This window comes from Ovis canadensis, chromosome 11, assembly GCF_042477335.2.
Source record: "Ovis canadensis isolate MfBH-ARS-UI-01 breed Bighorn chromosome 11, ARS-UI_OviCan_v2, whole genome shotgun sequence".
NCBI classification, from domain to species: Eukaryota; Metazoa; Chordata; class Mammalia; order Artiodactyla; family Bovidae; genus Ovis; species Ovis canadensis.
This window is the reverse complement of record NC_091255.1, coordinates 42389838-43499948: the sequence shown is the minus strand read 5'-3', so window position 1 is coordinate 43499948 and position 1110111 is coordinate 42389838. Positions and strand designations below refer to the sequence as shown.

The window sequence follows — 1110111 nt, the reverse complement described above, 5'->3', positions numbered from 1 at the left end:
TTCACCTGCGGCTCTGGGCCAGCTTCACTCGGAACGGCAACACTGCTACGTGGGGTGATTATGAAACCGTAAAACCACAGGAGATCCATTTGTTTTACGAGGCAGGTCTCAGGGGCCATCTACTAGCTTTGCATGCAGGAGGGTTTTGTTTTTGAAAACTGAAATTACAGAATAAGTGCCTAAAGAGGCGAGAGAGAGAACTTCACTATTTGGGTTCAAATTAGCAACCTGAGTATTCTGGGCTCCTGCTAGGAAAGGCGGGTGCTGTCTGGGAGGAGTGCCTGCAGGGCCGTGGGTTTCCTCCAAACCAGGCCCCCGTGCTCCTGGCATGAGAGGAGCAGCTGCGGGGAGACCAGACATCTAAGAGGCCACAGAGAGCAGGGCTCGTGGGCAAGCAGAGTGATGATGTTACTGGGATGGGAAGACCTGCTGCCTGCTGGGGCAGGGTGATGAGCTGACCATCTCAGAGCATCTCAGGCCCTGCTGCTGGGCAGGGCTGTGGAGGGGAGCCACCAGGTGGGGCAGTACACGAAGGCAACCGGCGTCAGCACGGCCCCTAAAGTCTTGTGGGATTTACACTTCAATTACAATTAAGTAAAGTTAAAAATTCAGCATCCCAGTTTCCTGATGTGCTGGACACCAAGTGGCCGGTGACTGTACTCAGACTGATACAGACAGTCCATCTCCGACCACACGAGTCCCTGTGGACGGATGGTGCTCGGGGCTGCCTGTGTCTCCCCCCAGTTCTTCTCACGTCCTTGGCTCCCCCGCTCCCCCCCACAAAGGGTTGGGACTCCCCAGTTGCCTGAGAATGGCTGTCTTCCATCCTCAGGTGGAAGAAGGTGATCTTGTCTCCAATGGCTGGGGCCCGGAGCCAGGTCATCTGGCTTTTAAACTTTTGATTGAGGTACGATCTACCATTTTAGCCATTTTCAAGTGTGCATATCCGTGGCGTTCAGCACACTCACCTGCAGTGCTCCTGTCCCCTGCGTCTGGTTCCAGAATGTTCTGTCACCTCGGGAAGAGACCCAGTCACCACCTGTGCACCCCTACCACTCCCCCCAGCCCCCAGCAATCACAATTCTGCTTTCTGTCTCTGTTACCTTGTCATAAAAACAGAACCATGCAATACATGATTGTCAAGTCTGGCTTCTCTCCTTAGGATGAAGTTTTAAGGTTTATTCATGTTGTAGGAGGAATCAGTACTTCATTCCTTTTTATGACTGAATAATATTCCAGTGTTCAGACTGACCACATTTGTGTACCCATACATCAGTTGATTGGCATTTAGGGGTTTCCACCTTTCGGCCACTCTGGATAATGCTGCTGTGAACACCTCAAATGAGTATTTGTTTTCAGTCCTTTTGGGTGTATACCTAAGAGTGGAAATGTGGGGTCATGTGGTAATTCTGTTTCACTTTTTGGAAAACTGTCAAACTATTTCCACAGTGGCTGTACCATTTTACATTCCTATCAGCAATGGAAGAGTTCTCATTTTTCCACATTCTTGCCAACACTTACTTACTATTTTTCCTTCAAAAGCAAACTATAACTATCTTAGTGGGTGTGATATTTCATTGTGGTTTCAACTTGACTCCTTAATGACATTACACACTTTCATAAGTTCATGTGCCTGTTGCCCATTTGTATATTCTGGGGGAAATCTCCAGTCAGGTCTTATATCCATTTTAAAAATTGGGTTATTTGCCTTTTTGTTATTGACTTGTAGGAGTTCTTTTTGTATTCTGATCTGAGACTTCCCTGATGGCTCAGTGGTAAAAGAATCTGCCTGCAATGTAGGAGGACTCAGGAGACCTGGGTTCAATCCCTGGGTCGGGAAGATCCCCTGGAGAAGGAAATACCAACCCACCCCAGTATTCTTGCCTGGAGAATCCTGTGGACAGAGGAGACTGGTGGACTACAGGCCATGGGGTCACAAAGAGTCAGACACGACTGAGCACGCACATGAGACTTTTGCAGGTATCTTTTTCTACTCTGGATTGTTTTGGCTGTTTAGGGTCCCTTGCAATTCCATATACATTTTAGGATCAGCTTTTCTATTTCTTAAAAAAAAAAAAAAAGAAAGCCATTGGGATTTGAATCTATTTATGTGCTTTGGATAGTATTGCATCTTAACAATATGAAGTCTTCCAATCTGTAAACACAAGATGTCTTTCCATGTATTTATGTCATCTTTCATTTCTTTCAGCAATATTTTGTAGTTTTCCGTGTATAAGTCTTTCACCTCCTTGGTTAAATTTATTCCAAAGTATTATTCTTTTGAATGCCATTGTGAGTAGAGTTATTTTCTTAATTTCCTTCTTGGATTGCTCGTTGCTAGTGTATAGAAATACAGCTGATTTTTGTGTGTTGATCCAGTACCTGGCAACTTTGCTAAATTCATTGATTAGCACTAATAGGAAAAGGAGTACGTCAAGGCTGTATATTGTCACCCTGCTTATTTAACTTCCATGCAGAGTACATCATGAGAAACGCTGGGCTGGAAGAAGCACAAGCTGGAATCAAGATTGCCAGGAGAAATATCAATAACCTCAGATATGCAGATGACACCACCCTTATGGCAGAAAGTGAAGAGGAACTAAAAAGCCTCTTGATGAAAGTGAAAGAGGAGAGTGAAAAAGTTGGCTTAAAGCTTAACATTCAGAAAACGAAGATTATGGCATCTGGTCCCATCACTTCATGGCAAATAGATGGGGAAACAGACTTTATTTTTTGGGCTCCAAAATCACTGCAGATGGTGATTGCAGCCATGAAATTAAAAGACGCTTACTCCTTGGAAGGAAAGTTATGACCAACCTAGATAGCATATTCAAAAGCAGAGACATTGCTTTGCCAACAAATGTCCGTCTAGTCAAGGCTATGGTTTTTCCAGTGGTCCTGTATGGATGTGAGAGTTGGACTGTGAAGAAACCTGAGTGCCAAAGAATTTATGCTTTTGAACTTTGGTGTTGGAGAAGACTCTTGAGAGTCCCTTGGACTGCAAGGAGATCCAACCAGTCCATTCTAAAGATCAGTCCTGGATGTTCTTTGGAAGGAATGATGCTAAAGCTGAAACTCCAGTACTTTGGCCACCTCATTTGAAGAGTTGACTCATTGGAAGACTCTGATGCTGGGAGGGATTGGGGGCAGGAGGAAAGGGGACGACAGAGGATGAGATGGCTGGATGGCATCACCGACTCGATGGACGTGAGTCTGAGTGAACTCCGAGAGTTGGTGATGGACAGGGAGGCCTGGCGTGCTGCAATTCATGGGGTTGCAAAGAGTTGGACCCGACTGAGTGACTGAACTGAACTGACTGAATAGTTACTCAGTGGATTCTTTGAATTTTCTGTATGTGAGGTCACATCTGGGGCTTCCCTAGTAGCTTAGTGGTAAAGAATCTGCCTGCCAATGCCAGAGACATTGAGTTAAACTCCTGGGTTGGGAAGATCCCCTGGAGGAGGAAATGGCAACCCACTCCAGTATTCTTGCCTGGGAAATCCCATGGACAGAGGAGCCTGGCGGGCTACAGTCCAGGGGGTCACAAAGAGTGGAACACGACTGAGTGATTAGACAATAGCAACAACAAAGGTCATGTCATCTGGGAACAGAGATACTTCACTTCTTCCTTTTCAGTTTGGATGATTTTTGTTTCTTTGTTTTTTTTTGTTGTTGTTGTTGATTTGTTTTGTTTTGTTTTGTTTTTGTCTAATTGCTCTGGCAAGGCAGAGAAGGCGGAGAGTACCCACTCCAGTACTCTTGCCTGGAAAGTCCCACGGGCGGAGGAGCCTGGTAGGCTGCAGTCCATGCGACTTCACTTTCACTCTTCACTTTCATGCATTGGAGAAGGACATGGCAACCCACTCTTGGCTGGAGAATCCCAGGGACGGGGAGCCTGGTGGGCTGCCGTCTATGGGGTCAGACAGAGTCGGACATGACTGAAGCGACTTAGCAGCAGCAGCAGCAGCAGTAGCAGCTCTGGCAAGGATTCCACCACTAAGCTAAACAGCTGTGGTGAGGGCAGGCATTCTCATCTTGCTCCTGTCTTAGGGGGAAGCATTCAGTCTTTTCCGCTGAGTATGATATCCTTTATCACACTGAGGATGTTTCCTCTCTCCCCATTTTGGTGAGTGTCTTCTCTTCAGAGGCGTTGGCTTTTGTGAAATGTGTTTTCTGTATCAGTTGAGATGACCATATGGCTTTTCCCCTTTGTTCTATTAATGTGATGTATTACATTGATTGATTGGCTAGCTCTGATTTTCTAAGATAAGCTGGAAATCTGAATTCCAATGGGAAATCTTTATTCTTTAATTCTTTTTTCCTCTTTCTTTAAAACGTTGACATGAATTAAAAAAATTTGCATGGGGCAAATCAGACTCAATGGACATGAGTTTGAGCAAGCTCTGGGAGATGGTGAAGGACAGGGCAGCCTGGCATGCTACAGTCCATGGTGTCGCAAAGAGTCGGACACGACTGAGTGACTGAACAACAGCAACAAATCAGACTCAGCTGGGAGACAAAATGGCTCTGCAGCCACCAGTTTGAAATCTCTCATCAAAAAACTTAAAAATTATTTTTCCCTTTGACTTAGGAATTCCACTTCCAAGGGCCCATACCGAAGAGGTGATCCAAAATATAGGCAAGGTTTTAAGCCTACACTTGAGCGTCATTTTTAAAAAAGTATTAATTTTGGGGGCTGTGCTGGGTCTTCACTGCTGCACACGTGCTTTCCCTAGTTGCGGTGCCTGGGCTTGCTACAGTGGCCTCTCTTGCTACAGTTAGAGAGGGCATGGGCTTTACTAGTTGTGGCCCCGCGGCACGTGGGATCTTCCTGCACCAGGGATCAAACCCATGTGCCCTGCATGGGCAAGTGAATTCCTAACCACTGGACCACCGGGAAGGTCCTTGAATGTCATTTTTAAAGCCTTAAGTTGGAAAGTTCCTGAACACCAGCAGTGGAGGTCTCAGGGTGCCGTGTTCACCAGGGAACCAGGGTTTTGCTGCCATTTTATGGGAGTTTTAATGAGGACAGAGGGCCAGCGACAGACACAGGTGAGTGATATTAATGGTGGTTGTTCTGTGTAACCAGAATTGTCATCTACTTTGAATAAAAGCTTTTTTTTTTTTTTCCTTCTTATGACAAGAAGCAGAGGGCTTGCCCAAGGCCTCCCTGCTGGCCAGGTTCAGTTGCTCAGCAATAGGTCACACCCTGCCCATTTCCCAAATGTGGCACAGTGTGCTGATGTAACCTTTCTTTTTAGCACTTTCTGCATTTGATTCGCTTCTGAAAACATTTTAATCTCAGGGGCATGTTTCCATTTTGTTGCTTGTGTGGTCCACACCCATTTGCTGGCTGGTCATATACAGTAAGTGGTTGGGCAGAAATCTGTTCCCCTGCCCCAGGCCTCCCTAACTTCCAAAGCACTGGGGGCAAAGCCATCTTGAACATGGTTTTTGACATTGCTGGCTGGCAGGGTCAAGAATTAAAAAAAGATCCAGGACAACAGTGTTCCTTCTGTTTTGCTTTCAACCATTTGAACTATAGCTGTTCACTGAGCCATGTGGGTAAAGGGTGAGATTTGCTTTGTGGAACATGCCACACCAGGGAGATCTGATAGTTCTTTCTGTGGGTTCATCCTGTGAATCCTGAATTGCATCTGAAATAGTCCAGGTCTAGGCATCCATGAGGGTGCCTTAGTAAGAGGGGGAAAAATTTTTTGTTGCAGTTTGAATACCCACCTGGGGCTGGTCCCATTCCTGCCACATAAGAATGGTGCAGGACTGGGGAGTTCCCTGGTGGTCCAGGGCTTAGAACTCTGTGCTTCCAGTACCAGAGGGCCCCGGGTTCTATTCCAGCTGGGGGAACTAAGATCCTACAAGCCACGAGGCACAGAGTCAATTTTGAAAAAGATGAGGCTGTGACTCCCCTTCCCAGAGCTGGGCGTGGTGAGGCAAGTCCAGTGCAGACCCCTCTACAGCCCAGGTGCCCAGCGCGGAGGACAGTGGCTGGTCCCGGCGGTCGGGGAAGGTTGCCGGGAGGAGGAAACATCAGAGGCTCTAGTGAGTTCACTAGCGTGCACTCAAATTCACATCCCCAGGCCGGTATGTGACCTCGTCTGGAAATGGGGTCTTGGTAGACGTGATCCGGGTAGGATGAGGCCGTACTGGAGGACGGAGCAGAGATGGGGCCCAGGGGCCCGCCGCCCCAGCGAGCGGGGTTTGGGGGGCTGGGAACGACCCCGGCCGGGCTTTCAGAGGGGTCTCTGGGCTCGGACTTGGAAGATAAAGGAGGGTCGCTGTCATCCCAGGGAGCGGAGACCCGCCGGCAGCCGGAGGAAGCCCCGCCCGGCCCGCGCAGCGCCCTCCCCGCCGGCAGGTGGCGCACGTCCGCTCGGCGGCCGCGCAGCCGGGCGTGGCCTCAGGGGCCGGCGTGGCCTTCAGGGGCTGCTGTGGCGGGAGGGCAGCGTTTGCGGGCAGGGCGTGCGCGGTGCTGGCCCCGCTAGGCCTGCTGATGCTGAGGCTTGAGTCAAGCCTCCTACCTGAGCCGCCTGCGGCGATCTGCTCCGGGGGCCTAACCAGCGCCCTCGTCCTCCTCCCTCGGGGCCGGCCCCCGAAGGACTTGGGCTCGGAAAGGTGCGCGGAGTCCGAATTTGGGCCAAGCCAGGCCCAGCCGCACCCCCAGACCCCCCGACTCAGTTTCTCTCCGAAACGCCTGCGTTGCGCACCTGCCCTGCACAGAGGCGTGCAGACACGCGGAGACGCACTCCGCCCAAGCGCCTTCCCGGATGATCGAGGTGTTTATGTTGGGGTGGGGGTTGTGTTAGTATTTTTGTTCTAGTTAGGTACTCGTAACAGTAGCATTTACCATTTTAATCATTTTAAAGTGTGCAGCTGGGTGGCGTTGTGTTCACGTTGTTGGGCAACCGTCACCACCCTCCACCTCCAGAAACTGTTCATCTTCTCAAACCGAAACTGTCCCCATTAAGCCCTCGCTCCCCACCCCTTCCCCAGCCCCTGGGAACCATCTCCTGTGTCAATGGATTGGGGCTCTGGGTGTCGTATGTAAGTGGGTCATGCAGCCGGGTCCTTTGGATTGGGGCTCTGGGTGTCGTATGTAAGTGGGTCATGCAGCCGGGTCCTTTTGTGTCTGGCGTTTTTCACTCACCATAATGTCTTCAGCTTCATCCACGTTGGAACCAGGGTTGGCATCTCTTTTTCTAAAACTGAGTAATGCTCCATCGCAGGTATGGACCACACTTGGTTCGTCTGTGGATGGACATTTGCCTGCTTCCACCTCTTGGTTACTGTGAATTGTGCTGCTCTGAATACTTGTGCACAAGTATGTGTGGGAGGCACCTGTTCCCCACCCTCCACCCCCGCTCCAGGGCCTGTTTCTTCAGGACCTCCCCATAAGTGTGTATGCCCCCCATGGCAGAACAAGCCCCCTCACTGGCATCAGAAGTGGCCTGTGTTTGCAACGTGACACCCACACCTGGACATAGCCAGGAGTCCATGCCCAGATGTGAGCCTGGTCCAGCCTGCAGGTGTCCAGCTGGGCCAAGGAGCCGGGAGAGGCAAGTTTCTGAAACAGAACCACCTCCACCTCCCACTCTCCTTCCCAAAAAAGCACTGCATTCAAATATCTTCTCCAAAAAAAAGACAAAGAATCTTGTCACCTTGAAACCTCATCACTTATGATCCTTAAAATCAGGCACACGTAATATTTATGTAACTGTGTTCACATGACGCATAAAGGTTTTGAAGCTGCCTGGTGCCTTCAAGGGCAGAGGAGGAGGAAGAAGGGGGAGGAATTGCTGTGCCTGGTCTGTCCACAGCGCAGCAGTCCAAGACCAGCTTGGGGACAGTTGGTGACCGCTGGGTGGTCACACTGCCTGGGCTTCTGCTCTCACGGACCAGCAGGATTTTCACTGCCCCCTGGAAGCAAAGCCAGACCAGTAGAGAGGCAGGTGTTGGCTCAGGACAGAGACAAGCTTTCAGGTGATTAGAGGAGTGACCTTGAGGGGTGGTGAGTTCCCTGTCCCTGGAGGTATGCAAGTAGAGATTAAAAGACCACTGGTGAGGGATACCATAACAAGCAGGTGTGTGTGGTGGCGGGGGCGGGGAGGAGTTCCTGGAGAACCTGGGTGGCCCAGGAGTGCTGATGCTCCTGAGGGAACAGTGTTCGCCAGGCTGCCTGGACTACACAGTCTCAGGGGGCAGTGTCCAGGAGGAGCTTCATGCAGACAGCAGAGCAGACAGCAGCACTAGCTCCTGGGCGTGGGCCTGTATGGAGGGCCGTTCATGGCATGTCCTCCGGGCAGGAGGGCTGTGTTAGGAGCCCAGCTGTCTGGGTCCAGCTCCTCTGTGAGGCAGGAGGGGACCCAGGTGGAGGAAGTTGCCACGGAGGCAACAGTGAGCCTTTCCCATGGCCAAGAAGGAAATTGCAGATGCTCCTCATTGAACCATCACCACCACTGTCATCATCCCTGTGGGGGTCTGCTGTGGGCCAAGTACCAAAGTAACTCATCAAATCCTCCCAAGCCCTCCATTCTAAGGCAGTGGAGGCCCAGAGAGGTTTATTAACTTGTCTAAGGTCATACAGCCAATCAGTGGTAAAATCTAGTGAAGCTGGGATTTGTGGGGGCTCCAACTCTGTGTGCCTGTGCACAAGTCAACTACCTGCAGCCCCTCCCTCCACTGTGATGGGACCCACAAGCCCTCCAAGCCTGCTCCCAGGGGCACCTTCTTGACCACGGGCTGCGTCAGTGGCGAGTCACCTCCTTCCTCCCAAAGAGAAGCTGGTTAACCCTGGATTCAGCCGGCAGACTAGCCCATCTCCTCCTGGAGCCCCTCAGCGGGCCGGGTCACCCGCCTTTCTGCGGGCCCATTCTTCAGGAGGCCCTGAGTTCACACATCCCGGTGCTGTGGTCATGTCTTAGATTGACCGCTTTCTGGTGACGACGTGGGGGCCAGTGACCAGGTGAGTCTGAGACTCATCTTGGGAGGAACACCTGGGCCAGGCACTCCACCCCTGTCTGGAGGGCCAGGCATCCCTATCTGGAGGGCTAGCTCAGGCTTTGCACACAGCTGGCCTAAGCAAGGGAGGAACGCACGTGCTGCCATAACCTGGGTCTTTGGTGACGTTCAGGGCAGGACAGCGTCTCACCTCTGACATCTGAACAGGCCCTGTCCCTTCCTTGGGCCTCTGTTCCCCCCCCAGACTTCTCAGGGGTGCTGTTGACACTTGCCTGCACCTGTTGGGTCCCTTTCATCAGACCTGTGCACCCCATGAACTGCCCGTGTGTGCCCCCGCCTCACAGGGCTCACTCCTGCACCCTGGCCTGGCCTCCCCAGGCAGAGCCTGTGGGTGACCCTCCTCCAGCCCATCCCAAGGGCCCCAACTAGTGACTCGTGAGGGCCAGACCCCGCCTACTTCCCTGAGATGGAATTTGTGCCCTGAGCCTCCTGCAGCATCTGGGTGGGGTGGGGCTTCTCCCCAACAAACCACTCATATCAACAATTGTTGGTGTGGGGGACTGCTTCCAGAACCAGCCAGAGACTCTGGCGTAAATCCCCCCACAGAGCTCAGGCCCACCTGACCTGACCCCGTAACAGAGCAGCTCTTATCACTCATCTTGGAAAGCACCCATGATTATGGATGATAAGCCCTGTTCTCGAGGAGAGGCGAGACTGTGTATATTCCCGAGGGGCTCTGTGTGCCTCCAGTAAAGGAGGAGGAAGAACCACGTCGGCAAGGCCCACTCAGAATGCTTCGCTTCAGGAATCGGACTTCCTTGATTCTAGGACTGGCTGGCACTGGAGAGCCCTTGTTCCTCAATATCCCAAATGAGGCAGAAGGAAACAGGGCTTGGATGCTGAGCATGAGCCTGCTTGTCACCTGCCTAATGTCTCATCTCCCAAGATGACCAGGTGAGCAGCGAAGACCACCTTTCCACCTCCCTAGCAAGCAGGATAGCCAGAGACGGAAGCAGAAGCTATTGGGTAGAACTGCAATAAAGAGCTGTGTGTGCTCCTCTTGGGCTTCCCAGGAGGCGCTAGCAGTGAAGAACCCGCCTGCCAAAGCAGGAGGCAAGACATAGTTTCAGTCCCTGGGTGGGGAAGACCCCCTGGAGCAGGACATGGCAACCCACCCCAGTATTCTTGCCTGGCAAATCCCATGGACAGAGGAGCCTGGCGGGCTGCAGTCCACGGGGTCGCAAAGAGCTGGACACAACCGCACAACTTAGCACGCACGCACATGTGCACCACTTGTTTTCTTCCCTTTTCTCCCTGCTTGGGACATATACATGATGTCTGGCGCTCCAGAGGCCATTTTGTGACCTTGAGAATGGAGCCAAACTCCAAATATGCAGAACAGAAAGGATTGGGGGGTCCTGATGATGCTCTGGAATTATCACACCTGTCCTGGGAATACCTGACTTCTTGGACCTGTGAGAATAGACCTCTGTTTTATGTAAGCCACTATTTCCCCGGTCTCTGCTACTTGTAGTTAAATACAGTTCCTAACTAGTGTAGATGTTACCACAGGTCTACAGTTTTGGTCCAGAGTGAAACAGGATTCTCTCGTCCTGACCTTCCTTCAACAGGGTCACCTGGTCCTGTTCACAGAGGCTTGATGACAAGAAGCAGGTAACCCTTTACATCCTTGAGAAAACTACGCCAGTCCTGGGGCCCAGGCCTGCTAAAGACAATCGGAGAAGTCCATCCTCTGGCCTAGGACCAGAGTGGAGACAGGCAACACCCGGAGGGGGAGGGCAGCTCCTGGCTCTGCACAGGAAAGGGGGAACCAGAAGTGGACCCAGTCCAGTCTCCGTCTGTGGGCCCTCCATCTAATGAGTGACCGTGATAGAGAGTCAAAGTGCCAGAGCTGCATGATTCCTAAAACGGGGAAAACCCTGGAAACAACTGAACATCCATGAGCAGTAAAATGGGCACATTGTGTGTCTTCAGCCAGGGGTGCTATGCCACTGAATGCCTGCTGCTGCTGGGGGAGACACGTGCCTTTCACAGGCATGACATCCAAGAGGAGATGCCGGATATGGTTGGTTCAGCTGCATGATTTTGTTCTGAGTGTGAAGTTCAAAACCAGGCAAAACCCATCTGCTGGTGGGACACCAGGAAGGCCGTGACCCTGGGGAAAGCAGCAGGTGGGGCAAGGAGACTCTGGGTGCCAGTGAGGTTCTGGTTCTTATCTGGGCTTTGGTCCCACAGGCATGTTCACTTTTTAAGGTTTGTTGAGCTGTGTACTTACAATTTGTGGACGTGCCTGTGTGAGTTGAATTTATGGAGAATAGGCGGTGATGGGCCCAGAGGAGGGTGGTGCCCTGGTCTGGCAGATGTAGCACAAAGCAGGCTTAGCACGTAGTGGGGTCTCCATAAGTGGCGTCACGACTCTGTGGAACTTCTGATGCGAAGGGCTGGGTGTTCCCTTGCAGGTAGGTTAGCTTTGAAAAGGGCTTCACTCAAGAGTGACCATCCCTGTGGCATTTGGGGTACTGGGCCAGCGCAGGATGGTGGAGCCACCTTGACCCCCCACCCTAAGCTGCACCGGGGCCCCTTCCCAGCCCCCATTTGAGAGGCCCAGCTTGCTTCTAGGTCATGGGACAGAAGCAGGAAATCCCACTTAGTATGCATTCAGCGCCCCGCACCCCACGTGGGTGCAATGCACACGTTAGGTCTCTTCAAGATAATGCCCTAAGCTAGTTGTTACCATTGCAATCAGTGTTAGTCAGGGTTCTTTTAGTTGCAAGTGAGGAAAATCAACTCAAACTGGCTTAACAAGTGAGCCAGGAAGAGGAGGAGGGAGAGGGGAAGGGGAGAGGGAGGGGAGGGGAGGAGTCTACACAGATCCACTGTATAGTTCATAGCTGCTGTGGGCTTTCTCATCTTGTGAACATACTATTATTCAATGATCCTTTGTAGATAGAAATCTGAATTGTGACCAACGTAACCAGGGGCCGTGTGCGTGGACCTGTGCACACCAGGGCGAATACTCCCCTGGGCTGCTCCTCACGGGGGCAGGGCCTTGGATGAAGGAGTGCATGTGTGCAGATTCCCTAACCTGGTGGGTGTCCTCCCTACCCCACCCCAGCCCCTGCTGTGCAGCTTTGCAGGCACAATGCTCTTGCCCCAGGGCTCTCTCCTCCTGTCCTCACTGTACGTTTGTGCCGACCTGATGGGCCCGTGGCGTCTTGTCCCGTTTCCTGCCTCTCTGCCCCAGGGTCATATGTGGGACACTCATCTGAATCTTGTGGTACCTGGGCATGTCACCTCTTGGTGTCCTTTTCGAGATCGCTATCTGTTTGCCTTTTTCTTGCTGATTTGTGTGAACTTTTTACATGGTGGATGGTAGCGCTCCACCTGTTCTGGGTGATGGGTTACGTTTCCTCAGCTGGTTGTCTCACTTGCAGCCCTGCTGATGGGGGTTTGCGTGTTTGTTTTGTCTTGTGCTCGGCGTTCGGAGGCATTTCCTCCTGCGCTCATGTAATATTTGTCATTCCTCCTCTCTGTCCTTTCTGGTTTCTGTCCTAGAGATCCTCCACTCTCAACCTCCCTCTGCAGACCACCTGCCCACTCCCTAGGCTGACACACCCTTTGTCCCATCTCCAGTCCTTCATGGAGGAAGGCCATCCTCCTCCCTGCCCGGCACAACCCCACCCAGGATCCTACCCGCCCTCCCGTCCACCTCTCTGACCCATCCTGGCCCACCCTCTAACTTTTTGTCTCTCTGGAGCCTCGGAGTGCAGCCTGCTTACCCCTCCCTGATCTGATACAGTGCTCCACACACCTATGCGTCAGCACCCTGCCCAGTCCAGGCCAGGGTCTGCACACAAGGTCAGTCTTTCTCCAGAAAGGAATCGACTGGTCGGTCGTCCAGAGAATTCCGGAATGATCTAGAATCATTGTCTGTGGCTTTGCCCCAGGTCAGCCCTGCTGGTGCCTACTTCTGCCTTCTCAGCCCAACCCCGGCCTCCCCCACCCCTCCATCATGTCTGCCGTGATGGGGCACTTCACCTGCAGACCAGGCTTGTTAGACAGGTGTCCAGCCCTCCTGCAGCAGGCTCCATGTCCTCTCCTCCCCTGCTGGCCAGTGGCAGGAGCATGGGGGCATGAATGGCCTGTCTCCACAGACAGAGCAGCTGTAGGGAAAAATGTCGCTGTCAACAAACCCCATCCTGGGCTTCAGGTGCCCAGGTCGGGGATGCCTTGGCTGGAGCAGCTATTTCCCTCTGTGCCCTCTGTGGGCTCCGGAAGACCCTGCCCTGCAGGTGGCAGGAAGGGGGCCCCCCGCCACCGCAGACAGCTTGGTCCTCACTTTCGCCTCCTGTTTTCATTGGCAAAGGGCCCAGCCAATGTGACTGGAAGCCGCTCTCAGGTGCGCCGGCATGCGGCTGGTTCCCAGTGCTCAGCAATCTGCTGGGGTCGGCGCACATTTCTGCAGCACCCGCTGTGTTTTCTTGGTTCACTTGGGGGGTTTGGACTGGGGCTGCAGCAAAGATGGCACTTTGGGCCCTCCCGGAAGTGGACAACAAGACAAGCTAGATTCACAAGAATCGTTGGGGGACCTCCTGTGGTGAGGGGGGCGGGGCCTGAGCAGGCAGGGGAGGGGCTTGAGCAGGCAAGGGCGAGGCCTGAGCAGGCGGGGGAGGGGCTTGAGCAGGCAGTGGGAGGCTCTGGCCCACAGAGGAGTCCTTGGGCGCTGCAGCTGGAGGCTGTCACCTGACTGCACGTCCTGTGACAGTCTCTGGAAGGGCTACTGGGCAGCGCTCCCCCACGGCTGCTGCCACAGGGAGATGGGAGGCAGCTGACATCTTCCCGGGGTTCAGGGAGCAGCCAGTGCCAGTGTCTGCAAGCAAGGAAGGAAACGCCCCTCCTCTTGTCCTCCCTGGTGGTAAGGACAGGGACGTAGCTGTGAACCATCTCTAGTCTTGTGGATGAGAGAAACGCCCCAGGGTGGCCAGACAGGAGCCGGGGACCCAGCTCTATGAAGCTGAGCCTCACGCCAGCCCCGATCGGTGGACTCCGTCTGTTTAAGCCACTAGTGTGCGGTGCAGCCGAACCTGGTTCCTAAACATAGATGTCCCCGTCTTCTTGTCCACAGCCGGAGTCTGCAGCAGACAGTGGCTGGAGACCTGCACGGGCCCCAGCTCTTAGCGCAGAAGCTTAGCTGCAGGAGGGACGGCAAGGGAGGAACTCTTCTGGGGCACATGACGCCTTTTTCTATGTGTAAAATACATATAACAAATGTACCACTTTAACCACGGTGTTTAGTTCAGTGGCTTTACGTCCATTCACATTGTCCAACCATCACCACCATCATCTCCAGAACTTATTCATCTTCCCAAACTGAATCTCTGAAACCCTTACTCCCCACCCCTCCCCCAGCCCCTGGGACCCACCTTCCACTTCCTGTCTCCATGGACTGGAAACTGTAGGGACCACCTATGAATGAAATCATGCTGTGTTTGTCCTTCTGTGTCTGGCTTATTCCACTAATGTCCTCAAAGTTCATGCATGTCCTCGCAGATGTCAGAGTTTCTTTCCTTTTTAAGGCTGAATAATATTCCGTTGTGTGGACGGACCATATTATGTCGTCTATTCATATGTTGATGCACTTGGGTAGTTTCTTACTTCACTTATGTAATTTTTTGGCTGCTGCACATAGCATGTGGGATCTTGGTTCCCCTACCAGGGATTGAACCCACGCCCTCTGGAGTGGAAGCTGGAGCCTTAACCACTGGACCACAGGCAAGTCCCAAGTTTGTCTTCGGCTGAATGATGCTGCTGTGAACATGGTGTCCAAGTATCTCTTTGAGTCCCTGTGTTCAGTTCATTTGGGTATATTTATACCTGTAAGTTGAAGAAGGCAATGGCAACCCACTCCAGTACTCTTGCCTGGAAAATCCCATGGATGGAGGAGCCTGGTAGGCTGCAGTCCATGGGGTCGCGAAGAGTCGGACACCACTGAGCGACTTCACTTTCACTTTTCACTTTCATGCATTGGAGAAGGAAATGGCAACCCACTCCGGAGTTCTTGCCTGGAGAATCCCAGGGACGGGAAGCCTGGTGGGCTGCCGTCTATGGGGTCACACAGAATTGGACACGACTGAAGTGACTTAGCAGCAACAGCAGCAGCATACCTGTAAGTGGAATTACTATCTAACAGGATAATTCTGCATATGACATTATAAATTGTTTTCAACTTACTTGGAGCCTCAGTCCTAACAGGGCTAGTCCCTCCCAATCCAGCTGGGAGGTGGTCAGTCCGGTTGCCCGGAGCTCTGGGCTCCATGGCCCGGGAGGCCTGAGGTGTGTGGCTTGGGACCAAGGCTGATGGCATTCCTTGGCCCTGTCTTCAGGGCTGGGAGTCTTGGTGTGGCCCCCCTTACAAACACTTCTCCTGTGATGCTGCAGGTGCCAACAGGTATGTCTCCCAGGAAGTCCAGTTACAGCTCTCCAGAGGCCACCACCAACCACCCCACCCTGGACTCCTCCAGGTGGAGGGGGGCTCCTCAGGAATGAGGGGCAGGCTGGGAAGATGGGGTGCCAGGTACCAGGCCTCTCCTCCCAAGTCACAGGGAGGGCGCAGGCTGAGCCCAGAGGGCCTGTCTCCCTTCCAGGGCCTCGCCTGGCTCCCAGTGCACCCTGCCCACCAGATCCTGTCGGGGGCTCTCTCTGAGGGTGAAGCCCCTGCTGTCTCCCCGCCCAGGATGGGGAGAGACACAGGCAGGCAGAAAGGGGCTGGGGTCGTCCTCAGGCAGAACCCCCGACTGGGAGGCTGCTCCCAGAGGAAGTTGCGAAATCTCCCTCGGGACTAATTTGGGCTTTGGTTCGGGGCCAAGCAGGCCTCTCTTTATGACTCTGGGAATGTTCCTGGCGGTAGACATTCCTCCCGTGACGTGGCTTCATGAACACTAGACTCCTGGCCTCCTGCCCTTCCCGGGGGACTGCCTGCTCTGCTTCCCCGAAAAGGGGAGGAACCACCAGCAAAAGGATCAGCCCCTCCGGTACGGGTGATGTCACATCGCAGGGCTCTTGGCAGGGGGTCTGGTCCCAAGCCGTCTTCTTGGTGGGAAGTGCTGGCGGAGGAGAGGCCTCAGGCTGGCAGAGCCAGGCTGGACCCCGGGGCACGGCACCCTGGGCTCCCTGTGTTGTTCCTGCTTTTCCCAGACCTGCCCTCACCTGCATCCACATGACCAACACATGGTGATAAGACGCTGTGACAGACGGAGGAAAGCAGGCCAAGGATACAGACAGCGTAGAGAAGGGAAAGACCGAAAGTGGGTGCACTCCGCTTGAGGGAAACAGCGAGGCCCGCCTGGGGCGTGCCGGACTGGCTCGGGGCTTAATAGTTTACCACGAACCCGCAGTCAGGAAGTGGGGAGGACAGGTGCCCCGAGCGGCCGGTGTGGTGGTGGTTCACCCTTTCTGGAATGCTGGGACGCCACCAGGTGGGACCTGCCAAGTGCCTTTAAAAGCCAGCAGTGTCCCCCGCCTCACCCAGGCCTCCCACCCTAGAATCCCCCCAAAGAGGCTGAGCAGAGGCGCGGCAGAGGTGAACAGACATAGTGTTGTTTAGAAAGGTGACCAAAGGAAAGAGCTGAGGCCGCTACTGGGAGCTACTGAGAGTGGTATTTTGGAAGGAGTTTTTGTTACGCAGGAAAATGCTCATGATATAATGTTACACAAAGAGGCCAGGGTACCCAGTTGTGCATCTTCAGGGAAGGAGGCCAGGTGATGGCTTGCCAGCCAGGCTGTGAGCGGTAAAGGGGGTACCTCCCCAAGGACTGAGGGACCCGGTCCAGGGCCTTTAAAATTTCTGTTCTGGAATAATTCTAAACCTACAGAAAATCTCTGAGAGTAAAGAAAGAACTTCCAGGATACCCTTCGCCTCGCATCTCTAGGGTCAGCGTCTCATCACATTTGTTCTCTCATCATGCTTTGTGATGACATGGGGAGTAACATGATGCTACGCTGTGTCATACGTGAGAGTTACGCAGGGTGGCGTATCATGTACACATGTTTACTGAGGTGTTCTTTGAGCCACTCAGCGGTCAACTGCACACCTCAGGCCCTTCACTGGGAAGACTTCCAGGTGATCCCTTGGGGTCCTGAGATCAAGGGCATTCTCTTCTCAAGGGCAGTGACAGAATTCACAAAGTTAATGCAAATAGACCTGGTACACGGTCCACTTCAAACTTTGTCGCCAGCCCAGTAACAGTCTTTATAACCCTTTCCCCCACCCTACCCCCACAAACCAAGGCCACGTCTATTTCACTTCCTCTAATGCTGAAAACAGCTCTCTGCCTTCCTTCGTTTTCCACGACTGTACAGAGTTACTTTCTACAACATCTGTCACTTCGGGTCTGTGAGGACTTTTCTGGTGATTAGATTCATTCGTGCACTTTGGGAACGTGGTGGCAGAGACCCCTCAGGGGACCGAGCCTGAGCTAGAGGCTGGGTGTCCTTGCTTGCAGGAAAAACCCTTGCACAAGTGTCTGGGGGCCTGGCAGATCGGGGAGCCCAGGTGCCCTCAGCGGGGGCCTGCCCACCAGTAGAGCCCACCTGGGCTCCTTCCCTCCCCTTCCCTGCCTCGTTTCCCCACTCATCTATCCTGATCCCCTCCACCCAAGCCGCCTGCCCTCAAAACCCATCTCAGGCTAGGGTACCCCCAGCCAATGGAGCTCGTGCAAGAGCCCTGACGCTCTCCCACCTGCCGTCGCCAGCCATGAGGTGTGACTGGACATTCTCATCCTGTAAATTCCACACAGTCCCGACCTGCCCTCGTGCTCATTTCTGGTCCCCTGCCCTGGGGGGCTGGCCTGTGGGAGGCACCTGGCGGGTACTGTTGGGGTGTGGTTCCCGAACAGAAGGCAGGAGAGGGGGACCTGAGTGACACAGCGCCTTTCCCCAAGTGACCTGGCCACAGTTTGGAAGGGCTGAGTGCCATCCACAGCAATCCTGCCAAACCGGCTGGAACCTGCCTGGCTGCATGCAGGGCCCCTGAGACTTGAGTCTCCCCACTCGGGGGCAGGTGGCGTCAGATAGGCCCCCAGAGGCATTCCCAGTGCGGGGCCCCTCCCTGGACAGAGCCCACTCCAGAGCTGCCTGGGGCCACACCCTGCGAAGGTCCGGCTCTTTTATATATAAACCCAGACGGACTGCATAACTCTGGTCATCACTGAATACATCCAGTGTGCTGGACACCAGGCTGGGCAGTGGGATCTCATGGGACTTCAGCCTCCTTGGGGAACTGGGCCTGAGCGAGTGTTCTGCTCTCAAAATTCCAGTGCTGGGCAGGGAATGAGTGGGCGGCTCTGAGGGCTGAGGACAGCGGAGCAGATGTGGGGGCAGATGGAGGGTGGCTTGGCTTGCAAAGATGAGTTCAAGCAGAGCAAGCGCAAGTGCAAAGGCCCTGAGGCCAGAGACCCCAGAGGGAAGCCAGAGGGGCAGCAGGTTGGGCGAGGCTAGGATCATGGTTGCTGATCAACAGAGATTCTGGGTAGGCTGAGAGGCACCCTTGGGGGGGTGACAAGAAGACAGCCAGAACTGAATCTGTGTTTCTAATCAACTCCTGTTCAGTTAGGACTCCACCGGAAGGTGCACGGGGAGTCGGGCCATGACCGACCTCAAGACGCAGGCCCTGGGATGAGTGTGGGACCTCTGTCCACTTTACACTCCAGGTAACTGAGGCTCAGAGATGGGAGGGAATTTCCCAGGCTCCTCAGCGGCACCCTGTGGAGCCCCTGATGCCAGGCTGTTCTCCCCCCATGCCCTGATGTCCTCCTGTGGCAGGTGCATCTGTCCCCTAAGAGGGAGGAGACCAAAGAGGGAGGGGTTTCCTGCACGAGCTCTGGCCCGTGGCCCCGCCCCACCTCTTCCGTGTTCTCACAACTCGGTCTGCTCTCACTGCCCAGGAGGCAATCACACGCAAGCACAGGGGACTGAGCGGGTCATGGGGCTAATGGGTAGATGTGAAGGAGTGCACTCAGGCACCCTTCTCTGCTCATCAAGGCCTGACCCTACCCACGGAGGCCAGCCCACATGACCTTGGGTCTGAACTCGCCTCCTGCTGCTGTCTCCTTTGGAGCTGCCTGACCCCTCCAGCCTCCAGGCTCCCAGCTGGAACCAGAGGATACTTAGAGATCCTTCCAGCAGGTCTGGGCAAGCAGGGCCTGAACGCGGGCCAGTGGCTGCTGGCCCCCCACCCATCAGCTCCACGGGGTACCTCCCACTGAGGCCTCTGCCAGGCTACTGGGCTACATCGGGGCTTCTGTCATGACTCCTGGGGCTGGCACGTGAGCTCAAGGCCTCTCTCAGTCCTCTCCAGCCTCAGTTTCCCCTGCAGTGAAGGGCGGGAAGGGTCTGGAGAGGCGGGAACAGATTCCCAGAGTCCCAGGACCGCCCACGCCCTTTGTCCCAGGATCCTGAGAAAGGCCAGGCTGATAAGGCTGTGGGTGGCCAGATGACAACATTCTTGGGACTCCAATGATGTGGGAGGGGCCCAGGGGGCAGCAGCCTGGGCCCCTGCTGGCCAGGGCGCCGCCTTCCTGGCATTTCAGCAATGTGGAGGCGGGGTCCACAGTGGGCGGCCTCAGTCTTAGGAAGGTTGAGGGTTCAAGGGCAGAATGCTCTTATGCGGGAGGGAGGCAAGGCTCCCCCATACTCTCCGGAGCAGCACTACTGTACCTTCTCCCTGGAGGGGAGACCGCTCAGCCTGTCTGGGGGTGGGGTGCAGCACAGCACTGCCCCCCTCCCCACTACCTTCAGCCCAGCCTCACCCCTAGGCCTCCAGCTGTATTTCAGCCCATGCCTAAAATTCCACCCTCAAGGTACAGTTCTTCCCAGGTGAGGCATCACCTTGGGTGAAAAATGTAGATTTCCAGGCCATAAAATGTGAGCAGGATGGATCCAAATGGTTTCGAGGAAACTGGCTACATGCTACATGCATGCGTGCTAAGTCACTTTGGTCATGTCTGACTCTTTGCTACCCGATGGACTGTAGCCCACTAGGCTCCTCTATCCATGGGATTCCCCCAGCAAGAATAGTGGAGTGGGTTGCCATTTCCTCCTCCAGGGGGTCCTCTCGACCCAGGAATCAAACCTGCATCTCTCGTGACTTCTGCATAGGCAGGCAGGTTCTTTACCACTAGCACCACCAAGATGGAATCCAAACGGTTTCGAGGAAACCAGCTACTCTGCCAATGCCCAGAGAAAGCTGCTACAATCAGGCCCAACAGATGGAGTTGGTCCAGGCCCAAAGCTGCCTTGCCCAAGGGGGATCTTGAAGGCCTTTCCCATAGGTTAGGGGAGTAGGGACCCCAGATCAGTTAAGAGGGATCCCAAGGCACCTGCATTGGTACCTTGAGATGTGGGTGTGGGGGAAACGGGAGCCCTGAGTGCCCCTGCTTGCCATGGGACCTGTGCTGTCTTTACCCCACCGAGCACCATCTTTCAAAGGGGTGGGGTCATGTGGTCCCCCTCTTAGAGCTGCTGAGAGGAGAGGTGTGCAGGCGGAGCCAGGGCCGGGCATTCCCTGGGTGCTCAGTAAACACTGGTGACCCAACAGATTGCACATGGTCCCCAAACGCGTTTGACCTCCCAGCCTTTTTCCGCGGGGCATGCCCAGTGGTGCCTGGCAGTGGGAAGACCCCCCTTGTGAGAGGTGAGCTCCCTGTTGGTGCGTGAGGCAGGTCACCAGAGTCTGGCGGGAATGGGCCTCCAGTGGAGGAGGAAGAGGAGGAGGAAGCCGCAATGGCTGGGGACCCAGGCGGGAGGCCCTGGGAGCCTGGCGGGCCCCTTCCCACAGGACCAGGCTCAGGAAACATCCATATTTTCTGTGAGCATGGCCCCAGGCTGGCCTGCTGGGAAGGCTGCTGAGGACTTGGCGGACAGGGCTCCTGGCGGGGCTGTTAAGTAGCATCCCTGAGGCTGACTTCCGGTCTGGAGGGAAGCAGGAAGCCGAGGTTCAGGAATCCTTTTTCTTTTCCTTTAATGTTAGACCATCCTTTCTTTAGTACATTAGCAACCATCATCTCTCATCAATGCTCAGCGACTCATTCTCTGCCTCTTCTGATATATATATATATATAATATATATATTTATATAATATATATATATTTAAGCATATCGGTTGTTGTTTAGTTGTTATGTCTCTCTGTGACCCCGTGGACTATAGCACACCAGGCTTCCCTGTCCACCACCATTTCCTGGAGCTTGCTCAAACTCATGTCCATTGAGTCAGTGATGCCATCCGACCATCTCATCTTCTGTTGCCCCCTTCTCCTCCTGTCCTTTCTCAGAATCAGGGTCTTTTCCAATGAGTCGACTCTTTGTATCTGTATATTGGTTAACACTAAAAATTATGATATCTTTCAGACATCCAGAAAAATGTAAAGAACATAACAAATATCCGCATTTTCACCTCTTGAACTTAACAAATGCGAGCATTTTCCCATGTTTCAGGTCTTCTTTCAAAACAAAATTGGACTATGCATCAGAGATGTGTAGGTAAGTAAAACGTGGTCCATCCATAGAAGGGAAAATTGTTCAGCCTTGAAAAGAAGCACTGACGCACACTGCAATGTGGATGAATCCTGATTTAACTCTCACACTAACTTAGAGAAGCTGGCAAATCCGTAGAGACAGAAAGGAGAGCAGTAGTTTCCAGGGATGAGAAGTAGAGAGAATGAGGGTCCAGGGTTTCTGTTTGGGGTGAAGAAAAATGCTGTAAATTTCTATCAGAGTGAATAGAATAGAATGAAGAGCCCCATGAATAGAATGAAGAGCCCCAAACTGCACATTAAAAAAAATAACTCTATTTATTTATTTAGTTTTGGCTGCACTGGGTTTTTGTTGCTGCTCAGGCTGTCTATAGTTGTGGCGAGCTAGGGCTACTCTTCACTGCGGTGCTCAGGCTTACGGTTGGGGTGGCTTCTCTTGTTGTGGAGCGTGGGTGCACAGCTTCAGTAGTTACGGCTCCCAGATTCTCAGTAGTTGTGACACACAGGCTTAGTTGCCCCGAGGCAAGTGGAATCTTCCTGGATCAAGGATTGAACCTGTGTCTCCTGCATTGGCAGGCGATTTCTTTACCACTGAGCCATGAGGGAAGCCTGGATTGTACGTTAAAAAAAATTCTTCATTTATTTATTTAACTGGGTCTTAGTTGGAGCACATTATCTAGTTTTCTGATCAAGGATGGAACCCAGGCCCCCTGCACTGGGAGTGCAGTCTTAGCCACTGGACCACCAGGGAAGTCCCTAAAGTATGTTTTAAATGAGTGAATTCTGTGATGTGTGAGTTACACCTCTGTAAAGACATGCATTAGTTTGCCAGGGCTCTGGACAAAGCCCCACAGGCTGGGCAGCTTCAATACTGGGACCTCCTGCCTCCCAGAGCCCACACAGGGCTGGTCCTGCTGCAGCTGCAATGGGAGGAGCCGCCCTGTGCTGCAGACGATCGTCTTCATCCCTCGATGCCTGCCTCTGTGTCCAAATATCATCCTTTTAAGGAGACCTGTAATACTGGGTCATGGCCCTGCCCTCATGACCTCATTGTAACCCCGAGCCCCTGTGAAGACCCCATCTCCAGGGAAGGAGACAGTATCATTCTTTCAGGCATGTGGTCACTGATGCAGAGACCCTGAGGGCTCTAGCCAGAAAAACGCACTCCACACACCCAGGGTCACTGGAGTCCAGAGCTGCAGCGTCTCCCTACCCCCTGCGCTCACCCCCAGGGGCTCTGCCTCATGCCCTGAGTTCCCAGCACTAAGCTCGAGAAGAGCCCGAGGACCCTCGACGGCCACAAAGCCTCAGACACAGGAGCAGAGCACAGGTCAGAAGTCTGAGGACAGAGAAGGAAGACCAAAACCCAGCCTCAGAGACCATCAGGGAAGGCCGCTCGGCCTCAGCCTCATTTGCTGGTGGGGAGCAAGGTCCCGAGCCCTGTGGGACCAGAGCTGGGTGTTGGGGGTGCCCAGGGCGGGCGGGGTCAGCAGCAGTGCCTGGGGCTCCTCTTCTCCAAGGGTGTTCTAGAAGTGCCCTGCCCTGGTGGCGGTGCTCAGTTGTATCTGACTCTTTGTGACCCCATGGATTGTAGCCTGCCAGGTTCCTCTATCCATGAAATTTTCCAGGCAAGATACTAGAGCGGGTTTCCATTCTCTTTTCCAGGAGATCTTCCCAACCCAGGGATCAACTCCCCCTCTTTTGCGTCTCTTGCATGGGCAGGTGGATTCTTTATCACTGAACCACCTGGGAAACCCTGGGAGATACCCAACTCCATCCCCTGGGTGGGTGCATTCCATCTCCCCGAGGGCAGGACCAACCACTCATCCTGCTGAGAGCTAGTCACCGTGGCCACCAGCGAACCTGGGGCCAGGAGGGCAGCCGGGTCCTGGCTGAGGCCACAGCAAGGCTCCCTATGCCCTGCAGGACCTTCCTGAAAGTCTGCGTGCGTGTCCGGCTGTCCTGGAGGCCAGTGCCATCCTCGCCCCTCTGGTGCCCGCCCCCCCGGCCAGTGGTGGCTCTTTTCAGTGGGTTAAAAGCAGACTCTGAGAAGAGCATCTGGGGGCAAGATTGGAACGGGGTCGCTGGAGATCCGTCCACGGACTCACACCCTCAGTGGCACCAACTGCCAGCCCTTCTGTCTGCTCCTCTAGTGGTGACAGGCACAGAGGGACATCAGCTGGCACAGCTGGAGGAGCCGGCCCAGGGTCCCGGCCGAGGCCGTCACGAGCTATGCAACTTCGGGAAGTCACGTCCTGGTGGAGGAAGGAGCCAGCCTGTCAGCCCCCAGGGAGAGGCTGAGTCGGCCCCAGCACGTCCGCTCCGCCTGCTTGGCCCAGCCCAGCCCAGCCCCACGTCCACACACAGAGCGCTGAGGGAGCGCGTGTGAAATAAATGTCTCACAGTCCCTGGTGTCAGTCTTCCCTTGATGATGACAACCAGCCACTGGACCTTCCTCCAGACCAGGCCTCCCTGTTCAAGCTTTATGCCTGGCCCACCCTACAGAGGGCTTCCCAGGTGGTAAAAGAATGCCTGCCGAGGATGGGGAAGATCCCCTGGAGGAGGGCATGGCAACCCACTCCAGTATTCTTGCCTGGGAAATTCCATGGACAGAGGAGCCTGGTGGGCTACAGACCATGGGGTCGCAAAGAGCCGGACGCGACTGAATGCTAAAACAGCAGACAGCAGCAGCCGCCCTGTGAGACCCCACCCCTCAGAGGTGGTGGCTCAGCCGGGCAGGGGCAGTGTGTCCCCCAGGCCACCCACTCGAAGGAGCAGCAGGATTTACACCAGACTGCAGAGCTTGTGTTTCTTTTTTCAGGGTTACCCATTTTAAAAAATTGTGTAGATCTGGCATGTAGTTCAGTGAGCATGTGGGCACACCCGTGTGGCTCCAGATAGGGACCTGGCTTCGTCTCTGTGGTCCTTCCTTGCTGTTCATTCCTCAGGTTTTGTCATGATCCCTCTCTTTGCAGGGGAGGAGAAGAGACCTCTCCGGGAGGGAGGGGGAGGTCACACCCAGAGTCGGAGAGACCTAGAACCACACACCACCCCTGCCCCAACACCCGTGTGTTCCAGGCAGGATCTAGGGACCCTGGTAGTGCTGAGAGATATCTGGTGGGGGCTGTGTAGGCTGAGTCCTGACTCCCTGCCCACTAGCTCTGCAAATGGGGTGAGTGCTCCCAGCCTCTGCTTCACCGTCTGCAGAATGGGCGTGATGGGGTCAGGAGGGTTAGACAAGTCAGGGCAGATGTAACACAGGCCTGCACCAGGATAGAACACATACTGTGTTTTACTCCTTTATAAAGTCTCGGCGTGTGGTCGAAAGGTCAGATAGTGCCGGTCCTCATTCCTGGAGCTGCTCGGGCTATCGTGGGTGGGGGTGGGGAAGCCCTCCGCCAGTGCCTCCCCGGCCCCTGGACAGATGGACAGCCTCCGCCTCCGGGTGGGGCCGGGAAGGAATCCTGGCTGATCGCTGACAATGAGCTGCATTCTTCCGAGAGGCTGCCCAGTTCATGGTCCACCCCAATGACTGACGTAAGCCCAGGGCGTGGCCAAGCGCACCCAGGGGCAAGTCTGCAGCCTGGTGCCCTGACCGTGACCCGGGGATCCGCACACTCACCCAGGCCTCAGGCTGCCAGGCAGCCCAGTGACAGCCACCACAGGCAGGACTTCCAGTTGCACCTCCTTTATGAGCTGCAGAGTTCCCACGCTGAACCACAGGCCAGCGGCCTGGAGAGGTCACACCTGAGTCTGACCCATCGTTGGGCAGGGCAAGAGTAGATGCCTGAGGCCGAGCTGTCACCTGGGAAGTGTGCCCACAGCCGCACCAGCCTCTGGCCTGTGACCCACCAGGCCTCTCCAGTTCGGGCCAGACTGAACACTCCACTCCTCTATTGGATCCAGGACCACAGTGGGACGGCCGGCGGTGGTGGGCGCTGCTCTCCTGAGCTGTCTATTCATTCCAGGAGCCTCGGAAGCCTCCCACGGCCAGGCAGTTTCAGAAGGAAACTCGGTGGGGGCGGGATTTGTGCAGAAGGAAACAGGACACACAGCTCTGTTCTCGGCACTGGCCGGCCAGTGCAGGGGACATGGGGTTTCAGAGTGAGGGTGGCCACAGGGAGCACAATCCCAGCTCTGCCCACTGCTCAGCATGCGGTTTCCCATCCCATTCTTAGGGCCTTGGGGGCTCGCTCCTCTGTTAGTGAAGCGTGGCTATGCCATTGCTGTGTTTAAAGAGGACGTTCTTTCTACAGTGGCACCAAAAGCCCCTTCTCTCAACATGAAGCCCCAGATTCTTCTCTAGGCCTCCTGGCCCCAAAGCAAGCTGGCTCCTCTGGCCGCCTCTGCACCAGCTCCAAGATTCCCATCGTGGTGGGGAAGTTAATGAAATGCCAGGTGACCTAGAGCATCTTCCTGTGCACCCAGGGCAACCAGATGGGCCTGTTTTATCAGCCCGGGGATGCAGGGAGAGGAGCCAGACCCTGGAAGAGCAGCCGGACCCCGGGCACTGAGGGAGGCTGGGGAACTGGTCTGAGCACTCCATATAGTAGGGACTGGGGGAGGACTTTCAGGCAGCCTGTGGGGGAGGGGGAGCCAGGTGGACAGTACTAGTGAGGCTGTTCAAGTCAGTGCCCAGTAGCCAAGAGGAGAGAAGGGAGCCTGAGTATCAAGTGAAGCTTAGCTTCAGGTACGGTTTGCTGCAGGACCCTGAGGTTCAGGGTGCGACTAGTGACTCCCCTCCCCCATTGTCCCCCAAAGCATAGTTACCTTCCTCCCTGAGACACAATGGTGTTCTTAATAGTCTCCCTCCTTCCACTCTCCCCTCATCCCCTACCATGTATCCATTCTCCATGCATTTTAAAAACCATACCCCTCCCCTGCTTTAACTCACGGCCTGTGCCTTCCTGATGCCCTTACAATAAAGCAGAAACTCCTGGCCAAGGCCAGTGGCCCCCAGCGACCTCCCCAGCCCCATCTGGGTGTTCCCTCTGTCCCCACCCCACTCCTTCCACCCTCACGGGCTTTGTCCCTGCTGTGCCTTGCTGGCACATGACATGTGGCGGCTCCTTCTCTTAGGTGCAGCTCAGGTGTCCCCAGTCCCGGGCCACCAACATTGCGGCCCCTCTACTCACTGTCCAGACTGTGCCGTCCAGCAGGAACTTCTGTGATGATGGAAAAGCCCTCTCTCTCTGTGCCGCCCAGCTTGGCGTCCACCAGCCACACGTGGCTAAGGCTCAGCTAAGCAGCGGCTGCTGCAGCCAAGGCACCTTTCATTTTACTGCGGGGAGCTGTGGCCGGTGGGTACCCTGGGTGGAGCTGCCTGGTGTCACATGGGTGCGCTTGGCATGAGTCGACATGGTCTTATTTCTGTGTTTCTTGTCTGTGTCTCTGACCGGAGGGTAGGCTCCATGAGGGTAAGGGTTGTGTCTGTCTTGTCCGTGCCTGTATCCGCAGGGCTCAGAACTGAGCCTGGCTTCAGTAGGTGCTCAATACTTGTTTTTAATATTTTTTTTTTTTTTATTTTTTTTATTTTTTTTTTTTATTTTGTTTTTAATATATTTATATTTATTTGGCTGTGCTGGGTCTTAGTGAACTCTTAGTTGTAGCAAGTGAGATCTAGTCCCCTGACCAGGAATTGAACATGGGCCCCCTGCATTGGGAGCACAGTGTCTTAGCCACTGGGCCATCAGGAAAGTCTCCATCAATACATGTGTGTTGAATGAATGAATCACTCCTATGGGCTGTGAACCCTGGGATACCGGGCTCTATGAAGGGAATGCTAGTTCTGCTGGGGACTTGCTGTGTGTCCTCAGGTCAGGATCTTGCCCTCTCTGGGCTCAGTGTCCTCATCTGTAAAACTCTGGGGCTCTGAGGATTCCTGCACCTGTTACTCAGTCCAGCTGCTCCCATTCACCCATCACCTCAATCTCCCACCCCTCCCCCAGCCCACGACCCTGCTCACCTGTAAACAAATTACCTTCAGGTAGTACTTTTGGGGGTGATGAAGCTGTGGGGGATGTGTCTTAGGTAAAATACTCTCTGAAGGGCAAAGTCAAGGGGCCCCCAGGAGCCATGCTGAGCCAGGCTGGTGGCTGCATCGTGTGTACACAAAGGAGTGGACTCCTGAAGCTCCGAGCCTGGACTCTGCAGCTGGCCTGCCCTTGACCTTCTCACCCTGTGGCTGGGACTTGGGTGCTCATGGGGCTGTTAGACCCTACGTAGGGACTTGCAGGAACCAGGGAATTGAGAAGCTGGTACTGACTGAATGACCCAAACTCTGAGCCTGGATCCCAACACTCCCACATACATGCACACATATGTACACTCAGTGGACACAACACACAACTACATACAGTAACATACACAGAGGCATGGACATGCCTGAGATGCCCAGAGATACAAGAGACATGCAAGCAAACACAACCCAACCAAACAGAGCAGACACACAAACACAAACACACACAGGCACACTTGTATGCATACACAGTGCAGACACACAGGCAGTCCCATGGAAGCACAGATATGTAAGCATCAGGGCCAGCCAGACAGGGCAGCTGCCCACAGACACACATGAGCATAGAGCCTTGTCTCACATGTGTACAACAGAGACACAGATGTGTGCATCTGTGCAACACACACACACACAGAGTTGTGGAGCTGTGGGTGACATGCCAATACTTGTGTAGCATACACGAGTAGTGTATACTTGTGGTAACACATCAATACATAACATGGCCATGCCCATGTACACCCTCAAAGATGGCCAGACCCCCCCAGATACACACAGACATGGACGCCCAAGGGGATGCTGAATCCATCACTCATACGCACACACATAGGGTGACCTGCCCAACCAGAGGGTCAGAACCTGGGCATGTGGGCCCTGAGCAAACCTCTGCCCCATCCTGGCTGTGTACGTGGCCGAGGCTGGGATAGTGGCATGCCCTCCCTATAACCCCCCTCAACAGCTGGCTGTCCTCCAGGCCCAGGTGCAGAGAGGGGTGAGGTGGGATGGTGCTGCTTGAACACAGCTTGCAGGCCTTTTGGCTCCTCAGCCCTCTTCTCCTTGGCCATGTGTCCCTGGGGGGGCCTCTCCCCACATCTGAGTGAGCCCTAGAAACTTTGGTAACAGCCTGGATTTCGATTTCTTCTGAAAAATGAAAAGATCCATCAGGACTGGTTCCACGTCCTCCAGGACGACTGGTTGGAACCAAGAAGCTGCTGTCCATTTCAGAAGGACATTGGCACCTCTCCCCAGCCCCGGGCCTGCAGCCATGGGAGTCTGTGCGCTCAGACATAGTCTTCCCGCGTGTTTGTGCATGTATTTTGCATATACCTCCATTTATTTATATACACACACTTAGTTGGTGACTAATTACAAAACTGGGATCATTCAACAAAACTATATGAGCCTAGACACAGATTCCCCCTTTAATGTATCATGTACCCGTCCCTATGCTAAGAAATACCTATCTTCCGTTGCCTTAAAATACTCTACTTTTTGGAATGACTGAGCTTTGTCGCCAGGAGAGCACACTCTGTTCCTGTCCACGCTTCACCCAGCCTCCCTGAATGCGAGCCTCCCCTACTAAACCATGGCACGTTTGCCAAAACTAAGACATTAACATTAGTAAATTATCATTCCCTAAACTAGGAGCTTCATCAGGATTTTGCCGGTTCTTCCGCAGCTGTCCTTTTGCTATTTCCAGACCCCGTCTGGGATCCCACTTGGGGTTCAGGCCAAGCTGCTTCCTCTCCTCCTGTTCCGCAACCTTGACAGTTTTGAAGGGTGTTCTCAGGCATCTTGTAGAATGCGGGTTCATTTGGGTTTGTCTGATGTTTTTCTCGTGATGTGACTAGGGTGGCGGTTTTGGGGGAGATCGGTCTCACTGCATCGAATCTGGGCACCTGAGGTCTGTGTGATTCATCACAGCTGATGTCCGGGGGGAGTGCCTGCTGGGCTTCTCCACCGTGACATATGACGGTCCCCTTTCCCTACCCCGAGCCTTGGATGCCCGCCGGGACGTTGGGCCACACTCGAGGAAATAGGAGCATCTCTGTGTATTATCACAACCAGCTCACTGACAGGGCCACATTTCATTACGGACCCGCCCTTGTATATTGCGCTGGGACCCCAGCATCTGTCAGTTCTGTTGCTTTCGGTGTTTCCTTTTACAAACAAAGCAGCAGAGAACGACACTGAAGCTCAACCTCACATTCAACAAATATTTTCCAAGCAGCCTCTCTGTGACAGGCGCGGCACACCCGGCAAAACGGCGTCTGCCTCCCTCTTTCATCTTGTTTTGGAATAAATTCGTGGGTCGGGATTGCTGGGTCAAAGATAAGCACATTTTTAAGGCTTTGATAAGTGTCACTAAACAAACCTCCAGAAGGATTGTACCAGCCTGCCCTCTGGACTGGCTTTCTTTTCTGTTTCAACCTTTATTATTATTGTTAGGAAAATAATTCATGTTTCTATGAGATAACTAGAAATGACTTACTGGACATTAGATGATGTTAAAGAATTATTATGTTTTTAGGTGCGATCATGGTGCTGTGGCTGCTTTAAAAAAAATAGTCCTTATCTTTTAGAGACACATGTTGAAATTTGTGTGTGTGTGTGTGCACCTTGCTTTATTGCAATATTCATTTTATTGTAATGGTCTGGAACCAAACCTACAATGCCTCCAAGGTGTGCTTGTGTGTGATCTTTGCACACAGTGAAGTGTTTATGGAAGAAATGGTATGAGTTGGGGGTCTGCTCTAATATAATATGGGAGGGGAGGAGGGTGCCTAAAAGGAGACTCATCCTGAGCTGGTGACTGTGGAGCTGGGGGTGGGAATACCAACCTTCATCACAGGATTCTCTATATTAATAAAAACCAAATGTTTATATACTATAAATCTGTAGCTTATCTGAGAGTTTCCATTCTTGTACCTCCCAAGGTTAATTTCAACAGTCTGGTGTCTGTGCCTTTAGACTTTCTCTGTGCAAATGCTGTGTGTGGATATATTATCTCTCTCTCTCTCTCTCTCTATCTATGTATATATATATACACTTAAGGCAGGAATCAGCACAATACACACCATTTTCCCATCAGCTTTTTTTAAAAAGGTTTATTTGAGATGACATTGACTCCTTTATTAAATTTTTCTTTTCTTTTTAAATAATGATTTTATTTTTGGCTGCATTGGGTCTTCGTTGCTATACGATGGCTTTCTCTAGTTGTGATGCGTGGGTTTCTCATAGCGGTGGCTTCTCTTGTTGTGCAGTATGGGCTCTATAGAGTCTGGGCTCAGCAGTTGTGGCCCACATGCTTAGTTACTCCACGGAACGTGGGATCTTCCCAAACCAGGGATGGAACCTGCGTCTCCTGCGCTGGGAATGGGGCATCTGGGCCACCAGGGAAGTCCCTCACACCAGCTCTTTTATTTTCAAGTAAAAACATAATATTTTTAAATAATTGACTTCATGACATACCCCTATGCTTTCTTCCTACATTTACTTTTTTTTTTTAATTGGAGGATAATTGCTTTACAATGCTATGTTGGTTTCTGCTGTACAACAATGGGAATCAGTCATAACTATATATATCCTCTCCCTCTTGAGCCTCCCTCCCACCTCATCCCCAACCAGTTTTTAAACTTCACCTTACATTGCGGAAGGCTGAACACTTTGACCCTCTCACTCCTTATTGGCTTCATGGCACTCCCCTATATCAAAGAACTATCATTTATTTATCAGATCTCCCAGAGGTGGCCAGCTGGAGCGTCTCCATGTTTCTGTCCTCGAGAACAATGATGCCTTGAGCATCCTTGTCTGTGACATACCTTTGTGCACCCACGTGAGAAGTTCCACACCTCTCTTCCCAGAGGACTCACTAGGTCAGAGGGTGTGCATGCTGAAAATTTTAATAGGACAGCTAAATTTCCCTCCTGCTGGACTTTATCTGCCCAGGGCCTGTCGTATCTGAGGACTGTGGTCATTTGGTGCCTGTGGGAATCAGGTTGGAAGGCGCCTACATGCTCCTCTGCCCTCCTCCGAGGGCAGCGCACCTGAGCCCCAGGGAAGGTCAGGGCCCACCTGCCCACAGCACCCTTGGCTGCGTAGTGTAGAGCACTGGCTATAAATGGACTGCACACGTCTGAGTTCAGCCTCACTATTTACTGGTTCTATCACCTTGAATGAGGTCCTTGACCTCCCTGTGCCTCAGTTTCCTCATCTGTAAACTGGGAGTAATACTAACCCCAAGCAGCAGGCAGGGAGGGGCCGACAAGCTGAGCTTGCAACATTTGAAGTATAGGTCATTTGGGGTGGCTTTGAGGGGGACTACTGAAGATGGAGGGTACCAAGAAGTCCCACTAGGCACAACTTGGTGCTGCAGGAACTGATTTGCATTTAGTGAGATTATATGTGAGGGAACACAGAACCCAGCATGGAGCACACTGAGAGCGCTCCATGGCCACAGAAGCATATGATTCGACACGATGGCTGACAGGGGCTAGACCAGGACCGGGGAGATCCACCTTTCTGAGAGACTGGTCAGGACAGGGAGGCCTGACCGACAGGAAAAGAGGGGACTCAAGGGAGAGGGCCAACCTGGCCCTCTACTTGTTAGTGTAAATAAAGTTTTATTGGAACCGCATCTCACTCATGCCCTTATGTATTGCCTATGAAGCCTCCCTGGAACAACAGTTGAGTGGGTGCTTGTGTCAGAGACCAGGTGGTCTGCAAAACCTAAAACATTTACTAGCTGGCTCTCTACAGAAAAAGCTTGCCAACCCTAGCACAGGGGTTCTAGGCACAACAGTAAAAGCAGAAAGCTTCTGAGCAACTACTGTCACAAGTATCAAACTAGACACGTCCTGTGTATTAATATATTTCATCCTCACAGTAACCTATGAAACAGACAGTGTTTGTGGCAGCCACTCTCAGGGGCCCAGGGAAGCACTCCCAGGGATGCAGGCCCTGGGGCGGTGCTGGGGCTGGGCAGTGACACTGACTCGGAAGATGGAGGGATGGTGGACCTGGTGCCAGGCTGGGAGATGCCTGCTGGTTCTGCCTCCTCCCTCCTGGACTTTGGGGATCCCTGAGCTGTGGGGAGAGGCCACGGGACAGAGGCAGAAAGGAAAGACCTCAGCCTGGACACTGTCTCACTGTGCTCTTGTGAGACCTAGCAAAGCCACTTGTTGGGCCCAGTCAGCTCACAGAACTGCAAGAGGCAGTAAAGCAGTTGGTCATGAGCTGGGTCGGATGGGTGTTTTCATGCAGCCACATGACCTCCTGGGCCCTCCCAGGCCGGTGACCTCTCGGCTTGTTACTTCCACTCTGCCTGAACCAGTGGGCCACACCCCCCTGCCCCGATAGCAACCCCTCAAGGAGTTTTTCCAGAGGCTGATTAAATCAGAATATGTGGGTGTAGGGGCCAGAGTAGGTGTTTTTTAAATCCCTTAAGACTGAAGAACCTCAGCTCCACCACTGTTTCCAAAACTTGCCCAAAGATCAGGCAGGCATGGCACAGCATCTACAGCATAGCTTCCTGAGTGCTGCTGGGCCCAGGTCCAGCATCTCCGAGGGGGGCCATGAGCTGGAGGGGCAGTGTGGCCCTTGGTGAATCTCATTGCCAAGTTTAAAGCAAAGGGGAGAGGACAGCCAGCCCCCAGGTTGGAGAACTGTTTGGCAGTTTCCTGTTACGTGAGACACACTCTCACCAAATACCCAGCTAACCCTTCTTGGGTGTATCCTACAAAGCAAGTGCTTTCCTCAGCCAGAGTCAGGCCAAGGATGTTCCTATGAGAGTTACTCATCATGGACCAGACGGAGAGCATTTGCAGGGCAATCCAATCAGTGGACTCTGAGGCAGTGTTGAGAATGCACAAGGCACTGACACGCATGACAACGCGGGATCCGCAGACCCACAGCTGAGCGCGGAAAGCCAGACACAGTGCAGATTCCATTCACATGTGGTTCAGGGCAGAGGAGACTCATCCACGGTGACCGAGATCAAAGGGTGGTTTCCCTCTAGGTGTGTCTCTACCCTGAGGTTCTGTCACTGAATCTGAGAGTGGGTACACGCACGTGTGTGTGTATATGTGTATGTGTGCATCTGCGTGTATGCACGTGTGTGCACATGTGTATATGTATTCGCGTGTGCACATGTATGTGTAGTGCTTGTGTTTGTGTGTATATGTGTGTACACGTATATGCATGTGTGTGTATAGTGTGTATGTATGTGTGTTTGTGCATGTCCATGAGTCCTGCTCCCTTATAGGATGGTGTTGGGGCACAGAGCAGTGAGATGCCCCTGTCTGCATTTGGAGCCCACGTGAAGAGCACTGCTTGCCTCGTCATTGCCCGCTTGAGCTTTACATCATCCATAGAGATGTCTGCAGTGGACAGATTGTGAGTGGACAGCCCAAAGAGCATTCACGTGCAGTATTTGATGTGGTCCCAGGTGCTGTTCTAAGATCCCCGAAACAAGCCAAGGTGATAAGTTGCCCTGTGTGCATGGGTATTATACTCTGGTGTGGGAGACACAACAGTGAGATGGGACAGACAGTTTTTGTCCATTCACTTTGTAAGTGCCTACTCTGTGCCAGGCAGGGAAGCTCCGGGGAAATGGAGCAGGACTCCTGACCCAGTCCTGCTCGCATGGTGCCGTGGTCTGGTCCTGTCTGGAGGACAGCACTTAGAAGGTTAAGTATACCTGATTCCCTCTTGGATATTCCCAAATTCATTCTGATCGTCTCCTTCTGACTCCGTCCTAGTTCAGGCCACTACCTGGGCTGTGGCAGTAGTTTCTGATCAGTTGTGTTTGCAATCTCCTCCTCTGCTTCATTCTCAGGCCAGCAGCCCTTCTTAAGTGTTCAGTCTAACAACATCACTTACTAGTTTCCAGCTGCCCGGGAAGCTTTGGGGTCGTTTGAAGCCTGTGTGCGTTTGAATCCTCTCTTAGAGGGTATGTGTTGTGACCACAGGCAAGTTCTTTAAACGCCCCGAGTCTCATGTGTATTTTCTGTAAAATGGAGATAAAATGATGATAATAAACACCAACAACCCATCTCCGTAAAGAGGCCAGGCTGTAACCCATGGTAACAGGTGTCCGTTCTGCAAGGGCTGAAGCTCTGTGAGCACGGTCTGCTCACTCTTTCTGGATCACTCTTGACTCTGTCCTACTTCTGTCTGGAAATGCTCGCCCTCTGCCTCATCCTGGCTGGTTCCTACTCAGCTCATGTCTCAGCCCTAGCACTGCCTCCTCCAAGCACCCCTCCCAGAAGCTGCACGCACACAGCTGGGTCCCCTTGTCTGGACCCTCACAACAGCCCGGGTTGACTGTCTCTGCCCTCTGCTCTTATCTGTCTCTGCTTGCTCAGTGTGAGCTCCTCTCAGGTGGCTTGAATCACACGTCATCTTCTGCCCAGCTACAGACCCTTTCCATTCAAGGCAGGTGCCACCTGTGTGTGCCGACTAGAGCTGAACATGCCAGGCATTTTCTTTTTCACTTTTATTTTTTGGTCACCCCACGCAGCATGCGGGATCTTAGTTCCCAGTCCAGAGATGGAACCTGTGCCTACTGAAGTGGAAGTGTGGAGTCTTAACCCCTGGACCATCAGCGAAGTCCCCCAAGCATTTTCTTAAGGGCAGGAGCCTATGAGTTGGCCTTCAGGCATGGGTAAGACTTTAAAAATTATTTTAAAACAAGTTGTGAAGCAAAAGTTAGTTGCTCAGTCATGTTCCACTTTGTGACCCCACGGACTATAACCCGCCAGGCTCCTCTGTCCATGGAATTCTCCAGGCAAGAATACTGGGGTGGGTAGCCATTCCCTTCTCCAGGGGATCTTCCCAACCCAGGGATACCACATAATACCAAGTCCAAAGAAACAAAAGGGCTCACAGTGAAAATTAAAAGTAGGTTACCTCTCACCACCCAGCTCTCTCCCCAGAGGCCAGCACTGGTGTCAGTTTCTGAGGATTCTGTGCAACTCTCTCTGTCCCCTGACACACACACATTTTTTTACTCTGCAAAAATGTAAACCAACAGAAACATTACAAGGATAGGACAATAAACACCCTTTGCCTAGATTCACCAATTAACATTTTGACACATTATGCTAAATATTTTATAAGGATTGTGTCATGTAATGCTCACAATAAGAACACAATCATGCAAGTTTTGTAGATGAGGTAACTGAGGCAGCCGGCAGGTGACGGCACTTGCCCAAGGTCAAGAGCTGGCTTTTCGCCTCAGGTGGCCACAGGACGTGGATCCACCTTTCTTCAGCTCCCTTTGGAGGGAAGTATTGTCTTACACTGACTTGAAATCCACCTCCCTGCGATGTTCATCGGATGCTCAGTGGAAAAGTACACAGCCCTGGAAGCATCTGCTGCTTCTAAAACCTTCCATTCCCTAAGCAACAGCTGCTGTCCCTGCCACTAACACATGCTTCGGTGTCACCTCCTCTGTGAGGCGAGTTGGCTCACCCCCCTTGTTTGAAAACTCCGGTGGTGGACTCCTGACTGCCAGCAGAATGACCTTTACCCGTCAGAGCTTGAAACCCGAGGTCCAGGCTGCCAGCCCCATCCCGTCCGGCTCCTTCCTCCCTTACCCCAGCCCCTCCCAACCTCTCGCCTTCTGCTTGGATTCTCCCTCTTCCCTGAAGCCACCCCCGATCTCCCCGAGGAGCCCCCTCTCTGGGCTGCTGAGCCTTCTGCCTGCGCCTCCTTTACGGTCTTCGCCAAGCGGTCTTTTGGTTAGGAGGCTGGCGAGTGGACGACTGGAGTGAGAGTCGGCCCGCCTAGCACAGCGACCCCTCCCTCCCCCAGTGACTTCGGGCGTCGGAGCCTTAATTTCCTCCAGCACGTCATGGGGGCAGGAATGCCTGGCTTAGTAGCTGGCATCGCGTCAGCCCTCACTAATCTCCCGCAATAGAACTGACAGCTCTTCCAGGCTGACGCCTCTTAGTCACCCCTCGAAACCCTACCTCCCTCTCCTTAACTTCTCCGCTTAGTGTCCGCCCACGTAAAATGTGGATGGGGAGGCTGTGAGTCTCGCGCATATCAAGTACTCGGAACTGTATGGAGCCTTACTGACCGCCACGCGGGGCCCGCGCCCAGTGGGTGTCAAACTAATCCTCTCCGCGTGGGCGCGACCGCGAGGTTGCAGGAGCTGTTTGCGGAGCCGGCCGGTAGGCCCCTCTCCTTCCCGCCCCTCCCACAGGCCCCGCCCCGCCTTCAGGCTCCGCCTCCGCAGCTGTCAGGCCCGGCGGCCGCGCGCCCGTCCACCAAGCCTGAACGCCCCACCACTCCCCTCCTTCCTCCGCCTACACAAGTTACCTTGCGCCAGGCCGCCTTCTGTCCCTCCCCCGACTCCCATTGGCTAGAAGGTTTCTTTGTTAGCCGGGAGGTGGAGCTGCCATTGGTCTGACGAGGCGCCGATCGCGCCGGGACGCGGGCCCACCCCGCGCGCTGCCCCGCCCCGCGCGCTGGCCCGTCGCCTCCTCGCGCGCGCCCGCCGCCCTGGAGTGCGCCCGGCGCTCCGCTCCCCTTCGGTACGGCCGCGGGCGCCGAGGGCTGCGCGGGCACCGAGCGCGGGGACCGGCGGGGCGGTGGGAGCGGGAGCGGGCGCGCGAGGCCGCGTCCATGGGCCCGGGGCCGGCGGGTGGCGGCGGCGCGGGCGGGCGGCGAGGGCCGCGCGCTCTCTGAGGCTCTGGCCTGCGTGCGCGGCTGGAGGCGGCGGCCGGGGATGCGGCGGCGCCCGGCCTGAGCCCGCGCCCGGCCATGTCGGCGGCCAAGGAGAACCCGTGCAGGAAATTCCAGGCCAACATCTTCAACAAGAGCAAGTGTCAGAACTGCTTCAAGCCCCGCGAGTCGCATCTGCTCAACGACGAAGACCTGACGCAGGTGAGCGGCCGGCGCGGGCGGGGCGGACAAAGCGGCGCCCGCGGGACGAGCGGCGCCCTCCGCTCGCCGCCCGGTGACTCATGCGTTTCGGCGGTTCGGGGCGCCCGGCCGAGCGCGGGAACAAAGCGCGGGGCCGCTTGCGGCCGTCCAGCTCCGCGCCCCCCCGGCCCCCCCGACTCATCTCTCGCCGGTGGCTCCGGGCGGGGGCGGCCTGGGTCCAGGTCTCGCTCCGGGCGCGACCCCGGGCCGCCGGCAGGAGGGGCTCGCGGCCTCCCCGCCCCCAGAGTCGCCGCTCCCGGCAGTGTCCCTCGTCCCCGGGGGGCTTCGCAGGCTTCGTCGGCGGAAACCCGCCCACAGCGCGGCGCCGGGCCGTCCCGCGTGCCCGGGCGGGGTTGCTGGGGCGGCCGGCCTCCGGAGCTGGGCTCTGCGGCCCGGCGCGAGCACTCCCGCTTCCCGGGCCGTCTGGCCCCCACGCGGCCTCTCCCCGGCCCCCATCTCCTCGAGGTCTCCCTGGTCCCCCTGCGTGTGGCTGGGAGCTGACCTCGTCGCGGCCGCTTCCGTCGGCGCGCCGCTTTCGAGTGGCTGGGGCGGGCCGTTTCTCTCGCTGCAGAGTGGGTGGCCTGGCAGGGATGACGGCACGGGACCCGCCGCCGTCCCCAGCGGCCAGGAAAAGACTCCCGTTACCGAGACTCCACACCCGGGGCCGCAGAGTCAGAGCGTCAGGACCTCAGGACCCGTTTCCCGGTGGTGGTCCCGGTGGTGGGTGGGCTTCTAAGGGACATGCCCTTCTCTCCACCGGGACTTCTCTCCCGGGGAAGCAGTTCCTGTGACGATGAGGGTCCTGGACCAGGACTCAGGAGACCCGAGCTTCTAGGCTTGCTGTCACTGGCAACTGCGTGACCTTGAACAAGTCCGTTTGCTTGGTATAGTTTCATTTCCTTCTCCATAAATTGGGAGCAGGAATCCCTGGCTCTCTTCCCTCACCAGGCTGTTATGAAAAACGGCGTGATATCTTAGTAAACTTTTTCCTTTTACAGCTTAAAAAACAAACAAGAATCAACCTGAAGAATAGTAAACTTGAATTTAAAAAGTTTCTGGCCTTGGCAAGGGTTATTCTGAGAGTTTTCTAGTTATTCCAGGCAGCTGTTTAAATTGGGTGTTTACACCTCAGAGGGCTTGTTTTCTGATTCTTAAGCTTAGTTGAACTGGAATGAAATCTGCATATTTGAAATGTATCTGTTTTTAAAATGCTGATTATTAATTGGATTCGTGGGTGGATGTTGCAAATTTAAAAGTACCTTATTCTTGCAGTGTATTCACAGTTGAACTGTATGTAGGTTTTGAAATAGGCCTGGGCCCTCCCGGGTACAAGTGGAATGGTAGTTTCTGAAATGATTGGGTTATTTGTGCCTGGAGGGATTACGCCAGGCTTCTACCTCCTGGGATCTTTCAGGAAGAAACTGCTCTTGAAAAGAGGAGGGAGACTCAGGGCCGTTGCCAACAGCCTTAGCTTCTGCTCCCTGCATCCGGCCCTCCACCCCCAGCCCCATCCTCATGGCTCCATTAGGAAACCTCAGCCAATCGGTTCCCATCAGTCTTCCCCAAGTCCTTGCTTCCTGTTGGCCCTCCCGCCCCGAGCTTATTTTAGACCGTCAAGGCTGGAAGATAGATCAGGGATCATCCAGGCTACCTCCTCTTTAAGGTGTTTATGCGTTAGTTGTTCTCCTGTGCATTTCTCTGCATACACACAGTCAAGTACAGTGAAAAAAAATCTTTTTTAACCTAAACTGTGTGCATTTTTGCTCTGCCACATAATTTTTTTTCCCTCTCCTTGATGATATCTTGTAGCCATTTTCATGGTCATACATGTATACCAAACTTGTTTTGCATTTTATATGGTCAGGGATGTACCATAGTTTAACCATTACCTTATTGCTGGGCAGCAAGGTTCCTTACTGGTTTTGTTGTTATAGATAGTGAATGCTTCAGTGAACAGCTTTCTAACTGCTTTTGGGTATGTGTGTGTGCATCTGCACACGCAAAAGTGCAAGTATTTTTCTGGGGGCAGATCTGTAAAAATAGAATGAGTGAATAGATATAAAATGCATTAAATATATATATATTTTTTACAGATAATCATCAAATTGTCTTCCGGAAAAGATTGTATATCTTATCATTGCCACGACTGGGTATTATCAAATGATTTAGTTCTATAATTCCCAAGTTACCAGTGAGGTTAAGCCTCTTTTAATAATATTTGTTGGGTATATTTTGCTTCTTTGTGGATTTTCATATTACTTCCCCATTTCTCTATCAGGTTAGTCCCCCCAACCCCTCATCCCATTGAGTTGTAGGAGTGTTCTGTATATATTCTAGGTCAGGAGTCCACAAACTTTCTGTAAAAGGTCAGATAGTAAATATTTCAGCCTTGTGGGCCATAGACCTTTGTGGCTACTATGGAGCTCTACCACTGTACCACAGACGCCGCTGTGTGAAGCTGCTGTAGACAAGATGTAACCTAAGGGGTATGGCTGTTTCCAGTAAAACTTTATTTATAAAATCAGACAGTTGAGAGGATTGGCCTGGAGCCATGGTTTGCTGACTCCCACTCTAGATATTAATTTGGTACCTGGGTCGTTTTGTGGCGTGCAGGCTTCTACAGCACGCAAGCTCAGCAGTTGCAGTACCTGTTATATACTATGTTTAATTGAATGTAAAGTGTTTTCTGTTTTCTCTTTAGTCGCTCAGTCGTGTCCGACCCTGTGACCCCATGGACTGTATGTAGCCTGCCAGGCTCCTCTGTCCATGGAACTCTCCAGGCAAGAATACTATAATGGGTTACCATATCTTTCTCCAGGGAATCTTCCCGAACAGGGATTGAACAGAACTCTCCCACACTGTGGGCAGATTCTTTACCTTCTGAGCCACCTGGGAAGCCTTTATATTGTAGTTTGAAACATGAATGCAGTTAGGTTTCCATGTTTTCCTTTATAGTTTGTAGTTTTACTCTCATGCTTATAAAGGTTTTATTTCCAGCGTTATAAAATAGCCTCTAATATTTTCTCTAATATAAGTAAGCAAATATTATTTTTATGCTTAACTTTGTTTGTGGTTTTTTTTGGCCACACTGTGTGGCTTTTGGGAATCTTAGTTCTCTAACAGGGGATCGAACCTGGGCCCTTGGCAGTGAAAGCAGCATGGTGTCCTAACCACTGGACCTCCAGAGAATTACCTGTGCTTAGCTTTTTAACCCATTGGGTTTGTGTTGTAGGAAGATAATAATTCTGGCTAAAGGCAGAAGCTCTAATAGATGCTCTTGAAGAAGTCCAGGTAAATGTCCGTAAAGGTCTTCTCCAGGTCAGTGCTGATACTGGGAACAAGACATTGGCAGTCGATCAGAGGTGCGAATTGAGGAAACCTGATTGGGTAAAAGTACCTTTAACGGCAGTTGAGAATAGCAGATTTGGAGTAAATTTGGGGGAGTAGGGAATTCCCAAGTTAAAAAAGCGGTAAATTTGACTTCAAGGAGGTGGAGGTCCAATGTGGTCCTTAGGTGGAATCACTACTTAGGTAGTTGGTTAGAGCTGGAGGAGGGGTTGGGGCCCAGTGGGAATTCTGATGTCATAGGAGTGAATGGAGTAGCTCACGAGGCTGTGTAGAGTGAAACGAGATGGGGGAGGCTTGTTGGTCAGTGGGAGCAGCAGATCTGGAACTCAGGGGTCTTGGCTTCCAGGTCCTCGTCCCAGCCTGGGTTCCTGGTGGCCATTGGCTGGATGTCTCCCTCTCCAACTGACTTGTGCACCATTAAGCATGGCTTCTTGTGAAAGAAATCACCAAACTGCAGTTCTAGTCCCTGGTCTAGCACTGTTTTGTTGGTGGGACCTTGGCTGGGTTGTCTCTCTCCAGGAGAAAGAGGAGGTTCGTCTTGGTCTTTCCCAGCTCTTCAGCCCTGCTGTGTCTTCCCTCAGCCCCTCAGTCTAATTCCGCCCTTGCTGCGCTCATCCTCCAGTGCTGGGGCTTCTGGGGCATTGGGGTGGCAATCCCAGACATGGAGGTGGGTGGACCAGGCCTTGCTCCCCTTGTGAATCATTTCACCAGTCAGTTCATCATTTCTCTTTATTCTGTGACGTTCTTAGATGTTCCAGGGTATGGAACTTCTTTATTTGACTTAACATTTATCTCAGAAAGAACGGAAAGATTACATGCCCACCCATTTTAGAAGATTTGTGATTATTCAGCTTGGTAGATAGTTTGGTAAAGGGTGTGTCAGAAATCCCAGACCTTACAAATGACCAAACAAGCACATGAAAAATGGTTAATATCGTTAGTCATTAGGGAAATGCAAACTGAAACCACAGTGAGGTACCACTTCATACCCACCAGGATGGCTGTAGAAGAAAAAGGGAAAGTGTTCAGTGTGGTGAAGATGTGGCGACGTTGGAGCCCTCGTGCATCGTTTCTGGGAGTGTAAAATGGTACAGTTGCTGTGGGAATCAGCTTGGCAGTTCCTCAAAAGAATCAGCACGTGACTCAGCAGTTCCATTCCTAGCGTATACCCAAAAGAATTGGAAACAGGTATTCAGACAAACAGTTTTATGCCTATGTTTCTAACAGCACTATTTACAATAGCTGAAAGTAGCACCAACCCAAATATGCATCAGTGGATGAACAGAGAAATTATTGTCTGTCCACACAGTACAATATCATTCAGTTATAAAAAAGGAATGAAGTAATGAGACGTGCTACAACATGATTGACCCTCAAAAACTGATATTAAGTGAAAGAGTCAGACACAAAAGGTCAAACACTGTATGATTCCATTTATATGAAATGTCCAGAACAGGTAAATCTGTAGAGACAGAAAGCAGATTAGTGGTTGCAAGGGTTTTGGTTAGAGGGGAACAGGGCACACCTGCTGATGATGAACAGAACCTTGAACAGAACCTGATCAAGGTTCTGTTTTGGAGTAATGAAATGTCTTAGGCAGAGATGCTGTTTCCCTAACACTATGAATGTACTAAACGCCACTGAACTATTCTGTTGAAAGTGGTTAATTTTATGTGATGTGAATTTTGTCTCAATAAAAAAAGTTCAAGAATCACACATACAGACACACACACACACACCCTAAACCTGCCTTCTGCTTCTAGTGTCTCTGGAGGGAGTATCTGATTATTTTGTTTCCAGAGTCTAGGGATTGGCAAAGACTTACTTAAAGCGCCAGATAATATTTTCAGCTTTGTAGGCCCACAGGCAAAATTGAGGCATTTAGGTACGTACTTATATAACCATTTGAAAATGTAAAAACCATTCTTGGTCTTGGGACCTTAAGAAAAAGTAACCGGTGGGCTAGATTTGGTCTCTAGAGTGAGCATACAGAGCTCTCCAACCCCCAACTCACTGCCACCCCTCACCCCCTCCCCCCGCCCCATTAGACCAGCCCTGTCTGGTAGAACTGTAATGCAAACCAGGTATGTAATTTAAAATTTTCTGGTTGCCACAAAGTAAAAAGAAACAAGTGAGATTAATTTTAATTATATTTAACCTAATGTATCTAAAACATTAATTACTGTTTCAACATGTAAACATGCTGTTATATGCACTTTTACCTTTACAGCACCTTTGGTCCAGACTAGCCTCATTCCAAGTGCTCAGTGGCCACGTGTGGCTGTTGTCTACAGTGATGAGTGGGGTGGCTCTGGCTGCAGTGGCCTGGCCCACAGCTGGGAAGGCTGTGCCTGTGGATTTTTTCTCCTCAGCTCGCGTTCGGAGTCCTGGAGCTACAAAAAGAGTTATCAGCTGGGTATTGATACTCTTATCTGCATCCCCTCATGGTGTGTTTTTGCCAACTTCAGGGGGTTCTTTCCTTGAAAGTCACTTTTTTGGGGGGTGACTCCTTTCACTGTATTTGAGAGCTCTGGGCTCTGGTTCCTGCTGCCCCAGCAGGGCAGAGGAGAGCAGGGTGCCGGCTGGTCAGGGCTTAGTAGACACATGCTATGGGGAGCGAGTGAGAGCCTAGGGTGGCTTGGTGGGGCACGTGGAGGTGGGGTGCCTGCACCCCGCACCACCCTGTTTGCTCAGTGCTCCGCAGCTGCATCCTAGCTGCTTTTCCCAGCATTCTAGCTGCCACTTGACCTTTCTTTCCGAGTTCTTGTTCCCTGGCCCCGCAGAAGGGCTACAATGGAAGACCTGTGTTCTGTTCTTGGCACAGACATTGCAGGGTGACCCAGAAAGGTCACCTATGTTCTCCTGGCCTCGGTTTCCCAACTCCAAAGCCACTGCCCACATTTTGTTCTCAGGAGTGGTCTAGTTTGCTAACAGAATGGATGGAGAGTACTGACCAGGCCTGTGAAGGCTACCGAATCCCTTTGTGGTAATTAATATTCCAGAAAGGATGCCAAGGGCCTCTGCTGTGGGGAACAGCCTTTGTTTGGGCTCTCTCCAGATCACTGGCACCCTGATGCTGTTTAGCTGAAATAAATTTGACTTGGAATACTTATCTTTAAGTTGTTACCAAGTTGCCATCTAGACTTGAAAAAGGCGCCTTAAGCCAAGGAGGAGAGACTAGAGGGAGCTGCGCTTCTGTTGCCTCCATCCTCATGCTGTGGGCGGCGGCCAGGACACGGGGGAGTGCGAAGCGCTGGGGGCTGGTTTCGAAGCAGTTAATCTGAGAAAACAGGCTTCCTTTATCCCTGAAAATTTACTCTCTGAGCATCACTTTCCCATCTGAGATGACATGGTTGAACCACGTCAGCGGTTTTCAAACTTTAAATTGCGGAGCCTTTTACTCAAAGGAGTCTCGTACAGAAGCGTGTGTGAAGCCGGAAAAGTGGCACGGTTCTGGGCCACACGCGGTTGGTGCCTGGCCTCTCAGCCGTTTGTTTCTGTTCCCCACGCGTGGGACCTCCGCTTGCTTCTGAGTGTACAAGGGGCAGGTTTGAAGACTTTGCCTGAGATCTCCCTTTGATTTTAGCAGAGGGCTCTGTGAGTGATCTGGGCTCTCTCACAGCTGCCCTGGGCTGGGACCCCCGAGTGCCCAGCGCCACTGCTCTGATGCTCTCATTTCCTTTGGGGGCAAGAGCCAGAAGCTTGGCATTTTGTCTCTGGAGACTGGACTAGACTCTTCCAAACCACTTGCTGGTTTCCTCAGGGTCATCCTAGTTCACATGAAACCATAGCCTGATTCTTGCCTGGAGCCTGTAACCCTTCTGGCTCCTTCCTTCCCTTGCTCAGCTTGGTGTGTGTGCTGTGCTGGATGGCAGGGCAGCTTGCAGTGAGGGTGAGTGGACAGGCCTGTGGAGTCCTCCCGAGCCTGCGTCGCCCTGGGTCCGGTGTTGTTAGTACCATGACCTCCTTCCACTGTCTTCAGCTGGGAAGGCGAGCAGGGCTGGGGGCAGCATGGCCGCCTGTGGGGCAGGGACATGGCGAACCAGTCAGGCTTAGGTTAGATCAGCTTGAGGTCACTGAGCTGCCTAGGGATGGGCTGTGTTCCACCTGGTTCCCATGCCAGCTTATAAGCGGCCACTGTGACTTGTTAACCTGTTAAGGTTTCAGTAGGAGGCCGAGGTCTGCAAACTAAGTTGAAGCTGTTTAATGGACTTCTAATTCCTACCCCAAGGAGAAGGGGCCTGAGGGGCTGGGTAATCCCCCCACCCTCAAGCAGGTGAAGGATTGTCCCCGTTAGCAGATGGAGCCACTGAGACCCAGAGAAGTTCAGCCTAGGTCACAGGAAGGCGAGTGTGGAGTTTTCAGAGTTCTGTTTGCCCACTCTGTCTGAAAGCAAATGTTAACCTTTCTGTCAGAGACAGGGCCTTGCCCTGACTTGGATTCCTTAGTTGGTGGGGGGCATGGGAAGGGCAGAGCATTTCGCAGGTCCTAAAGTCTCAGCATTGTGGTATTGCACATCTCCTGGACAGGCTGCTGGCCTGTTGCAGTGACCATACCTTTGGTGAGCTTTGAACGGGAATCACTGTTTTCCCCTGAGGGATTCCCAATCAGGAAGTAGTTGTGTCCTTGACTCCAGATCCTAAAGCCCTGGTTGGAACAGGGAGACTCCATGTTCTCTCCCCTCCCAGTGTCCTGGTGCGCAGCTCAAGGGGCCAGGCAGGGGAGCTGCTGCTGGGAGTCCCAGGTGAACCAGAGAAAGAGTCCAGGTCCCCTGGGTGCTACTCTCAGAGCCTCTCTACCTCAGCTGGCGGGTCTTCTGCTTGGGGACCGCTCTGACCTACAAATCTGACACAGTCCCACTTTTAGTTCACACGTGCTTGGGTAAGGGAATGGGAGGGTTGAGGACGGGGGCTTTCAGCTTGGATTTGGGTCTTATGCTGCTTAAGCAACTTACTCAGAGTCTAAGTGTCTGCATCCCTCCTCTGAAAATGGGAGCTGCAACAGGACCCATGTCTGAGTGCCTGTGAGGATGGGGGTTGCAGGAAAGAGCAAGCCTCAGCTCTGTAAACGCCTGAGTGTGTGGTGGGCACATGGTGACCCAGAGAGGGGACCTGCCTCTGTGATGAGATTCTGCAGCATGGCTGCCATCAAACTCTTTCTGTCTACCTGGTGCCCACACCACAGAAGCCCAGGCTGCCCCTCTCTTGTGAGCTGCTTGGCACCACTTAGCAGCTGCCCCGCATCAGCCCCTAGGGATTGGAAGGACCATAGTCCGTTTGCTTGTGTGGGTTTAATTTTCAGAATGTGTTCAAGTATAAAGAGTGAACCAGTTTTAAGAATTTTTAGAGTATAAGAAGCGAAGAGGCAGGGCTCCCCTGGTGGTCAGTGGCTAAGACTCTGTGCTTCCGTTGCACGAGGCACAGGTTCTGTCCCTTTAGTCAAGGACCTAAGATCCCACATGCTGCTCTGTGTGGCAAAAACAACGACGACAAAACTGGAGAGACCAGGTACTCTGGGCTAAGACCTACCACTGGAGGGTGTGGGCTGCTCCAGAGGCCAGCAGCCGGGGCAGTAGCCACCCCTGAGCACCTGCCGAGCCCAGAGAAATGCACACTGCCAGTCCCAGGAAGGGCAGTTGTTTAGTCGAATGGCAGTGGCACGCCCCAATTTCAGAAGTCACTTTGTGTGGAAGTGTCTCAGTTGCCATCAGCAAGGTGGCAGAGGGTTAAGAGAAGCTGCTTATCTTGCAGGTGCCCCTGGGAGCAGTTATCTGGGAATCCAAGCTCTCGTGCACTGGGCCTGGGTGAAAAGGGCAGAGGAGCATAGAGAGCAGCCTGGGCCTAGTAGTGAGTCGCTGGGCGGTGAGCAGGAGATTGGCCCAGGCCCTTGGGTCACCAGCTTTGATAACTCCCCTCAGCTGGCAGGGGGGTCCTCTGGCTTCCTCCCCCCCTGCCCCGCATCCTAGGGATCACACACTCTTTCAGGGGGTAGAGCCTTCTGCCAAGGGCACCCTTCCGTGGGGTCTAAATGAGCAGACGTGGCTCCTTGTGAGAGTTTGCAGTCTAGCTTGTCAACAGGCAGGTGCCATCTCAGCAGACAGCCCATTGACTCTCATCCCTACATCTCCCTTCCCTGCTGGAAACTTGTGAGCTTGGGTTTTCTTCCTGGGAATGGAGCCAGCGAACTGGCCACATAGCCGTCTCTGGTGTGGTTTTCTATACTTAGTTGGAGGAGTAGTTGATGTGCTCTGGGATTATTTTCTGGGGCAGTGGTGGGATTCAGAGCTGACAGTTATTGCTGTGTGCCCGGCCACTGCTAACCATTTACATTCACGGCAGCCTTATGAATTAGATAAGAAAACTGAGATGGAAAGAGGTCCTGGAACTTGTGCAGACAGTCTGACCTGGACCCTCCTCCCAGGGTTCCCAAACGGACCTGAGTGGGCTCAGGCCAGCCTTCTGGACCTTAGATCTCTGGCCCTGTGTGGCCTCTGGCCCTTCGTGTCTGGGAGCTGCCCTGCCAGAGTGTGTGTGTGCTGGGAAGGGTGGAGTGGAGGCGAGGCTTGGGCTGAACTTGTTACATTTCCTGTCTCTCCCTTACTTCCTTTCATCAGACTCTCCTGTCCTACCTGTCACTTTATAGGAAGCACTGCTTTTTGAGGGACAGGGTGTGACTTTTTCCTGCAAAACCATTGGCTCCAAAATTTGTCCCACGCATTCTCTGGCATTCCTCCCTTTGCCACAAATGGCGTCATGTTCCAAAAATCCCGTGGCCACGGGCTCCTAGTCAAGCCCAAACAGGGAAGGGTTTTTTTTAAAGTGTTCCTTTCCCCTCTTCCTCCAGCTGCTGCAGTCCAGGGAGGAGGCCTGGGCATGGACTGGACTTGCAGGGCATGTGTGTAGGCAGAGGGGTGAGCAGGAAGCTGAGCTGGGGAATGAGGGGTGGTGGCCAGCAGGCTGGCGGCTGCATGCCCTCCCATCTCAGGGCCTGGGATCCAGTGAGCTCTGTGTGTGAGTTTTTGTTTTTTTTTTTGTGGTAAAATTCATGAAATGTAAAATTAATAATTTTAAAGGGTTCAGTTCACTTACATTTAGCACAGTCACAATATGCTAAAGTCACCAGCACTCTAATGTAAACATCTCGTCACGATATGCTAAAGTCACCAGCACTCTGTAAACATCTCATCACACCAAAAGAACATCCATTACTACTAAGCAGCTTTATCCCACTTCCCACCCCCATCCTCAGCAGCCACCCGTCTGCTTTCTGTCCCTACTGATTTACCTAGTCTAGATATTTCATCAAAATGGAATTGTAGAAATTGTGGCCTTTTGTCGGGCTTTTTGCACCGAGCATGTTTTCAGAGTTCGCACGGTAACACGAAATCACTGTGTACTGCTTGTTTCTGGATGAATATTGCATTCTATGGTGTAGAACATTTTGTTTATGTCTGTCTGTAGATGGACACTTGGGCTGTTCTGCGTCTGGCTATTGTGAATCGTGCTGCTGTGAACACACATCTTTCTGACCCCTCAGCTCTTCAGGGTGGAGACTGGCTTGTGGTGGGGGTATTGCTGGGTCCCGTGGAGATCTGCTATGAGCTGTACCGGGAAGCACCTCATCAGGCCAGACCTCAGCACTGTGGACAGTGGGGTGCAGGGGCAGAGATGGTGGCACGGGCGGGCAGAAGAAACCAGGGTAAGGACCTGCAGGGGCTGTGCCTGTGTGCAGGAGCAGCCAAGGCCACCCCCTCCCCGACCTCCATTCCCTCATGAAGATCCTGGTGAGCAGGAGCTAAGCTGGGGCTTCAGTGTCCTGGGGTAGGGGGCCATGGGCGCTGAAGGCCAGGCGATGCAGGGAGATGCTGGTGCACCCCTGAATGGTGAGGTGTGGGGAAGCTGCTGGGAGCCAATGCCAAGGGGCCTGGGGTCAGTTAGACAGCTGTTGTTTACTTCTTTGATCTCTCCTAAAGGATTTTTAAAAACGGTCACCAAAAGGGGGAAACAACCCCAGTATCATCAGTAAACGAATGTGGTCCATCCACACAATGGAATATTATTTGGCCATGAAAAGGAGAGAGACAGGCACCCACTATGGCACAGCTGAGCTTAGAAAACATACACTCAGTGAGAGAAGTCAGGCACGAAAGACCACGTGTTACCTGATTCCGTTCGTGTGAAACATCCCTATTAGGCAACTTTGTGACGACATAAAGCAGCTTGGTGGCCCCTGGGGACCCCAGGGGAGAGTGCGGGAATGGCAGCTGAAGCGCACAGGGCTGCTTTTCCACGGTGACGAAGCTGCTCTAGACGTGATGGTAGCAATGGGTGCAATACAAACCTGGATTTGTATTGAATTTTACACCTGTTGTACAACAGAGGAGTGGTATAGTGTGTGAATTATGCCTCAAAAAAGTAAGTTGTTACAAAAATAACCTAAAGCCATTATTATCCCCATCTCAGTTTTGGTTTCTGCTTGTTGTTGTTTGGTCGATAAGTTGTGTCCAACTCTTTTGCGACCCCATGGACTATATATAGCCTGCCAGGCTCCTCGGTCCGTGGGATTTTTCCAGGCAAGAAGACTGGAGTGGGAAGCCATTCTCTTCTCCAGGGAATCTTCCCAACCCAGGGATGAAGCCCACATCTCCTGCTCGGCAGGCAGGGTTTTTGCCAGGAAAGGAGCCACCAGGGAAGCCCAGCCCACATTTTGCCAAACCATTATTTGACATCTTTGTTTCCTGTATTTCTGTCATTTTTGGCTTGGCATTTGCTGCCTATGTGTAGCTAACACTGCAGATTCCACCTCCATCCTCTGCGCCATCCTAGTTACCCCAGGTCCCCAGGACGTGCTCGACTGCCATGGCATTGGCCTCACCGTGTTGCACCCACATGTGCACATCTGCACACACAGCTTGGGGCTCAGCTGTGGTCAGGTGTGTGGCAGCAGCGTGGATGTGTTCTATGCTGAGAGCAGTTGGCGTTAGGGTGATTGTTTCATCAAGTATTTACTGTCTTTGCCTCCGTCCAGTGCTACTTCTGATTTGGCCGAAGGGTGGGACTGTCAGAGGATTCTCGGACTTAGAGCTCCGGAGGAGGGCCCCTGAGGCTCCAGCCGCATGGCGGTTCGGATGCGCCCCCCCACCCCTGGGAACCCCTCTCTGTAAGGTGCTCCCAGGGAGAGGGCGGCACTGTGTGAGAGGCTCTGCTGCTTCTAGGGGGAGCGTGGGGCTCCTCACATGCCAGCCGGCCTCCCTGACCTCCATCTCTGCCGTTGGCCTGTGCTTGCTCCTCTTGGGGGCCTCGTCCACATCCTTCCTCTGCTCCCTGCTGCCGAGGACCTTACCCTTGGCTCCAGGTTTTGCGTCTTTGTCTCATTGTAGGTATTCTCAGTGGCTGTGTTGTCTTTGCAACCTGATTTTTGGCAGCAGGAATGTGTAGACTGCCTTTCTTGTAAGTTTCTTTCTTTAGGGCCATGTGTCCTGGTGTAATTAGTAGGCTCCCTGCTCGTTGCCCAGAGTGTCCCAGTTTGGATGCTAAATGGATAGAGTTGCTCTACTTGTGAGGCTCTGCTTTTTCTGGGCGGAGGTGGGAGCCTGTGCTCGCACTTCTGTCTTTGTGTGCACAGATAGGAAAGACTCCTCCTTCCGAGGAAGAGCCCCATGGCCTCTGTCTGCTCCCTAAACCCCTTCACGGCCCTTGGTGCCTGGCCATGCCGGGTGGACAGCTCCATGGAGGGTGGCTTGTGGTGGTCCATCCTGTGGTGAGTTCCTTACAGAGACCACGAATCAGGACTCCACGCAGATCCCAGGCCTCAGGTGGAGGGATATCTGGGGAGGCCCTAGTGACGAGGTCAGGACTAGACCCTCAAGGAGAATACCCACTAGGGTTGTGCATCCTGCTGGGGTGGCGCCAGCTTTTACTCCTGGGAGCGGCTCACTGATGTGGCCTCGCCCTCACCTTGTCCCAGCCAGGGCCTTGTCCCGCCCTTGCCTCTGTGCGTCCAGAGGTTAGAGGCATGATGCGGGGCCAGGTAGCCTTGACTCACACTCGCTGAGACACTGCGGTTTCCTTGTATGTGAGATGAGGAAGAGTGGTACGGAGTGCGTGAGTGAAGTGCCTGGAGCAGTGACCTGCCTTGTAAGTCGTGGGTGTTGACTTGTTGGCACTGGGGAGTAGGACGGCTAGGTAGCAGAGCAGATTGGAGGGCATTTCGGAAAGCCTGCCCACGCGCCCACTCGATGCAGCGTGCGTCCTTAGGGCCACTCACCTCGTGGCTCCCCTTTCTCAGAAGCCACGCTTTCTCTCCCCCTGGGTCCTGATGGTGTTGAATCTGGCTCAGGGGCTGCCCCGCTACTGTGCTCGTCTTGGCAGTGGCCGATGGCCCTCTGCTGGCTTTCAGAGGCAGATGGCATGCCCGGGAAGCTCATGCCGGCAGGTGTGCCCATGTGGAGGAGTGTAGTGTGGGTCTAGAACGGAATAGCTGTAAAGCAGCAGGACAGTGTCCTCTGCTGAGGGCTTGAGACCCTTGGACGTGTCTTAGAGACGAATCCCAGCACAGTGGCCCGCGTGGTGTTGGGAGGAGAAGCCTGAGGTGGGATCTGCAGGGATGGCTGACCTGGTTGCCCCAGTAGGTTTGCTCTAAGTGAGAAGCCCACGCTCCTGGGGTCTTGCTCTACTGGCTTGTGGAGGTGTGTGCTGACCGAGGTGTGGGTCAGGCAGGTGGGACAGGCCTCCCTCTGCGGTCTGCCCAGATGGAGTGTTCTTTCTCAGGTGGCTGGGACAAGGCAAGGGCGAGGCTTCAGACTGACCTGGATGTGTGCCTACATTTCGTGTTACTGACTTACCTCCACATGTCCCAGAAAAGACAGGCGACCTCACAATCTCCTGTGATTTACATGCTCATAAAGATAGCCAGACAGCTGCTACCCAGGCATCATTTCTCCTTTTGGAATAGAAATGCAGAAAATATCAAAAAGCCTGTTTGCTATGAGCGCATGGAAGCGTTTCCACAAAAACTCTTGGGGAAAAGAGGAGCAGGGAGCCAGCCTCAGAAGCACTTAGCTTCAGTCTACAAACACCCCATCCTTGGAGCGTTCACTAGATCCTCACCTCCGGCCCCTGTGCAGCTCCTCATCCTCCAGCTCGGCCCAGGAGTGCGCCTGACCTGGGACGCTGGCCCCCACAGTATGGGTCTGTCTTCAAGGCTGTGTGGGACCGCTCTCCTTGAACAACTTGCATGAGGCTGGTGCTTGGAGTTGACATGTCCAGCCTTGTGTGAGGGTGCCTTTGTGGGGTTCGTGTGCTTTGCCCCGCCTGAGTCAGGCATCCTGGGGTCCCCTCCGGGCTGACCTTGGATACTCTCTACGGCCCTCCCTTCCACGCTGTTCTGGGGCTGTCTCGTGCGCCAGGTCCACTCTGGGGCTCGTTCCCCTGAGCACTGCTGGCCCTAAGCCCCGCCCCCGGTTTGGTTTGAGCTCCAAACCAGCACTGGTTTGCTGGTCTGTGTTGTCTCTTTAGGCTCTGTGTCTGGCTGTGGGATTACCAGGGAGGAGCAGGGAGACGAGTTCTCTCCTCATGTGGCCGCCTGGCTGCTCTGAGAATGCCGGCTTTCCCGCGTCGTCTCTGCTTTCTGTCGGGGCCACTGTGGCGCACGCGGTATTGGTGGGGATTGGATTCAGTAAAGGGAGGACAGTTGGAGGCCAGCCTGTCCACGTGCTCCTCAGCGCTCAGCTTGTCCCTCAGTATTGGGGATGGACAGGTTCCTCCCCGTGACTGGGCTCCATGTGTGGAAGGAAGAGGTGTGGCCTGGGCTCACCCTGTCCTGGCTCAGAGGCCTTGCACCAGCACCTGGAGGACAAGTGGGGAGCAGCTGAGTGCTGCCTCAGTGTGTCCACTGACTCACACGTCAGGTGGCCCTACTTTGCAGTGGGCACCTTGCTGAACAAAGGTGGGATGTGAAAGCAGAAGGGCTGGAGATGGCGGGGGGCTTGGAGAAGGGCCTGGGGGTAAGCAGGGTGCTGCTGCAGAGTGGGGTTTCCTCTCTGCAGAGGCCCATGTGTGCAGAGCCCCGAGGCCAGAAGACAGTTTTCTGTTCATAGGAGGTGTGAGTATGGGCACAGCTTGCAGGAGGGGAGCCCCAGTAAGTTCTTGGTAAGCAGCTGGCTCTGGGTTTGTTACTCTACTTGAAGGGACCCACGTAGAGACAAGGGGCTACTCCTGCCCATGAAGGAGAGGTGCTTGGGGGCCTTTAGGATGACGGGTGGGAAGGTGGTACTGCATTTCTGCGTCTGCTTTTCTCAGGGCCCCTTGCGCTCTGGGGCAGGTGAGTCTGAGGGGCCAGAAGAGCGAGCTTCGCAGCCTGTCAGAAGTCTGTCACATACATGTCCTTTCTTTGAGCCTCAGATGGGCCCTGTGGAGCTGAGAGCCCAGCAGGTAATGCCTGGACGCTGTAGGGCTGGTTGTGATTGGGCAGCGGTGTCCAGAGTCCTGGATGTGTCAGGGCAGCATCAGGGGGGCAGCTGGGTGATGTTCTGTAAGGCAGGCTGGGTGCCTGCTCCTTCCCTGCCTGCAGCCCGCCCTGCCCACTTGGCCCGATGGAACCCAGGCCTGCCCCGGGAGGGTGGTGCAGGGGGAAGGGGACGAAGAAGCCCGCGTGGTCCAGTCGACAGCCTTCAGAAACTGCGTGTGCCTGTGGCCTCAGGAGAAGCTGAAGCCATGGCAGGCTGCTTGGCCTGGGGCTGGCCCCTGTGAACTGTAGAAGCAGAAGCCTTCGTGGCTAAGCCTCTTTGCTGTTGGGTTGCAGTGGGTCCTCTTCTGGGGGGCATATGCCTGTGTGAGTGGAGCAAGTATCCTAAAGTAATAGGTTTTTGGTTTTTTATTTTTTAATTAAAACTATTATTTTGAGATCATTGTAGTTTTGCACGCAGTTGTGAGATGCAATCCGGAGAGATCCTGTGTCTTTACCCAGTTTCCCCCAGTGGCTGCATCTTATATTAATAAAATTACAGGGCATCGTCACAGTCCTCCTGCCCTCTTACCTCTGCTGCCTCCTTAACTCCTAGCAGCTGCAAGTCTGTCTCCGTGTCTAGAAATTCCACATTTCAGGCATGTTGTGTCAGTGGAGTCGAACATCATGTAACCTCAGGGTTGACTTTTCCACTCACCCTAATTCTCTGGAGACTCATCCAAGTTGCGTATATCACCGGTTGTTTCCTTTTAATTGCTCAGTAGTATTCCAGAGTGTGCATGGATTAACCACTCATTCGCTGAAGGACATCTGCATTGCTTCCAGGTTTTTCTTGGCCCTTTGCAAATAAAGAGACAGTAATCACTCACAGTTTTTGTGAAGTGTAAGCTTTTATTTCTCTGGAATGTGTCCAGGAATGCAGCACCTGGGTTATGTGGTAGTTGGATGGTTGGTTACTTGCTTATGGCTGCACTGGGTCTTGGGTGCTGCGCCCCGGCTTCCTCTGGTTGCGGCCAGCGGGGGCTGCTCTTCCGTGCAGTGCTTGGGCTTCTCGTTACTGTGCTTCTCTTGCTGTAGAGCAACGGCTCTGGGTGCGCAGCTGCAGCACGTGGACTCAGTAGTTATGGAGCGCGGTCTTAGTTGCCCTGTGGCATGTAGAATCTTCCCAGACCAGGTATCAAACCCACGTTTCCTGCATTGGCAGATGGATTCTTATCTGCTGAACCAGCAGGGAGGTCCAGTATTTCATTTTTTTTAATGATTGTAAGCAGTACTTTTAGGAAGTACTTGTTTTGCTGTGCTGAGTCTTCGTTGCACCACGTGGGGTCCTTGATCTTCGTTGCAGCATGGTAGCTCTTGGTGCGGCGAGTGGGATCTAGTTCCCTGACCAGGGATCGAACCTGGGCCCCCTGCATTGGGAGCTCAGAATCTAGCCACTGGACCACCAGGGAAGTGCTAGTATTTTAACCCTTCTCTCCTTCCAGGATTCTGACGGCACAGATATTAGGTCTTCTGTTCCCACAGGTCCCTAAGACTCTGTTCTCTTATTTTTCAGTCTGTTTTCTCTGTGTTGTCTGTGCGATTTCTCTTCTCTTGTTTTCCAGCTCACTGATTCATTCCATTGTTCCCATCTTTCTGCTTTTTGAGCCCATCCATTGAGCTTTTGATTTAGCTATTGTATTTTTCAGTTTGAGAATTTTCACCTGGCTCTTGCAGCTTCTGTTTCTTTGCTCAGGCTCTCTGTGTTTTCATTTATTCCAAGCATGTTCATAATTTCTTGTTGAACCATGTAGCATGGCTGCTTTAAACCTCCGGCAGATAATTCTGACATGCCTGACACCCTGGTGTTGGCATCGACCTTCCTGGTTCTTGGTATCATGGTGATTTTTCAACCTGGACAGTTTTGTGTCACGCCAGGTGACTTTGGGCTGTGTTTGATCTCTCTCTTTCAGTCGGGTTTTTCTAGCACTGCCCAACAGGGGAAGCAGGGCTCTGCCTCCTGCCTCTCAGTGGAGGTAGGAGTCTGGCTCCTCACCGGACTCCGTGGACACTTGAGGCAGGAGGTGCGTGGTTGCTGCCGTAGGGGGCGGGGTTCAGCCCCTCAGGTGTCCTCCTCGGATAGCAGGGAGAGGGAGGGGACCTTTACTGCTGGGTGGGCAGGGCAGTCCTGGGCCCCTGCCTGTTGTCCCACACCTTGCCTACTGAGTAGGAAGTCTCTGGAAGTCTGGCCTCTGCTAGGGGATGGTGGGAGTGTGGCAGTGTCTCATCTGTCCGACTGGGGTAGGCTGGTTACTCTGGAAGAGTTCTCTGTTTTGCCAAGTTGTCCCTTCCCTGGTTCTTCGACTAGGGAGAGCCTTTCCTGAGGCTTTTTCTGTCTGTGCCTGTTGGCGCTTCCATGTGGCCTCTCCTCCAGACCCCGATCTGGGACAGTGAGGCCAAAAGAAACCCAGGCTGCACACCTCCCAGCGGTGCCTCGGCTCCTCTGCAGTCTTCTCTCCCACTTTTCAAGTCTCCTTAGTTTTGTCTAACATACAGTGTCCAGGCTTTTATTTGTGGTTAGTGGGAGGCATAGGGACGTTACATCCACCCCATCTCGAAGCAGAAATGTCAAGTGAGCAATTTCGAAAGGGCTTTGGGCTGAGGAGGATGGCACAGCCACCAGCAAGCAGCCTCTTCCCAGAGGTCAGCGGAAGTGCAGCCTCTGGTTATTGGTGTGTGAGGCGGGGCTGAGTTTAATGGAAGGGAGAGAGGCCCGACAGGTGGTCCCAAATGGTGACTTTTGCACAGGGACTGGACCAGTGGGCTTACTCCCAGTGGCCTGCTTGAAACAGAACTCCCAAAGTCCCATCCTTTGGGCCCTCAGTATCAAGAAGAGTTACCTGCTTCTCCTGTCCCCCTGCCCCTTAAAGTAAACCCGTCACCCAGGCAGAAAACAGCAACAAAACTACAAGCCACTAGGAGTTTCTAGAGCCCACTTCCTGTGCCAGCTGCCTTTGGGGTCACCAGAGCCTGTATGTCAGGTCACTTGGGGCTTCCAGGGGAGGTGAGGCAGGAACAGGACGGATGCTGCCCTACAAACCTCTGGCTTGTGGCTTGTAAACCTCTCCTGTGGGGACAGGCTGTGCGTGGCGCTTCTGGACTCACCAGCATGGCCAGGTTGGCTGTTGCCATTTCTAGGCCCTCTGAGAAACAGTGAGGGCAGCAGCTGCATGTCTGGGGCACCCTTCTTTGGACCGAGGGCAGGTGGGCATGTCTAGCTTGAGGTTCCCTGAGGAGCAGGAGGCTCAGAGCGTGTGTCCCCGGGTGCGGCTCTCCAGGCTTGTGGAAGGGGTTCCAGGTCTGGAGCCCTCAGTGAGAGGCGCTGACGAGTTGAGGGAGGGCGGCAGCTGAACCAGCCCCACTGGTGGACAGGCTCCTGCCTCCGTCTCCGCATCGGCCGTGCCCATGATCACCAGTGCTCCCCTCCCCAACCACTGCCTCCTCACATGTCATTTGTTCCCAGTTTGCTTGCTGTGGACTGTGAACCCATGGAGGGGGAGCAGTTTCTTATTTATCTCTGCTTCCCCACTGCCTGACATAGGCCTTGGTAAATGATTTTTTTTTTAATAGCTTTATTGAGATGAAACTCACATACCATATATAGTTGACTTATTTAAACTGTGCAGTTCAGTGATTTAATGTATTCCCGGAGATGTGCAGCTATTATCACAGTCAGTTTTAGAACGCTTTCATCCTCCCAAAAGGAACCCTGTGTCCTGTAGCCGTCACACCCCACAGCCCATCCATCCCCTCTGTCCTGGACAGCCCCGTCTGCCGTTTGTCAGTAGGGTTTGCCTTGGTAAACGCTCCTGCAGAACACTGCCCACTTCCCGGGCTGCTGGAGCCCTTGTCTCTTGCCCCGTGCCCTCCTCTGGCCCAGCCTTCCCACCTTTCAGGACGCCCTACTCACCTGGGTGGGGTCTGCTTTGGGGTGATTCGCATAAGGAAGTCACACCAGGTGAGGTGGGTGCTGGTAGGCTTGCCGAGGAGATGTTTGTGGAGCGAATGATGATGCTGCTTGCAGGCCAGGTTCTGAGGGACCTGGCCAAGCCCATGTCTCTCACTGCCGTTTTGAGGAAAGGACAGGTAGGTGTAGCTGACAGTGTGGTCACCCCAAAGCCCTGGAGCCAGAAAAGGGGAGGGTGGTATGTGATGGAAGCCAGACAGAAGCTGAGGAGACATGGCCTTGGGCTCTAACCTCCTGATTTCGCAGGCCAGAGACCTGCACCCGTGGCCATGGTGGGGAGTCACCTGGCTGGGGTACAAGGGGTCAGCCCCCAGCGCCAACTCGGCTGTCCTGTGTGTGCATCTCCCAGTGGGGCAGAGAGAGGCCGAGTGTGCTTGTCTGCCTGGGGGACGGCTGGGTGCCTCTGGTGCTTGCTGAGAAAACAGACCTCGGTTCTCTTTGCTTCTGCTTTCCCAGGCAGTATTTCATCCCACATACTCCACGGTCCTTCTGGGCCATGTCCCTCTAACTCCTGGTTCCCTGCCAGCACCCACTCCCACGTTTCATCAAAGCCAGTCTTGCTTCCTTCCTTCAGCCTACTCCATACCCTTTCCCCGAAACCCCTCTTTCTGTTCATGGGGAGAAGCCAGTGCTTTCCCTGGGTTTCAGGCCCCTGTGGGAGCCTAGATATGCTCACCCCACATGCTCTGTGACCTCTGGCAATTGACCTCCCCTCTGCGAGTCACAGATTCTACAGCTTTTCAAAATGAGGTGATGTGACAGGGCCTCCCAATTTGGAAATGATGAGTAAAGCGCATGCTGAGAGGACCCTAAGGCTCTCCCTGGGGTAGTCTATGTGTAAACAGCAGGTGGAAGGTTTGGGTTTTGATTTGTTTTGCTGTTTGTGCCTCAGCTGCCCTTTCTCAAGTCTGGTGTGGCCAAAAAGGGAGGTGGAGTCTGAGTGTCTTCATCCTTTAACTCCTGTTGAACTCCACTGCCAGGCTCTCGGGGGAGGGGGCACTCTTTGGATGTAAGAAATACAAAACTAGCCATCATTTATTTAGGCTTTTTAGGCCAGACACTGTACTCAGGCTATTTTCCCCCCTCTTAAACAATTTTTGAGATAATTGACATACCATAAAATTCAGTCTTCTAAAGCATTTGTTGTTCAATCGCTAAGTCGTATCCAACTCTTTTGTGACCCCACGGACTGCAGCCTGCCAGGCTCCTCTGTCCTTGGCATTCTCCAGGCAAGAATATGGAGTGGGTTGCCATTTCCTTCTCTAAGGGATCTTCCTGGACCAGGAATCAAACCCGGGTCTCCTGCATTGACAGAAGTCTCCTGTCAAGAATTCTCGATGGGAGAGCTCTCTGTCATTTCATTGGCAGGGCCACCAGGGAAGCCCTTTTAAAGCACACGATTTAGTGATTTTTAGCATAATGACTCCCCTGTCTGATTCCAGAGCATTTTCATCACCCCCAAAGAAACCCCACACCTGTTATCAGCCACTCCCCATTTCTGCTCCCTCGACATCCTGGTAGCCACTCATCTGCCCCCTCTTTCTGCGGATTTCCTGATTCTGAACCTTTCATATAAGCGGAATCGTGTCATTTGCGGTCATTTGTGTTTGTCTTCTTGACTTAGCATAAGGTCCTTAAGGTTCAGCCATGTTGCTGCGAGCGTGTCAGCGCTTCGTGCCTTTATATCGCTGGATGCCGTTCCGTTGAATGGATGGGCCACATTTTCCACCTGCTGATGGCCACTGGGGTTGTCTCTACCTTTTGACCATTGTGAATAGTGCTGCTGTGAACATTCACATCCAGGTTTTTACTTGAGCACTTGCTTTCAGTTTTCTTGGGTATGTGTACATCCAGGAGTGGAATTCTGGGCCATAGGGATTCTAAGTGTAACCTGAGGAACTGCCAGACTGCTTTCCCAGCAGCCTTGCCGTTTTCTTTCCTGTGCTGGGCCGTGTTTCATCAATCCTCACATAAGATTCGTGAGGCCCAGATGCAGCTGTTGCCACACTCACTTTTGCACGTGAAGATGAAACTGGAAAGGTTTTCAGCAAGGTCATGTGGCCGGCAAGTTGGTGATTCTCTGGCCACGCTCGTGGCGATGGCTGAAGCAGTGTCTCTGCTCCCAGGCTTTGTGCCCTCAGGACGAGGGCCTTTGGCCGTGCTGGTCACAGGCTCTCCCTGGTGCCTGCAGCTCCCGTGGTGATGAAGAACGTGACCCTGGTGGCTTGATCAGGAGCTTGCGGGGCGGGGTCTGCTCCTAGGAGTCTTGTGTTCTCCGTTTGTCTGGTCTCCTGCTGGGTTTCATGTTCCTGTCTCCATAGCGGGTGCTCCAGGCCTGCTGGAGCCTCTGGCTCCCCAGTGTGTCTCCTGCTGGGAGTGGGTACATGCATGGAGGGCTTGGAGTAGAGGTGGATTCTCTTCCAGAGGGCACTTGTCAGCTTGGCGTTAGCTTGCCCGTTGAACCTGTCCAAGGCCACTGATGACCAGCCCTCCTTCTCTCCTCTAGGCAAAGCCCATTTACGGCGGCTGGCTGCTCCTGGCTCCAGATGGGACGGACTTCGACAACCCAGTGCACCGGTCTCGGGTAAGGACTTCAGAGTGCATTCTTGGGGGAGGACTCACCAGAGAGGGCGCTCTGGGGCAGATGGACCATGGGAGGAGGGAAGTGAGCTGTGGGTCCTAGGGTGGTAGGATCCAAAGGAAACCCTTACTCAGTGAGCTTGCAGAGCCCACAGGAACAGCCTCAGTTACACATAGTTGCACCTCGCCCTTCATTCAAAAGAATGCTGCCTGTTCTGTGAGTCAGCTCTAGAAACAGGTAAATGGAAAAGGTCAGCGGGCAGTTCAGCACATGTCTGCATTGTGCTCTTGAGGCTCCCTGTCCTTCAGTGCTGGGGTCCTGCTCCTGCAGCCCCCTCTTCCCCTCCTTTCCTCCCCAGCTGGGGGCTCAGCAGATGAGCACGAGTGAAGGGAGGCGGCCTCCAGGGCCCACTTGGCTTCTGTCCCGTCTCTGCTGGGCACCCAGCCCCTGGGGGGCGGGTTCTGCTGAACACAGGATGCTGCTCAGGCAGGTGTGAGAGGAGCAGGGAGATGTCAGACCAGCAGCACCCCAGTCAGTGCTTATTCCTCTGTCAGAGGTCCCCTTGGATTTGGCTCCAGTTAAAGCTCGCTTTCCTCTTCCACGCATGCTCCTCTGGGAACTGCCGCCCATCCCTGCCATCCCCTGATTCCAGAGGGCCTCTTCCCCCACTCTGGGTCTCTGCTGCCCCAGCCTGAGTGTCACACACTGGGATGGTGCCGTGGTACCCATAGAACATGCCTTGTATCTGGGGTCTTCAGGCCTTCTCTGGAATGGGTTTTAATTTTAAAAACAATGCACAGGAGCCTTGGGAATGTTTCTCGGGAAGGGCCCAGGTGGCCCAGCCTTCTGCAGGTCCTCTTGCAAGGCTGCGTGAGTGCCCTGTGCCTGCCACCCGAGCATGAAGACCATGGGGCTACTGTGTTCAGTGGCTGCAGTAACTGGGGGGCAGCCCTTTCTCCTATTTCATATTTAGGTCACTAAATGGCAATAGAATTGTCTTTTCCAGCTTCTGATGGGAAATTCATTATTATAAATGATATAATTCTGGTCCAAACTAAAGAGCCATGATATTTTAGTTCATTCTTGTGGCCTTATTGCCAGTAGAAGTATGAATTTTGTTGGACTTGTGGAAATGTTGAAGATAGATTATGGGTCTTCATGACGAGCCCTGAGATTTGGGGCCCAACAGTCTCATGTTCTAGACATGCCCCCTGCCCCCACACATTCAAAAGGAGGGCCTCTCTACCCCCCATGTCAGTGCCATTGGGCCTCCATCAGCCCCGGTGGCCTGGCCTTTGGGTAGAGGGCAGGGAGGGGCCCCTTTTTCTGGTCAGTCCCTCCCTGGATATCAGAACCATTCCCACTGGTTGCCCCTTCTCAGTTTTGACTTTTGTTACTGCTCTCCTCCTCAGTGAATCTTGGAGCCTGGCTCACTTTCCCCTTTCTCACACTCCCTGTGGCTCACTGGAACAACCCTTTTATATCACTTTTTCAGATTTTCCAGAAGTGGGGAATCAGTGCCTAGCAATTCTCAGGTTATCCCATAATCAGGTCAGGTAATTCAACAAATCATGAATTCACACGTATTGTAATAAGCTCTGTACTCGGTACATGAAGAATAGAGAAAGTTGATCTGGGCATGGCTCCTGCTCAGGAGGAGCTCGCAAATTGAAACAGACCAGGCAGCTTTTTCAGCCTCAGTAACTGGAGACATGCTGGGTAGTTTGGGCCTCTCGCTGGCCCAGTCCTGACTGATGAGGCCTTGCTCTTCCATCCTGAGGCCCCGGAAGTGGAAGCTGTGCTGCCAGCGGGCCTCAGCGGCAGACCTGTCAGGGGCAGGGGCTCCTCGTGAGGAGGCGGGCCAGAACCCTCCCTACTCCTCTGTGTTCTGTTGTAGAAATGGCAGCGCCGGTTCTTCATCCTCTACGAGCACGGCCTCTTGCGCTACGCCCTGGACGAGATGGTGAGTGCGCTCTTCCACCCCACCCTGCCCCAGCCTTTGCCAGGCCTCTTCAGCTGTGTGCTCTCACTGGGGCTTCTGCTCCGAAGCCTGGAATTTTGAAGCACGTGTGGCAGCTAGTTGCAGTGGCCCTTAACAGCCCTGACCTTTGCTTTGAGGTACCTTCTGTGGCCACGGGTGAGAGTCAGTAGTGAGGGAGGAGGTCCTTTCTGTTCAGGGAGAAGGAGCCCCTCAGTAAGAAGTGGAGGGGCTGCAGGGCAGGTGGGGTGGCCCTGGGTGGGCCTGTGCCCACCGGGCCCTGCAGACCCCCCTACTCTGGCCCAGGGCTCCTCTCATGTCTGTGGCTGTAGTTGCTGTTGCTCATCCAATTTATTGTTCAGAGGCCTCCTGGCCATGGGGTTGGTGTTCCTGTCACTAAGTTGGGGTGTACAGACCCTGTCCTGTCCTGCCACCTGCCTAGTTTGCTTCCTGGGCTGGAGGGACATTTACCAACCTGGTGGAATATTCTGCCTTTTCTTTTCCACTCATTTTGTCTCCTGGCCTTTTCTCTAAAGGAGATGGTCTCTCCTAACTAATCTAAAGTATGACTGAATTCCAAAATTGAGTACCTTTTCCTGTTCCATTGGAATGTGTGAGTGTGTGTGCTGAGCGTTTTTAATTGGGACGGTTCAGGAACATCCATTCACACATGTAGCACAGTGGACCCCACCCTTTCAGAGTGCATCTGCTTGCTGCAGGGGTGTGAGCAGAGGATGCTGCAGTCTGGTGGACACGTGGATTTTCGGTGGTTTTCACAGCGGGTACATTACTAGGTCATCAGTGCTATTTCCACGTGGGGGGTCCTCATCATTGTGATGCCACGTGGTCACCATTTTGCGTACGGGACATGTTAACGGGTCTGATATCTAAGGATGCAATTGATAGGTACGGTACTTTGTTCTGTGTCAACTAGTGCCTCGTTTCCTTCTAAAAAAGAATTTTCTTTTTCTTCTTTCTTTCTGATGAGGATGTTTGTCAACAGGGATGGGCGGCAGGGGCTTTGCTGTGGACCCATCTGTGTCCAGAGCAGCAGGAGGTACTGGGGTGGTGGCACTGTGGGGGTTGGGGTAGAGTAGAATTTGCTGGAGGCAGAAGCAGACGAGTGGATTCACCTGGACACACGTCCTTTGGTGATTGCACTGCCCTGTGTGTTTGCCCAACCTGGCCATCACCCCGGCAGGCACCCTGAGGTGGGAGCTGGGCCCGATGCATGGGGGTTTACTTTGTCCTCCTTGTGCCTGGCTAACTGCTCTGAAGTCCTGCAAAGACTGACCGTGGGGAAGGGGCCTTGGAGTTCACTGGATGACTTCCAGGCAGGACTGCGCCATGAACCATCCTGAAAAACAGTTCCTGGACTTGGCTTGGAGACTGATGATTTTGATCAGGAAATCTTTCTTTAGGTTCAGCTGGGGTTTGGTACAGGCCGTGGTCTCTTCAGCTCAGCTGCACAGCATGAGGGCGGCCGCTGGGTAGACACGCAGTGCACACTGGTCTGAAAGCTGGTCCTGCATGGCCCCCCACACCCTCTGCACTCCCTGCCGCCTGCCCATCCTGAGATGCTTGGGCAGAGGTGGGGTGTGCTGCACTCAAGAAGAAGGAAACCCTGGAAAAGCAGGGCTGTGGGGAGGGTGGTGCCAAGTGGAAGAGCTGGCCCTGCTCGTGGGTGAAGGGATTGGCTGGCGCTGCCCTCAGTGCAGGCATATGGCCCCTCCAGGGGTAAGGGAGCTTCGTTTCTCTGTGTGCCAGGGAGCGGTAGCCGTTGTGTTGAAACACCTGTGAAGTGACATGTTTCCTTGTTGCGTTAGGAAAGCCCCCATGGTGGATGTTCTGAGAAAGCCTCCGGAGGTTGGTACTGTAGGGCTTGCAGGGCTGGAGTGGTCTCTCCAACCCTGTGGTCTGTGTCAGGTCCTTCTTGACAGCTCACTCCCGCCTCTACCTGGAGCAGGTGGCCACTGCGCCGAAGTTGCTGTGTGAGGCCTCCAGGGCCGCACGGCAGAGCTGCCGTCCTAAGTCTCAGCGGTGCCAGGGCGCACAGGTGCTGCTGGACCTCGTGGAGGCCATGTGCCGTCAGACAGAGTGCAGTGCCCAGGACGGCCCCACAACCAGTGCCGGCCCAGAGACCCTGTGTGGCCTGGTCAGTGGCTTACTTATGTTTTTCTAAGAGATTTAAGCATGTTTGACTTGCTGTCTTCTCTGTTCTTACAAGGTTCAGAAGGACTTCCCTGTGAGATGTCCTGGGAGCGAGGGAGGTGATGGGGTGGGGACCTGCTGACTGGCACCATGCCAGTGGAGTAGTCCTGGGCTTGTCGCTGCTGTGGGGGGGTTTCTGTGGGGTGTCCTCATCAGGCAGCTGCAGGGCCAGCAGAGCTGTTCGTGCGGCTCACAGCCAGGGAGCAGACGGGCACCGCTTCTCGCGGATGCTCAGGGCAGTCAGACCCCGTCCCCACCCCAGCCCGTGTAACAGCCATCTGGTTGTTGGTCTCCAAGAGCACCAGCTCCACACCCGAGCACCAGCAGGCCTCTCAGATCAGAGGAACAGGCCCCTGGCGAGAGCAGCAGCTCTGAGCCGCCCCAGCCACTGCTAATCTGCCACCGTTTCGGAGTTTAGTTTTGCCCCATCCCTTCCCAGGTTATCTATTGCATGTAATAAATTGTAGCGTTTTATGGCTAGGCCCTTAACACTTAGTCACAGTTTGTTTCAAATTGTTACTTGGGCTTTTACATTTACAGTATTACTATTTGTTTTCATTTGCTTAAGTGTGGTCTAACAAACTGGCTTTTTTCCCTGCGTCCCTAGGACCCCGATAGTTCTTGGTACCCCTCTCTGCACTGTCTGACTTGGGGTCTGGGGAGCACGGGTCCTGTCAAAATTGTTGAGTTGAAATCATCAACTTTGTAAGTGCGTTGCTGCAGGACTTCTGTTAAGCATGGGGAGGAGGTGGGATCTGGGTACTCCTGGGGGAAGGATTAGGTGTGTCCTGCCTTGAAGCTCTTAGTGGTTCCTCAGCAGAGAGAGAACACACTCCAGAGGGCTCAGAGCACAGGTGGGGACTCTGAGTGCAAGGGGGCTTTGGTCCCTGGAGGGCTGCTTGGAGACGCCTTTCTGTGTGGGGTCTCCTGCTGGGTCTGGGGCCTCAGGCTAGTTTGACTTCAGAGGTAACTGTTGCCTTTCTCTTCCAGGCAGCTCTGAGATGGGACTAACCTTCGGGATCACTTTTCCTTTTTTGGGAAATTTCTTTCTCGATACACCCACATACCCTGTAACTGGTGGGTGTGGAGGAGAGGCAAATTGCCCAAAAAAGGAAAAAAAATTTCCCAAACGCAAGCAGAGGTGAGGTGGGCTCAGGGCAGTCTCACAGACAAGTGGGAGCCTGAGCAGTTGGGCTGGGCCTCTGGTTCTTGCGGAGAGGACAGAGTGAAGAGTCTGGAAGCCCAGCCGGCTCCCCTTCTCCTCTGCCTTTGTTTCTGTCCCTATGCTGTGCTGTTCCTGTGTCTCTGCCCTTGAGCTGTGGTGCTGGGGTCACTAGAAGGCTTTCCTGGGGGAGCTCCCCATCCAGAGGGGAAGCAGCCCCCAGTCTCAGGTGAAGTTGCTGGGCAGTGAGACTCGGGGCGAGGGGAACCTGTGGCCAATGAGCTCTGGTAGCCTGTCTCTTGATTTCACTTTCTCTTCCTTTTCCTCCTGGAAGCCAGGCAAAAACATTTGTGGTTGTTGTTTGCTCTTAAACTATGGTAAGATATATGCAGCAAAATGTCCCACTTCAACAACTACAGTTGAGCGGCATTAAGCACACTCACACTGGTGTGTGCCCACCACCACCATCCCTCCACCCCTCTCTGGAGCTCTTCCCATCTTCCTGGGCCAAAGCTCTGTCCCCATTAAACCCTTACCACACACCCTTCTACTTCCTGTGCCTCTGGATTTGGGGACTCCAGGGACCTCCTGTAAGTGGGGTCATGGTACTTGTCCTTGTGTGTCTGGCTTGTTTCACTTAGCATATGTCCTCAAGGCTCATTCATGTCAGAGCACATGATAGAATCTTACCGTGGAAGGTCTGATGTAGTTAACTCTGCCCTGAAGCCAACTGACCGTGGGTCTCTCCTCTGTGATTCCTGTGGAGAGGCTGTGCCCACACTTCCAGGGCAGGTGTGTGGAGCCCTCCCACTGTGTGCCCTGAGATTCCTGGAAAGGCAGCCCAGACCACAGCTCTGCTGAGCCGCCTTCACGGGGTCCCTGCTGCCGGCTCCTCAGTGTGTGTCACACCCCAGTCGTGTAGTGGGGAGTCTGGTAGCCCTCATGTGCCTTGCTGGAGGGCAGCTGTGGGCTCATCAGTCCCCTGGGCAAGGCGCTCCAGCCAGAGGAGTCACCTCAGGGTATGCTCACGGGCGAGGTGGTGGGCTTGGTCTGAGCACTCCTCAGAGGAACTGAGAACTGCTGGGCTGTGGGTCTGGCTCCTTTACAGTTTTCTTCCTTAGGACAGTCCTGGAGGATGCTTGATCCCGGGACCTTTGCCTACTTGGTTTTCCATGTGTTTGGGCCCCAGCGCAGAATGGGGAGGGACTCAGCTTGGCCTGCTGCCCGTGGGGATGCTCCTCTGCAGCCCAGTCTCCATCACACCCCTGCATCAGAGCCTCCAGATTGCAGGGCTCAGGGACTGCAGTTTCAGTAGCCACCCCTGCGACATGAAGAGGCATAGGCACCAGAGCAGCCCTGCTCTAAGTGCTGGCCCTCCCTCCCCCGACCTGCCCCCACCTGGAGCTTTCCCAGGCAGACTGATTATTCTGATTCACTGGCAGCCTTGGTAGCCATCATGTCCACAGCCATGGTGGGAGGCCATGTGGCCACAAGAAGGTCCCTTTCACGATGAAGCACACAACTCGTTGGGATGCATGTGAATGGTAACCACAAAGCTGAACCACAGTGCGCACCTTCTTCAGGGCAGTGGATGGATTGTGGAGTCAGAGCTTTCTGGAAGGAGTGGGGGCCTTGGCCTCCTCCCTGCTGGTCATAGGGGTTGCAGGGGTACCATGTGCTCAGCCCGGTGCTACGTGGCTGCTCTTCAGGCACCTCCTCTAACGTGATGTTCGCTTCAGTTACTGCTTGACAGGTACTGCCCTTCCATTTCACAGAAGAAAACTGAGATCCCAAGAGATGGTGGCATCACTCAACTTGTGAGTGTCAGAACTGGGAGTTTGCAAGCTGGTGAGATGCCTTCTGGGAGAAGGACGGGTCCTTTCCCCAGCGGCCCCACCCCTCTGCCCGCCACTGCTGCTGCTGTGTCTAGTGGTGGGCGGCTTGGCTGCGCCTGGCCACTGCGTGCAGTGTGGGGAGGGGTGCTGGGTGTGGGCTGGCTGGGCTCTTGGCCTCCGGCCCACCCTCAGGTTTGTCTGTGGCCGCAGATGGGAGCTCTGGTGGTTTCCCGTGTGCCTTCCAGCTCCTTGAAGTAGACTGGCTTCAGGCTTGCAGTCGGGTGTGTGGATGTACGTTCAGAGGTGTGTGGAAATTGCAGTGTAGAGTTCACCTGTGCCTCCAAGAGGCAGAGAAGCTTCCTCTGACCCCCATCTGATGCTTTATGAATCAGTCTCATGTCTTTAGATTTATTTGTAAACCTTTCATGCATTTGGCCTGGCTTTGACCTTGGTACTTTTCCACCTGGGTTCAGCTTCCAGGGCACGGAGGCAGACCTGCTGTGTTGGGGCTGGGGGCCCGAGGGGTGCAGGGAGAGGTCACTGGTGTGGAGTCCGTACCTGAAGGGTTTCCTCCAGTCCCCCCTCTCTGAGAAAGTGGCCGGTTTGCCCTCCACATGACCTCAGGGGCTGTTGGACCCACAGTGACTCCTAACTGTTTTCCTTCCCTCGTCTGCTCAGCTGTCCCTCCTCAGTCCTGTGGTTGCTGTGGTAAAAATGGCAGTTTTAAAAAGTAACTTTAAACTTGGAAGTGTTTTCATCCTCATGTCAGCCTGTGAGCAAGATGGGGGCTGTGAAAGAGCAGGGGCCGCCCCAGCCCTGTGGGTGCTCCGCGTCCTGCAGGGCTCTCCCAATGCTCTCACAGGCAGGCTGGTGACCTCCGTCTTCCCCACGGAATCCTGCACAGAAACGTAATGGGAGCTTTAAACTGACGCAGTCTGGTGCTACTTCAGTTGAAGCTGTACATGATCCCACCCTTCCTTCACCACCCCCCACCCCAGCAGCCCTGGCTGGACTGGACAAACCTCCCCAGACAGAATCACCCTGGTGCCTCAAGGCCCAGCCGGCAGTCTGCATGAGCAAGCCTGCACCACCTCTTCCGTGTCCGCCAGTTAATTATTTTTCCAAAATAATGAACTTAAAAAACATTTGCCGAAGTCTGAGTGCTTTACCAGTGTGAACAGCCACCCTCCCTCCCCCTTCCCCCCCCCCCCCATTCTGTGAGCTCTGAGGCCTCCGCAGGGGCTGGGTGAAGGGGAGAGCAGCTGGGGGCCGGGGAGGGGCTGCTACAGGACAGCTCAGCCGGAGTGCTCAGCAGCCAGGCCCCAGCCACACATCAAGAAGGTGACTCCAGGGTTGAGGCGTTGCACCCCTGCCTGCCTTCATTTTTAGACTTGAGGGCTGCAGCTGAATTCCTTGTCCTGTCTTTACTTAATCATGACAGCTACACATCATTTTCACCTCTCTGGGAGGGATGTTGTCACAGTTAATTCCTTAATGACTCTTAAGTATAAGTGCATTGGGGATGAAATATAGTCTGTAAAGGGCTCTGCCTCTGGGCTTCCTGCAGGCTGCTTTGCCCTAGAGCATCCTTGGGTCAGCTTCAGGTTACTTGGAAATGTTACGGTGGGTGACAGGAAAGGGCATGATGAACCCAGCTGGGACTGGGAACTCCTCCCAACCAAGCCCTGTTGTCCAAAGATCAGGGGTCAGCGGTGGCACTCAGAAGTGTCACGCACCTTCCTTCCTCAAGTATGACTCCCTGGGACGCAGAAGGCCGCACCCATTAGAGTGAAGCATCCTTTGGTACAGGTATTCCCTGGAGACTGGTGGCCAGATTGTAGGCCCTTCTCACTGAGTGGCTTAAGATGTCTGAGCGTGGTATCTACTGGAAAGTACAGCATTCTGCATCTGGTAGTTTTTGTTGTCATTTACCACTCTACCTGCTGGCCTGGGTGACATTTCTCAGTGTGGAACAGCTTGGGGGTGGAGGCCACCAGTGGTTACTTATGGGGCTGTTTGGAATGAAGAACAGGGCAGACTCCTGGGAGTTATAGCAGAGGGGGTTCAAGAATGATCGGGTCCAGAAGTCTGTTTGTGGCTGGGGAAATCCACCAGTAGGTATGGGGTTACCTGGTCCTGAAGGGAAGGGCTCGCTGCTTCTGCGGGGCCTGAATCTGGGGCAGGATGGATGCTCTGTGCTGCCAGTGCCTCAGAGAGCAAAGAAGTTAGAGGAGAACATGCAGGAGTGAGTGGGTGCAGAGGCTCAGATAGAAAGGAGCACGTGTGTACTGCCAGGTGGGGTGGGAAGGCTCTGCAGGTAACCGTGAATCATTCAAAGAGCCAACAGAGGACATAGGCACCACTCCCAGGGGGCCTCCTTCCTCTGTCCCTGGTCCCCGGGACGCAGATTTCTGTGTGAGTCTTCCTGCACAGGGCAGTGAGTGCTTCAAGGGAGAGCCTTGCTATTTGCCTGCATAGACAGAACCTTAAACTATGCATGTGGGTGTGGGAGAAGCCTGGCACCTGTCAGCTGACCCAAGGGTGGAGATCAGTCTGCCATCCCCTTTGACTCTGGCACGTCTGTTGTACGCGTTTAAGAAGCCTCTCCCTGCCCCGGAATCCTCCCTCTCTGACTTTGAGACTATTGAGAGGACCTGGGGCCTGGTGGCCCGGCGAGTGCCTTTCCGTGTCACTGGGGCCATCCCGTGTGCCTTCATTCCTTCCCAGTTACCCACGTGCTCAGTCATGGGCAGCAGGGTAGAGATGCACTCCCGACTGTGTCTGGTGCCCGCAAGCCTAATGAGAACCACAGTCCTCTTTCTGACTCCCCCGGTGTGCCCACAGCTGTTGTGGGACACCCGTGGCTTGTGAACAGAGGGGCTGCAGGTGATGTTACGTCCTGCTGCCCACTTGGGGCCCCTGCCAGCCCTTTGCATGTGCACGGCTCTTAGAGAGTTGGAGGGGGTCATGGGATGGTTGGAGCAGCAGTTCTGTGAGCTGGTGGAGGGATTTCTGGGGACCTCACTCTTCAGGGGTAGCAGCTGAGACCGGGCTGTGGTGGGCATCCTTGGTGGAGGTCCTTAGAGCTGCGGGTGGACTTCTGTGGCGCTGCGACTCTGGTCTGGAGGGTGAGCGTCTGCGTTAATGGGCTGGGTGGGCCTGGCCCTCCTGCGGGGACAGGAGTGACTTTGGGTTTTAGGAAAGGGAGCAGCTTGGAATAATTGGTTAGGGAGCAAATTAAGTAGCAGTAGGGAGAGAACTGTCGAAAAAGAGTCATTTTATGAGAGTCAGCAACAGGAAACATTTGGGGTCCAAGAGACAAAGCCAAGTGACTGGTATCGGTCTGTGCACCCATAGTGCCCCCGCACATGCCTGTGCAGGGCCAGGTGGCTCGAGGCCAGGCTGCAGAGTCCTCCAGGGCACAGCCCTGCACCCTGACTTCTTGGGACCCCATTGTGAGCCAGCCCTCCCTGCCTGACCGTGTTTTTTTTTTTAACTTTCCTGGGAAACAGGCAATACAAACAGTCTGATAAGCCAGCCCATGTAAGGTATTAAATGGAGGGCTAGATCAGTCATGTTTATGTTATTCTGACCCTGTGAAAACTGCCACTCAAGCCACGTAATGACCATGGCTGTGCTTCCTTCCACACTTGGTTTCTCTTGACGTTTATGGTTGCCCTCCCCCACTCATTTTGATTTATATTTAACTAACCTTAATTGAACTTTGCACTTCCTGACAGAGCTACAAGTTCTCCTTAGTGTGGGCACGTCCTTCGGTCAGAGAGTCTTCTTTTTTTCCTAGTCACATCCCTCATGGCGACCTCTCTCTGCTTGTCCCATTTGGCCTGGCTCTTCTCCAGGCCTGCTGCTTAGCTCTTGGCCTGGGGCTCCCTTCAGCCTTCTCCTGAGTGTTTTAGGTTGATCTCTTGTTTTTGGTTTGCTTCTCTACTTGGTAAAGCCTCTTGAGAATGGCACAAGGGGGAGAGCTTTGAGACCTTGCGTGTCTAAAAATGCCTTTTTGCTTATACTCTCGATTGGCAGCTGGACTGGTTATACAATGTCAGGCTGGGAACAGTGTCCCCTTGGAGTTTTGAAGGCACCATTGTCTCTTATTTCCACCATTACCGTGGAGTAGTTCACATACTGTTCCTGACCCCATGGTGAACGAAGGGCGTTTTCTCTCTGGAAACTCTGAGGAGCTGCTCATGAGCCCCTGGGCTCTAGAATTGCATGGGCTGTGCTTTGCTGTGGGCCTGTTTTCTCTCACTGAGCCAGAAGCCTGTGTGCCTTTCAATGAGGAAAGTTCAGTTTTTCTGGTCCAGTAGTTTTCTTGTTGTTTTTTTTCTTCGGGTGATTTTTTGTTTCCTCTTCCCTGGTCTTTACTCTCAGAGCCCCTGTTCCTTGGCTCTCGGTTCCTGTGGACAGTCTCTAACTTTATTATCTTTTTGCGTGGCTTTGTTGTTCCTGAGACCTCATTAACCTTGCTGTAAACCCTTCTGTTTCTGATCCCAGTGATCCTGTTTTGTTCTATTCTGGTTCTTATGTCAGCTGTGATACTTACAGTTTCTTGGGGCTCATTTCTTGTTCTTTGTGTATCCGTTTTTATAGCATCTTATTCCAGTTTCATGGACGCAGTACTGTCTCTTATAATTCCAGTTAAATGAAATTCCATTCTGTCTCTGGTCTGACTTGCTTTCTTCTTAGTTCCCTCCCTGCCTGTTTTGGTCTTGGGCTTTCTCAAATGACTGTGACCCATAGCTGTACATTTGTATTGAAGAACGAGGTTATGTGTGCTCAGGGTTTATGTGGTGATTGGCCGGCCTTGTCTTAGAAGGACAGTCAGGCTGGGAACTGGAGAGCCCCCCGATCCAGGTCCTCCCGTCTCCTGTCTGAGGCAGCCTCAGCTTTCAGGATGACGACTTTCATGGAATCTTCCACCTCCTGCCCCTCGCCCCCACCCTGCCATGCACACACACCCCCACGCCCCTACACATACCCCCCCACCCTACCATGGTGCTTCCTGCCCTGATTCCAGAACCTTTTCAGAGAGCAGCTTGTGGGTGCTGCCCATGGGAGCCTGCCCTGTGGGCTGGTGCTCCTTGAATGGGGACTGCCCAGCCCTCCTGCCCATCTTGCCTCTGAGGTTGGCGGAGATGCTGGGCTACTCCTGAGCATGAGGAATTCTGGGACCCCTTGAATCTGCTCCCCCGGGTCCCTCTCCAGGTGTGCACAATTTATTTACTATCCCACGTCTGCTGCTCTCTCCTGTTTTTTGTCTTTAGGAGTTATAGCTTTTAAAAATCTGTGGTCATTTTTTATTAGAGTTTTATCAGCAACTTGAATGCATCTCTGATTTTGGCCGTGCTTGACTGGAGGCCCCTCATGCATTTCAGGAGTTAGTGTCCACCCTGGGCATCCCCCTCGTGAGTCCCGCTCCTCTGTCCTCTCCTAGATGGTCTGTGGGGCAGGTTGTTGCCCTGGGTCTGCACAGCTCGTGTGCCAGGTGTGGTGTCTTTGAGAGAGAGTGTAAATGTGCCTGCTGCGAGTGTGTGTTCACCTCCTGAATTAAGGCTGCAGTGCCTTTTATGAGAAAGAGATACTTTTCATCTCTGAGGGAACAGTTCTTCTGGTCCAGGAGTTTTTGGATCAAGATGAAATTGATTCTCTGGTTGGAAACCCCAGGGTTAATGATGACCACTGTTCCAGAAAAGTTAGAGGGAGACTCCGTCTAATCTCCCTTTGGCGAATGAGGCCCTTGACTGACTGGGCCCAGGCACCTACTTGCACCAACAATAAGACGCTTGTTGGCAGGGGCTGGGCAGGTCCCGTAACTGATACTCTGGCCGCCGTGAGAATGGCCGTGGGGGTGTGCGGCGCGGGCCTGTCCTCGCTCCGGGCCTCGCGCGCTTGTTCCCTCTCTCACACCGTGTGTTTTCCTTACGGTGCTCCCTGTGACCTGAAGGAGCCAGGAGAGGTTGATGCATTCATCCACTTGCTGCGTGCCGTGGGCAGGCTGGGAGTTGGAAAAATGGAGATGAGGAAGAGTCCTGCCCTCCAGAACCTCACAGCCCATATCAGGGAGGAGGGTTAGCTGGCACAGGGGCACGGCGCTGAGAGACACATGCCCTGCCTGGCTGCAGAGGTGTTCCCCTCAAGCTCCAGATCGCCCTCGGGAGAGACAAACTCAGAGCATTCCAGAGGTGGGCGTTCAGGATTGGTCAAAGCACACAGATGGTGGTAGAAGATGGGACTAAAGAAAGAGGGATTTCTGCCCCCCAAAGCCAGAAATAAATATTTCATGGCAAAGAATTTGGGAAACAGTAAAAGGCATGTAGAAAACAACGTTGCCCTGTGCCCCGAGACGAGAGCGTGCAGACGCCACGGTTTGTGTGTCCTTCCAGGGTGTGTAGTTGTACACTTGAGTGAGGCCCCAAAATAAGATTGTTGTATTTAATGAAACGATTCTAATGGTTCCCTGTGTCACCCGTCACAGCACAGTCTGGAACAGCTACCTGTTAGGTCACCAGGTAGCTGTGTTTACTGTGTTCCATACTGCAGGCATTCAAGTCGCTTTGAAGTGTTTTCTTTTTTTTCTTTCTTCCCTACTCTCTTCCTTTCCTTCTCTCTCAGTATAATGGTTCAGCCGACGATCCCAGAAGCAGAGTTGCTGGGTCCAGGCTGTGAACCGTCTTGAGGCAGTTGATAGTTACTGCCAGATTGTGCTCTGGAAACTCCGTGCTCCTCAGCTGGGAGGAGGGTGTCCTCTCCATTTTCCTCCCTCCATGTCCGGATCCCCCAGATTTGTGTGGTTGTCCTGGAGGTTGTAGAGGGGTGCTTTCTGAGTGAGGCACCCCACAGATGGTTAGACCATATTTATAGTCTTAAAGAACTGAGACAGCCTGATGCATTGGAACCCTGATGATAACTGAAAAGCCTTATTTTAGCTTCCATTTCATTCCTCCACAGTCAGACCAGAACCAGCAGCAAAGGAAGTTGGAGTGGTTGGCATCACACCTTGGCCTCTTGCACCTCCCCATGCTTCTGAGAGCTAGGGGACTGGAGCAGGCAACTGAGGGGCGGCGCTGCCAAGAGCCGGGCACCACTGCTCCTTGCCACAAAGCTGCTGAGTAGCCATGACATCTGCCTGGCTTATAAAGCGTGGCAACAGCCTGGAGGGGTGGGGTGGGGTTGGAGGGGGCTGCAGAGCCCTCTGCTCCTGCTTGCTTCCTTTTCCCTGGAGTCCGAGGCACCCTCCCTGCCTGCCGCGCGTCGCCCCAGGCTCTTCTCTCCATCACCCACTGGCCTTTCAGAGTTGGACAGAGACAAAGGTTTCCGGCCCCAGAATGTCCCTGCTTGCTTAATTCCCATGCTCTAAAAATATCCGTACAGAGCTTCTTCCTGCCCAGTCTCCAGTCTCCTCCCTACAGAATCCGCCTCACTCCCCCCAACCCCTCCCCCGGGGAAGAAATAAGATCCCCGTTTCATTGCTCTTTCTAGGCTCAGAGTGGAATAAATAAGAAACGCTGGGTTTCCACAGTTAAAAGGGGAAAACTGCCTTTGTTCGGCCTGGAGGGCTGCCACCCGCCTGGGTCTGGGTCCACACTCTGAGGGTCCTGCCGCCTGCTCTGGGAAGGGCACCAGAGAGGAAGAAAGGCGGGGGAAAAGGAGCCCGCGTGGGGTGGTGGAGGGAGGCCAGCCTTCTGCAGCCGGCGGGCCTCCTGCAGTGAGTTGCTGTGGGAGTGAGGCTGGTCTCCCAGGCCCCTGCCCGCCTGGTCAGTGTGGACCAAAAAGGAGTCTATGGGAAGCCTCCACCCTGGGAGGCTGTGGAGACTCCTGCAGCTTTCTCAGGCATTCCTGGATTGGGCTGGAGCCTCGGCCCCTCCCCCAACCCCCAAACCCTGGATGCGTGCCTAATTGAGGCTTCATTTATTCCCCTGTTTTCTCAGCTCCGTAGAAAGAGACAGGCAAGTGGGTGAGGCCTCCCAATCCTCCTCAGAGCATGGGGGTAGTAAGGGGTAGCTGGGGGAGAGAATTACTCCAGGGTGGGCCTCCTCCATCCCAGAGGGGCTGTGGAGGGGGGAGGGGCAGGGAGGGGAGCCAGGGCAAAGGGGCTGCCAAGCTCGGCTGTGGTGGGAAGAATTTCTTTTTTTCTCCCCACTCAGAAACCCAAAAATAGCCATGTCAAAGGCACAAGCCTTGCAAGCTTGGGGCCAGCTGAAAGCCATTTGCTTCTCAGCCCTCCCTCTCTTCCCTCCTCTTCCTCACAGGCCCTTTCCTTCCAAGCTCCTGCCCAGTCACGGGAGGACAGGGACTGCCCCCGCAGGAAGAATGGACACCCTCTCTTCCATTGCTGCCCCAGACTGCACCTTTACTGGTTCCCACAGAGAAGTCTAAACCTACTGCCCTGTATCCTGGTGTGAAAAGTGCCCCTACATTTGCTTTTCTTATAACTTTGAATTTGCTGATTAAGATTTCTTAAAATGCAGCAAATCTGTGGCTAAAATGTAGACAATTAAAAATATGTAAAGACTGGATTGGATCTTGAAACCAAGGGGAGTGGTCATACGCAGGGGAGCAAATGCCACAAAAACTGTTTGCTGTTACAACTGTTTTTCCCAATCATAAAAGTAACATACTCGTTGTACAGATTTTGGGAGAACAGGACAGCACAAAGATGAGATGATAATACGACAATTCAGAAAATTCTCTGATAGGAACTTCTGGGGTTTATATGATGAGATGCCCTTTCTGGTTTCCTTGATCAGAGTTACTCCCGCTGGGCATCACGTCTCTGCTTCCAGCCTGTTGCTCAGCCCTCAGCAGAGGGCAGAGTGGATGGCCTTCTGCAGGGGCACCCATCTTCAGGGGTGCTGCAGTGGGGGCTGAGCTCCATCTGGGCTGCTGTGGCTTAACAAACAACACGGTTTATTTCTCAAGTCCAAGATCTGTGTGCAGCATGGCCGGGTTCTGGCAAGAGCTGTCTGGTGAGAGCTGTCTTCCAGGTCCCAGACTGCTCCTGTGTCCTCAGGTGGTGGAGAGCAGAGAGGACCTCCCAGAGACCCTGCTTCCCGGCACCGGGTCATTAGGGGTAGGGCTTTAGCGAAGGAGTTTTGAGGAGACAGTAACGTTCAGTTCATAAAGAGGCCCTCCAGTGACGCTGGCCAGGCTCTGCCAGTGCCCTGCAGCGTCCTGGGTGTAGGGTGATGGCCAGTTAGGCTGGAGACCTGTGTCCCTGCATCCTGGAGGGACTCTGCCTGGAGGTCCAGGTTGTCCAAAGCGTCATCAGCCTGGCCAGGAAGAGTACAGCACCAACACAGGCCGCCCAGGCTCACGGCTTGTTTTAGGCTGCACTTTTCTGGTGGCTGAGAGGTTAAAGCGTCTGCCTGGAATGCAGAGAGGGTTCGATCCCTGGGTCGGGAAGATCCCCTGGAGAAGGAAATGGCAACCCACTCCAGTACTCTTGCCTGGAGAATCCCATGGAGGGAGGAGCCTGGTAGACTACAGTCTGTGGAGTCGCAAAGAGTCGGACACGAATGAGCGACTTCACTTTCACTTTCCCCTCTTGGATGGAGAAGGCTATGGCAGCCCACTCCAGTGTTCTTGCCTGGAGAATCCCAGGGATGGAGGAGCCTGGTGGGCTGCCGTCTATGGGGTTGCACAGTCGGACACGACTGAAGCGACTTAGCAGCAGCAGCAGTTCCCCTCTCGGAACTCGTCAAAATGAAATGAAACTGAATTGGCCCGTCCTCAAGCAGCTTGTCAGAAAACACCTGGGTTGTTGTGTGTGGGCTGACTTCCAGCTCCGCCTGTTAGCTGACTGGTCACTTCTGTAGCCTCACTACATCACATGTTCTCAGTGGTGTGGGGAAAGGAGCAGTGCTTTTCAGGATGAGCGTGGATACTGGACGCTCTGGACGAGACTGCAGCTCCATGGCCTGTCTTCCTGCCGCCCTCCTGTCTCGCTGCAGGGGCGAGGTGGGGGAGGGTCTGGCTCTGCTGTCAAACAAAGGCCTGCTTCCCCAAAGGAGCCCCTTCCTCTCAGGTTTAAGGACATCTGTTGCCTAATTAAGAGATGAATGTCTTGAAATAGTACATCTAGATTTTTTTGAAGTGTGTATTTTCTGTGTTTTTTTAAAAAGAAACAAATTTTAGAACCATTTTGACAGTAGCATGGACAACAATAGGGACTCCAGTTGTGTATGTTTCCTTGTTTTTGAAATTATTTTCTGCAGTGGTGACAGCCCCCACCGCAGGGTCCTGATGGGTCCAGGAGACCCAGGAGGGCAGGGGCGGGACAGAACACACATCTCCAGGGTGCACCCCTTTATGGCTGGGCAGCGTCTGCTGGCAGCACCTCTCCCTCCCCGTCCTCTGTGTCCCCAGGCAGCTGATGGGTCCAGAGAACTCGGGTGCTCCCAGGCCTCCGTGAGCGGCTTCTCTGAGGTTTTGCTGGGGGCAGACATCTGCTGTTAGGAACCAGGTGTGGGTGCTGGGAGAGCCAGTGGCAGTGGCGGGGCTCCAGGGATGGGGGTGGGGCAGGAGAGCTGGGCCTGGAGGAGGTGAGGCGGGAACAGATTATAACGGTGGACCTTAACACGCCACCGGGTCAGTGCGGGGCCCAGGAAGTGCACACCTCCAAGCCCTCGGTGGGAGTTTCCAGGAGGAGAGGTAAGTGAGAGCGTCCTTTCTTAGATGAGGCCCCATCAGCCTGCCAGGCCTCAGCTTCTCACAGCCCTTGTTGGGCAGGGAAGTCTTTGCAAGCAGAGAATGAGGCAGAGAACCTTGCTGTCAAGCCCCTTCTCTCTGGAGGTTTGTCTCCTTCTCTCACTGTTGGGAAGTTTAAGCAGGAGGGCATCGGCATTGATGTGCTCCAGGCTTCCTACCCTGAGAGGGAGAGGGTTGGTGCTTGTGGGTTCTCTTGTGGACTGTGGAGAAGCATTTGAGTCTGGGAAGAACAGGGTGCTTGTTCCAGGGCTCTGGACTCACTCTGGGAGGCTCCAGCCCCTCTGCTTATGAGCCCCACAGATCCCTGGGAAGGAGCCTAGGAGCCTGTATGGGACGCAGCTTCAGTCCTGCAGCCAGGTTTTGTGGGTCAGAGATGGGAGGGCGGGATGTGTTGCTCAGCACCATGGCATTTGGGCACAGGCCTGTCCTGATATGGGTTGGGGATGTCAGCCCCAGGCTCACAGCATGTGTGCCCTGGACCTGCACTGTTGCTGCAGGTGGATGCCTGTGGGCACCCAAGTGTCCCTGGAGCCTGGGGTCCCTGGGGGGCATGGGGAGGGTTGAGGGGCCGTGGCCATGCCCGGCCTGTGTCCAGGCTGGGAGTCCCCTGCTGGATACTCTCATTACTGCTCTGCTCCCCTGTGCTCTAAAACTTGGACAGCAGGGGAGACCCAGTGACTTCTGATGTGGTGTGAGCTCAGAGCAGACTTTCTCGATTGTGTGGATTCTTGGAATAAATCAAAGAATTTCTCCATTAAAAGGTTATTTGAAGTCCTTTGGGCACCCACCTTGGGTGGGTCCTGCCTAGCCATATTCTGTAGTAGCACCAGCGCCACTTGGTTTCAAGGCTCAGCAGCGTGGTTGACAGGAGGGGGTGTGTGTTGGTGTGTGTGTGTGTGTGTGCGTGCGTATGTGAGCAGCGTGGTTAACAGGAGGGGTATGTGTGTGTCTGTGTGAGCAGCGTGGTTGACGGGTGTGTGTTTGTGTGTGAACAGTGTGGTTGACAGGAGGGGTGTGTGTGTGTGTGTGTGTCAGCAGCGTGGTTGACAGGAGGGGTGTGTGTGTGTCAGCAGCGTGGTTGACAGGAGGGTGTGTGTGTGTGCACACGCGTGTGTGAGCAGCATGGTTGACAGGAGAGGGGTTGTGTGTCTGTGTGTGTCACTAGCGTGGTTGACAGGAGGAGGGTGTGTGTGTCAGCAGTGTGGTTGACAGGAGGGGGGTGTGTGCGCGTGCGTGTGTCAGCATGGTTGACAGGAGGGGTGTGTGTGTCTGTGTGTCAGCGTGGTTGACAGGAGGGGTGTGTGAGCAGCATGGTTGACAGGAGGGGTGTGTATGTGTGTCTGCGTGTGTCAGCAGCGTGGTTGACAGGAGGGGTGTGTGTGTGTGTGTGTCAGCATGGCTGACAGGAGGGGGTGTGTGCGTGTGCGTGTGTCAGCATGGTTGACAGGAGGGGTGTGTGTGTCTGTGTCAGCAGCGTGGTTGACAGGAGGGTGTGTGTGTGTGCACACGCGTGTGTGAGCAGCATGGTTGACAGGAGGGTGTGTGTGCACGCGTGTGTGAGCAGCATGGTTGACAGGAGGGGGTGTGTGTGTGTCAGCATGGTTGACAGGAGGTGGGGTGTGCGCGTGCATATGTCAGCATGGTTGACAGGAGGGGTGTGTGTGTCTGTGTGTCAGCAGCGTGGTTGACAGGAGGGGGGGTGTGCGTGTGCGTGTGTCAGCATGGTTGACAGGAGGGGTGTGTGTGTGTGTGTGTCAGCATGGTTGACAGGAGGGGGGTGTGCGTGTGCGTGTGTCAGCATGGTTGACAGGAGGGGTGTGTGTGTGTGTGTCAGCAGCGTGGTTGACAGGGTGTGTGTGTGTGCACACGCGTGTGTGAGCAGCATGGTTGACAGGAGAGGGGTTGTGTGTCTGTGTGTGTCACTAGCGTGGTTGACAGGAGGGTGTGTGTGTGTGTGTCAGCATGGTTGACAGGAGGGGGGGTGTGCGCGTGCGTGTGTCAGCATGGTTGACAGGAGGGGTGTGTGTGTCTGTGTGTCAGCAGCGTGGTTGACAGGAGGGGTGTGTGAGCAGCATGGCTGACAGGAGGGGTGTGTGTGTGTGTCTGCGTGTGTCAGCAGCGTGGTTGACAGGAGGGGTGTGTGTGTGTGTGTGTGTCAGCAGCATGGTTGACAGGAGGGGTGTGTGTGTCTGTGTGTGTCAGCAGCGTGGTTGACAGGGGTGTGTATGTGTGTGTGTGTCAGCAGCGTGGTTGACAGGAAGGGTGTATGTGCCCACGTGACCCGCCTGCATGCTCTGTGTGGCAACAAGCTCCCCCCATTCTATGTTCCACCCGGATGCTCACACTGGGTCAGAGCCAGAGGAGGTGGACCTGGCGCTCAGGGCCGGAGGGTCGAGGCGGGGGCCTCTGCCTGTGTGCGGTGTGGGGACGGCACTCTCCTCTCATCACAGGATGTGTGGCAGCCCCACCATGCCCTCACCTTCCCGGTTGGTCGAGGGCCTCACAGGGTCACCAAGGAGAGGACCCGTGTCCCTCCTCCTCCCCTCAGGAGGTTGCCTGAGGTTCCGTTTTCTCTCTCACTGCGGCTGGCAGGGCCTTTGTGGGTGCTGGGGCCTGACGATACGATGTCCCCAGGCGTGCCCCCCCTCTGTGAACCCTGCTGTCCCTCACCCGCAGCAGGCTCGCAGCAGCTGTGTTTTCTCTCTCCTCTCCCCTCTGTTATACTTTCATCAGGTCCTCTTTGGCCCAGCCACGAGCTGCCTAGTGACCTAGTGCAGCCGGCCAGGGCCTGGGCCATCCAGTCCGTGGTGCTGGGCCTGCTGTGGCAGTGAGCAGACTGGTGTCCCCTCCAGGCGGTTGTTCCCAGCCTCGGCGTTAGATGCGTGAAGGGGCTTTTTGGTAATTCTGATGCCCAAGCCGCACCCCCAGAGAGTTTAAATCTGGGCGTGGAACCTCCATTTAGTTACCTTTCCGGGTCATTCCATTATTCAGCAAAAGTTGAAAACCATCACATTAAGCACTCAGGCCTTACAGCTTAGGACCTTTCGCCTTCTCTCCAGCCTCTCTGGTGGTTCCTGGTCCCCAAGAGTCTGTTCTGGCTGCTTCAGACCTCAGCATCGGGGGTCTTTCAGCACCAGAATGAGCAGGGGGCCCTGCAGGAGGGTTTGCTGAGTGCCACGGCCCCAGCAGCTGCGTGGCTTCCAGCCCACCCATAGCAGACGATGGTGTGCTCTCTCCCAGTCTGCCTGGAGCCGCTGGGCAGAGCAGCACTGCCTTCCCCCAGGCATGGCGCCCTGCAGACCAGAGCTGGGCATGCATCTCCACAGCAGGCCACGCTGCCTGCGTGCTAGGGCCCACCCCCCTCTGTGAGCAGCTCTGCTCTCACAGCTCTCTCGGCTGGAAGAATGGCTTCTGCTAGGAGGTTCCTTGAGCCCCTGGCCTTTCCCCTCTGTGCCTGCCCTCCCTCCCTCTTTACCCAACATGCCCTGGAAGAGAGGGCTCCGAAACTCGTGCTAGAGGCAGGAAGTGTAGAACTAGTGTCTGCTCCCCCACAGGGATCTCAGATACAAGGAGCTGTGATGGGTTCTTCCCCAGGACTTCCCTGTAGAGTCCAGGTGCGGGTGTGTAAGGTAGTGGTGCCCTTGGACGTGAGTGGAGTCTGTACAGCTGAAGGAGAAGGGATCGTGCTGGGTGCCTTGTGCACAGTGGTGAAGTTGCCCATGGAGCACTGGTTCACAGTCTGGGCCACTTGGGTGTGCTGGGGCCCAGGCAGGCGAGAGGAGAGGCTGGAATGATCCACGTGGTCCTGGATTCAAGTGGAGGAGACCAGTGTGTTTAGCTTCAGAGACACGGTCAGGAGAGAGAGATCCTGCAGTTGATAGATAGGAATAGGTGGGGGGCGGGGGGTGGTGAATGCAGACGTGACTGCACAGGTTATACGCACCTGTGTTTCCTTGTCTGTCATCTGAGAAGGCCTGGAGGCAGCAACGCCCGAAAGCAACGAGCATACCTGGTTCCTCAGTATTGATTTCTAATTCTGTTCTCCAGTGAAAGGAACCAGGGATCCTTGAGAAATGGCCGATTCTAGGATCAGGGAATGGCAACCCACTCCAGTGTTCTTGCCTGGAGAATTCCAGGGACGGGGGAGCCTGGTGGGCTGCCGTCTATGGGGTCGCACAGAGTCGGACACGACTGAAGCGACTTAGTAGCAGTAGGATCAGGGTAGGTACATACAAGCTGAGCCTGGGGCACCTTGCCCTGCAAACAGTGGGACGTGTGCATGCTGGTAGGCCACATGGTCAAGGCCAGGACAGTCTGAGCCACAGAGCCATCGGGTAGTGCCGGGTTAGTCTGTGCTGTATGGGAGGCACGCTGAAGTCTAGCAGGGAAGGGCCTGTGTGGATGTTCCCGTGCTGCTGCTTCCCCGGCTTGGGGTGGGGGCGCTGTTGAGGCCAGAAGGCCTGGCCCCTGTGAGCCTGGACAGGTTTCCCAGGCTTCCTGTCTCTTGCTCCCCCTTCTCTGTGTGTGACAGGATGAGGTCACACCTGCCTCATGGGAGGTCATATTTAAGGAGGGATGGGAGAGACTATAACTGGGTGATCCTGGCTTAGAGGTGGTAGAGAGAGGCTCGTGCCCTTCAGCCCTCACCTGTCACGTCTCTGCCTTTCGTGGCCCTTCTACAAACTTTCTATCATGGAGAGATTGCCAAAAGTCTCAGGGTACAGTTGGTGCCTGAGTCCTGTTGCCACACGGAGCTGCGGGGCTGGCAGGGAGCTCTCACTGTGCAGAGGGACCAGGGAGCACCTTGGGCCCTGAGCCCTGGAGCAGTGACCTCTGAAGAGGAGCGTGTGTCGCCCGGGGCCCTCTAGGTGCTCCAGTGAGGAGAGAACGCTGGAGCTTCTGATGCTGTACTTTATGGCCCCCGCTGAACTTACCTGTGTGTGTTGCTTGCGTGTAACACAGGTAACTCATCAGGGCCATGCACCTGCACCGGCAGCATGAGGGAAGGGGAGGAGAGCAGAGCGCTGGGCCTGCCCGCTCTTAACGCTTGTGCCTCGCTCCACATGGTGCCCTCCCTGGTCCTTCCTGTGGCCCCTGCCTCAGAGAGGCCGTGTGTTTTGTTGGGGCCAGTGGGGATCAAGTGTCCTGCCTGAGGGAGTCTGCCTTTGGAGAGGGCAGAGATCACCACCCAGGGAGGGTTCTACTGGGCACTGGCACAATGTGGGGGAAGGAAGCCAGGGCCTAGAGCTGAGGCAGGAAGGTGGGAAAGACAGCGCTCATCCAGAGGGAGGTGGGGGACCTGGGCCACCACCCTTGTCAGCTGCTTGGTTGAGGACCACCCACCAGGCTCCCTTCTCCAGCTTAAGGGCTGGCCAGGAGCCTCCAGGAGAGGTGCTACAAGGCTTTACTTCACTTGGGAAGCGCTCAGCTTGGTGTGGGTGTGGCTCCCTCTCTCATGCCCACCTGGGGGCACTTCTGAGACAGGACACACTTAGAACACTCAGTGAGGGTGCATGCTCTTCTGTGGGCACATGGCTGCCCTCCTGCCCTGCTGCCTCTGTCCTGAGCTGGGCCCCAGGAGGACGGGCGGATCCCAGAGGCCCCACGGAAAGGCTTCTTGGAGTGGGGAACTTACCCCCTGCCTTGCAGTGACCCTGCGAGCTGGCGGCTGTGTCAGGGCGAGGACTCCGGAAAGCCACCACCTCTGGGGTCTGGCTCCTGGGTGGCGCCCCAGTGGACAAAAAGGGAACTGGCTTGGTGATGGGTCAGCAGAGCTCGGCATCTCATCTTCAGACCAGATCCCCTTCCTCTGTGTTGCAGCAGGGGACTGGCTGGTGGAAGGGAACCTAGGCACTACTGTGGGCCTTTTCTGCCCCTGCTGCTTCTCCAGGACCAGCCGGGAAGTGCTGGGCCCTTGGGACGGGCTCCTTGTGGAGGTGGAGGTGGGGTGGGAGTGAGAGCTTGGGCTCCCCTCCCTTCACAGAGTCTTCGGCCTGGTGTGGTGGCTGCCACAGCCCCCTGCCTCCTTCCCCAAAGCCTCCTTGTGTTCCAGGAGGGTCCTCACTCATCCGCTCAGCATCTTGTTTTTGGATTTCTCTCCCTAATGTCAGTGTCTCACAGCTTTGACTGAGAAAAGGGGGGAAGTGCTATAATTTGTCCCAGCCCTGGCCAGGCAGCCCTGAAGGAGGCCTACCTCTGACGACCCCAGGTGCGAGGCTCCAGTCTGCCTGCCCCACAGTCCGCCTTCAAGGTGTGCTTCTCTCTGGCCCCTCCTAGCCTTTAAAAATAGCCTTGCAATTTCAAAACCACCTCCTGTAGCTTTTCTCACTGCTTTCTGGATCAGCCACCCTCTGAGACCAGGCTCCCGGCTGCCTCTGTCACCCCCGCTGTCCTCAAGAGGCGTCTGCTGCCTATTCCCCACACACAGCCCCCGCCCTCCCCCAGCACTCATGGGCTGTTCTTTAGTGGGAAGGAACGTGAAGCTGACTGTCCTCTGAGGAGAGCAGGCCTGTCACCGCTCTCCCCCGGGGTGGGTCAGTAGGACGCGGGGCTGTGAGGGCCAGACTGAGGCAGCCCACCCCCATGCTCTGCGTGGCAGGGGGGTCTGCACAGCTGTGAGGTCCCAGTGCTTATGGAGAAGCCAAGAGGGTCCGGAAGGACCTGGGGAGACAGGGATGTTCCCTCTGCCCCTAGAGTGACTCCTGCCCTGCCTTCCTCTTGCAGCCCACAACCCTCCCACAGGGCACCATCAACATGAACCAGTGCACAGATGTGGTGGACGGGGAGGGCCGGACGGGCCAGAAGTTCTCCCTGTGCATTCTGACCCCCGAGAAGGAGCACTTCATCCGGGCCGAGACCAAGGAGATCATCAGTGGGTGAGTTTCTACATGTGTATTGAGCGAGGTGCCTCACCTGCCCGGGTCCTCGGACTGTCTGCGCCTTGTGTCTGCTGAGTTCCTCTCCGTCCATCTCTGCTTCATCCCTGCCCACAGTTGCCCCGCTGCCCCTGCACGCCTCACTCCCCTGCCACCTCCCTCTGCTGGCTCAGCGCATCTTCCAGGCCTCTCTCTGGTCTCCAGTCCATCCTCACCTCACTCTGGCCTCCTCTCACTCAGCCACGAGGGGCTCGATCTCCAGAGATCCAGCCTCACTGGCCTCCTGCCTGAAAGGCCCTGGGGCCCTGCCCAGGCCCCTCCTGCAGCCCATGCACTGCAGCTCTGAGCTGCTGGCCATGCATACCCCCTGCTGCCTCTCGCCTGCCCTCCCTTCACCCTCCAGTGCGGCCCCCAGGAGGCCTTCCCCACGAGGCATGTGGCTCTGTCAGCTGGCGCTTGTGAAGGCTGGGGTTTGCCCAAGTGTGTTGTCCTCCTCAGCCAGCGGTCAGCCCTGGAGCAGAGGCCGTGTCTCCCTGATGACCCCCGTGTCTGCACTCAGGAGTCACCACAGGGTGCCCACACGCACTGCTTTTCTTGTCTGCATGGACACAGCAGAGTTCTGGGCCATCCCACCCCCCACCTCCAGCATGCCCTGGGTGGAGGCTGGGAGAAGCCCTGGAAAGTAGAGGGACCCAGATTTCCAGGCAGCTGCCAGCTCAGGGGGCTGAGCTCCGTGCTTTGAGCCCTGTCACATCTGCCTCCTGGGGGCCCTGCTCTTCTGTGCACGCAGCTGCACAGCTGTGTGACATGGTGCGTGACAGCGAGCAGGTGGCCCTGGCCCAACCAGGAGCTTGGGCACTGGGTCATGGAGAAACTTGTCATTCTCTAAGGTGCAAAGGAGGAAATAAACTCCCTGGGTTGAGGGGCTGGGCTGATTACTGCGCAAGGAGGAGAAGGAATTAGGACATCAGGCACCTTGCGTTCGGGAAACGGTGAGCGATGGGCTGGGCTTTGGGGCCCCATCAGCTGCAGCTGGCCACGGCTGCTGTGGAAGGAAGTGAGATCTCATTTTCACTGAGGTGGGTGTGGAACGGGGGCCAGACCCATGCTGCTGAGGGGTGGGTGGCTTCTTCCTGGGGTGCCAGCTCCCTGCTAGTCATCCTCCTGTGGGGAGAGGCAGGATTTTGTTTCTAACGCCAGGGGCAGACAAGAGGACCAGTTTCACTGTCTCGCTTTAATCCTCCTCTTAGGATGTCATGGATTTTAAGAGTGTAAAGCATTTTCGTTGTTGTTCAGTCTCTCAGTCACGTCCAACTCTTAAGACACCATGGTCTGCAGCACGCCAGACTTCCTTGTCCACCGCAAACTCCTGGAGCCTATTCAAACTCATGTCCATTGCGTCGGTGATGCCACCCAACCATCTCATCCTCTGTTGTCCCTTTCTCCTCCTGCCTTAAGTCTTTCTCAGCATCAGGGTCTTTTCCAATGAGTCAGTTCTTCACATCAGGTGGCCAAAGTATTGGAGTTTATCAGCATCAGTCCTTCCCATGAATATTCAGGACTGATTTCCTTTAGGGTTGACTGATTTGATCTCCTTGCAGTCCAAAGGACTCTCAAGAGTCTTCTCCAGCACCACAATTTCAAAGCATCAATTCTTCAGCACTCAGCCTTCTTTATGGTCCAACTCTCACATCCATACATGACTACTGGAAAAATCTGACTATACAGACCTTTGTCGGCAGAGTAATGTCTCTGATTTTTAATATGCTATCTAGGTTGGTCATAGCTTTTCTTCTAAGGAGCAAGCATCTTTTAATTTCATGGCTGCAGTCGTTGTCTGCAGGGATTTTGGAGCCAAAGAAAATAAAGTCTGTCACTGTTTCCATTGTTCCCCTATTTGCCATGAAGTGATGGGACAGGATGCCCTGATCTTAGTGTTTTGAATGTTATTTTAAGCCAGCTTTTTCACTCTTTCACCTTCGTCAAGAGGCTCTTTAGTTCCTCTTTACTTTCTGCCATAAGCGTGGTATCACCTGCATATCTGAGGTTGTTGATATTTCTCCCAGCAATCTTGATTCCAGCTTATGCTTCATCCAGTATGGCATTTCACACGATGTGCTCTGCATATAAGTTAAATAAGCGGGGTGACAATATACAGCCTTGACGTACTTTTTTCCTGATTTGGAACAGGTCTGTTGTTCCATGTCTAGTTTGAGCTGTTGCTTCTTGTCCTGCATACAGGTTTCTCAGGAGGCAGGTCACGTGGTCTGGTATTCTCATTAAGAATATTCTAGTTTGTTGTGATCCACACAGTCCAAGGCTTTAGTGAAGTCAGTAAAGCAGAAGTAGATGTTTTTCTGGAATTCTCTTACTTTTTTGGTGATCCAACAGATGTTGGCAGTTTGATCTCCGGTTCCTCTGCCTTTTCTAAATCCAGAGCTTGTACATCTGTAGTTTTTCGGGTCACGTACTGTTGAAGCCTAGCTTGAAGGATTTTGAGCATGACCTTGCTAGCATGTGAAATGAGTGCACTTGTGCAGTAGTTTGAGCATTCTTTGGCATTGCCCTTCTTTGGGATTGGAATGAAAACTGACCTTTTCCAGTCCTGTGGCCACTGCTGAGTTTTCCAAATTTGTTGGCATATTGAGTACAGCACTTTTACAGCATCATCTTTTAGGATTTGAAATAGTTCAGCTCTCCACTAGCCTTGTTCGTAGTGATGCTTCCTAAGGTCCACTTGACTTTGCACTCCAAGATGTCTGGCTCTAGGTGAGTGATTACACCACTGTGGCTATCTGGGTCATTAAGATCTTTTTTGTGATAGTTCTGTGTATTCTCGGCTTCCCAGGTGGTGCCAGTGGTAAAGAACATGCTTGCCAATGCAGGAGACATAAGAGACGTGGGTTCAATCCCTGGGTCGGGAAGATCTCCTGGAGGAGGGAACAGCAACCCACTCCAGTATTCTTGCCTGGAGAATTCCATGGACAGTGGAGCCTGGCGGGCTACAGTTCGTGGAGTTGAAAAGAGTTGGACATGACCAAGTGACTGACACTTTCACTTTTCTGTGTATTCTTGCCACCTCTTCTTAATATCTTCTGTTTCTGTTAGGTTTGTTCCATTTTTGTCCTTTATTGTGCTTATCTTTGCATGAAATGTTCCCTTGGTATCTCTGATTTTTTTGAAGAGGTCTTTAGTCTTTCCCATTCTGTTGTTTTCCTCTATTTGTTTGCATTGTTCACTTAGGAAGGCTTTCTTCTCTCTCCTTGTTATTCTTTGGAACTCTGCATTCAGATAGGTATATTTTTCTTTATCTTCTTTGCTTTTCACTTCTCTTCTTTTCTCAGCTATTTTTAAGCCCTCCTCAGAGAACCATTTTGCCTTTTTGCATTTCTTTTTCTTGAAAATGATTTTGATCACTATAGTGTTAGGAACCTCTGTCCATAGTTCTTCAGACACTCTATCAAATCTAATCCCGTGAATCTATTTGTCACTTACACTGTGTAAGCGTAAGGGATTTGATTTATACCTGAATGGTGTAGTGGTTTTCCCTCCTTTGTTCAATTTAAGTCTAAATTTTGCAATAGGGAGTTCATGATCTGAGCCACAGTCAGTTCCCCGGTCTTGTTTTTGCTGATTGTATAGAGCTTCTCCATCTTTGTCTGCGAAGAATATAATCAGTCTGATTTCGGTATCGACCATCTGGTGATGTTCATACATAGAGTCATCTTGTGTGTTATTGGAAGAAGGTGTTTGCTGTGACCAGTGTGTTTTCTTGGCAAAACTCTGTTAGCCTTTGCCCTGCTTCGTTTTGTACTCCAAGGTCAAACTTGCTTTTTATTCCAGGTGTCTCTTGATTTCATACTTTTGCGTTCCAGTCCCCTATGATGAAAAGGATATCTCTTTTTGGTGTTAGTTCTAGAAGATCTTCTGGGTCTTCATATAACCGTTCAACATCAGCTTCTTCAGCATTACTGGTTGGGGCATATGCTTGGATTTAGTATGATATTGAATGGTTTGCCTTGGAAACGAATCGAGATCATTCTGTCATTTTTGAGACTGCACCAGTGTACTGCGTTTCAGACTCTCTTGTTGACTCTGAGTGCTGGTCCTTTTCTTCTAAGGGATCACTGCCTGCAGTAGTAGATTCAGGGGTCCTCTGAACTAAATTTGCCTGTTGCTGTCCATTTTAGTTCACTGATTCCTAAGATGTCAGTGTTCACTCTTGCCATCTCCTGTTTGACCACTTCCAATTTACCTTGATTCATGGACCTAACATTCCAGGTTCCTACACAGTATTGTTCTTTACAGCATCAGAGTTTACTTTCACCATCAGTCACATCCACAACTAGGTGCTGTTTCCACTTTGGCGTAGCCTTTTCATTCCTTCTGGAGCTATTTCTCTCCTCTTCTCCAGTAGCATATTGGGCACCTACCGACCTGGGGAGTTCATCTTTCGTTGTCATATCTTTTTGCCTCTTCATACTGTTCATGCGGTTCTCATGGCAAGAATGCTGACATGGTTTGCCATTCCCTCCTCCAATGTCAGTGGTTCTGCAGCTGGAGATGGGAGGCCAGAGATGAAGGGAACCTGATCTCCCCAGGCACGAGCGGCAGCAGAGCCACTCATGGGTCCTGGTTCACACCTGCTGCCATGGCCTGTCTGGCAGGCACCCTTGGCTGAGGTCCCACTGCCCAACCAGACTCCTCAAGGAGATTTGGCATCACACACACACACACACACACACCCGAGTTGGGAGGGGTCTGGGTGACGTAGCACAGGAGGGGTGTCTAAGGTCCCAGGGCACTAGGAGTATGGGAGCTGGGGCCCAGGTCAGCACCACACGGTCTGGCCTCTGACGGGACCTCCCTCTGGCGCTTGGCAGGGGCTTCAGGAGCTCTCTCCAGTCAGCTGTGTGGCCGTGGTGCAGGTCTTCTCTCCTTCCCCCTCAAGGCCCTGTCGTGTGAGGCACACAGGTTTGCCCAGCTTGGTAGTGTTACTAGTCAAGAGTGACAGGACCAGTGTTCATGGGCGCAGGGCTCCCTGACTGCTTTGCACATGCCTGCTGCAGCCCTGTTCCCAGGCCCTGGAGGATGACGTGACTTCACAAGCAGTCTCTTTTCCCCTCCCAGGTAGAGCTTGGAGACGGGCCCTCTGCAGGCAGGGTCCTTGGTGTGAACTTTGCAAAGGAAATTTGTTCCCTTTGGCAGGCTAGAAAGCAAGTCTGTTAACCCACAAGCACTCGAACTCCTCAGGGTACGTGGGTGAGCCCTTGGAGCCTGCCCGTCTGCTCCTGTGCAGAGTGAGCCGTCGTCACCTCCTGGCTTCGGGGCCCTGGGAGCAGAGCCTTTGCTCAGATCTCCTCGTGCAGTGCACTCGTGCGCTGTCAGGCCGAGAACCCCTGCTCTCAGCTAACTGGGCCTCAGCTCCGCTGCTGGAGGGGTGCACTCCACATGCAGCCCCTCTCCCAGCTGCCAACAGCATAGCCACCCCAGTGTCATCCCACACACAAATACACTAAAGGGCCACCTCTGAGAACTAAATATACACCCTTCTTCCTGCCCTGGGCTTGGGTGCTGGTCTTTACTGCTGCCTCAGCCAGTATGCTGGTGGTGCAGACCCTGCCTTCCTTAGCAGTTCAGCTATTGCCAGCAGGCTCTTGTCACAGGCTGGCTGCAGGCCCACACAGACCCTTGTGTCTGGGCAGAGTTGGCCCAGCATCCCCTGCAGTACTGTCCCCTGTGGAGAGAGCACCGCCCTTCCCCCCCTCCACACCTCCTCCTCCCACCACACCTTCTCTTTCCCCTCGCTGTGACCTTCCCAGCTACTACAGAGCTCCAGAGAGGCAAGCAGTACCCCCCTGGTTCCAGAGATGAGAGGCCAAATCCCTAAGGGCTAGGAGCCGCCTGGGTCTTGGTTTGAGGGGAGGAGACCCAGATCTGAGGCCATGCTCCTCCCTGCCTTCCCTGCTGCTGGTCCAGAGTGGACCTTCCAGTGTGTGGGCCCTGGTGTTGGTCCCTGGGCAGTTCCGCTAGGCCTTTCCCAGCCGCGTTCCCAAGGTGCCCCGACGGGCACCCTCACGGTGCGGTTTGGGCCCAGAGGTGAGCCCCTCCAGAGTGCGGGAGGTCAGCTGCACGGCGCCCAGGGTGGCCACTGTGGGAGAGTTTGGCAACAGCTGCCAGGCTCTTGCCCCAGTGGTCCTCGGGGTTTCCCAGTCACGGTGTGTCTGTGCCGGCCAGCCACGCTCCAGGAGGGCGATTTTAGAGTGGAGTCTCAGCCCCAGAGGAAGGCTGGCAACAAAAACAGTGCCAAGGCCTTACCAGGCCAGTGGTCAGCCTGTGCGTGTCCCAGCTGTGCTGCTGGCACTTCCTGCCCCGGAGTGGCAGCTCTGGTCTGACTGGTGCCATACCCTCCTCTCTCCCAGGTGGCTAGAGATGCTCACAGTCTATCCCAGGACCAACAAGCAGAACCAGAAGAAGAAGCGGAAGGTGGAGCCCCCCACACCACAGGTGAGGCATCCCCTCGGTGGAGCTGGGGCAAAGAAAAAGTGCCCTGGGAGTTTGGGGCATTCAGGACCCAGCCTAGAATTGGGGGCAAGGGAAGGAAGGGGTGATGCCAGGGCTGAGGCAGCCCCCAGCCCCGGGGTCTTCACTTTCCTTCTCCGAGTCTGTGGGCTGCCTTCTGCATGGTCCTCTGCAAGCCCCAGGGCAGGACCCCCACTTGGAGAGGTTGGCCTGCTGTGGGGCTGCCCCCAGAGGCGTCACTGCACAGTGCCCATCCCTCCCCCCGACCGTCCCGCCAATTGCTGGGAGCCAAGAGCATGCTGGGAGGAGAGGCTCAGTTCAGTTCCACCTTCCACACAGACAGTTCTACAGACAGCAGGCTGGGCAGGGGGCCAGGAGGAGTGGTCCTGCAGTGCCTGGCCGCGAGGGGCTCTCAGGGTAACCATAAATGGAGAGCACTGGCACAGCCTTAATTCTATGCTCCTACCAGCTCCCACGAGGCCAGAGTGGGAGGTGGCTGGGGCAGTCCCCTGGGTCCAGGGCTTCCCTCCGCTGGCTGGTCTGCAGGGGCTCAGGGCACCAGAAGGGCTCAGGGCCTCAGTGGACTGATTTGTGAAATGGGCCTGTTGAAATCGAGTTCTCAGATTACTGTGAACAGTGGCCAAAGTGCCAGGCCCCTCCTGGTGCTCAGTACAGTGACCCTGGAGCTACACAGGCTTGCACTCTGGGAGTCCACTTGTGTGGATTGTTTTCAGTAGTAAATCCCGCAGGACTGCACGGTCCTCTAATTGGTTGAATTCATGGATGTGGAACTGTGGGTACAGTGGGCCAGCCTAGGTCGTGCTGGATATCTGACTGCTTGGAGGGTCAGCGCCCCAGCCCCATTCATTGGAACAGTCGATCATCTGTGAACGTGCACCCTCTGCTCCACGTTTCCCTGGGACAGCGCCCTTGCCTTGTGTACCTGAGCCCCCCACACCCTTGCGAGGGAATAGGATGCAGACCCGGGGCCTGTTGGCGTCTCAGAAGCCCCAGAACCTGACAGTACTCCCGTGAAGGACCTGGCGACCCCTGGGCTCAGCAGTCCCTGCTGGCTCCTCTGGGCTTCCCGGAGGGGCAGCATGGGCAGGACAGGGTGGTGTGCCTGGCCAGAGTCCCTCTCCCTGCACGCCCCTCAGACTTCCTTGGCCTGCTCTCAGCCAACGGTCCTTATCTGCTCTCTGCCCACCCACCCTGAGGGGATCCCAGGCTGACACCCTCTTGGAAGGTAGTGTCCCTGGCAGAACGTGGGCAAAATGCAATCGCAGTCATTCCCGGAAACGCAAGGTGCAGCTTCCTGCTAGGAAACAGCAGACAGGAAATCCCCAAAACTTCTAGCTTGAGAGAACCCCAGGTGGGATCACAGTGTTTAGCGTTGCATATGTTTCCACAGTGATGCCTCAGGAGCAGTGTCGGGCAGAGCTCTTGCCTCTAAATTGGGCAGCTGCACAGCAGGAGGTACTCCAGCCAGACTAGGAGGTCTTCTCCGCTGTCCCCAGCCCCATGAACGCCCTCTCCCCTCAGTGTTGCTTCACACTCTGAGTGGGGACATCACCCACTTGCCAGAGGTTATCTTGGCCCCTGGGGCATGGAGGGCCCCAGCCTCCTTTGCTCAGCTTCTGGTTCCCTGAGCATCATGCCAGAGGCTGCGGGTTTCTGGCATCCATGAGTTTTCATCCGGGACTGACCCCATGAGTCAGTCTTGAGGAGGGATGTGGGGCCTCTCCAGAGGAGAGCTGGGGGTCTCTGGGCCAGCCCCCTCAGCAACCTGAGATGGAGCCTGGGAGGAAAGGCTAATGCCTTAGGGGCCTCTATAGAGAGAAGAACCCAAGACCCCAAACCTAGCCTTTTTCTCATTGCCCCAGAGTTTCGGGTCAGACTTAACGGGCCTGGGAGTGTCCCTTTGCTGTACCCTGCCCTCCAGGAATCCAGGCAGGCAGGGGGCCCAGGGTCCTGCTTCAAAGAGGATGTTCAGGCATCTGGGAGGTGGGGCCATGGAGTGTGCAGGCACCCCTCAGACCAGAGGGAGGTCGAGAATGGGGCTGTGGGGGAGAGCGGACAACCCCTCGGCTGGGGGCTGGGTTGCAGCAGAGCCCAGAGCAGTGGGGAGACAGGCTAGCCCAGACCTATAGAGCTGGAGCCTGAGAGGCATCGGTTCCCAGGACCCTTTTCCTTCTCTGGCTGTTTGAGGAAGGGCGTCCTGGTACCCAGATGCCTAAAGAGGAGTGGTCGTCCACTCAGTGTGTGACCAGGGGTTCCCCTCTCCATCTCCCTAGACTCCAGAGCTGGGACTTGGGTAAGGCTCGGGGCTGCGTGTTCACCCAGCCTGGTGTGCAGGCTAGGGGCACACATCCTTGGGCGGAGCTGTAGGAGGCTGGCTCCTCCGTCTGCTCACCCACTTGGGCTCTTGGCCCCTGCTACTTGGTCTTTTTCAGGGATGTGTAAAACAGCAGGCCTCTCTCTGTGATTGAGGCTCCAGTCAGGCCCTGGTCCGACCCACTACAGGCCCAAACATTTGCTATGAGCTGCCACCTCTTCTCAGGCATCTTGTTTACCTGTTGGGACCTGCTGCCCTGCCCGCTCTGGGTCAGAACCCTCCTTCTTACTGGCCCTCTGCTCAGCTGCCATGCCCCAGGGTAGAAAAAGTGGCTTTCTGTGGGAAACTTGGTCACAAGGGGCCTGCTTAGCATGTGGAGGCTGCAGAAGCCCCTTGACTGGGCCTCCCTTCCTGCCCCATTGTCTCTTTGCTCTCAGCTGGCTTCTTTATGGTACTGACAGCCCTGGGCCTTTCCCCTGCCTTGCACGGGTGCCAGGGCTCTGTCGGTATGAGCGCCAGCACCCCCACCAGTGGTGGCAGTGTGGAGGGTGGGCGTGGTGCTGTGTGGCCCTGGCCCCGCCCCTGCCAGGTCTGCTTTCCACCCATGTGCTCTAGAGGAGAGAAGTAGCTACCCAGAAACCAGCCCCTGCCCTGCCCCACTGCCCCTGCTGATGTGGCGAGGCTGGGCACACAGGCAGGAGACAGCATGGCTACCACGGGAGACTCACCATGGATCTTAGCACCTCCAGGGCCCTGTTCCTCTGGGCTGAGTCCTAAGAAGGTCAGGGGCCCAGGAAGCAGGCCTGGAACCACCTGGTGCTAGGAAGCCCTGTCACTGACCCTCACATCTCAGGCCTGGAGTTTCCTCTTGGAGATCCTCACCAGCACCCGGCCCAGTGCTGGGTTCACCCCAGCATCAGGAAGGAGTGCATGTGCCAGGGCCCTACTCTCACGGGCACAGTGCTGCCCTTCCTTTACAGCCCATGTTGGCAGCCTCTATGTCCCTTGGTCCAGTCCCCCTCCACGGAGGGGACGGACTCGTCAAGCATGGTCTCCAGGTAACGCCCACAGAGCCAGGGGCCAGGGCCACATGGCACCACGCCCACCCCCACATTGCCAGCACTGGCGGGGGTGCTGGCCTCAGAGCGTGGGCCCCAGGTTATTGTGGAGGCACAGCAGGCCACCCAGAGAGACCTCTGCTCAGGGCAGCGTGGCTGCTGGGTGTGGAGCCAGGGCGCCGCTGACCACAGGCTCGGGGCCTCGGGGCTGGTGTCCTGGGGTCGTTGGAGCTGGTTCTGTTGGAGCCTTGGGGAACCGTCAGAAGCCACGTTCTTCCAGGACCCTACCTCTTCCATGGTGGCTCAGAGCACTCAGGAGTCTCCAGCCAGGGAAGCAGGGCTACTGATGGCTGTGACAGAAGGGGTGTTAGGCGTTCCCGGGTCTGCGGGAGAGCCATCCCAGCTTCATCTGTCCCAGGAGGCCCGAGACCCTTGTGGAACTGAGGAAGTTCTGGACTAGGCAAAGTGCTGGCTGTCTCACTGTGGACACAGGTGCCCACCCAACAGGCACACCCCATCCTGGGTCCTCCTCTCCCAGAGGCCCCTGGGGGTGCCAAATGCTCAAAGCCCCACTCTGCCTCTTATTGGCCCTGTGAATGTGGGTTGCCACCTCCTCTCAGCCTAGGTGAGCTCCCCTTGTAGGAGCTTTTGGGGTGGCTGGTGAGGACTGGAAGGTGTGGTGCTAGTCAGAGCCCAGCAGGCAGTCTGTTTTGGGGAAGGACCGCCAAGATGTGCCTCACTTTGAGGGGTGCCCAGAGCCATCCTGCTAGTGGCAGGTCAGGAGCAGGCACCCCAGTGCCTGGGTGGGCGGGAGCTCGGGTCCGGGGCGTGAGCAGATGCCATAGGCTTACAGTGTGGAGTTACAGTCCTCTGTATGCTTTGGCTAAGTACCTCGTACACAAATGCTGTCCCTTGGGGCAGCACCAGCTGCAGCTTGGGCTCCCACCTGGGCTCCAGGCTCCCATTCTGCATGCCTAGAGGCTTTGGGTACTGGCCGGGGCTGCAGAAGAAAGAAAGAAAGCTTCCAGCCCAGCCGGGATGTGCAAAACCTTGCTTCCTGGCATCTGGGCCTCTGACACTGCAGTTGACCTTGGTAGCCAGGTACTCGGGCAGCCCAGACCCGTGCGCTGGCTCGGGCAGGGTGCTTCCCGGCTTGCATGGACACCACTCTACCCTGCAGGAGCCAGGGCCGGCCAAGATGGCTGTCACCAGCAGCAGCAGCAGCATCCCCAGTGCTGAGAAAGTCCCCACCACCAAGTCCACACTCTGGCAGGAAGAAATGAGGGCCAAGGACCAGCCAGACGGGAGCAGCCTGAGTCCAGCTCAGAGTCCCAGCCAGGGCCAGCCTCCTGTGGCCAGCACCCTGAGGGAGCCAGGGCTTGAGGGCAGAGATGGTAAGTGGTAGCCAGGGTGGCCACCGTGCCTGCATGTCTTGGTACCCCACCTCCCAGCACTAGTTTGGGCCTCCTGACAGGGCAAGCAGGTGCTGGGGCTCAGGTGCCCCTGTGTGTCTGCTGGCCCACCAGCCTTCAGTTGCTCCCGTGCCCCAGCCTGGTGTCATGAGAATCGGGATGCTCTGCAGTGAGCTCTGTGTCCAAAGGAGCCTCTGCTCCCCGTGGCTGCTCTGTGTTCAAGGCCTGGTTATCTGAAGCCCACTGTGTCCTGTGAGCAGCATCAAAGGCTGTCCAGTCCTTCTCCCACTGATGCACCCTGCCCAGGCACTGGCTGAAGCAGGGGAACAGCTGGCAGGAACAGCTGGCACGACCACATGTCTCCTTCCAGGACTTGCAGTTGTCTGAGCAGAGCAGGGCAGCACTTGGTCTCTGTTGTCCAGGCCTAGAGGGCTCTGCATGACAGGCCAGCTTCCTTGTTTCCATCTGTCCACTAAAGACACATGGACAGCCGAGACTGTGCTCACTCAGGCAAGATGCACCTTGTTCAGGCTCTGGGCAAAAGCCGCTCGGTACTCCCCCACTGTGGGTGCCCACCACATCCAGGATTTGCCTTTCCTCTGCTCCTCCTGGGTGGCCTCCCTGCCCATAACAATGCACTGAGAGGCTGCACGGCCTCTCGTGATGCGCTCTCTGTCATGATGTACTCGGTTTCCAGCTTGGCTGTGTGGTATTGGGGATCTCAGTTCCCCAACCAGGGAATTGAACCGCGCCCCCTGCAGTGCAGTGTGGAGTGTTAACCACGTTCCCTAGGTTCTCCTTGGTGTTCAGTGGGAAGTGGTTGTTGGTGGGATGTCCCTTCTTGGGGATCCTGTTGTCCCAGCTGAGCCCCCAGACTAGAGCTCAGGGACCCCTGGCCATCTGGCAGAGAGGTACCCATTAGGGAGAGGCAGGTAAGGATGCCCTGTTCCTTTCCTGGGAAAGGGCTCTGCCCTAGGGTGGCCTTGGACCTGCGTGCCTTCTCCAAGGGTCGTAGAACCAGAGGTGGCAGCAGGCTGAGCACGTCCCTTGTCCCTCGTCTTCCAGAGGAGAGCACCACAAGTGGTGACCGCGTGGACTGTGGCCGCAAAGTCCGGGTGGAGAGCGGCTACTTCTCCCTGGAGAAAACCAAGCAGGATGTGAAGGCCGAGGAGCAGCAGCTGCCCCCGCCGCTCTCCCCGCCCAGCCCGGGCGCCCCCACCAACAGGTACAGCGACTCCAGCCCACCCTCCTGCAAGCCTGGCCATCCCCTTCCTCCCCCAGGTCCTCAGTTCCCTGCCCGAACCGTCTGCAGCAGCTCCTTCAACTCCTTGGATGTGGCCAGCCATCCCCCTGCCCATGTGGACTCCGGCAGTGCTGGGGGGCGGGGAGCAGAGAGACTGGGGCGTGCCTATGCCTTTAAAGCCAGCAGGCAGTATGCCACCCTGGCCGACGTCCCTAAGGCCATCAGGATCAGCCACCGAGAAGCCTTCCAGGTGGAGAGAAGGCGGCTGGAGCGCAGGACTCGGGCCCGGAGCCCTGGCAGGGAAGAGGTGGCCCGTCTGTTTGGCAACGAGCGGAGGTAAGGGCCGGGGGGACTGGAGGGCCAGGGTCTTGCACACACTCTACCCACTCCTGCAGCCCCTACTGTGCACACTCAACATGCTCTCTCATACAGGTACCCACTCACAAACTCATACATTTTGTGACATTCTGTCATGGATTTGGAGATGGGCCAAGGCCAGGTGGAGCTGTGGTCTGAGGCGGGGAGGGCCCTGCACTTGCGGAGAGTGAGGGAAAGAGCATGGTTCTGTCACTGAAGCCTCCCAAGTCCAGGCCTGGACCAGAGTGCCCCAGTGCCCCTTCCAGTAGAAGCTTCCAGCCCCACGTGTAAACAGAGCCTCTGTGCAGTAGCAGGGCTCGAACCCTCGTGTGCAGTGGGTCATGCAGGCGTTCAAACCTCCCAAAATGATTCCAGAGCCTGTAACATGCTGCTTGCAGAGGAGGTTCAGACCCACTGTTAGTGTAGTGTCCTCGGCCCCACCCCCAGACCCAGCTCAGAGTTGGAGCAAGTGGGGTCATTGGATGACCCTTTGCAGAGCCCCGGTTGCTTTGCTCCCCTGCTCCTTCCCACCCACCTGCCCTCCCAGGCATCTCCTCCAGCACTAGGAAAACACACTTGAAGAGAGAAGCAAACAGAAGGTCCCTCAGTCCTGGAGGGGTAGGGGACACGCCCTCCAAACAGCATCTCCACCTGGTTTACTAGTAACCCTTTGAGGTGTGTGAGCACTCCATATGCAGGGCAGAATCGGGAGCAGGGCTCCTCCTCACGGGAACAGCCTGGGACAGCAGAGCTGGGGCAGGGCCGAAGTTGTCCTTAGTGTGCTTAAGTGTAAGTGAAAGGATTTGCTAGATTTAGGAGGCCAGTGGCCTGGGCAAGGGGGCTTCTCACCGCGTCCTGGAGGCCCCCAAGCAGGCAGCCACACCTTGGTTTGGCGGGGACCAAAGAATTAACATTCAGCACACCTGCTTGGCTTGGAGTTCCCTCCCGGCTATGGCTGGGACAGATGGCACCTCTGGGGCTTTGCTTCGCCTGCTCTGTCACCATGGGGAGGGGCTTTTGCCTGGTGTGGCTCCCCTGGGGCCCTCTCCTCTGTATCCTGACACTGTCACGTTACTTCTCGCTGCCCTCGTGTCCTCTGGCTGGCTGCTGTCCTGTCCAAGGCCTGCCTCTGACCCTGAGCCGCTCCTGGTGCTGGATTGGACCCCTGTCTTGTGGTGCAGAACAGAGCCCCAGATGGGCAGGACACCAGCCACCATGCCCAGGGGGCGGCTGCCGGAAGCCTGGCTGAGAGGCCTCAGGGTGGGTGTCCTGACTAGTCCTGGCCTTGAAGTAGTCTTTGGACTGGCCGCAGAGCCTCCCCAGTGTTTCTCAAATGGTGAGCTGTGCCGAGCAAGTGTGGTGGGGGTGGCTGGTTGAACCACTGGTGGCTGACACCAGGCCCAGCTGCCAAGGTCCCACCTGCTGCTTGGCTGGGAGTCCAGACCAGGCTCACCGGGATGCCTTTGCTGTCCCAGCTGTAGGACTACAGGGACCTGAGCTGAAAAGGCCTCACTTTACAGACGCCTGAGGTGGACTCCCCCAGACCCCTGGCAGGTGGCACTTCCCTCCCTCTTCTGACCTCTCATGGCTGGCCCGGCCCACAGCATGCAACTGGCCTGACTCACTGGCCCCTGCAACTCGAGGCCATCGTGGGGCTTTCTGGTCCTGAGGTCGGTTGGAAGAGCTCTCATTCTACATGTGAGCGGGTCTGTCCTCTAAACCTAGCAGGATACTTGGGACAGGCCACCTTGGGTGTGCAGCCAGCCGGAGCACCGGCAAGAACTCCCCGTGGTTCCCAGGCGCTCCCACGCCGCCTGGCTTCCTGCGCTCGCTCGCTCGCTCCCCCGCTGCAGCTGCTGCTGGCCTGCAGGAGACTCCACGGGAGCAGAGATGGCTCCACAGGGAGCTGGTCCCTGGGACTCTGCCTTCCTGAGGAAGGACCCCCGAGAGCCCCTTCCACTGGTCCCCTCCCAAGGACGAGCTGGCCTCCGGGTTCCCCTCCTCTTCCTCATGAAGTTAGGCTTCAGGCTACTGGGCCCAGTGGCCCTTCACTTGCTGCCCTCGACTCTGCTGCTAGTCCGATGCAGGGACAGCCCTCCCTGTGAGACAGCTCAGGGGGAACAGGGCTCTGGCCTGGGGACACGTGGGCAGCTCATGAGGGTGCATCCACCAGGCGGATGCTCATGTCGCGGGGACAGGATAGTCTCCCTCCTCAGTGATCGCCTTGGGATTTTGCTTTAATTCTTGGGATGATTTTGATTTACCATATTTGATTTTTACCAGCAGTTCTTTCTGTTTATTCATTCTCCAGCCTTGTTTTCTTCCAGGTCTTGCCCCTCTCCACTCCTCCTGCTGTGTCGCTGTGACGTTACTCGCCCCTCCTCCGCCTGCTTCGCTCCCATCTCAGCTCCGTCTCCAGCCGTAGATGGCCTGATGATGCCGCCCGCCCTTTCACACGAAATCAACTTGCTTTGTTTTTAATTTGGGTTTTGATTCCTTTTACTGTTGGCAGAAACAATGTTAATTCATGGGTCTTTTTCTTGCTAAATTTTGGACACCCTGGGGTGGGGGCTGCATCCGATCTGCTGAGGCACGTGGTGAGGCCAGGGCGCCTGAGGTGCTGGCTGCCTTCTACCAGTCTGTGGCTCAGGAGGGGGCGCTGGCGTGTGAGAGCCGAGTGTGTCAGCCCAACAGCCCGTGCGGCATCTGCGGTGCGGGGCTGGGAGGCAGAGGGCAGGGCCATGTCCAAGAGCTGCCCCATGTGGAGGTGGGAGAGGAAGTGGGGGCATCAGGCGAGCTGGCCGAATGAGGGGTGTGTGCGGCCGGCACCCCACACGAGGGTGGCCCAGGAGCTCGGGTGAGCCGGCGTGGGGTGCTGGCTGCAGGAGCCCCTCAGACTCCGGACCATGTCCCCTTAGGCTCCGGGGACCCTGTCTCCCCGCTCAGTGGCCTCGTGCCCTCTCTTGCAGGAGGTCCCAGGTAATAGAGAAATTTGAGGCCCTGGACACAGAGAAGGCAGAGCACATGGAGACCAACTTGTCCACCGGGCCCTCAGCCTCAAGTGACACTCGACAAGGCCGCAGCGAGAAGAGGGCGTTCCCTAGGAAGCGGGTGAGCATCTGGGCTCTGGGCAATACTGGGGCTGTGCAGGCGGTAGGGACGGGTGGCATATGGCCCCCCCATACAGCACATTCACATGTGGGTGCACTTCTGCCCAGCTTCCTGCTCTCGTTTCCTGGTCGTTTCTTGCGTCTCTCACCTTCTTCCCTGAGGGAACTTCTTGAGGGTGAGGCCCGTCTTCTGCATTTTCCTCTCGGAATTCCGTCCGTCTCTGCTCAGAGCTGCTCTCGTGCGCCTTGGGTCCCAGGTCCTAATTAGAGCCATTCTTCCTCTCTGAGGCCGTCTGGCCTTCCTTCTCATCTTTTCTGGCCATGGCCAGAGCCCTCGTTTCTCTGCTGAATCTCCAAGGTGGATTCTGCTTCTGAAACTCCCCTCCAGGGCCCCTGCTTCTTGAGGCTCCGCCAAGTCCACCCTCTGTCTTCCTCCTGTTCTCTCTGGGCTCTCCTGCTCGCTGCACAGAGCCCAGCTTCTTCCCTCTGTGAAGGCCCAGGGAGGATGGGGACCCGGAGAGCCAAGGGGCTTGTACATCTGCAAGAAAAGGCTGCCCTGTCCACCAGAGCGGCTCAAGCCCTGGCAGGTAGCTGGAGGCTCAGGACCAGGAGTCTGGGCGTGGGTCCCATCTGCACGCAGGTCCTGGCCGCAGGGGCAGAGGTGCCGAGGTACCAGACAGCAAAGCCCCATTCCTTGCCCACAACACGGCCCTGAAGCCCGCCCTCCTGCGGCTCCAGCAGATGAGGGACTGGCTGGTGCTGACGGGACTGCTCTCTGCCACAGGACCTCCCCAGCGAAGCTCCTCTCCCAGACGCCTCGGCCTCCCCCCTGTCTCCACACCGAAGAGCCAAGTCACTGGACAGGAGGTCCACGGAGTCCTCCCTGACGGTGAGCCCGGGCGCCTGTGCTCCGAGGCCTGGAGATGTCGCCCCTGCTGCTTGTCACAGGGCTCTGTCTGCTGGTGTCCGTGCTGGCTGCCCCCGTGCACGGGCCGTCATGTCTGTGTGAGAAGCAGATGCTGTGTTTCTGCCCCTTCTTTGGGCCATGTGGGCATCCTGAGCTCTGAGATCTCCGGCAGAGGAGGCCACCAGGACTGCAGAATTTTGGCTCCGGGGGTTGGGGCCATAGCACGAGCCTCTGTTCTTCTCGTTTTGAGTGTTTGTCTCTGTGACGTCTTGGAGGCAGGAGCCCCCTTCCCACCGGGCACGTCACTTGTTCATGGGGTCACCATGGAGGGGGCCTGGCCTTCGCTCCAGGGTGTGGGAGCTATGGCTGTTGGGTGGAGGTAGGGAGTGGTCAGGCAGGTCTGGCGGGACCACCGCCCCCTCAGGGAGCCCCGAAAGGCAGATCAGAGCCCCAGGAGTGAAGACAGTGGCTCACATGGGTCCCTCTTGCCTTCATCCTCGGCCTCCTGAGGAACCAGGGCTGGTCCCACCCTCCAGGCGTGGGGCCCCCAGCGGCTCCTGAGCTGGACCAGGGCACACGCTCTCTCACCTGGAGTCTGGACTTTGCAGCAGAGGCTCCAGGGCACCCATGGCTGCTGGGTGTCCCTCCCCGGGGCACGTGTTCTCTTAACTCTCCTTGGGTCCTTGGACACTGCAGTGCTGCATCTCTGTGCACCTGGCCTTGCCACGCCCACACACGAGACACCAGCCAGGCCCAGGGCTGCGAGAGCCCTCCGGGTGCTCTCAGGTGCTGTCAGCACCTGCTGTCCTGGCTCTGCTGCTTGTAGGGAAGCGGGGGCTCAGGGTCATCCTGGCAGGCCAGTGTCTGGAGGCTCCTGGCAGCTCTCTGCTGCGCCGTGCTCACACCAGGTGCCGTCAGTCTTCCCGTGGCTTTTATGAGACTCTCAGTCTCGGCCGTCACTGCTCATCTTCCCTCCACGCGAGATGCGGATGGCTCTGTCTGGACTGTTCTCTGCTTCCCGGCGGCCCTGCTGTGCTGCTCGTGGGCCGGGGGGCCACACCTGCGCCCTGTGCGCAACCTTGCCCTCCTTGGAGATGCACACCCGAGAGTGGCTTGGGCAGCCCCTGCCAGGGCAAGGAGCCACATGTGCTCATCTGGCACGTGGAAAAGCCCCCTTTCCTAGGGCCCCTCACTGGAAGAGAAATGCCTGCCTCGTCAGCCCGCTTCTGCACAGATCCAGACACGAGGCTGCTTTTCTCTGAGCTGTTCTTTATTCCTCTCTCTTAGCCCGACCTGCTGAATTTCAAAAAAGGCTGGCTGACCAAGCAGTATGAGGATGGCCAGGTGAGTGGCTGGTACTGCCGTGGCCCCAGGCACCAGGGAGCAGGTGCAGGGTCCAGCTGGCCTTGTCCCCATGGGTGTGAGGGCACTGGCCCTTGTCCACCACCTCCAGGACTGTGACCACGACCCCATCTCCTCAGAAGTGGGAGTGTGGTGGGCAGTGGGGGCACCAGCCTGCCTGCTGCCAGCATGTGGACTGCTCTCCCGCTCCTGGTGGGCATCAGCCTCAGGCCTGGGGATGCCCTTCAACCTGAGCTTCCCTCCTGGCCACATTCTGCAGAGGTTTCCTGAGAGCCCAGGTCCCCCAAGAACAGGCTCCCTGGTTGTGAGGTGGTAGGCAGCAGCTGAGATGCTGCCACAGGTCTGGGAGGAGCTGGCGGACTTGAGCAGAAAGACCAAGCCACTAGTGGCTGCTGGGGTGGAGACCAGGCCTCTGGGAGGCAGGAGAAGCCTCGGGTCCCTCTGTGAGACCCCCGGATGCCCCTCCCCACCCTCCTCCTCTCTCTCTCTCTCCCCTCCGTACCCACCCCGTCGGCTCTGCCTGCAGACTCAGCACCCCTGTCGATCCTCACAGTGAAGACTGGGAAGTCTGGCTGGTTGTGATTGGGTCACCCCTGCTGGCAGCAGGTGGGCACCCCTCTGGCTAGACAGCAGGTGGCTGCAACTCACAGGCTGCCTCCTTGGGCTTGGGGGGCCTGGCTCCCCTCTGCAACCACACCCCTGTGGGTGGAGTGCCCACACCACCTTATCACAGGGGAGAAGGCGTGTGCATGTGGCTGCCTGTGGCCTGAGCGGAGTCCTGTGTGTGTGCCCCAGCCAGAGGGGCCACCTACTGTCTGAGTTCCCTTGCTCAGGGAGGTCCCCCAGGACCCTGGCTGTGGAGCACCTCGGAGCAGGAGTGTGGAGTTCAGTCTTGATTTTTTCCCCTTCTTTTTTAGTGGAAGAAGCACTGGTTTGTCCTTGCTGATCAAAGCCTGAGGTTCTACAGGGACTCGGTGGCTGAGGAGGTGAGTGTCTCAGGTCCACCCTGTGTGCTGACGGGTGGCCTAGTCCAGCCCTGGGGCAGACTCTGATGTTCTGGGACTGACTTCTGCTGGAAGTAGGCTCTCCAAGCCCTGCTTCAGCACCTGGGATGGGGGGCTCCAGCAGCTTTTCTTGTCTGTGTTTTTTGAAAAACACTGAAAGATGTCTCATTTTAAAAGTCAGGATGAGCAGTTTTGTTCTTTCTACACGGAAATATTGTGGTGAATTGTCTTGCAAAGAATCAAACTAATGTATCTTGTCCCCTGTTTTCTGGACAAGGATGGGATGTGGCAGGTGAACTTGGCAGCCTGGTTGAGAGCCCTGGTTCCGTGGTTGAACACCAAACAGAAGGGCTTTTTCTTCATCTACAAAAAAACCTTCTCTTCTGAGTTTGGCATTCTGTTCCTACACCTTTCCCTTGCTTCCCACTCCAGGAATCTCCTTTGGGAGATACAGTCCCAAATGTGAATGATACTAGTGGTTCTTGTGCCTCTGGAAGCACAGGCGGCAGAGGCTGGTGGGCAGGCAGATGGGGAGTCGTGTGGGTGCCAGTGGCTGCGGGAGTGCACGCAAGTGCTGGGTGGTTCTCACAGTGTACTTATGGGCCTCCGGAGACCCATCCAGGGTTTTATAACAAAAATAGTGCTGTAAGACTACAGTGCCGTTGCCCTCTTCCCTTGTGCTGGCCTTTGTGCTGATGGTGGGTGCTTTAGCCAGCCAGGCTGCAGGAGCAGATAGCCAGTGTGTCCTTCACTGCCACACGTTTACAGTCTTACAGAAAGGGCCTTCACAGGACAGGAAAAGTGCTGATTACTAGTCTCAGCCTTCAGCACCTGCCGGAAGCTGGCAAAGTCCCTTGTGCTGCTTGTCCAGGCATAATGCCACCTCATGGGGAGCACCCGCTATGACCGCGCTGCCCTCTGCCACCCCCCCTCCTCACGGCCCACCATCTCTGCTTAAACACCAATGCACAGATGCGCACTCGATTAAATAAACCGAGTCTCTTCCTTCAAGGAAAACGACTGACAGAACTGTTACCAATAATTCAATTTGAGATTTTAAGAAAAACTGGAACTTTGGAAAACTTGTGTTCGTTGTCGCTCACCTGACAGTGTCCCTGAGCCTAGACTCCCTGATGAAATGGGCAATGATGACAGTGGACCCAGCGTTCGCTCCGGAACAAGGAGCACACCAGTGTCTGGGGACTCTCCCAGGAGACGGGACGTGGTGTCGCGCGTGGGTCAGAGGTCCATTCACGGAGCAGGGTAGAACCATGGAGGTTAACATAACAGCAAGGGCAGAAAGATTCCACTATGCAGTTCACCTTTAAGAAGCTACCACTTGTCAGAGAAGAACAGCCGCAACTGTCTGAAAAGACTTCCAGCCTGAGTCTGTGTGAGGCCAGGCCCTCCTCATACACTTCAGCCAAAAGCTGCCAGCAGACTGAGTTCAGAGACCCATGTGAGAATCCAGCTGTCCTCGGAAGTTAGGCATTAAAGGCAGGTGCAAAAATCTCTTGCTGTTTTTTTGGTTTTTTTTTTTTTTCAAAATTTTTTTGATGTGGACCATTTTTTAAGTCTTTACTGGATTTGTTACAATATTGCTTCTGTTTCATGTTTTGGTTTTGGCTACAAGGCATGTAGGATCTTAGCTCTGCAACCAAGGATTGAACAAACACCCCCTGCATTGGAAGGCAAAGTTTTAACCACTGGACTGCCAGGGAAGTCCTGCAGGTTTTTTAAAATAATACTTTTTATTTATGAAATGGGTTTGTGCTCTTAAATGACTAAAAATTTTTATTTTTCTTTTTTTTTTCAGTTTCTAATATGGCAAATATCAATAGATAAAAACCCCCATGAACAAAAGCTCTTTGGGGCCCTCAGTTTTTAAGAGTGTAAAGGAGGTCTGAGAACCCCAACCTGGATGTCCCTGGCAGGATGGGGGTGGGGGTGGCATGGATGCTTCTAGGTGATGTGTGGTTGGCAGCACCTGCGAGAATACCTGTCCCGTAGACATAAAGCTCACGGGACACTGACCTTTACCTTCTAAACCTCTCACCTTCTCTGTAGGCAGCTGACTTGGATGGGGAAATTGACTTGTCTACGTGCTGCGATGTCACAGAGTACCCAGTGCAGAGAAACTATGGCTTCCAGATCCATGTGAGCAGGGTGGGGCTGGGCGGCAGGCTGGGTGTGAGGGGCAGGCCTTGGGCCTGACGGGCGGGCACCTCATCCTCTCCTTTTCTCAGTCCTGTAGCTCCCCACCCATCCCCACTCTGTGATCTCAGCAGAAAGCAGACTCCAGCATCTCTCCCTCGAGGCTGTCTAGAGCCTTTGTAGTAATAAGGTCTTTCTTTCAGTAGAACAGGGACAGCTGGAAAGAGGTGGGGTATGGGGAGTAAGAGTGAAGGTGTTGCTTCTTCAGCTCTCAGGGCACTAGCTTCTTATGCACTTATTCTTTGCTCATCGATGTAGCCGCTCACCGGAGTCTTTCTGCCCCACAACCTTGTGAAGGACTCCAATGTGCAAGGTGCTGTCCCATTCTCAAAAAAATTATTTGACTGGACAGATGGAGCACTTCTTACTGACCACTTTATCAAAGATGGGGGTTTAAGGATTATTCAGGGGTAGCCAGATGAGGTGATGGCACAGACCCCCGGCTATGCCAGCTGGCTGATGCCCACTGCAAGTCTGAGGGTGCTCCAGAATCCCCACAAGTCAGATAACTTGCTGGGAGGACTCAGAGCACAGGGAACACTCTACTTAGAACCGCAGACACACTCTAGCAAAGGGTACAGATTGGGATCAGCCCGAGGAAGCACCTCGTGGAGAACTGCGCTGAACAGGAACCTTTCACATCCTTGGGGACAGTCTCCCTATTGGCACTGACGTTTGGCAACACACAGAGCTTCCAGCCTGGGGAGCTTGCTCAGGCTTAGGCCTGGCACCAGGCCCAAGTGTGTCCAGAGTGCTCATAGCAGCTTCATAACCCATCAACTGGATCGTTGTCCATGTGGTCAGGCAAGCTCCAGCCCTTCCCCCAGAGGCCAGCTGACATCACACAGCCAGGCGTCTCCCTCCCACACGCCTAGTCCTTCGGGCTGGCTAGCCCCCACTCTGCTCCACAGTGGTGCAGGGCAGAGTCCAGACCTGTCCCTGTGCTGTGCTGCGTTTAGTCGCTAGGTTTCCCGAATTGCACGTGGATTCTTTACTGACTAAACCACGAGGGAAGCCCAGACCTGTCTTTGGGAAAAGCTAATTCTTCCCTCCTGAGAGCGTGAGGTGTGCGACGGGCACCCAGCAGCCTGCCAGCTGCCACCCTGGGCTCCTGGGCTGGGACTCCCCTCCTGACCTTTGGGCCTAGATCCAGCACGTGGCAGTGACCAAGGTTAACCAAACTCAAGAGAAGACCGAGTTCAGAGCTGAAGGCCAGTGAATTCATAAGAAGGAGAAATCCATCCCCCAGTCCATTGGGCTGCAGGGCATCTGGCAGGGCACTCCACCTGTGACTTGGGGACTCTGATGATTCCCTGTGCCCGTGTCCTGCAGAAGGGAGAGGCATGCTCAGTGAGCTAGACCCCTAGCCACCTCTGCGGACGGTGCTGGGGGTGGTGCCAAGTTCCTGCTCTCTGGGCCTCGTGCTGAGACCCCCTTCCCTCAGCCCCTCCCATCAAGAGCAGCTCCTCTGGGAGGGGCATCCCGGGGGTGAGTCCTTCCTGCGAGCCCTTTGGGGTCAGCAAAGGGCACTCATGGCTAACACCTTGTCTTCCGTGCAGACGAAGGAGGGTGCCTTCACCCTCTCTGCCATGACGTCCGGAATCCGGAGAAACTGGATCCAGACCATCATGAAGCACGTCCACCCGACCTCTGCCCCGGATGTGACGAGGTGAGCCAGTCAGGTGCCCAGGAGGCTCAGTGCAGCCGCCCTGTCCCTCTGTCTGTTACTTGCACTGCCCCCACACCCTGCCAGCCCTGCCCAGTGCATGAACTCCCTGGGGCCTGGGTGTAAGGCATCTCTGGCCGCTGAGCCCTGGTTGGTCAGAGGCAGCACCAGATGCTGTGTCCACAGGCCACCTCAGTGTTGCCTTTTCTTGGTCTTCCTGCCTCACTCCTGCATCTGCAGGATGTCTGTGCAACCAGGACAGATGTCCCTTTGGAGCTTTTGGTGTGGGGGCCGAAGCTGGGGATGTTCCTGTGTTCATAGCCATGCTCTGGGAACCTCATCATTTGCCCCCCACTTTCCTCCTGCCTTGATGGTTAGAAACCTGCTGTTTTCATTTCACAAAAAGCAGATAGATCAGGATCTCTGCATGCAGCTGGTTCTGTGACACCCAGAAATCTGCTGCCTTCACTCCTGGCCTCAGTGCTTTCACTGGTCCTGAGAGTTTCTCCCTTACGCTTTTCCCTCCTGTAGTCCCAGTGTTTCTCAAGTGCCTCTCTTGGGCTGGAGGCCATGCCCGGAGGGTGACCCTCGTGCCCACAGAGCACTCACGTCTCCTCCTGGGGGTGGCTTCACACCTTTGCCAAGTCCTGCCTCCCGGCTGGTGACCTACATTTTTGAACAGAGTCGGGAAAGGATCCTAAAGGGACTCTCCTTTCTACTCTTTCTGTCCTGTCCTGACTCTATTCCTTCTTTCATTAGACGAACAGAATATTTGGTTGTTCCTGAGTCTGTATGACCAGGAGCAGAGGCCAAGGCCCTCCCTGGGCTCTCTGAGGGACCCCATGTGGCTGGTCCAGCTCTAGGTGGGGGGATGTTGGCCTTGGGGTGTCACAGAGCAGGTGTGGGGCTCTGGCCTCAGAAGCAGCGTGGAGAACGTGCTCAGGCCCACGTGGCTCGGGACAGGTGCCTCCCCTCCACATCAGGGCCACAGTGTCCTCCTGACAGGAAGAGACTCCAGTGTCAGTGGTCTGAGCCGAGGTGCTTGCCTCACTGTTTGCTCTGTGTGGGGGCTTTTATACTTTGAGGAAAGGATAGATGTTTTTAGTGCAGCTAAGGCATGCATGTCCCAGGAAGGTGTAGATGCCAGAAGTTGTAGCTCAATCCATGTGCTGCAGCCCCAACCTGGTGGGGTTGCAGGGGCTTCCTCTCCAGAGAGAGTAGCAGAGAGGTGGTGTGCTGGCCTGACCATCACACAGTTGGGGCCCTGGGCCAGCTTGCAGTTGGGTGTTGTTGAGAGGTCCATCCTGGAGAAGTGTGCCCAGGCATGTGGTCCTGGCCTGGAAGCCCCCAGGACAAGAGGGTACCTCTTCCGGAGGCTCCTTGTCTGTGTTCTCTGGAGGCCCCCAGCCCTAGCCCTTGCCACTCAGGGGCTTCCCACCCTGTGCTGAGGGCTTGGGTGGGACCAGAGGCCACTCTGCTCAGGCTGAGGGGGGTGTCTCGGGATCTTGTCCTCAGATGGCCACAACTTATGGTTCTGGGGGAGGGAGTGCACCTGGCTGCTGGGCAGGCAGGGGTGTCCTCCAGTGTCTGGCCCAGGTGGGCCACCAATCTTCTTGAGTCCTGACCAGTGAGCCCCTATGTGGTGCTGGCTCGTGGGAACCACCTGGGTCAGCCAGCTCAATGGCCCACAGGTGGTCCCAGGGCTGTCACACCAGCCACCAGAGTGGTTTTTTAAAACACAGACCTGACTGTGTTCCTTACCTGCTTATTGAAAACCCACAAGCCTTGAGGAAAGTAGCTGCTCCCGTTCACTCTGTCCCCACTGGCCCAGCACACGCTTCCCTCCCATACGGCCTCGTTTGGATGGTGGCTGTGCCCAGCAAACCTGACAGGGCTCTCAGACCCTAGCATCATCCGGCAGGAAACCTCTGGGCCGTTGTCTGCGGCTCCTTCTCTGCCTGCAGGGCTGAGCCCCCTGGGATTCCCCCCCAGGGACTGCAGCTGAGCAGGAAAAGCACATAATGACAGCAGGGGCTGGGCCTGGTGGGGGGGGCCCCACCCGACCACTGTCTCTGGCCCCTGCAGCTCGCTGCCGCAGGTGAAGGCCCGGAGCGGCTCCCCCTCGGAGACGAGGCCGCTGGAAAAGCAGGACGGGGAGCTTGGGGAGCCCGACCCTGAGCAGAGGAGGAGCCGGGCGCGTGAGCGCAGGCGTGAGGGCCGCTCCAAGACCTTCGACTGGGCCGAGTTCCGCCCTATCCAGCAGGCCTTGGCCCAGGAGAGGGCCGGTGGCCCTCGGGCCGAGGCGGAGCCCGGGGAGCTGGAGCGGGAGCGCGCACGCCGGCGAGAGGAGCGGCGCAAGCGCTTTGGGACGCCTGACGTGGAGGGACCCAGTGCAGACGATGCGGCCCTGCGCATGGAGGTCGACCGGGGCCTGGGGCCGCCCACAGCTGCGGAGCTCAGGACCCAGAATGTGCATGTGGAGATCGAGCAGCGCTGGCATCAGGTGGAGACCACCCCCCTCCGGGAGGAGAAGCAGGTGCCCATCGCCCCCCTGCACCTGTCCTCCGAAGACGGCAGCGACCGACTCTCCACGCCCGAGCTGACCTCGCTGCTAGAGAAGGAGGTAGCGGCCAGGACGGGTGGGCGGGCTGGCTGATTCCATGCAACCCCCTTCCTTGGCCCTCTCTGTGCCCAACAGTGTAGGAGCCGTGGGCCTAGGCCCAAGGGCTTGTAGACCCCTCAGCAAACCAGGCACATAGACAGGTCCCAGATAAGTACTAGGAGGGCGGGCTGGGTCAGGGGGAGGTGCACACCAGGGCTTTCCATAGACCAGAGGGGTGGGTACTGCCATTGAGAGCCAGCGGTGCCAGAGGTGGGTGTGGGGTGAGTTGTGTGTATTACCTGCCGTTTCTGGGACACAGTGAACAGGTAGGCTCCTGTCTGGGCACAGCAGCCTGGCACCCTGGGTAAGGCTGGAGGGGTGTACATGGCTGGCCTGCCTGCTGATTCCGATGTGCTCTTTACTTTGGGGTCTGATGAAACCATAGGCTGGGCAGCTGGCCTGCCTTCACCTCTCATCTTATTTTGTTAGATTCATGAGGCTGATATGTACCACTAGCAACATTTTTCTATGACTGTTAATACAATAATAGAGGCAAAACACAGTAAATTAACAGTCCAAAATCAGATTGCTCTAAACAGCTGGACTGCAGGGCAGCAGGCCACACACACTGGACTCTGAGACTGTTTCAGACAGCACAGTTTGATACGAAGGTCTCTGTGCCAGTCAGCACAGCCTGCAGCTGTAAGGGGCAGGAGCCGATGGCTGGACTCACAGCTGCTAGGAACCACAATGAGAGGCTGCTTGCTTCTTGAGGACCCATCCTCACCAACGTGATTTTATACAAAATCCATCATGTCCAGCTCGTCGAAGGGGGTTCTGTAGGAGCCAAGGTAGAGTCTTGGACAAGGTCTGCCCGGAGCAGCACAGGCCTTTTTGGCCATGCTGAGGACACCCACAGGACCCAGTGGGCAGTCTTCCCTCAGGCACAGGCATGGAGTCCTTGTTCCTGTAGGGCCTGGCCTGGTGCAGCCCCAGCATCTGGAAGCTAGTGGTGCCCATGCAGATTCACAGCCTAAGCTGAACCGTTGGTGCAGTGTAGACCTGACAAGCGCACCTGCTGGCGAGCTCCGCCACGCTGGACCAGGAGGACCACGAGGGCCATGCCATGCTGCTCCTGACCACTGCTGCCATCCTGCTTCACACGTGTGTCTTTTTGCCTGCAGTTGGAGCAGAGCCAGAAGGAGGCCTCAGACCTTCTGGAACAGAACCGACTGCTGCAGGACCAGCTGAGGGTGGCTCTGGGCCGGGAGCAGAGCGCCCGGGAGGGCTATGTGCTGCAGGTAGGGCTGAGGGGCTGCCACCCTCTGGGCACCCCCGGGCTTCATGTGCAGGACCCAGGCAGGCTAGGAATGTGCAAAACCAGTGCCAGGCTCTAGGGCCCTCTGTCGCAGGAGCAGGTGCTCTGGGCAGTGTGCTGCTGCTGCTCGTATAACATTGGGAGAATCTGATGAACCCTCTACAGGCAAGGCTCTTTTGTTTTCTTCATAAAATAATTATGGTTATCTTTCTCTTCAGCTCTCAAAGAGCCCAACATATATTTATTAATCAGTGTCACATGTTTGCAAGTCATCTCTAACTTCATAAGAACAGCATTAGTCTCATTTTACGGAAGAAACTGAGGAACAGACAAGTGCCTCCTTAGGATCCGCCCGTGGCAGAGCTAGGACCGTGTCTATGCCCCACCCACAGGGCAGCCTGGGACTGTCCACTCACCTAGCAGCCCCACTTCTTACTTTCTGCTGAGCCTGAGGTTTGAGGGGGAAACGTGGCTGCCCAGTCCCGAGCCAAGTGTCCAGACCCATCGTCTCCTGCAGGTGTCTCTGTGCCAGAGTGCCAGTCGCCAGCTGGTCTCAGGGAGCCGCGGGTCTCACCAGGCAGGAGGGCATCTGGGCAGGGCAGGCTGGTATGAGCTGCCAGTCCTGCAGTGCTCCAGGCCCTACACCAGTTCTGGGGTACAGCACTCCGCTGCCCCCTTAGCAAACGTGTGATGGGAAGAGGTGACAGACAGAGGAGCTCCAGGAAGAGCAAAGCAGGATGGTGGGACTGAGAACATGAGTCTTGGCATCAAAGGCTGAGGGCGCCACAGTCCAGTCAGGTCCTGCACCCTGTCCCCCAGCATCAGGTTCCTTGTCTGTGTAGACCAAGACACGGTCCCAGAGGGTCCCCCCCGCCCCGACTCTCCAGGCCCCTGAGTCGCTGTGATACGTCTCTGCATCTGCAGACCGCAGCACACTGGTTTCCTTGGTCCGGTGGACCTTCAGGGCAGTCTGTCCTCCTGCCCCCCGCTCCAAAACACCCTCTGGTGGATGTTTTTTCTGCTTTCCTTTTCCCCAGCTTTGGCCTCAGTCCTAGGCACCCTATGTGCCCTGGACCCTCCTCCCAGCCCTTCAGCCATAGTTATTGCCATGCCCAGTTCAGACCCTGAGGCCCTGGGACCTGGTGTGGGGACACCCCTCTTTCCTGCACGTGTCACTCTAGGACTTTCTAGGACATCTGTGCAGAGACCCCGCAGGTTTGGGGAGCACCTTTTTAAACCCTGGTTGGGCTGCCAGCTGACATCAGGCCGAGAAGATAACTGGTAGCAGATTTTGCACATTGCTAACCTCAGAACCCACCTGTGTCTGACCCAGATGGTTGCATGAGCCTGCCCCCAGGCCAGACATATTAATACTTCCCTGCCAGGTCAGAGGGCAGTTACTCTTAACCTCCCTCTGCTTTCACACTGCTTATGATCTCAAGTCTGGGTGAGCGAGGAGGGCCTCTGGGGTTAAGGGTGAGGAGGGTCATGGTGGCGGGTGGGCGCCGTGCTGCCAGCCGGGAGGAGGAGCTGGCATGTGTGGCCGTGGACTGTCTCTTAACTTGCGTAACTGAGTGTCACACCTGTGGCTTCCCCGCCAGCGTACCTCGAGGGAGCCATGGGCAGGCCAGTTCCCAGGCTGAGCTGTTCTCACTCCCTTCATGTTGTTTTCTCCTCCGTTAGTTAGTTCTGTGTATTTTGCATGCCTTTCAGTTTGAGGAGTTTTGTTTCAAGTGTTTTATTTTCTGCATGCTTCACTTTGTTATTTTGAACTCCACAAAGGTTTGTTTGTTTTGTTAACTCTCATGTTTTACTCCATGGTTTCCGTTCCCCCTCGTTTTGTCTTCTTGCAGGTAGAGGTTAGTTCTTCTTGTCACTGTGGAGGACGGGCGCCACCTCCCACAGGAGTGTCTCGGATGTCACCTCACTGACGTCCGCCAGCGGTGCCGCCCTTCCTTCTCCTGTGCCAGAAGGAAGGGGCAGCGTGTCGGGTGCTGCGCTCTTGTGGGGTTTGTGGTCTAGAGCCATGTGCCTTTTGTTTCGCAAAACAAATGATGCTCTGCTCTGCTCCTGCCCGCGCCTCCTGCCAGAGTCTCGTCCCGCAGTCTTCGTTTGCTTACCACTGTGCTCCATTATTCAGTTCTGTTTGGTTTATTTCTCCTAGAAGCTGTGCAGTTAGAGCTGTTTTGATGTTACTGTTCATGTTTTCTGTTTATCTGGAAACAGCTGCTTACCAAAAAAAATTGAGATGATTTGTTAGGTTTTTTTTAATGGGAAAAAAAAATTGTGCAAAGGATAAAAGACAGACCCACCAAGGAGCCTTTCTGTGGTTGACCCTGGCCAGAGGTGTGACACTCAGAACTGGGAGGCCGAGTGTTACTAACCCATGTTTCATCGGTTTTTTTAAGACCGAAGTGGCCACCTCCCCGTCCGGCACCTGGCAGAGGCTCCACAGAGTCAACCAGGATCTGCACGGCGAGCTGGAGGCCCAGTGCCAGCGCCAGGAGCTCATCACACGGCAGATTCAGGCCCTGAAGCGCAGCTACGGGGAGGCCAAGGATGCGATCCGGCACCACGAGGCCGAGATCCGGAGCCTCCAGGCGCGGCTGGGCAACGCCGCCGCCGAGCTTGCCATCAAGGAGCAGGCGCTGGCCAAGCTCCAGGGCGAGCTGAAGCTGGAGAAGGACAAGGTGCGCGAGCAGCTGGAGGAGCGGCAGCAGAGCGAGGCCGCGCTCAGCGCCCAGCTGCGCACCAGCGAGCGAAAGCTCCAGAGCGCAGAGGCCCTGCTGCTGGGGAGGACGCAGGAGCTGCGGGACCTGGAGCGGCAGCAAGTGCTGCAGCGGGACCGGCACAAGGAGGTACAGCAGTTGCAGGAGCGCATCGCCGACCTCAGCCAGCAGCTGGGTGCCAGCGAGCGGGCCCAGAGGCTGATGGAGGAGAAACTGCAGAGGAACTATGAGCTGCTGCTGGGGAGCTGCGAGCGGGAGAAGCAGGAGTTACTGCGGAGCCTGGCGGAGGCAGAGGACAGGGCCCGCGCCTTCGAGGGGCGGCTGCAGGAGCATGAGCACCGGGTGGAGGCTCTGCAGGAGGAGAAGCTGAGCGCTGGGTGTGAGGGCAGCGAGGCGGTGCAGCGGCTGGAGGAGCAGCTGGAGATGAAGGAGGCCAGCATCCAGAAGCTGGCCGAGCATGTGCAGAGCCTGCGCGATGAGCGCGACCTGACACAGCAGCGCTTCCAAGAGCTGCTGGGCCGCGTCTCCCTGTCCGATGGGGATGTAGCTGCACTGCAGGAGAAGCTGAGGGGAAGGGAGGCCGACTACCAGAGCCTGGAGCACTCCTTCAGGAGGGTGGCCGGCCAGCTCCAGGGCGCGCGCACGCGGCTCCAAGAGAAGGAGGAGGAGCTGCGGCGCCTGCAGGATGCACACGAGAAGGCGCTGGAGAGGGAGGGGCGGGGCCTGCAGCAGGCTCTGCTGGGGCCGTCCACCCTGGGGAGCAGCCTAGATGAGGAAGACGAGAAGCTCCAGGCAGAGGGGGAGATCGAACGGCGACTGGCCACAGAGTCTCTGGAGGATGCCGAGGACAGCCTTGCTCGTGTGGGCCTGCAGTGCCAGACTGCCGGCATGCCTCTGGGCCTGCCCTACTTGGGGCTGGAGGACGTGGCCCCAGGGGAGGACCTGGGGGACAGCAGCCCCAGCAGAGAAGAGAGCACGGTGCCCCTGAGGTCGGAAGTGTCCTCAAAACCTGACCAGGGAGCACCTGGCATTAAGAGGCAAAGAATCCGATTCTCCACGATCCAGTGTCAGAAGTACACCCACCCTGACGGGTGTGAGAAGACCGGAGCCAGCAGCATGTCCTCGGATACCAGTCAGGAGCGCTCACCCTCGGAGGAAAGTATGTCATCAGAGGCTACCCCCAGCTCACTCCCCATGCCCAGTGACCCAGATGCTTACCTGTCCATTATCCACTCCCTGGAGACCAAGCTCTACGTCACGGAGGAGAAGCTCAAAGGCGTGACAGCGAGGCTGGAGAGCCAGCAGGGCCAGAGCCAGGAGGCCCTGTTTGCGCTGCACCAGCAGTGGGCCAGCACCGAGGCGCGGCTCTGCGAGCAGCTCCGAGCCAGCCTGCTCCAGGTCACTGCGCTGGCCGCCCAGCTGGAGCAGGAGAGACAGGCCAGGGTGGAGGCGGTCGAGAGCCATGTCGGGGAGCTCAGCGACATCCAGGTGAAAAACAGCCAGGCCCTGGCTTGCCTGGAGAGCTGTAGAGAACAGCTGCGGTCCCTACCAGGGGACGCAGGAGCGGGGCCCTTGGCTGGTCTTGAGAGCCTGCTCATGGGTGCTGTCCAGGCCCTGCATCCCCAGCCAGCTTCCACGGGGGAAACAGGCTTCTTTGAGGAGGAGAAGGCGCCATCCCAGCAGCTGCCACACATGCTTACACTGAGCGAGCAGGAGCAGCTGCAGCTCCTCTCTGAGCAGATCGCTCTGGAAGCCGCCCTCATAGACCAGATTGCAGACTCGCTACGGAACACGACATCAGACATGTCACAAGTCTTCCTGGAGATCGCTCAGTCAGGACGGTGGCCGCTGGAGTCTGAAAGTGCTGTGGTCTGTCCAGGGGCCCCAGCAGATGCCTGGGCCAAGAAGGTGCTGGTGGATGGAGAGTTCTGGAGCCAGGTCGAGTCCCTGAGCCGGCACCTGGAGACGCTGGGAGGAGAGGCAGCCAGTGTCTCGGGAAGCAGGCAGCCATGTGCCCGGCCAGCCCCAGCCCCTGCCCTGGCGGATGCCACGTGGGTCAGGGCTGAGCTCAGTCTTGCCGCGTGCTCGATGAGGGAGTCCCTCCACCGCAGGCTCCGGAGCATCCAGGAGACCCTCCAGGGGACACAGGCAGCCCTGCAGCAGCACAGGTGCATGCTGCAGGAGGTCCTGGGGGCCTATCGGACCCCTGCCTTTGAGAGGGTGATGCAGCAGGTCTCGGAAGCCCTGCAGCTTCCACTGGGCACCAGAGACGGCGACCAGGTGTCCTGGGCCAGGCACCCACCGGTAGAAGCACCAAGTCATCAGGACCCAGCCGGCTCTCTGGCTTGTCCCTTGTCCAGCCAGAGTTCTGGAGTCTTAGCTGCTATTCAGGAGGAGCTTGCCCTGCAGCTTAAAGATAAGGCCAGTCTCCTGGGGGAAATTTCTGCCTCCCTAACCTCACTTCCCTCTGTGGAGGTACTCGGGGACTGTCGGAAGCTCCTGCAGGCATCCCAGCATCTCTTGCGCCGTGCTTGTCTGGGAGGCCTTGGCCAGTATTCTTTATTAGTTCAGGATGCGATTCTTCAGGCTCAGGTGTGTTATGCAGCCTGCAGGATCCGGCTTGAATATGAGAATGAGTTCCGGGGCTACAAAGAGTCCTGGCTGGGCCAGAGGGACCCCTACGAGGGGCATGAGCAGGCCTTGGGGGCCCTGCAGGGGGAGTCCGAGGAGCTTCTCTGTAAGCAGAAGGGCGAGTACTTGGACGTGATCGCCTTCACCCAAAGGGAGAACATGGAGCTCCAGACCAAGGTTGCCCAGCTGGACCAGAAGCAGAGGCGTCTGGAGTTGGCGCATGGCGAGCACGGCGAGAGCCTGGCTGCCCCACCAGAGCAGTTCAAGGAGGAGGTGGTCCAAGTGGAGGGCGTGCTGCAGGCCACATGTGGCAGGGTCCGGGGCCAGCCTGACACTGGGGCCAGGGCCGAGCAGGACCTGGGGGGGCGGCCTGTGGAGCAGGTGCAGGCCCTGGAGGCCAGGTTCCAGCTCAAGGTCAAGGAGCTCCAGACCATCCATGAGGAGGAGCTGCGGGCCCTGCAGGAGCACTACTCGCAGACCCTGCGGTGCCTGCAGGAGACTCTGTGCCGCTACCAGGGCCAGCCCCCCTCTGGCTCACTGGCCAGTGGCGAGGCCGAGTCCTTGGCAGGGCTGAGGGAGCGTGTCCGGGAGCTGGAGGCGCAAGTGGACGTTCTGCGGGAGGAGCTGGAGCACCAGGACCCGGCGGGCGGCATGGCCTCCCTGCAGGAGGAGCGCCAGAGGGACTTGGAGAGCCTCAAGGTCTCAGCGCAGAGCGGTCGGGGTGCGGCTGGGACAGGGTTCTCAGCTCCAAAGGCGCTGTTCCCCCTCGACCGCCTGTGGGCACAGGGGGTCCCAGCAGAGCCCGGTGGGGACCCCCCACCTCACCTCCAGGCTGTGCAGACCTGGACTTGGCGAGGTTCCTCTCCTCCTAACTGTCCTGGGAGGGCAAAGTCAGGCTTCTCAAAGGACAGCGGTGTTTGCCACACAGTGTCAAGGGCCACTTCCCACCTCCCCCTCAGGGCCCGTGTCCAGTGGGGAGCCTTGTGCAGGAATGGTTGCTCTCTCAAGGAGATGCAGCCTTCCTTTCCCCACACGTTTGAAGAAGTGACTTTCCCCTAACACATCCATCCTGTTTCACACCCCTGTTGGTGAGCAGGACTCCATGGCCCTGGCCTGTCCAGGTGACGTTCCCGGCCCTGGAGCATTCAGCTGTGTGGAGCTGCCTGGGCTTTGGGCTGCCTGCTCTTGGGCTTCTTGCCACACGAATGCAGTAAATGCCAGGCTCCTCACATGTGCCCCTTCTAGCCAGCACCACGTCCAGTGCTGAGGTGGCTCTTTGCTGCTGTGATAAGCACTTGGGCATTGGCAGGCACTTTGGCACCTGCCAGGCTGTTTCCAGTGCCTTTTCCCAACTCAGTCCAAACCTTTTGAAAGCCATTCTGAATCTCAAGGAGGTTTCAAGGGCTGATGGAAAGTCCTGCACTGTCCCATGAAGTCAGGGCACAACAGCAAGGCGTTTGAAAGTAACATCCCAGCTACTTCCTTTGACACTCAGGGTCTGCACGGGAGGCAACTTAGACGAGGCCCGGACCGGCCTCTTGTGTAGTCAGCCTGAAGTCAGGAGAGAAGAAGCCCCTGTGCTGATGTGGGCGCATGCTGGGCCCCTGCAGGGATGTAGGCCAGGCTGAGGACTTGGGTAGCATTCTGTCCTGAGTCTGTTCTCATTGGGTCCTGTGAGACACACAAATTACAACCAAACTGCTCGCCTGGGTGTCGGGCTGACAGCAGTCACTTGAGGGAGACTGGGGTCTCAGTTCCTCTCCTGACAGCTGCAAGCTGGTGCCTTTTCTGATACCTCTGCACAGTAGTCATGGAGGAACCGACTGACCCCACGGTTTACTGTCTTAAAAGTTAGAATTGTGTTTACAGATTAACATATGCTCTCCAAGGAAGAACCTGAGTGTTTCTGTAAGAAGAGTTCTGACCCTTATCTTGAAATACTCTTAAAACATTCTCATCAAACTATGACTTTGACCCTTCCCCTTGTGTTGACCAAGAAGCCATGCTGAACCAAAGCACGTGGGAGGGCAGCTCTGGGACTCTCCAGGTGTCCAGGGGTGTGAGAGCTGCAAAGAGGAGACAGGGGCTCCATCTGGAAGCCACTGTGAGGAAGAATGCCCCATGAGTGGTGGACAGCAGGTCTGTCCCAGGGAAGTGCAGACCCTGAGTGTGAAAATGCTGACTGGGGAGTCCAGAAAGTTCTGTCTGCTCCTGTGGGAGTCAGACAGAGGTGCCCAGACACAGACTGGGTTCCTGGTATCTTTCCTGGATCCAGACACAAGAAGATCCCCCAGACTTAGATCAGAGGTGACGTGGCTACATTCTCACAGCTCTGAAAGAGAACTGAGAAGCACGGTTCCTGCACCTTAATGAGCGAGGCCCTCTCTCTTAGAGAGGTCCCAATGTGCCTCCATCCAGAAAAGAGCTGCACAGACCAGCCCTGACGGCCACAGGCACACTCACCCACCCCGTGCAGAAGACTAACCTGATATGCCAGGCCTGGGGGATACAGGGTGGGTGTATGGGGTAGTTGGACCACTTCTTAGCTCCCCAAGCCCACATCCAGGTCATAAACCAAGCCAGGCTGGAGCAAGGCACAGACCAGGCCGGGGAGCAGTCCTGCCATGACCTCAATGCAATGAGCAGAGGCACCTGGTAATTAGCACCTCACTTTGTACTCCTTCACAAGGAAAAGGAAATGTCCCACACCCTAATCTAATTCTTCCAGCGCATGCCTGAGAAGTTCAGTGACCATCTCAGAGTGGCCAGCTGGGCAGTGGCAGGGCTGGGCCCCCGGCTCTATGTCCTGGGTCACTGTCATTCATAGGGTCTCTCAGCTCCTGGCAGCTGACCAAGACTCATCTCTGTTTGCAGCTGTGCCCGACGCCCGGGGTATGGCAGTTCTGAGCACATCAGTGGTTAACTCAGACCAGACCTGCCAGCCTCTGCCCGTGCTCTGTGTCGTCCTGTCAGTCCTACCTGGCAGTCACTCCATAAAGGGCCAGGGTGGGCTGTTTTCAATTCCACGGCAGCCTCCTCCTACCCACAGTACCAGCTCTTTGCAGAGAAATGGAACTCAATCACAGGAATCAGGCAGCTCACTGGGTGAACACCCTTTTCTAACTGCTCTGGGATTGAGTTGGTGCCAGGCTCAGCTCCAGAGAGCAGCTTCCCGCCCTGGGGGCCAGGCAGGGTGGGGCTGTGGTCTTCTCAGTCACAGTTTGCTCAGGGAGCCAAAGGGAAGTGGGTAAAGCCCCTTGTGCACCTTTCAGGCCACATGCGAGCGGGGGTTTGCAGCCATGGAAGAGACGCACCAGAAGAAGATCGAGGACCTGCAGAGGCAGCACCAGCGGGAGCTGGAGAAACTGCGGGAGGAGAAAGACCGCCTCCTGGCTGAGGAGACCGCAGCCACCATCTCAGGTGGGAGTCGCTCACCCCGGGATGGGTTATGGGCTCTCCCCGAGCTGGGCACAAGCTCTAACCCTTCTCCAGGGGGACAGCAGGCTTAAGGAGCCCTTCGGGAGCTCATGAGCCCCGAGCCAGTCACATCTGTGCATCGGAGGACCTGTCCTCGTCCGTCTCTTTGCTGGTACTTCTCTGATAGCAGACACCTCTGCGGTGCCTTGGTCTGTCAGAGCCTGGAGTGTCAGCACCAAGCACTGGGCCTCGGCCAATGTTCCCTCCTTTGTGTTCCAGAGCAGCTTTGGGTCTTAGCACCGAGAGAAGACAGGCCAACCTGAAAGCCTGCTTTTTCTATATTATATTGGACGTTTATGGAATCAGGTTTTTTTTTAAATATTAAAACCAAACCCCACCTGATCCCTTTTGTTTGGGAGTTCCTGGGGAATCCTGGCCCAGCTGCCAACAAGCCAAGCCTCAGCGGTGCGGGATGTCCCCTTCCTGTTGGGCTCGCCCCGAGCCTCTTGGTGCTGAAGGCCACATCCTGTCCGCAGCCATTGAAGCCATGAAGAATGCCCACCGCGAGGAGATGGAGCGGGAGCTGGAGAAGAGCCAGCGCTCCCAGATCAGCAGCGTCAATGCGGACGTCGAGGCCCTGCAGCGGCAGTACCTGTGAGTTGGGCTGGTTGGCTGGGAGGGCGGTGCCTTCCGCCTGTCTTTGTACAAGCCTCTGAGACGTGGGGTCCTGGCAGCGCGGGTGGAGGCCCAAGGCACTGAGCCCACTCAGAGCCTCCTGTTCAAGGCGCCCCACACCGCCCTGGCCCAGCACTGCTCTCACAGCCCAAGTGGTCCCATTACTGAGCTGAACAGAAGCCAGTCAGTAAAACAGAGAGAGTAAGATGCAGCAGAAGAGGTCTCAGTCAGATCTTAAGGACCCACCTGGGAGACCGCCGGATCCCTTCTCTCCATCAGCTGCCGCTGCTTCAGAAGCTGGGGGGTGGAGGCGCAGTGTGGACACCCTAATTGTGTGTGCAGATGCGGCCACAACCCCCACGTCTTCAAACAGCACTCACTGCGGTGCTGTCTGCTGAGGCGGCAGGGGGAGGCGCGTCCACCCCACAGCTGCTCTTGAGCTTTGCCCTCAGGAGAACCAGCACCCCTGGGAGCTTTCCCCTCGGCCACCGCAGGCCATGCAGAGCCACCTTCACGGGGCTGCATTGACGGCAGAGGCGGGCAGCAGCAGCAGCTGGAGGGGGTCTGTAGCCCTTTGGCCTTGTTTTCCAAATCCGGGTAGAGCTGGTGTAGGCTGTCAGCCAGCTCCAGAAATGGCCCAGTTCTGATCTCCATCAGAAACAGCACGTTTTGGGTGTGAGGGTGAGGCTCTCCCAACCCCAAGCCCCAGGAGAGGAGTTCAGGCTGCCGGGGGATGGACGGAGCCCCCAGGCTGGGCTGCACACCTGTGCTGTGATGGGGCACGGGGCTCTCATGGCTGCCCTGCCTGGTGCTGTCCCGCTGTCCCTTGAGTTTGTGAAGGGGACGCTGGGCCCAGGGCGTGGCCCGAGAAGTGAGTGGCGCCCTCCCCCCAGGGAGGAGCTGCAGTCCGTGCAGCGTGAGCTGGAGGTCCTCTCGGAGCAGTACTCGCAGAAGTGCCTGGAGAACGCCCACCTGGCCCAGGCCCTGGAAGCGGAGCGGCAGGCCCTACGGCAGTGCCAGCGCGAGAACCAGGAGCTCAATGCCCACAACCAGGTGAGCCTCACGGGGGCCCCGCTCCGCAGGCTCCCCCCAATGTCCAGCTTCACCAGGGTGTGGGCAGACGTCACCGCTGCCGCTAGCTGCTAGCCTCGGGCTCTCTTTCTCGTCACTGTGTGGTTGGGGCCCAGGGCTCCACCCCCAAGGCTGGGACTGTGTTTAAACACCTTCCAGTCAAGACCATACAGTGCTCACATAGGATTTTGTCAGATTATTCTCTTAAAACATGCCTGCTGCTTAGAAAATTGGGGCATACTTAATATTTACTGATGGAACAGCTCAAGGTAGGTCTAGTCTGAAAAGAACTGCTCTGTGTGCACTGGACCGCTCATCCTCCCAAGGCACCGAGCAGACAGGCCTGTCGGCCTGGCCCCGGCTCGAGACCCTGGGGGGCCCGCAGCTGTGTGCCTGGTCACTGCAGTGGCCCAAGTGACCGCCTGTCAGCTGGAGAGAAGGGACACGAAGCGAGGGCTGAGGGCAGCAGAAGGCTCCAACCTGCAGGGATGGGGACACACGGAGCTGCGCAGCACCGGCTGTGGTGACAAGAGGGGCTGGGAGCACAGCTCCTGAGGGGCAGCTCCATGGAAATGGCTTCTGCACAGGTGTCACAGCTCACATGCTAACTCAGACACCCGGCTGCACTATGATCACAGCCCTAGGCAGCTCTGAGAGCACCTTGTGGTTGTGTCGCTGTCTCCAGGAGCTGAACAACCGCCTGGCTGCAGAAATCTCACGGCTGCGGACACTGCTGACTGGGGACGCCGGTGGCGAGGCCGCTGGTTCGCCCCTCACACAGGGCAAGGACGCCTACGAGTTAGAGGTATGGCTCAGAGCCAGGTCCCTTCAGCTTGCAGCGCACAAGTTGCACGTGGGACCAGGGGTGGCCCCAGCTTACGGGAAAACCCAAGTCATGCCAGGACACAAAGAGAACAGTTAGCCGCCAGGCAGCATGGGACCTCTCGAGGCCCCGGGACCTTTACATTTAACCCGTCCTCACTCCCTTGCCCCTGTCCCTGGTTTCCACCACATCACAAGTGCTGACCTCCAAAACCAAACACTGAACAGCTGTGTGACCCTGCAGCTCCCTCATTTCTCTCTCTAGGTCTTGTTGAGGGTCAAGGAATCAGAAATTCAGTACCTGAAACAGGAGATCAGCTCCCTCAAGGACGAGTTACAGACGGCGCTGCGGGTAACGCACGTCCCATGAGGGCCTGGAGGGTGGGGCCACGCGGGTCCAGACCACACGCAGAGGCCCGCGTGCATTCACCGTCACGAGTGTTCTGGACGGTGGCCCTCGGGCGGGGCAGCGGACATGAGGGCGGGCAGTCCTGCCTCTGCCTGGCAGGGCCCAGGGCTCCAGCGCACGGCCGTTTCCTGCGGGTGCTCCTGGAGGCGGACTCACTTGGGGTGGCCAAGACCGGGGCTTCCAGCCTGAAGCACAGAGCTGCCCTCAGGGTCAAGGCAGCGCCAGCCTGCTCAGAGCCGGGGCCCTGCCATGCCTGTTGCACTTTGTGTCTGGTTTCTGCCTCCACAAGGTGGGGTCAGCCTGCTTCCTCTGCTTCTGGAGGCATCCCTAGTCCAGTATGTCTGTAACCACGCTCTGCTGTCCTTTTGTCCCCAAGGACAAGAAATACGCCAGTGACAAGTACAAAGATATCTACACAGAACTCAGCATTGTGAGAGCAAAGGCCGACTGTGACGTCAGCAGGTTGAAGGAGCAGCTGAAAGCCGCCACAGAAGCACTGGGTGAGAAGTCCCCGGAGAACCCGCCTGTGTCCGGATATGGTGAGTCCTGCGGCTCTGGATTCTCTCTCTGGAAACTGGGTGGTGGGGCTGCTGGCCCTTGTTCCAGGAGGAGCCCCTTCTGGGTCAGACTCTCTCCCTGGCTGCATGGGCAGGACGTGGTGGGTGCCAGCTCACACAGGGCAATCACTCTTTGGTACACATGTTCACGACCGCAGGCCGTGTTTCTCGCTTTCCTGACGGACTCCCTTATTCTGGAAGTGGCTCTCGCTGGTTTGTGATCCTGGGGTTTCACCATAAAACCTATAAAAGGCCGCAGGGCAAGGACTGAGGCCATGTCCAACCTCACTGATCCTGGAGCCTCCCCCTCAGCCAGTGAGGACCCTTGCTTGGTGGCCTGCATCACTGCTGGGCAGGCATTAGGAGTTCTCCCAAAGGCAGGCAGGCCACAGGCAGCAGAGTTCAGCTCAGATGTAACACCGGCTGCTTCAGAAGAGTCTGGGGGCCAGAGGACTTTGGGTTAGCCAGAAGCGCACGTATCCTGTGACCTGGCACTTCACACAGGAGCACAAAGCTGGCTCAGCTTCCACAGTCAGGGGGCTGGCCTGCTAGTCACCCACCACGCAGCTCTTCACAAGAGACGGGGAGCGAGCCTTCAGTACAGGAAGCTAGAGCCCGGGGTCTCGGGAGGGCAGGCAGCAGGGGCCCAGCAGCAGCAGGGCCGTGGCCAGCCTGGGGCCGCAATCATCCTCCACGCCTCCTTGTGCCTTGTCCTGAGGATCTTATGACTTACGGTTATGGGCTTGGCATTCTGCTGGTTTGTTGATGAAGATGTCACGTGGGTGACGATGCTAAAAGCTGGGAAGCCCTCAGACTTGTGTGTTTTGGGGGGTTTACAAAACTAGCACCATGCCCTCTTCATCTTCTCAGACATCATGAAGTCCAAGAGCAACCCTGATTTCCTGAAGACAGACAGGTCCTGTGTTGGCCGGCAGCTCAGAGGCCTCAGGTCCAAGGTGAGTCTGGGGGCCTGCACTGGGTGTGCAGAGCCCACCAGGGGTTGCATGGAGGGTCCCCAGGGTGCCTCAAGTCATGCACATCCCACTGGGTCAGTGCCGGGGCTTCAGGCCGAGCGCCCCTTGCACAGCAGCAGGACTGTTTCCTCGGTGACGGCGGGCCTCCCAGGGGCCGTCCTGTCGTCTGGACCGCTCCTCGCACATCTGTAGTTCACACTGACGCCGTCCGCACACTTTCCTCCACATGGGCCCCTGCCCCCTGCGCACCCCTCCACGGGAAGGTGGGCGGAGGGTGGGGTGCCCAGCTTGTTGCACTTAGGATTTACTGTGTGTGTGTCTTGTTTTTGCTCTTCCCCTGACAGTCCGTAATTGAGCAGGTCTCATGGGATAACTGAAACGACCCGCTTCCCGGCCCCCCTGTCGTGTAGGTAAACCTCCTCTCACACCACTCGCCTGCTGCCCGCGAGGAGCGCTGCCTGCATGCACTGCTCGCTCCTCCACGGGAGCTCGTTTTCCCATCACTCTTGTTCTTCCTGCTCAGCAGCACACACAGGATCCATGTGAAGTTTCTTACCTCTTCCGGGGAGTTAACTGTAACCTCTTAACAGAGGGGCGGCTCCCCCCGCCTGGCCGGCTGCCCAGAGCCACATGCTGGGGGGCGCAGGCGTTGTCAGCCCTTCATCCCGCGTGTGGAATGGTGTGTGCTCACGTTCTCTTGGGACACCGCTTCCTCTGTCAGGAGGCAAGCTTGACAAGACTCTCCCATCGCTGAAGTAGTTCCCACTCCCCACCCCCAGGATTAACAGGCCAAGGGGGCTGACGCCTCATGCCTCTAGCTTGACAGATACTCAGCAGAGCAAGGGGACCACAGGCGCTAGGGGCTGAGTGTTTTCCAGCCCCAAGGACCCAGGCATCTCAGAGACGGGAGGCACGGGCTGAGCACTGGCTGCCTGACTCCGACACTTGGCCTGGACACTTCTGGCTCCCACAGGGCCGGGTGTCCAGGGCCCGGGTCACTCTCTCCTGAGCGGGTTTACCAGCTTGGCTGACCTGAGCTTGTTGACGCCCTAGTGAGGAAGCTGAGGGCAGCAGGAAGGGGGGTGGGCAGCGAGGATGCTGACGGGGCCTCGGGGCCGGACAGCAGGCGCCCGGCTTGCCGGGCTACAGGGTCCGCCTCAGGAGGAGCTGAGCCCAGCAGTCTGCCCTCAGTCCATTCAGTTCCCTACAGTTCTGAGTTGCTTCCCACCGGATGGTTCAGCTGGTCAGAAACTTAGTTGGGGCTTTTTTCTTTAATGTGGAAGCAATTCTATTTAGCAAACCCAGACTTGTCCTTTGGTTTCTGGTTTTCTTCTTATTGACGAGTCTTACTTCCTTGCCTGAGGCTGGCCTGTCTTTGCTACAGGTTCACTGTGGGTGCTGTGAGCCTTCTGCCTGTGCCTGTGAACAACAGGCCCCACAGGGAAGCCTTGCTCCAACGAGCCCGCTGCCTCAGGCGGACCATGAGTCCGGGGAAATAAAGTACTTTGCAGGACTTGCCTGCAATCCAGTGGTTAGGACTCGGCACTCTCAGCACCAGGACTCCGGTTCAGTCCCTCGTCGGGAACGAAGATCCTAAAGTAGTACAGCAAGGAGTTTGGGCTCTGGATAAAGGGCCAGATCTTTGTTCACAAGGCCTCTGCAGAGGTGTGCTGGGAAGGCCTTGCACGCTGGTGAAGGCGGGGGCAGGAAGCGAGGGTCGGTCTGTCTGGGGCTCTCAGCGAGGCTGGACCAAATGAGTTGGGGGAAGCTCAGGGACAGGGTTCCCTAGAGTCACGTTTGAGTCAGTTTGGCTTGGCAAGTTTTCGACATAAGAACAGCGTTCTTGCTGGCCCAGGGAGAAGCTGGGCCCTTGCTGTCTTCCTCAGGGACACCACTGGCCACAGCACTGGGCCTATGACGTGCTGTCAACAGCCAGCCGCACGGCTCCGGTGTGGCCCTCTGTCCTGATGTGTCTGTAACACCCCCACCCTCAGTGGGGAGACAGGAATTAAATCACCCAGAAACCGTGTCCCCAGGGCTTTCTGAACCAGGGTCTGCTCTGTGGATGTCTGCCTTTCCTGTGGGTGCTCTCTGTACCTGCCTCCCTCAGGAACAGGAGGGCTTGGCCCCCCCGGGTCAGCAGCTCCTCGTCTCAGGAGCAGCCGGGCTTCTCTGGGACTGAAAGCAGATGGGGTGTGTGCAGGCTCCTCGGGGGGAGCCCTGTCTGGGCAGCTGCGCATGGAGTCACAGAGGTGCTGGGTGGGCAGCCACTGACCCCTCCCGGCCTGTGACAGGGCTCGGAGGCCTCTGTCCTCGGGAGTTGGTGGTCTGCTGCCACTTAGGGAAGGAAGGTCCCAGCTAAAACAGAGTGGGTGGCAGGTTCCAGGGCCAGCCCCTGGGTGAGACTGGCTGCTGTGTAGACGGAGGCACTGCCTGAAGCAGGCGTGCTTGGGAGCAGAGTCCCGAGAGCATGTGAGGCACTCGTGCACATTAAAGCTCGTCACAGTGGGATGTGGGCTTATCCCCTTCCTCTGACTCGGTGGCGTCAGAATTAAAAAACAGGCGAGCAGCACTGTCCTGGGTGAAGCTGGGGCCCCAGGGAAAGCAGGACCCAGACCTGCCCTCATGCTCAGGGAAGCCTGCACGTGCCACGAGGGTCTGGATGTCCTTCACCTTTACTGAGGTCCACACAAACACGGGCAGGCTTCCATCCTGAAAGGCTCAGGAACGGCCTCCGTGTCCCCAAGCCCCAGGAGAGACCAGCAGGGCCTATGAGGCCTAGGAGCAGGGAGGCTATCCACCCTGGAGTGTGCTCGGGGCCTCCCGGGGCCAAACATGGGCACAGAAGGTGCCTCCTTGTTCTCTGCAGGGTCTTCTCTCCAGCACCATTGGTCTCATCCTTGCTTGTTGACAGAGCCCTAAGCTCAGCATCGGTCTTGTTTCTGACTTATTATTTCTCGTCCAGTAACACCACTTCCTCCGGGGCCGTGGCCCTCCTCGCACACCCACTAACCCTCCGGGACCCCGCGCCGTGCCTCACCACCGGCCACCTGTGCCATGCAGGGCTGAGGCCAACAGCCTGTCTGTTTCTCCACCAGAGTCTGAAGGAAGGCCTGACGGTGCAAGATCGCCTGAAGCTCTTTGAGTCCCGGGACCTGGAGCGCGACTAGTTGCTCCCGTGCAGCTTGGACACACCTCCCGGCCACAGCCCCCGTGCCACTCCTGTCCATCCCTTCATTTTTTATTGTCGTCCTTGTTCTTGGTGTTGTCGTCTGCATTGACTGTGGTTGGATGCATGAGAGACTGGCCTGTGGATGGCTCGCTCCACTCCTGTGGTCTTCATTCAAGCTTTCCCTGGTTTCTGCAACCTGCCCTGCCTTGCCCCGGCTCTCTGTCAGTATTACGGCCCAGCAGCCTGGGATAAGCTAGCTCTGTCTCACCCTGCGTGCAGGCGGGGCAGGAGGGGCCACGAGGCTGTGCTGTGGGTCCCGTGCTGACAGCTCACAGCCCAGGGAGGACCTGGAAGCCCAGGGTAGGGCTGAGCCTGCACCTGCCCCGTGGGCTTGGGGCCAGGGGAGCAGCTCTTACACATCCGCTGACACCGCTTAGAGCCGCACCCCAGACCGTTGTGGTGAACCCTTCACAGCCTGGGAAGTGCTGCAAGCAGCCACTCCTATTTTTGTCTGTTTTTTATTAAATCTTGCACAAAACCCGGCCCCTCTCATTCCTTCCTATGGTCATTCTTTCTTGGTCACCAGGAACCCTACTCTTCTCACATGAGGTGGATGCTGCCCTGCAGCCTGCGTTCCAGGCTGGAATCACAGTGACAGCATGTTTCCTCGGTCACTGGAGGAGGAAGCTTGCTCACCCCTCCATCTTTTGGAAAGAAGCCCCCTCTTGCTTTGGGAAAGGTTGACCAGAGACCCTGTTATGTCAAGAAGGCAGAGAGGATGTTGGAGCTAGATGGAAACCGGCCGTTGTGACGTGTGCTCACTCGAGCTGAGGCCCAGGGCACCGGGGCGCCCACGCAGGGCTGCACTCGTGCTTCTGTGTTCTTGGTGGCCTGAGTGACACGCTTCTAACCACCACCAGGCATCCTCAGCACTAATCCTGTGAGGACGGGAGCAGGGACACAGCCCCAGGGGAGCCCACATGGCATCTGGCCAGCACTTGGGCGAGAGCCACAGGCTTGGGGTATGCAGGTACTTTGGGGGTGAAAACGTACACGTCGTTGTGCAGTTTCTAGATACAAGAGGCCGCGTAGGGTGTCCCTGGAGGCAGGGCAGAGCGCGGGTGTAGAGCGTGCGCCCCGCCCACTTCGCTGGGACAGCTCAGAGCACCTGGCTGCAGGGCCTTCCCTATTCCTGACTCTGCTGGCCACTGCACTGCTGCTGTTGGTCCATGTTTGCAAAAGCTCCTTCACCCTGCTCATCAGATACCCCTACACCAGCACATCTCAGAGCCGCCTACGTGGGTGATGGCTCTGAGGGTCTGACGATGGCGGGGGCGGGGCTCTCTGGGCACTGAGACTGTGCCACCGCTGCCTCCTTCCAGGGTGCAGGGTCCACACGGAGCTGCTCCGTCTGCTGGTGGGCCGCACGCTGCCACTCATCAGAGCAAAGGAGCTTCTACCTCTGTCTCCATCAGTGAACCTGGGGTCTGACCTAGCACTCCACAGCGGCCCCTGCACCCACAGGTGGCAGGACTCGCCTCTCTGGAGGCGGCCAGGAGCCACACTGCAGAAGCTCAGGCCACAGGGGCTCCCCAAACCCCCACCCTCTGCCCCGGGCAGTGCTGGCCATCGACTTGAGGTGAGGGCTGTGCATGGCTGGAGGGAACAGGCTGGACACACGGGGGTCCCTGCTCTGCAGTGTCCTTGGCACACCCCCTACAGGCACCCCAGCTCCTCGACGGGGGCCTGCCACGACTGCAGAGGAGGAAAGAGCACAAGTGGAGGCAGCCTTGGAGGGGGTTTCTGTGCTGGCAGGGAAAGGGTGCCCGGGGGGCTGTGGACAGGGAGGCCCGGCCCCCACCCCACAGGGAGCGTACCTCCATGTCCCCAAGGATGGGAGGGGACCACTGCGTCTACTCTTCCTGTAAACGTTCACTCCTTCCCTGGGGACCTGCAGGCACCTGCCTAGGGGACAGCTGGACAGAGTGGCGTCACCTGACCGCTCTGCCTGCGCACCTTCAGCACAAGTGCCAGGCTCGGTCCGCCTCTGGTCATGCATGCCGCCAGCCGCGGGCAGGGCTGAAGGCCAGCGTTCCGGTGGCCGTGCTGGCTGCAGTGCAACACTCAGGCTTGTGCCACTGGGCGTCAGAACCAGTGTGGCCTTGTGGGGGGAGGCGGTGGCCATGCTGGGGGGACCGGCGGAGGCCGAGCTGAAGCTCAGCAGGTGGGAGGAAGAGAACGCGGGAAGGGCCAGCCCCCGGCCAGAGACGTGGCGCCTGTCACTCGCAGCATCCAGACCCACGCAGAGCGGGAGCGGCAGTTTGTACAAATGCGCGCTTGTGACCCTCAGGGTCTGCCTGAGCAAGCCGAGGACGACACCCACAGGGCCCTGTCCTGCGAAGGGCCCGCCGCCACCTCACTGCGCCTGCCCAGCGGCCCTGCGTGCAGGGCGCCTGGGACACTCCCGCAGCGGGGCTGCCCTCCTGCCTTCACACGTCCACACTCGCCAGGCGCTACTCTCCACAGCCCGAGGGCAGGCCTTGAAACCATGCGTTTCGGTACCCTGACAGAAGATGGGACAGAAACCCAGGAGGGATGCGAACGCTCAGTCTCGAGAACAGCAAGTTCCTCTGTAAAGGGAAGGCCTCCCCTTCCCTGAGCACGCGGCAGCCCGGACGCACAGGTGCCGCCCCTCCAGGCCCCTCAGGTGGCTCCCTGTTCCTCTGCACAGAACTGGGACGTCATGCAGAGCAAGCGGAGTCCACAGGGCTCAGGGTCACTGCCATGGATTTCTGTGACACAGTCTGTGTGGGTGGGTTTCTCTTTCTCCTTATACAAGCACCGCTGTTTAAGACGAGAAGAAACAGCTTGGGTACAACACAGTGCCAACCAACGTGACAAGGCAACGTTTTTAATGACTGACCTACCTTTTATAAAGCCTGAGTCATTTAACAGGTGGTTCTGTTTCCTCCTGAAAGATCTCAGTAATACCTGTTCCTCATTCTTGGCAAAGTCACTCAAAGTCTTGAGGGAAAACCAAGAGGGCGCAGGAGCGCCTGTCTGCCCAGGCCACGAGCAGGGTGGGCCGCGCCAGCAGCCGCTGCATCGGTCTGCCAGCACCGCGACCGCGTGGGGGCCACGCACTCTGGGCCTGGTGTGGCGGCTTCACGCTGCCGCTGCTCCACCACACAGACCCGCAGGCCCGGGGCTGGGCCTCCTGCGATGCTGCCTGTCCGCCAGACGTCCCTGCCACCCACCCTCGCCTCCACAGCTAGCCGGGACACACGTCTGCGTTTATTTCATAGGAAGCTGGTAATAGAACACAAAGAACACAAAACTCATTCTTGTTTATGTTTGTATCACAGCCAATTGATTTTAGGATTTAACCTTAGTAATAACAACGTATCTATTGACTCTTAGGATTCAAAACCAGTTAAGTGATAAGAGTTTTCCTAAGTAGTATTTATAAAATGTAAGGTTCTAAGTGTCTCCTTAACAATTAGAATCCTCAGATTTTCATCACAGACACACTTCTATCAAGGTGACTGTCTCAACCCAGACTCAAGACAACACATGCTGTGCCTGACTGCTGGGCCCGGACAGAATGGGGATATGGAGACAGCGGCTGCCTCTGCGACAAGTCTGTGGGTGGTCCCTGGCGGCAACCATGCCTACCCCCACCGGCTGCTCATTCAGGGGGCAAGTGCTCAGAGAACAAGCCTGCATCGCTCTGTGCTGATGCTAAAAGAGAATGTTCATCAGACAGGGCTGCACTCAGCCTTTGGGAGGCCCAACCCTCGTGGAGGCAGAAGGGGCCCCAAGAAGAGAAGAGTCTGGTCAGCTTGCTGCTCTCTGACAATTCAAAACTTTTACCATTTAGTTTAAAGCTCTTTTTTAAAAACAAAATTTCTGATCAAGTGTTCGCTAAAACTGAAGTGTTACTTTGTCAAAATATTTATTCCTTTGTGTGACATGCTAGATTCCCATGGATGTAGCGGATCATTTCTACTGTAAATATTACCTAACTTTACATAAACAATGTCATAATAAACTATTTTTGCATCACCCTTCGTATGCTGTGAAGAGAGGCTTTGTTTAACAGAAGGACACGAGGAAAAACAAGCATTTAGGTCAAAAGTCAGAATCTGGGTCAGGAACCTAGAGGTTTATAATGGAGTTTTGGTTTAACTTTTACAAAACCCATTTTTTAAGTTTTGGACGCGCTGTCAACATTTTAAGATCAGGAGATTTCAGATGTTCACACACAGTGAATAGTTAAAAATATTTTACACCCATAATCTAATTAAGACACGCTGGTTCAGTTATAGGAACTTTCAAGGGGCCAAAAGGATGGAAAGAAATACCAACCAGAAGAAGGAACTAACTGCCCCATACCTGCCCTTTTACTAGCGGATCTGCAACAGCTTTCCTTTCTGTTTAAAAAAACACACATCCTACATTATGACCTAGTAGGCGCGCACACCCAGCCACAACCATGAGTTCACAAAAGAATGTGCCCTTCCTGGGACATACTCTGTGAAGTCTCTATCCTACTGCATTTTTAAAGTTCTGACTGTGACCTGCTATATAAATTTAAAATAAGAAACTGACTCCCAGCAATACTATGGCTGTTGGAATAAAATGTGTGAAAATGTGGGGATCCAAACTTTCACTCAGCTAAACACAAACTAAAGTTTGACTATTAGAAATCAACTATGGTATCTGTAAAAGGTAACGAAAGTAAACTTAAGATGCAAACATTTCCAGTACTGGTCCAACTGTTGACAAGATGTTTCAATGGTCTTTTTACCCATTTAAAAAATTATTCTGGTCAAACAAATGTACACATGGCTTTGGGACACTGATCTAATCCAGTGATGTTCAGCTTTACCACACACTGTATTTTAAAGCAATGTAAGTACAATTTTAAAAATCAGCCGGCAGCTGGGAAAGCGATAAAGACACAGCAAACGAGGCACAGAAGAGCACACCCTCCACATTTCAGGACAGCTATGAAACACCCAGCTGCCATCGCACTCGACGCTAAGACTGAAAGCTCCCCTGTGCCCAGAAGCAAGACAAGGATGTGTATTCTCATCACCTCTGCCCACTGTGCTGGAGACCAGCCAGAGCTCAGGAGGAGGAGAGGTGACCGTCCACCTGTAGATGGCAGGACCCATGTACAGGAAATCGAAGGAATCCACCAAAAAATCATTAAACTAAAAATGAGCTCAGCTAGCATGCAAGATCCAAGGCTCAAATACAAAAACCGACTGCTCTACACTACTAACAATCTGAATGGATACATTTTTTAAAGTGTAAGACTTGTATACTGAAAACTATGAAACATTACTGAAAGAAATTTTAAAAGACTTAAATAAATGGAAAGGTGTCCCTTGTTCATGAGTTGGAAGATGCAATATTGTTAGAAGAGCAGTACTCTCCAGTTTCACTTACAATTCAAGGCAACCCCTACAAATCGCAGCTGCCTTCATCAAGTTGATCAGCTGGCCCAAGGTTCCTGTGGAAACGCACAATGGCCCAGAGCGATGCTGGGGAAGACGAATGAAGCGAGGACTCCTTCTACTGGGTCCCAGGACAACTGCAAGGCTTCCGGGATCAAGACGGTGTGGTACCAGCATGAGGACTGACATACAGATAATGGGACAGAACCAAGGGTCCAGAAATAAGCCCCTACATTTACAGTCAATGGACTTCAACAAAGACGTCAAGACCATTCAGTTGGGGGGGGAAATAGCCTCTTCAGCAAACAGTGCTGGGACATGCAGCTACCCACAGGCAAGAGAATGAAGTCAAACCCCCTAATTCAGGGTTCCCCAGTCCCTGGCTGCACAGCAGGAGGTAAGCGGCAGGAGAGCAAGTGAAGCTCCACCTACTGCACCCCAAGGCTCGAACCACAGCCTGGACCACACCTCACCCCGTCACGGAGAAATCGTCCCACGAAACCAGTCCCAGGTTCCAAAATGGTTGGAGACCACTGCCCTACATCCCAGCACATGCAAAAATTAACCCCAATGCTTCACAGACCTGAATATGAGGCTTTCAGAGAAAAGAGCAAACATTTGTGATTCCTGGCTGTGCAGTGATTTTTAGTCAAGACACCAAAGCAGAAACAGGAAGAGTAAAAACAGATAAACTGAACCATACCAAAATAAATTACACACACTGCAACAATACCACCAAGAATGCGAACAGACTGCCCACAGGTGGGAGGGGACGCCTGCAAATCACACTTCTGATAAGGGACCAACATACAGAGTATACAAAGACTCCCACAATGCCAGCAATAAACAGGCAATGCGACTTTTTTTAATGGGCAAAGGATTTGAATAGACATTTCTCCAAAGACTATATAAAAGGTGAAAAAATAACACAACTCAACGTTACCAGTCCTTCAGGAAACACAAGGTAAAACCACAGGAAGGCAGCACCTCACACCCAACAGGCTGGTGATGTAAAGTCTGACAGTTGCTGGAAAAATGGCAGCCTCACGCAAAAGAAAGAAACCAGGACATTTCCTCACACCATACATAACAATCAACTCAAAATGGAATAAGGGCCGATTGGAGACCGTGTGGAAAAGAAGAGAACCTTCCTACACTGTCAGCGGGAACGTGAACTGGTGCAGCCGCTACTGAGGACAGTATGACAGGTGTCACAGAATCCTGCAGGCACACTCCTGGGCATGCGTCTGGAAAGGCAAAAACGCTAATGCAGAAAGATAACACACCCCAGTGCGCACAGCAGCACTATTTAAACCGCCAAGATATGGAAGCAAGCTAAATGCCCATCAACAAATGAATGGATAAAGAGGTGGCAATACATACAAACAATTAGAATATTATTCAGCCATAAAAAACAATGAAATAATGCCATTTGCAGCAACATGGATGGACCCAGAGTTTATCATGCTGAGTGAAATAAGTCAGAGAAAGACAAATGTATTACTTCTATGTAGACTCTCAAAAAAAAAAAAAATACAAATGAACTCATTTCCAAAACAAAAACAGACTCAGAGACGTAGAAAACAAACATGGTTACCAAAGGGGGTATCAATTAGGAATTTGGGATTAACAAACACTACTGTATGTAAAACAGATTTTTAAAAAATGACTTATAGTACGGGTAACTACATTCAGTATCTTTTAATAATCTCTTACGGAAAAGAATCTGAAAAAGGTTAGCAACATATATGTATGGATGTACACATATATACACACACACTGAATCACTGTGATGTACCCTTGAAACTAACACAACACTGTAAATCAGCTCTGCTTCCATTTTAAAACAATGGATTAAAGACCTACATGTAAGACCAGAAACCATTAAACTAAAAGAAAATATGGATGGAATCTTCTTAACCTAAATTGTAGCAATATTTTTTTAATGTCTCTAAAGCAAAGGAAATAAAAGCAAATACAAACAAATAAGACCTAATTAAATTTAGAAATTGCAAAGCAAAGGATATCATCAACAAAAAGACAAGCTACTGAATAGGAGAAAATATCTGCAAACAATATGACTGATAAGGGGTTAATATGCAAAATATATAAACAGTTTATACAACTTGACATCAAAAAATACAAACCACCCAATCTAAAAATGGGAAGACCTGAATAGAAATTTTTTATATATAAAACATGCACATGGTCAACTGGCAACATCGTTAATTATCAGTGAAACACAGATTAAAATCACAATGAGACACCCCCTCACACCTGTCAGAATGGCCATCACCGTAAAGACTACAAATAACACGCTGGAGAGGATGTGGGCTAAGAAAACGCTCCTGCACCACCGGTGGGAATGTGAACTGGTGCAGCCGCTACGGAGAACGACGGATTTGAGAAATGGAGGTTTCTCAAGTTAAAAATTACCATGTGACCCAGTGATTCTACTTGTGGCCATATATTCAAAGCAAATGAAAACACTGATTAGGAAAGATATACACACCGCCATGTTCATAGCACCACAATTTACAATAGCCAGAAACTGGAAGCAACCTAAATGCCCATCATAGATGAATGGATAAAGAAGTTCTGGTACATACATACAAAGGAATACTACTATTTAAAAAAAAAATGAAATAATGCCATTTGCAGAAACATGCATGGACATGGAGGGTATCATGCCAAGCAAAGTCAGAGAAAGACAAATACTGTATGGTACCACACGTGGAATCTAGAAACTAAAAGAGACTAGTAAAAACAAAAAAGGGAGAGGCTTGATATGCAGAACGAACTAGTGGCCAACAGCGGGGAGATGGGAGGGGGAGGGGAGACGAGAGTAGTGAATTCAGAGGTACAAACTTCGGCATACAAAATGAGTTACAAGCATATTTAATACCACATATAGTCAGCATTTTATAACAACTAAATGGACTATAACCTTCAAATATTATGAAACACTGTTGTATGCCTAAAACTTACATAATATTGTACCTCATTATACCTCCATTTTAAAAACTAATTTTTAAAAAAGTCAAATAATAGCTTTTTGCTGGTGATGATGCAGAGGAAAAGGAATCCTTATACCTGCTGGTGGGAATATAAAATGGTTCAATTGCTTTGGAAAACCATCTGGCAACTTATAAAATGGTTAAATAGAGTTTTATGACCCAACAATTCCATTCCTAGGTATATACTCAGAAGACTCAAGAACAAGTCCACACAGACACTTGTATGTGAGCATTTACAGCATTATATTTACAACAGACAAAAGGTACAGACAACCCCAGTGTCCACCAATTGATAAACAGGTAAACACAGTGTGATCTGTCCATAGAGACTTATGATTCAGCTATAAATAGAAGCAAAAAAATGCTGACACCTGGCTCAACATGGATGGCCCTCCAAAACACTACACTTAGGCAGAGGAGGGGCACACTGAGATCACACTGAGACCGCATGTTGCAGGATTCCATCATACAAAGCATCCACAGCGAGAAACCCACAGAAATGGGTTCCTTTCTGGAGTGAAGAAAATGCTCTGAAAATTGATGGTACTGATGGCTGCACAACCCTGTTACTATAGTAAATAACAACCAAATAACTCTGTTAACATACTGACAACTAATAATCTGTTAATATACATCAATACACTCAGCTGCGCACTTTTAAAATAGTGTCTTTTATAGTATGTGAATCTCAATGAAGTTATTTTTAAAGGAGTCAGTTGCTTTAAAAACCAATTCAGGGGCTTCCCTGGGGGCCCAGTGGTAAAGAGGGGCAACTAAACCTGTGCCCCAAAACTACTGAAGCCCACACACCTGGAGCCCATGCCCCGCGATAAGCCCGCACCCACAGGAAGAGGAACCCCTGCTCCATACAATTAAGGGAAGCCCTCGCAGCAACGAAGTCCTAGCACAGCCAAAAATGAATAGAAAAACTATTTAAAAAGAGCAGTTCAGCGCAAGCAATGTAGCTGCATGGTTTCATTCCAACGTTCTCCTGAATATGACAGGTACAGGGAGACTGGCAGAGTCACATTACGACCAGGACGATTTCTTTTATCACGAAGTTCTCAAAAGTTTAAAATATCTTACGTGTAACGGTGCCAACATTCCACATGTGCTGTTAGGCTGCACCCCTGTCCCATGGTTAAAATGACAAGCTTGAGCCCCAACTACAGGCTGAACGAGAGGCTGTGGGGCAGGGCTGGGAGGGCAGCAAGAGGGGGCCGCCTCTAGTTCTCTTACGGAGTAACTGCCAAGCCTCCTGGGGTTGACTACCTCCTATAAAGGTCCTGTTCATGCCAGAATCCGGTGGACAAAGCATGTAGCTTCGGACACACACTGTACAAGTCCCTTCCCAGCCTCTTCCCCTCCAGTTACTGCCCCGAGGCATGTCAGCTACACTTCCAGCGTCTCCTTAGCGCGCCTGCGCAGCTCTGGACGCTCTCTGGACAACTGCTGCCCAGGACAAAGCCCCAGACTCAGCCTGAACTGTCTTCTGCACCAAATGCACATCCACAGCTCAGCTCACCCGCCCTCACCAGCTGGAAGCCTGGGACCTCCCACGGCCTCAGCAGTGACCCCCACCAGCTCATTGGGAGGACTGGACACGCTGGGCTCGGCCCAAGCCCTGCTGTGACCCAGCCGCCCCTCCTCTCGCCTCTCCCGTCAGCGCGGGGCTCTGGTCACCTCATGCAGTCGCCCACCCTCAGCAGGGACAGCCTCCACTCTGCAGGCTGATTTCAGTGCTCGCCTCCTCGGGCCCTCAGGACAGAATGCCTGTTACCTGAAATTTAGGTTAGGTTCAAACTCCTACCACAAAGACAACTATAATGAAAACAATATAAATCAAATTAAGTGAAATAAAATGTTAATGGGATGAAACCATTTCACAACTTTGTCAACAGCAGCCTTGATGGTGGGGTTGGTCTTGGGTGGTAGGTGCTTCTGGAAGCAAGCCCTGCGGACAGGGGGCTGGGGGCGCTGAGCCCCACGGGCCGGACAGCCACTGAGGAGCATGGCTGGGAGTCAGCTCAGCTGCTCAGAAGACACCAGGCTCCCCCAAGTCTTCACTCCTCTGGGAGACAGTGGGGTCCCCCAGGAACACCCCCAGGTCTTCACTCGTCTCTGGGAGACTATCTTAGCCAATGGGTTCTAAATGGCTGGATGCTGTCCCCACCCCGCAAAGCTACTATTTGCATGAAAAGGCAGCCACACACGCAACTGGACAGGAAAGGGAGCAAGTTTATTCAGGGGGACCCAGCTCAGGCGAGAAGCACTGTCACCATGAAGCCACATGACTTCCAACCAAGAACCATGCTTTACAACTTCAGCTGAGTTCTGTCTGGGTTTACCTGTCCGACATCCTAGGTCAAAGGTAACTTTAAATCAAGAGAAACACTACATTGGCGAGGGGTGCGGGGAACACTTCAAAGATGTCACATCCGTGCCAGAAATCAGGACAGCCCAGTGAGGCCACCCCTAGGACCCACCTTGCCTCAGGGATACTGAGCACGGCCTCAGGTGTCATGGTGAAGGTCAAGTCTACATAGACAATCAAACTCCCCTGAATGTAAGAACATCAAAAATTACAATCCTAACGTGCTCAAACAGGAGCAGCTTCTGGACACTAGTCACCCAGGTTCTGAAGTCTGGATGTGGGGGAGGGCAAGGGAGCATGGGGGGGTGGGGCAAGGGAGTTTTGGGGGACCCGGGAGGCATCAGAATCAGGAAAGGGACTCGGATCTGCTGCCTCTCCAACCCTGATGGAGGCACCCAGTCCGAAGCACCTCCCTTCCACTGCAGGACAGTCTCTGTCCTTGCTAAGCCCACACTCTCTAAGGAAAGTCACTACTCAATGCAAGAAAGCCCCCCTTCCTCGCTGGAGCTCGGCAGGACTCCAGCCTGGGGGCCGCTGGCCTGGAGCCCGCCTCAGCGAGCCCTCTCCTTCTGAGGGAAGAAGGAGAACCTGGTGGGGTCGAACTCCTCCCAGATGCGCTCGAACTCCTCCAGGAAGAGCCGCACGTATTCCTCGTCCTCCACGATGAGCACGTTCTCCCTGTTGTTCTGGATGGCCTGCGTGGTCCAGTTGAGGGAGCCAGTGATCAGCACCCTCCTGTCCACGATGGCGAACTTGTGGTGCATATAGCCCAGGTCTTGGTCGTGCCGGACCTGGATACCTGCAGAGAGCGAGACGCCACTGCTGCCCGGCAGCTCAGGGGCTCCGGCCGCCCCGCACGGGGCCCCCCGCTCCCTCCCCAGCCCCTCCTCTCGCTGTCCACCGCCCAAGCTCTGGCTCCTTCTCCAGCGTGGATGTGCTCACAGGACTGACTGCTGCTTGTGTCCAGTGGCGCGGGCACTGTCAGGTCTGGGTGGTGACAGCGGCTGAGCCAGGCAGGGGCCGGGCCCACCAGCCCCAGAAGGCCTGGCCGGCAGCAGGGACAGGAGAGTTAGTTTCTCTGGAAACGCCTCCAGCCCTGACTGGGGGAGGCTCCCCACCCCCTCCCGTGTATATGACACACATCACCCTCCACTACTGGTTTCAAGACGAGCCAGCAGCGACTGAAGCAAAACCCATTTGATCTCGGGTTCACGTGCCCCTAAGGTCTCCCTCGGGCCCAGAATCAGACCCCTCATGTAATCAGGACCTCGTGAAGTTGGGGGACCAGCCCAGGAGGACCTGCGCAGAAGACACCAGGCCCCAGACCTGAGGCCTAAGCTTTGGCCCCGTGACCACCCAGCTGACGCGGCCTCCCCTCCTGCTGAGGCTCAGGGCCCCTCGCGCACCCGCCTCAACATGTGCACCTCGGCCACAGGGTTGCCTGTCACTCCTCGCACCACAAAACAGGCCCTCACGCAGGTGACTCCTCAGAGCAGCTGTCTGCGCCCCACCCATGACCCTCCCGGGCACCTCCAGGGCTCCTGCTCTGCCAGACCTCCCTGCGGTACAGTCCTGTTCTGCACTTGTGGACCCGGAGCCTGGAACCTGTCCAGTCACAAGGAGACGGCTGAGCAGTGAGAGAAGAACAACCGCAGGGACGCCCTCAGAAGACAGTCAAGCGTTAGCTGGAATCTGGTTGTGGGGCCCCTTCAAGGTTCTTGCCAAATCTGAGGCCCTACGATTCTCTACAAGAAAACGGCTGTGCTGAAACAGCCAAGCTTCGCCAACAACAGAACCAACATAGGATCGCAAAGCTGCCAGGAAGAGCCGAAGTCAACGTCCTCACACTGACATCGTCTCCATCCCGCCCTGCACAGACATGAGGACCAGGGTAGCATGCACCCATGTTCCCACCCCAGGTGAGCTGAGAGCAGCCAGGACAGTTCTCAAGGGCCCCACGTGCCTGGCACAGTGGCCATGAGAACAGGCAGGTCAAACGGTCGCTAATGCAAGAATGACCTTTGCAGGGGCCTCAGTGACCCAGGGAAGGGCAAGAGGTTCGGACTCCTAATCGTTCACGCAGGACACAGCATCACACGGGGGCAGGCGGAGGAGTTTCCAAGTAAGGCAGGTGTCAACTTAGAACATCCTCGCAATTACTCATACTCCCGGGTTCATCGTTCCCACTCCAGTGAGAGGCAGGTCCGCCAGAGACCTGACTTCCCTGCCGTTTGGCAGCTGAAGAAACAAATTACCTGCTCACTAACTAACCATTTCAGCTCCACGTCTTACCTTATTTTAAATATTCATTTCAGATGCCCCCAAAGAAGATTCACTAGTGAATTTAAGAGAAAACACTTTCTCCTCCGTTTGGTCCTTAAGCCAACGCTGCATCTCTGCACACCTGTGCCCTACACAGACTTCTAGGTCCCTGAAAGGCTTTGCTTGAGGACCTGCTTCAGCCTCGGCCCCTCCGGGGTTCATGCCCAGGTTTCGGGCTGAAGACTCTGCACAGAAGCTCCTCTGTACACCCCGGACGGCTGCCAAGGGACGCGAGTGTCTCCCCAGTCCTCCGACGCTGCCCCAAGCGCCCCGCAGTCCTGCCTCCACCTCGCGTGGCCCAGCGCCCGGCCTACCTGCCTTGCGGAGCAGACCAATCTGCGAGCCGTTGAGGGCCATGTAGTCGCAGTCGGTGACCACGCGGACGCGCACCCCGCGCTGGTGCAGCAGCTGCACGGCGCGGCCCAGCTGCGGGCTGGAGAAGGCGAACAGGCAGAGCTCCAGACTGACGCGGGCGGCCAGCAGGGCGCTCAGCAGGCGGCTCAGTGAGCTCTCGCCGTGGGGCAGGCTACACGGGCAGCCCGAGGGTGTGGCACCCGGGGACCGCAGCAGGGCTTCTGTGCAGGTCACTTGTGATGGGAAAAACAGCACCTCGCGCCGTGGTCGCCGCCGACGCCTGACCCACAGCCAGCGCAACATGGTGGGCAGTGTCTCCAAGGCCAGCGCGAGGCCAGCAGCCGCCACCACAGCCACCTGCCAACGTAACGGCCGCATGGCGTCTGCACGTACCTAGGCCCCACGTGCCACGTACGCTGGCCGCATCCTGCGCCTGCGTGCCTGCCACGCACGTACGCCAGCCACCCATTGCGCCTGCACGCCAGCAGGTCACGTGTACCCACCGCCAACTGCGCCTGCGTGAGGGCCAGGCAGCCAGCAGCCCATCGCAACCTTGCACCGACTGCCCACGTGCTCCCGCCTGCTGCGCTATGCGCTCACTGCCAACTGCGCATGCCTACGAGGTCGCCGCCTCCTCCCAGTGCGCCTGCGCCCCCACCGCTCACCACCCGCGTGCGTCTGCGTGCCCACCTCCCGCCTCCCGAATGCGTCTGCATAGTCAGCGCCATCGCCCACTGAGCCTGCGCACCTGGCCCTGAGGGATGCAGGTGGCAGTGGCGAGGAACCCACAAAGGTCCAAACTGGAACAATGCGAGGACCGCGTAAATAATGCAGAACTGGCTTGTACCCGAGGTGTAAATGTGCATCCTCTATGGTGGAGTGAATGAACAAGGAAAGAGAGGAACTGCTCCGCCCGACAGAAGAATCCCTCGTGATCCGTGGATGCTTGTCCTGAGGGTGCTGCCCGGGACTTGGGGTTGTGGGGGGCGCCCTCTGCGGAAAAAGGACAGCAACCCTCACACGCGGAAAATGGGCTGAAGGGTCCCGTCTGAGTGCCTGAGAGGCTTGGCCGTCTTTCCCGAAGTTGTGACCGGGTCTAGTCAGAAGAAAAAACCCACGGGAAGCTCGGGTTAGAGGACTGCTTTCACTTCTCACGGGACGCCTGGCCAGTGTTGTTCAGGTCGGCCAAGGGCACGAAAGAAAGAGCCAGCTTGGACGCTGTCACGGGTCAGCACAGACTGGGGAGACCTCACACCTGTGTGCCCTGCACTGGATCCGGACACAGAAACATGAAAAAGCTGGTGAAATCCAAAAAAAGTCTAGAGTTTAGTTACTAATAATGTACCGATGTCAGTTTCTTCACGTTAAGGAATGAAAGTAAAGGAAGAGGCTAGGAGGAAGGGAAACTGAGTTGAGGGGTAAATGGAACTCTGTGCGATCTTCGAAACTCTTGGGGAAATCTAAAGTTATTCTGAATTAAAAGTTTATTTAAAATTTGAGGCACACACCTTCCATCTGGTGCAGCCCTCCCGCTGCATCCCACACAAACACATTCTACACAAAGACTTGGACACAAATGTTCACAGCAGGCTTGCTTGTAATAACTCAAATCTGGAAACATAAATGTCCCTCAATAGATAAATGTTTCCATATCAATGCGACAGAATGCTATTTAGCAATAAAAAGAAACCATTGATACACACTACTACAAAGAATGCCCACACAATTGCACTCATCACACACGCTAGTAAAGTAATGCTCAGAATTCTCCAAGCCAGGCTTCAGTAATACGTGAACCATGAACTTCCAGATGTTCAAGCTGTTTTTAGAAAATGCAGAGGAACCAGAGATCAAATTGCCAACATCCGCTGGATCATCGAAAAAGCAAGAGAGTTCCAGAAAAAACATCTATTTCTGCTTTATTGACTATGCCAGTGCCTTTGACTATGTGGATCACAATAAACTGTGGAAAATTCTGAAAGAGATGGGCATACCAGACCACCTGACCTGCCTCTTGAGAAACCTGTATGCAGGTCAGGAAGCAATAGTTAGAACTTGACATGGAACAACAGACTGGTTCCAAATAGGAAAAGGAGTACGTCAAGGCTGTATATTGTCACCCTGCTTATTTAACTTCTATGCAGAGTACATCATGAGAAACGCTGGGCTGGAAGAAGCACAAGCTGGAATCAAGATTGCCAGGAGAAATATCAATAACCTCAGATATGCAGATGACACCACCCTTATGGCAGAAAGTGAAGAGGAACTAAAAAGCCTCTTGAAAGTGAAAGAGGAGAGTGGAAAAAGTTGGCTTAAAGCTCAACATTCAGAAGACGAAGATCATGGCATCTGGTCCCATCACTTCATGGCAAATAGATGGGGAAACAGTGGAAACAGTGTCAGACTTTATTTTGAGGGGCTCCAAAACCACTGCAGATGGTGATTGCAGCCATGAAATTAAAAGACGCTTACTCCTTGGAAGAAAAGTTATGACCAACCTAGATAGCATATTCAAAAGCAGAGACATTACTTTGCCAACAAAGGTCTGTCTAGTCAAGGCTATGGTTTTTCCAGTAATCACGTATGGATGTGAGAGTTGGACTATGAAGAAAGCTGAGCGCCGAAGAATTGATGCTTTTGAACTGTGGTGTTGGATAAGACTCTTGAGAGTCCCTTGGACTGCAAGGAGATCCAACCAGTCCATTCTAAAGGAGATCAGTCCTGGGTGTTCTTTGGAAGGACTGAGGCTAAAACTGAAACTCCAATACTTTGGCCACCTCATGCAAAGAGTTGACTCATTGGAAAAGACTCTAATGCTGGGAGAGATTGTGGGCAGGAGGAGAAGGGGATGACAGAGGATGAGATTGCTGGATGGCATCACGGACTCGATGGACATGAGTCTGAGTGAACTCCAGGAGATGGTGATGGGCAGGGAGGCCTGGCGTGCTGCAATTCATGGGGCTGAAAGAGTCGGACACGACTGAGTGACTGAACTGACTGACTGACTACAACATGGATGGACTTCAATTATGCTGGGATTGGCTGCAGAAACCTACAGGTCTGCTGGCAAAATATGGTGGACTCGGTTGTGAATGAACTATGATAACACACAGTCTCACCAGCCCAAGCTTGCAGTCCATGTTGGGGCAAGCAGCAGATGAATTAGAAGTCTAACAGACACCCTGCGAGTGAGAGGACCATGAAAGGGCCAAGTCATGGTCTCCACACAGCCCTGGCTGACTGGGCAGCAGCAGACAAGGGGGAATGACCCATGAAAGCACAGGGAGAAGTCAAAGCAACAGAGGCTTGAGAGTGTCCCACACCCACAGACAGATCAGCAGGGTGTGAGGCCTGCAGCTCCAAGTATTTGGGTTAAACTAAAATCACCAGTGACTCCCACATTTGAAAGACTCACAGGTGCCTGCTACAAACAGATGAAAATTAAAAGCTGAGCAGACACACTAGGGGCTGCTCACGGCAGGGGAAGAGATGCTGGAGTTTAAGTCCAGCTAAGTTTCCAAAGGATAGCAACCTCAGAAAGACAAAATAAAATGCAGAGTTGCTGCACTCTTATTATCTAAAATGCCTGGTATTCAACCAGAGCTTACCAACATGCAAAGAAAAAGGAAAGTATATCCTGTGTGCAGGAAAACAAGCCAATAGGAAGTAATTCGAGTGGACTCCGAAGTTGAATTTAGTAGGAAGGGACTTCAAAATGACTCTTACAAACACCCTCAAAGAATTAAAGAAAAAGGAAAAATACGACAATGAGTAAACCAACTCCATTAATACAGAGTATTTACTAAAGTCTATGCAAACTGTCAGCATAGGTTTTTTAATTGTAACAAATGCATGTCTTGGGTCAGGGGTATATGGGAACTCTGTACCTTCCCCTCAATTTTGCTGTGAACCCAAACTGCTCTAAAGAACTGTATTTTAAAAAGTCTGTGCAAACCACATATCAGATGAGGATAATTTCCATGGTATATAAGGAATTCCTACAACTCAATAGCAAACAAATTAAAAGAATAATTCAATTTAAAACTGTGCTAAAGACTTGAACAGACATTTCTCCAAAGACATGGCTGGCCAACAGGTATTTTAAAAGATGCCCGACATCACTAACCATCAGGGAAATGTAAATCAAAACCACAATGAGGTATCATCTCACACATGCTAGGATGGCTGTTATCACGGAGGTGAAGAAATCAGAACCTGTGTACTCTGTTGGTGGGAGTACCTGCTACTCCCTCCACCAAATGGTGCACCTGCTATGGAAAACAGTATAGAGATTCCTCAAAAAAATTAACATAGGACTACTGTATGATCCAGCAGTCTCACTTCTGGGTATTTATCCAAAAGAACTGAATTTGGGATCTCAAAGAGAAATTAGCACTCCAGTGTTTGGTGTGGCACCATTTACAATAGCCAAGATGTGGAAACAGCTTCAACATCGACCCACACATGAATGGATGGAGAAAGCAGGGTGATATCCCAGTGCTCTGGCTAGATCTCGCTGCCACGTTGGATGAAAGTGGTGACTATGCATCCTTGCCTTGTTCCTGATCTTAGAGGAAAGGCTTTCAGTCTTTCACTGTTGAGTATTAAGTTTCCTGCAGGTTTTTCACATACAGCTTTTATGTGAAAGGGAGTTTCCTATTTCTATTTGGTGGAACTTTAAGTCACAAAAAGGTGCTTAATTTTCCACGTGCTTCTGCATCAATTGAGGTAACTGGGTTTGTTGACAGGGCATATTACATTGATTGGTGGTTATATGTTGAACCATCCTTGCATTCCAGAAATAAATCCCACTTGGTCACGGTGTCTAGTTTTTGTGTTGGTTGTTTTTTTAATATGCTGCTGAATTCTGTATTTTGTTGGGGATTTTTGCATCGATGTTTATAAGGGATATTGGTCTGTAGTTTCCTTGTCTCTTTTTTGGCTTTGATATCAGGGTTATGCTGGCCTCATAGACTGAGCTGTGAAATGTCCCCTCTCCTTCAATTTTGGTTAAAGTTTGAGAAGCACTGGTATTAATTCTTTAACTGTTTGGTAGAATTCACCAGTGATGCAATCAGCTCCAGAGCTTTTCTTTACTGGATTTTTGATTACTGATTCAATCTCCTTACTAGTTATAGGTCTATTCCGATTTTCTGTTTCTTCATGATTTAGTCTTGGCAAGTTTTCTGTTTTTCAGCATGTTTCAGGGTTATCTGATTTTTTAGCATACAATCGCTCATATTACTCCTTTATAATCCTTTTTATTTCCATAGAATAGGTATTAATGTCCCCACTTTCATTAACTTGATTTTTTAAGTATATCTAGCTAAATGTCAATTTTGTTGATTTTTTTTAAGAACCAAATTTTAGTTTTCTTGATTTTTCTGTTTTATTCTCAATTCCATGCATGTATGTATGTACTTAAATCCATGAGCTAGAATAAAGGGGGAAAAGGCATAAGGAAGAAAACAGATCCCTCTTGCTTATCATCTAGGTTTCACCTCTCCCTGCAGAGTGAGTGACCCTCCCTCACTCTCCACTGCAGTATTGCACTGCTCTGACTACTCTTTGTGTTGGCCTAGTCACAGTAAATATTTTCACTTGTTTAAGCTGTTTACTGTTCACTTTCCTCACAAGATGGACATTTCAAAAGAGGAGGGAACTGTATTTTTAGCCCCTAAAATAATGCCTTGCAAATAGTAAGCAGTCAGTAACGAGTGGTTTTCTGTCTTTGTATCAATTTCCATTTGTTCACACATTATTTTCTTGATTTTCTCCACATCTTCCTTAAGTTCTTTGAGCAGCTTTGTTTTGAGCAACTTTAACACAGATGTTTTAAAGTCTTTGCCTAATATGTCTGCCATTAAATCTTTTTCATGGACAGACTGTTGAATTCAGTTTTCCTTTCAATGTGCTGTCCACACCTTCCTGTTTCTTTGTATGTCTTGATTTTGTCGTTGCTGAACACTGGACGTTTAAATCCCCCTTCCCAGGGGTTTACTGTTTTTTTGTTGTTGTTGTCATTTTTACTTTGTAGGCTCTTTACCAAGGAAGTGTAAACTTCAATTTTTCTCAGATTTTTTCCTGAGCCCTTCCCTGGAGTGCACAGTTACTTTTTCTCATTCGTGTAAATTGTTTATGAGTGTCCAACTCTTTAATGTCTTGCTCCTGAGAGGGGGAAAGAGGGCCCCAGCCCACCATCATTCCCTGACAGACACCTCATCCAGGGGTGGTGGGGTACAGCCTCAGTGGCTGCCCCTCTTTATCTGCACTCTGATCAGATGCAGCAATCAGGCACAAAGGACACCCACCCTCATTCCTGCAAGCTATATGCACGTTGATCCTGCCACATGGCTAGGGGTAGGAGAAGGGAACCTGAAATTGTACAAAGAGCTGAAACTGACTGAAAATTAATCACAATTTATTAAGTCTTTCCCTGGAAATTGTAAGCCTCCAGCAGAGAGTTCCATAACAGTTCTATTACTGGTCTTATTCTAACCATTTTATTTTCTGTGACTGATTCCAAGAAAATCTGAGGTATCAAACCAATAAAATCATGTAGTCAACAGTTTATAAAAATATATCTTTATTATTTTGATGTTCTTGCACAATACATATACCTAGTCATATAAACATGGTCTTCCTGTTAAATATAAATTAAACACAAAAAACAATAAATCAGCAAAATTACTGGAAAATCCTTCCAAACCACAAATCCTTATTAAAAATGTACACAGGGACAATGAACCTGTCTTAAGACACCAAAATAAACTGCAGCCAAATGTAGACGTTTAAAGAAGCAATCAAGGGCAGAGTGATATGGAATAAAACTACAACGGGTGTCTCAGCTGTGTACGTAGTGAGCCAGGCCAGTCAAAGGACTCCAGTTGGCATTTTAGCAGAGTGTCATCTCTGTGCAAAAAGATCAGGGCTTGTCCTCAAGCTCAGGATACTCTCAAAGCAACCATAGCAGAGAATGGGCAGAAGAGTGGTGGTTAAAACTTAACTTAGAAACAGATAACTTAAAAACACGAATTCCAGATGCTCCAACGATGAGCGTGGAATATCCACTCCACCCAGAGCCATTCCCAGAGCTCTGACTTGAAGCCAGGTTATTAGCAGTGACTCCAGATTAGCACATACTCTGAAAAACCATAACTACAGGGAAACTCACAACACATACAAAACCTGGAAAACCCTTGTTGAATTCCAGAATAGAAAGGTTCAACCGCTAACCTTGACAGGATCTGACAGTGAGGCTGAGGTACCTCAGGTGAGGCTGAACAGACAGGAGATACATACTTTCCGTCCGTTCTTCTCCCCGAGGGGGCGCGAACGCAGGGGACAAACTGTCACAAGCCTCCAACTGCCTTCTTCAGGGCTGGAGCAGCTCAAAGTTTGTGGGATGGTGCCAAGAACCACACCAGGCGCGAACCCCACACAGAGAGCAGAGTTCAGCTCCAACAGCTTCTACTCCTGAGCAAACAGTGTCAGGTCAGCATTCGGATATAGGACCACCTGTGACCGCCATCAGAGACCTGTGTCTGAGCGTCACGGCAAGGTGGCCATTGCCACTTCGAGCAGGCCACCTAGACGCTTGTTCCCATGGTGGGGTCAGTTGCGAGGCTCCAAGGCCGTGGGGCTGCGGACCGTGGACATGAGGTGTGACTTGTAGGTTTTGCTCAGGCCTGTCATCCAGAACTTGAGCAGCTTGACGTTGTCCTCCTCAGATGCTCCAAGGATACTCAGGAGCTTCTGCGTGTCCTCTTTGGGCCGACTATCCACCTTGGTGAATTTAAAAAGGACCTTCACTTTGCTGTAGGAAATCAAAACCAAACACTCAGCTACCGTAACTCCACCAGCAGAGTTCTGGTCCTGGGGCCTAAGAGGCTTCAAGACCAGCAACAGCTTGATAAACAGAGCGGAACAGTAACAGGGGAGTCAGCACGGCACAGCAGCAGCTCACGCCTGCCCCGCCGTTTCCCACTTGCTCAGTTCTAATGCCGCTGCATCTAGACAGGGATGTTAAAAAAACAAACATTCCTTCCTGTTGTGAAAGGAACTGCCTGCTCTGAAGCTTCACTGCACTATTTAAAGTCGGAACGATGTTTGGCTAATTAATTGACAAAAAATTACTAAGAAGGCAAGAGGGAATAAAGTTATCTGCTGTAACACAATGGGAGCTATCCGATCTTTCAACTTTTTACGTTAATTAACCATCAAAAACAACTGCTTCCTTGGAGAGCACAGAGCAGCTTGAGGCCCAGGTGCCGAGTCACCTGCTCAAGGTCACCCAGCTGGCTGCACAGCGGTGGACTCGTAACCTTTCCCCTGCTGCACCGCCCCCAGCGCCACGGCCTCAGCTCTTTTTCTGGTTTGCCTCAGCAGAACGCCGTGCTGTTGGCACCCCAGCCCTCCCCAGAAAGCAAGACTCCAGGAGCAGCGACAGCGCATACTTACTTCATCCACTCTTCCTTGAGGCACACTAGGCACTGGTCCACCACGTCCACGGACAGGTTTTGGTTGGTCAGAGCAGCCTCCATTTTATTCAGGATGGTGGGGCCGACTGGGGGCAGGGCAGAGGGGGTCAACACCAGGAGAGCCTGAGCACCACCCCCCAACACCCCCCAGCTCATTTTGGGATGAGGTAGCCCGCTCAGCGGCACTTACCTCGGTCTGCGGCTACAGGACTCCCACTGGTCACCACAAACTCATACTTGCTGAGAGGCTGCTCACCCTCACACCCAACCGCAGGGAGGCTGGAGCGAGTGGCCGTGTGGACCTCCACAACCACAGCAAACTCTGGGGCAACACGGACACACTGCTCTGTCAAGTGTGCCCCTTCACCCCATGACAAGCCCACCTGACTCTGCGGCTCCGAATCATCTCAGACCATCCTGGGAGACACTCTAGTCACCCGAGTTTAATACCTGGACCTTTAAAATCTTCTGTCATTTGTGAACACAGTTAAGAGTTCACTTTTGACTCAAACTAACAATACATCAAGTGACGATAACTATTGATTATGTCATATACCACAGTTGGCTGAATACTAAACTACTCTGTGAGAGGGATCCTGTGATAACCCTACTTCATAGGCAGGGAAACAGAGCATCTACGTGACTTGCACGAGGTCACATGGCTATGGCGGTAATAACATCAAGCCTGTCTTTGAGACTAGAGCCTGTGCTCTGCACACTGCCTCCTGGACTCACGGCCCAGCCTGAGAGCTGAAGGACGGCAGCTGTGACCAACCGTCTGACCATCTCACAGAATCACCAGAGGAACCTGGACATGCCAGGAGGTGGGGATGGGTGCCCAGGCTGATTCCCAAATGCCCCCAACTGAAGAGGGATGCCAATGAGCTTCTTGGCCGTTTTTCTAGAGCAGTGAGCTTGTCTGTCCCAAAGGTGGAGCTGAGCAGAGCATAGGCCACTGTGCTGAAGGGCAGGAGGGACGGATTTAAGGCAGATAAAATAGGAGACCAGAAAGAGGAAGACCACAGGGCAGAAGGATCAGTCCAGCAGGACTCCTGAACCATCCCCAGGATGGGACATGCTCCCACGGAGAGCCACACCCCAGCAAGCTACCCTAACCATAAGCTTGTCCAGCCCAACCTGCACCCGTCTTAAAGACAGAAAATAGAGGTTAATGCCATTGGGAAAGTGGGTCCTGCAACATGGGAACCTCCTGCCTCTGAGCCCAGCAGGTGCGGTCCTCAAACACCCAGTCGTGTGGTTTCACTCTGAGTCCCGAGGACCAACGAGGCACGAACCTGAGGCCAGCACGTGGGGAGGGATCTGCACGTTGGGGCTGAGGCCCAGGAAGTTGCAGCGGTAGGCCTCCTCGTACTGGCTGCTGTAGGGGATGACGCGGACACAGCCCACGGGCAGCATGGTCTGCAGGGACACACGGCCCAGAGTTGAGCACTGCCCCGGCTGAGTCCATCCCCACACCCTAGTGCACTCAGCACTTGTGCAGAGCCCCTTCCTCCCAGGGGGTCCCTGGTCTCCTGGCCCCAGGCCGTCTCCCCCACAGCCCCACCCTGGCCTGCTCAGCAGGGTTAGCTCGTCCTCCACTCTGCAGCTGCTCAGCTGTGTGTCTCTTCCCTCATCCCCAAACCTTTGAGAGACTGATCTCATGCCCTCAGGGCCTAGATAGAGGATGATACACACGCACCCTCAGAGCCAGACCCGGGCCGTGGCACCACTACACCTGTGGGGTGCACCACGGCGGGCCCATTGAGAACGCGCTGTGCAGAGGCCCTGGAGGCCGAGCCCACCCCCGGTGGAGGGGGCTTCTCAGAGGGGTAGGGGATGGGGAAGCAGACAGGATGTGATCAGTCTATGAGGACAGCAAATTCCTCATGGGAAACAAAGCCACAAATCACTACCTTTTTTTTTCTAAATATCTTGGAGTTGAGCTGTGTGTGTCTTGTGGAATCAGTTCCAACCAGGGATGGGACCCAGGCCCTCATCAGTGAGAGGGCAGACGACCCCCATATTAATAGTGGAGAAAAACACAGATCTTAGATTCAGGCAATGAGTCTCTGACATGTCCTAACACCCACACCTCAAGTCCAGAGTTCATAAAACCCACCAGGCCAGTACTGTCTCCCTACCACCATGAGAGAAAAAAACACCCTCTCACCCGAAGGACTTCAAAGGCTGAATGGACGAGGTCTGAATCTCTGCTCTTCCAGATCACCTGGTTCCCCATGAGGACGTGCCAGGCCAGTGTGCGGAAAGACGGGGCACCCAGGACCTGAAAAACACAGCATACAGCTTTCCATCCAGACACTTTGCCTGTGGAGCAAAGGAGGCGGGCCAGGAGAGAGGAAGTCATCTACCTCCAGAGGGAGAAGGCAGAGTTGGGTGACATGCCCAAGGACAGGAAGGGGCAGGGGGCCCTCTCTAAATTCACAACTGAAAGCCTGAGCCCAAAGCTCTTGTACACTTCAACATCTTTCCTCCAATTTTATTCTTAAAAACTTAAAGCTGTTCATTCTAAGCTTTCTGCAACATACCTTCTCTCTCTACACACTTAACTATGGCTCAACCACTCAAGAGCGAACCAGGGTTGTGACTCTTTAGTACCAAGGAAGAGCGGGGTCTTCACACCGGCTCACCCAGGGCTGCCCTGTTCAGTGTGGATCCACGTCCAGAGCACACCTCCACTCCTCCTCCTGGGAGTGAGACTCCCTGATCTATCCTATCTCTGTTGTCGTTCAGTTGCTCAGTTGTGTCTAACTCTTTGTGACTCCGTGGACCATAGCCCGCCAGGCTCCTCTGTCCATGGGATCCTCCAGGCAAGAATACTGGAGTGGGTTGCCATTTTCTTCTCCAGGGGATCTTCCTGACCCAGGGATTGAATCCCATCTACTGTGTCTCCTGCTGCTGAGCCACCTGAGAAGCCCGTCTTGTCTTTTTCCTGCTTTAATCTAACGATTAACCCTGAGGCACTGACATTTTGCCGACAAAGGGCTGCCAAAGAATTGATGCTTTTGAACTGTGGTGTTGGAGAAGAGCCTTGAGGGTCCTTTGGACAGCAAGGAGAACAAAACAGTCAATCCTAAAGGAAATCTACCCTGAATATTCACTGGAAGGACTGATGTTTGGGAAGATTGAAGGCAGGAAGAGAAGGGGACGAAAGAGGACAAAATGGTTGGATGGCATCACCAACTCAATGGACATGAGTTTGAGCAAACTCCGGGAGATGGTGAAGGAAAGGGAAGCCTGGCGTGCTGAAGTCCATGGGGTCGCAAAGAGCCGGACACGATGGAGTGACTGAACAACAACTCACAGTTGTGAAGACCTCATCCTGTTACCCAACACCACCCACCTCCGAGGACCTACCTCCAGGACCCACCCTGGCAGAACCCCAGACCCCTCCCAACTGTCATCCACAGAAACAATCAGCACGGCCTGCAGCCTAGTCAAGGACGAGCTGAGTGAACGGTTTTCACCCTGAAGTGCCACAGAGAACCTGTTGTTAATCAGGCTTTACTTAATTTTCCAAAAAACAAATCACTTGTCTTCTGACAGAATTCATGCTCAACCTAAAAAGAGAGAGTCTGAGAAGGAACTGTCGGCCTCTGTGAGCCAGTAGTCCCTCCCCCAGCACCCCCCTTGGTCATGCCCCACTCCCACCCACACTGCCGCGCAGGCTCCCTCTTATACTGAATGACAAGCCCTTGTTTGAATGCAATTACTAGAGTTGGACACTCAGATCTCTTGATTCTTTGTAAGACTGCCCACTGTTTTCAATCTACAAAGCATCCATGCTGCACGCAAACCAACAATGTTGCTCAACTCCTTTAGAAGGTTCCAGAACCACAAGATACGAGACTCATGAAAAGCCGACTGCTGGGCCTCTCTTTAAAGACACCCCCTCTGGAGAAGGCAATGGCACCCCACTCCAGTACTCTTGCCTGGAAAATCCTATGGATGGAGGAGCCTTGTAAGCTGCAGTCCACGGGGTCGCTAAGAGTTGGATACGACTGAGCGACTTCACTTTTACTTTTCGCTTTCATGCATTGGAGAAGGCAACCTACTCCAGTGTTCTTGCCTGGAGAATCCCAGGGACGGGGAAGCCTGGTGGGCTGCTGTCTATGGGGTCACACAGAGTCAGACACGACTGAAGTGACTTAGCAGCAGAATGTCCTGTAAGGCTCTGTAATCTTGTCTGTGTCTTTTCTGTAGTATTCTAGTGACTCCAAAGAATCTACGACTTCTGAAATGGTTTTAGGAATATAGTATATTATTCCTAAAGTTGCCTACTCTCAAATGAACATATATGTCGAGTTTTCTGAATCACCATCATTTAGCATTAAAATCTTTAAATGTGAAAAAATAAAAAAATAAAAAAAAAATAAAGACACCCCCTCTATCCTCACTGAGCCTGGGGGCTCAGACACCCCAGATGCCCACTGTCATCTACAGTCACCCACTGAAAAGGTTCCTGGTCCCTCCCGAGCACAGCAGGCCTGAAGGACACGGTGTGCCACATGGAGATGAGCCAGAAGCAGAGGCGGGGGCTCCTGTCCCAGTGTCTGACCCCTCTATCCCCTCCCCTTCCCCCGCCACCACCTACCTGCCTCATGTGCCGGAGCGATTTGAACACGGAGAGCTTCCGTGGCTGCCAGGCTCCACAGTCTGAGAGCAAGGAAGACTCTGCTGGACACTTGGTCAGCTCCCGCCCCTCTGCCCCCTCTGACAGGGCAGGGCCTTTCTCCTCCTCTTCAGCCTCAGAGTTGTCCCAGCTTTCTGATTCCTCTTCCAACTCTGCAAGATGGACAACAACTCAAATTTCGCAGCATGCAGCCCTGGGTTCCTTTGCTCTCTGGACACCACCACCACTTCAGCCTGGGCACCTTGTGGTTAAACCGACCAGAAGACTACTGACTTCCAGTTCAGGCCAGCTGGCTATACTACTCGCTGCCTCTGGAGCCCTGGGGGGCCGGGAGCGGTCAGTCTGTGTTCTGTCCATGGCCAGTGGAAGAAGTCAAGCCAAGGCTGAGCAGAGCATGCAGGCGCTACCCTGAGGGCTCCACACATCCTGCCCTGAAGTCAGTACCTTGCTCCTCGCCTTACAGAAAGGAGGCGCTTGTCATCTCAGTTCACCTCACAGCAGCCTCACGAATGCAGTATCCTCACTCCCTGTCACGCATGAGGGTCAGTGCCTGGGCAACACAGAATATAGACGCGTCCCAGAGCCGGATCTGAAGGCACATCTGACTCCAGCCTGTGCTCTGAACCCCTACATTCATCTTTTTGACAAAAATACAGCCCAAGACGTGACAGTGAGCCCTGCACATCTGCACCTCTCTCAACACTCTCGACTCTGTGTAAACAGATTTCACCAACAGACTGCCCTTGCCCTCTTTACCAGCGAAGAAACGCGCAATCACTATAATCAATGGTCCACGGTCGACTGCACCGTGAGAGCACCATGGTGAACTGTGGTCCAGTGCCTCGCCCTTGCAGGGAAGCCTGTTCAGATGCAAGTCACCTGACGACAGAAACAACCTTGAAACAGCTCCAGCTTGTTAAGGTCAAGCATTTGCAAGCAGCAGCTTGTCAAGCACAACACGAGTCTTGTTCACCCCACATCGCTACATCACTAAAAATCCAATCATCTCCAAAAGAAACGTGGACTCTCAGACCCCCAGGTGGTTACCCAGATGTGGAGAGCTGACCACAGACCTGAGGAAGGTGGCCCAGACACCAGGGTTAGGAGCCACTGCCCTGATGAAACCCTTGGGTCCTGTGAAGCACAGCACTCTACTGTTACAGAACAGAGTAGGGAGCAGGCCCCGTCCAGAGAGGCAGGAAGGTTGAGCCTTGCTCACCTGACCCCCCAACCCCAACCCTCCCCACCTGAGCAACAGCTTCAGGGGTCAAGGGAGGCTTTTCCAACCTGCCTGGACAGACTCTCACGGAGACCATAAAGGAAGATGAGACAGGAAACCCCAATAAAACCAAGAAGAGCTAAAGGGCCAGTTTCTGCTCCCAGGGTGCCCTCCATCAGCTCTCTGCCAGGACAGAGGGGTGGACTGAGCACAGGACAACCCTACAGCCACCCCCCAGGCTCCCAGCATGAGCACCTCCCTGCTTACCTGCAAGTTGCTCCATCTGGACCAAGGTGTCCTCGGTGGGTGCGCCTTCCAGGAGCTTCTCAGTCAGCCGGCTGCCGCATGCTTTCAGGAGCCTGAGAACAGAGCATCAACTATGAAATGTTCTTGCTAAAAGGAAAACAGGACTCGAAACCAATGGACCCTGCTGATCTGACTACCAGATAACAGAACACTCGGGCATAAGGACGCAGCTGAGCACCGTCCAGTGGTTGCTATCAGCCAGGGGTCCAGCAAAGCCAGGAGCAGGGGTGCAGGAGGAGCTGTCCCTGACAGAGACCCAGCAGCACCTGCACCCGTGGCGATACAGCCCCCATGCCAGGTGAAGCCTGAGGCAGCACAGGACAGCGAGCGTGGATGGGGCTGGAGGAAGCTACAGGAGGAGTCCACTTCATGGCATGTGATGACTTAATGGCTGAGGCATACAACTAAGATTTGCCTTAAAAAACATTCTAGAATAAAAAAGTGAGGGAACATATGAAAAAGCATTAAAACATTGATAACTGCTGAAGCAAGACAGCAAGGGTGTGTAGTACTTCTTACACGTTGGGTCTGTCTGATAATTTTTGTAATTAACGGTTTTAAAAATATAAATTTATTTATTTAATTGGAGGCAAATTACTTTACAATATTGTATCGCTTTTGCCACACATCATAAAATAATTTTTAAAAGACAGAACACTTGGGTGGGGAGACATGTTCCTCCCTTAGTCTGCAGGTTCTCAGGAGCTGCACTATAGGATTTCCATGTGAGCACATGGCTTAGGTGACGCTGCACAGGATGAGAACCTGGGGTGTCTGGAAGGAACGTACCCTGCAGGGGAGGGACAGAAACAGTCTGGCGGGTGGGCAGACTGCAGTGGTTTCCAGGTTGTTCACAAGTCTCTTCCCTCCACACGGTGGAGCCTGAGCCTCCTACCTGCCTCAGGTGGGCCCCTCTAACGACAGCAGGTGAAGGCAGATCTGAGGCCACTGAGGCCTGGGTGTAAGAGCGCCAAGCCCACCTCACTCTCCCAGGTCACTGGCACAACAACGGTGAAGGGCTGAGGCTGCCCGCCCACAGCTGGACCAACCTGCTAGCCCCGAGAGGGAGCCAGCTTCAGAGAACAGAAGCTCCTCCTGAGACCAGAGCAGCCCAGGTCAGCCCCCTCCAAATACTGACCCATAAGAGCTGAGCAGTGTAAGCATTCACTGCTGTCCCAGGAGAGGAGAAACCACCGGCCTTGGCCTGGGACCAGCAGCTAAAAAGCAGCACCTTCTCAGTGACCTCTGCGTGCTCAGGGGCAAGGATGACTGGGCCAAGCTCAGGCTCACGAGCCACACACAGGTGCACCCAGCGATGGTCCCCCTAACCTAGGCACAGTCTGGCCAGCACTCTAGCAGCCACGAGAAGACCAGTCTGGTTACCAGGCAAAGGAGGTGTGCAGGCAGGCCCACAGGCTGTCATCGTTAGTCAAGGACGTCAGTGAGCGGGCGGCGTTGCCGTTCCTCTGGTGCAGGAATGGGGTGAACGCTGTATTCATCCTCTGGGCACGCTGCGGGCACCCGAACTGCTCCGCTTCAAATACCTGAGTCACGGAGGGAGAGGACGGCCCTTCAGGACAATCCCAGCTGGCAGCCCAGGGCCCTCTGCTCTCTGGATCCAGAAGAAAGATGGGGCTGCCATTCCCACCCCAGCAGGACACTCTGTCCCCATGCAGTCAGAAGCCGCCTGAAAAGAGCATCAGTTAAGAATTTCTCCTGCAGCCTCCCCGCTCAAGGTGGCCATGGGGCTGCTCTCCCAGTGCTCTTGGCTCCCCCTCCAGGCACAGGGGCTTCCACTGCTCAGACCCTGTCCGGGGGGATACACAACCACCCCCCACAAGGAGACGAGCCAGGCCTCCAGGCCCAAGTGCCCCCCAAGCAGGCACCTGTGACCAGCAGGCCCCCACAGCTGCCGCCCCAGCCACCAGGCTGACACGGTGAGCAGAGCCCTCTCGCCTGAACTGGACACAGAGCAGCAACAAGCCACTGGGGTTTAGGGACTGTCTGTTACCAGAGCACCACCAGCCTGTCCCCCCCCAGGTGGCCCTGGACGTCCACGTGGAATGTGAGTCTGCCACACCGTTAGGGACAGGCTTCTGAAACGATGGTGAGAGGAAGCAAAGACCAGCAGGGATCATGCCAGAGCGTCTGACTGCAGTTAAGCCAGAGCCGAGTAAGAACCAGGGCAGTGAGACTCGAGAGAGACAGGCTGGCCTCCAGCTTGTGGCCACAACTGACTCTGCAGTGGTCAGGACGCCCAGGCAGGCACGCTGGCCCCCTCCTGTTCCCTCTGCGTGGAGCCCTCCCATCCCGTCCCCGCCGCCCAGCCTCCTGGCCACCTTGAGCGCCTTGCCCTGGAGCTCGTCGATGATCCCGCGGACCTTGCCCAGCAGGAAGGGCCAGGAGTTGATGAGGTAGATGCGGTCCATCATGATGGCGATGATGCTGTACCAGCGCTGGAAGCCCCGGGCCAGGCTGTCCTTGATGAAGAATGTGTGGCTGAACACGAAGCCATGCTGCTCGTCCCCAAAGAAGATGGGGCCCTCGCGGCCAGGGCAGACCTGCGACACAAGGACAGAGCTCCAGGACACCGCCTTCTATACGCAGGTGACTCCTGCTCAGACAGTTCTTCCTGCACTAATGAACCAACACCGATTACAGGGAGAGTGGAAAAGGAGGAGGAGAGAGGAAACACCCGCTTCCATCTCTCCTGTGATCAAACTCCCCAAAGAGAAGGTTCATTACTGTGGAACGCAAGGGCCAGCGGATTCCTTAATTTCTTTCCACCTTGAGTCATATATAACTTCCGTAAAAATATGTGATCTACCCCAGGCTCAGATCTGCCAACATCACTCATTTGGAACATATCGGAGGGAGGACAAGCCTCGAAGGTCTGAAAGTGGGTACAGTGACAGGAAGCATGAGCGAGTAAACCACAAATTCTCCACGACAGAGACATACAAGCTAAGACGTGGAACGCAACAGCAGTAGTCACATGTCTTAGAAACACCCTGACTCACTCCCTGGTTAACTCAGAGAGCACGCAGTGGGCACTGAGGCTGTGACATGGCGGGGACATCTGATGGGAGTGACATGGCCTACACACACTCTACACATTAGCAGTACATCCGGGAAGAACAAAGACTGCAGGCCCAGCGCTTACAAGGGTGAGCTAGCAACCAGCCAGGGTGCTCTGCAGCTCACTCTGGAGGCCTGCCTGCCCGCGTGCTTCATGACAGGACTGCCAGCTGCCTGCCCGCCCATGACCAACACTGATGCTGCCCAGGCTGGAGTGTATGGGAACGACTCCTCAGAGGGCCCAGGTCATGGGCGCTCACCTCACAGCTCAGGCTCCGCACGCAGGCCTGACGGACGATGCTGAAGAGCTGGGGGTGGTTGGGGTGCTGATGACTGACATACTTGATCGAGGTCTCCTTGTCATGGCTGATGTAGCCGGGGTGCCCTGCAGCAAGTGACCGGCAGCCCTGCTCACGAGAGACACAAGAAAACTAGTTAGTCAGGAAGCAAGCAACACACATTCTTCCCCTTGTGCGAATCTCAAGCAAAAGAATCCATTTTTGTAAAATACAACTGGCTCCTAGAGTTACACTGGCTGAGGAGCTCTGTTTCCTGAACAGGAAAACCCAGATGGGAACCTCACAGTGGCCATTGGATCTAGTCTACCACATGCCCACAGCAGGAGTCCTGGGGAGCTTGGTACCTACCACTCATCTAACTTGAGGCACGAACCCAAGACAGTCACCACAAGCACCCCCACCCTCGAGGCAGCAAAACAGGCTCGGAGCCGAGCAGCGGCTCACAACAGCCTGTGCTGGCCTCCACTCTGATCTGGGCACAACACTGAGCAGGGCCTCAGGAGGCAGCCACACTCTGGAAACACAGGCTCAGACCCTCTGCCATGGAAGTGGGCTGGACCAGTGGCCCTGTCTGCTGCCTCTTTGAAGCCACCGCCACATTGGTGCCAAGGCTGTGTGTCCCCAAGGCAACCCCTCCTTGTGCGATGCAGGACCCTTCCAAGGCCATTCTAGCTCAAGGACCCTCCCCCAAGGTCCCATTGCCCAGGCCCCCCTCCTGCCTGCCTCCCTGTCACAGGTGTCACCTGCTCACCTTTGCCCTTCCCCACCTTTGCTTCCTCCCTCTCAACCCCTCACAATCAATCAACCTCAAGCTTGCTGACTGCTTCTCAACAAACCCAAACTAACGTGGCTGGATTTCTGTCCACCCTGCATGGCAGGTCCAACACCACTCAATTTTCAGTCCCAACCCAGGGTCTGCACGTGAAGAATCAGCCTGGTTTGGGGACCTGATCTTCATCGCCCAGAGCTCAGGAAGCAGGCAGAGTGCTTGAGAGGAAGACACCTGACTGAGGGGACAGGAGAGGAGGTCGGCAGCGTGTGAGCACTGTGCAGAGGGGAGGCCGGAAAGGCAGGCTCTGTGATGGTGGCAAGCGCCTGCTGGCCCAGAGGGGCTGGAAAGAGCAAGAGCTGGCATGAGGGGAAAGAGTCAGAGGGAAGAGAGGCAGCAAGTGCATCCCAAGGGCCCAGAGCTGGGAGGTCACATCCATGACCAGGAGGTCAAGCCCAAGCCCCTGCAGAGAAGAAACACACCCCCACCCCGGGGCCCCAAGAGACACTGGCCTCACACATGTCCGACTTCTTGGGCCCCGGGCTGCTGGACTCTGCGCTGGCACCTTCTGCTGGGCTGTGTGCCCGGATACGACTGCTCATCTGAATGCCACCCTCCTCCTCATCCACTGGCTCGCCTCGGCCGGCGCCGTCTCCACTACCAGCCCCCTGCGGCAGCGGGGCGTGCAGGACCTCCGTGCAGAAGAGCGTGCGGGGGCCGTGCAGCTCGCAGAAGTGACAGAGCGCGACGATGGCGTTCATGGTGCCCTAGAGATGGTGCTGGGCTGTGGGAAGAGAGAAATGCCCGAGATAGCCCCAGAACCTGCCCACTCCAGGGCCCAGCGACCTGAGGGCTGTCCCTACCCTGTGGGGGCGGGTCATCTGGTCAGCGGCACTGCTAAGCACCCAGTCTGGATCATCATGGCACCGCATGCAGGGACACAAAACAGACACCGTCCCTGGCACATGGAGTGAGGACCAACAAGACACACGGAACTTGGGGTCACACAGAAACCCTTCAGTCAGGACCGTGATGGCAGGGCTTGTGGGGACAAGAAGGGACAGTGCCCTGGGGCGCCTGTTCCATGATCAGCCGTGGGGCAGCTCCAGTGCCAGGCAGCGCTTCAGGTGCCATGCTGCTGCCTCATAGAGCCCACCTCCCGGGAGGGGAGGGAAGCAGGGCCACTGCTTCCTCTCCTGTGGCGACAGCATCAGGGAGACAAGGCCAGGGGTCAAGGGCAGAGAAGCCCTGGAGGCGGCGGGGTCTTGTTTCGGACAAAAGGGCTCCTGATTGAGAGCTGAAGGAGCAGAGGGCACCACAAAGGCTGAGGAGGGGGCGTGAGGGGGTGTGAATGTTTGCAGAGCTGGGGGTGAGGGCAGAAGTCAAGCGGGGGTGGGTTTTAGGGCCATGATAAGACCCCAAACTATCTTTCAGAGATTAGAGAACCTGTGGGAATTCTGATGAAAAATACAATAAATCTGAATGTTACTTTAAAAGATCATTTTGGTGGCTGTCCCAGGTAGACACAGGGAAGCCAGCTGGCCTGGGCCAGGCCGGGCAGGGGAAGGAGGTGAGGACAGTCCGTGCGTGACTGTACCCCAAGGAGAAAAGCAGACGCTGCTCATGGGCGGGTTGCGGAGGACGAGGAAGGAAGCAGGGCCAAGGGAGCTGGGAGCAGAGAGCAGTGCTGAGGTGAGCCCCCGGCTGAGATGACGACAGGCTGGCATGGGGCGGGGGCAGCGCTGAGTGGGGCAGTCAGGGCTGGGGGTCCCTGGGCCGCTAGAGCATAGATGTGAGAGGAAGGAAGAGCTGATCAAGGGGACAGAGAATGACCGGCAGCGAGACAAAGTGCACTGTCACTCCAGGGACCACGGAGCAAAATCCACGAGGGAAGCAGAGTCCTGGAAGGGCCAGGGGGCAGAGGGGTGTGGGCACCAAGAAGGCGGAGGTGGCGGGGGGGGCGGTGCAGACACAAGTGTCCTCTCTGCTGGGGAAACCTTAGAGGTGGGGGGTATCCACTGGGCTGCAGCAGTACTGGAGGCACAGAGGTGAGATGCTGACAGCCCGGCGGACCTGACACGCGCCACACAGCAGGGCCTGGGAGGCAGGCTAAAATGGGGAAAGTCTGTGTTTACCACAGCAGTAAAGTGTGGCCAAGCACTCAGCTGCCACTGCACTGGAGCATGAGGGTCACAGCGGAAGCGGCAGAGTCAACCCAAAAGAGATGCCTGACGACCAGACAGGAGGAGGGGTGGCTGGAAGGCTCAGCGAGCGAGTATGGGGGGGGGGGGGTGGTCCTAGAGGAAGGTGGGCAGTGGGAGAGAAGATAGTTTAAGACAAGAGGACACTTCGCTGGAAGACCTTGAGTTCCATGGAGATTCTGGAGAGCCGGACGAAGAGGCAGGGCTAGGGAGAAGGGTCCAGAATGCCACCCCCACCCCGCCCCCCGCCTGAAGACCTCTACTGGCTCATTGCCCCTCCTAAGTGCTCATGCCCATCCATCACTCTCTCCCCTCTCCCTGCTTTATTGTACTGGATCATATACTTTGTCTCATCTTCAGCAGTTCCTTGCACATAGCGGGCACCAAGTTAACACGTGTTAAATAAATAAGTGAATTTAGGAGCTGCCTGGAGAGAGGACAGTTGTTGCCACAGAAAGTGGAACACTTGTGGAGGGTGTCCACGTGAACCTCTATACTTATCAGGGCCACATGGCCACCATCCCACCTAGGTGACAGCCAGCGGGGCCATTTGCACGAGTTGGGCAGGGCAACACAGTCACACCTCAGCTTCAAGACCTGCCATTTTCTAGGCAAGGAAAAGTATCAGAGCCAATTCTAAGAGCAGCGGGCATGGGAAAAAAAATAAAGTAAGCTGCTTACAGCCAACCTCGAGACTTCCCTGGTGGTTCAGACGGTAAAGCGTCTGCCTACAGTGCGGGAGACCTGGGTTCGATCCCTGGGTCGGAAAGATGCCCTGGAGAAGGAAATGGCAACCCACTCCAGTATTCTTGCTTGGAAAATCCCATAGACGGAGAAGCCTGGTATCACAATGAGTTGGACACGACTGAGTGACTTCACTTTCATAGCCAACCTCAAGTGACAACATGAAAGAGGACGTGGGGACCCCACAGTTCTCAGTGCTTCAGCAGGGGCTCGCCCTGTAAGCTGCGGCCCACAGAAAGTTGATGATGTGATCACAGAGTCCAATGTCTGATCCCTTGAGACACAAGTATTTATATTTAAATATCCTTGTAAAGTTTAAGATATTTAAGTACATAAAGTCATCATCCTTCCTACTCTTGGTTACACATCAGGCCCATTTAACCCTTCAGACCACAGCCCAGCCTGTGGGCAGAGGTGATGCTGCTAAGCTTCTTCTGAGCACCCAAGATCAAACTGTCAGGCTACTCTTTTTCTGAGTGACACTCACTCCTGTCTGACAGGACTTCTGACTCCTGGGATCACAGCCGATATAAAACTTAGCTCTTCAGCCGCTCACCTACAGACTCAAGAAAATCTCTCTCCAGCCCCGAGTAGCCAGGTGATGTCCAACGGGTCCAAATACCTCTCTCAGCATCAGCCTAAAGCTGAGCGCCACCGGCCTGGGAGGGAGCCACGGCCCGAGGGAACCACGGCCCCAGGCACCCTACCTCGGGCAGCGTGAGGCCGGGTCTCCGACTCCAATCTCTACCGGATGCCCAGCAGTCATTCCTCCCCAACCAGCTTTCCAGAAGACAAGAAGCAGCAGAAACCCTCCCCCGCCGGAGACGCTCCTCAACAGGACACCTTGTCCGGCAGGGTGCTGCCCACGCCCTCTCCCACCGCGACAGGAACGTGAGCAACCCCCCGCCCGGGGCACCCCGCCCCTGCAATCCGGCCGGAGGACCGAGTAGGGTTAAGGACGGTCTGGGCACCAACACTCGACAGACAAGCCCAGTTCACGGCGGCTCTCGCCCCACATCGGACGGACTGCAGCTCCCCGACGGCAGCACGGCCTCCGGTACCAGAGACGGGCGTGTGACGCTCGAGGGCATTTAACCACTAAACACTTGGCGCGTGAGCACGTCCACCCCGGGGGTCCCCGTGCTGGGGACCCAATGCCGCCGGCCGCCGCGACCCACCCTTTCGCGACGAGGCCGCGCCTGACCTCACGCGCCAAGCTGGGGGCCTCCTCAGCTCCAGGCCGCCGCACCCCGCCCCCGGCCCGACCTCCCCGCCAGCGGGATCACCCCCCTCGCCCGGAACAGCGTCCCTACTAACCCGACAGGCTGCGGCCCGCCCTGCTCCGAGCCCTCCACCGCGCCGCCCCTCTCGGATCTCCGCCCCCCCGCACCCCGGCTGCCCTCACCAAGTCCCCTCACAAGGGGCCGCGCCCGCCTCGGGCGCGTGACTCTGTCGGGCCGTACCACCGCCCGGAGCCGCGGAGGGGGAGCCGGCCGGCAGACGCCCCCGTACCAGAGGCGCGCGGAGCTCCGCCAGACCCACATCCCGGGAAGACCGCACGGGTCTGGGAGCTCCGAAGTCCAGTGGAACCTTAGAACGGTTGCCAGACCCGTCCTCTCCGCCGCCCAGCCCGCGCCCCCACCGAGAAGCCCGGAGTGGTTGCGCCCGCGCGGGCCGGTGGGGGGCGGGGAGGGGGTGGAGGAAACCATTCCAGGAGAGGGGAGGATGAGTTAATTTAAAGAGCATTTTTTAAAGAGAATTGAGGAAAAGTAGATCCATTCTAGGACTCCTGGCTCATACCAGGAGGAAGAGAGAAAAAGGACGTCGCGGATATATAGGATGCTATAATTTCTTTTCGTTTTACCGTTTTTATTAAATTTCCGATGGAACCAGTGTTCGGTGGAGCGCGCGGGCCGGGGGCGGGGCAGGAGGCGGCCGCTGGGTGTCTTAAGAACAGCGCGACACGGGGACCGGGGCCTGGGAGCGCGCAAGCGCGATTCACCCCGCCTGCCCTCACCCGCTGTAGCACGTCGTTTTTAAATGTGGAAAATTCTGAAAGAGATGGGAATACCAGACCACCTAACCTGCCTCTTGAGAAATCTGTATGCAGGTCAGGAAGCAACAGTTAGAACTGCACAGGGAACAACAGACTGGTTCCAAATAGGAAAAGGAGTACGTCAAGGCTGTATATTGTCACCCTGCTTATTTAACTTCTATGCAGAGTACATCATGAGAAACGCTGGACTGGAAGAAACACAAGCTGGAATCAAGATTGCCAGGAGAAATATCAATAACCTCAGATATGCAGATGACACCACCCTTATGGCAGAAAGTGAAGAGGAACTAAAAAGCCTCTTGATGAAAGTGAAAGAGGAGAGGGAAAAAGCTGGCTTAAAGCTCAACATTCAGAAAACGAAGATCATGGCATCCGGTCTCATCACTTCATGGGAAGTAGATGGGGAAACAGTAGAAACAGTGTCAGACTTTATTTTGAGGGGCTCCAAAATCACCGCAGATGGTGACTGCAGCCATGAAATTAAAAGACGCTTACTCCTTGGAAGAAAAGTTATGACCAATCTAGATAGTATATTCAAAAGCAGAGACATTACTTTGCCGACTAAGGTCTGTCTAGTCAAGGCTATGGTTTTTCCTGTGGTCATGTATGGATGTGAGAGTTGGACTGTGAAGAAGGCTGAGTGCTGAAGAATTGATGCGTTTGAACAGTGGTGTTGGAGAAGACTCTTGAGAGTCCCTTGGACTGCAAGGAGATCCAACCAGTCCATTCTGAAGATCAACCCTGGGATTTCTTTGGAAGGAGTGACGCTAAAGCTGAAACTCCAGTACTTTTGGCCACCTCATGCGAAGAGTTGACTCATTGGGAAAGACTCTGATGCTGGGAGGGATTGTGGGCAGGAGGAGAAGGGGACGACAGAGGATGAGATGGCTGGATGGCATCACTGACTCAATGGACGTGAGTCTGAGTGAACTCCAGGAGATGGTGATTGACAGGGAGGCCTGGCGTGCTACAATTCATGGGGTCGCAAAGAGTCGGACATGACTGAGCGACTGAACTGAACTGAACTGAACTATGGAGTGATGATCCCTGGTGGCTCAGTGGTAAAGGATTCGCCTGCCAGTGTCATGAGACGCGGGTTCGATCCCTGGGTCGGAAACATCCCCTGGAGGAGGAAATGGCTACCCACGCCAGTATTCTAACCTGAAGAATCCCATGGAGAGGAGCCTCATGGGCTATCAGATAGAGTCCATGTGCCGCAAAGATTCAGGCATGACAGCGACTGATCAACAATCTTCTCTGTACTTAAGAGATCGGTCCAAAAGTTTTCAGCTCATAATGTGTGTGGCCAAGGTGAGTGGGCGCACAGTGGCCAGGAGCTGAGGGCCTGTGACTGACTCGCGGGCCACACCTCTCTGGCTTCTGTCCTGAGCGAGGACGCATTGTTTTCTGTCTCCTTTTACTTTGTGGTAAGATGGGAGTACCAGACCACCTTAACATGTCTCCTGAGGAACCTGTCTGCAAGTCAGGAAGCAACAATTAGAACTGGACTTGGCACTGCTGAAAGAAAGTAAAAGTGTTAGTCGCCCAGTCTTGTCCGACTCTTTGCGATCCCATGGCCTGTAGCCCTCCAGACTCCCCTGTCCATAGATTTCTCCAGGCAAGAATACTGGAGTGGGTAGGCGTTCCCTTCTCCAGGGGATCTTACCGACCCAGGGATTGAACCCAGATCTCATGCATTGAAGGCGAATTTTTTACCCTCTAAGCCACATTAAATGGTACTCTGGTTCAAAATTGGGAAAGGAGTATATTTCCCAAGGGTGACAAGGCTGTATATTGTCATCCTCCTTATTTAACTTATATGCGAAGTACATCATGCAAAATGCCGTACTGGATGAATCACAAGCTGGAATCATGATTGCTGGGAGAAATATCAACAACCTCAGACAAGCAGATGATACCACTTTATGGCAGGAAGTGAAGAGGAACTAGAGAGTCTCTCGATGAGGGTCAAAGAGGAAAGTGAAAATGCTGGCTTAAAACTCTAAGTTCAAAAAACTAAGATCATGGCATCTGGTCCCATTATTTCATGGCAAATAGAAGGGGGAAAAGTGAAAACAGTAACAGATTTTCTTGGGCTCCACTGTGGACAGTGACTGCAGCCATGAAAATAAAAGATGCTTGCTCCTTGGAAAGAAAGCTATGACATACCTGGACAGTGTATTAAAAAGCAGAGACATTACTTTGTCTCTAGTCTCTAGTCTTTGTCCGTCTAGTCAAAGCTATACTTTTTCCGGTAATCATGTATGGATGTGAGAGTTGGACCATAAAGAAGGCTGAGCGCCAAAGAGCTGATGCTTCTGAATTGTGCTAAAGAAGATTCTTGAGAATCCCTTGGACAGCTAGGAGATCAAACCAGGCAGTCATAAAGGAAATCAACCCTGAATATTCATTGGAAGGGCTGATGCTGAAGCTCCAATACTTTGGCCACCTGATGCAAAGAGTCAACTCATTGGAAAAGACCCTGATGCTGGGAGAGATTGAAGGCAAAAGGAGAAGGGGGTGGCAAAGGATGAGATGGTTAGATAGCACCACAGACTCAATGGACATGAATTTGAGCATACTCCAGGAGATGTGGAGGACAAGGGAGCTTGGCATACTGCAGTCTGCAGGGTAAACAGACTCAGACACAACTTAGCTACTGAACAACAAAGTATAGCTGTGCCTTTCCCGCTTCTAAAAGAAAACATTTCCAATATCTGTCAAGGTGAACAGCATTCACCCTAGAAAAGGGCTACAGCAGCAATTCTGAATACAAAGCTGATCAACTGACTTCCATGCTAATAAAGAACAAAACTTTCTAAAGCTTTGTTGCCATGGCTGTTTTTATTTAACAAGGAGATTAATAACTAAAAAAATCCATGAGGCTTCCCTGGTGGCTCAGTGGTAAAGAATTCACCTGATCCAGGAAGATCCCACATGCCCGAGAGCAACAAGAGCCCACTAGCCACAACTACTAAAGCGTGCATACCTAGAGACTGTGCCCCAAAACAAGAGAAGCCACCACAATGAGAAGGTTGTGTACCACAACTAGAGAGCAGCTCTGACTCGCTGCAACTAGGGAAAAGCAATGAAGACCCAGCACAGCCAAAAATAAATAAAAAATTTAAATCCTATTGCATATTCTGTTGCTTTAATCAGGAGGACAGATTTTTTAAAAAATTTAAAATTTTTTTAGTAATCCTTTTTCCCATTTTCTCTTAGTGGTAGGTTGTCAGGAAGCATTTAACAGGAGGCTTCCTGTGTGCTGTTTTGGATCTGTCAGGAATCCTCTGTTCCTTATTAATTCCTGAATATTCAGGAATTAAGAGGAGAGGCAAGCCTCTCCTGGGGCTGAGGAATCCAGGCATTTCCTTCATTAGTTTTCAATACGGTGATAAGTACCCTCTTCCTTCTGTACCATACGGTAAAAGGGATTGTTTACAACTCTCTCTCTAATATGGATCACCTACGTTTTGTTAAGTCTGGAATTTTAATCTTTATCTTTGCTGAGAATAACTAACTTGTAAGGCAACCCAATCCAGTGTTCCTGCCTGGAGAATCCCAGGGACGGGGGAGCCTGGTGGGCTGCCGTCTAAGGGGTCGCACAGAGTCAGACACAACTGAAGCAACTTAGCAGCAACAGCAGCAAGACAGTATATATGCCCACACCATGTTGATTAAAACACCTTTGCTCCATCAGAGATTTGGTCCCTGTGTCTTCTCTCTCTTCCCCGCCCCTCTCTTTTTCAGGCTAATTCTCTGGAGCGCAGAGGCCCTCTGGGTTCACTTTCCTGCCTGGGCTTCTAAGACCCTCTCGAGAAGGCACTCTGTGCCTTCACCCCATTGAGAGGGCACCTGAGGCCTTCGTGAACAGAGCAAGCCCCGTGTCAGGGACTTTATTGGTTTTCTGTGTAAACCAAGGAATATCTCCCTCTTTCTCTCTCCTTTAACTTCTTATCGTCTACTCTGGACCACCAGATTCTGGTCCATTAAAGGACCTCAACTGTAGGTGTTCTTGAAACTAACATTGGTCAGTCAGGTTTTAAACCAAGAAAAAAAAAACTGCTTTCTCATCTTGTAACTAATCCCAGGAATTCCTCATTTTGTGTGGAGGACACCACCTTGCTCAGATTATCTTTATTTCCATGGTGATAGGCTAGGAAAGGTCCCAAGTGAAGGAAGGTTTATTCAACCACTGTCATTGTCAATAAAAATGTGCATTCAACTACAGATGGATTCCATTTATGCCATTAATATCTTTCCCAGCATTGCTTTTGGAGGTGCTTTCTCAAATATATAAATCTGTTTAACTACATGTCAATTCCTTGAATTAGTGAATTATACAAAGGTTTAATTAAACTGGACTCTCAGGATAAACTTCTAAGGACATTCAACAAAAGACATCTTAGAAGTCAGAAAATGTAACCTGTATTATCAGTGGGAAAGGCCATCAAAACCCAGCAGCAACGTTCAGAAAGCATAGCTGGCAACAATGCCCAATTTTGTTCAACCAAACGAAATACCATGCTAAACCTCAGAGCTTCATCGTAGGAGTCTCAAGAAATGTTACCAGAAGTACTGGGTGTACTGTTGCCCAGCATTCACCACCCAGAACATGTTATTCCACCACTGAAATGGGCTTAATCAGAATTAAAGATTGCTTGCTGCTTCTCTGCCTTCCTACTCCTAATCACGAGGATTTTCTTGGGAGTACTGACAGCTGAGCATTGGACTGAGGGGTGTCTCACCGATGCCAGCTGCCACGACCACAGAGCCAAGGGAAAAGTAAACATCTCACTGAGATGTCCTTCGATGTTTCCGAGTGCACTCTCCCTCACGTAGGCCCACGTGTAGCTATAGAATACAGCTGAGCTTTGAATCAGAATCACCATGTCCCTCCCTGAATTAGTTTTCAGTTTCAGAAAAAAGAGGTATGTTTCATTTGTAAGCAAACTGGACGTAACATTGCTAATCACATCATTATTTCAAGGATACTAAAACAGTTTCCCTGTTATAAAAATTAATAATGCAAGCTTTTGTTTCTTGCAGTAAAATGAAGGTTTTCATATATGTGTAACAGTTTGGGAGTCTGACCAGCCACTGAGAGGCAGCAAAGCAAGTGATGGGTAATATTTTAGAAGGGGGACTCAAGCATGGCTTGTATATCACGTTGAGGAGTTATTAGGCACGTTGGAGTTATTAGACAATCAACTCTGCATATAAGGTGTCTGGCTAGTTGCAAAGCAAGAAAACTATTAGTTGTCAAATATTATCTCCTAAAAAAACCCCCTAGTGTTTATTTTTGCATTTTTATCACAGCACTTTCAAGGAATTAATTAACTCTCCTCCCCAATTAGAATTCAACTGATAGCTCATTCATATATTAATCTAACACTAGCTGCTTGCTAAACCCTTAACTTTTTAGTCTAATGATAAATTTAACAGTCCATTATGGATCCAGGCTCATTAAATGCCTTTGACTAGCAAAAGTTCTCTGGTTTCAGCTTTTGATTTTAGGAAAGGATAAGGAATTTTGTCTTTGTGTACCACCATCAAGTTGTTTAACTGCTTAAGAAGAGGAGTCATCATATTTCCCTTTTCACATGTGTCTGATTTACCCAGTCATTCAGTTTCTCTGGGCCCTTTGCAACTGCTCAGATTTACATGCAATCAAGTGGCTCAGAAAAGGTGGCAAGAATACATAGAAGAACTATACAAAAAAGATCTTAATGACACAGATAACCAAAATGGTGTGATCACTCACCTAGAGCCAGACATCCTGGAATCCAAAAATGAAGTGGGCTTTAGGAAGCATTACTATGAACAAAGCTAGTGGAGGTGATGGAATTCCAGCTGAGCCATTTCAAGTCCTAAAAGATGATGCTGTGAAAGTGCTTCACTCAATATGCCAGCAAATTTGGAAAACTCAGCAATGGCCATTGGATTGGAAAAAGTCAGTTTTCATTCCAATCCCAAAGAAAGACAATGCCAAAGAATGTTCAAACTACTGTACAATTGCACTCATTTCATATGCTAGCAAAGTAATGCTCAAAATTCTCCCAGCGAGGTTTCAACACGTGAACTGAGAACTTCGAGATGTTCAGGCTGGATTTAGAAAAGGCAAGGAAACAGAGATCAAATTGCCAGCATCTGTTGGATCATGGAATAAGCAAGAGAGTTTCAGAAAAACATCTACTTCTATTTTATTGCCTATGCCAAAGCCTTTGACTGTGTGGATCACAAAAAACTGGAAAATTCTTAAAGAGATGGGAATACCAGACCACCTTACCTGTTTCCTGAGAAATCTGTATGCAGGTCAAGAAATAGCAGTTAGAATCAGACATGGAATAACAGAATGGTTCCAAATTGGGAAAGGAGTACGTCAAGGCTGTATATTGTCAACCTGCTTATTTAACTTATAGGCAGAGTACACCATGGTGAAATGCCAAGCTGGATGAAGCACAAGCTGCGATGAAGACTGCTGGGAGAAATATCAATAACCTCAGATACCCAGATGATACCACCCTTATGGCAGAAAGTGAAGAACTAAGAGCCTCTTGATGAAAGTGAAAGGGGAGGGTGAAAAAGCTGGTTTAAAACTCAACATTCAAAAAACGAAGATCATGGCATCCAGTACCATCTCTTCTTGGCAAATAAATGCAGAAACAATAGAAACAGTGAGAGACTTTATTTTCTTGGGCTTCAAAATCACTACAGATGGTGGCTGCAGCCATGAAATTAAAAGATGCTTGCTCTCTGATGTAAATCATAGCAGGATCCTCTATGACTCACCTCCCAGAGTAAGGGAAATAAAAGCAAAAATAAACAAATGGGACCTAATTAAACTTAAAAGCTTTTGCACAATGAAGGAAACTATAAGCAAGGTGAAAAGACAGCCTTCAGAATCAGAGAAAATAATAGCAAATGAAGCAACTGACAAAGAATTAATCTCAAAAATATACAAGCAATTCCTACAGCTCAATTCCAGAAAAATAAGCGACCCAATCAAAAAATGGGCCAAAGAACTAAACAGACATTTCTCCAAAGATGACATACAGATGGCTAACAAACACATGAAAAGATGCTCAACATCACTCAGTATCAGAGAAATGCAAATCAAAACCACAATGAGGTATCATCTCATGACAGAATGGCTGTTCTCAAAAAGTCTACAAACAATAAATGCTGGAGAGGGTGCGGATAAAAAGGAACCCTCTTACAATGTTGGTGGGAATGCAAACTAGTACAGCCACTATGGAGAACAACGTGGAGATTCCTTAAAAAACTGGAAATAGAACTGCCATAGGACCCAGCAATCCCACTGCTGGGCATACCCACCCAGGAAACCAGAATTGAAAGAGACACGTGTACCCCAATGTTCATTGCAGTACTGTTTACAATAGCCAGGACATGGAAGCAACCTAGAAGTCCACTGGCAGACGAATGGATAAGAAAGCTGTGGTACATATACACATGGAGTATTACTCAGCTATTAAAAAGAATGCATCTGAATTGGTTCTAATGAAGTGGATGAAACTGGAGCCTATTAAACAGAGCGAAGTAAGTCAGAAAGAAAAACACTAATATAGTATATTAACACATATATATGGAATTTAGAAAGATGGTAAGGATGACCCTATATGTGAGACAGCAAAAGAGACACAGATGTAAAGAACAGACTTTTGGACTCTGTGGGAGAAGGCGAGGGTGGGATGATTTGAGAGAATAGCATTGAAACGTGTATTATCATATGTGAAATAGATCGCCAGTACAGCTTTGGTGCATGAGACAGGGTGCTCAGGGCTGCTGCACTGGAATGACCGAGGGATGGGATGGGGAGGGTCAGGATGGGGCACACATGTATACCCATGGCTGATTCGTGTGAATATAGGGCAAAAACCACCACAATATTGTAATTAGCCTCCAATTAAAATAAACCAAGAAAAAAAAAGAGGGGAAAAAAAAGATGCTTGCTCCTTGAAAGAAAAGCTATGACAAACCTAGATAGCATATTAAAAAGCAAAGACATTACCTTACCAACAAAGGTCTGTCTAGTCAAAGCTATAGTTTTCCCAGTAGTCATGTATGGAGTTTGACCATAAGGAAAGCTGAGCACTGAAGAATTCATGCTTTTGAACTGTGGCATTGGAGAAGACTCTTGAGAGTCACTTGGACTGCACAGACATCAAACCAGTCAATCCTAAAGGAAATCTGTCCTGAATATTCATTGGAAGGACTGATGCTGAAGTTGAAGCTCCAATACTTTGGCCACCTGATGCGAAGAGCTGACTTATTGGAAAAGCCCCTGATGCTGGGAAAGATTGAAAGCAGGAAGAGAAGTGGACAACAGAGGACGAGATGGTTGGATGGTATCACTGACTTGATGGACATGAGTCTGAGCAAGCTCTGAGAGTTGGTGAAGGATAGGAAAGCCTAGTGTGCCACAGTCCATGGGGTCACAAAGAGTCAGACACGAATGTGCAACTAAACTGAGACTGAAGTGGCTCAGACCATAAAGAATCTGCCTGCAATGCAGGAGACCTGGGTTCAATCCCTGGGTCAGGAAGATCCCCTGGAGAAGGGAATGGGTACCCACTCTAGTATTCTTGCCTAGAAAACCCCATGGACAGAGAAGCCTGGTAGGCTATAGCCCACGGGATCTCAAAGAGTCAGACGTTACTGAGCAACTAACTCTTCAAGTTTTCTTCTAACAGTTGGCTAGTGTTTTAAGTTGAAACCCAGAAACTTAGAATTTACAAATCAAAAACTGCATCTTTGAAAAGCAAGTAATAGGAGAGAACTAGAATATAAGCTGACCAGAGAAGGGAATGTGATCAAGGGTAGAGCACCTATGAGCACCACGCTTAAAAAGCTGACAGCTTTTTGAGACCCTCTACCAAATTACATGGGGAATCCCAGGTGGCTCAATGGTAAAGAATCTGCCTGCCAGTGCAGGAGACTCAGGAGACATGGGTTGGATTCCTGGGTCGGGAAGATACCCTGGAGAAGGAAATGGCAACCCACTCCAATATTCTTGCCTGGAGAATTCCATGCACAGAGGACCCTGGCGGGCTACAATCCATGGGGTCGCAAGAGTAGGACATGACTGAGCAACTGAGCATGACAAATTACATGCTGGAAAAGTGAAAGCATTTGTCCCTGGTTAGATTGCACATGTGCATGCTCAGTCATGTCTGACTCTTTGCAACCCCATGGACTATAGCCCACTAGACTCCTCTGTACATGGAATTTTTCAGGCACGTCTTCTGTGTCTCCTGCTTATCAGGCAGATTCTTTACCACTGAGCCTATTGAATTATACCTCAAGTTAACCAAATTAATCTAGAAGTAACTTTAAGAAACACCTTCTTATGTATTTGTGGCTCATGTTGGCATATCACAGGACATGTGAGATTAAAAAAAATCTAAGAGACTTTGTCCAGCTCTTTACCAAAAATGTGTGTCTAAGCAGCCCTTTTTCCTAAAATTGTTTTATCAAAAGTTCAGGGCTCCAGTAGGTTGAGGAACATGCTGTGAGCAATGTCTATTTAAAGTATACATTAAATGCAGAAAAAAAACAAAAAACCTTCCTAACTCAAAAGATTGGCTTAATTTTTGAATGTTTTATGTCTTGCAAAATACAATCAAATCACACCTTTATCACTGCATCAACTCGTTAAGATTCTACGGGCACTATCCTGTTACTAAGGCTAGTTCACAGAAATGTGCTGTTAGCCTTGTTTGGGACTCCAGTGTACTCAACAGTCAAGAAGGTGACTTCCATGTAGGGCAGAAAAATTCTGTAACCTTATTGCTTGCCCATTTAGTGCCATTCTTTGGCTCAGAAAACACCTTCTGCCATTTAAAATACATGCAACTATAAGTTTCTTTAAAGAATACTTTATACTGATACATCCCAAACTGGAGGCCTTGCAGACCAAGCATAAGTACCTAAGAAAGTCTAGACTAAAAGCTGAATACTGTCACTTGGGCAAAGTGAGTGTGAGTGTGTGTGTGTGTGTGTGTGCGCGCGTGCGCGCATGTGGCGGTGGGGGGAGGGGTGGTGCAAGGGAGTGGGCACTCACTGGGCACCAGTACAAATAGAAACACACATTATTCAAGCACTGAACTCTGAGGGCCATTAGTTACTAATTCAGAATACTTCTTAACATTGGAGAGTGCCACAAAGACACACTTGAAAAGTCCTAAAAAAATGAGTAGGTCCACTATGTGAGGTATGTCAGGTTCTTTGTAACCTCATGGACTATGTAGCCTTCCAGGCTCCTCTATCCATAGGATTCTCCAGTCAAGAATACTGGAGTGGATAGCTATGCCCTCTTCTAGAGGATCTTCCTGACCCCGGAATCGAACCCACGTTTCTTAGGTCTCCTGCACTGGCAGGCAGGTTTGTATTTTTTTACCGCTAGCACCACCTGGGAAGCCCAACAGTCATTAACCAGGTGTCAGAAAAGGAAACAAGTCTCACCAAAATTTGTAGTGCTTAGGAGGTTGAAGAGGTCCCCAGTGGACTGGGGTCCCGGATGTGTGTGCAGGGGAGGCCTGCCTCCTGGGCTGGAATCATTGCCTGAGCACGGGTGCTGCAGTGAGGTGGACACCCTTCCAGGGTCCAGAGCCAATGTAGGGGGCCTGCGCCTTCCCTCCCCAAAGCCAGAGAACACACGAGGCGGGTGCAATGCGGAGGGCTGAGAGTACCCAGCCCCTCTTCCCTGACAGATAGCAGGGGCCCCTGCAAACACAGGACCAGGCCCTAAACACCAGGCCCCTCTAGAGATCAAAGTTTCAAAACTGATGTGGTATTTTAGTGAACCACTATCTTGGGGGAAAATCAAGTGTCCACATCAGAACCCATGAGTTACCCTTGCCTTAAATAGCCATGACTGCCACCTACTAGAATTCTCAAACATGTTTTAGGTGATTTTAATTCAGATCTGGGTAAATCAGAAGTTGTCCAGTTGTTTTTAACAAAACAAAACTATGTGTAATTCACCACATTGATAGAAGGGAAATTTCCAGTCAGTATTTCCTAAGTACAAGCCAGAGAAGGCGATGGCACCCCACTCCAGTATTCATGCCTGGAAAATCCCATGGACAAAGAAGCCTGGTGGGCTGCAGTCCATGGGGTCGCAAAGAGTCGGACACGACTGAGCGACTTCCCTTTCACTTTCACTTTTCACTTTCATGTACTGGAGAAGGAAATGGCAACCGACTCCAGTGTTCTTGTCTGGAGAATCCCAGGGATGGCGGAGCCTGGTGGGCTGCCGTCTATGCAGTCACACAGAGTCGGACATGACTGAAGTGACTTAGCAGCAGCAGCAGCAAGTACAAACCTGTGTAAAATAGCATGGAAACGAAGCAGCTCACCTGAGTTGGGGAGCAGCCTGGACAGGGGGCAGGGGGGGAGGTCACAGCCAGCCCAGGGTCACTGGGACCCAGTCTCATCCATGCACTTATGGATCAGATGCTCCGTGGCCACCTTCCTGCAGCACAACAGTGGGTGGCATGATGGACCACACAGCCTCAAAGCCTTTCTACTGGGGCGACTCCTTAGGCATGAGATTTCAAGAGTTCCTTTGGCATGGTATTTCAGTTTCCTTTTGTAAACAATGAAAATGTAGTGATCACACAACTTGACGCATTATAGTGAATGTTACTCACAAGGGAGATGGCTCTTTAGGGACGTAATTCCACTGTATCCGACCGCACTTTTCAGTCTCCGCACCATCCTGGGACCAACTCAGGGGACCCAAGTCAGATGCATCCAGAGTCCTGAAGAGGGGGGACCCTGAGCAGAATCCAAACGCAGCTGTGCGGGTGGACAGGAAATGCTTGTAGAGAAAGATGGGGCAAGTCTGCCCTTCATCTCACAGACAGAAGAGCGCCACACACACGAAGGTTCCCAAGACTAAAAGGGTATCTCTTTAATTCAGAATGCATCCTATGGCTCACATGCATGGTAATTTAATTCTGAAACATTGGATTCTGCCTGAGAGATTCTCCCAGATGTTTTTTCTCATCTTTTTTTTAAGGCAACTGATACCAACTTTAGATTCAAATGTTCCAACAACTCCTAAAATCTACATCTGTTCAGAATGAATATGTTCTATAAAAGCTTTTCAGAGGGAAAAGGTAATACAGAAGATGAATCAATGTTCAAATAATTTAAAACAAAAAGGCAGATTTAATGCAACAATAACATTAATCTGAGGATAAATAAACCCACAACAGGCTTTAAAGTTTGAAAATGTTTTCCTTTCTTCACAGAGAGAATGGTTTACTGAAAGCACATGACTGAAGACATCAAAACAAAACGCACTGTCTCTACGTCCAGGTGAGATGGGCCTGATCCTCTAGCCGCCTCCCGACACCTGTCCGGCCACAGGGATGGGCGATGGCTTCTCTAACTCAGGATGGGTGTCGGCTTCAGGAGTAACTGGACGGCTTGTTTCCTGAGTCATCTTCCTGTGACCCCATGCTCTGGGAGGGAGGCGGGAGTCAGTGCACTTGTCTGCCTGGGCAAGAGCTTCCTGCCAGCAGCCCCAGAGGATATCACCCCCTGTAACAGGGAGGCAGTTCCAGGACCCCCACCCCCACTCCTAAACACACTTCCAGCCTGGAGTGTGGAAATGCTCTCCACGAGCACATCTCCGTGAACTTCACTATTACAGGGACACCACCCAGCTCCCTCCAGCATACTTCTGTTAACGAGGGGGGCCCAATCACCTTCTGCACGAACTGGGGGTTCACTGTGATCTCCTGGTCCATGGCCTTCAGCCGCTCGTCCAGCTCTATACACTTCAGCATCTGTGTGGAGGCAGGTGGACAGGCTGAGCAGGTGGGTTCCGGGCAAGTTTATCCTTTTGAGCCTAGACTATTTGGGTGCTACAAGGTCACAGCCTTGAGCCAGATAGGTTCTGGAGTCAGAATTTGGGATCAGACAGTTAACACAGCACAAACAGTTCACATTGCCTGCCACCCCATAATTAAACTAAACACATGACCGTCTTTGGCAGTGAAACCTAAAACTGTTCACGTAAGTGTCATTTTAGGTGGCGTTTGATACCAAACGAGTTACAAAAAATACTTCCAGCTTTCAGGGTTTTAAAAAATTTGGACTGCCAAAAAGAGATTCTGGTGACTTACTGCTTTTCATATTCTGAAGCTGTTTGATGGAATCCACCTGCCTATCAGAGGTAAGAAGCCAGTTGGCCCCCGTGAGCCCAGCTCACGCCCGGAGGCCCTGAGAGCAGCATGGGCCGCGGTGCAGAGGCAGCGGCTCCCTGGTCCCTGGCTGCTGCCCAGCAGGAACCGCGGCCGGCCTTCCTCCCTGCCGCCCGCTCACCCCTGACCTTCTGACCCGGGACTCCAGATTCAAGTTACTGAAGGCTCCACTGTGTAAGTGGCTACTGGGTACACATGAAACTGTACTCTGTCAGACAAGTGCACTGACTCCCGCCTCCCCCCCAGACTGCTGTACTTTCCCAAGCATTTCAGGAGTTGAGGGAGGCTCTGACAAACCGGACAAGGATGCTAACCTACTGTTTATTTATAACCAGACACTCGGGAAGAGTCCATTTTGAAATTAACTTTCTAGGAAATTAGATGTTCTTAGAAACTAGTTGGGAACTACCCATTTTAAAACTAAAATTATCCTGGAACCGAAGCAGTACTGCAAGTGTAACATCATAGACATCAGCCCAGAGCGCTGGCATTTGTGTTACCTCCTGGTCAATGTTGTGAAGCATGGCAGGGTTGTTGTATTTTTCAGGGTTATCATGGAAACTGACCATCCCATCCTTCTGATTAATACTTGCAAAAATCTCACCATCTTCTATCTATAAAAAGAGAAATCAGGAAAATAGTTTAGCCCCAAACATTATGTGAATAAGTGGTGTTTCAATGCAGTCAGGGGAAATCACAGAGAGCAACAAGTAAATCAATCTGTAAGTGTTTTAGGCTCCACCTGTTTCTTCAACTCGCTTCCCTCTCTTAAATACCTAATATGTGCAGGGCACCATGAGAGACTAAGGAGTAAAATCCACATAAAGTGAGTTAACCTTTTCTTCGACTGTGCCACACGGCCTGCAGGGTCCTAGTTCCACAACCAAGGACTGAAAGGCCACAGACTTAGCCACTGGACCACCAGGGACATCTTCTAGTCAACCATTTTAAAGGGAACAATTCAGTAGATTCAACTACACCTGTGATGCATAGGCACCACCTCCACCCAGCGTTAAAAGATCTCACTGCTACCCGGGGCCCCTGCCCCGTCTGCGTAGTCACTGCCCAGCCGCCTCCTCTCAAGCCCCACCTCCACCTGTGTACTCTCCACACTGTGCACATGCCTGTTCTGGAGGTTTCGTGGAAGTGGAGTCAGACAGTGCGTGGTCCTATGTGTCTGGCTTCTCTGGCACAGATACTCTGAAGCACCCTTGCATCTTTAGACAACTTCTATGAGATATAATTGAAATTGTCCTTGAGTTTTACAAAAGTGAAGCCCTAACAAATTTTTGGTTCACTCCAGTAGCAATTATCTTCTGGTCCTTTAAGAAAATTTTTCTGCTAATCCTGATTCCAAGGCAGCTTCTAAGTGTAGGTTTTTTATTTTCATCAACAGCCGGGGATTAAGTTGACAGCCAAATCCTGTCCATGCAGCTAAAAAGGGAGCAGCTGACAGAAAATCCCAAAAGGGTGCTGTCATTCCTGACACACCAACGCTCCATCTGGGATGGTGGAGCTGAGCTGCCTGGGCTGGTTGCCCAGCCCGGGGGACGTGGTCCTAGTTAATGAAGGGCCCGCAGCCCGACACAACCGAACACAAGGCGTAACTCCCTGATGCTGTGAGCACACGGAGGATCTCACAGCAGACAGAACACACCTAGTGGAAATGCACACCGGGTTCGCCAGCAGTGTGCTCTGTAAAATCCACAACAGGAAACCACCGCCATGTCTACCTGATGGACTCGTGCCGTGAAATGCTACAACCCTGAACATGAGCCGGCTGCAACAGCACACAACACAGCGCATGGGGCTCGTGATGCTGGGCAGAGACAGCCAGACCCCTGAGCACACAGGCTGTACGTTCCCTTTCATAAGAAGCTCAAAAATGGGGCACCGCTAAAAGTGGGACACTACAAGCCAGGATTAAAAAGAACCTTTCTAGGCAGATGCAGGGCTGGAACCTGGTTTGAGAAGGCTGCACACTGTATGACTCCAAACATATGACATTGTGAAAAAAGAAAAACTGGAGAAAATGAAAAGGTCAGTAGTGGGAGGGGTGGTAAGGAACAGGCAGAGCACAGGGCATCTGCAGGGCAGAGTGGATGCTCCATGCGATGCGGTCATGACAGATTCATGTACACGCACATTTACTCAAACCCACAGTGTCCAACACATGAACAAACCTGATGTAAACTATGGACTTTGGATGAAGACCTGTCAGCGGAGGAGCATCAGCTATGACAAGGGCCCAGTCTGGTGGGGACACTGATCAGGGGAGGCTATGATTGTGTGGGGGGACTGGGAACGCTGTACTTTGCCCTCAATTTGGCAGTGAATCTCAAATCACTATAAAAAAGTTAAATCTTATTTAAAACAAAAATCCCTGCCTTCATAAATTTTACATGGTAGGACAGGATTTTTCAGGCTTGGCAGTATTGACATTTTGAGCCAGAGAATTCTTTGTGGTGGGAACGGCCCCTGTGTGCAGGACCCAGCTCCACTCGCTATGAGCAGCACTCCCTGGCTGTGATGACCAAGAACGTCCTCAGGACACGACCGTGCAGGACACACGTGCACACGTCCCAGGAAAACCCCAACTGTGAGGAAGCTGATGGATCACCCACAGTGGCGCCACTAGGTGCCCTGCCTCCTTCTCTACGCCTCCCACGGCAAACACCAGTAATCTTTACAAGGACAAAACGCCAGTAACTTCTGAAAACAGGAACACACTTACCATGTGCAGGACATACTTTTCTGCCTCCTGAGGCCCGGACAGCTGCACACGACTTGCCATATCTTGTAACGACAGTGTTAAAAATGTCTGAAATTCAGAAGTTAATCAATCACAGGTAGAAACAGACTGAAGAGAGAAATTCTACTAAATGTGTAGACTCCTACTGAGTCACTGATCACTTGCTTCTCAAGAGTGTACAAGCTAGCTTTCTGTTGCAAAGATGACTTGAACTGCATGAGCTAAGGTTTCAGCATCACTTTTCTAGAGCAATGACTTCTAGGAAACACCCTCCACATGCTTCCTGGGTCTAGAATGACGTGTGTGCCAGGCTGCTCACTGCAGCTCTACCTGTGATGGCAAAGGTCGGAACTGCCCAGATGTCTGTCAGCAGAGGACTGGCTAAGTGCAGCAAAACCACACAAATGGACTCCTACACAGCTATAAAAAGCCTTACAAAGTGAGGATGCTTTTCATGAGCTGAAATTGAAGACATGCACATCTTAAATGTAAAAAGGGACACAGAACCGGGTCTATATCTGGCTCAGATCTCTGAACAAGGAAACTGCATGAGTGTGACAGCACACATGCGTGTGAATGTACGTGCCTACACACTCTCTGCGGGGATGCCCGGGAAGCAGTGACACAGGGCTGCCTCTGGCAAAGAAAAGGTCCGCTGCAGTATAGGGACTGAGTGGAGATTTTTGGGTCTTTGCATTTTGTATTGTAAATATATTACCTTGTAAATAATATGAAATTTAAAAAAAAAAACAGATTCATTTCAAAATTCAAAGTCAGAATGTGTAAACACATTGAGGGTTAAAAGGAAACCAGTGGGGGGTGGGGAGGGGGAAGGAAACCAGTGTTTATCATGGTCTGCCTGGGACCTGATGAAAACGCCTTTCAGGAACAAATTAAAAGAGCCCCCTTTTTTAGAGCAGCTGGCAATATTTACCACTGCCAGCTGTAAATACAATGCATTTTCAAAGCAGACCTTGTTAAGATTCTGATGTTGAAGATTCTTGGTAAGCCAATGACCAAAAAAACTCTACATATACTTTAGTTCAGAGTAGCACCTTCTTCCCAAATGAAACTCCTGTGAATTCTAAGAATCTCGGTAGTTTAGCACCAGTGAGGACTAGAAAGGGAACATTTCGAAATATACAGAACTGTCATTTTTCCTTTCAAAGTAAGAAACTTCCGCTTGACTGTCCACCAGAAGAGAACTGGCTGAGAAAGTTATGATTGTCTGTACAACAAAGCACAATGTACAGTCACTGTGATACAGGCTTACATTGCCATGGAAACCAGAAAAAGGATGTAGAACAGCACATAGCATATGACTCTGGTTAGTCAGTGGGAGTGTTCACACACATGGAGCAGACGGATCCAGAGAAATGTCCCCAGAACATGATTGTGGAGCAGGTCTGAGCCCCCGTGATAATCCCGTGTCCCCGGCTGCCCGGCAGACAGACATCTCGTCCACTGCGTCCTCACAGGGCTGCATCTCGGGGGAAGAGCTGCCCCGTCCCCGCTCACTGCAGCTGTTCTTTGCCAGTTTCCCATTACCTGCAGTGAACACCTCTATCTCCCTGGCTCACATAGGCTTTGTTTCCATTTTACACTTTCCTGGACAGTCTTAACACTTGATAACAAGCATATTTTCCAACATCAAAAGCCACTGGGTCTATTTTCACTTTAAAAATTAAAAACTACACAGTTGGCTTACCTTCCCCAGCGCAAGTGCACCAGCCAAGCGCCCGCAGGTGAGGCTGTGTGAGGTCCCGGGCTGCACAGCTGTACCCTTAGCATCTGCCCGGGCCACCTCCCTCCCTTCGGCTACCTGTCTGCCTCCTAGAGCAGCCATGTCTCCTCCCCGCTTCTTCTTCACCTGCTCTTCTTCTCAAATACCCCATACTAGCCCTGGAAAGGCCCCCCTCAAAGTCCCCATGGGACCGGCTGGGACCCTATGCTGCTGCCTCAGTGCAGACAAGGACAGGGGAATGGAGTCCGGCTCTGAAGGCCCACAGGGCTGCACCTTGGTGAGTCTTTGGATGTTCTTCTTATACAGCGAGGACAGGCACTGCTTCACCAGCCCCATGTTGTTGTCGCGTGTGAAGATCTCGCTGTGCTTGGTCACCAGGCTGCGGAGCTCCGAGGGGTTGTTGGTGGAGTACACTTGCGCTAACTCGTGGTATGCATTGCTAAGAGGCTAAAGGTGTGCAGGTGGGAAGAAACCAGATTCGACAGTTAGCAGGACAGAGCCTGTGTGAGACGCAAAAGGAAACGTGGCACTAACTGTGGAGCAAGGAGGTCCAGCATCCCTTACTGTTACCCAGCAAACTGTAAGTTACTCTAAGCAAATGCCTGGTTTTCAAGACCAAGGAGAGAAGTTTACCATGGTGCTCCTTGTACAGAGCAGGCCTGGAGCAGGCCTGGAGCCTGCATCAGTGACGGCCACAGGCCTTTTTCTCACAGGCAGCTCCTGACTTGTCCCAGATAAACCACCTTGGGAAGAAAGGAGGCAAACACCCACCCTTCTCAGCCCCCTCTTGCTCCACACATGCCTCACTAGGTGCCATGGGACAACCAACTGCTTCCAGGGGAACAAGAGACCCCTGGGCTGAGGGCCCCTCAGAGCGGAGCTGGGCCCACCACCCGGGTGATACGGCTCCTCATCTTCCCTGCAGACACAGGGCAGGGCTGCAGGAGCGGGCAAGCGGTACCGAGCAGCATAGGCAGACCTGGCTCGAGCAGCAGCCCTACCCTGATGCTTGAGCCCTCGTCACCACTCCGTTAACCCTGCAGACAAACCGAAGCTCTTGTGAAGGTGGTGAGTCATGAGGACCCCACTTACGAAAGTGCTCCTGCTGGAACAGTCACTCCAGGGCCATGGGGGCCACCTGCAGGAGTTCTCCAAACCCGCATCACTCTTGGGTGGGCTCACCCACCCCCAAATGCCCATCTGTGACAGGCAGCCTGGAGCCCAAGAACCACGATGGGTAGCTGAAGGACATGGGCAACACTCAACAAGACAGCACAGAAACCTTCATATCAGGAAGACTTTCAAACTGACCTCCTGAAACTTTGAGTTTTGTTCAAGGAGGGTCAGCACAAAATTGTTATCAAATGATAGTGACTTCAATTTAAAATAAAATAAGCATGAATTACGAGAAAATAAAAAAGGAGGTCATTTCTCCACGTGGTCCTGGGGCCGAGTCCTTAGGAAAACCATAACAGCTCAGTGAGCAAAGCTTGGGGTCTAAGAGGATCTCCCAGCACCTGGTCAGAGTTCAAGTCCAACAGAGCATAAGCACTGCTCTATCAGAACCTTAAACCCCTACGCCATGATCACTCAGAGCAAGAGCGTGGACGCAGATTCCCGGAACACCCCACCCCATCGGGGGTCGGTGGGCATGGATGAGTCAGGGTCCAGCCAGACGCCCAGGGGACGTTGAGAACGTCTGCTAATTGAAGATGCCAGGAGAGTCAAGTCACATAGATTACAGAACTGTGTATTGCTACAGCTTTGTAGGAACAGAACATGTCAGCTGAGAAATCACTGTTTTGAAAGCTTACCTTAATGAATCTACCCACAATCTGAGAGGTGTATTTCGGCAGCTGTTGTACTTTGCCCAGCAGGATCAGAGACACCAGGATATACTTCTTATACGACTCCAGCATGATGTGACTGACGGCCATGGCAGGTGTGGTGATGGCCTGGGTGGAGAGGAACATCAGAGTGAGGACAGAGCGTGAATTCGGAAGATAGTACTGACACCCAGTCACTGCCTTTAATGACAACTGGGCTCTGGCATGATCACCAAGGTGTGCAACTGTTCCCCCTACCTAATTTCAGGACATTTTCACCCTCCTGAAAAGAAACCCTGCCGGGCAGGGGTCACTGCCCATACTCCCCTCCCCAGCCATCCACTCCTCCACTTCAATTCTTGTTGGACTTGCCTGCTCTGGACATTTCATATGAATGGCTCTTTTTCCCCCTACTTGGCTGTGCTGTGTAGCTCATGGACTCTCAGTTCCCTGACCAGGGGTTAAACCCAGGCCCTTGGCAGTGAGAGCATGGAATCCTAACCACTGGAGTGCCAGAAGTTCCCGTAAATGGCTTCACAGGGTCTTATGTGAGCAGCTTCACCGTGACACTTCCAGGGCACACACTGAAATAACCTGTGTCACAACCTATTCTGTTTCAGGCAAACGGTGCTCCACTTAAACAGAGACCACCTCGGTGGGTGGGGATCTGGCCGCACGGCTCCCACTGCCGAGGACATGCACATGTGTGTCTAGGTGGATGTCTGCTGTCACTTCTCTCAGGTGCAACCCTGGGAATGAAAGTGCTGGGTCACATGGAGGTTTTAGGTGTAACCTTTTGAGGAACCCCACACCCCTGTCAGCAGCCAGCACCCCATCACAAGAGCCTGCTGTGTGACGTGGTGCCACACCATGGCTCTGAGTTGCATTTCCCTTTTGATCAAGGCTTCTGGCCATCTGGATATGTTCTCTGAAGAAATGTCTATTCAAATCTGTGGCCTGTTTTAAAACTTCAGGGCTTTTACTGTTGAATTTCTCACAGCTCTGCACATTCCGGATGTGAGTCTCTTTTCAGAAACATCACCTGCAAGTATTTCCTCCTATTCTGCGGCTGCCTTTCTACATTCTTTCACATGGATTCATGAAGGTTAAGAATCCAAATCTATCACCCAAATCAGCCCAAATGTCCCGAACAAAATCCAAGCCCCTGGGCCTTTAAGGCCGTTCTGAGTTATTCCACAGAAACACTCCTGTAAGAGCACGAGGACACAAGCACCGCTTTCACACGAAGCAGCAGAACCTGCTGAAGGGCCTGCCCACCAGGGGCCAGGGAGCACCCAGGGCCACCTGCGCTCGGGGTGAGGTGGACGCAGCTCTCACTCATGTGATGTAATACTGCGTGATCTGAAGTGTTTCTTTTTTCTTTTCTTTTTTTTTAGCAAGTATATCTTTTGGAATGTTTCAGAAAAGCAGTAAGAAAAGATGCCTGTCTGGTATCAGTCACGTCGCCTGCCCAGCAGAACCTCCAGTCGCCCTGTCCCAGGCCCCAGTAACACTGGTCAGTCCCGCTGACCAAGGCCACGCCCACTCACAGGCATGTGCACATGCTTGCACAGCATCTCAGATACACTCTGAGCTCCTCCAAGGTTCAGAGCACCTCTGATTACCAGAACGTGCGCTCCGAATCAAACTGAACTACTGAACATCTGACAAGTTCATCTTAAAACACTATTTATTCCCAGTCCTGTCTTTTTAGGCCCTGAGCGAGCCTCCAGAAATGCACATCTCATCACAGACACAAAACGGTGGAGGGGAGGCACTTTTTTCTCCGAACTCCTTTATACGTCTGAATTATGAACCAGAAGAATGTCCTACTTATTAAAAGAAGAAACACTTGGGAATTCCCCGACAGTTCAGGGTTAGGGTTCAGTGCTTTCACTGCTATGGCCCAGGGTTTAGTCCTTGCTTGGGGAACTAAGATACTGCAAGCCATGCAGCATGGACTGAAAAAAAAAAGGCAAAAAACTTAACCCAACTTCACACCTCATTTCAGAACAAGAAGACGTGACAGAGATCACTGGGCTCCACAAACATCCAGAGACACACAGAACTCAACCCGCACCAGACAGAATTCGAGTCCCTTCCTGCCTTGGGCCCCTGCCACCAGGCAAGGCACGCCTCTGACCACACAGGCTCATACACCCGAGCTGGGGGAGGGACCACCTGCTCGTAGAAGTAGAGTGCCCGCTCGAAGTTCTTCAGTCCGGTGTAGACCATCCCGCCATAGTAGTAGTAGCACAGGAAGTGCTTGGCGTCATAGGCCCCGTTCTCCTTGCAGATGTCCACCATGTCCACATCCAGGTACGGCAGGGCCGGCTTAAAGCACTTTGCCAGCAAACACAGCTGTGGTGAGAGATACATGCCGCCATCACCCCACATGCACTTCGGCACACATCAGCAAAAGGAGAAAACACAGAAGGTTCTAGAAAACGCTTGGCTTTACATCTGACTTGACTAGAATGATTTAAACGTTGACACGTCCATCTTCTTAGGCATTCAGAATAAAACAGCATTTCTTTGGAAAAGGCTAACCGGCTGTGACATTTAGAGCTCACAAGCAAAGCAAAGCCCGGGCATCTACAGATGATGCACGAGTGTGGGCTCTGCTCTCTGCTGCCCTGGTGGCACGGGCACAACTCCTCTCAGACCTCTCCTTGCCTGCTCTGACTCCCTTGGCTATGAGCAGAGAATGTGCAGCCCAAGAAAGCAGGACCGGCAGAGCCCTCGGGCCTGGGTGACAGTGGAACCAGACACACGGGTGTGCAAACACTGCACACCCGAGACTCCTAAACTCTCCCGTGTGCCTGTCACACCTCCACCACAAAGTGTTTCAAGAGAAAAAAAGAGAAAAGAATGCACGCCTCCATGTGAAGTGAGAAGACGTGGTTGAAATAATCCACATCCCATGTTGTTCATCAAGGGAACAATCTGGATACCCCACAGAGACTGGCTAAACCCACAGTATGGAGTTCTCTGTGGCTATAAAGCACTAACACAAAATCATCTCCAGGACACAGTATGTGGGAAAAAGACATTGTATAGATTGCTACTATTTGTGTTTAAACTAGAGAGACAAAAATATACACGTATCTGCTGGTGTGTGCTAAACTGTCTCTGGAGGGCTGCAGGAGAAATGAGCAACTCCAGCTTCCTCCGGAAAGGAGGGATGGGTGGCGGGGGAGCAGGTAGAGGCCAGCTTCATTACACATATCCCTCCTTTGCCATCTGGGTTTCGAGTCACACAAAATAAACAAACAAGTAACATCTTCAGGTGTGAGAACTCACCAGTTGGTTCTCAGGCCCCAGAGCTCCTACTGGGAGTGCTATCAGGGTCACAAGCACCACCCCCAACCCCAAACTGCTCTCACATCCCACTGACTGGCTGGGTGGCAGCCCACAGCTGGTGGTCAGCAGCCCCAACATTCCCTTCCAGCAACAGTGCCGCTTCTGACACTTAAAACATGGCGCCATCCCAACCACGTCCAACCTTGACCCGGGTGGCCGGGCCCCTGGTGCTCACCTGGCAGAGGTCGGCATGCACAGAGGTCAGCTGGTTTGTGTTCATCTGCATCTTGTCAATGGCTTGCCTGAGGACGCCAATTCCTCGCAGAGGCTGTCAGAAAGAGGCCTGTCAGTTAGGGTCTCAGTGGGGCGGCATGCCTGGTCCTAAGCTGTCCCTTACAAGTGAAAGTAACGCTATAGGCAGGCTCCTCTAAATGAGAGTGACCCTACTGATGGGCTCCTCTAAATGACAGGCGGGGGTTCCCACAGCCTCTGGAGAAGCTTCTGTCTCTCTTCAGTCAGAAAGTGTCGTCTTAGGCTGTTTATTGTCATATTTACAGTAATTAGCACAACTTTTTAAAATCAGAAAGCTTTTTCTAATTAATAGAGATCAATAATCAAAAGCAACATTACGTTCTCAACAGTTTGTTATATTTACAGGTAAACAACAATTTTCCAAATCATTAACCACAGAAGTGGCTCGTGTTTAGGAGACTTAACTGAGAACACGGGTGCTGGCCCTTTCCTGCAGGACAGTCTGGGGGTCACCTGTAAATTCTCTTCAGCAACATCTCTTACCTGATGGTAAATTACTGTTGAAAGCGATACCACAAGCTACAAACAGACCATTTTCCTGCCCTGATCTTGAATAACAAGACCGAGAATCACGAGAGGTGCGACCAGCTTCTGGGGAGAAGATGTGACCGTGAAAGAGGGGAGGAACTCACAAGCTTTCCTCAGTGAAGACTGATTGGATATTTTTAACCATCTCCCTCAAACAACAGTTAGGCAGTGCACCTACAAAATTATCAACTGAGTCTTTGTTTTCAGGCTCTTTCACCCTCAGTCTTTTAAAGTTCAATTTCAAATCACAAAGAAACATCCAAATTATAACCTGTGTCAGCATCACAATAAATAAAGACTTCACTAGATTAAAGGAGACTAAAGACTGGAGAAGAAAATGGCACCCCACTCCAGTACTCTTGCCTGGAAAATCCCATGGACAGAGGAGCCTGGGAGGCTGCAGTCCATGGGGGTCACAGAGTCGGACACGACTGAGCGACTTCACTTTCCTTTCTTCTTTGTAGACAGATAACATGACAAAGTTTCAGACACAACACTACACATTAATACTGCTTAACTCTTCGTCTGAAACTACAGAGCTAGGTCAAATGAAAAAAATGAATAAAGGAGACTAAAGAGACACAATCATGTAATTTAACCTGTGATCTGAAATTGTCTTTTGTTACAAAAGACATTAGCAAAACCAACTGGTCCCAGCGTAACAAGGTCAGATGTGTTAAAGGGTTCTATACATGTCTGTCTTCTGATGTCATGCTGACTTTACATTAGGGAATGTTCTAAGTCGTCCTAGTTTTTAAGAAACACTCACTGAGCTCTCGGGGTAAGGGGGACCATAGCTGCGACCTTCCTTCTTGCAGCTCAGAAAGGAAGGAGACAAGACTGGGCAGGTTAGGGATGATACCAACACCTAGGGGCTCCAGGTGGAGGGCATTTACAGCAATTAATTATACCAATCTAACAACTTCTTATAAAGTGAAAATTAGGTCATCAGTTCAGTTTAGTCACTCAGTCGCATCCAACCCTTTGCAACCCCATGAACCGCAGCACACCAGGCCTCCCTGTCCATCACCAACTCCCGGAGTCCACCCAAACCCATGTCCATCAAGTCGGTAATGCCATCCAACCATCTCATCCTCTGTCGTCCCCTTCTCCTCCTGCCCACAATCTTTCCCAGCATCAGGGTCCTTTCAAATGAGTCAGCGCTTCGCATCAGGTGGCCAAAGTATCGGAGTTTCAGCTTCAACATCAGTCCTTCCAATGAACACCCAGGACTGATCTTTAGGATGGACTGGCTGGATCTCCTTGCAGTCCAAGGGCCTCAATTAAAAGATTTAACAAGAAGGCCTTCCCTGGTGCCTTCAATGGTAAAGAATCTACCTGCAGTGCGGGAGATGCAGGTTCCATCCCTGGGTCAGGAAGATCCCCTGGAGAAGGGAATAGCAACCCACTCCAGTGTTCATGCCTGGAGAATTCCATGGACAGAGGAGCCTAGCAAGCTACAGTCCAAGGGGTTGCAAAAGTTGGACATGACTGAGCGACTAACACACACAAAAGGTTTAACAAACAAACAAACAAAACCTGCATTTTATAACATGAAGGGCGCTAGAAGGGCTATTCCGAACTTAAGCAGCAGCTGCACCCTGGAGGCACCTCTCCTGTCGTCAGAGCTCCCCCAGGAGACGTTGTGAGCTCTCCAAACCCATCACATACATCTGAGCATCAAGGTCTCAGCACGAGGCTGGGACCCTAATGCTCGGAGCACTACACAGGTTACACACAAGTGAAACGAAACTGTAAATACTCAAACAACAGTCTTACCTGTTTTCTTTCCACAAGTGCATTTGTTAGCTGATGGCAAAGCCCAGCAACTAGACACAATAACAAAATATTGAAGATGTAAGTGAGTACAGGGCAGAACACATCCACGGAGAAGAAAAGGCGCTGCCCTTACAGGTGTCTGTCGCATAGCGGATGTGCTCCCCGTTGCAGGTGCTGATGAAGAGCTGAACCTGGGAGAACAGCGTCTCAAAGTCGGGAACGCTGGGCATGGAAAACTTCACAAACCTACAACACAGAGAAGAACCAACTGGTCCTGGTTGGGGCCTCGTGGCAGGAAATATGGAAGTCCATCCTGCCTCCAATGCTCTGTGAAGTTAAAGGAGTCATGACACTTTTAAAAATTAAGAACCAGAATCTATGAGATTCTGCTGGCCTGGTTCTTTGCATAATCAAGACATAGAACATAAACACAAATAAAGACTAAGAAAAATAAGCTTAAAGCAGAACTTTTACCCAGAGCAAAAAGGCAAGAAATAAAAGACATCCAAAAGAGAGCAACTTTCAAAAAAGAAAATTCTGTTAAATTAGGTCAAATATCAGGCCACTTAATACTCAAAGTAACTAAACTTAAACTTGTAGCCCCAAAATTTTTAAAATACTTTCTTTTTGCATTTCAATGTGTTCAGTACTGTTTACTCACTTAGAAACCCTGAGCAGAACAGATTGAAGGGGGACAGGGAGGAAGCTACGGGCTGGCTTGAGGCCATAGCAGTGGCTCACAGTCATGGTGCTTCCCCAGACCCAGGGGAGAAGGACTAGCTGTGGGGCAGGACCAGAGAAGTGGACTGGTCGGAAGAGGGACAACTAAGATGACCCATCCCGAGTCACCCGGCAGATGGTGCCACCAGGCGCCACCATAATCACTGAAAGGGAGTCAGAGAAAGATTTCTGGGGAGAAATTATGTAAGCCACCACCACTTACATACTGCTTACAAGAAAACTTCAAACTCTTCTTTTTAAAAAAGAAAAAACGGAATGGTTTAAACTCATTTCAAGAACAATGAAACAGGTGTTTTCACCTAACAACAATTTCTCCATCTTTCAACTCGTACTTCCATCTATACAGTATCACAATGCCACCTGACATCGGCAATTACATTTCCCAACGATCAAAATCTGTCCAAACAATCTCATTTGGGCTTCACAATAGGTCAGTAAGGCACTGTGACTTCCACTTTATAAACAAAAATACACAGCTCAGGGCCCCACACCTCATAATCAGCAGAACACAGATACAAACCCAGGGAACCTGGTAACCAGGTCAGGGTTCTTCCCAGGTTTCCTCTAACTGACATACAACGTTAAACATCTTATAGCTTCAGAAAGCTTTCACATACATCATCTCACTTGACACACACATCAGCATAAACTGAAGTGGGTACAAATTGTGCTCCCTGTTCTTTTAATGGGAAAGCACAGCCAGCAGAAATCTTTATCCGCCAGCCACAGCCAGCAGAAGTGTCCGCAGCGAAGGCCCTGTTCCGAGTGTGCGCCATCTAAAGCAGTGGCTACTGAGTCTTCAAGATGCTGCATGTATGACAGAGGAGCTGAATCCTGAATGTCACTTATTTGTAAAGATTTACACTCAGACACACAACAGCCACTGACCACCATCCTGCGAGTGCAGGCTAGACCTCGGGCTCTGACAGCACCTTCCTCCTGACACACCCCTGTCTCAGGAGCACCAGCTCAAGTGAAGCCAGACCCTCACTTCAGGTCAATTTGTTCTCAGTTCATCTACATTATTTCAACTTCCACAACAACCATAAAATCCCAATCTATGACACTAAAACATCAAGAGAAAAAAAACAACAACCGTCAAGTACATAGTCACAAGAGTTCAAAAGGCCAACTGGAATAACGTCTGTTTAACTTGGTCTTAAACCAGCTTAAACTTGTCTGCAGGGTGCTCTGGATTACTTGGAACTTCACTCAGCTCGGCCTCCTGCCCTGTCCTGCCACTCTTTCCTCTTTTCAATTCAGAAAATGGGGAGAATACCATGGATCACACGAATAAAAGTACTCAGATAAACACAAACTACAGTGCCACAACTGAGATCACCATTTTTTTAAAACATTTCAAAATTTGTATTAAGAATTTTAAAAAACAATAAAGCAGAGCAAAAAATACAAGCAATGATTAGCTGCAATGAGGTAAAGGTAACTGCTACAACGTGACTTTAGTTGTGCCAAAGAGCTCACTGTCGTTTACAGGGCTTGCTTCCTACACCAAACAAAGCCAGAGAATGCAGCGTTGAGGCTGAGCGAGCACAAAGCCGTGAAGGAAGACGCCCTTACAAGACAGCGAGGACGCCCAAGGAGTGCTCCTGGACGTCCAGGGCCCCGAGCACGGTATCCAGATGGGATAAGTTCTTCGCCAGAAGCTCCCCACTCTTGTTGATCAGTTCACAAAGCTGAGTCATTTGCCCTGGAAAACAAGAATGATACTTCCATTCAGAACAGCATTCACCAGACCAAAAGATGTCATACCTCAGACCTGCCAGTGCCTAACGGTGATTTCCTCCAACTCCTTCATTTCAGATGAGGACCCAGAAGAGCCAGAGACACCAAATGATTTTGCCTTTGGCCTCAGTGCTAAGTCTCCCACTTTCCTCTGGCCGCCGAAGGTTTCGCACTCCCACTTCCAGTGCCCCAACCCAGCAGAGTGCACATTACCATCAGCACCAACTCATCTCCCTTCTGTATCCAAAATGTCACCAGCTCTGACTTCATCTCACTCCTCAGCCTCTCAGTCCACACCTTCCTCTCCCCTCCGCCTTCATTCCCACGCCTGTCACTTTCAGTCTGCACGCCATCATCTTCTGAGCAGCCCCCTTCTTCCTTCTCTACCCCAGCCCTCACTCCACACCAGCACCAGTCTGTGCAGGAGGCGTGAGGCACATCAGTCAGAGGCAGGGCAAGTGACCTGCCCGTCTCTGCTGGGCAGCCTGCTCCTACAGCAGCAGCCTGCACAAAACGTGTGTGTGAAGCTTCCAGGCGAAGCGATCCTGTTTGATGCTCACCAGCACGGCCCCGGCTCTGTTTTGTAAGTAAGAAAATTGAACCTGGGAAATGAGTTGTTTGGTTAGTCACCAAGTGACTGAGACAGGTGCATGCGTGTTCAGCAGCTAAAGTAAGTCATGTCCAACTCTCTGCAGCCCACCAGGCTCCTCTGTCCATGGGATTCTCCAGGCAAGAATACTGGAGTGGGTTGCCATTTTCTCCTCCATGGGATCTTCCTGACCCAGGGATCGAAGGGGATCTCCCACATTGGCAGGCAGATTCCTTACCACTCGGCCACCTGGGAAGCCCAACTGAGACAGGACTTTAACCCAAACCTTCTAACCTCACGTTACCTCGGGAAACTACAGTCTGTGGCACAAACAAATGAGTGAGTGTCTTCCTCACTCCCAGAGACTCCCAGCCTCACTCCTGACCCTAACTCCTACCAGTTAAGAGAAACGAGGCAGAACCGTTGCGCCGCGCAGCGCCAGGAACCGAAGCAACCTCGGGGCAGCCTGGCGGGCAGCACCTGGGTCCTTACACCGGGAGACGCGATTCCCGAGAGAAGGGTGTCTGAGCAAGGTCACGCGGCTCCTGCAACCTTAACGGTTTCTCCCGCTCACTCCTGACAAGCCCGCGCAGTCCGGACGTTTCTATTTCACAGATGAACCAACAGGGTGAGGAAAGGGGCCTCACAACAGCGGCCAGTTACTTTAATTCTGGGCCCAGGGCACGTCACTCAGGCGATGAGAGGAACCAACCAAAGGCATGAAAATTAGGGGCAAATTCACAGCGGCCACAACTCCGCCCCCCGAAAAGGGAGCCGGGAGCCAGGGCCCTCGGGGGTCGAGCGCGGCCAGCCGCGAGGGGCCCGGCCGCGCGGCCAAGTCGGGAAGGGCCTCCGGGAAGCGAGACGGACCGAGCTCCGACGGCGGGGGGCGGAGGCCGGGGCCTGGGCGAAGGGGTGGTCCATCTCGCGCGCTCCTCAGCCCCGGCCCAAGCTCCAAGACCCCCGCCGCAGCCCGGACGCAGGTTCGCGGCCCGCGCCCATCGCCTCACCTTGGGCGGAGAGCTGGCGGACGCTGTTGACGAACTGCTCCAGGGCGGACGCCATCTTCCCGGTAGCCGGGCGACGGAGGCGGCGCGCGCGAGACGAGGGCCGGCGACCCACCGGAGGGCCTCAGGGCGGTGACGTCACTTCCGCCGCTCAAGCGCCGCGAGATCTACCTACCTGGACCCGGCTACTGTTTCCATGGAACCGGTTCTGCGGATGCCCGCGCCGGAAAGCAGGTTTTTTTCCCTTCCGTTTTCGTTCTGTGCACACGTGAAGTCGCTCCCTGGATTTAAAGGGGATGGTGGGCAAAGGAAGGAACTGAACGCCTAGCTGTTGTTCAGTCGCTCTGTCGTGTCCGACTCATTACGACCCTATAGACTGTTTAGCCCGCCAGGTTCCTCTGTCCATGGGATTTCCCAGGCAAGAATGTTGGAGTGGGTAGCCATTTCCTTCTCCAGGGGATCTTCCCCACTCAGGGAACCCGCCTGTCTTAATCGCAACCTCTTCCCTGAGGCTTTTCCAGCCAGGTAGTAGTTGTCCAGACAGGAAGGCAACCTGCCTTCAAATCCCTTTTCTAGCACTTAGTAGCTCCACGACTCTCGGCAAGCTCCTTGGCTGTCCGCTGCCTTGTTTCCCCATCTGTAAAATCCTCACGATAAACTACGTAAAATACTTATGGCTGGAGAGGGGTGATGTGAGATGGGGCTGCAAGATAAACAGGGGCCATGTCAAGTAAGCCGTGTTAAAGCTACTGGATTTTTCCTTGAGAAGATTGGGGAGCAATGGAGAGTTTCATGCAAGCGAGTGGCATGATCAGACTTGAATATGGAAAAGACTGGCTTCACATGGATAACCTCAGAGAATCATTTAAGAAGCTATTGCAGTACTGAGTTGACATGAAATATAATAGTAATAATTGTATGTTGGTATAGCGGTAGAAATAAATGGATGTATTTGTATATATGAATGTATAGATGATGACATGTACGGATGAATGACTTTAACGCTTATACTGTAGGACAGAGATATCCCTGTGTGCTGTATGGCCACAATTGATTCTCAAACAGAGAACAGATATTTTGAATTATAGGATACATTTCCATGGATATACATGGATTTTAATAAAAGCCAGAACTTTCCAGAGAAGTTAAGCACTATAAGAGTTCAAAATAGCCACAGCTACTGTGTGCTGCACTCCATGCGGTCGCAAAGGGTCGCACGTGACTGAGCAACTGAACTGAACTGGACTAGTCATACTTCAGTTTGTTTTTTTTTTTTGCCTATTTACTGGGATCTGTTCTCAAAGTGTGATCCCCAGCCAAGAGCAGCAGCAGCACCTGGGAACTTTTTTTTTTTTTTTTTTTAAGATTTATTTGGCTGTGTCAGGTCTTCCTTGTGTCATGTGGGATCTTTCCTTGTGACCCACAGGCTCTCTGGGGCTTCCCAGGTGGTGCTAGTGGTAAAGAACCTGCCTGCCAGTGCAGGAGACCTAAAAGATGCAGGTTCAATCCCTAGGTCGGGAAGATCTGCTGGAGGAGAGCACAGCAACCCACTCCACTATTCTTGCCTGGAGAATCCCATGGACAGAGGAGCCTGGTGGGATACAGTCCATAGGGTCGCACAGGCCCAGACAACTAAAGCGACTGAGCAGGCATGCATGCACAGACTCTGGTTGTGGCACATGGGCTCTGGAGCCCTGGACTCAGTAGTTTTGGTGCTTGGGCTTAGTTGCTCTGTGGCACATGGAATCTTAGTTCCCTGACCGGGGTTCCATCCTTGTCTCCTGCATTGCATGGTGATTCTTAACCACTGGACTGCTAGCTAAGTCCCACCCGGGAACTTTTTGGATTCCACTTTAGATTTACTGCATCAGAAACTCTGAGGGTGGTGCCCTGCCATCTGAGTTTAACAAGTCCTACAGGTAACCTTGATGCACACTGAAGTCTGATGAGTCCTGGATGTGGCAAAGAGGACCCACAAATAAAATCACACTCATTTCAGTACCGCTAAGAGACATCCCACCCTTCTTTCTTCCTCTCAAGAGTGAAAATGACTGAAAGAGACATGGTTACAGGGATAACCTTGAATATATTTTCCCTTTTTCTTTAAAAGCTAGTCATGTATAAAACCCGGCAGTTACATAAGACACACCTTACAACAAACAGCCACAGAAGTGAGTGGAGATGCCACATTCAATCATCTGTTTTCTCGTTTTAAGAAAAAAATTATTATTTACTTTTGGTTGTGCTGGGGCTTTGTTGCTGCAGGAGGGCTTTCTCCACTTGCGGTGAGGTGGGGCTACCCTTTGTCTTGGTGCTCGGGCTTCTCATTGCAGGAGCTTCTCTTGTTGCAGAACATGGGCTCTAGAGCACAGGTGCAGTAGCTGTGGTCCATGCGCTTAACTGTTTGGCGGCCTGTGAGATCTTCCTGGACCAGGGGTGGAACCTGTGTTGCCTGCACTCGCAGGCAGATTCCCATCCACTGTACCACCAGGGAAGCTCTGTTTTTCATTCTTTGAAAACACACTTACTTTGTCTCTAATATGTGTCCAACCCTGTGCCAGATCCAGGGACGGGGCTGCATATATTTGTGATCTAAACAGAAAGTTCTTGCTAACATGAAGTTCTGGTTGAAGAGTAAGACACTAAGCAAGCAAATAAAATACTTTCAGAGAGTTAGCACATGTTATGAAGAAAATAAAACACAGTGATGGGGTAGAGGAAGGTTAGGAAATGCTTCCAAGTTCAGATGGGTGAGAAAGAGCTGGGGGACTTCCCTGGTGGTCTAGCAGGTAAGAATTTGCCTTGCAATGCAGGGGGCACTGGTTTGATCCCTGGTTGGGGAACTAAGGTCCCACATGACCCGGAGCAACTAAAACTGAGCATGGCAACTACTAAGCCAGAAGCTCTGGAGCTGGTATGCCACAACGAAAGATCCCACAAGATGCAACTAAGATTCCAGGGTGCCACAACTAAGACCCAAGGCAGTCACACAAGTACAATAAATAAAAAAGAGATCTTGGGCAGAGTTTCAGAGAGAGGAATAAATGTACGCCAAAGTCTTAAGACCCAGATAAGTTTGGTGTTTCTGGAATAGAGAAAATGCTAGTGTGACTAGAATGTTAATGAGAAGGATCCTGATGTGTCTGTTGAATATAGCTTGTCTATAACAGTAGTCGGAGAAGGCGATGGCACCCCACTCCAGTACTCTTGCCTGGAAAATCCCATGGACAGAGGAGCTTGGTAGGCTGCAGTCCATGGGGTTGTGAAGGGTCGGATACCACTGAGCGACTTCCCTTTCACTTTTCACTTTCATGCATTGGAGAAGGAAATGGCAACCCACTCCAGTGTTCTTGTCTGGAGAACCCCAGGGACAGGGGAGCCTGGTGGGCTGCCGTCTCTGGGGTTGCACAGAGTCGGACACGACTGAAGTGACTTAGCAGCAGCAGCAGGAGCATAACAATAGTAACTGTCTCTTTTTCAACCAGAGTGAGGATAAAAGATTTTAAATCCCTCCTCCCAAAACCCACTTATAACAGGGTACATGACAATATTCATTTATGGATTCATTTGAAAGTCGCCAGTTTTATTAAGGCTTTGTGATAGCTGCAAGGCGAATGTCTGTTCTGGCAGCTCTCTCCAGCTAGTCACTGTAAAGCAGGGGGCGCATCACCCTCTTCTGGTTCCCTCCCTTAAATTCTGCCTGTGTCTTGGCTTATTTGCTTCCTGTCCATCTCCCCTTCTAAGTTCCAAGATGGCAGGACCTCGTCCATATGCTCCACTGAGAGATGCTCTAGGGGCTCAGTAAACGTCTCTGCGACACATGCCTGCTCTATCCTCGCTGTGGCAGTTGGAGGAGAGAGCCCAGGCCCAGAGTCCCAGGAGAAGGTGCCAGTGGAGATTCGAGGACTGCGGACGCCCCGGGGACAACCCAGCGCCCCGGACTATCCTCCAGGCCACGCCCCTCAGGCCCGCCTCGGTCGGCGCGGGTCCCTTTAAGGGCGGCGAAACCGCAGCCTCGCTCTGGGGCCGGAGCTTGCGCGCTCTTGCCCCCCGCGCCCCGCGCCCCCCGCCCGTACCCCGCGCGCCCCCGGCGCCGCGCGCGCTCTGTGAGCTCCCCGCACCCCACGCGCCCGGCGCCCGGCCCCGGGACCGCAGTGTCTTCTCCCGCCGTCATGGCCCCGGTGCCCGCGGCGAGCGCCCGCCTGGGGCCATGATCCGGCTGCGCGGCTGGTGCTCGCGGACGCCCCGCGGCGCGGCGGGGCCGGCAGGGCGGCGCTGGGCGTCGGGTGGGCCTGCCGGCCGCGCCCTGCGAGTGCTGGTGGACATGGACGGCGTGCTGGCCGACTTCGAGGGCGGCTTCCTCAGGAAGTTCCGCGCTCGCTTCCCCGACCAGCCCTTCATCGCGCTGGAGGACCGGCGCGGCTTCTGGGTGTCGGAGCAGTACGGCCGTCTGCAACCCGGGCTGAGCGTGAGCATCCCCGCCCCGGGCGCTCGTGGCCCTGGGGCTCGCCTCCCGTAGCACCGAGTCCTGGGGGGCCACGCTGTTGGCTGTCATCGAGGGCTTCTCAAAATTCAGGAGTACATAAAGCGTAATATACCCAACTCTCTCATCTTCAACTGACCTTAATTTTGGATGTACTTGGCCTCAAGTCACATTACTGTTTTCTCCTCGTGGATTTGATGAGCATCTTTAGCATCCATTCTTTTCGCCCTTTTACAGCAAAGCGTGGCTCCCAGTAGAATTAGGCCCAGAGAGATTGTGAGCCTTTCTGGACATCACAGCACACAGGGAGTCAGTGTCACGGTGGGTTTGGATCTACTCCTTGGCTTATTCACTGGCCCTGCCGGCCCCTCTGAGCACCTGGGCTCTGACAGGCCGCCTCCCGCAGTGCTCTACTCTCTGAGTCCATAGTGTATGGAGAGGGGACACCAGGCTCGCTCCCAGACAGATGGCTTGGCTTGTACGTTTAAACTGCTCCGTGAAAGGAGCCAGATTTTGCCCTGGACCAACCTAGAGGCCCAGTGTTTTCTGCTGTCCCTCAGCTGGCCTTCTGAGGTGGCTGCCAGGGGAGCTGATAGGATTTGAGAGCCTGTTCTGTAACCCAGCTAGCCTGCATCCCCTCCTCTCTGAGGCAGGCTTGATTTTCTCCCTTGTGAAAGGGGCAGCCAGGATCCAACAGTCCGTCTGCGTCCCAAGGTCATCCGGTCCTGTCCTCTGTCCTCACCCAACAAGTGCCAGCTCTGTGACTCACGAACGGCATCTTGACAGAATTTTGGTTTGTGGAGGGGCCAGTGTTCCAAAGGAAATCAAGTGCCCCTTCTGTTCACAAACACCAAGCCTGGGGTGCTGACTCCTCCCAGTCCTGATACCCAGTTAAAAACGCCCTAGTAACTTTGCAGGCTCTGATGTCCTCCTGCGCCCTGTGTGTGTTCATTCACAGAGGGCGCTCAGCAGTGCACTCTCAGTACCTCTTTCCTCCCAGGACTGCGTTACCATGTGGAAGGGAAGCCCACCCCAAGCTCTCAGGCGAGTGGCTCTGCCAGTCCCTTGTGCCCATGTGCAGACTCTGGCTCTGTGGGGATGATTTGCTGGTTTCCAAGGCCTGGGAGCAGAGCTCCAGGGGCACCAAGGAGGGCTATTGCAAGAGCTTGCTGTGCATTTCAGCCCCTGGGAACCTTGCAGGCAATGGGGCTTTGATAGAGGCACATGTGACCTTATCTCCAGCACCGCTCATAGCAGGACCTCCCTGGGTCTCCTGTGGCACAACTGGTCCAGTGTCTGCCTGAGAAGCACCCAGTCAGGCACCCAGCTTACGCACAGAGGCATCCATGGTTTACAAAACATGGGTCTGTCTGTATTTCCTTTGATCTTCACATACCGAGGGGTAGGCAGGGCAGAGGAAGGCATAGCTCATTGTAACTGACTTAGAATCTTACACTATTGGACAGTTGAACTGATCTCAGAGAGAAGAAATGCCTTGACCAGGGTTTCAGGGCAGGTTGGGGGTAGGAAGGGAAGCTGGGCGTTGGTCAGAGGTGAAGTGGTTAGCCCAGGTCACACCGCCAGGGCCAGCACTTCTGACTCCTCCTCCAGCCTGCTTTCCACCAGTCACAGAGAGTGGCTTTGAAAACAGCCTGTGAAGCCCAGCTGCTTCATTTGTATCCTGGGGATGGCAGTTCTTGCCCCTTGAGGGTTGTGAGTCAGACATAGTGTATGTTAGCAGTAAGCACTGGTTTGCTTAAATCCATTGAGTTAACCTCCAACCTGTGTGACCTCCGTGTGCTCATTGTGGGGGAAGCACTTGTTCTGGGACGGGGGGCTTCTGACCTGAGGGGGATCTGTTTCTCGCTTCTCAGAGGCTGGGGTTTCTCACTTTCCCCTTGGCCTGGCCCTGGAAGGACGTGGCATACTGCAGACTTGAATGTGGCCAGCAGCATAAAGTGGGCACTCCTCGCCAGGTGGTTGGAAGCTACCATTTTGCTGTGTGACATTAAGTTGGTCTTGTCCCTATTCTGAGCCTTGGTTTTCTCACATGTGAAATGAGGGTCTGCATTTGGGACTTTTAAACTTTAAAACAGCAGAATATTAAAAAAAAAAAAAACTTTATTGGCATCCCAACACATAGCACAGATAAGGAGCTGCTTTGGTGGTGTTGAGCAGCCATGCCCACCTTCTGCCCATGCTCTTATTCCACGGGGCTCGGAAGGGCCTGAGCTCCTCCAGCTACTGAACGTGAGTGAGGGCTTCAGCATCAAGGCAGGACCTGGCCCGCCCTTGCAGCCTCCAAGGTGCTCTGGCCCTTAGAATCAGGCAAGGGCATGGTTCCTGAAGCCCAGCCTTCCCGCCCTCTGACTCCCACAGGGCCTCCAGCAAAGCCAGCTTCTGAACCCTGTAGCTGACTCCTGTTGGATCCTTGTGGAAGCTGGGCCCCTTCTGGAGAGGGGCTGGAGTACACGTCTACTCCACCAACCCGCCTTCAGGAAGACTACCCTCAGATGTGGGGCTTAGGGTGCTGAGGACCCCGGGTGTCACCTGCTTTTTCCCCCCTCTTCTCAGGAGAAGGCCATCAGCATCTGGGAGTCTGAGAACTTCTTCTTTGACCTCGAACCTCTCCCTGGGGCTGTGGAAGCCGTGAAACAGATGGCCAACCTGGAGAGGTAAGTCTGTCCCGGCCCAGGGTCCACGCCCCGTCCTGCGTGCCCTCTGCCTGTCTTCCTCCTGCTTGCCCTGCACCCTGCATGGGCTGGCTTGGTAAATCCTCCAGGGCCTCTCTGCAGGCTAAGATGCTTCCATCTAGTAACTTGGGAGAATGTGGAATCTAGTTTGACATGCTTTGCTGGGTGTCCTGGGTTCATTTATTCAACAAATCCCTGAGAACCCTCTGTTAGACTCGTTCCCTGCAACCCTGGAGCTTATAGTGCAGTCGGGGAGCAGGCGGTGAACAGGACATCACTCAGGAAGACTCTGATAACACAGGGCCACATGTGTGAAGGGGTGCAATGGGGACCTGGGAGAGATGGGGAGGAGGTGGCAGCAGGAGGAGGGGGAGACATCTGCCTGACTCTGTGAGCTGAAGCCCCCCTGCACCTGGAACCAGTGCCCACCGCAATCCAGTAACACAGTGCTCCTCCTCTGAGAGCTTAAAAAACAGTCGTCTTACTGAGGTGTAATTCATGCAGCCCACACCCAGGTGGTTTTCAGTGGAGTCACAGAGGTGTTCACCCATCACCCTCATCAGCTTCACAGCCTATCCGCTCCCCATCCCCTGCAGAGAAACCCTGGACCATCCACAGTCGCTGCCCTCCCCCCACCGCCCATGGCAACCGCAGTAGGCCTCCTGTCCCTGGATTTGCCTCTTTTGGACGTTTCATACACATTTCTTATGGTATCTGGCCTTCTGTGGCCGCTTCTTTCACTCAGCACGTTTCCGGTTTATCTGTGTCCCAGAGTGAATCAGCATTTCATCTCCTTTCACTGCCAAGTGACTGTCAGTCTTGTGGCCCACCGTGTTCTGTCCATCTGCTCATTAACTGGTAGACCTTGGGGTGTTTCTTCTTTTTAAATATGGAGACTAACACTGCTGTGAACATTCACCTACAGGTCTTTGTGGTCACTTGTTTTTGCTTCTCTTAGGTGTGTACCCAGGAGCGGAACTGCCAGGTCATGGGCTGAATCCAAACTGTTTTCAGCTGCATGTTTTACGTTCCCAGTAGTAACATCGGAGGGATCCAGCTCCTCCTCCCAGCCCTGGCTGTAGTCTTTTATTATTTTTTAAATATTTATTTTATTTGTGATTTATTTGGCTGCACCAGGTGTTAGTTGCAGCATGCGGGGATCTAGTTCCCTGACCAGGGATCGAACCTTAGGCCCTCTGCATTGGGAGGATGGAGTCTTACCCGCTGGACCACCGGGGAAGTCTCTTTTTAAAAATATATATTTATTTTATTTAGCTGTGGTCTTTTTTATTCCAGCCGTCCTGGTGGGTGTGATGTGGTGTCTCATTGTGGTTTTAATCTGCATTTCTCTGAAGACAAATGCTATGCAGCTTCTTTTGGTGTGCATATCAGCTGTCTGTCCTTTTAGGATAAATGTTTATTCAGATCCTTGGCTTTTTTTCCATTGGGTTATTTGTCATTTTTGTTATTGTTAATTCTTAAGAGCTCTTTATTTATTCTGGGTAACAAGTCCCGTGTGAGATATATGACTTGCAAATACAGTTTCTTATTCTATGATTGTTGTTTTACTTTCTTGCTGGTGTCCTTTGGAACCCAAAGTTTTTATTTTGATGTAGTTAAATTTATCTGTTATATTCTTTTGCTGTTTGTGTTTTTGATGCCATCTTTAAGGATCCTTTGCCTAGCCCAAGGTCACAAAGATTTGCTCCTGTGTTTTCTTCTAAGAGTGGTATAGGTTTAGCTCTTTTGTTCAGTTTGTTTGATTCATTTTGAGTTAATTTTTCTCATGTGGTGTGAGGTTCTACTTCCTTCTTTTTCGTGTGAGAAATCCAGTTGTCCCAGAGCCATTTGTTGAAAAGACCGTTCTTTTCCTCCATGGAATGGTCATGGCTTCCTTGTCAAAAGTCAATTGCCCATAAATGTTAGGATTTCTTTCTAGGCTTGCATAACTTTTATTGGTCACAGTTTTGCTTGAATTTAGTAGTCACAATGACAAATCAAATATTTGGTGTGATTTGGCCTTGGTTGTGCCATGTAACCGGAGAAGGCAATGGCACCCCACTCCAGTATTCTTGCCTGGAAAATCCATGGACAGAGGAGCCTGGTAGGCTGCAGTCCTTGGGGTCGTGAAGAGTCAGACACAACTGAGCGACTTCCCTTTCACTTTTCACTTTCATGCATTGGAGAAGGAAATGGCAACCCACTCTGGTGTCCTTGCCTGGAGAATCCCAGGGACTGGGGAGCCTGGTGGGCTGCTGTCTATGGGGTCACACAGAGTTGGACATGACTGAAGCGACTTAGCAGCAGCAGTGCCATGTAACTGGCCTTCCCAGGTGGTGTTGGTGGTAAAGAACACACCTGCCAGTTCAGGAGGCATAAGAGGCGTGGATTCAACCCCTGGGTTGAGAAGATTCCCTGGAGGAGGGGACAGCATCCCACTCCAGTATTATTCCCTGGAGAATCCCAGAGACAGAGGAACCTGGCAGGCTACAGTCCATAGGGTCACACAGAGTCAGACACGACTGAAGTGACTCAGCACGTATGCACATACCATGTAACTGCCTTTGAACTTCATCAGCCTTCAAGGTTCTAATGTGATAAATAGACATCAGGCCCTCTGAGCAGTATATTCTATTCTAGTCTATGATTTGAACTTGATTTACAGTGGAGTGGTGTGATACAACTTCTTCCACCTGTAGCAAAAGCCCAGAGAGGCAGAGAACGTGTAAAAAGCTTTTGCACCAAAGCCTTTTTTTTGTTTTTCCAGCTGTTTTGGGTCTTGGTTGTATCGTGCGGGATCTCTGGTCGCAGTACATGGACTCTAGTTGTGGGGTGCAGACTTGGTTGCTCTGCAGCATGTGGGATCTTTGTTCCCCAGTCAGGGATCAAACATGTGTCCCCTGCATTGCATGGCAGATTCTTAAGCACTGGACCCCCAGAGGAGTCCCATATAAAGCTTTTATTTTATTTTATTTTTTCGATATAAAGCTTTTAAAAAGCTTGTCTAGACCACACTCACCAGCTGTAGTCTGGGGAGCTGGGTTGCATGATGGTTAAGGCTCAGTGTGAACCAGAGTGAGCCCACTTCTCCAGAATCAGACCCATAGCACGTTTCTAAACTCTCTGTGACTCGGTCTCTTCACCTGTAAAATGCACACAGTGTAAGCGTTAGCTGCCACTGTTATTACTCGGCAGGATTTAATAGGTGAGCAGCAAGAAGAGTGTCCTTTGGCCAAAGCAGCATGGGGAGGTCCATGAGAGGTTTCTTTTCGTGGTGGAGTGGGTTCCCAGAACTTGTTAGTTTGCAGACATGTTTGAGGATTCTTTAGGGGGCGGCAGAGGAGGCATGTGGGTTCTGGAGCTTTTTCTCAGCTGCTTTATTTTGCAGACATTCCAGCCTGCGACATACATTGGCCCTTTACTTCCACTCTGGATCTTAGCTGGGTAGACAATTCTGATGATCAGTCTGTCCCCAAAGCTTGCACGGAGAGAGGAGTCGAGTCATAACCAAGTGGATAGCCTTGTGTCTAATGCTTTGTGTTGGAGGTTGCCCAGGAGGGGCTCGTTCAGGTACAGATGCTTCTCCAAGAAGGTGACATCTGACCCCAGACCTGCAGGGTCGAAGTGAATAGTGAAGTGCAGAGTGGGCAGGGGTACAGGCCCCGGGAGAGCAAGGATTATGCTGATTTGGTAACAAAGGAGTCCAAGGTTTCAGCGAGTGTGGAGCAGGAAGGATATGGGGCACGTGGTTGAAGAGAGAAGGGTGTCATCTCACTTAGGTTTTAAAACCACAGGCTCGGGCGCTGAGTTTGGCATTTCTCCAAAGAAGAGCTCCAGATGGCAACTAAGCATGTGAAGTTTGCCTCCGCGTTATTCTCCTTAGGGAAATGAGTCACAATCACAGTGGGAAGCCCACGGAACGACCATGACAAGAAAGACGAGTATAGACAAGGATGGAGGGAGCTTGAAGTCCTTGTCACTGATGGTGGGATTGAAACAGATGCAGCTGCTGCCTCAGCAGCCATGTCCCCTGGGCATGGAGCCTGCTGTAACCCAGCAGTTGCACCGAGAGAAATCGAGGTGCAGATCCACCGGGCCCCTGAGCACTGGTGTCCCTAGCAGCTTGATGCCTGGGGGAAGCAGCTGCGCCCTCCATCCTGGCAGCATGTACATCACTGCGACATCACCGGGTGAGAAAGAGACCTGAAGTTCCAGTGCCCTTGAAAACACGACCCCAAAGGACAAGACAGCGTGCTGTGGGGTTCTGTTAACGTGAAATGTCCGGAACAGGCAACTCCACGGAGACACAGCAGGAGAGATCCAGGGCCGCAGTCTAACTGAGGCCTCTCGGGACCACTTTGCAGAGAGAAGGAGCTGGGACACAGTGTCCCATGGGTGCGACCCCGAGGGGCAGGTGACCCGCTGGCACTGTTGGTGGGTGCTGGGTCTGGGGTTGTGGGAGGCGCTGGTGCAGCACAAACCTCAGGGGTCCCTGAGGGCCCAGGAGGACCAGCCCTTGACCCAGACTCTGGCTTGCAGGTTTCTTGGCTCCGCATCGAGCAGGGCCCTGATGTCCCTGATAACTGGTTCTGTCCTGTAAAGCCTCCCTGGCTGGATGCTGCTCACCTTCCCCAGTAGTTCCTATCACGTCTGGGTGGTGGCTCCTCACCTCTGCGTGGCTGGCTGCCTGTGGGCTGCCGTGTGGTTTGCAGGCTCCGGGCTGGTGTCCCATGTGGTGGCTGGGGCCATGGTAGGGGCTTGGGGGCAGGTGCGGGCCCAGGCAGGGGGGTTGTGGGCACACAGCCTCACCAGCCCGTTCTCTCCCCAGCACTGACGTCTTCATTTGCACGAGCCCCATCAAGATGTACAAGTACTGTCCCTTCGAGAAGGTGAGACACCTGCTGTGGGGCCTCTGCTCACCTTGCTTGCATCCTGGGGAAGGGCTAGGGGTCTGGGCCGGGGCCTCCTCCCAAACGTTAAAAAAAAGAAGGAAGGAAATTCTGTCAACTATAGATGTTTCTCTGACTTTTCTTGATTTTTTAAAATCTCTTTGATTAGCCATTACTTTAGCAATAAAAAAGTAAATACATTTGTCATTCAGGAAACAGTTACCAGGCCCCTGCTACAACACTGGGCATCTGGGGCTTAAAAATGCCTCTCTCTGCTCTTGGGAGCTGAGGACAGCGTGGAAGGAAAAGAGACAGGTGTCCCAGGCTCTGTGGGCCAGCAGGGAGGAAGCCCAGAAGCCCAGGCTGGCTCCCTGGGGAAGGGAGGAACTGGGAGGACCAGTTGTGAGTGGTGGGACAGCTGAGCAAAGGCCAAGAGACCTGGGGGAGGCGCAGGGGCAGAAGCGGGAGGGGGAGGGAGAGGCTGAAAGGCAGGGCCTTTACAGAACCAGTGGTTTGGGCTTCAACACCCCAAGGCCTCTGAAGGGTTTTTAAGCAAAGCCAGGCCTGGAGTGTCCGAGTCCTGGATGGTCCAGATGTCAGCTTGTTCTCGCAGACCCAGCTTGGCAAGGAGACAGCCTTACGAAGCGGTTTTGTGAACCTAACAGCACCCAGTTATTCTGGGATGTTCGTGTTACTTTGTGACCGTGGAGGGGCTTTAAGAGAAGTGGGTCATTTGTGCGGGTTCCCCATCTGCTGGGGAAGGTCAGTCGGAGCAGGGTGTTGGGGGAGCCCCCGGACACGCCTGTATCCCTGGCTCTGGCACCACACACCCACTCCCGCTGTGGGTCCAGTTCCCATGTGGCCTTCAGACCAAAGCTCAGGTAGGCCTGGAAGGCAGGCCGGTCAGGGCTTCTGGAAGGGATGATGCACTTAAGGGTTGCATCCAGTTTCCTTGAGCTGGAGCCTTGCAGGGTGCATGGGGGACCTGAGCTGGGTTGGGGTGTTTATTCAGAGCAGCGGTACTGCCGCTTCGTAGTTGTGGACCGGGATGGCCCTGTGATCCCCTGCACGTGGGCAGTCTCCCTGGCAGTGTGCTGGCCTCATGGCCCCCTCCCCTTGGTAGTCTCCCTGGCAGTGCCCTGGCCTCATGGCCCCCTCCCCTTGGCCCGCTCTTGTTCCAGTATGCCTGGGTGGAGAAGCACTTTGGCCCTGACTTCCTGGAGCAGATGGTGCTGACCAGAGACAAGACCGTGGTCTCCGCCGACCTCCTCATAGACGACCGGGTGGACATCACAGGCAAGTGGCCTGAAGTAGGGGGGGCATGGGGGCCCCAACCCGAGTGCCCGTCCCCCAGCCCCACAGTCACCAGATTTGTGTGAGGCGTCCTGTCCAGCCCTGAACCTTGAGCTGAGCCTCCTCCCTTGCAGGGAGACAAGCTTCTTCCCCACATGCACCTCCAGGGAGTCAGGGAGAGCGGTCCGACCCAGGGGTAATGCACTGGGGCAGCCTTGATTGAGTCACCATGCACCTTGAAGCCTTGCCTTCCTGTCAAATGAGGGCCAGACTCTGGCTGCCAAACATTTCTTTTTAGCAACAGAATCCTTTCTTTTTTCCTGAAAACTAATTTTGGACTGAATCTAATACGTAAACCAGGAAAGCAAAACCTAATTTCTGTAGTTGAAGGTGGTTTGGGAGCTGTATTTTTCCCTTTTGCTTATGGGTGTCCCCCTCCCCTCAAAATAAACAAACCTTGAATTTGCTTAACAAGGCGAGGAGAAATGATTGGTTCACCAAACTGAAAAGCTAGGGAGGGAGGGCTTCAGTTCAGTTCAGTTCAATCCAGTAGCTCAGTAGTGTCCAACTGTTTGCAACCCCATGGCTTCTCTGTCCATCACCAACTCCCAGAGCTTGCTCAAACTCATGTCCATCAAGTCAGTGATGCCATCCAACCACTTCGTCCTCTATTGTCCCTGTCTCCTCCTGCCCTCAATCTTCCCAGCATCAGGGTCTTTTCCAATGAGTCAGTTCTTCACATCAGGTAACCAGTGTATTGGAGTTTCAGCTTCAGCATCAGTTCCAATAAACACTCGGGATGGATTTCCTTTAGGATTGACTGGTTGGATCTCCTTGCAGTCCAAGGGACTCTCAAGAGTCTTCTCCAACACCGCAGTTCAAAAGCATCAATTCTTTGGTGCTCAGCTTTCTTTATGGTTCAATTCTCACGTCCATACATGACTCCTGGAAAAACCATAGCTTTGACTAGGCTGACCTTTGTTGGTAAAGTAATGTCTCTGCTTTTTAATATGTGTCTAGGTTTGTCATAGCTTTTCTTCAAGGAGCAAGCATCTTTTAATTTCATGGCCTTAGCCACCATCTGCAGTGATTTTGGAACCCAAGAAAATAGTCTGTCACTGTTTCCATTGTTTCCCCATCCATTTGCCATTAAGTGATGGGACCAGATGCCATGATCTTTGTTTTCTGAATGTTGAGTTTTAAGCCAGCTTTTTCACTCTCCTCTTTCACTTTTATCAAGAGACTCTTTGGTTCCTCTTCGACTTCTGCCATAATGGTGCTATCATCTGCATATCTGACGTTATTGATATTTCTCCCAGCAATCTTGATTCCAACTTATGCTTCATCCAGCCTGGCATTTCACATGAGGTACTCTGCATATAAGTTAAATAAGCAGGGTGACAATATATAGCCTTGACATACTCCTTTCTCAATTTGGAACCAGTCCGTTGTTCCATGTCCAGTTCTAACTGTTGGTTCTTGACTTGCATACAGATTTCTCAGGAGGCAGGTAAGACAATCTGGTATTCTCATCTCTTTAAGAATTTTCCACAGTTTGTTGTGATCCACACAGTCAAATGCTTTAGCATAGTCAATGAAGCGCAGAAGTAGATGTTTTTCTGGAATTTTCTTGATTTTTCTGTGATCAAAGGAATGTTGAGAATTTGATCTCTGGTTCCTTGCCTTTTCTAAATCCAGCTTAAACATCTGGAAGTTCACAGTTCCACGTACTCTTGAAGCCTGGCTTGGAGAATTTTGAGCATTGTTTTGCTAACGTGTGAGATGAATGCAGTTGTGTGGTAGTTTGAACATTCTTTGGGATTGGAATGAAAATGGGACTTTTTCCAGTCCTGTGACCATTGCTGAGTTTTCCAAATTTGCTGGCATATTGAGTGAAGCACTTTCACAGCATCATCTTTTAGGATTTGAAATGGCTTAGCTGGAATTTCATCACCTCCACTAGCTTTGTCTGTTGTGATAGTTCCTAAGGCCACTTGACTTCGCATTCCAGGATGTCTGGCTCTAGGTGAGTGATCACACCATTGTGGTTATCTGGGTCATTAAGATCTTTTTTATATAGTTCTTCTGTGTATTCTTGCCACCTCTTCTTAGTATCTTCTGCTTCTGTCCTTTATTGTGCCCATCTTTGCATGAAATGTTCCCTTGGTATCTCACATTTTTTTGAAGAGATCTCTAGTCTTTCCCATTCTATTGTTTTCCTCTATTCCTTGGCATTGATCACTTAGGAAGACTTTCTTATCTCTCCCTGCTATTCTTTGAAACTCTGCATTCAGATGGATATACCTTTCCTTTTCTCCTTTACCTTTTGCTTCTTTTCTTTTCTCAGCTATTTGTAAGGCCTCCTCAGACAACCATTTTGCCTTTTTACATTTCTTCTTCTTGGGAGGGCTTCAGGTGTGGCTGAATCTAGGAGCTCAGACAACATCCATCAGATTCGGTTTCTTTATCTCCTGGTTCTGCCTGCATGCTCTGGCAGATGCTCCCCTGCTGGTGGTCGTCAGCAGTTCCGGGGTTAAATCCTATTCTCTCGGACACCTCAGTGGGAAAACTTGAAACATTCCTTCCTTGATTACTTCTGGAACTGGCTGGGGAAACATCCTCATCTCTACCCCCATCAGCATCCAGAAAGTGGAATCCACACGAGGGACTTGAAGCTTGAGGGACTTGTGGGGCCCACGGTCAACAGCTGGTGACAAAGCTGGCCTGGGCATGGGGGCAGGATGGCTGGGCATGGGGGCAGGTCAGGCAGACATCTCGAGGGTCAGCCTCCAATGAGCACCTGTGATGGGGTCCAGAGCTGCAAGGAGGTCCTCATCCAGTGGGCTGGTGTGACCCACCTAGGGCTCCTGCCATGGGCCTGAGGTGCTACTCTCTCCCCCAGGAGCCGAGCCGAATCCCAGCTGGGAGCATGTCCTGTTCACAGCCTGTCACAACCGCCACACGCAGCTGCAGCCCCCCAGCCGCAGGCTGCACTCGTGGGCAGATGACTGGAGGGCAATTCTGGACAGCAAGCGGACCCACTGAGCTGGGCTGAGCCCCGGCCCTGTACGTGCCTGGCCGGGCCCTCCATGGACTTCAGTGCAGGGCGGGCCCAGGGGCCTGGATAGGACACCAGGCGCCCAGGCCGACCTCAGGCCTCTGGTCTGGGAGGAGCTGGGGCATTGTTCGGTGGGGCAGTCCTCCCCTCCCTCAGGGAAGCCCCCTCCCTGCCGGCAGCTACCTGGTCTGAGGACGATGCAGGAGCAGATGGTCGAGCAGCCCCTCTGAACCTCAGCCCCTGCCGCCTGCCTGACACCCAGTGGGGTCTCCCCCAGGGACCTGCCTGGATCCAGCAACACGGTGTGAGTTCCAGGTCATGCTGGCTCCGTGCAGGGGACCTCACAGCCTGGCCTCTGACCGGCTGAAGGGCTCGGCCCCCACTCCAACCTGGGGGTTTGCAGGCTGGGGTGTTCACTGGAGGCGTGAACAATAAATGCTGTTCTTAGTCCCCACCCCGAGGTCCTCTGCGTCTGGTCCCTGGGTGTCCAGCTGGGAGCTAAGAGGTGAGAGGCGGGTGGGAGGCACAGCTTGGCAGGTTTGCCTCGCCATGGGCTGCAGGGGTCAGGGATGACAGGCCCTGACCTGGTGGAGGTCGCCATGCTGGCAGCTGTGATGTCCCCGAGTGGGAAGCAGCCCCCTAAGCAGCCACCCCTGCCTGCGCTTTCTCATCCACTTCTGCTGTCTTCCACACAGCTGCCCTCCAGGAACCCCCTGCTTGCCCCTCGGGCTCCGGGCCTAAGTTGGCCAGGAGGAAGGATAGGAAAACAGCAGGTGGGTCCCAACCAGGAGGGTACTGGGGCTCCATCACGTGATCTCAAAATGCCTCAGCTCCATGGAGAGAGGAGACCGACCCCTTGAAAACATTGTAGATATTCTGGGCTCAAGATGTAGAGCCCCTGGGAGGAGCAGAAGCTCCAGGTTTGGGCAGAAAGACTCAGGGTGTTTCTCCACTTTCCGGGTGAGTTTCCCCAGTTGGGACCCACCCCAGTGTCATCACATCCTGCACACTGACGTGCCCTTTATGTGGCCTCACAACGCCTCCTGCGGCTTGCAACACTTTACGTGGGGTTGGGGGCACGTAGGAGGCATATCAGAGGTCAACAGAGGATGAGATGGTTGGATGGCCTCACTGACTCAATGGACATGAGTTTGGGCAAACTCTGGGAGATAGAGAGGGACAGGGAAGCCTGGTGTGCTACAGTCCATGAGGTCACGAGGAGTTGGACGTGACTGAGTGACCGAACCACAACAGATAGTGAAAAATGAACATGAACCCGCATGGCTGAGTTTTAGTGTGTTTATACCTTTGGTCTTGCCCACAACCAGCCCAGGAGTCCAGGGGTCAGAGAGTTTCCAGGTGAGCCCAGACCACCCAGCAAGCAGGGCTGGGGCGAGCTCAGCCCCCCAGAGGCCGCAGAGGAGAGGCCACGGGAGGGGCCTGGAAGTGGGAGCCAGGAAGGTAGGGCCTGGTTTGCCACCAACTTGCTGGGACCTGGGCCAAACCACATGTCCCTGAGCCTCTTTCAGGGTTGGTCGGCCTGCATGAGAAAGGGTTGCAAAAAATGGACATTTGTTCCACAGTGTTGCTTCTCGGTGGAGGAAATGGACTTGCTTAGTGACACGAGGTTGGGGGAGGTGCGGTGACCAGAGCCCCAGTGGCTGGAGCCCTGGCATCCAGAACAGTGGGCTTGGAAGGCTCTGACAGGAACCCGGGCACTGGTCCTGACTTGGCCACCTGGTGGCAGCACGACCTATTGAAATGGATGCAGGTGTGTGCGCACGTGTGTGTGTGTGTGTGTGTGTGTGTGTGTGTGTGCCTGTGGTGATGGGGTGCCAGTGATTACTGGGGGCACAGGCAACCTTGGGGAAGGACGAGAAGGAAGGACTCCTAAGCCCACTTCTGGGCTCCTGGAGCAGCAGCTCCCACCCATCCCCCTGGCCATTGTGGACAAGCTTGGACCCTGGGTGTCAACTGAGCTGAGGACAGTGTCCAGCCTGCCTGGCCAGCAGGAATCCTATCTTAGCCACAAGCTTCAAATACCCATCATGCTTATGACCTCCAAGTGGCTGAGATATCACTCTGCTTTTGCATCAGGCATGTGCGCAGGTCCCGGGCACCTTGGCCTGTGCCTGAGCCCCCCCAGATGCCCTGCACCCCCAGATGCCCCACACCCCCCAGACTCTCAGCACCCCCAGATGCCCCTCACCCCCCAGTGCCCTGTGCCCCCCAGTTCCTGGGGTGTATCACTCCTGTGTCTCGTGTCCATTTTCCATTTAGAGGGTTTTCTGCACACAGCCACCCCCTGACCTTGTGGGGAATCAGGTCACTGTCTCCCCAGCACTGTGCCTGAGGGAACGAGGGGCCCCAACAGCTACATTTGTAGGCTTTTGTCCAGAGCTGCCCTGTCCCAGGGGCTGAGCCTCAGAGGGGAGGGGGCAGGCCTGCAGGCTCACACAGCTGCTTGCCTCAAAAGACTGGGCCATGCTGGGACAAATGACAGAAATGCTGAAGGATAGAAATTCGTAGAAATGGGAACCAATCACCTCCCCAGCCAACACCTTGGCCTTGTTGGCAATTTTGGTGAAATTAAAAAGAAAAAAATCATTAATTTGATTGTGCAGTGCTGGCTTGGACCCACAGGTTGGGGCCTAAAGAGGCTGGAAGTTATAAAGGTTCTTACCGTGAGAGACGTGGGGCCAAAGGGTCGCTGCTGGTGAGGCTGCCTCCCTACCCGACCCTCCTTCGCAAAGGATAGTTCGCAGGTGGTGTCCGCAGGTGCGGGAGCTGCAGTTCACACATATGGACACCGGATGGCGCCAGAGAACCAGCGCTGGCAGCTCTCACCTCTCAGGCCGGTGGGAGCCAGGCACTCAGATCAGACCTGCCTGGACCCAACGTCCTGGTTCTGAAAACTGTGGGCAAGGCCTAGGCCATGCACAGAGGGGACCCCGGCTGCTGATGGCTGAGTGGACGGTACCTGAAAGCAGAGGGCTTGGAGTGGTTTAGACCCCAGGGACAGACCAGAAGGTAGACTGAGGTCCAGGTGGGTCCAGCTGGGACACCTTAAGTATCCCTCTCTGTTCTCCTGGAGGCCTCTGCGGTAGCAGCCTCACCTCCTGGCTCCCCTCATTTACAGGCTCCATACGAACCAGAGGTGCAAACAGGAGCCCTCAGATGTGTTTACAGGTGGACATATTTTTTCCAGGGTGAGGCTCCCAGGGGTCTGACCCAGGGACCAAGTGAGGGGCATGACTGCTCTGATTGGAGATGAGGGTTCTTCCCTGTCCCCACGACCCAGGAGTCCTGGACCCTGGTGGCATCAGAGCCCCTAACCTCAGACTTAAACAAGGGCTGCCTGGCCTTGGCTCTGTCCTCAGACCTCCTCAGCACTGACTGCCTGAACTCAGGCCCTGGGGGGGTGGGAGTACCTGCTAAGTGAGTGGAAAGAGTTGGGAGCAGGGGGAGGGCTGGGCACAAACCAAGTTGTCCATCCTAACCACGAGGTTGAGTTAGAGAATCATTTTAATTTTGTGAAATCTGAAGGTGAGAATACAGAGCCCAAGCTCTGTCCAAATGCCAAAGGCTGTGCCCTTCCCACCACCCACAACTGCTGCTTGGGCCGGGATGGGAGAAAGGAGCCCCAGGTGCGGATGACTCGCACTGAAGTCATGACTCCACCCCCTGCCGTGGTCCCAGGCCCCAGCCTTGCAGGACAACTTTCTCCTCCAGGAGGTGAACCTGAGCCTGGGGGGAACACCTTAAATGTGGGCAGCAGTGGGGCCTGAGGGAAGGAGGGAGCCTGGGGGGAATCTGGGGCTCGAGGGGCCCAGCTCCTCACAGGACACCTGTTTAGAGCACCTCAGTGGGAGCCACCAGGTGAGCTGAGCCCTCTTCCTCATCCCCCTCAACCCCTACACACACCTGGGCCAATCAGAGAAGACAGGCCTCTGTGTTTGGGGGGTTGAATGTCGGAGCCAGGCTGAAGGGATGGGCAGGGCCCCAGGGGGGTGGGGAGCCCCCAGCCCAGCACATTGGGCATTGTTTAGGGGTGACTCTGTTCTCTTGCACATGTGGGAAGGCTGTGTGGCTGGGGTGAACCTCAGGTACCAACAGTCGTCAGACACCTGAACAAGGGGACAATACCAAAGGAACAGGGTTAGTATGATGAAAACAAGAACTTGGAGCAGGAATACTCAACAGCCTTAGGCAGAGAGCCTTAGCCTTACACTGTGCCCTCAAAAAGGCCAACTAGAGTGTTTGGAAAATTTAATCTGGTCATCAAAGAAACTTGATAAATGGGCTGAATGTGTTAGTGGACGCAGCTGAAGAGCAAGTAGATGCGTTGGATGATTAAGCCGAGGACTCCCAGCATGAAAGGAGAGACGAAGGTGAAGATGCAGAAGACAGAGTTCATTTTTTGGTCCAAAAGGAGACAAAGATGCAGGAGGGAACTTCCCAAAGCTGAGAATGTCCCGGAACTCAGATTGAAAGAGGCCACAAGGGCCAGGCAGGATGAATCTACCACTGGACAGGGGTTGATGTTTTATTAGAGCCTAAATATTTCCAAACAGAAACCAGACAACTTGCAAGAGAATGTTACAAATACTAGAAACAAGAAAAAAAGGTAGTAATTATCTCCACATCCTGAGGGAAAATAATTGCACACTCAGAGTTCTTTACCCAGCTGAATGTAAGACTAAAAACACTTCCTGATGACATTGGAGGTCTCAGATCATATGGCATCAAAAACAATTCCTTTTCGAGAATACGACTAATTTATGTTCTCTGGCAAGAAGAAAAACTAATCCAGAAATGGAATGTAAGAAACAATGATGAGTCAAGAATGATAAAAATTTGCTAAGTCTAAGAATGTGTTGGCTGCTTAAGGATTAGTAACAATTTGGTACTAAAATTATAGATGTTATGAAAAAAGGAGGTAGTTTATGGGACAGGAAAGCATGCCAAAGCTGTTGTCGAGGTGCAGATTCAGCATGAGTACAGTACTGGTACTGGAAGGTTAAGTATGTGAGTGAAAGTGTTAAGGGAAATCTCCATAAAATAGAGTGTGTAACATAAACTATTTATTAGAAGGAAACACTGAAGTGGGAAAAACGAAATAAATCCAACAATACTAGGAATGCGTGAGAAACAAAGCACAGGAAATAGAAAACAAAAGTGACACCAGGAATAAGATCAAATATTTCAGCAATTGCAATAAATGTGTATGTGTGTTGTGTACGCTCAGTTGTGTCTGACTCTTTGCGACCCCATGGACTGGAGCCTGCCAGGCTCCTCTGTCCATGGAATTTTCCAAGAAAGAATACTGGAGTGGAGTGCCATTTGCTTCTCCGGGGGATCTTCCCAACCCAGGGGTCCAACCCACGTTTCATTATGTCTCCTGCACGCAGGTGGATTCTTAACCAATGGGTTAAATATGCCTATTCAGGAAAAAACTCCAGAGATAAGAAACAAAATCCTGTCTTCAAGAAACACGTAGAAATGATAACGACCCAGAACAGTTTCATAGCAGAAGGGAAAATACATTCTTTTGAAAGTCCTAACCAAAGGAAATAGATGAGTGCACATCAGAATCAGACAAAACAGAAACCAAGGGAAGAATACTTTAAAAGGGATGAAGTTGGACTCATTCATTCAAGGCTGCAAGAAGCAATCTGCCAGCAAAATAAAGGTTATGGAATGTCATTCCCCTAACAGCATAGTTTCAACATGTTTAACATAAAAACTCACAGAACTACAAAGAGAAACAGTCGGTTTCAGTTAGGGATAGGTTTTAGTACTTTTCCCTCCGAAACTGACAGGTCAGAAGCATGACTAGGAATATATGTGCACAAGCAGTCCAAAGAGACATTGTATTATTTTCAAATGTACGTGGATGGACTGGTCATAAAAATAAAACATTGGCAAAGGAAGGATGAAGCTGTGGAGCCCTGTTATTATAAGGTCACATGACAAAAACCTCTGGCAAAAACCTCAGTACCAAGCCTCATAGCAACTGTTGCCATGAGCCTCTGGACCTAAACCGGCCAGTTCCCTGACCCCATATTAGGTAAAATACCCACTCTATTACCCACCTTATCAGTTCAGTTCATTCAGTCGTGTCCAGCTCTTTGCGACCCCACGGACTGCAGCACACGAGGCTTCCCTGTCCATCACTAACTCCCAGAGCTTGCTCAAACTCATGTCCATTGAGTCAGTGATGTCATCCAACCGTCTCATCCTCTGCCTTCCCCTTCTCTTCCTGCCTTCAGTCTTTCCCAGCTTCAGGGACTTTTCCAATGAGTCAGTTCTTCGCATCAGGTGGACAAAGTATTGGACATTCAGCTTCAACTTCAGTCCTTCCAATGAATATTCAGGACTGATTTCCCTTAGGATTGACTGGCTGGATCTCCTTGCAGTCCAAGGGACCCACCCTATAACCTCCTAATGATCACCTAATGCCACCCTTCCAGCAGGAATTTACTCTGTCTTGAGGCTATAAAAATTGGCTGCTAGCCTGCAGAAGAGTTTGGCTCTTCCTTAAGCCACCCGGCTGTTCTAACAGCACCTCCCATCTGGTCTTCCAGGTGGCTCAGTGGTAAAGAATCTGCCTGCTGATAGTAGACACAGGTTCGATCCCTGGGTCAGGAAGATCCCCTGGAGAAGGGAATGGCAATCCATTCCAGTATTCTTGCCTTGAGAATGCCTGATGGGCTATAGTGCATGGGGTTGCAGTGAGTCGGACACAACTGAGCATACACACACACCCCCACGCTCTCATTCTGGAAATTCTTTTCTAGCCCAAGTGTGGACCACAGCAGGAGCTAGTTATTCTGGACACAATAAACCATCTCCTTAGTAAAGGGAGAGAAACCTGTGGCTGAGCTCAGCAGACCGGTCAGATCGCATCCTCTCGTGCAGAAACCATAGCCAGGGCAGTGGGGCCAGTAAGAGGGGACAGAGGGAGGAGGGAGGCAGCATCAGGGTGGGGAGGGAGCAGGGCTTGCCTGTGAGTCCAGACTTGCCAACCTCTGCCAAGCAGCCCCCCGAGCTTTCCGTGAGCCACTCCTGACACCCACTTTGCGGATGGGAAGCCCCAGCTGCACATAGGTCTAGGGGATCACAGCAGGGCCAGGGTCACGATCTGGACCCATCAGTGTCCCACACAGCCAGGAATTGCGAACCCCCAGGAGGAGCATAAACCACCGTGAGAGCTGCTCTGACGCTGCTCCGGTCCCTCTGGGGAGAGAGCTGGCCGTCTCAGCTGACCCTCTAAGAAGTTTGTGACCTAGAAAACTTTAAGAACCCCTGACTCACACATTGGGATGCTTCCCAGAACTGGAAACGAGGGACTCCAAGAGCCAAGCATGGGGGTGGATGGGGATGGGCAAAGACCCCCCTGGGGCCAGATTGACTGCCCGGGCCCTTCTGGCACACCCACAGGTCAGGACAGGACATTCAGAGAGAAAAGACGGACTCTCCGGAACCCTGTCTCTAGTCTAACACTGTCGTTTCACAAATAAGTCCTGAGTCACCTGTGGTCCTTCCGCCGGTAGGCGGCTGCCCTCACCTCGGGGGTCCAGCCTCTCCTATGTGACACCAGGCGGAAGATGGAGCTTGGTCCCCACAAGGAGCCTCCAAGGCAACAAAGCGACCAGAAGCCGTCAGCCGGGGGCCAGATGATGTGGCTTGGGTTGTATTTCATTTTTTAGGTTGTGTATGGGTTAATTGCTGAGTTGTGTCTGACTCTGCGACCCTATGGCCTGTAGCCCACTAGGCTCCTCTCTTCATGGAAGAATACTGGAATGGGTTGCCAGGCCCTCCTCCAGGGGATCTACCCCAGCTAGGGATGGAACCTGGGACTCATTATGGCTCCTACACTGGAGTGGGTTCTTTACCACTAGTGCCACCAGGGAAGCCTGGAGACCCAGGGCAGGAGGGCTGAAAAAAGAAGGCCTAAGTGGCTGCGAGTGTAGACAGGGTCAGGAGCGGGTGGGACAGGAGACAGGAGAGCACAGACGGCCTCCACCTGCCCCAACCTCAGCTTGTTGCTGTCCTCGGACCGCTAGCCCAAGGTCCTGCTATGACAGTGACCCCCGCACCCGGCTCCCCTGGGTGACTGTACACGTCTCCTGGGTAACTGGCCGCCTTCCTCAGCCTCATCAGTGCCCGGTGCCGGTCCGGGTTAGTGCCTGGGGAAATCTGCCAGGAGGATAAATGGGTGTTCAGGTCAAGCAACCAAGCTGTCAAGGATTAGGTAAGGCTGAAGGATCTGTGTTCCTGCTTTAACCCTGGACTCCTGGGGGGGGGCGTGTAGAGCAGCCCCCCTAGGGGATGCTTTCCAGATGGCAAGGGGTGTACTTTCAGGAGCCAAACACCGACAATAAGAAAATAGGTCTTCCAGGCTCTCCTGAGAGGTGAAGCAACTTCTTGAAAACTTGGAGGGCTTCCTGGAGGAGGCAAGCTTACTCAGCTTGGAACCCAGAAACCAAGTGTATTTCCTTTCCATCAGGGGCTCCCCTGCCCTGGCTCCCAGGCCACAGGAAGTGGAAACGGGCAGCCAGCCCAGCTTGGGGACACTGCTTAATTCATCAGGTTTCACTGCTTTCCTGAGCACTGTGCCCTCCAGCTGAATATTCAGGCTGACTCCCGGCTTAGCCGCGTCTGCGTCTGTGCAGCTCTATTTTTACAGCCTTGGGGATGGCTGACGAAAACATTTTAAAAGACACACACAAAAATTAAAAATGTAAAAGCCGGGTGCCAGCTGTGTTGTTCAGAAAGCAGGATAACACCTGCATTCTGTCTCATTGAACAGCACCCTATGCTTTGCCCCCAGCCCCACCCAAGGGCCCAGCCCACTTCACCCCTCATCCCCTTGTGTCCCCGCCAAGCCCCTTCCCATCTGTGCCTTGGTTTCTGCCTTGTGAAAAAGAGATGTTTGGGTGAGTGGATTCCCACTCCTCTTGGGTGATTCAAGAACTATTTTCTGCAGGGGTGGAGGGAGGCAGGGTCGAGACCCGGGTTCCAGACCTGCAACCACTGATCCTGCTCCCTCACCGTGGCCCAGACAGCCCATGCCTTCCTCCGAGGGGCCAACACCAGACACTCTGGCTGACTGGCACTTCTGAGCATCCTTCCCAGGTCAGGGGACTTTCCCACGGGGAAGACAGAAGTGTGCTTCCCTGAGGCTCTGGGGGCCAGGCTCCTGCACCTGGTCTGAGTTCGGCCAGACACACAACCCACAGGACGTGCTGCGGGAGCAGTGGGCATGGCCACCAGGGTCCAGAGGGACCAGTGCTTATGTCCACTGTGAGTCTCCGTGTCTTTTTTGTTTTGTTTCATTTCCAAAATGAGGTTAACAGTGTTTGTCCCTCTAGATTCAGCATCCACCCCATCCACTGTTGTAGTCCTGGACTTGGACCCTTCCTGGAACTCTGGCTTCCGTGGGAGGATCCGTCAGAGAGCAAGCGTGGGAGGAAGCAGCTGGGGGTCTCTTCCCGGCCCCCTCCTCTCCCGAGGGGCGGCCCTCCCTGGGGGCTCTGAGAGGCAGTGTAATAGCGACTGTCCTTGGAGCCCAGGAGAGCACTATGCATCCTGGCTGCAGAGGATGAAACCAGAGCCCTGCCCACGATGCCCTTGGTGCGCCCTTGGCCTGCCTTGCTCTCACTCCTGTTGTTTCCCTCTGGCATCACACTGTCATCTTGTTTCTCAAGTGAGGATCTTCTTGTCCGCTTCTGCCAACAGAGTGGGTCTGCAATGCACAGGCTGTTCTCAGCTGTCTCCCCAGCACACAGTCAGCGACAGCACTTGATGAGTTCATGGTCCCTAATGGGCCCCAGCACTGCCAGGCGCCAGGAGGAGAGGCAGAGTGCCTACAGGCCTCCTTGTGCAGTCATTCAGGTTGCACACTGCAAGACTTGCCCGGCCGGTGGAACAGGGGGAGCTGAGATCAGCCTGAATGTTCCTACCAAGCTGCACTTGGGAGAAAGAGGCGTCTTTTCTGAGGCACCCACAGGGGCTGCATGAATGAGTGCGTCTCTACCCCAAAGCCTGGTTTTTATTTATTTACACAGAAGACTCCATCCTCCCGCCTGTGTTCCGCCTCCCAGCCCTGGGCACCTCCCTTTTCATTATGTCCTCTTTGCCTTCCAGGAAGCCAGCAGCTCCCCCACAGAGTGTTGTGGCCTGAGAGAGGCCTGAAGGGATCAGCAGGGATCTGAGCTCAGAGACGCTGACCTTCCAGAAAAAGGCGGGGTCGGGCCACTGGGAGCAAATGGTCAGGCCTGGAGAAACCAGTCATGGACGGCTGCAAGAATAATGACCCTGGCCACAAAGTGGACTCAGAGTGGCCTGAGAGGCAATTAGCACAGACCCCTCCCCCACAGCCCATTAAACTTAGGGCAGCTTAAACCGAACCCATCCTAAAGAGCTCTATTTAGAGTCTACTTAATATAAATTGTTCTATAAAGAGGAAAAACTCCCAACAATCCAGGCAAGAGAGCAGCTCCAGGTGGGAGCTGTTAACGAATGGGCTGGAGAGGCAGCCTGAGGGTCATTGAGCTGCTGGGCAGGTGGAGCCTAGAGGTGTCAGGCCCAGCTCAGCCCACTCTGGCTCACTCTGTCCCAGGGCCCCCGCCACTCCCAGTCTCTTTAATGTCTGGAACCCAGAGGGGCTACATGTAGGGGGAACTGCCTCTCCGCCTCTGCCCAGGGCCATCAGACCTGGGCAGGACTGGACCCTGCAGTATGAGGCCCTGGTTGTGTCCCAGCACTAGGGGCATTGCACTCGGCTCTCCCCCTTCCCAAGGAGGAGAAAGTCCTGCAGACGGGGCTCCCTCTGGGCAGCACCCAAGTGTCTCCCTTCTGGCTGCGTGCAGAAAGCCCAGCTGGGGCTCCAGGCAGCTGGTGGGGAGTAGCGCCCCGTGTGGGAAACGGTGAAGATCCCACCTCCCTGTGTAGCTGGGCTGAGACCACTGGTGCCCAAGGCCTCGGGTGTTCAGCCTCCCCTTCCTGGGGCAGGTGGGGCCCGTCTCAGACCCCAGAGCAGCGGTTGTCACGGGGGGCCCCTGGAGCAGCAGCCACAGCGTCACCTGGGCAGGTGTCAGGAATGCTCAGGCTTCCCTGATGGCTCAGCTGGTAAAGAGTCCACCTGCAGTGTGGGAGAGACCTGGGTTGGGAAGAGCCCCTGGAGAAGGGAAAGGCTACCCACTCCAGTATTCTGGCCTGGAGAATTCCATGGGCTGTATAGTCTATGGGGTCGCAAAGAGTCAGACACGACGGAGTGACTGTCACTTTTCTTTTCAAGCTTAGCCGCAGACCCTGGAACCAGAAACTCTGGCGGTGGACCTAGCCCTCCAGGGGTTTCTGGTGAGCTCTCACATTTGAGGTTCCTGCCCTAGTGGCAGTAGAATTATTGCTGCTCTCCATGCTTTTCAAACTTGAACCTGACCGGGACTCACCTGTGGAGACACTAAAACGTAGCTGCTGATGCAGCCCAGGGAGGCCCAAGACTCTGCATTTCTAGCGAGGCCCTGATGCCACTGGCCACTGACCTGCACTGAGCAGTGAGGGTGCAGGCACATTGATCAGGTGCTTGCTGTTCGCCAGGCTCTGTGCCAAGACCGTGACCAGATCGCCTCACTTCACCTCCTGGAAATGCTGAGAGACATATATTATTATTAGCATTTCCGCTTTGTGACAGCTTTATAAATAGTTCACAAACCATACAATTCACCCATTTAAAGTGTGCAGATCAACAGCTTTTGGTCCATTCATAGAGTTGCACAGTCATCAGCATGATCAATTTTAGAACATGTCCACCACCCTCAAAGGGAACCAGCTCCTCTTCACCACCCCTCTTCTGGCCCCTGTCTGGAAGCACACTTACCTGTTCTGGACACTCCACGTAGATGGGATTGCACACGTGTGGCCTGTGGTGACTGGCTTCTTCGTGAGCATAGTCCAGTCTCATCCACTTTGCAGCATGGTGTGCGCTTCACTCCTTCTGTGGCTGAGTAACGTCCCATTGTCGCGTGGACCATGTTTTGTTTATCCATCACCTGCTGATGGACACGTGTGTAGCTTCCATCTCTTGGATATTCTGACTAGCACTGCACTGGACATCCATGAACAAGTGCTTCCATTTTACAGATGAGGACAACTGAGGCTGAGGGCCAGGCAACCTGGGTGAGGTCACTGCCCCGTCCAGAGTGCCCTTCGCTTCCTGGCCACCTGTCGTCCCAGAGGCCAGCAGAGTTTGTTTCTGGAGGAGGAGCAGGGCCTTGAGGTCCTGGGTCTTAATTTTGACTCAGCTCCTCCCTGGGGAACCTTGGGCTCTCACTTAAGTCTGAGCCTTGGGAGACAGAAGAGAAGTCTGTTAAGAGCTGTGTATCTGGGAAGGAAGCAGGGAAAGTGTTCTCGGTGTGGATGGTAGATGAGGTCTCAGCAAGTGTCCGCCAGACAGAGTGCCCAGATCAGGGGTCAGAGGGGCCAAGGGCACTGCTGGGGCCCTTGTTGTTGGAGGGTGTGGTGTGGGGAGTGGGGAGGGCAGGATGCTTCGGGCAGTGCACAACCCATGCAGCTGTCCATGGCGGCCCTGGGGATGGGCGGCTCTTGGGGACACAGACTAAGATCAGCTCTGGTGTGACTGTGGGGCTGGGGGGATTGTGGAAAGGCCCAGAGACTGGCAGTGGCTCCTCGCCGTGGTCACAGGTGCCCGGCAAAACCACAGTCAACATCCCTGCCTCTGAGGGTGGGGCCCACATGCTCAGCCCGTGGGGCCACCGAGACTAGGGAGCCTCTGGTCTGTGCCCTGGGCTGGGACTGGACACAGTGGAGGAGACTAAAGTCAGGAGCAAGCCCCGTCCTTGATGCACCAACACGGAACATGTGGGCTTTTTTTCTGATTGGAGGATAATTGCTTTACAATGTTGTGTTGCTTTCTGCTGTACTACAGCATGAATCAGCCGTGAGTATACGTGTTTCCCCTCCCTCTTGAACCTCCTTCCCACCTCCCACCCATCCCACCCCTCTAGGTTGTCACAGAGCACCGAGTTGAGCTCCCTGACACACCGGCTTGAGAGCCACTGACGACCGGGTCTAGCTGGTCTGCCCACCTTTGACGATGTATCTGAAGCAGCTGGGGAAGTGGCCCGAGTGGCCAGAATAGGATCAGACCATTAAACCAAGGTTCTAAAAATATGCCTGGAAAAATGGATTTCCTGTGTCCACACACAGCATCAGGTGTACAGGGCAGCCTGGGGGTTGTCTGCAGCCCCCCACCTGCTCCTCCTGCCGCTGAGTGGCTGGTAAGAGCCTTCGTCAGCACACCCACCACCGCCTCCTCCCACTCTCTGTGCCCAGAGGGCAATGTGCCTGCTGCTGCCTCTCAGTTACCATCGCACACTCCAGTGTAGGGGGAGGTGGGTGGGCAGAGGAGAAGGTCAGCCAGCACGCTGACTGTGGGGAGAAGCCACCTGCTCCGTGGGCAGGGAAGTTAAAGGACCCCCAGAGCCAGGAGGGGTGAGGGCAGGTGCCACCCCCACTCACCCCCGCAGTCCAGGCTCTGCCCCTGCCCTGCCCCCTGCCTGCTCAGACGACCACCCTCCACCACCATGCTCCGGCTGCCTGTGGGTCAGACAAGCAGGAGGAAGGAGCATGGGGACCCCGTGTCAGACCAGGGTCTGACAGCTCTTTCCGGGCTCCAGGGTCTGCCCCCCTCCTTGCCCTGCAACCTTGGGGTGGTGACAGCCTCCACTCTGCCAGCCCTGGGCGCTGGTTTCCTCCGACAGGGCTCAGACCACATCATACCCCGTCCCGCCAATTACCTGCTGTGCATGAGCTCCATCTCCTGCCAGACCCCAGCCATGGTCCCAGATGAGTGTGGGGCTTTAAGGCCAGCTACCTGAGGAGAGTAGCCACCTCCAGGTGGCTGGGCTCTGTCAGGCCAGCCCACATGAGGCCCATGGTCTTCCAGAGGGCATGACCCCAGATGAGACCACAACTCAGGCTGGGGCTGCAGAGGGTCTGGCATGGCCTGTGCCTGGGACTGACTCTCTTGATGACCTGGGCAGTGGGCACCATCCTCCTCATTTTATAGACAAAGGGGCTGAGGGTCCAGGAGGTGTGAACTGGCTCAGGCCTGAGCACCCAACAGGCTCAGAGCCCATCTCCCCCTCCTAGCCCTGAACACCCTGGCTGTCGCCCCAGATGTTGCCCCTGGGAGGCCCAGGGTGACAGGGAGCCCCTAGCACACATCCATGAATGGTGTGGGGTTTGGGGGCCTCAGTCTCCTGTCCAGAAAAGGGGCAGAGCCCCTCCTAGGGTTGTGGTGAAGCTGAAATGGACATGACAGACACGGACGCAACAGCCTTCATAGGACTCTTCCCATCCTCCCACCTGCCTCCTGCTCCTGCTTGTGTTAAGGACCCCCAAGGCTGAGGAGAGGAGCCTGGTAACCACTGTGTCCAAGTCACTCAGAGACGCCGGAAGGTACAACACTGGAGGCCAGATGGCTGTGGCTGGCTCACCCCTCCACCTGTGTGACAGCTGAGGCAGCAGGACTGGGGTGTTTGTTATGTTCTGGACATTTCTCCAGCATGGTGGGGGGTATGGATTAGGAACCAGGAGTCCCGGGTTCTGGAAAGACAAAACAAGGCAATGCAGAAGGGCGGGGGCCCCTGAAGACACTAGATGCCCGTCTGGCCCTCCCCCAGCTGAGGTTCTCCCAGGAAGACGCTCCTGTGGCTCCCCGGAATCAGATGGGGGGATGACCAGCCAGGGTGTCCCCTCTTGGGTCTTCAAGGGATGGCCCACTTCCCAGTGACGTTGGACAATGCTGTCCCCTCTCTGGCCAGCTTCCTGCCCCTTCCAGGGGCGTGACTGGGTGGAGACTGGATGGTGTACACCCTCCCCTCTCGGGACTGCCTCTTCACACAGAATTTTCCAGGGAACCTCATAGGAAGGAGGGAAGTGGAGGGGCTGCTAGAGGCGCAGACATGTGGAAGGAGCCGCGACTGAGGCAATGTCCCCAGCCCCTTCAGGACTGGGCTGGTGGGGAGCACCTGCCCGTCACAGTGATGTAACTCTGGCCATGTCAGGGGAGGTTTCGCGTCCAGCTGGCTCAGAGCTCACCTCATCCCACACTTGTCTGCTGATCTTTGGCGTCCATCCGCACAGACATGTTTTGCTGACGTAGGGGGCTGGAGGAAGGATGATGGGGCTCAAGCACTGTTGCCAAACGTATCTTGGGGAAAGCGAGAAGAAGCAAGACATGCAGACCTGAGTCCACTCCCCACGGTGGAGGGCCATTACTGAGACCTGCCGGGCTTGTGTTCTGGTGGAAAATGCCCAAGTGCGGGACACACCCACCTGCCCTCCCCCACCCATCTCTGCAGGCATGAAGGGAAGTAACCATGCCAGGGAAACTAGGATCCTCTGGGGACCGGAGGGCCTGTGTGCAGAGGGCATGGAGTTGAGTAATTCAGACACACTGTCAAGAAAGTGCAGGGACACTGACTCAGCTCCACCCCGACCCCCTGCCAGACTTTGTGCAAATCCACTTGCCAAGACTCAGTCTCCTCATCTGTAAAATGGGCTCATTCACCTGACTCACAGGGTCCAGCAAGGCTGAAGAGTTGTCTGTGCATCTCCAGGGGCATGTCTGCCACGTGAAGAGTGTATGCAGGTCTCCTGGGGGTCATTCCACGACCAGGGCTGAGCAGGCCTTGGGTTCCCCATCCATGCCCTAGGCGGCAGGCTTCCTGACCCCAGCGTGAGCCCGTCAGAGTTTCTGGGACCAAGAATATGTGATTGAACCTGGCAAAGGGGTCTTTGCAGGTGTGACCAAGGTGAGGCTCTTGGGACGGGGTGAGTAGCCTGGCAATCCAGGTGGGCCCAGTGCTGTCACAGAGGCCCTGTAAGAGAGGCAGGAGGGTCAGGGTGTCCGGAGAGGTGAGGACAGAAGCAGAGGTCAGAGGGCTGTGAGGATGAAGGAGGGGCCAAGAGTCAAGGGATGCTGGGAAAAGGCAGGAAACAGATGCCCACCCTGCCCCTCCAGGGCTTCGGTGGGCTCCGGCAAGAGCACAGATCTGCCATCATGTTGGCCTCTGATCTCCAGAACTGAGTGGAAACACTTTTGCTGTCTTAAGCCAGTTAAGCACCAGGTCCACTGAGCCCCCTGTGTATTTGTTCTGCCCCATCTCAGTGGCCTTGGCTGCACATCTCCTCCATCTTTTCTGACCTGGAAAGCCTCCTCAGTCTTTCCTTCTCTCCCATGAACTTTACTTTTCAAAGACCGCTCGCCAGGTGTTTTGTGAAATGTTGCTCAACTTGGGCTTGTCTGATGCTTTCTAAAGATTGGACGGGGGCTGAGTATTATCGGAAAAATGGCAAAAAACGTCAGGAGGCACACGGCACTTCATGCCATTGCTGGGGATCCCAACCTTGTCCACGAGTGACCCTGGCATCCTCCAGGTCTCTCTATTATAGAATTGTTTTTTCCTCTGTAACTAATGAATGTTTGGGGAGAAATAACTTGCGACCGTGCAGATCTTGCTTCTCTTAAACATTCTTCCGCTGATTGTAGCGTCCACGGTGGCCCTCGCCTGCAGCAGCAAAGTCTGCTGTTCCTCTGTGACCTGCTGACTCCCTCATGCCTCCACGTTTCTTTTTGTTTATTTTCTTTATTTGTTTTCTTTATTTTGGGCTGTGCTGGGTCTTTCTTACTGCATGGACTTTTCTCTAGTTGTGGCAAGAGGCAGCTACTCTCTATTTGTGTTGCTTGGGCTTCTCATTTCTGTGGCTGCTCTTGTTGCAGAACACAGGCTCTAGGGCTCACAGGCTTTGGTAGTTGCAGGACGTGGGCTCAGTAGTTGCAGAATGTGAGCTCAGTAGTTGGGACTCCTGGGCTCAGAAGTTGTGGCGCATGGGCTTAGTTGCTCCATAGCCTGTGGGATCTTCCTGGACCAAGGATTGAACCCATGGCTCCTGTGTTGCCAGGTGGATTCTTTACCACTGAGCCCCCAGGGAAGCCCCAAATCCAGTACTACTCTTTATCTTGATTTGTTTCTCAAATCTCAAAGCCAGTGTGGCTGAAGGCTCTGTGTTGATGTCTGTTTGCAAGAAGGTCAACCAATCAAGCCCCGGTCTGTCCGTCCACTCATTGGTCCATTCATTGGCTCTCTCATTCAGCCATCCGTTCATTCGACAAAAATCACTGGGCCCCTGCCCTGCGCTGGCACAGCTGGAGGCCCAGCAGCAAAGGAAACAGGGGAGATTGGGGCCTGTTCTAATGAGGGCTGGGAGAGTGAGGGCTTGCATTTATTCCAGCCAGCTGCTGAGGGTCTAGGGTTGTTTTGTTTTGTTTTTGAAACCAAAGTAGGCTAAGTGAGTCTTCCACACAAAAACTCTCCATGGGGGCCATGGTTCAGGATAATGGAGGGCAATCTTATTTAAAGCAAGATGACTCCTCACCTGTTTACATGACCCCATAACACATTTCTGTCTTCGTCCCTTTCAGCAGAAGCAGTATTTCTAGAACCCTGGCCTTCAGAATCACCTCACTGGGCAACTTTCAGGCTAGGGTCCTTGGATCCCCTGGGTTCTGGGGTGCCGTAGGGGCAGAGGTCCAAGAGCCAGAGGCTCTCAGCCTCACTTCTGCACCAGAGTGACCCCTCTGCTACCCATTTTACGAACTGGGCTTCCAGCCAGAGTTTTATTGGAAGAACTGTTTCTGGTGCTAAAAACCAGAGTCAGATGCCCCTTGTCTTCCTTTCTGAGGAATGGAAGTGGCGTGGCTAAGAATCCAGACCCGGTGGATGCCAGCCCTGCACCTTGTGACTTCAGGGTCCTCTGTACCTCAGTTCCATCATCTGTAAAATGGGTGACAGATGCAACTGCCACTTCACTGGGGCTTTTGTGAGGATCGGATTGCAAATTCCATGACCGGCAGGAGCACACTCCTGATTTAAATTTCTAAGTTAAAAAAGGGACAAGGGACCAATCTTCTTAAAAACACTGAAATACTACAAAAGGACCCAAACATATCTAGAAAATTCCCAGTCTCATTTCCAGGAGGAAATACAGTTAACACAGCTTAGTGTAAGTTCTTCCAGACTGTGTTCTATGCCCTTGCAAACGTACACAGTCAGGCTTAGAAATGCTTTGTACAAGTGTGGAATTTCACTGTACTTCCTGCCTTGCAATTTGCCACCCACAAGGGATGAGTTTCCTCGCCAGGAACTCTGCAAATTTCCCAGAGAAGGTGGCATTTGAGCAAAGGTGACGCGCACAGAGTAGGGGTGCCACCTATCTGGGGGAATGACAGTCCAGGAAAGGGAATAGTAAGTGCGACGGCCCTGAGGCAGCAAGGCAGCGAGCCTGGCTTGTTCTAGAAAAGCTCCAAGGGGCCAATGTGAATTGCCACATAGCCCTTAGAAAGGTGTGTCATCGGATGAGGAAACTGGCCCCAAGAAGGGACCCAGAGTGCCCAGAGGCTTGTGCGGCAGCTCAAATGTGACGGGCAGCTAGTTCCTCCTTCTGCTCTGTCCAGTGAGAATCAGGGCTACATGGCTGCTGGGCTGCAGACATGCTGGAGCTTGAGGACAGAGGCGTGGTCCAGGTCGCAGTTCCTGCCCCAGAGCCTCGGTCTCCTAGAAACTCAGGGCTCCTGCTCTTCCCATCGCTCAGCCTGACGTGGCTGAAGCGTGACAAACATTTCTGAGGGCAAGCATGAAGCAAGCTCCTGCACTCCTGGGGCTGCGGGGAGCATGGGGGTCTCACAGTCCCTTATGCAGAGACCTGCACCCCCTCCCCTCTTGGTGGGGCCAGGAGTGCCCCGCGTGGGATGTGTACAAGCCTGTCAAACTAGTTGGGCTGCACGGGGGTGACCTGGGCAGAAGGGGTAGAGGCCTGAGGATGGGGTTGGGACTCGTCTCAGATCTGTTCTCGCAGAGTTGTACACGGACAGGGGGTGTCCTCATGCCGCCAGCACCCCTATACAGACATTACCCCTCTCCCGGGGGCACCACCCTCTGACCTCTGACTCTGCAGGTCCGGATGTTCTGGTTCTCTCTCCATTCTCTTCCCCAGACCCAAGCAGTAGAGAGGCACAGTCTTCTTCCCACCCCAGTGGCTGCTGTGGGCGGTGTCCCCATGTGGGGCTGCTGGGAACACAGCTGCTGGGCCCCTGGTGCCTGGTTGGGCATGTCCTCCGGAGACTGAGTCCCGCTTTGTTTCTGCAAGCAGTGGCACCAGGCCCATGAAGGGTTCTCTCAGGTGTACAGTCAGAAGCACAGGCCTCCCCATCCACATGGTTCCATGAGCTTGCCTCCCAGAGGCATTGGGGCATTGGGGCATTGGCCTGGGCTGCAGACCCGGGCCCAGAGGTCTGACTTCCGCAGCTCTGCTCAGGAGGTGCGGGGCTCCTGCTCCCTCCCTCATCTCTCTGGAGGTCAGCTTTGGCCAGTTGCCCCCTCACCTGCATCTCCACTTCTCAGATTCCACATGTCCAAAGTGAAACTCGCTGCCTGCCTCCCAGGCCACGTCCTCCTCCGTTTTCCATCTCTGTGACCTTGAGGAGGGGCTGATGTCAATTGCCTCCCTAACATGTCAAAGATGCCCCATGGGCACCCCCACCCCCAGTCCTGAGGATGAGGTCTTATCTGAATCCTCCACCCGCAGCCAGAGGGCACCTTCCAAAGCCCTAGTCTGTGTGCGGATGGTTCTCCTCTGCCTGAGATTCCGTGCTAAAGGCCTGGCTCACCTCAGCCTGTGAAAACAGACAGATGGCCACGTGCAGGTGGGAAACAGGACCAGTGCCCCGTACCATCTTCGAAGTCAGCTAAAGAAAGAAGAGTGAACCTGGATGCAGCCACAGCCTAGGACCCCAGTTTTTGGAGAGCACAAGGGACCCCAACACATGCACGGGCCTGGCAAAACTCTGGCCATGCCACCTGGCAGGCTGTTTGCTCCGTCTCCATCTGTGGGAGCTCCGTTAAGTGATGTACAGTCTAATGTAACTGATGTACAGTCTAATCACCATGGGAATCCCAGTAACTGATGCACAGTCCAATGTAGCTGATGTATAGTCCAGTGTGACTGATGTACAGTCCAGTGTGATGGATGTACAGTCCAGTGTGACTGATGTACAGTCTAATCACCTCAAGCAGTGCTTGGCACACAGTGCTTGTGCCTGTTCTCAGTCGCTCAGTCATGCCCAACTCTTTGGGACCCCATGGACTGTAGCCCACCAGGCTCCTCTGTCCATGGGGATTCTCCAAGCAAGAGTACTGGTGTGGGTTGCCATGCCCTCCTCCAGGGCATATGACACAAAAACACAATTAGAAAAGAAGACTGATCCTGCTGACATGTAACTGGGCTCAAGGAGAAGCCTAGGTCCTCCTGCTGGCACGAGCAAGGCGCCAGGACTTCCTAACACCGAGGCGGCCCTGATGGGACTTTGGTGGGAACGGGCAAGACCTCATGGCAGATGCCTGGCTCAGGGCTGCTGGTGCTTTGACTGGCCTCACCCAGCAGGCCCGAGAGGTGACAAATTCTTAGCTTTCGGCTCAATGCGCTGCAGAAAGGGACTAGCCCGGCTTGCTCTGCCTCTGGAAGGACCAGGACAATCTGCCCCCAGCGCCCACTGGTAGCCATGTATACTCTCTGGCTTCCATCTGTAGAGGCAAAATAAACAAGTTTGGGGAAAACAAACAGGAAAGCACGAGGCAGGGCGAATGATGACCCGTTGATTCACTGCTCGGCAGGAGGCCACTTTGAACCAAAACCCTCTCCCAGCACTTTCCTTGCCCGGCCCTGAAATCACAAACAACCCCTTGGCCAGAGTCCTACCAGGCTTCTGACCAGCACAGCCTGCTCTTCTGACACAGAAAACACGATTAGACATGCACAAGTGCCCGGGAAGTGCCCGGCCAGGTGCTGGACACTTGGCTTCCCAAGAATCCCAACCGGGCTTTCTCAGGACAACGAGGTTTGGGCGGTGAGGGTGATGGTGGCCAAGAGCAGGGAGAGGACACTGTGTTTTGGTGTTGAGCCCTTTGCCAGGGCCAGATCACGAGGCAGCGAGAGAGAAGAATGTGCAAGGATGTTTCAGGACCAAGGAACTGAGTGAAACACGACAGTGGTGGAGCTGAATCACTCCAGAAGCTGGTGACTTTGGGAAAGTGACTAACCCTGGGGCTTGGGTCTGGTCACCTGTAACGCTAGGCTAATAATAGAAACCACCTCCCCTGGCTTGGCGACTGAATGAGATACTGGAGGTTAAAGCATTTGGCCTGATGCCCGGCATGGAGTTCAGGACTCATTCAACTCTCGTTGTCATTAAAAGAACAAGCTTTATGTGTTTTAGACCATCTGAGGAGCCGTTTTTCAATGTTGGTTGGTAACGTCCGTGCAGAAGCTGGCCGTGAAAACAGGAAGCACAGACTCTGAGGGCAGCTGGGACTGGAGACCTATTCTGGGTGGGGCCAGCTAGCTGCAGAGCATTTGGCACAAAATGTAGTCTGTCTGCCCCTTCTCATTTCTGTTAGCTTCTTCCCTTGGGTGGTGGAGGAAGGGCTGTTTTAGAGGCTGCAGAGAGGAATGTGAAAATCCTTGGTCTTTGTCAGGCTGTAATAAAGACATGAAATCTGCTGCATCCGCTCGTTTTTACTGCAAACCCCATTATTTTCTAGTTGTGATGATGGAATATCACCTCACGTGAACTTAAGGAGATCCCCAGGTGGTGACGGTGGTAAAGACCCCGCCTGCCAGTGCAGGAGACGTAAGAGATGCGGGTTTGAGCCCTGTGTTGGGAAGGTCCCCTGGGGGAGGAACCAGTAACCCACTCCATTGTTTCTTGCCTGGGAAATGCCATGGACAGAGGAACCTGGTGGGCTACAGTCCATAGGGTCACAGAGTCGGACACAACTCAAGTGACTTAGCACAAACAAGCAATCCTCTCAAAAAGGGATTTACTGCCCCACCTCATAGGAGAGAACAAGGATGGACCTCAACAGCTTTAGGCACAGCTAGATCCAGGTGCTCAAGTCTCCATGCGCTCTGGCTCTCCAAGCCTCCTGGTTACAGCTCAACTTTCATTTCCCAATGAGTCTCCCTCACCCTCCTATACCCCTGCCATCACCGGGGAGCCCACACCAGCCTCACAAAGAACCCCAAGAGGGCACATCCCCCATCCTGTGGCAGCACCTATGTGTCCTTCTCTTCCTGGATGGTCCAAATGTTCTCACCCACTATGAGCACTATGAGCACCAGGAAATTCTAAAGTGCTCCATCTAGCTTCTCTCTCATCGCTGAGCCACAGTCTTCAAAAGAAATGCCACACAATTTAGTACTTGCTCAGGGTACTAGCCAGGACCCTGCAAGACAGAAGCCTCAGCTCACACTGGTCTCGTGGCCACTGGCTCCAGGCTCCACAGTGTCCACAGGACTCCCTTCATCTCTGGTTCTTTCCTGGAGCTTGGCTGTGAGCAGGGCAGCTCCTGGGCCTCGTGGGTGGTGGGCAGGGAGAGGAAACAGAGCTGTGAGGAGACTCATTTGAAAACAGTAATAGTCCACTTCCATCCCCACACTCACATCCGTCTCTGCTTGCATACCTTCTCTGATGGGGAGCTCATCACTTCCAGGAGTGACTCCCTCTGTAAACTTGGTCTCCTGTCGGTGTCTGTCCCCAACTGGGCCAGTCCAGCCTCATACCAGGATAACTAACCACCAGGACCCATCCTCTCCCCCTTTCCCTCCTTCTGCCTGAAACTCACTGGAGGATGGGCTGGACGCACAGGACCATTATCCAGGGAGCCACAGAGCACTGAGTTGATCTCAAAGGGACAGTTCTGCCATCTCATTTCCCTGCCCCAAATAGCTACTTCCTCGCTGGAGGAGGCAGGGTGCTGGGGAGCAGGAAAGGGCCGAGGTAAGCTATCCACAGATGCCTGGTTTCCAGGCCTTCCTGGAAGGTCGCTGTTGACATCAGCCAAGCAGTAGGCAGGCCCTTCCAGGGCCCAGTGTAAACAGAGAGACGGGGAAGGTCAAGGCTGGGGCAGCGAACCTCGAATAAGCATCCCGTCCACGGAGCGTGACCTTCTCCCAGAGGAATTCGCCTTGTTTATAGATCATATCGATGCCTGGCCCTCCCATCTAACGTCAAATTGAGGGGAGAGACGGCTGCACACAGTGGGGGTCAAGTTAAAATGTGTCCAAGGTTGTTTTAATTGTTTCCCTCTCATGTTTGCGTGAGCGACTTCAAGCTCAAAAGCACACGGGGCACAATTCTGAAGTGTCTCGGCGCCTGGTCAGTCCAGAGGGGACACGTCTACACTGGCTATGGGCTGCCATTGGCTGAATGAGGGGAGGGTGGTGTCATCACAGCCCTGTTCAGCTCGCCCTTCTCCCGGCTCCTTCTCGGCCCAGGGGGTGGACGGAAGCAGGAGTCTCCTTCCTGGGACCCCTGCACCACTGGCCACCATGCCGCCCGCCGGGAAGGACATGTGCACTGGCCGCAGGCGAGGTGCTCACCTCACACAGCGGAGGAAGCACGTGGTTTTCTGGAGCCACGTCCCATCTCCAGCCTCTTCCCGTTCTCCTTGCTGTCCCTGTGTCTGTCACCTTGCTGCACCCAGGCTGGTGGGAGGGAGGGGCACCCTGTGGGCCCCACAGGTGGGTGAGGGGGCAGTGGGCAGGCTGGGTCTGGCTTGAGTAGAGGACTGTGGACTCGTCAGAGGGCAGGAAAGAGGGGACGAGTGGGAAGAGCACAGATTTTCCGGGAAAGTTGTGGGCTCCACTGGAATTCCTGACGGTGGCACCATAGCCTTGCTCCTGGGCCTGGGGTGGGGGCTTCTGGACCGGGTTCTTGGAAGGTGACAAAGGCTGCCAGCATGCACCGTCCTGGATGTGGGCTAGGTGGGTGGTACAGCGGGGGGGACCTGGTGTTTCTCATATTCACCAGAGGCTTGCTTCTCATTGTGGACCTTGGACCGGTAGAGACCTGGGAGCTCCTTAGAAGTGCAGACGGGTCAGGCCCTACCCTAGGCCCACTAGTTGGAATCTGCATTTTACATAACTTTAGATGACCACTCCCCTACCCCCGACTGTTGTATTTTATCCATGGAGAAGGAGAAGCAGGGATTGAGAATCAGGGCCTCGGCTGAGCAGGGGCTCTTTGGAGCTGATGTTTTTACCCAAATCTGGAATCCAGAGCTGGGTCAAAGCATGCTTTTGGTTTCGGAACCCTGAACCAGTGCGGGCTCCACGTAGAAACACACTTTGAACAAACGCGGCAGCGGGTCCCCAAGGTGTGTCTCATCACCGAGCCTGGGATGGCGACTTTACTTGGAAACGAGGTTTCTGCAGACGACAAGGGATCTCAAGGTGTGAGCCCATGGATTCCCCGGCAGGCTCCTAACCGCACTGGTGTGCACAGGTCAGAGACAGCAGAGGCACGGACGCACACACCAGGCCAATGGCAGCGGCCGCAGCTGCCAGGCGCTCTCAGAGGGCACACTGCCCCGGGACCACCTTGATTTCAGACAGGGAACAAATCTGGGTCCTTGGAAGCCCCCAGTTTGTAGTCATTTGTTGTGGCAGCCACAGGAAGCTGTGGCCACGCACGCCTTCCCAGACAGGGAAGGAAAAACAGCCAAGAGTGACCCAAGAAGAAGCAGTAACCTGGCTGGTCCCCAGTTCCAGTGACCTCAGCTCTGTTCCTCCTCATTTCCTTGTTTCCTTTTTAAAATTGTTTTTAATATTTATTATTTATTTATTTATCCAGCTGTACCTGGCCTTAGTTGTGGCATGTGGGATCTAGTTCCCTGACCAGGGATAGAATCCAGGCTCCCTGAATTGAGAGCACAGAGTCCCAGCCCCTGGACCACCAGGGCAGTCCTCTCCTTGTTTCTTTTTAATGCTCCTTGAAGCCAAAATACAGTCCAGACTGCAGGCACTGGTCCTGCGTGGTTGGCTGGTCACCGGACCGTCGGAACCAGCCAGGCATTCGAAAGCACTGTGTGGTTTGTTCCTCTCCATCTTGTCTGGAGATTGTTTACAGCAATCATGATGCAGGGGACTGAGTCAGATTTTAACTGCTTATGTGCCCCTCAAACGCGGGCTTTTTAAACAAGGCATCTGGCCGAGTCTGCTCAGCCTCGAGGACTGTATTTCAGTTGCTCTAAAGCTGGGGTGGCAGCCCTGAATTTGGACAGAAACTCTGCAGGCTCTGGGGCAGTTAGAGCATTTCAATACTTCCCTCTAAAAAGTTTCCAGGATCCAAACACCAAGATTCAGGGCAGTAGTTTTCAACCTCGACTCACCTTGGAGATACTTGGGAAGCTTAAAAAGTAACAGTGGCAGTGTTTGGGCCTCCCACCAGATCAGACTCTCTAGAGGAACCTGGGCAACCACCTGCCTTGTGGAGAAGAGCCACCCCGAGGGGCTCCATGGAAGTCTCCTGTGTCGACATCCTTTCCATGTGCATTTATTTTACGTACTTGTTTGGCTGCACCGGGTCTTAGTTGCGGCAATCAGGATCAAGTGCCCCGACCAGGTGTTGAACCTGGGTGCCTGCATTGGGAGCGTAGAGTCTTAGCCATTTGGATCATGAGAGATTTCCCTCAGTATCCTCTTTGGAAATGCATTTCTGCTTAAATAACAGCTAATCAACTCTCTGTTGCCTATAGTAAGCACCTGGATCGATGCAGGGTATAGACCATGGTAACCCCCATTTCACAGAGTAGGAACCTGAGGCTCAGAGAGGTGCGGCCCCTTGCCCAAGGTCATACCTCTTGGTAAAGCCTTTGGCAGTGAACAATCACTCCCTTGATGATGCTGGAGCGGCTGGGGAGGGGGAGGGGTTCGTGGTGTCAGCTGGTGCCCAGAACCCCATACACAAGAGGTGGGCTCTGCTGACCAGCGGAGAGGGGGCGACCTGACCTCAAAAGGACTCCTGGGCAAGGGAGACTTTCCAAGTACAGGGGTGTGTGTCCAGAGTGCGCCTCTACCCTGCTCACTGTCGAGGAGCCCTGGGTCAGGGCTTGCCCAGCTTTGGCCATTGCAGGCAGTAGGGCGACACATGTGAGCACTATTCACGTGGGTGGTCCCCGCCCCTAGGTTGAGTTCTGGTTTTTAGTTTTGGCTTTGGGGTCTTTTGGGGGGCTTTGGGGGCATGTTACATCTTCATCTGTATTTGTATCAGGCAGAAGGGGGGCCTGGAAGGTGGTGCTCACTGCCAAGCAACCCGAGCCACCCCATGACTCATCAGAGTGGAGGCCACTTCACCACAGGTGAGGAGTGGGCAGAGGTTGCCCTAGGGATGGTCCCCAAGCCTCCCATCGCAGCCCTCTGCACTCGGCGTCTAAATTAGGCTCACTCTTCCAGAAATCAGGGGTTGGGGCCCCAGAGGCCCAGGAGAGGCACAGAGGTGAGAGGTCACAGGGTGCTGCCCCTGGGGGTGCAATCTGGACCTCTCTTGTGTCCCTTCTGGGAGGCTTTGTGACCTTGGTGCTTATGTGGGCTGTAGTTATAGTACAGTCTCTGACCAGCAGCGGTGTCTGAGGATTTGTACAAGTTAACATCTCTGAGTTCCCATTGAATCAGTTCTGCCCGTGGGGCTCAGTGCTCCGTGCTTTAATGACCTCCGGGTAACTGCTGCACCTCAGGCCACTGGCTCAGGTGAAAGCCACTGGCTTGTGCAGCCCTGTGAAGTGGGCACTACAATGTATTCTGCTTTATTGCCGAGGTAAAGAAACCTCAGAAGTCTTGAGCCAGTTGCTCAAAATTACACAGTTATTAAGAGGGAATGAATTAGTAAAGGCAACGAAAGTAGTTCAGATTAAGTTCAGCTGTGAATAACAGAAATAAAACCCCAAAGACTCATAAACAGTTTATCAAACTAGTTTATTTTTCTCTTCATAGTCCAAACCACATGCTGGAGCTCCAGCCACAATCCAGGAAGCCAAAAGGAGGAAAGGGAGGAAGGTCATGTCCTGTGCCTTCGCGTATGACTTCAGCTTACATCCCATTGGCCGCAAATTAGTCGCTTCACTAGCAGAAAGAGAGGCCTTGGGAAATGAAGTCTGTGTTTCAAGTTACCACGCACACAGGGAAGCCTGGGCTGCTACTGGTGTGGAAGAACATAGATGCCGGGGGCAACCCAAGGGTGCAGCTGGAAATCAAAGCTGATAGTTTAGCCATCTGATGCTGTTTTGTTACATGATGCCTCTCTCCTCCCCTTTTGGAAATTATGCAAAGACCAAGACTTCTTGAGCATCTTCCTGCTGCTTGCTGTACCCCTCACACCTAGAACAATGCATGGCTAGAAGCAGACTGGTCACTGAGTGTAGATTTTTTCAGGGGTCGCCATGCTGGGTCTTAGTTGTGGCATGTGAGATCTATATCCCAGACTAGGGATCAAACCTGAGCCCCTTTCAATGGGAGCGTGGAGTCTTAGCCACTAGACTACCAGGGAAGTTCCCTGAATGTAAATTTTTCGAAGATTAAACTAAAGATCATGTATCTAGAAGATCTGTCTGCCTAGAGGCTTAGAATGTGGCTACTTGTTTAGCACCGAGCAGCCTAGTCAAGCCCGGAGGCCCTGCCAAGTGTTATCTCAGACCGGAGTTCTGGGTGTGACCCTTCCCTCCATGCAAGGATTTGCAGCATCAGGGTTCCTGACCCAGATGTCAGTACTGTAGATCAGGCCTGGAGAACCCTCCAGCCATAGCCCGGGGCAGGGGCTGAGAACTAGATAGGTGGAGACCTATTCACGCCTGAAACTCTGGGAACGAAGGATGTGACAGGGGTGTGTCCCTGTGGTGGGGGTGGCGTGTCACCTGTCCCCTTTCCCATTTGGGTTTCCTTTGCAGGTGCAGGTTCCAGGGACCCCGGTGACACTCCTTCAGCCCACGGGGTGCCCCCAGGTTCCCTGTGGGGTTGTTCCTGGTCCTGTGCTGCTAACTGGGTCAGAATGGGGGACCGAGGGCTGTCTGCACAGCTGCCTTCCCCATCCTACTCACGCAGCCTCAGAAACCCAGTTTCCCCTGAATCCCAACCAGGGGCCAGACAGACGGGCCTCATTCAAACGCAAGCGGGGAGCAGAGGGCAGGCAGTGCTGCGCTGTTCTATTGTGACTGCCCCAATTACAGAAAAACACTAATTTCATGGGGTTTTTCAGAGCAAAGCAAATCTTTAGAAGGAACTGTCCTCATTTTTTCTCCACAGACAGGAAGCCGACAAGGGCTCATTTTATTTATTAGTCATGTAGATTCAGGTCAATTCCTGAATCTCCTTTGTCCAGCTGCCTCCTCCCATGGGTGCAGTGGGAGAGACAAAGGCGAGGTATTTGTGGGGTGTCTGGGAGGTCCTCTGTGAGCAGAAAGTGACCCAGCACCAAAGGGTCCCTGTGTGGCCTGCACCCACTCCCCTGAGAGCCACTGCCGCACACCCAGGCCTGGTGGAAGCAGGGAGGGCGGGCTCCAGGAGCCAGAACCCCATCTTTGTTCTGTGTCCTCCCCGCATCTACCGCAGTGTTCAGCACTTAGTGCAGATAGTGATATGTTGGGGAGTTTGGGAGAAAGTGACTGCCTAGCATGTTGACTCATGAGTTCAGCATCACTGAAGTCCCTGGAGCAGGTGTTGTGGAGGAACCCCTGGAGCCCCTGGAGGGCCAGGGACCTGCAGCAGGAGGTGCCAGAGCTCAGGAAGCTCGCAGGCCAGCAGGAGGAGTGGCCAGTTTGCAGCAGCCTCAAGTGTCCCTGACCCGCGGGGTCCAGCTAGAGTCACTGGTGTTAGAAACAGGGGTGTGTCCAAGGGGTGAGCGTGGGTGGGCTGCTTGGAGGCATAGCTCCGCCCAGCTTTCCACCTCTGTCAGGTCCCCTCCTGGGCCTTTAGTGGGGGCCTCTCTCCTAGCAGGGCCTCCTCCTGGGCCTCAGGATGGACTGAGCCTACCTCCCTGGCCAACTCCGAGCTCTCCTGGGTGCAGCTCGGGCGGTGGCTTGACCGCCAGGACTATGCCTTCGTTTCAGGAGCCTTAAAACACTCCTGATGTTCTCCCGGAGATTTTCTCTATCTCATTCTCAATAATGTAATTCTCATCACATCCCTGCATGAAACTGGCTCCCAGGTGTTACCTAGCTCAGGAAGCCTTGGGTATTTTCCTCAGGGAAGCTCTAAAGAGCAAATGGGAAAACCTGCCCAGCCGAAGCCAACAGGTGTCTATTAAATCTATTTACATTGAGACCCTTTTTCTTCCAATCCTCCTTTATTAGAAAAAAAATTTGGATTTAGAGAAGGAAGAAAATGTCTTGCAGGAGGGGTGCCAACTGCACTTTGTCTACAATGCTCTGCTCATTCCTGGCAGGCAGACTCCAGCTCGGTCTGAGGAGGGTCCAAACAGGAATTGGGATGCTTTGGGGAAACTCCCTCCAGAGACGTCCCTCGTGGTCCAGTGAGACTCTGCGCTTCCATGCAGGGGGTGTGGGTTCCATCCCTGGTCAGGGAACTAAGATTTCACATTAAGGCGTGGCAAAAATATATACATAAAACTAATAAAATGAGCAAATGGCTTAAAACTATTAAAAAGACACACACCCAAAAACCTCTCTCCAAAAGCAGAAACCGACTGACTCTCTCTCTCAGGGAACCACCCTGGGCCTGACCCCGTCAGCAGGATGATCCCTGAGGAACAGATGGAGAAGAAAAGGACTTTTTAAATGACAGCAGCAACAACCTCCCTATGAGTGTCCTCGCAAGGCTGGACGTCAGAAGCCAGAGCACATTCCAACGTGGCCGGAAATGGGGAAAGAAGACTGAGGACTGGTAAGGGCCGTCATGGGGTTGTGGCCTGGCCTCTGGCCCTTGGCCCCATTCTCAGGCAAGTTAACAAAACCACCTTAGCTTTGCAGAGACCTCGCGAGAACCAAGGGTAGAGCGCAGATCAGGGCCATCACCCAAGGTTCCAGGAGACACCTTGCTGGTGAGGAAGGAGAATGGAAGTTCTGCCATGTTCTGGGAACCTGTGAAGTGCTTGGCCCTGAAGCAGATGGGGTGGGGCCTCCTGGGAGTCAGCCTGCTAGTTCACCAGGTGTCCGGGGAGTTGGTGCTTTGTCCACAAAGATACAGACAAGGTCTGCTCTCTGGAGGGACACAGGGGCCCGTGGGTCACTGTTCTATATGTCAGTAGCCCAGAGTGTAGGTGGCCAGGCCCAACCAGGACTCACAGCTAAGTTTAACATCTGCAAGGCCACAAGTCATCCCAGAAAGTAGGTCTGGTTGTCACTGTGTAGCCTGAGTGAGCCACGAAAGCTAACCTCGGGCTGGAAGAGGGGAGCCCAGGGCCCTGCTGACATGTGGTCCTGCTGCTGATACCTTGGGTTGATTCTATGGATAATAAAAGATTTCTCAGAAGACCCCCAGGAACAGGCCTTAGAGACCGATTAGAAATAGGTCCCCAGGTGTTAATAGCAGTCACCATCCCTGCTATAAAGAGAGTGCCTGGACAATAAGCTTTTGATTGCCAATTCAGAGACATCCATCTCGAATAAACATACCGCCAGCTGTGTGACACAGTTACCAGCTACACAAGCAGATGAAGAGCCAGGCCGCTTCACCCATCAAGTCTCCAGTCAGAAAGCCCTGGATGACCCAGATAACTGCCTGTTTGAGGGACCCCATTTTTCCTTTCCAACACACCAACTCTTGTTCTTATGTTTTAAATTCATCAACAAAGACTAAACTTACAAAATTTTAGGTACTCCACTCTCCACCCCAGTAAAGGTAGAACCCCAGATCTGTGCCCCTCTCTCTCTCCTATCTTGCTGGGTGGCCCTGGGTGTGCCATGTACCTTCCAAGACTTGTTAGTAATAAACCTTGTTTTTGCAAAGTTCCCTGATGGTTATTGCTGAGGTGTGTCTTGTACTCGTTATAAGAACCACTTGCCAGAGGAGTGGCGAGACTGGGAGCCCCCAGGGCCTTCAGGTAGGGAGGGAATGCACCATCAGGGTCTTTTCCAATAAGTCGGCTCTCACATCAGGTGGCCAAACTATCGGGGCTTCAGCTTCAGCATCAGTCCTTCAATGAATATTTAAGACTGATTTCCTTTACGATTGACTGGTTTGATCTCCTTGCAGTATAAAGGACTCTCAAGAGTCTTCTCCAGCACCACAGTTTCAAAGCATCAATTCTTCAGCGCTCAGCTATCTTTATGGTCCAACTCTCACATCCATACATGAAAGTGAAAGTGAAGTCGCTCAGTTGTGTCCGACTCTTTGCAACCCCATGGACTGTAGCCTACCAGACTCCTCAGTCCATGGGATTTTCCAGGCATGAATACTGGAATAGGTTGCCATTTCTTTCTCCATACATGACTACTGGAAAAACCATAGCTTTGACTATATAGACTTTTGTTGGCTGAGTAATATCAACTGCTTTGGTGGCTCAGAGGTTAAAGCGTCTGCCTGCAATGCAGGAGACCTGGGTTCAATCCCTGGGTCGGGAAGATCCCCTGGAGAAGGAAATGGCAACCCACTCCAGTATTCTTGCCTGGAGAATCCCATGGACGGAGGAGCCTGGAGGGCTACAGTCCATGGGGTTGTGAAGAGTCGGACACGACTGAGCGACTGTCACTTTCACTTTAATACAGCAATGTATACAATGTATCAGAGAAGGCAATGGCACCCCACTCCAGTACTCTTGCCTGGAGAATCCCATGGACAGAGGAGCCTGGTGGGCTGCAGTCCATGGGGTTGTGAAGAGTCGGACACGACTGAGCGACTTCACTTTCACTTTTCACTTTCATGCATTGGAGAAGGAAATGGCAACCCACTCCACTGTTCTTGCCTGGAGAATCCCAGGGACGGGGGAGCCTGGTTGGCCGCTGTCTCTGGGGTTGCACAGAGTCAGACACGACTGAAGTGACTTAGCAGTATACAATGTATTACAATGTCTCTGCTTTTTAATACCAGAGAAGGCACTGGCGACCCTCTCCAGTACTCTTGCCTGGAAAATCCCATGGACGGAGGAGCCTGGTAGGCTGCAGTCCATGGGGTCGCTAAGAGTCAGACACTGAGCAACTTCACTTTCACTTTTCACTTTCACGCACTGGGGAAGGAAAAGGCAACCCACTCCAGTGTTCTTGCCTGGAGAATCCCAGGGACGGGCAAGCCTGGTGGGCTGCCATCTGTGGGGTCACAAACAGTCAGACATGACTGACGTGACTTAGCAGCAGCAGCAGCAGCTTTTTAATATGCTGTCTAGGTTTGTCATAACTTTCCTTCCAAGGAGTTAGCCTCTCTTAATTTCATTGCTGCAGTCACCGTCTGCAGTAATTTTGAAGTCCAAAATAGTCGGTCATGGTTTCCACTTTTTCCCCTTCTATTTGCCATGAAGTGATGGGACCAGATGCCATGACCTTAGTTCTTTTAATGCTGAGTTTCTAGTTTTGTTTTTTTTTCCCCCCTAGGTTTTTTCTTTTTTTTCTAATAGTAGCTATCCTAGTGGGTGTTTTGATTTGATTTCTCTAATAATTATTGATGTTGAGTATCTTTTCATGTGCTTGTTGGTCATTTGTATATCATTGCTGTACATATGTCTATTCAAGCCCTTTGCCCATTTTTTAATCAGGTTATTTTATTTTATTTTTTGTTGAGTTTATTGCTATGTCTCAGCACCTGGACACACGGGAACAGCTTGTCACTTCACACTGAACCATGTGCAAGTCAGCTCGCTGCTCACACGAACTCTGCCTGCCTGCTGGACCACATTCTCATATTGCAAAACTTAGTTTTATCTGGTAACTGACCTCTTGATGGCCTATTCGGGAATCCCAATGTCCTGTTCTCTAATTCCCAAATGAAAACAAAACAAAACAACTCTGTCCTTGAGCATAATTTCTAATCTTTTCTTTCTGATGTGGGTGTGTGTTTAGATGATAAACTCACCTGGTAGAGCTGAGTTACGTTTCTGTTTTGTAAAACAAACGAAGGTGTGACATGATGTCCTTCAAAGCCCTTCTAGGTCTCACTGAGCCCACGGAGGGAGGCTGTGTGTTGCTGCTTAAAAGCTGGGGCTTCACAGAGGTGCCCTTTGGGGTGAACAGAGCAGGTGTAGCTCTAGCCAGGCAGGGGATGAGGGGCCTGTGTCCCTCTCCAGTGATTTTTTTTTTTTTTTTTAAGGCAACACTGTTTTGTCTCCTGGTTGCTGAGACCGTGATGAACCATGCGTGGTGGGAAGAGCATTAAAGCAAGGACATGTCTACTCAGGACTCAGTTGAAACAGCCATCATCAGGCAGAAGCCACAGACCAGACCAGCACAGAGCAGGCTTGCTGGGCACCTGCTCCCAGCCGCGAGAAGCATGGCTCTGCTGGAGAGCCATAGGTGGGTGTACAGACACATGTCACTTTTAAGAGCCAGTGCTTAGGCCCTTTGGCAGAAAGAGATGACAGGAAACTGATAAAAACCAATTTTCCTTTTAAAAATGTTTAAGAGACTGAAATTAGAATCCAAGATAACTTTAAAAAAAACAACAACAAAAAACAGTAATCTCAGAGGAAGTGAAAATTGCTTAATTTCAATAAAAATGGTCCCCAGAGCTTCCCTGCCATCACTATGATTCCCCAAACTCTGCAAGGCTTCTCAGGGAGCCCAGTTCCTCATGGAGTCTTGGCTATTATTGCCCCTTGTAAGGAATTTGTGTTTTTTTCTCCTTGGTTTAGTTTAGGGTTTTGTTTTTTTTTTGCATGTATCCTTTTATTGAAAACCAAGTTGTAGGTAAATATTAGCTTCTATGGTACGCCATTCATGGCAAATTGTTGAGGAAAAAAACAGATTACAAAACAACATGATGTCAAATTTGCTTTTAAAAAAAGTATATATTTAAAATGTAGGTGAAGACAGACAACAAAATGTTAAGCATGGATATCTAGGTGTTGGAAGACAGTATTTTTCTTCTTTTGTGTGCTTTTTTGCACTTCCCCCAAATTCTTTCATCGAATATTTTTTGTTACCAGACTTTAAAATAGGGAATATTATTTTTAGAATTAAAAAAGAAATCCTTAAAAGTCCTCTTTTTCCCACCTAATAAGCCTGGAAGTTTGCATGACCCAAGGAGAGACCCCAACTACTTCCCCGTTCCCTCACCACCACCCAGGAGCAGCGACCACATCTCATTCACCGAGAGCACACCTGGCAGTTTCTGGGGGGTGGCTGCTGCACAGCAGCTGGGTGTGTGAAGGCTGGCCAGCCATGCCACACCTCTCCCATCTTTCCAACAAGGCCACCTGAAGCGAGCTTGTCATTCCCGTCTCCCTGCCCCCTGAGCTGGCGGGGCCCGCATTGTTCAGACCAGACGCAGTGGCATCTGCCCCTGATACGTGGGGATGGAGGGCCAGCAAGTATCACCTCTGGGGAAATCAATTATGGCCCAATGCCAGACTGCCCTGTGCCTTGGGTCATGCTCTGTCCCCCCCACCCCCATACACAAGACAAATCACTTCCTGAGTCACACCCAGTGCTCTCAGCCTCCTCTCCTTGCTCTCGGCCAGGCTCCATCAGTGCTGACTAACCCCTCACCTCCTGCCCCCAGCACCTCATCACACGATGATGAGATTGTGAGCCTGGCTGCACGTGACGCTGAAACCGGGGCTGAAATGCAGAAAGAGCAGGAAAGAAGACGCAGTGACGATTCTATTTGCTCTGATGTCCGCCTTGCTCTTCCTGCACTGCTGGCTAATTGGGTGCCACGTGTGGACAGCTTCCCAGATGTGTAGCCACAGACCAGGAAGAACAAACAGGAAATAGTCTTTTAACCTGTTCCCTGGGCCCGAGCCCCAGGCACTGTGCCTCACCCTGGACGAGGTGGTCTCTCACTGCCCCCATGCCTGGGTGGGCAGGGATGGGTACCACTGAGATGCCTGTGTACTGGTGGTGGAATCACTCGCCTGAGGGCACAGAGCTGGTGGCACCTGGCACATGCGGGGTGGGAGCCTTTTCTCCAGGCCTGTCCCCAGGGCACACTGTCCCGTACAGCCTGAGGTCACATGGTGGAGGGGCTCCTGTCACTTCTTCAGGTTAACTCTGAACGTTGGCTATTTCTCCCCCGATTCTCACTGCACGAAAACCCAGCTGTCACCCAGGAAACCCGCTGGCATCCACCAAGGTCCACCTGGAGGGCAGCGCTGGCCCCCGGGGCCCTCCATCCAAGCCTGGTTTTTCTGTAATTTGGCCGCTCAAGACTTTTCAAAAGTGGGCAGGGAGCTCCTGGAACCCCAAGTTAGGGGAAAAGTCTTCCATGCTGTCTCCTCTCCTTGCATCCACAGTGGCCACTGGTCAGACTGTGACAAAAGCCGGCCCTCTGGTCAGCTTTCACTGAGGCCACCAGAAAAGCCACGACTCAGGTAAGCCAGGGATGCTCCCAGAGGTGTGACACCCACTCCCCATGTGCTCTGAGCCCCTAAGCACTCTCTTCACCACCAGCCCTGAGTTCTTCCAGCAACAGCGAGCACTTCCTGCAGGTTTCTACCCAGTGAAGATGCCTTGGAGGAATTACATGCAGACCGGAAATGCCGTTGTCTCTGAATATCCCTTCCCGATTTTGATTTTGCCCTTGAGTCAGCGTCGCAGGCTCCTCCCAGTTCCCCCACCAACAGGCGACTCCTTCCACCTCCCCAGGCCCTGCTTCCTAGTCTACGAGATGAGGGTGCCACGGGGACAAGCCGGGACCCCCAGGCCTGTTCTCTGCGGCTGGGCCTGGGGTCTCTCTCCTCCCTGTCCGGCAGGTCTTGGTACAGACCAAGGGCCAGGACATGGTGTGTGGACCAGCAGGCAGGTGTTCTGATGACTCTTCAGATCACACCATGTGGCTGAGCCAAACACTGGCAGGACATGTTCAGCACTCACAGGAACACCTTTCCAGAGATGCGGTGAGCAGAGACGGACAGAGGCTGCTGGTCTTTCTCGACGCCACTTCCAGGGTTCCGTTTGGAGCCTGTCGTCCTTACAGCCTGCTGCTGCTGCTAAGTCACTTCAGTCGTGCCCGACTCTGTGCAACCCCATAAATGGCAGCCCGAGGCTCCTCCGTCCATGGGATTTTCCAGGCAAGAGTACTGGAGTGGGTTGCCATTGCCTTCTCCTCTTACAGCCTGGGGACATTCTAAATGTCTGCTATTACAGGCACCTCCTCCCATCCCAAGAGGTCAGAAACCCAGCCACGGGACCAGGGCCACCTGACCAGCTCACAGGCAGCGTGCCTGGTCATCTCCAGCAGCACAGCCAGCTACATAATAATTTTTAACTGTAGTTTTGCAACTGCAGTTAGTAATCAAAAGTCAAAAGTCTTACAGTAAATCCGATAAGAGAAACAAAGTAACTACCAGAAAAGAGAGGAATTCAAGGGAGGAAAAGGGTTAACAGGACCAGCTCAGGCTGAGCCCTTTTGAGACAGAAAAGCTTGGCTCACAGATTCTCTGAGAGAAAATGACTGAGTAAGGAGGTCAGCCAGCGTAAGGCATCAGAACGTAACGAACCATTTTAGACCAAACCGTTTCCTGGAAGGGATTGCCTCTCATTTTTATTACATCCAAAGTGGATGGAGGTCTGGCAAAAAAAAAAAAAAAGAAGAAGGAATAAAGACTTAAGGTTTTATGGAGAAAATTCTGAGTCTGAAAGAGACTTAGTCGAATTTGTGTGCTGAAACGAGTGCTTCAGAGAAACGAAACACCAGGATAAGTGAGTGGAGAAACTGGTCATCACGGAGGAGCTCAGAATAAGAAGAGGGTGCTTGAAAGGAATAAAAAGAAGATGAAATAATATTTGGAGAGGAGAAAGGCCATCCTCAGGGTGGGTGGAGGTAAGGCCTGAGCAGTGAGTCATGACTGTGATTAGCTGATTCCAGGTATCTGTAGCACTGTGCTGGTCTGAACTGTGATCACTGCCTTTTTTTTTTTTTACTTGCAAAAATCAAAGTATCATGTAGTTTTCCAACTTGCCTGAGGCTCCAGGTAATGAAAGAAAAGGATGAATCATTGTAAGATAGAGGTTTGAAGAAAAAGCCCGATCATTCAATGACAAGATCAGTTTAACAATCCCCACGATGTTTGTCTGACAGAGGAATGACTATTTTTGGATTTGACGTAGCAGAGATATATCACGAGCTTATTTACAGCTATTTGTGGTGTAGGTCCACTGAGAGAATCAGAGAGCTCAGGGTTTTGATGTAGCCTGGTTCTCAAGTGTGTTCTTGTAGTAACAGTTTGTTTCAGGAGTAATCATGAGGGGTTTTTGAGACATTTATGAGAACAGTAACTGCTGCTGCTGTTGCTGCTAAATCGATTCAGTCATGCCCGACTCTGTGCAACCCCATAGATGGCAGCCCACCAGGCTCTCCCGTCCCTGGGATTCTCCAGGCAAGAACACTGGAGTGGATTGCCATTTCCGTCTCCAATGCAGGAAAGTGAAAAGTGAAAGTGAAGTCGCTTCAGTCGTGTCCAACTCTGTGTGACCCCATGGACTGTAGCCCACCAGGCTCCTCCATCAGTGGGATTTTCCAGGCAAGAGTACTGGAGCGGGGTGCCATTGCCTTCTCTGAGAACAGTAGCAGTAGTAGCTAAAGCTTCAGTGGTGGTTCCTACGTGTCAGGGACCATTTGGGGTCCTCCCCACAAGGTAACTCCTGTAACCCATTCAGGAGTAACCTCCTGGGTAACCTCCCATTAGGAGCCATTATGATCCCATTTTTCAGATGAGGAATCTGAGGCACAGGAAGACTTGTCCAAGGTTACACAGCCAGAAAGAGCAGAGCCTGGGTTCCTCAGTACCCACTCCCACACTTGGCACTTGTTCACAGTTTCCTTATAATCTATAAAAGAAATTTGACACCACACAGAAAGGTGCAGGGCCTGTTATACAACTTCACCGGCCCTGTGACCATGAGGCGCACCCTTCAGTTCTTTACAAACATTTTGACATGTATGTTTTGTATCTATGGATCATATTCATTGTTATTTTTCACGTTGCAAACATATGTATAAGTAGCAATGTACTCTATTGCTTTGTATAACTTGCTAGTTTTTTCCTCTCATGGTTAGTATTGAGATCTGTCCAGATAGACATGTGTCACCCAGGTTCGTGGACCCTGGCCACACCTGGCTCCTGGGCATTTGAAACGTGGCTATTCCAGCTGAGATGTGCTATGTATGTAAAGTACAGAGTAGATTTCAAAGAGCGCTTAGTCTCTCAGTTATGTCCAACTCTTTGTGACTCTGTGAACTGCAGCCCACCAGGCTCCTCTGTCCATGGAATTTTTCAGGCAAGAATACTGGAGTGGGTGGCTATTTCCTTCTCCAGGGGATCTTTCCAACCCAGGGATAAAATCTATGTCTCCTTCTTTACCCTCTGAGCCGTAGAGGAAGCCCAGATTTCAAATACCTCTTTGATAATTTTTCCTGATCACATGTGGAAATGATAATATTTTGGATACACGAGTTAAGTAAAATACAGTACCAAAATCAATTTCACCTGTTTCTTTTGATTCTTTGTGTGTGGCTACCAGAATACTAAAAATGACAGAAGTATTTTGCCTTCTGTCTCTGTCGAGGGCGCTCATTCAGCTCACTCCTCTTAAATGCCCTAAGTCTGGGAGAAAGTCTCAATAGTCAGAAGTGATTGTTACTGCTCCCGGGGACTTTTCTAAGTGATATATGTGGAATAACCCATTCAGTCTTCCTGGGAGGTTATGCAGAGTCTGAAGCTATGAGCCTCAGATGGGCTGAGCAGGGTCTGGTCTGGCCACCAGCAGCCCACAGGGGCCTTAGAAGCAGGGAGAGCTGCCCAAGGACTCAGCGAGCTTTACTCTGGGCGTCAATGCCACATGGTTGTTTCTGTGGGGTTTCTGCTTTTCTTCTTCTTCTTCTTCTTCTTTTTTTTTTTTTTTACTTTCAACAGAGAAGTTCTGAGCAGACAAACACTTCTGTTAATTTCAGCTTTAATGAAGCCAGCACAGGCAGTGTTTCCCTGACATCTGCCTGAAATGTTATGAGGTCAGCTCCACTCTTCACCACTAATTAACTATTTTTAGGGCAAACTGTCAAGGCACCTACTCCATTCCTGCTTCCTACGTTTTCAATTCATTTTCTTTACCCATATCTATTTATACCTGAAGTGTTTTTTTTTTTTTAAAGAGATACCCTCATCATTCTACCAATGATAAAGTTGGGGCTGGTAATGAAGTTATAGAAATGCCAGGAGGGAAAGATGACATGCGATTTCTACTGGGAGATTATTGATGAATGTGGAATTCTTTCCCAACTCTGAATAAAAACCTCACATTAACATTTTGAACCACAAAGTCACAGGGCTGGTAGGGACCTGAGGTCTCCTCTGTGTTGGTTAAGACCAGAGTCTTGCTGTCTGATAGCTGTGTGGCCTGGGTCAGATTCTTAACCATCTATTAAACAGAGACACTAACATCTACTTTCCAGAGTTTTTTGTGGATTACATGAGATGATTGTGCTCTGTCCCTTGTACATACTTTCAATCCACAGTAGTTGTGGTAATTACTATTATTATCATTACACCGCCCTTCTGTCCCCAGGCAATTCCAAGGGTGTACAGCCTCTTCAAGCCCGTCTGGTCCTGTCCCAGGGGGACCTTCTTCCTCCTTCTCCACCAGAACCCTGAACTTTCCCTCAGGGGGAGAGGCCCACAGTCAGCAGCCCCCCACCTCCCTGTGCTCACCTGTGGGGTGCAGTTTTTATAAGAAAGCTGTGCTAAGGCTGTTACCAAAGTGCCCTCTGACACACCGTCCACCCTCCCCACTTCCTTCCACAGTCTCCTCCCCTGGAACTTGCCTCTACAGACTCCTCCTAGATGCCTCTGAAATACCAGCACTGATGCTTCCTTGGCACCGGCCACCTTGCTCTTCAGTAGGGGGGGACTTCCCAACTAGGATGCCACTCCCCATCACACAGCCCCCTCATTGTGGCTTGGGAGGGCTTGTTTTGAGGAACATACCCACAAACCCACCAGGAGTCCCCTACTTTGACCTAAGAGCCCACTGCTGCTAAGTCGCTTCAGTCGTGTCCGACTCTGTGCAGCCCCATAGACAGCCACCCACCAAGCTCTGCCGCCCGTGGGATTCTCCAGGCAAGAACACAGGAGTGGGTTGCCATTTCCTTCTCCAATGCATGAAAGTGAAACTGAAGTCGCTCAGTCGTGTCCGACTCTTAGCAATCCCATGGACTGCAGCCTACCAGGCTCCTCCATCCATGGGATTTTCTAGGCAAGAGTACTGGAGTGGGGTGCCATTGCCTTCTCCGCCTAAGAGCCCAGGGCTCATGCAAAGGACACCTTCAAAGGTCAGCCATGTGTCTGAAGTTGGAAAGTGGTTTGGGCTCTGCCATGACCCTGAACTAAAGATTTTAGAGGTGAGCACACTCAGACCGGGGGCTTCAGGAGCTGGCCCACAGGTACGGAGAGTAGCTGACATTGACTTCTCCCTCGGATACAGTATTTATTCCTGGTACTAATCCCCTTCGGCCATCTCTGCTCGGAGTAAGTTGAGACAGACCCCACCCTTCCCCCACAATTAGCACAGCGTGTGTCACCCAGAAGATGCATATTAACTGTTCGGTTTATTTCAGGGTCCATAGGGTAGGCGCAAGACCTCGTCCCTGGAGGCTTCTGCGCGGGTGGGAGCCGTGGGTCCTTCCCCTCGGATCTTCCACGGGCCCAGGGCCTGACACCCGCAGGTGCGGAGGTGCTGTCCACTCTTCCTGAGGCCCCATTTATCTTCCTCTACAGGTTGCTTTTGGATTCTCTTTGTAACGTGAATAGGAATGAGATGTTATTCCTGAAGTATACCTTCTATTTCTGACTTTTGAAAAATTTAGCTGTCTCTGCGCACCACCAAATCCAGGCTACCAAGGACCAGCCGCCTGTTGCCTAGTAACGACCGCCAGGCCCGGCCCCGCCTCCGCGGCGCACGATGGTGACGTCATAATCAGCAACACTTCCGGCGCGCGAAGCCACCTGTCCCCCTGATCGGCTGCTGGGGTCCGGGACACGATGGCTTCTGTGGGGGTTGCTGCCGGCCGGCAGGGTGAGGACACGCTGCCGCCGCCCGCAGAGCCTCCGCTGCCGGAGATGAAGCCGCTGCCGCAGCCGCAGCCGCCGCCGTCTGTCTCTGCGCAGCAGCCGCAGCCCGCGCCGAAGCCTCCATCCCCTGCCGGCGTGAAGGCGGAGGAGAACTGCTCCTTCCTTCCCTTGGTTCACAGCATCATCAAATGGTAAGGGCCCGGGGGAATCAGCCCGCACGCCCCCGCTGCCCATCACATGTCCGAAATCCAGGGGCGCCCCGCGGTACCAAGGGGGAGACACACCCGGAGGGGAGCGGCCACGCCGAGGCCACCGCGAGCAGTCCCAAGAGTTCAGCATTCCCTCCTGGGAGTTACCAGGCCCCGTGCTGGCAAGCAGCGTTCTTAAAACGAAGCCGATGTAGACAGCAAGTGCACAGACGCTGCGGGCAGACCACTCGGGTGCAGCCTGGTGAGCCTGTTTTCCCACAGATCCGACAGATACGGGTCATCTTCCATGTGTGGCACACTGCTAAGTGCTGTGGCGTGTACACGTGGAGGGGCCGACTTTTCATCCCCACCTTGCTCACCAGTTAGAAGGGGAAACTAATGAGCGGAATAACCCATAATGCAAAGAGATTATAGGGGTGATGTTGGGAATTTTACAGGAGTAGGACGCTGCCCTCCGGACAGCACTGGGGTGCCCTGTCCCGGCGACACGGGGTGATTGTCTGCTTTTGGCCAGTCTTCAGATCACCTGAGTTTTCAAACTTATCCTTAGAAGGAAAACACACACACACACACAGCCAAAATCTCCCCAATCCCCACATTTGCCCAAATTATTGTTAACTGTTACTTATGTCTACATGATAGCAAAGTTTAAACCCCTGGGCTTGAACTTTTTATTCAGCCATTAAAAAATAAAAGCAAAGTGGATTACAACAAAGTTGTAATCTTTTACAGTAACAAAGTTGTTACTTTTACAGTAACATTCAAGTGAACATCAACATGCTCTTGGATGTTTTGCTGAAATGGAATTGATACTCACAATACAAAAGTATTGGTGATGGCCTAGCCGGTTTAGAGTTGAGGCGGATTAGATTCACTTGCCCTGGGATGACCTGACACTTCCACTGCTTTTCAGACGACTGTGAAGACTTTGTTCTCACAGTAGTCACAGTAGACCTTGACTTCATCTGGCTTCACTTGGTGTGAACATAGTGTTTATCGGGCAAGGCAAACTGTTCTATTCCCAGGAGCCTGTGATCAGGTAGCACTTCTAGGCAGAGTGACCAAGCAAACACACACAGAAGCAGCCCTGGAGTCCCAGGCATTATCCAGGATCAAGCCAAATATGCTTATTCGGGTTTTAGAAAAAAATACGGAAAAATGAAAACACACAGTGTTCTCCGAGTCTATTTTTGACCCTGATAGAGCAGTTGGGTTGGGCTGGCCTTAAAGATGGAACTGTATTGTCTGTGAGAAAGAACATGGGCTTTGAAGTCAGATCTTCTTGAGTTCAGATCTGCATGTTGATGCTTGCTTGTGTTGGAATTTTAGTTAAGTGCATAGCCTTTCTAGACCTTGATTTTCTTATCTCTAATATATGAGTAATAATTGTTCTTTGTTCAGTCGCTCAGTTGTATCTGACTCTTTGGAATCCCATGGACTGCAGCACACCAGATTTCCCCATCCTTCACTATCTCCCAGAGTCTACTCAATCTCATGTCCATTGAATAGGTGTTGCCATCCAAAAATGAACCACAAATGATAGCTCTATAAGGTACCAGCTGAATGACCTTGGTCAGACAGCTTAAAGGCTTGTACTTTCCCAAGATTTGTTTTAGGAGAGAGTCAGCCAGAGTGTCTGGACTGGGGAACACTAGGCACATTGTGGGAGCTGGGGGAGGGGAGCCATACTGAGAATAGGAGCTTGAGAGCAAGTCCACAGACTGGACATTGAGACCCAGCCCCACCCTTCACCCATACCTCCCCTTTCCTGTCCCCAGCTTCTCAACTGACAGCCAAAGAAAATAGACTCTCTTGGGTGTCTGACCCCAGAGACACTGAACCAGGGAGTCGAGGAGTCATCCGAAGTTTTTGAGCTAGTGCTTGGGTTTTGTGAAGGTAGATGGGACAGAGGGCTTTAGGAGGAGGAGAGGACTGGGGTCCACAGGAAGCTGGGGAGTAGGAGGAGGAACAGGGATGAACTGCAGGTGGTGGCAGGCAGAGCTGCAGCACTGACTGAGGGGACTGTGGGTGCCCAGCACACACAGGTGCAGGTGTGGGATGGTCATCCCCATTCAGACCGCAGGTGATCAGTTACAAACATCCACATACTCGTAACAGCCATGTCATCTAGCTGTCCGAGGTGCATTTCAGGTGAGAAAAGAACCAAGAATCAGAACCATGTGTGTAGTGTGGTTACATTTTTGTCAAAACAAATTGAAAAGTGATTCAGTTACACATATATGGACATTCTTTTAAAAAAAATATTCTCTTCCATTATGGTTTATCATAGCTATTAAGTATAGTTCTCTGTGCTATATGGTAGAACCTTATTGTTTAAAAAATTTTTATTTTTTTTGTTTGTTTGTACCTTGTCCTTTCAGACTTATGTGTTGTGAATCAGTTTTCTTAAAACTATAATTTAATTTCAAAATTGCCTTGGGACTTAAATTCATAACAATGTGTTAGCACATATGCCATCCAAATGGAATGATTTCAGAAGTCCAGATGGTGTCTGTCAAGAGTTGTAGATCAGAGCTGAGACATGAAAGAAACAGAATATAAAACGCTTCCTTGAAGCTGGGGTGAGGTGCACCAGAGTTGGTGTGTGTGAATCGAGGACCTCAGAAGACAACAGGAAATGTCTTTATTTGTTCCCCAGAATAAACTATTGATTCTCCAGATCTTGCTTCCAAGTTCGAGTTATTGATAAATAGTGAGCAGGCCCCAGTGTATCTCATCTTTCAGGAATGAGCTCTAACTAGCGGATCACCAGGAAAGATGGCTATTCTGTCTGCGTAAGCAGAGAAATGATTAATAATAAACATGAATTAGCACCATCTGGGTTGAAATTGCCCAATAGGGATGAACGTTTATTGAGAGAAATAAATGATCCTTGACAGCTTTCCCCTCTTGTGCCTCAGTGGGTGACTTTTAAAACAGCCTGTGCATCGGCTTTTAGATTTTAGTCTCAACCGCCTGTTTTCAAAGGCTCATCTACCCATTTCCTAACTTTTAAAAAATATACAGGAGCAACTGATGGGCTGTTTCTGTGTTCTCAGGTGAAGGGTTTTGTTCTTGCTTCCTTTTAACTTTGCCGAGACAGGGAACATGGGTCTCCGGGCAGCCGACAATAGCTACGAGTGAAGATATCCCACCTTTAAAGTGAGTGGGACCAGAAGGCTCAGTTTACCTGAGTTGGTGGGAAAGGTGGGAGAGAGCGAGTATCTGCTGAAAGTTTTCCAGTAACTGTGACTAATGTAAAATTTATGAATAGCTCTGTGGAAATCAGACTGCATGTTAACAGGTTCAGGCATCAGAACATCCGCTAAAAGTAGCTCTTGCTCATTGATCGTCTCCTGAATGGCCTATAGTGTCTCACGTTAGAAGGAATGTGGTACTTCATTAGGTTTTACTTGCCACTTGTTGCCTGATGTTGGTGATGGTTTTTCATTCATTCAGCAGATATGTAGGAACTTACCTGTGTTCACTCTTTCAGCAAATGTAACTTTGGTGCCTGCAGGCTGGGCTGGGGAGGCAGCCCTGGAGGAAGACCCAGCTTCCCATGTGCACCTGCTGTGGGGAGGCGGGCAGGGGTGCCTGCCCATCCCCCAGTGCACTGATCAGTGTGCAAGCGACAGGCATTCTAATGCGGGGTTGGGGCCAGTGAGGAGGGAGCTCCCAGGTTGCTGGTGCTAACGTCTGCCCTCTGCCCCCGCAGCATGGACAAGGACAGTCCTGACGTCCACCAGGACCTGAACACCCTGAAGACCAAGTTCCAGGAGATGCGCAAGGTGGTCAGCACCATGCCTGGCATCCACCTGAGCCCCGAGCAGCAGCAGCAGCAGCTGCAACGCCTCCGAGAGCAGGTCCGGACCAAGAACGAACTGCTGCAGAAGTACAAGAGCCTGTGCATATTTGAGATCCCCAAGGAGTGACGAGCTGACCCCAGGAGGAGTGCTGGGGCACCGGCGTCCTATCTCCCAGCCCTGTGGAATGGCTCTGGTACTGCCTACTTAGCTGAACTTTACCCCTGACTGCAGAGCCAGTGCCCGAGCTGGTTCCCTGGGCATCCTCGTGTGCTGTCCCCCCGTCCAGATGTGCAGTAACTGCCTGCTGAAGGAGGAAGCCTTCCTGGGGCTGGGAGTGGGGCCTTCTCTTGCCTCTGGGGAGGGACACAGTAGGAAGGGAGGCGGCTTCCCTGTGCCCCTCCCCACCCACCCCAGACTGTGGTTGTACCAGGAACCTGGTGTCCAGTGAGCAGTGTGTGTGGACAGTTAGGCCTACACACGTATGGAGAAAGGCCTTGAGAGAAAGGCATGGTTTCAGAGACTATGGGGTAGCCTTTTGCCCTGGAATAGTTGTTTCTTTCTGTTTGAAGCATGGGTGTTCATGGGTATCAACCAGGAGCCCACCAGGCACCCCCTGCCTAGGTTCTCTGCCACCCATGTCCTTGTTACTTGTAGCTCTTGCTTCTTTGTCCTGTTACCTTCAGTCAGCTTGTTTAGCCATCTACTGCCCGAGAATGGCCAGGCCACCTCAGACCACATGGTCTCATCAGCCATGGTCTGATGAGATGAACAGATGCCCTCTTCAGCTTTTCCAAGTCCTGTCCCTGGTTCACCAATGACCTCCCCTCTGGCCTCATTGCGTGCACTGGGGGGGTCACATGAAAAAGGACAGCTCTGGGCCATGATTCTGATGGCCTCTTGGGGTGGGGGAAGCTGGCCCTGGCAATCGTGTGGCCCAGGCCTGGTTCATAGATGTTTATAAACACCCTTGTTTTCTCCAGACAGACATTGCGTTTGTGTGACCAGCCTGAGGTGAAAGCCTCTGAAACATGTGGGGACAAGTGGCGAGTATCACTCAGATCTAGAGTGGGCTCATCCCTGTGCCAGCCGCGTCAGGGCTGACAGGCACCTGCCAGTTGGCAGGAATGTAGGCTAAGGGTGTTCTGAGCAGGAGCTCTGTCTGAGTCTGCTGGCAGCCACCTGTCAGGTGTCCAGGGGAAGGATGAAGTTTCAGCAGCCTCATCCAGAGGAGCAGGCTCTGAATTTAAGTGGGTGTTACCTGAGGCCAGCTCTGCTGCGGGGCTGTTATAAACTGAATCAGTTATTTTTTTGAAGTTTCAAGAGTACAGTACTGTGTGGGCCGATTTTAAGGCTCCAACCAAATAACCATGGAATGTGAAGCTCAGAAACACCAGGCGGCTGGGCCTTGCTGCGAGACTGCAGTGGACACGGGCTCCTCGTGGGTTTCCTCTGTGCTCCAGTGTTGTGACCTGTGACGCTTTGCAAGAGTGTGATTAAAAGAACTTGTGCTCTGCTGTCAGGACATCTTGGGTCTGTACTGAGACATTCTCATTAGGACATCCCCATGATAGCTGAGAGGAAAACCTCCCCTTTACGCAGAGGAGACTGAGCAACTGGGAGCACCTCCACTCCATGCCCCGCCTCCAGCCCCAGGACATGGCCACACCAGCTACACCAGCATGAGCATGGGGTGACCCTTCTGGGAGTGGCATCTGATTCCAGGGTACAGGTGGTCCGGAGGGTCGTCCTGCCTGTGATCAGCCCCTGGGCCATCATCCCTCCTTGTGGATGTAGGTCGGGTCCTGGCAGGGAGCAGTCCACTAAAGCAGAGTTACAGTCCTCCCCTGGGACACCTGGACTCCTCACTTGGATTCCTGGGCAGCAGGCACCATGCGGAGGCATTGCCCACAGCCCTCAGAGCAGCCCCCAGCAGAAGTGTCTGCTCTCTGTGTTTCACAGGTGGAAAGTCGGGCTTGCCAGCTGTCCCTTGCCCCAGGCTTGTGCAGTCTCATGTGGCGGAGGGAGCTGGGTCACCAGGTGGGAGCCGGTGCCCTCAGGGGCAGAAGGGGTGCTGGACCCCCCTGAGGAGGGAGGGAAGCCGGAGGATCCAGGGCCACAAATGGTGACTAGATCCAGGTGGCTCGGTGGTGGAGTCTGCAGCCGACTCAGGACAAGGGTCCTGCACAAAGGAGGGCTTGAGTGACCCCTTGAACCGTTGATAGTTCTAGGTTTGGTGATGTTTTGTTGCCCTGGGCCTGTGCTAAGCATAGGACATGCTGGTCAGTCCCGGTGGCCCTTGGGGGGGCAGGGGGTGGGGGGGCAAGTAGGTGGTGCTTGGCTAAACCCTGAAGCCCTTTTATTTGTGTTCTGGCTTTCTCAAGAATGGCTCCTAAACAGAAGGGCTTCCAGCTGTTGGGAGCTTTTCTGGGGCCTCTCTCCAGGGAGCTGTTTTCAGGCCAGGGTTAATCTCCAGCTCTGGGAAAAGTGAGTCCAGTTCCACAGAAGTAGAGACCTGCCCTCCCTCCTCCCCCATTTCTAAAGCCAGAGGAAGCATGGTTTTCCAGTTTAAATTACTTTATTTTATAGTAAAAAACCAGTAACAATAACTTTAAAGACTCAACACGCAGTACAAACACCTAGGTAAGATCTTGTTCATGTCCAGGGTGACACCAGAACTCTATTATAAAGTGCAAGTTTTATGTTTTGCTTTGTGCAATTGCACACACATGTAAACAAGTCACTCCCTATGATCTGACCCCACCCTCGGTTTCAGGCCAGCTGTCATGGCAACCCCCAATCACATAGATAATGCCCTGCTCCTCCTGCCGGCAGGACAAGCTTAACTTCCACCCCCGCCCCCATTTTTAGGGCTTTGTGAGAAACGGAGTGGTGGGCGCCAATGGGCATCGGAAGTGGGGGGAGTCGGGCCTCAGCCAGTTTTCGTTCCTTCCCCGAGCAGATGACGGTCCCTTCTCTTCGCTGAGTCTCCCCGGTGCAAGGGCTGGGGCGCCGGGAAGGAAGACGCCCGAGGTTTGGGGCACGTGGCCTGGACACTCGAACTACAGGGCCTCCTGAGGCTCTGCGGCCGCGTGGGGCGGGGGCTCCTAGCTGATGACGCAGCGCTCCTTGTCCTTGGCCTGGCCGCCGCCGCTGGCCTTCTCGCGGATGTACATGAGGTCGCTGTGCACGCTCGGCCTGCGCGCCCAGGGCGCCAGGATGCCCAAGGCGTCGTCGCGGTCGCCGCCCGCTCGCCGCAGCCTCTTGCCCTGCAGCGCCTTCTGGTGCAGCGCCTCGCTGTGCTGCGCCGACACGCGGCGGTGCAGGTCCGGGCTCATCTCGCGCGGCAGGTTGGCCATGGCGAAGAGCGCGTGGAACATCTGATCCAGGCTGCTGTTCCTCTTGGCCGAGATCTCGAAGTAGGCGCAGCGCCGGGGGTCGGCGCCCACCAGCTGATGGATCTCCCGCGGCTCGACCTGGCGGTGGAAGTCGCGGTCCCCCTTGTTGCCACAGATGACCAGGGGCACGTCCACGTCCTCCTTGGTCTTGTTCTTTAGGCACGACTTGGTGTCGAGAATCTGCCGCTTGAGCCTCCGGACCTCCTCGAAGGAGTCGCGGTTGTCCAGGCTGAACACCAGGATGAACACGTCTCCTGCGGGGGACAGAGCGGAAGAGGGTGAGGGCGGCTACCAGGGGACAGCTGAGGCGGGCTGACTTCGGGGGCTCCGGCCGCCGCGAGGGGCACTGCGGTGCCCTCTCCAGCGCCCATAGTGGCGGGCGGACCGCGCCTCCAGCCCGCGCAACCCGGGACAAGGGGTTCCCGTCACCGAGGCGGCGCCCTCCCTCCCCATGCCCGCTGCTGGCCGCCCGGGCTCACCGGTAAGGATGGAGAGGCGCCGCATGGCGGGGAACGGGTGGTTGCCGGACGTGTCGAGGATGTCCAGTTGGTAGATCTCGCCGCGGATGCAGTAGAACTTGCGGTGGAAGTCCTCGATGGTGGGCGTGTAGGCGTCCTCGAAGCGGCCCGTCAGGAAGCGCGACACGATGGCCGTCTTGCCCACCTTGGATGAGCCGAGGACCACCATGCGGTAGCAGTTCTTGGCCGGGATCCTCAGCTCCGAGTCGCTCGGGCACATCTTCTTGATCATCGCAGACAGTTTCATTGAGCAGAGGGACCGAGGGGGCCGGGCGCGGGGCCGTGAGAAGAGCGCAGGGCAGAGTTCGGCTCGGCCGGCTCGGGCTTGGGCTCAGCGGGGCTCTGGATTCCCGACAAAAGCTCTGGCTCTGCGCGTCCAGCACCGCCCTTATATGCAGCCCGCGTGGCCGCCCCGCCCCGCCGCGCCTTGCGCGTCACGGTGCGCACTCCCGCGGGCTCCACTGCCGCCTCCGTCCACCTCCGCTGGCCGCTGCCCTCTCCCGCTGGCGGGACTTGGGAAGAGCAGCCCAGCGTCTGCCTCCGGCTTGCGGGCGCGCGGACCCTGTGCTTCTCCGTTGCTTCAGCGGCCGCAAGGGCGTCGGGGACCCAGTTCCGGCTGTGCTTCCGACCCCTTGCAAGGACCCCGGCCCCCGCCCCCGCCCCCGCTTCCCCACCGCAGGACTCACACGCGCACGGTTTCTTTGGAACGCACTTTCCTCGGAGAATAACAACATTGGGCAGCATGACGGCAGGTGTGTGCCAGGTGCCAGGCACCGTGCCCGGGTCCCTGCGCACCTTCGGACCAGCTCTGAGAACGGGGCTGGCCCAGCCCCCTGGCGTCCCGGGCGGCGGTGTCAGCGGGAGGTGGGCGCGGCGCGCTCCTGCCGCCAGAGGGCAGCCGAAGCCCCGCCGGCGGAGCCGGGATCCCGGAGCTCGGCTCTCGGGGCTGGAATCTGCGAAGCCGGAGTTTCCGGACCCCGCGCCCCACGGCAGGCTGAATTTTCAGCTCCTTTCTCCCAACCAGAGAGGCGCTGATTCCTGGCAGGAGTTCCTGTTGGAGCCTGGAAGGACCAGAGGCTTGCCTTTCAGTAGTCAGGCCGATGTCCCCTCCCTCCCTTCCCCATAACGTCTTGTGCCTTTGGAGTCCCATGGGCCAGCATTTCCACTTTCTAGTTGGGGGGAGATAGTCTGGAAGCCAGGATGACCCTGAATGCTGCGCGGGCATCGCAGCAGTCGCTGGCCTTCTCTGGACTTGGTATTCCTCTCCTGAAAAATGGAGCTTTGGCTCTGGTTGGGAACTTGCAAACAGTGTAGGGCTGTGGTAATAACGACAATGGTAAATGACCCACAAGGCTGCAGAACAAACCAGGGGGCAGCAGGCTGATCAGTAACTAGGAGTGGGCTGCTGCTGAAAGGCCTGGGAAGAGGCTGCCGGAGCTGGCCAACTGCAGCCTGGAACTGGTGGAAAGGCCATTGCTCCCCATGGTGACAGGCGAGGCTGGGCTGTGCTGCTTCTGATTTGGGAGAAAGCCAGGGCTATCACCTAGTGCCACCAACCCATCCACACAGGCCGAGCTCTGGGCAGTGACAGGGTACCAGTCCACACACAGGTTTGCACAGGGCCTCTGGACTCTCATGGTCTTCTCAGGCAGCCCTGTGTGACCGGGATTCCAGCAGAATCTCCTGCCCTTTGCAGGAGAGCCAGGAAAATGTTAGCTCCCATTTATCCCATCCCAGGCACAGTCTTTGGGCTTCCCTAAATAGCTCAGTTGGTAAAGAATCCGCCTGCAATGCGGGAGACCCCGGTTTGATTCCTGGGTTGGGAAGATCTGCTAGAGAAGGATTAGGCTACCGACTCCAGTATTCTGGCCAGGAGAATTCCATGGACTGTATAGTCCATGGGTTCGCAAAGAGTCAGACGTGACTGAGTGACTTTCACTTTCAGGCACAGTCCTTAAGTCCTTCTTCGTAGCAGGCTTGAGGGGTGGAAACTATTACTAACTCGATTTTACAGACGGAGAAACTGAGGCAGGGGAATGACTTGCCCAGGGCCCACAGCTTCAGGGTCCAGCTCTCCCTAGGGAGGCCAGTGGGCCAGGACCGAGCCCAGAGTCAGAACCTTCCTCCCCCCAACCCCCAGTCAGATGTCAGGACTGGGATGATCTCATTCCTCTGGCCCCTTCCAGCTGGTGACAGTGGCAGGTACTGAGCCCAGCCTGGGTTCTCAACCTCAATTCCCAGCACCTGGGCGTGACTCCACCCACAGATGCCAGGTTCTGGGACTTGTCCCTCAAGTCAGCTAAGTTCATTAGGCCCTGAGCCCACCTGCCGTTCTTTCCCCAGAGTGTGCCCCCACTCTCCAGCCATTGCATTAATTCTAGGTTGCCCAGGTTTATGATGATACCGATGGTCTTGCTTTCTGGGCCTGGGCACCTGCCTGTATGATTTCTTTGCAATGCAGCAAATTTCTGGCTCAGAGTGGAATGGGAAACTTTTAAACCATTTGGTAAAATATTGGGGGTGGGCTGGAAGCAGACAGCTGGCCCCCAAGGCAGGAAGTGTCCACCATGGCCTGGTCTGCTGGTAAAGAGCAGTTTAGAAGGTTCCTGAAAGTTGTGTTGAGGCATGCAGAGTGCTGGCCTGCCGCCCGAGATCACCCCCAGGAGCTCTTTGCACAGAGGGTCTTGTGTCACCCCAGCTCACAGCCACGGCCTGACGAAGAGAACACAGCTAACTAGAGCTGCTTTCCCCTCTGACCTTGCCTCCGCAGCCGAGGTCACAGCTGTCCAGCAGTTTCCTCCTCAGCTGTGGGCTTTTCCCATCATAGCAGACCCTCCTTGCCCCGGGCCTGACTCCCACAGCTGCGTGATCCAGGAGTCAGGCAGTCCTGCCCTGACAGAGAGACAGCTCAGGCCATGGGGGCCAGGACATCAGAGGTGCCCACAGGGGTGAGCTTCCTATCCTTGCAGGTATGCAAGCAGAGGCACTGGTAAGACCTGCCTCCATGCCTCCTTCAGCTCCTCGAACCCTGAGACCTCTGAATCCCAGACACCAGAGGGCAGCCTTGAGGAGCTCCATGGCAAGGCCAGCTGGCACTGGCCACAGCGCCCAGGGTGAGCATGGCTACAGGGGCCACTTCACAGGTGAGGATGCTGAGGCTAGGGGGCCAGGTGCACAGGTGGAGCCCCCTGTCTCCCATCCCAAAGGGAGTAAAGTATGTTCTGTGCCCTTGGTGAGCCAGGGGCTGTGCAGGTGAGGCTGGGCCTGGACAAGGGCTCCACCCTGTGCCCACAGCTCTGCGGTCAGGCCTGACCACAGGCCCGGGACCCCATGGCTGCTGATCCTTGTGGCCACATGAGGTCCACGGGTCATTAGGAGAGAAATGTCAGAGTAACTAGAGATGCCAGGGAGGGGCTCAGTGCTTCCCTCCCAGGAAGCTGAGGCTGGGCTGTCCCCCGGAAGGGCAGAGTGGGGCGAGGCGGGGAGCACCGGAGGCCCAAAGGCCTGGACAGTCCCCCGACTGTCCAGTGTGGATGGCGGCACCCATCCCAGCTCATGGACCCTCTCCTAGACCCCAGCCTGCCCCTCCCTGACCTGGACAGATGGAGACCAAAGGGGGATGGGTCAGGTGCCTTTTATTAGTCAGGACAAGGCGGACAGCAGGGCAGGGCGCTCTGGGGCCACAAGGCGCCTGTCCAGAGCCCTCAAGCCATGTTTCCAAGGCATTAGACAGTCCTCGCCAAGCACCGCTCTCCCCCTCGAGGGGCCTGTGCTCGGGACAGGCCTGAGGTGGGAACTCTCCCAGAGTGGCCGTGGCCATCAGCTCCTCTTGCAGGCCTGGGAGGCTTTCTGCTGATAGATTTCGGCGGTGAAGGGCCTGCAGGGGTGAGAGGCTCGGTCAGCTGGTGCTGAGCTTGATGCTGCCACCCATGCTCCCCACCCAGGGTGGACAGGGTTGGGGGTCCGTGTGTGACCAGAAAGAGCCAGCGCTGCCAGCCTGGCTCCCAGGCCTGTCCTGTACCCGGTCAGCTGCCCATCTGCTGCTCTGACAGTGACCTGGCCATGGCCAGCTGCCAGGTCACAGGGAGGCCCTGTAGGGAGAGGAAGGCCCAGTGCAGGTCCCACGGGCACACGGCGTCCCCAGCCCGCGACAGCGCCTACTCACTCCTCATACACGATGGCGACCATGTAGATGAGTGCCACCACCGCGGTCAGCAGCAGGCCGGTGGGGCTGGCGTGCCTGCAGGGAAACGCTGGATCAGGGGCAAGCCGGGGGCCAGCCTTCTCTCAGACGGGGGCCCACCTCACCACTGCCCGTCCAGGCCCGGGCCTCAGGCCTCCAGCTGCAGCTGGAGACTCAGGACAGAGTGGAGGGAGAACACAGGGAGAAATGAACGACCGGCCTCCCCGAATCACCCAAGCAGTCGGCGTGTTTTTTTTCCGCACAGGAGGTCATGGGGCCTCTGCCCACAAGAAGCCATGTTCTCAGGCTGTTTTCTAGAAATGGGGCCAGGGCACCCAAAGCCAAGTGGAGTGTCCAGTGAGCCCCTTCACGGGCTCTCTGCTGGTGACCGCTGCTGGGGCTACGCCCCCACATCCAGACAGTTTAGGAGGAGACAAGAGGAGCCCCTGGGGAGCCCAGGAGCTGGAGGGGAGCATGAGGCCCAGGCTGGGGGGCTCAAGGCAGCCATATGGGTACCCCCCCAGGGACCCTCTGCCTGCCCACCTCCACTCCCCAGAACCTCACACTGTCTCTCTGGGGGCTTCAGGGACAGTGAAGGCCAAGTGCCCCCTATGACACCCCCACCTTCCATTCTGTGGACTCCATTCAAATCGACCTTGAGGGTGAGCTGGGCCACCTGGTCCTCGGCACTGCCACGAGGACATGCCAAGGGCACAGATGCTTTGGGACTGAAATGAGATCTGCCCTCCTGAGCCCCTGCTCACAGCCCTGGTGCTGCTTCCTGGAGTGGGCAGTGCCTCCCACCTCCCCCACCCCCAACCCAGCAGGGGACCTCAGGGCCAGGGCTCCGTGGCCACAGTATCCCTAAGGTGGCCAGCCCCAGCCTGGGAAGCCGGTCTCTTGTCAGCCGGGCACAGACCCTGAACGGGAGCCAAATGCCCTTCTCTGTTCTGTCTGTGTGAACTTTCCCACCTTGAAAGCACTGTCACCGAACAACCGTGTGCAAGTGATCATCCCACACTGCAGATGAGGAAACTGAGGCTCACAGGGACCCATGTGCCAGAGCCGAGAGCCTGGAGTGGGGTGGGGTGGGGGAGTCGCAGGGACCCAGCTGTGCACCTTGGGGAGGGGTGTCTCACTCAGGCTGACGAGCTGGTGCCCCAGGAATCCCAGTGCCTTGGATCTTCTGGGGCTTCCACACACCTGGTTGCTTGGGCCAACGGGAAGCTCTGTCTGTGGGGCCCCAGGTCGGGGACAGATGGGCTGGGAAGGCCTGGGAGCAGCCCTGCTGGGTCAGCGTCTGGCAGCCCCGGGTAATGGAGTATGTCTAATGGGCTCTCAGAGGAAGGGCTCCCTCCCCTGTACAACTGAGGCCCCTCATCACCACATGGCTGGTACCCTCCTGAGGGGCCTGTGGGAGCCTGGGCCCCTAGGGTTCCTCATGTGTTCTTGAGAGCCTTGGCCTAACAGCCCTGTAGAGGGGGCAACCTCTCTCACTCCTGGAGACAGAGAAGACCCACTCTGTGATTTTGCCCTGGGAGGCCCCGTCTAAGCACAGAGGAAGAACCTGTGTGTGTGTTCATATTGTGGGAGGTCAGGGAGGACTTCCTGGAGGAGGGGACACCTCAAGTTGGGTTTGGAAAGATTGACTGGGAGTGAAAGTGAGAGGAAAGGTGGGTGTGCTGGCAGGGAAGTTTGCAGAAGAACCTCTGTGGGGTTCGCTCTGCCAGTCTCAAGTAGGAGACACTATGGGGAGTGGGTAAGCCTGTGGGGGCAGCATGCCTCCCTGGATCCCACTGCCCCAGTCCAAGAGAGAGAGGCCAGGCTGAAGGCAGGTGGGTGGGGGGCTTCCTGGTCTGAAGTGGGCACAGGCGGGGGGTCCCAGCAGACCCACAAGTTCCCCTCCAGCTCCTTGTCACTCAAAGCCCAGAGCCTGGATCCCAGGTACCCCCCAACCCCTGAAGGTGGGGCTGGTGGAGGAACATCAACTCCAGACGGTCCACCATCGAAGTTTGTTCCTTTAGGTCCTATCGTCCTTCTGGACTCTGGGGGCACCTGTGACCTTCCTGGAAAGTTGCTTTCTAGCATTCAGTAAAAGCAGAATTCTTTCTACAAAGAAAACCTTTCTATGGAAGAAATCCTAATCCAGAAAATGGACAGACAGGAGATGCCTTGGGGGGCATGTGTGCCAGGCTCCTGGACTGTGGGTTGCTGGCCGGAGGAGCCCCAGTCAGTGGGGCGTGGATCCTGCAGGCTGGCTGCGGGCAGGAGGCCTCCCTGCCACTGGGTTGGCAGCCTATGGTCCCTAGGCCAAGGTCCCCCCCCCCATTATATCTGTAATTGTTTAAGAAAATCAAAAGAATATTTTGTGACTTGTGAAAATGACGTGAAATTCAAATTTCGCAACCACGGCCACTCCGTCACCTGCTGCCCAGGAGCCTCCTGCTCTTTTAAGAGGAAGTCTGCCGACCTTGTTCTAGGATGCTCTCTGCTCCCACCAGTGAGGAACTCCCCAGGAAAGGAGCCCTGACCAGTGCCCTGGGCTCCAGGGGCACGAGGGCTGACTCACACGATGGCCCAGCCCAGGTAGATGGCTGTGCTGCCCCAGTACATGGGGTTGTCCAGGACGCTGAACGGGAACATAGTCACTCTGGCCTCCTTGAGGATCCCGAAGTAGTCGCCTGCAAACAGGGCGGGCAGGAAGGAGGGTCACAGCCTGGCTGCCCCATCCAGCGGGAGGTGTGCAGGCACTGGGGGTCCCCAGGGGCTGCGTCCCCACCTGCTCTTGCCTCTGTGCCTTTGCATGTTCTGTCCCCTCTGCTTGGGGACTTTCCCCGCCCTCTGGACACCTCTCCTTCTTTGCCATCTCCTCGGCTCGTGGCACTTCCTCTCGACCTTCCCCTCACCTGCCCCCACCGTCTAAAGCATGCCTACCCCTACTCATTATCTCTGCTCCACCTCCCCCTCCTCCCTTGGCTGGGCCACCCCCACCTGGGCCACCAGCCTGAAGATCAGTTCTCCCCCTGCAGCCAGCCCAGAGCTTCCCAGGGGAGGGTGTGGCGGTCCGAGAGGCAGCGGACACAGATCCAGTGTCCAGCGCAGTCTAGCCCAGCCCGGGGATGGTCCACAGGGAGCAGCGCTGCTCACTAGGGCCCCCTGGTTTGTCGCTCGCACTCCAGGCACAGGTGGGCCTGGAGGAGTAGCAGCTGCATCACCATCACCACTGTCTGGGGACAGAGGGCTCGCGGCCGGGGAGCCTCCTCCCGGTGGCACAGAAGTCTGCTTCAGGGTGGGGTGGCTCATGGTGGGGGAGCGGGGACTCGGCCACTCTGACCTACATTCCTGAGCCTGAGGGGCCCACATTCCAGGCTGTTTCTCCTGGGGCCCCCCAGGTGGCTTCCAGGCCCCTCCCTCTCCATCCTCCAGACCCTGGCTGCCCTTTCCCCCGCCCCTGCTGTGGGGCTGCTAACCCCTGGTCTCCTGAGGTTGGCTACAGCACCACCCCTCCCTCCCCTGGCTCCCTCCCTCACCCCACCCCTGTGAGGCTCACGCAATGATCTCCACCTGCTCCTTGGCCCCCAGAGGACCTCCCCTGTGGGACCCTCCTCCTGGGAGGACACCCCAGTCCCCTGCATGGCCCTCAGGGACTCAAGGGATGTGATCCCTGGCTGGCCTTCTGCTCTGGCCCGACTGCCCCTCCGCACATCAGCCGCCCTGCTCCTGCCCCCTAGAGTCCCAGACGGGGAGTTGGTGTCTGTAGGACGTTCAGCCCTGCCAGCACTAGGCTCTCAACCCCAAACTCCAGAGCCACGGGCAAGCAGAGGGGCCAGCGCCCCCACCTGTCACCAGCCCAAGACCTGCACCAGCCCCGATCAGACCTGAACACAGTGACAGAAGCCCGTCCCGTCCTGGAGGCCATGCAGCTGGCTGGGGCTTGAGAGTCTGGCCCCCCATGCTGAGCAGGGCAGGCTGAGGCCTGGAGTTGGGGGGAGCAGGGCCCCGGCCCCCTGCACTCAGGGTCTTACCTAGGAAGGTCCCGGTGAAGCCCAGCGCTAGGAAACTGGAAAGGACGAACACGCCGCCCACTCCCAGGAGCGCCAGGCCCACGTGGTAGGCGGCAGGGTTGTCCAAGCTCTGCATCCGGGGCTGGCTCAGCATGGCCTGTGTGAAGCTGCAGGCAGGGCGGGGAGGTCACCGCCACACAGAGGGGCCACCCACCCTGCCCCCAGGCCCCCAGAGTAGCCTGTCCAGGGGTCTCAGGCGAGTCCCAAGGGTGAGTCAAGTGGCCTGCTGAGGGGCCACCACAGAAGAAGTGACCAGAATATGGGACTGGTGCCTGCTTCCAGAGAAGCCAGAAATCCTGACTTGTGACAGTGGTTTTTAGAAACAGATTATGAATGACAACATTTTAGACTCTGCAGGACAGCAGGGTTTTCAGTCTGAGGGTGACTAGCGCTGCAGAGGGAAGGAGACTCTGGACTCATGCCTCCACCCAACTCGCCCTCCGTCATGAGCACGCCCACCCGCCCTGCGTCCTCCCTTCCTCCCTCTCTCTCTTTCCTTCTTTTGGCCACACCCCACAGCTTGTGGGATCTTCGTTCCCTGACCAGGATTGAACTCGCGCCCTTGGCAGTGGACGTAGGAGTGCTAACCACTGGACAACCCTGCCAGGCTCTTTCTAGCAGAGCAAGTTCCATCTCCATTTGTCCACTCCATTAGCCGGATGTCGTCAAACTCCTTCAGTTCAGTTCAGTCGCTCAGTCGTATCTGACTCTTTGTGACCCCATGAATTGCAGCACACCAGGCCTCCCTGTCCATCACCAACTCCCAGAGTTCACTCAGACTCACGTCCATCGAGTCGGTGATGCCATCCAGCCATCTCATCCTCTGTCATCCCCTTCTCCTCCTGCCCCCAATCCCTCCCAGCATCAGAGTCTTTTTCAATGAGTCAACTCTTTGCATGAGGTGGCCAAAGTACTGGAGTTTCAGCTTTAGCATCATTCCTTCCAAAGAAATCCCCAGGCTGATCACCTTCAGAATGGACTGGTTGGATCTCCTTGCAGTCCAAGGGACTCTCAAGAGTCTTCTCCAACACCACAGTTCAAGCGTCAATTCTTTGGCACTCAGCCTTCTTCACAGTCCAACAGTCACATCCATACATGACCACTGGGAAAACCATAGCCTTGACTAGACCGATCTTTGTTGGCAAAGTAATGTCTCTGCTTTTGAATATGCTATCTAGGTTGGTCATAACTTTCCTTCCAAGGAGTAAGCGTCTTTTAATTTCATGGCTGCAGTCACTATCTGCAGTGATTTTGGAGCCCCAAAAAATAAAGTCTGACACTGTTTCCACTGTTTCCCCATCTATTTCCCATGAAGTGATGGGACAAACTCTTTAGGTTGAGCTAAAGCCCGCCTCCCTATAACTCTCTCCTCAGACTACGGTCAGCTCTTGGAGAACAGAGGCTTCTCCCCTGAGCACCTCCCTGGCGCCAGTCCATGGCAGGCAGAAGGGATCATAGTCTGTGTTCATCAACCAGGAAAAGCAATCCCCTTCCCCAAAGTGAAGAAAGGGGAACAGGGAGGCAGGAGAAGCATCTGTTTGAACAGCAAACACGACACCACGGGCAGAGGCCTGCACAGTGACCTGTCAAACAGCGGCACATGTGTCAGGGCACAGCTGGCCCCCGGTCACACTGCCCACGCCCCCTGCTCTCCACCCACCTCTCCTGCCGCTGGGCTCAGGGTCACCCCGCAGCTCCAGGCTGAGCTGCTGGGATTGGCTCAGAGCCGCACACCCCGTGTGGTGCCCGGTGGCCGCGCCCATGCCCCACCCCTGCACCCTCCCTGGCCTCTGATAAACCCGCGGATCTGAGAGCTGGCAGCTTGGGCCACAGCTCAGCCCCCTCCCACCTCTCCACCTCTCCTGTCTGTAGAGCAAGTGGGCTGGACACAGCCCTGTGAGCTGACTGACGGACACCACTCCCAGGGAGAGGTCCTAAATGTCACAAAACTATACCTCAGGGTGGCTGAAATGGTCAATTTTAGTAATGTGTCTTTTACCACATACACCCACACCCACACCCAGGCACAGGAAACCCACCTGCAGGAACCACATAAAGCAACAGGTGAAGGATGCTGGGGGGCGGCAGTGGGGCAGGACTCCCACAAGCCCTGCCCCTGAACCCCAGCCAGACTTGTCAGCAGGGGGCAAACAGGAGGAGGATCATAGAGGGGAGAAGGGAAAACAGGCCTGCTTGCGGTGGAGGGGTCCTTTCTCTGCCCCCAAATTCCCTGGGTGGTTAGTTCGTCTGGGGGGAAAGCCGTAGCCAAAAGGTTGACAGTGACGCAGGGAGAGGGGCTGGGCCTGGGTCTCTCCTCTGCCAGGCCCTCTCAAGGGCCCAGGACACGATACGTCCTGCCAGCGCCAGCCTTGTGGTAGGATGGGAGGGACAGCAGCTTGTCTATAGACCTGCCTCTGCTGGCCTCTGCAGGCCAATGGGGGTTCAAGTCGGGGCCACATGGAGGACCCCATCAGCTCTCCAGACAGACAGGCTATCACCTTGCCCTCTGCCCCTCTACTCCCCTCATGCCCACCTGGCCGCCCACCTTGGTGCAGCCCACCTGCAGGGTAGGATGGACCACCCAGCTCCACCCCATAGGAACAGTGGCGGGGCTGGGCCTGGGGTCTTGGGTATTTTACCCCTACATGGTGGACTCAGGAGGCCAAGAATACACAAGAAGTAGAAACAGCACATTGTTGAAGGGCAACAGGCAGCAGGTCCCGTCTCCTGAGATGCGATGTTTCAGGAGCTTTAAATGCCCCCGTGGTGACAGCCAGCGAGAAAGGGCCATGGGGGATGCTCTGCGCTCACTCATTCATTCATTCACTCGCTCACCCGTTCAAAAGGGCCAGAGTGCCTGCAAAGGCTCCTGCACTGGGCTGCCCACCAGGTGGGGCTGTTTGGGTCTACCCCCCCCCATACCCCTCCATAAGCTGAGTTTTCAGAGTAACTGGGGGAGGAAGGAGGTGTGCAGCAGCCAACCCCATTGTGGAGGAGTCCACCGAGCTGGCCTAGCTGCCCTGCCCCCCACCCAGGTCACTGCTCGCTGTGTGGGGCCACCTCTCCAGGTGGAGCCCAAGTGGGGGTTTCCCTGAGCCAGCAGAGCCAGTGCGGGAGATGGGCTCAGAGCAGCCCCGGCCCATTCCCCCCCTCCCCCCGCCCCACCCGGCCCCGTGCATAGGCTCCAGGCGCCTCCTACCTCTTCCCTGGTGGGGGTGGGGCGCGGCCTGGAGTTGGGTGGGGGGTAGCGGGGGAGGGGAGGGGTCCTTACCAGTGGGAGCGCAGGACGTTCAAGAGCAGGATGGCCCCACCCAGGGTGTAACAGGCCAGGCGGGGGGACCCGAAGGCCTTGCTCAGCTTTCGGGTCTTGTGTTCCCATCTCGCAACCTACGTGCAGAGAGAGCAGTTGAGACCCAAGGGGCCCTTGTTGGGGGGGTGGAGTAGGGGGTCACATGGTGGAGGGGTCATGCAGGGGCGGGGTACGGGGAAGGGTCTCGGCCCACCTCCACGGCGGGGGGATGACCTGTGCAAACAGAACACAAAGTCCTTCTGGAAGTGGCTGAACACTGAAGCAGGAGGAGGCCAGGAGACCCGGGGGCAGCTGAGCCCCTCGGCCCTGAGCAGCTCGGCTCCCCCACCCAGGGTCACATTCGGAATCACACGTGCCATGGACGTGGGGTCTGGGACTGTGGAGGGGAGGGAGTCTGGGGGGAGCCCAGCGCCACCCCCTCCCACTGGACACGCCCACTGTCCCAGACCCTCGACTCTACACTCCCAGAGCTTTCACTTTTTAGCCACAGAAACCTTTTATTTTTCCAAACTCGTCAGGCCCAGACTCTCACCCTTCTGCAGCTAATGGTGGAGCAAAGTGGGAGGGGGCTCCCCAGGGGCCCTCCTGCCTCTACTATCCCCAATCCCCTTGCCTGTCTCTCTGGCATGAAAACCAGCTGGCCGACTCACTCTCAGTCGGGAGGGCATCTGGAAGGTCAGTTTTCAGGACAGGAACCTGCACATGGTTCCTTCTGGGGGCCTGGGGGACCATCCCCCTCCAGAGTAGCTGGACCAAGGTGGGGTCCACTGAGGGGTGACGAGAGGTCCTCGTAGGGTAAAGTGTCCTCGGCCAGAGGAAGCAGCCTGTGTTCACACATGGACCCCAGGCTCAAGCTACAAGGATGGATAGGACTTCCACACTGTTCCAAGAACCCAGGGATGTCAAGATTCCAACAGTAAAAATCACACCAACATCAACTCAGCACCTGACAATTTTAAGTGTTTTTACCTGAGCTCACTTAACACTCAAAACCAGCCTGGGGTGGGTGGGGTGAGATCCATTTATATGTGGGGAAGCCAGGGCTCCTCAGGAGTGACCAGAAGGGCCACCCAGCCGTAAGAGGAGAATCTGAGTGGCTCCTCAGCTCCTAGCCTAGTACCCTTTCTGTCTGAGGGGCTCAGCTGTTCTCCAAAAATGCTATCTTTGGCACAAAACCTTGTTTCTGGTGTGGTATGTCAAGATGCAGATTGAAAGGCCATGAATTTTTTTTCCTGTTGATGAGGTAATGCTTTCAAAATCAGCCATGGAGTCACATCCTCACCCGTCCTGCAGGCCAGTGGGAGGACCACAGACCCAGGCCGCCACTTGTCCCCCACACTCGGGGACCACCAGGTGCGGTGGGACCAAGCGTGTTCCTTGCTCTGCTTCTCAGAGCTGCCGCCCCGCCACTGAATGGGTCCCTTGGACAGAGTGGGGTGCATTATCACAAAGATGTAATCACCCAAAGCCAGACACCCTACTAGACAAGTGACTCACTCCTCCCCGAGTAGATGACACAGAGGGAAGTGAGGGGCTCAGGAGTCACGTCCACCAAGTGCAATACCCACCGAGTACAACGTGCAGACCTCATTTGGATCCTGATGCATACACACCAACTGGAACAAGACAGTTTTGACACAATCGAGAAAAACTGAACATGCACCGAGTATCGAGTGACATTTATTACTGCTGTCCTTTCTACTTCTAGCCAAGAAGGATGGCATTTACCCACTCGCCTGAAACACACACACACACAAAACAGACAAATATATAAGGGCTTTCCAAACACTGGACATGAAGGAGTGAAGGATACTGATTTAAGTCTCACCCCATTAATAAAAACATTAAATGCTTACGGCCAGACATCTCAATTAAAAGGCAGAGATTGTCAGACTGGATAAAAAATGATCCAATTACATGCTGGCTACACGAAATACACTTTACTTATAAAGATTCAAACCAGCTAACCACAACAGGCTGGCACAATAGTCACTCTAACAGGGGTGGAAAGGAGGCTGAGTGGTTTTATAAATTTTAGACAAAGTAGATTTCAGAGCAAACATTATTACCAAGATAGAGAAGATTGTTTCACAATTAACCAAGAAGACATAACACCCTAAACATTCATGCACTTGATGCCAGAGCTTACAGTCCATGAAGTAAAAGATAAATCTGCAAAACAGAAATAGTTACTTCAATACCCCTCTCTCAGTACTGAGAAAACAGGCAAGGATAAAGATTTGGATACTGTCAACCAACTCGGTATACTGACGTTTGTAAAAGACCTCATTCAACAACAAGTGCTCACAGGACGTTTACTAAGATAGACCACATTCCGGGAAGTAAAACAAGTCACGGTTAGAGTTCCACATCACACAACGTGTGTTTTCTGACCGCAATGGAGTTAATCGGAAATTAATAACAGAACAAGCTCTCTGAAAAAAATCCCCAAACATCTGGAAACCAAGTAACACATTTCCCAAAAAACCAACTCCTGGGGGAAAGGAAAAATGGAAAAGGAAACAAGAAGGATTTTGAATTGAGTGAAAATGAAAGCACAACATACCAACGTCTGTGGGATGCTGCGGCTTGGGAGGGTTTATGGCACTGAACACCCACGGGAGAGAGAAGGAAGGTCCCAGTCACTGGTCTCAGCTCCCACAAGAAACTAGAGAAAGGAGAGAAAATGAAACCCATGTAAGTAGGAGAAAGTGTGGAGTGGAAATCGATGATAGAAAATAGAAAAACACTAGAGAAAAATCAATGAAACCAAGCGCTGCTTCTCTAAAACCTCTACTCAGACTGAGCAAGAAAAAAAAGACACAGATTCTCAACATCAAGGCTAGAGTCTACAGACATTAAAAGGGCAAAAAAGGATACATGAAAAACTTTACACTGGTAAATTTGACCAAAGCTTGTGCAGGAAATGAAGCAGAGGGTTCAACCAGCATACACTACGTCCATCCACGTATTTTGACACAGAGTCAGAAATCTTCACAAAAGAAAGTTCCAGGTCCAGAGGGCTTCACTGGTGAATCCTACCAAACATTTAAGGAAGAAATAATCCCAATTATGTACAAACTGTTCCCAAAAATTGAAAAGGAAGGAACACTCCCCAAATCACTCCATGAAGCCAGCATTACCAGATACCAAAACATCACAAAAAAACTAGAGAAAAAGACCCTTCCCGAACAAAACGCAAAAATTCTAGACAAAACATTAACGAATTAGCCAATGGAATCCACAATATACTAAAAGGATAATACATCACACAACCAAGTGAGGCTTATACCAGGAGTGAAAAGTTGGTTTAACATTTGAAAACCAATCAGTGTAATTCACCATATAAACAAACTACATAAGAAGAATACACTATGATCGCTTTAGGAGACGCAAAAGAACATTTGACAAAAATCCAACATACCTTCCTGACAGAAGGTCAGCACTGGAGGTGTGATAGGGAACACCCTTGTCCGAACGCAAGGCACCTGTGAAAACCCAGCCGCTGACATCACCCCAGATGCTCCCATAGACCAGGAAGACCTCATGTCCACTGAAACACGTACGACCCGCAATCACCTACACAAACTGATGAAACTGACAGATAGTGCAGGGTGTGCACCCCGAAAACTGAAGCTTCACTAAGAACTTGAGAAAAGACCTCAATAAACGAAGAGGGACTTCCCTGGCGGCCCAGTGGTTAAGATTTCTCCTTTCAAAGCAAGGGATGTGGGTTTGATCCCCGGTCAGGGAGCTAAGATCACACAAGCCTCGAGACCAAAAAAACAAAACATAAAACAGAAGCGATTCTGTAACAAATTCAATAAAGACTCTATAAATGGTCCACATCAAAAAAAAAATCTTGAAAAAAATAGAGTGTCCGTGGGTCTGGAAGCTTAACATTAGTAAGAAGTCTATTCTCCTTGATTGGTCTATAGATTCAACTTACCCCAATCAAAATCCTAACAGGCTTTTTGCTGCAGATTGACAGACTGGTTCTAAAATTCTCACAGAAATGCAAAGCACTCAGAATAGCCAAAACAAATGAAAAAGAAGAACAGAGGTGGGCCAACTCGGCAGATTTTGAGCCATGTTATAAAGCGACCGGGATCAGGACTGTGGTGTTGGTGCAAAGGCAGACACATGGACCATCGGAACAGACAGGGAGTCCTGAAGTAGGACCACGTGTGTCGGGTTAACTGATGTGTGACCACATGCGAGGGCGATTAGTTCAGAGGACAGAGGGTAACGGTGCTGGATGTCACACGCAGAACCCGTAACTCAGACCACGTACACAAATGAACACAAGCAGGTTAAAAGTCTGAATATGAAACCTGAAACTACAAAACTTCTAGAGGAAAACATACTAGAAAATCTGTAGACCCTGAGTTATGTAGCGACGTCTTAGACACACTTGACTTGCAGAGGAGATGTGATGAACGAACTTGAGGGAGGGGCCGGGGCTGCTATCATGCTACCCCGGGGGCAGTGAGCTGCCCTCCACCTCCCACTGCAGGGTCTAGGGTGGGGTGGTCTGGAGGCTCTCAACTGGCAAATTCCTCAGAGGACAGCTCAGCTGTGAGGCCCCACCGGCAGCCCACCCTGTTTGACCCACCCTCCCTGGACCCACGACGGGGCCAGTGCTGGAGACACCCCACCTATGCCCACCTGGAGGCAGCAGGTAAGACCCCCAGCACCCCCACAAGAAAGCTAGTCACATCCTCAGTAGGCCATGTGGTGGCTGCATGGCCCAAGAGCCCCAGGCCTGGCAGGGCCGCGCATCCCAACGACATGGTCTTTGCTAAAGCAACCCAAAATCCTAACAGGCTTTTGGTGCAAATTGACAGAGTGGTTCTAAAATTCTCTTTGCCCGTTTTTAAGTTTTACATAATCAATACACTAAACAGACAGGGAGACTTCTTACTGAGAGGGGTCCTCGGGGAATCACCTAAATGAGCAGGTTTTCCTTCTGCACTTACAGTGTTTGAATGACACAGCATTTTAGGATCTCTTTAAAATTTTAAATGAAACAAGGCCCACCGGTATGAAGCCACTGGGAACACAGCCAAGGGGCAAGTGGCTCTTCAACTATTAACCAAACAGACCAAAACCTAAGCTTCCTTCTCTGATCAATATTTACATGGACTTCAGCCCCCGGCAAGGAAATTTGGCCGTGTTGGCGACAGCTGGGTGGCTGTGCGGGTATGTGGGTTCAATAAGCAGCTGGCTGGGCCTCCCTCGGCATCGGCGGGCTGGGTGGGACACACCACCAACACCATCACTAACATCAACGTCAGTGTCAGCCCAGCACGAGCACCTCCGGCCAGGAGGCTTCTTTCTTTTTTTTCTGAGATAAGAGTAGTTTATTTTAGAAGAAGAGACTCTTTCAGGGCAGATTTAGAGGTAAAGTAAAATTCACTGAGGCAGAGGACACTTCCATTGCACTGGGAAATTCCCCTCAGCCTACCCCCGCCCCTGCCCACCAGCCTCTGCTCTGGTTTCTGCCCTGTCCAGCCTTCTCCAGCGCCTGTCCACATGGAAGTCCGCCCTCCCTCAGCCACCAGATCATCCAGGGTGCTGTGCGTGGATGGACCTCAGCTGGCTCCACAGCCCCGGCCGGGGCCCTACAGCACACATCGCTGTGGGGCTGGAGGAAAGCCAGGCTTCAGTGGCCTGGGGTCCTGTGCCCACCACCCACCCCTTGCTGTGCAACCCCAGGAGGGTGGGCAGGAGACCCTCGGGGGGCGCTTCCCACAGTCCACAGCCCGAGGCTCAGAGCAGGTGGGGGCAGGACTCCTGCCGACAGACAGCGAGGAGCCGAGGCGTGGGGCACGAAGATCCCCTCCCGAGACTGGAGAGCAACACAGAAAGGAAAGGGGTGAGGGGTCCAGGGCAGAGGCGGCCAGTGGGGCCACAGGCAGGGTGCAGGAGGGTTCCGGGGAGGGTGCAGGGAAGGGGAGAGAAGGCCCCAGAGATCAACAGCTATGTGTCCATGTTCCAGGGGAGACCTCAGTGTTCAGAGATAGGAGTGACAGAGCGGGGCTGTGCCCAGGTCTACAGAGAGGCCTGCTTGTGAGCCCCCTGCCCAGAGAGGATGGGCCTGTGCCCAGTGCTGCCTACGAGAAGGTGCTATGGGGCTAGCGAAGCCCCCCAGGGACTATCAGAACATCAGTGCTGAGCCCGAGGGTGCAGCTAATCCTCTTATCCCCCGGGGCCAGCGCTGCACTGAGCAAAGTGCTTTGCCTAATTGTGTTTCTCACAGTTAATCCAGGAGAGAGGCAGGTCTCCATGGACTGAAGTGACACAGCCTGAGGAGGCCCGGCTCGCAGGGAGGCGGCCAGCTCAGGCCACCAAGGGCACTCACCCCGCCAGGGCCCTCATCCCGGCTCAGTTCCAGGACGCAAATGGCCAGGCGTCGGGCTGGGAGGCGCCTGTCTCTTGGCCACCACTGGCCTCCCTGAGTGAGCTGGCCAAGGCAGGGTCTCATGCTTGGTGGGACTGTCTTTTGAGGAAGAAAGGCAGGAGCATGGCCTGAACCTTTCAGCCAGGACGGCACCCCTTCTGGCACCGGGTGTGAGCAGGACGAGCCGGGCCTGGAACCCTCACTTTCCTGAGGTCATCGGGGGCATAGGTTGAGGCCTCCAGGCTGGCCTGGTGGTGCCATCCGTCGGGGACGCAGCCCCATCTGGGGTTCCTGACGCCAGGAGGGCTTGGGGACAGGGTGCTGCTCCTCCTGACTGCCTCCCCTCTGAGGCTGGCCTCCCGCTGCCTCTAAGTGGGTTCATCAAACCCAGCGTGGTCCCCAGAACAGCAGCATAGCCACCGAGTCAGAGTTTGAACTTCCACCAGACGCCTGGGGTTGTGGAGGAGCGTTGTGCTGTTCCAGGACAGGTGGGGGCCCAGAAGTCATTGACCACTGACTCAGCTCCTCCATAGCCAGCCCTGGGGCCCTTGGGGCACACTCACCGCCCTGCTGACACTTGACTCCTCGGGTCCTAGCTGGTGTGTGAGCTCTCTCCACCCATGGGATGACCCCTGAAGGTTGCTGTCCTAGAAGCAGTCATGGCATCACATACCCCTGGGGCCGGCTGGAGGCAGACAGCAAAACCAAGCTCCTGCTTTCCTTGATGCCTGAGCTTGACCACACACGGCACTCTCCAGGGGACCCTAGCAGTGGTCAGGCACTTGTATTAACAAGCTCACAGATGGAGATCCCCCTTTGAGGGGTCCCAGGAATGCCTTCCCGGGAGAGGTTGGCACCTCTCACAGGACACAGCACCAGCTGTGAGCAGCACCAGCCAGGGACCATCTCAGTCCCTGCCACCGCCCGCCAGGAAAGCGCTTCAGTCTACACACACGGGAGCAGCGGCAGAGAGGTTGAGTGGCCCACCGAAAGCCACACAGCTGGGAAGTGGGAAAACCCACCCTTGAACCCAGAGCCTGTTTCTAACCACTAAGCCCCTGGGCCTCCTGGCTACCTCTTGCCCAGGCATCCCCCACCCCTGATTTGCTGGTTCTGAGCCCCACTTCCCAGGGGGCAGGCTGGTGGCCCATCAGCCCTCTCCCATCAGACCAGGAATTTGCCCATGTGAAGTCAGGGAAGGGGGAGGGGCGGGGACGCACCCCACTGCTCTGCAGAAGCCTTCAGTGTTTCCATCATGGGAGCTTGAAATGCTGGTGGGAGTGAGGACAGGGACACTGGTGGTGGAGGTGACAACCCTGAGCTCCTTCCTGAGCCATCCTGGCCCCAGCCCTCAGCCTCACCAGGCATTTCCCAGTCATGAGGGCCACGGCACCCCAGCTTCCTGAGGGCTGCTGGTCGCCGGGCCCCCGAACAGCCCCACCCTGCAGAGCTGAACTGGTCCTGGGTAATTCAGGCAGGCTGGCCATAACCAAGACAGAGCCCAGCCACGTGGGTCAACCCCAGGCACCTCAACCCATGCAAGAGGCCTCAGGCCCCGTGTCCCTGACATCCATCTGCCCAGACACCATGGCTTCCTGCCCATTTCTGCCACCTGGAGTGGCTACCCCCGCCCTTTGCATGCTGTCGGCCATGACGGAGGCTCTCCTCAGGCAGCCTCTCCACCTCATCCTGCAAACTGGGTCCCAGCCTCACTGTGTGCAGACTCCCCACCGCAGGGTCTGGACAGCCTCTCCTGTCCCCCGTCTCCGGGGTGAGCTGTGACTCAGCTACTCGTTCCAGAACACAGAACAAGCCCTGCTTTTGCTTCCAAACTTTGCTCACGATGTTCCCTCTCCTGATAATGAGGCCGTGCTGAGGCAGGAGACGTCCTCAGCTTTGGGGACGTGGGGACAGCAACTGTGCAAGGTGTCCTGGGACCTGGTTGACGCGGGCTGCTTTCTGTTCCGAGGATGTAAATTTTGCCAATTAAAAGCAATGTTCCTTCTGCTTCCCATCCTCAGGGGTCTCTACCCTGTCCCCTCCGTCCCTGGGCCCACATGCTGTACCTTGCTCCCCCCGGGGACATCTTCTGAACCCGAGTCTTTCCAGAGGCAACACCCCCCCAAGCAGCCTGGGAGCCACAAGGAGCCACTTCAGCCTCCCTGAGCCTCCTGGGCATCCTGTGTGTGGACACGGGCTGAATCCCCAACCCGCTAAGAGCTCACATCCGTGGCCGCCTCTGCGTGTGCAGGAGTTGGAGCCACGAGGGGGACGGAGGGCAGTGACGGTGTCGGCAAGAGTGTGTCACTCAGCCCGGGCTTGGCAGGAGCCCACATGGCTGGTGCCGCCCAGCAGCCTAGAACCCACCAACTCACTGAGCACTCATTCAAATGAGCTGGGGCCCTGGCAGGTACAGTGGGACTTTCTGAGCAGAAGCAGATGAAGCTGTATGCACATGGCCAGGCTGGGGACGGTGGGCGTGACAGACTGTGTCACACACAGTCTTGCTGGCCACCAGCCTCTGGCCGGGGACCAGCACAAAGATGCTGGGAACCAGGGGAGCCCAGGGAGGGGGACCCCACTGTTCACCCCAGGTGGGGTGGGAATCAACACCACCTTGGTCACCCCTGGGGTTCAGCTGTAACAGGGGAAGAGGGGCTGCCATCCCAGGGGAGGGCTGTAGCCTGAGGCTTACGACCCGGGGCCTCCACCAAGTCCCAGAGCTCCTGAAAACTGCCAGGCCCTGGTACTGACAGGTGCGCCCGGGCTCTCACAGCTGCTATAGCACCGAGCTGGGGTCACGCCCTCTGCCACATGCCTAGCCCGGCCCTGGCCACATGTTCTTTCTTCTCCTTTTAAAGGACAGGAACAAGGTGGCCAGCGGCTGGGCCTCTGCACAAGTCTACATGATCTCAGGGCTGAGCCTGGTGACCCCCTGAGGCTGGGGAGCCCGCGGTTCCTCAAGGGCCGGAGCTGAGCACCCCTCCTGCTGCAGCTGCTGACAGAGGGGCCTGGCCTCCTTGGGGCAGAGACTCAGAACAGTTAATCCAGCACCCAGGGGCACCAGAGGGAAGTGTTTACAGAGTAGCCCAGGCCAGGGCAGGCTCCCAGCAGCTGCTGGGCACTGAGGCGACCAGGGGAGTGTGGTCTCTGCCCTCGGGGACTCCAGTGTGGGCAGGCATGCCAAGGATGTGATCACCTTGGATGAGAACAGGTGCTGGGAGGAAGAATAATTTGGCATGGGGGGCAAGGCGAGGCCTCCCTGGCAGGTGACCCTCACTGGAGGCCTAAGGGCTGAAAAGGAGGTCGACACAGTGCAGAGAAAAGGGTCCTGCAGCAGGAGCAGATAGCCTGCCATGCTCCGGGGCGCTGTCCTGACCAGACCAGCAAGCCCCATCCAGCTGGCCAGCCCGTGTGTGGCCTCAGTGCAGGGTAGACAGAGTGGGCCGGGGTTCCGCTCTACACCTCGGACATGGTATTTGGCAGGTAAGGTGTCTTTATCAGGAAGAGCCAGAGGTGCTAGGAGGGCCAGGCAGTCTCAGCAACAAGGGACATCACAGAACCAGAGGAGACAGCAGAGCAGAGGAGCCAGAGACAGAGGGAAATTCCTACCCCAGACGCAGCAGGTCAGAAGGGCAAACACAGGGGCCAAGAGGGGGAACCCATGACGGCCAGGCCCATCGGCACCACCCCACCTCACTGGGACCACAGCTAATCAGGCCCTGCCATCCACAGACCAGACTTGGGAGCTGCCTGTGTCCAGTGGGGAGCAAGTACGAGGCCTGGAGCTTCGACGGGAGGGGGACCCATGGTGGAAGATTCAAGAGGCATTGAGAAGGACAAGGAGTCATCATGCCTGTGGCCCCTAGAGGCCCAGAGGCCCCACGGTCAGTGGCCAAAGGTGTGGACACAGGCCTCGAAGATGGACAGGAGGCCCATCAGGCAGTGGACGTAGAGGTGGCACTGGCTGCACACGTGCCCAATCTATGACGTGTCCAGAGGTCTCCCTGACCTGGCGCTGGGTCCAGCTCTGCAGTGACCGCAGCCTAGCTTTTTACTCTGGACTCAAGTTTCTGTTAAAGTGGCAGAGACAGAATGGGGGTCCCCATGTCCAGCTACTGCCCCCCTCCCCACGAAGCTGTCGCCCCCCAGACCCCCTGCCCACTTGTTACAAGTGGGGAAGATAATCCACCCCTTCCTTGGGCAGAAGCTGTGCTTTCCCACTGGGCCTGAGCGCTGCGAGGCAGCACGTCCTAGTCACGGCCATGGACCGCCTGGGCCTGAGTCCTTCCAGAGGCTGTGGAGACACAGCAGTGGCTTCCCCCGCCCACGCCACCCCCAGTAGAGAAGCACAGAGAGGCTTCATCCTGACAGAAACCCAATCCCCTTCACAGAGCTGTGCGACTGGGGACAGTCTCTCCTCGCTGGGTACAGCCTGGGTCAAAATACTGTGTTCTGGGCTAGCTAATCTTCCCCTTCCAGCAGGGCAGGAACATGCCTGGGACCTGGGCAGGGGATAGTGATCACGGCTCTGTGTCCCCGAGGACACATGAGACAGAATACGGAACAGTGTGATCTCGCCCGCAGCACGCTCTCTCCAGGAAGAGGCTGCATGGCCTCCTGAGGGGCTCAGGGACTCCTGCGGCACCTGAGGGTCAAGGATCATGCGCAAGCCACCTGGCCGGTTGGCCTCCATTCAGCCTCGGGACACAGGGCCTGGGCCTCCCGGCCATCTTCCCCATCAGAGCCTTGCCGCCTGGGACCTGGAGCTGCCAGGTCCCCGAAGTGGATCCTGGACGTAAGCAGCTAAGCAGGACGAGCATATTTGCTCTAGAGCTGTTTATGGGCTGAGTCTGAGACTGGGTGCTCATCCACTGGTGGAGCCCGGTGAGCTGAGGATAGCACGTCCCCACAAGGGACTGAGAGAGCGAAGAGGCCTCTGCCGTGGAAGGTCATGGGAACAGGGCCCAACACTTAGGAAACCCCAACACAGGGCAGTTCCCATGACTGCTCTGAGGTCAGTGTCCCCCGACTTTCTGAAGGAGACAATGAGAGGCCTACTGGGCCTGCCACGGGAGCAGGAGGCATCTCAATGCACCCGAGCCTTGATGCAGAGCACGGCCAGGGCTGGGGGCAGGGGACAGACAGCCATTCTCACCATCCACCATCTGCAGACCATGGGCCGTGGGCCATGCATGTGCGTGGCCAACATTTAAACTTTCAACATACTGAATTCAGAGAGACCAAGAAAAAGAGACCATCCTCCCCTCCCCGGGGGAGAGGCAGACAGCAGGGACCCCAGGGGAGCTGGAGCCGAAAGATCCTACATCTTCGAGGCCAAAGAGACGGGGGTCATGCGCTTTTCCCGGGTGAACCCCCCCTGGGGAACGATGACTACGGCTTCCAGTGGACACGGCTGCACTTCACACACAACTCTAAGGAGCCCCAGACAGCAGGTGAGTGGCAGGCCAGGAGGGAGATGCTGGCAGCAGACATGTCAGCAGGTGAGGGGTCAGAACCACTGGATGAGCCCAGGGCCCACCTCCCAGCCTGCTCACCCTCTGCCCTGTGCCCTGTCCTCTTGAGCCCTTGGGCTCCCAAGGAGAGCAGGGCCGGGAGACCTAAGTGCTTCCCTGACCAGTTTGGGCAAATATCGCCCGAAGCAGGTTCCTCCCAGAAGGTGCTGGCCAAACCTGCCTTGTCTACTCAGTGACTTACCCTCCAGCAACGGAGGCCATGGCCCACCCACTGGCCAGTCCCTCTCTGTGTCTCCATCGAGCTCCGCTCAGGAGGGGCCCCGAGAGAGAAGCTCTGCTCCTGTCCACTCCCCCGCCACGGAGGCCACTGGTGGTACCTCCTCCACCCTGGGGAACGTGCTGGCTTCACAGCTAACAAGGGGTGAGGCCGGGCTGTCCTTGTTCCCTCTCTAATTCTCCTGCTGTTCTGACATGCACACTCAAGGTCTAAAATTAGGCCATTGGATCTCACACCTGACTTTCTGAGCTCCCAGGGAAGGGGGGGGTCAGCGCTGATCCAGAAAGGTGTCAAATCTGCATCAGGAACAACATCTTCTGGACACGCTGCTCCGTCCGCCAGGTAGCTGGCTGCCTGCCTGTATGCCACAGCCCCCGGCGTCCCAGCCCCCCGATCACCATTTGCACAATTTCAAACATGAGGGCACCTGGCAGGCAGGGGGATAAAAAGGCTGTGAGGTCCCCGCCGCGTCCTCGAACCAAGTGCTGAGACACCCTGTAGGCCACGCTCAGACCTGGGCCAGAGAACCAGGGTCAGGGGTCCAACTACGACCCAGATGGGAAGACCTGGCCAGTGCGCTCTGCCCAAAACCTGGCGCCAGTCTGCCGTCAGGGCTCAGCTGCCGGAGGGCTGAGCCCACGATGGAACACTCTCCCACTGCCATCGGGGTTCGTTTTGGAGGGACCCCGAGGTGCTCCCAGCAGGGCCCTGCCCCTGCCTATGGCATCCATGGGGCCGCCTCAGGGAGGTCATGGTCTTGCCAGCCGAGAAACCTTGTGCTTTCGACCACACCTGCCCTCTCCCCACGCCTGCTTCTCAGAAAGCAGCTCATGCAGGTGTTTGGCTGTTGGTACAAGGAGACAGCTTCAGGCAGTCAGGACCCTTCACCTCCGCTACCAGCCGACCTGTGAGACCTGGCCAGCCCCTTGGCAGCAGCCTCACAGTCAGGGCTGACCCTTTCACGCTTCCTGCCCTGCCTCCAAGCCACCTGCTAGGCACTGATGTGGCATCCAAGTGTGGCTGACAAGGGAGTGACCATCCCAGAACCTGCCCCGAGCTGAGCCGCAAGTGGAGCCCTGTCACTGCAGGATAGCACCATTGCCCGGGCAGCCCAGCCATAAGAGTGACCAGGAGAGGCCAACAGAGAGCACCAGGTGGCTGGAGAGGAGGAGGGGTGGCAGCTGCCAGCCAGCTGCAAGCAAACTTCTAGTCCCAACCTCGAGTCCCTGGCAACTGTGCCTGTTTTACAGATGAGAAAAACCAAACTTTGGCTCAGAGAAGCCAAAATTTCCACCCAGGTCCAGGTCAGGCGACCACAGCAGCAGGACAGGCCACTGTGCTCAGAGGCCCGTGCTCTTCCCTGGGCTGGCGAGACAGGCAGGGAGGACTTAGGGGGCAGAGGCACAGCTGCACTTGGCTTCTGGGGCCAAGCAGCCAAGGATGGGCCCAAGGTCACTGGAGCCGTCCTGCCCCTGGCACCCCTCCCAGGTGGCTGCCTCTCAAGGCCACCCCACAGAGAGCCCACACACTGTTAGAGTGGGGTGTACCCCAGCCCAGTAGGCGCACCCTAAGCTGCAGGGGGTGGGGCTGCAAGGCTGGACCCCCGACAGGGACCAGGAGAGCCTCTCCTGCCAGCAGGGCCCCTGGTCCTGCCCCAGCTGGGCCAGCCAGCCTGCCACTCAGGGCTACGTCTGTGTCTGCACCGGGCAGGCCCTCCTGGAGGAGGGCTGGGGAAGAAGGGGGGCCAGGGGAGGAGGGGGGCCTGGGGAGGAGGGGGCCGGGGAGGAGGGGGTAACACACAGGAGCAGCAGCCCTGGCTGTCAGGTTCGGCTCTGCTCTCACAGCTGTGTGACCTGGGCAGGTCAAGCAACCTCTCTGGTCCTTAGCTGCCACTTCTGAAAAAACCTGGGGTGGACCCGCCCAGCCCCCCCAGGAGTCTGCACATCAAATCCCTTTGGGGAGGTGGTGACAACAATGTTTGGTCCCAGGATGGCCATCAGTGAGTACATCTGCCCCCAGCGCCCCCAGTCTCTGTCCCGCCCACCTCACTGCAGAGCAGCCCCCTGACCTCCCACCCAAGGCTGCTGAGGACATTGAGAGCAACTGGCTGACCCCCGCCCACCACCTCGCCCAGGACCCGCAGGACAAAGCTGGACCCTACAGAGCCGAGAGCAGAGGGAATGGGCAGGAGCACTCTGCCTGCACCCTCTCCTCCCGTGCTCCCCAATGCTGAGCAGCACTCGTGCCTGACACCCCGAGAGAGGACAGGGAAAGCTGAGTTCAGGCAGATTCACCTCTGTCCCCACCGGGAACAAGGGTGGTCTGCCCCGAGGAAGGTGGGTCCCAGAGGCAGCGAGGACAGGCCCAGCCCCGGGGTGACCCCCCACCAGCTCATCATCTCCCAAGGCAGCCCCCCTCCCTGCAAAGCTGGTCGTGGGCACAGGGACTGTCCTCCAAGACTGGTTGGAACCTCAGACAACAAGCATGGGATTTGGACAAATTTAGTCTAGGAAGCTTTGCAGCCCCAGTCCCACCCTCCCCTGATTCCCCGGACGCATCAGGTGGCCTGGTTCTCCATCCCGCTCTGCCCAGGACTCTGTGTCCGGCCCCTCCCCTCTCATGACCTCTGTCCCCTGGAGCCCACACTCCAAGGCCAATGCCTCTTTGGAGAAACTACAGGGATCTCAGGTCCAGAAACACTATGTGCCCAGGGGCCTTCCCTGAGGTGCCCTGGGCATCGAGTCCCAGGGTCTTCAGGCTGGGCCTTGACCGCTTCCCACCCTAGCCCCCCTGAGGCTCAGGGAGCCAGGGCAGGGCCAGGAGGTGGGATCAGAGGAAACGTGGCAGGAACAGGCTCCCACGGCTGCTCCTCCTGGCCAAGCGTGGCCCGGGCTTCCAGACCCTTCACACCCATTCCCCTCCCCTGCTGCCTGGCAGCCACCCTGGAGGCGAGCTGGACAAAGGCCACCCCTTGCCCCAACACTCTCCAGACCTCAGATGATACAGCTGAGGCCCAGGCCAGAGCAAGTGGGCAGTAAATAGAGACAAACCCCACGCCTTGGACATTCTTCCTGAATCTCAGATGGCGTCAGAGGAGGACCAGGGAATAGTGCAAAGTCAACAACACAGCCAGGCTGGCACTGTAGGTCAGCGGGAGGACCTACTACTCACCCCAAATGGAGAAACGACCTGGCTGGCCTCTGGCCCCCAGGCCACTCAGGGCTCACCCACAACAACTTACTGGTCCAGGCCCTGCCCTCAGCTCCCAGGAGCCCTCGGTCTAAGGAGGGGTGGGGTGAAACACAAACTCACAAGGATCAGGACCCACAGACGTCTGCTGGGGCCAGGGCTCAGGGAGGGCTGGTGGGAGAGGGGAGGCCCTTGGAGGGAGCAGACCCTGCAAAGGCAGGGGGGTAGGGGGCACGCAAGGACACCCAGGGGGTATGTGTCATCAAACCGCCCCTCTATGCAGCAGGGACCCCAGAGATAACCCACTAGCCCCCCACACCTGTCCTACCAAATCAACACAAGCTTGGATGCAAATACCGCCCCACTGCCCACCACCACCTCCAGCGGTGAAGCACCCCAGAGGAGGCGCTTTGTCCATCCCCACGCCCTGGCAGGACTGAGAGGAAACTCAGGCTGCACCCCTGGACCGTCAGGACCCTGGGGGAGGAGAAGCCCAATCAGGTGGGGTCTCGCTGGGACTCCCTCCTCACTCCCTTGCCTGCCACACGGTCTGGGCACCTGGCGAGCTACCTGGTACCATACGTACCAGTTAGGGTTAGGGTTAGGGTATGCTTTAATGCTGCCCTGCTCAGACCCCTAGACTCTAAAGTTAGCCCAGCTGCTGCCCGCTGCTCCACACAGCTCTCCCTTCAGGGCTCGGGCCATGGGGCAGGCAGGGCTGCTTGCGCGTCCTAAGAAGCACACACGCATACACATGGCACAGCCAGGCCAGAGGAGCGAGTGTGGGGCCTGGTGACACCAGGCTGACCGTCCCCACTGGGAGCCGAGGCCAGACAACCCGCAGCTCTGCAAAAATCCAGCTCGGCGTGGAGCCCAGTGCGTGCACAGCCATGCCCTCAGAGTGAGACTCTGAGCCAGACGGGAGCAAGGGTGTCAGACAGCCTGTCCACACCCAGCCCAGCTCCCCGTGCTCACATGTGCACATGCATGTACAGCCACGTGTGCACCTCTCACACACATCTCAATGCTGCCTGAAACACAACCAGGGTGCAGGCCAGCACTAAGGGTCCTTCCTCAGGACGGCCGGCCTGTCCACCTCCCCACCCACCCCTGCCTGGCTCCTACGGAAGCTCAGTCCAACCAAGGAGCCCCGACCCCACTGGCTGCCTGCCTCCAGGACAACTCCGGACACCAGCTTCTGTGTAACTGCTCACTGGTTTCAAGCTTTTGGCCCCTAGATCTGGGGGAGAGCGTCCCTGCTGTTCTGGACTACCCAGCCTGTGGTCACGTGTCAGGGAAACCAGCAGGGCATGTGGAAAAGGACACAAATGCTTCCCCTCAAGGAGACCAGTCTGTCAGGATGGAGGGACAGCATGTTGATCAGGGCGTGTGTCCCTCCCCTCAAGGAGACCAGTGTGTCTGTCGGGAGGGATGGCATATTGACCAGGGCGTGTCCCTCCCCTCAAGGAGACCAGTGTGTCTGTCGGGAGGGATGGCATATTGACCAGCGCGTGTCCCTCCCCTCAAGGAGACCACTCTGTCCGTCGGGAGGGACGGCACATTGACCAGGGCGTGTCTCTCCCCTCAAGGAAACCAGTCTGTCAGGATGGGAGGGAAGGCATGTTGACCAGGGCGTGTCTCTCCCCTCAAGGAGACCAGTCTGTCAGGACGGAGGGACGGCACATTGATCATGCGTGTCCCTCCCCTTAAGGAGACCACTCTGTTGGGAGGGACAGCACACTGGCTGTGGCCTCTTTGTGATGAGCAGCCCCACCCCCACCCTGCTCCCACCAGATGAAGTGAAGACCTAACTCGTCAACCAAATGCAAATATGTCCTGTTCTGCCCCGGGGACCGAGTAGCTACCTGAGATGAAGAAAGCTTGGAACAGCGTGTGCCAACGCCCTGGAGTTGAGCATAAGGCGTCCACAGCTCTGCCAGCCGGCACCTTGGGGGTGGCCTCTCCCCCACCCCCAAGATGCTGCTGCAGACAGCAGACCAGAGGCCCCCAAAGCTTCCCTTCATCCTGCCGGGGAGAGGCGTCTTCCAGAAGGGCTGGCAGGGGGATGGCCCAGAGCCCACTGTGCAAGGCCCCATGCCCGCAGATGACCTGGCGGGGGTCTGCCACCCAGTTCACTTGCTGTGGGTTCCTTCCTGCTCCCCATTGCCCGCAGCCCAGGGGCTGCAGACCACTCTGAGGGAAGCCGCATTTTGGAAAAGTGACCATGGCTACAGAGCGCATCTGGTGCTGGGGTGGGAGAGTCACAAGACGATGGCTTTGTTGCGCACGTAGCAGGAGGGGAGCCAACCCCAGCCAAGACCTTCCAACTCACCCACCGGAACAGCACGGCCCCCCCAGGCATCCAGGGCAGCCCTGGGCTGTCTGCTAAAGCCAAGATGTGGCAGGACCCCAAGGGGAGGGGCGTCCTCCCCGGGTGCCGACCTTGGCAGGGAAGCAGGAGGATGCTCCCACGCTGACCAGAGACAGATGGGGAGGGAAGAGCTGCCAGTCTGTCTGTCCGTCCACCTGTCTGTCCGTGCAGCCCGCCCTGGGTGCACTTACCACATTCCAGAAGAGCGGATTGAAGACAATGGCAAGGACAGCAGCCACAAAGTGGGGTTCCGAGAGGTCCACGTAGCCAAGCAGCCGGGTCATAATGCAGAGGTCTGCCTGAAGGGACAGAGTGACGTCAGTGGGAGACGGGCCTGCCCCACCTGGCCCCGCCTGGCCAACACCAGAGAGAAGGCAAGCCCAGAGCTCAGAAGCAAAGTTACCCTCCGGGAACAGGCCAGCAGGCTCTGGTGCGTCCAAGTCCGGCAAAAGTTACTACAGTGTAATCTCATAAATCTGAAGATAAAAAGCAAAACCCAGCCAGCCGTGTTGTGCCTGTTGGAGGGCGGTGGGGCCACAGTGGAAGCCAGGGAGAAAATCAGTGACTCTGAAGGTGAGTATCCAGCACCTTGTAGGGCAGCGACCCCACTAGGGTAACCAGGACCCTGCGGAGGTGTTTAGAGCCAACCCGAGGGGCCGACACCCGTGTGAAGATGCTCAGCATCTGAGGACCAGATGAAAAGAGCAGCAGTGGCTTTTCCCACCTGCTGGACTGTGCTCCTGAATGTTGGTGGGGGGTCCCCAACCCCAGGCACCAGCCCCAGGAACATACACATGTGTGCATGGCTGCTCCTATTGGCACGCACGCAACATGTGTGCATCACAGGAGCTTGGGGAAACCAGATGCACCATTCCCAAGGCAACAGACCAGGTCTGTGCCAACCTGCCTTGATTTCAAACACACATCAAATGGACAAGGAAGCTGCAGAGCCTCAGAGCCCTAGTGCATTTTCAGGAACTACCACCACACAGCTGAGCACCCCTCCTGTGCCTGGGCTGGGTCTCTCCCACCTTCTCCCTGTCCACCCTCTCGCCACTCACTCTTTGTGGCCCCCACCCACTCCACGCTGGTAGCCCTCCACAGCTATGACAACCAAAAACGGCTCCAGACACGGCCCAAACATCCCTGGGGACAGAACTGAGATCTGCCCCCCACCCGCCTCTGGGGACAAGGAGGAGACAGCCAGATGCTTCCAGCACTGAGTTCCTTCTTTAAAAAGGATGAGACACCACTGACATTCTGAGTGCTAAGTCACTGCATCACTCTCTGTTTTTCTTTTTAGAGATCTATGGTACCTCTCCACATGTTCATTTCAGTTCAGTCCCTCAGTCACGTCTGACTCTTTGTGACCCCAAGGACTGCAGCACACCAGGCTTCCGTGTCTATCACCAACTCCCGGAGCTTACTCAAACTCACGTCCATCACGTCAGTGATGCCATCCAACCATCACATCCTCTGTTGTCCCCTTCTCTTCCCGTCTTCAATCTTTCCCAGCATCAGGGTCTTTCTCAATGAGTCGGTTCTTCACATCAGGCGGCCAAAGTATTGGAGTTTCAGCTTCAGCATCAGTCCTTGCAGTGAATATTCAGGACTGATTTCCTTTAGGATGGACTGGTTGGATCTCCTTGCAGTCCAAGGGATTCTCAAGAGTCTTCTCCAACACCACAGTTCAAAAGCATCAATTCTCTGGTGTTCAGCTGTCTTTATAGTCGAACTCTCAGTCTGTACATGACCACTGGAAAAACCGTAGCCTTGACTAGATGGACCTTTGTTGGCAAAGTAACGTCTGTGCTTTTTAATATGTTCTCTAGGTTGGTCATAGCTTTTCTTCCAGGGAGCAAGCGTCTTTTAATATCATGGCTGCAGTCTCCATCTGCAGCAATTTTGGAACCCAAGAAAATAAAGTTTCTTACTGTTTCCATTGTTCCACCATCTATTTGCCGTGAAGTGATGAGACCGGACGCCACGATCTTAGTTTTTTGAGTGCTGAGTTTTAAGCCAAGTTTGTCCCTCTCCTCTTTCACTCTTATCAAGAGGCTCTTTAGTCCACATGCAATCCACAATAAAAATAAGCCTCAACTGGGAAGAAAGTCAGGACCATGGGGGTTCTGGTCTTTCCTATAATATCACCTGCAATGGCGTTTGTACTTCATTTCTCTCAGAGACACATTTCATTCTTTCGGAATGTTTGTCTCAGGCCACCCAGCCCTGCAGACACTCCACAGGTGACCACTCCCAGCATGGCTCGGCCCGCCATGCCACTGAGCATGGCTGTGAAAGATTCAGGAACGTCTCAGAGCTCAGATGCTGGCATGTCCTTCCCACGTGGCCTCCTCTGCCTGTCAGTTGGCAGGGACCAGGGAAAAGCCAGACTCAGTTGACCGCCCGAGACAGGAGAAAAGCTGAGCCAAGAACCAGAGGTGCATGGTTGCGGGAATGCTGGGCGCACTGGCCCAGGCCAGGGCCACGGAAGCGCAGGTGCAGGATACAGAGGATGGCCAAGCCCCCTCAGCAACCATGGGGAGCAAGGCTGGACACAGGACCCTGCCTGGATGGGCCACAGCGAGGCACCCTGTACGCTGCCACCCTTTCAGCTAGCCCCCCCACCCCCGCAACCAGGTGGCTGCCAAGGTGTGGAAGCCCCTAGGAAGGACAGGCTACAGCCTGAGGGAGACCCCACCAGCCCCAAAGCCTTGAGGAGTGGCTGAGGAGTGGTTAAGCATGTCTGACTGTGAGGCTCCGCCCACTGAAATGCTGGTGGGGAGGTGGAAGGGCGGGAAGGACCAGAGTCCTGCTTGGGTCCTGCTTGGGTCCTGCTTAGCCGGCACCAGCCCCCTCTGTGAAAACAGACCCTCGCAGCCAGGGGGCCTCACTGGCCCCAGTGCTCCTCCTGCTCACCCTGCCTCACTGCCAGCTCCCTCCTCTCACAGCAAGTCTTCTCTGGTGGTGCCCACATCATCCTCCTGCTCAAAACTCTGCCAAGTGTCCCAGTGCCCCCAGGAAGGGGCTGGCTCCCAAGCCTCACTTCCTACCACACCAGCACCCATGCCTCCCCACCCAGCCCAACATCTCTGATGGATTTCCCTCCACCAGTCTTACCTGCCATTCTTCCTGCCACCCTCACCCACAAACAGCGTGTTCTGAACCTTTTCAAATGCCTTCTGAAATACCCTCTGTCCCTCAAACTCTTTTCATCCCTCAAGACCCAGTGAGAGCATGTCCGGTACCCTCGCCCATGGCCCCCTCCTGTGTCTTCTGTGTGTACCCCATCTGTCCCTGTCCCTGTCATCTGTCCCTGTTTGGTGATGGTTCCTCCAGATGAGGAGCCATTTCTTCCCCATCTCTGTATCATCACCTGGCACAGAGTGTTTGTTGGGTGAATGGTGGCCCCTGTTTCTTCATCAGCAAAACACACGGTGGTAACGGAATATCTCAGCTGCCTGTGCTCCAGGGACTTCAACCCCCTCCCTCTGACTTCAGAGCGAGACAGGAAGCAGCCCAGGTAGCATGAGTGGGCCCTGCAGGGAGCAGCCCTGAGCCTGCAGACCCCTCTGCTTCTGAGGCCAGTGATGCACCAGCTGCCCAGAAGCTGTGCTTCTTAAGTATGTATTTTTCTGGCGACTCTTAAGCTGAGAAACCAAGCAATGTTCTTAAACCTTGACCGGGGGTGCGGGTGTAGTCCTCGGTTCCTTAGAAACCCAGGGGTGGAACCTACTCAGGGTGGGTCAGTCTCCCGCCCCCAGGGGGGCGGAGCTGGGGGGGCAGCCATGTGCAATGAAGAGCCCAGGGACGTACTGGGAGTCTGAGCTCTGACCTGAGCCATATTCGATCACATTCACCAACTCCATGAACCATACTTCCCGCTAATGGCCCCCAGCCCCGGCCTGTCCTCTGAATCACCATGTCTGGCTTAGGGCCAGCACACAAAACGTGCTTCTCCACATGTTTATGACAGCGACAACTCCCATGAGAGCTTCTGTGGCATTTCTGCAGACAAGGGTGTCATTGTCAGCAGATGCCGTTTTAAGGAGTTCCTCTGAACCGGAAGAATCCGGAGCCTCCAGCTTGGCGACTGTGTCCATGGGGAGACCAACGCCCCCAACTGCCAGGGCCCGCAGGTGGCAGCGGACTGTTCCCACTCAGCAGAGGAGAGTCAGAAACCCTTCCCTGCAGCCGTGCCAGCAACCCTGGGACTCAGTGTGTCCACCCTGACACCCATCACATTTTATGGGGAAACTCACAGAGGTTGCCGGCGGGTCAGATCCTCCAGGCCCCACCACTCAAACAGCCTCAGCCCCTGTCACTTTTCACCACCAGCCAGCAGACACCTGTACAAGGATAGGAAACCCCACAGTCCCATAGAAGCCCTGTGTCCTCAGGCTGTGCCTCGTGCCCCACAAGTGACCCTGGGCTGGCAGGGCCAGAAGGAGAGAGGGCAAAGGGTCAAGCGTGAGGCCTGCCCACGTGGGGAGCAGGTGCAGATGGTGGCCAGGGGCTCGAGGTCACCCAGGCTCTGGCTAGTGAGCAGCACTAGGAAGCCAGCACGCAGTCCAGTGGCTGCCTGGAGGGCGCAGAGGGGTCTTTTGGGGTGATGGAGCCTGGGTGGTCAGGGGTACATGAGAACTCTCCATCTGGGCAGACATCACTACGTGAATCACACCTTAGGAAAGAAAGTCAGCAGGGGAACTGGGAACTGGCCCTCTTTCCCCAAAGGGCCCAGGGAGAGACGCGGTCCTCCTGCCAGGTTTCAGGGATTTACATTCAGCAGACACGGAGCACCCCCAGGAGGCACCACTCTGAGGGGACTCTGCCAGCTAAGCCGCTGCAGCAAGACCAACATGCATCTCCTGATGCATCAGTGCTCACGCCTCACCTCAGGCAGTCACTCAGCAGCACCAGCCCTGTTGTCATGCCTGCTTGGAGACAAGCAAGCCAGGGGCTCGCAGAGGCCAGGTCAACCAGCCCTTCCAGATTCCAGATTCCACATTCCAGATTCCAGGTTCAGGCACTGGGGCAAAGGTAAGTTCTGAACATTCCCTAGGGGGCCAGACAAGTGAGCAGAAGAAAGACACTGGCTGAGGCCACCGGAAGCCGACATCCAGCCAGGTCCCCCCCAACCCCCCGTTAGGACCATGGCCCCTACCCAGGTTCCAGGGCCCTCATCACCCGGGAAGCATCTGGTCACCTTGAAGGGGGATTTGCGTTGCCCAGAGAGGGGCGTGCGGAGCAGAGAATGACGAACAGGCTAGGCGGCAGCAGAGGGGCCCCTCCTGGCTTCAGGCTCTGAGGCCGGCAGGTCCCTTTCGGGCTGCTGTCATCTCCGTGACCCAAGGAGGCCCTCCCTCCAAAACCCCGTCAGACAGGAGCAGAGCAGGTGGGTCCCCAGTGCTGCCCCCAGAACCCTGCACCCCGCCCCAGGCCACCTCAGCTATGGGAAGGGTCCCCCCACCTTACTAAAGCCGTGGAAGTCCTGGCCCTCTGCTCTTGGTAACTCTAACGATGCAGCCCCTGCGGTTCCAAGGTCACGGGCTGCAGGGTCCCGGCGCTGGAACGCAAAGGAGATGCTCCGCCTACCGCACCCCAGCAGTGCTCCGTGAGGGGCTCAGAGGCTGGACCATACCTCGCTTGCCATGCGAGGGGTACACAGCCGTGGCGGGTCAACAGCACCCGGGTCACATTGTGACATCCAAACAAACAGCAGGGGCCCAGGAGTCAAAGTCACATCGACCGCAGGTGGGACCCACGTACTGCTCAGCATAGAGGGCGGGGGACAGGCTGGGGACAGTGTGTCGGCCTCCAGCAGGACCCTCCATCTCAGGGCAACTCAGGAGACCAGTGCTGTGAGCCCCACACTAGCACAGACACACAAAGGAGGGCCACAAAGTTCTGTACTAAGGCAGCCATGACCTCGATCGTGGCACCAGGCACAGAAGATCTTCAGGCAGCAGACAATCCAGGCTGGGGGCTCCCTCCCACCCTCCAGAAGGACCAGAGGGGGCCTCTGTGACCTCCTCCCCTGGGGGGGGAATAAGCGGGGGAAACAGGTGCAACCTGTCTTTTCTAATGAGTCAGTTCTTCGCATCAGGTGGCCAAAGTATTGGAGTTTCAGCTTCAGCATCAGTCCTTCTAATGAATATTCAGGACTGATTTCCTTTACGATTGACTGGTTTGATCTCCTTGCTGTCCAAGGGGCTCTCAAGAGTCTTCCTCAACACCACAGTTCAAAGGCATCAATACTTTAGCACTCAGCTTTCTTAATGGTCCAACTCTCACATCCGTACATGACTACTGGAAAAACCATAGCTTTGACTAGACAGACCTTTGTCGGCAAAGTGATGAATCCTACCAAACATTTAAGGAACAAAGAACCACAATTCCGCACAGTCTCTCCCAGAACACTTCCCAGCTCCCACTAAGAGGGCTGCATTCCTTTAATGCTATAACTGGACAAAGACACTACAAGAAAACTACAAACCATACTCCTCATGAACACAGCCCTCCAAAACCCTGAACAAAATGATGGAAACTCAAAGCCTGCAATGAATACAAGGAGAACAGATCAGGACCAAGTTGGGGGGCACCCCAGAAATGTGGGGCTGGTGTGACAACCAACATCTGCACAGACAGAAGAGGAAAAGCCATATGGCCATCTCAACAGAGGCAGGAGAAACCAACGCTCTGTACACTGACATGACTTGCCAAAGGTCTGGACTCTCACCCCAAAACACTGAAGACAAAAATTACATCCCTGAGAACTTCACAGAATAAGTTGTCCAAAGAAATGGCCTGATGTTTGTTCTGACCAACGTGATAATGCCAAGAGAATTTGAAAAATAACTCTTGTATAGTAGGCAAACATCTCACCCGGGAAGGCAGCTCCGACATGCCCGTCACCCCCTGGGATTTGCCTCCCAAATGGTCACAGAGCAGTCACATACAGGGACTGTGCAGCCCAAGGGGCCCGGCCCCCAAGCATGGGCTGGACGCAGCCTGAACCTTGCCTTCTGAAAACCACCCACCCTCAGTGTGGTCACCCGAACTTCACAGCTGACAGAGCTCTTATCTTACAGAGCAGGTAACTGAAGGGCCCCTTTGGACACCTACACCACCCACGCTCACAAGGGACAAGGGCTGGGGAACCATCTGGAAACGGGCATGAGCAGAGTCTCCGATTGTGCCCTGGCAGCCCAAGCTCCCCAAGAAGCTGGCACCATGAGGCACCATCGGAGCCCTTCTGTCCGGCTCCATCTCCCACCAGTCAGTCGGCTTCACGCGGCTGCTGAGCCAAGGAGGAGCTGAGCCAAGTTCAGGGTAGAGAGGGCCTTGGTCAATGAGGGTGCAGCAGGGACACTCCCCAGCCTGGGGGGCGGCAGGGGGTGGGGGGCTACTTTCTAAGCTAAAAACAAAGTCCTGATTCCAAACCCACTGCAGCAGGCCCAGGAGGTCAAGGGCATTGTGCCCACGTCAGCAGGCGTGTGGCTGCTGGGGTCTTGCGGTAGTGCATGACAGAATCACATTTGGGTCAAATATACTATTAAAAGTAACTTCACCGATTTCTTCTTAGTTGTTAAACTGTGGCTACTAGAGGAGTTTGGATTTTCACCATGACCGTGTTACCCCCCCCACCACCCCCGCCCCGGCCACCGGAGGGGGCTAGGTCAGCTTGGTGCCAGCCTGCAGCTCAGATGTGTTGGATGCAAAGAAACCATCCTGGAGACAATATCTCTCCAAACCAGAGATTCTGACAGAGGAGGGAGGAGGGCTGCCAAGAGGCACAAATAGACAACGTGGAATGTTGTTGGCAACAGGAAGCTTAACTGTACCAACAGGGGCAGCAGTGGAAAACGGAATGTTAGCCAGTGAGGGTCACCCTGACCCATCTCCCAAAAGCTCCCAGGTCAGTCCCACTGCACAGCCCCAGAGAGAAGGGGCTACCTGCACACACCCAGGAAGTCTCCCCCTCCCCCGCTGCCAGGCCTTGCTCAGACCTTAACCTTGCAGGGGCTCCACTGTCCAAAGCCCTGAAGGTCTCCCCACCTCTAGTCAACGGTGCCTATCCTTCCACCCGGAGTTTGCATCCGTGAAGCAGCCACCCCAGGCTGGGCAATCCCGAAGGTCCCCTCTGGCATTCCAAGATCTCTGCCCTTCTCATCTGAGATCTGCTAGGATAGAAAGCACGGCACACCATGGATCTCATGGGTTTCGAGTCCTCTAACGCCATCAGGAATCCAGTATTCAAAGGATGCCGTCAGATACATTCGTCCTCCCAGGGCAGCTGGTGATATTCACCTGGATCTGGGCGCCCATTACACCAGAGAGCTCGCTCTGAACCGCCCAAGTCATGCAGAGTGACCCAGCACTTCACGGAAAGTTCTTTGAAATAATAAGTCTTCCTCCCCTCCTCTGCTTTCCTCCCATACCCTTGGGCTGTCTGGCACTTCCTGGGGACAGACTTGAGGCTTCTCTTTGTTCCGGAACAAATCCACCTCCTCACGGCCTTGGCTCTGCCAGCCCTCCACCAGAGCACCTTACCCCCTGGCTTACCTCTCAGGGCTCAGATCAGAGGTCACCTCCTTAGGTAGGGGACGAGCTATCTCGGGATTGCAGTCCCCCTCCCCACCAGCCAGTCTCTAAAACAGTGTCCAATTTTATCTCTGGGAGAGAATTTTAGGTTTCCAGGCTCACTAGAGTGAAAAGTCAGTGAGAACTGACAAAGAATGTCACCGGCCATTCCAGTAAGAACAAAAGTTGCCCCATCAGGCCACTGGCCGCTGCTGCCAACCCAGGTGCGCCCTGAGGTGGTTTAGGATGGAGAAAAACAGGAGATTGGCCCCAGACAGGATGAGATCTAAGGAATAATTTCAAGGAGCCCAGACTCTTGCATCTTCCCAGATCCAGAAATGCGCTAAAATCATGAAAGAGATGTCTGTTTCGTGTGTGTGATTACCAGTAATCTTTTGATGTTCCACGACATGTTTTGGGGTTTTGTGTTTCCAGCAAAAACTTCTATATATCCTGGTTCCTCCCTAACCTCTCTGGAACAGTCTCTCAGAGCTCCTGAGAGGCTCTTTCCCGGGCTCCAGTCCGCAGGAAGACGCTAAACAGAACATAACTCGCAACCCTGAGGTTTTGCGTTTTTCTTCGATAGACACCTGCTCTCGATCAAGACCAGCGGGACAAACGAATGGACCACAAAAGGTGGCCTCGAGCAGAGACCTATTTGGGGCTCCACCAGGAGTGCCAGACTCCGGAAACGTGTCTGTCTTGTCTCAGAGGCGGCTCCGAGGGAGGGGGCCGGGGGCCGGAGGGTCTCCAGCACCGGGTCCGCCCAGTCCATCCCGGCCTGGCCCGTGCAGGGCTCGGCTGGCCGCGAACTCCCCGCTAGTCCACCGGGGAGGAGGCCAGTCCTCTGGCCTCGGCTAAGGGCGCCGGCCTCCCGGAGCCTCGAGATCCCGGGGTGCACAGGTGTACGCGCCCAGGCGCGGGGCCCTAGACACCGCCCGGCGCCCCGCCTCCGTTGCCTGGTAACGGTGGTCCCGCCCCCCGGCGTAGGAAGAGGCCCCGCCCGCGGCGCCCCGCCCGCGGCACCCCTCCCAACCGGCGCCCGGTACCTTCCTGAAGTCGAGGTTGCCGAGACCTCCGCAGCAGTCCGGCGCAGCCACCGAGCTGCGCACGGGCCCCGCCCGGCCCGGACTCGTTGGCCGCGGGTTGCCTTGCAGGGATCGCGCTGGGGCCTCGAGGAAGCCCCCGACACCCAGAACCGGCCCCATCGGGCCCGAGAAGCGCCACCGGCCGGGGTCCTTTCGCCGTGACCCTGCTTCCTCGGCCTTCTGGGAAATGTAGTCCCCGTCCCCGCGCAGCGCCGAGTTCCCGGGCTCGCGCTAGCCTCTCCGGGAGCCGAGAACTACAAGTCCCAGGGCCGTGCGCGGCGGCGCTGGCCGGTCCCGAGGCTGCCACGCAGCCGCGGAGACCTCGATTGCCGGCCCCCGACCCCCAGCCCCCGGCTACCCACTCGGCCAGCCAACTGACCTGGCGTTCCTGTTCTTGGCTGTCGTCTGGCTGGAGGCCGCCAGCGGCGGGTCGTAGGTTTAAGTAGCGTGCTGCCTAGCACCTGAGGACCTGGACTTTGGCCGACTCAGCCCCTAGTCCTTCCCGGGGGCCGACTGTGGCACGAGGGGGAGTGTTGAGGGGTGGGAACGCCCCTCACCTCCGGCTTCCAGTCGACGACCCTCCTCCAGTGGCCCTCGAGCACTCACCGGGGCTTCCCTCACTGTCCCTTGGGGTATGAGAGCCGAGCAGCAATAAATGGTTGCAAGCTGGGATGGCAAAACGGGGAGGTGAGGGGGCACTGCCCTGCAATGCTCAGGGAAGGACCCGAGGGAGGCCTGAGAGCTGGAGAAGGTGCCAGACATGCAGATTTTGGGGGTAGGAAGGGGCTCACCTGTGCAGGTGCTAGGAGACAGGAGGGGTCCTTCAGAAATCCTGAAAAGGCTGGAGTAGTGGGGGGGGCGGACAGTGGGAGGGAACAGGCTTTGGAAAGTAGGTGGGTTACAGGCTGGTTGGGTCCCTAGAGAGCCCTCTTTGTAGCTAGTTGCCACATACCTGGAACCCTGGCAAGCCATCTGATTCCAGCCCACGCCTCTCTCCCTTGCTTCCCCTCCACCCTGCACCTGCCAGCGCAGGGCATTTGTGAGCTGCCACCGTGTGCCCAATCATGTGCAACCTCCACAACACCCCTGGGATGGGGCAGAGGCAAGCCCACCATGATACAGGAAGGACGCTGGCATTGGTGTACACACCAGCTCCGTGGTTGTGGGCAGCTGTCAGTTCCTCAGAAGCACAAATGAGGTACCTGTTGGTAAAACCCATAGCACAGGACCTGACTGCTGGAAAGTGCTTGAGAACCACTAGCCACCACTGGGCTGGGTGCACAGCAGGTGCTGAAGGGCTGGTTTGCCCAACTACCACCTCGTGCAGGCTGTCCAGGCAGGGCCTGCTGGAACCAGAGCCGATTCTGGGGAGCTCACCAAGAGGGAGGGCCCCCAGGGGGCACTCCCTACCCACCACAGTCCATTTCACCCAAGCCCCAGTTTTCTCCCCACCTGGCCATTCTTTCCCCCCGCCCCCACCTTGTTCTTTTATTAAGCCAGGAAAATTAGTTTTTGTGTGCTTGGTTTATGTGGGAACAAAGAAAATGTCAGAGATCACAGCACAGCTGATGCAACCAGCGGAATCCACTCCAACCCTCCTAGAAAGGAGCACACCAAAACTCAGAAACTGGACTCAGCTTCCAGTGTGGTTGGTGGATTGGAACTGTTCAGGTCAAGAACCTCCTGCTGAAGGTATCTGGGGCCAGAAGTACAGCCTGGGCCTTTGAAACGCCCCTGTCTGAGCTTGCAGGGGAAGCCACCCAGGCTGACTTCTTTCAGGGGCTATGCCTCCTCCCGCATCCCTGGCAAACAGAAAAGTCACTTCTGAGGCAGCGTGCTTCTCTTTGGACAAAGTATTTGTTCCAGATTCCGACCCAAAGTCCCTGTTTCTGGAGCTTTAACAAATAGCTCCTTTCTCCCCCAGCCGGCCCCACACCCGACCCTGGGGTTATCTCTCTTTACCCCTAGATGGCTGTCCACATATCCGGAGCTGTTTATCATGAGCAGCTACCGTCACAGGCTCCAGGGCAAACGTCTCCAGATGACCTCTCTGGCCAGGAGTTTGACTTTTGCTGGGAGAGGATCAAAGCTAATGGCTATTTCTTCCAACTGTCCCCTCCCCCAGCGGCCCTGCATCTGAGCACCTGGCTCCTTTTATTACTAAAGCTAACATTTGCTTAACGGGTGGCCTTGGGTAAAGCCTAAACCGTTCCCTACTCTTGAGTCTCCTTTCTGTTCATGGAATCAGTCTGATTGAGAGCAAGAGGAGAAGGGGATGACAGAGGAGGAGATGGTTGAATGGCATCACCAACTTAATGGATGTTGTGCTTAACCGCTCAGTCGTGCCCCATGGACTGCAGCCCGCCAGTCTCCTCTGTCCACGGGGATTCTCCAGGCAAGAATACTGGAGTGGATTGCCATGTCCTCCTCCAGGGGACCGTCCCAACCCAGGGATTGAACTCAGGTCTCCCGCATGGCATGTGGATTCTTTACTGTCTGAGCCACCAGGGAAGCCCAATGGACTTTAGTTTGAGCAAACTCCAAGAGATAGTGGAGAACAGGGAAGCCTAGTGCACTGCAGTCCATGCGGTCGCAAAGACTTGGACTTAGTTTACTTATTTATTCAGTATAGTGTCAGTCCCCCCTCCCCTCACCCAGGAGAAGATGAGCTTCCAGAGGGCAGGGTTTTGTCTGTTCCTACACAACTCTCCCTGGCACCTGGCTCGTTCCTAGTTCCACGCATGAAGCAGGCACTCTGTAAACAGTGAGTGAATGAGTCATTCAGCCACTCCCAAGTCTGGAGCATCCTTGGAAACAATCTCCCTGGGCCTCACAGACCCCATCTGTGGAATGGAGAGGGTGAAGGATCCTGTCTGTGTGGCCTCTGGCAAGTGACTGATCAACCTTCTCTGACTCTCAGAAGAAGAAATCTAACTGTAAAGATCAGAGCTAAGAAGTCTGAGCTCTTCCAAAGCTGCAGGCCCAGAGCCCAGTGCAGTTTTCTTTGAGCCGCAGAATAGGAGGGAGGGAAAGTGGGAGGGAGGGGAAGAGAGAGGGAGGGGAAGTGGACTCACGTGGGAAGTGCCATGATCACACAGCTGAGTGAGTGGCGGGCTTGGAACCTGCCAGCCTAGAGCAGGTGACAGAGGAAGCCCAATTAGGGAACCCCTGCTGGAGCCAGCACTGGTTCGGACACTCAGTGCTCAAACCCATCTTGTTTCTGCCCTCTCCTTGGTTCCTTTTCACGCATGCCGCTGCCCCCATCATGGGCCAGTTAAAGCCGTGTCTTCTCCAAGAAGCCTCACTGCTCCTGTAAGAATGAGGGCAGAGTGTGATCCTCGCTCCGAGGTCCCGTGTGGCTCGGGCACAGCCACTCTGCAGCCCTTCTTGCTCCCGGTGCTCCATGCATACCCGTCCCCTTCTTCTTGGAGAGCAAGGGCATGCCCTGCACCTGCACATGCTCAGCACCAGTCAGCTCTCGTCAAAGACACAAGTGAATGACGAAGGTCAAAGCTGCATTTCAGTCCAGGGAAGTTATCCGTCAAAAATGGAGGCAAAGAAAAAGTGTTTTCAGACAAAAGGAACAGGATCCCAGCTGGGAGCCCGGGGATGCAGGGAGTGAAGAGCACAAGAAAGTAAATCTGATATTAGATGTTTGTAACAATAATATCTTGTGGGGGTTAGAATATTTACCTTGGTAACGGAGCATAAAGGTCAGGGAAAGCCCCATAGGGTTTGGTCTCCACAGAGCCTCCTCCCATCAGCAGAAGAACATGTGATCTTATCAAGGTCACTCAGAGCGTTTCCCCAAATCGACCAAGCGCTGGAACATAAAGCAAATCTCAGCAGAATTGGAAGAACTGTGATCACACGGTTTATTCTCCCAAACAGTGGGATTAAGCCAGAAAACAGGAAGACAACTATCAGTTTCCCTGATAGCTCAGTGGGTAAAGAATCAGTCTTCAGTGCTGGAGACCTGGGTTTGATCCCTGGCTTGGGAAGATCCCCTAGAGAATGGAACAGCTGCCCACTCCAATATTCTGGCCTGGAGAATTCCATGGAGTGTACATATACAGTCCATGGGGTCGCAAAGAGTCGGACACAACTCAGTGACTTTCACATCCCAACCTTTGGAAACTAACCAAAACATTTTACTTAAACCCCAGTGATGCTTTCCAGGTGCTTCTACCTGGGCCGGCTGTCCAGGGACCAACAAGAACTTTACCTGGAGTGATTTGGGCGGGGGAGGGGGCAGCAAGTAGACTCTAGGAAAAGCAGCTTTTCCTGTTTAACTCCAGGTTCTAGGAGCGAGTGAGGAGAGGGGCTGGGGAAGAGCACTGGGTGCTCTGAGGGCTGCGGGACTCCAAGGGGCTGATCAGGTGTGGGAACCCACAGTCCTGGCCCAAAGCTCAGGACAACTGGGACACCAGCAGGTCTTCAGGCTGAAGACCCTGCTGCCCACCCTGAGGGCGCATGCACAGGAAGGAGGCAGAGCAGGGGCTAGAAACCCCTGGTCAGAGCCAAGGCTCGGCAGGGCCGCCTGTGCGCAGGGTTGGCTCGAAGTGTGGGATCTGGCTTAGGGCCGTTTCCTTAGCAAGGGACTCCAGGAGTTAAGAGGACGCAGTCAGTCCAGCTGCGTCCACAGGCCTGTGCCTGGCTCACTCATCAGCATGGTCTCCTAGTATTCCAAACACACTTACGTTAATTTAATAGTTGAATAATTATACCTTATTTAACTTGTCTTTTCCCCCATTGTTTGTGATGCTGGCCATTTTCCCATGGGCTTTTCTTTTTGATCAGAATAGTGTTTAATTTGCAGTATTTACCAGTGCATCTCCTGGGCCTTCTTTCCAAAAAACCCATGAGCTTCAATCTCAGCAAATACATGAACTTTTTAATTAAATGAATTGGGCCTTTGTAATTTTTAAGTGATTAAAAGTTTGTTTTTACCTTGCAAATTTTCCAACCCACAAAAAATTTGCAAAAATTATGAAATAAACACCTCCATATCCTTCACCTGGATTGACCCCTTATCATTCCTCAGCATTTTTTTTTTTTTTGGGCCGTGCTGCTCGGCATGTGAATCTCGAACAGGGATCACACCTGTGCCCCCTGCAGTGGAAGCATGGCGTCTTAACATCTGGACCACCTGGGAAGTCCCTTCATCAAGTTATTTTTATATGAACTATTTGAGCGTATGTAGCAGACTGTACACCCCTGGGCCCTTCCCTGAATATCTCCTAAGAACAAAAACATTCTGCTAGGAAACCTCGATACAGTCGTGTCAGAATCAGGTTTACGGTTGATCCAGAGCACGGCTAACACCAAGGCCCTGTCAACATTCCACCCACTGTCCTGCTATGTAGACCGGCCCTCGAGTGGGTTTGTCTGGTGGTGTTGGGGCCAGAGTGCCTCCTCAGTGCTGTGTCCTCCGAGCCTGCGTCCAGCTGCCCTGCCTGTTGCTCGAGCTTGACCTCTGGGCACAGGTATCTCCTCCAGAGAGATGCGAGGGTTCAGAGCACTGCTGTCCAGAGGCTGGGAGCTGACCCGACAGCAGCACCCGCCTGCCCTGCGGGGACCAGGCACACGAGCTCTGCACTCACCTGCTGACTGATCCCAGGAGAATGGCCCGGCCTCCCCAGGCCCCCAGGTCCTCATGAGCTTGTCATGAGGGTCAAAGGCAGGAGCCCTTTATCTGGCTCCAAGCAGATGACTTCTGCTGACCGTCGGACGCTCAGGAAGAAGACAGGGTGAGCTGGGGCATTGGGGAGGCTCCTCCAGTGCTGATGACCCTGAGTGGACGGGCAGTGTCCCGGCACCCAGAGGCCTGCAGGTGGCACCGTGGGGCACAGAGCCACAGGACTGCACCCTGCTCATGGCCACTTCATGTTCCGTTCTGCTTTTTCAAACAGACTTTATTTTTCAGAGTCCTTTTAGGTTTAGAGAAGATTTGAACAGAAGGTACAGACAGTTCCCATATACTTAAAAAATGGTTTTGTACTGATATAAAAGCAATCATTTCAACCATGTTAAAGTGTGAATGTAACTCTGAACTTCCAAACATGCTTTTGATCCCTGGTCAGGAAATAGGATCTCACAAGCCACATGGCACGGCCAAAAAATTTTAAAAATGAATAAAATAACACTACTTTCAGATGCAAACTATTAACAGTATGTATAGGATGGATAAACAACAAGGTCTTACTATATAGCATAGGAACTATATTTGATATCCTGTGACAAACCATAATGGAATAGAAATACATATAAAAAAACAAAGTTTACAGTTAGGTGGCTCTAGCCCCTTCATCGGAGAAGGCAATGGCACCCCACTCCAGCACTCTTGCCTGGAAAATCCCATGGATGGAGGAGTCTGGTGGGCTGCAGTCCATGGGGTTGCTGAGAGTCGGACACAACTGAGCGACTTCCCTTTCACTTTTCACTTTCATGCATTGGAGAAGGAAATGGCAACCCACTCCAGTGTTCTTGTCTGGAGAATCCCAGGGACGTGGAGCCTAGTGGGCTGCCATCTATGGGGTCGCACAGAGTCGGACACGACTGAAGCGACTTAGCAGCAACAGCAGCACCACCTTCATGGTGTTGTGTGACCGTCATCACCTCTCTTTTCAGAACATCCCTGGCATCCTCAGGGAAGCCAGAAGCCATTGGCAGTCACTCCCCATCCTGCTTCTACCCCTGCAACCTCTGATCTATATTCTGTCTCCAGGGGTTTGCCTGTCCTGGAAGTTTCATACAAATAGCACCAGGCAACAGGTGACCTTTTATGTCTGGCTTCTTCCACTGAGTGTGATGTTTGTGAGCTTCACGCCCATGGTGGCGGGTGTCTATACTTCAGTCCTTTTCACAGCTGAATGACAGACATCCAACCGTGCGGCTGGACACACGTTTCTGATCACTTGCTGATGGACGTCGGGGCTGCTTCTACCTTCTGGTGGCTGTGAGCAGGGCTGCTGTGGACATTCAGGCACAGGTATTTTCTAACGGACACTTATTTCTCCTGGATGTGCTCCAGCAAGGAAATTGCTGAGTCACGCAGCAACTCTGTATGTAGCTCTTTGAGGGACTTCCAGACCATTTTCTGCAGCAGCTGAACCACTTCATGTTCCTAGCCGCAGCACTCAAGGGTTCCAGTTTCTCCACATCTTCCATGCCGGCTCCCTGGTTTTGTAATGACTGCCATTCTCACAGGGGTGAGGTAGTGCCTCAGTGTGGTTTTGGTTTGCCTTTCCCTGATGTCTAAAGAAAGCTCTGAGCTCTGCAGACACGTCTGTTCAGCTCCTTTGCCCATTTTTAACTGAGTTATTGCCTTCCTATTATTGAGTTCCAAGGTAAGGGGTCATCACACATCGGAGTCTTTAAAACAGAAGGCAGGACATCTCAGCTTCCATCGCCGGACACGAGCCCCTGCTGTGCAGGCTGCCCTTCTCCCCTATATCCAGGGAGGATAGAGCACAGCTTCCCCTGGGAGGTTCAATTCAGTTCAGTTCAGTTGCTCAGTTGTGTCCCACTCTTTGTGACCCCATGGACTGAAGCACACCAGGCTTTCCTGTCCGTCACCAACTCTTGGAGCTTGCTCAAACTCATGTCCATCGAGTTGGTGATGCTATCCAAACATCTCATCCTATCATTCCCTTCTCCTCCTGCCTGCAAACTTTTCCAGCATCAGAGTCTTTTCCAATGAGTCAGTTCTTCTCATCAGGTGGCCAAAGTATTGGAGTTTCAGCTCCAGCGTCAGTCCTTCCCCTGGGAGGTTGCTTCCAGGAAAACCCAAGGTCTTCCACCCAATCCGGGGCTCCTGAAAGTGTTTCCCAGCCAGGAGCTGCCCTTCCTCTAAGCATCAGTGCTGCTGCCGCTTCCTATGAACACAGAAATAGCTACAGTGGCTTCTTTTTCTGCCAGTCACTACACATGACTAACTCGTGATTTTCCATTTCTCATTAGATTTCTTTTCCAGACTCCTTCCACCTGCCGAGCTCCTCACCTGGGGTAGAGTGGTATCTTCCAGCACCTCGCCCCCAGCCCTGTCTACTCCCTGGTCCCCCACCCAGCGACCTCTGCTCCTCCCTGCCCCCCAACACCACCACAAGGAATCAGTCCTCACCTCCTGAAACTGTTCCTCTGGGACTCAGGTCTCATCACCTCCCACCTGCACAATGGAGGCAGCTGGCCTCTCCAGCCTCCCTCCGCCATTTCCAAAGCATCCTCCGCAGATAGCAGGTGGCCCTTGTTCAGAGCCCTGCAGTGGCTCTGGACTGCTCAGACAGAAACCCAGGCCTCCCAGGGCGGCACAGGTGATCTGCCATGAGTGGCCTCCTTCATTCACTGGTTCATTCAGTTTTCTGAGCACCTACTGTATGCGAGGGCCTAGGACACAGTGGACAAAGGGCCAGGGAGCTGAGCCCTTGGCCCTGCCTTTGAGACACCTCCAGTCCTTTGGAGACCCCATCACAATGCCGATCTCACTCAGTTACTGTGTCATCTATGACTTTCTGGGAAATAAACTGCCATCCTGACGTTCCTTCTCCTGTCGCAGGCGCAGGGAGAGTGCCCTAGACCTGACCCCCTGCCTTGCACCCCTACCAGGGAGGAGGAGGCAGCTGCCTTCTCTCTCCAAAATTCCACCCTCTGCAAGTCCAGGCTTCTCCATCAGGGGACACTGGGCACCATCTGGAGACATCCGTGGTTGCCACAGCTGGGAGGTGCCATGGACACCGGTGAGGCTGGGATGCTGCTCAGCCTCCTACAACGCGGGGTCCAGGTCCAGAGCCAGGGGGTTGAGGAAATTTCCAACACGGGCAGATGTCCATCCAGGTATGGGTAGGGCAAGGGCAGTCCTGGGTCCTGTGGGCGCTCACTGGGAGATGTAGGTGCATCCAGGGCACAGGGGCACAGGGGCGGGGGCACGTGATCGCCTTCCAGCAGGAGCAGGAGGAGGTGATACCCGCTTGCCTTCTGTCTGGCCTATGCAGGCCTGCCCAGGGCAACCCTGTGTGGCTTCCTGCCCTCTGCTCCCGTCCATGCAGGGAGTCCCTGAGATGCTGGTGTAAACCAGGCCCAGACCTGGACCCAGACATTCCTGGATCTGCACAGGCCTCATGTGTGCAGGGCCAGGTCCCTGGGCTTTTACAGCTGAAGCTTTAGGGCCCTGCTTTGACCCTGAGAACCCCACCCCCATCACACTCTTGTGCAGGTCTTCCAACCCTGGCACATGAGCACGAAGGTAGAGTTAAATCTGATTTCCTAAAGAAAAGGGATTTCCTGCCCCCCTGAGAACTGGGAGCAGTTCAGATCAGTTACACAACTTGTTGCCTCTTTTGGTGGCCCATGACACCCTGAGGGGTAAGTCTAGGTGGGTCTGAATCACCCCCACCTCACCAAAGTCCAGCAGAGGCCTTAGCCCAGGGCCATCCCAGGAGCTGTTTGTGGACCTCTGAGCATGGTTGGGCCTCACAGCTGCCCACCTGGCCTTCATGTCTGTATCAGTTAGGAGGAACACATTTAACTGCAAAGCACCAAATTACAACCAACAGAAGCAAACAAATGGATAGGAAGTTCTTTTATCCCCATTAACACAACCAGAAACAGGCAGTTGCTAGCATAGGCATCTTGACTCCACTATCCCTAATACAATTGACCTCTCAGCCTTATGCTTTGACTTCACAGTCACAAGATGGCTGCCATAACTCTAGTCATCACACCTGGGTTCCAGGCAAGCCAAAGGTAAAGGAAAGGTCAAGGGCTGCAGTAGCTGCACCTCTTTTCATCAGGTAAGCAAATGCTTTCCCAGAAATGTCTCCAGCATACTGTCACTTTAGGACTGATGGGCCAGAACTGGGTCACACAACCAGCATTAAAAACTGGGAAATTTGATGACAAAATGATCATGATTGGCTTAGAGCACTGTATCAAAAACTAGTCAAAAGGAATAGGTGTTAGGAATGAGACCAATGGTGTCCACCTCAATTTCCAGTCCTATAGTTGGGGCTGCTACTGAAAAGTCCGCTTCTCCCTCACGCTTGCTCCTCCCAGGCCCGAGGCTCTATGGGGGTAAGTCAGGGGAGAGCCCATGGCTCCTGTGCCTACCCTCCCCTGTCCTGTAGCTCCGTCCTGTGCATCTTCCCAGGAAGCCTTCAGTGTATCCTCGACACCTGTCCAGGAGGCCTCTCCCAGCAGAGATCATCCAGTCACTTGGTGACGCTGCACTGCGTCCCCAGGAGAAGGAAGGATGGTCCGTGAGTCACTGCCCAGCAAAGGCTGGGTCAGTGGATTCTGCAGAATAAACACAGCATTCCCAGTTACTCCATCTGAGCAGCTGTCACATCTCGCCACAAATAACTGTGGGGCTTACATGTAGAATCTGGAATTCTAAAGAAACCGACCTAAAAATAGCCAGAGGCAGGAGGACATGCTCCCAGGCAGACAACATTTAGACAAATATGAGGAGCAGAGAGAGGAGTTGGGGACGAGTCCAGGGTAACGACAGTGGCTGGGGGCAGGGCACCTACTGTGTGCCGGGTGCTGACCTAGGTTCATCCAGGTATCAGGGCCTCACTGGGCCCTTCAGCCAGCTCAGGAAGCTCTGTCGTCTCCCTGATCCACAGACCGGACACCACGGCTGTCGGGGTGAAGATGTGAGCTCTGTGGTCCCCCAGCTTGTTGTTCCCTGGCTGTACATGAGCCCTGTGCCTCAGTATCCTCATCTATAAAATGGGATGATAGCACTACCTATCTCCTAGGCTCACTGGGAAAACTATGTATTAGTATCAACACAGGTGAAGTGCTCAGAACAGGGCTGGCAGGAAGTGAGCCCTTGAGCTGTGTGACCGGAACAAATCCCCCTAAGCCTCGGTTTCCGCATCGATTCAGTGGTGGTAGGATTTCCCTCCTCGTGTGATTGTTGAGATAGTGGTCCAGGTGACATGTGAGCACAACACCCAGTGGCTGGTTTATGAGCCTGACCAGTTCCTTCCCACCCATCGCTGTGCTGTTATCACCCACTCCACAGCTGACCCCTCCAAACCACCCTGATGACAAGCTCCAGCTCTGGGCTGACCTCACAGAAACAAAAGAAATGTTTAAACACACCTCTATGTCTGGGAGGAGGCGGACACGCACAGTGCTCACCGGGAGGTGGGCTGTCCACTCTCAGGTCCTTTCTGTGGGATGTGTATCGACTAGAAAGTAAGCATATCTGCTCACTCACACCTGGGGGTGGCCCAGGTGAGGATCTGGGGGCCAGGTTTGCAGGAGGCAGAGGGGCAGCCCTGGTTATATCACAGGCAGGAGGACTGGGCTATGCCATGAGGTGCCGAGAGGATCACGCCCTAGGGTCCTTGCACTACCACCATCGGCCCCCTTGGCTGTGACTAGAGACTGCCCGGGCAGGTGAGCCATTGGGCTGTGTCCACCTCTGTCCCCAGATCAACACCAGGTGCTTGTCCTGCAGCTGCTGCAGCCCCCCCACCCCCACCCATTCCCTACCCCTCACCGGGCCACATTGCAATTGCCCTGGCCCACATGGGGCTCAGGCTGGGTGTCCTTGGAGGCAGACTCCAAGATGAGGGTTCCAGAGCAGTGACTTCTGTGGGAGGTGGCTGCCGCCCCCAGAAGTGCTGGGAGCAAGCTGAGGCTGGCGGGGTATGCTGGCCAGGCGCTCAGCATCAGATCCTGAGCCCCAGGCAGCGCCAAAGCTCAGCGTCCAGGCGGGCGGGCCCAGTTCCCGGCTCTGCAGCCTCCTGGCGGCTCACCCTGGGCTGGTTGCCAAGCCTCCTCCACTAGAAGGTGAGCTAAGCCTGGAAGAGCAGACATAAGGGCTGCATGTGGAACCCGGGCGTCAACAGCGCTTTGGAAACTGACGGAGGGAGTCATCGCCAGGGGAGCAGCGCCACCTGGTGGACAGCGGGAGCATGACCGGCACTGGCCGCCGGGTGGCGGTGGCGGTGGCGGTGGCGGTGTCGGTGGCGGGTGGGGGGACGGTTCCCAGTGCCCTCGCCTCGCCCTGGTCACCAACACTGGTTGGTTCCTCTTTGCTTTCTTTCTGACGATGCTTCCTGGGGTTCCGCCCCTCGCGGACACCACCCAAGGTTCCAGTCTGGGTAGGCCCTTCAAGCTCAGGGTGCCTCTGACTAGTGGGCCCCGTGCAGCCCTCTCCCTACCTCAGTGCTGACGACCAGCAGGCGTGTCACTGATGAGATACAGAGGCAGCCACGTGCCTGGCCAGCCCAGTGATGCCCGGGGTCCTTCCCGCTTTCACTTCCAGAGGCCCGGTGTGGAGAATCAGTCACAGGCAGGTCAGCAAACCCGTGAATAGCCAGCAGGTGGATACAGCATCTCTGGGACTGCTGGGCTGTGTCGTGGTCCTTAACCCTCAATCTGGACTTGGTTCTGTTCCCTTTCAGGAATCCCCAGGCCCAGGAAGCCAGGATGCTGGAGGACGTCTTCAGTGTCCTCTCATCCTGTCATGCAGGCAGGTGGCCCCTGCTCCCTGGGGTCGCTGACTGACCGGGAATGATGGTGACCATCACCTTCCACGTGTCTCTGTGTCCCCTCTTCCCCTTCTGAGGACCCCAGTCATTGGATTCACGCCTAAATCCACGGTGATTTCACCTTGAGATCCTTACTTGATTACAGCTGCAAAGACCCCATTTCCACAGGAGGTCACATCTGGGGGACCAGGGGAATATGAATTTGGGGGAGTGGGCACTGCTGAACTTCCACAGCCAGGATCATCTCCCAACCCCCCACGTCTCCCCAGTTTGCCTCCCTCTCCAGAGCCAACCCTCAGCCTGCCCTTCCTCTTGGCTCCCTCTTACTTTTGCCCCCTGCCCACTCAGGCTTTTCTTCCCTCCTGCCAGTCACCCCCAGCCTCATTCTCTGCCTCTTCTGTTGGCAGCGGTACCCTCCTCCCCACCCCCACAGTGGGCCAGAGTCAAGGGACCCTCGGCACCATTCCTGCCTCCTTCTCTGCCTCCCTGGACAGAGGCGGAAGCTGAGACCCTGCTCCTGATCCCATGCAGCTAGGTTCCAGATTAGAAATTGGCCCGACCATACAGTGTGCTGACCCCCAAGACCAGAAAGGAGAGTGAGCAAGGGGCTCCTTCCCGCCTTAGGCGTTTGCTGCTGCCGCTGCTGCCACCCAGCCTCCAGGGTCCAGACTTGTGAGTGTTGGGGGGCTGCTGTAGTGGCAAGAGGGTCCCTGGTTCCCCACTGTCCGGGTCATAGCAGAGCTAGACAGTCCATTCTGTAGCCTGACTCTGTGAGTCAGGTGACAATTTGACAATTCAGTTCTAATTGCTGTGTTAGTTAGGACAGGTGAGGCTGTGCTGCGATAGCAGGCAGCCCCGAGATCTCAGTGACTTTTAAGCCTTAAAAGAACAAAGATTGAGCAACGACTTTTTTTTTTTTTTTTTGCTGCACTGGGAAGCATGTAGGATCTTCGTTTCCCGACCAGAGGTGGAATCCTCACCTCTTGCAGTGAAAGCATGGAATCTTAACCACTGGACTGCTTGGGAAGTCCTGAGCAATGACTTTTTAAATACATCTCCAAGTCATGGTCAATCAGAGAAAGAATTGATGAGTTGGGCTTCGCTGAAATTTAAAACCTCTGCTCTGTGAAAGGCACTGTCAAGAGGATGAGACAGGCAGAAAGGAGGAAAAGGAGATGACTTCTCAGGCTGCACGTCTGACCCGAGGAGCTGGGAGACACCCCTCATCAGAGTCACCCCAGGGCCCAGGCTGATGGGGCTCTGTCCTGGTGAGGGCGGGCAGCTCTGGGCAGAGGGAGAAGGGAACTGCAATCCTGGTCTTGAAGCTGCTTCCTGAAGGCGGTGTCCCCACTGCTGTTCAGGTTTCGTTGAACAGAGCCAATCTCCTGCCACCCTGACATCAAAGCAAGTGGGGCATCCACGCCACCTTGCCTGGTGCAGGGAGTGAGCCAGGGCCCCTGTGACGGCCACATGCCGCAGTCTGCTGGTCCACACGGAACACTGCCTCATGCACACTCGTGCACTCACACACACACAACTCCTCAGCACACCCAACCTGTTTGATCGGTTGATCAGCTGATCCTCAGGTGTTGAGAGCAAGGACCCTCAGTTTGAGGAGGGAATTATTTCCTAAGCAGTTGATCGAACATTTACTGAGAAATGGCTCTGATTGCGGAGCCAGATTGAGGCCCCAGCAGCCAAGCTTGTGCCTCTGGACCTCCTCCTGGCTCTAGCAAATGGTAGGAAGTGGTCAGCATCAGCCTTTGTGACCAGATCCGTACAGTGTAATGACATACAGTTAAATTCACCGGGTGTTAGTGTATGCGTCTATGTTGTGTGCTGCGCTTAGTTGCTCAGCTGTGTCTGACTCTGCAGCCCCATGGACTATAGCCTGCCAAGCTCCTCTGACCTTGGGGATTCTCCAGCCAAGAATACTGGAGTGAGTTGCCTTGCCCTCCTCTGGGGGATCTTCCCAACCCAGGGATGGAACCTGGGTCTCTTGCGTTACAGATTGGCCTTCCCCCACACCCAGGCCCTGTCTCGTTCTCTGTCCCTGGCATCTCCATTCACCCAGAACATCAAGTAAATAGAATCACAGTCTCCAGCCTCGAGACCTGGCTCCTTCCACCCAGCATAGCGCGCTCCCGGCTCAGGGACAGCCCTGTCTGCACCGCAGTTCATCCCTTTTTATTGCTGAATAATATTTCATTGTATGGATGTGTCACGTTTGGCACGTCCATTCACCAGTTGACGAACATTTGGGTTGTTTTCAGTTTGGGGCAATTATGAGTAAAACTGCCACGAGCATATGTGCGGACATATGTTTTCATTTCTCTCGGGTAAACACCTAGGAGTGGAAAGGCTAGATCGTATGGGGAGTGTATATTTAACTGTATAAGGAGCTGCCAGACTGTTCTCCAGAGTGACTGCACATTTCACGTTCCCGCAGCCACGTGTGAGCGCCCCCGCCATCCGAGCCCTGGATCCTCACCGGAACTTGATGTTACCCGTTTTCCCTCGTGGCCGTGTTGGCAGCTGTTGTAGGCATGGTTCCCACTGAACCTCTTCTTTGGGAAGCCATCTACCTGGACCTTTGCTCGTCTCAGCTGGGTTATTCATCTTCTCACCGAGTTGGGAGGGTTCTGACTTCACCTAGGAGAGCAGAGCGTGCAGAGGGGTCTGAGCAGAGTCACTCTGGGCAGGAGGGGAGGAGAACTGTCTGCCACCAACACCTTTTGTCACTCACCTCTTGCCCACTCCGCCTTGCCGTTCATCTTCCACACCAGTCCCCAGGCTCACTGGGCCATTCCAACGTGAAGAGCTGTCCAGGCTTCTTTAGCCTGGACTAAATCCCTTCTCCCTGCCTGGCATCCAAGCCCTGGCCTGCCCAGTCCTGTGGACAGCCCTGGTCTCTCTCCCCACTCCCATCACCACCTGTGGCCTGGCAGCCCCTCAGGCTGGAGCGCATGATGCTCCAGTACAGCAGCCCCGCCTCAGGGCCTTTGCACTTGCTGTTCCCTTTGCTTGCCTGTCCCTCCTTCCTCAGGCCACTGCTGGCAGCCCTGCCCCCACTACCCCCATCACACTGGGCACTCATTAGCTGACTTGGTCTGTCCACCTCTCCTTGGACTGAAGATGCCCAGGAGAGGACCTGAGATCGCTGAGTCCTCAGGGCCTGATGCAGAGTCAGCCCTCAATACACACATGCTGAATGAATATGTGAAGCAGCGGGTGAGACTGCCTTTCACAACGTGCTATGTCTGCAGAGGAAACTGCAGCTCAGAAGGGGAGGGGTGACCACAACGGCCGTGATCAGACACCTGGGCTGCCGCTTGTCCACACCGCCTCCGGCCAGGGACCCAGAAACACACAACGCACGCCTGCTGCCCACATGTCATGACGGGTACACACTCACAGCCTCACGCAGACATCTGTTTACACACTTATACACATGTGCACACAAACCACGCATGCCTGCCTCCCAAGCACAGGCCCGGGTGACTGACAGCCCAGGACTGCATGGGCTTCCGTCACCATGACAACGGATAGCGCCGGCTTGGGTGTGAACAGGTGTGAACAGCAGCCAGGAAGGACTTGAGCAGTGCATGTCAGGGCTGTGGCAATGGTCCCAGGCTCTCCACAGCCTGGCGCCAGCCTTTCCTGGGGACAAGGTGGCCTCTCAGACATGCGGAAACTGCACTTGTTCATCCACTTCCGGGGCAAGACGCCCACTCCCCAAGATCTGTGCCAGGCGCAGCGTGGACCCAGCACTTCACACGTGTGCTCTCCCTGACTCCTCACTATCCTTCAGATGAGCACTGCCAGGGAGCCCATGCCACAGGTGATGAGCTGAGGCCCAGAGATGGAAAGTCTCTTGCTCAGGGTCACACAGCAGTTAGTCAGCAGGGCTGAAAACTGGACCACTGCCCTGGGCCTCATCTCAGCCAGCATGGATTCTCCAGCAGCAAGCAACCTGGCCACCCTTTGCAAGGTAGTGAGCTCCCCATTATGAGTGGCGTTCAAACAGAAGTTGTCAGAGTTGCTATGGAAAAGGATTAGGCACTGGAGGAAAGGGGTTGGATGAGATGGCCTCGCATTAGTCTTTGAGTTGCGAGATGACAAAAAAAATTATTTGGTGAGCATAACTGGAAAGAAACCAACTTCAGGAATAGTTAGATCCAGCTCCATCACCTGGAAGGGAAACTGAGCCAATGAGAAGTGAGGTGCCGAGCCTGAGGCAAGGCTGGAGGCTCAGGGCCACTCAGCCAGCCAGAGTCGGGCCAGCCAGAGTCGGGCCAGCCAGAGCCGGGTGTCCTCCTCCCACAGGGGCAGGATCACTGTCCCAAAGCCTACATCCTTCCAGGGGTGACCAGGGCCATTCTGCCAGGCTGCCCTGGGGATACTTCAGATGGAGCCTTGAGGGGCTGAAGGTCCCAGTGGCTTGGAGCTGTGTCTGGTCTCAACTTTCCCATCTGTAGAATGGGCAGGTCACTTCGTTCATGAGTGTGGTTCTTGTGTTGTGCTGGACAGCAGTAGCGTAAACCTGAGCTGTGGCTGTTGTGACTGGGAACCACAGAAAACATTTTTTATTTCCTTTAATTAGTGGCTGCTGACATCGCTCTGAGCAGCAGCTTCCAGGGCTCCAGACTTCAGTCAGGTTCTCCTCCTAGTTCTGTCTGCACTTTATCCACCCCTCCCCCACTCCCCCAGGCAGGATGCTGGGCATTTCCTTCCCTGGGCCATTTTGCTGGTGTCTCTGCCAGCCAGGAAAAGGTGGTCACCTGTGCTGGCCTGAGGCCCTGCCAGGCAAGGTGGCCGCACTCTGAGTGGCCTTGACACCTTCTCTTACCTGGAGGGGACACCTGCTGAGATCCAGTTTCCTGCCAGGCAGCTAGAGGCGGTCTCAGCACAAGACTGAAGTCGGTCTAAGGACAGGAAGGAAGCAGGCTGTTTCTGGCACACCTGGGTTTCCCTCCAGGTCTGTGCCAGGTGTACACACCTGCTCCGCATGGGAGTGCTGCACACCTGTGCCCCACACCCCAGCATGTGCACGCACATGCACACCCGTGAATGGGCTCGGCTCTGCACTGGGGGCTACCCCTCCTCCAGAGCCCCCAGCAAACGTCGGGGTGTTGAGGTCCTGTGGCCTCTGGTCTGAGCCCAGGGGGTAGCCAGCCGCCTCCTCCAGGATGACCTCGGTGGAGCACAAGAAGCTGCAGACACAGGCGGACAGTCCCGGAGACGGCACAGGTGCACAGCTCCACGGTCCATCACTCGCCAAGGCCCTGGCCTCTCCCCTCCCACCACAGCTGGAGAAGGGAGTCAGGCCACCCGGGTGTGGGGGCTTCGTTGGGCGGGAGGGGAGACCAGGGCCCAGCAGGTGGCTCCCCGCCCAGCCTGCCCTGCTGGCTTGGTCACCTCCCCACCCAAGCGTCCAGGCTGTTCCTCTGCCCTGCATGCTCCCAGCAGCCGGGCCTCCAGTCTCCACCGGAAGAGCTTATCACCAATGACTTTCCAGACAGAAATCGATAGAAAACGTTTTATCTCCTTCCCCAGGGGCAGGCCGGCCTGAGAGCAGAGCCGGCTCCCATTACTATGGCGACCCTCCTGGCCGCCCCATCCCCTCACTTCCCACTCCCTTCCCCCCTCCCTGCCCCCTCTTCCACTTCCTCCCCTGGTGCCCCCAGTCCGCTTTCCCCTTCCCACGGAGCTGGCCCTGCTGCCTGGTGGCTGCACACAGCCTGGTGGCTGCAGCATTGCCATTCTGTGGGCCTGAGAGGGAGTGGCTCTCGTGCCCCCAGGTCCAGCCACCCTGGACCTTGGGGCCCTCTGCTTCCACACCAAAGTGCAGCTCTTGAGGCCAGCTTGGCCCCATCCCAGTGCCAGGCACTAGCCTCCGAGTCTCTGACACTTCTCTGATCACTAAGCTCAGTTTCCCCTCTGCACGACCAGACGGGGGACAGTGTAATGTGGGCACCCTGGAGCCTGGACATGTAAGGCAGGGAGCGCAGGCTTGGTCAAGAAACACCAACCACACCAGACAGGCCTCAATCTGTATGCCCATAGAATGGGTACACGAGAGATCATACTTGTGAGATCTAAGTGGGAGACGGGGGAAACCGTCCGGCCCTCTGCCCGACATGTTCTAAACAGTACATCCTCTGGAAGAATCATCGTCCAGCACCTGCTGACCACCAGGTGTGGGGCGGGAGGAGGTGGGAGGGACAGGTGTGCCCCGCCCTCTGCGAAGGCTACCTGGTCACCACCTCTGTGTGGCTCGCCCTGGAGAGGGATGCCCCACCAGGTCCATGTAACTGGTGCCCCCGCTCCACCCACAGGGCCGCATGGGGTTTCTTCCTACCTGCAGGCCGGGGGCTTTCTTCCTCCTTCCTCCTGGACTGCCCAGCCCTGTGTGGTCAGCCAGGCCGCAAACCTTCAGGACGGGAGGTGATACACACAGACCAGAGACTGGAGCCAGACTGGGGGGTGAGGGGGTGTCTCGGCTCTGTGCGTAGGGGTGCTCCTGTGGCTACTGGCTCCACGCTCCAGCCCCGAACCTGTGCGTGTGACGGCAGAGGGCAGAAGGGGCCCTGCAGGTGTGACCAAGGGAAGGTCTTCAGATGCGGGAGGGTCCTGCCTTAGCTGGGTGGGCCTTGAATGTCATCACAAGTGTCCTTTCAGAAAGAAGCTGGGGAGGACTGACACAGGCAGGAGGAGGGACGATGACGGAGGCAGGGAGGTGGGGTGCGGGCACGAGCCGAGGGAGGCAGGCGGTCCCAGAACCTGATGGGAGACACGGCTGTGCCCTGGAGCTGCAGGAGCTGGCATCCTGACGGCAGCCCGGTGGTGCTGAGCTGGACTGCTAACTTCCAGGACCGCAGGAGCCAATCAATGCAGTCCTAGGGCGGCAGGTCAGTGGTCACGGGTCACGCCAGGCATGGGAGAGGCACAAACCCACCCAGTGCCCCTGAATTTACGTGAACCGACACACTCTTCCACCCTCCCTGTACTCCTGGGAGGCTTACAGGAGCTGGTAGGTGCAAAGAGCTTAAAAAAGCAAGAGGTATTGTTTTTAAAAGGATTGTGCAAAAAATGGTCTGCCCAGCCCTAAGGAGGAGAGCAGTCCTGCTCTCAAGTAACTCACCACCTGGAGCCAGAGAGACTCGCAAAGGGTAATGATCACCGGGAAGGTCACAGGACAACCGAGGGGACTGGCAGGGGTCTGGGAGGCTTCCTGGAGGAGTCCACTCTTGATCTGAGCCTGGAAGGGTGTGGAGGGAGCAGCCAGACAGGACAAAGAGGGAAGGGTGTCTCTGGCAGAGGTAACAGCAGGGGGTATGCTCGGAAAATAGGGAGACAATGCCATGGAGGGACCTGTAAGGCATCCAGGAGGGACGAGCAGGGAAGGATGTGAACGGGTCAGCCCTGGGGTATGGGGGCCCTTGCAAGCCAGGGACGGACACAGTGGAAGGAATAAGGCCATGGTAAGGAGGGTAGACAGGGTGTTGAAACAGGACATAAGTTACAGAGGCTGTGAGCCCGGGGTGAGCAGAGGGTGGAACTGACAGGATTTCATGACCACCTGGATGAGGCGGATGAGCAGGGAGGGGTTGGGGGAACTTGGGGCAACTTGCCCGGATGACCATCATTACCTCTAATGCCAGAGCAGAGCCCACACCACTCACACACCTGGGGACGCGCCAAGGAGTGGGGAGGCTCATCTCAGTCTCAGCCCTGACACTGTGATTGTCCACACCGGGCAGTGGGGTGGGGAGGGGAGACAGAGCCCCGACACGGAGCAGGGGTGCAAGGGGGCCAGGGCCTGGGGGGTGGAATAGTTTTTATGTTAACTAGATAAAAAAAAGGGTTTGAGGACTGCTTTTGTAATAGTTTCTTATTACCAGAAAGAAAGGAGGAAGGGAGGGAGGAAGAAAGAAAGAAGGACTCCCTGGTGGTCCAGTGGTTAAGAGTCTGCCTTCCAGTGCAGAGAAATGGGTTCGATCCCTGGTTGGGGAACGAAGATCCCACATGCCACAGGGCAACTAAGCTTGAGCACTGTAGCTACTGAGCCTGTGCATTCTAGAGCCCAGGCTCTGCAATGAGAGACGCCTACACACCACAACTAGAGAAGCTTGCATGCCTCAATGAAGACCCAGTGCAGCCAAAATTAAATAAATAAATAAAACCATCGTTAAAAAAAGAAGAAAGGGAGGGAGGGAGGGAGGGAAGAGGGAAGAAGGAAGGAAGAAAGGAAAACTACATGTTCTATTAGCAGCTAAGCACGAAAACCCTGATGCTGGGAAAGACTGATGGGAAATGGAGACCAGGGCAGCAGAGGACGAGACGGTCGGATGGCATCACCAGTTCAATGGACACGAATCTGAGCAAACTGGGAGATGATGGAGGACAGGGAAGCCTGGTGTGCTGCAGTCATGGGATCGCAAAGAATTGGATAAGATTTAGCGATGAACAATAACAACAAGCACTTTTATTTTCACCACTGTTAATAAACAAAAAATCTGCAGAGCCTGAAGGTAGGACAGTTCTCGCTCTCTGTTTAGGAAAGACCTGTGGGTTCCATCACCCTTAGGCCAGTGCACATGCAGTGAGAGTTTCCAGCTGGAGGCGGCTCCGTGACCAGGAGCTCAGCTGCATAGGTGAGGTTTTATTTCTTGAGCTGACAGTGGTGGATGCTGTGGTGATCACCGAACACTTCTTGGACCTTCTTGACGATCCTAAACATTTTTACAGTTTAGCACGGGAGTCACTAATGCTCCCCAGCTGTCCACTAAAGCGGGTCTGAGGTCCCAGGCCGTACTCATCCAATGACAGGACCATGGTCCTTGCAGCCAACCTAATTCCCTTTCACCACATGCTCCTTGTCTGCACAGCCCTGAGGAGGGGATCTCCCTCCCTACTGAGCCAGTGCACAGCCCTCTTTGAACACTTCTCACTATGGGAAGGTCCTCCTTCGTGAAGAGTTCTTCCACCCGCTGGAAATCAGTGTGCATGTGCGTACAGATGGCCAGGGAAACCCTCAGGTCTTTGAGGATGTCAGACCCCTGCCTTCCTCACCCCAATTTTTCTTTCTCCAGGCAAAACCTTAGGCTGTTTATGCAGACAGGTAAACTATATTGGCTTCAGGTGTATCACAAGCTTCAGGCATAGCTGGATGCAGGTGCCCAGCTGGTGCTTCTGTGTGTTTCAACGCTGCTCTCCTACATGTTGGCTTTATCCTCAGGCCCACAGCCATCCAGCTTCACATTCCCTGGAGGTTCTAGCGAGGCTCGATGCTCCCTGCAAAACTGCCAGCAGGCTTGGGTCATGTGGCCATCCCTGAACCTGCCACTGTGGCCTGGGAAACAGAGCACTCTGATTGGTTAAACCCGCATCACAGGAGCATCAGTGCATCCCAGAGGCAGTGTCAGCCCCGGCTGAACCACGTGGGCAGAAAGTGGGAAGGAATGCTCCCCCCGAGAAATCAAGGTGTTATTACCACCAAGAGACAAGGTGTGTAAGTTAAGACCAAGGTTCTGTCCCAGAAATCCGCAGCAGCTGAGCCAAGGTGGAACTTATCTTCCCTGACGTTCCTTAGATGCGATCAGTCCTGGGCTGATGCGACTCTTTCTGACAGTGGGCCCCAGCAGCTGAGTATTATCCACATTGGATGTAAAAGCTGTGAAAACACGACCACATTTGCTGCTGCTGTCCTGGCCACTTATAAACTCAGTTCCCACTCAAACATCCGTCCTGCTCAGCAGGTCTCCTCGCCTCTGCCCTCAGGATCTTTTCTGTCCAAGTCACATATACAAGTTGATGACAAAGGAAGTCTTCACATCTTGCTGAAGCTGTAGAATGTTCTGAACTTGCTGGGAGATGATGCTGGAGAACTCAGGGATCCCGCAGACAGTCTCTGACAAGCTGAGGCTCTTTCTGGCTCCACCAGCAATGTCTGAAGAATGAGAACACCCAGCTTGAAGGACAACACTGTACTCCAGAGTGAGTTGAATGTCACAGAACTCAGAGGTATGGGGTGCACAGGGTGCTTTGAGTAGTTAGTGCTCGAAGGGCCAAGGAAAGACCACTGGGCATTTCTGTGGGAAAACCATTCCTCCTCCAATGAACTTTTCTGCATTCTGAGAATTAGTACATTAATCTAAGAATTAGCAAATTAACCTAAATTTTGTTTGCTGGAAGATAAAATGTAGGTATTTTCATAGCTTCATTTTTTTCAAAATAAAATCCCAACTGAACAGTTTTCTTCTGTTACTAAGAAATGCTCATTCCCAGTGGCAGGGGATTTGCGGTCAAAGTGTTTTTTTTCTTGGGCTCATGAGGCCCTCAGCACAGGTCCAGACTCTGGGTATCTTGAGGGTGGGGCCCACACTGGGTCATTCCTGGAGAGAAGTCTGGAATGGGCGTGGCTCCATGCCTGTGCATTAAGTGGGGGAGTGAATGGGCGTGTGATGGGGCCCAGGGAGTCCTGGGCACTGGCAGAGCCTCCCAGCCCTGCATAGCCGAGCAGGGCTATCACCTCCTCTTCACCTCTCTGCTGGAGGTGGGAGGCCCAAGGGTCTCTCCTGCCCTGCTCACCATCAAAGCCCCCAGGCAGAGGGGTGCCTCCCCCTCTCCCGCCTTCCTCGTGGGGGTGGTGTAGCCTCACGGGCCTGACTCACCGGGTGGGGAGGAGCCCCAGAGCGAAGTCTCCCGAGGCCACACCCCTTTAGGGGTGCAGCAAGGCTGTGCTGTGGGTGCGGGGCAACGCTGGGCCAGTCCCGGCTGCCTTCCACCTTGCTCCTCTGTGACTGAGGGTTTCCTGCTCTCTCCAGGCCTCTGTTTTCTCCTCTACAAAACGGAGGTGAGCCTCGACTTCGCAGACCCCAGTGCGCAGGGCCTGGCACGTAGACGCCGGCTCCGTCCTCACCGAGGGCGGCCCACGGCATGCCCCGCACAGGTGGAGACGATACCGGTGTAGGCACGCCGCAGCCCTGGAGCGTGTCCTCCCCGGGGAGGTGGCTGGCTGGGCACTGAGCTCAGGCGGGGCCCTCGGACACACCTGCAGCCACTCCGCTCTGCATGCCCCGTGCCAGGTGCTGCCCCTCCCTGTGCTTGGTCTCCTGAACCACGGATGACCCGACTGGCCGAGGTGGAAGTGGAGGTAGGCCACTGACAGGCCAGTCCCTTGGGGTCTGGGCTTCTGTCTGGAGGTGGATCCCCCTTCCCTGTCTCCCAGCCCTTGGGGACCTCTCTCCCCCGAGACGAGTCACTGTATGCTTCTGACCAAAGAGAAAACCCAGGGGAAACTGGAGGCCAAGGCGGAACTGAAGAACTGAGTCTTAAGACCCCTGGGGAGAGGGGATGGTTTCTCAAATCCAGTGCCTTGGGGGGCAGTTCGTGATTTAAATGTGGGTGTGGTTAGACTCCTTAAAGTTATTTTAATTCCAAATCTTTAGACACTGCTCTACCTTCCAATTAAAACAAGTTGGCAGCCTGGATCCCACCTTGGAGCTGCAAGTTCAACACCTTAGTACTAACACTGTCTTTACTGTGTGTCTGTGTTGGGTCCACACCTGTCTTACCTCCTACCTGCATCCCATGAAGGATGATGAGTAGCTTCTCAGCAGAAATCTCCCTGGGGGCTGGCTCTGCTGACTGACCTCTAATGGTGCCCCCAGCAGTCTGAGCCCTCCCCTGCTCAGAAGCCTCCCCTCTCTAAATTAGGCTGCCCAGCCTTCTGAAGAGACCTAAGGAACACTTTCCAGATCTCAGCTGAGCGGTCACATCCTCCAGGAAGCCTTCCCTGACTTCCTCAATTAAGCCTTCGCTGAATTCCTCAGTTTATGACACTTCGTAACTGGGCTCCAGAGCACATGTTTCACAGGTGTCTTTTATATGGCAACCCAGAACCTAACCTAGTGTCTGACCCACAGTGGGCACTCAATTAACATCCATGGGAGAGGTGAACAAACTCACCTGCTATTGACCTTGGATGAGGGATTTACCTCTCTGAGCAATTCTTTGACCTGTAAAATGAGTTGTCATGAGGAAGCATTGAGAGGATGCATGGAGTGTGAGGCTGACCACCGGCTCACAAAGATATCCGGGTCCCAATACCTGGAACCTGTGTGGCAAAAAGGGTGTGTGGGTGGAGGTTCCTTATGCGTGTATGCTAAGCCGCTTCACTCGTGTCTGACTCTTTGCAACCCCAGCGACTATAGGCTCCCAGGCTCCTCTGTCCATGGGATTCTCCAGGCAAGAATACTGGAGTGGCTTGCCATGCCCTCCTCCAGGGGATCTTCCTGACCCAGGGATTGAACCCGCATCTTCTGTGTCTCCTGCATTGCAGTTAGATTCTTTACCCATTGAGCCACCAGGGAAGCCCTGGAGGGTCCTTGTAGACGTGATTAAGTTAAGGATGCGTTAAATTCAGGATGAGAGAGTCTCCTGGATTTTCCAGACGGCCCACTGGAATCACAGGTTCGAGTAAGAGGAGACAAGAAGGTCAGGAGAGGAAGTAGGAGGCGTGGCAACAGGAGCAATGACTTCCTGTGTATTCTGGCTCCTGGAGGGCAGGCGCCGAGGGGGCAGGACAAGCAGGTGGCCTCCAGAAGCCAGAAGAGGCAAGGGAGAATAGCACTGAAACATGCATATTATCATATGTGAAATATATCGCCAGTCCAGGTTCGATGCATAAGACAGGGTGCTCAGGGCTGGTGCACTGGGATGACCCTGAGGGACGAGATGGGGAGGGAGGTGGGAGAGGGGTTCAGGATGGGGAACACATGTACACCCATGGCTGATTCATTTCAATGTATGGCAAAAAACCACTACAATATTGTAAAGTAATTAGCCTCCAATTAAAATAAATAAATTAATTTTAACAAAAAAGAAGAGGCAAGGGATGTTCCTCCTGGAACCTCCAGGGTGCATCCCTTCTGACACCTTGCTTTCAGCCCGTTGATGCTGATTCTGGACTTCTGCCCTCCAGAGCTGTAAAGAATAAACTAGGGTTGTCTTAAGCCACTACATGTGTGGGTCATTTGTCACAGCAGCCCAAGGAAACAGCCACAGAAGGCACCTGGCGCACGACGGGTGCTCTCAGAATGGCAGCGACTAGTGCCCGGACTGCACCATCCCCTCCTCCCCCGGGACACCCCTCTTCTCACCTTCCTCCGAGCTCCCTACTGCCCTGGGTTCTCCCTGGGCAGGTGAGGGCAGGGAGGGCAGGGGCTAGGAGCCCCTGGGTGTACGGAAGCCCTGTCCCCACACCTCCTCCCCTCCCCAGTTTGTGACAGAAAGCACTTCTCACAGAATTCACGGCCTCCAGGCTCCAGGCTTGATGCTCCACACACCTACCTCCTTTAGTCCTCAGGAACCCCAGGAAGTAGGCGCTACTATTGCCTCCATTTTACAGATGAGGAAACTGACACTTAGCAAGTTAACTTGTTTTTTTTTTCCAAACCCTCCCAGCTGGGCGCAGAACAACCAGACTTAGAAATTGGGTCTGTCTCCCCCAGAACCTGTGCTGAAAACTGCAGTGTCCATCGTCTGATCCTGATTCTGTCCGGCTCCTACCCTTGCCCTGGGCAGTGGGTGGCTGAGCTGGTGGGAAGGGCTCTGGGTGCAGGTCTTGCCTGTAACTTAGCTTGAGACCCTGTGCCTCAGCTTCCTGTAAACAAAAGGAGTGGGTCTGCCCGTCGGGGCTGCCAGGATCAGATGACAGGACATGCAGACAGGGGGACAGTCTACAGCATAAGGGCACCCTCCCCACCATGTGTTCTTACCTACAGGTGAGGAGGCTGAGTCCCCTGGGAGCCTGAGGCTTTGATGGCCCTCCTTCACCCACAGGACCAGCAGACCCCAGAGGCTGGATGGAGGCTGGAAACTTTCTGCCTGACCTGGGTGAGTGGAGGCCTGAGGCAGGGACTGCCAGGGGGTCTGTAGGGTCACAATAGGTTCACTCACCCATTCATTCAACATCCCTCTGCCCTGGCTCTGCCAATGGCACTAGGATTGCATCCGAATTCCCCACTAGGCTCAGGTAGCCCTGAAGACCCTGGTCCTCCCCAAGGCTCTGACTTCTGCTGCCCACCGCCTGTCCGCCTCCCCACCCCCGCCCCGTCCCACCTGCCTCAGGGCCTTTGCACTTGCTCCTGAGGCTCCACGTGGTGGGCTCCTTCCGCTCACAGCCAGCTAAGCAACCCCTGCCTCTCACTTCGCCGAGTAGCCCTCACTGCTCCCGGGAGCGGCCTTTCTCACGCGTGCTCTGTCTCTGCCCACCAGGCCGCCAGCACCAGGACGGCAGGGACCACTTGTCTCTGCTCACTCTGAGCCCTCCGAGGTGCCAGTGAGTGAAGACAGCTCTGCGCGGCGGCGTCCTAGCTTAGAGGTCGGAACGTTTCCCAGACGGGGAAGAGGACGTCACAGGGAGAGCCGTGGTGAGTGAAGGCGGGGTCCTGGCCCCGGGACCCGGCTGCAGCACGGAGCACCCGAGCGCCGGTGCCAGTCCACGTCCTTCGTCCGAGGTTCCGGCCCCGGCCCCCGCGTCCTTGAGGGCCCCTGGGGTCCCCCTGTCCAAACCCCCGCCCCAGGCCCGCAGCGGGCGCGGGCCGCCAGGGGGCGCTGTCGGGGCGCACGGCCCACCTGGCGCCCGGGCGGTGAGCGAGCGCGGCCAGGCGGCCGGGAACTTTTCTCCTCTCGCTCTCGCCGCCTTCTCCCCCCGCGCACCGCCCGCCGCCCGCTCTTCCTGCGCGGAGGGGACCGCATTTCCCCGCGGCCCTGCGACGCCAGAGGTGCGCGGCCAGGGCCTGGTCCCTGCGCCCTGGGCGCCGCCCCCGCCCGCGGCTGCGCTCGGAAGGCGAGGCGCGGAGCGAGGCGCGGCCGGGCGAGAGCGCGCCGAGCAGGCCGCCTAGTCCGCCGCCCGAGCGCCGGCGCGAGAAGGGGGCGCCGCGGCCCACCCTCCTTCCTGCCTGGCCGCGGGCCGGCCGGGCCGCCGCGCCCCGACCCCTATGGCCGCCTGGACCTCCGGGCCGCGAAGTCGCAGCGCCAGACCCCGGGTCCCCGAGTGAGCGCGCGCCGAGGTGAGCACCGAGGGCCGGGGCGGGGGCGCGGGGGCCGCGGGGAAGTCGCTTTGTGTGCGGGGGGCGCGAGGTCACCGGATGGCAGTCTGAGGAGATGCGGCGGGGTGGGGGCGCCCCGCGCCGCGGGACGAGGGCCGGGGCTGGTGCGAGGCGGGGGCGCGAGGACCGAGGGTCGCGCGTGCGAGGGCTGTGCGCGTGCTTGTCCCCGGGGGTACGCCGAGCGCGGGGTAGGGACCGGGGCATTCGCGCCGCGCCGGGACCGGAGGCGAGCTTTGTGAGGGCGTCCGGGTGGGGGGCGGGGAGCCGACTTCTCTGGGGCACTCTGGGCCTATCGGGGCCCTGGCGTGGGAGCCGGGGCAGCGAGGGCCGTGATGGGGAGGGGCGGCGTGTGAGGCCCTCGGGGGAGCCCCCATCCGTGCCCCGACGCGGGCAGGGGCGCCCGGGCCTGTGCGCAGGCCGCGCGACCGGGCAGGAAGCAGCCCGGGAGGCCGGGGAGCTCCGTCTCGGCCAGGCCCGGGGCGCAGGGGCCTTTCGGGGTGACGTCACGGTGGGGGCTCCGGCCACGCGAGTCCCCTGACGGACGGCGGCGCACCACCGGCCAGGTCCTTGGGCCGGAGCCTGGGAGACAGGAGACCCGGAGGAGGACGCGAGGGCTGGGCTCAAGCGGCGTCGCCAAGCGCGGCGGGGGCGAGGGGGTGGCAGGACGCGGGGGTGACTTTGGAGCCTTGGTTGCTGGGGGCCGCCCAGGAGGGGCGGAGGGGAAGCGAAACACCACGCAGGCCCGAGGCCGTGGCGGCCCCAGCTTCCTGGGGCGCCCGTTTTCCCAGCGAGCGATTTCCCCTCCTGGGCTCTGGGTCGTCCTCAAATCCACGCCCGGGGCCGGAGCGCGGCCCGAGTCGTGCCCTGATCTGGGGAGCCCCCGACGGGGGTGGCGCTGGGGCTCTGGCCCTGAATGAAGACTCTATCCGGAGTAACAATGCGCTTCTGGGGGGCTGGGGGAGGGGAGGCAGCACGCCTGAATGGCGACCCGGGCCTGGGCTTCCCAGGGTTTCCGCAGGCTCTGATCCGGGACCCACGCGGGACCCGCACGGTTCCTTCCACCCGCTCTCCCCCCTGCCATTTGTCTTCCAACGCAGTGGCGTGTGGAGGATTCAAGGGCATTACATCTGGTTGCAATCCAGTTTCATGCCGCTGCTGGGCTGTTAAGACCTCGAGTTGACGTCAAAGCAGGGGAATTACTTCTTTTTATTTTATCTTTTTTTAGTTGTCTGCTGCCCTGGGAAGGGAGGCGGGGTGAGTTAGGCGAGCTCTGATGTGGAGGCGCCAGCGCCCTGGGAGCCTCGGGCTGGGGGCTCTGCTTCTCTGCCCGCACCAGATTCTCCATGCAGACCGACTCTGCCTGGGGTCAGGCCCACCCTGGGTGGGAGCGGCCCTCGCTGCAGACTCAGTGGAGGCCCCTCCCGACTGACCACACGCTGCGTTTCCAGAGGCTTCCCTGGGACGTGGCTTCGCATCTGGAAACTGGAAAGGAATCTTTTAGTTTCCCACCCCGCCCCCCAACAGGAGCATCCAGGAGCGAGTCTTTAGGAGCAGTGGCCTTTTGGGTGACCCGGAGGGAGTGGACACAGACATTGTGGTTTGGGGGAGCCCCTCACAGTCAGAAGCCTTGGTTCCAGGATTGTGTGTCTGCGGGTGATCCAGAGTGGGCTGAGTGTGACCTTTCCAACAGCCAGGCGTCCCGACAGCTTCCTAAACACAAGGAGGTCACCCATTCTGCCACTTTGGACCAGGAGGCCTGTGCAGCAGGGCCTGGGCTGATTCCTCAGACTCTTGGGTCTGGACTGCGGGTTCCAAGCCCTCACTTGTGGCCTGCAGTAAGAAACACATTTCAGGTCCCAGCTTCATTCACTCCCACTATGTGTAACTGAAACGAAAGTCGAGTGAAAGAGCTCTTTCCTCTGTTTTGTGTCCTGGTCTGATATTTTCTGTTCTAGTCTAATTTTTTAATAGCATTCTGTGACCCCTGAATTGATGTCACGATCTGCTAATGGGTCATTCCCAGATTTTGAAAAAACAGGCCTAGAAAATGAGTCTGCTTTCTAGTTACTCAACAAACATGAATTGAGGCCCTGACAGTGTCTCTCTTTTTGAATTACTCAGGTGACACATGAATTTGTTCTCATTGTGAAAAATGCAAATAACCCAGAGGTATATAGGGTAGAAGTGCCCCCAGTAACCCCAGTTAACACTTTGAATGTGGTTTGCTGTTCATTTGTGCATACACGTCTCACACACAAACACAGAGCTTCCTCTTACCCCGATCTGGACCATGCCTCGTGCTCTTCTCAGCTCCCCTTTCCCTTCCTGGGGTCATGCGGGGGTCATGGGGGGGGTGCTCCAGGGCAAGGTGTTGGGTGATTCCTGGCTTTACCACGTATTGAATGGGTTATCTCTGTACCTCAGTGTCCCCATCTGTACAATGAAGCTAATAACAGTTCCAGCCTCACTGGATTATGGTGAAGCTTTAATGAGTCCACGCAACCCCATGAATCTGAGAACAGTGTTTGTCCCAATAAATGCCAGCTGGCCCTGACACCATTATTGTCACCACTGCCTTTCCATGGCCATCTGTGTTTGTACCTCATGCTTTAATAGTCACATGTGGCTGTGCATGGATGTCTCTCCCCCAGCCCCCAACATGTGGTTCAGCAGGCAGGACCAGGTAGAGCCCTGCAGGTTGGCAGTGTTCCCATGGGAGAGGCACCTGGGCTTGCGGGCCCACCAGGTATTTCCTAGGGCCCACTATTTCGAAGTCCTGTGCTTAATATTGGAGAAGGCAATGGCACCCCACTCCAGTACTCTTGTGTGGAAAATCCCATGGACGGAGGAGCCTGGTAGGCTGCAGTCCATGGGGTCACTAAGAGTAGGACATGACTGAGCAACTTCCCTTTCACTTTTCACTTTCATGCATTGGAGAAGGAAATGGCAACCCACTCCAGTGTCCTTGCCTGGAGAATCCCAGGGACGGGGGAGCCTGGTGGGCTGCCATCTATGAGGTCGCACAGAGTCGGACACGACTGAAGCGACTTAGCAGCAGCAGCAGTGGTTAATACACCTGCCTGCAAGGTCACAGCCCAGGGTTGGGACCCATGAGGTACCCAAAGGGACAAGTGGGAGCTCCTGCCAGGTCTTGGCCAGAAGCAGGGCCTCCCATGGAAGAGCTGGCAGGTGTGCTGGGGACAATGAGGGAAGGAGCATCTTTGGCGGGACTTGTTCCTGTGAGGAGGGGCAGATGGGGACCACATGAATCAGTTTCAGGATGTGGGACAGGTAGCCTGAGCATGAAGTCCAGAGGTGAGAGTGTCTTCACTTGGCCAGAGGTGGAGGGCTTTGTGGAGGTGAAGCTTCATGGCCGAGGGGACTTGGAGCCCAGGTAGGTGGGGAAGGGGGCGATCCTGGCGGCGGGAGCGCACCAGTGGTTCTTTGGTGGCTGCAGCAGATGGAGCCTGTGGCCAAGAGGGAGGACTTGGTTCATAAAGGCCGTGACGGGAGAGTCTAGCTTTTGCCCAGCCCCTTCATGGGCCTCCCTGCCTCCATCCTACCCCCTCCTGTGTGGGCCCCACTACAGGGTGACCTTTCTCCACCATGGCAGTGTCGCCCTGGGGTTCCTGTTGCCTCTGAATAAAGGTCTGCTCAGGAGCCCTTCCCAGGTGGGGGCCTCTCCTGTCCTTCGCCAGCTCTGCCCCGACTCAAGCCCCTTCCCCTTCTGCCACAGCAGACCGCCACCCCCACCTCCCCGGAGACAGCCCTGACATTGCTGCCTCTGTGCTGTGTTGGTCCCAGCTGTTCCTTCCACCTGGGCTTCCCTGCACCTTTCTCCCTGCCTCCCGGGACCAAAACAGACGTCCTGTCTCCTGCTCTGACCTCCTCGGCAGAACTGAGTCATCCCCCTTTGTCTACAGCTGAAGCATAGCGTTCATCACGGAATTAGCGGTAATTCTGTCGGTATCTGTCCTCCCCAGGAGGCCGGGGCATCGAGGCCCAGGGCTTGGCCGCCTCCTCTCTGCAGCCCCATCAGCTCCATGGGCGAGGCGGGGGAGCACAGAGCACTCAGAAGCCTTCCGAGCAGGAAGGGGTGGGCGAGAAGGTGAGCTGGGGGGGGCGCAGTGTTGTTTTGGGGGTCCTATTGGGATCTTGGGGACTCTCAGGGTGCTGGTCAGAGGATTCTGTTTGTCAGACCATAGAGGAGACAAGTGAGGGGCCCCTGCTACTCCCCGGGAGGGGGGATGGGGCGGGCGGGAAGAACTGGCTCATCCTGTTTCCCTGGGGACTGAGGCAGAGCGTGCCCTGTGCCTGGGTGGGTCACCGGGATCCGAGACTGGAATGTGACACCAGGGTGGGTGCCAGCGGCCGGAGGCGCAGACTGTCTCGGCTGCCAGCGAGAGCTTTTGCTCTGCTGGTTCTCGAATCTGTGTGAAGAGTGTGTGTGGGGGTGGGTGGGGGGGAGGAAAGAGCAACGTGGGAAAGGGCACTTGGTCAGGAGGGACAGGAGGATGGGCCAGAAGCACCAGGGCTCCCATGGGACCAGCCGACCATCACTCACCCAGCAGACACCCCCTCCCTGCCAAGTCCCCACCTCTTGGCCCTGGGCTTGCAGGGCTCAGAGCTGAGAGGCTCCAGGCTGGTGGACAGCAGTCATCCAGTTTCCGCGTGGTGACTGGGCTCAGGAAGGGGGCCCAGGGACCCGGGAGGGGAGCAGATCCAGTGGGGCAGAGGGAGGTGGGGGTCAGTGGGGGACTGGGGCCGCTCAGGGCCGGGATGGGCCCCAGACAGGGGTCCCACGTGAGGTGTACAGACTCTGTCATACTTGGTCCCCTCCCTGGAGACCATGCCTCGGTCTGGTCTGGTCCGGTCGGGGCAGCACAGCTGAGCAGTGGCACAGCCCTGGGTTTGGAGTCAGGACAGGGTTTGAGTTCCAGCTGCTGCTGCAGGAAAGTCACCCCCGTCCCCCAGCACATTTCCCCTCCTGTCCAAGCTCTGCATGCAGCATGTTCTGTCCTCTGGAAAGCCCAGGGTCCAGTCCAGGCGTGACCATCCTGCTGGGGGCTCCATCTCCCCACCTTCGCATGGGCGCAGTCCCCGGCCCCAGGAGCCTGCTGTGCGGAGACTCAAGTTGTTATTCCTCCCGCTGAAGGACTTTGTGGGAAGAGGTCGCTGTGACCGCTCCAGTCCTGCTGTGACGTGGGCTGAAACTGAGAGTTTGCTGCCTGTTTCTTCCCCAGCCAGGTAGAGGTGGATGGATCGTGTGGGTCTTGGTCACCTGTTGGGGCAGGTGAGAATTAGTTTTCCGGCCAGAGTTTCTGCTTGCAAAGGGGCTTGGCCCTGGTGCTGTGGGGTGGACTCGGGTGGCAGCGTAACCACAGACTCATTCATTTCTTCGTGCATTTGTTCCTAAATCACATAGTGAGTACCTCGCTCAGACCGGAGTGCGGGGAACACAGCTGTCAACTCAAGACACTTCTAATATGGTGCAGATAAGCACCCGCCTTTCGGAGTTCAGTGTCTTGGGTTCGCATCGTGGCCCTGCTGCTTACTATTTCTTTGCTCACTGGTGAAATGGGGCGGGGGGTTGGGGGTATTTCAGCACTCACCTCATGGGTTTGTTGGGAGAATTAGTGAGTTGATGCAGGTAAAATTCTTCAGACAGAGCCTGTTTAATGCATAGAAATACATAGAAGGTGCTAGAAGATGGTTCATTTTTATTCTTGCCCTGAAGAATCTCGGCACCCGCTCCCTGCTGAGGGAGGGCAGTGCAGCCAGGGCTTTCCTGAGAGGCCTGACACCCAGGAAGCAGGTGGTGGCCCTCCGAACTCCCGCCCCCAAGCCCCCACCCCGGCAAGCCACAGCCTCCGGGGTCGAACCTTCCAAGGAGCCCTGGGGACAGGTGTCTACTTCAGGAGCCCAGAGGGTGAGGCCTGTCCACCTGGGAAGCTGTAACCCTGCCTGGCACCAGGTGGGCTTCAGACTTCAGAAAGTAACTTCAGTATCAAGAATTGAAGCTGAGGGACTTCCCTGGTAGCCCAGTGGTGAAGAGCTACCTTGTCATGCAGGGAACTCGGGTTGGACCCCTGGTTGGGGAACTGAACTCCCACATGCTTTGGAGTAACTAAGCCGCCTGCCACAATGAAAGATCCCACGTGACACAAGGGAGACCCCATGAGCTGCAGACCCAATGCAGGCAAGTAAATTAAAAAGAGAACTGAAGCTGAATGAATTTTCCGATTGACACCCTCAATTGACGGAGGCCACCAGACCACCTCTGGGTGTTCTTAGGCAGGTTCCTCCAGCTCTCTGAGCCTCTCTTTCCTCATATATCAGGTAACAGAAATGATAGTACCAATTTCGTAGTTTCTTTTCTAAGAGGACTGAATGAGAGGATGCCTACAAAGCACTTGGCTGCAGTTGGCTCATAGCAAAATGCTTAATAAATGTTTCCTATTAGTGATAATAGTTCTCAGAATATGTCAGTTAAAAACCACCTGAGGGCCTTGCCTGGTGGTCCAGTGGCTGGAGCTCTGAGCTTCCAGTGTAGGGGGCCTGGGTTCGATCCCTGGTCGGGGAGCTAGCTCCCACATGCCACAAATGAAGATCCTGTATGCTGACATGAAGAGAGGAGATCCCAAATGCCACAGCCAAGACCCAGTGCAGCCAAATAAATAAATAAATATTTTTTAAAAACACCAAACACTTGAAAGATTTCTTCTTGGGGGCCACAGCTCCTTGGAGATGTGAAGTTGTAAGCCTCTCACTAGCATGGGACAAAGAATTGTTACAATGAGGCAGAGACTCTGAGGCCCAGACATTTAGCTGCTGAAGCACAGTAACACAGGAGCCTAGGGCAGGGTGCCGAAGTGGGAACAGAGTTGGCTTTTATTCAGGTGCTCTGTGATGCTTTGAGAGTTATTCCTGCAGCAAATGGTAACCGCGGATCAGCACTGATACACAGCTGAGCTCAAGTGGGCCTGTCTTGTGGAAGCTTCTGATATGATGGGAAATGAAATTTGCATGTGATGATGCTAAGAGGTTGGAGAAGGACATGGGAACTCACTCCAGTATTCCTGCCTGGAGAATCCCATAGACAGGAGCTGGTGGGCTACAGTCCGTGGAATCGCAGAGTCAGACATGACTGAAGTCACTTTGCATGCATGCATGCATGATAAGAGGTAAAATAAAAATCACCTGTTGTGTTGGTGGGTGGTGGGGTAGGGAGAAATGTATATTTGCTCATTTGGCGGGGGGCAGAGGTTGGGGTGCAGGCCTTGGAGCAGTGGTTCTCAAGTGGGAGTGATTTCGTCCCTCGGGGGGCCTGGGGCCCTGTCTGTAGATGTTTTTGGTTGCCTCCACTAGGGGAGGGGGTGCTGACATCTAGTGGGTTGAAGCCCGGGACACTGCTTAACATCCTGGGATGCACAGGACACACCCCCACAAGTTACCAGGCCCCAAACGTCAGCAGTGCTGAGGGGTTTGGGCAGCTTTGTCCTGGAGCCACATGACGACACGGCTGTGCCCCTGCCCTTGTGAAGCCCTCAGTCTGGTAGGTGAGCAGACCTCAAAGACATGACTGTGTGGATGTAGGTTCGTTCACCTGTGACCCTGCTGCAGCTGAGAAGGTGCCCCTTGCAGGGGAGGCCTTGGGGGAGGGCATCCAGGTAGAGGTGGGGGTGGAGGGGTGCAGCCCCAGAAAAGGCTCAGAAGCAGAAAGGCAGAGGTGTGTGGTAGAAGGGGCAGATGCCTGGTGTGTGTCTGGGGCAACAGCAGACAGTGAGTGACGCAGCCTCAAGGCCAAGGACCTCTCTGCTTTGCCTGGTTTGAGGCAACTGCATCTCCCAGCATGCTGTGCTCCAGGGCACTGGGGTAGAGGGGGTGCCCTGCGGAGGCCTGGTGGGTTGGTGGGAGGGAACTGCTGCCCTCCGGAGAGGTCCCAGCTCTGCCCCTTCCCTCATTTGCATCTGTCTGATAGATGGGAAAGAGAACTAGGAAAAAAAGAAGAGGAAGAACAATATTTTCATTTCAAACACAGGGATGAGGGAGGTGGGAAGGAATCTGGTTTAGGACACCTTTGAGAGGAGCACAGAAAATCCCCACCATGGCCCGAAATAGCACGGAAAACAGACGTTTGGCCTGATCACACTTAATTGATTGGCTCTTTTTTCGAGTCCAGCAGGATGTGGACGGTGCTGGCTTTGTTCCCTTGGGATGACAGTGACCCCCCCCCCCCCGGGGCCCCCAGGCTGGCTACTTAAACAGAGTCCCTGCTCTCCCAGGCAGGACAGGAGCCCGGGGAGCTCAGCCTGAGCATTGCAGAGGGCCAGAGAAGGTGACTGGGGGGATGCCCGGCAGCAGGGCCAGGTGGGTGAAAGTGGAGGTAGGAGAGACCTGGTTCCTCTAATAAGTGGATGCCTGGCTTTTTGGCTGCTGAGAGGGATCATGGAGAAAAGCCGTCATTTAATGAGTGCCTGCTATTGTGCTCAGCACTAGGTGGTCCTCTCTAAGCCTTATTAACCAACTCCTATGGATCAAGGAAACTGAAGCTCAGAGAGGTTAAGTGACCTGCGTGAGGTCACACAGCGACCAAGTGCAGACTTAAGATTGGAAACCACAATCTGTTGGGCTCCAAAGCCAGGCCCTGCCTGCTCCTCATTCATTTCCTGGTGGTCACTCATCCATTCAGCAGATAATCTCTGTGAAATAATACTGTGACCTGGCGGGATTTTTTTTTTTTAGGCCTCGGAGTCAGAAGTGGGCTTGAATTCTGACTAGAGCAGTTTCAGTCTCTGTAGCTTTCTCAATCAGAGCCTGCTTTCATCTGTCAAGTGGGCACAACCACACCTTTGTCCTGGAGTTGCTTTTAAGGGTTAAACTGCATGGAAGAGAACAGGAAGGGGAAGACAGAGGCCCAGGGAGGTTAGGACCTGCCCTGGGCCACCCAGCGTGACAGAGTGCAGTGAAAGAACCCTGGGTAGAAGGAACCAGGCGAGATTGTGGTATCTCTGTGCAGTATCAGTGTTGGGTTTCATTATTTGAATGGGGAGAGAGGGCAGCCCCCACTCTGCAGGTAGAGAAGGTGGTGTGGAATGCGGGTGTTTATTTTTCTGTGTCTGTGAAAGCCCTGTTTCAGCTCAGGCTGATAGGGTGTCTCAAGACACTGCAGAGAGTGTCTGCCATGGAGACAGATCTGCCCAGGTGCTTGCCTAGTGTGGGCACTGACAGGGTACCTCCCAAGCCAGGCTCCCAGTGCAGCCTGTAACCCTTCATCCTAGAGCCTGGTGAGCCTGGGTACCCTCAGAAGAGCAAGGGTGGGTGACGGCCTTGAACCTGGGGTGTCCCTTCGCCTCCTTGAATTTGGCCGTCCTGGCCCCATTCATCTCCTTATCTTCTGGCAGCCCCCTTGAGTTGCTGGGAGGGAAGTCAGGGGCAGCCTTCCCGACTGACAAAACAAGTGTTGCTCACAAAAGAAGGGAGGTTGGCAGGACTGCTCTGGCTCCCCTCCCCCGTCCCAGCCTCTGGCTGCAGGCATCTCCCCTGCTTTGCCCAGGAGGCACCCCAAAATTCTGAGAGGTAGTGAGGGGGCTGCAAAGCCATCAGACCGCTCTGGCGGGGTACCCCCAGCACCAAGAAGGTGGATTCTAGGGAGGATGACTGGCCCCTCCTTCCTTTCAGGAGTCTGGGAAGGCTTTCTGGAGAGGAAGCCAGGCCGGCAGGTAGCAGAGAGAGACATCGGATCCAGGGGGAGCAGCAGAGAAAGCAAACAAACAGGGCTTTGTGTGGTTGCAGATTGGCGGCTCAGAAGGGAAGCCGGCTGGTGGGAGGGGAAGGAGGAGGGGGGAGGAGGGGACTGCAGGCCAGGCCAGTGCTCTGGGCAGAGATAGGCGGCTGGACCAGCCCAGGCTGGGCGGCCAGGGAGCAGGGAGTGCCACTGTGTGTGGACAGGCTTCTGGAGTCAGCCTGGCTGTGTCCCAGCCCTGCCACTTCACTCCTTAACAAATCTGGGCTTGTTTGCCCACCTACTGGGGCAGAGTCACTCACACAGGACTGGGGAGATAGTCATCCGGCCCGACTGGCCTGGCCCGTCATGTGAACCCCGACCCTACAGGGATACAGGCCAAGAAGGGATCAGGGTCTGCCTGGCGGGCTGCCAGCTTGGTTGGGTCTCCTGAGGGGGCCTGGAGGGCAGCGGAGCAAAGGGGTTCGCACTGCTCAGTAGCAGATGCCTGGCATGTGGGTGGACAGAGGCTGGCATCTCGGGTCCTAGGCCCTGGAGCCCAGCATCCCCTGCGCTGGTGGAGGGGCCATCTCGGGGGGCAAATCCTAGATCCTAACAGGGCAGCCCGGGCTGGCCCGCCTGTCCAGGCGCGCGCAGCCCCGCCTCGGGGCGGGGGGGGGCTTGGTAGGAGCCGGCAGGCCAGACACAGAGGCAGCTGCATTACCGCCTCGGGGGCCATTTCCTCTCTTCCCCGACCTCGGGAGGGCAAACGCCCGCGCTTCCTGGCTTCCCCTCGCTCCCAGCGGCGCCCTCAAAGCGGCCACGCTGGGGCCTCGGCGCATCGGGCCGGACGAGCCCAGCCAGGGCCGCGACCGCGACTCCGGAGGCCAGGGCGCGGGGAGGGGCGGGGTGGCCGCTGTGTCGCCATGGCAGCGCCCATCCCGGCGTGCCCCGCGCAGTCGCGGGGTGGGGATTCCAGGCCCCACCCCTCCCTTCGCCAGACGGCGACTTCCGGGAACCGGGGCTGTGGGCGTGGCCCAGGCCCCGCCCCTCACGGCCCCTGGCTTCCGGGAACCGGGGCATGGGGCGGGGCTTCCGGAGGGGCTGGCGGCCCCCGGGTTCTCGTCCCGGCCCGGGTCTGTTGTTTTGCGTCGCGTACTGCCCTATGGGTCTGGCCCTGGCTCTGCGCTTCCCTCGCCAGCCGCCTCCCTTGCCTGATGCCCTTTCGGGCCTCGGGCCTTCTGTGTCCCGCCGGTCACTCCCGGGCCTTCCCCCCCCCCGTCTCCCCTCGGGCACTCGGCTGACCTCTGCTCGCCCGCACATGGCCTGGGCAGGCCGCTGAAGGGTGCAGCCTTGGGCCTTGGAAGAGGTGTCCCGGGCGGGGTCAGCTGTCCTTGGCCTTTCGAGAACTGGGAGGGTGAGAATGGACTTAAGCGGCCGCGGGAGAAGACTTGGTGTGGAAAAGAACTTATCAGGCCTGAGCATTTTTTTTTTTTAAATAAATCAGGTTATAAAGGGCTTCCCTGGTGGCTCAGACTGTAAAGAATTTGCCTGCAATGTGGGAGACCCGGATTCGATCCCTGGGTTGGGAAGATCCCCTGGGGAAGGAAATGGCAACCCATTCCAATATTTTTGCCTGGAGAAATTCATGGACAGAGAAGCCTGGGGGGCTGCAGTCCATGGGGGTCACAAAGAGTAGGAGAGGAAGGAGCAACTAACACTTTCACCAGGTTATGACCATGTTGATTTTAGAAAAAGCTAAAAATGCCAGATGACAAGCAAAAACCTCTTATAATTCCACCCCTAGAACATAATCGTCAGCATTTTTGCTCTAGACATATGGTAAACAACACGATAGATGTAATAAATATAAAATATGGAGTCATGCTGTATATTTGGTTTTGTAAGGCCCTTGTGTTTTAATAGTTTTCTCTCCCACTACAGAAAGAGGATGGGCTGATTATAGACTTCTGGAAAGTAAGGCAAATGTAAAGGAAAGCAGTCCACCCAAACTCCCAGGCCCTGAAGCCAGCCTCATTTGATTCTTCTCTGCCCTGTCCTGGGGTCTTTTGTTAAAGGGTGCTGCCTTCTTCCTCCGTGAGCCATCTGATGTCTTGCTTCTCTCCCTTCCTATGTGAAGCCTGCTCCTTTTCCCTGAGTCTGTGAGTCTGGAGAGAACTGGAACCGGATCTTGGGAGCTTCAGAGAGAAGTCGGACTGGATGGCTGCTTCCTGACTTGGTTGGACCTCTCCCCATCTGCCAACCCCAGGAACCCTTGCCCTGGCTCCTTAATTGGCAGTCTGGGCAGGGGCCACCGAGCCCAGCCAGTGCCACCCAGCCTGTGCAGAGCTGTTGAAGACTTGTTGCCCCTAAGGAGACCAGGCTCCAGCAGCAAGGCCATACCAAGGTCCCAGACCTCAGTCACATCCGGGTCCCCCTTGCCCAGCCACATGCAGACTTAGCCCGTGGTTGGCCCTGTGGCCCCCTTCTGCTCCCAATGTATGTTCTAGGAGCAGGTTTCTGCTGCCCTGGGCTGCTTGGCCTCCCCTTTGGGGCCTGTGGGCCTGGCACCAGGCGCAGCCTCCCTCAGCTCAGCTGCCTCTTGAACTCCAAGCTGCCCTGGCCCTGCCCATCCCCTCTACCAGCCTTCTTTCTCCATTCCTAAGCAGTTCAGTTCTGACACCTCCCATCCCTGCGTGAAACAGACCTTGGAAAATCAGAGCTGCCAAGGATGGACTGGCATTTAAAAGGCATCCAAGACTTGAGAGGAAGGCAGAAGAGGGGAGAGAGTGCAGGGCCCTGTCCCTGGACAGCAGCTGGATTTAGTGGATGGAAAATCACAGAATGCACCCTTCCCTGGGAAGCACCCCGGGAAGAGGGGGGCAGGTGGGGTACCAGGCAGCATGCCCCACTGGCCACCACCCGCAGTCACCACCACATGCTCCCAAAGTGAAAAGATGTGTGAGGGCCGTCAGGAGTCTGCAGCTGGCAGCCTTGTAAATTGTGTTCTCTTAGCAGGTTTATTCGTTTATGAAATATTGAAGCCCCATTTCACTTTACCTGTAGCAGGGAGGCAGCCAGGTTGGGGCTGAGATTAATGCTCTGAACATGACTTATTTATCTGGAGCCGCTCTTCTGGGCTGGGTGCTGCCTGCCATATGGAATGTAACCAAGCGCCAAGATGAGTGTGTGTCTGGGCTTGCGGGGCTGTGTGTCTGTCCATCTTTGAGGGGGTTCCGTACTGGAGAGTGATGGTTCTCACATGCTTGCTGTGTCCAGGCGTGTATATGAGTCTGTGTATAAGATTGCTAAGAGTGTGCCTGTGTGTACAGTGTGGTGTCTGTGGGTGTGGAGGGGAGGGGTTGAGGAATGAGTTGAGGGAGTGGGTTTTGCGAGCAGGTTTGTGTGCTCATGTCTGTGGTTGTGTCCGCAACATGGGATTAGGGTTGGGGGACAGATGTTCTTCTGTGTGTGTGTCTGCATTTGTGGTGGGGCCACAGGTGTGCCGAGTGTGTGTCTGTTGTGTGTGAGCCCGTTTCTGTGTGCACGTGGTGTGGTGCAGGACTTACATGTCAAAGGCAGAGTCCGTGGCACTGGCTGGTTGTGGGCTAGTCTGCTGCCCCAGCCGTGGCCCGGGAGGAATTGATGCCTGATGCGCTTGTGTACTGTGACCTGTGTGGCGGGGCCTCAGGCTCTGGGAAGGACTGACGTTGGGGGCTGAAGAGACACTGAGAACTTCCAGCAGAACTGAGCCTTCCTTGCCCTGTGACTCAGAGACCAGAAGGAACTCTGGTCAGGGTGGTCCGGGCCCACATCTTGTGGATGGGGACAGCCAAGGTCCAAGATCACACAGCCTGTGATGGCCACGGCAGCCCTGATGCTGGGCGGGGCTCTGGCTGCAGTGCTCTGCTCAGGGCTCCCCCGACACCCCTGTTGCCTCATCTTCCTCTTCTGTGCCCTGGGGGTGGATTCCCAGCCATCCTCCTGTGGCACAGGGCAGGCAGGACTTGGTTGGCGGACACCAGCTTGGTTGGCAAGTTGAGTCCTGCCCAGAGGCAGGCAGCAAGGACAGCCAGGGATGTTGGGGGCACTCAGCTTGGGGCCTGAGTCCCAGGAGGGAGTCCCAGCTCTGGGGGCAGCACGGCGCCAGGGCGTCACCTCTGTCCTTTCCTGGCAGCAGCCCTTCACCCAGATGCGGCCCAGACGTGGCCCATGGCATTTGGTTTTCCTCAGCCTGTGACAGCCCTAAGCTCCCCCCACCTCAGCAGCTAATGCGTCTGTCACTACTTTCCTAATGAGGATGCCCAGGGCCCCCCTGGGAGCCATACCTTTGCAGGCCAGCCGGCAGCTGCGGGGGTGGGCTGGCCTCGGGGTCAGGCTGGGGAAGGGGGTGAGCCCCTCTTGCTTGCAGCCCTCAGCCACAGGGGCCTTGAGGTGCATCCAGGCCCTGAGCCTGCTGTGTGGAGGTTGGAGGTCCTGGAGCTCACCCCAGCACACATTTTTTTTCCTTTGGCCCTGCAACTGTTTATAATCACAGCTTCATTTGGCCTATAGACGTGTTTGCAGGCCTACTGTGTGTGCAACCAGAATTCTCTTGAGATCTGGGTGTTTCTGTGCCCCACCCTCATGGAGCTGCCAAAAGCAGGAAAGACAGTAATCATATCAACTGTTTGCGTCATTATGTGGCCTGTACAGGAATGGGAACACACGTTCATCAGGAGCTGAGGCAGACCCGGAGCAGTCTTGCAGAGTTCCTCAAACTAACGGAGGGCAGGGGGGCTGCTCACCTCACCTGAAAGGCTCAGCCAGGACTTGAGGGAGTCAGGAAACCCACACTCGTGCTGTGGGCCCCAGGCCACTGCCCGCCTCCTCTGGGCTCCATCACCTCTGGAACTCAGAAGGCAGGTCTCTCCTCTCCCAGTGCTCTTTGCCCTCCCCACCAGGGCCCTCAGGATATCTCAGCAGCAGCCTTGACTTTGGAATGCCAGAGGCACTGCCCCAGGGGGCCCGGGAGGCCCACCATTCCTTTCTTTGCTCTCACATAGGCCACTGGGAGAGGTGGGGGGCAGGGTGGGGGGTACTGTGGGAGACTGGAAGAGGTGAAGCCAGAGCATCAGGCCCCTCCCTGGCAGAGGGAGGCATCAGTTCACTTGTTCCCCTGCCTGCGACTGTGTCCTGGACACCTCTAATTGGCAGGCTCCCTGCTGTGCATTAGACCAGGTGCCACGATGCGTGTCATCCTGCCACATCTGGCCCCCACGCCCAGTATGAAGGCTCACCAGTGTTTAGTGGGGGGGGGAAAGCAAATGAGTTGCCAGGGAGCAATCCTGGGAGATTTCATCCCAATTCCGGTTTACAGCTCACCTGGACCATTGCCATCTGCCTCCCTCAAGGCCACACCTGGTGGTGCGGCCCCCGGCCCAAGGCCCAGGCCTCCTCCTGGCCACAGTCTGCACACCTCCCCGGCGGCCCAGCCGTCTCACCTGTGGTGGTGTGGCTTCCTGCTTGTGAGCCCAGCCTCAGGAGCCAGAGCACCTGGTGAATCAAGTCCCTGTCCAGGCCTCAGTGTTCTCCTCTGTTAAACGGGGGTCACAGGGGACTTCCCTGGTATCCAGTGGCTATAACTCCGTGCTGTCAGTACAGGGGGCCCAGGTTCAATCCCCAGTCAGGGAATTAGATCCCACATGTTGTAACTGAAGATCCTGTGTGCCTCACCTAAGACCTGGCACAGCCAAGTAAATAAATATATATTTTAAATGGGGACCACAACAGGAAGTACCCATGAGCTCCTAGAGTCACAGGAGGAATTGAGTGAGAGAATTTTTAGGTGCTTAGAACTGGCTTCAGTGTCAGCTGCTGCTCTGGTGTTGAATCAATAGGTGCCTGCCGGCGGAAGCCTGGGTTTGTCTCCACTGCCCGGGACCCTGTGTGTAGCATGCAACTCCAGGCCTATTTACCCAGCTGTTTCTTTGGGAGAGAGACACCTGTTGGACCTTGTGCCTCGCCGTCCAAAGACCTAGTCTCAGGACCTGGACTGGAGCCCCTGTGAATGGAGCGCCTTTGGGCTCCTTTGGGTGGGGTCCCCCACTCCATGCTGACTTGACTTGGGTCCCGACAGCCCCAGGGGCCCATGGCCCTCAGAGCATCCTCTTGTTCGTCTGCTAATGAGCCGCGTGGATGCTTCATGGCCTTGAGCACGGATTTAATTGCCCTTACCAACTGCCAACCCTTCGGCCTTCATTACCCGGAAAGGGCATTGGGTGGGGGGAAGCTGGATGGACTGAGGTAGGGCTGGCCTGGAGGTTAGAATAATTGATTTGCCTCCCGGCCTTCTCCGGCTTGGCGTTCAAGGCCCTGCTGCCCATGATCCGGCCTTACCCTCTCGCACCCACAGTAACAATGTGCCAGGCCTTCAGGGTCAGACTCCAAGTCCCCTCTCCAAGGCCCATCACCTCCCTCTCTGCCTCACCTTCCTTGTCTTTCAGAGGCCAGTCTGCTGCCTGAACAAAGGCTTTCTCCATCGTCCCTGAGGTCCAGCCCTGCCCCTCTGAGGCGAGCCTCTGTGTCCGGGGCAGTGCAGTCTGGTCCCCATGCTGGGGGTGGGGCAGCCCAGGCTGCCTGTTCTAACTGCCCTGCCCCCACATGCCCCCCAGCGGGCACAAGGGTGGGGGGCTGTGGGGCTGCCTTGTGCCCTCTACCCGGGCTGTGGGCCCTGAGGCTGTAGGGAGTGATGGGGACCTTTGGGAGCATTGAGGCTCAAAATGCTCCCTGTGGGACCAGCCCTGCTCCTCCCCAGCCTGCTGTGAGCTGCTGGGGGGACCCCAGGTCAGGGCAGCCCATGGCCCCTTCTCTTGCTGGGTCTCTCCCTCCCACCCTGTCCTCTCTCTTGTGGAAGGGGAGAAGGGAAGGGGGCACAGGAGGACCGGTCAGTAGTTTCCTCAAGATGCCCTTCTTCACCCTGCCCTCCCCCTTCCCCTGGCACCCCAGCCCCCTCCCCTCTGGTCTGCACCCCCTTGTCTCCCGAGTGGCTCTTACTCTGTGCTGCCTCGGAAGCGGACTACAACTTGGGCCCTGTCAGATTCCTTGGAGCTCTGCCTGCCGAAGACCCCTGCTGGATCCCTGTGCCCCAGTGAGAGAAGGAACAATTCGGAGGAAGCAGGGAGCATCTCTAAGCCCAGCCTGGGAAGGTCAGGAGAGGGTGTGAGCTCCTCAGGGTGGTTGGTACTGCCTTCCAGGCAGCGGGAAGTTGGAGTAAAGGCCTGGGAGGCGGAGGGGAGGGGCGACAACTGCATGAACTCACAGATAGAAGTGGGGGCCGAGGCCTGTTGGCCAGCCCACCCTCTGCAGTGGCTCCTTGCCTCCTGGAGGCCGGATTCGTCCCTCTGAACTCTGACCTGAGAGTGAAAAAGCTGGTTTAAAACTCAGCATTCAAAAAACTAAGATCACGGCATCCGGTCCCATCACTTAATGGCAAATAGATGGGGAAACAATGGAAACAGTGACAGACTTTATTTTCTTGGGCTTCAAAATCACTGCAGATGGTGACTACAGCCATGAAATTAAAAGGACGCTTGCTCCTTGGAAGAAAAGCTATGACCAACCTAGACAGCTTATTAAAAAGAGACATTACTTTGCCGACAAAGATCTGTCTAGTCAAAACTGTGGTTTTTCAGTAGTTATGTATGGATGTGAGAGTTGGACCATAAAGAAAGCTAAGCACCGAAGAATTGATGCTTTTGAACTGTGGTGTTGGAGATGACTCTTGAGAGTCCCTTGCACTGCAAGGAGATCCAACCAGTCCATCCTAAAGGAAATCAGTCCTGAATATTCATTGGAAGGACTCATGCTGAAGCTGAAACTCCAATACTTTGGCCACATGATGTGAAAAATGGACTCATTGGAAAAGACCCTGATGCTGAGAAAGATTGAAGGCGGGAGGAGAAAGGGACAGCAGAGGATGAGATGGTTGAATAGCATCACTGACTTGATGGACGTGAGTTTGAGGAGACTCAGGGAGTCCTGGTGTGCTGCAGTCCATGGGGTCGCGAAGAGTTGAACACGACAGAGCGACTGAACTGAAGTGAACCGAATCCTGACCGTCTCATCTCAGGACACAGTCTGGCCTCAGCCTTCTTCCCCTCCAGCAGCACAGCCCTCGCTTCCCCTCCAGCAGCACAGCCCTCGGTGTGTACTGTGGGCGGCCGTGTGCAGGCAGGTAGGGGTGGGGGGTCAGCAGGGACCTGGTGGGGCCTGCTGGGCGGGCCTCTGCTGGTTGCCTGGGGTCCCGGCAGCCCGCCCTGTCCAGCCCAGACATCCTTGCAGACAGGACGGAGGTGAGCGGGCAGACTGCCAGGGGTGTCAAAAGGTAGCCCAGCTGGAAGGACAGTCCCCTCCGGTTAGTGAGGTGGTGGAAAGCTGGGGGGCAGTCTCCAGGCTCTGCTCTGGCCTGTCTGGGGAAGTGAGGCTCACGTGGTTGAGCACCTGCTGTGTGCTAGGCTCTGTGGGAAGCCCTTGGCGCCACCCACAATGGGGACCCTGCCCCGTCTCACGGTGCAGATGGAGGCGCCAAGGCTTGCGGGATGATGCAGCGGCTGGAGTCACTCATGTGGGGGTGGGTTGTGCCCCTTCAAGCCTGTGCATGTTCCCACGGGCCTGGGGAGGGGGCCATGCTGTTTGCAGTTCTCTCTCAAGGTGGATGCATGTAGCAGATGCTGCATGGATGCTGAGGCCCGGGACGGGGTGAGTGTGAGCTTCCCCAGGCAGTGAAAGGTTCTGCCTCCCACCTCTCTCCCGCCCCTACCCCAGTAACTGAGGGGTGGGGGCTTTTAGTGGGGCAGGGTACTCGGAAACTCGAGACTTGAGGAGGACAGCCACCCTCGGAGGCTGGGCTGAGGGGCACTGCTTGCGGGGCCGTGAAGCAGGGGGGCTCTTTCTGCTCCTGGGCACAGAAACTTTGGGAGGGAGCGGGTGAGAGGAGCACCTTCTCCTGGCAGCCACAGTGGGAATCTGCACCTGTAAGCTTCCTGGCGTGGTGCCGCAAGGCCCAGGAAGAGGATGAATTGTGATCTGGGGCTCAGGTTGGTGGGGGGAGGGGGCAAAACCAGTATGTCAGGTATCACTCACACCCCATTTACAGATGAGGAGACGGAGGCTCAGGTGAGGGTGGGGCTCAGGTCAGAGTGAGGTGGGGCCTGGCTCCAGGTGGATCTGCTCTTGACCCCACCGCCCTCTTTTCTTCTCTTCTTCACTGCTCTGTACAGACCCCCCCTGCAGTGTGGCTTCTCCGAAGGCCCCTCAGCCTTGTTTTCAGACATCCTGGAAGGTGGCACCACTCTCCATCCCTTTCTGGCCTCCCCAATGGGACTGTCTCTGGGAGCAGGTGCTGGCCACTCAGCCCAGCTCCTCAGAGCGTGGCCCAGACAGTCAGGGCCGTAGGCTCACTGGCCCGGAACTGGGGACACTCCCTCAGTGGACCTGTCGGCAGAAAGGTGGAATGTATATCACCACCATCACTGCTGGGGTCCCTGGCTGAGGCTGTGGGTGCTGAGGGATTGGGACAGTCAGGCTGTGGTGGACAGGGACTTGTGGCCTCGTCTTGGCCACGTGGAGCCCCACAGGGTGACCTTGGCCCATCCGCCTCTCTCATAGTCTCCGTTCCTTGTGAGATTTGGAGCCCGTGTCAGGGGTATCTGGGACTGGGATGCGGCAGGGTGAGGAGGCTCTTTGTGCTGGGGACAGTCATCAAAGTAAGGCAGTCCTTGCCCCTGACCGGTCTCGGCAGAGGAAGCTGAGGCCTGTGCCCGGCAGAGGGGCCTCAGTGGGGTCGTGAGGGCCCAGCATCACCGAAGCGAGTTCTGACCTCATGGTCTGCATGTGATCCATGCAGGGACCTCAGGGTCCAAGCCATGTGATTTCAGAGGTTCACTTCACTCCCAGAGGTTGTTCACCACGCCCACTTCAGAATAGCACTGTGAGCATTAGGGGAACTTGCACTTCAGGCCTCAGCCCAGCATCCAGGGCACAGGAAGCCCTGCGTTGAGTGGTCTTTGTTGTTCATGTTGACGGTGGTGTCATCAGAGGTGTCATTCCAGCTTTTGGCCCAAAATCCTGGCTTCCTATCCTCCTGAGTCCACAGTACAATGAGCTTGCGGCTGGACGTCTTGTGGTTGGGTTGGGGGTTATGTGACCAGTTTTGACTTGTGCGTCCTTCTGTGCCCAGGTGTGTCGCTGCCAGGGCCACCTACCAGGCCTCTTGCTTGGTCGAGAGGTGATGCCTTGGGGGGCAGGAGCCTCCCTGCCATCCCGCCAGACTTGCAGTGTGAATAAGAAATAAGCCTTTGTAGTTTTGGGCCCTTGAGGTCTGGGGGCTTTGTTACAGCAGCATAGCCTAGCCCACCTGGACTGCTGCCTGGTGGGCATTGTCAGCATCGTCTTCAGGACTGATCCCCACCAGGTCCGTGCGGGAGACCGTGAGCCGTGGAGGAGATCTGGCAGAGAGAACATTGTCACTGGCCTGTTCCTGGAGTCTGTCCACTCACAGTCTGATCTGTTCATCTTCTCACTAGTCATTTCAGTCATTCATTCATTCAGCAGTGTCCTTTGAGCACCTGTCCACTGGTTCAAGGGAGCCCACAGGACACTGGGGAGCTGGAGATCGTTGTGTGGAGCGACAGTGAGGGATGGGTGGAGTGGGGAACCTGAAAGGGTGGTAGGCACCAGACTCTCAGAGTCAGGCAGCGGGTTCTGTCCCAGAAAAGGCTGAGAGGTGGCAAAAGAACTGGGCAAGTTGGGTGTGGCCAGCAGGGCTGGAGCCAGGTCACGGCCAGGCTGGAGGAGACTTTGGCCTTTGGCTGAAGGACGAGACTGAATCTTGGGTGAAACAGAAGACCAGCTCTTGGAGAGGGAGACCAGGTAGGAGGCTGAATGGAGGACCCAGGTGGGCAGGGGCCAGACGGGGTCTGAAGAAGAAAGGCAGGCAGAGCCAGGGGGGTGGCCAGTGGGTCCTGGGGACACCCTGCACAGGGACAGGGAAGGTTGGGGGGCCAGTGTGGTCAGTGCCTGAGCAACGTCCAGGGGTGACGTCCAGGATGCAGGTTCGTCAGTGGACTGAAGGGAAAGGGTGACCACCCTTCCAGGCCCAGATCTGACCACTGGTTTGGGGACAGGCCTGGGCTGGGAGGGGCAGCACATGTCTTCCCTGGGCCGTCTCGGGAGAAAACCGATTGGTCCTCCGGCAGGGGGAGCGTTATAAAGGTTTGGAGTGGAGGCTTTCCTCTCCCAGAGAGCAGGTGTTCTACCTGTTCCCATGTATTTCTTGGGGCTTCCCTTGTGGGTCAGCTGGTAAAGAATCCGCCTGCAATGCGGGAGATCTGGGTTCAATCCCTGGGTTGGGAAGATCCCCTGGAGGAGGGAAAGGCAAGCCACTTCAGTATTCTTGGCTAGAGAATCCCCATGGACAGAGGAGTCTGGCAGGCCACAGTCCATGGGGTGGCAAAGAGTCAGACACGACTGAGTGACTGAGCACAGCAGAGCACGTGTGTTTCCTGAGCCCTGCCCTGGGCCAGGTGCCACTCAGGGTGCACGCTGGGAAACAGAATGGGGGTCCTGCTCTGCTGGAATGTCTGTTTTAGGGGGAGGATGTCAGAAGGTGATAGATGCAGTGAGAAAAAAGCAGTGCAGGGAAGGGGCTCAGGACTGGGGAGACGTTTGCAGCGTTAAATTCAGGCGTCAGGAAAGGTCTCACTGAGCAGATTGCTTGAGGGAGGCCAGTGGGCCTGGGGAGATGTCTGGGGGGAACGGCCAAGCAAAGGCCCTGAGGCAGGAACGTGTTTCCTGTGTTGCACAAACGAAGGAGCCAGTGTGATGGGGTGGAGTGTGGGGGCGGGGGGTCTGGACTTGGGAGCGGCCTCCAGGCCCTGGCTGGACTCCGGCTTTCACCCCAAGAGCTGCCCTGGGCTCACAGGCTCCCTGGGGACTAGAGGGGTCAGCAGAGCCCAGAGAGCAAGAGAAGGTTCCTGAAGCCCTCAGGCCCTGTGGCCACCCCGTTCCCCAGCAGGGACCCTGCCCTCCCAGGCCTCACCCCACCACCTCGCCCCCCTCCAGCTTCCCTACACCCTCCTCTCTGCTCCCTTTGACCCCAGGGCCATTCAGCCTGTGGGTCTGCATCCTCTCCAAGTGTGCCTGACCTGGGGGAGGCAGCAGGGGTGGGACTGGCCTCTCCAGGAGGAGACCCCTTGATGAATGTGAGTACTCACAGCCCAGATCGCAAGGCTGGGCTCCTGCATCTTCCTGCCTGCTCCTCCGGCTGCTCTCCCTCCCCATTGAGGCTGCAGATCAGGCGGAACTGAGATCTCAGTGCTCCTGGGAGGGTCTGTGGAAGAGGGGGCGGTCATGGTCTCCCACGTCCTGCACACCTGCTGTGACGTCCCCAGCAGATCATTGTTTGTCACGCTTGAGACTCAGAGAGGTTCTGTGTCCCTGTGTCCCTGTCTTTCAGGGGTGGCTGTCTCTACCACACTCCCTTTTAGGGACCAGGGATTCCAGACATGGTGAGGGACACAGGGCGATGGCCCAGAGCCTGGAAACCGGGCCCCTGCCCTGGGCCGGGTGCCAGCCCACTCACCCGAGCCTGTGCTGTCTCAAATCCTTCGGCCCTGACAGAAGCGCCCACAGTGTCCTGACCTTGCAACAGTGGGAGGTGGGGTAAGCCCTGGGCCCCTGCCCCCAGCTCCAGGCGCGGGGTAGCACTCGAGATGGGCTGGGCTGGGCTGCCCCTTCTATGAGAGGGGAGACAGGTCCAGGGAGAAGGGGCTTGCGGCAGGAGTGGGGCTGCAACCTGGGGTTTCCCCTGTGCTCCGGCCTCCACCTGAGGACGGTCCTGTCCCAGCCTTTGTGGAGCAGAGCTGGGAGTACCCCTGCCCCTCGCAGTTCCTCTGGTTCAGCCATTCCCGCTCCCTCAGAAATGCCCCTTCTCCACCCCAGCCGCCTCGGCCCCCACTTCCTCCTCCTGTGGGCCTCTTGGCCTCCAGCTCCTGTTACCCCTGTTTCACCGCACCTGTAAGCTGACCCTCCACCACATGGGTGCCCCCCATCCCAGCCTGGAGCAGTGGCTGAGCACCCCGACTGCCCCCCAGTCTCTATCCTGTGCAGCCCTGGGTGTGTACCCGCTCTGTGTGCCCTTGCAGACCCTGACTTCCCCACTCTGGACCAGGCTGTGGCCTCCAGGCCTGACCGAGGACCAGCTGGACTTTGGGAAGGCAAGTCGCTTCTCTGGCTCCTTGAACCCTGGTATCGGGTCCAGAGTGGCGTGTCTGTGGGGTGCCCGAGCACAAAGCCTGCAGCTTTGCTCTGAGTCTCAGGGGCCCCTGGGTACCAGCCCTGGGCCTGGGGCATACGTGTGGCTGCAGCTCCTGGGGAGGGGATCTGCTTATCCTGGAGCCAGAGGGTGGGAGCCTGAAGAGGCAGTTCCAAGACTCGTTGTTTCAGGAGAAAGCCCTCCAGCCCGCACTCCCCTGGTCGCCAGCTGTCCCCTGCCACTGGTCAAGCTCAGGGACACTCACACCCCTCCCACACCCTGCAGGACTTTGTGTACAGACATGCAGCTGGCCTTGGCCACACAATCACACGCACACTTGCTGGGCTCTGTGGCCCCTAGAGCCCAGGGAGGCCTGGTGGCCGCGGTGAAAATAACTCAAGCAAGCTGGTCACTGAGGAGCAGGCCTTGGCTCGTGCGGGTGCTGCTCTGCCCACAAACACGTATGCACACCTACATACAGCCAGAGGCTTGCTCCCTGCTGCTGCTGTGGGGATTCTTCCTCTTGGCTTTGACCGTGTCTCATCACCCCCTCCCCAGAGCTGGGCTCTGCCGGGAGACCGCCTCATGCCTGGCCCATGGGGAAGACCTGCCCAGCGTTCTTGATGTAGGAGATGGGCCTTTTGCTGGAGGCCCCGCTGGCCCCATGTTGGGCCCGACAGGCCTAGGCCCTGTGACTGGCACGGGCTGCTCCGCCCTCACCTTGGCACCTGCCCAGCAGCACCTGTGCCTACCGAGGACTTGCCCCCCCTTACCTCGGAGGTGGAGAGACAGACAAGGAAGTGGGGAGAGGCTGCTTCAGGGAGCTGGGCACACCCCCCCCCCCAACCCTGCCTCCTTTGAGACTGCCCCCTGGGAAGCCTGTGCATTCTTAGATAGGACCTTCAGGGCCATTTTCTCCAACTGCCAAGAGAAGGCAAGTGTCTTGCCGAAGGTCACACAGCAAGTCCATGGCACAGCTGACCAGACTTACACCAGAACTCTGGGGGCCCCATGTGTGCATGGTAGGGGTGTGGAGGGGCAGCAGGCGGGAGGGAGGAGGTGGGGCTGGGTTCCCAATGAGCCTCCCCTCCCCTCCCCTCCTCTCCCCTCCCCTCCCCTCCCCTCCCCTCCTCTCCTCTCTGCTGCTCTCCCTTCTCTCCCTCGCACGGTTTGTTTGGAGAATGACTCACAGGAATGCAGCAAAATCCTGATGGATGAGGAGGCAGGGCTGCAGTACCGGAAACCTCTCCAGGATAGGGAGGCGGACTGAGCTGGGGGGCCAGGGAGGCTGGCAGTCAGGGGGCCCTGCGTGCAGGTGGGGAGACCAAGGCCCTGGGAGAGCTCCAGGCGCTGGCCACCGTGGAGCCTGCTGTCATGCGTGTAAACACGTGCATGTGTGTACATGGACACACTGGCAGATGCATGCACAGGCACATGCATACGCTGGCACACATACACACTGGCACACAGGCGCACACATGCACACACACAGGCACTCCCACACACATATGTGTGGGCCCAACTGCAGCAGCACCTCTGGGCTCCAGCCCTCCCACCCCTTCTCTAGATCTGACCCCCCCTACCCGCCGGGCACCAACCCCGAGTTTTCCAACACTGTGCCTCCCACTGGCGCACAGTAGGTAGTTGACAAGTGTGGGTGCTGAGCTTGACCCCAGCTGGACCCTTCTCACCCACACGTCATAGCAGAACCCTCGGGGCAGGAAGCCTGCCTCCTAAGGAGCCCTACTGTGCTGGGCGTAGCTGAGGCCAGGGGAGGCCAGGTGGACAGGGTGCCCCCAGCTCTGTCAGAGAGGGTGTGCGGGGGGACCCGAGCAGGCAGGTCAGGTGGACCCTTTAGCAGGGCTGCAAGAGCAGGCACAGGGCACAGCAGCCACCAGCGTGGCGGGGGCTCTGGGGGCCTGGGAACGGACCGGGCTGCATGTCCGGAGGCCCTGCGGCCCAGGCGACCGGATCCGAGGTGTCAGGAGAACCCCTGGCAGGGTTAGGAGGGGCACTGCGTGGTCTATACTGGGCGTGCCCACCAGCAGAGACACTGCCAGTTCATCCAAGTGCCCTGTGGGTGTGTGGGCTTAGCATGTGCCTGTTTTACTGGAAAAGTGAAAGTGAAGTCACTCAGTCATGTCCGACTCTTTGCGACCCCATGGACTGTAGCCTACCAGGCTCTTCTGTCCATGGGATTTTCCAGGCAATAGTACTGGAGTGGATTGCCATTTCCTTCTCCAGGGGATCTTCTCAACCCAGGGATCGAACCCGTGTCTCCCACATTGTAGACAGACACTTAACCGTCTGAGCCACCAGGGGAGTTTTACTGAAAACAGCCCAAATATTCACTGACCTCTGACTCCGTGCTAGGTGCAAGCTGCCATTTTAGTGGAAAAGGTGGGACAGAAGGAATGTCAGACGATATGTCCTGGTCAAGGAGGGGAGGCAGGCGGAGCTACTGGGAGAGGTGGGGAAAGCAGAGACCAGGAGACACAGGTTCTAGGTGGGACTTGGTTGACAGAGGCCAGTGTGGCTGAGGCAGAGGAAGCCGGATCACACAGGACTGGGAGCCACTGATGGTTCTCGGGATCTGACTTGAGTCTCAGTGGATCCCTTGGCTGATGGAGGGCTGGAGGGGGCGCGGTGGGCACTGGGAGGCTGGAGGAGGGGGCGCCCTGGCCCCTAGAGATAGAGAGCAGATGAGTGGCTGTGGGGGGCTGTGGCACTGGGGAGGAGGAGGTGACTGCTGCGGGGTGGGGTGCTTTCCTTATGATGAAAATGTTCTGGAAATGGTGGTGATGGTTGCAGGACTGTGTGCAGACACCAAAAACTGCTTTGACGGTGAATTTTACAGTATGTGGATTCTACTCAAGTTTTAAAACTTTGGAACCCATCAGGACTCTAAGCAAAACTGACTTAGTGATAATTGTCCCAGGGCGAGGGGAACCCTGGATTTTTTTCCTTTCTACTTTCACATACCTTACAACTTCTAAACTAAAACTAGGAATTTCCCTCTGAAAACTAAGTGCTCTGTGATGAGGTTAGGGACTCAATGGAGGGCTGCTGGGTGCCTTTCTCTGGCCCACTGGGCGCCATCTATAGTTCTGCGGGCTTTCATATGGCTGCTCTGGGCTTCTGGAATTCCATGCCTGCTCATGTGGCCTTGGTCGAGTCACAGGACTGGAGATGCCCACGGCCCTCCCCTGGCCTGCGTGGTGTCCCCACCCGGAGACCCCCTTCTGCTTGCACGCTGTCAGCCGCAGGCGGCTCCCCACCTCCAGAGGCAGCCCGTTCCGTTCCTGGGCAGCTCTGCTTGTGAACAGACTCTTCCTTATATGGAGGGGACGCTGTCCTCCTGTTGCTTCTCCTCCCCCTCAGCTCCCTCTCTGAGCCCCCGTTTCTGGGTCTGTGGCACAGGGGCCCCCCAGTCCCTCCCGGCCCTCACTGGGCTGCCAGAGGCCATGAGGTTCTGGGGTGAAGCGGGGCTGAGGGGCCTCTGCCCCAGCAGGTAGCTGAGTAGGGTGTGCAAATTGCAGCCTTTGAATGTCACTGTGAAAGTGGACTTTGATCCTCATCCCAGAGACTGAAAACTCAGCTCTCTCCATTGACCAGAAGGGGTAACTATCCCCAGAGATCAAGCAGGCAGATCCCCCGGCGACTTCCACACGCTCATTTCCGTTAGCTGGCACAGCCGGGCCCTGCTGCTCTCCCTTTTGAGAGGTGAAAAAACTGAGGCTGAGAAAAGCGAGGGGAAGCAGCCAGTGGTCTCTTGCCACGTGTCCTGGGGGTGCATGGGACCATGTTGGAGGCTGAGCAGCACTCAGCCTCCGTTGTGGCTGCTTCAACTCTCTGGGCTCCGTCAGCCTGTGGGAGGGGCTAGTCCTCGAGTCTGCTGCAGCTGCTGCGGAGTCGGGGTGATTGTCCGGGTCACAGACCATGAGCTTTGTGCTCAGTTTAGGGAGAGAGGCATCAGCAGCCTGCTGTTCAGCCCGTGTCCCCCCACCCCATCCACCTCTGCCACCTGCGAGCAGGAGCATCACCCCTCTTTCTCAGCTGTGGAAACCAGGCTCAGAGAGGGTGTGGGGCTACCCAGGGACACACAGCCAGCATGTGGCAGAGCCAGACTTGCTCCCGGGGGCCGGCAGGGGTGGTGCTGTTCCTGGTTCAGGGTATGTGGGAGGGTGCAACCTCAGCCCCTAGTAAGGACATGCCACCGCCGGCCTGGTCTAGGTAGGCACGGACAGGAGGGCTCGAGAGGGAGAGCAGAGGCCCCAGGAGCCCTGAGCTGAGCTGGGAAGGGGCTGGAGGGGTCACGTGAACCACCAGAGGTAGAGACACCTGTGCGCGAGGGGTAGGAGACGGGTGAGTCAGGCGGGTGTGGGCGTGTGTGCGCGTGTTGCCTGCACAGAGAGGAGGCTCTGTGTATCCTTGCTCTGTGCCCCTTGCATGTGTGTACATGCTTCGTGTGCGTCTCCTTGCCTGCATACAATGCATGTGTGTGTCTGATAGGGGTGTGTGTGTGTGGAGGTCTCGATGGCCAGGATCTACTGTGTGATGTGGGCAGCTTCTCTCCTGGAAGTGGGGGCTCTGAGGGAGGTTGCAACGCTCAGCCTCTTGCTGGGCTCCCACCTCAGCAGGCAGAGGAAGCCACTGGGGCCCAGGGAGGGCCCGTGAGAAAGTAGGGGCTGTCTGGGGAACCCCTGGGCCTAGGCAGGAGGGCTGTGTGGCCCAGGGAGCGGGACGAGGGGCAGAGACAGTCTGTGTACACACGTCTGTGTGTCTTTGCATGTCTGTTGGGGCTGTGCCCCGGGCCTGGTTATGTGTGTGTCCAGCCTGCACTCACTGGCCTGGGCAGGTCTGGGGCCTTATTGGGGGGGCCACTCTAGTTGATGGTGCTTCTTACCTGGGGGGTAAGGTAAAGGCCCTGAAGTGGGCCTTTGCCCTTCATCCCACATAGTCCCTGGAGGAACGTGTCCACGGGACGGTCACTATGGTTTGCCTCTGCCAGCATCTGGGTTCAGGCTGGAGTGGGGTCAGAGGTCAGTCTGTGGCTGAGGTTGGGTGGGGGTGCTGGCACTGTGATGGGGGTCAGGGGTCAGTCTGCACTGGAGCAGAGGACTGGTGAGTCCTTGGCCACACCGCTGCCCCTGCCTCTTGCTGAGCCCCGCCGGGCACCAGGCAGGCATGAGGCTGCAAGGTGCTGCTCCCAGGACCAAGTCGGGACCCCAGCCAGGCCAGAAGCACTGGGGGCAGGTGACCACGGTCATAGTCAGAAGCCAAGAGTGCCGTCTCCAGAGAATGCAGAGTGGGATAGGGGCCTGGAGACCCCTGCCCGCCCTCTCCTCCAGCCTCCCTTCTCCCTGTCCCCACTGCCCTCCACTCTGCTCCCGTCTCTCACCCTCACTCCTTTCCCCACCCTCTGGCCTTCATCCATGCTTCCCAAATGTCTGTCTGTCTTCCCTCTTTCCTTTTCATTCTTCTACTGATTCCTGTCCTCAACCACCAGCCTCTGCTCTCAGAAGGCAGGGCCGTGCAGTCTCCAAGCTCAGCGAGATGGTCCAGCATCTCAGGTGCTCTGCACGCTGAGAGAGGATGGTGGGGGAGGGGTGCTTCAGGTGTGCTGGCCGAGACCCCCCAGCAGAGGGAGGCTGGGGGTCTACCAGTAGGGGTGTGTGTGTGAGAGAGAGGTCAGGGGCCTCCCGGCTGGGTCCCATGCCCAGGGGACAGTGTCCGCAGCAGGTGATTCTGCCCTGTCTGAGTCAGAAGCTATACTACCTCATCTGGTAGGCTCTAGTCTAGGAAGGAAGGATGGACAAACAGAGCGATAGCAGAGAAAACCCCAGCCAGCAGAGATCAAAGGTTGTTCAGAACCAAGTGAAAGTGAAAGTCACTCAGTCGTGTCTGACTCTTTGCGACCCCATGGGCTATACAGTCCTGGAATTCTCCAGGCCAGAATACTGGAGTGGGTAGCCTTTCCCTTATCCAGGGGATCTTCCCAACCCCGGATCGAACCCAGGTCTCCCGAATTGCAGGTGGATTTTTTATTAGCTGAGCCACAAGGGAAGCCCAAGAATACTGAAGTGGGTAGCTTATCCCTTCTCCAGTGGATCTTCCCGACCCAGGAATCGAACCAGGGTCATCCTGCATTGCAGGCGGATTCTTTATCAGCTGAGCTATGAGGGAAGCCCTTATAGATCAAAGGCAGGGGAGAAAAAACTGGCCTTTGGCCTGACATTCAGCAAACAAGGTGAGCAGACCCCAGCCCAGCCAGCCCCCAGGGCTGTGGGCCTGCCCACAGATGCATGAAAGGGGGAAAATGAGGCTCAGCATGGACACCGTGGTAGATCAGGCAGGCTTCTAGCACACCCACTAGAAGTGAGGCTGGCTAAGCTGACAGATGGCCAGGAGGGTCACTGACAGTCACAGGGGTAGGAGAATGGTCCGCCCATGGGAGAGCCCACTCCACATGCCCACCTGGCTGCCCACTACAGCTAATGCTGTCAGCCCTTCCTCCAAAATAAACCCAGAACTGGATGCCCTGTTGGCTCTCTGAGCCCTCACCCTGGCCAGGCCCCACCCTGTGAGGCGCCACCCCTGTGAGGCCTGTTCCAGAGATACTTCATCTGTCGCCTCAGGAGACCCGGGGGCCTCACAGATATGCACAAGGGCCTGTGGGTGGCTCCTGTCACTTGTGTCCCCGTCTCCTCCCACGTGCCCCTTGGCTCCTGCACTCCAGCCTTGGCGGCTCCATGAGGGCTCTCGCCCTGCCCCAGCTTCGGGCTCCACCTGTGCTGTCCTCTCTGTCTGGGCAGCTCTGCCCCCAGGTAGCTGCTTGCCTCCTGCCTTCGTCTTTCAGGTCTGCTGTCACCTGTTTCAAGTGCCAGTTCCTGGGCACCGACTGGAAACCAGCTCCCCCACCCCGTACTCCCAGCCCCACGCTCATGCTCAGTCACTTAGTCGTGTCTGACTCTCTGTGACCCCATGGACTGTAGCCCACCAGACTCCTCTGTCCATGGGATTCTCCAGGCAGGAATCCTGGAGTGGGTTGCCATGCCCTCCTCCAGGGGATCTTCCCGACCCAGGGATCACACCTGAATCTCTTATGTCTCCTGCACTGGCAGGCAGGTTCTTTACCACTGTGTGACCTGGGAAGCCCTCCTTTATTTATTTGTCGCAGCACACCTCACCTAAGTGACTGTGTCCTAACAAGGAAGAAGGGGAGCTCCATTTTGCTCCTTGCTCTGACTCCTCACATGTAGAACGGTCCCTGGAACATAGGAGGTACCCCATAAATACTGCCCAAGTGGTTGGGTGCCAGGGGCCAGTCAGCCATCTGGCCCTCAGAGACCTGGCTCTGAGATGGGAAGGGTGGCCGAGCTGAGGACAAGATGGAAACTTGAAATTGCTGGCGCACCTCTGACCCGAGGCCCACGCACCTGCAGACCAGGCGTCCAGTGCCGCGTCCTTTCCTCCGCGAGCCACAGCCCTCCAAGCCCAGTAGGCCTGGGAGTCACCACACCAGGGCTGAGCTTGAACGAGACATCTGGGTCTTGGTAGCACCTGCCGGGCCTGATGGCTGGAGTCTGTGTCCCTCTTCTCTGCCTCTCGTGCCCACCGGGAGGGTGGGCCCTGGCTAACCCCTTCTCTGGTGGCCTGTCAGTGAGCCCAGCATCTGGCAGCCCCCCGACTGCATGATCTGCCTGGGCGGCCCCCCTCCTCGGCCCCTATTTATTATTTCACCCTGAACAGCACCTGGACACTGGGTCTGCAGGAAAGTGGCTCTGCAGACAGTGCTGAGCAAGCGAATGGGCACCATCCTGGCCCAGGCTCTCAGGCTCTGACCACATCTCTCCCCAAGAAACAGCTTCCCCTCACCAAGACCGTGAATGTTCACCCTGGCCCATGGGACTCTCCCGCTAGCCAAGTGCAGGGTTCCCTTTCCCTGCCAAGCCTGGAGCAGGACTCACATGGCAGGGCATGGACTCAGACCCCTGGCTGGAGCAGGGAGCCAAGCAGCCAGGCAGCCTCCCCTCAGCATGGACGAACAGACCTGCTGTGTGGTGGGCCCAGCCTACCATCCTGCAGATCCCGCTGGTAGGGGCTGAGGGAACAAGCAAGGGGTCCAGGGCTGGGCACACCTCAGTCTGAATCTTGGTGCTGTTGCTTCATTCATTGCTTTGCTAAGAGCATCCTGAATGCCTGCTCTGGGCCTGGCACTGAGCCAGAGTCTGGAAATTTACAGTCAGGTGGGGATCAGTTGTCCTGCTGTGTGTTCTTGACAAGCCCTCTGATGGCTCTGATCCTGGCTTCAATCAGAGATGGGCAGAGCCCTGCCTTGACAGCACTGGTGGAAGGGCCTTGGCCAGGTGGGGGCGTCTGTCCTCTGCCTGGGAAAGGGCTCCGTTCTCCTTTGGGATGAGCAGCAGCTCCGCCATCTCCTTTCTCCCAACCCCTTGGACACGTGATCGGAATCCAGAATCTATGAAGGGCCCTCGAGTGACCTTGGATGAGTCATACCACCTGTCCTTGCCCCACTGTTCTTCATTCTCTCCCATTGTTCTCCAGAGGGGCCCTGGGTTCAGAGAAGAGGAAGCGTCTGGATCAGGCTCAGTCGTTCAGTCACCAGATACTTATTGAATCTGTGCCAGGCACCATCCCAGGGACGGAGGAGGCGCCAATGAGCAGACAAACAAAAGCGCCTACAAAATACATTACATACGGTACATTAGAAGGTGGGGAAGAGCATTCCAGGCACAGGGATCAGCAAGTGCAAAGGCCCCGAGGTGAGAATGAGACAGTGGTGAAGGGCGCAGGGGAGTGAGTGTGCTTGTCCTTAGGGAAAGTGGGCATCTACCACCACCCTTTCCCCCACCTACCACCTGGCCTGTTGGGGGGCTGCCTGGAGGAGATGGCTGAGTCAGGATGTGACAGAGACAGGCTGAGGGTCAGGCAGCGCTAAGGTTGAGTCGGGGGTCCCAGAAGGAACTGGGACTTTTTGTTTTAATGGTGCATGCAGTGGCCTCAGGACTGAGTAACCCTGGTTCCCCGGCCAGATAATTGAAGACTAAGCATCAGCATATTAGAAGTGGGTGGGGCTAGAGCCCAGAGAGGAGGGGGTGCTTGGGGTGCTCAGGGTTGGCTGGGGGATCTGGCACCTGCAGGTTTTGCTGCATCCTCACCAGGTGAGCCCGGAGTCAGCAGAGGGTCTGTCTCTGGGAGTAGTCTGCTCTTGGCACCAGGCAGCCACCCTCAGGACTGGGCAGACTGGAAGCTGTTCCTGGCCAGTGCTTCCCACGCCTGACTGCTAGATGCTGATTCCCAGGCAGAAGGAACAGCGTGGAGGGGCTCTGGCCACTTGGATGGATGAGGTCTGGGCTAGAGACCAGGAACTTGTTTTCTTTGTCCTCAGTTGACAACCTACAAATGGCAGGTTTGGGGTGACTGTTCTGGCCCCCGGGGTCCTAATGACCCCTGGACCACTAGGACCTGCACAGCCTTCTGCCCAGGACCTGGAGGCAGGGCAGTCCTTCATAAAACCCCTTCTCGATGTTCTCTCATCACCCCCACCCCGACTTCGCTGCTCCCCACCACCGCCTGCCGAGCCCAGAGGGGCTGGGCTGAGGAGGTTGTGGGCTGAGGAGGCGCTCCAGCAGTGGTGTGATGTGGTATTGGCCCCTGCCCTCCAGGGAGTCCGGCAGGGCGGGGAGAAGCCCTTATGTACAAAGCCCTTAGTGGAGGGGCGGTTAGTAGGTGGGGACAGGGGTCTGGCCATCACTGAAGAGCAAAGACCAAGTGACAGAGGTCATGGGGTGCGCTCCTCCCTCCCGCCAGACAGACAGGGGCCTGGGGGGACGCGAGGTGGGGGCCAAGGAGAGTGGGACGGCCAGGCTGGCGGGCAAGGAAAGTGGAGAGAGCCAGCGCTGACGCGTCAGTGTGATCCCTGGCGCGATAATCGGGTGGACGGACGACAGGCCGGACACGTGTTTGGGTAGAAGGTGGGTGGATGGAGAGAGAACGGATGAATGAATGAATGGCTGCGTGGGCGGTGAGCAGCCTGGCGAGGGGCGGGCCGCCAGGCGCTCAATCACAGCCCCGGGGCGCGGCGCCCGCCGGCTACGCGCAACCCTCCCCCCGCAACCGCTCGCCCCACACCTTGGCCCCGCCCGGGACGCGTAATTCCGCGTCCCTAGGGCTCTGGGGCCGCTACGGCGGCGGCCCGGGACTGGGGCCAGGAGGGCCCGCCCCTCGGCCGCGGGGGAACCGGAGGTACGGTCCCGCCTCGAGGCCCCGGCCCTGCGCTTCTTTGTCTCGGCCTGGTCCTCCTCCGTCTCCGGACCGCCACCCGCCTTGGCGGGCAGTCCTCGCCGCGCGCTTCTGGGCTGCTCACGGATCTCCAAGCCTCGGTCCCCGCTGCCCCCAGCCCGTAGGCGTCTCCCCGGCCCGGTCGAGTCCTCCAAACCCGGTGCCTCTAGGACCGCGGGGCCGGCCAGTGCCAGGAGCTCTAAACTGCGTCTGTGGAGCGGGGGCGGGATGCGGGTCCCCGGGTCTCCGCCTTCTCTCCTCCGCCACCACTCGCCGCGCTGTGCTGGGACCCCTGAGCGGCCTGTTCGTGCCTCTGCGGCGGTGCGATCCCTGACGCCACGCGGCCCCCTTCCTCCAGCCAGGCCTCGGCCCCGCACGCAGAACACTGCCCCGTTGGCCCCACACAAGACCGCGTGCGGGCGCTCCCCAACCCCTCGCTGGTCCCCCGCCCCTACAACCGCAGCTTCACGCAAACAAGCCCTCACGGAGACACGACACCCCTAAGACACACTCGGGCCCACGCAGACACAATCCCATACGCGCACACCCTCACGCAGACACGGCCCACACAGGCGCAGTCCCGCAGCCCTTGATAAACAATCGCACACAAACAACCCCACGCAGGCAGCGCATCACTCAGTCCCCCCGAGATCCAGAAGCACATTCACAAGCTCGCAGCAGGCCCCCCCGCCCTGTGACATTCACACGGGGGGCAGACCAGAAATACACAGCCACACTAATAAACACACGGACCCGAGCGCGCAGCCAGGAGCTCACCCACGGGCTCGTAAGTCACTGGGAAAATATTAAAGCGTCCCCTCCCTCCCCTTCCTTCTCTGACACGCGCGCGCGCGCGCGCGCACACGAAGACACTTACCACCCCACCAACCCCCGCCCGCCCCGGGTCCCTAAGCGCCTCGGAGCTTCCTAACCAGTGACCCCGAGCCCCGCGGTGAGAGCCGCCGGAGCGTCTCCCCGGCGCCCCCTCCTCCCGCTCCCTTCAGTTCCTAGTCCTCCCCCGCCCCCTCCCTCCTGCCCTCTCAGCCTCCTCCCCTCCCCCGCGTCTGGGGCGCGGGCTGCGCGCAGCCAAGCCCCTCATCGCGCGCCCCTCCCCGCGCGCGCCCCGCGCCCGCATCGCGCTCGGCGAGTGGATGCGGCCATGGGGCGGTCTCTACCTCCTGTCCCCCGGTGGCCCGTGAATAATGGCTACTGAGGGCGCTCGCAGGGGCTGCTGAGAAGGAAACACGGGGCGCGAGAGGCGCGGCGCGCGCGGGAGCGCGAGGGAGAAAAAAGCGAGCCCCCGGCCGCCGCGAGCGGCGGGCGGAGAGAAAGGAATCGTGCGAACGCTCACATTTTTTTCTCCCAAAGATCTCATCCGGCCGCCGCGTTCTGGAAGAGACGAGGGGACAGCGCACGCGAGCAGAGGAGGAGAGGCGGCGCGGGGAAGGGAGGCGGCGAGACGCGCAGCGCCCGCGCCCGGGAGACCCAGGAGGAGCCCGCAGGTATTGTTGGCGGCGAAGCTTTGTATCTTGGTGGGTGGGGGGACGATCCAGGTGCGAGGGCTCCTGAGGCTGCCGGCCGGGGTCTCCGCCCGCCCCCGGCACCCCTCCTACCGCGCCGCGGTCTTGGCTGGAGTTGCAGACCTGCCTGTTTGGGGTTTTCCACACCCGTTGTGGGAATCGGTCTCAGAAGGAATTTCTTTCTTTTTTTTTTTGGCCGCAGTTTGGTTGTACCGGGGATTTCCCCCTCCCCTTCTCTCCACCACACACTGGTGAGAGGTCTTGGCGACCGTGGCACTGGCCGAAGGCTGAGGGCTGAGATGGCGGGGCTGGTGGCCGCGGACCGGAGGGAGGGACGCGGGGAGGAAGGAGTTTTGCTCAAGTTCTCAGTGTGCGCCGCGGAGCTGGTCAGGCGGGGAGGGTCGGCTGCGCGCCCCGTCCTGCTCCGGGCCACCGGTGGGAAACTTCCCTAGAGCGCAGCCTCCCGGGGGACTCGGCGCCCCCGACGCCTCGGGCGCTCACTCCGGCCGCCTGGGCCCCGCCACGCTGCTCGCGAGCACCGAGGTCGCGCTCTCCCCGCCCCCGCCTTCCTCCTCCCCCGGCGGCTTCCGGATCTGGACTGGGCAGGAGAAGCGGCTCCGAACACTTCCCCCGGAGACCCCTCCCCACTGGCCGCTATAGTCCCCTGCCCTGGCACCCCCGCCTCGCGCGCGCGCCCCAGTGGACAGGCTGACAATGAAACCTCGCGCCTGTGCGGTTGTGGGGAGAGGTCGGAGCTTGGTCTCTCGGGGGGCTACTAACCCCAGGAAGCCGGAGGGGGGACTCCTTGGGGGTGGGGCTTGCTTAGGTTAGAGACGTTGACATCGGGTGGGTCGGCTGGGTGGGGTGCGCGGTGGCGGCCCGAGGCTCGGGTTCGGGGGCCGGGGTCGCGGGTTCCAGCCTCTCTTGGGGTTGGTGATTGGCTGGTGAGTGCAGGCATGTCGAGCCTCCCTCCCCCCATCAGCCACTCCCCCCCTCCTTCCCGTACAATGCGGGCTTCAGAGGTGATCCTGAGGGTGGTGTGAGTGTGTGTGTGTGACGGGGTGTTTGTCTCCTGCGGTCCACAGCAGGCGCTGCTCCTTGACCCGGAGATCCGACCCTCGCCCCTCCCCTAGGGGCTGGGGGCGGGGAGAAGGGGGTGGGAACTTCTCCTTTCCCGCCTGGGCACTGCCAAGCGAGTGCTACCCCTGAGAATTTCTGGGGACCGCAGGCCTGGGGGCACTCAACGCAGAGTGGGGGCCGCGGGGTCAGCGGGGTCTCTGCACACAGAGCGCTCCATCCCTCTGTGCCTTGCGGGGAGGGGCGGGGTGGAAAGGGCCAAGGCTAGTTTGAGTGTGAGTGGGGGCAGAGAGCCGGTGGAAATCTGTATTCATTACGTTCCAGGGAGCGGCCCCCCTTTTCTTCCTGGGGTAGGGAGCAGGCCCAGGGATGGGACTGCCAGCCCCGGCAGGTGAAGGAAATCCTTCTATTCAAAGAGGGGATCCTTGCAGGGGTGGGGGGTAGCACAGGAAGGCTGTTCTGTGGCTCCATCCAGGCGTGGAGAGAGTTAATCCTCCCCGACCCTGTCAGCCCCCACCCAGGAGGCTGCAGTGGGGACCCTCTGAGCTCACAGCATGTTCCCACCCTGTATTCCCACCAGGTGGAGGGGTGCCTTCTCAGGACCCCCCTCTGAGCCCAGAGAAGGTGCTGCAGTGGGAGAGCCTGGGAAAGCTGGTGCAGCCGGAGCCTATGGCCTCGTGGGGGGACTCTCCCCACTCCACAGCCCCACCGTGAAGGTCGGTTTCTGACCGAAAGGCTAGACCTCTGAGGGCCAACCTGGGAGGTCACAGGGAGGCAGGATTGATTTCTGCTCACTAGAACCCCTGTAGGGTCCATGTGGGTGCATTCCTCGGGCGGGGGGGGGGGGGGGTCTTCCTCCTCCCCTGGTTCCCTTTCCTGCAGGTGAGAGCCGGACCTGGCCACAATGGACACTGGGCTTTGGCTGGACAGACACAGGGATGAATGAACCAGTATTGAATGAATGAATAAATGAATGGAAAGGGAAAGTTTCTCAATTGGAGGTGTTCATTTTTAAGAAATAATTTTCAATATATATGTTTTAAAATATGATTAATGGGAAAATCTGAAAAATCGAGAAAAATAAAAAAGGTTGTGGACAGTCTCAGTGGGCTGTGACAGTGTTAGTATTTTGATGTCGTTTTCCGCAGTCTTTTCAGCTTGGTGGCTGGGTTGTTTTTTAGAGACTTGTCGGCACTCTCTCTGTTCAGACGTATATCCTGCTCTCTTCGTTGGCGCTCATGGGAGCCTTTTCCTGTTTTGTAACCAACTCTTCATAAACACCGCGGTTAATGTCTTCAGGCTTTTCCAATCGGGTGGATGCACCACCATTTACTTAATATTACCCTTTTGTTCCATGTTCTGGTTGCCCCTGATGAACGAGGTAGTGGATTTCTTCATGAGGACAGCTTTTTTTTCCCTTTGATGTTTAAGACGATTTCCTCAAAATGACGCTGCTCACGCCTGCAGTGGGAGAAACAGGCTCCTCATTTTTCCCCTGATAAGTGGGACACTGTTACACTTCCTCCCCACGATCCAGAACCTTCTTTCAGAACTGAAAGAGCCTCGGCAGTGAATCACCTGTCTGAACCCCCTCCGTTGACAAGAAGGAACGGGAGCCCAGAGAGGGAAGTGAATTCCAAGGTCACATAGCAGCCAAGAACAGGCTGCTGATTCGCCTTTTGGTTTCCAAATTCAGGAAGAGTGGGTCCTGTAGGCTGGCCTTGCCCATTTCACAGACGGGGGCACTGAGACCCCAGGAGAGGAGGAGCACCCACTCGCCTCTGATGTTGATGTCTGGAGCGCCAGACAGGCTCCTTAGCCCTTGTGTCTCACACACTGGCTATGGCCATGATGTCCGCGGTGCCTGGGGCCACCCAAGGTGCCAGCCTGTGTTTGACCAGCAGTGGATTCCCTGCTGCCCCTGCCCCATGGCTCCCCCTTCCTCTCTGCCATCCCATTTTCCAGAAGAAAAAGCTGAGGAGCCAAAGCAGATGCAGAGAGAGAGTGGGAATGCAGATGTCAGAGGACGCCCTTGGTCATGCCCCTGCCCTGGCCTTCAGTCCTAGTAGTTCTGTGTCTTTTCTGGGGCTGGGGCGGGTGTTGGCACAGACCCTGCAGTGGGGAAGAGGGGAAAGACCAGCGATGTCTCAGCTGCTCCCTCTGGCTCGGCTTGACCCCAGGAGGTCCCTGGGGAGGAAGGGAAAGGGAGGGGAGAAAGAGGAGAGGGAGCAGAGATGCTTGGAGAGAAAGGAAAGAATTAGAATGGTGGGGGAGAAAATGGGGAAGGAAGGGATCTGGTTAAAGAAAAAGGAGAGAGGAGGTCCCTGCCCCCCCCAGGCCCATTGGGCACCCTTGGGAGCGACTGGGGGCAGGGTTCCCAATGGGGGAGCTAGGGCTGCTCAGAGCTGTGTGGCCTGGGTCAAGGTGGAATGGAATAGCTCTCTAGAGGGGCCCAGGAGGATCCAGACCAGGTGGGTGGAAGGGAGGTGGCAGCTCCTCTGGTCACGGATTCCAGTGGGGCAGGTGGTGAGGCACCCCAGGTCAGAGGCCAGGGCCAGGGGTGTGCGTCAGGTGAGGCGATTATGGCTCTGACTTCCCATCGCCAGGACAAGGGCCTTGTGTCCCCCCTGGAAGCAGCCCTTCCGTGAATGTGGGTATTTGGGCCTTTCTTTGGTGTCTCGACTTGGACGCCTTCCCATGTGCCTGCGTGTGCATATGTCTGTGTGTCTGATCCTGTTTGTGTATTCTTGGGGGTCGGTATGCCTGCCAGCCTGGGTGTGTACGCCCGTGTATTCTGTGTGCCTCGGGCCCTGTTTTTATATTCTTGGGCATGTATGCTTGCATGCATACCTGTGTGTGTGTGAATCTGTCTGTGTCCCTGTGTGTACATGTCTGTGGGTCTCTGATCCCATGTGCGTTTCCGGGGGACAGTGTGCCCTCGAGCTCGGGCACGTGTGTGTCTGTGTGTGGGCACACACTGCTCCTCCTAATGGCCCCCAGAGGGATGCAGGCACCAGGCTTCTATGCCGTTTTCAAGGTTGCAGCTGGGTGGGTGAAGTGGGGGGCGGCCTTCGACTGGGAGGGGGGTGGGGGGAGGCAAAGAAATTCTTAAAAGACCATCTTCCCTCCGGTCTCCAAGGAGATCAGCCTGTGAAATGATCCGCACGTTAATTAAAAACGATTATATCCTGATTGAGCCATTCCTGCTCACGTCCCCCAGCCGGGGAGAGGCCGGGGCTGTGGCCAGATAGGCAGGACGTGGCAGGGTCCCAGGGTCCCACTGCGACAGGGCCGGCTCCGGCCCATGGCCCCTGGAGGGGAGCGGCCCTGGGGGGCAGGTGGCAAGGCATTGAGGGTACGTGCCCACAGCCAATTTGAGCTTCTGGTTTGAATTTTGAAGACACCCACTCCCCGGGTGTGTCCTCTGAGGTCCGTGGAGCTCCTGCCAAGAGGTTGAGGTTAAGAGCTGTCCTCCTGTGAGTGTGGACATTTGGGCATTTTTGTGCTGTGTCTTCGTGCTGTGTGTGTGCACACCTATTTGTGTCTCTCTGTGAGTCGGGATGGCACCACCAGCCCTGTGGATCCGTATTCCTCTGTGCCGGGCACTGAGCCTGTTTGCCCAGATCCTGCGAGTCAGCGTTTGTGGTTCCGGCTTTTTAGAGAAGTGGCATGCTTGAGGTCACAGAGCCAGAGGTTGGGGACCAAGTCCTCTGATCCCAAGACCCAGACCCCCTTCTAGCTCCCAGCTGCCCCCAGACTTCCATGATGAGCGGTGTTCCCTCTGCATGACCCCTGGGAAGCTGAGGTGCCCAAGGGTAGGCCTTGTCATTCTCACAGTGCTCCTGATGTTGTTCATTCGGAGGTCCGAGCTGCATGGGGTGCAGGGCTGTGGTGTCCAGACATGTGGCAAGCAGATGACTGGCCAGCTGGAGTGGGCTGTGCGCCTCTCCTTCCCACGGCCATCCACTCTGGCTGATGACCAGGGCAGACCAGCTACAGGTGCCCTGTGGGACTGCTGGCCACCAGGTACCCACACTTCTGGGTCCATGCTGCCGAGCCCTTTCTGGAAAGGTCTGGATCAGGTCCCACTACCTGGCCTGGTTGTCTGGCTCCCATTAAGCCCTGCAGTCATGGAACAAGTAGTCATAGGAAGAAGAAGGCATGAGACCCTCAGTCCGCACCCCAGAATCAGGTGGTGGTGTGGTTCACGAGAGGGAGGCACTCAGGTGAACCAGGACACCTGGTGTTTGTGTCCAGAAGGTGGCCTGCCATCCTGCCCCTTCCACTCCACGCAGTGGGCACCAGCCTATGTGCCCAGGAGCCATGAGCACACAAGCCAAGGCCTCTCATGCTTCCTTGAGCCTCAGTTTCCCCTTTGTACAGTGGGAGCATAACTCTTTCCTGACCAGACTGTCAGGAAGGTAAGAAAAACCAGGGCAAGTCTGTTCAAGACTCATCCCGCAGAGGGGAGTGGACCGGAGGGTACTTGGCTGCAGCCAGATGCACAGGGAGGCGCGTCTGCCCCTTCAAGGCACCGGTGTGTCACCTCGGCTGGGGCCCTGGGCCTGGTGGCCTCTGGGAGGGAGATGCACTGCTCCTCCCTCAGGGTTTCTGGGAGGCCGACTGGGGTTGAGGTGGCTGTCGTCTCAGTAGTGCCTCCAGGGGACTCAGACGTCGCTGGACTCACCCGAAGCTCCATTACCAAAGGGAGAGAGTCTGCAAAGGGGGGCGGTTCCTGCTGGATCAGGTCCCACAGTCTGAGGGAAGCCTGGCCAAGGGAGGGTTGTGGGGCCAGAAACGGCGTCATGAGGAGTTAGAGGCACGGATGGGACCAGAAAGGTTCTCTGTTGTTTCTCAAGGGCAGCACTCAGGGAGACAGAGAGAGGCAGATGTCGGCTCCTCCCAGGAAAAGCCTTTCGTCCCAAAGCTGGAGGAGACCCTGCCTGCCTGTGTGCCCCTGCGGGGTTCCGTCCCCTGAGCACCTCACCCCACGTGGTATCAGCCTTCTCGCCTCTCCCAGGGCCAGAGGTGCGTCCTGTCCCCTCCGTCACTCGCGTGGAGGCCCTGCTCATCTGCAGGCGTGTCACCCCGGGGGAGTGACCAAGGATGAGCTCGAGTCTGCACAGCTCCGGGGTCTCCACCCTCCAGGCCCCACGGGGACAGTGGGTAGAGCTACTGAGGGCGGGGGCCACAGCTCAGCTCTCCCAGGTGGCCTTTGGGGATGCAGCCCAGGAGCTGTCCCCCACCTTCTTAGGAACTGGAACTCAGATATTCACGTGATGTCTGGCTTGGGTGTGCTGTCACCTAGTCTGGAAACTCACCTGTGGCCAGATTCAGAGCGCAGGCCCCGTTTGCAGCCTCCAGGTTCATCGCTGTCACCCAGGGGTCACTGTCACTGCCCCCTGTCCAGCCTTGAGAATGGTGCCAGCCTCATGCACACGCACCCCGCTCCCACGTAGAGTGAGGGTTTGTGAGTGGAGGGCACACTGGGACCGGACCAAGCGCCCACCTGCCCTGTTGTCCTGCACACACAGCTGGGGTCCCAGCTGCTCCCCCAGCCAGGCTGGGCGGGCATCTGATGGGCGCCGGGGTCACAGGTCAGGCTCATTTGCTTCCTCGGGCCCTGCCCCCAAGGAGTCAGGATGGTCTCCAGGAGTCGGGAGCACACCTTTCAGCCGGCCTGGAGGTAGGACAGGGCCTGGAGCAGAGGGCTCTGGCAGCAGGAGAGCTGGAGGCCGGGGTGGAGGCTGAAAGGAGCCTGGGCCCAGTGGGGTCCCGCTGGAGCAGAGCGAGGACCAGAGTGACCTGCCAGGGCCTGAGTGTGCTCCCTCAGAACGCCGCCTCCTGAGTCCTTGCTGGTGGCACGCGGACCGGAGGGAACTTCCTCCTCCTGCGGCCTCCTGCCCCCGGAGCTGGGAGCTGCTGTGCAGACCTGGGGCGCCGTTCCCCAGGGAGGCGGAGGCCTGCAGCTGAGCCTGTGCCCTAGCCAGAGGGATTACAGAGTCTCGGCTGGCGAGGAAGGTGGTGGGCCTCCGGGACCAGTAATTAAAGCCCAGCAGATGATAATTCCCTAAAAGAAAGCTCAGCAGGAAGAGGGAGGAGGGGCCCAGAGAGGGCAGGCGGAGGCAGGGTGGTAGGCTGGGGGAGTGGTCAGAGGACTGGAACCTGGAGTCCTCCCGTTCAGAGCATCCTCTCTGTGAGACCTCCCTCTGCTGGGCCCCAGCACTTAGCTGTTTCCTGTCTTCAAACTCCCTGTGAAGGAAGATTTCCTGTTGTCTGCATCTTACAGAGGAAGAAACCGAGGCCCAGAGGAGGCCCCTATGGGACAAGGTCCTTGGGGCCAGTAAGAGTCTTGGCACGGATAACCAGGATGACGTCCAGGCCAGGCAGATCTTCCCACCCCTCCCTGTGTCTGGGGAGGGGCAGGGGTCCTGGCATCACGGCTCACAGTGTGGTGGCTGGAGGGGGTTGGCTACCCAGCATCGCCTGCCGTGCAACAAGGCAGGATCGCCCCTCCGTGGGGGGTCTACACACCTGTCCGGGGCTCCGATTGTCCTGGGGTTTCCTGTAGCCTAGACAGTAGGGGTGGCCAACAGGGCAGACCCTGCGGTGAGGGGGGCTGTGACCTCTGGGACTTCCTCCCCCACCCCCACTCATCCTGCAGGTCCCTCTGAACCTCTCGCGCTGCGTGGGGGGGCTTGACTGTCACCCCATCTGACAGAAGAGAATCCGAGCCATCTCCTAGAGGTGAAAAGCTTTCTGCTGTCCTGCCCTGCCCACCCCCCACTTCATACCCACCCCCACACTCGTCTGAGCAGACTGCCTACTCCGGAGGGGCCAGAGACTCAGGCTGAAGACCACAGACCAGACCAGAGCTTGTCCCCGGTGACACCTTCAGGTGGGCACTATGTGGCCTGCCACAAGGCTTAAAAAATAATACTGGGCTTCACATAAAAATCCCACTTTCCGCTCCTCTTACAATTGGAAATCATAGAGCTGCAGACAGAGTTGAGACAGGGCTGCCCACCCCTTGGGCCTCTGCAGACCCTTCCCAATCTAGTTAACCTCCACCCACCCCCACCCCACCAGGTTTGCCCCTCACCCCATTTACATCTGGGGCTTCTCTGGTGGCTCAGTTGGTAAAGAGTCTGCCATGCAGGAGACCTGGGTTCCATTCCTGGGCTGGGAAGATCCCTGGAGAAGGAAATGGCAACCCACTCCAGTATTCTTGTCTGGAGAATCCCATGGACCTAGGAGCCTGGTGGGCTACAGTCCACAGGGGGTCACAAAAGAGTCGGACACAACTGAGTGACTAACACACACACACCACTTAACACCTGGGCTCCCATCCCGGCACCCCAGCTTTCGCTTATCTTGGGTAGATTATATCTTGGAACTCCTCTGTAAAATGTCCAGTGAAAGTGTCTCCAGAAATTCTCCAGGTGAAAATAAGTACAATAAAAGGAAGGGGGTGCCAGGAGGAGGCTGCCAGAGAGGGCCGGAGGTGGCAGGGGCCCTGGGGAGCGTCAGCGAGCTCTTCCTGCCTTCACGTGCCTGCTGGGCAGCACCTGGGCACCACCCTGCCAGCCTCTGCTGGCTCTACACGTGACCGTGACCCTTGGTCTAGCCTCAAATCTGCAGCACCCCCGTCCCGCCCCAGGGCCTCTCTGATGGAGGGAGGAGGGCTGCAGAGAGGTGGGGGGCTCCGACAGCACCCTATTCTTGACTCCCATTCCAGCACCCGTTCTCATCTCAGATACTGTAATGTTGGCTGCTTGTTCATGTGCATTTAAAAAGAACACTCTTGTAGTTAATATGCGGGAAGGATTTTGATGTTCTCGCACATAACCTTTTGCTGAAGTGACATCGTGCGGTGAAAGGGTCCCGGGAGAGTCGGTGTAATTTGGGCTGTGAGGGGCGGAGAATACCAATGCAGAGACCTCTCCAGAAAGCCCGGAACCAGGAGCCCCGGGGACCCCCACCTGTCGTCCCACCCGAGGCCTTGTCCCCTACTCTCCATCCTGGCCCCAGGGACTACAGTTCTTTCAGATTCATTCATATTTGGGCTTGGCTGTTGGGCTTTTCCCTCTCATGTCTCTGGTCTCTGAGTGGAATGAATTCCGGGGGAGGGGTCCTCCGTGGAGAGAGAGGGATGGAGTTCAGGGGGGACAGATGGGGAAGCCCCGTTCTGAGCAGGAGCTGGCCAGTAGGGGCGGCAGACAACCGGGCCCTCGCTTCGGGAAATCGAAGGGCACGCTGAAGATCTGTCGTGTCTGCCCTTGGCCCCAAAGGATCAGTAAGGGGGTTGGAGAGGTTCCAGTTAATTGAGGCTGAGTCTAAATCGGAAGGCTTAGTAAATGGTAATTATCCTCCCGTGGGAGTGGCCCAGAGCTCACTGATGCCACAGCAGTGGGGACCGGGGTCGGACCCCTTCCCCTCCTGCCCACCTAGAGGCTCTGAGAACGGCTGTCCGAGGTCTCAGGGACAGACCTGGTATGGATGGGCCATCTCCTCCCTCCCCCAGGCGGGCTCAGGGCCTGGAGGTGTTTGGCATGCCGGCCTTCCACCCATCTGTCTCCAGTAACCTCCCATTGGCTGGGGATGGGTGTCTCCACATGGAGCCTCAGCGGGACACAGACTCTGGGATTCCAGAGAGCAGCACCCGGCCGTGTGGACAGAGGTGACTGCGAGGACTTTCAGTCGTACCCCGAGGGGAACTTTCTGTCATTTAAAGTGGCCCAGAAGCAGCCAGGCTGCTCCAGAGGGTCTGCGAGCAGATCCAAAGTGTGCCTTCCTCTCCTGTGCGGTCCTTCCTGATCTCAGAGGCCTGGGCTATGGGCTTCTCTGGGTGACCACACACAGCAGTTAACTGAGGCCACCGTGGCCTCCTGCCTCTCCGGGTCCCCAGACCTGCCCAGAGAGGCAGGGAATGTGGGTGAGGGTGGGAGGGTGTGTCTGTGTGCCCAGCAGGGTGGGGTTGAGATGACACGATGCTGTGTGCGTGTGTGGCTCCCAGGGCTGGGAGGGGGGTGGCTGTGAGTGTGGGCACCTGGGCCAGTGGACACATTTGTGCCGAGGGGAGGGGTATGCCAAGGCCCTGCCCACCCTTCCTGGTTCAGACCTTCCCACCCAGGCCCCTCACTGCCCCTGCCTCCAGATCAGACCCGGGAGGCTCCCAGTCTCTCCAAACACTGACCAGCCATTCTCCCCTCTCTCAGGGACCTCTACACCTGCCAGCCCGGCTCTTACTTTATCCTTTTTCCCAGGATGAGAGCAGGTCCTGTGGGTGGCCGGGAGGTCCCAGGGCACCATGGGGACAAGGAGGGGGAAGGAAGAGGCCACCTGGTCACTGCTCAACTCGCTCCCCGCCCAACCAGGAGAGCCTGAAGAAAGTGGTTCCTGGGTTTTCACAGCATCTGGGCCAGATGGGGAGGCCTCTGTGGATGTACTGTGAGCGTTTGCAGACGCAGATGGAGCGTGTCCAGAGGTGGGGTGTTTTTAGAATTGAGACATGGCGTGTCTGGGCCAGGCTGAGGGTGTTTCTAGAGACGACGTGAAGGTTTTCTGGAGGAGAGGCATGCAGCTGGAAGGTGAGACAGGGGCACTTGGGGAATAGAAGGCATTTTCTGGGGTGAGGATGAGGCCTTTCTGGATTCCAGACATTGTCAGGGCTGAAACATTTCTGGAAAGGGACTGTTTCTAGAGACAGACTGTAGTACTTCTGGAAGCGGGGTGTTTGGGGGGTGATGCTGGAGTATTTCTGGACGTAAAATAGGGCATTTCTGGATCTGAGGTATTTTGGGAGCTGAAGTGGAACGTCTCTGGAGAAGGGATGTGATATTTCTGGAAACGGAGCATGTCTGGAGCTGAGAGGAGCCTTGATGGAGAGCACTGTCATTTCTGGAGACGGAACATTCTGGATCAGACAGAGGGTTTCTGGAGAGGACATGGGCCACCCTCAAAGTGGGGGCTGGAGTGCTTCTGGAGATGGAGTTCTTGGAGGTGACGGTGGCTCAGTTAGGGCAGCCATGGATACCTCTTGAGAAGCGGGTGAGGTGGCCTCGGAGCCCAGAGGGCCCGGCCTGTGACCCTGGTGTTGTGGGATGGGCTCCTGCCTAGGCCTACCCTTCCTCAAGCCTCCAGCCCTGCTTGTGGGGCCCCAGCCCCACCCTGTGGGCCCTGGCAGTGTCCAGGTTCACTGCAGGCACAGGCTGTGGCTGAATGGTTAATCTCACTTCACTCAGCTTCCTGGGAGCCACCTGGGCTCGCTTCCCAGGCCTCCACTGGGGACCCCCCACCCCCTACTTTTGAGCAGCCCTGAGGTTGGCCTTGTTTCAGCAGAGGGGTCACAGGGTATGAGGCCTGAAGTGGGGGCAGGCCAAGTCCCTGCTGGGCCCAGGGTGACCTCAGGGTCCTGGCCACCTCCCCCCACCCCCCAACTCCAGGGGCCTGGATTTTGAGGACTGTCACCACTTGAGCTGGCCCGGAGCTCTGAAGTAATTATTTCTCTTCCTTAATTGAAATTTCAGCCTCAGTGATCCCGTCTCTGGATCCCAGGGTGGGAAAAGGCAGGGAGGCCCTGCCCAGAAAGAGGGAGCCAGTGCCTGCCCCCAGGCTCTGGGGGCCACCCCACACCTCGGATGCCAGCCATGGGCATGGGTGGAGAAGCTGCAGTTTAGGGAGACAGGGGTCTCAGGTGGTTGTGGGAAACTGCAGTTAAGAGGCTGAGCCTTCACCCCTGACAGTCTAGGGGAGAGCTGCAGGGGGCCTGACCCAGGCAGGTGTGGGTCTGGGGTGGCCTGTGTTGGGGCCCTGATCCAGGGTAGCAGGAGGGGCCAGACTACTGGGAGAACCATCTCCTGGGGTCGGGGGGTGGGCCAGGGGTCTGGCTCATGCTGAGGCAAGGAAAGCAGGGGACCAGGTAGTGCCTGCTTCAGGGCTTGGTGAGGTGCTGGCCACGAGGGGTGGGCTGTGGCTGGGGGAGGGGCGCCAGGGAGCCTGTTTTCCCAGCTGCGGTCAGCTGGGCGGACACACACACACACACTCACTCTCTTGCTCTCTCCACCTGGGTGGTCCCTGCCTCCTCATGGGCCCTGTGGGCCTGTCTGCCAGAGGGGACAGCCGGCCCCAGGGCCAGGAGGGGGCCTTCTGAGGGTCCAGGAAGCAGGCAGGCCTGGCCCGGTTCTTGCGGGCCCTGGGGATCTCAGTCTTCCCCATCTGGGAAGTGGGGTTTGTGGGCATTCTTGGGTGCGGTTGCCCTCCTCGCTCCTGGTGTTAACGTGCGGGGTCAGTGCTGGGGGTGTTTTCCTGGCACCCATTAATGCTTGGGCAAGGACTCCCCCACCCCCAAACCCTCAGACAGGCTATGACAAGGGACAGTGGGGCCACTTGGAGTGAGGATGGAGAAAACATTATTAGGATGAGAACCACGCTCAGCAAGGTTGCCTGAGCCCTGGCTCTAGAAGCACACAGCCGCCTTTGGTGGGAGACACCTGGGCTGGGCTGCCCTCCAAGGGTAGGGGCCAGAGATGGGTGGGAAGGGGCATGCAGCCCTGGGAGCTGGGGAAGTGAAGACGGGGTGCTTTCTGAGAGTGAAGAGTGTCCAGGCAGGGGCAGCAGGGGCTGTGGCCCCTCCGCCTGCTGCCCTGTCTCAGCCCTAGACCATCCTGCTACAGCACCTCCCCGCCTGACCCCCAGCTGCCCCCACTGGCCTCCCCTTGCTTAGGAATTTTGAGGCCTTACACCACCACCCACCCTGAGCGGAGTCCTGTCCTCCCTAGGGTGGGGGGCCTGGAGCCCCAGAGGCTGCCTGGGGTGGGTTCCTGGTGCCTACGCCACTGGCCAGTCAGCTTCTGAGCTGACCTCCTTACCTCGGGCCAGATGGGGCAGCCCCTCCCCCAGGCACAGAGAGCTCAGTCACCTCACCACCAAGGGAACAGGGGGCCTTCCTGATGCTGCAGCTCCCCAGGGATTCAGATGCCAGGTGAACCCCTTCCAGGTGGATGGCCAGGGGCCCAGGCGTCAGTGCTCCAGAGGGCATGGGGACTGCTCACCGCAGGGGCTTGGAATTGATGTCCACCAGAACCTTGGGAGACCCTCCAGGGCCTCCACCTGGTGGGGGGGCACATGGACTTATGGGACGCCGACTTTTGGCACCTGGGCCAGGGCCCCTGCCCACCCCTCGCCATTCCACGGCCTCCGTTTGGGAGGACCCTGGCCAGGGGGGTCCCAGCTCCTCCTCCACCTAGAGAAGCTCTGGGTCCCCAGCTCAGGGACCTGCCGTCTTCTTCAGAAACCTCCCAGAGGCTATGGACACTGCGCATTCGCCCCTGGGGAGCTGGTGTCATTGCGCCGCATGGAAAAGTGGCCCCTCCACTGTCAGCCCCGGAGCTGGCTGGGGGCTGGGGGCGGAGAGACCTGACGCAGTGCCAGGGCTTCCTACAGGTGAGGCCAGCAAGTTGGGCAGAAGAGCGAAAGAATTTGCCTTAGGCCACAGCCCGCCCCCCATGGTGCCCAGGCAGGGATGCGACTGGACTGCAGACAGGTGCCCTTGTGGCGGTACTTCCTGGGCCCAGACGTCCCAGGAGAGAGGTCTAGGCAGCGCAGGCCTGTGGGCCACATTCTGCGTGTGTCTCTGACCCCTAGGCTGTGGCCCGTCCGCAGGCTGGGAACGGGCCCCCATCTTGGCTTCCCCAGAACAAAGCGAGATGAGCCACAGTGGAGGCTGCATCTGAGCAGGTGGAAGGGGCTCCATCTGCCTTTTGTTACCGGAGGAAGGAGGGCCTGTTGGATGTGCCCTTGAACAGGGAGCGGAGGAGTGGGGAGGGCTGGGGCCGTGGGGAGGGGGCCGGGGCAGACACACCTGAGACAGACACCACCCCTGCCCCCACGCCCGTTAGCACATCGAGAGCGTGGTCACCATCTTAGCATTCAGCACACACACACACACGCTCACACACATGCCCCTGTGCGCACACACACACATGCTCACACATGCCCCCCACCGTGTGTGCGCGCGCACACACAACACACCCCTTCACGCACATCACTCCCAGCTTCCTACACCCTCCCCTGAGGTTCCCTGTAAACCAGGAAGGTAGCCTCTGACCAGCAGAGAAAAAGAAAGAAAAGAGGAAGGGGGCTTTGGAGGAGAATTTGGTCCTGGAGTTCCCTTAGTTCCAGCTCCAGTGACTCGTGGGGCGGGCTTGGCCACCTTCCTGCTCAAGAGGACCCTCCCCCCGGCCCCTCCATCACCCCATTAAGAAGACGGGGCCCTTGTTCCTGAGTTCTGCGGCAGAAAGGGAAGAATCAAGGACTCTTCAATAAGAGAGAGCTCCCTGGGTGGCTCTGAATAGTTGCTTTTTGTGTGGCGGCGAGGGACGGTCCTCTGCTCGGCGCGCTCTGCCCTGGCTGCCTCGTTCTGTCGGCAGCCGCCACTCCTGGGTCTCCAGGTGACTGAGCTGGTTCCTCGGGAGCCTGGTCCTTCATTGTTCCTCCCTTTCCCTCCCGACACCCTCTAGCCTAGCCAAGGCCACGGGTGCCTGTGCATCTCAGGAAGGCAAGAGGAACACCGAGGTGATTGTCAGAAGGCTGAGACCTGGGGAGGCTCCTGCCTTGTTCCAGAGGCTCCCCGCATCCGGGTGCTGGGCCGGCCACCTCTGCCAAGCCCAGGGCCAGGCTCGGTGCCCATGGAAGGGGCTGGACTGGAGGGAGGGCTGGCCCCGGCGGGGGTGACGGTGGGAAAGGAGGCAGACAAGCAAATCCGTTCCATCAGACGCTGCATATCTTAGGAAAGCACATTTCAGCTCTTTTGGCTTTTGGCAAGCTGGTCCCAGCCTTTAATTTTCTAATAAAAAGGAATTATGTTTGCTGAAAAGACAGTAACCAGTTCATGCCAGTGTCTCTCCCAGAGACGGTAGTTCTGTTTTGGGTGCCTGCCGGGCCTGTTGGATTGGGGGTGGATGGTGGGCTTTTGTGGCCACAGGGATCTCAGGGGAACATTGTAGGGGCAGGTAGGACCCGTGCATCCCAGGCTGCAGTGCCAACCCTACCCAGAGGCCCAGAGACCCACGGCAGTTGTTCAGTCGACCAGTCATGTGCAACTCTTCGCCACCCCGTGGACTGCAGCACTCCAGTCCTCTCTGTCCCTCACCAAGTCCCAAAGTTTGCCCAAGCTCATGTCCATTGCATCAGTGATGCCATCCATCCATCTCGTCCTCTGATGCCCTCTTCTTCTGCCCTCAGTCTTTCCCACGGCAGACAGGAATAAATACTTGTGAATGAACCCTCACTACTGAGGCCTGGGCTGCTGGGTCAGACCTTTGCCCTGTGAGTCACTGCACGTGTACACACGCACTCCCCAGAGTCTGCGGTCACCTATCTGAAAGGACTTGCCAGCTCCGCACCCCCCAAGCCCCTGGCACCGATTCATTGGAAGCTTTGCCAAAAATCATATCCTTTAAAAAAAAAAAAACAAAAAAAAACAGCATGCATTCATTGTTTGGGGAAAAAAAAAAAACAGAAGTGTGTGAACTTGGAAGTTTATGTTCCCACAGCTCCAGGCCCGAGCTCCCCAGGGGGATGGGGTCCACCCTCCCATCACTGGAAATTCTGTTTCTCAGTCCCCACTGGGGTTTCACTCCATGTGACCCTGAGGGCCCCTCCACTGTCCACTGCCTGCCATGTGGATGGCTTTTCTGCTGTTAAAAATACCTTCATTCCTGTCCCAGTTTTATTATTTAAAAAACCTTTTTTGGATTTATTTATTGGCTATGCTGGGTAGTTTGTGGGATCTTAGTTCCCCAACCAGGGACTGAACCCAGGCCGCTGCATTGAAAGAGCCGAGTACTAACCACTGGACCACCTAGGAGGTCCTCAAGTCCCAGTTTTAAAGGAGCCCAGGTAGGTGGAACACATGATAAATGCAGCCTTTGTGACTCGGAAGGACTCTGTACTCAGTTCCCTGCCCCAGGCATTTCCTGTGCCCTTCTGGGTGCCAGGCCCCTGGCCCAGGACCCCATGGTTCCAGAGGGGTGAGGAGGACCCTGAGCAGCGTCCAGGGGCCCAGTGTTTCCGCCCCTAGTGTGGAGGTGGCCCCCCTGCCCGCGTCCGCTCCGGGCACCAGGCCACTGCTCTTCAGCCGGCCGACTTGGGAGCCGCCTCGGGCTCATCTGGTCGGGCCCTTGGGCCAAGAGGCACAGGAACGCCAGCACAGCGTCCCTGTCCTTGGCCTGCCTGCACCACAGTCCCCAGGGTAGCCCTTAGGTGCTGCTGCCAGCCAGGGCCCCATCCGCTTGGCAGCACCCTGGCAGGGCACTGAGGCATCCCGTGGGCATAGGGGGTGGAAGGGAGATGCAAGTGAGAATGGCAGTGGGACCAGTCACCTGTGCCCCCTGCACAGTCCTATACACAGTGCCTGAGAGGCGGCTCACTCATGTCGTGATGGCGCGGGTGGTCCTACGTGCTGCCAGGACCCACCCCTGCCCCTCACTGCCACCAACTTGCCCGAGGGAGACCCGGGCCGGTCAGGGTCGCAGGGGATTGGGACCCACCTCCCTACACCTGGCCTCTGAGCCAAGCTGCCCCATTCACCTAAGATGGCCTGAGGGCAGGGTGCAGTGTGGTTTTCATTCATGAATTTTTAATTTTCGAAGGAATGGTAGCTCTAACTAGAGAAGGAAAAAGCAATAGAGGTGTATCAGACAATAGGTAAGGTCCGCCCCAGGTTTCCCCAGAAGTCATTCCTTTCAGTTTAACGTGGCCCTTTGGATTCTTTTTTTTTTTTTGGTGGATTTGCACACGCACACACAAGCCCCTTCACTGAGCACCTACTGTGTATGGAACCCTGAGATCTAGAGTTGATGTGGGCCTGGGCCCTACCTTTAGGGGTGCCCTTGTCCCGCTGGGGGTGATGGGGGATAAGGGCCTCAGGGAAGGGGCTGCAGGGGGGCATCAGGAAGGGCCTCCCGGTCTTCAGGAGGGGAGGTGGAACACCCGGCTGGGAGCTGGTTTGGGACACTAAACCTAGGGGTCAGCCCTTTTGCGCACAGCATGGGGGACTTAGCAGCAGGACATGGGAAGGCCAGGGGGGTGGCATGGCCTTCGTCATGGGTGGGAGGCCCTCTGCCGACATCCTGGTTGGCAGATCAGTGGGTGGTGATGGAGCACCAGGTGCCTCGCTGGTGCCACAGCCCCCACCTGCCACCCTTTGCTGCTCTCCAGACAGACAAACCTTGGCACAAAGTTGTGGGGGGGACGCGCCTCCACAACGCGGCCCATCTGGGAGCCAGCGTTATTTTCTGATTCAAGGAAACATCTGTTCCTGCCTCTCCTTTCAGAGCGGGCAGGCAGCAGACCCAGGGCCCAGAGCCCCGCCTGCCCGCACTGGGCTGGGAGTGGGGATTGGGGCCAAGCCCGGAGCCCTGTTCTCTGTCAGACTCCCACCCGCCACTGCCACCTCCAGGGACTCTGGGCCAGGTGCAACCGAGTCCTCCCCTCCGCCCCCCACCAAGATGCCTGAGGCTGTCACTGCCTCCCACCAGGTACAGGGGCTCCTGGGGCAAACACACAGCTGCCCCCGGAGTGCCACGTGTGTTTATTGAGGGACCCCCTCTGCTATTTCTCACACACAGGAGCCATGGTTTTGAAAGATATGGCTGCCAAACAAGCTGCATTTATTACATAATGATTAATTCATTGCCCCCATTTCTTATTAATCAAAGACATCCATAACTGCCTCCTGAGCTTTGGGTGGGGCGAGATGGCCAGTGGGGCCTCAAGCTGACAGTCTTCTGGCCCAGAGCAGGGCCCTGCTGGATTTGTGTCAGCCTGGCTGTGTTTGGGGTAAATGCACAGCACCCTTGAGGTTTCTAGAAGAAATGGAGACAGCTCGCAGACCCCCACCCGTTGCCTCCCTCGGCTCCTGGGGCCACCTGGGATATTTTATCGCCGCCTCTCCAGCCAGCCCTGAGCTTGGGTTGGCCGCTTGGCACTTGGCCACCGCTGATCGGCAGCGGTCAGGGTGAGGGGGTAGAGTGGACTGGCCCCCCCTCCACGGAAGCCGCCATCAGTGCAGCTTAGTGGGGTGAGTCAGGGCCTGGGCCGAGGTCAGCACTACTCTGTGCAGGGGACTGCCTGGCAGACTGGTCTGAGCGTGGAGGCTGAGAATCCTGGGGTTCTGGGGCACTTGAGAGGCCTGTCCTCTCACCTTCCAGGGCAAGACAGAGGAGGCTGCTGTTGGGCCTGTGCCATTCAACGCTTCTTTCAACTTCTTTGTCTGACACTGACTGAGGGGCCTGGCACCCGCCGGGGAAGACACAGCCTACTGGGGCTGGGGCAGAAGCCAGACAAATCATTGCCATTCTGTGGGGTGTCAGGCCAGGGGATGCGCAAGGAGTGAGGGACCAGCAAAAAGGCTTAAGCCAATACAGGAGGTATGGTCAGGGAAGGCTTCCTGGAAGAGGTGCTGCTGCAAGAAGTTGGTTGTGTTTTGTTTTGTTTTGTTTTTTTGCAGGGGGTGGGGAACTTTTAAAATAACAATTGTGCTGGCCAAAAAGTTTACTGAGTGACTGAACTGAACTGAGGGGAAACGAATGAACTTTCTGGCCACCCCAGTGCTTGATGCCGTTTGCTGTCAGGTGCTTTTCACATACGTTGTCGTGTTTAATTTGCACCAACAACAACAACCCTGTGAGGTAAGAAATAGCGTCCACATGTTTTCAGTGAGTAAGCCACGGCTTAGAGGGGAAGTTGCTCGGCCAGCTCACTCAGCCAGGTTTAGAACTCCGAGTGGCTCTTAGAAAGATGATAGGAAAGGTGGAAAGGGATGGGAGGTAGCCTGGCACGCTGGCAGAAGAAACAGTGAGTGCAGAAGCATGGCAGAGGAGCAGCTGTGGTGCAGAGGCAGGCTGGGGTCCTGGGAGCCTAGGTGCTGGCAGCAGAGAGCTGGGGAGCCCAGGCGGGTATGTGAGGGTGGGAGGCTCTGGTCGCACCTCCCTGCCTGCCTGGCAGCAAGCACACCTCCCAGACCTGCCGTGTCCTTCCTGCCCCCAATCTCAGGAGACAGCAGCCAGGCTGGCATGGGGCAGTGAGGACGTGCCCGAGACACGAGCCCCCCGGGACCTCCTAGACCTTCCCCTAGACTCTGCTTCCCATCCCCTGTCCAGAAGGAGGCTGAATGGCTGCCAGCATCTGCCCGTCAGCAGAGTTCCCGCTCTCAGCACCAGCTCCCTGAGCTGCCTCCAGGGACGATCTCACCCGCCTCCCTAGAGAGCCAGCACTTCCGCTGCTGCCTGATAGCTCTAGTGGCTGGAGACGCTCCTTGACGTTTAGCCTGTGTGGCAGGAGCCTTAATAGCAGCAGCCCTGGCCCCTTGACCAGCCCTGCCTACCTCCTGAGCCCATGTCCCTGCACTGTGCAGCTGCAGGCAGAGACCTTCCTCCCGCTCTGGGTGATGTTGGGATGAAAGGGCATCCGGGGACATTTCAAGTGGCCTTCTCTCCCCTGAGATCCAGAGATTCCCTGTAAGACCATGTTATTAGCACCATGTCCATTTTAGAGATGAGAAAACTGAGGCTCAGAACTGGGAGATGTTGGGAGTCAAACAACTTTGGCCGCTTCTTTCCCCACCTGGGTTCCTGGAAGTGGATTGTGTTCCTCAGGCAGAAGGGCTCCCACCCCTGCAGCCTCTCCCTTTCGCTCCCCTCTCCTTGAGACCCCATCTCAGGGAAGTCTTTCTGCCCCCAGCTCCCTGCCCTAAGCACTTGCTGAAAACAGCCTTTGTTAACTAGGGAGCTCCACAACAGTGTCCCCAAAGACCCTCATGATATTTACTGAAGAGGAAATGGGTGAGTGGGTTCCCAAGCTAGTCAGCGTGAGACTGGTTGTAGTAACACACAAGCCCAGACATTTCCAGAGCCCAAGAGTTTCTGGTCAGCAGGTGGTGACATGGCCCCGCCTTTCCCTGTGGCCTGGGCTTGGTCCCCCATCTGGATGGGGCACCTCTCCAGCGCTCATATGCCATTGGCTGGAACTCAGTCCTGTGCCCATCGCTCATTGCAAGAGATGCAGTCCAGCTAGGGCTCCAGGAAGAAGACACAGGATTTGTTGACTTCATCAGTGTGGTTTTCACAGTGTTACTATTGACCCTGTTTACACGCTAGGAGGCTGAGGCTCACGTGACCTGTTAGGGCCAGAGCTGGCTCAAGGACCCGCGTTGTCAAGTGCTGCCCTGCCCTGCTTCATCCTAAAGGCCACCTGTCCAAAGGATCTGGCTGACGCTCTCACCCCGAGTCTTGACACACCAGACACGTGGCCATTTAAGGAGGCAGCTGTGTGCAGCCTGGGCTGTAGGTACTGGCTTCCCCTTTTCCTCGTCTTGTGAGGCTTTGTCCTCGCCTGGGGTGGGGGGGGGGGAGCGGGGGACATTTTAGCTGTGCGTGTTTGGACAGCTTCTGCTTGTTCCTGAGTCACCAGCTCTGGGCCCGTGGGGGGCTCCTGTGCGTGGAGGCTGGAACAGAACCCACCCTTCCACACCGGGGAAGGTGCACACGTGCTACTAACCACTGGCCATCAACTTCAAGGCCTGTCTTCCCCGCCTGTTATGACTTCAAGGGCTTTGCTGGCCTTTCTGCCACTTGGCAGCCACCCCCTGCCTGCCACCCATGCAGAGAAAGGACAGAGGACCCACGAGAATGCTGAGGGAGGGTGTCGGTCAGGGTCCGAGAGGGTCTGTATGGGGGATAGTTCCTGGGCTTCCTGGAGGAGGTGACATTTGTTCAGGCCTTGAGGGCTAAGGCGGGAGTCTGTCAGGTAGAGCTGGGAAGAGCGTTCCTGGCAGAGGGAACAGCTTATGCAAAGGCTAGCAGAACCCCAGAGCTTGGTCTGATGCCCAGACCAGTGACCCAGGTCTTTCTAACCTGAGCTGAGGGAGTGTCTTCTGGTCCTGGAAGGAGGAGAAACAGAAGGACAGCAGGAAAGGAAGGAGGGGAAGGAGTGGGCAGCGGCTGAGGGAGCACCTGTCCCGGCCTGTGCTGGCACCTCTCGGCTGGTCCCTCTCCTCCCGGTTCTCAGCTACGCACGCGGGGCCTCCTTGCTCTCTGGCCAGCTGGTGACGCTCAGGGCCTTCGGGCCGGCTGCCCCTCTCTTCACCGCCACAGGGCCGATTCCTCCCCCGAGCCTTCCCTCAAGTGTCACCCGTGTAGGACGGCGGGCCCTGACAGTCCCGCTTGCTCCAATCTGTTTTACCCAAAGAGGCGCTTAGTCACCTGGTCTTGTAATTTACTTATGTCTTTGCTCATTGGCTGCCTCCCTTGTGCACTCTCTCCCGATTTTGAGTCTGGCCTATTCAGTGGCGATCTTTAGCCTCTGAACATAGTAGGCGCTCAATAAATGTTGACTTAATGAGCAAATTCAGCCCTGGGCAAAACGTGAAGCTGTGCTGAGCAGGCCGCGGGGGGGGACCCCTACGGGCCCCGGGCTCGCGGGCGCGTCCCCGGCTGCGCGCGGGGCGGCGCGAGGGCGCCGGTAGTCATGGTTACAGCGCCCGGGCCAGTGTGGGTTTCTGGCCTTTTGTGTTCGCACAGGCCTCGCCCCCATGTGGTCGCCACCCCTGATTGGCCGGCATGATGCGGAGGGGCGGGAGTATCCCGGGCCCGGAAGTGGGCGGGGCGGTCTGCCCCTCTGGCGCGCGCGCGCGGCTGGGATGGGCGTGGCTTCCGGAAAGGCTGCGGAGGTTGGGCGGGTCGGGGGCGTATTGATGGAGGTAGTGAGCGTGGGCCGCGATCCGAACAAAGGCAGCCTCGGCCCGGCTCCGACTATGGTCGTTTTTTGTCGTCCTAAGGGTCTGGCATTGAGAGGGCCGACTCCTTATCCTGGTCTGTGCACTTGATGGTCCGCTCCGCCGACCCGGCCCCCTTCCTGCCACAGGGCCTTTGCACGTGCGCTGTCTGTTCCAGGACTCTAAGTCATTTTTCCTGGCCAACCCTCACCCCTCCTGGGCAAGCTTTCCACACAGACCACGTGTCTGGTCTGCTTTAGGCCATGTCTCCCGGACGGTTGTACCTTTAATTGTGCGTCTCCCTCCCATACCCAGCTGCCATCCAGGCAGGGCCTACATGTGATCTGGCACACAGTAGGTGCTCAGTTTATACTTTTGAATGAATCCATTCATCTGGCTGCCCCCAAGGCCTCCTTGGTAGGCCAAGTGCTGGACACTAGGACTCAAGAGGAGAAACAGACGCCCCTTGACTCCCAGACACAGAAGGGTTTATGTCCAAGGCCAGACTGCCGGGTGAGTGTCTGGCTGGACCCTGGGCTGGAGAAGCCTGGTTTGGTGTGTGTCCGCTGTCAATGGTCCCCTGTTCTGGCCACATGAAGAGCCGTAGGGCTTCCCTGCCTCAAGAGGCAGCGTGGTACAGAAATGGGCTGGTGAGGGTTACTCAGGGGACACCTTGGGGACAGAGACCCTGGGAGGCCTAGGGTCCACTCACTCTGCCCGGAGTGGGGGTGACAGAACTCTGTAGCCTCTGCCCGGGCACTCCCACTGCTCTACACACTGCCGTGAACACTGCTCTGCACACACTGCTATGCTCACATTGCTGTACACAGATCCACCTTTTGGGGTTTGGATGAGGTGTGGACATTGTTCCCCACCAATACCAAAAGAAAAAGTACCATGCCCTGCAAAGCCAGTAGTAGCGGAGTATTAAACCAGAGCTTCTGGAGCATTGGTTTGATCCAAACCTTGGAGTTTGTACCTCAATGGATTCCTGGACTCAGGCCACCCCTAAACCACAGATCTTAAGGGAAGCAGCCCAGAATCTGCCCCCTTTTCAAGCCTGTGTGGTTTTAGTGTTTGAGAAACAGAATGTCAAATATTTGTGTCCCTAGGCTGTACTGAGACCCCTGTCTCACACTTCATCCCAGACCCTGGGCCCAGTCCAGATCTTAACTACAGGGCTTCTGCACACTATATGAATTGGAAAAAACTCTTGTTCTTAGAAAAATGTGCTTGTACATGCACAGATACACACAATTTGCATTTGATTTCAGGTAGTTCTCACACCTGGGCTGAGTGGTCTGAAAGGCTGGGGAAACCTGTTTGGGAAAGGTCTCCATGCTGGCACTCACTTGAACCTAGGGCCAAAATGTACAGTTGTATAGGTTGTATACTGCACAAGAGTGCCCGGCAGAAATCCAGCCTCCATTCCACTGAACAAGATGTGCAGCCTGGCACCTAGAGTGTCTTCTCTTATCTTGTGCATACGTAACATATGGCCTGCCCCCAACTCCTATCCTCGCCCTCCTGCCTCTCATGATAACTCAGGTTAGGAGCAACAACCAAGTGACAGAAATTATGCTCATTATCACTGATTAGCTGGCTTTCGTAAATTCCATCACTAAAGGCATGACGAATGACCTGGCAGCCCTCACATGCTGATGCTTGGTTCCTGGTGCTCCCAGAGTCTTGGGCTTGTGTTGTGTAGTGGTTGGGGCTGCCCACAGGTCTCGCTTGGGGTAGGAAGATGGTCCATGAAGTTGACCTCTCAAGAGAGTGGGGGAGAAGATGAGTAAATATTTCTTCAGTTGACATGAGTGATACATTGGGTCCATTTTATGGGTCAGGAAAACTGAAGCTCAGGGAGCTAATCATTTGAAGTGGAGAAGGCCCACCTCTCTGGGGAGACTTGATGAACAGAAGCTTTGCAGTAGGACAGGGAGGAGGTCGAGGACGGGGAGAGGAAGTAGACAAAGCCACACCCCACAGCACCTCACATCATGCAGCTGACCAGTCTAAGTGACGCCACCTCCTGGAAGCCTCCCCGATCTTTGGGCTGGCTAGAGGCCTCTGGGCTCACACAGCCTGGGCTTTTCCATCACAGTGCTGTCACCTTGGTTTGGCGGCCTGTTTATGCAGCATGTCCCCACAGCCTGGCAGCACCCAGTTCTAGGCTGTCAGCCCTAAACACAGGGCAGGGCACACCGTGTGAATGATTATGAAAGATCAGTGGCCAGTTAAGTGGGCTCTTGGCTCCTCACAGCTTTGCTCCTAGCCCACCACAGGCCCTAACCTGAAATGGGGTTGGGGAGGCTGGGAGGCCTGGGTATTGGCAGCTGATGCAGAGAGGAGGGTTGCAGGCTTGGAGTGGACCAGGGGAGTCAGCACTCGAGCCCACTCAAGAGTGAGCTGGAATTTCCTGTTTGCCAAGGCCCAGCCTGCAGGCCACCTTTGCTGCCCTGCCCTCCAGCTCAGCCTGGCTGGCAGGCGGCTGGCAGAGCCCAGCAGTGAAGCTCCGGAGAACAGAGGCTGCTGGACGCTGAAGCAGAGGTCCCCATGCAGGGATCTTTCTCCACTGAAGATCCTCAGGCCCTCAGAGGAGCGATGCCCTTCCTGCCCACAGGCTGGACAGAGTCCTCTCAAGGGACACCTGCCTCTGGGGAGCAAGCATCCTGGAAACACTGGGAATCCATGACCCTTTAAAGCCCCCTCCCCAGGAAGCACTCTGAGTCCCTGTCATCCAGGGTTCCCCCACACCAGGGGTGTTTCTCTGAGCCAGAAGAGGGGGTATTTCCCAGGCCCCTGGACCTGCCTCTCGGTGTCCAGTCCCTGTACCCTCAGGTGTGACTGAGACTGTGGCCCCTGGCGCCCTGCAGACCTGCTCCCCACACTCTCGTGTAGACAACAACTTAGTGTGTCTCCTGGGGCTCCCACGTGGGGACCAGGCCAGACTCCCACATGTCCCCAGTGTGTCCCCAACAGGGCCTGCTCACAGAGGGGCCTTGGTGGGTATCTGGTGACTGGAGAGCTGAGTGAAGAAGGGGCTGCTGCTCCTGGGTCCTGCGGGGCTGACCTAGAAGAACACCTCCCCACCTCACCGTGGCAGGACTTCCTCCCACTGGGCAGAGCCCCCCTAGAGACCTCCTTATTGCTATAGGTGCCCTTCTTGATGCAAGTGCCCAGCAGGACAGGCAGGGGCTCTATGCAGGATCCAGGGGAGCAGCCCTCCATCTGGGGTACTGGGGGTATTCAAGTCCTGCAGCTGGGTCTGTGTGTCCTGGCTCTGGGGCTGCCTGGCTCCAGCCTGGCGGAGAGCCGGTTGGTAGTGAACCAGGTGGGCGGCGGGCTGGGTGGGGGTCCTCCCAAGGCCATGGTCTTCTTGCCTGCCCACGGGGTGATGTGCCCACCCAGTGAAGATGGTCTTCTGGTGGTGACTTTTGTGTCATCGCTCTTAGCAGGGTGCTCATAGCCCCAAGGGGTGTTGGTGGCAGGGTGGTACTGGGGGTCCTCCACATTTCACCTGATTCCCGAACCAGGAAATGGGGGCCAGAGCGGGTGGGGCTCTCTCATGTTCTTGGAGCAAGGGTCTGCCAGGACTTTGGGCCTGAGGAGGGAGGCGGGAGGACCCCCTGTTTGAAAGTGGGAGATGATGTGACTTTGGGGGACAGCTGTTGAAGTGAGGGGTCACAGTCTGGGTGTGAGGGTGCCTGGCCCAGGGCCCCATTTCTTTGGCCCAAAGACTGGGGTCTTGGAAATCCAGGGAGGACAGGGCCTGTCTGAAGACCTTCTGGCTTGGACAGAGAGGCCGTGGAGGGATGGAAGAGGCCGGGCAGGGAGGTCGGGGAAGCACCCTTCTGAAGACCAGCACCAAGTCGCCCCAGTGGGGGGCAGCCTGGCCCAGGGGAGGCCTCTCCTGCTCCTCCTCCAGCTTTTCGGGTGGGGTGGTGGGCCCGGCCAGCAGCCCTGCTTCCTGCCTGCAAGGCCCACTCCCCTCGGAAGACTGTCCGCCACTGGCAGGGGAAGGGAAGTTGGGGCTTGGATTTGCCTCTGTGGAGCCAGTAACCGACAGCCCCTGCCACGGGCACCATCAGCACAGCTTCCGGAGCCTACTCGAGACACACCTGCTCGCGCTAAAAGGAGAAGCAGAAATCCATCAAAACAACCCAGGGCGCGGGAGGGGCCCAGACCTCGGCTCCCCTCTTGAAGTCAGGGCTGCAGGCATCTGCAGGCCCCTGGCGTCCCCACCTCTGGGCCTTGGTTTCCCTGTCTGGCCAGGTGACAGGGATACGCTCCCAGCTTGCGCCTCTAGGCCTCCTCCCTTGCCCCCACCCTCATCCTTCCCTTTTCAGAGACATTATAAATCAAACAGCTTAGAACGTAAGGCATCAAAAATTCTGAAACCTTCATCTATTATTAACGCTGACAGTAAATCCCCCCTCCGAGCGTTTTACATAGCAACTGTTACCAAGACTCGCTGGTGGGGCTGCGGCTCCAGCCCGCCGCATCCCACGGCTCTGGGCGGGATAGCGGCCGAGCCTGGACCCGCCAGGCCGCCACCTGGGCACCCACCTGCCCTCCCCAGGAGTCGGGGGGTGCCATTCTGGCAGGGGAAACAGTTTCCTTCCTGCTGAAAACAGGAGGAGGGGTCCAGGCTGCTCCTGGTGAGATTGCTGGAGGCTCCCAGCAAAGCGAAGCTCCTGCTCGGGTGGAGGGGAGGGGCCTGGGTCCGCTAGGAGGCAGTGCCCATGTTCAGGGCTGGGGTCTGGGGCCTTTGCTCCCTGCTGCCCTGGTGGAGGAGCCCAGGAGACACAGGACGGGAAAAGCCTTCGTAAACTGTTAAGGGCTGTGCAGATGTTGTTTACCGACCCATCCACCTGTCAGCTAGACATTCCCGAGTGCCTGTTTGTCTGCAGGCAGTATCTGGGCATCAGGGACTTAAAACAAAGACAAAAGGCCTGGGCCCTGTCGCGTCCAGTTTGGAAGGAGACAGACGTGCCAGCCTCTAATTGCATTGAGTGCAATGATCAATCTGTGTACAAGATGGACTCGGTGGGGCGGGAATAGGAGGCCTCTTCCCATGGTTTTGATCAGAAGGATGAGCAGGGGCCAGTCTGCCTGCTCTGGACAGAGGGACTGGCATGTGCAAAGGCCCAGGGGCATGAGGCAGCCCGGGTGGCAGGTGTGCTCTAGGTCAAGCCGTTTTGGTAGAGGAGGGGACCTGCAGGAGGGAGCAGGTGTCAGAATGTGCAAGACTGTGGATACAGAGCTGAGGGAGGTGATTCGGGGACACTGAGGGGCTGTGGAAGGTTTTAAACTGGGGAGGAAGAGAGTTGCATTTGGTTTATGAGAAGCCACGGATATCGTCTCTTGTTGCGGTGTTTCAGGGCCCCAGGCTGGGGGATGGCATCGCCTGTAAGTGCCGGAGAGGAGAGACCGCCTGCACGGGTGGGAGGCAGGGGAGGCAGCCACTGTCTGCGAGCTGTCACTATGCACTTGCTGTGTGCCCAGCCCCATGTCACGCTTGTGGTCCCTGCCCAGGGGACTTTGCCATAAGTGGGGGCCTGACCAGCACAGACCCCACAGGGAACAACATGGACCGGGAGGGGGTCTGGAGAAGCGAGCGGGTCACAGGGCCCACATGAGAGGAGTGGTGTCCCTGGTTGTCTGCCACTGGAAAGCAGGACACAAACCAGGACAGACCTGGGCCCGGCCGAATGGGGGCGTCGGTGGGAGACTGTCCCCCGCCAGTGACTAATAATATATGTTCATTGTGGGAAACTCAGCAAATAAGCAACGACCCTGAGAAGACGAGGCCCCCCTCACCAGGATCTCACCACCCATGGATGCCCTGGCTGCATCATGGGTCCAGTTACTCTGGAACCAGACACAGTCACATGTTTTTTAAAAGCAAGCGGCATCCTTCCCTCCTGCACCCCTGGGTGACCGGCTGTTCCCGCTGAGTGTGCTGGGAACAGCTCCTGTCTCCCCATGTGTCTGGGGGTTTGTCAAGGGCGCAGCTCCCCAGAGGGGCCCGATTGGACTAGGATGTCCAGTGCTTCTTTGGAGGCCAGAGGCCAGGGCTGTCCTTCTGCCGCATCAAGTGGCCAGAACAGAGGCTGACACCTGGTAGGTGCTCACTCTTCTAGCTGTGGGGAGTGAGCCCTCTGTCCCCAAAAGTGAGTGAGCAGAGGTTGGGTGGAGGCCACAGGGATGCCATGAACTGGATCTGGCATTAACTGGAGGTTTGGAGTGAGATCTGTGCTTTAAGGGTGTGCAGTGGCCAAGGTAGAGGGAACAGGGTGTTCAGAGAGGGCTTCCTGGAGGAGGTGAGCCGTGGGATATTACAGAAGGGCACACTTGCATAAGGGCCTCTCCTGTGTGGACAGGGCTGGGGACCCAGTTAGGGTTCTAGCCACACGGGGCTGCCAGGCTTGGGAGAGACAGATAAATGCCTGGAATGAGTGGTATGGGTTCAGTGCTATGATGGTGGAGAGATGGACCGCAAAGGCCCAGTGATTCAGGGCAGGCTCACCATCTGAGCCAAAGGCACCCAAACTGTAACCAGAAGTTTGACTCAGTCCCTTGTCCCTTGGTCCAGGGGCTCCCGGATGCTGATAGCTGATGGCAGCTCAGTTGGTGCCTTGGCCTCAGGTTCGCTGTTGCAAAGTAGCCCCCAAACACAGGGCCCACACCCAGAGTCCTACCCCAGAGTGATCCCACAGCCCTCAGCCGGCAGCTACCCATGGACCTTCTTGGAGCAGAGGTGGGAACTGCCTGGGAATGTCCCCCAGCCTGGCTGAGCCTGGGTCGCCTCAGCTGTCTATGGTGACACAGCCCACTGGGCCCACCCTGCATGGCCCAGGCCGCCTGAGCCAGGCTGGGAAAGGCTCCTGAGGGGTTCCTACCTCCCGGTCAAAGGATTTGGGGATGGACTGAGGGAGGAGCCATCTGGCAACAAGGCGGGGCCGTAGAGAGCAGCATGGGGCAGTTTGGGAGGGATGCCTGACAGACAGCCCCTCTCTGCAGCCTTCCAGAGCCTCCTGGAATGGCCAGCTTCAGGGCTCACAGCTCCTCATGACTGAAGAGCATGTGTTTGAAAGTCAAACAGACCTGGGTTCACGTCCCAGCTCCTCTGCTTCCTGGCTGTGTGACCTTGGGCTAATTCTTTGTTCTCTCTGTGCTCAGCATCCTCACCTCTACTTTGAGGATAATAACAGCACTGGTGTTGACTCGGGGCTGGAAGAGGTGATCCACGTGTGAATGACTGGCGTACAGCGAGCGGATGAAAGTGGCTACTGTCACCCTGGTGCCCAGGGAACCCACAACAGAGTCCTTGCTGGTCTCCTTAGAGGCTCGTGTTCATCCTCCAGCTCCGGCCTCTGAAATCACAAGGCCCTGGTCCACTCACCAGCTCACATCACTCTTTTTCTGAGCACCTACTATGTGCCGGGTGCTGGGTCACTCTGGGAGGCAAACGGTTGTCAGTCCTGGTAGGCAGACTGCTGGCACAGTGGACAGCAGGGTCCAGGGAGGGAAGTCACACGGGAGTGGAGAGGAGGTGACCCTGAGCATTTGTTAAGATGACTGAGTCCAGTGAGTGCAAAGTGGGGGTTGGGGATGAGAGAGCTGGTGGGTGCATGTAGTGCCCTGTGGTTTAGTGCTGCTGGTGAGGCTTGGGAATTGGAAAGGTGGGCAGGGGGCACCCCTGGAATCAGGCTGGAGAGGTGAGCCAGGAGGGGTCTGAGCATGGGGAGGGCTGGGAGTGAGGGAGTGGGCTTGAGAGGAGGGCAAGCAGGTGCAAGGGGAGGGAGGGAGTGCTGTCGGCAGCTGGGAGCCTGTGGGCTGTGAGGGTGGCCTGGAAGCTGGAAGCAGCTGCAACCTGGCCTTTCAGCATGACAGGCGGGACCCTATGCTCATGGCTCACCGTCCATGGGGACTCACCATCCATGAGACTCATCATCCATGGGGGGCTCACATCCACAGGGTACTCACCATCCATGGGGGGCTCACATCCACAGGGGACTCACCATCCACAGGGGACTCACCATCCACAGGGGACTCACCGTCCACAGGGCTCACCATCCATGAGACTCATCATCCATGGGGGGCTCACATCCACAGGATTCACTATCCACAGGGGACTCACCATCCATGAGACTCATCATCCATGGGGGGCTCACATCCACAGGGTACTCACCATCCATGAGGGGCTCACATCCACAGGACTCACCATCCACAGGGGACTCACCATCCACAGGGGACTCACCATCCACGGGGCTCACTATCCACAGGGGACTCACCATCCATGGGGGCTCACCACCCACAGGACTCATCATCCATGGTGGTCTCACATCCACAGGACTCACCATCCACGGGGACTCACCATCCATGGGGCTCACCATCCACGAGACTCACCATCCATGGGGGGCTCACATCCACAGGACTCACCATCCATGGGGAACTCACCATCCATGGGGACTCACCACCCGCAGGACTCATCATCCATGGGGGGCTCACATCCATGGGACTCACCATCCACAGGGGACTCACCATCCATGGAGACTCATCATCCATGGGGGGCTCACATCCACAGGACTCACCATCCGTGGGAAACTCACCGTCCATGGGGACTCACCACCCGCAGGACTCATCATCCATGGGGGGCTCACATCCATGGGACTCACCATCCACAGGGGACTCGCCATCCACAGGACTCAACATCCACGGGGGAGTCACCATCCGTGAAACTCACCATCCACGGGGCCGACAGACAGAAGGGAGTCCACAAATACAGGAGGGAGGTGATTGCAGAGAGCGGTGAGGGCCATGGGGGCAGGGGCTCCTATAGCTATTGAGTAATCACAGAGGGCCTCCAGGAGGAGGTGGCTTTGGGCAATGAGAAGGTTCAGGGGACTAGTTATCCAGGCAGAGGGAACAGTGTGTGCAAAGGCCGGGAGATGCCTGCTGTCCCCTCACCGCCCCCACCCACCCCCGCTCCCCGCCAGCCTGTGCCGGGAGGGCAGGGTGGGAGATCACACAGGAGAGGAGCGCCCCCACGTGGGCAGTGCAGGCCCAGCTCAGGGACTCAGTCTGAACAGAGGGGGTGGGTCTGCCTGCTGGCAGTGAGGGGACCCGCCCACCAGGCAGGAGAGCAAGCCCCCAGCTTTGCTTCCCTGTGTGACCTTGACCATGTCACCCACCCTCTCTGAGCTCCTGAGTTCTGTGTGGTGCTCAGAGGCAAGGAGAGCGCCCCCTGCTGTGGCTGCTGCCATCACCTTTGTGCCCCTGGAGAGGAGCTCCACAGGGCCTGTTCTTTTGGCAGTGGGTTCGCTCCTTGATGCACTCAGAGTCCTGCCCACGCTGCCCCGCCTTGTTTCTCCTGTCACCACGACTGGAGACTCAGCTGAGGCCCAGGGTGGATCCCAGTGGTGGCCATTCTGAAACCCTGCTGCTCCAGGCGGGTCCCCAGCCACTACTGGGTTTGCAGTACTACTCAGTTTGCAGCTGAGCTGAAGTCATTTCTCTCATGGCCTCAAACAGAGTCTTCTCTGGAAAAGATGTTCTCTCCCTAGAACTGTAACCCGCATTACCCAAAATAGGCTACTTGGTGGTGCCATCTCCCCTGAGTGCCCCCAGATTCTTCCTGCACCCTGACTTTCCCAATGAGAGGCCCTTGAGATTATGGCCATCCTTAGACACCAGAGGACGGAGGGTGGGTTTAAGAGCACGCTCACTGGCTCTGCAGGTCTGGGAGGGGTCCCAGAGCTCAGCTGGGGTGTCCGCAGCCTCCTGAGCCACCCCTGGCTTTGTGGTCAAGACCAAGCCTGTGTGCCTTTACCCCCTGCTGCTCCCGGGGGAGACGATGGATGCCTGACCGCATGCCTCCCCACGACGGAGCCCCTGAGAAGATCAGGAGAGGATGATAATGAGCTGGGGCCATGGTGTCCAGAGGGAGCAGCTGGTGCTGCCCAAGTGCTGGGGCCGCAGGTGGCAGTCCTCTCAGGCAGAGCAGGCCAGGGAGATGGGTGCCGGGTGGAGGCACGAAGGCCTAGGACAGGAAGGACCTGGCTGCGTCTGAACTGCTGAGATCACAGTGTGCCTGAAAGAGAGGCCCCGTGGGGTTCACGGCCAGCGCGTTTCTGATTCTCGGAGCTAAAGAACTTGTCAGGGACCAGACCACAGAGGGCCTGGGAAGCCTGGAGTGTTAGTGAGGACCAGAGGGCTCCCGCATAGTGAGCATCCCCAAAAGGTCAGCCCCTGGAGACAGGGCTCCACTCCCTGGAGCTGTGTGTTGCAATTGGATGGCAGAGGGATGGCTCTTGGTGGTCACTAAGGGGCCCACCAACCACAGAAGCCTCGTGAGGGCTGCACGGCCCAGAGGGAAGAAGACACTTGGGCTCACAGAGCTTCTTATAGTGACATGTCACTTTCAGTCCAATTCCACTGACTAAGGCGGGCCTGTGGCCACCCTGCCTCCTTGGTGGGGTGGGGGATGGGGCATGCAGGCTACCATTGACCGAGGAGAGCAGGGAGTATTTGGAGGTGAGCTGACCTTGACCCCCAGGCTGAGGAGGGTCCTATACTTCATTCCGAGTAAAGCAAGGCACCTCTGGAGGCCTTGAGTAGAGGCTGAAGTCTCATTGGTTTTGTTTTTTAACTGTTTATTGATCCCATGCAGAGAAGGGCACGTATCCTGAGTGGCCGGCTAATGAATTACTACTGACTGGACACACCATTGTCTGACCAGCATGCACATCAGGAGGGGGCATCACCAGCCTCGTGTCCCCCCAGGCCTGGCCTACCTGGGATCCAAGTGTCAGCTTGGGAACTTCGTCTGTGTGGTCTCGCGGGTCCAGTTGTCTGACACGCCTGGGCTGCATGGAGCCAGCGTGGTTATTTCCTCCTGCGTAGTGTTCAGGCGCGCTGTGTGGCACCCCAGGAAGTCCAGGCAGTTTACAGCCTACGACTAAGCCTGCCGGGAACGTCCAGGAGCATTGGGAATGCAGGGTCTGGGGGCGGTGTGTGGCACTCGTGTTGCTGTGTTTCTGGAGGTGGGATTGCCATGATCTCGGGGTTAAGAAGGTGTCCCCTGGGCTCAGGAAGAGAGGAGATCAAGGGAAGACCCAGAACAGGAGAAGAAGGGCTGGAGGGTGGGTTGGACCCTCAGCCCGCTTGGCCTCAGAATGGAGAGATGTCCCCAGTGCAGTCTCATCTCCCGTGGGATTGGAAGGTGAAGGTCACATGTGGTCAGTGAGGTCACATATGGTCAGTGCCCCCAAAGTCCCAAGAAGCAAGGCCTGGACATGGGCTGCACGTTCAGCCCCACAACCACCCATGTGACGCACAGGCCTTCCAGTGACAGTACGCACTCGAGGGTGGCAGGGAGGTCGTGTGTCTTAGTGCCTGGAACTCTCTTGCGCCAGTGCACATGTGGGGAGCACCCGAGCCCGTCTGACGCTTGGGGAGACTGCGGCTGGCCAGGAGGTTGGGGTCCCATGCACTCCCCGACCCTGGGTGCATGGGACAAAGGTCTGGGGTCATGGTTTACAGGGTCACCTCTCCAGATGGTATTTCTTAAAGGGGCCAAGAGAGGGTGATTCTTTGCCCAGATTGAAGCTGGGAGCACAGATGGTTAGGCCCCGGCTTGTCTGGGACCCTCACCTAGAGCCACCCCAGCCGTGAGAGCAGACACTGCAGCAGGGGCCGAGTAGTGAGCCTGGGTGGTGGTAGGGAGCAGAGTCTGGCTCCCAGGCCGAGTCTGCAGCGCGGGTAGGTGACTCGCTCTGTGGGGCCACTGTGTCCTGCCAGCCCCCAACCAGCCCCCTGTCCAACCGTCTGCCAGAGCAAGGCTTCGCTGAGATCCTCGGGCCTCTGGGCCCGAGCCCTTCAGGGTCGGCTGGTGTCAGGTTTTGTTTTAACAGACACAGTGTGCCTGTTCCTGTGACTGGCCGCCCCTGGCCCCATGTCCGGGTGACCTCAGCACAGGGTGCTCCCTGAAACCCACACTCTCAGGGAAGCATGCCAGGCGCCGGCGGGGCATCTGGGGAGGCTGGGGCCATGGCCAGTCGTGAGAAGAAGCGTCTTTGTCGCAGATGCACGTGGGGCTCTCTATGAAACCGTCTCAGTGCCGCACAGGAAGAAGAAAAATGGGGCTTTGATGTGGGCTGCCTCTCGTCGGCCGCCGCGATGTCACTCAGGCGCGTCTGTGGCAGCTTTTATTAAGGAGCTGTCAGCTCTTCTCAGCCTGAGACCCAGGGGCTCTCAGGGCAGGAGGCGGCCCAGAGCTGTCTGCAGGAGGCCTGGCATCCACATGGGTGGGAGGGACCCTGGTCCAGTCCCGCCTCCCGGGGGCAGGCAGGGCCCAGGTGGATCCCTGGGCACCACTCTGGGCCAGGTAGGGTGGCGGGGGTGACCTGCTTTGGTGTGGTCCTGATCCCGCTGTGCAGCTACCACGTGGCAGGGAACTGGGTGCAACCCCTGCTCCGGGCTGAGGAGAGGGCTTCAGAGGCCTGGAGGCAGCGTCCAGCACCAGATGATGAGGCCAGAAAGGGTGGCTAGGGGCTGGAGGGGAGCCTGGTCTTGTGGGTATTGGGGTGGCTAGGATCCACTGGGCTGTGAGCAGGAGTGCAGGGTAGGGAATGTTTGGGGGGGGCCTCAGGAATGTGGGGACCCCTCAGGGAAAGGTTGGGACCAGCAAGATCTAGAGTAGGGGTCCAGCAGGACAGTAGTCCAGTGGATACCAGCCCTGCTTCCTGACCGGCCAAGGGGATGCCAAGACTTGCCGTGAGCACCCTCCTCAGGGCCTATGGCTTCCTGAGCACTCAGGTGTCCCCAGAGAACCAGGCGGGGTCATCCCAGGGACAGCCCAGGACCCCCCAGCTTCCATGAGCCCTCTAAACCCTCAGTGACGAAGGGAAGGAGACCCAGACACCAGGGGCCCGAAAGCTTTGGGCCTTAGGAAGCAAGTAAACCCCGCTCTGTATCCACAGTATCTCCATTAACAGGACTCGGTTCCACAAATCTCTGTTCCTCGTTCATTCCCAAAACTGTGAGCTGTTGATCATTTCAAAAATCTCAGCTTGCTGGAGAAAATACAGAAAATAACCAAGAGTGCAGAGAGAAGAACAGACGTCACTGCCCGGCCCTCCAGTGCGGCATCTGTATGTGCCCCCCTAGCTTTCACATCCTGCCCAGTTCCTTGTGCACCAGTTCATGAGTGTCTGCCTGGGTCTTTGGAAACAGGGCTGCTGAGGCTGGGATCTGGGGTCGTGCCATGCTGTGTGACCTTGCAGGAGTTGGACACCCTCTTGGAGCCTTCGCTTCCGCATCTCTGCACGTAGGGAGAGGTTACGGTGGTTTCTTGGGCTCCACTCAGAGCTGACATGGGGGGTCTTAGTGGTTCATCAGCACGGGTTCAGTTGGGAGCCTCCTCCTCAGAGCAGAGTTCATCGTGCCTTTGGAGAGGGGTCCTGGGCAGATCACACCTCCCTGAACCCCCGTGAGCCGTGGAGTCTGGCGGTCTGCTGACTTAACATGTTCATTGCTCTCAACACAAAGCAAGTGCGCAGTTGATAGGAGCCATCCTTACAGGCGTGACCAGCGGGTCAGACCCTGGTCTTCATGCTGCGGGAGAGGCGGCTGGCCAGGTCACCTCCTCGGGCTGGCTTTGTGGGCTTGTGTTCAGAATACCCTGCACTTGCTCTTGTATGGCTCTGTTGCTTTTTGAGCTGGAACTGGATTTTTCATCTTGCACTGGGTCCCTCAAATTACGAAGCTTGCCCTACTCTTAACAACAGGATTGTAGGGAGCAGAGCATACGATGGCCTGGGCCAGCACCCCACGCCGTGCTCCAGGGCTGTGTGTGAGGGAGAGGCGGACCAGGGGCTGCCCGCATGGCTGTGGAACCTGCCAAGGGCAGGAAGTCTTGGTGGGAGGTGGGAGGTGGGAGGTGGGTGGGTTGGGGGGACCTACCAAGCTGTGGCCAGACACCCCGGGGGATGCAGAACAAGGTCAGAATCAACTGAAACCGAGCCGAGCGCCTGTGAAGAGGAGGATGGGCTGCAACATCGGCACCCACGCCCCGGGGATGCGACTCCCCCGCCTCGGGATGCAGGCTCAAACGTCCCAAAGCACCCACCTGGGGAGGGGTGGCGCCTCGGTGCCCGCAGGTGCAAGGAAGGGGCAGGTTGGGCAGGAGGCCTTTGGTTGCAAAGGCAATTCAGCTGAGAGGAAAGTGGAAGTTAGAGGGCCAAGGAGGAGTGGCTCTACCTCAGGAGGTGGACAGGGCATCAGGCAGGTGGGGGGCCACCCCTTCCTCTCTGTCACTCCTGGAGGGCAGGAGAAGGGGGTCTGGAAGGCTCTGCTTTCTGGCATCCCGAGTTGGCCTCTTTGAGGAGAACTGGCCTTGCGTGGGCCCTGGGGCACTGCCCTCACAGCGGTGGGGGAAGCCGGCTCTTGAGTGGCAGCTGCCTGCCCCAGGCACTCAGGGAGCCAGGCGTCCAAACTGGGGCAACCAGGGGCTCCATGATCCACAGGGGCCACGGGAGGGCATTGCGGGCACCCAGAGGCAAGGGAAGGGCTGCTTCTTGCTGACGAAGTCCTCCCGCCCTGGGTTTGGCCTGTGCAAGTGGGGGTGGACGCCCCGGGAGGGCTGAGCGGGCCTGGCGAGGGGCAGCCCCCGCTGGTCTCATGCAGGAGGCCAGGGCAGTGGGAGCGGCGCACTGAGCACGGGGACTAAGCAATGGGGAGCCAGTGAAGGCTGTAGGGCCAGGGAGTGCCTGGGGCTGGGCTTGTGAGAGGCCATGTGGTGGGGAGGCTGGGAACCCGTGGCCAGACCTGGGCTGTGGTCGTGGAGACAGGAGGGGGGCCCTGAGGACTCTGAGGGGCCTCCTCACAGATGGACCATGAGGAGACGGGGCAGAGGATGAGGTGTGTACGGAGGGGGTCCTCGGGGTGACATGGGCGCGCTGAATCTGGGGATCTGGAGCTGCAGAGGGGGGTTGAGGCAGGGGGCTTTGCCCTCAGGAGTGGCCGAGGCTCGGGGAAGAGCAGAGCCCACTCAGGAAAGGAAGCCAGAGTCTGAGGGAGACTGGGCCTCACCAGGCTCCCTTGCACCCTGGTGTCCTGTGTCCCTGGGGACGGGCAGGACGAGCCCTGTGATGAGAAGCCACAGGACTGGGACGGGGATGTCCAGAGTGAGCACTCAGCCCCCCGTCCACCTGCTGGGGGAGGGCAGCCCTTCTCCCACAGGGCGGTGGGGCGGCCAGGCCTCAAGGACAAAGGCAGGCGGGGGCAGGGGAAGGAGCTTGTGGCTGGGAGCTTAATGGCCCCGAAAAAAAAACATAAAACTGGAGAATTATGGGGAGACATAAACAGAGCTGTCAGGCATTAGCTGCAGGGCGACGGCTCAGCCCGGGAAGAGATGCCGGCGGCTGAGCTAGGTTCTTGCGTATGCACGGAAGGACAGAAGTTATCGAAGGAGGGAGATTAGGGAGATGCTGCCTGCACGCTCAGCTCCCTAGCCCAGCTCTTCTCACGCTCTGGCTAAGGCCCGGCCACACGCTGACCCTGGGGGCTGGGCCGGGGCGGGGGTTGGGGGGGCCTCCAGGGGCTGGGGGTGGGGGGTGGGACTCAGGCCCAAGGACAGAGGTGGGCGCTGGCCCCACAATTTATGGTGCTCGCACACCCTGCCATCTTCATTCTCACTATCGCTGCTGATGTCATTAGCCAGGCACTAATGGGCTTAAATTTCACCTTAAACCGTCCCTGTGTCCCCGTGGATGACAAGCATCCTGCTCTCCCCAGCTCTGCAGAGCTGCTGGGCGGGCTCAGCAGGCATGCAGCCCTCCTCCTCACCTGCCTTCCGGGTCCCCAGCAAGAGGTCCCCAGGGACCCTGGGCACACTTGTGGGTCAGGGGATGCTGGGAGCCCCAAGCGCAGGGACAGGGCCCAGGAAAGGGGGCTTCTTGATGAGCTCTGGAGGCCCTGGGATGACCCACACAGCAAGGTGCAGCTGGGGTCCAGCACCTCTCCCCGTGCCCCTCCATTTCTGGGCGCAGGTGTCATGACAGGGGTGGTTGCAGGGGGTCCCTAGGACCCTGGAAATTGCCCGCCATGTTATTTTTCTTCTTTGACTGCACCCGGTCTTAGTTGTGGCATGTGGGATCTTCCTGGATGAGGGATAGAATATGTGTCCCCTGCACTGGCAGGTGAATTCTTAACCACTGGACCACCAAGGAAGTCCCTGCCTGCCATGTTCTTTAAAGCCTTGAGGAAGTCTTATTTCGCTCAGGCTAAAAAAAGGTAGCAATGGCATTGCTTGGGGTTGGAATTCCACCCGCTGCCTGTCTGCCCACCCACCCATCCATCCATTCATTCACTCACTCAGTCATTCGACAAACACAAGGCCCATGACCCCTGGCTTGCTCATGTCCATCAAAGGCCTAATTAGCTTTCCTTTTGCACCTGTGAGAGGGAACACATGGTGATCTTTAAATACAGGGTGTTTGGAGGACAAAACCTTCCTCACGCTGGCTCTGCAGATGGAGGGAACTGCTGGGAGCTCTGGGGCTGTGGGGGTGTCGCGTGGACCTGCGGGCCTGTCCAGTTCACTAGGATCAAGTTTGCCTGAGGAGCCAGCTGGGGCTTATCCACCATCAAAGCCGGCTTGCAGGGGCCTCTGCTGGAGCCAGTCCTTTCCCATGGGAATCTCAGGCCCTTGTATGTCTCCAGGGGCCTGTCCTTGCTGTGCTGGAAGCTTCGTCCATCCATACCGAGATAGCAGTGCCAAGGAGGTCTTGACTGGAGGGAGACCACCACCCCCTCGGTGTCAGACAGTCCCTGCAGTGGGACAGGGATGGGGACGAGGCTGGTGCAGGCCTGTAGGCATGAGAAAGGAGGCCAGAGATGGGGGCCGGGGGAAGCGGTTCCAAGCCCCTGTGCTGTGTCAACCCCTGCCCTTGCTGGGCCTCAGATGTGCAATCTGTCACACAAGGGTGTTGACCCTGCAGCCACTGGGGACGAGCTGGTAGATGTACTGGAGGTGGTGTTGCCTGGTGGGTTGGAAGCGTGGGCTCTGGGGAACCCCGAAGCTGTCCCTGCTTCTCCCCGTCAGTGTTTGGAACCTGCTGCTGAGTCGGTGCTCCTGCCTGACACTTCCAGACCCTCACCGCGGCCCCCAAGGCCTCCTGCCACGCTCCTGCCAGGGAGGCCTCTGGGAAGCCTCCTCTGAGCCTGAGTTCCTGCTCAGGTGTGATTAGGGCCCTATCTGCCCCGCCTGCCCTCCCGGACTAGCCAAAGCTGCCTCGGGAAGTGTGCAGCCTGGCCATCCTTGACCCAACCCACAGCCTTGAACTATAATAAAATCAGGCCTCACAGCACTTTGCTATCATGGTGCTTCTGGTCCTCACAAGCTGTGCAGCTCTGGACAAGTGCCCTAATCACTCTGAGCCTCTGTCGCATCATCGGTAAGAGGAGTTAAAATACGTAGACTGCTTCTTTGAACAGGGCTCTGCACACGTAAGCATCGTGTGAGAAGCAGCTACGAGGGTGACGATGACAAAGCACTTTTCTGTCCATGTTCTCATTGGCTCTTGCTCAACCCCGTGAGGTGGGCCCAGTCTCCTGGGTGAGGATATAGAGGCCCAGAGAAGTGGGGTGGGGGGGGGTGGGGGGGGTGGGGGGGGGTGGGCGGCGCTCACCCGAGGTCACACGGCGAGTCAGTAGCAGCCTTTGGGTATTTGATGCTCTTTCCAAAGACACAGGAGGCTCTGGTCTGGAAAAGAGCAGCCCAGAGCCAGGCAGATAGAGGGGCCTTTCTGAGTCCTCTTTCCACAGGCCCGGGCCTGCAGAGGCCTCCAGCCAGCCAACCAAGTCTCTTTTACCCAAAGTGCCAGCTTGAGAACTCAGACAGCCAGGCCTCACTCTGGCCACTGCCTGCCGAGACAGCATGGCCGCCCACCCAGGCAGGCACCAGCTGCTCCTGAGGCCAGAGCCCGGTTCCTGCCACCCTAGACAGCTCCCAGCTTCCTGACCCCACTCCTCAGCCAGCACTAGGACTGGTCAAGGATTTTCCCGAACTTGCCCTCTATTATAAAAAATCATACAAATGTTTTCCTCTTAGAAATAACAACTTGCTTATTGGGCCCTGCTCTGCCAGGCACTGTCCCGAGACACGCTGCCCTCCAGGGACTGACCCCCACGCCTGCTCACGACTGAGGTACCGAGGCCCAGCCCCAGGGCTCGCAGGCGGCCCAGCTGGGACTCAGCCCAGCATTCCCAGACGGTCAGCCGCGTCCTCACAGCCCCTGGGAGCCAGAGACGCCTCTGCCCTTATCACGAGTGTTGCCTTTGTTTTGGTGATTGGAGGGGAGCAGAGTGCTGGTAGAAATGGAGTGAGAAGTTCGGTGTCCCACAGACCAGGAGCCATCCCTGTGAGCCCCAGGCCCCGTTCATCAGGGGCCCTGGCCGTGGCAGCTGCCCCCGAGGCGGTGCACCCAGAAGCAAGGTCATGGCCTCTGTGGGGGTTCAGGCCTGTTTTCTCATCGGTAAGATGATGCATGATCGCCGTGCTGCCTGTTGCAGGACTCAGTGAGGCTGCCTCCTCTTGGCAGCTGGGCTTGTCCCTCCTGCTGATGGCCACTGCCTGCTGTAGCCTGGCAACTGGAAAAGCGCCGGGCCAGACGGGAGCCCGGCATGGGGCGCACTCTCCAGCCATCTTCAGAGCCAGCCTGGAGGGTAGGTATTTATCCACCGTGTAAGCTTAAAATCTTAAGTGCGTATCACAGGCTCATGGTGAAAAAAGAAAAATCAAGTACCCCTCCTCTCTTATACAGGTGGGGCCTCTCTGCGCACTGTCCACACTGTGGTTTGCTCACCAACCTACAGGCTGCACCCCATCCACACACGAAGCCCGCATCCACGGTACAGACCTCCGCACATGTGTGTCCCTCAGCCCCTCACGGGGACACACATAGGATCTCCTGGCTTTGGCTTCTGCACACAACACTGCAGCTCATGTTCTGCAGACCGCTCTGGGCCTGGCTGGGCCGGGGCAAAGGCATGGCTGGTTCCTATTTACCAAAGAGCTCTCTCAGTGGCTGCACCGGCTTACCCCACCTCCATAACTCGACCAGGGCCTGCTGCCGGCCAGGGAGAGACAGGCATCATATCCACACCAGCACTGGAGGGGCCAAAACAAGTGGTTTCCCCAGAGGAATCCTCCGTGGTCTGGCACGCCTCCGGGCCAAGCCGGCCTGAGAGAACCCAGGTCCGCCCCTGGCCCCTCCTCCAGAGTGTGGCCCCGGGCGTCAGGTCTCTGGGCTCAGCGCTGTCATCTGTGAAGCAAGGGTGGTCATGGGACCCACTCGTGGGACTGGCATGAAGATGAAGTTTGTTGTGAAAGTGCTTACTAGGGCAGCGCCGGGCACGTGAGGTGGTGAGGATGGTCTGGGTGAGCCCTGTACCCACCCCAGGTCTACAGCTCCTGGGGTCGGTGCTGGGGTCTGAATCTGTTGCCCCAGGGAAAGGGATAGGGTTTGGAACCATCAATGGAAAGAGGGGATGAGTTTAGCCCAGTTTCCCACTGCCCTGACAGGGACACTGAGGCCCAGGAGGCCTGGACCTGAAGTGACCGTGGGTTCAGCAGCATGAGCTGCCCTTCAGTGCCGCCAGGAAGCAGGGCTGGGTGCAGAGTCTGGGGGGGCGGGGGGCAGAGCTGCAGGACCCCGGCTCTGAGACAGACGGCTCAGGAACATGGAGCCACAGGCTAGCGCCAGGTCCTGGACAGCCCTCGTTGGACAAGACAAGACTCAGAGGCCCTCGCCGAGCCCAGCCTCCTCCAGGGGCTGAGAGCTTGCTGCCCTCTGCAGCCCCCAGGCCAGCAGGCAGCCTCACCTGGGAGCTCGTTAAGAGTCACAGAAACCCAGACTCTGCCCTCCACCCAGCTCACGCACAACAGCGGCACTCCAGCCGAGAGGACGGCTCATCTGCTGTGGGTGTCGGGACACGTCTCAGCACAGACCTTAACCCTGGGTCCCAGCCCCTGGCCCTGACCCCTTCCTGAGGACCTGCTCTGTCCCACCCTTAGCTCCCTGGGAGGCAGAGGCAGTGCAGGGTCTGGCTCTCGCCCCGTGGGCAGCGCTGGAAACCGCTGCCACTTGTGCTGCCTCCACCAGGCACCAAGCACGGTATCTCCGCCAGTCTCACAGACCCATGTTGGCGTGTCAGGGAACGTGCAGGCGTCAGCTGGGGAGCATGAGGCTCAGAGAGGTGAAGTGAGCGGCCCAAGGTCACCCAGCATGGTGTGCAGAGCTGTGTGGCATCAGAGCCCAGGTCTTTACGAGATGGGGACCGAGTTGGGCCAGGTGACAACTCCCAGTGCTCCAGAGCCACCAGCGAGCCCCCACAACTGGAGGATGTGACTCTGACATCTCTGGAGCCCCTGTCTTGGGAGAAGACTGCCCTCTCCCTGTGGTCAGCACAGAGCTGGCCAGCAAAGATTCTCCCGCAACTTTCCAGAACAGGCTCCCTGGGGTCGGGCTGAGTTCACTGCGAACAACTGAGAGAGGCGCTTCCCCCAGACACCTAGTGACCGGAATCTGGGACGGGCTGGGAGATCTGGTTTAGTTGGAGGGGAGGCCTGAGAGGGCCAGGCCTGGGGAGAAAGAAACACGCTTTCAGCTACAAGCACAGAGAATGGGCAGAAAGTATCCTGTCCGTCCTGGGAGAGAAACAGAGTGCTGTTCAGAACAGCTGGACGCTGGACTCAGACAGCTGCCCTCCCCCGGTTGCGCCCCCTCCCCCCCCAGCAACTCCACGTCTCACGGCTGCATGGAGGAGAGGAAAGTCAGCCAGGACAAAGCAGCAGCTGAAAACCAAAGGCAAATATTTTCCATCCTGAGGAGAGTGGTCCCGGGCTGCCTCCGGATTTGAGCTGGCAGTGCATTCCCCAAAAGCCAGTGCTTCTGGTCACCAGGCGATGTGTTTAGGGGAGCTGCCCAGGATCCACTTGGTTTTGGGGAGAGCCAGGAGTGGGGGGCAGAGGGGGCAGCAGCTCATCCATCTAAGCCTTGCCCAGAAATGGAAGCTCCCTTCCCAGCAGAGGGGCAGCAGGGGAGCCCGGAGCACAGGGTGGCCCCAGCTGTTCATCTGGCAGAGTCCCCCCAATCCAGAATCCAGCCTTGAGATGGAGACTCCCTCTCATATCAAAATAGGAGCTGCCTGTTGTTTGGGTGATGCAAAACTGCCAGGCCCTATGTGAAGTTGTGGTTTGTCCTAACACAGCCAGACACGTGTGAAGAGCTTGTGACATTCACATCTGGGCTGCACATGAGGTTCCTCCTGGGACCCTCAGTAAGACCCCCATCCCCAGAGTGGTTGGGTCTGAAGGGGTTGGGAGGGGCTTGAGGGGAGGAGATGGATGGGGTAGTTGGTGGACGGTGTGATTTCTCTCCAGCTCTTCACCACACCAGGCCCCTGCCCTTTTTTTCTCCCAAGAAAAACAGTTTTCTGACATTTTCAAAGGAGCAAACCAGGGCCTCCCTTCTCATCCTTGGCCCTAGAATGGGAGGACTCCTCCCACAAGCTGGGGTGGGAGGAGCTAGGAGCCCTCTCCCCATCCCCCACTCCAGGGCTCAGTTTCCCCATCCGTGAAATGAGAGGTCACATCACCCTCCAGATGGCAGCTTGAGGGTCAGCGGTATGATCTGCCAAGGCCCTAGCAGGGGGCCAACACGCTGTCCTGCTGTTATACCTGCTTCCGGGGTCTGAGGGTTACTGAGAATTTTCAAGACCTGGGGGAAGCCCCAGGCTCTGTATCCAGGCTGGTTGAGGAGAGAAGCCCCGTGACAACCCCCCTTTGCCCTGCTAGGCTGTGTGTGTGCCCAGGGGATCCCTGCTCTGTCCTCAAACCTCCTCCTGTCCAGGCCAGGCTGGGCCTCCCAGATGGCCCAAGGGTGTCAGCAGACCAGCTGTTCTCACATCTGTATTCCACCCCAGCTCCAACCGGCCAGGCTTCTTACCTCTGCAGTAATTTTGGTCAGAGGCTGCTACCCTAGGGTGGGAGCCTCGCCTGCTTGCTCCCCCCACCCCGCCCCCCATCTCCGTGCCCCACCCCCACCCCGCCCCATTCAGCTAGTCCTGGGAGAGAAATCTGGCCCCAGTTCCCAAATATGCCCTGTAGTTTGCTGCTACTGGGCCAGCACTCCCGGCGGGAAGGCCCTTTTCCCCCTTCCCAGCAGGCCAGACCTCCAGTCTACCCCCCACCCCTGGAGGCTCTGCAGCCGTTTTCTCTCGCCCCCCGCCCCCCCCCCCTTAAGGAGGGAGGTGGTCAGGGGGTCGATGCCTGAGCAGTCTGGAAAATGTCAAGTGACTGATCCAGCCGAAGCCCCCAGGGGTTTCTGGGTCCAGCCCTATCCTTAGCCGCCCCCCTCTCTGGGGCGAAGGACAGGCTGGGGTTTGGGTGGGTGGCCTTTTGGCGAGCAGGGTAATGGGAGTGGACGTGGACTTCCTGTGCCTCAGGCCTCTGAGGAAGGGGGCGGGGGTCTGGTCTGCTGGGCCTGCCGGGGAAGGGGCCGGGAGGAGGGGGGAGGCTCGGGGAGGAGCGCGGCCCCCCCCCCCCCCCGCCCCGCGCCCCAGGCCCGGCCTGGCGGTCCGCCTTGAAGTCGCCGGTGTGCAAGGCCGCTGCTGTGTAAATGGTGTGTGTGTTTGGAGCGGCTTAGGGAGGAGGCTGGAGATGGGGGAGGCAGCGCCCCACTTGGCGCCGCCGCTGCCGGAGGGTCCGCGTGTTAGAAGCTCCAGCTTCGTCGATGATTGAAGAAGGGTGGGCGTTGAGGAGAGAAGGACGAAATCCAGAGGGGGTCTAGGCGCCCTGACTTGGCCGCCGTGCGTCTGCAGAGGGAGAGCTGAGCGAGCGCGGAGGGAGGCGAGGGGACGAGCGCGCTGGGCTCCCCGCCCCCAGCCCAGCCGGTTCCAATATTTCGCAGAAAGGCACGCGGCTCCTAATCGGTCCTTTCCAGGCTGAGATTTAGCCGCGCGATGCCCGTGCAGGGGCGGGGGCCGCGGGCCGGGGGAGGCGCTCAGAGTCCGGAGGCGCTGAGCGAGGTGAGGAGCCTGCGTCCTCGGCTGCTTGGGCGTGGGGGGGGGGGGGGCGGGTAGGCGGACGGGCGCGCAAACCCGAGAGGCTGGGAAGGAAAGGGGGGCAGGTTAAAAATAACCCTCTCCGGCTGGGAAGCTCGCGCGCGCTCTCGCCTCGTTCGGTGCCAGAGGACTCCAGGGGAGGTGGCGTTGGGGAGGGCAGAGCGGGATTCCCCCTCCTCGGCGGGCGGGGTGCCCGCCTGCGCGCCGCGGCTGCACGTGTGCGGGGCCGTGCGCCCGGGCCCCCGCGCCCGGCCGGGGCGCCCCCTCCCCGGGACCGGGCGCAGCTGGCGGCGGAGGGAAGCTTCGCTCCATTATTCATTATTTACGAGCGTTAATAGGTTTGAGGCGCGGCCGAGGGCACGGTGGGGACCAAGGCACTCGGGCCCGGGATGCGGAGGGAGGGCCGTGCCGCCGCGAGGAGGGGGTCTTCACATAGGCCTCGGTGTTGGGGGCGCTCCTCTGCCTGGCTCCTCTCCGCCCGCATCGAGGCGGCGCGGAGCGCCGAGAGGGGAGTGTGGGCCTTTGATTGCGGCCGTCGGCTTCTGTCCTTAGCGTCCTCGCCCTTCCCGGGGCGCTGGGAGGGGGTTCGGGTTGTACGCCCCGCCCTGCGCGCCCCTCGCGGCCGCCGCCGCCGCGTTCCCGACGCAGCCCGGGCCTCATTTATCATCATCTTTGGTCAAGTGGAGTGTGCAAGGAACAGCTGCTTCACTCGGCTGACTTCCGAGGGCGGCTACAGCGGGAATCAGGGAGATGAATGATGGGGGCCGGGGGGGGGGGCGCAGCCCCCGGGGTCCCAGCGCGGGCCGGAGGGAGGCGCGCGGTGTCTCCGCCGCCTCCGCCTCGTGGCGAGAAAAGCGCCCCTTCCTTGCTCCCGGCGCCTGCGATCGCGGGACTGCGGCCGGGGCGCCCCAGGAGGGGCCGGCGCGCGGCTGGCGGAGCCCGAGGTCGCCGCGACCTTGCTGGGGTCAGCGGGTTGGGCGGCGGAGACGGCGGCGCGGCGTCTTTGGTGGCGCTTTCCGGATTGGCGCAGAGGCCGGGAAATCGGGCGGGGGCGGGCGGGGGAACACAAATAGAAGGTGAAATTTTACCTGCCCCTGAGGGAGTCCTGCGGATTTTCTCCGGCAGCGGCAGGAGCTCTGCCTTTGTCTTACACGCCTGAAACATCTGTTGCGGGGGGAGGGGGGGGCGACGAGGCCGCAAGCGCCCCCGCACGCCCCCCATCCTCGCCCCATCCTCCGCTCGGCGGGTGCCCGCGCCGCGTTAACCCTGCCGACGCTGGGGCGCTCACCCGCCGCCCCCAGGGCTGCGTGGGAGCCGGGGGCGGGGGCGGAAGGGTTAACGGCCTAGTCGCAGACCCTAATTGTCAGACCTGGGCCCCGCTTCGTTTCAATTACCCTAAGTAGAGACTGAATGCGCAATTAACGAAGTCAGCTTGCCAACTGGAAAGCCGGGCCGCGTTCACGTTGAGAATACTCCACCAGCTGACTCGGACTAAGCAATTTCCTTCTCTCACTCCCTTTCTCTCTCTCTCTCTCCACCCCCTCCCTCTTTTTCTCTCTCCTTAATAATAAAATTATACCAAGCAGTTTGCGGTGTGGCAGGCGGCCAGAAAAGCGTTTCTTTAAACGCCGCCGTCTCACAATTAGGCAGCAAGAGGATTTGACACGCCGCGGCGGCCTGACAGGCGGCTTCCTCCCCTGGGGCTGGGGGAGGGAGGGGCGCCACTTCCCGGCTTCCCCAGGTGGAACCGCGCCGGGAGGGGCTGTCAGGATGCAGCGGAGAGGGGCTGTCAGGCAAGGAAGGGATGGGAGGTTCCTGCCCAGGCCGGGAAAGGAGGGGGTGTTCTAGGACCCCTGGGATGCTGGATGTCCAAAAGAAGGGTCTGGACCCCCACTTCTGGCCTCCAGCTCCAAGTTGGTTTTCTGGTGGCTGGGCATTCTGGAGCCAACGATCTGTAGAGGTCTCTCAGCCCAGAGGGACCTCCTGGACAAGTCATGGCCCCTGTCTAGCCCTAGACGGCTTCCACTAACCCTCTGCAAAACGAGGAGGTGGCTTGACCTGGAAGGCTTCTGGTGGCTCACTGCTCACAGCAGCTGGCCTTGCTGGCGGTGCGGTAGAGAGGGATGCTGGCGCCCTGGTCAGAAACAAGCCGGGAGACCCCACTCCAGCTTTGTAGACCAATGGGCCCCACAGAGTGGGGAGAGTGGCCCTTCCCTGGGAGCAGTGAGCAGGCAGCAGCTATAAATGGCAGGTGACTGAAGGACTGCTGGAGGGCAGGGGAGGTGGTACCAGGTGAACAGTGGGCATCTGACTCCCCATCTGGGAGGGGTGGTAACTGGGACCACCCACCTGGTCAGCCCTGCCTCCCATCAGTGGGCCCCCTCCTTCTAGCTGGCCCTGACCACCTCATTTCCCCACCCCCAGAGCCCCTTGTGGTTGTCACACCCCCACAGTCATCTGCCTGTCTGATTGCCTCAGGAGGGCAGAAGTCACTGCTTTTTCCTCTGGATCCTCAGCACCCAGCTCTGCCCCTGCGCAGCCTGTAAGAGACAGGCTTGGTGAGCGAGTGAGTATGGGCACTCAGGGCTGTGACCCAGAGGCTGTGGAGGGCAGAGCAGAAGCTCTGTCGTCCCTTCCTGGTTGGCTGCTGCACGTGTCCTGGCCTCCAGGCCTGCCATCCACTGTTAGGGCTGTGGTGAGGGTTAGGTAATGTACTTTTGCCCCTCTGTCCAGGCAGCATTTAGTAGGCATCTACTGGGACTTCCTGGTGGTCCAGTGGCTAAGACTCTGCACTCTCAATGAAGAGGGCCCTGGTTCAATCCCTGGTCAGGGAGCTAGATCCTGCGTGCCGCAACTAAAGATGCCGCCTGTTGGAACGAAGACCCAGCACAGTCAAATAAAATATTTTTTTAGAAAGGCACCTACTTGGAGCAGTTTCTAGGTTTAGAGCCTAGGACGCAGCAGATGAAGCCCTTGCCCTCCTCAGGCTACTTTCCAGCAAGGCAGACACAGGTGAAGTGGCTCATTAGACCATTAATTATGTAATTACCACTGTGATGATGCCATCAGGGAGCCGGCAGGGACCCAGCAATGTTGCGGGGCGGGGGGAGACGGCAGGGCCTCCCTAATCGGTGCTGGGGTGGGGCTCCAAGGAGTGTTATAAGCACCTCTGTGGCCTTGGGCCTCCTACCACCAGCCTTTGCAGCCCCCAGAGCTCTGGTCCCATGGGGCCTCCCGCTGCTCACAGTGCTGCCCTCCACCCGGCCCCCAGTGCTCCACTCCACAGCTTAAGTGAATAGTGCTGGTCTCAGGGCTTCTCCCAGAGTCCAGGGAGTGTTCTGGGGGCTTCTGTTCCCACCTTTTCACATCAGGCACCCCTCAGGTGCCCAGCATTGCCCAGGCCAAGTGCTACCTTGGTCTGACACCGGGGAGCTTGTGAGCAAATACAGCCTGAAGCCCGGTTCTCTTGGATCTCTGGGGTGTTAAACTTTTTTGCTTGGTTGATAACATTTTATTAAATTTTATAGAAGTCTAGTTGATTTATAATGTGTTGATTTCTGTTTTACAGCAAAGTGATTCAGTTATACATATATCTATTTTTCAGATTCTTTTTCATTCTGGTTTATCACAAGATACTGAATACAATTCCCTGTGTTCTACAGCAGGACCTTTGTTTATCCAGCCTGTATGTGATAGTTTGCATCAGCTGATCCCAAACTGCCGATCCATTCCACCCTTACCTTTTGGCAACTACAAGTCTGTTCTCTGTGAGTCTGTTTCTGTTCCATAGATACGTTCGTTTTTGTCATATTTTAGATTCCACATGTAAGTAATATCATGCTGTATTTTTCTCTTTCTGACTGACTTCACTTAGAATGATGATCTCGAGGTCCATCCGTGTTGCTGCAGATGGCATGATCTCATTCTTTTTTATGACTGACTAGTATTCCATTGTGTATATTTGCCACACCGTCTTTATCCATTCCTCTGCCAGTGGACATCTAGGTTGCTTCCATGTCTTGACTGTTGTGAATATGCTGCTATGATCATAGATAGGGGTGCATGTATCTTTTTAAATTAGAGTTTCCGTCTTTTCCAGATACATGCCCAGGAGTGGGATTGCTGGATCGTATGGTAATTCTGTTTTTAGTTTCTTGAGCAGCCTCCATACTATTCTCCACAGTGGCTGCACCAATTTACATTCCCACCGACAGTGTAGGAGGGTTTTCTCCATACCCTCTACAGCATTTGTTATTTGTAGACTTCTTAAATGATGGCCATTCTGACAAGTGTGAGGTGGTATTATACCTCATTGTCATTTAGATTTGCATTTTTATAATAATTAGCAATGATGAGCCTCTTTCCATGTGCCTGTCAGCCATCTGTAGGTCTTCTTTGGAGAAATGTCTATTTAGCTCTTCTGCCCAGATCACATTTTTTAAAATGAGAGATTCTTCTATGAAACACTCAGAGGCTCTGGCACCTTGGATCCTGCATCCCACAGGCAGCAGTCAGCTGGAGCAGCTTCCCTCCCTCCTCACCTGCGCCCTTCACAGGTTCACTTTCTGCCACCCCCCAGGGAGATCTTTGTCAAATGAGTGAGGAGGTGCAGCCACAAGCCCCTCATCCCCACCCAAGTGTGCTCTGTACCTGTACCCAGCCTTGTTCTGGATATTTTCATACTGTGACACTTTATGTATGTATTTATTTTTAAGCAATTAGACATTGGATTTTGTTTTATTAACTGGCAGCATCTGAGATCTTAGTTCCCCTACCAGGTATCGACCCTGTGCTCCCTGCAGTAGAATGGTGGTCTTAACTACTGGACCAGCAGGAAAGTCCCATGTGACATTTTAAACAATATACATTCAACAATTATTGTTCAGTCATGTCCAACTCTTTGTAGCCCACCAGGCTCCTCTGCCCATGGGATTCTCCAGGCAAGGATACTGGAGTGGGTTATCATTTCCTTCTCCAGGGGATCTTCCTGACCCAGGGATGGAACCCACATCTCTTGTGTTTCCTGCATTAGCAGGTGGGTTTTTCAGCACTAATGTCATCCACGAAGCCCTAGCTTGGGATATGGGTGCAAACAAAACAGGCAAAATCCCTGCTTTCATGGAACTTCCTTTCTAAAGAGGAAGCCAGCCAGCCCTGTGGCTAGTTACCTTAGAGAAGTAGGGGTGGTGTAGGGGAGATGGAATGTGAGTTTCAAACACAGTGGTGAGGGTCAGCCACCTGAGAAGGTCACATGAGCAAAGGCTTGCAGCCCAGGAGCCAGAGGAGCCATGGAGATCCCTGAGCATGGTCTTCCCAGCAGAGGAAAGGCTGTGCAAAGGCCCCGAGGCCTGGGGAGATGCTGGACTGACTGCCAGTTCAGTCCTTTGGTACTTGCTCTTCCTTAGGAGGTCACAGTGGGTGGGGCACACAGGGTGAGAGGACAAGACTGAGTTGAGAGGTGAGGCTCTCTCCTTGCCGCCTTTGGTTCCCCTGAAAGCCAGCAGACAGACAGACTCTCTGGCATCCGTAGCGTGCAGCCACCTGCAAGACCAGCAGGGCACCGGGCAGCTGGGGAGCCCCCGACGCCAGCCTCTGCACCAGCCCCTTGTACTTGAGTGCGTGGTTGACTGACCCCGGCCCTCTTAGCTGTCTGCATCCCAGCACCACCCCGTTTTCTTTTCCTCATTTTGACAGAGTTGGGGAAAGGGGGTTGCTTTTTGTTGAGTGGTGGATAAAATGATGCAAAAGCAGCCACTATCTACAGGAGACCGATGGACGTGGAGCCCCCTCGCCAACTGCCTCCTCCCCCCAGAGGGCTCCAGGAGGCCAGCAGCACAGCGGCTCTGACCCCTTCCTGCTGCACTACACCTCACAGCGGGGAGGGGGCTGGCTGGCCATCTGCCTCTCACCCCCTGGACCATGGGCCCCTCCAGCCCAGCTGACCCAGATCTCTGGACCCACTGGCCCTCACATCCCAGAAGCTGCACCAGGGGCTTCAGCAGGCATAGCTTTAGAAGTCAGGGAACGGAGCTGAGAGCTTAGCTTTGCTGCCTGTGGGCTGTGCTGTGGGAATTCAGCAGGTTACTCCTGAAAGTGGGGTCATGGCTCCCTTCCTGGGCAGGGTACCTTAGGGAACTAACAGAGCAGCAGGCCCACAGGCAGTGCCCTGAAGTGCCCAGGATAGTAGAGTGCTCCGATGGGGCACTACATCCTCCTGGTGGGTGAACCCCAAGCAGGGGCTCTGGTCTGGTGGCTTAGTAGGTCATGGCTGCTCCACCGGGGGGTCCTTGGAGGAAGCAGCTTGGTGGGCTTCAGGAAGTGCTTTCCAAACATCTGCAGAGTCCAGAAGCCCCACCCCCCCATTCCAACATTCTTCAAACAGCCCCCTCCCCTGGGACCCCAGCCTCAGCAAAGGGGCCTGGCTGTCTGCCTGCCTCTCTCTTGGGCCCATAGAGTGGCATGTCAGACCTGAGGGGCTCTCCCTTGGGTGCCAGTGAGCGAGGGCTGCACAGCGTTTATGGGGGTGTTGCCCACACGGGGCGGGGGGCTGCCTTGTTCTCTGTAATTCCTTTTGCCCCTGGATGGCCCCCTCTTCCCCAAGCAGACCTCCCCCAGTGACTGACCCAAGGGTCTTCCCTGTCCAGAGGCCTGGGGGCACTGGGCTGTCTTGTCTTGGGGCCTCCTTGGAAGCTCATTCCCCCCCATTCAAGCCAAGCCCTTGGGACTCAAAATAGACCCCATAGAATAGCCGTAAGTTTGAGTAGCGACTAATGGTTTTAATCAAGGTATCCTGTTCACAGTCTTCATCACCTACAACTCAGAGGGAGGCCCAAGGTGGTCCCACCGGCTCTTCGGACACCCCCACCCCAAGCCTCCTGGTTCCCAGGTCTTGAGGGGGTTGGGTTTTAAAGCTTTTCCCCTGCAGCTACAAGTCAGAAAACCAGGTCACAAAACCACCCTGGGTAGGCAGGTGGGATGCTGCAGCCCCAGAGCCAGCTGGGGTACAGAAGCTCCCTTCTCGCCGCCTCCCTCCCTCCCCAGCCCCAGCGGAGCTGCAGTAAGCTCCTGCCTACGCTGTCAGGCCCATCTCCCTGACCTGAAGCCTGACCCTGGGGGCTGAAGAGGCCGTGGACCCAGTGAGTTCTCTCTGAGGCTGCTCAGCGTACAACAGGCAGCCAGGAGTGGACTCCCTTGGGTGGGCCCAAGCCGGCTTCTGGGGCCTCAGAGGTTGCAGAGGGGACATTGGAACCCCCTTACCTCGTCGTGCTCCAGCGGCCTTCCTCTAAAGTGCAAATTCTCAGTCCACACTGCTGCAGCGTCCATCTGGAAAAGCTTCCTGTGGGTGGCTCACAGGCAGGTCCTGGCTTTTCTGAGCCTCCCATTCTCTGTAACAGGGCAGGAGGGTCAAAGCAGTGAGTATACAGAAGGGGGGAACAGGCCTCATGGCTAAGGCTGCCCCTGGGCTCCACAGTGCCTGCAGGGGGACCACAGAGACTTCTGCTCTTTGCCAGAAAGAAGGGCTGAGCCCTGGCTCACCTGCTACCAAACCCCTTGGGGGGCTGCTGGTCTTGTGCCTGGGGTGGGCTCTGGGGCTCATCGCATCCCCTTGCAGGGCAGGGATACCTGTCACTGAGGTAGAGAAGCCCTGGGGCACAGGGTGGGCAGGCCAGCTTGCAGGAGTCACCGTGGGAGGTGATCTGGAGCTCAGGACTGACCTTCTCCCTCCCTCCTTTTCCCTCTTCCTTTGCTTCCCATTTGGCTAGAATTTCAGAGATGTGCCTTGACCTAGTGTCTGGGAGAAGGGGGAGGGGAAGCAGGGATGGGGAGGCCAGGCTGGACTGGGGAGTGAAGGAGTGTTGGCGGGCGCTCTCCTGACCCCCAGCTGGTGCCCTCCTGCCCGCTCCTTCCCTCCCAGGTTCGGAGGTCACCATCTACCTCCCGATGCTGCCCACCCCAGCTCTCTGCCTGCCTCTTTCCCTCCTGTTCTTTGATGGTGCTCTTGAAAAGTAATCATAATCACAATAATTAATAACAACAGAGCCTGTGGCAGGCCAAGGCAGCTCTTAAAGAGGCCGAGCCCCACTTTGTCCTGGTGGCGCTGGTGGGACAGGGCCTAGTGACAGCCTTTGTTCCTACACAGGTGGCAGGAGCCCACCCCCACCAGGCTGGGGGGCGGTGCTGGGGTGAGCGTTCTGCTGCCTTCTTCATCAGGCGCGGGGCTTCTCGTATTTTAATTGAACTGTCTTTTCTTCGAGATAGATGCTCTCACCACGTCCAGCTGCTCCTGTGTGTCGGAAAACCCGCTGTAACATGGCTTGGCGACATTAAAAGATGCGGCAGCTGGACTGATTAAACAGGGAGGGGGCGCTGGTCAGAGCATGCTCTCTTTTTAAATAATGTTTCTGGTAATGCATTTTGGGGGAATGTGAAAAAAGTATATTAAAAAAAGCTGTAGAAATGTTAATGATATCCACAAGACACTCAGCGGGAAATGAGCGCGATCTGGGACTAATAAAAGCCGGGATGTAATTTGTGCAGAGAGACGAGGCAAAGCCTCCCAAGCCAGCCTGGGTGTACAAGTTCCGGGCTTGTAACATGGCCGGGGAGGGCGGGGCAGGGCCCAGGGGCCCAGCCAACCTTGCCTGCCCACAGGGGACACCCTGAGCAGAGGCGCCTCCACCTACCTCTGACAGCCTGGGCAGTGGGGGCCGCCCGCAAGTGCTGCCTGAGGGCAGCAGGGGACGCCCACCTGGGAGCCCGGTGTGGGGGCCCCAGGGCTGCCCACCTGCAGGAGCCACCCGTTAGAACCAGCACTGCCTCCAGCTCTGGGTCACAGCAGGCACTCCTGTCATGTTTGATCCAAGCCGCGGGATGGACTGAAGTGGGTCAGAGGGGGGCCTCCACATCAGGGCGCCTGTGATGAGCCAGGGAGAGGCCATGGCCATGGGGCTGGCCCTGGAATGGGCTGTGGGGCCCTGTGGTGGGCTTGGGGCCCTGGGGCTGAACCAGCCAACTGCCAAGGGCAAGGAGGGCCCTGGGCTGGGCTAATGGGGCTCCTTGGGGCTGTCCAGCTGCCCTAGGCTGGACTTGCTCAACTCAGGCCCCTCCCAGGTCAGCTGCCCTCTGACCCCCACAACTGCATGAGGAGGTGGGAGCTGGGTGAAGACAGGGTGACCGAGACCCCCGGGGGAATGCTTCTTCCCTTTCACATCTGCATGTCGGCCCCCCTTCTCTGTGCCCCCTCATTTTCCGTGCCTCACAAGCCCTGGAGGCTCAGAGCACACGCCAGGCCACCCCTTCCTCTTGGGTTTGGAATGGGCCCTGAAAAGTTTCCTGTGCCCTCCTGGGGGCCTGGGCCCTGCAGGTGAGCAAGGTGTGGGTAAACCCAGAGGCCAGGATGAAGGCTGCCACCAGCCCTTGCTGTGCCTCCCTGTGAGCCAGGGGTGTCCTTGCTCCTTCCTCCCTCCTCGAAGGGTCTTAGGGGAAGGGAGGGGGGCCACTAGCCTGGATGCTACAGCCGGCCTGTTATGTGACCCTATGGTTCTGCCCTGAAGGGCCCCCCCAGCCCCACCCCCACCCTGGGGTCATTTCCTGACCCAGGATCTTGCTTTGGTGCAGGCTGGACCCCTTGTGTGCCCAGCCCCGAAAATCATAAACAGATGGGCTCTCGGCCCGGCCCTGACCCGGTGCAGCCAGGCGAGGCTGACCTGGAGGCCCAGGCGCCTCAGGCAGAGGGACTGCAGCTCTGCCCCATCTCTGCCTCATCAGGGCCGCACAGCCTGTTTACGTGCCTGTAACACCAACACAGAAGGCAGGGCCACTGCTCGCACCCCTGGGAGGGACAGCTTATGCCCACAGTGGCTCGGTGGCCCCTCCTCAGCGTCTGCCAGAAGCAACAGACAGCTTCCAGAGGGCATAGCAGTGACAGAGAGGGGGAGTATGTGTGTGTGTAATAGATGGGGAGTGTGTGTGTGCACTGATGAAGGGGTGTGTGTGTGTAATGATAGACAAGGGGAGTGTGTATGTGCAGTGATGAAGGGGTGTATGTGTGTGTGTATAACAGACAAGGGGAGTGTGTATACAGTGATGAAGGGGTGTGTGTGATGGAGAAGGGAAGTGTGTGTGTGTAATAGACAAGGGGAGTGTGTGTGTGCACTGATGAAGGGGTGTGTGTGTGCAGTGAAGAAAGGGGATGTGTGTGTGTGTGTAATAGACAAGGGGAGTGTGTGTGTGCAGTGATGAAGAAGGGGTGTGTGTGTGTGTGCAGTGATGAAGGGGGATGTGTGGGTAATAGATAAGGGGAGTGTGTGTGTGCAGTGATGAAGAGTGTGTGTGTGTGTAATAGACAAGGGGAGTGTGTGCACTGATGAAGGGATGTGTGTGTGTAATAGACAAGGGGAGTGTGTGTGTGTGCAGTGATGAAGCTGTTTGTGTGTGTGCACTGATGAAGGGATGTGTGTGTGTGTGTAATAGACAAGGGGAGTGTATGTGTGCAGTGATGAAGAAGGTGTGTGTGTGTGTATATGCGCGCACGCATGCTCACGTGCGCAGACTCCAGGCCTCAGTGAGTGGTTTCTGGGGCAGGGCAGGCCACCCCCCGTGCCATGCACACACACGCACACACTCACGAGCTGGGTCACGCCTGAACACTGCTGCGCTGGGGCTAGATTACCGGATCCAGCAGCCCCAGGGGACAGGGGAGCGGGAATGGCTAAACGATTCTGAGCCGGCGGGGAGGGGGAGGGGAACTGGTGGCAGGAGGGGGCAGCTCCCCAGTGGCTGGCGCTGGGCAGCCGGGCTGCACCTCCCTGTCCCCGTCAGAGCAGGAATTACAGAGCACACGGCCCTGACACACAAGTTGTCAATATGTGCACAGCTGGTGGGGCGGCTGCAGGAGGGGGCGGGGCGGGAGGGGGCCGGCTTTCCAAGGGAAGGAAATGGCCTGTCTGAACCCCGCCCGCTCTGCCCTCCTCTCCCCGCCCTCCCTCTCGCCCTTTCTCTTTTCACAGATAACCAGCCCAAGTCATGCAGTCTTTTCGAGAAAGGTGTGGTTTCCATGGCAAACAGCAGACCTACCAGCAGACCTCACAGGAGACGTCGCGCCTGGAGAACTACAGGCAGCCAAGCCAGGCTGGGCTGAGCTGCGACCGGCAGCGTCTGCTGACCAAGGACTACTATGGCCCGCAGCCCTTCCCCGGTTACGAGGGCGGCGCGGGCACGCCCGCCACCGCGCGTGCCGGCAAAGGCCTGTCCTCGCCGCAGGCCCCGCCGGGGAGGCCGGCCTTCGCGGGCTACACCGTCCAGGACGGCAGCCCATACCCAGGCCGCTACTCGGGCGAGGAGGGCCTGCAGGCCTGGGGGGGCCCCCAGCCACCCCCGCCTCAGCCGCAGCCCCTGCCAGGCGGGGTGGGCAAATATGACGAGAATCTGATGAAAAAGACGGTGGTGCCCCCCAGCCGGCAGTATCCAGAGCAGGGTGCCCAGCTGCCCTTCCGGACTCACGCCCTCCATGTCCAGCAGCAGCTGCCGCAGCCCCCACCATCCCTGGCATACCCCAAGCTCCAGAGGCAGAAACCCCAGAGTGACCTTGCCTCCCCCCTGCCCTTCTCCCAGGGCGGCCACTTCCCCCAGCAGTCCCAGTCCTTCCCTGCCTCCTCTACCTACTCCAGTGGCCAGGCCAGCGGGCAGGGGGCCCACTCCTACAAGAGCTGCACGGCCCCCTCTGCCCAGCCCCACGACAGGCCGCTGACCGCCAATGCCAGCCTGGCCCCTGGCCAGCGGGTCCCGAACCTTCACGCCTACCAGTCCAGCCGCCTCAGCTATGACCCACAGAAGCAGCAGCAGCAGACCCTCCAGAGCCGTCACCATGCCCAGGAAAGCCTGCACTACCAAAACCTTGCAAAGTACCAACACTATGGGCAGCAAGGCCCAGGCTACTGTCAGCCGGACGCAACTGTCAGGACCCCAGAGCAGTACTACCAGACCTTCAGCCCTGGCTCCGGCCATTCACCCGCGCGCTCTGTGGGCCGCTCACCCTCCTACAGCTCCACCCCGTCACCACTGATGCCCAACCTGGAGAACTTTCCCTACAACCAGCAGCCACTCGGCCCTGGGGCTTTCCCCGCCGGCCTCACCGACCACAGCCACTTCATGCCCCTGCTCAACCCCTCCCCGACGGATGCTGCCAGCTCTGTGGACACCCAGGCCGCCAACTGCAAGGCCCTGCAGAAGGACAAGCTTCCCGAGAGCCTGCTGTCGGACCTCAGCCTGCATAGCCTCACGGCCCTGACCTCCCAGGTGGAGAACATCTCCAACACCGTGCAGCAGCTGCTGCTGTCCAAAGCGGCCGGGCCTCAGAAGAAGGGCCTCAAGAGCCTGGTGGCCCGGACACCGGAGCAGCACAAAAGCCAGCACTGCAGCCCCGAGGGCAGCGGCTACTCGGCCGAGCCAGCAGGCACACCATTATCGGAGCCGCTGAGCAGCACACCGCAGTCCACGCATGCTGAGCCGCCCGAGGCCGACTACCTGAGCGGCTCTGAGGACCCACTGGAGCGCAGCTTCCTCTACTGCAGCCAGGCCCGCGGCAGCCCCGCCAGGGTCCACGGCGGCTCCAAGGCCAAGCCCGAGTCCGTATCCACCTGCTCCGTGACCTCACCGGACGACATGTCCACCAAGTCTGACGACTCCTTCCAGAGCCTGCACAGCAGCCTGCCCCTCGACAGCTTCTCCAAGCTTGTGGCTGGCGAGCGAGACTGCCCGCGGCTGCTGCTCAGCGCCCTAGCACAGGAAGACTTGGCCTCCGAGATCCTGGGGCTGCAGGAGGCCATAAGCGAGAAGGCCGACAAGGCCTGGGCCGAGGCGCCGGGCCTGGCCAAAGACACCGGCAAGCCGCCCTTCTCTCTGGAGAACCACAGCGCCTGCCTGGACCCTGTGGCCAAGGGTGCATGGCCACGGCCAGGGGAGCAGGAGTCCCTGCCCGAGGCACTGCAGCTGGACAAGGGCAGCAGCGCCAAGGACTTCAGTCCGGGGCTATTTGAAGACCCCTCTGTGGGCTTCACCACCCCTGACCCCAAGAAAACAGCCGGTCCCCTCTCCTTCAGCTCCAAGGCCACCCTGGGGGCTGCGGCCTCAGACCCCACCGTGGCTTTTGACTGCTTCCCAGACACGACCTCTGCCGGCTCGGGGGATGGTGCCCACCCCTTTGCCTGGCCCGAGGAGAACCTGGGGGATGCCTGTCCTCGGTGGGGGCTGCACCCCGGCGAGCTCACCAAGGGTCTGGAGCAGGGCGGAAAGGCCACAGACAGTGCCAGCCAGGACGGCACCCGGGAGGCTTCGGCCTGCCTGGGCTTCCAGGAGGAGGCACCCCCTGGGGAGAAGGCTGCAGTGCCCCGGGACTCCCAGCAGGAGGCGGCGGGCGGGGTGAAGGAGGAGGCAGGCGGGCTGCTGCAGTGCCCCGAGGTGAGCAAGGCCGACCGCTGGCTGGACGACAGTCGGCACTGCTGCTCGGCCGCCGACTTTGGGGACCTCCCACTGCTGCCAGCGCCAGGCCGGAAGGAGGACCTGGAGGCCGAGGAGTACTCGTCCCTGTGCGAGCTCCTGGGGAGCCCTGAGCAGAGGCCGGGCCTGCAGGATGCACTGTCACCCAAGGCCCCGCTGCTGTGCGGCAAGGAGGAGGTGGAGGAGGTGCTGGACCCCAAGGCCGGCTGGGGCTCCCCGTGTCCCCTCTCTGGGGACTCAGTCATCTTGCTGGGCCCCACCGTGGGTGCCGAGTCCAAGGTCCAGAGCTGGTTCGAGTCCTCCCTGTCCCATATGAAACCAGAGGAAGAGGGGCCCGAGGGGGTGCTGGCTCCAGGGGATTCTGCTGCTGTGACCCCAGAGGCCTCTTTGGCGCCAAAGCCAAACAAGCCTGCTGTGCCCGAGGCCCCCATTGCCAAGAAAGAGCCCGTGCCTCGCGGTAAAAGCTTGAGGAGCCGGCGGGTGCACCGGGGGCTGCCTGAGGCCGAGGACTCCCCGTGCAGGGCACCGGCACTGCCCAAAGACCTGCTGCTCCCCGAATCATGCACGGGGCCCCCCCAGGGACAGATGGAGGGGGCGGGGACCCCAGGCCGGGGGATCTCAGAAGGACTTCCCAGGATGTGTACCCGCTCCTTCACAGCCTTGAGTGAGCCCCGCACACCCGGACCCCCAGGCCTGCCCACCACCCCTGCCCCCCCAGACAAGCTGGGGGGCAAGCAGCGAGCCGCCTTCAAGTCAGGCAAGCGGGTGGGGAAGCCCTCCCCAAAGGCAGCGTCCAGCCCCAGCAACCCGGCCGCCTTGCCCGTGGCCTCCGACAGCAGCCCCATGGGCTCCAAGACCAAGGAAACGGACTCGCTGGATGCACCAGGCAAAGACCAGCGGTCCATGATCCTCCGGTCCCGCAGCAGGGCCCAGGAAGCCTTCCACTCCAAGCGCAGGCGGCCCTCGGAGAGCCGACTGCCAAACTGCCGTGCTGCCAAGAAGCTCCTCGCCAACAACCACCTGCCCGCCACGTTCAAAGTTGCTGGCAGCCCCCAGAAAGAGGGGAGGGCAGGCCAGCGGGCGAGGGTCCCCAAGCCTGGTGCCAGTGGCAAGCTCTCAGATCGACCCCTCCATGCCCTCAAAAGGAAGTCAGCCTTCATGGCTCCTGTCCCCACTAAGAAGCGCAACCTGGTCTTACGCAGTGGCGGCCTCGGGGGAGATGTGAAGGAGGAGGGGGCCGAGGGCTCCCCAACCCTTTTCAAGAGGATAACGTCTCCCAAGAAGGCGAAACCCACCAAGGGCAATGGTGAGCCCACGGCGAAGCCACCGCCCCTGGAGACCCCAGACACTGGCCTCAAGCTGGCCTCACGGGCGTCCTTCCAGGGGGCCATGAAGACCAAGGTGCTGCCACCCCGAAAAGGCCGAGGCTTGAAGCTAGAGGCCATTGTGCAGAAGATCACCTCGCCCAGCCTGAAGAAGTTCGCGTGCAGAGCACCAGGGGCCCCTCCTGGGAATCCTGTGAGCCCATCCCTCCCCGAGAAGGAACGTGGGCTCAAGAGTTCTGGGGGCAGCCTTCTGGGGTCAGAGGAAGGTCTCTTAAATGTGAGCCCCGGGCAGAAGTTCCCAGCAGCTCTGGGGGCTGAGCCATTGTGCAGAAATCCGACCAATAGATCCTTAAAAGGCAAACTCGTGAACAGTAAGAAACTGTCCTTGACCGATAGTTTCAAAACGGAGGCCTTCACATCCCCAGAGGCCCTGCTGCCCGGGGGCACTGCCCTGGCACCTAAGAAGAGAAGCCGGAAAGGCAGAGCTGGGGCCCTTGGACTCCCCAAAGGCTCCTTGGAGAAAAGGCCCCACCTCGGCCCAGCTCTGCTGCTAACTCCCCGAGACAGGGCCAGTGGCACGCAGGGGGCCAGTGAGGACAGCTCTGGCATAGGAGGCAAGAAGCCAAAGACGGAGGAGCTGGGCCTGGCTGCCCAGCCCCCAGAGGGCCGGCCCTGCCAGCCCCAGACGAGGGCACAGAAGCAGCCGGGCCATGCCAACTACAGCAGCTATTCCAAGCGGAAGCGCCTCACGCGGGGCCGGGCCAAGAGCACCACCTCCTCACCCTGTAAGGGGCGTGCTAAGCGGCGGCGGCAGCAGCAGGTGCTGCCCCTGGATCCCGCCGAGCCTGAAATCCGCCTCAAGTACATTTCCTCCTGCAAGCGGCTGCGGGCAGACAGCCGCAGCCCCGCCTTCTCGCCCTTCGTGCGGGTGGAGAAGCGGGGTGCGTTCACCACCGTGTGCACTGTTGTCAACTCCCCGGGAGAGGAGCCCCAGCCCCAGAGGAAGCCTTCCTCCTCCTCGTCCTGCTCCTTCTTGGACGCGGCTGGGGCCTCCCTAGCCACGCTCCCTGGAGGCATTGTCCCACAGCCTCGGCCCTCCCTGCCCCTCTCCTCCACCATGCACCTGGGGCCCGTGGTTTCCAAGGCCCTGAGTACCTCTTGCCTTGTTTGCTGCCTCTGCCAAAACCCGGCTAACTTCAAGGACCTCGGGGACCTCTGTGGGCCCTACTACCCTGAACACTGCCTCCCCAAAAAGAAGCCAAAACTCAAAGAGAAGGTGCGGCTGGAGGGTACCTGTGAGGAGGCCTTGCTGCCTCTCGAGAGGACACTCAAAGGCCTTGAGTGCCCAGCTGCCGCGTCTTCTGCTGCCACCACCACCATTGGGAAGCCCCCCAGGCCTGATGGCCCAGCTGATCCGGCCAAGCAGGGCTCTCTGCGCACCAGTGCCCGGGGCCTGTCCCGGCGGCTGCAGAGTTGCTACTGCTGTGACGGTCGGGGGGATGGCAGTGAGGAGGCAGCCCCAGCCGACAAGAGCCGCAAGCATGAGTGCAGCAAGGAGCCGCCGGCTGAGCCTGGTGGGGACACCCAGGAGCACTGGGTGCATGAGGCCTGTGCCGTGTGGACAGGCGGGGTCTACCTGGTGGCCGGGAAGCTCTTTGGGCTGCAGGAGGCCATGAAGGTGGCCCTGGACATGGTAAGAGGCCAGTCCCGCTGGGTGGGGTCCTCGGGTTCTGTAGGCAGTCAGGCAGGCCTTCTTTCCAGTGCTGTGGCGTGGGCCAAACAGACCAAGTCACAAAGGAGTCCAGGGGCTTAGCCAGAGAGCAGAGGCACCCCCAGGCCAAGGCAGGACACAGTTGCCCACCCTATCCTAGACCTCCCTGCTGCCCGCTCAGCCCGTACCCACCACACACTCAACCGACCCCTTCCAGCTGCAGCCCCTGCACCCTCCTGACACCCGTCTCCAGTAATCAGCTGAGACGCTGAGTCCCCAGATGACAAAGGGCCTCAGAACTGCCTGCCTCTTATGATCTGAGGTGGATCGGGGCCTCGGAGAAAGAGCCCCTCCAACAACAGGTGGCTGGATGGTCAGCCCTTGTCGGTAGGGTGGTTCAGGAGTCTTTCCTGCAAGGCCCTGAAACATCCCAGAGGAACTGCAGCTGCTGTGTGCCTCTAGGCACGTAGCCTAACCTCTCTGTGCCTCCGTTTCTTCATCTCTAAAGTGGGCATAACAGTCCCATCAAGCTGTCACAGCTGTGCCTGGCCTACCCACGAGCCCATGACTTATCTGCTGGGGCCGTGACAGCGGCAGCTCTCCGACGATACTAGCATGTCGCGTCCCAGCAGTGCCTGTCACTCTGGTTACTACAGCTCTCTTGCTCCACGAGCTCCCTGCTGTGGACCACGCTCCTGTCCCCTCGCCACACTGCTGTCCAGTGTCTCCTGGGCAGGCACCCACCATGCCACCTTCCAGCTCACTGCCCTGCACCTTCCCTGCCTGCCCACCTGCTCCCTCTGGTTCCCCACTCCCCCGGTCCCCACGAGCAGTCCTGTGCTGGCTGTCACCAGGGAGATGACTTTGCTGTCCACCTCTCCCTGCTTCCTGAGCCTCTGCTACCAGGATGTGGTCCAGGACCTCTCCATGCCAGGGCAACCCTCCACCAGCCTCCACCCAGATGGAGGAAGGCCCTCCTGGCCTGACAGTCCGGGGTCCCTGTGCTTCCCTGCCCAGTTCTCCTTTCCTCCCATCCTGTGTTTTTGCTTCTCTCTCATCACTGCCTCATTCCCAGCTTCCTTGAAATAGGTTCAGGTGTTCCCCTCCATTGAACGATAACGCCCACACTCACATCCCCTCCAGAAAAGTGCCGAGTGGCGTACCCCCGAGGTGCACATCCTCAAAGCCCCGACCTGGCTGTGCTGCTTCTGCACCTCGTCTGAGCCTCGGTGGGGGCCAACCCTGGTCCTTCCTCAGTTGCCTATTCCGGGCGCTTTGGTCTGACGTCCTGCTGGACTGAGGCAGACGCAGGGGGTCTGAGTGGCCTTGTGCTTTCCTGGTGTCACATGGCTATTAAGTACTGGAGCACTTGGCCTGGTGGTCCCATCTCTGCCAACTGTGCCATCCTCCATAACGAGTCCCGAGGCCTCCCACCCTGGGAGCGGCCCTGGAAGGTTGGAACTGGGTGGGGAGGGATGTTCACTGGTCACTGCAGCAGTGTCCGCTCCAGTTACTCAAGGATCAAAAAAGCCTCCCTGCTAGAGAGGTGGTCCTGGGCTGAGCTGGCCGGGACTAGCAGCCAGCCAAGCCTCCGAGGGGCTCACGGGAGCAGCACCCCGCCCGGAGGACACCCTGGGAAGACAGGCAGTGTCCGGCGCTGCCCAGGTCGTGGTTCATCCCCTCCCCTCTGACAGCCCAGGCCTCCAAGGGCCACCTGCCCCCCTGAAACCCCTTCTGCCTCGGAGCTTGGTGGCCTAAGGTGGTCTTGGAGTCCCAGCTCAACAGGAAGCCAGTTCCATGACCCCCGCAAGCCACTGTCCACTGTGAGTCTCAGGGCACCAAGCCCATCAGCAGGGTATGACCACGTGGATGGCCAGATAACCCCTGCACCCACACAGCAGGGGCCCTTGCTCTCACCTTCGTACCCATAGTGCTCTGCTGGATCAGAACTCCCGGGCAGGCCTCCAGGGGCACGTCCTTCTGTGTCCCCTGCTGCAGCCCCCACATCACCTGTCAGCCCTGAGCCACACCGTGGCCCACCACCCAGGAGTCTGCCTCTCCCTTGAACTGCTGGGGCCCTTGGCTGCCCCTAGGGGGACAGATCAGAATGTGCATGCTGGGTTTAGGAGGGCCTGAGGCCTTGCTCTGCTTCCACCTCTAGAGGCCTGTCTCCAGGGTTTGAGGGGCCTCAGTGCAGATGGGGTGCGAGACGCCGTCAGCCAGAGGAGCCCAGTGTCCCTCTTCAGCCATCAGAACATCCAAGGGCCGCTGTGGGTGGGACACTTGGGTCAGGTCTGGGGGCCTGTTCCTGCCTCAACACCTCTTTGTGAGCCAAGAAATGGGGGGCCTGGAGACTCGGCCCTGATTAGAAAGACACCGCCGTGCAGAAGCATATGATCACTGGTGTTCCCCCAGCTTCCCACCCTGCACTCCCCACCCCAGCTGGGCACCAGAGGGAACATTCGCAGGCATGAATTAGGCCCAGGAAGACCATCCCTGGCCTCCCCCCTCCTGCTGGGAGTGGGTTCCCCCCAGTCCTGGGAAGGAGCCCACCCGCCCCCGCCCCAGCAGCACGGCACCATGATGGCCAGCCTGTGCCCCAGCTCCATTGCTGGGCTCAAAGTCCTGTCCAGCTCTTCCTGAGCTATATGCCCTCAGGCAACTCACTGGGCTTCTCTGAGCTCTCATCACTCACCTGGGTAAATGAATGATGATGCCAGCGCCATCAGGTCGTTACAAGGAGGCGGCCTCCACACGGACCTGGTGCGTCAAACCTCAGTTACTGGTTTCTGTGACTCGGCCTCCTGGCGTGGGCCTGCTCCCTTCTCTGCTCTCCTCCCCCATCTCAGGCCTCTGCTGCACTGGGGGCCCGGGGTCTGTGGGATCTGGGGTCTGTCCCTCCCCAGGCTTCCAAGGGCCTTTTTAGCGTCGCCATCCTCTCCCAGTTCGTCCCCCTGCAGGCAGCCCTCAAGCTCAGCAGACCCATTTCTGAGACCCAGAGTGGCCCGGCTGCCCTGCTGGCTGGCCTGGGGTTCACATGCCCCCCGCATCTGGGCACCAGCTGTGTCACCCCTGGTGAATGGCCCCTCAGGGTGGGGCCTCTGACTTGGTTCAGCGCTGCTTCTGCCCCCAGAATGGGCGAGAAACAATGCTCACCACCTTTCCTGGAGCGGGAGGGAGCCCCAACTTCACTGTAGAGTAGGCCCATGAAAGCAGCCCACCTGGAGGGTGTGGGGAGGAGTTGGTGGGCAAGGGCATGGCCGGGTGGTGACTGGCCTCGTGAGTTCGTGTCACCCGCTGGGCCCCCAGAGTCCCTCCTTCAGTCTTTGAGACCATCCCGTAAGGTAGGAGCCGTCCCCACTGTACACACCAGGTGGGGAGAGCTGTGTTGCTCGGCTGACGTCATGCAGTACACAGTGGCCAAGCCGTCACTTGCCCACACCTGCCAGAAGCAGAGACCCCTATGTTTATGCATGAGGTGTCCCACCGGGAGAGCTCCCCACCCAAGGTGCCAATGACCATCCTGAGCTCTCCTACAGCTGCCTTTCAAGGGCCTGTTCAGAGAAGGGTGGGGGCCTCCCGGGCCCCTCAGCTGCAGACTCACCTGTCTTCCTTCTCTCCTCGCCAGACTTGTTCCAGCTGCCAAGAAGCGGGGGCCACCATAGGGTGCTGCCACAAAGGATGCCTCCACACCTACCATTACCCGTGTGCCAGCGACGCGGGTAAGAGCCCTAGCAGACAGGTCAGGAGATGTGGGCACAGCTCCTTGAACCAGCCCCACTCAACCCCTGCCCTGAGCTTCCCTCTTCTGCCCCAGCAGTGACACTTCTGGTGTCACTCAGACAGGCCCTCTGCTGGGCAATGCTGGCGAGACACCTCAGTCCCCAGCCACCTGCTGGAGAAGCATAGCCTACAAGGTTGAAAGCTGTATGTGAGCTGCTGTTGCCAAGGGGTGCCTAGAGCTGGGGAAGATCTCAGGCCTCAAAGAGCAGGGCTACCAGGCTGGGCCTTTGAAGTCTGAATGGGAGTTCACTGGGTTGGGGAGAAAAAGGGGAGAGAGACAGTTCAGTGACAAAAACTGAGTGGGATGGAAGGAAAGGAGATTCAAAACAGAAGCTGTGGAAGGGGGAAAGTAGGGCCATGCCAGGCTCCCGCACCTGCCCTGCTCTTTCCGCTCGCTCGCTCATCTGTTCTGTGGGCGTTTATCGAGTACCTACTATTGCCAGGCATGCAGAGCACAGACTGCCTGCCAGAGAGCCTGGAACCCCTGATCCTGGTGGCATCCTTCATGTGTGGCTTGGGCACGTCCCTCCATGCCTGTGCTGTCAGGGCCCCATCTGTGAAGCAGAGGGGAGAGTTGTTTCTTTCTGCAGCTCTCTGGGGCAGGCAGTGAGGTCATGCACACAACCCAGAGAGGGCAGCACTGGTTCAGTTCCGGGAGGCCCCAGGACCTCTGTCCCCCGTCCCCTGCTGCCCTGGAAGGGGGTGAGGGTATGACAACCCTGCCACACGACAGAGCAGAGGCCTCCCCTGCCAGGGCCCTCCCCGCTCCCACCGCCCTGGGAGCCCCAGAGGCTTTGGCACAGGAAGCAGGGCCTGCCGAACTAGAAGGATGGCGAAGAGGGAGGTGGCCAGTGTCCCCAGGCAGGGAGCAGGCCTGAGGCAGGGCCTCCTGCTGTATTAGCTGCATTACTAAGTCTCAGGAAGGCGCATAGGGGTTGGCAGGGGGAGCCCACCCAGGTGGCTGTGGTCAGCTAGCAGCTCAGCTGAGGTTGCTGGATCCAGACGAGGTTTGGAGCCTTCCCAGCTCTGCTCCCACCCTGTCTGCCTCCAGCAGAGCCACCCCCAGTGCCGGCCAGGGTGGGCAGGATTGTGCTGTTGCATTGGCTTGGCTGTTTGCAGGGGGACAGGCTGGAGAATTAGGGGAGGCCTCCCTATGACTAGAGGGGGTTTCAGGGGGAGGGCAGAGTAAAGGACAGGCAAGCCAGCGGGGCTGGAGGGCAGGCAGAGTTTGACTTAGTCTTTGAAAAAAACCGGCAACAGAGGGCGCCCGGAGCGGTGGCCGCCCCCCTCCCGGCCACACACGACGCCGGTTCTGACCGCACGAACTTCTGTTTGCTCATAGGTTGTATATTCATTGAAGAGAACTTTTCTTTGAAATGCCCCAAACATAAGGTGAGTGACCGCGAGCCCCCCTTGGAGGGGTCCAGGCTGGAGAGCATACCCCGCCGCAGGCCCATGGGCTCCAGGCAGACCTAGCGGTGGCGGCTGCGCACGCGAGGGCCCCGGGCCACTTACTCCCGCGTGCGCCGGGGGCGGGCCTAGCCCGGGGGCGGGACGCGGAGGCCAGCCTCCAGGCCCAGCTTCTGGCGGGGTTTCTCTCACTGCGAGTCCGGGGCGAGTCTAGAGGGGTTGACCCCTCAGCACGTGCACCGCCATAGGCAGCGCGCCTCGTGTCTCTTTCCTGCAGAGGCTGCCGTTGTAATCCACTCCCGGCCGGAGGAGCCGCCAGAGCCAGCCCGCCCGCCGCCGAGGAGAGGAGCCGCAGGCGTAGCCCCCGGGCCTTTGCGCTGCTTCCGGCGCGGGTCCTGAGTGGATCCCTGATCCGAACCGAATCTTGGATCTGGCCGCCCTGGGCGGAAGCTAGTGGTCCCTGGTTGGGTAGAAAACATGCTCCGGATCCGTCTGCTCCTGGCACCGGACGGCACAGGGCTTTCTCGCCTCCATCCCCCCGCCAGGCTTGGAGAGGGGTTAGCCCGCGGAGCGGCCAGACCCCTTGGGACACCCAGACTCTGACGGGGCTGGGAGGTTTGTAGCCTGGGGACACACTTCTCCCCTGAAAGTTCCAGGATGACGTGGTATACATTCCACGTGGGTCGGTCGTGGCCCGCAGCCGGACACCCTGGGGGTGGGTAGGGATAGGGGATTGGCCAGTCCTGACCCACGCAGGAGGGGCTGGAGCTGGGCGCCCTAACTGCCCAGCCTCGGCCAAAACCTGCGTTAAGGTCTGGAGGGCCAAGCATCTGGGGCCTGTGCTCGAGGGATGCGACCTTCCTGGGCGTGGGCAGACTTGCCCCCGCTGGCTTCTGCTCGTCCCCCTTCCAGCCCACCCCATCCCTGGAACCCAGCCTGGGAGCGCAGAAGGAGTCTCATCCCCGACAGACGCGTGACCAACCCTCCGCATGACCACCGTCTCCAGGGGCCGCAGCGCCACTCGCACGGGAGCGGAGACAGCGCTAGATCCATGTACACACCTGTGTGCCCCTCTATATATATGTCACATAGAATGTATATATGTTGGGAACATGCTCGCTTCTCCGTGTGTCGCCACTGTGCGTCGTGCGCCCCTTAGCACGGAGCCCTTCCTGGGAAGGTGGCTCCAGCGCTGCCCCCTTCCCCATGCAGCCGCCACCGCCCTGGGCCAGTGCCCACCAGTTCGTCCGCCTGTCTGTCCGTGTCCTCAGCTCTGTCCACGCTTTGATAGGCCTGACGCAGCCCCAGCCTGGGGCCGCCCTAGCAACTTCCTGTACATATGACTGTAAAATGGTGAACGTGTGTATTATATCCAGCCTCGTTATATAGTGTATATATATGTATACATATACATATATATAATATATATGAAGACTGTAAATGTTAAGACGACTAGTGTTCTTATTAGTATATTGCTTCACACTGAAGATTGTGTGTATCGAGCTGTTTCTAAAAGATGTTTATTTTCCTTAAGAGTAAAAAAAAAAAAAACAGTCATTGCATTCAGAAAAAAAAAAGTCAATAAAGATACAACGATTGTTTTGGAATTCTGCAGCGTGGATTCTGACCAGATTCTGCTGGGAGAGGGTCCAGGCTTTAGGGGAGGGCTCTGGGACAGGAATGAGCAGTAGGCAGAGAAGCCCCTGCTGCCCTGCCACAGCTGTGTGGCCTCAGATGAGGGGACAGGGGTCAGGCAGGCGACACACCCAGACACACAGGAAGACCCAGGTTGTAATTCCTCCAGTCACTACAGATTCCCAAGAACGTGTCATTCCGGGACCTGAAGGAGGCAGAAGCTGGGTGGGGAAGCAAGAAGGAAAAGCTGAGACCACAAGGGCCCTAAGGGTCAGGAGATGAGAGAGAGGGCCAAGGGCCCAGGTCAGCGGGAGGGAATAAAGCCAGGCTTCCCAAACACAGAAGGGCAGGTGGGAACGGGAAGCCTTTGCCTGGGTGCTAGGGGGACAGAAGGCCCAAAGAATCCCCTCTGGTTTGCCTCTCCCCAAAGGAGCAAAACCCAGATTATAAATAATTTCATTTTTTATTCTCTGTACAAAACTTCTCAACCTATGAAAATAAAGTCTGCAAAAGGCAAAGTAACGCTTGAGCCTTGGAGGCCAGGAGGCTGGTGCACTCCGATCTACACTATGCACAGGTCTCCCTAGATGGGAGGGAGGCACCGGGGGTAGGGTCCCTCGGCTCGGTGAAATGCACCCCTCTCTTCTCTCTGGAGGGAGGGTGAAAGCTGCGGACTGGGGGCCCATGACACCCAGGAGCGGGTGTCACTGGGAGCAAGTGACATCCAGCGGCGGCAGGCCCCGGCAATCCCCCAGCCGGCCACCAGGGGCCAGCACTATCCTGGCCACCGCGCGCCGAGTACGGGAGCGGGCTGGGGAGGCCCGCAGGTCAAGAGCAGACGTCTCCGAGGGTCTCCAGCCCCCCAGGGGCCGTGCAGTCCGTGGGCTGGGCGTGAGCCCCGGATCTCCGGCGCTGCTCTCGGCCGCTGATACGGAGACCAGGCTCTGGGGCAGGCCCGCCGGCAGGAGTCTAGCTGGAGGTCACAGTGGTCCCGCCGCCCAGGCGCATGAGCATCTGCTGACAGTCGTGCAGCAGCCGGCGGTCACCAATCTTCTCGAGCGTGCGCGCCGCCTCGGCCAGCATGCCCACGCGCTGCCCGGGCGCCGACAGGAAGCCAGGCGGCAGGTAGCAGGAGGCCAGCAGCAAAGCCTCGGCCTGCTCCCGCCTCGTGGGCCGCGACTCCAGCTCCACCGCCGCGCCTGCGCACGCGCACAGGAGCGCGTCAGGAGCGGGGCCGCGCCTGGGGTGGGGCTCGGACCCCGGCCCCGCCCCTGCCGCCTGGTCCTTTGTGCACCCCCACACCTCTGGTCTTGGGCTGCAGGGCTGCCATGCAGCTGGTCCCTTCCGCTCCTTCCCCTGGAGCACAGAGTGAGCGCTCCACAAAGGACAGTCGTCCCCCGAGTCTCAGATTAGGGCTCCCATCAGGGGCCACCTCGAAGTCCCGAGGCTCCTGTGCATCTTACGGTCTCCCTCTGCAGCCTTCACCTGGCCCGTGACCCTTCCCACCTGGGCCAGCCTGCCTTCTCACCTCCTTTGCAGGGGCCGACCCTCCTCCTCAGGCTACGGTCCAGAAGCTGGTGTGTCCGCGCTGGGCTGGCCCCTGCCATCAGTCGGGCAGTGGCTTCATGTAGGAATACCTGGGCAGGAGGGGCCAGGAGAGGTTCAGGTCACCACTCCCTTCAGACACCTCATGCCTGTCCCCATCACAAGTCAGGGCCCCGTGGGCACTCACCCTCCGCATGGCAGGCCGGACATTCTGTGCCAGACGCCTCAGGCCACTCAAGTCCCTCTGGAAACCACGAAGCTCGAGGGCAGAGGCCTGGGCCCCACCTCCAGGGCCCTGCGAGGCCTGGGTGGGTGCCGGCAGCTTCTGCTGCTGCCAGAGGCTGGTGCGCGCCACAAGGAGCAGGTCACACAGGAGCAGCTGCATGGCCTGGGGGTGGTGGGTAGGGCAGGGCAGGGCAGGGGTCAGGGCCTCTGGCTGTGGGAGAGAAGGCTGGGGGCCCGCGGTGCCAGGGGCCGGCTCCGGGCTGCACTGCCGAGGCACTGCACCTGCCTCACACATGCAATGCAACAGCAATGCACCGCGGGGCCGCCCGCTCTCCAGGCCCCCATGCCCCCACCGGCCTGCGCGGCAGCCTCCAAGGAGGGCCCTGCCACATGTTCACCCCACCCTCCTCCTGGGGGGGCAACACTGAGGCCAGAGGGAGCAGCCACTCTCCCCTGGACCCAAGCCTTTGCCAGAAGGCAAGGCCGGCTGGTCACCCGTCCTGTGCTGTTGGCTGACCCTGCAGTCTTCTGCAGCCCAAGGGGGACCATCCAGGGAGTGGAAAGGCCAAGGCCCCTGAGACGGGCCAGGCCCCCGGCCCCAGCCCTTACCTTGTCAATGGAGCTGTCAGCTGGTGTGGTGGCCAGGCTGTCCTGCAGGTACCCACTGGCCTTCTCACACATCACCAGGCTGGCTGGGCCAGACTCAGCCTTCCCGCGGCCTAGGATGGCCCGGGCAGCCTTGAAGGAGTGCAGAGCCGCCCTGGGCAGGGGTTTCCTGTTGGGGCCAAGATAGAGGTGTCATAGTTGGACCTCCCTCTGCCCTGGTTCTGGATTCATGGGAAGAGCATGGCGGGACCCCAAGGACATAGAACAAAGCTGGGGGCAGGGTTGGGGGTGGGGCACGAGCATGCAGCCTGTGCTCACTCGGACTCCTGCAGGGCACGGGGCAGGTGCTCCACCAGTGGGTACAGCCTCTCAGCTGCCTCCTCATCCCGCCGAAGCCAATGGGTCACCACAGCTGTCAGAGAGGCCCACCACTTGGCCACCGGGTCTGTGCCTGCAAAGGGGGCACAGGAGGCAGAAACTCAGCCACACTGCCCCCGAGGCTGAGCTGCTTGGCACTGGGGCTGAGGGCGTCACAGGTGGGGAGCTCACCGGGGGTGGCAGCCATGCTGGAGCTGATGGAGAAGCTGCAGGCAGGAGCTCCGGCCATATCCGAACAGCTGTTCAGCAGCTGCAGGTATCCGAGGGCATCTGAGAACTCCCTGTGGCAGGAGAGGACAGGCGGTCAACATGGCTGGCAGAGGTCCTCACCTCCGCACACAGCACAGCCTGGCCTCCTGGCTCCTCTAAGAGCCTCCGTCCCCTCGTGCCGGGCTGGTGGGAATCTGAGGCCCAGAGAGGAACCGAAATGCACCTAAGGCCACAGTGGCCCGGCTCTGGCCACCCACAGGCTCCACTGGGCAGGGGGCTCTGGTCTGCTGAGGCGCATGGAGACACTCACTTGTCCCCCTCGGCTGATCCAGGGCTAGGGCTGGGCTGGGCCACGCAATTCAGTGCTCGCTCCAACAGATGTTCGCGGAACAGTTGAGTCACCTGGGCCAGGGGATCCACTGTAGAGAAGAGTGGGTGAGTGGAGGGGCGAGAATGGCCCCAACCCCTCCTTTGCACACGCACCTCCCTGCACTAGGGATCTTTTCTGGGCACGGGTGGGCCTGGCTCTGAGACAAGTGAAAGCTGGTGGATAAACACTCTGCCCACCAATGGACAGGATAACCCACCTGGGATGCACGCCCTTTCCCACCCTCCTCACTGCATGGTGATGTTGTCTGGCACCTCTCAAATCAGCCCCCTGGCCCCCTACCCCTATCTTCCTGTTTGCCTCTGAAGAGCCCCAGCTGAGACAGAGCCAGACTGGCGTCCCCATCTGCACATCCCCATAGCCACACCAGATGGCGGGGCAGCAGGCCAGGGTGGGCAGGGACAGCAGAGAGGCAAGGGACAAGACACTGACCAGGGATAGGCATGATGAATAGGAACGGGGGACGGAGGAGGCGGCCAGCTGTGGGGAAAGGGGTGGGCACAGAGAAGGGCCCAGGGTGAGAAGGCACCTGGGTTCCCAGCCACGCTGTACAAGCTGTCCCTCGGGGCGCTGCACAGGGCCCAGTTGCCATCCACGAAGAAACGGTGGCCCACAGGGTGGCAGAGCCACTGCATGGCAAGGGGCACTGAGCCACTCTGTGCCAGGCAGGCCTGGCGGGCACTGCTCAGGAAGAAGCGCTGTTGAGGAGGGAATGGGCCGTCACACTGAACCCTGGCCGAGACCCCAGAGGGCCCACAGCCGCCCCCATAACCACGTGCCTTTCTGTGCAGCCCTCACCCACCCACAGAGCCCCCACTGGTCACCATCTACTCACTGTCAGAAAATGCAAGGCCCGGGGCAGACTGGCCTTGACCCTGAGCGCGGCGGCCACGTAGATCTCAGCCAGTGTGGCCACGGACACAGCATCTCCCGCACACTCGGCCAGGTTCAGGGCACTCAGCGCCAGGTTGGCAGCAGCGAGGTGCCCACCTGAGTACTTCCCTGGAAGATAAGAGGGCGTGAGGCCAAGGGTGGTGTGGAGGCAGCAGGACCCCAGGGGCCCAGCCCTCACCCGCATACCCATGGTGTGCAGCTGGTGCAGCTTGTGGTAGACGAGGGCCGCATCGCGGGCACTGGTGCGAGCGTCTGCCTGTAGGGCCCTGTCCCTCCGTAGGCCCCCTGCCCAGCCGGCCAGCCAGCGGCCCACCCAGAGACGCTGCAGCAGGTGGCGGATGAGGCTCCAAAGCAGGCTGCAGGCCAGGTCCAGGTGGGAGGTGGGCAGAGGCCGGCCCAAGGCCCGCAGGGCCAGCCACAGCTGCTGGGCAGCCTGGGCAAAGTCCCCCTGGGGGTGAGGGGTTTTCAGGTAAGAAACGTGGGGCTGTGCTACTCCTCCATCTTGGGCCCCCGTGAGGACCACACCATCCCCAGCAGCACAGGCCAGGCCCCCAGGGGTCCACAGGAGTTGGAGGGGTAGACAGGAGTAGGGAGAACAGGGGAGGTCCACGGTATGCCCAGCACCTTCCCAGGCACTGCTCAGGGTCCCAGCCTTGCCTGCTCCCATCCCCCAGGGTCTGGCCACTTACCCTGGCCAGGTCCAGGTCGGCCTGCTTGCGATGCCTCCAGAAGTGCACGGCAGGGCGCGAGTGGGGCCGAGTGACTGGTTCTCCATAGACAAAGAGAAGCGCCAAGGAGAAGAGCACCAGCAGCCCATTCATCAGCCAGACCAGTGGGGGCAGCAGCCACGGGGCCCAGCCAGGGCCATCTGGGGGCAGACAGAAGCTGGGGACACAGAGGCTGGGCACCAAGGAAATCCAGGGCCCCAAGCCCACAGGACGGGATCCACATATGCGAGAGCCCCCCTCCTACCACCCTACCTCTGCCCTCAGCACCCAGCATGCTGCGCCCAGGACGGTGGTTGATGCTGGTGGTGTCGGAGGGGCCAGCAGGACCCCGGCTACCCAGCAGGGAGGCCAAGGGGTTGCAGGAGAGACAGAGGAAGACGAGCGCACACAGGGCCAGGCGAGAGCGGTCCAGCATGCCCTGGCTGTGGGGGGCGGGCAGCAGCTCTGGATTCACCTGGGGGGGGTGGGGGCGGGCAGGGCGGTGAGAACGGGGTGGCGTGACCCAGAGAGCACAGCTCCGGGAAGGAGGGGTCAACTCTGCCCCCTGCCTTACTGTGGGAACCCCTCAGCCTTGTCTTTCTTCTGTCTATGAAAGGAGAGGTGGGATATGTGAGGGGCCTGATCCAGTCCTGGGGCTCGGAGGAAGTTGCTAGATGACAAGAAAGGGACAACACTGCAGGCCCCACCTGGCCGTCCTCAAAGACCGGGCTGTCAGGCTCCGAGTCACTGCCACTTCCACCGCTGCTACTGCCCCTGCTGCCAAGGGACAAGGGGCTGCTCTGGGAGGGTGAGCCGGCGTCTGAGGGGGGGGGGCTCAGGGTGTCCACCACCTCGGGCTTCATGCCCTCCATGGGCACATCTGTGCTACCTCCACTGCCGCAGGCCGACACCAGGTCCTTCAGTGATTCTGCAGGCCAGAGAGGAGCAGACTGGAGTCAGCTCCACACCCCACTTCACCCCAAATTGGAGCTCAGGACCTGGGGGAGCTGCGAGCCTGGGAGGGCCAAAAAGAGGGTGAAGGGCCTTTGCAGGGCAAGAACTTCCAGGGACACCAGGTGTGGAGGGGGCCAGCACTCACTGCTTTTATGGACAGCAGTGCGCAGACTCAGGTTCTCCTGCTTGAGCTTCTGGTTGCTGTGCTGAAGGAAGCGGATGTAGTCGATGGCTTTGCGCAAGACGGCAGATTTATTCAACTGCAGGGGTTGGGTAGGGGGGAGATGGCACAAGTGGTCAGGCCAGCTGGGCACTGAAGCAAGAGGGCAGAGCTGCTTTGCAACACAATCGCCTCAGGAGATTTGCATCTGCTATTCCTACTCCCTGGAACATTCCTCCCCTAGAACCTGCTGCCTGGTTAAGTAAGATACAGACAACAGCACCTGGCTGGCTGCTGTCAACATCACTCCACCTTATGCCTCACCCTCTCACCTCCTCCAGGCCTCTGTTCACACATCACATCACCTTTGTGAGGCCTTTCCTGACCACCCAACTCAGGTTTGCAACTTCCCCCATCTCACTTCTCTCCAACACAGCACTTATGCCACCTGGCGTACCCCAACCCAGGTCTGTTGGTGCCCCCGCACCATGCTAGAATGTCAGCTACTCAACAGCAGGATCTCTGTCTGTCCTCTGCTGAATCCCCAGCACCTGGAAGAGCCTGTGCCACCCGGGGCTTCCCTGAAGCTCAGCTGAACAGAGCTGCCAGGCCCGAGGAGGCTGGGGCCCCAGGACTGTCTGCCCAGCCCCATCCTCCTCCTCCTCCTCCTCCCAGGTGCCTCCTTCCCCAGAGCTGCTCTATTAGGGCCTCAGCCCACACCTTGGCCTCAGTGCCCACCACCAGGTCCTTGAGCTCAACGATCTTGTCATTGATGGAAGAGCGGTAGCGTTTCTCGATGGCGTTGTGGGCTGTACGCTTCTCGCCGCGGCTCTGTGCCGAGCCTGGAGCCTTGCCACCGGCAAGTCGGTTGATGGGCAGCTTGTCAGTGTCCACTACCAGTGGCACAGTGGCCAGGATGGCCCCGCCACTCACCAGGGTCTGCAGGGCCAGGCAGAGTTAGCAGGTGGACATGTGAGCAAACCTTGTCCCTCCCCACCCCACCCAAGCCACCACCCCCACCCCACCCAAGCCCCCTACCTGCAAGGGTGCTGCCTGCATAGCAGTGCCAGGGCCCAGGGAGCGGATGCCCGCCGCTTTCAAGGGGGCTCCCACATCTGTTTTCATGGTCGTCAGGAGCAACGAGTCTGCCTTGATGAAGTGGGGCTGCAGCAGGACCTAAGGACAGGAGGGGCCTCAGCCATGGGCTATGGGTCTGGGCCCAGGGCCGCCACCTCCCTGATGCCAGCCAGACCGCCTCACCGGGACCTGCTGTATCTGGGAGGTCACAGCAGTTGCTCCAGGGGCCACCGTGGGGGTGGCTATGGCTGTCAACAGCTGCTGGGGGGCCGCACTCTGAACCTGGCTGTGCAAGGAGACAGGCGGGACCCCTGGCAGGGAAGCCAGTGGTGGGCCAGCCAGTGGCTGCGAGCTGCTCCCCGGAGGGGTCCCTGCAGAGATGAAGGCTGGGGCTGAGGACACAGGCTGTTGCAACCCACTTCCAACCTGTCCCCCAGGTCCTCATCACCATGTGACCCGGGATGAGTCACTACCCCTGTGGCCGCGGGTTCCTATCTGGATGGCTCTGCCCTGGACTCTGATGCAAGTATGCCAGCCTCCTAGCCAAGAATCACTCTGTGGAAGGGTAGCTGGTGTGGACCCCGGGCAGTAAGGGAAGTGCTTCGTCCGCAGGAGCCCGAGAACTGCTGGTGAGCAGGCGCCTCCAGCCACAGAGCAGGGGCCAGACTGCTAAAGCCTGCAAACTCCTCTACCAAGAGCACCTGAACCCCACCTCCACACTCCCTCCTTACCTGTGGAGAAGCCTCCCGGAGGGCTGGGGTAGCCTACAATGGGGGCAGAGCTGAACTGTGGTGGGGTGGTGGCCGCAACACTCTGCGGCAGGAGAGCTCCGGGCAGGGGCTGGGGTGGGGTGGGCTGGAGGATAGTAAGGGGCGCTGGCTCCTCCTTGATCCCAGGCCCCGGGGAGAAGGCAGGCACAGATGGGTACATCTTCAGGGGGGTGGGTGCAGGCTGGGGAGGAGACAAGGGTGGGGGTGTCGCCTTGGTCGCCCCCAGGAAGCCTTCAAGTGAGGAGCTCATCGTGGAAGGAGGTGGGGACAGGCTGCCTGGGGAGCTGGCATCGGGACTGGCAGGGTCTGTGGTCCCTGCTCCACCCCCAGCGTAGGGCGGGTCAAACAGGCCCGGGAAGTCGCTGTCTTGGTTGTTGATGAGCTGAAGCATGTCTGCAGGGAGGAGGAAAAGCCGTGAGCAGCCGTGGAGCAGGTGTCAGGTGTCCTGTGTCTTCACACCCCACCCCGGCCCCGACAGTGTACACGTGGGAGCAACACCACAGAAACAAAAAAGCCACCCCCAGGAGCCCACGCTCACAGACACCTGGGACATCTGGAGCTTTGCCCAGTGCATCAAACAGCCTTGCGACACTGGACAATGCCAGCGGCCCCCAAAGCAGAGGTCCACGACCGCTCAATTCAGAGCTGCTTTTGCCAACCCATTTCTCTGTGCAATAAACCGAGACTTGGGGCAGAGTCAACCGCTGGCCATATGTGTGTCAACCAGTGTGTCTCTGAATGTTCTGGGCACAAGCCCAGGCCCTGTTTGCAGCCAAGCAGCTCGGGGCCGGCCATTCAGGCTTCCGTCTCCCCTCAGTGAAAGCCAACGCTGTCTGTCCTGACTCTCCTCCTCATACAGACTGGACACATGGCCCACAGCAGCCCAAACTGGCCACAAGCCCTCTCCCCCAGCTGGCAACCAGCAGCCTGGCTGGGTCAGTCCAGGGCCCTCTAACCCACTGAAGGAGTCATCCACTGGGTCAAAGTGCTCTGCAGGACCCATGAGCAAACCCTGGGAGCCCCAGGTGTCCCCCAGACCCCCAGCCTGGGCTTCTGGCGCCTCTCACTGGGCCTTAGTCTCCCCATCTGTACAGGACAGACAAAACACTTTGTGACAGGACAGCTGCACGGAGTGGGGCCTCAAGGTCACCTGAGTCCCTCCAACTGACAGGTGCCAGGCAGGAAAGTGACTGCAGGGGACGACCTAGGCTGCCAGGAGAGCGCAACAAAGGATGGGGTGGGGGTGGGGATGGGTGCCAGGCTCAGCCCTCCTGTCCTCAAACACAAACATTTGGCAGGCCCTCCAGGTCTGCACAGGTCATAGTGCATAGAGTGCTTTCTCCCGCAGGACCCCCTACCCCTTTGATAGTTGGAGAAACTGAGGCTGAGGGAGGAAACTGGCTGAACCCAGGGCTCCCACTGTCAAGCCCAAGATGACCCCCAAAAGGGAGCCCCAGGAGACAGAAGGAAAAGCGGTCCTCCTCCCCGTGGAGCAGATGTGGGAAAGCTATCCCCTTACTCCGGACGTTGGGGTGGGGAGCCTACACCTCTTAGAGCAGGGAGTGCGCACAAACCTCCCCTCAGGGCACCGAGGATGGAACCCCGCTGAGGAAATGAAAGCTCTATAATAAAGAGGTGGAGGCCTCCAAAAAATACCTTCGAACGTGCAGTCCATGGTTCCGCGGCCCGGGCCCGTCGCCACTCGGGGCGTCCAGGCGGCTGGCCTGCCGGTCTCCGAGCACAGAATTCACCTGCAGGGCCGGCGCACTTTAAAGCTGCTGAGCGATAGAGCTACCGCCGGCCCCGCCCCCGCTGCCTGCCCCGCCCCCGCCCCGCCCCGCTGGCCAGCCCCGCCCCGCGTAGCGGCGGGCCGGGCATGGGGTGAGCGCGCGCGGCCAATCAGCGGCCGCGCCACCGCCTCCTGGGGCCCCGCCCCGGCCCCGCCCCACCCCCACGGCACGCGGCTCGGGTTGCGCTCCGCCGCGCCGCAAGGGGGCCGGGGTTACTAGCGGACGCTGGCCCTTAACCCACTAGGCGCCGACGTCTGCAGGGGTTACTGGCGGTCAAGTCGGAGAAGAGCGGTAGAACGAGAGGCTAGGGGTGCCCCAGCTCCGCAGCTAAGTCTCCGGCTCTCTTGACACCCTGAGCCGGTCTCGACCACGCTCAGCCTCAGTTCGCTCTTGGAAAATGGGCCGAGCACGATTCAGGCTCCGACGGGGACAAGTAAAGGTGTTACTGGGTGCAGTGCTCAAGTGAGACCAAGGGCCACCAGGCAGTGGGTGTGGGGACCTCCCCTTCCTGGGCCGCCCCAGCATGGGCCACACCCCACCGCACGGACCCCTGGCAACAGTCACTTCCCAGGGAAACTGAGGAAGGGAACTCATACCCCGAAGTGATGGCCAGTAACAGCTGAGCCCCAGCTGAAGCCCCACACAGACATCCCTTTGAAGAGGGGCCTGGATCTGGGACGGGGTCAGTGACACCCCCAGCCCCAGCAGTCTCAGGGTGAACCTGACTCACTTATTCACTGCAGGGTCCGGGGAGGCCAACAGGCAGCCCAGTCCCTGGGACAGAAGGTGAGGAAGTCCTGGGGTGACAGGCTCTGAGGGTCTCTGGAGGGGCACCCAGGCCCTCTCCCCTTCTGTGTAAGGTTCGAGTTCTACACAGATGAACAAAGCCTGGCCAGCAGCCCAGGTTGCCAGCTCCAGCTTTTGTGGCCAAGTGGACTGCAGGCTCAGGCCAGCCTTCAACTGCGGCCAAGCCCACCCACAACCCTTTCTTGGTGTCCGGCAGCCTCAGAGGGTGTTGGGGGCAGAGACCCCCTGGCCCCGATGGCTCTCACTTTCCAGGAAGCTCCTCTCCATCACGTATCCACCCTTCTTTGTCCGGGTCCTTCCATGGCCTTGCAGCGGGTGCCAAGGGCAACTGAATTCTCCACCCCCCTCCCTCCTCAGCTGGTGGGTGCTCACACCCTCCCTTACCCCCCCAAATCAAGACATTGGTGTTGGCAAGGCTCCTACCTCACTTGAGACTGGGAGACACTGAGGCCTGAATTCCAGGGCTGACCCACACCTGAGCCTCTGCAGGGCCAGGGCCACCCAATGTCAAGCCTACCTGCTCCTGACCATCCCTCTCCCTGTCTCACGTTCTCTCGGCCCCTTTGTTTCCCATTTCACATGTCTTGGCTCTGTCCCATCTAGACCAAGGACGTAGAAGGGAGAGGCCCATGGCCGATAGGGTCAGGAACAGCTGCCAAGAGGAGGGCTGGCCTCAGGGACATGATCTAACAAAGACGCAGCACAATCTGGTGGCGAACTCACGGTCTGACTGGGGCCCCTCTCACTCTCTCCTAAAGCCAGATCTGGGTGCCAGAACTTCCCTCCACCCTTTACTTGCTGTGTAGTCCCAGGCAAGTCACTCTCCTCTGAGCCTTCACCTCTGGCCTTGGAGCAGGGGATTCTAGGAGGCAAGAGAGCACCCCCCAACCCCCACCAGGGTGCAGTTTAAGGAAGCTCCCTCCAGTCCAGTGGGTCTGAAAGGCTGGACAGGGCTCCCACAGTGGGGACTCTCTGCTGGTGAAGTAAGCACTCGCATGACCTAAGACTCAAGGCCTGCGTGGCTCCTGCACCCACTCTAGGGGAGAGGAGAGGTGTGGGCTCAGCCTCAGAGGGCCCACCTGCCCCTCCCCAAGCCTGGCTTCATCTTTTCCTCTCCTGCCCTGATTCTATCAGGGCCTAACAGGAAACCTGAACCCCTCTCCCCACTCCCTGGCTCTACCTTCAAATCTCCCTCTGAAGGCAGATGTGGGCCTTTTATTCTAGGACCTGTTTATCCTGTGAGGCCATGACAGATATCCTTGGGGGACACCCATAGCGCTCACCCACAGGAGCCCAACTCTGACTATCACAGGAGCCTATGACCCACAGGTGCTGACACAAGGTCTTGCACCCCAAACTCTTCTTGCATGCCTCCTGGGACAGGGAGCTCACCACCTCCCTCATATGGCCTGGCCCATGAAGCGCAGATGTTTCTCTGACAATATCTACTGCCCTCTCCTAAATGTCAGGCCAGTGCCAGGTGCTGGGGGTGCAGGAACAGAGCGTGAAGACCTCCCAGTGGAGCTTCTGTTCCAGTGAGGGAGGCCAACCGTCTACTAATCCGTGGAGGAAGGGGGTGCAGGTGATGAGCATCGTGAAGAAACAGAGGGAGTCAGGGCAGGCCTCTCTGTGGAGGGGGCATCTGCGTAGAGGCGAAAGGAGGGAGTGGGCCAGGAGGAAGGAAGGATGTCACAGCCACTAGGAACAGCAAGTGCAAAGGCTCTGAGGTGGGAGCAAGCTTGGTGCACTGTCAAGACAAAGAAGAGGCTGGTGAGACTGCAGAAGAGGGGGTCAAGAGGGAAGAGGGTCAAGGAGGCAGCCCAAAGCTGGAGTTCCAACCCACGTTTGTCTGTCGCCTGAGCTAAGAACACCAATTCTCAGGGAATGGGCAGAAAAGGGATTTGTGAGCAGGTCACAAAGTCTGCAGCAGACAGCACAAAGCAACAGCACCGCTCCACCTCTGGCTACGTGAGGGAGGGCACAGGGCAGCAGTGGGGAACGGGCTTGCACCCTGCCAGCCAGCCCTGCTGCTCCCACCAGCATCTCCTGGAACCTCCCGAGAAGCACGGTTGGCAGGTTCACATGTCCTCAGCCGATCATGTGTGCAATGGGGGTACAGGGTGCCTTTGTGTGTGTGTGGCTGCCCAGGGACGTGGCGGGTGCCTGCTCTTCCTGGAATGGGATGGCCCCGGGGCCAGAGCCCCAGGGGAACCTGAATATGAGCCCTCTAGCCGGAAGAGGCCACTAAGGCTCAGAGGGAGGCCATGTGCCCCAGTCCTCCGACTGCCAAGCGAAGAACCTAAGACCTACACCCAGGCCTGCCAACCCCCCGAGCCCACAGCCCCCAGCCCCGCCTGCCAGGGGCAGGAGTGAGCCCTGAGGCCAGCCTGGCTCTGTCCCAACTTGTTGCCACCACTCATCCCAGGTCAGGATGTGCGTGCAGAGTGCTACGCAGAGGGGAGGCAGTGTGAAGCTCCAAGGCTCAGCCCTGGCACTGCCCCCTCTGAAGTGTGTATGTTGGTTCAAAGGCAGCACACTGCTTCCAAGCTGCCAGGCTGCTCTCTGGAACAATAAACCTCCTTACACTCTCCCTTGCAATATATCACGTTTAATCAGAGCATCACCAGCACTGGGTTTTATCGTTTTTACCTACTTTGGGGTGCTTTCCTTAGTCCTCACAACTGTGTGAATGGAACCTTGAAGGTGCTTTACTTTGCATCTCTGAGGCTGCCCTGAGGTGGTTGTGCAGCAAACCATCAACTATGGCCAGAGACCCAGAAACACATCCTGGGCTTGGGCCCTCCTCTGCCAGCTAGAGATGGATTTACTGCAACGTGTTCTGGGCCTGGGAGGCAACCTCCACTAGGCCTGGCCTTCCTGCTGCTCCCTACACCTCAGCTGGGCAGGTGAGGGTAGTGGACATGTCTGCCCCCAGTCTGTATACCAGTGAGGAGATGACCGTGGCATTTCTGAGGCTCTCCCTTCCCCTTTCACAGGTGCAGGTATGCATGCCCAGTAGGTCCCAGGGTCAAAGGGCACATCCATGGGGCCTGTGGCTGGCAAGACACAGGACAGAGGCATTTGCTCTGGCCAGGAGTCATTGCCACCTGGCCTGCCCCTATCAGCTGGGCGAAGTCCAGACCCAGGCCTCTGCCCGGTGGTGACCCCACCTGAGGCTGGGCAGGTCATCTAGAATGTTTTCATCCAGTGAGGTGACCACCAGGCAGAAGGTAGCTCCCAATTGCCAGCCCACCCGCCTCCCTGGACTGCCCGCAGCTCTCCCCATCCCCCTCACAGGTGCAAGGGCTGAAACTCAGCGGGGCTCATGGGCAGCCCACCTATGGCCTCACCCCAGCTTTCCAGGGCAGCCACTGCAGCCTGGAGAGAGCGCACGGCCATACCGGGAGGGACTCTGCGTCCTGCCACCTGGGCACCCAAGGCAGGAGAGGGATGGAGAGGTGCCGTGTCCAGGGGGAGAGGCGCCGTGTCCAGGGGGAGAGGCCTCTCCCAGGCTCTGCCCTCAGGACCTCTGGACGTGAGGATGAGGCAGGAGTGCCATGTGGGGGCCGAGTGTGTCCAGGGCATGGGGAGGGCCTGGAGGGAGGACAGGACTTACCACAGGAGGGCGGGCCCGGCCCACCTGACAGGTCTCAAACACCACGCTGAGACAAGGGACTGTATCTTGGGGTTCTGGGGAGCCATGGTGGTTAGAGAGCTGAGCAGGTATATGCTGTGGCCAGAGCAGGGCTGTAAGCCATCTTGAGCTTGTTTTCTAAGGAAGGCCCATGCTTGGCAGCACCAGGGAGAGAACTGGGCATGAGAGACTGTGGGGAGTGGCCTGGTGGGGGGCAGGTTGGCCCCCATGTACCTCTTTTAGCAGGCTGGCCTGGAGCCCAGGAAGCCAGGTCCCTGTTGATTTAGGGACTGGACCGAAGGCAAACACCCGGACTTCAAAGACACAATGAATTGGGAGGCCCAGGCAGAGGTGACTTCCAGCTATGCACTGGAGGCTCAGGCCACTCCTTGACCAGGCCCACCTGACCAGCAGCCTCCTCCAATCGCCTCTTCGTCACTGAGCAACACAGTGCAGTGTATGAACCAGCGGGAGGTAAGGCCCTCCACGGCATCAACACAATCCCAGCACTCATGCAAGGCGGCTCCCACATACCCTCTCTCATGGCCACAAGGGACCCCAAAACAAAAACAGGAAAAGGAGGCTGGGAGCACGCGGATCTACCCGGAGTTGTGGTGCAGTGCAGCCAGGGCCTGGCCTGCAGCACAGGACTTGGGGCTCCTAGTGAGGGCGCTGGTCACATGACGGAGTCTGGCTGAGCCACATGCCCAGGCTGGGTGGGGCTCAGGGACATGGGCGTACTCTTTGATGCCAGTCCTCCGTCTCATAAGTCAAAGGCTCTGGGCTAGGATGGGGAGGTGGCCGTGTGACCTATGACCCCGTTTCGACCCACTCCCAAGCCCCCAGCATACCTCCATATAGAGCAGCCTCCTGAGTCCCCTGCTCTATGGCGTCATACACACACACACACACACACACTCACAATAGCGTTTAAGAGTGTGGCCTCTGGAGCTCCCATCCTGGGTTTGAATTCTGGCTCTACCATGCTCTGCTGTGTGACCTGGGACAAGTCACTTAACATCCCACTGCCTCTGGGATCCAGCTCAGCTCTCAGCCCTGAGTCAACGCTGCCTGGCCCTCCTCTCAACTACCCTCCAGAGGACCTGGCAACTCTTGCGCCCTACGAGCTGGGTTCCCAGCGAGCCAACCAAAGAGTGGTTGGCTCAGATGTGTCCATTTTGCTAACCCTAGGGCGGGCATAGGCTCCATGGATGAGTCCATCCAGGCTGTGGGAGGTTTGGGTCCTGTGCTCAGGGCCTGTTATCCCCATCAACCAAGTGCAAGGTAGCCAATGTGGCTGAAACTGCATAGGAACCTCGGAGGCAACTTGTGGAGTCTGGAATGTGCTCTGTGCACCGTGGGCAACAGCCTCCTGACTGGCCCCGCTGCAGCTTCGCCCCCAACACTCTCTTTGTAGAACAACCAGAGCAGTGTTTCCAGGTGTGTGAGAAAGCCCGCGCTGCTGCTCCCGCCTTTTCCTGCCAAGTCCTCTTCCACCCACCTGCCCAGTCTCACCTATGTCCCTCCAACTCCTCGCCGTGCCCTCCGTGGGGAAGACATCCTTATCGGGACTGAGCTCAGGTCCCACCCCACCGCCCTATCCGAAGCAGTCGCCCTGCCCCAGCCCCACCACAAGGTGTAAATATCTGTTTATGGGTTTCCTTAGGGTGGGTTTGTGCTTCCAAGGAAAGGGGGAGCCCAGGTCTATGAACCTCTGGTGCCTAGAACCGGGCCTGGCATTCAGTAGACGCTCGATAAACGTGTGCCGAACCGATACCGGGAGCCAGCTAGGAGAATCAGGCCCTGGTCTGTCAGGGTCCGCGGGACCGCGGCGCGCATGCGCAGGAGCGCGAGCGCGGAGCTGAACTCTCGGGCCGGAGGGAACGACCGAGAGTAACCTCCCGCTGACGTCAAGGCCGGGGCGGGGCGGGGCCTCGGCGATGCCGGCTGCCCCGCTCTCGCCAATGCCGCCTCCCGACTGAGGACTCGCTGGCCGCGGGGTGCGGGCCGAAGCGCCCAGAGGCGCACGTGCTCAGCGCCGAGCCTCCTACAGGACCCGGTGGGCACGGGCAGCTCCGCGGGGACAGAACCGCGAGGCCCGCAGCCCTCGGCGCAGAGACGCGGAGAGCTCCGCACAGAGGCGCGGGCCGCGCCCCCGACCCCCTCCGCGCCCCGCGCCCGGCGCCGCCCGCGCGCGGAGCCCAGTGGCCCTGACCCACCTTCTATGTCGGTCAGCAGCGCCGCGTCCAGCTCGCACGGCTCGGCCAGCGCCAGCTCCAAGGCCGCTTCGTTGAAGGGTGGCTCGTCCATGGCGCAGTCACCTCCTCTCGGAGGTCCGCCGGGCCCGCCGCAGCAGCTCCGTGCGTTCGCGTCCCGCCCGGAACTCGGTGGTGCCCAGCGCCCGCGAAAAGTTCCTCGGAAACTGGGTTCCCGGCGGCGGTTCTGCGGGGCAGGCGGGGCGGGGCGGAGACTTGCAGGAGCCCCGCCCCCGGGTGGACGGTCCCGCCCAACCTGAGGAGCGTCAGGCGGCTCCGGTCCGGCCTGCGCACCCGTCCCCTGGCCGTTCCATCCCCGCGCGGACTGCTGCGGGGCTCCCGCAGGCCCCGGCTTCTCCCGCCCTGAGCAAGGGGGCTGAGTGGAAGCCCCGGGTTGGGTCCGTCCCAGATGTCGCTGAACTTGGGGCAGGAAGTGACCCGACAAACCTCATTCCGAGATTTGGGCCTTTAGAAGACAGACTAGTCCAAGACCTGCTGTGTGCCCTCTGGCCAGTTACCTCACCACACTGTTCCTCAGTTTCATCAGCTGTAACGGGGCTTGATGGTGTCTCCGCATAGGCTGACTGAGACGTTAGTAACGGTGGCCGGCTGGGCCTGTGAGATGAGCCTGCCCCTCCTTCTTTAGATCTTCTGAAGAGCCTGGAAGAGGCTAGAATTTCCCACTCTTTCTCTGGTTTCCTCCCAGATCCAGCTGTGGGACTGACAGAAGGGCTGGGGGTTAGTGGGCCCAGTCTGGCTGCTGAAGGTGGGCTGGCCTCTGCACCCAGAGTTTAGGATCTCACCAGCACAAGCTCACTCAGCCACCTGGAACTGTACCAGGACTGGACCCCGTCCCCAGAGCAGCTGGGATGAGGTAGGGGCAGTCTGTGCTTTGGGCCTGGGACCCCTTGCCCTGGATCAGGACAGGCTCGGGCAGGTCAGAGGAGACAGCTAGGCTGGGGAGAGGGCTGGACCAGGACGCTGGGTCCTGTGGGTTGGGGGCAGAGCTAGGTGCCAAGGGAGGGTCCTAATGAGGTGGACTGAGATACTAATATGCAGGTGCTGGAAGTGTGGAAGCAGTGAGCAGAAGCACCCTTGGTAGGGGGCAGCCAAGGAGCCTTATCAGAGGTCTGGACCCCCACCTCCACCCCGACTCCTCAGTGAATCCAGCCATCCTGAGTACTGCTTTGCTCAGATTCCAGATATAGCCTGTCTGACCACACCCTCTGACAGAGTGACATTTATGGCGCACTTTGGAAGGGGGGTGTTGCCCAGGCCAAGAGAGGCCTTGGAGGCCCAAGTCCCTGGGGCTCAGACTGGACACGCAGGGTTCTTTGTTCCCCTCCCTGAAGTGGCTACGGTGGAAAATTACCCAGAACAGAGATGGCCAGGTCCCGGGGGACCTCCAAACCACATCTGTTTCCCAAGTGGTCCTGCCCAGGGACCCTTGGGACCTGGCCCTCCAGATGAACTTCTGTGGGGGAACAGCCCCCTGCATCCTGATGCACAGGCCCCACCCCCCAAGTAGGAGCCAAGCACCCAGAGGGCCCTGGGAATCTGGGGAATTCCCTGAAATTTTCAACAGCCCTTCCCAGGGAGGGGAGAGGGTGCTGTGTGAAGCCTGAAGAACAGTTTCTTAGAGTCAGGAAACAGGTCTGGGTTTTCACCTGCTTGCTGTGTACCTGGAACATCTTACTTCACCTTTCTGGTGTCCGTAAAATGAGAACACTCCTTCCTGCTGTAACCCTGAAGAGTCTGTTGGAGTCAAGGTCAAGACAGACGTGCCTGCTTGTCTTGTAGCCGCCTATACCGCATATGTAAAGACCAAGCTCAGTCAATATGCACGTGTAACTGCAGCAGTTCAGGAGAGAGGGTGATGAAGCAGTGCTCAATGGAGACCCGCAGCCAGCTGAAGTGAAGGCTGGCTGAAGCCCCCTGTAGGGCCCAGTCGTGGGAGCGGGGAGGAATCTGCCACCAAAGATCACTGCTTCACTGGGCAGCCTGAGACCAGCTGGGCAGGGCAGGCGTCCAGGGGAGGGTGGGGAAAGCCGGGTGGGGCTGCAGCTCTTCGGGGAACATGGTCCTCTGAGCGCCCCTCCCCTGGCCTTCCCGGGGACTCTGCTGCCGCGCCGCACCCGCACCGGGCGCCAGAGCTGCGCGCCTCGGCGTTAACCCTTTTCTTCCCGGAGGATGGCATCCCATTTCACAGGTGAGCAGAGCGAGGCGGAGAGGACGCGCGCCTGGAGCCGCGGAGTGGCCGCCGGCCGGCCGGGCCCCGCCCCGGCCCGAGGCGCAGCCAATGGGCGCGGGGCCCCGGGTGGGGTGACGTGGCGTCAACGCCCGGCTCCCGGCGGCTGTGTCACGTGCGCCGCCCGACCGACCGGGCGCCCCGCCCGCGCCGCCCCGCCCAGAGCCGGCGTCCGGCCGGGTCCCACCTGAGAGGTGGGCCTCGTCTCTGCTCCTTTCCGCTGTGCGGTTGTCTGAGAGCCACAGGGGAATCTTCTGTGGGTTCAGAGCCCTTTGGGGCAGGTGTCCAGCGCAGGCAGGGCCGAGCCATGTCCTTGATGCCGGAACTCAGGGGCGGGTGGCAGGGCAAGCTCGGGAGCTGCCAGGGCTGCCGGCACTGGGCAGTGCCTCACAGGCTACGCAGACCCCTCCCGACTCCTGGAGCCCCCTGCCCCTGGCCTGCCCGTTCGTGCTTCATTCTGCAGTAGCTGAGCTGGGACCTGCCCAGCTTGTGGCCGAGGCAGCAGAGAGCTTGCAGGGAGCACTGAGTTCCTCCCAGCTCCCCGTCTGGTCATAATGGAACCAGATGGCCATTGGCATGGCTGGTTCTGGTCTTGAATGACCCTATGTTCTCATGCCAGTTTGGCTTCTGCTGGGTACTGGACAAGTCATTTGAAGCCCTCTCTGAGCTGCTCTGGGGGTACACCGGCCAGGGAAGAGCCTCAGGAGCTCAGTGAGGGCTGGGGCTTACAGGAAGAGTGAGGCATCAACTGACACCACGTCCAAGTACACGCGGGTTCTGATTCTGAGTTCACTGTCAAGTGTACATTTCACTGAAGGCTGCATCCCTGGCTTTTCTTGAAAAATGGGAGTTGAGCAACAGCAGTTGAGCACAGTGGCCTGTGAGCTTTTCTGGTCCCCTCTGTCCCTGGAATCCACCCAGGCATGGCCCTGGAGGCATCGGGTTAACTGCGTTTGACCCTATTTCTCACATCACGGGACACCCTGCCTGCAGCTCCGAGCAGGGATGGGGAGGGAATAGCTGGTCCCTAACCCTAACCCTGGTGCTGAGGGCCTGGAGCCCCTGCACAGACCCTCTGAAGCCACCCAGCAAGAGCTGGCAGGGGTTCCACTACAGCAAACGGCACTTCTGGGTGAGTCCTGCATGTTCAAGGCCTCTTATCTGCCCATGCCCAGCTCCTCAGGGCCCCAGAGACCTTTTCCTTGGAAAAGAGGGGGGCTGTAGAAGGATTTCTCCTCAGCTGTCTCAGTGGGGGATTAGTGGGCAGTGGGCCATGGGCCATGACCCATGAGCTGACCCACAGGGCTCCCCACACTGCCCCCTCTTCTGGCTGCTCCCCAAGACCTCCCCGCCCGCAGGCCCTGGAAGAAGGCTCCAGGGCTTCCTGGCTGCAGAGTGTCCTTAATTCTGAGAACTGGACTGGAGCTGCCCCTCCCCTCCTGGCCAATCTGGCATCCCACAGGCTTGCCATGGGATCCTGGCACATCCACGGTGATGTCTCAGGGTCACCCCACTTTGCACCCCACTCAGGGACACAGGACAGTAACCTCTGATACACAGATGACACCACCCTTTATGGCAGAAAGCAAAGAACTTAAGACCTTCTTGATGAAAGTGAGAGTGAAAAAGTTGGCTTAAAACTCAACATTCAGAAAACTAAGATCATCGCATCCGGTCCCATCACTTTATGGGAAATAGATGGGGAAACAGTGGAAACAGTGATAGACTTTATTTTTGGGGCTCCAAAATCACTGCAGATGGTGACTGCAGCCATGAACTTAAAAGATGCTTGCTCCTTGGAAGAAAAGCTATGACCAACCTAGACAGCATATTAAAAAGCACAGACATTACTTTCCCAACAAAGGTCTGTCTAGTCAAAGCTATAGTTTTTCCAGTAGTCATGTATGGATGTGAGAGTTGGACTATAAGGAAAGCTGAGTGCCAGAGAACTGCTGCTTTTGAACTGTGGTGTTGAAGATGCTTGAGAATTCCTTGGACTGTAAGGAGATCAAACCAGTCAATCCTAAAGGAAATCAGTCCTGAATATTCATTGGAAGGACTGATCCTGAAGCTGAAACTCCAACACTTTGGCCACCGGATGCGAAGAACTGACTCATTGGAAAAGACCCTGATGCTGGGAAAGACTGAAGGCAGGAGAAGGGGACGACAGAGGATTAGATGGTTGGATGGCATCACTGACTCGATGAACATGAGTTTGAGTAAGCTCCGGGAGTTGGTGATGGACAGGAAGGCCTGGTGTCCTGCAGTCCATGGGGTCACAAAGAGTCAGACACGACTGAGTGACTGAACTGAACCGAACAGAGACACAGAGCAGGCCTCTTTCGGGGCCCACGGCACCTTTCACAGGGGGACACCCTTCCATCCACAGAGCTTGGGGCCCCCACACTCTGGAAGCTGCTCCCAGACTCCCCTGGCATGGGGCCTTGATCTCATTCCAACTGCCACCCCCGGGCAGAGTGAGCAGGGCAAGCTTTCCCGGCAGCACGGAGGCCCACGCTGCCTCTGCTTAGACAAAGCCGGAGGTCAGCTCTGGCAGGCCCGACAGAACAGAGATCGCACAGCAGCAGTCTGTTGGTTTGTTTATTGTGGAGTATTTTACATGCAAGATCCCAAACTAGACAGACGTATCTAGGAGAGCTCGTGGGTAGACAGACGCTCTGGTGTCACTGACTCACCCTCCAGTCCTGCTCTGCCGGCAGAGACAGACAGTGACAGACCGCTAGGCTGGGGGATGCCGACAACAAACCTGAGAACCCTCACAAATCAAGTGCAAACTCGAGGGAATAAATATTCACCCCCTTTCCTCCAGGAGCACCTGGAGAGATGCCATGAGCCTTCTGAGTTGACAGCTATTCTCAGGGCGCCCCAGGGACAGGAAGGGCTGAAGTTGGGCATGGGAGAGGCGAGAGGCGAGGGCCTTGGGTGTCTTCTGGGTGGTGAAGCTGGCTATGCCCACAATGGGGACAGGGACAGGGGCCCGGGCCTGGGGACTGCCAATACAAAAGGCTCCACTGTCCTCCACAGGGTTTCTTCCTCACTGGTCCACAGCCCCTGATCCCTCCGGAAGGCTGGGTTGGACTGAGTTAGAAGCGTGCAGAGGTCAAGTGGGGCTGTGGTGGCAGGAAGGAACAGAAGGAGCTGGAGTCTGGGCACCTGCTGCCCCGGGTCCTCACTCGCCCCACCTCCCCAGGCTCCCTTCTCTGGACCTCAGTAAGGAGGGGAAGGGCAGGGCGCCGAGGTGGGATCCAGGGCCGACAGCACGGTTGATCACACTGAGGGGCTGACAGACAGATGGGAGGACAGATAGCAGACGGCCACCTTGCCCTCTGGCCTGGCCAGTGAAGAGCCACTGCAGCTCTGAGGCCCTTGTCCTTATGCACACAGATAAGCCAGTCGGTCACATTCCCCCGGGGGTACTGGGCAGGGGCTGCTCTGGAGCAGGCTGGCCAAAGGCCCACCACTGCCTGGGCACATGAACTCAGTGCTGTTTGCTGCTGCCCACTGATCAGAGAGGCAGGAGAAAGGGGTTAGTTTTCACATCTCAGCACACAACACAGAAAAGGTTAAACACATCCCCAAGAAAATATTTTGACAAAATAAATATTTTAACCTATAATCAGGTATAATTAGTGCTTATAAGGAATCCCAGCAATAATTTAGTATAATTACATACTGGATCTGCGGTCTCTAACACTGGTGGAGGCTGGTGGCTCGGAGGGTCTCACTCTGCTGGGCAGAAGGCTCTGGCCAGGGTTCCCTCCTGGGAGAGGGGCCCGAGGGCCGAGCCTCCCAGACAGAAGGGAACCAGTGAGATGGGCCCGGGCACCTGGGGCCTCAGGACGGGAAGGGCGAGCAGCACCCGTCCTGGGCACCTGCTTCCTGGGCGTAGTGGGGGCAGGTGGGGCAGGCTGCTGTGACCTGATGGGCGAGCGGAGGGGTAGCTCCAGCCAGGACAGCTGGTGAGGCCACCATCACTCACCACCCTAGTGGCTTGGCCTCTCTAGACCGGGCCTGGCTGAGCAGCTGGAGCTGGGGACGGCTTTGTGGGGTCTCCCCGGGACAGGCACGTGCTCCTGCCACACCATCCGCCCAGGGACCCCCGGTAGGCTGGCCCCTCCCTCAGCTGATGCTAGGCCCGGCTGCTGTGACTCCCGAAGGACTGACTGACCACCGGAGGCCCACTGTCCACCCTGGGCTGGCAAGGCAGGCTCCACCCCACAGAGACACACCCCCAGGCTACACTAGAGGCCTGGGGATACCAGCTGGAGTGGCCAGGCACAAGCAGGCCACCTACCCTGCAGCTCATCAGCTGGCTTCGGACGGTTCAGCATCCAAGGCTAACTGAAGACGGGAATGGGCAGCGGGGAGGCGCAGTGTGGAGGCCCGGCCGGGCAGGGTGCAGCAGGCTGACCCAGATACACGAAGGGGCATCCTCTGAGGAGCTGGGGTGTGAGGTGCCAGCAGGACCCCAGGCCTCCCCTGTGGAGGGAGCTGCGAGGGGGCCAGGCCAGGTGTTCCCCCAATGGCACCTTGGTCTCCACCACACCTGCTCCTGCTGGAGCCCCACACAGCCCCCAACCCCTCCCTGAACGCTCCCAGAAGACCCCAGCTTTGCCCTGATGCTGGGGAGTGCCTGTTAGAGCTCTGAGCGGGGCTAGGGCTCCTGGGCCAGTGAAAAGCTGCCCGTGTGCTCTTCTGGGCACCGGGCAGCTCAGGCTAGACCAGGCTGGGGCCAAGTGAGGACCCAGGATGGAGTGGGGCTCGCCAGTGCCCACCCCCCCGCTGAGGTAGCCTGAGGGGTCAGGCTTCAGGACAGTCTGTGGGGGAGGCTGAGGCCTCGCCCAGGAGCCTTGGAGCTGCGCTGGCCACTGGGTCACTGCGATCTCACTTGGGGTCAAAACCGCTTGCTGCTGTGGGCCCTGAAGGTGGAGGCAGAGGCTACCCTGGGCCAGGCTGAACGAAGCACATTCCGAAAGGCGCCTAGCTTTCCCAGGCCGGCCAGAGCCAGCCCTCACCGTGCAGGCCCCTCCACAGACGGGGTGGCATACAGAGTGGTGCATGGGGGCAGCGAGGCCACTGCCATGTTACCTCTGCAGGCTCTGCCCACACCGGAGCCATGGGCCCGTGGCAGACCCCTTGGTCCCAGCTCAGCAGTGGGCCTGGGCTAGCAGTGGAAAGTGAAGAGGGTCAAGCAGGTGGTAGATGAGAGACGCCACCCGCGGGCACCACAGAGCCTACTGAAGTGCCATCGCTCGTCAGGGAGCAGCAGTGGGGAGCGAGACCAAGCCCACGGCTGCAGACCTGCCCTTTCTGGGACCAAGGAGGGCACAGGAGGGCAGGAGAGGCCTGCTGAGCTGGGCATGGGGCTGGGGTCCGAGCCCCTTCTCTGTGGGTAAGTGACCAGAGGAACCCCAAAGGGCTGGCCCTGCCTGGGGCTGGGCCAGCCACCAGCTTTTCCTGGAGGAAATAGGCAAGAGGGAGCAGGAGGGCAGAGGCTGAGGGTCTGCAGCTGCAGCGACATTGTCCCACCTCTCAAAGAAAAGGTGGCTAAAGCTGGGCCCAACGAGTGGGAGGCCTGGGAGCAAACACAGTGGTGTTTCCATGGAGACACAGCAGCGCAGGACCAAGTAGGGGCGGGGGATGGGAGAAGTGGCCAGAGCCTGGTGTGGACCGGGGGTGAGAGGTGACCTGCCATGGGGGGCCCCAACCACAGGACAGCTCACAGAGCAAAGAGGGCATCCTCTGACCGCTCTGGCTTCTTCCGGCCTGAGGGATTCGAGGCTGGGGCTGGAGTGTCCGCTGGGGGAGAGGGGAGGCTGGGAACCATTTCAGCAGCTTTGGCCCTTTCTTCAAGGAATTTATCGAACTCTGCAACACAGAACAAGGCTCAGCAGGGATGGGTAGGGGCTCAGCTGCCACGCCTGATCCCACAGGGGAGGGCCCCTTTCTTCCTCTGACACCACCAGGGCAGGCGGGAAGCCCAGCCACAACCCAGGGGGCGTGAGGGAAGCGGGCAGCTATGACTCTTGCCCCACCACTGACTTGGTGCCTTTCCATCATCCAGATCGGCTTTGGTGGCAAGGCAGGAAGAGCTGGAGGGGCAACTTCCTCCTTGACCTTGGCAGGGACCCCAACCCCGGCAGGGCTCAGGGCCTACAGAGGGCCCCAGACCGGCACCCGCTGTGCTGACTGCATGGCGTGTGTTTTGTCTCGGCTGCAATGACCATCCGGAGGTGGGGGGCAGACCAGTCAGCAGTGCCACCGGTCTGGGGTCCCATGGACCTGGGATGGCCGATTGTGCCTGCTGGCACCTCCCACGTCAGCAGGTGACCTGGATGGACAGAGCCCAGGAGCGGGGAGGTGCCAGGGCGGCAAGGAGGCTCTCAGAGCCTGGGAAGGGCACAGCCACAGTGGGTCGGAGGCAGGCCTACCTTCGCTCGTGACGCCCTCCTCCAAGTCATCACCCTTCTGTGGGAGAGCGGAGAGAGGGTGTTAGTGCTGTCCATGGCCGCTCTCGCCCGCAGCCCACCCCCCAGGGCAACACCTAGTGACACTTCCTACTTCCCATCCTGAGTTCTGCAAGAGCATAATACTGCTCTCATCTTACTGGAGAAACAGGAACTTTTGTTTTTAAAAAGTAAAAACAAAAAGCTAAGGAGGCTCTAGATCCTCCAGAAAGGTCAGAAAGAAAAAACTGAACTGTGAAGTTCCTTCCCTGCTAAAACTCAGGGCAGGACCACAGAAGAGCCGGGAGAGGCCGGGCTCCGGGTGCCCCTCCACTCCGCGGACACTCACGGGCAGCTGCATGGCACTGGGTGGTCAAGGCCACGCCAGCAGCTGGAACCGTGTGAGGCCTGGAGACATGGGGGCTTGACCCCAAGGCACCCCAGCAGGGGGTTGGCTGAGCCCCAGCCTCCTAGGAGCAGCGCCAGTCTCTTCCCGTGCCCTGATTCAGACACTGAGGACGCTCTGGGCAGTCAGTTCTGTTTGGGGGATGTGGAGGTCACTGGGCCCTGCACAGACAGTGATGGGTGGTGGACATGGCCCCAGCCTCCTTCCTGCTTCCACCCCTGATCTGCCCTCGAGTGCAGGTCCCCCTTGTGAGGTAGGGGGCCAGGTGTGCCCGCCTGCCCTGTGACAGCAGCTATTTCTCTTCAGGCGTTCTCTTGGGAAGGACCTAATGGGTGCCTCTTCCCTCCTGGCATGGCCCCCAGGCAGCAGCTCGAGGGGTAGAGAGTGCCTCTGGAAAGCCTGTCTTTGGGGTTGGGTGGGTGGTGTGCTGGCCCGGAGCGGCAGGAGATCCTCCTAAGGTCTACCCTCCTAGTTGGGGGCCTGACAGGAGGCGACAAGAAACAGGAGATCAGGTGTACCCAGTCCCGTCAGCCATGATGTGGGCAAGCACCCCTTTCCATGGTGCATTTCTCCAACAGCCCCCCAGGGGATAACAGTGCTTGGCAGGGGGCCAGCACAGGGGCAGGGCGGGGGACGGGCCAACGCAGCCTCCCCTCTCAGAACCTGCTGCCATGGGGAGATGCATGACATCCTAACCTCCCTGCCCATCTCTGGAGGCAAAGACAGTGGCCTCTGGGGCCAGTAAAGCCAAGATGCCAGGCTACGCTGGGGAAGGGTGATGACAATGACGGAAAAATAAACACCCACTCACAACTGTGAAAATTTCACAATTAAAAGAAAAAAATGAAAACCAAAAAAATTAAAATTAAAAAATGCACAAAAACCAGAAAAATCCAAGAGCACACACCTGGAATCACAGAGTGACTGGGAAAAGTCAGGGTGCATCCTGGAGGCGCCTGCCCAGCCTCCCTCCTCCACTCCCCAGGGAGCAGCCCCTTGGGCCCCCAGGCCAGCCCCAAGGGGCCCCGGCCTGGGCCTCGACACTCCCCATCCAGACAGAAACGTGGAGTCTCACCAGGTCGGTCCTGAGCCACACCTCAATGTCGTCCATGACCGAGGGCTGCACCACGGGGATCTGCGGAGGCGGCAGGCAGCGGCCAGGCAGCCCCCAGCCAGGCAGGGAGACAGAACAGCGGACACGTCAGTGCAGGCAGCCCAAGGCAACCAAAGGCGCACAGAGCGGGACACGCGGGGCAGGCGGGCAGCAGCCGAGGGAGGCGGCGGGGAGGAAAGCAGCGGCTCTAAGAAGCGGGGCAGCGGCCGGGTGGGCGCGGGGAGGAGGTGCAGTACGCATTCTTCAGTGGATAACTTTTTGACTAGTGTGTCCACCCTTGGTCCCAGGGCCCCGGCAGGACAGGGAGGCTGCACAGTGGTCCATGGCCCAGGGTGGCGCAGGGCGCGGGGTTGGCACGGGTCTGGGCTCTGCTCACTGAAAGGATCCTGAAATTCGTCCTGGGGCATTTCCAAGTGAAAAGGGCACCCAGGCCTAGGGATGGCCTGGCCCACAGCAGCCCAGCACATTCCTCCACCAGCAGACACAGGCAAAAGCAAGCACTCTGATGATCAGAGGGACTGTAGGCTGTGGTCATCTGTGTGTCTCTTTAGTGGGAAAACTGCGAAGCAGCCTGAATGCAGCAGCCTCCTCTCGCTCCACCCTCCCCTCCCAGCCTTCAGCACTGCCTGTGGCCCCCTCCTCCCCCATCAAAGGGCACCTGAGAGCAGGGGAGGGGCGGGGGAGCAGGGGAGGGGGCCGGGGTCCTGAGAGAAGGAAGGCGTCCAACCATCGCCTGGGCCTTGCCCACGCCAGGGCTGCCTATGCCAAGGGCCCGAAAATCTATTTGGCTGGAAACAGTGAAGCTGCTGGCAGATGTCATAAGATAGTAATGTGATAAGAAGTAAGAGTAACCTTTAGTCCCCCTGAAGTCACGCTAATGAAACGTTGGCTCCCTGCCTAGAGAAACGAGTGGACGGCCCTTGACTGAAGTGACCTGTGTCCTCACCTAGGCTGGCCCATGAAGTACCTCTTGGGACCCACTCGCAAGCCCACTGTTTCTAGAAAACTCTCCAGCACTGTGTCTGCAGCTGGGTTCACACCAGGGCCACACAGCCAGGCTGGCAGACTCCATATCCGGCCTCCACAGGCGTTTCAGAGACGTGCAGGCCAACCTCCACCAGATTATTTGTATTTATTTGACCTACTGGGACCTTATGAATGCTGGAATGAAAAACCACCCTGAAATGACGATGGGGCTGAGGGACACGTGGTCCTTGCTCTGCAGGGCAGGCCGCCATGGGCACTGGCAGCACCCAAGGCCCCTTCCCTCCCGAGTGAGCAGGAGCAGGGGCACCCGGGGCACGACCTGCCAGGTTCATGTTTGCCAGCAGGGTTTCCACCCGACACATTCTCATGACAGGAGATGCAAGTTTTCATTACTGTGATTCTTCTAAGTCGGGATGCCGGCCTCAGGGAGGTCTCCTGCCACCTGCCACATTGCCAGAACCCAGCACGGAGAGTCAGCACGTCTCCAGGGAGAAACCGGCAACTCCAGCTGCTGGAGCAGGGGGTCCCTGACGCCCACCAGCCTCAGCCTGCCCAGGACGAGCAGAGAGACTCCTCAGGTTGCAAAGCTTGAAAAAAGCCACTAACGGGGTCATTGGCTTTAAGCCCTCTTTACTGTTCAGAATTGATCCCCTGGGCTCAGGAATCATGCCCTGTTTTCCCCTCTGGACCTATCTTGAGAGCCAGCACGCTCAGAAGATAAACACTGACCTGTGAGAAGCTCCTCACCCCTCGAGCTGGCGGAAGCAGATCTCCCCTCCCTGGGGTGGACTTGCCCCTCTCCAGGAGCTCCCTGCCTGTGGGCCCCGGCCTCATCTGCGATATGGGGCGACAGCTTCCACCACTCACCACCCTGGAGCCCTTCACTTCTGGGCTGCTCGTTCTGTATCTAATTCAGAAACCCAGGGCTCGGAGCCCTGGGCCTGACCCCTGACTGAGAGGTGCGGAGTAGGTCGGGTGGGTGACAGGACAGCTCACATGACCTTGGCATGGGCTGCGCTGCCTGGATGGACGCAGCGCCTGGGCTCACGAGCCACCTGCCACGTGGTTGATGTGGGAGCACTGCGCCAGGGCAAAGTTTCTGTGAAAACCAGGCGTGTCAGACACGCTGGATACTTGGCTGCCCTGTGAACAGCCCTGGCCGCGGGCGCATCCCCAGGCCTGAGGACTCTCAGTGTTCTCACCCTGAGCGACCTGGGCTCTGGCGTAGTCTGCGGGGAGCACCTCCTGGGCAAGGGGTCTGCGGAGTGTGAGGTGGAGGAAGGAGATGGAAAGGAGAGAGAAACAAAGGCACCTCTTATGAGGGGACTCTAATGAGGATCTGCACCCAGACTCCCTCACCCAGGAGAGCTAGATGGGCTGTGTCCTCAGCCCTGATCTGCACTGGCTGCTGGCTGGCGGGTGGCTCGCTCACCGGCCCAGGAGGGAGGGGGCTGCCACCAGCTCAGCCACTGCCAGGCACCCTTGGCTGCATCTGGGGGCTGCGGGTTCGCACAGGGAGCCCCGCCCCCGCCCCAAACCTGGAGCAGACTCTCTGCTGACCTACTGCGGTTCCCGCTGTGCTTCCCTGGCTCCCCCCGCCCCTCCCCACCCGTGTGCCCTCTGACCAGAGCCAGGAGAGGCAGGAAGACCCTGAAGCCAGATGGGGCACCTACACTGCCCCCCACCCCCCCAGGCAAGCTGCACCAGAAGGTTCTCAGGGCCTCTCCTCCCCACAGGGAAACCTATGCTGTTTCCAATGAGGCTGGAGCCAGTGGTGTGCCCAAAGGTGATATCCAGGGGCTGTGGACCCTCCTGACAGCCCACCCTCCACCTCCTCACCACCATCTACAAACCCTTGGTCTCACTCAATAGTACAAAAAGTTTCCAAGCAAAGAATTTGTACTCAGGCAGTTTGGAAAGACTTGGGTTTCTACTCTATGGGAAATAAGGCAAAGCAATTAATATACATTGTTTTAAAAAAAAAGAACAAACACACTGCAGTCAGACAGGTGAGATGCAAGGTTAGTTGTTAGCCTGGCTTATTTCTGAAGTCGGAGCCTGGAGCTCTAGGTGGGGCCAGGTAGGAGCGGCGCCACCACCGGCTGCCAAGCCACACTGCGCGTTGTGGGCAGTATCCTTTTTTGCAGGATTAACAGGTCCAAGGACACACTATGGATCCTCCCAATTTGGACAATGGAGGGAACATGCTCTAAGGAGTCCTGCTCTAAGGCCACTCACACGTATGGGTGGAGCCCCAGCCTGCCCCAAAGAAGCAGATGAGGGCCTGCCTGGCCTGTGTCTCTAAGGTTGGCCCTAGGCCTGGGGCAGCAAGCAGGGCTGTGGAGGAGTGGGCGATGACCCCGAATGTAGCTGGGCCCAGTCACCAGCTCCAAGCTGGACGGGCAGACACCCTGGTCCGAGCTGTAGTGGTCCTGCCACACCTGGCTCTGCCAGGAGACCTTGTGCCACTCACAGGCCCAGGCGTGCTGGCCCAGCCTGAACAGCCCTCCACTGGCCCATCCTGGCCCGGGCCCCACGAGTCAGTCCTGCTTCCTCCTGGAGTGTCCAGCGTTTTCTGCTCTGGCCCCATTGACACAAAGACCTCTGGTTTCCGCGGTAGAGACAGGTAGCCAGAGGGTGGCTCCGTGAGAGGTGAGCTGCTCTCTGCCTGGCAGGCAGGCTGGAGCAGGCGGCCTCTCTGTGCACAGACTCGGGCCACTTGATCATGAGGCAGGAGGGACCCTCCCAGGCTCTGGCTGCAGACGCCCTACTTCCCAGGGCTGACCGCCTGTGTGATCCCCGTGCCCTCGCCCCGGACTCCTCTCGTTCTGTTCCTGTCGTGTCTGTGTTTCTTCAGGGGCTGCAGACCCTTCCGGGGGACACGGCGGGCACAGACCCCACTGGCTGAAGACGGCCACGTTCACAGCAGGGGGCCCCCCGCCCCCCAGGCAGAGGCCACAGGACTCGTGCTCATCCTGCAAAGTGAATACTGCCCAGAGCTCCAGGGACAGTGAAGGGGGAAGGGCCCTCCCCTCACTCCTGCAAATGCCCGAGCTCAGCAGAAAACCAGAGCTGTGTTTCTGGGGCTGGAAGTCTGTGGCTTAAGGAGACAGACAGGAGGGGGAGACTGGGCACCCGCCGGGGTGGGGGGTGGCCCTGGACTGTCCGACTCACAGGGGCTCAGCAGGCGACAGAGGGAAGTGCTGGGGGGACAGGGGGTTAGCGCGGTTGATGACCGCTCACCATTCCTTGGGCTATGAGCCAGCTGTCTATGGGCTCCAGGGCGGAGTCCCCACCTTTACCTCTCTTCTGGGTCGAGGACAGAAACGTCCCAGAAAGGAAAGTCACAGCAAGACCCATGGTAAAGAAGGCAAGAGCCGGTGCCATAGAAACAGAGAAGCTAAGTCACCGAGGAGCTGGACCCAGCACCCCACCCCCTCCCAAACACCCCTCGACTCCTGCATAAAAGAAGGAGTTAAGTACAGGGCATCCCAACACGGCAGGGCACGCTCAAGCCTTGTCCCCACCCCGGGAAACCTCTTGAGGCCAGCGGGGATGCCCTCCTGCCTGGGACTCTTGGGGTCACCAAGGGGTGACGTCACAGAAGCAGCTGTGACATAATCATTTCTATTTCTTCTCATTTCTGCTTTTTTTCTTCTTTTTCCCCTTTCGGTTACCTGCGTGCTCCTTTTCCAACTCTTAATGTGAATGCTGAATTTGGGGATATTGCCTTTTTACATAGTAAAAGTATTTAAAGTTAAGACTTCTGATTTGGATGTACTGTGGAGGTGCGGTTACACAATTTTTCCCCTTTTGTTGTGTTCTTAATTTTACCCTTGGCCCAGTTTTCATTTTCAGGTCAGCACTGTTTAGAATATGAACAACAAAACCTGAAGTACAGGCCTGAAGACGCATGTAAGTGTGTGTGTGCACGGACACACCCATGGACACAGACATACAGACACACACAGAGACAGGGATACCCACACACAGACACACAAACTCACAGACAGACATGGACATGCACAGACAGGCATATGCCCCCCCACAGCCGCACGCACACACACGCACACACACTGCCCATGGGAACCCTGCTCCCATGCCCTCCATGGAGCAGCACACATGGGGAGCAGCCTGTCTCCCGCAGGTGAAGATGCTGACAAGACGGAGGCGGCCAAGCCAGGCACCCGCCTGCCTAGGGTGAAGGGTGAGAAGCTGGCCACGTTCCTGAGCTTGAACCTCAGGCACTGGTGCTGGGACACACCTGGGCTGGGGGGGCAGGGCTGAAGGCAGAAAGGGAAGCTGACCAGGCCAGCTTGGCTGGGGGGCCAGGGGAGGGGCCTCACCAGCTCCCTGGGCCCCTGAGTTAGGGGGAGGCGCCCTCAGCAACAAGAGATGCTGGACGGTGACCACTAGAGCACGCAGCAGAGCTAGCCTCAGGGGTCTGAGGGGGCAGGGCATTGAGAGCCACAGCCGAGCTGGCACTCTGGTGCCCCCTAGGGGCCGGTGAGCAGAGATGCATGACTCTCACCAAGCTGCCTAAACCAGAAGGGACCAGGGGAGCAGCTTTCCTGCAGACAGCAGGCCACAACACTGCTGCCTGCTCTGGCCACCTGGACAGGGGCTGCTGGAGGCCAGGGGCTGGCGCTGAGGAAGCGCTGCCCCTTGCCAGCCCAGGACAGGCGTGGGCAGCTGTTCTGGGGCTACAGTTCGCCCCACATGCATTCATTCACTCACAGCGACACGTTTCTCAGTTAGGCAGAAAGAGCCATCGCGGCATCTGGGGCCCCAACAACCCGACTTCCACCCTCAGCGCTGCCCATCCCCCTGCAGCCCAGCTCCCCAGCCAGCCCAGAACTCCAACCCCCTTCTGATGGAACAGGTGGGTGGGCCTACGGGACCTCCTATCCCTTCCGTGAGGGTCTCACCTATCAGGGTGCTCCCCAGCCCAGGGCACTACAACCTCTGGGGACAGATCTTCCCTGACCACAGGAACCCTGAGAGCCCAGAGCCACCTCAGGGGGCACAGTGGGGCTCCCAATCACCCTCTGCAAGGGTGCAGCCTTGCCCACTGCCTACTCTCGGGCTGCCCTCGAAGTCTCCCCGTCTCGGGGCCTGTCTCCTCCTGGAAAACTGACACCGGGGTCTCCCACAAGGTGGGGGGACTCCATGAGCTGATGTGGCTCACCCAGGTCTGCCCCTCTGGCCTGCTCCCACTGCCATCAGCTCTGGCTAACTCTCTAGCCACCTTCACCACCCACCCTACCCCCCGGCCTTCCCTCCAGGCAGAAAAGCAGGGTTCCACACCTACCACTTCGGAGCTCTGTTTCCGACCACCAGCTGCCACAGCAGGTACTCCAATAGCCTGGGGGTCCTCGTAGGTGGGCCTGGGACAAAGGAGCACAAACAGGGAAGTCATGGGGATGGATGAGGTGGACTGGTCATCTCCTCTGGCCACAGGACCTTCCTCACGAGTGCTCGGCAGCCTCGGCATTTAGGCTGGGGTCGGAAGGCAGCTGAAGCCAGGAGGTCCAGCTGCTCACTCCCTCTGCATCTCAGTGTCCCCCTTTCAAGTAACAATATGAGGCATCTCTAAGGCTCAAGGACAGGGTGCTGCAAGGGAGCAGCCATATGAAGCAGAGCAGCGACCTTGGGGGCATCTGACAAGTGAGGCGGTCTCTTGGTCTAGGGTCAGGGTCTATCACTCATTGTGAGGCTATCTCTTCTACTCCCCAACTTCTTGTGCTGAAGATGCATCAAGATGCTGGGCCCTAGGAGTTGGGTCAAGGCTGAACAGAAGGGTCCCAGAAGCAGATGCAGAGGGCTGTGTGTTTTGGAATCAACTCCCACAATTCCACCTGGCTCACTGTGGTCAGAGTCGCTGTCAGGGAGGCTGCTCCCCATACCCCTGGAGCGAGGAACCAACTCTTTGCCTGCCTGCCACATCCTCTTGCCCCCCTCGCACCCCCACCCCCACACACAGGCGGTTTCTGCAACCACAGTGCTGAGCAGGGGGAACAGAAGAGCCCAGACTTGGACAGACTGACATGGCCAGGATGCCGGCCTCACGCAGCATCAGTCTCTCCAGCCAGGTTCCAGTAGTCAGAGTGTGAAGTCCTGGCCCGGGCAAATTAAAGGCCCCGCTGTGCTGGCCATGAGGCCAGGCCAAGGTCAGCCCCCCAGTGTCCCCAGAGCCATCAGAAGGGCCCCCGCGTACGGGTTGCGCTGCTCAGCCGAGGCACTCCCTCTGGTCTGGGCGAACACATCGAAGCTATCCTGGGGCTGGCACTGCTGCAGCGAGCTCAGGGTGCCGCTGACACTCTCCGTACCCAGGTCTGCACACAGAACACAGCACAGGTGACCACACATGTGGGCCTGACCTCGGGAAGGACCCCCCCCTCCCCAGCGGGCTGCCCCTGGTGGGTGGAAGTCCTGAGGGGCAGAAGGGTAACAGCCACAGCCCCACAAGCTGCTCCCAGACAAGGGCAAGCAGTGAGTAGGCGGGCCCTGCAGGGCATGCCAGGAGCCAGTCACAGTGGCCATGGACCAGGGTCCTTTATGTGACAAATATTACATAGGTGCCCACATGCCACCAGTCAGCTGCCGACCCTTCCAGGCCTGGTGTGGCCTTAGCAGCCTTCGGGGCCGCAGGTCCAGCACTTGAGGAGCTGACACCAGTCTGCCACCGTGGCCCGGCTGACGCTGAGAAGGAGATCACTTGGGCCACACAGGATGTCTGTGTGCGACACAGCAGCCACCTATCCTCAGGACCAAACAGCCTCCAGTTCCTTGGACCACCACCCCCCAACTCCAGGTTTCCAACAGGTTCAAACTCTAAGCTTAGGGAGAAGCCTTGAGCTGAAGCTGGCACAGCAGGACCCAGCCCACACTGCCCCATGGACCCTCGCTCCCCAAGGCCAGGAGGTGGGGGGAGGCCAGGGACACTCACCCAAGCCGGCGAGCTGGGAGGAGAGGGAAGATGGGGGTGCTGTGCTCCCCACAGTCGGGCTCACCACGGCTGGAGACCCTGGGCCCAGGTCTATGAGGTTGTCCTCTGTCACTTCGCTCAGCACCTGCCAGGCAGGAGACGTGCCGAACCAGAAGGGAAAGCCCACAAGGTCCCGGGGTTTCCCTGCACCTACCCACCAGGGATGTTCCCCTAGCCTCCCCCTCAGAGTTTGCTCTCCCATCACCCTAATATTTCAACTACAGTTAGGAAAACCAGAGGTAAGTTCAAATCCAGGCCAGTCTCCTAGCCCCCAGGCAGGGGAGAAGGAACACTCACCCCATTAGTGGCATTTTGAGCAGATCGGCCTGACCTGTATCGTTCGAACCTAAGGGGGAAGGGAAAGTGGAGTAAGGAGGGTATGGGGAGGTGGAGCCATGGTGCTCGCAGGCCCAGAGGCCAGTAGAGACCCAGGCTCATTCGGGAGCCTGAGAGCAGACACCCCGTACACACACAACTTTGTCCTGCCTGCCTCTGTGTGGCGGCGACTGGGGTGGGGGTCAGCCTTCCCATGGGCACTGCAGGAGACGGAGGAGGTGCTGGCTGGCACATCCAGGAGGCATCAAAGCACACCCTGGGTTCCTCTGGCTCAACTCTCATTCACTGAGCTCCTGTGGCCCCCCCAGACCCTAGGCGCCTCTGGGCCCTGAAGGGGCGCTGGGTCAGCCATCTTCCCTGGGGGCATCCCAGATCCAGATGAGAGCTGTCACCCTCCCTGTCGGGCAGCTCTGCTGGGGAGTGAGGAGCCGAGGTGATGGAGGAAAGGGTGGGGCCCATGAGCTGGCACTTGGAGGAGGAAGGCAGGCTCAGGCCCTAGCAGCTGCATGGGGGTCAGTCACCAGAGAGAGGACCTAGCCTGACCAAGGACAGACTCTCCTCTCCTGCACTCCAGGCATTCTGTCCCAGGCAGGGACCAGCATGGCAGCCCAGACACTGTAGACTAAGATCTCTTACAGCTGGGGCTCTGCTGGGGCTCCTGCCCCTCAGTGGTCCCCAACACATGCTGCAGTCACGCCTGGTGAGCAGGGATTCCGAGGACAAGCTGGGATGCAGTTTGTACCCAGTCTACACAGACAGGAATTTGAACCCGCCTGTAGCTTGTGTGCTGGAGCACCTCCCCCGTGCCCTCACTGACAGTCAGTCTTGTCAGAGACTCTCTGGCCAGGTCTGCCAGCCCTGTGTATTACTGTTACCCTATTCCTGAGATGCGTTTACCGGGTGAGACGCTCAGTCCATCGAGACTGAAGACACAGGAGACGCAGGGCAGGGCCCAGGACTCTGCGGCTGGGAGTTGAGCTTCCCCCGACCCGGCTCTACTCCTGTGCCTGCTGGCACTTGGGGCCCCGGATGGCCCCACATTCCTGCTGTGGTCGGCCTGTCACCCAACTGGAGGACACAGGGCCACTCCACTGCTGCCGCCAGAGTCGAAGCAGAAACAAGGCCCAGAGTTGTGGCACCCACAGCAAAACCAGCCTGAGGCCCAGATGCCCATTGGTCACATGGACCTTCTGTGATGCCAGGTCGTCCAGCCAGGGTCTGCAACCCGGAGGCCACCTCATTCTGACGGCAAAACACTGGCCTGGCCAAGGTGCTTCCTAGGGCTGTTGCTGCTGCTGCTAAGGCACTTCAGTCGTGTCTGACTCTGTGCGACCCCATAGACGGCAGGCCCACCAGGCTCCCCCGTCCCTGGGATTCTCCAGGCAAGAACACTGGAGTGGGTTGCCATTTCCTTCTCCAACGTATGAGAGTGAAAAGTGAAAGTGAAGTCGCTCAGTCATGTCCAACTCTGCGACCCCATGGACTGCAGCCTACCAGGCTCCTCCATCCATGGGATTTTCCAGGCAAGAGTACTGGAGTGGGGTGCCATCGCTTTCTCCAGCTTCCTAGGGCAGCCCCCTCCAAATCTAGGGTGGGAACACACTCACCACCACCTGCCTGCTTAACACTGCCTGGATCCCACACTTCTTCCAAAGGGAAGGCTCAGGGAAGGGAGAGAATATGCAGGTTTGCTACCTTGAACCCCAAACTGACTTGTCTGCAGGAGGAGAGAGACAGTGCCTGTGGCAGCAGCGACCGGTGGCATTCACACCCCTTGCCTCAGAGCCTCTAGACACTGACGTTGCAAAGGAGAGGACAGTCTCTCTTTCTAAATATGGGAAAGAGAAAATCTTCCCTGGTAGAGATTTCCCCCCTTAATTCTTTGCAGATTCAGGGGCTCCTCCAAGGAGCAGGTGCAGGAGCCAGGGGTTCCCGGCCTTTCTCCTTCCTGGGCCGGAGACACGGGAGCAGCTTGAGGCTCACGGAGGGCAGCACCTGCCTCCGCGCCCCCACCCCGCCCCCTGCCCTGGACTGCCCCGCCCCGGGCTCCGCCCCGGCCAACCCCCACCCCCCTCACCTCTCGTAACGCAGGAAGACATTGTTGAGGTCGTCGTTGACGTGCAGCAGCTCCTCCGTGACCTCCTCGTTGCACACGCGGGAGATGAGCTCCACCACGCGCTGCTGCATGGCGCGGCAGGTCCGGTGCAGCTCCTGAGGACATACGGCCCGGCTACCACGGGCTCACTTTGGAGGGGCTCGTGCCGACTCTAGAAGCCACCCCAGGGCCAGTGCTCTAGACGCCACCACAAGGCCGGGCGTGTGCCCGAGACCCGGAGGACCTCCCCCCACCCCCACGCCCCGGCCCCCGAGTAGATGAACAAGCGTCCTAATGTGCGCTCTGCTGTGCGCGGAGAACAACTTTACATAGACCGCTTGTAAAACCTGAGAACACGATTCCCTGCAGTTGCTTCCTCTCTTCAACAGAACATGCCAGACGTCACCCCATCACTTGGGACAGGCTACCCCATCCTCTATCCCCACGCATCTCAATGCTTTCTGGGCACCCGCTAAGACTGCTTGTGCCCTGTGAACACGCCCCACCTCAGCGCCTCCAGCATGCCCCCAGCTCCCCCTCACCTCTAGTTAGCAAAGCTGGGCTCCCACCCACCCCAGCGGAGGCGCCACAAGCTCAAGGAGAACAAGCCCCTCCAAGGACTGCAGGCAGTGGCTCCAGCACCGGGCACAACTGCCTGAAGAAGGGACAGCACCTGCCTGAAGAAGGGACAGCACCTGCCTGGAGAAGGCAGGACTGCAGTCAGTCTCCCCTGGAGCCCAGCCCCTGCGGGGTGTCAGGGCTACAGCAAGCAGTCCTGACCCTCAGCTGTCCCGGACGGAAGGGGGTGGAAGAAGAGGTGAAGCTCTGCCCAGAGCCCTCCCACGCCCAAGGCGCTGCCCCCCACCCCCCACCCAGGGTTCTGGCCCCGGCCACAACAGCCAGGGTGCCTCATCTGCTTCCACTTGTTTAATATGCTAGGGGTCTCTGTAGAGTTTTACTCCTGGAGGAAGGGTTCCCTGACCCTACAGAGCATTTGGGAAGCACTAGATGATTTCTGAAGGAGGAGACCCAAAGGTGTGCATTAGTGCCTGGCTCCTGTGGCCTTCAGCTGAAGCAGAGGGGGCGAGACAGCCCCCGACCCACTGGCAGGGCCTTGGATGCGCCACACCTGGGCCAGCACCCGGGGGCCCCTCATGGAGCTTCACCTACACATGGACCCAGATCAGGGGCCTCCTGGGGTCTCTGCAGAGAGAAAGTTTTATCTTCTCCTTGCTTCAAACTTTTAAGTTATTATCTTAGAAAATTACAAAGGAAAAGAAAGAGAGAGAGAGATTATATAAGTGAGAAAGACCAGAGCATAAAGATTTGTGCCACCATGGACACCTGCCGGCCACCCTCAGGGCCTCCAAGCGATCATCCACAGCCAGACGCAGTGGCTCCAGGCAGACCTTCCTGCCTCCCTACAGCTCCATGCCACCCAGACAGGCACCTTCTTCTGGTCCTGAGCTGAGACAAGGCGACCAGAGCCTGTCACCAGCCCCAGCTTAGACAGGAACGTCCTCACCACGGACAGTCTCTGTCTGGCCTCCTGGGTCTGGTTCGCAACAGTGGGATGAGCAGCTGGTCACCGCTCTTGGTGCAAACGCCCTCCATCCATCAGAGCACCTGGCAAAATATCCTTTTCCTGTCTAATTAATCCCCACACCTTCATCTTTTCTTCAAGGAACACTCTCATCCCCACCTTGCAGAACAACCTTTTAATCATCTTGCTAGGTTCCCAGGAGCAGGGAATGGGGTCCTGCAGATCTGTGCTCTGCAGGTGCAGAGGAGACGGAGGAAGAGGAAGTCTTTGTTGACGACAAGAGGGCAATAATGAAGCTGAACACATAGTCAACTAGGTTTCTCTGGAGAAAACGGTCCTGGCCATCTTGGTTTCTATTGAAACGAGATGCAAGAAGCAAGAGGGGATAAACCATCTGCTATTTGAAGAGACAATGTTGGGCAGGGAGCCTTCCAGGAGCTGGGGGACAGCTGTGAAGGAGTGCTTGTTCTGGGCACCACTGGATTAATTAAATGTTATCGCTAACTGCAGACAAAGCTGCAGAGGCTGGTGCGGGGGCAGAAGGGGCGTGGCTGTTGGCACCAGGATCCCAAGGATTCCAAAGGCTGGACTCCCACGTGCGACTGAGGGCCGAGCTCCAGCAGACAGAGGCAGAGCCTCAGGTTTCAGGCCCAGACCTGGAGCCCATACGCAGCCAGGAGACATGGCTGGAGAGCTCTCAAGGGAGATGGAGGTTCCCCAGCACTGCCTCCTGCTGTGAAACACCAGCGAGGGAGGGCGGCCGACCACAGCAGTGAAGGACTTGCCCCACAGGAGATGAACTCGTGATGCTAAGCTGGTGGGGCCGCAGGCAGGGGGTGGACGTGGATGAACAAGCATGCACAGCCCCACTGGCTCTGACAAGCTGCGCCTGGCCCTATGCTGGTGACTTCTCAGCTGCTTCCCAGTCCTTTGCCAGGGCAGCGATTACTCCAGGCTCCAAGTCACCAGCTCCTGGAAAGGCACCCGGGAACCCCTTAGCTGTGGCTCTTCTGCTCTGTCGAGCTGCTTCCCAAAGGCTATACGAATCCTGTGTTTGGAGGAGGAGGTGCTTCCCAGGCCTGTCATTGAGGATGTTCAGGAATGAGGGTGCTAGGCAAGCTGCCGTTGGGGGGCCAGCATAGGGAAGGGCTGGACCAGCTGCCAGCAGGTCTCTCCAGCCCAGAGAGAGGCCTCTGTGCTACTCCAGGCCCTGGCCTCACCATCCCAGGGGGAATCGGCCTCGCCTTGCCCACGTTGCTCCAGTCTCTGCCATTCCACAGGTCCTTCGTGAAATGCAGGAAGCCACTGGTCACCCTCCCAGATGCTGGTCGCTGCCGTGGTGTGCCTCGCTAACACCTTCTGCCTCCCTCTTCCCATGTCCTCCACCTCCTACCCAGCAATTTACACTCAAATCTGCAGCAGCTTCTGCTGGCGTGAACATCTGGGCTGATGACAAGCGCATTTATTCCCATTGTGAGCTCTGGACAGCTCTGCCCTGAGCAGTCTGGCTGCCCTCCAGCCCGACCCTTTGCCAGCAGACTGTGGCACTTTCCCACGTGGAGCCTTGCTGTCCGGAGCAGCCTTGACCCCCGGGAGACCCCGCCTGGCTGGCTCCCAGCTGTGGGGGAGGAAAGGAGGGGGGCATCGGGGACAGCTTGAAAGGCACAGCCAGCAGCCAGCAGACCTGCTCATAGCGCTGCCAGCTTGTGAGTCTTTCGTGCCAAGAGGACAGCCTCCCACTGGCACCCAGGCCCATCCTTACTGTTTGGTTCATAAGACAGCAGCGAGTGGGCAGGCTTGGAGTCAGAGAACAGAGGGGAAGGAAACGTCATGGGAAGCAACCTATTTTTGAAAACTGTGAGCTGACGCCAAGAGATCAGGTTCTGTGTGTCTTGGCTGACAGGCTTGTTTGAACACACACACATACATGCACACACACAGGCAGAGTGCATGCTGTCTGGTCGGCCCTGGCTCTCGTTTGAACACACACACACACACACTCACGCGCAGAGTGCATGCTGCCCGCTCAGCCTTAGCCGTCTTGTTTGAACACACACACACGCGCAGCGTGTGTGCCCTCTGCTTGGGGTTGGCTTTGTTCCACGGTGCCCGCTGCCAGGACCTCCGTTCTGCCCACTGCAGACCGGTCAGCAGGAACTTGGTGCTGACACAGGACAACGCTGTCTCAGGAGGCCCCTCAGTCCTGGAGCCTCGGTAACACCTGGAGGATCCCCTCAGGCCGCCATGTGGCTGGCACGTGGGCGAGCTGGGAGGCCCTCCACTCCGTGTCCAGAGCAGCCGGTGGGCCTGGGCCCAGAGAGATGGGCTGCCCACGGTTGAGTGCCTCCAGGGCAGGGACCACAGCCCAAACACCTCTAGGCTGGCTTCCCCACCCCCTCCTCGGGCGCTGGAAGGGGCACGACCAGCACCACTCAGGCCCAGACAACTGGTGTGGGCTGTGTGCCCTCCTGAAAGAGCAGCAGCGCGCCCACGGCAGGTGCGGTGTGGCCCTCAGGCACCAAGACCGGCCGCCCTGAGTGGGAGGTGTGGGAGGTGCTCCCGCGGGCCACGCCGTCAGCTCTGCCCTGCTGCCCAGGCATCTGCTCCTGCGGGAGACACTGCCTCACACCACGTTCTCCCCACCCCCAGAGGGGCTCCCCCTGCGGGCTGAGCTGCCGCCACTTCCCAGACACCAGAGCCTCTGAGATGGTGTGGGGAGGGCCAGGTCCCAGCTCTGGGCTCGGTGGACATGGGGAAGGAGCCCTGTGGGCCAGCCATACTCCTAGACCCCTTTCTGCCAGGTTCCTGGACCTGCAGGTGGCCAGTGGGCAAGGATATGAGCCACCCTGGCCCAAGGACCTCAGTATCACCCCAGATGTCTCACAAGGAGCCCCTAGGAACAGGAAGAGTTGACGGTCCCTGCACATTTGTGACAACATTGAGTGACCAAAACAAAACGTAAAATTATACACGTACTATCACCTCATATGGAATAAACACAGAAAAAATGTCTGAAAGAAAATTCACCAAAACCAACAGTGCTTATATGTGGACACTGGGATTAAAGGAAATCATTTTCTCCTTTGTACTTCCTTTCTTTTTCGATGGGTATATAGCCTACAACTGGCATTTTGTAACCAGGAAAACAGGTTTTTAAGAAAGAAAAAAGCACCAGGGACTGGCCTCTGATGGCCCCAGGATGCATGGGGCCGATAACGGGCTTCCCCAACTCGGTCCCTCTTAAGGATGGGCCCAAACCCTGAACCACCTCCTGTGACCCCGGCCCGAATGTCCTCACCTGCAGCAACTCCAGATCCGATGAGTCCTCCTGCCCAGGGACCATCTCAGTTAGCATCTCAGACATGACTTTTGTGTTTCCTCGAACAACATCCAGTTCACTCCGCAGCCTGGCAATCTGTGGGGCCGGGGAATGGTGGGGGAGCAGGGAGTGGTCAGCGAGCTGGACATGGCCTCTCTCATCTGCCTGTGTGGGGGTGCCAGCAGCTGGGTTCCCTGGGGGCAGCACCTGGATGGGGCAAGGGGGCCAAGCAGGGCATGCAGGGGACACGAGCCTCTCAGGCCCGTTTCTGTTCCTTCACATGCTAGTGAACGTGGCACCCAAGGTCCCTGCAGGGCTGGGGGCCTTGTCCAGGAACCTCACAGCTGCAGACTCTGGCCAGGGAATCAAGGTCTAACCACAGCAGCCAGCATGAGCCACACCTTCCCCACCAGCCCCCACCCAGGGAGGGGGCAGATCCCAGCTGCCAGCTCCCCAGCACAGCCAGCCAGTCAGGAGAGGGTCTCGGTGGCCATCCGCCTGCAAATGTGTCCACCTTCCCTTTTCCCAGGGCAGGGAGGCCATGTGCTGGCCATGGTCGGGTCCCTCCCACCTCTGCCTCCACAGCGGGTGGCCTTCTCACCGGGTAGATCTGAGCCTCTGCGGGCCACACAGGGTCATGACTGTTCACAGCTCAGCTCCTGCCTGATTCCTGCCCACCCTGCCCTGGCCATGTGCTTCCACTCCCATCCCCCCTACCCCCTCCCACTTCCCCACCCCCTCCTCCAGCTCCATCCAGAGAGGCCTGGTCTGTTTCCTGGGAGGGGACCGCAGACAGCTGGCAGGTCACCTGTGGCCCCAAGTGAGCAAATACCTGCTCAGAATTGGCAGTGATGGGGCCCGCAGTGCTCAGAGCCGGGGCCTGCGGGGCCGAGTAGGAGCCACTGCTCGTCCTTGGCTGCGACTGGGACTTGGGCGTGGTCGTGGCGGGGTCCACCTCCGGGACGCTCTGGCAGGGCAACCACAAAGCCTTCTGTCAACCCAGATCACCCATGTGCTGGCCTGGCACTGACCCCCAACACTGCCCCCACCCTGGGACTGCATGTCAGCCTGACCCCTTTGCCCCCCATCTCTCCTTCCCCCACTAACCTCTCAGGCACCCCACGCAACCCAGAGAGGCAGACCCCGCAGCCTGAGGGCTCTGGCTGCCCTCCCTCTGTCAGGACCACCACTGGGTCTGAGCAGAGGGCCCGCTGCTATGGAGGAGCCCCTCAGGAGCCCTTACGTGGTACCAGAAGATGACTTTTTGGCCTTTGCAAGTAGACTAATGTAAACAGTAATCATGCAATTTACCGACTGTCCTCTGTAATTATATGAACAATACCGTTCTGTTATTACTCGAAAAATAAAATATGTCTGTGTTCCCCACAAAGCACAGCCAGGGGCCTCGTGGATCCACGCGAGAAACGCTGGAAAGTCCAGGTCCCTGTGCTCCCTCCGAGCCCCTGATGGCCTCTTAACCTGGCCTGAAAAGCCTGAAAGCTCTTCTTTGCCCTGTGACCAGTGAGGCCATCAGCTCCTTGCCACCTGCAATGTGGAAGTGGAGCCAGAGGGGCTCGGGCCCCCAAGGAGATGCAGTCCCCACACCAGACACCCTGCTTGGAGAGCAGGCACCTGACCCTCCTAGGATGGAGCAGCCACCTCCTGACAGCATCCTCACTGAGGTCCCTGGGGTCACAGCCCTCATAATGGGGTGAAAACTGGGGGACACTGCTGCCACTGAGCCCCCACAGCCAGCTGTCTCCCTCTGGCGCTGCTTTATTGTCAACAAGAGATGCCCTGGAGCTCTAAGGAAGCTGCTGACAAGCTGAGCAATCCAGAGAATATCTGCAATGGGCTCCTGGGAGGCTCACCCGCTGCGGTGTGTGGATGGGGGACAGTGCATCCAGGTCGGCCATGGGAAACTCCACACCCTTCCTCTTCAGCTCCTCATAGGCATGCACAACCCCCGTGAGGTCAGGGCTGCTCCGGAAGGCATCGGCCCACGCCTGGAGGGGAGGACGGACCTGTTAGTGGCACCGGACACTCAGGGCTGCAGCCCAGCCACTCTGCTCCTATTGCCAGCACTGCCAGGCTAAACGCAAATGGAAACAAAGCACAAAAGCGAGTCCAGCACGGGGCGCCTCTTAGAGCAGAGACAAGAAACCACTCCCCCCACCAGCCGAGTCCTGGGCTGAGCCCAGGGCCTGACCACGACCGGCTGCAAGCCATGGGGGACAGGAGTGTGGCCTCCTCACTCGGCACGGGGAGGTCCAGGCTGACCCCCAGCTTCCTCAGCAGGTCAGGGAGCCCAGAGCCCATGCTGTCCGCCACCCGTCTAATGGGCAGGTGCCTGCAGCCAGGGCAGGAAAGCAGGAGCTGCCCACAGCGTCAGGGGACGTGTGCCCTCATGGGACAGTCCACAGGGAGGCTTAGCCACCAGGTTCTGTTAGATCAGACACAACCCAGAGAGGAAAGGACACACACGTCAATAGACTGCCACTCATCACTGGTTCATGGAACTGTTAATTTTTTTTTTTTAATTCTGTTCTTCAGAAGTTACAGAATATATCAAAAAAAGAGGTACCTCCAGAGGACACCTCCAAGAAACAGGCCCAGAGGAGGAGGCAGAGCTGCTCCGTTGCCAACTCTGTCACTGGCACAGGGCACAGCTGCCTCCCTGACTCCAGAAGGATTCCAGCCAACCCAAGGTCAGAGATCTGTCCCTCAACAGCTGACCACCAGAAGCAGCAAGGTCAGTTTCCAAAGAGACTCGCTCAACTTCGGCTACTACATCTCACGAACCATAGACCCTGCCAAGAGCCCGGCCTCCGAGGTCTGCTTGTCCTGTCTGCACCTTCAGGGACTTCATGCCCACGTCAGGACTCAGGTGGCAGGGCCACAGAGGCAGCACCGGCAGGAGAGCAGGAGCACCCGGAGCCCCTGTCTCCACCAGCTGCCCCGGTTGCACCACCTGATTCAAACCCAGCTCAGTCCTGCAACTCCACCTTCAAAACGGGCCAGCTTTTGGTCTTAGACCTAAACTTTAGGATCTCAAAACATCCCACAGCCTCAGTGGAGGTCGGGGAGAAACATGGGTGCGGTGGCTACTTCCGGCATGGCCTCCGCCATTACTTCTGCAGGAGGGCTCCCCCCACAGAAGTGATGTTGAAGACCTCAACTGTCCCTTCCAGTCGGTGACACTCCTCAGGGCACCTGCCCAACAGCCATCAACAGGCCCCTGAAGGCACTGGAAGGCAATGTGTGCCCAGCTGCTGGGTCAGGTCCTCTCTCCACAGAGCCTGGCCAGGCCCAGGGTGGGGCTGGGCTGCTCTCTGGGGAGACACAGGCCTTGGGAGATGGCCACGAGCCAGCGGGACCAGGAAGGAAGGCTAAGGACCCCATTAATTCTCTGTCTGCCACCTGCTCTCCTCCATGCAGGGTGGCTGTGAGCACAGGACAAAGTTGTTCAGGGGAAACTGCGTCTGGAGGGGATCAGACTTCCCAAACAAGCCACTAGGGCCACCTGCAAGTGCCCACACCTAAGGACCAGCCTATGGCTGAGCGGGTCACCCAACCAGCAGGGGTTTTCCAGAACTTGGTGGGGGTCTCAGACTGGCAGTAGGGAGGCACGGACCAGGCGCCTTTACAGAGGAGGTGGGAGAGGCCCAGGGCCACCGACCCACCTGGATGAGAGCAAGCACCTTGTCCTGCACAATGGTGGGGGGGCTGTTCTTGGGAGAGATGACCTTGACCAGGACGCTGTCAATGAAGTCCCGGTTGGCCACGAGCACGTGGAAGCGGTGGCCGCAGTTCTTCACACACGTCTCCAGCACCTGATGCAGGCAGGAAGAGAGATCACCACCGGGACAGAGGGGCAGCAGACAGCCACCTCCTGCCTGGACTGTCCTGCCAACCGGCTCCTCCAGAGGCAAACTCGAGCACAGGTGCCCCTTGCTGGCCAGGGTCCCTGGGCTGCACAGCAGTCAGAAGGCACCAGCTCTTGCACAAGAAGGATGCTGGGGTTTCAGTGGGGTCAATGACTGAGCGTCCCCAGAAACGAGCCTCTGAGTGGACAGCAATGGCCGGTGGACACGAGCCCTCCTGGGAGAAGGCCGCCGGGATGGCCTGCAGCCTCCTCTGAGCTCCCATTTCCGCCTGCCCTGAGGCATGGGCCACCCTCCTCCAAGATCAGCGAGCTCCTCAGATGACAGGCAACCTCTGCCAGGGTCTTGTCCCCTCATCTGGTCCTTAAAGTGCCCTGGACAGAGGCAGTGGGGCCCCAGAGCCTAGCAGAGCAGGAGCTGCAGAAGGAAGGGGCCCTGGCTGGCACAGCCCACTGCAGGCTGCTCTGCCAAAGAAGTGAACCCCTCCCCCATGGCCTGAGGGCCCGAATCACATGGGAAGTTTCCAGAATGCGGCCAAGGCCCATGAGCAAGCAAAAAAAAAAAAAAAAATTCAGCAAAATAAAATCTGATAAGGTGTTAATATCCAAAAGTATATAAGTAATTCACGCCACTCAACAGCAAAAAAACAAACCATCCTATTTAAAAACAGGCAAAGGACTTAAGTATTTCTCCAAAGAAGCATACAGATGACCAACAGGCACCTGAAAAGAAGCTCCACATCACTGCTCATTAGGAAAACACAACGCAGAACCACAATGATGGAGAAGAAAATGACAACCCGCTCCAGTATTCCTGCCTGGGACATGCCATGGACCGAGGAGCCTGGAGGGCCACAGTCCATGGGGTTGCAGAGTCGGACGTGACTTAGTGACTGAACAACAACAAATACACAGACAGATGGTGATCTGGGGAAATATCTCTTCATGAAAAGGTGGCATAAAATGGAGAGTGAAGTGATGGAGCAAGATGCAATGTAGAGTTTTGTAAGAAACTTGTGTATAGAATAAAAGCTGCAAATATTCAATAATAAAGTCCATGGCTAAAGAGGAAAAAAACACAATGAGCTATCACCTCACACCTCATCTGTTGCCTAATTAAAAATATATTTATTTATTTGACTGCACCGGGTCTTAGTTGTTGCAAGAGGGATCTACTTCCTCGACCAGGGATCGAACCCAGGGCCACCTGCATTGGGAGCGTGGAGTCTTAGCCACTGGACCACCAGCGAAGTCCCTATCTAATTTTTCAGGTTGTGAGTTAATTAAGTGGTTCTTAACATTGCATTTTTTGTTGTTGTTTGTTTTATTTGAAAAGAGTTTAAGAAAAATCTATATTCTATTGAAACATCTGAGGAATGTTGAGGACAAAAGAGGTACGTGTTGGTGAGGGTGTGGAGAGAAGGGAACCGTTGTGCACTGCTAGCGGGAATGTAAGCTGGCGCCACCACTACAGGGAGCAGACAGGAGGTTCCTAGGAAACTAAAAACAGAGCTACCGTGATCAGCAATCCCGCTCCTGGGTGGACATCCAAAGGAAATGCTTTCAGGTTATCTGAGAGACACACGCACCCTGACGCTCACAGCTGCCTTGCTCACAACAGCCAAGACATGGAGACAACCTAAGTGTCCACCGATGGGTGAATGCACGAAGAAAATCAAACAGGATACAGACACACATACACACACACACACACACACACACACACAGGGAGATTATTCAGCCATAAACAGAAGGGAATCCTGCCCTTTGCAACAACAGGGATGATTCTCAAGGGTATCAGGCTAAGTGAAATAAATCAGACACAAATAATGTACAATATGACTTACAGGTGGAATCTAAAAACTCCAAACTCAGAGACAGAGAGTTAGGACAGTGGATGCCAGGGGCTGGGGGTGGAGGAGATGGGGTAAGGCTGGTGAAGGGTACATCTCAGTGGTAAGGTTGGGTGAGTCCTTGAGTCCACAGAACATGGTGACTATAACCTACAGTACTGCGGTACACACTCGGAAGCTATGCATGTATTTATTTTGGCTGCTCTGGGTCTCCGTTGCTGTGCACAGGCTCTTTCTAGTGGCAGGGAGCAGGCTTCTCTTGCTGCAGAGCACCGGTTCTTGGTGCTCAGGCTTCAGCAGTTGCGGCTCATAGGCTCAGGAGTGGTGGCGCACAGGCTTAGCTGCCCCGTGGCATGTGGGATCTTCCAGGACCGGGGATCGAACCCATGTTCCCTGCATTGCTGCTGCTGCTGCTAAGGCGCTTCAGTCGTGTCCGACCGTGCAACCCCATAGACAGCAGCCCACCAGGCTCCCCCATCCCTGGGGTTCTCCAGGCAAAAACACTGGAGTGGGTTGCCATTTCCTTCTCCAATGCATGAAAGTGAAAAATGAAAGTGAAGTCGGTCAGTCGTGTCTGACTCTTCGCGACCCCATGGACTGCAGCCTACCAGGCTCCTCCGTCCATGGGATTTTCCAAGCAAGAGTACTGGAGTGGGTTGCCATTGCCTTCTTCGGTTCCCTGCATTGGCAGGCAGGTTTTTAACCACATTTGATAAAATGTTAGGTTTCAAGACAGAGATAACACCCGAAGCCATCCCTTTTAATTTTCTGACATCTTGTGTGCATGGCTAAGTTGCTTCAGTGGTGTCTGACTCATTGCAACCCTATGGACTATAGCCCACCAGGCTCCTCTGTGCTTGGGATTCTCCAGGCAAGAATACTGGAGTGGGTTGCCTTTTCCTTCTCCAGGGGATCTTCTTGATCCAGGAATCAAACCTGTGTCTCTTATGTCTCCTGCATTGGCAGTGGGGTTCTTTACCACTAGTGCCACCTGGGAAGCCCTCTGACATCTCAAGGACAGGCAAAAATCTGGTCTGTTCTTTCCTGAAAGGAGTGACTTGCTGATTTTCCCAAGACCCTCTGCAGTGATGTTCAGTTTTCACCCCTTAATCCAGTCGGCACCTCATTAGCTGTGACATCTGGGCAAACCTTGGGCCTCTCCGAGCCCGTTTCTTCATCCTTAAAAGCGGATGAGGAAACCTACTTGGGAGGGTTTCTGGAAGCAAGTGCATAACATCTGGGCAGGTGCTCAGGGGAGTCGGCACTCTCACAGGGAGGGAGCTGACCCCAGAGGAGCAGCTGGCCTCAGCGTCCCATGGCAGACTGGTGAACAACAGGGACCCATGCCCAGGCCTGGGGCTTCTCTGCTGGGGGCTTCTACTGGACAGCACTGTCCACGCCTCATCCCTGCTAGCACGTCATCAGACTTGGGCTCACGCATCTCAGAGGGCAAGACACTGGGGCAGCAGCAGGAGGTACTGCTGTCTGGGCCAAAGCTCCTGGCCATGCTCCCACCCTGGGAGAGGAACAGGGGCACTCACAGTTAGAGCCAGCATCACCTCCCGGTAGTTCCGGTTCCCGTTGAGCCGCTTCTTCAGGGCCCGAATGGCGTCCTTTGGCCTAGAGAAGAGACAAGTGCAGACCCTGCCAATCCTGCCTGGGCACCGCCCTGCAGAATCAGGGCCATAGTGTCAATAGCATTTACATGACCTTATTTGCCAATGCCCATTTGTAAACGAGAAAGATTGCAGACAAATGAAATGCCCATCAGCGCGAATCAGGTTAAATTAAACCATGCTTCTCTATACAATGGAGTACCATGCAGCTGCACTGAAGAACACAGAAGCTCCTTACACCGGTCCAAAGATAAGGACCAGCACCGTTTGCAGAGCCGGGCAGAGGGGACGCTGCCACATGAGCTCAGAAGGACAAAGAGCACCCGGCACACATGTCCGACATCCACGGGGAGGGGACCCTGGAGGGATCTGCCCCTGGGAAGGGCATGGGGCTGAGAAGCAGGGACTGTTCCTAGGGTCACATGCAGGCTCCAGCCCCCTCGAATTCTGCATCACGTGCAAGTGTGGTGCTCCCTGAAGAATGACCAGCCGGCTGGCACATGGGCTCAAGAAGGGAACCTGGCCAAGTCCCTGTACAGGCCTGGATGTCGAGCCTCTGGCTCTGGGGAGCACCTTTCTCCCTGAGAAAACTGAAGTAAGTCTCCTCAAAAGTTCAGAAGCTGTGGGTTTGAGGCTCCAGATCTGACCAGGCTTCCTGGGGCAGAACTGCAGGGCCTCCAGCTGACACGGCTGCATCACATGCTGACCGTCCAGGACACACTCTTCCTGACACCTCGGACATGGCCGGGAGAAGGGTCCCCAGCCTGCCCAGGAGGGCAAGCACTGGGTGCAGCCCTGTGTCTAACACATTGTGTCATTTACTCTCAGCCAGGATTCAGCAAAGCCGTGGTGCCAGGAGTGACCTGGGCACGAAATCCCCACCCCCAGCACAACATCACCTTCTCTCAGGAGCCCCTGCCCTCTGCTGCCAGAACTGGGCTCCCACCTGCAGGTCAGCATAATCTAGGTCTAAACTGGGGCCCTCCTATCTTGATAGTTCAGAAATATTTGTTACCTACTTGCCAAACAAAAATGTCCTTTTAAAGTGCGTGAGAAAGCTGGGGGAGGGGAGGGAGCAGCTCTGCCAATTAAGCCCAGTTAGACAGAAAGCAGAGGCTTCCAGAAGGAACAACACACGCCAGCCTGGAATCAAGCTGCCCACAGGAGTCCTCTGCTCCCAGGGAGGGGCCCTGTCAGAGGTGTGTGTGTGTTCTGTGTGTGCTCTTGTGTGCAGTGTGTGCACACAGTGCGTGTGCCCTGTGTGTGTCCTTGTGTGTGTGTGTGCTGTGTGTGCCCTGTGTGTGCTCCTGTGTGTATGAGTGCTGTGTATGTGTTCCTGTGTGTGTGCAGTGTATGTGTATGTGTGTAGTGTGCACACACTGAGCGTGCGGTGTGTGCTCTTGTGTATGTGTGCCCTGTGTGGTGTGCTCTTGTGTGTGTGCTCTTGTGTGTATTGTGTGTGCATGTGTGGTCTTGTGTGTGTGTGAGCCCTGTGGGCGCTCTTGCGTGTGTGTGCCCTTGTGTGTGCTGTGTGTGCTCTTGTGTGTGTGCAGTGTGTGTATGTGTGGTGTGTGCTCATGTGTGTGCTCTGTGTGCTCCTGTGTGTGTGCCACGTGTGCTCTGTGTGTGCTCGTGTGTGTGCTCTTGTGTGTGTGGTGTGTACTCTGTGTGTGGTGTGTGCTCTTGTGTATGTGCAATGTGTGCCCTGTGTGTGCTCATGTGTGTGTGTGCTCTGTGTGCTCGTGTGTGTGCAGTGTGCCCAGTGTAAGCTCGTATGTATGTGCTCTGTGTGCTGTGTATGTGTGTGCTGTGTGTGCTCCTGTGTGTGTGCAGTGTGCCCTGTGTATGCTCATATGTATGTGCTCTGTGTGCTGTGTATGTGCTCATGTGTGTGCAGTGTGTATGTGTGCAGTGTGTGTCTGTTTATTGTGTGTGTGTGCTCTGTCTGTGTGTGGCTGCAGCAGCACTGCCCTGGGGAGAGGCCCTGCTGGAGGTGTGTGCAATGTGGCAGCAGTTCCTACAAGGGGTGCTGATTTCTGCAAAAAGGGACTTGACAAGCTCTTGCTTTTGAGGACTTTGTCGACGTGAGCTGGTGGAGCTCCATGGCCACAGGCCAGGAGCATGATTGATTTCTCCTGTCTCAAAGGCTCCATCAAGCAGTCTCATCCCCTCCCCTTGAACTTCCACGGAGCACTAAATGGGCAGAGCCACCCAGGGCTGTGCTCATTTGTGGCTCAGGGAGCACAGCACACAGGCTCCCAATGGGGGATGCATGGAGGGAAAGCAGAGATGATGTAGCTCCCAACTTAGAAAGAAGATGCTGCCTGAGAGGGAGTACAAAGGGAAGTATTATTTACCCTTCTCCCAGGGAGAAGCCTGGAGATAGGATCCACGTCCTGTCGGGGGCCCCACACAGCTCCCTGCAGCAGCAGATCAGCCATGAGCCAGGAGCAGGGGAGCAGGGACCCAGAGGCTGAGAGCAGAAAGGGGATACCACACCTGGCAGCTTCTGGGGGAGAGATCGGGGCCACAGGAGCTGGCCTCCCCAGAGTCCCCACAGACCTCAAACTCCTCTAGTTATCCTGAAGCCAAGCCATCTGGTCCTTCAGCACCAGGACTGCCACTTATAAGCTGTTTCCTCCCTGTCTCCCAGGAGGACGAGGCTGCACCCCCTTCATACTCTGGACGCCCCCACTCCCTTCCTGCCACCCCTCCTAGCTGTTCCCTTGCTCCACCGCAGTTTTTGGGCTCCTCCAGCGTAGAGGCTGGGCACAAGGATTCTGTGAGCTGGGGAAGGTCCGAGATGGTCATAAAAACGACCATGATCCTCACCAGAGCCACCATTCGACTCTCCTGGGAGCGTTCATCAAACCCAGGTGCCTGCACCTGACTAGTAGTCCAGGGAGGCCTGGGAAACAGGATCTAAGACATCCGGTTGGGAGTTATGATTCTGCCAGGCACTGCTGCTTAGTGACCAAGGGCCCAGGGCACCAGAGGTGGCCACACAAGGCCCCAGGCTGGAGGTTACCTTAGGCTGGGCATCAGGGCAAGCCCAGCAAGGGACTTGTGGAAGAGCACATCAAACCTGTGCCCACCAGGACCCCAACCTGCCAGGTGAGCTCTGAATAAATGAAGGAAGCATATCCAGGGTTTCTGGGTTGGAACCGGTCAGCAGGGCTTGCGTCCTGCATCTACCCTTCTGAACTGTGCTAACCTTGGGCGAGGGCCAACCAGGGCAAGCTTCAGCTTCCTCAACACTCAAAGGGGCTGGGCCCTGTCACACAGGCTGGCAGAACCAGGGCCAGACACAGGGTGGGGGCCAAGGGAAGGGGCAGCCCCTTGCCCCCATTGTCTCCCGGCCTCCTTGGTGACTGTGCAGAAGTGGTCATTGCCCTCTCCTCCCCAGCTCAGCTCTGCACAGTCGAGTCACCAGCTGACCAGGGTGTCTTGTTCACGGCCTGCCTCCCTGCTCTGGAATGTCAGTGCCGAGCGAGGGAGTCCGTTTGTCCCCTGGGGCTGAGTATGAGATGGTCACTCAGGAAATATTTGTTGAGTGAAATCAGGAGGCTGGTCCCCAGCCTCCACATGGCAAGGCCAGTAAGGACAGAGCTCAGGGCAAGGCTGGAGCTGCCCAGGTCTGGGGGTGGTTTATGAGGGTGCTACTAGCATAAATTCCATTTTTATGGAGCAGATAGAGAGTCAAAGACCGACAAATTAGGAAGACGTGCATGCAGAATGCAGCTGTGATGATGATGCAGAAGAGGATGTAAACACAGCAGCAGAACAGACCAGGCGTTACAGGGGTGGGGGGTCCTGGGCCTCGCAAGTCTTCCCTGCTCCACTGCCCACTACACACCCTGAGGGCTCTCTCCTTCACGGGGCTCCGTCCAGTCCAGCAAAGCAGGGCAGAGAGCCCAGGGCTGCAGAGGGTTGGGGGAGGGAGGATCGGCTGCAGGGGACTCAGTAACCAGGCAACTTCATTTTCACTTGTAATTAAAAGTAGGTTATTAAAGAGGGGGTCACTGCTCTGACTCCAGCAGCACCTTTGGGGGCACCGGCGGGAGGGCGGAGCATCCGAGCATTGCCAGGTCAGACACCATGGTCGACGGGCCACCTGCCCAGGGGGCAGAGGGGACACGCACCCTTCCTCCGTCTCATTGATGATGTCGCAGATCTCCATGTTCAATGTCCAGTCCTCACTCTGCAGGGAGCCATCTGTTGCCTTTTCTGCAAATTCAGAAAGAAAGCTGCTTTAACATTTCTCCTGGAATAAGGGGCCTGGCAGGAAAGAGTGGGGACCGGATGCACCCCACTGCCCACTCCCCAAGCAGATGGGCTGAGCTGACAGCAGCTCTAATACTGTTCCTGAGAGAACACCTGGGACAGGGGGTCAAGGGGTGACCCCCAATACTGTCCTTCAGTCACTAAACTCCCAGGAGTTGGACTTCTTAGAAGAAAACGCAGGGGGAGGGCTTCACGATGTTGGTGTGTGGGTGCTAAGCCACTTCAGTAATCTCCGACGCTCTGCGATCCCATGGACTATATACCCTGCCAGGCACCCGTGTGATTCTCCAGGCAAGAATACTGGAATGGGTTGCCATGCCCTCTTCCAGGGGATCTTCCCGACCCACGGATCAAACCCTCATCTCTTACATCACCTGAATTGGCAGGTGGGTTCTACACTACTTGGGAAGCTCTCATGATATTGTATGTGGCAATAATTTCATTCATGGATATGACACCAAAAGCACAGGCAACAGAAGAAAAAACAGACAAACTGGACTGTATAAAAACATAAACATTTCTGGGCATTAAAGGACACAATCAACAGAGTAAAAACAGAGTAACCTATGTTCAGAATGTTAGAAAATATCTGCAAAGCTGATAAGGAGTTAATATTTTTTTAGGATAAACAAAGAACTCTTACAACTCAAACACAACAAAAACCCCAATTTAAAAATGGGCAAAGGCTCCCAGTCCCATCACTTCATGACAAATAGAAGGGGGAAAAGTGGAAGCAGTGACAGATTTTATTTTCTTAGGCTCCAAAATCACTGGGAATGGTGACTGCAGCCATGAAATTAAAAGATGTTTGCTCCTTGCAAGGAAAGCTATGACAAACCTAGACAATGTCTTAAAAAGCAGAGACATCACTTTGGTCTGTACAGTAAAAGCTACGGTTTTCCTGCTAGTCATGTATGAATGTGAGAGTTGGACCATAAAGAAGGCTGATGGCTGAAGAAGTGATGCTTTTGAACTGCGGTGTTGGAGAAGACTCCTCAGAGTCCCTTGGACAGCAAGGAGATCAAACCAGTCTATCCTAAAGGAAATCAGTCCCGAATATTCACTTTGGCCACCTGATGCGAAGAGCCGACTCACTGGAAAAGACTCTGATGCTGGGAAAGATTGAAGGCAAAAGGAGAAGAGGGCAGCAGACAATGAGGTGGTTGGATGGCATCACCGACTCAATGGACATTAATTTTAACACACTCTGGGAGATAGTGAACAACAGAGAAGCCTGGTGGGCTGCAGTTCATAGGGTTGCAAGAATCGGACACAACTTAGTGACTGGACAACAACAACAACAAAAGGACCTGAATAGATATTTCTCAAAACAATAAAATAAAACAAAAACCTATATACGGGGACTTCCCTGGTGTTCCAGAGGTTAAGAATCTGCCTTGCAATTTAAGGGACGCAGGTTGAATCCCTGGTCCGGGAACTAAGATCCCACATGCCTCAGAGCAACTAAGCCCACATGCCACAACAAAAGATTCCGAATGTCATGACTGAACCCCGCCACAGCCAAGTTAATTAATTAATTTTTAAAAAAGATATACAAGTGGCCAACATGTCCCTGAAAAAAAAACGCTGTGTATCACTAATCATTGCTGCTGCTGCTGCTAAGTCGTTTCAGTCGTGCCCGACTCTGTGCAAATCGAACCCACAATGATATATCACTTCACACTCTCTAGGATGACTGCTATCAAAAAAAAAAAAAAAAAAGGAACATAAGCAATGCTGGTGAGAATGTGGAGAGACTGGAACCCTTGTGCACTGTTGGTGTGGATGGAAAATGACAAGCTGTCCCTGTGGGAAACACGGCAGGTTCTCAGAAAACTGAAAACAGAACTACCGTATGATCCAGCAACTCCACTTCAGGTCCACACCCAGCAGAGCTGAGAGCAGGACCTCAAAGAGATATGTCTGCACTTATGTTCACAACAGCTTTATTCCTAACAGCCAGGGAGTGACCCAGGTGTCCAGACACAGATGACAGCCAAACAGAATGTGCAGATTCACACAGAGGAATATTACTTAGCCTTAAAAAGGAAGGAAATTCTGACACCGGCTCCAAGATAAGTGGACCTCCAGGGCATTATGCTGAGTGAAATAAGCCAGACACAAAAAGACAAATACTGCGTGATTCCCCTTATGGGAGGTTCCTAAAGCAACCAAATTCATAGAAAGAAAGTAGAATGGTGGGTGCCAGGGGCTAGGGGAGGGAGTGGGGAGTTACTACTGAACTGGGGACAGAGTTGATGATAAAGGTCCAGAGAGTGAGGTGCACGACCACGTGAATGCGTTCAATACTTAAGAGTGGTTAGAATGGCACATTTTGTTATACCTATTTTAATAGGTTTTTAAAAATCCTAAGGCAGGCAGTATTCTCTCCCATATTTAGAGGAAGTGAGGCTCAGAGAGGTTGGGATGCTGGCCAGGATCACACAGCTGAATAGGCCCTGACATCTGGTCTTGGGTCTGTCTAATGCCTGGGCACTTGCTGATGTGGCCCCAGCTGTCAGCACTGTGAGTTTGGACCCAACGCTGCCCTGTCCAAACTGTTTAGTTCTCCACAGAGACAGTCAAGACAGTCACCGGCCTCTTTAACAAAAACTTCATACAACATGCATGTCCACTGACAGCGTGAACCCCACGACCTCTGTGCACACTGGAAGTGGCTGGTTCCGCTAGACGCAGCTGCGGGGAAGGCACACTTGTTCTGCACATGGAGCCCAGAGCTCACACTCCATCGACAGCGGTCCTTCCCAGCGGTCATCACACTCCAGGAACCCGGCCGCGGCTCTGGACATCAGTGCGCCAGCCCGTGGTCTGTGTGGATGACCCTAACTGCTTCAGTCTTTACCAAAAAGCAAGTATCCTCAACCTCTTCACCCTCTTTACTCGTCACCCTTGACACCCAAAGACTCTCCACCCCACAAAAGGAGCAAGCCCACCCAGGGGCAAGAGTGGCTGGATGAGGCCCTGTGTGCGGGGCGCTGGGTGAGGGCCAGGGGCCCTTCAGTAGGGCCCATGGTGCCACCTGGCTGCAGCAGAGGCAGCATTTGATGAAACCCTCTCCTCTGGGGGGCTTTTCCCAGTGCCTCAGCAGTAAAGAATTTGCCTGCAATGCAGGAGAAACAGGAGACGTGGGTTCCAACCCTGGGTTGGGGAGATCCCCTCGAGGAAGGAAATGGCAACCCACCTCAGTATTCTTGCCTGGGAAATCCCATGGACAGAGGAGACTGGTGGGCTACAGTTTGTGGGGTCACAGAGTGTCAGACACGACTGAGCACGCACACAGGCACCTCACTGGGGGAGGAAAGCATGGGGAGAGAGGAAGGGAGGAGGAGCCAGGAGCCTGTGAAGAGAGGCAAAGGTCAGGATGGAGGAGAGGCCATGCCACCCAGCCGCAGGCAGCACCGCTGGGCCCTCAGGGGACATCTTCATGGGGGTGGGGCTGGGGCAGGCACTCAGACGGAATGGTCAAAGCACCGTCCAGCCCAGAGCCGGGAAGACTGGACACAGAGGCTGTGTGAGGAGAGGGCAGCGTGAGGCAGCATCGGGAGGGTCCGCGACGAGACCCTTGCCCCCTGTTCACTCTACCACTTGGATCTCTGAAGGGCCCACCCCCAGAGGAGGAGACCCCCCCACACCTGGGGTCACACACAGCAGGGCCTCTGCAGCCTCCTAGTAAAGCCGCTCACCTGCTACCCTTCGGAACCAGTGAGGGGACAGGCCAGCTGGCCAAAGGGCCACCGTCCGCCTGTGGTCTGTCCCATCTCAGCATGGGTCACACACAGACTCAGGAAGACAGAACGGGGGACACCAGCAGGGCCCAGGGGACACTCTCTTGGAGGCTTGACGGAGGAAACTTCCATCAGTGAACCTCCCCATCCCTCCTCCCACCACCAGGAAGGGGGTCAGAGGCGTGAGAACCTCTCCTCGGGGTTAGCACCCTCTATTCAATCACTGGGCTCTGAGTTCCAGCAAAAGATAGAGGCTCCTTTTGATTATAAAGAACTGACCCCATAAGAATGCCTCTTTATTTTCATTTTGCTGGAAATGCCACAGACATACAACTGTGGGTATTTGGCTCGGCTGAGACAGAAGAAGGAGGGAAGGCTGACAAAGGAGCTCAAATCGCTTCTCAGTTTCCTTTCCTCATAAAAGAATTCCCGCCATGGGACCAAGCTGGGTCTGATTGCCCTCCAACTGTGGCCACTCCCATTGGCTCCCTCCCCAGGCCAGAGGACGCCAAGTTCAGGCTCATTTCTGTTATCACGTAAATTGTCAAAACCGAAGATAAATAAATCCTGGTGCAACAGCAAAAACACAATGCTCCAGAGGTCAGGGAGCAAGTCATTCCCGCCAGCCAGCCCTCAGGATGGAGACAGATCAAAGAGCCAGTGACCCGGGCAGCAAAGGGCTGACCTTCCAGAGGTCTCCAGTGATATGCTAACGGCCAGAGGCAAGGCAGAGCTGGACAGGGTTGTGCAGGGCTGGGTGGAGCAGGGGCAGACACAGCGCCCATTAAAGCTTCAGAGCCTGTCATCCTGATGCTGTTGCCATGGCGTTTTCTCCATTCAGAAAAGGCTGCCCCCTGCCTGGTGTGAGCTGGGGTCCAGGGTGCCTTGAATGTCAACCCTGGGACTTCCCTGGCAGTGCAGTGGCTAAGGCTCTGAGCTTCCATCCTGGTCGGGGTGTACAGACCCTGATGGCAAGGTTCTTTTCCAGCAGCAGCCCATGCCCCACCACAATGTCCCTCCCACATGCTCTGAAGTTCAGGGCCGTGATGCTGGGAGGACACTCCAGTCCAGGGGTTTGGTTTCTTGGCTACTGATTTCTACACTTTGATGTGAAATACAGCAACGTCAGAAGCAGCCAAGAGGGCTGGGTTAGCATTTTTGCATTCAGCAGCAGCCTCTTGGTGAGCCTGGAGGAGAAACAGCAGAATCTTCCACCTCCTCCACAATCAAGAGAGTGAGGAGCCCAGAGGGACTGGGCTGCTTCCTGTCGAGGGTGGAGAGGAGAAAAGGAGTCTGCAAGGGTGGGACTCATTCGACAACATGCCCCATCAACTTGAGATCAGCCTTCTGGGCTCTGGATGGGTTCAGGCCAGTGAGGCAGGTGAGGTGGACCAGACAGGTGGAAAGGAACTCAGTCCCAACACCGCACTCAGAGCAGTGGATGCCTCTGCTCTGAGTCCCTGACCTGGTGGATGTTAACTGCAGCTGCTCCCCTTTCACTAGAGACTCCCTCCATTTCATGGGGTGTCCCCCCGTTTCATGGGGTGTCCCCCCATTTCATAGGTGTCCCCTGTTTCAAGGGTGTCCCCCCGTTTCATGGGGTGTCCCCCATTTCAGGGGTGTCCCCTGTTTCAAGGGTGTCCCCCATTTCAGGGGTGTCCCCCGTTTCATGGGGTGTTCCCCGTTTCGGGGTATCCCCCATTTCATGGGGTGTCCCTCTGTTTCAGGGGTGTCCCCCGTTTCATGGGGTGTTGCCCGTTTCAGGGGTGTCCCCCGTTTCACAGAGTGTCCCCCTGTTTCATGGGTGCCCCCCGTTTCTTGGGGTGTCCCTCTGTTTGGGGGTGTCCACCCATTTCATGGGGTGTCCTTTTCTACAACAGGGGGTCCCACTCCTCCCTCACCCTCTTAAAAGGCAGAGGAGGGGCCAGAAGAAGGTGCACAGAGTATAACTTGACCAGCCCACAGACTCCAGAGGCAGCTTCCTCTGTAACTTGGAGGCAAAATAAAACACGGTGGTCCCCAGGCCATGGATACAGATTGGCAGCCTGGGGACCCAGTCTCCAGAAGCGCTGGTGCCATGGAGCCGGGAGGAAGTGAAAAAGACCTCCCTGGCCACACACACACACACACACACACACACACACAGTGACAGACCACAGCAGGCCCCTGCAAGCAGGGCACACAGGACCAGACAAGCCGGGAAGAACCAGCCAGGGCTAATGTGAAGTCGTCAGGGACTGGGGCAGCCCCTGTCCCCACCCCACAGCTGGAGAGGGCAAGGGCAGGGGCCTGATGGAGATCGTGCTCTGGACCTTGGCTGCAGGTGAGGCAGCCCTGCCTGGTCCCACCCTGAGCCTTCCCATCAGAGCCTGGGAGCAGAAGGCAGGTGCAGACATGCTCCCAGGGGTGGGGGTGGGGGGCCCTGGACAGGGCCATCCAGCTGATGACTGCCGAGGGTCGGGCACTGGGAGGCAGTGGGAGGCAGGCAGACCGCGTCCCTGCCCCACCACCCGCAGACTGGGCTCAGTCCCGCTCTGCCACGTCACCCCTGGGCCCTGGACCCAGCCTACTCCGCTTCTTCCTCTGAGCACTGTTTCTGTCAAATGAGGTAGGGGGTCTGGTGATCTCTGACCCCCTCAGTCCCCCACTCTGCTCTGACAGCACACTGGCCTATGGACACTTTTTCTTCCTTTCTTGGTGACTTTTTTTTTTTTTACTGTGGTAAAATATACATGGGCTTCTCTTATAACTCAGTTGGTAAAGAATCCGCCTGCAACACAGGAGACCCTTCTTCGATTCCTGGGTCAGGAAGACCCAGTGGAGAAGGGAAAGGCTACCCACTCCAGTCTTCTGGCCTGGAGAATTCCATGGGCTGTATAGCCCATGGGGTCGCAACGAGTCGGACAGAACTGAGCGACTTTCACTTTCACAATATACGCAACATAAAATGTACCACCATAACTGCTTCTCAGTGCACAGCTCAAGGCCATCAAGTGCAAGTACACGTACCCGTCCCCACCACCACCTCCAGAAATGATGCATCTTCCCAAACTGAAGCTCAACCCCCTGAAACCCTCACTCCTCACCCCTCCCCCAGCTGCTGACACCCACCCTTCTACTTTTTGTATCTCAACTTGATCCTCTAGGAACCTCACAGAAGTGGGTATTAATCCTTTATCAGATACGTGCTTTGCAAGTATCTTCTCCCACTCTGCACTGCTAAATCCAGGGTCATGAAGCTTTCTCTCTGTTTTCTCCTAAAACATTTATAGTTTTATTAATAGCTCATGTTTAGCTATTAATTGATTCATCGTTGAGTTTTCTAGATGGTAGGTGAGGTTCCAACTCCACTCTTGTGCGTGTGGACACCCAGTTTTCCCAGCTCCATCTGTTGGGAAGACTGTCTTTCTCCCACCAGCTGATCTTGGCCCGTGTGTCAGACATCAGCCGAGCATCCACGGTAAGATTTGCCTCGGGGCTCCCTGTTTCGTCCCGTGGTCTCCATCTCTCCCTGTGCCAGGGACACGCTGCTCTGATGATGGTGAGTTCTGAAATCCGGAAGTGTCAGTCCTTCTACGTTATCCCTCTTTCTTTTAGTATGTTTATTTTTATTTGTTTTTGAAAGAAATATTTATTTGGCTGTACGCAGATCTTCAGTCTTTCAGTTGCGGCATGAGGGATCTAGTTACCTGACCAGAAATGGATCCCAGGCCCCCAGCATTGGGACTCGGAGTCTAAGCCGCTGGACCACCAGAGAAATCCCAACTTTGTCCTTCTTTGTCAAGGCTGCTTTGGCTATTTGGAGTCCCTAGAGATGCCATTCTGGTCCCATCACTTCATGGGAAGTAGATGGGGAAACAGTGGAAACAGTGTCAGACTTTATTTTGGGGGGCTCCAAAATCACTGCAGATGGTGATTGCAGCCATGAAATTAAGACGCTTACTCCTTGGAAGGAAAGTTATGACCAACCTAGATGGCATATTCAAAAACAGAGACATTACTTTGCCGACTAAGGTCTGTCTAGTCAAGGCTATGGTTTTTCCAGTGGTCATGTATGGATGTGAGAGTCAGACTGTGAAGAAGGCTGAGCGCCGAAGAATTGATGCGTTTGAACTGTGGTGTTGGAGAAGACTCTTGAGAGTCCCTTGGACTGCAAGGAGATCCAACCAATCCATTCTGAAGATCAGCCCTGGGATTTCTTTGGAAGGAATAATGCTAAAGCTGAAACTCCAGTACTTTGGCCACCTCATGCAAAGAGTTGACTCATTGGAAAAGACTCTGATGCTGGGAGGGATTAGGGGCAGGAGGAGAAGGGGACGACAGAGGATGAGATGGCTGGATGGCATCACTGACTCGATGGACGTGAGTCTGAGTGAACTCCTGGAGTTGGTGATGGACAGGGAGGCCTGCCATGCTGCGCTTCATGGGGTTGCCAAGAGTCGGACATGACTGAGCGACTGAACTGAACTGAGAGATGCCATATGAATTTTAGGATGGAGTTTTCTATTTCTGCAAAAAAAAAAAAAAAAAAACATGCTGATGGGATTTTGAGTGAGATTGCATTGAATCTGCAGACCACTTTGGGTTAGTACTGTCAGCTTCAAAGTATGAAGTCTTCAGTCCATGAATATGGGATGTCCTTCCATTCATCTATCTTCTCTCATTTCTTTTGGGCTTCCCAGGTGGCTTAGTCAGCCTGCCAATGCAGGAGATGCAAGCAATGCAGGTTCAACCCCTGGTTCGGGAAGATCCCCTGGAGGAGGACATGGCAACCCACTCCAGCATTCTTGCCTGGAAAATTCTGTGGACAGAGGAGCCTGGTGGGTTACAGTCCGTGAAGCCAGGAAGAGTCAGATACGATCGAGTGACTGAGCAACAACAAAGACATTTCTCCCAGAGATGCTTTGCAGTTCTCAGTGTACAAGTCTTTCACCTCCTGGCTAATTCCTAGGGATTTTATTCTTTTGGATGCTATTAATTTCCTTTTTGGATTGTTCGCTGTGTAGAGAAACAGCTGAGTGTTGACTCATATCCTGGAGCTTTGCTGAATCTATTTATTCATTCTAACAGGTTTTTTTTTTTTTCATGAAACCTTTAGGGTTTCCTACATACAAGGTCACATCATCTGTGAATAGAGATGGTTTTACTTCTTTCGTTCCCACTTGGATGCCCTTCCTTTCTTTTGTCCTATAACTACTCTGGTTAGGACTCCCAAGACTACGTTAAACAGAAGTGGTGAAGTCAGCATCCTGGGCCTGATGTATGGCTTTACCAAACCTGACGATCGCCTGAGAGGAAACCCAGGGATAAGAGGACCTAGTGGAGCTGAGTTCTCACCTCAGGGAAAGGTAGATCACCTGCCTGAGGGTGAGCGCGGGAACCCCAGCAGGGGCTTGAGGACTCTGCCTGCCAAGGGGTCTCATATCTGCATCCAGCTCTGAGGAGGTCACTGGGACTTCTCTAGCCTGGAAAGCCATGCCCCACAAGCCTGCCCAAGGACAGAGCCACCCCATGGCTTCCCCGTGCCTCCTGCCATAGGATCTCGAGGGGCGCTTCTGACGGGCACCCGTACTTGATGGTATGATCTACAGTCCACATGAGAGCCGAGTTCTCAAGGCCTCCCGATGCTGTTCTGGGAGCTTCTTCCCTTCTTACGGCCAATGGGGGGACCCTGGCTCTCCATCTAAACTTGTGGGTGAGCAAAGGGCCTGTGCTACTGAGCAGTGGTGACTGCACATCCTCTGGGGCCCAAGGTGGCCTGGGGAGAGTGGAGCCACGCTCCAACTCTCCCCAGCGTCTCCCTCTGGGCTCAGAAGCCAGAGAGTCGGGCGTCATAGTGGAGTGGGAGTTGAAACCCCGGCTTTGGCGGGTTCAAACTTCAGCCAATTACTGTGTGACCCCAGGAATGTGACCTCTTCGAGGCTTTCTGTTGTCTATAAGATGTGATAATCACAGCAGTCTTCTCACAGGGCTGCTGGGAGGTGAACTCAACACGAAACAGGAAGCCCTGCGGAGCCCCCTACACAGCCACACAGAGGCTGGAACCCCCACCCCCACCCCCGCCTCCCCAGGGCGTCCCTCGCTTTCCCGTGTCACCACTGCCACCTACAGGTAAACAGAAGTCCACAAGCCACCCTGGTCACTCAATGCCCTGGGAACCTGCAAACACCCAGCTGTCTGATTCGAGGCTTCTGCACCACAAGGGTCTCCCTCAGAGGTAAGCCCCACAACAGCCTGGCCCACGTGCAGGGCAGAGGCACCGCTTCCTCAGGGATCCAAACGCTGAAGCTCCCAGGTCTCAGAGCCCAGCTGTAAGGTTCCCCACGAGTCACTCACAGTGGACATCATGTTTCCCAACTCTGGACGTGGGCCCTGGGGTAGGGGGCCCAGAGCACTGCCTGCGCCCCACCGGCCACACCGCTGACCCCAAATCCCCCAGCCACTGAAGTCACTCCTCTCACACGAGGTCGAGAGAGCACACCGTGGCCTCTTCACAGACACCCTCTTATGCGCCACCCCGCTCCGAGGCAGCCCTTGTCAGAGGGGAGAAAAGGGAAGCCGAGGGGTGAACCGCCCAACTGCACACGGCTGGCACGGAGCACCAACCAAGGTCATCCTGGCGCATGAGGTCTCGGACTCTGACACCCCGGGCCAGGCTGGGCCTTGAGCACACCTGGGCCCCCAGCCCCTGGACACAGCCGCGTCCCCCCAACCCCTGATCTCTCAGGTGAGCTCAGAAGGGCTGGCTGAGAAGCATGAGAGAACAGGGTGAGGGGTCAAGTGCAGTCAGCTGCTCCCCTTGTTTTTTTTAATTCGTAAACTGTCAATACTGGAATAATGTCAGACTTACTGAGAAGCTGCCAAGATAGTACAAGGATCCCCAAGGGCTTGTCTCCCAATTTCTGCTCATGTTAACATCCTTCAGGGCCACCGTTCATGTGTCAAAACTGAGATGCTAACAGCAGCTCAGGACTACTAACTCCTATTCAGAGTTTTCCATTTTTTCCACTGAGATGCCCTCTTCTGTCCAGGATCCAGTTCAGACCAGCATGCTGCATTTAGGTTTCTCCGCACTTTAAACGTCTACTTTCTTTAAAGACTGGCACATTCATAAAATCCTGAGCTCACTCTCCCACCCACACAGCTCAGTTCCGAAGGGCAGTGCCCTGCCAGCCGATCCCACACCCCGCCCCGGCCGAATGAGGACACCTCGTCCTCCCAGGCCCCGACAAAGGAGCCCTTCAGGGCGGCCCAGCAGCAGAGAACAGAGGCTGGTCATCCATGCAGGCCTGGGCTGCTGGTCCAAGTTCTTTCTAACTGGAATTCTCCTGGAAGACGGGGCGGTTTTGGCGGGGGGGAGTCCATAGCTTTAAATACATGTTCTCTAGAGGCAGAGCCTGGAAAATCCCATGGAGAGAGGAGCCTGGCAGGCTACAGTCCATGGAGTTGCAGAGAGGTGTACATGACTGAGTGACTTCACCTTTTTTCTTTTTTAGAGGCAGAGCTACCGGGGTCTGGATGGGGGATTTCCCCAGGTCTTATAAACAAAGGTGTGGAGGGGGCTGGGGGAAACATGGGCCTAGGGCTGGGGGGCGGCAGAGGGCATGGGAGGAGGCTGGGCGGGGGAGGGGGTCTCCGGCTGTTATCCGCTGGGCCAGTTGACAGGAAGAGGTCTCTCAGGGGCCAGGGCTCAGATTAGGGCTGTGCACCCTGAGGGCAGGGGCCAGGGGAGAGCACCGGGCATCCAGTTCAACCCCAACCTGACTGCGAGGCGTCCTCCCACTGCGCACTGACACCAACCAGACACAGACACAGACACACACAGACACACAGACACACAGACACACACACAGACACACAGACACACACAGACACACAGACACACACAGACACACACACAGACACAGACACACACAGACACACACACAGATACAGACACAGACACACACACAGACACAGACACACACAAAGACACACAGACACAGACACACACAGACACACACACAGACACAGACACACACAGACACACACACACAGAGACACACACAGACACACACACACACACACACACACGGGAAAGGCACAGACTGCTCCTCCCTGTGACCCAGCCAGACAAGCCCTGAGGAAATGCTGAGCGGAGAGGGAGCTGATTCGGCAAAGGTTCCCAACTGAGGAAACCTCTGCTGTTCCCGCAGACGAGAGGACGCCGTTTGACGAGGTCTATCCACAAGGCCTTTTAAAAATGATAAATGCCTCAGCCTCGCCACCAAGTGAAATCAGTGTAGGAATGCTAAGTGAACATCTGGAGCCAAAGTGTCCCATGCAGACTGATCTCCACCAGGCAGAGACATGAGCTCGTGGGCGAGAACACACAGCCGGTCCTCTCTGTGCTGAACTGACCCTGCTTCCCTCCCTCTCTGGTCCCCCCACAGCCCCGGGGCCGCGTGGGGGCCCCTCTTGGAGCCCAGGGACTCCATGGCACAGATGTTCTCCAAGCAAAACAATCTAAACGGCCATAGTCCAGTCCAAGGTTCAGTCTGGTTTGTTCTGTGGAGCCATTCCCACCTGCAGGGACCATTTGGGAAAGGCATCCAGCTTGGGAGGAGTGCGGACAGAACCAAACCACACTGGGCCAGGCGAAGCCGTGCTGTGCCCCTGCCAGCCGGCCCTGGGTCTCCGTGCCCATTTCCCAACGCCCATGCCCCAGGCACAGCCACCCGAGGACAAAGACCACCCTCCATGCCATGCCCCAGTGCTGACTCCGTGTCCCCCAAGGCCTGAGTGGCCCTCGCTGAGCAGCAGGCTTTGGGGGACATGCTTTGATACGGATATTCAAGAGAGAAGAGAATCAGAAAGAAACCCAGAGAAGGCCACTTTTCAGGGCAGTGGTTCTTGGCTCTTTCTGGATGGAATGTTAAAGAGTAATTCCCTGTGAGCATCTGGGAAGATCTTCCAGAAAAGTGCGCAGGTACTTAACTCAGCACACACTCTAGACGGGCTCCCCAAGAGCACCACCCGGGTTGGAAAGCACCCTGACCGGGAGCATCTCAAGCGCCTCGCTGCCCTGTTCATAAGAACACCTGCAAAGCTAAGCAGAACATGAATGTCCAGGGCAGCCAGGCGGCTGCAGCGCTCCCAGGAGGGCCCCTCTGGGCAGGCGGGCGGACTCTCCACTGGGGGTCTCAGCCGCTGGACCAGGCACAGCGGGTCTATGGGACTGGGATGCTGACCTCACTGTGCTGTGGTCTCCCTGATGGCTTCCTTAAGTGCCCCGGCAGCCAGGAGCTGCCCCCACACAGCCTTAGTCTGTTCTCCCAGGAAGAGCTGGTCCCAGGGTTCCAGGGAACGAGTGAGTCACCAATGACTGTGATGATGCCTCCCCCACACCCCTACATACTCGGAGACTCCAGGATTCCCAGAGACCTGCTCATCCACTCCTGGGACAGGACTCGCGGTCCTGGCAGCCTGTGGCCCCCAGTCCATCATTGCCCTGTCCTCCTGGCCCTTTGCGGCCACTCCCTGCGACTGTGCGAGGAAGTCAGTCCCAGTTTCTTCTCACCGAGTGTTGGAACACACGTAAAGGCCTGCTTCCAAAAGGAACTTGGGGTCATTTTTATAATAATTTATACTCAAGGAAAATGAAATGAAGACTGGAAACCACGTGGAATAGAAGAGGAAACGAGTTATGACGACTCCTGGCACCCTAGGTAAAAGGGACAGACAAGGAGCCTTGGTCCTCACTGTCTGACTGAGGGCAGAGCAAGCCACACTCCACCAGCAGGGTGGCCATCTTTTCCTAATGTTGAGGACTTGGAGGTGAACGTACTGCCATCACTCCTGTACTGTGCAATAATGAGCAGGGTCACATGAAATGTCTTGAAGACAGCATCACATAAAACGCAAAACATTCTCCCTCCGCCTTCCTGGCATCCGTGCCCTCCCCAACTAGCCCCCACCATCTCCCCAGCTCCTCCAGGCCCCCTCGTGACGGCACGGCTCCCCTCGGCCGGGCTCCTCCAAGTTCCCAGAACCACTTCGACCTTCCCCAGCTCCCCTGCACTTACTCTAGATCCTGCCTCTTCAAAGATCTCCCCGACTCCCAGTCCAGAGGCCTCCCCCAGCATACCCCGGCACCCCCACCTCTGCCCAGCACTCACACCACGGAGGCAGGTCACACGGCCTCACGATGCCTGTGCTCAGGCCAAACTGAGCCCCAGTCTGACTTTTGTGGTTATTGGCTGTGTGACCTTCAGCAAATAACTAAATTTCTCTGAGCCTCGGTGTCTACATCTATGGACTAGGAACAGCAACATCCACACCGTGCGAAGCTTCTGTGAGAACTAAGGCTGGCCCAGAGCAGCATGCAGAAGTAGGGCAGGCATGGCTGCGCCCGTGGTTGGCCTGTACTCCAGTTACTCAGTCGTGTCTGACTCTTTGTGACCTTGTGGACTGTAGCCCACCAGGCTCCTCTGTCCGTGGGATTCTCCGGCCAAGCACACTGGAGTGGGTTGCCATGCCTTCCTCCAGGGGATCTTCCCAACTCAGGGATAGAACCCAGGTCTCCTGCATTGCAGGCATATTCTTTACCATTGCCCACCTGGGAAGCCCAATACTGTGGAGACCCCCAGCAAAGGTGGTCCCTGAGGGCGACTAGAGGAGCATCTCCAGGATGCCCTGCACCATGGAGCTCAGGAACAGGGCTGCCTGAAAGTCTGACTGTGTAGAATCAGAGACCCTACACACGGTGGACTCATGCAGGGCCCAGGTCTGGAACATGGAGCTCCTGACCCCAGGCCACGCTTGGTCCATGGGACACTATCAGAACTGCCCCAACCCCAGGGGCTCAAGGGCACTGACCTCCTGCGTCTCAAGGCAAAGACCCTCGTCCCTGTGAAAAGATCACTCTCATCACGCAGATCACACTATTACAACCTGGGCAACCACCTCGCCCGGAGAGCCCCTCTAGGGGACCGGGTGTGCACTTAATTGTTACGAATGTGCACTGCTGACCAGAGCCTCAGTGAACTGCAGATACAATCTATCAGCTCTCGATGGCTAATTTGGTAGAACATGAATCCTGTGAGTTCTAATAACTCACAGGAGACTCCTGGAGCACTTACACGCTATATGTCTTCCACACTCATAAAACAACCGTAATTACCTTTCATGGGTGAGATGGTCTAGTAATTCTTAGGTGATTTAACCCTGAGAAAGTCTACAGAAAAAACTAATTTCAAAGAATTTTGTCTCAAAAGAAGAGGACGAGACCAAGAACTGACGAGTCTGTTTTTTAGCCCACCTGGCCTCATCCCCTGGGGACACATGCATTGCAGGGACTCAGCCCCGGATAGCCGTGCAAAATTGTGTCCAAAACAGTTCTGAATTTTCTGTTTTGGAAGTTCCTTTCAGAAGTCCTGTGACTGTGAGGGGAAGCCAGGACTTCCAGGGGCAGGCTGGGGCAGGGGGTGGGTGCTCTTTGGAACCAGACAGTCATGGATGCAAGTCTCACTTAAAAACACTGCGGAAGTAACCTAAACGGGAGAATTTGAAAAAGAATCGATACACGTATATGCATAACTGAATCTCTTTGCTGTATACGTGAAAGTAACACAACATTGTTAATCAATTATGTGTGCTTAGTCGCTTAGTCGTGTCTGATGCTTTCTGACCCCGTGGACTGTAGCTTGGCAGGCTCCTCTGTTCATGGAACCCTCCAGGCATCAAAAGTGGGGAAAACAAACAAACAAACAGGAGGGACTATCCCTGATGGTCCAGTGGCTAAGACTCCACGCCTGCAATGCAGGGGGTCTGGGTTCAATCCCTGGCCAGGGAACTAGATCCACATGTTGCGACGAAGATCCTCTGTGCTACAACTAAGACCTGGTGCAGTCAAATTAAAAGAAAACACGCGTGAAACCGACTGGTATCATTTCCAGGGCTCAGAAGAGCTCTGGGACCATAGTCCTTTATGTCTCAGTGCAGAGAATTCAGCAAGAGCTGAACGGAGGTGGATAAGAAGGGATTTATTACTGGACTTCCCTGGTGCTCCAGTGGCTAAGACTCCGTGCTCTCAGTGCAGGAGGCTGGAGTTTGATCCCTGGTCAGGTAACTAGATTCCACATGCTGCAGCCAAGAAGCTGCATGCCACAACTAAAGAACCTGCATGCCACAATGAAGACCTGTTGTAGCCAAATATATAAATAAAAAAAATTTTAAGTAATCTATTAGAACAGGACGCTTGTGAGGTTTACTAGCAGGCAGGCAAGAAAGGCCATACCCTGAGAACTTAGAGAGCTACAATGTTCTAATCAAAGGCAAAGTGGGAAAGGGAGAAGAACCTCTTTGTTTTTCTCGAGTAGATATCACATTTCCATCATCAGTTCCTCCCCCAGTTAGGACAAGGAAGCTTACTTGTTGGTCAGGCCAGGACTGTTATTAACACTTTGGAAAAGTATTTTTCAGGTCTCAGTACAAAATGAGGGTCTTTCATTTTGAAAAGTCACCTTCCTGTAAATGATTGCTTTTTGTGTGCACAGAGCCTGTTTTGGGGGTCATTAACTTGATGGCACCATGGGGCATTTCTCACCTGCCCTTATTTTCTACTACTGTTTTATTGTTTGGGGGGTGTTGTGCAAAGAACATGTCTTAGGGGCCAGAGAACATGTTTTGGGGGTGACTAACTCACTGAGCTCACCAGGCAGGATATGGGCCTCATGCCACAATTATTTTGTTGTTGGGGGCATGCCTCCTGCTTCTGTTCTATTGTTTTGTTGCTAAGCAAACCTGCTTTCTTGAGTTATCATTAACTTACAAGGGTCTCCCATATTTTTCTATTTACAATCCCCTAGGGGGATTAACTACTTAATCACCTATTTTGTCCCTTCATTCTATCCCTACGACTGGGATGTTTTTTAACCTCCTTTCTCAGTGTTCTCCTATATAAAATGGGGACAATATTAATGAATATGGAAATGATTTACTGTACATCAGATCATTTGGGGAGTTTGTTAAAAATACAGATATGTGAGTCCCATCCCTAAAGATTCTGTTTCAGTGAGTCTGATGTGGGCCCGGAAATCTGTGGGGATTTAAATTATTTTTCATTTTTAATTACACAATATGTAAATACATTTCCCCCTTGTAAAATATTAAAACATTACCTTATCAGTTATGATTGCATTCAGCTGCAAGCAATTAAAAAAAACTTAACAGTTGCTTAAGCAGATGGGGGTTACTTTTCTCATGGAGTAAGAACCCTGGAAGCAGGCAGTGCAGGCGGGAGCAGCACCACCAGGCCCCCAGGCAGGATGGGATCCGTTGGTCTTCCTGCTCCACCAGCACTTCCGTCCCTGAACCCATGAGGTGGCCAATGCCCAAGCAGACAGAGTCCTTGAAACAGGCAGGAAGAAGGCACAAGGGCCAGAGGGCTTTGCCATTTACTGCTGAAGAGGTGCTGTTTCTCTCAGAGGCCAGAATTGTGCCCTATGCCATGCGTAGCTATAAGGGAAACCAGGTGAGAGAATGTTCCAGCCGGGCCCAGAGTCCCACCCCAGTCAGGAGGAAACGAGGGGTGTCCAGCACAGCCAAAGTGACAGCTGCATCCTCTGGCCCTTGTCCCCAGGCTTCGTCCGTCCCGGCCTCACGGGCATGTTTTTGCCAAGTCCCCTGGGGTCTGAGCACGGCCACAGCGCTCACGAAGCTCTCGCCAGCTCAGCGCTGGGTGGCCAAGTGCCCCAGGGGCCTAGGGACCACGTCCTCACCTCTCCCCTCACCTGCAGGTCAGCCAGGAAGCCTGCTCTCCTCCACTGCAGCCACATCTCAGGTTCAGTAATATGAAGCATCTGAAGAATGTGACGGGGGCTCCAAACCTGGCTGAAGCCATGAGGCCCTGAGATGACGGAGTGTCCCCTGAGGGGACCGAGGCCTGAGGAGGCCAGGCTGCATTCCTGGACCCACGTGGCTGCTGGGCAGGTGGTGACCGTGCCCAGTGGGAGAAGGTCAAGGTAAAAATTGTACACACAGTTTTATGTTAACCACTGTGCCCACATAGAAGGAGAAAGGCCTGGAGTGTTAGCCCAGGTTGTAACCAGGTGGACACCACAGGGTGAGAGCAGCCACGTCCAAGACTACTTTGATATTAAAAAAAGAAATTATTGGGTTTTGGCTGTGCTGGGTCTTTGGTGCTGTGTGGGCTCTTCTCTGGTTGTGGTGATCCAGGGCTACTCCCTAGCTCAGCGCACAGGCTTCTCTTATTGTGGAGCACGGGCTCTAGGGAGCACAAGCCCAGGCGCTCTGCAGCTTGTGGGATCTTCCTGGGTCAGGGATTGAACTGTGTCTTCGGCACTGGCAGGCGTCATCACTGAGCCACCAGGGAGGCCCCCGCTTTGTTGCTCAGGGAAGAATTTTTCTATAAAAATGTGCACTTCCCTTGTAACCAGGTTTAGGTCATCAGGAATCTGAACAGTTTGGGGAGGGCTCTGGTGGGTCAGGCTTCCCAGGTGGCTCAGTGGTAAAGAATCCGTCTGCCAATGCAGCAGACACAAGAGACTGGGCTTCGGTCCCTGGGTTGGGAAGATCCCCTGAAGTAGGAAATGGCAACCCACTCTAGTATTCTTGCCTGGGAAATCCCATGGACAGAGCACCTGGTGGGCTACGGTCCATGGAGCTGCAAGGAGTCTGACACGACTGAGCGGCTGAGCACTGGTGGGTCAGCTCACCCAGTTCTGTTCTTCATGTAAAATTAAATGTCAAAGAGTGGGGACTCCGGCCTCGGCAAAGGCACAACCTAGACAGGGCCCGGCCATGATGGTGGCCTTGCAATCCCCTGACACTGTTCAGATTTCACAGGGAAAGGGCTCAAGGCCCCTGTGGTTCCCAGCCAGAAGCTGCAAAGACAGTGGGGGTCATTACTCTGCCACCACGCTGCCTGTACCCCAACTCAGCAACCCAGCTGCACATGGCCAGCCAGCTCCCTCAGGGGGCCAGGCAGTGCAGAGGACCTCGTGCCCAGAGGCAGCCAGCTAGGAAGCGGCGTTTTCCAAGAAGGGTATGCTATTGACCAGCATCCCCCATTTCCTCAGGAGGCTTCCAGGGCATCAGAAAAGCCTGCAATAAACCCATTCATAGATGAGGTCTATGGGCTGGATGCTGCTCACCTGCAGAGGCAGGCGGACCGTGAGCAGGGCTGAGAAGAAACCTTGTCCCCAAGGACTGTTCTCACTCAGCTTCTCTGCTCCAGCCAGTGCACATGGCCTGCAGGCAAGACCAGCCTGGACGGGCTTTTCCTCAACAAAGCTGCCCCCGGCCACTGGGGACCCCTGACCCAGCTAAGTCTGGTGCATCCTGAACCCCTTCCTCAAATGTGATGGCAGAGAAATGACCTCCATGGCCACTCATCCTGCTCTCTCGGTCAGCAGACCCTGAGTGTGCCCTGGTTATAGGGCAGCTCAAGAAGCGCCTGGGCCCCACCTCCCTCGCTGGGTCTCTCAGGGCTCCTATGCAAGGCTGAGCCATGAGTCTGGCCTCACCACCCGCAATGTCCACAGTGGCAAGCCTTTGGGACCCACTGAGTCAAGTCACAAAATGATGAAACACAGTTGGAAAAATCAACATAAAAATATCCAACCTCAGCAGGAATTAAAGAAATGTGAATTTAAGTGAAAGGCACTATCTCCTGCCAACTTAGCCAAGTCTGTGAGGAACCCTCTCGTATAAGGGGCTTAACTGGCTCTGTCCTGTCCACCCTCCGCCTGGTGGCCAGGTGACCCAGCACATAGGCTCCTCAGTCACTGCCCTGCTTGGAGCCACTCCTTGGTTTTCCCTTCCATTTCAGCAAAGTCTAGGCTCTGTCCCCAGGCCTTAGTTGCTCCCCTCACCCCTGCCCCTTCCCCTCCCATCCCTTCACCCACCTCCTCTGGCCTCAGCTCCCCCAGGTCCACACCCAGCGGCAGCTCTGGTCTCCCCCACCCCCCATATGCCTCCACCCTCGGTCACTATCAGAGTGTGCCTTGCGAGCCCTCTCCCAGGAAGTCTTCCCAGCCCCATGCACACCTGAACCCACACTAGGTCCCCAAAATGCTGAGAAAAGAAAAGGCAGTGAAGCTTTCAGGGAGCGAGACCCTCAGAAAGGAGCCACCTGTCTCACAGGGTGATTCCGGGGAACAGGGGTTCCCTATCACAACTGGAAATGCAGACAAAGACAAGTTCTCCCAGGGTTTGTTGCTGCATTAATTGTTACAGCCAGGAAAAAAAGGCAACAACCTGAATGCCCAGCACTAAGGTACAGTAAATCACAATACAGCCACATGATGGAACATGGCGTCATCATTTAACGCCTGGCCAGGACCCCAAGGGAGATCCCCTGTGCCCCCGTCTGCACGCCTGGGGCGAGGCTCCGACCTGCAGGGCAGCAGGGATCAGCTCTGGCTTCTGAGCCCAAGAGGAGGTAGCACAATGCAGCTCCCAGGGTGGGGTCACAGCGATGCTGTGAAGGACCCAGACAGGCAGACTTCCTCTGAAGGACTTGTTTTCCCCAATAATCGTGGCTCTTCCAGCTGGTCTGACCTCTTCCGGGCTGCAGAGCGAGGCCAGCCTCTCCTGCCACACACTGTCCGCAGTGGGCTCTCAGAGCTGAGAGGAGCTGGAGCTCTCACCCGGGGCCACCCGGCCACCCCAGCGCTCTTCCTGCCTGCCGCCTACCGCCCTCCCATGCAGGGGGCTGAAGGAAAGCACACAAGGGCCAAGCCCAGGCCAGGGCCTCCAAGTCAAAGGGACCATGTCACCCTTCTCCCGGGGAGACCAGTCAGTGAGCAAGGACGTCAAGGAGAGGCCGGAGGGACATAGACTGGCACCAAGTCTTATGAAGCCTTTTGTGTGCCCTGCCCTGGGACAGGCCCTTGAGGGAATAGAACCCAGTTTGGAAACCATCTACAACCCATAAAGCAGGGGATCCAGGCCCTGATCAGTAGTGGTTGTGAAAGTCACAGAGAGACAGCAGAGGCCCCTGCCTCCTTGGGAAATTCAACCTGAACTTGGTCAGTCGGAGGTTTACAGGAAACATGGGAACACGTGGCCACATTAGACGACACCACGAGATGCAATCAGCACAATCCAGGCCGTGGGAAACTCAATAGGGCCAGTGACCTGGTTTCTTCGACATACAAACTGCAGTGAAGTAAACAGGGAGGAGGAGCCTACAGACTAAGAGACAAAAGAGACACACCACCCACCTGCAAGGCGGAGCTTATCAGAGCCTGTTCAAACAGACTTTAACACAACGTGTGACACGACATCAGGAGACAACTAAAAACACGACTTGCCTGGTGGCTCAGATGGTAAAGAGTCCGCCTGTAATGCAGGAGACCTGGGTTCAATCCCTGGATTGGGAAGATCCCCCAAAGGAGGGCATGGCCAGTATTCTTGCCTGGAGGATCCCCATGGACAGGGGAGCCTGGTGGGATACAATCCATGGGCTTGCAAAGTCAGACACAACTGAGCGACTAAGCACAGTACAGAAACGTGAATGCTGACTGAATAAGCAATATCGGGGAATTATTATTAATTCCTGAAGTACAACAATGGTATCATGGTTGTTTTTAAGAGTTCATTTTCTTTTAGAGATACACATTGAAATATATGGCTGAAATAATATGATTTGGGGGATTTACTTCAAAATAATACAGACCAGGAGAGTGAGGAGATGGGAATGTTGACAAAACAGGCCATGAGTTGATCACTGCTGAAGTTATAGAAAGGGTTGAATGGAGTTTCATTATACTATTCTCTCTCTTTTAAAAAATGTTTAAAACTGAGTAAGTCAAAGTTTAAAAAGTAAACACAGGTTTGAAGAAAAGATTACCATATTCAATGTTATCAGAGAAAAGTCAAAGTGAAAACTAGAGGGCAGGGGGAATTCTCTAGCAGTCCAGTGCTTAGGGCTCTGGGCCTCCACTGCAGGGGGCACGGGTTCAGTCCCTGGTTGGGGAGCTTAAGATTCTGCAAGCTGGGCAGTGTGGCCAAAAAACCAAAAACAACTAGAGGGCAGAAGATGGCAAATATAACGGACGTTTCGGTGTGAGAGAGACTCAGACTCCATGAACATCCACTGAGTGCCTGCCTTGTGCCAGCCTCTACAGTGGGTGCCTTATTAACCAGCCGTGTGATCCTGGCCCCTCAGCCTCCTCACCTGTGAAGTGGGATGTTAAGGACTCCGCCTCACCTGCCAGTTACTAAGATGAGATGGAAATGTGCTTACAGATATCAAACACTTAAGAGTAGTGCGTGGCCTGCAGCAACGGCGCTCAAGACCAGCTGTACCTAACTTCACGCAACAAACACTCATGGCCTCATTTGGAGCCCAGGCTCCAGAAGCAGCCCCCAGCTCGCGAGGGTGGGGGACCAGGGCTGCTAGGAGCATGCAGAATGGTCATCTGGGAAGAAGCTAGCTCTGACCCTGGATGGAGCCCGGGACTGAGACGAGGCTGGAAGAAGCCAGGAAGAAAAACACCGGAGGCCTCAGAATGCCACTCTGATGACGTTCAGGGCAAATTCTTCTCCTAATTAAAGACTGGCCTCCACAGCTGTCACTGGAGCGACCTCGCTAATTCAAATAAACAACCACAGGGTTTCAGAGGAACAGTTTTAACCCCACTTTCCCATAATAAGCATTCTGGATTTCAGCCCAAAGCTTTAGCTGGTTACGTGTGGGGGTCATTCTAACAAACTGTTTTTCTGGCTGGGTCCCAAGAGAGCCAGTCTGTCATTCCAGCAACGAGGTGACCGGTTTTGCTTTCCTATCCAAAGTGGGGGCTTCTCCATGGGGCTTATGAGTCTTACCTGTAAGGTTTATAACCTCTTGGGCTCTCCACCTTCCCCTAAAACCTGTTCTGGGGCCTGGTTTGGGGAAACTACACTGGTGAAGGTGGCTATCCAGACGTGACACACCAGGATACATACCCCCAAAGAAGAGAACACTTCTCCAGGGAAAAGCCATCCTTGCCTATCCCCCCCAGGGTGGCCGAGCACCCGGGGAGGAACCCCCGGGCCTGGCGATCCTGCTGCTCAGTGACGGAGATCCAGAGGCCTTGGTGGACGTGCAGGAAGAGGACTGGATGTGGCCTAAACATGCCCTTCAAGTCCCTGCCTTGCCCTCCAAGGGTCTGCTCAGCTTCCTCATTTGGTAATGGAGAACCTTTCTGAACAGGTGCACAGAGTCAGACAGGAAGCTGGGTCCTGGTCTGGCGATGCTGGCTCCCATTAAGCCAGACCCTCCAGAAAAGGGTTCCAGGTCAGTGGGTCCCCTTGCCTAATCTGGGGTGTTTGCGGGTCCAGACCAAGGCACCGGGGAGCAGTGGGACTGGACGAGCCTGGGTCTTATGTCCAGTTCGGCAACATCAACCTCACACATTCCATTCCCAGCAACTTTACAGTTGGAACGTCCACCCCTCACTATCCTGACTGGAGAACAAGCCTCCACAGGTGACCAGTGACCCTCCTGAGCCTCAGAGCTTGCCTCTTCCCACTAAAACTGAGCAGGGAAGGGCTGCTGCACCTGTGCTTGACCTGCCTGCCCAGTTTCTCTCCACGGCAGGGCTGAGTAGCACTACCCGCGAGAGAAGTGGGAAGCAGGTGGGGGATGCAGGCAGGGGTCTGCGGAGACCCCTATGCGGCTGTCAGCTTCCAGGAATCAGCACTGGCTGGAACGCCAGACAGAGGCAGGACCACGTGAAGTTAGTCTGCTGACCCATAGCCGGCCCCTTCTCTTCTCAAGGTCGCAAAGCTCGGTTCACTGATTAGCCACCATGAAGGAGGGGGCTGGGGGGGTAGTCCCACCTGGGCTCAGACCCCTGGCTCTGTAATTCATTTGCCCCAGGAGCTCAGGCATGCTACCTAACCTCGGTTTTAAACCTCTGTCATTTGATTTGTAAAATGGGGATAGTAGCTAATACCCTGTAGGATTCATTATTGAAAGGATGTTCATGATAAAAGCTACCGAGTGCTGAATGACTTGCATACAGACACACATTGTCTAATCTAAATCTTAAAACCAGCCTATGAAGGAGATCTGCCCCCGTTTCTATTTTTGCTATTATTAAAAAAAATACTTATTTGGCTGTGCTGGGTTCTAGTTGTGGCCCATGTGGGATCTAGTTCCCTGACCAGGGATGGAACCTAGGGCACCTGCTTTGAGAGCTCGGAGTCATAACCATTAGACTACCAGAGAAGTCCCTGCCCCTGGTTTTATTTTTTCTGAGATAGGAAGAGATTTAAAGTTTAAATCTCTTTTTAAAGTTTAGGGCTGGGTGTGCGGCAGGTTGCAGAGGAGAGGGAGCTATGAGGTTCTGGTAAAGGCATCTCTAAGAGGCCTGCTCGCAGCAGCCCTGGGCAGAGAGCGTCCTCACCCACCGGACTGGTGAGAGGGTTGGGGCTCATGGAGCCCAGCCAGAAGCCCTGACCTTCAGAGACGCGCACGTCACAGTCACGTGAGGCCTGGAACCAGCTTCCAAACCGTGAGGTGGGAAGCATCCAGGAGGCAGGGTGGGACCGGCCAGCTGTTGAGAACTGCTGAAGCCCAGTCATGGAGCATAGAAGCTCTTTACACTGGTTCCCCTATTTATGTTTGAAATTCTCCACAGGAAAAACTAAAAACATCGCCTCCTCTCCTGGAGAATGTGTTAGGTAGAGGAGGGGCTGCCTGGCGAGCAGAAAGGTGAGGACGGTGGACATGGAGCAGAAGGCTCCCTGGGATCTGCTGGATGATGGCTATGAAGACTGGCCCCTCTCCTGCTCCGCACAGGGCCCATCCCCCGGGGACTCAAATGAAGTCTGGAGCAAAGTCTCCACCGAGGGCCCTTGGTGCCAGGCAGCCCAGCCTGCTGTGGCCCCTGCCCCAGGGTCCCAGGAGGTGTCAGAAGGGAAGCAGACTGGGTTGGGTGCAGAGGCTCTGGGCAGCAGTGGGGATGAAGGAATGGGGTGGGGTGCTGAGAGCTGGAACAGGGCGGAGGCCCCCCTTGGCCCCTCAGGATGGGATGCTGCTGCCCCTCTCTGGCAGGGCCCCCCCACACTCCTTCCCCTGAGATGCATAAGCACCACCCATTTAAGACCGCCCAAGCTTCCCCCACCTTTTAAAAAATTTTACTGGATTTACAATGTTGTGTTAGTTTCAGGTGTACTGCAAAATGAATGAGTTACACACACGCATATACCTGCTCTTTTTTAGCTTCTTTTCCCATAGGTCACTACAGAGCATTGAGTAGAGTTCTCTGTGCTGTCCAGTAGGTCCTTGGCAGTTACCTAGCTTGTATAGAGTAGTGTGTTTATGTCAGTCCAAATCTCTCAGTTTAACCCTCTCCCACCTTACCCCTGGTAACCATAAGTTTGCTTTCTACATCTGTGACTCTGCTTCTGCTTTGTACATGAGTTCATTTGCCAAGCTTCCCCCTTGACTCCAGACAAGGTTCAAGCCTGACTCCCAGGGTGATTATCCTCGCTGCCCTCCGCTCCAGCTCCCCACAAGACACCCAGAACTGTGTCCTCGCCCAGCCTGCCTTCTCCCTGTAAACCTCTGAGGGGTCCAGCTCCGAGCACCTCCTCACTGGGCCCACACAGCCTGTGCTGCTCTTGTTTCCAGCCGAGGCAGGGAGAGGCCCCCATCAGTACAATGGGCGATGGAGACCAGGTGACCATCATGACCTTTAGTGACTTTTAAGAATGCAGCCCCTGGGGAGGAGGTGGGGGCGGGCGGTGGGGCTGAGTCATGTGCCTGGCTGCTGGGAGGGGCTGCCTGGCGAGCAGAAAGGTGAGGACGGTGGGACGTGGAGCAGAAGGCTCCCTGACCTCGGCTGAGGCTGCCAGGCTGCGGTGCCCTTCACGCGTCCGTAAAGCCTGGGGCCGCAGCAGGCATGAGCAGCGCCTCAACTGCTGTAATGGTTTCCTTCCAAGGGTTCCAACAAATGGAAAATGATAGCGACAGCTTGCCGCTCCCATTACCTCCGTGCCTGCAAACCTAAAGAATATTTATGATCCGTGGGATCAGAGATTTGGTGTCTTAGCAGCAAAGAAAGGTCACGAAATGAACTGACGCAGGCCATCTGCTCTGAGTGGGGACAGAGACACGCCTAGTGCACAGCACCTGCTTCTCCCACACCAGGCACCAACCAAAGGATGCTCTTTATTTAACTGAGAATAAAGCCGACGACCCCCACGAGGGGCAAACACTGAACAAAAACAAGCTGGTGCAAGGGCAGGGCAAGGCCCCGCAGGACGTGGCCCTGGTGCTCCTGCCCCCAGCCCCTGTACTAGATGCCCAGTGACAAGGCTTAACAGAGGAGAACAAACGCTCTCGGAGATGTCCCCGTGGCTGCGAGGCAGAGGCACTTCCTGCCTCCTGCATTTTTCATACGCCTGCTGCCCCTGCGTCCCAGTGCCCGCTCCTGACATTACAGCAGATGCCGTGGCCGCCGCAGTCATCCTTCATCCTCAGGGTCCAATGGGAACGTACACTTCCCCGTCCATCAGGGCCGCGAACGCCAGAACAGCTCATCTGACCTTTGCAAATACCAAAGGGTGGGTTTAAGGCAGAAAAAGGTAACGCAAGAGTCTTTGGCTTTCCTTTTGAAAATGATTTTATGTCATTAGCCAAGAAATGGGGCCTACAGCAGGAACGCGGTTGGGTAGAAAAGAGTCAAATGGGAAGTGAGGTGGCCGCCGACATTTCGGCACACACACGTTCCTTGATGAATTATTTAACATATATTAAAAATATATATGGCTCAGAAATCTCTGGGCAGGATTGAAAACAGCGTCAAGCTGGGAATGAACAGTTCTCAGAAAGGACATACGCACGTGTGAGTGCGCACGCGCGCACACACACACATATACACACATGCACACACACACACACACAGAAACAAATGTGGATTCTGATGCCCAGCACCAGCTGGACTCCATCAGACAACAACAAGCTAATCCTGCTGCAACCACGGATCTGTGTGGAGGTGGGACCAGGAGACAGCCCACGTCACAGTGGGGCAAGTTCATTATCAAGCTGCAGCACATACACACCCAGTTTCCTCTCTATTTTTAGCCTGCAAATCTTAGTCAATGTTGATATTTTAGGAGCGAAAGTGACCCCTTAATATTCCAGGGAGATTTTCTTTGCTTGGCTATGACTCAGCACCGCACAAAACTAGATTCCAAGTAATCTGCATGACTCTGGGTTTTTCCACTTGAAAAAAAAATAATAATTACAGAGGACAGAGGAGAGAAGGAAAGCCACTCACACTGGCATGCCACCACCCCAGTTCAATGTTTTTATAATGGTTTTACGGAGACAGAACTCAGGTGCCATAAAGTTCACTCTTTGGAAGTTCAGAGGACTTCAGTACATTCCCAGACCACTGTAGCCACCACCACCAAACTCCAGGATACTTCCTCCACCCCAAAAGGACCCCTGGCCCCTGGCCCCCACACCCACTAACCTGCCCTCTCTGCGCACATGGTCTCTCCTGGACATGCATGGAAATGGAATCACACCACACGTGGCTTTCGGTGTCTGGCTTGTTTGTCACAGCATCATGTCTTCACCTAACTCAAGATTTTAAAATATTTTAAAATTTTTATTTTTATTTATTTGGCCACCCTGGGTCTTAGTTGCGACATGCAGGATCTTTTATCCTTGTTGTGGCAAACTCCTGGTGCAGCCTGTGGGATCTAGTTCCCCAACCAGGGATTGGACCTGGGTCCCCTGCAGTGGGAGTGCAGAGTCTTGGCCATTGGACCACCAGGAAAGTCCCTACCTAACTCAGTTTTCATTAGGGCTTTGCTAGTCTCCCTTCCCATCTGAATTCCTACATATTCAAAGTGTAATCCTTTGTTAACTTGGTAAGTTGAGTAACAACGCATTACTGACCTTCAGTTGGGACCAGGCTGAAGGCTTCGGTCTGGTCCTCCGAGTGTGAGCCTATCGTGCTGGTTTAATTGTAACACAAGGAACCTGGGGGTTAGAAGACTGCACAGCTTGCCAGCCACAGGACAACCAGCACCACATGCAGTCTGCCCAAGAACAGAACCCAGATACCCAAGCTGAACAGGGGGGTGAGCGGCCACCCATGGAGCACTGTGCAAATGTCAGGGGTCAACTGAATGCCCCTAAATTCATATACTGAGTGTGGCTGCACCTGGAAGAGGGCTCTTTGCAGAAGCAAAGAAGGTACAAGGAGGCCCTGAGGGAGCAGGTCCTGGTGCAACCGGCCCGGTGTCCTCCTAAGAGGAAGCTGGACACACAGGGAAACACCAGGGAAACCTGCACACAGACAAGATCAGGAGAGGGCACAGCAAGAAGGCGGCCTTCTGCATGTCAAGAGGAGGCCTCAAGAGAGACCAACCCTGCTGACACCTGGACCTTGGACATTTAGCCTCCAGTTTTTCCACACCCTAGCCTGCACTTGTTTTGCCCGAACTTGTTTTGCCCTGGGGTTTTGTCCATGGGGTCACTAAGAGTCTGACACAGCTGAGCGACTTCACTTTCACTTTTCACATTCATGCACTGGAGAAGGAAATGGCAACCCACTCCAGTGTTCTTGCCTGGAGAATCCCAGGGATGGGGGAGCCTGGTGGGCTGCCATCTCTGGGGTCGCACAGAGTCGGACACGACTGAAGCAACTTAGCAGCAGCAGCAGCATCCTTGAGGGTGTGAGGAGGCTGCACACTTTTGGGTGTGCCACTGAGCGCCACAGAGATTCAGGGCAGGACACGCACAGGGAGAAAGGCAGAGCTCCAGGAAGGGTCCCGGGCAGCGTGTGCATCTCTCAGTGGTTCCTGTTTGCTGACTGATGCCGCATGGTTGGAGCTGTAACAGAATTGCTTTCTGGGACCCTCCCAGAAAGGATGGCCACTGTCTTTAGGGATTTCGGGGCAGTAATGAAACACAGGGACTTGGGGTGGCTTGCAGCTGAGTGACAGAGCAGCAACCACAGCCCTCAGTTGGGCAGGTGGGCAGCAGCATCCTGGGCCTTCACGAGCAGATATCCTCCTGGGTCAGAGGGCTCCCGACAGGCACCAGGGGCCTGGCTGAGGAGGATAGGTAGGAGCTGGCCAGAAAGAGAGAAGGGAACTGGCAGAAGGAGCCTTTCAGCTTGAACTTCATCAAATGCCCACATGAGGGACCATCCTGAGGGGTCTTCAGTTTCACACCTTCAGAAGCTTAGGGAGAAGGCATGAATGGTACCCGCCTCAGAGCCCCCGAGGATGGGACAGGGCAGGTCAAAGGGGGGCAGACTCTGGGGTCTGGCCTCCACGACGCCCTGGCAGCCCCACCTTGGTGGTCAAGGGTTTCCTCTGAGGGAGCAGCAGGGTCCTCCTGGTGCCCCATGTGTGGGGTTAGGGTCTACCCACAGCAGAGCTGCATCCACAGCCCTGCTCATGAGACAAGAGGTCAGTATAAAGTGAAATGATGTGTACGCATCCTTGTTTAAAAATCAGACAGCACGGACATGACACAAGTCACCTTGTGTAAAGTGCGAGGTCCCCTGCCCCATGACCCCATCAGCTGCTGAGTGTGGGTCTTGCTCCGTGAAGCTCATGGTATAATGGGATCCAACCCCGGGACTCACTTTACACCCGCTTATGCACCTGGCTGTGTGCCCGCCCCTGGGGGGCACACACTGTCCTCCTTGGGGAGATGGGGTTCCGTCCTCAGAAAACTGCTGTGGCCGGACGTGCATCCACCTGACATTTCTGTGGATCAGGTCACTAGAGGGCAAGCCTGGGTCAGGTTGTAGAGCATCTGAAACTTCGACAGTGATGTCAGTTCCCCTCCAGAGGGATGTTGTACTGGATGCCCTCTCCGGCTACGCTCCCATGAGCTGGCCCCGCAGGACCAGGATGGAGGGCCGGATGTGGGTGAGGGGAATGGCCCGGCCTTCAGGGCTCCCATTGGAGTCTGGATGAAGAGCCCCTTCCCTCAGCTCAGAGGCCCCCTCCACACTCAGATCTGTGCCAGGACGGACACATGAAGACAGTCCCCGGGGAGTGACTGGGGCACCTGAGTGGCTTTCTGAGACGTGCACACACCATCTGGGATCCTGGTGCTCCACCTTCCTCCAGACACATGTCCTGCACTGAGTTCTGAACAGCACTGAGTCTCTGGGTCACACCCCTGAAGTGTGCACCCTCTCACACCCTTGAGGATGGCTCCATCAGAACACCAGGACATAAGAAATGCAGGCGAGGATGAGGAGAGACTGGAGCCCCTTGTGCACTGCTGGTGGGGGTGGAAAATGGCACAGCTACTCTGGAGACAGTATGGAGGCTCCTAAAAAAACACAGAACCAGAACTGCCACATGGCCACACTACACAGCAAGGCTACTGCCGAGTATGTACTCCAAAGAACTGAAAGCACGGTCTCCAAGAGAAACCTGCACACCATGCTCACAGCAGCAGACGGTGCAGGCAAGCCATGTTCAAAAACGGATGGATGGATACACAACACGGCCTACACATTCAGTGGAGCGCTGTGCGTACTCAGTTGCTCCGTCGTGTCTCACCCTTTGTGACCCCATGGACTGTGGCCTGCCAGGCTCCTCTGTCCACGGGATTCTCCAAGCAAGAATACTGGAGTGGGGAGCCATTCCCAGTCACCAAAAGACATACTGTTTGATTCCACTGATATGAGGTCCCTGGAGTCGTCACATTCATAGAGACAAAATGTAGAAGGGTGGGTGTCAAGGGCTTGAGCAGGGGTGGGGGGGATAAGAGTTACTGTTTAATGGGACAGAGTTTCAGTTTTGCAAGAAGAAGGGTTCTAGATGTGGGTGTTCTTAATGCCCCTGAGATGTTCACTGAAAAATGATACAGATGGTGAGTTTTGTGTCATTTAATTTTTGCCCAATTTTTAAATTTTTTATTTAATTTTATTTATTTATTTGGCTGTGATGGGTCTTCATTGTAGCACACAAGATCTTCAGTCTTCATTGCGGCACATGTGGGATCCAGCTCCCTGAATAGAACCTGAACTTCTGCATTGGGCACATAGAGTCTTAGTCACTGGACCACCAGGGGCAGTCCCAGCACAAATTTTTTTTTAAGTTCGCAGAGCATCGTTCAGTGCCCATGAAAGTGAATCATGGAGGCTAAAGTCTAAAGAAAAACTAAAAGCTCCTTTGATTCAGGTCTTAAGCTTCAGATGTAGAAATGAACTTGTTCGATTTGCCCTCGTTACAGGAGTAAATGGGCTGGACATGGCCTTTCCAGAGTCACATGGCAAATCAGTGCAGGACTCCGGCCAGCCCCAGACTGCCTGCGTCCTGCCTGGGGGCAGCCCCTCTGTTCTGGACAGAAGCCAGATAAAGCAGGTAAAACAGAAGAGTAAAGGGGAGTTTATGAACTAACTTTTTCAACCAAACCTGGAACTAACCAGTCCCATGTGATTAGACTAAACATGATTCAAACAAAGCAAAAGTTATCTTCTTTTTTTTTTGGCCACGTCGATCAGAATGCAAAATCTTAGCTTCCCGACCAGGGATCAAACCCATTCACCCTGTAGTGGTGGAAGTAAGGAGCTTTAACCACTGGACCACCAGGAAAGGCCCAGAAAGTTCACCTTCATGAGTCAGAGTCCTTGATGACGTGATGGATGATGAACTCCCAACCTCCCTCACCCCACTGTGGACACAAACACCCAGGTGACTGGCAGGGCCCAAGGTCAGGAGAAGCCACCAGGCCCTTCCCCAGTGGCCCCAGGCTTCACTGGTCAAGGCCTCTCCTGGGACACAAGGAGACACACACATTTGACCTTTGGCCCTGTTCCCAGCCCATGGCTCCTGACACCCTCAGACTCTCCAGAGCAAAGAGTACCCACTGGTGGCCAGCCCTGGGCAGCTCTGCATGATGGAGCCGGATGCCAGAGAGACTGCCAGCAAAGGAAGGTGTTTCCTGTGTCTTGTGAGCCATGCTGGCAAATCCTCAAACCTGGGCAGGGGCTCACAGGAACCCCCATCTACAGCCAGTTGGTCAGAAGTGGTGGAATCAAGCGGGAGTGGTCAGTGAGGCCGAGCCCCTACGTGGTGGCCTATGACAACCAGGGGCAGGCAGGTCAGAGTACACTGAACTGGACTGGATTGAGGATACCAGCTGGTGTCAGAACTGACCGGTGTCCAGAAAAACCCACAGGTCTGGAGTCAGAAGTGTTGTCTGTGTAAGAATAGCACAGACCTGCCTCTTTGGGCTTCCGTTTCCTCCCCTATAAGGGCCAGGTGTTTGGGCTAAAGGCCACAAAGGCCCTTCCAGAGTTTGGTGACCCTCAGAACTGCTGGTTAAAGGGTTTCCAGAGTTAGCAGGAAGGAAACTCCCTCTCTGGAGGCTGACACCAGGCTCGCCCCTCCCCAGGCTGCATCTCCTGCCTCAAGCTGGAGCTCACGCGTGTCTCTCTTGGGAGTAGCAGAGACCTCCACGGCGTCGACCCCAGGCCCAGGTGTGTCCCAGCTCCCAGAGGCGTGGGCCCCAATCCCCTGAGATGAGGAGCCAGCCTCCCTCCTTACTCTCCACTCTAAACCAAAACCTCAGACAGAATTCTGAATGCACCTCCCAGAAGACAAGGCCTGTGCTTCATTCCCAATTAAAGCAACAGCTGGTGAGCCTGGAAAGAAAGCTGGCTACATGGAGAACTTGCGTGTGTCCGCCTTTCTTCCTCCTCCCGACACTGCAGATCCAAAGCACATCCGAGGAGAATGGAACCCCAGGAAGACTTGGGTGTGCGGTGAGAAAGCACTGCTTCTCACCAAACTCCCCAGAAACTGGGAGGATGAGGACAAGCTGCCTAGACTCACCCTGGGACCAGGTGAACAGCAAGGGACACGCAGGTGGGTCAGAACTTGAGACGACCAGTTGCACACTTTGAGCTGCAAGCACATTCACTCGACTCCACAGACAACCCTGGTTTAGGGGTAGGGACTCACAGACTGGGCGCAAGTTCCTGCTCTGCCACTGGCCGTCACAGACCCCCTGGGAAGGACCTACCTGCTGAACCATGGCCTCCTCTTCCATCACACATGAGCAACAGTGCCGCCTCCAGGGTTGCTGCCTGGGGGCTCTCAATCAGCACCTGGTAAGGAGTCAGGCTGACCAGCCCCACCAGTATCACCCTGCCTGTCCTCAGGGCATATGCCAGACTCTCTGAGAACACAGGCAGGAAACCAAATGCACAGGCAGCCACAGAGAAACAGACACACCACGCTTCACTGAGAGACCTGAACAGCAGAGTAAAAAGGCAACTCTAGTATCTAGTAAGGGACTACTATCCAAAATATGGAGAGAACGCCTAAAACTCCTCAACGACAGAAGTAACCTGCTTTTTAAAATGTGCAAAGGTTCCGAATAGACATTTCTCCAAAGATTTACAAATGGACAATCACCACGTGAAAAGGTGCTTAATATCAACTGAAAACTATGGTGAGGGACTTCCCTGGTGGTCCAGTGGCTTAGACTCCGTGCTCCTACTGCAAGGGGCCCGGTGTGATCCCTGGCCACAGGGAGAGATCCTGCATACCACCCAGCATAGTGAAAAAAATAAATAAAAACAAAAAACTGCAGTGAGATACCACTTCACACCCACTTGGATGGCTACCATGAAAAAATTAATGACAACTGTTGGTGAGACAGTGGGGCAACTGGAACGCTACACATAGCTAGCAGGAGGGTAGAAACGTGCAGCCACGGTGAAGGGGCACCGGACAATCACCCCACCTCCAGGTTTGTATCCAGAACAACTGAAAGCAGGGACACAAACACAAACACGGGACATCTGCTCACCCGTATTCGCAGCAGCACTATTCACAACGGCCCCAAAGTGGAAGCAACCCAAGTGTCCACGGATGGACAAGTGAACGCACAAAATGAGTTCTACACACACACCAGAGGAGTATTTGGTCTTAAAAAGGAAGGAGATTCTGAGACAGGCTGCTCCAACATGAGTGAAACTTGAAGTCACCCTGCGGAGTGAACAAGCCAGTTACAAGAGGACAGACCCTGCTGGATTCCTTCACAGGAGGTGCCTGGAGTGGTCAGGTTCAGAGAGAAAGTAGAAGGGTGGGAGCCAGGGCCTGGAGGGGAGCAGGGAGTTAGGGGTGGGGGACAGAGTGCAGTCTGGGAAGACCAGAAAGTTCTGAGGATGATAGTGGGGACAGCCGCCCAACAAGGTGCGTGTACTTAATGCCACTGAACATCATAAAATAGAAGGGTAAACGTGTGCCATGCATGTTCTTCTACAACTTTTAAGAAGTAAATAAAAAACGAGTGCGTCTGAATGGAGCATGCGTCTGAATGATGCCTGGCAAGAACGGTAAGGTGATGGCACATTTCCCGAAGAAGAAGTGGCAGGGCAGCCTGCTTGTCACACACATCCCTTCCCTGGATCCGCTCAGTGGATCCACACGCGGGCAGTCGCACACAGAGCTGAGACAGGACTGACTCTGACCCCAAACGCAAGGTGCCTGTGTCAGAAGAGAACAAGCAGGAGGCTCGAGAACACACAACGGGTCAGCGGAGGCCCCTTCTCGTCTACAGGGACTGGCCAGGCTCACGGGCCACAGAGTGGCAGCACAGAGCTCTGGAGCCCCGCCCCGCCTGGGCAAGGCCCTCAGCCCCCCTAGGCCTCCAGACGCTGGACAGGACAGCACTGACTGACGGGAGCTCCTGAGGAAAAGCGTCGCACGCGACACCGTGCGGATGGCACTTCGCAGGGCGTCCTACTTTCCCGTGCAGGGCCGGAAAACGATGGCCACTATTTTCAGCTTTGACAGATGCTGAAAACAAGCCTGAGAGAGAGGAACCTTTGGAGTGAGCAATGTACAGAGCAGACTCTACTGCGTGCTGTGAAGATCATGGGGAAACAGAAGGCATTCATCCTGCCCTGAGGAAGACAAGGCCATAAACAGGACGGGACTCGCAGCAAACAACAGGAAACAGCACGGCAGGAGGAAGCGGCAGCGTGCAAACTCTGCTGGGCACCCACTCACATTCCCTCCGCTGATCTTCAGGAACCCTGGAGGGCGAGGCCAAGTGCATGAGCCAGACAACACACGCGGGCGTTCAGAGGAGACACGGCACCACAGGCAGGGTGGTCTCAGGAGGCTGCTTGGAGGAGGTGGTGAGTGCTGACGGCCAGAGGCTTAAGGGCTAAATGGAGGAGATCAGAGACTCTTCTAGGTCAGGGGCGTTCGGGGAAGCACTGAAATAGGCACCAAGGCCAAGGCTGGTTTTTAACAGGCCTCTCCTCAGGCCACAATGAGCAGGTCAGCACGCTATTTTCTATCCTTGCAGACTAGTAGGTTAACCTGAAAATTCTGAGTGACTTCTAGGTCAAGAGCAACAATGCTTAACTGATGCCCCTCTGGGCATTTATATCCCCTCCCTTACTTGACACCCACTCGCCCCCAAAGCAGGCATATTACACAGAAATGACTTTCCTGGTGGCTCAGATGGTAAAGAGTTCACCTGCAATGTGGGAGACCTGGGTTCAATCCCTGGGTTGGGAAGATCCCCTGGAGGAGGAAATGGCAACCCACTCCAGTATTCTTGCCAAGAGAATCCCATGGATAGAGGAGCCTGGCAGGCTACAGTCCACGGGTTGCAAGAGTCAGACATGACGGAACGACTGAGCACAGCACAGCATGTCACACAGAAATCGGCTAAGGGCACTCACACAACGCTGCCTCTCCAAGGCCTGAGAAAACAGACTATGAAGTACACGGCACTCTGCTTACTCCATTCACTCTGTGAGATGAGAATCGCAAAGGGTTTGTAAGAAAGCACATTAAGGTGACTTTCTCCCCCCTTTCCATAAGTGTATGTTTTCAAGCTTTCTGCAGAGGTCAGCACTGTGTCTTTAAAAAAGCACATTTCCATGGAACTGCTCATAGCCCCATCACAGCCTCTAAGCAGGGCAGCGACCTGGCCAAATCCTGGGAGCCTCTCAGCTCGGGTCTGAGTGTCCAAGCATGGAAAGCAGGGGGGCGTGAGCAGGCTGGTTACCCTTACAACCATCCCAGCAGTTAAGGATGGGTGCTCTCAGAACCCCAGACTTCCACCCGTGCTCTGCCCACCCACCTCAGCAGTACCCTCTTATCTCTCTGGGGGCTCCCTGGAAGGGCCCTACCCCAGACCTCGGGGAACTAGCACTGCGTGCGCTGACTCCCTCGTCAGACCCCTGCTCTGCACAGTGGAGGCTTTCACAGTAAGACAGAGGTGGCCTTTCGGCAGCTGCCAAGGGGACCCTCCCTGCCTCTGTAATGACAGCTGGGCCACTACCCTCCACAGAAATCATCCATGGCTCCTCAGTGCCGCCAACAGAAGGGTCTAAACCACGCGGCCGACACTGGAAGCCTCGTCAATCAGGCCGGACACTGTCTGCCTGGCCTCTCCCTGCTCTCCCAGCTGGTCTTACCCCCACCCCTCCACAACCAGCCTTTGCTCAGAGCGCCCTCCAAGCCTCCTTCTCCTCTCCAATAGGAGCCAAATCCCACCCCCTGAGTGCCAGTTCCTCCAGCCCCTGGGATGCCCCTTCTCACCACCGCCATCCCCCAGGACAGCAGCTGCAGAGTCAGGTCGCGTCTGCAAAGCAGAGAGAGTAGCACACTCCCTGCAGTGTTGTAAGAACGAAAGCAGCACGAGACCCAGAGCGCACCCACTGTGGCCTCTGGCACACGGTAAGCCGGCCCCATCTCTAAAACAGCAAAACCGCTAACCATTACTACTACTGCTGTGGAGGATCCCTCCTGTCCTCCATTTCCTTCGTTTCTCTCTCCAATCTGCTGCCAACACTTGCCGTCTTATCTGATTTAGGTCCCTGTCTCAGCTCCTTTACTAGACCAAACATCCTAGCAAGTGTTTAGCGTGGTGCATACTGAGAGGTGACAGAACCACCAAATGCATGAATGATTCTAAATAATCAACCCTATAGTCTGTCCACAAGAAAACTCACATTTACTGTTTGAAGCAAGATTAAGAAGCGATTACAGGAGCAGAACTTTTCGTCAAAAGCAACAGTTCTCAAAGTGTGGTCTCCGGACCCAGAGTGTCAGCATCCTCAGACCTTGACAGCCCACCCCAATGGACCCTGCCACCAGCTTCGACCAGCTCTCCAGGGATTCTGATGACCCTGACTCGTGGGGTCCGCAGGGCAAGAAGCAACATGGCAGCCCAGAACGAAGCCCAGATCAGGACGGGATTCTCCGCTGGACTCTGGCCTTGACCTGGCAGGAGTCTCTTAACCTCCAGGAGCTCCAGTTTCTTAGAAGCGATACAGGGATGATCATCACACTCAGGATTCAGGGAGATCCCATGTGCAGTTCACACCAAGTAGGTGCTTAAAAACTGTAAGTTCCTTCCCGTTCTCATCCTATCTCACAGGGTTGGGAAGACTAAATAAAACCCTGAAGCCGCCCCCTCGCACTGGTAACTAACTCCTCTCAGAACAAACACTTTGGCTCGTCAAGCTCACAGCCATCTCAGGAGACGGGGAGGCTCCCGCAGCAGTCAAGACCCCACACCACCCAGGCCCCGGACACTGATCCTGCAGCGAGTGGGAGGGAGCTGGTCCTCCAACACTCGGGTCAGGATTAACTAACTCCTCACTGATCTCATCTAAATGAATCCAAACTTTACTCCTGGAAAAGGATGATCTGAAAACATTTTTCAGTCAACACAGGAGAGCTGTGAACCTGCCGAGCACCCTGGACCTGGCTTGTGGTTCCTGGACACAACAACTGTTAACACAGGACCCCCTGAAACCCATTTCAGAAGAGAGCATCAGGCAGCACAAGGAAGCACTCAGTCTTCCTGGGTACTCCTCAGCCATTTACACCATGGCGCATCCGGGCTCAAAGCCATGGCCTCTACTCGGGAACCACCTCCCAGGACAACGGGCAGCACGGAGACCAGGAAGCCCCGGAAACCACGTCAGATGTCAGCTGGGGCATGGCTGCCAGCTCTCCGTGTGTCTGACCCAACAGTGCCCGGGAAGCATGCGGCAGGCCAGCCCCAAGGCAGTGCAAACGGCCAATCCACCCACCCCCAGACAGTGAGCCCAAGGCTCTGCAGCTCAGGACACCTGGGCGGGTGCCTTACTGCTACAGAGGGCCCCTCGGAGCAGTGTTTTGACATCTCTATCCTGGGGCCTGGCACCCAGCACCCTGTCAACATGCCTGCTGAATTAGACGGATGGGGTGAGTTAGTTACAAGCCCCACAGCTGTTGAGGGAGGAAAACAAGGTCCAGAGAGACCGAGAGTTGAGCTCAATAAGGAATGTGGCCTTGATGTCACCCACCCAGGACAGGGCTCCATCCTGGGCCCAAACCCAACTTGCCCCTGTCCCCCGTAGCCACCCCTGCTCCGCTTGGACAGGGGACCACAGAGGGGGGCCACACTGCCACTCGCCTCCTCCACCCGTCCCCGGCACAGGGGTCTCTTCTCTGCGAGTGCGGTTCCTTCCCCTTCCTCACCATCGGCCCAGGCCCCGCACTCCACAGTGTGCCAGCCTCCTGACAGCTCTCCCGTCCCCACCGGGCAACTCGGCACTGGCTATGGCAGCCTTCCATTGGTCACCACTGTCCCCCAAGTCTCTGTTCCTGGTGGTGACCCCATCAACCCTTTGAGTGCTGGGACAGCTCTGTAGGCTGTCCTTCCACCCCACTAAGCCTCAGTTTCCTCATCTTAAGGTGAGAAGGATAATAAAACTCACCATGCAGAACAGCCTCAGGAGAAAGTCACGGTGGTCAAATTGCTTCGTGTGGGGTAAACCTGCTGCTCCTACTAGCCAGCTTTGTTGCTGGGGCTTCACTCCTGTGTCTCCCTCCCTTCTACCAACCCCTAGCACATATACCTCTCAAGAACATGAACAGCACTAAACGTCGTGAGGGTCACTTTTACACTTTGTCCCAACAGCACAGAACACATGTCAGAACCTATTCTGACCTCTAATCGCTTATCTGAACTGAGCTGCGAAATTCTCAAGGCCTCACCTGCAGGCTCATTGGCTGGCAATGAAGGGGCCCCATTCTCTTCATGGTCAAGCGTCCTAAGGGACGGTGGACTTGGGGCCTGGTCACAGATGGGCCTGTGGTCCCCCATCTCCTCTCCAAAGTGGAACTGAGCCAATCTCCCCACCCCAACCAGAGCACAAACTAAAAAGCTCAGGAGGGCTGCACCATTTTTCAGGGCCTCACAGCTGAAATGGGCAAAGCGACATTCACCCCAGGTCCTCCTGAGAGAAGTGTCATGCTCTTTTCATTGCTACCCACCCATACATCCCTTATGTTTGTATATTTTAAAATAAATCTCCTTTTAACTTATACCCCTCATCAGCTACCTTGGTGTTCCAAAGGTAGTAACAGAGCCTCCTACTATAAAGGAGACAGAAAAGGGCAAAAAAATCCCCCCAAGTTTACTGGCTCCCTCCCACAACTGCCTGGAATTCAATACCAGAAATGAGTTTCTGGAATACGGATGCCGTGAAAGAGCACCTGAGGAAGAAGAAAGGGAGGTGGGAAACTCCAGAAAGGCAGGAAAAGACCCTCCAGGGCCTAGTGTCCATCACCCCTTATCAGAGACCCTATACCAGGGAGCAAAGGCAGGCTCCCAGGTGCCAGTCAGCCAACGGGAGAGGCGTCAATAATTTCACAGGCCCACTAAAGGCTGAAAAGTAAGCTGGAAATTTACAAAGCAGGAAATAGGCAAATCACTCCAGCCTAATCCCGCCAGGCCCATAAGGACGCCAAAGGTCCCTGCTCATAGAAGGCGTTTTACCAGTCCTTCCACCAACAAGGAGGAACCCAGTTTTAAAAGAAACCAATCCACATTCTTGACGGATCACGCCTGGCGTGAGCTCCCGCCTTGGGTGAAAAGGTACGTTGCTCATCAGTCAGGAAATTCCACGGGGCGGGTCTCTGGTGGTCCTTCACCTCCACCTCGGGCTTCCTCACCAGGATGCTGGTCATCCCGGTGCCCGGAGCCCCCAGAGGGTTTGCACTGCCGAGTAACGCCCTCTCCACCTGTCCCCAGAAGGCCGGCGTTGGCAGACTTGAGGACGCTGGGAAGTGACAGCCACCAGGCAGACAGTGGCTCCAGGGACATGAGGACCGCCGACAGACGGAACTTCAGACCTGACAGGGCAGCGACTCGCACAAGGTCACGGGGAGAGTCGGCAGCAAGGCTCCCCGGTCCGGGCTCCGGTCGTCAGCCGGCACGGCCGTCTTCCCCACCCCCCCGCCAGCCTTCCCAGGGCGCGCCGGCCTCCCCGCTCCCCGCCGCGGAGAGTGGCTCAGCCCGCCGGGCCCGGGGCAGGGAGCCCGCTGGGACCGCGGCGGCCGGGCTGGGGCACGGGGCTGGGCCCCGCCGCGCAGCAACGCGCGGAGCACCGCCCAGCCCTCGGGACGCCGCGGTGGGGGCCTTACCGAGGCACTGCCCCACCGGCGTGCTGAACGGGTTCCCCAGGAGGAACTCCATCTTGGGCGGACGGCTCGGCAGCAGCCCGCGCGCGTCAGCCGCCGAGTCTCCGCGTCCCCTGACGTGCTCCCGGCCTGACTGACACTTGCCCCCGCCCCACCCTCTGGAACGCCGGTGCCCGCCGCTGGCCCCGCCCCACCTGTCCCTATTGGGTGAGAACTGCCTTGCCCTCTTCCCATTGGTAACCACACCACCCTACGCGAGGTCCCGCCCACCCCGCGGCGTCCGATTGGGCGGGGTGGCTAGCTAAGTCATAGGAATTTCCGTCACCTCCCCTGGCCCGCCTCCCGACGAGAGACTGTGTATTTTGATTCATTTATGTACTGGTCAATCGAGTGAATCCTTACTGTTACTGGACAAAAATCAAATCATTCACTCAAAAAGAGGGCAGGGGAGGGCGGGGCTAGTAAGTTCCCCGCCCAGGGAGAGTGCTGATTGGACAAGCATTTGTTTTCTCTAAGGCTGGTTGGTGCTGGGTGACATTCCCCGCCCAGAAATATGATCACGTGGCCGTCAACTTTCACCCAGGATGTCTACTCCCTGACTTCCCCCTAGCAACGGAGTGCGGCGCTTGGTTCTCCTAGCAACCCAGCTCAGCTACCAGGAACAGGTGGCAGACTGTGCCAGAGAAGCTGAGAGCCCAGAGCCGAGAGGCTGCTGAAGGACTTGACCTTTTCACGAAGGAGCCTGCTGGCCGCCCCACGCCGGTCAGGGCCTTCAGGCCTCGTGGGGAGAGAAGCTCGGGAAGGGTTTCCTATGGGCGCAGGCCCCAACGAGACCTTTAAGGTCCCACCCCCGGCCTCCGGGCCAGAGAGAGGTACCCGGCCCACTGATCCCTCTTCAGGAGGACATCACTGACCATCTGCCCGACCTCTCAACTGCTGCTACCTTGTTCCTCTTCCTTAGAGCTACCCTTAGTGAAGGGTTTTGGCCTGGAACGTGGATGCCCTGTCAGCAGGTCCCTTCCTGGGCTTCAGTTTCCCCGTCTGGACAGTCAGGGCAATAGGGCTCCCTTCTCTGCTGGCTCCCAGACCAGACCTGTAATTTGATCATGAACGTTACTCCAGAGCATGGTGAGCATTCAGAAGAGGGTGGTTTTCTCTTATCAATTCACGGCCAATAGGGGCTCCATTTTTCAGGTCCAGGTGATGCCAAGTCCTTGTTTCGCTGGATGATTCAGGATCTGGTTCTCTGTGAGGAGGTGTAAGGCTCTTGGCTGTTCTCCCCGCCCGCAACAACACTACTGTCAGGCAAGTCAACAGCAGCCCCAGCTGGGTGGGGAAGTACTGATAAACCCTCCGGGGGAGGACTGTCCTGGTTTTGGGCCAAACCTGGAACAGTTAGGAGAAACAGTGTGAACTGTGACAATGACCCACAGCATGCGGGTGCAGTTGAGTCTGATTAAGAGCCTGAGCTCTGCATGCCTGACCTGCCTCTGCATGCACGGGATGTGTCTCTCAGCATAGGTGTCACTTGACTTGCTTAACCAGCTTCCATTTTCTTACCTGAAAACTGCAGAGTCAGTCCCTCACATAAACTACGTTTCTAGAGGTCTCTCAAACCCACTTCTTACCTGCACCCCAATCACCTCTCGACTCTTGACATTCTCAGTACAACAAGCCAGAATGAGCTTCTTCAAATTAAACTCTGATCACGTCACGTCCTCATCACGCCTTGGAGCTTCCTAGGGATCCTGGGATGATCACAACACCCCTGGAGGCCTTGCCACTCTGGGCATCCCGGTGGAACCTGCCTCCTCCTCTCCCAGCTCAGGACCCTCACCCCAAAGACCCCTCCTCCTTCTCTCCAGGTCTCAGCCCAGGTCCCCACAAGTATGTTGTCATAGTTCCCTACACCCACAGACTTGTCACCATTTATAATTAAAGGTTTGTATGATCATCTGAGTTGGGTCTGAAACAGGGGTAAGGAGGTCTATGAATCACAATACTCCTAAACCCACTAACCAAGTCTTATCCACGCATGTAGTAGCTATTCATAGCACATTTGTGGGCTAAATAAAATGATCTTAAACAAATATTGGAGGGAGGAGTTATCTGTCTTTTACAGATAGGCGGTCGAAGGCTTGGAAAGCAAAGTCAGTTGCCCAAGGGTGCTAATCCAACTCTGGTGTGTGTAACAAACACAGATGTTCCACACTGCTTGATGACTGTTGGGCCTGTCTGGAAGCAGGCTCGACCCGGCTCAGGGACCAGGCCCTTGTGTGACAGGAGTGATGAGAAGTCAGCCAAAGTTTTGAAATCAGAGTATGAATCATTTCTCAAAGCACAGCACTTGTCTGTAAAGGAAAAAAAGGGTTGGGGGAAAAGCACCAACACTTTCAAGTAGCATCTGCCAAATATGGCACATTAAAATTTCCCCAGAGATAAGCTGGTGTCGAGTTATGGGAAATTTTTGAAAAATTGTCTCCAAAGAATGGGGAGATAGAGAGAGGTAGAGGACTAGAAATGTCTTTCAGGGGTTGAGTCAATCAGCTGAAGGACATGAGAGAATGTGGAGGGACCCAGGAAGAGGGGAGACTCAGAGAAGTGGGTGCAGGAAGAAGGAAGCTGTGCCTGCTCTGGGGCCACTGGGATGCACAACTGCACCAGCTGCATGGCTGGGTAGGGTAGAGGCACCCAGGCAGGGGGTCTCTGAGACCAGGTGCAGGATTGCCAGGCCCACCCCACTTTGCCCAACAACAGGAGTCTCCCCAGCAGCGCCCGCTGGAATAAAAAGGCAATTGCGGGGCTGCATCATCAGGGACCAGTGGGGCAGGGAGGCCGGGTGTGGGCACGCAAGGGCCAAGGTAGGAGGTGAAGCCAGCAGGCAGGTGAGAACAGAGTGGAGAGTAGGGGGAAGACTGACCGTCCAGAGCATTCCGAGGCAGAATCAGGGCGTTTCCAGTAGCATGTGCCCTCCCATGGGGTCCAGCCCTTCTGGGTGTGCTAGGACGGCTGGTAATGATGGACTGTGGTCAAACTGCCCAGGACCGTGGCTCTGTCCAACCAAGAACAGCAGTGTAGGTTCGTCTGTGACCCACCCCGCTGTGCCTCAGCCAAATCCCTTTGGACCAGTAGCAACAGATACCTCCTGGGTTAGTTTAGGGAAATGAGGATTTAACTTGTGAAGTCAGTGCCCTGTCTAGGGGCCTGGGGTCAGAGGTCCAGGGGCCTGAGGTTGGAGCAGGAGGGGCCAGGAAGCCAGCGAGGGGAAGGCAGCCTCTGTCTGTCCTTTTGTCTTTTTTCCTGGATCAAGTTCCCATCTTGCTTCTGTCTGTCCGTCTTCCACAGGTCCTGTTACTCTCTCACTCACCATGTCCCTGACCAGCCCTTAGCTCCCAGTGCCTTCCAAGCCAAGTAGCCAGCACTGACGGGTGCTTTGTCCTGAGGCCGCAGTTCACATCTCTCTGGGGAGGGTCACAAACAGCCAGCTTGAGTCCGTGTGTACCAGTGGCTACACCCTGGGCACCTGTGGTTGGGGGTGCTTACAGATATGGCCACCTTCAGAGGGTGAGGCTCTCAGGGAAGGGGGGCCAGGCCTGGTGGGCCTGGCAGGCCTGGCTGGGACCACCAAGGACTGTGATCAGTGGTTGGTGCCGAGAAACCCAACAAGGGTGGGCACAGAAAGCCAGAGGCCCAAGATGGCGATCGATGGCTTTGCAGGCAGCTGAGCTCCAGAGGCTAAAGGGACCAGTATGGATATCGGGGTCGCGGTTAGGGTCACAGCCTGGTTGTGGAGACAAGGGGTGCACCATTGTTGGTGGGCACCAGGCCAGCGGGGGTCTGGGGAGGCCCAGGTTTAGCAGCCAAGAGTGGGAGGGGCCTGCCTTCAGAGTGTCATGGCTGCCACGCTCCCCCACGATGCAGTGAAAGGATACTGGCCAGGCCCCACCCTCAAAGGGAGGCAGGAGAGGCGGCCTCAGCCAGGGTGTTGGTGTTTTACAGGAAGGATGAACCGGCTGTATGACATGGAGCCCAGAGTGATGGACGATGAGATGCTCAAGTTGGCCGTGGGGGAGCAGGGCCCACGGGAGGAGGCTGGGCAGCTGGCCAAGCAGGAGGGCATTCTCTTCAAGGACGTCCTGTCCCTGCAGTTGGACTTCCAGAGTATGTGTCCCGGGCGGGGCCGGGCAGGGTGGGCGCGGGCAGCCCCCAGTTCCACGCACGGTCCACAGTCTATGGTCCTTGGTCGCATTCGGGCCACCTGGGTTGAAAGGCACAAGACCAGCATGCGTGGTTTTTAGACTTGGTATCAACTGAGGGTGGCACTCTTGGTGGCCGTGACAGAGGGTCTGCCTGCCTCAGGAGCAAGGGGGCAGTCAGCCGCATGACAGGGAGCTGGTCTTCAGAGGACTCGGGATCAGTGATGCGAGGAGCCCGCCTCTGTGTGGGCAGTTCTTCCCCTCATAGTATATGGGCATTCGGGGGCCATTTCTCTGCCTCTTATGGGCCCCCATCTTTGGGCAGACACACAGCGTGCAATTCTAGGTAGAGACATGCAGGGTCCTTGTGGCCAGAGCAGCCCACAAAATGCTCAACGGGCCATCCCTGTAGCCTTGACTCCCTTTGTCACCCCGGGGGGCCCTGCTGCGCCCTCTGACCGAGCCCAGGCATTTCAAGGGGGAGCCGTGTGAGTCCCTGCCCTGGAGGGCCCACCTACCTTCACCTTGCGGTGTAGCCCGTGGTAGTCCCGGCACCAGCACTAACAGGGACTCTGAGTTCCGCGGAGCTGGGCGCACACCTCCAGGGTCCCCGGCACTCCAGGGAAGGAAACAGGGCTTCTGGGGCCCCTCCCACAGTCAGCATCCATCATCCAGCCCCCATGACACTGGTACTAAACCCTGACACCCACCTGGGTGCACCCTCCATTGTTTCAGACATCCTCCGCATCGACAACCTCTGGCAGTTTGAGAGCCTTCAGAAGCTGCAGCTGGACAACAACATCATTGAGAAGATCGAGGGCCTGGAGAACCTCACGCACCTGGTCTGGCTGGGTAGGGCCCCGCGCGGCCCCGCTTCCCTGCTGGCTCCCTCCAGCAGGTGCTCCATCTGCTGGAAGCAGGAAAGCCTCTGTCTAGTGATGGTCACCCAGGGATGCAGCCAGAGCTGGGAGGAGCTGGGCCCTGGGATGCAGGGGTGTGGGGTGAGGAGAGGGTGTTTGATGGTTCAGTGCACCCACAGCACCCCCTGAACCCATAGCCGCCCCCTACCTGCACCCATAGCCCCCTGCCTGCACCCATGTCCCCCTACCTACAACCACTGCCCCCCCGTACCCACGGCCGCCCCGTACCCACTGCCCCCCTGTACCCATATCCCCCTATTGCACCCATGGCCCACCCCCCCTGTACCCACGGCCCCCTGCCTGCACCCATGGCTCCTGCCTGTACCCACAGTGCCCCCTGCACCCACAGCCCTGCCCTGCACCCACAGCACCCCCCTCGCCTGTACCCACGGCCCCCTCCTGTACCCACAGCCCGCCCTGTACCCACAGCCCAACCCCCCTCCACATGCATAGGCCCTGCTGGTGGCCAGTCAGCTGTCGCAGTGTTGAGGGTAAGCTGAGGCCAGCCAGTCCTGCTGCCCACGACTTGTCCCAACTCTACACTCAGGGATGCCCTGTTGGTAGCCTGACACTGCAGTAGGAGTATTTACACCACAGCAATCTGCAGCTGCTCAAATCCTAGCTGCCTCCCCCCGACCCCTTTGTTGAGCATCTACCAGCTCAGTCTGCAAAGAACAGAGCCTGGCAGGAAAGGAAGAGGGGGAACCCAGTCAGGCCCTGCTCTGCCGAACTGCTAATGAATTCTGGATATGTGAGCTCAGCTCCCGCACCTCACTTTCCTTATGTGTTGTTGACCTTGGGCACCTGGCACCCTTGAATCTCGGCTCCCTCATCCCTAAGACATGGCGATGACAGCTCTGCTTGTGAGGGTGAAACAAGGGAAAGGCGCAGGGCAGTCCTGGCATAGGGAAAGTGTCCCAGGACAGCCTCCTCTGAGGGGCCGGGGAGGCTAAATGACTTCTGGAGCTCCTTAAACATCAGGGCTTTAGCTGAAAGCTCATGAAAAGTTCCCACTTTGGGTCTTGGGGCCATCCGTGTTCCAGGACAGTGTTGCAGCCCCGATCCCCTCAAACCCAATCCTGCAGTGGGAAAAAGCAGTTTGATTCCCAAAGATGAGAAACCTGGAGTAGAGGGGGTCCTCAGGTCAGCTGGGGTTGGGCCTGGAGTGTGGGGCGGCCTGGCCTCAAGGGTGTCCCCCTCCCCAAGGTGTGCTGACCCCACCCCCAGTGAGTTTCCATCCTGTATCGCGGGTCGCACAGATGGGAGCCTTTGCCCACCTCTGCTACCGGGAAGGAGACAGTAGAGCCGAGGTGGGGGTTCAGCTCCAGGACGGTGCCCCTAAACCAGGCCTGTCCTCCAGACCTGTCTTTCAACAACATCGAGGCCATCGAGGGGCTGGACACGCTGGTCAACCTAGAGGACCTGAGCCTGTTCAACAACCGCATCAGCAAGATTGACTCGCTGGACGCACTGGTCAAGCTGCAGGTGTTGTCGCTGGGCAACAACCATATCGGGAACTTGATGAACGTGAGTGTGGGCACCGGCAGGGGCCAGGGGGACCATGGGGGTAGCTCCCCGCCACCCCCCACCCCGTCCTAGAAAAGCCGGAAATCCGGATTCAAGGACATTCAGATACCAGCTTAGCCCGTGGGGGCCTGCATGTGGGTGCGTCTGTGCCCCACCCCCACCACTCACTCAGCAGACATTGCTGAGGGGGGCCCTCTTGCCTGTGGGGCGTCTGGCCTGTGCCCAGTGGGGACAGAGACCAACAGCAGCCCCAGGTCGCTGGCAGGGTGGGCAGAGGGTACAGGGCAGTGCCCCAGGCAGAGCAGCTAGAGCAACGGACTGGCGAGGGGTGAGGCCCTGGGCTGGGAACTCAGCATCCAGGGCTCAGTGCCCATCTGTTCCTGAGGACAAATAGCAGTCCACCCCACAGGCCATCGTGAGGGTCAAGTCTGTCCATGTAGAGCAGCTGCAGCAGGACAGGGCGCAGAGGGGCTATGGAGGAAATGGTGCTTATTCAGGAATTTTCAGTTAAGGGTAAACCCCAAATAGCCCCAAATCATGCTTGTGGGAAACTTTCTGAGTGTTTAGAGCTGCTGCTGCCTGGGTAGGTCCAGCACCTGGGAGCCTGTATGTGAGTGGACTGCCTCTGACTTGTCATCCTCAGACACTAGCCCTGGCCCTGAGCAGATCCAGGCCTGGGCAGGGAGGGGAAACCGACTCAGGCTGTGCCCCACCCTGCTGTGAACACCCACCTCCCTCCCTGGCCTGGGCTGTTCTTTTGTCCCCATTTCCCCAGGGCGTGCTGGGTGCCAGGCACGCACCCCCCACCCCATGAAGACAGAAGCAGGTGCAGCTGGTCCCCAGAGAGACAGGCAGGGGGCGCTGGCTTCATGGCCGACAAGCCCAGAGCATCTCTGGTTTCAGTCCTTACCTGCCCTGAGTTTCTTACATCTGATTACAGACTTTCCTGTTATATATTTATTAGGCTTGTTTTCATTTTGTTCACTGAATTAAAAGCAAGTGGCTGACTCAGCAGAACTCAGGGCATGCAGAGCAGAGCCCCTCGCCCTTGACCTCTGCCCCTGTGTCCCCTGCCAGAGGCCGCAACTGCTCCTAAATCGCACATGTGTCTTTCCGGGCGTCTTACTGTCTAAATGTTTCACACGATTGTCACACCTGTCTGGCTACTCTCCAGAGCCTGTCTTGGGTCATCCCCGCCCCCCCACCCCCCGCAAGTCATCGGTGCCCTCTACACACCACAGGACATTCCATTGCTTAGATCCTGCAGGATGGAGTTCTCCAGCCCCCATGGGTGGACACTGAGGTGTTCTCCAACCTCATGCCGTCATACACAGGCTGTTGGGGATGTCTTTGATAGGGGCTGACTGTGCACCTGGATGAGCCCCTGTGGGAGATGAATTCCTCCAGGTGGAGTTGCTGGGTCCGAGGGCATTTTCTCATTGTGATGGGTCTTGCTGCGTGGCCATCTACAGAAGTGGAACCACCTACAGACCCAGCAGCAATGACAAGAAGTCCTGTCCCTCTAACCACCCACAGCACACTTTGCTCCCAGACCTTTATTGCTTTGATGATCCCAAAGACAAAAACTGGAGTCCCACTGGGAGAGCTCTTAAAATGAAATCAGGTCCTGACCCCTCGCCCCACCCCACATACCCTGAAAACTCCAACAGCTCCCATTTCCCTAAGACAGCTTTCAGACTCCTGACCGCCGCCCACCAGGTCTCAGATGAATCAGGGCTGGCCTTGTTCTCAGTATCTTCTCACATCTCCTGGCCCCTCCCTGCTTCCTGGCACTGGTCACGCCGTTTCCCATGGCGTGGCCTTCGTTTGTGCTGGTTTTGCTCCTGGGAGTACACTCGCCACTGCTCTTCCTGCTGCTTCCTCAGAGTTCAGAGGCTCAAATCCTAACAGAACCCCACCCCTATCATTGTCCCTAAGGCTCCCTCCCTACCTACCCCCTCGAGTTCTTCGAGCGCTTATGACCAACAGCAACGTCTCTGACTTTTAAAAAGCATTTATTTTTGGCTGTTCTGGGTCTTTACTGCTTTCCTCAGGCTTCCTCCAGTTGCGGAGACGGAGGAGGCGGGCCTGCTCTCCAGATGCGGCGTGCTGGCTTCTTATTGTTGTGGCTTCTCTTGTTGCAGAGCACGGGATCTAGGCATGTGGGCCCAGTGGCCTTGGTGCACGGGGGCTCCGCTGCTTGGTGGGATCTTCTGGGGCCAGGGATGGAACCTGTGTCCCCTGCTTTGACAGGCAGATTCTTATCTGCGGTGCCCCTAGGGAAGTCCCTCTGCTGACTTTTTTGAAGCATTCCTGTCCCCTGCCCTTAGAGTGTCAGCTCCTGCTCTGAGGGCTCTGTTTCCACTCTGTCCCCAGGCTGGCAGGTGCTCAGTGATGTTTGCTGAACGAATAAACAACTGACAAGGAAATCCCTTCAGGAAGGAAGAGAAGCAGGTTTCTCTTCTGTCTTTCACACAGGGGAGGAGATGCAACAGATGAGGGGCTGGTGGTCTTGCTGAATGTCCCTCGTTACTAACAACAGGAAAAGTAAATGGTTGTTAGTGGTGGTCCCACCAGCTGCCACCCAGTAGATCCAGGTTTTGCTGAATCTCAGGGCACAGGGCCTTTCAGAGCACTGACGGGTAGAAAGGGTGCCTGTGCTGAGAGTGGAGGGTGAGGGACAGCGGGCGCTTGGGGAGCAGGTGCCAGCCCTCTTCTTGGCGCTCCTCGCAGCGTTGGGTCCTCTCAACACCTGCGTGTGACACCCCTGCAGCCCCTTCACAGGTGGGGAGACTGGGTCCCCAGTGAGCGTGGGACCCCATCCACTGGCCCTGGCAAAGACCACGGCTCCTCATCCTCGTGGCTTCCCGGTGTGGGCAGAGGGCGGAGAAAGCACACAGGCCCGCCTTCCCCTCAGGTCATCTACTTGCGGCGGTTCAAGGCCCTGCGCACGCTCAGCCTGTCCGGGAACCCGGTGGCCGAGGACGAGGACTACAAGATGTTCATCTGCGCCTACCTCCCTGACCTCGTGTACCTGGACTTCCGGCGCCTCGACGACCACATGGTAGCGTCTCCCTTCAATGTGGGCTCTGCGGGTCAGCGTCCAGGCCCTGGGCATCTGGGGAGGGCCACGTCCACGGGAGGAGAGGAAAGCAGCCCCTCCTGGAGGCTCCTGACCCTAACGGCCCCTGTCACTGTGGTGCACGTTCTTGGCTGGGCCCTGTCCTGGGCCTCCTGCCGCCTCCTTGCTGCTGTCCTGCTCTGTCTGCTTCTCGGTGGACAAGTCTGGGAGACTGAGTGAGAGTTGGCCCTCAGTGGGCTCAGCAGCTCAGGGCAGAGTCAGGACTCACCCCCACAACAGGCAACCCCAGGAGTGACACTGACAGGTCATGGTAGCACCCCAAAGTGCCAACCTCGCTGACCCCAGAGGGATGCCCCCAGGACCCCACGGCCGAGGTGGCCAGCAGAGAGCTGGGCTCAACTGCAGCAGAGCCAGGGTCTCTGGCCTGAGGGAGCCTCACCCCAGGTGGAAGGCCCTGCCCCTGTCCACTGCCTGGCCAGGCCACCCCCGCCTCTGTCCTACACCCCTGCCTCTGTCCTATACCCCTGCTGGGAGCTTTTTACCCTTTACCCTGTGACCAGTTTGTGGGTGCTTTGCCCCCAGGGGAAAAAACCCCACCTGACAGGGAAGGCCTCTGGCAGCAGGACGGGATGAAAGCAGGGTATGAGGAGGTGGGGGACTTGCCACCCCCCAATCAGAAGCTGCTGCCTTTCCTGGGAGGAAGGAGCCTGTGTCTGGGATGGGGGGAGGCCCTAAGGTGACGTGGGGGCACTGGGAGAGCTGGCTGGTCCCCAGGTCTCCATGCTGACCCTGCTGGCCTGGCTGCTGCACCACCTTCCAAGTATGGAGCCCTCTGCTCGCAGGAACCTTTCTGGGGGTGTCCACAGAGACCAGTGGGGATCCACAAAGATCCAGGGGGTCCACAGAGACCCAGGGGGTCCACAGAGACTGGGGGTCCACAGATACCAGGGGGGTCAGAGAGTTGCCCCTCCTTCCCCAACCATGCCCTTCTCTTGTCCAGGAACAGGACAGGACTGTGAAATTTTGAATTTCAAGACTCTCAAGTCTTATTTTTTGCATTTAGGCAATACTTTGAAGGGCAACGGGGGCTCAAATGCTGAGAATAAGCCGAGAGCGTTGTGCCCAGGCCTGTGGCTCGCACCCCCCACTGCAGCTCTTCCTTGTGCACCCCTTAAAGAGGGCCAGAGCCCAGGCAGGGAAGGTGTGGGAACCAGTGGGACTGCGAGGGGGCCTCCACCCCAGGGACGGCCCACATCCTCACTCAGCCTGCCCTTGAGGCTCCCACACTGATTTACCCGAGGCTCAGAATACTTGGGAAGGGTGGGGGAGGGAAGACAAGCCACTCCTGTCCAGGCCCTGCCCATGCTGGGGAGGCCAGCGGCTGTGAGGGACCCCTGGTCCCAGAGTAACGATGCCCCTTCCCGCTTCTCCGACAGAAAGAGCTGGCAGAGATGAAGCACCAGTACAGCATCGATGAGCTGAAGCACCGGGAGAACCTGGTGCAGGCGCGGCTAGAAGACGAGCAGGCCCGGCGGGAGGAGCTGGAGGAGCACAAGGTTCAGGGCTGCCTGCGGGAGACCCGCTGCCCCACCCGCCATGCCCGCCCAGTCCCGCACCAGTCTCAGGCTGGTTTGTGAAGGTCGGCAGAGCCCAGGCCTCAGAAACCTGTCATTTGATTGAGAACAGCTGGTACCCAGGGTCTCTGGGCCGCTGGAGCCTCAGTTAGGACAGTCATGCTGACCTGTCACCCCCACTCCCGACTCTGTCCCACGGCCCCCAGGCCCCGCTCTGGCCCCAGGGCCAGGGACTCTGTGCCCAGCCGTTTTTCAGAGCAGTCCCTGGTCCTTAGGCCCACTGGTCAGTTCCCCGGGAATGCTCATTTCTCCCAGGGTGCCCCCGCTCAACAGGACCAAGCTGAGGGCCCCCTTCAGTTTTCTGCCTCTGTAGCTCTGGCCTCACCCAGCCCATCGCCTGCCCATCCCTGCCTGCCTTCCCAGGGGCTGGGCACGCACGGCCCCAGTGCCCAGTACAGGGTCCTGCCCAGTGAGCCCACTGTGTCTCTGACCACAGGCAGCCTTCGTGGAGCAGCTAAACGGCACCTTCCTGTTCGACAGCATGTACACTGAGGACGTAGAGGGCAGCAAGCTCTCCCACCTGCCTGGCGTGGGCGAGCTCCTGGAGGCATATCCTTCCGGGTCATGGCCACCCCACAGGGCCTGGGCATGGGAGCCCAGGGGGAGTCCCCTTCCCCTCTGGGCCCCAGGATGGTGCACCCAGGGCAGCGAGGAACACATGGGGTGTTCCTCAGCACAGGGGAGGAACACATGGGGTGTCTGGTTAGCAGGGCCCAGGTTGCCGGGGATGCAGCCTAGCTGTTCACAGGTTCCTGCTGTGTGCTTTGCACTCAGTGTTTGAAACTGTGTCACCACCCACGGGGTCTCAGACCCCGGCTTGCAATTGGGGAGGTCGAGCTTGCAGAGGGAGACGTGTTGCATGGTTAGGGGCTACGGGCTGGGCCTGATCCCTTCCCCCAGAGGATGTGACTGATGGGCACTTGTCACCATAGCCACCTACCCAGGACCCTCCCTGAATTCTCAGGCTGAGGGTGGAGACACCTGATCACCACCTTATACTCCATCTCAACTGTGGCTCTGCCTCCAGGCCCGCATGCCACCCCAACCTGGCAGTGCCCCCAGGCAGCCCCCCCCCAGGCAGTCCACCCCAGGCAGCCCACCCCCAGGAAGTCTACCCCAAGCAGCCCACCCCAGGCAGTCCACCCCAGGCAACCCACCCCCGGGCAATCCACCCCAAGAAGCCCACCCCCCATGCAGTCCACCCCCAGGCTGCCTACCCCCAGGCAGCCCACCCCCAGGCTGCCCACCCCCAGGCTGCCTACCCCCAGGCAGCCCACCCCCAGGCTGCCTACCCCCAGGCAGTCCACCCCCCAGGCAGTCCAGCCCCAGGCAGCCCACCCCTCAGGAAGTCCAGCCCCAGGCCACCCACCCCCCAGGCAGTCCACCCCCCAGGCGGTCCACCCCCAGGCAGCCCACCCCCAGGCTGCCTACCCCCAGGCAGTCCAGCCCCCAGGCAGTCCAGCCCCAGGCAGCCCACCCCCAGGCAGCCCACCCCCAGGCAGCCCACCCCCCAGACAGTCCACCCCCAGGCAGTCCACCCTCCAGGGCAGCTGCAGGCCTCCTTAACAGTAGTTCACCTACAAGGATAAGTTTGTCATCATCTGTCTGAACATCTTTGAGTATGGCTTGAAGCAGCAGGAGAAGCGAAAGGCAGAGCTAGACAACTTCATGGAGTGTGTGCAGGAGGCCATCCAGGAAAACCAGGAGCAGGGCAAGCTCAAGATTGCCAAGTTTGAGGAGAAGCACTTGCTGGTGGGTCCCGTCCCCACCTCCCGCTGCAGGTGCCCACCTGCCAGAGGCCCACCTCCCGCTGCAGGTGCCCATCTGCCAGAGGCCCAGCCCCTCCCCTCTGATGACCCAAGCCCCTCGATCATTGTCCCTGTTCACCAGTTCACCAACTCAGGCTGCCCCACCCACTCTGGCTCCTCCACTATCCCAGGCTCACGGTGGGGTCGCCACAACTTTTTGCCTCGGTGGTGTCATTACCCCGGTGGTCACAACAAAGAGGATGACCACTACGCGTGAGTGCCAGCCTGGGAAGCCACCCCCAGCCAGGCCCCCTCCTCTCCTAGGGGTCAGCGCTGCTCCGGGCACCTCTCCTGGGGCTGCATACAGCAGGGTGAGCCGCAGACTGTGCAGAGGGGCTGCACCGCAAGCAGGGACGTGTGTACTTGGCAGAGCGGTTTCAGTTAACCTTGCTTTTGCAGACAGGATTACTGACCTGCTCCAAAGCTATGGACTTTCCTTTCGTCCAGAAACCACTGGCACAGCAAGCCCGTGAGTGCACACGGCATCCAGGTTAGAGGAGCGAGAAGCTGGTTGAGGACTTAGTTTAAAGAGGAGGAACCCCCCGCCCCCCACCGGTGACATGGGTCAGGCTGACAGGGCTCCCATTAACGAGAGCCACCTTCAGCCAGAGCTTCAGACCTCAGCGCAAGAGCTCGTTTGTTCACACATGTGTTGCGTGTGGCCTGAAGAAGGTTTTAAACTGTTTGAGCATTCTTCTGACATTGAAAACGGGAGGATTTCACAGAACTGTGGTTGCCAATGTCCCTGGCAGCGGCTGCCCCTGGGCCAGCCGAGTCTCCCAGTCCCCGTCCCCATCACGTTGGGTCCCTGTAGCCACTGGGCTTGGGATGTCTGGATGTCCTCCAGCCGGTGCTCCTGGAGCCCCGGGCAGACTGGTTGACCTAGCTACCAGGTCTGGGGTGTGTCTTCGGGGAGAGCTGATGCCCCCCCACCATGGTGATGCTCAAATGTCGCCTCAGATAGGAGCTGACCCGAGCCTTCTCTTCTGGGGTTCTTATAATATGCCCTCACCCATTTGGTTTTTGATCTCTGTGTTTCTGTCTCTTTTTTTGTTTGTTTTGTTTAAAGATTACTTTGTAGCAACTCTTTATAGATTGGGAAATTAGCCCCATGTCAGTGAAATGAGTTGCAAATATTTTCCTGTTTCCTATTTGTCTTGGCATTATGTCTATGGCACTTCTGACATTCAGAATTTTTAAAAAATTAATGTAGTAGAAATTATCAATCTTTTCTTCCAGTCACACCTAGGAAGGATTTCTCCACTCTGAGATTATTTATTAAAGGCCCCCCCTTTCTTTCTTGAGGTACTTTTATGGCTTTATTTTTTACATGTTAATCTTCCCTCTGTCGGGATTTGCTTTCACATCAGGCTTGAGCTAGGGAAGAAGCCTGACCTTCCTCCAGATGGGGCTGCCATGACCACAAGCACCCTTCACCCCTAGTCTTGCTGGGTCACTTGCTGGTCTCTGACATTGCATCCAGCCGCCGAACTCCCAGGCCCTTCATTAGTGAACGGCTGGTACTGGGTGCGGCTCTGACTACCCATGCTGTCCAGTCCACTAGCACTTCTTTTCACAGATGGACCTCTGTCTGCTTACCGCTGGCAGCTACATGCTCACGGGGCACTGTAGGGGTCCAACCTTGTGTTATAACCCTCTTCACTGCCCCGCTGGTCCTGGACCCCTCCCTGATCAGAGCCCCACTGAGCCAAGACCTCAGAGATGCCACCCCATCCCCTGGCTTTGTGATGCTCAGGCTCTCTGCCCCTGCACCCAAGGAGATGGGAGTCACTTGAGGTCACACAGTGACCCAGCCTGGTCCTGATTCAGGTCCAGGTGACTCTGAAGCCATTGTCCCCTCCACCTCCAATAACTCCCCAGCTGGTGGAGCCTCTGCTCTGACCACCTCCATCCTGCATGGAGGGGGCAGAGCTGACACTTGAGTGTGGGCCGACCCCAGAATCCAGGTTCCGACCCACAAAACCAAACCACTGCCTGTCATTTCAGAAATTACATTTCATCGTAGATTTCTGCCTAAAGCACAGTTTTGTTTGCAGAGTTTAAATGCGATCCGAGAGGAGAGTGAACTGAGTAACATCGAGGCAAAGATAGTGCAGTATAGCGAGGACATCACAGAGCTGTTCAACGTGCTTATGACGCTGGAGATGCAGCTGATGGAGCAGCTGGAGGTAAGGCGGGCCTGGGTGCAGCTCCAATGCAGGAATCGGATGAGGGGCTTGGCGTGGCTGTGAGCATGAGCCACAGGTGCAGTGAAGGAACCCACCAAGGCCACACCTCCTGGGGGCCAGAACCCTCCGGTGCGAATCGGCGGCCCACATGAGAGCTTTCTGTGCCTCTAGCACTTTGCAGTCACTGAGATGCCCAGTGGTCCTTGTGCAGCACAATAATTGAGCTCGTCTCTCTGGAGTGAGCGCCCGACCCAGGAAGAGCCCGGAGCCCCGGCAGGGAGAGTCTTTGCTTAGATCCACGGAGCTGTCAAAAAACAAAGTGGGCCCCCACTTTCCACCCACCCCACACTCAATCTGGAGATGTGGGATGGAGCCAAGGCTGCCGGCACTGCCACTTGTAGCTACCGTATCTCAGGGCAGAGCAAGGAGCCTAACAGCGCTGCTGCCTGATCTGGGGCAGCCAGACCGACCTGTGCATTCAGCAGGCAGCCAGCAGCCAAGGTTGGGCCCTGAGCACAGTGATGAACAGAACAGGCTGGGCAGAGACAGTGACCCACAGACTGGGAGAGGTTCCTGCCGTGTCTCTGAGAAGAGCTTGCTCCCCACGGGGGCTCTGGCACCGCTGAAAACGGCCCACCGGTGTCAGGGCTCAGGCAGTAGCTCCCAACCTTCCCAAGCAGGGAGCCCCCTTTCTATCACCCACCCCAGTCCTCCAGAACTTGTGCTTGTCTTACTAATGGCCAAAAAGCTATCAAGTAGAGCCCTTGCTTTTCAGTGTTGTTGTTCAGTTGCTAAGTTGTGTCCAAATCTTTGCAATCCCAGACTGCAGCCTGCCTGGCTCCTCTTTCTTCCACTATCTCCCTGAGCTTGCTCAAACTCATATGCACTGAGTCAGTGATGCCATCCAACCATCTCATCCTCTTCTCGCCCGCTTTTCCTCCTGACCTCAATCTGTCCCAGCAAAAAGGTCTTTTCCAAAGAGTCAGCTCTTCACATCAGGTGGCCAAAGATTCAGCTTCATCATCAGTCCTTCCTAAGAATATTCAGGGTTGGTTTCCTTTAGGTCTCATCAATGACTCTATTTTCATTTATTACAAGTGTTAACACACATTTGAAAGATGTATATTTAGCTCGGCTTCCGCAGTCCTCAGACTCAACCTGCACTCCCTGTGCTCTCAGCCCACCCTGCGGCCCCTGGAGTCTAGGGCAGGTCAGGGGCGTGACCACCCTGCGACTCAGGGGCAGCAGCCCTCCCCGTGGCACCTGGGTGAGGCTGGATGCCTTGACGAGCACTGGATGCAGCTGTGCAGGGTCACCCTCACAGAGAAAGGTGGGAGCCTTGAAAGCAAGAGGCCTGTGGAGCAGCCGGCACTCCCAAGGGTCTCCTCTTGCCATGTGCCTCCCAAAGCATTTTGTGTAAAGAAGTCCATTCCTGCTTCACCACAACCTATGTGGAAGAAATCCATTTCACAGAAGAGAAAGCTGAGGCCAGGGAAGTTAATGACTTCCCCTGAGTTGCAGACAGTGGTGGAGCTGGCAGGCAGCCTAGCTCCTAGCAACTTCTTCCTTTTGTTTCTGTGGAGGTGATGGAGGCAGGGGGCTTCCCTGATGGCTCAGACAGTAAAGAATTTGCCTACAATGCAGGAAACTCAGGTTTGATCCCTGGGTGGGGAAGATTCCCCTGGAGAAGGAAATGACAACCCATTCTAGTATTCTTGCCTGGAGAGTTTCATGAACAGAGGTGCCTGATGGCCTACAGTCCACAGGGCCAGATGCCACTGGGAAGCCCCAGAAAGGGCAGACCTCTGTGTGTGCATACTTGCGGGGGGTTGGGGGGGCGAGCAGAGAGACAGCACAGGCTAAGGCCTGGAGAAGGCACCCACTAAAGCCCTGAGGTTGAGGGGTGAGCAAGAGAACAGGCTGGAGGGTGACAGCTGAGGGAAGGTGGTCACCACCCCCTGTGAGGCCAGGCGGTTGGTCTTCACCCTCAAGGTCTTGGGTCACCACCCGTAAGCAGTAAGCAGCACTGTGGCTCTGGCGTGAAGTCAGTGGAGTTCACGTCTAAACACACATGTTCTTTATCATTTCCAGGAGACTATAAACATGTTTGAAAGGAACATTATCGACCTGGTGGGACTCTTTGTGGAGAACGTCCAGAGCCTATATCCTTTCCTTGAGGACCCTCCGGGGAGGCACTGTGGGCCAGGGGCTCCTGCCCACAACATGGTGCCTGCCACCAGACCCACAGGGAGGTGCCCACATTCTAAACCAAAGACACAAGAGGGTAGAGCTTCTGCACTGCTTACGAAAGATGAAAATTAGTGGGGTCTCTTCCAGGTGGCTCCCTGTGGGTTCCCATGCCTGCTCCTTCCCACTGCCACCAGAGCCCTAGACACACTGGCAAAGAGTAAAAATCCAGCGCTTTATAATCAGACTTCACATTTTACCAGAACTGCCTATGCCCCTTTTGACTTACAGGAAGATCTGTTATCTCCACCAAGGTGAGATTAAACAGGACCCTGTTTAATGGGCATCTCCATCTTTGAAACTGGGGTTGTAAAACCTCCCATTCTCACCGAGGAAGGAAGCCCACCTTCAAGAGGTGGAGGTTTGCCAACTCTCTGGAGCATTTAAGGAGTGTTTCCTGACCCCCAGCACAAAGGCGCCTTGTTAGAGCAGAAGTCCAGATAGCGGGTTGCTCCACAGGCTGCTGCCTGCAGCACAAGTGACCTCACCTGGAGACCACACCCCAGAATCCTCCCCTGGACCAGCCCATGCTGCAGGTGCTGGGCCCAGGGGTAGTCAACCTCTATGCTGATGCCACTGACAAGTCATCCGTAAGCAGATCAGTGTCAGGTTAGGGGCTGACATGTGGGGCATGCCCAGCCTTTTGTCACCTGAACTCAGGGCCCTGAAGTTCACCTCTGTCCTCCTGGGCCCAATCCTGCTGTCAGAGAGATGGCAGCAGCTGAGCAGAGGTCGGGACTCTCCCTGAGGGAGAGTCCACTAAGTGAGGACCAGAGGGTGAGCCAGAGGGATCAGCTGGAGAGGTGGAGAGGACGTTTCCGGCTCAGGGGGCAGCAGAGGATGGGGAGAAGTGATTCCGAGAGGAGGCCTTCAGGATACAACGGAGAGTGAGAGCTGCAAGCAGCAGGGACAAAGGGCTGTGGGGGAGGGGACCAGAAGGGACCCCAAGGGGTGTGGAGGGAGCCGGAGGACTCGGAGGGCCCGTAAGGGGAGGACAAGCTGGGCCAGCGCAGGGGAGGGTGCCCCAGCCTGCTTGGCCCGGCCTTGGCTTAACTCTGGCTGCACGATGGCGCAGTGCCGGGACCTGGAGAACCACCACCACGAGAAGCTCCTGGAGATCGCTATCAACATCCTGGAGAAGATAGTCAAGGGCGAGATGGACGAGGACCTGCCAGACGACGTGCGCTCGGTGATTGCGGGGGGCGGGGCTGGAGTCCAGCGGGCGGAGCCCGAGCCCGGTGGGCGGGGCTCCTGGTGGGCGGTGGCGTCGTGGGGCCCGCCCCCCGGAAAGCTTGAACCCCTCCGGGAGCGTTAATTTAGCACCTGCGGAAGGGGAGATAGGCAGGTGACAGGCTAACAAGTAAAGCACCCAGAGCGGCCCCACTAAAGAGGAGCTCCTGACCACTATGTGGTTTCAACTGACAGGTTGGTTGAAACCTTTTGGGTTTGGGACAGCCTGCTTTCCCAAAGTGGGGGTTCTGGCACTTTGTAAGACGCAGTGACTACAAGGGAGGTTAAGATCTGAGATTCCCTCTAGCTACTGGAAAAGCACTGCGGAGGTCTATCTGCCCGCTCCGGGGACCTCCAGCCAGGCCTGGGGGGAGCACCGACCCACAGCGTCATCCACAGTGGGGAACCGGGTGGGAACATGACGGCAGGAGCCCCAGTAGGAGCTCAGGTCGACTGGGTTGACATGAGAGTGGCAGAGACCCATTGGCGGGCGTATGGGGCCTTCTGTCCTCAGAGCAGCCCCGAGACCCCCGGCTGGCCTCATATTTCCCACCTGATGGCAGGTTTCAGGCAGTTTGGACTTGAGAACCTTGGTGAAGTCACAGGGCTGGTCCTGTCTTTGGGGGAAGGGCACGCTCCCTACGGGGACTGCTTTGCTGCCCGGGGGCCCTTGCCCCATCACTGGCACTGCTGGGCCAACAGCAAGGAAGTGGGGACACAGAGCAGGCTCTGCCTCTGCCCCCAGGGACCTCAGCCCCTCTCCCCACCGGCTCAGCAGCTCTGCGCTGAGGGTGGATCTAGGCCCCTCACCCACTCTTTCCACTCTTTCCTTCCCAGCTCTTCGTTGACAAAGACACGATAGTTAACGCAGTTGGGGCCTCGCATGACATCCACCTCCTGAAGATTGACAATCGCGAGGATGAGCTGGTGACCAGGGTCAACTCCTGGTGCACACACCTGCTGGACAAGGTGAGCAGATGTGTGGCAAGGGCAGGTGGCAGGGGGTGGAGCCACACGCGGGTGGGGGTGGGGCAGACTCAGGCAGACAGTCTCAAGATCCGCCTTGCCCTCAGATTCACAAGGATGAGATCATGAGGAACCGCAAACGTGTGAAGGAGATCAACCAGTACGTCGACCACGTGCAGAGCGAGCTGGACAGCCTGGAGTGTGGGGACCTCCTGGACTAGGGCTGACCCCCACTCCACAGGTAGAGAAATAAAACACTTCTGTCAGCTTTCTCCATCCTCTTTGTGTCTGCATCTGAGCAGCTGGTGACTGCTTAGAGTGGCTCCTAGGCTGTTGGCTGCCCCTTCTTGTCCAGGGCAGGCCCTTCCTCAGGGGCCCAGCTGGCTTTCCAAGGTGGAGGCTGTGAGGACCCAAGGACCCTCTAGAGCTGAGAGTGCAGCTGGTGTTATCTGTGAGGTGGGGAGGTGACAAGCACCTCCTCCCAGCACACTCAGGGTGTGGGGACAGTGCTGGGGAGGGGAGGCAGGTGAGCAAGGCTGGGTGGCTCTGGAGCCTTTGTGCCCGAATCTTGCAGACTCCTCCCGCTTCCTCACTTGGGCCCAGGCACCCGAGACCCCTCTGTGCCAGGGCCCTGCAGTGGCTCCTTGAACAGGATGTGTGCGTGTCAGGTGACCTTGCCCAGGCTTTTAACCCAGGAACAAAAAAGATTGTTTTCTGTTTTCAAAAGTAAATCACTTTGCTAAAACAGTAGGAACAAACAGAAACAGACAGCTTCACTTTAAAAGTTTGATTAAAAACCAGGGGGAAAAAAAGGTTGAGGGCCACTAATACCTCCCAGACAAGAAAGTCCTGGTGGGCAGCGAGTGTCCTGCAGGTCAGCGGGGTGGCCTCCGGGACCCAGACATGACAGTAGGAACAAGATGAGTGGCAGCTCCTCTCACTTCCAGGCGGAGAAACGTTCAGTATAACCAGTCACTGGTACCCGCGCTCTGGCTCAGCCCAAACCAGCCTCCACTGGCCACAGCATCTCCATCTCAGGCTGAGGGCCGGCGTCACCCCTGCAGCAGCTTGTGCTTGATGGCTGTGCTCTCGGAGCAGAGATGCACGAATAGGGTGCCGGCGGCCGTGCGCGCCCGCAGCTCCTGCAGCTCGTAGTCGTGGGCCCACTCGATGTTGCCCCACTTCTGGATCTGAGGAGAGGACGGGACAGGCTGCAGGGTGACTGCCAAAGCCATGACCCCCCATGGCTGAGGGGAGGAGGCATGCAGGGGAGCGGCAGGTGAGAATGGAGGCCTGGCCTGCCCACCCTGACACTTGGGACCTGCCTGCATTCTGGGTGTCCAGAACATCTGAAGAGCATTTTATACTCAGAGAACTGTTTGTCAGGGAGAAAGTGAGGTTCAAGGAACAACGGCCCCGCTTGGGTCCTGCAGCCAAGGACAGAGCCCAGACCAGAAGCCAGGCTTCCTGCTCCTGCTGCCCGCCCCCGCTCCCACCCAGCTGGCCCTGACACCAGAGTTGCCAGCTCTCTCGTGACACAAACCAGCTTCTCCCCCTGATATTTTTCCAAGCAGATAACTAGACCAACTTGGGAAAAACTGTCATTACAAAAGGCTTTTCATCATGCTAGGAGTCAATTTGTAATAGCAATTAACCTTCTGAGGCTGGAGAAGTAACAAGGGAATTGCAGAGAACATGGTGATTCTGAGTTAAAAAAATGCCAACGGCAGAGCAGCCAAGCCTTGTTCATTCTGAGCCACTACATCAGACATGGACTCGAAGCAGCCTCGGTGACCCAGGGTGCCTGTCTGCGTGTCCAGGCTTAGCCTCCGTGAGCACACAGGCGGCCCCAGGGCACCTGGGGGGCCACCCGGAGCCTCCACCACAGTGGGGCTCCAGCTCCGCCTCACCTGGTACTCCTCCTCCAGGCGCGACAGAAGGACGGCCTGCTCCACCGTCAGGTGCAGGTCCATCAGCCCCAAGGTCAGCACCAGGGACTTGAGCTGGGTCACCACAAACTCAATCCCTACGGGGACACAGCCAGGTTGGCCCCGGGGTCCTGCTGTGTGCAGGGAGCCGCCAGGTGGGGTGCCAGCCCCTCCACATTCTCAGGAGCCTCTGCTCTCCTCAGGAGTCCCTCCTCTGCCCCTGCCTGGGAAGGTACCAGACCTGGCTCTGCCCGTCAGAGGGAGCGCTCCACCCCCGTGACTATAGCCGGGACAGGGGGACTGGAATGGAGGCTCCTGAAGAGGAGACAGCCACGTCCTCCTGGGAGGGGTGAGCCTGCCAGTCCATGAACCAGGTGACAGCGTCTCCCCCGCCAACCCAGTGCTCTGGTAACCCTGGGCTCTGCACACCATGCCCATCATGCCCACCCTCCATGGCCCACAGGAAATACCACGCACCCTGCAGGGCCCACATGTTGTAAGAGGCCAAATGGCTGACCAGCACCTCCCGAGTCCGGGCAGGGATGCTGGGCCCCATAATGCTGGTGGAAGAGCCGATCTCCACGCCGTATCTAGAAGGAAGAGGCCCCGCGTGAGTCTGTCCAGCTGCACAGCCCCGCTACTGCCCAGAAGCAAAGCCCCGGCCTGCCCAGCACACACAGGCCCCATTGGGGGTTTTGGGAGCCACTGCCATCAGGCCTCCTGACCTATAACCTTCTGTCCCTTAGGAGCAGAGGACAGATCAACTATGCATGAAGCTAGGGCTGGCAAGTTAGGAAGCAGGGGCCACAGGCAGCTCCTGAAACTTGAACTCATTGGCATGAAGGTCCATCAGAGCTGTGGGCTGCCTGCTTTTCAGAAGGAAGTCTTCACATGTGAACCATAAAAGGCTTCTTTCAAATATTGTTTTCCTTACAATGGTATTTGTATACATCCTGTGGTTGGTCACTAAGTCGTGTCTGATTCTTGTAACCCCATGGACTGTACCCTGACAGATTTCTCTGTCCATGTCCATGGGATTCTCCAGGCAAGAATACTGGAGTGGGTTGCCATTTCCTCCTCCGGGGGATCTTCCCCACCCAGGGATCGAACCTGCGTCTCTTGCATTGTAGGCAGCTCCTTTACTGACTAAGCCACAATCCTGTATCAGTCAATTACTTTTTCACACGTTTATTAATAAGCCTCCATCACACACACAAGGCACTGTCCCAGCGGGCATGAGCTGGCTTCAAAAACAAAACATTTTCAAGAACAAGCATAGCTATGTAAAATGCAGGAAAAATGTAATGAAATGAAAGCAATTTTTGTAATTTTCTTTCATATATCGCTGATCTTTCTCATCGGTTTAGAAACATTCTTCCTGAAGTTTCTAGTACAAATGAAACACAGGAAGGGGCCACATTTTCCTATAATCTATTAATGTTATAGGTGAGAAATCTTAACTGCCACCAAAAGTGGACAACTTCTTGCCACAGCAAAAACCTGCAGGCACCGAGCTCATGCCTCACGTCATCGAGCTCCCCAGTGAAATGGCATCGCATCCTCACGGTTCTCTCATGGCGTCCAGTTGTCAGGTTTTACCTGATCCTTCAGTGCGCTGGCTCCGCCTCTTACTACAAAACCAGAGGATGCCAACACATCATGGGTGCTCAGGAAATGTGTACGGATGAAAAATGCTATGTCCAAACCACTCCAAGTGCGCAAGCTTACAGAACACCAAGGTCAGAGAGCCCAGGCTAGGAGCCCTTCCCAACAACCTGGGATGAAATAAACCTGACACATCACTGGTCTGTCCACTCTGCACAAGTGTCTTCCTGGGAAGGAAGCCACTGGGCCTCACCAGTCCCTGGACTATCCCTCCACAAGGCCCTGCCCAGACTGTCCTCCATGTGTGTCCAGGTCACACACCTGGCTCTGATTCAGCCACAGAGCAACTGTGACAACAAGCAGGATGGTAGCGGCCAGTGTAGGCACCACTGTGTGCCCAGCAGTGTGCAGCACTCCGTGTACTCCTTATGACACCCAAGGAGACAGGGGTCACAAGCCCCACACACAGAAAGGGAAGCTCAGAGGAATCAGGTCATCACCCCAAAGTCGCACAACCAATGGGGCAGAAGCACTTTAGCTGTATCTACCCTCAAGGGGGCCTGTACTGTCCAAGTCCCCTGGTGCCCTGAACTCAGAACGTCAACCAGCTCAGGGCCCTGGCTGTCCAGTGTGGCCCGGACCCCAGCTGCCGGGTGTGGGGCATCTCACCTCCTCTCGGCCCAGCTGATGACTGGGTCCCACTCATTCCTCTGCAGCTCCACCAGCGTCTCTGGTTCTTCCACCCTGTAGCTAATTCAGTGCAAAAGTGTCTCCATTAATAAAAAAGTACAATTCTCTCATCCAGTGACAGATACAGAAACATGAAAGGCAACAGCACAAAACCTCTCCACCACCACCCCTCCACCCCTGCCTTCCCCCTATATTAGCAGGGCTCTCAAAGAGTGGCCCAGGGCTTATCCAGGACCTGTTGGAAACCCACACCCTCACAGGACGGAGACCAGGAGCCTGCAGCTTCATAAGCCCTCCAAGGGTTCCCTGGACCCTTGACTTTGAGTCCCACTGTCCCAAACGTCCCTGGTTATTGACCAGTCAGGGCCCACAGCGCTGCCCAGTGCTGCCTGCACACTACACTGTCCTGACTCACACCCTGGGTCCTAGGATTCTGTGCCAGCTCATCACTGCATCCTGCCGTCCCCTCCTCTCCCAAGAGGCGGCGAGACCCAGCTGCCTGTGCACCTCTTGCAAGCCTGCCTCCCTCCCAATTACAGATGCGGCCGCTGGTGGCCCTGCCTGACGCCCCCTCAGGCCAGGCCACTGTCCTGACCAAGAGACAGAGCTAGGGTCAGCTGAGTTCAAGGGTGTCGCAGACAGGACCCCAACGGGTGAGCTCAGGGAGGCCAGGCTGGTGTGAGCACAAGTGGCAGAGAGGCAGTGGGGGTGCAGAGGGATGGAGGGGGTGCTGCCCAGTGGGGAAGAGCGGGCCTAGGGCAGAGGGAGGCTCCCATGGCTCTGCTGAGTTGGGATGCTCCCAAGAAGACCCCCTCCCTGAGCTGGACTGGAAGGGCTCCCTCCCTGTCACCAAATTGTCCCCAACACAGATGGCATAGATATTCCAACAGCAGCACCACGGCCTCTGCAGGGGCCTGCTCTGCCCCTCACCCCAGAGCAGACCTCAAGCGCCACCTGGGCGGTAACCCCAGAGCATCTGGGGGGCGCAACTGTTCCTTCCACATCCAGTCAACACCCTAAGAACCTGGCTGCGAAAACGAGCCAAGGAGGAGACCAGCTTCTGGATGCCAAGGACAGACCATCTGCAGCCCAGGTGAGGAGCGATGACCATGCCTGTGAGAACCTGCTAACAGTCAGAAGTGACCCCTGGGCCGTGGAGCCTGCGACAGCCACAGAGGCCAACAGCCCCTGCGTCCCAGGCCGGGGGACAGCTGCCGGGCTACAGGAGGGCTGGTCCTGACACTGGTGCAGCCGTCACGTCCTCTCTCCCAGAGTCTGCAGAGCAGTAGAGTGCTGAGGAGTCACAGGGTCCACTGCTTCCTCCATGGAGACCACTCTGAGCAAAAGGCCCGAGGGACTTGCTGGGGCCCTGGGAAAGGCTGCCCACACGTCCATTACCAGACAGTGTCGGTGTCCAAGAACTTCACGGCCGCCCGGATGAGCTGGTCCTTGTCCCGCTGGGTGGGGTTGTCCAGAGACGTGTTGCACAGTGTGGTCTGGACCAAAGGCACAGAGAGAAAGCCCGTCAGCATCCTGAGGGCCTTGCCCAGGCCCCGGGAGGAATGAACTCCCTCAAGGTCTCAGGCTCTGTACCACCAGGCCCTGTGGTATTTTCCAGGAGGTGCTACCACTGTGACAGCAGTGATAGCTCAGAGCCATGGACACCCAGGCCCAAGGAGACCAGAGTCAGGAGACATGAATGCACTGCTGGATCCAGGCAAGTCGCTCACCACCCGGCCCCCTGAGCCTCAGATGGCGGGGGACAGAGCTGCCAGGCCAGGACAGCTTCTCTGGATCCTCCCTGTGGACTGCAGGCTGCAGAGCCCCTCTAAAGCTCCGTCTGCAGCAGTCACCCCTGCTCCCCCACAGTCCAGGGGAGGCTGGCTCACAGGCCTGAGGCCAAGGAGCCTGCCTAGGGCCTGGGTCCACGTGCCAGGAAACATGGACTCTCCACACGTTGTCTCTTCCTGACCCAGACCACCACAGAGCACAAGAGCCAACCAAATAAAGCATGGCTGCTGCAGCGGAAAAGTGACCAGGGAAGGACGTGTGCCCCAAGAATCTGGAAGAACCAGGCCCGGGCTGGGAGTGGGGTGGGCTGTCTACTGGGGCCTCCCAGAGCCTTACTGGAATCAGGACAGGACCCATACTCCTGCCCAGGGCCCCAGGAAGCCTGTGGTGGCCACAGGGGCAGGCTGTGACCTGTTACCAGGTGCATGGTGTACATCTTGATGGTGTCCTGCTGGGAGTCCCACTCAGTGGCCACGGCAATGGCCAGGGCCTCGCTGGGGACAGTGAAGAGCTTGCCCTGGGGCGTCCTCAGCTTCCTGTGGTCCAGGTTGATCTCGAAGCCACCTTGAAAGATCGAACGGAAACCTCTCAGGTTGATAGGCAGAGTGGAATGATCACCTCTATATTTGGCTACTTGATTTGATGCAAGATGCCACAAGTCCCTTCGTGGGGAATGGCTTATAGAAACTTACCCAACAAGAGCGCTGGGACAAGCTCACTAAGGAGCTGGCTGTAGGTGAAAAGTGTCCCTCACCTCCCATTCACAGAAATAAAAACAAGAGGCAGAGAAAATTCCAGACACTCACCTTCACCCTGTGAGATGCTGACATTCTGATAGAACTTCTTCCTTTCTGTGGGAAAGATTTTTTAAAAAGGGCAGTTAAAGGAGGAGTGGAGGCGCTCATGACCTCACTGCTGACACTGACCACCCAGACTTCCATGGCAGCGCCCGGTCTCCTCGCTCCACATGGTCAATAGCTACTGGGTAAAGCAGGGGAGGAGCCACAGCCCCACCAGCTCCCAAGGACAGTGGCTGTGTCATGAAGCTGCAGCTTGCCTGACTCCAAGACTTCTCCAACACCCCTCCACCCCCCAGCACAACACAATCGAATCTACAGGTGGTGTGACCACCAACATGATGAAGTATTACGATGGCAAAATTTACCACCTTTGTCTGAAATCACAATAGTAATTCTCTCATACCTTTGACCCAAGTAGGAAGTTCCCACTGCCCAATGCTTTATGTGCCAGCCTGGTCTCACTCAGACAGCGGGTAAGACTGAGTCCAGAGGCCCCTGCATCTGTTGGGAGACTTGGGTCGAGGAGTCCAGACTACGTCCAGCATGTTTTCCAGTGCCTAATAGGGCAGCAAGTCCAAGGCCAGATCCAGCAGGAAGCAGAGGGCTGGGGTGTGGGGATCTGAAGACTCTGATCCATCTCTGGGAGAGGGGCCCACCCACCAGCAAGAAGTGCCAGCAGAGCATTCTACACATGCCAACGGCTGGAGATGGGTTGAGAGACCTGGGGGTTGAGGGGCAGCTGGGGGTGGGAGTGGGGGTGGTTGGAGGCAGAGATGGACGACAGAGCCTGAACCACACAAAGCTGCCGGGATAGTGAGGTCTCCCTCGAGGGGGTCTTCATCCTCTGCCTACCTCCTCTGCCCTGGCCAGGCCACTTCTGCACCTGATCGGAGATGTCAGCCAGTGGGCTCAGGGCTCTGCTGGGGGGAGGAACAAACTTGCTGAGGAGCAGCCCCCTCCCAGGGCAGGACTCTAAAAGCCACCCCTGAGGTGCATCCTGTCTCATGGGACAACGGACATTAATCTAGGTGAACAATAAAGCAACCGTGGATGCCAGAAGACCAGACAAGCTGCAAACATGCACTGGGAAGGCTCGTCTCATCTGGGCTAGAGGCAGACCTCCTCACAGCCAGATGGCACCCAAGAGCCGCAGGAGAGTGGGCAGGCCCACCTGCACTGGTGGCTTTCCAGGGCGTGGGGGTGGGGAGTTTCCAGGAGAAGGAATAGTTCACAGGAAGGTGCTGGGCCTCAGAGAGCAGGTTTCAGAGCTAGGAAGGTGGTGTGCAGGGTAAGCCTGCAGTCACAGGGCAGAGGATGGCTAGAGAGGCCCAGATCTGGGGAGGAGCCTGGCAGGTCACCTCAAGGAGGGCTGATGAAGTAGGGAGTCACGTTAGGGGTTCACACAGGTGCTAAGAACAGGATCCGGAAAACTCAATTGGTGGAATCCACACTCCCCAATTTCAAAAGACGGAGGTTTTCTGCCTGGACCCTCCCAGGTCCTGGGTCTCATGAGACAAGTCATGAGACCAGGAGCAAGTGAAGCACCCACATGTTTAGTGATGAGGTGAGCTGACAGCAATGGAAACCCCATCCTTGGAGATGGGAGAGACAGGCTAGTCACAATGAACCCTTATTTTGAGCATAAATCACTCTCTTTACAGGATATCTGTTTCTATGACAAAACCACACTTCAGTTCAGTTCAGTCCAGTCACTCAGTCGTGTCCGACTCTTTGCGACCCCATGAATCGCAGCAAGCCAGGCCTCCCTGTCTATCACCAACTCCAGGAGTTCACTCAGAGTCGCGTCCAACGAGTCAGTGATGCCATCCAGCCATCTCATCCTCTGTTGTCCCCTTCTCCTCCTGCCTCCAATCCCTCCCAGCATCAGAGTCTTTTCCAATGAGTTAACTCTTTGCAAGAGGTGGCCAAAGTACTGGAGTTTCAGCTTTAGCATCATTCCTTCCAAAGAACACCCAGGGTTGATCTCCTTCAGAATGGACTGGTTGGATCTCCTTGCAGTCCAAGGGACTCTCAAGAGTCTTCTCCAACACCACAGTTCAAAAGCATCAATTCTTTGGCACTCAGCTTTCTTCACAGTCCAACTCTCACATCCATACATGACTACTGGAAAAACCATAGCCTTGACTAGACGGACCTTTGTTGGCAAAGTAATGTCTCTGCTTTTGAATATGCTATCTAGGTTGGTCATAACTTTCCTTCCAAAGTCATTCACCCTCAGGGAAATTCAAATGACAGTCCTTCACACCAGCTAGGAAGGCCATAGTCAGACAGATATGTCGGTAAGGGGGCAGAGAAACTGGGACCCTCACACACTGCTGGGGAAATATAAAATGGCGCAACCACCTTGGAAAGTGGGGTGGCCAATCCTCAGAAAGTTAGTTAGCTACCGTTTGATCCAGCAAGTCTGCTCTTGCGTGTGTGCTAAATTGCTTTAGTTGTGTCCAACTCTTTGTGACCCTATGGACTGCAATCCACCAGGCTTTTCTGTCCATGGAATTCTCTAGCCAAGAACACTGGAGTGGGTTGCCATTCCCTTCTCCAAGGGCTCTTCCTGACCCACGAATCAAAGCCGGGTCTCCTGCCTTGCAGGTGTATTCTTTAACCCTGAGCCACTGGGGACGTCCTATTTATTTTTAGGTACCTCCTATGAGAAACGAAAACACATTCTCACACAAAAACCTGTATTCAAGTGTTTACAAAGGCATTCAGAACAGTCAAATGATGAAAACCACCCAAATGTTCATCAATGACTGACTGGGTAAATAAGACACGGTGTGTCCCCAAAACTGAATATTACCAGTTATGTAAAAGAATGAAGTACTGACATGCGCTAACTCTAGGACAAACCTTGTGAAAGTGAAAGTGAAGTTGCTCAGTCGTGTCCGACTCTTTGCAACCCCATAGACTGTAGCCTACCAGGCTCCTCCGTCCATGGGATTTTCCAGGCAAGAGTACTGGAGTGGGTTGCCATTTCCTTCTCCAGAGGATCTTCCGGACCCAGAGATCGAACCAGGGTCTCCTGCATTGTAGGCAGATGCTTTACCGTCTGAGCCACCAGGGAAGCCAGGACGAACCTTGGATATACGCTAAATGGAGAAAAAGACCACATTCCATTTATATGAAATGTCCAAAATAGGGAAATCTATAGATACAGATCTCTGGTGGCTCACAGGTTAAAGCATCTGCCTGCAATGCGGGAGACCCCGGTTCAATCCCTGGGTCAGGAAGACCCCCTGGAGAAGGAAATGGCAACCCACTCCAGTACTCTTGCCTGGAGAATCCCATGGAGGGAGGAGCCTGGTAGGCGACCGTCCACAGGGTCGCAAAGAGTCGGACACGACTGAGCGACTTGACTTCATAGAGAGTGAAGTAGTGGTTGTCTAGGGCTGGAGGGATGGGGTGGGGCAGGGGGATACTCAGAGTGGCAGCTAATGGGTACAGGGATCCTTTGGTGTCATAAGAAGGTTCCAGAACTGATGGCAGCAGAACTCTGAGTATACTGTGCTTAGTCGCTCAGTATGTCCGACTCTGCAACCCCATGGACTGTAACCCGCCAGGCTCCTCTGTCCACAGGGATTCTCCAGGCAAGAATACTGGAGTGGGTAGCCATGCCCTTCCTCCAGGGGATCTTCCCAACCCAGGGATTGAACCCAGGTCTCCCGCAACAAGGGCGGATTCTTTACCATCTGAGCCATTAGGGACCATTAAACTGTACAATCTAAGTGAGTGAATTCTAAATGCATCATTTCAGTAAGGCTGTTTTAAAATTCTTCAGGGCAAGTGTATCTACCACAGCAATTACTATAAACGGGCCAGATGACTAAACACTTTTCCCCAAAACCGCTCTAGCATCCACAGCACTGCTGGCAAACTTTTTCTGTAAAAAGCCAAAGTGTTTTAAGCTTTGCAGGCCATCCAGTGTCTGGCACAACCAGCCAACTCTGCACTGTAGTGAAAACAGCCTTAGGTGTGTGTCAGTGAATGAGCGGGCCTGGGTTCCAGGAAAACTATTTACAAAAACAGGTGGCAGGCTGGCCTCCCTATCTACAGCATCTCCCTCAATCCAGCACAAGCTGTCTCTTTAGAGGAGGCAGACAATGAGACGCTAAACCACTTGTGCAGACAAGACAACTTGTAAGCAGAGACCCCCAGCTTTGACTTCACCGGTGTACTCCTCAGCTGGACAGGCAGGCTCTCTGAAGACCTTTCTTCTCTATGCAGCTGATGGCTGGGACAGCTGGTAGGGGGCTGGAGGCCACACGGGCGACCTCGGAACAGCTCCAACACCGCAGTGACCTTCTCCTCACCCCCACCTTCAGCACAGTACTAACTGGCAGGAAAGAAAGCGTTACTTGTCTTCACTCACTTAAAATCAGTCCCACTCTTATCCCAAAATCTCTGCCTAGGAGTAAGAAAGATCCGCTACAGAAAGCCTCATCCGAGTCGGAAGTGCAGGAAGGGGGCACGGGGTGTCAACTCCTTAGAAGAGGTGGCAGGTGTTCTGGGAGGGCAGCAGGAGGCAGGGCCAGGACAGCTGTGGAGCAAGCGGCCGGGATGGAAGACTTAAAGCCCGAGCTTCAGGCCCCTTCAGTGCCGGTCGCGGGGACACAGAAAGCAGCCTAGCAGACTGGCCTTTGCCCCGCAAACCTCTGAGTCTGCTTCGCGCCTCTAGCGCAATCCCGACCCAGAAGTCGAATTTCCCCGCCTGAAAACAAGGATGACCTCTGCTTCCCCAGTGAAAGAGAGAAAAAAAACCGCACCTGCCAAAAGGAAACGACGCGCGTGTGCCCTGGAGCGATCCCTGCCCTCGCGGGGAACTTCCCTCCCACCGTGTGACCCTGCATGGCCGACCCCTCAGCCTGCTCCGCCCTGGCCTCTCTCACCTGCCGGGGGCACGTAGGCCCGGAAGGGGATAGGGGGCTTTCGCCCCAGCCCCTCGGAGGCGGTGAGGCCACTTCGGGGCCGGTTCAGGAGGCGACGCCCCCCATCCCGCAGCCAAAGGCAGCTCCTCCACATCGCGCGGGGGCCTCAGAGAACGACCGCTCGAGACCAGAGCTCGGGGAAAAGGAGCGAAGGGACCACACGCCGTGTGCTCGAACTCCACAAACCTCCTCACCAGTCGCCGGCACCCTCTCCCTTTTGGGGCGCCGCCATGTTGCGCACGACACTCGTAGCGCGCCGCCGCCGCGCGCCTCAGCGCACGCCGCAGCCAATCAGCATCACAAACGCCCCGGCCCCGCCCCCGCGCCGCGCCTCCGGAAAAAGACTACAAGTCCCAGAGGGCCTCGGCTCCCGCCACGTGCTTTCCCCGCCCGCCAATGGGCGGAATCGCCGAGCCAGCCTGCTCCCGCCCCTCAGCGCGCCCGAGCCAATCGGAAGGGGTGTGTGTGCGAGCGCAGGCGGGGAGGGGGTTCGCTCAGGACCCGGAGGCCCTGCTCGCAGGTCCCGGGGTCCCGGTGGTGGCCGGAGCGCTCGATCTGCTTGCGGCCGGCGGGTGGACCCCTCCCGCCCTACGCGCGCGCCGGCTTCTCCTCCGTCTGCCCTCGGCTTCCGCGCGGCGGCGGCGGTTCCTCCCCCTCCCCCAGCCCTGGCTCCGGGGGACCCCGCGATGCCGGTCCGCACCGAGTGTCCCCCGCCGGCCGGTGCCTCGGCCGCCTCCGCCGCCTCGCTCATCCCGCCGCCGCCTATCAACACGCAGCAGCCCGGCGTGGCCACCAGCCTGCTCTACAGCGGCTCCAAGTTCCGCGGCCACCAGAAGAGCAAGGGGAACTCGTACGACGTGGAGGTAGTGCTGCAGGTGAGCCGGCGGCCCGGCCTCTCGAGACGTCCACGGACCGGGCCACGCCGCCGCCCCCTCGGGCCCGCGGCCACGGACGGGCCTGCTGCCCGGGCCTGCCGGGGGCCCTCCGGCGCACCCCAACCCTGCGGGCCCGAGCCGGGGACCGGCCGCCTCAGATCCGGCCCTGCCTCCCCGTGGCCTGTCGCCCCGGCAACAGTCTTTCTCGGACCCCGTCCGGGAAACTCTCCAGGGATTCCCTCTGACTCTGGACGCTCCCAGGCCCTAGACGTGCCTGCTGCCTCCCACGTTTTCCTCGGTCCCATGAACCCCAGGCCCTGGGACCCGCCTCCTTCTCCGGGGGTTTCCTCCCCGGCAGAGCTTCATCCGCCTCCTCTCTCCATCAGCCCCGGGACCTGAGGGCCCCCATCCCACCTGGACTGCTGCCCCATTCCTTAGCCTGGGCACTCACATCCTAAGTGGGCTCCTCACAGTCTGTTAGAAGCTGATCTCCTAGCCCCCAACCCATAGTCTCTTCCTGGCTCAGACTCCTGACACTCCCTACTCCCCACCCTCTTTCCACTTCCAGTCCACTCCTGTTCTGTCCATCTGTCTGCCCAGACCTCCCCATCTCTCTGTTCTCCTCCTTCCTGGCTCTAGGGGACCCTCTTACTGTATTTTTAACTTTGATCCACATGTCAGGGCTTCCTTTGTAGTCTCTGATACTCATGCTAGGAAATGTAACTCACCCACTTTTATTTCTCATATGGTATTTCCTTCCCCCATCTGACCTGGATTTCTGAGAACCTGCTGCCAGCTCCTAATGGCTTTGGAACTTTAGCTTTACCTGTCCCAGCTCCTTCCTGCACTTCACTCCTCTCTTGTCGATGGGAGCACACTTGACATTTCCTCCCGGCCCAAGGAGATCGGCAGTGGTTAATCCTCTTTCTTCTCTGCCTTCTTGGAAAACTGTTCCTCCCGTCTATCTGCCCAGGCCTGCAGCAGGACCCACTTCCTCCTCCCTTCGCCCTGTTGTCTTCAATCTGATACCTCACCTCCTGAGCTGTGCCTAAAAGCTCCTCCAAACACTGTCCCCTCAAAGGTCTTGCAGAAGCTTTGATGTTCTGTCTGAGGACAGAATGTAGGATGTAGATGTAGAATGTAGGTTCTGTGTGAGGACAGAATTTTTCTCCTGTCCTTTGCTCTTTGCTGATTTTAAATCTCAAACAGCCTCTCTTCTCAGCCTCTCTTCTCCCACCTTAAAGACAACGGGGATATGTTTTGTCTCCACCAACTGCCGATTCATCTGCCTCTTTTTATCTTACTGCTTTGTGGGAGTAAGTCTTTTACTTTAGATCAAGAGAACTCCATCTCTGTTAATTGTGTCTCTGGTCTACAAACTGAAATTTCTAACATGAGCTATGATGTTTATCATAATTAAAAAAATGGGCATTACCTGGTGGTCTCATGGTTAGGATTTGGCACTTTCACTGGACTGTGGCCCAAGTCCAGTCCTTACTCGGGGAACTGAGATCCTTTGAGCTGTGAGACAAGGCCAGGAAAAGAAAAGGGTCGTGGCTGAGTTATTTCAGCTTTCACCATTTTCGACCACTGTGGCAATCTCCCTTCTCTTCTGCTCCAAATGTGAGAATTGAGTAGGAAGATACAGACTCTTTTACATTTTGCAGCTCATGATAAAATTCTAGAAGTGAGATGCCTGGTGTGGGTCATGTTTGGGATGATCTTAACTTGGGCCTCTTGTTGAGTTTAATGGTGTCTAATGGGGTTGGGGACCAGTGGCGGAGCAGCCTGGTATCACAGACAAATCTTGGTTCCTGCGGCAGCTCCCCTCCCTGTCCTCAGTGTGTTGTTTCTGAATTCCTGCTGGTGCCAATTCCCTTGTGAACTGGTGGGAGTAGGGATTGGGTTGGTGCACAACTGGCAGGTCCCAGGGTGGCCAGAGTGACCTGGCCAGTGGCTGGAGGCCACTTGGAGTCGGCCCTCTGCTGGTGGGGGCGGCAGTCACACCCAGGAATGCTGCCCTGCACCTGGACCTGGATGGGTGAGTGTCTTACTGTCGCAGAGAGTCTGGCCTGTGAGTTGCCCAATCAGCTGGTTTTTCAGCCACAACTGGGTTCTTGGGCTCTGTCATCTTAGAAACTTCTGACTTTTGTAACTCCGCCTCTTTCCTGCTTTCTTTCTATTTTTCATAGGAGCTTTATTGAGGTATGATTCGCCTGTCACACAAGTCACACATGTAAGGTGTACAGTTCAGTAGTTTTTAGTGTGGTCCCAAAGCTGTGTAACTGCCACTGCAGTCTAATTTTAGAACATCTTCATTACCCCCAGAAAGAATCCTTAGGTGCCACACCCCTCCAACACTATTCAGTTGCTAAGTCATATTCGACTCTCTGTGACCTCATGGACTGCAGCACGCCAGGCTCCTCTGTCCTTCACTAACTCCTGGAGGTTCCTCAAACTCATGTCCATTGAGTCAGTGATGTTATCTAACCGTCTCATCCTCTGCCGCCCCTTCCTCCTCCTGCCCTCAATCTTTCACAGCATCAGGGTCTTTTCCAACGAGTCAGCTCTTCACATCAGGTGGCCAAAGTATTGGAGCTTCAGCTTTAGCATCAGTCCTTCCAATGAAGAGTCAGGGTTGATTTCCTTTAGGATTGACTGATTTGATCTCCATGCAGTCCAAGGACTCCAGCCCTAGACAACCCCTAATTTTTCTTCCCCTAAGATTTGCTTATTGGGGCCTTTTCACGTAAAGGGAATCATACGGTAACTTTCTGTGTCTAGCTTGTCACACTGAGCACTGTGTTTTGAGGTTCGTCCACATCACAGCAGGAGCCAGTGCTCCCTCCCTTTGTGTCGTTGTGTCATCGTCCCCTAGTGGCTCTGCAGCATTCTGTTCCTGTGCTGATGCGTAGATGGCTGTTTGTGGGTGTTTCCTCTCTGGGGCTGTCATGAACACGCCACTGTGCACATTCACGCGCGAGTTGTTATGTGTACATTGTCCGCATTTCTCCTGGGTGTCTCCCTACCAGTGGAATAGTGGGTTGTATGGTGACTGTTTAACATTTGGGAGCTGCCAGGCTGATTTCCAAAGTGGTTGCACCATTTTCCATCTCCACCAGCAGTGTCAGAGGCTCAGTTTCTCCACGTCCCTGTCACACTTGTCACGGTCCCTCTTTTTGATTATAGCCTCACCCCATAGTGGGGGTGAGGTGGCATCTCTTGTGGTTCTGATTGAACTTCTTTGATGACTAAAGATGGGCCTCTCTTCATGTGCTTCTGGAGTGCTTGCTTTTCCCCTAAAATTGCAATTTAAAGAATTCTTCAAATCTTTGTAAGGTTCCGACCTGGTGGTGGTGGTGGTGTTTTTTATGTTACTGTGACTACTCTCTTTCTCCTCTGCCATCCAAGAAGCCAAGAGTGAAGTGAGGGCCGGGTCACTGTAGGAGGAATATTAGGAAGAGCAGCTGTTGGACACAGCTGTGCTTCGAGCACCTTCTTGCTGAGGCCTCTGCCTTGTTCTCTCTCACTGAGATGCTGGCTGGCTGCTGGGTCGACACTCCCTTGGTTCAAAAAGATCAATTCGGGCAGAGAGGGAGAGACACATGGTTGGATGGAGGCCAAACTGAAATTCTGATTCTCAAGCATGTGATAATCCATGCAAAATGTTAGCCAATTTAGTTGAGTTTTTAATCTTATTAGAGAGTATCCTTGCCACCTGATACCCTTTCTGGCAGCTGTGAAACCCAAACTGTATTGAATTTGGTGAGAATCACACCGTTGAAACAAGGCTTCGGGTTCAAGCCATGGGTCCTTGAACACAGCTTCCTTGCTGACCCCTGTAAGTTCAGGTTGGCTGCTCCATTTTGTCGGATGCCCATGTTGGCAGGTGAGGACATTTGCAGAGCTGCGGTGCTTTTCAGGTGCAGACCTTTGTCCACTGCACCAGACAGTGGGACCGCTCCAGCTTCGTGAAGCTGCATGCTTCGGGCTGGCCGAGCTCACTGCAGCTTTGAAGCACCACTTTGGTGTTTGGCTCATGGTGCACTGGAAGGTATAGGGTCCTCAGATCTGAGGAATGCAACAAACGTTCCTAGTTTTTTTCTTTTTTTAATATGTATCTATTTATGTGGCTACACCTGGTCTGCCTTGCTGGCATGCAGATCTTTAGTTGCAGCATGTGGGATCTAGTTCCCTGATCAGGGATTGAACCTGGGCCCCCTGCATGGGGAGCGTGGAGCCTTGGTCACTGGACCACCAGGAGAGTCCCCCTAGTTTCTTAACACGAGGCCTTACTCAGCATTAAACACTCAGCTTGCTGCTGGACTGGGGAGACCCAGCTGTACCAGCCTCCAGGCTCCCTCACTCCTCGGCCTCCAAGGGGCCTCTGCATGCTGGACATGCTTCTGCTGTCCCTGGTGGACCCTGCATTTGTAACAAGGCTTGTGTCCTATCTTTTCAGCACGTGGACACGGGGAACTCCTACCTTTGCGGGTATCTGAAGATCAAAGGCCTTACTGAGGTAAGTGCTCTTCCTGCAGGCGGGGGCCTGGTGGGGACAGCATGTTGGGACCCCGGGTGTGAAGGGCCAGTGAGCTCGACTCTGCAGGCCTGACTCAGGAGCCCCATATCTTGAGTGCAGTTATTGTAAGGGAGCAGGAGCAGGCAGTGTGGATGTGTGCATTCACAGATGTTTAAGTTTATCAAAAGGTCACCATGTGACCAACACTACTGATTTTACTTTGAGCCTTTTTGAGGAAAACAAAAATATCAGAGCATCACTGCTGCCATCATGGTTAGTTTCACTTTCTGGAGTGAGCAGCACCCCTCCGAGACCATGGCCCTGGAGGTTTCTCCGGCAGAAGGAGCTGCTCCCTCCCTCAAGGCCAGCTTTTCAATCTTCAGAACTCAGGAATGTCACAGGCGAGAGATAGCACCCTCTGTCTTCCCACTGGCGAGCAGGAAGGGGGCCTGGCCACGCTGCTCAGAGTAGTGAGGGGCTGACGGACAACCTTCACCTGTTTGTGTCAGTTGGCTTACCTGTGAGGTGAGGGCTCCAGGTGCCCATTTCAGGGCCCGAGGGGATGCGGCATCAGTGATCAGGCAGCTCTGGGAGCTGCTGACCCCCAGGCTGGGCCCCCCACAGTCGGAAAGCACTGGTTTCCGTCTCCCTGCCCCTCTGGTTCTCCCGCTTTCCTATCAGATGTCTGAGAGTCTCCTGAGAATTCAGTTGTTGAGACAGACCTCTGGAAACATATCACATCAAGTCGGGGCAGCAAGTGACAGCACGAGGAAGGACTCTCACCTGGGTCTGTGCTGCAGAAGACCGAGCAACAGAACATGCTCAACTCGCAGGCGGCCATACGTGTGTGTTGAGTGTAGAACAAAAGTGTTGAACTTCATAAGGAAGCCAGCAGAGTCTGTAGTGTGGAATGGGGACCTGATTCCAAATGGTCACAGCAAGCTGCACACAGATGGTGGGCAGGACTAAAAACCCACAGACGGAAAGGCTGCGGTGGCCTTGTGGGGGCAGGTGGCCCGAATGCAGGGTAGCGCCCCAAGCCACCCAAAAGCTGCTTTCCCAAGGAGGGGAGTGTCGCTGCCAGCTCTTCCCACTCGGAGCCACCTTCGTCAGAGGGGGCTGTGTTTCCTGAGGGTCTGTCATCCTGCCGGAGTCTTCCAAGTCTTTTAATTCACCTTTTTTTAAACTCTTTTTAACTGAAATATAGTTCCCATAGCACAGAATTCACCCATTTAAGATGTACAACCTGAGACTTCCCTGGCAGTCCAGTGGTTAGGACATCACGCTTCCACTACTGGGGCTTGGGTTCCATCCCTGATCAGGGAACTGAGATCCCATGTGCCGCATGGTGTGGCAAAAAAAAACAAAGCGCTGTTTTTGTTTGCCTTTCCATTTATAGTTGTGGAAATAGCAGATATCTGACTTATTTTAACGTGACTAATCAGCCATGGTCTTCCTCATGTGTACGAAAATAGGGAAAACTAACTACATAATTGGAGATAACTGGCCTCCTACCTGCCTTGAGTCACAAACACAGTTTGGGAAGTTTTGTTTGCCTTGTGGAGACTGAATCCCAAAACTGTGAAGAATGGGTGTCAAGTGATACTCTCTTTGCATTCCCAGCCAGCCACCTGTAGGGAGAGGGGCATCTCTGGGGAGCCCAACATAGGTGGCTGGGAGCCCACCGGGAGGGTGTCAGGCCCACCACACACTCCCCCAGACAATGCTGGGCACTCTGAGGCTGTGCTGGGTTTACTTGGAACACAGGTGGTCACGCCACCAGATGCAGAGACTGCCTTACTGGTCAATCAAACGTGGATATTCCAGAAGATGGGTCTTCATGGAAAGCTGGACTCACCTCCAGGCAGGCAGATGCTAGCCGTGCCCGCCCTCCCTTTGTGAGCCCCCTACCCCTGGCTGTAGTCAGAGCTTGAATGTCCTTGCTTGCCCTGCGAGGGGTTTTGTCTTTTGGGTTCCTTCTGTTCCTTCCTTCATTCATTCATTAGATATTTATTTTATTTAATTCTCAGTGTTTGTGGGTACCTAGTGGTCACCCTGGTAGACTGCCTGGAACATTTTAGAGAGGTGGGTGCAGAATCACTTGTTAGGAAAACTCGTGACTTGACCGTAAGCTTGTTCTTTGTTATTACATAGTAGGACCACTTGATCATTCATCCTTCTCTCTCTTTATGGACATCTTGATAAAATACGAAGATTCAAAACTCAGGAAGTCAGTTTACTGTCTAGCCGTTAATTTAACGTCTCAAGTCAGCTGCCAGCTTACAAAGCAATTTTTCCCTTGGCAGGTCTTTCTCAAATGATTGCTATAATTTGGTTTATACCTTTAAAAATCAGGTTTCCGCTTAGGCAGTTTTGGTCTCTACAATTTTTTGGCTCTGTCTGTGTCGGTATGTGTTTGAGGAACGCAGTGCCACCATTGGGGTGAAGATTTCAGTTTTAGGGGGATGGCAGATCTGCCGTGTTTCAAGTTCACTGCTACAAGGGCAGGCTACTTTGGCGTGTGCAGTAAAGTGGTCGTGGCCTTCCTTTAAGCCCCAGGCCAGTGAGGCTGCAGTACCCTGCGGGGGTTCCGAGCCACCTGGCAGGCAAGCCGGCAGAAGTGGCAAAACCTTGGGAATGTATTTAAACCGGTAGATGTTTAATACTGAGCAAGAGGGGCTGACGTAGGGTGTAAGGAAGAGAGCAGGTCCTCCGTGGTCTCGGGACATCAGGATGGTGACCTGTGCTCTGCTGGGTGGGGGTCGTCACAGCACCCCCAGGAATGACCCGGGCTGGCGGGCAGCTCTGAGGGGCTGCCTGGTGACACTGAGGGGTGGCCTGGTGGGTGGGTTTTTACAAATGCAGAGAAATGGTAAACTTTTTACAGTGGTTACTTGTTCTTCCGTTAACTTTTTGCAAATCTTTTGTATGAGCAGAGGGACAAACAGCAGGGTTATTGGGAGTATTAACATTTCAGGCACCCGGTCAGGATGACCACTCGTTTGCTCTTCTGGTGGTTGTGGTTTCCCGGGGTAGACATGGTCATCAGTGTTTCCCGTCATGTAAGTTGTCTTAGCTCACATGATACAATTACACGAGTGCCTCTCACATCAGGCTATTTGACAGCCCCTTCCCTGCCCCTCAAACCTGAGAGCTGGCGCACCAGGGACAGACCGAGCCAGTCTGAGAAGCGATGACCAGGCTGAGCCATGAAGACGAGGCTGTGATTCCACAGTCTCTCTGGGTGTTTTCCTTGGAAAGTACAACCTATCAAGTTACCATCTGCTCTGTATGCTAGAATATTCAGAAGTAACTTGTCCAAGTTCTTTTCTGAGCCATCAACACATCACAAGCGCGCCAAAGAAGAGTTCTCTGCTTCTGGCAAAGTCCCCAGAATCCAGGAGACATCCCACCCCCACCCCGGGCCCCTCAAGTCAGGCTCCCTCCTCTGCCGTGGGTGTTGCTGCACCTGCCTCTGGTCTGGGTGGTCGCCCAGCACTGTGGTCCTCTTTTCAAAGTTCTGGGGAGAAATAAAAGCGAACTTGGTTTGTTCCTTTGTGAAAAGTTAGAACTCCTATTGGACATCTTGTTTGATATTTGTGTTTTTGCCACAGGAGTACCCAACCCTCACGACCTTCTTTGAAGGAGAAATAATCAGCAGGAAGCACCCTTTCTTAACCCGCAAGTGGGACGCTGACGAGGACGTGGACCGGAAGCACTGGGTGAGTGCCTCGGCCCCGCCCCCAGGCCCACGGCCCCGCCCAGCCCTCATCCTATGCTCTGCTTTTGGCTTTCAGGGCAAGTTTCTGGCTTTTTATCAGTATGCAAAATCGTTTAACTCAGACGACTTTGATTACGAAGAGCTGAAGAGTGGGGACTATGTCTTCATGAGGTGGAAGGTAAGGGGGCCCGGCCTCACCCTCTCTGCTCTGTGACCCCTCCCCCTGCTCTGTGACCCCTCTCCCTCTGGCTTCACCTTCCACCCTGCAAGCTGGGTCATCCTGAGGGTCCCATGGACTTGGGAGACCCCTCTTCTTAGCCCCTAAGTGAAGTGACCTCCCTGGCCAGCCTCTCACCCGGGCTGCGGGCCATCACAGTGCCCCTGGTCCCTCCAGCTCAGGGAATGGGGGTGGGTTTCCCTTTTAGCTCCTGAAGAGTCTGTCAGGTGGGCTTCCTCTGGTACTTCCTGAGCTAGAGCCACGGGTACCAAGTTCAGGAGGTGAGTTTGTGAGCCTCCACCTACCTCCAACCCCAGGCCCCCAGCCTGTGGGAAAAGCTGTTTTATTTTGAAATCTCGCCAGTGTTTCTACAGACCAAAGCCTGTAGCATCCTCCTTCCCAGGCTCTGTGCTGAGAACCGGGGCCAGGGCTCGGCCCAGACCTGAGTCCCACCCCACAGCCTGCTCCCGGCTCTGACCCTAGCAACCTTGAGATATGGGGGCCATGCTTGGTCTAGAACACACAGGTGGCACATGGTTCACGGTCACCCAGTGAGGCTGAGAGCCAGCTGCAAGAGGCAGGGAGGCCTGGGGCCAGAGCTGCGACACTGACCCTCTGTGCATGCAGGAGCAGTTCCTAGTCCCGGACCACACGATCAAGGACATCAGCGGTGCTTCCTTTGCGGGCTTCTATTACATCTGCTTCCAGAAGTCAGCGGCCTCCATAGAGGGCTACTACTACCACAGGAGCTCGGAGTGGTAAGGACTGAGTGCTTGGCCACACTTCCCGAAGTGCTCACATGGGGGCTTGTTTGCCTCCCCAGAGCGGTGTAAATGGGTGCAAAGGTGAAGTTCTGGGTACAGGCATTCACTGCTGAATGCTTTCAAGCAGCCCTATTTTCAGCTACGTTTATCTCAGGCTTGTGGGTCTTGTCTTCATTCCTCCCAGACTCAGTAGTTAAGAGTGTGAGATCCCATGTGAACTCTGCTGTCGGCGGCCTTTCTGATTTTGTGCTCACCTTCCTGCTCAAAGTCGGTTGGTAACCAGGGCCCGTGGGCCTTATGGGCCTGCCTTCTGCCAAGGTGACAGCCACGTGCTCCTGGGTGTGGCCTTTGCCACTGTTGTGGGGCCTCTCATGGCTTTTTGAGCTTCTGTAGGTGCCCTATCCACCTGAAGGGTGGCTGTGCCCTCAAACACCTGATTTCTTCTGGATGTTGAAGCTCTTTATTTCCTGTCAACTCTTGCATGCTTTAAAGGTTCATGAAGAACACTGCCCAGGGCTGACCAGCAGTGGCCAAGGGCCCAGGGGTTCCATGCTACCCTGGTTTCTCTGAGAACAGACGTTGGGATTTCAGCACCTGTTCAGTTTTCAAATGAGTGTTTAAAACTTTTGGTCTTCTTTTAAAATCACCAGGTTTATTGAGAAGCAGCTCACGTGCCATCTAATCCCCTCATTGAAAGTGTAGAGTCCAGGGGCCCTTCATGTCAGCACGGTTTTGTCACTCGATTTCAGAATGTTTCCACTGGCAGAGAGGAAGCCCTGTCCCCCTAGGAGCCGTCACCCAGCTCCCCGCCCCTACCAGCTGCAGGCACCGCTAATTTGCTCTGAGTATAGGTTTGCCTGTTCTGAGCGCTTCACGAATGTGGGCCCGTGCACTGTTTGCCCTCTGGGTCTTGTCATTGTGTTTTGAAGACCCCATATTGCATGTTGAGTGCACGTCAGTCCTTCGTCTTTATTGCTGAGCAATTTCCTGTCATGTGGATGGGGGCCACATTATCTTTATCTGTTGATCAGTGGATGGACCTGTGGCTCATCCCCACCTTCTGGCTGCTGTGGACGTGGGTGTGCCCAAGCCTGTCTGGGGCCTGCTTTCAGTTCCTCGGGGTATGCAGCTGGGGCAGGTTGCTGGGTCATGGGTGAGTCTGCGGTCACTTCTTAGGGAACCGTTTCCCTCAGCAGTTGCAGCTTCCCGCTCCTGCCAGGGATGCACACAGTTCTGCTTCTCCTGCGTCTCCACATGCCCCCAGCACTCAGATGTCTTTGTGATGCTGGCCAGCCCGCCGGGAGGGGAGAGCTCTGTTCTGACGGCTAACACGATGTCCTTCCTTGAGGTGTTGGGGAGAGAGATGAGCCACTTTTCCTGTGCTGTACCTCACTCCTCTGTGGACAAGTGAGGGAGCTGACACACCATCCATGCTGGGTGTCCCCAAGTGGGAGCTGTCCCTGCCTGTTTCTCTGTCCCCTGTTTCACTCCTGAGAGCACCCATCACGGGGTCATACTCCCTGCAGAGCCCCTGATGCTCTGGAGTCTCACAGCCATGTCCAGGGAGGAGGAAGATGGAGTCGCTGAGGTTGGGGGTGTGGCTGTGATGTCATCATTGCAAGCCCTCCAGATTCTGGGCGGATCAGCACGTGCCCGGGTTCCCTGGGAGCTCTGAGGGTCACACGACTTCAGAGGGAAGCAGGGTGGTGGAGCAGGCAGAGCGCCTGGTCTGCATCCTCCCTGAGAGGACCAGCCTCTCCTTGCCTAAGATAGGCTGTTGCTGGTTCAGTTCCCCTGAGGAAGCTGAGATAAGCATACATTTCATCTGGGTTTGGGGTCTCCTGGGGTCGGGTTCCATACTCTGTGTGGTTTTCAGGATGCTCTAACTCCTCCGCCTCTCCTCCCGCAGGTATCAGTCGCTAAATCTCACTCATGTTCCAGAACACAGCGCCCCCATCTACGAATTCCGGTGACAGCGGCTCGGAACAGTAACCAAACAAACTGAACTTGGCAAAAAAGAACTTTGCCGGGAAAACCGGGTACCTGCCAGAACCGGGAGAACATGTGTTCCTGTTTCTTCACGAGCAGACTTGCATCGAAAGCATGAATGTCAGCCCGCAGCATCCGAGGAGCGGCCAGCCCACGGGGCAGGTGGAGGGCGACCTCGGCTCTTCCTCCCTCCCTGTGAGGTTTGGTCATGAGCTGTTCCTAGGCTGCCGTCAATGCACTTTTCCTTCCTGCACAGCTAACTTCTGTATCCCTGAGACGCACAGCCCTTGCTCCACCCCTGCCTCCAGCTGCATAGGTCAGCCCCAGCCCCCCCGGGCCACGGTGCTCAGTGGTCCCCACCCAGGGCCCCTGCCCCCAGCTGCTTAGTCTGGTAAGTCAAGAGAAGGCAGAGCCCAGCTCCCACGTGCCCCTGGAGTTCCGTGCGGGGCGCAGGCCAAGTGCTCAGCGAGGGCGATCTAGCCAAGCTAGCCTGTGGTCAGTGGGTCCCTTGGGCCTGCCGTTGGGACCACAGGGTTTGAGGCTTCCAGGTCCCTGGCAGGAACAGACTCCAATCCTGCCCACTCAGCACGTTTGCTCCAAACTTTTGAACTTGAGGGCAATACTAAACTTTAAAAAAAAGAAAAGTTTTTTTATTACAAAATTATTTTTATGGTTCCTTTAGCAAGGACCCTATGGCAAATGCACAATTATTCAGAATTACATTTTATCGTTTTCACATTGAAAACAGCAAATGTTGACTTAGTAATTTTTATATCTATATGTAAATGTATATTTAATCAGCCAGCAGTTTGAAACTGGTCACCTGGTGAGACGTTCTGCAGCATTGCATCCATTCTAGTGCTAAACGTGAGGACCATTCTGGGGGCCAGTTTAGCACTTGTTCCTCCTCCTCTCGCTACTCAAAACAGCAGCGCTTCCAGCAACCTCTCCCATCAGGCAGAAGGGGCCGCTGCAGCCCTAGACCCGCAGCTCAGCGGTGTCGGGGCATAGGAGGGGCTGAGCTTGAACACGCTCAAGTAACCCAAGGCTCATGTGCCAAAGTATGTGTGTGTGCGCACACAGGCGTGCGCTGCTGTTTTGTTTTGTTTAAATGTTTAGAGAGCTTCATGTGGCATCCGCTACAGCCCCCATATGCAGCAAGGCCTGGGAGGTTTGGTGACTTCTGGTGATTTACAGACTCACTCGGAACACGAGAGGGAAAGCTTTAACCGAGGGGTAGTGTTGCCATAACCCACAGGAGCAGAACTGGCGCAGGGGACAGGTCCAGGGCGGAGGGAGAAGGCGCGAAGCCCTCCGGTCTAGGTGAGCGGTGGGGCGGGTCTCTTAGTCTCAGAATCCTTTATCGAAGTACGTGTTGTATGTTGCTGAGATTGCATGTCAGGAGAAGCCTTAAGGAGAAGTATTGGGAAGGTGGCTGCAGCAGAAGGATGGCTCACGTCCGTCTGGAGAGATGAGTCAGAAACATCCTCTTGATTTTAGAGCCGGCTGGCAACATGGGGGCCAGGTGGCGTGGGCTCCCTTTCCCTGCCCCCAATTTCTCAGCGAGTAACCAGCGCCTGCATTTTGCCAGCTCCTTGAAGGGTTCAGGTACCCCTGAGGGAAAGGCGCCCCGCCCCCAGCCTCCTGGAGCTGGTCGGGGCCCACGTGTGTGGCCGTGAGTGGGCAGCCGGTGGGCTGGACAGGGTGTCGGCATGTTGCTGCTGCTTGGCGGCCCAGGTGGGCAGGGCTCTGCTGTGGGCTGACTTCCTTGCTGAGCCAGGGGTCAGATGCAGTAGTGTTTGGGGATGAAGATGTGGTACATTTGTCAGCTCTTTGGGACACACCTGTGATAAAGGTTGGTTCTCGTAAAATCCTGACTCTCAGGGGTGCAGAAGCAGGGGTTTCTCTATCCCCCGAGGACCCCCCAGACCCTCCACCCTGACTTAGTTCCTGGGGGAGCTTGGACCGTCACCCCCAGCTGTGGTCACTCCCGAGCCTTCTCAGTAATCCATGCATCTCTGGTTCTACGTGCAATGCTTCTGGTGGACACTCTTGTTCATCACTGAGAAACCAGTGCGGGTGCAGGCTCCCCACCACCTCCCCTCCCCACTCAGGACCCAGCTCCTGCTCCTCTGCTCCGCTCTGCACGCCCAGCCTGCCTCTGCCCGGAGCCCCCTCCTCCCACCCATTGCCCTCTCCAACTCCACATGTCTCACCTGTGGACGGACAGACTGGCGCCGCCCGTGCAGCGCTGGTTCCATGGGTGACATGCACAGCAGACTCCAGGGGGCAGAGGGGCTTTTCAATGTCTTTTGCTTTCAGAAACAGGGAATTTATATTCTAAGGCCTTGAAATGATTTTGTTTTTCCTCATAAAATAGTCAGATAAGCTAATTTTTAAAAAGGAAATGCCATTGAGTATGTGCATTGTGGTTTAAAATTACTAACGAGTTCTGGGAAAGAAAAGTAATATTTGATTTTGAATCTTACATGTTTTTAAAAATTAGATTTGAATGGGCAAAAGGATGAGTATTTTGTTTCTTTGGGGAGGATATGTGGAAAGGGTATGAGAGTTTGGGATGGGAGAAGTATTTTGCAGAGCTATCAATGTCCAAATAATTTTTAAAAAGTAATAAAGGTATTTAAGCTTCAAATCTGCCCTATTTCTAAATCAAGACAGTTCTGGTGGATTTTCAACCTTCCAGTTCAGGAAAGTGCAGGTTCCATCTGTGGTCAGGAACCAAGATCCCACCCACTTCGGGGCAACTAAGCCTGTGTGCCACATCTACTGAGCCACCACAAGGGGCCTGGGTGCTGAAGCTAAGACTCGACACAGCCACAAATAAAATTTTCAAAATAAAAATGGTCCACATCAAAAAATCCTGTAAAAATTTACCATTTTAGCCAATTTGAAGTGTACAGTTCAGTAATGTTAAGCACATTCATAGTGTACAAGCTTCACCACTGTCATCTCCAGAACCTTCCCTGCTTCCCATAGTAGAGCTCAGTCCCTGTTAAACACCAGCTCCTCACCCCCAGCCACTGACATCCACCACTCTAGTTTCTGTCTCTAGGGATCTGACCACTCCAGGGACTTTGTGTACGTGAGTCACCAGTATTTGCCCTTTTGTGACTGGCCTGTTTCACTTAACGTGTCTGAGAACTTCCTTTTTAAGGCTGAAGAACAGACCACTGTATAGACCACTTTCGTTTATCTGTTCATCCATCAACGAACGCTTGCGTTACTCCACTTCCAGGGCATTGCAAATAATGAACATGGGTGTACCAATTCCTCTTCAAGTCTCTGCTTTCACTTTTGGATGTATACTCAGAAGTGGAATTGCTAGATCAGATGGCAGGTCTATTTTTAACTTTTGAGGAACCTCCATACTGTTTTCCACAGTTGGCTGCACCATTTTACATTCCTACCAACAGTGCTGGAGAAGGCAATGGCAACCTGCTCTGGTATTCCTGCCTGGAGAATCCCATGCACAGAAGAGCCTGGTGTGCTACAATCCATGGGGTTGCAAAGAGTCAGACATGACTGAGTGACTAACACGCCAACAGTGCCCGAGAGTTTCAATTTCTCCACGTTCTAACCACCACCTGTTACATGTACATACATTACACACATCCTAACGGATGTGCGGTGTTATCTTACTGGTTTTGACTTGCATTTCCCTAATGGCTAGTGGTGTGGAGCACCTTTTAACATGTTGGCTGTATTAATATGTCTTCTTTGGAGAAATGTCTACTCAAGTCTTTTCTATGTTTTAAAAATCAGGTGGTTGTGTTCCTGTTGGTCAGTGACTTCTTTATATATTCTGCTTATTAACCCCTTATCAGGTACCCGGCTGGCAGATATTTCCCCCCACATCTTGGGTTTACTTTTCACTCTGTTGATATGGTATCCTTTGATGCACACGTTGAATATTTTCGGAGATCCAGCAGCAGCCTGTCTAGAAGTTTGTCAACTCTCAAAGATTACTCAGGCGAGGGCCTCCCCTGGTGGTTCAGTGGTTAAGAACTCACCGCAATGCAGAGGATGCAGGTTTGCTCCCTGGTTGGGAAACTAAGATTCCCACATGCTGCACAGCAACTAAGTCCAAGATTCCTCGGGTGATGTGAACATAAGAGGTTCCTAGTTGGCTTCCCAGGCTTGGGTCTGGAGGACCCAGACATTCCAAGCAGGAAAGACTGGTTTGATCTTCAGGTTATATCCTGGGAGTGGCCTGATTCCACATTATTTATGAAGAAAGAGACCCTTTGGAGACTGCGAGTGAAGCAGACTCAACAGCAGAGGTCCCAGGGTTCTTGGAAGATGAGTCACATTTCAGGACATTTCTGTGTCCCTGAGTATAAACCGATAGCACACCTCCATGGGCACAAGTGTGGCAGTGGGAGCCAGGAACTGCCTCTGGGGCAGAGACCCCCTCTCCATGGGCCAGGGCTCCACACCTGCCTGTACCTCTCAGTTCCCAAAGGCTCTCCCCTCCCATCCCCTGTGAACCTCACAGAGCCAAACATGTAGGTGTTCTCCCCACAGTCTACCTGTTACCCTGCAGTCACTGGACTTCACATCTCAGCCCCGCTGTTAATAGCTTGAGCTGCTGGGTCAGGCACTTTACAGGGCTCGTATCGTGGCTTTGTCAGCAGCGGAGGAGAAGAGCAAGCTGGGCTTACAACACCCCTCTTCAGCCCAGAGCCTTGTGCATAATGGTGTTGGCAAACATGGGCTGAATCTGGGGAAGATGTAACACCACCAAGGAGACTCGACTGACAGTGGCTCTGGCATTCAAGGAGGACTTTCGAGCAAGCAGATTATTTCACTTTTACAACAACCATGTTATCCCTGTTTTTAGAGTGTAGAAGAGGTTAAGAATTTAACCAAGCTCACAGTTAACCTTGAATTTGAACACAGCATGATTTCCAATATACTGCTCCCCACTCCCAACCTTGTATTAAAAACATACAGAAGGGAATTTCTTGGAGGTTCGGTGGTTAAGACTCTGCACTTCCACTGCATAGAGCCCAAGTTCAGCCCCTGGCTGGAGAACTAAGATCCTGCATGCCTTAAGGCCTGGCAAAAAAAAAAAAAAAGCATCCTCAGAGAGTTGTGCCTCTGTCTCCCCTCTTTGTCCCTGTGCAGACTCCCGGAAGAAAGGCCATGTAAGGACAGGGCAAGAAGGCAGCGGTCTGTAAGGCAGGAAAAGGGCCCTCACTAGAACCCAGCCATGTTGGCACCCTGACCTTGGACTTCCAACCATGGGGTCACAAATAGCCAGACACAACTGAACGACTGAACAACAACTGTAATATCTAACAGTCTATCCAAAGTCAAAATTTCCCCAATTGTCCTCAGAATGTCTTCTCATAACTCCTTTTAAAAATTTCAACCAGAATCCAAAGTGGGGGGCAAAGTTCACACGTTATATTTAACATCTTTTAATCTGGTACAATCCTTCCCCCATCCCGTCCGCCTATATCACTGACAATTTTGAAGACAGTCCACTTGTCCTATAAAACGTACCACTTTCTAGTTTGTCTGATGTTTCCTCAAGTCTAAACTCAGATACAGCATTTTCAGTTAAGGATTGCACTTAGGAGATGCTGTCTCGACTGCATCCTATGAGGAGGCATCTGATTGGCAGGTAGGAAGGCGAAGTTGGGGACAGACGTTTAACCTCAACGCAAAAGAAGCCACTAGGCTTTCAGCTCGGCGCCTTTTCCTTACACCAGCAAAGCCGGCTGAGCTGGGGACCCGCAATGCGGAGTCCATCAGCTGAGGGTCCCTCTCTACCTCCCACGCCCCATTCCTGCCCTCCATTGCCTGGCCCCGCCCCGCCGGCCGGGCTCCGCCCCGGTCCGGCCCATCGCGCTTCCCCAGCCCCCGCCAACCCAGGGGCCGGAACCAATATCGCTCCCCTCGACGTCTCCCGCCCGGACTCTGAATCCCCGAGCTCCGTGGGCTTCCGGCGCACGCTGGTCTGCCGCCGCTGACGGTGCCAGAGTTTACGGGTCCGCTGCTGTGTCTCTGGCTGGTGCGCCCGGTTCAGCTGCTGCCATGGGAATCTTGGAGAAGATCTCCGAGATCGAGAAAGAGATCGCCCGCACGCAGAAGAATAAGGGTGAGGGCCGGTCCCGCGGGGCCTCTCCCGCCAGGGCTTCGGGCGGCGGGCAGGAGCCATCGGGGCCGGGCGGGATCAGGGCCGGACCACAGGGCCGAATGGAGAACCTCAGCTCTCGGAGCAGCGTCCGACTTGGATAGGCAGGGTCGAGATTCGAACCCGGGTCTCCTGGCGGCTGGGCCTGGGGAGTTAGCGCTCTGCCCTTTAGTGGGGGGCCGTCCAGGAGGAGACCCAACAGGTACATCCTTGCCGGCAGCCTGGAGCCGTTAGGTGGATGGAAGCGGTCCTGACTTGAGTCTGGTGGACCTGGGTTTGGGCCCGGTCTCCAAGCTTGGGAAGTCACCTCACAGTTCTTGGCTCTGCTGCACTGAGTCACACCTTGTAGGGCAGCTGGCTTCCTCGGCCGCTGCCTGATGAATACTGAAGGACTTCATCTTCCCAGCAACAGCAGAAAACAGCCCCAGAATGTCCCCAGGAGTGGTACCGCTAGGGCTGAGAACCCCTGACAGTGGGTCTCCAGGTCTCAGTAAGGAGCTTTTGTCCTAAGTGAAGTGAAAAGCCAAGGGCATTTTAACTGAGCGTGGTTTTCTTCTCCTCTGATCTTGACAACGATTGCTACCTGGCTCTGGGGCCTCCTGGCCAGCATTCAGAGCATATGGGTCCCTCCCAGCCCGCCCTGGACACTTACCTCCCGTCTTGTGCTGTGTCTTCTAGCCACTGAGTACCACCTTGGTCTGCTGAAGGCAAAACTTGCCAAGTATCGGGCCCAGCTCCTGGAGCCGTCCAAATCGTCCTCATCCAAAGGAGAGGGCTTTGATGTCATGAAGTCGGGCGATGCCCGTGTGGCACTGATCGGATTTCCCTCTGTGGGTAAGGTCAGTGATGGGCAGCGTGGGCCCCAGGAGGAAGGCAGCTTGTCTCCACTCCCACCCGGATGCACCTCTTCCCTGCCTCTGAGTCGACTCCACAGACGGAGGAGAGTCAGCCTCTCCAGGGTCAGGCTGCACCCCTTTGTCAGCCCCGCGGGGGTGTTGTCACCTCCCAGTCAGAGAGGCTCTGCTGGCCTTGGCCTCATTTACTGAGTGTGCACCACGTGCCAGGCACACTCTGTCCCTGCTCCCTCAGAGCCCCCTAGCTGGGAGGTGGGGGCCAAGAAAGCGGGAAGGGCAGGTTTGGGAGCTGGGGCAGCTGCTCTATGAGCAGGTGTTTGAGCCCTGAGGAGCAGACCTTGAGGCGGAAGGCAGAGTAGGCTCACGGGCCCAGGTGGGGCCTGGGGTGCAGCAGCAGTGGCAGGAGGGGAGGGGGGTGGCAGTGAGGCCTTGAACTGGCCGGGTGCGACCTCGGTGCCCAGCTGCCCCCAGGCAGGCGGCCAGTGAGCACAGCCAGGCTCCGACTCATTGAACATTGCTGGGGACTCATTCATCTTACCCTTTTCCCTCAATCTCACTTTCCAATCTGTAAGGCATTCTCTCCCGGATGAGAAGCCCAGGCTGGAAGGAGCCACTCTAGTGACCAGGGGCTATGCTATTGGGGTCTGGGCCCTACTGGGAATCAGGGCCCTGAGCACAGGAGGGCCCAGACCGCCCACTGCAGGGGTCAGACGGGTTCAGGGATGTCCCCCAGGTTGACCTCTGGCAACCGTGACTCTCAAGGCTGCCTGTCTGCCCACACCTGTCTGCACCACCAGGTTTTTATCTTTCCTGAAGTTTCTAAGGGGCACCCTGTGTGGAGAATGTGTGACTGTGATTCTTTCACAAACCTCATTCTGGGGGCCTGAGGGTGTGTAAGTGAGCTGTGCCCGGCTTCCTGCTGACTAGGATGGGGCTGCCAGGCCAGGTTGCCCTCTTGGCACGGCCCACTGCTTTGCTGGCCTCTGGGCCATAGCATCCATCACTAGGGTCACCGTGCTCCCTGTTTTATTGCCTCCTTCATGAGGTTGGTATCAGGAGGAGGTCCAGGGTCCTCCAGCAGAGATGAGACTGAAGGTCAGGTCTCTCAGTCCACAGAATGGACTGGCTGCAGGGTCCATCCAGACCCTTTCCCGCTCACCCTCCCCCACAGTCAGCTGTCTCAGGCTGGAGGATCCCTATCTCCTTACCCTCACTGGAGTAGCAGCTTTGTGCCATGGGGCTGTCACCCAGTTCAAGTCTGCCAGGCGCAGGAGGGTCTGAGGGTTCCGTGGAGCTGGGGACGGGCCCTGATACAGAGCGGGAACCCTCTTAGGAACCAGGTCCCTTTGTCCCTCACTCCAGACAGGCTTGAGGCCTTGGGCACAACAGGGCTCTCTGATGTCCAACCCCCACTGGTCAGGGCCCAAGGTGACTTTTCCAGCTACTGTCATCACACCCCAGCTAGGGTGATTGAGGGGGCCGCCCAGTGTGTGGGCTTCTCAAGGAGGCAGGGCACGACTCGTGCTGCAATGGCCTTCTCTCTCCTAGTCCACCTTCTTAAGTCTGATGACCTCCACCGCCAGCGAGGCTGCATCCTATGAATTTACAACCCTGACCTGCATCCCTGGGGTCATTGAAGTAAGTTGGGGTTTGCTGGGTCCCAGGAGGGAGGGTGAGCTTGTGTGGGGGAGGGGGTTGGTGGGGGGAGACTTTTGGCTAAGCTGCCCTGGCCTCAAGCATGGACACCTCTGGGGACTGGGGCTGCTGGGACCCCAGAGATGCCTGGCCCATCCTGCAGTCCAGGCTGGTTCCAAGGATCTGCCAGTGTGAAGCCCTCCCTGGTTCCCTGAGGCTGGCCAGCCAGGTCCTGTTGGCCGTGAAGCTTTGGAGCTCTGGGCAGCCGGGGTCCTGTAGCCTTGGACCTCCCACCTACCCCATGAAGTGGTTTCTTTGAAGCGCTGTCACCACCAGCAGTGACTACTGTGGTTCCCTCCCAGGAGGCTTCCCCACTCTCAGGACATGGTCTGCGCTGGGCTGGCTGGGGTGGGACGAGGCTCAGACCTGGCCCTGGGGCCAGGCCCTTCCCAGCCTGCCGGCTCCACCTCACTCCTCTCCTGCTTCCTAGTACAAAGGCGCCAACATCCAGCTCCTGGATCTCCCTGGAATCATCGAAGGCGCAGCACAAGGTGGGGGCAGGAATGGGCAGTGGGGGTGGAGGCTCAGGCCTTGGTGGGGGCACAGTGGGGAGCACTACTCCTCCCCAGGTGCTGATGTCGGCTTCCTCCTAAAACTCACATCTCTATGAGTAGGACAGGGTTTAAGAGACATGCCTGCTCCAGGATGACAGGTGGCAGAGTCCATGTGGGTCTGTAAGGGGAAGAGTCTGGGCTCCCTGGGCTGGGGGTCCCACAGCCCTGCACTTGTCACTGTAACCAGTACCCCCCTTTCTGATCAGGGAAAGGCCGTGGCCGGCAGGTGATTGCTGTGGCCCGCACAGCTGATGTTGTCATCATGATGCTGGACGCCACCAAGGGCGAGGTTCAAAGGTCTGTTGTGGGGCAGGGCAGGCTGGCATGCCCAGGGAAGCCCTGGGGTGAGTGGCGGGACACTGGCTGCAGCTTTTGTGTCCCTGAACTCCTGGTGGTGGTCCAGGGGCACTTGGCCTTGTTACACATGAGAGCAGGGCAGGGTGGTCCACAGCTGCACCCAGTGTGAGTGGCCTCCTCAAGAGGCTTCTGTGTGGAGGCTGGGGCTATGCCATGCCAGCCTGGGTGTGCCGAGTGCTGCCCGGAACCCACCAGGAGCCCAGCCCCAAGCAGCAGAGCCTTGATCACGCCCTGACCTGCGGCTGAGGGCACACCAGCCCGTCTCCCCTTGGGCTGGCCAGAGTGTCCAGGGCTCTTCCTTGTTGTCTCTGGTGGCTAGAAGCGACGTTCGGGAGCTGGTGGTGTGGGGGAGAGGGCTTGTCTTTGTCCAGGTATGGGGTTGGGGGCTGACTGTGATGTGGAGGCAGTACAGCCTGCCCGGTACCCTTGTGAAGGCTGTGGGGCTCCACCAGGTCTCTGCTGGAAAAGGAGCTGGAGTCGGTGGGCATCCGCCTCAACAAGCACAAGCCCAACATCTACTTCAAGGTGAGGCCCATCACCTGTCACCTGGGTGCGAGCTGGGGGCTAGGCTGCCAGCATGTGGGGTAGGGCGGGGCTGCAGCTGCCCCTCCATCAGTGGTGCCTCCTTCTCTCCTCCAGCCCAAGAAAGGAGGTGGCATCTCCTTCAACTCCACGGTTACGCTGACTCAGTGCTCAGAGAAGCTGGTGCAGTTGATCCTGCATGAGTACAGCATCCTCGCCAGAAGGGCAGGAGGAGGGGGCGGGGGTGGGTGATGCAGACTACCTGTATGGGGCCTCCTGGTGGGGGTGGGGGGCGAGGGGCTGCTGATGCACAGGTCATCCTTAACCTGAGCCCCTCAGAGATCTTCAACGCTGAGGTGCTCTTCCGAGAAGACTGCTCCCCAGACGAGTTCATAGACGTGATTGTGGGCAACCGCGTGTACATGCCATGCTTGTATGTAAGTGGCGCCAGGCCCTCTGGGAGGAGGAACCCCCACCCCAGCTGACCCGGCAAGAGCCTCACCCCAGGGGCTGCTGAGTCATGCAGGCACATCCAGCCAGACCCCTGGTCTCTGGGGGCTGGACTTCAGGCCCCTTCTGCTGCACCCCCCTCCCCCTCCCCGAGGCAGCAAGGGGGTCTGGTCCTGCACAGCGTTGCTCCTCCCCTCCCCAGCCCCCTCTGCCTTTCCAACCCTAGGTCTATAACAAGATTGACCAGATCTCGATGGAAGAAGTGGACCGCCTGGCCCGGAAACCCGACAGCGTGGTCATCAGGTGAGGCTGAGCAGAGCCAATCTGGCCTCTGCGCAGCCCGAGGCAGAAGGCCGTCCTGGGGCTGCTCATGACCTGGGCCAGGTCCCACGCTGACCAGGCTGGGACAGGGGGTGATGTGGGGTGCACTCTGGTTCAGGAAACAGAAGGACTTCGTCCACCGAGGTCCGTGGTGAGAGTGGTTAGGGCTTCATGGCTTAGCAGTTAACCAGGGAGCCCCAGGCTGCCGCTGAGGCCCTGGGAGACGTGGCTTCTGTCATCTCCACCAGAAGGGAAAGGTCCCAACATCCTCAGGTGGGGCTTCTCTGAGGGGTGAGTCCCGGGGGCCACCTACGCCCCGGCCTACCATGGCTGCAGAGGCCTTGCAGGGGCAGCCTGGCCTCATGCCCCGGCCCCCCCGCTGCACACTGGCTCCACCCACATGCTCTGTAGCACCACAGTGAGGCTTGGCTCCTGAGGAGTTAAGACCTCGGGGACCAAGAAGGTGGTCTGGGCCCATGAGAGGACCGCTTCCTGGGCGTCCCCAGCATCCAGAGAGCAGCAGGCACGAGGGTCACTCCTCAGGACACCTGCTCCCCTCCTGCTGCCACACCTGTGCTGCCAGCCATCCTGATGTGCTCACTCTCACCTTGGGGGAGGGCGGGACTCCACTCAGGACGGTGCAGCCGCAGAGGACCAAGCCAAGGCCCACTCAGCTGCTGAAACCCCTGCTGGGCTGCCGTGGGGGAGGGCTCTGTGCAGTCATCCTCTGCCCCCAGCTGCCCTGGCCGTCACAGGTGCCCTGGGCCCTCCAAGAGTGCCAGAGGGATGGCCGGGCTCTGTGGGCAGGAGCGTGATGGTGACGGGAGGCATGGCAGCTGAAGAGCCATCGGGCCCACCGGTGTGCTGCCCTCGAGCACCATCAGGGCCGTGCTAGCCTGGTGCCAGGAACCCCAGGGCCGCTCTGACCAACCCCTCCTTCCTCCCGGCAGCTGCGGCATGAAGCTGAACCTGGACTATCTGCTGGAGATGCTGTGGGAGTACCTGGCCCTGACCTGCATCTACACCAAGAAGAGAGGCCGTGAGTCTGGTGCAGCCGCCCTCCCCCTTTTGCTGACCCTGGCCTAGCAGGCTCTATGTGAGAGCCTCTCCTGTTTCCAAGCCAGCATCACCCTCTGCCTGGGCCCTAGTGGCACAGGAAGCCAAGTTCCAGGGGCCGCTGAGGGGGAGACAGCCCAGCAGTGGCTTCCCCAGTGGTAACAGGCCCCACGTCCAAGCTTTAGGGAACCAGTAGCACAGGAGCCTCCCCCAAGTCCCACCCCTGAGCACACGCCTTGCAGCTGAGTCTGGGCAGTTAGCATCGGCAGAGGGAGACGAGCTGCCCAGCTGGAGCTGGTCCAGTCCAGGTTCTCCTGCAGGTTCCCTTGGCCAGGGCTCTCACGGCTGACAGTCTTGCAGGGGTCTGCACCTGGACGGGGGTGTGTTTTGATTTTCTGTGTCGAGTCAAGGCTGTAGACCCTGCCTGATCAGGACTCTTAGTGAGGGTATGCTAGAGAGTAGGGGGGCAGTTGGTGGAGAGTGGAAGGGCCCTTGTTCCCTGTAAAGAGAAGCCTTGTGGTATCGCACCCTGGCTCTGCTGACTCTCACCCACCCCACAACCTGTGCAGAGAGGCCAGACTTCACGGATGCCATCATTCTCCGGAAAGGGGCTTCTGTGGAGCACGTGGTGAGTGAACCTGCCAGGGGTGGGGAGCCCCTCCCGTCCCCTCAGGGTCCTGTCTGATGTCCTCCGGGCACTCGGCCGACCCTCAGCCACGTGCAGTCAGGCACTGGACGTGCATCCCACCACCCAGCTGCAGTCAGGCATGGAGCAACGCCCACGGGTTGGGCACGGGCTCGCTGCCTGGCGCAGGGACACCCGAGAAGCAGTGGTCGTCACCATCCTGTCACACCGGAGCTGCCAGGTCCTCGGGGCCCTCCAGATGTTCAGTCAGGAAAGCTGCCAGCCTGGGCAATTCCGGGTGGTTCATTCCAAGTCATGTACCCCGAATGCTGGCCCTTCCACATGCCCCCTACCCCAGGGGGCTGAGTGCTTCCTGCACCCCATCACCAGGGAGAGTCTGTGCTGAACAAAGGAGCCCTGCTGCCTGCCAGAATTGGGTCCTTTGTGGTCTGCAAACTCCAGTCCCTCAATCCTGGAGCTAAACAGTCCCACACGGGGTGGGGACTGCAATGACCAGGGGCTGGGGCCGCAGCCTGTTAGGTGCCCTCGGGAGCTGGCCCTCCTTGTTGCTGCCCCCTGCATCTTTGCAGGGGGCACAAACCCCAGCCCTTTCAGGCCCCTGGCTACCAGCTCTAGAGGTTATGGGGCTTCAGCCATGCCAGGAAGGAAAGTGGAGAAGCTGGGAGCAGAAGGGTATTCCAGGCAGTGGGTGGCAGGTGCAGAGGCCCAGAGGCAGGAGTGACCACAGGGTGTGGGCTGTGTGCTGCCAGCTGGCACGGAGAGTGCAGGGGCGAGGCTTGCTGCAGAGGGGTCTGGGTCTCAGCCCAGGGAGGCCTGCCCTGCAGGGCCTCCCTTCCTCCTGGGACACTTGCCCATCTGAGGGAGCAGCTGTCAGCGCTGCTGCTCTGGCACAGGGGCAGAGGGCCCCTTCCGCTAGGACCCAGGTCCTCCTGTGGCTGTGGCCCCACAGCCTGCAGGTGCCCTGGAGGCAGGAAGCGGGAACATCCAAGTTGCTGTGAGCTGAGGCTTCATGAGGCTCACTGTCCCACTCTCCCTCTAGTGCCACCGTATCCACCGGTCACTTGCCAGCCAGTTCAAGTACGCACTTGTGTGGGTAAGTTTCAGGGAGGGCGGCCCCATCCTCCCATGTAGGGACCAGGGTGTCCATCAGCCCTGCTGTCCAGATGTACAGCACACATGCTGACCCAGACAGGACACGGGCCTCCTGCTTTGGGGTCCAGGGCGGTCTGACTCCTGGGAGTCCTGCTGTCGAAGCTGCACGGTTTGCCTGTGCTAGGACCCCCACTTTAGACCCCAGCACCGCCCCGCCCTCCCCCTGCAGCTCCGTCAGCCTCAGCTGGGTGCTTCAGAGGCTGACGAGCCCCTCCCCACCCCCAGGGCACCAGCACCAAGTACAGCCCGCAGCGGGTGGGCCTGACACACACCATGGAGCACGAGGACGTCATCCAGATTGTCAAGAAGTAGTGCCCCCACCCCCACCCGTGGGATTCACTGGAGCCCAAACCAGCAAAATACACACCCACCCTGGGAAGGGGGCTCATGTCTGCTCTTTCCACATTTCTTCAGTGGGCAGATGATAAGGAACTCGCTGGGCGGAGGATGAGGTTGGGTGGACTTGGCCGGGGTATTTCCTGTGAGACGGGCCCCGGAGGGGTCCTGAATGTGGGTCCCTGGGCCTGTGCCCACTCCACTCCTTCTGGAGCAGAGGGAGGTGGTTTCCCACCTCCCTGTGCTGGGGCCCGTGCAGAAGCTGGCTCAGTGCTGGGCAGGGACCCAGGTCTGCCTGTGTCCTGGGGGCCTCTCAGCTCCTGCCTGCTTCTCTGGTTCTCAGGGAGGGTGCCGCCCCAGACAAACACCCATCCCTACCCCAAACCTGCCCAGGACTGCCCTGTGATGAAAACCAGAGATCTGGGGCTTTAAAAGCACAGTTCATGCCCCCCCCATGGCCTAACCAGTCCAGAAGGGTCACCCCTTCTCAGGGCAGCCCCTGCCCAGCACAAAACCCAGGACCCAGCCTGGTTCATACCCCTAGGGTAGGGAGTTCGGAGTCCGGACACTGTTTTCTCTCCGAACCCCATTCCCTCCCCAAATCTTGGCTCTCCTTTCTGAAATAAAAAGGTAACCATGACTCCTGTTTACTAAGGACAATGTGTTAAGTTTTCAGAACTCAGGTGCCAGCTCTAGTTAGGGGCAGCAGTAAGCGGGTGGAGCCTGGGCTTGGGAGGAGCAGGGTAGAGGGGGAGTGGGGGCTTCTGCAGGGCTCTGCCCCAGGAGAGTGGCCAACACCCTGGGAGGCTCTGCAGTGAGAGCGGTTTGGCTCCTGCTGCTTCTGCAGGCAGGGTGAAGGGGCCCCTCCCCGGGATGGGGGGATGGTAACAGACTTGGGGGGATAGCCCAGTGCTGGCTGGCAGATAGGGGCAGAGCCACAGGGGGTCTGGGGAGGGGCTGGGGTGTGGAGCACGCCCACAGCTCTGCTCTCCCTGCTGTTCTTGGCTTCTCTGAGCTGCTCAGTCTCCTTTCCAGTGACAAAACAGGAATAATGGACATTATTAAATATGCATGGGGCCCAGGCGGGCAGCGGGGTGGGCTGGGCTTCTCTCCCAGGCCAGCTTTTCCACCGGCAGCTGCACTCCTGGGGCCTGGCTACAGGAACCCCATCAGGCGGCATGCAGGCAGGGAGTGTGCCACAGGACCCAGGTAAAGTGACTTGGCCTGGGCCCTTGGGGTCTGCCCCCAGCCCTGGGTGCAGGGGTAGGGGGTGCAGTGGCTGAGCTGGGGCCTTGTCCTGACCCACTGTGAGGTCCATCTTGGCCTTGGCTTTCTTCGTCTGTGAAACGTGCATGATGCTCAAGGCCTAGTACAGTTCTCTTGGTGATGGTAGGCTGCCCACCTCAGCCATGAGGTCCAAAGGGAGGGGTTCTGCCTTGGTGATGGTTGCCTCATGTGGGGAAGGGCCCTAGGCTCACAGGGGTCACCTCTAGGCCTGTCTGTTCCCCAGTTGGGCTGGGGAAGGATGAGGATGAGGCCAGAGGTCTGGGTATCCCTGGACAGTGTCTGGTTGGGAGGCATGACTGGGGCTGTGGGCAGTGGCCCCCCACATCCCTTCCCATGGGTGGGCTTGTTTCCGGGGCAGTCTGGGTGTCTGTGTTGGGTCCTGGGCCTTCTGGATCTGTGGTCAGCAGAGTTACGCTGTCTAGTCTGTGTGAGGCTAGGTCAGCATGACCTGGCCCTTCACAGATCCTTATGCTGGGGAGGTGTCCCTGGGGCTGGAGGAGCCTCAACACCCACCTAATCCTCCTCCATGACTCTCCACCTGGACCCACGGTCACCCCACACCTTCTGCTTCCCAGACCAGACTTGTCATCTCCCCACACCTCCCATTTCGCCTCGGGCCCCAGGCCAGCCCACACAGCCATCTCTAGGGCTGCCACTTGACCTGAGCATGTCCCCTACCAGAGCCAACCCAGGCCCAGCCACTGTCCCTCTGCCTTGTCTCCACACAGTGACCCAGAATCTTTTGTCCAGGACAACTGCATAAGGAGCAGCTGCTGAGAGCACTACACTCTGCAGCCAGAGGTCCAAAGCTCCGAGACCAAACCTCCCTGAGACCCGTTACAAACCCGCGTCTGTGGGGGAGGTGGAGATCTGGGGCCCAGCACATAGCACATTTCAGCACACTTGGTCACTTCCACTTTCAGAACACAGATAGGCTTGCAGCACCCAGAGAGCTCAGAGCCTGGCCGTGTCCCCCGCTGCTGGAGGGCTCACAGTCCCACCCCAGCCCCTGGCCTCACTTGGCTCCTCCACCTGCCATCATGGCTACTTGTCACTTGCACTCCCACCTCACTCCATCCCTCCTGCCACCTGGTCTCTGCACATGTTATTCCATCTGCCTGAAAACTGTTCCCTCTTCCATCAGAACTGCTCAGATCTTGGTGAGCCCTCCAGGCTTCCCCTGCAGCATCCACGCCACCCCCACCCCCGCCACATCACAGCCTGGCCTCCACAGCTCTTCCCGTGGCCGCAGTCCCCCCTTATTGGTGTGGCTTTCTGCTTAATGTCCATATATCCCTGACGTTGGGAGCTGTGGGAGGGTGGAGGCTGTGCCTGGTTCTGCTCCACTTTGTGGCCTCTAGCCCTCATGGTGCCTTGTAGGTGGCAGGTGACACGTAAATGAATGAGACTTGTTCCCTTACGGCCACTCTTTGACTGTGGCCGAGGCTGGGGACCCTGAGAGAGAGGTGGGACCCTCAACAGCTAGAAAGGGGCCCCCCTTTAGAGACTACAGGGTGCCACCCCGCCCCCAGCTCCACATGAAATTTGAGGAAACAGGTGGGGAAAGGGGCCCAGGGATCCCTCCTGGAGCCACACCTCTGCCTGCCCACACTGGGTGTCCTTGGCAGCTTGGTGTGTGTTTGGGAGGCCCGCACTGGAGTGCAGCCATTGACTTGCCAGGCAGCAGGGAATCTCAGGTCCTTGGGCTCCAAAATCCACTGTCCAGATGAAGAGACTGGCATTCAGAGAGGCAAGCCCAGCCATAGCAGAGCCCATGTTCTCAGAGAGGGACCCCCGGGATTCTGGGGGTGGCTCAGAGCTCTCGGTCGGTCCCATTCCCATCTTGGGTCTGATACAGCGAGTCACGTGGACTCTTCCCTGGGCTCCTCGACTGTATGCAAGCATGGGCGCTGGGGCACTCCACTTCCGCGGCTGGGGGGAGCCTCTGTGTGATGAACACAGAGCCAGGCAGCCTACCATTAGTATCACAAATGCAGTTCCTCCAGGCCACGGCTCCCATCTGCTCTGGGGAGGTGGCCTGGGTGACGCTGACGCAGGGTCTCCCCACACCTCCCTCTGGTCTCTGCCACTGCTCCAGTCCCCAGCAGTGCAGCCCCAGGCTAGTGCCATCTTGCCAAGCTGCGACCTCAGCGCCACCCAGACACCACTGACTGATGGCTGCTGTCAGCTCCGATCCGTGCAGTTCCTGCCAGCTCCCCGGACAGGGGATGGCCCAGACCTCCATGCATAGGGCTGACGTCCAGTCTCTCCCTGCTCTGCCCATAGGCTTCCTCGTCTGCTGGCAGCCTCCACTCTCCTGCCCGGTTCAGTGAGGAACCCTGGCAGGCACTCTCATCTCCACCTGCAAACACATCGGCATCCCCCGCCTGTCCTCGGCACTGCCCCAGCCTTCCTCACGCGGTGGCTCCCACAGCAGCCTCTGCAGTGGCTGTAGGGACTCTGTGAAGACCACGGAGGTCCGATTCCACCCTTTCTCTGCTACAGCTCTGGCCAAGTGCTCACCCGTGACCTCCGAACCCACCCCCACCTCTGCCCCTCACTGTGCTCTGTTACCCTGGCTCTGCTGCTCCTCCAACACGTCGGGACCACTGTGCTCCCCCCAGGCCTCCCTCCCTCCCCTCCTGCAGCTCTTAGCCTGGGTATCATTTCTGAGGCACCTCGCCCAGGCCCCTTTTGGTGCTGCCTCCCTGCGTTATTTCAACACCAATACTCACACCATCCGACTGCCTGTATCTTTCACTCACTCACCTTATTTGTTGCCAGTCCCCCTGCCCAGAATGTCAGCTCCACGAGGGCAGGTTTCTGTTTTCTTAGCTGCATCCCCAGTGCTTAAACAGCACCTGGTGCAGGACAGGCTTCTAGCAAACACTTCTCAACCAGTGAATGAACAAGTCAGTGTTCGCTGTCCTGAGGGACTGGTGCCAGGCTGGGGAGAGGTCCAGGGGGTCCCTGAGCAGGGACAGGGCCTAGGCAACTCCCACCGGCACTGGGCCCTCGGCCCCAGAACTGGAAGGCCAGCTGAGTCCCTGCTTGCACCCAGTGTCTGGAGCTTCCCCCTGCCACATGCTACCCCAAGCACCCAGGAGCCCTGAGGCAAGGGTGACCTAGTAAGAAGGGTGACTCTGGACCACCAGACCTGGGTCGGAGCCCAATTCCACCATCCCTAGCTGGTTGACCTTGAACAAGTCACTTCGCCTCTCTGTTTCCTCATCTGGAGAGTGGAGTGGATGGTCCCCACCTACAGCCGGTCGTGAGACCCTCATGGGAAAACAGTGGCCTGGGTCTCAGTTGGAAACCACCTCCGGGAGAAGCAGTGGGGGGTGGGGTATTGGCCCCTCTGGGTTTAGAGTGAACCCCTGCTCCATGTCCCCTCCCGTGGGCAGTAGCCACAGCCCAAAATGAGGTCAGGGGAGACAGTACCAGAGGAGGTGATGGGGGTGGATGCCCCCTTGAGATCCCACCCTGTGGGGGCCCAGTTCCTGCGTGCCACACCCCCCGCCAGAAGCTGCCTGGCTGCTCTGGTTCCCACTCCCTGGGGGCACCAGCAGCCACTGGCCTAGCCCTCCACACCATCCCCTGAACTGCTGGGCACCAAAGGGCTCTTGGTGAGTCTTGAGGGAGGAAAAGCAGAGGCAGAGAAGGAAGCGAGGGGGCAGAGGGAGTGAGAGGAGGGGAGGATGGGGGTGCATCTGCTCACACACCCACCTCTTGGCTCCTCTCCTCTGAGAAGGGCCTCTCTGTCCCCATTTCATAGCTGAGCAAACTGAGGCTCCAAAGGGTCGGCAAGTGGTAGGCCCAGGACTAGAGCGCCTCTGCCCCAGGGTCTTCTAAGGAAAACCTTTAGATAATCACAGAGTTGGCTGTGGGGCGCGAGGACTAAATGGAAGTCCAATGAGTGGAGAGCCTGACATTAGCTGGAGACCTGTCCTCCTGGGCAGTGGTGGGCGAGGGGAGAGACAATACCCAGGCCTTGGGTCCCAGAGGTGCAGCCCCTAAATTCTCCCGTGGCCCCCTTCATCTAACAAGCTTTAGCCCCTGCCTCTCATACTGCAGGTTTTTTAAGTGGACTGGTCACCAGCCAGATAGTGGGCACATGGCTTTGGGTTAAGCGGCCACCCTGGAGGAATCAGCTGTACCTGGAGAGGGCAGGGACCTCAGGGCTGTCTCAGCATCGGCAGAAACCAGGAGGAGCGGCAGGGCCAGGAAGGGGCCTGGGACATGGGTCACACGCATGGTGTCCCCGGTCAGGGATCCTGCCCAGCAGCTCTATCACATCTTGTTTCCTCCGTGTGAAGGAGACAGTGGGGTCATCACTCATTTCAGAGGAGGAAACAGGCCCAGAGAAGACAGAGGGCTCTCCGGAGACCACACAGCCCATTGGCGGCAGAGCTGGGGCCAGAGCCAGGCCCCACCCACCCTCTGCTTTTGCTCCTCTGCACCCCTTGCCCTGGCCAGGCAAATGGCCTCATCAAGCCCCACTGGAACTGAGATACCCCCTTCTTGCCCTGCCTTCTGAGCCAGCAGCCTGGTTCTCCCCAATAAATTATTCACACTACTGAGAGCTGGCCAGCTCTGGTTACACTGACAGCAGTCCTGGGCACCTGCCTTGCCCACCCTCCCCGTCCCTCACACAGGACCTGGAGGGTCCCAGCTTCCCCTTCAGGATTACTTGCTGGCCTTTAAATGTCTGGCTCTGGCTCAGGAGATGGGGCTCCATTTGTAGCCCGGAACAGACTTGCTGTGTGGTTTAGGGCAGGAGGCTCCCCATCTCTGGGGCCCAGCTGACCCAAGCACTCACTTCTGTGAGTGGGTCGGCAGAGGCTTGGGGAGGGCTCAACTGGGGTCAGCAAGGTTGTCCCTGTGGAGACTGTAAGGCCAAGTTGTCGCCCCAGCACGGGCCTCCCAGGCCTCCCTAACTTCCAGTAAACAACACCCAGGCACTTTCCACCAGCCTGGAGGGTGAAACTCTAGGCGGAGCCTGGAGGAAATGAATTATGAATGTGCCCCCTTGAAATCCTGGTCCTGGCCAGAAGGAGCTTGGCTGAACCTTCCCAGGCCACAGGGCTGGTCCCAGCTGCTCTGAGTCAAAGGAGGCTGCATGTCTAGCCACAGGCAGGACACTCGGCAAATCCCCGTGTCCCCAGGGTCCTGAGCTTGTGACACCAGACGATCTGGGAGGGAGCAGGTGACCACCATGGCAAAGGAAGATGAGGATGAGAAGAAAGCCAAGAAAGGGAAGAAGGGGAAGAAGGCTCCGGAGCCGGAGAAGCCCAAGCGGAGCCTGAAGGGGACGTCACGGCTGTTCATGGGATTTCGAGACCGCACGCCCAAGATCTCCAAGAAGGGCCAGTTCCGGAGCGCGTCAGCCTTCTTCTGGGGCCTCCACAAAGGCCCCCAGAAGACCAAACGCAAGAAGAAGGCGCGCACGGTGCTCAAATCCACGTCGAAGCTCATGACGCAGATGCGCGTCGGCAAGAAGAAGCGCGCCATGAAGGGCAAGAAGCCGTCTTTCATGGTGATCCGCTTCCCCGGACGGCGGGGCTACGGCCGCCTGCGCCCACGTGCCCAGTCGCTCAGCAAAGCGTCCACGGCCATCAACTGGCTCACTAAGAAGTTCCTCATCAAGAAGGCCGAGGAGTCGGGCAGCACGCAGGCCTCACTAGATGCCTGGCTGGACCGCTCGGGCTCCCGCGTGGGCTCGCGCAAGCTGCCCTTCCCGTCGGGCGCTGAGATCTTGCGGCCAGGGGGCCGCCTGCGCCGGTTCCCGCGCGCCCACAGCATCTACGCGTCTGGCGAGCCCGTGGGCTTCCTGCCCTTTGAGGATGAGGCCCCGTTCCGGCACTCGGGCTCCCGCAGGTCGCTGTACGGGCTTGAGGGCTTCCAGGACCTGGGCGAATACTACGACTACCACCGCGAGGGCGATGACTACTACGACCAGCAATCGCTGTACCGGTACGAGGAGGAGCAGGAGCCCCTCCAGGTTGCCTATGGCCCCCATGGCCCAGCCTGGCCGCCCTACGACTACGCGCACCGGTACGTGCCTGAGGACCCCTACGACTACTACGGCCCTGACTACTACAGCGGCTCCTTCCACCCCGACTACACCTTCGGCTACCGCTACGGCTACGACGACTACGAGCCCCCCTACGCGCCCCCGTCGGTGTTCGCGTCTCCCTACAGCTACTACGACGCCTACGCGGGGGAGGTGCACCCGCACAGCTACTACCCGGAGACCTATGCCCCGCCCGAGGCGCTCTACCCGCCATACCCACCCTACGACCTGGGCTACGAGCTTCCGTATGCTGCACCCCACCTGGATCCCTACGCGCAGCCCTACGGTGTCCCCTTCGCGGAAGGCACCTACGGTGGGGCCCAGGCAGTCTACCCCCCCGAAGGGCCCTATCTTCCGCCCCAGCAGTCGGCCTTCGCATACCCGTGGGTGCCTCCACCCATTCTGTCACCCCACAACCCATACGCCCACCCGATGGATGACATAGCGGAGCTGGAGGAGCCCGAGGAGGCGGGCAGCGAACAGCCGGCCACCTCCTTTCGCCTGCCCAGTGCCGCCTTCTTCGAGCAGCAGGGCATGGACAAGCCTGCTAGGTCCAAGCTGTCCCTCATCCGCAGGTTCCGCCTCTTCCCGCGGCCCCAAGTGAAGCTGTTCGGGAAGGAGAAGTTGGAGGTGCCCCTGCCGCCCTCCCTGGACATCCCTCTGCCCCTGGGGGATGCAGATGAAGACGAGGAAGAGGACGAAATGCCGCCGCTGCCCCCGGGCCCTTATGGCCACCCCTTCTGGGGCTTCCTCACGTCGCGCCAGCGCCACCTCCAGCGCGCCCTCTCGGCCTTCGGCGGCCCCCGGGGCCTGGGCTTCAGCCCTGACTTCAGCCGCCACACACCACGCCCGGCTACCTCGCTGGCGCGGTTCCTCAAAAACACCCTGTCGGAAAAGGAGCCCATCCCGCGGCTCAGGGGCAGCCGGAAGGCCCAGGCGCGAGGCCCGGCGGTCAGGGAGGCAGCTTACAAGCGCTTCGGCTACAAACTGGCAGGCATGGACTCCGAGCGGCCCAGCACGCCCATCGTGCTGCGCAGGGCGCAAGCACGCGCGCGCAACAACAACAACTCCCACCGCCCTGCGACCCCGCCGCGCACCTCACGTCTGCGCCCCAGCCCCATCCCCGGCCCAGCGCCCACCCCAACCCTCGCCCCGCCGCTCGGCCTGGCCGCAGGCCTGCCCCCGGCCATCTCGCCCTACAGCTCCCTCCGCCTGCACCCGCCACCCTGGGCCGCCCCGGCTCACGTGCCCCTCGCACCCCAGGCCAGCTGGCGGGCCTTGGCAGAGGCCCCACCCCTGATCCCTGAGGGGCTCCCAGACCCACTGGCCTTCCCCGGACCCCGGCCATCCTTCAGGGGCTCTCGCCACCGGGGGGCTGCCTTCGGCATCCCTGGACCCTCACCCCAACCCTCACTGAGGAGCCGGCCCGGTTTGGGCTACTGCTCGCCCCTGGGGCCCCTGTCCCCAGAGCCCTCCATCCGCGCCATCCCCTTCCGGCCGCCCTTCTCGCCACCACCCCGCCGTCCCCACTCGCTGCGGGAGCCACCATCCCCACGCCGAGCCTCACCACGCTCTGGCGCACTCCACTCACCTTTGCTGGGCCCCCCGCGGCCGCCTTCACCGCCCCCTCTGTTGGGTTCCGGCCCGCGGCACCGCTCGCTCAACCTGCCCTCGCGCCTCCCGCGCACGTGGCGCCGCCTCAGTGAGCCGCCCGCCAGGGCCGTAAAGCCCCGGCCCCGCCAGCCCTTCCTGCTACCGCAGGGGCCTGGGTCTTGGCATGCGGCTGCTGCTGCTCCTGAGCGCCCAGAGAGCCAAGGCGAGCCCGAGGACTCAGAAATACCCTGGACAGTGCCCCCGCTGGCCCCGAGCTGGGATGTGGACATGCCTGCCACCCAGCGCCCACCCTCACCCTGGCCCGGAGGCCCTGGAAGCCTCCGTGGCTTCTCCAGGCCACCCCCTGTGCCCTCGAGCTCCTTCCTCCAGCACGGGGGCCCAGTGCCCTCCCCTGCTTTCCAGGCTGAAGACCTAGCCTCTGACTCAACCCGCGTTTTCCTGGGGAGACACCAGGACCCAGGACCTGGACAGCTGACCGAATCAGCCAGCCCCAGCCCCAAGAAGCCTGAAGAAGAGGCCTTCCCAGGGGATGCCCAGACACCAACAGAGCCTGAGCCCCCAGCCCCAACACCCTCCAGGGATGTCCCCTCAGATCAGAAAGCACTGAGGCTCAGTCTCTCCAACCCGCTGGCTGCTTCTGACCAGATGAGAGCCACATGGCCACCATGGCGCCGGTGGGGGACACTGCCCAGTGCCCCAGCCCCCTTGACGCCCAAGGAGGCCCCAGGACCTCTGCCCAAGGCGGGTGAACGGTTCCAGGCAAGTCCTGGGCGTTTTGCAGTGGTCATGCCTCGTATACAGAAGCTGAGCTCCTTCCAGCGAGCTGGTCCTGCCCCTCTGCAGCCCCCTGTCCAACTGACCCAGGAGCCAGAGCCCATCCCCAGGCCAAGAGCCTGGAGTCTGCTCTGGTCCCGCCTCTGGCTGCCTGTGGAGGCCCACCAACCCCAGCTGCAAGTACCCACCCGCCCCCTGTCCTGTCGCCTGGGCCCTGGAGCTGCTGGCCTGCCCCATGGGAGCCCCTTGGAAGAGGTTGGCACCAAAGGCTTGTGGAGCAAGGTATGGGGGCACAGGTCAGAGGGAGGGCTTGGGGTTCCTTCCTGGAAAACAGGGCAGGAGACATTCTCAGGACCTTGGAGAGCAGCTGCCTGCTTGGGCCTCGGTCTTCCCATCTGTAAGATGGAAAGAACAGCTTAGAAAGAACAGCCTCTTGGAGCTTCTGGAGGATTAAATGAGGGGCTGGATGCCCGGCACAGGCAAGCAGAGGACAGAGATGCCGGAAACTCCTTGCAGGTCATGTGGAGAAAGGGATCTTGTCCATCCTGGGCTTCAAGCAGCCCCGTCCTTGTCTGACCTGGATGGCACATCCACCCCCAGCTCCCTGCAGAGATCTTGGTTGAGCACAAAACTAAAGACCCTGCCTACCACCCTGTTCCACTCCCATTCACATACATGCTCTTCCTCTTGCCAAACTGGGGTCTTTGCTCTCTTGGGGGCTCCTGCTTAAGGACAGTCTCCTGGACTGCAGGGCATTGGACTATCTGAATGTGAGGGCTTAGGACCCAGGCTTCCAGCCTCTTTACTGCACAGGGCAGGCAGGTACCAAGACCCAGGGGTCACACAGTGTTTCACGCTGAGCCAGGAGTCTGTCTGGGCCCCTGTAGGGTGTGGGGCAGGCAGTTTGTCTGAGGGGTGCCAAGTCCATGCTTGGCTGCCACGCTTGAGGCAGAAAGCGAGCTCCGTGCTGGCAGCCTTCAGTGGAGGGGGGTAGTCACTGGAGCCTCCCCCGGGAACACCTGGGGTGGGCGGGGCATGCAGTGGCCGCGTGTGTTTCTCAGCCTCCGCAGACGGGGCCTGGCGGAGTGGGTGGCCAGTGGCCCAGCCATGGCTACTGGGGCGGCCTGGCTGCTGGGGGGACCCTGGCCCCGGCGGCGGGTGCCTCGTGCCGTGTGGGCCGCAGCATTGCGGGAGCGGGGAACGAGGCGCCCAGGGGTGAGGGGCAAGGATGCCTGGGCCCTCCTCACCCTGGAATATGTGAGTGGCTGGCGCACCTGGGCAGGTGGGTGGGCGGGAGGCCAGGGCCTCTGGGGTGATACATGCTGTGCCCTACTTAGCTCGAGGGCTGCCTCCCGGTGTCGCCTTTCCTCACCTCTGAGGGGTGGAGGGGTGCGGGCTGGTTTCAAGAGGCAGGAAAGGCGGGTGCCCAGGTGTGCTCTCAGTTACGCGGGTCACGTGCAGCCCTGGGACAAGTGCTCAGGCACAGCACAGCCAAACACGGAGAGCGCATGACTGCATGTGCCATGGCCCAGGCAGACATGGCATCCTCAGGTCCAGTGTGCACACTAGATGTGCACAGAGGAGGCCCTGCCGCCCAGAGGGGGCATTGGGACTTTTGTTTTGAGACCCCCAGATGCGGGGACACGGGACACAGGAGAAACTGTCATATGGAAGTTGAGAGTGTATGCTGCATGTGTGTGCCCCCATCCATGGACCACAGGCCGGTGTGCATGTCCACAGGCACCCTGCAAGACTGCGGAGGCTGGGAGAGAGCCTGAGTGGCAGGCAGTACTGAGCCTGGGTCTGTGTGCGTGGCTCTGAGTTTGCTCAGCGCTGATCATGGGATGTGGTGTCAAATGGGAAAGTCCTCGTCCTTCGAAGGGCCCCAGGCAGCAGACATGGATGCTAGTCATCACATAAGCTGACTTGGGCATCAACATGGAGAAGAGGGTCAGCCCCAGGAGCATGTGAGGCAGGAGGCCTTGCTTCTACAGGCATGTGCTGACCTCCTGGGCAGGACCCTTGGGAACGTGTGGGAGCACTGAGGCCGGATGTGGGTCCCTGGACTAAGGGTTGCGTTCCGAGGCGGGGGTCCCGCAGGACCCACCCAACCTGGCCTCAGGGTTCCCTCTCCTGAAATGCGAGTGGGTCCTGGTCGTGTCCAGGCCATGGGGGCCGGGGGCGCACGCACGGCTGACCGCTGGTGTCTCCTCCAGATGCACTCCATCCGCAACCTGCCATCCACGCAGCTCCGTGAGCAGCAGCAAGAGGACGGCGTGGAGGACATGACGCAGCTTGAGTGAGTGCTCGCCATGGTCACTGTGCTCCCAGCCAGAGCACCACCTCTTGCCCAGGGCCCCCTCACCTCCCGGAACATTTCCTCCTCTGCAAAGCGAGGGTCAGGCAGTGTCACAAAAGCCTGACAATTTGGAGGGGCTGTGTCCAGACCCCAGCCCTGGCCTTTACTGGCTGGGCCCAGGTGGTTACTCAGCCTCTCTGCCGTGGTTTCTCACCTGCAGGATGTGGGGAGGCTGTTGTGGGGTGCCGGCACAGCGGAGGTATCCCAGATGTGAAGGCTGTGCTGGTCAATATCATTATTCAACCATGAGGACAGCCCTTACGTCTGCTACCTGAGAGTATCCCCACCTCGGAGACATGGGGACAGTGATTGTTATGCCCATCGAACAGATGGAAAAACTGAGGCACAGAGAGGTTAAGTAACTTGCCCAAGGCATCACTGTTGGTGTCAGAGATGGGACTTGAACTCTAACCTGCCTTGAGGGGAAGGTGGCCCCTGACTGCCCCTCTCCATGCCTTCGCAGAGACCTCCAGGAGACCACCGTGCTGGCCAACCTCAAGACCAGATTTGAACGGAACCTCATCTATGTAAGGCCTGGGGCCAGCCCCTCCCTGGGCTGGGATCTGAGGGCTGTGGCTCCCCTGACTCCTGGGGCTGCAGTGGACAGCATGGATTTCTCCTGCCCACCCCAGACTGGAGTTTCTACTATTCAGGCATAGCATGCAAGAGCTGGGAGCACTAGCACCTAAAGTCCTAGATACAGAGTCTGAAAATAGTGGGTGCCAGGAGCAGAGACCTGGAGACAGGGAACCCAGAAGTATGTGACCCCCCACCAGGGGTCCAGTGGATTAAAGCTTCCAGACACCCAGGTTCCAGAAGAGGCAGTCGGGGGTGGCCCCACCGGTGAATGAATGAAGCAGGCAGCAGCTGCCATGGCCATCCTTGCAGCATCGTGGCTGTGGGGCTTTGCTCACTCCAGCCTTCTCTGGCCTCAGCCTGGTCAGTGCCCGACACTCCACCACCAGAGCAGATGACCCATCAGACTGTCAGGGGCCAAGGTGTAGGCACCAGGTCCAGGCAGCCAGGCATCTGTCCCCACAAAACAGGGATCCCGACTCCAGGAGTAGGGGAGGGAGGGATGTGGACAGCCACTGAGGCCGCTCTCTGCCCAGCAGACGTACATCGGCAGCATCCTGGTGTCAGTGAACCCGTACCAGATGTTTGGAATTTATGGGCCAGAACAGGTGCAGCAGTACAGCGGACGGGCCCTGGCTGACAACCCCCCGTGAGTGTCTCTGGGGCTGGGAGAGGGGGAGAGCCTGGGGTCTCCTGGGACCCTGTCTGAGCTGGGGGTCGGGGCAGGTGGTGGTGGGCCGCCCAACAGCCTCTACCCAAGCCTGTCCATAGCCCCCTCTGGGCTGCAGGCCACTGTTCTGCAGAACTGCAGGCTCAGTTCTGGACAGGGAGCCTTGCAGGAACATTCTCCTAGGAGTGGGTGTGGAGCAGGACTGGCCACTTGGCTGGGCAGAGGTGCCCCCTGCCCGCCCACTGGGTGGTTTGGGGTCATGGGGCAAGGCCTGCCCAGGAACCCTTTGGCCTGTCTCTCCAGCCACCTCTTTGCAATCGCAAATCTCGCCTTCGCCAAAATGCTCGATGCCAAACAGAACCAGTGCATAATTATCAGGTGAGCAGGGGTGGGGCTGGGGACCAGCCTCCTACCTGTGTCCTCCTGTGTCATGGCGGGGTCAGAGGAGCCTGGGGGAGGGCACTGTGAGCAGATGGCAGCTCACTCTGCTTCTTTGCCTGGGCAGCGGAGAGAGTGGCTCGGGAAAAACCGAGGCCACGAAGCTGATCCTGCGCTACCTGGCGGCCATGAGTCAGAAGCGGGGCGTCACGCGGCAGGTGCATCCATCTCTCACCTGCGTGGTCTGTCCATCTCCCCCAGCCCAGCACCCAGGGATGCACAGGGAGGGCTCAGAGGACTGGGGGCTCTTTCTGCCTGCCCTCCCTGGGATTTCCTTCCTGCTCTTCCCCCCTGCGTGAGCTCTATGTTCCAGCTTCCCGGAGCGGCCCAAATAGAGGCTGTGTGGGCCAGGGGCGCCATCCACACTTCCCGCCTGGCCTCAGCTTCATGGTCGTGAAGGAGGCAGGACTGGCCCGAATGTGCGGGCTGCAGGCAGGAGGTGCTGGGACACTGAGAAGGGCTGCGTGCCTGCCTCATGCCAGGCACCAGGAGGAGGACTCACTCTAGATGCCTTCAAGGGGCACCCAGACTAAGGGATAGTACAGGCCCAACCCCAGGTGGATCCTGACTCCTGGAGCACCCCCCGGGTGCGTGCCTGGAACATTAGCCCCACAGGCAGGAGTCTGTCTGCATGTGCCTGGTGCCTAGCGTCCACACAAGATCTGGCACTTAGGAGGCCCTCTACAAAACATCTGCAAGGGGGCCCAGGGCTGCATGCCTGCCTCATGCCAGGCACCAGGAAGAGGACTCACTCCAGATGCCCTCAAGGGGCACCCAGACTAAGGGATAGTACAGGCCCAAGCCCAGGTGGATCCTGACTCCTGGAGCACCCCCAGGCTGGCCCCCAGACCTCTCTGGGCCTCAGTCCACTCCTCTGTGTAATGGACAATATTTCTAGGACCGAACTAGACTGTGAGTGCAGGGAACTGGCCCGGTCGCCAGGATAGCAGGTGTCACTTCTGTGTACCCCGGGCCCTCCTGCTTCACCTGAGAGTTCATCCCAAGGAAACAGTGCAGCCAGAGAAAACGCTGCCTACACCACCAAGCTCCGGCTGTGGGTCCTCACTTTTCTGACCCTGGAGTACCAGGCATGCGGCACACCTCTCCCAGCCTCAGCTCCCTGATCTGTAAATGGCTGATACTAGCATCTACCTCGTAGGATCATTAATGATGCTGTAATTGGGACGAAGGGTCTGGCATGCAGTAGCTGCTTACTAAGTGGGCACTGTAATTCACTATGCCCTGGTGGCTCTACTCTTTAACCCCTATTTCATCCATTCAGCAGATTCTTTCTCTTTTTTTGGCTGCAATGTGTGGCACACGGGAATCTTAGTTCCCCAACCAGGGATTGAATCCGTGCCCCTTTCAGTAGAAGCATAGAGTCCTAACCACTGGACCTCTAGGGAAGCCCCCTTGCAGATGTTTGTAGAGGGCCTCCTAAGTGCCAGGTCTTGTGTGGACGCTGGGCACTAGGCACGTGCAGACAGATTTCTGCCTGTGGGGCTGATGTTCCAGCAGGAGACAGGGGCGCAGGGAAAGGCTGAGGGCTGCAGGAGAACAGAACTCTAACACCCAGCGGCTGACGCAGGCACAGTCAAGGGGACTGTAGTGTTGGGCAGAGCGAGGGAGGGGACAGGAGACGAGGCTAGGCTGTGCCAGGCCTTCCAGCCCAAGGGGTGGGAGCTATGAGGGGCGGGGGCAGGACCTCACTCAGGATGCAGAGAACCCCAGGTGGGAGCTAGGCAGGGCAGGAAGGAGGCCCTTTCAGGACACTGGGGCACATAGACATCCTCAGGGCCCCCAGCCTGGGACCACACCTTGGTCCCTGAGCCCAGACACCTGGGTCTCCAAGGGGTCTGCTCTCACCTGGCGACTCTCCTGCCCGCCAAGGAGTTGGAGGGCTTGGCCAGTCCCTCTATGATTCGAGGCACCCCACATCCTGGGGGAGCCAGTCAGCCCTGTAGGTGACCCACTTCTGTTCTTGTCCCTCTCCTCCTCCTCGGTCCTGGTGGCTCCTGAAGATAAAGGTACTGGGTGTGTGTGCACATGCATGTGTGGGGCAGTGGGGCAGCAGGAGGCAGGGCAGGGGGGCCTGGGCAGCCTCGGGGGCCTTCAGGGAACCCACCGCCCTCACGAAGGGGAACCTGGGCTGGTTCCGCACGCTCCCCACAATGCCCACGTTGTCCTCCGGCACTCAGATCCTGGAGGCCACACCCCTCCTGGAGTCCTTTGGTAATGCCAAAACCGTCAGGAACGACAACTCCAGCCGCTTCGGGAAGTTTGTGGAGATCTTTCTGGAAGGGTGAGTGGGCTGGTGAAGGAACCCACAGAGTCTGTGTGCACTGTGCCGGGCGCAGCCTGACCCCTGACTGTGCCCACCCACCCAGGGGCGTGATCTCTGGTGCCATAACCTCCCAGTACCTGCTCGAGAAATCCAGGATCGTGTTTCAGGTGGGCTGGCTCTCCAGGCCTGTGTGTCCAGGTGAGGGGCATGCAGACCCTCAGAGCCTGGCACCTGGCTGAGCAGTGTATCTGTGTGTCTGTGTGTCTGTGAGTCTGTGGCCCATCTCCTTGTATGTATGTGTGTAGGTGTACGTGTGTGTCTATGTGTGTATGTATGTGCATGTATGTATCTCTGTATGTGCACACGCATTTGTGCATGTGTGTATACGTGTGCATGTATGTGTGTATCTGTGTGTATGTGTGTATCTCTGTGTGTGTATATCTGCGTGTGTATATCTCTGTGTATCTGTGTATGTATCTGTATGTATGTTGTGTGTGTGTGTGTGTGTATGTGAGCCTGTGGCCCATCTTCTTGTCATGGAAGCACACCAGGCACCATCCTGCTGCAGGGCCTTTGCACAACTGTTCCTTGTAACTGGAGCACTCGCCCCCAGACACCTGCCAGGCCAAGCCCCTCACCTCGAATCTTCCCCAGCATGCCACCTGCTCAGGGAAGATCCCCCAGTGAAAATGCAGCCCCTCCACCCACCAGGCCTGCCCACCCACTGCTGCAGCATTTCCTTGCAGAGCACTTCCCCCCACTCCTCGTGGTCTGCCAGGAGTCTGTCTCCCCACCAGCAGGTGGGCTCCACAAGGCTCCGGGGCTCCTTCTACCTTGTGCTTATTTCTCCAAAGTTAAACCTGCTCAGAGCTCCTTCCCACCAGCATGCCAGATCCCCCCAGCCCTGCCAGTGCCAGGCTGGGGTCACTCGACACAGAGGCGCCAGTCTCACCTGAGGCCCGTGTGTGTGTATTTGCGGGTATACCTGGGCTTGTATGTGTGTCTGGGGGTCACCCGGGTGGGTGGCTTCCCTCTGTGCACCCACCCACCACTCTGTAGGCCAGAAACGAGAGGAACTACCACATCTTCTATGAGCTTCTGGCTGGGCTGCCTGCCCAGCTCCGGCAGGCCTTCAGCCTTCAGGAGGCCGAGACCTACTACTACCTGAACCAGGTGAGTACCAGCAGGTGTCTGAGGGCCCCTGGCCAGGTGCCCCCACCTCATCATGCTGTATGGGCCCAGAGAGCCGTGTCCTGATGAACAGTGAAGGTGTTGGGGTCTTGAGGGGTGAGTTCCTTTGCAGTGTCTCATTGTGGCAAGGGTGACAGGTGTCACTGGGATCCAAAACCAAGGTGGGGGCAGCCTACTTGATTGTTTTTCTGGAGTCTGGAACAGAAGTCAGCGGCCTGTAGTAACCACACTTCCTTCCAGAGCCTCACTTTCCTGTCTGTAAGATGGGGACAGAATAGTTCTGCATTGCAGGGCATGTGAGGGTTAGTTGAAGGGAATGTACTCAGAGTCTTCAGCACAGGGCCTGGCATGCAGGGCCACTCGAAGCCCCTCGCCCCTGAGAGTGGATTGAGAGCTGAGAGCTCAGGCCAGGCTGCAGGCCAGGGCAGAGCAGGGACCCTGAGGCCCCCACCCAGGGTCCTAGACCCCCACTCTGACCTTGCCCAGGGTGGGAACTGTGAGATCTCAGGGAAGAGTGATGCGGACGACTTCCGCCGGCTGCTGGCCGCCATGGAGGTGCTGGGCTTCAGCGCGGAGGACCAGGACAGCATCTTCCGCATCCTGGCCTCCATCCTGCACCTGGGCAACGTCTACTTTGAGAAGGACGAGGTGAGGGCGCCGCGCCACAGGACAGCTTTCTCAGGACATGGCCACCCCCCACCCCCTGCTCCCCGAGGCTGAAAGCTACCAGCTCACAGCTGGAAGCGCTTGGTCCACAATTTGGGGTTATTCATCTTTTTCTCATTGGTATATAGAGCTCTTTATATATGTTAAGGAAATCTGTAGGAATTGCAGATATATTTTCTGATTTATCATTTATGTGTTGGCTTTATTTACAGGTGTTTTGGTGTTTTGGATTTTTTTTTTTTTTGCTACAGAGATTTTAAGGATTATTTTCAGAAATTTCATTTATCAAGTTTTTTTAATACAAATTTTAGACTTCATCATTTTTAGATAATAATCTCTCTAAAATTATAAAAGCCTTTTTCTGTAATTTTTTTCGAGATCTCTTAGGGTTTCTGTTTGATTTTTTTAAAAACATTTAAATCTCTGGTTCATCAGAAACTTAACCTTAGGAAGGTACAAGGTAGGGATCCCAGGTGGTTGTTTTTTCTAATGGTCATTCAGTCTCCCAACTTGAGAAATACATATTTATCATATGCTCAATGCCTGTGTCCTTTTGTGTCCGATTCCACACTTTTTATTGTGCTTCATTGATTTGTTTATGAACGATGTGTCTGACCCCACAGTGTTTTAATTATTCTAACTCTATGTTTTATTATCTCATAGAGTCCCTGGAATTCCTACTTCAGAATTTTCCTGGCTGTTCTCACTTGTTTCTGTATTTGTACATTGTTGTTCAATCACTTGTGTCTGACTCTTTGCGACCCTGTGGACTGCAGCACGCCAGGCTCCTCTGTCCTCCACTATCTCCTGGAGTTTGTACAAACTTATGTCCATTGAGTTGGTGATGCCATCCAACCATCTCGTCCTCTGTCATCCCTTTCTTCTGCCTTCAATCTTTCCCTTTTTGGGTATGAATTTTATATAAAGAGCTCATCTCGCTCAACAGGCACTCCTGTGGGTGTTTTGCAGACGGATGCACAGGAGGTGGCCTCAGTGGTGAGCGCCCGGGAGATCCAGGCCGTGGCCGAGCTGCTGCAGGTCTCCCCCGAGGGCCTGCAGAAGGCCATCACCTTCAAAGTGACCGTGAGTCCCTGGTGGCTGGGGCCGCTTCATGCCCCATGCTGTGTGGGCCCCCTGCCCCTCTCCCCTGCTTCCCACTCCTGTCCATCTCTGGGTTGGGCCCAGAATTGGGTACCTCAGACCCCAAAGGCATTACAGCCTCCAGGCCTTTGCATAGCTGTTCCCATTTTCACACCCACTCAACCTTCCAGACCCAGCACAGACATAGCCTGCTCCAGGGAGCCACCCCTGACCCCTGGCTGGGCCTGTCCCTCCCGCAGCCCTGCCCATTCTCCCTTCCCGAGGTTGACGTCACTATGTGTCTGCTTATACAAGCTCTTGTCTCCCTGACGGTGGGGGCAGCCCCCACCCCACCAGCAAGCCAGGCAGCAGAGAGATGAGGGTATGCGTCCTGCCCCCTGGTTGTGCCTGAGACCGGTCACACCAGCTCCGCGATCCCCGCTCCATGCCCCCCCTCCCCAGTTCTCTGGGGACTTCCCAGAGGTGGTGGCCAGCGCACTGTCACTCAGAGCCCACCTCCCCCCACACCCCAGGAGACCATGAGAGAGAAGATCTTCACCCCCCTGACGGTGGAGAGCGCTGTGGATGCCAGGTGAGGCCACAGCCCTACCTGAGGCCCTCCGCCTCCTCACTGTGCCTGCCCCCTCAACACCTCTCTGCTCCAGGGATGCCATCGCCAAGGTGCTGTATGCATTGCTCTTCAGCTGGCTCATCGCCAGGGTCAACGCACTGGTGTCCCCACAGAAGGGCGCGCTGTCCATCGCTGTCCTGGACATCTATGGCTTCGAGGTGGGGCTTCAGGGGAGGCTCTACTGCCATCAGCTGTTCAGGGACCTCCCCCATTATTATCTCCCTCCATTCACCCACAGCACTTCCTGGGGCTTCTGGGTGCCAGGCTCTGTGGGTGACACCAGGGACCCCAGAAAGGACCAGACCTGGACACTACCTTTAGGGTGCTTCCAGGAGGTGGGGTTCCAGTGGACAGACGTGGACAAACACATGTGGTCAGAGCCATACCAGAGGCATCCCGGTACTGGGGGAGCCTGGAGAAAATCCCTAGCTGGTTCCTTAAGAGCCAGTCAAGGCATCTGAGGTGGAGAGAATAGTCATGTAAAGCCTCAGGGGTGTGGGGAGCTGGAAGTCATTTGGGGGGTTAGAGTGGGGGACGTGGAAAAAGACAGGCAAGATCAGAACAGCAGAAGTGGCCGCTGAGCTTCCCATGACACCTGTTACGTGCTGGCTGCTGTTTTGAGCTCTTGGCTTGTTACTCACTTAATCCTGACAGTCGCCTGGGAGATGGGGACTGTCATCCCCATTTTACAGATGGGGAAGCTGAGGCACTTGGGGTAGAAAGTGGCAGACCCAGGGTCAGAACCTAGGTAGAAGGTTCCAGGGCCTGGGCTTCAGCCACTACCTGGGCCACCTCCCATGGTTCCTGAACCACTAGGCTCTCACCTGTGCCCAGAGGGAGCCCCCGAGGGGTCTGAGCAGAGCGTCTGTGCGCAGGGTTTCAGCTTGCTGAAGTTGTGGTTGTGGAAGGCGGGGATAAGCCTGCACGGGGAAGGCGGGGTGGGTAGGCCCTGGGTGGGGACAGATGGGCTGCTGGCCACAGAAGTGCAGGGCCCAGCCTCTCTACCCTCTGGCAGGACCTGAGCTTCAACAGCTTCGAGCAGCTGTGCATAAACTATGCGAACGAGAGCCTCCAGTACCTCTTCAACAAGATCATCTTCCAGGAAGAGCAGGTGAGAAGCCTCTGTCTGCTCTCCGTCCTGTCCTGCCAGCCGCTGGGCCTCCTCAGAGACAGAAAGGCTGTGCTGGCTCTTTAACGACAAATGAGAGGTTGTCCATAGGCCCAGTGGAGGGCGAGGCGCTCTGAGCTAGGGACCAGCATATGCATAGGCCCTGCTCTGGAGGGGCAGGTGCAAGGGTGCTGAGCCCAGAGAAGCCCTCCTGTGGTCCTCCTCACCCTCGCAGGGCCATCCAGGCTGGGGACAAGCAGGGCCCAGAGGTGGTTCGTGTTGTGCTGCCCTTCTGGGAATGAGCTCCCTGTGCTGGGAGGGGTGCAGGTGGAGGTTCCCTGGTTGGGCCCCTCTGGATGGTGTCCACCTGGGGGACAGGGCGGGAGGCACTGGGCAGGGCTGGAGGCCGAGGACCACTGTCCACAGGAGGAGTACATGCGCGAACAGATCGACTGGCGGGAGGTCACCTTCACTGACAACCAGCCCTGCATCAACCTCCTCTCGCTGAAACCCTACGGCATCCTACGCATCCTCGATGACCAGTGCTGCTTCCCCCAGGTGTGCGCTGAGTACGCTGCTTGGGGCGCGCGGCACTCTGAGCCCACATCCCCACTGGGCCCAAGTCCTGCACTCCACTCTGCTCTGGACTCAGGTCGGGGGCTCAGGACACCCAACCTGGGGTTTCAAACCTGGGGTGATTGAGGCTGGATGGGGGCTCTGGAGGAGGGGCTTTGCCAGCCCGTGAAGTCACAGAAGGCTTCCTGGAGGAGGTGACCTTGGGGTTGGGCCTCAGATTCTGATTGGAAAACACAAGCGTGGTATGGGTGCTCCGGTCAGTGGGACTAGAGAGAGCAGAGACAGAGGGGCTGAAGGGAGGGCAGCTGGGAGCCCACCCTTCCGCAGGGTCCATTCAGGTTGTCCATACTGAGCAGCGGGCAGCCAGGGGAGCAGGGACTTGCTCCTCCTCCCTGCAGCTTGCAGGGCACCAGTCAGGGCTGAAGAATTCGCCACCAGGCCAGCTACTGCATGCCCGGGCCTTGCCCACCTGCTGACTCCTGCCTGCCCCCAGGCCACAGACCACACATTTCTGCAGAAGTGCCATTACCACCATGGCGCCAACCCACTCTACTCCAAGCCCAAGATGCCGCTGCCCGAGTTCACCATCAAGCACTATGCGGGCAAAGTCACCTACCAGGTGAGATCCTGAATGGCCCACATGGCCTCCAGTCCCAGTCCCTGTGCCAGAGACACCTGGACCTGTTGGCAGTCTGGCCCTGCTGATCCTCAGCTGTGTGATCTTGGCCAAGTCCCTCTACCTCTCTGAGCCTCAACCTTCTCGTCAGAAGAGTGGGGACAATAGTGCCCATCTCCCGGGGTGAGTGAAGAAGTCCAGGGCTTAGCAGATGGTGAAGAGGAGCGCCTACCAGTAGTGATCGCTGTTGCTACTGTCATCTTGGCTCTTTCCTGCCCTGAGGTGTCTCAGACCAGGATTCGAAGCCTCTGTCCCCACTGGGCCTCATTTTCCTCATCTCTAGAATGGGCACAGGACAGAGTCCTCACTGAGGATGGGCCACGACGTGGACTGGGCATATGGCTACTGCCCCCTCTCACCCTCGCCAGGGATTGGAGAGGACAGTGGGACAGGAAGGGGGGAACCATAGCAGGTGGAGGGGCGCATCCCTCTCAGGACAGATAGGGAGACCGAGGCCTAGGGGGGGCAGGGCCAGGGTCCCCTGGGGCCGTGAGTCCCTAACCCACTGTAAGGAGGAGGGGAGAGGAGTGGAGCGGGCAGTGTACACCCCCTGCGAAGGGTCAGCCTTCCGCCCTGTCTCCCAAGCCGGTGGGGTAGGGTGGGGTCCACACCGAACTGACCCTCCCCTCCCCTTCTCCAGGTGCACAAGTTCCTGGACAAGAACCACGACCAGGTGCGCCAGGACGTGCTGGACCTGTTTGTGCGGAGCCGGACTCGGGTGAGCGAGCCTCGCCGCCCCGGCCCCCCGAGCACCCAGCCCACTGTCAGACCCCTTCCCCAGCTTGGTCCAGCCTCTGGCTCACCCCAGCCTATCCCTCCCTGAGGGGTTCTCCTACCCCCCATCCTTTCGGCCTGCACATCCCCCCAGGTCGTTGCCAGAGTTCATGGCCAGGTGTGCCACAGGCCCCCTCGGGGCCAGGCATGGAGACAGTGCCCCATGTTCCCCCACAGGCAGGCCACTTGGAAGGTGTGAGCACCCTGACTTGAGGAGAATGCCAGCCGAGAGGGCATGGCCTTCAGTCAGGGCAGGGGTCCAGCAGTCACTTTCTGATCCCCGGGTCCAGAGACTGATGCCTTTTGTTCTTCCCCTTTCTCTTTCTCTCTGTCCATTTCCCTCCTTGTTTCTGCCTCTGGGCCCTTCCCTTCCATCTCCTGGCACCTTGACCTTGACTGCTGGCCCAGGTGGTAGCACACCTCTTCTCCAGCCATGCCCCGCAGGCTGCCCCTCAGCGCCTGGGCAAGAGCAGCTCCATCTCCCGGCTCTACAAGGCGCACACGGTGGCTGCCAAGTTCCAGCAGTCACTTCTAGACCTGGTGGAAAAGATGGAGAGGTGGGTGTGGCAGGTGTCCCCACCCTGTGACCCTGAGGGCAAGCACGCTCCATCCCCAGGGCCTCACACTGCCCTCCTCTCGACTCTGCCCAGGTGTAACCCCTTGTTCGTCCGGTGTCTGAAGCCCAACCACAAGAAGGTATGTGATGGCAGGGGCCCCTGGGGGAGCCATGCTGTGTGACCTTGGGCGAGTGGCTTTGCCTCTCTGGACCTCCCATCTGCCCAGCCCACCGCAGAGACCATTGCATATGTTTGGGCCAATATGCAGGCTTCCTCTCTGGGCCTTCCCCTAGGAGCCAGGCCTCTTTGAGTGTGATGTGGTGACGGCCCAGTTACGCTATTCAGGGCTGCTGGAGACTGTGCGGATTCGAAAGGAGGGCTTTCCAGTACGACTGCCCTTCCAGGTGTTCATCGACAGGTACCTTGGTCTGGTGCTTCATGAGCTCTGCAGACCCCTACCAGCCCCCCATGGCCCCAGGAATTCACAACCCAGGCAGAATAGGGCTGGCCATGCACAGTTGCTCAGATTGTACACTACACAAGACCACCACATACTAGCTGTTACGTGGCAGATATATTTACTACTTTGCATTTTTCATAGTTCTATTATGTATGTGTTGATCCCAAAGAGAAGTGATTCACAGCTATTACTAATATGACAAGTTTCCAGAAGATGGCGCTAAAGCATTTTCTTCTACTGAAACCATTTATTATCGTTTAATGCTCTTTTCAAGTAGCCTTGGGACAGAAAGCCCTTCTCTGGTTAGAAGAGACTATAAGTAAAGGCTCTGCTGGGACCTAGGCCTCCTGGAGACAGGGGTTGGGTGGTGACCCTGAGGTCTAGCAGGCAGCTGGATGGGTCCAATAGCCCCACGCTGGGTTTGGGGTCTGCAGGTACCGCTGTCTAGTGGCCCTCCAGCACAACCTGCCAGCCAGTGGGGACATGTGTGTGTCGGTGCTGAGCCGCCTATGCACGGTCACACCAAACATGTATTGTGTTGGTGTCAGCAAGGTGAGTCCTACCCACGCTCAGCCCCTGGGTGCCCTGTGGCTGGAGACTGTGGGCTCAGAGGTGCTCAGGCGAGAGGCCACTCAGCCAAGCTGGGGCATGGATGCTGATCCCACCTCCAGACTCTGCCTGGCCGCTGTCACTGTCCGATTCACCATCCTGCCTTCCCCACCTCTCCAGACTTGGCCGTCCTCCGCCCGATCCAGGGCTGACCTGTCCTCTGTCTCCAGGGACTCCTGGGGAGGGCGGGCCCAGGCAGTGCCCGGGGGCTCTCAGCCTCAGCACTCGCCTGCTGCCCCCAGCTCTTCCTGAAGGAGCACTTGCACCAGCTGCTGGAGGGCATGCGGGACCACGTCCTGAGCCTGGCGGCTGTCACGCTACAGCGGTGCCTCCGTGGCTTCTTTGTCCAGCGCCGTTTCCGCTCCCTACGCCGCAAGATCATCCTGCTGCAGAGCCGGGCCCGCGGCTACCTGGCCAGGTGCAGGCCCAGAGTGGGCAAGGCTCCCTGGGTTTCTGTGGCCAGGCCCCAGGAAGGCCGAGCCTGAACTTGGGTAGTGAGTTCCCCATTCCCAGAGGCATGCACCCTTCCTTTGTGGGAAGGGTGATCAGATTCTGTGTGTCCTTCCCTCCTACCTCCTGGTCCTTGTGACTGATAGGTAGAAATCCATCCAACCAAGAGGGGCCCCACCCTGCATCTCCCATACTCTGGGACAGCCAATAGGCCCTGCCACTCCATTTGCTGTGTGACCTTGGCCAAGTCGCTGCCCCTCTCTGAGTTTGCTTCCCTTTTTGCATTGGGTCCCAGAGTGAAGTGTGGACACTGACACCCCAACAGGGCAGGTGTAGGCGTCTCTTCCCCATGGTCACCCATGACCCTTGCCCCCCGGCCCTCCTACTCAAAACCCCTTCTCCTCTTCTCCATGCCCCAGGCAGAGGTATCAGCAGATGAGGAGGCGTCTGGTGAAGTTCCGGGCCCTGGTGCACACATATACGAGCCACCGGCGTTACCTCAAGGTGCTGTAGGCTGGGCTCTCATCCCTCCCCCTGGAACCAGGCCTGCCCTGTCAGGGTCCATGGGGCGGCAGGGATGGGGAGGAGGCATTTGGCCTGGACAGGCTTGGGTTTGATCCCCGCTTGTCCCTCTCTAACCCTACTCTCCTCACCCACCTCTTGGGGTGTGCAGGGGTTGAATGAGAGGCTGCAGGGAGGGTGTGGCCCGGCACAGGGCTCACAGCAGGGCCTAGTAACTGGGCACGATTCAAATTTGGCGACCCGAGCAGCACTTGCTCTAGTTTTGCCCTTGTCTTGGTGCTGGTCTTGGCCTGTTGTCACATTTCCACAGCCAGACAAACATAGCCCCAAGGAGCTGCGTGCCTTTCCTGGAGTTTTGTGGGGCAGCAGGGAGGTGCTTCTCTGGTAGCTCCAGGACAGTAGAGAATCCACCTGCAATGTGGGAGACCCGGGTTCAATCCCTGAGTCGGGAAGATCCCCTGGAGAAGGAATTGGCAACCCACTCCAGTACTCTTGCCTGGGGAATCCCCGGAGAAAGGAACCTGGCGGGCTGCAGTCCATGGGGTGTCACAAAGGGTTGGACACGACTGAAGGACTAACACTTTCCAGGGAGGGGCCCCAGAATGCACCTCTCTGCTGCTGTCCGACATCCTGTGCGTCTCTCCTTCCCCAAAGCATCACTGCTCTGCCCTCTGCCTGAGTCTCTTGCTGTCTTCCTCCCACACCCATTTATCTGGCCACACCACTGCCTCCCCCGTCTGTGAGGTGGGCCTGGGGCCTCCGTCCCCTCTGCCCGCCGCTGCCCGCCTTGACCGTCTGCTCTCCTGCAGCTGAGGGCGGAGCGGAGGCTCCGGGTGGAGGAGGCATGGCTGCGGGAGCAGGAGGTGGGTGTGGGGTCCAGGCGGCTGCGGGGAACAGGAAGGGAGGCCGGCAGGTGGGGGTGTGGCAGGCCTGTCCCCTCACCCTGTGCTGACCCCCCAGGAGCTGAGCAAGCGCCAGGTGGTGGCTGTGGGGCACCTGGAGGTCCCGGTGGAGCTGGCTGGGCTCTTGCGAGCCGTGGCGGGTACGTCAGTGCTGGGCGCTGTTAGGGGGCGGGCTGGCCAAGGGGCCAGGCTCCTCATGCCTCCTCTGTCCACAGGCCTCAGGACAGCCCAGGGGCCCCGGGTGGCCCTTGTGCGGACTCCCCGGCTTCGGGCCGAGCCCCGGGTCACACTGCCCCTTGACATCAACAACTACCCCATGGCCAAGTTTGTCTGGTGCCACTTCAAGGTAAGACCTGGAGGAGACACAGTGATGGCTGGCATTGTCCTCTGATATGGCCGACTCCTGGTCACGCCCTTTGAGAGCAGGCCCGAGCCCTCCAGTTGCTGGGTCATGAGGAGTCTGGGGACTCTGGGGGCCTGAATGGTGGTGGTGGGCCCTCAGGGGCTTGGGCAGTGGCTGTTTGGAAACATTTCAGAAACCTGACAAGCAGTGAGTGGACCCACAGCGTATCACCGCTGCTGCTCATCTCCTGCCCTCCGGGTGTGTCTTCAGAGGGCTCTGCCCTGATGCGCTGAGTCTCCATCTGCATGCTGGGGACCAGAGCCCAGGCGCCTCAGGCTTGTGTGCCCCTACCCGGCCTAGAGCAGCAGATGTGGAGGTGCCCCTGCCTCCTAGCTCTGTGCCAAGGTGCCTGCTCTGTGCCCAGGAGCCTGCCTTCGGGATGCTGACCGTGCCCCTGAGGACACCCCTCACGCGGTTGCCGGCGGAGTACCACGTGGAGGCCGTGGGCATCTTCAAGCTGGTACGACTCTGCACAGTTCAGTTCAGTTCAGTTCATTTCAGTCTCTCAGTCGTGTCCGACTCTTTGCGACCCCATGAATCGCAGCATGCCAGGCCTCCCTGTCCATCACCAACTCCCGGAGTTCACTCAGACTTGCGTCCGTCAAGTCAGTGATGCCATCCAGCCATCTCATCCTCTGTCATCCCCTTCTTCTCCTGCCCCCAATCCCTCCCAGCATCAAAGTCTTTTCCAATGAGTCAAGTCTTGGCATGAGGTGGCCAAAGTACTGGAGTTTCAGCTTTAGCGTCATTCCTTCCAAAGACCACCTTCTAAATCTCAGCCCCAGCCCTGAGGCCAGACAGGAGACCCCCGTGCTGCTCCCTTGGACCCTCCACCAGCCCAGGCCCTGAGCCTTTGGAGGAGGGACTTCTGGGAGTCAGTGTCTGTCTTCCTCTCTGGGGTGGGGTCTGGGGATGGGGGCCTGTCTTCTCACAGTCGTCCCGGCAACATGGCTGCCTCCCAGCCTCTCTGGAGCTTCCAGAATAGAGCTTCGTCCGAAAGGGGAGTCTTCTCTGCACACGAGTAACCCACTCCTGTGGACAGAGCCTGGGATGGGGGTCGGGGAGCCCAGACAAGGTCCCTCATGCAGCCCTGGGCAGAGTCAGGGAAGGCTTCCTGGAGGAGGGGGCATTTGAGCTGGAGAGGAAGGTGGCGGCAGAGTCTCCCAGCCAGGGCAAGTGGAGGGGTAGAGAGAAGAGAAATTGCCATGGTCAGAACAGAGACTCAGAAGAGTAAGGCCAGAGGGGCAGGAGGTCTTGACCAACAAGCCCAGAGCTGAGGTTGGGCTCCCAGGGGCCCAAGGGAGCCACAGATGGTGCTTCCATGGGAGGATGTGGTTGGGTATGCATGCTCGAAAGTGCCTTCTGGGGCCTGGATAGAGCCAGAGGTGAAGGAAGGCTGTAGAACGTTCATGAGCAGGAGAATCTTGACTTTCCCTAAGCCCTGGTCACTTGGCCCAAGGTAAGCCAGGCTGGCTTCCTAGGTGGCACTAATGGTAAAGAACTCGCCTACCAATGCAGGAGATGTAAGAGACGCGGGTTCAATCTCTGGGTTGAGAAGATCCCTTAGAGGAGGGCATGGCAACCCACTTAAGTATTTTTGCCTGGAGAATCCCATGGACAGAGGAGTCTGGCAGGCTACAGCCCATAGGGTCACAAGAATCAGAAACCATTTAAGCGACTTAGCATGCGCAAGCCTGTTACAGTTTTACTGTGGGGGAATTTTATATGGGCAGGGGGACTGGGAAAGGACATGTGAGGGATGCATATGAAGGGGTGGGGACCAGTGGGAACAGCCCTCTGAGAGGCTCAGGAGAATCTGCTTGTGGCCAGATCCTACGTTTCATGGGCGACCCCCAGCTGCACGGCGCCCGGGACTACGTCTTTGGGAGCTACATCGTGCAGAAGGGACTGGCAGTGCCCGAGCTGCGGGACGAGATCCTGGCGCAACTGGCCAACCAGGTGTGGCGCAACCCCAGCTCCCACAATGCCGAGCGGGGCTGGCTCCTGCTGGCCGCCTGCCTTAGCGGCTTCGCACCATCCCCGCGCCTGGATAAATACCTGCTCAAGTGAGTGGAGCTGGGGGGCCAGGGCCCAGGGCAGATGCCAGGCCAGGCAGGAGGGAGGCTCTGTGCCTGGAAGCTCAGGCTCGGGGGCTGGCCCAGGGCTTCACGTCAGAGGGCGTGGGTCAGACAAGACTGGATACAGGACTTCCAGAACTCAGTGGTGGCCAGACCAGGGTGTGGGGAATCTGGAAGAGAGGTGCTGACCTCTCGCGTGGTGAGCGGTGGGTTGCAGCCGGGTTGTTAGGCGTATAGATTCCAACAGTCTGTGTTCAAATCCCAGCTCAGCCATAAGCTGTGTGACCTTGGGCAATTTGAATAACTTCCCTGAGTCTGTTTCCTCACCTATAAAATGAGCATGGTAAGAGTACCTGCATCAGGCTGTGTGAGGATTAACCATGCAAACACGTGTGAAATGCCGAGAGAACAGGATGGTGGTAAGCGCTGTGTAAGCATGGCTGTCGTCAGCATCCTGATCACGTTAAGGTGATGGTGATGTCCCCCTCCTTGGTGACGAGGTTGATTTGCATGGGAAAGAGCTCAAGCAGGCCCTCAGTGCGAAACCTAGCTCTGACTTACCTGCTGTGTGACCTGGCGCGACTCACTGCCTCTCTCTGAGCCTCTTTCCTGACCTGGGAATTGGGAATGGTAACAGGACCCACCAGTGGCTGTGAGCTGCAGAGCGTGCAGAGCCTTCCTGAGCTCAGCGCAGTAGGGGCAGCTCCCTGGGACTCTGCTGGGGGCAGGGCCACTACCTGCCTGCTGGGCCTCCCGTGGGCATGGCTCTAGCTTCCCTGTGGTAGCCACAGAACACCAGCAGCTGGGAGGGGCAGGGAGCTGGGTATGAGGAATGCCGCCCCTGGCAGGGAGCAGGCTGGTTGACCCTGGGTCAGCTGGAACCCCGACAGCCATCTGTGAACTTGGTGTCAGGCTCAGAGAGGACTGATGACCACCCGGGTGGCCTGGTAAAATGGAGCAAATCCCCGGAGGCCAGGTCTTTGCTCACACCTCCTGCAGGCCCCATCCTGGCAATGACATTTTGCTCTGTTGAGCTTAGTTGGGCCTGCCTGGAACCTTTTTGGCATCTTTGGACTCCTGCTGGCTTGAGGTACCCCTGGCTGGCCTGGATGCTTTCAGCTTAGCCTGGGAGCTCCAAGCTGCCCTGATCATTGGCAGTCCAACCTCGGAGCTCTGGGCTGGCCTGGGCATCCCTGACCAGTCTCAGGGTTTCCCCCACGTCCGGCTAGCCTCATCCTTGCTCCAATTCCTACCTGCCAGGTTTGTGTCTGATCACGGGCAGGGTGGCTTCCAGGCCGTGTGTCAGCATCGACTCATGCAGGCCATGGTCTCTGGGGCTGCCCGCACCTTCCCTCCGACTCAGCTTGAGTGGACAGCCACCCAGGAGAAGGCTGGCATGGCACTGGATGTAGGCTGCTTCAATGGTGAGCTGCCCTCCCCTGCCTCCCATGGCGGGGCAGCAGAGCCTGGGGTTAGGAGAAGCTGGGTGGCTCTGCTGTGAGCAGCCTGGAGAGAGGTCACTGCGGGGGCAGGGGGCAGGACCTGGACTGGGGCTGGGAGCAGGGCCGTGAGGATGCGCAGTCAGGGCCCAGGACGAGATCGGGGAGGCGGCAGGACGGGTTGCAGATGCTTGGAGCCAAGCCCTGCCCCCGCTGCTGCCCAGGTGACTTGTTCTCCTGCCCGGTGCAGTCCTGGAGTACAGGGGAGGAGGTGGCCGGAGACATTCTGAGGCACAGGTTGGCTCCTGGGATGCCCCGCCCAGCACACCCCTGCACACCCGGGAAGGAGGAAGTGGGGGTGGGTGGCCAGGTCTGGTTCCATTTAGGGTCTCCCCGGGCGGTACCTCCGGGCGCCATCCCTCATTCCCATCCCTCCACGTGCTATCACCAGGGGGCTGGTTGATGGCTGGCGAGGCTGGACAGTGGCCATGAAGAACGGGGTCCAGTGGGCAGAGCTGGCCGGCCACGACTACGTGTTGGACCTGGTGTCAGACCTCGAACTGCTCAGGGAGTTCCCTCGACGGAAAGCCTACTTCCTCGTGGGTGTGGAGGGGCCCCCAGCCTGCAGGGGAGGCCTCAGGTAGAGGTGGCCTCTCCCAGCCCGAGGTCCCCCTCCTGCATGCTCGTGGCTGTGAGCTGAACTTGAACTTCAAGTTCTCGAAGAAGGGAGCCTACCTTCAAAGGGAGAACTCCAGGGTACAGAGGCGGGTCTGCTGGGGGGCTCAGCTGCTGTGTTCCCCATCCCCCAGGGTGTTTGGAAACAGCTGGGACTCGGACGATGACGCACCTACCAAGCCCCAGCCCCAGGGGCTCGTGCCTGTAGTGGCCGACTCGGATGGGTACTGCAGCCACAATGAGAACGGTACAAATGGGGAGACTGAGTCTTAGAGAGGGACAGTGACCCTCCAAGATCCACCAGCAGTGGCCACTGTCTCTGGTGGGGAGGGAGCCTGGGGACGAGAGGGGTGATCAGCAGGAGGAAAGAATTTGAATTTCCCCCAACCCAACCAGACTCAGACAGCCTTGGAGAGCCCGCTGTGCCCCACAAGGGGCTGGACTGCTACCTGGACAGCCTCTTCGACCCCGTGCTGTCCTGCGGGGATGCGGTAGGGACGCGGGCCTTTGAAGGCCAGAGCAGGGTGCATGCATAGGAGCCTCTTGCAGCCGGGCCCTGGGGTGGCCGGAGGGGGGCCCCTGGAAGGAGGCGGGGGTGGTGTCAGGTGCCTGTTGCCTTGGAGTCTGGGGAGCGTGGCATTGGGGCGGTCACTTGAGCCATCTGCCCGCCAGGACCTGGAGAAGCCAACAGCCATTGCCTACCGCATGAAAGGGGGAGGCCAGCCTGGTGGAGATGGCAGCAGCAGCACTGAAGGCCCCCCCAGGAGACCCCCAGAGCCAAAGCCAAGTCAGTGCATCCTCCAGGTCGGGTTCAGGGCTGGGCTTGGCGGGGCCCCGTGGTGCTCAGGGCAGCTTCAGCCCTAGAACAGAGGCAGCCTCAAGCTTGGGGGGGTGAGCCAACAGGGTGGGCAGGATAGGGAATTCCCACCTCTACCTCTCTCATCTCTGGATCTGTGCCCCCTGACCCGGTCACCCCAGTTCCAGGCCTGGACGCCTCCACATTGGCCCTGCAGCAAGCCTTCATCCACAAGCAGGTCGTACTTCTGGTGAGTGCCAGGGAACTGGGGTGTCCTGCTGGGGGCCCTCTGGGGCCCAAGCCTGGGCCTACCCGCTCACCCCGACTCTCTGCAGGCCCGGGAGATGACCCTGCAGGCCATGGCACTCCAGCAGCAGCCCCTGAGTCCTACCCCAAGACCCTTCCCCCCAGAGGTGAGCCTGGCCCTCCATGAGTGCTGTGTTGCCCCAGGGCATTGCTGCACCTCTCTGAACCAGGAGCCCCCTCCGCCTCTCCTGGGCCAACGTGGGGTTCCTGAGAGCAGACTGATGTGACCCAGGAAGCCCTCCTCACACTCTGCTCTCCACAGAAACCCTTAGCGTCAGAGGCCCGGCCGAAGTTTGTAGGCACTGGACTCCCAGCCAAGCCCGTGCTCCTGCGCTCTGCTCCGAAGCCTGTGGCCCCCGCCCCTCTGGCCAAGGCCCCAAGGCCCCCCACCAAGCCCGTGGCTGCCCCCATTCTGCCTCAGGGCTGGGCTTCTCCAGAAAGCAGTGAGTGTCCTGTTGCAGCAGGGGCTTCCCAAGATGGGACGGGAGGGTGGACTCACCTGCCCCCTATACCATGCCCCGCCACAGCCTCACCCTGCCTGGAGCTGGTCCGGTCCTCGACCCTCAACTCGGAGCACTTCCCGCAACCCACACAGCAGATCAAGGACATTGTCAGGCAGCATCAGCAGCTGCCCCGGGGGTGCCAGCCGGAGGCCCTCAGGTCAGCCCACCCACCCAGCCCTCTGGCCCTCTTGCGTGACCGCCTCCCTGTGTGCCTGTCTGCTGGGCTCACAGCACCCTGCCCAGCAGCCTTTAGGGAACGTCTGTTCACCCAGGTGGTCCAGATGAGATGCCCCTGCCAAGGGCAGAGGGAGGCCAGGACCGCTCTCTAGGGGTTGTGTGTGACCCCATGCCTGTCTCTGGTCCTCTTGGGGTTATCGTGTACAGTGATGGGGGGAGAGGAAGTTCCTGGGTGGGACTGTGTGGCTGTGAAGAGGAGGCTCAGCGTCCCGCTCCCCAGGAAGGACGGCGGGAGGGTGTTCGTAAAGCGGCCTGATCCCCATGAGGAGGCCCTGACGATCCTGAGGGGGCAGATGAGCCCCCCAGTGGCAGCACCCGGCACCCAGGTGAGGGGCTGGGGCTGGTGGGGCCCAGGCGGAACAGAAAACAAAGAGGGGGGCCTCTGGGGGAGCCTCTGTGTACCGTGGTGGGCCGTCTTTGTGGGGACAGGTCCCCAGAGAGGCCGTGGCCTTGGTGAAGCCAGTGACCAGCACACAGCGGCCATCCGTGGGGCCCGCTCCAGGTGAGGGCCAGGAGGGAGGGAGGGGCCGGAGGGCAGGTGTCTGAGTGCAGGAGTTAGTTGGTGTGAGCACAGGTGGCGTGTGTGTCCATGTTCCTGGGCCTATGTGGACATACTATGTGGATGTTTGTGCAATTGTATCAGCATTTGCATGGCACTGATTTCAGGCCAGGCCCACTCTAAATCCTCACTCAGACTCTTCAACGCAGTACTGTCTGTGCCCATAGATGTTACAGATGAGAAGACAGACACAGAGAGGTTAAGTGACTCACTCAGGATCACACAGCTCTTAAGTGTCAGACCAGGGACAGAATCCCAGGCCTCCTGACATCACAGCTGGAGTCCTAACCTCTGCATCTCCTGCCTTATGGTAGCCACGGTGATCAGTGATTGTAACAGATCAGTCAGTTCCCATCCACCTGCCAATGACATTCCAGCGGCCCCTGGGATGAACCCCAGGCTCCTCACTGTGGCCCACCCCTAGCCTCACCTCCTCCTGCTCACTGCCCCGGGGCTGTCTGCTCCTCACTGTTTCTGGGCCTACCAGAATTCAGTCCTGCCGCAGGGCCTTCATCCTTGCTGTTCCCCCTGCTGAGAATGCTCTTCGCAGAAAATCCTTGCATGCCTGGCCCCTTTTCATCAAGAAGTCTCAAACCTCACCTTCTCAGGGAGGTCTGCCCGACCGCCAAGACCACAGGCCCCTCACAGACCAGCCCCCAGATTTTCCCAGGTCGCCATTTGATTTCTGCCCCAGCTCCCAGCACCGAGAGCTCTGTCCTTTCTGAATTGTTTCACCCACCTTACCAGGGCCTCCCTCCGGGCAGCGCTGGTTTCTGCTGCTCCAGGTACCCCCGGCCCCTACCCCCACCCCCACCACATTAGGACTGTAGGGCTGGGTCTCTGTGTGCGGGAGGAAGGCAGGGCTGAGAGAGTGTGCCTACGTGCCCGTGTGATCAGGTGTGTCTACCCTCGAGGCAGGAGGAGGCCCCTCTGCTCCAACCTCACCCTCCCTGGGCCCTGCCTCCCCAGCGCTGCCCTCGCGGTCGCTGGAGCCTCTTGAGGATTCCGTGCAGACACAGCTACACCGCCTCCCAAACCCCGACTTCTATGGCTACCGGGACACCCCCTGGCAGATCTTCTTGCGCAAAGAGGTGCTGGGGCCCTACCAGGGCTGGAGGGGGCACAAGGCCTGACAGGGGCAGGGGGTCACAGCACAGCTGGTGAGGAGCGTGGGGCCTCATGGTAGCCCTACACCGCAGGTGTTCTACCCCAAGGACGACCACAGCCACCCTGTGCAGCTGGACCTCCTGTTCCGCCAGGTGAGGGCCTGTCCCGCCTCCCGGCCTCGAGTGGCAGCAGGGCAGCAGGCGTGTGGATCAGCTGTCTGTCAAGCCTCCTGCTCGGGTTTGGGGTCTTCGCCCACAGTGAGGACAGGGAGCTGGTCTGCTGCGCCCCCTGCCGTGGAAAGTCTTGGGGAGCCCACATCCCATCTAAGCAGACTCACCGCTGGTCTGAGCTCATGGGGCCCAGGGTCCACCCCAAGATCCCCTGTGTGGATCAGGAGACTAGGGCCTGGGGAGGGTGGAGATGAGAAGGGTGAGGGTCCTCAGAAGTGGGGTCTGATTTACAAGGTGCCCTCACTGCGTGGAAAGCGCCCCATCCCCACTCATCCTGACACAGTCCAGCTTGGGCTCCAGGTTTGGGGAGCCGTGCAGCCGCCCGCCTCATGCCCCTCCCACAGGTCCTGCATGACACACTCTCCGAGGCCTGCCTGCGCATCTCTGCGGAGGAGCGGCTCCAGATGAAAGCCCTGTTTGGTACTGCAGGGTGTGGGGAGGGAGGGGCAGCCTGCTGGAGCCCCTGCCACTCTCTCTGCTCTGCTCCTGGCCTCTCCCTGGGGCCCGGCTGCAGGTCTGGGTTGGGCTATACTGGCCCGGCTGCGGTCCCCACTGTCCTGTCTGTGGATATCAGTTTCCCAGTATGGACGCTGAGGACGCAGTGGTCTGACACCTCCTTGCTGAGGGTCAGTCTCCCCTCCCTGCACTGCGGGTCAGCAGGGGAGGGGGCCCCGGTCCTGACCCCACCCGTGTCCCTTAGCTCAGAACCAGCTGGACACACAGCGGCCTTTGGTGACAGAGAGCGTGAAGCGGGCCGTGGTCAGCGCTGCCCGGGACAGTTGGGAGGTCTACTTCTCCCGCCTGTTTCCTGCCACAGTAGGAGCCCCCTGCCTGTCCCCCTGCCCACTCTCTACCTGCCCAGGGGCTCTGGGAATGAGCCTGGAAGACCCTCATGTGCCCCTTGTCCCCTCCCCAGGGCAGCGTGGGCACCGGGGTGCAGATGCTGGCTGTGTCCCACACAGGCATCAAGCTCTTGCGTGTGGTCAAGGGCAGCCACGAGGCGAGCGGGCAGCTGCGGGTACTGCGCACCTACAGGTGAGCAGCAGGCGGGGGGAGGGTTCGCACAGGGCGTGGGCGGGGTGCGGGTTGGCAGGTTTCAGGGCGTGGGCTGACACCAGCGCTTCCTCCACGCACCAACTAGCTGGATGGCTGGCGGCTGAGTACAGTCAGCTCTCTGTGTTCACAGGCTTCACATCCTCAGATTCAACCAATGGTGGATGAGAAATACTCAGGAAAAAAAAAATTCCAGAAAATTCCAAAAAGCAAAACAAAATTTTCACTCACTGGCAACTATTCCCATAACATCTATCTTGCTTTTATAACTACCTATACAGCGTTTACATTGAATTCCCTGATAGCTCAGTTGGTAAAGAACCTGCCTGCAATGCAGGAAATTGATTTCTGGGTTGGGGAGATCCCCTGGAGAAGGGATAGACTACCCACTCCAGTATTCTTGGGCTTCCCTTGTGGCTCAGCTGGTAAAGAATCCGCCTGCAGTGTGGGAGACCTGGGTTTGATCCCTGAGTTGGGAAGATCCCCAGAGTATTCTGGCCTGGAGAATTCCATGGACTGTATAGTACATGGGGTCACAAAGAGTTGGACATGACTGAGCGACTTTCACTTCACTTCAAGTGTTAAGAGTAATCTAGAGATGATTTAAAGTAAATGGGATGTGTGTAGGTTATATGCAAATACCAGGTCATCTTATGGGAGGGACTTGAGCACCCATGGATTTGGTTGCCCTCCAAGTGCCCTGGAGCCAGTCCTCCATAGATACTGAGGGATGACTATACCTACCATGTGCCCGGCTCTATGCCAAACCCTTTAATCAAGGAAACAGGCTCAGAGAGAGATGTTGCTTGTCTCGGGTCACACAGCCAGGCAGTGGTGAGCTGGGAGCCAGTATCCCATCCCCAGCTTGGACACCTCTGAGGTCCCACCCCAGAGCCTACTGAGGGCAGGGCTACGTATGTGAATAGCCAAGTGCAGATGCTTGAGTGTGAAACCTTCCTGCATCCTCCGACCCCTCCCTCCCAGCAGCCCATGGTCCTTTATGCCACAGCACGGGGAATCTCAGGCATCAGTGAGGTGCAGGCTCCTTCCTTCCAGAGTCTGAGCATTTGCTTAGTGAAGGAAACAGATTTGTGGGCAAAATCTGGGGGGTTGGATCAAGAGGCAGAAAAATAAATAAAAGACAAAGCGTAGGGGTGCTGGGAGGTTGTGGGTTCACAGAGTGATGGGCAGGGCGCTGGAGCCATGGGCAGGAGGGGAGGGGAGGCAGGCAGGGGCCAGAGGTGCAGACAGTGGTGGGGGGGCGTCCCTCTGGCCATGGTCCTCCCTCATGCCACCTTCCCCTCCTTCAGCTTTGCGGACATCCTCTTTGTGACCATCCCCTCCCAGAACATGCTGGAGTTCAACTTGGCCAGTGAGAAGGTTATTCTGTTCTCAGCCCGAGCTCACCAGGTCAAGACCCTGGTGGATGACTTCATCCTGGAGCTGAAGAAGGTCAGGGCCCTCCTGCAGATGCCCGCAGCAGGCTGAGGGCCTGAATGTACCAGCGACGCCCACCTGAGAGGCGTGGATACACCTGTGTGTCTGCGACTGTGTCTGCAGGCTCTTGCTCGAGCTGTACCTTCCAACCTGGGGCCTATGACCCTGCTGCCGGCCTCTCCAGGGTCCTTCACTTAGGCCTCTGGGCTCCACAGCAGCCTCATTCCTCCCCTCCTGCAGGGGCTGCACTGCCCGTCACTGACCACCCTGTGACCGCATCCAGCCCCATGCTTCCTCCAAACCGGGCAGTCCCCAGGCCTGGCACCTCGCCTCAGCGCTGAGGCTGTGGGAGGGGTAGGGGTGGGTCAGGTCTGTGGCCGTGCTCTCATGGCCTGTATGCGGAGCAGGGGAGTGGGCCCTGGCCTCTGGGAGGAGGGCATGGGCCCACAGCCCTCACCCGGCCCCTGACTGACACAGGACTCGGACTACGTAGTCGCTGTGAGGAACTTCCTACCTGAGGACCCTGCGCTGCTGGCCTTCCACAAGGGCGACATCATCCACCTGCAGCCCCTGGAGCCGCCTCGACTGGGTCAGCGCCGGGGGGTACGGGGTGTGAGCGCGGGGGCAGCGGGGTGGGGGGCCTCCCTGGCAGGTGCTGACGTGGGCCCGGCCTGCAGGCTACAGCGCGGGCTGTGTGGTCGGCAAGAAGGTGGTGTACCTGGAGGAGCTGCGGCACCGGGGCCCTGACTTCGGTATGTACCCTGGGGCCCCCGTTCAGCTACCCGAGCTGCCAGACCTGGAAACCCCAAACAGAGCAGATGCGCAATGCAGGTCCTGCGGTCCCCAAGGGTCTCGCTGGGCTGTAGCTGCTAAGATGGCCATGCAACCCAGCCCCTGTCCACACATCGGGCTGACGGGTCTCCGTGGACATTAGTGTCTCTGTGTTGTGGCCCAAAGGTCCACAGGCGCTGTGTTCTCCATTCTGCAGACCCCCACTCCAGCCCGCCGCTGAGGGGCTGCCTCCCCTTCCCTGAGCCAGTGTCCTTCTGTTCGCCTCCATAACTGGCCCCATGGCATACCTCCCTCACTGACTCTGAACCCCACTCTTCCCCAGATGACACCCTCTCACTGCTCAGACCCTTTCCTCCCCTAGGCTGGCGGTTTGGGACCATCCACGGGCGCGTGGGCCGCTTCCCTTCTGACCTGGTGCAGCCTGCAGCTGCCCCTGACTTCCTACAGCTGCCTGCCGAGCCGGGCCGGGGCCGCGCTGCCGCTGTGGCCGCTGCTGTGGCCTCCACTGCCGCTGCACGGGAGGTGGGCCGCAGGAGGGAGGTGAGAACTCAGGGCTGGTCAGAGGAGCGGACACAGCAGCCGGGTCGGCCTGACTGTGGAGGTGGAGCGGAGTGGGGTCAGTCAAGGGCAGGCCATCCTGGGACCGAGCAGCCTGGTAGGGACAGCCAGACATATGACCTGAGGGATGTGAGCCGCCAGATGTGACCAGAAGCGGCTGGAGGTGTGGCCAGTCAGGTAGGGTGGGTGCGGTCAGTGGAAGAGTAAGTGACCAGGCCAATGGGGCAGGACCAGCCTGGGGCGGCCAGATGGTGAATCCACCTTCGACGGGGCAGGGCCTGGTGAGTGGGCCAGGTTGGGTCCTGTGGTGGCATGGAGCTCGCTAGGGTGGAGGAAGATAAAGGGGTGAGGGATAAGGTCAGCTGGACCAGGCCATCGGGGAGGCAGTAGGGCCACATGGGGCAAGGAGTGGCCCATGGGGAGGCAGGGCAGGCGGAGAGGGTCTGTGCACAGTCAGGCTGGGCTGGCGTTGGGCAGGCTCTGACTAGCAGGAGTAGCAGATGCCCCTCTTGCAGGGCCCCCCAGTCAGAGCTGGCTCCATGGACCGTGGGGAGGACGGCCTCGCTCTTCCACCGTACACAATGCTTGAGTTTGCCCAGAAGTACTTCCGAGACCCTCAGAGGAGACCCCAGTGAGTGGTGGCCCGCCCTGAGGAGGGTCTTTCTGGGGTGGGGCTTTTCCCAGCCACCCAAGCAGGAGGCCTCAGGTCTGGGAGGGAATGAGAAACCCTGGGAGGGGGCTGGTCTGCAGCCTCTGCCTCAGGGACCTTGCTGCCAGGTGGGCTGACACTGGGTCCAGCACACTTCTTGTGGGAAAGGCTGTCTCAGAGGCAAGACTGATCAGTAGCGTCCACTTCCCCTTGCAGGGATGGCCTCAGGCTGAAATCCAAGGAGGGTCGGGAGTCCAGAACCTTGGAGGACATGCTTTGCTTTACGAAGGTGCCCAGCCCCAGGTCCCTCTGAAATGGCCATACAAGAGTGCATCCCAGGCCCATGGGCCAAACAGCCTTGTGCCCAGTGGGACCCCCACCACTGGGTACCCCGAAGGCCTGGATTCCTCCAAAAGGAAGTGTCTCATCTTCTCAAAGTTCCACCCACCGCCTTCTGTGGTGTGGACTCTTCTGCTGTTAAGATAGGACCCTCCCCATCCCCTCCCCTCCCCATCCCCTCCCCTCCCCTCCCTTTTCCTCCTGCCATGACCCAATTTATCTCCCCACAGACCCCGCTCCAGGACTCCCTCATTGAGTTCAGCGACAGCAGCCTCAACAAGATGGCTACAGACATGTTTCTAGGTGTGGGGGTGGGACAGTGGCCAGGGCCCCAGGCCAGGAGGGACGCCAGACTGTGACCCTTGGTGACCACTACCCCTTCCCTCAGATGTGGGAGGAGAGGAGGAGGCCCCTTCCCCCTACCGGCCCTGGCCATAGCCTCTGGGGGAGGGGTCCAACCCAGGGTTCCTGGTGGGCGGGCAGCTGGGAGACCAGTGGCTGAATGGGACAGTGTTTCCTCCAGCTGTGATGCGATTCATGGGGGATGCCCCGCTGAAGGGCCAGAGTGAACTGGACGTGCTGTGCACCCTCCTGAAGGTCAGTCCAGCTCCTCCAGGAGCTCCCTTGCCTGCCCTGTGGCTCGGTTCGCCATCTGTCAGAGGGGGCTGCAGCCTTTGGGGTGGGAACCGTGTGGCCCAAAGAGGAGTGCATCCCGCTGGTGGGGAGGGTTCTGGAGAAAGGACGCCAGGCCTGTTTTCAGGAGCCCACTGTGTTCCTGTGGGCATGTGACCTGTGACCTGGCCCGCCCTCCCACAGCTGTGCAGGGACCATGAGGTCATGCGGGACGAGTGTTACTGCCAGGTCATGAAGCAGATCACAGACAACACCAGCACCAAGCAGTGAGTGTCCTCCCCTCCCCACCATTTCCTGCTCCGGAGGGGCCAGATCAGCCTCCCATCTCCCAGCCTGTGCCCTCCCCGCCTCATCCTCTTCCTCACGCCAGAGACAGAGCACATATGTTCGAAATTGCTTGGTTTGGGACAAGCCCTTTCTGGTCTCTGAGCTTCAGTCTCATCTGTCAAATGCACTGATAATGGGTGAGTCCAGGTTCTTGGTTGCAAGTGACAGAAACCCAGTTCAGTCGGATTTAAGCAAAAAAGGGGTCAGGTAACTGAAAAGTTTAACAGAGGACTTTAGGCATAGCTGGATCTAGGTGTCATCAGGAAGCAGTCTTTCTCTGTACCCTGGACCTGATTTTCTATGTGTTGTTATTACTCCCAAACAATATATCTCATAGACTGGCAAGATGATAGCTCTGGGGGGACATTCCCCAGCTCAGCAATCCCAGGCAAAGCAAGACTGATTGAATATTTGCAGCAAAAATTCCCAAATCCAGCCTTATTGGCCTGTCTTGGTCCCATGGGCATCTCTGAGCCAACCACAGAGCTCTGATTGGCTAGACCTGGATCATGTACCTGTTCCCAGACCAATCACCATAGCCAGAGGGAGGATGAACTCTAACTTGCCAAGCCTGGCTCCCATTTTTTATTGTTGTTCAGTCACCAAGTAATGTCTGACTCTTTGCAACCCCATGGACTGCGGCACACCAGGCTTCCCTGTCCTTCACCATCTCCCAGGGTTTGCCCAAGTTCATGTCCACTGACATGAACCAGTCACTTTAGCCAGAGGCTTCAGGGTTCTAACTGGCCAGTCCTGGCTCTCATGGGTACATATGTGCATGCTAAAGTCACTTGAGTCCTGTCTGACTCTTTGTGACCCCATGGACTGTAGCCTGGCAGGCTCCTCTGTGGGATTTTCTTCCCACAAGAAAATTGTGGGATATTCTTCCCACAAGAATATTGTGGGATATTCTTCCAGGCAAGAATACTGGAGTGGGTTGCCATGCCCTCCCCCAGGGGATCTTCCAACTCAGGGACTGAACCCGTGACTCATGTCTACTGTGCTGGCAGGCGGGTTCTTTACCACTAGAGCCACTTGGGAAGTCCCCTGGCTCTCATATGCACAGGGACCTGGGGAGGGGTGGGTGGCTTCCCAAAGGAAGCCCAAGTGCTGTGCCCAGACACCAGAGGTTCCCACAAGTGAAACCCGGATACAGGGTAACACAAAGGTAAGCGTCCGTGTCTCGCACGTGACTAGCACATGGCGGGGCCCAAAGCCTGTGCTGCTCTTGTTAGCACTGGGCCACCCTCCTGTCCACCTGCTCGCGTCTCCCAGGAATTTCAGAACCACTCAGCGCATCCTCCTGCCCCTCCCACCCAGTCTTACTTGCCACCAGCTCTGCACAGGGTCCCTGGCCCCCCTTCAGGGACCGTCGCCCAGAGAGATGCCCCCCCACCCCAGGAAGACTAATTCTCTGTGCACAATGGGTATGTCAGGGGCTTCACCCCCTCCCTTCCCTCCCACCCTCCCTCCCACTCAGAATTCCCAACAGAATGCACCTTTGGTCTGACTCTGTGCCTAGCTGCCCTGCTTTCACTGGGCAGGGGCAGGGGCATCCTCAGGAGAAGAGCCTGGTGGGCGGGGAGACTCCTGGTGTGGCTGCAGAGCAGTGGCCACTGTGATGGAGCCTGTGTGTGCTCGCAGGGACAGCTGCCAGCGAGGTTGGAGGCTGCTGTACATCGTGGCCGCCTACCACAGCTGCTCTGAGGTCCTCCAGCCGCACCTCACCCACTTCCTCCAAGACGTGAGCCGGACCCCAGGCCTGCCCTTCCAGGGTGAGGGGCAAGCGAGTGGGGACCCAGGGCCAGGGGCTTGTCTGCACCATACGAGGGCTGGCTGGGCAGCCAGCAGGAGGGCCTAGCCCTTCTTGCCCAGGCAGTGCTTATTAATATCAATCCTGTCCCCAAACGTTGGCAGAGGTCCCACAGGGGCTGATGCCATAGGTTGTCTGATATGACAGGGAGGATGACATATCAGGGATGGCTTCCCGGAGGAAGTGTTGCTCTGGGTACTGAGCACAGAGGAGGGATTTCTAGATGAACTCAGTAGCAGGCATAAAGACCGGAGATGATGCGTGGCATGTGGGAGAGGAGGAGGAGGCGGCATGGCCCTTTCTCTGGTCTTTGGGAATCAACAAGGGTCTTGAGAGGGCGCCATGGCTGGTGGCAGGGTCTTGGCCTTTTCCCTGTGGAATTTAGAGGAAAGGGGCTGCTCCTCAGCCTCACCCAAAATCTAGCTTCCAGAGGAACCCCTGGGTCCCCCTAGGAGAGAGGTCAGGGCACTTGTGGTTACCATGGCAGCCATGGAGGAGATAGGAGACTTCATCCTCTCTGCCTCTGAAGCCTCCTCTTCGAGTCAATCAACAAACACCCCTGCATCAGCTCCAGGGAAGGGGGTTGAATGTGCCCCCAAACTCTCTAACTTGGCCCCTCCCCAGAGTGGGGCAAGGGCACTGCTTAGCCAGAGAAATGGAGAAGCAGATGATGCGGTCTCTTGCATGGAGACTCTGGACACAGCCCCCAGGGACGAGCCCCCGGCACCAGCTGTCTCCGGGGACTCATGGATAACCGAGGCGTGCGGGCCTCCGAAAGGATGTGGGTTCAAACCCAGCCCTTGTACTCTGGCTCTTAACCTTGGGTCAGTCACTGCCCTCTGAATGGTCTCTGCGGCCACTGGAGGGAGAGCAGCCCCCACCAAGGGGGCTTGGGGCTGGGGCCAGAGGAGCTCTTCTGCTGGGCCTGCCCCAGCCCCGCTAACCCCAGTCTCTGCAGGGATTGCCAAGGCCTGTGAGCAGAACCTGAAGAAGACGCTGCGGTTTGGCGGCCGCCTGGAGCTCCCAGGCAGCATGGAGCTGCGGGCCATGTTGGTGAGCGTAGGCGGGGCTTGGGGAGGGGGACGGCCTACCGAGAGACCCCTGTGCCGGCCTGGGCACGCAGGCGGACAGGACCAGGGCTGGGTGAGACCCTGGTGAGATCCCAGCCTCTCCTCTCTCTGCACCTTCCCCTAGGCCGGCCGCAGTTCCAAGAGGCAGCTCTTTCTTCTCCCTGGGGGCCTGGAGCGCCATCTTAAGATAAAGACATGCACTGTGAGTGAAGGAGTGTCTGGGGAGTGGGACCCCAAGGGTGCTGAGCCACCCCCTACCTCCCCCATGAGTCAGGACTTAGCTCTCTGTTGCAGCCCAATCCCGAGCCTAGGGGAGGTGGGTGGCCTTCAGCTCAGAGTCAGGCTGCAAATGAGAGATGGGCAGACTTGGGACCCACAACTCCGGAAGCTGCGTCCTTCCCTGTGTGGGGCTGACCCAGGGCCCTGGGAGCCTAGCCTCTGCAGGGGGGCCAGGGAGGGCTCAGGGCAGAGGTCACCTGCCTGGCCCAGCCTCTCACTTCCCTCATCCACAGGTGGCCCTGGACGTAGTGGAAGAGCTTTGTGCTGAGATGGCTCTGACCCGCCCCGAGGCCTTTGATGAGTACGTCATCTTTGTTGTAACCAACAGAGGTGAGCAGCCAGAGGATGAGGCAAACTGGGCCCATGGCCCCCATCCCGACTGTGAGGCCCCGATTAGATGCCTCTTCCTCCAAAAAGCCCCCCGCCCGGGTGCAGGAGCCTCTGCACCAAGAACCCCCAGCCCCCCATCTGACCCCCACCACCCCACTTCAATCTGTGTGAGCTCATCTGGTCTGTCAGGCCGCGAGATGGTGGAAGACAGGGCTCCCCCACGCCGCCATCTGCCCCCCAGAGTGCTCAGTAGGCCCTGCCCTCTGGGAGGGCAGGACTTAACAGAATGTGGCTCCTGTAACCCACACGTGCAAGTACTTTTTCCTGCCTCCTCTGTCCTCATAGCGGCTGAGAGGAGCCCAACCCTCGGCCTCACCTGGCCCTTCTTCATGAGGCCAAACCCTTTCCCCCTGCAGCCCACCTGCTCTAGAACATGGCTGAGCTTCTGTCACCGGCCGGTCAGTCTCACCCAACTCCAGCTGGCTCTCGGGCTACTCAGCTCTGAAACACATGTCCTCAGCCCTGCCTGAGTCCAGCATGACATGGGGGTGGAGAAGGCAGTAACAAAATAATCTTAGTAAAGGAGCTCACAGAGCAGAGGCGACAGCTGACAGCACTTAATCCCATCAACTATCCCGCTAGGACCCCATGAAATGAAATGAAATGTGTTGTCCTTCCCATTTACAGATGGGAGAACCAAGGCCCAGGGAGCCTGTATTAGTCTCTTGTTGCTGCCATAACAAATCACTTGGTGACTTCAAACAGCACACGTGTATGATCTTATGGTTCTGAAAGTCGGAACGTCCCCAGGGCTGAGTCCTTCTGAGGCTCTAGGAGTCTGTTTCTCGCCTTTTCCAGCTTCCACAGGCACCCAAGTCCCTTGGCTCATGGCCCTTTCCTCCATCTTCAAAGCCCGCAGCATAGCCTCTTCCAGTCTCTTTTTGTGACCCTCCTGCCTCCTTCTCATAGGCCCCTCGAGACTGTGGTGGGTCCACTTGGGTCCCTGTGATTATCTCCCCTCTCAAGACCCTTAATCACACTCCACGTCTCCTCTCCATGAAGGTGTGCGTTCACGGCAGGTGGGGATTAGGACGGGGGCATTTTGAGGTCAGGCTGTTTCTCAGCCTGCCACGGAGCCCAAGGGACTTGCCCAGGGTCAGATCCAGGACTTTATCATCATACCACATCCCTGTTTTCAGTAAAATTTTTCAAAGGTGTGGGACAGGGAGCAGAAATGTCACTTCAGGAAATAAAAACTTATGGCCGAGACCCACTCAGTGCCAGACCCGCATCCTCCCCTCACCCCTGGAGAGCCCAGCAGGGTTCTCCCCATAGGAGTCCTACAGAAGAGGACCTAAGGCCTCTTGTGCTTCTCTGGGTACAGCCTCCTCTAGAGAGGGAAGAGAGGCTGGGTGTTCTCTGAGCAGCACCTGGGTGGGGCACCTCCCTAGGCCCAGGCGAGCTGAGCTTTGAGCGTTATTCCCACCTGGGGGCACAATTTCCACAAATCAGGGCCCCCCGTCCTGTTCACCAAGGAAGCCGTGCCCCAGAGCAGGGAGGGGGCTCGCCATGTTTGCCCGCGCTCCCTGCAGGCCAGCACGTGTGTCCGCTCAGCCGGCGTGCCTACATCCTGGACGTGGCCTCGGAGATGGCGCAGGTGGACGGCGGCTACGCACTGTGGTTCCGACGTGTACTCTGGGACCAGCCACTCAAGTTTGACAACGAGCTCTACGTGACCATGCACTACAACCAGGTCCGGGCTTGTGGCCGGCTCCAGAGGCTCCGGGCTCCCCGGGGCTTGGCATCCAAGGCCTTCGTGATTCCATCCCCAAGGCCTCTGGTCCCCATGTGGGCATGTCACTGTCACCCTCACTTCCTAATTCACAGGCCTCTGTCACCCGGGCCAGCCTGCTTTTCCTATGTCACTGCTGGTCCGGGCCCCTCCAGCCAGGCTACCCAGGTGACACGTTTTCAGGCCGTTCTGACCTCCTTCCTCCTGCTCCCCTCCAGCGCTGAGCACCTCGCCTGTCCCGTGCTCAGTAGCATTGTTTTTTGTTTTTTAATTTTTATTTATTTGACTATGTTGGGTCTTGGTTTCAGCCTGCAGGCTTAGTTCTCACGAGGCATGTGGGATCTTAATTCTCCGATCAGGGATTGAACCCATGTCCCCTGACTTGGAAGGCAGATTCTTAAACACTAGACCAGCAGGGAAGTCCCCCGCTCTGAGACTTTGCCAGGCCTTTTCACACTGGGGCGCTGTCACTCCCCTTTTGGACTAGGTCATCTCAGTCAGGGCAGTGGTCCTGACAAAGTCGGGGTCTCCCTCGTGTGTGGACCCTCGCAGACATGCTGGGTAGAGACATCATGCTTCTCAGAAGCTGGCGCCCGAAGCTGCGGCCATTCTGTGTCCAAGGCCCGTCACTGGGCTCTTGTGCCTGTGGGCCAGCCAGCAGCACCCCTGGGACTTGTGGAAACATGACCCCTGGGTCCTGCACTCTGCAGAACAGGGGCCAGCACTTCCCCAGTTCCTGTGGCTTCCAAGCCATGGCCCTCCCCGCTCACCATCCAGGTGCTTCTGTCACTGCTCCCCGAAGCCCAGGAAAGTGAGTGCCCCCCTCCCCAGAAGCATGACCCTGGCACGGCTCAGCATCTGTGTCTGGACCTCCCCGGTAGTGTGCCTGGCCTTCTGCAGCCCCTCGCCTACATTCTTCCCACCCCTGTAGGTGCTGCCTGACTACCTGAAGGGCCTTTTCAGCAGCGTGCCGGCTGGCCGGCCCAGCGAACAGCAGCTTCAGCAGGTGTCCAAGCTGGCTGCGCTGCAGCACCGGGCCAAGGACCACTTCTACCTGCCCAGCGCGTGAGCGCCCTCCCACCCCTGCCCCACCCCTGAGCTGCCCACCCCCCCTCAGCCCAGCCTGTTCAGCTAGGACCCTGCCTCCCAGCAGGACAGGTCACTTCCAACTGGTATTAATAGCTCAGAGCAAACAAGTGATAAAATGCGTTCAGGACACATACACTGTGGCCCAGGAAGTACACTCGGCCCTGCAGAGAGCGTTGGCCACAGGAATGTCCACTGTGATGGCGTTGACAATCTCCAACAGCAGAGGATGCCTTAAATTGTGGGGTGTTAGGTGGCCTTTAAACTGATGTTCTCAAAGCCATGGGACCTCGGTCGTCCCCACACTCTCCATCTTTTTCCTCTTGAAACTTGGGCTCCAAAGAGCTGCTGTGTCTGTGGGTCGTATCTATTGATATATTTACACTATTCAAAATGAAAACAGAAACTTAAAATACTGATTTATTAATGAAAAACAAGGACACTACATATTAATGTTAAGATAAATGTGGACATATGATAATTATAATACAAATAGTGTAAGGTAACATTATGTGTTAATATAAATAAGTCATGAAAACACAAGTGTATTTTGCCAGGAGTTCCAGTGAGAGCTGCTGCACTGGTTTACCCTTTGCAAATCTGTACCATCTGGCTTAATAGCTGACAGCTGGATACCCGTCCCTGCTTCTCGGTCAGTCTGTTGTGACCGCACAGGTCATGTGGCCTCTGCACCTGCACTTGTGAGAGAACTAGGGGGAGGCAGATAACCGCTCAGATTGTTACGGAAGTGACTTTGCCAGGCCCTCGACCACACTTTGAGAGCCCCTGCTGTGAATAACTGTAAGAAAGGCAGTGTGTGGACGGTATGTCCCGCTGTAAGGGTGCAACACTCACACCCTTCTGATGCTATGATGGAAGGAAAGTGGAGGAAGCACATACAGGTGTCACCAGGCCCGGATGGAGACAGTTGTGGCACCCTTACTGTCTGCGTCGCATCTGCACGCATCGCTCTGGCAGATGCCCCAAACTGCACTCTAATGTCCCCTCTTGCAGATGAGGAAACTCAGCCCCAGAGAGGGGATGTGGCTTCCCCAGAGTGGGGCGACCAGGATTTAGACCTAGGGAGGGTCCGGAGGCCAGGCTCTTACCTAGCAGTACAGAGAAGGAAAGATGTAGCCTGGAGACTCTTTTAGGGGTTCCCCTGACATCCCTCCCTACCCCAGTGTTCAGCCCAGACTGGTACTTGTTGGCATTTTTCAGATGTCCTGAGGCCAGAGCTGCCTTAGGGCCGCCAGCATATGGTCAGGGGAGGCCTAGACAGGTAGGAGTTTAGGGTCCTGGGGGTCATCTGGAGCCCACTGCTCTGTTCTGCTGACCACTGCTGGGGTTTGCTTTGCTGCCCTGATGTTTCCCCCACCCTGTGCTTCCTTCTTACCCCTCTGGCCTGGGCTACTCCCCAGGGGCCAGGGACTACAAAGGATGAACCCATGTGGGGTCACTGTATGACCCTGGGTGAGCTGGTGAACTCCTCAGAGCCTGCGTTCCCTTGTCAGCAAGCAAGGAGCCCAGTGGTGTTGGCCAGCGGTTACTGAGCGCGTGCTGTGTGCCCAGCCCCACTTGTACCATCGCCCGTCCCCACCCTGTCGTCCGCGCTCCCCCAGCGTTCAGCCGTCAGGAGGTTTGGTGGAAGCCCTGATGGTCAGCCGGCTTTTCCCTGCCCGCCAGGCGGGAGGCCCAGGGGTACATCCCAGCCCAGCTGTACCTCACCGAGGCCAGCTCGACGTGGCTCCACCTGCTTGGTCAGCACCGGCAGCAGATGCAGGCGCTCAGTCCCCACCAGGCTCGGGCCCAGTTTCTGGGTGAGAAGGAGTTGGGCTGGTGAGGGAGTCGTGGGGACCTGGCTGAGGAGGGTGGCGAGGAGGCCTTTTCCTTTGCACAAAAGCATCTTTGGTGTCAGGTTTCTAAAGGCCTTCCACAGCCCCACCTAGGCTAGAGGGCCCAGCGGGGATGGAGGAAGGTGCAGGGTGAGCGGCAGCACTGGCAGGAGGGGCACCAGGCTGGGGGCTCCTGTGCTGGATGGGCTGTGGGGGAGGGGTGGGCTTATGCACTGATGAGCCCTTGTCGCCTGACCACCACCCCCAGGCCTCCTCAGTGCCTCACCCATGTTCGGCTCCTCCTTCTTCCTGGTCCAAAGCTGCAGCACCGCGGCTGTGCCAGCCCCCTGCATCCTCGCTGTCAACCAGAATGGCCTCAACTTTCTCAGCACTGAGACCCATGTGAGTGGCTCAGCCCGGCCCCGCCCCACCCCTGCCCCCAGGGACGTCCAGCTCCACTGCTCACACCTGCGTGACCTTGGGTGAGGCTCCGCCCCCGTCTTCCTCACCTGGGAGGATGACGCAGGCTGTTGTCCAGGCAAACGGGAAGTATGCTGACCTGCAGAGCCTGTGTGGCTCTGCCAGAGCCTCAGCCAAGAAACTGTTCCTGTGAGTCTGGAGGCCGGATGGCCAAGATCAAGGTGCCGGCAGGGTCAGCCTCCTCTGAGGCCTCCCTCCTTGCTTGTAGATGGCCATCCTGGCTGAGTCCTCATAAGGCCCTTTATCTGGGGTCCATGAATCCCAAGGTCCTCTTCTCATAAGGACCCGTGGGATGGGAGCCCACCCTAGCCTGACTCCCCTCTTCAAAGACCTGTCTCCAGGTTCTGAGGGGGTGGGTCAGGATTTGGGGACACAATGCAATCCAGAACAAAAGGAACCTGCTGCCCCCATTCTTAGTTCTTCCTCGGGAAGTGGACCTTGACACGAGGGCTCCAGGACAAGTGGCTTGTGTGGAAACAATGGAGCGAGGAAGAGAGACCAGGAGGAGGTCACAGCCAGGGGGACACAGCCAGGGCAGGGCCTGTGAGCATCCAGGTTCCCACTGTGGGCACAGGGACTCAGTCCAGTGGGGAGCACCAGCCTCAGAGGACGCCCCGTTCTGCGGGTGGGAAAGCTGGGGTATCCGTCTGCTCTGTCCATCTGTCACAAGGGGCCGCTGGCTCTCATCACTCTGGCTTCTCCTGAGGCGAGCCGGGGAAGCTCTGCGTTAGCTCCTGGGGCCAGAAAGAACGCTCCCAGCCAGAGGGGTGGGTGTGAAGAGGCAGGAAGGTCAGGGCACACTGGCATTACCTGGAGCTCCAGCACTTAGAGTGGTGCCTGGCACGCTGCACGCACGTGCATCATTGTTGAAGTAATGTTACAGGTGAGAAGCTGAGGTCCAGAGAGGTAAAGCTGGTTGCTCCGGGTCACACAGCCGGTCACTGGGGGACAAGTGCTCGAACCGGGGTATCTTGCCCCCTGCATATCTGTCCTTTAGGACAGGGGTACCGGTAGTGAGACTGTCCCATCCCCAAGCCTGTCTGTTCCCCATCACCCCCAGGAGCTGATGGTGAAGTTCCCCCTGAAGGAGATCCAGTCAACGCGGACCCAGCGGCCCACAGCCGGCTCTAGCTGCCCCTATGTGGAGGTCGCGCTTGGCGATGTCACTGCCCAGCACACCGTGCAGCTGCAGCTGGAGCAGGTGGGCCCCCAGGGGAGTTGCCCAGCCCCACCCCCCCACTCCCAAATTCTGTGTACTAGGCTCTCCTCAGCTTGGCCAAGTTCTGGGGAGTGTCCAGTCCAGCGCAGGGGACAGAGCTAAACCCACACTACACAGACCTGTGGGTCTCGGGGTTGTCTTGGAGAGGTATCTAGATGGTGGGATCCTAGAAATGAGGGCCCAGGTTGTTTGCAGAAGAATGAGGTATTCGATGGGAAACTGGGGAGGTCCTAAGGGTCCTTGAATATAAAGCTAAGAACCTGGGCCTCCTCCCGAGGGCACTTGGGAGCCATAGAAGGTTGCTAGAAGGGCAGGGACATGGGCAGTTCACCTGGGCTAAAGCTTGGAGGCTGGACTGTGGGGCCAGGGCTTGACAGATGGAGAGGGTTCTTCTCAAAAGCCAAGTCCTCTAGGTCAGCCGGGTCCATGTCTCGTAGCCCCCGGGGCAGGGCCAGACCAGAGTTCTCACCTGCTGGAGAGGGGGCTGAGGTCCAGAGAAGGGGATGAATGGGGCTGGGCCCACCTGTCTGTCCTTGCCAGCCCACTGCACCCCTCAAGATGTGGGCCCAGAACTCCCTCACCCCAAGGCAGGGCCTATATTAGTTGGGCTGCTTTCCAGGGCACGAGACAGTGGCTCCCACCACCCTAGCCCTGCCCCTGAGGGTCAAGGCTGGAGCACGGCCCCTTGTCATGCTCCTTGGGGAGCCTGCGACTGGGGATCAGTCTGCTTTCCACTGCCCCCAGTCCTGTTCCTGCTGAGGTCACACTGATCCTGGCCTCACCTGGACTCAGCCTGTTTCCTGGACTCCGCCAGAGACCCCACCTCTTCAGACCTGCCCGTCTGTTGCTTCCTGGGCCCCTTCTGGAGCCCCCTTCCCTGGATGACCTCTAACTGGTGCAAGGCTGGGCCCTCCCCCCAGGGGAGGCTTTCATAGCTGCTCTGCGAGACAGCCTCCTATTTCTCTCCCTTGGTGTCACCCTTGGAGGCCAGTAGGCCTCTGCCCTCAACCTCCAATGCTCACAGGCTTGGGCCCCAACCCAGCAGTCTTTCTTGTCCCTGCCCTCTCCTCTTTTTACCTCTGTGACCTCAGCTCCCCCACCCTGCCTTGCCCGCTCCCTGCCCCAGAACACCCTCTTATTGCACTCGCTGTCCCCTCTGCCTGGGACACACTCCCCCTGCATCACAGGGCTTCTTCCCTCCCTTTATTCCAGTTTCAGCACAAACATCACCTCCTTCTTAAAGCCTGCCCTGATCCTCCTGATAATTCACTCTCTCTGCCTCAGTAGGTCTCATATGGCTTGGAAGTCACTTCGTTATTAGTTCTGAGGTTGTCCTTCTCCCCATTAGAACGGGAGCCGCAAGAGGGCAGGGCGGTGTCCACACGGTGTTCATAGCACAGTGCCCAGTGTGTAGTGGATGCTTAGGAGGTAGCTGGATGGAGGAGAAGGAGGAAGAGGCAGCCTTTCTGGCTTCTCTACTTGGTTGCAGCACTCCCTTCCCCCCACCCATGGGAGCCCTGAGGCTGGGGCCCAGTTCATTCTAGGCCGTGGGTACCAGGTGGTAACTGTGGCAGCTCATTTATTGACAGGGCTAATAGTTTTTAAATGTGAAGGATTTACATGTCTTGAAGTCTCATGTCATCCTCGCCACGACCCTGTGAGGCAGGCCCTGGGAAACCGAGACCCCAGGGACAAGGCCGCTGAGAGTGAAGGAGGTGTGGTAACTGACCCAGGTTACAATGCAGCAGAGCTGGTGAATGTGTGGGTCTCCACCTGGCTCACCGCTTCCCGCCTGCAGCGCAGAATTCCTTTCCAGCTGCCAGAGCTTCTCCTGGGGCCCTGAGGAGGTGGGGACGAGGGTGGGACCCCAGTTGAGGGAGAGTCTGGCCTCCACCTCTCTCCTAGCCATGTCTCTCCCCGGGAGAGCTGCGCAGTGTGGACTCATGTCTCTCCTACAGGGCCTGGAGCTGTGTCGGGTGGTGGCCGTGCATGTGGAGAACCTCCTCAGTGCTCGCGAGAAGCGGCTCACGCTGCCCCCCAGCGAGATCACACTACTCTGACCCAGCCCCCAGGCCCCTGCTGGCAGGAGGCTGGCTATATGGTCCCAGAGGAGCTACTGGGCCAGAACCTTTGGAGAGACCAAGAGGCAGTAGGGGGAGAAGCCCAAGTCCCCAGGAACCTGAGAAGACCAACTGAGAGTTGGGATGGAGTTACAGCATGCAAACCTGGGGTCAGATAGCAGGAGGAACTTCCAGGGACTAACCAATGGGCCCTCCTGCCACCTACCACTGTGGCCCTGCCCTGACCCCTGCTGCGGCATGGTAGCCCCACACCAGAAGCCTAGGCAAACTGAATCTGCTTTCACTTCTCCTGGGGTCTGATGTTCAAATCTGCTCCATCTCCCTGTCCTAGCCCCTCATTTGTCCCCCCCCATTCCAGGTGCCCTCTGTACTGCTGCTGAGCTTGGATTCATGGCTCTTGGTCATTTCAGTGCAAATAAAAGGTTCATCTGGCAGCCTTTTCTCCATATAGTTGCTGTTCAGTCGCTCAGTTGTGATCAACTCTGTGACCCCATCGACTGCAGCATGCCAGGCTTCCCTGTCCATCACCAACTCCCGGAGCTTGCTCAAACTCATGTCCATCGAGTCAGTGATACCATCCAACCATCTCATCCTCTGTCATCCCCTTCACCTCCCAACTTCAGTCTTTCTCAGCATCAGGGTCTTTTCCAGTGAGTCAGTTTTTTGCATCAGGTGGCCAAAAGATTAGAGTTTCAGCTTCAGCATCACTCCTTCCAATGAATATTCAGGACTGATTTCCTTTATGATTGATTGGTTGGATCTCCTTGCAGTCCAAGGGACTCTCAAGAGTCTTCTCCAATACCACAGTTCAAAAGTATCAGTTCTTCGGTGCTCAGCTTTCTTCCTAGTCCAACTCTCACATCTATACATGACTACTGGAAAAACCATACCTTTGACTAGACTGATCTTTGTTGGTGAAGTAATGTCTGCTTTTTAATATGCTGTCTAGTTTGGGCTTCCCTTGTGGCTCAGCTGGTAAAGAATCCGCCTGCAATGCATGAGACCTGGGTTCAGTCCCTGGATTGGGAAGATCCCCTGGGGAAGGGAAAGGTTACCCACTCCAGTATTCTGTCCTGGAGAATCCCATGGACTATACAGTTCATGTGGTCACAAAGAGTCAGACACGACTGAGTGACTTTCACTTCACTTCACTTTCTAGGTTGGTCATAGCTTTTCTTCCAAGGAGCAAGCATCTTTTAATTTCATGGCTGCAGTCACCATTTGCAGTGATGTTGGAGCCCCCCAAAATAAAGTCTGTCACTGTTTCCATTATTGCCCCATTTATTTACCATGAAGTGATGGGACTGGATACCATGATCTTAGTTTTCTGAATGTTGAGTTTTAAGCCAGCTTTTTCACTCTCCTCTTTCACTTTTATCAAGAGGCTCTTTAGTTCTTCGCTTTCTGCCATAACGTTGGTGTCAACTGCGTATCTGATGTTATTGATATTTCTCCTGGCAATCTTGATTCCAGCTTGTGCTTCATCCAGCCCGGCATTTTACATGATGTACTCTGCATATAAGTTAAATAAGCAGAGTGACAATATACAGCCTTGACCTACTCCCTTCCCAATTTGGAACCAGTCTATTTTACCATGTCTGGTTCTAACTGTTGCTTCTTGACCTGCATACAGATTTCTCAGGAAGCAGGTAAGATGGTCTGGTATTCCCATCTCTTGAAGAATTTTCCAGTTTGTTGTGATCCACACAGTCAGAGTCTTTGGCGTAGTCAATAAAGCAGAAGTAGTTGTTTTTCTGGAACTCTTGCTTTTTCGATGATCCAACAGATGTTGGCAATTTGACCTCTAGTTCCTTTGCCTTTTCTAAATCCAGCTTGAACGTCTGGAAGTTCTCTGTTCAAGTACTGTTGAAGCGTAGCTTGGAGAATTTTGACATTACTTTGACATTACTTTGAGATGAGTGTTTCCCCATCTATTTGCCATGAAGTGATGGGACTGATGCCATGATCTTAGTTTTCTGACTGTTGAGTTTTAAGCCAGCTTTTTCACTATCCTCTTTCACTTTCATCAAGAGGCTCTTTGGTTCCTCTTTGCTTTCTGCCATAAGGGTGGTGTCATCTGCATATCTGAGGTTATTGATATTTTTCTCGGCAATCTTGATTCCAGCTTGTGCTTCATCCAGCCCAGCATTTTGCATGACGTATTCTGCACGTAATAAACAGGGTGACAATATACAACCTTGACATACTCCTTTCCCAATGTGGAACCAGTTCGTTGTTCCATGTCCGGTTCTGACTGTTGGTTCTTGACTTACATACAGATTTCTCAGGAGGCAGGTAAGGTGTTCTGGTATTGCCATCTCTTGAAGAATTTTCTACGGTTTGTTGTGATCCACACAGTCAAAGGCTTTAGTGTAGTCAATGAAGCAAATGTTTTTCTGGAATTCTCTGTATTCTTTTCTGGAATACGGTTGTTGAGTGACTCGAAAATGAGCCTAAGGGAGGCAGCAGGAGTTGGAAGCCCCGTTATGCTTCTGAACAGAGCTGTCAGCAGAGACATCCATCCTTACCTCTCCCTGCAGGCCCCTGTCTCCCAACCTTCCCCCACTTTGGGTAGTCCCAACCCCAGGTCCTTGTCACGGGATGGGCCACACAAGACTTGAGATGGTAGAGAGAGAGGGATGTCCCACATGTCAGTGGCTGAGGAGGCAGAAGTCTGGGAAAAGGCTTCCCAGAGAATGGGATGTTGTGGTTGGGTTTTGAAGGATAAGTAGGAGTTTGCTAGGAATAGATGGAGGAGAGGAAAATGAACATTCTAAACAGAGAAAACAGTGTTTATTCCCTACTGTATCCTTCAAAGCCTAAGACAATGCCTAACACAGAGTAGGTGCTTACAAAATATTTGTCATGTGAATGAAAGAATAATTGAATGAATGTTGATGGAGAGTGCTAGTGCTTTGAGGAACTTGTTGGGGAGTGGAGCACTAGGCTTGGGAGAGGAAGACTGGAGGGGTGTGTGGGGTCATAATCGGCTGGAGCCATAGTGTCAGAGGAAGGATTTATTTATTCATTCAGTACCTATTAAGCACCCACTGTGTACCAAGCAAATGCCAGGCACTGGGAGTTGCTCACAGTCGCTCAGTTAGTGGCTCTGCCCAGGTGAGAGGCCTCTTGGGTTGTAGCATGCAAGCAGGCCATGTGAGTGAGGCCTCAGCTGAAGTGCATGGGACAGGGAGGAGCCTCCGGGCCCAACCCTGGGCACTGCAGATTCATGTGCTGGGTGGTGACAGGTCTGAGTTTTGAGAGGTTTGTTGCATAGAATCAGACAACCAGAACACTGGAGCTTTGGAACTTCAGGATCTGGGCCTTAAGGGTGAGGCTCCTGTTTTTACAGCTCTTCTGGTGCTTCTGTGGCAGCAGCAGCAGGTTGACCCCTTGTCAGAGCTAACGACCCGAAGAGGTACAGTGGGAAAACTCAGGGGTGGCAGGAGAGTCAGATCACTCTGTATTCCCCAGACCCAGGAAGACAGGAACTCCAGGTGGTCGTGGGGACAGCAAGAACCGAAGGAACCCAGCCCCAGGTGGAGTGGGGTGGGGTGGGGTGTTAACAGGAGACACGCCTGGGAGGCGTGGAAGCCTGACACACTCTTGTCCTGTCTTCCTGGGGTAACTAAGACCCCAGAGATGAAAGGGGCAACTAACTGGTCTGGCCTAGAGGCAAACACAGGCAGTCTTGTTCCAGAGCTTCTCCCTTCCCATTGAGGCTCAGATGGGAGAGAGAAGGGCCCTGACTGCAGAGGATGGGAAAGCCACCCAGAAGGGATATCTGGGAGCCCTGGAAGAGGAGGTGACTCCCACATTTGCCCAGAGTGAAGCACTGGGGGGCTCTGGCAGGACTTTCTGACAACTGAGGTAGTGAACTCCCTGCCACCAGGTGTGTGAGCAGAGTCCAATGCCCCCTCTTGGAGGGTGGTTGAGAGGTGGGTGCTGGGCTTCTGAAGGGCCTGAGCCCTTGCAGCCACACTGCCAGTATGCAGGTAAAGGGGCCCTACCCAAGCCTTCACCTAGAATGGCTCAGACACGACTGAAGCCTGAGCCTAGCTCCCTGGCTCTGGCCTTGCCCACTGGCCACCTTCACACCACATGCATCTGCCTTCCTGCCACTACTACAAGCGATGCCCACCAGCTTGAGTCAGAATAGGGCCAGAAGCCATTCCCTACAGGCTCCGTGCCTGTCCCATCTCCCTTACACCTGCTGCTGCTCGCAAGGGGGTTAGGGCCAGAGTCCCAGGTGTCCAGGCCTTCCCATCCCACTGGCCCTGCTGTCCTGGCCTTGCCAAGTTACCCCACTACAGGCCCCACTTCACAGCAGAGACCGTTAGGCCCTCAGTTTAGGACGTGGAAACAGGCCCCAAATGGAGGTGAGTGGTCCTCTCTGCTTAATGGACAGGATATGGGACTGCATCTCAGCCGCGTACCCACCGCACGTGTGGGCACTGATGTCATTCCCGCCTCCAGAGCTTGTCGGGGTCCTAAGCCGGAGGTAAAAGTCCAAAAACACGACTGCCGGGTCGCAGGGTCCGGAGCTCAGGCCCTGACAAGCGAAGACGGTGGGTGGAGAGGGCGCAGGGACAATGGGGCGGGCGCACAACGGTCAGAAAGGAGAGACTACGAAACCCAAGATGCATTTCATTCCAGAGAAAATCTGCGGATGTTGCTAGAGGGGTGAACCGAGCCTCCAAAAACCACAATGAAGGCGCGGGTGGGAGGGACTGGGACCAAGAGCGTGACCACGCGAGCAGGCCTGCGGGTCAGGCGGGGCCCGGAGGGTCTGAACAAAAGGCTAGGCGCCCGGTAGAGCGGCGACTCCCGGGTCCCCGCCATCCCCGGGGCACCCTGCCCAGGAGGGCCGCGCACGCGCCGCCGCCTGGACGTGACTCGGGCAACGTCCACGCGGGGCGGCGGAGGGCGGGGGGTGGCATCTGCGGCGGCCGCCGTCGGACAGGGGGCTCGGCCGGGGCTCTCGACCCAGCAATCCGAGTGTTCCCTTGCGCGCAAAGGGATTCACTTCGGTCAAGTCTCCACTCAGGCACTCTTTTAGCCACCCGGTCATCCTTCAGGGGTCCTTGTATCCCGCTCGCGGCTAATTAGGGGGACGGACGCAGTAGCCAAGGCGACCGTCGGATGGACAGGCACGCGCGCCAACCGGCTTCCGGAAGCTGCCGTCTGGTCCCGCCCGGCCCGTGGCGGGTGGCCCAATGACAGACTCAGAAGCGCCAAAGGGGCGGTGCCCGGGCAGCCTTGCTTGTGGCGGTTCCCCGGTGATTGCGCGCTGGGGGCTGAGGCGATTTTGGTCGTTCGGACGATGCCGTGACGCAGCGTGGCGACAGCGTTGGTGGCGTGAGCGCATTCCTGTGGAGGGAGCCCTTCGGCCGCGTGGGTGGCGTGGCGAGGAGGCAGGCTGCTGTTTGGGGCGTTCGCGGACCCCTTCAGTGGGTGGGGGAGGGGCGGCGAGCGGCTTTCGTCTGCGCGTGCGCCTACCTCTCCGCTGACCCGGCCTCACGCACGCGCATGCTCTGTGCGCGCGGAGCCGCGGTGGCCGGCTGTACTGCGCGTGCGCTCGGAGCAGTCCGCTGAGGAGCGGCGCTGGCGGACGTCGGGCGGGCGGCCGTGACGTCGTGAGGAGCGCTTTAAAGTGCGGGCCGGGCCGGGCGTCTGAGGGTCCGGCCGGGAGTCGGGCCGAGCCTCCGTGGCCGCCTTGCGCGGCATGAGGCCCTGCCGGCGCTCCTGCCCCCCCGGACGCGGAGGAGGAGGGAGTCCCGTCGCCCCCGCCGCCGCATGACCCGCAGCCCCTGAGGCCGCCCCTCGACGCCCCAGCCGGGCCGCGCGGCCTCGCTCGCGGGCTTGGCGCTGAGGGCCCCTGCGGCCAGGGGCCCGGGCGCGTCCCCCAGAGCCATGCCCGGCCGCCCCGCCCGCAGCGGAGGTCCCTAGAGCAGCGGCGCGGGCCATGGCGGCCGCCAGCGGCTACACGGACCTGCGGGAGAAGCTCAAGTCCATGACGTCCCGGGACAACTACAAGGCGGGCAGTCGGGAGGCCGCGGCGGCCGCTGCCGCCGCCGTGGCTGCTGCTGCCGCCGCCGCCGCCGCGGCCGAGCCCTACGCGGCGTCCGGAGCCAAGCGCAAGTACCCGGAGGACTCGGACCCCGAGCGCAGCGACTTCGAGGAGCAGCAGCTGCAGAAGGAGGAGGAGGCACGCAAGGTGAAGAGCGGCATCCGTCAGATGCGCCTGTTCAGCCAGGACGAGTGCGCCAAGATCGAGGCCCGCATCGATGAGGTGGTGTCCCGCGCCGAGAAGGGCCTGTACAACGAGCACACGGTGGACCGGGCCCCGCTGCGCAACAAGTACTTCTTCGGCGAGGGCTACACGTACGGCGCGCAGCTGCAGAAGCGCGGGCCCGGCCAGGAGCGCCTCTACCCGCCCGGCGACGTGGACGAGATCCCCGAGTGGGTGCACCAGCTGGTCATCCAGAAGCTGGTAGAGCACCGCGTCATCCCCGAGGGCTTCGTCAACAGCGCCGTCATCAACGACTACCAGCCCGGCGGTTGCATCGTGTCCCACGTGGACCCCATCCACATCTTCGAGCGCCCCATCGTGTCCGTGTCCTTCTTCAGCGACTCTGCGCTCTGCTTTGGCTGCAAGTTCCAGTTCAAGCCTATCCGGGTGTCGGAGCCCGTGCTTTCCCTGCCGGTGCGCAGGGGGAGCGTGACTGTGCTCAGGTAACCGCCTGGGAGGAGGGGGCGGCCACGGGAGCCTCCGCTTTCAAGCTCTGACCCGGGCTTTTGTGTGCTGGGCGGGGGTGGGGATGGAGAAATGGGGTCTGCGTATGAAACGCGGGCAGTAAGAGCGGCGGAGCTAGAAAACTATTCCAGGGCACCTTTGTTGAGATCGATGACTTGAGCCTAGAACTAGTCTAAAGGCATTTTTCCAGAAGGCTAATTTTAAGAGTCTCATAACGTTCCTCATTTGAACAAGTCACTTTTCCATTTGAGGTCTCCAGCTCCAAGTGTGTGTGTTTTTAAGAAAATTTGTTGGAATTACTGCCCAACAGTCACCCCAAGTCTGCCGTTTCTGGTCTGTCAGAGAACGTGTTCGTGGATTCCTTAACAGAGGAAGGCCCCAAGAGGATTTAACTGATGGCGCTCTCCATTCCCAGGAGGGGGAGTGGCTGCCCTGGAGCTGAACACATCAGTGGTTGGGCCAGGAGAACAGACTTAAAACGCAGCCCCCCTTGGCTGCAGGAGAGCCCACTGCTGCTTTGTAAGATGTGGTGCCTGTAATCAGGACCAGATGAAACACAGTAAAGCTTGTCTTTTTACGTGGTGTTGGGCTGTGTAGTTGTGTCAGCACAACTTGGGCTCTTGGCCTGTTTGCATTCCGGGATCCTGCTGAGAATTACCTCAGTTCCCTGGTCCCCAGGAGGAGATGGCCTGCTGGAACACCTTTGCTGTTTCTATGAAGCAGAAAATGTATTTGAAAGCTGCCTCTTTCCCATACTGAAAGAAGCACATCTAGCGATGAACTTAAGTAATCCCCAAAACCTCTTAGGAGATCTAGATTGCAGCTATTTAGAGCAGCTTGGTTGACCACCAGATTCTAGTACAGGATCAGGACACACTGTGGTTTTGTTGTGAGCCACTTTATCTCTGAAGCTCAGTCAGTGCCATAGGCCACGGTTATGGGTAGAAACAGGGTCGCTGGAGTTCTCTTAACATCATGAGGCAAGTCTTCTGTATTCATTGAGGGGAGCAGCAGAGGCTGCTTTCCATTCTAGGAATGTCAGCAGAGCTGAGTGATACCAAGGTCTCCCCAAGGGAAACTTGGGAAAGTTAGCAGCAGAAGCAGCGCTTCGGCTTCATTGTGCATCAAAAGACAGAGGGCCAGCCGCTTACCTCTCGGGTGCCCACTTGTCACCTGGACCCCGAGCTTCTCAGGTCTGTGTGGTGCTTCCAGATTGAAGTCTTAGTGGAGCCCTGTAGGATGGGATTTCCAGGGCAGACTCTCTCAGGTGGCCTGCTGTGTCAGTTTGGTGCCTGACTTCACTGAAGGGCTCTCTGTCCTAAAAGGGTTTCACTCAAGGGCCATTTGGTATCTTCATGGGATACTAGTGTCTCACATAATCACGGAATCTCTGGGTTGTCAGCTCAAGGTCTCACAGTGATCTGATGTGTAAAGGGTAGGGGCACAAGAGGCAGTTTGTGACTTTGAGAGTCCCCTTTCCTCCCACACACGCACTCCCTGTACTGAAGAGAAGTTTCAAGTTTTTAAAGTGCAGGTCTGTTAATGATCAGCAGCAGGATTGCATCACCAGGAAAATTTTCTTCATCTTTTCCTTAGAAGAGTATACAGTCCTGAGGTTTTCCCAGTCCCTTCCTCCTGGGTTCTGACTTGGCTGAGGAGTCAGCATGGGAGGCTCAGCCCAGTCCTGAAAAGTGCTGCCCCAGAGCTTTGAACCCAGCTGTCCTCTCATTTGCTTTGGCATCTTGTGGGTGTTCTCCGAGCTGGCTTTTACGCCTGCAAGTGGGGTTGATGTCAACTTCCAAGGCCTGTTAGAACTAAATCTCGTGATTTAGTGTCTCCTAGAGGGCCCAGCACTGGGTGGGCCCTTACCTGGGTGCTTTCATACACAGGATGACAAGTGTTCCCCTGCTTCTTGTGGGAGAGCCTTTAACAGGGTTCTTCCCCTCATGGAGCTCTTGGCCCGGGGGTGGCCACAGACAGTTAGTGACATCCCAGGAAGGTAACTATCCACTCTGGAGGGTGAAAGCTTTCAGGAGGGAGTAAGCGGCAGCTTGAAGGGTGACTTGGAGATGACTGGGAGTAAGCCAAGCAGAGAAAGTATGAATGGAGTGAGTGCTTGGGAAGTAGCTGTAGGTGAGGAGCTATGGCTCGAGGCTGACTAGGGGCAGATGGCGCTCATTATAGTCCTCAGAGCCAACCTGAACCTGAGGACGGGGGCTCTGGTGCGGCTGCCTCGATGAAGCTCTAGGTCCAAGCTTCTCGGCAGCAGTGCTGTTGGCATCTGGGCTGGTTCATTACTTGTTGCTGGGGGCTGTCCTGTGTGGTGTGGAATGTCTAGCAGGATCCCTGCCTTCTGTCCACTAGGGCTGGAAGCACCTTCTGTGACAGCGAAGAACATTTCTAGATGTTGCCGTATGCCTCCTGCGGGTAAAATGTTCCCCAGTGAAAAGCCACTACTCTTGGGCTCTGGACACCCCCACTAATTTAAGCCCTCCAGCACCTACTCGCTTAGCTTTCTCAGCTTGCTTGCTGTGCAGGTGGGTGAACACCTGCCTGTTGGTGGTGCCTCTTCAAGTCCTGCTTGGGCTCTTCCCCCAGGTTGGTGGGAGAGGAGCTTGCATTCACTTCCCAGTGTGTATCCCAGCCCAGAGCTGTGAGCTGCCCATAGGAAGGGGCTGGTGAAGACAGTGGTTCTCTACAGATGGGGAGAGTTCTAGTCACTCTCATCTGACTCAGACTTGTGTTGTTCATGGCAGTGGGGGGGTGTACCCGTCCAAGGCAGAGTGGCAGGAGTACAGTTTTGTATTTAACAGTTGTCGGCATGGATTTCAGTGTGTGGCAAACATTGATTCAGCAGTGTCCAAACGTGGGCATTTAGAGCAACGCTTCACAGACCCTTCTGGAAGTGCTTTTGTAACCTTTCCATGTTGGGCCTCAATAAGTCCTCTCTTAACGTGGTTTTCTAAGGAAATATCTTTTATCTCTTCTGTTTCTATATCAGTTAATCCCATATTCCTTCTCCTGTTCTCTGTATAGTAAATGGCAGATTAAAACAGATTTCAGTTGGATTAACTGGAATAATTACAAGGCTAATTGCTTGCTTGCGCTATTTTTAATCACTGCCTCTTGGATTGTGGTTGTGGTGGCCACATGCCCGAAGACCCAGGCCTGTCTGAGGTGGCAGGGTTGCCCGGCCACAAGACATGCTGCGGTGAGCCCAGCCTGTGACCTCCAGATAACAGTTGATGTTGGGTGGAGTGGGCACCCTGTCAGTTCTGGGCAGAGGACTGATTTTGTTAAGCTGGTTGAAAGCAAAATTTAGCTTTCTGGCTTAAAATAGTCGGGAATGTAGGGCAGATAGGTCTGGGCCACATCTCTTGTGTGGAGTCTTCTGATTCCATGAGATGGGGAAGGACCTCAGGAGGAAGTCAGGGCTGTTTATTCTCAGGAGGAGTTCTGGGCCAGGGCTGTTGGCTGGCCTTGGTTCTCCCAGGCCTGACTAGAGGCAGAGGGCAGCAAAGGGAAGGAAGCAGGTGGGCTGGTGACAGTCTCAGTCATGAAGCGCAGCAGAAGCTCTAGAGAGCCGTTTTCAGCTGGGCAGTTGGTGTGTAGCTGATGCTAGCTACTCAGAGGCAGGGGTTCACCTTTGCGCACTTCTCTGAGAGTGGTGGGAACACCTGTACTCTTTGCTGAGGTCAGTGAGGCCCCCCCCCCCCCCCCCCCAGACAGACTGGACCTTGTCACTGGGAAACACAGATGGGCTTTTCTTCCTCTCCCTCCCCACCATGCTCCCACCCAAAAAGCAAAAACCAGCGTAGTGGTGACACTGAAACCAAGAGTTTGATTAGAGTTTCAGTGCCACCACTTTAGCTGTTTGCCTTTGGGCAGATTACTTAATCTCTCTGGCCCTTAGTTTGCCTCCGCATTGTAGGGCTATTGACATCCTAGAGCTGTTATGAAAGATTGACTCTCTTTCACAGTACTGAAGCTTGAGGTTTTGGTGGAGCCTCTGGAGATGAGCTGCTTCTGTGCTCAGCTGTGTTCTATTTATACCTTGATGTGTATAGAATTGGGACTTGGAGCGGGTTGACTGCCTTCATTCTGGGTTCAGAAAGCCCCAGGACTGCTTCATCGTACTGGCTATGTGTCTTCTAGGGGGTTCAGGTGTGGTCATAACTTGAGCCTGAGTTCACAGTTCTGCTCCTGTGCCCAGGAGGCTGGCCTGCTGCCCCTCCCCTCCCCACTCCCTAAGCCTCAGGGAGGTCTTTGTAGGCCTCTCACAGGTGAGGCAGGTTCATGAGGGCTGCCAAAGCAGCTAGCCCCTGTTGGAGGGAGGCTGTCATCAGGCAGTACCTCCATCTCTGGTTCTGTCTGCCCTGAGCAAAACTGTAGTAGATGGGCAATGACAGCCACCTTGGAACTGTGCCTTAATAAATCTGTGTGCAAGACTGTCCCCTTGAGGAGAGGCGTGCAGTCCTGCACAGTCCCTTATAAAGAGTCTTCCAGACTCCTCCTTTGACCTGCACCTAATCCTCTGAGGAAGGACTAACTTAGCGCAATCTCTGAGTCTTCAAAGCAGCAGAAACATTGAGCTCAACACAGATGTCATTTAGCATGTAGAGATGTGGAAGGCCTTTGCAGAGCTTTGTCTTGTAGGGAAGACAATTGCCACAAGCCCGAACAGTAGTAGTCAAGAGACTTGGTGAGCAGTTTGGGGAAACCCAGCCTAGAGGGTTGGGCAGAGCTTCCCAAGGGAGAAGAGACTCTTGAAGAATCACTCTGAGGTGCAGCGTGGTGGGTGGCAGCCAGGCTCTGGCTCTGTGTGCTGGTGGTGCACTGGTTACTGCTGTGTAGAGAGGGCCGTGAGGGGCCCTGTCCAGGCACATACCATCCCAAGGTGCTTCCTCTTCTCCCTTCCCTGTGAAAACAAAAGGGCGGGAGGCGCCAGCACTTTTCTTCACGCCAAGGGTAGGACTGGACCCAGGGCATATTAGATTTCAGGTTGGTGGAATGAGACTTTCAGTTTCTCTTGTAGCCAGTAGGTTCCTTGGCAGTAAATAACCTCCTTTGGTCTCTGCTGAACCATTTCTGCTGAAATTCAGACTAAAGAGCTTCCATTGATCAGGACTTTGAGCCTCCCACTTCCAGTGGAGCCTGATACTGAGGAGGGGTCAGTAGGTTGTGTCACAGCTGCTAGAAGTTCAGGAAAACCAATGCTAGTGAGCTGTTGAGGTGGAGTCCGTGCAGTACTGCCTCTGTCCTCGTTCTGAGGTTGGGCTGGGTGGCAGGAACCTGGCCTGGCTTGCTCTTCTTTCTGAAGCCTTTGGGAGGTGGGGCCAGGTAAAATTTGATCAGCATCTGGATTTGCAGCTTCTGTGTTATGGGATGCAATTCCTTGTTGAAGATGGGAAGTCAGGGCCCTTGGCAGCTCCTGTAGCCAAGTCAGATGGGTTAGTACCACTAACCTGTTAGCACAAGTTAGGTCCTTCCTGTTAGCACAAGGAAGGTTGCCTGCAGCCAGTACTGCAGATCTTGGCCATAGAGATGTGCCTTGGATTACTTTTTGGAAAGTCCTGGATTTACATGGGACTGTCTCACAGCCCGTACCTGTGCTTCCCCAAAGTGGAGTGACAAGAAAGCACAGGACGAGGTCTAGAACTCCCAGCTCTGGGAGGGGGCCCAGGAGGCCTCTGCTGCAGGCAGAGCCTGGATCTAGGTGGTCCAGGGCCTCTGGCTGGTGTCAGCTGCTTGGTAAGCGTGGGGTGCCAGGCACCCCACATTGTCAAACTGAATTCTCACAGTCGTCCTGCAAGTGGGCCTCCCACTACTCCTCTCCAGGGTGCCAACCAGTAAGACCTAGGACATAATTCTGCTGGACAAGAGGAGGCACTGACCTCTTTTTAAAATCTTACCATAAGTCACCACTAAGGAGTCATAAGTCATAGAACACAACCACACCAGTACCTGAGAAGCTACTACTGTCCCTGCGCATGGAGGCACTGAGGGTTCAACCCAACGTGCAACTCGGCTGAGGTGACAGAGCTCAGGTTCTTCCCAGGTCCCTTCAGCTACGCCATCCTGTATGGCATTTCTCTCTGGGCCTCCAGATATTAATAGGTGTTATTTGAGAGAACGTTCTTTGGTCAGTGCTCAGTTAAATGAAGTCAGCAGATTCTTTTGCGGTAGTAATTCTCAGATCCTTTAACGTACCGATGCTTTTTTAAACTCATCAGTGTTTTCAGATTAATTTGACTGTGGATATTTGTCTGTAATTTCTCGTGGGACTGTTATTTACAGAGAAAATTGAAAAACTGGTTGAGGAACAGCTCAGAGGGGAAAATTCCTAACATAAGGGTCCTTTCTTCCACCTTCAACATGGCTTCAAATTGGATCTTCGTATCAGGCGTGGTTCTTTCTTGGACTTCATTTGCTCTTGCATCCAGTTCTTGCCCAAGTTGGGGCAGCCTGGCCATTTTGAGAAGTCCTTCAGAGGCCTGCCCTGTATCTGACAGCTGAGAAGGAGCTGACTGGCTGCTGAACACAGGATGGTCGGGGGGCAGGCCAGGGGACCCTGAGCAGGAGGAGGAGGCCTGTGGCTGAGAGTCTTTCTGACTATGGCACTCCCTGTGCTTAGTTGGGTAACTCTGGGTGGGGGTGCCTTTTGGCTGCCAGGCCCCCAGTGAGGGCATGTGCTCAGGGAGCTGAGTTTGCTTCCAGAGTTCCAAGTTGGAGAGACATTAGCTGTGAGGAGGACAGTCATCTACCCACACTCACTGGTCTGAGCAGTTTTAAAAATCATGTAGCTTGATGAAAATAAATAGATACTTGAATGTGATGGGAATTCTTAAAACATTCCAAATACAGCTGTCATCAAGATTTTGGGTCCCCTAAAAAGAAGGCTGTGGAAAGCTTTTTTTCCCAAGTAGACAAATTCTCTTTTTGCCGTAGTTCTCTCTGGTGACTCAGTGCTGTCAGCGTCTGCTTTGGTCTCCTCTGCCAGCCCAGGAGTGGGGTGGGGGGAGGGGATGCGGTTCTTCTCCCTATGGTCTGGCCTGAGTCACTCTGCCTGCCTCCAAAGCCACTCAAGGTGTGCCCTCTTGGGGGCCCTTTGAAAGAGCTTCTTGCTTGTGCAAGGAGATTTCCTTCTGGGCTTCTGCTTCACGACCAACCTTTACCTCATCCCAGGTTTTCCCTTAATGATTTCTGGGCAGAAATATCATGAATCTTAACACATTATTTCCTTCCGTGTAGATCCTTGGACCTCTTAAGTAAGAGGGCAGAGTGTGGCCATAAGACCAGGCCCCTATTTCTGCTCCCTCACCCCTGGGATCTTTGGTTGTCCATCCATGCTCACATGCTATTTCTTTTCAGTGGATACGCTGCTGATGAAATCACCCACTGCATCCGGCCTCAGGACATCAAGGAGCGCAGAGCGGTCATCATCCTCAGGAAGTGAGTGCCCTGGTGTCTGGCTCCCTCTGTCAGTGCTCTCAGTGTGAGAGCTGAGCAAAAGCACACACTCCCAGGGTTTGTGGCCTGGGTCTTAAGACAGGGTTTGGGGAGTATTCCTCCAGACCCTGCCTCTCCCACCTCTTCCTTTCCCTTCCTCCTTGGTTCCGATCTGTTGGGTGTGCGTCTCACTGAATATTTTTAGGTGTGCCTCAGCAGCTTGCTATAAAGTTGCCTGAGTTTTCACTTCTGTGAGGAGAAGGGAGTGAGGAGAGGGGACGAAGGTAAGTGGCTGGCCGTGTGTTCAGCAGGCGCGTGCCTTGTGGCTGTCCCTCCTCTTTGGCCGGGGGTCAGGGAAGCAATGATCAACATGGCCAGTCCTGGCATCTCCAGCACTTGTGTGTGTGTGTGCTCAAGTGGTGCTTGGACTGAGCTGTGCAGACATTGGGTCAAGACAATTCTCCCTGGATGGAGGCTGGCATCTTGAGAGGCTGGCTGATTGCTCAGGTTGTGTGGAAATCAGTGAGCAGGGCGGGGCCAGTGCCTAGACCCAAGCTGGAACAGAATGTCCTATAACTTGCCTAATTTTTTTTTAATTAACCTTATTTTTTTAGAACAGATTTAGATTACAGAGGCATGCAGACAGCAGAGCGCACTCTGTCCCCTCCTGGTGACGTCTCACGTCAGTGTGGCACGTTCATCACAGTCGGGAAGCCAGTAATGACCTGGATGATTAACTCAAGTCCGTCCTTCATTCACACGTCCCGGTTCCTCCTCACGTCCTCTTGTGTCCCAGAAGGACATATGGTGATCATGTCACTTCTGTGTCACGCCTGCTGTGATACCTTTTCAGACTTGCCTAACTCGTAATAACACTGACCTTATTCGTGGTAACACTGACCAGCCAGGTATATGGCAGAAGGCCCTCAGTTGGGGAGTATGCGGTGTTGCCTCATGGTCACACTGGTTGTGGGTTTGGCAAGGAGGCCGCAGAGGGGCGGTGCCCTTCTCGTCACATCACATCCCGGGCACAGGGCCTTCCATTGTCCACACTGACCTCAGGCGCCTGGCTAAGGTGATGTTGGGTTTCTACCTCTACATTCACTGCTGCCCCCTGTCCACAGTGTCCTCTCAGTGAGGATGTCGCTATAGGTGGCCCACACGTGAGGAGTTGGGGGTGAGTGCCACCTCCCTGAAGCCCACTTGGGATCTTCTGCAGGAGATTGTTCTGTCCCCCTTGTTTACTTCTTCGTTCTCTTGTTTGCTGATGGCAGCATGGACTCGTGGTATCTATTCTATGCTCAGCTTGTTTCCCCTTTGGCCACTGTACATCCTCACTTTCTGGCCTACCATCTTTCTTTCTAACTTCAGTTTATAACTTCACCATCTTGGCCCTTTGGGTCTAGAACTCCAGAGTATTGTGATGGTGATGTCTTTTTGACATGGCTCTGCCTCTTTGCCAAATCAGAACATTGAGTCTATCATCTGTAGAATGGAGCTGTGGACGGTCCTGCGGTGCAGGCAGAGCCCTGGGCACCAAGGGGAGCACCAGACAGCAGTCAGCCTGGCAGCCTCTCTCCTCTGGCCTAAGGATATTCCCAGAATCCATCGGAAGAAGGTTTTTCATCTGTCTTATGCTTGGGTTTCCTGTGGTTCCGAGTATATTCCAGAATCCATGACCTGAAAATGAGGCAGCTGAGTGTCGCTCCTTTCTGGCCTCCCTCCCCAGTGATTTCTTGTCAGATGTGCCTGGGACCTCCAAGAGTTCCGGAGATAGGATTGGTCTGGGAACCGGGCATGGAGGGGAGTGGAACCAACACGATGCTTCCCATTGTCCCTCCCAGCCCATCATGATAGCCTGTCCAGGGAGCTCTTCACTGGAGGTGCGGGGCAAAGTGGCTAGAGGCCAAGTCATCCTTCCTTGCGCGGTGGCTCCTGTACCTGGCTGCCTGAGCTGTGTGCTCGGGCTTGGTGGGCTAGGAGTCTGCACTCTGGCCAGCTGAGCCCTTGCCAGTGTTCTGACCTTGGAGAGTGGCCGTTGTGGATGACTGGGGCTCTTTGACCTTCTGACCTGAGTGGGCCCAGGAGCCAGCCAGGGACTGGGTTGGAGGACAGAGGCACAGACCTTGGAAAAGGGGCAGAAAGGGGTGGGTGGATGTGCAGGGCTGCTGAGGCGTGCAGTGCCCAACTGTAAGCAGCCAACTTGGGGAGCAGAGAAGAGGCAGGGCCGTGCTGTCACCTGCTGAGTGAGAGTCAGGTCCTCTTTTAGTGTCTTAGCTGTTTGCTCCCTTGCTGCCATTAAAGGACCCGCAGCTCCAAGGATGGCCTGTGAGCTGATGTCCCAGGCTCTTGAAGCAGTGGCCTCTGTTGGGATTACTCTCCCTTTGAACACATTCACCTTCTGATCCACAGCCACCCCACTCCCCACCCAAATGACCCACGTCTACACACTGAAAGTTGGTTAATCTAGCTGTCCTTCAAGACTCAAAGGTCAGCCATTTTGACACTCGGAAAGCAAAGGAGCCTGGGAGAGCCCTGTTCATCTGGGCCCTGGCACTGAGGTGGTCCAGAGGACAGCTCTGGCCAGTGAGGAGCAGCACCAAGTGGAAAAGGACAAGCTGGCGACCTGATGGAGAGGGGAGCATGCTGGCTTAGGTGCTGCCAGGGGTCACAGATGTGGCCTTGGTGAGTGTCCTTCAGTAAGGCCCCTTCGGGTGGGCTATGGGCACTGATCCCCGCCCTGTTCCCTGTAGGTAGGTAGGGGAGCCAGCCCTGCCTTCTCTTGGGTTTGGATAAAGATCACACAGGCTGCTGAGAGTGGGCCAGGGGGCTCTGTCACCACTTCAGGCTGGTCAGCACTAGGGTAGTCTTTCTTAAGGCCTCATGGGGGAGATGGGCAGGCCGTGACCAGGTGCTTTCTGATTCAGCAAAACACGGCTCCGTTGCAGGTGGGTGATGCTGAATCTTCACTTAGGACGTGGTGGTGTAGTTTCTTGCCTGGAGGCTGGGAGTGACCTTAGGAGAGCCTCCCTGAGTGCGTTCCTCAGGCTGCAGCTCAGTGTAACAGTGTGTTGGGGTCACAACCAGTAAATGGCTGAGTGCGGCCTTGGACCCTGGTTTCCTGGTGCTGGCTCTTGTGGTCGGCGATGGTTTGCACAGTGGAGCACCCTGAGCCCCACCCTGGGGTGGGTGCTGTGAGTTGAGAGCCTGGAGCCTTATACAGAAGGGCTTTCTTGCCTCTGCTGTACTAGTAGAGAACTGGGGGCTGAGGGTATTTTAAGTGGCAAGGGGACTACCCTCCAGGATGTGGGGTGACCAGCTGCAGGTTGGTCAGCCCCTCAGTGCCCCCAGCCTCCTTGCATGTTGCTGTTCCCTAGTCTGCCCAGTGCAGGTTTCCCAACTGACGGGTTGGGGTCATGGCAAGGATGCTGTGCTCAGGTGCAGGGAGGCCTGTGTCTTGAGGGAGGGGGGCAGGAAGCCCTTACCAGAGCTTCAACTGGGGGATCACTGTGCGCCCGTCATCTGGGCCCTGTGGTGTGGCTGGGCTCTGTGGAGCCTTGCCTCCTGGGGCTCTGCTTAGGCTCGTGTGGTGTGGCGTGGTGGTAGCCAGGCTGCACGACTGGAGGAAGCTGCCCTCAGGGCCTGGATGTTCTATAGGCCTGGGTCTGGGGGCCAGTCTGCTGGAAGCCCAGGACAACATATGTGCTTGGGCTGCTTCTCTTTTTGGGGAACTGCTCAGGTATCCTTGTGGCCCCCTGACCACAGCAGGCTGCTGCAGCACCTATCTGAGGACTGCTGGGGGAGGGACAGGGCGTGGACTAAGTCTGATGCTTAGAGCGGCCAGGGCACTCAAAGATGAGGAACACTCAGACGCACCTGCCTTGGTACCCCAGTCTCCTTGCCCCCTTGGAAAGGCCAGGCTTTGTGGCACAGGTCGGGTTGGGGCCAGAAGTTGCAGGTGGTTGGCAGCGGGGCCTGAAGAACAGACTGTTTCCCTATCTCTAAGAAGCCGTGGTCCGTCTCCAGGAACTGCTCTCAGCTCTGCCCCAGTGAGGAGGGCCCACCTGGGCCTCAGGGCCACCCGGGATAGCCGCTGTGGACTGAGTCCATTGACTGGGTCTCTGATTTTGCGTTCTTCCCCAATCTGAGGGCAGTGCCTGGGACAATCAGCCCTCTCACTTCCCCTCAGGTCACATGTTAGCATGTTCCATTAATGTTTGGCCATGTTCCGTTGGTTCTGGCTTCCCCCGTACCTACACCCAATCTATGCTTTGTCTTGGGAACTCTCCTGACATACCTGGGGTGTCCTGCTGTGACCCCTGGACGTTGACTCAGATCTATAAGGAGGGTCTTTGTTTCTGCTACCACTGGAGGAGGCCCAGGCCTCACTGCTAGAACTGGACTTTCTGCTTCCAAGCTTGTGGCTCTGTGCACTGAATCCTGGCCTGTGCCCTTTAAGAGGGGTGGGTTCTGAAGGTACACTGCTGGTGGGCTCTGGGCTGGGGGTCTGGCTCTAGCCTGGCTTCCTGCAGCTTGGTGGGTGTTGGAAGTAGAGCTCCTCCATCGGTTGTGAGATGTACTTGTCATAACCTCTAGGGAGTGTCAGGAGCCTTCAGGGCCCCAATCTCATAGATCCCCAGAGTGGGTCGGGAGACTGGCTCCTGGTAGAGCCACCTCTGATCACCCCCTCCCTGTGGGCTGATGTGACAGTGGTGGAGTGCGGGTGTGGGAAGCTGCCCTTTGCTCTTCTCCTTCTTTCAGGCAGCTAGAGAGAGACCTGGCCCGTGGCCCTGATTGGTGTCCACTCTCAGCTGGTCCCACCTGTCTCCCCACAGCCCCAGTGGTCGTGGGCCCACAGTGAGGGCCCCCCACTGTTCAGGCCGGCCGTGGTAGTCCCAGCAGCTCAGGAAGGGTGGGGCCCACAGGCTCAGTGACTGCCAGCCCTGCCTGCGTGGTGGGGTGTGCCTTCTAGCCCCAGAGGTGTGGGCCAGACTCTCCCCTGGCCATCCGCGCTCACCTGACAAAACTACCTGGCGGTCCTGGGCCCTCAGTTCTGCCCACACGGGCTTTCCTGCCCGGGGGTGTGCTCCCAGCGCCACTTCTTCCCCGTGCCCCTGGCCTTGAAGGAGGAAGCTTGTCTTGGGTCTCTGGACCCTGAGAACTGAGAGAAGCCTTTGCTCAGAAGGGGAGGGATGTGACTAGCTTGACTCTGAGGGAAGCCTCAGGGCTGCATCTTCCTCTTGTTACCAGATCCTGTCACCCGGGGTCCCCAGAGGGGAGGCTGAGACTGGTGGGCACCTAGTCGGTGCAGCCAGGTTCTTCTGGCTTCTCCATATAAGAGACCAAAGCAAAGGGACAGGGACACTGGCCCTGCCTGCCTGTCCACCAGTTTGGGTCTGATGACATCAGAATACTGGTTCCCTGCTGCAGAGGCATCCCCTGCTGACCTCTAGAGAGTTACCCCAGCCCAGGTTTGGAGCCCTGTGGCTCCTGCTTGCCAGGCCTGGAGTCACACCTAGACTAGTGCTCTCTCTCAAGACTTCTGGGACACATGACCTCCCTCCTCACTGACCCAGTTTTCTTTCTGTTGTGAGGACTGGATGCAGTTGTTCCCAAGAACCCAAGGCAGCTCTCATGTTTCCCTCTGCTCTCTTCCCCCAGTGTTCTCGGGAGGCTGTCCTTTGAGCCCTGCCTGGCCACAGCACCTTCTTCAGGACCCAGTTGTCCTTTGTGCCCAGCAGCCCATGGCAAAGGTGCCTTCAGGGCCTCCTGCCAGCTGCGCCCCCAGCTTCTCTCGCCACCTGACTTGCTGGCTGTCTCTGATCACGCAAAAGACCTCGGGCTTCTCGGAGGCTTCCCACACCAGCTTCCCCCGGCCTGACATCATAAAGGACTTGGATCGCTGCCCTGGGCTGCCCCCCACTCACCTTCTCCATCCTTTCTTCCTGCGTCCTTGACTAGGCACTGTGTTCCAGTGCTCGGTGGGGGCTTTGCCTTCAGAAGCCCTCTGGCCTTTGGTTGGTCGGTGTTCAGGAACCAGCAAAGGCTACCAGGTAGCTGTGGTGGGACCAGAGCCATGTGTGAATGTGGAGCTGGGCCTAGGCCTCCTTGGGCTCTGCCTCTGTTCACTTCCAGCCCTTCCACACGCTGGACCTGGGGACCTGCCTGTTGGGTCTCCAGGCAGGGGTGGGCATGTCTGGGAGTGTGGGACCCCAGTCCTCTGGCAGGTGCAGCACACGTCCCTGGAGGGTCTCTAGGCTTGAGAGGGGTGAGGTGGGGCCGCCCCATCTGGCTGAGAGAGCCCTGGGGTCCTTTTCCCTGGGGCAGCAGGGTCTTTGCAAGTCAGCTGGACCAGTCCCTAGTTGACCCACGAGGAGACGGGAGCATAGAACAGAGAGTGCTGGCCTCACCTAGCCTGGCCAGAGTTGGTCTGATGGGGCCATGTCCTCCCCAGAGCCCCGCGGGTGACCCCACATGCGTTTCCTTTGCAGGACGAGATTAGATGCACCCCGATTGGAAACCAAGTCCCTGAGCAGCTCCGTGCTGCCACCCAGCTATGCCTCAGATCGTCTGTCGGGAAACAACAGGGACCCTGCTCTGAAACCCAAGCGGTCCCACCGCAAGGCAGACCCCGATGCTGCCCACAGGTACTCAGCTGTGGTCCCTCAGTGCAGGCCAGCAGAGCGGTGCCACTACCTGACTGCAGAGTTAGATGGGTGGGTGGTCTGGGGTAGGTGGTTTGGAGCCTGCCATCGCCCACTTTTTCAGAGCCTTCTGTCTGCTTTGCTGCAGTTGGTGGTGTTCCCAGCTAAGCCCTGACTACCTTCCTGTGGGGATGCTGCAGGCCTCCCCTTGTTCAGGACACGCTAAGGTGCTCCTGTGGGTTCTGTGGGAGTTGGAGGGGAAGTGAGGGACTTGGAAGTTTGCGGAGCAGGGTTTCCTCCCGGTAGGGTTCTGAGGAAGCTGTTTACACCAAGACTGGAGGATGGGATGGTATGTAGGAAGGGCAGTACGGTCAGAAGGTGCCATGTAGGCTGAAACCCCAAGCCAGGAAGAGCTTGGTAGTTCCTCGGGTAGTGGGGCTGGTGAGCAGAGAGGGAGAGTGGGCGTTGAGGAGGACTGAGAAGCCAGGGAGGCAGCAGGACCAGGCAGGGTCTCAAGGCTGCGATGGGAAGGCCACCTTGTGTCCGACAACCTTGGCAGTGTCCTGGGGTACAGAGTCAGAGCCCAGCAGACCCACGGGTGACTGGGGCGTATCTCAGAAACTGGGTTTGGGGCACTGGCATCTCGTGGGGCCAGGGCACGGGGCAGTGCTTCTGCCAGTGCCGCCCCACAGGGAACCAGCCAGCGGGGGTGGCTGGGTAATGCCTCCCTGATGCCTCCCCACAGGCCTCGCATTCTGGAGATGGACAAGGAGGAGAACCGGCGGTCTGTGCTGTTGCCCGCACACCGGCGGGCGGGCCGCTTCAGCTCCGAGAACTACCGGCGCAAGTCCTACGAGCCCGGGGAGGACTGCTCGGAGGCGGCGGGCAGCCCCGCCCGCAAGGTGAAGATGCGGCGGCACTAAGGCAGCGCCTCCGGACTCGCGTGATCCTCACTAGCTGCCCCTCCTTTTGTTCTGTTTTGAGGGTTCCCCCCCCCTTTTTTTTTTGATTCTGTTTTTTTCCCCTTGGTTTGTTGCCTGTTAAGGCTGAAGAACGGGATTGGCCAGGACCTGGTTCTCTTGTTCTGGGTTTCCTCCTGGATGGAAAGGCTGTTGGCATCTGTAGGCACAGAAGCGCACACTGGAGGGGCCAGTAGAGGCGTGGAGGGCTGTGTCAGGCTGGGTTATTTAAAAACAGCGAAATGTTTTGGTTAAGAAAATTCTTGTTTTGCTTTAAATGTAAATCTTCTCAGTGTTGTAAATGAAGTTCTGTCTCCTCCCTCTCCTCCCACCTATGTCTGCACTGGGGTGAGGTCCTGCTGGCTTTGCAGGGGGCCTGCTGCCTTCCTACCGCTCACCTGCTCTCCAGGCCCAGCAGCTCAAGTGGATACCCCTCCTGCCGCTGTTGGGGAGATGACAAGCAGAAGCCTGGATGGTGTCAGCCCCTGCTGCCGTAGAGCTGTTACTGGCTGAGACCTCGGGCTTCTTGCATGCCCTCTGGCCTGCTCTGCCCACGGGTCCCCGGCTGCCAAGGAACCGGCTGCAGTGGTCCTGACCTCTTGCTGGGAGCCTGCCTCTTTGCTGGTCGCTCCTTTCAAGCATATGCGTGCGATTGTACGGAATAGTTTTAGACTTGCCATGTTGGGCAGTTTTAGGAGTTGTTTCTAGCTGGAGGGACTGGTGTCCTTCCAGGTCTAGCGTTTGGGGTATGGAAAATTGTGGTGGTGTGTGGTAGGGTTTTGTTTTCTTTTGTTCTGAGTTTTCATTTTTTTCCTTTGGCCTCCTGGCTTTTTCCTTTCCTTTTCTTGTCCATCGACCAGCATGGGCCTTCTCCCTGTGTCATCCCCCTAGGAAGGGCCCTCCTGCAGCATGCGTCCAGGGCCAGAGGTTGGGCCTACAGATGGGGTGGGAACCTCCTCCACCTCGGGCATCAGACCTGGGAAAGGGGCTTTTAAAAAATAACAAAAGGGGAAAAAAGTGAAGTTTTTGGCAGTTTCCACCCACTCATCCTTGAGGGCTGCAAGGTTTTGCTGATCGCGGTTCCTTAGGAATGTCTCCTCGCCAGCAGGCCTAAGACCCAGGCCCACTGAGAGCAGAGCCCCTCCCAGTCCCCAGGCTGCCCCGTGCAGGGGCTGGTCCAAGAGGAGGCTGCAGAGAGCTGGGCAGCCACCATCAAGAAGCCCCTTTTGGGGCCAGAACTCCTTTGCCAGCGTGGATTCCTCAAGTTGGGACTTCGTAACTAAAGCAGTTGCAGTTGTATTTTTTTTACAGCTTTTTTCCCAAAAATGATTTGTAGTTGTGTGTGCAGCACTTTGCCCTGATATGTGTGCTCTACAATAAAAACCAAATCTAATATATTTTGAAACAGTTGTCTGATGCTGTTGTAAGAGAGGATTTGCCTTTCTTCCTTAATCCCTTTGTTTTGCCCTGAAACCCTGAAGAGGGTGGGAGGGCAGAGTCCATTGCCCACCAGGGCTCCAGAGGAGGTGAGCAATTGCTAACCCAGGGCTGAGGACTGGCTCGCCCACTGTCTTTCTCAAACTGCAGTGAGGATGGACTTTGTAACCCATGTGTCCAGATGCCTGTTGTGGGCACCATGGACCAACAGGAGCCAGGATCCTGCTCTGCTGAGTTGCAGATGCCTGTCTTTTGGAGTGATCAGAGAGGCTGCAGGCCAGTGGAGGAGGAATAGCATGAGCAAAGGCAGGGAGAGCCTCGCCTTTGTAGCAAATGCACTAGAAGTTTTGTTCATTGAACAAACTGTCAAAGTCCTGCTGTGTGCTGGCCAAGCCCTCACTGTGGCCCTGTGGTGAGCACAGCCCTTTGAGCCCCTGCTTTCGGGGTGAGTGTGTAGAGCTGAGGGTGCAGTTGCTGGGGCCCAGGGGCTTCTAGTCCCTTCAGATCCTGGACCAAGCAGAGTCACTCTGCTTGGCCGAATTCTTGCTGTGAATACCTGGCAAGCCACACAGTTCCTCGTGTAACAGGGAGAGGAGAGTCTATAGGGAGCAAGCAAGTGAGGGGCCAGGGCTCAGGCCTGCTGGTTGGTGACAGGATGTGAAGTGGAGATGAGGTAAGCAGAGCTTCCCTGTGGTCTGTGGCCAGTTGAGCCTGCAGGGGTAGCTACTGGGCTGGGCACATGGGCCCTGGCCGAGCTCTGGAGCTGAGAGGACGGTCATCCAGAGCACATGGGAGGGGCAGCTCCCTGACTCGGGGGTCACAGGATGGGCACTTCTGTGGAGGACTGCGAGAGACTCCGGACTGCGAGAGACTCCCCACTGCCACTGTGACAAAGCCAGACCTGGGTCCTTCCCAGTCCCTGAGTACTGAGGCCCTTTGCCTTGCAGGACTGAGGGATGAGGCCGGAGGACGGGGTGTCCAGCCCTTGGAGGTCCTGCTATGTCTCTGGCTCTGGTTTCTGTCCCTGTACAGTGGTTCCGTGGCATGCCATCTCTGAGACTGTCCCCAGGCAGGTGGGGGGCCCTATATCCAATTCCCTGAATCAGACTGTCAGTGTCTGGGCCATGGGCCAAGTCCCGTCTCTGCCCCTGCGCTACCCTGCATACAGTAGGTGCTCTAACATCTGACTCCAGCCCCTCCCATCTGGGCAGCCCATCCCATTTCCACAATCCTGTTCTGTGGTGAGGGAAACTGAGGCCTGACGTCACATCCATTCATTCAGAAAACATCTGCGTGTCTGCCTGCTGAGGGTATGAGACCATCTGGTGTGTGTCACACACGTGAGGTTTCTGTAGGTTGTGCTGATAGGTGAGCAGCACCTACATTACCAATAATGGAGCACACAGCACTTGTAAGCTCTGTTTAGTCAGTTGTTGCTCACAGGATGCTTGTATTTGTTGTAGAATTCTTATATCTGGAGCTCACCCGTGGTAACTCAGCCACAGTATGGTGAATGGAGTTGTACTCCATCTGCCTGCATTGCTTTCCTGTGGCTGCAGCAACAAACAGCCACAAACCTGGTAGCTTAAAACAACAGACTTCGATTTCCTCACAGTTTGGAGATCAGAAACCCAAAATCACTACCCCTGGGCTAGAATCTGCCCATTCAGATTCAGTTGTCTTCAACAGTGCCTCATGGCTGTCGACATTGCTTAACTTGTGGGCACACAACTCCAGTCTCTGCCTCTGTGGCCACATGGCCACCTCTTCTGTGTCCCACACTTCCTCTGCCTCTCCCTCATTAGAGCCCATCTGAATAACCAAAAATAATCTCCCCATGTAAAGAGCTATAATCACATCTGCAAGGTTAAAAGAAATGTAAAACAATTTACATTCTGGGGATTAAGGTCTAATAACCTATGGGGGCCATTGTTCAGCCTGCTACACCTCTCTTCCCAATAAATGTGTCACTAAATTTGATACATGACCTATGACCTCTCATCATTGAACAAACTTACTTGGGTTGAAATGTTTCAGTCACCACTACTTTCCAATTTAATCTGCATCATCAATACCTTCTTCATTGAGTCTTAAGTTTAAACCTGTGCTGTCTAACATGGCAGCTGCTTGGCAGCCACTGGACAACCTGGCTGAAATGTGGCTGGTTTGAACTGAGAGGAACTTGAAATGTCAAATATACACCAGAATCTGAAGAGTTGGTGCGAAAAAAGGATGTAAGAAAATATTATTAGTTACTTTCTACTGATTACATTGAAATGATAGTATTTTGGACCTACCTGGATTAAATAAAAATATGCTATTTAATTTTAACCTGTTACTGTTTTAAGTCTGGCTACTAGGGAATTTAAAATTACATATGTGGCTTGCATTGTGTTTCTATTGGGTGGCACTGGTCTAGAAAATGAAAACCAGCCTGGCTGTAGTGGTGGCTTGTTTCCGTGGCGTGAAAGTCGCTCAGCCATGTCCTACTCCTTGCAACCCCATGGACTATACAGTCCACGGAATCCTCCAGGCCAGAATACTGGGGTGGGTAGCCTATCCCTTCTCCAGGAGATCTTCCCAACCCAGGAAAGGAACCGGGGTCTCCTGCATGGCAGGGGTAGTCTTTACCAGCTCAGCCACCAGTACTCCCTTCGGGTAGACTTCAGCTGTCAACGGGGTGGCTGTGAGCGTTACTACGGTGTTCCCATCACACAGATGCCGTTAGTGAAGGAAGGGCAGCAGACGAGAAAAATTAATTAAGAAAGGAAGTGCTTAGTTCTGAACTTTACCTTTGTTTTTAACTTTTAAGTAACAGCTGTGTCTGACAACTGACTCACAAAAATTCGTAAAAGGTAATAATTGGCTGTTGGGAGCGGCTTCACATGGAGGGTTTTGAGCAGTGGAGCACTTGGGCAGATCTAGAGTCCCGCGGGCTGCAGGGCTGAGTAGTAAGTAACAGGCGCGGATTAAGAGATCTCAGAGGCTAGGGCCCTCCAACTGGGTGCTCCCTGGCGCACTTCCACTGGTGCCCACAGAGTGGCAGCAGAGCCCCAGTGTTGGTGTCTCGAGTGGGTGGGGGTGGGGGGGCAGCCCTCCTTCAGTGTAGAAGGGGAGCTGAGGCCCCAGGGGAACAACGAGGGCTCCCTGCTGCTGCTGCCTGGCTCAGCCAAGGCCCCAGGGGTGGGTATGCAGGGTGGCCCAAGGGCTTGTGGGTCAGGGTTACCCCGGCTCCATGGACCTCCAGAGAGTTCTCTGTGACCCAGTGCTGCCACTCCAGGCTGGGACCCAGAACCTAACTCCCTAATTTCCACCCTCCCTGGACTCATTGTGAGTGAGGCCCTTTATGATCTGCCTGATTTAATTCTCATCTCAAACTCTGATATATCTTACCTGGGGCCCAGGCTCAAATCCTGACATTGCCATGTAAAAGCTCTGGGTGGATTACTTAAGCTCTCTGATCTTGGTTCCTTCCTATGTAAAACAGGCATAGGATGAAAGGAGTGACTATGGAGCCTGGCACAGATAAGTGTTCAGTGGTAATAAATGGTAGGAATTAACATTCGCCCCCATCTTGCAGATGAGTAAACTGAGGCCCAGAAAGATGAAGTGGCAGAGCAGGATTAGAACTTGGAGCCACAGAGAGAGACAAAGTACAGAACTCCACCTTCCAACAGGTCTGTGACAGTCCCCTGGAACCTCAAACCTGACACCCCTACAGGGAGAGGACAGGTACACCCAATCCCCCAGGTCCTTCCTATGAGCCAGCTGAGTCGACAAAAGCACAATGCAGACCTGGCTCAGGACCAGTGTCAGGGCTGGAGAGGGAGCCCTGGGCTGGAGGTCCGAAGACCCTTGGTGTGGTCCCCTACATGACCTTGGGGGGTCACTCCCCTGTAAAAGGAGGACAGGCTGGGTCTGCCCCCACCTCCCCTGCCAGGCCTTCCTTCTCTGGGGCCCCGCACACTGCTCACCCTCTGTGGGCTGATGGACCCAGAGCTGCTGCTCCTCCCCTATCCGGGCTGAAACCCACCATAAAGGATGAGGGCTACCCCAGCTTGGGCTCCCAGTACTCTCAGTCAGCCCCCCAACCCCGCTAGAACCCTCATCATCTTCTACCTCCGGCCCTGCCCGCCCGCCCCACCCCCAGCCCAGATTCCACTCCTGGAATCCTGGGGCTTGCCAGGCCCCTGGGGGAGCCGCCAGGAAGAAGCTGCTTGTGTGGTTTGGGCAGCAGAGGAGGGTCGTGGCCTTAGCCGGGATCTGGGCCAGCTCCTGGAAGGCAGTCCCGCCTCCCGCAGCCAGGCTCTCCAGACCGTCCTCCCATCCTGGGCTGCCCCTGTTCGGCCTCCCTGGGGGGCTTTCCTACCACCCCTTATCCCTGCCGTCTCAGCAGGTGGCCTTGGACCTTAGCTTCCATTTCCTGTCTATAAAGAGGGTTGTCCCTGTGACTACCTCCAGTGTCACCGCAAAGATCCAAGCAGATAAAGCACAAATGCAGAATCTAATGCGGTGCCTGCCTCTGAGGACACCCTGGATGCACGTCAGCCTGGCTCTGGGACACCCCTACTCTCCCCACATCCATCAACCACCAAGTCCTATGACCTTTGACTCCCAGTGTGGGTTATTTGCATTTTATATTTTTAATGCAACATTTAAACCACACTGAAAAATACTTAAGCCACATTACCACCCACGTGTGTTAACAGTTTGTCACACTTGCTTTCTGACTTTTTAAGATTAATGAATTCATGTATTTTATAAATGTGTTGAGTATCTGCTGTGTGCCAGGCACTGTTCTAGGCACTGGGGACACAGCTGTGAACAAAAGCATTCAAAACCAAGCCCTCAGGGAGCTCATTCTTAAACTGGGAGACAAATAATATATATAGACACTGGGTAAGAAGAGGCAGGCAGAGAGGAGCAGGCTGGGGAGGCGTCAGAAATCTAGAGGCCCTGGTGGCATGAGGTGGGGAATGGGTTCCTTGAACAAGTGTCATCAAGTCAGGACTAAAAGGAGGAGAAAAGTAAAGTGAAAGTTGCTCAGCTGTGTCCAGCTGTTTGCAGCCCCATGGACTGTAGTCTGCTGGGTTTCTCTGTCTGTGGAATTCTCCAGGCAAGAACACTGGAGTGAGTTGCCATTCCCTTCTGGGGATCTTCCGAACTCAGGACTAGAACCCTGAATCTGTAGGCGGATTCTTTACCATCTGAGCCACCGGGAAAGACTAAAAGGAGGGGAGGGATTTGGCAAAGTATCTCAGGCAAGGAAACAGCAAGTGCAGGTCTTCTGAGGAAGAAGCCCGCCTGGTACCTGTGAAGACTGGAGAGGTGGCCAGTTCAGAGCCGGCTCACCAGGGACAGATTCTGCCCAGCCTTGAGTTCCACTCCTGCTTAAATCATCTCACTGAGTCCTTACTGCGTTTTACAGATGGGGAAACTGATGGCCAGGTAAGATGGCTTACCAGAGGGTACCCAGCTAGCAAGAGGATGTCTTGGGATCTGAAGCCAGATCTAGGTCCCACCTCAGAGCTGGGCAGGGCCCTGGGATGGCCGAGGAGGAGGAGGAGGGTGTAGGGAGAGGCCACCCCACCCAGGAAATGCCTAGAAGTCCCAACCCGTCCCTGGCCCGAGGCTGACCTGAGGCTGGGAGGCTGCAGGACGGACCAGCTTTCCCTTCCGGTGCTGACTCAGGTGCCCTCCTGCTCCCCCACCTCCAGGACAGGTACAGGGGTCACCCGAGGTCAAGAAGACCCTGTGTGCATGCCCTTACCTCAGCTCCCCTGAGTCTGCTTCCTGCTCTGAGCAGGCTTGGCCCTGCTGCCCCGGGGCAACCGTGGTGATCACAGGCTGGGCCCAGGCTCTCGGGGGAGGGGAGGCACAAGCAGTCCTTGCTACCCCAGACCTGCCCTGTGCCTCTCCTAACCCTGCCCCATGTCTCAGTTTACCCATTTAACTCCTTTATAACCAGATCGGATGGGGCCAAGCTGGGGCCTCAGAGTCACCTGGTAAAGGGCTGTTTTAAAAGTCCAGACTCAGGCCCCACTCCATGGACATTCACACAGGTGTCGGGGAGCTCTGGCATTCTGGGAACCCCTGCTTGCCTGGGGCCCTCCTCTCTCTCCCTCCTGCCTTCTCTACTGTTGAACTGCCCCTCTCCACAACACCTACTCCGGGTCAGATGCCTCTTCTGGACTCCCAACACCCCCGGCATTCCCAGTATAGCACAGCAAACTCCGGGTTGCTGTGATCTTCACTCAGTTCTGTGTCCCTCTAGACTGGAGACTGAGAAAGGGCAAGGACCAGGGTGACCGAGGGGTGGAGCTCAAACAGCAATTACCAAGAACTCTAATGACAGCTGACTCCCACATGACACTTCCTGTCTGCCTGGCACAGTCTGGTCTCAGGGCTTTACAAATACTAATTCACCTCTTGTTCATAATGACCCTCTAAGGCAGGTAGAGGCTGAGCACCACAGAATTGATGCTTTTGAACTGTGGTGTTGGAGAACCCTTGAGAGTCCCTTGGACTGCAAGGGGATCAAACCAGTCAATCCTAAAGGAAATCAACCCTGAATATTCATTGGGAGGACTGATGCTGAAGCTCCAGTCCTTTGGCCACCTGATGTGAAGAGCTGTCTCATTAGAAAAGACCCTGATGCTGGGAAAGATTGAACGCAGGAGGAGAAGGGGACGACAGAGGACGAGATGGATGATATCACCAACTCAATGGACATGAGTTTGAGCAGGCTCCAGGAGATGGTGAAGAACAGGGCAGCCTGGCATGCTGCAGTCCATGGGGTAACAGAGTTGGACATGACTGAGCCACTGAACAACAAAAACAAAGGCAGGTACTAGGATTACCCACATTTTTTACAAATGAGGAAACCTGAGACACAGCTTAAATGTCTTGCTCTAGGTCGCACAGCTTCTAAAGGCGACTAAGGATGTGAATTAACACCTTCCTGACACTTCTCTGTGTGAGGCCTTCACTTTGCAGAAGAGGCCACTTAGGGCTCAGGCAGTCAAAATCAGCCAAGGGTGGGAGGGCAGGCACCAGAACCCAGGCCTCAGAGCACCCAAGTTGGGTGTAGGCAGTGGCCGCAGAGGCCTGATGCTTCTCAGTGCAGCCAGCTTGCCCCTTTGCCTGTGACCATCTGTCTTAGCTTCCTCCTCTAGAACACCGGGCTTTCCTCCCTCTCAGGACTGTTGAGAGCACTTAATCAGCTGAAACCAGGAGAGGGTTGTGAACAGTGCTTGCCACATCTGTGGACACTCAAGCCTTGTTCTTATCATCTTCCCTCCTCTCACCTCCCTGCTCCCCAGCTCATCCTTTTTCCAGATCCAACCCCAAGGAAGGGCTGAGCAGGGCTGACATGGGTGGGGTGCGGGGGTTGGGCCTGTGCCTTGGCAGATGCCTGGGGTCACAAGTCAGGCACGCCTCCCTTGACACAGCTGGTGGGGTGTGGGCCAAGTCTGTCAGCCCCACCTAAGCTTCTGGGACCCTGAGCCCAGAGCAGCCTATTCTCAGCCTTGGAAGGGAAGGTTCAGCCTTCAGGCCATTGTCCAGATGAGAAAAAGAAGCCTGGGAGGTGGTTAGGGGACAGGCCATCCTCTCTCAGAGTCGAGGGGGTGCAACTTTGTTTAACAGTTCTCTGCGCAGGGAGGCCCTCCCTCCATCTTGGAGAAGGCCGGATCCAATCTCAGGACCAAATGCCAGCTCCCAAGGAAAGGTCTCTACTCCCAACTGGGTCTCCATCCTCTTCAGCTCGTGGTGCACCTAAGAATCCCCCGTGAGGCCACCAGAGCTTCTTAATGTAGAATCCTGGAGGTGCAGTAGTTCCCCAGGGGCTGGGGGCGGAGGAGGGCATTCCCGACCGACCACCCACCTGGGACAAGAGCATGGCGTGGGCGGTATTCTGGCCCACTGAGGTCCACGTCGGGTCCCGGGAAACCTGTCAAACATAATACAACTAGCCATCACTGGGCCAGTAGCGCAGATGGGGAAACTGAGGCTGGGGGCTAGGGAGTGGCCCTGGTCAGAGCTTTCTTGGCTTTAAGGACGGGGCTGCCTCAACCTGGGTGTGCTTATCGCTGGCTCCTGGCAGGAAGGGAAAAACCTCCTCCGCGTTGGGGAACGCGCGCTGCCGCTTAAAAACCAGTCCCCTGCCGTCCACGCCGAAGCCCCGCTTGCGGACTACAAGTCCCGGCAGGCCCCGCACCAAGGCGCACGCGCGGTGGGGCGTGCTCGCGAGCGCCCACTGAGTGCCAGGCAGGGGCGGGGGCGGGCGGTGTGAGGGTCGTCCATTGGCCGAGCTGCGCGTCCGTCGGACAGCCCCGCCCCGTGCAGGCCCTGCCCCGCCGCGCCCGCGCCTGGCTCCCGCCCGCCCGCGCCTCAGGACCGGCGGGGCCGCGCGGCGCATCCTGCGGGCGGCGGCGGGCGGCCGGGCGCAAGATGATGAAGTTTCGGTTCCGCAGGCAGGGCGCAGACCCGCAGCGCGAGAAGCTCAAGCAGGAGCTCTTCGCCTTCCATAAGGTGCGGCGGCGGGCCGGGGGCAGCTGGCTGGGGGCGGGGGCCTGGCCGGAGCCACGTCGGGCCGGGGGAGGGGGCGCACGCCGGGCCGGGCCGGGCCGCCCAGCTCCGCTCCGCCCGAGCCGTGCGCCTGCATCCCTGCCCTCCGCTTCCCCAGCTCATGTCTCCGCGCCTCGGACTTCGCTGCCCTCTCCCCGAGGGGCCTCTCCGCCTCCGTGCGGCTCTCAACTCTCTCTGGTTCCACTCGCTGCCTCTTTATCTCTTTCTTGGGGACCTCGGCGCCCCTGCGCAGCCCTTGGGCCCGATTTGTTTTGCTTTCGCACCCAGGCTGCTGGGGAGGAGTGCTGAGTGGGGGCAGATGTTGGGGGGTGGGGCTGGGAAATCCCTTCCCGGTTCCTCCTCCCTTCCCCCACTGCCTGGGACTCCCGCCTGAGCTGTGCCCGGCCTGCCCGGGGCTCCAGGGGGGATGCCTGGCCGTGTAACCAACTGCACTTCGAATCCTGGGGTCTCAGTTTCCCTTGCGATGAAATGGGGCCACTGTCTTCCCTGCAGCGGACTCTGTCGCGGGGGCAGCCTACCCACCGATTCTGGAGCCTTGGCGGAGGTGGGGGTGGAGGGCTGCTCCTCCCTTTCTTTCCTGGGTAGGGCCAGAGGGGCCGCGGGAAAGGGGCTGCCTTCAGCCCCGCCTCCCTACGCTGGTGTGTGGTTGAGAGAGGCCCGGCCTGCCCCTTGCTAACTGCCCCCAGGGGTGTCACTTCTGGCTTCAGTTTTACACCCAAGCCCTCTGATCACAGGCGCCCTTGCTGCTCTTGGGGCTTCGAGTCGTTATGCTCACATGAGGGTGACAAAGTTGAGGTTCACAGAACTGACGACTTGGCCAGAGACGGAGTGAGCGGGGGCTTGGTCTTTGTGCGCCCTTGTCAGTGGGATTTGACTTCAGCTTGAGAGCCAGGGCCCCTTGGAGGGGCTGCTGTAGGTCCTGAGCGGCTGGCAGGAGACCCTGGTCCAGGGAGACGCTCTTTGGGCACTGCTCCTGCACTGGCCGAGGCCGGGACGTTTCTCAGGGCAGACAGGGTTTCCCAGGTGGCAATAGAGGGTGCCAGGATCCTCTGGCTTGCTGGCCGAGGGGCCCAGAGTGGAGTCTAGCGCTCAGGGGTTCCCAGGTGGCCCCTTCCTATGCTGAGTGACTGAGGGTGAGCCCCTCGAGGTGAGAGGACAGTGTGGTGGGGCAGGTGTCATGCTAAGGTGTCACTTCCTCAGCCAGGGAGTCGAGGTGTGAAGCTGGGGCCCCAGAAAGGTGGAGGGAAGGCGCTCCCCCATCTGGCCCCTTGTGGCAGAAGCTGGGCTCCATGCTAGGGTGGGCAAGGCCGCATTCTGAGTGGGCAGCAGTGGTAGGAGGGGGGTGGACTTAGGCAGAGGGTCACTAGAGGGACTGGCAGGTGATCACTAGAAAATAGGTCCCAGGGACTTCCCTGGTGGTCCAGTGGTGAAGACTGTGCTTCCACTTCCTGGGGCTCGGGTTCGATCCCTGGTCCAGGAACTAAGATCCCACATGCCGTGTGGCAACACCAACAAGCAAAAACAAAAAGCCTCAGATTCCCAAGTGGCCAGGGGTGGAGGGTGGTCAGGGTGAGTGTGGACTTTGGACTGTCTTGGGTCCAAATCCCAGCCCTGCCCCTGGTTGCCTGTTGTGTGTCCACTCTGTGTCATCTTAACACATACTGCCTTGAGGGGCCAGTGTCCTAGCTGGGGAGACAGTGAGAAGATGAAACGGGGAGTGGGGTGTGCAGCTGGCAATGGCTGGGCTGGTGGTCAGTGCCATGGAGGAAGTCAGGCAGGTGAGGGTGTAGAGGGGTGGCTGCTGAGCCAGCGGTTGTCTCCTGAGGTGGGGGAAGGCTCCACAGTGGGGAGGGCACATGCCAGGTAGAGGGATTGTGGTGGGTGTTCTGGTCCTGAGGCAAGAAGCTTCCATGGTGGACTGGAGGAGAGCGGAAGGCCAGCAGCCAGGGGTCCATGGAAGGGAGGTCGGAGAGGGCCAGGTGGTAAGGACTAGGCTTTTGACTTGGAGTGAGCTGGGGGTCCCTGAGGGTCCTGAACAGAGGAGCAGGCCACAGGACCTGGTCAGGTCCAGTGTGGGCACGGCGGTGCCAGTGTTTGCCACCCCTCCCTGGTCCAGTGGTCCACTCTGTCCTCAGGTGGGATCCCCAGTGCCTGGATGGGAAGCTGAGGCTCGCACAGTGCTGTGACTTGCCCAGGGCCGAGCCAGCTGCTCAGACAACTCAGTCCTTGCCTGGATGGGCTGCGGCTGGAGAAAGACACAGGCCTCAGGGGACTAGGGGTTCTTATAAAACCTGTGTGTTGATGACGCAGTGCTCAGGAGGAACTGGCAGCCACATGTGGTATCCCACCTTGGTATTGGAGGCTGGGGCCCAGAGGTGCAGCCCCTGGGGAGGGCTCCTAACCAGGCCTCGGGGTTGATTAGGGGTTCCTTGTGTCGGTGGGCGGGTAGGGGAACCAGGGCTTTGCCAGGAGCAGGGAATCCGGTGGGAGCTGTTCCATCAACACCCCCAGTGTGCAGCACTGCCTACTACCCTGACCAGGGATGGGTGGGAACCATGTCCCCCAGTTTCCAGATCGGAACCTGAGTCTGGGAGGTGCGTGACACCTTCAGGGACTGGGCAGGTAGCACCCTCTGTCTGGGCCCCCCTCTTCCTGTCTCTGGGGCTGGGAGTGGGGAGCAGCCCTGGTTCAGGGGAGTCAAGAGCCTCTGCCTAGCCAACCTTGGGTGCTGGTCTCTGACCGCCACGCAGAGCCTGTGTGTGTGGGGTACCAAGGACTGCACCCCAGTTCAATCTGCCTGGGTGAGTGGGGTGCAGAGCCTACCCTGTGGGGCAGCTGGGGTTCGCATCTGTGCCCGCGCATCCTCCCTTGCGAGCCCCATTCTGTTTGTTGTCGTGGACCCAAGTGTCAAGTGGGATGGGTCTTGGCTGGGAAGGCCTGTGGTGGGGCCAGGGCTCAGGCCCTTCCTCACCCTCTGGAAGTTGGTCATCCATCTCGCAGCTGAGGACACTGAGGTTGGGGGGCCGGGCATGCAGCAGGGACAGAGCTGGAGACTGCCTTGGGTGGGCCTCGGGTGGGGGCTGTGCCTTGCAAACACCCCCACCTCCCTGCAGACCGTGGAGCATGGCTTCCCCAACCAGCCCAGTGCGCTGGCCTTTGACCCTGAGCTTCATATCATGGCCATTGGCACCCGGTCTGGGGCCGTCAAGATGTATCCTTTGGGATTGTGGCTAATGTGCGGGGCGCTGGGCTGGGCCCCTGGTGGAGGTCGTGCAGCTGCTGCCCTGAGGCGGCGCCTCAGAGATGAAGGGGTCCACAGCTGCCCATCGCTGCAGCCAGTTACCTCAGCAACCCTCCCGTTGTCCCAGCAGCTGTGACTGGGGAGGTGGGCCGGGGCTGGCAGCACACGGTCCCCAGCAAGGGTGGCGGGAGGACCAGAGTCACAGCAGGCCTTACCCTTGAAACCGGGTGCACACGTGTGCCGGCCTGAAGACACGTATGTCCAGCCGAGGGCTGGGGGCAGTGCCAGGCTCGGCGTGGCGAGCGCAGCGCAGCCCCCACCTGGATGCTGGCCCCGCACAATGGGCCTGTGAGCCGCACAAAGGGCCATTTTCCTGAGAGCTCCAAGGGGAGGGGCGGGGCGGGGGAGGTTGGCAGCTGGATGCCTCCTTCCTGCTGTGGAGCAGCCCACCCCCACTGCAAGAGGTGAGTCCCCCAGGTGGGGCCCAGGTGCAGGGTCTGGCTGGCCACCACAGGGTAGGATGGGATCTCCCCATCCGGGACTCGGGGCACCGGTCGGGCAGTTGTGAGTTTGCCAGCTCCAGGGACCAAGTGGAGGGGCTGGGTCTAGGTGCCCCCTCCTCTTCCGTGGACACCGAGGCATCAGTGGGACAGGGAGGAGACGGTCCCCTGGTCGTCTGCACCAGGCTGCTGCCTGCCCAGGAGGCCCCTCCCTGCCTGCTGCTCCTGCCTCCAGCTGCTGCCTGCCTGTGGGAGCCGTGGTCCCATGGCCCCTTCTCCCTGGCACAGTGTGTCTCTGCAGGTGGTGGGGTCTTTCTAGTGCACCAGCCCCTCATGCTGACAAAGGATGGGCAGCCAGACGGCCTCAGAGGAGGACAAGCCCCCCGACCCCAGACCGCTCCTGCCCATGCCCTGGGTTAGGAAACTGGGGCTGCCCGCAGGGGCCATTCCACCCCCCAGTCTGGCCTATCTCCCTGGCGACCTGGTTCCCGCCCAGCACTCCTGCCCCTCTTTTGTCCCGTTGTCTGTGTTCTCCCGGCTCCAGCTCCAAGCAACGGCTCCTGCCTTGTCTCCCAGCAACGTTGCTGACCCCAGCCTAGTCCTCCCCCTTGGGGCCCCTCGGCCCGCCGTCCACAGTGAAGCCTGAGGTTGCTGGGACGCTGGCTCTCACACCGGGCACTTGTAGTCAGGCATCCACCTCTCCAAGTCCCTGGGGCCTCTCCCAACTCAGTGGGGGCTGCCAGCCCCACGAGGACATGAATTTCCTGGCCTGCAGCTGGCAGCGGCCTGTGGTTGTGGAGAGGCAGCCTGGACTCTGCTCTGTCCCCGGCTTCCTGGGCCTGGCATCTCTGCCCATGATGCCAATGTGCCAGGCCACCTCTTGCGCCCACAGACCCGTGAGGCTGACACAGGGCCATGAGCTGGGCCCAGGCCAGGTGTGCCGGGAGAACTTGCGTTCTTAGGTGTCCTGTGTCTGCCCCAGGAGGCAGGCGAGCAAGTCACTGGCCGGTTTTACAGATGAGGAAGGGAAAGCCATACGCAGCACTGACTTGCAGGACTGAATGGGTCTGCATCCTGAGTGCAGTGCTTCTTCCAGAGAGGAGCCCCCAAACCTGGGAGGGCCCCTGGACAGGGCTAGGTGACACCCCTCCCCGTGTCACCGGGGGCCTGATGCAGTGGTCCTGAGGAGGCGGGGCTAGGTGATCCCTGGTGTTGGTGTCCTGGCCTGTGCCTGCTTTCCACCCTTGACCCGTCACCCTCAGCTACGGTGCCCCTGGCGTGGAGTTCACGGGCCTGCACCGAGATGCGGCCACTGTCACCCAGATGCATTTCCTGCCTGGTCAGGTGAGCCTCGGCCCCGCTGCCGGCCCCCAGAAACCCCCTGCCCCGTCCCCGACCCCAGTCAGCTTAGTCCTGGTCTTACTCACCCGCCAGGGTCGAGTCCTGACCCTGCTGGATGACGACAGCCTCCACCTGTGGGAGATTGTCCACCATGACGGCTGCGCCCACCTGGAAGAAGCCCTCCACTTCCAGGCACCCAGTTGGCCTGGCTTTGACGGCGCCAGGTACCAAGGGGCTTGGCCAGCTGTGGCTGCCAGATGTAGTGAGGGGCCTGTGAAGGTGCAGTGGGGACAGGAAGCTGCCCCAGGGCTGGGACTCGGGGTGGGGTGGTGCACGTCGGCCTGGGCCTGGGTCCAGAGAGCTGCTCGGTGGACTTTGTGGGCGTCCCAGGTGAGCCCATGGTCAGCAGGGAGGGTCTGTGCCCTGGCACTGCCGGGGCCCAGGAGGCCCTGGGTTGGGGAGGGTGTGTCCCAGAGCCTGGGGAGTGGCCCTGTGCCCCTGCAGTGAGGGGGGCATCTGGGGCAGGAACTGACCATAGCACCGGTCCTCTGAACCCTTAGACAGGGGCAGGACAATGGGCCCTACTGTGCAAGGAGGAGAGGGCAGGTCATAACAAGAAGGGTTTCCCTTGGTTGTGAAGTGCTGGCAGGACGCCCCGGGGGGCAACAGCATGGGCGTCAACGCTCAGGGGGAGAGGAAGGGGCCTTGTGGTTCCTGGCCCGCAAGCCCTTGTTGGAATGGCTGCAGCAAGTCTGACCAGGACACAAGATGCCCATCCAGCTCAGAAATAGGCTTGTCCTGCTTGGGCTTGGACCCAGTGTGGATCGGGGTGTTCCAGCTCTTGCAGGGGAGTGATCGGAGGCCCCCTCCAGGGTTAGGGAGATGTCTGAAGACATGGGGCTTCCTGGTGGGGCTTGGAGGCAGAGTCCTGGAGCTTGTGGTCCCTGCCTAGGCAGGAGCTGGTTCCTGCCGCCATCCCCTCTGGGTCGGGGGAAGAGCTCCAGGGCCTGTCTCCAAGACCTGGGGACCTATTTTTATCCCTCTCCCTGCCGACGTCCTGGTGAATAATTGAGTGAGCTGGCTATGGTGTCTGTAGCCACCACCGTGGCCTTCCTGGGCGCCAGCCCCCTGCATGACCAGGGCCCAGCAAGTCCAGAGGGGCTGTATTGAGCTGACAGTCACGGGCCCCCGTGCCCTCCCCAGCAAGTGTGCAGGCTCCCACCCTCACCTGCTTCCCCTCGGCGCCACAGCGGCCTGCCCAGCCTCGCCCACATCACAGTGGTCCTGCTGGTGGCTGTGGGTGACATGGCTGCCCTGGGCACCGAGGGAGGAAGCATCTTCTTCCTGGATGTTCCCACCCTGACGCTGCTTGAGGGGCAGACCCTGGGCCCAGACGAGGTTCTGCGAAGGTGAGAGGCCACCCAGCTTCCCTGTGCCCCCTCCCCCAGCCCCCCGCCCCCTCACTGGCCACCCTGTCCGCTCACTCCCTCTGCCGCCTTCAGCGTGCCTGATGACTACCGATGTGGGAAGGCGCTGGGCCCCGTGGAGTCACTCCAGGGACACCTGCGGGACCCCACCAAGATCCTCATCGGCTACAGCCGGGGCCTGCTGGTCATCTGGAACCAGGCCGCTCGCTGTGCCGAGCGCATCTTCCTGGGGAACCAGGTGTGTGGGTGAGGCTGGCGGCCACCCGGGGCCTCTGCTCATGGCCGCCAAGCTCACACCTTTCTCCCGCCCCACAGCAGCTGGAGAGCGTGTGCTGGGAGCGCAGTGGCCACACAGTGGTTAGCTCGCACAGCGACGGCAGCTACGCCATCTGGGCCGCGGACACCGGTGACTCCCCAGCAGTGCAGCCCACCGTGGCCACCACGCCCTACGGTGAGTGTGGGGGACCTGTGTAGGGTTGGCTGTGACCCCAAGCTCCAGTGCCTCAGTGGGGGAACTTCAGGGTGGATGTGTGGAAGGTGGCAGGACCAGGCCAAAGGTGAGACCATCCCCTCTGCCCCACATTGGGTAGCGTGCCTTCCCCTTGGGATGTAGGGAACAGCCACCCAGTGGGGATGATGGAGGCAGGAGGGGGATGGGGCAGTGGTGAGAAATGCAATCCAGGGCCCTCAGGTCCCTGCCTGAGAGCCTGCAAGTGAGGCCATTGCTGTCCCCCTACAGGCCCCTTCCCCTGCAAAGCCATCAATAAGGTCCTGTGGCGAAGCTGTGCGTCTGGGTAGGTGGGGCCTGCCTGGGGGTAGGGTCGTGGGGGTAGGCTCTCCCGGAGCCCCACCAGCTGCTCACGTGGCTTTCTCACCCTGAGCAGTGAGCACTTCGTCATCTTCAGCGGTGGCATGCCCCGCGCCAGCTATGGTGACCGCCACTGTGTGAGCGTGCTCCAGGCTGAAACCCTGGTGACACTGGACTTCACCTCCCGCGTCATCGACTTCTTCACGGTGCACAGCACGCGGCCTGAGGATGGTGCGTACCCAACCCCCCCAAGGACCCAGCCCCGCACGTCTGCGGCTGCGCTCACCCACCCTGTCCTGCAGAGTTCGATGAGCCCCAGGCCCTCGCTGTGCTGCTCGAAGAAGAGCTGGTGGTGCTGGACCTGCAGACACCCGGCTGGCCGGCTGTACCCGCCCCGTACCTGGCCCCCCTGCACTCTTCCGCCATCACCTGCTCGGCCCATGTCGCCAATGTCCCTGCCAAGCTGTGGGCCCGCATTGTGAGCGCCGGGGAGCAGCAGAGCCCCCAGCCGGCCTCTGGGGCCTCGGTGTGTGCCCGGGGGGGAAGGTGGGGCAGGGGTCCCCTGGGGGTGTACTGCAGGCTGGGCCCGAAGAGGGGATGTGGCAGATGTAAGTGGGACACCTGCTTGGTCTTTGCGTCCTGCACGTGGCACCTGGCATGACTTCAGCTTACACCCGTCTCCATCCCCCAGAGCTGGCCCATCACTGGGGGCCGGAACCTGGCTCAGGAGCCATCCCAGCGAGGCCTGCTGCTGACCGGGTAGGTGACACCTCTCCAGCCCAGTTGTGACGGGTGTGTGAGTGTGTGTGTGTGGGCTAGCAGGGTCTGGTGGCACCTGCGCAGGTACAAGAAGGGCTGTCCTGGGTCTGGCGGGTGCTGACCTGCCCACTGACTCAGGCCTGGCCCCTGGTGGGATCAGGTCACCCTCTTCCACCGGGTGCATCAGGTGAAGCCTCCCTAGACTCTGGTTTAAGGCCCATCCCTCCTTCTTGATGAAACTGAGCTCCACCCACTCAGCCTGCCCCGGGACCGGAAAATCTGGGCCAGCCCACGCCTAGCTGCCCAGGGCAGGTGCCGGAGAGCCCAGCCTGGGCCTGGCGGGCGCCGACGTGCCCGGTGACTCAGGCCCCACCTTCTTGCCCAGCCCCTGCCGTCTGCCTGTGCCGGGACCCTCAGGCCTCTGGAGGTGTCCTGGCCAGCCTGCAGACTTTCAGCTTTTCCCGCCCTGGCTCTGGGCTGCCGCCACCGACTCGGGCCCCTGACCTGGGCTCTATGGCTATGTCCTGGGCTGCACCCCCAGCTTCATCTGCTCCTTCCCTGCTTCCTTCTGGCCTCCCCAGGTTAAATGCTCCTGCCCTAGCACACTCCTCTGCTCTGGGGCATCTCTGGTCACGTGTTCTGGAGGCCCCTGGGGGCAGAACCCCCATGGTCCTCTGTCCTCTGAGTCACTTCTCCACACCTTTTCTCATTATTTCCAGTGATATTTCTGCACCTTCTCACCCTCTCTGCGGGGAAGGGCCCAGGCGCTGTGGCCTGGCATACAGTAGGTGCTTAGTACTTGCTTGCTCTATACAGTTGGTGCTTCCTGTTTGCTGTATGCAGTAAGAGTCTAGTCAGTGTTTGGCCTAGGTGCTGGGGGCCCAGTGAGCGGTTGCTGGCTGAATGGACGTGAAGGGGTGGGGTGGGGCCCTGGGCCTGATGCTGCCTCTCCGCAGCCACGAGGACGGCACAGTGCGCTTCTGGGACGCCTCCGGTGTGGCCCTGCGACCGCTCTACAAGCTCAGCACTGCTGGCCTCTTCCAGACGGACTGCGAGCACGCGGACAGCTTGGCCCAGGCCGCCGAGGACGACTGGCCACCCTTCCGCAAGGTGCGAGCCCCCCACCCCTTCCCGGCCCGGGGAGCCTGGTCTGGGCTCTGCCTTGTCACCAGTTCCCCTCCCACCCCCGCAGGTGGGCTGCTTCGACCCCTACAGCGACGACCCGCGGCTCGGCGTGCAGAAGGTGGCGCTCTGCAAGTACACGGCCCAGATGGTGGTGGCTGGCACTGCGGGTCAGGTGCGGCCGAGGTGTTGCCAGGGCTGCGGGGCTCGAGGGCTTCTGGCGGGTCCGGTAGGGTGCTAGAGCAGTCGGCCTGGCAGAAACCCAGAGGTGGAAACAGGGGAGGCCAGCTGGGGCCTTGGGACCCTCACAGGGTTGGGGCTGGGGCAGGAGCACCTGTGTTAAGTGAACCCTGGGAGGGCGGGGCCTGCAGGTTTTGATCTCCATGGTGTTGCTCAGTGAGGGCCCTGGTATACAGTAGGCACCAGTCAGTGCTTATTCAGAGGATGCTCTCCAGACACTCCTGGAAGCACCCTGGCAGTGGTGTCACTGGCTCGGGCTGGGTGGGGGTGCCCTGTCCTCCAAGCTGACTGCCCCCCCGACCAGGTGCTGGTGCTGGAGTTGAGTGACACGCCGGCAGAGCAGGCGGTGGGCGTGGCCAGCCTGGACCTGCTGCAGGACCGCGAGGGCTTCACATGGAAAGGCCATGAGCGGCTGAGCCCGCGCCTGGGACCGCTGCCCTGGCCAGCCGGCTTCCAGCCCCGCGCTCTCATCCAGTGCCTGCCACCAGCCGCCGTCACAGCCGTCACACTCCACGCTGAGTGGGGCCTCGTGGCCTTCGGGACCAGTCACGGCTTTGGCCTCTTTGACTACCTGCGCAGGAGCCCCGTGCTGGCCAGGTGGGTGTGAGCAAGCCCCTCCTGAGGTTCACGGGGGCACTGCCAGCCTCGCAGGGCCCCGCTGGGGGAGGTCTGCCCCTCGGCTGCTGGACTTGTGCTTCCCTGATGGCTGGCCTGCACCCCCAGGTGCACCCTGCACCCCAGCGACTCCCTGGCCATGGAGGGGCCGCTGTCCCGTGTGAAGTCGCTCAAGAAGTCGCTGCGCCAGTCCTTCCGGCGCATCCGCAAGAGCCGTGCATCGGGCAAGAAGCGGATGGTCGCCGGCAGCAAGGTGGGGCGGCAGGCAAGGCGGTCAGGGTGATGGGGGCGGGGGCAGGATGGTGGCCCGACCTTGCGCCCCTCCAGTTGCAGGAGGCCAACGCACAGCTGGCGGAGCAGGCCGGTCCCCAGGATGTGGAGGTTACGCCCGTGCAGCGCCGCATTGAGCCCCGCTCAGCCGACGACTCCCTCTCGGGTGTTGTGCGCTGTCTCTACTTTGCAGACACCTTCCTTCGAGATGGTGAGACTGGGCGGGGTGGGCAACCAAGGGTGGTGTGTCCTTGGTCCTCTGGGAAATGGGTGATGGGGTGGACCTGTGCCTTCTGGAAGGCTGAAAAACAGTGTGCCTCCTGAGTACCAGGCTGTGCTGGCGACAGGGTGCCCTGACCCCCAGCAGCCCCTGGAACAACCAGGGTGAGGCTCGGTGAGTGGGTGGGGCGGGCCTTAGACCTGGGCAGAGAAGGGAGCCCAGGATCTGGGGAAAGTACGGGCTGTAGCCCCAAGGCCTAGGCGGATGTGACTCGCCTGGGCAGTATGACTGGAGCAGAGGGCAGGCCTGGGAGGAGCTGGTTTTGACCCCAAGTGGCCAGAGCTCCGGCAGGTCCTACCTAGGGCAGTGGTGCATTGGGGTTTATGGACAGAGCTGCAAATCAATTTAACTTGGTAATGGGGCATTTCAGCCCCGCACCGACTGCCCACCTGTTCTACATACATCGTGTATCTTGTAAACACGATTTAAACGTAACGAAGGTCACTGGGCAGCTCAGGGTGTGTCTGGTGGACGTCACTTCTGGCACAGGGCCTGTGTCAAAGCCCGGAGTGTGGCTACTGATGGCTGGCTACTGTTGCCTGTCACCCTCGGCCCACAGGGGACCCCATTCATCTCGGAAATGCCTTCTCAGAGTTGGGATGGGGTCAGCGTCCAGCTCGCGTGTGCGTGGTATCTCTGCTTCTTTCCTCCTCCATCTGGGAGGGGAGCCCCCCACTTCTAATGTCATTTGTTGAGGGCCCCTTTGTCTGGGGGATCTTACTACTGTCTACATGTGGCAGCCCGGGTGACCTGGTTCCACTGTCTCCCTGAGAAGCATGGCTTCCTGTTGCTCACCTGTTTGTTGCTCGGGTATCCCCTCCATCCCAACTAAGATTGTTGCTGAGGCCACCAGGCCATTGAGGGTGCACATTGTGACTGCCCGGTCCACCCGCACCCCAGTGTTTTTAGCTCACTGTCTACTCAAGAGCCTTCCCTTTCCTAAGGGAGTTGAACTGTGTGGTGTGCATCCTGGATGGGCCCGGGACTTGGTGCCTGGGTGCTCTGAGGGTGGGGCCCGAGTCCAAGTCTTTGGGGGACTGGTGATGAGCTGCGTCACTGGGATGCTAGGAGAGGTCTGAAAAGGTCAGGGTCCAGTTTGATGTGCCTGTGGAGAGACCCTAGAGGTCACTCCTGTGCCTGCAGGGGCCGGCCGGAGTCACCAGGGATGTAGGAGAGACAGTCCAGGATCCCAGGGCACCAGAGGGGAGGGGTGGCACACACCCACCTCACCAGCCTGTCTCCCCACAGCGGCCCACCATGGCCCCACCATGTGGGCGGGCACCAACTCGGGCTCCGTGTTTGCCTATGCACTGGAGGTCCCAGCGGCAGTGGCGGGTGGTGAGAAGCGGCCAGAGCGGGCGGTGGAGGCTGTGCTGGGCAAGGAGGTGCAGCTGATGCACCGTGCCCCGGTGGTGGCCATCGCGGTGCTGGATGGGCGCGGCCGTCCACTGCCGGAGCCCTACGAGGCCTCACGGGACCTTGCACAGGCGCCTGACATGCAGGGTGGCCACGCCGTGCTCATCGCGTCTGAGGAGCAGTTCAAGGTGATTAGTCTCCAAGACCCCTTGGGGTTCTCGTCTCCTGGACACCCTGGACCCTTGGCCTGCATACATCCCTGCTCACTGGGACCTCCTGAGAGCCTCCAGCCATGGCAGAGGCACCTTGGGGAACCCTGGTGCCCCTCAGGACCCTTGAGCACTCCCTTGGGTGGTCTGGAAGGAGCTTGTGGTGTGGGGTACTGGCTTCCAACTTGACCACCCAGCGTGACTGGCTTTGCCACAGGTGGAGGGGCCTGGGAGGTTTCTGGGCTGTGGAGCTGTGGTCAGGGTGGCAGCTCCAGGTGGGTGGTGCCGGGTGGAGGAGGTGGTGGGGGCCAGGCTAGACTGGGGACACTGGGGTGTGTACTGGCCCGGGCTCTGCTTAGTACCCACTCCCCACCCACCTCCAGGTGTTCACGCTACCCAAGGTGAGCGCCAAGACCAAGTTCAAGCTGACAGCCCATGAGGGCTGCCGCGTGCGCAAAGTGGCCCTGGCTACCTTTGCCAGTGTGGCCTGCGAGGACTACACGGAGACCTGCCTGGCCTGCCTCACTAACCTGGGTGACGTGCACGTGTTCTCTGTGCCGGGCCTGCGGCCCCAGGTGCACTATGCCTGCATCCGCAAAGAGGACATCAGCGGCATCGCCTCCTGCGTGTTCACACGGCATGGCCAGGGTGAGGCGGGCAGGCGGCTACAGTCAGGGCTTCCGGGAGGCAGGGACATGGCCCTTTACTGTGCTTCCTGCCCCCTCCTAGGGTTTTACCTGATTTCTCCCTCGGAGTTTGAGCGCTTCTCCTTGAGTGCCCGGAACATCACCGAGCCACTCTGCTCTCTGGACGTCCGTTGGCCCCGTGATGCCACCTGTGTCAGGTGCATGAAGGGGTAGCCCCTGGCCAGGGGTTGCAGCGCTGGGATCAAGGCTGGGCTCATTCCATCCCCCAATTGAGCAAGCAGCAGGGTGGCCCTCCCCGGTCATCCCTCTGGCCCCAGGGCTCAGGAATGGGAGGGCGGGGGTCTGGTTCTCAGGCCATGAGATGCCTGCCTAGGGTCTGCAGCACAGCCCATCTCTGCAGCCACAGGTCCCGAGAGTCGCCCAAGCTGAGCCAGGCTAACGGGACCCCGGGCATCATCCTGGCCCCACAGAGCCATGATGGAAGCCCCGATCCCATCTGCAAGGAGGCTGGTGAGGAGGCCGCGCGTTAGCTGGGCAGCTTGTCTCATGGCGGTGGGGGTGCTCTGCAGGAGGCAGCTCTCCAGAGGGTCCGGGGAGGGGTGGGTTGGTGCCATGGTCCACTGTGGGCTGGTTTGGGGCCAGGTCAAGTGTGGACGGGGCCTTGGAGCCCTAGAAGGACCCTGTTCACTTCCTCCCTGCAGACACCCTAGAGCCACCTGAGGCCATGCTCTCACCTATGTCCATTGACTCGGCCACCAGTGCCGACACCACACTGGACACAACGGGGGACATGACGGTGGAGGACGTAAAGGATTTCCTGGGGTGAGGAGCTGGCTGGGTCCACAGGAGGGGCTGGTCGCTCCCAACTTCCCTCCCCAACCCTTCAGCCAACCTCATACCCCAGCTGGGCATGAAGGACCGAGGAGGGCCTGACCCCAGATCTGCTGACCGCTGCCCCTCCCTGCAGCTCCTCAGAGGAATCTGAGAAGAACCTGCGGAACCTGTCAGAAGAGGAGGCTCGAGCCTGTGCCATCCTGATCAAATGAGGCTGCAGGTGCGTGGCCTGGTCCCGAGTCAGTACCTCCCCAGCCTCTCCCGACACAGACCCTGTGGCTCCTTCTGTGCCGGGGTCACTGCTGCCCCCTCCCTTGCCTCGGGGTTCAGGCAGTTGGAGACTGGTGGTGGGACACGTGTGGCCAGGCTGCCTGCCCCGTTGGATCTCCCTGGCCTTCTGCTGATCTTGTTTCTTTCTGCTAGGGAGGCCAGAACTGCCGGGTCACCCTGCCCTGCTCGGAGCTGGAGCTAGGGGCCTGGTTCTCCATGCAGACCTGCACCTGCTAACTTCGGGGTTCTGTGGGGCTTGCCAGCCTGGCCCTGAGCCTCAGGACTCCACCAGGCCCTGCCTGCAGGCAGAGGCCACCCGGAAGGTCAGGCGCCACAGGGGAGGCCGCAGGGCTCACGGCTACCACCTCCCAGGCCATGTGCCGTCCCCCCTTCTCCTTTTACAAAGAGTATTTTTCTAACGCCTGTGCCGGGCACCACAGTCATTTCTAAAACTATTTTGGTACTTGCTCCTGGGCCAGCACCCCCTCGACCCCCCTGCTGCGTGCAAGTATGTGTGTGAGAGCTCCACTTGGGAACCAGGACCGAGGCCTGGCCTTGTGTGCGCGCGTGTGTGTGTGGTGGGGGGGTCAGGATGGGTCTCCCGTAGATTGTACTTTGGGGGGCTTTTTTTCTGTCATTTTTGTTAAATTAGCATTTTAAAATTAAAAATACTGATTTTTAATATTGAAAATAAAAGCATTTAATATCTCTTAAAGGGCAGCCACACCTGCTTTATCCCTGGCAGAAGAGGGGAAGTCACACGTGAGCTCAGAGTGGAGGGAGATTGCCTTGCCAGACCCCTGGAGACACTGGTTAGGGTCACCCCACTGGTGGCGCTGGGGACGGTGGCACTGGGGCACTTGTCCCTCCATAGAGGTGGAGTGCGGTGGCCTTAGGCCAGGGCCTGGCGGAAGGTGCTCCAGGCGTGGAAACAGCGGGTGAAGGCGTGCTGCTCATTGCCCTTGCGCACGAGGCGCAGGCGGCGGGGCCGCTCGTGCTCCTTGGAGCGCATGTGCTGGATGTACACCTGGGGGGGTGGGCAGGGGGTTGGTGAGGGCAGCCCCAGCCTCGGCCCCTCCGCCAGGCCCAGCCTCGGCTCCTCCCCTGCTCACCTGGCAGGCCTTCAGGCTCAGCTTGATCTCCACCTGGCTGGTCTGGGATCCCACCCACATGTAGACCTGTGGGGACAGCAGGGTACGTGGTCTCCCAGCCTCAGAATGCCTCTTTACGGACGGTCAGGCTCCCAGCATGGTTAGAGTCGGCGGGGGGCGGGGGGGGTGTCTCACCTCTTGGCCGTTGTCTAAAAGCATGATGTCGTCGTCTGCCAGGTCATCTTGGCAGAAATCAGAGCACTTCTCAGTCACCGCGAAGTAGCCCTTCTCATTGGAGCATCTGGGGGAAGTCAAGGGTCAGGGAGAGGCTGAGGGTCATGGCAGCAGGGCCAGGACTGAGGACGCTGGGAGCAGTGGCGGGGTGACCTCACCGGAAGAGCCGCGTGTGCTTCATGTACTCAGCGTCGTCGTCGTAGGGCTTCTGTGCACCGATGCCCACCCAGAAGAAGTTCTCCGGCTCCTCGCCCTCGTTGATGACCTGCGGGGAGAAGGCTGGTCAGCTCAGGGATCACAGCTTGCCTGCCCCCACCTGGTCACCACCCCCTGCCTGGCCCCCGAGTGCCCCCTCCCTGTTACCTGACCACCTGCCCCAACCCCGGTCACCTGCTTGCTGTAGGAGGTCTCAAACATGCTGTTCAGGATGTCCTCTGCCAGCTTGGCCTCGTCGGGGTCTGACGCCCGGCCCACCCACGCGTACACAATTCCCTGGTTGTCCTCGCTCTCAAAAGGAACCTGGGTGTGTGTGGGTCAGGTCAGGCCCACTCTGCTCCCCATCCTGCCCCTGAGTCCCAGCCACACAAGACCCCACCTTGAGAATGAAGCAGAACTCCGAGTTGAGGAGGCTAGAGTCCGTGTTGATTTGGATGCACCTGGGGGAGGGGCGGGGAAAGAGGGAGGGGTCAGCTGGGAGCAGCCAGGCCCGCCCCCTGTGTACCCACGCCCCGCCCCGCAGCCAGGCACCGGGTGCAGAGGGCGCTGCCGTTGGTGCGGATTTGGTACAGGCTGGGCTGCAGGGTGCCCTGGGCAGCCTTCCTCTTGCCCCGGTGTATAATGAACTTCCTCTTGAAATGGGACAGGAACTTGGGGTTCTCCTGCTGCTGCGTCATGCGCACCACCTGCAGGTGTGGAAGCATCAGGGGCAGCTCCCTGGACCCCCCACCCTGCTCCCAGTGGGGCAAGCCTCCCCAGGAACGCCCCCTGCCCAGGGCTCTGGGGCAGGGCCCCCACACCTCCAGCTTGCCAGGGAAGAGGCTCTCGAACTTCTTCTGCAGGCTGAAGGTGAAGGTCAGCCAGCCCATGTTGGAAGCCTCGCGGCCCTGCCAGAAGTACACGATGCACTGGAAGTCCTCCTCAGGCTGCTTCTCCTCCGCCTCCGCTGCCGCCTCCTTGCCCTCCTTGTCCTCGGTCCCCGCCTTCTCCTCCTCCTTCTCCTCCTCCTCGTACTCCACGGGGACCCAGTACCTGCAGGGTCATAGGGCGGTGGGCAGGCCTGAACCGAGGCCCCAGCACCGGGGGAGGGTCGTCTACCTGCAGAGGAAGGCCGTCTACCTGCAGAGGAAGACGTAGCAATCCTGCGTGTAGAAGTGGCCGAACTCCTCTTCGGGCAGCCGAGCGAACTTCTTGCCCTCGAGCACGAAGCCCTCCATGCCGTCCAGGTCCTCGTTCCACTCCTCCATCAGCTGCTCGGCCTGCGTACGAACCCACCCGTCACGGTGGGACCGGCACAGCCGGCCCTCCCGTCCCGCGGCCCGGGGCTCGTGCCCACCTCGGCCAGAGCCATGGGCGGCTGCCGCGGCAGGAAGAGCGCCGTGAGGTCTGCCTTCATCTGGTCTTTCTTCTCGGCATCACGTTTCACCTTCCCCGAGAGCCCCGGGCCCTGCTGCATGGCCTCTGCATTGCGCGTATAGTCCACACTCAACACGTCGTCCCAATTCTTGAACTTGGCCTTGAACACCTGAGAAATTACAGCCGGAGGAGACGGGGTCCGTGGAGCAGGGCGGGGCCTGGGACCTGGAACGGGGTGGGGCCGGAAGGGGGCGGGCTGGAGGGGTGTGGCCTAGGAGTGGGAGGGACGGGTAGGAACGGGGCTGGGCCGGCAGCAGTCCTGGAAGCTGTGCAGGGGGTGTACAAAGTCTGTAACCTGTTCATGGGGCGTCAGGGCAAGAATGCGATCGCAAGACCTCGGGCAGGAAGCCTCCGATGGCGGCTACATTCATCCGCACCTGTGCCTCAGTGCCCTCGAGGCTGCGGCTGACCATGGCGTGGCGTGGTCGGTGGAGCATCCCGCACAGTTCCTGGCCCAGCTTGAGGGCTGCAGCACGCACCAGGCGTGGGGACTTGCGGCCAAGCCAGATGAACACGTCGGACCAACAGTCCAGGATGTACACGCAGCGAGTGTCCAGCAGGCTCTGCAGCTGCGGGGCCCCAAAGGCTGGAGGTCAAGGCCAGGGTCATCCAGCAGGGAGGGATCTCGGCCCAGGGGCCCAACTCCCTGTGAGTCTCACCAGTCGCATCCGAGGCATCAGTTCCACTTTGGGCCTCTTCTTATGTTCCACGGAGAGCTTGTAGTTGATCTGTGGCAGCTCCAGGTAGCCCAGGCCCAGGCCTACCTGGCAGGAGCAAGAGGTGGGTTTAACTAGGGTGGGTCTGGGGAACACAAGACCAACTCAGCAGCCCCTGGTCAGGCTGGCCACTGTGCTCAAGTCTACAGCCTGCTCCTCTACAGACTAGTCTCCCTGTACCCCAACCTCCTTTCCAGGAAATCCTACCAGCGGAAGGGTTGTTAAACCTGCCTTCCCTCTCTGGGTCCTTACAGATTTTCTAACTGGTCCTTTTCCTGCCCACAACACCCCCATCTTCCTGTCACCCACAGAGTCAAGACCAGGTGCTCAAGCCAGGCACCCATGTGCTTCTCGGCCTTCCTCTCCAGTCCCACCTTCCTGGAACCACAGAGCCTGATGCTAGTTTCCATGGCCCCTCTCAGACCCTGGCACTTCCTGCCCAGGAGGTGGCACCCTCTCCCCACCAAAGTCCAGAATGAGACCACAGCTACCGCAGTGGTGCAAAGGCCTGCCCATATCCTGACCACTGATGAAACTCACCTTATACAGCTTGGGCTGGGGTGGCCAAAAGTCATCAGGCACATGCTTCTTGATCTCAGAGGGCTCCCCACCCAGCGCTTCCCAGAACTCTGGGGGCTCCTGGCCCTGTACCAGCAGTGAGATCTCTGCCTTCCCTTTTCGCTCATTCTTGTTAATTTTCTCCGCAAAGAGCCTGAGGGCAGATGCAAAGCCTTAGTAAGGCCCATACCTCCTCAGGTGACCATGTTCCTTTGCACAAAGCACTCAGGATGTCTGGGCAGGGTGCAGTCCTCTTACCTGGCCTTGGTAGTGCTGCTCAGCGTGGCCTGGGCCCCTCGCCACACGTAGATGTCCAGCCCTCTGTCCAGCAGGAAAACAAACCTGGACAGAAGGGGTGGGAGGGGCTGCAATGGGCCACATGCAATAACTCCCCCTGTACCTCTGACCTCTCCCCAAATCCCTCCTTTCTGGCCTCCTGCCAAGCAATGTGGGACAAGGGCTGGGTGGCCTCTTATCTAGAGCCCAGCTTTGTCCCCCCACACTGGTGGGGAGAAGGTACGGGGTTAAGCACGCCACCTCACATCATGGGGCTCACCTTGGGTCCAGGGAGGCCCCCTTGAGAGGCACAGGCTCCAGCTTGATGTTCTTCTTCCCATACACGCGGTACATCCTGGGGGCCAGAGCAGAAGTGGCTTGGGGGGGCACCAAGGGCAGATTTACCCCAATGCCCTCCCCCATCCTTCCCAACTGAGTCCAGCTCAGTGCCGCTCACACACAAGCCTCACCTGGTCACATAGTGCGTGTCCTCCACAGTGTAGAAGCCACTGGCTGTTCCACCTTCAATGTAGGAGATGTCGTTGTCAAATACCTGTGAGAGGGTACGTGACCTTTTACTGAGCTGCCCCCCTACCCCCACCAAATACCACCTGTCAGGAGAAGCAGAGTTGTGTACAGATGGATCAAATGCTATGAATCTATGACAATGTTAAAAAACAATATAAGACTATGCCTGCAGACAAACACACTTGGGGTGTTAGTATACACACAACCATGAACCCGTTTGCTCCTGTGCAAGACACAGTATGGTAAGATACAAGCGTATCAGGAGACAGGATGGCAGGTTTACAGAACATGGCAAACTTAGGTAAAAGTACCCACAATCTTGTGCAGGTGTCTGCATGTAACCAGCTGGTGGCAGGCCAGCATCCCTCACTGACCCAGTTCACTGGATGACTCTGGCCCTGCCCTTGGCCCCACCTCCTTGGTAGCCAGTCCCTTTGCAACTCTTGCTTCAATTTCCCGTCTCTCCTGGCTACACCCCCACCAAGCAGATTCCCAAACCAGCCTGGCCTCCTCATCTTTACCTGACCCAGCACCCAACCGTTGGTCTCATCTCACTCCTCTGACCTCACCCCATCTGTCCCCACACTGGACACATCCCTGTCAGCCCCGCCCCGCCCCCGCACCTGCAGGAACTCCTCGCTCTCGTCGCCCATCTCCTCGCGCACCGTGCGGCACTCGGCACCCAGGTAGTTGCGCAGATTGACAGCGTGGATGGCAGAGCAAGCCTTCTTGTCGAGTGTGGCCTCCCCGCCGATCCAATAGTAGATCTCCCAGTTCAGAGAACCGCTGTCATCCAGAAAGGTCTGGAGGCCGGGGCAGCGTCTGGGTCAGCCCCTGCCAGCGGCACCGCCACGCGCTGCAGAGCTCTCCCCTCCCACCCCATCCAGAGCGATCCAAGAGACGCCCCCGCAGCCCCTCAGAGCATCCAGACTCGCACCTTGAGCACGATGTAGCAGTCTGCCTCGTAGAACTTGCCGTGGAGGTCTTCCTCCACCAGCACAGGCACAAAGTTCTCGATCTGCCAGATGGTCAAGCCAGGCAGCTGGCCCACGTCCTCGGTGAAGAACTCCGAGTAGTCAAGGCGTGGCTTCTCCAGGCCCTGGTCCCAGCGCCGCACCTTGCCCCCAGGCGCTCCAGCCTCAGCGCTCTCCTAGTGGGGGCGGGCACAACATTGGCTTGACTCTGCCCATGCCCAGCTCTGGTGGAGTGGAACCCTTCTGCCCTTGTCCCCTCTCCCACCGGGCCTGGGTCCCTGCCGAGCAGAGCTGAGCCCTGGTCCAGCCGATTACCTCCTGCTTTCTGTTTTTTTCCTGGGCCACATCTGACATGCCCTTCAGCACCTGCTTGGCCTGGTCGTCCTGGGCCGAGTCCTTGCGCCTCCGAAGCCGCATCTTGCGAGCCAGGGGGTCCTTGGGCCCACTCCCTGCTGAGTGGAGGGGCACATGGCTGACCCGGCTGGCTCCGACCCCTTCATTCCCAGGGCATCCAGCCAACCAGGGGCCAATCCCACACCTCCTATCCAGAGAGAACATCCCACCGTTTACAGATGAGTAAGTTAAGGCCCAGAGAGGCGTCCTATGCTCACCAGCAGCTGCTGCGGCCACCGTGGCAGGGGAGGCACCCGCCAGCCGCAGCTGGTTCTGCAGCGAGAAGTCGATGTTGTACCACTCGGCGGCACGGTCCACAGGCTTGGGGGGCATGACCAGGCTGGGGTTCTCCCGCACGTCCAGGACCTGCCTCGCGGGTGAGCAGAGCGAGCGCTGAGCCCCGGTTCCCCTCAGTGCCCCCGAACCCCATCTCCACCTCTGCACCACCAGGGCCAAAGGGCCCAGGTCCCCACCCTGCCGCCCCCGTGGGCCTGGCTTCCCCATCTGTGAAGAGCAGCCTCACAGGCTGGCTGTGAGGCTTAAGTGACAATGCCAAGTGTGATGTGGATGCCGGATGCACGTCACACCCTCCCCACCCTGGCACCAGCCACCCCTCCAGAAGCCCCTGCTGCCCTCTCCCCAGGACCCCATTGCTTGGTCTTTCCTGGGGGTCTGTCCCCACCCCCCAGTGCCAGCTGCCCGCCCGACCTCAATCTCCGTCAGGAAGTGGATGGCCTCTGGGAGGGTCACCAGGCGGTTCTTGTTTAGGACCAGCTTCCTCAGCTTTGTGCACCTGTGAGGACACAGTTGGGCCTCAGGAGTAGGCAGACAGGGGCCTTCCAGTCCTGGCTTGGGGAGGCAAGTAGGACCAGAGGGCCTAAGCAGCCCGGCCAGTTAAGAAACCAGCCAGCTCCAAAGCGCCCAGAAGCCTGGGGGCGGGGTGAGTTCCTTTGTGGCTGAGTGACTGGAGGCCCTTTCTGTGGCTCCTACAGGGAAGCATCCTCTACTATGGCCTTCCGAGAACCAGAGACCCCTGGACACGAGCAAAAGGGCATCAAAAACCATGCTCTGCCCTCAAATTAGCTCAGAAGCTGCCAGGGGTCCTCTGTTCTCACCGCCAGGGACTATGCTAGTGGATGCTGTGACCTCGGGGAGCAAAGGCAGCACAGCGTCTCAAAGGAGGCAGCAGCACAGTCCCTCTGGCCTCACCCCTTGTCCCTGCAGGGTGCTTGGGGAACCCACTGGCATGAGCCCAGTGTCTTTATCCACAAATGCAACTCAACCCCTCGTGTTCTGTACAATGCACAGAGACCACGGGGGCAGGGGAGGCCCCGCTTCAGCCCAGCACCTGCAGAGGCTCTCAGGGATCAGCTCCAGCTTGTTGTTAGCGGCCATGAACTCCTCCAGGCTGGACAGCTTGCCAATGCCTGAGGGTAGCCCGTCAAAGTCCAGCTTGTTGGAATTCAGGTACAGCCTCTTCAGCTTGGTCAGTTTGCAGATGGCCGACTGTACAGGACAGCAGATGTGGGGTCAGAGGTGGGTGCCAAGATGGCCTGTGGCCGCCCCACCCTCCCCAGACCTGCACACACAGGCAGCGAGGTCAGCTGGTTCCGGGACAGGTTCAAGGTCTCCAGGTGCACCCACTGGTCGATGCACAGGGATAGCTCCGCGATCTGGTTGCTGCTGAGGTTGAGGCGCCGCAAGCCAGGCAGGGCATACAGGCACTCGGGTACACGCGTCAGGTCATTGCAGGACAGGTCCACATCTGCGCACAGGTGAGCATGTCAGCTGGGCCCCCTAGCGGCTCCAAGGCAGCTATGTGAAGCCTGGCTACTCCAGCTCTGTGGCCTCAGGCACGTGATGGGTGGGAACCACACCCCTCCCCGTGGAGGCACCCCTCCCCCTAGAGGCTTTTAGGGAAGCAGGGTCCAGCAGCCTCCTCCTGAGGAAGGAAGGGGCTGAGGGCTCCCAGGGACCACCCACCTGCGAGGTGGCTCAGGCCCTCCAGGCTGGTGGGCAGGTTGCTCTGGGTGCGCTGTGTGTTTCGCAGGTGCAAGGTCTGCAAGGCTGTCAGTGCCGGGAGCTGCCTGTGGGGGAATGTGGGGAGACACTGCTTCAGGCCAGGGGCAGGGCCCGAGGGTGGGTGTTGGCAGGGCAGGCAGGATGCCTGGTGTTGACAGCTAGGCAGGCGGGTGTTGACCCAGCTAGGCCAGTGGGGAGGGTGGGCGCCCACCGGAGCTGGGCATGCAGCAGCGGGTTGCCATTGAGCACAAGCGTCTGCAGGTGCACGAGCCGGCGCATCTGGGGGGGCAGGCTCTCCAGGCGGTTCTCGCTGAGGTCCAGGTACAGCAGGTCAGTGAGGTTGATGAAGAGCTGGTTGGGGATGGTGTCGATGCTGTGGGCAGAGGGCCAGAGGTCAGGGCTGCGCTCTGCTTCCAGGGTCAGCCGTCTCCCCAGCCTAGCCCAGCACGCGGCACCTGTTGTGGCTGAGGTTCAGCACCAGCATGTTCTTGGCGTTCTCCAGCTCCCGCGGGCACTCTGTCAACTGGTTGTAGCTCAAGTCCTGGGGAGGGGGTGAGGCCGGGTCAGGGGTAGCAGGGCTGGCCCCACCCTGCCAGGCCTGCACCATGCTCAAGGGTTGGGGTGGGTGCAGAGAGGGCAGCAGAGGAGGAGGTTTCCAGGCCAAAGGGAGACAGCGGGACCCTGGGAGGAAGGGGCCTAAGTCAGGGAACTGAGCAACCTTGGGCAAGGCACTGTCCATCGGACGTCTCCAGTTCCTTCATTTGTACAATAGGAAAACCATGGCCCCAGGGACCAGGGCGGTGGGGGGAGGGTCACTGAATAGTAGGGTTTACTGCCAGGTGGTGGGTGACCACTGACCAGGACTGAGAGATCATCCAGCTTGAAGATATCATCAGGGACTCCTGAATTCTTCAGACTGTTGGCTCGAGCCACAATGGCCTGGGGATAAACCACAAGAGTCCATGAGCCCTGGCTTCCACTCCAAGGAGAAGCAGAGGTCAGGGAAGGCTACCTTCTCTGTCAGCCCATGGGAGGCCAATCCTGAGTGCTCTTCCACTCTGGCCTTTGCTTGTAGTCCCTCTACTGGGCAAGCCCTTCCTACTCTTCCAATGAGCTCCTATTCACACTTCAAAGCCCAACTCAAACATGCCCCACAGCCCAGCACACAGAAACACAGGGAACTGTTTCTGATGGAATAACCCCTCTTCCTCCCAGTTCCATAGAGCAAGATAGGGATGGAGCTCTGAGTCAGAGTTTCTGGCACAGATGGAAGAAGGCTGGACCAAAAGCATCAGAGTGTAGACATACAGCAAGCCTGTCTTCTGTGCCCTTAGGGCTGAAACCTGCTCAGGCTTTCATGGTGCAGGACATTAGGGCAGGATGGCCGAGTGGGGCAGAACAGACCAGGGGAAGGCACCATGGCCACAACTGACAGAAGGAGAAACAGGAGCCACCACTGCGGCTCCCTCTCTGCCCAATGTCTGTGTGGTGACACTCTGCCACTTCACGGTGGTCACTGAAGGGCCATCTCGAAAGTGCAGAGCTCAGCTTTAACCCGACTCCAGAGGTGTGCCCTTCGCATCTCAGGGCTCCAACCTTAAATGGGAACGACCACTGGAATGGCCTGAACATCTGGGACGGGAGGTTCCATGGAGAACAGCAGGGGGAATGACCCATCCAGACCACCTCCCCTGCCCTGCCCTGCCCCAGCTTTATCACTGGGGATAAACCACAGGCAAGTGACCTGCCCCCTTGGTCAGTGTCCTCTCTGTGAACTTGGTGGAGGTTGGGATCACATGAAAGACCCTTGAGAAATAGCTGGAGTGCTGCTCAGCCAGGATCAGCTATCACAGCAGTTCAAAATGGATCAGACTTAGGTTTTTTCACCTTTTCTCCTACATGTTTCTCAACTCAGGTCATTACTGCATGCTCTCTCCCCACAAACCCCTGACACCAGGGTGGACAGAGGGGTTGGCCTTGCCCCCAGTCCCCACCTTGACTTCTGCAGTCTTGGGCAGCACTCACCCGCAGCGATGGTAGGCTGGACAGCTCCCCATGCAGCGTGGTTAGGTTGTTGTGGCTCACTGACAGGTGTTCCTGGGCCGGCACAGGGTGTAGAGGCTCAGCAGGGTGGGCTGGGCGTCCACAGAGCCTCCACTGGCACCACAGCCTTCCCCTGTCCAAGGACCCTCCCATAGAGCCCCCATCCACCACCAGGGCCTTGCCCCACCCAGGGATCTTCCCACAGAGCCCCTATCTGCTACCACAGCCTTGCCCTACCCAGGCACCCTAGGCCACCCAGGTCCAGTCCACTCTTGCACCTTTCTTCCTTCACACACCTAGTCTTCTTGCATACCTCCCAGGACAGGGTGCTCATCCTCTCTCCACCAGTTCTGCTTGTGACAGGCAATGTCCTGCACAGGCTCTGTCCACCTGGCTAGCCCCATCCACCTGGACCCTCCCCTTCCTGCCCAAAGCTTCTTACCAGCTTCTGCAGGGAGGCCAACTCCTCTGGCAGGTAGCAAAGGCCGGTGCGGTTTAGCTTCAGCCATCGCAGGCTGGTCATGGCCTTGACGTTCTCAGGGAAGTAGCCACCCTGCGGGTACGTCACAGTGAGGCTGGTCTGGGACATGGTACCCTTGCTCTGCCACCTTGTGGCCCCCACTGCCTGTGGGAGCCTTTGGGGGCAATAGTCATTTCTAGTTGTGTGTGTGACCCCAGACACATCACTTGGCCACTCTGCCTCAGTTTTCTCACCCGTAGAATAGGGCTCATGAAAGCCCCCTGATGACAAAAGCGTCCTGAGAACCCACTGGTGATTAGGATGGCTGCTGACCTAAGCCCCGCCTCTCCTGCTGGCTTCTTGGCCCAGGAAGGCTTATTCTAGATGCCACCCCAGAGTCAGCTGTGAGGTCGGATCAACTCAATGTTTTTGCCTTGCATCCAGGCCCTGCCTGTGCAATTTGTTGAACTGCACTTTGTGCCTCTGCCAAGGCCCCACCTGTGCCCTGCCACCCACCCCCTGCATGAGGCCCCAGCTCCCCACCCTTTCCCACACAGGCATAGCTTATTCATTAGTTCACTCACCCATTCGTCCCCCAGACTCAAATGCCCACCTCAGGACCCCAGCCCTGTGGCCAGAAACCTGGGGAGGTTAATGCCTTCAGTGCTCTGGGCTAGTGCCCCTTCTCCCTACGGCCACATTCCCTGCTGGTGACTCACTCTCCTAGACTGAAGAGGACACTTGGGGACTCCAGGTGAGGACGGTGGGGATGGAGGCAGAGGAGTGTGCACGGTGGCAAGTGTGGGTAAATACAGGAAGAAAGGGCCTGTCTCCTCTGCCCTGACCCCAGCCACTGCCTGGACCACTGGACCCTGCAGACCCAGGCTGATGCTCCACTGACGCCAGCCAGGGTCAGCCCACTCATCCACCCTGAGGACCCTCCTGGAACCAGGCCATCTCTCAGGGCCTCCTCTCTGGTCACCAGCCCTCCGGCCTCACTCTCAGTTCTCAAGAACCACTGTCCCGCCCCGAGGCTGGGCTGGTGTTCCCAGCCGCCCTGGTCCGCCAGTTCGGAAGCTGCTCAGACAAATGGCACCCAGGGCCTCGCCCACCTGCCCAACACGTCCTCCACAACTAATCCCCGCCTCCAGGGGTTTCAAGGTAAGCCTCTCCACCAGACGAGAAGACGAGGCTCCGAGAGGGGAAGTGACTTGCCTAAGACCACACAGGATGGGGGTGGCGGGTGCGGGTAGCGCAGAGCCGGCGGCGTAACCATGAGTCAGGGCCCGGCTTGGGCTGTGACCTCACAGGGGCGGGGAGGGCTGGGGAGGCGCGAGCTCGAGCTCCGACCGGGACCCCCGGCCGGCCTGCTGGGGCCAGGCGCCAGGACCCAGCCGGTGAGCAGACCCCGCGCGCCCCGGCGCAGCTCCGGGACCCTACGCGCGCCCGCCCGCCCCGCCCGGCCTGGGCTGTCTTCGCGGGCGCCGGGCGGAGGCCTGGGACGTCGGGCCGGGGCGGGGTCCGGGCAAGCCCGTCCGCGGTCCCGGGCGCGCAGGAAGCGGAGGGGCGGGCTGGGGGTCCCGGCCGTCGCCAAGAGGCTCACCTTGAAGTCGTTGCCGCTGAGGTCCACGCCGCGCACGAACGGCAGCACCCCGGTGCCCTCCATGGCGGCGCTGGGCTGAGGGGAGAGGACCGCGGGCGGGGCCCGGCGCTCGGGGCGGGGACCGCGGAGCCGGCGGGGCGGGGAGCGCGTCGGCCCCGCCTCTCAGCCCGGGGCCGCTCGGGGCCAGCCCTGGGGCGCGGGGCCTCGAGGAGCGCTGTGTCCCGGTGCCCTAAAGGGCCTTCTCGGCCCCCGGCTGTTCCTGAGCTGGTCAACGCCGGGGACCTGGGTGGTTCGGGCGGCAGTGGCAGTAGGACGCCCGGGTCCTCGTCCGGAGCCACGAGCCTCCGGGAGACGCTCCGGGGCCAGTGCCCACACTCTTATGAGTCCTGGGTCGGAGGCCAGCCCGGGTGCGCGGTTACATGCCCGCTTGCCCCTCGAGGGAGGCCTCCCTGGGCCGGCACATAGCGGTCCCAGTAAGTGACAGGACCAGTATACCCTTCACGGGAGAGGCGGCCGCAGACTACAGTGACCAGGAGCCCCACCGGATGCTTCCTTTGCCAGGAAGGAGCTCACGTTCCCACCTGCCGAGTCCTGGAGCGTGGCCCTGCGCCTTTAAGGCGGAGCTTGCCGAGGAGCCACGCCCCGAGGGGCGCTCGGCCGCCATTGGCCGAGGCCGCCTCAGGGCGGCACGTGGGCACTGGCCTTGAGCGCTCTGATTGGAGTCGGGGCCTGTCCGTCTGCGAGCCTGGGGCCCGTGCCCGCCCCAGGCCTTGGCGTTCGACTCCCGGGTCTTGCACGTTCCATTCCCAGGCGGCCCCGGGGCGCGGCCCGAGCGGCCCCCTGAGTCCCCTGGCTGGGGCGCCGAAGCCGCGACGCAGGTACGGCCGGGGCACGGGGCGTGGCCTCTATCGGCCGCGCGGTTCCGGCCGGGAGAGAACCGGCTCGAGCCGAGTTCTGGTCGCTTCTTGGGCCCATCCTGGCGTTCCCCGGGCCTCGGTGTCCTCGCGGCCGGGGCTTGGAGGAGGCTAGGGGAGGCGTGGCCTTTCCCTCTCCCCTTCCCTGGTTAGGGTCTGCGGGCCCCAGGTCAGACAGGCAGGGGCTTTGAGCGCTTTACAGTTTGGAGGCGGTTGGCAGTCCTGATGAAGGAAGCCGCCGCCGGGCCATGCTGGGTCAACCCCCTCCGCTGTCTTTCCTATTTTTAGCTTGGGAAAGGGGGATGGGTGCGGGGCTGCAGGCCCCACTTGGCAACCGGGCTCCGGCACCCGGTTCTGGGAGCAGGGCAGCCAGAAGTCATTGGGGCTGAGTTGGCTCTGAGCTCAGCGTCATCTGTTCAGGCATCCTCAGGGTGACAGTTCTGCCTGGCCATCTGACTGGTCCCTTGGGCTTGTCCCTTGGTCACACACCCCCTCAGTGCTCAGGGCCTGAGAGCTGGGGCTCAGCCTGCAGGGCCTGGCAAAGATGCCTGAGGTCCCAGCCATCTGTACTTCTGGGTTCTGCATGTCTAATGGTTTCTCGTGGCACCTGCTCCATCTTACAGACAAGCTAAGAGTATCTGGCACACTCAGGCCCTCAGCTCACCTGCTGTGGCCTGGGCTCTCAGCAGCTGAGACCCCCTCCCCACCCACTGTTGTCCCGAGCCTTAGAGGCCCTTGTCCAGGGCACTGGACCAGCCCTGTTGTGGTCTTTAGAGCCCCCTTACACCCTGTCCCCACAGTGGAGCCTTCAGCCTTGTCTGACACATACCTGTTGACAGCCAGCGCTTGCCCCCAGGGCATCCTGGGGCATCTCACTTGTCCTGTTCTCTGACTTGGTGGCCCTGCCTCTGGGGGCTGCCCTGCTGAGATTTGGGGGTAACTGTGGCCCCCTGAATTTCACTGAGGTTCCCTCAAAGGCCTGAGGCTGTCCAGTGCAGGCTGCCTGGGTCCCCAAGCCATGGTCTTCTCTGGGCCTTGTTTTTCTCCTGCAGGGCCTGGTTAGGAACCAGGATAAGGCTGCTTCTGGGACCTGGTCATAGGGTGGGTCTGAGTCCCCACCACTCATTGTGTGGTCCGCAACCTATTTCTTTGTAAATGGGGATGGTGCTGATAAGACCCACCTCATGGTCTTTAGTGACATTAGGGGGCCTGGAAGGTGGGATCAGGGAGATTGTCTCCCTTCTCTGACCTGCCATGGGTCTTAGGGTCTTTCTCTGTGAGCCCCTTGTCATACAGGTGGGTTGTTTGTAGGTTTTGGTTGGGGGAGGTCTCTGGGCCAGCTCCCAGTCTCCTCCCAAGAAAACCTGCAGGTGGCCCCTTTCTCATCGGAAATTCTCTGGAAGCCCCCTTGTGACCCCAACTCTGACCATAGAGCACCTGCTGGATGCCAGGCCGGCCCCTCACTGAGTGGCCCCTGCACCCTGGCTCCCTTACAGGCAGACTGACCATGGCGGAGTTCTCCCAGAATAGGAGCAAGCGGCGTGACGGCGAGGTGCTGGGAGGCGCTGTAGACTTCCTCCTGGCCAATGCCCGCCTGGTGCTGGGAGTGGGCGGAGCTGCGGTGCTGGGCATTGCCACCCTGGCCGTGAAGCGGGTAAGGCTGGCCTGGCCCACTGACATGGACTCCACAGCAGGGCTGGGGAGGTGGGACTGCCTGAGACTGCACCTGCCCCCGCCCCTCCGCCTGGTTGGCTCTGCCGTGGCCGCCCAGGCCTCAGATGCCCTCACCTGTGTCCCTCTGCCTGCAGCTCATTGACAGGGCCACCAGCCCCCGGGATGAGGACGATGCCAAGGGGGACGCCCCATGCCTGGAGGACAGCTGGCAGGACCTGAGCCTGCTCAAGGCCACGCCACGCCTCCAGCCCCGGCCTCCGCCCGCTGCGCTCAGCCAGCCAGTGCCACCTCCAGCCCCCTCACTCTCTGCCCCAGGTGAGCGGCACCCCTTCCACTCTGACCTGGGTGGGTCCCACTTCGGCGGTTACCTTCGGGAGATGTAGCCCAGGCCCTGCCCTGGTGACCGTGTGGCCTGCTCAGGCCCCTGCTCCCTGCGGGCTCCCTTGTGGTGTTGGGCGCCTTCTCCCCCCCTGCGTGGTGCCAAGGCTCCAGCCCCCAAGACGTGAGACCATGGAGGCTGGCACCAGAGCGAGGTGGCAGCATTGTGATGGCAGGGCCCTCACCTGGGGAACTGAGACCTTGGGTTTCAGCCTCAGGGTGTTGGGAGGGGTCTCCGACGGTGAGAATTCGTCACTGAGCTCAGTGCCATCTCAGGTCCCATTACAACCCCTCTGACTGGCCCCCGGTTCCTTCCTTCTTCAGAAGGGTCTGCTGACGCAGGGCCCCAGACGTCGCCTCAGCTTAGCTCGCCGGCACCACCTCTGTGTCTGACGTTCCAGGAGAAACTGCTGGCTTTTGAGCGGGACCACGTGACTGTGCCAGGGGCTCACGTGTCTCTGGCCAAGCAGCTGGCGGGTGACATTGCCCTGGAACTACAGGCCTATCTGCGGAACAAGTTCCCAGACCTGCCCTTTGGGGCACTTGTGCCCGGCGGACCACTCTATGAGGGGCTGCAGGCGGGGACTGCCGACCCTGTGCGGCTCCTGGTGCCCCTGGCACTGGAGCCAGGCCTGTGGAGCCTGGTGGCCGGCTTGGACACTGTAGCCCAAGACCCTCGCTGCTGGGCTGTGCGTAGGACTCAGCTGGAGTTCCGCCCCCGCGGGAGCAGCCCCTGGGACCGCTTCCTGGTGGGCGGCTACCTCTCCTCCCGGGTCCTGCTGGAGCTGCTCCGGAAGGCCCTGATCGCCTCCGTCAACTGGCCAGCCATCGGCAGCCTCCTCGGGTGTTTGATCCGGCCACGCGTGGCCTCAGATGAGCTGCTGCTGGAGGTGCAGCACGAGTGCCTGGAGCTCACCATGGCCGTGCTGCTGGCCGTGGCTGGAGCCCAGGATGGAGACCTTTTGCTGGCCTGGCCCTTGGAGGGGTTAGCTGGGAACCTTTGGCTGCAGGACTGGTACCCGGCTGAGGCTGCCCGGCTGCGGGCCCTGGATGAGCAGGACGCTGGGACCCGCCGGCGGCTGCTGCTGCTGCTCTGCGCTGTCTGCCGCAGTCACTCAGCTCTGTGGCGGCTGGGCCGGGACCGCCTGGCTCAGGTGGTTCTGCACCTGGGTGAGCAGGAGGCTGACTGGGCCGAGGAGGCCCTGGGGGAGCACTTCCTGCAGGCTCTGGAGCTGCTTCTCAGCAGCCTGGAGCAGGCCAGCCTGCCCAGCCACTTCAACCGCGGAGTGAACCTCCTGGATGGCCTGCGGGAGGAAGAGATTGACGACTTGGGCTTTGCACTGTACCGTGGCCTACAGGCCCCCGAGGGGCTGCTCTAGAGGGCGGATGCAGCTGGGCAACAGACACCACTGCTTTTAGCTGGAACGAGGGGGTGTGGGCCGCCTTCGGCTTGCAGGAGCTGCCATGAGTCCCAGGCAGGGATGAGGCCACTGTCATTTCCTGTCCCAAGGGTGTCATGCTTCCTTTGGGTGCAGGGATCTCCAGGCTGCTGGTGCTTGGCCGTGGACACTCTGTTTGGTAACCCCCCGGGGCTGGAGTCACCTGGGATCCTCAGAACGTAGCTTTTGGCTGACCCTCAGGCCTGTTTTCTGTGCTATGTGCCTGGTTTGCTCTCTAGCCTGGACTAGCCGGGGCTAACCTGGGGGAAGGCCCTTCCGCTCTAGCCTTGGAGGCCCTGGGCGGGCTCTGTCCTCACTGGGGGAGCCAAGGCTGTCTATGCTGCTCGCCTGGCCCAGAGCCTAGGGTGCCCCTGGCTGCTGCCAGCCCGGCCCCCACTGTGCCAACACCAGCTGTCCTAGCTGACCCTGTGCTCTCCCTGGAGCCGGTGGGGGCTTGGGCCAGGGGGGTGTTGTCTGCCTCCCCTCCCAGGCATCTCTCCTCTCTGGTATCCTTCCTGCTAAAGTAAAGCTATGCCACAAGGACTGTGAATGAGAATAAAAAACAAAAAAGTCCATGAGACGCGTGTTGGGCTCTTCCATGCAGCCATTTGAGGCTCTGTGAGCTTGGCCAGAGGGGCTTGGGCTCAACCTGGAACCAGGAGACTGACCTGGAGTGGCATCTAGCTTTAGTAACAGGCACCAGCTGGTCAGGGTTTTCTTTCTTCCAAAAAGCCTGACCCCTGGAGCCCTGTAATCTCGTGGATGGGCGGGGCTCCCGGGGCCCCTTCGGCCAGCAGTGGTCCACATGCAGAGAGACATCCTCAAGTGGAGGGCAGGCTCCCTGCTTTGTACAGACGGGGACGCAGGCGTGTCTAGGTGTCCCTGTGGGAGCTGTGGCTCCCACGTAACCCCATGTGGCAGACGAGCCAGGGAGGGCTTGGGGCCACATGGGCTTGGGGTGAGGCCCCCACAGCTGTGCCAGGCCCCTCCTTGTCCCATGTGTCCTGAGGCAACCCCCTCCCAGCTGGGACGTGGGGACAAGGCTGGAGGTGCTCTTGGGCACTCTGGTTGCAGGGCCAGTGGCCTCTGCGGATCAGGAGGGGCCTGCCTCCCAGGTGTTCCCATGGGCTCAGTGGCTCTGGAGAGGCAGAGGGCAGGAGACTGGTTTCCCCAAGTGCTGTTAGGTCACATGGTTCAGGAGCCGCTTGGCCTGAGTGCCTTCGGCGGTGAGCAACTATGATGGTAGCAACAGAACAGGCTGGGGGTGGGGTGGCCTTGGCCTCCTCCCTGTAAGATGAGGGTTCCAGAATACCTACTTCACAGGTCAAGGTGGGGTGTTAACCCAGTGCTGGCACAGAGCAAAGCGCCCTCAAACCAGTGACCGAGACAGACAGTCCAGTGTCTGTCAAAGTTGGGGGCCTCCGCAAAGTCTGTCCAGACAAGATAAGTCCTTTCATGGATTAACTTGCGAGCAACCCCTCAGGACAGTGCATCACATCCAGAGCCGACCCAGCCAGGGGTTTCAGGCTGAGCAATTACTAAACAGAAAAAGCCCTGATGGAAGTCTGCATGGGCACTCTCTCGCTGAGGCTGGACTGTGGCCTGCTAGGCACATCCACACTCAGGTCCCTGGGGATCTCACCAAGCCTCCAGACGGGGTTGTAGTCAAGGTCCAAGGGCCCTGACAGGCCAGGCTGGAGCCGGATGGGAGAGGGAAGCCCTCGCCTCTAATCCAGGACCACTGCTGCCCCTAGCCTGGTCCCCTCCAGGATGAGCAGCCTTCAGCCTGGTTTAAGTCACATACATCTGACACATTTCCATTTTTAAGTGTATTCTTTTATAATCAGGATAGTCTTTTAAATACTGTCCAAATTTAAAAAAATTAAAAAGTTAAAAACCCAAGTAACATGACCGTTTGGTGGCACTCAGTTCACTGAGGACAGACACCAAAGCTGGTGTCACCAGCCCAGTGCTCCCAAGGCTACCACGGGGCCTGGACGCTGCTCCGAGTGTTCTCAGCAAAGCCACCCACTTCCTGAGCCAGCAGTTCAGCTAGTGGGCCTCAGGCTCGCCTGCCTGTATGACCTCAGGGAACTTTCCAGGCCAACCCTGCACCCCTGCGCAGCATGAATACTGGTGGAGACAGGATGGTGCACCCCTGCCCTGCGGAGCAGGCCCCTCCCACCTGTGAGCTGAACACAGACGCAGCTCGGGAACCCGAGACACAGGTCTGGGGGGGAAGGTGGCCAATGCACCCTGAGGGTAGCGGGGCCTCTGCCCAGCGTCCTGGGAGGCCTGTGTGTAAAGCTCCCTCACAGTGTCTGCCCATCTGTGTGTGATGGTCTCACCACCTGGGCTGACAGCAACCCTGCGCCCAGAACCCAACCACCCTGTGAAGGCCCAGCCCAGGACCCCCAGTCCCACCCAGGATTTCTGGTCCTGGTGGGCACAGGGGCTCCCCATGGAGAGACTGCAGCCACAGCAAAAGCACAAACAACCCCACTGAAAAACAGGCAAAGGTCTTGAAAAGACCTTTCATTTCTCCAAAGAAACATGAAAGGCCACGTGAGTGGTGAAAGCACGCCCAACGTCAGTGGTCACTGGGAATATGCAAGTCAAAGCCACGAGATACCACTTCAGGCCCACGAGGATGGCAATATGAGCAAGGGCACGATAGCAAGGACGTGGAGAAAGGGGAACTCTGGTGAGAAGGTAAAATGGTGCAGCTGCTGTGGAGAGCTTAGTGCATAGAAGTAAATGACCCAGCAACCCCACTCTTAGGTGTGGATCCCAAAAAATACAGGTGTTCAAATAACTTGCACACGGAAGTTCACAGCTATAATGCTCCCAACAGCCAGATGGTGGAAACACCCCCATGTCCATCAACTGATGACGAGTGAACACGGCAGACTAGCTGAGTCAGAAAAACACCCAAGGCACCGATGCATGACCATGAGGGCCACCACAGGAGACAAGGCGCCGAGAGGGAAGCAGAGGGGGCCACGGCTCTTCATGTGAGATGGTCAGCCCAGGTGAAAACCAAAGGGACAGAGTGGGCTGGGCCATTGGGCTAAGACCAACACCCAGCAACCAGACGCTCCAGGAGCAATTCTGCACAGCCCGCTGTCCAGTCCCAGTGCGAGGGCTGCTCTGAAGGAAGTGTTTGGGGCCAGGAGTCCCAGAACAGGTTGCTGCTTCACCAGCCATACAACTCAGTCATGCTCAGCTTACTCCTGCTTATCATCTGAGCTGCAGAGCAAAGTCCACCGACTCCCGCTCAGCTCCATGGTTCTTGGGAGGCCGGAACAGCAGCATGTGCACCAGTTCTTCTCTGCCCCAAAGGACAGTGGTGGAGCTAGGGGAGGCCAGGGAGGTCAACACTGCCCAGTGTCCTGCCAAACTTCCCCAGACACTACACCATCACCTGCCAGGGTCAAGGGGCTGGATTCTTTACTGAGGCACCTGAGCTGTGGGGTGTCCTGGCTGCAGCTTCTTAATAAAGAGGCAAAATCCTTCCGCAGACACAACCTCCAAACAGGAGTCTCTCCCTGGCATCCCACCCTTTCTCAGGCCATCTGTGGATGGAAGCCCCTTGCAGACAGGGCCAATCTCCACCAAGGCGCTGACAGCACAGCCCCTGTGAGTCACAGAAGGCAGCCTCTGTGGCTTCTCAGCCGTAGACATGGCTGTTCCTGGGTCCCGCACACAGGGCCACTGTCCAGCAGAGAGATCTGGGCCTGGATTCAACACACAGGCCAAACCCCAAGAGCCGCTGGTAGCCCCTGAGAAACAACTTGCTTCCTAAGACATAAGGGCGGGAAAGAAGGTCAGGTGGCCCCCTCAGCCTGATGCTGCCTCATCTGTTCTGAGGACAGAAGGGACGGGTATGTCCAGGCTGGTGGCAAAGGCTGCACTTCCGGGGTTTCTTGGCTGCAGACCCCGTGTCTGAGGAGTTGGCCCGAGCCCTTTTGCTTCTGGCCTCCAGCCCCTGGGTTCCTCCCTTGCTTCCTGGCCAGAGGGGGCCTCCGAAGGTCCCTGTGGGAAGAATGGGAGGTTGCTGAGTGCAGACAGGAATGCCCTCCAAGAGCCTTGCCACCATGGTCTTGGTTAGGGGCCCATGTCACCTCATGTGCAGAGACGGGGACCTATTAGGAAAGCCGCCTCATCGCGTGTGGATGCAACAAAGACAAGCCGGCTGTAACCAACACTTGCTCCCACCTGCCATGCGAGAAGCCCAAGCTCTGGACCCTCCCTGTCCCTCAGGAGCCTCACAGCATGGACCTCCCCGTCACCCAGGACCAAAGATACCACCTCCTCCCAACAGGAGACCCTGACGCCCGCCGTGCGGGAGGTGGTCCAGCCCTGATGCCTCCTACAGACTGCTGCCTACAAGGCAGACGTGGGTCCCTTGGAACAGTGGTGTCTCCAACCCCTGGCCTGCACCCAGGCTCTGGGCTCTTCCTGTGTGTGCAGACCTGCCACGTATGTGTCAGGATCACAGCTGTAGGTTAACAGGAACAAGGGAAACAGAGAAGGAGCCTATCTTACTGAGGAAACAGGCCGAGAAACCACACCCAGTGGTTCAAGGACATACAACCGGGCTCACCACAAGGCCATTTGGTCTCTCAGACACACGACCAGGTATCTGCTGTGTCCCAGGATGGCCAGGTACCTTCAGGTACCGTATCTACCTTGACCCTCCGTCCAGGCAGTGGTTCTCCCCACACCCATCTGCAGGGGGCCGACCCAAACTGCATAACCTGGGGCAGGTTCCAAACGTCAGGGAGGGCTTCTGTCTTACTACACCAGGCCCCGACACAGACCCTGCCAGCTTCACAAAGGTAGGAAGGGCTCCCAGGTCAGGCCCGGCTGTGGGGATCCCAACAGGCCACGTGGCCAGTGTGGGCCTCATGGTCCCTGTCTGGGAGGCACGAGCACAACCACCACCCGACGGAGACAAGAGCAGCTGTGCATGGAGTGCTGTTCAGTGCCGGGGCATCTGCCTGGGCAGAGCAGGCTGCCCGTGACCTCGCGGGTGTGAAGTCCTGGTAGGGAGGGCAGCCCCACCCCCTCACCTGGGGCCACGTTCTCATCCACCCACTGGAAGAAGCCGCACTGCTGCTCACGGGGCTGGGCACATGTGTGGAACTGGCGGCCCTGGTTGGGCCCCTCCTTCTGCACGGTGCGTGTGACAGCCGGCTGGCCACACAGGCAGGACGTGCCAGCGCTGCCAGCGCTGCCGGACCTGCTGGACCCGCCCAGGAGAGTCCCGGAGCCCGGTGGGCGTCCCAGGGGGCCGCCTGGAGGTCTGGACGCTGAGGAGGGAGGCCCGGCTCCCGGGTGGCCGCTGTCAGCCCACAGAAAGAAGCTGCAGCCCCCGCCGCTGCACTTGTAGAACTGGCGGCCTTGGTTGGGCCCCTCCTTCCGGACGGTGAGCAGCAGGGCCTCCCGGCCACAGTTGCAGGTCACCGAGTTGCTCTCGCTCTCAACGGCGGGTGGGGGCAGCGTCCTGGTCAAAGCCTTCGAGGGCCTGGTGACAGGGGGCCGGGGCTGGCCCTGCTGGCCACTGTCCATTCTGTTCAGGGACTGGCTAGCCTGCAGGTAGCTGGAGGTCTGGCTGGCGGGCTGGCCGACTCGGGGGGCGCCCTGTGAGAATCTGAGGGCCAGGATCTCCCTCAGGGTCTCGTCACACCCGCCGATGCAGCCGACAAATTCCAGGGGCATGGTTGGGGGCAGGCTGCCTCGTTTAAACTTGAACTTCAATCTGTGAGGACAGAAGATGACAAGGCACTCAATCCTTGGGTTAAGAGTCTTCCCCTGGGTCCACAGGGGGCTGTCCCACACCCCCACCCCAGGGAAGCCACATAAGGCACAGCCACCTGGCCCTCCAGTCGTCACAAGAGGAAGGAGGGGGCTGGCGGGGGGTGAGCCCTAGGACCCAGTCAACCTCCCACACCAAGGTGCCTCTGAAAAGTGCCCGTCCTCGGGCCCCAGTGCAGCAAGGTCCAGGGCCTCTTGGTGTATGGCTTGGCAATGGCGCCCAGCAACACTCGGGCTCTGTTCTACTGTTAAGCCAGATGTTACTCTGGCAACATCGCAACACAACCTGTTCTCATTTTTTTGCTTTGAAAATAAATAAATTTTATCCTTAAGACCTGTTAGTATGCAATTGTCACAAATTAACAAATATTTTAAAACCTGCTTTCACTTTGAAAATGTGGTAAATCTTCATAAACATAAGTTCTCTGAGATCCTTGTGATTTCTGACACGTGACCAAAGGTCCAAGGACCAGTCCTGGGCATCCATCTCACCTGTAAACGGGGCGTGGCTGACACACTGGGCACACGCTCGCATCCCTGCTGGCCTCCAGCACACTGTCTGGGAACCAGACAGCCGACCGACACTCAGGGAAGCCCGTGCAACTGAGGTAAAACCTGGGGAGCAAGGCCGGGTCAGATGGGCGTCCCCGACCCTGGGACGGTGCCATCGGTGGAGACACTTCTGTCTGATCACAGGTGATACTCAAGCTTCTGGAGACATGGTCCGTGACACCAAGTGATGGGAGGCCCAGCCTGTACTTGTGTCCCTGAAACCCCCTCAATCACTGCTGATGCTGTCTCCTGATGAGAAACCACCAAGCCGCCACCAGCGCCCAGACTGAAGTGGGGCCTGGCTGCTCAGGGTGCCCTCCGAGCCCCGAGCTGGACGCGCCTCAAAGAATGCAGGCCTCACCCTCCTGCAGCTCTGTGAGGAGCAGACGGGCTCAGTAGGTCACTGATCAGGAGGCCTGTGCCACCGTCCACACATGGAGCATTGTCCATCCCCAGGGGACAAGCCCTGCCTCCACCAGCCCTCAACTCCCACGAGGCCTCACACCTCTGAGGCCACCATTTCAGCACCAGCACCAGGTCTGGGAACTGGTGAAGCAGGCCTGCTTTTAAACAGGACACAGAACCAAAGGATGGGCCTACATGGCAGTACTGGCTCCCGGGCGGGGGTGGGGGTGAGGCATAGCCAGACACCGACCCGCCACTCTTCCTGGTCTTGAGAACCATGTCCCGGCCGCACTGCGGACACTTCCTGATGGGCTCGGACACAGCCGGCAGGGCTTCCTGTGGGGCCACCTCTGCAGCTGCCCCGAAGTACTGGGACAAGGCCTCGTCCAACCTGAAGAAAACGGAGAGCATTTCAAGTCAGGCACCCACCATGCACGTGTGACTCACACAGCATTCTCCCACAAACGGGGCGGTGTGGGCCACTCGGCCTGCTCCTGAGGTGGCCGCTCCTGGGAGTAATCCAACTGCAGGCAGGTGCCCCTGCCTCACCACCTGCCCCATAGCAAGCAGACCTTAGGCCATGCACACACTCGAGTTGGTCTGGAATCAAGTCTAAATGGCTCATGCATTTCTTTTCAAAATTGGCGTGGGGTAAAAAAATGTGTTATTTCCAACAGAATACACAGACACGCTACCGGCGACGGGCACCCCCGAAGGCCCAAGAAAACAGGGCACACGCCCACACCTGGTGCACCCACAGGCAAACTGCCACCTGCTAACTCAGGATGGGATGGAGATGGCGTGTCTAAAGCCCAGAACGACTGGACCAGACCCTCCTGGTTGCAGCTGCGAGGCTGACAAGGCTCCGGGGTGAGGAGCCAAAAGAGGGGAGGAGAGAGGGGAGACTGCAGGCGGGCCGAGTGCCCGGCAAGGCCACAGTGCACGGAGCCCGTCCCCAGGGCCTAGCGGGCCGCCCAGCACTCACTTCCTGGCTTTGGCCACGGCTTCGATGAACACCTGCTTGTACTTCTGCACCTGCTGATGCAGGACCACCAGCTTGTCCTTCTTCCCCTCGCAGATGAGCTTCAGGTCAGCCTCCAGCTCGGCCCGCAGGTCAGGCTTGGACATCTCGTAGCCCATGGAGTCATAGCCTGCGGATAAGAGTGGTGTCGTGTGGCCTGGATACACTGTGGGGCTTCATGACCACCACCCCCAAAGCCCCCAGCTCCTCACCTTCCACGAGCCCCATGCCCAGGTGCCCAGGGAGAAAGCGCTTGTCTGGTGTAAGCCCAACATACATCCGGGCCTTGATGGTCTCAATGTGCTCGGCGTGCGTGGCATCCGTACCTGCAGGCCACTCCCGTCACTCAGGCTCATCCTTAGCCCCCAGGCCCACAGGCCCCTTCCTCTGCCTGGACTTCCTACTCCAGGGGACACACCTCCACTCAGAGCCAGCCATGCAGAAGCCTCGTCAGCAACCTCATCTCTCCTTCACACCGACTCACTCCAGCAGTCACGTCCCTCTGTAAACCCCTGTAAGCTCCTCCCCCACCTCCCTCTGCAGTGAAGGCTGGGGCCCTGACCCGCTCCACCTCTCCCTATAACCCCACCCCTTGTGGCACTGGTTGCCCTGGACTCAGCTGCCCTTAGAGCTGTGAAAACTGACAGGCAGCAGGTCAGTCACAAGGGACCCACCTGTAAAGCCTGGGCCACAGGACTAATGGGAAAAAGTATTCTGGCCCAGTTTCTTAAAAAAAAAAAAATCTGAGTTTTATACAGCTACGGGAAATACTTTAACAGAAGCTAAGCACGTGGTCATCCATGGAGAACCCAAGAGGCAGACTCAGATCGCACAGGGGCCCTGCACGTGCTGAGCAGGTGAACAAAGCCAAGCGTTAGTGCCAGAAAACCACCACCACTCTCGGTTGCCAAGCTGCCAACCACTGATGCTCCTGAAGATAAAGGTACCCGTTTTTACGTGGGTCTTCAGTTTTAAACGTTGGTACCTTGCTAAATGTAAAACAAAACCCAACAAATCCCTGTGAGGGCCAAGAACACTGGTCAGCGTGGCCCAGGTGAGCCTGAGTGATGGGGAGTACCTGTGTCCACATGTGGACGCACAGGGCTGCGGCCAAGGATGCCAACTGTGGCATCACCTGGACCCAGGGGTTCACGGCTGACACACTCTGTGCCCTGAGGCAAGTTCTTCACTGCTCCTGAGCCACCCTTCAGCTACAAAGTACGGAGGAAAAGACAGCCTCCCTTCAGCTAGGAAGTACCAGTTCCCATGACGACCAGCTACTGACCAATGCCGTGCTTCTCCATGAGGGCAATGAGGTCAGCCTCGGTGAGCAGCTGGGGGGGACTGGTCTCCCCATCCACCATCTCCACAGTGCTGGGCTGAAAGTAGGTGCCTTCCTTGTAGACAGGGAGGGTCTACAGGGCCAGAGACGCAACGGTCAGCCCACCTGGCCTGAGCCAGGACTAGGACGGTCCCCCGCCCAGATGCGTCACCTTGTCACTCCAGCGATCATACGGGTACACATCCAGATAGTTCCGGGCCAGGATCATGAGGCCATGGGCCACGAAGCGCTCCTGCGCGATGTCGATCTCCACAGTGGTCTCCTGGCCCTGGGCATCCTGGGAGCAGCAGGCCAGGAAGTGGCGGACGATGAGCTCGTACAGTCGCTGTTCATCCCCCTGCAGGCAGAAGAGGAACCCAAGCTCCTCCAGACGCTGTCTGGCCAGTGCTGCCTCCCAGCCCAGAGCGCCACACCCTTGTGCAGGGCAGGCAAATCCCCGCTGCTTGTGGGTTCAGGCCCATACACTTCACAAGTGGAGTTCCCTTCCCTCAAGACTGGAAACCAACTCCTCTGATGTAAAGCCTGTCTGAGCAGGAAAAAAGGTGAAAACAAGTTTCCAAGAGGGCCCGTGTATGCAGGACATGCAGAGTGAAGAAACTCAGGCAGCCCCAGACCTACCATAAACACAGGGTTCACGGCAACCTCTGCCCTTTCAGTAACTAGAGACACAGTGAGGCCCCCTGGCAGGAGCCTGTAAGACATTCCCACTCAGATCCCAAATCCTCCTCTAAGAACATCGGCAAGGGAGACGTGACATCCACACACATAGCCACTGTGCAAACGACTGTCGAATACAATCCTTCAAAGCAAACCCAGCGAATACAGCACACGCACACGACCATCAGACATCATGCTGCACGACCAGCCCGGTCTCAGGGGGAGAAGGTGGGGGCTGTGTGACGGCTCAGCGAAGGGCCGCTTGGTCCGCGGGAGGGTCAGGGAAGCAGTGGAGGGAGGGGACAGCGTGCGGCAGGGCCTGGATGGGCCACAGCCCCTGTGGGATCCCTCAGTGAAACCAGGCGCAGACTGTGGGAAGAGTGTTGATATGACATCTCTTCCCCACAATGAAGACAAATTTTCAGTCACGCTGTTCCTAAAGTCAGAGCCCACAGAGCAGATTGAACCCAGGCCTGAGCCCTGACCTCCCTGTGGGTCCCGCGGCAGTCGGCCAGGAATACCCACCTGCAGGCTGTCAGTGTATTTGGTGGGGTGGATGGGAGGGTGCGCTTGGTCAGACTTATTTCCATTGCGTGGGGTGGGGCCACCGCGCTCTAGAATGTTTCGAGCAAAGGCCCCCCAGCGTGGATCCGGGATCTGCTGCTCCACCAGTGCCGCCAGGTCTAGGTCTTTGGGGAAAATGTTCGTTTCAGTTCGAGGATAGCTGATGTACCTAAAGAAGGCCAAACACACACAATGAGAAACAGCTGAAGTGGTCGAGAAACTGAACTGACCTAAGGACACTGGTGACCCCAGTAGCAGCCCATCTGATCCAAGACATCGTGGTGCCCAACGCTGGGGAAGTCCCGAGACGAGGTCCCAAGGGGAGGAGCAGCAGGCACTCCTGTGGGTCACTCCCAGGGGTCAGAGCTGGTTCCAGGCAGCCCATTCCAGCCCCGCCCTCCCACAGGCACACAAGCGCCAAATGTGCCGCCCACCCCTGCCAGGGTCCCTGTGGCCCATCTATGAGAGGTCAGCAGCGGGATCTGAACATACTCTGTGGGTTCTTATTTTAGGTTGTAAGTGACTCTGACATGCCTTTTCCATCAGAAAAAAAGACAAGGCCAAAATCTCTCCATGGAGAGCTGGTGAGATCTAGACAGTCTGGCTTCCCCACGAGCTCAAGTTCTAAGATGCATCACCCTGATTTAGACGCATCAGACTCTCTTCCCAAATGAGCACTCAGGCTTACCCTTGGGTATAGAGCTTTTCTGCAATCCTCATGGTTTCTTTAGCATTTATCCTCAACTTCCGAGACGCCAGCTTCTCCAGCTCCTGTCAGACGTGTGGCAGAGCATGGGTCAGAGAACACAACATCCACACCCTCTTCTTCAGCACCCCTCGGCCATCACCCCGGCTGCGTCACACACATGTAAAAGGCTGTGCTGGGAAAGGATTCCGGGCCTGTCGGGCATTCAGGCCACCGCCCAGGGGTTGTCGGGCTCTGAGTGCAGAAGCCAAAATGAGTGGGTACAGGAGTGGACACACTCCTAGGCACAGGCAGTAGGGGATCTGACAAGGAAGGCTGGACAGGGGCGGGGCCAGGAACTGCGTTTCTAACAATGGCTAAAGGACTTATTCCGCTGCCGCAGTCTGGGACCTGCACTCTGGGGACACCATCCAGATCTTGGGGCCTCCCCTGGTGACAAACATCTGTGTAGGCATTCAGGGGGTCACCAGCTATCCTCTCCCTTGGTGGGGGGGGGGACCTCTGAAAACAATGCTGGCCACACGTCTGAGCATGTCAACCAGCAAGGGATGACACACTCAGGTCCACTGCACACAGCCTGTAACCCCCACTGCCCCTGCTGTCCCACAGGCTCCATCTTCAGAGTGACCACACCTTGGACTCTCCTGGAGAGTGGGGACTGAGAAGCGGCACCCTAAGGCATCCTGCTAGGCACCTTTTCCTGGGGTCACAAAATTTGAGATGCCCTATTTGGGGGCAGGTTCAAAAACTGGGTATACAAAACGAGGTTTACACAGATTTTGCAGAAACAAAGAAAATGCTTTTCCACTTCGGTGGAAAAAACTAGCTACTCCAATAACAACGCTTAAAAAAGACAGGGAAAACAGAGGACAACACCAAAACCACAGCAGCAACCACCTAAGGACGGGTCGGTGACTTCTCTCCCTGCTTGTTCCCCACACCCCGCACGGAGCAGTTACGTCATGTTTATTAGCTGCTCGAGCAGGTCCTGCTCTGGGGTCTGTTTTCCTTCCTGCGTGGCACCAGGAAGACAGATGCCCCTGGGCACCTTCTGCAGCAGAAGCCGGTGCCCCCCACGGACGCCAGGGCTCCCCCCACCAACTCCCATCCAGAACATACCACAGTGTCCAAAGCTTGAGGCCTCCACTTGCTCTTGGCTTTGGACCTGACCTCTACCACCGTCGCCCTGGGATCCTGGGAAGATAGGGAAAGCTGACGTCACCGTGACTGGCCAAGCATCTTCCCCAGCTATCAGGGCCTGCAGAGGACCTGCTTCTACCCAGTTCCCCAGCTTCCAGCTCCAGGATCTGTGGTTCCTGGCTGGCCTAGTGGGTCCTTATCTGCCTCTGGTGAGAGTGCACTGCTTGGGGACAGATTCCAGCTACACATTTATTAATACTCCTGGTTTCACCTGAAAGTTCTACAAGTCTTTCCTTCCACATCAAAACTGTTTTCATGGGGTCTTACCGGTGCCAAAAGCTAATGCCCTGAGATGCACGCTGGAAACTGCAGTCCCGTGGGACATGGGACAGAGAAGAGCAGCTTGGGAAGTCCCAGGACAGTCGTCCCAGATCACCACCTTCTTAGACCTTCTCACCTCCATGCATAGCTGGTAGAGGACGAGACACGCCGTGTGGTTGAAGAGACGATGCCTCTTCCAGCTGAACTCCACCACGCCGTCCCTGTGGTCATGAGTCACTGTCGGGGACACAGGAAGGCCATGACTTGGGGAGAGAGGCCCATCACAGGGAGAGCAAGAGCCACCTCAGACACATGACAAGGGGGCAAAGATGGCAAGGCACAAACCACCCCCTGGACCAGCAGCCGAGCTGCCCCACAGGTCCTGGCCCAAACCTCGGATCTTGTGGAAGACTTCTGGCACAAACGCCTGAATGGCTTTGAACCTCTCCACCACGAACCCCAGGGTGGGGAACTGGCAGCTGCCGTAGCTGATAAGCTGCTCCGCCAGCACCTCGGGGAAGATCTTCTGCAGCCGCAGCGTTTGGAACCTGGTGAAGGCCGCCCCTGGCAGAGAGGACGGACGGAAGGAGACACCGCAGATGGCAAGGTCACAGCTGGATGCGCGCCCGAGCCCTGGCCCCCCACCCTCACAGCCCCCTCCTCACCGATCCGCAGGTCCAACTCCTGCCTCACATCCACGGCGTCGCTCACTCTCTGGTCGGGCTCCGTGAGGTTTTCACATGCTGTCCGGACGGCGCGGGCAGTGATCTCAGAGAAACGGGCTCGCAGCACCTGCAGGCTGGGCTTCACTGAGAAACAAAAGGGGCACAGGGCAGGGCTGGTTACAAGGGCTCGCTGCTGCCAAACCACCCTGAACCCTGGCGGGGGTGAACCAGTCCAAGAGGCTGTGGTGTCCAGCTTCACTGGTTCAGTTAAATTAGCCATGTGCCGCCTCAGAGGGAAGCCTTGTGGTGGCCAGGCTGAGAGCTGTCAGAAACAGGGGCTGAATGCATCTCAGCCACCAGCTGAAGCAGCCTGGTGAGCCTCGCGAGAACGCCCATGTCCCTTGCTGTCTTGGGCCTTTAGGGAAAAGCACCCCCACTCTCTGAAGCCCAGCAGTGGCCTTCAAGTCACCCTCTCACTTACCTGAAATCATTCAGTGGATGTCAATGGTTATTTAATTTCCAGGTATCGTACAGCTTGGACCAAACAGGCAACAAGCCCCGGGCTGTGGTGGCCGAGCCCCTGACACACGGCTGGTGAGTCTGGCAGGGTGACCTGGGCTGAGCACCACCCACTGTGGCCTCAGATACTCACCAGCCTTGCACACGTGGATGACCTCAAACCCAATGTTTTCACCCTCTCTGTCACAGTCGGTCCAGATCACCAGGGCCTGGCACTGCCGGGCCTCTCGCTCCAGAGTTTTCTGAAATGCCCGGTTGGGATAAGAGGGTAAGAGCAGGACCTGCAGAGCAACCACCCGACAGCTCTGCACTGGACCTGCCCAATGCTGCCGAGGCTCCTCGAGATGCCAGCTCGGTGAGGCCTGTCCCCACCGGGTGCACTGAGGAGGCTAGGTCACCAGAGCAGCCAGCCTGCCCGGGAGCTCATAGAAGACGGGGTTTATATCACAACACCCACATGAGGAGCCCTGAAACTTGGCTCTAACACACACTTTCAGCTCTAGGAGTTCTGACCATGTCCTGGGTTTAAAAAAAAAAAAAAATCAACCCTGAATTGAGACTCATCCCAAGAAGGGCCCCTAGTCGGGAGTGGACCAAGGACAGGTGCCCCAACAGCCTGAGAAAGCAGAGCTCAGGACCAGACGGCCACTCAGGGGCTGCAGGCTCTCCCTCCAGTGCGGCCACAGCAGGAGCTGCTCTGACTGAAGCACGCTCATCCCCGAGATCTCCTCGGCGGCCACAGTCCACACGAATGCTCACCCGGGCCCTAGGCCACTTAGCCCAAGTGGCTTCGCCTCTACAGAATGGACGGGAGTGTTTTAAACCATGGTGCCTTGTTTAGTGGAAAACCTCAGTTCTAATGCCATCAAAATACAGAAATCTCTCCGTTTAATTACGTGGTGGTTATTCAACTGCAGGGTCACGCGTCTCCCAAGATCCTACCTTGATGTCTACAAAATTCTCTGGGCAGTACTTTTCAATTTCTGCTTCAAAGAGGACAAGAGGATTGCAGCTCTGCCTGGAAAGGAAAACACAAAATCCTAACTCAGCGCAGGAGGGAGAAAGCCATCCCAGAGCCCTGGTGGTGCGTCCCCCCCAGACACAGGCCCCGAGAAAAAGCCAGAGGACATGAGTGAGACTGTGACCTTCGGAGAAGCACTTCCCCTGGGGATTAACAGGATCTGCTGAGAAGAAATTCTGGAGCTCTTTCCTGCATATCCGCAACAAGGTAAATGCAACCCAAGGTCTGGGTGGAGAGTTCCCGAGTTGTCCAGTGGCTAGGACTTGGCATTTTCACTATACAGCCCTGGTTCAATCCCTGCTCGGTCAGGGGTCTGGGTATTTTGGGGAACACACCTGAAAGTGTGTATTTATTCTAAGCATGTGGTGAAAATTCACAGCAAACAAGTTAATCCTAGGTCACTGCCATGGTATCTGCTGTTTGTGTCTTCCTAGATTCACAGGCTGGAATCCCAACAACTGTGGGACGTTGCCAGAAGGTGGGGCCTCCTGGAAGCCACTTGAGCTCTTATAAAGGACCCTGGCCGGCTCTCGAGACCACCCAGCACTCCAACCTCTGGCCTCTGTAAGTGGGAGAAATGTGTTTCTGTCCTGCACAAGACACCCACCGCCTGTGTTTTGCTACAGTAGCCGAATGGACTCAGTCATCTTACTGCTGTAAGTTACCTAACACTGACATGCCTCAGACTTCCCGTGATGCTTTACAGGTCACTGTAATAATCAGAATGTTCTGCCCCCAGGGATTGAACTGACCATTTGCGAAACTGCATCCGGAAATCATGGGCCAGCAAGTGTCCTGAGACTGAGGTCATTACCATGGTGACATTCTGAATGAGGACAAAATTCACATTAGTCTTGTTTTTCTTTAAACGTCAAACTTTTTATTTTGAATTGGGGTACAGCCAATTTAACAATGTTGTGACAGTTCAGGTGAACAGGGAAGGGACTCAGCCACACACAGACGTGTATCCATTTCCCTGCCAAAGCCCCATCCCATGCAGGCTGGCACATAATATTGGGTAGAGTTCCACGTGATACACAACAGGTCTTTGTTGGTTATCCACTTTACATCAGCCTTTTAGCAATTAGATTTGCCAAGTCAAAGTAGGGAACTTGTATAACTTCTATCAAAGAGAAAAAAAGTGGTTGTCGGAGGGTGGGAGGAAGGGAGGATGAATGGGCAGAGCACAGGGGCTTTGGTGGCAGTGAGAATACTCTGCATGGGGTCATAACAGTGGGTACAGGTACACATTCACGCAAACCCACAGAATGCACAAGAGCGGGGTGAACCCTAATGTCAACTTGGGACTCTGGGTAAAGATGATCTCATGTATCCTGTCAACTGTAACAAAGGTGCCATCCGAGGGGGTTGTTGGGGGACTGTGTTGAGGCAGGGTGTGTGTGGGAAACCTCTGTACCCTCCTCTCAGCTCTGCTGTGAAGCTAAACACACACACACACCCTCCCCAAACCAGCAGATTGAAAAGAAATAAACAAATACAGCTCTTCAAAGCCAAAGCCATAGTGATATGAACACCATTCTAATTCTGGCTCCATGATGCCTTTTATATTTAAACGACAGTACACTAGCTTGTCTCGTCATAGACAGCTAACATGGGGACCATGTTTTATAAAAAATAGACTTCCTTAAGAATTATAAAATGATAACCTGTCACCAGTGATCTTTAGGTCATAGAAACAGTTTTTCTTAAAAGACATTGTATTGTCTACAATGGTCAGGCTAATCGTCCTTGATTAAATAATTCTAAAACACAAGCTCTCTTTTCAGCCATCACTAACACCCCAAGAAATGTACAGCAAGACGGTACGTGGATCCAAAAGCACCCTTCAGCCACAGGATAGAAGCCCTGCAGCACCTACCTGGCCACACAGATGATAATCAAACTCATAGATCTTGTTGAATCTTGAAAGTCCTTCCCTCTAGAAAGCAAAACAAAATTAGAAAAAATCTATAAAGCACATAAAAGACAAACTGACTCCTCACATAAGGATCTAGCAAACTCCTGCAGAATATTAAAAATGCAACAGAACTTCCTAGAGATAAATATGAGGCGAGATCACTAGGCCCATTTGTGAAGTGGCCCCTCCACACTCAGGGAAAAGCAGGGACCTGGTCATGTCCACTGCGGTCAGTGAACATGTTTCTACAGGTGAGACTGGACTTGTCCAAGATCATGTGACAATTACTCCAGACAGGATTATGACGTGTCTCATCAGTTCTCTGTTCTTCACACACATCTCTACTTCCCAGCCATACAACTGCACCAACAAACTGGGGACCGTGGGCAAGTCATTCACCTTTCTGAATCTCACTTTATTCTGAGTAAAGTCATCTATAAGGTCCCTCTGGCTTTGAAATCCAGCGAAGCTGTGAGTCCCAGTCAGGGCTGGGAACCAGCCTACACCTGCTTCCTTAGCTGTACTTTTCCGTGAATGAGACCCTCTCAGAGATCCCAGCCTTCAGAAAGGTGTTAAAAGTAACTACATGTGTGTTTCACACCAACACAGCAAAGACAAGACACAGGCAAAGTGGGACTCTGGGAACCTGCAAGCACCAAGAAGGAGTGTGTCTAGAACATTCTCCCCCAGCCTCACACGAATTTTCTGTATGGAATGAGTGCAGATCCCTTCAAGGCACAATGGCAAACTTAAAGTGGGAATTTATTTTCATATCTGATACTCGAGTTCACTGGGTCTAGTGCCATTGCTGCTAAGTCGCTTCAGTCTTGTCTGACTTTGTGCAACCCCACTGACAGCAGCCCACCAGGCTCCTCTGTCCCTGAGATTCTCCAGTCAAGAACACTGGAGTGGGTTGCCATTTCCTACAAACTGCAACTGCTGGTTAAGCCCGTTTAGTCCAGAGAAGAGAAATAGTTGAATCAGCAGCATTTCTACCTCTTTCTAAGAACGCATTAAAGCTTCTCAGACAAACTCCTGCATGGGCTCTGATACGTACCAAGGCCCAGGCTCTCTGGCTGCCACAGGCTGAGTCCAGCCAACAGCCTGGCCCCAGCCCAGCCCCCGTCGTGTGTGTCCATGGTCCTCACTCCCCTGGGAAAGGTCTGGAAACTGTGTTCTAATCCTCTTCCGGAGGATGACCTGTCTAATAAGATGTGTGAGCCCCAGGGCAAGGCTCTTCCAGGCAGTCTCTGCCAGTGGACGGTCCTGAGGAACTAAAACGTTTTGCTGGCAATTCAAACTTGCCCCTGACCGACTCCCCTAAATTCCCAGCTGAGGACAGCTCTCAATTATGCATGATTCCATTGTCTGGGTGAGGTGCTCAGGAGTGGGCTGCTTAAATTCCAGCAGAGTTCTGGAGCCTAGAGAAAGAAGAAAACCGCGTATACAGACCAAGAAGGTGGCTTCAGTGATCTCTCTGCAGAGCCATCCATGTCATCAAAATTAGAGAAAACAAACTTCCCCCAGACGCCAGAGCAGTCCCTGTTCTAAGCACTCTGCAGGAAATGATAACGTTGCTGCCACTGAATTTACAGGACTTCTTCTGAATATAAATCCTCAAAGATCTATGAGTTACTAACAGTGGTTACTGTCGGAAGTGGGGCTGCTCTGCTTATACACATTTATGTTCTCTGAGCCATCTTCAGTAGTTACTACCGTTTAAGCACTACTGTTGAGGAAAAAAAAGATTTTATTTTAATCGTGAACTTCTCTCAAACATATATATGTTTCTACATACGAGTCTTTTCCATGATGAGTATCTAATTACCTATCATACTACAACTTGATTTTACCCCCTGGTGCTGTTACTTGTTACTTCCATTCTTTTCTATTACTAAGCTGCAAAGGCCATCCCCTGATTCTGAGCTCTGAGTGTGGATGTCTGGGCTCCTCCTTCAGAATTTACATCCCTGAAAGGCAGGGATTACGTCATGGGAAGAAACCCCTGTGTGACGGCTAAATAAGTGAACAGACCCATCTCTGTCTTAGAGAGTGACACACAGGGGAGAGAGGGACAAGCAGCTGGAGGACGTGATCCAGGACAGAGATCCCCAGCATCAAGAACTGTGAAAATGCATCTGGAAACAGAGATAGAAATGGATGGAGAGGAGCCTGAGGAAAGACTTCACAAAACAGGTTACTTTACATCACACAGAAAAATTAACCCAAAATGGATCAATGACCCGAATATAAGAGCTAAAACTCTTAGAAGAAAACACAGGGGCAAACCTTCATGATCTTCAGTTTGCCAATGGTTTCTTAGACATGATAGTAAAAGTATAACCAACAAAAGGAAAATTAGATAAACTAGACTTCATCAAAATTAAACTTTTCTGTATCAAAGAACACTATCAAGAGAGAAAACCACCCACAGAATGGATGATAACATCTGCAAGTCATACATCTAAGAAGGACCTAGTATCCTGAATATAAAAAGAACTCACAGCTCAATAACAAAAAGACAACTCAAAGCTGGGCAAAAGACATGGACAGACATTTCTTCAAAGGCGACACAGTGGCTAAGAAGCATATGAAAAGATGCTCAGTGTCACCAGTCACTTGAGAAGCACTAACTAAAACCACAAGATATTTCACACCCACTAGTATGGTGATGGTTTTGACTATGCCAAAGCCTTTGACTGTGTGGATCACAACAAAATGGAAAATTCAAGAGATGGGACTATCAGACCACCTGACCTGCTTCCTGAGAAATCTGTATGCAGGTCAAGAAGCAACAGTTAGAACTAGACATGGAACAACACACTGGTTCCAAATCGGGAAAGGAGTACATCAAGGCTGTATATTGTCACCCTGTTTATTTAACTTATATGCAGAGTACATCATGAGAAATGCTGGATTGGATGAAGCACAAGCTGGAATCAAGATTGCCAGAAGAAATCAATAACCTCAGATATGCAGATGACACCACCCTTATGGCAGAAAGCAAAGAAGAACTAAAGAGCATCTTGATGAAAGTGAAATAGGAGAGTGAAAAAGCTGACTTAAAACTCAACATTCAGAAAACTAAGATCATGGCATCTGGTCCCATCACTTCATGGCAAATAGATGGGGAAACAGGGGAAACAGTGACAGACTTTATTTTTTGGAGGGGCTCCAAAATCACACTGAAGATGACTGCAGCCATGAAATTAAAAGATGCTTGCTCCTTGGAAGAAAAGTTATGGTCAACCTAAACAGCATATTAATAAAAAGCAGAGACATTACTTTTCCAACAAAGGTCCATCTAGTCAAAGCTATTGTTTTTCCAGTAGTCATGTACAGACTGAGAGTTCAACTATAAAGAAAGCTGAGTACCGAAGAATTGATGCTTTTGAACTGTGGTGTTGGAGAAGACTCTTGAGAGTCCCTTGGACAGCAAGGAGATCCAACCAGTCCATCCTAAAGTAAATCAGTCCTGAATATTCACTGGAAGGACTGATGCTGAAGCTGAAACTCCAATCCTTTGGCCACCTGATTCAAAGAACTGACTCACTTGAAAAGACTGTGAGGCTGGGAAAGATTGAAGGCGGGAGGAGAAGGGGACGACAGAGGATGAGATGGTTGGATGGCATCACCAACTCAATGGACAGGAGTTTGAGTAAACTCTGGGAGTTGGTGATGGACAGGGAGGCCTGGCATGCTGCAGTCCATGGGGTCACAAAGAGTCGGACACGACTGAGTGACTAGACTGACTGAGGATGGTGATAACTGGGATTCCCAGGTGGTGCTAGTGGTAAAGAACCCGCCCACCCATGCAAGAAACTTAAGAGAAGGAGTTCAATCCCTGGGTTGGGAAGAACCTTTGGAGGAGGGCATGGTAACCTACTCCAGTATTCTTGCCAGGAGAATCCCACGGACAGAGGAGACACAGACACAACACAACTGAAGCAACTTAGCACACATACAGAACAGTGATAATTCAAAAAAGAAAAAGTGTTGACATAATATGAAAAACCTAGACCATCAATGGAGAGAATATATAATGTTTCAGCCACTGTGGAAAATAGTTTGGCAGTTCCTCAAACAGTTAAAGATAGAATTAACTTATGACCCAGCAATACCACTGCTAGGAATTTACCTCAAAGAACTGAAAACGGGTATTCAAATGAAAATTTGTGTGTAAGTGAACATTTACAGCAGCTCTATTTCCAAGAGCCAAAAGGTGGAACCAACCCAAATGCCCACCAACTGATGAAACGATAAACAAAATATGATCTGTCTATACAATAGACTATTATTCAGCTGTAAAAAGAGATGCGGTGCTAACACACGCTACAACGTGAAGCTTCCAAAAATGCTAAGTAGAAGAAGCCTGACACAAAAGGCCATGAATCTCTTCATATGACATATCCAGAACAGACACATCTTTGGGGACGCAGGGCAGATTAATTAGTGGCTCCCAGTGGCTGGGAAGAGTGGGGAAAGGAGCGTGACTGCTTAATGGCTACGGCATTTCCTCTTGGTGTGTGATAAAACCCGGAACTAAATAGAGGACAAAACTGGGGGTGTAGTGAACACTGATGAACTGTACTTTCAAGACAGTTGATACTCACCCATGAAACATGTGGCTCTCTCATCCTCTCTTGCTATGCCCACTGGCTCCTTCCCCCAGCACCCCACGCTCTCATCTTTCCAGTTTTGAACTTGCCAAGCTGTTTCAAGCCAGTGGTTGCCCTGTGTACATGTGGTTCTCACTGCATCTCTTTTTACAGCTTCAAGACTGAGGTCAAATGTGCACCTAGAAGTGCTGACTGAGGGCCTGCTGTACTCCACACACATGTTGGGTATGAGGGATACAGCAGGGGACCCAACAGCCACAGCTCTTTCCTTCAGAGCTCAGGGTCCATGGAAGGGGGGCGGGGACTCGGATGAGATGAGCAACTTGCACAGCACATTATGGAACTGTAACCAGGAGGTGCCTTCCAAGTAGAAAGGGACACAGTGACAGTTTATCACACTGCACCCTGACCCTTCTGGGGGAAAGAAACGTGAAGAAAAGGTTCCCCGAAGAAGAGACACTTAAACGGAGGCCGAAGGATACGGAAGATAGCTGTGTAGACAGGCCAGTCTCAAGGAGCCTGGAGCCCTAGGAGTCGGCATAGTCTGGGGCTGGTCACCAGGACACTCAGCTCTGGGAAAAGGTGATGCTGTCAGCCAGCACCCGTACAACCTCTGCTCCAGTTCCCACCACCTACAGGCGAGAAGCAGAGGCCTGAGGACCCTGAGATATAAGAGAAAGGAGAGCAAGGGACTTCCACCCGCGCGCTGAGAAATGTCCAGAAAACCATTTCGAGGCCCACTTTTGTAACTGAGAGAGTCCTGAACAGCTTGTAAGGCCTCCGGTAACCCCATTCCCAAACCTTTTCACCGTCTCTCTCCTCTGCGCCTCCCGTGGTCCAGAACAGACCCGAGCTCCACCTCGCCCGGCGGGACAGGCACTCGGGCAGGTCGCCCCGTCGGATGCACCCAGACGGACGACCGCTCAGGCTCCAGAACAAGCCGGGGGAGTTCGGCCGGCGGTTCCGCGTCTCAGACCGGCTTGGCACCCGCCGCCGCGCAACGCAGACCCAAGTTCTCCAAACAAACTAGACATTACCTCCGTTTCTAAACGCCCGTCGGTCGCAGCAGGCGCCCGGACGCCCTGCCCCGACGGCGGGGACGCCCGGAGGGAGCAGCAGCCGCTCGTCCCCGTCCCGCCCGCCCGGGGACCTCCTCACCCGCCGCATGCGGCCGCCGGACAGCAGGTCGGCTATGCCCTTGGCCGCGTCGTTCTTCTCGGCCACGCAAAGGATTTTCCGCACCCCTCGCAGGGCCACCTCCATGGCAGCGCGAGTCAGGGCCCGAGCACCGGGCCGCGGCAGCCCCCGAAGAGCGCGGCGGAGGGCCGGAAAGATCATCCCCGGGCCCAGCGCATCTGTAGCGCCCGCCCCGGGAACCGGGAATCTCCAGCAGGCCCGCGATCCCGCGCACAGCCCACTTCCGGCCGCCTTCCAGCCACTTCCGCCAGCGCTAGTCGCACAGCCCCGTGAACTACAACTCCCAGGCCGCCCTGCGCGGCAGCCTCACTTCCCTGCCTTCCCGCTCCGCTCTCGGGAGACGCAGCTCTCCGGTTGGGAAGTTGACGCGGACGCTTCCGGGTCACGCGGCACGACAGCTCGAGTCATGTGATACCAAGATGGCGGCGCCGCGGTAGCTGGATCCGGGTTGTGGCGTCCGAGGAGCCGCGACGGTTTCTGCCTTCGGGCCGTGGGAGTCGCCACGCTTGGCTGGTCCGTGCGGCAGCCCGTAGCCCCGCACTGGGCAACCGTCCAGAGGTGGGGCTGTTGCCGTGGCGGTGTGCTCGGGGGAGCGCCGGTGACCTCGCTGCGGGTGCCCTGCGCCCGCCGCGGTCGCGGGAGGAGGCGAAGGGCAACCAGTCTCCTGGGTCTTCCTGACCTGCGGAGTTCCTGAGGCCTCCGGAAGCCTTGAAGGAGCCATACCTTTGAGGGGCTGCGGGAGCTCGAACCTCCGGTTTATGACTGGCAGCCGCGGACTCCTGAGGGCGCAAAGAAGACTGCTCCGCAGGGACTTTGCTTCCTCCTCCAGAGGCCTGGCTCCCCCGCGTTGGCTGCCTCCGCATCTGTGCTACGTCCTCTCCATGTTCTTCCCATATACCTGGAAATATGATCAGCGCCCCTGACGTGGTGGCCTTCACCAAAGAGGACGAGTACGAGGAGGAGCCTTACAATGAGCCAGCACTGCCCGAGGAGTACTCGGTGCCGCTTTTCCCCTTTGCCAGCCAAGGAGCCAATCCATGGTCCAAACTGTCTGGGGCCAAGTTCTCTCGGGACTTCATCCTTATTTCCGAATTCTCTGAGCAGGTGGGACCCCAGCCCTTACTGACCATCCCCAATGACACCAAAGTTTTTGGTACTTTTGATCTCAATTATTTCTCTTTGCGGATCATGTCTGTGGATTACCAGGCGTCCTTCGTGGGGCATCCTCCTGGCTCTGCCTACCCCAAACTGAACTTCGTGGAGGACTCCAAGGTAGTGCTGGGAGACTCCAAGGAAGGGGCCTTTGCCTACGTGCACCATCTCACCCTGTACGACCTGGAGGCCCGCGGCTTTGTGAGACCCTTTTGTATGGCTTATATCTCGGCAGACCAGCACAAAATTATGCAGCAGTTCCAGGAGCTCTCAGCTGAATTTTCCAAAGCATCAGAGTGCTTGAAGACAGGCAACAGAAAGGCTTTTGCCGGGGAACTTGAAAAAAAACTGAAAGATTTAGATTACACCAGGACAGTGCTACACACGGAGACAGAGATCCAGAAGAAAGCTAACGACAAAGGCTTTTACTCATCTCAGGCCATCGAGAAGGCCAATGAACTGGCCAGCGTAGAGAAGTCCATCATCGAACATCAAGACCTTCTGAGGCAGATCCGCTCATACCCTCATCGCAAGTTGAGGGGGTCCAGTTTGTGTCCTAGGGAATCGGAACACACCCAGGATCCACCCAGCCAGGCAGCCACTACCTCTGACCCTGAAGAGTCTGCTGACACCGACCATTATGCCTGCAGACCCTCCTACACCCCGAAACTCATCAAAGCAAAGTCCACCAAGTGTTTTGACAAGAAGCTCAAGACCTTGGAGGAGCTCTGTGACACTGAGTACTTCACCCAGACCCTGGTGCAGCTCCGCCATGTTGAGCACATGTTCAGAGGGGACCTTTGTTACCTCCTGACCAGTCAGATTGACAGAGCACTCCTGAAGCAACAACACATCACCAGCTTCCTTTTTGAAGACTTGGTGGAGGTCGACAACAGACCGGCTGAAAAACAGGAGAGCACAGTCTCTAAGCCCCATCACTACGGGCCGCCTTCTGAGTCTCCAGAAGACTGTTTGGTTCCTCAAGTGTTAATCAGCGTAGGCTCCTACAAATCCAGCGTGGAGTCCGTGCTCATCAAGATGGAGCAGGACTTTGGGGATGAGGCATCAAGGGAAGCGGCAGTGATGGAATCAAGCAGTTTTGACCCCCAGGAGAACTTGGACTACCTGGAGATGGACATGAAAGGGAGCGTTAGTAGCGGAGAGAGCATCGAGGTTCTGGGCACAGAGAAACCCACCTCTGTGCTGTCGAAGTCTGAGAGCCAGTCCAGCCTCACAGTGCCCTTGAGCCCCCAGGTGGTCCGGAGCAAGGCGGTCAGCCACAGGACCATCAGCGGGGACAGCATCGAAGTCCTCAGCACCTGCCCCTCTGAGGCCCTCATCCCCGACGACTTCAAGGCCAGCTATCCAAGTGCCATTAACGAGGAGGAGTCCTACGCAGAGAGTGGCCAGGGGGCCATCCACTTCCAGGCAGGCATCAGCCCACCAGAGCTGGGGGAGGCTGAGGAGGGCAGCTCAGGCCTCACTTCGCTACAGACAGATGCCTCCTGCTGCATCGGGAGGGAAGCTGGTGCTCTGCTGGTGCCACTCTCCACCCCAGGCCACACACACTCCGATGAGGATGGGGTCGTGAGTGTTCCCCCACAGCGCTACCGGCAGAAGGACCAAGGATTCCACGTGGACTTCTCGGTGGAAAATGCCAGTCCTTCTTTCCGAGACAATAGTTGTGAAGGCTTCCCTACTTACGAGCTGGACCCGAGCCACCTGCTGACCAGCCTAGACGGCAGTAAGACCAGCCTAGATGACCACTCCGATGCTACCAGCTATGGGAGCAGTGTAGCCTCCACCAGCTCTGACAGGACTCCCTCCTCCGTGCCTCCTGCTGGCCCCTCTTCCGAGAGGCACAAGAAGAGGGCAGGCCAGAACGCCTTAAAGTTCATCCGCCAGTACCCATTTGCCCACCCAGCCATCTACTCCCTGCTCAGCGGGAGGACGCTGGTGGTCCTGGGGGAAGAGGAGACCATGGTCAGGAAGCTGGTGACTGCACTCTCCATCTTTGTCCCTGGCTACGGCCGCCATGGCAAACCCGTGAAGCACTGGCTCTCCTCCCCTTTGCACATCACGGACTTCCAGAAGTGGAAGCTTATTGGCCTGCAGAGGTAACTGGTCACGGGGTAGGACGGGCCCTGTCCATGAGAGATGAGGTATCCGGTGGCCGTCCCTTGGGGTGAGGTTCATGGGTCCTGTGGGGGCCCCCACACCAACTCACTGTGTCACTTTGGGCAGATCCTTTCCAAAGGGACTTCAGTTGCGAAGTGGTTCCTGACCTTGGTCTGTACCTTGTTGTATCAAAACTGTTGGGAGCATTTTCTAGAATCCCAGGCTCCTTGGCCCCACTTGCAGAGATTCTGATCAGGTTGGCTTGGGGTATGAAGTGGAGTTGCGTGGTTTGCAGCAAGGTTTGGGAATGACTGGACTTCTGGATCTCAGGTCCCTGCTGAGTCTCTAGTTCACACTATGGTGTAAATGACTGAGGCGAGGTCTGGGTCTTAGGAGAGTAGCAGTGCTGGGAGAGGCAGCCTTCCTGGCTCCCCCTCCACTGTCCTGTCGGCTGCGGGAGCTGATTCCTCCGCCTCTTGAAAGCTTTCTGTCTCCGCTTCACTCCCTTGTGCTTTAGCAGTTCCTTTTGGCGTTTTCCACTCTGTTTGTCTGGCTTGAGAGACTCCTGCCCTTGAGTGTGCTCTGGGCTCAGCCTCCTCGCTCCTCTACCCACACCTGCCTTTGCTCACCTGCGACATGCGGGCATTGAGAGGGGTGATAGCTGGAGTCCAGTCCCTGGACCATAGAGAAGGGTATGCTTGAGTTGCTCCCTTGCAGTGGGCACCCAGGCAGGGCCCTCCTCCCTTTTGGGGAAATAGGAGGGTTGTGTCACTGAGCAGTCATTTGCCAGATGTTTACTGAGGCTGTTAAGTGGCAGCCACTGTGCCCAAGGCTGGATTACAGATGTGTCCACAGTGGGGCGTCCCTGTGACAGGCTGCCCTGCTCCCACCCCAGCTGTGACCTCTCCGTGGGCTGGGTGTTGGGCCAGTTGCGTCTGATCCCTGTCTGCTGCTCTCATGTCCCCGTGGGGTGAACACCTGCCCTGAAGAAGGTAGGCTGGGCGGCAGGGGCGGAGCCAGGCCCTAGTCCCTGGCCTTGTAGCCATGGAGGGTTCCTCCAGGAAAGTGGGAGGCTCGTCAACAGTGACAGCTGAGACCTTGGAAGTTGTCTGATGACTCGTGCCGTGAGCCCTCCCTCCCAGAGCTCCTGAGTGCACAGGGGTTGAGAATTGGGACATGTGCCCCTAGAGGGTCCTGCTTGGGTGTGAGCCACAGTGGACAGGCTGGGGGCCTTGCTCTCCAGGGCACCTGTCACTGGAGGGTTGACCGAAAGACCAGGAGGAGAGTGGGGACTGGCCTTGCTGCAGCTTCTCTAAAGGTGTCCCAGGCAGTGAGCAGCGATGAGGTGGGGGGCACTCTGAGGGGATGAACCAAGGCTAGGGCGGGGGTCCTGCAGCTGCCCTTCAGAGCAGGAAAGGGCTGCCCCCTGGGATGCATGTTGAACCCTGGCCCCAGGGGTGCTCAGAGCTGAGGTGGGTGGTGAGCCAGGCCAGCAGGCAGGTTGGACACTGAGATAGGAGGCAGATCGAGGCCCCTGAGGGTCAGTGCTAGAGGGTCCCAGCAGAGGGTGCCTCTGTGTGTCCACTGGGCTTGGTCCCATGTGCTAAGTCAGTCTGGAATCTGAGAGCTGGACCCAGGACAGTCCCTCCCCTCCCTCCCCTGGCACTCCTTCCCTCACTGAGCGAACCCCGCCCACCTTCCCGCCTCTGACATGCAGGGTGGCACATGAGTTACAGATCCGAGTCTGCAGAAGCTCCTGGCACCACGCTGGTCAGCACCAGGCTGGGGGTAAGAGCCAGGCACTGTCCTGAGCACCCTGGACTTGGCCTCTGAGGTGACCCAGTAGCTAGGACCAGCATCTGCCTCACAGACAAGGCTCAGAAGTGAAGGAACTTGACCAGGTCACAGAGGAAGAAATGTGTGCACACGGGGGTCAGGGAGGCTGGGTGAGGTTTGAGTAGTCATAAGCCAGGCACAGCAGGAAGCTTGGCATGGCTGCAGGGGAGTCCCTGGGGAAGTAACAGCTGGGCCTCAGAGACCAGCAGAAAGCGGGTCATCAGAGCTTCATGGGCCGCACTAGGATTTGACCTCCATTGTGAGGGCTGAGGAGCTGTGGAAGATCGTCGTGACCACATTTGCCTTCCAGAGAGCACCAGCGAGTGGGGCTGGCCGGGGCCGGCCTCTTGAGAGGGGGCCCCACCCCAGCTTCTGCCCCCTGACCTTGATCTGTGTGTTTCAGGGTGGCATCCCCCTCCAGTGCCGGTGCCCTGCACGCCCTGAGCCGCTACAGCCGCTACACGAGCATCCTTGACCTGGACCGGAAGACCTTGCGCTGCCCACTGTACAGGGGCACCCTGGTGCCGCGGCTGGCAGACCACCGCACACACATCCGGCGGGGCAGCACCTACTTGCTGCACGTGCAGAGCATGCTCGCACAGCTGTGTGCCAAGGCTTTCCTCTACACCTTCTGCCATCACCTGCACCTGCCCGCGCACGGTGGCGAGGCCCCAGAGCTGGCTGCCAGCCGCCAGGCCAGCTTCCTGCAGCTGACGCTGGGGCTAGTGCACGAGGATGTCAAGGTGGTGCGGTACCTGGCGGAGCTGCTGCGGCTGCACTACATGCAGGAGCCACGTGGGACCAGCCAGCCCGCCCTCAGGTTTGACTACGTGCCCAGCTTTCTGTACAAGATCTGAGTCCAGCCCGCCTCGGTGACTGAGACCTGTGACCCAGGGTTGGGGAGGGGCTGGCGTGACTGAGCGGTCCTCTGAGCTGTTCGGACTCCTGCTGTTGTCAGCGGGAAGGACACCAAGGCAGCAGCCATGGTTCCCAGGTGCCTCTGGGCAAGGGTGGAGGGCCTGGCCCTCTGGCAGCGTTGCTTGGAGGAGAGTGGTTGGGGTCGGGCCCAGAGGCTGGGACAGAAGAGTCTCGGTGGTGGATTAGGGCAGCGGGGCCGAGCCCATGTGGAGGACCACGCTGGTTGCGGGCAGCTTCTCTGGACACTCACACAAGCAAGATCGGGGGGCAGCTGTTGCCTGGAGGACACAGTGGGAAGCAGGATGAGGCCCTTCACTTGGCTTCGTGGAGCTGCCTGCTCAGGGAGGCCCCTGAAGGCACCCTGCCCAGGCCTCCCCTCCTGACCAGGCATGGAGGCGCCTGTCTCTGGGCTCCCCAGCTCAGCAGGAGTGAGCGGAGTCACTGGCACCCCATTTTCAGATCTGTTCTTGAGGGTGGGGAGCCCTGGAGACAAGGCCACGGGGTTCCTCAAGAAAGAGCCAGCCCTGTCCACCCTTCCCTGGCCAGGTGATTCTACTGTTTTTTCAAAGGGTCTGCTGACAGGCTGATGCTCAGTTGGCAGAGGTCACCCCAGGCCTCACACCCACAGCAAACCTTTGCAACCACTTCACTACCTCGTGGGGTGTCGCAGGCCTGGCGGCCGCTGGGTCCTACTCAGCCAGCCGGTAGGCTGGGGTCTCCAGGAAGGCTGTGTGGCAGTCTCAGTGATCTGCCTCAGGGCCTGTGCTGGCCTGGAGCATGGGCACCTTACGGCAGCTTGCTCTGCTGCACCGCCCCCCAACCCCCTGCTGAGTCCCCCACACCTTCATCCACCAGGACCCCCGAGGCTCTGACAGTTACCCCTGATGTATATAGACGGATGGTTTTTGCAATCTTGAGACTTTCGTACCTTTTTTCCTTATGCTGTTTTTCCTGAAGTAGAGAGAACTCTTGGTGTTACTGCTTTACGTTTCCCCACATTGTGATAAACACAGCTGAACCAGCCACGGTGGTTGCTCCTGAGCGTGTGTGTGCAAGTCTGCTGGGGCAGCATCTGTGGTGTTGGCTCCATGTCACCTCAGTCCCGTGGCTTCTCCCTGCCTGGGCTTCTGCTCAGGGTCTCCATTCCTGCTGGAGGGCTGTGACTGAGGCCCCTGGGGGGCATTGTGTCGCCTTGTCTTCTCGGCTCTGTGTACCTGTGCTGTCACCTGTGTTCCCCCAGAGGCGTCTCCGGGGATGGCCCGGCAGCTTTTAAACGTGCAGTGTGGGCGCAGGCAGGAAGGCTGACTACCAGCTCCCCCTCCTCGCGTTCTGAGGCTACTTTGTTTCCAGGTAGGTGGCTGATTGTGTCTACTTGGGCCTCCTGGGACACGAGCTTTTGTGACACCTTACATCCAGGGAAGATTGGCGGGCCATGGGTCCCCAGTGACCAGATACTAAGTGATCACTGGCCCACCTGTTTTGTTCCTGGGCCATCAGCACAGACTCAGCAGTTCACATCTCTTACTTGGGAAGCTGGGAGGGGCAGCAGGTCAGTCACACTGGCCTCCCTGAAGCAAAAGTCCAATTCTGGAGAGTATTTTTGCAGAAGCTACACCTTAAGTGGTCAGGAGACCCCCAGGGTGTGGAGGGCAAGCCTGGCTGGTGTAGAGCAGGCCTGGCCATGGGGCAGCCACAGAGCGGGCACCCGGGAGCCAGTCCCTTGAGCTGTGTCTTCACTGAGAAGTAGCCTTTGCTAACTAGTGGTTGAACTCCAACATTTAAATTTTGGTTAAAAGCCAGCACTGCAGTGTGGCTGTTTCACAGGCTGGCTTGATAGCAAGTATGTTTCTTTTTAGAGGACCTCTAGTGGGAACCAGGCCCTCCCTCTCCTGCCATAGTTCCGGAACTTGCGCAGTGTCAGACGCACCCAGTCTGAGCAGCGGTAGCCTGTGCAGCAGCTCATCTTGTTTGCCCTGTAATAAGTGTTCAAACACCAAGACACTTAGGAAATCAGGGTGTCAGCGCCCCTTCTTCAGTCCTGGTGTCACCTTGGAGGCCCAGGCACTGAAACCTTGAGGTTGGTTTCACCTTCACTTCCAGTCTGTTACATACACTGCGCCCCCCCAGCCCCCACCTTTTTAAAGCAGTCCAGGTTATGAAGAACCTGCTCAAGCTGGCAGTTAAGAGATTTCCAGAAGCTCCACACCCGCCGAACCCTTTTACAGCCCCTGGGGGTCTTGCTCCTTCAGTAGAATCTGATCCCGGGTCATTTCCCAGTTGGTTCTTAACATCTTGTTTTAGGTCAGTTACCATGTGCAGAGATTGTAAATTTCACCCCCAAACTAGTGACAAGTCACAGGAAGGCCGATAGATTCTCCCCCAAGTGCCAGCGCTGCTGCAGCTTGTGACACGTCCCCGGAGGCCAAGCAGTCCAGATGACCCTGCACGCAGCTTGCCGCCCCATCCCCAGCCTTATGTCGCCTGCCTGGCCAGCTTCTCCACTCAGTCCATGATGCTGCTGCTGCCACGTGGTCTCCACACAGACAGGAGCCCTCGACTAGTGGACAGCCTTTCCCATCTCCCTGGAGGCTTGAGAAAGTGCCTTGGCTCGTGTTGTGAAGCAGACCAGCTGGCTTTCTGGCTTTTCCCCAGTGTTGTGATAGAAACTGCTAAAACTGGAATTTTTAAGAGACACGGCATTAACAGACTGCAAAAAGGAAAAGCATCAAATCTCTACTTCTGCCCAGAAGGAAAACCAGCTTCAGCTAGGGTTTGAGCACACTGGCCCTACCTGAGGAGGTTTGGTTACCACTGCTGTGGGGAAGAGGGAGCAGGCGTGTGGGGTGGGCGTGCGGCGCCTTTGTCTCAGGCTGGGCAGTGTGACAACCCCATAGCCTCCAGAGGTGGCGGCTGCCCTGCCCACTACGCTGGAGCCCCCACCCACAGCTGCGTTCAGGCCACAGTGAGAAGCAGAGGGCATGACAAAGTCGCATTTGTCACTTTTTTAAAGGCTATTCTATCATTGCATGTTCCTTGTCATGTGTGAGCGTGGGTCCCCCGGGTGAGCTGTGGGCACTGCAGGGTGAGAGCGCACTGCACATGTGTGTGCCCACGGCTCTCGGTGTGGCTGCATCAGTTTAACCAGTCATGCCAAACAAATAGTATGAAAAGTGTACTTTTTAAGAAATTAATTTATTTGAGTTGAGATATTTTTGAAATATAAAAATTGGTTGTATTTTTTAAAACTATAATTCCTGTGGTTAAAAATTGACTGTGCTTATTAAAAATGGTCATCTATGTTTTGCACTTGAGATTTGTGGAAAATAAAGTTTCTCTGGGAAGGTGACCTCTGGTTTCCTGATCAGGGGAGGGAGATGGTCGTCTGGACCTTGCCCGTTCCAGACTGGGAGAGGAAACCACACACGTCCCCTGCCTCCCCAGGTGCGAAAGCCGGACTCCCACCTAGCTGGGTGGCACCCGAACAAAATCACCTGACTTGGGATTCTGGTTGAAAGCACAGGCCAGGATGCTCCCACCTTGCCCACATCAGAGCTGAGCCCTTGTCTGGCGTCATAGCAGCTTCTCCCAGCTGCAGCTCAGTGCTTCTGTTTGTCGCAGTGTCAGGAAGCCCAGGGGATCAAGAGGGGGGTAAAGGTCCCAGTGTCTTCCCAGCAGCTGTGCCCACACTCATCTGGATAATTAAGGTGGAATGGCTAAATTGTATTCCATTTTCCCATGATAACTATTTGCAGCTGCGAGAAAGTGAGGTTCAGATTTATACTCCTTCATAACTTGTCCCAGAAGCTTTAAATGTTGATTTGTGAAGAAGGTAAAAAAGGTAGCAAATTCTGTAAAGAGGCCTCTGGGAGGGCCTGTGTGGGGCCCGCAGGGCGCTGGGTCCCTGGGCAGGCAGGCGCTCCTCTAGAAGCCAGGCAGGCCAGGCAGCGGGAATAGGGTGGCGAAGCTCTCCACCTCTGCTCTGAGGGCTGTCACAGCCCACTGGTGCTCCTCGGCCCCTGCCAGCTTCTCCATGAACTCCTTCAGGGTGGCCTTCACTCCTACAGCATCCTGGATCTGCAGGGTCAGCTCTATGCCTGTGCCAGCGAGAGACACCACTGCCCATGTGCCCAGCAGCCAGCCAACTGCTCTGCTGTCCAGGCCCCAGTGTGCCTCCCACCCACGCCCGCCACCCTCTCTGCCCATGTATTTTGCTGGGCGAGGCTCTGTCCCCTGGCCCATCACCGGCCCTGACGCAGAGCAGTCCTCCCCACCCCATCTCACAGCCCAACGTGGCCAGTAGCCATGCCTCCCCTCACCTCTGTGAATGAAATGGGCAACCTTTCGGAAATCTTCTTCCAAGAGCCCTCGGGAGGTCAGTGCTGGGGTCCCCAGGCGCAGCCCACTGGGCCGTAGTGCGCTTTTGTCACCTTTAAGATAAACAGGCTCTGTCCCCCACTGATCCCACTGAACCAAAAAGGGACGCATGGGCAAAAGGAATGGGCCTGAAGATAACAGTTCAAGCGGACACAGCCCAAGGGGGCCAGAGCGGAAGGCAGAAGCCAGGACGTGGAGCCAGGTGTCTGCACTACTTTAAATACAAGGAAGTGACCTCCTGGTCGTGGTCCTTGCTCCTGACACCAGGCGTTCACGTCTGTATCTGAGATGCATCTCCCACATCTTATTCATGAATTGCTGAGAAATCCAGTTTTCCAGAGGGCCCCCGCCTCCCACACCCTCTCCTGCTCTGTCCTGGGTAGAGTCAGTGTCTCATCAGAGGGGGCAGGTGGGGTGGAGTGGGGGGGGGGGGGGAGCCTGGCACCTGTCCCACACAGCACATCTTGTCCCCAGAGCAAGTCACCATCAGTCCCAAGAGATCCAGACAGGAGAGGACCAAGGATGCTCACCTGGGCAGGTATTCTTGTTGCAGGCGATGGAGCAGGCTTCCAGCACCTTCTCTGCCCTGCCGCCATCTGTGCCTTTGGAGCGGAGGTCCACGAGGATCAAGTGGTTGTCAGAACCCCCTGGAAACCAGGTGTGAGGCATGGAAGGTGATCCTATGCTGAGCACAGGGATCCCTCTTCCAAAGAAGTGGCAGGGTGCAAGGGGATTACAGCAGGTGAGGTCAGGAAGGTGACCCCACCACGTGTCCTGCAGGGCTGTCATCACCTGCTAAAGACCCAGGGCCTCAGGGTTTGAGATGAAGCACTGAGTAGTTTAGAAAGGGAACCCGAGGATGCAGAGGGGGGCTGAGGGCATATGGCCAGCCCGGATGGCCCATGGCTGCATCCCAACCCACCAGCTCCTGGAAGCCTGTCGGGGTGACGACCCCCCTTGGGAATTTCCCACTTGTCTCTAGATCCATCTTCAAGGCTCCCTCTAAGGGGCCTCAGGACAGCAGGCAGGAGGCGATGGAGGTGCCAGGGTAACTGGCACGTCAGGTGCTTTACCCCTAATCCTGCCAAGGTGATTATATCTTCAAAGTGGTGTAGGTAAGGGTATGGAAGAACTTTCTGGAACAGCCCCTGGCCTCCCAGACATCTCTCAAGCACCTGATCTTCACTGTGAATGAACCCTGCTTAATCCCCAGGCACTGACTCAAAGATGCTCATGGCCTAAGCTGACCCTTGGCCCTCGACCCATCCTCCCAACCCTACCCTCACTGCCCCCAACTCCAGCAGTCATGTGGCTTTAGGAACCTCAGATGCCCATTTGTAAAACAAGACCAGTGATTCGCAAGGCTGTTTCAAGGTTCGAATCCAGAGGTCATGTGTCCAGAGCTGGGAAACCTGAGTCACCCCAGAGCTGTGGCCACCTGCCCAGGCCACGACCTACTGCCACACCCTGATGGAGATGGGATGAGGAGTAGGGCCACCCCATGGGCTCACTTCCGGCTGTACCTGTGACCACTCTGTAGCCCAGTCCCATCAAGGCCTCAGCCAGAGCCCTGCAGTTGGCCACAACCTGGCGCTGGTAGGCTCTGAACTCCGGAGTCATGGCCTGCTTCAGAGCAACCGCGACCCCTGGCAGAAGATGAAAGGCAGACCATGAGTCAAAGAAACACCTGTTTCCACTCGGGCATCCAAGCTTCTCAGTGTCACCAAGGCAGGGTTACACCTCCTCCCGAATGATCCCATTTTAACACTGCCGTTCCCTGGCTGGCTCTCCAGACCTCTCTGAGCAGGAGTTTTTCAGGCAGCCCCCGTCCAGCATGAAGTTCCAGGCTAAGATCGCCACAGGAGAGCTGCTCTCTATCCCCAGCAAGGTGGATGTGGGACATGCTTCACTTAGCTGCCACTGCTTTGATGTGAAGTGAGGCAGCTTTCAGAGCAGAGCTGGGGAGAGGAGTAGCCGATCCACCAGGTTCCTCTGGATTTGTTCCATCCCAAGGGCTGCTTAAAGGGGCACCGAAGATGGAGGAGGATGCAAGCTACCTTCCCGAGTCCTGGCACATTAGCCTCCAGTCAGCATGTGGAAAGGGCTAGAGTGGCCAGTGGATGGGCACTCCACCATCTCAGAGCTGGGGCACCTGGGCGCTGAGCTGGGGGTGTAAAGGGAGCCAACCCGCCCAGCCCAAAACCTAAAACTCGCCCTTCACTGCTTCCTCCACATCCCTCCTTGCAAACACCGGTTGAAAGGGAAGTGACACCTCGACCCCGGCTCTTCCACCAACTGCTTTTCTCCAGAGATGGAGAAGTAACTCTGAGGTCATCACAGATTCTCTAAGGCTTGTGTACCACCAGAGAACTGCTTCTGCCTGGGGTTGGGTGGGGTTGTGAGCAAGGTGGGGATCAGGCTGCGGGGGGGTAACAGCAGGGAAGCCATGGGGTAGGGTGCGTTACCAGCAATGGCGTGGTTGTGAGGTCCCCCTTGCAGGCCTGGGAACACAGCAGAGTTGATGAGCGACTCCAGGTTGTAGCGAGTCTCTTTGCCTGTCTTGGGGTCCACACTGCGCACTCCTGGATGAAGGACAACATGGGACATGGGACAGGCCGTCCCCTCTGTCTTCTCCCTGCCTGGACACAGACCCGGCCCATCCCCCACTCCTGGAGCTGACACTATGGACCAGGGAGGGTGCTTGCTCCTGAGGGGTTAGGGGAGGGGGAACCAAGCTTTAGAGATTAAAGGAAGGATGAAAATGTCCCTTCATCAAGACAGGAACAAGGGGTACACCTTGGGCAGTTTCTCAAAGAGCCGTCCAAGATAATGCCTCTGGAGATGGGGCTCACTCATCTCAGAAGCTTCCTTTCTGAGAAAAGTTAAGGATCAGGGATGGGAGCTGCCAGCATCTCCACTGAGCTTCTTGTGAGCCGGGAGCTGCTCTGAGCAGCTTCCCTAAACTCATTCATTTAATCCTCACAACAGCCATCCCAAGGGACAGGCGCTATTGCGATGATCTGGAGGTGAGGAAACAAGGCACAGAGGAGCTGCACAACTAGCCCAAGGCCACACAGCGCTTCTGTGGCAGAGCCAGGCCCTGCTCTGCGACTGCGTCAGTCAAACACCACCAACATACAGCAGGGAAAACAAATGTCTCCCAGGTGGGTGGGAAAGGCTGCTGGCCTTGGAAAGCTTCAAGCAGCTGGGGAGGGGCCTCCAAGGAGCAGCAGGGCCCTGGAGGCCCAGTGGGCAATGGTGTGTCCAGCCCTACCCAGGGGCTGGGAAAGGGGGTCTTGCAGGGGTCAAAAAGACTCGGTCCCCAGAGGGGGTTGTCTCTGTTGACAGAGCTTAGTCACTGGTACCATCAAGGGCTGAAGGACCGTGGGACCCTCATCTGGCATCTCGGGAACGGAAACCCCAAACAAAGGCTCCATCATCCAGACCCCTCCCCACCCTCCTGCCCCATGACCTGGACTGCTGTGCTCTCGCCCCCTGCTCTTCACGGGACCCTGACACCCCCCAGGGATAAGCGCACCCTTCCTGTAGAAGATCATGCCGGCGCGGCAGCCCCGCAGGGTCTTGTGGGTGGTGGTGGACACCACGTGGCAGTGCTCGAAGGGGGAAGGCACCACGCCGGCCGCCACCAGCCCGCTGATATGTGCCATGTCAGCCATGAGGTACGCCCCGTTGTCGTCAGCGATCTTGCGCAGCCGAGCGTAGTCCAGGTTCCGGGAGTAGCAGCTAGTCCCTGAGATGGCAAGGGTGATGTGCAGTCACCCTTGGAGAGACCTTGACTGGCAGTCAGCTCCAGTGCAGAGCAGAGCCCCGACCCTGCCCACCTGGGGTGCCTGCCTGAAAGCCAGGGCTGCTCCCTCTAAGGTTCAAGAAATCCCATCTGTGCCAAAGGCAACCCTGCCCTCTGCTCCTGTGTCACAGGGTCGGGGGGACAGGTTCCCCACTGTTACCACTCCAGCTCGACAGGGGCCAGTGTGTCCAGATGCTTCTGGAGAGCAGGGCAGTACTAACAGCCCCGAGAGAGACGGAGATACTCAGACCCGAGCAGCCTGGCTGCACAGCAGAGCCTGCAGGGACCAGTACGTGGTGGAAGAGCACACCTCCCATGTGGGGGCTGGGGCCCTGCCCCGCTCTCACCTGCAATGATCAGCCTCGGGTGGAAGAGGCGGGCGTTCTCCTCCAGCTGGTCGTAGTTGATGTAGCCGGTATCAGGATTCACCTGCGGATGTCACGGAGACCAGGCTCACGCTGCTCCCTCCAGCCACACAGGCCACTCCGCTGGAGCACGCCCATCCGTTGAGGGTAAGAGGACTCCCTCCCCTTGCCTAGACCCCTCTGCAGCCCTCACCCCTGACCAGGACTCGAGGGCAAGACAGGCACAAGTGTTTAAAACAGTTAGGTATATCACTCTCGGACAGGATGCCCTGGGGGGTTCCAGCGAGCCATGAACACCCAAGGGTCCCCAGAGCAGGGAGATGAGAGACAGTGATGACGAGACTTCCTGAGGTGCCTTGGAAATGAAGCTCCTTATTCCTACAGGCATGGCCAGTGAGGAAGCTTTGAGAATCAAGCCACAGAATGGAGACACACACACCCGTACCTTGTAAGGCATAGATTCAAAAAAGATGGACGTGGCAGAAATCTTCTTCTTATCAGTCATGAACCCATGGGTGAGGTGGCCCCCATCCGGCAGGTCCAGGCCCATGATGCGGCCATGGGGCTCCACCAGGGCCGTGTACACTGCGAAATTTGCTGGGGAGCCTGGAGTGGACAGACCCGAGAGGCACAATTTACTCCTGCCCACAAGGCCATTGATCACAAGTGGCCGCAACAGCCTGGCTGCTGCCATGCCCTCTCCTGGACCCAGGTGCCCCTGAGTAAGTGGCAAGGACATTCAGAGATAGGGGTGGGGTACCCAGGAGGCATGCGTGCAGTAGGCAGGTGAGGGTGATGGGGGAGACCTCATCTCCCCCATCTGGCAGGGTGTCCTGCTTATACTCCCCTTTTCAGGGAGCCCCAGGACGCTGGCAGGAAGGGGACCACCCAGGCCTGTCTGGACCTGGCCATTACCTGAGTAAGGCTGGACGTTAACCCCCCAGCACTCGGGGTCCAGGCCATAGACCTGCAGCGCTCGCTTCTGACAGAGGACCTCTAGCTCATCGATGAACTCCGTCCCACCATAGTACCTGTGGAGGAAGGCGGGAGGTATAGGCCCACTGGCGCCACTTCTGCATGCAGGACAGAGGCCAGGCTCCTAGTGGGACGAAGGAGCAAGGGTGAGAACACGCACCCTGAACCAGGCCCAGGTGGCCGTGTCTTGCCATCCGTGGGGAGGTCTGACCCCACAACTCAGATGAACCCTGAGGACACTGTCACAGCCATGTGATGGCCTGTGCCAGCTGCCCAGGGATCAATTCATAGCATGTGGAGCAGGATAGTGGTTTCCAGGGGCTGGGAGAGGGAGTTACTGGTTTGGGGGGATTTACTTTGCATTTCTAATAAAATTTTATTTTTTGTTTAATAATTGCATATCGCAATGTATGCACTTATGTTTTTTTATTATTTGTGACTAGTTTGGGCCTGGGATAGAAGCCATGCTCTTCAAGTCGACTTGACCTGCCAGAAAATGGGTGCCCCTCTCTCCTGCCGTTGTTGTGGGAACAGAGCTGGGGGCAGGGGTGGTGTGCCACGGTCACCATGCCCTCAGTCCCAGCAAGAAGCAGCAAGACTGCAGCACCACATCTCTGGGCAGAGGCACCAAAGTATCTCCTCCAAGGTCAACTGGAAACACTGGGACCCCAGGCAGCCTGGGGTTTGAACACAAGCTGGGTGTCTCACAATTCCACCTGGTTCCCATACTGACCACCCAGAGTCAGTGCAGACCGACATGCTGAGGGCTCAGACCCACAAGACTGCCCCTCACTTCAGATGCCAAAGGCAAGTCCCTGGTCACTGGGCCACCAGCATTGCTGCCCCAGTTGGCTACAAATGACCCCCTCAGTTCCAGTAATTCACTTGAAAAACTGAAGACTCAGGAAAGCACCTCACTCATGATCCCTGGTTTATTGTGAAGGACTCAATTTGTGAACAGGACAAGGTTCAGGAGGGCATGTGATCCTACAACCCCCTTCCAGGGGGATGGGTGTGGGGGTCCAAAAATTATGACCCTCTAATCAGTGTAGAACGGCAGGTGACCCTCCCTTTTCCGTGTCCTCTGGGACACAAGTGTGCAATTTTGCAAAAACCACGTGTTAAATTCTGTCATCACCATCTCTGCCTGATGACAACTGTAAGAAACACAAATGAATATGACTTCTCCTGTTTCTCAAGAGGAGAAGCTGACTGAAATCTCTTGTAGGTAAACCCAGTTTTAAAACACTGACCCAGTTTCCAGTGTGGTGGGTCAGTCTCATCTTGGGGTCCCTACTCACACAACCTTCCTCTGGAGGCTCAGCTGCAGCCAGCAGCTGCTCCTTCGGGCCTGGTTGTTATTCTAGAAAGGCCCAGGGGGACTGTGCAAGTGACCCCAAGTATCTTGCCCCCAGAACAGTGGTGCCACCACCCACTAGGAATCGTTAAGAGAGGAGGAGACAGGAGGCCCTGCCATTGAGAACCTGGCTGTTTTCTGAAATGTCCACTCCCTTCCTGGGAGGCTGGCCTGGATGACACTCACATACCTCTGGCCTGGGTACCCCTCAGAGTACTTGTTGTTCAGGCAAGAGCCTAGGGCCTCCAGAACAGCCCGGCTGGCAAAGTTCTCGGAGGCGATCAGCTCCAGTCCAACCCTCTGCCGGTTACTCTCCTTCTTAATGATGTTGTAAACCTGACAAGAAGAAAACAGGAATGGGGACACTGCAGTTTAACATCTGCTCTGATCTGAGCAATAACTGAGCAAAGAGAAGAGACACTTATCCTTTCATATTTTGCCCTCAGAAGCCAAGTGTAACCAGAATAAGATGACCCCCACAGCACCTGAGGAACAAAGGAAATACTCCTCAAAGCTTTTAGGAAGGAATTAATAGAAAGTGAATTAAGGAGAACAAAACGATGGAAGAAAAGATGATCCTTAAAACACGCATCCCACGGAATTTTAAAATTCTGTGCCATCTTGTTATTTTCATCCCTAGATTTCACCAAGTTTCCCTCCTGAACTTTGTTCCTTATTCCTTTCCTTAAAATAACAGATACCTAGATGAATCCACAGAGACAGAAAACAGACCAGTGGTTGCTGAGGGTTGGGAATCTGGGGGATGGAGGGGGGCAATTGCTGATGGGTTTGAGGTCTCTTTTGGGGGGATTAAAATGTTCTAAAAGCAATCATGAATACACTAAAAACCACTGAATTGTGTACTCTAAATGGGCAACTTGTATGTTAAGTGCATTCACTTATCTCACATGTAAAGCTATTGTAAAAATACATAAATAAAAGATGCTTCTAGAAATGCTCCCCTGAACTGTAAGAAGAGGGTCAAGTCTCAGTGACCCCACCCCTTCCCCTTTCCTCAGCAGCAGCCAGCACACTGCTCTTCACAGAAACTCAGATTTAAATGCACCCTCAAAGGACTTGCAGCCACTTTGCAGCCACTGCCTATAAACCAGTCCTGTATCCAAACCACAAGGCTGTCCCAAACACAGCTCATTTCTGGTGAGAATCAGAGGCCTGAACAAGGACCTCCAACAGCAAAACTTGCAAGAACACCCACAGCCTCACCTCGACATCGTTGTCCTTCAGGGGCTGTGCCAGCATCTTCTCATGCAAGGACCACAAATCGGCATCTCTGGGTGCCTTGTTGACTGGAGCTGCCATTGTGCTGGTTCAGAGGCACCTAAAAATGGAAAAGCTTCAAATATTAAACTCAGTCACAGCTCATCGTCACCTGTCAGTTCCCAAGTTGCTGAAGTACTGACACACGTGTGGGCCTTGTCCCAGAAGCGCCTGGAGAACATGAGAACTCTGCTGCAGATCCACCACGTGGGACCACCTGTGGATCCCTGCAGGTCACTGGCTCCTCAGGAGACCTGCCCTCCTTGCCTCGAGGCTGCTCCAGCCTCGGGGAGCCCAGCACCCCCTCTTCCTACCTGAACTTCTCCTGGTTGTGGCTTAGCTCCCCAACTAAGCCAGCTTCCTGAAGGCAAGGGCTGATGGTTACTTTGTAAAAAATTTCCCACAGTACCCAGCGCAGCCATATGAGAGTAATATTTGCCAAATGAACAAGTGAATTGCTGACTTATGTACTACTTTTTCTATTTCTCAAGTAATGAAAAGGAGACTCAGAAAAGTATCTTAGTGGAGGGCCGCACAGCCCACTGGCCTTGGAGGAGAGTCTCAAACCCCACAGAGGCTCCACCTGGTGTTCCGCGGCTGGGGCTGCAGGACATGCTCTGGGTTGACCCTGGGCCTCTGGTCTGGTCCACAGGCAGAGGTACACACCTGGACTCGGCATCATCACAATACAGCAGGCTTGTGTCTTCACATACATCCCCACAAAGAACAAGAGTCTGAGCTCAGTGGTATTTCAGCTAAAGGGACAGCATAAATGTTTACAGGAACTGACCTCCTTTAATCGATGGTTGGCAACTTTCAGTACTTTCTACTAATTAGATAAGCTTTTGTTTCAAATTCATTCCCTTAACAGTTACTTATTGAGGCCCTTCCCCTCAGCAGCAGCCACAGGTCGGGACTGGGAACACAGTGAGACCCAAACAGACCGAACCTTCATGGGGCTTCCTGGGGGAAGGTGAGCAGGAAGCAGTGAGCACACTGAATGCAGACAGATAAGCGGGCCCACAAGGACAAGCGCTGGGGGCGACCAGAGGACACCAGGCTGAGAAGGGGCCCACCTGCAGTCTCCTGAGAGCACCATGAGAATATAAATAGTTATACACACACACAGGTCCCTGCGACTTCCCAGTGACAGGAGCATCTCTTGTTCCAATGATGCAACTGGGGGTGGGAGGCTACCAAGTTGGGGCTGGTCCCAGAAAGACCAGGCCATGATGAGAAGCATTTCCAGCCCCCTCAACTCTACCAGAGAGGGAAAGGGGCTGGAGTTAATGACCCCCTCACAGGGTTCAGGGAGCTTCCGGGTGGTGCACCCCAACTCCACGGTGACCCTCCCAGCCATCGCCCTGAACATCTCTCTCTTCCTCTGGCTGCTTATCTGTGTCCTTTGCCATATCCTTTAATGAACTGGTGAACGTAAGTTAGTGTCTGCCTGGGTTCTGAGAGCTCTTCTAGAACACGTGTGAGTCCAAGGAGGGTCTGGGAGCCAAGTCGGACAGAAGCTGTGGGTCCCTTGGGGACCTGATACTTGTGACTGGCATCTGAAGTGGGGAAGGGCGGCTGTCTGGTGGGATTAACCTGTAGGTCTGTGCTCACTCTGGCTCATGTCAGAACTGAGCTGAAATGAGCGACACCAGCCAGTGGGGCAGAACTGCTGGGTGAGGAAAAGCCGGCTGGTCATCTGGTGTCACAGTGCCATCAACAGCAGCTGGGAGAGTGCAGAGCAGACACAGCAGGAAGAGCATGGATCTCTTGCACAAGGCGCACATGCAGTATCACTTGCTAGACACACATACTCACTAAACAAACCAGCCACACAGTCCCCAGTCACAGCAGCCTCCTTAATCTCTGGGGAAGCAAATATCTACCAGCAGGAAGCTTTAGCCAGGAAATCCCAAACTGGGGTTTTTGAAGCAGCCATTATTTTAACATAAGCACAACGGGATCAGAAACACGGCCACTCCCGCAAAACCAGCAGTGAGTGCAGGACTTTTAGGCCACAAATGCGTCTGAGGCAGAAGTGGCCCCAACCCCGGTGCCAGGGCCTCTGCCACACCCCCAAGAGGTACAGGGAGACGAGGTAGTCTGGACACCTGGCTGATGGCTTCTCTCAACTCAATGGCTGCTTCCCATGTGCCTTCAGCAGGTGGTGGTAAACCCACAGAAAACCAGAGACCAAAAGGGTACACTCGTCCTACAGTTTTTTCAAAGAGAAAAGTTTCTTTGAAATTCCAACTGCTCAAGGTTAAAAAGGATTCAAGCAACACAGAGCAAGTATTTCTCAAGCACCAAATAAGTAACTAAAGTCCCTTTGGAATGCTTTCTCCCCCCTCTCCCAGGAAAGTTAGATCTGCCTCAGCTCCTAGAGGCACTCAGATCCACTCGGCTCCACCTCCACCTGTGGCCTCAGCATCTCCTGTCAGCATCGCCACCCGCAGCCCTTTGCCCTCATAGCAAACTCTCTTTTATGGCTGCACCGCAAAGCATGTGGGATCTTTTGGCATCAAACCCATGCCCCTGAATTGGGAGCATAGAGTTTTAACCACTGGACCACCCAGGAAGTGCCAACAAACCCTCCTCTCATCTAAGATGTGAACTTGGAGTCCCAGTTCCTTCTCAACCCCTGGGTGAGGGCTGTCTGTGTGGTTGGCCCCCCTCCAAGGCTAGCAGGGGCCCCTTGCTCCTGCTGCCGCTCTCTGGGGGTGTTTCCCACCCTGCATCCTGTTACCACTCAGGTCAAGTCACCCCCACCCACAAATGGAGTGCTCGGTTCACATTCATTAAATCCACCCAACTTGAGTTCTTTTTAAAGTTCTTTTTTTAAAAAAACAAAACAAAAATCAAAGAAGTCTGAATTCTTTATTAAAACAATAACTTCAGTATTCTTTGTTTTGTTTCAGTTAAATTTGTAATATCTATTACAGTATAATGCATATCTTGCAGCATTCTAAATTACAGTAAGAAAGGCAGAGATCCTGAAAGTGATGGTTAGCTCACACATCAACCTGGCAGGGCCTGGGGGGACGCCCTCACAGCTGGCAAACAAGTGAGACAAAGATCCCGAGACTGTCCTCTTTTACATCAGAGGGAAGACCGGAAGATACACTGAGCACCTATCCTTCAGGTCTGGATGTTGGCTGAGAAACAGGACACCTTGCACTTTTCTCACTTTTTTTTTGAACTGTGACAGAAGTGCACAGCTCAGTGACATTAAAAAACACCCACGCTGTCATGCAGCTCCACCACCATCATCTTCAGAATGCTTCCACCTTCCTAAACTAAAACTGTGTCCCCATTAAACATGCTCCATTCCCTTCCCTTCCAGCATAGGGTAGCAACTATGCTAGTTTCTATCTCTATGAATTTGACTACTTCAGGGATCTCTTGTAAATGAGGTCACACAATATCTGTCCTTTTGTAGCTGGCTTATTTCACACAGCACAATGGCACCAAAGATCAACTGTGTTGGCGCACGTGTCAGAGTTTCCTTCCTTTTAAAGGCTGGATAACAGTCCACTGTTCAGAGAGACTACGTCTTGTTTATCCATCCACCCATCCATCTGATGCCTGGGCTGCTCCCACCTCCCGGCTATTGCAAGGAACACTGCCGTGAACACAGGTGCACAAATATCCAGTCCCTACTGTCAGTTCTTTTGGGTTTATACCCAGAAGTGGAATTTCCGGGTCATACAGTAATTCTACATTTAATGAGAAATAAGCTTTTGATATTTAGGAGCTTTACTTCACTATCATTAACCTACAATGGATTCATTCGTTCCTTTAACAAATATTTATTAAGTGACACCTGTGTCCCAGGCACTGAGTTAGGAGCTCAGAATACAAGGGTCAACAAGACAGAGGCCCTGCCATTATGAGAAGCAGGATCTAAAAAAGTAAATAAGTTCACAAGAGATAACATCAGGGACTGATGACTGCTGCTGCTGCTGCTGCTGTCGCTTCAGTTGTGTTAGACTCTGTGCGACCCCATAGATGGCAGCCCACCAGGCTCTCCCGTCCCTGGGATTCTCCAGGCAAGAACACTGGAGTGGGTTGCCATTGCCTTCTCCAATGCATGAAAGTGAAAAGTGAAAGTGAAGTCGCTTAGTCGTGTCCGACTCTTCGCGACCCCATGGACTGCAGCTCCTCCATCCATGGGATTTGCCAGGCAAGAGTACTGGAGTGGGGTGCCATTGCTTTCTCTGGTGATGACTGTTAGAAGGGTAATAAACAGTCAGAGGGCTTGTTTAGACCTGCCATGGAAAGCGCCTGCGCTGAGATCAGAACAGTGGAAAGGAGCCAAGCTTGTGAGACATGGGGCAAGAGCAAACACCAGTCCAAAGGCCCGAAAATGGGAAGAGGTTTCAGTTGTCAAGGGTCAGAAATGAGGAACACAACAGAGACGAGGAGATGAGATTCAAGGGCCTAAAGTCCAGTCCAGGGATGAGATAAGATCCTCACCTTGGCAGAATAGAGCTCACAGGTTTCAAACTGTGCTCAAGGACCTAGGTCTCATGTCGTTTCCCAATGTACCTGTTTGAGAAATACCTGTCTGAAACTAACAACTAGAGAAACCCGACTGGAGAAGATCAAGGTTCCTTTCGGGAGAGCAGTGGCCGTTCCATGGGTCGGACCCCCGCTATGCCCCACTTCCCATCAGTGAAGGTCACATCCAAGGGAGCTGTACTGAACTCACTGCAGAGCCAGCCTGCAGAGTTTGAGTCCCGCTCTCCACTTCCTAACGAGCTGTGGATACCTGTTTCTCAGTCCCCTTGTGCATGACACAGGGATGACCACAGTCCTGAGCTGGTTGGAGTTAAATGATGTATATGACACAGAGCACTCAGACAGGACCAGGCAGAGTGACTGTTCAACAATCAGCAGCTACAGGACATCACCAGTGGTCCAGTGGTTAAGACTCCATGCTTCCACCGCAGGGGCCATGAGTTCCATCCCTCGTTGGGGAACTAAGGTCCCACATGCTATGTGGTGTGGTCAAGAGATTAAAGAAAGAGAGAGAGAGCAGCTACTGTTATTATTAAAGAGACTTGGGTACCTTAGGGCCATCTTTACTACCTCTAAGCACCCTGGGAAACACAACCCATTGCAGCTGTCACTGTGTCATGCTGTTGGTGTTTCTGTTAGAGAAATGTCACTTACCTGTGACACTGTCCATGATCAACACCTCAAGCCCAGGGAAACAATCCGAGTAAGTGAATTCACTTCCCAGGGTTACCATCCTTCCCACACCCCCCAGATCTTTCCTGGGTCTTTGTCACACAATGGGATCAGCCCCTTGTTGGTCCTGAGGAGATTACTGTCTGTGTGTGTGCCCTACTTATAATATAATAGTGGCATATAATAGGTGGCATATAATAGTGACAGAAGGAATCTGAACTCTTTTCCCTGACTCCCTGGGAGCCTGGTGGGCTGCGGTCTATGGGGTCGCAGAGTCGGACACGACTGAAGCGACTTGGCAGCAGCAGTGCTAAACAAAACCATAATCACCCACGTCCACTGCCCGTTCTGTCAAGTAAAAAGATTATGAGCCCATAAGAACGTGAACTGGTGTTTCCAGTCTGCCAGCTCTCATCGCGTTTGTGCTTGCCTCAGTTGACCAAAGGTCGCTTAACTTCCTGGACCTCGACGCTCAGGGCCCTGGGCCACGAACCCCACAGGGCAACGCTTGTCTCCTAGGCCGGGGTGAGGGGTGGGGAGGCCAGGCTCGCCGCCCACCACCATCCCCAGGGCGGCCGCAAGTGCAATGGGACCGCGCGGGCTCCATCGGGCCCCCTCTCTGAGCCTCCCCTTCCCCGTCTGCGAAATGGGCTACAGGGAAACACCTGGACACAGCCGCGCCGGAAAGATACTGGGACAAGGTGACGCGCTGCACTGATATCTAAGTTCCACAAGGAAGGCTGCCGCCGGCACCTGCACCGAGCCTTCGAGGTGCGGTCAACCCAACCGCACGGGTCTCGACCTGGGGCCGCGCGCCCCGGCCCCTCACTCCAGGCGCCAGCAAGGCGCTCTGCACTCACCGATCCCGCTTCTCGAAGCCGCGCGGGAGAAAGCACAGCCAGAAACACCAAGCTCCCGGCTGCTGCCACCACCACCAGAGTTGGGACCCGCGCGCTAGCCTCCACGTGATCCGCGCTCGAGACCGCTCCCAAACTTGGCGCGCCCCGCCCCGCCCCGGCCCCGCCCCAGAGACACCCAATCAGATCGCGCATCCTGGAGAGCCCCGGAGTAGCCCAATCAGGACGCGGAAATGGGAGAGCTCCGCCCCCAAGAGGAGCCCGCGCTATTGGCTACCGCGGGGTCGGGCCTCGCCCAGTACAGCGAGCTGTGTCTTGGCTCACCTGGGCCAGGGGGCAGAGTGCCATCCCCTGGGGCTGCAGGCCAGGGGCTGAGGTTTCCAGGAAGACAAGAGGTTTAGAGGTGAATTCTGTTGCTTATATCTGTCTTTTGCATTGTCCTACTTACAGGTTACCACAGTGGACATTTAAATAGGACAAAGGGGGGTTCCAACTCCGACACTATTACTCTGCACATATGGAACCCTAGACCAGTCACTTCGCTTTTTGAGTTTCATAGTCTCATCTTTGAGTTGGAGATAACTATATCTTCCTGACAGGGCTGTGGGGAGGTTTTGTAGATATATCTAAAACACTTGACTTTGTGCCTGACACACAGCAAGGGCTCAATAAATAAAAACCATTGTTGTTATTCAGTCACCAAGTCGTGTCCGACTTTCTGCCACCTCTTGAACTGCAGCAGGCCTGGCAGGCTTCTCTGTTCTTCACTATCTCCTGGAGTTTGTCAATATGTTAACATTTTAACATTAAACCATTGTTAAGAATAATAAAACCAAGGGTCTGCACAATATAGGGAACAAGCTGATGAAGATTCTCTAACTGAAGGAAGGCTGACTTTTGGACTTTCCTTTTTGTCTCTGTGTTGTCAGATTTCAGGAAGAATCCTGCTAAGTCAGTTTAAACAGAACAGCCCACTTCTCCATATCTGATTGGATTCCTCATCTTCTACCAGCCTTGGTGATGTCTGATCCCCCAGGCCTAGTCAGCTCGGCCAGAATTCCCTGTTTCCTGATGTTTCCCTTCGCAATTTCCCATCCACCCACCTCATCCTGCTCCTTGCTATATAAATTCCCACTGCCCCTGCTGTATTCAGAGTTGAGCATAACCTCTCTCCCAAACTGCAAGGTTCCATGCCAGTGGTCCCTACACCAATTGAAATCATGTGCCCCGACACCCTCGCCCCCCACCACTGAATAAGATCTGTCTTACTGTGTCATTGAATATTTTTTTTATTTAACAGCTCTGGATTTTTCAGTACTCAGTGTACCCACAACACTTTACCTTTTACAATGTCAAGCAATTTCCAAAATATTGTAACAAATGTGGCTAAAATGCACCAGTGAATGGATTCAAAATTGATTCAGAAAAGTCCAAGAAAAGACAGTGAGAGAGTAAAGATCCATAAGAAAGTCAAGAACCTTTAGTTCCTTTTCAAGGGCTCTATATAAAATCCTGAGCCATATCCTTGAGCTGTTGTGCAGATACTGAAACCCCCACAAGGTGGAAGAAGTTAACAGCATGCTGACCACCAACATGTAGACCCCACACTGGTTAAAGCCAAAAAATTGATAACCAAGATTCCCAAAACGCCACCCTGTTACCACCACCAACTAAGAAGAATGATCACGAGCTGATCACACACCCTTGAACCCTCACCCCTAATGTTGTCTTTGAAAGCCTTCCCAAAAGCCACTGGGGAGTTGAGTCTTTTGAGCATGAGCTGCAGTAAACTTGGTCCTGCAGTAAAGGCTGCATTTTCCTTCAGTATCACTTGGTGCCAGTAGGTTGACTTTGCCATGCATCAGGTGAACAGATGCAGGCTTGGTTTGGTTATGTCTGTTGTTGTTGCTATTCAGTCTCTAAGTTATGTCCAGCTCTTTGCGACCTCATGGACTGCAGCACGCCAGGATCCCCTGCCCTTCACTATCTTCCAGAGTTTGCTCAAATTCATGTCCACTGAGCCAGTGATGCTATGCTGCTGCTGCTAAGTCACTTTAGTCGTGTCCGACTCTGTGTGACCCCATAGACGGCAGCCCACCAGGCTCCCCTGTCCCTGGGATTCTCCAGGCAAGAACACTGGAGTGGGTTGCCATTTCCTTCTCCAATGCATGAAAGTGAAAAGTGAAAGTCGCTCAGTTGTGTCTGACTCTTCATAACCCCATGGACTGTAGCCTACCAGGCTCCTCTGTCCATGGGATTTTCCAGGCAAGAGTACTGGAGTGGGGTGGCATTGCCTTCTCCAAATGATGCTATAGATAGATATTAACAACATCTCTTTGAAACATATATAAATCCATTTGAAGATTAGATAGGCCTTTTGTCAAGTTTATGACCCAGGAATGTCTTTGTCAAGAACCTGGGAGCTATCACTTTAAAAACAGAAATGTGAAGGATCCAGTAGCCATATCTCCAAGTGTCTGTCACTGTGTAAGAACCTCCTTCTAAGATGCAGAATTACTTCCTGTCATAAAGATAGGAGAAGGTTGTTATTCCTCTTGAGACAGGTAGGAAGGGGAAGCGCACAACAATTAAAAGCAGTTCATGGGGTCGCAGAGTCAGACATGACTTAGCAACTGAACAGCAGACTTTGAGGATACAACAAAAGCTAGTTGGAACCAATCAGGTCCAAGATAGTGGAAGAGTCGACTTCCAGCAGACTCTGAGCCTCAGTCTATGCTCAATGTAATGCATTAGCATCTAAATGACACACACACAGGCAGCATGACAGTTTTGAGGCTGACCATAAGAGGGCAAAAAGTGAGCAGTGGCCCGGTTCCTAGAAATCCTGCCCCTTCTCCAACCACTTTACTCTTAAATTCTTTCCTGTGTGAAGCCAAGGTCCCTCACTTGGTGACTCTCTAGAGACCTTGTTCACTCCTCCCCACCCTTCTCCTGCAACATCTTTTGTGGCAATCACGAAAGGGACATCAAAGGGCATAACCTGGATCCATCTACTAGGCTGTGGCTGCCCACTGCAGAGGACGACTGGGACTTAGTCCTGAAGATTTGAGTAGCCATTAGGTGGCAGCTAATGCTGCCTGGGAGATCTAGTGGAGACCAGCTCTCTGGCCCCGAAGGAGTCCACCAAGCCCAAGGCTCTTCTCTTCATGTTTGTCATTCTCCCCATCACTCCATTTCTTCGGACCTGAGAAGATCCACAGGGTCCACCACTTGGACTTCCAAATTAAGACTGTGGCAATTGGCAACGTGACTGGGTTAGTTTCCCCTCACGGCTCCTTAAGTCTGATTCCTCCTCCCTCCTCCATCTTAGTCTTGGCCCAGTTCCAGAATGTCAGAACTGCATCAGGGGCCCAAATAAGGAGACAATGGGAGTCTCCCAGTACATCTGTGGCCCAGCCCTCTCTGAGTGCCTCTCAGGGCTCACAGCCTATTGCACCCCTGGTCACATGTGAGGGTCTCAGACTTTATCAACCCCCAAGCAAAGGAAGTGATCAAGCACCCTCCTCAGAGGGGCTGTGAATCTCTGGCTGAGGAAGCATCCTGGCTGGGCACCTTCTCTCTTTGCCCTGGATTTCTCTCACATCCTCCTTGTCTCATCCCCTGATGGTTTCTTAGCCTGTCTACTGGCCCTTGCACCTCCCTGCCAGCTTTCCCAGTGGGTGGAGGTTATCTCTGTCCTGCTCATATAAAGAAGTGCCCATCCTCAATAGCACAAGGACAACCTCCCAAGGAGGCCTTTGACCTTGTCTTGTTTCCATTTTCTGGCTTCTGCTCTACCCTGCAGCTCTGTTTGTTTGAAAAGTGAAAGTGAAGTTGCTCAGTCGTGTCCAACTCTTTGACCCCATGGACTGTAGCCCACCAGGCTTCTCCATCCATGGGATTCTCCAGGCAAGAGTACTGGAGTGGGTTGCCATTTCCTTCTCCAGGGGATCTTCTCGACCCAGGGATAGAACCCGGGTACCGTCTGAGCTGCCAGGGAAGTCTCTTTGTTTACATTTTTCTTTCTCCAAAAATGAAGGCAATCTGCTTAGTGACACAGGGCCTAGGTCTCCTCCCTCTCTCCCTGAAGGGTGTAGGACTTGGGACTCTAGTCACTTTTTCTGGCTCTTGTTCCTCCCCTTGACTAACCCCAGGGGTCTCCTCAGGCTCACCAAACTGACTTTGGGTGCTTACAGGGCCCTCGCTGTTGTCTTTGCAAGACAAACCTTTTCTCATGGTCTGATGGCTACAAGCCCAGTTTCCCCTGCTTAATTAGACACCTCTTCTGCCTCGATCCCCTAACCTGATCAGTTTGTTCAGTCACTCAGTCATGTCCGACTCTTTGCAACACCATGGACTGCAACACACCAGTCCTGGACAGCACTTCCCTGTCCATCACCAACTCCCAGAGCTTGCTCAAACTCATTCCCATAGAGTCAGTGATGCCATTTAACCATCTCATCCTCTGTTGTCCCTTTCTCCTCCTGCCTTCAATTTCTCCCAGCATCAGGGTCTTTTCCAATGAGTCAGTTCTTCGCATCAGGTGGCCAAAGTATTGGAGTTTCAGCTTCAGCATCAGTCCTTCCAGTGAATATTTCAGACTGATTTCCTTTAGGACTGACTGGTTTGATCTCCTCGCTATCCAAAGGACTCTCAAAAGTCTTCTTCAACACCACAGTTCAAAAGCATCAACTTTTCAGTGCTTAGCTGTCTTTATGGTCCAACTTTCACATTCATGACTACCAAAAAAACCATAGCTTCGACTATACGGAACTTTTTCGGTAATGTCTTTGCTTTTTAACATAACATTTAGGTTTGTCATAGCTTTTCTTCCAAGGAGCAAATGTCTTTTAATTTCATGGCTATAGTCACCATCTGCAGTGATTTTAGAGCCCAAGAAAATAAAGTCTGTCACTGTTTCCATTGTTTCCCATCTATTTGCCATGAAGTGATGGAACCAGATGCCATGATCTTAATTTTTTGAATGTTGAGTTTTAAGCTAGCTTTTTCACTCTCTTCTTTCACTTTCGTCAAGAGGCTCTTTAATTCCTCTTTGCTTTCTGCCATAAGAGTGGTGTTATCTGCATATCTGAGGTTATTGATATTTCTCCCTGCAATCCTGATTCCACCTTGTGCTTCATCCAGTCCAGCATTTCACATGATGTACTCTGAATATAAGTTAAATAAGGAAGGTGACAATATACAGCATTGATGTACTCCTTTCCCAATTTGGAACCAGTCCATTGTTCCATGTCCAGTTCTAACTGTTGCTTCTTGACCTGCATACAGATTTCTTAGGAGACAGGTAAGGTAGTCTGGTATTCCCATCTCTTGAAAAATTTTCCACAATTTGTTGTGATCCACATAGTGAAACGCTTTGGCATAGTTAATGAAGCAAAAGTAGATGTGTTTCTGGAATTCTATTGCTTTTTCAATGATCCAACAGATGTTGGCAATTTGATCTCTTATTCCACTGCCTTTTCTAAATTCAGCTTGAACATCTGGAAGTTCTCTGTTCAAGTACTGTTGAACCCTAGCTTGGAGAATTTTGAGCATTATTTTGCTAGCATGTGAGATGAGTGCAATTATATGGCAGTTTGAACATTCTTTGGCATTGCCTTTCTTTGGGACTGGAATGAAAACTGACCTTTTCCAGTCTTGTGGCCACTGCTGAGTTTTCCAAATTTGCTGGCATATTGAGTGCAGCACTTTCACAGCATCATCTTTTAGGATTTGAAATAGTTCAGCTGGAATTCCATCACTTCCACTAGCTTTATTAGTAGTGATGCTTCCTAAGGCCCACTTGACTTCACACTCCAGGATGTCTGGCTCTAGGTGAGTGATCACACCATTGTGATTATCTGGATCATTAAGATCTTTTTTGTATAGTTCTTCTGTGTATTCTTGCCACCTCTTCTTAATATCTTCTGCTTTTGTTAGGTCCATACCATTCCTGTCCTTTATTGTGCCCATCTTTGCATGAAATGTTCCCTTGGTATCTCTAATTTTCTTGAAGAGATCTCTAGTCTTTCCCATTCTATTACTTTCCTCTATTTCTTTGCATTGATCACTTAGGAAGGCTTTCTTATTTCTCCTTGCTATTCTTTGGAACTCTGGGGTCAGGCCAATAAATGCCTATAGGACTTATCTCTGTGACAATCCCTTGAAGAGCCCCACCCACTAAAGTCCCTGGCAGCACACTCCTGTCTTACAGTTTGGGCTATCAGTGAAGAGTAAAAGTGTGTCTGACTTTTTGTGACCCCATGGACTATAGCCCATCAGGCTCCTTTGTCCATGGAGTTCTCCAAGCAAGAATACTGGAGTGGGTAGCCATTCCCTTCTCCAGGGGATCTTCCAGACCCAGGGATCGAACTCAGGTCTCCTGTGTTGCCGGCAGATTCTTTACTGTCTGAGCCACCAGGGAAGTCCTAGTGGGCTATCAGGGAGAAAAATAAACTGCAGCTCCCATGCCTGCACCACCTCAGGGCTACCTTCCCTTGTGAAAACTCATGGGAAGGACAGGGTCCAGGAAGCCCGGATTAGAGCCCTGCCCTGTGGAGAAGGGATGTGTGTGAAGTGCAGCCAGGAAGGCTACTGGAAGGATGAATGTCACCCGTGGGGAAGAGGGCCACCAGGACCCTGTCCAAAATATAAACAGGAGGATCACTGGAAGCAGGACTGCCCTCAGTCCTGAAGGGGACTCAGGGCTCCAGAAGACTGACAGGGCCCAGGACCCTCCCTGGCTCCCAGAGGACACCTGGTCATTCTCCAGGGGAGCTGCAGCAGCCCTTGATGTGGCAGGTAGGAAGATTACTTTCTATTAGGTACAGGGGCAGCCTGCTCTGTGCTGACTAGTTTCCCTGGACAATCCGGTCTGATTCTCAGGAATGATGTATGGCCTCAAACCAAGCGATTCAGAATCCCCTCTTCCCCACCCCATGCAGCTGCTTGTTAGGGTTTTACCTCTGCACATCAGTCTCTGCTCATGCCTGAGTGCCACCCCACCTCAGGGATCACTGCCTTGTCGTAGCAAAGGGGCTTGCATAGCTCAATGAAGGTATGAGCCATGTCATGCAGGGCCACCCAAGACGGACGGGTCATAGTGGAGAGTTCTGACAAAACACGGTCCACTGGAGGAGGGAATGGCAAACCACTCCAGTATTCTTGCCGTGAGAACCCCATGAACTGTATAAAAAGACAGAAAGATGTGACACCGAAAGATGAGCCCTCATGTTGGAAGGTGTCCAGTATGCTACTGGGGAAGAACGGAGGACAATTACTAATAGCTCCAGAAAGAATGAAGCTGCTTGCTGGGAAGGGACCACTCTATTCCAAATGATACGCCACTCTGGAGACCCTCATAGAGAAGGCACCCAGCCATGCAATCTGCCTTAGTCCCAACCAGAGGAGGTCTCCATTCCAGCCCACATTATTTCTCAAGTGGACCCCACTGTCTGGGATGCTGAAGTCCTTGGGAAAGCTACTAATCTGCTCCCAGTTCAGAGCCTGTTAAACCCAATGCTGATTACCCATGCAAGAGACTCTGATACCTGAGGCCCAACAAGGCATCCAACTTCTAATAACCAAGTTCTTAAAATATGGGCTATGACCCTGCCATTTGGACAATTCACTTGTGTTAGACAAAGCCCACTCTTGGGCCCTGGAAGGAGTCCCCTTGCCTGCAACAATTCTGCTTATAAAAAACAGTGGAGAATACAGGTTTGTTCAAGTCCTGAGGATGTTACTGAAAGCCCAGCTTCTCTGTACGCTAGCACTGAAACAAATTCCAGAGACAGAGTTTTGGATGAAGTCAAAAAGGACAGCTTTATTGCCTTGCCAGGCAAAGGGAGGCACACCAGGCTTCTCCTCAAAAAGCCTGTGTGCGTCTACTTCAGAGAACTGGATGAGGGTTTATGGCAGTGGGCCAAAGGTGGGGCCAGACAAGACCAGGGGTCTCCCAATCTCAATGAGCTTCCTGAGTTCCTTTAATCTTGCCTTAGCTTGTTTCTTGGCTGCTCCTCCCTGAATTAGCAACTGTTCCAATCTGCCTTTTGGAACTCCAGGAAGGTCAGGGAGGCTGAAGTCTTACCTACAAGAAATGGGGGACACAAAGACCTCTATGCCTGGGAGCCCCACAGAGTCCAGCTTGGTTTTAAGGGCAGTTAATGGGGCAGTATTCCCGGTTCATCTGATAGTCCCCCTGGGGAACTCCCCTGGTGGCTCAGCTGGTGAAGAATCCACCTGCACTGTGGGAGACCTGGGTTCAAGCCCTGGGTTGGAAAGATTCCCTGGAGAAGGGAAAGGCTACCCACTCCAGTATTCTGGCCTAGAGAATTCCATGGACTATATAGTCCATGGGGTCACAAAGAGTTGAACACAACTGAGTGACTTTCATTTAGCCACATTTGTACTGAAGGAAATCAACCCTAAATATTTATTGGAAGGACTGATACTGAAGCATCACCAACTCAATGGACATGCATTTGGGCAAACTCTGGGAGACAGTGAAGGACAGGGAAGCCTGGTATGCTGCATTACATGGAGTCAAAAAGAGTTGGATGAGACTTAGCAACTGAACAACAACAACAGTAACCACACCATATTGACTAAGTTCCAGAGACTGTAAACTGATTCCCAGAGCTGGACCTAAAGGATGCTTTCTTTAGGATTCTTCTGCACCCAGACTCCCAACACCTCTTTGCTTTTGCATGGACAGATCCAGACAGCCACATAATGCCGTGAATGCATTCACTCTGTGGCATTCAAGCAGAGGGAAGCCATGCAGTTCCAGGATCTCAGTCAACCACAGCCTTGTCCACTACTGCTGCTTCATCGATGTTCAAGGGTCACATGGTGCCCAGCATGGACTAGGCCAGGGGCCTGTGTCTGCTTCTACACACATTATTGGCATCCACAGTGCATTCATGGCCTCGATCCCTAAGGGCTACTCTGTGTATCACACCGTGTACCCTCCTACCTCTTTGGCTGTGTAATGCCTTGTGCCCTCTCCCCTATGCCCACCCCTTCGGTGCCAGCCCCCTGACCATCTCTACTCCACAGGGTAGACTCAGACCCCTGGGTCTTGCCTCTCCCTGCTCCAAGGCCATCCAAAGCTATCTGGGGTCTCCATTTACCCACTGCCCACACTGGCCTGCTCCACAGCTCAGCGAGGGGCAGAACCCTTCGCAGGAGCCTGGTGTGCCCTTCTGTTCCCCTCCAGACTGCTTCTCTCTCCAGCCCAGAGAAAGTCCTCTTGTTTTAGAGGCTTGGTGGAATGGAAAATCGTCTGGCTCACTAGTGTATTCCCTACTCTAAATCACAAGGAGAGGAGGCCTTTGTAACCCCAAGGCCTCCTCTCTGCCACTAAACCCTTTTCTCTCAAAGCATTTGCTCTGTGAGGAAGTTCCCAAACGATTTGAAACTCAAGAATTACGACCTTTCTTCTCTCTGCCTAATCTGCTGGCTCTTCCTGATGCTATAGAGGAACAAGGACCTGGAGTCTCAGCTCACATTGGGTGATAAGAGTACACATATGTAAGTAGATCAAAACACTACCTTCCAGGGGAGGAGGTCTTACTCAGAGTGGATGCTAGCCAATTAGGAGAGGCCACACAGCTCAGTGAGAGTGGACGCCTTTGATTTTGCTGCAAAGGCACATCGAGGCATGCAAGGTCAATGTGCTGTGTGGCCTTGAGTAAGATGTTTGACCTCTCTGATTTTTCATCACGTCCACTTTGGACTCCTCTCTTCCTCTGCTTTCCTCCAGGCTGTGGGCTCTCCAGATATGATCTATGATCTTCATTCTCCTACACATTCTCCCAGACCAGCTCATCTATTCCCAGGTGGTGTTGACCATCTGAGTGAAGTGTTACAGGTGTTGGAGGAGAAGGAGAGAGAAACTCTAGGGTGGGGGAGGGGCGCAAGGTGGGAGAGGAGCTGGCAAAGAAGAGACCCATTAACTCTGCCTGTGGAGGGTAAGGAAGCCTGCCCCAAGGAGGGTCACATCAGACTCACAGGTCTGATTTCTCTGGACAAAAGGAGGTGGAAGGGAGGTAGGCAGGACAGAAGAGCAGGCAGGATGCTGGAGTTCAACCCACTGTTTCCTCCTAGACATCAGGCTGCCTCTGTAACTTTTTCTTTCTCCCTATTTAGCAACACTTAAAACAAAAAGGAACTTAAAACTCCACTGTCATCACTTCCCTGTGTTTCCACGTAAAAGCATTATTTTCAGAATGTTAAATATATGAAACAGACTTCCTCCCCCAAGCATGATACGGTAGAAAAGATCGCACTTAACCTTCCTTGATAACTTCCTTGCCTAGGAACTGGGCAAAACCTATCAAAGAGCCCCTTGCAGATACTGAACAATCAGGGGTTGGGGGTTTGGACACTCCGGGAAAAGTGGGATCTTCCCTGGTTGGGTGTGTGGAGACGATCCTTGATGAGGGGATGGCACAGAGGCTGGTGGTCTCGGCAGGTGGAGGGGGTGGAAGTCAGGGCTGGGGAGAATGAGGCATTGCTTTGTGTGTGGAATTCCTTTGAGTCTGCCAAGTATGTGACTTGCATGTACAGAGAAAAACTCTTCAAAGAGGCAGAACAGCCAGGGAATTGTGAGCTGACAAATCCCCAGAGTTAACAGGGAAAGATGTTCAAACTCTGAGCACCCAGAGGAGCTTCGCCAGTGATGGCAGGGGCCATGGGGTGGACACCCTGGAGCCAGCATACCTGAGTAGTAAATCCAAACTACCCCCAGATGGAAGCAAATCTACTCTCCTCTAGCAAAACTTTGAAATAAGCCTCAGGCAGAAACCAAAGACGATACTGAAGGATCCAAAGCTGCCCTCAGCCGGCTCGATCCAACAGACATTTATAGGACATGCCACGTAACAACAGAACAGGAGATTACACGTGCTTTCAAGTGATGGCAAACAAATACCAAGGTGGACCACATCCTGGGCCATAAAACAAACTTTAAGAAATTTAAAAGAATTGAAATCAGAGTGTGTTCTCTGATCACAATAAAACCAAAATAGAAGTCAATAACAGGAAAATAATAAAATCTCCGACAACCTAAATGCCCATTGACAGAGGAATGGATGAAGATGTATAATACACAGTGGAATATCACTAGGCCACAAAAAGAATGAAAATTTTCCATTTGCAATAACATAGTGGACTTGGAGAGTATCATGAAAAGTGAATTAAGTTAGACAAAGACAAACATTGTATGATATCAATTATGTGGGCTTTAAAAAATAAAACTAGTGAAGATAACAACAATAACTACAACAGATTCACAGATGCAGAGAACAAATTAGTGGTTACCAGTGGGGAGAGGGAAAAGGGGAGGGGCAAGATATGGGTAGGAGATTAACAGGTTCAAAACTACTACATATAAAATAAATAAGCTACAAGGATATATTGTACAGTGCAAGGAAAATGACCAATATTTTATAATGACTAAGAAGAATATAACCTTTAAAAACTGTGAATCACTATGTGTACTTCTGAAACTTATACTGTACATCAACTATACCTAAATTTTGAAAAAAAGAAGTCTTTCTTACCGTAGATCTTAGCAACCTCAGCATATGATTTCTTTCTTTCCTTATTAAGTTGAGAACTTTCACCTTTTCACTTAATGGAAGCACTGTACAGTGTCTCTTTGGCAGATCTGAGTTGCAGCATCACTACTCTCACACTTTGGGGGCAGTTATTATGAAAAAAAAGGGTCACTTGAACACAAGGTCCGTGACACTGCGGCAGCTGGTCTGGCAGCTGACACAGGACAAAGGCATGATTCACGTCCCAGGCAAAATGGCGAGAGATTTCATCATGCTGCTCACAATGGTGTGCGATTTAAAGCTTATGAATTATTCATTTTGGGAATTTTCTTATTCAGTGTCTTAGGACCGTGGAAAGTAAAACCATTATAGGGAAGACAACCACATATGAATCTATACATGTGATAAAATGGCACAAAATTATACATACATGTATCAACGTTAATTTCCTGACTTTGATACTGTACAACAGACAGTTGTGGAAGAAAACTGGGTGAAGGGTTCAATGGGCCCACTCTGCATGATCTTTGAAATTTCCTGTGAATCCATAATTATTTTGAAATAAACTATTTTTTAAAATCTCAAAGAGACTGAACACATCACGAATAATTTAACTGCTTTTCAGAGCAAAGTCCAACACCCTTTAAAGGAAGACACCAAAGTCCAGATATTAAAAAAGTAACACCTACAGTGTCCAATGTCCAATAAAAAATTAGGAGGCATGCCTGGAAGCAGAAAAAGGTGACCCATAACTAGGAAAAAAATTAATGACTAGTAACAGATCCAGAATGACAGAGGTGCTGAAGCTAGCAGACAAGGACATTGCTGCCGCTGCTGCTGCTAAGTCGCTTCAATCATGTCCGACTCTGTGTGACCCCATAGACGGCAGCCCACCAGGCTCCCCCGTCCCTGGGATTCTCCAGGCAAGAACACTGGAGTGGGTTGCCATTTCCTTCTCCAATGCATGAAAGTGAAAAGTGAAAGTGAAGTCTCTCAGTCATGTCCGACTTGTAGCGACCCCATGGACTGCAGCCCACCAGGCTCCTCCGTCCATGGGATTTTCCAGGTAAGAGTACTGGAGTGGGGTGCCATTGCCTTCTCTGGACAAGGACATTAAGACAGCTTTATTTTATTTTTGGCTGCACTGTGCAGTATGCGGGACTTCCCCAATTAGCGATGGAACCTGTGCTCCCTGCAGTGGAAACAGAGTGAACCACTGGACACCAGAGAAGCTCAGGATAGCTTTTTCTTTTAGTCGATTACTTTAATGAAAACCCCAAAAGATGGTATGGTTCCCATGGGCTTAACACCTTTGTTAAAAAACTAAAGATAGTTCCAAAGATCAGGTCCATGGAATATGCTTGTCTAAATCTTCCCCATCCTCTGCGACCACCTCTGTGTTTTCCCTTGGGCATGCACGACTTTCTAATTTCCTCTGTACTGCAGTTGTTTTTGAATATCTTCTTTTTTTAAAAAATTACACTGGGTCTTTGTTGCCATGCATGGGCTTTCTCTAGTTGAGGTGAGCAGCAGTTATTCTTCATTGTGATGTACAGGCTTCTCAATGTGGCGACTTCTCTTGTTGCAGAGCACAGACTCAAGGCACACAGGCTTCAGTAGTTGTGGCTGGCAGGCTCTAGGGCACAGACTCAGTGGTTGTGGCTCACCGGCTTAGTAGCTCCAAGCAGCATAAAGTAATCTTCCTGGATCAGGGATCAAACCTGTGTCCTCTGCATTGTCAGGTGGACTCTCATCCGCTGAGCCACCAGGGAACTCCTGGATGTCTTATTTTTCAATGTCTGGGTCACAAAATGAGGAAAAGAGAAGAAATAAAGGAAGGGGAAAAAAGGCCTGGTCCTTTCCATTCCCTGGAAGTCGCTTTAGTCAGAGAGGATGTGGCTTGCAACACTAGGTGGAGGAGCAACAAGAGCCCTGTCTGCACATCTGTAATCAGAAGCAGCAATCGGTGATTAGAGAACAGATGTGCAGTTCCTGAAGAATGTGGTTCTCCCCTCTGCCTGGCTCCTGCCAATCTAATACAAGCTGCTCTAAACACCCATGCACAGCTGCCCGCCACAGCACTGGTGGGTAGGAGGTGGGAACCGCTATTCTGCTAAGAGCTAAAATTTACTCTGATTAGCCACCCTTTTCTCTCCAAACCTTTACTTGGACGTTACAAGCCTCCAATAGACTCCGGAGTTGCAAGAGTTACCTGAGACAGAGTTTGCCTGGGCAGTTCTAGGTGGGGTGACAAATTTCTGGCTCTGCTACCTCTCTAACTTTTCCAAATTCCTGTATTTGATTTTTGACAATTTGAATATAATATGCCTTTTGTAGATCTTTTTGGATTTGTCATACTTCTAGTTCATTGAGGTTTTGAATATGCAAGTTATGATTTCATCAAATTTGGAAAGTGTTTTGGCCTTAATATCTTTAATTATTCTTAACTCTGTGTGTGTCTCTCCCTGTCTCTCTGTCTCTCTCTCCCTCCTGGGTTCTCATCATGCATCTATTGATACATATAGTGATGTCCCATACACCCCTTAGGCTCTGTTCATTTTTCCTCATGATTTTGTGTCTATGCTCCTCAGACTCAATGATTTCACTTGCTCCATCTTTACATCTGCTGATTCTTATCTTTCCTCAGCCTGCTCACATCTGGTTCTGATCCCCAGCGAAATTATTTCAACTGTTGTACTCTTCAGCTCCAGTATTTCCATAGTGTTGCTTTTCATAATTTTTACCTTTTTAGTAATATTCTCCATTTGTTCATACATCATTCTCCTGGAATTCTCTAGCTTTTTAAGTATATTTAAGACAACTGATTTCAAGTATTTGTCTAGTAAGTTGAATATCTGGGCTCTGCCAGGAACAATTCTTGTTAATTTCTTTTTTTCTGTGAATGGGACATATTTTTCTTCCTTTGCACTGCTCATCATTTTTTGTTGTTGTTGAAAACTGGACATTTTTAGTATTATAATGTAGAAACTCCAAAAATCAGATTCTTCCCTCTCTTCAGAGTTTGTTGTTATTTATTGCTAAAAACTGACATGTTCTGTTTGTCTTTGGTGACTTTTCCAAGGTATTTTGTAAAAACTATATTCTTTGCCATGTGTCATGACTGAACTCTCTGTTCTATTATGTCAGTGGACAGAGATTTTCATAAATGCCTGGAGCCAAGGAGAATAAACAATCCTCCTCCCAATCTGTGCAGACTGGATCTGAGCTGGATGCTCCTACAACCTTGGCCAGGCCGCCTAGGACTTTACTTCATCTTCTGCTTATGCAGAGCCCAAGGGTCCACTAGATTTGTAAGCCTAGGACCCTGGGAGATCTTTTCTGTGTATGCATCTGGCCCTGGGCATGCTCTTTGTAGTCCAAATACCCTTATACATGCCTCAGTCCTTCAAAGCCTTATCCCATTCACCATCTTTCTCCTCAGCCCCCTTCCTCCCAGGCCTTTCAGTCCATCTGCTGCCATTTTGTCCACTCACCCTTGCCCCAGATGGCTTAGGGGACTCTATATCTATAAATGCTTTTGACTGTCACTTCCAGGAAAATGGATTTAACCTGATGCGGGCAAAATCAAGAGACATCTTGGCACCAGGACCTTAGGGAACTGCCAAACTGGTTAAAACATTCCAGGACAGTGTTTAAGAACAAAGTCCACACTGACCCTTTACCCAACAGGCCACACCAGGAACACGGGCTGTGGTTTCCACAGCCACCTGTGGCAATAAGGGAAGCAAAAACACCACAATCCCCTCATTCTGAAACTTAACCCCCGCCCCCGCCTTCATTAAGCACTCCCCTGGTTGCTGTAAGCACTTGGTTGGATTCCAGAGTTCCAAAACAAGTTAGTTCTGTTGATTTTTGCTTAATGGTTGCTCTATGGAGGGGCTGGTCCCTTGAACTCCCTATACTTCTATTTTCTGTTGCTGTCATGCTCTCTTCCTTTGCTTTTTCAAGACTTTTTAAATTAGTCACTTGTTTTCTTTCCAATTACTTCCTATCATGAATAGTGCTATTAAAAACATCTGCAGAAAAACTGCATATCTTCCCCTGGGGAATCATTTCCTTGGAATATATTCCCAGATGGGGAATTTCCAGGCCAAAGCAAAGAACAGCTGCCCAGCTCTTGTTAAATATTACCAGTTACTCCAGAAGGATTGGCTCAACTTACCATCCCGCCCACACCTCCAATTTTTCTGTTTTTCTCTCCAATCTGTTGACAACGGTCTTATTTTCTATTTTTCTCATATTTACTCTTTACTGTCTAATACGTGCTGAATGCCTTTATCTGCTATCTCTAAACACATCTCCTCAAAGTGAGCATTTTCATTTTTTAATGAAAAAAGCTTGGAAAGTTCAAGCCACTTGAGGTCACATAGCCAAAGGCAGATGAGGGTTCACTGGCCAGAACATTCCTACAGTCTTTATGAGCCCTGTGGCTCCCACACTGGGTGACGACCTGTATCAGGAATGAAAAAATATGCAGATCCAAATTAAAGCCCAGAGGGAAGAGTCCTGGATGATGGTGGCAATGTTAGTGTAGTATTTAAATATCCCCAAATTCCTACATAAAAACAGTTCAACCAGGAAAGCACACCAAAATCTCACAGCCTAGATCTACAACCAAGCCAGGTAGCACGGAAACTGTCATGACAGTACAAAGACTCAAGAGGGAGCAGTGTACCTACCAGCCCTTGTCAAGGGAACCTATCAGAACCTTTTTGGAGGATTAAAAATGGCCCCAAATTTCTTTCTTTCTTTATGGCTGCGCTGCATTTCATTGCTGCACTCTGACTTTCTCTTGTGGTGAGCAATGGCTTCTCTTGTTGCCGAGCACAGGCTCTAGAGCAAGGCTCAGTAGTTGTGGCACTCGGGCTTATCTGCTCTGTGGTATGTGGCATCTTCCCTGACCAAGGATGGAACCTGTGTCCTCTGCATTGGCAGGCAGATTCTTATCCATGGTACCACCAGGGAAGTCCAAAAAATGCCCCAAATCTCTTTAAAACCCCTCTCACTGAGGAGTTATGTTATCTCTCCTTCAACTCAAGTGGGCCCTGCAACTACTTCAACCATTAGAACACCAAAGAATGATGATAATGTACCCATTTCTAGGCTCAGGAGACAAGAACCCTGAAGTTTCCACTTTCTGTGTCTTGGAACACTTATTCTGGAAAAATCTATCTGCCATGTCACAGAGCAGACTACTCTAAGGAATGTGGAAAAGTAGCTACGTGGAAAGGTTGCATAGAGAGAGGTCAAGGCCTGTCTAGTCCCTGGTGGTTGTAGCCATCCCAGTCGGAGCACCAGACAGGTGAACCCAGGTGAGCAGCCTTAGGAACATTCCAGCCCCAGTCACCATCTGTCTGACTACAACTGCAAGAGAGATCCTCCATGGAAAAACCATCCAGCTGAGCCCAGTTGACTCGCAGAACCGTGACATGGAAACAATTGTTTTTCACGGCTCTAGGTTTTGTAAAGGTGACATAGCAGGAGATAACCAGCACTGCCTTGCTACAGCAAGTTTGGTCCTAAGACCAGCAGTGCCAGCATCACCTGAAAGGGCATGAGAAAGTTAGGTTCTCTGAACTATACCCTTAGAATCCAAATCTGCACAGCAGCCTGACCTCCAGTCACATTTACATTCCATGCTCCGGGCAGCCCTGCCACGACTTGGAGTGGACACCTGGGCACAGCTGCTCTGGCTTCCTTTTGTAGGCAAACTCCGTTTGTTTTTGTCTATTTCTTGTCTCTAAGTACATTCCTATTGCGACCTACAGGGTGGTAAGGGTTTTTTTTCCCCAAACTTTAAAGCTTTTATTTTGTATTGAGATATAACTGATTAACAATGTTGTGGTAGTTTCAGGTGAACAGCAAAGGAACTCAGCCATACATATACATGTATCCATTTTTCCTCAAACTCCCCCTCCCATCCAGGCTGCCACATAACATTGAGCAGAGTTTTATGTGCTATACAATAGGTCCTTGTTGATTTCTCATTTTGAATATAGTAGTGTGTACATGACTTTCCCAAACTCCCTAACTATCCTTCCCCAACCCCAGCAACCATAAGTTCATTTTCTAAGTCTGTGAGTCTCTGCTTTGTAAGCAAATTCATTTGTATCACTTCTTTTTAGATTCCACATATGAGATGTCATATGCTATTCCTCCTCTATCTGACTTATGTCACTCAGTATGACACTCTCAAGTCCATCCATGTTGCTGCAAATGGCATTGTTTCACTTTTTTTAATGGCTGAGCAATACCAGGGTGGTAAACTTTTCATTTTTCTTTTTGAAAAAATTGAGAAATAATCTGTATACTGTAAAACTCACTACCCTAAAGCATAAAATGCAGTGGTTTTCAGTAGGTTCACAAGGTTATGCAACCCTCACCACGATTCAACCTCAGAACATTTTCATGATTCCCAAAAGTAGTAGTAATCCCCACTCCTCACCCCCTCCAACACCCACAAACCCAATATCTAGCAACCGCTAATCTGCTTTCTATAGCTATGGATTTGCCTGTTCTGCACATTTCACTTAAATTAATAAAATATGTTGCCTTTCCTGTCTGTCTTCTTTCATGTTACATAATGTTTTCAAGATTAGTGTTCATTTCAATGGTTTAGTAAAACTTTGCTCCTCAACAGCTGCATCCTCCCCCTCCTTCATGCTGTTATTGTCACAAAGTACATCTTTGTACATAATATACCCACCTGCATAGATTGCTAACTATTGCCTGATGTAGTTGTCTTTTCAGAGAATAAAAAGGAGAGGAGTTACAAACCAAAAATGCAAGAATTCACCAGTGTAGCTCCCAGGATGCAGAGCGGTGCAGAGAAGGGTGGGGAGTCACTGAGTTGCTGCATGGGGAACAGCTGCACGCAGGGAAGATCCAGGACTATCCTCCCTGGCTGCGGAAATGTCTTTCCACCCTGGACTGAATGAGAGGGGTTGTCACCCTGGTGACTGCTGACGGTCAGGGAGGATGCTGACACGAGGGGGCGAGCCTGACACAGCACTCCAACACTTGGGCCAAGCAGCCCCTCTTGGTAGGTCTCTGCTGCCTAAGCCTGTCAGCACCCCACCACCTCTGCTCCCCTCTCTCATCTCACATGGCCACGACCAATCTACGGCTAAGCCTTTGCACCTGGAATTCTCCTCACTTGGAAGCGCCCCCCCCCCCAAGCCCATCTGGTACAAACCTAATTATCCCCCAGTATCCAAACCTCCCAGCTCAATCAGAGGTCCAGGACACTGCTGCTGTGCCTACGCTATGCTGTCATGACTGGTTCTGGACTGGGGGCTCATACGGGGAAGGGCTGGGCCCTCAAGCTCCAGCACAGAGCTCAGCACAGCGTTCTGCAGGGGTCTTAGCCGTGCTGATAAATGCTTCCTTTTCATTACTGTATAAGGTCCCATGACACTAGACCATTAATCTACATTCTCCAAAGTCAGCTGATCATGGATGTCATTTCCAATCTTCAGTTATAACACATAATGCTGCCCAGAACATTCCTTTTCATGTATTCTTGTCTGTTCACTGGGGTTTCCTCTCAGCACAAAGTGACAGAGACACGAACAACAGTGGCTGGACACTGCTCCCCAAAGACATCAAGTCTTCATCCCTGGAGCCTGTAAATATTCCCTTACTTGGTAAAAGAAATGGCAACCCACTCCAGTATTCTTGCCTGGAAAATTCTAAGTTTTCCATTCTTGCCGGGAAAACTCCTCCTAGACTGAGGAGACTGGTAGGCTACATTCCATGGGGTCACAAAGAGTTGGACACAACTAACCAATTTCACTTTCACTTGGTAAAAGGGTCTCAGCGGATAGGATCAAGTCAAGGATGTTGAGATGAAGAAATTTTCCTGGATTATATATGTAGACCCTAAATGTAGTCACATATATCTTTCTGAGTGGGAGCCAGGGGGAGATTATACACATACAGACAAAGTTGGCAGCATGTTGTTCAGTTGCTAAGTCGTGTCTGACTCTGCAACCCCGCAGACTGCAGCATTCCAGGCTTCCCTGTCTTTCACTATCTCCCTGGATTTGTTCAAACTCCTGTCCATCGATGCCATCCAACTTTCTCATCCTCCACTGCCCCCTTCTCATCCTCCCAGTCTTTCCCAGCATCAGGGTCTCCAAGGCAGAGATCAGAGTGATGCGATCACAGTCCAAGAAAGGCTGCTGCTCCCAGATGCTGGCAGAGGCCAGGGGCAGATTCTCCGTTAAAGCCTCTGGAGGCAGGGAGGCCTTGCTGATTCCCAGACATGGCCCAGCGATGCTGAGTTCAAACTTCTGGCCTCCAGCACTGTGAGATAATACACGCATGTGGCTTTAGTCCACCCCTGGCGAACCGGTACACAACCACAGACAGAAGCTGGTGTGTCTCACACATCTAAGTCCAAAAGTACGGACAGCCCTGGCTGCTATGGTGTCTCCACAGACAACCATGATTCAGGCTGACTCAGCAGTTTCTGCTCTCTCATCCCCGGGGTGCAACCCTAACTTCATGCTCCAAGAAGGCACTCCAGCACCACATCTGATTTCTAAGCAACAGACAAGAAAGGGCAAAGGGCACCCATGAGCTGTTGTTTGAGAGAATTTTCTAGAAACTGACATGTAACACTTGCACTTCATCCCGCTGGCCAGAACTTAGTCATGTGGCCTCCCTCACCATCTGGGAACTGGGAAGTGTAGCCTCTACTCCAGGTGACAACCTGACTAGTTGAAAATCAGGAGATGTAAGATGGAAATAACAGATCCTGGGGTTGGCAACAGCTCTCTTTGGGGGCTATTTCCTTGCACTTGTTTTCCTTTTACAACACCATGCATTATTTGACTATTTTAAAACAATGTTTGAAGTGAAAAATGAAACAAAAAATTAGGTTTAAAAAAGTTTTTAAAATATCACCACGCATTATACACAATGAAATGTTTGAAAGGAAAACAAAGAAAAGTTTTTTAAGTTTATAAAAATCACCATGTGTTATTAGTGTACTTTAAAAGTGTTTGAAATGAAAAGGAAAGGGGACCTGGGGTGTAGTGACTCTCTGTGTCCAGGGCCTGGCCCTCCCAAGGGGGGGCTGGTCTGGGTGCACCCATAGGAGCTGATTCTAGAGGAAAACAGATTGAACACCCAGGAGATATGATCTAACAGACTTCCTGGACCCCCACCCCAACTCCATCAAGGTGATTTTCACACCAAAGCCAGCAGCAGGCTCCACAGTGAGTGCTAGCTCAGAGTACGAGGAAAGGCAGGCATCTTCCAACAGGCTTTCTGAGCACTGTATTGGGCTGCATAGTGGCCCTTCTCCAAATTCCTGTCTCTCTGAAACCTCACATGTGACTTTATTTGGAAACAGTGTCTTTGCAGGTGTACTTGGTTAAGATTAAGTTATACTGGGGTAGGGGAGCCCTAAATCCAATATGACTGGTTCCTCAGAAGAACAGCAGAAACACAGAGATGCACACACAGAAGCTCCCTGTGATGAGAAGGTAGAGACTGGAGTGATAAAGCTACAAGTCAAGGGTCACGATGGACTGCTGGTACTGTCACAGCGAGCAGAGGCGAGAGGACCTCCCTGCCGGCTTCAGAGGAAGGAGAGCCTTGCCCACGCCTTGGCTTCTGACTTTGAGCCTTCAGCACTGTGAGAGAATACATGTCTGTCACCTTAGGCCCCCCAGCTTGGGGCACTTTGGAAGCCTCTGAGACACTTCTCAGAGCCCAAGACACACAGTGAAGAAAGTCAAGACCCTGTCCTCACTGCCCTCAGTCTAGGAGGGAGGCAGACCTGTATCGAAGCCCAGGAGGTTCTGGGGGTAAAGGGCAGAGACTCCTATCCAACCCTGTGGTTGGGAAAACCCCCAAGGTTTGGAAGGATGAGCTCTTCTTTGGAAGGTCATTGTCCCAGGTGGTGGTCAAGCTGATGTCCCTTCCCTGTTGTCTTACACTTTGCCCCTGCTCCCTCCCCACATTTGCAGTTAAAGTGTCAGAAACCCTTGTCACTTTCTGGGTCACTGCACATCCCATGCTACTCTGTACCTCCCCAAGATTACAGCAATCAGGTTATGTCTGACTCTCTCTAGGCTGCAAGGACCAGGTTTTCCTGATTTTTCAGTTATTCATATCGCCTAGAAAAGTGCCTGGCACCAGACAAGTGCCCAAAGACTGTTGAAGAAAACGAGGTTAAAAAACAAACTAAAAAGGGCATGAGGGGTCTAGGAATGATGGAAATGTTCCATAATTGATTCACTGTGGTGATTGCACAAGTTTACTTAAAAGCATTGATTTGTACACATAAAAACAGGTGAATTTTACAGTATGTCAATTCAATCAAGCTGTTTATAAAAAACCTATTGAGGGACTTCCTTGGTGGTCCAGTGGCTCCCAATGTACGGGGTCCAAGTTCGATTCCTGACCAGGGAACTAGATCCCACATGTCACAACCAAGACCTGATGTGACCATATAAATATTACTGCCCCCTCAAAAAAGAAAACCCTATTGAACTTGAATGGTTAACAAGGAAAAGACAGAGAGTACCCAGTGCAACTGGACCCTGAGTGCAAATCTGCTCAGCCTCCTTGGAAAGGGTGTGGCAATCAGTATCCACTGACACTAAAAAATATATACAACTTATGGCCCAGCAATCCCATTCACAGGGGTACACCCAACAAAAATGCATATATATGTGTCCACTGAAACATATGTGAAAGGTTTCCAGTGGTATTATTTATTCATAATGGCCCAAACCAGAAGTCACCCAGATGCCCATCAACACTAGAGCAGACAAATGAACGCGAGGACTGCAGAACCTGAGAAAAAATGTGTTCACACGGAAACACACACAGCGCAGGGGAAGCTCACAAGGGAGTCCATACTGTAGAGTGGCGCCAGTGTAAACGACACATTGTGAGTCAGGGGAGCATGGGCGGCATCAGGGGGCTCCTGAGGCCTCGGTCGCTGGCCTCGCAGATTTGTCCAGTTTGTGAGGACTCATCGACTGCACGAGGCGCTTTTCCATACACAGTTAAAAAGCAAAACCCAAAGGACTGACTTGGTGATGGACAGGGAAGCCTGGTGTGCTGCTGTCCACAGGGTCGTGAAAAGACATGACTGAACACCTCCTTGGAAGAAAAGGTATGCCCAACCTAGATAGCATATTCAAAAGCAGAGACATTACTTTGCCGACTAAGGTCTGTCTAGTCAAGGCTATGGTTATTCCAGTAGTCATGAATGGATGTGAGAGTTGGACTGTGAAGAAGGCTGAGGGCCGAAGAATTGATGCTTTTGAACTGTGATGTTGGAGAAGATTCTTGAGAGTCCCTTGGACTGCAAGGAGATCCAACCAGTCCATTCTAAAGGAGATTAGCCCTGGGATTTCTTTGGAAGGAATGATGCTAAAGCTGAAACTCCAGTACTTTGGCCACCTCATGCGAAGTTGACTCATTGGAAAAGACCCTGATGCTGGGAGGGATTGAGGGCAGGAGGAGAAGGGGACGACAGAGGATGAGATGGCTGGATGGCATCACTGACTCGATGGACGTGAGTCTGAGTGAACTCTGGGAGTTGGTGATGGACAGGGAGGCCTGGCGTGCTGTGATTCATGGGGTCGCAAACAGTCGGACACGACTGAGCGACTGAACTGAACTGAACTGAGCACCTGAACTGAACTGAAAGGACTGAATGGAGTCTTGCCTCTCGCCTCTCCATCTCCCCCTTACGGCCTCTCTTGGAACTACAGCCCCAGCGGCGCGGCTCCTGACGGGACTGAGCCGAACGGAACCGCGTTCACCAGGACTCTCAGGAGAAGACAAATTCAGCCCCTTTGGCATCCAAAAATCATTCTGGGGACTCACAAGACGAAAACCACTCAGAACCAGCGAGCACCTTAATGGCCTCTGAGGTGGACTGGACCATGTCACCAACCAGGTCCCCCACCCCCACCCCACCCTCCACCGCATTTCTGGCCTCATCTGTGAGACGCTGGAACCCCAGCGCGAGTCACCTGCCTCCTAGAGTCACCTGCTTCCAAATCTTCGAGGGTCGCTGACATCGCTGCCTCGCCTCAGGGCCAGGTGTGGAGCATGTGACCCAGACCCACCAATCAGGGCCAGACATTCCCTGATTGGTGGGCATGTGATAAGCCTGCCCAATGAGAGCAAGCCTTGGGACTTTCGCTGAGCATGCTGCAGCAAAGGCTTCCGCAAGTCCCTCCAGAAGGAAGCGTGCCTAGGAGCTGGTAGCTGATAACTTGTAGTGGCTGCAAAGGGAAGCCACCCCGAGGAGCAACAGCCATGTGATAGGGCTAGAGCCTTGGGGCCTGGCCGCCTGCTTGGAACCCTGGGTCCAAGCCTGTCTGACATGGAATCTAGGATTATTTGGCTATGTGGCAGAGTTTCCGTTTTTTCCTTTTCTGTGCCCTGCAACTGAAAGAAGGCAACAGGAAGAGTCCAGAGGAAATAAGCACTTGGATTGGAGGGAGGGACGGATCCTATAGTCGGAGTGGGGGAGGGGCGCTACATAAAAGAGGGGAGATTTGCTCTATGACTTGAGAGCAGGGAGCTTTAAACAGAAGGAATTAACTTACCCGTAAACTACACAGGAAATGAAAGCAGGTGGTGAACACCTCCATTTTAGATTTTATTTCTTTTGATTTCCTATCATAAAAATTTTCAAGCACTGAAGCATAGTTTGATAAACTCATTATCTGGCTTCAGCGAGTGTCAGCCGTTTTGTCTTATTTAACTTTTTTGTCCAGTGATTTCAAATGTTTCAGACATCCGTGACTAGAGGGAGAGCTTTCACAGCTGTGAATCCCTCCTCCAGGAGCTGACTTGTAGTCTGAACTCAGATGGTGTTCCTGTAGGACCTGTGTGTGCTGTGCAACTGCTGTTGAAGGCTGCCTCTTGGCTTGCTGTTCTTGGCTGCTGGTGTAACTTGTCACTTCAGCCGTAGCTCTGCTGAAGAATGCATGTGACCTCTTACTGTCACATTGCCACCAGACAAGCAGGGAGCCACAGAGCCAGTGGGTACTCTTTGCTGAATCCTCTGGGGCTAGAACCTAGCCCATATGCAGTCATCAGAGCCACGGAGAGCTGTATAGAGTGCTGCTGTACTTCCTGTTCCACATCCTTTCTAAGTCAGCTAGGTGCTGCGTGAGCAGTTAGTATTGTGAGTTTGGATGTCAGCCCTAAACCAAACCCACTGCTGTGGTCTTGTGTGACTTTTCACCTCTAACTAATTAGGCATGCATCTCTCTCTCTTTTCTTTTGGCTGGGTTTTCGTTGCTGTGCTCAGGCTTTCTCTAGTTGCGGTGACCAGGGCTACTCTCTAGTTGTGGCATGCAGGCTTGTCGTGTTGTGGAGCACAGGCTCTAGGCAAGCGAGCTTCAGTAGTTGCGGCTCTCCAGCTCTAGAGTGAGGGCTCAGTGGTTGTGGCACATAGGCTTAGTTGCCCCATGGCATGTGGGATCTAGTTCCTGGAGTAGGGATTGAACCCGTGTCTGTGCACTGGCAGGTACTTAACCACAGGACCACCAAGGAAGTCCTGGGCATGCATCTGTTAAATGTAAGGATATCCTATGCAACCAAAGTGTCATTATCACATGTAGGAAAATATAAAATTCTATAATACCACCTCACAACCAGTTTATTATCAAGTTTCCACAACTGTTCCCAAAGTATTCATTATAGCTGCTGTTTAAAAATAAGGATCCAAAGGAATATTGGCAAAGATTCTCTGCTTGACCAAACTTTACTCAGGCTCCTCTGATCCTCTTTGGCCCCATCCTTGGGCGTGTCCTCCAAGAGTCTAGTTTTAGCAAGAATCCTGCCAGGTCAGTTTGGCCAGAATTTCCCATCCTTGATCACCCACCCTGGTTATCTGACCAAACTTCTCTTCTCTCAGGTGATGCCTGAGGTGATACCCTGCCTGCCTTCAGCAAAAATCTCGTTTAGCCAGAATACTTCTGTATCCCTGGTGCTTCCTTAATAATTCTCCATCCACTGGTCCCCACCCTTGTGTTCCCATGGCTTCCTCTTCATATTGGGAGTTGAGCCCAGTCTTACGATGAGGCCTCTTTCCCCCTGCTCCAATAGTTCCTGAGTAAAATTTGCTTTTACCACTTTAGCTACTGGCAGGCTCTGGTTTTCTTTGATGTTGTTGTGAGATTGGAGCGTTTTATGGACCAAGCCCTAAAATGGTGTAAATTACTTCTGCTCACATTGCATTGTCCAGAGTACCGTCACACAGTCCCACTGGAATGAGACTGGGAAATGTAATTTATCTGAGCGCCCATGAGGACACTAGCGAGGTGTCACTTTTACTGCAGGAAGAACAAATCACAGTGGTGAATGTTAATGGCTATTGCTGGTCATTTCCCTAGTACCCATTGTCCTCCATCTAAGAGTACCCTAGTTTTTGTATTCTGAGGGAAATTGAGCCTGCCTTTGAGTACAGCTGGGAGAGGGGACAAGGTGTTCAGATTCCACCTGCGAGGTTGGCAGTTAGAAGCCACTACAGGTTCTTATGTAGACAAATGACATGAGTAAATGTCACTTATAAATGATAAGTGAGAAAGTAATTTTTTTAAATTTTATTTATTTACTTATTTTTTTGCTATTCTGGGTCTTTGTTGCTGTGCAGGCTTCTCTCTAGTTGTAGCAGTTGGCATGGCTTCTCTTGTTGCAGAGCATGGGTTCTAGACGCACAGGTTTCAGTAGTTGTGACATGTGGGCTCAGTAGTCGTGACAGTGATTTTTTGTTTAAAGGAACTAATCAAGATTCACGCATAAAATGTCTTTTCAATCTGAGGCAGGTTACCTTCATCTCATGCAAATAGGCTACCCCAGAAGAGAGATTTTTGTGCCTCCCCGCACCCCGACCCCAGCTGAGTCAGGCGGCCTTTCACACCGGTTTGAGGGGCAGGTGTGTGAATCAGAAACGATTCAATGGAGGGGAGGGAGAAGGGACTTCTGATGATCTCCGGCACGTGACTTCCCCTCTCCACCCCCTGAGATGCGGTTGTCTGAGACCTAACAGGCAAGACAGCTGTCTTGGGTGGGACCTGCTTTACAGAGGGTTGTCTTCAAGTTTCTCTGTCAGAGGAAAATGGTAAAAGGCTGTGTTACTGTTCACAAGCACCCACTGCCACTTTCTGGAAAACTCTCCTCCCCGGCCCTGTTAACAATCATCTTGGTCACTTGCCTTCTTTTGGCCAATGGATGAGATGAGTTAAAGAAGAAAAGATTCATTCTGACTCTTGTTAAAGAGTGGTAAGGCAGGCTTTATTCAAGAAGGGTTCTCGGGATAAGTGGGGGTTTGCAGTGGGAGAGAGAGGTTGGACTGACTGAGCAGAAAAGTGGGAATTTATAACCGAGGAGCAGGATAGAGTCACTGGATGGAAAATTAATCAAAGGAAACAGGAGTACTGGAGGATTCTGTGTGTGTGTGCTCAGTTGCTCAGTCATGTCTAACTCTTTGGGACCCCATGAACTGTAGCCCACCAGGCTCTTCTGTCCATGGAATTTTCCAGGCAAGAATACTGGAGTGGGTTGCCATTCCCTACTTCAGGGGACTTTCCCAACCCAGGGATCAAACCATTATCTCTTGTGTCTCCTGCACTGGCAGTCAGATTCTTTACCACTAGCACTATCTGGGAAGCCCACAGGAGGTTTCTGATTAAACAAGATTTTTGCTGGAGCCAGGTCAGGGAGATTGCACATAACCTGGGGGATGGTGAAGGATGAAGAACTTGATTAGATGTGGAGGGTAGTCAGATATGGAGGATGGGGAATTCTGGCTAAACTGACTTAAGCAAGATTCTTGCTACAATTGGACAATGCAGAGATGAACATGGAAGTCCAAAAATAAAAACCTAGTAGAAAAAGAACTCAGAGGAGCCTAAGCAGAATCTGGTCAAGGGGAGAATCTTTAACAGATGTGAGCAAATGTGACATGCATCACTTCCCAGCAGAAGCGCTAATGGCTGACACACAACTAGCAACAGTTCTCTCATTTTCCCTCCACTGCACCAGGGACTGTGCCCTGCACAGCCACTGTTCCTTCAGACTGGGCATTGAGTGCAGGTGATGTGGATTCAGCTCCCAGGATATTCATGATGGACTCAGAGTGTGGGGAAGGAAGGACTCTTGGTTGGTAGAAAGCAACAGTGGTTTGGGGCTTATTTGTTACTGCGGCAGAGCCCAGCCCTTCCTGACCTAGACAGAAATCTACATTTCTATCCCAGTGGTGCCTCCTCGACAGGACAGGCCTTCTGTTGGCTGCTGTGACCACCTTCCCGAGGCTGAGACAAAACTTGTTTCCCTGCAGTCTCTGCCTTGGCCCCAGCTCCAGCCCTGGCCATGAACAGGGCCCAGCTGCTCCCTCCCATGGGATCACCCTGCAGTGATGTATAGATGAAGGAGCTTCTACATGGTGCGCACCCTCTGTCTGCTTTTGGGATAAGCTCCCACTTCATCTGGCAAGCTCTTCTGGCACCCAGTCCAGGACTTAATGACCTTTTCAGAGTTTTCATTTATATTTGATACCTAAAAAAATTTACACATATGAATTTTTTTTAAACTGCAAAACCAAGATTAACAAATGTTTAATTAAATGCCTATAACATATAACATTATAGTCAATTTTCTCATCATTAAATTTCATATTCATAAAACTTTCAGGACAGTCAAAAACATGTGGCTTAGATTTTCTCACATTGCCAGAATTCCTCATAAAGTAAGAGGAAAGATGTTTCCTTAGAAATCCCAGTTAGTCATAGGTTGATTGGCCGGCTTGTGCCAAATGATTCGGGAAGCAAAACCATAAAAATCCTTTCAAATATTATTTTGCAGCAAAGGGTTATATTTTCTGCAATATGTGGGTGACTTTTACATATTCAATAGCGGATGTGGAGCAAATGTCCAAAGGGAAAGCCTTGAAAGAAAGTCTTTTGTTTGTTTACTGCAGCACTTGTCTTCACAGTGACATGTTGCTGGGCCTCATGTTCTCACGTGACTATATAACACCAAAATTTCTTGTCATCTCTTAAGAACTGAGGATTGAGTACAAAAATCTTGCCTAAGTTAAAAGGTTGAATAAGTTTACAGTGGTAAATGAAAGCCGTTTTCCAAGGGAAGGCAGATAACAGTCCATGGTGCACTGGAGGGAAAGAGCAGGTATGAGAAGAATGCGGGTCCTGAGGCTCAGACCCTCCCGACCATTGCCAGGCCGGAAGGACAGAAGTAGTGATTGGCTCAGGACTCTTGCCAGCCTCTAGAGAAATCCTGGAATAAGAGGCTTTAGAAAAAAAGAAAGAAAATTATTTACTTGGTTACACTGGGTCTTTATTGCGGCATGTGGGATCTAGTTGCCTGACCAGGGATCTAACCCCAGCCTCTTGCATTGGGAGTGCAGAGTCTTAGCCACTGGACAACCAAGAAAGTCCTTGGGATCGGCAATTCTGACATATTAATCCTCTACACAGACAGAGAGATTCGAGGTCTCACAGATTCTCATCCAGCCAATGATACTTCTTCCAGAAACAGGTTTTCATTTCAGCCACGAAGTGATGGAATCACATGTAACTAGGATCTTAAACCAAAGATCTACACAAGGTATTAAACATATACCAAGGAGGGCTTCCCTGGTGGCTCACTGGTAAAGAATCCACCTGCCAATGCAAGAGACATGAGTTCAATCCTAGATCCCCCATGCTGCAGAGCAACTAAGCCTGTGCACCACAATCACTGAGCCTGTGGTCCAGAGCCTGTGGGCCGCAACTACGGAAGCCTGAGAAGCCTAGGGCCAGTGTTCCACAACAAGAGAAGCCCACCGCAGTGAGAAGCCTTAGCACCAAAACTGGAGAGCAGCCTCCTCTCGCCACAGCTAGAAAAAAGCCTGTGTGCAGCAGTGAAGACCCAGCACAGCCAAAAACAAACAAACAAAAGATACACCAGGGGAAGTGTTGAATACAACATCAAAATCAGCAGTAAGTTCTACAGTCTCAGATACAAGTTTCAAGGACAAATTTATTTTCAAACACTTATTCCAGTTTCAGGAGGCTGGCAAAGGTGTGCGGCAAATTTATCCTGAATGAACTTACACGGCAAGTGCTATGCGTCTGCTCACAGTCTAGAAGCATTTGTGGAGAGGCCGGTCCTGGTGGTCCACCCACATCTGTTGGAAGATGGACTGTGAGGCTGGGGTGCAGCCCACTCCCCACCAAGTACTTGTGTCCAGAGGAGTGAGGGTCATGATCTCCATCCTGCTGGGGGCCAGGGCCCTGATCTCCCTCTGCATCCAATCCATGATGCCGATGTACACAGTGGTCCCACCAGACAGCTCAGTGCAGACAGACAGGTCCTTCTGGACTTGTACATTACCCTTACTGATGGAGCTGAAGGTGTTCTCGTGGATGCCACAGGACACTACACTCAGGAGGGAGGGCTGGGAGAGTGCCTCTGGACACAAACCTGCTCCTCGTGAGCACCTGACTGTTGGGTAGCTTGCAGCTCTTCCGGGGAGGAGGACAGGATGGTTACTGCCCTGTCCCTCCATGCACCTGGCTCTGGGTCCCTTGTAGCCCAGCCTCTCCTCAGCTAGGGCCTCCCTCTCCTGCCCCATCCACTGACTTGCCAAGGTGGTCTGGCTGGCAGGTTATGCCTCTAAGTGCCCAGAGAGAAGTAAAAGTCACATGACAGGGAAGTCATGTGGGATGAAGAACCACTGAAGACCTGGATTTGCAATGGGGTTGGGTTCAGTCTCTCGGTCAGGAAGACCCCCTGGAGAGCAGAGCAGGGAGGGGATGAGCATGAACAAGAATAGCAGAGGGAAAGCCACGGAGGCCATGGAAGCCAGCGGTGGAGGTGGGGTGTATGTGTGGAAGGAACAGGCAGGAAATGCGTGGCGACAAGCGCACTGGGACCAGCATGTAGGGCAGAGGGTCTGCCCTCGGGGCCAGCAGGTTTCTGTAGATACTTTCTGGAGGCGTACATACACTGATACACTGATGCTGATGCTGATAATTTGGCCATACGATGCAAAGAAAAGACCCTGATGCTGGAAAAGATTGAGTGCAGAAGAAGAATGAGACGGTTGGATGGCATCACTGACTGAATGGACATGAGTTTGAGCAAACTCAGGGTGATTGTGAATGACAAGGAAGCCTGGTATGCTGCAGTCCACTGGGTCACAAAGAGTCGGATATGACTTGGCGACTGAACAACAACAACAACTCTACATAAAGGCTTCCCTGGTGGTCCAATGGTTAAAAATAAAAACAAAAACAAAAACACCTGCCTGCCAATCCAGGAGCCACAGGAGACTCGGGTTTGATCAGTGGTTTAGGAAGACATCCTGGAGAAGGAAATGGCAACCCACTCCAGTATTCCTGCCTGGGAAATTCCATGGACAGAGGAGCCTGGAGGGCTACAGTCCATGGGGTTGCAAAGAGTCCGACATGACTGACTGACTAAACAACAACAAACAACAACTCTACATAAAATACAGTATTACCATTGTATGAACTGCTGTCATGCTATATGATGTGATAGAACTTTTGCGTCTTTGTGAAAAATTCCTTCTTGTTCCTTTGCAGGCCTCCCTGACCTGCCTCCTGTCACCATGGATTAGTTTTCCAGGGAATCCCCACAAAGGGAATCACACAGTCTGCAGTCTCCTTCTCTCTTTTGGCTGCACCTCATGGCTTGTAGGATCTTAGTTCCCTGACCAGGGATTGTTAAGGGGGAAAAGGAGGTTAAAAAAAGTCAAGCGCTTATCTCTCCATGATGAGATAATGACAAAGATATTTTTAATTTTTTCTTCTGGCTTGTTTGAGTTGTTTATAATATGTAAATATTAATCATCATGAAAGATAACGAAGACTTTTTTTTCCCCCATGGGGGGTTGTGGATTAAAAAGGAGAAAATCCAGAGGATGAAGGAAAGGACACAAAGATGGAAACTTCCAAGTTTCCCTTATCTAGTGACCAGGCCCCTGGCCTCTGTAGCCTCGCCTAGCTGAACAAGCTGCCATCCTCCTCCGCTTGCGGAGAAACTGAAGCTTCATTTGTTCATTCCTGATGGCCAGAGATATGAGGGTGGGGAGACAGCTGCACAACAGCTTCCTCTGGTGTCCTCTCCACCCTCTGACTCCATGGAAAAGTCATCCTCCACCTGGAATCCATATGTGACTGCTAATCTTAGTGCCCATTTTTCAGATGAGGAAACCTTCCCTGAGAGAGGTGCCTTCAGCTCTCTGGCTGAGGTCATTTCTGTGGAGGAAGCTGGGTACAGACCCTGGTCAAAATGACTGACAGTCAAGTCCCTCTGTTTTTGTTTCAATAGTCATTTGAAGAAGTGTGTGTTTTCTGGTTTACCACCCTGCTGAAAACCTTCTATAAAATTTTAGCAAAGACGCTTTTCAGTTCCTTAAAAAAATGTTGAAGGGCAATGTCTTAGGATTGAGTGTCTTGATTCATATTCTATGTGCCCTTGAATGTGGTCAGTGACACGATGCAGGCAAACTGAGGATCCATCATGCGCAGGCTCTGCAAGCGATTATCAAGCTCGGAAACAGACTAACCAAAAACTTCATTACAGTGAAACTGACCACAACCTTTAGATTCTGGTTCTGCTCCTTTCTTGCTCATTACCCATAGAGGTGTGTCAAGACATTGACCAAAAAAAAAAAAAAAAGACACACACACACACACAAAGACACCACCAAGGGCAGCGACTTAGTACAAAGTTTTATTATTATCTCTCAATTTTTTGTGGGTTGAGTTTGCTCACCTGGGTGGTTCTCATTTCGGTCTCTCATGCAGTTGAAGTCAAGTAGTGACTGGGGCTGCAGTCACTAGTGGGGTGTCTGGGCTGGATGTCCATCATGGCTCCCTCCCATGGCCTAAACCCCAAGGATAAAGAAGGAGGGGGAGATAAGGCATCAGCCTATGAGGGATTTCAAAAGAGTTTGGAGAATGGAAAGTGGATGGATAAGTGGTAACTGACATAATAGAGCAAAGGAAACTGAAAACTACATGCCTGCAATGAGGAGTAACTAATGAGAAACTGGCAATTTCATTGCCAAATCCTGGGAGCACAATATGTGGGAGCTAGCTCATACTGACTTAGTGGAGACGATTTTTAAATTATCAGGAATATTGTCCCTGTGAGGTGCTATTGCCCACCTCCTTTCCATCGGGGTGGAGGTAATTCTGAAGTCACCCTCAGACATTTCTTGAGTACTACACTTGTGCCAGACACTGTGCTGGGTACTGGGAAACAGTGATCAACAAAAGAGACAAGAACTTGCCTGCCGTGTCTGGGATGGGAATATTTATAAAATGACCACACACACAAATACACAGTTAGCAATCACGATAAGCCTAAGGAAGGAAAAGTGCATGAATTTTTTTTTTCCTTAGAGAAGGTGAGTGGTTTAGGAAAGGCTTAAAAATGACAATTGCACTGAGATGTAGTTTAAGTAGGAGTTGATGGAGGAGAGGGCAGCAGGAGGGAACCTGTCCCCAGAGGCAGAAACAGCATATGCAAAGGCCCTGTATTTCAGGGATAGGGGAACAGGCTAGTGGGGAAGAACAAAAAGAAGTAAACAAAGGAGAACAGCCAGGCCCCTGTGATGATGGAAACTCAGTCCACACTGACTTCAGGGATGGAGGGAAGGAATTCAGTGTTCCATATTCAGGATCCTCTAGTTATTCTGACTGCATCAACTGGAGAGGTAGCCCACTGAGGCTCAAGCATCTTCTGGGCTCCCATTGGCTCAGATGCAGATGATACGAACATTATGGCATGCAGATGACAGATGGTATGTAGATGACACCACCCTTACGGCAGAAAGTGAAGAAATAAAGAGCCTCCTGATGAAAGTGGAAGAGGAGACTGAAAAAGTTGGCTTAAAACTCAACATTCAGAAAACTAAGATCATGGCATCTGGTCCCATCACTTCATGGCAATTAGATGGGGAAACAAGGGAAATAGTGAAAACAGTAACAGCCTTTATTTTGGGGGGCTCCAAAATCACTGCAGATGGTGACTGCAGCCATGAAATTAAAAGACGCTTGCTCCTTGGAAGAAAAACTATGACAGCATATTAAAAAGCAAAGACATTACTTTGCCAACAAAGGTCCATCTAGTCAAAGCTATGGTTTTTCCAGTAGTCATGTATGGATGTGAGAGTTGGACTATAACGAAAGCTGAGTGCCAAAGAATTGATGTTTTTGAACTGTGATGTTGGAGAAGACTCTTGAGAGTCCCTTGGAGTGATGCTGAAGCTGAAACTCCAATACTTTGGCCACCTGATGCCAAGAACTGACTCATTTGAAAAGACCCTGATACTGGGAAAGATTGAAGGCAGGAGGAGAAGGGGATGACAGAGAATGAGATGGTTGGATGGCATCACCAACTCCACGGACAAGAATTTGAGCAGACTCCAGGAGTTGGTGATGGATAGGGAAGCCTAGCGCGCTGCAGTCCATGGGGTCGCAAAGAGTCGGACACAGCTGAGTCACTGAACTGAACTGAACTGAACTGAACTGATTGGCTGAGGCCTGCCATTGGAGAGAATCATCGAGCTGAGAGAGATGAGTGGCCCTGATTGGTCAGATCCAGTCACTTGGACCGTGGAATGCTGGGTGGAGCCAATGCAGACCCAAACCAGGAGGTGAGAAGCGTCAGGGCTGGGTCAGTGCAGAAGCAGTGCATGAAACCAAAGCACCCTAGAAGGGGATTCAGTTTTGTACACGAATCTGTCTGTGGGCTCACTGGCCTTGTCGTTCACAGAGGTAAGACCCTGTAAAGCTGTCAGGCAAAGGAAATGACTCCATATCAGAAAGTATTTTATAGTTAATTTATAGTTCGTAAATAGAGATGCTTGTATTCCACACTGTAAATTAGGAGGTTGGACTGTGAGGACCGGCTGCTTTTAGCTGGCTGTGCTGCCTCTCGTGAGTGACTTCAAGCCTCACTCTAGTTAAAAAGTCGAAGCAGAACTGGAGCTGGGGCATGGTATAGGGCCTGACTTAATGCAGACCATGCTGCCAGGCCACCTGGATGGAAGTTCTTGTTCAGGTTGTTTGTTATTTTGTTATTTAGTCGCTCAGTTGTGTCCTTCTTTTGAGAATCCATGGACTGTAGCCCACTAGGCTTCACTGTCCATGGGATTTCCCAGGCAAGAATACAGGAGTGGGTAGCCATTTCCTTCACCAGGGGACCTTCCAGACCCAGGGATCGAACCTGTGTCTCCTGCATTGCAGGAGGATTCTTTACAGCTGAAGCCCTTGTCATTAGGCAATTTGTTTAATGTTAGTGTTTCAGTTCCCACAACTATTAAAATGAAGATTATAAGATCATCTCATACTTCTGTGAGGGCTAAATAAGCTACAGTGTTTAACACGTGGTAAGCACTTCACCTGACACACTCCACATGCGTTTGCAATTATTATGTTTTATACATATATAAAACATACTCACATTATAAGGAACACAGGCAAGCACCAATTCCTTACTTTATGATAAAAGAAGAAAGGACAACAAAGCAAATAACTGTAATTAACCACAATAGAGCGTTTACTATACGCAAGGACTGTGCTGGAAACTCAGTAGGTGTTATTTTGCTTACTCCTCCCAACAATCCCTAAGATGGGTGCTACTATCATCTCCACTTTTCAGCTGCGGAGACTGAGGCACAGAGAGGTGAAGTGAGTTTGCCCAAGGTTGCTGCTGCTGCTGCTGCTAAGTCGCTTCAGTCGTGTCCGACTCTGTGCAGCCCACCAGGCTCCCCCGTCCCTGGGATTCTCCAGGCAAGAACACTGGACTGGGTTGCCATTTCCTTCTCCAATGCATGAAAGTGAAAAGTGAAAGTGAAGTCGCTCAGTCGCGTCCGACTCTTCGGACCCCATGGACTGCAGCCTACCAGGCTCCTCCGCCCATGGGATTTTCCAAGCAAGAGTACTGGAGTCCAAGGTTACAGGCCAGTAAAGACTTGAACCCAGACATTTGTAATTCCAAACAGCAAGTCCTTACCTGCTTTCGCGTGTGGGTGATGATCGCGTTCCTCTAGTACTGAAGGCTCTGCCCCGCCCCTCGCCTGATCCGGTCCCACCCCTTCAGTCGGCCCCGCCCCTCGTCCGGCCTAGCACTTTCCTGCTGGACTCGAAGACCCCGCCCCTCTCCTCGGTGGGTCCCGCCCCCGCAGAGGGTCTCTCCTGAGGCCCCGCCCACGTGGCCCCGCCCCCAGGCCTCGCTGTCGCCGCGGACGCCGTTCTCGAGCTCCGAGTCGCCATTTTGCTCCTGGACCGGCCGCCTGGGGACCGGCGCTCTCCTCCTTCGGCAGCGGAAGCTGCGGCGGGGCCGGGGCTGGGGTCGGGGCCAGGTAGGCGGGCGGGAGCCGGCGACGGTGGTGGCGCGGCCGGCGGGCCGGGCCTGTGGGGCGCAGGTGCAGGGGCGGGGGGCTCGGCGGGGGCCGGCCGCGTGCCGCCCTCAGCGCGGTCCGGTCTGTCGGGGTCCGCGGGCCTGGCGCGAGGCCAGTCCGGCTGGTCCGGAACCTGCGGCCGCGGGCGGAAGCGCGGTGCGGGCCGGCCTCTGTCGCCCGGAAAGATGCTTTCTTCCTCTGCCGGCGCTCAGAGCCCGAGGGCGGCTGGGATGTGGCTGCGAGGCAGGCTTCTGCTGTTCAGGGTCCCCCCCACCCCGACTGCACAGTGATGGTGCGGATTTTTCCCCCTTTTATTGACACTGACGCGGTTTGGGTGTGCAGCTTTTGCAAGGAGTAAGAAATTCGGGATGGAGATTTGGAGTGAGAAAGTGTGATTTCTCATGTGTGAAGATGTTCCGTACACAACGAAAGTGATTCGCCCACATTATTGAACCCCACAAAGTCCCGTCTCCTCCCTATTCCTGTCCCGACTTGGTCCATTGCCCTTATCACCCAGTTCAGCTTGGAGGAGATGTAGTTCCGCTCTGTACCCGCTTAACATAAGCACTTTCACACAGTCTCAGATATATACCGTTTTTTATTCTATTGAATGTATATTCAGAGTTTTACTTAATTGCCCCCATTATGTAACTTTTCCATATGTTCACGGTCGTCCTCCTAGAAAAACCATGCAGTGGCCATCATTGAGCTTTTTCCTTCTTTCCCTACAATAAATTCTCCAAAGGGGAAATACCAAGTCATGTGTTCTTTCTTTGGCACGTGATATAAATTGTTCTCCAAACAAGGCGAGTTTTCTACGGACGTTTTTTTAACCTGGTGTTTGTCAGGTCCTACCCGCCTGTAACTCTGAGTGTTAGGTCACCCTCCTTGGTTTTGGGAGACAAGCTGAAGCTGACCTGGTGTCCCCTGCTTCCAGGAGGGCCGCCTGGAGGAAGTATCTTCATCTCCAAGCCTCACCCTGCCCCCTAGCACAGTGTCTGAAAGGGGTCGACTTGCAGTGTAATACCTGCTTTATTGAGTTGTCGTAAGAATTCAGAGCACTCAGGAAATGGTATTTAGCTGAAAGAAAACATTCTGATGGAGAGACAGCAGAGTGCCTGGGATCCCAGAGGCTTGGGGACTTAATTTGATCTAATTACAGGCTTTGCCCTTCTAATTCTCTTAGAATTCACATCCCCAAAATGTGAAGAACATCAGAATAAAAATAATAATTCTTTATGGCACCTTTGAGCTTGCAAACTACTTTCAACTCTGTGTGTTAATCAGTGCAGCTCAATGAGGCAGGCTTTATCTGACCAACATGTGTTATCTGCAGACATGTACTGAGTCTCTCCGTCTGCCAGGTGCTGTTCTAGGCCCTGGGTACACAGCAGAGAAAAGCATAGTGGAAAAAGTCTCTGTTGTCCTGAGCCTTAAATTCTGCTGGGGAAGCTGTTTTTAACAGGCTTCTATCTCTTGTCCAGAGGGGAAAGCCAAGAACGCGTAGCTGGTAACTGGGGAGACAAATTGGGTATTGACATTGCAACTCTAACTGTCTTCAGATGGAGGGTGTTTACACACCTTGATGCCAGCCTTTCTCATTTGAGGTGTGGATCAGTTTTTTTTACGATGACTGCTAGCACTTACAGAGCAAGTGGTCTTTCAGTGAGGTTTGGTTCATGAGACTTAGCAGATTGCCCCGTCTCATTCAAAGAGAAGTATGACCCACTTTGTGTGAGGTGCTGAGATTCTGTGGAAAGAGTGTGTTTTCATGTGTTGTATATAATTCTCACACATTCCAAAGTTAAGTTAGGATAAATGTAAGGGCAACTGAAGTTTATGGGGGGAGAAATGGGAATGTTGTCTTTACGCTCTGTTCACACTAAAGCCTTGTGCCAATGAACTTTCTGCCCCCCCCCATCCCGGTGATTATCTTGCTTCTGAGGATTCTCTTTAAAACTCTTCCTGAAGCTTGGTAAAGAACACAATTTGAATTTACAGTAGGAAAAGGAGAACTGAAACTAGCAGCTAGTTCTGTTGTTTGACAAGCTCTTGAGATGAACAGTCGGAGAACATGGCTGTATTGATACCTGTTCCCAAACAACCTCCCTGCCTGTGGTATGTTGGGGTCTTAGGTTTCCACTATTGAAGCCTGGACTGGAACCCTAGAGAGCATGGTCAGTGATGAAGGACTTAAACCATGATCAGTAATGCCAGGCCCAGGTCAAGAGTGCCATCTTGAGATAGGCTGAGGACTGCCTAGGGGAGAAGGAATTTGAGGCTTCCCATAAGTCTTCAAGGAAAGGACAAAGCCCAGAGGTGGCAGCTGCCAGGAAAGCAATCATTGTGTATTCTGAGGAAGGATTGGAATGGCTGGGACATCCCTCAGGGTGTGGGCATTGGGTCCGGGCTGTTCAGATGTCTGGAGTGGCTCATTGGTAGGAGTCCTAGAGATGGACTGAGTTATTTCTGAGGACTCTTCCTACCCTTCAGACACTGTGATTCTCAGTGTTACACGTCCACTCAAGAACACTGTTTTCCTTTAAGAAGCTTCTTATTTGAAGACTGGGGGATGCATAAAGGTTGCCACCCCCATGCATATTACGTGCTTGTTCAGTAGATAGTTAACATATTACAAGCTGACTCCTCATAGCTTCTATTTACCAAGGGTATCCTGAATGTGGGGCAGTGTAAGTGCTGTACAGGAGCTAATCTTACAGTGACCCTATAAGGTCAGTATTCAGTGGCATGGATGAGGGTGAGAGAGATTAGTTTATGTGAGATCTTGCAGTAAGTTGAGGGCAAATAGGAGCTAAGATGCAAACCTGGGTTGACTCTAAAGCCTGTGTTCATAACTACAGGAGGATGAGTTTTATTTTTGTTGTGGTTTCCTTTTCCAGACCTCTGTTCCTAAACACAGCTGTAGAGGGGTTGCAAGATGGTGATAGAAGACAACCAGGATCTCCTCCAATTCTGAGTGTCAAGGGTTAAATAGTATTCTTTCTTTCATTTGCACCAGCCCCCCTGCCCGACTCTATGCTATAAAGCTGGGTCAGCATGCATTTTCTGTAGGGGGCCAGGTAATATTTTAGGTTCTGCAGCCCACACCTAACTCTACCATTGCATCCACAGTTTGTAAACAGTGAGCATGGCTGTGTTCCAGTATAGTTTCATTTACAGAAATAACCTGTTTTAGCCTGCATGTACCTTGCTCATCCCTGCTCCAAAGCCACTTTCTGCTATACCCACCAGTGGTCCTTCTTGGTCTCCTTAGGGCTTTGGCCAGTTGTTCACATGTTTCTGTTTGCAATTAATAGGCCAAGTCCAGCGGGATGGCCCACGTTTCCCATTGTGGAAGGCCTCTGAAGAGGAAGTGCTTTCTCCTAGCCTGCTTGTGGGACCATGAGTCACCCACCTGTGCCCCCTTGGCTCCCCCTGGCAGTTACTGCAGAGGGAGACGCATGCGCAGGGGGGCCTGTTTGGGTTAGTGACCTGCCAGTGCAGCCTGGCTGCACCAGGGAGCACTGGCAACAGTTAGAAAGTACACAGTGGGTCTATGCTTTCTCCTTGGGTTCTCAAATACATTGTTTCAAAATAAAGCAGATTAGAGATAGAGTTGTATGATGGTCCCTTTTTATGTTACAAATGAATTTTTATACTTTTTTTTTTTAATGGGGATCACATGTATGAATGTGTAAACAGCCGGATGGTATCTGTATCAAACCAGTAATAAGAACTGTCTCTTCCAGGGAGGTGGGTGGGAGGAGCCTGGGATCGGATCCGAGCTGGTGACGTTAGTCTAAACTCTCCTGTTTCAGTTTTTTACAAGGAGAATGTACTTGTGTAATTAAAATTTAAGAATAACAAAGAAGATATGGGCTCCAGACTTTTCCTCCCTCCACCAGCCTTCCAAGAGCCAGCCACATAAACATAACAGCTGCGTTAATGCAGCAGGCTTGCTCTGAAGACTCTTCCATCCCTCCAGGCCTCCTGGGCTGCTGATCCTGCACCCAGTCCTTTGCCTGCCTTTCTCCATCAGGACACTCGCCCCAGAGTGGAAGGAGGAGGAACGTGGATGACTCTGAAAGCCTCTAGGCCAGGGTCTTTCTGTGTGCCCTGCTGCTGGTCAGTTATGGGGCTGAGTCACTTTCCTTCAAGATTATTGTAATCTGCTCAACCTTGTGTTAACAGTTGAGGAAAGTGCCGATGACCAGGTCAGGCTTAGACAGGACCCAGGACAGCTGCAAGGCCGGGGGCGGGGTGGGGGTGGGGGTTTGGAGTAAACAGGTATTACAGGGAAAGCTGAGTGTGGATGGGTTATTTATTCATTGTTTAAGGGTCAGTCAGTTCGTGTCCTTGCTAATGGCTCTGCCATTTTTCTGTGTGTTAATCCAGGAGGAATTTTGTTGTCAGAAACTAAAAGAAGGTTGTCGTAATTGACTTTAAGCAGCAAACAGTAAAACACTGAGCTCTTCAGCTCCACCTTTCTTGTAAGTTTATCATTTATTCCCAGTAGTCATGAAAATAACTGAGTCGTATGATGACATCTTTCCATAAATTCAAGTAGACTCCCTATTTGTCCATATACACGTTCAATGTGAAAGACTCCATTATGGTAAAAACTAATTTCCTTCAGCTCATTTGCTGTTCAAAAATATTCAGGTGTATTTCATCTCATATGACAGTTTTTAACATATTTGGTATCTTTCTAGGTGCTGAGAATTGGAAAACCAAGAAGGTTTTGATGTTTTGTGTGGCGCCACCTGAATCAGAAGCCAAGATGAACATAACCAAAGGGGGTCTAGTGTTGTTTTCAGCAAATTCGAATTCATCGTGTATGGAGCTTTCAAAGAAGATCGCTGAGTGAGTATAATCACGCTGTGAAACCTGTGCTTGTTCAGTGGTGGTTTACGTTTAACATGCATATTGGTGCTGGTGTTAACTTTGACAGCAGCTATTTTACAGTGAATCTGCATGTCATCAGTGCACCAAGGATTCACCTTTTGTAAACTGTCATCACTCCTACACATGGATTCAGGAGACATTTACCAGGACTCCTGAGTGCCAGCGATTGTGTGAGGTGCTACATTTGTATAGAGCTATTTGAATACAGAGAACAATGAAGGGTCTATGCTATATGAAAGTAGTTCACAGGTTACAGTTCAGTATAATTTTAGTAACTTATTAAATAAATATTGAACCCCTGCTGTGTACTATACTTTGATCTAGATACTGGGGTATAAGAGTGAACAAGCCGGTCAGAATCCTTCCTTCTTTAGTGGAGGCGCCAGACAAGGAGAAAGTCAACAAACAGACAAACAGGATAACTTCAGGTAGTGATCTGCGCAGGAAAATCAGAGAGATGGGGCAGGTTGTGCCGCCTTAGCTCAGGTGCTCAAGTGCCTGTAAACCTGTAGGTGGAATGTGAATTGAGAGACAGGAAATGGCAGCAATTGGGAGTTGGGGCAGAGTCCTCCAGGCAGAAAGGAGACAGCAGGAATGTGGCCGGAGCACAGGGAGCCCCAGGACAGGGTAGGTGTGGGGTGGAGGTGTGATGGGCTAGGTGACCAAACAGTTTGAGACCCACTTTAAATGTGATAATAGTAATGTCTCTATTTTTAAAATTTGTTTTATTTTCATCAATTTCTAAACCGTCTTAGTAGTAAAGATGTTGTCTGTTTTATTAATGTTTCCGCTCTGTCCCTCTTTCTCTTCTTTAGGCGGCTAGGGGTGGAGATGGGCAAAGTGCAGGTGTATCAGGAGCCTGACCGAGGTGAGTGATCCTGTGCCCTTGTGATGGCTTTTTTGTGTGGTACCTGCCATTCCAGCCTGGCCATAACTGAGCAGTCAGCCTCAGTGTCCAGTGAGTTCTATCTGCAGGAAGGCAGACAGGGGTGGGCCATCATGGTATTCCCACCCCCACTAATACCAGCTCCATAGAGAATATGGGGCAGGTCACAGCTGCGGACTTAAAGGTTCATCCTCAGACCTCACCCAAAGGCAGTTGCTGTCAGCTGACGGAAGCATGAGCTTGGCCTGGGTTGAATCTGTCCCCTGAGGCAGAGTGCATGTGTCTGGTGTGGCCCTAGTGTCAGGTGGCGTTTTCAAAGTGTGTTAATCAGTGTTTGTTATCCTCCATGGAATCTAAAGCCTTGTAGTGAGTTTGTAACAGTTCCAGTTTCCATAGTTTATAACCTTGGGGAATGGTGCAGATTTTCTTGTGTGTTTTTTTAAAATGATGTGCCTTGTTCACCCTTCTTCTCTTTTCCCCTTTTCCTGCCAGAAACAAGAGTACAAATTCAAGAATCTGTGAGGGGAAAAGATGTTTTCATCATTCAGACTGTTTCAAAGTGAGTAGCTTATCCACCAGAAATGTTGTTGCTTTCTGGGTCTCTGTTTGGGTTTGAATGTCTAGTATAATAAGAGTTACCCAGACAAGAAGGACTAAGATTGTTTTAAAACTAGCCCGATGTTACTCAGCTGATCTTTCTGACATAGCTGCTGACTTTCCTGTGTCCTTTTGGTGTGGGGATAGCCACGCACTGGGGGAGAGGCATGGGACAGTGAGCACCTGTGGCATTCACTGTCAGGAGCCAGAGTCTCACGGAGCTTATAGGGAAGCTCTTCTAGTTCCCAAAAAGAATAAGCAGCAGGAGAGATGTTCGCTTAGTTGGGTTCTTAAAGCTTTTCCTGTGGATAATTTAAATGTGGTCACTGTGTGCTGTCCTGCCGCATCATAAGTTAAAGCAGAAGAGAGATGGTAGTGAAGGCAGATGTGTCTTTGTCTGCCGTGACATCTGGGAGCCGTGTGTTCTAGAAATTGTCGAGCCACAGGTGTGTACACTGGGTAGAAGATTCAGTGCAGTGAGGTGTCTGTACCAGTCCTTTATCAAACGCCACTCTGTTTACACATGTCCCTGAAGGCCTCTTAGATGAAAATTTTAACTCAGCAGTTTTTAATAATGTCTAGAAATGAGTTTGTATAGTACATCAGTTTTTACCCTAGAGATTCCAAAAATTGCTGCATGCTAAATGTGCATTTATATGTAAAATAAGTGCCTCTTTTTACTAAAAGTATAAGAAAAATTTTAAGTGAAGAAAATTATGTCCATTGACTTAAGTTTTCTGTAATCCAGAGAAGCTGCTCGCCTGAAAGCTCCAGGCTTCCCATTGCTCTTTCAGGTACTCGCTTATTCACAGACATGTGTCAGGTGTCTGCCGTGTGTCAGCTGCTGTTACAGATGCGCAAGAGGCATAAAAGATTAGAATAGATCACAGACCCTGCTCTTCATGGAACCTGCGTTCTGTGACGTGCAAGTGACGTAATGAACAAGTAGATCATCCAGTTTGTCAGGAGGTGATGAGGGCTCTGGGGAAAACCAGCACAGTGTGCAAGGAAGCTGGCGTGACGGTGGCAGGAGGCTGGAGTGAGGGTCGATCGGTGGGTGACCTCTGACAAACACTGGAAGCTGGTGCCAGCTGGCAAGGAGGTCATTCCGGGCAGGAATGGGGGCCCCTAGACGGAGGGCCCTCAGGTGGCTATGAGGACTGGCGTGGAGGAGGAGTAGGGTGCAGAGAGGGAGTGGGGCAGATCTAGAAGGAGCCTCAGGAGCCCTGTGGGGCCTTGGGCATCTGCCACAGGCCAAGTGGGAAACCATCCCTGGGTCCTGGGCAGAGAGTCTGTGATCTGACCGTGACTCTAAGATCAGCCAGGTACTATTCAGAGAGTGGCTGCAGACAGAGTGCCAGGGACAGGGGGAAGGGGCAGGGAACGTATGGGTGCAGCTGTTGCCATCCGTTGGGGAGGTGGGCCTCAGCCAGGGCAGCAGTGGAGTGTGAGATGCTGCCAGTGTCTGGACAGGAGGGCAGCTAAGGATGCCTCTGGAGCTCTGTCCTGAGTAAACTGGAGTGAACAGTGCTGTTCTTGGTGGGAAAGGAAGTTGAGTCATTGGCTGAGAGGCAGCGTGGGGGCTTCTGATGGAGGCCGGAGAAGAGTGGTATTTGTCTCTTCTGTGTGTCTGGAGCCTTCTTGGCTGAGGCGGGTGTGGCATCTTGCTGATGCTTAGCTGGGACTGAGAGAGGTCATGGCAAGTCTGATACCCTCCCTGCTGGTCTTTGCCCTTGGGCTGCAGGGATGTGAATACCACCATCATGGAGCTCCTGATCATGGTGTATGCCTGTAAGACCTCCTGCGCCAAGAGCATCATCGGTGTGGTCCCCTACTTCCCCTACAGCAAGCAGTGCAAGATGAGGAAGAGGGGCTCCATCGTTTCCAAGCTGCTGGCCTCCATGATGTGCAAAGCCGGTGAGGGGCTGGCATTGATGGTTGATGGGGGTCTGGGAGTTGCATTTTTACCTGAGGAATCATAAAGCCTCATGTTCACTTACTCAGAGCATTGGACAGAGTGCCCAGAGTGATGTCGCTTCCAGATGGTGAATCTGTAACAGACGCCCATGCTGACAGTTTGCTCCTGGTCCAAACTCTCTGAACACAAAGCTCATGAGGACAACTTATTTTTTCCTAAATTCTTTGTTTAAAAGATTAAAAAGTTGAAATGGCAGGTGGCAGTCCTATTAAGGCTGTTTTTAAATTAGAAAAGGCATTGGAATCAGCTACTCTAACATAGGAACTCTCTTTATTTTCACCTCTTCTCTTTCCCACGACAGCTTGTCATATTTTGCAAATCCTATGTGTTATTTTGTGTTGTGCATTTTTCAGTAACATCCTAACTGTCTCCCCATGTTTCTCAATAATTTCAGAGTTGTTACTTTGTGTGTGTGTGTGCACATGCACACGAATGTGTACTTGTGTATGTGACTATAAAAGGCACACATCACAGAGAGTTTGCACAGAGAGAAAAGAATAAAAAGTCCCCATATACTACCTTTTAACACAATTGCTGCAGAATAAATTTCTCCTGTAGCATTTCAAAGAAGGCAAAACCAAAACAGAAAATGACCAGAGACCTGAACCCCAGTGACCTCCAGGCACACCCTGTTGAGAACTTTGCTGAAGGGAGCAGATGGGCCATCAAGCTCCCGAGAAGGTCCCCTGCCCTCCTAGTCTTGCTCATGATGGGCCACCAGACTTTCTTGCTCTTTTGGGAAAATTTTGCTTTAAAAAATTTTTCCAATTGAATTATGTGTGTGTGTGTGTGTATTTCCATTTCAAATATCCTTCAAGAAGCCAGTGGGATGAAGATTCTTCGTTTTTTCTAGTTACAGGCATGTGAGGTTTACCTTAATATCGGAAGACATGTCTTAATCTGGCTTTATCATGCCTACTGACACAACTTCAGGGAGAGGGAATCTCTCTCATAGAATTATTAGAGGCATTTCTTCATCGCTGTGATTTTGGCTGTTTTAAATTGGTGTGAAAACCGTGCATCTCTTTGTAAGAAGAATCGTCAGTCTTTCCCTTCTGAGGAGGGAAAGCCCAGGTCCCCACTTGCTTAGGAGAGTATCCGTGTTCACCACCCAGGTACTCCCCAGAGCCCTTGCTCTTGGAGTTTCAGGGAGGCGTGGTCATTCGTCAGCTCCATGTCCAGTGCCTCCCCCTTTCTGGACAGTAAGGGTGGGAAGGCTGGTAATGCCAAGCTTCCCGTCAAGGTGACCAGCCATGTCCAGGAGCCATGTCCATGTTCAGAGCTTTCAGGAGCTCTGTGTCAGATGGGGTCACAGACCAGATGTGACAAGAGAGGCTCCTGGTGCTCTTAGCACTGAGGGAGTAACAAGGGGTTAGGAGTTCTGTCCTGGGGGCAGAGACCAGCGTTTATATTTTCTATTATCTCATAATCTCATTGTACCAAGAATCTGAGGAATAAAGAGGCTGAGTTTTTGATGAGAGAGTAATTTTAGATAGTAATTTGTTCCATATGGTATCTTATTTTATGTAGTTCTTATTCGTACAGTGCAGCTGGTCATGAAACAATCTGTGTGTGTGTGTCTGCTTTGTTTTCAAAGGTCTGACTCATCTCATTACTATGGATTTACACCAGAAGGAAATCCAGGGCTTCTTCAATATACCTGTTGACAACTTGAGAGCATCTCCCTTCCTCTTACAGTACATTCAGGAGGAGGTGAGTTAGCTCAGACTTCTCAGCCTTCTGTTTAAGGCTGAAATATGCATCTCCATCTTGGGCTTGATGAAGAATTAACATTGACATGTTCTGCTTAAAGTTGACTTTATGAATGTAACTGGTGTACTTGAGACTCTTCATCTGTGGAGCTCTGAAGTTGCTCTTTTTCTCTTGGAGCTCAGGTGCCTAGAATCACCAGCCTGGGCCGGACCCTCTGCAGGGCACCTCCTACCTGCCTGGGGTGTGTCCTGAATCCTGAATCCTCTTAGTACCTTCTGAGTTTACCCTCTCTCCCTCTACAATGTACACATAGTTGCAGATATCAATTTGGGGCGGGGAAGAGTTGATATATTATTTGTGTTCTGAAACTTTGTTTCCTTTCCTGTTCTGTAACTGTCTTTCCTTTCCCCAACTGGTGTCTGGTGGTCTTTCCATGTTTAGATATATAGGATTACCTCTTTTCTTCATGATTGCTACACAGTATTCCAAAGTGCAGACCAACTGTAATGGATAGAACTTTCTATGCCGGTGAAAATGTTCACTCTGCCTTCAGAATGTCAGCTGAAGTGCCCAGTGTGACTGGAGAATGGAATCCTTGATTTCATTTGAGTTTAGTTAATGTAAATGTAAGTAGCTGCCTGTTTAGGTGTTAAAGCACAAGTTTAAATGAGCCACAGGTTTTTCATCCATTTCCCTCTTGGCTGGATATTAGGTAGTTTAAATTTTCATTCTTTTAAGTGAAATATTTTATTTAAAAAAAAATTTTAAGTGATGTTGCACTGAAAATTCTTTTTTCAGTACTTCAAGTACTAAAAGCAGTACCTGCTTTTCTCAGTACTTAAACAAGTGCTCTTCTGAAATATACTGGGAAGTGGAATCATGATTGAAAAGTATCTACATTTTTTATATTTTACTAGATACTGCAAAAATTAAGGTTGTCTGAAGGGCTGTATTAATTTGCACTTGGACAGAATTACCCGTTTGAGATAGTGCTTTATCTCCTTGCTGTGGTTTTGAAATCTCCACATGGCATGTCTGTGGACATCTATGACCCATGAACCAGCATCCAGTGAGATGAACCATCTTCATCCATCTCTGGATGCTCAGTGGGGCCTTTCCATTCCCTACAAATTTTGTTTTCTGTAATTTGGATTTTTCATTTCTTTCTTCAGGAGCTACTAGATGTTGAAATCTTGTATCTAGTCTATATATTATTTAACTGTTTTTTTGTTCAAGTTTTGCTTTCTCCTGTGCTGAATTGGTTGGAAAATTCCATGCCTTGCTCTTGCTGACATTTTCTTGCAGCCGCGTCCATCCTGCCCCTGAACCAGCCAGCTGCTGACCTTCTTACTTTGACCATAATAACCTCCACCTTCATAACAACTTGTTCTTTCTTTATGCATATGATTTCCTGTTTTGAGTCCCGAGGAGGAAGTAGACCTGTTTTTATTTTAAAAAGTCCTTTCTTTTAAAGTTTCCTTTTCTTTGCTTTAGTAACTGTTCCTTCATTAGTTATTTCTCGTCTTGGTTGGGTTTGGTGCTGTTTGATGATATTCAGTGAGGCATGGAAGTACATAAAACAGTTCATAAAGACTCCCAGGAAAGATGAGGAACATGTGAAAATGAAAATATTTTGTGCTATTTATGTGTGTAGATGGACCAGATGGAGAGACATCTTATCCAATTAGGTATATCTATAATAGAACCTTCTTCAAATTCATCAGGGTTCTGTTTGTTTACTAAGTATTGGTTATTTAGTTTTTTCCACATGCTAGGCATTGTGCAATGTGCTAGATGGTGGTGAGTGCTTATGTTCCAGTTCACCAAGCTAGCATAATTGTGAGAAATCAATGGGGATATATCTGAATGGAATAACATAATTTAATGAATTGATTAGATTTTAAGCACATGGTTTGAAAATATTGCCCAGATGAAATCAGAAACAGCAAACTACTGCTCAGCTGAAAAGCATTGCTAGTCTTGTCCTGTGAGCTCTGAGGAGTTGGTACTGGGTGTCTCTTCAGTTGTCATCATCTTCATCCAGGTCACTCAGATGCTCAAAGTGAAGGGCTTCAATGTAGATCGACATTTGCTTATTTTCTTAAGGGCTCTTAGTATCTTTGTAAAGAGTGCTGGGCTGATTCCATTAGCAGGCTGGTTTCTTTCTTCATCAGCTGTGACAGTTACATTAAGTAATCACTTGTTTAGAAGTTGACAAATGCCTTCAATTCAGGTCCAATGAGTATCATCCTTGGGCTGTGAAATTACATGTAACAGGGGTCCATGAGAGGACTTCCTGTTGACTTTATAAAAACATCTTTCCTGCCACTTAGATATGAGCTTATTACTGATTAACTCTACTTTTTTTCTTAAAATAAGTCTATAAGATTCATGTCTTGATGATAATTTTTTTCCTTAGGTAGGCATTTCTTCATTTTCCAAAGAGGAAATTTACTTTGAGTTTTCTCTCTTTTTGGAAAACGTTCAAGTGACCAGCTGACATTTCTGAGTGTGTTGGGGTGTTGCTTTTTATTGACTGTGGAGCTGGTGTGAGCAGCCTTTGGAGACATGGCAGTCACCCAGCCCCTCCTCTTCTCAGATCCCAGACTACAGGAACGCCGTCATCGTGGCCAAGTCTCCGGCCTCAGCCAAGAGGTAGGTAGGTGCTCACAGTTGCTGTGTAAAACCACACCTGAGTCCAGCCCGTTGAATCCCAGTGTTCTGGGTCGCATTGTAGCAGCTCCCTCTCTGGCCCTTGCTTTTTGACCTGGGAGCTGATAGTGCACAGCCTGTCTGCCGATTTCATTTATTAGGTGATGGTTCATCGTCCTCCCTTGTCCCAGTCCCCGTCTGTGACTGCCGGTCACATTTCCTACCAGGAAGTATCCAGGACTATAGAGTCCCAGCCCTGCCCTGGGGTAGCTGCTGGTGGTTCATCTTCACATCTTCACCAGCAAATATATTTTGAGGTTGTTTATTGCCTTTTATTCAGAGAACTCAGTAATTTATTAACAGATAATTCTATCCAGCCAAGAAGCCACTGATTGGTATGTGTTAAAAAGTGACATTTTACAAAACTTTCAGACACTACAGGTGTGCAGATGGGGCAGTGCTGAGAGTTCCATGTAACTGGAGTAACTGATGAGACAGGGGCGCAGAACCTGCAGTTGTGTTTGACTGAAAGGATGTCAGGCACAGACACACCCTGGGGGTGGTGTGGGTTCCAGAAAACAGCGTTGCTGTAAAGTGAGTCACATGGACGTCTGGTCTCCCAGTGCATCTAGAGTTATGTTTATACTACACCGCAGTCTATTCAGTGTGCAGCAGTGGTATGTACCACCAACATTGTACATCCCTGCATCTAAAAACACTTTATTGCTAAAAAATGCCCCCCGTCATCTGAGCCTTCCTACTCTGCTGAATCGTTAGCGCGCTCTGCCTCACGTGTTGGTTCTCACTATTAACCAGGTGAGCAGGGAGAGTGCATAGCTCCAAGCGAGGAAGCAGAGGCTTCAGGGAGGTGAACTAGCCTATAGCACAGGCTCACTCGCTGGCTGCATGCCCACAGGCCCTGCAGGGGGACGTGTGTCAGGTGGGTTCTCCACACTCTGTCCTGGATTCCCAGAAGCTGAGGTTGTTTCAGTCTCCTTTTTCACTAATCCTTTCGGAAACTTCATTTTCTGAATGCCTGTGATACTTCTCCGTAGACATGAGTAGAAACCACTTTGCATGGCTGTGACCCTCCTCCTGTTCTCCCTAGGGCCCAGTCTTTCGCCGAGCGCCTGCGTTTGGGCATTGCGGTGATTCATGGAGAAGCACAGGATGCCGAGTCCGACCTGGTGGACGGGCGGCACTCCCCACCTATGGTCAGGAGCGCAGCCGCCATCCACCCCAGCCTGGAGATCCCCAGTAAGCATGCAGCCCCGGGTCACTTCCTCTTTGCCTTTAAGGCTGACTTAATCTCTTTATTGAATGTGAAGTACTTCTTGTCTGTTTCTTAAATTGGCAAAAACTGGTACCTTTTTCTGGCTGTGACAAGTGCATCTCTGATGGCCCCTTAGCAGCGCGGCCTGTCTGATCCCAGCAAGACCCATGAACATGCCTAGTTAAGACTCACTTGTGGCCCATCAGGGATCACATTCATCCACTCAGTAGTATGTGCTAGAGCAAAGGTTAACACGGGCAGAAAGCTCTAGGTGCACAAGTTATTCATGGTCCTGGTATTTCTGGTGTAAAATACTAGACAAGTAAATGGTTCAGAGGGGAGGCCTTGGTGAAGAATGTCTCATCAGCACCACTCATTATGCAGCCCATTGAAAGAATTGACTGGAAACAAGAGAAAACTTGAGGAATGTGTGTGAATAAGGCAATGTCTTATTCACTGTCTTCTGCCTGGGCCAGGAGGGAACAGGAGGAATGTGGCTGTGACTGGCTGTTGAAGTTGTGCATAAGTTTGTTTTTGTCTTTAAGAAACTTCTTTCAAGCTTTAATAACGCCTTTTCAATGGGAAAAAAAATATTGCTTTTGTTTAAGTCTGTTAGGGAGAAGAAGCTTTTCCTCTAGCCTCTCTAGGTTCACTGCTCAGGAGGCTGCAGTGAAATAAAACTGTCAACAGACAGATTAGCAAGAGAGAAGACAGATTTTAGGAGAAGGTTGGAATTTGGGGCTTAGGTGAAGGGGAATAGGGCAGGGGCACCGAGGGGAGGACGAGTGGCTCTTTCAGGAAGGGCTAGGGGAGACAGGGCCGTGTGTCTGTCTCCATGGCGATGTCCATGTAGGAGCAGCACTGACCTCTGGTCTGGGTGATGAGAGCCAGTCTTCTGTGTTATTCCTGGATCAGGATTTATGGCAACTGAATTCTTTTGGGGGCTCTGCTTTTAGGCAGATAAAGGGATGTCAGGAAATCAGATGCAGAAACGTGTGTGTATTCTCTTCTGACCAGTGCTGATTCCTAAAGAAAAGCCCCCGATCACAGTTGTTGGTGACGTGGGAGGCAGGATCGCCATCATTGTGGTACGTGCACCTCTTCTGTTGCTACTGGTTGTCGTATTTACCCTCATTAGCTTGTCAGCTCACCTTGTTAATTGTGCTGAGGATCGTGCTATGGCCAGGTAAATATCACTTAAGTTGGTGGGTGTCTTAGGCTAAATGTTTGCTTTGGTCCAAAAACTGGGAGTTGTTAGGTGACCTCCAGCTTCTGTCTGACATGACTCCTGGGACCCTCCTTGGACTCGGACATGTCCTAGAACAGCTCTCAGAACCCAGGCAGACACTAACTTAACGTTCAGCAGTTCATTAAAAGATGTGATGTAGGACTCAGATGAGTAGCCAGTGGAAGGGAGAGATGCTCAGGGCAAGAGCTGGGAGGGTCCCCATGGAGTTGGGGCGCACCACCTGGAAGCTCCCTGAACCCTGTGAGGGGGTCATTAACTCCATTTCCAGCCCCCTTCCCTCTCTGGAGGAGTTGAGGGGGCTGAAAATGCCAGGCTTCTCATCATGGCCTGGTCTTTCTGGGACCATCCCTCGCCCAAGAGCCCTCCAGAGTCACTGAGTAAAGACAAGAGACTCTTGTCGTGCTCTGATTACTGAGGCATCTACAACCACTTTAGAAGCCTGCTGTCAGGATCCAGGAACAGAAACCACCATACGTATTTTCTATTACCTCATACTGGGCGTCTGTGAGATTAGAAACCACTAGACTGTGTATTTTGTTGATAGTATTTTTTGTCTTCCCATTATACAAATATATATATATAAGACCCCATTTCCCATCCACCCAGTGGAGAAAATTCAGAAAATAAGGAAAAGTAGCACCAAAGGGGAAAGAACCTGGTGGAGTCAGAGCATCTCCTAACAGGTGCTGTACTGGGCATGAACTTACGGGTGCATGTTCCTGGAGCCCCTGCCTGGTGGGGCGTTGCTCTGGAAAGTAGGGACAGAAAGACAAGGGCCCAGGAGCTATGAAGTGACAGCTGTCATTACTGTCCAGCTGGGAGGCCCAGAGAGAACACCACGGAAGCCAGTGACCTTGCTGTCTGGACAGGTCCCCATGGACAGCGAGCATGTCATAGTAGAATTAGCCCCTTCCCTCTCCCCATGGTCTAGACTCACCTTTGCACAAGTGCTCATGTCTTTTGCTGCATCTGTAATGCCAGGATGACATCATCGACGATGTAGACAGCTTCCTGGCCGCTGCAGAGACCCTAAAGGAGAGGGGTGCATATAAGATCTTCGTGATGGCGACCCACGGCCTGCTGTCCTCCGACGCCCCCCGGCTGATCGAGGAGTCTGCCATCGATGAGGTAACAGAGACAGGCCACGTGTGGGCACACCTGCTGGTGCATGTGGGCCCCTGACCTGAGGTCACGAGAGTAGGTGGAGCGTTAAGAGTGGATTCCTGGCATGAGTTCTGTTTTGTTGGTCACTGGCTCTGACAGTGGCAGTGGGTGGTAGTTTTAGTAACTTCTATTGATGGAGTACACAGTCCCTGCAAGTACTGCCCGGGGTCAGGCACACACCCACCCTGAGCTTCGACACACCCCTGTGGGGAGAGTGAGAGACATGCAGGGACCTCAGGTTGAGCAGCCACAAGGCGCACGTGGGTTCAGACCCTATTTGCCTGATGCTGAGGCCCAACTCCCCCTGGACAGATGCCCATGACATGACAGAGAAGAGGGCATGCTGGCCATCTTCCTACGTGCCTGTGGCGCCCAGCTGAAGTGAGCCGGGCAGGCATCCCTACCCTGCTCTGTCCACCTTGGCCCAGCGCCTGGCTAGTGAAGTGAACAGAGCCGGCATCCCTGCCCTGCTGTGTCTGCCTCGGCCCAGCACCTGGCTGGTGAAGTGAGCCAAGCAGGCATCCCTGCTCTGCTCTGTCCACCTCGGCCCAGGGCCTGGCTGGCTGCACAGCGATTGTGTGAATCACATGCTTATTATCTTTTAAGAAATAAAAGTGCTGTCTCCTGTACATTCCTGGAAGATCAGGCAGAGAGCCAGTCTGAGTCCTCACGGTGGCCAGGTGATTGCATTCTTAGTGCTGGTTTGGCATGATCCCTGACTGTCCCATTCAAGTCTCGTGTGTGGACTTTCTTGTTATGAACTATCTTGAGGCTTATTTTGGAAGTAGGAAATATGTATTATAAATAATAACTTGAGAAGTATTTCTATTCTCTGTTTTTTTAAAGAAGGCTGAGTTTTTTTTTTTTATATAGCCTTTCAAAAATGTTTGTTTCTCCTTTTTTAGATGTTTTATCAAATCTTAACTTTTTAAAATATCAGCTTTATTGAGATATACCAGAAAGTGAAAGTCACAGTCGTGTCTGACTCTGTGTGACCCCATGGACTATACAGACCATGGAATTCTCCAAGCAAGAATACTGGAGTGGGTGGCGTTTCCCTTCTCCAGGGAACCTTCCCAACCCAGGGATTGAACCCAGGTCTCCCACATTGCAGGTGGATTCTTTACCAGCTGAGCCACAAGGGAAGTCCAAAGTCCCCACTTATCCACAGGAGATGGGTTCCATGGCCTGCCAGGGGATGTCCAAAACTGTGCAGGATAGTACTGAACCCTGTGTGTAGTCTGTGATGAAGTTTATTAGTTAGGCACAATAGGAGATTAACAATAACTAATGATAAAATATAACTATTATAATAACATACCCCATTGTGCAAATTTAATGCCTTTTTCGTCTTAACTAAGCACTTACCACACACTGTAGCCATAACTTTTGTGGTCTGAGGTGCAACAGCAAAACCAGCATGAATTTGTTTCCTTCTACATAATTTCACAGATGGACGATTCATTCTTACCATGGATCTCCACAATCTCAGCGCACAAAATCTTTTTCTTTCTTTGAGAACTTTTGCCTTTTTGCTAAAGGAAACACTTAGCAACTTCTCTTTGGTGTATCTGAATTGCCAGTATCACTGCTCTTGTGCTCTGGGGTCATTATTAAGGCAGATAAGGGTCTGCAGGTCACAGGCACTGTGAGTCACTGCCTGGGGTGGGATCTGCCGGACAGAGGGATGAGCCCCCTCCCAGATGGGGCACCACGGTGTGAGGTTTTCTCACACTACTTGGCTCTCTGCATGATTTAAGATGTATGGGTTATTTATTTCTGGAACCTTCCATGTAATGTTTTCAGACCAAGGTTGACCAGGGGTAACTGAAACCATGTAAAGTGAAAGCTTGGATGGTGGGTGGGAGGAAGGTCTGTAATTCACATGCCTTATGACTGGCCCATTTAAAGTATGTGAGAAAGACAAATGTCATATATTGCTTATATGTGGAGTCTTAAAAAAATGGTACAAATGAGCCTATTTACAAAACAGAAATAGTCACAGATGTAGAAAACAAACTTGTGGTCACCAAGGGGGAAAGAGGGAGAGGGATAAATTGAGAGATTTGGATTGACATATACACTCTATGATGTATAAAATAGATGATCAACAAGGACCTGCTGTATAGCACAGGGTACTCTACCCATCAATACTCTATAATGCCGTGTATGGAAAAGAAGCTGAAAAGGAGTGGATATATGCATATGTATAATTGATTCACTATGCTGTACAGCAGAAACTAACACATCATAAGTCAACTGTACTCCAATACAAATTCATTTAAAAAAGTAAATATATACAAATCTTCAATTTTTCCACAGAATTGTGCAACCATTACCACCCTCACTTTTAGAACATTTTCAGGCTGCCACAGTGGAACTCCTTACCCGTTGTCTGCCTGCAATTCTTCTCAACCCACTCATCTTTAGGTGGCCGCTAATCCGCTGTCTGTCTCTGTAACAGGTCTGCCTAACCCGGCCTTCTCATGTAAATGGAATCGTGTAATACCATGGCCTTTGGTGTCTGGCTCCTTTCACTAGCATAATGTTTTGAAAGTTCGCCCGTGTTGCAGCAGGTGTCAGTACTCCATTCCTTATTTTTGCCTAATGGTATTTCATTGCCTGGATGTAGCACATTTTGCTTTCTATTCATAATTTGGGTTGTTTCCTCTTTTTGACTATTGTAAATAACACTATTATGAACTTTTATGTACAGGTTTTCCGATGGAGATGTTTTCATTTCTCTTGGGTGTCAACCTAAGAGAAGAATTGCTGGGTCACACGGTAACTCTATGTTTAACCGTTTGAGGAACCTCCAGGCTGTTTTCCGACACAGCTGAACCAGTTTGCGTTCCCACCAGCAGTGAGTGAGCCTTCCAGTTTCTCCACATCCTTGCCCACACTTGCTGTCATCTGTCTGTATAGCTGTCACAGTGGGTGCAAACCTTAACCTCAGATGCAGGTTGTGTTCACACTGACTGAACTCATGCTGAAGGCAGAGTAGACCCCAGTCCTGGAAGTAGGACTCAGAAGGGTGAGAATGGGTCACGTTTTCAGACCCATCCAGGAGGCTACTTGGTGTTACGACCTCTCCTTTCTTCCTCTTGATTGGCAGGTGGTGGTTACCAATACAATTCCACATGAAATCCAGAAGCTCCAGTGCCCCAAAATCAAAACTGTGGATATCAGCATGACCCTCTCAGAAGCCATCCGTCGGATTCACAATGGGGAGTCTATGTCCTACCTTTTCAGAAACATAGGTTTAGATGACTGAACACTGTTCTTTTAAAAAGTCCCAAGGGTCACACTGGAGTCGTGAGCGTCCGTACTCTGAGGCGCATGCCTGGCTGGATGCATTTCACGGGGGCCGGCTGTGTCTTGTTCCTTCCTTTTGTTAATTTCTATGAAGACAGATCCACTTTTTATGTCCATTTGGGTGTTTGTGAGTTTGAGGGGCAATTTTTATAAAAGAAAAACTATATTCTCCTCTTAAATAGAATAAATTTAAGACCTGGTTGTATTCAGTTTAACCGTTTAAAAAATAACTTGGAAAAAGATTTTTAAGCTCACAAACGGCCTTTATCGAAAGTTGCTGCAGCCCAAGTGCTTTTAAAAAGTTAGTAAAATAAAATGATCTGCTGTATGATACTGCAGTTGAAAAGCCAAAAAGATTATGCTGTTAAATCCAGTAAATTACATTTTTAGAAATGCTTTTATAGACAAGCATATGGAATATGTGACGGTTATTTATTTTCTGCAACAAAAGAAGGAATAAAAACATACTCTGTTTGTGTGTGTGTTTTTTTTTTAATTTTGTGTTTTGGCAATTGTTTTATAACTAAAATAAAGTGGAAGCTGAATATCCACGTGTGGATGTTGAAGTGTTGGTCAGCTTGTGGGGATTTCTGCAGCTTTGTGTGGTGTAGTTGTGTCTTTGGGATGTAATGTTCCCTGTTCTGTTTGTCCAGGGACCTGCACGTTCATGGCACATAGTCACTTGACTGCGGCAGGAGAGGAGTTGGGACACCAGCATGAGCCTCTGGGGTCAGGTCAGGAGTCGGCATGAGCTGCCGTCTGCATCTTGGCGTGGCTTTGTTCTGCCCCTTGTCTGATAGCACAGTCACACTCTGAACACAGCGCACCGCTGCATGCTCTGGATGACGAGGTGCTGGAGGGAGGGGCTTCCCGAGGGCAAGCGCTGTGACCCTGGTCAGTGCCGAGCATCTCGTATTGTCCGTCAGAGTTCAGAGCCCAGCACTCTGCCTTAGAGTTTATCAGGCTGTGAGGTACTGGGGTCATCTAACCACAGTCCCCTCCAGCTCATGTACACAAAAAAAGACTTTCTTACAAAGAGAAAAATTGCTTTTTTTTCTTCTAAAAAACCTTAAACCTTTGCTTTCTGAGCATGTGCTCAGAAAGCCCTGAGAAAGCCATAAACTTGCACCTCTGTCTGACCTTGGGTTTCTGTGCCAGCAAGAAGTGAGAGCCCCAGTGGGGTTGTAGATTTCCTAGCTGAGCGTTGATGGCATGCCCAGGACTCACAGCCCGCCTGCAGATTGGGAATGCTGTTCTCTCTCTTCTTTTTTGGTTTCAGGGTTTTATGGAAGTATGTGATGACTCACTAAGCTGACTGTCCAGAGATTTCAGTTGCCACAAACAATGAAGAATGCAGACTTTACAGAATCAGTTGAGAAGAGCAGACAGACCCTGTGGATAGAGAAGACCCTGATTTCCATCACATTATAATATTAGAAATAGCAGTTTTCAACAACAACAAGTTCCGAGGCATCTAAAGAAACAAGGTTGCACCCGTATACAGGGTCTTCCTTGAGGAAGCTCAGACTTTAAATGTACTAGACAAAGACTTTAAATCATTTATTTTAAACATGCTCAAAAAACTAAAGGAAAGTATAGGAATTATATGTCACCGAATGAAGGATATCAATATAGAGGAATAATAAAAATGAATCAAATGGGGAGGATTTGTGGAAGATGGTGGAATAGGAAGCACCAGGAATCTCCCCATCTAAACAGTGGCAAATCCATTTAATGATTTTGGAACTCTGGAGTCTTGAAGGTTTGCAACTTCCAGGGAAAGTGTTAGACAGTAAATGTAGCTAACTTTTGTCAAATCCAGCTCTTAGTAAAGTTGCCGATACCTGACCCACACTTCCAACCCTGTGGCAGGCAGCTCTGTAGAAAATATAAATCAAGAACAACTCTCCCAACTCATTACTAATAAGTGATTATAGCAAGATTGTAGGATAAAAGTCAATTGCTTTCCTGTATACCAGCAAAGAACAAGTGGCATTTGAAGATAAAAATACAAAACCATATACACTAGCACCACAAAAATGAAATATTAAGTATAAATCTAATAAAATAGGCATAAAATCTATGTAAGGAAAACTACAAAACATGAAATAAATTTTAAAAAACTAAAAGGAGAAATAGCCTATGTTCATGGATAGGAAGACATGTCAACATGTCAGTGCTTTACAGTTTGGTCTAAAGATTCAATGAAATTTCAGTAAAGATTCCACCAGATCATTTCTTGAATTTTGTCAAACTGATTCTAAAGTTTACATGGAGAGGTAGAAGACTTAGAATAGCCAAGGCAATAAGTGAAGGAAAAGAACATATTCACACTACCTCTCTTCAAGCCAGCTGTAAAGTTGCCATAATCAGGAGTGTGGTGGGACTTCCTGGGTGGGCCAGTGGTTTAAGGCTGCATGTCCACTTCAGGGGGTGTGGGTTTGACCCCAGGTCAAGGAACTAAGATCCCGCATGCCCTATGGCAAAGCCAAAAACAACAATATTGTTGAAAAGACAGATCAGTTGAACAGAATAGAGAATGCTCATAAACAGACCCACAGAAATATAGTTAACCAATCTTTACAAAGGACCAAAGGCAACACAGTGGACCAAAAGTATTTTCAACAAATGGGGCTTAAATAACTGGATGACAGTGTGAAAGTGTTAGTCACTCAGTCATGTCCAGCTTTTTGCGACCCCAGGGACTGTAGCCCCCCAGGCTCCTCTGTCCATGGAATTCTCCAGGCAAGAATACTGGAGTGGGTAGCCATTCCCTTCTCCAGGGGATCTTCCCAACCCAGGAATCAAACCTGAGTCTCTGGCATTGCAGACAGATTCTCTACCATCTGAGCCACCAATAATTGGATATTCACATGAAGGAAAAAAAAAAAAAAAGGAATGCAGGCTTAAATGTAAAAGTCAAACTCCTAGAAGAAAATCTGTATGACCTTGGTTATGGCAATGGTTTTTTTCAGATATAGCACCAAAGGATGATCCATGAAAGAATTGATAAACTGGAATTCACTAAAATTAAAAACTTCTGCTCTATGATACTCAGTGTTAAGAGTAAAAGACCCGTCATAGACTAGGACAAGTCTTTGGAAAACAATCATCTGATAAAGGACTAGTAAAAAGAACAATTAAATCTCCATTAGAAAATAAAAACCTGATTAAAAATGAACCGTAAAACTTGGAAGTGAGATTACAGTATGCTTAGATTTAGGTGATTTTTAGAAAGGAGAAAATTCCAGGATTGATTTGTTGTTATTGAAATTCCACTAAGACAAAGTCATAGGACTTTGGTTTTTGATCAGTTAAATAGACATCAATGTCAACAGATAGAATTCTTTTTTCTTAAAACTTGTTCACATATTTTGATCCATTTTTCTGTGGCATTTGGGACAGGAAACCTTTTGAATTTATATTGAAAAAGGGCCAAAGACCTTACACCTCACTAAAAAAGGTATACAGATGGTAAAGAAGCATATGAAGAGATGCCTTCAATCGTATGCCATCAAGAAACTACAAGTTAAAACAACGAGAAACACTGCACACTTCTTAGACCGACATCTGGGACACTGAGAGCATCGAATGCTGATAAGATGGAGCAGCAGGAGCTCATTCATCACTGGTGGGGATACAGAAATGACCACTTGGGAAGATGGTTGGGCAGTGTCCTGCAAAACTAAACACACTTACCATGTGATCCTGCAGTGATGCTCCTTGGTATCTACTGAAAGGAGTAAAAAACTTATGTCCACATAAAAACCTGCACATGGAGTTTTATAGCAGTTTTATTCATAATAGCCAAAACTTGGAACCCATCAAAATGTCCTTCAGCAGGTAAATTGATAAACTGTGGTGCCTTCAGACAATGGAATATTATTCAAGCAGAAGGAAATGAATTATCAATCCATGAAACAATGTGGAGGAAACTAAAATGAATCTTAGTAAATGAAAGACAATCTAAAAAAGCTGCTGCTGCTAAGTCACTTCAGTCGTGTCCGACTCTGTGCGACCCCATAGATGGCAGCCCACCAGGCTCCCCCATCCCTAGGATTCTCCAGGCAAGAACACTGGAGTGGGTTGCCATTTCCTTCTCCAATGCATGAAAGTGAAAAGTGAAAGTGAAGTCACTCAGTCGTGTCCGACTCTTTGTGACTCCATGGACTGCAGCCCACCGGGCTCCTCCATCCATGGGATTTTCCAGGCAAGAGTACTGGACTGGGGTGCCATTGCCTTCTCCCCTAAAAAAGCTACATACTATGTAATTCCAACTATATGACGGTCTGGAGAAGATAAAACTGTGGACACTAAGAGATCGAGTGTTGGTGGGGAAATGGAGAGAGTAATACACAGAGCCTAGATTTTTAGGGCTGTGAAGATGCTCTGTGATACTGTAATGATGGATGTGTGTCATCATGCTGCTAAGTTGCTTCAGTCGTGTCTGACTCTGTGCAACCCCAGAGACAGCAGCCCACTGGGCTCCCCCGTCCCTGGGATTCTCCAGGCAAGAACACTGGAGTGGGTTGCCATTTCCTTCTCCAATGTATGAAAATGAAACGTGAAAGGGAAGTGGCTCAGTCGTGTCCAACTCTTAGCGACCCCATGGACCGCAGCCTACCAGGCTCCTCCATTCATGGGATTTTCCAGGCAAGAGTACTGGAGTGGGGTGCCATTGCCTTCTCCATGGAACACACGACAGCAAGAATAAACCCTAATGTAAACTCTGGACTCTGGATGGTGATGGTGTGTCCATGTGCAGTCACCAGTTGTGACTTTTTGGCTGGACAGATGTTTGTCTTCCTGTCCTGGGTGAGCTGGCCCAGAGGAGTTGGATCTGCGAGTGTGGTCAATGGAGGCTGGAGGAGAGTGTAGACTGCGATTGGACTGCTGTGTGGAATTTCTTCTCCATTCCCTCCCCTGCCACCCTCCCCCTGGCCCCATCCATCAGCGCATGTCGGCCGTCTCTCCCCAGGTCTTTTGATCAGACAGTGGAGGGGGTGGAGGACTCTGTCTAAGTGGTATATTTCCTTCTGAGACCCAGGCTATGGAGAGGGGACCAAAGACTGTTCTTTCAACTACTTCCTCTTTAGGAGACCAGTTTAATAAATCTGGACATTACCCAGTTGGGTCCCTCTGCAGTACGAAGTGACCTTTTGAGTCACGATGCATTTCCAACAATGAGTAAGACATCTGAGAACCTAGCTGGCTGAAGGTGAGGGTGGCTGGAGAGGACGGTCTGGGCCTGCCTGAGTCTACCGTAAGCAGCGACTTACTTCTTCCCAGTCGAGTCCTGCATGTGAGGGGAATTAATCTTCAAACCCTCCGCCTCGGTTACCAAGTAACAGTCACGGTTGGCTTTGCAAGCCCGTGTTCCCAGTGCCAGCCACTCACTCATTAACACTTCTGGAAGGGCTGCATGTTAGGGTAAACTCCAAATGCTCTGTGAAGCCACGGGCCATGTCACCGAGAGCTGCCCAGCTGCACACACTGATTTAATCAGTGAGCAAGCATCTGAGCAGGAGGGACATAGTGGACCCAAGCCATCACTGCCACCACTGCAGAGCATCTGGGATTGGGTACGGGGCCGAAGCCCAGCTCTGGCCCTCAAGTGGCTGAATGGAGGCAGGTGGCCACCCTTCCGCCTCCTTCCCTGACTGTGACACACAGCACTTACTCTGAGCGCAGAACGGGTCAGTGAGCAGAAAGGTTAAGCATGGCCCAGCCTCTGGCAGATGCTTGCTCAATGTGGGGCCCAGTGTCTGTGGTGCTGGGAGACAAGGGGACCCAAGGGGATGATCAGGAAGGTGCTCTTGGGCCTGGTCTAGAAAAGAGCACAGGAAATGTGATGACAAGCCTCTAGTGTCCAACAAAGCACGTTCTAGGACCAGGACTGCTGTGGCTGGAAGTGACCCAACAGATGCAAGTCACTGTTGAGGGATACTGTCTTGGCAGTAGCCCCAGAGGAGGGGCATTTGCCCCCAACCCTCCTGCTCCTTACCTGAATTGCATGCATTCGGTAACAAGCCCTTTCTTTCTGGGACAACTCTGGTTCCTCTGGGTCCACTAGACCCCTTTACATTTCCCAAGTCTCCTTTGTGTGTAAAGAGGTGCCCTTCCCCCAGCGGTCCCCATGGGGCAGGGGAGGGGGTAGGGTGGAGAAGACCCAGCTGCACTTTGAAGCGTGCACCGTGGGCTGGAATGTCACCGCTGTGCTGGTTTAATCATAAATTTACTGCCTGCCAGGAAGCCCTCTGCTCTGGTCCAGCCCTCAGTCCCACTCGCTCAGAGCCGGCCCTGCTGCAGGATGGCTGTGGACAACTCCACCAGCGACCCCCATACCCCCAGGCCGCAGCTGACCACAGTGGACATTGCCATCATCACCGTGTATTTTGCCCTGAACGTGGCCGTGGGCATATGGGTGAGAGGACAGTGGTGGCACAGGCTGGGGCGGGCACTGGGGCGTGGGAAACGTCCGGGATGTCCCTGGGCATGGCATCCTCTCTCTGGAGGCCTGATGCCCTTGGGCCCTCCTCCCAGCCCCGGGAAGATTTGCCGGAGACCTTGACCAAGCCCCTTTCTCTCTTTGGCGACAGATTCTCAAGTCTCTAAAGTGAGGAACAGGAAGTATCTCTAAGGGCAGGTCGAGCAGGACGCTGGGGGCTTCTGTGCGGCTGATAAGCTGGGCGCTTGGCACAGCGCGCAGTCTTCTGGCCTCCCCTCCGATGTCAGATGGCCTCACAGAATCACAAGGGTTCTTGGCTGCGCCCACACCAGCTGAGCCAAATCCAGGGCGGAGCAGTGGCATGCAGGGCCTGGGGTCTCTGTTTTAACAACGCTGTGTCCGCCAACCTTGCCTAGTTCATAAGCCAGTTTCTTCGGCCTTTGAGAAGAGAGAAGGGCTTTAGGTCACCACAGGCTCCAGCAGCAGTGGGGCAACCGCTATGCAGGTGCTGTGCGCATTGCACCCCTCAGCCCCATTGCAGGTGAACCCCAGGGCTTCAGGGGGCAGGGACTTGGGCACTGAACCCAGGACCCTGCCCAGAGGGGAGGGCCTCCTCCATCTACTCCTACTCCTGGGTGGGAGGTGGACACAAGCCAGCCAGTCTTGTCTCCAGAGCTCGCCCGGCTGGCACCCCTGAGCCCTGACTGGCAGTGGTCTTCCTCTCCTGCTGGAGAATGAGGGGCCCCTCTTATCTTCTCTGGCCATGGCCCCAGTTCTAGAATCCTTGGAAGTTGCTCAGCTTTTTGACCTTCAGGGTCTTTATCTGTAAGACATGTATCACCTGCCTGGTCCTAGGTCCCAAGTTCCCAAATGGGAGAGGTCTTCTACTTGAGGTGACCACATGTAAGGGACCCTGCTGCTGCTGTCGATCCTGTAGTAGAAAGTGCAAGTGGTGGAGCTAGGGGTGGAGGCGGTGGGGTGGGGGGCGGTGGAGATGATGGTGGAGGCAGAGGAGGGGCTGGTGGCAGTAACAGCCGCAGTGACTGGAATTCATTCTCCTGTGATTAAATAGTAACTCTCAGGCAGCCCAGTGCTGAGTGTCAGGAAAGTTGGGTCTGTGTGTTCTGGGAACAGTTACTTAACCTCCTATTTCCTTAAACACACCCCGTAGATCTGTATACTCGCCTCTCACAGCTGTTCTAAGGAGCACAAGAGCCCAGTGGATGTGAAAATCCATTCCAACCATAGTATGCTGTGTTCTTGGGAGCACTGTGCTGGGGGTCAGAGGAGGGGCCCCTGCAGTGGAGGCTTTCTTTTAAAAAAATATAATCATTACTATTTATTAATTTATTTCCTGGTCTTAATGACCCAGATAACCACAACAGTGTGGTGACTCACCTAGAGCCAGACGTCCTGGAGTGTGAAGTCAAGTGGGCCTTAGGAAGCACTGCTACGAACAAAGCTAGTGGAGGTGATGGAATGCCAGCTGAGCTACTTCACATCCTAAAAGATGATGCTGTTAAAGTGGTACACTCAATATGCCAGCAAATCTGGAAAACTCAATAGTGGCCACTGGACTGGAAAAGGTCAGTTTTCATTTCAATCCCAAAGAAGGGAAATACCAAAGAATGTTCAAACTACCAGACAATTGTGCTCATTTCACATGCTAGCAAGGTCATGCTCAAAATCCTTCAAGTTAGGCTTCAACAGTACATGAACCGAGAAATTCCAGATGTACAAGCTGGATTCAGAAAAGGCAGAGGAACCAGAGATCAAATTGCCAACATCTGTTGGATCATAGAGAAACCAAGAGAATTCCAGAAAAACATCTATTTCTGCTTCATTGGCTATACTAAAGCCTTTGACTGTGTGGCTCACAACAAACTGTGGAAAATTCTTAAAGAGTTGGGAATATCAGACCACCTTACCTGCCTCCTGAGAAACCTGTATGCAGGTCAAGAAACAACAGTTAGGACTGGACATGGAACAATGGACTAGTTCAAAATTGGGAAAGGAGTGCATCAAGGCTGTATATTGTCACCCTGTTTATTTAACTTACATGCAGAGTACATCTGAGTACACGCAGAGTACATGAGGAATGGGACAGGCTCTGTGACTTAGGTGGTTTGGGACCCCTGGAGCTGGAGTGAGTCAGGACCACTCAGTCAACCACTGGGAAAGATGAGGCCCTTGTAGGAAGGGAAAATGATGTGAGAAGGCTGTTGGCAACATCTATTACATCCTTGAGGATAAGAGAACACGACAGAGAAAAGCAGGGGCTAAGACCAGGGTGGCTCCGGAGGTTGTGCAATGCACCACCTACGCAGCTGGACGTGGCCATCCTGGCAAGATGGTGAGAGTCCTCAGACTGTACTCTGTTCAGTGTGGCTGGATCATGAGCACAGAGAGAAAGCAGAGGTCAGGGGGGTGTAGTGGGACAGGCAGCCAGCAGTCATATCAGAAGCTTTGAGTGGTGGGCCCAGACAAACCAGCTTAGTCATCCTGACCATCTGGGCAGCAGACAGCAGGCAGGTGGAGTCTGGGAGAACCAGGCCTGCATGTTGATGGACCCGTGTTTCAGCAAGTAGTGGTGCCTCTTCCTCTCGGGGGCTGGGCGATGGTCTGTGGTGTGGCTGCATGTTTGTTCATCCGTCCATCCATCCATTAGCTGATGAGCCTTCAGGTTGCTTCCACCCTCAGGATGCGGTGCATTACACAGCTGTGAGCAGCCCTGTGGGGGTCATCCAAGCACCTGCTCTCAGCTCTCCCAGATGTAGCCGGGATGTAACTGCTGGGTCTTGGGACACCTGTGTGTCCCACTCTCTGGGGAGCCAGTGCACTATTTCCTGCAGTAGCAGCCCATTCTTCCCTGCCTCTGGCCCAGCGAAGGCTCCAGTTCCTGCCCCTGTCTTTGCAGTCCTCCTGCCGGGCCAGCAGGAACACAGTGAGCGGCTACTTCCTGGCCGGCCGGGACATGACGTGGTGGCCGGTGAGTGCCCCCAAACCCTCCCACCCCTCCTTGCACGGGGGCCACATCTGACCCCTAGGTCAGCCTGCATCTGCATCCCTGCCGTCACTGCCTGTGTCCTCCTCACACCCAGGGTCAACCCCAGGCCGGGCCAAGGAGGCAGAGATGGGGCCGAGGCCGGCAGGGGTCCTTGAGCAGCGGTGGGGGGGCAGGTGGTAGAAGGCATGGAGAGGGCAGGGTTGATGCTAGCTCCTCCCCTCTCTCTCCTCCAGATTGGAGCCTCCCTCTTTGCTAGCAGCGAGGGTTCGGGCCTCTTCATTGGACTGGCGGGCTCGGGAGCGGCTGGAGGCTTGGCGGTGGCCGGCTTCGAGTGGAATGTGAGCTCCAGAGGAGGGTGTCCGCTGTGGGTGAGAGTGGGGTGGGGTGGGCAGCAACCTTGATAGGTGCTAGATGGTGCTCATCAGAGCCCACCCCTCCATGGCGAGGGGCAGTACCCAGGAACCCAGAAGGCCAAGATCCAGGCAGGCAGGGTTGATGGGGAAGTCGGGTCTACAGAATGCTGCAGGCAGGGAGCCCTGAGCCTCGGCCATCATCCTTAGTGTTCAGGGCTGCAGAGAGGAGGCGAGGACAGTTCTTGACCCTGTATGTCCCTATCCTTACCTGCCTTGGTCCCCCGCAGGCTACCTATGTGCTGCTGGCCCTGGCATGGGTGTTCGTGCCCATCTACCTCTCCTCGGAGGTGAGTCTGCTCAGGGACAGCCCAGCTGGGGGCCTCGGGACAGCTGGGCCTGGGGTGGAGTGGGTGGTGGTGATGGGCAGGACCCCTGGCTTCGCACATGAGTTGGTAAGTGAAACCATAAGTCTCAGCTCTGGGTTTGTTTCCAGTCCTGCTTAACGTTCCTATCAACCCATGGAGTCAGGTCCCCTGGGCCCTCAGCCCAGGTGCCTTGTCTGTTGGTCTCTACTGTACCTGCCTGTTGCATCTGGAGGAGGATGCTCCATCTACCTGAGCACACAGGCTGCACACCTGGGCTGCAAGTCGCATCCTCAATTGCACCGCTTCTTTAGTCCCAGCCGGCGTCACTAAGCCCGGTGGTTCACATTTCCTGGATGTCTCAGTCTCATACTTCCCCATCTAGCCAGAGCTCACCTGGATTTGTTATAACAGCCTTCCAACTTGTCCCCTGCCCCCAGCCACAGCCCCCCATGCATCCCTCCAGTCTCAGCCTGCTACGGCCCAGCCTAAGCCCCTCACCATGTGATTGGAAGTGTAAGCCTAGAATTCTAGGCCTGTTGCTGGGGCTGTGAGATGCTCCGGGCCTAATTGCTAGCTGTGGCCTTGCAGCAGTGAGCTTAGCCCCGCGGCCTGTGCCCCTAGATCGTCACCATGCCTGAATACATGCAGAAGCGCTACGGGGGCCAGCGGATTCGCATGTACCTGTCTGTCCTGTCGCTGCTGCTGTCCGTCTTCACCAAGATATCGGTGAGCCACCCCTTCCCCCACCAGCTTCTGGCCAGCTTAGCCGGAACATCCCTGCTCTGGGGCCCTCAAAGCGACCTGACAGCCCCTGATCTGCCTCTTCCTTGTCTGACAGCTGGGGAGACCAAGGCCCAGAGAGGCACATTGACTTGCCCAGGATCACACAGCTGCACCAGAGTCCTGGGAGGGGGCAGAATGCAGCCCTGTGACTCCTGCTTTGCCCCTGGGTTCTTGGCTGGGCTCTGGGTCCCGGTTCTGGCCAGCCAGGAGTGCCCACTAGGGGGCGCCCAGAGCCTTCTGTCTCTGGCCCAAGGTGGCAAGTGGCTGTCAGCTGCACTGCCAGGCTGACCCCCCTTTCCCTGGGGGGCCTGGCTGGGCACATCATGTCCACACCCTGGGTCTCACAGGGAGGGAGACTGAGGCCAGGATAGGGGGAGCTGGTCCCAAGCCCATGGGGCCTCCATGGCCACTCCAGGCCTGTGTTCTCCCTCCTGAATCCCCATCACCAGCCTGTCCCCAGAGGCCATCCAGCCGCTCCAGCTCTGGCAAGGCTCAGAGGTGGACAGCGGTCCCTGCACAGACCGAGCCTCGTTCCTCCCTCCTGCCTGGCAGCTTCTGCAGGGTGTCCAGGGCTTCCTCCTCCACTACCCTGGGAGCCCCTGGAGCCCCGGGAGCCTCGCCTCGGCCAGGCCTCCACCTGGGTTGCCAGGCCCCTGTTGGGTGGGAGTGGGTTTCGGAGGGGGGGTTGGTTAGTAAGCAGGCCCCGCCTTTTCTCCAAAGAGGGTCTCCCCAGGGCTTTCTCCTGGAGGGGGCGCTGCTGCCCTCCAGGACAGCTTCCATGTGCTTCCTCCTCCCTCTCCTGCCCCTCCTGAGCCCCCGCCCCTCAGGAAGCAGGGACTCAGCACGGTGGGGGGGTGCAGATGTAACACAGGGGATGGACCTCAGAAGAGAAGGCAGCGTTCCTGCTGGGTGGCACAGAGCTGGGGTCTAGTGGAGAAAAGGATGCTGATGGGGAGGGCAAACGCCAAGGAGGCAGGGGTGGTGTGGGATGCTTTGGGGGTGGTCATGGTGGGGGGCTCAGACCCCAGGGGTCAGACACCTCAGGACCAGAGGAGGAGGCGGTTGGGGGTGACAGGGAGCAGTGGGCCTGGGACTGACCAGCAGTCACACAGCCAGACCGAGGCTGCATGTCGCTCTTGGGGGCCCCTCCCATCCCAGGCCAGAGGGCTGGTGAGAGGTGAGGAAGGGATCTGAGTGCCCAAGGGGCCCAGGGGCTTTGCGCAGGTGACGTCAGGCTTGTGTTAGTGCCGCCATCTTCCCCTACCAGAGGATGCACTTGAGCAGACAGGGGTGAGAGGCGAGGGGCCAGGGTGAGGTCTGCCAAGGCCAACCTCTGGGCGTAAGGGTCCCCCAGCCCATTTGTCCTATTGGTGGCTCTGAGGCAGAGTTCACATCTCATACTCAGAGCCTGGGCAGGGTGTCCAGAACAGTGGGGGAGTAAGTGGGGAGAGTCCTTAGAGGACACTTTGTGCACAGCCCTGTTTACAGACAAGACGATGGAGACCTAGGGAGTGGTCTCGGTGAATCAGGCAGAGACCACGGTTGGAGCCCAGAGGGCTGATCACTGCCCCACTTTGTGATGAGGTGACTCAGTTGTCATCATTCAGTCGCTCAGTCGTGTCCGACTCTCTGTGACCCCATGGACTGTAGCTCACCAGGCTCCTCTGTCCATGGGATTCTCCAGGCAAGAATACTGGAGTGGGTTGCCATTGCTTTCTCCAAGGGATCTTCCAGACCCAGGGATCAAATCCTCATGTTCTGCATTGTCTGGTGGATTCTTTACCACTAGTGCCACTGGGGAAGCCCCAGGTAACTCAGTTTACCCACCTATAAAATGGGAGGGAACCCATTGATGTCAAGGCTGGGGTTTCTGCACTGAGGCTGGGGCTGCATGGATGAAGTGGGAGGAAAGCAGGGGGAATGCTGATTGCCAGGCCAGGCCTTGGAGGGACTGGGTTCCCCTGACCAAGGCTTTGGGCTGAAGCTATTTGCAGCTCTGGAGCCCAGCAGGGCCCCTGAGGCCCTGACCCCACTGGGCAGAGCCCCTGAAATGCCCTGTGTGTCCACATGCCCAGGACTGACCTCAGCTCCAGCCTGCTCAGAGACCATAGAGCCCACCTGCTGCCAGCCCCAGGCAGGGACACTAGTCTGCAGAGAGAACCGCCAAATGACCCCAGGGGGCCTAAAGGCTGGAGGGTAGCCGAGCTCCATCACTGTGTGCTCCAGGCCGGTCACTTAACCTCTAGACAGTAGAGAAACCCGGTCTGATGCCCTGGGTCATTCAGGAGCTTGAAGCCAGTTGCTTCAAACCTATGCGCCTGTGCGCCCCTCTGTGGAGTGGAGCGGCTCCCTCAGGGGTCCCACCTGCCCCACCTTGGCTTCCCCTGCTCTGGGTCTGCAGAGGTCAGGGGGCTGGTGGGGGCTGAGCACAGTGCTGGTGGTGCTCCACACCCCCCCCCCCCACTTTACAGACAGGGTCTGTGGGGCTCAGTAGGTAAGGTGACCCGCTCACCAGGGTCACAGACCCAGGGCTCTTAGCTCCTACCTAGCTGCAGCTCGCCTGGGCCCCCAGGACAGAGTTCAGCAGAAGGAGAGGTCTGATGGGGCTGGGGGACAACCTGGAGTCTGCAGCTGACCGCACACTTTCCTGGCCTCTAGCAGCACCAGGAGCCTTTACGGAGGCCACGCAGGGTCCCCGAGTCCCACCTCCACACCCATGCCTGTGCTGTCCCCGCCGCCCAACCATTACTCTTGGAAGGAAGTCCCTGGGCTGCAGAGCAGTTTGGGAAGCAGGGCATCGGGGGCAGGCTGAGTCCTGAGTGATGCAGATACGGGGACGTTCCCAGACGGAGGGACCTGGCTGAGCTAAGGCCTGGAGGCAGCAAAGTGCTGGGCATGGATCAGCAGCCAGTCTGGCGTGACCAGAGTCACTTGGGCTTAAAGGCAGAGCCTGAAGGCTGGGCACACAGACCAGGGCTCCCTTCCTAGGTGACTCAGGTCTGGGGAGGGGTCTTTTTTCTTTCTTTGGCTGTTCTGGAGTTTGGTTGCTGTGCAGATTTTCTCTAGTTGCAGGACATGGGCTTCTCACTGCCGTGGCTTCTCTTGTTGTGGAGCACAGGCTCTAGACACGCAGGCTCAGCAGTTGCAGCTCCCGGGCTCTAGAGCACAGACTCTGTAGTTGTGGTGCACGGGCTTAGTTGCCCTGAGGCCTGTGGGATCTTCCCAGACCAGGGATAGAACCTGTGTCTCCACTACTTTCCAGAACCAGCCCCCTGCTCCCTTTGCCTGGCCACTCCCATCTCTGATACTTGCCAGGGCCTGACCATGGGGAGGTCCCTTCACCTCCCTGTTCCTGGACTGATGGAGCGGGGTGAGAGGGGTGGGGCTTGGAGAGACCTTCCTGCTCTTATATTCAACAGCTCTGGGCTCCTCAGCTTGGGCTGCACTGGCTCACTGCCAGGGGTGGGGGCAGAGTGAGGGGCCACTGTTCTGAGAGCAGCTTGTCAGCATCCCCACACTGGCTGGTCTCTGCTCCAGGAGAGGGGAGGGGAGGATCCTGGGTAAACAGGGGTCTGAGAGCCTGACTTCAGCAGAACTGCTGGGCCCCTAGCTGGGCCGGTGTTCTGGTCTCACGCAGACTGTCCCCCATGTGGCAGCTGACCCGTGGCCTTGCCCAGCCTTCTCAGAAGTCTCTTGGCCCCACAGGCTGTGTTTTGGGGTATCTTCCTGACGTGAAGCAGGTTTCGACACTTGGGGGGTGGGGCCCCTGGTCTAGCCCATAGGTCCTACAGAACGGGATCCTCCCTCCTTTTCCAGGCACCCAGTGCACAGTGAAGGTGTGTGTGTGTGGTCTGTAAGGCCTGTTCCAGCACTGATATTCTCAGGCTCACCCCAGAGCCCTGACTGTCCTGTGCTCCCCAGAGTCTGGGATGGCAGGACTGAGTCCAGTTCAGCCCCTGGGAATAAGCTCCAGCCTGAGATGTGGTCCTGGTTTCAGTTTCAACCCCATGGGGAGGGTTCAATAAGCAAGAGCGGCCCCCTGTTCCCCCAGCCTGGCCCGGCGTAAGTCTGGTCTCTTCTCGGGGGCCCTGCCTAACAAGGAACAGACCATAGGGACCCATTTTACATAGAAAGACGTGGGTCTGGAGACTGAGACACAGGGTCCTGTTCTCTGAGACCCACTCCTCCCCCAGGAAGCCCTCCAGGACTCTCCTCCATCCTCAGGCAGGAGCCAAAATGAACAACAAGCTGCTCCCTGGTGGGTAGAGGCTGCTAAGGACTTTATTAACATCCACAATGTCCCCTGCCCACCGTTGTCTACAGCCAGGATGCACCCCTGCTCAGGACAGCCCCTGGTGGGTGAGGCGGTCTCCCCTTCCTCGTCAATGAGGCACCAAGGCCACTGGGCAGACGCGTGGTGCTCTGGGTCCTGGGGTCACCTTGGGCCTCTACACATGCTTCTTTCACTTCCCCAGATCGACCTGTATGCGGGGGCCCTGTTCGTGCACATCTGCTTGGGCTGGAACTTCTACCTGTCCACGGTCATCATGCTCGCCATCACGGCCCTTTACACCATCGCAGGTGCAGCACCCAGGGACACACGGGAAATTGGGAGGCTAGCTGGTGGGGGTTCAGGGCACCTCCTCCTGTAGCCTGGGATCTGGCCAGTTTGAGCCAGGCACATGGGCCTCTGCAGCTGCTCAGCCGGCCTGGTTGCTGTATCCACCTATGCAAGAGCAAGGGGCATGGGTGTGGGACAGCTATCCCTCCCAGAGCTCGGTTGCCTCCCCATTCCTCCCCCGTCGAGGCCAGGCGCTTCTAGCTCTGTCGTCTCCATTTGCAGGGGGCCTGACTGCTGTCATCTACACAGACGCCCTGCAGACGCTCGTCATGGTGGCGGGGGCCGTGATCCTGACGATCAAAGGTGAGGGCCGTGGGCCTATCCATGTAGCAGGCCCCCATGTCGGCACTGGGGGTGGGTGTCCCCACAAGGCCAGGCTGTGGGGCCCTCAGCCCCCTGCCAGCCTCCCCTGAGTGGCAGAAGCCTGTTCCCCTCTCACCCCAGCTGCCCTGTGGCACTTCTGTCACCAGCTCAAGCCGGCTGGGGTTTGGCTGCAGAGCTGATGCAGGAGGCAGGGCCATCCATATCCATGCTGGGTCAGTTATGGGAGGTGGGGCTGTGGGTGGTGTGCCCCCACACCACTGGGAGACCACGTACTTGCCTGGACATCTGCCCCCACTGTTTGAAACCTTGTACAAGACCCCAGAAGTGCTGTGGCAGGCAGGACAAAGGCAGGGTGGGAAGAAAGGGGAACAGGGGTAAGCTTGGGGTCTGTCCTGGAGGTAGTGAGCTCCTCAACCTGGGAAGCATGCAAGAAGAGCCAGGAGGAGCCCATAGAGGGCAAACAGAGGCCTTTACAGTCTCTTCCAGACTCAGACTCTAGGACCCTTATTTAGTGTCTGTACCTTTGCTCTGAGCGCTCACCTCGGCCTGGCCTGGGCTCTGGGTGGGAATGATGCTGGGGGCTGTGGGGAGAGGGTGGGGAGCGGGGCCTGGGGCTGTCTGGGCTTTGTGTACCTGCCTCCTCACAGACCAGGGGCCTGTGTCCCCAGAGCCCACTGCAGGAAAGCACCTGGGCAGCCAGGCCCAGTCTGGTTAGGGGTGGTGGGGCAGTGATCACAGACAAAGCAAAAGCCACAGGCTTCCCTGGTGTCTCAGCTGATAAAGAATCCTCCTGCAATGCGGGAGACCTGGGTTCAATCCCTGGGTTGGGAAGATTCCCCTGGAGAAGGGAAAGGCTACCCACTCCAGTATTCTGGCCTGGAGAATTCCATGGACTGTATAGTCCATGGGGGTCACAAAGAGTTGGGCACAACTGAGGGACTTTCACTTTTGGCCCAGACCCCCGGGCAGACAAAGAACAGTGAGTGGTGAACATGATCTCGGCTCTGGCCAGCTGGCTGGCAGTGTGGCCTTGGTGGCTCCCCTGCCCTCTCGGGACTCTGTTTCCCGTCTCAGAGCCACACCCACCCTGCCCCCCAGCCACTCTCAGCTCCACCAAAGTCTCATCCTTTGGAAGCCCCTGGGTCAGGACATTAGCCCTTCCGACTACCGGGGAAAGTCCTCGAGTGCCAAGGAAAAGACGCGGCTGCGTCCTCGAGTCGACCGTGAGCCTAGCAGGAGGCCCCCTCCTGACCGACGGGCATCCAGAGGCTGCAGGACATGGGGTGCCCACGTGCAAAATGTTCCTTTAATATTACTTTAAATACAAATAAAATAGTCTTTTGAATTCACTTTTTTAAAAAAACCCTCTATCTCCACACCTTTCCAGACATTGGGAAAGGTAATGGGAAAAAGCTGAGTCTCCTGTACTTGTGAGACTCCTGAGTTACTTGTGAGACGAGGGCAGTGGGGCCGGGAGTCACAGCCGCCGGCCACTGACCATCACCATCCCACCCGCCCCTGCAGCTTTCGAGCAGATTGGCGGGTACGAGCAGCTGGCAGAGGCCTATGCCCGGGCTGTCCCATCCAGGACCATCTCCAATACCACGTGTCACGTGCCCCGGGCAGACGCCATGCACATGTTCCGAGACCCCCACACTGGGGACCTCCCGTGGACTGGGATGACCTTCGGCCTGACCATCATGGCCGCCTGGTACTGGTGCACTGATCAGGTGAGGGTCCATGTCACCGCCCTCCCCAATTCCTGCCTTCCAGGGTGCCTGTGGAGGTGCGGGTGGCCCAGGAACCCCTGCACAGTGAGCCCAGGCTGGGCAGAGGCCATGGACGGTGTGGCCCGGGCACGGGGTGCTAGGGGTCCTTGCGGTCCCGGGGGGCGTGGGCTCGCCGTTTAGAGTCAGATGGGGCCCACTGGCTGCCACCCGTCCTGGCCTTCAGGTGCTTTGACTGGGACAGTTTGGAGTACGGGATTCCCAAGGGGCTGGGGTGTTCCTCGGTGGCCCTGCTGTTGGCCAGGGCACTGGCATTTCGGGCTGGCCTTGGGCTCCCAGGACCTGGCAACATGCGGGGCCCTGGGCCGCTCTTGGCCTGCCAGTGCTGGGGGCTTGCCACAGCTGGGCCTGCTTTCCTGCTGGAGCTCTGGGTGCCATCGGCAGTGGGGCAGAACCGCGGCGGTCCCAGGGTCCTCAATGGCCGCGGGAAGCCGTCTTTCTCTCTGGTGCCCGAGGCAGGGGCTCCGTAGTGGTGAAACCGCTGGCCCTGGTAGAGAGAGAGCAGACAGGTGAGACCAGGGGGCTGGAGGCAGCTCCATCCCTTCGTGAGGGCTCTGGCCTGCAGCGAGCATGCCTGGTTTTGCTCTCTGGCCCTGGCCCCCACCAGCTGGGGGTCCTGGACACATTTCCTTCCCTCCTCCGTGCCTGTTTCCCCACAGGTACTACGGGAGTGATCCTGCCCTTATGGTCATATCAAGGCCAGTGCCTGCTCCTCCCCAAGCCCCTGCCCACCTCCCCCATCTGTAAGGGGTCAGATAGGCCTCCACCCGGGCCAGGTCTCTGGTGCCTAGGGGCGGGGTCCCCCTCCCAAGCTGGCACCAGGTGGCCTCAGGGGGCCACGCTCCCTCCCTGGGCAGAAGCAGATGATGCCCTGCCTGCCTGAGGGCTGTGGGTACCTTCAGGCAGCTCTTGGGTGGGAGGGGCCCTCAGGGGCACTGGCCTCACCACTGTCCTTGATTCTGGACCATGGCCCGAGGACCTCACCCTGGAAGTGAGGCCACCTGGCCGGGAGTCGACCCAGCCAGCCACAGTGGAGTGAACGGGGACAGACTTCCTGGGAGGCAGACCCGGCAGTCCATCCACAGGACGGGACACTGAGGCCAGGGTGGGTGCCAGCCGGTGAGGGGCAATCTGCATCTCCCAAGTGTAGGTGTTCCATGTGCTCGTCAGGAGACCCTGTCTGGGCTGTGACTGTGGGACGCAATCCAGGTGGGAAGGATCCTGGGCCTCAGTTTCCCCACCTGTGATAAGTGACGTGACATGACATGGTCACATGCCCAAGAGTCCCTGTAGGCTGTACCCACTGCAGGCGTCTGCCCAGTACCTGAGAGGACTGAGGCCCATCCCAGCTGAGTGAGGGTCTGGATGAAACGCCAGCAGTGGAGGGTGGGCAGGGGGTGCCTGGCAGCCCTGTGGACCAGTCACAGCCCCTTCCTCACTAGGCACCTCTCATTCCCTCCTCGCTCAGCGTGGGCCTGGCATGGCCCTGCGTCCAAGGGCAGGACAGCACTCAGGAGATTCTCCCATGAAGGCCGAGTGAGTCAGCACACAGCCTGGCCTGGAGGTCAGGGCTGGATCAGCCCCCTTCCTGGATAAGAAGGTCACATGGGGAGGCAGAGGCACTGCTGACCCCATGGAGGTCCAGAGTGCCAGGAGCTTGGGGCCATGCCTGGCCTCAGCCCGACCTCCCTGTCCCCCTCCTGCTCAGGCTGGGTCTACCCAGGGAACCACTGGGCCTCGGACCAGATCCCCAACCACGCAGGTACCGGTCCACTGGGTCCTACTCAGCCCCTGATCCAGACAGCCCCACGGTGTGGTCAGCGCCACATAGCAGCTCTGTGTGCTGGGGCCATGAATGCTTTTCACCTTCTTCAGACATTTCAGTCTCCCAGCTCGGCCGCAGCGTGTAGGTGACACTCAGAACCCAACAAAACCAATGAAATAGGAGGTGGGGGCTGGCCAGGCACTGGGCTCCTCTCTGGATGTTGCCGTACCCTCCCACTGCAGCTGCACAGCAGGGAGGCGCACAGACAGGAAGGGCCCTGGGCCTGCCTACTCCGGCGGTGCTGGAGCGCACTTGGTCTCGTCGCAGCTGCAGTTTCAGATGGACCGTCCCTCTTGGGCAGCAGCTGGGTCTGTCTGCAGAGGCCACAACCTCCAGGATCTGCTGCGGACCAGGTGCCGTGTTGAGTGCACAGCCCGTCACCCTCGTTCCCACGAGCTCCTCTCTCGTCCCCATCTCACAACCGAGCATCTAAATGCTCCTGGGCCAGCACAGGGCCATGGGTGACCCTGTGGTGACCCTGAGAGACGCCCACCCTCCATGACTCGCCACCAGTCAGCCAGAACTGGGCTTGACGGTCCACAAGCGGCCTCATCCAGGATGTGCAGCAACCGTGAGGGTCGGGGGTCACATCCCACCTTGCAGGCGAGGACACAGCACTTCGGTGCAGTCCTGTGGCTGAGCGGGGAGAGGGAGCAGCCTTAGGCAGGGCCTTTGTGGCAGCGGTGCTGATGCTGCTGGGGACGGGGCGGTGGTCCTGACCTGGGCTGCGGGGGCACCACTTCTCCAGCTGCGGAGTGGGGCAACCATGACTGTCCTGCCCCCAACCTGGGCCTGGCCACCGAGAGAGTATGGAGTGAAATCACAGAAGACGGCAGGGATTCAGGGAAACGCTCCTGTGAAGAGTGCAGCCCCAGCTCTCGGAATCACAGGACATCAAGGGGAGGGTCTACAGAGAACCACAGCTCACCCCTCAATGCAGACAGGGAAACTGAAGCCCAAAGTGAGGAATGGACTGTCCCAAGTCAGAGCTGGTGGACAGGAGGTGGAACCAGCCTGCCCTGCAGCCCCCGTGCTGCCAGCCTGGCACTGGCCATGTTTTAAGAAAAGCAAAGGCAGTTTATTCTGAGCTGCAGCAGGGGAGGTGGCTCCCATCCCTCACATTTGGCAGAAACTCAGAGGCAAGCAGAGGAGGAGGAGCCTCTCAGAGGCACAGAGGGGAGGCTGGGGGGGCGGGCACTGACAAGAGGCCACCAGCCTGGGGACGCAGGAGGCAGGGACTGAAACGGGACGCCTGTGAGAATGCTCAGGGTGGAGGGATGAGTTGGAGACAACAGTTAGAGAGGCTGCCAGTTATTAATTAGGTCCTGGTCACCTGGGGCTGATCGTTACAAAGTCACCGTGCAGCTTCCTGGGCAGGTGCTGGAAACAGCCATCTGCCTTCCCGCCTGCCTCTGAGAGACATCAGGGCAGTGGTTTCCCAGGCAGGTTGCCGCAGGTTGTGGATGAGAGTACTATATTTTTTTTCTATTGGTCGAGCCACAAGGCTTGTGGGATCTTAGTTCCTCAGCCAGGGCCTGAACCCAGGACTAACTACTGGCCCACCAGGGAAGTCCCAAAGTTCTATTTCTGTATGCAGCTCAGCCACCGTCCATGCGCTGTTCAGTCTGTATGGGATGGGCTTCCACAGTTAGTATGTGTGGGTATGCCTCCAAGGACATGCTTTCGCTTTTGGATCTTGAGGTGACTATAACAAGAAAATTGCACCGAAGCCTAAATTTTCAGGGATCACCATCTCTGATCCAGAGCTCCTTTATCGAGCAAGTTTACAATCTTCAGGGCATTTTCTGAGATGTTTAGAGGGACCTCTGAAGAAGCTCATGACAGTTTCTCTTAAGGGCGCCAAACCCAAATGGGCACCTAGAGGCCTCTAGGATGGACATTTGCAATTTCTAGTCTTTAGAAAATCCACTTTCATCAAAGCAAAGGTTTACCCTAAAACAAAGGCTGTGTCCATGCCTATGCACAACACTGTGATTCTGCACTTGCTCCCCAGGATGTTAACTGTCCCCAAGCAGCAGACATTAGATCAAGTGAGGAGCAGTAGGCACCTAACTACTAGGTACTTGATACCTTCACCCAAGCAAGAACCTGGGAAAAGATGGAGAAAGATCGCATGGAGGAAGCACCTGAGGTCCTTGGTGAAGAACAGGCTATAGGGGCTTCCCTGCTGGCCAGTGGTTAGGCATCCACCTGCCAATGCAGGAAACACAGGGTCAATCCCTGGTCCAGGAAGATCCCACATGCTGTGGAGCAACTAAGCCTGTGCCTGAGGCCCATGCGCCTAGAGCCTGTGCTCCACAACAGGAGTAGCCCCCGTCTCGCTGCAACTAGAGAAAACCCAAGCATAGCAATGAAGACCCAGCACAGCCAAAGATTAAAAAAAAAAAACAAAAAAAAACAGTCTGCAAGCCTCTATTTCCCACGTGTGTCCTTCCCACCCCTTTGCTTTGATGTTAACATAGGTAATTTTCTTCAGTTGATGAAAAGGTGCTGGAGGATGAGCCAGGGAGGGTGGAGTCACCAAGTGAACCCAAGGAATGTTCTAGTGGATTCCATTGGCTGCACCCTTAGAGCTTTGTAAATTGCTCTGTCCCCGCCTGATTTAGGAGGAAAACATCTATTTTAGAGCTCACCCTGACTGGGACCCTGTAATTAATTGCTTCACCAACAGCCAAGTCAGAGGCAACTGCTAGGAGCCACTTGTCAAACTCGTGTGTTTGAAAAATAAGTGAAAATCACAAAGAATTTCTACTTCTGAACTGCAGGAAGTAATTTAAACTGCAGAACAGCAACCAAAAAATACTTGCATTTAAAAGTTATAGACTGCACAACTGTGAACATACTAAAAACCATGGAGTCGTATGCTTTACGTGGCTGAATGGTGTGTGAATCATATCTTGGTAACACTGTTTAAAGTCCCATGTTCTTAACAAGTAGAATCGTGGTGTCAGAACTGGGAGGATCTCAGATGCCATCAGTTCCAACTACCCCTCCCATTCTGCAGATCTGGAAATTAAGGCCCAGATAGGCGTCGCCTGCGGCTGCATGAAAAATTGCCCTCATGTTGCAGCTTCTAGATCCTTCCACAATTGACATGCAAGCTTCCCGAAACCCAGGTCCTAAAGCTCCAGACCTCTGCCTGGGACACAAAACACAGCTGGAACCAGTGTCTACTCCTGACACATGCATGAGCCTGCTGGCCTCTCATGCAACGCAGGAGGTGGCAGGAGGGTTGTGGGGGGTTGGTCGCTGACACCGCTCCATGGTCTTCTCCAGCCCTGACAACTGCCAGAGTGACAGGCCGGGAAGGACCAACACTTCTCTGCTCGACAGATGGGAAGACTGAGTCCTGGAGAGAACCTGGGCCCCAGATGCTCAGACAACCAGCAGGGGTGCAGTCAGGGCTCAGGGAGGGTGCATCCAGGGCTGACAGGTCAGCTTCTATCTCACACACTCCCTGAGCCCCGCGGAGGGGGAATCCGGGGCAGCTGGGACTCACCCCCTCCCCTGCCCCCAGGTCATCGTGCAGCGGTCACTGTCCGCCCGGGACCTGAACCACGCCAAGGGGGGCTCCATCCTGGCCAGCTATCTCAAGATGCTGCCCATGGGCCTGATCGTCATGCCGGGCATGATCAGCCGCGTGCTGTTCCCAGGTAGGACACGCTCCGGGGCGGGTTGCAGGATCCGGAGGGCACCAGGAGGAGAGGCCAAGGACAAGCAAGCTGTTTCCCGGCCTAGGGGAGCGGGGAGGGGTGTGGTCCCTGGGCCACAGTCAAAGGGATCCACACGGAGGTAGCTGGATATGAGGTCTGAGCAAAGACCACCTACTGCTGTGTGACCTCAGGGTGTGAAGGAACACCTCTGTACACTGCCATCCCCTCCTCACAAACTCGGGAACAGACCACCCGCATGACCCTGCACGCTTGTCACTTCTGGGCATGCTACAAGTGTCTTCTTCTGGCTCTTGGTCCCTGGCTCAGGCTGCCTCTGTGGGATGCTGGGTAGTGACCTGCCGCATGTGAGCCCTACCTGGTTGCTACCACCCTCCCACTGTAAGATTTCCCCGTAACACAGAAAGCCATCAGTACCACGCATGCCCAGCAGGTGGCACCTGTGGGTGCTCAGTCCTGGGGATCAGAACCCCGACCCACCTGTGCCTCCTGGTCCACCGGGCGTGCGGCCTGCATTCTCCTCTGGGTGCCCACCTCTTCTCTCTCCTGACCCTGGGCCCATGAGGAGCCACCCAGGGCTCCACCAAAGGTCCCACGGGTAATATGGGGGGCGCTCAGCTGTCGGCGGGGGGGCTGGGCTGGCCCGTTGGCGACCTGCTCTGAGTGGCGCCTCCGGAGACAGGCCGAGCGATCCGTCACCTCAAAATACTCATCTGACACGGAGGAGGAGGCCAGTGAGGCCCGCCGGGGGCCAGGGCCATGGTCGGAGCTGCCCGAGAGGCTGTCCTGGTCACTCAGGGTCACGTAGTCATCGTCATCTTCCTCCTCCTCCCCATCCAGCCCGTTGGGGACCACCTGCCCCCCGCCATCAGGGTCATCCGGGGTCACAGGTAGTTGCCGCTGAAGCACGGCGTGGCCTGGGCCAGCCGTCCTGGGCAGCCCGTGGTCCATCCCGTTGTGGGGTGATTCCTCCTCTGGAGACTCCAGGGCCCAGCCAGCACCACCACCTTCCTGGGCGAGCAGGTCTGCCACTGGGACCGTCCGGGGCTTGGGCACAGGCGGCTGTGGCTGGGCGTCCCCCTGGGGGAGGCTGTTCTCGGCAGGGACGCTGTCCAGCAGGGCGCTGGACTGGAGGGCGGGGCCGGGGTCCTGGCTCTGCCTCCACAGCTGAGTCCCTGCCTGGGACGTGTCTCGGATCTTGATACGGTTCATCTGACTGGGCTGAGGGTTCCAGATGTTGGGGTCAATGATGTTGATGTATCCCAGGATGTCACTGCCAGGCTCGGGATCGGGCTCCACCCACGTGGGCAGGTAGTCGAACATGTTGGCCCGCTCCAGGTTGAGCAGCCCTGGGTGCACGGGCAGAGGAGGCTCAGAGAGGTCTCCTGGGCGCTCAGCGAGGGCTGCGCCCCTCACCCCCGGAGGCTTTGCCGTGTCTTGCTTCTCGGACGATGACTTGGCAATCTCGTCGGCACTCTTGGCCTTGACCAATGCGTACTTGGGGTTGACAAGCTTCTTGGCCACAGTGCCCGAGGGCACCAGCGGGACCGAGGGGGGCAGCACAATGGGCTCGGGCTCAGGCTCCTTCTCCATGGGGATGTCCTTGAGGCAGACGCTGTGCGACATGAGGTACAGCTCCTGGAACTGCCGGTCAAACATCTCCACCACCTGGCCCGACAGCACGGAGATCACGTTCCGATCCGTCCTGGCAGCCGACCACGTGAAGCTGCAACACACAGACTTGGTCAGGTGTGGGGTCTGGGCCCTGGATGAGGGAGTCCTCCCCCGCCCCAGTGCACCCAGAGGCCAGTGTCCATCAGACTGCAGCCACAGAAGGGTTTCAGGAGAAGGGAACAGAGGCAGAGGAGGGGGCCGGAGCCCCAGGGTCAGGCCTGGTGTGGGACCTCAGGCAGTCCCATGCACCAAGCCCCTCCTGGAGGTACAGCCTGGACAGGGTGTGTCATCCAGCACAGTGACTTGTGCCACCATCAGTATCTGCTCGCCCACCTTGTGTGGCTGTGGGTACCTCCCAGCTCCCCGTCCCTGCTTGATGGACCCAGTAGAGCTGGGCCCCGCCAGCCTCATTCTGCCCCCACCCTTGAGAATTTCTTAGAGTGACCGCCCTGTGAGCCTGGCCCACACTCCACCTCCGGGCTGCTGACACCTCGAGGCTGGAACAACAGTCTGGCGGAGGAAAGTGTCATTCTGCCTGCTTCTGAGACGGCCAGGCAGTGTGCGGGCGGGCCCAGTGCCACTCACACCTCAGCAGTTTGGGGACCAGTGAACCAGAATAACCGGGGTGTCACAGGCAGGATTAAGGGCAGAAACCAGCTGGGAACCGGAGCCGCCTCTCCCCCAGCCCCCAGAAAGCCAGAGTCACCTGTAAGAGCCACAGATGGCCCGGTCGCCATCCACGAACATGAACTTCTGGGCCAGGGCACCCTTGAACTTGGTGGCCGACCGCGTGAAGAACTCGGTTCCTCCACTGCTCCGCACCCTGAGATTCTGGGTTGGAGACAGGAGACGGAATTACACCACCCAGCACTGAGCACCCTACCTGGGCCTGGGGAGGGATCCAGGCGAGCGTGGACAGGAAGGATAAGACAGAGGGAGGGCCTAAAGAAAGGGGTAGTGCATGTGTGGGTCCTGGCCAAGTGGGTAGGGGAGGTGGGTCCAGCCTGGGGAATGCTACTGCAGGTCTCCAGCAGGAGGGGGAGGTGGACACGTTTCAGGAAGGTCCAGCGGGTGGCTGGGGGCTGTGTAGTGGGGTATGGGGCTGCCCTGAGGGACCTGGGTCCTGCACTCAGGCAGATCTGTGGCCTTCCCAGCATGGGTGACCGCTGTGCCCACCCCCGCACCCCACCCCCATCTCCCTGTCACCACGGTGTCCCTGTTCCTTGAGCCCTGGAGGCAAGGATACTGGCAACCTCCCCCTCTTCCCACAGAGCCAACCCCCTGCCTGGTTCCCAGGGTGGTTCAGGAAATGGCCATACCCCTCCTTGCTGGGCTGGCACAGTCAGCTCAGGAGCCGGCCAGAGAGGTCCCAAGAGACCACAGAAGGGGAGCCAAGACCCAGAGGGAGTAGAGGGTCACCCAGGCGTCAGAGGCAGACCTGGTCCAGCCCAGCCCCGTGTCAAGGCTAGATTCCTCCTGCCTTTCTCTGGGCGTCAGAGCCCTCCCTCTCTGCAAGTCTGTGGATATGCCGGGATCTGGGGACAGGCTCCCCTCCCATCAGGAGAGCTTCCTGTTTGGAGGGGAGAGCAGGCATGAAAGCCCAGTGGTGGGGAGACCCCAGGGTGGGCAGGGCAGGCCTGGCTGAGACCTGGGGGTTGAAAGGACAACTGAGGGCACCCTGACGTGAAACCTCAGGGCAAGAGGCAGACGGGCTCAGGGGGTGCAAGCATCGCCCAGCTCGCGACTGTCCCAGCTCCCACTCTGGAGGGCTGAGCTCAGGAACTCCATTTTTAACACAAGCCCCAGGGAATCTGAGCCTGAAATCCTCTGCGTGCCCCAGTGACTAGCTTCTTACTCCCTCCGGGGGGGCCCTGTTCACACCGGGGGTGCTGGCCTGTCACACCTTCTGCGACACCCCCATCTGTTGCCCTCGCCCAGTGACAGCTTACTAAGTCATTCACTGATCCCTGCCGAGGTCCCCAGCCCACAAAGGGGTGACCGTGACAACAACCCCGTACTGGAGAGAGGGGAGCAGGTGGATAATGACCCTGGCTGTAGGCAGCCTCCCGGGCAGGCTGGCATCCAGGATGATGTGTGACAGATGAGGACGAGCTAGTCAGGGTGGGCAGAGGGTGAGGCACACCAGACTCAGGACGACAAAGGTCTGACTGAGAGCCGGGAGGGCTCTGGGGGAGAAGGGTGGGCTATGGAGCCTGCAGAGTGGGGCCAGCCAGATGAAAGACCCTATGGGGCAGAAGGGAGCCACGGAGGAATGAGAGTAGGGATCGGGGGGTCCATCCAGGAAGAATGCATGCATTCACAGCGTGCAAAGGCTGACAGTGGCGGGGGCAGGGTTCTGTGCCTGAGGGAGGTGGGCCTGAGTCCGGCTGGACAAAAGAACTGGAGGCTATCTCCACTCCAGCCCTCGGCCCTGGGTACTCCATGTCTGTCCCTTCTGTGACGGGTCGCAGACCCCTCACCTGGGGAGCCCCAGGGTAGGACCTGCAGAGGTTGAGGGGCAGGTTCCGGGGATGCCCACCTGGCCGTGCAGCCCAGCCCAGAAGGCAGATAAACCTCTGCTCCCAGGCTGGCTTCTCCCACTGCTTGTCTGCATACAGCCAGCTCAGCAGGAAGCTGGCCGCGGCCCAGGACAATTAGTGCCCGTGACTTTGCACCAAACACAAAACAGGCTCAGGGACCAGAAGTCTGAACAAAGCTCCTGGAGGCGGTGTGAGGCCTTCCCCTGTCGCCTGTGCCTGACCGCAGCCCTGCTCCACAGCTTCTGTGGGTTCCTGGCCCAGAGCTTGGCACTCTCAGGCCGCAGCTTCTCCTCAGCCTTCAAGGACTGAGGACTTGAAGGACTCCCCTCCCAGCCAGGACTCCCCTCCCACCAGTGTCTGCCCCCACCCTCCCCAAAGCTTGTCCCATGAAGGGCTCAGAAGGTCACCACCTACAGCTCAGAGTGACTCAATCCGTGGGGGAGGCAGGCCTCAGCTTCGCCCGATGCTTTGTATGACTCTAAGTGACTCTGACCCTCTCTGGGCCTTAGTTTCCCTGACTGCATGATGGGGGCCTGGCCTACCACTCCAGGCCTGTCCAGCCCTGGGGCCCAGCAGCAGGCAGGGGCTTGTGGTGGCTCCCCCGCATGGCAGCGCCTGGCTGTTTGGTCCTGGGTGGGGGTGGGTCCGGTCCCATCCAGTGGGGCCAGGCCCAGATGAGGTAACGTCTCAGGAGCTAGGGCTCGGGCGAGCAGAAGTGGAGGATCCACAAAGCCGCATTGTCTCTGAGCCTGGGATGCCCCCAGCAGAGTACACAGCAGGCGGGGGACACAAATGGGTTGCCCTGGCCCTGGGTGATCCCCGGATCCTTGGGAGCCTATTTCCTGATACGTGCGGGGGCAGTGATGGGTCAAAAGAGGAAGATGGCTGGGCAGAGCTTCATCCACCGCCCCAAGGGTGCCACCGCCCCAAGGGTGGATGAACAGGGCAGGGTGTGCTGGGCACGAGGGCTCCACGGAGTCTCCTGTGTACACATGGGGCTGGTGGAAGGCGGGGGAACCAGCCCAGACCCCCCTCTCTGAGCAAGTGGGTCACTCTTGAGCTCTGGTCAAACACAGCCCAAGTCCTGGTGCAAAGGGATGCAAGCTGGCCTCCCCCCGCCTCAGTGTTCTCAGCTGTGAAATGGGCCTGTCCACCCCCTGATGCTGTGAAGATTGAGTGCATAGGGGGAGGGGCTAGGTGCTCAGTGCTGCTCCCTAAACTGGAGGGGACAAGGGGAGCTGTGCCATGCAGTGCAATGGGAGTGGCATCTCCCTTCTCTCTCCCTTCCACTCAGAAAGAAGGAGCAGGAGGGACACAGAGGAGTGGAAAACATCTGGAACGGTGTGGACTCGGGCCCAGGGAGGCAGGGATGCTTGGCCATACACAAGGGTCAGGTGGCTCAGGGAGCAGACTGATTTGCCCAAGGCCTCCCAGAGGACAGGGTCCAGCCCCTAGGGACTGAGGACAGCCTGCACCTGCACCCTGCGGCTTTCACCCTCCAGGCCCTGCTGGCACTTTTTGGGTTGGAGGAGCCATGGGGAGGTCCTGAGACCACCCTGAGCAGGCCTGACGGGTGACAGCAAGTTCAGGCCAGGTTGGGGACAGACAGCTGTGTCCGGGTGCCTTCTTCTAAAGGGTCTGTTTTATGAGGCATGGGGAACCAATACTCCCCCTGGCATCCCCCAGAATAGTGAAGCTGGGATGGGATGCAACCTTGGGGGCAGGGGACAGAGCAGGGGTGGGGTGCTCCTGGCTCCTCCCTGGGGCCAAGCCGATTGGCTTCGTGACATGCTAGGCCAGGCAGTTCTCTGTTGGGGGCTGTCCTGCGATCGCTGAGCAGCATCTCTGGCCGCCACCTGCAAGATGCAGGTATCATAGTGCCCTCCGGGTCACGGCCAGCAAAAAGTGCCCTGAGTCCCTTGCAGAGCCAGGCCAGGGTCTGAGAAAGCAGGTCAGGAGAAGGGGAGGCCCTAGTACCAGGAGAGGGCGGGGACCAGCCTGTCCAGGAGGAGCTGGAATCCGTACATCCTCACCCGGCACCTTCCCATGGCCACCCTGCCTGGGGTTCCTTTGTTCCTCAGAAATGGGTCTAGCCTTCGCCCAGGCGGCTGCTGGTTTTTCCAGTTCAGCTGCACAAAGCCAGCTATCTTTTCCAAGCAGCCAGGCATCTCACAGCTCTGGTGCCATCCTAAGTGGTAACCATGAGCCCTGGCTCCCTGGCCTGGGCACCCCTTAGCACCGAGTCACCCTAGATGTCCCCAGCCCTGGGCATGGGGTCAGAGGCTGGGGTTGTCTTCTCGAGGCCTGTTTCCCATGTGTAGTGTGGGCACTTGTGCCGACGTCCCCTGGGCCTGGGGGAGTCAGGGCCCAGCTGAGCAGGCAGGCGGGGGTCTGGAGACAGCTGGGAGCCTCAGGCTGGGGAGGGGCTGGCGCCAACCCTCCCACCTCCTGGGAGTGGGCTGAGTCCAAGCAATACTGCAGCTGTTTTCAGACTGTGTTGTGTCAGCTCAGGGGTTCAGCTAGGGGGCTGCCCTGAGAGCTAGACGTGAGGGGTCACCAGCCAGACCACAGCTCAGAGGGGCGCAGGGAGCCCTATGGCACTCACACCAGAGCTGGGGCCACGGCTGCCCCAACTGCAGACAGGACGGAAGGAAGTTCAGCACCCAGTGCCCTGCCCCCACAGGCCTACCTAACTCTTCATGGAAGCCCTGCCAAATAAGTGACAATATTCCCAATTTTCAGACCAAAAGGCTGAGGCCCAGAGACCTCAGTGTCTCTGCCCAAGGTTATAGTGCTAGAGGGCAGTGCTGTGGCCCAGGCCTGGCTCCTGGCGTTGCCCTCAGGCTGGTGCCCAGCACGTCCATGGTCATGCGTATGACCCTAGCAGGGACAACCTGCACCCTGGGTCCCATGACCTGAGGGCAGGTCACTGCAGAGCTGGGCAGGGGCGGCGAGCCCGAGGGCGGGCCCCGGGATTACCGGCAAAGGAAGTGCTCCTGGGACAGGTCTGGGCACAGCCAGCCTGCGGGCAGGGAGGCAGGCTCTCGACAAGGTGACACTTGGCCAGGGCTGGGCCCACAGGAGCCTTTGGCTACCTGCCCGAGCTGGGAGGGGGCAGGCTCAGAGGCGAGAACGAGGCGGCCAGGGTCACACATTCCTTCCAGTGAAAATACCCTGTCGACCCACAGTGTTTAGCTCCAGAGTGTGTCACCCTGTGGACCCGCCACCTTCTGCAGAGCAGGGAGGGGGGAGAGGGGCAGGCTGGGCCACGCTCTGGGCTGGAGCCTCACTCCCAGCCTCCTGCCCTCGGCCCAGGGCCCGGGGTTTGTAACTCCTGTTGCTGCCGCAGCCATGTGTTTACCCGTCGCTCAGAGCACCTTCAGAGCCATCATTCATCTGCTTTCACCCTCAAACCACCCAGCGAGGCATCCTGGTGGCCATGGAGCCCTGGAGGCTCTGGAAGGTGGGCCTCACACCAGGAGGTTGGCAGCTGCATGGCCAATACCAGGGTGACCCCCTGCCAGGTGCAGCCTCAGTCCAGGACACTGGGCACCAAGGGTGTATGGCCCCGTCTCCGCCGACCTCCCATCACTGGCTTTTAAGTTCAGCTCCAACTTGGTGGAATGCCTCTGGGCGAGTCACAGGCTCCCTCTGGCCTCAGTTTCCCTCAGCGTCCTGGGAAGTCTGGTCTAGATGGCCTGCCCCACTTGCCCACTTCCGGGAGCTCCAGACACTTCCAGGAACCTGCATCTAGGGTTTCCCTACTGAAAGAGCAGGGGCACTGGAGCCTCTGCACAGACTAGCCTCCTCCCTGTTTCTTCATCTGTATGTGGAGGGAGATACTCAGAGGGTAGACAGCTGTGATGTGTTCAGGGTCCCTGCCGGGCATGGGGCAGGAGTGCAGCAGGAGGGGGCTGGTTGGCCTCTGAGCACAGGAGTGGGCTGGACGAGAGCCCTGAGGCTCTGTGATCTGCTGCCCACAGGACAAGGCCCTTGCGGTCACCTTTCAGAAGCCACCTCCTCCACACTCTGGACCTCCCAGCCTGAGCTGTCCACCCCAGGAATTGGCACTCAGTGCTAATTACACGGCAGGCAGCACAGCAGGCCAACCCCCCAGCGAGACCACATAAAAATGTCCCAACAGCCAGAGACTCACACTGCCCAGACAGCTCACACCCACTTGAAAGGACTCAGCTGGGACAGGGGTCACTGGACAAAGCCGACTAATTATGGGCGCTGGAGCCCAGCCCCTTGTTAAGCAGCCTGGCATTGCCCACGGCATTCTGACCCATCGGAAGCTATGCTCAGCCAGAGGGCTTGTGCTGGCCCTGCGCCTATGCCTTGCTCACTGGCAGGGGTGACACCTGGCAGTGCCCACATCCCCGATCAGTAACGTGGAACGGCCACCCCTCCTGCCGGCTGCCAAGAGGGGGGCCTAGTAACTATATCAAGGGCCCAGGGCAAGGGATGTGACAGGATCCACTGTCATTGGTCTATACGCTGGGGGGTGAGCTGCACACAGGTGCCAAGCAATGGCTCCCTCCACCCCCAAAGTGTTCATCGCTAAGTGATGTCTGACTCTTGTGACCCCATGGACTATAACCTGCCAGGCTCCTCTGTCCATGAGATTCTCCAGGGAAAAATACTGGAGTGGGTTGCCATTCCTTTCTCCAGGGGATCTTCCTGACCCAGGGATTGAACCCGGGTGTCCCACATTGCAGGCAAATTCTTTACCGTCTGAATCACCAGGAAGGCCTCAAGTAAGGCACCAGATGCCATGGTGTCTGAGCAGAAGAGCCCAGTCACACGGGCCATCGACCACTCCATTGGACCACTGAGATCCTGGAGCCCAGAGAGGGGAGGTCACGTGCTCCAGGCCACACTCATCAAAGCAGTGCTGGGAACCCAGGCCCAACCTGAGAATTCCACCTCCATCTCCGGTGTCACTCCCTGGAAGGCCCTTTCTATTCCACTGGCTCCTCAAGTCTGTTTCAACTCTGCAGCCTCCAAGGGAGCCCTCCCTGACCTCAACCCAAGGAAGCTTCCTCTGTTGGGTCCTAAAGACTATGGGTGGATGTGATGTGGAGACAGACTCGGGCTTAGGACTTCCTGAGTTGAAGTTCTCCAGCTGGCATGTGAGCTGCCAGAGCCAAGAGGTGAGCACCCTGTCGCTGGAGGTGAGCAAGCAGAGACAGACAACCACTGCGGCATGGGCTGCTTTGAGACACTGGTGAAGGAGCACCTCACGTGGGCTTTGACACCTGGTGGCAGGTAGTGTCCTGTCCCCAGGGCACTGAAGCAGAGGCCATGTGACCACTTGGTGGGTGGCCCTAGACACAGAACTCTACATGCTCGGCCCCAACCCACATGGCAGCTACTCCAAGAATTTGTCAATGAACTGAAAGACCGGCCAGCTCACCTTGAGGTGTCCCAGGTGCATGCGGGCCCGCTCACACATGTGCAGGAAGTACTTGACATTGCTCTCATCCACAATGATGTACACAGCCACTTTCCTTTTGAAGCCAGCGTCCAACAGGTCCTTGAAGATGTCCACGTCGGTGAACATGTCCATGACCACAGCAATCACCTGTGAACAGGAAGGGAGACCGTCAGGCCAAGCAGCCAGGAGGACAGGTGCCTCCATGCCCACCACCCTCTCCCACACCTGCCCACTCTGGCTCTGCTTCCTGCGGCCTTGGCTTTCCTGGCCCTGAGGCTGCAGGCGTAGGACCGACACTCAGGGTGCAAGATGCCCAGTGGGTGGCACAGGCTGGACTCTCTGGACAGCAGGGGATGGAGGCAGGCCCAGTCCTGCCTTTTCCAGAACACCAGACTGCAGAAAACCAAGCCCAGTGACTGGGAGGTGAGGAATGTGGAGGGAAGGGGAAGGTGCTAAGGAGCCCAGAGGAGCTAACTCAAGGCCCCGCAGTGGGAAGGGGGCAAGTTCTGGGGTTCAAGCCCTGGCCACCCCCACAAAACTGGGTGGCCCTCCCTGCTCCCAGGGCTCAGAGCTCAGTCCTGTTTCCCCTCCTGGGCTGCTTTCCCAACGCCTTCCACCCGCCACCTCAGGAAGCTGAGATGAGCCAGACGTGTCAGCACCAGGGAGGAAGGCGGGGGCTGCAGCCGCCCACTGGTCATCAGTCCCTGGACAGGCTCCCTCGCCGCCACCTCTCCAGTCTGGTTTGGACAGAGTCCAGAGTGCATGTGCTCTTCCTGTCCTCTGACTACATCTGTGCCACAGCAGCAGACCTCAGCCTCGGGACTGGCTCTGCGTAGGACCGAGAGGTCAGAATGCACCCAGCCCAGTCCAGCCGAGACACGCCCAGGCCTGGCATGCAGGGGCCCTGGCAGTGCAGGGCCAGGGAGTGGGGTGGTCAGCAGGTGCCGGGCCTGGCAGGGCTCAGTGGTCAGCAGGCTCTGGCGCTTAGTCTCTCTCCTTTGCCCTCCCCGCCCCACTGGGCAGCAAGGGGAACACAGCAGACCAGGGCCCAGTGCTGCTGAGCCCTCCCACCTGCTAAGGCCAGTGCCACAGCTCCATCCTGGGTCTGAGAGCCCCCTGGAAGAGTCTTCCATCGAAAGGCAGGCAGGGTTGTGCACTGGGCCGCACAGTGAGCTGGGCACACAGACAGGCTCAAAGCAACCAGGCCCAGGGGAACCAGAGTTCCCCCACCCCTGCTAGGAGGGTGGCTTGGCAGGTGGCCCAGGGCCTGCTAGAGACGCGCGCGCACACTCCTGTGAGCTCATGCGGCCCTGCAGGCCCAGCGGGGCTCCTCCCGGGCCCCGGGCCCCTGCTGACGCTGGCCACACGTCTGCACCAGAGCCAGTACTTCTGGGGGCCCCTCCCTGCCCCGCCCACTCTCAACAGACACGCACCCTTCTCACATGGGCCCAGCCAGGGTTCCTGGGGGACCACAACTCGCCATCTGAGTCCCTCAGGGGTGTTTCAGGCAAGCCCGGGGAGCAGAAATAGTCTGTGCAGGGCTGAGGGGCCATGGGGCAGTGGTAGCACCAGCTGAGGGACATGCTCTCTGGCCCCAAATAGGCTGGGGTTTTGAGAGGAAGTGAGCGCCCCGTCCCTGGATGTGTGCAAAGGCCGAGACTGCTTGAGAGGGTGGACGAGAGGACAGATGGGATACAGCATCAGAGCTGGTGGGCTCAGCACACCCTTGGGCTCCACCAGTCGAGGGTGACGGGACCCAGGGTGGGGTAGGGATGGCAGCAGGGACCCTCTCGCCTGGACAACCCCCCACCCCCCGCCCCACGGTGACTCCAGCCCTTCTGCAGGCATGGCCTCACGTGCCAGCCTAGGTCCAAGCTCCACCAACCTTCCCAGAAGGGGACGTACCCTGGGCCCAGGCTGGGGGACATGGCCCAGCAGGACCCACCCTACATGCGCCTTCTCCGTGACACCCGGGCAGGTAGGTGCCCGGTCTAGGCCGCCTGCTGTCAGGCTGGGTTTGCTGGGGCCTGCCCCTCTCTCCCCAGTGGAGCCCCATGGGGTCTCAGGCATTGGGCTCAGTGCCAGGGGTCAAAGGAGGGCTTGTACAGGTGCCAGCAGAGCTGGAGAGGGGTCTTGGTGCTCGGGAGGGTGGGGTCTGAGGCTTGTCCATGGGGGCCACCACCTTTCTCAGAGGCCTGGAGACCTGAGTGTCTGTCCCTAGGGTCAGAGACTCCAGATGAGAACTTGGGGCCCTGTGCCCCACCCGAAGCAAGTTCTGCCCGACAATCGCTACCTCGTCCAGTCCTCAGACATGCTGCAAGGAGCGGGTCATTGCCCCCATTCTACAGACGAGGACACTGAGGCACAGAGCCACTCGTTCACTTGCCTAACGACCTGCTCAGGTGGCCTGGCAGGAAGAGAGATAGAGCTCTGGACCCCAGTCTGCTGTCCAGGATGGGTGAGCTGCAACCTCTCTGGGTCTCAGTTTCCTCATCTGTGAAATGGGGACAATGGTGGGCATGATGCCCAAGGCTGTGCCTGCTGAGCAACCCCAAGTTCCTATGCCCGGTCTGGGTGTTCCACACAGCCTGTCCGGGCAGGCCGCAGCCTCTCGCTGTGTCCACGGGTTCTGAGAGGCAGCTCTGACCACTGCTGCCCCACCTCCCTTTGCACCACCAGCTCAGGGCTCCTGCCTCACAGGCTGACTCTCAGCCTGAGGCTTCTGGCACCCCCGCCGCTGCTCATGAGACCCCACCCCCGTGACCACAGAACCCCTCTTGGGGCAGAGGTGCACTGTGGGCAGGGGAGGGCGGGGGAGAAGGGGCAGTGGTGAGGCGACCCGGGATCTCCACGCTGCTGGAAGACCACGGCCCAGCCTCTGAGCATCTCTCCCCAGAGGCCCAGAAGCCACAGGGGCTCTGACTCCACCGACCCCTCCCTTCACACCCCAGGCCTCGCCTCAGCCGTGCCCACCGTCCTCCTGACCAGGCACCTTCCCCTCCTCCTCCACGCCGGTAACATCTTCCCATCCTTCAAACCCTGACTCAAAGGCTGCTGTGAGCAGGCCCCACGTCTGTGTTTCTGGAGAAGCCATAGCAACCCACTGAGTGGCACGCCGTCTCACCAAGACCTGAGCCTGAGCCCCAAGACTGCATGGGCAGTTTCCCTCTCTACTGGTCCTGCCTGTCCCCCACTCCAAAACCACGGAGATGCCTGCAGAAGCTTAAGGGGCCAGCAGGGGTCTCTCCCCTCAAAGTGCTCCCCAGAGGAAGGGGAGACAGTCACACCCACCTGCCCTGGAGCCCGGAGGTCACCAGAGACATGATGCACGGCAGGCAAGTCCCCAGCATTCACTGGGCACTTTCACACCTCGAAAAGCAAGAGGTGGGTCTGGATCTCTGGGTCTGTCACTAAGGCTCAGGTGGACACAGGATGGTAGCAGTGTGGGCTCTAGACTGTCTTCCCAGAGAGCTGTGTGACCTCAGGAAGGGCCTTAGTTTCCTCGTGGGGTGATGGTAGCACCCACCTGCATGGCTATTGGCAGGTGAAGTGAACTAATGCAGGCACAGTGCCACTCGGGGTCCAGAAGCTGTGCTCAGCAGACGGAACCAACCCCAGCCTTCCAGACCCACAGCACCCTCAGGTGGACAGGCGGGAGATCACTGCTCACCATTTCTGCTTCCTTTTCTGCCAACCGGAGGGCAACCCATAGGAACACTTGGGGCTCGCTGCAGACTGTCCTAAGAGTGGGCTCAGTGCCTTCAAGACCTGGGATTCTACTTCCAGCCACAAGGGAATATCAGAGCCTGCAATTACCCACCTGCCTTAGCAATAAACACCAGGCAGAAAAATCTGTGAAGCCGTGGCCAACAGGCAGCACAGTAAGTGCAGGAACCCTGAGCACAAGGGAGACAAATGAGGTCAGCTGCAGGACTGCCCCAGCCACCTCCAGGTCACAGCAGAGTCCAGGGGGCTCCTAGAGTTGAGGAGATGAAGTTTGCTCAGAGCCTGGAAACCAGGATTTTCAGGACAGAGGAGAGAAGAGGGCTGCACAGAGCAAATGCCACAAAGTTGCCTCTTGAGGATTCAACTGGAGACTGAGATGCACACACATGGGAGGAAACCACCAAGACTGGAACAGAACTGCTGGAAAGAAGCGGCTGGAACTACGGCTGGTGATCACATAGGACCAGGAGTCACTTATGTTCCCCCAACAGAGTACAGGCTCTAAGGACCTGCAAGAGGGTCCCCAGAAGGATGCCACCTACATGATGGGCAAACATGCCCTGGACCCAAGGCCATGAGGTTTTTCTACAAAGGCCAGGTAGTTCTCTTTTCACCTTCATGCATTGGAGAAGGAAATGGCAGCCCAGTCCAGTGTTCTTGCCTGGAGAATCGCAGGGACGGTGGAGCCTGGTGGGCTGCCGTCTATGGGGTTGCACAGAGTTGGTCACACCTGAAGTGACTTAGCAGCAGCAGCAGCAGCAGCAAATGTCTCAGGTTTTGCAAGATATGTGTTTCTGATACCCCCTTCAACTCCAAAAATAGACACAGACAACTCATAAACAAATGTATACATCTCCATTCCATTATTTACAAAATCAGGCTGTAAACCAGATTTGGTCCATTGTTAGCCAACTCCTATAGTAGACTAAATCTGCTTTGCTGCTGCTAAGTCACTTCAGTCGTGTCCGACTCTGTGCGACCCCATACCTAATAAAGCTTAACAGCAAGCCTCAAAGTGTTACATTGTTTCCAAGAACTGTATCCCAAAACAAAGCTCCAAAATATTTGAAGGAAAAAAAAAACAAAAACTCCCACAACATAAAATTTTCAAGTCTAGTATCCAATCAAAAATTACCAGGCATTCAAAGAAACAGGAAAACAATGAGCCTCAAGAGGAAAAAAAAAATCGATCAAAGTGAACCCAAAATGAATACAAATGTTAGAACTGGCAGACAAAGAAGTGTGAACGGTTATAACTTCATCCTATATGCTCAAAAAGTTACTTAGAGACACAGAAGATTTTTTTAAACAAATACCAAATTGAAACTCAAGAGGTGAGTTTCAGCATTTAAGATGAAAAATACAGTTGATGGGACTAATAGAAAATTAGATACTATAGGAGAAAAGATTAGTGAGCCTGAACGCCTATCAGTAGAAATTATCCAAAATGACACACACAGAAAAGAAAAGAAAAAAAAAAAAAAAACAAGACAGAACAACCAAGGCCAGAGTGTCGGTGAACTTGGACCAACTCCAAAGTCTAGAGTATGTGTAACTGGAGTTTCAGCAGGTGCTGAGGCAGAGGGTGGGGGAGGGAGGATAAAAAAACATTTGAAATAAAAGGCCATAACATTTCCACATTTGATGGAAACCACTGGGCTTCCCTGGTGGCTCAGACAGTAAAGAATCTACCTGCAATATAGGGACCTGGGTTCGATCCCTGGGTCAGGGAGATCCCCCGGAGAAAGGAATGGTTACCTGCTCTAGCTGTTCTTGCCTGGAGAATTCCATGGACAGAGGAGACTGGTGGGCTACAGTCCGTGGGGTCGCAAAGAGCCAGACACCACTGATCAACCAACACTTCCACTAGACTTTTCATTTATTCCCAAGTCCAAGAAGTTCAATGAATTCCAAGCAGAGGACACATGAAGAAAACACACCACGACACATCATAGTCACATCACTTAGCATCAGTGACAAAGAGAAAACCTTAAAAGCAGCCAGAAGGGAAAAGACCATCAGGCAGTGAGGAACAAAGCAGACGTCTCAGAATCAACGCAAACCAGAGGACACGGGAGCAACTGAATGCAGAAACCATTAATCTGGAATTCCCTACCCAGTGAAAACAGCTCTCAAACCAAAGATGAAATAAGGACTTTTTCAGGGACACAAGTGCTGAATTTACTCTGGTCAACCTGCACTGCGGCTGTCACCAGCCCTACACAGGTGGAGGGGCTGAGGCCTGGCCCAGGGGAAGCCAAGGCTGCCCTCGCTCAGTGGGGTGTGGAGCACCTGCCCCCAGCCCTGCTCCAGCAGGGTTGGGCAGACCCGGCCGCTGTGCCTCAGTTTCCCACGATGCGATATGGTGCCTCTCCCCTCCACACCCTGATGCTGAAAGGACCTGCAAGGCCTGGGGAGGAGGCCTCCTGGGAGCCCCAGCCTCCCAGGCAAATGGGGAGGAAGTCTGTATACAGGGTGACAATGCCAGCTCAAGCCAGGGCCAGCTTGCTGATGCTCGTACCGCTGTCTCTTCCTGGTAGCGGGCAGGGTAGGGGGTGCTGTCACCGTCCCAGGGTTACACAGTTGGCTGGTGACAGAGGCCTCCTGCTCCTAGCTCCTCTCCCAGAAGGGATCCTGCGTCCATTCTAGCTGCGACTCCACCCGCCACCTCCCAGAGCCCACCCTGGGTCCTAGAACAAAGCCCTGGCAATCAGCACTGCCCAGAGAGTCACTGCCTGGGCCGCCCAGCTCTGCTACACTTCACAGTGTGTGTGGGGGCTGGGGGGTCAGGGAGGGGAGGCTATGGCGCAGCGCTTCCCTCCTCAGTCAGGGGGAGTGGACTGGAAGACCTGCGGTCCCTCCCCTCTGACAGTCATCAGCTCTGGCACCTTCCTTCTGCACAATTAAGACAGAAGCCTCATTAAGGCCAATTAAAGGAGATTCAGGCCACCCAAGCGCCAAATGGCTGCAGTGGGCCAGGGTCAGGAAGCACATGCAGGTCCCACCCAGCCCAGTGGCGTGGGCCCTGCCCTGAGTCTGATAGACATCGGCCACATCTCAGGAATGTGCAGAGGTCACCTGCAGAGACCAGAGGCCACAGAGCGTGGAGTCAGGTGACCAGGGCTGTGCCCGGTGGACGGGACAAGAGGACAAGCCCCTCCCTCTTCCTGCCGCCCCCAGGGGCCTCCAGCTTCCAGGTGCGGGATTCAGACTGAGGCCCACACAAGCCAAGAGTTTTCAAACTGGAAAATCTCAAGTTCATCAATCTGAAACACGTAAGAGCTCAGCTTCTCCAGGATCTAGGAGCAACAGACACGGTGGGGTCATGGAGTGTCCTAAACCCCCAGCTTAGGGGGCCTGGAAAGGACTTGCCCGGGGTCACAGAGCCAGCCCCACAGGGCAAGGCTCCTGAGCCACTGGAGGCCCGTGTCCTCTCTGCTGTGTTCCATGGACCCTGCTTGAACTCCTCCAGGATGGGGGCTGGGGGGCTCACCACTTCTCAAGCCAGACCACCCTCAGGGAGAGGCCGTCAGGATGACAGAGCTGAGGGAAGAGACCTGGCATTTACTGAATCCGTGCCAGACACCGTGCTTTTCCCATGCAAATCTCACAGCCCCTTTGGGGCAGGTGCTGGCATCAGATGGCGCTGAGCTGGAAGGGACGGAGGATCAGAGAGGTGGAGTGGTTACCTTGGGCAGCATGGCCTGACAGCAGAGCTGGGCGCAAGCACGGGCCCCCCGAAACCGAAGACTGTCTTCCCACGGCCCCATGGGGCGTTTAATCTGGGGGATCACTCGGACCTCACAAAGGAGGCTGGTGCAGCCCACCAGCCAGGGCCTGCCAGGATAAAGGAGGTGTGGCCCCAGTAGGGGGCAGTCCAGCCCCGCACTGAGCATTCTCATGCTTATTAAGCATTCTCATTCTCACTGCCTTATTAAGACCAGTGCCTAATCCCCATCTTACAAACAAAGAACCTAAGGCCCAAGGTCATTCAGCAAGGGGGTCTCTGAGAGGCCTGGCCCTGCCCACCTCTGAGGGCGCAGGGGAAGGACCCTTGGCTGCAGGGCGAGCCTGCTGGACCCCCAAGACCAGAAGCTCAGTGCAAGCCTGCCACTCAAAGCCCTGGTGTGGTGGACTTCCCTGGTGGTTCAGTGGCTAAGATTCGGCCCTCCCAGTACAGGGTGCCTGGGCTCAATCCCTGGTCAGGGAACTGGATCCCCACATGCCACATGCCCCAACTAAGAGTTCACATGCCACAGCTAGAAAAACAAAGACCCTGGTGGAGCTTCAACAGGCCCTGGCCCCTCTGGACCTCGGCTGTCATCACCTGTGACCTGGGAGTGATGACAGGCCCTGGCTCCCAGGGTCGTGGAGAGAGGGCAGGGTCAGCTGGTATGGGGCAACCTGCCCGGGCGCTCTGGAGCCTGGCGTGCACCCAGCCCAGTGGTGCCAGCCCTCCTTCCTGGCAGAGTTGCTCCTCACTCTCCTCAACCTCAATTAAGACACAAATGCTGCTGGGTAGGAACCTTTGAAGAAGACAGGAGCCAGCACCTGGGATTATATTATCAGATGATTCCCCAGCTGGGGCTCTGGACTGGGAAGTGCTCCCCAGACCCACTGCATGAGGCTGGGTGGTGCTGCCCCTGGAAGCAGCTAACTGGGCCACCCCAAGGCCTCTCACAGTGTCAGGGCTGTGAGGGTATCGCCTTGTTTGGGGATAGCGAGAGTCCCTTCCTGGTCCTCAGGGGCCTTGGCTTCCCGTCACTTTGTGCTCACCAGACCTTGGGGCAGTCAGACTTCTGCTCCTGCAGGAACCCAGAGTCTAGGAGCCTCATGAAAATACTTTTACTGCCCTGAGTCAAGCTGAGGGCCCGCAGTGAGGCTCCACGGCTCTCACGAGGGGCAGGGCTCAGAAAGAACAGCCAAGACACTGCTCCTCCAGGGAAAGGGGGCTTAGAGCCCCCAGAGCTAGGTCCTAGGAAGGCTCCCTCCAGTGTTGGCTGGGTGACAGGTCATTTGCCCTCTGCGAGCCCCTCGTCTGCACAGAGGGGACCACACCTATGCTGTGGAGCTGGGAGGATCCAGGCAGGCAAAGTGCCCGCTCAGCACCTGGGGTACAGCTGGCATTTAATAAATGCCTCATTAAGCTCTTTTATTCTCCTGGAGCCAAGCTGTGAGCTAGGATGGCAGCGTGGGAAGGCAGGGGCCAGACAGAAAAGACGTGAGGTCACTCGGGCACCATGGAACCTGGTTCCAGTCCCTTCTTGCTGTGTGGCCCCAAGCAAGAAACAACATTTCTGGGTCTGGCCCCGGCCTGGCAGGCACAAGATCTGGTTTCAGGTCTTGGCTTCACCCCTTACTCTCCTTTGTGCCCCCCACCGATTCCTCACCCACACATGATCCAGCCCTGCCCTCGGGGCCCCAGATGAAGAAGTCCCGTGGTGGAGGGGCATCCCTGAATGAACAACCTGCTAGAGCATCTCCCCTTCTGCTGGCCAAGGCGGGCCCTCCACAGCCCCAGCCCGCCCCAGCCCGGCCTCACCCCTTTCGCACAGGCTGCAGCCGCCCAGGCGTGATGCTACAGGCGTGATGCTACAGGCCCGGCTTCTGGTATGCAGTTAGAACCCCATGGCAGGTTTTTCCCCAGATAAATCCCTGGCTCCCAGGGGCTGGGAGAAGGGCAGGCAGATGACCCTCCATCTCTGGGCCTGCTCAGGGCCACCTGCCAGTGGAGTCAGACCCTGGACCCACTAGTCTTTGTACCAGAGGAAGGTCAGAGCGGGAGAAATCCTTAAAAGGCCCCAGTGCCTTGCCCATTTCACAGATGGCTTGACCGGGGCTTGTGCCGGGTCACAGGTGGTGGAGGAAGAGCCGGGACCTGACCAAGTACTTGTGGCTCCTGGGCTGTGGCCCATTAGTTCCATGCTCATCTCCTGGGAAAAGGGGAGAACTCAGTGTTGGCCCTGATGGGAACAGGGCCACTCCCGGCGAGACGGGCTGAGTGTGTGCTGTGTCACTTCCCTGCCCCGGGGTCGGCCCGCTGCTGACGACAGTCTGGGCTGAGGAGGCGGTGGGCTGGGCTGTCCTGACTCAGCGCCACCAGCCCCAGCCCAGAGGCCCAGGTGGGCAGGGGGCCAGCGTTTTGGCCAGGCAGCTGGACCGTGGTGTCTCCATCCCAGGTGGGGAGAGGGGGCGTTCTCCCTGCACTGGTGCTGGGGGCACTAGGAGGATTCGGGGGTGAGGGAAAGAGAGGTGATTCATGGGGAGAGAGAAGGCGGGTCAGGCTCCTGGCGGCCAGGCGGGCGGCCCAGGCAAAGTGCCCTGTCAGCACCCGTCAGCACCTGCCAGCGTCACGGCCCCGCCCTGCGAGCCAGGAGGCAGCAGAGCTGGGAAATGGGAGGGTCCCAGGCAGCTTGGATGAGCGGCCCCTCCCTGCTCTGCCCCTCACTGTGTCCTTCCAAGGCCTGGGCAGGACAGGCAGGGGACCTGCCTAGAGTCTGAGGACAACACCAGTCTGGTCCCTTCCCCATCTCTCCACCCAAGAGCTAGCCAGGTGACCTTGGTAGGGACTAACCTGCTAAGCCTCAGTGACTACATCTGGAAAATGGAGCAGATAACACTACACAAGACTATAAAGTGTCTGGTACCCAGTAAACAGCAGCTCTGGTTATCAGGACCACTCCTCCACCTTCCACACACTATGTTGGCCGTGGGTCCTGGGGTGGACGTGGCAGGGAAGACATGGGCTGGAAAGCAGCAGCAAGGCTCCCCATCAGGTGTGAACAAACCCCCCGTCCTCTATGTCTCGGTGTCCCTGGCCAAAAGAGGAGGCCCTTGGCCTCTGAGGCCCCTCCTGTTGAGCCCAGGGCTCACTGCCATGCCGTATGAGCATGGTCAGTGAGCCCCTACCCTGGGAGGGATGAAAGCAGGGCCAACGCCCACCTGTTGGGGGCTGCAGGACAGTACCGACTGGGACCACACAGACCAGGGTGCAGGCCTGGGTGGGACTTTCTCCTGGCTCTGTCCCTTTACACAGGTGATGCTGATAAGCTTGGAGGGCTTTGTGGGGAGCAGACAAAGTTACAGGGGGCATGGGGCTGCATGGGATGGCTGGGTCTCAGCCCCGGACACAGAGACAAGAGAGGAGGGAGGAGGCCCTGGTGCTCAGCCTGGCCCCAGGCTCCCCTGTCTGGACCTGGCCATCTGTCTTTCCATCTTGGGGTGATAAGACTTTTCAGCTGTTCCTGAGCAGTCTGGGCTCTGGGATCTACCTCTTTCCTACTTCTACTGGGGAGGAGAGGCGCCCCAGCACGGCAGGTCAAGCCCCCTCTACCAGGGTCTCAATTTCTCCATTTTTAAAAAGGGGGTGGAGGCTGGGTAATGGGATCCAACAGGCACTCCTAGGGAACTGGGATCCACGACCTCAAGCCTGGCACCCACGCCAGCAGCACCCCCCTCCGCCACAGCAGGTTATTCAGTCTGAAAACTGATGGTTCCTCCACCCCACCTCTTCCTCACTCTGACACCCGACTCCATCCTCACGGCTTTCATCCCCGCCACCTCCATTTCACAGAGCAGAAACCCAAAGCCCCAAAGCTGCCTGGGATCAGGCCGAGAGCCAGGCTCCCCAAGACAGGCTATCCGACCCTGCCAGCCCCCTCAGGAAACAGGGACTCCACCTTTCCAGAAACTTAAGCCATGGCCAGCTTGTCAGTGCCTGACCCACTTCTGGTCTCTTTGCCCAAAAGCTCCCCTGGGCCCTGTCAGCCAGGATGATTCCCCAAGGCCACTGTCTAGGTTTTGAGCGGGCCCAGAATAGTGAAGGGGCTCGACTCAGCTAGAAATACCTTGCCCTGCCGGGCCAAGGCCAGAACAGGCACTGCTGATCACTTACTCCTCTCTACTGAGTCCAGAGCTGGCTTTTGAATCCTCAACCCTGCTCACGAGGCAGGCTTTATCAGTCATCTCAGAATGTGCCTTGAAATCCATGGAAGCAAGAGAAGGCCCCGCTTATGGTCACGGCTATCCAGCAAGGGCTTGGCTGCCTGCCAGTGGAGAAATCCCTTCTCAGAAGGTATGTCAGTGTGTCAGCTGAATGGATATCCACAGTGGGACAAGGCATAGCTCGGCTGGGGTCGCTCCGAGGGAGGTCCAGACAATGCCTGAGGTCCCTTCAATCCAGGTTGACAACCCTCACTGGGACCTGCTCTGCTTCCACCCCCAGGAACACACCATCACCAGTCCCCACCTCCCACTCTGGGAAGGTTCTGCCACTGCAAAGCTTGCAAAGAGGCTCAGAGAGGGAGAGCTACTTGCTCTCAGTCACCCAGCACATCAAGAGAAAAGGCACAGTTGAACTTGGATCTCCAGGCCAGCCTCAGGCTACTTCTCAGTCTCCATGCCTACCCCAGGTCCCAGACTGTTTCCACCATCCATAAAAGCAACACCAGAGCACTCGGGAGCACGTGTGCGCAGGAACCTCCTGCTTCTCAGAGCCATCCCGGCGGACAGTGAGGGAAGCCCTGTGATCCTTCCTGCCCCACCCAAGCACCTTCTTCTGGGGAACCTCCTCGCCAAGTCTGAGGAAGTCAGAAACACCCCCCAACGATGCACAAAGATCCTTTGAGCCAGAGCAGCCTGCTGTCAGCGGCCAGGGGATCCAGGTGCCCGCTCTGCAGAGAAACCGAGGATGCCGGCGAAGGCAGCAGGGAGGCGGCCCAACAGGCAGCCGAAAGCCCGGGCTGGGCTGAGTGCGCCCGTGTGGGCGCCTGAGACACCGGGACAGGTCAGGCCTGCCCGGCTGCGTCTCTTGGGGACTCTGGCCGGCCGACTCACCTTCTGGGCCTGGCTGATCATCTTGCGCACCACCTCCTTAATGTGGGCCTGCCCGTCGATGGGGGGCTGCATGTAGACGCTGGCCCGGGTCACGCCCCGGTAGGCGATGGTGTCGGGCCAGCCCAGGTCCAGCTGTGGGATGGAGCGGTCCGACTTCTGGGGCCAGTACTCCAGCGAGGGCAGCGGTTCGGCCTCGGTGGGGGTGCCCTCGGCCGCACTGGCCGCCTCACCATCCTCCGGCCCGCGCGGCTGCGCGCCGGCGCGAGGGTCCTCGGAGCCGGGGTCGTACACCTCAATGGTCTCCAGGATGCGCCGCAGCTCCAGCTCCGAGAGGAAGTCGCGGATGTTCTCGCGCTTCAGCACCTCGTAGAAGGCGTCGCGGCCGCTGGCCGCCAGCGCCTCCAGCGCCAGCCGCTGCTCCTCGCTGTAAAAGAACTCGGGCTTGGCTTCGCTGGAGCGCCAGTTGACGTGGCTGTCGTCCAGGCACTGCACCTGCGAGAAGGCCATGGCGGCCGCGCGCTCCGCAGCTCCGGGCCGTCTCCGGCTGGGCGCTGAGCGCTCTGGGGCCTCGGGCCGCCGCCGCTCCTCTGCCCCGGGACCTGCGGGAGGGGCGGGCCGGCAGGGTCGGGTCAGAGTGCAGGCGGGGCCGGGGAGGGGCGGCCGCGCCGAGGAGGGGCCGGCGGGGGGCGGGGGCGCACGCCTCCCGCCCGGGTGCCGGTACCTGCTGGGGGCGGGGGCGGGAGCCCGCCTCCCGGGGGATTTTTGGAGTTGCCAAGGTCCTGGCGACTTCTGGGGGGAACTAGGGGCGTCGAGGGACTCCCCAGAAGTTCCCAAGAAGGAGGGTCCGAAGTCTGCTCTCCGACGACCTCTGGCCCTGCTCGGCGGCGCCCCGCATCCCCAGGGCTTCCGGGGTGGGAAGGGGCCCCCAAAGCTCCCAGCGCCGCGATCGGCAACCCTTGGGGTCTGCGCGCAGTAGGTTCAGGCCGGCGCGTAAGCGGGCGGGTCTCCCGGGGGCCTAGGGCCGGGGGTCAGGGGCGCGGGCCGAGGTTCGCTTACCGGGCGCGCGGGCGGCGCGGGCGCTGGCGGCGGTGACTAAGTGCGGCCCCGCCCACCCCTCTGCCGCCACCTGCGGTCACGTGCGGCCGGGGGCGGGGCCGGAAACATTCACCCCACCCCCGACAGACAGACGTCTGGCGGGTGTGCGAGTGTCTTCGCCGCCACCGGCCCCAGATGGCGGAATTCTGAACCGCTCAGGGACCAAAATCCAAGCGCTTCTGGGCCATTGCGGCCCAGAGAGGGACAGTGTTCTCCTGAGGACACACAGCAAGGCGATAGCCTTGACACGCCCCCACACTGCTGGTAATCCTGGTCCAACCCAACTGTTTCCAGTTTTCCAGGTGGGACAGAAAGCATGCACAGATGCTCACCCGCTGTGGAAGGAGTGTTGGGGTGCTGGGCTGGGAGCCTCTGAGGCAGGAGCGGGGCCGCTCTGACCCAGCCTCAGGGGCCCTCCCACAGCCTGGCTTGGACAGGGCAGGCACCCAGTTCTAGGTCCCAGCCCTGGCTCCCTGCTGAGAACAACACCCCCCACCCCCCAGGAGTGGTCCTGCATGATGAACCGCGCCAAGGCCCTGGGGCGAGGAGGGCCTGAGAGGGCAGCTGTGGGCTGGGGTCAGGCCCAGCTTTCTGCCCTGCGTCCCTGGGGCTTGGGACCCTGGTGACGGGGGTGCGTGGGGACCACATCTGAAGGCAGGCTGCCAGGGTGGGGACAGCAAAGCCCATTAAACCTCGCCAACCACAACCCCCACCCGTCACGTGCCACAGCCAGTCAGCCAGGCATCTGGCCCAGCCTTCCCACCCCCTCCCAGCCATGCACCGGCTGTTTGTGCTCCGCTGGGCTTGGGGCGCTGAGGACACTGCTCTGTGATGCAGAGGGTTGGCTGTTGACATCTCTAGGCCTGGGCCCTAGAAAACCGGCCTCAGGACCCTCTCCACCCGCTCCCACCCCATCTGCCTGTCAGGCCATCTGCCCTGGGCCCCTCAGCAGTGGTGCTGCCTCCCGGCCCAGTGTCTCTGTGCTCCCATCACTGGGTCCTGCCCTCTGCCCTGGCCTGGGGGCTTCACACTGTGTCTGAACACGGTGTCCCTTCAGGTGCCCCCAGCACCTCCCAGGTAGGTGCACACACACCTGCCTCCCCACCCTCACCCCACACAGTCAGACTGGGAGGGAGGTGCCCCCAGGGTGAGCACGGCTCTGGGAGCCCTGAAGCCTGGCTAATGGCCTCTGCAGCTGGGGACCCAGACAAGACTGTCTCTGGGCCTCGGCATCTCCTTTTGCTCTTCCCCTGCTCGGAGGCCCTGGGCTCATGAAGGGAGTCCTGGCTCTCAGGGCTGAAGGGCCTCCAGCCCTCCAGTTACCTGCCCATAATTTTAGAATCACAGGAAGCTGTTGAAAAGCCAACAGAGAGCTTGCAGACACTCTTCACCCAGTCTCCCCCAGTGGTGCCATCTTGTATAACCACTGTGCGATAACCACAGCCAGAGAGCTGGTTCAGATTTCACCAGCTGACGTGTGCTTGTTTATGTGCATGTGTGTACAGCCTCATCACACGCGTAGGTTTGTGTAACCACTGTCACAATCTAGACGGAGAACTGTCCCCCTGCAGTCAAATATCTCCACCCTAACTTGCCACCACTGGTCTATTCTCTGGTGATTCGTTCGGGTCAACGTATATCAGTAGGTCATTCCTGTCTGTTGCTGACTGGTACTCCATGGTATTCTAGTCTTTATTTCTATGGGTTTGGCATTCTTAGCCTCCACATATAAGGGATATCATATGGTATTTATCTTTCTTTGGCTTATTTCACTCAGCGTAAAACCCTTGAGATCCATCCACATTGTTACAAATGGCAGGATGTCTTTCCTTCTCATGACTGAATAATATTTTCTTTTCCAATATTTATTTTATTTATTTGATTGCACTGGGCCTTGGCTGCAGCACGTGGGATCTAGTTCCCTGACCAGGGATGGAACCCCCACACCCCACATTTCCACATTGGAAATGTGGAGTCTTAGCTACTGGACCACCAGGGAAGTCACTGAATGATATTTTCATATATATCTATATGAGCATCACATCTTTATTCATTCATCGAAAGTATTGTTCAGTTCAGTCCCTCAGTTGTATCCAACTCTTTGCGACCCCATGAACTGCAGCACACCAGGACACCCTGTCTATCACCAACTCCCAGAGTCCACCCAAACCCATTTCCATTGAGTCGGTGATGCCATCCAACCACCTTATCCTCTGTCGTCCCCTTCTCCTCCTGCCCTCAATCTTTCCCAGCATCAGGGTCTTTTCCAATGAGTCAGCTCTTTGCATCATGTGGCCAAAGTATTGGAGTTTCAGCTTCAACATCAGTCCTTCCAATGAACACTCAGGACTGATCTCCTTTAGGATGGACTGGTTGGATCTCCTTGGAGTCCAAGGGACTCTCAAGAGTCTTCTCCAACACCACAGTTCAAAAGCATTAATTCTTCAGCGCTCAGCTTTCCTTATAGTCCAACTCTCACGTATCTTAGCTATTGTGAACAATGCTGCAATCAGCAGGAGTGCAAATGTCTCTTCAAGGTGGTGATTTCATTTCCTTAAAATATGTACCTAGTTGTGGGACTACTGAGTCATATAGTAGTTCCGTTTATAATTTTTTAAGGAATGTCCATGCTGTTTCCATAGTGGCTGTACCAATTTACATTCCCACCAACAGTGTACAAGTGTTTCCTTTTCTTCACATCCTGGCCAGCTCTTGTTATCTCTCATGTTTTTATAATAGCCCTTCTTGCAGGTGTGAGGTGATAGCTTATTGTGGTTTTGATTTGCATTCCCCTGATGATGAGTGATGTTGTACAGGTACTTTACACGTACCTGTTGTCCATTTTTTCCTTTGGGAGATGGTCTGTTTAGTTCCTCTGCCCATCTTTAAAGCAGATATTGGGGGTTTGTTTGTGGGTTTTGGTCTTAGATACTGAGTTGCATGAATTCTTTACATATTTTAGATATTAACTCCTTATCGAATATACAATTTGCAAATATTTTCTCCCATTCTTCAAGATACCTTTTCATTTTGTTGATTGTGTCCTTTGATGTGCAAAAGTTTTTCAGTTTGATGTAGTCCCAGTTGTTTTACTTGTTTGTTTTTGCTTTTCGCTTTTTTTTGCCTTTGCTTTTGGTGTCAAATCCAAAAAGTCGTGGCCAAGACTGATGTCAAAGAGCTACCACCTATGTTTTCTTCTAGGAGTTTTATGGTACCTGGTCTTCATTCAAATCTTTAAGGCACTTTAAATTGATTTCTGCATGTGGTGTGAGACAGGAGTCCAGTTTCATTCTTTTGCATGTCACTGTCCAGTTTTCCCAACACTATTTATTGCAAAAACTATCCTTTCCCCATTGTATATCCTTGACTCCTTTGTCGTAAATCAATTGACCATGTATGTGAGAAGATCTGCCTGCAAGTCTGGAGACCTGGGTTCGATCCCCGAGTCAAGAAAATTCCCTGGAGAAGGGAATGACTACCCACTCCAGTATTCTTGCTTAGAGGATTCCATGGACAGAGGAGCCTGGTGGGCTGCAGTCCATGATGTCACAGAGTTGGACATGACTGAGTGACTAGCAGCTTCACTTTTGCTTTGCTTCTGGGTTCTCTCTTCTGTTCCGTGGAGCTGTGTGTCTGTTTGGTGCCAGTACCACACTGTTTTGATTACTACAGCTTTATGATTTGGTTTGAAATCAGGGCCTGTGATGCCTCCAGCTTTGTTTTTCTTAAAAATTCCACTGGCTACTCAGGATCTTTTATTGGTTCCATCCAAATATTTTAGGATGGTTTTTAATATCTCTGTGAAAAAATATCATTGGAATTTTGATAGGGATTGAATTGAATCTATGGATCACTGTAGGTAGTATGGATAGTTTAACACTATTAATTATTCTCATCTGTGAGCATGGAATATCTTTTCATTTTTTGGTGTGTCTTCTGCAGTTTCTTTCAGTGTCTTATGGTTTTCAGTGTACAGATCTTTCATCTCCTTGGTTAAATTTATTCCTGCTACTGCTGCTGCTAAGTCGCTTCAGTTGTGTCTGAATCTGTGCGACCCCATAGACGGCAGCCCACTAGGCTCCTCTGTCCCTGGGATTCTCCAGGCAAGAGTACTGGAGTGGGTTGCCATTGCCTTCTCTGAAATTTATTCCTAGGTCTTATTTTTTTATGCTATTGTAAATTTTTTGTGTATTGTAAACAGTGTATTTACAATACATAAATGGATAGCAATTTTTTATATGTTGTAAATAGCATTTAAAAAGAATAAGATTGTTTTCTGAATTTCCCTTTCTGACAGTTCACTCTTAGCATACAGAAACAACTGAGTATGGATCTTGTTTCCTGTGACTTCATTGAATTTGTTTCTGTAGCTTTTCTTTTCATCCTTTTCACTGATGATGTTTTATAAAAGCAAAAGCTTTAGTTTTGTTTGTTTGTTTTTCTTCTTTTTGGTTTTGTTTGTTTGTTTGTTTGGGGGTTTTTGGTCACACTGTGCAGTTTGTGGAATTTAGTTCCCCCACCAGGGATTGAACCCAGGCCCTCAGCAGTGAGGGCTCAGAGTCTTAATCATCGGACCTCTAGGGAAATCCCCAGAGCTTTAGTTTTGATGAACTCTATTTTGTCAATTTTTCATTTTATGGATTATGCTTTTGATGTTAAGTCTAAAAACTCTTCATTTTGCCCTAAGTTCTGATGATATTCTCCTTTTTTTTTTATTGAAGTTTTATAGTTTGCACTTAAATCTGTAGTCTAGTTTGAGTTAATATTTGTGTGAAGTGTGAAGTTTAGGTTGAGTCATTGGCTGTGGATGTCCCCAGAAGGGCTTTACCAAGGAGGAAACAGCCCAAGAACAGTTTCCCAGAACCACACAGTACGGGAGGCTTCCCAGGTGGTTCAGTGTTGAAGAACCTACCTGCCAATGCAAGAGATGTGAGAGACATGGGTTTGATCCCTGGGTCAGGAAGATTCCCTGGAGGAGGGCATGGCAACCCACTTCAGTATTCTTGCCTAGATAATTGCATGGAGAGAAAAGTCTGGTAGGCTACAGTCCATGGGATCACAAAGAGTTGGACACGACTGAATCGACTGAGCAGGCACACAGCATGGGTTTGGGAGCACTGGACCCAAACGCAGGTCTGTGTGCTTTTCTTTTCTCCCACTTCCTCTTGCAACATCAGTGTCTAGACTGGCTCCCAGGGATGAGCCAGGCTGGCCTGGGAGTGGGGAGCACCCTGTTTACTCCCTGGGGTGGTGTGTCAAGTGACCAGCTTAGAAGAGAGTCATTCAGTCAGTCAACAAACACAGCCACAACCTGCCACGCGTGGGCTTATGCTGTGCACGCCTGGGGCCCAGGCTCCCCAAGGGGCTCCTGTGGTATCGTCTCTGGAGAGGCAGGAAGGCGCCCTTGGAGGGTGATGCCTTAGAGATGAGAGGAGTCAGGAGGAGCTCCCTGGATTTCAGAAGGGTGTTCCAGGGAGAAGGAACAGCAGACACAGAGGCCTGGAGTTGTGGGTGAGATTTTGGTGGTAGTTAGGGTGGCCACGTGAGCAAGAGGCTGTAGTGCCCAGCTAGAGCCCCTGTGTGGGTCGTTCCTGTGGGGGATGGGGGCCACAGGAGGCTGTGAGCAGGAAGGAGTGTGGGCGGACTGATGGTCCTAGAAGCTCCCACAGGGCGTGGGTTACAGGGGCTAGGTGATACAGCCCCCTTGGTCCCCAAGCCCAGTGACTGGACTTGGCACTGGCTGAAGGGAGGGAGGACATGGAGGGCAGAGAGGGAGGCAGCCCTCAGGCTTCCAGCGTGGGCCCCTACTGGGTGGGGGTACTGATGTCAAGGTGGAGCCAGTGGGCACACCCTGGCAGGCCTGCAGAGTCCAGCACCAGACAAGGTCAAAGCCTCTCACCGAGGCCCCTGGCCCTGCCTTCGGCCTGGGGCTGCTCAGTCCTGAGTTGGCACAAATGGGGGCTGCTGTTTAAGTGGCAACGACACCTCTGCTGCTGTCACAAAAGAGGGGAGGTTCTTTCCTGATGCTCAGCACAAACCCTGAGGTGCCCAGAGGCAGGGCCCCATCCCGGGAGCCTGCAATGGGCTGCGACAGGCTGAATAAACCTGGGCAGAATCTCCTGACTCGGGCTTTTCAAGCCATTATGTGGCTGTGACTCTTCACCCGTCCCTCCGGGAGGGCTGAGTCCTCCAGGTGCCGGAGCCAGCCAGTCCAAGCCCAGAACCTGTTGGGAGGGGCCAGTCACCTGTCCTCACCTGGACCCAGAGTCCCTCCAGGGCACCCCGGGCTGTATCCTGGGTCTGACTATGTGTCCTAGGCAAGTTATGCCCTTTTTGGTCCTGAGTTCTCACATCTATACAGTGGTGGGCAAGGCAGCTGGATCAAACAGTGCCTGAACTCCCCCCGGGCTTCATGGGCTCCTTTCTCCCTTTCCTCCTGGCCTTCTGTGCCTTTCCCCTTCCTCCAACCATTCACTTATTTACTCACTCATTCATTCACAGATGTTCACAGAGTAGCTTCTCTGGGCCCAGCCCTGGATTGGGTGATACCTGGGAGCGGAGGTGATTCAAAGCCAGTGTCCGCCCTTGGGGAGCTCCCAGTCTGGTGGAGGAGATGAAATATGCAAACAAATAATTGTGATTCAACCCTGGGCTTTAGGAGGCCTTGGGAGGAAGCTGCTCTGCCTGGGAGGGGTTGGGGGGCAGTTATGGAAAGCCTCTGAGAGCAAGTCCTTTGCAGCAGGCGTGAAGCAGGAGGCAAACAAGGGTAGGGACAGAGTAGGAGCAGTGGGAGGAGGCAGTCCAGCCGCGTCTGCCCAGGCACAAAGGCGTCGGGGTGCTGGGTGTGTGTGAGAAAATACAAGCAGGTCAGGGTGGCCGGCACCGGTGCTGGGAGGACAGGACCTGGGCCCAGCTGTCCAGGGCCCAGCTGTCCAGGGCCTCAAATGTTGACTGTCTGAACGTGGAAAGGAATTTTTTTCCAGGAAGCTATGGGCTCCAGGGTTGGCGAGGGGGCTCCTGAGAAGGAAGTGACAAGAGCAAAGCCATGGCTTTGAAAGGATGAGGCTGCAGAGGGTGGAAGAGGGCCAGTGAGAAGACAGCAGCAGGTGGAGGGAGTCCAGTGGAGGGGGCGGGTGATGGGAGGAGCCCCCATGGGCTGGAGGCTGGTGGACTGGCAGTGGGGGCATCCTACAGATGTCCTAGGAGCCTGGCGCTCAGGAGAGGCTGGGCTGGAGACTGGCTGAGGATTGTGGGGGCGGAGTGATGCTACTCCCACTGGCTCAAGGGAGGAGACCCAAGACCCTCCGCGGTGGGTTGGGCATCTAAGGAGGGATCTTAACCCAGGAGTGCTCGGTCCATGAGGAAGGCTCGGTGACAGAAACGTCGATGCTACACGTGGAAACATTCTGACCCCAAACAGACCCCTGTGCCGAGTGGCTGCACACCCGTTCCCTGCGTTCTCTCTGAGCGCACGCGTTCTCTCTGCCTTCCTCTGCCCCCCTCCCTGCCCCTGCCACCACTGAAAACCCAGGGGTCAGGGCCGATGGTGCTGGGAGGGAGGCAGAGACTCCAGATTCAGTCTGGATCTGGGTCGAGGCCCTGGACGTCCACTCAGAGGGCATGCAGTAGGCGCTATCTCCGCCACGGGGAGTGTCTGCAGCAAAACCTGGGTTCCATCCTTATGGCCCAGATGGAGGAGGTGACTTTTGAGCACCCCCTGGGAAGGCCTGGGAGAGGGAGGTTGGGTCAGGGGGAGGCTGGGACGCCGTGAGAGGAGGGTGCAGAAGACCGGCCTGGAGGAGCCTGGCATCTGGAGAGTCTTGTTGAGGGGGGACTCCATTCTTGTTTGAAGAGTCCTCTGGAAGCTGCTGGAGACAGTCTGAGGGGAGGGCCTTCACCTGCTCTTCTGGGGAGAAGGGCTGGGGGCAGGAGGTAGGGGGAGGGAGATAGCAGACGGTAGCCCTGGCCCCACGTGGGGACAGGGAGCCAGCATCGTGGATATGGACAGGCTCGTGGTAATGGACAGGAAGGCAGGGAGAGAAGGTGTCCAGGGACAGAATAGTGTCTCAAGACCGGCCCCCTCCTTGTCTGTCACCCTGGCCAGGAGACTGAGGCCCAGGGCTGAGCAGCAGCTGATGGCAGGTGGTAACAGAGCAAGTCCAGCCAGGCTCCTTGCCCACCCCAGGGTGGGGGGCAGGCCGAGGACACTGAGGATCCTTCTCCTGCAGATGACGTGGGCTGTGTGGTGCCGGCTGAGTGCCTGCGGGCCTGCGGGGCCGAGATCGGCTGCTCCAACATCGCCTACCCCAAGCTGGTCATGGAGCTGATGCCCACAGGTAAGGCCCTGGCTGGGTCTGACAAGGGGCCCTGCGGGTGGTGGAGGCCACTCTGGATCCAGCGTGATGCTGTGTGACACCTGGGTGGGATGTTCCGCTCCTGGGGGAAGAGAGGAAAGGAATCAGAAAGCACGTAGGGCACCCACCATGCACCAAGCACCATGCCCAGGGGGTCGCACAGGACTGACCTGCACCTGCTTCTCAGGAACCCTGGTGCTCTAATCATCATACCCTCTTTTTCTTTTTTTTAATTTTTTGCAACCCTGCAAGGCATACGGGATCTTAATTCCTCAACTAGGGATAGAACCTGCACCCCCTGCGGTAGAAGCACTTCCAGGGAAGTTCCTTATCATCCTAGCTTTACGGATGGGGAAACTAGGACCTAAGGTGCCCTGGACTGCCAGGGAAGTCCCTTATCATCCTGGCTTTACAGATGGGGAAGCTGGGACCCAAAGGTGCCCTGAACTGCCAGGGAAGTCCCTTATCATCCCAGCTTTACAGATGCAGAAACTGGGACCCAAGGTGCCCTGACCAAGGTCAGGTGACAAGCGAGCTGCAAAGCTGGAGTCTGAACTCAGGGCTGGGGGATCCTCTTAGCCTGTGCTGGCCCTGCCCCCAAGAAAGGCTGCCATGCTCTCATCTTCCAGGCCTGCTGGGTGTCAGGCCCACTCACAAACGACCTCTCCTATATGTTATGAGGCAGAGTTCTTAGCTGTGTTTACAGATGTGGAAACTGAGACACAGATGAAGGTGACCCGTCCTGGGCTTGTAGCTTGTGGCTAAGACACAGAGCTCGGTCTCTCTGGCCCCCAAGTCCGCTGTTGACTCTGCTGGGACCCGAGGCGCCCAGCCCTGCCTTGAGCCTACAGCTTCTGTCTCCCTGAGACCCTGCAAACCAGAGAACATGGGCGTGTTTTGGCCATTTCCACATTCCTGGCCAGTGTGATACAGGGTGTGAAAGCAGAGCATGGTGAGGGGTGTGGTCCCACTGAAGCAAACGGAGGAGACGGCTGTCCTCTGCTGGCTTCACCTCCGAATTCTCAGCGTCCCACTGTGGGAGCTCGGACCCCGCCCTGCTCCTCTCTCCCTCCCTCCCTCCCAGACCAGGCCTGGGTTCTGCCGCTTGCTGGCAGAGATATTTGGGACAAGCCTCTTCCCTGCTCACAGCTTGGTGTCCTCATTTGCAAACTGGGGATAATGATGCCTACTCACCCGTCAGAGTGGTTGTGGGATTAAGCACAGCACAGGGAAACTGACTGGCACAGGGGTTGGCTGCCCTGTGGGCTCGCACCTTGGGGCGTCGTCTGCCTCTACTCTTCTGAGGAGCTCACCACAACCCCTAGAGATCCAGCTCCAAGGTCTTGAGCTCCCCACGTGAGAAATGGGAGGAGAATAAACCCCAGGGTAATCCACCTCCCTGAGCAGGAGAAGGAGGTTGGAGAAATGTCTGGGGGGAAACCATGGTTTAACTCACTTTGCTTTGGGCCCCATCTCAGCCAGTCTAGTGAGCAGAGAGGACTATGAGATTCCTGGAAGTCACACAGCAGGTCAGACGCAGAACCAGGGCCAGGCAAGCAGCGGCATCTCCAAGGCTGAGCCCTCGGATGAGGTGGCATTTCCTGGGGTCAGGGAAGGGTGTATAGGTGTTATGGGGGTGGAGGACAGACAGGGAATCTGCAGAGGTGGAGGAGGTGCTTAGATGCTTGAAGAAAAAGCACAGGAAACTTTGGAGACAGACTTATGGCAAAGCCCAGAGAGGGAGCCAACCAACCCAAAGTCACACAGCACTGAGTCCTCTGTACTCTCAGCCCCTTTCGAGCCTACAGCCCCAGGAGGCCTTGCACAGCAGGGCTTTGCCCACCTCGATGCGGGCCCTTCATTCATTTTCAAGGGCTTTTATCCCCCAGTTTGGCAGCCTTATCTCCTCTCCCCTGGAGCCAACAAGACAGGGGCCCTCAGCCTGCCTGGCAGCCATGCACAAGAAGTAGCAGAAACCCCAGGCCCTGGGCCCCTGCGCCCTGCACGGGGTGTAGGCTCCAGGCTGAGGGTCCCTTGTCACTCCCCCACTACACCTGGGTTTTGCCTCTGGCCTGCTGTGCCTCCCTGGGCAACTCTCTTCCCCTCTCTGAGCTTCCACCTCCTCACCCATCAGATGAAGTCTGGGTGTGGAAGCACTCTGTCAGCTGCAAGCTCTGTAGAAAGAAGAGGCTGAGAACAGACACGTTGCCTGCAGCTGCAGGGGCCCACTGTCAGCCCCAGCCTCCCAAGTCAGGGTCTTCCTCCCACCACCTTCTATACCCTCACCCCCACCCTTCTGGGCCTCTGCCTGCGGACACTTGGAGGGGCCTCATCGGCAGGGCCTGGGAGCAGCCCAAGGAGGTCACAGCGGCCTGTACCCCTCCCCCAGGTCTGAGGGGGCTGATGGTCGCTGTGATGATGGCTGCGCTCATGTCCTCGCTGACCTCCATCTTCAACAGCAGCAGCACCCTCTTCACCATGGACATCTGGAGGCGGCTGCGGCCCGGTGCGGGCGAGCGGGAGCTGCTGCTGGTGGGACGGTATGGGGGAGGGGAGGGGAGGAGGGCTTCCCCAGCACACCCTCAGCCCGGGAGGAACCCCCAGAGGTGGGCATTGAGGGATGAACAAGAGTTTGCTGGTCGGAGATAGAATGATGCCAGGAAGGAGAGGAGAGGAGAAGCCAGAACATCCTGCCCCCACCTTCCATATCCGGCCCCTGGCCATGCCCATCCTGGGTAGCTCTCTTATTCCAGTCAGGACCTCTGAGGGAGTCTGCTGGGAAAGCCCCCTTCCCCAACATCCAGAGATGTCTTCCCTGGGCCTGAGCCCCTAGTCCCCTGTTGTATCCCAGTTGTTGCAGAGATGCCGGGAGCCAGTACTTGGGAGTGGCCACACCCAGGCTGTAGCTGTCCCTCTGGCCCCACCGAGCTTCTGCCCACATCCTCTGAGCCCTGCTTGTCCCATCCTTATCCCTCCTTGACTCATCTAATCTTTCTAGAATCTGTTCAAGTGCCCCTCCTCCTGGCAGCCCACCTGATACCCCCGGGCAAGGACTGAGTCCCCTCCCCTGGAAGGCCCCTGTAGGAACTAGAGCCCAGTGGCTCCCATAGATCAGGCAGGCCTTGTAGGTCCCGCTGGTGTTCTGACACCCCTCCTGTGGGTGTAGCTGTGTCTGGCCTGGCCCTCCATCCCCAAGCTCGGCTAAGTCCCTAGGAGCTCCCGGGCTGAGACTCTGTGATTGGTGAAGGGGACCTGGTGCCCTCTCAGGGATCCTGCCCCCACCTATCTCCCTCTGAGCCATGTGACCCCCACTTTGTCCGCCCCGGGGACCCTGCTCTCTGGTGCTGGGCTTGACCCAGCAGGGCTCCCTCCAGCTGAGAGCACGTGGCACCCATCCTCAGGGTGGGGTCCCCTGAGCTCCAGGCAGCTGTCCCGTGACGCAGCACAGCTGCCTGTGTTGGGACACGCCAGCTGGCAGGTGTGGGCTCCCGCATGGCCCGCGCCTCCCCCAGGGCAGGGAGCCCCTCCCTCCACTCCCAGGGTTGGCACCTGGGCCACCTTTCCCAGCCAGGTGACTCCCTGAGCCCCTCCAGCTCCAGCCTCCCGGATGCTGGGACTGGGCCTTCTCCTACCGCTCAGGGTGTGCCTCCCCCACCCCGGCTGGACACTGCAGCCCCAGGGGCCCTTTGGTGGCTCCACGGCCCCTGCCTGCTGTTTCCTGGCCAAAGTCCTGAGCTGGTCTCCCCTCCATGCAGCCCACCCCCGACACAGCACCCTTGGCCCACCTTCACGCCCATTGACTCAGGCAAGCCCACCCTGGGCCCTGTCAGCCTGCCTGTGGACGCACAGCTGTGTGATGTGGGCCTGGCTGCTCACCCTCTCTAGGCCCCAGGGCTCAGTCCTACCATCCACCCTCTTGAAGCACCAGCACGCCCCCAATACCTCCAGCCTGCTTCCTGCCTAAAACAGCACCACTCAAGCTGTGTTTGCCCCCATGAGGGCTCTGGGTCTCTGGAACCCCAGTCCAAGAAGAGACAGGACACAGGGCAGGGCAGCAGGAGTCCCCCAGGAGCCTAGCATTGCCTCAGGTGGGGGGCTGGAGGAGCCACCGCAGGTCTCAGAATGTGATCACTTCATGACCGGCGTCCCGAGCCTCGCTCCCTGGTCCTCCCTGCACCTACCCCTGCTATTCAGTCTGCTAGTGCCGGGCCTCCCTGGGACCCAGAGAGGTCTCAGAGACACCTGGCCTTGTGGGGCTCCCCTCAGTGACCGCAGCTGCAGCCCAGGGACAGTGGAGAGGGCCTGCCCACCTGAGAGCAGAATGCAGTGTGCGGCAGGGGACAGGAAGACTTCCTGGAGGAGGAGGGCCTCGAGCTGGGCTTTGGAGGATGAGGAGGTTTTGCTGGGGGAGGAGCTGATTACGGCATTCCAGGCAGAAGGAACAGCCTCTGGGTTTGGGGTCCCTCTGGCAGCCTGGTAGGGGCTGAGTCAGAGGAGCAAACCCCAGAGGCCAGTGAGGGCCAGGGCCACACTTTAGGCCGGCTGCAGAGGCCCAGCCTGTGAGAGATGCTGAGTCTGGTGTTGGACGCAGGGCCTGTGCAAGGAGGGTGGGGTGCAGCCTGCCCGTGCCTTTGAAGAGGGCAGCGCCCGCCGCCTGCCAGGCGGAGGGTTAATTAGCCCTAATCAGGGGGGCGGCTCCTTCCTCCACCCTCTCCCTCAGGCCGGGAAGGGGAGGACCCACCCAGGTGCACACATGGCCTCTTGCTGTCCTTTCTGGGGTCCCGGAGGGTCCCACCCGTCACCCACCTTGGGGGTGAGGGACATCCAGGTAACCCAGGATACAGGCAAGGGGCCCTTAGGCAGAGAAGAGCACATGGACACCTCGCCCCAGTTCTGTCCCCCAATGCCACAAGGCCCCCTCTTCCTGGAAGCCCCCCTGGATTGGTGCTTCCTCTGGGCTCCTTTGGCCTAGCCCTGAGCACACAATGACAGAACACCCCACTCCAGGTGCAGCACAGAAACCAGGCCCGCTCCTCACCGAGACCCAGCCCTAACACCCTGTCCTTCTCTTGGGCAGGCTCCTCATGAGTGCTTCATGGAGGAATGAGTGAAACACGTCCCTGCTGGGGGAGGGAGGGGCGGAGGTGGCTCACACCAGCCAGAGGTAGGCAGGAGCTGAGAGGAGGTGTCCACACAGGGGTCAAGGGGAGGGGCTCCAAACCTCTGCTGTGTGTGCAGAGGGTGAGGTGTGCCACCAGAAGTCCCGACTCCTTCAAAGGCCCGCCAGGGTTTGAGGAACCACCAGGGGGTCAGTCTGGCCTGGATGTGAGGGCAACAGGTCATTCACAAGTGTGTATTGAGCGCCTACTGTGTGCCGGGAGGTGCAGCAGGGAACTAAAGGATGAGGCTGCTGCCACCAGGAGTGGGGAGATGGCAGCAAACCTAGAGAGGCGGGGCCAGGCCTTGAAGATGGACAGGAGACCAGGGGGAGACAGCAGGGATGACTGGGAGCACGCAGGCCGAGTCAGGGGTGGTTCCTGCAGGCAGCAGGGAGCCATGGAAGAGTCTGGAGAAGGCAAGGCCAGCCGTATCCCTGGAGGAGAGGACAGGGGCCGGGGAGGAGGCTGGAGCTCTGGCAGCAGGGGACAGATGGATAGCCAGCCTCAGTGACCCAGGGGAGGTGGGGAGGGGTGGGAGTCTTGAGGATGGCCTGCCCCCTGCCGCCTGCAGGCTGGTCATCGTGGTGCTCGTCGGCGTGAGTGTGGCTTGGATCCCCGTCCTGCAGGGCTCCAACGGCGGGCAGCTCTTCATCTACATGCAGTCGGTGACCAGCTCCCTGGCCCCACCAGTGACTGCAGTCTTCGTCCTGGGCATCTTCTGGCGGCGGGCCAATGAGCAGGTGGGATGTGGGGAGAGTGGGAGGCTTCAGGGCTCATCTCCCCTGGTGCCTGGGTGCCAAGTGGGGGAGGCCTGGCCTTCCTCCCGAGGCCCCAGCAGCCCTGCCTTCTCCTCTAGGGAGCCTTCTGGGGCCTGATGGCAGGGCTGGCAGTGGGTGCCACAAGGCTGGTGCTGGAGTTCTTGCACCCAGCCCCGCCCTGCGGCCACCCAGACACGCGGCCCCCCGTCCTCCATGGCGTCCACTACTTGCACTTCGCCGTGGCCCTCTTCCTGCTCAGCGGGGCTGTGGTGGTAGCTGGGAGCCTGCTGACACCACACCCCCAGGGCGTCCAGGTGAGCCTACCCTCACCCCTGGCCTCTGACCCTCTCTGACTCAGGAATCTTCTAGGTCTTGACCTGTAACCCCGTCTAACCCTGGTCCCTGCCCTCTTTCTGTCACTGACCCCTGTCTGGGCTCACCCCTGCCCTTCTCTCTAGATCCAGAGCCTGACCTGGTGGACTCTGGCTCAGGACCAGCCCTCGGGAGTGAAAACAGGTGTGTATGTGTGACCCTAGGCCCCCCTCTTGCTCCCACCTGTGGCAGGGCGGCAGGCAAGGGCACTGGGTGGGACCCTGTGGCCCTCATCTGCCCGTTCCTCCCACCACCCCCAGGTGATGGCCGAGCATCCCAGAGACACGCCTTCTGGGCTCGCGTCTGTGGTGTCAACGCCATCCTCCTCATGTGCGTCAACATCTTCTTCTACGCCTACTTCGCCTGACGCTGCCCCCAGAGCAGCCCTTTTCCCATCAAGAACACCGAGGGCCAGAGGAGGGCAGCGCACCTTGGGCCACAGGGCAGGCCAGTGCCTAGCGAATGGCCAAGCCAGCCAAGTAGGAGCCCTGAAAAATTAGGGAGGAAATGGGAAAAAAAGAATGTCTGATACTTTAAAAATAGTAGTTGTAATTGGAAGGAAAATGAGATTTCTCACGGACATCCTTATATTCTTTTACTGTATTTATTTTGAGTTCATGGGCCCAGGTCATGAGCAGCGAATTCACCAGAGCTCAGGCCTCTGAGCGTCCCGGGTTGTATGGCGGCGCCATCCGCATAGACACCCAGCCTCTCCTTAAGCCAGGCCCACCGAGGCTGCCCTCATCCTGGATGCTGCTGGACCTCAAAGCCCAGCTCCTGCCCCAGCTCCCCACCTGGTCTGCAGTGACCCCTGCTTCCTGAAGCCCTGGTCTGGGCAGAACCTGGGCCTCAACAAATACAGCAGATGCAGCTGTGTCTTCTAGGGGGCCATGTCCAGGGCTGCCCCCTTGGAGTGCATCCGTCCCATGGGGCCAGTGGCAAAGAGCAGCTGCCTCCATTCCTCCCACCCCTGCCCTCCTTCCTCTGGACCTTGCCTCTACCCTGCCCTCCTCACTAAATGTCTGCAGTGGACAGGGGTGTTGGAGGCCTGTGGAGCCCAGAGTCTTCAAAGGACAGCTGAGAAGTCGCTTTCCACCAGGGTCTGTCCAGCAAGTCCAAGCCACCAGTACACTGGGCCCTGGCCCCCTCCCCAGTAGCCAGCCCTTGGGGCTTTGAATGGAGGGACAGGCAGGCCCAGCCTGTGGTTCCTTGGCTTCAGGCCCCACTTGGGTGGAGCCCGAGTCTTCAGCCCTCCTGGGGCAGGGCATTGGTGTTTGGGTTGGACGGGTCCTGCTGGCCATCCTGTGATGTCAGAGGCCAGTGGAGGCCCTGGAGCCCCCCAGACTTGTGGGCACTGCACGTGGCAGTGGTTCCAGGGCACTGGGCCCATCCCAGTTAGCATGAAGCTCCAAAGGCCAGCCAGACAGTCAAGACACCCATGCTCCTGTCCAAAGCCCTGTATTGGGGGCGCCAGTGTCCTCTCTCCACATGCCTGGTGGACGGCGGGTCCACTGACTCAGCCCCTGGGCCCACTCCGGTCACAGGTGCACCGGCTGGACGTAGCTCCGCGGGAAGAAGCCGATCCGCCCAGAGAGCCGGCCCCGCCACCAGCAGGGGTCAAGGTGCTCCAGGACCTCAATGATATCACCGTGACGGAAGCTGAGCTGGGAAGGATCCTGGGCCGAGTAGTCAAACTGGGCCTGGGCGAAGCAGGCCCGGGGCGGCTGCGAGGGAGGAGACGATCAGTGGGCCTTCAGGAGATCCCGGCTGGGCTGTCCCCACGGAAGCGCCAAGAGGAGGCAGAGTTGGGATTGAACCCAGCTCTGTGTCCAGGTTCAGATGACAGCTATCCCCCCACCCTACCCCGCCACGGGCCTCCCGCTGCCCACTCCCTGCACATCTGCAGCACAGACCCTGCATCTCCACAGGGTCTGTCCTGGCAGCCCAGCTGGGATCACATGGCCAGCAATCAAGGGACCAAGTCCTGGGCCTCAGCATGGGACTCTGGTTAGATACCTGCGCGTCTTGGGGGCTCTCTCCTGAGCTTTTGACTCCAGGCCCCAGACCTACGGGAACAGGCCTTTAAACTGTAGAGTGATGTGTGGCTATGAGCAGTCTGCTGCCGTTGCCTTTGGCCAGGCTTTGAGGCAAAGGATGTCACTTTGCACACTTCCGTCTTGCCGGCTGGGCTCTAGTCCCACCTGTGCCCCAGTGGCTGTAGGTGAGCCCCTGACCTCTGTGGGACTTGGTTGTCCCCTGCGAGTGGCTGCTGGATGAGAGCTCCCCTCCGGGCACGTCAGCCCGGCGCCGTGATATCACACCCAGCACCCTGGACCTGCCTGCCCACCAGGCACTCTGCTCCCAGCCTGCAGAATCTGATCTGGGCAGGTGATAGGATCATGGACAGGCTGTAATCAGCGGTTCTATGCCCAGGACAGAGGAGGCAGCCTGGGTCCCAGGGGCCGGGCCTGCTCTGCAGTCGCCTCGCAAGGTGGGTGACCTCAGAGCCAGGCAGTGGGTGTGGGAGAGCCCTCAGGGAGCCCCCAGCTCCCTCGTGGCCCCCTCACACTTTCTAAGGGCAGAGCTGGCCTGGGCAGTAGACCCTCTGGGGGACCCATCCCTGAGACTGAGCTCTGAGTGGGCCAGGCACTAAGTGTGCTGATGGAAGGAGGGTGCATAAGGCGGGGGAGGGGGGTCCTCTGAAAACACTGTTTACTCTCCTGTCAGCTCCCAGGGCTCATCCTACTGGCCCCAGGGGAAACTGAGGCCCACGGGAGGGATGAACTGGCCCTAAGCTCACGCCTGGCCAGGAGCGGGGGTTGAGGGGCTAGGAACAGGGAGGACTGGAGCAGCAGCCTGCAGCCCCCTCTCCCTCCCCCACAGAACCCAAGCTCACTAGGCTGTGCAACGTCCCGACCTCTAGCCCCAGGCCTTGCTGACACCCCGTCCCAAGGAAAACAGTATGTCAGGTCTAATAACCCCGCTGGCTGGTTTCATCACCCTAATGAGACTGAGATCAGCTCCCAGGGCCCCTTGATGAAAGAGCCGGCTGACAAATTGCTGTTATTGTGAGAACAAGGGGTGGCTAGACCCCCTCCACCAGGCCAGGACCTGGCCCATGGGCACCCTCTGCCTCACCTCCCAACCCCAGGCCAGCTGCTGGCAAGCAGAAGCCAGTGCTGACCCCACCTGGCAGGCGGCCTGGGACGAGTCCCGTTGCTCCCTGCGCCTCAGCTTCCTACTTGTGAGGTGCAGGCTCCCAGGAGGCTCAGCAGGTGGCATACTTTCACTCACTAAACACGCAACTACTGGACACCTACTGTGTGCCATGCACAGCTTCTGGCGGAGAATAAGCCAGGCTCTGCTTGCCCAGCAGTTTCTACCCGCCCTTCCCGCCTCTCCTGTGCCCCAACTCCTCTTGCCTCACGGCAACCCCCAGGACAGAACTGGAGAAGCTGTGCTAGACCCTTCTGCCACCCCCCAACCCCACCCACCTTGGGCAGGGGCTCCTCGTCCTGCAAGAAGACCTGCCGCTTCTTGGCGATGGTGGTGGTCCGGTAGAAGGCGACCAGCTCGTTAAGGGAGTTGAACTTCTCCTCCCACAGGTAGTACTTCCCTGAGGGCTCACGTAGCACCTTGAAATGCTGAACCTGGTCCCCGTAGCTGGGGGAGAGGCCATCTCAGACAGCTGCTCGGATGGGCCCTCCCCCTGCCCCCGGAACCTGGCCTTTTCCTCTCCAGGTGAGGACCGAGTCAGGAGGAGACAAGGTGGGGAAGGGGTCCCAGGCCCCACCAACGGGCTCCATGCAAGGCACAGGGAATCTCCTGGCTGTGGAGTGTGGAGTTAAGGATGCGGAGCCTGGATCAGGACACTTTTTTGCTCTGTGACCTTAGGCAAATCACCTACTTTCTCTGAACCTCGGTTTCCTCATAGTAACACCTCCCTTTTGGGTGAGTGCTCATTTATTGGCAATATTGCATGGTTCCTCTGAGAGAGGTGAGTTGACAGCACCTCTTCTCTCCAACATCCCCTCAGCCTTAACTCTCTTTTCCCTCCCCAACCTCATCCCCTCCCAGCTCTCACAGTCCCTCGAGGGGCGAGTCCTAAGACCATCCTGACTTAGACCAAAGCCTGCCAGTGTGCAAGAGGTTCAGGCTGTGGGATACTTCCTATCCACCCTCACCCCCCCTTAAGAACCTCCCATGGCTCCCCATGGCCCTTGGCCCTCGGGATAAAATCCTAAAACCTTGATCTCAAGGTCTGGCTCTGATGACCTGTCCAGCCTCAGTTTTCTTCAAATACACTCTGATGTGATCAACGTACCCCTTTCTCTTCTCCCTCCCTTTACCCAGCCTTGCATCCCAACTGCACTATATCCCACCCCTCTGCCCAGCGCCTTCCAACTGAAGGGATGGCTTGCCTCTCCCAGACTGGCCACAGGGCAGAGGGACATGACGGTCCCTCGCCGTGCTTGGCCTATCCCACGCCAGGAGGGGCCGCACAAGCCTGGGCAGCCCGAGCTCCTGCAGTGCTGCCGTCCGAGTGCTTCCATGGCCTGGACCGGAGCTCGGCGTCCATCCCCCAGCTGCCTATCCCTGTCTGAGCTCACTTCCTCCACCTGTCAGCCCCAGGCCTGGCGTGCTGCCTTGTTAAAGGTAAGATGTGAGATTTAAGACAGAGATTTGTTCCGTTCTGTCTCTCTGGGCTTGGGGGAGGGGGAATCCTCCCGCCCCGCCCAAGGCAAGGATCCCAACCACGTGTAACCTCCCTCTCCACTTTCAAGCATGCCTCCAGACCTCTGCTACATTATTTCTTCCAAGTTCTTCTTCAGTCAAATTCTTATTCATGCTTCAAAGCCTGGGTAACATGGCCCAAGCTCTGTGAGCTGCGTCAGATGCCCTCCGTCAGAGTCAGGGGACTCCTTGTCTTCCTCAGCCCTGTGCAGCCTGCCTGCAACCCACTGCTCACAGATACCCAAAGGCAGGAAGGCAGGAGTCGGCCCAGGCATAGCCCAGTTGGGAGAGGATCTGGTCAGGGACACTGTGGGGCAGCCCAGGGCATCCATGCTCACTGGCTGTTTCATTCCCAGACCCCGCTGACACCCCGCAACCCCCGCTGGCTCTGAGCCGTAGTCCCAGACCCTCTAACACACGTCACTCTGAGGGCAGCCAGCTGCACCTGCAGAACTGAGGCCAGAAAATGCTGGAGGCCCTGTGACCAGCCAGAGCCATCACACTGGCCCAAGACAAAGCCGCTCGTGTGCCGTCAGCAAGCATTGTTCCCAGGTGACTAAGCACCTGTGCTGTCGGCTGTAAGACATGTGTGTCCACTTCCTGGGATGGGAGGAGGGCAGGCGGGCGAGCAGGCACCTCCCTCCTGTCCGGCCTGCTGCAGCCTTGGTTCTTGACTCCCTTGTGCCCTGTCCCGGAGAGCCTGGGGTTCTCCCGGCCCCTGGACTGTGGCCGTGGTGCTGGGGAGGCAGAGGCCCTAATTCAGTGCCATCTCTGAAGAGGAGCTGGGGGTGTATTCAGCAGCTGTCCTCCGGGTGAGGGGCGGAGGAGGGTGTAGGGATTTTGAGGAGACCTCAGCTCTAAGTGAGCACAGTTTTGAACACTCTGGTGTTTGAAGGTTACCTTCAGTCACCCGGGCATCACCCAGAATGGAGCATTTCCCTGATCATACCCAGGGGAGGGGCGAGACCTGGGAGGGGGCAAAGGACCCAGAAGTTCTAGAACCTTATTGCTGTTGTTCAATTGCTAAGTTGAGTCCAACTCTTTGCAACCCCGGGGACTGCAGTGTGCCAGGCTCCTCTGTCCTCTACTATCTCCCAGAGTTTGCTCAAATTCATCAGCCTGACAACTGGCAGATTCTCAAACCTGGGAAGCTCTCGTGGTCCAGTCCCCAGCCTGTGCATGGCTCAAGATGGGATAGCAGGGCCCAGAGGGGAGAGGAGCCCGCCCACGGCTGGAGGCAGCAGGTCTGCTGTGTCTGTGAGCAGGCGTGACCCTCCTCTGAGCCAGCCCCTGGCCTAACGAGTGACCGACCCTCTTCCATGTGACAGGGCTGAGGACCTAGCAGATGGGCAGGCTCTCTCTCCCTGCCATCCTGTCTCCTACCTCCCCAGGCCCGAGTCTAAGTCCAGATGGCCCCAGAGCTAGGAGGGGTGGCCCTGCTGGGTGAGCCCTCCCGAGCTGGAGGGGGCACCAAGCCTGGTGTATGTGTGTGATGTCTGGGCCTGGTGTCTCTCCATCACACCTGGATGTGTGCGTGTCTCTCTCTGCTCTGGGAGGCCGGCCATGTGCATCCGTCTCTGAGCAGCCATGGGTGTGTGTATCCCTGTTTGTGACCCCCACGCCCACCTACCCAGGGGGGTGAGGGCTGGGCCGGGCCCCTGGGCTGTCAGGAAAGTCTAAAGGATGAAGTCAGGCCTGATGCTAGCTGCCGCTGGTCCTGCCCAGCAGGTTTTTCTGGCCTGGTGGCGGCATTAGCCAGGGTGACAGTGGGCCAGGGTGGATAAACAAGGCTGGGGTAAGGTGTCAGGATCCCCAGGACCCCCCAGTTAGGGCTTGGAGACCAGGTTGGTGGCCTGGTGGATGCCAGGTTGCTGACTGCCTACTGGGTGATTTCTGATAAGGCATGGCCCTTGTGTAGACTCAGTCTTCCCATCTATGAAAAAGGAGGGGGTGGATGACTTGTTCTGCACCAGATGTGAGATAGAATCAAACTGACCTTGGAAAGAGAGTGGAGAGAGAACCCCCAACACCAGGTTTTCAGCCTCAGGGAAGGAGAGTGGAAGGGCAGACCTGGTCTTTCAGGTCATGGGGGTGTCAATGGGCGCTAGTTCTGCTGTTTCTGGCTGTGTGACCTCAGGCAAGTTACTGTACGTTTCTGAGCCTTTGTTTCTTCACTTGCACACCAGGCTTCTGGGGTCACTTCCTCCCTGTCTTTGCCTGCATAAAACTATGCTTTCCTCCAATTCTTTCTGCTTCATTTTCCAAGAGCCTTTTTCATCTTCCAAGAGTCTATATAATTTACTAATTGTTTAATAAATTATACATACACATCTCCTCATACATACATGTATAAAATTATCAGTTGCCCCAGTGGAACCTGAGCCTAAAGGACAGGGAGCTTTGTTCAGTTGTTGGCAGCTGAGTCTCTGAAACTGGGCATGGGACCTGGTGCACAGTAGGGGCTCAGCAACCAGAGGGGCAGAGCAAACAGGTTGGGACCCCAGGCACCTGAGCCTGAAAAGAAGCAAGCATCTTCCTAGTCTCACTGGGGAACAAACTGCTTCCAACCAAGGAGCCCACCGCAGCCTGTATCAGAGTGGGGGCAAAAGTTACACAGCCAGGCCGTGCGCCCCTGCCCTGGCCCGCAGGCCGCCAGCTCAGACATGCTCCCAGAGGTGGGGGTGGGGGGTGACCGCCCTCTGTAAACTCGTAAAGGGCACCCAGCTGTGGCCACCGTCGCTCCGGGAGGCAGAGCAAGGCCTGTAAACCCCACCTCTGACAGCTTTATGAGGCTTGGCGAGAGCGGGCGGGAGATGCCACTCGTGTAGGATCAGAGGTCCCGGGAGCCCTGTCAGTGAGGTGGAAATGCTCTTGCACATGCATCTGTGTAGTCATCACCCAGAAGGGTGGCTGTCGGGTCACTGGACTTCACGACGTCCTGGCTACTGTCTCCATGGTGGAGATAAGGATGTCGCAGCCGAGGAGGATGGGATCTGCTGAGGTTACACAGGGGGAGAGCTGGGCTGCTCACCCCCACATGGCCACTGGCCTTTCTCTAACAGGCTGGGGCCATGGGGCTGGGGCCAGGAGGCACTGTGTGGTCCTAGGAGAGTTGACATGGCAATGGCAACTATAGCTGGCTTTGGGGATTGTTATTGTTCATGTCGCTAAGTCATATCTGACTCTCTGCGACCCCATGGACAGTAGCCCACCAGGCTTCTCTGTCGGTGGAATTTCCCAGGCAAGAACACTGGAGTGGGTTGCCATTTCCTTCTCCAGGGGTTCTTCCCCACCCAGTGATCGAGCCCGTGCCTTCTGCACTGGCAGACGAGTTCTTTACTGCTGAGCCACCGGGGAAGCCAACACTTGGCAGCATACTCAGCCCCTTACATCAATGTTCACCTCACAGACGAGGAAACAGACCAGGTACCTTGCCCAGGGTTACACAGCTGATATTCTTGCTCAAAAGCCACTCTCCTAGCACAGATTCCCTGAGTCTGTTTCCTGCTCTGAGGTCTGCCTGGTGGTCCTCCAAGGGCCCTGAAAGGCCGCCTGACAGAGCATGGACCAGAATAGGGGCAGGACCCAGGATCCTGGCCCTGGGGGATGCAACTGAGGCTGGAGGGCGCCACCTTGTGGTGCTGTGTACACACCACAACCCGGGCACCCAGGGTTCTGGCTCTGAGCTAGGGGAGAGGGCTTGGGCAGGATGCCTGGGGTGGAGCAGAGGGGACAGTGTGTGTGCGGGGATTTCTCTGAGGGACACTCCAGGCCCCTTTCCCAGACGGCACTGGTGCTGGCTCCCTAAAACTGTTCATCCCCCTCCTGCTCAGACAGACAAACTGCTCTCCAAGCCCACCTTATCTGCCCCACCCCTGGTCTTCACACTTGCTGTTCCCTGGGCCTGGCATCCCCTGTCCTTTTTGTGCACCAAACTCCTACTCATGCCTCAGGGCCCAGCTCAGATGTCATCTCCTCCAGCCTGTGGAATGTCTGCTGCCATCGAACTTCCCTCGATCAGGCATCGTGGAGGCCCCAGTCCCTCACTCTCTGAGGGACTCCTCCCCTGTCCTACACACACACACCCCAAAGGTTGAGCTGGCTGGCCTGACCCCGTGCCTGGGGTGGCGGGTCTGCATGCCCAGGGAGGCTCCAGGAGAGGGCAGGGTGCCAGGGCACCCATGGCGGAAGTTCAGGCCATGGGATCCACTCTCAGGGGAGAGGGAGGCAGGTAGAAGCTCAGTTCAGGCTGCAGAGGTGGCCAAAGAAGGCCCCTGTGCCCTCCTTTGCGGTGACCTTGAAGCTGATTCCTGGAGCGAGGCCAGACCAGCCCGCCTGGCGGGCGCCTCTCCCAGGAGATACTGGGCCCTGGGAGCTGGCACAGGGAAAACTGCCACTTCCTGTTCCTCGGGGGACCCACTGGCCTCAGGGGCTGGGCTGTGGAGGGAGGGGCAAGCCAGGGGGCTCCAGACGCTCAGGGCCAAGAACTGGGGTCTCACCACCCCTGAGGCTCAGAGAGGAGAGCCCTCGCCTTGGATCAGGAGCTCAGCCTGTTCCCAGGGGAAACGGAAGTGATAAAAGCCAAGGCTGGTGACAAAGCCTGGAGAGGGGCGGGTGAGGGCTGTGACCCCTGATGGGGGACCACCATCCCCAGCAGCCCTCCTGACCCCGACTAGGAGAAGCCCACTTGCTGGGCTCCAGTGTGCCAACCACACACCACCACAAGCTCTGTACAGAACAGATAGGAAAGGCCTCCCCTGGGGCACATTTCTGCAAGCAGGAGCCTCATGGCCAGCCTGCTGGGAGACATGAGCTCTTCCCTCCTCTGAGCCTGGTGCCCCATCAGAAGCCATCAAAGCCATCAACATAGGTATGTTTATCCATTGGAAAATCAGCCAGCCATTGGCTGTGACACATTCAAGTCCTAGAAGACTGGTGCCATCCAGCACACTGAGGCCACACTGCCCACAGCCACCCACCCATCCCATCCAGCTACGTGCCCAGTGCCCTCAGCAACCCTGATGGTGGTATTATTGGTGGTCCCAGTTCACGGGCACATGGCACCTCCCTGACCCTCCAGCCCCATCCCAGTGCTAATACCAGAGGCTCCGCCTGGCTCTTTCCAGGCCCCCCCTTGATCCCAGCCATCCTCCTCCTCGGTAGCCCAAGGGATCCACTTCCTTCCCCTAGTGGGGATGCTCCGTGGGGGCCTGTTGTTCTGGGGGAACCCGCCCCCTGGTTGGGACCTATCAGGCCATTCTCTCTGGATTTGACACCCCTCCCCCCACTGGCTTTGCCCAGTCACCCCAGGGGCTTTCCATTTGCTGTTCCCTCTGCCTGGAAGCTCTCCTCCCAGTCCTCACTCCCGAGGCCCCGGACAGCCTGCACCGCAGCTGCAGATCTCTGCTCAAACCTGAGGCCATCAGCCCCTGCCACCTGGCTCCTGCTGTGTTCGTTTCTCTCCTTGTTCAAGGTCTGTCTCCCCGACTAAGACACAAACCCTGAAGGACAGCAACTTTGTTTTTTCCCTGTTGCTTCCTGAGTCCCTGACGCTGCCCGGCACACTGCACACAACTCAGCAACTAGTCCTTGAATTGCTGCTCCCACATCCCCCTGTTTCAGGTGCAGAAGAGGCAGGACAGAGACAAGCAGGGCCCGACCCCCTCCCCGGTTCCTGCCCCTCCTTCCACCTGGACTCCTTATTGCCCCATTGTGACTTCTGGTTTCAGGTTCTGCTCTGCCCAGAGGCTGCTACCCTGCTTCAGTGGCAGCCACTGTTCTAACGGCTCTCGATAGAATGACTCATTTGCTCCTCGCAATAACTCATTTTACACGTGAGGAAACAGGTACAGAGAGGTTAAGTGACATGCCCAAAGTCACACAGACAGGAAACGGCTGAGCTGGAACGTGAACCTAAGCACTCTGGCCCCAGGGTCCATCCTCTTGACTGCGTAGCACAAGGGGGACCCTGTTCAGAGCACACCCTGGACACCTACCCTGGGGGGCCTGCTGCTCTCCCCCTGCAGCCTTGTCATATCAGCTTCCCCTGGTGACTTGCTGCTCATGGAAAAATGGCTGACACTTTGGCCTGGCATGGGAGGACTCCCAGTCAGCCTCCAATCCTCACTGCCCAGGGCCACTCCCTGCAGTCACCTCACACCCAGACGATCATTTGCTTCCAGGGGTCTGTCGTTCCCTCCCCGCTCCAAGGGCCTGTCCTTGCCCACCCTCCTCCGCGTATTCGGGTCAGAACTCACTTCACAGAGACAGAGAACTCCCCTGGGGAGCTCTCGCTCTCCCGGATCAGGAAGGCTCCTGGGTGGTTTCGCTTCCTCAGAATCTCTTCCGCCAGCTGCCGGGAGATCCGGCCCGAGTACCACCTGCAGAGAGGGCAACGTGAGGGCAGGGGCCGGCACCCATCACAGCCAGGTCCTCCCAGCAGTCCTGGACACAGGAGGTGCGACTGCACCCACTTTACAGACTATCAACCTAAGGCCCGGAGAGGCAGAAGTCATGTACCCAAGGTCACAGATGGTGGCAGACAGGAGCTGTACCTAGTCCCAGCATTCTGCCTCCCGAGCACAAGCCTTTGCCAACACACCAAACAAACACACGGGGCTTCCCAGGTGGCGCTAGTAGTAAAGAACCCACCTGCCAATGCTGGAGACGCAAGAGTCTCGGGTTCGATCCCTGGGTTGGGAAGATTCCCTGGAGGAGGGCATGGCAACCCACTCCAGTATTCTCACCTGGAGAATCCCAGGGCTTAGCAAGCTACAGTTCACGGGGTCACAAAGAGTCAGACACAACTGAGTGACTTAACATGAGCACAGACTCAGGCAAACACACACCTCAGTGAACTCTGACCCAGCCACCCCGACCTGGGCTTTTACATTTCCTATTGTAGGTTCTTAAAAGTGAAAAAATATTTTAAAGATGACCAGAGAGAAACGGGTTTCCCTGGTGGCTCAGATGGTAAAGAATCTGCCTATAATGCAAGAGACCCAGGTTCAGTCCCTGGGTAGGAAAGATTCTCTGGAGAAGGAAATGGCAAACCACTCCAGTATTCTTGGTCTGGAGAATTCCATGGACAGAGAGAGCCTAGTTGGCTACAATCTGTGGGATTGTGAACAGTCAAACACAATTTATTTTGTCTTTTTTTCAGTCAGACACAATTTCGCGAGTAAACCACCACCAAAGAGAAATATTGCTCTGGCGAGGAAGAGTCTCTCCCTGTACCCGTTTCACAGATGCACAGACTGAGGCCACTTGGACTTTTCCTCACAGGTTCAAGTCCCTCTTCCTTCTGACCAAACAGAACTGGGTATATAGAAGGTTCCTTGTAAATGCACCAGGCAGTCTGGCAGAGTCTGGCTCTTTGGGAATCACCTACCCTCAGAGGGCCCAGGTGATCTCCAGCTGGCTTCTCAGCCCCAGGGTTTTAGTCCACTCTTGATGTTCACATGGGGAAACCAAAGCCCAGTGTGGCCGGAATCTCACCGTGAGACCTTGGCGCCCCGAGGCCGCCAAGCCTCCCTTCCCTGAGCCGTTTCCCTTCTCCCCTTCCTGAGTCTGAGCGCCAGGGCGGATACGAGGCGGGAATTTCCTGTCATGTCAGGATTTGACAGAGAGCTCTGCAAGCCCAGCACAGGGGCTCAGGTGCAGGCAGACAGGGTCCTGCCTGTAGCCCCACCTGCCCCTCCCCTGCCTGCCATGTGTGAGTGCTGACAGCTCCTCCGAGGGCTTTTTACTGATGTGCCCGGCCTGTGTGTGGGCAGGTTGGGCCCCCAATGTCTCAGGTGGTGACCGAGGGGAGCAGGACAGGCACCTTGCTCAGCTCATGGCGTTGGCACTCTGGTTCCAACCAGAAGGAGCAGTTTCAAGTCTCCTCCCCACCGTCCACCCCAAAATAAAATCCTGGTCCTGACATTGTGTTCTAGACACCACTCCTGGGAGCCCATACCCCCAAAGTGAGCTTCTAGCCCACAACTGCCCCCATGCTAGGGGGTGAGGAGGCCTGGGCCCATCTCATGGTGGGTTTTCCTGGAGTGGAGGCGGTGGAAGTGGCGGCCAAGGGTGGGGCTCCAGGCTGCCTCTTAGAGCTCAGCCTGGGTCTCTGGGAGTCCCGGAGGAACCTCCAGGCTGGAGGCTGAGCTGGGACGTGGAGGGCCCGGGGCTTGGGGGTGCCCGGAACGGAGCTCCTCCGGGAAGCCCCCAGCAGGAACAGGTGTAGGTGCTGCCACGGGGGAGCAGGGGTCCAGTGGGGCCCCATGTGGGCGTTTCCCGACCCCGGTGTCTCTGAAGAACCCACAAAACCCCACAGGAGGCGTCTGTGTGTGGGCGGCCGTCACCCTCAAAGGCTTTTGCAACCGCAGTCTTGAGGAGGCTGCCCAGCCCCCTCCTGGTCCTCAGTGGCTCAAAGGACAGGATGGGAGAAACCAGCCTCCCCATCCTGACACCCCCAGAACCCACCTCACTCCTCACTTAGCCCCCATTTTACTGATGTGGAAACAGGCCCAAGAAGGAGCAGAGGTCCTCTCCCAAGATTTGCCCGGCAAATTTCCCCAACTTCGTCCTGGTGGGCATAGCCCAGGCCCACAGTACCTGAGGCAAACCTCCCTCCGTCTCTGACCCTGGACAGGCCACTCGTCTCTGTGCCACCATCTCCTGGCCCACAAGACACTGACGAGAGCACGCAGCTCGCAGGGCCCTTGGGAGGACGAGGGCACCGCCACCTGCAGGGGTTTACCGCCACTGCTCCAACCTTCACCCATGCGGACCCCACCTCCCCCACCGTTAGCTGGTCTGCCCACACTCCTGGCAAACTTCTACTCTACCTCCCCGGCCCAGCAGACCATGCACTCCTAGACCCCCACACAACGGGGTCAGACCCTCGATGGACCCTGCCTGTGATGCCCAGAGGCCCTGGGAGTAGATGGCCTCCATCACACCTGCCCCAGGCTCCCTGGGCTGCAGGGTGGTGGTGGTGATCAGGGCCCCCCCGAGAACCCTGCCCTGCCACGTCCTGCACTGGAGCCCCAAGGGCTGAGTCAGTAGCTGGCTGGACTTTCCCCACTGCTATTTCAGAGCCAGGGCAAGGGTGAAGTTAGCCCAGAACGCACCTGGACCTGGCCTCAGTCAGGTGGGGGAAATGCCCTTGGTCCCTGATCTGTCCCAGGGACCCCAGGGCCATCAGACATGGAACCTTCCACGGCTGCTACCCACCCTGCTGGAGACTGGCTTCAACCACCATATTGCACCAAAGGGCATGGCCCTGAAATCCATCAGCTTTTCTTTCCTTCTGAGTAAACCAAAGCCTCTACTTGGGTTTCTCAGCGGCCTCCAACCTCCTAGGCTCGCAGCCTTCGCTGGGCCACAGCCTCCACCTGGAGGCTCCCACTTCCACTGTGCCTTTCACTGACCTGGCACTGGCTGGTGGCCCTGGCAGGTTCTCTCCATCTGTCTCCCTTTAAGGAAATCAAGGTCACACAGCCCAGAGACCTTGCAGGCCTGGAGTCCAGGCTATAGGATCTGTCGTGGGGTGGGAGTGCTTGGAGCCCAGACAGGGGAGCTAGGTGGGTAGAGGCCTTGCCCAACACAGGAAGCCGGAGGTGGTGGCAGCTTTGGAAAGAACTCGAAGACAGATAAAGAGGAAACAGCCTCCAGGCCCCACCCTGGCCCTGCACCTTGCTCTCCTTTCACCCCACAACCACACACATGTCACACCTCCCAGCCTGCCCCCTCTAGCCTTCCCAGCCCTGTCACCTGCCTCCGCATCAGATGTAGGACCCCCATCCACGCTGAAACCCATCCGTGGCTCCTCCCACCCTCCACCCAGGCTCTGAGGCCCCGCTGGCAGGCCCACAGCCAGGGTTTCTTATTGCCCCTCTCCCAGGAATGCCCTTTTCTGACTCTACGCAGCTAACTCCTACACACATCCTTCAAAACCTCAGTTTGTCACCTCTTCCGAGAAGGCCTCCCTGGTTAGTTATCTCAGTGCTGACTGCCTTCTCTTGTCATTCTTTCTTTACCTCCTGTCTCTCCCTGGGACATGGTGCTCTGACCCGAGCATCTCAACACATGTCTCCAGCATCACCCGGGCTGGGTCCCTGGGGCCATAGCCAGTGTTTGGTGAATGACTGTGTCTCAAGGCTACTTCAGCCTTCACTCCACGCATATCCACTTGGTTTTTCACAGATTCTTGACCACTTAGACCTGTCCCGGGGCTGAGACTAGGGCATTCAACGTTGAAGGCCTGACCAGGGACTTCCCTGGGCCAGCAGTTCCCAGGCCTGGGGTTGCCTGGGCCCCACACCTGACTCCTGCTCTGCCCTGTCCCAGCCTACCTGGCCAGTGTCCAGCTCCCCCCACTCCCCTGCTCCAGTGGCAGGGCCCTCAGGGCTGCCTCTTTCCTGCCCCTCTCCTCCCTGGCCCCTCACCCCCACCCCCGCACAGGCTCCTAGGACCCCCCACGAGGGGAGCCTTGGCCCTCCTTGGACTGCAGACAGAGAAACAAGATCAGAGAGAGCCAGGGCCTGCCTGAGGCCACGCCGCAGCCGGTGGGCCCACCGTTGAGTGCCCAGGCCCCGTCTTCTCCAGGGCCCAGTTGCTCTCTGGTGTCCCAGGTCCTCGGTGTTGTGGCCTGGACTGGCCCAGACTACCACCACTTGGGACAAGTCATCACACCTCTGTCCCCCACTTCTGCTCAGGGTACAGACAGGGGGCTCCAGACTGATGGAGGGAGGCTGGGGTGAGGCCTTGCAGGTCACTCTGTCTGGGCCAGGCTGGGAGGGGACATTTGGCAGCGGGGCAGGGGGCCTGTGGATGTGGGGGAGCTACTCACGGGTGGGGCTTGACGCGGATGTAGTTCTTAGGGACAAACCCCTCGGCACCCCGCAGCTCGGCCTTGTACCAATTCTGGTCATCCTCCATGTTCAGGATCTGTGGGCAGGAGAGACATGGCTCCTGGTCACCCAGGAGTGTTGGCTTCCCTTGCTGAGGGGCCCCCTTCCCAGCCCCAGGGCCCGCTTCCCAGAGGAAGGTGAGGTCACTGGCCCCACCCAGTGTGATTCCATGATCTTCCCTGCCCCGTTTTTTTGGAGGGGGGCCTGCCCACAGGTCATAGAGGAGGATTTGGTTTGTGAGCTGAGCTCGGGGGGCTGGAGCTGGATATCCAAGTGCTGCCACCCAGACCCCCAGCACCCCGTGGGGTTAGGGCAGACCCCGCAGCCCCTTGGTCCCTGAGCTGTGGCCCTGGGCATGGGGCCCATGGTACTACTCGACACCTCCGCTGACCCGGGGGGGGAGTCTGAGGAACCCCTCCAAGTGGTGGTCACCTGGGGTCACCCACATTTACAAACCCACAAGTCTGAACTCAGGGGTGACGGTTGGGTTGGGGGCTCAGACCCTGGGGAGCAAACGGGAGGTATTTGGGCTGAGATGAGGCTCGGGTCACAGGTTTCACGTCGCCCTGCAGGTGGCCCGAGGGGAACTGAAACCCCAGTGTAGGTGGGAGCCACTGTGGGTGGCGGCGGGACGCTGGGCTCCCTCCCCTGTTGCTGGGCTGGCTCGCCACGGCCACCCCTTCTCACCCCGGCCCCTGGGGCTGCTGTCATCAAAAGCTATTTCACAGAGGAGGGCACAGGCCCAGAGAGGAGGTGAGCAGGACCCCCTCACTCTTCACGCCAGTCCCCCTTCATTCTGTCTCTGGACCCTGCCCAAGGGCCGTCTTTCCTGTCCATCCTAGAGCAGGTCCACGTATCAGCTCCAACCCGGTGGGGATGCTTGGTTGAGACAAAAAATCAGACACAGTTGAGCCGCCCAAGCAGAGGCCCCGTGGGAGCGAGGGCTGGGGCAGCAGCTCGTCTGACCGCCTGGCCCGCCGAGCCCCCTCCTTCCTGTCTCCACTGTCTGGGCCGGGCTAGCGTCCCCAGGGACAGCCGGAAGCAGGTGGCTGACTCAGGAAAACTTTTGCTGAAAACCAAACAACACAAAACAAACCCCCTCTCCCCGACTCCAGCTTAGTGGGAAGATCAGGGCTTATGGGACACAGATTCAGTGAAGGTTCCCGGGAGCCTTGGGCTCTAGAGCAGTCTGCCTGCCTCTAACTCTCTCTGCAGCCTTGGCATAAAACAGGCGCAGCCTACACGGCATGTGGTGGTGTTTTGTGACCTACAAAGTCCTGTGTGGACATGAGGCTGTAACACGTCTTGTCTATCCCAGTTTTGTTTGTTTTCCTGTCATCTCCACTCCAGGGAAAGACTCAGAAATGTTCTGATGGGTTGCAGTAGCTGAGGTCTTGCTGTCAACATTGCTCAAAGCCCCCAGACCCTCTGAGATACAGGAATTGCCAACCCTCCCTGGTGATGCTCCCACTTTGGCCTGCCCCCAGATTGGCCCCTTCTCCTGGGTGCTGTCCTGTGCCACTATCCCCTGGCCAGCGTGGTCACTGAGCACCTCCTGCAGGGCAGGCTCTGTGTCCAGCCCAGTGACACAGCAGGGAGCAGGAGATCCCGCTTTAGTAGGCAGAGGCAGAGGGAGAAACAGGAAACAGACAAATAAACAAGATAATTTAATGCAGTGGGGAGTGTTCGCAAAACATACGTCAGGAAGACGTAGATGCCTGGTTGGGGCAGGGGATTGTCCACAGGGCTGGGAGAGTGGGCAAGAAAGGCATCTCTGAGGAGGTGACTGACATGTGAGCTGAGGCCCGAATTATAGGAAAGGCTGGACATGAGATGTGGGGAACAGTGTCCATGGCCGAAGGAATAGCCAGTGTAAAGGCCTTGAGGTGGGAGCGAGCTGTCCTTGGAGCAGAAAGGAAAGCTGTGTGACTGCAGCTAAGGCAGGGGCCAGGCCGTGAGGTGCACAGGGAGGGCGAGACCTGGACGTTATCGTACTCTGGTGGGAGTGAGGAGGCTCTTCAGATTTTTATTTTCAAAACCAAGACAAGTGGGCTTCCCCTGTGGCTCAGTGGTAAAGAACCCACCTGCCAATGCAGGAGACTCAGGTTCGATCCCTGATCCAGGAAGATCCCACACGCCACAGAGCACCCCAACTATTGAGCCTGTGCCCTACAGCCCGCGAGCTGTAAGCACAGAAGCCCCCGCGCCCCAGAGCCTGTGCTCAGCAACCAGAGAAGCTGCAGCAATGCGAGGCCCAAGCACAGCAACCAGACAGTAGCCCCTGTTCCCGGAACTAGAGAAAGCCCACGCAGCAACAAAGACCCAGCGCAGCCAATAAATAAATAAAATTATTTACAAAAACAAACAAGAGAAACCATTGAGGGCCACTGGGGGAAGGTCAGGCTCTGGGTTGTGGCTGTTGTGTGGAGACCAGGCTGTGGACTGGAGGGAGGGATGTGAGGAGCTGGGCCCAGGTGAGCGGTGATGGGGCCCTGGACTGGGGTGACTGAGATGTGGTCAGATTAGGGATGGTTTAGGGGGAGCTGCTGACAGGCTGGCTCTGAGATGCAGAGAAAGCAGCCAAGACCACCCCCAAATTCTGGGCCTGGGTGCTGGTGGGTGGGTGTGGCTGCCGGGTGCTATGGAACAGCTGCGGGGGCAGGTGGGGAGCAGAGGGCTGGCTGTGTCCAACCTGGGGCGCACCGGCCGTCCCCGTGGAGGTGCTGAGGCCGTGGGCGCCCTGAGTCTGGGTTCTGGGGGCCAGGCTGTTGATAAAGAGGTAGAGGTAAGCCAGCACCCACATCTTTCCTCTAGCCAGGAGAGCCAGGTACTGTGCACCCAAAGCAGCCTGCTCCTGGAATGGAGCTATGTTTTAGGGAAGTGACATTTGGGGCTTCTTGTCCAGAGGGTCGTCTAAGAGCAGAGCTCTTAGACTGGAAGAACAGCGTCCTGCCAGCTCCCAGGGCCTGGGATCTGCCTGTCCACTGGGTGCTCACAGCTGGTGCTCTGGAAACACGCTCGTGAATGGACACCCTGCATGCTCAGTCACCAAATGGGCGTTGGAGAGAGAGCAGGGCTGCCGGGCTGCAGGGCTGTAGGGCTGTTGCGTCGAACTTTTGCAGTTACAGAAATCGGACTCCAGACCACGTGAGGTGGGGGAGGCACTTTGAGTGCAAAATTTTAGGGAGCTCCGAGGATGTCACGAATCAACGTAAATAGTATTTTAAGAGAATATGTTAAAAAATCAAAATCAATGCTAAAAATTTTCATGCTGTCAGTAGTTAATGATAATGTATCCATATCAGTCTATTAAAGTAACAAATGAACCAAGTTGATACTTTAAAATGTTACCACAGGAGAGGGTGTGCATGGGTGAGAGTGGGCGTGTGGTGTCAGATGCGACTCCCTCTGCACTATCCTCTCGATTTTTCTGTAAACCTCAAACTGTTCTAAAAATTAGACTGTTTAAAATTTAATGCAAAAAAAAAAATCCATCAAAACCTTAAATCAAGGCAGAATTTGACCTGGCACCTGCACCACCGTGAGGAAGGGCCCTGTCTGACCCTGGAAGGCCCACTTGCTCATCCCTGTCCCTCAGGGAAAGGCAGGGGCATGAACAAGGAGGTGGGACTTGCTGATGGCCCGCCTCCCAGGACCAAGGACTAACTCCTCAGGACATTCTGGTGTTTTCTCCTAGGCACGAATCCGGTGCCTCTAAGAGGCTTAGCTTTCCCTTTCTCACCTGCAGAATGTCAGTTTCCCATCCCTTAAACTCAAATCTACTGAGTACGTGTGAGTTGGCTCTCTGTGTATATTCCTCTGTATTCTGCCTTTTTGCCACTTCATGTTGCCTCATGAGCATTTTTGAGTTGTTAAATGACCCCTCCCCAGATGGCGTTTTTAGGGACTGTGTGATATTTTATGCCATCGTGGAGCACGGAGCTAGGCTGAATCCACGCTGCAGACTCACTCACACCCCCACCCCCGCTGGGTGCATCTCCTCCTTCACTCTCCTCCCCCGCCTCTTCTCTGAGTGGTTGGGTCCTGCTCACCCTTCAGATCTCAGCTGAGGTGTCACTTCTTTTGAGAGACTGCCCAGACCGCCGCCCCCCCCCCCCCCAGTCTAAAGCTGTCCCCCTGCCCCTCCCACCCTCTGCATTCCATCTTCCCGGGTGATTGCTTCCATCCATCTGTCACCTCCTGGCATGACTCACCCTCTGGAATGTCAGGTTTGGGAGGACAGGGATTGGGCTTTGTCCACTGCCTGTGGCCTCAGCACTCAGGACAATGCTCCACAGGGCAGCAAGGGTTTGTTGCATGAAAGAAGGAAAAGGCAGCCCCTCCCATGGCCTGTCATGCCTTGAGAGGTCCCCTCCTGGGTCTTGGCTAACATCTTAATCCCGCCTTCCTTCCTCTGACACCCCGTGTTTTGCTGAGGGCCTGCCCCGTGCTGGCACTGGTTTATGTCCCTGCCCTCAGGAGCCCGGGTTAGAAGCAAACACAGCAGGAGATGCCAGCGCTCCAGCCAGGGTTAGTGGGAACTCGGCCAGTCTCTGGGTGGGTAGTGAGCCCAGGCATCCAGGAGGGAAGGGGGTGTCATAGTTTTCACAGTGATTCCCTTGGGGGACCCCACAGATCCTTCCCCGCCACACTGCCCATCACAGGTCTCAGGTGAAAAGCACTGACCGACCACCCCATTCCAAATTCCTCGTGATTCCACTTTCTCCCAAGCCCCGGAGTCTGGAACTAGAGACCCAAACTCTCTCAGACTGGCTAACAAGGCCTGTGAGCTGGACCTAGATCTCAGAGTCTCCTGCACTGGCCTGTTGGTCCTGGTGCCAGCCTTCCCTGCCCTCAAGTAACCACACGTCTTCAGGTCAACACCCCCTGCAGGCCACCCAGGGGGCCAAGGGCCAGCATCCCAGCACAGATAAGGGGGAACTTCCTCAAAATGATGTGGTCTTAGAACTGTCAGCTTCTCGCCCCAGCCCAGGTTCAGGGTTCACATTCGACCCCACACTGAGCAAGTCATGGTGCCTGGGGGCCTTTCTTAGTCACCTGCAAAATGGGGCCGCAGCAGTTTAAGCGGACGTTGGAGCACACTGCCAAGCTCAGACCTGGCTCCATACATGGTCAGCCTACGGGAGGTGCTGTCCCTTCTGAGGCCTGAAGCTTGGGGCGGCGCGGAGCGGGGCCCCGGCTCAGACTGGAAGGATGGCCGGTCTCATGCCTACCAAGCCGGCGTGGAGCCTGGGGCCCACGGAGCTTCCTGAGCAGGACTTGATGGCAGCTCCAGCGCCCAAATTGTGCCAGACACTCCCAAATCAGGGCCCTGAGCTCCGCTTCCAGATGCAGGCATGTAAGCAGGGACACTTCCCTAGAGAGAGAGCCTGGAAACCCCTCTGCCCTGGAGGGTATGTGCTCCTCACAGAGGTTCCACGAGGGGGCTGCGTAGCGTTGAGGCTCATCTCACCTGGGGGTAGGCCCATGTAGACCCTTAGTCACAGTTGTTTTATCCCCGATAGGTTAGTGTGTGTACTTAATTCCCAAGACCTTCTCTCTGTCTCGGTCTCTTTGCCTCTCTCTCTCTAACTCATTTCAAATTCTTTCCTGGGAAACTGGGTGTTGAATCAGCCCCTGCCACTAACTACGCTGAATTCTCAGAATGGCTCCTAAAGGAGGGAGCACTAACTAACTCTCCATTTCTCAGATGGGAAAACTGAGGATCTGAGGCAGAAGGTGGCTTGTCCAGAGTCACGTAGCCAATGGCTGGAGAAGCTGGGCCTATCTTCCTCCAGAGACTAGACTCTATTAGAAGGGCCATCAGGGCCCTGATTTTAAGCACCCCCCATACCACATAGGCACAGCTCGGCCAGCCCTGGCCACCCTACCTTGAGCGTGTCCCCCTTGTTGAAGCCCAGCTCGTCACTCTCCGTGGCCTGGAAGCTGTACAGGGCCACAGACTCCATACCGCCGTCCCCAAGCCCCGGCAGCTGGGCTGCTAGCAGGGCCGGCAGCTTCCTGCTTCCTCCGCAGTTGAGGACCAGCTTCCTTTGTTTTGAGAGCGTGTTTGTGCTTTTGAAGCTGAGACCGAGACTTCCCCTGACGGAGAAACAGGAAGCAGAGATGTCCCAGACAGGAGGTGTGAGCCACAGGCCCCTCTCAGACTCCAGGGCGTCCCCCAGCAGCCCTGGGAGTGGGTCCTCCTCCTGCACCCACCTTACAGATGATAAAACCGAGTCTCCACAGCAGCAAGGATGCTGAACTTGTGGTCGCAGCCACTCCCACTCATTTACCAATCCATCCACCACAGTTTCTAAACTCTGATGCCCCCTGTGACCCACTATTGACCCGAAGCTCCTGGCCCAACCACCAGGGCCTTCCCTGTTACTCCTCCCCACCCCACCTCTCCAGACTCATTCTTTGTTACTCCCCTTCCCTCTGAACAAACCTGGACTGCAGCCACAGCAGGGGGAACACCTCACATGTCCAAGTCACCCCCCAGCCTTTCCACACACATGGCCTCTCTTCCCCTTTCTCTTCCCAGGAGACTCCTATTCATCCATCAATACCCAGCTCAGAAGGCGCCTCTTCTGGTTTAAACACTGGGCACCTTCAGTGGAATGGTGAGCCTAAGGTCCAAAAAGGACTGAAAATAAGTGTGGACCTTTGCTTAGGTTTGCTGTGGGTGGTGAGATAGGTGTGGCAATTCTGGGATGAGGCTGAGTCTCTTGGGAAAGAACGTAAACCACTTAAAGCAGTGAAGCTGTCAGAACCAAGGACGGAGGATGGAGTTTGCTGTGCAGGGAAGGAGGGTGACCACGGTCCCAAAAAGAAAGTAAGGAAGAGCCCTGGGGTGTTGGACGGGGACTGGCTGAATCAGCGTGAAGTCAGATTGGTTTTATATTTTTGTTGGAAAAAAAATAATTTTTCTTCCTTTATTTATATTGATAAGGTGACATCTTGCTTTCAGATAGTAAAGATTATGATCCATTACTATTATTTCTGCTGATGCTTACATTGTCTCAGATCTGGTCAGTGGGACCCCTTCCAGATGCCCCTTGTCCTTTTGACAAATCCCCGTGGTTTTCTGAGCACCTCCCATCTCTCTGATGACACATCCCAGGCTCCTCCAGGACTTCTGCCTCAGACCCAGAACCAGCCCTTCCTGAGGGGCAGAGGGAGGATGATTTTAATGGAAAGTGATGTTAGAACCCAAGGTTGAGCCGGTATTGGGTATGCTTATTACGGTGGAGGTATCATTGCTCCCAGGGCCTCTCCACAGACAGAGACAGGAAAAAAATAATAAAATTGCATATATCCTATATATTTAAATAAATCACTATATATATTATATATGGGGCTCCCCTAGTAGCTCAGACAGCAAAGAATCTGCCTGTAATGCAGGAGACCTGGGTTTGATCCCTGGAGGGGGAAGGTCCTCTGGAGAAGGGAATGGCTACCCATTCCGGTATTATCAGCTGGGAAATCCCATGGACAGAAGAGCCTGGTGGGCTATAGTCCATGGGCTCACAAAGAGTTGAACACAACTGAGCGACTAACATGGATATTATATATAATCATTATATATATTAGAAATGTACTTCCTAGTAGACGAGTTAGTGTCTGCATATTTCTGCGTTTACCTCTATGTGTAATTACAAAGCTGTGGATAATAGATTAAAAATGATAGCCTTAACCACATGTGAATTGGCTAGTTCAGATGAGAGGGATGTGGGTGTCATGTCTTTCTCACACCTTTTCAAAGGGCTTGAAATTTTTCCATGTAAAAAGTTGGTAAGATAGATGTGACTCTACAGTAATCTCAAAATAAAAGGTTTAGTTTTAAAAAAAGAAAAAAACAACAGTTGAGGGAAAAGAAGAGGGATCTGGCAGAGCTGTTGCCTTCCGGGAGCCCCCAGAGGGCAGAGGGCAGTGACCCAGGCCCCACTTCAGGGCCTCTCCTCACCTTTCCTCCAGCCCCCTGCTCAGGGACAGGATGTTAGCAGGTGTTTCTCTGTGGCTCCGGCTCAGCTTCAGATGAGGTTTCAAAGCCTCAGAATGGAGCAATGTGGTGGAGAGGGGGAGTGGGGGCAGGGGGGGTGTCATCCACCCAGCCCCAGGTTTGAGGTGCCTGGAGGCAAGAGTGGGGAGGGCTCCCTTTATAAAGCTGAGTAGTGTCCTCTGGGGCCTGGGGGCTGGGGGGCTGGTTTATTTTGTTTTTCAAAATGCTTATTCTGTGCCAACTGTGAGTTGCTCTCCCAAGGTCTGCGGTTGGTAAGTGGCAGAGCTGAGCCCAGGCCAGAGCTGTGACCCATGGGCCATGACCCCTGAGCCATGTGGCCTCAGTCTAGAGCCAGGAGGTGGGGGTGGGGGTGGATGGGTGAGCAGCAAGTCTTGGTGGGAGGGCACATGCCCCAAACTCTCAGAGGCCCAGCAGGACCCTGGGAATGGGACTGGACTGGGAGGACCCCTTGGCGGTTCAGGCACCCCACTGAGGGTGCATGCTGGGGCCTAAAATGAGGGGGCGCAGAGCTGGCAGCTGGAATGGTCCCATCATGGCTGCAGCCGGGTCCCTGTGGGAGGCCCCTGAAGGAACAAGCACTGGTGGCCACTGGCCATGCCTGGTCGTAGCAGAACCAGCCACTTAGGACTGTCTGGTCCTTAGGCCCCCAGTCCCCTGTTCCAGGCTGATTAACACCCAGACACATCCAGGGCCTGACCCCTGGGCCTGCGAGTGTTCCCATAGGTGACAAAAGGACTTGGCAGACATTATTAAGTTGAGTATCTCGAGATGGGGAGGTGGTCCAGGGTTATCCAGGTGGGCCTGAGATGTGATCGCGAGTGTCCCAGGGGAGGGAGATAGATGAAGCAATCACTGTGGCTGAGGATGGAGGATGGAGGAAGGACGAGTGGCCAGGGGCTGTGAGGAGTGCAGCTCTGGAGGCTGAGAGGGCAGGGAAGGGGCTCTCTCCGGGGCTTCAGGAGGAACCAGCCCCACCCACGCCTTCTCCTCGGCCCAGCGAGGCTGAGCTGGGGCTTCTGGCCCCCAGAACAGTAGAGAGTGATCTTGTGATGTTGAGCTTGTGGTGACTTATCATAGCAGCCACAGGAAATACACACCCCCTCCCTCGGGGCCGTCCCGGCGTTGAGTCAGAAATGGCAACTTGAGACCAGGCCATGAGGACAGTGAGCAGGAACTGACCGCCCTACTCCCATTCCAGGCCCCGAGCTGGGCCTAGGGCTCCAGGAACCACTATCTGTGAAGCTGGAGCTCTGTAGTTCAGAGACTGGATGAGACCCTTGGATGCTCCAGAGAGGCTGGGTGCAGCCTTCTGTTATGTGACAGTGACGGACACACCCAAGTGACCTCTCTGGGCTTCACCATGGGGTGGGGAGGGCAGGTTTACTAGGAGAGTGGAGAGAAAACCAGATGTGCTCCTCTGCCCATCATTGAGCCTCGACCTGCGCCGGCTCCAGGAAGGCTCTGTGCATGAGATGCTGACAAGGAGGCAACAGTCACAGAGCCTCCGCCTTCAGAGGTCAGCACCCGCCAAGGCGAGCTCAACGTTCCGCCACAGACTTGCTGCCCATGAAACTGGTGGAAAGTGGTAGAAATAAAAATATTGAACGTTTCTGAAAATGGCCTGAAGGGTGAACAGAAATGAGGAAACATTTGTTCAAGAACATTCATGACAATTTGATAAGAAAAGTGAGAGTCTGTGGTATCTGAACCAAAACCACTCTCTCCCTTCAGCCCCCTCACAGCTGGTGAGCCTCCAGACAGTTGTGCCCAGGACCCAGGGGCCCTTCTCAGAGCTCCCAGTCAGGACTTTTTCCTGGGAGGAGCACGCTGCCAGTGTCACTGAGTCTGACTGGCTGAGTGTGGTGGAGAGATGGACGCCCCTCCCTGAAACAGAGTCTCCAGGCAGAGTGCAGTGCGCAGGAGTTCCTGGCACCCTGGCCCCCAGCCCTGGCTCCTGAGGTGGTGGCTGCTCATGGTTCTCCAGCTGCCTCTCCCTCTCCAGCTCCTAAAGCAGGGGTGTTACTCAGAGAGAACATAGCCATTGTTCCCTGGGTTTTGCCTGGGGCTAGAAACCGGCCATAAAACGGACAGCTCCTACTCTCTTCCCAAAGGAACTGACCTCATTGGCAACAACACCGAGTGAAGAAATTCAAGCCTGAAGTTCTGTCAAGAATGGTGGTGATTACGGAGATACAGAGGGGAGAGTCCACACCCAGGCTAGACTGGAAGCTAACTAGTTTTCAGTACAATACCCAAGCAGGAGCACTTCTGGGGTCAGAGCAAATAATCAAACAGGTATCAGTCGCTCAATTGCGTCTGACTCTTTGGGACCCCATGGACTGTGGCTTACCAGGCTTCTCTGTCTATGGAAATCACACACTATTCCTTCAAAGGAGCCAGAATTTGACTCGATCTGTTGGTAGAAAATGACCCAGGATGTGATTGGAAGACAACAGAGAAACAGCAGGAACTTAGTGGAGTTTAATGGCTGATGTGGTCCAGGAATGAGAGAGCCCTACCAAGTCCCCTGACATCTCACGTAAATGGAAAAGAATAAGATCTTGCCATTTTCAACAACCTGAACGAGCCTCAAGCCATCATGCTAAGAGAAATAAGCCAGATAAAGAAAAACAAATACCTTATGGTATGATTTCACTTAAAGGATGAATTAAAAACAAAACAAACAAAACCGCAACAGTGAAAACCTCAAGCTGGTAGGTGCCAAGAACAGATTGGTGGCTGCCCAGAGGTGGAAGGTTGGAGGTGACAAAATGGGTGAAGGTACAAACTTCCAGCTATAAAATAAGCCATAGCCCTTCACTTTCATAAAATAAGATATAGGGATGTACTATCAGCATGGTGACTATAATTAACAAGACTATGTTGCATATTTGAAAGTTGCTAAGAGAGTTGGACTGTGAAGAAGGCTGAGCGCTGAAGAATTGATGCGTTTGAACTGTGGTGTTGGAGAAGACTCTTGAGAGTCCCTTGGACTGCAAGGAGATCCAACCAGTGCATTCTAAAGGAGATCAGCCCTGGGCGTTCTTTGGAAGGAATGATGCTAAAGCTGAAACTCCAGTACTTTGGCCACCTCCTGCGAAGAGTTGACTCATTGGAAAAGACTCTGATGCTGAGAGGGATTGGGGGCAGGAGGAGAAGAGGAAGACAGAGGATGAGATGGCTGGATGGCATCACCAACTTGATGGATGTGAGTTTGAGTGAACTCCGGGAGATGATGATGGACAGGGAGGCCTGGTGTGCTGCAATTCATGGGGTCACAAAGAGTAGGACATGACTGAGCGACTGAATTGAACTGAAGAGAATAGACCTTAAAAGTCTCCATCACAAGAATTTAAAAAAAAATTTTTTTTTTTAATTAAAGAGAGCACCCTCTTGTCAGTCCAGCAGCTCAGCCCGACTAGATTAGAGCCTGTGTTATCCAGGTGAATCCCTTCCAAATTTGTCCTTCCTGGGGTACCCTCCCTCAGCACTAAGGAACCATACAGGCTTTCCTTAGAGTTACCCTTTGATCACAGTTGGCAATTCATTCACCAAACTTCTGTTTAAACTGTGGTCTCCTGACTAGACTCTGACTGCTACTCCTAACAGTTATTACATCATTTGGACTTTCTTAAAAAAAAAACAAAACTACTCAATAATAAAATCTGGTCAGTCTATGAGGAATTGATATAAAGAACTCAGAAATAAAAAATTGATGCAAAAAGGACTGAGGGTAAGTACTAAATGTCTTCCAATGGAAAGTGAAAGTATTTGTTGCTCAGTCATGTCCTACTGTTTGCCACCCCATGGACTGTAGCCCGCCAGGCTCCTCTATGGCATTCTCTCGGCAAGAATGATGGAGTGGGTAGCCATTCCCTTCTCCACGGGATCTTTCCTATCGAGGGATCAAACCCAGGTTTCCCTCACTGCAGGCAGATTCTTTACCTTTTGCAGAACTCAAACAAAATAAGGAGACTCAGGGCTGCAGAACAGGACATAAATGTATTATATATGTTAACAAAGTCAAAGCAACAGAAGTTGCCAGGGCTAAGTATAAAAAAAATTGGGGGGTCACCTTATCTTTTATTATAGAGAGACACTCATATCTAAGCTTAAAGTATATAGTTTAAAAGAAAGACTCCAGTGTGTTAATGACTTTCACAAACTCTGTCTTAACTCTACAAGAATTCTTTGTAAGGAATTCACTTTCCTTTCTCCTTCTTCCTCCTCCTCCTCTTCTTCCTCTTTTCTTCTTCTCACTCTACTTTCATTTTGAACTCACATTTCTTATGGTTACAAAAAATGATCTCAAATTTGGAATTTACTCAATTTCACTTTTCTTCTTCATATTCTAAATTGCAATAAAATTATTTTTACTGTTTTTTTATTTTAAGAGAAGCATAAGCTGGTATCATTGGAGAAGGAAATGGCAACCCACTCCAGTATTCTTGCCTGGGAAATCCCATGGACAGAGGAGCCTGGCAGGTCACAGCCCACGGGGTCACAAAGAGTTGGACACGACCGAGTGACTAACAGCAAGGCTAACATTACAGGAGAAAATCTAGATGATTGTAGGTTCCTTATGTTTATTGATGAGAAATAGAATTATAGGGAGCTTTCATTAGGTGCACGTTTTTCCTTTTTTTTCCTTTCTCCCTCCCCCCCTCCAACCCTGTATTGTTTAATCACCGAGTTCCTCTGCTCCCACGCTTTCCAAGGCAAACCAGCTAAATAAAAATTCCTTGGATTCTTCCCGCTCATTAAATGGCCCACTGCCCTTGTGGGAGGTCCATAGTTCCCATCTGAGATGAAGCTGTAGGGGGGAACGCATTCATAAACTATATGTTATATTCATATCAGTTAACCTTTCCAGGAAACCGTTTTACCGGTGGAGGGTGGAGGGGCAGCCTGAGGAACGGAGAACCGGGATCGAACCCGGAGAGCCTCTGGGTTCGGCCCCATAACACGCAGCCCCTAGGTCGGCGGCCGCGTCTGCCCTCTCATGGCATCACTCGGAACTACAGGCCGCCTTGCAATCCGAGTCGGGAGTCCGGACCTCAGGTCCAGCGCGGGGCCGAGCCACCCGGGCGGGGGTCCAGGCTGAGGCCTTTCCCTCGCGTCATCCCTGCCTCTGACCTTCCCGAACGTTACTGCTTAACAAGAACTGAAAACTTCCATGAACAGTTGCATGTTTTTGAGGACGCTTTTTAAAATATCAGTAACATAGCGCTACTCTTAAGTGGAAGTTTTGTCACTTTGTACGTAGTAACAGGGAAATTACCGTAAAAACAAGACAATGTTATAAAATGCTGTTGGACGCTGTTGCTCACAAAAGCCAGTGCATAGCCTGCTCTTTGTTCAAAGGGAAATCATGTATCAGAAAAGCTTTTTTTTCAAACACATTTTAACATTTTGACCTACACCATGCATAAAACCTGGAGAAGGAAATGGCAACTCACTCCGGTATTTTTGCCTGGAGAATCCCATGGACGGAAGAGCCTGGTGGGCTAGAGTCCACGGGGTCGCAAAGAGTCGGACACGACTGAGCGACTTCACTCACTCACTCACTCATACATAAAAATGAAACAAAAATTTCACAAAATAATACCGTTATTTTTCTGATATTTTCAATTCTGTTTTATTCTATTTTTCCCATTAAAAAAAACCAACTTGAAGTATAGGTGATTTACAATGTTGTATTAGTTTCAGGTATACAATAAAGTTATTTTGGTTTTTAATCTAATTTTATTTATTTTATTTTTGGCTGTGCTGGGTCTGTGTTGCTGTGCTCAGGCTTTCTCTAGGTGACCAGGGACTACTCTGTGCTCCGGTGCACAGGCTTCTCATTGCAGGGGCTTCTCTTGTGGAGCACGGGCGGGCCCTAGAGGGCTCAGGCTTCACTCATCCCAGCATGCAGGCTCAGTAGTTGTGGTGCACCAGTTAGCATGTACACATATACACGCTACACACGTCTCACATGTGTAGCATGGCCTGGCGTGTGGAATCTCCGCAGACCAGAGACTGAACCAGTGTCCCCTCCACTGAGTCACCAGGGGAGTCTGGATTCTTTATATATATATTCCATTTTCAGATTATTTTCCATTACAAATTATTATAAGATATTGAGTATAGCTCCCTGTGCTATACAGTAGATCCTTGTATAAATATATGTATCTATTTTATTTATGGGATTCCCTGGTAACTCAAATCATAAAGAGTTTGCCTGCAGTGAGGGAGACCTGGGTTCAATCCCTGGGTTGGGAAAATCCCTGGAGAAGGATATGGCCACCCACTCCAATATTCTTGCCTGGAAAATCCCATGGATGGAGAAGCCTGGTGGGCTACATACAATCCATGAGGTCACAAAGAGTCAGGCACAACTGAAGGCCCTCACTTTCACTTTCATTTTATTTATAATAGTGTGTATATGTTAATTCCAATTCCTAGCTTATCCCACCCCATTTTAATATATGTATTTTTAATGTTCAAAGACAGGTAGATGCACATGTGTAAAAAAATGTTGGTGGGGACTGAACCTGAGTGATGGTACAGGGGGTTCAGACTTTCTATTTTCGTGCATGTTCAGAAGTTACAAATTAAAAGAATATCTTTAAACTCACTGGTTTGGAACTTGCTCAGCAGTCCAGTGATTAAGATTCTGCGCTTCCACTGTAGGGGGCATGGGTTTGATCCTTGGTGGGAAAAATAAAATCCCACATGCTTTGTGACCAATTAATTAATTAAAAAATTTAAAAAGAATTTTAAAAACTCATCAGTTTGGTATTCTATACATGGATTTTACAACCCACTAAGGGGTCACTACTCATAACTGGGAAATTTTGAATTACTCTAAGCTGTGCAGAAATTTACCCTGGACATGATCAACAGAGATTAACCCGGATATAATCAACAGACCTAAAGAAGGAAGTGCTTTTCCAGTGCAGTTGACCACTCCCTCAATGGCCACCAGCAACATCTCCCTCCCTGCACACGCCTGTCATTCCCACAAGAGGTGAAGCCCATTTCTCCACCCCTTGAATCCAGGCTGGCCCAGACTAGGAGAATGCATCAGAAGTGACGTTCTGGGACTTCCGAGTTCAGACCTCCAGAGAACCAGAAACTTCTGATTCATAGTGCTTGGAATGAGCTGCCAGGTCATGAGGAAGAGCAGTGGGAAGACACACGAGGAGTGCTGAGCGGCCAGTAACAGCCCTGCCAGCACCAAGCCAGCCCCGGATTTCCAAACAAGGGCTTGGCTTCCCACCTCAAGAGGCTGCCAGATAAAACACAGGCCACCAGATAAATCTGATTTTCAGATAAACAAGTCCTTCTTCAGCCTATCTCAAATATTGCATGGGATATACTTGTGCTAAAAACCAGTCATTGTTAACCTGTAGTTCAGATTTAAGTAGCAAGTCTGTATTCTCATTGGCTGCAGTTGGCAATCCACCTGGAGCACCTGAGGGCTTTCTCTGGCAACTGAGGACACTCAGCCCAGGTGAAGGGCACAGGAGCAAACATCATCCGATGAGGGCAAAGGCCACCTTTCCCAGCCCTTGATGGGAGGGACAATGCTGGGGTGAGCTCTATCCAGCCCCTGTGCCCTGGTAGCCCTGAGAAGCAGGACCCACTCCTTTGCCCTTTTTCTGTCCCCTCACCTCTGCCAGGGCTTCTGAGGGTAGCCCCCAAAGAAATTCTTGTCTCAGGTCTGCTTTAGAAGAACCGAGGAGACGACAGAGGGTGAGATGGTTGGATGTCATTACCGACTATTCAATGCACATGAGTTTGAGCAAGTTCTGGGAGATGGTGAAGGACAGGGGAGTCTGGTGTGCCGCAGTCCATGGGGTCATAAAGAGTTGGACATGACTGAGCGAATGAACAACAAACTGAGACAGTAGAGCTTGACCAGGGTTAGCTGCTGTAATCGCTATCATTATCCACTCACAGTGTCTCTCGCAGCGGAGGGAAGCAACCTGACCAGCACAGCTAACACTTACTGAGCCCTTACTGGGCACCTACTCAAGATGCATTTCCTCGCCAACACCCCTCTGAGGTGTCGCAGGTGGGGAAACAGAGGCTCGAGAACCTCAGGGCCCCGCGCCTTTTCACTGCTCTTGAGCGCCCTCGCCCGTCCGCGTCATCACCACTTCCCAGTCTGGGGACCAGTACGCTGCCCCCGTCCCAGGCTTGATCAGGCTCCCGGGGCTCTGTGGCCTCCCACGTAGCCCCCTCTCATCAAGCATTCATTAGGCACCTACTGTATGCACAGCGCTGTTCCAGTGAAGGAGACAGACCCCCTGCACCACAGGGCTACCTTCTCATGGGGCAGATGGATGAGAGCACGATGAGTCAGATGTGGGACTTGGCAGGTGATGAGACATGTCGTGGAGAGGTGGTCAGGAAGGAAGAGCATTACCTTCAGTAGAGTGGTGAGGGGAGGCTTTCCTCAGGAGGTGACAAGAGCAGGAACCTGAAGGAGATGAGGGAGCCACCGGAAGACCTGGGGGAAGAGCATTTCGGGCAGAGGGAACAGCAGATGCGAAGGTCCTGAGGTGAGAGTGTGCCGCGGGTGTGAGGAACGACAAGGCCAGCGTGGGGGGAGCTAGGGGAGGGGTCGGGTGAAGCCAGGAGGTGGCAGTCGGGCAATGAGGGCAAGTTCACTGAGAAGCTAAGAAGGCTTAAGCCGCAGTGCCCTCACCTGCCCAGATGTCCAGAGCACTGGGAGGAGCCTTGCCATAAGTTCACCTGCAAATGCCTTTCCTGGAACTCTGTGTGGTTCATGGCAAACCATTAAAAAGCCAACTTAAACATCTTTTTCAAGAAACACTGGTAGGAGATGTAATGCATTTCCTTTCATAATACTTAGCTAATGTCCTGTATTTAATTCATTTTATCCTCTCAGGAAACTTTCCCGCGGAAGTGGCATATACCTACGTGCAGCTCAAGGAGTTTCCACAGTTGACTGTCCTTGCTTCTCATCTGTGTCCTGAAGCATCCGCTTCGCTCCTTCTGGGCTCTGCCCTACCCCAGGGCCCAGCTCAGCATCAGCAGCAGGAGGGATCTCTGCACATGCAGAGATGGAGCAGTGAGTGGGTTTTGGAGGTGAGCCGAGCACGGAGGCAGGGCCATCTTCCCGAGCTTACATGGAAAATGGGCAGCAGGACAGGGGCATGGCAAGGTCTGTGACCCCAGGCCCCTCTGATGCTCTTTCCAGGCTTCCCCCCTCGTTTGATGGTCTGGACCCTGGATTCCTCCCCCGCCCAACCCGGCCCAGAACCTGGGGCTGGGCTGCGTCCCGGGCGGGCGGAGGGCGCTGCTGTCTGACAGTCGCCACCAGATGGCGCTGCCGGGATGACCCTGCGGGAAAAGAGCAGCTAAGCAGCCAGGCTCCTGGGCCTCTGGGTCCCTAAGTTCCTCAACAGACCTGGCTCCACACTGCGGATAGAGAGACCCTGAGCCTCGCCTGCTCTGAGCACAGGGACAAATGTGGCTCCAGACGTCTCCTCCCAGGCAGAATGACCTGGAGGGCCCAGGGAGGGGGTCCCCTTCAGCCTGGGGACTGCTCAGCAGATGCGGGCAGCCGGCCTGTGTCCGGGCATGGTGCCCAGCTGCCTGGGTCCTGGCACTGGAGGGCCGCTGCGGACTAAAGCCCTAACTGCAGCACTCTCTGCTGCGTGGCTCCAGTCAAGCCACCTGGCTGCTCTGGCTCCCCTTCTGTAGAGCACCTCCTTTAGAAGAGTGCTGTGAGGATTGAAAGTGACGTGAAAGTGTTCACCACTCAGTTGTGTCCCACTCTTTGCGACCCCGTGGACTGTATCCCACCAGGCTCCTCTGTCCGTGGGATTCTCCAGGCAAGAATACTGGAATGGGAAGCCATTCCCTTCTCCAGGGAATCTTCCCAACCCAGGAATCGAACCCGAGTCCCCTGCTTTGGTAAGTGGATTCTTTACTGTCTGAGCCACCAGGAAAGAGAAAATAGGCATGAAGCACTGACTGCTGTTTTTCCAGGGACTCCCCTTGCGTGCCTCTATCCCTCCTGGTTCTGAAAACTCTCACCTCACCTTCAGCAGGGTGTGCACTAAACCTGGTCTCCCAGACTCAGAGACATCATAAACCAACACTTCTGAATTCTCCCAGTGGTCCTCTGGGGTTGGTATTGGCTATCAGACCCCCTCTGTGAAGGAAAAAACAGAGGCTCAAAGAAGAGGAGGAGGAAGGGACTTGCTAGAGCAAGTCAGACAGAAAAAGGACTGAAGAGTGAGTTCCTCTGTTTGTGTTTTTACTTTTGGCCTCATGGCATCCAGTTTCCCAAGCCAGAGATCCAACCCATGCCCCTCTGCAGTGGAAGCGCGGGGTCATAACCACTGGGCCACCAGGGAAGTCCCAGGAAGTGATCTCTAAGTGATATTGTTAGATATTGTAAATGGGGGAAAAAACCAAGTATAGGACAATGTATAGTACATGTTCACATTTGACCTAAAAGGGGTCCATTAGGATAGAAAATATAGGTAGAATTGCCTATATGTGCATTAAAAAATCAAACAAGGTATTATTTACCCCTAAGGAGAGGAATTGGGTGCCTGGGGTGTGTGGTAGAAAGAAGACTTTTGCTGCACACTTATGAAATACCTAAAAGGGTGTTTTTGTGTTATTTCTCTGAAATAAGGTCAGAGAGGGGAAAATAAATACACTAATTCAGGGGTGCAAATTCCAGAACCAACAAGAACCAGGAAAGAAATATGAATATGTTGAGACATTAAGGAGTGGTAGAGGAACTTCCCTGGGGGTCCCGTGGCTAAGACTCTGTGCTTCTGATGTGGGAGGCCCAGGTTTGATCCCTGGTCAGAGAACTAGATCCTGCATGCCACAATGAAAGATACCGCATGCCTCAAGTAGGAGCCAACGCAGTCAAATAAACTAATTAATTAAAATTTAAATTAAAAAAAGAAGGGAAGTGGTGGGGACTGAGGCAAACAGTCTGTGTCCCACCTGACAGGGGGAGGGCCCTGCTCCACCGCCTGGGGGGTGGCGAGGCTGGAGGGAGGGGGTCCATCAGCTGGCTGACCTATCTATCTGCCATCACCAACCCACCCTCCCCTGTGGCCTTCCACTTCAGAGGCTGGAAAAGAGAAATGACTGGCTTTCCTAGGCTCCCTTGCAGTTAGTTAGGAGTAGTCATGTGACATAGTTCTGGTCAATTAGATCTAAGGAATCTGTAGGGTGGGGGGTGGGAGGTAGGGGTAAGTTCTGGGAAATTATTTCTCTGTATGGTAAGAGACGGATTATTTCAGTTCATCCTAAGCTTAACCATTTCTCTTCCTTCCTGTCCTAAATGTAAATGCAGGTGCAATGCCAGGTACAGTAGCAGCCATACTGAAAACAAGAGGGAAAAGTCAAGCAATTGCAGAGATATGAACCCTGACATCCGTGGACTGGTAGGTAAAGCAATGCTAACCATAGCTGATCTCCAAGTTCATCGGGATGGAGGAAAATGCACTCCTATTTGCCTGAGCCACTCTGATCCGTTTTCTATTTTTTTGTAGTCCAATGCATTCTTAACTATATAGAAAATGTATATTTGATAGAACTCAGAAGGTATGGGAAAGAAGAGGCTGGCAGGAGTCTGGAGGGTAAAGGTCCAGGAGAGAGACTTTCCGTTTGGCGGTGAGGGAGGTCTGAGCACGTTTCTTTTGTAATAACCAGCATTTATTGTGCACATGCTGTGTACTCCAACAGCAATTTACACAGATCAGCTCACTTCTCACCACAGTCCTCTGAGCCAGGCCTGGCTTTATCCCCACCATCCGGAGGTAACTGGGGTCAGAGAAGCAAAGCAGATTGTTTGGAGCCCCTACAGCTACAGGCCGGACAGCAGGACCTGAGCTCAGGCAGAAGCTGTCCAGCCCAGGGTGGACTCTGACTCCTCTGTCTGCCCCTCTTGGGGCCTCAGTCTCCATGTGAAATGGGGTGTGGGTCCTGATGGGGGCTGGGACGTGCTCTGCTGACCCAGCAGGCAGAGGTCAGCCTGGTGACCATCTCCCCTTCCACCTCCATGTCCATGTCCCTCACCTCTGGGGGTATGGGGAGGCTGGTGGGTGATGCAGCCCTGAAGGGGAGGTGCCTGGAGGGCACAGCCTGGCCCTGGAGACATTTCGACTCCCTGGCCCTCTGGGCCTGTTTCCTACTCCTGATTGAAGGGACTGATCAATCAGCACCCTGAGGCTACGGGAAGGAAGGCTTGCAGTGACCTAAGCCCTGCGGGGCGGAGTGAGGGTGTGGACCTCCAGGGCTGTCCCCTCGTCCCCTCCCAGCGCCCCAGGTCCGCCCCAGGCATTTCCGGGTGATCTCAGGAAATACCAGACCCACCCCCATCCCCCAAGCTGTCTGCAGTCCTGTTGCCGCCACCACCCTCCCCCTCCCCCCGCCCTGTCCCTCCCACAGCTCCTTCCGGTCACAGGTCTTACTAACATCTCCACCCTGGTCAGTGCTGGACTTCAGCCCTCCAGCCTTCTACAAGGTCTCCCCCTCCAGCTTTCACTTACAGAGGGGGATTGGGAGCAGGCTAGGGTCCTGGTAACTGGACCCAGGCAAGGTGACCTGTGACTGTGAAATAGCTTGAGGGAATTCTGAAAACTTAGAAGAGGAATCAGGGAAGCAATCAGGGAAGGCTGCTTGGAGAAGGTGACATTTAAGTCTGGTCCCGAAGACCAAGGAATTGACCAAGGACAAGTGTTTCCAGACAGGAATTCATTTATTCGACAAGCATTTATTGTACACCTGCTGGTGCCAGTCCCCCCATAGGCCGTGAGCTTTGGCAGGAGGCAAGATAAGTTTGTGCCCTCTTGGGTTTCACACTGAGGGAATCAGAGGAGTAAACACCAGCTTACAAGCTGGGCTCAGAGCTACCGAGGAAGAGTAGGTGAAAGGGGCCCCATGCTAGTCTGAGGGGGGTGGCCAGTGCCTGACTGCTGAAGCAGAAACAGCCATTACTTAGGTGGCAAGGGAGGGTGGAAAGGAATCCAATGGAAGGAACAGCAAGTGCAAAGTCTGAAAGTCAAGAGGATGCAGGACGGCTCAGCTGTTGGACAGCAGACTGGATCAGGAGGCCACAGAGGCTCAAGGCAGAGAGATGACCTGCCCGAGGTCACAAGCGCTGGAAGGCAGGGATGTGGGCTCAACCACAGGAGTCTCTGCAGTGTTTTGAAGGGGGCCTGCAGCTGCACAGCCTCCTGGGGCAGGTACTGATGGAGGGACAGCTAACTGCTGGGAGGAGACGCTGCCCTAAGAGAGGCAGCAGCGGAAGTCGCCGTGGGTCGGTGGAGGCTGTGGTAGCCGTGATGTGGTTTCTTCGGGGCCCCTGTGGTAACAGCCTGGGCACTTTGCCTGCCTCCTGTGGCTTCAGCACCCACAGAGAGCCCTCACTGGGGCACGCCTGCTTCCCAGAGCTCGGACCAGGGCTGGGAACCCAGACAGGACCCTTCTCAGTCCCGGGACACCCCCCAGTCTTTTATCTCCTGGGAGATATTTAGTGGGGCTTCCTTTACAGAAGAGGAAACTTGGGTTCAGAGAGGGCTGGTGGCTGGTCTGGGACCCCACAGCCAGAGGGCAGGTTCAGGCACCCACAGCTCAGGGCTCCCTCTCTTTCCTCATGCTCCTAAAGGTGACTCCTGCAGTCACGTCCAAACCAACAACTGCCATTGGAATCTTTGTTCAAAGTGGGCGCTTGTGACCTTGGGCAGGTCACCTCCCTGCCCTGAGCCTCTGTGGCCTCCTGATCCAGCCCACTGTCCAGCAGCCAAGCCGTCCTGCATCCTCTTGACTTTCAGCCTTCGCAGTTGCTGTTCCCTCCATCAGATTCCTTTCCACCCTCCCTCGCAGGGAAGCAGGAAATCCTTGTTCAATGCAGACCTTCAGTCATGACTGCACTCCCGGCCTGAGCCCAGGCTGAGTGCACGGGACAGGCTTGACAGTCTCTGTCTATGGGGGAGTGGGTAAGGGCACAGACTAGGCTCCTAGCTCCAGGCTGCTGCCTCCTAGCTGTGTCACTTCGCCTGCCTGTGCCTCAATTTCCTCGTTGGTGAAATGGGATCATAAGAGTGCCTTCTGGTTGGTATGAAAGTTTGGTGTGAAAGTCCAGTGGAATGATGGGGGAGGGCTCAGGAGAGGGGCTGCATGATGGTGTCTGTGTGGCTGTGACCTTGTGGTGGCCCGGCCCCGAGGAGGTGGACTCCGGACCTGCTCCAACCTTGCGCTCACCCCACCAGGTTCTTCACACCTCGCTTCACAGGGTTTGGATGTTGCCCAGTCTCGCAGCTGGTGGGGTGGTTAGGACTGGAACCCGAGCGACAGCCCTGTCAGACAGGGTGGCTGTAACTCAAGTCTGCTGGAGAAGGCAATGGCACCCCACTCCAGTACTCTTGCCTGGAAAATCCCATGGATGGAGGAGCCTGGTAGGCTGCAGTCCACGGGGTCGCTAAGAGTCGGACACGACTGAGTGACTTCACTTTGACTTTTCACTTTAATGCATTGGAGAAGGAAATGGCAACCCACTCCAGTGTTCTTGCCTAGAGAATCCCAGGGATGGGGGAGCCCAGTGGGCTGCCCTCTATGGGGTCGCACAGAGTTGGGCGTGATTGAAGCGACTTAACAGCAGCAGCAACTCAAGTCTGCAGGAAGTGGGGAGGTGCATAGGGTAAGCGACTGGTAGCAGGGGTGCACCATCTGTCTTTGCAGAGAGCCCGCACGAGGCATCTGGACCTCCGGACGTGTGGCGACGGGCATTCCTGGCAAAGGGAACTTTGAACAGTGAGGGATTGTGCTGTGCGAGGGGACTGGGGGAAGGGGCAGGGGCAGGGTCTTCTGGCCATGTGAGGGGCTGTGGATTAGATCCGAAGTGTGGTGCCAAGTCCTTGGAGAGGCTGAGAGGGGTGACATGGCCTCCTGTGTTCTCCCCAGCAATTCTGCCAGTGAGGGGGCCAGGCCCCGAGTGCAGCAACGAAGCAGAGGCTCTGAGGGTCCCCGTGTGCACCCATGGTCTGGTCCCCAGCACAGAGCAGCAGCTGGACCGGGCTCCCTAACTTGCTCTTTGTGTGGGGTGCCGGGTGTGGCTACAAGCACCCCCACCAACCACAGCTGGGGTCCCTGGGCTTCTGGAGGGCTTTCCCCCAGTGATGGCCTGTTCCCTATTGTTCCTCAACACGTGCGCTCAGACACTGTGCCCTGGGAGAACCCTGCAGGGGAGGAGACACAGGTAAGGGAGGCCAGGCCAGGCCCCACTCAAGGAGTTGCAGGACCACAGGGTGGCAGAACCCACATCACTGTCCAGGGGGAAGTGCCAGGATGTCCATGGCATCAACGGAGGCCCCCAGGGCAAGATGCCCACTGGATCCTAAAAACCTATGAGCACTTGGGCCAGGCTGACTTCTAGAAGGATCCTCCTGGGTGGAGAGGTGCTCAAGGCAGAGGGAACACCACACGCAGGTGCTCAGAGGCACGCACACGCAGGCCATCTGGGAGACCCCGGGGAACAGGTGGGGTTGCAGGGCAGGATCCGGGAGTGGTACCAACAGAGGAGCCTGGCGGGCATGATGCGGGGAGGCCCGAGGGGACCCAGGCCTGCTGGCAGTCTGGGTTTGTGGGCGGCTTGTATCCAGCCACTCAGATGAAGATGGTGAAGACGCAATTTTATTCTCATCTTTCTGCTCAGTATCTCTTAGATAAGCACAGTTACAAAAATTAGTAACAATGTTTGCTTTATGTCTTCAACTTGTATTTTCTTATAAGAAATTAAAGAAAGAAGTGGAAGGAAAACAAAAAGGAGGGGGAGGGAGGAAAGAAGGGGAGAGAAAAATGAGAGAAAGAAGCAGAAGAAAGATTGGGTTTTTTTTTTTTTCTGCCTTTTTCTGGTTTAAATGGCTAAAACTGTTGCATTGTCTCACCCCTTGAGGTCATTGGCCTCCTGCCCTCTCTTGAGACCTCTGTGTCTTGGCTTTGTAACTGCTGTGTCTGGGTCAGCCTCCCCAGCCTGGCGCCCCAGCACAGACCAGCTTTACAAGGAGGGGCTCAGAAAAGGAGCAGAGGTGAGTGGGAGGAGAGGGCAGAACGAGAACCAGTCTGGAGGTGAGGTCTGAGGTCTCCAGAGAGACTGGTAGATCCTGACAGTCTGCTCCATCAGCCCCAGCCGGAGGCCTCTTCCAGAGCCAAGGTCAGTCTTCTTGCTCTTCTTCCCACAGCACTGGATCCCTTGAGTGTGAGGGCCCTCTGTGCATGCGGCCCTGGACTACATGCTTCCTGCCCATGGCCTCCTACCTCGAAGCAGGTATTATTGAGCTATCTTGTCTACTTATGTGTTTTATGACCTTGGCAGCTTTGAAAAGTACTGGTGAGGTATTTGTAGAATGTGTGCATGCTTTTTTTTTTTTTTTTTAAGATTTATTTATTTATTTGGCTGTGCTGGGTCTTTTTTACTGCACTCAGGCTTTCTCTAGTTGCAGCCAAGTGGGTTTCTCATTGTGGTGGCTTCTCTTGTTGCAGAGCACAGGCTCTAGGCACTCTGGCTTCAGTAACTGAGGCTCACAGGCTCAGTAGTTGTGGCTCACGGACTTAGTTGTTCCGAGGCATGTGGAATCTTCCAGGACCAGGTATCGAACCTGTGCCCCCTGCATTGGCAGGCGGATTCTTGACCTCTGGACCACCAGGGAAGCCCCTGCATTTTTTTAAAGGATTATTGTTATTTTTATTATTTTGACTGAGTTGTGCAGCATGTGGGATCTTAGCTCCCCTACCAGGGAAGGAATCACGCCCCATGCAGTGGAAGTGTGGAGTCTTAAGTACTGGACTGCCGGGGAAGTCCCTTAAGCATTATCGTTAAAGATGTTTACCAAAATAAATAAATAAATAAATAAATAAATAAATAAAGGCTTTCCCTGGTGGCCCAGTGGTTGAGAATCCACCTGCCAAGGCAGGGGACAAGGGTTTAATCCTTGGTCTGGGACGATCCCACATGCCGCAGGGCAGCTAAGCCCGTGCACCACAGCTGTTGAGCCCAGGCACCCTAGAGCCCTCAGTTCAGCTCAGGTCAGTCACTCAGTCATGTCTGACTCTATGCGACCCCATGGACTGCAGCATGCCAGGCTTCCCTGTCCATCACCAACTCCCAGAGCTTGTTCAGACTCATGTCTATCGAGTTGGTGATGCCATCCAACCATCTCATCCTCTGTCGTCCCCTAGAGCCCCTATTCTGCAACAAGAGAAGCCACCGCAATGAGAAGCCTGAGCACCACGATAAAGAACCAGCACAGCCAAAAATAAATACATAAATAAATAACATTAAAAAAATAATAAAAATAGCCTATCTTGTTTGAAATGTTCACCACTATAGGGGAAAAAGCCTGAGGAGTAATGGCCGATAAAGACTAGAAATGTTGGGTCACAGATTGAAAATTATATATTAAGCTGATGCTGTTGTTCATTGTTACACTTCATGCCCTAAGGAGGAAATCTGAGGAAGATCATAAAAACTTGTTTCTGAGGCATGATGAGAGCTGTGGAAGAAAGGTGTTATACAAATCTCTACTGAATTACCAGGTTATTGATTAATGTAGAAAATACTGCAAATATTGCTCCTTCCCTAAAAATGAGATGGAAGCTTTCTTCTGAGCCCTCATGCCCTTTCTCTTATGATTTCTTGTGATTTCAGTGTTTTGGTTTCTGTCTGTGTTCAGGACTCCTCTGCCCTTTCAGACTTCCAGCCCCTGGAGGGATCAGGGTAGCTTTATCTCTGTGCCCTAATAAGAACCACCACCCATCTAGGGCTTCACAATTTCTAAAGCTTTTCCCCCCTCTGCTTTCTCATTCTGAACTGAAATGCAGTCCCTCAAGGTGGGAGGGATTGCTACCCCCACTTCACAGATGGGGAACCTGAGGGCTGGCCAGCATAGGCTGTGCTTGCTGGACAAATGGATTTGGATCTGGAGTTCAGATCTTGGATGAAGCTCCCTGAGACCTCCTGCGTCTTCGCCAGGAGAAGACGCATGCCATCTTCACGGCACGCCCTCTCTCCCTGCCTGCAGCGCCTCTCCCTTGAAGCCCTTCCTTCCTAACCCCAGAGACATTCCCATCTGTACAGCCATTTCTTCCTGCTTCTGAACCTCATCACCCTGACTGTCCTCCATCACTCTGCCTCTTTAGGCATTTGAGACTCACCTCCAAACTGTAAGTTGTATCCGACTCTTTGCAACCCCATGAACTGTAGCCCACATGGCTCCTCTGTCCATGAGATTCTCCAGGCAAGAATACTGGAGAGGGTAGCCATTCTTCTCCAGGGGATCTTCCTGACCCAGGGATAGAACCCACATCTCCTGCATTGCCAGGTGAGTTCTTTACCACTGAGCCACAGGGAAGACCCAGGAAGGCAGATGAGCCTGACTGCTCCATCCTGTGCCCTGGGTCGGCTTGGGCCTTGGGCAGAGTATCTGGCTTATCTTACACCTTCCTCTGTGAGACAGCTTACATGCTGTGGACCCAGGAGAACCTGGCTTTGAATCCCAGCATGGCCGTGCACGGCCTCTGTTTCCTCATTTTTAAAATGGCAATGGCGCTGCTAACCTCAAGGGCTCCTCATGGGGATGAATTGAGAGAGGAAATGCCAGAGTGCACTGGGCTTCAAAGGGCGTGAGGAAGGAGAAGTGAGTTTGAGGAATGCAGGAATGTCCCCTCCGACCTTGCACAGGGGAGATGGTCTTCCAGCCTTAGGAGGCCCTCCCTACTCTGCAGCCTGGCTTGATCCCCTGAATTGCTCTCCAGCTCACTTCCTGGGCTGTGGTTGGCTTATCATCTCTTTATCTGCATCCAGCTCTCTTTCCTAAATCTCTGGGGCAGTGCAGATTTGCAAGCTGGGTGTAGAAGGGACTGGGTTCTGCAGGCAAATGTTGGCCTGGGTAATCCAGCCCGGCATCTCTCCAAACCTCATTTTTTTCCTGTAAAATGTGAACAATATGAAAGCTCACCTTGAGGTGTCGTGGTGAAGTTTGGGGCCAGCGCCATGCCTGGTGGGGGCACGTGGTTGTTTAATTTCATCAACTAAAGTTAAATAAGGACTTAAAACTGTAACTACTCAGTTGCACTGGCCATGTTTCAAGTGCTTACGTGTGGACAGGACAGCTAGATTGCAGTCCATCCTCCCAAGGAGTCCTAGTGGTAGCGTTGGTCTGTAGAATCTGTGGACAGCACTCCAGCCTGTGACGGGCACCTGCTGCGTGTGGGCACAAGTTCATCTGTAGCTGCAGACTCTTCAGGGGTGGAGGGCCATGATTTCAGCGAGAGTGCTGCCCTCCTGCAGGCCCAGGAAGGCCCAGCAGAGAGCCAGGGCTCACCAGGAGAGTGTTCCAGGATGGGGATGGACCAGGTTTAAAATGGGGAGCTCAGGTTCCTGCCTCTGGGGGCAGGCACACAGGGCTTTATTCACTTTCTCGTGGAGAAGGCGTGTGGAGTCTGAAGGCAGGTTGGACAAGTGGTTTCTGGCCTCTAGGACTACCATTGTCAGACTTTTCAAAAGAATGATGGCCGTATGGCTTTGCAGAGGTGTTAGTGTGTCTCTCTGCTTCTCCCCTCCCCCTCATCACTCCTTCCAGTCTTCCCTCTCCTTCGTTCTGTCCCTCTTATCTTGTGGCCAAAGAAGGGCAGTCTAGATTCCAGCTACTGAGAATAGAGGGCTGTCATCCCGCATCTCCTCTCGCACAGGCGGAAGGAATATGGGGCTCGGGGAAGGACAGTGGCTTGTCTTCTATGCCTTTGCCAGTGAGGGCACAGTGGGACTTCTGGACACAGCCCCCCTGAAACCATAGATTGGCATAGTGTTGAGGTCACCCGGACCTCCTTGGATCACAGGCCGTGGGAGGGTGCTCTCTGCCAACCCAGGAAGCCCTGATGCGTCCCCAGACCCTGCTGTGAGGGGTCTCTGCTGACCCCACTGTGACTGGAGCAAGTTGGGCTTGGGCTCCTCTCCAGGGTCTGGCCCTCCTCCAGCATGATTCTTAGCACATAGTAGGTGTCTCGTGGACCCTGGTTGAACTGAAGGGAGGAGGTGTTTCCTATGTGAGAGTGCAAGGCCCTGTGAAGGGGCAAGCCTGCACCAGGGGGATCTATAAGCCCCTGACGGGAGGAGGGTGAATCCAGTACCCCACCTTCTTAGGGTCACAATGCCATTAGCAGCCTAGCAAAGCATCTGCACCATCCTCAGAATAATTTTCAGGTGTGTTTTACTGAAGTAGAATGCATACGTTAAAGTGAGACATCTGTAGCATACATCAGTGAATTTTCACCAAGGGTAACACTCGTACCCCAGCATCCAGCACCCCTGCACAACCACCCACCCCCACCATCCGGTTCCACCTCCCAGACTTGGTAATGTTTACAAGCGCACACTGCGAGGGGTAGCGTGTTTGAGCTTCGGCTGGGGGTTCTGGGCGTGTGTGTGAAGGAGGAGAGGGTGTGTGGACCTGTGGGACGTGCCTGGGATGTGGGGGGATTTGTGGGGTCTGAGTGAAGGTGGCCGTGTGCGTGGGTTCAGGGGTGAATTTGCCACAGTTTGTGCAGTGGTGTGGGGTCGTTGGCACGCGTGCGTAGGTTTTGGGCGTTGTTTTAGAGTATTGGAGCGTGGGTTTTGGGGTGTGGTGGGAAGGCTGGGTAGTCTGTGTGGGGTCGTGGATACCCCAGGGAGGTCGCGGGGTCAGAGAAAATGAAGCTTGGGCAGGTTGGGACCCTGGCCCGCGGGCGCGGGGCGGGGCCAGACGGCAGGGGGCGGGGCCTTTCGGGACCTGGGCCGGGCGGAGGGGAGGGGCCGGCGGGTGCGCGCACGCAGCCGGCGCGCCCCCTCCCGGCCGCCATGTTGGCTGGTGTGTGGGTGTCAAATCGAGCTGGAAGCGGCTGCGACTCTTCGGGCTCCAGTCGCTCCCGCCTCCTCAGCTCTACTGGCGGCCGCAGCCGCGCACCCGGGTCGGCCCGGAGGAGCGCAGGTGAGCCGGGGCCTCGGGGCTCGGGGGCCGGAGCGGACCGAGGGCGCGGACCCTGCCCCTCCCCAGAGCGCCCCCAGAAAACAGCTCCCCCCACCACCTCCCAGAGTATGCACCCCTCAGTCCAGCCGGGTCTCCACCTCAGGCGGGATCCTCTCTTACCCAACAGGCCCCGCCCTACGGGCTGGAGCACCGCCCCTCCTCGTCTGGGTCCTCATTCCTCTGCAGGGACCCCCCCCCCTCCCCGACCACCGCCTTCCCCTCAGGGAGCTCTTCCTTCGGTATCCTCGGAGCCCCGGGCTTCCCGCGCCCGCCGCAGCTCCGGGAGCCCTTCAGGCCTCGCCGTCCACCTTTCCTCTGGACCCACCCTGGCCCTCCTCCCCGGGCCCGGCGCCCCCGCCCTCGTCCAGGTGCCGGCCGCCCCGCTCTGGGCCGCCGCCTGCCCCCTCCCTTCCGCAGGGACCCGGCTCGCCCTCCCTACCCCACGGCACAGCGGGGACGGGGGCGGCGGAGCCAGACTCCAGCTGCCTTTTGTTCCGCGTGGGATGGAGAGACCCCGCCCGGCGGTCCTGCCGGGCTGGTCTAGGTGGGTGAAGGGGTGCGTGGGGCCGCCTTTTCCAGGGGACCCTTCGTCTCTCTCCCCGTGGGGCGGCTCCCGGGAGCCCAGCGCCTTGGGAGAGGCCGGCCCTTCCAAGAGGAGTCCGTGCCAACAGGTTTTTGTTTGCAACCCGGAGTTGGCCCGGTGGCTTTGCGGGGGGGAGGGGAGAGGACAGCTCGCTCTCCCCAGAAATCCCGGCAGGGGCCTGTGGGAACCCATTTCTCCGCCCATGGGCTCCGTCTGGGGCCCTTCGCCCTTTAGCTGCCCTGGGGACGCGTCGGAGCCTGTGCTGGAAGGAGGATGGGTTTAACCACCTTTAGGGTTCAGATGGGGAAACTGAGGCCCAGAGAGAGACACTGGGTCATGCGGTGATGCAGCGTCGGAACTAGAAGCTTGGGCTCGGGGCGCTCTCTGGGATATTTTAGAATTTTTTTTAGAGAGAGATTCAGGGTTATCCCTCTCCTCTTTTTAACATTCACTAAGAACTTAAACAGAAAAAGGTGAGAAGTAGGAGTTGTTCCTTTCCACCTCCAGGAGGAGCTTAAAATGATTGAAAAAGGTGAATTTTAATTTTTAATTGTCCTTGCCCTCTTCCAATTATGTAAGATAATGAAGATTTGGCAGAAAACTTGTGCATTTTGTAGCTCTAGATACGGATGTTAGGTGCTAACTGATCGTGTGCTGAATCCTGCGCAGCGGGGATTGAATTTGCACTGATAATTAAGTTTTCATCTGTATTTAAATTAACATCCAAAGGGCCTACAGGTTGTTCCTGAGTGGTGCTCATTCCAGCAATTGTGTTTGGGACAAGTGATTGTGTCAGAGAGTCTGCCAGGATCTTCTCATTTCTTATTTATCCGCATTAAAAAAAAATCTGTACTGTATTTTTACATTTTTAAAGCTTTTTTGCTTCTTTAGTTTTACTATTGGGTCAGTCATCCTTACCAGTCTTACTGCGTTTTTCTTTTGTAGGCACTGGATGAGTTGCATGCATGCTCAGTTGCTCACTTGTTTCCAGCCCTTTGTGACCCCATGGACCCCTTTGCTCCTCTGTCCATGGAGTTTTCCAGGCAAGAATACTGGAGTGGGTTGCCATTTCCTTCTCCAGGGGATTTTCCCGACCCAGGGATTGAACCTGGGTCTCCTGCATTGGCAGACAGATTCTTTAACACTGAGCCACCAGGGAAGCCCACTGGATGAGTTGTTCAGTTGCTAAGTCGTGTCCTACTTTTTTCGACCCCATGGACTACAGCAGGCCAGGCTGTTCTTCACTGTCCTGGATGAGTTACTGGCTGTTGAAGAGTTTGTTAAAGTGCTGATTAGAGTGAGGCATGATCCAGGACTGCATCCCGCCAGCCCCCTGGCCAGGAGCGTGTCTGGTTTGTGCTGTGGGGTGTACTGATCTCGGTTTACACAGGCTTCTTGCCTCCCTGCACCTAGCGGATGGGGCGCTCTGGGCAGACCTCTCTCCCAGCAGGGTGTGTGACTCCAAGCATGTGCCTGAGGTGTGAAGAAATGTAAGACTCGCATGATGAAAGCTAGCATGGTGTGTACAGTCTTGAAAAATGCCCCATCCTCTATGGAAATCCTCTCTAGAAACGCAGGTGACTCTCTCTGTAACTGTTTTCCATGACAAGACGTGGGTTTCCTGAGTGTTTGGATTCTGATAAGAGCCCTGCAAAAATAGTTGAGAATTACTTGTGATGCTGATTTATTTAATTTTTTAAATATTTATTTGGCTACACCAGGTGTTAGTTATGGCATGCGGGATCTAGTTCCCTGACCAGGGATGGAACCCAGGCCCCCTGCATTGGGAGCGTGGAGTCTTAGCCACTGGACTACCAGGGAAGTCTCTGATTTATTTCAATGGCTTGGCTTTTCCTGAACCTAAGGAGTGGGCATTTATTATAATAATAATTATTGTTTCGATTTCATTAGGAAGAGTGGCAGCATTCAGTTCTTTGTGGCCTGAAGTGTTGAAGGATTTTCACTCACAGGGCTGCTGTTGTCACTTTCTAGGGAAGCACCTTTAAGTTTTCAAAGCTCTCTGGCAGCTGTTCTTCCCCTTCCCCAGAACCTTCCTGGTGAATTGGTGGGTGTGGAGGATTGTGGCTGTTGTTTCATGGCTGAGGATCTGTTGACCCTGAGCCTTGGAGAAATCAAAGGGCTTGGATTTGGGAGATTGAGAAGCTGTTGTTTCATGGCTGAGGATCTACTGACTCTGAGCCTTGGAGAAATCAAAGGGCTTGGATTTAGGAGATTGAGGTTGGGAAGGATGTGAGGAATTATCTAGTCCTACCCCGCTTTTGTCTGCTGGGCTCGTCTGCTGGGCTCTCGGTTCAAGCATTCTACTTAAACAGGTTTTCCAGGATTTCCCTGGTGCTCTTGTGGTTAAGAACCTGCTTTGCAAGGCAGAGGATGTCTGTTTGATCCCTGGTCGGTGAACTAAGGGCCCATGTGCTGCAGAGCAACTTAGCCCATGTGCCACAACTGAGACCCGATGCAGCCAAATAATATTTTTAAAAAAAGAAGATTTTCATCCAGTGTGGCATGAAATGTGAATAAGGAGTCCTGGGCGGTGGGCAGCAGGGAACAAGCTTATCCATCCCCACTGCAGGATCCACGGTCTATCTTGTTCTTGCCAGAACTGCTGTGTTGGTCCAGCAGTCCTGTGCCAGTCAAGTGGGTGTTATCCCCCTTCTACAGATGAGGAAACTGAGGCCCAAGAGAGTAAGTCTTGTGCTCAAGGTCATGCAGCCAGTAGGTGATGGGGCTGAATTTAGACAGGTGTGTTGACTCCCCAGATGTTCTGATGCCTTAATCTCATGTGAGAAACAGTCCTGGGGTGAAAAGACTTATTCTAAGCCCATCTGCGAGTTGGTGGAGGACCAGATACCATGGCGCGACCTGATTATCAGGATTGCTGAGGTGGGAGAGAGTACGTTTGGCTTTGCCAGATGCATTGTGAAATGTCTGTTTGTCTCCATCTGTTGAGTTTTTGAAAATTGACAAGCTTTCTGATAAGTTCCTCAGTGGAATTTTCTTTGGTCTTAATTAAGTTTGTTCAAGGTGTCTAAAAATAGACGCTTAGAAAAACAAACACAGTGAAGTAAGTGTCCATGCGGCTGAGAGGGTGTGTTGAGTAGCCTCTGTCCACAGGCTTGTTTGACCGCACCTACCTTCCAGATTCTTGATGGCTTGAAATGCAAAGTTGTTCCAGCAGACTCTTGTTGAACATATTTCCCCTCTGTCTTCACATCCACATGCAATACAGGGGTTGCCACCCATCCTGAGTGGAAAAACAGGCCCAGAGAGATTAAGTAACCTTTGAGGAGCTGACCCAGCCAGGAGTCAAACCCAGGCCTCTGTGGTTCCCAAAACCGGGTGCTTCCTACTCCACCAGCCCCTGCAGAACACCCCACATGATGAGTGCTCATTTCTGTTATAGGACACACTTGTGACCTGAAAACGGCCACGTTTATTTAGAGGGCTGGGAACTGTAAGCGAGGAGATGTGTGTCTTTTTCCTGACTTTAGTGTCTGTGAAGGCACTGAGGTTTGAATGGACCGTTTGAACTGATAGAGGCCGAATTTTGGCTTTGGATTTAGAGAACGGCCTGGCTCTTTTGAGCAGATCCTCAGGACTGTTACGATCCCCTGCATGCATGGGATTCTTTCTGGTGACTCAGCCCGGCGCACCCAGGTGCTGGGGCTGCATTGTGCCTTCCTGCGGGCCCTGATCTGGGTGGAGCACGCCAGCCCTCTGGAGAAAGAGCAGGCAGCCGTGTCCCTTACCTGGTTGAAGTGGTGGTTGGAACTGTGCACAGAGGCTGTCAGGGAAGGGACCCCGTCCGCTTCCTGGTGCATGGATCATGAATGGAGCCGGGAGAATCAGGCTAAGCTTGAGTGTTGACTGACCATTCAGGCTGATGCATGATATTGGTTTAAAAGCATCTATAATTCATCACTTCTGAGTGCAGGCTTCATCCTTCCTGTCACTCCCACCTCTTAAGGAAGAGTAAGCTTCACAGAACAGGGCTCCGTAGCTGAGGACACCAAATGGCACAGACAGTTTGGCTACAGAGGCCATGCAACAGCTTTGGAATCAGGTGTGGGTACAGATTGGCCTCCTGGCTGGATGGCTTTGGGCACTTCAGTCACTGAGCTTTGCTTTCCTTGTCTCTGAAGAGGCCAGTAATAACCACTGCAGATAGAGGAGTGGTCTTCCTCGGCCACTGGTGCATATTAACATCGCTCAGAGGGCGGGGTGGGCCCTGCACCCAGAGTTTCTGACCCAATGGATCTGGAGTGAGGCCTGAAAATGGGCTTTTTCAGCCAGTTACTAGATGTTCTCTGATGCTGCTGGTTCTGGGGCCAGATTGGGAATGTAGGCCCACAGGACAGACGGGAAGGCCAGTGAGGAGTCTGCACTGGCTGGCTGTGCCGGAGAGTTCCCAGCAGTAGGTCCTTGCTGCCTCCCAAGTGCTCTGAGTGAGATGGTGGCATGACACTTGGGAAGGGAATTTGGTTTCTCAAAGTGATGTTTTCACTTGTTCTTACGTGATTGTAATTTGACCTGGTCAAAGCACGATGACTCTGTGGGTTAGTCAGGATGTTGTCCTTAACGAAGGGAACGTAGACGTAAGTGCTGTTCGAAGAGGCAGTTTAAGTCCAGAATCCTGTTTGAAAAGCTGGTTCTTTATTCCCACACATCAAGCAAGATGTTCGCTGTCGAAGGCTCTTGAGAAATGCAGCTGAGAGAGGGCAGGGGGCGTGGCATTGAATAGGAGCAAACTCCCACGGGGCTGTTGGGGGTGGCCTCTGGGGTTAATGGAAGTTGCTCCTCCTTCCAGCAGTTCAGAGTGATTTCATAGTCTTTGGTGTTTACAGTTTGGAAGGAAAATTTTTTTTGCCTCCAGTAGTAATGATCAGCTTGTCCGTCAAAACCAGACACATGGGTGTGTGTGAGCCCTGCCGATCTTTGAGTGTCTCCTTTGTGCCTGGCCCCGTGCGACTCCTTCCGTAGGGTGCAGGGATCCTCCAAGACCTCTCACTACTTCTCCTTTCGCCTGTGCGGAAACTTAAGTCTCCGAGGGGCTCAGCAGCTGACCTCAGGCCACACAGCTAGTCATTGCCCAGCTGATGTTTGCCGCCACCTGTGTTAGATTGAAAACCCCAGTGTCTCCGTGGCCTCGCCCTGCAGCCGTCGCAGGTGTGCCCACTGCCTCACTGTGCCTCACAGCAGCCCGGTGGCAGGCGCTTCACAGGGGAGCAGAGCTGGGGCTCGGAGGGGTCAGGCTTGCTCACGGGCACCCACCCGCTGCTGGCAGGACCTGAACCTTCCCTCCTTACCCAGAGGGGCAGAAGTCAATTCTGAGACCCAGAGCTGCCTGGGTGTGTAGAGCAGGAACCTGGGGGAAGCCTGACTGGAGTGGTGGGATGAAGTCTGTGTGGCTGGTAATGGGTTTTGTGTTTGTAAAACTGTGCTAAAGAAATCGCCCAAATTGCTCTTGGAGAGAAGGGGCTTTTTTTTTTTTTTTAACTCTGTGATCCTGAAACTCTGCACATTCGTTCTGTAAACATAGCACATGGGAGTTTAGGACTAAAAAATGGTCCTGTAATGCTTTTGGAAGTAATGATGCTAAAGCTGAAACTCCAGTACTTTGGCTACCTCATGCAAAGAGTTGACTTATTGGAAGAGACTCTGATGCTAGGGGAAATTGGGGGCAGGAGGAAAAGGGGACGACAGAGGATGAGATGGCGGGATGGCATCACCGACTCAATGGACTTGAGTTTGAGTGAAGTCCGGGAGTTGGGGATGGACAGGGAGGCCTGGCGTGCTGTGATTCTTGGGGTCGCAAAGAGTCAGACAAGACTGAGCGACTGAACTGAACTGAATGCTGTTGTTAAAATGTGATCAAATTCATACCGAAAAACTTGGTAGTTTTAAAATGTTGCATATAAATAAAAATACGATGCTTCACCTTCCTCACTAGGCATTTCACACATGCCTTCTAGCACACGGGTCATTTTTCTGGTCCTACCTCGCATGGGTGAGGAGGCTGGGGTGTGATCACTTTCCCAAGGTTTGAAAACTGCCTACGGCTCCCAAGCCAAGGGGTGAGATAAACAGCTATGTGTCAGTACCTGCCCTGTGCTCTTGGGAGGCCCTGGAGGTTTGGACTCGAGTTGGTTGTTTTGTAAACTCTGTAAGACTCTGGGGTGAATACATCCTGAGAGCTAAAGGTTGCTAGCTAGAGTCTGTCCCCTTCTCTGTGTCTGCCTCCCCCAAGGTCATGGCAATCAAGGAATGATGATGGGCTGAAAAGTTCACATTTTTACTTGAAAGTACGTCCTCCCTGAGTGCCTGTTTGATACCCAGAGCTGTCATGGGGTATATTGGGAAATGGATGATCAGAGAAATAGCTTTTAGGCCACTTTCTGAGAGGCAGTCGGTTGATGCAGAAGTATGGATGTCAAGTCAGGGCGGTTCCATGACCATAGAGCCAATATCCGAGGGCAGCGTCAACCTGCGGGAGTGCCGCACAAGGTCTCTGAGGTCAGAGCTGCGTGTTTGTGAGAAGCCATGGCTCCCGCCGCCACTAAAGAAAACTGTTAGTGAGGCAGAAGCTGGTGGTTTGTTGAGTTGTGATTTTGATTCTCCGTTAGGAAATCAAAAGTGGAAAAAGTCTGGAAGAGTCAGGGAGAAGACAGGATCACAGATGGACCTGGCTGGACAGGGAGCCAGAAGGCAGACGGGGGGCGGGTGCCTGGCAGGGGTGTGGTGTGCGTGTGGAGGGGCTATGGAAGCAGCCCTGCCAGGCGGATGCCTCCTGAGAGCAGGGAGCGCTGGGCGGCCACTGGCTCCAGTGTCGGGGCGCCCTCGGGCAGGGCCTGCAGCGTGGCTTAGTTCCTGTGGGTGAGGGCCTGGCCAAGCTGCCTTCACCAGACTGGATGGGTCCCAGTTCCAGAGCCAGCCCCAGGGTGTGTGTCAGGGTGGAGAGGCCGGAGTTCCACTATGTGGAGGGGGCTCCTTGTCGCCTTCTTGCCACCTAGGAAAGTGGCTATCAATTCCCTCGGAGCCTGCAGTTCGTATTATTGGCTGCACCTGCAGGTCACGTGGCCTGAAAGCTTTTCAGAATGCCTGTGATGGGGCTGCACCCTAGGCCGTGGTGAGGGAGCCAGTCGTGTTTTCAGACGTGCTCTAGAGCACTCTGATGGTGTGTGTGGGCTGCGAAGCTGAACTGTGTGCTCAGGGAGCTCCGGGAGTGTCAGGGATTGGGGTAGGGGGGTCGTCGAGGCTGAAGCCAGAGGGAGCCGGAAGCCTTTGCAGTCATGAGGTGTGGGGTGCTGGGACCCTGAGCCCCTGTCAGCTGCTGTGGATGGGCTGGGAGGGAGGGGGCAGGTTAGGGGAGTTGTGCCAGAGGAGGATGGCGGGTGACCACCTGGCTGCAGAGGGTTGCCGTTCAGTCACCCGGGGAAAGCGGGCTGGGTTAGCAGAGTCGGCAAGGTGAGAGCAGGAGGAGAGACTCTGGCCCAGCTGCTTGGTGACCTCCTTCAGCCTGGCTCTTAGCCATGTCAGTGCAGCTGACACCGCTGGGCCAGCCTAGAAGCCAGGTTCCTTCCTGCACCCCTAACTGTGATGACCACAGCAGACACTGCTTGTAAAACGTAGAACTATACTTCTGAAAAGTAATTATACTAGATAGCTGTAATTTAGAACTCCTTATTTAGGTAGATACACTTTATTGATTAAAGGTCAGAAATAAGGTTTTACCCGGTGTATTTAACACATACCACAATATCATCATTTAAGGTATTACCAGAAAAAAATAGTTTTCAGTCCAGTTTATTCAGTTCTTAATGTTTACTGAACACACGTGTTATATACTATGGGTTAGGAATACATACATGATAAGATGTAAGTTCCTAGGAGGGAAAGATTAGGAGGTTGTGATTAATATATACATACCACTATATATAAAATAGGGCTTCCCAGGTGGCACAGTGGTAAAGAATATGCCATCAGTGCAGGAGATACAAGAGACGTGGGTTTAATCCCTGGGTCTGGAAGATCCCATGGAGTAGGAAATGGCAACCTGCTCCAGTATTCTCGCTTGAAAAATTCCATGGACAGAGGAACCTGGCAGGCTACAGTCCGTGGGGTTGCAAAGAGTTAGACATAACTGAGCATGCACACACACACACACACACACACTATATATATATATATGTATATGTATATATATATATATATACACACACACACACATAAAATAGATAGCCAACAAGGACCTACTGTATAGCACAGGGAACAATACTCAGTATTTTGTAGTAACCTATAAGGGAGAATAATCTTCAAAAGTATACACACACACTACTGAGTCACTGTGCTGTGTATCTGAAATTAACACTGTGTTGTGAATCAGTGTTGTAAATACTCTAGTTTAAAAACAAAGGATGTAAATTCCTGCCTTTCAGCAGCTGATGGTCTGCAGAGAGCGGCTCCTGACGTGGAAGGTAGTGTCAACTCCAAGAGAGAGACGTTTAGAACGTGTGGGCAGATGCCTAGAATGAACTTGGGTTTCAGAGAGGAGATGGTACATAAGCAGAATCTTGAAGGAAAAGTGGGAGTTCTAGGGGGCAGAGGACCCCAAGCAACATGAACGGGCCATGAGAAGCCCTGGGTGAGATGTCAGGCTCACTGAGCCGGGAGGGTGTGGAGGAGGCAGGCCGGGGCGTGCGCGGAGGCCCCCATCAGCCTGGAGTCCACCCTGGTTCTCATGTGGCTTTGGCGGCAGGGGGCACCCAGTGCTCCCCCTGACCTCTGATCTGAGCAGCTCTGTTCCCTCTGAGCCTGGGGAGCTGGAAAGAGCTCCTGTGAGAAGAGGTCCTCTGCTGTTTGAGACAGACTGAAGTGATGTCACTGCTGTGGTGTGTTGGGCACACCCCGGGGTGACTGGGAGCGGGTGCTGGAGGCTTCCCTGGGGACCTGGAATGCCCACACTCCTTTCTTTTGTCGCAGAAGGTGGGGCTGGAGGGGGCTCCCTCCTCTCTGGGAAGCTGGTTCCTCGGGTCCAGGCCAGGCGGGGCAGTGCTCCTGCCTAGTGAGCAGGTCCCTGGGGAGAGGACTCCTGACAGCCAAGCGGCTCTGTTCTCTAGAACCCCTGGAGCCCTGTGTGACGACATCGTCGGGGCGAAGGGTTGAGTTCTTAGCTCAGGGCATGTGTGAGCAGCTGCTGTGTGCCAGACTTGGAGCTGGGCACCCACCACGTGCACCAGGCAGAAATGGTCTGTGGGCCCCATCCAGCCTGCTGGTGCTTTTCGTTTGGGTTGTTGGTGCCTCTCTTTCAAGATTGAACTTGGTTGCTGTATCGGTTTCTTATGGGTGCTGTAACAAATTACCACCCGCACAGTGGCTTAAAGCAACAGGGTTCTGCAAGTCTAGTCCATGTGGCTCTTTGGGTGTAGGCAGGGCTGGCTCTTCTGGAGGCTCTGGGGAGCTCTGTCCCCTGCCTTCTCCAGCGCCTTGCCTCGAGGTCCCTCCTCTTCAGAGCCAGCAGCTATAGTCCCGTCCCTCTCCCACTGTACCCTCTGACACGGCTTGCCTGCCTCCACTTGTACTTTAAGGTCCTTTGTGGTTACATGGAGCCCCTGGATAATCCAGGGTCCTCTTCCCTATTTTAAGGTCATCTGATTAGAGACCTTAATCGCATCTGCTGCTGTAATTCCCCTTTGCCACATAACCAGGATTAGGATGAGGGCATCTTTGGGAGGCCATTATTCTGTCTACCCCAGATGCCAACATGAAAATCAGGAGATCTTACATAGCAATCCAGACTTGCGGCTTCATTGACAAATCAGAACACTTGGCAGCCAGGGCCTGCCCCGTTGCCTGGCAACCCTGGGTCAGCGCCAGGGTCGGCGCCATCTCTGGATGGGGTTGTGTGCGCCAGCTCCTCACAGCCCCCACCCCTCCCGTGGTGTCCACTCACCTCCCTTCATGGCCTGGGCCCTGCTCTGGGGACTCACGGCCTTCTACGGGGTGCTGTGGTGGCAGGTGTCTGCTCAGGGTGGCAGAGCTTCCTGCCTCCGTCTTCTGTGTCCCTATGAGACCCCCCTCCCTCCCCTGCAGACCTCTGTCCTCTCCATGCCTCCCTGCTGACCCAGGCTCCACGCTCCAGAGCCTCTCTGGTGCTCTTCTTGGTGGGGGTGTTTTTTCATCATAAGCTTGTCTCCTGTCCCTTCTTTCCATGCCGGTACCTTCCATCTTCCGTCTTGCATTGGCGTCTGTGAGAAGCAAGTCTTTCTAGTGCACTGTTAGAGCAGTGCCCATCGAGTCAGGACCACACAGCAGCGTTTTGTTGAACACCTGCTGTGTGCCACGTGCTCCCCTAGACTCTCGGAATGCAATGGGGGTGGGTGGAGGGAGATACCTGCCTTGCCTCCCCTGTACACCTAGTTCTGGAAGAGGGAGCAGGGACAGGTGAGCTGGCAGTTAGTTGCAGCATCAGCTCCTCCTGCCTCTCGGGAGGGAGGCTCTGGCAGCGTCCTGTTCCTGGTCCCTAGCCCAGAGGTGAGCTCCGTCTGGTGTGCCGGGGCTCTGGAAGAGGCACTTTGGTGACTGACTCCCGTATCTGCAGACATTGCTGGGACCCCAGCTGATGGCTGCATTTGGGACAGGCACTTTGGGGGCCCTCAGCTAGCAGTGTGAGAGGCCAGGCCAGACACCTCTGTGCGCTGCTGCCCGGTGGCCTGGCCTGGGCCTCTGGTTATTTTCCAGGAGCCCTTTGGATGCTGCTTGTGGCCAGGTCTGCCTCCGGGTGGCCCTGTGCTGTTGGGCTCAGGTGGAGGACACCTGGAATTTGACAGCTTAGAGGCATCTAGTTCTTTTATCTACACAGAATACTATGCAGCAGGTCAGAGATCTTTGGAAACTTGCTTGAAAACAAAGTAAGACTTATCATTATGGAGGGTTTCCAGCTTATAAAAATAGAATAGTTCAGCTTGACTGTTTTAATCTAGGCTCTTCTCCCTCCCCTGCCAGATTATTTCAAAGCAAATCCGAGACTTGACTTTGTTGATAAGTACTTCAATGTGTATTGCTCACAGATGTGGACTCTTTGGGAACTTATTTTTAAATAAGGACTGACCACCAGCGGTCTTATTCTGAAGTTCATACTCTCTGGGTTCAAAGCTGGGTTTTTTCAGTGGTAGCATAACAGCCATCTTTATACAAAATCTTGATATGGGTTAAATTTTATTAGCACTTCTATTAAGGCAAAACAATGAGAGTTCAGCTGTCTTAATTATTATTATTTTTCAAATAAAATAATGCAAAATTTACCATGGTAAATGGACCTGAGTTTGAGCAAACTCTGGGAGATAGTGAAGGACAGGGAAGCCTGGCATGCTGCACTCCATAGAGTCACAAAGAGCTGGACACAGCTGAACAACAGCAGCAACCATTTTAAAGTGTAAGTCCTCAGCGGCATTAAGCACGTTCACGGTGTTGCACAGTCTCACCTCTGTCTGGTTCCCAAGCTGGTCTCATCACACCCTGAGGAGACCTGCACCCATCAGCAGCCGCCGCTCCCCTCCCCACCCTGGCATCCATGGATTTGCCTGTGCTGGGCAGTTGACATGAATGGAACCATGTGGCATGTGGCCTTCTGTGACTGGCTTCTTCCCGTCGGCATCCTGTCTTCCAGAGTCACCCCCATGGTCGAGTGTCAGTGCTTCATGCCTTTTATGGCTGAATAATATTCCGTCATGTGGACAGACCACAATTTGTTTGTTCATCTGTTGATGGACACTTGGTTTGTTTCCACTTTGGCAGCGATGAGTAGTTGCCGCTTTAACTTGTCAGTGCTTAATTTGAACCGTGGTGATATGGTGTGTGGATCAGAAAGAAAATGTCACCTGTGAGGGAGCAGGAAGGTGCCTTACCCTTGGCTCCATTGGTTTTCACACACGCATTTAAAGATGCTTGCTGCTGAGTGGGACGCGCGTCCTGCAGACGCGCACTGTGCTGAGCGTCCCCCTCAGGGCACCCAGGCCTGCGTGGCTGCCATCCAGCAGGCTGCTGATCAAGGACAGGCCCTGCCCTTCCCAACCTGAACAGCCACAGCCGTGGGTCTGGGGGTGGACGGTGGCAAGGGGGTGGTCTCTCATGTTCTCTTGGAGCCATCGGTATACAGGTGAATGCCTTTCCTTGCTTTCCCAGTGAGACGGTCAGAGTCAGTTCCCTTGTGGCTTCATGACTGCATGCTGAGTTCAGGATGGCTGGTTAGATACACGGCTGTCAGCTGGACCATGAAATGATTCGGGAGCATGGTGTACATGTGGGCGTTGATTTCTGGCAGGAGTTTATTTCCAGTGAAGAGTCAGTGGCAGCCCAACTGCTGACTGTAGGTCAAGGGCTGCCATGCGGATGCAGAGGGGCCATTGTCCACTTCATAGGGGTCTGGTCCTGGTGTTGGGAGCACGTTTCATCTATGTCACGCTGTGTGTCCCCTTATGAGGACATGAGGGTGGGGTTCATCTCAGGCCCCAGGACAAGGAGAAGCTTCTTCTGTGACTCTGGTCTGTTTTGTCTGTAGACAGTGTGAGTCATCTTTCCTTGGGCCACCAGGAAGCTCAGCTCAAAGCCAGTCTCTTGGCCCAACCCTGGTGTGGTCTGCACTTGGGTTCTAACCTTGCTTTCTGGCCCTGCTTTTTTTTTTCCTCCCCCTTCTGTTTCCCTTTTGCCTTGGTTTCTTCATTCACTCGCCGTCCGCTATGTCTCCTGGCTTCCTCTGAGCCAGTGATTCTCAAATGCTTGGCCCCCATCACCTTTGGTTCTAATTATTCTGGGTGGGGCCTGAGCATAAGTAAGTTCCTGAAGCATGCCAGAGATCCCGACACAGATCCCCCTTACAGGTGGGGCTTGTGAGCCACTGCTGTTGGCCGTTTCCCTTCTTTTTAGCAACAAGGCAGGAAACATAGGCAGAAAGGATGGAGTTGGGGAGGACAGCCGACGCAAAGGATGGTGGCCTGAGCTCAGAGAAGCAGTCACGTGGATCATGTAGCTCCTGGTGGCCTTCTTGCTGGTGGAACCAGTGGGAGCTCTCTTTGGCCAGCCTTGGCCAGCCCGCAGAGGCCCCACCTCCTGGACAGACTGGGGATGAGCGGCTGAAGAGTTTGCTCTGAGGGCTTTGGGCCTGCCTGGTGGGAGCGTGGCTGTGTGACAATGTCTCCGGGCCGTCCAGGACCCGAGCCTGTGTGTGGGTCTCAGTCATGCTGCCATTTGCTATGGAATGCAGTTCTAGAGAAGACCAGTAGATAAGAAGGCATTCATAACAGGGTCTGTGCAACTAATCTGACCCTGCCTGTGTGTTAAAGGAGCACTCTCCCTGCTCTAATTGAGAGAAGGAATAAATTATGACCGAAAATACGTTCCTTCTTGATTTAAAAAATATTCTGTATTGGCAGGAGAGTAAAGTAAGTAGCATAAGAAATCACCGTGTAACCTGACTGCAAGGTGTTAGGTAGATGTTAATATTTGATGAAAGAGAAACAAATGTTTTCTTTAAACAACAAAACCAAACCCTTTATTATTTCTTCCCTCTTCCCAGGTTTTTTTTTATTAGGTTCTTTTGACTTTGAGCAAGAATATTGGTAACTTTTTTCCCTCTTCACCATCTGATTATCCGTAGTTTTTCCAAAGACTAAAGCCAGCTCTGATAAAACATATGCGCTGACCGAGTGTCTTCAGGCTGGTTCTCCTCCGTGCCATGTCTCGGGAATGTTGATGATGCCTGTCTTAATGGTAATGAAAGAAAATGTGGGAAGTTCATAAAAGTAGGAAGGGCCAAGCGGGAACTAGCCTTGTCACTGTAACTGCAGTTAATGTTTTGGTGTATTTTCTCTAAGTTGTTTGTTTAGTGCCCAGGGGTCTTTGTGGCCTGTGTGGCTGTCGCGGGCTGGCACAGAGCTCTCCCTCGGTGGCTGAGCTCTTCCCAGCTTGTGGCTTGTCCCCCGCTTCCTTGCTGTGGGTGTGGGGTCTTGTGGCTGAGAGACAGCACTGCTGGGAGTGAGGCTGGGGAGTGAGGGGCTTATTCAGCAGTTGGATGTGGAGGGGGAGGAGGAGACCCTGACAGGGAGGCTGTAGCGGGTGCTGGGATGGGGTGTGTGGGCAGGGTGGCCTGCAGGGAGGAAGACTTTGGGGCTGAACAGTGGAGCGGAAGACTGCTGGCTCTGCCAGCCTCAGAGACTGTGGAGTGGGCGGCATCCCCGGGCAGAATCAGCTGTGGCTTTGGGGCTCAGGTTGCCCTTTAACATGTAGTTCAGGGAGTGGCTTCTCCCAGGGCCAGGTGCCTGGGTGCTGGGTCTTCGAAACCTTCCCTTCTGGGCTGGAGTGGTGTCCAGCCTGTCATCCTGGGTTTCTGAAGGAACCTCCTCCCTCACTGAGGTCAGGTTGGTTTATGATGAGTTGGTCGTGGGTAGTTTATGCCTCTCCTTTCTGGAGGCTCTGGAAGAGAAAGCAGGCCCATTCTTCAGGAACGTGTTTGCTTGGGGCTTACCAGCTCCCTCTGTTCCAGTCCAGGCTGTGGGTCCACGGCTGTGGGTCCACGACACGTCAGTGCTGAGTGAGTTCCCTCTGGGGCCCTTGGTGTGGATGTGCTTGTGCCTAGCCTGAGCCCCTGTGAGCAGCTCTGTCATGCTGGGGAGGTGTCCCCACTTCCCTGCCTGCCTGGCTGGTTATAGGCACCTCCGGGAAGGAGGTCCTGGCCTCCCGAGAGTGCGCATCCTGTGAGGGCGGTGGGCCTGGTGTATGTGTGTGGGGTGGGGTGGGGGTCCGCATCAGTGATTTGTGGCATTACTCTTCCAGCCAGTGGATGGTGAAGAAATCTATGTGGTAGACCACTAAAGGCTATTGGGAGGAAAGAAAAGGAAAATTGGGTTAAAACTAGGAGAAGGGGAACAAATATTGTCTTCTTTAAAAGGAAGAAACTTCATTGGCACACTGCTTCTGAATCAAGCTCTCAGAAATAAAAGATGTTTAAAAACCTGTGCCATGAGGCTCACAGGATGTAACCTGGAATCCATCCCCCAAGGCCTCCCGCCTCCCAGGAGGTGATGTGGAAGGGCCAAGCACAGTGCCCAATGAACTGGTGACTTCTGAGCATCCAGTCACTTGAGAGAGAAAGCCCCAGGCCAGTGCAGCTGGCCTCTGAGGGCCTGTCCGTCCCCCTGCAGCTCCACGTCTCTCTGTGTCTCACTGAGGCCAGGGCAGGGCCCGGCAGGAGGGTCCAGTTTCGTCGCTGGCCTGCAGGGCCAACCCCAAGGGGCCCTCTCTGTGCCTGTACTTCCTTCCTTGTTAAGGCTGTATGGGTATACCACGTTTTGTTGTTTATTTACCCATTCATCTGTGAAGGGAAGCTCTTCTCACTGGCTGGCTGTTAGGAGCGATGCTGCTGTGAACTCCAGGGCTACGTGCGTGCTTGGGCACCTCATCCTTTCTCTTTGGCGGAGACACAGGCTTCCGCGTGCCCCCCAACCCCCCGCCCCACGCTGTGGGGAACTGGCCTCTGAGGTGCTGGATGCAGAATGTCACACCTCCCTTCTGCCATGTTTTACTGGCTAGGGCCATGGCTGATCCCTGAGGAGTGGGGAACACAGTTCTGTTACAGGCCCAGGAGGCAGTGGACTAGAAGTCGTTGGTGCACAGAAATGATGACCACAGTGGGGGAATGGGTATCCTGGGCCCAGGGGAGGGGTCACTGCAAGGTGGGGCTCCCAGGTGCAGATTACCTGGCACTGGTAGGCCCGCCTTGGAAAATGGTTGGTGGAGAGACTATGAGTCCTCCAGGAAGCAGCTTAGAACATGTGGTGGTCTTCAAGGAAGGACCTGGGAGCCTCGCGTAAGTTATGTTCAGGTCCTGAGGCTGAGGAGCTGGCATTGAGCCTCCTCGGCAGGCACTGCCTCACTCACCCTTTCTCCTCTCCTGTGAAGTGCTTCCCTTGCAGGCTGGGGCATATAGTAAGCCATCAATAAATTCAGCGGCCACCTCGGTGAGTTTGGCAAGCAGCAGCCAAGCCTGCGGTCAGTGAGTGAGCGGGCCGGCCTCCCCAGGTTTGGTTGTCTTCCTGTGAAGCACAGGTGTGCCGAAGGACCCAGTCCTCCCCCTGGTCGTCCCCGGGCTGACCGAGGGAGCAGGAGGCTGGTGGCCAATGAGGCAAGGAAACGCCTCTTTCTCTAAAGTGGAGTGTTCTCTGGGCAGATCTGCGTGTGCACTGTCATCCGTGCTGGGAACTCCTATATTATTATTTTCCTCAATAAAGTAGGACAAAGGCAACATAAACGCTGTTTGAAGAGAAGTATTTGGCTAATGGAGATAAAGCCAAAAGGAAAATAACAACTTTAACTTCTTTTTGGTTTCTGTGTTTTGACATTCAGCAGCATACTTCTAATCTTTTAAGAATTAAAAAAATTACATGGTATGCCAGCCGCGGTTTGTTTCTGCTTGTTAACTTTAGTGTGAAATTGACTGAGTGCCGCCTTGCCAGACATGGGCCTCTCCAGTCCTGCTTTTCTCCTGGCTGGGGGAGGCGCCCAGCGGGACCGAAGAGGGTGTGGCAAAGGCCTGCAAGCAGCCGAGCAGCCATGGGCCCCGCAGGAGGAGTGAAGGGTCTCCCCTCCATCCACTCAGATCCTTCATGGGGTCATCTGTCGGCTTCCAAGGCTGCTGCTGCCATTTTCCTGAGGAGGAAGCAGATTAGCAAGGTGACGAAAACGTGGCATGGGGCAGCTCTCTCTCCACTCCAACTCCTGGTAATTTTTAACCCCCAGCAGCACCACAGCCTGTGTTTCCACACCCCGTGAGACGTTGGACGTTGGAGGCCGTGGACTTGGGTGTCGGGTGAGGGTGTGGGGAACAGCCGAGGCTGGGGCAGCGTGGGAGCAGGTGGGGTTGAGTCACTCCTTCCCGGGGCAGCTGTGTGCCCGGCTCTGCGCCAGGCCCTGTGAGGCAGCCCCAGTGTGCAGACAGTCGGGGCCTCTGTCCAGAGGCCGTGGGAGGAAGCGGGGAGAGATGGGGGAGGCCGGAAGCGCAGGTGGCCTGCAGGGCAGCCGCAGCAGGTGGGGGGTGCTCTGCAAGGCTGACTGGAGGTGGGGGGCGGCGGTGATGGGCTTGGTGCTGTGCCACAGAGGCCGGCCCCCCGTGCAGCAGGTCTGGAGGGCTGAGGGCCCCTCGCTGGGTGTTGGAGCTGTTTGTTGGCATAACCAGGCAGAGAAGTCACAGCCCTCCCAGCCTGAGGCTTGGCTCCTGCTGCCTCCTCTGGACTCTGCATCCCTGTTGGTTGGCATCACGCCCTGAATCCCCTCAGCTCCTCTCCCCTGCACCACAGGACGGTTCTCCTGTGTCTCCACCCCTCTCCTGGCCCTTCTTGGACGTCACTGGTGGCCGCTCACCCCCTTGTGGCTTGCGCTCCATGCCCGCCTGGGTTCCCCCAGCGCCGCCCCAGCCCTTGGCACAGCTGCCTGAGCCATCTCTGTTCTCTGTGCTGGTCCTGCAGCACCTCCAGCTTCATTGTCTTCACTGTTGCACGGCCTCCTTCCTTCTCCTGAGGCGGCACACCCTCCCCACCTTGACATCCTGTGTCCCTGCATTCCGCCGGCAGCCAGGCGCTGTGGTATGGGCGTTTGCCTGCTTCCTGCCCTTCCCCCCCTCCCCAGTCTGCCTGCTGTGACTCCATCAGGAGCCCCGCCTCCACCGCGCTGCTTCTCTGCCCCCAGACATGCAAACCCACTCCAATAGCTTCAGCTGCAGCAGTGTTTCTTAAAATAATGTTAAGTGGAAGCCGTTGAATGTTACTCATCTTAAAGAGTTTTTTTTATCCTCAGAATGCCATGGTACCTTTGGTGGTTCCTTCGAAAGTGAAGCTGAGAGCTGCCGGGTGACCCAGCAGCTCTCTTCCTTGGCACCTGCCCAGGCGAGCTGAGGACACACATCCACACAAAAACTCACACGCAGAGTTCACAGCAGCATTGTGCATAAAGGCCAAGGCATGGAAACAGTCCAGGTGTCTGGCTGATGAGTGGGTAAATAAATGTGGTCTGTCCATACGCGAGAAAATTACCACAAAAAGGAGTGAGGTACCGATAAATGCAGTATAAATGAACCTTTAGAATACTCTGAGTGAAAGGAGCCAGACATAAAAGGCACATACTGTGTGGCTTTGCGTGAAATGTCCAGAGTAGGTGAGTCCACAGAGACAGAAGGCAGCTTGCTGGGGGCTGGTGAGAGGAGGAGTGGGTAGTGATGGCCAATGAACAGGGTCTCCTGGGGGATGAAAACGTCCACTGCAGTGATTGTTACCCAACGCTGTGCGTGTATGCTAAGTCACTCAGTTGTGTCCGACTCTTTGTGACCGCATGGACTGTAGCCCGCCAGGCTCCTCTGTCCACGGGATTCTCCAGGCAAGAATACTGGAGGGGATTGCCATGCCCTCTTCCAGGGGACCTTCCCGACTCAGGGATCGAGCCCACGTCTCTTGCGTGTCTTGCATCGGCAGGCGGGTTCTTTACCACTGGAGCCACCTGGGAAGCCCGTCCAGCACTGTGAGGACCCTAAATTGAAAATATGAGTTGCCTGCTTTAAAGTGGGGAATTTCACCTTAATAAAAACAAATAGACCTCCTCTGCCCAAATGCCATAGCATGATGCCCGATTTCACGTATGTGATTACCTGATGCAGGTATTTGAATGTAGAAGTAGATCGATTGAGGGGCTTCCCTGGTGGTCCGTCTAGTGGTTAGGACTCTGTGCTTCCACTGCCGTGGCCCTGGCTCAGTCCTGGTTAGGAACGAAGATCCCACAAGCTGAGTGTGGCCAAGAACAACGTAGATCGATTCGAAGAAAAATATTAAGCATACAGTAATGCAGCTTATATTAAGAATTAAAGAGGAGGATTCCTAACACAGCGCCTGGCACATCAGAAGTGCCCTGTGAGTGTTAACCGTATGACTCCTACTTGAAAGGTTTGACAGAGATCTGGAAGGGGAGTAGCGAATCGGCAGGTGCAGATTCCTCAGTGCATGTGGCCCCCAGACCTGCCCCCCGCCTCGCCACCTGTTCCCCTCATGCCCATGGCTCCCCTCTGCCCCATTCTCCCGCCGCCCTGCCCCAGGGGCACAGGTGTCCCACTGGCTGTCCCGACCTAGGTAGGGGCGGGGGCTGCGTCCTGGGCTTCCCTGTGGGCATCATTCCTTGTATGTCCAGCGTGTGAAAAGTATTGGCTAAACCCTCCGTCTGTCTGTGCCGTGACAAGGAAATGGCGTTACAAGAGAGAACAGCAAGGACACTTGTAAAATGCCATGCAGACATCGCTGTGTGCCCTGCAGAGCAGTAGCTCTGCTCTCGGAACAGGGTCTAGAAGCCTTGGTGCACGAGTCTCGGGGACTCATGTGCACACACCAGCACTGTTCATGATGGCAAGAAGGTGCAGTGGGGCCAGTGTCCCGGACAGACGAGGGGGTGGGTATCGGTGAGCACAGGCGCCGTCACATGGCAGGGACACGCAGCACCATGGACGAGTCTCAGAGCCTCAGTATCGACGCCAGGGCAGATTGTGGTGGTTGGATGATGTTCATGGTAAGACTATCTTCTTTCTTGAAAACCATGGGATCGCGGAGCTCAGAACCCAAGCTGTATGCGGGGTGGGGTGGGGAATGGGCCTGGGTGACAGGCGCGTCGTTTGTGCCCACACGGGGCTGGTGTGTACTCTTGTGTGTGCCCAGCAGCACATACGTCATAAAAATATAAGAGGACAGAGCGGTGCCTGGAAGACCTTCTCCGGGCTGACGCTGACATTTGAGAGTCCAGTCAGCGGTGCAGAGTAAATAAAATCCTGGGAACATATCCAGCAGAGGAGGAAGGAGGGAAGTCGTATTTTTATTCTGAACCAAAAGAGGAAGTTTACCTTTCGGCACTGAGACTGGTTTTTTTCCTGGTGGTACTTCAGACGACGGCTGTTCTTAAAGGAGTAATCAGAGCTCTCGGGTTGTTCTAGCCCATGTGGCTGCTTCAGCAGAAGACGCAGCAGTCACTGAAGAGGTCCTAACCTCCCAAGAGGTTTCTTAAGGTGTGAGTTCTGTCAGCTGATGTTTATATCGTCTTGGAGTCTCTGATGCACAGGCTTCTACCTGCCAGCTTTCCTCCTGTTGCCGTCTGTGGGGCCTGACGCTTTCCAGGGCAACGCTTTCTGGGAAGAACCTTAAGGGCCCCTCCTTGGTGGGCCATGTTGGAAGGCGCTGGGAATGCCGGGGGCCTGTCCCAGGATAGCACTGCACCGCCTGGGCCTCACGTCAGCACGTGGGCAGAGGCTGGCCCTTCAGCTCCAGCGTCTGGGCTCCTGCCGCTTGGCTTGCAGAGCTGGAGACGGGCTGAGCAGGGGCAGGAGGGCGGTTATTTCTTTCCTGTTTCACTGCCTGTTTAGCACCTGACAGGAGGGGCCTTCAAAGCCTCTGGATTCAGTGAGGAAAGATTCACTATTCTCATGGTAGTGTGGAGTTTGTCTAAAGCCAAACAGACGAGATGAAGAGGATAGGACCAGAAGCCAGAGGTCTTGGGGCAAGTCCTGATCCTGCCACATGCTGGCATGTGGCTCAGGCCAGTTTCTTACCGTTTCTATGCCTGACTTCCTCACCTGCGAATTCTTGCTGAGGTTCAGTGAGCAGACGCTCTGGCATGCAGTCAGGGCTGTTAGGATTCTCCAGCGTCTGTTGAGAGAGCCTGTGCTATTTTCAGTTTCTATTCTGAGCCTGTTCTGTTCGGGTGACTGCTGGCAGCAGAGAGTTAGCACATCTGAGGCCTTGTTGGAAATGCCAGCCACACAGGAGAGGACTGGGCCCGGGTGTGACAGTCAGGAAGGGGCTTGTGGACGATGCCACCTGCCTGACCGAGAGGTGCCTTCTGCCCAGTGTGTTCTGCCTGGGCCCTGCTGCTTCTGTAGGCGTCTCCCCTGCCCTGGACTGTGTCCCCAGGCTGCCCTCGAGGTGCTACTGAGAAACATCCTCAGAGACACACTCTGCGAGGACGCAGGTGTCTGGACCCGTGTCAGCGCTGAGCAGCAGCTGTCCCTACCTCATCACCTGGTCTGCTCCTGAACCCAGGCTGGTGGGGTGGCAGGGCTCCGCTGTCCATGGGACTGCCTGGGTACTATTGGCTGACATGGCCCATCCACCCCTGCCCTCAGGTTCTTTGTTGTGAACTCTTAACCACGTGGAGTGGTTTTATATGTTCACTGAGCAGAGTGGCTGCTCTGACCCCATCGACAGAGCCCCGAGGGAGACTGCTGGGGGACTGGCCCAGGTGAGCCCCGTGTCTGAGGGGGAGGGGTGGGGTGCTGTCTGCCTTGTTCAGCTTCCCTCTGTGCCCGCTCACTCAGCCCGCATCAGAGGAGCCTGTGTTGAGGACACGTGGTGGAGATGGGGAAGCAGCAACTGGGATGAGCAGGAAGGTGTCCCGCATGGAGAGGTTCTGCCCACAGTGGGAGCTGGTGACTTGAGAGAGTGACCGTGGCCCTCATATCTCAACTGACAGGAAAGAGGCAGTGGGGCAGTGGGGCAGTGCTGAGGGAGGCCGTGGGAAGGGGAGCAGGCCGTTCTTGAGACCGGGAGAGTGCCAGGGGCCGAGGGTGCACCCGTGCTGGCACTGGAGGAGCTCACTTTCTGGGTGCGCTGTCTTCTGGGCTCTGGTCCCCCCTGCACTTCGTGGGGTGGGCTGCAAAGACCTCAGCCACACTCCCCAAAGCCCATGGGAGCCCTTTGTGCCAGGGTGGGTCTGCAGTTACACTGCCTGGAGGTGCCTGTCCTCACCCACGGGCTTGCTCTGGGCAGCATCTTGAGCTCCTGAGAGAGCAGCGACGGGCAGCTGCTGTGCCTGAAACCAGGCCCGTGTGGTCCACAGCTCCTCCTCCCCCGGCTTCCCCTCTCCTGCTGGCTCCTCAGGACGTGGCCACAGCCCAGCGCTCAGCACCACCACAGTGACCAGCCAGGTCTAAATTAAGCATGAATCCCTGGGAATTCTGTATTTTCCCATGTAGCTCTGTTCTTTTCCCCAAATGCCTCAAGCTGGAAACTTCTGCTGATCAAACACATTGCGGGCCTGCCCTGTGTGCGGGTGGGTGGGTGTGAAGCTATCGGATGCCCCCTTCTGTGCCCCAGTCCCTGGGTGGCATGGCCACTGGCCATCGGGGGTCTCTCTCTGGTGGTAGAGTCACTCAACGTGTTGGAATGGAGACTCTGGCCCAGGGGCCACAAGCTCCTTTCTTGGAGGGGGGCTGAGTTCCGGGGGCTCACTCCACAGACCTGGGAAGCCCCACAGGCCAAGAGAAACATCCACCAGTAGGCTTGTTGCCAGAACTCCAGCCTCATGGTGGCTGACCTGGACCTGGTCTGAGGTGGGGGCTCCTGTGACACTCTGGGGCTGGCAGGAGTTGAGCCCTTGTCAGAAAGGGGCCTCGGGACGGGAGGCTAGGCTGGGTGTCCGATCTGCTCTGCCATCCAGGAGTGGGAGGCTGGGCCTGGCCTAGCCCGAGCCCCGCTCTCCAGGCCCCTGGCTCTGTGTGCTGTCTGGTTTCCAGCAGGGTTGTTTAAGAACGTTGTCCCTGGTTGGCCATTAGCAAAACTACGTGGAAGAGTGGTGGAGGGGAACACTGAGGGATTCTCTGTCCTCTGCTCACGCATCCAGTGGTCCAGGCACCAGTGTTTGGTGCTCACGCCTCTCCGGGAGGTGCTGCTCGTCACACCACCATTTCTAAGTGACTGTGTTGTCAGATGGCCAGAACTGTGTCTCCTGAGCCTGGTCCTTGTTTCACGCCGTCTTTCAGAATGACTGCATTTCAACACCCGTGTAACCTGTAGCCCATCTGCTCTTCCTAGAGACTGAACAATCCTCCATACTGGTAAAGAAAAGAGGGATTCCTCACGTGTGTTTTCAGTGCTTGATTTCTGCTTTTAGAAAAATCACTAATGTGGTCATTGGAGGCTATCTGACATCGAATTTGAATTTTCCTGTGCTTGTTCCAAGACTGTCATGTCTTAGGAGAAGCCCCCAGGTGGCTCTTTCTTTTTAAGGGGACAGGGGTCATCCAGTGTTGGGGGGACAGTCAGTCCCCCTGCAGCCACGTAACTGACACCCGGGGCTCTTCCTGTACTGTGGGTGCTGTCACTGTATCTGCTTTACCATCTCAGAGTTAAGAGGCTCAGATGTTTGTTTTTGAAATTCTTCACATATATGAATGCAGAGTTTTCTTAAAGCCCGCTTTTGGGATAGAGATAAAAGATTTGATTTCTCTGCCCACCGAGGAGTCCTGGAACACAGATGCTGCATTCAGTGAGTGAGGCGGACGGCCCTCAGCTTCCCTGTGGGTGTCGCCTGCCTGGAAAAAGTCACAGGAGGCCGCCAGACGTAGAGCAGGAGCTGCCATCTGTGGATCCTGTTAGGTTTCGGGAGAGGAGAGATATTTGCTGCCGTTCCCTCATAGCTGGTCTGGGTCCCTGATAATGATCCCCGATCCCTGAAAAATACCCCCAGGTGGGGGTTTAGTGGAGACCCCAACCATCAATATCTTCTTGACACCTGGCCAGTTACGTCCCTGTCACAGAAGGGATGGCCAGGACTCACGTGGGCTTTGACCAGGGCCCACCTGGGGTCTGGAGCCATGAGGGCTGCTTCCTCCCGCATCTGGGACTCTGGATTGGGAAGGAATTTCCCCACCCGACTCTGCAGGCTCTTGAACACATTTTTATGGAATTCTTCTTGCCTCCAGGGGCATCACTCTAGCCTTGGAATTTTTTGTTTTTTTTTTAGTGTTGTTCTATTTGCTGTTTTATTCAATCTACTTGTAGTCTCCACTGTCAGGCAAATTCTGGTTGTATTTTCAAATGTGCCAGAATTTTTCTGCCCCAGCTTGTCTTTGGCAAATGTGATCCAGCTGTTACTTTATGGTCATCATTATAGACTGCTCTTGAGAAAGAGTCCTGATCCCAGACTCTGGCTGGGTTGCCTGCATGTTGAGGGCCAAGGGACGCAGCTCCTCGGTGGTACTGGGCCATGGCTCAGCTGTGGCTAAGGGCCCGTCCTTCAGGCTTTGTGTGTGTAGACGGGCTGTCGCCTAGGACATGCGGCCGCGATGGCTCCTGCAGCTGCAAAGTGCAGGGCAGGGGAGCCTGCCGAGCCCCAGCTAGGTGACAGACAAAGTGCTGGGCAGCCCTGGGGCTTCAGGACCTCGAGTGTGACCAGTGATGCTGGAGCCTTTGCTCTGGGAGCCAGAGCTGCTCTGGAGGCCCCCTCTGAGGCCCATCCTGTCTGGCGGCCATGGATGACCAGCCTGGTCACGTCACACGTGCAGGTCCCCGCAGAGCACCTGGCCCTGCTCCTCGGACACACTGTAGAAGGTTTGTAAGAGCTGGCCAGGCAGGGGAGTCCACTCTGCCCACCTCCTGCTGAAGTCCTGCATCTGCAGATGAAGGCAGAATTCTTGGCCTGTCTGAGGGTGGAGAGGCCTTGCTCACCAAGCAGATGTGTAATTGGCACCAGGATGATGGTTACAAGCTGCTCCTATTTGACTGAATGTGAGGGGTGGGCATTTCCTTTGGCTTCCCCACTCCTGACACTTGCTGGTAACTTATTTCTGAGGCTGGGATGTTAAACTGGTAGAGGCTGCCCACCCATTGTTCCTCTGGCAGAAGCAGCAGAGTGAGGGCCCTTGTGGGAGGAGGGAGAGCGTCTTCACCAGGGGGCCTTGGTCAGCGACCTCATGACCCAGAAGGAAGGCTCTCCGTCTGCACCGGGGGAGGGGTGATCCTTACCCGGAAGGAAGGCTTTTTGTGAGCATACAGTGGGACAGCCTGGCCCAAGGCCACCCAGCTCTTTCCCAGGCCAGAAGCTCAGTGGCAGCTGGGGGTGGGGTGGGAGTGGGGAGCTGCAGGTCCTGGGCCCCTTCATTCTGTAGGAGAGGTGTCACCTGGCACCACTTCACTTCCAGTCCCCGCCAGCCCTGTCTCGTCCTCTGAAGAAGCCCGCTGAGGGCTGCAGGGAGTGCTTTCCTCGCTTACATCTGTGGCCCATCGCCACAGTCGAGTTGCCCTGGACTTGCATCCTCAGGTTGCCGCGCTCACCTCTGTCCCCCACCAGATGCCTTCCTGGGGAAGGGGCGCTGTTTTTAACTTGTGGCAGCAGCATTTATATCGCAGTGCTGGGTGTTCACTGGCAACCAAACCAGGTGGTGTCCCCCACACTGGACCAGCCTGTGGCCAGAGGCGTAGCCTTCACTCTAGCTCCGCAGGTGTTCCTCCCCTGGAGAGGTGTGTTTGTGGCAAAGGACTGGGTGGACCTGTTAATGTGGAGTCCTCAGCTCTCTTCTTTCTGAGATGAGGAAACTGGGCCAGAAGCAGTTTATTTGTAAGGTTGTATCAGTGCTACATAGCTTGTGCCAGATGCTGGAGGCTCCGAAAGCCCAGTGGGGCCTCAGCCCTGGTCTCAAAGGGGTTGAGAGTCTCTGTAAGCAGTCAGGAGAAGAGGGTCAGAGAGAGTCTCTGGAGCCAGTATAGATGGCATGAGGTTCTTCTAGCGGGCGTCTGGCAGGTGTGGCAGAGCATATCCAGCAGAAGTGGTTTGAAAATAGACCAGGAATTACAGTGTTACTCCTTTCCTTCCAGAGGCTTAAACTTGAGTTTAACCTGTATTGGTTATTAATGTGTAGTATTGATCTTATCTTAGTTTTGAAGGGAAGAGGGCATCCTTTTTGTCCTCGGGGGTTGGAGGATGTCCTCTCACCACCCCAGCTGGCCGACCCCTGCCTGCCATTTACAGAGAGCCTGCTGTCTCGGGAGCTCACACACAGTAACGTTTGTTACTTCTTTCTCTAGGTCATGGCTTCCGGCTTCTCAGACCTGAGGCTCCAGTAGAGGAAATGACCGTCAGGGACCCTGCTCCAGACCTGTTACGGAGACTGAACCTCTGTGGGGCACGAACCTGCTGGAGACGGGGAAGCTTCTCTCTTTGAAGGGATCTGCACTTGTCACAGAAGGTAAAGATGACGACCTCGTCCATCAGACGCCAGATGAAAAACATTGTCAACAACTACTCGGAAGCTGAGATAAAAGTGCGGGAAGCCACCTCCAATGACCCATGGGGCCCGTCCAGCTCCCTGATGACAGAGATCGCAGACCTGACCTACAACGTGGTGGCCTTCTCGGAGATCATGAGCATGGTGTGGAAGCGGCTCAACGACCATGGCAAGAACTGGCGGCACGTGTACAAGGCGCTGACGCTGCTTGACTACCTCATCAAGACGGGCTCAGAGCGCGTGGCCCAGCAGTGCCGCGAGAACATCTTCGCCATCCAGACCCTGAAGGACTTCCAGTACGTCGACCGCGACGGCAAGGACCAGGGGGTCAACGTGCGTGAGAAGGCCAAGCAGCTGGTGGCCCTGCTGAAGGACGAGGAGCGGCTTAAGGCCGAGCGGGCCCAGGCCCTCAAGACCAAGGAGCGCATGGCCCAGGTGGCCACCGGCATGGGCAGCAACCAGATCACCTTTGGCCGGGGCTCCAGCCAGCCCAACTTGTCCACCAGCTACTCGGAGCAAGAGTACGGCAAGGCCGGGGGGTCGCCGGCTTCCTACCATGGCTGTGAGTAGTAACCCCCATGCTGGGCACCAGGCTCAGCCAGACTCATGGCCCCTACCTTCCCGCTGCTGGCACCTGGCAGCAGCCCCTCAGTTCACCTCGAGTTACTGTTACAGAGGGGCTCCTGGCCTGGGGTCCCAAGACCCTCTGCTTCTCGGTGCGTGTGGGCAGGGCAGGCCCAGAGGATGGATTACCTGCTTCCCCCTCAGGCCAGGGCTGAAGCGAAGGGCCTGGCTGCCCGCAGCAGCAGGGGATTGGCTGTCCCAGAAATCTGCTCTCTTTTGTCTCATATTCAGTGTCGTTCTGAAACTGGGCTTCGGGTCTCCTGGCCGGCCCAGCGTCTGTTCTCCTTGAGCATCACTGGGTGAGGCAGTGAATGTCCGCCTCTCCCGCAGAGGGAGAGGCCAGCCTCCTCCCCGCCTCTGGGTGGGGGTCCTTGCTGGTCCGGTCACGCGGCTGGCTCCGTGCTTTCTGGGCTGCTCTTTTCTCGCTTTGCGTGTTGGAGATGCTGGGTCTTTGCCCGGTGTTCAGGAGAGATGCCAGCAGAAGTGGCATTCAGGGCCTGACGGAGGCTGGCTAGGGAGCCATGTTGGCATTCTAGCTGTTCATGGAGATGGGCCCTGAAATGTGCCCCTCTGCCTTCTCATTGCAGCCCTGGTAGCCTGCAGGGTGAGGGACACAGAAATTGTGCCTCTGGCTGAAAACAGAAGTCCAGGTACCCCTACCCTTTGCTTTTGGAATAAGTAACACTGTTAGCATAAGAAAAAATTTCAGGCAGCTGCTTGCAGTTTGACCCCCTGTTGGCCTTGCTTATTTAGTTTGGCAGGTTTCGGTTTGTCGTCGCCTTGCCACTCGTAACATTTGTGTTGAGCAGATCTGGACAGTGGGGTCGGGCTCCCGCCTCTGGGATTCTCAGCGATTGTCAAGCTCAGAGGCCAGCATTCCTGTCCAACTTGTAGTTCCTGTCGTTTCCTCACCTAGTTTGGATGACTCTACTCAGGCAAAGCCTGGGACCTTGGTGAAGCCGCTTAAAAGAAATGGAGCATGCAGTCTGGGGCTCCAGGGGCTCCCCTACGCTAGGTTGATAGAAAAGGAAGATTGCCCTTAAGAAGTGAAGTCGTATGTGTCCCTTATGGAGCCCTTCTCCACCAAGAAAGGCCGCTGCAGGTAGGCTGGGCTCCAGGCTGCCCTCCTCTTTGGAAGTGCTCACGTAAGGACCCTGGGGGCTGCTTTTCTCCTGTCTGCCTTTTGAGGTCATTGCCCCTGAGTCCCAAGGACTGAGGGTAGGAGCGGAAGCCACGTCCCATGCATTGAGTGAAGACTGTTCCGGGGCTGGGAGGAGGTGGTGGGGCCTTGTGTCTGGTCCCGTGGCCTCAGCCTTCGCCTCCCTGCCCAGCGGCCCTGAGTTGGTCCACCTCTGAGAGCCCAAGCTTGAGCTGCATGTTCAGAGTCTGTTCGCGGGGCCTGGCCTTGCCTGTCCCTCTTAACGGCGCGCGCGCGCGCGCGCGCGTGTGTGTGTGTGTGTCCGGCCAATGACCCGGCCCAGCCCTGCCTCTCTTGGGACCCCACAGCCCAAGGTGGGAAATGCAGGCAGCCTGCTGGGTATGCTCCTGGTCGCCCAGTACAGCCAGCTTTCTCCTTGCCTCCCTCTGCAGCCCAGCGCCAGTCCTTCCCTCTCCCGGGAGCCCTGGCTATCCTGCGCCCCTCTCCACACCCCTCACCCAGAGGCCTCAGGGGAGCCGCTGTTTGCTTTGCATGAGGCCTGGGTGGCTGTCAGGCTCTCCCAGTCCCGCACCCTGCGGGATTGGAGGTGTGCTGGCGGCAGCCCCAGACGTGGGGAGGACCAGGCCCCTGGGCTGAACCTGTGGTTTGGTCCTTGTCTCACCGGCACACCCAGCCGGGAGCCATCCTCCATGTTGCAGTGATGCGGGCGGGTGAGCAGAGGACCAAATGGGGTGGATTTTGCTTCTCAGTTCCCTGCCGTCCTTCCTGAAATCCACGGGACTCGGGACCCTGGCAAGCAGAGAGTTGGCTGCCCAATCAGTTGTAGGTTGCAGTGTTTGGAGGTCTCTGACTCAATGGGGATGGAAGTGAGGCTTGCTTTAGGGGTGATTACTAGCTCTCCTGGACAACCTTCAGCTGGTGTGGGCTACGCTGAAAACAGATTTCGCCGCAGCCTACAAAGAAGTGCGCTCAGTCCACTGCCTTGGCACCTGGGCCCACCACAGAGAACGCCTCTCCTCTCTCCCTGCGTGGCTCTGACCGGGGCGGCCAGCAGCCATGGAAGTGGCCCCCTCACTTGGGCCTTGTACACCTTGTGGCCACCCTGCCAGTGCTCGTGGGATCACTGTGTTGAGTTCTGGGCCCATTTTCCCTCACCCGCTGAGGGAGTACTGGCTTTGGTGCAGGGAGGCAGTCAGAGTGTTTCAGAGTGACACTTCCGCTGGTCCCCAGTGCCCCCGAGCCTGCCTGTTGAGTACCTGGGGCCCCCAGCTCTCCTGGGCTCCTTGCATTCAAAGCCCCCGAGCCAAGGCCCACAGGTGCCCCCTCAACTCAGTGCCTCCACACACTGCCAACAAGTTGGTCAACCCACAGCCCACACTGCCTCAGCTCTGGGGCTAGAGGTAGAAATTAATGGTAAAATGAGTGAGTTTGTTTTCCTAGAGTTTCTCAAGTGCTGGATGAGGTTTGGGCAAACCAGTGATACGTGGTGTCACCGTTCTGGGTGCCTTCCTCTCTGTGTCTCGTACCCTCACTGTCACGGGTGATCCTTTCTGAGCACCTGCCTGATGCCCAGTGTGAGGCGAGGGCTTCCCCTGGGCCCTGGGGATCTGCCTTGAACATGCTGGCTTGGAATGCAGCATGGAGGGGTCACCCTGACTGGCCTCGTGAGACGCAGCGGAGATCCAGGCCAGGCCGTCAGCTCAGCTCGTGTGGTGTGCTATCTCCATCAGTGGTTGTCTCAGGCTGGGACACTGGCCCTCTTTTCCTTTTCTTGACACTTAGCCTTTGGAACTACATTTTGTGGGCTTTTCCAGAAACGTGGAAATGTGCCATATCTTGAGGCTTTGAGTCTAGAACATCTGATTCTTAAGAGGTTAGATTTTGTTGGTAGTGAAGGCTGTTTCCAACTTTGTAGGTGCCCTTTCTCTGCTCCCTGAGCTGCTGGCTGCCCAGAGTCCAGGCACACATCTGACAGGCTGGAGTCTCGGGGTGGGCGCGGGCATCGTGGTCGTGCTGCTGAGTTTTCTCGGAGGCTGCAGCCTGTCCAGTTCAGGTTCTTCCTCCCGTTCCTCCAGCTGATGACCGGTAGCCGTGCCCTTTCAGAAAGTCAGAGTCAGCAGGCAGTGCGCCCATGGGTCTCCTCCCGCGGCCTTCTGGCAACTTAGTGACGAACCCCATCGGGCCAGTGTGCCTGTGGCCCGCTTCTCCACGTCTAGGTGGTAAGCTCAGCATGGGTGGCACAAAAGAAACTCTGCTGGTTTTCTCATTGTAAGATAATGCCTGTCTACTCCTGATCATGTAGAAAGTGCAAAAGGAAGACGGACACACTCCGTGACCTCCTTAGACTGCTGATGTTCCCGTGTGGGGGTGTCCTTCTGAATGTTTTTTCTAAGCGCATGCTTTTCTAGGCCTGCAGGTTTGTTTGGATCCCTGCCGTTTCTATCACGACGTCGTCACCCCAGCTGCCAGGCCTCTGGGCACAGGCAGTGGTGGGGCCTCGTCATGGCCATCTGTCTGGGGAGAGCCGGAGAGTTCTTACTCTGAGGAGGAAGCGAGGGCCAGATCAATACCCATATCCCCCACAGCCAGCTGTATGGACAGACCTGGAACTGGGTCTGAAGTATGTTTTGTGGGAGCAGAAGGAATCTAATGTTTTATATTGCATACATGGTAGAACAGTGTTACACACGTGTCGTTTGTAACAAAGCACACATCTCAGAAGGTTACAGCATTCATTTGCCCAGGGCTGGCTCTGGGCAGTGAGAGCTCATGGTCCGCAGATGAGGCCTGGCCCTTTGTGGGCCTCCAGTTCGGGAGAGGGTGGGCACCTTGACGGTGTGCCACATGGAGTGCCCGGAGGGGGCCGGGCAGGCGAGTCAGAGGCTGTTCTCAGCCTGCCCGCAGTGGGCGGGATGCAGCGGCTCAGAGGACCCCTCAGCTGACTCAGATAACTTGCTGTGCATTTCCACATTGCTGCACAGTTGCACTTGACTGCAGAGGTTAGAGCTCGGGTGGGTTAGGGTCCGTGGAGCAGGTTGAGGTGGTGCTCTCTTCCGGTTTTGCACATCCCCTGTGCTGTCACAGGCTCTCACACAGCGCTCCGCCTGAGGGACACACTCTGAGAAGGGACCGTGCGGATCACAGTCTCCACCCTGTCTGAATTGTATCCAGGTTCTCACAGTGTGGTAACAATGTGGTGAATACCTTTGGGCAGAAGGCTGCTTTTCCGAGGAGTCTTGATGTAGAATTGTCTTGTCTTCAATGTAGAATTCCAGGAAGTGAGGTTAGTGGACAAGTGTGTTGAAAAGTGAAAGTGAAAGTGAAGTCGCTCAGTCGTGTCTGACTCTTTGCGATCCCATGGACTGTAGCCCACCAGGCTCCTCCGTCCATGGGATTCTTCAGGCAAGAATACTGGAGTGGGTTGCCATTTCCTTCTCCAGGGCATCTTCCCGACCCGGGGATTGAACCCAGGTTTCCTGCATTGCAGGCAGACGTTTTAACCTCTGAGCCACCATGTCTTGAACTTGGCAGATGTTTTCCCAGCAGACCCGGCCCAGGTGCAGTGCCCCCAGCTGGGGTGCAAGAGAAGTGGCCATGCTTGGTGGATAGCCCCGAGCCCAAAATGGGTACTGAGATTTTTCTGAAAGGTAATGTCTAGTTTCAGTTAAGTTCAGTTGCTCAGTTGTGCCTGACTCTTTGTGACCCCATGGACTGCAGCATGCCAGGCCTCCCTTTCCATCACCAACTCCCAGAGCTTTCTCAAACTCATGTCCGTTGAGTCAGTGATTCCATCCAACCATCTCATCTTCTGTTGTCCCCTTCTCCTCGCACCTTCAATCTTTCCCAGCATCAGGGTCTTTGCAAAAGTCAGTTCTTTGCATCAGGTGGCCAAAGGATTGGAGTTTCAGCTTCAGCATCAGTCCTTCCAGGAATATTCAGGACTGATTTCCTCTAGGATGGAATGGTTGGATCTCCTTGCTGTCCAAGAGACTCTCAAGAGTCTTCTCAACACCACAGCTCAAAAGCATCAATTCTTCGGCGCTCAGCTTTCTTTATAGTCCAACTCTCAGTCCATACATGACTACTGGAAAAACCATAGCCTTGACTAGATGGACCTTTGTTGGCAAAGTAATGTCTCTCCTTTCGAATGTGCTTTCTAGGTTGGTCATAACTTTTCTTCCAAGGACCAAGCGTCTTTTAATTTCATGGCTGCAGTCACCATCTGCAGTGATTTTGGAGCCCCCCAAAATAAGGTCTTTCATTGTTTCCACTGTTTCCCCATCTATTTGCCATGAAGTGATGGGACCAGATGCCATGATCTTAGTTTTCTCAATGTTGAGTTTTAAGCCAACTTTTTCACTCTCCACTTTCACTTTCATCAAGAGGCTCTTTAGTTCTGCTTCGCTTTCTATCATAAGAGCGGTGTCATCTGCATATCTGAGGTTATTGACATTTCTCCTGGCAATCTTGATTCTAGCTTGTGCTTCATCCAGTCCAGCATTTCTCATGATGTCCTCTGCATATAAGTTAAATGAGCAGGGTGACAGTATACAGCCTTGATGTACTCCTTTCCCGATTTGGAACCAATCTGTTGTTCCATGTCCAGTTCTAACTGTTGCTTCTTGACCTGCATCCAGATTTCTCGGGAGGCAGGTCAGGTGGTCTGATATTCCCATCTTTTGAAGAATTTTCCACAGTTTGCTGTGATCCACACAGTCAAAGGCTTTGGCATAGTCAATAAAGCAGAAGTAGATGTGTTTCTGGAACTCTCTTGCTTTTTTGATGATCCAACGGATGTTGGCAATTTGATCTCTGGTTCCTCTGCCTTTTCTAAATCCGGTTTGAACGTCTGGAAGCACTGTTCGCATACTGTTGAAGCCTGTCTTGGAGAATTTTGAGCATTACTTTGCTAGTTTAGTAGATGAAAATTTCCATCAGGATATTCATTTTAAAAGTTAGTTTCCTATTTGTAAATGTTGCTCTATAAGAAATTGCTGTAGGCATGTAATCTCAGTTTACGACTGAATTAAGAAAGAGGGCGTTCTGTCTCTGTTGAAGTTCTGGTGACCATAGCACCCCCCCCTACCCCGTTCCTCCCGAGCGCCTGCCTGGGGAGCTGTGGGTATGGCCCTCACCCGGGTGCTCCCTGCCCCCCCCACCCAAGAGTGTGACTTCCCAAAGCACCAGGAACCATGGAACCCCCGGGAAAGAACAAGGAGGAAAAATGGCTTCCTGTTCTGGACAAGCTCCTAGCTCCCACTTTGCAAGCTGATGACCTTGTAACGGACAGGGTTTACTGTGCAGCCCAAAGAGAGCAGCACAGCTAGGACGGGCTCTGAGTCCTGCCAGCCAGCGACAGGGCAGCCTTTGTCTCTGCCCAGCCGCCCATCCCAACCATCGTCCGCGCTGCCTCCTTTCTTCCTGGGCTTTGGCTTTCGCACACCTCAGGATGGTTGGGACCAGTGTGTGAGGTGTGCCCTTGGGAGTCACAGCTTCTGCTCACTGGAAACTAAACTAGAAAATGAACACACAGGTGCGTGGAAAGAGGCAGGTCGGGGAGATGGCCTAGCGGCAGGCAGGTCTGGAGCGCAGGTGAGGCCCCCAGTCTGTGGGCTCTAGGTGCCTGGGGCAGGGGTGTCTGCACTGAGCCAGGCTGAGAAGAACCCCTGCCTGCGGAGCACCTCAGTGGGGAGAACGTGCTAGGGGGTGGCTCCAGAGCCGAGGCTGGAGGGGAAGCCCGCCTGAGGGCCGGAAGGAGCTGGAGGATTCTAGGGCCTGTGTGGGGGTGGCAGAGCAGGGGTGGGGTGGGTGTGAGCAGTAGAGAGTCGAGAGGCAGCTCCTCCCCGTGGCAGGAGTGTGCGGGAGGCAGGGCCCAGACGTGTGTGCTGGGAGAGCCTGGGACCTGCGGCTGCAGCAGCACTGACACAGGTCTTGTCCCCTGTGGAGGCTGGAAGCCCGGATCAGGGTGTGCGCAGGCCTGTGCCTCTGAGACCCGCGCGTGCAGGGAGCGTCCTGCCTCATGCTCCCCCTGCTCCTGCTGCCGGAGGCCTCCTCGGTGTCCCCGGGCCACGGCTGCCGCCCTCCCCTCATGTCTTCGCCCCCATCTCTTCCCTGCCTGTAAGGGCACAGGTCACGTTGGGTGTGGGACCCACCTGCTCCAGTGTGACCTCAGCTTAACCACTCACTGAGGACTCTGCCACAGCCATTTCCAAATCCACTCGTGTTCTGAGGTGCTGGGGGTCAGGCCCTCACACCTTTGGGCCTGCTCTGCCTTGACCCCTCGGCAGGGCAAGGCTCTCGACCCTGGTGAAGTCCCACCTGCTCTCTGCCTGGCAGCCTGGCTTCCTGCCCCCAGGCCATGCTCCAGTGTCCCCACCCCCTCCCCTGTGTGTGTGCGTCTTGTCCCTCCTTACTGGACACAGGCCCTGGGAGAGCAGGGGCTGTCCTCTGGCCTGGAGAAGCGCCAGGCATGGTGTACACAAATGTTAGGGCCGAGGGCTCCGAGCAGCTCAGGGCATGGGGACAGCATGGCATTGGCTTTTGAGTTCTGCCGACTCTGAGTGGCCTCCCTGGGCCCCGGCTCCCTCCTCTGTGGGAAGCAGTCATGGTGAAGAGCAAGGCCTTAGGTCGGCCTTCGTCCCTTGTGGCTGTGGGACCCTGGCGAGCCACCTCATCTCTGGGTCCCAGCCCTGGTTTTGGAGTGGATTGGGAGGCAGGACCCCATCTGGGCTGAGGGTTGGGCAAGACGCCAGGTGTGGTACCACTGTCACACGCCAGGCACTGGCCAGGTGCCCCCCGTAGGAACTCGTCTGGTCCTCACAGTAGCCCAAGCCGCGGGAACCCTGTCTCCCATCCTGTGGGTGAGGAGGCCAAGGTGAGGGATTGAGCAGAGGCAAGCCCAGGTCTGGGCTCAGACTTCCAGGCGCACCCTTCACCAGGGCTGCCTCTCTGAGGCTGAGACCGTCAGCCTGGATGGGGATGCGGTGAGGTGGAGCCCACACATGGCAGGAATTGAGGGGGCCGGTGGGCGAGAGTCAGGAAAGCACGCCAATGTGCAGGGCGTGCGTGTATGTCTTCTGGGTGGAATCATGAGAAAATGTCAGCAGCTGTTTCCTCTGGGAAGAGGGGTAGAGGCAGGAAGAGTGGGCCGGGCCTCACTTCCTCTTACGCTGAAGTATTTAACACAAGCTCTGGCATCTGCCCTCCCCCATAGCCTGACAGTGGATGGAGTGGACAGCAGCCACTGGGCCGCCTCGTCCCTGCCCGCGTGCCCATCTGCCCACTGTTCTGACTGTGACGTGCAGCCAACTGTCTGTACGGAGACTGCCCGGGATCTTGTCCCTTAAGTCTGACTGTGCTCATGGCCCTCGTGTGCTGGGATGCTGGGCCGGCCGTCCTGCAAAGCAGCCCTTGGTCTGGGTTTGTCTGCCTCAGTCCTTTTCCTGTGCTTCTGTGAACTGGAATCAGATGTAGAGTCTGCGATGGGATCTAGACAGGGTTTTGCCAGGACTGCCGAGTGGTGGGCAAAGGGCAGAGAGAGCATGGTCGTGGTCCAGCCCCTCTTGTCCTGAAGGTCACCCGGCTGTGGTGGTACTTCAGTCTCTTCACATCCTGCACCTTTTTGGCTTTTCCACAACATTGTTGTTCAGTTGCTCTGTCGTGTCTGACTCCGCGACCCCATGGACTGCAGCACAGCAGTCTTCCCTGTCCTCCACCATTTCCCAGAGTTTGCTCAAACTCAAGTCCACTGAGTCAGTGGACATGTTATTTCCACAACATATTTATGTATTTTCTCTCTTTCAATGTTACCTGGGGTAATCTGAGCTTATTTTCTCATAATTCATCTCGACTAAAAACAGTCTTTCCTGCTGTCTCCTTGTGAGCTGGGAGAGGGTGGGCCTGGAAGGTCTCCCAGGGGACAGGGTCAGAAGCCTCTGCTCTCCGTGGGAGTGTCCTTGGTGGCTGAGGTCATTGCTGACTCAGGAAACAGCCTGTGGAGCACAGGAAGATGTCGCCATGCTGAGGAAGGCCCAGTAAGCACTTCACTGCAGTTCAGTGATGAGGAAGGAACTTAGCTGAACGGGAACCTGCTCACCAGGGGCAGAAAGCGGCCCTGGGCTCAGCGCGGGTCAGCGCCAGCTCCACAGCCCCTCCCTCGGTGGCCGACAGAAAGGGGAGGGGGAGGCCACGGCTGCCAGAACCACAATCCTCAGCCCATGTAGGCCGTGGGCCACCATGGTGTCCATCTGTGGTTTCTGCCCCGTGAGACAGGGGATGTCTTGTGGCTGTGGGTGGAGTGGAGAGCAGTGACCTGGGCAGGGCCAGCCCCCAGGGTGGGGGCAGCTTGTCTCGGGCCTTCCCACCCCTCTCGCCCCTCCCATCGCTCACCTCACAGACTTGGAAGCAGAAGCCTGGAGGGATAGCATCCGGATGCAGCTCCCTGCTGCAGTGGGGTGGGGACAGGCCAGGTGCCTGGTGTTGCTGGCAGGCATGGGGTGGTGGCAGTGCTCAGACCCAGGTGGGGTCTTCTTGGCACCGCATGGCCAGGCCCTTGCCTTCTTGCCAGCCCATGTGCCCGGCTTTCCGGGAAGTCCCCGTGCAGAGCCGCCTGCGGGAGGGGGCCTGCAGTCTGCGCCCTTCAACCAGCATCCGTGACTGCAGACGCCGCTGACGAGCTCTCTAGGAAAACTGCAGAACGTTGCCAATGAGAAGAGACAGTTTCCTGTTTTTCTGTTACCTTGAGTGCTTTACTTTCTTTTTTCACAATTCCCCAACCTTGAGCACTTGAAGTGCCTTGTAGGGGGCATTTGGGGCCCGGTGCAGTCGGCCAGCCCCCGGAGCAGGTGAGCAGGGTCAAGGGGTGTGGCCCTGCAGGAGGTACCAGGTTGAGGGTGGGTTTCTGGTTCTCCTCCTGGCCTGAAGTTTGAGAAAATGTGGTCCTGTGTGGGCTCCTTGTCCAACCTCCCCCGTGCTTCCTCAGCCAGGGTGGTGGACCAGGCAGGACAAATGGGAGCCCGTCACAGGGGTGCCAGCTTTGCGCTCCTCCCCACGGGTCAGGCTCAACCACAGGGAAGGGCAGGGACATGCTCGTGCATCCAGGGTGATGAGCTTGTGTGCACAGGGCCTGCCTTCCCAGGAGAGCATGGGTGAGGCAGAAAGCAGCAGAGACCTGAGGGGGCTTGCTTCTCCTACTGCCCCGTGAGTGGTAGGCCCTCAGAGTGGGGCCCGGCCAAACTCTGGTGGCCGGAGGACCCTTTCAGGCTCTGTGCTCACTGTCCTGTTCTCAGGCACAAGAGGCCCTTTGTGGGGCCGAGATGCTGTCACTAAGGCAGGAGCATCTCCACCGGACGCCGCCCTCGCAGCTGAGGCCCGTGTGCGCTCAGCTGACACTCCGGGCTGGTGGCTGTGAATTCTGCCATCTGCACGACCGAGAGCCGTGCATCCGCTTATAAAAACCACAGCATTTAGGGGAATACCCTTTGTCTGATTTCCACATTGATGTGGTGAGCTATTTCCGTGTGTGCTGGCCACACATTATTCCAGCAGCGTCAGCTGGGGGGACACAGACGTGCACATTTGCATTTGAAGCCGGGCTGGCCGCGCAGCTGTGCAGAGAGGCACCGAGGACAGGGCGCCTCACTTCTCCGGCCGGCCCTGCAGAGCCCCGGCCCATTCATCCTGTCCCAGGCAAGTCAGGTTCTGTGGCTGCACAGCCAAGTTCAGCTTTCCCTGCCAAGATGGGGCCCTCTGTTCAGAGCCCTTTGGGGGTATAAGGTGGGACCTGGGGGCCTGGTTTCCCCTTTGGGAATAAGTGGAGGATGGTAGATATGCAGGGTTTGTTATAAACTGAGGGTTTCGTGAGGCAGCCTCAGAGACCATTCATCAGGAGCTGGCGGGGAGCGGGTGGCCCATAGGGCTGTGACCTGGATGAGACAGCCACTCTGGTCATGGGAGAGCCTCCTCCTGTTCCCCACAACTGTCCCCAGCTGTCCCGCTTCCCTTGTTCTTGTCAGTCTGGGTGGTGGCTTTGCTTCTAGAGCACAAGGATGCCAAAGTCTGCCGTCTGTGATGGGCAGAGTTGAACTTTGGGGACCAGACATGCTTTTGTTTGGGGATGTTGTTAAGAAATAGGATTGTTAAGATAGATTTGAGGACATTTTGTTACCATCCAGCTTTATTTCTAAAGGAATGCTTTGGAAAATTGGGGTGATGGACTGGGATTAGACTTGATTTTATTTAGAAAAGCATCTTTGTGTTTTTTCCTAACTGCAGTGTTTTTTGCTCTTTGACCTCTTCATTAGCTTGGAGTACACATGAGGCAGTTGGCCTTTTTTTTGTTTTTAACCATTTCTCTTGGTTGACCGTGAATCATAGTGAACACACTGTGCTCCAGGCCTGGTTGTTCCAGATGCAGTCTCCTTGCTGTGTTTACGTGTCTTTCCTAAATGTAGGATAAGACGTAGCCCTTTACAGGCTGCCCCAAACTGGCCTGCAGCCTTGCCCATTGGACAGCTCAGGGACTCCAGCTCAGTCTTGGTTCTTCCGCCTTTCTGTAGCCAGAGCACAGCCATCTAGAAACTTCAGTATCTGAGCTCTTCCCCACCAGTTAATTTCTCCCATAGAAGCAGATCCTGAGAGGCAGGCTTAAGTGGGAGATTTAGGCTGAAGCAGCGTTTGGAGTCAGGAGGTCTTGAGAGGACCCGTGAGTCCACAGAGGCCTTGGGCTTCTTTGAATGATGACCCAGCTTTTCCAGAACTGTTCCCCCAATCTTGTAAAAACTCAGCTCCCCTCCTTGATGCCGTGCAGCTCTGCCGTGGGGGCAGGTCTGATCCTCGAGAGGTCGGAGCTGGCCGTGTCTGTGCCCCAGGATATTTTTTCCTGGTGGGTGCTGGGCGGCTGGTGTGCTTATGATGTTCCTCAGCTGTGACCTTGAGATGGTCACAGACACCCGTTCTCCCCGCCCAGGTGGACCCATGGGTGTGAGGCGGGAGCGGGTGGCTGACCGGGGAACACAGGTCCTTCACGGTGACTTTGCATCCCCCACAGCCACCTCCCCACGGGTGTCCTCGGAGCTGGAGCAGGCAAGGCCGCAGACGAGTGGGGAAGAGGAGCTGCAGCTGCAGCTGGCGCTGGCCATGAGCAGAGAGGTGGCCGAGCAGGTGGGTGCTGGCAGGGACGCGCGCCCAGTGGGGAGGGCCCGGGCACAGCCACACGGAGGGAAGGCTTTCAGGACATTGGTCCTGGGACGCACCTGCCAGAGGTGCTTCACGAGATGCTCCCTCTGCACCCTGCGTGCAGAATATGATCCACAAGGTGGCTGGAGAGCATCTGGACCCGGAAAAGGACAAGACAGAGGCTGGAGGGAGGGCCCAGGAGAGGAGAGTGCTAACGTCCAGAGAAGGGCGTGTGTTTGGTCTCCCTGTTACGAGCACGCGTCACGTGAAGATGGCGAAGGAGAGGAAGGAGTGGCCCAGAGGGCCTTCAGAGGAGTTGGCCCTCTGCTGCCGCTTTCAGTCCTGACTTGCTGTCCTGTGGTTAAAAAGGGCGAAGCAGTGTGGCATGGCTGTTCACCCTCTCGCTTAGAAGTGCCATGAGGGACAGGCAGGGGATCACATGGAGGCAGCCGTCGGTCCCAGTGTGGCTGGTCCCCCTGTGACTGGACTATCCTGTAAGGTCCACAGTAACGGACAGCCCCCAGGGCGGCCCCTCAGTCCACCAGACCTCCCTATGGGTCCCGCCCCACCCCTGGCGGCTCAAGGGAGGTACAGAGAGCTCACAGGGAAAACGGGGCGGATGGACATGCCCATCCAGTGTGGTTCCTTATCCCATCTTAAGAGTAAATAAGACACAATGAGTGTATTCACTTACATTTAATCATTATATTACCCATTTGTAAAAGCTCGAGCAGCCCAGTCATATATGGTGACTGTGCTTTGAATAAATATAAAATACAATGGACCATTTCTGTTAAAAATCAAAAATAGGAACACACTGGTTTTCTGGAAGCACAGTGGGGGTCAGGGTGAAACGGCCTGTGACATGTCCCCCTTCCAGTTCCTTTCTGGATTGTTTGTGTTTGTTTTTTTTTCCCCTCCCGATTATTTGTGTTTTATGAGGAGACATATTGCTTCCATAATTAGAAAGAATTTAAAGTCATTTTCACTCTGAGAAAGCATTTTATAAGTATTCCTCTTCTCCTCTCTGTCTGTGGTGCCTGTGACCTGGGCTCCCTGGTGGGACTGGAAGTAGGTGGGAGTCACATAGGTGGGTGGGGACCCTGGGCACACGGAGGGGACGGGAGATACTCGCTGTCCACCTTGTCCTCAGACCCTCCTCTGAAGTGACTGGCGACACAGCTTTAGTTTCTGGCTGTGGCGGGAGGGTCTAGCTGGGTGGCGATGTTGTGGCCATAACCACCAGCTTCGAGGTCCATTGTACTCCACAGGAAGAGCGCCTTAGGCGGGGCGATGACCTCAGGCTGCAGATGGCCCTCGAGGAGAGCCGCCGAGACACGGCTAAAGTTCCAAAAAAGAAAGAGGTGAGTGCTTCGCAGGGCTGGGGTCCCTGTGTGAGACCCCCCAGGCCCGCCCCCGTGGTGTGACAGCAGGAGTGAGGGAGGGCGGAGGGCACACCTGCGCCTGGGTGGTGGCCCCGTGACCCCTCCCAGCTCCCAGCCCCCAGCCACGTGGCTCCAGCCACTGCTTCGTAAGCTGCACATCGAGTGCTCTGAGACCTAAAGGTGACTGCTCTGCCCCCGACAGCCATCCTGTCGGAAGGCAGAGCTCCCCCCAGGGCCAGGGGCTCCGTTGGCCCCCCCCCCCCCCGTTACAGTGCTGCGGGCCCTGACAGCAGCCAGGATGGCCAGGAGGGTGGGAGGGTGAGCCAGCCCCTGGGAGAGAGGGCCTTGGGTGACGCTGGCCACCGCGGGGCCAGGTGTGTCAACGGACAGCGCCTGGAAGGAGGCAGAGCCTGCGTTTTCCCAGGAGACCCTGAGGCCCGGTCGACAGAGAGCACGTGGCCTGTAGGGTGGAGCCGGCTCTTCACTGGGAAGTGGTGATGTGGGGCACTGGGCGTCCTGTGGTCCTCTGGGCCCCCAAAGGCCTCTCTGGGAGGACCCCAGGCAGGTGCTGGTGATGGGTGAACTTGTGCTGCCAGGCAGCAGAGCTCACCTGTCCCCTACCCTGCTCATCTCAGCAGCACAGCTCCCACCCGCAGCAGACCACGCTGTTGGACCTGATGGACGCCCTGCCCAGCACGGGCCCTGCTGCCCAGAAGGCAGAGCCCTGGGGCCCATCCACCTCTGCCAGCCAGACCAACCCCTGGGGCGCACCGGCAGCTCCGGCCAGCACTTCGGACCCCTGGCCGTCGTTCGGTAAAGACCCCCCTGGTACATCTCCCCTGCGCACTTGCTGGATGAGGGAGGGGCTATGGGCACTCTGCTCACCTGGCAATGGTGGGCTTGGGTCCAGGTGACGGGGTGGGTGTCCAGGCCTCCACACCCCCTGTAACACCCTCCTGAGGGCGTTGGTTCAGAGCTCTGTTTCGTCCTGTTGTGAGGAACTTTGCTTGGGCACATTTCTCTTCCGCTTCCCACATGCACTGGAAATGGCTTGTCCCTCCTCTGGAACACACATCAATCCTCAGCCTCAGGATTGTACCCGGGTTAAGAAACTGTATTATATGGCGTGAAATGTCTGAGTTGAGTTGCTGTGATTAGCAAGAAATTATGACATGCTTAAATGACCAAATTAAAATAATTCTTACTTGCTATTTAAAGCAATAGGAAATCTGTTTAATAGGCTAAATGAACATTTTAGAGTTCTGTTTAATGCCAGCATAAAGTGAACTTGTGACAGGTGATCCAGACATGAGCGTGGCACCATCTGTTTCATCTAGGTGGTAACCTTGGGCACATGGGCTTCCTGATAGCTGGGCAGGGCTTGGCTACAGGCTCTGTGACGGTTTTGCAGCCAGCTCGCCGCTCTGGGAGCACCCCCAGGTACACTCAACCCTGCTGCCATGGCTGATCTGTGGACATCCTGTCTTGCAACTTTGGCTGTATCTTTTGTGCCCATGTCTCTTGGGGCCTTTGTCTCTGCAAACCAGAACCCCATCTTTTGTATTCAGCTCAGTTCCCTAGCAGTTTGCTGAAGTGTACCAAATGCCAGGGTCTGTTCTCCCATGTGGGGACCGGGACAGGCGCAGGGAGTGGCCCTGCCCTGGGATCACACAGCACGTGGCCCTGGTGCTTTCCACTTGGCATGTTTCCAGAGTTCATCCACATGGTAATGCACATTCCTACCTCACCCCTTTTTATGGCTGAATATTCCATTTTATAGATTAAATCATATTTTGTATGACTATTAAGCAGTAAGAGATGATGAAAACCTAGAAATTTTTTTAACAAAGGGTGGTTATCTTTGGCTGTGCTGGGTCTTCGTTGCTGTGCACAGGCTCTCTAGTTGGAGCTCGTGGGCTCTGGAGCACAGGCTCAGTAGTTGTGGTGCTCCGGGCTTAGCTGCTCCACGGCATGCAGAATCTTCCCAGAGCAGGGATCAAACCCAGGTACCTTGCATTCACAGGCGGATTCTTAATCACTGGACCACCAGGAAAGTCCATAACCTTAAATTTTCAAATCAAACCTTTAAATGTTGACAGTGAATTTAAAAAATTAAGAGCATGTTTGGAGCTCATCAGACTACAGCTGGAGTGGCCTCGTGTGGTTTGTGGCCTGCCGCCTTGTTGCCTGCTGCTCCTTACCCGACCCAGGGCCAGCTCCTTGGTTCTCATGCACTTTACTCTGGGCTGTGTGAGGAGGTGGCATGGGGGCTGCAGGGCGGGACTGCACCCCAAGTACGTCAAGGAGGCAATCTGATGGGCAGGACACTAGTCATATATGGCCCCAGTGCAGACATGTGGCTCTACGCTTGGGCCAGCTTCATCCAGCAGTGGAGCCAGCGTCCTCGAGAGAGATCCTACCGAGACTCAGCAGAGAGTGAGAAGAGTTTACCAGCTCTGTGCTGGCAAACCTAAGGACTTGGATCAAGTGGATAAAATCACACTCAGCCACACTGGTGGAAGGACACCTGTGAACAGGATAGTCCTAGAGTCACTAAAGGACCCGAGTCAGCCACGCACCTCCCCCTCACCCCCTGATCACCCCACAAGCTTTGCTGGGAGGTCTGACATCCCGCAGGAAATACCTCCCCTTCACACAAACTCCTGTGGGATAGCACAACCTTAATACCAGAAACAGACAGAAGAAGCCCAGTGTGAGAACAGACATGGGAGGCCAGGCTCACTTAGGAATATAGATGCAGAAACCCTCAGCAAAGAAGCAATTGCAAAATCAAAGTGAGAAAAACATAAAAATGATATAGTACATTATGAAAAGCCTTTTTTGCAAGAACCAAGTCAGGAAATGCATGGTGGTGGTTTAGTTGCTAAGTTGTGTCTGACTCTTTGCGACCCCCATGAACTGTAGCCCACCAGGCTCCTCTGTTTATGGAATTTTCCAGGCAAGAATACTGGAATGGGTTGCCATTTCCTTCTCTAGGGGGTCTTCCCGACCCAGGGATTGAACTTGTATCTCCTGCAGTGGCAGGCAGATTCCTTACTACTGAGCCACCTGGGAATCCCCAGGAAATGTATTAATGTACCATATTAATAAACCCAAAGAGAAAAATCATGCAGTCATCTTTGTAAAGGCAGAAACAAGTTGACAAAATTCACCAGCTGTTTATTGCAAAAGTATTAGCAAACTAGAAATAATGTAGAGCTTCTGTAACCTGATCATCAGCTTCTGAAAGGAGAAAGCCTGTCATGGTAAATGGTGCCATTTAATGGTAAATGTTTAAGAGCAAGGCATGAACTCAGCCTGTGCCCCTGCTGTGCGTTGGGACGGGTGGTCCTGGCCACTGCAGCAAAATAGGAAGAAAAGGAACTCAAAGAGCTCCGCCGCCATCCTTTATGAGAGATGGGAGAGAATGCGTAGCTACCAGGGAGGGGTTTATTGGAATTGAGAGTTATTATTAGAATTACTGTGAGAAGAATTACTGTGAGAATAAATAGGATGAATTTGAGTGATTAGAACTGAGTTTAGTAAGATTGCTGGATATGAAAATTACTATGTGAACTTCAGTTGTTTCTCTGCATAACAAAAAGGTAATTAGGAAATGAAGTTTTAAAAACATACCAGTCCCTAGGACTTTTACAAAAGTTCTATAAATCCCTTATGGAAATAAAAACTAAAGTAAAAAGTATTACTGAGGCCACGTGTGGGGATGGAGCTCCTGCTTGTCCCAGAAAGCACAAATCAGAGAAAAATCCCGGGGGTCCTGCCCCATCCCAGTTGAGAACTTCTCCATTTTTCAAGTGACCCCTTAAGGAGGGTGAAGGGAAAATCCGTGAGAAGGTGTTTGTAACTCATGGAAGAGAATCAGCGGCCAGATGTGGAAAGAACGCCACTGATGAGCAATGTGGAGAAACGCAGCCCCTTGGGAGGTGAACAGAGTCAGCACCGCATGGGGGTCAAGGGGAGTTGTGAGGGGCTCCTGGGGAGCGGCGGCCACACAAACACACCCGCCTCGCCTTCTCTGTCCCAGAGTGGAACGTCACACAGGAAAGCAGCACAGCTAAGCCTCCCAAATAAAACATGTGAACACAGCCTTGTGTTGTGTCTGCTGGGCACCTGATTCAGGGGCCCTGCACTGCTCGCCCAGGGGAGGTGCTGACCATTGGGACAGGGCGCAGGGGCAGGGTGTGGGCACTTGTAATGCTCCAAGGGGGAGAGCCGGCATGGGGGTGCTGTTGGAGTCAGCCCCCTCCCCACGGACTGTTCCCAGGCGTAGAAGTCTGTCTGTCCTTCAGGGAAGGGCCTGTCCAGACCCACCGAGTTGCTGTGGTGGTGCCCAGGTGTGTGCCCTGTGCTCTGTGAAGCACACGGGTCTGCCAGCAGGCTCTGCGGTCCTCTCCCCCCAGGTGCTCCTACCACCCAGGGCTGCCCCTCCCTCTCTCACTCCGGCTGTCCAGCCCTTTCAGCGGGCATCTTTGAGCCAACCTTACCTCTCCACAGGTGCCAAGCCAGCCACCTCTGTCGACCCATGGGGGCCACCCACTGGAGCCAGCACACACTCTGCTCCCAAGGGCTCGGACCCCTGGGCTGCCCCGCAGCAGCCAGCCCCCAGCACTGGGAAAGCCGCTGACCCCTGGGCTGCAGCCTCAGCTGCCAAGCCTGTGTCTTCCTCTGGTGAGACCCCCTTCCTGGCTCCTCTGCTTCAGTATGAGCACCCCACTCTGCATGAGGAGTCCCTCTCCTGGTCCCCGCCCTGCCCACCTGGTAACCCAAGCTTGTGCTTCACCTCCCTTTCCTCAGCTGGCTCTCCAGTTCTCCCCAAAAGGGGCAGAGATGCCTGCCCACCCCGGCCCAGGTGGGCAATGGAAGGCAGGGAGTGGAGGCCCCCTACAGTCACCACCACTCTCTCCTCCAGGGTCCTTCGATCTCTTCAGTAATCTGAATGGTACAATTAAAGATGACTTCTCTGAATTTGACAACCTTCGAACTTCAAAAAAAGCAGGTACATGAGGTGGTGGTGGTTTCCGCCCGGTCCTATGCCCTTGACCAACTCCGTCTCTGCAGGGATGACAGTCGTGAGCCCAGTGACTCCGCGCACTTTGCTCTTGTCTGACTCAGAACTGGAGTGACTCGGGGCAGCAGTGGATGCCCTTGAGCTTTCTGTCCTCTCGCTGGGCTGCCTCGGCCTCCTGCCCTGGGGCAGCTTGCAGAGGCTACTGCCCTGGCTTCCAGCCCCACGTGGCCCCTGCCCCACCTCCATCTGCCTTCTTCCTCCCAGCTCCCCAGAGGCGCCCCCTTTTCTAGACCACTCAGGTCTCTGTATGGGCAGGCATCTTTGACACAAACACACACACACAGATATATGCACACACATACACTCAGAGACACATGCTTACACAGACACACATATACACGTGCATACACGTGCGCACATGTGCACACAGACATGCACACATACAAGTGCGTCTGTACATGCACACACGATATACACACACATACATGTATCCACATACATACAAACATGCACACACACAGACACACATACACACTTGTGCGTGTGCACACACAGAGAGATAAACACGCAAGCAGCTCCTGCACTGCCCACCAGCCGCTGTGCAGGAGGCCTGACCCCTCCCCATTGTGCCCCTAGGCTGGGAGGCGTCAGGGTGGCGGGCAGAGGAAGGGTCCGGATGCCCTCTTTACACACTGCACAGGGCTGGGGACAGAGCATCCCCAGGGCCACCCCTCTTGCCAGAGGAACTTTGCTCCTTGCTCTCTCCTCTCAGCTCCCCCTCCCCATTTCCCACTGCCTCCTGTGCCTCCCCCAGTAGCTGGGCAGGGCTGGTCTAAGGTACGGGCAGCCTGGCACCCCGCGCCACCCCCAGGCCTTGTGGCTTGACGGGCTGGAAGCGCCTTAGAACTGCTGCTTTCTGGGCTCTTTGTTTTGCCACATGAAGAAAGCAGCAAGCTTCCGTGCGTCCTCCACAGCCAACCTGACTGTCCATACCTGCTCCCCGCACCTAGTGAGAAGTCGGAACACGCTTCCCTGGGCCTTCGAAGTGTTTATCCTGATTCCAAAGGAGTTCCACTGTATCAATAGAAAGCTTGGAAAAGCTTACAGAAGAAAATGAGAATCATTTCCAATTCTTCCATGTGCTCGTGGCCATCAAGCTTCATTCTAGTACTTTTCCTGAGCTCTTACGTACAGCCTTTGTCGTTGAACTCACAGTGGCGTGAGAGAGTCCAATCCTGCCCCCATGATTTTTTAGAAAAACAGATTGAAAACATTTTCTCTCAGCATTAAAAGTCCTTTAGAAATAGATTTGTAGTATCTCAGCAATGTTACCGAATCTTTCACTTAAGAGAGGACATTTCAGGCTGACTTCTAGGTTGTGTGTCTCTGTGTGGTATTTCTCGAGACCAGGCTCCTGGACGTGGAGCTGCAGGAACAATGAGCAAAGACACCACCATTTCTAGGAACCCACATCCACATTGCCTTCTCACATCTTGGCAGAGCATCCATGTCCTGTTGGCCTGTCTCAGTACACCCTCTATTGGTTGAATTTTTAAAAATCATTTGCTTTCTTACTGTTGAGAGATTCACGTTCATTGTAGAAACTTAAAAAAAAAGAAAACATCCGCAAGATGTAATTTACTCGTGTGTAGCCACCAACCCACAATGCTATTGTCGTGTGTGTGGAGACGGTGCCGCACTGTTGGTCCCTGCTTCTCTTGGTTGGTCTCCCTCCTCACGCCTTCTGTCCCTGGACTCGGGTCTGATGGTGCAAGCCCTACGCTGTGGCTGCTGGCAGCTCCAGTTTGGGACTGTTGGGAAAGCTCTGCCATCAACGTCCTATCCTCTGGAGTAGCTGTGCACTTCCCCAGCAAGGTAGCATCTGAGGACATCTGGGTTCTGGACATTGCAGGGTGGGATCCGCCTGTCTTGGGCCCCTGCCCTCCAAGCTCACTGGTCCGTGTGTGCCCTTGTCTTGCAGCCAAGGCGGCCTCTCCGCCGGCCCAGAACAATGGAACCTGCAGCCCTGATCCCTTTGAGTCTCAGCCCCTGACCGTCGCCTCGAGCAAGCCCAGTGGTGCCCGGAAAACCCCAGAGTCCTTCCTGGGCCCCAACGCGGCCCTGGTCAACCTGGACTCACTGGTAACCAGGCCAGCCCCACCGGCACAAGCCCTCAACCCCTTCTTAGCACCAGGTATGTGGCTTCCTGGGTTCCCCAAGCCATCCACCCTTCTTGAGAGTGGCCCTAGGGCAGGCCTGTGGGTGCTGACCTCCCCTCCAACCCTGGGTGGACTTTTCCCACAGGCCATAGGCAGGTAGGGAGCGTGCTCTGAAGCACCCGCATCCTGGGCCAGCGCTGGGGCCTCTCTGGGGCCTTGTGAGGGGCTGGAAAACAGCCCCTCCTCTCAGTTGAGACCACTGAGCAGAAGTTGCTCCTGGCTTGGTGCCCCAGCCCGGGAGATCCTCTAGAGAGCAGCAGTTTGGGACAGTTCTGGGGGCCAGGGGAGCCAGGGTTGGCTGCCCCTGCTTCGGGTGAGTGTAGCTGGGTCCTCTGCCAAGCCGTTTGCCCCTGCTCTGGGTTCTGCCTCTTCTGGGGCCGGAACTCTGCCCTCTGTCCCAAGCCCATCCTCCCTGCTGGTGGGCTCTCCACTGACAGGGGCTCCACACGGCTGCAGGACAGTCCCCAGCCCTTGAGTCGGTGGCCAGGGCTCCATGTCTCACCCCAGTCCCGAGCCCCTGTGTGCTCACACCCTCAGCTGCGTGAGCCGCTCACCGTCCCCGCCACATGCTCTGTCCTACCGGCCCGGCTGTCTTGCTTCTCCCCAGGTGGGAGGGTCAGATCTACCCTTCAGCCCCAGTCCAGGCAACCCTCTTCGTTAAGGAGCCCCCGCCCTTCCCCGAGTTTTCCTTGGGCTCTCCAAGGTCAGGAACGGGTCACGTTCAGGGCATTTGGCCTGAGGACTTGGCAGTGCCGAGCTCTGAGAGCCTCGAGCAAAAGTGCAGAAGTCCCAGCCACGAGCTCCTGAAGGGATAGGGGTCTGCGTCTCTCCTTGACTGCGGGACTTCTCAGAGATTTCATGAGGTCAGGGTCCCCAGGTACAGCATGTGGGGGCTGCTCTCAGGCTGCACTGCTCGTCCCACCTCCCCCGTGGCTCCCCTCTCTCCCCGCACCTGTGGTTGCTGCTGACGGTACCCAGGGTGCCCGCCTGGAGTAGGCGCTTGGTCCTGTCAGCCTGGCCCATCACTTGGCTCCTCACAGCCTGAGTTTCCTCCTCTGGACATCACACCCAGAGGTGGGGCTGCCTGGGTGGCCTCCCTGGCATTGCAGTCCAGCCTCAGGGCCCAGGGACACTGCTGCTCTGAGCACAGCCACTGCTCCTCCCACTCTCTCCCCAGGTGCCGCCACGGCCTCGGCCCCTGTCAACCCTTTCCAGGTGAACCAGCCGCAGCCGCTGACGCTGAACCAGCTGCGGGGGAGCCCAGTGCTAGGGGGCAGTGCATCCTTTGGTCCTAGCCCAGGCGTAGAGCCTGTAGCTGTGGCCTCCATGACCTCCACGGCCTCCCACCCAGGCCTGGGGGCCAGCAGCTCCTCCCTGCCGCCCCTGGGCCCTGCTGCAATGAACATGGTGGGCAGCCTGGGTGTACCCCCGTCGGCAACTCAGGCCACTGGCACAACCAACCCTTTCCTCCTCTAGTGCCCGGCTGGGACCCGTGCAGAGCATCCGTGCCAAGGACGCCGAGCAGGGACTGTCACTTGTGGAAGGGGTCGGGGAGCAGGGGGATGGGTATCAGGGTGTCCCGTCTGGCTTCCTGAGTAGAGGGTGTCTCTGTGGTCCCGGGCCTCAGTTTGAGGGGCGAGCGGTGGCGGCAGACAGAGGCATCACACAGCATGCAGGTCCCCGGGCCTATGTCGTGTGGGGTCCCCCTGACCCAGCCTGGCCACCCCGTTGCCTCCGTGGGGATCTGCCAGCTCTTGGGGGCTTGGCCGAGGCGGTGGCCATGTGCAGTACCAGTCCAGCCTCAGCCCAGGGTCTCTGGGACACTCTCGCCCGGGACCTGGCCCCCACCCCTAGCCCCAGGGACATCCCGGGCAGCCCCAGGTATGGACTGGATGGAGTGCCGGCACCCTCAGACACTGACCTTTTGGGGACGCAGTTGTGCGTGTTTCTTTTCTTTGACTCGTGTGTGAGTTCAAAGTGAACGCCACCACCGTGGAACAACTCTTGAATTAAATCCACTAGAGAAGCTTTAAACTAACCTGAGCGTAGCCCTGCCACGTGCTCCATGCTTGTATGCGTTTGCACAGATTTTGTTTAGTACAGTTTCATATTTGAGTTTGCAGAATTATCAAATAGTCTTTTTTTGGCTAATATTTTTATAACGTGGTTCTTATTTAACTGTCTAGTTTTGATAGAATTTACCAGGTCTGGCTGAATTAAGATATTGGCAGTGTCATGTTAGTGGTTTAAATTCTCTTATTTATGGTTTTAACTCTAAGAAAATTTAAATACAAAGAGACAAAAAAATGCCTTATGGAAAAACTAAAGCAAATTCTTTATAGGAAAAATATGGGAATTTGATTACACATAAAAGATATTAAAAAAAAAAAAAGAAAAACCTACAATAGTAACAAAAAATTGTAGCCTCCAGTTGCCTTTTCCTTTAACTCCCTTTTTTGGTAAATTACCAAACTGACTTTCAGCCTTTTTGGCTAGATCCTAAGAGAGAGGCTATTTTTCTTACTGATGTACCAACATGAAGTTAAAGACAAAATCTAACATATGAATGTGACTCACCAGGTTTTATCAGCTAACTTCTGTGACTGAAGGCATGCACAGTTAACAAGACTTGCGTTTACAGTGGAAACATGGGATGGAACCCTGTCTCTGTGACCTCCCCCTTAAGCCCACCCTCAGGGCAGAGGTGGGGACAGTGCTGGCGCCTTGTCAGGGGCCAGTGGGCCTCTGCTGTGGCTCCTGGGGCAGCCCTAGGCTGATGGGCTGCGGCCCAGGCCTGGCTCCCACACACTCACCTGCCCTCCAGACACATGTTGTGATGTAGAAATAACTATCTCTTTCTTTGGAGAGAATAAAAAATCACTCTTATACAGAAAAGATACTAACAAACATGCACTAATCTTACCTCCCTCTCCCCTGCTTCCTTTGCCCCACCCACCACAATTTAAAAAAGTATTAAGTCACAAAGATCAGAAGAGACTCACTCCTCCCCAGAGCAGGGACATTGGCCCCGAGCCCCATGTCTGGTCAGCTAGCCTGGTGGGCACGTCAGTCTCCATTTCCACAGTGGACGTCTCGCCTCTAGCACCAAGGGCAGTTAACACCAGGTCCCTCTGCTTGCAGTGCTGGGCACGGGAGGCTGACAGAGCTCACTCTGCTCCTCCACCTGGGGGCCACCTCCAGCCCAGAGACCTGGGCTGGACTGTGGGCTCCTGAGCCATCAGGAAGGCCGGACCGGCTCTCCTCTCCCAGTGGCCCAGGGGAGGGTGGGCTCGGGGCAAGATGTTCCCCCAGGGAGGGATGGGCTGACGCCTGCACAGGTGGCAGGACCACACTGCTGGGTGCTGGGGCCAGCGATTCCTCATCAGTTAAGAGCCCTTCCTGACGGGACATGGGCCTCCGAGGCCCAGGCAGCCTCATCTCCCGTCCCCGATCAGACCCGTCCCCAGGTGCCTCTTCCCATTGCCCGTTGCACTGATCATGAAGCCACTGGCGCTGCCAGAGTGTGGGATGTGTGCCATCAAGCACCCTCCTGCCAGGTGCCATGGTGGGGGTGTCACCCAGCCGTTCTCAGTCCAGGGGCAGGTGGCTGGTTTTGAACTCGTATTGACTATTGATACTTTATTTACTGTATAAATATAATTTATCATTTGTATCATGATGCGGTTTCTGGCTCTGTCCTTCCCCTGCCTCTACCCTCATCAATCCTGAAACACCGCGAGGGGCCAGCTCAGGAGCCAGTTCCCACCTGGACCCAGCTTGGCCACTGAGCTGGTTCCAGTGCCTGTGTGAGCCTGAGCATCGGGGAAGGAGTGGACTGGGGAGCTCCTGTACAGGTCAAGGTCATGACAAGGGAGGGGCTGGGGGAGAGGCCATGTCAGGCAGGGACCGTCCAGGTGGATGAGGATGTGTCAAGGGCGGCTGGAGTCTGGTGGCCGCAGGCTGGCTGACGGCCAGGGGTGTTCTGGAAGCTGGGATGGGGCCACAGGGGATGTACCTGCGGAGCAGAGGCCAGAGCAGGAGAGGACTCCTCATGCAGAGGCGGCCAGTGTCCTGCTGCTTGTTCCAGGGAGCACAATGAGTTGGGGCAGGGGCAGTGGCCCTGAGTAGCATAAACTTCTGGTTTACGGAGGAACTGGGGGAACATCAGGCTGGGGGCTCCCTCAAATCCTGCCAAGGAGAGAACACTGGGCAAGCCCTGCGACCTGCTCAGAGGGCTCCCCTGAAGCTGCTGGCGGGCGGTCAGGTGGCCCAGCATTGGCCGAGGGCAAGTGGGTTCTCCCCCTGCAACACCACCCACCTGGGGAGGCTCTCAGCCCACATCCCCTGTCCAAGGGTGGCAGGCATCCATGGAACTGAAGCCATGGAGCATGGTCAGTTTGACACGTGCCAGGCACTGAGCAGGCAGGTTTTAGGGCCGAGCATGTCGAGCCGTGAGGCATGGGATCAGTGTTGAATCCAAGCTCGTGTGCTGGTGGCCGTCCTGTGCAGCGTCCATGGGCGGTGCCCTCTGAGGTGAGGCCCGGGCTCTGCTCCCAGGCGATGTGCTGCGAAAGTCGGAGCAGCCCCAGCCCAGCCTCTGTGAAAAAGTTACACTTTATTATACGATTGCTGGGCAGAGGGCTGTTGGCTTCACCGGGGGAGGCCCTGGGGTGGGCTGGGCCCCGAGACGCCCTGCGTGTCTGGAGGCCCGGTGTCATAGCCCAGCTTCCTCATGTCCTTGGTCACCACGTTGAAGAGGAGAGTGACGAAGCCCTGGGAGCGGACACGGGTCACTGGGGACAGAAGGACAGAGTCAGCCGAGCTGGGTCAGAGACAGATCCAGGCTGCTTTGGGAATTGGCAGCCTCAGTGTTCCCTCCTGGAAAGTGGGGTCAACACTGCCCAGCCCACATTCCTCCCTGGGAGAAGGGGCTGCTCTGGGGACGGGGCGATGGAAGTGGCAACCCCTCTGAGCTGGGCCCTCCTCCACCCATCTGACTCCTGGGGGCCCACCTGGTCCCTTCCAGGCCCACCCTGCCCAGGGTGAGGGGTGAACCTTTACCTTCCCGGCCTTCTCCCTGAGCCACCACTTTGGGGTCTGTGTACTCGGGCCGCCGTCCCATGAACCAGCTGGGAAGACAGGGGAGCGGGTGAGCAGGGAGCTTGGGGTCCTGCAGACATGGCATGGGCTCTCCCTCCAGCCCTTTCCTGGGGCAGAGCCTCCCCACGCCACCCTCCTCAGCTGGACGCTGTCCGTGGGTACGGTCATTGTGGGCAAAAGCAGAGGGAGGGCTAGGGCTGGGAGGGTGCACGGCCTGAACCCAGGGGGCCCCACCCCAGAGTGCGGCAGCCATCCTTGGGGGTGGGCAGAGGGACAAGATCCGGGCTCTCCGCTGTCTTTCGAGTAGAGCGGGACCCGAGACTAGTTACTTCCCGACTCTGGGCCCGAGTGTTCTCAGCGTCCTGGAGATGTGATCACGGGCCCTGCCTGACAGGGCTCTGGCCAAGATGTCTGTGCCCCCGGCCTGGGCAGTGTCCTCCCACCTCGCTCCCAACAGCAGGGAGGTGGCACTGAGGGATGTGGGCCATGGCAGGTAGGGAGGCGCCTCAATGACTGCGCCTCAGTTTCTCCATCAGAGGAGCAGGGCTCCACCTGTACCTGCCTCCCAGGCTGCGCTGAGGACCGAGCTGGGGAATCAGCCCCTGGGGCTGGCACGTGCCAGGCACAGACGCTGCTGCAGGAGCACCACCGGCTCCTCGGGGCAGAGACATGCCTGAGTCGCCCATGTGGTGGCATCTTGGGGAAACTGGAGGGGCTGAGTGATGGCCCCAGAGGTACCAGGTCCTGTTGAGAGAACTTAATGTCTTTGGTTTTAAGCCACCACGTCTGGTAACTGGTCACAGTGGCCACAGGAAGCAGTCACAGGGGAGTGGGTAGGCAGCAGGCTGAGGAAGGGTGCTTGGGAGCAGAGCATCAGAGAGGGGGTGCGTGGAGGGGCTGCTTGGCCAGCTTTTCAGTGGCCTCCCGGGGCCCTAGGCTGCGGAGGTCTATCGATCAAGCTGCTGCCCTGGGTTCCATCATCCAAGCTCACACAGTCCAGCTGGGGCCAGAGCACCCCCTGCCCCCCGCGAAGAAAAGCAGGAGACACCCCTGATACCACCTGGTCAGGAGCTGGTCTTCCCCAGCCAGAAGCCCCTTCCTCCAGGAGACAGCACACGGGGGCCCACAGTTCTCCCCCAAGCAATGTGGACCCACAAGGCCCTTGACATCCCACAGCTGCCCGGTGGGTGGTGATGTCACCTCCAGCCGACACTGGCCCTGTCATAGTGGCTTCCAGAGGAGCTCCCAGGGGCAGCAAGCACCCAGCCATGCTCCCCAGGCCTCAGAGCTCAGGAAGCTTCCTCGAGCCAGCAAGGCTCCAGCCACGTTCCCCTCATCCTGCCCGCCCACCCGGCAGCTGAGCTGACTGTTTTCCATCCCTACCCCCGACAACCAGCCAGGCCCAGCCACCCTCTAGCTCCTGCTCGGATGAGGGAAGGGGCCAGAGGCCTCGGCTGGTCTCGCCCAGACCCGGTGTCTGGCCCCCGCTGGCTGCACTGCCAAGTCCACCACCTACTCCCTGTGCCTGCGACCTTCTCTGGGCTCTGCCACGATGGCCCCACCCTTGGCTCTAGGCCCTGCTCAGATGTCACCTCCTGGCAGAGGCCCCTCACGCAAAGGTGTCCAGCATGACGAGGAGGGGTGGGGGAATGTGACAGCCCTCCTTTCGATCACCGACGCCAGGACGGGCGCCCTGGGGACAGGGATAGGCGTCTACTCACCTGGTAAACTTTTGCAGTTTAGATGTAGATTCTGGGACAAACATGGGGATGGTCTTTTTGTGCCTGAAACAGATGTTTTCACAGCTGTGCTGAATCAAGGGAAAGCACTGGAACTTTCTGAGCCTCCAGTGCGGGGCGAGCTGGAGTGCCCAGAGGTCAAAGCCGCGGCTGCCTCCAGGGCCAAGTTCCTGAGAGCCCTGCCCTGCCTGTCTTCAAGGGCCAGAGGGTGTGAGGGTTACAGACACCAATCCCGGCTCAGCTGCGCCCTCACAGGGTCTTGCCTTTCCCCAAATGTCCCCCTGCTGCCTGGATACCCTTCCTCCAGGAAGCCCATGGCAGCCCCCAGGGTCCCACCCACTGTGAGCAACCAGCGGGTCCTGCCCCAACACCTCTCTGCTGCCCGCTGTGCCTCCTCCCTCCCCCACCCCTCTGACCTACTCCTACTCCTTAGGGCCTGCCTGGTCCACCTGTGCCCAGAACGTCCTGTCTGCACTGTCTACATCTGTCACTGGGCTTGATGAGACAGAGCCACAACTCTCCACCCCTGCCCACTAATGGGGGCTGCCGAGGGCAGGGCCCTGAGCTCACATGTGTCTGACACGTCGTCCTCAGGCCAGCAGAACCGCACACAAAGGCGGCAGCCATGCGGGCTCTCGGGGAAGAAGGAATGAGTGTCTCAACTCCAACCCCTGGGGCCTCTTGAAGCCCAGGACACCCCCCACCCCTGCCTCCTCCCAGATGGGGCTGCGCCCCCACCCCTGTGAGGCCCCATCTACTCCCCACCTCCAGGGGGATTCCTCTGGATAGCAGCCTGGCAGAGGGTGCCCAGCTCCCAGAGCTGTGCGGCCAGCGGCCCAGGGAGCATGGAGGGAGGACCTACCGGCCAGGTGAGAGGGGCACGTGCACCGCCCCGTATCCTCGGACCACGTCGTTTCCAAACACGTCTGGCCCGTACACGCTGAGCACGATCTGCGGCCCTTCGAACGACAAGGCAGGGGTCAGCCCGTGGGGAATCCTGGGAAGAGCAGGGCAGAGAGCAGGGCCGTGGTCCTCAAAGCCCCTGGGTGTGGGGCTGACGGAGAACGGGGTGAATGTGGGGACCCCCCACCCCACACCAGGGGCTTCTGCCACCCAGGATTCAGGAGGCGGGCAGAGCCTCGCAGCTGTCCAGTACTGGCCGACCCCGCCTGGGATGCTGTCTGATTCAGCTGTCCACAGACCCAAGAAATCAGCAGGCATCCAGGTGTGATCGAGTGGGGTCCGGTCCCAGGACCTCCTTTTCTGAGGGGGCGTCAGACTCGGGCCAGCGGGGCAGGTTCTGGGAGGGGTGGTGTGCGGTCAGGTCCAGGAGGACAGAGGGGAAGCAGAGGCCTGCACGCCCTTCCTGTGGAATCCTAACAGTTCCCAGTGTTCCCGGCGGGCAGTCCTGCCCCCTGGAGGCCCAGAAGAGAACTCCCTCCACTCTGGGCCCCTCTGGTGGAGGCAGCAGGTGGGTGGGGCGTGGCCAAACCCACATGAAGTGCTCCTGGGGCGGAGAGGGCTGTTCAGAGATTGTCACTGCTTTTCCTACGGTTTCACCACCAAAGCAAGTGTTCCCAGCCCGGTCCTTTGGTTTTGCCTGTGTTCTGAACTTTGTACCATGGGAATGGAACAGTGCAATACAGATTTCTGCTTTCAACTTCTTGGACTCAGTGTTCACGAGATGCAACCAAACCATGTCACCTACAGGGTCTGCTCGACTTGGTCCCATCTAGTGTGTCTGTGGGGCACACAGTCAAGCAGGGGCTCAGCACATGTCCCCCCAGTTGCTTCCCTGGGGCGCAGCATCCACACCAGCTTTGTTCCCTGAGCCAGGGCTTGGCACCCTTCACAACAACCTGGCATCCTCAAGCTTCCTGATTGGGCTGTTCTGGTGCCTGTACTGTGGCCACTCTAGCTCTTTTTTTCTTATATGATTGTTTTTAATTTTGACTGTGCTGGGTCTTCATCACCGTGTGAGCTTTTCTCTAGTTGTGGTGAGCAAGGGCTATTCTTTGTTGTGATGTGCGGGTCTTTTCATTGCGGTGGCTTCTCTTATTGCAGAGCACAGGCTCTAGGGCTTTAGAAGTTGTGGTTCTTGGGCTCAGTAGTTGCGGTGCAGCATGTGGAATCTTCCCTGACTAGGGATCGAACCTGTGTCTGCTGTACTGGCAGGTGGATTTTCTCACTACTGAGCCACCAGGGAAGCCCCTCACTTTAGCTTTAATTTGCATTTTCCTTAATTGTAACTGTTCTTCCTAAAATAAACCCGAGGCCTTGTCCTGTTTCTTGGTCTCTCAGACCACTTTCAAGTCCCCTTTCCCCTCCTGTGCTGCCCCTTGTCATGAACCAGCTGTCTGCACAGTTCTGCCTGGGGCTCCGTATGGATCTGTCTGTCCTGGTGCCCTCCTCACTGTGCTGTATAATTACAGCTTGGTATCTGGCCAACAAGTCTCGACGGGCATCTCCATCTCCTCTGCCAGAATCGGCAAATGCTCCCGGGGAGAGCAGGGGTGGGGCCTCTCTGGAGCCCTGCTTTGCTCCTGGAGCTCGGCAGCTAAAGTTCCATGCTCTGCTGCCTGTCTGATGCCTTCATGTAGTTGTTTTCTGGTTTTGCTTTTAAGTACTTTATTCACCTGTCCTCGGCAGCAGGAGATTGGTATGTTACCTAGTGCTGTCTTCCAGGAAGCCAGTGAGAGTTCCATGGACAGCAGGATGGCCGTCCTGCCCAGGAGTGTCACTGGGGAGCCTCTGCTCTAGACCTGTGACCCCAGACCCTCCACACCTGCTAAGCCTGGGCGCCAGCTGCATGCAGCATGAAGGCCTGCACTATGAAATCAGATCCGTGCTCAGCTACTCAAGGTGAAGCTGAGGCAAATGATGCCACTGTTTTGAGTCTTGGTTTCCTAAACAGGAGAAAAGGTGGAGAGAAGCCTGCCTTCTCGATAGTATCTCACAGCTCAGCCAAGCCCACGCGTGGAAAGCACGCACAACTCTGTGGAGCAAGCCAGGCTCTGCACGCAGCTAACATTCATTAAGTGAGAGTGATCACAGACGACCAGGTACAGTGGACAACAAACCCTGCAGATATTGGCAAGGAGAACTTTGGGAGATCAGAGGTAGGATGAGGGCTGGGTGTCCATGGCAGAGAGAAGGGCCTACCCCTGGCTCAGGGCAGGGTGTTGGAGGAGGAGCAGGGGGGTCGGGACTGGCGGGAGCACAGTGGTGATGGACGGGGGAGAGCTGTTGAGGGGCCAGACTGCTGAGCCCCAGACACCAGGCTCTGACCTTCGCAGGCAGTCACTGCCCAAGGTTTCACGCTGGGCTTCACCGACTTCCTCAGAACCTCGGAAAGGTCAAGTGCACAGAGTGGGAAGGAGGGGAAAACAGCCAGGTGTCTGATAGCACCTGACAAGGCTGGTAGAGGGCCCCATGGATGGGCAGGACGAGGCCTGCAGACTCACAGCCGTAAGGGTTGGTGCTCTTAAAGGTGACATCGATGGGGAAGTTCCACACCAGCGCCCGCCTCGCATCTTGGCTCTTGGAGGTGATCTGTGAGATGCCCTCCTCCAGCCCCTGCAAGGACAATGACAGTGACGGCCAGTGTCCCAGCTCCAGGCTGCCATGCCCACCCACCCTACCTCTGAGGTGGCAGCTGAGAGCTGTTTTCATCACCATCTTCTGCCAAACAAAGGGACCTAAGATGTGACAGAGTGGCTCCCAGGTCTTTGAGGGTTTCTATCCATTAGGACCTGAAACCTTGAGGCCCCTCCCCTCTCCCGGTGCCCAAGCTCCACCTTCACCTCCTGCGGAATAGGGTATGGTCCAGCAGGCTGTTGCCCTCTCCCCTGTCTTTCTGCCTGGCTAGTTTATTCTACAGCCTTCTACTTGGCCCATCCCCCTGCTTCCTTCAGCTCTACGCTCAGTTACCATCTTTTTTTTTTTTTAAAACCGTCTTAAGGAGGCCTTTTCTGGCCTCTTCATCCCTCCCCTTCCTGCCTTCACTTTCCCCTCAGCACCGCTACTAGCCAACAGCCTGGAGCGTGAGTCTGTCTCCCTCTCAGGCAAGTGGCCCCAGCAGAGCTGGGCTGGTCTGGCTTTGTTCGCTGCAGGGCAGGGCCCAGGAGCGACCACAGTCTTAGGGGTGGATCAGGGATCTCTGCATTCTCTGCTCCGGCCTCACTGGGAACAAACTCACGTGTGTGCCACCCCTGAACTCTTAACTGGTTCTGAATTGGGAGGGGAAAGGGTGCAATGGAGCCTTCAGAAACCCCTTCAGTCACAAAAGCTGTGAGTCTGGGAGGCTGTAGGGTCCAGCTTACCGCTGTGGGGGCCCAGTCCTGGCCATACACGAAACAGTACTTGCAGTAGAGGTCGTCGTACTCAGGAAACTGTGGAAATAAGCACACACAGCTTCTGCTCACAGGGACTCATGCTGTGACCACCTGTTAGCTAGGCAGGTACAGCCACCAGCAACTCTGAACATGAGGCACCTAGGGGGCGGGGGCTGAGAGAGCAGGGTGCATGGATACGGAGTTCATTGGAAGGTCTGGTCTCAAGATGTGGGATAGTCCAGGGACACTGCTGCCCCCAGGCTTTTGCTCAGGCTCTGACATCTGTATGACGTGCCCTTCTAATGAGAAGTGAAGGAATGCCTTCACTGGGAGTACTCCTGCTCACCCTTCAAAACTGACACTTTGGGGAGCCTGCCGACTTCCAGGTTGTTGGAGCCACATCCCAGCTTCCACAGCCCCTGGTGCTCCATCACAGCACTGACCATGTTTATTCTCTCAGCTCCATTAGACTGTGAACAAGGGACAGGTATGTGGGCTTTCTGTGTCCCTAGCACCTGGCACAGGGTGGGCACTAAGGAGTGATGCTGAAGTGAAAGGTCTAGAAGACAGGTGCTCCCAGGACACAAAGCTTGGTGGGAGCCAATGGCCTGCAGAGTGGCCTCGAGCAGAGGGGAGGAAGAGTGGGGATGAGGGGCTGCTGAGAACACAGGCACACTGACCCAGCCCAGCTGAGGCCCCTGCTGGGATAAAGCAGAACAGGAGAGGCTGGCCTTAGGCACCAGGCCAAGGGGAGGTGGACAGGGTGGGGGCATGGGGCAGTGACCCTGATGAAACAGGAAGGCGGGAGATGCCCGCTAAGAGATCCCACGGGGCTTTACCTAGACCACCTTGGTTAGTACTCACAATATAATCATAATATTTTTAAAACAGCCTGGAAAGGCAAGTCCAGCAAAGCTTTGACATCAGACAAGGTTTGAAATTCGTTTTGCCACTTCCTTTGGGCAACTTCCCATCTGTAAAATGGGGGTGCAAGTAATACCTACTTCAAATGGTTGTTGTGAGGACTGGCTGAGCGGGGCTGGGCATGAAGACTGTCATATGTCATGTCTTACAGTAGTAACAAACGGTTCTTAGGACATGCAGGGGACTGGAAAGCACTGTCCCCTTCCGTCGGACAGACACAGCCTCCGGGTCAGGACAGCTGCCACCATCGCTGTGTCAGACCAACCCGCGCCGGAGGGAGGAGCTGAGGGTCGCGGGGTGGATGAAGGCCCCTGCCCGAATCTTCACGTGGGCTCGGCCAACTGTGGCCTCGGCCTGGCTCAACCCTCCAGGCCTTTCTCCCCACCGCACTTCGTGGCGGAGGGTCCGCGCGATCTCTCGCCAAGCCTGTCACGCTAGCTCCCTCCCCCGAGGTTCGACCCTGGAGGACTCACGGCCGCTCACCTGGGCGCTCTCCACCTGCCCGTTGACCATGAGCAGGAACACGCTGGGGCCCGCGGCCGCCATAGCCGGGCCGCGCGGTTACTAGGAGGCGCCGGGTTGCCCTGGAGACGACGGCGTGGCGCACGGGACAAGTTTCATGGAAGCGGGAGCTTCGGGAAAACGCGCACAAGGCGCGGCGCGCAAGCGCAGTCGGAGCGGCGCTGTGCGGTGGGAGGCGGGCCTCAGCCGCCTGGTCCGTCTGAGGGGCGGTCCGCCCGAGGAACCCCGCGTGAATGTAGCTGGTGGTGCGGGACCTAGGCCACCGCCCGGGAATGTGTGTCCGCTCTGACCACCGCGCTGCCGGTTGGAGTGTGTGACTGGAGCCCGAGGCCGCCAAGGGGCGGGGTCCGGCCGCGCTTCCGAGAGTCCCCGTGGGGCCAGCAGCTCCCTGCCTCGGGTCTACAGATGCTCCCTCGTGCCTTTGAGACCCTCGCCTCCCAAAAGTTTATTAGACCAACCGAGAAGGGACCTGGAAGGTCCTTAAGCCCAAGACTGCAGGTCTCCGCGTGACGCGGGAAAACGGGCCTCTGAGTGGCCGCCCCGGCACCTTGCCGGCGGGGAGGGGCGAGCCCGCGGGGCTCGGCCGTCCGCCTGCTCTCAGCGCTCCCCACTGTTCGCTTTTGCACATCGATTACTGTGACAGCTCCAGCCAGTGCCGCCTCTCCCCCGAGCCCTACGCCACGAACACCGGGTCTGGGCCACCCCCGTGTCCCGGTTGCCTGAGCACTGGTGGCAGCTAGTGGAGTGGATGGATAATTGAGTACGTCTGCTGTACTAGCTGCCAAGTCTGCTAAGTCGCTTCAGTCGTGTCCGACTCTGTGCGACCCCATAGACGGCAGCCCATCAGGCTCCCCCGTCCCTGGGATTCTCCAGGCAAGAACACTGGAGTGGGTTGCCATTTCCTTCTCCAATGCATGAAAGTGAAAAGTGAAAGTGAAGTCACTCAATCGTGTCTGACTGGTAGCGACCCCATGGACTGCAGCCTACCAGGCTACCCCGTCCATGGGATTTTCCAGGCAAGAGTACTGGAGTGTGAATACGTCTCCGTTGCTCATTATCAAAGCTATGGTTTTTCCAGTAGTCATGTATGGAGGATGTGAGAGTTGGATCATAAAGAAGGCTGAGTGCTAAAGAATTGATGCTTTTGAAGTATGGTGTTGGAAAAGACTCTTGAGAGTGCCTCGGACAACAAAGAGATCCAACTAGTCCATCCTAAAGGAAATCAGTCCTGAATATTCCTGGAAGGAATGATGCTGAAGCTGAAACTCTGATACTTTGACCACCTGATGTGAAGAACTGACTCATTGAAAAAGACCCTGATGCTGAGAAAGACTGAAGGCGGGAGAAGAAGGGGACAAAACAGGATGAGATGGTTGGATGGCATCAGTGGCACAATGGACATGAGTTTGAGCAAGCTCCAAGAATTGGTGATGCACAGGGAGGCCTGGCATGCTGCAGTCCATGGGGTCACAAAGAGCCCGACACGACTGAGCAACTGAACAACAGGCGTTGCGCAAAAGAGGAAGGAGATTCAGAGCAAGGTGACTGGGACTCAGTCAGAGGTATAGGTACAGAGATGAGCGAGGACTCCATCAGCTTGGGACCTTTGCTGCTGCTTCCCTTCCTGGGCTTGGGCCAGCGCCAAGGGCGTTTCTTGACCAAGGTATCAAAGGTGGCATTAGAAACCTTATCTGGGATTCAGAGAATGAAGGGATGGACAGGTGTGTAGACATCAGGGAGGCCGTGCCCTCAGTAGGGTGCCCAGGTCATCACACCCTGCAGCTGGCTCGATAGCAGACCAGGGGTTGTCCCAGGAGGCATTTGTGCAGGAAAGGGAAGGAGAGGTCACAGCCAGCCCGGGCCCACTGACCATCCCCCGCCACCCCCTGCCAGGTGAGCAAAGATACTTGACAGGGGACGGGGTAGCCAGTGTTCACACCTCTGATAAGAGAGGCTGAGGCTGGGAAGGCTGATGGGTGGGCTGGGGGCTTAGATGAGTCTGCCTCCCCGAGGCCTTGGCCATGTCCCCCCCACACACATACCTTCCCTTTCTAGTTAAGATGCTTCTCCACAGATGATACCACTCTCATCCAACACTTTCCAGTGGCTTTTGAGGCTCGGTGTTACACAAATCAGTTTTCAACAAAATGCTTGCTGTTATCGAATAATCATGGGCTCCCTAGAGTTGCAAACCTGGCTGTGTCCAAGGCTGCCCCACATTTGCACAGAACCTGGACAGGGAGGCTCCTGGGGGCGGGGAGGAATCTCTGGGGTGTCCATTAGGGGTGTAGATCAGTAGTCCCCTGGAAGGTAGGAGATGACCAGGCCTAGTGGCTTTAGGAGGGACTTTGGGGCTGGTGGGGCCTGACTGGAATCCTCACCGTGAGGTGGGGTGGGCTGGTATGGGGTCTGGTGCATCAAGAGCCCTTGGGCAGGCGGGTCTTTGGGTCAGAACAGTCAGAGGGAGGAGGAAGGGGTCTTTGCAGGTGATGGTGTGCAGTGGCCTAGACAGGATGCTGTGCAGTTTTCAGGGCTGGATGTAGGGGTCTGTGCAGGGAGGGGAGCCAACCCTCAGCAGGTTGGCACTAACCTGGCCTCAAAACTTTCCACCCCTCCTGGACTTCCAGTCCTCCCTGTCCTCTCTCTGGACCCCTAGCCCCTCTCAGTGAAGCTTCTTCCTCCGTTGTACTCTCACGGTCTCCCAGGGCCAGGCCCACTGAGACTGAGGACACACTGTGGCCCAAGGGAGGGGGCTGGGAGAGTGCCCAGTGTCGCCCTGAGGGCTGGGTGGGGCTGGAAGCTGGCCCCGGCATAGCGGGCACCAATGCCTGATGCCCATGTCTGCGTGCCAGCCAGCAGCAGTCAGAGCTGGGGTGTTCTCAGGGTCAGAGACTGGGGTCCGCTTTGTGGCACCCCAGCTCCACACTGGCCGATTGCCTGGCCCAGCCCAGCATCTCCCCTGATGCTTCCACCCCGGACTTCTGCTCCTGTCCCTCCTGAAGTCAGGCTCAAACCCCTGGGCCCAACACATCTACCACATGAACAAAGGTTTCGGGCCGTGGCTGGAGGGACAGGCTGCATGGCACTGAGAAATGGTGGGTTTGCCAGCCAGGCCAGGGCCAGGCCACCAGACCCAAAGGTCCTGGACCCTCCTGGGGACAGGAGCAGTTCCTCCACACTGGACTTGCTCTCACTGCTTTCCAGTGCCAGTCCATCTCGGCTCAGGGTCACGCTGAAGTGGGACTGAGGCCAGCTGTGGAGAGTGGAAGTGAAGCATCTGGGCGCCCCCTTCAGGCCCCCCATCCCCAAGCCCCTCTCCACCACCCTCTCTGGCCCCAGCAACAGCCCTTTCTGTTGTGGGCGTCTGCCGGCCTGGGCCCTGCCCCAAGGACGAGACATCTCAGCTGAGTTCTGGGTCCCGGGGCCCCAGCGTCTGCTCTCTGTCTCTAGTTGATATTGATCTCTCCACATCCTCTGATCCCTTGACCACAGTCTGCCCTGGAAGATTCCCTGCATCTCCTGCCCAGAAGCTCATTATACTTGTGTGTAATATAATACTTGTATTTCTCTCCAGACAAGGAGCACACTCCTAACTAATGCACTGGGCTCCTGGCCGCCTGGGCCTGTTAGCTTGGTTCACCCTCGGGCAGGCACCCTGCCCAGTGCCTGGCACGTCTCTATCCTGCACAGCTTTCCTGTTATTTGAACCCATGTCTGGGCTACGAGTCAGGAGAACCTGGACTCTCGGCCCTTAAGGGGTTGGTTCCTCCCCACAGCAGCCCCCTTCCTGCCTGCAGCTCCTCACCGAACAGCAGCAGCAGCAGCCTCGTCTGTAGATCAGACTGTCCCTGCTGGGTCTGGCCTTCCCTCACCCCCACACCCCCCCATCAGCCCAAGACATTTAATCTCTCCAGCATCCCCTCCCCATCACCATCCTAAGGCCCATGTCCCGGAAAAAGGGGAACTGGCCTGGGAAAGAGGAAGTGCCAGGCAGGGCCTGCCCCAGGGTGCACAGCCTCAGGCAAGTGTCCCACTCACAGACCTTGGCCGCTGGTGGGGCAGGGGGCTGGGGACCTCTAAACCTGCCATCTCAGGTGAGGCAGAGGCCAGCAGTGACATCAGCACCCACAGACCTCCTCTTCTCCCCTCCCTAGGTCCCACAAACTCTGCAGCACCCACGACATTTGACTCCATGAGAACACTGCTGCTCCTTTTTTATGGGGAGGGGCCTTCCCAGGATCTCAGGGAGTCTGCAGCAGAGCTTCAATTTGAATCAGGGTCTCTGGGCCCCCAGGTCCCCAAGGTCATTCCTGTGACAACCCTCATAGACCTTCCTTCCCAGCCCAACTCTCAGCTCTCTGGGAGAGGGTGTGTGTCAGCTCCCTGTGGGATGGGCCACAGGCCAGGCCTGCAGCTGTGTGTCACCAGGGACAAAGCCCAGGTCCCCTTGCCTGTTGGGTCCCTCAGCCCCCTCTGCTGCTGCCCATCTCCCCCTCCTCTCAACCTCGCGGTACTGGGTGCCTGCATACATATACCACCTTCTTTAAAATTACATATACTTGATTTTCATTGAGGTAGAAATCACATAACCTCAAACCAACCACTTTTAAAGGCTTAATTCAGTGCATTGCAGGTCTCTGTACATGCTGTTCCTTCCACCCTTTCCATCTGACCTTCCTTTTGAGCATCAAGCTCTAGACGACTGTCCTGTCCTCTAGACAAGCCTTCACTGGCAGGGGCCTTCTCCACCATGGAGGGGCTGTGGCCTGATTGGGCTCCTGGACCATACGCAACTGCCCAAGCACCTACTTGTTGAGTGAACTCATGAGTAAGTGAACAAGCGGGCAGAGGAGAGGGACCTCCAGGAGGGAACTTAAAACACTGAAGGCAAGGGCTGAACCCTCAGGTTCCATCCAGAGGGCGGTTTGGAGTCAAGCAACTCAGGGACCCCAACCTCCAGCAGCACAGCTGAATCAGTAGGTCTGTGTCGGGGCACAGCCCAAGGCAGATGTCTCGTCTCCAGCCTGGTCCCGGCAGGTCATTGCCCCTCTCCAGGCCTCAGTGTCTCACTAGGAAGATGAGGGCCTGGCCTGGACTGTCCTTTTCCTGCCGAGTCACTTGAAGAGCCAGGGGGGTCCCTGGCCTCTCCAGATTAGCCCCAGGACGGCATGCTTCCTTCATCCTCAAATTCAAGGGGGAAATGCCAGGGCCGCTGCTTCCAGGGCTTAACCAGCAGGGGGAGCTGGGTTCCAATCTGAGCTCTGCCACTTCCTGGCTGTGTGACCTTGGGCTGTGGCTCAACTTCTCTTGAGTCTCAGTTTCCAGGAAATCGGGGGTCATAAGATCCTGACCTGGCGAGGCTCAGCAGAGGGAATCAATGGTCCCCATAGTGAAGGCGGTGATGCAGTTGGTGTTCACCTTGCGTGGAGACAGCAAGTTGAATTGCTGGCTAAACTCTGGGAAACACTGCAGGTCTTTAAAAACCATTCATTTTCAATCCATGGGCCATAAACTCAACGTCAGCCAAAGCCAGGCAGAGAAGTGAAGCTTGCCAGGAGTTCACATGTTGGGTGCATGGCATGGTGGTTAGGCTGCATGTGGCAGGAAACTCAAGTAGGGTATAAATACATAAGGGTCACTTGTCTCAAAATCAAGACAGCCCAGTGCTGACGCCAGCTCAGCTGTGCCACGAGGGACCTGGTTCTCCTGACCTGCTTAACATGTGGCTTTTGTCCTCATGACAAGACCACCAGTTCAGCTCCAGGTACAGGCCCATGTTCTACGCAGAGCAGGGGGAGAGGCTGGGCATCCCCAGCAGGACTTGGCATAGGACAGGGCATCCTGCACAGCCCAGTAGCTGGAACTGGGGTTCGGGGCCTCTTGTAGCTGCAAGGGAGCCTGGGAGCTTGAGCTCAGGTGAGATAGGAGGGAAGATGCAGTTAGAATGAGCGTCGAGTCACCCATTCTCCTCTCCACGGAGAACCACATGTTGCTGCTGTCAGTCTCAACAAGCACATCTCCATGTCTAGCTTTTGTTTTCCTGCTGTGCTGAAAGATGCAGCTTCCAGAAACATGAGTTCAGGTGTGGAAATAATCCAGGGAATAATGAGGCATGCTCAGTCCCAGGCGGTTGTTGAGGAAGGTGCGGCGATTAAAATGCTGAATAACTCACATGACACAGACCCCAACCAACCTGTCAGAGGTCTAGTTGATCAAAACATGCCCAGCCTGTCCTCACGGGTGCCTGCCGATGGCCGGAAGCCATGCCTACCAGCAGAAACCAGCCCTGATTGTAGACGTTGGTGTCCACAGCTGGGAAATCTGTTTCCTTGAACTCTCCTAATTTTGTCACATTGGGTGAATTTTTAGATGATGTTAGGTAGAGCAGAGAAAGCTCATTTGTGGTATTGTTATCTAATCCCTCATCTGGGTCTTGAGGTGGCAGAGGCATGGCCTGACTGGTTCATGGGAGGGGTGGCATGTGCCAGCCACTCTGCATGGTCCTGGACAGGTGGTTCCTTCCTTTGGGACATCGCTCCTTCTGGGTGCCCAGAAGAGAGACAGGAGGTTGAGTGGAGAGGGATGGAGTCCAGGGGACAGTGGGAGAGGCTCCGTAGGAAGAGACAGCTGAGAGCTGGGAGAATTTAGAATGACATTTAAAAATATATATTTATTTGGCTGCATGGGGTCTTACTTGTGGCACCTGGGGTCTTCGATCTTCGTTGTGGCATGCAGGGTCTTTAGTTGTGGCATGTGGGATCTAGTTCCCCGACCAGGGATGGAACCCAAGCCCCCTGCATTGGGAGCTTGGTGTCTTAGCCACTGGATCACCAGGGAGGTCCTGGCATCATTTTGAAATGTATTGAAAGTCCTCAAGGATGGGGAAGGGACAACAGAAAGATGAGTTTGTTTGTTTTTTTTAAAAAAGTATGCCAGACAAGATAGAGCCAGGTAAGCGTCTCCACATGGTGGTCAAGAAGACTTGCTCTGAGTGGAGATTGTTTTGTTAAGGTCACTTCCTCAGTTTTCTACTTGATGAAAATAATGAAAAGTCAAGTTTTCTACTAGATTTTTTTAAAAAAGCTGTTACTGAATGATTTATGCTTTTACATCATGTGTAGCTGATTGTGAGGACTTTTGACAGTTCTAGGATGTTTCTACGGAGAAGGCAATGGCACCCCACTCCAGTACTCTTGCCTGGAAAATCCCATGGATGGAGGAGCCTGGTGGGCTGCAGTTCATGGGGTCACTAAGAGTCGGACATGACTGAGCGACTTCACTTTCACTTTTCACTTTCATGCATTGGAGAAGGAAATGGCAACCCACTCCAGTGTTCTTGCCTGGAGAATCCTGGGGACGGCGGAGCTGGTGGGCTGCTGTCTATGGGGTCGCACAGAGTCAGACACGACTGAAGCGCCTTAGCAGCAGCAACAGCAGCAGGATGTTTCTAATAACTACAAAATGTCTTTCCTTCTGAGAAATAGTGGGGTAGATGGAGGCTCCTAAATTTTAGTGGCTATAAGTTGCAAAGTGCTTTCCCGTCCATTCAGCCATGTGATGCCCACAGTAGCTCAGGAGGTGGAAGTTATTAGTTAATCTTCCCTCACAGGGGACAAATCCAGGAGCCTCAGAGATGGAGAGAGCCTCACCAAGGCTGCACAGCAGAGTGGGAGTGGAGCGGGGCTGAAGTTTGTGTGTCCAGCTGGCTCCTGTAGGGGTGGGGTTTATTGAGTGGCTCCAACCAATGCACAAAATAAACATCAAGGTCATGGAAGCCAAGCTTACTGAGCTGAGAGTTATTGCTCACTCAGCAGGTATTTATTGAGCTCCTACTGTGTGCCAGGCACTGGGCTAGGTGCTTGGAGTTAAGTGGAAAACAAGACAGGCTATGCCCCTTGCCCTCATGGAGTGACTTTCTAGTGGGGAGACAAACATGTAAACCTATTTGATAATCTAGGACTGTGGGAACTGCTCTTAGGGAAAAAATAAAGCAGAGAAGAGGGCTGGTGAGTAAGGGGAGGGTTATTGTGGATGGTGCACAACGTCCCGAAAACAGAGAAGGGGCAAGTCCTGTGCAGGTATGGGGCAGGCGTTCCCACGTCACAGTGAGAGCACAGTCGGTGCAAAGGCCCTGGGGCAGAATGTGCTCGAGGATCAGAGAGTGTACGGCTCGCACAGCCTGTGCTGACTCACAGCTGTGTGCAACTCGGCCTCCAGCGACATGCTGGTGGCTTGAGATCAGCCACAGAAACTGGCAAATGCTAAAATTAGGACTTCCATTCTTTACATTTTATTGACTTTATTTTTTCAGAGAGTACTTCCCCAGCATGCCATGGGGGTTGGAGGTGGGTTGACAGTGCACACGACGCAGGTCACCGAGGCCTCCAAGTGGTAGGAGGAGCCCAGGAGAGATGTGAAGCCACTGGGTTTCCACCAGGCGTCTCTGGTCCCCACATGGGGCCGAGACCTGGGGCCAGGGTAGCTGGGAGGCCAGTGTGGAGGTGCATGTGGTCCCTGTAGGGCTGCCAGATTCAGCAAAGGAAAACACAGGACGCAGGTGGGACCTCCATAACTGAAGAACCGCTCGTCGGGTATCTGGAATTCAAGCACAGTGGGGCCTCCTGTGTTTTGTCTGCAGCCCCACCCACAGGTGCCAGAGGAGGGGCAGGGCCACACTGCTGCTGAGCAGCTCACCCAGGCTGGTCCCTTCCTCCTGGGAGCATTCCCACCACCTGCTCCCCAACAACTCACACCCCAGCCGCCCCGGGCTGCACATACCCATTAGCAGTTTCCTCGGGGCTTTTCCAGCAGATCTAAGAGAGGAAATCAGGCAGATGCATGAAGGGGATGACTTCATAGGAACCACAGCTGGGGCTGTCACCACGCCCTGCACTTGGCCTCCAGGCAGCCAGTCCCATCACGAAGGCCATTTCCTCCATCTGTCCCCCATTCTCCACCAGCAGGGCCTCACGGGCCTGGGGTGTGGACTTGATCCCACAAGATGGGGACACCCATCTTGTGTCTGTTGAAGCCTCATCTGTGTTTGTTGAAAGGTCACTCTGGCTGCTGGGCAGGGAGGAAGTCACAGCAGCAAGAGGAGGCTAAGAGGACAGTGACTCAGTGATGACAGTAAGGGTCCTGGTGAGAAGTGATGGCAGCTGGGACCAGGCAGCGAGCAGTCGTCCCGATCACTGCCCCCTGGCTGATTCTCACAGGCCAGGTGCACCCTGCCTCTGAGCCCTGTGTCTGTTGTTCCATCTGCCCAGAATGCTGTTCCTGCTGCTCCGTCCACGTGGGGCTCCTTCCCTCTCCCCCCTTCAAGTCCTTGCTCCAAGGTCACCATCTTGGCTGGCTTCTCTTGATCATTCCATGGAAAATCACCACCTCCTCCCCCATCAGCCCTTCCTGGGTCCAGGCCTGGAGCCTGTCACCCAAGACACTGTAGTTCAGTGACTTTGTTGTCCTCTTCCAGGCTAAATTTGAGTTCTTCAAGTGCAGAGATTTGTACACATGTTCACAGTCAACCCCTTCCCCTGCCCACCACCCCCCACCCCAGAAGACTGCCCTTCACGGAGCATGTGCTTGGCGATGTAGTGAGTAACTGAGGCTCTGGCTTTGGGGCAGGTGTGGAAGTGGCTGGTCAGTCTGCGGGTGAAAAGTGGCAGTGGTCACAAGCCTGGGAGCCTTGTGGGGCATCCCCTGGAGACTTCTACAGAGCACTGGGTGCTGGACAGAAGCTCGAGGGAGTGGGGAGAGATGGACTGCAGTAGGGTTAACAGTCAACTTGTGTGCTCAGTGGTGCCCCTGAATTCTGTGCATCCTGGGTGGGCATGTGTCTGTGTTCTGGGAACCTAAATGGACTACAAGGGCATGTGAGCGCCATGCTGTGACTGTACTAGTGTGTGTGTGTCAGTGTGACTGTGTATGGTCTGGAGGGCTTGGCAGTCCTGAAAGAAGTCAAGGGGCAGTCCAAGCTGCTGGCCAGCACCTCCCTCACACCCACCCCTGCTGCACTGCTTGTCTCCTGTGGTGTGGGCTCTGGGCCAAGGGAACTCTTGGTCCCTGCCACCTTTGGGAAGGAGTGGTGACCCCCCAGGGCTGAGAGAGACGAAGCTGGTCTGTCCTGGGGAGGCTGTGGACCTTGAGTGAGGGAACTCAGCCTCCCAGTCTCCAGGGTCTCTGAGAAGGTCCTGTCTTGGTTTTGGGGACTAGGCCATCACCCATCTGTCCTCTAGACCAGAAGATGTGGCTCTGGCTCTTCTACCTGTTCACTGTCTGTTCTCCATTTCTAACAAATCCTGACTTGGTGGGCAGCCATGTGCCTGACTGAGCTTTTGATTTCTCAGACCCCTGCAAGGAGGGTGGCCATGTGACAAAGTTCTGTCTAGCAAGATAAGTGCATGTCTGCTGGGGGAAGGAAAAGGGGGAGGGGCTTCAGGCTGAGAAGTGGGCCCCAGAGCAGCTTCCATAGCCTCTGCAGATCCGGATGTGGGCTGTGCCGACCGGCTGCTCACTGGGTGACTCAGGGCTGTTGGCCTTAGTCAGTGGGGAGAGTGGAGCCAGGCACAGGGAGTCCTGGAGGCAGAGGTGGCACCCCCACCCACCCCCACTGTGTGCTGTTAGGTTATCACGCCCCTCTCCTGCTGATCCCCCTTCTCAGCCGTGGACAGGGACAGTGACGAAGAAGGCGAAGGTAGACATGGCAGAGGGCACAAACAAAACCTTATGCGTGCCAGGACCCAGGCAAAGGAGCAGTGACCCCCACAAGAGACTGAGCCAGACCTTCCTGTGAGTGTGTGTAGGTCTCCTGCAGAGGCATGGGTCAGCAGTGGCCTGCTGTGGGGACAGGAGCAGCAGCAGTCCTAGGAGATGTGGCATGTGGTGTCAGCCCTTTTGGAGGTCTCCCTTAGGCCTGCCACAGAGACTATAGCCCTTCCATAGAGAACAGACTCCAGGACTGGCCCCTTCTCCTTTTGCCCTCAGTCTTTTCCAGTATCAAGGGCTTCGCTGGTGGCTCAGAGCTTAAAGCGTCTGCCCGCAATGCAGGAGACCTGGGTTTGATCCCTGGGTTGGGAAGATCCCCTGGAGAAGGAAATGGCAACCTTTGCCTAGAGAATCCCATGGATGGAGGAGCCTGGTGGGCTACAGTCCACGGGGTTGCAAAGAGTCAGACACCACTGAGAGACTTCACTTTCACTTTTCCAGCATCAGGGTCTTTTCCAATAAGCTGGCTCTTTGCATCAGGTGGCCAAAGCTTTGAAGTTCAGCTTCAGCATCAGTCCTTCCGATGAATAATCAGGGTTGATTTCCTTAAGGATTCATTGGTTTAATCTCCTTGCTGTCCAGGGGACTTGCAAGAGTCTTCTCCAGCACCACAGTTCCAAAGCATCAGTTCTTCAGCACTCAGCCTTATGGTCCAACTCTCACATTCATACATGACTACTGGAAAAACCATAGCTTTGACTATACATATGGACCTTTGTTGGCAAACTGATGACTCTCCTTTTCAATATGCTGTCTAGGTTCGTCATAGCTTTTCTTCCAAGGAGCAAGCATCTTTTAATTTTGTGGCTGCAGTCACCATCCACAGTGATTTTGGAGCCCAAGAAAATAAAATTCGTCACTGTTTCCTATTTTCCCCCATCTATTTGCCATGAAGTGATGGGACTGGATGCCATGATCTTAGTTTTTTGAATGTTGAGTTTTAAGTCAGCTTTTTCACTCTCCTCTTTCACCCTCATCAAGAGACTCTTTAGTTCCTCTTTGCTTTCTGCCATTAGGGTGTTATCATCTGCATATCTGAGGTTGTTGATATTTCTCCTGGCAATCTTGATTCCAGCTTGTGATTCATTCAGCCCGGCATTTTGAATGATGTACTCTGCATATAAGTTAAATAAGCAGGGTGACAATATACAGCCTTGGTGTACTCCTTTCCTAATTTTGAACTCCAGTATTCTTGCCTGGGAAATCCCATGGACAGAGGAGCCTTGCAAGCTACAGTCCATGGAGTTGCAAAGAGTCTGACATGCTGCTGCTGCTGCTGCTAAGTCGCTTCAGTCCTGTCCGATTCTGTGCGACCCCATAGACGACATGACTTAACAGTTAAACAACAACTAAGGACAGAAATTTGACATTACCTATTAAAATCACAAGTGCAATAGTCTTTAACTTGGCACACCATCCACTTCTGGGTATTTTAAACTTGCAGTGCACAAAATGATGTGTTCAAGATAACTTAGTGCAACATCATTTGCAAGAGCAAAAATCTTAAAGTAGTAGTGTATACCTATAGGGTCTTGGGTAAATAGGTTATATTTGAAAAGAGGTACTATGCAGCTGTAAAAAAGAGTGAGATGAGAATTCCCTGCTGGTCCATTGGTTAGAACTCCAAGCTTTCACTGCTGAGGGCATAGGTTCAATCCCTGGTCAGGGAACTAAGATCCTGCACACTGCATGGTGGCGCCACAAAAAATAATAATAAAAGTAAAAAATTTAAATAAATTTAAATATGTAAATAAAATAAAAGTTTTTATATAAAGGTTTTTAAAATAAAGTCTCTATAAAGTTTTAAAGAAAAATAAAAGTGGGTTCAATGCCAATGAGGGCTTCTGTGGTGGCTCAGTGGTAAAGGATCTGCCTGCTAGAGGGAAGATTCCACATACTACGGAGCAACTAAGCCCCTACACCACAACTATTGAGCCTGTGCTCTGGAGCCTAGGAACTGCAACTTCGGAGCCCACATGCCCTAGAGCCCATGCTCTGCAACAAGAGAAGCCACTGCAATGAGAAGCCAGCACACCACAACCAGAGAGTAGCCTCAGCTTGCTGCAACTAGAGAAAAAGCTCTCGAGGCAACAAAGACCCAACACAGCCAAAAGCAAACAAACAAAACAGAAAGGAACTGAATAGACACTGAACAGACATTTCCCCAAAGAAGAATGGCTGATAAGCCCGTGAGAAGATGTTCAACATCATTAGTCATGAAGGAAAGTAAAAGTGAAGTCACTCAGTTGTGTCCGACTCTTTGCCACCTTGTGGACTGTAGCCCACCAGGTTCCTCCGTCCATGGGATTCTCCAGGCAAGAATACTGGGGTGGGTTGCCATTTCCTTCTCCAGGGGATCTTCCCGACCCAGGGATCAAACCCAGGTCTCCTGCATTGCAGGCAGAGGCTTTAACCTCTGAGCCACCAGGGAAGCCCTGAGAAGTCATGAGAGTAATGCAAATCAAAACCACAATGACATACTACTTCATACCCACCAGGATGACTACAATTTAAAAAAGAAAAATAAGAAAATAATAAGTGCTGGTGAGGATGTGGAGAAATTGCAACCCTCAAATACACTGGGGAGATAGTGAACTGGTGTGACCACTAAAGGAAACAGTTTGGCAGTTCCTCAAAATGTTTAAAAAGTTTACCATATGACCCAGCAATCATACCCTTAGATCTGTACCCAAGAGCTCGGAAAGCCTGGGTCCACACAAACCTTGTCTGTGAATGTCCAGAGCACAATTAGTCACACCAGCCAAAAAGTGGAAGGAACCCTAATGTCCATCAGCTGATGATGGGATAAACAAATGTGGTCTATCTATACAGTGTAACATATTCAGCTTTAAAAATAAAAATGAAGTTCTGATACAAGGATGAACCTGGAAAACATTAGGCTGAGTGAAAAAAGTCAAATACAAAAGGTCTCAAGGTCGCAGAGTATATGATTGCATTGATCTGAAACATCCAGAATAGGCAGTCTGGAGACAGGAAGTAGATTAGTGATTGCCAGGGGCTGGTGAGGGGAAATCAGGAGTGACTAATGGCTTTCTTTTGAGTTGATGACAATGTTCTAAAATTGGGTGGAGTGATGGTTGCACAACTCTGTGAACCTACTAAATTCATGTACTGAATTGTACACTATAAATGTTCTACAGTATGTGAATTATATCTCAAAAAAAAAAGCTGTTATAAGAAGAATGAGAGATCCCTCTGGTTTTTGATACTTAATGATTTCAGGAAAAGTGTAAATGATTTGCTATATTTTGTCAAGGGGACAAAGAATGTATAGTTGTATTTGTGTGTTTCGGATTTTTATTGTTTCTTTTTTACTTCCAATGAAAGTGAAAGTGGCTCAGTTGTGTCCCCAGGCCAGAATACTGGAGTGGGTAGCCTTTCCCTTCTCCAGATCTTCCCAACCCAGGGATCAAACCCAGGTCTCCCACCTTGCAGGATTCTTTACCAGCTGAGCCACAAGGGAAGCCCAACAGGAAACTATAAAATCAGCCACCTGGCGTGAGACCAGGATTTTCACTTGAACCTATTTATTATGATTTGAATTTTGAGCCACATGAGAAAACTTTTTCTTGAAGTAGTCAGTTGTGTCATATGAAGTAAGCTCATAAGGCAAGGCTGGAGAATGTTAGATAACTGACAACTTTCTCAGGACAGAGTCAGGGTCTAGTAGGGGGAGAAGTAAAGCAGCTCATGATGAATTCAAATGTAAATGAAGGGACTTCTCTGGTGGTTCAGTGGTTAAGAATCTGTCTTGTAATGCAGGGATCGGTGGGTTCAATGCCTGGTTGGAGAACTAGGTAGGATCCCACATGCCCCAGACCAACTAAGCCTGTGTGCTGCAGCTACTGACTTTGCATGCTCTGGAGCCACTCAGTGCAGCCAAACAAATAAGTAAAATATTTTTTAAAAAGTAAATGAGAAACAGGGAGGTTTTGCCAGAGAAAGTTGAATCGTCTATAACTTGTATACCAATTCTAGCTGAAATATTTCTAAAGAAGTATTTAAAGCATTCAAAATGTATGGGTCTTTTCTGCTATCTTATGCTTTATTCCTTTAGCAGACCAGATTGTCACAGAACTGGGCATTGGGTTCCCTGAGAAGACATGTTTCTGGGTCCTGCAGGTTTATGCCCTCTCTTTTCACTGATGGACACTGCAGAACTTAATGCACACATACGTCAGAGTTAAGGAAGGTTGTCTACCGTGTCACTTAAGGAAAGGCCATCATGGAAATGTTTTCAGAACTCAGTGCAGAAAATGTCCACTCCCCATGAATATGGTTTATTAATGGTCAAGGCAAATCATGTAACAGATAATTTGGCTTTTTGCTATGCTTTCAGGAAAACCAGAACCAAAGGTATGGTTAACTCAGGAGGTCCAAGTGATCTTTCCATGTTTAAATACGAGGTATTTATTTGTCCTGCTGCTGCTGCTGCTAAGTCACTTCAGTTGTGTCCGACTCTGTGCGACCCCAGAGACAGCAGCCCACCAGGCTCCCCCGTCCCTGGGATTCTCCAGGCAAGAACACTGGAGCGGGTTGCCATTTCCTTCTTCAATGCATGAAAGTGAAAAGTGAAAGTGAAGTCGGTCAGTCATATCCGACTCTTAGCGACCCCATGGACTGCAGCCTACCAGGCTCCTCCGTCCACAGGATTTTCCAGGCAAGAGTACTGGAGTGGGGGTGCCATTGCCTTCTCCATTTATTTGTCCTAGAGCTGACGTTACGCTCTCAGACATTTTCCCTGATGTTCTATTTTTAAAATGCAATCTCCACTTTTCCATCTTAATGTATGGGCCCCAGTGAATCTCCTAGAATTCACGGCAACCGACCCCCAAAGTATGGAAAAGAGTCAACAGAAAGAAGTTGTAACCACTAGAAAAGAGAAAGGGTTTCTGAAGTGCTGGAAATGTTCTCGATTTTTTTTTTTCCTCCACGTGACTTCGATATACTGATATGTTCAGTTTGTGAATTTATTCATACACTTACGCTGTGTGGAACTTCCTGTAAGTATGTTTTAGTAAAAAATAAACCTCCCAACAGTGGGGAATGTAAACAAAATTCCTTTCCAGTCTAAGGGATGGACCCTCCCTAGGGCCCTCAGGCCTAACTTCTGGGATCCCCGCCCCCTGGCTCTCTTCTCCTCAGTCACTGGAGGACACACGACCTCCCGTGAGCCGCCTCAGGACGCAGAGGATCAGCGCTCGGCGCGCACTCGCTGCGAGGTCGAACGCGGGCCCTGAAGATTGGCAGGGCACTGGCTCCGGCGGAGCTCTGCCTCCTCCAGGCGCAGCTGACCCTGTGGCCCTGCCTGCTGCCCTGCAGCCACAGCGCGGGAGTCGCTGGACGGAGCCGCCCCACGGAAGGTTCACGGCAGAGGCTAGCGAACCGCTGGCCGAAGTCCGGGGCGCCGGAAGCTGAGCTGAGAGGACAGATACCGGAAGTCAGGGCGGCTTTGAGCCGACGCTCTAGAACCCGGAGGACCGGGATCTCTGTGGTTGGATGTGACGGATCACCGTCTACCTGGGACCACGCATTCCCAAGCGCCAGGCTTCCGGGGCCCATCGGGAAAACGGGGGACGCAAAACTCGGGCTTATAGGGGCTGATAAGGGAAGAGGGGCCTAAAGGGGACTGAGTGATGGTAACTACCGGTAACAGCCCTCCAAGATCCCGAGGCCACCAGCAACTGACCAGAGAGGACCTGGAAGATCGGAGCGGATGCGCGCGCGCGCGCACGTAGGAGGCGGTGCCTCGCAGTCTCGCGGCTCCCGGGGCTGCTGGCGCGCCTGCATCCGAGGACCGAGCCAGGCGGCCGCGCCCCGGTTAAGCGCCGAGCGCGGGTTGGGTGGTTCCCTCCTGGAGACTGGACCAAGGCGCGGGCGCGGGTGAAGGCGTGGCTTCCTCGGAAGGTAGGCGCGGATTGGGGGAGCAAGTGGAAGGGGTGGGGACCTCAGTAAAGGCCATTCAAGGACTGGTCAGAGGCTGAGGGGAGTGGTCTTGAGGGGGCGGGGCGGGAGACCGGCGGAGTTGAGCGTTCCGCTGAGGTGGTGGCGGCTGCCAGACCTATTGAGGGAGCGGGTATTCGGGTCCCACCCCCCAACCCCGACCCCGGGGCTGAACGCCTGGGCGGCGTCGAGGGCCCGAGCGGCGTCGGGGTGAGGCACCATTAGCCTAGTGAGGACCAAGAAGAGCGGGCGGCCCGCCCCTCGCTTTCTTCCTGGACCGCGCCTCGCGGCGCCTCCCCCACCGCCGACCCCGCTTCCCGCGCTGGATTGAGCTGGGGGCTCCCGAGCGTGCGGGACGCGGAGTGCACGTGCTGCTCGGCCTGCGGGTCTGGAGCCTCCGAGGGGCCCCTGAGTCCGGGGCCGGGCCCCTCCTCGCCCGCGTGTCCACGCAGACGCCATGGCCGAGCCCCTGAAGGAGGACGACGGTGAGGACGGTTCCGGGGAGCCCCCTGGGCCGGTGAAAGCGGAACCCGCTGGCACCGCCTCCTCGGTGGCGGCCAAGAACCTGGCCCTGCTGAAGGCGCGGTCCTTCGACGTGACCTTCGACGTGGGGGACGAGTACGAGATCATCGAGACCATTGGCAACGGGGCCTACGGGGTAGTGTCCTCCGCGCGCCGCCGCCTCACTGGTGAGCGACCCTCCCGGCCGCTCTCATGTGTGGGAACCAAGTCCTGGGGGGGGTGGGACCCGCCGTCCCAGCAGCCAGCAGAGAAGCTGGGATGTGAAATCTCAGTCAAGTCAGCAAGCAGGGGTTGGGCGCTGTCTGGGGGCCGGCCTCTGTGTTGGGCTCGGGTCTCTAGAAACTCTGGTGGCTCTGCCAGCGCAGCAGTCTGCTTCCTCCTTAGAAAGGTGACAGTCTGGGTGATATCAGAATGGAGGTTCACCGGAGTGCGTTGTGGAGCAGACAGCAGGCATTGGGTTGGTGGTGGGATGAAGAGGCCTGAGACGCACAGAGTGTAGGGCGGTACTGCTAACTAGCTGTGCAGTGTGCCCAACAAATTGCTGTGCCCAGGTCTCCATGTCTGTGACTTTGAGCTGTGTACCTGCCTTGGGACAGAGGTGAAGGGGAGATGTGGTCATGTACCTACTGTGCTCAGCACAGGATCTGGCACATAGTAGGTCCTCTGTGGTAGCTGTTGTCACATGCATAGCATATCGAAAGAGGCCATGTGCTACTCTGCAGCTCACCAGCTATCCCAAGTGGCATCTACTTTTCCCCTGTTCCCCAGGCCAGCAGGTGGCCATTAAGAAGATCCCTAATGCTTTTGACGTGGTGACCAATGCCAAGCGGACCCTCAGAGAGCTGAAGATCCTCAAGCACTTCAAGCATGACAACATCATTGCCATAAAGGACATCCTGAGGCCCACTGTACCCTATGGCGAGTTCAAATCTGTGTAAGGAGCAGGGATAGGGAGGGAGGCAGAGTTGGCACCTTTTCTGAAGGCTGGAGCCACTCTGCTAAAGTTCTGGAAGGGCAGCTGAACCTAATGTAGGGTAGGCTGGGGAAATTCCCATGACTCCAGGACCAGTGCTCCCTAAGGGTTTGCCAGGGACAGCTATGATTTCTTCAAAGAAAGTGTAGAAGTGACAGGTTTATAGAATCTCAGTATGTGTGCATGCTAAGTCACTTCAGTCATGTCTTGACTCTTTGCGACCCTGTGGACTGTAGCTTGCCAGGCTCCTCTGTCCATGGGGATTCTCCAGGCAAGGATGCTCAAGTGGGTTCCCATGCCCTCCTCCAAGAGATCTTTCCTGACTCAGAGATCGAACCCGCGTCTCCTGCGTTGGCAGGTGGGTTCTTTACTGCTGGTGCCACCTGGGAAGCCCAGAATCTCAGTATATAGCATGGCAAATGTAGGGTATTCATCCTATGTCTGTTCTTTCCTATTCCAGTAGCAGACGTCACTAGTCAGTCACAGAACACTGTCCTGCAGATTGCAGAAGCCTTTAAATTTTCATCATAGCCTTTCAAGCAGCCACTACCACACAACGAAGAGGGCCCCCAAACTAAACCCTGGGGGCCAGGCTGGTCTAGTCCAGCCTCATGTTTTCTCTGATGAGAAAAGCTAGGCCTGGAGAGAAAAGTGATTTCACTTGAGTCCATGGAAAAGTTGTAGAGAATCTTGATACCATGCGGGCAGCCCCTGCAGGGTCTAAGAGTAAGACCTTGACCTGTCTGGAGCTGGGAGGGCGTGGTGACAGTGGGGTTGGAGTTTGGGCAAGACAGCCTGCGTCTCTCCCCTGCCTCTCAGCTACGTGGTCCTGGACCTGATGGAGAGCGACCTGCACCAAATCATCCACTCCTCACAGCCGCTGACACTGGAGCATGTGCGCTACTTCCTGTACCAGCTGCTGCGGGGCCTCAAGTACATGCACTCGGCTCAGGTCATCCACCGCGACCTCAAGCCCTCCAATCTGCTGGTGAACGAGAACTGCGAGCTCAAGATTGGGGACTTTGGCATGGCCCGTGGCCTGTGCACCTCGCCCGCTGAGCACCAGTACTTCATGACTGAGTATGTGGCCACTCGCTGGTACCGCGCCCCCGAGCTCATGCTCTCGCTGCACGAGTACACGCAGGCCATTGACCTGTGGTCCGTGGGCTGCATCTTTGGGGAGATGCTGGCCCGGCGCCAACTCTTCCCAGGCAAAAACTATGTGCACCAGCTGCAGCTGATCATGACGGTGCTGGGTACCCCGTCGCCGGCCGTGATTCAGGCTGTGGGAGCTGAGAGGGTGCGGGCCTATATCCAGAGCCTGCCACCACGCCAGCCTGTGCCCTGGGAGACGGTGTACCCGGGTGCTGACCGCCAGGCGCTCTCCCTACTGGGGCGCATGCTACGTTTCGAGCCCAGCGCCCGTGTCTCTGCAGCTGCTGCCCTCCGCCACCCCTTCCTGGCCAAGTACCATGACCCTGACGACGAGCCTGACTGTGCCCCGCCCTTTGACTTTGCCTTTGACCGCGAAGCCCTCACGCGGGAGCGCATTAAGGAGGCCATCGTGGCGGAGATCGAGGACTTCCACGCACGGCGTGAGGGCATTCGCCAGCAGATCCGCTTCCAGCCTTCCCTGCAGCCTGTGGCCAGCGAGCCCAGCTGCCCCGACGTGGAAATGCCCAGCCCCTGGGCTCCGAGTGGGGACTGCGCCATGGAGTCCCCTCCACCAGCCCCACTGCCGTGCCCTGGCCCTGCGCCCGACACCATCGATCTGACCCTGCAACCGCCCCCACCAGCCAGTGAACCAGCCCCTCCAAAGAAGGAGGGGGCCATCTCAGACAACACCAAGGCTGCCCTCAAGGCTGCCTTGCTCAAGTCCTTGCGGAGCCGGCTCCGAGGTGCCTGGCTGGGGAATGGGGGGCAGAGGGGGAACCCCTGCCTGGACTGACTCTTACCTTACCTTCCCATCCTCCTCACAGATGGCCCCAGTGCCCCCCTGGAAGCTCCTGAGCCTCGGAAGCCGGTGACTGCTCAGGAGCGCCAGCGGGAGCGGGAAGAGAAACGCCGACGGCGGCAGGAGCGGGCCAAGGAGCGGGAGAAGAGGCGGCAGGAGCGCGAGCGCAAGGAGCGGGGCGCGGGGGTCTCGGGGGGCCCCTCCGCTGACCCCCTGGCTGGGCTGGTGCTCAGTGAAAACGACCGCAGCCTGCTGGAGCGTTGGACTCGCATGGCCCAGCCCCCTGCCCCCGCGCCCACAGCCCGGCCCCCCAGCCCTCCCGCTGGCCCTGCCACCCAGCCCACTGGGCCCCTGCCACAGCCGGCCTGCCCACCCCCTGCACCTGCAGCTGGCCCTGCTGCTCCCCAGACCACTGCCACCTCCAGCCTTCTGGCCCCCCAGCCACTGGTGCCGCCCCCTGGGCTGCCCGGCCCCAGTGCCCTGAGTGTTCTCCCTTACTTCCCCTCTGGCCCACCCCCTCCAGACCCCGGGGGGGCCCCACAGCCCTCCACATCGGAGTCACCTGACGTCACCCTGGTGACCCAGCAGCTGTCCAAGTCGCAGGTGAGAGAGAGGCCTGGTCATGGGGATGCCTGGGTCTGACGCGGGGGAGGTGGGCTCTGAGGTTGTTGAGGCCAGAGCCTAATGCTGACGAGCAGATTGTTGGAGACCCCAGCCCACGCTCAGGGTTTTTTGAGGCTGGCGCTGTCACCGCTGCTGTCCAGGCCCGGGCATGGGTGGGGCTGTATCATGGCCGGGCACCCTGCCAACCTCAGTCTGCTCTTGGTGGTGCCTGTGTTGTGAGCTGCCGTCATCCCCTGCAGGTGGAGGACCCTTTGCCCCCCGTGTTCTCGGGCACCCCCAAGGGCAGTGGAGCTGGCTATGGTGTTGGCTTTGACCTGGAGGAATTCCTAAACCAGTCTTTTGACATGGGTGTGGCTGATGGGCCACAAGACGGGTAAGAGCTGGGTCTGACCTTTTGAGTTGGGCTGTGGGTCCAATGGGGCTCTGGGTCCGGTGGGGCTCTGGGTTTGGTAGGGCTGTCGGTTGGGGCTCCCTCTGCAGGAGGAGCCTCTCACCCCGTCTCCCCGCCGCACCCACAGCCAAGCAGACTCAGCCTCGCTCTCAGCCTCCCTGCTCGCTGACTGGCTCGAGGGCCACGGCATGAACCCTGCCGACATCGAGTCCCTGCAGCGTGAGATCCAGATGGATTCCCCCATGCTGCTGGCCGACCTGCCTGACCTCCAGGAGCCCTGAGTCCCGCAGTCCGTGCCTTGCTGCCAGGGGCAGACCCAGCTCCGAGATCTGCAGGACTGTCCTGCTGGAGCCCTGCGCCCGGTCGGGGAATCAGCTCAGATCATTCTGCAGCTTCATCTCAGACCCACCCTGTGGCCTTAAGCAGCCACCTGAGCCAGCACAAGCCACACCAAGAGGGGGAGCCCCTCCCCCAAGCGATTCTTTTCAGTATCATAATTTTATTATTATTATTATTACATTATTATGATGACAGTTTTTTTGCCCTCGGAAGGTTGCCTGTGAAATACAAGGTCTCCTCTAGTGCCTGTCTCCAGGGTGTGTTTTCGGAGTCGAGGACAGTGTGCCGTCATGGGGGCAGGCAAAGGTATCTGCGTGCACAACAGTAAGGCCGGTTCGTTCAGGTCCTGAGGTTTATTGAGACCTCCACTCCCACCTGCTCCCAGCCCCACAGAGGTGGTCCTCTGACCCTCGCACAGTCACACTCACCCCCGGGGCGGGTGGGGGGACCTCACATCTGTGCCCGCCTTGGCTGTGGCGTTTTAGGGTGGCCTGTGGGAGCTGTGGCGAAATACAGTTTGGGTGTTGCGCTTCAGGTGCCTGGGTCAGGCAGGCAGGGGGCCGCTGAGCATGAGTGCAGTGGGGCCGGGCCATGGTGCTCACGCCAGGGGAACACGGGGGTGGGAGGAGGGTGAAGGGCCAGCCAGTGGGACTGCTGGGGTAGCCTGGCAGATGCCAGGAGAGGTCTACAGGCTCGGCCGGCAGAGGCCGCGGTCAGGAATCTGGCTAAAGTGGGACACAGCCCCGTGTCCTTCGGGACAGGGTCTGAGTCCGGGCTGGACCGCGGTGCCTTTTGGAGGTGTGGGACGCTGCGGCAGCATAGCCTCGGGTGGCAGGGAGCAGGGGCCTGGCCGAGAGGTGGATGCCAGGGATGTGATGGGGACATCCAGCTGGAACCACGGGGGCCTGGCCGAGGCGGTGCTGAGAGCAGCGGAGCTGCCGGTGAGCTGGGTGGGATGGGGAAGGGGCGGTGGGCCGCGAGGGGGCCAGCCCCTCAGGCCCGGCGGATCTTCATCTCGGTGCGCTTGAGCGAGTAGTAGAAGCCCTTCCACTGGGCCCAGTTGATGCCATTGGCGTAGGAGAGGTGGGAGCCGCCCAGGTAGAAGCCGTTGAGGTTGGCGAAGTGGCAGCTGCGGAACCAGAAGGCGCCCGAGGAGAGCGCTGCACAGTTCTGCACGAAGAGGTCCTGGTCTCGGTCAAAGGTGGAGAACTTCTGGCCGCTGTGGTAGGTCAGCGAGTCGCCTGGCGGAGGGGTGGGGCACAGGGCAGCTGAGATAGGAGGGCGGCCTGGGAGGGCCCCCTGAGCCAGACGCGGAGTGGCGGTGCTTGGGCCCAGCGCCCTTCCCCACCCCCAGCCCCACACAAATGGCGGAGTGTACCTGCCCCGCCGTCCTCAAAGCCTGACACGTAGAGGGTGTAGCCGTCCTCCTCCGCGCTGACGGCGTTGGGTGAGATGGAGAAGTCGGCGTACTTGGCGAAGGCCGTGTTGTTCTCAAAGTCCTCCAGGTCCACCCGCAGCTCGTACTTCTGCTTCAGTGTCAGCAGGTGCATGTTCTGCAGCCCTGAGAAGGGGGTGCAGTTGGCTGGTCAGCGGGGCCCTGGCTCCAGGGGCCCCCAGCCCACTGGGCCCTGCCTTACCCAGCCAGTACTCCCCGTCAGCCCGGCCAAAGCCCAGCTTGTAGTCATTCCAGCCCCGGAAGAAGCTCACTGAGCCGTTGAATCTCTTCTGGAAAACCTGGAGCAGAGAGGGTGGGCCTGGGTGCCTGAGGGGCTGGGGGCAGTGCCCTCACCCAGGCACAGACCCTGTGAGGCTAAGGTGGTTTGTGAAAGGACCAAGTGGGGGCCAAGAGGAGGTGCGTGCTGGCCCCGGGGGCAAGAGCAGGTGGAGGGAGCCGGCGGGCTGGAGTTCAGGCACCTGGGGTGGAGTCTGGCACTGGCTGTGTGACTTGGGCAAGTTACTGCACCTCTCTGGGCTCCAGACTGTCATTTGTAAGGGGCACCTTGCTCCCAGGGTTATGGTGCGATGCAGTGCAGCCCCTAACCTACCTTAGGTGCCTAGTGTTTGGGGGTGGTGGCGCTCCACACACTGCTGTGAGCATCGTCCCAGGCTCACAGCCATGCAATGTGCCCCCTGTCCCCCCTCCACTCACCGTCCACTTCCCGCCCTCCGTGGTCATGTCGCAGAAGACAGGCACGGGCACGCTGGGGCCTGAGGGGTAGATGAGGTACACGCCATCCGCCTGGTAGCCCTGGGCGTAGATGTCATCACAGTCCAGGGGCAGCTGGAGGCACGACTTCTCCAGAGCTGGGGCAGGTGAGGAGAAGGGGCCTGAGGCGACAGACACCTCCGCACCCCATGCCTGCCTCCCTCCCTAGGCCAGGGGTGCCAACTGGCTGGCCCACCCGCCCCATCTTAACAGGTTCAGCCAGCCCCACTCCCAGCTGTGAGGGCCTGGGACAGCCCCTCGCCCAGCCTGTCACCCAGCCTGCCGGCCAGGAGCGAGGCAGCTTACCATCTCCCCGGATCCCCAGGAGCTGGGGAGCGCAGGGGCCAGCGGAGAGCAGTAGCAGCAGCGGCAGGACCAGGAGGGCCTGGCGACAGGAGAGCAGGGTCAGCACCCAGCCCTGGAGCCCCTGTCTCCCTGCACTTGCCCCTCACAGGAGCCAGCCCCGCCAGGAGCCCCTGGTCTGCCCTGCCACCTCCACCTCCTCTGGGACAGGCTTGCGACAGCCCCCGTCTGTCCGTGAGGGCCCTCTGCGCACGGTGGGCTCAGCCCATACGGCCCTCTTCCCAGCCCCGTACCTCCATGCTGCGAGCTGGGCTCCGAGCTGGGCTCCAGCGGCTGGGTGTCTGCTGTCCCAGACTCTGTCCGCCCAGAGTTATGTGCTGGGCCCCCAGCCAGCCGCCTGCCCCGCCCCACGGCTGCAGCACCCCTTCCCCTCCCCCGCTCCACTCATGCTGTCGGGGACCCGGGATGGGCCTGGGCCAAGGGACCACCTGGATCTCATTAGGCCTGTCTGGGCAAATCGCAGAGGACGTCCACGCCCCGCAGACACCCCCGGACCCCTCCGCCGGCACCCCAGCCCCTGCCCTGCTTCCTGACGGCCCCCCTGCTCATGTCTGTTTATTTTCTCCCTCCTTCCCTGGCCTGGGTTTCATTAGCCGTGGTCTTTGTCCAGGGGAAGGCTGGGGTGAGGGTGTGGGGGTATGTCTAGGTTCTGGGGAGGGGAGGCCCGTTCCGGGGAGCAGAGGTGGGGTGGGGGGTAGCTCCAGAGCTCCCGATGAGGGGGCCGTGCCGGGGCCCAGGCTGGGGCCGGGCGTCTCCTGGCAGGGCTGGGACATTGCTGAGCTGTGAGCACAGGCCGCAGGCGTCCAAGGGCTGTCTGCCAGCCCAAGCCAGGGCCCCTCTCCAGCCCCCTGCAGCAGGCCCCCTCCCTCCCCCTCTCACACAGTCCTCCTCTGTTTTTCTTTCTCTTGCCCCATCGCCGTCTTCCAAATGCCTTCACTGGGCCCGTCCCACCTCAGTCAGTTGCCTCAGCCCTGAAGCCCACCTCGCGTCCTGCCCCCTGAGCCTCCGGCTCCGTCTCTGCCTCAGGCTCCCTCTCTCAGGGCTCCGGCCTCTGCTCAGGCTTCCAGGACAGTCTTCCCTGGGGGCCACCCTGCCACCTTCCCTACCGCCTCCTTCCCCTGCCCCCTACTCCAGGCCTCCCCGTGGCCTCAGGCCTGAGGCTGGGCTTCTCATCTTGGACTTGACAGGAGAGTTAAGTGTGACTCTGGCCCACCTGGAGGGCCTCAACCATGGCTGCTTGTGACCCCCGAAGTGCAGCCCAGCCACACCAGGCTTGTCCCGAGGAGGTCCCAGCTGAGCCCGCTCTGTTCCCTGAGGGGCCACCTGCCTGCTCCTTACTTGGCCTTGACCGTTGTTGGGCTGGTGTCGCTGGTGTCGCGGCCCACTTGTGGGTCAGACATCTGAGCACCTGCTGTGTTGGCTGCCCACGGAGTGGCAAATGCAGGCACCAGACAGTTCATCACACACGTCACGTGTGTTGAGGAGCAGTGTTGGTTGAGCGGATGAGATGTGCAAAGGCTCAAAGTAAGAGCAGCGCCGGCCCCGGCCCCTTCTCCCTCCTGAGTCCTGGCCCCTTGAGTTTGTGAACGCTGATGACGGTCTTCTCTTCATAGCTGTGTGTGTCCTGGGGGAACCTGGAGCCAGTCTGCCTGCACCCAAGTCCAAGTTGTGCCACCTGTTAGCTGCGTAACTTTGGACAGTTTCCCTAGCCTCTTTGGGCCTTGGTTAGCCCCTCTGTAGAACGAGGCCTGTGGTTGGGAACACACCAGGTGCCTGGCGCAGGGCCCACGGTTGATAACTATGTAGTGAATAGTCACCCTCATCATCATAAATGTAATAATTGTGTAATAATTTTTCTGCTGTGAACAGATTGCCTGAAATGGGACTTTTAGCCTCATCTGTGGAAGAGACGGTGGTCTTCCTCTCAAGAGCCGTTCTTCCCTTAGTCTTGAGTAGTGAGGTCCTGCCTCTTCACTAGCCCCAGTGGTCCAGCCTCCCTTACTGAGGCCACATGTCTGAAATCTGGCCAAAAAGATGCACATGGATGTGGTGCAAAGGCAGCTGCTCTTCCCTCTTCTCTGAGCCCTCTGACCTGTCTGTGGGCACAGCAGCTGGACAGGGAGGAGGAGGCCCCTCCCATGGGTGGTAGGGGGTGATCAGGGAGGAGCTCAGTCCCTTGGACTTCGTGGCATGGTCGAGAGCCAGCCCTGACTGCCCTTCCCCAGGCCTCTTTCAGGCCGCAGAGAAAGGAACTTCTATCTAGTTTTAAGCCTCTTTGGGCTTTTTCCTGTTACACACAGCTGAATCTAATCCTAAGACATCTATTCTTTCAGCTAATTTTAGCACAGGCTACAGCAAGGAAAGTAATGGATAATCAGTCTTCAAAACTAATAAAATGTAAACTTAAAAAAAAATACTAATAAACATGTCCTAATTCTGGCATCAAAGACTTCTGCCGAGTACAGCTAATAAGCCTAGGCCCCACCCCCTGCCCCCGAAGAAACCCAGAACACACACACCAAAAACAGAAGAGGAAAGATGGGGTAATTAAGGAGTGAGGTGGTCCCTATTGTATTTTGCTTGTTAATTTTTTCTTAAAACCTTCACGTGGGTCAGCAAAGCAGGCATTCTGCTTGTTGGGTGTGGTAGGGTTTAGATGCACTCTTCAGGGACAGAAATCTGGCCCCATGCACTCCCTGTGAAGGTGGTGTCTGATGGAAACCCTTGAATGTCCTGAAGACATATTAGTGGGCATGTTTATTGGCCACCGAGCATGGACATGTCTTCCTGGGTTTGGGGGAGCCCCTGCCTGGAATGGTTGGTTGGTTTTGCAGATCTAATCTGCTGCCCTGGGACCCACTGTGGGAGGTGTTGATTTAAGCCAGGGTGGGGGAATCCACTCCAATCCATTGGAGTGCCAGTCACCCCCAGCATGTCTGCTCCTGGGTCACTGGCTGGGCAGCGGTAACTTTGCAGGTGAGGTGCTGGGTCTCGTCAGCTCTGCCTGGGCTGCCAGCCCTGAGCTTGGGTCTCAGTTCCTTGCTGCTTGGTTTATTCTGGTTATGAGTCTGAGGAAGTCCCCTTGCTGTGAGTGAGGGGCTTCTCTGACCAGCATTGCCAGGAGGCGGGAGAACTCGGGGTGATGGGATGGGGCAGTGGGCCCACTGGACAGGCCTGCTGCGGCCCCCACCCCACAGGCCTTGCACGGGTCACCTGCCCACTGTGCTCCACCTGTCTGTCCTGCTCTGGCCCGGTGGGCCCAGCTGCTGGCTGAATTTGGCCCTTAGCAAGCACCAGCTAGGCGTGGGGGGAGAGGTGCTCCCAGGCCCACCCTGCCAGGACCCTAGTTTGGCAATGGCTGTGTCCCCTCTCCACCCCAAGACAGCTCCCATGTAACCACCCCAGCTGGCCCTGACGACCTGCCTCCTCCCTTTATCCCTGCAGCCCAGGGTGGTCCCAGGTGCCTTCCTTAAGGCCCACAGCCCAGTGACAGTCACTTCATGAAATTCTCTACAAAGCAGAGCAGCTAAGTCTGCCTTGGTTCCCTGCCAGATCCTGGATGATACAGGTCTGATGCTGATTTTGTCCTGAAAGCCTGGCAGCCTGCAGAGCGTCCGGGACCACAGCCAAAGATGAGGTCCCTCATCTCCCGCAGGCGGGCACCGCTCCTTCCACCTGAGCTGGAGAAGGCTGGGTGTGTGTCCCCCAGCCCCAGCTGAGTGAGGGGCTGCCTGCTGTAAGGAAGGAGGGGCTGACTGAGCCACTGACCCCAGGCCCCTCCCCAGAGGCTGCACCTGCACTGGGAGGGAGGCTGATGGGGAAGGGGTAGGGCCCTGGGGCCCCACGGGTGCTGTGGAGCATCACATCAGATCACATCAGGCCCACCGTGGGGTCAGGGCTTCAGGAGGTGACGTTTGAGGACACAGGCCAGCCCATCACCCCTGTGCCGGCGGCAGTGGACAGACACAGCCTCAGCAGTCCTGGAGCCAGAGGGGAGAGTGTGATGACAGGTGGGATGGTGGGGGATGGGGGAACCCTGCGGGAGGGTTTTTAAACACACGGTGCGGGAGGGGGTCACCAGGTGTGTGATGAGCTTGTGTACCGCTCTCTGATTGGCTGGCAGTGAGGGGACAGCCTGGTGTTTGCAGAATGTCAGTCATCCACCTCTGGGTCACACCAGGCTGGGATCTGCGTGCCGGTGGGCTGTGTGCAGTGCGTTTCTCCCACCTGGTAGGGGTCCAGTCTCTGCAGCACTCAGAGGCTGTGGTTCAGACTGCACGATCCAGTCCATGTTCCCTTAGGAGGAACCGAAGATCCTGGGCTTTGTTTTATGGCTAAACTATTATTATTTTGTCTTACTTGTCTTCTTCCCATTGTTTCTACGTTTACTCACTTCTCTGATGAAACTTATTCTTTGGAATTCAGGGAAGACCTAGGAGGCTAAAGTTTTCCTATAAACAAGAGGCAGGCAGAGGCCATGGTCTGGGGCAGTCTTTCCCAGGAAGACCCCATCGGACCCCACACCCCCGCCCTGACACAAGCGCAGCTCCCCAACAACAGCCTCACCAGACCCACGCCCTCAGGTCAGAGTCACTCGGAGCCCACAGCTGATGTGAGTGGTTATGCCTGGCGCTGTGCAGCCTGCATCACATCCCGACACACACACAAAGCACTGTATAGAAGAGTCTTCCTGCCCTGAGGGTCCTCTCTGCTCCACTTAGTTGTCCTGTGGCACCCTCCCCACCCCACCCACCCCCACAGCCAGGGAACCACCTTGAGGTGCTGATGCTGGGGGTGAGCAGCTCTCTGCCCAGGCGCTGGCCCCTGCTGCAGAGAAGAAGCCTGGGTTTGGGGGCCCAGCGCCCTGAGGAGGTTGCAGGTGCCGGGGGCTGGGGGTGCATGCAGCACGGGGAGCCTGGCAGGCTGGAACAAGGGTGGTGTGCCTTTGTGGGCTGCAAAGCGCCCTGCACTTCATGTCCTTCCTGGAGATGACTTAGAGCCCCAAAGTGAAATGTGTGGCCAAGGGTCATTCCACCTGATCAGGAAGACCAAGTGGCACAGAATTCTGCTTCCAGCAAGTGTTCTTCTCACCACCGTCAGCTCTGAACAAGCACAAACATCCCTTCATCTTTGCATCTCTCAGTGTTTATGGGTGCCTGTACCATGCCAGTCACCACTGGGCACTCACGATGTGAGCAGTTTAGGGGATGCAGATGGACACCCACGTTCTCATCATCCATCTCTGGAGCCTGGCACACTGCCATGCCGAGATGACCAGGATATACCCAGGAGCAGACCCAGTGGATGGCCTGCCCGCATCAGTGATTGAAGGCAGGGAGTCTCATAGAGTTCAAGTTTGGGGCAGGAAGCCTCAGTGAGCAGTGAGAAGGTTCTGAGGGACCGAGACTGGGTGAGCAGGTTTGTCTATAAATGGCCAGATGTGAAATAGCTCAGGCTTCAGGAGCCCTTTGGTTTCAGACTTGAATCTTCAGCTCTGCCACCTTGGCCGCCCCTAGACATGCACGAGATGGCTGGGCTCCAGTGAGCCTTATTGACAGATGATGGGGAGGGGGCTGATTGGTGTCTGGACCCCTGGAATAAAGACTGCAGGGCCAAGGAGGGAGCAGTGCAGACATTCCAGTAAAGAGAGGTCTGAGCAGTGGAGTGACGTGCAAAGGCCCTGACGTAGGAGGCACCTTTGCATTTGAGGGCTGGGGCGCCAGCTGACTGGCTAGGCAGAAAGGACAAGCGAGGACACAGGAGAGGCTCAGAGAAGGCGGGGCAGGGTCCTTTGGGGCCTCGCAGACACAGGACGGACTTTGGCTTGTGCAATTGTAAACAGTGGGAAGGGAGGGCCGTGGAGAATGCCAAGGCCCGTGCCTAATTGTCTCCCCGTGGTTACTCCAAGTCTCCTTCCTGCCTGAGGCAGAACTAAGAGCCCGTTCTTTTTCCTGCAAAGAGAGCTGGTCCTGAGTCAAAAGACAGACTCACTGAGGGAAGAAAAGTCCTTGGCCAAACATGTCCAGACCTGGTGGAAGCAAGCAAGGCTAGGTGTGGGGAACAGCTGTGTCCCCTGATCCTGCTGGTCCCTCAGGGACTGGGTCTCCCTCATATAGCAGTGGCCTTGCCAGTGAGTGTCCCGTGAACTCTAGGGTCTGCCCTGGCTGCACGAGGGTGATCTCGGCTCTTATGGAGAGCAGGCGTGCCCTTGGAAGCTGGGGCCCCCACAGGTGGCCTCCGATCCTTGTGAACTGATTGGGGGCATGAAGCTGAAGCCAGGTCCAAGGTGGAAGAGCGTGATGTTAATGGTTTTCCTTTTATCGAGGTCAGCGATGGTGCAGGCAGGGGTGCAGCTCATACTGGGTGAACCACCGTGTCACTACCTGCAGGTCAAGAGACAGAAGGTTTCCAGCCCAGAAGGTCACGTCTGTGTCTCCCGCTCCCCAGCCCGAGGGAGACACCATTGTCACTGCTCTCGACTTGCAGTGGTTTTGTCTGTTCCTGAACCTCCTATAAATGGAATAATTCAATTCATATTCTTAAGCATCCAGTGTTCTGCTCAATACAAAAGTTTTTTTAAAAATAGTTCCATGTAGTGCTTCTCAGAGTGTCATCTGGGGTTCCCTGTGGGTGTCTGGGGCCCTTCCAGGGATCTGAGCGATGGAAAGCGTTTTCACAGTAGTGTGTTAGTTGCACTCTGTGCCCTGCTTTTCCAGGGAGTGGGATGGAGTGCGCAGAGCCTGTGACTGCGGCTTCTCAAGACTGAACACAGAGGCTGGAAGGCAGCGGGATTGCAGTGGGGCCCAGGGTCTTCTCTGGGCCATGCTTACTTTGGGTAAGATGCAGGCAAGGAGGCCCTCAGCTTGGGGGGAATGAGTGAGGGGCTGGAGGAGGGGAGGGCTGGGGAGCTGGGGGGGACTTGAGATGGGCAGGCCTCATGGGGAGGGAGTGTCAGGCTATCCTACAGGCAACAGAAAGCCGGTGTCCCATTTTAAGCAGGAAGGGACACCCTTCTAGATTGTTATTTTATTTTTAACTAGACTTTTGGTCTTGAGGTCATGGTAGGTTTCCATGCAGTTGTGTAAATTGATACAGAGAGTGCCCAGGCATCTTTTTCTCCCCTTCCCCCACTTTTTTTGGCTGTGCCTGGTCTTAGTTGCAGCATGCAGAATCTTGCCTCATCCTTGCAGTGTCGGGATCTTTTCTTATGGTGACCTGTGAACTCTTGGTTGCAGAATGCAGGACCTTGTTTTTAGTTGAGGCACATGGAATCTTTAGTTGTGGCATGTGGGATCTGGTTCCCTGACGAGGGATGGAACCCAGCCCGCTGCACTGGGAGCGCAGAGTCTCAGCCACTGGACCACAGGGGAGATTCCGAGCCCTGGTACCTTGTCCTGTTTCCCCAGTGGGCACACGTTGTACGTTTGTCCCTCAGCATCACAACCCGGCTGATACTATGGATGCGGTCAGCGTGCAGGACGTTTCCAGGACCACAGGGTCTGCCCTCTGGCCCCGCTGATGGCCACTTGGTGCTGAATCCTGAACGGTGGGACACCTCATCACACGACACCCTGGATCCTGGATCCTGTTGGCCCCTGTCTCGTGGCTTTCTCTGACACCCCTCCAGCAAGGGACAGGGTGCAGCCTCAGGGTGCTGATGCAGGTGGGCATCCAGGCTCCTTACTCTGCCAACCCCACCAGTGCCCCAGGAGGGGCTGTGACCACCAGACAGGCTCAAGGTTCTGACTCCCCAGGTGGCCTCCACAGTGCTTTGGGGTCACGAGAGCGCCTGTCCCTGGCTGGGAGAAAAGTCCAGGCTTCCTACATGGCCTCTTCTGACACAGCCAGGTGAGGGGGCATCTAGTCCCCCCTGGTGTCTGCTGGGGTGGCTAGGCTGGGGCTGTATCTCTTCATGGTGTTTGGCTGGAGTGTTTGCTGTCTAAAAGTTTCCCATCTTGCAAGGCTGTCCCTCTCCTGATTCCTCAATTAGAGTGGGGGTGCGGGGAGTTCATTGGGACTTTTTATGTCTGCCTGTTGGCCTTTCTGGGCTGCCCCTTGTCCAGCATCAGGTTCAGGACAGTGAGGCAGAAGGAGAATCCAGGGCACCAGCCTCCATGTGGCTCCTCAGGTCCCGAGGCCCCAGCCCCTCGCCTTCTCTCTCCTTTAGAGTCTTGTCTTGTTCTCTGCCTGGTGTCCGAGCATTTCATCATACTTCACACAGGAATGGGACAAGGCACACCTGCTCCATCTCCCCGTGAGTGGGATTTGCTCAACAAGACTGTGATGCAGTGTGACTTACATGGAGCACCGTGGGCCCATCTCCATGGACATGAGCCCCTGGCCACCTGATGAAGCGGGATCCGTTGTTCCTGAAGGACTCGTTTTGATTTACATTCAGGCTGGCAGGGTGTAGGGCTTCCCCGGTGGGCTAGTGGTATAGAACCTGCCTGCCAATAAAAGATACATAAGAGATGTGGATTTGATTCCTGGTCAGGAAGATCCCTGGAGAGGGAAATGGCAACCCACTCTGGTGTCCTTGCCTGGAGAATCCCATGGACAGAGAAGCCTGGTGGACTACAGACCATGGGGTTGCAAAAAGTCGGACACACACTAAAGTGAGTTAGCACATATGCATAATACTGGTGGAGCGTGTGGGGCAGGGGCTGTCAGCCCTCAGTCTGTTCCTGGTGGCCACTGTGGATGGGCAGGGCTGGCCTTGGCCCTAGGGATGGCTCCCCAGCCTTCTCAGGCCTGTCAGCCGACCACCTCCCCGCCTCTGGCCCTGGAACATCCTCTGGGACCAGCTGCTCCAATCGGGGTGGGGCTCCTGCTCTTCCTGCCACCAGATTCATCATCAGAAAGCAGAAGCAGATTCCAGCATTCGGACACCATCCTCCCTGACCTCTGGGGTCAGCTGGTCACATCCTGTTACCTAACCTCACTCCACACTAGATTTCATCAACAAACAGACTGTGTGGTGGATTGCTGAGCACCTGGCTGTTATGGCCGCACTGCTCTCCCCGGGTCTAGGCTATAGGGTGGGGAGGGGTTGAGAGAGGAAGAAGTGTGTGTGTGTGTACACATGTGTGTCTATGTATGTGTGTATGTGTGTGTGAGGGAGTGAGGTTAGCAGGAGGCAGGCGTGGCTGTGAGCATCTGCAGAACCTCAGTTTCCTCATCTGTAAAGTGGAGGAATGATTCCACCTTTAGAGGAAATCGGGGAGAACTAAGTTTCTGTTGTTGAAAGGACTCAGCCTACCTTCAGTTCAATTCAGTTCAGTAGCTCAGTCGTGTCTGACTCTTAGCAACTCCATGGACTGCAGCCTACCAGGCTCCTCTGTCCATGGGATTTTCCAGGCAAGAGTACTGGAGTGGGGTGCCATTGCCTTCTCCACCAGGCTTCCCTGTCCATCACCAATTCCTGGAGCTTGCTCAAACTCATGTCCATTGAATCGGTGATGCCATCCATGGGATGGCAGCCTACCTTAGGGGCAAGTAAATGCCAGTGACCATCTCATCAGAGTAACAAACTAGCTGAAACTGGACTCTGTCTATATGGCATGGTCTTCTCGCCCTCAGGCCCTGCCTCTGTAGGAACCTCTCGGATTCTTATTTGACAAGAGGAAGGGTCAGGCCCACTGGACGGGGAGGGGGCTGAGAGACCAGGCATGGGGCAAACAGTGGGGAGACACTGGCACAGTGAGGTGAGGTGAGCCCAGCTGGCATTTATTGAGCACCAGCTGCATGCCAGGCTCTCACAATAACCCAGCAGGGGGGAGATTGTTATCTTTAGCTTTACTGTCAGGAAGCTGAGCTGCAGGGAGGGGAGTGACCAGGCTGGCAAGCTGGGCAGGGTTGGCATTTGCACCAAGGCCTGGGTGCTGCCAGGGCCTTCCAGCTGGTCCAGTCCATCTGGGGACAGCCTTGGCCACCAGATGGCCATGGCGGTCCGGATGCAGAGGCTGAGCCTGCAGGGGGCCCAGCCCCAATCTGGCTGGCTGGCTGTCCAGCTGCAAGCTGCTGCCTCTCACCTTGGAGGGGTCTGGGGGGCCGGGCCCAGCTGGGTGGAGACTGTGGCGGGGAGTCTGCTCCTCAGGGCCAGCTGGCCGCATCCTCAGCATCCTGGCCAACTGCCTGGATGCTCCAGACCTGGTGGGTGGCTAGGAGTCCAAATGGGGGATTTCAGGGGAGGGGCCTGGAGCTGGGCACGGGCTCGGATTCGGGGAAGTTGGTGTGTGATAGTGCAGGCTCCTCGGTTGCTGGTGGCCCCCCGCTAGCCAGTGTGAACCTCAGGGGCCTTTAAGCGTCACCACTGTCACCTCCTGTCCCCACGGTAGTCAGTCAGTGCCCCGGCCTGGGCGTCCCGCCCCTGAAGCCCACCTTCCTGTCCGCCATGCTGGGACTGTGGCTTCTCTACCCCTTCCTGACCCCCAGGCGGGCTGCCCCAAGCCTCTGTGAGGAGGTCATGTGACTCTGAATCTCTACTTTCTTGTCCGCAGAGTGGGGCTGTGAGGGTTAAGAGGTGGCTCCAGTGTCCGTGGCCCCCTGCCCTCTCCCAACCCCCCAGATTGGCCGCTGAGCCCCTCTTCTGACTGACCACACCACTGCCCAGAAGTTTCTAGGTGCTCCACAAAAGCTCCACTCTTGTCCTCATGCCCTTTGTTTCAGGGGACAGAGCCTAGTGTGCTCAGCCTGACTGCCAGGGCCTTTCCGGTGGGCTGCCCGGCTGCTGGCACACAGCAGGGACCACCTGTATCTGTTGTCTGAAAGAAGCAAGAACAGATGAGATTCTAATTGGAAATGGACTCAGCCCAAAACAGACCCCTGGGTACCTAGCATCAACAACAGCTCTGCCCACGCCACCCTGAGGCTGAAGCGTCTAGTTTTAAATCAACTATTTATTTATCTATGACTGGACACTGAGGATGCTTTAATCTCCCCCCTTTAATTAGAAAAAAAAGTTTTTGATGACATGGCAGACCATTAACCTCAAAACTCCAGAGCAAGTCAGACGTGCCTGGCACCACCTTTCATTGTTTGTGGCTGAAGTCAGCAAAGATCAGTGTGTGAGTTGACCTCTATGCAGGTGAAGATCCCCACCAGCTGGGCGGTGGTGTAAGGGCAGGAGCCCCCAGCACAGCACCACCTGCTCTAGCAAAACTTGGTGGCACTCTGGACGCAGTCCCTGGGGGTCAGGTCTCAGGCCTGGTTTAGCCGCCAGGTCTCCTGTAGTCTCTCTGCGTGGGTTCAGGGATGCAGATCTCGTCACATGCCTCCTGCTTTAACTCCTTTAGGTTCCCATCGTCACGTCAGGAAAGTCTAAAAGCTGCCCCATGTCCTCCCTAGGTCTGTGCTCTGTGGACCACACTCCCCAGCACTGCCCCAGCCTGGCCTTGACACAGGCTGCTCCCTGTGCCTGCAACACCCACCCCCACCCAGCGCCTTTCACGGAGAGGGGTTAATGTCCACCCATCCCACAAGACTGAGCCTCAGCAGCTGCAGGTCTGGCTGCAGGGCTTCCCCAGTCCCACAGTCTTCTGGGTTTCGGTGTCCCTGCTCAGGGTGGAGGCCTGTCCTGGGTTTGAACACAGCCTTTGAGCTCCCCCGGGTGTGGACCCCATTTGTCTCTGGTAGCCCTGGTGGCAGACTCCATGATTGGTACAGAAGAGGCACTTCCTAAAGCTTTGAGAACAAAGAGGGGAAAGGACAGACGGGGAAGCTCTCTGAGAGTGTCTGAGCCAGCTTGGGCCTGGGCTGGGGGGGGTGGTTGCTGGGGGCTCTCTGTCTGGGTAAACCCCCCAGCGTGGGCTGTGGGGAGGTGGCAACAGAGGGCTGCCTGTGTTGTGGGGACTGGGGGAGGCAGCTCTTGGTGACAGGTGTGACCCTGAATTGCTAAGCAGGTGTGGGATGATTGTTCTGCTATGTCCTCTTACGGCAGGGCGGAGGTCGCCTTGATGGGAGGGGACTGGTGGCCCTGGCGGGTGGGGGTGTGTACTCAGCACATCCTGCTGTTCCTCAGGGCTTGGGAGGGTCCCAGCCACGAAGGCAGCTGAGTCTGGGTTCACCCACTGGACAGTACCCAGAGGCCACTGGCTAGACAATGGCCTCCTGGGCCAGAGAGGGCTCTGGGGACAGGACTGAGGAATAGGCTGCAGAGGGCCCTGCGCACCCCACTCCTGGCCTCTCCTCCCCCTCTCACTCTCCCTGGGAGAAACGTCCTCCTACCCTCACCCCTTTGCTGGCCTAGCCTCCCCAGGAATGCAGATCCAAGTGCCCTGCCTTTGCTTGGTGCCCCCAGAGACCTGGATTCAATCCCTGGGTTGAGAAGATCCCTTAGAGGAGGGCACAACAACCCACTCCAGTATTCTTGCCTGGAAAATCCCATGGACAGAGGAGCCCCGTGGGCTACAGTCCATGGGGTCACAAACAGTCAGACACGACTGAGCGACTAACACATAGAGGAGCCTGGTGGCCTGCTACAGCCACAGGGAACACTGGGTGGAGGGTAGAGGTGGAGGAGGGAGGGCTGCTCAGGGAGGTTCAGGCCCTCAGGTGCAGACCAGGAACTTTGGATTCCAATCTAATGGTCGTATGGAGCCGGAGCTGTGGCAGGTATTTGAGTAGCCAGGGGTCAGCTGTGCTCAGGGGTCTGGGCTGGCTGTGTGCTGCAGGGTGAGTGGGAGGGGCCCAGTTAGAGGGTCCAGAGATCACTCAGTGGGAGAGGAAGACACCACAGGACACAGAGCCAACGTGAGAGCAGCCCAGGGGGCTGAGGAAGGCATAGCTGAAACGACCCTAGGGGAGGGATGACCCTGGGGGAGGGACTACCGCGGGGGAGGGTCTTGTAGGCCATGTGTTGTGGGTAGCATCATGGGCCCCAGCAGATGCCCAGCACCACGACCGTCCACGGGAGGAAGGAGACCATCTGGGGCTCTGGGTCAGCGCCCACCACGTGCTTTCCCGGTTCCCACACTTCTGTACCCACTGCCTGCGGCCCTGGAAGAGACCCGCTGGGCCAGCAGGGGCAGTGCCAGCCTAGTTCTGTGTCTGCCACGCACCCATATGGTTTTGCTCTCCCTCCACCCTCCCCCGCCCTGTCCTTATCTTTCCCTCGTCTCCATGACGACTCACCACCTCGCTTGCCTGCATCCCAGCCTCTGCCAGGGATTCTGGGCTCAGCTCTTCTCGTCCCTCCCTCCTCCGGAGCCCTGGTTCCCGCAGTCCTGTCTCCTCCCCCTGGGGTGAGTCCAGAGGCAGCCTTCTCTTTTCCGACTGTCACATCCATTTCTCAGCCCTGCCCAGTCGTCTCCTCCGGGGAGACCACCCTCCCCCTCACCAGCCTCCACCTGCCACAGCCCCACCAGCGCTTCCAGAAGAGCCATCCTCAGCACCGGCAAGGTCTCTCGGGCCTGTTCTCTGCTCTGGGACTCTTGCCCCGCCAGCCTCCCATGCCGAGGTCCGCCTTGTCGGTCATTTCCTTTTGTCACCGGCTTGGCAAACAGGCAAGGTCTTGGTCCTGAGATCTGGGGAGGAAGTGTGGGGTGGTGCTGGGAAGGGGCCCCCTTGCGGGGGATGGGTCTCCAGAGGGGGGATGGGGGCACCTAAAACCCAGGATGAAGATAGAACTCTGGATTCTCTTCTAAATTACATTTTTTGGGTTTTCTCTCCCCAATTTTCTCCAAGGAGAGAAAACGGAGCTTCATGGGGAACAGCAGCAACAGTTGGTAAGTGGAGGGCCTGGAGGCCGGTATGGGCCATGTGGGTGGGCTGGCTGGGAGCATGGAGGTCTGTCCCAGGGGAGGCAACACGAGGCTGGCCCTGGTGGGCTGTGGAGGGAAGGTCGGGAAATCAGGTGGGTGCCTCAGGAAGCCTGTGCCAGTTCAGCCCTGGAATCTTCCGAGAGCCATCTGCCCCGCTGCGGGAGCCCCCTTATGTCCGCAGGCCCAGCGTGTTGAAGCCACTGCAGGGAGGGGGTATGGGTAGGTGGCCCCTGGAGGGACCCCTCCCCTCGAAGCAGGAGGCCGTGGGGGTGGATTTTCTTGGCATCTGTGCCAGACGCCGGCACCATCTTGTCTGCCTGTCCCTGCCTCCCTTCCTGGAGGGTTAGAAACAGGCCAGACCCGGGCGGGAACTTACCCGCGACGGCTCCATCCAGGGTTCCTCGTTTCGGGGGGCCCCTCTCACCCCTGTCTGGGGTCCCCGCACCCCGCCCCCACCGCCGCCCCCAGGTCCCACACGCCGTTCCCCAAGCTGGAGCTGGGGCTGGGGTCCCGGCCCACGGCGCCCCGCGAGCCGCCCGCCTGCTCCATCTGCCTGGAGAGGCCGCGTGAGCCCATCTCGCTGGACTGTGGCCACGACTTCTGCCCGCGGTGCTTCAGCACCCACCGCGTGCCTGGCTGCGGGCCCCCCTGCTGCCCCGAGTGCCGCAAGACCTGCAAGCGGAGGAAGGGCCTGCGGGGCCTGGGGGAGAGGATGAGGCTCCTGCCGCAGAGGCCGCTGCCTGCCGCCGCGCTGCAGGTGCCGACCTGGACCTGGAAGGAGGGGGTGGAGCGGAGGAGGGGGCGGGGCGATGGAGGTGAGCATGCCGGCTTGGGCTGGGACGACGGAGGGGCGTGGCTATGGGGCGGGGCGACGGAGGGAGCGGAGTTGGGGTGGACACGCTCCAGCCTGGTGCTCAGGGAGCCTAGTCTCTGGGCCCAGGAGACCTGCGCTGTGCGGGCTGAGCCGCTGCTGCTGGTGCGGATCAACGCCTCAGGGGGCCTCATCCTGCGAATGGGCGCCATCAACCGCTGCCTGAAGCACCCGCTGGCCAGGGACACCCCCGTCTGCCTCCTCGCCGTCCTGGGAGGGCCACACTCAGGGAAGACCTTCCTCCTCAACCACCTGCTCCAGGGCCTGCCCGGCCTGGTGAGCGCGGGGCCGGGAGGGGGCTGGGGGACAGGACCAGGGTCCCAGGTGGGTTTGGCGAAGGGAGCAGGGCCGGATGGTCCAAAGCTGCTCTGCTTCTCTGCCCCTCAGGCATCCGGCGAGGGCAGCTGGCCGAGGGGCGCGGGCTCCGGGCAGGGATTCCGGTGGGGAGCCAACGGCCTCTCCAGGGGCATCTGGATGTGGAGCCACCCCTTCCTGCTGGGGAAGGAGGGGAGGAAGGTGAGGGGTGAAGGGACAGAGGGGTCCAGGCCGATTCGGGCAGTGCGGGGGGGCGGGGAGCAGAGAGGGTGGTGGGCAGGAAAGCTTTGGGGGCCAGGATGAGAAGGCGGGGTGGGAAGGGGCAGGGTCGGGGAGGCACCTGGCAGGCTGACCCATGGCTGGCACTCTACGCAGGTGGCCGTGTTCCTGGTGGACACGGGGGACGTCATGAGCCCGGAGCTGAGCAGGGAAACAAGGACCCGGCTCTGCGCCCTCACCTCCATGCTGAGCTCCTACCAGGTGAGACCCTGCCAGCTCCTCAAGGCTCTCTCCACCTTCCCAAGGCCATCTCAGCCCAGCCCGGTCCCACCAAGGAAGGTCACCTTGGCCCCAGAGCAGGTTCTGGAGGTGCCCCTGCGAGGGGGTGAACTCAGGGAAGGTGGGAATGTGGTTTGTCCTGAAGTTCAGTTGAAGTTTCCTGGGGTAGCTGAAGGTCTGTGCACCATTCTTGGGCCTGCACCCCACCCCACCAAGGTCAGGCTAGTCCTGCCCCATTGCAGGTTGCAAGGGGTTTCCCCTCCCCCGGCTGATCCCTCCCACATCCTGAGCCCCACGGCTCACCTGAGGGTCCTTCCTTGCCCGGGTCCTCCCAGTGTCTCCTTGTCGTCACAGCCCCTCCCGCACCTTGTTCTCCTTGGTTGCAGATCCTCACAGCCTCTCAGGAGCTGAAGGACACAGACCTGGAGCACCTGGAGGTGAGGGGATGGCTGGCCTGGGGCTGCTCCCTGTCCCTGTGTTGACCGTGAGGCAGGGGACTGGGCAGCTGGAATCGAGTGCTGCCCGGCTCTGCCCCAGGGTTTCGTGACCTGGAGCAGGGCTGTGGGCTGGGGGCTGAGGAGAGGCCTGAGGGTCCTGGGCTGGGAGTTGGGAGGGTGTCCTCCGGGGGCTGGGAGGCACATCTTTGGAGTGGTCCAGTCGTGACCCCTGTGCCCCGTCCCCAGACGTTTGTCCACGTGGCTGAGGTGATGGGCAGACACTATGGCATGGTGCCAATCCAGGTGAGAGCCCATCTCTGGACTTGGAGCCCAGACCCCGACGCCCCAGCTGCTGCTGTCAGCATCCCTTCTCTTCCAGCACCTGGACCTCTTAGTTCATGACTCCTCCCACCCCAGCAAGGCTTGGCAGGGTCACATGGGCGACGTCATCCAGGTGAGGGAGGGGACAGAGGGCCAGGCAGATGGGGCAGGTATGGGGAGCTAGCTCAGAGTGCTCCCCCTCCTTTAGAAATCATCCGGCAAGTACCCCAAGGTCCAGGGGCTGCTCCAAGGGAGGAGAGCCCGCTGCTACCTCCTGCCGGCTCCTGGGCGGCGGTGGGCGAGCCGAGGCCATGGAAGCTCAGGCGGTGAGTGTCCCTGGAGCAGGGACTCCCTGGCCTGCCCTCTTCCAGGCGCCCAGCCTGATACCCTCTCTCCTCCTAAAGCCGGTCCTGCTCCGGGCTCCTCTGCATGAGGGATCTCTTCCTCAGACACAGATGACGATGCTGGCCGCCTGCGTGCCTATGTGGCTGACGTGCTGAGTGCGGCCCCCCAGCACGCCAAGAGCCGCTGCCCAGGCTACTGGAGCGAGGGGCGCCCCGCAGCCCGGGGGGACCGACGCCTGCTCACAGGGCAGCAGCTGGCTCAGGAGGTCAAGGTGTGAAAGCCCCCTGGAGCCCTGGACACCTGCTGCCCCTGCACCCCCTGACCCCCCACCGCTGTCTCTACAGAACCTCTCGGGCTGGATGGGAAGGACAGGGCCCAGCTGCGCCTCCCCGGACGAGGTACAGGGCTGAGGGGAGGACGTGGGGGTGGGGGAGATGGGCTGGACTCCTCTGGATGGAGCCGGGCAACCAGCAGGGGATAGGGGCAAAGGAGGGAGGCAGCCGGGTTTTCCCCCTGGACAGATGGCCGCCCAGCTGCACGACCTGCGGACGGTGGAAGCTGCCAAGAAGGAGTTTGAGGAATACGTGCGGCAGCAGGTGAGCCTGGCCTGCTGGGAGCCTGGGTGTCCTGCAGCAGAGGAGCCAGGCATCGTATAGGAGGAGCCCAGGCCGGGGTCTGGTGGGAGGTACTTGGCTCCGGGTCAGGCCCCTTCTTCCTCCTCCATCACAGGATGCAGCCACCAAGCGCATATTCTCTGCGCTCCGGGTACTGCCGGACACCATGCGGAACCTCCTGTCAGCCCAGAAGGACACGCTGCTGGCCCGGCACGGGGCAACCTTGCTGTGCACCGGGAGGGAACAGACCTTAGAGGCCCTGGAGGCCGAGCTGCAGGCCGAGGCCAAGGCCTTCATGGACGCCTATACCGTGCGCTTCTGTGGCCACCTGGCCGCAGTCGGCGGCGCAGTGGGCGCGGGGCTCATGGGCCTGGCAGGGGGCGTGGTGGGCGCTGGCATGGCCGCAGCGGCGCTGGCCGCAGAGGCTGGGATGGTGGCAGCGGGAGCCGCGGTGGGGGCCACAGGGGCTGCCGTGGTGGGGGGAGGTGTGGGTGCTGGGCTGGCGGCCACGGTGGGCTGCATGGAGAAGGAGGAAGACGAGAGGGTGCAGGAGGGGGACCGAGAGCCCCTGCTGCAGGAGGAGTGACCCCCGCCCGGATGCTCCAGGGCTGGATGCTGGGGGGAGGGGCGGATATGGGAGAGGGCTGGGGGTGCTGATCCGAGGGCCCCTGTGTACCACACTGTCCTGGGTCAACGGCCCATCTGGGCGGTGACAGAATCACAGTCACCAAGAAAACGAGAGGGCCCAGGGCTGGGAGGGGCCTGAACAAAAATGGGCTGTTTCTGTCCCAGACAGTCCCAGACCTGCCTCTCTTCCTAGATGAACAGGCCCAGGGTCTCCCACCAAGAGCGTGACCCACCCTCTCCACCCTGGCTGCTTTCCTGGGACTGCAGCAGGGCTGGGCGGGCGCCATTCTGAAGCCTCCCCTTCAGAGACGGAAGCAGCCCCGGGATGGAGGGTCCTGGTGATCAGGATCAGGAGCCCCGAAGAGGGGCTGAGAATGGGACGGGTGCCCCCACCCCAGGCGGCACACAGTGGCCTAACCCCAGAGCAGAGACTCTTCCCAAAGTTACCCCAGCAGGACGGGGGCTGCCCCTCCTCTGGCAGCCCCAGGGAGCCTGCACGCTCCCTGAGAAAAGGGCCCCTTACGTGTCCCTCGTGGTTGTGCCCTTTGTCCAGCCTGGTCAGTGCCCACGTTCTCTATGGAATGCCGTCCCAGCAACAGGTCAGAACCAAAGAAAAACACCAGTAGTTGTTGAATTACACCAATAGCCCTCATCGCAGATTCTAGGAAAGTCCTGGGGGGACAGGTCCACGGACCACACCGCCCCCTGACCCTGGGGGAGACCCCTCGGGCCCATTGGCAGGAGACCTGAATGCAGCCCTACGACAAGCCCGAGGAGAACGGGAGAGCCCCACGAGGAGGCTTCTAGGCTATTAAACTGCGAAGGATTAATGGGTGCATCCTACAAAAAATAAAACGTGTGTGCTCGAGTGTCAGCGTCCCAGTAAATCATTGAAGCAGCTCTAGAGCTCAGCCTCCACGGGGCTTTGGGGACTGGGCAGTGAGCCCAGGCGCTCCATGATGGGGACCTGCAGACAGGAAGAGGGGCCAAAATCCAGAGACCTGGGGGCCAAGGGCTTGTCCGCCCACTATGACTGGGTCCCGCTCCCATCGTCTCTCCCACCTCACTGGCCCTGGGGAAGGTTGTCACTTGGTTTCCATCTAAGGGTGGAGGTGGACGGGGAATGACTACTGGAGCCAGAGGCAGGAGGAGCCAGGACCTCTCTGCAGGCCAGCATCTGGCGATCATCTGCTGCCCTGGTTCTGCCCAGCCCGCACTCAGCAGGACAGCAACTGAGTCTGCGTCGGAACCCTGTCCTTTGCAGATGCAAACCCAGAGAGGGGACATCTCAGCTGACACTGCCCTGGTGGCTGATGGCAGGAGAGCCTCCAAACTCCTGACCCCTAGCTGGTGTCCCCCTGCCAAACTGGGAGATTCCTTTAGGGTCAGCTGTGCTGAAATTGAGGTGTCAGGACCAGCTCTGGGAAGCAGTGTCTGGAGACAGACAGAAGGGCATGGTCTGGGATCCAGCTCCACAGCAGAAGTCAGAGAAATCCCAATGCCCGGCCTGGGACGGGGATGGAGGGCTGGGGTGACTCTGGAACTTCTAGGGTTGGGGCCAGAAGTGAAGGCAGGGCCCAGAACGTGTGTGTTTGTCGAGGACAGTTTCTGGAAGCATCTCATTAGGTTGTTCCCTTGTCATCCAGTGGACACACAGGCTACAGAGCCTCGCAGGCTTTGGGGTTCGCAGGCTCAGGATGTAGGGGAGTCTCCGAGGAGTCAGGAAGGGAGGGGGCGGTCTAGCTGGAAGCTCCCTCCCCTGGGGCTGCAAGGAACTGCAGTGCGCCGCACCCACTGCTCTCTGGACAGAAGGGACTTCCTAGTGGGCCAGGCAAGCACTCTGCAGAGGCCGGATGGATCACATTGAGCTACATTTGCCTTGTGTCTTACAGCTCTTAAAGTGTCTCCCCAGAGCCTGGGGCCCACCTGGGGGCATCGAGGACATCGAGGGCCCGCTTTTATCAGAAGTTCAGGGAAATGCCGCGTCTCCATTGAGAAAACTAGTCAGAGATGAGCTGGGCCTCGAACACACAATCTCTGATGCCAAATTCGTTGCTCAGGTAAGCCCACATCACTCCCTCCCCCAACCCAGATCCTGCGATCAGGCCTCTCCAACACTGGTTCTGTAATTCACAAGAGCCCAGGGACTGTGTCGAGACCTCGAAGCCTGGTTGGTTGTAACCTTTCTCTCTTGTGAAGGTAACTGATTCCACGTTCTTCGGGTGACAAGTGTCAGGTTAGAGATCTGGCTGGGGACTTGGGCCTGTGGTGCTTGCTTCTGGAGCCTCCTGGTGCTGAAGCTGGCCACAGAGGGAGGGAAGCTGCGTCCTTGGGCCCCCTCCCCACCCCCGAGCCTCCAGGTCATACTCTGAAACCCTCGTGCCCAGTGTGTGGTATCAGCGGGTGAGGCTTTTGGGAGGGATTAGGTCTTGAGGGTGCAGCTCTCGTGTATGGGGTTAGTGTCCTTGTCAGAGATGAACAGACCTGGAAGAGCCCCCAGCCCCTTCCACGTGTGAGGGCCCAGCTGGCTATGCTCCAGCAAGTGGGCCCTCCCCAGCTGCAACAGCGTGTCCACTGGCCCCAGGAGTTTGGACTTTCCACTCCTCAAGCATGAGGAATAAACGCTGCCCCTTCTGTGGATTTTATTACAGCAGTCCCTTTATTTTGACATTTCTGGGAAGAAAAATCTCTGAGTCTTAATTCTGGTAAAAAGCTTATTTTGGGCTTCTCATGTGGCTGAATGGTAAAGAATCCACCTGCCAAAGCAGGAGACACTAGAGGCACAGGTTCAGTCCTTGGGTGGGGAAGATCCCCTGGAGGAGGAAATGGCTACCCACTCCAGTATTCTTGCCTGGAGAATCCCATGGACAGAGGAGCCTGGTGGGCTACAGTCTGTGACTGAAGCAACTGAGCATGCAAGCAAAAAGCTTATTTAGCCTTTAAAAACATTTGCATACCTATCAACAGGACAGAGGAAGAATTTACAAATATGAATTTTCTCTAGGAAAAGTCTTAAGGGAGGGGGGCAAAAAGAGCTCTTCCCTTTGATAACCAGGGAAAATTCAGTCTTACATTTATTCACCCTCCAGATTTTCCCCTTTTGTTGTTATTTTAGAGCAATGAGACAGGCTGGGACCCCGGACTATTTCCCAGAGCGCTTGCACCTGGACAAACGCGAGGGCACACACGTGGGGGCAATGAACAATGAGCTGCGGAAGCCACAAACTAACCACCATGGCTGAGGTGCGGGAGCTAAAGCTGGGCGCTGGGGAAGATCTCTGTGCACTGCCCCACCCAGGGGGCGGGCAGACCGCCCAAGCCGCCCCCACGCCCGGCCCCACCCGCCCTAGTTAAGGGCCCAGCCCGCCCGCCCGTAAGAGCCGCAAAGCCGCCTGTTGCTTGTTCCCACTGCGCATGTGGCAGGAGCTCCAATAAGCCTCATCTGAATTTCTTATCTGGCCTCATCGATTTCTGTTGATCAAAGAGTCCAAAGACTCGGGTCAGTGCTATACTTGGTGACCACCCTGGTGGGCTGTCTGTGAGGCCTTTTCTTCTTCCCTGGGAGAGGATGCAGGCACCTCCGGGACCACTGAACAAGCTTCCCTGAGCGGCCGGGACCCCGTGTTTCAGCGTCTCCCGTTCAGCAAGTCTGCTTCCTCACCCCAGGGCCTCAGCACCGGTGCTTAGGCACAACTTCTCTCCCCTTTGTCCCAGCCCTCTCCTGACCTCTCTCATCTCCTCCTCCTGTCCTCTTCTTCCATGGCGGTGGACAATGGGCAGCTACAGCTTTTCTCAGCCGTGACAGCTGCTACCTCTGGCCAGCAGCGGTCACCTGTCGAGGGACAGACAGGCAGGAGACATGTGACTGGCTGGTGTCCAGGCTCCATCACCCCAGGAGGCAGTGGACAGGGTACCCAGCCCTTTCTGGAAGCGAAGGGACTGGTGCTTGAATAGACACCCACCGCCTGGGTTGAAATGGCAACTTCTCTCTCTCTGCCTTTTCTGTCCCTCCTTCCCCCCTTGGTTCTCACACCCACACTGCCGTCCCTCTCACTCTGGACACTCCCTGTGGGGTCACATTTTCATGACCCCCCCAGTGCTTTTCTGTCCCCAGCTCCCGCCAGCAGGAGGGGCATCTAAGGGGAGCAGGGCTGCACAGAGTCCTCCAGGGACAACGTGCAGTGACCTCATCTCTCTGTTTCTTGTCTGTAATAGACAGTGTCTGTTGCTGCTACATGTTAAGGCTTGAGCAGTGAGTTTAAAGGGGTCTGTGTTTCATGGGGTTTTGTCTGTCCAGCCTCTCCTGTGCGTCTCTGCTGGGCTCAAATCCAGCACGTGAGGCTTGAAATGCAAGCACAGCCCATGTGGCCTGAGACTCCCACCTTGGGTGACTTAGTCGGACTTCAGAGAATTAACCTGTTGATTAAAATAGAGTCCAAGGGGGCTTCCCTGGTGGTCCAGTGATTAAGAATTCGCCTGCTAATGCAGAGGATGCCGGTTCAATCCCTGGTCCAGGAAGACCCACATACCATGAAGCAACTAAGCCTGCACCAACGATTGAGCCCGGGTGCGGCGACTGCAGAGGCCGAGCGCCTGGAACCTGTGCCGCACGAGAGAAGCCCCCGCAACGGGAAGCCTGTGCACCACAGTGGAGAGCAGCCCCTGCTCACAAACCTGGAGACAGCTCACCAGCAACAAAGGCCCAGCACAGCCAAAAATAAATAAGTAAATAAATATATTTTTTAAAGCAGAATCTATTTAAAAAAAGAAATTAAAAATAAAGAGTTCAAACACCTGGGTCAGTAACAGCAACACTACAATTTCTAATGATCTCCGTTGCTATTTCTACCTTTCTTGTATTTTGCAGCCATTGGAATTTTCAGCCATTCTGTAAATACAATGCCTAGTAATTATCAGAATCCCAATGGGATGAATTAGAGAAGTCAGTGCAATACATGATTTGAGGAGAAATCTTTAATGCATACCAGTGTTAAACGCTTAAATTCTTGATTATGTGAGGGAGGGAAAAGCATCTTTTGTTTTGCTGTATATCTGTTAAAAGCAAGATGACATTCTCAAAATGGAGTCACTGATGCTGAGCTCCACATCACCAAACTTCACTTAATTACCATTTCAGACTCTCCCCAAAATAGGATCTTAAACCAGGGAATCAGGAATTGCCTGGTCGATACCAGTGAGGTCACACTGGCCTGGTGGACCCCTGCTTCCCCTACAGGGAAGTGACCTCTCAACTACCACCTCACTTTTCAGCCCAGTGTGACTTCCTGTTCCTGCCCCTTCTGCCTGTGAAAGTCTTGCCCTCAGTACAGTTCCTCGGAGCTCCTGCCAGAGGCAATGCCATCTAATTCATAGGTCATTGAACAAAGCCAGTAAGATCTTTAAAAGTGTATGCAGTTGAATTTTGTTTCTTAACATACTTGTCTGCGTTCCCAGCTGGGAGCCATGCAACAAAAGCCAGATGAACAAGAGAAAAGCACACAGATTTATTTAATGTAAGTTGTCTGGGATGCGGGAGCCTTGGTAAGGAAACAGAAGCCTGAAGAGGTGGTTACACCTGTGTGTTTTAGAGAAACATGCTAGAACCAGAAAGGGTACGACACACTCCGTGGATTAGCGGCGGGGGGGAGGGGGCTTCACAATGCCTGTCTGTACCCTTTCCTCCCCTCCTCACTCATCGAGGAAACAAGGGGCTCCTTTCCTCCAGCTGTGGGAGGGGTCCCCTCTCACACGACAGCGTTATGAGAGTCAGAAACTGCTTCCTGAACCTGCCATTTCTCAAATCCCTTCATCTTAAAATATTCAGTGTGCCAAGGCGCCAAATTCTGGGGCAGCGTGTCCTGATCCCGCTGATAAGCAGCGTGCAAAATCCCCCTTCTGGTGCACGTTAGTTTTACAAACCATATTCACTGTTGCTCACACTTTCACACGATCAACTATTTGAGTATCATTCTGTTGCTCACAGTCCCACCCAATCTTTCTTTGCTCGAACCACACGGCCTGTGGAACTTCCCGGACCGGGGTGGAACTCAAGTCCCCTACAGTGGAAGGGCAGAGTCTTAACTCCTGGACCACTCAATGCTAACCTTAGGAACAGTGTAACTCCAGGGCCTGATAGTTGGAACATGCTAACATTTTCTCTTGTAAGAACCAACACGTTTGTCCCAAGATCCCCGTGATCACACAAGAAGCTTCACACTTCCATGATAACTTTGGCCCTTCAGTAAGTTTCTGTCATCCTAAATAATGTTTCCCAGACACAAAGGAAAAGATACCCATGGCCATCACCCAGTACTGACACATCTCGTGAGGTGCCCTTGGGAGGTTCAGGCTCAGCCTCCACGGCTCTGAGTCTCAGGACTGACCCCCTGGGGGCCATTTCCCACACCAGTCGCTGTGTGATTACAGCCAGTCTGAGCTGTCTGTGCTGGTGATGGTCTCAGAGCCACAGTGAGGCCACAGGCTCAGCTGCATTATGGCTGAGTGACCTCTGAGTCCTTGTGGGGAGTTTTTGTCCCAGTAGTATTCTGAATTTCCCCCATTTCCATTCCAATGTGTTTGTTTTAGTAATTGTCTCAAAGCACTAAGTTTACTAATCAAAATATTAACATCAGAAAGCATCAGCTAGGACTTACCTGCTGGGGCAATGGATGAGAATCCAGCTGCGAACGCAGGGGACACAGGTTCGATGCTCGGTTGGGACGATCCCCTGGAGGAGGGCACGGCAATTCACTCCAGTATTCTTGCCCGGAGAATCCCATGAACAGAGGAGCCTGGCGGGCTATAGTCCACGGGGTCACAAGAGTCGGACACAACCTAGTGGCTAAACAACATCAAGATGCCTGTTAGTTACTTTCACTTCAACGTCGTCACAGATTACTTGTGAAGAGGGTCCAGCTTTACTTTGTGGCTACGTGAGTTGCTGGACACCTGTGCCCAGACTGTGTTTGAGAACCCCGAGAAGACCATGCCTGGGGGGACACGGCAGTGTGATGGCACCTTTGTGGCCAATGAATTGTGAGTCTTCAAGCAGCTGAGGTGTCACAGCTTTGAACAGGACACGGGGGCTGCCTGTGATGACAGACAGCTCTACTAGGAGAATTTTCTCCCTGGAGTTCCAAGAAAAATCAGTGATTCTAGAAAACTTGTGTCCAGTCCTCTGGGAATGTCCCTCACCTTGGAAGCATGGATCCGGCTGGGTTCTTCTCTCACGTGGAAGTTGCATCAGTGCACGTGAGGGGTCCTCCTGGGTGACAGTGCCTGTGTGGCTGGTCCCTCCAGCTCCTGCGACTCGAGGCCTCAGGGTGTCCAGGGAAAGCAGGCCTTTTGGGTATGAGTGGACCAGCCTGGGAGTCCTGTGTCCATGGGACATGGCCTCGGATCCAAGGTCACAGGCCCACTTGATACCAGTGTGTTATGTTCAGAGGGTGCAGCTCTGCTGCTGGGACGGTGGGACAAAGCTTCTAGAGTTGGGCTGGTCCACTCCGCTGTCTGGTGGGCCAAGAGGTTGGGGCAAACGCAGCACGATTCACCAATGACAGTGGACATAAGGCCAGCTGGGCAACCCACTGACCACGGCAGGAGACCTCACCCCTTCCAAGGCCTCAGTCTACGGGCACAACTGGTCCCAGAAGCGTCCTGGGCTTTCCTGGCAGCAGACAGACAGACAACGCATCTCCGGTATGTGGTGGACATGATGTCCTCTGGGGAGAGCGTGGTGCCTGCAGACTCCCTCTTGGGTGGTAGACTCACATGGTTCTATGATGAGACAGCAAAGCAAGCGGGTGTGCTGAGGCACAGCAGTTGTTTTGTTGGCTGGTAGCCAGAGTTTAGTCGAGTCCATTTCATCCTTTCTCAACCCATTTGTCTGTTTCCTTTTGTGAATCATTATTTTTTCAAACAAACAGCAGTCATCTGTCTCATTGCAAGAGAGAGCGTCCACCGTTCAGCAGGGGCTTGGGCAGCAAAACGGCCCCCACCTCCCTGGAACCCATCCTCGGCCCCATGGACCCTGTCTGCCTGAGGGTGCTCGAGCCGTGAGGCCCCAAACAACGCAGAGCCTGATTTCCTGTGAGACATTGTAGTTCCCACCATAGGCATGAATGCCCTATTTTCCCAAATTTGCCCTGTTGCATAACAAGCGCTAAACAGATGTTCACAAATACCACAGATACTTACTGCCTGTAGATTTGCTGTGAGTCCTGAGCTGGAAGTGATGGCCCAGGGGCTGCTGAGGGTTATCTCAGCTCTGGCCGCTTTCCTTTCAGGCAGAGCCTGGGCTCCTGAGGCTCCCTGGCACCCAGCACCGCTTGGAAGCTGATTTCAGCCATTTTCATCCCACACCTGGTCCAGCAGAGGATGGGAGCAAACCTGAACTCGGGACAGCGACATCGGGTGAGTCAGACCGGGCCTGCTGGCTTACTCAGCAGCCCTCGTGTCGCCTGCCTGGCTGTGGCCCAGGGTCCGGTGAGAGAGCTCAGGGCTGGCTGGTGATGCTCCTCCACAGCTCGTGGACGGGCGCCTGCAGCGCTGGGTGTCATGCACCTGAAAGGGACCTGTCAGGACGCGTGCAATATGCAAAGTCCAGTGACCCAAAGCGGACTCGGGCCCTTTTGGCCCACGTGTCTGCTGCCACCACAGCATGAGGCTAGTTCCAGCAGCGCCGGGAAGTGGGCTGTGGGCCTGGAGTCTGTTAAACTCTGCTTCCTGTTCTGTGAAGTTCTATGGATTCGCTGCAGACTGGTCAGGAGTGTCGAGTCGTTCTTCTAGACGCAGCATTGGGACGTTTTTCTCTGCAGCTAGGGACGTTTTTCTCTGCAGCTAGGGAATCCGTCCCTGAGAATCCACTTTGACATTAAAGCTACTCCAGGTGTGTGTGATTCAGTGGCTGCTCAGAATAGCTTTTTTTATTCTTTTCCGTTAAACTGTGTCTTTATATTGAGGGTGGGTTTCTTATGGGCAACATGTTTCGAGTTTGGTTGTTTTTTTTTTTACCCATTTTGATAGTATCTGTTTTTTGTTTGCAGCATTTAGGCTATTTATATTTAAAATAGTTGTTGATGGGATGTACCTTCGTGTGGTCTTCTTCATGGTTCCTGTGCTTAGAGTTCCTTGAGCTTCTTGGATCTGTTGGTTTCTATCAAATTTGAAATTTAGGACATTGCTCTTCATATAGTTTGTCCTGCTCCCTCTCATTCTAGGATTCCAATGGCACATATGCTGCATTAGTTGATGTTGCCCTGATGTTCTTTTTTTCCTCTCTCTTCATGCTTTCCCTGTCTTTTCTTCTCTGATCTTTTCTCTGTAATGCCTACTCCGCTAGTAGTCCCAGCTAGTCTTTCTTTTTTAAAAAATTTCTCCCATTTGTCTCCCGGTCCTCTGCATTCTCCAGCACACAGGGCATCTTTATGATGCTGTTTGTACATCTTTGTCTAAGAAGTCCATCATCTCTGTCACATATCTGCAATTTTCTCCTGGCTGTGGGTTATATTGCTGATAATCCCTGGTGGCTCAGTGGTAAAGAATCCACCTGCCAGTGGGGGAGACATGGGTTTGATCCCTGGGTTGAGAAGATCCCCTGAAGAAGGAAATGGCAATCCACTCCAATATTCTTGCCTGGAGAATTCCATGGACAGAGGAGCTTGGTGGGCTACAGTCCATGGGGTCACAAAGAGTCAAGTGAGACAAAACAGCAACAACAATGGGTAATATCTTCCTGCTTTTTTTCATGCTTTTTGATTTAAAAAAAATTAAATATTTTAAAAACATACAGGAGCTTCCCTGGGGTCCAGTGGCTAAGACTTTGCCTTCCACTGCAGGGGATGAGGGTGTGATCCCTGGTCGAGGAAATTTCATATGCCATGAGGTGTGGCCAAAAAAAGAAAAAAAGAAAAATCCAACATGCAAGCTTTAAATATATATATATGTATAATGTAAGTTTACCATTTTTATCATCTTAAAGTGCACCATTTGGTGGCCTTAAGTTATATTCAGGAGCCATCACCACCATCCATCTCCAGACTATTTTCACCTTGCACAACTGAGACTCTATACCCATTAAACACTGACTCCCCCTCCCCACTCTTCCCAGCCCCTGGAAACCACCTTTATACTTTGTCTCTAGAAATCGGATAATTCTAGGAACCTCCCATGGGTGAAATTGCACAGTATTTGTCCTTCTGTGACTGGCTTATGTCATGGGGCGTAATGTCTTCAAGGTTCATCCGTGTTGTAGCACGTTTCAAAATTCCCTTCCTTTTTCAGTCATGCCTATTGACTTTTAGTTGGATGCTTGACATTGTGACTTTTATAGTGTCTTTGGGTCCCAGATGTTGTTTAATTCCTTTAAAGAGTCTGAGGTTTTCTGGGAACAAATAACTTGAAAGGATCAAACTGATCCCTGGTAGCTTCACTGTGTTCTGGAAAAAAACGCAACGGTCTTTCAAGGAAGACAGTACTTGGCCTCGTGTATTACAAGGTTTTTCCATGCTGGAAATTTCCCCATCCTGAGCGAGTGCCAGTTGTTCAGTCTGCAAGTTCCACATCAGATTTCTGGGTGAAAAACCTCAGAGGCACTAAGCAAACGATCAGTTTGAAATACCATATTGGTATCAGTGAAATCTAAAAACACAAGTCCAGTGGGCTCATTCCTATTGTAATAAATGCGGATTATACTCCCAGTATAATACAGGCTTCACTGGGATGTTATGTGGATATTCTAACTTATCCTATATACTCTGAGTAATTGTTAGAGGTTTCCAGATATTTAACCACCCCTCCAGTCACTCATACATCCTAAAAAGAACATCCAGCAGCTTCTAAGACAAAATTAACACCAGCTATTTAAAAAGAAACTTCCAGAAGGAATCTGATTCCCTTTCCACGCATACTCCACAGAATACAATTCCCACAAAGGGAATAAAACAACTAGAAAAAGTGGTGCAGGCGTGTCTCTAACCTTTACAGAAGTCGTAAATGATGTCACATGTTCTGAATGCCTAATAAACTGATCTAAAGGCTTACACTAAAACAGGCGCAGATGATGGGACAGCTTTTGACCTGCCATTAGTCTGCTGTACAAAAATCAGGACTCCTTGTGAGGCCTACATAAGTACAGCAGGGCAGACACAACAGTGAGTGACAGGGCTGGAAGGGAACGGGTCTGTCTGTCTAAAGCAGACCCTATGAAATTCTGGGCCCTTTGGGCTTTGAGACCTACAGGAAGCATTAAGAGTCATTTTCTTTATGTTAATTGTCTATTTTGTTGTTGGTTTGTCTGTCTTTCCAGAGATTTTGTTTGCTTCGAGAGATGAATTTTTTTATTGGAGTATAATTGTTTTACAATGTTGTGTTTGTTTCTGCTGTACAACACAGTGAATCAGCCATATGTATACATAATAATCCCCTGAAATCTAGTTGATTTACAGTATTGTGTTAGTTTCAGGCTTACAGCAAAGTGATTCCATTATATGTGTATATATATATATTTCAGATTATTTTCAATTATAGGTTATTACAAGTGATTGAATAGAGTTCCCTGTGCTATACAGTAAATCCTTGTTGCTTGTCGATTGTACGTATAGCAGTCTGTATCTGTTAATCTTACACTCCTAATTTATCCCTCCTCCCACCTTTGGTAATTAGAAGTTTGTTCTGCTTGTCTGAGTCACTTGCTGTTTTGTATATAGATTCATTTGTATTATTCTTTATATTCCACATATAAGTGATAAATGATATTGTTTGACTTCACTAAGTATAATGTTCTCTAGGTCCATCCATATTGCTGCAAATGGAAATATTTCATTCTTTTTTATGACTCATACCATCTGCTAATGGGCACTTGGGTTGTTTCCATGTCTTGGCTATTGTAAAAAAATAGCCAAACCTCATTGTAGTTTTGATCTGCATTTCTCTAATATTTAGTGATGCTGAGCATTTTTCATGTGCCTATTGATCATCTGTGTGTCTTCTCTGGAGAAATGTCTGTTTAGGTCTTCTGCCTGTTGGGTTGTTTTTTCCGATACTGAGGTGTATGAGTTGTCTGGATATTTTGGACATTAAGCCCCTGTCGATAGCATCATTCACACATATTTCTCCCATTCAGCAGGTTGTCTTTCTGTTTTTTCGATGGTTTCTTTTGCTGTGCACACATGTCTTGTCCAAGGTTTAAATGCTACCGCATAGCCGCTGTCACATCAGACGGTTCAACCGTGCAGCCTACAGCAGAGAGAAAAAAGGGATTAACCCTGAGTCCCCTAGAGAGTGTGTGTAACACACATGCTTCTGGTCTTAATCAACAGAGTGATGACAAGGGTAAAAATCTGGGCATCATGAATTAATGTCCTGCGGCCTGATGTCATCTGTCTTTGGCCAAAAGCGGAACTGAGAGAGAAGAAAGCAGCTCCTGACATCTGGAGCTGATCTGACATTCGCAGCTAGATCTTAGCACGGTCACGAGCTGTCTGAGGCTCACCGCCAGGCCGTTATGTTCTGTCGGACATAAAATCCTCGCAGACGATCAGCCTCAGGGGTTACTGAGGTTACTCAGAGACCAGGATAAAATGAAACACGATAAGCCCGCTTAACAGCTTTGTCTAAGAACAGACACAAAGATCACCCACAAAGTTCCCAGTCTTAGCGTGGTCCCTGCACCTGGGAGCATTCCATTCCAGAGCAGACCCAGCTTCCTCAGATGCTGCTCCAAACTGCCTACCAGCACCCAAGTCCTGCCCCAAGCTCTGCTCCACAGAGCCTCAACGATGTCACCTACAGAGAAGTCCCTGACCAGAAACGGTTAAACACCACGTGTCACAGAGACCTCCCTGTGCTGAGCCCATCCCAGGAGCAGCATGGCACACACCCAACAGACACAGGATTCTTAGACATACCTCTGTATAGAGTCACTCATGTCTGTGCCTCTGGTAAACACAAGCTTCAACTTCTTTTTTTGTTTAAATTAATTCAGTTCAGTTCAGTCGCTCAGTCGTGTCCGACTCTTTGCCACCCCATGAATCGCAGCACGCCAGGCCTCCCTGTCCATCACCAACTCCCGGAGTTCACTCAGACTCACGTCCATCAAGTCAGTGATGCCATCCAGCCATCTCATCCTCTGTCGTCCCCTTCTGCTCCTGCCCCCAATCCCTCTCAGCATCAGAGTCTTTTCCAATGAGTCAACTCTTCGCATGAGGTGGCCTAAGTACTGGACTTTTCCGCTTTAGCATCATTCCTTCCAAAGAACACCCAGAGCTGATCTCCTTCAGAATGGACTGGTTGGATCTCCTTGCAGTCCAAGGGACTCTCAAGAGTCTTCTCCAACACCACAGTTCACAAGCATCAATTCTTCAGCGCTCAGCCTTCTTCACAGTCCAACTCTCACATCCATACATGACTACTGGAAAAACCATAGCCTTGACCAAACAGACCTTAGTCGGCAAAGTAATGTCTCTGCTTTTGAATATGCTATCTAGGTTGGTCATAGCTTTTCTTCCAAGGAGTAAGCGTCTTTTAATTTCATGGCTGCAATCACCATCTGCAGTGATTTTGGAGCCCCCCAAAATAAAGTCTGACCCTGTTTCCACTGTTTCCCCATCTATTTCCCATGAAGTGATGGGACCGGATGCCATGATCTTCGTTTTCGGAATGTTGAGCTTTAAGCCAACTTTTTCACTCTCCTCTTTCACTTTCATCAAGAGGCTTTTTAGTTCCTCTTCACTTTCTGCCATAAGGGTGGTGTCATCTGCATATCTGAAGTTATTGATATTTCTCCTGGAAATCTTGATTCCAGCTTGTGCTTCTTCCAGTCCAGTGTTTCTCATGATGTATTCTGCATAGAAGTTAAATAAGCAGGGTGACAATATACAGCCTTGACGTACTCCTTTTCCTATTTGGAACCAGTCTGTTGTTCCATGTCCAGTTCTAACTGTTGCTTCCTGACCTGCATACAGATTTCTCAAGAGGCAGGTCAGGTGATCTGGTGTTCCCATCTCTCTCAGAATTTTCCACAGTTTATTGTGATCCACACGGTCAAAGGCTTTGGCATAGTCAACAAAGCAGAAATAAATGTTTTTCTGGAACTCTCTTGCTTTTTCCATGATCCCGTGGATGTTGGCAATTTGATCTCTGGTTCCTCTGCCTTTTCTAAATCCACCTTGAACATCTGGAAGTTCACGGTTCACATATTGTTGAAGCCTGGCTTGGAGAATTTTAAGCATTACTTTACTAGCGTGTGAGAAGAGTGCAATTGTGAGGTAGTTTGAGCATTCTTTGGCATTGCCTTTCTTTGGGATTGGAATGAAAACTGACCTTTTCCAGTCCTGTGGCCACTGCTGAGTTTTCCAAAGTTGCTGGCATATTGAGTGCAGCACTTTCACAGCATCATCTTTCAGGATTTGAAATAGCTCAACTGGAATTCCATCACCTCCACTAGCTTTGTTTGTAGTGATGCTTTCTAAGGCCCACTTGACTTCACATTCCAGGATGTTTGGCTCTAGATGAGTGATCACACCATCATGATTATCCGGGTCATGAAGATCTTTTTTTGTACAGTTCTTCTGTGTATTCTTGCCACCTCTTCTTAATATCTTCTGCTTCTGTTAGGTCCATACCATTTCTGTCCTTTATCGAGCCCATCTTCGCATGAAATGTTCCCTTGGTATCTCTAATTTTCTTGAAGAGATCTCTAGTCTTTCCCATTCTGTTCTTTTCCTCTATCTCTTTGCATTGATCACTGAGGAAGGCTTTCTTCTCTCTTCTTGCTAGTCTCTGGAACTCTGCATTCAGATGCTTAAATCTTTCCTTTTCTCCTTTGCTTTTTGCTTCTCTTCTTTTCACAGCTATTTGTAAGGCCTCACCAGACAGCCATTTTGCTTTTTTGCATTTCTTTTCCATGAGGATGGTCTTGATCCCTGTCTCCTGTACAATGTCACGAACCTCATTCCATAGTTCATCAGGCACTCTATCTATCAGATCTAGACCCTTAAATCTATTTCTCACTTCCACTGTATAATCATAAGGGATTTTATTTAGGTCATACCTGAATGGTCTAGCGGTTTTCCCTACTTTCTTCAATTTAAGTCTGAATTTGGCAATAAGGAGTTCATGATCTGAGCCACAGTCAGCTCCTGGTCTTGTTTTTGCTGACTGTATAGAGCTTCTTCATCTTTGGCTGCAAAGAATATAATCAGTCTGATTTCGGTGTTGACCATCTGGTGATGTCCATGTGTAGAGTCTTCTCTTGTGTTGTTGGAAGAGGGTGTTTGTTATGACCAGTGCATTTTCTTGGCAAAACTCTATATAGTTGCTGCGATGGCCAGCACACTAAGCGCAAGCGGCTGCAACGGCCGAGAGGAGCTACTCCACGTCCGAGGTCAGGGGCAGCGGCCGAGAGTGCCAGGTTGCGACGGCGCAGGAATGGCCGAGAGGAGCCACCCCGTGTCCGAGGCCAGGGGTGGCGGCCGGGAAGAGCAACCCACGTCCAAGGAGCGGTGGCTGCACTGGCGCAGGAGGGCCTAGAGGAGCTATCCCACGTTAAAGGTCAGGAAGGGAGGCGGTGAGGAGATACCCTTCGTCCAAGGTAAGGAGCAGCGGCTGCGCTTTGCTGGAGCAGCCGTGAAGAGATACCCCACGCCCAAGGTAAGAGAAACCCAAGGAAATTAATTATCTATTTTTCGCTGTGCTGGGTCTTCATTGCTGCGCTCGTTCTCTAGTTGCAGTCAGCAGCGGCTCCTCTTCGTTACAGTGCGCGGGCTTCTCATTGTGGCGGCTTCTCTCGCTGTGGCTACCCAGCTCTAGGAGCACAGGCTCAGAAGTTGTGGCCCACGGGCTTAGTTGCCCTGTGGCATGTGGGATCTTCCCAGACCAAGAATCTAACCCATGTCCCCTGCATTGGCAGGTGGATTCCTCACCACTGGACCACCAGAGAAGTCCCTAGTTATATTTCTAGATAACAATGAGCAACCCAAAAAGGAAATTAAGAGAACAACTGCACGTAAAATAGCATCCACATGAAAGAGATGGGGTCAATCTAGAAAGTGTAATACTCATATTGTAAAAAGTATGAACATTGTCGAAAGAATTTAAGTTCAGTTCAGTTGTTCAGTAGTGTCCGATTCTTTTGCAACCCCACGGACTGCAGCATGCCAGGCTTCCCTGTCCATCACCAACTACCGGAGCTTGCTCAGACTCATGTCCATCAAGTTGGTGATGCCATCTATCCATATCATCCTCTGTCATCCCCGTCTCCTTCTGCCTTCAATCTTTCCTAGCATCAGGGTCTTTTCAAATGAGTCAGTTCTTTGCATCAGGTGGCCAAAGGATTGGAGTTTCAGCTTCAGCATCAGTCCTTCCAATGAATATTCAGGGTTGATTTCCTTTAGGATTGACTGGTTTGGTCTCCTTGCAGTCCAAGAGACTTTCAAGAGTCTTCTCCAGCACCACAGTTCAAAAGCATCACTTCTTTGGCACTCAGCTTTCTTTATAGTGCAACTCTCATATCCATACACGACTACTGGAAAAACCATAGCCTCGACTAGATGGACCTTTGTCAGCAAAGTAATGTCTCTGCTTTTTTTTTTTTCCAGCATTTAATATATTTGACTTTATTGCTTTCCATTTTATGAAAATTAATTACAGTTCACATTCTGACACTGAAATTAAAGAGTAAGTACTAAATCTTGTACATAACAATAGGGAATTAAGAGAACATTCTTTACTATCAGAATAATGCGGGACTTGTTTTTCTTTTCTTTTTTTTTTGTATATAACAATTCCAGCTATCTATCTATTTATTTATTTTTAGTTTTTTAATTTTAAAATCTTTAATTCTTACATGCGTTCCCAAACATGAACCCCCCTCCCACCTCCCTCCCCATAACATCTCTCTGGGTCATCCCCATGCACCAGCCCCAAGCATGCTGTATCCTGTGTCAGACATAGACTGGCGATTCAATTCTTACATGATAGTATACATGTTAGAATGCCATTCTCCCAAATCATCCACCCTCTCCCTCTCCCTCTGAGTCCAAAAGTCCGTTATACACATCTGTGTCTTTTTTCCTGTCTTGCATACAGGGTCGTCATTGCCATCTTAATTCCATATATATGTGTTAGTATACTGTATTGGTGTTTTTTTTCTGGCTTACTTCACTCTGTATAATCGGCTCCAATTTCATCCATCTCATCAGAACTGATTCAAATGAATTCTTTTTAACGGCTGAGTAATACTCCATTGTGTATATGTACCACAGCTTTCTTATCCATTCATCTGCTGGTAGACATCTAGGTTGTTTCCATGTCCTGGCTATTATAAACAGTGCTGCGATGAACATTGGGGTACATGTGTCTCTTTCAATTCTGGTTTCCTCGGTGTGTATGCCCAGCAGTGGGATTGCTGGGTCATAAGGTAGTTCTATTTGCAATTTTTTAAGGAATCTCCACACCGTTCTCCATAGTGGCTGTACTAGTTTGCATTCCCACCAACAGTGTAGGAGGGTTCCCTTTTCTCCACACCCTCTCCAGCATTTATTGCTTGCAGATTTTTGGATCACAGCCATTCTGACTGGTGTGAAGTGGTACCTCATTGTGGTTTTGATTTGCATTTCTCTAATAATGAGTGATGTTGAGCATCTTTTCATGTGTTTGTTAGCCATCCATATGTCTTCTTTGGAGAAATGTCTATTTAGTTCTTTGGCCCATTTTTTGATTGGGTCGTTTATTTTTCTGGAATTGAGCTGCATATGTTGCTTGTATATTTTTGAGATTAGTTGTTTGTCAGTTGCTTCATTTGCTATTATTTTCTCCCATTCAGAAGGCTGTCTTTTCACCTTGCTTATATTTCCCTTTGTTGTGCAGAAGCTTTTAATTTTAATTAGATCCCATTTGTTTATTTTTGCTTTCATTTCCAGAATTGTCTCTGCTTTTTAATATACTGTCTAGGTTGGTCATAACTTCTCTTCCAAGGAGCAAGCGTCTTTTAATTTCATGGCTGCAGTCACCATCCGCAGTGATTTTGGAGCCCCCCAAAATAAAGTCTGTCACTGTTTCCATTATTCTCCCATCTATTTGCCATGAAGTGACGAGACCAGATACCATGTTCTTAGTTTTCTGAATGTTGAGTTTTAAGCCAACTTTTTCACTCTCCTCTTTCACTTTCATCAAGAGGCTCTTTAGTTTCTCTTCACTTTCTGCCATAAGGGTGGTGTCATCTGTGTATCTAAGGTTATCGATATTTCTCCTGGCAATCTTGATTCCACCTTGTGCTTCATCCAACCCAGCATTTCTCATGATGTACTCTGCATAGAAGTTAAATAAGCAGGGTGACAATATACAGCCTTGACGTACTCCTTTCCCGATTTGGAACCAGTCCATTTTTCCATGTCCAGTTCTAACTGTTGCTTCTTGACCTGCACACAGGTTTCTCAGGAGGCCAGTAGGTAGTCTGGTATTCTCATCTCTAAGAATTTTCCAGTTTGTTGTCATCCACACAGTCAGAGTCTTTGGTGTAGTCAATAAAGCAGAAGTAGATGTTTTTGGGGAACTCTTACTTTTTTGATGATCCAACGGATGTTGGCAATTTGATCTCTGGTTCCTCCACCTTTTCTAAATCCAGCTTGAACATCTGGAAGTTCATGGTTCACGTACTGTTGAAGCCTGGCTTGGAGAATTTTAAGCATTACTTTACTAGCGTGTGAGAAGAGTGCAATTGTGAGGTAGTTTGAGCATTCTTTGGCATTGCCTTTCTTTGGGATTGGAATGAAAACTGACCTTTTCCAGTCCTGTGGCCACTGCTGAGTTTTCCAAAGTTGCTGGCATATTGAGTGCAGCACTTTCACAGCATCATCTTTAGGATTGAAATAGCTCAACTGGAATTCCATCACCTCCACTAGCTTTGTTCATAGTGATGCTTCCTGAGGCCCACTTGACTTCGCATTCCAGGATGTCCGGCTCTAGGTGAGTGATCACACCATCATGGTTATCTGGGTCTTTAAGATCTTTTTTGTATAGTTCTTCTGTGTATTCTTGCCACCTCATCTTAATGTCTTCTGCTTCTGTTAGGTCCATACCATTTCTGTCCTTTATTATGCCCATCTTTGCTGAAATGTTCCCTTGGTATCTCTAATTTTCTTTAAGAGATCTCTAGTCTTTCCCATTCTATTGTTTTCCTCTATTTGCATTGATCACTGAGGAAGATTTTCTTATCTCTCCTTGTTATTCTTCTGAGCTCTGCATTCAGATGGGTATATCTTTCCTTTTCTCCTTTGCCTTTTGCTTCTCTTCTTTTCTCAACTATTTGTAAGGCCTCCTCTGACAGCCATTTTGCCTTTGGCATTTCTTTTTCTTGGGGATGGTCTTGATCTTGCCTCCTGTACAATGTCAAGAATCTCCATCCATAGTTCTTCAGGCACTCTATCTATCGGATCTCATCCGTTGAATCTATTTGTCGCTTCCACTGTATAATTGTAAGGGATTTGATTTAGGTCATAACTGAATGGTCTAGTGATTTTCCCTGCTTTCTTCAATTTATGTCTGAATTTTGCAATAAGGAGTTCATGATCTGAGCCATAGTCAGCTCCCGGTCTTGTTTTTGCTGACTGTATAGAGCTTCTCCATCTTTGGCGGCAAGGAATATCATCAATCCGATTTCAGTATTGACTGTCTGGTGATGTCCATGTGTAGAGTCTTCTCTTGTGTTGTTGGAAGGGAGTGTTTGGTATGATCAGTGCATTCTCTTGGGAAAACTCTATCAGCCTTGAAGGAGTCTTTTGGGCCTAGAAAAGAAAACAACAGTTTCAAAGGCCCTTGCTGAATCATCTAACTTCAGAGAAAACAAAACAGAATTTTAGGTTGCGTCTATCTGGGACTTATCACCCCCTAGCCAGAAACCTTCCACCCCCTACACCTGCACAGAAGACTTATCACCCCCTGCCCAACTACAAATGCCATCTCAACTAAAGAATATCCAAAACATCCCACCTGATTAATGTTTCCCTTATTGCTTCCACAAACCTTCCTATAAATATGGAGCCTCCCTGATCCCTCTCCACACTCAGCCTGGTCGTTAGGCCAACTGTCGCCCCTCCTTGTCTGAATAAAGGTAACCTAAAAGCCTCTTGATGAAAGTGAAAGAGGAGAGTGAAAAAGTTGGCTTAAAGCTCAACATTCCGAAAACAAAGATCATGGCAGCTGGTCCCATCACTTCATGGGAAATAGATGGGGAAACAGTGGAAACAGTGTCAGACTTTATTTTGGGGGGCTCCAAAATCACTGCAGATGGTGACTGCAGCCATGAAATTAAAAGACGCTTACTCCTTGGAAGAAAAGCTATGACCAACCTAGATAGCATATTCAAAAGCAGAGACATTACTTTGCCGACTAAGGTCTGTTTGGTCAAGGCTATGGTTTTTCTAGTAGTCATGTATGGATATGAGAGTTGGACTGTGAAGAAGGCTGAGCGCCGAAGAATTGATGCTTTTGAACTGTGGTGTTGGAGAAGACTCTTGAGAGTCCCTTGGACTGCAAGGAGATCCAACCAGTCCATTCTGAAGGAGATCAGCTTTGGGTATTCTTTGGAAGGAATGATGCTAAAGCTGAAAAGTCCAGTACTTAGGCCACCTCATGCGAAGAGTTGACTCATTGGAAAAGACTCTGATGCTGAGAGGGATTGGGGGCAGGAGCAGAAGGGGACGACAGAGGATGAGATGGCTGGATGGCATCACTGACTTGATGGACGTGAGTCTGAGTGAACTCCGGGAGTTGGTGATGGACAGGGAGGCCCGGCATGCTGAGATTCATGGGGTCACAAAGAGTCAGACACGACTGAGTGACTGAACTGAACTTCTATTGAGGTCATCTTTCCTCTTTCTGCCTCGCCCGAACTATACCTTACAAGCCTTTGCCTTGCTCCATTTTGTACTTAGGCCAAATTTGCTTGTTATTCCAGGTATCTCTTGACTTCCTACTTTTGCATTCCAGGCCCCTATAATGAAAATGACATCTTTATTGGGTGTTAGTTCTAGAAGGTCTCTACAAGACCTTCATACATACCTTCTACAAGGTCTTCATACAACTGTTCAACTTCAGTTTCTTTAGCGTTACTGGCTGGGGCATAGACTTGGATTACTGTGATAGTGAATGGTTTGCCTTGGAAACGAACAGAGATCATTCTATTGTTTTTGAGATTGTATCCAAGTACTGCATTTCGGACTCTTTTGTTGACTATGAGGGCTACTCCATTTCTTCTAAGGGATTCTTGCCCACAGTAGTAGATATAATGGCCATCTGAGTTAAATGCACCCATTCCAGTCCATTTAGTTCACTGATTCCTAAAATGTCAATGTTCGCTCTTGCCATCTCCTGTCTGACCACTTCCAATTTACCTTGATTCATGGACCTAACATTCCAGGTTCCTATGCAATATTGTTCTTTATAGCATCAGACTTTACTTCCATCACCAGTCACATCCACAACTGGGAATTTGAAGAATTTAAATTTAAAAGAATTTAAAGACCTAAATAAATGAAAAGACATCCTGTGTCCATGGATTGGAATGTTTAATATTGTTAAGATGATGTTATTCCCTGGGGACTTACTGATTCAAGACCATCTCTCTCAAAACCCTATCAGCATTTTCGTGCAAAAATGGAAAATCTGACCCTAAAATTTATACAGATTACTGTTTTCCAGAATTACAGGGCTCAGATTGTCCCTACTGCCAACATGTGCTCAACTGACACAGACACTCGGGGAGGGGGAGCTACTTGTGTAGGGTTATGAAAGCAAGGGGTATGCAGTATAAGATACTCCTCCATCTCGCCAAAAATAAAAAAAAGGAGAACATGTACAAGAAGAGCCAGGTGATGGATATGCAATGTGAGGGACAATGTGGATCTGCTTGCCGGCAAATCTGGTGAAAATTATAAAAGCACAATCACTAAAGCCTCTAGATGGGGTTGCAAAGAGTTGGAAAACACTGAGACAACTCAGCACGCATTGGAGACGTTCAAGCCCGAGGGTGCTCTCAGGGGTGGAGGATGTGGTGAAAGGCAGTTGGAGGGAGGTTGGTGGGATCACTGGGCACACAAGCTAACTGCAGCCTGGTTGGTTTGCCCCAAAACTGGGAAGGGAGAGAGCTGGGAGGAGACCACTTGGGGTGATAACACGTCTCAAACCCTGAGCCCTACAGATATCTCTTCAAATGAGTGGGAACTTGATGGGTTCGGGCTGTGGGGCAAGTTACACCCCCAGGGGACTGCTGCAAACAATGGAGGGAACAGCATGTAATTAGTGAGGTTTAACAGCTGAATGTACTCAGGGAAAGAGACAGAGAGAGCCCTGCCAAAACCAGTGTCATTCCAAGGTGAGCACCACACATCCAAGGCTGTGCCCTCAAGGACCTTCCATGCTCAACACTGCAAGGATGCAAAGAGACTCTACTGAAATGATCCAACCAGTCACTAAACAAATAAAAAAGAAGTGATAACAGACCCCAGGGAGAGGACCAGTACCCGGAGTTGCTGTCATGTATTATCCAGAATGTCAGGGTCCAACAGAAGAATTATGAGACATGCAAAGAAGGTGGAAAGTATGACCCATTCACCAGGACAGAAGCGGGGTGGGGGGCGGGGGGGGGCAGGGGTGGGGGCGAAGCAGGCACAAACTGACAGTGAGTGAGACCAGATGTTGGTTTTCACAGACCAAGCCTTCAGAGTAGCCATTATAAATACATTCAGTAAGTCAAGGAAGATGTGATGATGGTGCTGCATTCAACAGAGGATAAAAACAAAGAGACTGAAATTGTTTTCAAAAATGAATCAAATGGATATTCTGGAATTGAAAGGACAATAGCTGAAATAAAAGAAAAAATTAACTAGGGGAGCTTGGCAGTATATTTGAACTGACAGAAGAAAGAATCTGTGAACTTGAGGATGGGTCCATAGAGATTTCATGATTTGGTCCCTTCTGGTTTGAAATGTTTCTGCTGAGAAATCTGCTAATCATCTGATGGGAGCTCCCTTGAATAGGACAGGCCGCTTTTCTCTTGCTGCTTACAGGATTCTCTCTTTTCCTTTTGACAGTTTGATTAAAATGTGTCTCAGTGTGGGCCCTTATCCTAGTTGGAGTCCTTTGAGCTTCTTAAATTTGGATGCTCCTTCTGTTCCTCAGAGCTTGGCCATCATATCTTCCATTAAGTTTTCTCTCCCTTTCTCTCTCTGTCTCCTCTGGAAATCTCAATGTCTGTACTGTCAACTTGAAGTGTTCTATAGGTTCCTACGGCTTTCTTCACTTTTCCTCATTCTTTCTTCGTTTTGTTCCTCCAACTCAGTGGTTGCAAATGACTTGTCTTTGAGTTTCCTGGTTCTTTCTTTTGCTTGACCCAGGTGGCTAGTGAACCCCTCTAGTGAATTTTTAAATTCAGTTATTGTATTTACAATTCAGAATTTGTTCAGTTCTTTTTTTGTAATAGTTTCTTTCTTGATACTCATTTTGCTCATCATTTTCCTGATTTTGTTTAGTTGTCTATCTGTGTTCTCCTGTAGATCATTAAACTTCTTTAACACAATTATTTTGACTTATTTGACAAGTAATTCAGAGATCTCCCTTTTTTCTTTTTTTGGTTTGGTTTCTGGACATTGATCTTGTTCCTTTGATTGGGGCATCTTTCCTTGTTTGTTAATGTGTCTTGTGATTGTTTGCTGAATTTTTAAAGTATCAAATTTATTTCAATATCTAGTTTCATTTTTAAATTAAAGCTATTGGACAATTTTTTGCAATTTAAAATTTATTAATAGAGGTGAAGAAAACATTAATAAGCTATTAATTATTGACAACAAATAAAATTATCAACCATGTATTTTAAAAAGCCATGTTAAAGAGTAAAAAGTTTCAATTACACTATTTAACTGAAGGAAATATCCTTTTACCTCTTTATTTCTAGTTATAACATTCTCATTTTGACATAATTTACCCCCTTTTCACCCAATTAATACAATGCAAACAAAATTTTTCCAAATGTTAAGAGTTTCTTTACCATTTACAACATATGACATAACTGTAACTCTTTAAAAGTTCCTTAAAAGAAAGTTGAAATTTTAATTTTTACTGTGAACCTGTCTGATCAAAAATTAAAGACATCACTACCACATGAATTAAAACAAAGAATGGAATAAAAACAAAAGTGGTTTCTATATAATCAGCAAATTATCTGATAAGACATTTTAACTACTTCACATTTCTACTTAGCACAAGTGAGAATAAACTGGTTCTAAGGTATATTACAATGTTTGGTATTTCCACTCTTAAGCTTTAAATCATAGTGTTACTCTACTCAAGTCATTGCTAAGAAAATGGCAGTGTTCATAAGTACAAAAATTATTATATCCAGTAGGTGGTATTCTACACAGTCAAGATAACAGGAAAATTCTTTATAAAATTAGATTTTTTAAAATGCAGAATATCTGGTAATTATCAGTATCTCAAAAGCTAAAATGAGAAAAATACAGAAAATAGAGAAGTACTCATTGAATAATATTATTTTGCTTTGAGGAAACCAGAAATTATTCTATTCCAAGAAATAAGTAATAATGATAAGAGATGTAATTAATACACCATATATCTTTTAAGCCAAAGCACATTTTTATGCTCAGAACAACTTTGATTTCTACATTCTTAATCTCCTTTGTCCAGAACAGGACCCTATTTTCGGCCATTATTTGAATAGAGTTCATAAACTAAAGCCACTTTTCTTCACAGGATGTTTTCATTTTAGTATTCATATGTAAGCTGCAAAAAGGCAAATGAAAGTACTAAGAATTTGTAGCATAATAAATGCCAATTTACAGTCTGTCAACAGACTTCTATTCTGAACCTGAAAAGTTGCCACAGTACAGGTGAGAACTACATGATTCTTCCATAGACTCAGACTTCGTTTAGTAATACTGTCATAAGATCCGAAAGGAAACCTTAATGGGTCCTTTCAAGGATGCATAATTTTCCGAATAGTTTTTCTCTGGATGCACAGCCTGTTCATTCTTTCAATACTTTTTTAGTCATTCAGCTTTTGCGATATTTTCTTGATGTTTTTGTTTCTTCTTTTGCTCCTTCTCCCTGGCCTCAATCATCTTGGCCAATTTCGAAGACAGCACAGCGCTTGCTCAGAAAAGATGGAGTCAGAGCCAAAATAACTAAGGAAGCCATATGGGTCCTTTGCAGCCCATTCCACAGCATACTCAGCCCAAGCCTTTAAGTCAAACATCTTCGTGGAAGCCTTATGCTTGAGTAGTGATCTCTGATTTTGTCCAGGGATTATCAGCCAATCACAATTTCAGATGACCTTTGGTTGGCTGTCTTCTTTAACTCTACCAATACACTTCTGAGAGAAGGCTTAAATTCTACATACTCCTGTGCACCTCAATTTTGGACCCCAAGTACAAGCACCCTACATAGTTTAAGGAATAAATATTATTCTTCTTCCTTCAGAAAAGGATCCACCAGGCTTGCTCTCCCGACCAGACCCACGTGGCGCCTGAAGCTAAGGACAGCTCAACAGCAACCCACACTTTCACTTCCTTGTGTTTTCCTCTAGCTCACCCTTCCTCCCCCGCGGGCGCAGCGGGGTGCGAACAGCCTGTGGTCCCGGGAATCAGGGGTCGCCCCCACCACACCGTGGGCCACTGGCCCCGTGGCCACCTCCACTGAGCACTGCCGCCCGCCTCCCCTTCATCTCACAGGGGACACTGGGTTCGGACCCCCACTCCCGACGTATTTGCTGAATTTTATGCTTTGAGAAAAGTCACCTCTCCCAGGCTTTCTACAAGGGAATGCACTCACCAATCAGCACAGCTAGAGACTCTGGTGTCTCTGAAACCTTTTGTGGGCCTGCCTGCAACTTCTTCCACGTGACTTCCCAATTAGGTTTGCTGGGTTCTTCTCCAGGAGCACGTAGGCCTTTGCTCCCTCTAGTGTGCCTCTGTGGGACTGCATGTTCCCTGGCTCTGTGTTCCCGCGCAACCCTTAGGCATCTGAAGTATGCCAGCTGTCCATTAGCTCCTCAGAGCCTGGGAGATAGATACCAGTCCTCAGAATGCTGGCTGGATTCATGCTCTGCTCTTCTCTCTCCCTCCTGGGGGTGCTACTCAGTCAGGCATGTCCTCCTGATCGCACCAAGCTGCCCTGGCCTCCGTGTGCTGCACCATGGGCCCCGCTGGTGCTAGTGCTGCTGAAAACTGCCCTCATTCCTTCTAGCTTTCGGCAACCTCCAGACCCCCAAACTGCGTTAGTTCCGTTAGCCCTGGAGTCAGGAGAGACAGACACCAGTCCCTCGAGTAGCCCTCTAAAAGCCTGGAGTGTTGGTCCACGTCTTATGTTCTCTTCCCCAACACCCTGGGACAAGCCGCGCCAGCCAGTGGGTGGGCAGTCACAGAGGAAATGAAAGGCTCTTCTTACACTTCTCCGTGGAGCTGTTGTTGACTCTGCATTTGCCTGGGGGACTACAGCTTCTTGGAAATGGCACCCCCACTCCAGTCTCCTAGCCTGGAGAGTCCTGTGGATGAAGGAGCTTAGTGGGCTACAGTCCAAAGAGTCGTACAGAGTCAGACACATCAACTAAGCACAGCACTGCAACTTATTAGCTGGTTTCTGAGGTTCTCCTAAAGGTATTTTGGTGTTTCTAGGGTTAATTTGGTGTCTCTGTTGGGGATGAGGGCTGAGCCTTCCTATTCTTCCATCTTGCTGCCATCACCCTGAGTCTTCTGTTCATTACCAAGAGATCACATGAGGTGTCAAGACGTATAGAGCATGTCAGTCACTCAGTTGTGGCTGGCTTTTTGCGACTCCATGGACAGTAGTCCACCAAGCTCCTCTGTCTGTGTAATTCTCCAGGCAAGAATACTGGAGTGGGTAACCATTCCCTTCTCCAGGGGATCTTCCTGACCCAGGGATTGATCCCGCATCTCCTGCATTGCAGGCGGACATTTTACCATCGCCACCAGGGAAGCCCAGGATGTATAGAGTCCAGTTGTCTAAAAGGTGCTTAACACAGACTTTGAATGAGTGACACAGACCAGACAAAGACCCCATCTCCTTTAACTAGTAAGGAAACTAAAGATCAGGAATGCCCAAAGTCCAAGGCCACCTGCAAGCAAGAGATGAGTCTGCAGTGGGTTGAATAGTGTCACCCAAAAAGGCACGCCCACCATAAACCTCAGTTGCGACCTTATTTGGAAATAATAGGGTCTTTGCAGACATAATCCAGTTAAGGGTCTCAAGATCGTCCTGGATTTAAAGTAGGTCACAGTTCCCTTGACTGAAGTCCTCCTAAGAGGAAGGAGGGGGAAACCGGAGACAGGGATACAGAATTGAAGATGTCTCATGAAGACAGAGGTAGCTACAGGCCAAGGACTGCCAGCAGCCCCAGCAGCCAGGAAAGAGGCATGAAACACATGCTCCCCCAGAGCTTCCTAGAGAACTAACCCTGCTGCCACCTTGGCTTCAGACCACTGGCCTCCAGGCCGGGAGAGAATAAATTTCTGGCGTTTTAAGCCCCCAGTTTGTGGTTCTTCATTCCAGCAGCCCTAGGGATCTAATATAGGATCTAACTTCCCACTCAGAGTTGTGACTTCTATTCCCGATCCCACCATAGATCTTGAGAAGGGAGTTGGGTCTGTTAAAACAAACAAACAAACAAACAAAAAAAACTACAGGTCCCAAAATGGAGTCACCTGCAGACAAATACTTACTATCTAAACTAACTGCACTCGCAGTGTCTCCCACGAATGTGACCTTTAACCAGTCAGCTGGAATTAGGTATCTGCATGATGGAACCCCCCCCCCCAAAAGAAGGTGACCCTGCTTAAAGCAATCCACTCTTAGAAACTGTCTTTTTTTCCTAGTCCCCTTTTGCCTGTAAAAGCCTTCATTCTGTACAGCTCCTTGAATCTTTTTCTCATGTGCTGGATGAAATGCTGCCTGATTCAAGAATCTCTGAATAGAGACTTTTCTGGTGGTTCCCTAAGACTGTGCTTCCACTGTAGGGGTCACGGGTTCAATTCCTGGTCAGGGAACTAAGATCCCACCTGCCTCGCAGTGTGGCCAACAAATAAATAATAAAAAAAGAATTGGATTAAATCATGAAAAAAACTGACAGAGCACAGGTATGTTCAGAGTACTTTATTGGTTCCTATGCTAACCTCACAGTAGCCCTGAGTGAGGCTCCCACTGTCGGTCCTCTTTATACCTAGAGGTGAGAGTGAGGGAGTTTAAGACACATCCTAGACCCACGCGAGGGCCAGTGACAGGTAGGGACTCCACCCAGGCAGCCCAGCTCGAAAGCCATTCGATTACACTCTCAGAATGTGGGCAGTAGCCGTCCTCCAGCTCAGTGACTTCAGATGGACTGTGGAGGGAAGGAGCAGCAGGTCAGTCGTGGGGCGTCAGGAAACCTTGCTGTGACTAGCATCTCTCCCAGCTCACTACTCAGACAGACCCCTTCGTGGACTTCCCGCTGGGAACACAGAGAAGGTTAGGGTCCTCAGGGACAACATTTGCAATTCTCATCCAGTCTTAATTACTCGGCGGGTACGGTGTTCACTCTCCTCTGGGAGCTGTGAGGAGCAGACTCCCAGAATCCACACTCGCAGCCAATTAGACCTGACCCGGACGCACAGCGCCTCATTTTCTGTGCCCTCAGATTCCCCTCCCAGCTTTCCTCTTAAGCCAGCTCATCTGCGTCGTCGGGCAACTGGCTTCGATATGGTCTACGATGAAGTGAACAATAAACTGGAGACATCGCCGTACAGGACACACGCGGACTCCTGGGGATCGAGCCGGGAGGGGGCAGGGAAGGTTGGCGGACTTCCGGGATGATCACTGGGTGCATGACGTCACCGCACCCCATCCAGGCGTTTGCGGAGCCGCCTCGGGATTGGCTGCCGGCAGGTGCGGCGGGCGCTAGAGGCCGAGCTCAACGCCTAAGTGCGCCCTCCTTGCGGTCGAGGTCTTGCGCCTGGGGGTTGAGACCCGGCCTCGCCCACCTCCCACCGCCCGCCAGGCCTGGGCGTGGCCTGCGAGTCCTGCGGATCCACCTGCGCCTCGGAACCTTCTGCCGCCTCCCTCCCGGGGAGCGGGACGGGGGTGAGGCCCAGAGGAGCGTTGCCCTCGGCTGGGCTGGGCTGGGCGGCGTAGGCACAAAGAGGACACTGATGGCCCGCGGGACCGCGCTACAGCCTGGGGACAAATTGAGCCTGGAGCGCACTGAGCCTCTGGAAACACCCATAAAGAGACTGAGTTAAGAGTGTAGGAACTAGGTGGTCCAGTGGTTAAAAATCCACTTTCCAGTGCAGCGGGTGCGTGTTCCATCCCTAACCCTAACCCCTACCCCTAGCCCGGGGAACTAGATACCCCATACTGTGGGGCAGCTCACCCTGTGCGCTGCAACTCCTGGGCTGTGCCCCATAGTGGGGAGAAGCCGGAGTGCCACTACTGAGACCGGATGCCGCCAAAAATAAATATTTTAAAATATAGAGTTTAGAACTCTCAGCTCCCAAAGGTGTGGAGAGTGCAGTTCTTTTGCGAGGAACCCTGGGGTTGGGTTACTGGTGTTTTTTCTGGAGTAGGTTGAGGCCCTTGGTCCTGGGCTGGAATTTTTGGAAGCATTTTGGGAGCCTACAGTTATTCCTGTTTTATTCTTAGGAACATTTCCCTTCAGATAGAGAAGCTATAGATAGACTGAACAACAGATTAAACATTCAAAAATATCTCTGTAAAAATGGCAAAGTCCTTATACTGTGACAATATGAATGGAAGCCCAAAGCAGAAAAATATTTCTGGGAAAGTTAAAAAATAGCACAAGGCTCCTCCAGGGGAGTTATTTCACATGAGAAAGAATGGAAGAAAATGCATCTGCTTGCAATACAGGTGACTCGGGTTTGATGCCTGAGTTGGGAAGATCCCCTGGAGAAGGAAATGGCAACCCACTCCAGTATTCTTGCCTGGAGAATTCCATGGACAGAGGAGCCTGGAGGGGTACAGTCCATGGGATCGCAAAGAGTCAGACACAACTGAGTGACTAACACACACAGACACACAGACACACACAGACACACACACACACACACACAGAAATGCCAAAGACCCTGAACAGCCAAAGCAATCTTGAGAAAGAAAAAACAAACTTATGTTTACCAGGGAATGAGGGCAAGGAGGGATAAATTGGGAGACTGGGATTGACATATACATATTACTATATATAAAATAGGTAACTAATAAGAACCTACTATATAGCACAGAGAACTTTACTCAGTAGTCTGTAATGGCCTTCATGGGAAAAGAATCTAAAAACAGAGTGGATATATATATATAACTGATTCACATTGCTGTACACCTGAAAATAACACAACATTGTAAATCAACTACACTCCAATAATTTTTTTTTTAATTTTTAAAAAATTAAAGAGCTGGAGGAAATTAGACTCCCTGACATCAGACTATACCTCAAAACTACAGTAATCAAAAGAGTATGGTACTGGCAGAGAAGCAGACATATAGATCAATGGAACCGGACAGAAAGCCCAGAAATAAGCATACAAATTTATGGTCAATTAATCTACAACAAAAAAGGCAAGAATATATAATGGAGAAAAGACAATCTCTTCAATAAGTGGTGCTGGGAAAATTGGACAGCTATATGTAAAATAAAATTAGAACATTCTCTAGCACCATATATGAAAATAAACTCAAAATGGATTAATGATCTAAATTTAAGACTGGATACTATAAAACCCCTAGAGGACTATATAGGAGAATGCTCTGACATAAACTGCAGCAGTGTTTTTTTGGTTTTTTTTTGGACCCATCTTATAAAGTAATAGAAACAAAATAAAAAATAAACAAATGGAAAAAAAAAAAAAGAAAGAAAATGCAGAAAGACTTGCTAACCTGTATCCTTCAGTCCTGCAGTACTTGTAACTGCTCAGCAGTGAGATGGAAGAGCCTGTAGACAGTGACAGACAGAGGCATCAGTGTTTTTTGGATGGGCACCTTAACAGGTCAGAGGCAAAGGTCCGGGAGCAACACCCCACTGAGTACAGGGGAGGGCAAGCAGGTCGTGGCAGCGGTCTTCACTGGAGGGGGCTGCTCTCAGTTGTAGGGAGCATGATGTTAGAAGCCCCCTTGGTCAACAGGGGGACTCCCACACAGCTCTGGGTTAGCAACAGTCATGAAGGCTGATGTCTCCTGATGATGACCAAACATACTGGAGCCATTCTGGTCCTTTGGCTAGAACAAATTTTAGCTGGGGGTCAGGCTGATCACTGGAGAAGGCAATGGCAACCCACTCCAGTATTCTTGCCTGGAGAATCCCATGGACAGCAGAACCTGGCAAGCTACAGTCCAAGGGGTTGCAAAGAGTCAGACACGACTGAGAGACTAACACACACACAGCCTGATCATGCTGGCGATTCCTTATTAAACTTGCAGATTAAGACGGGGATGCAGGGACTTCCCTGGCAGTCCAGTTGTTAAGAATGCAGGGGACTCAGGTGCAATCTGTGGTCAGGGACCTAAGAGCCCACATGCCACGAAGCAGCTAAGCCCATGAGCCACAGCTAGAGTCCCTGTGTGAAATGAAGAGCCTGTATGCTGCAACTAAGACCTGAGCAGATAAATGAATAAATAGTAAAAAAAAAAAAAAAAAGGAAGCAATCTTTTGCATAGCATAAGGGTGAGGCAGGGCCAGTGGGGCATGGGATGTACCAAGAGCAAGAGAGCAGCCATTTATGGGGACCGACAGACCATACAATCATAGGAAAAGGCAGAGTTCCATGAAGAATTCAGGTTGTGAAGACTAAATGAGGTGACATATAAAATACCTACTGGGACCTCCCTGGTGCTCCAGGGGTTAAGATTTCACCTTTGAAACGCAGGGTATGAGGGTTGAATCTCTGGTCCCAAAACTAGGATCCACGTTGCCACAGGGCAGCTAAGTCCATGTTCCGCAAAGAGAGAAGCCGAGCAGCCACAATAAAGACCCAATGCAGCCAAAGAGTGAAATGTGTACCACGGTGCCAGGGACGTGGTAGGTCCTCAGAAAAGTGATAAAATTGCAAAGATCTGAGTTTCCAGATGACTCAGAGTAGGTTTATGAATCATTTTGTGATGATGATTCCCCGATTTACATATCCGTCAGATAATACAAGGTCACACTGGCTATCCTGGGGACCCAAACAGGGTGATTTGGTTGGACTCCACTAATCCCTAATCAGAGAAGAACAATACATTTTTGAGAGGGAGAGAAATAACACAAGAATGTAAGGTGGAATAGGGGCTGTGAGGTACCCATTTTCCAGCTTACATGACTCTGAGTAAGTACGGACAGCAGGCTTGCTTACTGCTTGTGCTTGGAGAGAGCCCAGCATTAGGTTAAATCACATCTCACTCCATAGCCCTGGGCAGTCCTGACAGCCCCATGGTTATGAACTCTGACATGTCCATGGAAGCCTAATAGACACTCTAAGAATCAGGAAACAGGGATGTCCTGGTGGTCCTGTAGGTTGACTCTGAGCTCCCAATACAGGGGGTGGGATGAACAGATTCGATCTCTGGTCAGGAAACTAGATACCCCCCTGCTGCAACTAAAAAAAATTTTTTTAGAAACATATTGTGCTCTTTGGAGCTCGTTTTCAAAGCATTACTTGGCTTACAATCCTCTTACTCCGGTTATATCACAGTTTAGATTGAGGCATGTTGCAACACATGGACTGTAGCCCGCCAGGCTCCTCTGTCCATGGGATTTTCCAGGGAAGAATACTGGGAGTGGGTTGCCATTTCCTCCTCCAGGGAATCTTCCAGACCCAGGGATGGAACGTGCATCTCCTCTGTTTCCTGCATTGGTAGGCAGGTTCTTTACCACTAAGCCCTCTGGGAAGCTCTTAGAATTGAGGAGTCCATGGCAAAGAAAAGTTGGGTGATTTGTCTGGTGTCACACAGATAGTGGCAAAGACAGGACTGGTACGCTTGCCACCTCCTTGGTAGAGGGAACCTTCCACAGTAATGTTCTTTGTCTAAGTTTAAACCCATATTTAAATCCTGATGAATAGGGACAGGCTCTTCCTTTTGTCATTCTTTCATGTTGGAAGACAGGGGTTTTAGTTCCCAGGGGATGGCACTGTCTCCATTTGACTGTTGATGGAATTTCAGTGCCCTGTCTATCATCAAGGCCTCTCTGTGTGTGCAGCACACAGCTGCATCTGGTGAGTGACAGCCGGAGGGTCTTTGATTTAGTAAAATGCCAAGGCTCTCTCTAGGCTGGGGACTTCTCTGGTAATCCAGTGGCTAAGACTCTGCCCTCCCAATGCAGGGGACCCTGTGTTTGATCCCTGGTTGGGGAACTAGATCCCACATTCCACAACCAAGACCGATGCAGCCAAATAAACAAACAAATATATATTTTTAAAAAGGAAAAGAAGGGCTTCCCTGGTGGCTCGGTGGCAAAGAATCCACCTTGCAAGGCAGGAGACACAGGTTCAGTCCCTGGTCCAGGATCCATAACTGCTGAGCCCTAGAGCCTGTAGTCCATGGCAAGAGAAACCCCTACAATGAGAAGCCCATGCACCACAACTAGAGAGCAGCCCCCACTTGCTTCAACTAGAGAAAAGTCCAGGCAGCAATGAAGACCCAGCACAGACAAAAATAAATTAATTAATTACTGAAAAAGTTTCTTTTAATAGTAATAGAAGATTGACGGTCCCAAGTGCCGCAACTAAGACCAAATAAATTAAAAAAAAAAAAATCTCCAGGCTGAAGAACATCTCCAGAAACAAGTACAGTCAACACTGTCACATGGGGCAAAGTTGAGAAAGTCACACTTATTGTCACATGGAGTAACTGGACAGTACCCTCATCCTCGCTAGCTGCACCCACAGCTGATGACCGTAGATGGAACTTTCTGCTTTCAGCTCTCCGTCTCCAAGGTAAAGGACATCCACACTGCCCCAGTCTCCCCTGACCACAAACAAGCATGGCAACCTTTCTCATTAGCTCAGTGAAGACATTCTAGCCCTGACAGATCAGCCAGACTTACTTGGGTTTATACCAAACCACATCCTCAGCAAAACCAAAACCTAAGAGGGTCACAGAAGCTTTAAAAGGAAAAGACAGGCAGGGAGGTGCAGACTGGTTTCAACTATAATCCTCTTGAATTTTCCTGTGTTGAAGGAGGGCTTTTTTTTTTTTTTTTCCTAATCAAGGTTTTCAAGGCACAGAGCAAAGAAGGAAAACCTGGCATAATACAAAATTGTCATGAAAATAGAAATGCCTGAAATTCAAGACTCTGTCGACACAAATAATAACCAGAGTATAACAGGAATGACAAGAGTTTTATTTGAGTCAAACAGACTGTAGCCTGGAGACAGCCTCGGAGGAGCTGCTTCGGAGCAGCGTGGTTTTCAGCTCAGTTTTATATCTTGTCAGAACAAAGGACATCAAACAAGTCTGGGGTACATTCCTTCAAGGTTTCAAAAAGCAGATGAGCCAATATACAGCGAGTCAGAATGGCCTTGGTGCCTGGGAAGGGAGTCTTACCACGGAAGGAGAAACCAACACTGGCGTCCCAGGCGGGGAGTCTTTGAATATTTATATATTTTAAACATGGACATTCTTTGCTTCTGGTCTGTGAACGTGTTAATGATCAAAGCAGATGTACAATGTACATTTGATGGGCCCCAAACAGGCTGTTCTGGTTAGCATCAAATTCAAGTTAACTCCTGTATAAACCAGAATGACTTTCTCATACCTCAGTATGTGAAAACTTCTTCCATTATCCCCAAATCTGCATTTTTAAAACTTTAATTTTTCTTTTTTTTTTTTAACCTCTGTGCCACGGCCGGAGGCATCCCTCTCCCATCATGGGATGTAGTGGCTTTTCTTCTCAATTAATCAGGAGGCCACAGCTTGGAGGAGTCCTGTCCTTGGCCTGGGCCTCCAGATTACCCAACATTGGTTTCTAATATATCTAATGAAAAAATGCTTTAAGTTTTTTTTTTTTTTTTTTTTTACCATTGTAAAAGCCTTTCTTGAATTTGTTACAACATTGCTTCTGTTGTTTTATGTTTTGGTTTGTTTGGCTGCAAGGCATGTGGGATCTTATCTCCTGGACCAGGGATCGAAGCTGCACCGCTGTTAGGAGAATTAAGATTGAAGCCTTGTTCAGGTTTCAGAGACAAAGAAAGCAGAGCAGGCCTCTGACTTGTCCCTAATCTGCCTGGATGCCACCCTGGCTACGTGCCTGCCTGCACTTGCACCGACTTTTACCAGCCAGCTGGGCGGCATCATAGATAAGATAGGGAGTGAGTCTTGGAATTCTCCTGAGCCCTGGAGATCCAACCAGTCTCCTGGGCCTGGAGACTATCAATGCTCATAAGATAAAACAGACAGCATTAACATGAAACCAGAGCTGAAGTTTGCTCACAGATTGATGGCTATATCAGTCTGTGGCCTGGGATTTTAAGCAGGAATCTCAGAACTGAAGTTTTGAAGTCTCACCCACAAAGTGGACTCACTGCCTGGGACATTTTCCCAGTTCAGACTCCGGACTTGCTGTGACACGGGATTTCCCAGTGCTGTTTAAGTCTGGATGTTGGTTACAACCCAGTCTAATGATGTATCCTCCGCTGTTTCTATTTCTCTTTTAATGTTAATATATTGAAAGTAAGCTAGATAATTCTCTAATAAATACTGGTATTGTTCATTTGTTTGCAACAAGTGATTAATTTTGTTAACAAATCCTTTGAACCTGAGATGAAAGTTAAAACTTTTGGCAGAACAACACTCTGCATTAGAAGGCAAAGTTTAACCACTGGGTTGCCAGAGAAGTCCTTGTAATGAACAATGAAATGTCCCATCCCTGCATTCTTCCTCCATAACAGTTACCCCTGGAGTCTCAATACAATGTCTCTTTATTCAGGGAGCTCATAAATACAAGCACTTGCCAAGGCCAGCCCCTGTGCTCACTCCCTTGGAAATTAGACTGAGCTGTGGATCTTGGGTTTCACTGTCACCAACACAGCTCTGATGAGAACAATCTGGACAGTGCATCTTTGCATACATCCTTAACTGGTTCTTTAGTACCTATTCCTATTCTCTAGAAGAGCAGATGTTTGGACAGAAGCATTTTTAAAACATGTGCCACATTACAATCCAAACAGCTATTTCATGTTCTTTTCCAGTCCTGAGTGAGAATATCTATTTCCCCACACACCTTTGTTACTGATGGTAGTTATCCTTTTTTTTTTATATTTTATTGGACATTGACTGTTTTGTCATTTTGAAAATTTCTATATTTTGCAGGAGTTTTTTGTTGTTCTCTCTCTCTCTTTTTGTTTTTTTTTTGGCATAATGGAGTTTAGTTCTAAAATAAGGAAGCAGTTCTTTCTGATTTCTGGGCATCAGCAGAATTTTGGTGAACAGCAGGGCTGGAACGAGGGTGAAGCAAGTGAGGCATTCTCTGAGGGGTGGGGGCTTATCTCCACAGTTAAATTTTTTAAGTTTAAAAAATATTTTTAAATAAGATAAGTTTTTAAAATGCAGTCTTTTGAAAAATAAAAATTGTTGGACTTCCCTGGAGGTCCAGGGACTAAGCTTCTCAGCTTCCACAGCATGGGCTGCGAGTTCAATCCCTAGTGGGGGAATTAAGATCCCCCATGCCTCAGGCGTGGTCAAAAAATACAAATAGATGCAAAAAATCCATGATGAACAAGCAAGCAAAGTTTTAAGAGGAGTTGACCCTGGAGCTCCCATTGGGCATGGGTCCGATAACCCCGAGGCGGGACCAAGGGTAAAAGAGGACCTGACTGATGCTGCACAACTGCACACCTGCCTCACTCCTTCGCTCTGGTCTGCCCTGGCGGGGACGGCGCTCACTTTTAAAAGGGCCCCCAGATGCCGTCCTTACAAACCTCTGCCGTCCCTCCGTCCGAGTGCACCACCGCACTGGCCTGTAGGGGCCTACGCACAGCGCAATCACACTTAAGGTTTGCGTCAACATCACAGGAGGAGGGGCCCGGGCCTGAGTATCCAGAACTCTGAGCTGGGTTTCAAGAATGTATCTGACCTTTCCTTGTATTAAGGCATTCTTTCCAGGAGATTCTGGGCCCTCGACATCCGTGGGAAAGGCACTGGCTCCTCCTCACAGTGACCTTGCTGTGCGGCCAGGGCTGGAGGCTTGCGGGGAGGAGGGACGCGAGGGAGTGACCAGCCCGAAGCTGCGACCAGATCTCGTTCACTCCCTCCCCTCTCTCGGCTCCCCATTCCCCCACCACCCCCAGCAGGGTACACTTCACCCCTGGGCCATCAAAATTGATAAGGAGGTGACTCGGGGCTCTGGCTCCCTGGCATCTGGACATGGAACCAGCAATGGTGCTGCGGGCTGGCAGGCCCTTTTCCTGGAAGATCGGGGACAGAGGCTCCAATCTCTGATGCCCTGATGGCCTTGGGTCCACCCCAAATGCTCCCAATGTCATACGTGGCCACAAATACAAAGACTGCCGCAATCCCTTTCCATTGACAAGTAGAAGCTCCGGTGGTCTCACCTGCTCCCTCAAACCCACACTGCCCCCCCACCCCCCAGCCCCAGCTTCACCCAAGAGTACCAGACAGTTTTCCTTCTTCCCACAAAGGCTTCCCTCTCTCCTTCTCTAAAGAATGCCAGGACCTTCGGATGTCCTAGTTATTGAATTAACTGATACCTCTTGTTCTTAATCAGGCCAGGAGAGCGCTCTTTCTTACTTCTACCTTTTTAACTTAGGAGCATGTTTACTCATTTATTAAATAGTTTTGCCTTTCTTATCCAATAAAAAGGAAAAAGTACTGTTCAAAAGCAGGGACTCAGAATTCCCATGAAGTGATCAATGAGCCCTTTAAAATTACGATACATCGTGTGCTAAGTCGCTTCAGTCATGTTCTACTTTGTGCAACTCTATGGGCTGTAGCCTGCCAGGCTCCTCTGTCCATCCGATTCTCCAGGCAAGAATATTGGAGGGGGTAGCCATTTCCTCCTGCAGCGGATCTTCCTGACCCAGGGATTGAACCCTCATTTCTGGCATCACCTGAATTGGCAGAGGATTCTTTACCATTAGTGCCACCTGGGAAGCCCTGCCCTAAAATTAGGCTAGGAAATGTATTAACATATGGGGACAATATAGTGACAAGTGAGAATAAAAAAAAACAAAACCGTTATGTACAGTATAATCTCATCTCAAAAATGCACTGGAAGAAAGATGCTTAGGTCTTTCTCTGTCTGGGAGCCAGATACACATTATCACTTTGTGAAAATTCACGGTTGCTTTTCTGGGTGTGTGTTAGTTGCTCAGTCTTGTCGAACTCTTTGCGACCCTTTCGACTGTAGCCTATCAGGCTCCTCTGTCCAAGGGATTTTTCAGGCGAGAATACTGGAGTGGGTTGCCATTTCCTTCTCCAGGGGATCTTCCGGATTGAACCTGTGTCTCTTGCATTGCAGGCGGATTCTTTACCCACTCCTCCAGCAGGGAAGCCCTTCTGGGTGTATACGACCCATTACTTGAAAGTTCAATAACGGATTTGGGAAGTAGAGGTAGCTGATAAAAAATCTGCAAAACAAACAAACAAAAAAACAAACACAAACCCCAATCAATATCTCTGGGTGGTGGATGGTCAGAGATTCCAATTTTCTTCCAGGCACTGTTCTGATTTTCCTCAAAGACAAAGTTTACTTCTATGGTTTAGAAACAATAATTATATATCAACTATGTTGTTTAACTGTTAAGTCGTGTCCAACTCTTTCGTGACCCCATGGACTTGTATCCCGCCAGGCTCCTTTGGCCATGAGATTTCCCAGGCAAGAATACTGGAGCAGGTTGCCCGGTCCTCCTCCAGGGGATTTTCCCCAGCCAGGGATCGAACCTCGGTCTCCTGCGTTGGGAAGCGGGTTCTTGACCACTAAGCCACCAGGAAAACTCTAAAACCAATTGTACTTCAATTAAAAATTGACAAATGCAATGAACTAACTTGCAAAGTAAAAATAATAGTAAAGTCGTTGCGTTTTCAAGCTCGTTTATCAAGTTCTGACTCTTCAGGCTACCCACCCGCTTTCTTTCCTTGGAGTCGGGCGGGGGGCTTCTCTGAAAGGAGTCCAGCCCTCCAGAAATCCGCTCCGCCCCGCACTAGCTCGCGGCACCGCTTCCCTGGGACGCGCATGCGCATGGACTCGGCTCCGCCCTCCGAATCGGGGCGGGATGAACGAAGCGCCAGCGTTCTGCCGCGCGGCGGCGCAGCCTCGCCGAGGCCTTTAGCTCCCTGGCAGCTCCTGTTTTCTGTGACCTCGTGGCGCAATGGTAGCGCGTCTGACTCCAGATCAGAAGGTTGCGTGTTCAAGTCACGTCGGGGTCAGATCGGCTTTTTTCCTCCCAAAGTACAGGGGCAGCAGAAGGAGTGGAGTCGAGTCCCATCACAAGAGATTTGATCTTGCGCAGGTGTATTATCCCGCCCGCCCTGACGGCTCGTGGGGCCTTTTTCTTCTCGTCGCGAAGACAGAGCTGATGCTCACGGTCCCTCCCGGGACCTGCCATGGGCTGTGTGCCGGGCCTCTTGAGTCAGCCCCTCCCGCCCGACTCACGTCTCCCCTCCCCAGCCCCGCTCCGCGGAGGGTCTCCCGGCGGGAGGTGTCCCCGCGGATTCCGCAGGTGTCTGACCCCTCGGCGGGCTCGGCTGGAAGGTCCAGTCAGCAGGTCTGATAGCCTTGGAACCCGCGGCGGGGGCTGCTCGTGCTCCCACCACGCCCCCCTCCTAATCCCCGCGCCCCCGACCTGGGGACTGACGGCCGAGCTCTGCGCAGCTCTGATGCCCGGAGATGCCCGGGCAGGTGGAGCCCGGCTTCCACGCAGGTGCTGGGACCCGCTAGCGGGTGGCAAGCACGATCCTGAGAGAGACCAGGACTGGCCCTGCCCTGGAGTGGGCAGAAGGGCCAGCCATAAAGAGCCAGCGTTTCAAATCTCAAATGACGAAAAAATCCCCAGGATTAGATCTATGCCTGCAGACGGGTGGAGAGCTGCAGGGCCTGAGGAACTGTAGGCTCAGGCAGCTCAGGGTGGCTGTTCTCTTACTCTCTGTCCATCCGCTGCTGGACCAGGGCCCACTTCCCCTACACCCTGCGCTCAGGACTGACCTTCCTGCCTAGCGGTCCCAGGACCCAGTTTATCACAGGGGCAGTGAGGGGCTGCCCTCTGCTGGTCTCCCTGGTAACTCATGAGCCCACCTGTCAGTTTCCCCTATAACTGCAGTCTCCCCTTCCGGGGGAGAAGGCAGCCGTCCTGTCCACCTCTCTGTCCACTGCACACGGTGTGCTGTAGCTCCAGGACTTTCTTCAGAGGCATAAATTCCTCTATGTTCAATCATCCATGTCGCTGTTGCTGACTCTGGCTCTCTCTTCTGCCTTGAAACTAGGCAAGCACAAGGCTGGTAGTGCAGGCCACCAGGAGCACATCCGTACAAGCCCAGACATCACAAGTGGAAAGGAAAAACATGTCAAGGGGTTCTTCGCAGGAGACAATGAGGGACCAAGGGAGTACTGGGGAGATTTCCCTGTGCCTTTTGTGCACCTGGTTGGAAGAATTGAGAGATTAGATCCAAAGGGAGTAGCCCTTACTTTCGTGAATAACAATGTAAAAAGACTCCTCTGGGTTCCTGAAAACAGAATAAAACCCACAGGATCCATACTTCACCTACAGCTGTTTAGTTTCCCTTACTCTCATGACCAGAAAAGAAAGGAACGTGGAAAGACAGACACAGAATGACCTGGTCGCAGGAGCTAATAATCTATGGACATTACCAGAAAACACGGTGAAGGTGATTCTCAAAAATGGCTTTTTATACCACTTTGAATAACTCTTCTTGAGTATTGTCAGTGAAATTTATGTATGTTTTTACTGTACAGTTTGAGTACAGGAGATTTACATGAAACAAAAGGAATTAATAGATTTTAATTAACTTTAATAGAATTAGCATGACCTTCTAAATGTTAATATCAAATATATGCAGCGATATTGTATTTATTTTGTTTAAAATTTTTTCATAAATGAAAAACAACATCAGAAAATGAATTACTAAGTAAAAGAAAAAATTTTTTCTCTCTGGAAAAATAAAGCAAGTTGCACAAAAACTTTAAACACACAAAATATGTAGACACATACTCTGCATGTTAACATGTAGGACTGTGGGTGGGAGACACACCAACTCTGGGAGAGCTGTAACCACTGGCTTGTCCTGAGTTGGCAACAGGGACAATAGTTGGAAAAGCTGCCAGTTACTGATCAGAGGTGGGGTGTTTGAGACCCACTGTTACAGGGGTTGTTTAGCTTCCAGGTTTTTATAGGAGATGACAGGCTGCCTTCCTAGGCTGGTCACTGTCGATAAGGGTTTGGTTTCCTGGGCGTGCTGCTGCCCACTGTGAATTGGGCTCTATTTTTATACTGGTTTGACTATCATCCATGTGTATATTCAGGCTCTCAGAGGTTGTTTATTCCCCAGCTGTCTCCCTGCAGGGTCCCTGGAAACCTTGGCCTGGACAAACGTCCATGGTTCCTGTGGAGTGACCCTGCCACGGGCCCTCTCTGTCCCCAAGTGCTGGGACCCATGCCTTCCCTCAGGTCTGCACGCCCAGGGTGGACAAGGCACCCCATCCCTCCCAACCTCAGGTGACTGTGCTGTTCAGGACTCTGGGGCTGGGGCTCCTGGGGAGGATGAGTCCCTGGAGGCTGCCGCTGCTGGACTCAGGAGACTGGCACTCTCCGGAGGACTCTGGATGCACCCTGGCATCCCTGGCTGCAGGAGATGCAATGGTGTTGGGCATCAGAACCTGCCTCCCAGTAAGTAGGCTGAGCATAAGTCGTGCGAGTCTGTGTGCCTGAGGCCAAACAAACTAAAATGGAGGCATTTGGAGCAGAGAAAGGTTTATTGCAGGATTGAGCAAGGGGGATGGGTGGCTTGTGTCATCCTCAAACGCCGAACTCCCTGAAGGGTTTCGGCAAACATCTTAAAAATATATTCATTTATTTAGCAGTACCACGTCTTAGTGGCGGCACGCAGGACCTGCAGAATCTGCTCTGCGGTATGCGTGATCTTAAGTTGCAGCTGTAGCATGGGGGATCTAGTTCTCTGACCAGGAAATGAACCAAGGCCCCCTGCATTGGGAGCATGGAGACTTAGCCACTGGACCACCAGGGAAGTCCCAGGAAAGCATTTAGAAAGGCCAGGGGAAGGAGGGCATTCCCAGGGTCTGTGGTCAGCTCGTTTGCAATTCTCTGATTGGTTGATGGTGAGGTCACAAGGTGGGGTCACTGGGGTTCACAGTATCAGTCCTTAGTCCCTGTAGGTCTGGGGCAATTAATCATGTGTGAGTTTCTCCCATTTGGTGGTGGTTTTTAACATCTGCAAACTCAGGAAGTATTCCTGAGATGTTGTAATCTGGGAACTTCACAGAGGAACTATAGCAGAGGAGGAGGGGATCTGTTCTGGGAAGGCCCCGCAAGGTCTCAGCAGCACAAACCAAGGTCTTCGACCTGCTTCCTCTTTCCTCCCCATGCCCACTTGAACTTGAAACTCATTACCCCAATCTTCAGGTGTCAGTGCCACTCCCCACCTTGTGAGGGGCAGCCTGGCTCAAGGGGTGACCTTAGTCCTGGGGGACATGACCAGGACAGAGGGCTTCCTGCGACCCAGCTCACTAGAGCTGCCCTTTGCGGAGACAACTCTAGAAAGCTGAAAGAAACAGCATGAGGTCTGCCGACTCTGTGCTCCAGGGAACACACATTCTCCAGGGGACACACTGAACTGACAGCGGCGGAGAAGGGAGATGAAAGCAGCCGAGGAAAACCTGGACATACCTTCAAGTGTTCTGAGCAGACGGCAGAAGGAGATCTCATTTGTACAAAACACATCCTGCTCCACAAGGCTGGAGAAGAACACACCAGATTGTCAGCATTGCTTCTCTAGGGTGGTGAGATATTTGTCTGCATTTTCTCACTTTTCATCAACAGTGAAGAATCTGGAATCCAGTATGCCCATCTGGAGCCTGGCCCTGCCTCAGTATGACCTGGACAATTACTGTCACCTCTCAGCACTTGGTACAGGCAGTAAAGAATCTGCCTGCAATGCAAAAGAAGTGAGACTCGGGTTCAATCCCTGGGTTGGGAAGATCCCTTGGAGGAGGAAACGGCTACCCAATCCAGTATTCTTGCCTGGAGAATTCCATGGGCAGAGGAGCCTGGCAGGCCACAGGCCATGGGGTCACAAAGAGTTGGACACCACTAAGCAACTAACACACACACACACTCAGTGCCTATGTCCTTGTCTGTAAAGTGGGAGCCACCAGGGTTCCTGGCTCAGAGGACAAACGAGAGAACTGAGGGGGTGGATTTACACAGGGCGCTTCAGACACTACAGACCCTCCTGCTGTGATCAGAATGACTTTTCTAAGGTTATTGCTATTTCCAAGGCCAAACCCCCTTCTCAGTAAAAGAGGATTGCATCAGCGGAACCACAGCGTGTCCTGCCTCCCCTCTGACCCAGACACTCTGTGCACTATGTGCTGGGACAAGGCTCTGCAAAACCCTACCAAGATCCCCTACTTGGGCCTGCCAACTGGCCCCCAGGTCGGGGTTCCGACCGCAGGTGGGAACCAAGCAAGGAGGAAGCTGGACTGCAGCGGCCAGCAGAGGGCGCCAGAGGCGAACCCAGCCGAAGAGGGCCGTTAACCGCGAGCATCTTTTTCCCTCCAGCGAAGCGAATGCGGAGCCTTCTTGTTTGAGCGCCTCTGGGAGAATTTCTGGAAAGCGATGTGACCCTCGTCTGTTTTCAAGTAGTCATCTAACACTTTCACCATTATGTAATCGTTGCAGGGGTTGGCATATTGTAAATAGTAACGTGTTAAAATAAAGGGCTACATCATTATTTTAACTATAACCCAGGAAATATTAATACCGCCAGGATTTGATACTAGGATGAATTTAAAAATATAAGAGCAAGCTCTTCTTTGTTAGACAGTTTGCATGTTTCCTCTTTCTCTTCGTATTTTCAGTCCCCTCCTGCCATAAATTTATAATAACATGATATACTTTAAAAAGTATACTTCTCTCTACAAAGATGCAAATATAAATTATAAAACATAATTTCATAAAATTAAATGTGTTGGACTTCCCTGGTGGTCCATTGGTTAAGACTCCACACTTCCAATTCAGGGACTGTGCGTTTAATCCGTGGTTAGGGAATTAAGATCCCGTGGGCCGCACAGCAAGGCTGAAAAACAAAAAAAATAAAATATCTTATTTCCTGAGATCTTAGAGATCTGAAGTGTTCATTTTTCTTTGAAACTGAATCAACACTATAATAATGTTAGCATAGTACTGATACAAACTGTACAAGTATGAGTTTTGATAGTAAAATTTGAAATGATCAAATTGCCTCTTTAAACAAATCTTAAATTTTATACCAGAGTATAGCTGATTCACAAAGTTGTGTTAACGAATTGTCTCTTTGTTTGGCACTTCAGAAGTGTTTACACGCTGGGATGGCATCTCTAGGGAAGAGCTGGCTGGGTGAGAAGCGGCTTTTTCTTGATGAAAGACTCTGTCAGGGAGAAAAATGATTTCCTCTGCCCTTCTAGGTTCTTCTGGCTGGTCTAAGAGAGACAGAGTAACAGGAGAAAATCAAGTACAGTTTAATGTTGAAACCATTTCCCTCAGATAGGGACTTGAACTTGGCCAAAACCCAGTCTTCCAACCAAGATCACAGACCTGGTTTTAGGACCTAATGAAGCTCAGGTCCTTGATGTCTCATCGCAGAAAGCATTCAGTGAGAGACAAAATGATAGATAACAAGTGGATTTATTTAGAGAATCACACTCCACAGACAGAGTGTGGGCTGTGTCAGAGGGTGAGTACGGCCTTGAGATGTCATGTGGTGAGCTTTCAAGGCCTGGGTGGTTTCACAGGCTAAACCACAGGCTAATGAGGGGAAGATTATTCCAGTTGTTCTGGGGAAGGGGCAGAGATTTCCAGGGATTGGGCTACCACTCACTTTTTGTTTTTGTTTTTTTCCCAAGTTCTTCACTATTCTGTTTAAAAAAAAAATACATTTATTTATTTTAATTGGAGGATACTTGGCAATATTGTGATTGTTTTTGCCATGCATCAACACGAACCGGCCATAGGTATATATGTGCCCCCCAATCCTGAATCCCCCTCCCGCCTTCCTTTCTACTCTATCCCTCTAGGTTGTCCCAGAGCTTTGGGTCCCCTGCTTCATACATAGTCTTTTTGATCTTTGATGGTTGACTTTAGAACTCTCATGGTGCCTCTGGGTGTGTCATTTAGCTTGCTGATGTGTTACAGTTAGCAAATACTGAGGATCAAGGTCTAGGCCTCTGAGTCACCTAGGTCATGCCCCGATCCTTCCCTCCTGTTTCAATATCAGGGACTTCCTGGGGGTCCAGTAGCTAGGACTTTGGGTTCCCAATGGAGGGGGCCTGGGTTCCATTCCTTGTCAGGGAACTAGATCCCACATGCCACAACTAAGACCCAGCACAACCAAATAAATAAATAGGACACAATGGACACTCATTAAGGCCCATCCAGCATTAACACTCTAGTCTTCTCTTCAGCCTTATTACTCTGCGTGTGGTCCTCAAACCTGCAGCAGAGACTGCCTGGGAGGAGAAATGCAAGACCCAGACCCCACCCCAGCGCCACTGACCCCTTGTTCATCATTCAGGTGTGTTTGACTCTGTGACTCCAGGGACTGCAACACGTCAGGCTTCCCTGTCCTTCACTGTCTCATGGAGTTTGTTGCTCAGACTCATGTCCATCGATTCGATGATGCCATCCAGTCATCTCATTCTGTCACCTACTTCTCCTCCTGCCCTCAGTCTTTCCCAGCGTCAGGGTCTTTTCCAATGCGCCAGCTCTTCGCATCAGGTAGCCAAAGTAGTAGAGCTTCAGCTTCAGTAACAGTCCTTCCAATGAATATTCGGGACCGATTTCCTTTAGGGTTGACTGGTTTGATCTCCTTGCTGTCCAAGGGACTCTCAGGAGCCTTCTTCAGCACCACAGTTTGAAAGCACTGATTCTTCAGCGCTCAGCCTTCTTTATGATCCAACTCTCACATCTGTACATGTGAGATGCTTTTAAAAACATCTCCGGGTGATCTGCAGATGCTCTCCTACATAAATTTGAGGCTCCTCAGAGGGAAGAATGAAACAACCCACATGAATATAAATACATACATTTTATAGTCTCGAGGGGCTAGGATGCTCCCTGGCAGTGGAGAAACGACGTCTTCATTTCTGAGCCATTTCTCCCATCTGACTCCATGGAATTTCTGCAAGTTCAGTGTTTTGTTCCTAGAAACAACAGATACCCACAACCCATTTTCTGGGTGACAGGTGAGCAGATGAGCAGAGTTGGATAGTCCTATCACCTCATCACCTGATGTAAAATTATGAGCTTTTATTCCACCTTCTCTGGAACCAGGCAGAAGTAACTTGCAGACTCCTCCTCTGCCACTCATTAGCCACTTAGCCCTGGGCAAGTTACTCAGCTGACAGACTCGGTGAACTAACCCCCTGAAGAAACAGATTAGTAACCCGTCCAGGGTGGTTTCGAGGATTATGAACTCCCAGAGGAAAGCACTTGCCAGAGTCCTGGATTAAGGTGGGGGTTGGTGATGTGATGGAAAGAGTGTTGTTACATAAGATCACAGGCAGTGATATAACGTGCTTATGGCCGTTGTATTAGTCAGCTTGGGCTGCCATTACAAAATACATCAAAGACAGAGTGTCTTAAACAACAGAAATTACCTTTGTCACAGTTCTGGAGGCTGGAATTCGCAGAGAAGGTGCCAGCTGACCCAGTTCCCGGTGAGGATTCTCTTCCTGGCGTGTGGACAGCCGCCATTTTGCTGTGTCCTCGAAGGGCCTTTCTCGGTTGTGCGTGGGTCCGGAGATCTCTCTTCCCCTGTTAGAGCCACCACTCTCGTCAAGTTCCACCCTCGTGACCTCATGACATGTTAATTACCTCCAGATTACCTCCTCTCCTGGAGCTTCTCTGGTGGTTCAGATGGTAAAGAATCTGCCTGCAATGTGGGAGACTCGGGTTCAGTTCTTGCATTGGGAAGATCCCCTGGAGAAGGAAATGGCAACCCACTCCAGTATTGCCTTGAGAATCCCATGGACAGAGGAGCCTGGTGGGCTACAGTCCACGGGGTCACAAAGAGTCGGATACAACTGAAGCAACTTGGCACGGCATATTTCATGTTAAGATTCTTGTTATGAATTTTTTAATGTATGTATTTATTTTTAGCTGCACTGCATCCTTGTTGCTGCATGCGGGCTTTCTCTAGTTTCAGTGAGCAGGGGCTGCTCTCTAGTTGCAGTGCATGGCATTCTCATCGCAGCGGCTTCTCTTGTTGTAGAGCACAGCTTTCAGTGGGTGTGGCTCGAGGGCTCTGTGGCACAGGGGTTCAGTTGCTTCTCGGGCACATGGAAGCTTCCCAGACCAGGGACTGAACCCGTGTCCCATGCATTGGCTGGCAGATTCTTAACCTCTGGACCAGCAGGGAAGCCTTCAGGCATTGTTTCTGAAGCTCTGCCACAGAACAACTGAAGCGACTTAGCACGCATGAGCACACAGCACGGAAATGCCTGTGCTCTGGCCAGAGAGCCTTTCACTTTGATTCTTTTAATCCCAGTGGATGAAAAATGGAAGACACCAAGACAGAGACAGGTAAACAGTTTTGTAGGCATGTTATTCCCTATGAAATGTAACCCACAGAAGACGGGTGAAAGCTACAAGGGTAGCTTCGCAAGTAGACAACTTCAAAGTGTTCCCCAAATCCCCCACCACTACTCAGTGGTTTTACCTGCTGTCAGAGGTGAATCTTTGGAGGGTGTTTTATAGCTATTGGCTCTAGCAGTGGTCAGGGGGTGCTATGGGTCTGTGTAAACAATAACTTCCGGGAGCTGAATTGCTATGGATATATTATTACTAACCAAAGTCCATACTTAACTCAGATTCCTTAGTTCTTGCTTAAGGTCCCTTTTCTGTCCCAGGGTCCCACTCAGGCACCATGGCACGTTCTGCCCTCATTTACCTTAGGCTCCTCTTGACTGTGACAGTCTATCAGAATGTTCTTGTTTGGGTTGATGTTGACAGATTTGAAGAGTGCTTATCAGGTATTTTCATAGAATATTTCTCCATTGGGATTTGCCTGATGTTTTTCAGATGATTAGACTGGAGGGTTATGGTTTTGGGGAGGAAGACCACAGAGATAAAGTGCCATTTTCATTACATCCTATTAAGATGCCCTCCTCCCCCAAAATCCCTGTCCCCCGGAACCTCAGGATGTGACCTGATTTGGAAATAGGGTCTTTGCAGATGTGATGAGGTTAAGATGAGGTCACATGGGTTAGGGTGGGCTCTGATCCAGGGACTGGTGTCCTTTAAGGAGAGAAAACAGACACAGAGGCAGAGGTTGGAATTATGCTGCCAGGGGCCAAGAGATGCCAACAACTCCCAGAAGCCAGGAGAGAGCCCTGGAGCAGATGCTCCCTGAGCCCCAGAGAAGGAACCAGTCCTGTCAGCTCCTGCATTTTAGACTTCTGGCCTTCAGCACTATGAGAGAAAATACTGCTGTTGGTTTAAGCCACCAGTTACAGCACCCCTAGGTACATACTTAAGTACATACTATGAGCCTGATTTATCACTGTTGATGTTAACCTTGGTCATGGGGCTGAGGTCATTTTTGCCAGGTTTCTCTGCTATAAAGTCACTATCTCCCCCTCCACACACACACCCTTCCATGGTGTGCTCTTTGGAAGGAAGTCCCTGTACACAGTACCATTGTACTTTATTTAAAAAAATTAACTGATTAATTAATTTTGGGCTGCCCCGGGTCTTTGTTGCTGCGTGTGGACTACTCTCTAGTTGTGGCTCCCTAGCTCGGTAGCTGTGGTGAGTGGGCTCGGTTGCTCCACTGCATGTGGAAACGTCCCAGACAAGGGATTGAACCTGTGTCTCCTGCGTTGGCAGGAGGATTCTTAACCAATGGACCACCAGGGAATTCCCCACAGCCCTTTAAAGAGTTGGGAATGCTCCATGTCATAGGAGGGTTTATTTGAAGGCTCTTGAGAGTCCTTTGGACAGCAAGGAGATCAAACCAGTCCATCCTAAAGGAAATCAACTCTGAATATTCATTGGAAGGACTGATGCTGAAGCTGAAGCTCCAATACTTTGACCACCTGATGTGAAGAACTGAGTCATTGGAAAAGACCCTGATGCTGGGAAAGATTGAAGGCAGGAGGTGAAGGGGATGACAGAGGATGAGATGGTTGGATGGTATCACCGACTCAATGGACATGAGTTTGAGCAAACTCCAGGAGATTGTGACGGTCTGGGAAGCCTGGCATGCTGCAGTCCATGGGGTCACAAAGAGTCGGACACAACTAAGCAACTAAACAACAACAATCATGAAAGAGGCTTTTCTCCTTCCAGTATTCTCATATATGTTATTACCAACCTAAAGGACTGATCATATCTGTTGAAGGACTTAAGTGTAGCAACTTTTAAAATTCCTTTAATTAATCCTATTAGCTTTATCCCCATGTAATTCCTTTGGACCATCTGGAATTATAACCATGAACGATGCTTTGATCTCTTCTCAATAGTTATACATCACATTTCTGTTTCATGACTTCTAACGTTGACTGGGATACCAGAAGACTATTAAAGAGCTGGGCTTGGAGATCTAGCATACATCCTAGCATTTTTGTCTGGTGGGACCCTCCATGTAACTCTGGTGGGACTCTTGCCAGTGACAGACAGCACCCAACCTTTCTGGTACAGAGTTGAGCCGAAGGTTTGGGGTCCAGCCAAACAAGACCCTATTTCCCTGGCCAGGGTGGCAAAGGTGGGCAGGAAACCTAAACAGGGCCAACCAATTTTCTCCGTTTTTAGTTTGTTTGGTACCGAAGAGAGGTGGGGAGGGTCTTATTATCTGGATCACAAGCTAGGAAAGATGGGAATGAGGATTGGGGGAGGCTACCCTCCTGAACAAGCAAAAAGGGGCTGCCTACAGAGAAAGATGAGGCTGAGTAGTGAAGAGCAAATAGTAGGGAGGGGACTTCCATAGTGGTCCAGGTTAAGAATCTGCCTTCCAGTGCAAGGGACTTAGGTTTGATCCCTGGTGGGGGAACTAAGATACCGCATGCCACTGCCGGGCAACTAAGCCGAGCGCTGCAACTAGAGAGAAGCCTGCACACCGCGATGAAAGACTCATGGAACTAAGATCCCACATGCCTCAATGAAGGCAAGACTCCACGCACCCAATAAAATAAAATAAATTAATTTTTTAAATGGTTAAGATAAGAGGGCGGGAAGACAGATGCGGAGGCAGAACACTCATGACCTTGTAAATCCCTGAAGCCAGACTTCCAACTGTGTGACCCTCTCAGGATTTATGTTTTCCTTTTTGTAAAGTTGGGCCTATTAAAACAGAATGAACTTTGACTGTTACTGAAATCACTCTTGTTTTGGTGGCTAACTTTTCTTAGGCCATTACCCTGTACCAACCAGGCTGAGAGCACTTAGTCCATCTCATTTTTTTTAAAAAAGATACTTTTGGCCACCTGACTTGAGGGATGTTAGTTCCGCAGGGGAGGACTAAACCCTTGTCACTGGCAGTGAGAGTGCAGAGTTCCAACCACTGGACCACACCATCTCATTTAACCCTCACCACAAAGGGCGGTTGTAGATATGGTTTCGAGTTCACAGATGGGGAAACTGAGGCTCTGAGGGACCAGCAAGTTGCTGGTGCTCTCCCCATAGACCCTGGTGGTGTCTCCGGAGCCCAGGTTTGCTGACACACAGCCTCTTGGTCCCCTTGCCAACAAACACTCGGCACTGGCCGTTTGCCTCTACCAGGATGCAGTCACTGGCCACTGCAGCCCCAACCTTCATCACACCCTGAAAGGATTTCAGAGTGGAGATCAGGAATGAGGCTGTCTGCTCTGGGAAAATCCTGGCAGAACAAGCCTTCAGAAGATATTCTCAGGAGAAGATTTTATGAGCCTAATTTTTGCATCTCCTCATGTCTAGAAAAACACTAAAATCATGAAGGGGGACATCTGCTCCTGACCAGCAGCAAACCTTTGCCAAAGAGTGTGTTTGACTGCACACTGGCCCGTTCACTAAAATAGTGCATAGTACTGACGCCCCTCTACCCCCACCTCCCATTTTTGGAGGAGTTCCGCAGAGCGCTCTGAAATGTCACCTTCCAGGCTATAATCCTCATTTTGCCCACAATAAAACTTAACTCACAACTCTCTTACGGAGCATTTTAAAAATCAATACCCTTACCCAGCTGTTGGATAAACATCCAAGACCAGAGAACCTGAGTCCTGGAGCTTGAAAATGTGGCCTTGTGCGCTATCCTGGCAGAGTCTAAGTTAACGAACGGGCGCGCGCGGGCGGGGTGGGGAGGGAAGAAGAGCGTCCGCACAGTCAAGTCCTATGCGGTCTCCCAGCCCTGTGCGCAGAGAAGGCGCTCCGGAGCCGGAGGTGTCTGGCTGCGGGTGCGGACCCTCAGTGGCCAACCTGCCAGCGCTTCCACGAGGCTTTCACCCCAAGCCCTGGGAGGCGCGGAGCCGGCGAGCCTGGCTCCTGAGGGCCCGAGGACCCAGCCCCCGCCGCGCTTTCCACTTTCTGTTTCTTTCCGGAGCTTCCTTCAACTTTGTATTCGGAGTCCCGGAGTTGGCAGGGCTTTGCCAGCGAAGCGGGCGACCTGGGCCGGGCGGCGGGGGCGCGCCCAAGGTGGGCGGCGGGCGGCCCAGGGCGGGGACTGGAGCGCGGCTGGCCCGGCCCGTCCTCCCCTCGGCCTCCTGCGCGCTCCCCGTGGCCGGCGCCCGGCACATGGAGGCGGCCGAGGAGCTTACACCCGGGCCGGGAGCCCGGGCGCTCAGCCCGGAGCGCCGCGCGCCGCGCTGTCTGCGGCTGGCCGACCTCCGGCGGGAGCTGGGGGCGCTCCTGTTCCTGGCGGGCCCCGCGGTGAGTAGGGGGCCTCACCGGGGGCTGGTCCCGGGGGCGGGGGTCCCGGGGCGCAGAGCTAGCAGGAGGCGGTGGGCGGGCGCGCGCGGGGCCACGGTCCCGGGAGCCTGGAGGCGGGCAGGTCCGGGCGCCTTCGCGTGCGCCCGGGCCGCGCTGGCCGCCCTGTGCGGCTGGACAGCTAGGGAGTGGGACCGGCCGCGTCCAGTCTCCCGCTCCGGAGCCTTCTCTGGAGGAGGGCTGCCGAGGAGCAGGCGGAAGCCACCAGAACCTCAAAACACTGCGGAGAACACCGAAAACTAGCCGTCGATTCCGGCCGTGAACGTGCGTCTCTGGAGTAACTCCAGGCGGGGAGCGGTGTCTTTTAGAGCCACATCTTCAGGCCTCTGCCCAAGGAAACTAGCGGCATCCTGCCTCACACGCCCTTCCCCAAGTCTTGTGTTTAAAACGTTTTTGATGTGGTTCTCTTTGGGGCTGAGGGTTTTTTTTGTTTTTTTGTTTTTTGTTTCCTCCATTATCATTGTCAGTTTAGGACTCTTTCTGTGTTTTCTATTTAAAGGTAATTAGAATTCTGAAACCACAACACCCACAAACCAGAATCTCATCATTGTTCTCCTGCCAGTTTGGGTGATTTTCAAATCAACAGGGTAAGGGAGCCCTTTCTTCAGACAAGAAGAACCTGAGATGGTTCTCAGGGGAGAATAAGCTTTTGGACTGGAGAAGGGAATGGTTCCCCACTCCAGTATTCTTGCCTGGAGAATCCCATGGACAGAGGAGCCTGGTGGGCTACAGTCCACGGGGTCACAAAGAGTCAGACGCAACTGAGCGACTAACACACAAGCTGTTGGGCTCTGGGGTGATGAGACGTTCTGCACCTGCAGAGGCTGAGGCAGACAGGAGTGACATGATGGTGACCCCACTGTTCATGGGATCCTGGGATGCCCATTGTATTGTATCAGGTGGCATGGATGAGGCCGGGAGAAAGCCATGGCTTGAAAATCCATGTAGCGGGGAGCTGTTGGCAGCCAGAGGGAAAAGAACACCTGGTTAGGAATCTTACTTGTGGGTCCAGTTCTCTGCTTTGACCTCAGAAGGGAGGTTAGGAAATGGCTATGTGAACCTGAGTCAGCTGGTAACCTCTTCCGGCTTCAGTTAATCCATCCATAAAATTCGGATAATAATACCATGCTTGGCCCCACATTATCGCACAGGTTACTGTGAGAAAGGTCTCTGTAAGGCTTCCCAAGTGGCTCAGCAGTAAACAATCTGCCTGCCAATGCAGGAGATGCGGGTTCCATCCCTGGGTTGGGAAGATCCCCTGGAGGAGGAAATGGCAACCCACTCCAGTATTCTTGCCTGGGAAATCCTATGGACAGAGGAGCCTGGGTCCATGAGGTCACAGAGTCAGACACGACTTGAGCAACTAAACACGCAAAGCTGCTATTGCTCTGCTAAGTTGCTTCCGTTGTGTCTTGCGACCCCATAGACCGTAGGCCGCCAGGCTCCTCTGTCCCCGGGATTTCCCAGGCAAGAACACTGGAGTGGGTTGCCATTTCCTTCCCCCAGAGGATCTTCCTGACCAGGGATCGAAAACTTATCTCTTATGTCTCCTACATTGGCAGGTGAGTTCTTTATCACTAAAACCACCCCGAAAATGAATAATTAAACAAGGTAGCCTCTGAGATGCAGCCACTCCCAGGGCAGGCCCCTGTCTCTGCTAGCCCCCAGAGTCACCCAGTCCCCTTGTCGGTCTGCAGGGATGGTGAGCACATGGCTGACATGCAGCCCCCTGCCCTTTCTCTCTGTACACTTGTGTGTGTGTGCCTGTGACGATGTTAATTGTAAGCATAATCTATGTTCCTTGTAGAAAAAACAGAAAACCGAGACAAAGGAAAAGTCTCTGAAATGATCTGAAATAACCGGAGAGTTGGGAAATGTTCCTTGCAGCCGTTTGTGGGACTGTTTCTGTCTGACTGCTTTACGCAGTCGGGTCATAGAGTTCTGACACCGGTTTAATTCGGTTGTATATGGGCTCCTCTTGGTCCCTCTCTGTCTCTGTTCCCCTCTTCTCTGGGTTTTCTGTTTCCTGGGGGCACAAGGGAGGGGAGAGGTGCCCCTCATTGCCTGCTCAGGGTCCCCCTCTTCACTTTCTGAGGGTCCCCCATCCATTAGGTAGGACCCTGGTCTGGGGCTCCTCTCTCTGATTTTCTGTCTCCGGTTCACCCTGTCCCTTCCAGGCCTCTCATGTCAACAGTGACCCACGAGGATCCAATGTAGGAATCGGGTTGAGGGACTAGGACTTACCACACCTGCAGTGAGCTTTAAATGAGGGCTGTAAAGAGAGAATAATGCAGAACACAAAGGCAAGCGTGTGAGATGAGCCATGCACATCTGAACAGAGGCTGGGCCACATTTTCCTTTAAAGATTTAGGTAAACTGTGCGTTTGTTGGGGCAGGAAGGCAGTTGTTGAAGTTACCTGGCCTCAGGTGTTTCAGCTGAGCTTTCTCCTCGTCATTAGCTTCTCTTCGCCAGACTGAACTGTCAGTCCTGAAGAATAATCTCAAAGAGGGACTGCGTGCTCCTCAGGGACACAGGCTGTGCAGTGCATTGGTGAGAACAGAAAAGATCTGGGGTAGCCAGGCCCAGACAGAGGGCCCTGGTTTCCATCTGCATGGAAACAGGCTCACCTGGGAGAGAGTTGAGGGGGTCTAGGGCTGAAGGACAAAGACTAGTGACAATGCCCCCCAAGCAGAAGGGCATCTGAGAGACTGGCTTCCTGCCCACGGACCTGCAGGCTGGTCTCTGACTGTTACCCTGTCGGTGGGGAATGAGGAGCTGGGGGTGTTCAGTGACCTTAGGTAAGATGTCGCAGGAGCAGACTTGCTGGGGGCAGAAAATGACCTTGGCCGAAGGTGGGAGCTCCTTGGCAGTCCAGTGGTTAGGACTTGGAGCTTTCACTGCCAAGGGCCCAGTTTCAGTCCCTGATCAGGGAATTAACAGCCCACAAATCCAACTGCCCCCTGCCCTCACCTTTTCCCAGCCCCAGCCATCCCTCACATCCCACCCCCTCCTGCCTGGAACGGTCTCCCAGACAGACAGGGCCCTTTCAATTGCCTGCTCACCATCCAGGTTTCGGCAGAAACTTCTGTGACTCCTGAGCTCCTGTGGTATCTGCAGTGCCCGTCTTGTGTGATCCACTGTGTTGTTCCGTGTTGAACATCTTTCCCTGTGATGCCCTGGGTTCCCTGGGGTGGGGCTGGAGCCATGGTGTTCACCTTACTCAGATCTATGCTTCCGTGCTTGGCCTGTACTCGGTGCTCCAAAGGAGTGGACGAGAGTCGACCTTCTTTTTTTTTTTTCAATTTCAAATTTATTTAATATAAATTTATTTATTTTAATTGGAGGCTAATTACTTTACAATGTTGTATTGGTTTTGCCATACATTGACATGAATCAGCCATGGGTATACATGTGTTCCCCATCCTGAACACCTCCCCACCTCCCTCCCCATCCCATCCCTCTGGGTCATTCCAGTGCTCCAGCCCCGAGCACCCTGTATCATGCATTGAACCTGGACTGGCGATTCGTTTCACATATGATAATATACATGTTTCAATGCCATTCTCCCAAATCATCCCACCCTCTCCCTCTCCCACAGAGTCCAAAAGACTATTCTATACATCTGTGTCTCTTTTGCTGTCTCGCATACAGGGTTATTGTTACCATCTTTCTGAATTCCATATATATGTATTATACTGTATTGGTGTTTTTCTTTCTGGCTTACTTCACTCTGTATAGTAGGCTCCAGTTTCATCCACCTCATTAGTACTGATTCAAATGTATTCTTTTTAATGGCTGAGTAGTACTCCATTGTGTATATGTACCACAGCTTTCTTATCCATTCATCTACTGATGGACATCTAGGTTGCTTCCACGTCCTGGCTATTATAAACAGTGCTGCAATGAACATTGGGGTACATGTGTCTCTTTCAATTCTGGTTTCCTCAGTGTGTATGCCCAGCAGGGGGATTGCTGGGTCGTATGGCAGTTCTATTTCCAGTTTTTTAAGGAATCTTCACACTGTTCTCCATAGTGGCTGTACTAGTTTGCATTCCCTCCAACAGTGTAAGAGGGTTCCCTTTTCTCCACACCCTCTCCAGCATTTATTGCTTGTAGAGTTTTGGATAGCAGCCATTCTGACTGGCATGAGATGGTACCTCGTTATAGTTTTGATTTGCATTTCTCTGATAATGAGTGATGCTGAGCATCTTTTCATGTGTTTGTTAGCAATCTGTATGTCTTCTTTGGACTTTGGTCCATTTTTTGACTGGGCACACCAGGCAGGCTCACACCCGCTGTCCTTCTGGCAGCCAGCCCCAGGGGTCACTCTCCCAAAGCCTCCTGGCCAGAAAATGAGGGTCTCCATGACAGGAGGCAGAGACATGCACAGACAGCCCGGCCATCTCTCTTGTCCACTTAGCCCTGTCTGAACCCCAGGCAGGAGTCTGAGGTGCTGGGGGAACAACCTGTGGGCCCAGCAGCAAGCCCTGTAGGTTCTGTAGGTCTGGTCCTTGACGGCCCCCTCTTGATTGGATGAGTATAGTGGGGTGGGGGGTGGAGAATGCTGAAAGACAGATCCCTCAGCCCCATGGACATCTGGACTCTGTCTCTTGAAGTGGGACTGGGCATGGGTCTTCTGACCAACATCCTCAGGTGATCTCAGGTGTGTGGTTAGCAAACGTGAACTCTGGAGCCGGGACCCCCGCCGCCCCTGAGGCTGGGGTGTGGGAAGTCTGGCCATCCAAGGACTGTACCACTGGGATGACCCACCTTCAACTCAACAGTTGAGTGGATTAGCTCTGCATGAGACATGGGTTTGATTCCTAGGTCAGGAAGATCCCCCAGAGGAGGAAATGGCAACTCATTCCAGTATTCTTGCCTGGGAAATCCCATGGACAGAGGAGCCTGGAGGGCTACAGCCTATAGGGTCACAAAGAGTCAGACATGACTGAGCACACACACACACACTCATGCACGCACAGACACACACACAGGCACTCATGGATTAGCTCAGCTAGATTTCCCAGCCTCTGCTCTGAGAGGGTCAGCTGATCCCACCCGTGCACTGGGCATTCACCCTAAGAAAATGTCTGGCCCCACCCAAGTAAGAAAGACATTCTGTGCAGTGTGCTTTGTATCAGCAAAACCTGGGAAGCAGCCCAGAGACCTGACCATGCATTTTCCTGTGAAGCCGCAGAAACAGCTTACATGTGGCCTGTGGAGTTGACCAGACACGGTTCTGGAAATATTGAAGTCCGATGAAAAAGGGGAAAACAGACCTATGACTATCGTTTGCAACAGTTTATGACAGTTCAGTTCAGTTCAGTCGTGTCCGACTCTTTGCTACCCCATGAACTGCAGCATGCCAGGCTTCCCTGTCCATCACCAACTCCCAGAGCTTGCTCAAACTCCTGTCCATTGTTGAGTCAGTGATGCCAAACAACCATCTCATCCTCTGTTGTCCCCTTCTACTCCCGCCTTCAATCTTTCCCAGCATCAGGGTATTTTCCAATGAGTCAGTTCTTCGCATCAGGTGGCCAAAGGATTGGAGTGTCAGCTTCAGCATCAGTCCTTCCGATGAATATTCAGGACTGATCTCCTTTAGGATGGACTGGTTTGATCTCCTTGCAGTCCAAGGGATTCTCAAGAGTCTTCTCCAACACCACAGTTCAAAAGCATCAATTCTTCAGCTTTCTTTATGGTCCAACTCTCACATCCATGCATGACTACTGAAAAAACCATAGCTTTGACTAAATGGACCTTTGTTGGCAAAGTAATGTGTCTGCTTTTTAATATGCTGTTTAGGTTGGTCATAGCTTTTCTTCCAAGGAGCAAGTCTCTTTTAATTTCATGGCTGCAGTCACCATCTGCAGTGATTTTGGAGCCCCCAAAATAAAGTCTCTCACTGTTTCCATTGTTTCCCCATCTATTTGCCATGAAGTGATGGGACCAGATGCCATGATCTTAGTTTTCTGAATGTTGAGCTTTAAGCCTACTTTTTCACTCTCCTCTTTCACTTTCATCAAGAGGCTTTTTAGTTCCTCTTCACTTTCTGCCATAGGGTGGTGTCATCTGCATATCTGAGGTTATTGATATTTCTCCTGGCAATCTTGATTCCAGCTTGTGCTTCATCCAGTCCAGCATTTCTCATGATGTACTCTGCATATAAGTGAAATAATAAGCAGGTGACTGTATACAGCCTTGACGTACTCCTTTCCCGATTTGGAACCAGTCCAGTTTTCCATGTCTGGTTCTAACTGTTGCTTCTTGACCTGCATACAGGTTTCTCAGGAGGCAGGTAAGGTGGTCTAGTATTCCCGTCTCTTGAAGAATTTTCCAGTTTGTGGTGAACCACACAGTCAAAGGCTTTGGCATAGTCAATAAAGCAGAAGTAGACGTAGTTTACACACAAAAAGGCTTAAAAAAAAAACTGAAAAGACTGATAGTGATGCTGAATTTACCCAAATAAGGGCCCTGTGCCCTTTACAGTTAATATAAATTCACAATCAAAGAGACACCAACTCTGTGAATGAAACCACAGAATATCTGTGGGGTGGGGACAGCACTTAGTCATGGCCAGTTCCTGGGAACAGGCCTACGGGGGCCCCTGGTTCTGACTTTAGGGTCTACAGAATTGGGTTTTTCATATCAACCTTTTTCAAAATTTCTATATTTTTGGCTGTGCTGGCTCTTCATTGCTGTGTGGGCCTTTCTCTAGCATGCTGGGCGGGGGCTTCTCTCTAGTTGCAGTGCGCAACTTTGGTCTCTGCAGTGGGGGAAGCAGGAGCTGGGTTGAGGTTTGGAATTCGATGTGGAGATGTTTGCACCCTCGCCCCCGCACACGCACATGCACGCAGGCCTCTCATGGTCTGTCGATGTGGGTCCACCTGTGGAGATGCACCTGTCTGTCCCCAGGTGCAGGGAGGGAAAGCAGGCAGTCACCTGTACCGTCACCAGCAGGGCCAGGTCCAGTGCCCACGTGGCAATCTTGGGTGGTTGCGGCACTGGCCGATGGCAGTGTGGGTCGACAGAGGTGAGGACGACGGTCACTGGGAGCCTCGCCTGAGCTCACCAGAGGAGCTTTCGCCCTCAAAGGACTGAACGGCAGCAGTGCTGGCTGGACCTGCACAAGCTCCCTGAACCCAGGGTGTGCACTTTGAGAGGGGCGTGTGGGGCCGATGGGCTTCCCGGGAAGTCCTGCACCTCCAGGGTCTGGCAGGTCACAGAAGGTGGTTTTAAATTAACCTGAGGAGATAAGTCAGTGTCCAGAGGTGAGGCAGGAAGTTCTGGAATGGTGAGGGAGAATGAGTCCGTGTTCCCCAAGCTGCATTTGCCCTCATATTGGAGGCTTTGTGGAATCTGAGATGCTCGGCAGACTGGTAACGATTTGCCCCATCGTTCCAGACCCCACTGGCCTTCCACTGAGGTAGCCTCAGGTCTGCCTCGGGAGTTCCTCTCCATGGACTGTTCTGTTGGCAGTTGAAAGCTGTTCTCTTCAGCCCTCAGGAGGAATCTGAAATAACAATGGGGTCATCCCAGGAGGCAGCCTCTAGAAATTTCAGGGAAAATAGGCATGCCATCTACAGTATGAGAATCTACAGTGAAAAATAATTTTAAAAGTTGGAAGTTCTCAGAAACATGATACTGGTGGTAGCAAATGAACTTGCATATTTTTCAAGAAGTCCACCTGAGGCTGCTCGTTTGCCTGTGAGAGCTGGCGGAGGCTCCGTGCAAGCCAGACCTCCTTACCTCTGGTCGGAGCCCACCCGGGAGGGTGGGGTCACCTGGGAAGCCTGCCCCTTCCTTCCACTGCCATGGTGGCCCTCGCCTGCAGCCTCGTGTTTTCCGTCTCTTCCCAGTTCCTGGCCCAGCTGATGGTGTTCCTCATTGGTTTTGTGAGCTCTGTGTTCTGCGGGCACCTGGGGAAGCTGGAGCTGGACGCTGTCACACTGGCAATTGCTGTACGTACGGGGCTGGCCAGCTCCGAGCTAGGAAGCCGTCTGTGTTCATTTGCTCCTGCGGCTCTTACAGATGATCAGAGTTTAGGGTTTTCAGGGAAGACACGTATGTGTCTGAATCTCTCACTGTTGGAGGCCACTGGTCTGAAAGGGGTTTCACTGAACTAATCTCCAGGTGTGGGCAGGGCTGTGACCATGTTTCCATCCTCAGCCTGCCTCTCCTTCCCCAGGGAGCTGCCCCAGGTATGTGTCTCCTCAGGTGCCAGGCTCCGCATGGGGCGTCTCTAGAGGGCCAGAATTCTATCTGCCACGCCAACTAGTCTGCCATCACTGGAGCTCTGGCTCCCACCCTGACCCCACATCTGGGAGAAGAGAATTGTTCACCAGTAGAAACCCTCCCCCTTCCCCCAGCTCTTGATTTGTCTCTTATCCCGAGATGCCAGAATATGAAACCCTGGGTGCCCAGGTCCAAACCTGAAACCGGGAGGAGGGACTTCCCTGGTAGTCCAGTGGTTAAGAATCTGCCTTTGAGGGCAGGGGACATGAGCTGGATCCCTGGTGGGGATCCCTTGTTGCTCCACAACAAAGACCCAGCTTAGCCCACCCCCCCAAATAATAATAAAACTTTAAAAAATTAAATAATAAAAATTTAAAAAACCAGTCCTCTCTGTACCCCAGATGTGAGCCCCACAGCCACAGAGAGGCGTCATTGGCCTCAGCCGTGGTTGCTGGCCTGGGGGCCCTGCCGGCCTGTTCACTTGGGCCAGCAGATGTTTCGCTGAAGTTCTTGCTGCAGGTGTGTGCTCTGAAAGGCACGCATCGGCCTCCCACACCTGGTCCATCGGGCATTTGAACTTGCCACCTCTGAGCCTGCAAGGTGCTCTGAACCATCCCCAGGGGCTCGTGGCTTGCTTTGCTTTCAGGGAGCAGCATGGACAACCCTGGTTTAATTATCCTTTTTGGTCTCTGATGTTTGGATATTTGGGGAGCTCAGCAAGCTTCCCACAGATCCTTCTTGGCCACGGAAGTGCAGGAAAGCTGGTGCTTCTGGGCTGGGCCTGGCGGGGACTGCTGTCCCTGGTGCCTCCTGTAGACTCGAGGGGTAGCAGGTGGAGGCAGGCAGGGCCTCAGACTTCCTGGGTTTGGGGGTGCTGTGGATGCTGGAAGGCCTGAGTCTTGGCTCTGAGACTTGCTCCTGCTCTCACAGAGTCCTTCAGGGCGTTGTTTGGGTCATCCTTGGTCACTAGCAAGTGGGCTCACCCAGGACTGCTCTGTGCCATGCCGCAGGCCCCTTAAAAGGGTTCATGGTCCTCAGAACCTGGGAAAAAGATGCCCAAGACCTGGGGAACAAATGCCTAAGAAAGACTAATGCAGTGTGGTCACCACGGCCTTGACTGTCCTTTCCTCCCAGCACTGTGTCTGTCTAATTCAGGGCACGGGGAGGTCTGCACACAGGCTCCGGGCAGAGTGCTGAGGGCCCCGGGGCTCTGATGGGCAGACGGGGAACCTGCCTCCAGCCTCCTCCCTGGTTTGTTCCCAGGTGGTCAACGTTACTGGTGTCTCGGTGGGGTTCGGCTTGTCTTCTGCTTGTGACACGCTCATCTCCCAGGTGAGTGGCAGCCCCAGGTCAGGTCACTCCCCCTGCCCCCCCCCCAGTTGGAGGGCAGAGACCCCCAGGGCAAACCCTTGCCACATTTCTCAGCTCTCCTGCTGCCTCCAAAGTGTGGCCGCAGGTCTCTCTGGTCTGGGAAGTGGTGTTTTTCTGCGTGACAGCCCTACTGCTACGTCTTGACAGATAGGGGATGTTTTGTAAAAGTCCCTTTTATCACTTCCAACATTGTGGAGCTCGGTATGTCCAGGGGTCCTCAAACGTGCATGTGTGTCAGAGTCACTTGGGGGCCCCCCACCAGCCATAAGCCTGAAGAACCAGGTCTCGGGGGTGGATGGGGAGTGTCCTGACTGGTTGTGTATGCTGGTCCCAGTGGCTAATTTTAAGCTGCCCAAGATGTCACTGAGCTGGCTGGGGAGGGATGTGCATGGAGGGTTTTGTAAGCAATGGGAGCTGGCTCCAGTGCCTCCCCGATCCCCAAGTTTCTGCATCAGTAGGTCTGGGGAGGGGGAGGCCCAGGACATCATATTTCTAATAGGTTTCCAGGTGAGGCCACCCTGACTGCACATTAGGATTACATGGACATGGGGAAATTTTACAAATTGTTGGTGTCTGGGACCTACTCTGGACCGGTTAAGTCCAGACTTATCTTTATCAAGCCTCTGTAATCAATGATTTAAAAATGTTCCCCAAATTAAACATCCATTTATGATAAAAAACTCTTCAGAAAATAGGCACAGAAGGAACGTACCTCAATATAATAAAGACCATACAGAAAAAGACCTTGGTGCTGGGAAAGATTGAAGTCAAGAGAAGGGGGCAGCAGAGGATGAGATGGTTAGATAACACCACTGACTCAATGGCATGAGTTTGCACAAACTCCAGGAGATGGTGAAGGACAGGGAAGCCTGGTGTGCTGCAGTCCACGGGGTTGCAAAGAGTCAGACATGACCGAGAGACCAAACAATGATAAGGTCACAGCTAACATACTCAGTGGTGAAAAGCTGAAACCTTTTCCTCTAAGATCAGAATCAGACAAGGATGCCCTCTTGCTCCACTTTTATTCAACATAGTATTGGAAGTCCCAGCCATAGCAATCAGAGAAGAAAAAGAAATACAAGAAATCCCAATTGGAAAGGAAGAAGTAAAACTGTCACTGTTTACAGATGACATGATGCTATGGAAAATCCTAAAGATGCCACCAGAAAGCACCTGGAGCTCATTAATGAATTTGGTAAAGTTCTAGGACACAAAATTAATATGCAGAAACCTGTTGTGTTTCTATACCCTAACAATGAAATATCAGAGATATAGGAAATGTTCCTTAGGTGATTCTGATGAGCAGCTGCGTTTGAGAACCACTGATACCTAAAATGTAGCAGTCTCTGCGGCCATCTGTCTCCCATGGGGCGTGATTGGAGGCCTCTGGGGGACAGCGAGGGTGCCGTTTCTGTGTTAATATGTTGGTTTTGACTGTGCACGCAGACGTTTGGGAGCCAGAACAAGAAGCATGTGGGCGTCATCCTGCAGCGGGGCGTGCTGGTGCTGCTGCTCTGCTGTCTGCCCTGCTGGGCGCTCTTCCTCAACACCCAGCTCATCCTGCTGCTCTGCAGGCAGGACCCAGCCGTGTCCAGGTGAGATGGGCCACCCCCCAGCAGGATAGGTCCATCCCGGCAGAAAGATGGTGCCGGCCAGGTTCAGGCTCGGGGGGTTCCCAAGGCCAGGGACAGGCCACGCACCAGGAGTGAGTTAAGCTGTCCTCAGCCGATTCTCCATACCTGGCCCGTGGGATAACATACCCGCTCCTTATTTGGGTAACTTTCAGGTAAATAGTTTTGGGTGAAATATGATCTGCAAAAACCCTCCACGTGAAATGGTGGTTCATGGTGTTGGTTCCCGGTTTTGTGATTTTTGGCCCTGGTCAATATTAAAATCACCTGAATGCTTTTAAAGCCCACCGCTGGGGAATTCCCTGGTGGTGCAGCAGTTAGGACTCTGTGCTTTTACTGCCAAGGGCTAGGTTCGATTCCTGGTTGGGGAACTAAGATCCTGAAAGCTGCATGGTGTGGCAGAAAAACAACAACAACAACACCCCCCCGACCTGGTGCCCTCCTCCAGCATTTTGTTCTTTTCATTTGTTTGTTAAAATATTTATTTATTTGGCTGCATACGAGATCTTTGATCTTGGTTGCCACCTGTGGGATCTTTAGTTGCAGGATCTAGTTCCCTGACCAGGGATCGAACCTGGGCCCCCTGAGTTGGGAGCATAGAGTCTTAGCTACTGGATCACCAGGGAAGTCCCTAGCATTCTGGTTTAATTGGCCTGGGGTGCAGCCTGGGTGTCCATGTCTTTCAAAGCTCTTTTAGATGATTCTAAAATGTGACACAAGGTTTGAGAGCCGCTGGTTTAGTTGATAAAGACCTTTTGTGACTTTCTGCTCAACCAGTGGCTCTGAACCCAGGGGACATTTGAAATGTTAGGAGACGTTTCTGGACGTCAGAACTGGTATGGGGGTGTCGCTGCTGGTGGAAACCAGATGCTCCAGAACATCTTGGGATGCACAGGACTGCCTCCACGGCAAGAATTACCCAGCCAGGGTGCCCAGTTTGAACCCCCTGTCCTGGACCTGGAGAGACTTGGGAGAACCAAGAATGATCACTCGGGTCATAGGATGACATGTTCTGTGTAGATTCCGACGGTGCTCCAGCAGCTTCAGCCTGTACGTTTAGGAAGAGCCAAGCATGTGAAGGTAGTGTTGCTGTGTCCTGCCTACCTTTCCCTGGAAACGGAGCACTCTGTCACTTTTTCCCTCTTCCTTGTACAGGCTTACCCAGACCTATGTCATGATCTTCATTCCAGCTCTTCCTGTAAGTGTCCACAGGGTAAGGGGGTCCCTCCTTGAGGTTCATGGGTAAAAAGGCAGCAGAGATGCCTTGAGCTCAGGGATCTGGTTCAGCCCTGCGATGATGCCCACATGAGGAGTTGGCTCCTTCAAGGAAGTGTAGTTTTCATCATACTCAGGAAAGACACAAACCTTTGTCCCTCAAGAAACACCAGGGTCAAGAGGGCTGCAGAGGCCGGGGTCCCCGCTCCCGTAGCAGAAGGGGCCTCTGCTCACCCGCGGGGAGGAGCTCAGATTTCTTCTGTAGATGGTGAATCCTTGCCACCACGGACCCCCGGGGGCCTCACCTGGAACTTTGAGGCTCTTGCTTGCTAAGCCTGAGGCACAGAACCCACGTGTGTGTTAGTGTTCAGGGGGTCCCTACCTGGTTGGTGAATAAGCACAGCTATTTCATTTAGTTAAACACGTGGCCGGATTAGTCTGCTGAGCTGCTGTAACAAAATATCACAGGCTTAGACAACAGAAACCTACTTCTCACAGTCTTGGGGGTTGGCAGTCCAAGATCAAGGTGTCGGGGCTGGTTTCCTCCGAGGCCTCTCTCCTTGGCATGGAGGCCCACCCCCAGTGTCGCTTGTCTGCCCAGAAGGGCACCAGTCCTGCTGGATCAGGGCCCCCTCAGTGACCTCATTTAAACTTAATTGACTTTGGGCTTCCCTGGTGGCTCAGATAGTTAAGAATCTGCCTCCAGTGCAGATTGGAGGATCAAATCCAGGTTCGATCCCTGGGTTGGGACTATCTCCTGGAGAAGGAAATGGCAACCCACTCCAGTATTCTTGCCTGGAGAATTCCATGGATAGAGGAGCCTGGCAGGCTACAGTCCATGGAGTTGCAAAGAGTCAGAAACAACTAACATTTTCACTTTTAAAGACTTTATCGAATATGGTCACGTTGGGCATGAGGGCTTCAGCATACGAACTGGGAGGGGATGTAATTCAGACCTCAGAAGCAGTCATTTGCCCTCGTAATTGAGATTGTGGTCTTTACTTTTTCATTTTAAATTGAATATTCTTTTCTAAGATTTTTTTTGGATGTGGACCATTTATTTAACATCTTTATTGAATTTGTTATAGTATTGCTTCTGTTTTATGTTTTGGGTTTTTTTTTGGGGGGGGGGCCTGAGACATGTGGGATTGTAGCACTCCGACCAGGGACCAAGCTGGCACCCTGTACGTTGGAGGATGAGGTCTTAACCACTGGACTACCAGGGAAGTCCCTGAACCGAATATTCTTGAGTTTATTCCACCAAATAGGACTGCAGCCTAATCTATAGAAGGGGGCGCCCATCCAGAGTTTTCACGGGCCTCTTGCACAGCCCAGTGCCCCCAGGAGAATCCCAACCAAGCACCCAAGGAAACCACTCTCCCAGCTCCCCTGGGGGTGCTTAGATAGTGTTCGCCCATAAGAGAGATGTCCGAACTTGGGGTTCCTGTCCTGCCCCCGAGCCTCCTGAGAGGGCTCCCACCTGGGCCTCCTGTGGGAGTGGAGGGCAGGCTGGCTGAGGTCTCAGCTCTCCACTGTGAGGCTGGCCAGGATGCTGACCTCTGTCCCCTGTTGTCTTGCAGGCAACCTTCCTCTACACGTTACAAGTGAAGTACCTGCTCAACCAGGTAACTCGACTCTCCTGTCCTGTGGGGGTGAGTGCATCTGTCCTTTCAGGGGTCAGGGAGACCCGGTGGAGAGGCTCGCCTATCCGGAGCCCCTGTGGGGTGTTTCCCTGAGGGGTGCACGCAGGGCTGAGGAGTCAAGGAAAGGACAGGTTGTTATTGGCACTGGAAAAGTCGGATCCAGTTCCCATTTGGAAATATTGTTATTGGTGGGCCGGCAGGGAGGATTCTTGGCCCTGCACCATTGCCTGGCTCCGGAGGGGTTGGGGGTCGACCTTTCAGCTCCGACCATCTGGGGATGTGAAAGCACCCCCTTCCCCACGATGGAAGGTGCCTCATGTCACCAGGACTCTTGGTGGGTGGCTAACAGCAGTGGCCAGAGCCCCGCTCTGTGGGTGTGGAGTCATGTGTGGGACCGTCTACTTCCTTCCAGAAGGACCAGATAGATAGGGTGCCTGGTGGTGGTAGGGTACCAGCCCATGAGGGCAGGCTCTCCCGGGCTTGTGTGACAGGGACAGGATGGTGGAGAAGAAAGCTTTCTACCTATTTAACATCCTTAAAGTTAAGGTGTTATCCTCGTAATGGAACAAGGTTTCTACTAGTTCCACATTTTTATTAGTATCAGAATTGTATACTTGAAATGCCTGTAAAGAGGCAGAAACCAGCATGTGCCCTGGATTCTGGGCTGGCCCCTCATAGTTTGTTACCCCGTTTGAGGGCCTTTGGCCTGTCAGCCCCCCAACAAACGTGGGGCTCCTGAGTGGTTGAGTGAGGAGTGGGTGTGAGGACCTCTCCCTGAAGGCCCTGAGGCAGGAGAGACAACCTAGAAGAAGGAGTCCTGAGCTGAGGGGTCAGGAAGGTGACTCAAGTGGTGGAGGATGCATGGGTTTCTCGAGGTGGGAAGGAGAGGGGGTGCAACCTAGACTGAGTGGGTGCAGTGGGAGCCTGGACATGGAAAGGGGTCATGCCCAGGCTGACTAGATGCAGGAGAGAAGGAAAGGATGGAGCCGCCGCCTATGGGACACTTGAAGGACAGGTTACTGGGGTCACTAAAGGACGGAGGATGCGGAAAGGTGAGAGGCAGGCTTGTGGGGACTCAGAGGGGGCTGTGCAACGGGCCGGGGCCTGGGGGCCTTAGCCTCAGGCCCTCCTTGGTGCCTCTGCTGTTTCTCCTCTTTTCCCTCAGTGGGCTCCCACCCAGACCCCCTCTGCCAGGGGGTCCCACAGCGTCTATCTGAAATGCACATCGGGTCACCTGCCTCTCCTGCTGAAACAGACCAGGGCTCCTGATAAACAATGCTTGGCAAGGTCCTGGTCTGGCCTCTGAGCCCGCGGCCATGAGCCCACAGGATGCAGAGCAGCCAGGGGAATGTGGGTCTCAGGGAACAGAGCGGGGGTGGAGGTGGGGTGGGAGATCTGAAGGACGGTGTGAAGGGAGGGCGGAGCAGAGGAAGCGCAAATAAGCGGCCAGTGTCTGCCTGCCCTGCAGAGCGACCAAGCCCTCTCTCCCCGATTGCTCTGGCTTCCGTGGGAAATCCAGACTGCTTTTTAAAATTAATTAATGAATGACGGCTGCACTGGGTCTTCATTGCTGCTCGAGGGCCTCCTCTAGTTGTGGGGAGGGGGCCCTAGCACCCAGGCTCAGCAGCTGTGGTACCCGGGCTCAGTTAACCTGCAGCATGTGGGATCTTCCGAAACCAGGGACTGAGGCTGTGTGCCCTGCATTGGCAGGCGAATTCTTAACCACTGGACCACCAGGGGGAGTCCCGAGATGTTTGATTTATACTGTGGTTTCAAAGAGCAGAATTTCAAACACCCTATGATTTGGGGCATGATGCTTTACAAAGAGGTAGCACTTTTTAAAAATTGGGGTATAGTTGATGTACAGTAGTCTATAAGTTACAGATGTACAGTATAGTGATTCACAATTTTTAATTCCCATGTATCATTATTATAAAATACTGGCTGCATTCCCTGTGTTGTGCAGTATGTCCTTGTAGATTATTTAACTCACACATATTACTAGTGGGTTCTACCTCCTAATTCCCTCCTCCTATATTGCCCCTCCCCCTCCCTCTTGCCACTGGTAACCACTGGTTTGGTCTCTGTGCTTGTGAGTCTGTTTCTGTTTTGTTAGATTCACTAGTCTGTTTTATTTTTAAAATTCCATACATAAGCGAAAGCATGCAGTATTTGTCTTTCTCTGACTTAATTCACTGAGCATAATGCCTTCCACGTCCACCCATGTTGTTGCAAATGGCAAAATGTCATTCTTTTCCATGGCCGAGTCATCGTCCATTGTGTATACACGCCACATCTTCTCTCTCTGCTCCTCTGAAAGGTGATGTCGTACAGTGAGGTGACCCCTTGCGGTGGGCGGCCCCTTCCAGTCGGGGGAAGCAGTGCTTCCTGCCTTCGTCACAGCCGACTTTCTCTGCGTCCATTTTCTGTCCTGACGCTGTGAGGAGAGACGTCAGCCCTGGTCCCGTGTCGCTTCACTCTCATGCCTTCAGTCGGTCAGAGACGTGGGAGGCCTGGAGCTGCTCGGCTCCGTCCCCCACCCCAGGGTCATAGCGTCCCCTTAGTTCCCGACCTTCAGCGTTGGTCCAGGTGCCCGGGGAAGGTGACGTGTTCACGCTGCTCCTGTGCACGAGCCGGCTCTTGTCCTCCCTCTCCGCTGCTTCCCTCTCTCCTGCTGCGTGTCCGTGGCCAAAAAGATGCCCTTCCGGCCAACCCAGAGGAGGAAGTGCCCGGTGGATGGGAGCAGCAGCGTGGGCACGCCTATGACAGCTGCCCTACTGGCCATGAGGGCGCCTGTTTGGGTGGCAGTCGGTGGTCCCCATGGGTCTCCAGCACGGCCCCTCGTTTCAGGGAATCGTCCTGCCCCAGATGGTGACCGGCGTGGCTGCCAACCTGGTCAACGCCCTCACCAACTACCTGTTCCTCTATCAGATGCATCTTGGGGTTATGTGAGTCCTAGGGAGTCCTGGGTCAGGGAGCGGGGCGGCCTCCTGTGGATTTCCAGGGCAGGGTGGGGTGTCCATGCCGACCCTCCTCCTTGGGCCGCTCTGGACCCTGCGGGGGGATGCTGCTCCGGGAGGAGGTGACCCGGGGCTGCTGTATCACCAGCAGGGCAGGAGGGGCACCCCTCAGCGTGTTCTCTTCTGCCCAGGGGCTCGGCACTGGCAAACACGGTCTCCCAGTTCACCTTGGCTCTCCTCCTCTTCCTGTACATCCTCGCCAAGAGGCTGCACCAGGACACCTGGGGAGGTAAAGGCTGCCTATCTCCTGCCTGGACACGACTCCTGTCTCGGCTCGAGCCCTTGCCCGGTGGCCGTTTGTGTCGCAACCGACTGCATCTGTGTCCTGCCTGCAGGCTGGTCCTGGGAGTGCCTGCAGGACTGGGGCCCCTTCTTCCGCCTGGCCATCCCCAGCATGCTGATGCTGTGCATCGAGTGGTGGGCCTACGAGATCGGAAGCTTCCTGAGCGGTCAGCGTGGAGCCAGCCGGTGGTGGCTTGGGGACAGCCAGGGCCCATGGGAAGCACGCGGTCACGCATCCCTCTCCCGCAGGTGTCCTCGGCATGGTAGAGCTGGGAGCCCAGTCCATCGCATATGAGCTGGCCGTCATCGTGTACATGGTGAGCATATGAGCCCGTCCTGGGGCGGGGCTGTGTGCTTCCCTCTAAAGAGTGCTGAGCACAGGCGTTCAGCGCATACAGGTTGTGAAATGATTCCTGAAGGGCACATTTCACCCTGAAGCCTGGGAGGGTCCTTCTGGTGTGGCAGGGGGTGTTCCCTGTGAGCTGGAGGGCCTTGGGGAGATGGTCCAGAGGACTGGGTCGCCGCCGGTCCTCCGACTCCTAACGCAGTCCCAATCCGAAGGACTCGGTTTGATGGCACGCTTGTCAAACATGCCGACTCTTTTCCTGTTTCATAACACAGATGCGGTGGGGACAGGTGGGGGATAAAGGTGACGGTGCTGCAGGAAGGAGGGGCTGAACTCCATTCCCGCCTGCCTCTGTTGCCTCTGGATACTCGGTGACACTTGTAGGTTAGACCCCCAAGGAATGAAAACAGATGTTTGTACTGAAGTTCCTGGCAGTTCCTAGCAGTTCATGATTGCCAAGAGATGGCAGTGTCCCACATGCCCAGGCATGTGCCCAGGGATGGCTGAGTGGACTCCATGCGTGGGCAGGATGTTGTTCGGCCAGAAGAAGGAAGAGGGTGCTGATGCTCTGGAGAACCCTGGTCATCAAAGGCTTCCCTTTGACTCTCTTTTACTGAAAGCATCAGCTGGACATTCTGAAGGGCTTTGTCCTCCCCAAGTGTCACCTTAGAAATGCAGCTGGGAGGTGGGAACAGAGCGCCCGTGGTGTGGGAAGGACCAAGGTGTGCATAGGTGTGCGTGTGCGTGTGTGTGTAGGACTGACTGGAGGACTGATTCTCAGCATCACCGTCAGGTTCCCTCCTCATTTCAGGTCCCCACAGGCTTCAGCGTGGCCGCCAGCGTCCGGGTGGGGAATGCACTGGGGGCCGGGGACATCGAGCAGGCCAAGACGTCCTCCGCCGTCGCCCTGCTGGTCACAGGTGCCTAGACTCGGGGACGCGCCCACAGCCCCCACGCCTTCCCTGCAGACTCCCTTTCTCACCGAGTGCTTCTCCTGCCATCTGACCTCCAGGGCTCTTTGCTGTCATCTTTTGTGTCCTGTTGTTAGGCTGCAAGGATGTCGTGGGTTACGTTTTCACCAAGGACCGGTGAGTGTGGAGGTTTCCCTGGGATGTAAATCTGCAGCAGAGATGGTCAGTGGGAGCTGCTTTCACACTGGGCCTCCTGGGTGGTTGCATCTTGGAGGGGAGCCTGAGTCACCTCCAAGATCAGACACGCAGTTGTTACCTGGCAAGAACGGATAGGATGTAGGAACTAATTAATAAGCTAGAAGCCGAGTCAGTGGGCATGGGTGGTGGTGTACATTTCTGCTAGTGGAGTACTCACATCTTTTAAAGATGGTAACTCTTTTTGGGCACCACTGCCTCCATCTTCACTGAAATACTTCCTTCCCAACAACACGAGTCATCTCGGTGGCCCAGAAGCTGCCCAAGTGCTTGGCTGGCAATAGTCTTGTTTGTCCATCTGAACTGAAGTGGAACTCTCACCCCTGAGCTGTCTCCACACATCACATTATCAATCACTGAAGAACTCTTGCACCAGCAAAGTCCCCCGTGCTCTGCAGATCCCATTAAGTTGGTTTGATAGCTTTCGTCCATGAGGCCACAGTGCATGCTGACTTGGTGGCTATATTGTTCTGTTACCCCTTCCTTGGGCTTCTTTTTACTTATTTTTGCTGAACCATGTGACATGTGGGATCTTAGTTCCCCAACCTGGGATCGAACCCACACCCCCTGCATTGGGAGTGCAGAGTCTTAACCACTGGACCACCAGGGAGTCCATAACCTGGGGTTCTTTTGTCAGCAGTTACAAAATGCAGAATTGACCCCTCCCTCCTAGATTCACAAAGCAGGTGGTGTGGACGGAACTGACCCTCAGGCTATTCCTCAGGAATCTGTCTTTTGACTTCTGGTGGTGGGTTGTCACCTTTCAGCCTTTGCCGTTTTGCTGTGAAATGTTAGAATATCCCTCACATCAGCGTGAGTCAGATGTAGCCAGAGATCATGCTCAGCTTATTCACTTGATCAGAAGTCTGTCTTGCAGGATGGCTTCAGCAGGACCTGGTAGGAAGTTTGATTCTCAATCTGTGCACTTTTGGAAACTTAAATAGAGCAGGGAATAGAGTGAAAAACAAGAGGCCCACCAATGGGATTTTTGATGGAATTAGGAGACATAGAAAACTCACAAAATCAAATTATTTGTGATATGGCCAAGCTCAGCTGAAACTGGCAGAACTAATGACACATTCTGAGGTTGACACAGATGCCTGACCCAAACAAAGGGCAGAAAGGCAGTGTGCACCTCTATGCAGTCAGAAACGGGGAAATTACTGAAAAGCCATGGTTTTCTTAAAGCGGAAGAGACTAGTTTGCACAACTTTTGCAAGCATATATAAAATCTGGGGAAATAATTTCTCAAAACTTATGCTACCAACAAGGACCTACTGTATAGCACAGAATTATACTCAATATTTTGTAATAACCTATAAGGGAAAATAATCTGAAAAAGTATATACATATGTATGTGTATAACTGAATCCCTGTGCTAACACCTGAAACTAACACAACATTGTAAATCAACTGTGCTTCAATACAAATTACAAAAAATTCTAATTAAGAAATTATTCTAGAAAACATAGGTCTAAATAGATCAATTTGTTTAGAAATAAGAAATTGTTATTTTTAAAGTACCAGGGGACTTCCCTGGTAGTCCAGTGGCTAAGACTCCAAGCTCCCAATGCAGGGGGCCTGGGTTCTATCCCTGGTCAGGGAACTAGATCTCACATGCTGTGACTAAGAGATCCTGAATGCCACAACTAAGACCCAGTGCAGCCAAATAAATAAATAAATAAAGTATATACATATATATTTAAAAAGCACCAACTCCAGGGACTTCCCTGGTGGTCCAGTGGTTAAGACTGTGCTTCCACTGAAGGGGTCCTGGGTTCAGTCCCTGGTTGGGGAGCTAGATCCCACATGCCTCGCAGTATGGCCAAAAATTTTAAAAATGAAAATAAAAGCACCAGCTCCAGAGGGTTTCAAAGGAGAATTCTATGAAATCTTTAAGACGTAGGTAATCCCAATGCTGCCTTAACTGTTCCAGAAAAAGGAAAATTTCCTCATTCTGTTTAGGAAGCGAGTGTGTCGGTACCGAAGCTGACGAAGTTTTCACATGAAAAAAGAAAGCAATCCACAGGCCAATCTTCCTAATTAATGTCGATTTTAAAATCCAAAATAAAATATGAGTAGATAGGATTCAGCAGCATATTAAAAATAATATATGCTGATGGAATATGAATATAGGGGCTTCCCTAGTGGCTCAGTGGTGGAAAGTCCATCTGCCACGTCAGGAGACACAAGTTTGATCCCTGGTCCGGGAAGATCCCACTTGCCGTGGAGCAAGTAAGTCCGTGCACCGCGATTACTGAGCCTGTGCTCTGGAGCCTGGGAGCCACGACCACCAAGCCCACGAGACCTAGAGCCCGTGCTCTGCAACAGAAGCCACTGCAGTGAGAAGCTCCGCCACCGTAAGGAAGGGTGGCCCCTGCTCGCCGCAACTAGAGCGAAGCCCACACAGCAACAAGGACCCAGCACAGCCAAAATAAATATTTGGATTTTAAAAAGTGAATGTAACACACGAGGCAGAAAAATCAAGGCACAGAACACCACAGAGAGAATGTCAGAACATGAAACCATACATCAAGTCCATAAGGGGAAAGAAGAATATATATTTGTCCTTGCTTTTACTTTCATGAGCACTGGACAAATACAGTACCCAGAACTGTTCCTTGGTTTGGGGACAGGTCACGGGAGGACTGGGCAAGGAATGGAAATAAGATTTTCCTCCATATGTTTTTCATGTTGTTTAATTTCTTTTAACCATTGGCATATGTTACCTATTCAAAAAGCAAAATAACATTCGAATAAGAGAGCTGTACTTCTGTCCTTGTTTGGCAGGGAAGGGTGGCCATCCTGTTCTGTGCTGGATTTCTTAATTATTTATTCATTCAACCAACATTTACTGCCAGACAACATTGTATGTTTCTTCGTTAACCACCTGAAGGAATTGGGAATACTCGGCCATTCCGGCCCCTGGCAGTGTCTCTCTGTCTCTAGCTGTAGAGGTGAGGGTCAAGGCCAGCTCTGTAAACTCTATCTGTGGCCTTTAGGACTTGCCAGCCTGGTTCCCTGGAGGGAGCCTGACCCTTATCCTGTTGTGCGTCACTCAGACACTTGGAGGGGACATGGAGTTTTGTGAAAAGGAGGATGGCTCTATAACCCCCATTTTATTTTGGGGGGTGCAGGAGAGGAGTACAGAATCATTTGATTGACTTTCATTTTAGTTTTATTGGGAGTCTAGCTGATTTATAGTGGTGTGTTAGATTTCAGGTGTACAGCTAAGTGAATCAGCTACGTGTGTACATATATGCACTCTTTTTTAGTGAAATCATTTGGTTGAACTGTTTGTGTTGACCACAGGGACTATGTGTTTTCTAAAAGTCTTGAGATACTGCATACAGTAGTTTCCACTGCAGACCAAAACAAGGTAAGACTCCCTGAAAAGGATGTTGGTGGGACACCTGAGCCTGTTAGCCACACACGGAGGCGGAGCCCTGCCTGGCGGTCAGAATCACGGTCACCAGGAACCACACTGCCCTCCTCTCTGCCTCCGTCTGCCTCCCAGTCATGCTCTGCTTTGTTCTCCTAACAGAGAGATCATCTCGCTGGTGGCCCAGGTGGTCCCGATTTACGCGGTTTCACATCTCTTCGAAGGGCTGGCTGTGAGTACTGTGCGGTACCTCCTCAGCCGCCTTTACGAGCCACGAGTTTCTGCTGACGATGGTAGATTTTAATGGAGAAGAGAGGCCGGGGAGGTGGGATATTCCTCTCACGTCCACTTCACGAGGTCCTGGACTTGAGGCAGAGTCCCCTGAGGTGGGGGGTGCTGGGGTGGGCGTCGTGGGGCAGCATGAGCCGTGTTCATACGACTGGCGTCCACCCGCAGTGCACCTGTGGAGGCATCCTGCGAGGCACTGGGAACCAGAAGGCAGGCGCCATCATCAACGCCGTCGGGTACTACGTGCTCGGTCTTCCCATCGGGATCTCCCTCATGTTTGCTGCTGGGCTTGGACTGCTGGGTAAGCCTCCCCCCAGAGCAGGAAGAGCCGGGATCACGGCCTGGGAGGTGGCTGTCAGAGCTCGGAGACAGATTTTGAGACGCGGCTTTAAAAGAACAGAGAAACGGGTGACTGCCCAGTTTTGATTTCTAAAATAATACTAGGGCGTACATCAGCGTTAATACGTGATTACATTAAAACCTGAGCACACTAGCTGGGTGCAGTGGAGACAATGCTCATCGGTATCCCTCAGCTCTTGGCCAGCTCAGAGGCGGAGGCGTCATCTGATACAGACTCAGCTTTCAGATCAACGTGTCTCCTATGTTGCACATTTTTCTCATTCAATAATATTTTAATGAAAAGTATGGGAGATGTTCAAAGAATGGAGTTGCCAAGGCAAACTTCATTGGTGTAGAAAATTATTTATTCTGAGTTTCTGGCCTTATTCATATTTTTGAAAGTCATTTTAAATCTTATTTTCTGGCAGTTTGTGAGATCTTAGTTCCCCGACCAGGGATTGAACCTGGGCTGTTGGCAGTGAAAGTGCCAAATGCTAATCACTGGACCTCCAGAGAATTCCTGGCATTATTCATATTTGGGGGTTTGCCAGTGACATAGCTAAGGAAAATATTAATATTATAGGAATTCACTTTGAAGTATAGATCTACATCCCAAGGGCTGTACTAGGCCCACTCTGCCATTTAACAAAAGCTCACCTACAGAGTGTACAGCAGAGAGAGAGGTGAGAATCACCCTAAAAAAATGTTAGGGTGCAAACTTGCAGTTGGAAAATAAGTCCTAGGGGTGTGGGGGTGTGACTACAGCATGGTGACAGTCGCTCCATCACTCTGTCTTGTCCAATTCTCTGCAACCCCATGGACTGCAGCCCACCAGGCACCTCTGTCCATAGGATTTCCCAGGCAAGAATACTGGGGTGGGTTGCTATTTCCTCCTCCAGGGGATCTTCCCAACCCAGGGAGGGATTAAACCTGCGTCTCCTGCTTTGCTGGTGGATTCTTTACCGCTGTGCCACCTGGGAAGCCTGTAGTTAATAATACCATATTGTATATTTGAAAATTGCTGAGAGCAGATCTTAAAAGTTCTCATCATAAGCAAAAAAAAAAAAAAAATGGTGTAGCTATGTAAGGTGATGGATGTTAATTGAATTTATGGAGGTGGTCATTTCACAATACATACAAATATTGAATCATGATGTCATACACTGGAAATAATATAATGTTATATATTGATCCATATATAAAAAACAGGGGGAACTTCCCTGGGGGTCCAGTGGATAGGACTCCTTGCTCCCAATGCAGGGGGCCTGGGTTTGATTTCTGGTTGGGGAACTAGATCCCACCTGCTGCAATTAAGACCCAGTGTAGCCAAATAAATAAAAATCAATAATTTTTTTTTAAAAGCTGGGGACTCTGAGGAAGTGAGGGCTCTGTGAGAAGACAGTGGACACTTTCTGTACCAACTGGTGTTGAAACTCGCATCCCCTCTGGCAGGACGTGCTGTCCACCTACACCAGGAGCCCTGAGAAGTGTCAGGAGCTACAGGTTCTCACGGGCAAGGCCAGAAAATCACAATGGCCATCCTAAGTCCCTGAGGCTTTCCCAACATCACTTTCCCGGGTCCTGCCCAGAGAATCCTGATAACCATCCCGTTTCAGCATTCCTCCTTGAGTCAAACAGGAATCTTTTCAATAGTATAGTGAAATCCTTGGAAATTTAACTCCTAGCTTTCAAAATACAGCTGGAGGTAGCTGGTTATGGGCTTCCCAGCTAGTGTTAGTGGTAAAGAACCCACTGCCAATGCAGGAGATACAAGAGAGACAAGTTCAATCCCTGGGTCAGGAAGATCCCCTTTAGGAGGACATGGCAACCCACTCCAGTATTCTTGCCTGAAGAATCTCATGGACAGAGGAGCCTGGTGGGCTAGAGTCCATGGAGTCGCACAGTCAGAAGCGACTTAGCATGCACACACACATGTAGGTGGTTATCTAATGTTTAAGATGGTCAGAGGAGCTTGTGGTTTCTGTGGAGTGGGAATTTTCAGAAGAGGAAGGCTTTGCTTTCACTGGGTCCACTGTAGGAGTGACAGGTTGACTGTTCTAAAGATCAGGCTGATCACACCTGTAAAGTGCCATGTGGGGTGATGGATACCACGGAGCAGAGTTGAAAAACATGCACGAGCTCTGGCCACCCAAGCCTTAAATCATGAGTCCCATCCTGCCCCCTTCACCTTACCCAGATCTAGCCGGCTACAGACATAAACGCAGACCACCCACCAGGGACCAGCAAAGATTCTTCATGCCCGGCTGTGGCACAATTTGATGGAGACGCCATGGCAGGTGGCATGGGAGGGGGAGGGAGCCATGGTGGGGCAAAGGGGAGGCCCAGAAGTGGGGTATCCTTTGTGCCTGGTCAGGGGGCACATTTGCTTTTCTCTGGGTGGTCTTAAGCGGGAAACCGGGACAGAAGTTAAGGAGGCTGTTAGTTACAGGTCAAAGCTTGGATATTCTGTGTCAGTTATTGCAGAAACTATTTAGCTTATCCCTAAAGAATGATCTGGCCTCTCAGGAGTCTGACGTGAAGCAGACTGGCTTCTCTGCTGTCAGTTATGGGTAAGGGGTTGGCTTCCTAGACAGATTGCTTTAGACTGTGGGTCGGAGATCTATTTTTGTATAAGGTCTGACTACTGAGACCACCGTCAGCTTGGATATTTAGTCTCTCACAGCTTGGAGTTTCTGACTCTGCTGTGGGTTCACTCTTGGCCAGAACCCTCGTCACTCAGGTTCCCCTCTGGGTTCTGTGTGAGTGTCTGGGGCAGGGTTTTTGGGTGAAAGCGCGGAGTCTTAGCACCTGAACTGCCAGGGAATTCCTGACGTCTGCAGTTGTAGAGTGGCAGAGTTTGTAGAGTCCGCTTGGTTGAGGAAGATGGTACAAGGTATTGGGAGTTTGGAGGTGCTGTTAGAAAGCACTTTGTCCTGAAATATTCACTTTTCCTAATAGCCAAGCATTATGGTCACAAAGGCCAAAAACAGCCTCCAGATATTTGTTCAGAGATCCACAGACCCAGGAGTGGCCTCAGGGTTCTGGGCTTCCTGGAAATCAAGAGTGAGCAGGGTGGAGGTTTCTGGCTCTCTGTGGGCCCCTCCTCTGCTGTAAGAACAGATTCTCAGAAGTGATTTAGGAGAAACACGCTCCCCAGGGCAGCTGGCTTTCCACCGAGTTAACTTCTGTTAATGATCCCCACCTCCAGGTCTGTGGTCAGGAATCACCATCTGTACCATCTCTCAGGCTGCATGTTTTCTCGGCTTCATTGCCCGGCTAAACTGGAAAGAAGCCTGCCAGCAGGTAACCATAGACGCTGCTGTCCTGCCCTGGAAAACACACAGAACAAGCTTCGCCTTTCTTTGCCTTATTTTGGAAGGTTTTATTATTATTATAAATGCTACCTTTTTATCATTGTTTTATTTTATTGAAGTGTAGTTGATTTACAAGGTCATGTGAGTTTCAGGTGTACAGCACAGTGACACATTTATACACACGCAGACAGATATATATATACTCTTTCAGTCTGAAAAGTATTTTTATTTTTTGTCCACACCACATGGCATGTGGTATCTTCGTTCCCTGACCAGGGATTGAACCCATACCCTGTGCAGTGGAAGTGCAACATCCTAACCATGACCGCCAAGGAAGCCCCTTTTGTTTTTCAGATTCTTTTCCCTAATACAAAATATTGAGTATATATCATTGCTGTTTTAACTGGGCTTATTAACTCAGGTGTGAAGGACATCTGTTCCCCTTTGTTTATTCATTCAGTAGAAGAACAGAGGGTCTTTTCCTCCCTGGGTCCTATGTTAGACTTCTGCCTTGCTCCTGAACAGCCCATTTCAGGACAAGATTTAGAAGTGGAGAGAAAGGTGGGGGTGCCAGCAACTATATCCTGTTTGTCTGGCTGCAACAGGACAACGGGGTTGCAAAGTCAGACATGACACCCACTGAACAACAAAGTTTCATTAAGATACCCGTGGGCATCTTTCTCTATGAACTTTCTAGGATCAGGGCAGCATGTTAAGTAGGTGATAGAGAAAACGAATGAAGGAAGGGGAAGGGAGAATCCTACAGTTGGTCCCCGACTTGCCTCGTCTTTTTTCCAGCCAACCTTCCCCATGCACTGGCCCCACGTCAATCATTAGAAAAGAGGATTCCATGCTTGTTAACTGGAGAGGCTCCTGTGTTACCTGTCAGTGAGAGAAAATGGCTGGGTTTTTCTTCAACGAGGGTCAGGCCAGGCGTGTGGCCGCACTGTGATGGAGCCTGTGGACTGACGCGTCTCCTCTCCTAGGCTCAGGAACACGCCAATCTGAAGCGAAGAATGGCCGGGAACGGCACGGCCACGCTCCCTCAGGACCCGCTTTGCCCAGGTATGAGACATCTGCCTCTGCTCTTGGAAAGGGCCCTCTAGGTGTTCACAACTAGATTTGCTGTGCTGAGCTCCCATTTAAATAGGGAAATACATCCAGTTTCAGGTCAACAGTTGACGTTTGTTTGCTTTAATTGCTGACTCACAGGCTGCCATAGATGATTAAGAGTTGCAGGTGACCAGTTTGATACTGGTGCAAGCATTTAGGGTATTTTCCTTACTGTTCCTCTTCTGAAGTGTCATGAGACCAAATCTAGGTCTGGGTCACTATCCTGCCTGGTTCTTTGAGGGTCCTCTGATGGGAAGGCTTGCATCTCCCCCGCCAACGTGCTGTGAACACTCTTGAATCACCTCTGAGGTCATCCTTTCCTTCAATGACCTTATTTTCTTTCTGAGATGCTAGTTTGATGGGTGCTGGCCCCTTGAACATTTCCCCTAAAGCCTGTTAAACTAGGGCTTCCCTGGTGGCCCAGTGGTAAAGAATCCACCTGCCAGTGCAGGAGGTTTGATCCCTGGGTTGGGAAGATCCCCTGGAGGTGGAAATGGCAACCCACTCCAGTATTCTTGCCTGGAAAATCCCATGGACAGAGGAGCCTGGCAGGCTATAGTCCATGGGGTTGCAAAGAGCCAGACATGACTTAGCAGCTAAACAACAACAAAAACTCTTAACCTAAAGAGCTACCTTACATGGCTTTGTACGCAATGGGGCAGAGCCCCTGCTGACCCCAGCAGGATCTAGTCAGTGTCTGTGGGTTCGTGGACAACACCTGAGTCAGGATTTTCTTTATTCTCCATGGTCAGGAAGCAACTGCTTCCCGAATTATCATTCTCCCAGCTGGTACTGCATCCGTGCTTTTCCTTTTATACAGATGAAAAATATCCTTTTAAGGTGCTGAGTTCATTTTCCCCTCCAGTGGGCCCTGAAAATCGTGGAGGAATGTTGATAAGAGATGTTGGACAGAAAGAGGAGACTCAGTCGGATCAGCAGATGCGCCAAGAAGAGTATCTCGAAGTTCATCCCAGGGCCGCGTGGAGGTTGTCCGGGAGACAGCTGGTGCTGCGGCGGGGGCTCCTGCTCCTGGCTGTCCTTGTCATCTTACTGGTGGGGATTTTAGTGAAAGTCTATGTCCGAGTTCCGTGATATGGCAAGAGAGAGAGAAAGTCAGGCCAAGGGATGCTTCTGAGCTTAAACAGAAATTCATTGGCCCAACTGTTACTAAGCTGTGCTCATGGATGCCAAGAACTGACAGTTCCAAGATACATTTCTGATGAAGAAAACGAACGAAGGTAAAGAGTATGCGTGAGTCCAAGGCAACATTGGGGAGATTACACCCACCATCCTTCCACCAAGGACCACTGTGTACTGGCCGCATCATGTAGGACTTTGATGTTTCTTCTGCTTACTGTTTCTTAAGCTACAAACCTATATACTGAGCACTTAAAGATTCTTACTATTTGAATTATTTAAAATATATTTTACAATATATCTTCCTCATGCCTTAGATTATTATTCAGTGGGAAACGATCTTTGTTAATATTCCTTTGGACTTCAGATCTCAGGTACCAAGGGTGGTGGATGTGCTTAAGAAACTAATGGGGAGAAGACAGATTACCGAGAAGAAAGGAGTCAGGTGGCATCAGTTAGCTTGCCTCGTATTCAGGGCCTGTCTGATCATTGGTTTGGACCCATATGTTGTGGCGGGGGTGGGGGGAGGCAGTGGGGAGGGAAATGAGGGACCTGCACTTTGTTTTTTTATTTCTTTATTAGCTGTGCTGGGTCTTTGTTGCTGCTCAGGCTTAGCTGCGGTGAGTGGGGTCTACTCTGGTTGCGGGGCTACTCTCATTGCGGCAGTTTCTCTTGTTGTGGAGCACGGGCTCTAGGGCACACAGACTTCAGTAGCTGAGGTACTCAGGGTTAGTTGCCCCAAGACATGTGGGATCCTCTCAGACCAAGGATTGAACCCGTGTCCCCTGCATTGGCAGGTAGATTCTGAACCACTGGACCACCAGGGTAGTCCCAGCACTTGGTTTTTCTAAAGTGGTGGACAACCGACAGAAATACAGGGTTCAAAAAGCTAATTCAGGCAAACTGGAAGGAGAAATCAGACCCTTTCCTATGTTGACAGAAAGAAGGGCTGAAAAAGCTGAAAAGCAGCAAAAATGAAGAGTGTTCTAGGAGAGGGGAAGGTTACATCCCAGAACGGCTTCCTTTGTGGCTCAGACAGTAAAGACTCTGCCTGAAATGCAGGAGACCTGGTTCGATCCCTGGCTGGGATCCCAAGGGTGGGATTCCTTGGAGAAGGAAATGGCAGTCCACTCCAGTATTCTTGCCTAAAGAATTCCATGGACAGAGGAGCATGGCAGGCTACAGCCCATGGGGTCTCAAAGAGTTGGACAGGACTAAGTGACTACACCACATCCTGGACAGGCCCTATTGTTTGGGTGGTTCTCATCTTAGAAAAGGCACAGGCTTTTATTGGCTGGCTTCCCTTGTAGCTCAGTCGGTAAAGAATCTGCCTGCAGTGCAGGAAACCTGGGTTCGATCCCTGGGTCGGGAAGATCATCTGGAGAAGGAAATGGTAACCCACTCCAGTACTCTTGCCTGGAAAATCTCATTGACAGAAGAGTCTGGTGGGCTGCAGTCCATGGGGTAGCAAAGAGTCAGGGATGACTGGGAGACTAACACTTACTTACTTGCGTATATCCAGAAGATTCCGGGTGGACCCATCTCAAAAAGATGAGATTCTAATGAACATGCCCTTCTCCTTGACTTTGGGGATCGTTTGGAAAGTCTTGGAGTCATGAAAACCCCATCACTCCTAACTGTTAACTGGCAGGAGGACGGTCCACAGAGGCCGTGGATTAAGGGGTGAAGCTTGGATGCAGCCTGGGGTTGGGGGTGGGGGAAGATGCGATGCCAGCCAAGTGAGCCTCAGGACCTACTAAGTTCCCTGCCTGCGGGATGGGGACCAACAGCCAGACCTGGCGTTTGCTGGGAAAGACCAGGTAACCAGGAAAGGAGAAAAGTGAGCGCCTCTTGAGTGAAGACACCGCGCGGCAGGTTTTCGGTGTGTGTTGGTGAGGGGTGGGGGAGTTCTCTTAAGGCCCTCATTCCTCTTGGGTCAGTAAGTGGAAGGCCACCTTCCAGACGAAGGCTGCACCCAACCTCGCGCCCTAGATTTCTCACCAGCCGCCGAGTCCAATGAGCTGCAAACTGCTGGCACCTGGGGAGGGCAAGCCCAGGAGAAAATGCTTTGACTCGGTGGGGGGTGGGGGAATGCTGACTCCAGGCCTCCTCTCTTCCAGTTCTTTTCCCACGCGCCCCCACGAAGGCCGCCCCTCCACCGAGCCCCGGGGGTCACGGGACTGCAACGGTTCCCCCAGCCCTGGTCGGCAGCGGCGGGGGCCGGGGGGTGGCGGGAGGTGGAGCCCCCTTCTCACCCGACGCCCCTGCCCGCCTCGCCTCCCGCGCGCTCCCTGGGCAAACCGCCGCGCCTGAGCTCAGGCCCCGCTGGTGCCTGCATGGCCACCCCTGCCCCCGCTGCCATCCAGACGCCAGCTGGCACGAATGCCTGCAGGCCCTGAGACGACCTCAGGCCCTGAGACGACCTCTGCCCCCGACGCGGGGACGTGGGGCCCAGACTGGCGGCGCTCGTGGGCTCTGTGGTGAGTGAGCAACCCGCCCCCAGCCCCCAGCCCCGCGGTTACCCCGTGTCCTCCGCTGCCCCTCATTCCGCGGTCACACGTGGTCCTTCATCCCATGGTCCCTCCCCGCGGGCACCCCTTGTCCCCCGCGGCCCCCCCCATGTCCTCCCGCCCCCGTTGTCCGGCCCGTGGACAGGGTCCGGCTCCCTCTGGGCCCGGGGGCAGGTGTAACGCGCTGCCTCCGCCCTCACCCACCAGTTCCCCGCGCGGCTGCTCCTGTTTCTCATCAGCACAGTGAGCGCGGTGTTCCGCGGACACCTGGACAAGGTGGAGCTGTCTCGGTAGGTTTTTACATTCCTTTCATTAGGACTGCCTGGAAAATCCCATGGACGGAGGAGCCTGATAGGCTACACTTTCATTAGGACTGAGGAGAAGGAAAAACCTGGAATTTAAACGGTCTTGTCTGGCACTTGCACCTTTATGGAGTCAGAGCTTGCCCCGAGGGTTCCATTACCTCATCATCAGATTTAGAAAGAGATCCTATGGACTACTGAGGAAAGGTGTTTTCCTTACTCTCAAACCAGCCCCAGGGGAAAGTGAAAGTGAAGTTGCTCAGTTGTGTCTGACTCTTTGCAACCCCATGGCCTGTAGCCCACCAGGCTCCGCAGTCCATGGAATTTTCCAGGCAAGAGTCCTGGAGTGGGTTGCCAAGGGACCCACCTCTAATTATGCAAGAAATTTGTAGCCATGAGACAACTCTGCAGGTAGAACATGAAGAACCACATTTCCCCCTTTATTATGAAGTTAAACTAGGTAACTTATCTACATCTAGGCTGGCTGCCATTAGTTAGAATTAGTTCACTCAGTTCAGCTCAGTTCAGTTCAGTTGCTCAGTCATGTGGGACTCTTTGAGACCCCATGAACCCCAGCATGCCAGGCCTCCCTGTCCATCACCAGCTCCCAGAGTTTACCCAAACTCATGTGCATTGAGTCGGTGATGCCATCCAACCATCTCATCCTCTGTTGTCCCCTTCTCCTCCTGCCAGTTCACTAAGGCCACACTATTTCAGCCTCATAGTAAAGTGTCTCCCATGGATTGAAATGATACCTTCTCTGAAGACCTGCATTTTGGAGAGTTCCCTGGTGGTCCAGTGATTAGGACTCTGCCCTTTCACTACAGAGGGCATGGGTTCAATCCCTGGTTGGGGAACTAAAATCTCACAAGCTAAGTGGCATGGCCAAAACCAAGAAACCACCATGACATCCCTGCTTTTTTGCTGGTGAAGTCGTGGACAGCTGCCTGTCTCCTGCATTTCATCAAGGCCTTCAAAGGTGAGAAACTCCTGCTGGTGATGGCAGGTGGTCTTTCCCAGTCTCAGAAAATACTCCTTCTGTCCCCATCTAGATGGGTGTACAGCCCTGAATCGTGACAACCTTGGTGCATGGAATCAGACGTTTTATTTTCAGGTCTGTTATTGTGAACCCATTTGGTGGGTTGCCTTTTCATTTTGTTGATGGTTTCCTTTGCTGTGCAGAAGCTTTTAGTTTTATGGAGTCTTGGTTATTTTTACCTGGTGCCTTTGATTTTGGTGTCAGATCCCAAAAAACTTACTGCCCAAGTTTTCTTCCAGTTTTATGGTTTCAGCTCTTTCACCCACTGTAAGTTGATTGTGTGTGTGGTGATACATAGGGGTCCAGTTTCATTCTTTTGCACGTGGACTCCCCTTTCCTGGCGTCCATTTTTGGACAGTCCATCCAGTACACCATCCTATATTTTTCCTCGTTGATGATCTCTGGGTGGCCTCTTCTATGCTCAGACACCCTCAGGACCCGAGTGCCTGTCTCCTTGGCTGTGTTGGTCCACCTCTCTCCATCTCACCGGCTTCCAGAACCCCCGAATCCAGCTTGGGTCCCCCACCCTGCACATTCCCAGCCCTCCACTTGCACCCACAGTAGAAGCTTTGAACTTTACACCTCCACTCACCTCCTTTTATCCCTGGAGCCCTGTCTGGTCCTCACACCTGTGTCTCATGGCCTCTGCCCTCACAGGGTTTGCTGTGCCCTGATCCCTTCACCCTTCCTTCCTCTGCAGCCCCCCGCTTGGTCCCCTCCCAGAACCCAGGGCCAGTCGGTGCCTGACCACCCCTCCTTCCTCTTCCTTCAGAACTGCCACCTGGACCATCACTATCTTCTTTTGAGACCTGGGCACAGAACCGTCCTCTCTCCTCCAGCCCCTTCCCTTTAACTAGTCCTGCTGAATTGTGATAAAGGTCTCCAGGTCTCATTTTTTGTATAAACTTGTCTCCTGTCAACTCCCCTCTGGCCTCTGTCCACTTACATCCCTTGACAGAGAGTCTACACTACATCTCAGTAACGCAGTAAATACAAACCTAAAATTATGCAGATAGGCCTGAAAAGAGCATGTGGGAAGCGGGTATGTTGCAAAGGCAGGCGTTTCTGTGGACACGGTCTCAGATAAGGGGTTTCTGTGCCCGTCCTCCCTTGGGCAGTGAGTGGCAAGATAGCGAATTGCTAGGGAGAGAGTAGGCTCATTTTGAGAAAACTATTTCTGAAAGCCAGACACAGTTAACATTTTTTCTTTTTTCACCTTGTGAGAAAATTCTGAATATATTATGACAAGATTTTACAAGAGTGGTTTTAAGATAAGAGAATATTTCTATATACCCACCTTGTTCCACAAAGCATTTGAGTTGGTTTATAAATATACTTCCAAAAAAGGCTCACGTGTTACTTTGTATTCAATATAAAACTCTGAGAGATTGACATGCTTCATCTTTCTCTCTTCCTGGAAGGCAGAGGTGTCTCGGAGCTTTTGCCCTGACGCTGTGAACCTGGGCCCCCCAACCCTTCCCCTCCCCCACATTGGGAGTGTGGAGTCTTAGCCACTGGACCACCAGGGAAGTCTTGAAGTGTGAACTTTAAAATGGTTATGATGTTAAAACAATACACCATATAGTCATGACTGGAGTAAGAAGCGGAGAAAGGCTAACCACTATAAATACAAATGAGACATAGTAGAACTGGAATATGTGAGAGATGGAGACCTGTTTTACATATACTAGGAGTCCCAGAGGGCGAGGCTTTACTGGTGCGGATGCAGAATTCAGGCACTGATGAGAGAGATCAGAAGAGGACTGACGTGATGATAATGATATTATATTCAGCAATAATAACATTATATTAGAGATTCTCACCTGTGCAGTTAGGCAAGAAAAGGAAGATGCGTTGATTTAGAAACTGAAAGGCTGACATGGCTTTCCTGTCCTTTGTTTGTGGATTTTTCTCCAGTGAACCTCTCCACTACATAGGAAGGCTCAGTGGGCAGCTCAGTACAGAGGTGGGCTTGGTCCCATGACGTCTTTAGGGTTTGTGGGCAGGGGGCAGAGAGCAGCAGCCCTGCCCTCCCCCACCAGCTCATCCCACCTCCCATCCCCCAGGATGGGAAGGGCTTAGCTCTGAGGTGCTCACAGCACCAGGGAGCTCTGGCACTTTGCTTTTCTGTTTGCCCAGTCTCTGTGCAGTGACCTCAAGGGAGGGGTGGTCAGCAGTGAGGTCTGGCTGAGCTGCCTGTGACCCAGAAGTGAGTCCCCAGCACCACTTACCACTGCCTCCTGGGGCTCCCCTGGAAAGAACTGGTGAGACCTAGCCTTCTTTACTGTGGTCCTTCCCTCTTCCTGAAGCTCGGCTGCTCATTTATGTTCAGTGTTGTTAATGGGTTTCATTTCTGATAGCACCTTTACTGACATTTTTGCAGCATTTTGGGAAGGAAGGGGGATAAGCATGTGAGCTGGCCATTCATCATGAGCTGAAGCCAATACATATACTTTGGACCCACAAGTCTTGTAAATTTTTATATAGTCAGGTCCACTGTTCCTCAGATTCTTAACAATTTTTAATACATATGTTTTTATCAACTTCACTTAAGTTGGCTCTCCAATAGCAACAAATTAGACGGTTCTTTGGAGGATGCTGCTTCTAGTAGGAATAAGAAGTTAAAGCTGACGTGCAAATTATTACAAGCAGACATGAGATTCAGTTCAGTTCAGTCGCTCAGTCGTGTCTGACTCTTTGCAACCCCATGGACTGAAACACACCAGGCTTCTCTGTCCATCACCAACTCCCGGAGCTTATTCAGACTCATGTCCATTGAGTCGGTGATGCCATTCAACCATTTCACCCTCTGTCGTCCCCTTCTCCTCCTGCTTTCAATCTTTCCCAGCATTAGGGTCTTTTCCAATGAGTCAGTTCTTTGCATCAGATGGCCAGAGTATTGGAATTTCAGCTTCAGCATCAGTCCTTCTAATGAATATTCAGGACTGATTTCCTTTAGGATTGACTGGTTGGATCTCCTTGCTGCAAGGGACTCGCAAAAGTCTTCTCCAACATCACAGTTCACAAGCATCAATTCTTTGGTGCTCAGCTTTCTTTATAGTTCAACTCTCAAATCCATGCATGGCTAATTGAAAAACCATAGCTTTGACTAGATGGACCTTTGTTGGCAAAGTAATGTTTCTGCTTTTTAATAAGCTGTCTAGGTTGGTCATAGCTCTTCTTCCAAGGAGAAAGCATCTTTTAATTTCATGGCTGCAGTCACCATCTGCAGGGATTTTGGAGCCCCCCCAAAATAAAGTCTGCCACTGTTTCCCCATCTATTTGCCATGAAGTGATGAGACCAGATGCCATGATCTTAGTTTTCTGAATGTTGAGCTTTAAGCCAACTTTTCACTTTCCTCTTTCACTTTCAACAAAAGGCTCTTTAGTTCTTCACTTTCTGCCATAGGGTGGTACCATCTACATATCTGAGGTTATTGATATTTCTCCCAGCAATCTAGATCCAGCCTGTGCTTTATCCAGTCCAGCATTTCTCATGATGTATTCTGCATATAAGTTAAATAAGCAGGGTGACAATATACAGCCTTGATGTACTCCTTTCCCAATTTGGAACTAGTCTATTGTTTCATGTCCAGTTCTAACTGTTGCTTTTTGACCTTCATACAGGTTTCTTAGGAGGCAAGTCAAGTAGTCTGGTATTCCCATCTCTTGAAGAATTTTCCAGTTTGTTGTGATCCAGTCAAAGGCTTTGGCATAGTCAATAAAGCAGATGTTTTTCTGGGAACTCTCTTGCTTTTCCAATGATCCAACATATGTTGACAATTTGATCTCTGGCTCCTCTGGCTTTTCTAAATCCAGCTTGAACATCTGGAAGTTCATGGTTCATGTACTATTGAAGCCTGGCTTGGAGAATTTTGAGCATTATTTTACTAGCATGTGAGATGAGTGCAATTGTACGGTAGTTTGAGCATTCTTTGGCATTGCCTTTCTTTGGGATTGACTGTATATTGTCACCCTGCTTATTTAACTTTCTTTGGACCTTTTCCAGTCCTGTGGCCACTGCTGAGTTTTCCAAATTTGCTGGCATATTGAGTGCAGCACTTTCACAGCATCATCTTTTAGGATTCATAACCAATTATTAAAGTTTTGGCATTTGAAGGGCCGTACTTCAGTTTAGTGGGTAATTAGGCACAAGGAATGCTGGACACATGATGTGTGATGGGGTCAGATTTCATCAGCTTTTGCAATGTTCCTAGAGTGCCAGGTTTGTTCTGAGTGCTTGTTTCACATGGGTTATTTAATTTTTTAAACGGCTTTACTTCTTTTTTTGAAGCCCCAATACTTAGGCCACCTGATATGAAGAACTGACTCACTGGCAAAGATCCTGATGCTGAGAAAGATTGAAGGCAGGAGAAGGGGACGACAAAGGATGAGATTGTTGGATAGCATCACTGACTTGATGGACATGAGTTTGAGTAAGCTCTGGGAGTTGCTGATGGACAGGGAAGCCTGGCATGCTGCAGTCCATGGGGTTGCAAAGAGTCGGACATGACTGAGTGACTGAACCTTTTTTTAAAAATTATTTTTGGCTGTGCTGGGTCTTTGTTGTTGCACACAGAACTTGCTCTACTTGCAGTGAGCAGGGCCTGTTCTCTAGCTGTGGTCCTCGGGCTTCTCCTTGTGGCGGCTTTTCTTCCTGTGGAGCACAGGCTCTACAGCGTGTGGGCTTAGCATTTGTGGCACTTAGTTGCCCCACAGCATGTGGAATCTTTCCAGACCAGGGGTCGAACCTGTGTTCCCTGCATTGGCAGGCAGATTCTTAACCACTGGACCCCAGAGAACTCCTGGTTCATTTAATTTTTACATATCATTTCTATATTTACAGTTCACTAAATCTTGTAGAATGTAACAAAGTTGAATGGACTTTTCAGAGTGTGTGTTTAGCTAATAAGGGAGGTGCTTTGCCCTCATACCCAGCATCTTTAAGAGGTCCCTATTCTGCTGCCCCTTTTTTGAAAAAAAGAAAAAAAAAAAGATCATCTTTTGGTGCGGCAGGTCTTCCTTGCTGTATGAGGGCGTTCTCTGGTGGCAGCGAGCAGCAGCTACCCTTTGTTGAGTGCTCGGGCTTCTCACTGCGGTGGCTTCTCTCCTTGCAGAGCACAGGGTTTAGGTGCACGGGCTTCATAGCTGCAGCACAGCAATCGCTGTGGTGCAGGGGCTTAGTTGCTCCACAGCAGGTGGGATCTTCCTGGACCAGAGATCAAACCAGTGTCCCTTGCGCCGCAAGATGGATTCTACCACTGGACCACCAGGGAAGCCCCTACTTGGCTGCCTTTGATGGGGGAGCGGTCTGGGCAGCTGTTACTTGCCTGTAACAGCCAGTGAGGTGATCTGCTTGTTTACATCACACAGCAAGGACACACTGGACCAGGTATGGATCCCGGACCTCTGACTCCATCTCGGGTTTCCATGCAGGTGGACCCCAGTGCGCTGGTATTCTGACTCTCAGACCCGACTTCTCGTGACTTGTGGTTGTTTGTTCCCAGGTGCCCCCTGGCCTCAGTGTGGTGGCCAGTGTCCAGGTGGGCAACACCCTGGGGGCGGGAAACAAAGGACAGGGGTGGCACTCCTGCATCACCAGCCTCCTGTGCATGGTGTGATGTGGCTCGAGGCTGCCTTCCTGAATTTTATCCGAGTTAAATTTGTGTATCACGAGTTCTCCAGGAATTGGCTTACATATGTAAACTCAACTGAAATTTTATTCTTTATGTTGTCTCCAGTTTACTCCGTTAAATAAAACTCTTGATTATGATTTTCTGTTATCAGGTGCCAACTAAATACTGTTCTCCTGGGCCCTAAAGGGAATCATTGCAAACGCAGTTGTGACCATGTGCAGGCTCCTTTCTGATGAGCATCTGTGTACCCGGCCCTCCAGGTCTCTGCATCCCGACCCCTGGGCAGTCTGAATGTTCTGGAATCCGAGCAGTTAGAGAAGATGCCATCTTACTGAGCATCTTTTCTATGAGAAAAAGGGGTTAGAATCACTTCAGTGATTTTCAGTTCAGTTCAGTTGCTCAGTTGTGTCAAACTCTTTGTGACCCCATGAATCGCAGCACACCAGGCCTCCCTGTTCATCACCAACTCCCAGAGTTCACTCAGACTCATGTACATCGAGTCGGTGATGCCATCCAGCCATCTCATCCTTTGTCGTCCCCTTTTCCTCCTGCCCGCAATCCCTCCCAGCATCAAAGTCTTTTCCAGTGAGTCAACTCTTGGCATGAGGTGGCCAAAGTACTGGAGTTTCAGCTTTAGCATCATTCCTTCCAAAGAACACCCAGAGCTGATCTCCTTTAGAATGGACTGGTTGGATCTCCTTGCAGTCCAAGGGACTCTCAAGAGTCTTCTCCAACACCACAGTTCAAAAGCATCAATTCTTCGGCGCTCAGCTTTCTTCACAGTCCAACTCTCACATCCATACATGACCACAGGAAAAACCATAGCCTTGACTAGACGGACCTTTGTTGGCAAAGTAATGTCTGTGCTTTTCAATCTGCTGTCTAGGTTGGTCATAACTTTCCTTCCAAGGAGTAAGCGTCTTTTAATTTCATGGCTGCAGTCACCATCTGCAGTGATTTGGGAGCCCCCCAAAATAAAGTCTGACATTGTTTCCCCATCTATTTGCCATGAAGTGATGGGACCAGATGCCATGATCTTCGTTTTCTGAATGTTGAGCTTTAAGCCAACTTTTTCACTCTCCTCTTTCACTTTCATCAAGAGGCTTTTTAGTTCCTCTTCACTTTCTGCCATAAGGCTGGTGATTTTAGGTGATTTAAAGGTGACTTTAGCTGTCTTTTCCTGGACAGTCAGAAGAAACACTTACATTTCTTAAGTCACTGACCATGAGAAGTCGGTACTAGGATTACGTCTACTTCCTGTTGGGTCTTCAGTATCTTTCAGGTGCCTGTGCCCTTGTAATGGGATCTTACTTGCTGCTTTAAAGGATGTGGTTGCCTCTGCATTTACAAGTGACAAGTATGTACATCTTCTGGAAGGACACTGTAGATTTTATGCCTGCTTTCTTCACTGTACTTTTCTCACTCTGAGAGGTGAGTGGCATTTCACTCTACAGGAAAATCTGTAGTGCAGCCAGGACTGAGAACCAGAGCTGAACTTGAACAGGTTTGAATGAAGGAAGCCTGAGGAGACCCCCTCCATCCCTCCAATCAATCATTTATCAAACCAAAGTGGGGTTTCTCTTGTGCTCAGTGTGTTTGTGCTCAGAGTGTGGAAAAACCTCACCCCCAGACAGGCAGTTTCCTGTCCGGGGCACGCTGTGACAGCAAGCCCTCCTGGATCACCTGGGCGGTGTTTGTGCAGACCACTGACTCAATCTTAGGTTGAATTTCACATTTTCTGTGATGATGTGTTTGCATAGTTATTTAGACTGTTACTAATAAGTGTCCTAAATAAACCAAATCTTGATGAAAACGCCTCAGTAATTTTCACAGTTGCCCCAGATTGTGCTTTTGAAGAAATTTGGCTTTACTGCTGTAAAGTGTGCTCATCTCGTGCTACTGATTTTAGACCAGAGTTTAAAATGTAAAATCTCAGGACTAACGAGGTGGTCAGCTGGAGGAACAGAAACTAGATTTACCCTCCTGTCTTAAGCAGCGAAAAATCTAGACAAAATCTATTTGGTGAAAAATGGCTTTCAGACTCTGGACCACAGGCGGCATACGTGGATCCAAGGGGCAGCATGGAGGGGAGCCTGTGACTGCCTGGCTTACCACAGGGGAGCAGTTTCCAGGACAAAGTGCAGACAGGGGCATCTCCTTGGGCTGAGGAAGTGGAGCTGGGAGTCGGGGGAGTGTGTGTGATTTTGGGCCTCCACCATCTGGAGTTCATACAGACCTGAAGGCAGTGCTCGCAGCTCCACTCAGAGCAGGACTGCGTCCACTCTGCCTCGTTCTGCCTGACGGGCTCCGGCTGATCTACTACCTTGTTTGTTTTGGCTGTGCTGGGTCTTTCTTGATGTGCGCCAGGGGCTTGCTCTAGTTGTGGTGTCTGGGCCGGCTTCTCACTGCGGTGCTTCTCTTGGAGAGCAGCCCCTGGGGCACTCAGGCTTCAGCAGTAGCGGCACATGGCCTTAGTTGTCCCAAGGCATGTGCGATCACCCTGGACCAGGGATTGAACCTGTGTCCCCTGCATCGCAAGGCAGATTCTTAACCACTTGACTGGCAGGGAAGCCCAGTGAGGTTTTATGATGCCCTCATTTTCTCAGATAGGAAAGAAGTGTTTGGCCTGGGTGGACTGGCCACCCTGCCAGGTAACCACAACTGCACAGAGCCATGGGTTTCCAGTCATGACTACTTTCTTTTCCTCCAACAGGGCCATTATTTCCCTAGTGAGCCAGGTAATGCTAATCTTCACTGCTTTTCATCTGTTTGATGCACTTGCTCTGAGTACTGGTGGTTTTGCTGTCTGCCACACTAGCACACTTTGTGTTTCTGGTTTTTAATTAAATGCCTATGATTTAGTTTTCAAAAAGAGGGAGTTCTACCTTCACGTGGTTGGAGCCATTGGAGGGACAGGTGGGTGATGTGACGTGTGGCATCTGGGGTAGGAGAGCCCTGGGCTAGCCGGCCTCCCCTACTGTGTCTGGGCCCGGACACTCTGTGTAACTCTGGCCATGTGGTGACACCTCCAAGGCAGGCCATGCTACCTTGGAGTCAGTCCTGACCATGAGAAGATCCTTCTCCCGCCTGATCTTCTGTAGGCTTAGGGGTATTTGAAGACCCTTCTGCTGAACCCTAGAGTCATCCTGTGAAGCTTATTCCTGGTTTAGCAATGGGTCCTCATGATATGACTTCTGGGTCCACTTGCCGTCTTTATGCTGTGTCTCAGTCACTCTGGAGACCTGGTGCCCATGACTGGACACTGGCTATGGCAAGAACGTGACAGAGTGAGACAGTCATCATCCCACTGGCTGTGGGCATTCTAGAAGCCCAGTTGCATTAATATTTTCCAGCTATGATATCGGACTAGTTTTTGCTGAAAGTTCCATCCATGAAACCTCTACATTTTTTAAATACTTATGAACTATTCTTATGTTTTATTTTTTTAAATTGGTCAATTGATAGGTTATTCTTTGGCCAAACCATGAGGCTCATGGGATCTTAGTTCTCTGACCAGGAACTGAACCTGGGCCATTGGTCGTTAAAGTGCAGAGTCCTACCCACGAGACTGTCAGGGAGTTCCCTTTAGGAACTATATTTAAATAGAGATTTAAATGCTGTTGTCTGGCGGACTCTGATGAAAGCTGCTGTAGTTGTTGTTAACGTACCTTTAGAAGCATACGTTCTCCTTTGTCTCGAAGGCGGGGCCCTGTTTTGAGATGGGACGTGTGACTGTACTCAGCGCGTGAAATGCCAGGTGGTGCTCTGACCTGACCTGGTGACACACGAATGACCGCAGTGTCAGCTGTTTTCCTTCCCTTTGGGGCACTTCTGGTGGAGTCTTGAGAGGAGCAGGGTGCTTTCCTGAGTGCCACTGGTCACTATGTGTGTGGTTCTCTCCCTGGACCATCTCTGATGTCTGCTGCTCATTGTGGGATGACAGGTATGTGTCTGAGTCCGAGGTGACTTGCCTTGGATCCTGCTTGTCATGTTAACGTAAACTGAGATACAAAGCAGTTATCTGCAAACTGACCCTTGTGGAATAGGAAAAATTATTTCCTCCCTAAATAGTTATTTTGCATGTAGAATTTACACTTTGTATATTTGGTATACAAGAAGAGTTTGTGTATTAAGCACACAAAAACACTGGAAATGTCCACTTGAAAAAAATGAACATGACCCTGCCCTCAGGATGAAACCAGGATCTAGTAAGTAATCACACACTTACTCATTTGGGTTAAGTGATGTGGACGCTGTGAGCACCTGCAATGGGCTGGAGTGAGCTGGCTGGGAACAACTCCAAGTCATGACGCAGCAGCTCAGATCTGGGGCATGTCTAGAATCACTAGACAAGGTGAGTCCCATTTGTTGGAAAAGGTTCTTTCTCTGTTGAATGGTCTTGGCACCCTTGTCAAAAATCAGTGGGCCAGAGATGAGAGGGTTTATTTCTGGCCTCTGTTGTGCTCTATTTGTCTCTGTCTGGCTCATGCCAGTACAACACTGGATTACTCTAGCTGTGCAAGTTGCTTCTATGGAAATTTTTATTGAAGTAGAGTTGATTTACAATGCTGTGATTTCTGCTCTACGGCAGGGTGACTCAGTTATACAAACATATTCATTCTTTTTCCTTTTCTCTTCCATGGTGATTTATCCCAGGATATTGGATATAGTTGCCTGTGCTATACAGTAGGTCCTTGTTGTTTATCCATCCTGTATGTGATAGTTCGCATCTGCTAATCCCAAACTCCCGAGGCCCTCACCCCTAGGATCCCCAAATCTCTTCTCTATGTCTGTAAGTGTTTCTGTTTTGTAGGAAAGTTCTTCTGTGTCATGGAGCTTCCCTGGTGGCTCAGACGGTAAAGCATCTGCTTGCAGTGCAGGAGACCCGGGTTTGATCCCTGGGTTGGATCCCCTGGAGAAGGAAAAGGCACCCCACGCCAGTACTCTTGCCTGGAAAATCCCATGGACAGAGGAGCCTGATAGGCTGCATTCCACGGGGTCACAGAGTCGGACACGACTGAGCAACTTCACTTTCACTTTTGTCATATTTAACATTCCTGGGCCGTAAGTCTTGAAATCAGAAGGTGAAGTCTTCCAATCTTCCAAGTTTGTTCTCGGTTTTTTGCTGTGGCTTTTTTTTTTTTTCCCAGGGCCCCTTGCAGTTCCATATGAGATCAGCTTTTCCATTTTTCCTAAAAGGCCACTGGAAGATTTTTTTGGGGGGGTTGTGCCATACAGCTTGTGGGATCTTAGTTCCCCAACCAGGGATTGAATCTGGACCCTTAGCAGTCAAAATGCCAAGTCCTCACCCATTGGACCGCCAGGTAATTCTAGAAATTTTGTCAGGGTTGCACTGAATCTTCAGATGGCTTTGTGGAGAATTTTGAAGTTTTTATTAGGATTGCATTGAATCTGTTGGTTTGCTTTGGAGAGAATACTGCCATGTTAAGTCTTCCAACCCGTGAACAGAGACTGTCTTTCCATTTATTTAGGCCTTTCTTACATCAATGTTTTGTAGTTTTCAATGTGTATGTCTTTGACTTCCCTGGTTAAATATATTCCTAGATATTTTATTCTTTTGGATGCTCCTGAAATTTTCTGAATTTCATTTTCAAATTGTTCTTTGCTGGAGTATTAAAACACAGGTGATTTTTGTTGTTGATCTTGTAAGTTTGCTGAATTCATTAATTAGTCCTAGTATTTGTGTGTGTATGAATTTTTCAGGATTTTCTATATATACGGTCATGTCATATACAAACAGTTTTACTCCTTTACCAATTCCCATGCCCTTTATTTTTTCTAGCCTTATCGTTCTAAAATAGGATTTTAACTTTTAATTTTTAGTTTCATTTACTTTTTAAAAGTTTTTATTGGAGTACAGTTGATTTACAATGTTGTGTTGATTTCTGCTGTACAGCAAAGTAATCAGTTACACATATACATATTCTTTTTTTACAATAGGTCATTACAAAGCAATACTTTTATTTTTAATTTAAAAATAACATAGGACTTCCCTGGTGGTCCAGTGTAAGACTCTGCTTTTCCAAAGCAGGGGGTGCCAGTTTGATCCCTAGTCAGGGAACTAAGATTCCCATATGCCATGCAGTGCAGTCACAAAAAAAAAAAAAAGTACAGCTATAATTTACAGGATGCGAGGTAATTTTTCCTGAAACCCTTTGCAGAAATATGTTTATGTCCATTATGTTGTTTATGAAATTTATGAAGACATCAGATACCATCTCCCATTTGCTCCATCTGACACCTGGAAAAGCTGGTGCCCGAACAGGTGAAGCAGTTTCTCACAGACAGCAGGTAAGGAGACAAGATTTGAGCCCAGACAGTTGCCCCTAGAGCCACTCTAGTTACTGTGGTGTGCGTGGTCTCCCTGAGGTTTGAGTCCCTCATTCACCCTGCAGACTCACTGACACCGGTGTACGGCAGCCTGGGCAGTGCTGGAACCCAGGGAACATAAAGATAAGCAGGCAGGATCCCTGTCTGCTCTGAGCTCACCCCAGGCTCTTGGTGTTTACTCCTCTCTGTTCTTTGGCACTTTCCCCACCTTTTGCTCTTAGGATGCAGGCATTCCCTGAGGGCTGAGAGATAATCCTCTTGTTGTCCTGTTCCTACTCTCCTCCTTGGAAGGTGTGGGGTTCAGCCTGGTGCCCGGGGCTCTCAGCTCTGGACCCGACTTGGTACCTAAGCTCCTGGCTGCTCAGATGTTCGCAGGCCATCTCACTGACGTCTTGGTTCAGGCCCCTAGGCGAGAAGTCTGCCCGGGTCAGGCTGCCAAGTCTTAGCCAGCTCCGACTGTGAGATCTCAGGCTTATCGCACTTGCAGAGGTTAGGAGGTGAGAGTTTGTAAGGGCCATGGCGTTTATCTTAGCATTTGGCATCTGCAGTAACCACTGCACCCAGTCAGGTGCTATTCATTACACTCATTAAGGGCATCTTGCTCAGTACCCAGTTTCCTGTTGGGGGGACTGCAGAGAGGAGGTGCTTGAGAAAGATTCTGCTTTCCAGACACTTCATTTCTTCCTTAGGGAAATTCTCCCCTCCTGGGTTTCATCTCAGGATAGCACCAGAAGATCTCTAAGTCCAGCTGCCCAGCGATCCTTGGCCTGGAAGACACTTGTGTTCTTACAAAGTGGGCACCCCTCTGACCACCTCAGCTCTTACAAATATTTACGAGCATTTTGGAAATGTTAGGCTCTGCTCAGTGTACTTTTCATCATTTTCCTTTTTCTTGTTAAGTTTACGCCCAGACATACCATCCTTTTGTTGTCATTGCAGATGGAGGCCTTCCCTTCCATTATATAATCTAAGTGGTGGTGGTTTGTATGTATGAGGCCTGTTAACTACTGTATGTGAATGTAGCTTGTTAAAACTCTGAATTCCTCAGGTAGTTTTCAGTTGACTCCTGGATATTACAGGCATTGTTTAGTTGCTAAATCATGTCTGACTCTTTGCGACTCCATGGATTACAGCCTGCCAGGCTCCTCTGTCCGTGGGATTTCCCACTGGAGTGGGTTGCCATTTCCTTTTCCAGGGGTCAAAGACCCAGGGATCGAACCTGTGTCTCCTGCGTTGACAGGTGGATTCTTACCACTGAGCTGCCAGGGAAGCCCCACTGAGGCAAACAATCATATAATACTTTTATATTCCCCTTAAAGGTTATATCACACATTTCTTTTCTTGCTTAATGCCTGTAGTAGAATAAATTGTTGTGGTGTTAGTGGAAATGCTTGTCTTGTTCAGGACTTTGGTAGAGAAATATCAGAAGCCCTAGTTCTAAGCAGCGTGCTGGATTCTGGCCTGACACACACGTATACACGGGAAGATCCCCTGGAGGAGAAATGGCAACCCACTCCAGTATTCTTGCCTGGGAACTCCCATGCACAGAGGAGCCTGGTGGGCTACAGTCCATGGGTTGCAAAGAGTTGGACATGAGTTAGCAACTAAACAACAACACACAAATACAATATTAGACACATAATAAATCCATGAATTCATGTCATCTTAATGATGCTTAAGAAATATTCATGGAGTCTGCTTTATTGAAAGTTTCCAACAAAAATGGTTGAGGATTTTGTCAAATGTATTACATGTCATGTACATAGAAATAGTTTTACTCCTTCCTAATTTTTATGCCTTATTTCTCTGGCAAGAATGTCTACTATAGGATTTTAACATTTTTTTTCTATATTCTCCTCTAGTAGTACTTTTTTATTTCTTAAAATTTTTTACTTAAGTTAGATGATGTATAATGTATATAGATGTACAGGTGTATAATGTAGTTCACAACTTTTAAAGATTATAATAGCTATAAATGGAACACTAAGTATTTACTATATTCTCTGTGTTGTACAGTATATTCTTGTAGCTTATTTTATATGTAATAGTTTGTACTCTTAATCCCCTACTCCTATCTTGCCCCTCCCTGCTTCTCTCTCCCCACGGGTTAACTACTAGTTTGTTCTATCTGTAAGTCAGTTTCTTTTTGTTATGTTCACTGCTTATATTTCTTTGATTCAACATGTAAGTAATATCACATAGTATGTATGTCTTTGAATGCTTTACTTCACTTAGCATAATGCCCTCTAAGTCAGCCCATTTTGCTGCAAATGGCAGAATTTCATTTCTTCATTTTTTATCACTGAGGAATATTCTATTATATGTATACACACACACACACACACACACACACACACCTTTATTCATCTTTTGATAAATACTTAGGTGCTTCCTTATCTTGGCCGTTGTAAATAATGCTGCTGTGAACACTGGTGTGCATGGATCCTACTGAATTAATGTTTTTGTTTTGTTCAAATACATATCCAGCAGTGGACTTGCTGGATCACTTGGCAATCTTATTTTTAGTTTTTCTGAGGAACCTCTGTACTGCTTTCCACAGTAGCTGCACTCACATTCCCAACAGTGCACGAGGGCTCCCTTTCTCCACATCCTCGCCGACACTTAAATTCTTTTTGATGATGGCCATTCTGATAGGTATGGGTGATCTCTCATTGTGGTTTGATTTGCGTTTCCCTGATGGTTAACGATGTTGCGCCTATTTTCTGTGCCTGTTGGCCATCTGCAGATCGTCTCTGGAAAAATTTCTATTCAGTTCCGCCCATTTTTTGATGTTGAATTGTATGAACTATTTATATATGTTGGATGTTAACCCTGTATCAGTCACATCATTTGTAAATATTGTCTCCCATTCAGAAGATTTTCCTTTACATTTTGTTGATAATTTCCTTGGCTGTGTGAAAGCTCTTAAGTTTCATTAGGCCCTATTTGTTTATTTTTGCTTTGCTTTTCTTTGCTTTAGGAGATGGACCAAAAAAATTGCTACGCTTTATGTCAAACAGCGTTCAGTTCTTTGTTTCTAGCACTTCACACACTACCTGACGCAAACAAAGCCAGGAAATACTGGTTAAATCTCCATGTAAAGCAGCCCCCAGTTTTGGGGGTCTGAATTCCATTGACAGGTCAGTGGGAAGCCTGAGTCTGATCCTGGTTCGTAATTATCTAAAAGTTTAGGGAAGTTATAAGGGCTTCCCTGGTAGCTCAGTTGGTAAAGAATTCCACCAGCAATGCAGGAGACCCTGGTTTGATTCCTGGGTTGGGAAGATCTGCTGGAGAAGGGATAGGCTACCCACTCCAGTATTCTGGCCTGGAGAATTCCATGGACTGTGTAGTCCATGGGGTCACAGAGTTGGACACAACTGAGTGACTTTCACTTTAGGGAAGTTATATTGACTGCAGTTCCCACCATGGATACAGAAGGGTGTCGATGGTGGTAGGAGCAGAAGTGCAGAGCACCTAAATGGGCTGCTTGCTGCCCACCCGCAGGTCTCTGGTCTGGGCTGACGGTCTTCCAAACCCTCTTCTACCTGGTGTACGTCTGGAGGATCGACTGGAACCGTGCGGCAGAGCAGGTACCAGCGCGGGGGCCCCTGGAGGAGGGGAGTGTGCATGTGCGTGTGCGTGCGTGCTGTGATTCCAGGGTGAGGATGGTAAGAAGCCCACGGGCAGCAGGACGCACTGTGACTCGTGAAGAGGCATTGGACGTGAGAGTGGGGGCCAAAGGAAACCTGTGTCCTCAATACGGAGCTAATTTCTCCTCTGCTAAGCAGGCACAGCCAGAGAGTTAGCTTAGAAACTCATGTGTGAGGTCGTCTTGGGAGAACAGTAGTGCTTCCCCGTTTTTCCTGTTGTCTAGTTCTAGCGTCTCAAGGATCTTTGCTCCATGGTTTCCTGAGCAAATGGAAGCAGATGCCAAGTGTCTGTGGTCAGGGAGGTCCATAGGGGCAGAGCCTGTCCTGCGGGTGGAGGACCGGGATCTTGACACTCGGGGTGTCTCTGGGTTGAAGGGTGAGCCCTGCCAACTGTGTCAGGCTCAGGGTGAGATGGTGGGAGGTCAGCCAAGGGGAGATGTCATGGATACGGGGACGTGAGGAGTAGCCGAGGGGCGCAGACCAGCACTGTCCACGCCCTGACCGCCTCGAGGCTCCCGGGCCCTCATGACTGCTCGTGGGGACAGGTCACGTGCTCCCCCCCTTCAGTGTGGTCCACGGAGGCAGAGAGTGTACGGGGCGTTGCTATCTTCACGAGCTGTTGCTGGGGAGGATGACAGTGGTCTCTAGTGTCGTGTTCACTGCCACTGTCAGGACTGAGAAGCCTGCGCTCGGAGCGGAAAATTCTAGTGTAGCTCCCGCAGAAGCATAACGTCTGACCATGGGACCAGCCAGCATGGCTGTACTTTGTTTGCCTCTGACACAGGTTTGAGCCAGTATGTGAGGGGACAGAGGCCATATCCAGCTCCATAGGTGAGGGGGTGTCCTCTAGTATTCTCACTTCTGTCTTTCCTACCTGGAGCTCAGAGTCGCTGGTGCAGGAGCCCCTGCTGCCTGCCCATGTGGCTAGTCCTGCCCTCTGACCAGCAGATGGGCTCCAGGCTGCTGCTGGGGTGTAGCTACTGTGGCCCGTGTGTTAACAGCCAGTGACCGACGACCACGTGGGCTCATGTCACACCCAGGAACGCCTTCACTCAGACTCCCATGTAAGTAAATATCATCTCCCTGTTGTGTACAAACAGATCTGTCCAACCTGGAGAAAGAAGCACTGGCTGGGGCCATCCTGCTGGACCTCACCTGACCCAAGAGCCAGACTGCGCAGCTGATCAGGGCAGCCCCTGCCATGACGTCCTGATGGGGACTCAGCTGACTGTGTTAGGGCCGAGCGGCTGCAGTTTTGGCTGTTGCTGTCCTCGCAGTGGGAATTTTAATAAGACTCTTCACTGACCATGGCTGAAATGGAATCATCCCAGCCCCAAACTACCAGTGAGAACGATATGCCACACGTGCCGCATGGGAGGTGAGCTCTTCACCTGGACCGTGGCTTCGGTCCCAGCCGAGCAGGAAAGGGATGCCAGCTTCATGTTCTTATTCTGAAGATTCACATTATCATCCTGGACATCAAGAAAAGCATTACAATTTTAAGTGAACTTTTCTCCCAAATGTTAACTCTTATCGTGGTTTTTAAGTCTGCACGTTGGTGTCCCTGGCTGGCTGTGTTCTTTATCCCACCTTACATTTAACACCTTCTGTCTTCCAGGAGAGCAGGTCCTCCAGCAGTAACTGCTGGCCACGGTGTGTGTGTGGCACTCTTGTGTGTCCAGTCTCATGTGTGAGTGTGCATGAAGTCCTATCTCGGGCAGTGCCATGCAAGCTTTTAAAAAATAAACATTTAAAAATACATGCTCAGACTAAGTGGTAACTTGTAGCTTACTGCCTTTTAAGAAATTTGTTAAACTTTTGTATTAATTAAAAGATGACTCTTGTGTTCTGTCCTTGCTGCTCAGCTCCCAGGTGCTGGCAGGTATGGCCCCAGCGCTTGCTGGAGGTTTTTAGAGCCTTTAATAGGGAATGTGACCAACCAAACAGAAAATCCTAAAAATGACTGACACTGGCGCTTCCCCAGCATGAAGCCCACCAATGACC

The 1110111-nt window shown here is 55.2% G+C and overlaps 33 protein-coding genes, 7 long non-coding RNA genes, 2 other non-coding genes and 1 pseudogene across 125 annotated transcripts; 24 read left to right on the top strand and 19 right to left on the bottom strand.

Annotated features, from left to right (window-relative positions):
- The first annotated feature begins 18633 nt into the window (after window positions 1-18633).
- LOC138414801 (uncharacterized) lies at window positions 18634-22783 on the top strand. The gene is made up of 3 exons (XR_011246966.1): window positions 18634-18704; window positions 21488-21532; window positions 22758-22783. It is a non-coding gene; the product is annotated as an uncharacterized lncRNA (long non-coding RNA).
- A 14227-nt stretch (window positions 22784-37010) lies between these two features.
- On the top strand, window positions 37011-128759 carry MPRIP (myosin phosphatase Rho interacting protein). Of its 4 annotated transcripts, none has more exons than XM_069543063.1 (24): window positions 37019-37429; window positions 59794-59871; window positions 61766-61831; window positions 84503-84654; window positions 91077-91161; window positions 95750-95963; window positions 97047-97206; window positions 100551-100692; window positions 101476-101580; window positions 102886-102942; window positions 103878-103946; window positions 106032-106121; window positions 107738-107847; window positions 109930-110467; window positions 111631-111747; window positions 120397-120544; window positions 121078-121195; window positions 122110-122269; window positions 122973-123092; window positions 123375-123461; window positions 123895-124057; window positions 124946-125031; window positions 125394-125455; window positions 128148-128759. In XM_069543063.1, exons 1-23 carry the CDS (start codon window positions 37307-37309, stop codon window positions 125424-125426), a joined length of 3021 nt encoding a protein of 1006 aa, XP_069399164.1. In that variant the 5' UTR covers window positions 37019-37306; the 3' UTR covers window positions 125427-125455; window positions 128148-128759. The 4 variants fall into 4 exon arrangements, with proteins under 4 accessions (XP_069399163.1, XP_069399164.1, XP_069399165.1 ...); XM_069543064.1 differs by having other exon boundaries at window positions 125394-125459; XM_069543065.1 differs by lacking the exon at window positions 125394-125455 and adding an exon at window positions 114173-117823 and having other exon boundaries at window positions 97047-97560.
- Window positions 128760-138921: 10162 nt separating this feature from the next.
- Window positions 138922-142131, bottom strand: PLD6 (phospholipase D family member 6). Its single transcript, XM_069542412.1, has 2 exons — window positions 141714-142131; window positions 138922-139876 (listed from the first exon to the last, which is right to left on the bottom strand). The coding sequence occupies exons 1-2, from the start codon at window positions 142129-142131 to the stop codon at window positions 139629-139631; spliced, it is 666 nt and encodes a 221-aa protein (XP_069398513.1). The 3' UTR covers window positions 138922-139628.
- Window positions 142132-148322: 6191 nt separating this feature from the next.
- Window positions 148323-165148, bottom strand: FLCN (folliculin). 9 transcript variants are annotated; one of them, XM_069543033.1, is made up of 12 exons: window positions 164906-165148; window positions 161068-161339; window positions 159748-159894; window positions 158749-158970; window positions 157793-157953; window positions 156371-156462; window positions 154846-155036; window positions 152404-152517; window positions 151529-151652; window positions 150424-150555; window positions 150214-150319; window positions 148323-149569 (listed from the first exon to the last, which is right to left on the bottom strand). In XM_069543033.1, exons 2-12 carry the CDS (start codon window positions 161314-161316, stop codon window positions 149368-149370), a joined length of 1740 nt encoding a protein of 579 aa, XP_069399134.1. In that variant the 5' UTR covers window positions 161317-161339; window positions 164906-165148; the 3' UTR covers window positions 148323-149367. The 9 variants fall into 9 exon arrangements, with proteins under 9 accessions (XP_069399134.1, XP_069399135.1, XP_069399141.1 ...); XM_069543034.1 differs by having other exon boundaries at window positions 165013-165142; XM_069543040.1 differs by having other exon boundaries at window positions 148323-149538; window positions 164906-165139.
- A 12321-nt stretch (window positions 165149-177469) lies between these two features.
- COPS3 (COP9 signalosome subunit 3) lies at window positions 177470-200482 on the bottom strand. Of its 2 annotated transcripts, XM_069543028.1 has the most exons (13): window positions 199741-200482; window positions 195122-195399; window positions 193358-193487; window positions 191172-191284; window positions 191039-191088; window positions 188655-188747; window positions 187298-187477; window positions 185105-185245; window positions 183564-183737; window positions 181529-181615; window positions 179295-179408; window positions 178297-178377; window positions 177470-178050 (listed from the first exon to the last, which is right to left on the bottom strand). In XM_069543028.1, exons 2-13 carry the CDS (start codon window positions 195174-195176, stop codon window positions 177997-177999), a joined length of 1272 nt encoding a protein of 423 aa, XP_069399129.1. In that variant the 5' UTR covers window positions 195177-195399; window positions 199741-200482; the 3' UTR covers window positions 177470-177996. The 2 variants fall into 2 exon arrangements, with proteins under 2 accessions (XP_069399129.1, XP_069399131.1); XM_069543030.1 differs by lacking the exons at window positions 193358-193487; window positions 199741-200482 and having other exon boundaries at window positions 195122-195330.
- On the top strand, window positions 198844-211988 carry NT5M (5',3'-nucleotidase, mitochondrial). Its single transcript, XM_069543031.1, has 5 exons — window positions 198844-199586; window positions 202176-202276; window positions 207123-207183; window positions 208365-208479; window positions 211379-211988. Exons 1-5 carry the CDS (start codon window positions 198939-198941, stop codon window positions 211519-211521), a joined length of 1068 nt encoding a protein of 355 aa, XP_069399132.1. The 5' UTR covers window positions 198844-198938; the 3' UTR covers window positions 211522-211988.
- A 20879-nt stretch (window positions 211989-232867) lies between these two features.
- Window positions 232868-234348, bottom strand: LOC138414684 (uncharacterized). Of its 2 annotated transcripts, none has more exons than XR_011246949.1 (3): window positions 234148-234348; window positions 233936-234039; window positions 232868-233122 (listed from the first exon to the last, which is right to left on the bottom strand). It is a non-coding gene; the product is annotated as an uncharacterized lncRNA (long non-coding RNA). The 2 variants fall into 2 exon arrangements; XR_011246948.1 differs by having other exon boundaries at window positions 232868-233161; window positions 234148-234329.
- Window positions 234349-247905: 13557 nt separating this feature from the next.
- Window positions 247906-258166, top strand: MED9 (mediator complex subunit 9). 2 transcript variants are annotated; one of them, XM_069543026.1, is made up of 3 exons: window positions 247906-248383; window positions 252422-252817; window positions 256554-258166. In XM_069543026.1, exons 2-3 carry the CDS (start codon window positions 252597-252599, stop codon window positions 256768-256770), a joined length of 438 nt encoding a protein of 145 aa, XP_069399127.1. In that variant the 5' UTR covers window positions 247906-248383; window positions 252422-252596; the 3' UTR covers window positions 256771-258166. The 2 variants fall into 2 exon arrangements, with proteins under 2 accessions (XP_069399127.1, XP_069399126.1); XM_069543025.1 differs by having other exon boundaries at window positions 247909-248383; window positions 252333-252817.
- A 1034-nt stretch (window positions 258167-259200) lies between these two features.
- On the bottom strand, window positions 259201-263429 carry RASD1 (ras related dexamethasone induced 1). Of its 2 annotated transcripts, none has more exons than XM_069542997.1 (2): window positions 260519-263429; window positions 259201-260293 (listed from the first exon to the last, which is right to left on the bottom strand). In XM_069542997.1, the coding sequence occupies exons 1-2, from the start codon at window positions 260802-260804 to the stop codon at window positions 259749-259751; spliced, it is 831 nt and encodes a 276-aa protein (XP_069399098.1). In that variant the 5' UTR covers window positions 260805-263429; the 3' UTR covers window positions 259201-259748. The 2 variants fall into 2 exon arrangements, with proteins under 2 accessions (XP_069399098.1, XP_069399100.1); XM_069542999.1 differs by having other exon boundaries at window positions 259336-260219; window positions 260519-260903.
- A 746-nt stretch (window positions 263430-264175) lies between these two features.
- PEMT (phosphatidylethanolamine N-methyltransferase) lies at window positions 264176-303267 on the bottom strand. 23 transcript variants are annotated; one of them, XM_069543020.1, is made up of 9 exons: window positions 295302-296399; window positions 294726-294889; window positions 294094-294180; window positions 290023-290126; window positions 272076-272191; window positions 268766-268911; window positions 267310-267421; window positions 264723-264797; window positions 264176-264434 (listed from the first exon to the last, which is right to left on the bottom strand). In XM_069543020.1, exons 4-9 carry the CDS (start codon window positions 290113-290115, stop codon window positions 264377-264379), a joined length of 600 nt encoding a protein of 199 aa, XP_069399121.1. In that variant the 5' UTR covers window positions 290116-290126; window positions 294094-294180; window positions 294726-294889; window positions 295302-296399; the 3' UTR covers window positions 264176-264376. The 23 variants fall into 23 exon arrangements, with proteins under 23 accessions (XP_069399121.1, XP_069399110.1, XP_069399107.1 ...); XM_069543009.1 differs by having other exon boundaries at window positions 290023-290130; window positions 295302-295551; XM_069543006.1 differs by having other exon boundaries at window positions 290023-290130; window positions 295307-295543.
- Window positions 303268-326656: 23389 nt separating this feature from the next.
- RAI1 (retinoic acid induced 1) lies at window positions 326657-430292 on the top strand. Its single transcript, XM_069542988.1, has 6 exons — window positions 326657-327088; window positions 361819-361952; window positions 417969-423474; window positions 427121-427214; window positions 428618-428667; window positions 428963-430292. The coding sequence occupies exons 3-6, from the start codon at window positions 417985-417987 to the stop codon at window positions 428975-428977; spliced, it is 5649 nt and encodes a 1882-aa protein (XP_069399089.1). The 5' UTR covers window positions 326657-327088; window positions 361819-361952; window positions 417969-417984; the 3' UTR covers window positions 428978-430292.
- On the top strand, window positions 409721-409793 carry TRNAE-CUC (transfer RNA glutamic acid (anticodon CUC)). The gene has a single exon. It is a non-coding gene; the product is annotated as a tRNA-Glu (tRNA).
- On the bottom strand, window positions 430190-447217 carry SREBF1 (sterol regulatory element binding transcription factor 1). 4 transcript variants are annotated; one of them, XM_069542993.1, is made up of 20 exons: window positions 446628-446875; window positions 439891-439944; window positions 438196-438627; window positions 437648-437835; window positions 437426-437563; window positions 437108-437326; window positions 436373-436487; window positions 435981-436201; window positions 435547-435748; window positions 435256-435434; window positions 434753-435014; window positions 434508-434674; window positions 434202-434370; window positions 433595-433703; window positions 433246-433355; window positions 433015-433147; window positions 432700-432865; window positions 432053-432253; window positions 431849-431957; window positions 430190-431519 (listed from the first exon to the last, which is right to left on the bottom strand). In XM_069542993.1, exons 1-20 carry the CDS (start codon window positions 446773-446775, stop codon window positions 431290-431292), a joined length of 3552 nt encoding a protein of 1183 aa, XP_069399094.1. In that variant the 5' UTR covers window positions 446776-446875; the 3' UTR covers window positions 430190-431289. The 4 variants fall into 4 exon arrangements, with proteins under 4 accessions (XP_069399094.1, XP_069399093.1, XP_069399091.1 ...); XM_069542992.1 differs by having other exon boundaries at window positions 439891-439985; window positions 446685-446872; XM_069542990.1 differs by lacking the exon at window positions 439891-439944 and having other exon boundaries at window positions 446685-447217.
- A 4338-nt stretch (window positions 447218-451555) lies between these two features.
- On the bottom strand, window positions 451556-524208 carry TOM1L2 (target of myb1 like 2 membrane trafficking protein). 3 transcript variants are annotated; one of them, XM_069542996.1, is made up of 16 exons: window positions 524050-524186; window positions 483718-483802; window positions 479501-479579; window positions 475907-476056; window positions 474095-474229; window positions 473056-473190; window positions 472203-472319; window positions 467344-467477; window positions 465228-465276; window positions 464892-465015; window positions 464160-464277; window positions 463254-463329; window positions 461186-461251; window positions 456917-456976; window positions 455421-455457; window positions 451556-454857 (listed from the first exon to the last, which is right to left on the bottom strand). In XM_069542996.1, the coding sequence occupies exons 1-16, from the start codon at window positions 524099-524101 to the stop codon at window positions 454709-454711; spliced, it is 1566 nt and encodes a 521-aa protein (XP_069399097.1). In that variant the 5' UTR covers window positions 524102-524186; the 3' UTR covers window positions 451556-454708. The 3 variants fall into 3 exon arrangements, with proteins under 3 accessions (XP_069399097.1, XP_069399095.1, XP_069399096.1); XM_069542994.1 differs by lacking the exon at window positions 461186-461251 and having other exon boundaries at window positions 524050-524208; XM_069542995.1 differs by lacking the exons at window positions 456917-456976; window positions 461186-461251 and having other exon boundaries at window positions 524050-524208.
- LOC138415024 (uncharacterized) lies at window positions 509736-511192 on the bottom strand. Its single transcript, XR_011247048.1, has 2 exons — window positions 511083-511192; window positions 509736-510150 (listed from the first exon to the last, which is right to left on the bottom strand). It is a non-coding gene; the product is annotated as an uncharacterized lncRNA (long non-coding RNA).
- Window positions 524209-524599: 391 nt separating the features above from the next.
- DRC3 (dynein regulatory complex subunit 3) lies at window positions 524600-544609 on the top strand. Of its 4 annotated transcripts, none has more exons than XM_069542979.1 (14): window positions 524600-524918; window positions 525241-525351; window positions 528046-528207; window positions 528978-529094; window positions 530523-530689; window positions 533607-533753; window positions 535208-535327; window positions 535842-535952; window positions 536978-537157; window positions 539271-539402; window positions 541494-541564; window positions 542715-542838; window positions 543717-543848; window positions 543953-544609. In XM_069542979.1, exons 3-14 carry the CDS (start codon window positions 528051-528053, stop codon window positions 544064-544066), a joined length of 1572 nt encoding a protein of 523 aa, XP_069399080.1. In that variant the 5' UTR covers window positions 524600-524918; window positions 525241-525351; window positions 528046-528050; the 3' UTR covers window positions 544067-544609. The 4 variants fall into 4 exon arrangements, with proteins under 4 accessions (XP_069399080.1, XP_069399084.1, XP_069399082.1 ...); XM_069542983.1 differs by having other exon boundaries at window positions 524602-524918; window positions 535842-535954; window positions 536983-537157; XM_069542981.1 differs by lacking the exon at window positions 524600-524918 and adding an exon at window positions 525008-525174.
- Window positions 544610-544617: 8 nt separating this feature from the next.
- On the bottom strand, window positions 544618-556008 carry ATPAF2 (ATP synthase mitochondrial F1 complex assembly factor 2). Of its 3 annotated transcripts, XM_069542984.1 has the most exons (8): window positions 555564-556008; window positions 550666-550710; window positions 550278-550423; window positions 549467-549564; window positions 548048-548128; window positions 546251-546363; window positions 545756-545871; window positions 544618-545035 (listed from the first exon to the last, which is right to left on the bottom strand). In XM_069542984.1, exons 1-8 carry the CDS (start codon window positions 555694-555696, stop codon window positions 544898-544900), a joined length of 870 nt encoding a protein of 289 aa, XP_069399085.1. In that variant the 5' UTR covers window positions 555697-556008; the 3' UTR covers window positions 544618-544897. The 3 variants fall into 3 exon arrangements, with proteins under 3 accessions (XP_069399085.1, XP_069399086.1, XP_069399087.1); XM_069542985.1 differs by lacking the exon at window positions 545756-545871; XM_069542986.1 differs by lacking the exons at window positions 545756-545871; window positions 546251-546363.
- Window positions 555997-570343, top strand: GID4 (GID complex subunit 4 homolog). Its single transcript, XM_069542987.1, has 6 exons — window positions 555997-556477; window positions 560940-560999; window positions 564614-564721; window positions 564797-564898; window positions 565565-565695; window positions 567611-570343. Exons 1-6 carry the CDS (start codon window positions 556289-556291, stop codon window positions 567672-567674), a joined length of 654 nt encoding a protein of 217 aa, XP_069399088.1. The 5' UTR covers window positions 555997-556288; the 3' UTR covers window positions 567675-570343.
- Window positions 570344-573595: 3252 nt separating this feature from the next.
- DRG2 (developmentally regulated GTP binding protein 2) lies at window positions 573596-582436 on the top strand. Its single transcript, XM_069542978.1, has 13 exons — window positions 573596-573817; window positions 574532-574692; window positions 576256-576345; window positions 576833-576893; window positions 577163-577253; window positions 577766-577838; window positions 577953-578043; window positions 578175-578272; window positions 578512-578588; window positions 579557-579645; window positions 580232-580290; window positions 581348-581401; window positions 581686-582436. Exons 1-13 carry the CDS (start codon window positions 573754-573756, stop codon window positions 581770-581772), a joined length of 1095 nt encoding a protein of 364 aa, XP_069399079.1. The 5' UTR covers window positions 573596-573753; the 3' UTR covers window positions 581773-582436.
- A 5751-nt stretch (window positions 582437-588187) lies between these two features.
- MYO15A (myosin XVA) lies at window positions 588188-634613 on the top strand. Its single transcript, XM_069542977.1, has 65 exons — window positions 588188-591826; window positions 593761-593843; window positions 594367-594430; window positions 595019-595128; window positions 595453-595527; window positions 595655-595745; window positions 597609-597614; window positions 597786-597889; window positions 597975-598038; window positions 598931-599044; window positions 599549-599710; window positions 600698-600811; window positions 601342-601400; window positions 601474-601597; window positions 602455-602550; window positions 602974-603105; window positions 603617-603742; window positions 604440-604517; window positions 604982-605130; window positions 605224-605269; window positions 605424-605548; window positions 606025-606142; window positions 606442-606617; window positions 607069-607153; window positions 607981-608034; window positions 608132-608213; window positions 608289-608419; window positions 608841-608936; window positions 610307-610542; window positions 611815-611978; window positions 612218-612290; window positions 612445-612633; window positions 612803-612915; window positions 613065-613159; window positions 613341-613455; window positions 613647-613714; window positions 613800-613877; window positions 614033-614213; window positions 614298-614430; window positions 614731-614836; window positions 614940-615012; window positions 616039-616160; window positions 616269-616328; window positions 616751-616826; window positions 617107-617222; window positions 617323-617441; window positions 618770-618911; window positions 619374-619485; window positions 619574-619648; window positions 620050-620228; window positions 620762-620877; window positions 621112-621184; window positions 621465-621537; window positions 621758-621831; window positions 622051-622133; window positions 623839-623969; window positions 624966-625060; window positions 625202-625279; window positions 625590-625686; window positions 627279-627439; window positions 628410-628543; window positions 630251-630384; window positions 630668-630801; window positions 631940-632080; window positions 634057-634613. The coding sequence occupies exons 1-65, from the start codon at window positions 588299-588301 to the stop codon at window positions 634156-634158; spliced, it is 10443 nt and encodes a 3480-aa protein (XP_069399078.1). The 5' UTR covers window positions 588188-588298; the 3' UTR covers window positions 634159-634613.
- A 4487-nt stretch (window positions 634614-639100) lies between these two features.
- ALKBH5 (alkB homolog 5, RNA demethylase) lies at window positions 639101-657393 on the top strand. The gene is made up of 4 exons (XM_069543027.1): window positions 639101-640914; window positions 648308-648388; window positions 654877-655032; window positions 655775-657393. The coding sequence occupies exons 1-4, from the start codon at window positions 640145-640147 to the stop codon at window positions 655950-655952; spliced, it is 1185 nt and encodes a 394-aa protein (XP_069399128.1). The 5' UTR covers window positions 639101-640144; the 3' UTR covers window positions 655953-657393.
- An 8367-nt stretch (window positions 657394-665760) lies between these two features.
- Window positions 665761-680648, top strand: LLGL1 (LLGL scribble cell polarity complex component 1). 5 transcript variants are annotated; one of them, XM_069542967.1, is made up of 23 exons: window positions 665761-665957; window positions 669128-669225; window positions 671018-671099; window positions 671190-671320; window positions 672347-672505; window positions 672599-672761; window positions 672839-672974; window positions 673263-673317; window positions 673408-673562; window positions 673634-673857; window positions 674023-674090; window positions 675047-675200; window positions 675283-675387; window positions 675757-676049; window positions 676176-676320; window positions 676395-676548; window positions 677866-678161; window positions 678566-678830; window positions 678912-679026; window positions 679236-679339; window positions 679531-679651; window positions 679797-679883; window positions 680087-680648. In XM_069542967.1, exons 1-22 carry the CDS (start codon window positions 665877-665879, stop codon window positions 679873-679875), a joined length of 3183 nt encoding a protein of 1060 aa, XP_069399068.1. In that variant the 5' UTR covers window positions 665761-665876; the 3' UTR covers window positions 679876-679883; window positions 680087-680648. The 5 variants fall into 5 exon arrangements, with proteins under 5 accessions (XP_069399068.1, XP_069399070.1, XP_069399069.1 ...); XM_069542968.1 differs by having other exon boundaries at window positions 665795-665957; window positions 672842-672974; XM_069542966.1 differs by having other exon boundaries at window positions 665796-665957; window positions 672842-672974; window positions 679230-679339.
- FLII (FLII actin remodeling protein) lies at window positions 680609-693069 on the bottom strand. 4 transcript variants are annotated; one of them, XM_069542960.1, is made up of 30 exons: window positions 692464-693069; window positions 690843-690953; window positions 690383-690454; window positions 689216-689296; window positions 688813-688898; window positions 688569-688730; window positions 688319-688422; window positions 687925-688100; window positions 687684-687841; window positions 687044-687128; window positions 686554-686701; window positions 686258-686394; window positions 685906-686118; window positions 685592-685771; window positions 684911-684993; window positions 684721-684795; window positions 684423-684506; window positions 684147-684318; window positions 683550-683654; window positions 683268-683459; window positions 682811-682999; window positions 682594-682733; window positions 682275-682506; window positions 682006-682160; window positions 681854-681914; window positions 681649-681777; window positions 681417-681523; window positions 681220-681325; window positions 681046-681111; window positions 680609-680960 (listed from the first exon to the last, which is right to left on the bottom strand). In XM_069542960.1, the coding sequence occupies exons 1-30, from the start codon at window positions 692524-692526 to the stop codon at window positions 680826-680828; spliced, it is 3807 nt and encodes a 1268-aa protein (XP_069399061.1). In that variant the 5' UTR covers window positions 692527-693069; the 3' UTR covers window positions 680609-680825. The 4 variants fall into 4 exon arrangements, with proteins under 4 accessions (XP_069399061.1, XP_069399063.1, XP_069399064.1 ...); XM_069542962.1 differs by having other exon boundaries at window positions 686258-686391; window positions 692464-693056; XM_069542963.1 differs by having other exon boundaries at window positions 690383-690492; window positions 692464-692553.
- Window positions 692167-697443, top strand: MIEF2 (mitochondrial elongation factor 2). 2 transcript variants are annotated; one of them, XM_069542976.1, is made up of 4 exons: window positions 692167-692257; window positions 694874-695031; window positions 695186-695366; window positions 695754-697443. In XM_069542976.1, exons 2-4 carry the CDS (start codon window positions 694885-694887, stop codon window positions 696806-696808), a joined length of 1383 nt encoding a protein of 460 aa, XP_069399077.1. In that variant the 5' UTR covers window positions 692167-692257; window positions 694874-694884; the 3' UTR covers window positions 696809-697443. The 2 variants fall into 2 exon arrangements, with proteins under 2 accessions (XP_069399077.1, XP_069399076.1); XM_069542975.1 differs by lacking the exon at window positions 692167-692257 and adding an exon at window positions 692628-693341.
- A 1239-nt stretch (window positions 697444-698682) lies between these two features.
- TOP3A (DNA topoisomerase III alpha) lies at window positions 698683-719608 on the bottom strand. Of its 4 annotated transcripts, none has more exons than XM_069542973.1 (19): window positions 719297-719608; window positions 713481-713540; window positions 712354-712427; window positions 711523-711598; window positions 710714-710822; window positions 710062-710205; window positions 709790-709960; window positions 709533-709633; window positions 709055-709129; window positions 707918-708000; window positions 707191-707398; window positions 706160-706345; window positions 705952-706081; window positions 704879-704992; window positions 704631-704796; window positions 703896-704036; window positions 703181-703303; window positions 701944-702632; window positions 698683-700903 (listed from the first exon to the last, which is right to left on the bottom strand). In XM_069542973.1, exons 1-19 carry the CDS (start codon window positions 719474-719476, stop codon window positions 700725-700727), a joined length of 3009 nt encoding a protein of 1002 aa, XP_069399074.1. In that variant the 5' UTR covers window positions 719477-719608; the 3' UTR covers window positions 698683-700724. The 4 variants fall into 4 exon arrangements, with proteins under 4 accessions (XP_069399074.1, XP_069399075.1, XP_069399071.1 ...); XM_069542974.1 differs by having other exon boundaries at window positions 710543-710822; window positions 719297-719564; XM_069542970.1 differs by having other exon boundaries at window positions 719176-719529.
- A 118-nt stretch (window positions 719609-719726) lies between these two features.
- Window positions 719727-728705, top strand: SMCR8 (SMCR8-C9orf72 complex subunit). Its single transcript, XM_069543049.1, has 2 exons — window positions 719727-722604; window positions 724845-728705. Exons 1-2 carry the CDS (start codon window positions 720242-720244, stop codon window positions 725296-725298), a joined length of 2817 nt encoding a protein of 938 aa, XP_069399150.1. The 5' UTR covers window positions 719727-720241; the 3' UTR covers window positions 725299-728705.
- On the bottom strand, window positions 728533-779282 carry SHMT1 (serine hydroxymethyltransferase 1). 3 transcript variants are annotated; one of them, XM_069543052.1, is made up of 12 exons: window positions 779194-779282; window positions 737463-737577; window positions 736429-736574; window positions 734822-734937; window positions 734352-734512; window positions 733889-733970; window positions 733272-733484; window positions 732199-732315; window positions 731257-731379; window positions 730264-730380; window positions 729676-729786; window positions 728533-729453 (listed from the first exon to the last, which is right to left on the bottom strand). In XM_069543052.1, exons 2-12 carry the CDS (start codon window positions 737556-737558, stop codon window positions 729281-729283), a joined length of 1455 nt encoding a protein of 484 aa, XP_069399153.1. In that variant the 5' UTR covers window positions 737559-737577; window positions 779194-779282; the 3' UTR covers window positions 728533-729280. The 3 variants fall into 3 exon arrangements, with proteins under 3 accessions (XP_069399153.1, XP_069399152.1, XP_069399151.1); XM_069543051.1 differs by lacking the exon at window positions 779194-779282 and adding an exon at window positions 755134-755362; XM_069543050.1 differs by lacking the exon at window positions 779194-779282 and adding an exon at window positions 743570-743762.
- On the top strand, window positions 755897-799860 carry PRPSAP2 (phosphoribosyl pyrophosphate synthetase associated protein 2). Of its 8 annotated transcripts, none has more exons than XM_069543055.1 (12): window positions 755897-756196; window positions 783977-784071; window positions 784294-784444; window positions 785302-785354; window positions 785865-785931; window positions 787714-787886; window positions 789545-789660; window positions 792260-792315; window positions 793421-793569; window positions 794603-794673; window positions 795816-795962; window positions 799114-799860. In XM_069543055.1, the coding sequence occupies exons 3-12, from the start codon at window positions 784326-784328 to the stop codon at window positions 799270-799272; spliced, it is 1110 nt and encodes a 369-aa protein (XP_069399156.1). In that variant the 5' UTR covers window positions 755897-756196; window positions 783977-784071; window positions 784294-784325; the 3' UTR covers window positions 799273-799860. The 8 variants fall into 8 exon arrangements, with proteins under 8 accessions (XP_069399156.1, XP_069399157.1, XP_069399161.1 ...); XM_069543060.1 differs by having other exon boundaries at window positions 755908-756196; window positions 798715-799860; XM_069543054.1 differs by lacking the exon at window positions 755897-756196 and adding an exon at window positions 778840-779542.
- Window positions 799861-805214: 5354 nt separating this feature from the next.
- Window positions 805215-861059, top strand: SLC5A10 (solute carrier family 5 member 10). Of its 3 annotated transcripts, XM_069542957.1 has the most exons (16): window positions 805215-805335; window positions 805563-805737; window positions 808679-808750; window positions 809002-809106; window positions 809409-809468; window positions 810108-810212; window positions 814745-814850; window positions 815113-815193; window positions 816739-816944; window positions 822365-822500; window positions 854057-854164; window positions 856572-856722; window positions 859913-860081; window positions 860198-860413; window positions 860558-860615; window positions 860732-861059. In XM_069542957.1, exons 2-16 carry the CDS (start codon window positions 805624-805626, stop codon window positions 860836-860838), a joined length of 1794 nt encoding a protein of 597 aa, XP_069399058.1. In that variant the 5' UTR covers window positions 805215-805335; window positions 805563-805623; the 3' UTR covers window positions 860839-861059. The 3 variants fall into 3 exon arrangements, with proteins under 3 accessions (XP_069399058.1, XP_069399057.1, XP_069399059.1); XM_069542956.1 differs by lacking the exon at window positions 805215-805335 and having other exon boundaries at window positions 805479-805737; XM_069542958.1 differs by lacking the exons at window positions 805215-805335; window positions 809002-809106 and having other exon boundaries at window positions 805560-805737.
- FAM83G (family with sequence similarity 83 member G) lies at window positions 814533-845840 on the bottom strand. The gene is made up of 6 exons (XM_069542955.1): window positions 845790-845840; window positions 844734-845332; window positions 832152-832319; window positions 824899-825023; window positions 822999-824244; window positions 814533-817488 (listed from the first exon to the last, which is right to left on the bottom strand). Exons 2-6 carry the CDS (start codon window positions 845238-845240, stop codon window positions 817081-817083), a joined length of 2454 nt encoding a protein of 817 aa, XP_069399056.1. The 5' UTR covers window positions 845241-845332; window positions 845790-845840; the 3' UTR covers window positions 814533-817080.
- LOC138415011 (uncharacterized) lies at window positions 843812-844359 on the top strand. The gene is made up of 2 exons (XR_011247046.1): window positions 843812-843972; window positions 844123-844359. It is a non-coding gene; the product is annotated as an uncharacterized lncRNA (long non-coding RNA).
- On the bottom strand, window positions 850454-856511 carry LOC138415010 (uncharacterized). The gene is made up of 2 exons (XR_011247045.1): window positions 855639-856511; window positions 850454-854264 (listed from the first exon to the last, which is right to left on the bottom strand). It is a non-coding gene; the product is annotated as an uncharacterized lncRNA (long non-coding RNA).
- Window positions 861060-861061: 2 nt separating the features above from the next.
- GRAP (GRB2 related adaptor protein) lies at window positions 861062-882353 on the bottom strand. Its single transcript, XM_069542959.1, has 6 exons — window positions 882326-882353; window positions 881998-882208; window positions 876046-876143; window positions 871463-871585; window positions 863966-864134; window positions 861062-862195 (listed from the first exon to the last, which is right to left on the bottom strand). Exons 2-6 carry the CDS (start codon window positions 882073-882075, stop codon window positions 862010-862012), a joined length of 654 nt encoding a protein of 217 aa, XP_069399060.1. The 5' UTR covers window positions 882076-882208; window positions 882326-882353; the 3' UTR covers window positions 861062-862009.
- A 22602-nt stretch (window positions 882354-904955) lies between these two features.
- Window positions 904956-957127, top strand: EPN2 (epsin 2). 7 transcript variants are annotated; one of them, XM_069542950.1, is made up of 9 exons: window positions 904956-905146; window positions 931658-932419; window positions 944688-944800; window positions 946087-946179; window positions 946839-947013; window positions 950716-950889; window positions 951131-951217; window positions 953211-953423; window positions 954626-957127. In XM_069542950.1, the coding sequence occupies exons 2-9, from the start codon at window positions 931825-931827 to the stop codon at window positions 954922-954924; spliced, it is 1749 nt and encodes a 582-aa protein (XP_069399051.1). In that variant the 5' UTR covers window positions 904956-905146; window positions 931658-931824; the 3' UTR covers window positions 954925-957127. The 7 variants fall into 7 exon arrangements, with proteins under 7 accessions (XP_069399051.1, XP_069399048.1, XP_069399049.1 ...); XM_069542947.1 differs by having other exon boundaries at window positions 946839-947028; XM_069542948.1 differs by having other exon boundaries at window positions 946836-947013.
- A 919-nt stretch (window positions 957128-958046) lies between these two features.
- B9D1 (B9 domain containing 1) lies at window positions 958047-966200 on the bottom strand. Of its 2 annotated transcripts, XM_069542952.1 has the most exons (7): window positions 966029-966200; window positions 964610-964678; window positions 963752-963863; window positions 961150-961246; window positions 960270-960332; window positions 958510-958577; window positions 958047-958241 (listed from the first exon to the last, which is right to left on the bottom strand). In XM_069542952.1, exons 1-7 carry the CDS (start codon window positions 966089-966091, stop codon window positions 958099-958101), a joined length of 615 nt encoding a protein of 204 aa, XP_069399053.1. In that variant the 5' UTR covers window positions 966092-966200; the 3' UTR covers window positions 958047-958098. The 2 variants fall into 2 exon arrangements, with proteins under 2 accessions (XP_069399053.1, XP_069399054.1); XM_069542953.1 differs by lacking the exons at window positions 958047-958241; window positions 958510-958577; window positions 960270-960332 and adding an exon at window positions 960693-960921 and having other exon boundaries at window positions 966029-966136.
- A 15803-nt stretch (window positions 966201-982003) lies between these two features.
- On the top strand, window positions 982004-987840 carry MAPK7 (mitogen-activated protein kinase 7). Of its 4 annotated transcripts, XM_069542940.1 has the most exons (7): window positions 982014-982759; window positions 983248-983484; window positions 984086-984251; window positions 985110-986188; window positions 986270-986847; window positions 987108-987241; window positions 987387-987840. In XM_069542940.1, the coding sequence occupies exons 2-7, from the start codon at window positions 983253-983255 to the stop codon at window positions 987538-987540; spliced, it is 2343 nt and encodes a 780-aa protein (XP_069399041.1). In that variant the 5' UTR covers window positions 982014-982759; window positions 983248-983252; the 3' UTR covers window positions 987541-987840. The 4 variants fall into 4 exon arrangements, with proteins under 4 accessions (XP_069399042.1, XP_069399041.1, XP_069399040.1 ...); XM_069542941.1 differs by lacking the exon at window positions 983248-983484 and having other exon boundaries at window positions 982004-982759; XM_069542939.1 differs by lacking the exon at window positions 982014-982759 and having other exon boundaries at window positions 982840-983484.
- A 96-nt stretch (window positions 987841-987936) lies between these two features.
- On the bottom strand, window positions 987937-990878 carry MFAP4 (microfibril associated protein 4). The gene is made up of 6 exons (XM_069542943.1): window positions 990401-990878; window positions 990111-990189; window positions 989748-989902; window positions 989236-989332; window positions 988977-989159; window positions 987937-988839 (listed from the first exon to the last, which is right to left on the bottom strand). Exons 1-6 carry the CDS (start codon window positions 990404-990406, stop codon window positions 988592-988594), a joined length of 768 nt encoding a protein of 255 aa, XP_069399044.1. The 5' UTR covers window positions 990407-990878; the 3' UTR covers window positions 987937-988591.
- Window positions 990879-1003395: 12517 nt separating this feature from the next.
- Window positions 1003396-1008824, top strand: RNF112 (ring finger protein 112). Of its 2 annotated transcripts, none has more exons than XM_069542938.1 (14): window positions 1003396-1003669; window positions 1003851-1003891; window positions 1004396-1004684; window positions 1004868-1005074; window positions 1005186-1005314; window positions 1005489-1005593; window positions 1005998-1006048; window positions 1006295-1006351; window positions 1006428-1006502; window positions 1006578-1006695; window positions 1006819-1006985; window positions 1007059-1007112; window positions 1007236-1007310; window positions 1007444-1008824. In XM_069542938.1, the coding sequence occupies exons 1-14, from the start codon at window positions 1003616-1003618 to the stop codon at window positions 1007912-1007914; spliced, it is 1893 nt and encodes a 630-aa protein (XP_069399039.1). In that variant the 5' UTR covers window positions 1003396-1003615; the 3' UTR covers window positions 1007915-1008824. The 2 variants fall into 2 exon arrangements, with proteins under 2 accessions (XP_069399039.1, XP_069399038.1); XM_069542937.1 differs by having other exon boundaries at window positions 1003423-1003669; window positions 1006825-1006985.
- Window positions 1008825-1009669: 845 nt separating this feature from the next.
- On the top strand, window positions 1009670-1012761 carry LOC138415001 (uncharacterized). The gene is made up of 2 exons (XR_011247044.1): window positions 1009670-1010015; window positions 1012471-1012761. It is a non-coding gene; the product is annotated as an uncharacterized lncRNA (long non-coding RNA).
- A 20237-nt stretch (window positions 1012762-1032998) lies between these two features.
- On the bottom strand, window positions 1032999-1033304 carry LOC138414788 (small integral membrane protein 15-like; annotated as a pseudogene).
- A 14002-nt stretch (window positions 1033305-1047306) lies between these two features.
- On the top strand, window positions 1047307-1047378 carry TRNAW-CCA (transfer RNA tryptophan (anticodon CCA)). Its single transcript has one exon. It is a non-coding gene; the product is annotated as a tRNA-Trp (tRNA).
- A 12140-nt stretch (window positions 1047379-1059518) lies between these two features.
- On the top strand, window positions 1059519-1088924 carry SLC47A1 (solute carrier family 47 member 1). Of its 2 annotated transcripts, none has more exons than XM_069542935.1 (17): window positions 1059519-1060079; window positions 1067997-1068098; window positions 1069636-1069704; window positions 1071190-1071338; window positions 1072530-1072572; window positions 1074170-1074214; window positions 1077083-1077180; window positions 1077384-1077481; window positions 1077588-1077701; window positions 1077784-1077851; window positions 1078692-1078800; window positions 1078893-1078968; window positions 1082591-1082660; window positions 1082885-1083017; window positions 1086264-1086358; window positions 1087356-1087434; window positions 1088348-1088924. In XM_069542935.1, the coding sequence occupies exons 1-17, from the start codon at window positions 1059546-1059548 to the stop codon at window positions 1088572-1088574; spliced, it is 2109 nt and encodes a 702-aa protein (XP_069399036.1). In that variant the 5' UTR covers window positions 1059519-1059545; the 3' UTR covers window positions 1088575-1088924. The 2 variants fall into 2 exon arrangements, with proteins under 2 accessions (XP_069399036.1, XP_069399037.1); XM_069542936.1 differs by having other exon boundaries at window positions 1059567-1060079; window positions 1088303-1088924.
- Window positions 1088925-1090674: 1750 nt separating this feature from the next.
- On the top strand, window positions 1090675-1109866 carry LOC138447544 (uncharacterized). Of its 3 annotated transcripts, XR_011259882.1 has the most exons (5): window positions 1090675-1091099; window positions 1091337-1091419; window positions 1092125-1092410; window positions 1107962-1108047; window positions 1109208-1109866. It is a non-coding gene; the product is annotated as an uncharacterized lncRNA (long non-coding RNA). The 3 variants fall into 3 exon arrangements; XR_011259883.1 differs by lacking the exon at window positions 1092125-1092410 and having other exon boundaries at window positions 1090902-1091099; XR_011259884.1 differs by lacking the exons at window positions 1090675-1091099; window positions 1091337-1091419; window positions 1092125-1092410 and adding exons at window positions 1102920-1103430; window positions 1104289-1104418.
- Window positions 1109867-1110111: the final 245 nt, after the last annotated feature.

Coding starts and splice junctions, on each gene's coding strand:
- SHMT1 (XM_069543052.1), bottom strand. CDS start 737,558: ATGGCAGCTCCAGTCAACAAGGCACCCAGAGATGCCGATTTGTGGTCC. Junction 734,513..734,821: donor TAACGTCCAGCCTTACTCAG/GTAATGGCCAGG, acceptor TGTCCACTCCAG/GCTCCCCAGCAAATTTCGCA. Junction 729,454..729,675: donor TGCCCATTTCATTCACAGAG/GTGAGGGGAGGC, acceptor TCGCTGGCACAG/GCATAGAGCTGACCCTGCAG.
- MYO15A (XM_069542977.1), top strand. CDS start 588,299: ATGGCAAAGGAAGATGAGGATGAGAAGAAAGCCAAGAAAGGGAAGAAG. Junction 601,598..602,454: donor TGGACATCTATGGCTTCGAG/GTGGGGCTTCAG, acceptor ACCCTCTGGCAG/GACCTGAGCTTCAACAGCTT. Junction 603,106..603,616: donor ACCAGTGCTGCTTCCCCCAG/GTGTGCGCTGAG, acceptor GCCTGCCCCCAG/GCCACAGACCACACATTTCT.
- FLII (XM_069542960.1), bottom strand. CDS start 692,526: ATGGAGGGCACCGGGGTGCTGCCGTTCGTGCGCGGCGTGGACCTCAGC. Junction 688,731..688,812: donor CTGAACCTCAGCCACAACAG/GTGCCGCGTGCT, acceptor CTCTGCCCACAG/CATCGACACCATCCCCAACC. Junction 684,796..684,910: donor GACACGCACTATGTGACCAG/GTGAGGCTTGTG, acceptor TCTGGCCCCCAG/GATGTACCGCGTGTATGGGA.
- MFAP4 (XM_069542943.1), bottom strand. Junction 989,333..989,747: donor CGGAGGGCGGGAAGTGGACG/GTGAGTGGAGGG, acceptor TCTCTGCTCCAG/GTTTTCCAGAAGAGATTCAA. Junction 988,840..988,976: donor CTTTGAGGACGGCGGGGCAG/GTACACTCCGCC, acceptor CCCCTCCGCCAG/GCGACTCGCTGACCTACCAC.
- MED9 (XM_069543026.1), top strand. CDS start 252,597: ATGGCTTCTGTGGGGGTTGCTGCCGGCCGGCAGGGTGAGGACACGCTG. Junction 252,818..256,553: donor GTTCACAGCATCATCAAATG/GTAAGGGCCCGG, acceptor CTGCCCCCGCAG/CATGGACAAGGACAGTCCTG.
- MAPK7 (XM_069542940.1), top strand. CDS start 983,253: ATGGCCGAGCCCCTGAAGGAGGACGACGGTGAGGACGGTTCCGGGGAG. Junction 984,252..985,109: donor TATGGCGAGTTCAAATCTGT/GTAAGGAGCAGG, acceptor CCTGCCTCTCAG/CTACGTGGTCCTGGACCTGA. Junction 986,848..987,107: donor AGCAGCTGTCCAAGTCGCAG/GTGAGAGAGAGG, acceptor CATCCCCTGCAG/GTGGAGGACCCTTTGCCCCC.
- COPS3 (XM_069543028.1), bottom strand. CDS start 195,176: ATGGCGTCCGCCCTGGAGCAGTTCGTCAACAGCGTCCGCCAGCTCTCC. Junction 188,748..191,038: donor CACTTGTGGAAAGAAAACAG/GTAAGACTGTTG, acceptor TCTTTCTGACAG/CCTCTGCGAGGAATTGGCGT. Junction 187,478..188,654: donor TGCATGCCGACCTCTGCCAG/GTGAGCACCAGG, acceptor CTCTCACCACAG/CTGTGTTTGCTGGCAAAGTG.
- TOM1L2 (XM_069542996.1), bottom strand. CDS start 524,101: ATGGAGTTCCTCCTGGGGAACCCGTTCAGCACGCCGGTGGGGCAGTGC. Junction 474,230..475,906: donor AGGTGCTTGCTCTCATCCAG/GTGGGTCGGTGG, acceptor CCTCCCCTCCAG/GCGTGGGCCGATGCCTTCCG. Junction 473,191..474,094: donor CCATCCACACACCGCAGCGG/GTGAGCCTCCCA, acceptor TTGCCCTGCCAG/AGCGTCCCGGAGGTGGACCC.
- RAI1 (XM_069542988.1), top strand. CDS start 417,985: ATGCAGTCTTTTCGAGAAAGGTGTGGTTTCCATGGCAAACAGCAGACC. Junction 423,475..427,120: donor TGAAGGTGGCCCTGGACATG/GTAAGAGGCCAG, acceptor TCTCCTCGCCAG/ACTTGTTCCAGCTGCCAAGA. Junction 427,215..428,617: donor CCCGTGTGCCAGCGACGCGG/GTAAGAGCCCTA, acceptor GTTTGCTCATAG/GTTGTATATTCATTGAAGAG.
- DRG2 (XM_069542978.1), top strand. CDS start 573,754: ATGGGAATCTTGGAGAAGATCTCCGAGATCGAGAAAGAGATCGCCCGC. Junction 573,818..574,531: donor CCGCACGCAGAAGAATAAGG/GTGAGGGCCGGT, acceptor TGTGTCTTCTAG/CCACTGAGTACCACCTTGGT. Junction 578,589..579,556: donor CCCGACAGCGTGGTCATCAG/GTGAGGCTGAGC, acceptor TCCTCCCGGCAG/CTGCGGCATGAAGCTGAACC.
- RNF112 (XM_069542938.1), top strand. CDS start 1,003,616: ATGCCGAGGTCCGCCTTGTCGGTCATTTCCTTTTGTCACCGGCTTGGC. Junction 1,006,049..1,006,294: donor CAGACCTGGAGCACCTGGAG/GTGAGGGGATGG, acceptor CCCCGTCCCCAG/ACGTTTGTCCACGTGGCTGA. Junction 1,007,113..1,007,235: donor GCTGCGCCTCCCCGGACGAG/GTACAGGGCTGA, acceptor CCCCCTGGACAG/ATGGCCGCCCAGCTGCACGA.
- MIEF2 (XM_069542976.1), top strand. CDS start 694,885: ATGGCGGAGTTCTCCCAGAATAGGAGCAAGCGGCGTGACGGCGAGGTG. Junction 695,032..695,185: donor CCACCCTGGCCGTGAAGCGG/GTAAGGCTGGCC, acceptor CTCTGCCTGCAG/CTCATTGACAGGGCCACCAG. Junction 695,367..695,753: donor CCCCTCACTCTCTGCCCCAG/GTGAGCGGCACC, acceptor TTCCTTCTTCAG/AAGGGTCTGCTGACGCAGGG.
- SLC5A10 (XM_069542957.1), top strand. CDS start 805,624: ATGGCTGTGGACAACTCCACCAGCGACCCCCATACCCCCAGGCCGCAG. Junction 805,738..808,678: donor ACGTGGCCGTGGGCATATGG/GTGAGAGGACAG, acceptor CTGTCTTTGCAG/TCCTCCTGCCGGGCCAGCAG. Junction 814,851..815,112: donor GGCCCTTTACACCATCGCAG/GTGCAGCACCCA, acceptor CTCCATTTGCAG/GGGGCCTGACTGCTGTCATC.
- GID4 (XM_069542987.1), top strand. CDS start 556,289: ATGCCGGTCCGCACCGAGTGTCCCCCGCCGGCCGGTGCCTCGGCCGCC. Junction 564,899..565,564: donor ATGTCTTCATGAGGTGGAAG/GTAAGGGGGCCC, acceptor CTGTGCATGCAG/GAGCAGTTCCTAGTCCCGGA. Junction 565,696..567,610: donor TACCACAGGAGCTCGGAGTG/GTAAGGACTGAG, acceptor CTCCTCCCGCAG/GTATCAGTCGCTAAATCTCA.
- ALKBH5 (XM_069543027.1), top strand. CDS start 640,145: ATGGCGGCCGCCAGCGGCTACACGGACCTGCGGGAGAAGCTCAAGTCC. Junction 640,915..648,307: donor GGGAGCGTGACTGTGCTCAG/GTAACCGCCTGG, acceptor ATTTCTTTTCAG/TGGATACGCTGCTGATGAAA. Junction 648,389..654,876: donor GCGGTCATCATCCTCAGGAA/GTGAGTGCCCTG, acceptor TTTCCTTTGCAG/GACGAGATTAGATGCACCCC.
- EPN2 (XM_069542945.1), top strand. CDS start 931,825: ATGACGACCTCGTCCATCAGACGCCAGATGAAAAACATTGTCAACAAC. Junction 946,180..946,835: donor AAGTTCCAAAAAAGAAAGAG/GTGAGTGCTTCG, acceptor TGCTCATCTCAG/CAGCACAGCTCCCACCCGCA. Junction 951,218..953,210: donor TCGAACTTCAAAAAAAGCAG/GTACATGAGGTG, acceptor CTTGTCTTGCAG/CCAAGGCGGCCTCTCCGCCG.
- ATPAF2 (XM_069542984.1), bottom strand. CDS start 555,696: ATGTGGAGGAGCTGCCTTTGGCTGCGGGATGGGGGGCGTCGCCTCCTG. Junction 548,129..549,466: donor TTGGACACCGACACTGTCTG/GTAATGGACGTG, acceptor GCACTGAATTAG/CTACAGGGTGGAAGAACCAG. Junction 545,872..546,250: donor CAACATGTGGGCCCTGCAGG/GTGCGTGGTATT, acceptor GTGTCCCCGTAG/GGATTGAGTTTGTGGTGACC.
- FLCN (XM_069543033.1), bottom strand. CDS start 161,316: ATGAACGCCATCGTCGCGCTCTGTCACTTCTGCGAGCTGCACGGCCCC. Junction 158,971..159,747: donor TGCGGAGCCTGAGCTGTGAG/GTGAGCGCCCAT, acceptor CTTGTGTCGCAG/GTCTGCCCTGGCCGCGAGGG. Junction 155,037..156,370: donor CCAGATGGAGCAACTTGCAG/GTAAGCAGGGAG, acceptor TCCATCTTGCAG/AGTTGGAAGAGGAATCAGAA.
- SREBF1 (XM_069542993.1), bottom strand. CDS start 446,775: ATGGACGAGCCACCCTTCAACGAAGCGGCCTTGGAGCTGGCGCTGGCC. Junction 435,435..435,546: donor GCTGGGTGCTGAGGGCAGAG/GTAGGGTGGTAG, acceptor GTCTGCCCCCAG/ATGGCCCTGGCTGGGCCCCG. Junction 432,254..432,699: donor CTGACAGCTCCATTGACAAG/GTAAGGGCTGGG, acceptor CACCACCCCCAG/GCCATGCAGCTGCTCCTGTG.
- TOP3A (XM_069542973.1), bottom strand. CDS start 719,476: ATGATCTTTCCGGCCCTCCGCCGCGCTCTTCGGGGGCTGCCGCGGCCC. Junction 713,541..719,296: donor CCGGCGGCCGCATGCGGCGG/GTGAGGAGGTCC, acceptor TTTGCTTTCTAG/AGGGAAGGACTTTCAAGATT. Junction 704,993..705,951: donor CATGGAGAAGCACGGCATTG/GTCAGTAGCTGG, acceptor AGTGGCCTGCAG/GTACGGATGCCACGCACGCC.
- FAM83G (XM_069542955.1), bottom strand. CDS start 845,240: ATGGCCTTCTCGCAGGTGCAGTGCCTGGACGACAGCCACGTCAACTGG. Junction 824,245..824,898: donor GCCATCTGTGGCTCTTACAG/GTGACTCTGGCT, acceptor TGTGTGTTGCAG/CTTCACGTGGTCGGCTGCCA. Junction 817,489..822,998: donor CGGTGGACCAGGAGGCACAG/GTGGGTCGGGGT, acceptor TCTCTCTACCAG/GGCCAGCGGTTTCACCACTA.
- GRAP (XM_069542959.1), bottom strand. CDS start 882,075: ATGGAGTCTGTGGCCCTGTACAGCTTCCAGGCCACGGAGAGTGACGAG. Junction 864,135..871,462: donor GAGTTCTCTGTCTCTGTGAA/GTGAGTTCTGAC, acceptor CCTCTCCCCCAG/CTACGGGGACCAGGTTCAGC. Junction 862,196..863,965: donor ACGAGGAGCCCCTGCCCAAG/GTGGGTGGGGTT, acceptor CCTCCCTCGCAG/CCGCCCCGGGCCTGCTTCGC.
- LLGL1 (XM_069542969.1), top strand. CDS start 665,877: ATGATGAAGTTTCGGTTCCGCAGGCAGGGCGCAGACCCGCAGCGCGAG. Junction 672,762..672,838: donor GCATCTTCCTGGGGAACCAG/GTGTGTGGGTGA, acceptor CCCGCCCCACAG/CAGCTGGAGAGCGTGTGCTG. Junction 679,340..679,530: donor TCCCATCTGCAAGGAGGCTG/GTGAGGAGGCCG, acceptor TCCTCCCTGCAG/ACACCCTAGAGCCACCTGAG.
- SLC47A1 (XM_069542935.1), top strand. CDS start 1,059,546: ATGCGGTCTCCCAGCCCTGTGCGCAGAGAAGGCGCTCCGGAGCCGGAG. Junction 1,077,181..1,077,383: donor CAGATGCATCTTGGGGTTAT/GTGAGTCCTAGG, acceptor TCTTCTGCCCAG/GGGCTCGGCACTGGCAAACA. Junction 1,077,852..1,078,691: donor TGGCCGTCATCGTGTACATG/GTGAGCATATGA, acceptor TCCTCATTTCAG/GTCCCCACAGGCTTCAGCGT.
- RASD1 (XM_069542999.1), bottom strand. CDS start 260,804: ATGAAACTGTCTGCGATGATCAAGAAGATGTGCCCGAGCGACTCGGAG. Junction 260,220..260,518: donor GCGCCTCTCCATCCTTACCG/GTGAGCCCGGGC, acceptor CTCAAGCGGCAG/ATTCTCGACACCAAGTCGTG.
- PEMT (XM_069543000.1), bottom strand. CDS start 299,622: ATGGGGCCGGTTCTGGGTGTCGGGGGCTTCCTCGAGGCCCCAGCGCGA. Junction 268,912..272,075: donor AACGTCCTGCGCTCCCACTG/GTAAGGACCCCT, acceptor CCCTGCCTGCAG/CTTCACACAGGCCATGCTGA. Junction 264,798..267,309: donor TACCTGGGCTGGGCCATCGT/GTGAGTCAGCCC, acceptor GTTTCCCTGCAG/GCACGCCAGCCCCACCGGCC.
- DRC3 (XM_069542979.1), top strand. CDS start 528,051: ATGAACCGGCTGTATGACATGGAGCCCAGAGTGATGGACGATGAGATG. Junction 528,208..528,977: donor CCTGCAGTTGGACTTCCAGA/GTATGTGTCCCG, acceptor CCATTGTTTCAG/ACATCCTCCGCATCGACAAC. Junction 542,839..543,716: donor TGCCAGACGACGTGCGCTCG/GTGATTGCGGGG, acceptor TTTCCTTCCCAG/CTCTTCGTTGACAAAGACAC.
- MPRIP (XM_069543065.1), top strand. CDS start 37,307: ATGTCGGCGGCCAAGGAGAACCCGTGCAGGAAATTCCAGGCCAACATC. Junction 59,872..61,765: donor ACCCAGTGCACCGGTCTCGG/GTAAGGACTTCA, acceptor GTTCTGTTGTAG/AAATGGCAGCGCCGGTTCTT. Junction 123,462..123,894: donor AGTTACAGACGGCGCTGCGG/GTAACGCACGTC, acceptor TTTGTCCCCAAG/GACAAGAAATACGCCAGTGA.
- SMCR8 (XM_069543049.1), top strand. CDS start 720,242: ATGATCAGCGCCCCTGACGTGGTGGCCTTCACCAAAGAGGACGAGTAC. Junction 722,605..724,844: donor AAGCTTATTGGCCTGCAGAG/GTAACTGGTCAC, acceptor TGTGTGTTTCAG/GGTGGCATCCCCCTCCAGTG.
- PRPSAP2 (XM_069543055.1), top strand. CDS start 784,326: ATGTTTTGTGTGGCGCCACCTGAATCAGAAGCCAAGATGAACATAACC. Junction 793,570..794,602: donor CCCCAGCCTGGAGATCCCCA/GTAAGCATGCAG, acceptor TCTTCTGACCAG/TGCTGATTCCTAAAGAAAAG. Junction 795,963..799,113: donor AGGAGTCTGCCATCGATGAG/GTAACAGAGACA, acceptor CTTGATTGGCAG/GTGGTGGTTACCAATACAAT.
- NT5M (XM_069543031.1), top strand. CDS start 198,939: ATGCCTGCTCTATCCTCGCTGTGGCAGTTGGAGGAGAGAGCCCAGGCC. Junction 207,184..208,364: donor AGTACTGTCCCTTCGAGAAG/GTGAGACACCTG, acceptor CTCTTGTTCCAG/TATGCCTGGGTGGAGAAGCA. Junction 208,480..211,378: donor CGACCGGGTGGACATCACAG/GCAAGTGGCCTG, acceptor TCTCTCCCCCAG/GAGCCGAGCCGAATCCCAGC.
- PLD6 (XM_069542412.1), bottom strand. CDS start 142,131: ATGCGGCCGTTACGTTGGCAGGTGGCTGTGGTGGCGGCTGCTGGCCTC. Junction 139,877..141,713: donor TGGTCTGCTCCGCAAGGCAG/GTAGGCCGGGCG, acceptor CGCTCTCTGCAG/GTATCCAGGTCCGGCACGAC.
- B9D1 (XM_069542952.1), bottom strand. CDS start 966,091: ATGGCGGCCGCGGGCCCCAGCGTGTTCCTGCTCATGGTCAACGGGCAG. Junction 960,333..961,149: donor GTGCCCCTCTCACCTGGCCG/GTAGGTCCTCCC, acceptor CATCTGTTTCAG/GCACAAAAAGACCATCCCCA. Junction 958,242..958,509: donor TCAGGGAGAAGGCCGGGAAG/GTAAAGGTTCAC, acceptor TTCTGTCCCCAG/TGACCCGTGTCCGCTCCCAG.